General features: G+C 41.8%; 5 protein-coding genes, 1 long non-coding RNA gene and 2 other non-coding genes across 26 annotated transcripts; 6 read left to right on the top strand and 2 right to left on the bottom strand.

Moving 5' to 3' along the window:
- The first annotated feature begins 12,419 nt into the window (after positions 1-12,419).
- NAP1L4 (nucleosome assembly protein 1 like 4) lies at positions 12,420-68,790 on the top strand. Of its 6 annotated transcripts, XM_073347272.1 has the most exons (16): positions 12,535-12,622; positions 19,758-19,789; positions 23,488-23,549; positions 27,537-27,636; positions 33,508-33,649; positions 36,017-36,103; positions 39,444-39,578; positions 40,416-40,487; positions 45,724-45,863; positions 48,711-48,856; positions 56,034-56,056; positions 56,431-56,550; positions 57,908-57,937; positions 59,386-59,442; positions 60,700-60,737; positions 67,475-68,790. In XM_073347272.1, the coding sequence occupies exons 2-15, from the start codon at positions 19,776-19,778 to the stop codon at positions 60,703-60,705; spliced, it is 1,134 nt and encodes a 377-aa protein (XP_073203373.1). In that variant the 5' UTR covers positions 12,535-12,622; positions 19,758-19,775; the 3' UTR covers positions 60,706-60,737; positions 67,475-68,790. The 6 variants fall into 6 exon arrangements, with proteins under 6 accessions (XP_073203374.1, XP_073203373.1, XP_073203372.1 ...); XM_073347273.1 differs by lacking the exon at positions 60,700-60,737 and having other exon boundaries at positions 12,420-12,618; XM_073347271.1 differs by lacking the exon at positions 60,700-60,737.
- LOC140913961 (small nucleolar RNA SNORA54) lies at positions 37,415-37,540 on the top strand. The gene has a single exon (XR_012159722.1). It is a non-coding gene; the product is annotated as a small nucleolar RNA SNORA54 (small nucleolar RNA).
- LOC140913960 (small nucleolar RNA SNORA54) lies at positions 44,037-44,156 on the top strand. The gene has a single exon (XR_012159721.1). It is a non-coding gene; the product is annotated as a small nucleolar RNA SNORA54 (small nucleolar RNA).
- Positions 68,791-109,380: 40,590 nt separating the features above from the next.
- PHLDA2 (pleckstrin homology like domain family A member 2) lies at positions 109,381-111,784 on the top strand. 2 transcript variants are annotated; one of them, XM_073347284.2, is made up of 2 exons: positions 109,381-109,915; positions 111,359-111,784. In XM_073347284.2, the coding sequence occupies exon 1, from the start codon at positions 109,495-109,497 to the stop codon at positions 109,891-109,893; it is 399 nt and encodes a 132-aa protein (XP_073203385.1). In that variant the 5' UTR covers positions 109,381-109,494; the 3' UTR covers positions 109,894-109,915; positions 111,359-111,784. The 2 variants fall into 2 exon arrangements, with proteins under 2 accessions (XP_073203385.1, XP_073203384.1); XM_073347283.2 differs by having other exon boundaries at positions 109,381-109,927.
- A 1,833-nt stretch (positions 111,785-113,617) lies between these two features.
- On the bottom strand, positions 113,618-254,819 carry SLC67A1 (solute carrier family 67 member 1). 8 transcript variants are annotated; one of them, XM_073347274.2, is made up of 12 exons: positions 254,630-254,714; positions 223,764-223,846; positions 220,802-221,015; positions 217,004-217,101; positions 214,599-214,744; positions 211,154-211,286; positions 152,873-152,988; positions 150,610-150,720; positions 146,552-146,652; positions 125,485-125,586; positions 120,538-120,658; positions 113,618-113,930 (listed from the first exon to the last, which is right to left on the bottom strand). In XM_073347274.2, the coding sequence occupies exons 2-12, from the start codon at positions 223,796-223,798 to the stop codon at positions 113,743-113,745; spliced, it is 1,365 nt and encodes a 454-aa protein (XP_073203375.1). In that variant the 5' UTR covers positions 223,799-223,846; positions 254,630-254,714; the 3' UTR covers positions 113,618-113,742. The 8 variants fall into 8 exon arrangements, with proteins under 8 accessions (XP_073203375.1, XP_078709298.1, XP_078709299.1 ...); XM_078853172.1 differs by lacking the exon at positions 254,630-254,714 and adding an exon at positions 253,059-253,131; XM_078853173.1 differs by lacking the exon at positions 254,630-254,714 and adding an exon at positions 224,025-224,117.
- On the top strand, positions 252,993-256,997 carry CDKN1C (cyclin dependent kinase inhibitor 1C). The gene is made up of 3 exons (XM_073347282.2): positions 252,993-253,789; positions 254,239-254,365; positions 254,961-256,997. Exons 1-2 carry the CDS (start codon positions 253,195-253,197, stop codon positions 254,358-254,360), a joined length of 717 nt encoding a protein of 238 aa, XP_073203383.2. The 5' UTR covers positions 252,993-253,194; the 3' UTR covers positions 254,361-254,365; positions 254,961-256,997.
- Positions 256,998-319,950: 62,953 nt separating this feature from the next.
- On the bottom strand, positions 319,951-859,726 carry KCNQ1 (potassium voltage-gated channel subfamily Q member 1). 4 transcript variants are annotated; one of them, XR_013635917.1, is made up of 18 exons: positions 858,823-859,726; positions 768,550-768,640; positions 710,358-710,484; positions 707,116-707,194; positions 705,937-706,033; positions 704,717-704,857; positions 690,443-690,553; positions 688,413-688,508; positions 687,162-687,290; positions 682,840-682,978; positions 678,257-678,322; positions 671,105-671,225; positions 479,536-479,611; positions 468,811-468,905; positions 468,096-468,142; positions 466,918-466,979; positions 456,438-456,537; positions 322,158-322,234 (listed from the first exon to the last, which is right to left on the bottom strand). XR_013635917.1 is itself a non-coding variant. In XM_073347265.2 (17 exons), exons 1-17 carry the CDS (start codon positions 859,527-859,529, stop codon positions 322,034-322,036), a joined length of 2,385 nt encoding a protein of 794 aa, XP_073203366.1. In that variant the 5' UTR covers positions 859,530-859,725; the 3' UTR covers positions 319,951-322,033. The 4 variants fall into 4 exon arrangements, 2 of the variants coding, with proteins under 2 accessions (XP_073203366.1, XP_073203367.1); XR_013635918.1 differs by lacking the exon at positions 322,158-322,234 and adding an exon at positions 448,889-448,963; XM_073347265.2 differs by lacking the exon at positions 456,438-456,537 and having other exon boundaries at positions 319,951-322,234; positions 858,823-859,725.
- Positions 859,051-864,584, top strand: LOC140912615 (uncharacterized). 3 transcript variants are annotated; one of them, XR_012159328.2, is made up of 3 exons: positions 859,051-859,448; positions 859,963-860,178; positions 862,966-864,584. It is a non-coding gene; the product is annotated as an uncharacterized LOC140912615 (long non-coding RNA). The 3 variants fall into 3 exon arrangements; XR_012159326.2 differs by lacking the exon at positions 859,051-859,448 and adding an exon at positions 859,463-859,759; XR_012159327.2 differs by lacking the exon at positions 859,051-859,448 and adding an exon at positions 859,463-859,759 and having other exon boundaries at positions 859,960-860,178.
- The last annotated feature ends 18,576 nt before the right edge of the window (positions 864,585-883,160 follow it).

Below are 883,160 nucleotides of genomic sequence, written 5' to 3'. Positions count from 1 at the left end.
TCCGAGAAAAGGAGTACTCCTTTCCTTTTTGCGGACACAGACCAACACAACTGCTACTCTGAAATCTGGTCTGCTCCTGGGACAGTGCAGTTTTGCACTCTAATGAACTAAAGACATCTAACATTAGAATTTGCAGTGTTTAAACAAACAGATGACTGCGTCTTTAAAGACCCAGCATGTTGTTTGCTTTCAGTCCCGTGTTCCATCTTATGTGAATTCTATAGCTCAAACAAGATGTTCAAAAGTAACTAGTGATTAGATGCCTCAATTTTTGGGTGCTCAACCTGAGACATCTTAAAGGGTTCCGATTTTCAGAGATTGAGAATTTAGCATTCTGAGAACGCAAATTTCAAGTTGTGTATGCCTGAATCACTGGACACTTCTAAAACCTTGTCCTTGGTGTCTGGCGATAATCTACATTGCAAGAGGGGTATATGTTAAAACACAACTACTTCAAATTCAGGTGACCTTAATAAAAAAGGTTTCAGAGTAGCAGCTGTGTTAGTCTGTATTCGCAAAAAGAAAAGGAGGACTTGTGGCACCTTAGAGACTAACCAATTTATTTGAGCATAAGCTTTCGTGAGCTACAGCTCACTTCATCAGATGCATTCAGTGGAAAATACAATGGGGAGATTTACATACATAGAGATCATGAAACAATGGGTGTTACACACTGTAAGGAGAGTGATCACTTAAGGTGAGCTATAACCGGGGGGGGGGGGGGGAGAGGGGAGAGACTGAAGTGTTCTCCAACTGGTTTTTGAATGTTATAATTCTTGACGTCTGATTTGTGTCCATTTGTTCTTTTACATAGAGACTGTCCAGTTTGACCAATGTACATAGCAGAGGGGCATTGCTGGCACATGATGGCATATATCACATTGGTAGATGTGCAGGTGAACGAGCCTCTGATAGTGTGGCTGATGTGATTAGACCCTATGATGGTGTCCCCTGAATAGATATGTGGACACAGCTGGCAACGGGCTTTGTTGCAAGGATAGGTTCCTGGGTTAGTGGTTCTGTTGTGTGGTGTGTGGTTGCTGGTGAGTATTTGCTTCAGGTTGGGAGGCTGTCTGTAAGCAAGGACTGGCCTGTCTCCCAAGATCTGTGAGAGTGATGGGTCATCTTCAGGATAGGTTGTAGATCCATGATGATGTGTTGGAGAGGTTTTAGTTGGGGGCTGAAGGTGATGGCTAGTGGCGTTCTGTTATTTTCTTTGTTGGGCCTGTCCTGTAATCAGGAGGTTTATTCCCCCACCCCCACCATTCCTCAGACATTCTTGTCAACTGCTGGAAATGGCTCACCTTGATTATCACTACAAAAGGTTGTCCCTCCTGTTCCCCCCCCCCCCCGCTCTCCTGCTGGTAATAGCTCACCTTAAGTGATCGCTCTCCTTACAGTGTGTATGGTAACACCCATTGTTTCATGTTCTCTATGTATATAAATATCCCCACTGTATTTTCCGCTGAATGCATCCGATGAAGAGAGCTATAGCTCACGAAAGCTTATGCTCAAATAAATTTGTTAGTCTCTAAGGTGCCACAAGTACTCCTTTTCTTAATAAAAAAGAAACTGCAGAATGGATGGCCTAAATAGAAAATTTAAATAGTGGTTTTCCTGTGGGACATTATCTAACTTACCAGAATGCCTAATGTCTAAACATTTAACAACAAGGAAAAAGAAAGGGGGGGGCATTTAATATTGTTTGTCTAAAGCATTGTCATCTCAATGAACATTAAGGCCTTCCTTACTACCATTTGGTGGGCAATGAGAAACAAACATAAAATGCTTTCATAAATAATGTTAAAGGGGTAATGTTAGAGTACAGACGTTTCTAACAGTGTACACTGTTATAAGGACAATAGGTTTCTCAGCAAGATATGTTTAGCAATGCATGACGCGGTGTCTCTCATCATGCTTATCTACATATGATAGAATAAATTTAAGGTAACCCCATACTCTCGTTGACATTTGTTTCCTGTGCATAAACTAGGCAACACCTGTTTAGATTCACCTTTCTTTGCTGGGAACCCCTAAAACCAGTTCTCTTGCTGGGCTTCTGCCATTGCTGCTGGAAACCTGTAAAACCCAGCACCCTTCACAAGCGATGACCCCATGATGATGGCCTAGGACCATTACCTTGTATGGTAGAGATTAATTTTCTGGCAGCATGAATGATATGATGGTTGTAAATAGCAGCCAGTCACATAGAGCTTCTCAGCAAAATTTGACACAATGAACCATGCATAAGATATTGTAGCAGTGACTAAGGGATGTTGCTGAAATGTCTGGCACTGCCTTTCAATAGTACAAGGCATTCCTAGAAGATAGAATCAATCAATAATAGTGGACATGTGCCTCAAGATACTGGAAATTCAGCATCCCTCAAGCTATCCTGTAATCTATGTAATTTAACATAGGAGGTTTACCAAGATGATGTCTGAGCAGGAAGGAGCTCTCCTGAGATACACAGACGCAAATGTTCACGGTGAGCCTTCTGGCCCCAGTGCGGATGTGAGTGGTGAGGAGATGCCTGATCTTCCAGTTAGAGTGCAGGTGACCTGGCAGCTACTTCAGCATCCATATCTCCATCTCAAATGGATGTAACCATGCACATTCCTGAAGAAAAGTGTAGATCAGAGAAGAGTATGGTGGAGGCGCAAGAAACAGCTGCTGCTGAGTTTAGTTCCTTAAGTCTAGATGATCCAAGACTGTAGCCTGAGGGACTTCCTTGTACTGCATGGGCCACAGCAAGTGAAAAACTTCATGTTCCCCAAAGACAATGAAAATAGAAGTTTCCATCCAACAGTTTACTGGTGTGAAATCCCCAGTGGTGACAAAGTGGAGAGGCCATGGCTTATGTACTCAAAAACCCAGAATAGTGCATACTGTTTTTGTTGCAAACTCTTCCAGTCTAATGTTCCAGCCACATTGGATTCTACAGGAACAAAGGACTGGAAAAATCTGGCTAGAAATCTGTCATGCCATGAGAAGGCAGCAAATCACCAGAGAGCATTCCATAGGTGGAAAGAGTTTGAGATGAGACTAAGGTTAAAGGCCACCATAGATGATCAGCATCAAGAGACGATTGCATCAGAGTGTTGCAGAGCAAAATGTTCTGAAAAGGCTCATTGCCATTGTGAGAGTGCTTGCTACCCAAAACCTAGCACTGCGTGGCACTTCAGATAAGCTCTATGTGCCAAACAATGGAAACTTCCTTAAAATTGTGGAGCTGATGGCTGAGTTTGATGCTGTATTCCAGGAGCATCTAAGAAGAGTCACCACCCAAGAAATGTACACACACCACTACCTTGGAAAAACAACTCAAAATGAGATCATACAGTTACTGGCAACAAAAGTCAAACAGAAGATGGTGGCAGATCTGAAGTCAGCAAGATATTACCTTGTTATTCTAGACTGCGCAACTGACATCAGCCATACGGAGTAGTGCATATCATTTCATGGTGCATTTTGTAACAACAACAGAATCTAGTGAAAATGTCCCTGCAATGGTGACTGTCAGAGCATTTTCTAGAATTTATTGACACTGATGATACTACAGGAGGTGGTATGACAAATGTGCTTCTGAAAAAGCTGGAAGATACGGGAATTGCGATAGCTGACATGAGAGGTCAGGGCTACGATAATGGTGCCACCATGAGAGGAAAGAACAGAGGAGTCCAGACATGGATCCGAGAGTTAAACCCTTGAGCTTTTTTTGTCCCATACAGTTCTCATTCATTGAACTTGGTGATCAGTGATGCAGCATCAGCTTCTAGTGAGGCTGCTGAATTTTTTAATGTAATTCAAAGCATCTATGTATTTTTCTCTACACCAACTCATCGATGGCAAATTTTGAAGCAACATCTGAGAACATCCTTTCTGAGTGCCACATAATGGGAAAGTCGCGTGGAGGCGATAAAGCCTACCAAACACCAAATTGGGAAGATAGATGATGCCATAGTTGCCCTTATGGAGGATAATGCTATGACAGGAACTGTTCGTGGGAGAACAGTGGCAGAAGGAAATGGAATCACCAGAAACATACAAAACTTCAAATTTCTGTGTGGTTTAGTGTTGTGGCATGACATACTGTTTGAAATAAATGTTGTAAGCAAGAGACTCCAAGGTGTTGACCTTGATACGTGGAGTAATGGAACAACTAGACAAAGTAAAGTCATACCTACAGTCTTACCAGTCAGATAGTGGATTTCAAAACATTCTGAAGAGTGCACAGAAGTTGGCAGAGGAACTTCACACTGAAGCTATTTTCCCACCCATTCAAGAACACAAGAATCACCAAAGAAGACATTTTGATTACAAGGCACGGGATAATCCCATAAGAGACCCCAAACAATAATTCAAAGTTGAATTCTTTAACGAGGTGCTAGACTGTGCAATACAGTCAGTTAAACGTTTCATGCAGCTCAAGGAACACAGCAGTATATTTGGGATGATGTATGATATTCCAAAACGCCTCACTATACCTGAGGAAGACCTACACCAGCAATGCAGGGCACTAGAGACTGTGTTGACACATGATGACATGCGTGATATTGATGCGAGTGATTTAGGTGATGAACTGAAAGCCCTTTCAATATACATTTCAGCAGGATCAACTCCAAAGGCTGTTCTGGAATATATGTGCACAAATAAGATGACCACCCTCTTTCCAAATGCCCTAACACTTTCTGTAACAGTTGCCAGTGGAGAAAGCAGCTTCTCCAAGCTGAAGTTAATAAAAACACATCTATGCTCCACAATGACACAGGAGAGGCTGGTCGGCCTTGCAACAATCTCAACAGAGCATGAGCTGGCCCAGACTGTGGACCTTCAACAGGAAGCAGTTCAAATCTTCGCAACCACGAAGGCACGGAAAGCACCACTCTGCATAGTAAACACTGGCATTTTTATCTGTTTGAATAATCAGACAAAAGTGACATTTGCTGTTCAGGCATTTGAAAGTTAAGTGTTACTTAAAATTTTTGAACAAGGCATTTTAAGTTGTTAGGTCCCCTTTATTGAGGTAGGTAGCAGAGCAGTACCATGAGAGGAGTAGAACAGTAAGAAGGCAGAATTGAGACTTTTCAAAGTTTTTGGCCCAAGCGAGGGGGCATAGGGGCATCATTTGAGCTCCCCACCTCTGGTGCCAAAATGTTGTGGGCTGGCCCTGATTGCTATCCAAAAAAAGCCTGAGTTCCCAATGTCTGGGGCTGTACTAGTATAGCTGATAGGTAGTAACACACGTTGCTTTCCCATTTCTCCAGAGTATACAGACACTGTACTCAAAATCCAAACGTAATGGTTTCCTACAGTTTGGCTTTACTGATAACTGAAATACAAAAAGACTCAGCCCGAGCTTTCCCTCTCCGCTTGGCTGTTGCTAGTGTTCCCCTGCAAGACCACTGTCCCTTCTTCATCAAAGAAATGCTCCTACTCCTCATATATATCTAAACCGGACGCATCTGTTCCAGCCCCAAGGTGACTCTGCAAGATATCTCTAATGTTTATGCAGGATCACTTGAAGGAAGGACCCTGCTTCCCCATGCAGAGTCCTAGAATGTGCCAGTATGTTACAAAAGGTTAGGCAACTGTCAGTACAATAATTCATATATCCTGGGGTCTCAACCTGAGGGAGAGGACTGAACAACCACCCAAGGAGACAGAGTACTAGAAATGTACTAGTTTACTTAACATTTGTAGAAGAGAGAATAAGTATTACAAGATTGTGTCCTCCTCAATACTTTGGCTGTTACACATTCTGTCCACAGCCTATTTAAAGTAGGGGTAGTAGCGTTTACAGTAGTAACTGCTTTATTGTTAAATACACCCTTGCACATCCATCAAATTAATTCTTTCCCCAAGGAATGCCATGTTAGAACAAAATCTGATTAACAGCAATAGACATGTTTTTGAAATAAAAATAAACAGCCTGGTTCTGCACTCACTAAAGCCTATGTGGTAAGACTCCTATTGACTTCAATGGGAACAAGCTCTGGCACAAAATAATTTATTTGAAAAATACTTTTAGCAGAGTATTGGGGATACTTCTACAGAACTTTTATGAATAACAGCCATAAAGATCTAGAAGAATCCAAAACAGCCCTGAGTCATAAAACAACTGAACAGAAATTTTAAATGGGAATGCCTGAACACCTTCTGGGACCTCTGCAGATCCTCCTTTCTCTACAGTACTGTATTATTTGAGATTTGCAGGGAGTCAGAGAAACATGTGGCCTCATTCTGTTTTTACTTATACCAGTGAGAACTGAGAGAAAATCAACTGACATGAATGGAATTACCCTGGAGTAAAGCCAGTGAAATTGAGAAGAGAATTAGGCCCATATACTTGTTAGTGACTGGAAAGGGTCAGTTTGGGTGAACAGGAAGAGGATGTAAGCAAATGCTATATCTATATACACATACACACACGCACACTAGTGACTGACTGTGTCCATGTTAAATTGAATTCTCTTTACCAAACTTACAGGATTGATGCAGTAGTTCAGCTCTTTGAATTTTATTTCCTCATTAGCCTCATTTCTCTAACTAAAGTATTAATACTTAATGTAACTGTTGTTTCATCACTTATTGCTGTATCTTTAAATCCCTGGAGCAACTGAATTCATCCAAGATACCTATCTAATCAGTAATTATATTATGTGGTAACTGACTCTGGAGATTAATTACTAAAACCTCAGGCTTAATCAGGAGGATTGAGTGATTGAATCAGTTCTTTTTGTAAAAGAAGTGCCCAGTGAGAGGCCCACAGATGTTTAAGGTTTAAATATTTTTGCCACACAATGAAAACACCCCCCCCCCCCCCGAGCACGGCAAGTTTCAGCGCTGTAAAGTGGCAGTGTAGACAGTGCACCTGCTCTGGGAGCTGTACTCCCCTCATGGGGGTGGGTTTTTTATAGCGCCGGGAGAGCTCTCTTCCCAGCTCTGGTGCCATGGCTAGGGAAGACATACCCTTACTTTTACTTTTAGCACTTTAAGCTTGCAAAGCACTGTACAAACACGAGTCAATTAATTTTCACAATGGGAAAGAATCATACCTGTTTTTACAGATTGAGAAACAAAGACACAAAGTTTGAAGCCTAAATTTTCAAGTGACTATTGATTTTAGGTGCCCAACTTGAAACACCTTAAAGAAGATTCCTTTTCAGAGATTGGGAGCTCAGCACTTTCTGAAAATTGGACACATGTAGGATGTTTTAAGTTGCTTTAGATGCCTTTAATTTTGAATGTTCAATTTTTAGACTCTTAGGGCCTGATCTTCAGAGCTGCTGATCACTGACCGCACCTAATGAAATCAATGAAGGTACAGGTATACGGCACCTCTAAAAAGCAGGTGCAAACTGTTCAATACTTGACACTCAGGGCTTGGCTACACTTGCTAGTTAGAGCGCATTACAGTAGGTCCAGGTGCCCTAACTCACGACCAATCCACACGGGCAAGGCACACACAGTGCCTGAACTCTGCAGCTGGAGTGTTCCTGGTAATCTACCTCCACGAGAAGCATAACACTTGTTGCAACTCGGCTGAAATGCCCCAGCGCCAGTATGAAGGAGGTGTTGCATTACTGCGCTTTGATCAGCCTCCCCAAACGTCCCATAATCCCCTTAAATCAAATGGCCACTGAATATGCCCTTTCAAAGCTCTGTTTCTGATAGCTCTTACCCGGGACAAAGCAAGCCATTAGTGTGGAATGTTGCTTGCTGTGAGTGAGAGAGAGAGAGAGGTGGGGGGGAGAGGGGTCTGAACTTACAAGACAGCATGCTGACACACTCTCAGCACCCCAAAAACACACATACACACAACACACTCCACCTCACCCCCCACATTTGAAAAGCATGTTGCTGCCACTTGAATGCTGGGATACCTACCACAATGCACTGCTCTTTGTGACATTGCAAGAGCTGCTGATGTAGCCATACCAGTATGCTTCCAGCTGAGAGTGTAAACACTCAGCAGCGTTTTCCCTGCTGCGGTCTCCGAAGGCTGGTTTAACCCCCAGCGCGCTACATCTGCAAATGTAGCCATGCCTTCAGTGTGTCACATTCAGGCCTTCTGGACTGATTTCCAACATGGCTCCCCCTCCCTTAAACTAAAGCTGTGGATCATCAGCACTTCTGACAGGCGCACCCTTAGTGAGCTCACCATGCTCATACAGGAAGCCTGCAACAGAGCTTGCCTTAACCATTATCCTTCCCATCTATCTTTATGATCATACACATTCAGGCGGTGCAGCAAAAGGCAGGTGTCTATTTATATAAGGAATTCATTTGCAAATTGGATACAATTAACTTAGGCTTGAATAGAGACTGGGAGTGGCTAAGTCATTATGCAAGGTAACCTATTCCTCCTTGTTTTTTCCTACCCCCCCCCCCAGACATTCTTGTTAAACCCTGGATTTGTGCTGGAAATGGCCCAACTTGATTATCATACACATTGTAAGGAGAGTGATCACTTTAGATAAGCTATTACCAGCAGGAGAGTGGGGTGGGGGGAGGTATTTTTTCATGCTTTGTGGGTATAAAAAGATCTTCTGCACTTTCCACAGTATGCATCTGATGAAGTGAGCTGTAGCTCACGAAAGCTTGTGCTCAAATAAATTGGTTAGTCTCTAAGGTGCCACGAGTCCTCCTTTTCTTTTTGCGAATACAGACTAACACGGCTGTTACTCTGAAACCTGTCATTATGCAAGGCACTGCATTTAGCCGTATGGAGTGGAAATCTATCAACTGCATGAAAAAACTTGCACAGATACAGACAGACATCATCTTCCTTTCCAAATGCAAACAGATGGACATCGTACCAAAAGGACTGAAGGTAAAAAATCCATTACAATCTACATACTACACAGACTATGTTGACAGCTTGTGCCACACGCTCTCAAAGAAACTGCGGAACCACCTGATCAACATCCTCTACAGCAAACAGGGAAAGATTAAGCATGAGCTCTCAAAAATGGATACTCTCATAAAAAAACAACCTTCCATACAAACTTCCTCGTGGCTGGACTTTACTAAAACTAGACAAGCCATTTACAACACACACTTTGCTTCTCTACAAAAGAAAAAGGACACTAAACTTTCTAAACTATTACATGCCACAAGGGGCCATAGCAATGGTTCCCTCAACCCACCCAGCAATATTGTTAACCTATCCAACTATACTCTTAGCCCAGCAGAAGCAGCTGTCCTATCTCGGGGCCTCTCCTTCTGCCCCTCCACCCCCACGAACATGATACAGTTCTGTGGTGACCTAGAATCCTATTTTCGACGTCTCCGACTCAAGGAATATTTCCAACATATCTCTGAACAACATACTAATCCACAGAGACCTCCCTACCAACACTACAAAAAGAAGGATTCTAGGTGGACTCCTCCTGAAGGTCGAAACAGCAGACTAGACTTCTACATAGAGTGCTTCCGCCGACGTGCACGGGCTGAAATTGTGGAAAAGCAGCATCACTTGCCCCATAACCTCAGCTGTGCGGAACACAATGCCATCCACAGCCTCAGAAACAACTCTGACATCATAATCAAAAAGGCTGACAAAGGAGGTGCTGTCGTCATCATGAATAGGTCGGAATATGAACAAGAGGCTGCTCGGCAGCTCTCCAACACCACTTTCTACAAGCCATTACCCTCTGATCCCACTGCGGGTTACCAAAAGAAACTACAGCATTTGCTCAAGAAACTCTCTGAAAAAGCACAAGATCAAATCCGCACAGACACACCCCTGGAACCCCGACCTGGGATATTCTATCTACTACCCAAGATCCATAAACCTGGAAATCCTGGACACCCCATCATCTCAGGCATTGGCACCCTGACAGCAGGATTGTCTGGCTATGTAGACTCCCTCCTCAGGCCCTATGCTACCAGCACTCCCAGCTACCTTCGAGACACCACTGACTTCCTGAGGAAACTACAATCCATCGGTGATCTTCCTGATAACACCATCCTGGCCACTATGGATGCAGAAGCCCTCTACACCAACATTCCACACAAAGATGGACTACAAGCCGTCAAGAACACTATCCCCGATAATGTCACGGCTAACTTGGTGGCTGAACTTTGTGACTTTGTCCTTACCCATAACTATTTTACATTTGGGGACAATGTATACCTTCGAATCAGCGGCACTGCTATGAGTACCCGCATGGCCCCTCAGTATGCCAACATTTTTATGGCTGACTTAGGGGACGAGAGCTGAGGAAGCGTTGTTCTAATGCCCCTACTCTACTTGCGCTATATTGATGACATCTTCATCATCTGGACCCATGGAAAAGAAGCCCTTGAGGAATTCCACCATGATTTCAACAATTTCCATCCCACCATCAACCTCAGCCTGGTCCAGTCCACACAAGAGATCCACTTCCTGGTCACTACAGTGCTAATAAATGATGGTCACATAAACACCGCCCTATACCGGAAACCTACTGACCGCTATTTCTACCTACATGCCTCCAGCTTTCACCCTGACCACACCACACGATCCATCGTCTACAGCCAAGCTCTATGATACAACCGCATTTGCTCCAACCCCTCAGACAGAGACAAACACCTACAAGATCTCTATCAAGCATTCTTACAACTACAATACCCACCTGCAGAAGTGAAGAAACAAATGGATAGAGCCAGAAGAGTTCCCAGAAGTCACCTACTACAGGACAGGCCTAACAAAGAAAATAACAGAACGCCACTAGCCGTCACCTTCAGCCCCCAACTAAAACCCCTCCAACGCATTATTAAGTATCTACAACCTATCCTGAAGGATGACCCAACACTCTCACAAGTCTTGGGAGACAGGCCAGTCCTTGCCTACAGACAGCCCCCCAACCTGAAGCAAATACTCACCAGCAACCACATACCGCACAACAGAACCACTAATCCAGGAACTTATCCTTGCAACAAAGCCCGTTGCCAACTGTGCCCACATATCTATTCAGGGGACACCATCACAGGGCCTAATAACATCAGCCACACTATCAGAGGCTCCTTCACCTGCACATCCACCAATGTGATATATGCCATCATGTGCCAGCAATGCCCCTCTGCCATATACATTGGTCAAACTGGACAGTCTCTACGTAAAAGAATAAATGGACACAAATCAGATGTCAAGAATTATAACATTCATAAACCAGTTGGAGAACACTTCAATCTCTCTGGTCACGCAATTACAGACATGAAAGTTGCGATATTACAACAAAAAAACTTCAAATCCAGACTCCAGAGAGAGATTGTTGAATTGGAATTCATTTGCAAATTGGATACAATTAACTTAGGTTACCTTGCATAATGACTTAGCCACTCCCAGTCTCTATTCAAGCCTATTTCCCCTTGTTTTTTCCTACCCGCCCCCCCCCCCCCCGACGGTCTTTTAAACCCTGGATTTGTGCTGGAAATGGCTCAACTTGATTATCATACACATTGTAAGGAGAGTGGTCACTTTAGATAAGCTATTACCAGCAGGAGAGTGGGGTGGGGGGAGGTATTTTTTCATGCTTTGTGTGTATAAAAAGATCTTTTACACTTTCCACAGTATGCATCCGATGAAGTGAGCTGTAGCTCACAGAAGCTTATGCTCAAATAAATTGATTAGTCTCTAAGGTGCCACAAGTACTCCTTTTCTTTTTATTTATATAAGGTTATCTTAACACTTGCCTTAACAGAAATGGATCACTAAAATGCATTGAAATTGCACTAAAAACAAGTAAGGTCCAAATTTTAGATACCTGATCCTGCAGGCTCTAAGTCAGATAATTTTAATCCCATAGGAATCTATGCTCTCACTGGGGCACTGTATATGTGCCACTCACTACAGGGTAGGGCCACTAGCAGGACTAAGGGTTTACAGCATCAACCTCAGAAGCTGTGGTAACTAAATCCTACTGATTCACTATACTATTGTAGGTTTCAGAGTAGCAGCCGTGTTAGTCTGTCTTCGCAAAAAGAAAAGGAGGACTTGTGGCACCTTAGAGACTAACCAATTTATTTGAGCATGAGCTTTCGTGGGCTACACCTCACTTCATCAGATGCATACCGATGAAGTGAGCTGTAGCTCACGAAAGCTCATGCTCAAATAAATTGGTTAGTCTCTAAGGTGCCACAAGTCCTCCTTTTCTTTATACTATTGTATTTTTCCTAGTTAAAAAAACAAACAAGGAGTTGTTGTGGCACCTTAGAGATTAACCAATTTATTTGGACATAAGCTTTCGTGGGCTAAAACCGACTTCACCAGATGTATGAAGTACAAGACACAGGAGCAGCTATAAGCCCATGCTCCCGCCCCTTATGACCGGGACGCGCGCGGAGCCGCGAGCGCGCGCCCCTCCCTGCCCCTTTCTCCCGCCCACACCGAGCTGCCCTCGCGCCTTGATTGGCTAAGCGCTCCTGCGCCGGATAGTCAACATGGCCCGCGTGCACAGCTGTGGCTGTAGCTCCTTGCCGGCCAATCGAGGTGGGCTTTACTGTGCGGGTTGCCTGAGCGTCGCCCAATGGGAAGCGGCCTTCTTGACGGCAGCGCAGCCCGAGAGAGAGAGTCTGCCTGAGAGGAGCTTGAGCGCCGCTGGTGGGGCCGTGAGGAGACGCGAGGCCCGGGCAGGTGAGGGTCGCTGGGGCCGGGCCGGGCGCCTTGTCCTTTCCCAGCCGTAGCTGGGAGGGAGGCTGAGGGGAGCGTTAGCCGCGGGAGGCCCCCTGTCTGGGAGCGAGGCCCGCCCGTCCTCCCTGTTCGCGGTTGGGCCGGGCGGAAGCGGCCTCCCTAGCCTGGGGTGGGGCTCCGGGAGTGGCGTGGGAGGCCCGGGGCTCCCTACTGGAGCGGGGCGGGCCTAACTCAGAGCGGGCATCGCTGCGCGGAGCTTCTTTCGCTGTGCCGGGAAAGTTCGGCTTCGCGGGGCGGATGTGGGGGGCGCCTGAGTGATCGGTAGGCCTGGGGTGAAGCTCCCCGGCCCCGCGTGCTTCCGCTCTGCTCCCTTGCGGGGAGGCCGGGGCCCGGGGGCGCTCCTTCCCCACCGCTCTGTTCCTCTCCTTGCCACCCCGTCTCTTCTCCGCGTGCCCTGGACAGGGGGTTCGCTTCTTCTACGCCCCTTCCCCCGTGCGCGCTGCTGCCTCTCCCCGGGCATGCTGAGCGAGTGCGGAAGAGTCTGATTACCCTACTCGGTTGCTAGCCGCATTGAATAGCCTCAGGCGGGCTGGGCGTTGCTCTTTGAGACGTTCACAGCAGAAGGGCAGAGGAACAAGTATAGAGACACGAGGGGAAGGAGAAAACAGCTAAATTATACAAGTCACCTTGACTTATTGCCTGCTGTGTGGCAAGAGTAGACCTTTAAAAGGAGTTTAAATATGGCCAAAGAAGAGGTCATGTGAACCAGCTTAAGGAATTTCTGTCCAGTCCCTATTTTTAGTCCTCTTAAGTTTCCCCAGTAGGAATATAAAGTTGATACTTGGTTGCTGCCTACAGTTATGTATAAAATGTTTAACACAGAAGTTGTAACTTTTCTCTGTGGTTTGGTTTATCCATGAGTTGGGCCCTACCAAATTCACAATCCATTTTGGTCAATTTCACGGTCTTACTATTTTAAAAATTCTATATTTTATGATTTCAGTTATTTAAATCTGAAATTTCATGGTATTGTAATTGTAGGGGTCCTGACCCAAAAAGTTGCAGGGGGAGGCTGTGACAAGGTTATTGTAGCAGGGGTTGTGGTACTGCTACCCTTATTTCTGCACTGCTTCAGGTGGTGGCACTGCCTTCAGAGCTGGGCGACTGCTGGCCGGGAGCCCAACTCTGAAGGCAGAGCTGCCACCAGCAGCAGAGTAGAAGTAAAGAGGGCATGGTATGGAATTGCCACCCTTACTTCTGCGCTGCTGCCTGCAGAGCTGGGCCCTCAGTCAGCAGCCGCCACTCTCCAGCCGCTCAGCTCTGAAGGTAGTAGCACAGACGTAAGGGTGGCATGGGTATGGCATTGCCATCCTTACTTCTGCATTGCTGCTGGCGGGGCACTGCTAGCCCACAGCCACCACTCTCCAGCTGCTCAGCTCTGAAGGCAGCACAGAAGTAAGGGCAGCTATACCATGATCCCCTTTAAAATAACCTTGTGACCCCCCCTGCAACTCCTTTTTGGGTCAGGACCCTCTCTCTCAGTTTGAGACACTCTAGTCTCCCCCATGAGATTGGTATAGTATAGGCTAAAAGCACACAAGACCAGATTTCATGGTCTGTGATGTGTGTTTTGTTTTTGGGGGAGGTGGTGCCAGCCTGTGGGGACCTGGAGCGGTTGCCCCAATTTGCTGTCCCCTAGGGGTAGCTCTGATGCCTAAGGGCCAACCAAGACTGGGGGCTTATTGAGCTAGGTGCTGTAGAAACAATAGATGGTACCTGCTTACAAAAATGCTTACAGTCTAATTCAACAAGACCTGCATGCACATGTGGGTATAAAACAAGTAGAGTGATCGAGGGGGGAGGGGTAGCTCAGTGGTTTGAGCATTGGCCTGCTAAACCCAGGGTTCTGAGCTCAATCCTTGAGGGGGCCATTTGGGATCTGGGGCAAAAATTGGGGATTGGTCCTGCTTTGAGCAGGGGGTTGGACTAGATGACCTCCTGAGGTCTCTTCTAACCCTGATATTCTATGATTCTATGGCATTAGACATGGTGGTTATGCTGTTTGTTTCCTTTTTGAGGGTGTGTGTTTGCTTAGGAAGGGATAATCTAAATGGAAATAAGAGGGAAGGGAGGAGAGGGGGCAGGGGAGTAAAGGGGTAAGAAATTAGATAGGTGTGGATTGAGGTTTAGGTGAAGAGACTGTGAGAATGGGGGGTGGGGATTAGGAGGTAGGAGGGTTAGAATAAACAGCCAATGAACTCAGGGGTGGAGCAAGTCCAGACAGAACTACAGAAAGTTCTCTGAGTTAGCAGCCGTGTTAGTCTGTATCTGTAAAAAGAAAAGGAGTACTTGTGGCACCTTAGAGACCAACAAATTTATTAGAGCATGTGCAAAGGTCCAAAGGTATGCTTTGGCTTTTTGGCTGCTTCTTCCCCTACTGGCTGGAGTCTCTGGGCTGACTCTTACAGAACCCCCATGATGAGGTGGGAGACGGGAGGTACCACCTGAGTCCTAGTGCACCCAGAATGGGAGGATTCTCCCCTGCACAATTCTGGATCCAGGGGCTAACTGAGTGGAGGGGTGGTCTGGTCGTGACTGGGCCTCATTTTACCACTCTTCCCAGTGCAGAAGGCTCAGCTTCTTCCTCTGTGCATTGGTTTACATGCAACTGTAAGGACTAGAAAACCTTTATTTAAACAAAATGAAAGCTTTCTTTTTCAAAATGCATTTCCTCTTGTGGGGTGGTGCCTCCTGACGTTAAGCTTGCAGGACCTTTTTCAAAGCTGTGCCCATTAGGGGTGAACAAGCCCTCCCTTCTGTGGCTGACTTTTGTTTTGGGGCCCTACATGGGATGAGACCCTCCCCTACCCCCCAATCATTTCCATTCCTATGCTGCTTCAACTAACCTGTATTGTGTCTGGTTTGCACCAGGCAGACTTTAATTGCAGCGATGTTTCCTAGGACTAGTGAGGTGGGGTTTTTTTGTTTTGTTCTTCTTTGTTTTAATATTCTGTCACTAATGACCGTAACTTGTCCTGCAAAGTTTATTGGTGGTGATGCCCAAGAAATAACTCTCTTGATTCTAAGTTCCAATATCTGAGTGGCAACTGTTACAAAACTGTAAACTGAGCTTGCTTATCATGGAAATAATTATGGCAGTAAACATGGAGACTCCGTGATATCACTTAATTTCTCATTGAAATGCACTCTGATTGGTTGTCTGACTTGCATTTGAAAACACCTGATTCTATCATACTTAACTCTTCAAGAACATTCTTTTAATATTTGTCCCTTCAACACCTAAGACAATCACGGGCAATTCTGTGATCTTTGTAGGAAGAGCTTTTTTTAAAAGTTGTACTATTTTTTTGATTCCTGTGCATCTCAAGTTTTCTCTAACTGGAAGAGCTCTGTTTGAAAGTCCCTTTTCAATAAGTTTTGAAACACTGGGTAAGTTCCAGAAGACTAGAATAAAGCTAATGTTGTGCCAGATTTTAAATAGGATAAACAGGGTGACCTGGGTAACTATAGGCAGGGCAGTGAGTCTGTCACATAGGTCACGGATTCCGTGACTTTTCGTGACCTCCATGACTTCTGTAGCAGCCGGTGCTGGCTCAGAAGCACAGCAGTTTGGGTGTGTGGGAGGGGCAGAGGGTTGGGGAGGTGCGGTTCCCGGCCAATGGGAGCTGCGCAGCTAGTGCTTGTGGCAGGAGCAGTGTGTGGAGCCCCATGGCCCATCTGCCGCCTAGGAGCTGCAGCACCTGGAGCTGGGTAGGAAGCCCCCGCTAACCACCTCCAGCACCAGTGGGGTCCTGGGCCAGCGCCCCCGGACTGTCTCCTTCCCCCCCCCGAGCACCCGCAGCCCCCCGTGCGAGTTTTAGTTAGGGGTATATAGTAAAAGTCATGGACAGGTCATGGGCCATGAATTTTTGTTTACTGCCCGTGACTTGTCCATGACTTTTACTAAAAATACCATGACTAAAACATAGCCTTAATTACAGGCCAGTCAGCCTGACATTGATCCCTGGGAAGATAATGGAGCAGCTGATATAAAATTCAGTTAATGAAGAATTATATGGGGGTAATGTAATTAATGCAAATCAACATGGATTTATGGAAAATAGATTCTATCAAACTCACTTGATATCTTTTTCTAATGAGATTGCAAGTTTGGTTGATAAAGATAATAGTATTGATCTAATATACTTAGACTTAGGACCCCATAACACTTTGATTTAAAAATTAGAATGATATAAAATTAACATACACATGTTAAATGAATTTGGAGATGGCTAACTAATAGGTCTCAAAATATCCATTTCATGATATTTCCCATTTATAATTATATGTTTCTATTGGGTCCTGCAGGAATCTGTACTTGGCCCTACACTATTTAACTCTTTTATTAATGACCTGGAAGAAAACATAAAATCACTGATGAAGTGTGCAGATAAGACACACACTGCGGGAGTGGTAAATAATGAAGAGGAAAGGTCACTGATACGGAGCCATCTGGATTGTTTCAGAAGCTGTGCTCAAGCAAACGATGTCTAATATGGCTAAAAGTCAGTATAGCCTATATTCTTTGTTCCTAGACATATATATTGACAGGATGGAATGCTCTATCCTGGGAAGCAGTGACTCTGAAAAAGATTTGGGGGTTTTGGTAGATAATTAGCTTAACATGACCTCCTGCAATGTTTGGAGGCATAGACATGGGAATCTCGAATAGGAATAAAGAGGTTATTTTACATCTGTTTGGCACTGGTACAACTGATGCTGGAATATTGTGTCCTGCTCTGGTGCTTGAAATTCAAGAAGGAGGTTGATAAACTGGAGAGAGTTCAGAGAAGAGCCATGAGAATGGTTAAAGGATTAGAAATCACACCTTATAGTGACTGAGCTCTTGAGTCTGTCTATTTAGCTTAACAAAGACAAGGTTAAGGGGTGACTTGATTGTAGTCTGAGTATCTAAACAGAAAATAAGTATTTAATGATGGACTCTTCAGTCTACCATAGCGGTTCTCAACCTGTGGGTTGGGACCCCATAGTGGGTCACAACCCCGTTTTAATGGGCTTGGCAGGGCTGGCGTTAGACTTGCTGGGGCCTGGGACTGAAGCCCGAGGGCTTCAGCCATGGGCAGAAGGTTCAGGTTACAGGCCCCCCCACCTGAGGCTGAAGCCCTTTGGCTTTGGACACCTCCTTCCCCCGCTCTGGGTGGTGCGGCTCAGGCTAGCTCAGGCTTTGGTCCCTCTTCCTGGGGTCATTAGTAATTTTTGATGTCAGAAGAGGGTTGCAGTGCAATTAAGTTTGAGAACCCCTGGGAGCAGAGAAAGGTATAATGCAATGCAATGGCTGGAATTTGAAACTAGACCAAGTCAGACTGGAAATAAGGCATACATTTTTAGCAGTGAGAATAACTAATCATTAGAACAATTTACCAAGGGAAGTGGTGGGTTCTCCATCACAAATAATTATTAAATCATGATTGAAAGTTTTTTCTAAAAAATATGCTGCAGAAATTTTTTTGGAAGTTCTGTGGCCTTTTATATCGGAGATCAGACTAGCTGGTAACAATGTTTCCTTCTGGCCTTGGACTCTGTGAATGCCCTAAATTTCTAAATTCTGACACCTTGAATTTCTAGGAGATATGTAAGTGCTTGATACTAGAATATTGCAGCAGGGGTTGTTGTCTTGATGTTAATTTATACCTACCATGTAGGAGATTAGCCTTCCTCAGAGCTTGCTTGACACATGGCAACAGTCAAACTGGGCCTTAGGCCCCAATCCACAAAGGTACTTAGGCACCTATATCCCAGCCTTTGGCTCCTAAGTAACAACTGTAGGCTCTACTGTGATACACACAACTCCAACTGACTTCTGTAGGGGCCTAGACTTGGTGTCTTGAGTTTTCAGGGTAAACATTCTCTAGGTGCAGAAGTTTCTGCTTCTGGACACACGCATTGCTGCCTCACTTTAGGTTTCCTGAACCTAAACCTCAGATCAGTGCACGAACCAGGGGAAGATAGGCATTCTCCCGCCTAGCTCCCATGCGGAGCTTGATAAGGTAGGTGTCCTCAGAGGCTGCATACCACATCAGGTTTCATTCAAAATCGGTCTGCTGAAGGAGGAAGAGGGGGGTGGTGCCCACCTTAACTTCTAGCCCATTGGTTAGAACACATACGTGGAATGTGGGAGACCTGGGTTCAGTCCCCCCCACCACCTCCTGGCCTCATGAAGGGAGAGGATATGAACAAGGGACTCCTACCTCTCAGGAGAGTGTTCTAATCGCTGAGCTGTGGGATATTCTTATGTAGGGCTCCCTAAATAGCTCCTTTTGAAGCTATTCCACTTGGGATGAATATGCAAATAGTCATTGGGTCAGAGACAGAATAAGATTATAAACTGGTGTTTAGGGCCAGGTATGAGGTTTAGTGTGGGGCAAGAGATAGAAGGAAATGCTGGAATACTGCATGCTTTCTCTCCTCAAGTTAGGAAAGAGTATGGGAGGAAAAGACTAGGAAGTGGGGGAAAAAGGGAAACCTTGATCATTAAAACTTCTGAGTCAGGAGTATTTCAGCTCTTTAGTTGTACTGCCCTTTGTCAGGTTTGTGTTTAAGAATATGTATGTGTACTCCTGTTTGGGACAGGAGGTGAATGAGATGACTAAGTACTGGGTAACAGAAGAGGAAAAAATACGTTTTTTTTTAGAAAAGGAGCGGGGAACCTATATAGGAGGTTTACTAAATAGAACTATCTTACTGATACATAACCTAGGTTTTAACACTTTTGTTTTTAGTATATAGCTCAGGTTTTATGATGCCAGAGGAACAGATTACAGGCTGCAATACTTTTAAGGGATGTAAAGAGCTATTTAACCATTTAAAAACAAATATTCCATGAGTTCACATCATAGAACAGCTGCTCATAAACTTACATTCAGATGTGATGCTTGGTGTGAGTAGTCCAGTGAAAGATGTACAGTATATAAGATCCTGCTGATGGCTGTTGGTATATTGACTGTTCCTTAGCAGATCCTGCAGCTATTATTGCAAGCATCTTCAGGTTTTAATCAGATTTTGATAATTTTATATAACAGTATTTTGTCTCCTAAACATTTTATATTTTATTTTGTAGGTGGATACAAGCATACAGATGGCAGATAACAGGTAAGTCAGAATGCTCTCAATATCTGTTCTAAACAGAAATGATTTGCTACTTACCTATCTTCAGAGCTCACCAGTATCTTAGTATGTGATTCTTTCATGAAACTTGGCAAATCAAAAATTGAGAAGGTTAGCCAGAACATTTAATGCTTTCTTCCACAAAAAAGGAAAATGAATTGGTGCATGGGAAGCGAAGAATGTTGCACAAATGGTCATGTGTAAAATCACTCTGTTCTTAGTATTGTCTACTTCTGAGGGCATTCTGCACCTAAAAATTCTGCGCACAATATTTTAAAATTCTGCAAAAATCTGCCAATTTTATTTGTCAAATAAATGTGGAGGCTCCAGCATGGCATTGGGGAGCACAGGCCACTGGCTGCACAGAGGTGGGAGATCACTGTGCAGCCTTCACCCCCCCCCCCATCCTCCCTTGGCACACGGGCTCAGCGGTGAGGCTGAACCCAACCATGGCACAGTGCAAGGACAGGGCCAGCCCTATAGAAACAGCCCAGGGTCCTGGCCCTCCATGCCAGTTGTGGGCAGGCAGGCTCAGCAAGGCAGGATCCTAGTGTGGGGGAATCCAGGTGTGGGTTGAGAGGGTTCTGTGTGGAGCAATCTGGATGCGGGTGACCCGGTGGAGGATCTGGGTGCACAGGAGCTTGTTGGAGGGTTCTGAGTACAACAGTAATGGGACTCTGTAGTGGGGGGTCCAAGTGAAGGTGGTTTGAGTTCAACGGGGGTGGGTCTGGGTTGCAGCGGGGATAGAGCTTGGCAGGGGGGTCTGGGTGTGTGGGGCTCAGTGGAGGATCCAGATGCTGGGAGGGAGTGGGGCTCCAGTAGGGGATCCAGGTGCAGCTAGTTGGGGCTCGGTTGAGTGGGAATCTGGGTGTGAGGGGCTTGGGGCAGTGCAGGGGAAGTGGGGCTGATCAGAGGGTTCTGACTGCCGGGAGGTGGGGTGAGGCTCAGCAGGAGAGTCTGGGTATGAAGGGGCCTGGCTGCACGGGGGTTGGGCGGATAGGGGAAGCAGCTCCCTGTACAGGGATCTCACTCCCTGCAGCTGAGGAACAATGGGTGCAGGAAGCAGGGGAGTTTGCAGAGCTTCCTACAGCCAGGGGAGAAATCTGCAGGTGGGTCTGACCCAACCCCAGATGCTGTGCAGGGGAAGAGGAAGTCCCCTTCTCCCCAGCCCAGCCGGGAATAGCAGCAGAGCCCAGCACAGGGAAGGAGCCACCTGCCAGGTCTTCACTGTGGGGCAGGGGGCGGGACTGGGGATTTACCTCTCTGCCAGCTGCTCTGGGCACCTGAAACATACTGCTGGGGAGGGCTGCATGACCGCTCTTGTGGCTTCCGTTTGTTTCCCCCATCAGAAAGTCATTTTTCTGCCGGGAAGCAAAGAAATCTGCAGGGGACATCAATTCTGCGCATGTGCCATGGTGCAGAATTCCCCCAGGAGTAATTGTCTAGACTCTGAATAAAGTATATTACAATTATCTTAAATTTTAGATGGACATTTAGAAACAAGGAAGTGATTTTATCAACATAGTAGTTTAAGTGGTACAAGTACTTTTTTCAGTTTGCTGTTAAGGTAGGTTTTTTGTTTTGTTTTTTTTTTTAGAAGACAACCTGAAATTGCAACTCTTTTCTAATTTGTTAAAAGTAACTGCTTTTACTGCGATTCAGAAAAAAATCCCTCTTGATCCGAGGTTTTACAGGTATAGGGAAATAATCTGAGCTTTGAGGCCCTGTGCTGTATTTAATTCTTCTGATTGCATGCTTTTGTACAGTCCCAATATTGCTCTTGCCTCAGTTGGGAGTGAGTCCCCTGTGTAATTACTCTGTTTTGTACTAATAAGATGTTGCTTATATTTTAAATTTCTGAGGGGAAAGAACATATAATCTTGATCTTGTAGATATCTGGACGTGATGCACATAACATTATTCCTACACATGAAGGACTTTGCTTCCACCAAAATGTAATGTTCTAAAACTAAGTTTGTGAACTAGAGTTTTAGTAAAAATACACTGGTCTCTGAAACAAAGTTTACATATTAATAGCAAAGGTTCAGCTTTAACTCACTTGCCCTAACAGCTCTTTTTTTTACCATCTTTAGGGCAAATCTGATTCTCAGATTTCTCTAACTGTGGTAATCAAAGTGTCTTCTTTGATTATTTAATTAGAAATATATTCAGTACATATGAGTAGGGAAATAATATAAAACTGCATCTGGCATGTATTTTTTTACTTTCTAAGTTTCATAGCTGCTAGTGTATCACGGCCCTACTTAACTTGCGATATTGCGGAATCCGCAATTTCCGTGATATTAGGCTTCCAAAGCAGTTTTGACAGTGGGAGGAGCACCAGGCGGCCAACAGCGGAAAAGTAATGGACCACAAATAATATGGATCATTATTACTTTTCCGAAATTTCCCATGGGTTGTCTGCAACTTGGCCACAATTTTTTTGATAATCATCCTGCAATTCAAGTAGGGCCTTACATATTGTGCATTACAAGCATATGAACACACTGCCCTGAAGAATTTACAGTCTAGTTAATAAACAAGAGCTTATGAAAATGGTAAAAAATACATTCCTTGCATTTGAATTTAGAGATGATTTTTTCAGTGGATTCCCAAACCATGGTCTGTGAACCACCAGTGGCATGGGGAGCACTTGCTGACCAGCTACATGGTGCTGGTCCCTTTTTGTCTACAGGAGCTAAATTGAGTAAAAGATGGCTAAAATACTTCCATTTCCCTTTGTCACTTTTCTGTGTAAGTAATTGCTGTAGCTGCAACAGGGTTGTTATGTGGTTGTGAATGAGTGAGGAAGTAGTCTACATGAGCGCAAACGGCAGTGGAGATGGTTCACAAGATTACCTTTTAATAAGATATGGTTCACACTGTGTGATAAGGAACCACTGACACAGGCCAGTCTGCACTGCGGGTATTAAGAGACATACCTGCTTACGTTTGACCTCTCTGCGCCTTCAAGTCTAAATTATGTTGCTGGGGAAGCTTTTATAGCCAGCACATCTCCCAGAATTTGGTTTTAAGGGGATTCATATTATTTTTTCTTTGTAAACGTAAACCTTGATTGTCCCTGAATTTAGGTTATCCAAATTTTAATAAATCCCCAAATATGCTTTTCTGAAATTCTTCTTCTCGCAGGACTTTCTGGGTGTTCTGTTTTAGATTCTCCTGTACAGAGAGGCTTTGAATGATCAGTTTTATCTCTTTCTCCTTCCCTCACCATTTAAAGAGTTTGGATTGCTCCCCACTCTTAGATGAAAATCAAATAAGCCTTGCACTCTCAAGTGCCTTGTGTTGCAACATCCTCCTGGCCAAGGGAGGATGCATGCAGCTCCAGGGTCACTCAGTTCATGTGAGAACCTTCCACACAGGGAGTTAGGTGCTGACTCTACAGCTCCCTCAGCTTCTTTCTTTTATGAGAGAAAACAATTAGCTTGATATCCAAACTCTGATATCCAGGTCTCAGCCATCTGAGCACAAGGTACTGATGACAACAGATGTCTTTTAATGGGATCTGCATATTTTAAACTTTTGCTGTGCATCATACTTTAAAAACAGCATTCCTTTATATGTAATATAAAATACTTTTAGTAATTTCATAATTAGATGTAGTAACAAATATTGAGCTGGTGTTACCTTTTGGTGTGTAAATCTAACTTTGGCTTCTTTAGTAAAGCAGAAGATGCTGCCTCAGATTCTGTGGAAGCTGCTAAACATGCAAGTGATAAAAAAGGTAAGTGTGAATAGTAAGTAACTGTATAAGGTTACGCTAGTAGTGGTAAGCCTCCTGTTTCTCTTGTACACTGAAATCATTTTCTATACAACGAAGTGTTTACATCCAAAATTGTGTATGCATGTGTATATTTAAGGCTCTGGTAGTGACCTGTAGTTAAGGCTGAGAGGCCATTTCTAAGTTTTGACCAAATCAGTTGATCCAATTTTGTTCAAATGTGAAAACCCTTATCTTTGATGAGAACACTTTGCAACTAAATAAAATGACGACAAAATAGAAACTTCAGACTGGGCTTGTAAAGCTCTGGCAAGTTTCTTCAAAGTTTGAAGATCATTAGTTGCATATCTTTAAAGTTATGAACATTTTAAAATGGACAGTCTTTTGTGTACATCACATCTACAAATACATTAGAAGCAAGAGGAAGACCAAGGACTGTGTAGGCCTGTTACTCAATGGGGGGAGGGGGGAAACAATAACAGAAAATGTGGAAATGGCAGAGGTGCTTAATGACTTCTTTGTTTCGGTTTTCACCAAGAAGGTTGGTGGTGGTTGGACGTATAACATCGTGAATGCCAGTGAAAATGAGTTAGGATCAGAGGCTAAAATAGGGAAAGAACAAGTTAAAAATCACTTCAACAAGTTAGATATCTTCAAGTCACCAGGGCCTGATGAAATGCATCCTAGAATACTCAAGGAGCTGACTGAGACGATATCTGAGCCATTAGCGATTATCTTTGAAAAGTCATGGAACAAGGGGGGGAGATTGCAGAAGACTGGAAAAGGGCAAATATAGTGCCCATCTATAAAAATGGAAATAAGGACAACCCAGGGAATTAAAGACCAGTCACCTTAACTTCTGTACCCAGAAAGCTAATGGAGCAAATAATTAAGCAATCAATTTGCAAACATCCAGAAGATAAGGTGACAAGTAAATGTCGGCATGGAAATGTCAAGAACAAATTGTGTCAAACCAGCCTGATAGCTTTCTTTGGCAGGGTGTATCTTGACTTTAGTAAAGCTTTTTATACTGTCTCACATGACCTTCTCATAAACAATCTAGGGAAATGCAACCTAGATGGATCTACGATAAGGTGGGTGCAAAACTGGTTGGAAAACCATTCCCAGAGAGTAGTTACCAGTGGTTCACAGTCATGCTGGAAGGGCATTACGAGTTGGGTCCTATAGGGATCTGTTCTGGCTCTGGCTTTGCTAATATCTTCATCAGTGATTTAGATAGTGGTATAGAGAGGACACCGATAAAGTTTGCAGATGATACCAAGCTAGAAGGGGTTTCAAGTGCTTTGGAGGATAGGATTAAAATTCAAAATGATCTGGACAAACTGGAGAAATGGTCTGAAGAAAATAAGATGAAATTCGATAAGGACAAATGCGAAGTACTCCATTTAGGAAGGAACAGTCAGTTATGCACACACAAAATGGGAAAATGACTGCCTACGAAAGAGTACTGCAGAAAGGGACCTGGGGGTTATAGTGGACCATAAGCTAAATATGAGTCAATAGTGTAACACTGTTGCCAAAAAAAAAACCCCACCATAATTCTGGGATTTATTAGCAGGAGTGTTGTAAGCAAGACATGAGAAGTAATCTTCCGCTCTATTCCGCACTGATTAGGCCTCACCTAGAGTATTGTGTCCAGTTCTGGGCACCACACTTCAGGAAAGATGGGGACAAATTGGAGAAAGTCCAGAGAAGAGCAACAAAAATGATGAAAGGTCTAGAAAACATGACCTATGATGGAAGATTTTTGGGGGGAGGGAGATAGAGAAGACAGAGAGGGGACATACCTTTTCAAGTACGTAAAAGATGGTTACAAGGAGGGAGAAAAATTGTTGCACAGGCAACCTTAATACTGGCATTGCATAATCTGGGTGCTTTGCGACCTTAAATTTCTTTCATAGGTGTTTTTGGTAAATTTAGAAATACATTTGGGCCAGCACCAAGCACCTAAATGCTTTCAAAACTATATTTTAAAAAAGCGGCTTTTATGCTTAAAGGCCAGCAGTGAAAACCACATGCTTCATATCAGGCTTCCAATCCCTACTATTAAATTGAATCAAAAATCTTTCCAAGGCTTTGGAAGTCTTAAATTGCGTGTGAAGCTTATTAAATTTGAGCAGGCCACTAAAGGGAGAGAGTTAAAAAGCATAGATTTTTCTGGTAAGAGTACCTTGCTGCTTCCCATGGAGAGTTTAACTTTGGGAGCAATGCAATAGATCTGAACTCCCATAGTGGGACATGGGAAAACATGATCTTTCAGGTAATTGGCTCCACACCATCTGAGGAGTTTGGTAAATTGTAACCAGAATCTTGAATCGTATTTGGAAATGAACAATGGCCAGTACAGTGCTCATAGGACCTTGCCATGCTCAAAGCTGGGCTGCTACATTCTGCATTACTCAAAGCTTTTGACAGTTTTCAAGGACAGCCCAGTTAGTTTGCAGCCTGGCCAAAAATATAACACAGCAGTTTTCTGTTCTCTTCCCACTCCCACCTCCTTTTTAAGACTGGCTCAAGCTCTTTAGCCAGGCTTAAATGGAGGGTAGAAAACTTGCAAGTTCCAGATGCTATTCAGAGAACATTATGAATCCACCACGCCCTGAACCTTGATTGCAAAGGTTGGCCATGCTTCTCAACTGGAAAAGATGCAGTTGGCATCCTCAAGTCATTCTCATATGCAAACTAAGGAAATGTGGTCTACATGAAATAACTATAAAGTGGGTGCACAACTGGTGGATAGAACGTACTCAAAGATTAGTTATCAATGGTTCGCTGTCAAATTGGGATGGCGTATCTAGTGGGGTCCCAAAGGGGTCAGTCCTGGATCTGGAGCTGTTCAATATTTTCATTAATGACTTGGATAATGGAGTGGAGAGCGTGCTTATAAAATTTGCAGATTACATCAAGCTAGGAGGGGTTGCAAAAGCTTTGGAGCACATGATTAGAATTCAAAATGACCTTGACAAATGGGAGAAAAGGTCTGAATTCCCCAAGATGAAATTCAATAAGTAGAAGTACAAAGTACTTCACTTAGGAAGAAAAAAAATTCAAATGCACAAATACAAAATGGGGAATAAAGTGGTGGTACTGCTGAAAAGAATCTGGGAGTTATAGTGGATCACAAATTGAATGAAAATCAAGTATGTGATGCAGCTATGAAAAAGACTAATATCATTCTAGGATGTGCTAACAGGAGTGTGGTATATAAGACATTGGAGGTAATTATCCCACTCTACTCAGCACTGGTGAGGCCTTATCTGGAGTACTGTGCCCAGTTCTGGATGCCAGATCTTAGGAAAGATATGGACAAAGTGTACAGAGCGTGGAGGAGAGCCACAGAAAAACTAAAAGTCTTAGAAAACCTGTTGTATGAGAGACAGATTTGGCAGGGGGTAGAACCCTGGGCATTTTTTAGGCTTTAGAAAAGACTGATAAGCCTTCAAATATATTAAGGGCTGTTATAAAGAGGACAATGATCAATTTTCCTCCATGTTTACCGAAGGTAGAATAAAAAGTAATTGGCTTAATCTGCAGGAAGCGAGGTTTAAATTAGGAAAAATGTTGTATGTGTAAGGATAGATAAGCTCTGCAATAGGCTCCAAAGGGAGGTTGTGCAATTCCCATAATTGGACGTTTCTAAAAACAGGTTATACAAACACCTGTCAAGGATGGTGTAGGTTTACTTGGTCCTGCCATAGCACAGGGGACTAGACTTGATGACTTCTCAAGGTCCCTTCTGTGCTACATTTCTATGATTCTGGGATTCTCCATATGCATTCTCCTGCCCATCAATATCGCTTCTCTTTCTGGTTTGAGTCTGAACCAATTTTACTGCTGTTGACAGTTCAGCACAGTAGTGATTATAGTTATGATCCAGGGGTTCAATAATATTGCTTAATGGTGCTACCAAAATATTTAATATAGCACCAAATCAATCCAAATGTATTAAGAATGTTTTTATTTTCATAGAAAAGCTAGCAGATCAAGTCATGCAAAATCCACAAGTCTTAGCAGCACTGCAGGAGCGACTTGACAATTCCTCTCACACTCCTTCAAGCTATATTGAAACGTGAGTACAATGCATATCAGACTTTCAGCAAGACTGAAAAAATAACAGACCAGATTTACTATTTAGTCAGAAAAATAGAAATGGCAGAGTAAGGGGTGTTGCTGCTTTAATAGATGGTGCAATGGCCAACATCTTAGAGAGGATGACACAAATTGTCCTAGATCAGTTCCACAAACTATTAACTTAAGATTGCATCCTGATAGGAGAGTAGTTCACTTTAGTGTTTAGTTTCTTAACTTGACTTGGCTTTTATGTCAAACTTCAATTCCCCTTAACTGGGTTTTAGATCACTTCTCTGAGGCTATGTCTACACTACGAAATTAGGTCTAATTTATAGAAGTCGTCGTTTTTTTAGGAATATATTTTATACAGTCTATTGTGTGTGTCCCCACTGAAGACCATTAAGTCGGCGGAGTGCATACACAGAACTGAGGCTAGCGTTGACTTCCAGAGCGTTGCACTGTGGGTAGCTATCCCACAGTTCCCGCAGTCTCCACGGCCCATTGGAATTCTGGGTTGAGATCCCAATGCCTGATGGGGCAAAAAAACATTGTCGCGGGTGGTTCTGGGTACGTGTCGTCAGGCCCCCTCGCACCCCTCCATGAAAGCAACGGCAGACAATCGTTTTGCACCTCTTTTCCTGGGTTACCCGTGCAGACACCATACCATGGCAAGCATGGAGTCCGCTCAGCTCACTGTCACCATATGTCTCCTGGGCGCTGGCAGATGCGGGACTGCATTGCTACACAGCAGCAGCTCATTGCCTTGTGGCAGCAGACGGTGCATTACGACTGGTAGCCGTCCTCGTCGTCTCCTGGGTGCTCTTGGCTGGCCTTGGTGAGGTCTGTCGGGACGCCAGGGCAGACATGGGAGTGACTCAGGTCATTCTCTTTAAGTTTTATCTAATGGAGATTCAATCCTGCCTGGAATATTTGCTGAGGGATAGCTCAGTGGTTTGAGCACTGGCCTGCTAAACCCAGGGTTGTGAGTTCAATCCTTGAGGGGGCCATTCTGCCTCAGGCTGCTGTCCCAGCCAGCAGCACCACGAGCACCCAGGAGACAATGACAGCCAGCAGTCGTACTGCACCATCTACTGCCAGCCTACCCCTTGCTCCCCCCTCCCTCCCTCCGTGAAAGCAACAGCCAACAATTGTTTCGTGCCTTTTTCTGTGTGGGCGCCATATTGCTGTCAGCATTGTCATCCACTCGCTGCTTCCGCTGTGACTCTGCGCTCCTGCAGACGCCGTACCACGGCAAACATGGAGCCCGCTCAGATCACCACAGCAGTTATGACTGTTCTAAACACCACGTGCATTATCCAGCAGTGTACACAGAACCAGAATCTGCAAAAGCAGGCGAATAGGCAATGGCAGCGCAGTGAGGAGAGTGAGGACATGGACACAGACTTCTTTCAAAGTATGGGCCCCGGCAGTGTGGACATCATGGTGATAATGGGGCAGGTTCATGCCGTGGAACGCTGATTCTGGGCCTGGGAAACGAGCACAGACTGGTGGGACCGCAGTGTTGCAGGTCTGGGACTATTCCCAATGGCTGTGAAACTTTTGCATGCATAAGGGCACTTTCATGGAACTTTGACTGGCTTTCCCCTGCCCTGAAGCGCCAGAATACCAAGATGAGAGCAGCCCTCAGAGGTCACAAGTGAGTGGTGATAGCCCTGTGGAAGCTTGCAATGCCAGACAGCTACCGGTCAGTCAAGAATCAATTTGGATTGGGGGCTGCTGTGATTCCAGTAGCCAGCGCAATCACTGAGCTGCTGCTGCCAAGGGTAGTGACTCTGGGAATTGTGAAGGTCATAGTGGATGGCTTTGCTGCAGTGGGATTCCCTAACTGTGGTGGGGCAATAGATGGAACCCATATCCCTATCTTGGCACCGGAGCACCAAGGCAGCAAGTACATAAACTGAAAGGGGTACTTTTCAGTGGTACTGCAAGCACTGGTGGATCACAAGGGATGTTTCAGCAACATCAACACGGGATAGCCGGGAAAGCTGCATGAAGCTCGCATCTTCAGGAACTCTGGTCTGTTTCAACAGCTGCAGCAAGGGACTTTCTTCCCAGACCAGAAAATAACCATTGGGGTTGTTGAAATGCCTATCGTTATTCTTGGGGACCCAGCCTACCCCTTAATGCCATACACAGGCAGCCTGGACAGTAGTCAGGAGTTATTCAGCTATAGGCTGAGCAAGTGCAGAATGGTGGTAGAATGTGCATTTGGACGTTTAAAAGTGCGATGGCGAAGTTTACTGACTCAGACCTCAGCGAAGCCAATATTCCCATTGTTATTACTGCTTGCTGTGTGCTCCACAATATCTGTGAGAGTAAGGGGGAGATGTTTATGGCAGGGTGGGAGGTTGAGGCAAATCGCCTGGCCGCTGATTACACACAGCCAGACACCAGAGCGGTTAGAGTACAGGAGGGCACGTTCTTGGGCTTCTGGGTGAGGAGGCCATGGAACTTGGGGAGGAGGGCAGTTGGTTACACAGGCTGTAGCGGGGGTCTGTGCTCATGCTGCCTTTCCTGCACCTCAACCATACGCCGGAGCATATCTGTTTGATCCTCCAGTAGCCTCAGCATTGACTCCTGCTTTCTGTCAACAAGCTGATGCCATCTATCATCTTCAGTCCGCCACCTGTCCTCGCGTTCACATTGTGCTTTCCTGGACTCTAACATTGTCTGCCTCCATGCATTCTGCTGGGCTCTTTCAGTGTGGGAGGACTGCATGAGCTCAGAGAACATTTCCTCACCAGTGTGTTTTTTTTTTGTTTTTTTTTTTCTGCCTTCTAATCTTCGCTAGCCTCTGGGAAGGAGATGATAGTGTTAGCGTTGAAACATTTGCAGCTGTGGGGGGGGGGGGAGGGAGGGAGAGTAGTAGTTAAAAAGACACATTTTAGAGAACAATGGGTAGACTCTTTCAGGCTGAACCTTGCTGTTAACATTACATAGCACATGTGCCTTCGGTACAAGGTCGCATTTTGCCTCTTATATTGAGGGTCTGCCGGTTTGGTGTGGGAGATCGCACACGCAGGGCCAGCGAGCAACAGAATTCGGCTTGCAGGCAGCCATGGTAAGTCACAGTCTTTCGGCTTCTTTAACCTTCATAACTTGGAAATGGTTTCAAACAGCAGTGCCCTCATTTCCCATACCAAACAGCTGTTGGGTTGGCAGTTTAAAAGGAGGGGCTGCAGTTTTCAGGTTAAAGTGCAGCACAAACCAACTTAACCCCACCCCTCCCCCACATCTCTGGGATGATCACTTCACCCCTCCCCCCACCTCTGAATGTCCCCTTAATAAAATTCCCGTATTTCAACCAGGTGACCATGAATGATAGCCCTCTCCTGCGGATAACACGGAGATAAAGAACGGATGTTGCTTGAATGCCAGCAAACACCGGGACCATACGCTGCCATTCTTTGTTATGCAATGACTCCAGACTACATGCTACTGGCCTGGCTTGGTAAAGTGTCCTACCATGGAGGATGGAATAAGGCTGCCCTCCCAAGAAACCTTTTGCAAAGGCTTTTGGAGTACCTCCAGGAGAGCTTTATGGAGATGTCCCTGGAGGATTTCCACTCCATCCCCAGACACGTTAACAGACTTTTCCAGTAGCTGTACTGGCTGCAAATTAATCATTAAACACGCTTGCTTTTAAACCATGTATTATATTTACAAAGGTACACTCACCAGAGGTCCCTTCTCTGCGTGGCAGGTCCGGGAGCCTGCCTTGGGTAGGTTTGTGGGGTACTGGCTCAAGGTCCAGGGTAAGAAACAATTCTTGGCTCTCAGGGAAAACAGTTTCTCTGCTTGCTTGCTGTGCGCTATCTTCAACCTCCTCCTCATCACCTTCCTCATCCCCAAAATGCGCATCCCTGTTGCGTGATAATCCATTGACGGAGTCAAAGCACAGGGGTGGGGTACTGGTGGCTTCACCCCCTAGAATGGCATGGAGCTCATCATAGAAGCAGCATGTCTGGGGCTCTGACCCCAAGCGGCCGTTAGCCTCTCTGGTTTTTTGTAGGCTTGCCCAAGCTCCTTAAGTTTCATGCGGCACTGCTGCGGGTCCCTGTTATGGCCTCTGTCCTTCATGCCCTTGGAGTTTGTTTTTTTTTAAATGTTTGGGCATTTCGTCTTTTGGAACAGAGTTCTGATAGCACAGATTAGTCTCCCCATACAGCCATCAGATCCCGTACCTCCCGTTCGGTCCATGGTGGAGCCCTTTTGCGATTCTGGGACTCCATCATGGTCACCTCTGCTGATGAGATCTGCACTCACCTGCAGCTTGCCATGCTGGCCAAACAGGAAATGAGATTCAAAAGTTCGCAGGCCTTTTCATGTCTATCTGGCCAGTGCATCTGAGTTGAGAGCACTGTCCAGAGAGGTCACAATGAAGCACTCTGGGATAGCTCCCGGAGGCCAATACCGTCGAATTGCGACCACACTACCCCAGATTCGAAATGGCAAGGTCGATTTCAGTGCTGATCCCATCGTCGGGGGAGGAGTACAGAAATCAATTTTAAGAGCCCTTTAAGTCTAAGTAAATGGCTTCATCGTGTGGACGGGTGCAGGGTTAAATCGAAATAATGCTGCTAAATTCAACCTAAAATCGTAGTGTAGACTAGGGCCCAGATTGCTTCTATCATCATCTGTCTTCTCACTGGGTTATGCTTGGTTTTTAGAACTGAGTTCTCTAGGGTCAGTACTAGGATATAAAGTGAAGGTTCAACACTTCTGGAACTTTTCTTTCTGTGTGAGAACAGGCTAATCTGTTCAGGGAAGCTTTTGGAGGTTTGGTTCGTATCTGGGAATTTGGCCTTTGTTTTGTCAATGTATATATTTATATACACTTCTATCCCGATATAACACGGTCCTCGGGAGCCAAAAAATCTTACCACGTTCTAGGTGAAACCACGTTATGTCAGAGTAGAGGGATTAGAGTGTACAAGGAATAATGTGCTTTTGAAATTTTACAAGGAAAGATATATTTTTATTCCTTTAGGATAAAAATGTTTGTAAACTTGCAAACTAAATCATTTTTCTTAGTAGGGGCAGAGGGTCTCGGGCGGGGGAGCATGAGGGAGGCAGGGGCTGAGCGAAGCGGTGGCAAAACCGCCCAGCCTGGCGGAGCGTGCAGCACCCCCTGGCTAGGGCACGGAGTTGGGGTCTGGGCTGCAGCACAGACCTGCTCCCTCTGGCTGCAGGCACCCGGGCTGGGGCATGAACTTCCAACCATGAGCCACCCCAGGTCGCTGCAGCCTGGCCGAGCCCTGCTGCAGCCCTGCCACGCTGCCCCTGCATGTCTGAATCGACCCCTGTTCCCGTTCTCCCCCATGGCCCCATTATCCATCCTTCGGCCCTGGCCCGACACTCTTAACACACTGATGCGCTGATCCACCGGAGCGCGCAGCCCTGCCCCCCCAGAGCGTTGCTTTACTGTGTTGTATCTGAATTCACATTATATTGGACCGCGTTATTATCGGGGTAGAGGTGTATTTCAGGGTACAGCCCCTGAATACATGCTTTTCTCTACAAAATACACAATTTTCCATAGAAGGGTCGTTGTAATTGCACAAACTTGGATGTAAAAAAAAGTTATTTTCTGCCATCTGAAATATTGGGGAGGTTGATGGTCTAGGGGATGGGAGATAATAGTATCAAGGACAACATGGATAAGAAAAGATTCTTATAAAGCTTTTAAATGCCTTTTTAAAAAAGGAACGTGTATGTGTGGGGGGTTTATGAATAAACTAAACCTTCCTATGACTAAAGAGTATAGCTATAATATCAGGATAATGTACAATGAATATTAGATGTGAAGAAGCTAACCTTCTAGACTTACAGAGCTGTTTATTTCTAGGTTACCAAAAGCAGTAAAAAGAAGAATTGATGCCTTGAAACAACTCCAGGTGAAGTGTGCCCATATAGAAGCTAAATTTTATGAAGAAGTTCATGATTTAGAGAGAAAATATGCAGCCCTCTATCAACCCCTTTTCGATAAGGTAGGAAGACTATAATGATCTTCTCAAAATTGCTGTTTTCTCTAATTTCCTTTGTTTGGCGGTAAATAGAGAAGAGTAAAATAGAAACAAATTATCTCTCCTTTCCCTGTATTTTTTTTTCCCTCCAGCTGCCTTAAAGCAAAGCTTGGATTACCAATCTAGAACTCTAGCCCTTGTTCTTTTCTCATCCTATCAGATGTTCCATATTGTAAAAACTATACTTCCAGTGATAAAGGCTGGAGTTAATTACTCCTTTAGTACCTCTGAAGAGGAGAACTGCTGGAGAGCTGTGTAAAGCACTCTTTTCTACTCCTCTGATTGTATTAAAAACTCGAAGACTTGTAGACAATTTGTCCATTTTAAGGATTCTATAGCAGATGCAATCGCATATCTAAAGCATGTTTTTGATATCACTACTCCAGCATCAGTCAGCCAGTTAGATCTTCTTCTGCAAGGTCTGGCATGCAGACAAGTTGACTATATGTTAAAAAACAAACAAAACCTCCTAAAGGAATGAAACGGGCTAACAAAACAAGGCAATACCTGGAAAATCCCTGTCAGATTCCTGAACTTGTTACTGGGTATAAAAGAAGGTATATAGTGTATATAGCATATCCTATACTTCGGCTCTTGGGTTTATTAGAACTGTACTAGATAGTACATTTTAGCAACTTTTCTAGATCCCAGCCTCCTTGCTTTAAAAATTGTTTCAAAAACCAAAACAACATACAAACCAAACTGATGCTATGACCATATTCATAAGTCACGCTTTCTTTGGTTTACATTCAATAATGAGAAAATAGCAAAAACCTTTCAGGAGGTGGGGGGGGTGTACATTTTTTCTTAAATGTAGACCTCTACACAAAGTAGACAAAGATTCTTCTCTTTGACAGAAGAATTCCTTTAATTGGTGGAGAACATTCTTTAGTACAACAGACTGCTTGTTAATGTCAACTTTTGGTTCTTACCTCAGTTTTAGCTTTGGGTAAAAACGTTTACCATGTTAGATATAAATAATAATGAACTCTTTTTGGAGACAATTTCATCCTCTATCTGTTCGTGTCGTCTTTTTCTTTGCATAGCTAATGCATTTTTCTGTATAATCGATAGGATTATAATTGAACTTCTCTTAAATGTGAAGTGTATTTGTGGCACTGAATTTCCTGACATTGACCATATAAAAAACACTCCAGTTTTTGATAGTGGGACAGATTCTCAGATGGAGCACAGCTTCTCTACTCTGGAGCATTGGCAGAATCTGGCTCAAGGAGGCTCATACTAGTGTTGGGGAATCTTCTGGTGACGTAGAGCTAGTATACTGGTTTTGCACTAGCTCTATTTGCTTTTGGCCAAGTGAATGTGGCTGGTGCTTTTACTAAACCCTGCTGGTCTCTGGCTGCATTTTCAGCCTCTTGGTGGTGTTGGCAGCCTGTGTAACTTCAGCCATTAGGCTGCTCCAAAGTTAAGTTGAGGACTTGTCTGGTACAGAGCCAGTGAAAAAGTGAACTTCATACCATCTTTGCAGTCTCCATCTTTCCTCTCCAGTGCTGTGATCCTCTGCTGTGGCTGAGGATTTGGCTCTTTTGTATGAAACTTTTTCTGCTCCCCTGTTGTGTGTAAGGATCTCTAGCAAAAGTGAAACTGATGCCTGGTTTATACTAGGAAATTAAGCGACAGTTATACTGACCTAGGGGTATGAAAACTCAGCACCTCTGAGCTATGCAGTTAAACCAACCTAACCCCCACTGTAGACCGTGCTAAGTCGATGGGAGAAGCCTTGCCGTCGGCGTAGGTAGTATCTTCCCTGAAATGCTATAGCAGCACAGCTGCACTGCTATTGTGGTTTATTTGCAGACATACCCCAACTGCTATGCAAGAGTAGGAACAATGAGACTGTATTTGATGGAACTTTTTTTTATAGCCAAAGTACGTGAGCTAAAAGTTATTTTTGCTGACATTCGGTGATACCTAATGAAATTGTAGTAAGTACAAAACAGACAATTGTGACTTTCACTTCTATTGTTTTCACTTTAAAGATAAGTAAATCTAGTTCTGTTTTGTTCATTTATGTTGTAACTTACTGTTAATATATGTGGTAACCACCCTAATAAGTTGTCTGTTACCTTCATGCTCTTACCCTAATAATCAGGGATACTTCACTATCCTAGTAGTGAGTCAATTGTTTTCCTTGGTTTTTTTTGAGGATTGTTTTGCAAGCTGGGAGTCGTTATGAGAGAATTAATTTTGTATTTTGCCAGAGGCAGTAATTTTGCCCAGGCTTTTATAGCATCCCAGGGAATTGTTCAGAGTAACCGTTAATTACTGCTTTAATATTTTCTCCCTTAAATGTATAATTCTTTTGTGCAGAGAAGGGACTTTGTCATTGGTGAGGCTGAACCTACAGATGCAGAGTCAGAGTGGCACAGTGAAAATGAGGAGGAAGAAAAACTAGCTGTGAGTAGAAACTAATGATTAGTTTGAAAATTTGATAAAGTACTAATTTTGTTTATATAGCCTGAAAGATACTATCTTAAATCTAATCTCTCCAAAATCTAGATTTCGTATAGAACTCTTGTAATAAGCACATGCCTGGACTGAACACAATGACATATAGGACTTGTCTACATGAACAATTAGTTCATGGCAAGTTGGGCTGTGAATTTAATCTATCCTGTTCGAGCCCACCATAGACTGTCTGTGGACCCTGCTGACATGTATTAACAGTTTGTTAATGCTCTTTGATATCCACCCTTTTTCAAAGAGGACAAGATTAAAGCGTATTATCAAACTGTTAATGTGTGTCAGCAGGGTCCACACAGATAGTTAGTCCACGGAAGGCTAGTGTGGCGTAGCTTCTCACTCTAGCTTGCTGTGAACTAAATGTTTACATAGACAAATCCAAACTTTATTCAGTGTTCTAAAATCATAATCCAGTTTGCTTTTAATTTTTCATGTAAGCAAAAATACTTAAGAAGACTTAATTTAAATAACAGGAAGGGAGAGGAGTTAAGGGCCAGTGTTGGCACAAGAACAAATGGATATAAACTGGCCATCAGTAAGATCAGGCTTGAAATTAGACACTACTTGGATGGATAGAAACCTGTGAAGTTCTGAAATAGCCTTCTAAAGGGAGTTGGGGAGGGGGGAAAACTTAATCTGTTTTAAGGCTGAACGTGGTAAGTCTGTGGAGGGGATGGTATGATGAGATTGCTAAAAGCAGTCGTGGCTTGCCCATATGCCATTGTAGACAATGTCTCCAACAGTTGGAGACAAGACAACAGATGGGGAGGGCTCTGAGTTACTACAGGTAACTTTACCAGATCTGTGTCAGTGATGGATTTTGACCACATACTCAGCATTTAACTGATTGTCATATCTGGGTTTGGGAAGGAATTTTTCCCCAGGTCATGTTAGAAGAGAGCCTATTTTTATTCTGTTTTTTTTTTTTGCCTCCCTCTGTAGCTTGGGGCACTGGTCACTTGCAGGTTTGAACTAGAGTAAATAGTGGATTCTCTGTAACTTTGAAGTCTTTAAATGAAGATTTGAGGACTTCAGTAACTCATCCAGGGTTATGACCCTACTACAGGAGTGGATGGGTGAGGTTCTGTAGCCTGCAGTATGCAGGAAGTCAGGCTGGATGATCATGGTGGTCACTTCTGGCCTCAAAGTCTCCATTTAAAATTTAAATTTCAGAAATTTACTGAATTTTTACACCAGTATATTGCCATCAACCAATACTGTTTAATGGCTGTTATTCCTTATCGTTTGCACTGTTCGTAACCTGTTGACAGTATCTTTCTGCTGATGGGTTCCATTCCAGTGCTACATAAATCACCAAAGTAAGAGAAGGCTGGCTAGCTAGCTGGCTGTTCTTTATTTTGGGGGACATAACTAGCTTTTAGTACTATGAGTATGGATTTGACAAATAGATAGCTCATACTTTGGTAAAGTGTATTGTAAAAGCAAGTTTTATTCCAATAAAAAGCATGCTGGCTGCTGGATCTTTATATATTCTCTGTGTTGTAGAAAATATTTAGTTTTAAGAAGGCTCTTCTATAGCTTCAGCACATTACATTTATATTTAATGAGTTTTAGGAACTCTCAAAGTTGTTGTTTTTTTTTTTAAACCTTTCTGAGGGGAAGAAATGTCTTTAAATTTAAAAAAGTTTGTGTTGCTTTTCACTCTTCGCACGTATGCACTTTTTCCTTTCTTCCTGACTTGTTCTCCATTTTCTTTAGTCATTCTTATCTCTTTGCAAAATTAATACTACCCTCATTCTATATTTACTAGTCATTGTATTTGATGGTAATCCACAATACTACCACAAGCACAAACGACAAAGTGTCTAAATCTATGGGATGAGTGGCAACAGTTTATGAAATTACTGGCATGTGTTGAGGACCACCTTTTGGTAACTTCCAGTAGTCCTCAAGCAACTGAAGTTTGTAGTGCTTTGAGACTTCCTTTTTTACCTATTCTTATGTATATACACAAGTTCAATTAATCTTATGAATTGCTGTAAATATTGCCCGAATTTGATCCTCTGGTAGTAGTAATAAATTGCTGTTCCCTGCTCTTGACTCATCACTCAAATAGCAGATCTTGTTGGAGGCAATTTTAAGAGCTTCTGGTGATGCTTCCTAGTGGTGGGAGTGCAAAGCAGCAGATTTCTTCATGATCAAGAACTGGATTTGCTGTGGTGTTGGATGAGGGCACAGTAGCAGGGGCGTGTATTAGCACAATCCCATGCTGAATTTTAGTTCTGTATTAAAAAAAAAAAAAAAAAAAATTTCAACATACAACGAGCAGCTTTCATATATCTTTTAATATATTTGAAGACTGTGGAGTTGTACCCCAAAGAGAAGAACCCGGACAGTATATTCTGTAGGTACTTTTCATTATTACATTGTCATGACTTTTATAGCAGCCATAAATTTGCCAGGTCTTTCCTAGAAGACTTGGAAAGACAGTCGCTGCCCCACAAGCTACCAATTTAAATTTTAGGCAAAGCACAGTGAAAATGACAAACAGAGAATTGGTCTAGGTCTTGCCCTGTAGAACAGTAGTACATCCACTTAGTTTAGGCATGTACCTGTCTTTAGGTTTTATTATTTTAGTGTATTTAAAAAAAAACCAAAACCCTGAGTATAGCGAGTGAAATTGGAAACTTATCTGTTTGTATCTTGTTGTCAAGAATTCCATGTAAATTGAAAGCACTTTAAACTAGTGCCAAACCAGCAGCAGTTGTAAGTACTTTAAAATTTACAAATATGGAAAGACAGTTGTAAATCAACATGGGATCTGTTTGATGTGATTTGTAAGTGGAATTGACTGTCTTGGTTTAAAACCATCTCTAAGAATGAACTTTCAAGTCACAATTTTCAGGAATCTGACAGCATTTTAAGCATCTACAGGAGAACTTAAGAGTTACAAACACCTCCAGGAATGGAAGTTGTTTGTAACTCTGAACAAAACATTATTGTTCTTTGAAAAGTTTACAGCTAAACATTGACTTAATATACCTTTGAAACTTTACTTTGCAGAAGAAAAATGCTGCTTTCCCTTTCCTTTTTTAGTAGTTTGTTTAAACAGTACTGTACTGTATTTGCTGGTGCATGCATGTGTACGCACGCTGCTGCCTGATTGCTTACTGTCGGTTCCAAATGAGGTGTGTGATTGACTGGTCAGTTTGTAACTCTGAGGTTTTACTGTAGTTTTTTATACTAAGTGTGGAAGGCTCTTAATTATGGAGAGTTTGTGCTTTTCTTAAACACTTCTATGTTTACTTCATAGGGAGACCTCAAAAACAAAGTAGTAATAGAAGAGAAAGAAGCAGCAGCCGCAGCAGAAGAGTCAAATCCCAAAGGAATTCCAGACTTCTGGTTTACAATCTTTAGAAATGTAGATATGCTAAGTGAATTAGTACAGGTAAGCTAATTCCATTTGAAAAAGCTAACTTCACCTGCTTTTTTTTCCCCAATTACTAGATGATTCTTGAGGAAGATGTGAGTAACCAAGAGCTTGCAGTTCTTGCGAATCCTTTACCTGGTTCTTTGTTTGTTACTAAGTGAAAGTTTTTGATAAATAAGATCTAAGCTGTTTGGAAACTGGTTATTGCAATTAGTTCTGCATCCATTAGAGCATATATTCACAGTCTACTCACAAAACAATTATTCCCATACGTTTTTGCCACTTTATTTCATAAAGGTTTAGGTCGGGGTGGGCAAACTTTTTTTTTTTTTTTTTTTTTTGGCCTGAGGGCCACATTGGGTTTCGGAAATTGTATGGAGGGCCGGTTAGGGGAGGCTGTGCCTCCCTGTATTGGACTGTATTTGTATATTTGATACATTTTTGTTGCATTCTGCCCTTATACAATTTATCCTATTAACTTTCTGTTAATATTTTGGAATAATCCCCTAAAACCAGTCATTTTTATACATCTGTCACGTCATGCCTCTGCTTCGCAGTGGAAGTAGTAATTGGATTTTTCATCTTCCAAGAAGTTTAATTTTCAGTCACATGCTACCCCAGGAGATGGCAACTTTAACTTCAAAGATAAGATGACAGATTTCAACAAATGAGAATTTGGCAAATGACAGTTCTAAACTAACTTCAGAGAACTTGGATCTGAATTTCAAATTTATCACAAACTTGTGATCAAATTACTAGGTTCTACATAGCTCACTGCTCTGAAGTGAGCTAATTTAGATTAAAATTTGCTTTTCGAAATACTGCCTACTCAAACTTTTTTCCCTTTCTGTTTAGGAATATGATGAACCAATCTTAAAACACCTGCAGGATATTAAAGTGAAATTTTCTGAACCTGGACAGCCTATGGTACGTATTGTTTGTTTTTTGGTTTGTTTGTTTTTTTTGTGTGGTGTTTTGTCTTTTTTTTTTTTTTTTTAAATAGCACACAGTAGCGACGGGCGATGGTTCAATATGTTTTTGATCTCTCCCTGCATACAGCCATCAGTGTGAAGATATGGGGTATACTGCTCTGACTAAAGATTCCAAGCTTCACGTTCTTAGCACAGATTTGTAGTCGTTTTTCTTGCCCTTTGTCTTGTAGTCTAGTCAGTCTTTATCATCACCTTCAACTCTATTCTACCTCCTCTTGTTGCCCCTTTACTTAGGTTTAAAAAGAGTGAACTAATTTTTGTATTGAAAAATTGAAACAGCTACTTATGCCATATTTAGTGAATGTTATTCAAAAAGAATCATGTGTACTGTTCATCACATTAGAAAAACTATACCTTCCCCAAAATAAAAAATGGAAATCAGTGTGACGTAAGTTGTTAATTTAAAGTAGTAATGAAAAATATGGTAGAGATGGAAAAATACAAAATTTTGAATGAAAGATATTTTTATATAAACTTTTTAAACTGCACTTAGAAACATTTTTTTCCAGATAAATATACACTTAAAGTTAATATCAACACAGCAGCTGGGAGAAGTGATTCCCAGCTCAAATAGACATACATACACACTAGCTAAGCTCATGCTAATGCCTAAAATAGCTGGGTGGCCACAGCAGTTTGTTACCCATTTAAGTAGTCCCACTCAACCTGCTGCAGTCATACTTGTGTGGTTAGCCTGAGCTGCAACCCATGGCTCCATGGTCACATTGCTATTTGTTGTTTCTAGCTTAAGCCGAGCTAGCATGCTTAAGTCTACCTGAGCTGGGAATTATACCTCCTAGCTGCTGCATAGATGTGTACTGACTTCACTTTTTTTTTACAGTTTGTCAAGCTTCTAGTGCAATCTTATCTGTGGAAGGAAAAAGCTAAACTACTAGTGGAGTTTATAAATGAGCACACGCAGGGAATCATTTGGCGCTTACCTTCAGAAATTAACTTAAATCAGTATGTCTGGCTCATCATGATTGAACTTTAAAACATCTAGGTTATCAGGAAGCCAAAGTCTTGGCAACTACACCAGAGAGTATTCATGGACTTCAACTGTAAATCTACAATTTTTGAGACCGTTTATTGAAATAGGTTTCAGAGTAGCAGCCGTGCTGGTCTGTATTCACAAAAAGAAAAGGAGGACTTGTGGCACCTTAGAGACTAACAAATTTATTTGAGCACAAGCTTTTGCGAGCTACAGCTCACTTCATCGGATGCATTCAGTGGAAAATACAGTAGGGAGATTTATATACACAGAGAACATGAAACAATGGGTGTTACCATACACGCTGTAACGAGAATAAGGTGCCACAAGTACTCCTTTTCTTTTTATTATAATAGAAGTCATTGCCTTGACAGTAGGTCATGCCAATCCTCTTTTGAATCAAGCACTGCTTGTCTCAAAGATGTTTGTCATGGACATCTGCAAGGCAGCAACATTTGCAAAACATAATTGCTTGCATTCAGTTTCCATAAGGAAATCCCATTTTGGTGCCTTAACACCGCATAACTTGTTTTTGTACTTGTTTGGATTTCTGTACTGTGGAATTCCTATTCTTTCAGGGTGTCCCTTACTTAAAGTGGCTAAACATCTCATGAGTGTGTGGTTTTTGTTGTTTGTTGTTTAACTGGTACATCCTTCAGGCTACCTGTGTTATCCTGGATATTTTGGGGAGGTCTTTGTTCTGTGTGTGTTTTTAAAATACCTATTCAGGCATCACTGGCTGGCCTAGTTCAGGGGTTCTCAAATTTCATTGCACTGTGACCCTTCTGACAAGAAAAATTACTACACGACTCCAGAAGGGACCGAAGCCCGAGACCATCCAAGCCCCACCATCCTGAATAGGAAGGGCCAAAGTCCAAGCCCCAGTACCCCAGCGCCAAAGCTGAAGCCAGAGGTCTTCCGCTCTAGGCGGGGGGCCTGTAACCTGAGCCCCGAAATCCAGGGCTCATGCTCTTTTGGCTTTGGCCCTGGGTGGTGGTGCTTGGTCTTCAGCTTTGGCCCCAGCAAATCTAAGCCAGCCATGGCAACCTCATTAAAATGGGCTCACGACCCCCTTTGAGGTCCCAACCCACAGTTTGAGAACCCCTGGCCTATTTGTTGTCTGTTTGTGTAAAAAAAAAAAAAAAAAAAAAAAAAAAAACTTTTGTGGGATGGGATGGAGGAGACCACAACCTCCCTGAAGTTTCTTTCCATCCCTCTGAATTTCATTCCTGGAGTATCTTCTTTAGAGAAGGCAAAAGTACTTGCCTGTAACTGCTTTTTTGAAAGTATCATTCTGACAAGATTCTTGCTCATGTCCCTTTAGACTTCTTGACGATGTTGTTGGTTTTTGCACGTTGACCCTGTTTTTACATTTTTTGTAAGGGGATGGATGTCAGGGAGGAAGCTTTCTTCCTGCAAAGTTGAAACTGACTACAGTGTTCTAAGGGTAATGGTCAAACTCATGCTGGCTCAGGCTGGCCAGGAGAGGGCCTTCCAAATGCTCCACCTACTATCACTGCTCTTAAATGAAAAAACCCTAAGAGCTTAGAGCTGACATTGTTTTGTTAGGTAGCTGAGACCAGGGGTCCTGTCAGAATATTTTTAGAAAAATCAAATTTACAAGTAATCTTGTTTTCTCTCAGCTACCACAGAGTAAACTTCTTTCTGGTTCTTATGCATTAATACATTACTGTGGCTTGAAAATGCTACACTGGGATGTTTGTCGAATAAATTACTCAATTGGGTTTTTTAATCCTTGCAAACTGACTTTAGTCTGTAATTTTTTTCCTCAAAAATATTTTAACTTCTATTCACAGCCTCTCTTCACACTTCATTGTGTGACTGTTTATATTGTTGAGTATTGTGACAGTGCAGTTGTCCATAATAAAAGGTGTGTGTACACACACCAGACTTGTTTCATTGCAGGACAAGTAGCAAAAAAGATGGACTTTCCCAAAAGCTTTAATGATTACAAGAGTTGGAGAATAATTTGACTTCATTCTGTGAGGTGCCCCGGCTCTGTAAAATAAAACAATAGCTCAAACTAATTGAGGGAGTAAAATATAAGGGAAGGAGTAGCCATTGAGGCAGACAACGCTAATAACTTTAGCGAGAGACTTAAAGAGCTCTCAAAGCAGGGAGAATGGTCCAAGATGTATGCCAAGTGAGTTTGTCACAGAGGGGCATACAATACCATATGCACAATGGTCTGTTGCCTGCCAACCTAAGATACAACCAGGAGATCCCAAACTTGGTGGGTTGTGTTTGAGCACAGAAACAAACCCTTTAAAGGGTTCTGATTTTTTTTATCCAAATAAAACTTCTTAAAGTGTAGTTCAGAGAACGTTAATTAAAACTCTTCTGTTCTGCAGATAATGTCATACTGTCACTCAGCTTAATTTTCTGTAGTTTAAAATAGCTTAAACAAAATTGCAATTACACTTGGTTTTTAGGGCTGGTCAGATTTTACCAATCAATTTCTTTTCTTGCCATTTGCACTGTTCGTAACCTGTTGACAGTATCTTTCTGGTAATGGGTTCCATTCCAGTGCTACATTAAGTCCAATAACAGAAGACTGACAAACTCAATGTCTCTTCTAGCTTTGGGACAAACTTCATAAAAAGACACTGAAACTCTTACCCACTTTACAGGAAAACTGCTCTCTGGTCTTTTATAATAGTGACTTTCTGAAAAATGAGTCACTAATTTGTAATAGTAACAGCATTGTGTGTAACTTCAATACTTGGGATTTTTTTCATTGCAGAAAGTACTCACTGCCTAAGTATGTTATGAATTACCAGATTCTAATAAAACAGTTTCTCTGCTTCAGAGGCATAAGCTGCAAACTAACTAATGGAATTATCCGTAATTTTTGTTTTGGACCAAATGTGACCTTAGCATAGTTGCTGCAGTTCAAGAAAGGCAGTTTTTAAAGGAATATAATCAAACCTTGATACTGAGGAGTCATGTTCATACTATAACTTGTTCTGTTCAGTTTATTTTAAATGTCAGATACATCTTGCTCACAAATGACCTCAATAAATCTTAGTCTTCAATATTTAGCGAAATTAGTCACATTTTGTAGGGGAGATTGTCTTCCAGTCTTAACTGTCAGGATCCTGTAGCTAGGTGCTATGCTCTCAAGCTACAGTGATTCACTTTCAGAATATCACTTCAGTAAGTGGTTTTCTAAATAAATTGGAGAAGGTTTCAAACTATACGCATGTCAAAGAACATTTAATATATTGCTCTGATTTGTTATCCTGAAGAGAGATGTAATGATGCCATACAAAATAGTATTGATATAACTTCATTCTTATTTTTTTATATCTGGATTTCTTAATTCTGTAGTATTTTTCTGAAAACTAACTTTTATTTTTCTGGAGGAGGGAAGGGTGTTGGCATTCCATTGTTGTCTAATTCCATTTCAGATCTGCTTCTAGTTGCACAACACTGCCAGCCCTGCAAATGTTCTCACAAATCAACAATAGTAAGATTTTTGCTGGCAAAATGGCCATCAGTTATCCCATGTAACATGAGTATTCAGTGGGGTTGTATAAGTGTTTGTTGCAATTTTTAAAATTTTTTTTAAATAAAATACAAAAATGTTTTGTTTCTTAATGAACAGTTTTGATTTTTTTAAGATTCCATTCCTTCATGCCCATTTTTTTTTTTTTTTTTTAGTCACAACTATTAAATTAATTAAACCTGAATTTGTGGATTGTTTGTATCCCTCCACAAGGCATTTTCTGGCAAGTTTACTACTTGCCAACATTCTCTCGCCCCCCCCCCCGCCCCCCCCTCGGTTCTCACTAGTGACAGATACTCAGCTTGACTTTTAGAGCCAAGGCTGAGTTTGTATAAACTCCGCAGAGTTTACAAGTCTCCCCCTCACCTTTTTAGTTTTACAAACTTAGTAAGATGCAATGCCTGTTCCTCTTAAAAAGAGGATCAAAGTATTATCCAAGTCTATTTCTGTTAATTATTGTACTTTAAAAAATCATTACTGTAGTCAGTAGATATGTATTTAACACATGCTCTTTCAATTTCCTCTTACCTGTATTTGTTCAGAATTTGGTCATCTTACTGTTTTTGGTAGTGGTGGCTTTTTGGTTTTTTTTTTTTTTTTTTTTTTTTAAAGTCGGGTATAGTTTAAAACAATAATGGACCTGTCTTTTAGTCTTTCTCATTAGAGTTCTACTTCGAGCCCAATGACTACTTTACTAATTCAGTCCTGACAAAAACCTACAAGATGAAGTCAGAGCCAGACAAGACTGATCCCTTTTCGTTTGAAGGCCCTGAAATAGTTGATTGTGAGGGGTAAGGAAAATCTTTGTTTTAAAAATATTTTTGGAGCTTCTAGTCTGTATTCTCCCGGACTCTATTTTTTTATCTTAGTAATGGTTGATACTAGGAAAAAATCTTGTGGATGAAAGCATGAAGCTGGTAGTATAGATAGTGAACTCTAACAGTTTTATTCTGTACAGATGGAATATAATATGCATTTAAAACTGTGCCTCTCCTGTTCAAGGGATTAGTAGTGAGGATACAAGTCTTTCAAATTCAGTCCAGGAAGGTAGTGGCTAAAAGTTGTTTTGGTTCAAAGTTAATGGCTGGTCTCGGTCTAGTCCTTATTGGGCATTTGCCTGCCTCACAAACACTACAATCACAATTGGCATTAAATTAGCATTCTTGAAGTTCAACAAAAAACTTTTCAATAGTCACGTGTAGGCCTGGCAGAACTTGATTTTTATATAATTAAAAGAAATTGGATATTTATTTTTAAGCATCTTTTCCTGATTCTTATGAATTTAAATTTTCGGTGGTTGGAAATTAGGGGGGGGGGGGTCAGACAATAAGTTAACAGTGGATGCTGAGATTCAAAAAGTTAAAGCTTTATAACTATTAATGCAAAAATTGTCAACATCAGTGTCAGAATACACAAATTAAATATCCTTAAATCCAGCTCGGAGTTCTCAAATAGCATTTTCTTACTTTGGCTATCTGTAATTTTGTTTTCAATGGCAATTTTTTTCTCCATTTGTGTGTGCAGCAAAATCAATATTTACTAATAAAAATGTAATCCTTCCAAACCTAGTCAGGTATGAGCTATCCTCTAAGTCCTTTTTGACACGGTCCATGGAAGATTGAGGTATGTTGACAAGTGTGCTGAAACTAAGGTACCCTGCCAATGTGCCTCAAGTGTTCAGAATATTGCAAGCAAACATTTATATTTGGAAACAGTTGATGCAGGGGTCCCCTGGTGGAAAAAAGAGAAAGTAAGAGGGACACTTTATGCCAGTGGTTAGGACATCTACATGGGAGGTGGAAGATCCTGGGTCCAGGCCCCCTGCTCCAATAACCCTTTCCTTATTTATTCAGAGTGCAACAGCTTCAACAGGAAGGTGTTTCATTTCAGAATATCCCATAGGTCAATGGCTAGAGCACTCTCGTGAGAGGTGGGAGACCTCTCTGTTCAGATCCTTTCTCCCACTCTCTGGTAGAAAGTGGGGAATTGAAGTGGGTCTCTCACATTCCAGCTGAGTGCTCTTATCTGCTGGACTAAAAGTTCTAAGGGGGCACCACCCCTTCCTTATCGTCGTGCAGCTGGATTTTGAATGGAGTCCAACCTGGTAGGTGACATCTGAGCTTGCCTACTGGATCAGGCCCTACACATGATTTAAGCAGCTGAACACCTGTCTTCCCATGTTTGTGAATCGTTCTGAGACTTAGGTGGGAGATGGGTGTCTGGACACCTAAAGGAAGACATCAGTGTGCATGCTCATAGGCAAGAATATATGCAGTAGGAAACTTTTGACTCTGAAAAACATAGGCACCGAATCAGCTTAGGTGCCTACAGGATTTGATGGCAGTTTTGTGGATCGCAGTGGAGCCAGAATTGGAACTTGGGTGTTGAAATGGGAGACTAGGTGTCTAAGGCTATGTCTACACTACGTAGGGTAGCGCTGAAACGCTGCTGCAGTCAATGCACTGGGGGCTGATTTAGTGGGTCTAGTGAAGACCCGCTAAATCGATGGCAGAGCGTGCTCCAGTACTCCTCCAGGAATGAAGGGACCGTAAGGTAAATCAACGGGAGAGCGTCTCCCATCGACCCAGTGCTGTGTAGACACCACAGTAAATTGACCTAAACTGCATCCACCTCGGCTACGTTACTCACGTAGCTGGAATAGTGTAACTTAGGTTGACTTAGCGCAGTACTGTAGACATAGCCTGAGTCAGGGGTTTAGGTGCCTAAGTACATTCATGGATCCCACACTTAATTACTGGGATCAGCAGAGCAAGAAAGCAATTGTTCATTGACCCTATCCATGTAACAGCTAATTATCAAATTGTTCTGTGAGACCATCTGTGGAACAAGATGTTTTTGGCCACTGAACTGTTGGCTAAGTGTGCCAAGCAGCCTTCTTTAATTAAGGGTTTGTTTCAGTTAGGACAGAACTGTTTATGCTGCAGCTCATTCAGTGGTACCAGTAGTCATGACTAAACTTGATCTAGATGTAGCCTCTCACTTGAGGTGCAGGGAGAACCAAGTCAGGTGACGTTCTGGCAGCAAGGACCGGAACACCAAGCAGTTTCTCGTTTAGTATACACTGGGCTCAGTTCTTTGGTTGTTTAGTCCAAGCTGTGCTTTGCACACGACTAGGGCAGGGGACTGTAAATATGGCTCTCTCTCCTTCACAGTTCCCTGATTCTTGGTGCAATGGGACTACTCTGATCCCTGGTATGAGCAGATATTGAACTGTCTCTTAATTTATGCTTGGCTGCCTGCAGCTCAAAGGGAATGTGCCAGGAGCATAGTGACACTCTGGCCATGCCCCCACTTCCCCACCTAGGGATTCCCTTACAAAAACAAAATACCTGGCCAGATGCAGAAAGTTTATAGCTTCTTTTCATTGACAGAATTGTGCAAAAAGGTGTGAACAGATATTTGGCTCCTGCATTTAAGAAAATGTTGGTTTGTACACTGAACATTAGTCCTTGTAACTACAACATTAATAAATTCAATATGTTCAAAATAGGTTTAGCATTTTGTAAAGCCGTCTCAATTATCTATGCCTCGATTTTTATTGCACTAAATGCCTTATTTCCCGTCTTCCCCCAAATGTCTTTTTGCATTAAAGCCTTTATTCCTTGTGCTGTTTTTAGGTGTACTATTGAATGGAAGAAAGGAAAAAATGTTACAGTTAAAACAATCAAGAAGAAGCAGAAACACAAGGGTCGAGGCACAGTTCGAACAATTACCAAACAAGTACCCAATGACTCTTTTTTTAACTTCTTCAGCCCCATAAAAGGTAAGCTTGTTTGAGCAGCAAAAAAACCTGGATTTTTGCAGTTACCCAAACTCTGTTTTTACAAAAGTAGTTTCTTCACAGTGGCTATATTTAGGCTATATGTTGTTCTGCCTTTATGATGTGACTGTGGTAACATTTAGCCACTCATTTGAAGATATTTATATCAGTCCTAAGCAGTGGGATTTATATTGGGGGAATTTGAGTACTGAAACAGACTGGGTGTTGTCACTCTAGTTTTGACGCTGTAAATATCTGGAGCCTGAAACAAGTGCTATTTATTAGCCTGAAAAAGCTGTTATTTGCTAATAACTAAACTCAGATTTTGCCTTGACTATAACTATAGCTAGAGTAACTCATTTAGCAATAAGCTAATTCTACAGGGAATTATTAGCTGAAGAACAGTGTAGACAGGACTCCTTTTGTTAGCATATTGTGCCTGGCCCATGTTCTTAATATTACTAGTTTTAAGGATATTTTACTTTTTACCACAGGGTGGCTCCATACTTCTATTCTAGATGTAATGTGTGAAGATTTCACATCCAATCTCGGTTCAATAGACCAATCTCACTTAAGTCTTCAGTAGTTACATCCTGTTCACCCTGTAATTATGTTAGGGTTTGCTATAGTGCCTATCATTGTATCCAAGTGCTAATCTGACCAAATTAAGCAAAATTGCTAGTGCACTTCAAGAGGCCTTGTGCTCTTTTCCCTTTTCTGGGTAGTAAGCCCTGTTTGCACCAGGGGGGTTTCTGCAGTTATGTTTATCTGCCATACAGAGAGATAAAATACATACCTGTGACTGCCATATCCTAATATATGTTATGTGCATTCTTTTTTGGTCTCTATTTGATATTTTGGAACACCTATTTGTATACCTTGAAATAAGAGTAGTAATAATAATACCTTGCTCTTTATATGGGGCTTTTCATAAGTACCTATCACATTATGTAAGATATAAATAGTAATGCCACCAAACATTATTTTATTTTTATATAAACATCCACTTTCTTCAAACAAGACAATCACAAATTGCGTGATTTGTACCTGGATTTGGGATGTTGGGGAGGATATAAATATAGTGGGCTAGATTCTTTGGCATGCCAGAGCTCCATAATCTGAAAAGCAGTGCAGATTTGGCATTATGCTACTTTACTACTTTGACCCTGGGGGTATCCAAAGACCACATTAGCACCCCTGTGGCTTCTCTAGATTGCAACAGGGGTCAAACTTATGCTGGCTGGAATGGTGCTTTGGAGACCATTTTGCTGACCCCAGGGTTGCTGGAACACACTCCAGCTACATCACCACTTGTCCCAAACTTGCCTCTGGAGCAGGACCAGCTGGTGTAGAGCTAGCTGGCTTTAGAGGATTTCCCTATGATAGGAGTATTCCCAGTGGCTCAATAACTTAAGTTTCACTTGTGCTGTTACGATGCAAAGAGGATTTAGCCTGGGCTGCAGGTTTGGTCACTACATACTGTTGTATGTCATTCAAGATGGTTTGAACTGTATTAACATAGAGAAATTTCTTCTGCAAGTTATACCAGTGTGTATTCTGTCTGTCTGGAGTAAATATGTGGCTCCTTCAAATGCCTTACAAATCTTGGTGCTGGCAAACTGATACTGGTGAGCTGTAAGGTCAAAGAAAATGGCACACATTTCGCTTAATACAGTGTATGCATAATTCTCACATATGTTCTCCTAATGCTGCAGACTGCTAAAGTTGCAAGGTATTAAAAAAAAAAAAAGTAGACTTGTTTAATATTTTAAACTATACTTAACTAGATTGTAAATAAGAGTCCAACCATCTGAGATTGGTCTCTGATGGCAACCTCCAACCTTCTCTTTAAATATGTGAGTTTTTGAGAAGTGTTTCATCATGTGAACTTCATAGATGATGCACTGACCAAAAATGGTCATAGGTTTTTTTTGGTAGACATGTCTCCTTTTGTAAACTGCCTGGTTAATCCCTTGGTAGCACCAGCACATGTTGTATGGTCTCTCCAAGTCTTTCATAATTAGGCTTGGAAGGATTGGATTGGATTTTTGTCAGTAAATGTGGATTTCAGAGTGTAAACACAAATTAATGAAAACATTTATTTTCACCGATTTGAAATTTACAAATAGGCAAAGTTTTAAAAAAAAAAAGCTGCTTGAACTTCTTACCATTTGATTTTAAGGAGATTTAATACATATTTTCATATGTGGTGGTGATCCCTATAATTTTTGTGCCACTGAAAATCTAACTCAACATCTTCAATTATACAAAGAAAATTAAACGTGAATTCTGCCATGCCTATTCATAATACATAGTTCATGTCTGGAATAGAAAATACTTGCACGTGGAATGTGTGTAAATATAGTATGGCTGTCAATCGCAGTTAACTCACATGATTAATTTTTTTAATCACGATTAATTTTTTATCGATTAATCAGTTTTAATCGCACTGTTAAACAATAGAATACAAATTGAAATTTATTCAAATATTTTTGAATTTTTTCTACATTTTCAAATATATTGATTTCAATTACAACACAATACAAAGTGTACAGTGTTCACTATTTTTAATGCATATATTTGCACTGTAAAAATGATAAAATAGTAATTTTTCAGTTCACTTCATACAAGTAGTGTAGTGCAATTTACAAATGTAGATTTTTTTTTTGGTTACATAACTGCACTCAAAAACAAAACAATCTAAAACTTTAGAGCCTACAGGTCCACTCAGTCCTACTTCTCGTTCAGCAAATCTCTAAGACAAACAAGTTTGTTTACATTTATGGGAGATACTGCTGCCGGTTTCTTATTTACAATGTCACCTGAAAGTGAGAACAGGCATTTGCATGGCACTTTTGTAACTGGCACTGCAAACTATTTTTACATGCCAGATATGCTAACCACTCGTATGCCCCTTCATGTTTTGGCCACCATTCCAGAGGAAATGCTTCCATGCTGCTGATGCTCATTTAAAAAAAACTATGCACTAATTAAATTTTAACTGAACTCCTTGGGGGAGAATAGTATGTCTCCTGCTCTGTTTTACCCGCATTGTGCCGTATATTTCATGTTATAGCAGTCTCGGATGATGACCCAGCACATGTTGTTCGTTTTAACAACACTTTCGCTGCAGATTTAACAAAATGCAAAGAAGGTACCAAGGTGAGCTTTCTAAAGATGACTACAAAATTTGACCCAAGGTTTAAGAATCTGAGGTGCCTTCCAGAATCTGAGAGGGAGATGATCTGGAGCATGCTTTCAGAAGTCTTAGAGCAACACTCCAATGTGGAAACTACAGAACCTGAACCACCAAAAATCAACCTTCTGCTGGTGGCATCTGACTCAGATGATGAAAGTGAACATGTGTTGGTCTGCACTGCTTTGGATTGTTATCAAGCAGAACCCGTCATCAGCATGGACGCATGTCCCCTGGAATGGTGGTTAAAGCATGAAGGGACATATGAATCTTTAGAGCATCTGTTACGTAAATACCTTGCCACGCCGGCTACAACAGTGCCATGTGAATGCCTGTTCCCTCTTTCAGGTGACGTAAACAATAAGCGGGCAGCATTATCTCCTGCAAATGTAAACAAACTTGTTTGTCTGAGCAATTGGCTGAATAAGAAGTAAGTCTGAGTGGACTTTGTTTTGTTTTTGAATGCAGTTATTTTTTGTACATAATTCTACATTTGTAAATTCAACTTTCATGATAGAGATTGCATTACAGTACTTGTAAGAGGTGAGGTGAATTGAAAAATACTATTTCTTTTTTTTACAGCACAATTTGTAATAAAGTGAGCACTGTACACTTTGTATTCTGTGTTGTAATTTAAATCAATATATTTGAAAATGTAGAAAAAATCCAAAAATATTTGAATAAATGGTATTCTGTTGTTCAACTGTGCAATTAATCATGGTTAATTTTTTTAATCTCTTGACGGCCCTAATTTATAGGCAGATATAAATTTAGATATAGCGGTAATACACTAATTACTTGCATCAAGCAGGGTTTCATCTTGGCTTGCTGAAGTCATTATGAACAAAGACAGTAGTGGCAAAAGTTTAGACTCTGAAGAGCAGTACATTGGCATCTCATATGCTCCCCATGTGCAAGTGAGAATTGATTTATACCAAATTGTCACTTCTGGAGTGGGAGCTAGTGCACAATCTGTTGCTTGTGTGTGGTCTCATTAAATGATAACCAGTCTCTCCACTTTTGAAACGCAGGCACCTTAAGCCCTGCTCATGCAAAGAGAACTCTTGCTGCACGTCAATGAGGCCCTAGTAGATGCAGGATTCTGCCTGTTCAGTATTAATCACAGGATTGAGGCCTTAATTTGTAGCTAATATCAGTATATAAATACTTCTTGGAAAAGATCTTAATTTTCTGGTACGGCGGTAACAAAATCAAGGTATTTAATTTGTCAAGTGTTAATGCAGAGATAAAATATAGATGGCATTGGTTGAAAAGTGTGTATCTTGAGTCTTCGTATGCCATAAGTACCCAATGTTCTTTCTACAGAGGTGACATTTCCCTGTGCAAACATCTGGATGTGACCACATAGGAATGGCAATGCAGGAATTTAAATTTTATAACTTTTATATCTTCATTATAATGTGATTTGCAGTGACATTTAAATTGAATTTAACATGGGTTAGATTTAGGCCTTGTCGACACTACTGAGTTTTGTCAATGCAAGTTATGCAGATGATCAGAAACCAGTATTACATCGCTTGTGCATGTTCACACAATGTTCCTTCTGTTGGGAGAGCGCATCCACTGTTGGTGCTCTAACATAGACAAAGAGAGCAGTTCTCTTGTAGCTATTCCACTGTGCTACTTACCACCTTCTGCAGCTAGGAGTTGTGGGAAGGCGGAATGGTTTGCAGTGCATCATGGATGATGGCTCAGTGTCCCATTATGTAGTTTTTTCTGTCCCATCATTCTGTGGGCTTCTCACTGCGTTTCACGGCATTTTTTAACAGCCCGTTTACTGTGTGCTCACCATCTGTGTCTGAAAGGATGGATTCTGCACTGCTCTCTACTTTTGTGATCACTGTTATGAACACATTGCAGCTGGTCATGCAGTATCTCATGAGCATCCAATCTGGACAAGAATCGGAGGTGCCTGACCTGCCATGTGTGCCATGGAAAGAACACATTACTTTTGGCATTCACAGAGCAGCTGCACATGGTGGACAGTAACTTTTGGGCTTGGGAAACAAGCACTGGGTGGTGAGATCACATTGTTATGCAGGTCTAGCATGATGAGCAGTAGCTGTAGAACTTCCGGATGCAGAAAGCCACCATCCTGGAACTGTGTGTAGAGCTCTCCCCAGCATGGCAACTCAAGGACACCAAAACTAGAGCTGCCCACTCAGTGGAGAAGCGTGTGGCAATTGCTGTGTGGAAGCTGGCAACTCCAGGCTGCTACTGATCAGTCATAAATCAGTTTAGAATCAGGAAGTCCTCCGCTGGGGCTGCATTATCGTGAATGTGCAGGGTCATTAATTGCATCCTGCTACAAAGGACTGTGACTCTTGGCAATGTGCGTGAAATAGTAGATGTGTTTTTGGTAATGGGATTCCCTAACTGCGGCGGAGTGATAGATGGCGCGCACATCCCAATTTTGGCCCTGGACCATCTTGTGCTGGAGTACATCAATAGTACATCAGCTCCTCCGTTACCCCTGATTTCCCCTAAGCCTTTGCAGTGCTTCTGAGGGGTACAGGAAATATGGTTCTATACTGTAGTTTAAATGAATTATTACTCAGTTCTATATTAATATGCCTAGTAAGGAATCTATTTGTCAAAAAACATTTCCTGAATCTTTTTGGTGGTCTGTATTGTTACAGACATACTTGCTGACTGGTATTTTGAAAAAAAATACCAAAATAATTGAAACTGGTATGATTATAGTGTGGTGTTTTGACAAAATATGCAGAATTGTAAAATATTGTGCGCAGAACTTTTAATTTTTTGGTGTAAAATTCCCCCAGGAGTACAGCCTGCTGTGTACTCCATAATGTTGGTGAGGCTATGGGTGAAAAGTTCCCCTGGTGTGGACGTGGATCGCCCGGCAGCTGATTTTGAGCAGCCATTAAACAAGGCTGTTACAAGGGCACAATTGGAGGCTATTCGAATTTTGACAATGAGCTCCAATAATGTCTTTCTCTACAGCACTCTGCCATGCTTTAACTTGCTGCCTTGCATGAAAATTTTGGTAATTCCTAACCACAATTTATACTCAGCAAATGATCAGATTGCCACTGTATATTAATTTAATCAGCAACCACCATGTATGGTTTCAGAGTAACAGCCGTGTTAGTCTGTATTCGCATGTATGGGAGAATTATAAAGATTGATTATCTTTCAGAGTGTGTTTTTATTAAATACCGATTAACAATACACACAAAAGGCTTGGTGGGAAGGAAGAAACAAATGAAGGGCACTGTAGGCTCTTATGGCTGTGTAGTTGCAATAATTTTGGAAGCTGTCCAAAGATGGGGAGTGAATGGCGTACTGAGGCAGGTCGGGAAGTTGCAAGGAATGTGTGGGAGGAGTTGGGGAAGGCATGGAAAGTAGTTCTTTGTTCGTTGCAGTGTGGGGGGCTGAGCAAACACGAATTCTGCTTGCAGTGTGATTAAGGACGTCAACATCTCCGTTTTCTCCTCCATAACTTTTATCATCTGCTCCTGGCCCATTAAAATTTGCTTCTGGCTCTCCTTTCTGTCCTGCCTGGCTATTTTATAATTTTCTTCTAAAGCCTTTCTCTATGCCCTGCATTCTTGTTTTTTGGTTTCTAAGGATTGGAGCACCTCCCAAAACCTGTCCTCCTTGCTCCTCCTTTGTTGCTTCCTTATCTGTTGGCAAAGCAGGAGAGTTTTGTTGGTGGATGGAACATTGTACTGTGTATACCTTCACTGTTTTGTTGACGAAAACTGACTTTTGTCGACAAAACTGTAGTATAGACGAGGTCTTGGACTGAAACTGAATTGTTTTCCTTTCAGTAATGCTAACAGTACCCGCAGGCTTTACAATTCTAATGTAACAAACACTAATCCACACAACACTGGTAAGAACAGAAACCTTCTCATAGCGCATTCTGCAAGCTTGAACAACCAGATGGGCTGGGTTTTTCAGCGTAACATGAAATTTTTTTCCTCTTTCTATTTGTAGTGTCTGGGGATGGAGAGTCATTGGTAAGTCTCACTTTAACAAGATTTGAAATCTCTTTACTATATTTTTGTCCTAAAGCTCCCCTTCCTAGGCTTTACTCAGATGCATACATCAGTGATCACACACAAATTTCTCCATTAGTCTGACTTTTGCCTACTAAGAAATCTGAGCTAGAGCTTCATTTAAAATAACATTCTTTCTTCACTGGCCCCTGCACTTTCCCCAGTAGCCCATTTCTTCCACGTCATCCCCAATATCTCTGTATTACAACAGCCCTTCTTGGTAAGAGGTCACGTTGGCCACAGGATATCACTGAATCATGATGAACAGCATTATGTCTGCATAGTGTTGCATTTCCAGTAGTAATTCTCTAAAATCCGATTGACTTGCTTTACAGGATGAAGATTCAGAGTTTACTTTAGCTACAGACTTTGAAATTGGGCACTTCTTCCGTGAAAGGATAGTCCCTCGTGCTGTACTTTATTTCACTGGGGAAGCAATAGAGGATGATGATAACGTATGTATATTGCTCACCTATCTTGTATGTGTTTATACTTGTGGCTGAAATAGTAATACCATTACTTTCTCAAATGAAATAAAGTAGAATTGGTTTTTCTTTGCGTGGAATAAGTTACTCATCAGAATCAGATACACTCAGAGAATGCACTGAATAGGGTCACATTGCCCTCCCCCCCCCCCTTTTTTTTTTTTAAACCTTCCATTGACTGCCTAGGACTTCTGAAATCAGGTAGAGGGGGTTCTTTTGGACAAGGCAACAACCACAGTATCCCTATTATTGGCGTAGCCCACAGAACTGATCCAGGCCATGACTGTGCTTGCTGAGCTGTAGCTGCACATTTGATTGGACCTCTGAAGCAATACAGCATCTAGAATTTGGTTTGCTTGAGTGGGCAACTTCATACTTTTTTGGAGGAAGTAGGAAATATAGCATTTAAAACACTAGCTCAAGGCAGAAGAGAGAGCTTCTGGACTAAGGAAGGATTGGCCTTTTTTCTTTAAAGATGTGTGTATTTCTAAACTGTATTGCCTTTACCAGTTTGGTTTAGGCAAATAATTTTAAATACTGCTTTGAAATGAGAATTTTTTGTAGTATCTTGTCTTCAAACAGAACCGAATTAAAAAATAACGTAAAATCACTTATGCTGAATACTCAAAAACGCAGCCGAAAAGAACACCGGTATACTGCTTAAACTTGCATTAGTATAAATATACTAGTCACAAGATGGTAATAGCATCCTTTATTTGTAAATTTCTTGCTCTTAAGTTTCTCCCTAATGCTGCTTGAATGTTCAGTTTGTTTAAAAAATGTACGTTATCCAAGAAGCATATTCATTATTTGTATTTATTCCATGAGTTCAATTTGTAAATTAAAAGTAGGGCTTGTGGCTCTTCCTTTACTTAAACGTATATTCTGTCTATATAATTTCTAATGATTATACCCCAATCATTGTCTTGCTGAGCTGAGTGAAACTGCATATCTTACTATACTACACATGTCTGAAAAGCTATATTCAGGATTTGGTGTCACCCTTCTTCTTGATATAAGATTAAATGACAATTGTCATGGAGGCAGTATTGTTTAGAGGCTACAATGAGTGGGAGAACGGGATAAACTGGGAGTTGGGAGACATTGATTATAGAATTCTGTTGTTACCAACTCTGTGTAGGACTTTAAGCAAATTACTTAGTTCTGTGTATCCCCATCCACACCTGTAAAATGGGGTTAGTGCTTTAGAAGGTAAATTAAGCATTTTGAGATTATCTGAAGGGTACTCTAAGTGCTTGCATGTGCTATGCCTATTTTAGCTAATTGCATAAAACATTCTGAAAACCTGTTTTTATTTTTGTTTTAGTTTGAAGAAGGAGAGGAAGGAGAAGAGGAGGTGAGATGCTTATTGTGTCGATTTTAGATTGCTAATCCATATTCTCCTTTCTGAAATAGTAATAACTAGCCCCAAATAGGACAAACAAGGAAGTGTGTATTTCATGGTGCCATGTTCGTACTCCTCTACAAAATAGTCATTATAGCTTAATGTTAAGCAACTGTAAAATCTATACAGATTTTAATTTTTTCCATAGGTATATTCCATAAAAGCACACATTCCAATTATGTTCAGTATCTGAGCTGCACTGTCAAAATACAGTTGTAACTCTTTAATATTTGACAAAGGAGTAATTGATTGTCACTTCCATTTATTTTAAACCATGACTTAATGTTGAAATTGTTTTGTGGGCAGATGCGAAGATTGCATTGCACTGAAAAATGTTTTGTGTACCTGTTTATCAAGTTAAACCTTGGGCTGTAAGGAAGGCTAATGGGAAATGCAATCCGAGTTAACATGCTGTGGGGACACACGCTGGACAAGACTTGTGAACTGTCTGTTTTAACTGTTCTAGGTATGAGGCTTGGTCCTCAAAAATTAAATACATCCTTTTAATTAAGAATTGTTATAAAGGGTTTAATTAGGTTCACAGGCAGTTTTGTATTATGGCAACCACTGTGCTCAATTTTTTCCAGTGTTTCTGGAGCAAAAACATAGTGATAGGCTCTGTACAAAATCTCTGCACTAAAATGAATATAAAAGCAACATTGGGGACAAATCAGTGCCTTTGACAGATATTAACTATTTATTTGAATTTTGCCCCTTTCACCATGACGTGCTTGAGACTCTTTTTTTCATAACAATGCCATGGTAATATGACCCAATCAAGTACTGGAATGCTTAGAGTGGTGGCCTCCTTTGACCTGGCAGGTCACATCATGCTGCCTCCTTTTCCCCTGCTTCCACAGGAGTCCTAGGTTTTTTTGCAGTGAAAAGCTTTAACTCTTGTAAAAGCAGATGTGACAGAGCTAGCCTATCTGCCTCCATCAAGATACTACAACTTGAGGTTAGGCATGTGCAAGAGGAGGAACGGAAAGGATCCAGGTGTAGTAAAGAAGCATGTGTGTGGGGCACATGACTGTTCAAAGAAACAGATAAGATAAGGGTTGAAATGGAGGAACAAAATCAGACTGATCCGCTAGCTGTTTTTCCAAAAGTACAAAACTCAGAATTGTGTTACAGGCACAACTTTTTAATTTTTTTTTTCTTTTTCCTGTGCAATTGCAGTAACTTCCACTGGAATGTTACATTCAGATCCACACTGACATATGAGACTTTCTGGACCAGATGACTGGTTGTCTCGTCCAACCCAAGTAGATTTATTTTTCACAGCTGACACACACACACAGGAATGCAATAGAAGGCACTGTATAGTTGGCTTTGTGCAATGTAAGCAGTTGCTTTAATCTAATTTTAATTCTTGTTAATCTCTCTTCCTCTTATCATAGGAATTGGAAGGTGAAGAGGAGGGAGAGGAAGAGGAGGATACAGAGAGTGATCCTAAGGTTAGTTTTTTTTGTTTGGGCATATATACTTATAGTACATTAGAATTGTACAAACTGTAACCATGAACAACGTATCAGGATACTATGTTGTGATCATTCTCTTCATTCCTGTTCTTTTACACTTTTTGTATTGTGAAGGGAGTTAACTTCTGAACTGCAGACTTTCTTAAATATTTTCCTTAAGTTATAAATTGCATAAGTAATCGTTTTTATTTGACATGTTAACTTTCTCACTTACCTACACTGGGGAACAGATGTGATTGATATGGTTACCACCTTCCTGTGTAAAATTAAAGGTCAATATTTAAATATTTCCAAAGAAATCAATTTACAGGATGTGTAGGTAAAAATCTTATACCAGTTGAAGTCTAGTTTTAGAATGAATTAGTTTCTTTGACAAGTTTGCTAGCTCTATCTATTTCTCCTATAGTAACTCTGCTCCTTTCATTGTGGTTGCCTTGCTGAATCCCACACACTGCCATCATGTCATTGTGTTTAACCTGAAGAAAAGCTGAAAGCTAGTACAAAATATAAGGTTTAGTTTAAAACTCGTGAGATATGGGCACTGCTCCCCCTTTTTACTCAGTTTTTAGCCATAATTTAGTCACCCGGACAGTTAGCAACTAAAGTTAATGAAAAGGGGAGGAGACTGTTTTATTCATTTTGCTATTAAAGTAGCATCTTTCCATTTCTTTAATGGCAATAAGTATATAAAACTTGCAATTTGAGATCATGGTACTGATACACGAAGCCTTCCAGAATTTATCACAATATGCAGAGTCTACTATTAAATGCTTTTAGCCTCCATGCCAAGAATCAGTCCTGTGTCTTGTAAAAGGCAATAGTAAGTACAGTATTAAAAGAAGTCTGTATTCTTGATGAAATATTTGTTTGAACAGGGAAAGAGTAGCACTTGCAGAAACAATATTTCACACTCCATTTTCATGGCTCTCCTGAACAGAGAGCTGGAGGGCAATGATGGGTTAGCTGAGAATTAAAAACTATTAGTACTGGAGTAATGGTGTCAAAGATACTTCAGGGGAGAATCATACCAGTTACTGTATTCTTAATTACAGTGGCCATACATGTTTGCGGAGATGCAGATCTGTCTTCAATAGCATGCCCTGTGGAGTGTGGTATTCTGCAGAACCATGTCTTAAGCTATCTCAGAACGTTGCAGTTGTTGCCTCCTGTATAATTTTGTACATTTCACTTTCTTTCATGCTGACAGTTCCTTTCAATTTTTTTTCCATTTAGGTGTAATTTAAGTCTGTTTATCATTCATACATTTCTAGGTAAGGTGGAATTCCATTCATACCTAACTTCCAATGTGTAGCCCATGCAATGTGGTTTGTTTATAGCTACCTTTCTGGTTTAAAAAAAAAATTAGGCAAAACTGAAGTTTTAGGCCTCATTTGCAGTTCAGAAAAGTGTAGAGAGAAATCTGTGGCTGGATACCTGTGAATCATCTCCTTAGAATGGATTTGTATCTAGATTATCTTCTTGCCTCCCTATTGCAAATTTATGCTTACATTGTAGCACTCCAAGGTAACATTACATATTGAATATACAACATTCTCAGGACACAAGTTTATACCTCTGAGACTTGTCACAAAGATGTTTTCTCTTGTACCTGGGTTTATACTGTGTCTTTTTAGTGTGACTTTTAGTTGGTTTTCATTGATAGATCTGTATTTACAACACACTTCCAAACTCTCTCCTCTAGTTTGCTCCTTCTCCACTCTGGTTGAAACTCTCCTCATGAGTCACTGACTTATTCTGAATCTAGGTGTCTTATCTATAATCAATCTCTGCTGTCTCTGACGGCTACCCGGTTCTCCGGAGATCATCTTCTTTCTTGGGCTTCTGTGATTCTTTACTTTCCTGGTTCACTGATCCTTCCTTTGGTGTTGCTTTCATTGGATCCTCTTTCTCCAGTGCTCCCTTCTTCCCCCTCGCCCTGAGTGATCTTGTCTGCTCACATGGGATTTTCTCAAATCTACCTGTTACTTCTCTTTCCTAAGGCTTGTGTCTTTCTGTTTTTCTATTTCCTCATAGCTGTCCTGCTGCTTTCCAAAACACATGACAAACTGGACTCGTTCTGCCTAACCTTCTCCCCACACCCCTGGATTTGACTGTGATTGATCACTCCACTGTACTTCCTATCACTCAACCTCAGCACTGAGCTTATCTTGTGATTTGTTCTCTACAAATCTAATTGCTTTGAAAACCAGCCCCGACCCCCACTGCCAAAATTCATTCATGTCATATTCTCTCACGCTCACCTGGACTCCCCAACTCTCATCTCCCTATCAGGGGCTCCCCATCTTTCAGAATAAAACTTAAATTGGCAAGGCTCCAATCCTATCAGTACAAAAAGTTTATCTTCCATTTCTCCCATCTTATCCACTTCACTTGGCCGACTCTTCTTGCCGCCTTCCTTTTTATTCACTCTCTGTTCCCTATGCCTGGAAAGGCATTCCATTTCTGTTCACCAAGAATCCTTGCTCTCCTTCAGATCTCTCCTCCTAAATCCACTTTTTGCCTAATTGTCCACTGACTTCCATTCCTGTGCTGTCTACTCCTCCCTTCTTACCTTAGCTCATTTGCTGTATAAATATCAGGATATACTTTATTTTCTTGCTTTGATTTGCTTTTTTTTTTTTGTTCCCTACCCACATGTCCTAAGTTTGTCTAATTTAGGTTGTAAAGTGTTCAGGCAGAGCCATGTCACTTTAACTTGTGTAAAGCAGTGTGCAAAGGGTTGGTGTTGTATAAAGGTGTTAGGTTTAGAAAGGCTGTATAAGTAGCCAATTAGTTGTCTTGTAACTGGTACACTGGGTGCCTTGGAGGACACTTGTCCGCTTACTGGTTGAAGGCGTGAGTATGATGTCGTTGAGGGGAGAAGGATAGCTAACTAGCTAAATTCAGATAACTAGCATAGTTCTGTCAGTACTCCAGGGCTGAAATCTCCACTCCTGAGGATGACAGTTGATGCTTTGAAATACTTGCTCCATCTTCAAAGCAACCTTGGCAGAAGCCTCCAATACTAAGCAGCAAATCTGTTTTTGATGACCTGTGAAAGATGTCTTCTGTATATAGGATGACTGGAATCTTTCAAGAACTCCCATACTCTAGCACAGTTCCTCACATACATTTACTGTGAAGTTACTTACAGCTTGTTTGATGCTTGCTTTTTCCTCCATTCCTTAGGATCATACCTTGGGTGACTTATTGAGGGATAATAGTATCATCAAGATTTGACATCTTGACGTGATGTCTGAGCCTTGGGGGTGGTGGGGAGCTAGTTAACTCTCCTAATGTGTAGTCTAGCTTCCAGTGATTGATTAAATGCCTGGTTTTCTCCTTGCTGTGCCTGACTCTGAGAACAAGTATTTAGTGCTCACTACCTTTTGTTGATCCCACAATAGCTGGTGACCAGGTTGCTGTTAAGGGTACAGAAATAAGTGGATGACCAGCTATCAGAGATGCATGTCAGTCCAGAATATGGAACAAAATGGATTACTCCATTGTATAACACTGGGCGCTTTTTTGCAAAAAGACTGGTAAAAATTTAGAGAGGAGGAGTGGAATATTCTTTGAATCAACCAGCAACATCTATTGTTTGAGACAAGATAACATTAAATAGTGGTGGAAAGGTGAATGACTGCATCTACAGTCAGTCATATCTTTTGAATAAACGTATTGCTAATATGAATCAAAGGATTGGGAATCAAGGCATTGACACTAACTTGCAGAATTTTATTACTTTATTATTAATGAGCAGAGACATTACTTGAAATATTTGCTGGACTTTAAATGTATATCAGTTCAGTGCTCTGAAAGGGTATAGTTTTAAAAGCATTTAATCTGCAATGCTTTGGGGATGTACAGAAGTCGGGAAAGCAGTTTGACCAGGGAAGTTTGTAGTGTCTTGGATCTGTCTTGTTCTTCCCCTCCTCCCCAACACACTGCAAATTTGGAGCTACAAGTAAAGCAGAGGACCACTCCTTGAATGTAGAGCTCAGTGAATAACTCAGCTCTGATCTATAGTACACAGCTAGGCCAACGTAAGGCAGCTTATATCAACCTGTGTCAGTGTATACGCTACAGCCTTGCTCCTGCCGAAGCGAGTGCCCTACACCAACGTAACTCAAGCCCTACGTCTCTCATGGAGGTGATGTTTGTGTAGTTAGGGCGACGCAGTGTCTATGTAGACAGTGCATTATTTACATTGGTTGTTGGCTGTCATTCTTGTCAATTTCACGGCTCCATGTTGGAGCTGTGAAATTGACAAAAAAAGTCCTCCTGTGCAGGGAGACAGGTTGCTGCCCCGGGACCCTGAGGTTCTCTTCAGGGAGGAGGGAGGCAAGATCCTGAGCTCTAAGCTCCCCACACTGATCTTCTTAGGTCAGTGGAAGTGCTCCTAGTGAGGAAGGGTAGTATGGACATTAACCACTGCAGTAAATACTGTGGTGGCTGTAATCTGGCCTAATATAGGTCGACTTACGTTTTTACCTTTCTCTATTGGCTTGAAGAGCCACTTATTAAATACATGTTCCCTTACAGGGTATAGTCAAATGCCCTTTAACCTTTTCTTTAAACTACACTAGATTCTGCTTAATAGTAATCCTGATATTAGCTACTTCTGGTTAATTGCAGTGTTTTACTGAAAATCAATCTCATCCCATTAGCATCTGTATTAATAGGATTTGGATGTTAGCAACAAGAACAACAAGGAGTCTGGTGGCACCTTAAAGATATTAACAGATTTATTTGGGCATAAGCTTTTGTGGGTAAAAAACCACTTCAGGTGCATCTGAAGTGGTTTTTTACCCACAAAAGCTTGTGCCCAGATAAATCTGTTAGCCTTTAAGGTGCCACCAGACTCCTTGTTGTTTTTGTGGATACAGACTAACAGGGCTACCCCCTGATGTTAGCAACAGCGTGCCATTTATTAGCAACCTATCCTGGAAGAAAGGTGCCACCTGCAGGGAGGTTTTCAAGGCTGCGGCCAGGGAAGGAAGGTGCTGGGTTTTGTCTTCTCTGATTGCTGCCTCGCAAACCTGCCTGTGAGTAGTGCTCAGCACATGCTACTGTCCAGCAAACCTGCCTGCATGTAGTGACCACATAGGAGGTAAGAGGCTGCAGACTGGGAAGGGGGGCTCAGGGCAGACCAGTAGCAGGAAGAAGAGCTGCAATTCGTAACAACTTCCCAATTTGGGGGTATTGTTAGATTCCTAGGCTGCTAGTGGATTCCTAGGCAACTGTATCTGTAAAGAAGATCACTTTGCGTCTGCACCTGACAAGGCAAGTGCAACTTGGATGGTTTTATGTACCTTAGTACAGCTATCCATGCCTCTGTCATTTCAAGGCTAGACTAGTGTAATGTTCTCTGTGTGGGGCTACATATTGAGACCATTTTGGAAAGTGAAACTTAGAGAACATCTCTGTCAGCTTGCTGAAGAGAGCCTTAACTCAAGAGCAAACCACTGGTGCTATGTGATCTGCACTGGTGGAGTTCAAGGAGTAAAGGAAAGCGCTAAATACTTTGGGTCCTGGTTCTTTAAGAGATCACTTAGCTCCCTATGATACTTCAAAAGATGTAGATGGTGAAGATGCTCAAGATAAACCAACCCTCCATTCACCCACATTTGGATGTGGGTCCCTACTGGCAGGGTATTCTCTATGAAAAGGTGCATTGTCTTGGACCTTCCTAGTCTGGCAGAACCAGATCTGCTAACCTTCTGAATATGCTCTATATGTAATCTATCACCATATTTTTTTTTCCCTCTGTGCTTGGAGACTGGATTTAGTGAGGCAGGCAAATAAAGCTATTTACTGTGTGAAATACTGGGGTTTAGATCATTTATATTTCAATTGCATTTAACAGGTAAATTTTTCAGAAGCACCTAATCTACTTTTTAAAATGGGACTTAAGCGTCTAAGTGCCTAAGAGAGTTCATTGAAAGACTGTGAGATTTAGGTGATTTTTACATCCTTGCCCAAAGCACTGTATTCCTGTCTCTTGAAAAATAAAACTATCCTAGAGAGATACAAACAGATTTTCAGTGTGATGGAATAGCATTTAGAACAATATCTAGGTTTTAACATGTGACACTTACTACAGAGGGAACTTTACAATATATATGCAATTTCATGCATCTTGTTGAAATTATGCAACAGCATTTTATTTTTTAAATGTTTTTATTGCTGTAAGGTGGTACAAAACATAGATAATAAATAGTTTATTAGAAAATATAATACACAAGGGTTTTGTCTTCATGAATAAAACTGAAATAAAATAGTTTTTCTCTTTGAAGCAGTAACATCACTACTTCCCTTTCCTACCTGCTTAAAGGCTGTTATATTAAAAAGATCTAAAGTAGGATTAAAATATAGTTTCTAAACCATTATAATGTTGTAAACAATCTTTAGTTCATCAGTTAAGTGTTTGGGTTAAATTTAGCCATATTTTGCAATTCTGATGGATTATGTCATTAATACAATCTTTCTCTTAACTGACGTTTCTGCTGTCTATTTGAAATGACAAACTGCTGTCTGTTGACTTGATATTTATCTCCACTATAAAGCAGTTGTTTAATGAAATGTTCTTTACTTCCAAAATAGGCTTTTTTGATGGCTAGGAAGTTGTTCATGTTCTCCCTCTTATCCACAGCTAATCAAACAGTAGTACCATGTGATTACAAGTAGTATCTGTCAAATAGGCTTTTTAAAAAACAAAACAACATTTCTTTGCTGTTGCTGCGTTGAGTGTGTGAGGTTTCCTTCTTGACAGGGTAGGCACCCGATGTTTGAGGCTATATCCGTGCAGATTGATTAACTTCTGTGTCCTTTGGAAACCCAGACAGTTAGGAAGAGGCACTTGGGCACCTGATGATGAATAATTAATATAACATTTATTCTTTATGCTTCCTTTTTTACAATATGAAATGTTCAGATTTGGAATAGTTAACAAGTATAAATCATTTTTACAGTCAAAGTGGTACATTGTCTTGAAAGATGTCTTCCTTAGAGCTATTTTCCTTACTACTGTAGAGTTCAACAAAGCTGTGTTTGTGTTTGTGTTTAAAAAAAAAAAAAAAAAACAGAAAACCAATAAAAACACAAATCCTATATCTAGAGTAGACATGGGTAATGAGAGAAACAAAGGGAAGTATATGCTCAGATTAAAATATCCTGCTATGTTGTGTAAAAAAGTAAAGCTAAGCAGTTGGAGCATTTAATCAATGCACCTTTCTTGTTAGTTTTTTCCCCAAGGCTTTTTCAAACCCTATGCTGTTGTAGGACTATAGATGCTTTTACTTTCTGAATGCTCTGATAGATCAGATTAACATTTGGCAAGAAGTGTCTGAATGAGTGTTAAATGGTTGAGTAGTTATTGGCTAGTGATGCAGAAGGCATCTGAGGGGAACACAGCCTGTTAAATAAATACTTTCCATCATCTCCAACATAGAGCCCAAGACTTGAAAAAACAAGTGCATTGATTTTTTTCAAAAGTGCTGAGGACCCTGCATCTCCCATTGACTCCAGCACTTTTGAAATCTGGGCCACTTATTTAAGAGCCTACATGTGGACTCGAGAATTTGTTTTTGAAAGTCTATGTTGCCAGAAGCTGGGAATGGGCAACAGGGCATGGATCACTTGAGAATTACCTCTTCTGTTCGTCTGTACCTCTGGGGCACCTGGCATTGGCCACTGTCAGAAGATAGGGTACTGGGCTAGATGGACCTTTGTTCTGACCCACTATGGCAGTTATGTTCTTAAATGGTAGAGAGAATACAAGTATAATAGAATAATCTGAAGTGCTGAGCAACTGTAGGTCAATGGGAATTGTAGTTAAGCACTTCATGATTTAGCCCGTGTTTACCTGTAGCTTTCCTCCCCAGTAGACTTTTTTGGTGGTAACCTATGTAGTTGCCTATGAAGGATGCATGACCAAATTGCCCTGAGTGAACTACCATTGTAGGCTTCTTCCTTTTTTTAACTTTTTTTTTTCTTCTCCAAACAGAAAGATTCCAGCCAACCTGCTGAGTGCAAACAACAATAATAAGGAAATACCACTTCAGAGTGATATTTGAACAACTTGTAACAAATATGTTTGGATACCTGGCCTGCAGTTCAGGATATTCCATTGCTGCAGCACAATCTTATTAACAATGCTTAAAATTAATTTGTTTTCAGGTGCATGATTTTCACTAACTTTCATTTTCTTATTTTTTGCTTAACTTGTACAGTGGTATCTTCACTGCATTTGGGAAGTATGAGGTTTAAATAAAGCACACTCTACAGCCTTTGGTACACTGTAGCTAAATAATTATCTGTAGGCTTTCTGATGAGCCTTTTGCCCTCTTCATAGGGAACTAGACCAAACTTAGTCCAAACTACAATGTAAAGACTACCATTTTCTGGGTAAACGTTGAAATTGTGGAATAGCATATGTGCTGAGAAGCTAAACTAAACTAATTAAATTTATGATAGCTAAAACAAATACAACAACATGACTTGACTTTTGCTAGTAGTTCTCCTTTTTTAATATAAAATTTTCCTGCAACCTACAAATCAGACTAGTGCTTGAGCAGCTTCAAATGTCATATTTATTCTCAGTAAAGCCAATTAAATAAAAGTAATTCTTCATTAAAGGGGATGTCATTTGAGATTTATGTAGTTCACTTTCTATTTATTTATTCATGTTTGTAAGTACTTTGACTGAATTAGTGCTTTTTTAATAGTTTTTAATATACTTGAAAATATTTTCCTGTTTGCATAAAATATGGGTACTTGTACAAGGAAAATTTTGATTTGGTCTCTCTGAAGGTAGTAGACAAAAGAAATGAACATGTTTCAAAATGACAGCTCTTTTGGGGAAAAGCATAAGCATACAGGCCAAATTATTGCTGTTGATGGAAATGAGTTGCAGCCAAAGAACCAGAAATTTTCCAGTAGTCTTACTGCTTAATATCCAGCCTGGGAGGGGCTTTCATTCTGAACATATAAATTAACAAAATTTAACTCAGTAAATCTGAAGTTCTGTTTTACTTGCAACACTCAAATTACTCTGTTCCACAGTTTCTTGTTTTGTTTAAAACTCTGAAGTCTTCAAAGCTACCTTATGTTGTTGTGCAGAATTTCAGGTGCACATTTCTAGTTTAAGCATCCAATGCCAACCTCTGGCAGCAGCTGAATAGCAGCTGTATCAACACTGTGACCAGGCATGTAGAGAGTGCTCCAGCCTTACCTTACACATTTGTAACTTAATACGGTGTTTTCAATTTGTACAGAATAGTTAATAAATATTCTATTAAAGTTGTGAAACATGGAAAGCGATGCCTGTCTTGTTCGTTTTTCCTGTATTAACTGAACACACCCATTTGATTTCCTATTTTACATGCCTCTGTATGCAGTATGAAAAGAGGTGTGCCAAATGGGCAAAAATTTATGACCACCTAATGGTGTTCAGCTTCTTACTCTAAATCCAAATATTTAGAGAAGGTTTGAGGTGATTATGTCTAGTGGGCGTTATCCAGGGGTAACTACATTTGAAGTACACATACATAATCATATTTATAACTTCAGATACAAAAATGATGCATGCACACAAATAGGATAATCCTGTTCAGCAACTCATAACTTTCCCAATGACACCTCACAGGACTTACCTTGTACAAAATGCATCATAATTATGCCACAATCCTATCATATATCACTGTGAAGACTATGGTGTGCAGTGTCAGACTTTCCTGCATTGAACTGAAGTTTTCTCATAAAAAGTGACCTTGTAAAAATGCGATTGTAAGGGTTCTTTATTTTGTCTTGCTCATTTGCATAATCAAACTTACTCAGTTGGCAGATTTTTTTCTCAACTGCCAGAAGTCTCACCTTGGGCTCTGACATGCCAGCTGAATATTTTCCTCCAGTCACCAGCAGGAAAGACTCTGGAGGGCAGGTTGTTCCCTCAGCATCACCTGTCCACACCCACTATAGACTGAGGTTGCATGAGTGCCAGAGGACACACTTTGTTACCAGTGATGCACGAGATGGAAACCCAGTTTGATAGTCCACCACAGCCCAGGATAAGTTCTACGGGGCTAGCAGAGAAGTGTTTACTTGCAAAATGGAGCAAGCTTGATGCACATAAGGAACCATGCAGTACCACTGTTTCTTGCTTATGCATCATGGATGAAATGTGTATGTTAAAAATGAGTGACTAAGAGAGACTAGGGAGTTCTTTTAAGAAGGGTTTATTAAATGGCCCCAAAAAACCCCATGATTCCACTATCCAGGTAGGACAACTTTGGATAAAAGCCTATCCTGATAGAGTGGCAAAGTGAAGGTTGCAATTAGAAATTAAAGCAATATATACCAAATGGGAAATAGCAATATAAAATTAGAAGCTATGCAATATTGAAAACACTTTGTCCTTATCTCTGCCAGCCATGGATTTTCTTCTGATGTCTTTAAGTATGCTAGAAACAAAAGAAATCCTAGAAATGGTTTAGGCCATTACTAGATGGAGATGGTAAAATTGTTCATGCTAAACACAAGTATGGTGGTTTTTTTAAAAAAAATTGTTTTGGGTGGCAAGAAGCAGGATGATGTACTCATACTGGGTAAAGAAGTAATTTCTATCCATGGGTAACAGGATGTTAAACATCTGCTAGGAACAAACATTACACACTGTAATCCAGTCACCTCACTCTTTTTATCAAAAAAAAAGAAAAAAAAAAAAAAAAAAGACAGACTGAGCTCTAAGTCTCAGTAGAAAGCATTTTCTCCAGTCTTCAAATCATTTGTGGTTCTCTTCTGCACAGTCTCCCATTTTCACTATCTTTTTAAAAATCTAGACAAATGTAGAACTGTACACAGTATTCCAGTATCTGTCTCACCTATGCCCTCTACAGAGGTAAAAATCACCTTCCTACTCCTGTTTATACAGCTAAAGAATTGCATAGGTGTTTTGCCACAGCTACATAGAGAGCTCATATTGAGGTACTTGTCCACAAGGATTTTAGGGGTCAGAGTCACTGCTTTCCAGGATACAGGGCTCCATTCTGTAGGTATGGCTTGCACTCCTAGTTCCTAGATGTAGAACTGCATTTTGCTGAATTAAAAACATTTTAAAAAAAGACCCAGCTTCTGCTGTGATCCAGATCCCTCCATACAACTCCCCTGTCCATCATTTACCTCTCTGACAATCTTTGTCATTCACAATTTATCAGCAGTGATTTTATGTTAACCTGAAGATCACTGATCAAAATTTTGAATAGCAGCAGAACCCCACTAGAAACACCCCCATTCAGTGATTCCCCACTGACAACTACTTTGAGATATCATTAGCCTGCTCCAAGCCATCAGTGTGCACTATACAATATCAGTAATCAGAATGTTGTGCAGTACTCAAACACCTAATGTCTAAGTATATTACATCTACACAGTTACCTTTAGCAAAACTTGTAATCTCAATAAATGAAATGAGGTTTGACAAAACCTAAAGCCATGTTGACTTGCATTACCTATCTTCTTTTCCTTTAGGTCTTTATTAACTGAATCCTTTATCAGCCCTTCCATTATTTTGCCTGGGATTGAGGTCAATATAGCCAGCCTATGGTTACCCAGGTCATCTCACTTGCCCTTTTTGAATACTGGCACTCTTGTCTTCAGGAATTTCCCTGGTGTGCTAAGATTTATTTACTGTTATCAAGTCTGAGATGACTCTTTTTGGACTCTTGTGTGCAAGTTTTTCAGGTCTGCAGATTTAAGTACCACCTTTTATAGGGAGAAAATAGTAGGGTACTAAAGGAATTAAGATCTACCAGAAAAGGGTCCAAAAGAGCCAGTGGCTGGAAGTTGAAGTCTTTTAAGTTTAAGTGAGGGTGCTTAATCAATGGAACACACTACCAAGGGAAATCGTGGATTCTCCAGCTTTTGCTGTGTTCAGATCAAGACAGATGTCTTTCTTGAAGATATACTTTAGTCAAACACCTGTTGTTTGGTTCAATATAACGGTAACTGAAATGTAGTGGTGTCTGATGTACAGGAGGTCAGACTAAACATAGAGATCCATTCTGGCCTTGAACTTTCTTTGGGAAAATTTTTTTTTAACATAGGGTACACTAAGAGTTTGAGAACAAAAGAGAAATCGAATTTTGCCATTGTTTGTAGTATGTTAAGTATACAGAGTTCCATTGTAAAATGTTTGCAGCCTTTAATCCTTGAAAAGCCTAATTTTAGGGCCAAAACTAATTGTGCTTGTTCTCAGCCCAAATATTGGACCTTCTGGAAAACTTGTACTTGATATTGTACAGCTTTTCCTGAGTTATTTGGGGTGAGAGGAATAACAATCAGCAGTAACTCAGCTGGCTAACAAAGCTGTAAGCTTGTATGCTAGTCCTCTGAGGACCAATTCTCCCATCTAATATTGAACCAAATGCCTGATATTCTATAGCATGCAACTGGCTGAGTGTATTCAGTGGGCAATAATATCCTTTGGCTTCCATTTACTGTCCTGTTCATCAGCAGGAGTCTGGGCAAGGACGTGGAGATTCCTTTAGGCAGCTGGGGCAACTTTGGAACTGAAATCCAAGACAAAAATCTCAAATGGGCAAAACACTAAAAAATATACTACAGGGAATAATCCTGCAGTGGTGGAGACAGGGCCATGAATTATTGTGATTGACTTACGAGGTTTTTGCTATCTGATAGAGGAATTGCTAGACCAGATCAGAGCTACGGTCCAAGTCCAGTCAGAAGGGAGATCTACCACTTCTAACACAAACCCTCTGAACATTTTCAATAAAGACAAGGTGGGTGAAGAAAAATCTCCTGTTGCAGCATCTTGGTACATTGGATTAGTGAATTCTAAACTTCTATTCAACAAAATAAGTAATCTTCTGTGTAAGTACCTGTAGATTGCCACTGCAGGGACCACGGTTCTGCCTTATCCCAAAGTCATTTTAAAGTAGCTTACCTACAAGGGCCAAATAGCTCTCTGTGCACAACCAACAATGCCAGTAAAAATCTCATTTTCACAGTACATGTAACTTTGTTTAAAGAGATGTATTAAACTAGTTTCAGTGGGGCTAGGACCAGGAGTCAGAGGCGTGTTCCATTAACTATAACCAGAAAATAGTGAAGCAAAAAAATGTAAGATTAAAGAAAAAGATTCAGTAGGGAATTTTTAAAAAGTCCCAGGTACGGCAGCTAGACTAAATTGACATTTGTAGCTATACTATCTATCATGGTAGGAAGAGCACTTCTAGTGTAATTTTTAAGAATAAATGATCTCTCAAGTCCCGTGTTTCACTTAAACAGTGCTGCAATAGGTGTTCCCTCCTGTGAGAGAGGACCATTCTAATTCAGGCCAATTCCATGCAGGGAATTGAACACGGAGGACTGTAACCCTGATAATGACCCTGTACTGGGTAGGGAGCCAGGGCAGAGTGGATGGCTGGGGTCACGGATGCCTGGTGGCAGGCTTTGTTGCTGAGTAAACAAGTTTATACTTCAAGACTTTACCAGAGCATTGACTGCCTGAGGCTATGATGAATTTTCTCATAAGTATGTTATGTAATTGGCTGTTAAAGCACGCTACATCTTTGTCTGAAGCACCGTCACCCTTTTCTTGTTGCAGACAGGATATCTGCCTAGATGCACCATTGGTCTGAGCAGATAAAAACTTAAACATTTTTTCTGTCTAGGTGAGTCCACAACCATGGAACCATCTATTCAGATCAACCATTTAAATGCAAACATTCCACGTAAAATTACAAAGCCACTGGGGATGTTGAGAGCTGCAGACTCCACAGCCACGTTGCTCACATAAAGTTTAACTAGTGACACAGGCATACCTTGAAAATAAATGGGAGCCTCTTAGCATTCCTAGACTCTCTATCTTTGTAACACTAATAGTGAACTAAGAGAGGTCTTTGTACTTGGTATCGTCACATGCGCATGCTGTGATCCCAAACAGTTCTAGCCTCTTACAGCCTGTGGACGGAAGCCCAAAGTTATTCCCAGAAGGCAGTGCTGTTTGGGGGAAGTGGCAGCCTCCTGCTCTCCAATAATAAACAGTCACTCACATGGGACAAGTGTCCAAACCATCAACCCCCCACAAGTTGGTGCTGATGAAGCTTGTTGCACAGAGCGAGCTGTTCATTGACTGCCAGATTTGTTTGTAGCCCAATTTTCTGCTCTGCTGGTTCACCTCTTGCCTACACAAGAAAATTACTCTCCACCCAACAGCATGTTCACCTCCTACACAACTCACATTACTCTAGGGTTTTTACCGTGGGAATCTGTACAGCTTCTGATGCCAAACCCAGCCTAATAAAAGCACACCAAGCATGGTCTTCACTTGACTGTATGTAACACACTAACTCAACGTTTTTTTCTCTGCAAAAGACTATAATGCTTTATTAAAATACCCCATCCTCAGTTGTATCCTCTTCTCTCCCTGCCCAGGCCCCCAACAATATATGAAAGTTAAGCACAAAGGAATACAGGAAGATCCTGCCTTTGTAGTGTAGGAAAAGTGCAATTTGGGGAGAGAGGATATGATTATTCAACACAAGTCAAAACAATTGGCCCACCTTTCAAAAGGTACCACTGTAGGTAGGGTGCATCATGCAGCCACAGGAACGACTTTGGCAAAAGGAGAATGTAGCCTGATACTAGGACATGGAGCTCAATCTCCTCCAGCGAATGGCAATAGGGATGCTACCATTAACTGGGTGCTCTCCTTCGACTCACTATGTACACTTTAACATTGGTGCAACAGTCAGATGTCTCAAAGGGCTGCAGGTGCTCAATTTCATTACGTACCAAGGGTTATTTGGGTACTGATCTTGCCATTTGGCTTATTTGCTTTGTAGCAGATGGCCTTGTGTTACAGAATGTGTGCCATATCAAAGTTTCGGGAGGAGGAAGCAACTAGGACAGTGAATGCAGTTCTGCTTTGAGCTTTCTTTCGAAGAGGTTAGACCCAAACATTCATTTATGAAACAAATGTTGAGCAGCCTCTAAAAATGGCTGTAGATACAAATACTCATAGATGTTGAACAAAAAATTGCGCATAATTTGGCAGTTGCATGTGGTTACTTGATTTGCACATATAACTCCACCTCTATGGTCTGTATCGTTATATGTTGCATCCTCTGTTTCGGTGAGGGGACGAAAAGTTTGGTTCATAGTGTCTTTGGTTGCCTAGAGAAAGGCTCTTCTTGATTAAATCCATATGCTAATAAAGTTCAATATCATGAACACTCTCAGTTTATAAAAAGAAAAGGAGTACGTGTGGCACCTTAGAGACTAACCAATTTATTTGTTAGTTATAAGAGCAACACAACCTACAAATGTAACCAACCATTCCATATGAATGGAGCGAAGCAAAGGGGATGGAGCTCGAGGAGGGGCAATAATATAAAACGGAAGCGTGATAGAAGTACTCTAGCATCTACTTTGGGCATGCTTGGAAGTCATCCAATTGCGAAGAGTTCCATATTTGTCTATCTAGTGCATCAGTTTGTGCCGAAAACTAGAAGTGGAGGTGCTAATCCAAATTCTTGACAAAACTTAATGATGGAATGTACCCCTCTGAATTAGGAGCGTGAGTTTATACGGGGAGGTGTCTAGCTAAAAAAGGGGCAGACTGACTTGTTCTAGACGTTTTAATGCAAAGCAGCGCCAATTAAGTAAGTTATACCTTTATATATAAAAAGGTGAAAAACTCCCCAAATGCATTGCTTTCAATCTCAGCCTCAAATGCACTACTGTTTAGAATAAAATAGGACAAATAGCAGCACCTTGAGAAAAAGATGGGCTTTCTCTACATGAGAAAATGGAATCATTATTAGGATGAGTGGCGGTTAATAACAGGGGCACCTGAGCTGGTTCTAAGTGCAGTTCACCTGTAAGTGTTGACAAGGCCTAACTGTGTCTGCAGTACACAGTAGTAAGCTAACACGCAGTAAGGTAACTGTTTAAAACCTGCTGGGCTCAGGGTTTAGAAAGGCTGGTGTCAGGAAGATAACATCTGGGCCATGCAGCAGGCCAATCGCTAAAAGCATTGTCTGCTGCGTATTCACGACCGTTAGTTTTAAGTTTCTGGTTACACTCCATGTTGTTTTGCATGGCGCTCAGCGATTATCAACTTTATAGTACTCACCAAAAACAGAAGATGGACAAACCTTTTTGTGACGGGTACTACCTGGAACTGGGGTACCACTGAACCCCCCCCCAAGCCTGGGGTCCCTTTCACACTGTGCTGCTGTGACAAGCTGCAAAGCCCTCCAGCCTACACTTTCACCAGCATTCACACAGATAGGGACACACCCAGCTGCAGTTACACACAGTCAAGCTAACCACCAGCTTCCCAGCCGAAGATCCCCCAGAGCAGTACAGTCCTGCCTTGGTCAAATCTGGCCAGTATATGGGTTTAATACCCAGTCCGCCGCTCCCTCAATGTGAAGAGAACAATGCACACTTGTGCTAACCAAACAGAGATTTCCCCCAAGCACTCCAGTCAAAGCTCACTGGTTTAAACTAAAACAAAAACAAGTTTATTAACTAGGAAAAAATAGATTTTAATTGATTAAAAGGGATAGCAAACAGATCACCGAGCAAATAAACAAAAAATACAAACTAAGCTTAATATACTAAATAGATTGGATATGAATTAGCAGATTCTCACCCTGAGAAATGATACAAGCAGGCTGCAGAGCATTAAAGGGCAAGTTGTTCTTGCTTTACAGCATTGGACACCCCTGGTGTTTCATACACAGGCTAGAAAGCCCTTAAGCTTGGGTCCAGCACTTCCCCCAGTTCAGTCTTTGTTCCGCAGGTATTTCCAGGTGTCGTCTTGCATTGGGAGTGAAGAACCACAGATGATGTCACGCCCTGTCTTATATAACTTTTGCAAAGCTTGGTTCACAGCCCAGTCTGTGGCAAAATACTGACATCCCAAGATGGCGTCCAGCTTCATGTGGCCTGGTCACATGTTCTTGTGGAGTCATAGCAGCCATCACTCACAGGCTGTCTGTAGCATTCTCAGGAAGGCTCAGCAGGTGGGCGATCAGCTTCACCTAAGGCCTATTGTTTTTAACCTAATGGCTCATTTCTTTGAATAGACCCTTCCCAACCAGCTATCTAGCCTGAATGCATCTTGTCTTGTGGACATTACCCAGATGTAACTACATCTGAAGTACAGATACATAGTCAGTATTTATAACTTCTGATACAAAAATGATGCATGCATACAAATAGGCTAAGCCTATTCAGCCCTTCATAACGTTTCCAAAGACACCTCACATGACTCATCTTGCACAAAACGAATCATAATTAGGCCATAATCCTAGCACAATAATAGCACCGTGAAGAATATGGGGGGTGCAGTGTCACACTTTCCTCCTGGTACTTAAGGCTAGTCCAAGGATGACTGCACAGAGCTGAGCGCTGGCCAGGCGTAATCGGCTGTAGCAATCGCTAGGTGAAAGGTGCTCCCTCAGCTCCAGTCAGCTGTTGCCTGGATCCAGCACTAAAGGAGCTGTGCTAGAGAAGCTCTGTGTGGCTTTTTCCTAAAGGCCTGACTGTGAGTCCCGTTCTCCTAATGCTGAGCAGTTACCTGGGTGGTCCAATGACTTCAGGTGGAGTACTTTGTGTGACAGCTCACAAGCTGGGCCTCTGTGTTTAGGAATTATGCAATTTAACCCCAGGGTGCACGGGCCCTTAAATGCCAGTGAGGACAGCCAGGTCTATGCTCCCAGGAAGCGAGGCTTCTGGTGTTTTGGGTTCGGTGCCATGTATAATTCTGCTGTCACTTGTCATCTTTACTTCCTTGAAATTCCTTCTGGTTCATGAAGCAAGTAACCCTTCCCAGCGAATCTCACTTTGAAAAGAAGTACGGTGGGTTGTGATGCAGGAATCCAGTGATCTTTGTACTCAAAACCTATTGCAATTTTTTTCACTTTGGAAAAAAAAAAAAAAAAAATCTCTTTTGAGCTTATTTGATTCACTGACCATCAGAGGCAGCCACAGCATTTTTGGGTGAAACATGAGGAGTCGTGCACCAGTGAACCTCACCTCCTCCCGTTGTGCTCATACCAGGATGGCTTTAGGATTTTTGTTGCGATTGGTGAGATGACGCTTCAGGGCACCTAACTGGAACCGGAGGGTCACGACCAACTTTGGGGACCCAACCCACAGCTTGCGAACCTCTGTGCTAGCGTACCTAGCTCAGCACGCGATTGATATTTGTGGCCTTACTCCCATTCAACCACCTTTTCCCAGCCATGGTGCAGCAGGCTGTGAGTGCGATTGCATTGCACCAGCTCAGCCACCAGCTAGGTTTCAGAGTAAACGCCGTGTTAGTCTGTCTTCGCAAAAAGAAAAGGAGTACTTGTGGCACCTTAGAGACTAACCCATTTATCTGAGCATGAGCTTTCGTGAGCTCCAGCTCACTTCATCGGATGCATGCCGTGGAAACTGCAGCAGACATTATATACACACAGAGACCATGAAACAATACCTCCTCCCACCCCACTGTCCTGCTGGTAATAGCTTATCTAAAGTGTTCATCAAGTTGGGCCATTTCCAGCACAAATCCAGGTTTTCTCACCCTCCACACACAAATAAATTGGTTAGTCTCTAAGGTGCCACAAGTCCTCCTTTTAGCCACTAGCTAGTATTTCACAGGGGTGCTTTTCAAGCACATCAACAAAGCCTCATGCCACCCCTGTTCAACAGGTAAACTGTTGGATGTTTCTGAGATGCTGAAGTTATGCAAAAACCGTTCATGTTTTCATAAGATTGGCATTTAAAGGCTGAGGCATTGGCTTCCTGCCCCAGTGAGCAGAAGTGGGGAATGAGTATGAATTATCTCATGCTGTACTTTGCTTCATGCTGGTTTCAAAGACTTTGTCAAGATAACAGTGATTCCATTTAAGTTGTGAAGGGAATTTTTACAAGCAGAAAGGGTAAGAATGAGGCTGGAGCACACAATTAAATTGAGGAAATCCTCTGCCTTGTGGTTTTCCATTGCATCTAGGCCATGTCCACACCAGCAAAACAAAAACAAAAAAACCCTAGCGTGCAAGGTTTGTTGGACTCATGGCCATGCTCACACAAAGGTTCTCCAGTCCTTCACGCTTGCAAAGCATCTACTGAAACGGGTGGCATCTTAGCTTGCTCAACTATTGGGATATTAGAATGGGTTGGGGTAATTTTACCTTTCCACGTCCCTGGTGGATGCTGGACCACAGGCCCAGAGCCAGCAGCAAGAGCTCACCATATGCTCATTGATGATTTCTATGCAAATCCTAGGGTCCTGGGGTGGACAAGTTAGCCCAGAAACTGGAATTGCAAGAATGTTACACTCCTTTTTTTAGGAGGCTGACATGGAGTTGATTTAGGGTGGATAATTGTGTCAGGTGGACTCCAATAAAAATGGGTAATACTTTTCACTTCTGCTGTGCCTTTCATCTGAGGAGCACAAATCACGTTGCAAGCATTAATTAAAAGCTTCACCAGAAGCAGCTAAGTATTACAGTATCTGCATTTTACTGATTGGGAAACTGAGGCAGGGAGATTACAGGTTGTGCCCAAGGCCACATGTTGAGTCAGTGACGGAGCTGGATTCCCTGCCGCATCTGGTAGAAAATGCCAGGGGATTTCTTTAGGAAGGATGTGTGTCATTTCGGCTCATGTTAACCTAGCTGCCGGTCCATTGCATTTGAAATAATGTTAACTTCTTAAAAGAAAGCAGTTGTCATTAAATATTCCTCTCTCAATAAATGTATGTTAGATGCCCCTATATTAGGGAGGAAAAGGCCTGCTCAGTATTTTGAGCTATACCGTTGAGGTTGTACCGAGCGTCTGGGTCACTCAAACACATTGCACAAGGAGACCTGGTTAGAGGGGATTACAGAATATGTGAGCCTGATTCTCACTTACTTCATTCCTACACTTGGGGACAAGGAAAGTGCAGGACTGGCGGAAGGTGCCTTTAAATCACTCTTCTGGTCTGCGGATGTCCTGCCTGGCTCCCTGTGTAAATTCAAGCAGCCTCAGAACTATTCTAAACTACTTTGCTTCCCATGACTCCCACTGTGTTCTGGGAAGCACAGAATTGCTATAGCACAATATAATCCAACCCTGTCCCTGACCATCCCGCTACACCAAGGGGACAGATTAGGAGCAGGGCTTTTGTATAGACCTGACTTGTGCTCTACACTGGCTGGGGAGGTCCTCCGTACACAGGAGCTTACGTTCTTAGCTGGTGCAAGTTGACTTCAGTGGAGCTACATTGTACATCAGCTGAGGATCTGGCCCAGGGTATTCTCAGGGGGACTCACTTTAAGGCCCCCTTTGCATGTTAGAGCTGTGTAAAAAGGCCAGAGCATAACTGACAACTGGCTCCAGTGTGTACCACTTCAACCATTAAAACTTTCAGCCATGCAGAACCTGGCCTTCTCAGACAAGCCCTGTACTGTATAATTAAAACTACAACTACTATAATAAAAACTAACCTAGTGCTCTCTAGCTGGCAGAGCTGGGCACATGCTGGTCTGGGCTCTACGCCATCAAAGCCCTTTGGAAGCCCAGCTTTTCTTGCACGTTGCCTGGGGTCTTTCATCACTGTTCTGTGCACCAGCATCAGCAGCATTGCCAGTAGACGTGACGGCCCCTTAGCCTTGGCAGTGGAAAGGTTAATGAGTGGAGATGAGCAACTTAGCCCAAAGCGGACACTGGTGGGTGGGAGCAGGCAGCTCCATCCCCCTTTTCCCATAGTGGTGGAAGTGCTACCCTGCCTGTCAGGGTGGAGAATGGCTGACCCTGCTCAATCAGTAGGTTGTGTTGCTTGAGAGCAAGAAGCCTGAAAACTACATTTAACCGGGAGTTGAATTTCAAAGCCAACAATGATTAAAAGGTTGGACTAAGGCAAAGCAAACCGACACCTTAATTGCGATGAGCTTTCTCATCTTCCCTGGAAGCTGCACAAGGTGGAGCCTCTTCCCATGTCAGCTTGACTCCACTTTGCTTTAATGAAGCAAGACAATGAAATAATTCCAGTGTCTAAGTGAGGTAGGGGAGAGGGAAGCCCCACCTTTAAACTGTGTTCCTAGCCCAACAGGGAGCTTTGTGTGTCCAGGCTGTGGTCAGGCCTTCTGGGGCTGGGAATTGTTCACTTTCAAGAAGAAGCAAGCTTTACAGGATCTCCAGCCTCCCCCAGCACAGAGCCCCTGAGTCCTCACCACTTATACTTGGCTGAGCTGATGTCATCGCTATTGACCCAGCTGGTGAAAAGTGACTAGTGATTTTGGGTGTCCACCCTGAGTCTCCTTAGAAGGGCCAAATTTCAGAGCGTGGATGCTCAGCACTTTCTGAAAATCAGGCCCACCCCTTTGATGGTTCAGATTGGACATACCTAGTCACGCTTGAATATCTTGGCTTCAGTATCAGCCAATCTCACTGTTCATAATGATGGTGCCAGTTACTCTGATACAAACTGGCACCTTTATGGCAGGTGTCACCAGGCGGTGCTGTTACACATAATCTGCCATGTTCTTTTTTCTTAGAGCTGTTCTACGCTAACGGTTAGGTCAGCTGAGCTACCTCGCTCAGATGTGAAAATGTCACTCCCCTGAGAAATGTAGTTAAGCAGATGGGTGACAGTAGTACCAGAATGGGACAATAGGTGCAGCCTTCTAGTTTTCCCTGGGGTGCTCTGCCCCAAGGCCTCACCCCCCCATTCTGGCCCTTCCCCCGAGGCTCCACCTTTCCTTTGCCTCTTCCCACCCCCCCCCCCCCCCCCACTCCACCCCAGCTCAAATAGTTGTGAAGACACAGGATAGTGAGTATTTGTGATCAACCCATGATTTAACAAATAAAAAGTGAAAAGGCACTTGCATAACAAATATATTTCGGGCAATTGTTTTTGCCTGACAGACACTCCATGAGTGAAAAAGAGAGCACATTCATTAAAAATATGGCGCATTGTGCACCTATTCACTCAGCAATAATTAGCCTTGAAAAAAATCATGGCTTTCTACTCAAGCCTGACTTGGGCAGGGAAAGTCAAGCCCTGTCCTGATATTTTATCATAAGCTTTCTTAAAAAGGCAGTGTTCAGTAATGAGCACAAACAGGTTTCCACACAGCATGCAGCCCAGCTTTGTCTCCCTGGCTGCGTTTGCCACACCCCGGCTGGAATGCTCTACAACTGACAGTGCTAGTGGCTGAAAAACGAACGTCAAGTAATCACAGCTACCATTCCAGAGGTAGCTCTTGCCTAGCTAATCCATGTGGATTACTCTCATCGCCACCTAAGTACTCAGGCTGTGTCCCCTAGCAAGGGCTGACTAGTGATAGACAGCAGGATTTGGCTCCATAATTTTAATTCAAAGCCTTCTTTGGGTGGCTGAAGTTTTTCTTTCAAAGCATTTTAGCACACTTTTTTAAAACTACAGCGTTAAAAACCAATATTCTGTCCTGTAACTTCAAACCAGCAGAAAAGATAAGAATTCTTCCTTATGTGACTTGCGCCTGGTTGTTTCTGACCCTAGTACAGGTACAGTATGTTACTTTGTTAAGACCAAACATGAAGGGGAAATAGGGTGACCAGACAGCAAGTGTGAAAAATCGGGACAGAGGGTGGGGGTAATAGGAGCCTATATAAGAAAAAGACCCAAAAATCGGGACTGTCCCTATAAAATCGGGACATCTGGTCACCCTAGGGGGAAACGTAATCCAGACTGTCATTTTGTTCCTTGCTTGTTCATTTTATTGAGAGGGTTAGAGGTAGCACAGAGGAAGCACAGCAGCTGGTCCCTGTTAGGCGTTACTGCCCAGATTCTCTCTTGCGTTACAGCTGTCTGTGCTGCACCACTCCCTCAGCGCAGCCCTGAAGGGTCTCCTAATGTGTGTGGAGTCTCTGCTGACATTAAAGTCTATGTGAAGTCTAGGACCCGCCCTCACTGCAGTCCTGGTGGGTGTGTAGGGGGCATGGTTGAGCTTCCCTGTACTTCCATAATCCCTTCCATAATTCCACAATTTACCCAGTGGAGCTTCAGACTAGCACACAGCTCTCAGTTTTTGAAGAAGATTGAAACAGGACAGGGAGGCCTCACTTCACTAATGCAGGAGGATGGGGAGTGCTGCTAGCCAAAGTCAGGGAGAGGAGGGGGGGTGGGCTCTCTGCTTTAGCTGAGAAGGGGAAGCAGCTCCCCCTTCAAACCATGCAGCTGTGCCAGAGTCAAGAAAGCACAAAGGGGGCTTAAAGCTCCTTTTGCATCCCTGCACCCTCCTCTCGGGTTGTGTTGTATGCTCCTGGGCTGCCGTTGAGGTACCCTGCTTGCATCCGTGTTCCCAAACCAACCGAAGCATTCTAGAACCCAGCGCATCACAATGAGAGCGAGGCAGGGCTGCACCATGGACATTTATAGAGCTATACCGATTTACACCAGCTGACAATCTGCTTCTTACCCTTAAAATATTCCTGCAGTCCTGCCAGTATCTTGCCTTGGGGAGACTAACTAAGTGACACTGTTACTATTTTATCTGGTAAAGTATATATAATCAGCTGGCAGAAAAACGATCTCATCAGTCATTGATTGAGGCCACTCCTAGTTGTATATTTATTAAAATCCATGACATTTATCATCTCGGAACTTCAGCCAGTGACTGGTTCCAGAGTAGCAGCTGTGTTAGTCTGTATTCGCAAAAAGAAAAGGAGGACTTTTGGCACCTTAGAAACTAACAAATTTATTTCAACCAGTGACTGTTCTCCTGCACTGGGATTCCCAAGCCACGGATTGCTATTAAATATGTCGTCACTTTATGACGTCCTACTGTCGGAAATAAAAGGAGTCTTTGTTGGAATGCCTCGCCCTCAATGTGTCAATGGGCAGTTCCTTCACAGAAGCTATTACACTGGGCCTGAGTCTCCTCCCTCTGAAGCCGGGGTGGATTTGCCCTAAACTTCAGTGGGGTTGGGCACAAGGCACAGCCACTTTAGACAGTCCAGGATTTATTAGACCATGAAGCTGCCCAGCACTGGCAGCAGTTGTGAATAGAAAATATGCTGCAGAAATAGGTCTTCCTGTAACATACCAAAATACCGCCTCCTAGAGAGCCTGCTTCTGCTACCTTTGTTCACGCTGAGTAGTTCCCTTACTGTGCATTTATCCCAGGGCAGAATCTGGCCCTTCATAACAAAGATTTTCCTTGGATCACACGTACCCATTGGCTTAAAACGTATATGATCCTGAAGCTATTCTGACAGCACAGTCCCCATCCCAGAGATGTCCTCATCCAGTGAATAGGACACTGGACAGAATCAGGGGATCTAGGTTCTGTTCCCCAGGTCTGCCACTCAGCTGTTCTGTGACCTTGGGGGAGTCACTTGGCCTGGCGTACTTCTGTTTCCCCATCTGTCCTTAGTGTGCCAGGTCTAGCTAGGCTGTAAGAGTTCTTTGAGCTAAAACCTGGCTCTTTCAATGTGTTTGTACAGGGCCTAGCGCAGTGGAGCTCTGATGAAAGTCAGGGGCCTTAGTAATTTGATTCCCACTTCATCCAGATGCATATCACTGGGTCTCAGTAAATCATCCTTGAAACAGGTTGCACATAAAACAAGTATTACATTGCCAATATGAGCCATAGATTAGCATGAGAGCAGAGCCAGAAAAATCAGGTACAAGGTACTTTGCTTGAAATAACTGATTCACATGCTATACAAACACACTTCAACAGTCTCAGAAGCTGTTCTGTGGGTGGGCTGAGTCATATAGATCCTGCCACTTGGACTTTGAGTTTTGTGCCAGATGGAGGAGCAGGGTTTCTTTCAAAATCATCATCATAAAATCAAACCTGCTTTTCATATCTGATTGGAAGCAAATTCAGAACTGAGCCAGATGCAACAGCTGAAGTCCCAAAGCCTCCCAACCTTGAAGTTCAGTTCTGGGGTTTGATGCTGTTTCAAGCTTTACAACCGTCCCTGGCTGAAATCCTGATCCCATCAAAGTCAATGCAAAAGTGGGCGCACTGACCTCACTGGGGCAAGGACTTCAAGCCTAGCTAGAATGGGTCAAATTAAAGCAACTGTCACGGCTGTGCAAATAACGATGCCTACAAATCCGAGCCCCGATAAACTTTGACGGAGTTCAGATCTGAATCTTTATAGCTGAGGCCCATCTTTAATTGTAAAATGCCGGACACAAGAAGGGTTCCTATATTAATTTTTTAAACAGGACTAATGGAAGGGGTGCCAGAGAAGAGAGAGGGGCTGAGGCTGCAATGAAAGTTTCAGTGGGTGGGATTATTTTACTGGAACGGATTTTCCCATGTGTTGAACAAATTCCACGTGGTTGCCTGCAGGGCCGTCCCGAGCTATTTTGGTGCCCTACAGAGCCCCTCCGAGGGGGGAGCTGTGTGGGGCCCCAGGCCTCCACAAGGAGGAGTGTGGGGGGCGGGGAACTGGCCCCAGGCATCTGTGGCGGGGGGGCTGTGTGGGGCTTTGCCCCAGGCCTCCACCCGGGTGTGGGGGGGGGCCCCGCCCCAAGCCTCCGTGGGGGATGGGGAGGAAGGGGGGCTAGCCACTTCCTGCAGGAAGTGGAGTGACCTGGCCCCAGCCTGCTCCGCTCCCCTGGCTCCCAGGCTTGGGGGGGAACCACTCCCCAGCACTCGCCGGCAGCGGGGCTGGGAGCCAGGGAAGCGGAGCAGGCTGGGGCCAGGTCACTCCACTTACTGGTGAGTGAAGGGAGCCCTACCGCTCCTGGAGTCCTCAGAGGAGTGGGGGGGGAGGGGGCAGGAGCAGAGCAGGGGCAGGGGCAGGGACTGGGGAAGAACCGGAGCAGGGACTGGAGCAGCACGCAGCTGCACAGGGTACCAGGAGCTGCCCTATGCAGCTGCGTACTCTGCGTATGGCTGAGGATGGCCCTGGTTGCCTGCCAGGGAGAGGTTGAAGGAGGGGGAAGACATTGGTGGAACAAAGAACTCAGTTCAAGGAGACTTTATCAGCATTGCATGCCATTTACATGTTCCCTTAAAAATGCACCCCTCAGCTGTCTGTGAGCAGTAGGTACTATCTGCTCAGTATGGGGCTATCTGCTGTTTGGGGTTTGAGCAGCACCATCCAGTCCTGAACCAGTTGCAGATTCATTGCTACATAGCATGCTGTCATATAGCTCTCTCCTTTCTCCCAGGGTTAGGCTCATTTATTTTCTCATTGCTCTTTGATGAAATATCTTTTATGATTCAAGATAATTTGAGGAAGTAGCTTTCTCATAATCCTTTGCCTATCAGTATGAAGTTCTTCCTAATCACAGTTACTCTACTGCCTTTCTCTGGGTCTGGACTGTGCTTGTTCTGCCCAGTTTCCACCTTTTATTTATGGCCACTGATTTCATATTTGGTGAGCATCTGTCTTAGTTCTGCACATTGTGTTGTGGTGAGGTGGTCTGCTGGGGCAGGGGATAATTCTGTGCAGGGATCTGAAGCCATCTAGCTTGTTGTTGCTTTTAGTTTGTGGCACGTTTGTTGCTGTTTTAATTGCTGCGCTAGCATCTTGAGACCGCAGCATCATGGTTTATCTTTCAGATTCTGCTGTGTGGGTGAGATGCTGAATTTTGAATAGATGGATGATCATTTTATTTTACAAAGTCCAGAAGCGAGCAGGGCATCTCCCATTACAAATAAATAGCATAGAGTCCCTGACCTGAAAAGGTTACAATCCAAATGAAACATGGACAACAACACATCAGTTTGGGGGAGACGAGACAGTGGACACAGTAACAAGATTGTGTGGTCTCTCTGCAAAGCCATGCACACAGCATTGATGGAGCTGGGAGGGTTGGGGGCGGGAAGTCCTCTGCTGGTGTAAACTGGGATGTGTGTGTGTGTGTGAAAAATCAATAAAATAAATAGATGTCTTAGAAAAGAGGAGGAAACATTCTTGGCATTAACTCAACTGTGGTCATTTTGCAGAGGTGGCCACCACCTAATGGCTATTAGGCAGGCGAAAGCACTCGCTGTGGCTGCTCTCCAGCTGTGGAGAGCATCTGCTTCCTTTGGGTGAGATACCTGGTGGTGAGCCAGGAAGGAAAGTTGGCTTGGCTCCTGGAATTACATGATGGTCTGTGCACAGGAAACCAAAGGGACTGTCACCACCTGGCAAAACTGCCCTGTGCCAGTACATGGTAAAATCCTGAGACCATCTCCTGGAGTTCTGGTGGCTTTCTATGACTAACCCCTCGCCCAAGGGCAAGAACTGCACTGAACAGTTGTGCAAATGGTATGAATCATCAAGCATTCTCTGGTGTGGGTGTGTATTACTTCTCCTTGGCAACCCAACAGTGCATGTGTTCTCCACCCAGGGCTCGAGACTTGACCTTTGATGGGTTTTCATTCTGCCTAGTTTTACAATGGGATGTGTATGTGTGAGAGAGAGAAAGGAGATCTGAGGCTGAGAGGAGCAGAGAGTCAGCAATGCAGTGTGAGATGCATGAGGAAAATGGCTGTAGAGAACTCACCTAACTCACCCCAGGAAAAGTTCACCCAATGCCTGAAGCTCCATTCAGCAATGGAGCAACACTGATTTACACCAGTTGAGGATGTTTGATCCATTGAGTCTAACGATTGCTACAGGTAAACTCTTTTCCTTTTGAGGAAGAGTACCGCTTGCTGCTGAAGAGAAACCATTTTAGGTTATGGGTTCTCATGTAAGGGATGCTTTGGCACTGTTGCATATCTAAGGGTAGGTCTTCTCTTGCAACATTAAAGCGTTACCGCGGCAGCTCTCCCAGCGCTGTAAAAAACCCACCTCCATGAAGGAAGTAGCTCCCAGTGCTGGGAACTGCACTGTCTACACTGGCATGTTACAGCGCTGAAACTTACAGTGCTCAAGGGGGTGTTTTTTCACACCCCTGAGCGAGGAAGTTGCAGCGCTGTGAAGTGGCAGTGTAGGCAAGGCCTAAGGCTCAAGCACCTGATGCATTAAAGTGAGCCTTGCAATTCAAAGATACACTAGTGCTTGTAATAAGTGAATGGTGTCACATTGTCTGTGTGTAAATTCTGGATGGACATGCCATTGTTATGGATGGTGTACAGAGCTTCCAGGAAAGCAACATATTAATCAGTCTCAGATTTGCAATGATCTTTCTTCCCAGATTTCAGCTACAGTAGAGCCCAGCACAAGATAAATTTTTCCCTGATCGACCTAGAAATATTTCCTTACACCTGAAAGTGTCCTGCTGCTGACCTTTCCAATGTTGTTGATTTTTATATATTATTGTTGGTATTATGGTAATGGCTACGGTAAAGACCCCAACCAAGATCAGACTCCTATTGTACTAGGCACTATACATCCACAAAGAGACAGCCATGCCTCTACAGCTAGCAACTCATTCATTTTTGTCTATGAAGATACTATACCCATCCTTAACACACCTCATTGTTCCTGTGTGACCCAGCTTACCTTGTACAAAAGACTACACTGGAGCTGACAGATTGGAATAACAGGGATGTTGCAGGGCAGGACTGAAATGCATTGGAAGAGCTGTGTGGGGAAAATCTGAATGCTGCCTGCCTATAGCAAGCCTAGCTCCAGCCATTGCCATGAATATCCATGAGCTCTCATATAACCTAGGCCAGTTTAAACACCATTAGACCAAACTGTTTCATGTATCAGCTTTCAGCAGGCTAAGTCCATTTTGTACTGGACAGGTCCCTACACCCCCTACCCCCACCCCATTGCTGCCTTGGCAGAGAAGGCAAAGGCAGAATTAGCCTGCAGACTGAATGACCCTTCCCCAGAGGAGGTGGGGCCCCTCCAGCACACAGGGTATGTGGGACAGCGGGAGAAGCTTGCACTTGCCATGTACACTTCATTGTCTAAGGGTGTCCATCTGGCATCTTCCATCAGCACTAAAAATAGCATTTAAATAATGCCAAAAAATGCACAAAGGAATGGTTTAACACAAGGGCTCCCTGTGAGTAGAGTGCCAACTGAGCAGCATCTTATTCAAGCGGAGGGATCACAGAAGAGTCAGAGAGAGATTTCCTGAAAGCCAATTCGAAGTGACTAGGAATAACAATGCTGACTAAGGCACTTTGGACCAGATTCTGCCACCCTTACTCACACCCAATGGCACCTTGCTCTGCAGCTAGTTCCATTGACTTCTGGTCTGTGCTATTCAGGTTCTTACACTGTACCCATTACCATAGTATCAGAGGATCTTCCAATAGTATTCTAAACAACATGAATCTGTTACCTATGGTTCCTTCCTTTGTTGCTAATGGGACTACTTGTGGCATTAGGTGGTACTCATTATAAGGACATCGAAATCTGGCTGCTAGAAACTAGAGTAGATGCCATGGAAACAGGTTAGTAAGGCTCTATTTGTACTGCAGGGGTTCCTGGAGTCAGGGGTTTGGCATTTCTTCCTTCCTAGCCTGAGTGATAGGAAATGCAATCTGGGTCCATTCTTTCAGTCACCTTCCCCTCTCTCCTAACCCCCTGTTGAGAACAACCATAAATGCCTGGGGAAACCTGCCCGCTAATCACAGCACCCGGCTGTATTTCCTAGTGCTAGAAGCAGAGTGGGGATGGACAAGCCCTGATGAAGTACCCTGATATTTGGACACCTAATTGTGATGCGTCAGGCTGCTCCTCAGGCAAGAGGACCGGCCTCTGAGTTTTCATCATTGGAATTGCTGCCTTAGGCCTTGGATACATGAACGCATTTATTTCTGTACAACTTAAGAGGCAAATTTAAACCAACAGTTATACTCGTATAGCCCCCACTCCCCATGTGGGTATTCTTATTCTGGTATAAGGGGGCCATTTTCCAGTTATCTTATATCATCTGGGGAGGGGTTTAACTTTAAGCTAAAGCACACAAAGCCATTATAATACCTAAATATGAGTGTCCACACAGGGTGTTATACTGATATACAGGTCTCAATATAACTATATCAGCATTACTGGTAAAATGTTCCAGACAAGGCCTTCTATTCTAATAGGGACAGATGAAGCTGTCCAGAATAAATAAGCAACTCATTGAATGAGTGATTTGTGTCTGCTGAAGAGAGACCTGCTTTATTTTTGCGTGGAGAGGGATCTGTGGAAGGTGGTGGGGTTTTGAGCCCCCACTACTGAAACCTTCCTTCTTGTGTTTACTAGTTAGAGCATTTAAGTGGATTCAGCAAAGAACAACCAGGGAGAACTTGAGTTTAAAGCATAGGAAAAGCAGAGGAATTAATGAGTCACCAGAGATAAGAGGTCAGCATCCTTCTCTTATCAGCTTGCATAGTGCTAAGATATGTAAAAAGGTGAGGTCCACAATGTGATGTGCCTTTAAAATTCCAGGGGCATGTGATCAGTGGGGAACTGAGCCACACCCCACTGAAATCAATGAAAAGACTTCTATTAACTTCAGTGGCCTTTGGATCAGGCCTTGGGAGTCACATCTTGAACTGCTATAGTAAATGTTTAGCCTTCTCTTACCCATTCAGTGACACTTTTTTGCCAGTATCTGACCAAGCCAACGCCCACTGAGAACTTCCAGTTACGTTCCAAGTCAGTTCAGAAAGTTAGCATAGTTAAATAAACTGCAGGTGATAAAACAGCTGTGCGGCCACATGAAAAGCATTTGTGTGTTGCCACATATTCTGCATTACTGATATAACTGTAGAGAAATCGCCTCCAGAAAGGGTAGGTTGGACTGTACAGAGCAACTTATCTTGACTCTCCGAAGTTCTTTTGAGATGCAATTAAGTGATACAGTAATGTGTGTATATACATGTACCCCAGTGCATGTTCCCCTACTATTACAGCTACCTGTAACCCTCTCAATAAAATGAGTCTCTTCAGTGATACATAAACTGCTCAAGGATCAAAAGGATTCGGCATTTCCTGAGCACTGTAACACTTCAATCACATGGACCCAGCCTTCTTAGCTGGCTCAGTACCTCTTCCACCCAGCCTTCATACCCACCCCACCCACAGCACACAGCTTCCTTAATTCCTGCTGGAACAGAAGGCTTAGGTACAGATTATTAGCTTCCCATAGGTATTTCCCAATGTGGCCAGTTCCTTCCATTTTATGACTGATCATTTTTACAATAAGGATTACCGAATGAGAAAGCTACTTAGTCATTCTAGCCACATACCACAGGTGCTTAACTCATTCCGCTCTTTTTGGAGGTTCTTTGTTCCACCATCCAGTAATGATAACTGAGCAGCTAAGCAGAGGACCATTTATTAATGCTTTCTGATCCTCAGGGAACTACAATGGGTCAAGCACCCCAAGTAAACAAGTAGTTGGGAGTTTCAAGGCTTTATTCTCATAAGGACTTTGATACAGTATCACATTTCCCTCCAAATTAACCTCTCTGGTTACTGTCTTTCCAACATAAACCTGATTCCTTCCCTGGATAATCCTATCAGAGTCACTCAGGTACACACTGCTTAGTTTTATATTAGATTTCCACCAGTGACAGAAATTATTATTATTGATATTACCATAGCATCTAGGGTCCTTAGTCCTGGACCAGGGCTCAGTTGTGCTCGGCACTGTACAAATACAGAACAAAAAGACAGCCCTGCCCCAAAGAGCTTATAGACTAAGTACATTATACCTCTTTTTAAAAAAATCCATTGCTTTTGGGTTATTAATCTGCACTTTTGTGACATGAAGGGAAAATGTTGGAGTATTCACAGATTAAAGAGCAAGGGGATGTCTTTCTACATTTTTGTATTATACTTTCAAGAAGATCAGTTAGAAGAAAAGGTTCATTGTATGTACATTTTATGTGTTTACTGATTTGAGGCCCAATCCTGCATTTCTGACTTCCAAACTCCCACTGAAGTCAATGGAGTGCACAATAATAAATAAATAACATCAGTAGATCTGAAAGCAAAGGATTGGGTTCTTGATTTGTATTACTTCAGTGCCGCAAGATCACCTTTTCCCCTCTTTCTCGCAAACAGTTAGTCACCACTGAGGAATAATTTTTTCATATGGTCTGATCAGTAGAACTGTATGGTTTTAGGCCATATGCACATTTCCTGACTAGATAAAGGGTGAGTCAGGTTTAAATAAGTAGTGTTTGAAAGAGGTCAAGGTTAAAACTAAAAACTTTTTTCTGTAGGAGAAAACTGTTAACACATCAGCCCCAATGACACCGCCAGAGATGGGAGGATTTTACTATGGAGTGAGAGAATTGGTGAGAAAATCACCCACACATAAAACTGCAGCTCAGGTAAGTGTGACCTTCGAAACCAGAAAAGGGTAATGTTGAGACTCAGTACTTTAGTGCATGCAGCTGATGTTTTCATCACCCACTCACAGCCTTAAATGATGGACATTGAAAAATGACTTTAGCTTAGATCCTCATGAATATAAGGGACCAGATGCTGCTGCCAGTCACAGCAGTGTAAACCTGGACTAATTGCACTGGCTTCAGTGGGATTATTCTTGATTTACACCAGGGTATCTGAGCAGAACCTGACCTAAGGTTATTTTTCTGACATGCCCATTTCCTCTATGTTTATTGCCTTCCTGCTTTATCACTGATTAAAGGACACAATCTTTTTCCATTCACAAAAAATGCCTTGCAGGCTTTATACACCTCAGAATAGATTTCCTAGACATCCTAACTAGAAGGTGATTTTTCCTGGGACATTTCTCACTGTCTCAGAGAATACTTTCTCAACTGTCTGACTGGTGGGTCTTGCCCACATGCTCAGGGTCTAACTAATCGCCATATTTGGGTTCAGGAAGGAATTTTCTCTCATCAGATTGGCAGAGACGCTGGAGTGTTTTTGCCTTCCTCTGCAGCCTGGGGCACGGGTCCCTTCCAGGTTTAAACTAGTGTAAATGGTGGATTCTCTGTAACTTGAAGTCTTTAAATCATGATTTGAGGACTTCAGTAATTTAGCGAGAGGTTCGGGGTCTATTACAGGAGAGACGGGGTGCGGTTTTGCGGCCTGCGATGTGCAGGAGGTCAGACTAGATCAGTGGGTCTCAAACGTATTCGATCGGGCCTCCTGTCCGTAGTCATTTACTCCTCCCCCAAACCCCAAGTACATGTACCGCCACTGAGCTCTGAAGGCAGAGTGGAGAGCAGCGGCTGCTGGCGGGGCTCCCAGCTCTGAAGGCAGCACGACACCAGCAGCAGCGCAGAAGTAAGGTTGGGTGGTGATGTGAAAACGGATATCTGTCAGTGTCGCTTTTCACAGAGGACTTAGCGCACCATGGCCACCCTTACTTCTGTGCTGCTGCTGCCAGCCCGGGGCTGACAACTGGAGCCCAGCCACCTCCTGGGGAGGGATTGGGGGGTGGGGGGAGGAGAGCCTGAGTGGTGGGGCTCTCTAGCTGTCAGCCCCAGGGCGGTGGGGTTTCCGCTGTCTCCTTCATCCAGCCACCTGGGGCTGACAGCCAGAGCAGTTCTCAACCAAAAAGAAAAAAAAGCACACAGCTCACGCCTCCCTTGACACATTCCCATGCCTCCATTGAGAGGCCCACCCCTCAGTTTGAGAAGCAAGGGACAAGATGATCATGATGGTCCCTGCTGATCTTAAAGTCTATGAGACTTTCCTAGAGTGAGAAATTGTTATTTTGTTGGGATTGGGTGGTTATGCTCCATATTGTTTCCCAGGCAGTCTCAGGTCCCAAAGTGGCCAGGAAAGGACCTTGAGCCACAAAGTTCAGATCTGGGCCAGAACTTTTTGAAAACTTAGAGGTGTTTGGTACTAGGGTTTTGGTATGGGGTAAGACAGCCTGCCAGCCACCAAATTTGAATCCAGATGAGAAGTTCCCCAATATTTGTTTTGAGAATGGGAAATAGGGAGGTATCTGTTCTGGGGTTTGGAGACGGGTCTGTCTCTAAATGCAGCATGATGGTGCTACATAAGAATTACACAAGCAGGAAGTCGGTCTTGATTTTTTTACATACATCATTTCATACAAGATTCAGCCATGCCTTTTTGGATCTCAAACTATTCACATTAAATCATCAAGTTGCTGTGGCCTTCTAGCAGTTATTTCCCCTTTCTTACAAAAAAAAGTGACATCTGCCTTTTATGACTTGTTCCCACTGTCCCTTCCTCACCTTAGATGATTCAGCCCTTAGATGATTCAGTCCATATATAGTAAAGTCCTGCTGAGACATATCCCATGGACTGTGAGAAAGTGAATAACCTCAGCACTGACGATAACTACATTTTTTAGCCCTTAAGTTACGAAAGATTACATCAGAACAATTAGGATCACCCAGCAGAACTTAAGCCAGTGACATGCTTAGAGATGCTTTTGGTATTATTTACCAAGGTGGGGCCAGCTGTTCAGAAAGAATCCAAATAACTGACAGAGGAAAAAGAAGGGGCTAACCTGTTCGAGTTGCACTATCAGTAAATATTAACATAGTAATGCAAAGCAGCCAAACCTGCATTACCCACCTAGAGTCTGAAACAAAAGACAATGGATAAGAGCAATCATATGGCACCTGGGCCTTGTAAATGCCAGATGCCAGAGCTACTGCTCAAACGTATTAAGTTCACCTGTGGGGGGAAAGTTCAACTGGGGGGGAGGGGATTCAAATTTGGGAGAGATGGGGGAAACAAACAGAAAAATGTTAGATTTACCTCTCGTCCCACCTCAATCCGTTCCACTCCTGAGCTTCTCCATCATCTTAGAAACTGGTTTGAAATGTTTACTTTCTGCCACTGGCTGGACAGCTGCTGCAGTTGATCCATTGGATGCAACTGCTGTTCTGCATAGCAGCAAATATGTTTATTACCCCAGCATGACTTGAGAAACTAACAGCTTCACTCCATCATTCCCTTTGTGTTGCCAGTTAGTTTGATTGGCATCTATAGCTGTCCCTTCTACTAACGGAGACTTCAGTTGCTTTATTTTTTAGCTAAAATGACTGGTTTGGGGATTATAACTATTATGCTTAAAATGTTACTTAAAGGAGCTTGGACACTGTAGCCAGCTACTGGGCATGAAGATTGTACATTAAAGTAAGGGGAAAGCATCAACCTTTGGAGAAGAGAGGGGATAGAGGAATTTGAAATCTTGTCTTTAAACATGGCATACCAGCATATCCTGTACATAAGAGAGAACTACACTGGTAGCAGCATAATGAAAATTAAATATGGTACCAGCCCCATGGCCTGTCATCTTACAACATCTGCAGACAAAGGAAACAGAGAAAGAATATACCTCTGCACTTCCTGGTTCTGGCCACAACTGGAAGTGTACATTTTGAGAAATTTTTCTTTTGCTATCTCTAGCCAGAAGCAGAAAATCCTGGAAATCGCACAGGATCACCAGATCCTGTGAGATGTCCACCCCAGTTCTGCAGAATCCAAGAAGGTGGAATCATTTTTCAAGGGGTTGGATAAGTGCCCAGTCTTTGAGGCACTTATTTGAGCTTATCTTGAAGTTCACCTATGGCTAATAAAAACTGATAGCTAACTTTATAACTTTCACAGAATCATAGAAGATTAGGGTTGGAAAAGACTTCAGGAGGTCATCTAGTCCAATCCCCTGCTCAAAGCAGGACCAACACCAACTAAATCATCCTAGCCAGGGCTTTGTCAAGCCAAGCCTTAAAAACCTCTAAGTATGGAGATTCCACCACCTCTCTAGGTAACCCATTCCAGTGCTTCACCACCCTCCCAGTGAAACAGTTTTTCCTAATATTCAACCTAGACTTCCCCCACTGCAACTAGAGACCACTGCCTCTTGTTCTGTCATCTGCTGCTGCCACCACTGAGAACAGCCGAGCTCCATCCTCTTTGGAACCCCCCTTCAGGTAGTTGAAGGCTGCTATCAAATCCCCCCTCACTCTTCTCTTCTGCAGGCCAAATAAGCCCAGTTCCCTCAGCCTCTCCTCGTAAGTCATGTGCCCCAGCCCCCTGATCATTTTTGTTGCCCTCCGCTGGAATCTTTCCAATTTTTCCACATCCTTTCTGTAGTAGGGGGCCCAAAACTGGATGCAATATTCCAGGTGTGGCCTCACCAGTGTCGAATAGAGGGGAATAATCACTTCCCTCGATCTGCTGGCAATGCTCCTACTAATGCAGTCCAATATGCCATTAGCCATCTTGGCAACAAGGGCAAACTGTTGACTCATATCCAGCTTTTCATCCACTGTAATCCCCAGGTCCTTTTCTGCAGAACTGCTACTTAGTCAGTCCTCACCCCGTAGCAGTGCATGGGATTCTTCTGTCCTAAGTGCAGGACTCTTCACTTGTCCTTGTGGGACCTCATCAAATTTCTTTTGGCCCAATCCTCCAATTTGTCTAGGTCACTCTGGACCCTATCCCTATCCTCCAGTGTGTCTACTTCTCCTCCCAGCTTAGTGTCACCCACAAACTTGCTGAGGGTGCAATCCATCCCACCATCCAGATCATTAATGAAGATGTTGTACAAAACTGGCCCTGGGACCGACCCCTGGGGCACTCCGCTTGATACCGGCTGCCAACTAGACATCGAGCCATCAATCACTAATGTTGAGCCCAACAATCTAGCCAGCTTTTTATCCACTGTATAGTCCATTCATCCAATCCATACTTCTTTAATTTGCTGGCAAGAATACTGTGGGCAGACTGTTTGGGGTCTTTAATTCAGCATGTGCGGTCGACTTATTACTATATTGCCCAGCTTTTACAGTAATTTCCAGCAAATGCTGTAGCTGTAACCCTGAACAGCAGACCACAGTCATAAACAGTTATCAGTCTGGAGAAAAACAATTGGCATGATTTTTAACCAACGTGAACTAATTATGCATTCAAGGGCAGAGCCAGCACTGAAGTCAAAGCTGTTTATTACTGTTCCTGTAAAATAAATGTACCCAAATATTGATACTGAATAAACATGGCCTTGGAGACTAAACATATTGGGATATCACTTTAAAATGGTGAGCTACAGTTAAATCATTTCCTGATCTCATTAAACAAGAGTACGTTTTCAATGTATTCTGTGGGGTTGCAAAACAAACAATACCTTGTTCATCTCAGGAAAGCATTAGTAAGGCTATGGGGTTTGTATGGCATGTTCCAAGCAGAAGGAAAGTCAGGTTTTTTGTTTTTATTAGGATAAGTAGGGAGTCAGTGGCCCATCCTATGGGGAAGCATTATAATCCAGCTCTGTCATCTCTGAAGGCTGTGGTTGTGGTCAGGTTGAAAAATTGAATCAAAAGCTGTAGCCGGATATCAAAATTATTAAGCAACATCACAAAGAAGATCTAGCTATAAGCCTAAGAAAGGAATCGCTTACTGGAAATGGCACATTTCTTCCCAGCCCTACCTCACTGTTGAATTACAGCGTAGCAGTTTACAGTATATAATAGTGACACCTCTGATTAGCGTCGATGAGACACTTAAAAAACTGTTTAGGAACAAAGAATCTACATCAGGTAAATATTAATAAATTAAGCAATAAGATCTACTTTATATTGCTGATTAATGCATTGGTGTGTATAGAGTGAGAACTTCTCATAGGCTGGGCAAATAAACTGCTGTCATTTCCCTTGTTTTCATGATGCCAAAAATCAGATTTTTGCAGTGTATAAATCCAAAAAGATTCAGTCTACAGGTATTTAAATCACTGTATTCATTAAATAAATATTAAGTATCTCCTACCTCACCCGCTAGCAGTCTTTCAGATCAGTTGTGAACGGGAAGATCTATAAGAAAAATATAATTGAACACTATTTAGATATATTCTGGAATGGGTTTTTCCTTAATTAATTTGAAATAAAAAAAAAAAAGACATTTACTAACAAACATTCACAACTCTCACAGAAATCATCATGTCTATATTACATCTACTTATATTATTTTGAACACAAAAGCCCTAGGAGGTCAGCCATCATGCTCTGATCTGCATTTCTATCTCTTTGTGTGCATATACAGCGAGACAAGGTGGGTAAGAATCTTTTATAGGACCAGCTTCTGTTGAGGAAAAAAGACAGCCTTTCTAGCTACACAGGGCTCTTCTTCAGGCCTGGGAAAGGCACTCAGTGTCACAGTGACATACAAGGTGGAACAGATTGTTTAGCGTAAGTCGTTAAAACATATTGTAAGAGACCATTCAAGGTGAAGAGGCCAGTTAATAGCTCACATGCAGTTGTGATGTAGCTGGTTAGTTCCAGGATTTTAGAGAGACAAGATGGGTGAGGCAACATCTTTCATTGGACCAACTTCTGTTTGTGAGAGAGAAAAGCTTTTGACCTTGCACAGAGCTCTTCAGAAGAAGTTGGTCCAATAATAGATATTACCTCACCCGCCTTGTCTTGCTACTTAATAGCTTGGCAGTCATAGGACAAAAAGGGCAGTTAGGGGTTTACAGATGGTTGTAATAAGCCATAAATCCAGTGTCTGTATTAAGACCATGACTTTTGGTGTCTAGCAAAGTTATGCATTTAAGCTCCCAGGCCTGACCCATCTGAGGGGTCAGATATTGAGTGATCATTTGGGAAAAATGGTCATCCATGGGTGATATGGTGTCTTTTATCATTTTTCTGTGACAGTTCACTCAAGAGTGTACTGAGTGGCTTGTTATTGGGGCATCTAGTGCACTGGATGAGGTGTGTACACACACTAATTTATTTATGCTACACTGGCCATGTGAACCAAGGAATAAATACCTTTGTTTCTCCAAGAATGGAATAAACTGAAAACCAGGGAATAAACTGCATTCACTTTTCACCTTAAACTTTCTCGTGCTTAAACTTTCACTGTGCCCACTAACATAACTCAGATGAGACTTCCGTAATTCCAATCCCGTGAGCAGTTTCCTCCTGCCCCCACCTCCACAACTGCCCTTTAAAAAAAAGAAAAAAAATGGGGATGAGGGATAAGCTGGGCCCAATTCTCCATTTACTTACACCAATGACAATCAGGAGTAACTCCAGTGCAATGAATGGTGTTTCACCAGGTACAAAACTAATGTGAGAGGAAGTTCAGGTCCTTTGTCTTAAATAGGCAGAAGATGAGCTGAAAGCAAGGATTAAAAATTACCCTGGTAGAAACTACAGGGCCCTGAGGAATGTGAGTAATTTCTAGAGCAGTCAGTGGGGGTTATGTGTATCCCCTGGGATAGGAAGGAGAGACAGGGCCACTGAAGGCATTTAGGTGCCTAATTGCCATTAAAATCAGTGGCTAAATACTGAATTTGATGTTCTTGGCTGAAGTATTTTTAGTGAGGTGTGGACCAGAAACCCCTACAAATCAATGCAATGCTGTATCCCATTGGAGAGTTGGGTATCATAGCTAAATGGTATGTAGCCTGTGGGAAGATCCTGAGCTGTTGCAAATTGTTATAGCTCCATAGACAAGGTATACCAGCTGAGGATCTGCCTCTTAGGGCTAAAAACTATCAGGTTACAAAATAGCAGCCTTGAACTCACGTTACAGTCAGCAGAAAAATCTATTTTTTGTGCTATTTCCCCACCCCCCTCACAACACCACCTGTATAGCTGGTTTGCTTTACTTACTATGACTCCTGGTAACTAAGGGTAGGTCTACACTACCCGCCTGATCAGCGGGCAGCGATCGATCCAAGCGGGAATTGATTTATCGCGTCTAGTCTAGACACGATAAATCGACCCCCGAGCGCTCTCCCGTGGACTCCTGTACTCCAGCTCCACGAGAGGCGCAAGCGGAGTTGACGGGGAAGCGGCAGCAGTCAACTCACTGTGGTGAAGACACCACGGTAAGTCGATTTAAGTATGTCAACTTCAGCTATGTTATTCACGTAGCTGAAGTTGCGTAACTTAGATAGATCCCCCCCAGTGTAGACCAGGGCTAAGGCAACCAGGTTGTGCAGGCAGAAGGATGCAAAAAGGAGTATCACCATAAGTGTTTAAAACTCTAAAACTATTACAAAAATACCTTTCTTCTAATATCCATTAAATAAAATATGTGATAAAGTGGGGAGTAAAAGATTTTATGGGCAGTTGTGTGGGATGACCTACATAACACACTTTTGCTTTCATCGTTCATGAATAATGCATCCACACCAAATTCACAACAGTAAAAGCAAACTACACTCCCATGCATTTCCCCATTGACTTCAATAGAAGATGGTTTGGGTCCCAGTATATAACCAACTTTTTAAAATCGTGCTGTTCTGCAGAACAAAAATTGCTTTAGAAGATTGTTTCAGGGAATTCTTAAAATGTGTGAGGGTCAAAGACAATGGTGACTTGCTATTTAATTTATGAGATAATGGAGAAGTTTTTTTTTTTAAAAAAAGTGTGTGTTAAACTAGGGGAAGCACACATGGAAACAAAATTATATATTATTGAATGAATGTCTGTATGTTTCACAATGTCTTCTGCTGAAAAGTAAACTTTTGCCAACAGTTACAATGCTTCTTACCTGTTACCACAGTTATTTCCTAATCTAAGTATAGGGACAAACTGCTATAGTTCAGATCGCATTTGCCAAGAGTTCTCAGACATTGTATCTAAAATACAGCAGTTTTCCACTATACTTGGAATACAGAATAATGCTGAATGTGGCGAATGCTGTCTATTTAATGGCAACTACTGTACTTACATTATAGTACTCTATATACTGTAGACATAGAGGCTTGAGATGATGGATGGTTGAAGATATAAGACTAATAAACCCAGCTCAGTCTTGTAAAGGAACAAATTCCCATATCAAGTTTACAGGCCCTGAATGATGAGTAGAAAAGTGGGAAACAATGGGCTTCTCTCTCAGCCAAAAAGCAGCCTTACATTTCCCGTATCCACTCCAGCAGTGATGATCTGAACTGCAGTTATCCCAAATTTACTGTTATCTGAAATAGGGTCATGTCCTCCAACATGAAAATTCCCTTTATAAGCCAAATCTATTTAAATCCCCCATGACATTTGGAAAAATCCAGATTGTACTGTACCAGTTAATGATAAGTAGCTGCATTGTATTTGCTACCCCAAGCACTGAAAATGAAATTAACATTACGTTGTTATAAACAAAAGCCTTTTGATAAAAAAAAAGCTCACACAGCCTGATATTTTAACCTCTGATTAAAATAGATTATAGTAAGTAGCAATGACATGGTTTTTTCATTATCCAATAATTTAAATCTACGCCAAACAGGTATTACACCTATTAATGTTAGGTGACAGCAAAGCCATATAGCAGGGTTAAGGCTGTTATTTATTTTGAAATAATTGATTACTGGTTCCCATTTCCTTTCAAATTGTTGAGTTCTCTGTTGCTCTTGCTGAGGCTTGTATCATTAAGATTTATTCAGACTTGGTTAAACTATACAACCTGTTGTGGTTCTAATAGAGTCCATGCCATCAGGAATGGCTTTTTCTTTTTTAAAAGCTAGTCTTAAAAATTAATAAAAGTTTTTATACCCATTTTATGAAACATTTTTCAATGCCAAAAACACACTGACATTTTAGGAACAATAATTTCCAATATGCCCTCTCATGTGTGCCTGTTACTTCTACCTAAAAGCTTTGTGTTAATTGACATGACAATATTACATAAAAATAAGAGTTCTTGTAATTTACATTGATCGCAAGCTAGGATCCCAGTCCTGCAAAGACTTGTGTGTAACTTTATGCACTGTGAGTAATCCCACTGGAGTCTCATTTCATGATCAGGGGCTAGCACATTTTCTATTGAGCAGATCTGTCCATTCTGAGCCGAAACCTGCTATGGTTAGTGCTGCAAAAGGCCACACTTTCTACTGAACAAGCACACGGAGGCCTGGTCTACACTAGAAAATTAAGTTGGCATAACTACACCGCTCAGGGGTGTGAAAAATCCACACCCCGACTGGTGTAGTTAAGACAACCTAAGTCCATGTATAGCCAGTGCTAGGCTGATGGAAGAATCCTTCTGTCGTCTTAGCTACTGCCTCTCGGCGAGGTGGAATATCGATGCCAACAGGAGACTCTCTCCCATCGGCAAAGGTAGGATCTACACTGAAGGGCCACATTGGTGCAGCAGAGCAGCTGTGCTGCCATAGTGTTTTAAGTATAGAGTAGCATTTACATAGACACAAAACTGATGTATTTAAAAATGTGTAAAGTTCCTGTTACGAAATCACTTCTAATCCAATAATCTCAAAGCAATTCACATATAACTAATTATATACATCGCAACTCCCTTGTGAGTTAAATAAAGTATTACTTTACTGTTGTCTACGTCACACACTGAGGCACAGAGAAGTTAAGTGACTTATCCAAATTCATAAAGACATGGGATAGACCAGGGGTCTCAAACACAGAGACCGCTGGGTTATTTTCTGCGGCACACGAGCTCCCCGCGGCACCCCCGCCCCCCCACCTGCAGCATTTACCTAGAGCAGCTCCGGCCCAGCAGGAACCCTTCCTGCCTGCCCTGCCCCCGCGCCACTCCGGGAAGCAGCCGGGACCGGGGGAGGGGGCACAGGTTCCCCGTTCCCGGCCAATGAAAGCTTAGGGGAGGTACCTGGAGGAGCAGCCAGGGCAACACACAGACCCCTGTGCTCCCCCCTTCCCCTCCCGCAGGTTCCGTCCGCTTCCTGGAGCGACACAGGGGCAGGGCAGGCAGGCAGGGAGCCTGCCCTGCCCCCAGTGCACGCCAGGCCGGACCTGCCCCCCGAACCCTTCCTGCACCCTGACCCCCTGCCCTGAGCCCCCTGACGCACCCTGAACCCCTCCTGCACTCCCCTGGGGGCAGGGAGGGGGTGGAGTTGGGGTGGGGATTTCAGGGAAGGGGTTGGAATGGGGGCAGGGAAGGGGTGGGAAGAGGCGGGGCGGGGCCTCACAGAAGGGGTGGAGTGGGGGAGGGGCTGGGGCAGCGGGGGTGGTGGTGGTGGTGGTCAGTGATGCAGCCCTTGGGCAGATGTACTAGTCCTCATGTGGCCCTCACAATCATTTGAGTTTGAGACCCCTGGGATAGACTGACTCTAGTCCTATGCTTGGACTTCTGAAGGTTAAGCAAGAGTCAAATAACCTTGGACAAATTGAATAGGGCTTCTTTTTAGCTCAGGTGTCTGTCATGTCTGTCCTAACAGCTTTTATTGTTCACTTTTCATTTTAGCAGTGCCAACAAGATGACAACATGCTGCTTGTATGTGTTTCGTTATATATACACATTTCCAGTTGGGCGAGGCCCTGCCTTTTTAAAATGACAAACCCGTGGGAAACAACTCCATTAAGAAAACAGAAAGGCAGTACTGAGTGTGTATCTGCAGAAGTGAGTTTCACTGATGAAGTAAGCTGTAGCTCATGAAAGCTTATGCTCTAATAAATTTGTTAGTCTCTAAGGTGCCACAAGTCCTCCTTTTCTTTTTGCGGATACAGACTAACACGGCTGCTACTCTGAAACAGGTCATTGAAAACCAAGTACATGTTCTATTTTTAGAAATCTGAAGTAGGGTATGTGCAAACATGTACCTTCCTGTAGGCCTGATGTTATTTGAACCTTCCTCCCAGGTGCTCCTTTTCCCACTGCTGACTCGATGTCTTTTTCAGGCCGCTCTTCTCTTCCTGGAGCAATGTTGCATTTCCTGTGTGCAAGGTTAATTCCCTCTCCTACTTCACAGCCATTCTTAAAACTGCCTTGTGCTTAGCTGCCCAGCTTTGATCTCCTCCCACTTGCAGTCAGCCCCCCGCTCCATCCTCCTTATTAGTCTGTGTTGTAGCTTTACAAAGTAGACTATGAACTCCTGTTGGGCAGAAGCCTGGCCATTTTATGGATTTTGATAATGCCTTGTACAATTAGTGTTGCTCCATGAGTTAAGTTATGTTCACATAGGACATAGTTTTCTATCGTGGCACAGAGGTTAGTTAGTATTAGAGCATTATTCTCAGCACTGAAATAAAGGAAAAACAATAAACTCGCATACTTTGTTTCCTCCTGAATCACCGATAGCAGAAGAGTATTCTGGATCTTTCATCCATAAAAGAAGTATCACCTTTGAAGCCAGAAGCACTGTAACATTTGATTTCAGGGACAGAATGAATATCTGTTAAAACGTGTATTGATGTGCAGCAGACATGTATTCCCTATTGTGGGTCTGATTGTGCTGCCCTTACTCATGTTTAAAATCAGTGGAACTATTTGCATAGTAAGGGACTACTCACTATGAGTAAAGGTAGAAGAATCAGCACCGCTGGGGTGAAATTCACCCCTGTGCAGAGGGACAGCACAAGCACCACTTAATTCCCGCTAGGCCATTGTGAGGCCTTAGAAGTCACATTGTGTCAGGGACCAGCACAACAGCAGAGGTGCACTTTACTGAAGACATCAAAAAGAAACTGGTATTCACTTTGGGGAGTTCACTTGCATAGGAAAGGGTTTGGTAGCTGCAACAAGTGGATGTTTAAGGTGAAATCCTGGCCCCACTAGAGTTTTGCCGTATTCAGTGGAACAAAGAGTCACACAGAACACGTTCACTTTAACTAACCCTGAAAGCATTTACTTTAAAAATGTAAAGAAATATAGCTCATTCAAAAAGCTAGGGGATATGTGTGGAAAGAAAAGCTGTGCAGGCTGCATAATTGATTAAACGTGATTTTTGAAATGGCATATCAACTACAAAGTGCTTGTTACAAATTTTCACCTTGATCCTGGCCCCACTTCAGAGAAGCAGTGATACTTGGTATACCCCATTGTCTTCAGTGGAACTTAAGCAAATGTATTTCAGTTAAGCATGTGCTTAAGTGCTTTCCTGAATTAAGGCTGAATTTTCGAGCTGCTGAGCATCCCAAATGGGAATTCCCTCCCTAAGGAAAATCCTACACTTAACTTTGATATACTGTTTATGGCGTTGTTTAAAATGTAAAGGTGAAGCAGGCAACAAAACCAAAGCATGTTTCTATTTTGTGAAAAGCCTTTTGGTAAGCAGTCACATGCAGCCAGTGACAGATTGTGTGCAGTAGAACCCAGTTATGCGTAGAATTGTTTTGATTTCAGCAGGATTTGGGGAATGCAACAGGTCCAGACATTGTCTGATATTGGCCCATTCAAATGTTATGATAGCTACAGCATTAATACAGTGCATTATATGCTTTTATTTTAATATGCAAAATCTTTTATATTTAATTTAAAACAGACACTGATCAAGTGACAGACTGTACCATGACCTATGGATCAAAGGCCATGGAAGCCTGTTGTGTAATGGGGGACTACTGGCATGCCGTTTAATGTCCTATTAATGTTAAGAAAAGGGAGCTGTTAGGTAGGATAAATAATACTAACAATTAAGGAATTTAAATAAATATTACATTAAGGAAAACAAATAGGCAAACACTAAAGTAATGCTAGGTGTCAAACAAAAAACTTACCAGCCAAACAAATGGAGGAAAGTCAGGACAGCAATTGATAACGCATCACCTGTTATCACTCATACACTGCCATTTGTGCCTTAGGTTTTTATGTAAATGTTTGTTCCATCTGTTAGAATAACTGGTCCCAATGGGTGAGAGGAGGATAAGGATTATGGGTCAGTTTAAAACTTCCTCTACTTTCCATTTGTAGCACATGCACACTTACTCATTGCTGTGCTTGCCTGCTCTACTTTTTTGTATTGGAAATAAAAGAAATGTTGACAAGAATCATAGTACCACATAAAGTGATGAAGGTGGTCAGCATAAGTGGGAAAGAAAAATACAGGTCTGTTCACGAAGACAGAGGAAAATTATGTATATTCCCTACTGCAATGACTGAACCAAGAGCTATGTTTCAGTTTTTGATGCAGGGGCGGGGAGGGGGGGAGAGTTTGCTGTGTAAAACCCTTCTCACCATGGCTTATATAATATGAAATAAAAATGGTTACATATTTTACTGCCATTTAACATTAGCTATGTCAAATTTTAGCCAGGGCTTGAAAACAGCCACGACAGGCCCATAAGCCAGGTTGTTACATCAATGGATCTATGATCTTTTTCTCTAGCTTTCATTTAAAAAAACAAACAACAACAAAAACCTAAATGTCTAGAGCAGTGGTTCTCAACTCTGGTCCACCGCTTGTTCAGGGAAAGCCCCTGGCATGCCGGGCTAGTTTGTTTACCTGCCGCATCCGCAGGTTTGGCCGATAGTGGCTCCCACTGGCAGCAGTTCGCCGCTCCAGGCTAATGGGGGCTGCGGGAAGGGTGGCCAGCACATCCCTCAGCCCGCGCCACTTTCTGCAGCCCCCATTGGCCTGGAGAGGCGAACCATGCGCGGCCAGTGGGAGCCCCGATCAGACAAACCTGCGGACGCGGCAGGTAAACAAACCAGCCCGGCACGCCAGGGGCTTTCCCTGAACAAGCGGTGGACCAGAGTTGAGAACCACTGCTCTAGATTTTAGGATTGCAAAGAAGCCTCAAAAGAGCTGGTATGTTGGCAGAGAGCCTGAAATACTAGCTCTCAGAGGTATGAACTGCCCCATTCATCAACCAGGAATTAATTCAGGCAGGCCCTGCCCTGTGTTATATAGCAGGTCAGACTAGATAATCACAAAGTCCTTTCTGACTTTATAATCTAGGAATCTCAGTGAGGTGGTGTTAAATCACATCCCCAGTGATGGTAATTCACTCTCCACATTGTTAACAAATTTCATTCCTTATTTAAGGGTTTATCCGCATACAAAAGATATACTGGTTTAACTATATTAAAATGGTACAACCCACCTTCCTCGCAGCACAGACATAATTATATCAGTATAAAGGTGCTTTATACTGCTATCGCTAGACATGTAGAGCAGGGGTTCTCAAACTGGGGGTTGGGACCCCTCAGGGGGTCACAAGGTTATTACATGGGGGGGGGGCATGAGCTGTCAGCCTCCATCCCAAACCCCACTTTGCCTTCAGTGTTTATAATGGTGTTAAATATAAAAAGTTTTTTTAATTTATAGGGGGTGGGGGTTTGCACTCAGAGGCTTGGTATGTGAAAGGGGTCACCAGTACAAAAGTTTGAGACCCACTGCTGTATAGCCACACAGGCAGGAGAATAAGCTGTACTGTGTAAGGCACCTTTATCCCAATATAACTATGTCCACACGAGGGGTGGTAATGATAGAACTCTGTTGATTTAAAAAATAAAAATAAAATAAAATGAAAATTAAAAAAAAATCACACCCCAACCAACATAGTTGTACTGGTGTAAAATCTGTACCTAGACCAGGCCTAAGAAAGAAGAAGGAAGATCACAGACCTGCACAATTTACTGTTAGTGACTTCTCATTTTGGTGCTATACCACCAGTTATTTTGTTTCCCCAGCTGAGAAGGATCCAAGCTCAAAGGGCCTAGCAGAGATCTGGGGCGGGGTACATTCCAATCCCACTGAGGGAAAGCCCAGCTCAAAGAGCACAGTGGAACCAAGTAGCAGCACAATCATATTTTGAACATCTGCATATTCAGGAGCAGTGAGAGTTATATGGGCCTGTGGTGCCCGTGCTCCAGGAATATTCAGGGTCCCAGGGTCCCAGCTCCACCTACGTTCATGGCCAGGTCTCTCCTCCAGCCCTGCCTGACGCCCCTGTGCGCCTCCCTCAAGGCATCTCCAGGCCCCGCCTGCTGCCCCCGGGCAATTTAAAAGGGCCCCGGGGCTCCCGGCCGCCGCCACCAGCACAGTGGGGCTAAGGCAGCTTCCTGCCCAGCCTCGCTTCATGCCATTCTCGGAAGCGGCTGGAATGGCCCTATGGCCCCAGGAGGCGGGTGTCTCCGTATGCTGCCCTCGCCCCGAGCGCCAACTCTGCAGCTCCCATTGGCCAGGAACTGCGGGCCCATGGGAGCTGCAGGGGCGGTGCCTGCAGGCAGCAGCATGCGGAGACCCTCTGGTCCCATTGCCTAGGAGCTGCTGCCAGAGGGGTGTGCGGGTCACTTTCGGGAGCCGCCTAAGGTAGCGCTGCACCCCTCACCCTCTCCCGCACCCCTGCCCCAACCCAGAGCCCGCATCCAAACTCCATCCCAGAGACCGCACCCCTCTCGCACCCAGCCCCCCTCCCAGAGCCTTAGGCAAGTGTGTGTGTGGGGGGGGGGGGCAAGATTGGACCCAGTGTGGGCACCACCAAAAAATTATACAAACCTGCCACCCCTGTGCATATTCTACTGTAGCAGAATCTCATTCACAGGGGTGTAGCATATTTTGTAAGTGGTGTGTGGGAAAGTACTGCTCCCTTCCCGCCTGCCTCCATCCAACCCCTAGATTTTAGCCTTGACAATAGCCCTTTTAATCAGGCCTCTCAGAATACCTTAATAAGTAATGATAATAATTAATACCTGGCATTTACACAACTGTTCACGTTCAAGGTGTTTTACCAACTTCTGCCTGCTAGAGGACGGAAAATTTTCAAAGGATGGAAAATGGACAATTTCATGGGGGGGGGGGTGTCGTCAAAATAAACAAAACACAAAACATTTCCTTTTTTGGACCCCCTCTACTTGCATTTGTGATGCACCCATCACTCTATCATTTAGGTACTAAATCTTAACTAACCTTCCTAATTGTTTCAATTTCTTTAGTTTTTATAGTTTAAAATGCAATTTGTTCTGCAAGCTGCTGAATCTGCCCTCAGAAATGCCTGCCAAAAGCAAATTTCACATGAAACAGAAAAAAACCCCTTCTCTCCAAACTTCCAGGTGAAAATGGAGCTTTTTGCACAAAAGCGGATCGATAGCCTTCATCCTGCCATTCATTGTGCGTGGAGTGGGTGGGTTTCATACAGAGTTCAGCAGACTTTTCCAGTCTGATGAATTATAAGATCTAGGCCTTGGATGATCAAAGTGCTGTAATAGAAGATAAGAGCTTCCAATGTGAGAAAGTGTCATGCATTCTTTAATGTAGCTTAATAGAGAAAGCCTAGATAGCGTGGTGATGGGCACTTCAGAAATGCAGAGAGATGAAATAGGTTAGGTAGGTGAGTGGAGGGCTGCCCTGGACATATTGGGGGGTGGTGGGTGGAACATTTCATGGCCAGGAAAGGCAGAAGTAGCCTAGAGCCCTTCTCCATTTGTCCCTCCTGGCATGTGAGCTGGGGAGGATCCCAGATACCTGGCTGTCAGGAGGACAAAAAATCAGGAACCTCAGCCCACAGGTTTCCAGGACAGAGAGCCGGTCTGGTGACTTTTAAGGTTAAGGTGCCTCCCCATCCCCCAACATCCGGCCTGAGCGCTCAGCCCAGCCTGGAAGAGGCTTGAAGCCTTGAGAAAGTTCCAAAGGCCGCTGCAGGGCTGAGTCACCCTATGGGCTGGGCAGCAACTGCATTCCTGAGCAGAGTCACTGCTTGGGGGCAGGCAAGGGGAAGAGTGGGAGAGAAAGGAGCCAGGTGAGGGGCTAGCCAGATAGAGGGGACGGGGGAGGGCAGACGGGGGGGGGGGAGCGGTAGAGGGAAGGAGAGACACACAAGAAGAGAGAAGAGGCTTGGGGAGGGATGCCAATTTTGGTTGGAGGTATTCTTGGAGGTTTCATCACATGACAGTCTTGAAGTAAAGATTAATCTTTAATTCCAGGAGACTCCAGGACTATCCTGGAGGGCTGGCAACTCGGAGGGGGGGGGGCAGAGGGAATGGGGGAGACTTGACACAGGTGGGAGGCTGGGGGAAGGGAACGAGTAGAAGAAAGGGGGAAGAGGCGAGGGAGTGGCGCAGAAGGGGAGCTGTAGAGAGGCAGGCTGGGGGTTGATGGAGGCCAGGCAGGGAACAGGGGTGGAGAGGAGAGGGGGTCATGGAAGAGGCTGAAGAGGGACGGGGCGGGGATGCAGGAGGCGGTGGGAGATGAACCGGCCTGGAGCTGGAAGGCAGTGTGCCGGCGGTGGCCTGGGGCCAGCGGGGGAGGAGGTGCCGGATACAGGCGGGGCGCGGGGAGGGGAGGGACAGGGCCGGGCTCGGGAGGCCGGGGGTGGGTGCCAGCAGGGCTGGGGAGGGAGTGGCACCGGAAGAGCCAGGCGCTGACTCACCAGAATAAATTGCTCCTCATCCAGCACCCTTCGCTCACTGCAGCCGGAGCCGCTGCCGAGTTCGCCGGCTCGCAGCGCGCTGCCCAGGGAAGAAGGCGCCGCAGAGGGAGCCCGGGCGCGGCCGGAGCGGAGGATGAAGATGCCGGGCGAGGTGATCCGGGAGGGCGAGCTGGAGAAGCGCAGCGACAGCCTCTTCCAGTTCTGGAAGAAGAAGCTAGTGGTGCTGACCAAGGACAGCCTGAGCCTCTTCCCGGACGGGCACAAGCGCGCCCGGGGCAAGGAGCTGGGCTTCCACTCCATCCTCAAGGTGGACTGCGTGGAGCGCACGGGCAAGTACATCTACTTCACCATCGTCACCACGGACCGCAAGGAGATCGACTTCCGCTGCCCGGACCAGAGCTGCTGGAACGCCTCCATCACCATGGCGCTCATCGACTTCCAGAACAAGCGGGCCATCCAGGACTTCAAGAGCCGCCAAGAGCTGGAGCCGGCGGCGGGCAGCCCGGAGCGGCGCCTGGCCCGGGCGCCCTGAGCAGCCCGCGGGGCGGCAGGAGGTACGGCGGAAGGTGAGCCCCGGCGGTGGGGTGGGGGGTGTGGGGGGTGGGTCCGATCAGCGCCCCTGAGCCTGCCCGCGCGGGGCTTGGCAAAAGGCTCCGTTTCTCGGGCTCCGTTTCCAGAGCTCGGGCTGCTGCGCTGCGCCTCAGTCCGTCTCCATAGAGCTGCGCGGGGGGCCGAGATCACCGGCCGGCGAGCTGGCCACGTGCTTAGCGCGGGAGGCATTTCTCCCCCTCACCCCCCACTTCCAGGCTAGCGCTGCTCCCGGCCTTTAAACAGCGGCTGCCAGCCCCTGAGAGCACGTGGGCGCCTCCCGCCTTTTCACGGGGACTCCCACCGCACCTGCCTGGGCTCGGCCGGCTCCGCCCGTGGCGCTCCGACGGAACCGGCACCACCCGGCCTTCGGCTGAAAGACCCCCCCACCCCCAGACTCTTGTATCGGCTAGAAACGCAGCCCTGGCGCCTGCAGGCGGAGGCGCGGATGGAATTAGCCGAGCCGGTCGGCCCTGGAGGGGTTGAATGGACTTGGCCCCGCAGCGGCCCCTGCTGGGCAGTGCAATTTAATGATTCCCAGAAAGCATCAATATGCCGGTGGCTTCTTATGGAAATCACTAGGGATCGTTTTACTGCCACTTCAGCATCCGGCAGCCTGGGATAAGAAGTGACTGTCTAGTAGCTAGTGTGGCAAAATATCTCCATTTTTCAAGAGGAGAAAGGACGCAATCATGGGGATAGGAGAATCGCTGTTGGGATCCTGCCTGCCTCTGCTCTCTCTCTTGGGCTGGGGACCTCCTTCTGTGGGTCTGACACTGGCTGGGTCTCCCTGGGAAGACACTCACATCCTGTGGTTGAGGCACTCAGCAGCAGCTGACTTGGGTTTTAATGCTTGAACTGGGGAGGCCAGGCCCTCTTACTACTTTGAGGGGCTACCTCACTTCTGTCTTATTCAAAACACTGGGTGGGCTGTGTTGTATTAAATAGGTTTGCCTGTTTCAGGCTTTCATTAATCACCCCCTTATCCTTCCTCCCCACATAATTCAAGCAGTGGACATTGACTTTTCATGCTGCAGCTTTTGACTGGAACGTAATACTAGCCTTTAGACGAGCGCCAAAGCTGCTCCTTAAGCCACTTTGGCCAGCAGAGAACGCTGAAGTGTTGTAGACTTGGCACTCCATTTTGGAGACTGAGCTTTTTGTGAGTGTTGCCTACCAGGGATCTCTGGGTGATACTGTGCATGGTTACTAACTAGCAAGAGCAATTTAATAATTATGCCATTTAGTTGAGGAAATGTGGAGAGACACTTAACAGGGGCTTCTTTAAGGAACTCTGTATATAGGCTGGGATTTTTAAATATGAGTGCCAAACTCCCGTAGGCTCTTACCCCACAAGAATATTGCTGTATTGTTGCACTTCTGACTTATTTTCTGTTTCTCTCTTTTAGAATATACCGCTGGATGATAAACCAGATCGAATGTCTTGGACTGAAATGGGACAGGGTACCAATGAAGGAAAGCAAAGAAGGTGGCTGGGAACAGTTGAGTTTCCTCCAAGTTTGAGGCTGCTGAGCAAAGAGCCCTGAGCTTCGCTCCAAGATGCATTTTAAAAACCAAAGACTCTTTCAAAAGGACTTCTGGTGAAGCTTCAGCAAGTTTTTAAGTGGCACAGCTTTGCAAACTCCTTTCATCTATTTATGAGATGCAAAGAATATTCAGCACCCATTGGTGCAAAACAAACCCAATTTAAATTATTTGTGGTATCTATATGTATTTATTTTGATGAATGTCTTTAAGCAGATGTCTTAATATTGCTTTTGCATTAATGTGTCCATTCCAAATAAATTACTTGAAATGTTCACATTTTATTACTATACACTGCGGTGCAGTATGTTTATTGGTGCAGGTTGCAGAATAATAGTTCATAGACACCATCTGGAAATAGGGCTATACTAATGTATCCAGACACTTCTGTTAATAAAAATACTCATGTGCTTTAATAACAGAAAACGGACATGTCTCTAGGAAAGGGCCTGCTTCAATTGGTCTCCAAGCAGAAAATCGGTTGCATCTAAACTAGGAATTGCTATACTGTATCAGACCACTGGCCCGTCTAATCTAGAATTCAATGGTCAGGATTAGTTGCGTCTGAAGAAGGTGCAAGAACACCTGCAGTCACCAGTTACAGAACAAAAGTGCCTTCCAGAATGCTTCCTCTAATACCCCCTGCTTTCTTAGCCCAGAAGAAGAGGGATAACTGAACTGGTTCAGGATAAAATAAAGACCAATCTATATAATCTCAGGGGTTTGGAAAGGTTTATATAATAAGTTCCCTGATATTTCACATCTCTATATGCAACTTTTCAGTTTCTAGATCCAGCCAGGATCAGCCATGCTGAATGGAAGAGGCTGTTCTCAAGGGATTTCCAGCCTAACCAGAGGCAGGAAGTACTGTTTTATCAGCTTCTTCTTAGGACACTTTGCAGAGCCCAAGGGTTGGAGAAATAGCTGAACTTCTTGGTACCGTGCTTATGAAAATCAGGTCTTATGAGACTTGTCACTAATTAATCTACATTTCCTTGAGAGAAATTCTGTTAACATACAGCTATCCCTTCTCTGCAGCTAGAAAGGGGAAGTGCAACTCAGTTTCAGTGCCAAATGCATTTTTCCTTGTAAGATTTTTCCTGTGTAGTGTTTCTTACTAATGGTCTGAAACTGAAATCCTTAATTAGGTAAAGTTCCCACTGACTTCCACAGAGTCTTGCTTGAAGGAGACCAGAGAGTATTGGTGGAAACTACAAAGATTATCCTGTGAACAGCATGTAGGAGGGTTAATTAGGGGCCAATTAAAGCATAGTTCTAATAAGGAGCTAGTGGAGGGTGTGGCTTAAAAGGGAAGTGCTTGCTCATCCAAAAACTGGGAAATGCTATGGCTATAAACTACTTAGGAGGCTTTATAAGTTATGGACTAGCTGCTTTTTTCCCACTGGATGAAATAGGTTTCAGCTATCTGTTGGTTGGACCAGCTTGAAGAAAGTCTTGGTTCTGATCCCCTATGTATAGGCTGGTGGGGAGAAATGCTCTGCATTGAGGGGTTTGTGCCTTAAAGCAGGATACAGTACTTAGGTTTCCTGAACCTACAGGTTTTTCAGTTACCTGTACTGCAGCCTGGAATACCCTCCTAAAGAGGGGTGGGTTTCTTTTTTCTCCAGGTGGGGTTAAAGCATGACTTAAATATGGATTCAACTGGTCTTTAGGACACCACGTCTGAAAAAATCTGGATGACCTGCCTTTACTTCCATTCTACAGTGTAAGAGAGGATAGACCCACACCTGTAAGTGGGGGTGGCTGAAATGCAGTTGCTGGAACTTCTGTAACTATTCGCACTTGATATTGTTGTATTGATCAGAGGCCTAAATGAGGATCTGAGCCTCATTGTGCTAAGCACTGTAAAAACAACCTGACCTCCACATTACTCCTAAAGAGAGAGGGCTGTATCCTCACTGGGTTCATTGACTTCAATGGAACTAGGCTGATTTACATCAACCAAGGATAGGGTCCTACCTCTTGTAATTGTGTAGTACACACTTATGTGTGGAGCCCAGAAGAGTCTGCAAACTATCAACGGTGTGGAATATCATTTACTAAGGCTTTGTAAACTGCTTCAATAGCAAAAGTTACTGTATACGCTACTGAAATGCATAGTGCTGGTTTAAGGCTGATTTTATTTTCAATCTGGGTTAATGGAGGCAAAAGTCCTGATATATAATCTATATATAAACATTGCACATTTTAGTTTTTGTAGATAAAGTAGACTTACATGTAGCCTGGCTTACTGAACTCTCTCCTCTTTCTGGGGTACTTTATTATTAAAAATATACAAAAACAGAGCTATATTGACAGTCAGTTGCAAATAACCAAAGGCTGAGACTCCAAACATCTTGTACAAAATTCCACCTAGTGTTGGGCCCACGGTCCGTGTCAGGGGAGGAACAGATGCACATAGCCCAAGCATGGCACCTACAGAAGAGGGGAGAGAAAAAGGGTATACAGAAACTACAGATTAATTCTAATTACAAAGCTTTAATGACAGTTTGTTGAACAGACATAATTTACATGGACTCTGTGTCTCCAGAAGTGTGTAACTTCCACTGTGAGCCATCTCAACTCTCCACTGCAGTGTTCACACAACAGGAATACTGTAGTAAAGGGCAATCAGATTCTGCACTCTTCAAGAAAGAATTCAGTGTCCAATACTGGGAGCTAGGTTCTGATTCTGGAAGTAGTCCTCTTAGTTAGGCTTGCAACTGGGAACATTTATTTAATTAAGGGTGTGGTAATTTACACTTTAGTACTCTGTCACTTGCAAAGCTTGGAAGATCAGACTTTTCTAATACAATAATTAGATGAGACAGCTACTAGTGCATCTCCACCTTACTAAAACAACCTATCACAATTTGTCCTCTTGCTCAGGATATGGGATGTTAAGGATTTGCAGTATAGCAACTTGGCTCTGGGAGGCTGGGTTCTAACTAGTCTGTTCAAAAGATGATGCCCTAAAAAAGCCTCATCACAAACCAAGATTGCTTCAATATGAATGAACACATGCATTGTATCCAGCTCCACCAGATTCTTGTGCCATGCTGGGAGCTTAAAGGGAGCAGGAGCCACAGGCAAAAAGAAAGCACTTACTACTTGGCAAAGTAGGGCCACTTGCATGTGCACATGCAGATGAATGGACATGGAATATTAGCGCACATGTGGTAGGGTGCAGGCACGTTATCCTGCTATTCATATAGGAAAACCAGTATAGCACCAAAATGAAAAGCCTTAGAACAGGACATCAGGGAAGGAGAAGGGAGGCAGCTTGTGAGCTAAGCTTAGACTTTGGTCACATTTTGACCATTTTAAATATTGGTATGTTTGTTTTGCTGTTTGCACAGGTGAGAGAGAACTCTGGATGTAGGCATTTTGACTTTATATAAAGATCCTGCTGCCAGGTGTGGCACCGTACATGGAGGCCCTGCCTAGCTAAATGTGAGCACAAATGTACTACTTGATTCTACTAGTTATAAAGTGATGGAGGACCATGTAACTGGAACAGAACTGAGTCCAAAAGTCTTTAGGGGAGTGTGAATTAGAGGAAATCTGACCAGTCCTCAGTCTAATGCAGATCCAAGCCTGCTGTACTTCTATTCATAATGCTAGTTGAGAAGGGAGTCAATAGGAGGGGGAGTAGTATGCATGTGTGTCTTCGAAAAAATTTTCTGCCAGACATTGAGTACTGCTCCCCATCAATGAGCTGGGTGGATCCCCAAAATTGACCTCTCCCAGTGGGAGCAATCACACAGCCACCAAGCTTCCTGGGCAACTTCTACATTTTTTTTCCCCTCCAGGCATTTGAACTAGACTAATTACTATATACAGCAGCCAAACTGGCTCCCAACAGTTGAGCTGGCACTTTGTGCTGTGTGGGTGGGTTGCGTGTGTATGTTTAATCAGCTATCCATCATCTAAACAGGCTCAGGCTCCAGGTCTGCACCTCTGAAAGGTTTATTTTGCTGAAAGATAATTTCTGTTTCCCAAAGAACCAGATGGCTCCAAATTAGATCCTCCAGTACGAACCACCTCTGATCTTTAGGCAGTTTGAAATCTGAATTTACTGCTCTCAGAATGTTAACTGCCTAACAAGTGTCTGAGGATCAGTACATTAGCAAAAACATCTGCAATGCTCTGTACAGCTCAGTCCAATGTAGAAGCAGCCAAGTGCTGCATAAATTCAAATCCACAAACTTTTTCTCATCCTTTTATTCTGGCTTCTCCACACACTACCCTTCCCCCAAAGCTCTTGCATCTTTGCACCTTTCGCTATTCTCCCTTCACTACAAGTGGCCCACTCTCCTTCTCCCTTCCTTTATTCCCCTCCCAGCCACCCATCATTCCTTGTCCTACGCAGTTACCTGCCTTGCCTACGATTGCTGATTCAGCCATCTTCCTACCTCAGTCTTCCCAACCTCTCTTCTTCTGTAAACTTCAGGGCTTGGGCCCAGAGGCCTCTGTAAGTGAAAGGTGTTGGGGCCAGTGGTTTCTCAATCCCTCTTTTAGTTTAGCTAATGCACCTTTGTGCTGCATTGGACTGCCCCAACTCCCTTCTTTTTGATTTATGTCATGTTACAATGCTATGGTTAATGGAGTTGTCCTACAGCTGACCTCAGATCACAATGCAGCCTAATTCAATGATCAGGGAACAATCAGGGAGGTGGCATATTTTGGACCAGTCAACTGATAGCTGAGTCTGAGCAATGGAGGAAGAAGGTTGGTTATGAAAAGAGGGGAGGTAGGCTCTGTAGCAGGAGGGGAGCCAGACAAGGCTAGGAAAGATTAAGCAGGGCTCCCCTACTTAGCACAAGAGCAGGGTTACCCCAGCACAGCACACAATGCAGCAGTAGAAGTTGGCTGCCAAAAGTTTGGGGATGCCTCAGTGCTGGAGACTGGCTCTGGATTTAAGGATCAATTTGTTTAATCTCCATGGTGAGCTTTACTTCTGAATATACAAGTCAATCCGTAAACCAGTGAGCCCCCTAAACCGGACCTGTGCACAGAAACAACATCTCCATTCTAGGAAGCGAGATTGAGTTCCACCAGGGATTTTAATGCTGACAGGTCACAATCGGGGCTAGCCTGTACTCCCACCCAGCTCTCCCATGCCGATGATGTTACTCCAGCATGCTGCAAAATCCCTTTCTACTTTGAAGAAAAAAATAACAAAACAAAAAACCGCACAGGAAAATGAAAGAAATCATTTCCAGTCCACTCTTTCAACAGAAAGCCCCAGTGACTGGTAAAAAATGAGTGGGAAACACATCAGCCCCCATTAGGAAATGACTTTGGGAAAGCAAGATTTGATGCAGAGATCTGAATGATCTCAGCAAGTGGTAATCCGTACCCATGCCTATTTGGGAAGGACAGGGACGCTTTAATGTTTGGTGACAGTGGAGAAGAAAATCCTCACTGGACAATCGGCTTCCACTAACTTCTATCCAGTCTTCCAGCTCTTTGATAAGAGGAGCACTCTAATCTGGGGCGAGTCCCCTCTTTATCATAAAGGCCTGACCCAGGGCTTATTAAGATCAATGGAAAGACAACAACTGGTTTTAGACAATATAGGATAGGCCTCTTAATGAAAAGATCTTCAGAAGATTCCTTCAGCGAGACTCAAGACAGACACAATTCCCAAGGGAGTTCCTCAAGGTGAACTGGCGAATAGAACGATCTTGCGAATACGAGTTCTTTAAATTAACTGAAAATCTTCAAGGCTAACTCCACTTTCTGTGTTTTTGATGTGAAAAGCTTTAATGTCACAATATCACATCAAGCTTAAGAGCTATTAAAAGGCAGAGATTTATTAACAAATGCAAGTAGAAATGACTAATTTGTAGGGTAAATTTAACATTTGTACAGTTGGGACAATAGTTTTATCTGGAATGTGGGTGGAACGGCTACAGTATGGTGTCACCCCAGATCAGAAATGGGTGGCAGGCATTTTAGTAGCATTGTTTCTCTGGGAGACACCCATACTACATTAGACAGGTACTCCAAAGAAACATCTTACACATTGAAATTGCTCTGCTAGGTCAGATACTCTTGATTTCACTGTTGCCTCTGCCTTGAGACAAAGTTTTAAAAACAAAATCCTACTTGAGATAGTGAATGACTCTCAGGACCCCTCTTTTACTGCGACCTCCTCATGCTTTTGCTAAAGAACTACAATCCTGACCTGCAGCAGCACCTCCTGCCAATCTAGTTTTGAGCCCAAACACAACTCTGCCAATGCACCTCAATCCTAACCTACTAGATCCCCTGCCATTGCAGTTCTGGGCCCATGCACAGCTCTCCAAATGCAAACAATCTTTTCTTGCAACACTTCCCAATGGGCTAGTTCTGGGCTCCATACAACCTCTGCAAGTGCACCTTTGTCCTAAGTTGCAGTACCACCCCTTCCACTGTCCTTCAGCAGAGACTGCCAATTTTGCTGAATTGGGGGTGGGGTGTGACCTAATAATGTACGCAAACAAACGAAGACAACGAAGAGACCACTAAACTCATGCTCACTTGTGACTGAAGTTAGCCTCTGGGCTTTGAAAGAGACGCATGCTCCATTTTTCCTCACAAAAGCCTTTTGAGAGCAGTCTGGATGCTTTCCAGATTTGCGCTATGTTTAAATGCCATTTACTGCCCCTCCTCCACTGCTCTCCCTCAAACATTTCTTGAAGACTTGAAACTCCTGATTTTCATTCACACAGAATCGAGTCCTGGAAAGTTCTGTCCTTAGCTCAATGTGAACTAAATACGTTTTAGCAAACAAATTAAATTCTAACAGAGATTCAATGGCTCAAAGTGCTCACAATGTATGCTGGGTAGATTTCAGCCTTAAATCAGGCTAACAATGGGACATTCTCATCCAGAAAAATCCCAAAGTGCTTTACAACCTTTGACAGACTGCACAAACTATGAGTTAAATTTCAACTGGGCTCTGTATGGACACCTGCCCATAAAGCTGCAGCCGGAGTGGGGAGTGCAGGATAGAATCTGACTGGACCAGTTATGGAGCTCCCAAAAGAGGACGACTCCACAGATATTTGTGGAGTGGAGCCATGGAGGCAGGGCTTAAGAGAGCAGAAGCATCACCTGCAGATAGGCACTAACTCATCTTAATATGCCCCATTCCACACAAAAGGACCCTCTACTTCGAGCAAGAATAATTTGGACAGAGATGGTGGGGGCCAGGGAAGGCTTACCAGAACATTGCTGTGGCAGCACAGATGTGTGCATACATTTTCTGGCCACATCTGAAGGAAATAAATATACATGTCCACCACTGAACCTCTGAACAGCCTCTTCTATGGCAAAATGCAACAACTCTTTTAACAGCGCAAGGAAACATCACAAAATAGCTTAAGTAAAAGTATTATAACCAGCTGCAACTAAAGCTGTAGCTGCTCCTCTGAGGGGTGTATGGATTAGGGTGGCTGGCTCTGTGGGTGACCATCAGCAGTTTCACTGTGTCTTCACATAGAACAGCGAGGCTGTTAGGCAGGAGTCTTTGTTTTGTCCAGTGTAGATAGGACAATAAGGTTGCTTGGCAAAACCCAGGAGTCTGCTGGGCTTAGCAGCCTCTCAGTTGCCCGCTACCATTGTGGAAAGGAAGGTTCAGAGTGTCATGCTGATGTTGGTACAATATGTATGGCCCTGCATCCTGGGAGAACTCTTTCACTGAGGGAAGGCACGGACATTCAGATGAAGACTTTTTCAGGACCATGACCCTTCCTCTCCAATATTGTGGTCGCCAGTCACTTCCTTTATTAGAATACACAGAAATCATGACTCCTTTTAAGATTCATATCTATGGTGACTCTCTGGCTGAACAGGGCCCCTCATTTACAAGAATATGCTACCATGTTTCCATTCTGAGCATTTATTGTTTATCATGGTGTCCCATAGCCTGGTTTTGCATGAAAAGAAGCACCTGAGTGACAGGAAAGCTGTGTGGACCTTTCCTTGTTGGATCCAGACATATGGCTGGGTATTTGCAAGTGGAAGTGCAGGCAACAAGAGCCTGAATGACTATGAGGAACGTACAGTCAAAAATGGAGTGTTTGGTCAATATTGTACAAGCTAGTCCTTTGTTCATCCTGTACCTGCTCATCCTTGTTTCTGACATAAATTACATGCAGTTGTTTGAATAGGATTTCTCAGGGAATGGCATGTTTCTCAGAAATGTGCCTTAGTGTAAAACAAAAGCTGCACAACCACACTACAGCAGTGTGGCAAGGGTGCTATGAAGTGTGACAACCTTAAGATACGACTCAAGCTAACTAGCTGTCCAATATTGTAGCTCTTCCTTTTATCCTAGCCCCTTCAAGGGCCAAATCTATTAATCTTAATCCTAAATCAGTGGACCAAACTGTGGGGCGAGCCCATCTAGGGGCAGCGCAAAGGAGAGTTCAGGGGGCTCCTGGCCCTGCCCCCAGCTGTGACCCCAGCCTCAGCCCTCTTACTCCTGTCCATGTCCCGCCCCCCAGAGCCGTGACCCCACTCCGGGGGAGGGGGGCACGGACACGGGGAAGGGGGGAAATGAGGTAAAAAGTTTTGGGATCGCTGTCCTAAGTGCAGAGGGCTGACACAAGGCCTTGTGATTCACCTAAGCCTTAAGCATAAGTAAAGCTTTGCACAGATCCTCTGCAGCAAGGTGGATTTCAGTCTAAGTAAAGGCTGCAGGATTCTGCCTCTTGTTATGCTGTCGTCAATTGATGCTGGTCGCTGGCTCACTTGTAACTCTAGTCCTGCTCCTTCTGACCAGCGTTCATTGGCTGGTAGAGATGCGGGACTAATACAGGTTACGCTTTGTTCTTAGTCAAATTATGCCTGACGGGATGTGCTGGGAACTCGGCATTCTTCCCACAACGCTCTAAGTCGTGGTTGGCAGCACAGCACCAGCACAGCTGCATTTATGCACATGCCAGCTCACAGCTTGAAACCTCGGGCTTTAAAAGTCACAAGGCCCAGAGTCTGAGTGTGAAGATTGTCTAATTAAAAAAAAAAAATCTCGTCTTTTAACAAGTCTTACCAGTGTCAGAAGGAGGGACGGACTTGGTGAGAATGCTGTCTGTAATGATGCCCATAGTGCAGAGTGCCAATACCATGGGGAGAGCAATGACGCAATAATGGAACACGTTGGTCATCAGCACCTGAGTGACAGAACAAAATATACCCTGTCTATTAGAAAGCCAGCTCCTGCGCAGCACGAGATACAATCCTACCTGGATTTTCATAAGTACATAGTGCACTAGACTCCTGGTTGGTGTACGGTGGTGAAGCTCTGATGCAGCAAAACAGATTTGCACCAATAGAAGATCCAGCCCATTCAAATCACTTGTGTTAAATTTGTGTTGAATACAGTATTATAAACATTCAGTATATGTAAGAAACTGTAACCGATACATTAAGGTAGAACCTCATCTAGTTTTGCTTTGCTAATTCACAAAGCGTGATAATTCCCACAATCCCCCCTTCTTCCCCCAGGCTGTGTGCTCCACCTCTCAGGAAAAATTTAATAGCAGGGGCCTGTAGTGCAGTCTCATTAAGTTCTCATTACTTATACAAAACAGGCTTCTACAGCACCCATTATAATGCATCATCATAAATAATTAAAACTAAACTTTGCTTGTCAAAATAAATGAACACAGTACATTATGTAATACTGTACCCTTGGGATCGCTAATCCTGTTTGTCAGTATACTTGCTAATGAATTCACTGAATTCAGTAATCTGGAACGGGTCTCCCACATTAATAAGGACACATTAATGAGCATAATTAGTGAGTGTAACAATTTTCTTATTGCACATGTTCTGAGCAGAGATGTCATTTCAGAAGTTTATTACTTAAACAAAAGTACAAGAATAAACTTCTTATGCAGTGGGGCTAAACCAGCTCTGAATTCATTCACAATCCCTACTGGTCAAATGAATGGATTTCTCTGGAGCACGGAAAGGAAATTAATGCCCCTCCTCCCTCACTCTGTACTGGAACTCTCTTATCCTATGTTTAATTTCGAGGTGTGTTTCTTTTACTGTCATCTGGAGATCATTTATATCCTTTGTTAAGCTGGAAGTTTTACTCATTGGATCATCCTGCATGGCTTTTCCTTTCATAAAATCCAGTCAGCGTCTCTTGGTTACAGAGGGAAAACAAGCCCAGAAACATACCTAACTCATGACCTACTCATGCTGAGGTTTAAAACATTGTCCTGACTGGATTAAAAAGTATGTATATATTCAACCCCTGTCTGGAGGCAAAGGTAGATAGGTGCCTTAATTTCCATGGGACCTTTGCCTGAGTTTTGAGTCAGGGCTACAGAATATAGCCTTGGTGCACAAAATATTCAGACCAGTGGATGGATAATAAGAGCTACTTTGCTAGAGCAAATGCTTCCAGAGCTCATGCAGGGATCTCAGGAGAGAATGCAGCTTTAACACTCCCCTGACCCACAGGAATTGTCTGCCACTTGGGCAGTGTGGAGGCAGCAGGGAGTAGATGGAGCAGAACCATGGCTTCCTGCATTAGACGATAAATGTTGGACGGGCCCTTCAATAACAAACAACAAAAGTGGGGAATGACCATTAAAAGCAGAGGGAGTGCTGGGGAGAGTGCTTTCCCCCACTGAGGCTCTATAGGAATCAGGGTTGGAAGGTCCCAGTATGAACATGACTGCCAAACCTGGGATTTATTTTTCAGATAGGGAGGGTTGTGCCTGGGGTCCCAGGATGGGGGCTCAAAGGCAAATGGATGGGAAACAGGAGAAAAGGGGCAGGACAAGTCAAAACCAGACACCCCCAGAGGAAAACATCCCTCATTTGACTGACAAACCTTTCTGCACCACCACCCAGACCCCTGTTAACGCGTAAGCCTTCCCACACCTGCAAATGAGAAGCATCATCTTCTCTGACCACTGAATGCTCATCCCAGCTGTTCAAACTCCCCACGTCTCCCAGCTGGCCCACCCCTGCCCCATCTTCAACCCCCGGGTAATAGGCACCCATCATCTAGACTCCTTTCAAGCTGCAAAATTATCCTCTTAGGTCATGAAAAGCCCCACAGAGCACCTCCTGTGCTACATGCCAAAACCCTTCCAGGGAGGTGTTTAGGTTTCTTTTTCAAACATCTGCTCTCTCTACTTGCTTCCACTCTTGAGGAAAAGGCTTTGTTTTGCACACATGGCATCCATTGGCAGGCCAACAATAGCAAGTACATAGTAGGAGGAAAAAATTAAGTTGAACTATCTTTAATGCTCATTCTTGGAAGGGAGGAAGGGGGAATTAAAGTCATAAACATTTTATGAGCCCAGATCTGTAATCTGAGTGCTGGGGTCAGCCAGGGCCCTCCTGACACTGCGACAAGCTGCCTCAACAAGGCTCATCCCTGTCGGGACCTCCATTATGAAAAGCCACCCCGCATGCAGATGTTGTCTTGGCAGCCCCTTGAACAGAGCACTTTTTAATAAGCTCTCCTGGGTGGAAAGGACTGCAGCTGTATTTTCCTATGAATAGTTGTCATAGGAAGTCATTCCTGACCCTTGTCTCTCAGGTCCATCAGGCTGTCCCAAGCCCCCTAGGCATGTCCCAACTGCCAGCTCTGAAGTGAATTCACAGCACAGTTCCCCCACAAAGTTAGTAAGAACTTCTTTGGGCTGGATTTCTTCCAACCATGGCTTATTAATCCACAGTAAGTAGGGCAGTTATGTGCACTGCCCTGCAACAACACTGTGATCTGTCCAGAGGAAATTTAAATTATGCTCTTTAAATTACTCCTTTTTTAGTCTTCCTCATTATTATTACTCAAAACATGCCCAATAAATGCATGCATCCCACTCCTACTGCTTTGGATGGGTTTCAAGTCTTTTAAATGACACCTCATCTAACAAATTCATTAAACAAAGAGTCTGAATGAGAGATGCCGTCTTGCTTGGCTCATGATGTTCTCATTATTGCCTTTACTCATTTCTCAAGCTTCTGAGGTAATTAAAGTCTGGTGCATGGACAGGAATGTTAAAATGTTTCCATCAACCTGCTCCATCACTCCTGAGATAGCAAGACTAAGGCGGGTAATTGGGCTCCACTCAGGTTCTGCATCTCTGGCGGTGCCATTGAAGTTCATCCATTAGGCTTGTTTCAGGCCAGCTGTGTGTGATGATGATGATGAATGGTATGCTGGACTTACGGCAGCACAGTATGCAACCCCATGTAGGATTTTGTGCTCATGATTTTGATTCCTCAGTTCTCTGGCTGGTAGGGCTTAGGAAGCCTTGCTAAGACAGGCCATTTTATCTGGGTTGAGCAAGGAAAGGGTGATTTGCACCCCTTTTGTGTGACCCAATTTGGTTCTTATGCAGTCTCTGGGTGGAAGGACAGGTCAGCACAAAGCAATCAGGTGACTTGGCACAAGGTCACCCAGTGAAACGATGGTTTACTTTCTCAGACTAAAACTCCAGAACTTCCTGGCTCCTAGCTCTGTGTTCTAACTTGTATAGGGGACACAGTGTTGCCTAATAACTCGAGTATATGTCTGGATGTCAGGAGACCTGGATTCTATTCCTTACTCTGGCATGGATTTGATATGTCCTCTTGGAAAAGTCACTTAACCTCTGTGCCTACATACAAGGTTACAGTGTAACAGGTATGTGAAAGAGACTTGTCATTTTTGCCACTGTAACACAGCCATTTCATTGCAACATGACACAATAATCAAATGCTAGTTAGAGGGTTCAAGGCCAAACCATTCAGTGAATTTCTAAAGGCCGACAGCTGAATCTATTGTCATTTTTCTCTGTTATCCTCATCCAAGACTTCATGCACCCTGGAGTCTTGGCAGTTCAAGACTGAGGTACACAAAAAGTGTTCTATGTTTCATTCCAAAAAGGCACTAATCTTGATTGTTAAAAACAACGAACCAAAATGACCAACCCCTAATATCACCAGCAAACTTTTGTCGAAGTGTGGGTTTTTTGCCTGTAACTTTCGCTTACTTTCAGAGACATTCAGGAAACATAACCAAGCAAAAACGGAGTGTAAGATTTTCAAAAGCATCGAGTTACACAGGCCTGTTCTCAACATGGTTTGTACTGGTATGACTCTTTGGGTTAGGTGTGTGGGGAATGTGTTGTGGGGTTTTGTTACTGTTGATTTTGTTTACCAAAAGAGTTATACCAGTACAACCCCTAGTGTGGTCACAGTTAGGGCTTATCTACATTGCAATGCCTTGGTTGGTATCCCTATGCCGGCATAGTCTCCTAGTGTAGACACAGCATAAGCCAACAGTAGTTCTGACAGCACGGTAATGTCCCTGAATTAGCTAAGTGGACGGAAGCACACTTCTGTCAGCCCAGTTGTTTTTACACTGGGGATTTTGCTGGCATAGTTGTATGGAACAGCAGGCATGGGTGGGTGCGTGTGATGCCAGCAAACTCTGTTGGGTAGATGAGGCCTTCCAGCAGGATAAAGTTTTCTTATAGTAATACAGCTTATTCCTTTTCCCATATAGGAAGCACCTTTATACCACTATAACTGCATCCACTAAGGGTTGTACTGAGTTAACAGCACCAGTATAGGCTGAGAGTATAACTTATGTGTAGACAAGCCCTTTAGGAATACAAGTTTCACTGAAAGTCAATGAGCCTTTTGACCCTAAGTCACTAAGGGCCTGTCTAGGCTACAAAGCCATATTGCTTTACTTCATTAAAGCAGTACAACCTCTCTAACGTGGGCATGGCTATATTGGTTAAAAAGGTGCTTCACGTCAGAATAGCCACGCATGTAGGGGGAAGGGGGATAATTATGCTGATAAGTCATACTAATCACACTAATATAACTGCATCCACACGAGAGCTGTTACCGGTATAGCTATATTGGTTAAAAAGCTCCCAAAACCCACACCCCTCATCAATATATTTACGCCAGCGTAACTTTTAAATGTAGGCCAGGCCTAAGGATCTTTTAAAAATCCCACCTCTTCTCTTACCATAGCAAGGCCCACTCCACTGAAGACTAAAACACTCAACATGATCAGGTTCCTCTCTGTAAAGCGACTTGTTAGTCTTCCAATTACCAGACCCTGGACAACCTAGAAAAAGAGCAAACACACATATATGTTAAGTACTATATGAAATATCTTATCGGGCAAGCTATAGGGGTGGAACTGTTGCCAGTGTTTCAAGCAAGGACCTGGGAGTCAGGACTTCTGTATTGTGACCGCAGGTGAGCTACTGACTGCCTATGACTTAGTTTTCCCATCTGTAAAATGGGAATAAGTGTAGGTCACTATCTCAGTGGGTGGTTGCAAGACACAGTTCATTAGTGTATGTAAAGCACTTGGACCTGGAAGGCATTTGGGATTCAAAGTGCTGTATTCTGAAATGCATTCTAGATTAAATTTACCCTGCGCAGAGGACCAGCATAAAACCTGTGTGTCACTTAAGACCTCTATGTAGGGTTTAAATGGGTTTAAAAGTTTTGTATTCCAATGATAAAGCTGCACAAATCTGCCAGAAAGATACATGATATCCTCTAGGGTGTGGATTTTCCCATTAAACTGTGTTATTACTAGAACTGGTCAAAACTTTCAAATGAAGTTGTTTTTTTGGGGGGGGAGGGGATGTAAAATGCCTTTTATACCAACATGAACATTTTTACGACATATAATTCATTTTGGTTGAAATTTTTCATTTTGATAAATGTTGCAATTTTTTTCCTAAAATTTTCACTTTGATGGGGGGGAGGAGGAGGAACACACTTGCCTTTCCTTCTCTTCCTGTGTCTTAAAAATATCATAAACATAAAAAATATGTTGCTATGGGTTTTAAAACTGGAAAAAAGTGAGAGAGTTGGTTACTCTCCACCCCGAGTGGGAGGGAAAAAATTTAAACAATTTTTTTCATAAAAAAAATTAAAACTCTCATGAAAAATTTCAAACACAATGAAAAACCGTATCTTTTGACACTTTTCATGATATACTCACCTTTTTCCATCCAGCTCTAGTAATTATGATTTTGTTTTGCATTCTCCCCTCCCCCAAGAGTGAGTAAATACTATAAATATAAATTAGAAATACCAAATAGATCATCTTCCTGATATAGTGCTTCTGAGTGCTCAGTACACTCCTCAGACAGTGTAATAAAGATTTTCATTTCAGGATAGGCATGATAGAAACATCTGTGGAATACTGGAAAAAGTAATGAATTTTTAACAAAAAACTGAAGGGACACTAGCAACAGTTATTCCCAGCCTTTGTCTTGTCTATAACGATTGTAAGCTCTTTGGGGCACAGGTAGTGTCTATACTGAAGCACTACAGCAGCACCACTGCAGTGGTGCAGCTTTGCTGCTGTAGCTTTTTAAGTGTAGACACACCCATACTAAAACGCCTAGGACTATGAGACCTTGATCTTGGCTGGGACCACAAAGCACTACTGGAAGGTAAAGACAGCAACATTCAGTAACTACATTAAAAGAATGTTGAGGTTGCCAAGTCAAGCACTCTAAAGTGAGGAAATACTAAAACTAAGGTTGCCCATGTAACCTTAATTCAGCCCCCTCGTATGTATGCATTATGATACAAGCTTTAATTACATGATCATATGCTATTTTTTCCATAGGGCACCTGTTTCACTGAGTTCACACGATGACCCTTTGCTGGGGATTAATCAGGGTTGGAGACTGTCTGATCCCTGATTCATTTGTTCAGAAGTGAAGAAGGCCAGGACTAACAGGAAGGGAAAGGATGATATCATGGTGAAGGCAGCTGAATGCCTCCTTGAAGAATTTGATTCTCTCTGCTTCTATCTCTGTGATGCTGGGCAAGTCACTTAAACCAAAATTTTCAAAAGTAGCCACTAACTGTATGTTCCTCAATTTCTGGGTGCCCAACATAAGACACCTGGGGCTGGATTTGCAAAATTGCTGAGCACTCACAGCTACAACCGAAGCTGAGCTCGGAACATAAAATCCTATACAAATGCTAAATACTCTGAAAATTCAGGCTCTTGCGCCCAGCCCCACAAAGGTATTTATGGAAGTTAGGAGTCTTTCTGGCTCAGAGCTGTGGTGCACCAAAACTAGTGGACGTTTTTGGTCTTAATCTCTCTATACTTCAGTTCCCCACCTGTAAAGTGGTGATAATAACAGCATCTATTTTCACAAGGGCGTTGAGAAGATAAATTCATTGATGCTTGTGAAGCACTCAGATACTATGGTGAGCGCACCACAGGTATGACCATGAGAAGATTAATTATTGTGTATTCAGTGCCGGGCTTGTTGATGTGCAGTAAATGAAAACTGGATCACCCACTGAATGTGAAAGATAGAAAAAAATATTGAATAACTGGGCTTCACTGAATGAGGCAGAGATCCCGTGGACAAATAATATGTGATCATGTAATTAATGACCTGGCACATTTTGGACGCTACTAGGTCAACTAAAGTGTGTCATGTGAGGTCTCAAATAAAAGCCAGTATCACACTAGTCATCAGGATTATTGCAAAATGCATGTACGGATGTTGTGTAAGGATTTATGTATAGAAACAGAAAATTACATTCTTAAAGTCATTGTCTATGGACCGGTCACCAGCAAAGGTGAAAAACAGGTTTTCTGTCAGACAACAAATGTTAATCTATCCGGCTGTTTACATGTATATTAAGTATTGTATAGTTCACAATGGGTCTCCTCTCGCAAGGCTAAACTGGATGATAATACATACTGTAAAATCTTCAGAGAGAGAATAGTAACAGGAAGAACCAAACTGTGTGGGGGTATGGGTGGCACGTAAACCACCGGCTTGGGGAGGCTAGCCTCCAGCCCCACCCCTTCCACCTGAGGCCCCGCCCCTTTCGTGCCCCTCCCCCCCGGAGCCCAGAGGCGCCCCCGCCCCCACTGCAACTGTTGGCCCCCACCCCAAGCTAGTGCCCCCAGCCCCGGAGCACTGGGGGGTGGGCAGTGCGACCCTAGCCTCCCCAGCCCCGGAGCGCCAGGAGGGCGGGTGGTGCAGCCCCAGCCCAAGCCGGGGCCACCGCACAGGAAGAGCAGCAGAGCTGGAAGCAGGAGTGGGCCTGGGCACAGAGCATGGACTGGGCCACACCTGGCTATTTGGGGAGGCACAGCCTCCCCCAGACTATGATACCCTCTGTCCATAGTGGGGGGGAGGAGGGAGACCCCCCCCATCTTGAGGTGCACATCAAAGATTTGCTCTAGTGTATTTGGAGGACAAAGACGACACCCTGGCATCCTTCACTGAAGAAGTAAATTGCATCCACTTCACGGAAGAGGAGTCTCAGGCAGGCCTGGCTGAAAACACTGGAGAGAACTTTGGATGAGATAAGCTTCTTTGGACAGGAGGGGAACTTGTTAGTAAATGTTAGTCTCTAGGAAACATGTATGTAACCATGTGTTTCCAATCTTCTTACTCTCTTGAATATATGTTTATTGATAATGACCTTATTCTTGCTTTCACTAGAAACATATCTAAGTGCTGTGGTGTTAAGTAAAGTGGTGATCCCAAGTGGAATCTTAGAAGCTGGCATGTGCTGTTCCTCTGGGAGCAGCAGGCCTGGTAATTCTGAGAACGTTCGGTGCGTAAGGGGCTGGGCACTACAGGGAATGCTCCCGAGGACTCAGGGGTTGGTGTGTGCCTATTGCTAATGTGTACAGACAGAGGGAGGCCTGGAAGGCAGGGCTTGTGTTGCCTGAGGCTGGGGGTTTCAGGGAGCTGATCCACAGCAGGCACAGACAAGACTTCCTCACGCTACGGGCAGGTGATGGTGAAGTGCTTCACAACCTGGGCTACCCCTGGGGAGCATCACAGCATTAACTGGCACCCTCAAGCCCAAAGCAGACCATCAAAAAAACTGAAAAGCAGAGAAGACAACAATGGGGGGGAGGGAATAAAAAAGCACATCTGTGATCAGACCCTCAGTTCAGGTAAATCAATGCCTGCACACCTACTTCAGTTTACACCAGCTAATGACCTACGGTGCTCACTCTTTCTCTATCTCACTCTAATATACAGTATAAAATTTTCTCACTAAAAGTTGTCTGGGGCTACTGCGGTCTCTGTCCTTTGGAGCAGCCAGGAACAGGGTTAAGCTGGAGGGAGTGAGCAGAAATACTTATCATACCCTGGCCCTCTCAGCAATGGGAGGATGGGAAAAGTGGTGAAGTAGCCACATCCATTCTAGTTATCAGTAGGAGGAAGGAGGGGGAGAGGCTGATGAGAATATTGTATTGGAGATGCAGTGAGCCACAGAATAAATACTGTGCGGCACCCTAACATTGGCCTGCAATGCTGTGTCAATATATGGGGTGATTGTCAGAATAGCTGGATGGGCCAGCTGAGGTGGGCGCAGTCTGTCAGAGCTACCAGGCAGCTGGGAATTCTCCCAACAAGGCAGCACCACCAAGCAGACTAAAGTTACAGCTTTGATTAGGAACCTTCTTTGGGGTCATCTGGTTAGGCCCTTGCTTGGAGACGCCATTTGATTGGCATGGGCCTATCACAGGACTTTCAGGGAATGACCTCAGTGCTCACCAGCTCAGGCATAGGGATGACTCACTAGAAAGAGGCTGAGGGAGACCAATTACAAAGCATGCTGTGCAATGGCAGGAGGTGGTTAGTGGGGTGATCATAGTGCTACAACCAATTTGTGGCACCATTCAATGGAGGGAGGAGAAGTGGCTGAGTAATGCTTCTCTAGGCGTACCTTTTTAAAAGTGTGCAGTCATTAGCCTTTTGCAACATTCCAGTCTAACTAATCAAATCTCAAGGAGATGCATGCCACGAAGGCCTGTCACTGCTGGATTGGACCTGCAGCTTTGCTGAGTCACAGCTGCTTACCCAACAGGTATTGTAATGAGATCTGGAGTTTGATCTCCAGGTGACTGACTCAGCCACAGTGAGTTTCTAATACAGTATTAGAAATTTGAGCTGCTCACTTTTTCACATTGATCAATGCAAGTCTTAATTTTCTCAGACTGGAACCAAGAGTGCGCCTTTATTTAATTGGGTTACACCATACAAATTCAGCCCATTCCCTGCCTCAGTTTGTCTCTTCCTTATCTCTCTCCTGCTGTGGTGACTGGAGCTAAATGCACAGCAAGAATTAAAAGGCTGTCCTGTCCCAAAGTCTTCCACTAGTATATGGAACCTGGGACATCCCTCACAATGAAAATATGCTACAGGAACTCCTCACTTAAAGTTGTCCCAGTTAACGCTGTTACGTTGCTGATCAATTAGGGCACATGGGGCTCATTTAAAGTTGCACAATGCTCCCTTATAATGCTGTTTGGCAGCTGCCTGCTTTGTCCACTGCTTGCAGGAAGAGCAGCCCATAGGAGCTAGCTGGTGGGGGCTTGGAACCAGGGTGGACCGGCAGCCCCCCATCAGCTCCCCTAAATTCCCTGTGCAGCAGCCACCCAGCAGACTACCAATTGCCGGCAGTTCAGCTGTCCCGCCCCCCCACTGCCATGTGCTGCTCCTGCCCTCTGCCTTGGAGCTGCTCCCAGGAGCCTCCTGCTTGCTGGTGGGGGTGGGGGAGCGCAGGAAGAGAGAGGCTAATGTCAGGGTGTCCCCCTGCCCCCTGCTCTATGGAGATGGGGTAAGCAGGGGTCAGGAGCAGGACTCAGGACGGAGGGAGCGTGCTGGCAGCAGGGGCTGTCTCAACTTGCTGATCTACTTAAAAAGGCAAAAAGAAAAGGAGGACTTGTGGCACCTCAGAGACTAACAAATGTATTTGAGCATAAGCTTTCCTGAGCTACAGCTCACTTCATTGAATGCATTCAGTGGAAAATACAGTGGGGAGATTTATATACACAGAGAACATGAAACAATGGGTGTTACCATACACACTGTAAGGGGAGTGATCACTTAAGGTGAGCTATTACCAGCAGGAGGGGGGGGAACAGGAGGGACGACCTTTTGTAGTGATAATCAAGGTGGGCCATTTCCAGCAGTTGACAAGAATGTCTGAGGAACAGTGGGGGGTGGAGGTCGGGGAAATAAACATGGGGAAATAGTTTTACTTTGTGTAATGACCCATCCACTCCCAGTCTTTATTCAAGCCTAAGTTAATTGTATCCAATTTGCAAATGAATTCCAATTCAGCAGTCTCTCCTTGGAGTCTGCGTGACCAGAGAGATTGAAGTGTTCTGGTCACGCGATTACAGACATGAAAATTGTGATATTACAACAGAAAAACTTCAAATCCAGACTCCAGCGAGAGACTGCTGAATTGGAATTCATTTGCAAATTGGATACAATTAACTTAGGCTTAAATAGAGACTGGGAGTGGATGGGTCATTATGCAAGGTAACCTATTTCCCCTTAAAAAGAAAAGGAGTACTTGTGGCACCTTAGAGACTAACCAATTTATTTGAGCATTTCCCCTTGTTTTCCTAGCACCCCCCCTCCCCAGACGTTCTTGTTAAACCCTGGATTTGTGCTGGAAATGGCCCACCTTGATTATCATACACATTGTAAGGAGAGTGATCACTTTAGATAAGCTATCACCAACAGGAGAGTGGGGGTTTGTTTGGGGGGAGAAAACCTGGATTTGTGCTGGAAATGGCCCACCTTGATTATCATACACATTGTAAGGAGAGTGATCACTTTACATAAGCTATTACCAGCAGGAGAGTGGGGTGGGGGGAGAGAAAACCTTTTGTAGTGATAAACACCCATTTTTTCATGATTTGTGTGTATAAAAACAAACATCTTCTGTATTTTCCACAGTATGCATCCGATGAAGTGAGCTGTAGCTCACAAAAGCTTATGCTCAAATAAATTGGTTAGTCTCTAAGGTGCCACAAGTACTCCTTTTCTTTTTGCGAATACAGACTAACACGGCTGTTACTCTGAAACCTGACTTTATGGCACTGAAAAAGCAGCAGCTGAACGTCAGTATTATTTCAATCTTTGTGTTCTGAACTCCTTCCTTGCATGTAGCCTCTGTTTTAAAGAGCATGCCGTGGGCTGTTTTTCTTGGGCTTATTCTCACCCATATGGTGCTAACCTTTGTCCTTTGAAGTACTGTGAAAAGAGACCTTGCAGAAATCTGGTCTGTCATCAGTGAACAAAAGAGGAAGGAAATAGTTTGCAAGTGAAATTACAAGAGCCGCCCATGGCTGTGTACACATGCCATAGGTGAAACAGCTTTATCTTTTCTTCTTGAAAGACAGATAAGCCGCTGAACCGCCAGTGGAAATATTGATCTGGAAACTCCCAGCAAATACTTTTAAGCAGTGAAATCTCTTTCTAACTTCCATGCTCCATTTGCAATTTAAGTATTTATCCACAGTACAACAGTCATTGGGTGAGAGAGGGAATGACTCTTTAGTCCAGTGGTTAGGGCACCCAGTTGGGAGGTGGGAGACCCAAGGTAGGTGGACACAGCGAGCAGCTGCCCAAAGCAGCATGTCTCAGCACAGGATTACAGACTTGGGCTTGCAGTGCTACAGGCCAGTGCTAAAAATAGCTGTGTAGATATTCAGACTCTGCCTCTTTAGCCCACCCTGCTCCCTAAACTTCAGAGCCTGAGCCTGAATGTCTACCTAGCTTTTATTTTCTTCCATAGCACAAGCCTCACAAGCCCGAGGATGTAGCTCCGGGACTCAGTGCTGCTCACTGTGTAGATGCACCCCCAGAGTCCAGTGCAGAGGTGGGCAAACTACAGCCCGCAGGACCATCCTGCCCGGCCCTTGAGCTCCTGGCCTGGGAGGCTTGCCCCTGGCCCCTCCCCCGCTGTCTCCCCTCCTCCGCAGCCACGCCGCCCTGCGGGCAGCAGGGCTGAGCGCCCTGCTAAGGGGGTGGCAGCAGCACACGTGCGGCAGTGAAAAAATGGGTAGGAGGTCCTGGGGGGCAGTCGGGGGGCAGTCAGGGGACAGGGAGTGGTTGGATGGGGTGGAGGTTCTGGGGCAGCCAGGGGACAGGGAACAGTGGGGGTTGGATAAGGCGTGGGAGTCCTGGGGGGCCTGTCAGGAGGTGGGGGGTCACTCAGGGGATAGGAAGCAGGGGCATTAGAGAGGGGGTTTGCACAAACCCAAACATCTTTTCCCCACCCCTTCTCTGAGGCCCTGCCCCCTGCTCATTCCAGCCCTGCTCCCTCCGTTCCTCGCTTTCCCGCACCCTCACTTTCACCGGGCTGGGGCAGGGGTGTGGGCTCTGGGCTGGGGCAGAGGGGTTTGGAGTGTGGGAGGGGGCTCCAGGCTGAGCCTGAGGCAGAGGGTTGGGGTGCAGGAGGGGGTGCGGACTTTGGGAGGGAGTGTGGGGGGGAGGGGGCTCAGGGCTGGGGCAGGGGTGCAGGGGGTTGAGGCGCAGGAGGAGGTTCGGGGTGTGGGCTCCGGCTCTGTGGCACTTGCCACCATTTCCAGGAGCCACCTGAGGTATGTCCAGCAGCGGTTCCTAGGCTCGAGGTGGCCAGGTGGCACTGCGTGCTGCCCCTGCCTGCAGGCACCTCCCCTGCAGCTCCCATTGGCTATGGTTCCCCATTCCTGGCCAATGGGAGCTGCAGAATCGGAGCTCAGGGCAGGGGAGCAGGCGAGACCCCCTGGCCACACCTGCATCGAGGAGCCGCTGCTGCTGCTGGACATGCCAGCTGCTACCGAGAGCGGCGCGGAGCCAAGGCAGGTAGGGAGCCTGCCTTAGCCCCGCTGCATTGCCGGACTTTTTAGCAGCCTAAAATCTCCCGGATTGGCGTCAGTAGTCTCCAGGAGATCAAGCCCGATTCCGGAAGACTCCTGCCAACTGGGAGGGTTGGCAACCCTAACTATGATGCTCACTGTTGCAACACCTAAGCCTCTTTGTGGATGCCATCCAGAGCATTTAGAAAAAAACAACACAGCCTAAGTATATGTCTACCTTTCCTAAAGACTCACTATCCCCATAGTAACCTGGGCAGGCCTAACTTCTTCATACAGTTTGGTGGTTGCCTACATCTTAGTCTGGTTCCTCTGAACAAATTCTCCTTATTAACTAAACCACTGTGCTCATACAGTAGACATCCCAATAATCAGGTCAACATACAATATACAGAAGTTATTCCAGAACAGCTCCAATTCTGTCAGCAGATCGAGGGGAGAACTGTACAACCACGGATTCATCCACCTGCACTCTACAGAAGATCAGCAGGTACCATGTCATCTATAAAACACTGAACATCCACTGGGTGTACGTGCGACTCATTCACAAACCAGATCAGCAGCCACAGGGCAACAACAAACAAACAAAAAGAGGAAAGTGTGGCTTAGTACAGGCCCTCCGCCCCTTGAATTTCAGGGCCTGTACAAAGCCCTGGGAATGTCGATAAGTAAAGCCTGCTTTTTTACTTTATCAGATGGTCACAACTTCCTGTCACAAACACCTTTTGCTTTGAACCCGCTACTTAATGTTTGTGAGATTGAGGGAAGCATATCAAGATGCTGGGTGGTGGTGGGAAGGTACGCATATTGAGTCCCAAACTGCTGACCATAGCATCTTGCCTGAAAGAATACAGAATATTTTATATTTTGCAAGCTCCAGGGTGTCATTCATCTTTTCTATTGGCTTAAATTCTTCAGATCGGGGAAACTGAAGAACTTCATGTTTGTTTTCTTAAAACCCTCTTTCATCAGGTAGATTTTCTGCAGGCGTACCTGTCTATAATTAAAAACCCAATCCTTTACTCATTTGTTTGTTGCCCAGAAGAGAAAGCTAGAGGGACAGACTGAGAGTATACATAATGTAAATCTTTCCTCCCAGAGACGGTCTCTCGAATAATCCCGTAACAACTTCTTGCTTCCCGAAGCGGTGTAATTGGAGATACAATTTGTTTGACAAGAAGACATAAATTTAGTCAAAGGACCAGTTTGTCTGTATGTGTAAACTCCCCCCCCCCACCCTTTAATTTTAAAATCACATCTGGTGCTTAGATATCAGTTACTTGCCAGCAACTCCAGGTGCTTCATTTGTCTAATCCTCATTCAGCATGTTCAGAGCAGATACAGCATCATGCCCTAGACCAGGGATTCTCAGCCTTTTCCTTTCTGAGCCCCCCCCCACCGCCAACGTGCTCTAAAAACTCCGCAGCCCACCTGTGCTACAACAACTGGTTTTCTGCATATAAAAGCCAGGGCCAACATTAGGGGTAGCAAGCAGGTCAATTGCCCGGGGCCTCATGCCACCGGGGTCACCACAAAGCTACACTGCTCAGGCTTCGGCTTCAGCCCCAGGTGGCGGGGCTCCAAGCCCAGGCTTCAACCCTGTGCGGCAGGACTTTGGTTTCTGCCCTGGGCCCCAGCAAGTCTAATGTTGGCCCTGCTTGGCAGCCGCCCTGAAACCTACTCATGGCCCCCCGGGCGGGGGGGGCTCAGAAAGGAAAGGGTGCCTAACTCAGACCCCTGGCTGAGAACCACTGCCTAGACTTTCTCCATATACTGATGTTTACAACTCTACAGAAAACTGGAGCCTAACATCTTTCCTATCAGGCCAGCTGCAATCAATGGTGCAGTGTAAAATGACTCTCTGGAGAGAAAGGAGATAAAATTTACACCTTCAAGCAAAAATTCTCATAGGAGCCAGGTCTACATTACAAACTTGTGCTGGCATAGCTGTGTCGGTCAGGCACATGACTCATGATAGACACAGCCGTGCCAGCAAAAGCCCCTGCTGTAGATGTAGTTATACCAGCAAAAAAGTGTGCTTTTACTTGTAAAGCTTAATTTGCTTGGTGGGGTGGGGAGAGGGGTGGAATATGCTATGCCAGCATATGCTGGTATAAACTGCATCCCCACTAGAACCACTTTGCCGGTATAGTATAAAGCACTCCTAGTGTAGACATGGGCTCAGTAAATGTACTTTGAAGGAGGTTTTGTTCACATCTTTTCTGTGATGAGACCACTCTGAAATCAGAATAATTTTACACAGTCCTGACTGAGAATGGTTGTGTGTTACTGAAGGCACGCCAAGCCCTTGACTAAACAGCCTACAGTGATCAGCTCTCTATGCCTGCTGTAATATATTGTAGATTTTAGGGAGTCTCCCTGACACTAGCTGAGTAGCGTGGAGGTGGCTGCTTGCAAAACTCTTGACCTCATTTCATTATCTTTGATCAGAAGTTCCCGTTTGGATTTATATTGGCATAACCACAATTAATTACACATCATCAGGATATCACAACTTCCCTATTACTCTAGACCCCTGGATTTCTTCCATTAAGCTACCCGCGCTACTTTCACCTAATTGCCAGACCTCAGCAATTCCAGTTTTGGTCATATCTAGTTCCTGAGGGGCTGCTTCATCTCCTAGTCAAATAATTCTTTGTTTTCATTGCCTTTAAGACACTGCATTCCAGAACCCTCTTCTCATTTTCTGATCTGATTTCACTCTTCCTTTTCCCAGGCCTCAACTTTCTCCCCCTTTCCCCCATCACTTAGCTTTATTTTACAGCTGCACAGCACTTTCCAATATCCTGTGCTATTAACCTGTGATCTTTGCTTAACTGGGAACAGATGTAGCTGAAAATAAATTCTAAGCTGCCATTAAAAAAAAAAGTTAAAACAACCCAACTTACCCTAGCTGTTAGAAACCATGATCCAAAGCCCAGTGAAGCCAGTGGAAAGACTTCTTCAATGGGAGATTGAGCAGGCCTACATAATGCTCTTTATTTGTAGATGTCAAAGTTCTTCACAAAAGAGGGTAAATATCATTACCTTCATTTCACAGGTGGGGCAACTGAAACACAGAACATTTAAGCAGCTTGCCCAAGGTCAAAATGTGGGTCAGTGGCAGAGCTTGGAACAGGACGAAGGTTTCCTCCCGTCCAGTGCCCTATCCACTACTCCACATTACTGAGGTTTTCTGGAGAGGACATTCCTGGGCCAGATCCTCAACTGGTGGAGCATCAAGTTACACCAGCTGAGGTTCTGGCTCTTGTAGCTGGACACCAAGGAAAAGAGGATGAGATAATTTGATACCTTAACTTATTTGTTGAGCCAATTAATGATATACAAGCTTCATGCCAAAGAGGTCTCTCTGATGGGTGTTGCTCTATGAGACATGGAACGTTTCATTTTGATCAGATTGCAAGTACTGGATTGGGGCAGATTCCCTCATTAAGTTTTAGAAGATGCCTTTTTAAAATAAATCTATTTTGTTAACATTTTAAAGAAAAACTCGGAATGAAGATGCACCAGAGCCCTGGGCTATGGATTAAGAAAAGAGGCCCAATACATTAGAGATAATTTAAGATACTATTGTATAGCGAGACAGTTGGATTTAAAAACGTGGCCTGGAAGTGTGGCTTCTTAATAAGGCAAGAGAATCAGTAGTCCTCACAATAGCGTATCACTGAAGACAATGCTGGAATGAGACTTGTTGACCCTAGCCATTTGGCATGTGACCAGCTGTGTTTGTGTAACACTCATCTGACCCATTTACAACAAACACAGTTTGAGTTCAGACTGCTACCTTTCTGCTTTGCAACCGGGGCTGAATTGCACTTGCCTAAGTAGTTTATATCAGTGCATTGTGGGAAAATCATGACAGCTATCCTATAGTGTCTCCGCATGGGAGAGAGTGCCCAGAGGACATTCACCAGCACAACCTGGGCCCATGCACTCTTTGATATTCTACAGCACAGAGAGAGGGGGAAGGAAGGAAGTCTAAGCCAAACTGGTTGCACAGGCTCACATGGTGTTGGGAGGGAATTCCCTTCTCTATGGCAAAAGAAAAGGTGTGCCAAAACAATTGCAAGATGACAGCAGCATACCAGACAATGGTCACTAACCAAGTATGAACCACATGGGACTGTGAGGACACAATCTGTGGTCAGAGCCAATCATGCCACCAACTGGATACAAGCTGCATTAAAACTTACAGTGTAAGGCCTCTGCTGAAGTTTTGTTCATTGGTAAAACAAATATGAGTGACGCTAAGGGGCAAAGTGAGTCAGACCACCACAGGCGAGGGAGGCTCCCTGGCTGCAGTTATACTGCACAAGTTGTGTGTTTGGGGAGCCTGGACTCACAGGGCTGTTGAAGGGATGCACCCCTCTTGCATAGCAGAGAAAATCCGGCACTGCAGAGGCTCCCTGTGAACCAAGGAGCAGCTGAAGATATGACAAGATTCTGATTAAGGCTTTGAATCTACTTACTAAGCGGTAGGGATGGAACGGGGCTAGTACAGTCCTCCCTCTGCCACAGGAGTGCTGCGGGGCTCCATCAGGCTCCAAGGAATAGCTCTGCATCTGCTCTACAACCTTGGAAGGAGGATTCTGTTCTCCCCTGGGCTAAGCACTGGGTCCCTGGATGTGGCCCTATGGGTATGTCTACACACTGTTTTCAGACCTGTGGCAGTGAGTCTGAGAGCCTGGGTCCACAGACTTGGGCTTGTGCTACGGCTCTACAAAGCGCTGTGCAAAGATACGGGCTCAGAGTCTGAAGACCGGGGTGGAGGATGGCTTTCAGAAACCAAGCTCCAGCCTGACCCGTGACTTCAGAGTGCTGGCTACACAGCTATTTTTAGAGCATTAGACCAAACCCCACTAGCCCACCTCTGTAGACCTGGGCTCTGAGACTTGCTGCGACAGGTTTTAAAATACAGTGTCAGCATACCTTAAGTAGGTTCAGAGTAGCAGCCGTGTTAGTCTGTATCCGCAAAAAGAAAAGGAGGACTTGTGGCACCTCAGAGACTAACCAATTTATTTGAGCATAAGCTTTTCGTGAGCTACAGCTCACTTCATCGGATGCATTCATACCCTAAGTGGCCAATGCTGTGATTCAGTGGCACTAAATCCAGTTTGGATCTTTGGATCTGTTCTTTGAAGCAGCATTACAGTATTCAGGGAGGCTCTCATTCATACTGACTAGTTAGCTGTTCACTAACTGCTCTGAAGTCCTGGATGACTAGAAAAAGGCTAATGTAGTGCCCATCTTTAAAAAAGGGAAGGAGGAGGATCCTGGGAACTTCAGGCCAGTCAGTCTCACCTCAGACCCTGGAAAAATCATGGAGCAGGTCCTCAAGGAATCAATTCTGAAGCACTTAGAGGAGAGGAAAGTGATCAGGAACAGTCAGCATGGATTCACCAAGGGCAAGTCATGCCTGACTAATCTAATTGCCTCCTATGACGAAATAACTGGCTCTGTGGATGAGGGGAAAGCAGTGGACGTGTTGTTCTTTGACTTTAGGAAAGCTTTTGACATGGTCTCCCGCAGTATTCTTGCCAGTAAGTTAAAGAAGTATGGGCTGGATGAATGGACGATAAGGTGGATAGAAAGCTGGCTAGATTGTCGGGCTCAACAGGTAGTGATCAATGGCTCCATGTCTAGTTGGCAGCTGGTATCAAGTGGAGTGCCCCAAGGGTCAGTCCTGGGGCCAGTTTTCTTCAATATCTTCATTAATGATCTGGAGGATGGTGTGCATTGCACCCTCAGCAAGTTTGCAGATGACACTAAACTGGGAGGAGAGGTAGATAAGCTGGAGGGTAGGGATAGGATACAGAGGACCCTAGACAAATTGGAGGATTGGGCCAAAAGAAATCTGATGAGGTTCAACAAGGAGAAGTGCAGAGTCCTGCACTTAGGACGGAAGATGCCCATGCACCGCTATAGAATAGGGACCAAATGGCTCGGCAGCAGTTCTGCAGAAAAGGACCGAGGGGTTATAGTGGACGAGAAGCTGGATATGAGTCAACAGTGTGCCCTTGATGCCAAGAAGGCCAATGGCATTTTGGGATATATAAGTAGGGGCATTGCCAGCAGATAGAGGGACTTGATCATTCCCCTCTATTCGACACTGGTGAGGCCTCATCTGGAGTACTGTGTCCAGTTTTGGGCCCCACACTACAAGAAGGATGTGGAAAAACTGGAAAAAGTCCAGCGGAGGGCAACAAAAATGATTAGGGGACTGGAACACATGACTTATGAGGAGAGGCTGAGGGAACTGGGCATGTTTAGTCTGTGGAAGAGAAGAATGAGGGGGGATTTGATAGCTGCTTTCAACTACCTGAAAGGGGGTTCCAAAGAGGATGGCTCTAGACTGTTCTCAGTGGTAGCAGATGACGGAACAAGGAGTAATGGTCTCAAGTTGCAATGCGGGAGGTTTAGGTTGGATATTAGGAAAAACTTTTTCACTAGGAGGGTGGTGAAACACTGGAATGCGTTACCTAGGGAGGTGGTGGAATCTCCTTCCTTAGAAGTTTTTAAGGTCAGGCTTGACAAAGCCCCGGCTGGGATGATTTAATTGGGGATCGGTCCTGCTCTGAGCAGGGGGTTGGACTAGATGACCTCCTGAGGTCCCTTCCAACCCTGATATTCTATGATTCTATGATTCACTTTCACTGTTTGAACAAGCTACCTACACAGAGGTGCTATACGTATTACTTACCAGCTGGTCAGCTTTGTGCTTGTCTAGGAGAACTGGGAATCACACCGTCCAGTTCAAATGCAGATGTACCCTGAGTCGCTCTTCATTGCTCTTTTAGAGATAGGCAACAAGAGAAATATTTTCTGCCAAATATCCTCCCCCTAGATTGACACAAGGCTATTTTTAAATCTCCTTTCCTAATGCTTTAGGCCAGTGCTTGAACTGGATGAGTGATGCCAAGAAAGGGGGGGGGGGTATTTATTTATGCCTCCACTTCTCACTTGCTGCAGGCTAAAAAAGGGAGAAATGTTCGAAGAAAAAAAAAAAGACAGCATAAACAGTTGGAGTATAATATCTTGAGGTAGGGGGAGGGGAAGGAAGAGGACCCTATCAGTTTTTGAAAGGATTGGGGGCAATAACCATCACTCCCTGTGGGAGGTGATGGTGGGGGGCAGAACCATCATTTTTGTATGGAGGAAAAATATCAGTATTGCCAACCACCAGGATTCAAAAACCAGGGGTCACACCTCTAAAGTCATGAGATTTGCTTAAAAACCTTGAGTTTAACATTAATTCTTTTTATTTGCCTTCCAGATTTTGAGCCATGGGGGATCATATTTTGAAACTTTTCACTGCAGCCAGGGTATTCTGGTGGCATTGTGGGAATATTGGCCACCGCAGGCTCTGCAGACCCAGGTTCTAAGTCCCAGGTCCTTACAGGACTATATTTTAGGGACTGAGCGGCTAGGCAGCAGTTCTGCAGAAAAGGACCTAGGGGTTACAGTGGATGAGAAGCTGGATATGAGTCAACAGTGTGCCCTTGTTGCCAAGAAGGCTAACAGCATTTTGGGCTGTATCAGTAGGAACGTTGCCAGCAGATCAAGGGACGTGATCTTTCCCCTCTATTCGGCATTGGTGAGGCCTCATCTGGAGTACTGTGTCCAGTTTTGGGCTCCACACTACAAGAAGGATGTGGAAAAATTGGAAAGAGTCCAGTGGTGCGCAACAAAAATGATTAGGGGGTTGGAGCACATGACTTATGAGGAGAGGCTGAGGGAACTGGGATTATTTAGTTTGCAAAAGAGAAGTGTAAGCAGAGTCAGAATGAGCTCCACCCTGACATCTGGTGGTGAAGTGTGGCAAGTTGTGGAAAAGAACTTCAGGGGCTGATCTCATTTGCATAGGCACACCCACCCCGCCTAGAATGAGGCCATAGCTGCCCAAATGGTCACTTTGGCTGCTGTGGGATCCCCAGTGTCTCTGTTATTGGGGCAGGAAGAATAAATTGTTATTACCCTGATTATGGGAATCAAGGACAGTGGAACTGTACTTGGCCTTTTGTTATGATGGAGGGACTCGCCATCAACGAAGTAGCACTCGCTAGGCAAGGGACATGGGTTCCAAAACTCTGTGAATTGAGAGAGGCTGGGGACAGGCATTAATACTTGGTGGCATGGTGAGGGCCTTACATGCTAATTGCACTTCCTCCTCTCTCCACTGTGGAATATCAGAGCTAATTTTGATTCCATTAGGAGTCTAGTTACAGGCTGCTGAGCTGAATTCACTTTGGGCTAATGGTGCATCAGCACTGAGGCTCCCCTACTACAAGATGAAATCACAAAAGAGCTAAACTTACTAAGAGCTGAAATCACTGAGTGTTGTATTAAGTAGTGAGGGAGCCTGAAGATATATGGTGGAGCAGTTTGCGGGGCGGCTGGCAGAGCCGAGTATTGCAGTTTGCAGGATGGCAAGCAGAGTGGCTGGTGGAGCAGAGCAGTTTGTTGGATGCCTAGAGCAGCTCATGGGGCAGCTGGCAGAGCAGCGCCCCATGGAGAGGTGGGACCATCAGCTTTGGACCATGTAAGGTGCCCCTTAACCCCTGCCCCCCCTCCCCCCCACCTCCACCCAGGTTGGGAGGTAAAACCCTGCAGATAAACTTTCGAACTCTGGGGCTGCCCTGACCAGGGACAGAGACTTTTAGGTCGTGAGACTTTTGGGACTTTGGGTTGCTGGACTCTAGAACCAAAGGGAAAGGACATGCCCCAATTGCTCATGGGTTGTGTTATGAATCCTGTTGGTGGTGTTTCCCCAACATAATGCCACATTGTTTCTCTCTGTTATTAAAAGGCTTTTTGCTACACTCAGAATATGTGCTTGCGAGAGGGGAAGTATTGCCTCTTGGAGGCGCCCAGCGGGAGTGGTATATATTTGTCCCAGGTCACTGGGTGGGGGCTCAAGCCGGTTTTGCATTGTGTTATTGGAATGGAACCCCTAGATACTGAACCCAGCCCTTGTTGCTGCCAACTCTGACAGGCAGAAGGGTTACAGAAGAATGAGGGGGGGATTTGATAGCTGCTTTCAACTACCTGAAAGGGGGGTTCCAAAGAGGATGTATCTAGACTGTTCTCAATGGTACCAGATGACAGAAGAAGGAGTAATGGTCTCAAGTTGCAGTGGGGGAGGTTTAGGTTGGGGTTACCTAGGAAGGTAGTGGAATCTCCTTCCTTAGGAGTTTTTAAGGACAAAGCCCTGGCTGGGATTATTTAGTTGGGGATTGGTCCTGCTTTGAGCAGGGGGTTGGACTAGATGACCTCCTGAGGTCCCTTCCAACCCTCATATTCTATGAAAGCTAGGAACTACTTTAAAAAAACCCTGTAACCCTGAGATTCTTCTGCAATCACAAGACTCCAAGAGCCGAGGCTTTAAGAAAGGCCTCAGATATCACAAGGCTCACAATAAAATTGCAAGAACTGGTAATGCTGTATCTGATTGCATTTTGGGGGCTGGGTGGGTGGATAAGGGCCATACCATCACTTGCTTCCCTCCCGCAAATCTGCACCCTTCTCTTGCCCCTGCGTGTGTGGAATGTGTGCTAAGAACACAGCAAACCACAAATGCTGTTCTCTTCCCAGTAAACCAGCTGCTTTATTGTTTCTGAGACACAATGGGGGGGTGTGTTTGGCTTTCCTTATAACTAAACCATTTTGTTTTGAATATACACAGAGAGATTTAAAGTAAACGCTGCTTGATTTCCGTCCCCCCCGCCATTCATTTCTGTGATATCAGCATCTACCTTTCTACTCTATCCCTTGAAAATGAACAAATCACAGGTCCATAGATCCTACATATGGGATAAAAGGGAGTCTCCTGCATCATCTTTAATCTGCAGAGCTCCTCAAAGCAAGTTAGACAGACATTTTATAGAGAGCAAAATAAGGAAATGAGAAATCTACTCTGTAGCTGAGGATCAAACCGATGTGGTTTACTGAAAAGTACATTACATTTGTTATGAATAAAGCTTTAATTTACTCAGTGAAGTAGGAAGTCCGTTCAGCAGTTATTCATCAGCATTCATTCATTTAGAGAGGTGGAATTCACTTGCACCTTAATCACACACATATGCCTACAGTATCAACCAACATTATACCACAGAAACAAATATATCTGAAATGCCAAACTAAAGAAAGGTGCAGGTACACAAACAAAAGGGCTCTGCTGGACAGACAGCACACCTGGAATAAACTCAGTAGAAAGTAATTAAAAAATTAACTCCATTATGGCCACTGTCTACATCAGATACCTTTGGACTGGTTTATTTAAAGACCTGATCTGAAGAGAAAACACAATTCTTGCTAAATATCAGCATATTTTAGGCCAGATTCTCAGGTGGTAGAGCTACACAGGTTTACATCAGCTTAAGATTTGGTCCCACTTATCTAAAACTTGTAAAAGTGAGCTACAAAGTAAAAAAATAAAACGTGAGCTGTTCCTAGATTTATGAACAGGATTCTTTTACTAATCAGGATGGTGGAGGAGTAGGGTTGGGAAAGCACAGGAATTAGTTTTAACATTATTTTCTTGCTTCCCTAGAGAATTTTCCTGGTGCTTTTGGCTCAATGCCAATAACCCACAATGGGACATCACAAAAAAATGAAGTCTCACTGCAGCCCACAAACCCCATGGTATTTGTGATGTACAGAATGATGCATTCAAGGATACATTCAATGAAGCAGCATAGTTCCATTTCATGGATGGGAAAATAATTACCAAAAAGGCTGATTAAACATAATTTCAGTTAAAAAAATTAAGGTCTGCAAATACTTATTGGGTATAGAGTTTACTAATTGACATGGTCTTATTGGCTTTGGTGGGACTATGCCTGATTATTAAGCACTATAGCCAGCAGTAATTATTTGCAGGACCAGATCCTTGGTTAGCATAAAAATCCAATTATTATCAGGATTAGAAATACAGTGCCACCTAAAGACCCCAACCAAGACTGTAGCCCAATTATCATAAGGACCATGTAGACACACAGTGATAGACAGTCCTCGCTGCCAAAGGACTTGCAATCTAAATAGACAAAAGAACTATCATGGCTATTTTACACTACCACCATTTTACAGATAGGGAAACTGAGGCACAGAGCAATTAAGTTACTTCTCCAAAGTCCCACACGAACGGTGTGGCACAGGCAGGAATTGAACTCTGATTTCCTAAGCCCCAGTTCAATGCTTTAACCCCAAGATGATAATTTAGGGTAGAACTTAACTCTCATTTTTACCTATAAACTAACTGTTGACATTTCTGCAGTTGCTTAAGTCTCTTCCTCTTTTCTGAGAAAACTTTGGGACAGTACAGTACCATTTGATTTTGTCCCCTTTACCAACTGGCATAGCTGAATTTTCCCACTTCTTCACTCCCCTCTCCTACTGGCTGTATTCCCTTGACAAGTTCTCCCTCATTACAGGGTTTGTAATGCACTAGTCAGTCATGCTCATTTCCACAGAGTAGATAGGGTTCCTCTCTCAGTATTCAAGGCCCCTATAAAAATACTGGGTCAGATCATCCACTGGCGTAAGCTGGCAGAGCTCTGCTGAAGTAAATGGAGCTCCGCCAATTTATACAAGCTAAGGGTGTGGCCCATCGAGTTTAGAGCAAGAGCTACACTTTTGCTGTAGGACAATATGTCAGTTCAACACTATGGCCTAAAACTCCATGACAAAAGTCGCCAAGTGGAAGAATATTTTCTAGAGACACTCCATTCTCGACAACTATCGGAAAGTGTGGAAGAAATGCTTATTTATAATTATTTTCTAGGTTCCAGACAAATGATCTAGTCAGTGCCCTCCACAGCCAAGAATTACATTTCACAAGTATTACCCAAAATGGCTTTAATGGTAACCCTCTGCCTGAAGCACTCTGAATGTACTGCACCAGAAAAGGTGATGAAGTGCATGATTAGATACTAGCAGGTGGGACTTTCTTCCGCTCACTTCCTGGAGCTTTTGCAGGTCTTGGCAAAGTCTTGCCTGCTATTGGCTGTGTGTCTTAGGGCCAGCCTACACTAGAAGCGCTATATCAGCGCAGCTGCACCAGTGACGCTCTATGCCGATGGGAGAGCGCTCTCCCGTCAGCATCATTACTCCACGTTCACTAAAGGTGGATGCTATGTTGGCAGGAAAGCATCTCCTGCCAACATAGCATCAGTGTGGACAGCGCTTAGGTCGCTGTAACTGGCGTTGCTCAGAGGGGGTGTCTTTTTCCATACCCCCGAGTAACATACGTTATATCAACATAAGTGATAGCGTAGACCTGCCCGTATGCGCTAATTGAATCTAGCTAAAAACTGGAGGTTCTCCGGAGAGCACTTGGCTGCTACATGACAGATACACCAGGTCTGATTATATTGTCACGTCCACTTACCATTTGAAGGACACCAAAATATGACATCAGATATCCAGTCTGTGCTGCCTCTAGCCCAAAGAAATTCATAGAGATGATGGAAAACATAATCAGGAACAAACCTACAGAGTGTATTAAAAAGAAAATATCTTTAAGGGGTTTCGGAATATATTTATAGGGCAAGTAAAGGGCCAGACCCTGCTTAGTTACCATTGATGGTAGACAGTGGAGTTGCTCTGCATTAACGCTGAATGCAGACAAGCAGACAAATATACTTGGGGTTTTTAAAAAAAAATCTTTAACCAGTTCAACTATTACCTTTAAAAATATAACACTGAGGAAGTTAGATATAACCATGCTGATTAGTGGAAGCAGTTCGCATGGTTTTATTAGGCCAGACATGCTAACCTTTAGGATAGCACAAGAAAAACATTTTTTGTTCAGGCAAGATTGTAACCAGGGGATAATTCCTTATTCCTTTTGCCGAACTTCAGATTTTCACCATTGGATTTGGCGTCCCAGAAACAGTCTAGGGACAGGAGATTAAATACAGTGGTTTCACTGTGCACAGGGCGAATGACTTAATTGGCAGGGGAGTTTGTCTCTCATGCATCTCTAATGTTGTCAGCACAGAGAGGCAGTCAAAGAAGCATGGATGGCCTCAGGCCACAGTGGGCCTGCTTTTCATTTACTGTATTTTACACACACACACACACACACACACACACACACACACACACACACACAACTCACTAACCCAGCTACAGCAGAAGGATTTTGCCCACATTTCCTGTGACGCTGAGAAGGATTATAATTATCTGTCTATAATGCTGTATACTCACAGGGGTTCATTTTGTCCACCTGTTACAAGCATACAACTAGATTATTTTCACTTGTAGCTTTAGAGGCATTTAGACAGGGAAATATATTTTTCAATGGAAGTCCACAAAAAGGAGACGCTAACTAAAGGCTATTTTGTACAGAGCATACTGTCACACATATTAGACCTCAGTGGGTGTAAATCAGTGGAACTACACCAATTCACTACAAATAAACATCTGGCCTATTGACCACATCAGTTCATAACTTTTCCAGTGCACTGTCTTGGCTGACCAACAGAACTAAGATGGCTGCTGAAGTTCCATCCACTGTCCACCTTGCACTGCTTGCGATGTAAAGCTAGACAGTATATTTAACAGCTATTGGCTAGCATTATGGGTGGGGAGAGAGGTGTGTTCACTATGGCCAGAATTTTCAGCGGAGCTGAGCACTACAGTCAGGGCCAGACTTCCAGAAGACATTTTTTAAAACTTAAAAAACTGACCTTTATTTAGGTGCCTACATGGGAGCTGAACTGCTTTGAAAATCTGGATGTAATGACCTAGAGCTAAATTTTCAAAGGTATTTAGGTGCCTAAACATGCAGATAGGCAAACAGTGGGATTTTCAATAAGTGCTGTAGTCCCTTTGATTTCAATGGGAGTTAGGTGCCCAGGTGCTTTGCAAAATCCTACCGGAGCCTATCTGCATGCTTAGGCACCAAAATATCTTTGAAAATCTGGACCCTAAGACACTTTTGAACATTTTACCCTTGATCTGTTTTGCTTTCTCTCTCTTTTACATACTCCATTTTAATGGGGCATTCCCTCCCCCCTTCCCCCCCCACTTAAGTTGAGAATGAAGCACTGTCATGTAGTAAAATACCCCATCTTGTTCTTAGACTGGCAGATAGTCCCACTATTAGAGGTACCCAAACTATATCAGCCTATCTGTCCATCACCGCCCTGCCTTAAATTTACCTTACTTAGGAAGGTACTTATGATCCCACACAAGTTAATTTTAGTGAGTAACCACTGCCAACTTGCCTCTATATACATTAGAAACTTGTTTACAATGTAAATAGAAGCAGGTCTGTAATTTAGATGAATTAACTAATATAATTATATGGTTGCAGAAGTGAGATGAAGGTAAATGAGAGTTTAGCCTCAAGCAGTGAGGTGTGAATAAGTGGACAACAGCCAAATCGCCTCAGGCTGTAATCACCTGGTCAGTAACTTGATGCGAGACCTGAAAAGTGAAGTCACGTGTTGCTAGAGATTTAATAGGTAGAGCTCTTCTGTGTCAACCAGCTACTTTCCCAGTGTGGCACTGTGCTTCTGGAGGGACAGTTTTTCCGATGAAACATAAGATGGGATCCTGGCCACTCAGGATTGTTAAAAGTTTCCATGACATTTTTTTTAAGTGTTAGAATATTAGCCACTGTGTCCTGTCCAAATCCCATCTTAATTCATTATATTTTGCCTACTTAACATTTCCCCTTTAGTTTTTGAATAGCATTGTTATTCTTTGTTTTCCCCTGTAAATATGGTACATTGCTGCTTGTTCCACCCTATGGGATGATGCATTTTGGCAGTGGGTGACTAATACCGAGATATAAAGTGCATCTGGGGATTCTTTTGGAAGAAAGCTGCTAAATGTGGTACATATGAGCCATTATGTTGCAGATTGTACAGAATTATAGCCTCAGGGTCACACAGTGACATTTTAAAAGTTAAAAATAATACCATGAGCCAACACCTTGAAATTAGGAATCCCCTTAAAAATATCACTTTACAATCCTGCCTGTTTTGTAAAACAGATTAATTCTATGAATTTTCCATTAGGCGAGTGTAGTTAAAGGCAAGTAATATTTTTGGAAGAGTTAAGGGAATTGCATTTTTCCTTTGGCCTTACTTGCATACCGTTCTTTTCTCCAGTGGGTTTTCTTTGGACAGGGGTGTTAAGTTGCACAGAACTCAGCATCTCCAGTCAATGCCAAGTGCGTGCAAAAAGAGAAATGCAGAAACCCCTTACTTAGAAATCCTTCACAGATTCCTGTAGAAGACAGTGAGTCTTGTTTCTTACATTACCAGGACACTTTCCAGGGAATAGTAAAAACATTTTATCAAGCCCAGACAGGCTGAAATGCCATCTCTGTCTTTCAGCCACTCCTAGTAATTCTGCTTTGATATGCAAGTTAAGTTTAATGTTACTTAGACATCAAGAATCATTTTTAAAAGGGCCGCCTCCTTTTTTGAGAGTTTGCAAAAGTTGTGCACACATCCACCTAACACAGTTCCTGTGTTCATAAACTGGCACTTTCCCAAAGTCTTTCGGCACACAAAAGTGAAGCCTTGAAATTGCGTGGTCCAGAGGGATGGTACTGATCATTTGCACACTTAGCAAAAAGAACCCTCAAGAGTCTCCAAGTGAAAAAGGCACACCAGATTATTCAATTCATCACTTCCTGAGTTCCGGGTCTGTCCCCTTCAAAAGATTGTGACCACTGCTTTAGATTCTGACCCTCTCCTTACATCTCAAGTAGTAGGGTGAGCAGATTCTTTGTACTTGCACAGCAGCTTCCTGACACAACATATGGGAGGAGAAAGGGTTGTACCATTCAGTGAGGAGGGGGAATATACATTAATAAACAGCACAGACAACAGTAGGGGAAGTCATAAGAGCTGTCAGTTCCCCTATACGTATGTATAAATGAATGCAGCCAGTCATGAATGAATTCTGCTGGTCCAGCAATCTCTCTTCTCATTGTTGAAAATGTATCTTTATTTTCTTATTATTTTATTTGTATTGCAGCAATGTCTAGAGGCCACAGCTGAGATCAGAGTCCCATTGTGCTAGGTGCTGCACAAACAGTCTAGCCCAGTCTCTGAGCTGAAGAACTTAGACTAAATAGACAAAACAAACAAAGGATGGGAGAGAGAAAGTTTCCTTATCCTCATTTTACAGATGGGGAAGTGAGGTAGAGATAATACATGATTTGCCCAAGGTCACACAGAAAACCCGTGGCAGGAAATTTGTTATAAATTCAACTTCAGATTTGGACCCTATATAACTGTGAGTGGCCTGTGTTGGAATATGCAATGCTGAATATGGAATAGCTCCAGCAGAAAAAAAAATAGTCCTGCTTCCTTTCTCCTTCATCAATGACCAAATATAAAGGGCTTTCAGATACACATGAAAAGCAAATCTACTGGCTTTATACTTGTCATTTTAAATACTGCGATGATCACAGAGAATTACCTGTAGGGAGTCCGGAAAGGACCTTGATTAAGAACACTTCCTTTACTCCCGGAAGCTTCAGCAGGCGTAGGATTTCCTTGAGACTAAACACACTGCTGGAATGCGATGTGCCTATGAAAATGACAGACAGAATAACAGTCTATTTACAAGGACAAGAAGCAGGAAACAAGAAACGATACATCATCTTATTACACTCACAACCAACTCTCTACAGGGAAAATTTCTTCCTTCTTCTCTGCATCATGGTTCTCCATTGCCTGTTTGGGTTTGGTTCTATGTGCATGGAACCCCACTAGCATCAGGGCGACGTTGGTGTGCAGAGCAAAAGCAGAATATCCAATAGACATCTGCAGTGTGGGTCAGTGACAGGCAGAGCTGATTGGAGAGGACAATGCTGCATATGATTCAAAAACTTATAGCTTTCCCTTTTAGCATTCCCTCCAGCCCTTATAATTGGTCACATGGTGGGACATTCTCATGACATTTCCACCTTCTCACCTGTCCCAAATCTTTTTTTATTTTAGCTTCACACAGATTTTCCAAATTGTATCACAACTGGTACAACTTGGAAAATGTGTGTGAAGACTGCACATAGAACCAAAGTCTGAAAGACGGTGCACCATAAAATACCACACAGAAATAAATGACAAGGTCTGACACCTTTAAAGAAAAGATAACCCAAGCCAGATCTTCAGCTCGTATAAAATCAGCCTTAAGCCATCAAAGTCACTGATTTATAGCAACTGAAACTCCACCCTTGACACTACTGGCCAAGATGCTGTCCACTCTATAATCCACCATGCACAGAACTCCCATTCCAGCCAAGGGGAGTTGCGAGTGTGGAGGTCTTGCACATTGGGCCTTTTATGCACAATAATCCCCTTGCTAGAGTCACCTATGTACAGTGGGGAATCGGTGCTCAGGATGGGGCTTCAGGCTGCGCTGTAAATATTCTTGGTTTTGTGGCCTTCGTGTTATCTGAAGAGTTTACTGGAATGTAATCCATATGGTTGAAATTGTTGTTTTTGCATTAGTGGGTTTTAAAAAAAAACCTCTGAAAAGAGTTTCTGTGATTTGGCACAGCGGACTAGTGAATGCATAGGACTGGGCATTAAGTAGAGAAAACTAAGTTTAACGGGGTAGTAGAGGCTGGGTGTATGTCAGTGGAGAATTGAGCACTTCTGTAAACAAACTGGGTTGCAACTGTTACAGCTATGGCAATTTCCTGCAATATCCTGGACAAACCTTACTGGATTAAGTGAAACCTTATTGAATTACGTTTAAGTATCTTAGAAGTTCATTGCAGTCACGAGTGCAAATGTTTATGTATAATTGTGGGATTGTATGCCATATCTCTAGGGGGGAAACATGAATACTGTAAACCCTAAGAAGTGTTATGAGCTTCAAAGGACTCTTTAAAACAGGGGCAGGCAAAATTTTTGGCCTGAGGGCCACATCTGGGTATGAAAATTGTATGGCAGGCCATGAATGTTCATGAAATTAGGGTTGGGGTGCAGGAGGGGGTGAGGGCTCTGGTTGTGGATGTGGGCTCTGGGGTTGGGCCAGAAATGAGGCGTTCAGGGTGGGGGAGGGGGTTGGAGTGTGGGAGGGGGGCTGAGGGGTCCAGCTGGTGGTGAGGGCTCTGGGGTGAGACTGGGGATGAGGTGTTTGGGGTGAAGGAGGGTGCTCCAGGCTAGGACTGAGGGGTTTGGAGTCTGGGAGAGGGCTCCAGGCTGGGACAGGAGATTGGGGCATGGGTGTGGGGGGCAGTGTGAGGGCTCCGGCTGGGGGTGCAGGCTCTGGGGTGCAGGAGGGTGCTCCGGGCTGGGACCGAGGGGCTTGGAGGGTGGGAGGGGGATCAAGGCTGGGGCAGAGTTTGGGGCATGGGAGGGGCTCAGGGGTGCAGGCTCTGGGAGGCGCTTACCTCAAGCAACTCCTGGAAGCAGTGGCATGTCCCCCCTCCAGCTCCTACGCGGAGGGGGACATGCCATTGAACTGTTTGAGCAGCCAAGTTGCACAGCAGATGATAATGGCACAAGCTTAGGCCTCTGGAAATCTGCGTTCAAGCAGTGAATGGGTTCCAAGTGAACACCAGTTCGATGGTTTCATCATCATCGTCAAGAAAACCCTTCTCATTTGATACATGCTTGGCACCATGGCCACGTCTTCTCAGATGAGGGTGAGGGATCAGCACTTAGCATTTAAAACTGCCGAGCTACATTCCTATAGCGCTGAAAAGTTGCCAGAAAAGGTAAACACTCACGCTGCTGTGTAGCTTGTTCCTTCAACTTTGGTTTGGTGTGAGCAGGGATACAGGTCATTACTATCACTGCACTTATGAGACTTGCCACTACCGCAAGATATGACGGAAAGTACGTGCTGTGAACAGAAAGAGTAATTAAGATATACATACTATGGACTGAATTACACAGGACTAACGCTGTGATCCTACAAGCACTTAGGCATGTGCCTAACTTTACTCATACGAATAATAGTAATAGTCCTAATGAAGTCATGGTGAGTAAGGCTATGCATGTGCTTAAGTGTTTTCGGGATTGAGGCCTTATTTGAATGCTCATGATCTGACCATGTAATTCCTTCAAAGATGGATTTTAGTGTAAACCATGTTACAGTAGAGTATTAATAACTGGCATTAACACAGTGCTTTTTTAATTTGTAAAGCTCAGAAAAAATTGCTTTCTTGGCAAAGCTGCTTAGAGATCCTCAAATGAAACAACGGAATTGTTAATTATGATCAATCCAATCCCACAGTGGGCCAAACTCTGTCACCTTTATTAACATCGAGTAGCGCCTTATTCTGCAAGAAGCCCACCTGATTTCAGTGGGAATCCTCCAGGAGGAAGATCCTACTGAACAAGAGTAATGGTGGCAGAATCTAGTCCAACGAGTACACCGAAGCTAGGACACTAGATATGCAAAACCACAAGATAGGATCCATGTAAGATGACAAACATCATTTTAAAGAAACCAACCGTCTATTTATCTTAGGGTAACCACTTTGTCACTCACTGTCCAGAAACAGGTATAGACTACCACCTTTGATTGGTACCCTATGTCATCTCTTAAGATGCCCACAACTAAAAGGCTCCCAGTGAGTGAAATAAAGCAAAACTATTTTCCACTCAACCACCAATGGCCCAAGTTATTGTTATTTTGGATCTGCCCGTATATTGCTGGGATGTGGGATGTTGTTAACAGATCAGGGACTGCTCCCCAGCGGTTCTCACAACAAATTTTTTGGTGGCCTCAGAATGTGGCTACCAACTCTTGCTGGAGGCCACTCTGACATTTTCCCCTAAAATACTTAATTAACTTTTGGCAAAACAAATAAATATACACATGTACATATGTATCATTGGAATTGCATGTACGGATTTTTGCAGACTCAAAAATAATGTACAGTTGTCTCTATTCTTTACTGGACATAAACAGAATAGAAACACAAATCAGGTGCTTTGCATGTTCTTGACTTTTTTCTTGTTTCTTTTGCTTTTTTGGTGCTTTTTTTTTTTTAGCTACTAAGTTTGTACATTAATATCACTTTTCACAGCAGATTTATTCACTCCCGGCAAGCCTGGGGACAAATTAAGTCCTAAATGGAGAGGTCAGTATGCAGGCAGTGGGGGACAGGGGCGATGGGGCACTGGGGCAGGCAGTGGGGGCCAAGGGTGATGGTGGGAGGTGGTGAGCTCAGGGCCAGAGCCCACCACCACTCAGCTGGGGAACAGAGCCTGAAGCCCTGTGGCTGGAGCTTGCCAGTGGCTGCATGCTCCTCCAGCTTTTGTATCTCCATGGGGGGACAACCACTACTGGTGGCCCCAGGGGAGGGGCCGTTGCTTTGCCTCCCACCCCCAATCATCGGCCAGGAGACTGTGGCCACAAGAAAAGGCCCTAGTGGCCACACCCAGCTGCCATGGCTGCATTTGAGAAATGCTTTAGACAGCTTTCTGTGGCTGGGGAAGGACAGTGTTGATTATTATCATTTTGAAGTCAACAATACTTGCTTAAGCACCACTTAAGCTCTCAGAAGAGAAGGTGAAGAGGTGACTTGAGATTGATCTTTAAGTAACTGTGACGGGTTGGGTCACAGAAACCCCCTTGGGACTGCCACCTGATGTGCTGAGATTACCTCTGAGCCTGTTTTCCCTGGCAGCTTGGGACTTCAGTACCCTGCCTTGTTGAGCCAGACACGCTAGTCTGCTGCAAACATAGACCCAGGTCTGAATCACGTCCCCCAAAAGCTGTAGACTTAACAGAAAACGGCTTAGAAAGTGCTCCTGTCTCTAGCACCCAGATACCCAGTTCCCAATGGGGTCCAAACCCTAAATAAATCTGTTTTACTCTGTATAAAGCTTATACAGGGTAAATGCATAAATTGTCTACCCTCTATAACACTGATAGAGAGATATGCACAGCTGTTTGTTCCCCCAGGTATTAATTACTTGCTCTTAATTACTTAATAAGCAAAAAGTGATTTTATTAAGTATAAAAAGTAGGATGTAAGTGGTTCCAAATAATAACAGACAGAACAAAGTAAATTACCAAGCAAAATAAAACAAAACATGCAAGTATAAGCCAAATACAGTAGGAAACTAAATGCAGGTAAATCTCACCCTCAGAGAGATTCCAATAAGCTTCTTTCACAGACTAGACTCCTTCCTAGTCTGGGCCCAATCCTTTCCCCTGGTACAGTCCTTGTTTCAGCTCAGGTGGTAGCTAGGGGATTTCTCATGACTGCAGCCTCCTTTGTTTTGTTTCACCCCCTTATATACCTTTGGCACAAGGCAGGAATCTTTTGTCTCTTTGTGTCCCTACCCCTCCTAAATGGAAAAGCACCAGGTTTAAGAGGGATTCCAGTACCAGGTGACATGGTCATATGTCCTGTGAGACCGCAAGACTTCATTATTCATGGTCTGACTCACAGGAAGGCTTGCAAGTAAACAGAGCCATCTACAGTCAATTGTCCTAGTTGATGGGAGCCATCAAGATTCTAAACCACTATTAATAGCCCATACTTTGCATAACTACAATGGGACCTCAGAGTTATATTTTATATTCCTAGTTTCAGATACAAGAATGATACATTCATACAAATAGGATGAACACACTAAGTAGATTATAAGCTTTGTAATGATTCCTTACAAGAAGCCTTTTGCACGAAGCATATTCCAGTTACATTATATTCATAAAAAGAAAAGGAGTACTTGTGGCACCTTAGAGACTAACGAATTTATTTGAGCATAAGCTTTCGTGAATTTATTTGAGCATAAGCTACAGCTCAGTGAAAGCTTGTGCTCAAATAAATTTGTTAGTCTCTAAGGTGCCACAAGTACTCCTTTTCTTTTTGCGAATACAGACTAACACGGCTGCTACTCTGAAACCTGTCATTATATTCACACACATTAGCATATTTTCATAGAATAATATGGAGTATAATGTCACAGTAACTTCATAGGGAGAAGATTTCTGATACTAGAGAGCTCCTTAATCTATCAGACAAAGGCATAATAAGTGACTGGAAGTTGAATCTAGACAAATTCAGGTTAGAAAGAAGGTGCTAAATTTTTAACAGTAAGAGTAATTAACCCCTGCAACAATTTACCAAGGGATATGGTGGATTCTCCATGATTTGAAGTCTAAGTCAAAACTGGATGTCTAAAACATATGCTCTAACCCAACCACAAGATGTAGGCTTGATGCAAGACTTTCACCCAATAATTCCATGGCCTGTGTCATACAGGTGGTCAGTGTCACTAGATGATCACCATGATCCCTTCTGGCCTTGGAAACTAGGAAAACAGAGCTTAACTGATGCAATGGCATTGCGCTGGCCCTCTGAACAGGAGTGACTGTTACCCTAGATCACTTTTCAGGTTCTGTAATAGTCTACATAGACTTACACATGAACTGTACGAAGCAAGACTCATCCATAGTAACTGGAATATTCTGCCAAAGAATACACAAGAGCCAAAACAACATGAAGTAGCTGTAATTTGCAAAGCATGCCTTTTTATGATGGTGTAGATAGCCACATTAATGCCCAGTTATTGCTGATGTCATGAGATATCAGCAATAACCATGAGCTCCCTCACAGAATAACGAGCTGTACTAATTGTATAAGTCTCAGGTCTTTTCCTAGACAGACAAAAGTGTGGCCTGAATAATTCTGAGAACTTCCATTGTTATTATTAAAATTAAAAAATGGGACAGCTCAGTGTATTCATCTGAATCCTTGAAACATCAAAGAACAAATTCTACATAGGCATTACTGTAGGTAGCAACTGCACAAATAAAACAAATCTTTTAGTTCTGTATTTATTAGTTATATCAACCTCAAATAATATCTTCATGTAAACAGACATACCGCAGAGAGTTACACTGACTTTATTATGTCAACCAGTTCTCCCGGACCACAAAATCAAACATTTGCTGTGTTAAGATTTTAGCAAGAGATTTTATAAGATCTTGTTTGCCAGTGTTCCATTTTCAAGTTCCAAACAAGATTCAAGACAGGTACCAGTCAGTAAAAATGGAGGATTTCCCTCTGAAAATCAAGTAAACAAAGTACTAAACCAACTCAAGCACCAAATCTACCCACCAATTCTTTGCCATGATGATGGGGTACCCCCCCCAAACAAAAGCAACCCCCTAGAGATTTTACACACCAGCATCCCCCCACCCCTCAAAAAGTGACTTGCCTTAAGCAAACGAGTAAGTGGAATTGTACAAGGCTGAACTCAATGATTTCAGAGTTCTGTAGCAAAAACTGAAAACTCATTCAGGAAAATATAAAGCTCAGGAGTAAGATTATCCAAAAATACCTAAGTCACTTAGAATCCTCTGAAAATATCACCCTCAAACCATAACTTCTTTCTGGCACTTTATTTTTTAATTTTCCAAGTATCTTTGCCCCTTTTTGAAAAAAATGGTGAAGATACACCATTCTTGTTGATAGCTACATTATTTTTTCTCATGTGGAAGGGGATGGATTCCATAACTGTAGCTAACATATTTCTTGAGCGCATTATAATGCATCTCACATTATTTTTCTTATATAAAGTAAGATTTTTTTTCAAAAGAGGAAGTGAGTTCAGTGCCCATGAAGACTGGTGGATCGACAGATCAAGAGATTGAACTCTTTATGTAGTTATATTGATTTTAATTAATAAATCAACAGATTTCTAAATTTTCAGAAAATTCATTTGATAAGCACTGTAATTTTGGGGAGGAATGGCTGCATTCTTCATACATAACATAACATGAACTCAACTTTGACTACGGAGCCATTACTGGCACCTCCAACATAAGGTATACCGAAAGACATTAGCTTTGAAAGCTTCCCCTACCCACAGAATTAACATAACCCTGACACACAGGAACCTGGTGATGACTTCTAGAGGAGAAAGGAGCAGAGCAGTCTCAGAGCCCATTCAACCCTTGCCTTCTCCAATGAAACCAACAACAGTGATGCCAGTTGTAGTGATTGGGCATTAGAAGCCAGGCTGAGATCCACAAACTCATTTCACATAAGTCACAAACCAGCCATCAGATGATAACTACCTACAGTTTTTACCAATCTGGGTGGTCTTTAAACTGGTGACCCAGAGATGAAAGACTTAAATATCTTGTTACCTAATTCCTAAGTGCCTAAATTTAAGCATTTAAATAAGTGGGCTAATTTTTTGATGTACTATGAATCTATTGATCTCATTAGGAACTGCAGCTGCTCCATACTTCTGAAAAATTAGGCCCCTTATTTAGGTGCCTCGATAGGGATTTGGGTGCCGAAATCTACACATTTGAAAAAGATGGGCATAGTTCCTTTCACCAGTGTTTTGTACCCTCAGAATCAGAGTTGACATTTCAGCTCCAAAGAGCTTATTCTCTAGAGTTCTGATCCTGCCTCACAGAAGTCAATTGACGTTTTGCCAATTACTTCAGTGTAGCTGGATCGGGTTATTTCTATATGAGAACATTCCAGTGAGCACCCTGTAAATATGTGGGTTGATACAATAGATAGTTTAGACCAAGGATCAGCAAGCTTTTTCAGAACTGGACCTCATTTTAACAGAGCAATCGTCGGCCAGGCCACCTCCCCTTCCAATCCATGATCTGACAGTCTGTCTCCCCTTCCCATTCACAATCTAACCACATCCCTGTGTCAACTTCCACAACTGGTTTAATCGAAAAGTGAGACAAGGAACATAATGTATTTATAGCTGTGTTTTATTGCAATTTAGCAACTGGAGATAAATTTGAGAACAGCACCATGGGACATGCCGGTGCTCCATGGACCATCCAGAGTCCATTTTGGGTACCTCTGGATCAAAAAGATAAACATGAGTGACAGCTCTCTTTGTGCACAGAATGCAGGGTCTGCTCAGAACTATGAAAATAAGAAACAAAACAGAAGGGAAAGTTCTGGCTGTAGCCTTAGATTTTTCCAGAATTAATTTTTCAGCTTGCTGGTAAATTCGGCACTTGGTGGGTGTTCTTTGTTTCAATCAAGCCTTTGACTTGGAAGAGAAATAGTCACAGGGTGGCATTTTGCTGTGTACTCAGGGAAGTAAATATTGACACCCTTCTCAGCTTCCCCAGTCACCTGGCACAGTTTTCATCCCCATGAAAGGTTCCATTCTCTTTTAGCAGTGCAAGGGTAATGACTGCTATTTCGTTGTGCTTGAACAGTTTGTGATGATTGCTCTGTGGGTTATGTAGGTGAAGACTGGAGGCAGCCAAGCAGATTATGGAAATACCAGGCTACCAAGACATACCCGACTATTTACACTGCTAGGTGACAAGGTAGAGTGTGCAACAGCCCAGGCATATTGGGTGTGTGCACTTATTCCTGGAAGCATTGTACATAAAACCCATGGGACTGAACTGACAAATAGTCTTTGCAAACATACCAGGACTGAAGTCCTGGGGTCAAATTGTCTGTTGGCAGAAATGGGCAAAATTCCACTGAGCTGTGCCCAGTTACACCAGCAGAGAATTTGGCCCCTGGAATTAAACAACACCTTAGGTAAGTAACTAAGATGCAATTACTATTATTTGTAGACTAAGAATATGCTTTATAATTTTTCTGTTGGGCTATGACCAGACCCTCACCCTGTGAGGGTAAAAATGCTCTAGAAAAGACCCCTATATTAGTAGAGGATGGACTAGATGTTCTAGTAAGTCTTTTCCACCTCTGTTTTCTGTAATTTTATGAAGTTTCTAGCTGCCTTTGGAGCCTTAATTCCTCCTGGCCATTTGCAAACAACCCTGTGAAAGTCTCAGCACCTGTCTCTGCACCCTTGATCTTTTTGTGGGTCACCTATCGGAAGCTTTGGGGACAGGCTGTTTTAGCAAGCTCCTTGAGGAATGGTGATTGAGTCAGGGAAGCCTTTTCCCTCCACTTTAGCTATATCATGTTGTTAAAAACTCACAGAGATATTACAAGCCCTATTGTCCTACCAATTTGAAGTGTTCTGGACTTGAAGACTGGAGCTGGGCCTGTGAGGAAGCAAGGACACATTATTCTCTCCTTCATGAACCTCCTCAGGAGAAGGTGGGAGGCCTGCAGCCATCAGTGGAATCTCTGTCCAGTGACTGGACTCATTGAACATTTACCCCTTATGTTACCACTGTCTACATTTGAGCCAGGAGGATTCTTGGGATTTGCATGATGAGTTCTACCAGATCAGCTCAAAAGATGCCTCACCCTGGTTGAGCCAATAGGAGTAGCGCTGAGCTGGTCTCAACTGGAACAATGCTTAGTGAGGGGACTTGAAGGCCAACAGTCGATAAAACAATGGTTATAGTGCAACAAAACTGGTCTTTCTTGCCTGAGACAGGTAGGCATTTTGATCTTGAATGCACTATTTTCCCTCCTCTGCTGTATCTGTGACTGCGAGAGGAGGAGGAGGACGGAAAGGAGAACCTTCTGGAAGGAGACCCCCCAAAATGTCTGAATATATCCCCACCAGTTTCTCCTCCATCTGAAGCAGCGCTCTGTGTTTAGAAACCAGATCCATCAAGTCCTATCCTGTCTTTGCAGTGTCCTACGTGGATTCTGGGTGGAAATCCTACATCACAACCTGGGATGACGTCTTTTAATAAACTTCAGTGCCTGATTCATAATAATTTCAACATGTGGTAAGAGGTGTGCGTGAGGTACAAGGCATATGCTGAGCGGCCATGCAGTAACTAACCGGGGGGAAAGTGCCTTTACAAGGCACGTACGACACACTGTTTATATTTTGTGTAAACTGCTGAAACTAAGTCAGCCTGCTGTAAACATTTATATTACATGACTAGTTTTGCAGCCTGGGGCAGTTCATAATGCGCCATTGGTGGGAGGAAATGGTTTTCCATCTGGAAGCCCCATCCTTATACAAGCTCGAAAACAGAACTGACGACCGTATTTACGATCAAGGAGTAATGTCATGGTAAAAGAATTAAACCCAAAAGAAAATATTATCAATCAATGCTGTATGAAAATGGTTGAATTCCTTTCCATGTAACGCCTCAGCAGCATCTGTAAACATTTTAAGATAACAGTAAATCCTAAAATACACCGAGTTTCCGGGATGATGCAGTGAAGGAGATGTACTGTACGCTATCCCTCAAGGAATCAAATGGATTGTTGGCTAAAGTTTAGTCTTTCCCTTTCAATAGCTTCAACATCAAAAATATGTTGATAACGAAAGCATGCATGTGGCTCACTGAAGTCTGGGTCCATGTAAAGTAAGGTAAGTTCAGTCACTTTCTGCTTAGCATTCCAACAGCTGCTCCTGGCTCTGAATGCAAAGTGCTGTGTATAATCTGTGTATCACTGCAAAATTAAATTTTAGAGCCGTAGTTCATTTCTTTGTAGAAGGTTGCCATTCCCATTTATCATTTCAGGATTCAGTGATCAAGGCATGTCTCTCCAGAAAATGGATTTTTTTCCCCTTTCCTTTTTTCTTAATAAAGTTAAAGCTGAGTGTGAAAAAAATTCAAATTGTTTTTTAGTGACTCACTCCTACTTCAAAACAATGCTGCATAAAGCTCTCATTCATGACAGCTACAAATTCGTTGAAGTGCTCTAAGAAGACTTAACTACTCCTTTGATTGTGTTCCAGCACTATCTGCTCAAACACTTAAGGCTTGAACGAGGGGACAGCTGTAGGTGAAAGAAGTTCACTGAACACAAATCCACTCTGCTAAAAGCAAAGAGGAAAAAAAAAAGCACTGTAACAATGTCACAATTTCATCATTCTCCAAGTAATATGTCCGTGTTCTTTACAAAACAGAGGGGACAGACCAGCCCTTCATTAATGGAAGACCAAGCATATGCCTAATGACTCCATGATCAGTGAAAACTACAGTAACTAGCATGTGTGGAGGATGAGAAACTAAGGTTTAATTCAAGAGGATGTTATTTTAGAGACTAACCAATTTATTTGAGCATGAGCTTTCGTGAGCTACAGCTCACTTCATCGGATGCATACTGTGGAAACTGCAGAAGACATTATATATACACAGAGACCATGAAACAATACCTTCTCCCACCCCACTCTCCTGCTGGTAATAGCTTATCTAAAGTGATCATCAAGTTGGGCCATTTCCAGCACAAATCCAGGTTTTCTCACCCTCCGCCCCCTTCCCCCCACACAAACTCACTCTCCTGCTGGTAATAGCCCATCCAAAGTGACCACTCTCTTTAAAATGTGTAACCTGGATTTGTGCTGGAAATGGCCCGCCTTGATTATCATACACATTTTAAAGAGAGTGGTCACTTTGGATGGGCTATTACCAGCAGGAGAGTGAGTTTGTGTATGGGGGGGTGGAGGGCGAGAAAACCTGGATTTGTGCTGGAAATGGCCCAACTTGATGATCCCTTTAGATAAGCTATTACCAGCAGGACAGTGGGGTGGGAGGAGGTATTGTTTCATATTCTCTGTGTATATAAAGTCTGCTGCAGTTTCCACGGTATGCATCCGATGAAGTGAGCTGTAGCTCACGAAAGCTCATGCTCAAATAAATTGGTTAGTCTCTAAGGTGCCACAAGTACTCCTTTTCTTTTTGCGAATACAGACTAACACGGCTGTTACTCTGCCAATCTTTGGTCCATGTAGCTCAACTTTAACCTCAAAGATCAGCCCACCATAGCTAAGATTCCTGTGACAGACAAATGAACCGACACAAAGCGTCACCCAAAGCCTGAACCTAAAGCCCCAATTTTTTGTTAAGGGTAGAAAAAAAAATGCAGATGGCCTCTTTTTGTTTTTGAAAATGTCACCCAATGTCTGGGACTATCATGTACATATATTGTTACAACGTATCTTCTCCACAGAGGGATGGTGGGGGCAGGAGGAAAACCAGTCTGGCTGCCAGATTTATGCTAATGTGTCAGTACAGGTCATCCAGTTGCACTCACACCACTTTTATTCATGCTTCTCTAATGGCCAAATTTCCCCCTTAGGTGGGATTATGCAGTGGAAATTCTGACACTCGGACTTGGCTGTCCCCAGAGGGAGAATTTCACACAAAAGCAAGACTAGAAAATGGCATGTGTTCTCCTCCTGACCTCCCCGCCTAAGCAAATGCTCCTGTTAGAATGGCATGCAGACAGAGTGGGGATTAATGCTAGTTAAAGCAGCATTAAGTGCCATGCAGAGCCTTGCGGGGAGGGTGGGGGCTTGCTACAGAAAGGGATCTCCCTTCTAACTCACATTAGAAAATTGTGGTGGTGGACCTGTCACAAGGGCAGGGGGCATTTAACTGCCCCCTTCCAATGGCCTTACCCACGTTGCATCATTGCAGCCCACTTTTCAGATGCTGCCCAAGAGTAGGGTCCCTTTGATTTTTCATCACAACTCCTCCACAGACATGTCCCCGTTAGCTCTCTCAGCCACATGCGCTATATTTGAACTCCAATTCAGAGTTACAATGCATAGCTTGTCCCAGTCACCAGAAGCAGGAGGGAGTGATGGGATTTGTTAATTCCTCCTCACCTGATGTGAATAACAAAACAAAAACAAAAAAAACCAGAAAACAGCTGTTGGCTTGGGCTGTCACCTTGAGTGAATGGAGTAAAAGCCTTTTCATCGCACATGAAGAGAACTAGATCACATCCAAGACTGGCTCTTATGAAATCTAGCACCCACCCATATACCACGAGCTACTCACAGTCCTCAGGTGAATATCTACACAATTCTTTATTTCTGGTGGCAGCCGTATTCTAGCTTACTCAGGATATTTATTAGACCGAAAGATGGCCCGGTTCATTTTGCAGTAGCCATTTGTTCATAATCTTAGGCAATCTGACACTATTATAATTCAATATTGATTTTACAGTAGCGTCCAAAGGCCCAGATCAGGATCAAGGCCCCATTATGTTAGGCACTGAACAAACACAGAGGTAGACATGAGCCTTGCCCAAAAGTCTTAAAAATCTAAGATTGGCGGCCTCTGTTCATAAGAAGCCTAGACCTGGAACAGGATGGGTGTTACAGATCAGCACTGTAGTGCACTAGTGTGGTGTGTGTAGGGGAAGAGACAGGATTCAAACACTAGATGCTGCAAGTTAGAACTGAAGTGGAGTGGCAGAACTGGGGCAGGAATGGAACAACACAGGTTACTAGATCACAACTAACGGGGCTGTATTAAACAGGGCTGTATCCTTAAAGGGCAGCTTTAAGTGTCCTTTGTGCTGTCAGCACAAAAAGGTCCTAGCCTGGGCCAAGATTGGGTCCATTGTGTCTGAGTGTCTATACGGAACATTATATTTCAGTACAGGATATTAAATTAATACACTGGCACTCGCATAGGGCCTTTCATCAGAGGCTCTCTCTACATGGAGGATAGTCTGTATGAATTGATATAAATGGCTGAGTATTTTAGGGGTGGTGTGGTAGCGAGGCTGCATGCCTTCCACAAGCATTTGCTAGAAAGGAAATCAAAACAATAAAAAGAGGTTGAGATAATTGGTTTCTTCTGTAGCAAAAAGCCTGAGTATAACACATCCTCTGCTTTTCTGCCAAATGAATGAAATATTTGTGGCATGCCTGGGAGAATGCTATTCCCCAAGGCAGCTGAGAGCAGCGTGTCTTTGCCAACCCATTTACTGCTTGAATCCAAAGCAGGGCTCTTCAGAGGAACTCTGCTAATTGCAGGAAGAGGCATATCAGTTACACTTGAATAAGATGTGGGTGGATTGCACATTTTGCCCATAATCCAGTGTCATTAATCTTGAGTGTCAATTATTTTCATGCACGCGGCGCTGGTAAAAGACCACATTTCAGAAAATGATACTTTGCTAATTCAAAGCTGGCACTTGCCTGTGTTATTACTGCTTTTCCCGCTGGTGTGTCTTAGACAGTTCTGCTCGTTTCTTTATCTGTGCACAGAAGAACACCTGCACATTTAAATTCATTTACAACGAACGGAAGAATAAACTTCCCTCCCTAAGAAATTTTACCCAGCTGGCTAACCAAAGACCTCCCTCTGCTCTCAGTTATATCTGCTTGCTTCATCCTCCATGTACGGAAGAGAGAGAGACCAAGCAAGGATCGAGACAGGCTGGTCTTGTGGTTTAAGACACTGAACGGGGTACTCAACATCTGGGTTCAATTCCTAAGCCTGCCACAGGCTTCCTGTGTGACTTTAGGCAAGTCACTCAGTCTCTCTGGATATGTCTCCATGGGGATAAAAGACCAGCCACAGTTGACTCAGACTTGCGGGTGCTTGGGCTGTGGGACTAAAAAAAAAATCTGTGTAAACATCCAAGGGTCCCAGAACTCAGGCTCCAGCAGAAGCCCGAATGTCTGTACCGGGGTGGCCAACCTGAGCCCGAGAAGGAGCCAGAATTTACAAATGTACATTGCCAAAGAGCCACAGTAATATATCAGCAGCCCCGCATCAGCTCCCCCACCCCACTCCCAGCACCTCCCACCCACCAGCAGTCCCACTGATCAGCGCTTTCCCCCTCCCTCCCCGCACCTCCCGATCAGCTGTTTCATGGCGTGCAGGAGGCTCGGGAGGGGGAGTAGCGAGGGCCTGGCAGGCTCAGGGGAGAGAGTGGGAAGGGGTGGAGTGGGGGCAGGGCCTGTGGCAGAGCCAGGGGTTGAGCAGTGAGCACCCCCCTGGCACATTGGAAAGTTGGAGCCTGTAGCTCCATCCCCGGAGTTGGTGCCTATACAAGAAGCCGCGTATTAACTTCTGAAGAGCTACATGTGGCTCCTGAGCGACAGGTTGGCCACCCCTGGTCTACACAGATTTTTCAGATCCATGAGTCTGGGTCAGCTGACCTGGGCGAACCGTGGGTTTAGCATCACTGTGTAGATGTAGCTTCTTTGTTCCAGTTCCCCACCAGTAAAATGGAGATAATAGTGTTTCTATACTCCCCCCTTTTGTCTGTTCTTGCCTATTCGCACTGTAGGCTTCTGGGGGATGGAGTGTCTCTTAAATGTTTATACAGTGCCTAGCACAATGGGTCCCACTGCTTGGTGGTTCTGTAAGTGCTACAATTAACAATAATAATGTTGATGTCTAAATAAGACCTGACGCATTCCAAGGTAAAATATATTGATCTGGAATTCTGATTATTTTTACTCTCCAACTATTACAATTATTAAAATTCAAATTCCTGGTGCATCTTTCCCTGCAGACATTTTATTTGTATTAATAAAGTGTACCTGTGTGCAACCAGAAAATCCAATACAGTTGTTGTGTCACCTCAGGTGACTCTTTTGGCTCAATTCATAGGGAGATTGCAAGGCTTAACTGGTCAGTATTTGTAACGTCTTTGAGATCGTTAGATGCTATAGAAATGCAAATCATTATTACTATTTAGCTATACATATTTTATATGCAAGAACATTTCTGACTGGAATGGTTTGTCATATTATCTGTGTGATGTCAGTTTCATAGTGGATGGTACAACTTGCAAATATGGAGTTTTTTTATTATTATTGTTAACAATCTCACAAACTACTCTCACAAGTTAGCCATATGGCACATTATTCAGATAGTCTGGGTGTGCCATTGTGTAAGCACTCCCACGTACTGCCTGGTTAGAAGGTAAGCTATGGCTTATCTAGTGACTCATAACCGAACACATAATGATTAATTATGTTACAACATGTCTAACTTCATAAAATGCTGTAAATGGTAAAAGATCGACTAATGAGGTCAAACTTTTGTTAACCATCACAGACCTCGTAAAAGTAATGTGCTTCAGAGAAAGGGTTCTTACAGACTACGTAATATCAGCAGGGCAGGAATGTGGTTGAGTTTTTGCTACAATGATTTGGACTATATTCAGTACAAAGCAAGATCCAGCTCACAACATGGGTATGGATGGGATGCAAATTTTATACCAGTTAAATCAATCTGAGACACAGATTATCCTACATCTACCTACTGCAGGATTTCTTGACCTTTACTCTGCAGTATCTGATATTGGTCCCTTTGTCAACAAGATACCAAACTAGATGGACCCCAAATCTGACTCAGTATGGCAGTTTTTATGTAAAATTAGGTGCTCTTAGAATCATAGAATCTCAGGGTTGGAAGGGACCCTAGGTCGTCATCTAGTCCAACCCCCTGCTCAAAGCAGGACCAATCCCCAACTAAATCATCCCAGCCAGGGCTTTGTCAAGCCTGACCTTAAAAACTTCTAAGGAAGGAGATTCCACCACCTCCCTAGGTAACGCATTCCAGTGTTTCACCACGCTCTTAGTAAAAAAGTTTTTCCTAATATCCAACCTAAACCTCCCGCACTGCAACTTGAGACCATTACTCCTTGTTCTGTCATCTGCTACCACTGAGAACATCTTTGGAACCCCCTTTCAGGTAGCTGAAAGCAGCTATCAAATCCCCCCTCATTCTTCTCTTCCACAGACTAAACATGCCCAGTTCCCTCAGCCTCTCCTCATAAGTCATGTGTTCCAGTCCCCTAATCATTTTTGTTGCCCTCCGCTGGACGTTTTCCAATTTTTCCACATCCTTCTTGTAGTATGGGGCATAAAAAAGGACACACTACTCCAGATGAGGCCTCACCAATGTCCAATAGAGGGGAATGATCACGTCCCTTGATCTGCTGGCAATGCCCCTACTTATACACCCCAAAATGTCATTGGCCTTCTTGGCAACAAGGGCACCCTCTTGACTCATATCCAGCTTCTTGTCCACTGTAACCCCTAGGTCTTTCTCTGCAGAACTGCTGCCTAGCCATTCGGTCCCTAGTCTGTAGCGGTGCATGGGATTTGTCCATCCTAAGTGCAGGACTTTGCACTTGTCCTTGTTGAACCTCATCAGATTTCTTTTGGCCCAATCCTCCAATTTGTCTAGGGCCCTCTGTATCCTATCCCTACCCTCCAGTGTATCTACCACTCCTCCCAGTTTACTGTCATCTGCAAACTTGCTGAGGGTGCAATCCACACCATCCTCCAGATCATTTATGAAGATATTGAACAAAACCGGCCCCAGGACTGACCCTTGGGGCACTCCACTTGATACCGGCTGCCAACTAGACATGGAGCCATTGATCACTATCCGTTGAGCCCGACAATCTAGCCAGCTTTCTATCCACCTTATCGTCCATTCATCCAGCCCATACTTTAACTTTCTGGCAAGAATACTGTGGGAGACTGTGTCAAAAGCTTTGCTAAAGTCAAGGAACAACATGTCCACTGCTTTCCCCTCATCCACAGAGCCAGTTATCTTGTCATAGAAGGCAATTAGATTAGTCAGGCATGACTTGCCCTTGGTGAATCCATGCTGATTGTTCCTGATCACTTTCCTCTCCTCTAAGTGCTTCAGAATTGATTCCTTAAGGACCTGCTCCATGATTTTTCCAGAGACTGAGGTGAGGCTGACTGGCCTGTAGTTCCCAGGATCCTTCTTCTTCCCTTTTTTAAAGATGGGCACTACATTAACCTTTTTCCAGTCGTCCGGGACCTTCCCCAGTTGCCATGAGTTTTCAAAGATAATGGCCAATGGCTCTTCCCCTACCATAGATCTCCACGGTTAAAAGGTACGTTGTGAAGCCTCTGAATGTCCCTCTTTGAAATCTGAATTTTCTCTCTCAACCGGACTCCAATCAAGTGAATAAAATTTCCAAACTATGTTTTCTCTTTTTAAAAACAAAAACAAACAAACAAAACCAGTGTACTTTACACTAAGATAGCAATCGGAATATAAAATGCTAGTGGAGACAAGGCACAGGTAGTTTTACCTTGATTAGTTAGTTGAGGTCATTCTTATACCCCCCTCACTTAGGGATGATCTCAATTAGCTACATCAAGGTAAAACTACCTGTGCCTTGTCTCCATTAGGATTTGGCAGTGAGAGTGTTAACCTGTTATAAAAAAACCTTTTCTGCGGCAAAAACATAGCCTTAGAAGTGTTTTCAGCAGGTGATGCCATTTCAGTTTTACCTCAGAAGCAGGCATTGCATAAAAAGAGTGAGTCATTTAATTTAAACAAGCAGAAGAGTGCAACCATTAATTAAGGTGTAAGATTTGCCTGCTTGGACAGGTTCTTTATGTTCTAGCCATAAGGGTCCCTTCTGTTACTATATTTACAGAGCTTTTCCAATTGGGTATTTTGTTTGTCTGATTCCATAGTGATGATGGCTATTGCGTGTGAAATATATTCAAAAAGCAGATTGCTCTGCATTTGATATTTGTGAGTTTAGCCAACTGGCAATTCAACATTACTATTCCCCCAGTTGGTAGCATAAATACTTTCTATTTAATGAAAGACTAAGAACCTCAAATGGAATCTTTTCCTTTTGGCCATCTTATTATAGTAAATAATAATAATAATAATATCTAGTAAAACAATGAAATAAGATAGATAGATAGGCAGGCTGCCAATGAAGCACAGTTAATGCATGCAATTAACACAAAACAAATTACCGTATATACTCGTTCATAAGCCGAATATTTTTGGTAAAAAAGTGACCATCAAAGAGCGGGGGTTGGCTTATAAACGGGTCTACACCAAAATTTGATTATTTTAAACTCTATAAAATCATTGAATTGAATATCTAATATATTGTTTTGTTTACCTGGAATGCCTGCAGGCATGGAGCTCCTCAGTTCCCAGTGGCCGCAGTTCGCTGTTCCCAGCCAATGGGAGCTGCTGGAAGTGGCGCGTTGCTTCCCGCAGCTCCCATTGGCTGGGAACGGCGAACTGCGGCCACTGGGAACTGAGGGGCTCTGAGCCTATGAATGCTCCAGGTAAACAAAACGTCCCGACCTGCCAGCAACTTACCCTGCCGGGAGCCAAAGTTTGCCAACCCCTGAAATATAGGGTCGGCTTATGAAATGATCATACGGTTTTTACTATTTTTACCTATCAATCTTGGGGGTCGGCTTATAAACGAACGGGCTAATGAACGAGTATATTCGGTAACTAGATTTAAAAAATCATCATGATTAATCACAGTTTTAATCACCTAGTACAAGTCCACTCAGTCCTACTTCTTCTTTGTCTTAGTGATGGACTGAACAAATTTATTTACATTTACGGGAGATAATGCTGCCTGCTTCTTATTTACAATGTCACCTGAAAATGCGAGATGCTGTTGTAGCCGGTGTTGCAAAGTATTTATGTGCCAGATATGCTAAACATTCATAGGCTTCTTCATGCTTTGACCTATAGTCTCCACAGTTTTACACTGTTTTGTTTTTGAGTGCAGCTATGTAAAAAAATAATAATTCTCCATTTGTGTGACAAAGTAGGAATGTTCTTAATGTTTTCTCTGAATACTGTATGTGTGCCTCAGTTTCCCCTATGCAGTTCTTAAGTATCTAGGCAGTGGAATAAGCTGTGTGATTGTTGCAGAGCCTTAGAGGGCCAGTGTGATGCTGTCTGCACAGAGAATGGCCAACACCCTGTCTCCTGGCAACTGATGGCCTGGGCCCCTCCTCTGCAAAGGTGCCAACTGAAGGTCATGGAGAACAAAGAGATCACATGGCCTCCAGGCCTGGGAAAGAAAAAGGCCAGAGGAGGGCTGGAGAGTTCAGTGTGGAGCTGGCTGGGGAAATGGAGGGGGGCCCAGACGGGGCTTTGGCCTCCCTGGCCCCAAGATGGACCTGACTTAGGGCTCCTGTTTCCTGTACCTAGAAGCTGTGTTTTGGATTGTGTTCCTGTCGTCTAATAAACCTTCTGTTTTACTGGCTGGCTGAGAGTCACGTTTGACTGTGGAATTGGGGTGCAGGACCCACTGGCTTCCCCAGGAGCCCTGCCTGTGTGGACTCGCTGTGGGAAGCGCATGGTGTGGAAGGGGATGCTGAATGCTCCGAGGTCAAACTCAGGAAGGTCAAAGCTGTATAAGCTTCTTGCCCTGGAGACAGTATGCTCACAGAGAGGAGGCATGCTCCTCCAGAGTCCTGACTGGCTTCATATGGAGTAGTTCCAGAGCATCGCCCGGAGTGACAATTTGTAAGTTGCACTTTCCCAATAAAGAGATTGCATTACAGTACTTGTATGAGGTGAATTGTCTGAAAAATATTCTCTCTTTTGTTTATCTTTTTTATAGTGCAAATATTTCTAATAAAAATAATCATATAAAGTGAGCACTGTACACTTTGTATTATGTGTTGTAATTGAAATCAATATATTTGAAAATGTAGAAAAACATCCAAAAATATTTATAATAAATTAAAATTGTTATTCTATTATGGTTTAACAGTGCAATTAAAACTGCGATTATTGAGACTTTTTTTTTAATCTTGTGATTAATTGCGATTTTTTAAATTGTTTGACAGCCCTGACACACACACACACACACATTGAAGTTACCTTGTACACCTTGTAGAGGTCAGCTGAGAAGAGATTTAGCAAAGTCCACAGCAATCAAAGGTGTGATTGCAGAGTTGCTGCATGTTGTTGCTGTATTTTTAAGTGGATTTCAGTGCTGCCATGGAAACTAAAATCCTCTAGGCACAGAACAGACACAGAGTGACACAGAGTAGGCAATGGCATTACAATCTTTCCTTCAACCATAACACCAATGCACTTAACTCTCAGCGGGAGGTACAATTTCTTGGGGGAAAGAGGCTCACTCATTCTCTGTAGCCTGTTCAGTCTTTGACCCTTCTACTGAGACAACCCCATCAAGGACACCACTTAGTGTAATTTGCATTATGCTGTAGTACTCTGTACATGAGGACTTGTCAGCCTCTTTCATCTTAATAGCGAGACCGCCTCATGGACAACCTCCCCTCCCGTTCTGAGGAGCTACCTCCTATCCTGTTCATGTTCAAATGACCTTCCTGTGGCAACAATTACTGATATGGAAAAATGTTCGCGAAGTATTTTTTGTTGTTTTTAACTGTAATTTAGCAGCTGGAAAAAAGGAGGGGTGAGCACTGTGCTCCAACCAGCACAGTTTGGAAGCCTCTAATGGACATATCTATAGGGTCCACGATCAAAGAAATCAGCCTCAGGTACAACGGGCTTTCACTGTATTTATCAGATTTGCATTTCAATCAATCTGTTGTTTCAAGAGCCAGAGACCCAACATGTCCACTTTGGAATTATATTTCTTTACCACACATCTATCACATGGTTGTACTTTACAAGGGTAGAATCTAGAACTAACCATATAAGCCAGTGACTGGCCATTCTTTTTGAACCTAGGGCTAGAATGATGATAACAGATTGATGCTTGTGAATGGTGATATCTTGTGAACTCTCCAATTTCAGCCATTTCTAGGGATTTTTTTTTTTTTTTAAGGCTGGTGCACCAACTGTGCCTGAAAAATGCAAATGGGCTGATCAGGCACTTACACACCTGTTTGCCCACACATTCACTACAGTTTTACACACAAGCCTTTTTCTGGGCACAGTGAGTGAAATTGCTCCTTTTGTCAGCATGCATTTATTTGAAAATTTGGACTCTAGAGTGCTTCCAAGAGCTTGGAATAAGTACAGCTGTACAGAATGGAAGAGAAGGGGTAGCTAAGTAATACAAGGATGTCAAGGCCAATGTTCTCTCTAAATTTTTATGTCCGTGTGCGGAATTAATTTTGTTATGTGCACCAATATGGAGGTGATGTGTGGTGGGGACGGGGCCGAGGGGTTCAGAGTGTGGGAGGGGGCTCAGGGCTTGGGCAGGGGGTTGGGGTGTAGGGGGGTGAGGGCTCTGGGGTGGGGTCAGGGATGACGGGTTTGGGGTGTGGAAGGGAGCTCAGGACTGGGGCAGAGAGTTGGAGTGTGTGTGGGGGGGTGAGGGCTCTGGCTTGAGGTGCAGGCTCTGGGGTGTGGCTGGAGATGATGGTTTGAGGGTGCAGGCTGCCCTGGGGATGCAGTGGGGAGAGAGGACTCCCCTCAGCCTTCTCTGTCCCCCGCCAGGGCAGCTCCGGGGCCGGGGTAGAGGCGCCTCTCCCCACCGGCGCAGCCCTTGATAGCCTGCTGCAAGGCCACGCATCTTAGAGTGAACTTAGGTCAGGGCTCTCCAGGACTGTTTCCCCACACCAACTTAATGCGATAAGATCTAGGAAAAGCATGTGATGGAGCCCACACTATCCGATCCTATATTGATATTTTCAGGGAAAAACTGTTCCTCCAAGCAATAAACACAAAAATCCTTGTACAATGTTTTTCTTTCTTAGCTCTATTAGGTACTCATACAGCCCCCATTACTGTAGTAGAATCATAGAAATGTAGGGCTGAAAGGGAACTTGAGGGGTCATTTAGTCCAGCCCCTGCATTGAGGCAGGACCAAGTAAACCTTAGACGATCCTTAACAGCCTCAGGGGTTCGTCCAACCTGTTCTTAAAACCTCCAACAATGGGATTCCACAACCTCTCTTGGAAGCCTATTCCAGAGCTTAACTACCTTCTAGTTAGAAAGTTTCTCCTAATATCTAACCTAAATCTCCTTTGCTGAAAATTAAGGCTGAAACTTCTTGTCTTACCTTGGGCAGACAGAGAAAATAACTGATGATCATCCTCTTTATAATAGCTTGTAACATATTTGAAGTACCTGAGCACATCTCAACCTTTCATGTCTTTATCCTCACACCAGTCCTGTGAAGTAGAAAGTGCTATTATTCCCCATTTTACAGATAGGGAATTGAAGCACAAAGAGGCTAAGTGATTTGCCCAAGGTCACACAGGAAGCCTCTATATCTACTAAGTCCTAGGTTAGTGCCCTACCCTGCCTTCCTCTCTATTCTTTCCTTCCCTTCATTAAAATCCATTTTAGATTTTGACCCAGCCACAAAGCTAATGAGATATACAGGCAGTGCATGCATTTAATGGTTACAGCCTTGTAACACATTTGTAATGTAAAGTCTGCAGGAGGCAGTTAAGGGGAGTCCTTCTTAATAAGGCTCCCCTTGCAGAGTTCCTCATTCATCCTCTTAGGGGTGGGGTTGAAGAATGAGCTTTGAGGCCTGCTCACAAATCTAAAATGATCCCAAGGAAACCTTAGGGACCCCTGGAATTAGTTGGAGGCTGTGTGCCCCTGCATCTCACAATTCTCTGCTTCCTGTCTGAGCCAGTCCTACAAATATTAAGAGGATGCGCTAAAAATGCCGTAGGACCCTCTCCAGTCCTGATGAACACTGCTCCTCTCACGCATTTCTGGGAGACAAGGAGTCACCATGGTCAGAAGACACTCTGTGTGCGAGAAGCTCAGCACCCTGAAGGACTGGGGCTGAAGTCAAATGGAATTGAGGGTGCTCAAGTACTTAACAAGATCTGGCACAGTGTCAGCAGACTAGACGTCCTATTGGGAAGGAGCCACAAAATGGCAGCTCCCAATGGCAGACACCGGAGTCGTATACAGTAGGTGTGGTATTAATCAGTGTCAGGAAGGTACTAGATTTTATCAAAGCAGTTTGTCTTTAATAAATCATCAGTTAGCAGCAGGAGACAAGGTGTCCAGGAGAAAGGTACAGTGGTGTAAGTTTAATATCAATGAGTTTATCTCTACATTTAATCATAGCTAGTATTTAAACTGGCTTCAGACGAAGGCAGTTTTGTACAAACCAAACATCAATTAAATGAGAGCAAACAGCATTTCCAGATACGGGGAACAAGCTCTATATACCAGATCGCCTTAAAGCAAAATGCCATAGCATTTGGAGCAGCAAGTTATACAAGCGGCTATTTTTCTGTTGCTTTAAGTTAGGGGGATGTTTGTATTTAACTCATTTCATAGATCTATAGCTTGTTAAGTGGAACCACTACAAAAATGAGCTTTACCGAAAGATCACCACCTGGCAACAAAACTTAATCTGGAGGAATATGAAAAACAGTTGCCCAGAGGTTCAATCTGCAGCAGGCCGAATGCCACACACAGAAACAGAGCAAAGTTACAAAGGTGTGTCAGTGGGACAAGCAAGCGAAGATGGAACCCTGTCAGGTGCACAGCAGAACTGATCGTGTAATGAGACCAAAAGAAAAAAGCACCTCTTGAAGGTCAGAGCTAATGTGACTAAGAGACTTGCACAATTCGAAGGCGTAATGTGGCTGTGGTGCACTGGGTGGGGTGGGGGTGGGAATATGGGGATAGCTAATCCCCATTCTTCATTGCTCTGGCCAGCTATGTTGGCACAAAGGGGCTGTAAGGCAGATGAAAGGCCCACCTCAGGGGATTTCCACAGCACAGGTGACTCCTAACACTTGGCACACAGCCAGCTTTGCAGTGCCTCCAGGGCAGTCCTGGGCGCAAGATGCAGCTCAGGGAGCTTGGAGGAACAGGCAGCATGTCAGGGGCAGGAGGTGGCATAGCCGGGGCAGACCTGTACCCTGGCAATTCTGTACCTCAGCAAGGCCCCATAGGGGCTACTGAAGAAGGGTCACAACTTAATCTACCCTAGCTTGTGCCAGGGGCTTCACTGGCCTCCACAACCCCTGAATAGGAGAGGTGCAAGCTGCCTCCTGCTCTGTCCCTGCATGGCACATGAATCGCTCTTCCCATCATTGAGAAACTTCACCCCCCACAACTCAGGGGCTGCATCCACTAGACAGCACAGTCATTGCTGCTGGTTGCAAGGAAAAGAACCAAGCGGGAGCGACTGGTCAGGATATGCCTCAACATGTCTAGCTCCCTTTCTCTGATTGGTCCAGACTCCCCAGCAACATTACAATTATATCCTCATTCCTCAGACCAAGATAAAGTTCAAAGAGACAAGAAAACCCGTTTTAATCTGTTGCCGCACAGCAACGTCCTTGAAACGGAAATGAAACAATTCCAAGAGATAAGGCGAGGGAAGAAAGTAAACGCTCCACGGCAGCTATTCTTTAGTCATATATCACCACAGGAATAAAAGCTCTGCTTCAGGCATTTCATACTGCGTTCAAGGAAAGGTGTTATCCCTCTCAACTGGAAGGCATATTTAATTTATGGCTCCCAATCAAAGTTTGTAGTTACTTTCTCCCACTGTAGTACCCACAGTAATATTGTCCCCTAAGGCTACAGAATATTACCCTACGGCTAGGCGGTAGGGTTGCAAGATCCAATTCAGTTTTGATATCTAATTTAACAATGAAGTTTCGGTATCAATAATCTTGGTCTGAGATACTACGGAGACGAGCACCATAGAAATACCCTTAAATAAAATGTGAATTATTAATAAAACTTATACCAAAAAGTGGGTTAAGATTTTTTGTCTTTTAGTCAGTTCAGTCCCATTCAAAGGTGCTGGCTTATTTGACTTCTGTGGAGGGGGGCAGGCCCAGCTCCTAAACAACAATGACCTCCTCCGCAGAGGGAGAGGGGAAGGGACACAAAGACACAGATCCACTAATGAAGAAATAAAACATAGACTGGGACGAGGTCAGACATGTAATAAAAGCCTGCCAGTGGGGGACACCAAGCAGAGAACCCCTTGAAAGATACTAGGCACCTTTGTAAGGGTGGATGGAGGCCCACCAAAAGGGAAGGGGAAACAAAACAAAACAACCCCTCCCCACCCAAGGAGCAACTAAATGGCAGGTGACAAATAATAATTTAAAAAAACAACCAGGAATAGGAGTGAGGTCACGTGTTCCAAACAGGGATCCAGGGGAGACACTAAGCAGAGTCCCTTGAAAGTTATTTTCCTTTTTCAATCCCAGAATGGTGGGTGGAGCTCACCTGTACAACAGAAGCTTACCCTCTCAAATGGGGGAGAGGCCAGAGAACCCTGGAGTTAACCGATTACGGGCAACCAAATGACAGAACCTACCGGGCTAGGGTGCAAGTCACAGGATCAAAACGAGTGATCTAGAGGGAGACACCAAGCAGAGAACCCATTGAAAAGCACTCGCTTTGCAGCCTTGCAGAGCAAGGCCCCTGGTTTCTCCATACAAGTAGTATAGAGAATGGTTAGCGACCACATACGTTTCTCCACACTGCCTCATTAATACTGAGCCTCTTTCTGCTGATACTGCCAACAAGGATGCCAGTTGCTGCCAACTGTGGTAACGGCTTTGTGCTGTGGATACTTGGCCAGTAGGAAGTGGACTGAGACCTTCGTGACACAGTCACTGAACAGCCTATGGACAAATCTTCTCACAGCCATTCACCTAGCAGGCCGGATTTGAAGTGGGCGTCTAGAAGTGAGAGGTGAATCAACAGTTTCTTTTCTTATCCTTAAACAAACTATTATTTGATATAGCAGGCCCACCTCAATATTTGGAGTGATTTTTGATGATCTAATGGGTTGTTTTAATTATTGTCTCAGATTGCAAAATGGCACAAACTTAAACAACTAGAGAGAGAAACCAATTCTCACTCTAGTAATGTAAAACTGACAATGTTTCTAATTATAGTCTGGTTGCATGCGGTTTGAATTATCCAACTAGAAGACAGTAAATACTTTACACGATTCATGTGTTATTTTTTTTCCTCTTCACAGTGTCAGTGAATTTCTCACTCTCTCTCCATTATACGGCAGTTAGGAAGCGGACATACAGATGAAATTGTCCCTGGTCATGAATAACGAGAGGGAGAATTTTCTAGAACAAGGCAGAAATGTGAAAGGTCTTTCTTCTTATGGGGTGACATTTGCATCCCTAAGTGATGACATAATAAGACAGCAAACAAAAAAGCTTTATATCCTTATGCTGCTTTTGAAATCTCTCAGAGCTGACTCAGTTCCTCACTTGTAGTTTGGTGAAAGGAGTTTAAAACCTATTTGCATCAGGCTGATTGACTTCTCATTGTGTGTTGTTGTTGTTTTTAAACATCCAATCCAAATAAAAAGACAGCCTACATCAATATTAATAATGCTATTTTACAGTGCCTTTTGTTCCGAAGTATCCCTAAACACTTTACAGACCAACAGAATCACTTCACCAGTCACTGAAATGCAGTCACCCCACTACAGGCCCTGATACAACCCAGTGTTTAAACACATCTAACCCATTGGGACTACTCATGTACTTAAAGTTAGGCACATGCCTAGGTACCACAATGAATTGTGTAGGGTAGAAAGTAGCAGTTTAAGAACTAATAGAACACAACAGTGTAGACCAAGGATCAAAGGACGTAGACAATACTGGGAACTATGTAAAAAGAAGAGGAGGACTTGTGACACCTTAGAGACTAACAAATTTATTAGAGCTCACAAAAGCTTATGCTCTAATAAATTTGTTAGTCTCTAAGGTGCCACAAGTCCTCCTTTTCTTTTTACGGATACAGACTAACACGGTGGCTACTCTGAAACTGGGAACTATGTAGTAGTACACAGATCCCCAACATTATATTATGCTGAGCTACGGTTTTCTGAGGCTCTTAGGGCTTGATCTGCTGCCCACTGAAGTCAATGGAAAGACTCCCAAGGGCTAAGTGGATTTTGGATCAGGCCCTTATTCTGCACAAGCTAAGCCCTGTCGTATTTTATTCCACTTAATCACAGAAGCATAGACTATTAGAGTTCGAAGGGACCTCAGGAGGTCATCTAGTCCAACCCCCTGCTCAAAGCAGGACCAATCCCCAACTAAATCACTTGGCTGTTATTTCCTTTAATGTTTCTGTTTTCTAACTTTGCTTTATTTAGGCCACTGTGGATTTCATTGGCTGTTCGCTCTGGCTTGCAGCCCCAGTTCCATCTTGCTAAAAAAGGAAAACCAGACTAAGGATTCAGACAAGTCTGTGCAGAGACAGAGGTACTCATGTGTCACAGCAGATGCTAAGACGCTGCCTGTGCATGGCTGGGGCACAGCCAAGGGGGAAACGTAAAGGCCGAGAGGCACTGCAGACAGCACCCGAACACAAACTGCACAGCAAGAGGAGGTCAAGTTTCCTCTGGAGCACGTTTTCTTCTCCCCACATCCCGTGGCAGCAACAAACTGATGTGGGAAACCTAAACCTTCCCCAGGGAATTTTAAATATTGCTGCATGATTCACTCAGCTTCTACTGGCCTGGAAGCAAAGCAGACGCCAAACTGGGATGCAACCACATCCACACAAAACAAGCTGTGCTACCGCTAGAGGGCCAGGCAACCAGATGCAACCAACACATTGGCTGCTACTTGGACACTCAGTATAGCGATTAAAGCTGTTGGTGTAAAATTACGATGATTCACCATTACACGGAGACATTTCAACCATATAAAAATACAGCATACCCCTTCAGCTTTTAATATGCATGTATCTCACAGCCAGGAGAGACAGCTTACGGAATAAAGCCTCCTTTCAGGTGGACCTTCTCAAAATAGTATTTGAAATCGGGTATAGCGTATGTGTATTGCTGGCCGTTATTCAAAACAACAAAACAAAAGAGAGAGTTTAGCACAGACTTAAAGGGGCACAAGCAGGTAGTTTGGCCTCCAATGTTACAAAAGAAAGTGGCCAGGGAGTTGTGCAGCTCTGAAGCAGACGTCATAAAGGCGATGGCCTTTGAGTCAAAACTGGCCACCTAAGCCGATGGGTATTTGCTCATTTCTGTGGGAATGGGGAAGCCATGTCTCACTGGTGTAGGAAGTTTAGAGCTTGGCAGCGATAGAGATTGAAGTCTCCCGAAACCATGGTTACGTAAGCATCTGCATCTGCTGGGTTTCAACATGCGTTGCTGATCCAGAAATAATTTCCTGTTTGATTTGATAGTATTAGCGGGAATCAAGAGCATAGCAGGAACAATTGCGCCACTTCATGCTGCATCCAGCTAGTCATCAGCTTTCAAGGGAAAAAACTTAGTCATTTCTTTTTGGCAGGTAGGCACGACTGCCTGGGAGGAAAAGGGAACTAGAATGATGCTGTAAGTCCTCTCCTGCCCCCTCAGAGAAAATCTCGGTAATAAGCCTGGCAGAGAGCACCTATCGCCTGTAGTCTTCGTCCTTTGGGGTCCCTCCTTTCATTGAATGGCTTCCACTAACCCACACACTTGTATTGTTGCCTATGGCATATAAGCAAGACTAAATAGGATGCAAAGCCAGCATATAAAGTCTGAGATCAAATCAGCTCTTCACTCTGCCAGCATGCAGGGGGCTTTAAAGGAGCTGGGAGGAGAACGCCCCTCCTGCACAAGCAGTGAAGGGCTGTCATAAGTGGCTTTTTACTGTCACGCTCACATCCCCCGGCATAAAGGCCATGCTGGGGTGGGAGGACGAGCCTCCATAGTGCATAGGGTCCACGCAGCCCAAGTAAGGCTGCTGTAAATTTGACCACTCCTGGGCCTCTTTTGATTTATACCAGGGGGTGCTTTCTGTCCCCAGCTGGCTCAGAATCAGTGCAGCACAAGCCTGGTTACAAACACTTTTGCCCCACCGCCCCCTGGGCTCTGCCCAGGCCCCTTCCAGGAGGCACAGCCCAGACTCTATCTCAGAGAGATTTTACTGTACTGCCTGTACGAGGGTCACTTGCAAACTGAAGATTTACTGGAGTTCACTCTGGAAACCTCACCTGAAGTACAATGGGGATTTAACTTCTGCCCACTCCATAGCCTGGCACATCAATATCCTTTTGAGCAAGAAAAGAAGACACCAATCTCCTTCATGAAACAAAAGTAATCATAGGACTTAACACTCCTCATCTGTGGATCTCAGAGCAGTTTGCAGAGGTGGGCGAACATTTTCCAGATGAAATGGAAGTGCAGAGAACTGACTTTCTGCAAGTCTCACTGTGAGACACTGGCAGAGAACCAGCCCTCTGACTTTGAGGATAGCGCCCTTTGCGCTACACCACTGGTTCTCAACCAGGGCCCCCTGGGGGGGCCGTGAGCAGGTTTCAGGGGGGCCACCAAGCAGGGCCAGTGTTAGACTCGCTGGGGCCCAGGGCAGAAAGCCAAAGCCCTACCACATGGGGATGAAACCCCTGGAGCTGCAGCTGAAGCCTGAGCAACATAGCTTTGAGGGGCCCCCTGTGGCATGGGGCCCCAAGCAATTGCCCTGCTTGCTACCCTCTAACACCAGCCCTGGCTTTTATATACAGAAAAACAGTTGTGCCACAGCTGGGCCATGGAGTTTTTAATAGCATGTTGTGGGGGTCTCAGAAAGAAAGGTTGAGACCCCGGCACTACACAACATTGCCTGAAGACATTCCAGTGACCTACAGATTGGTCCAGAAGAGGGTGTACTCCCCCAAGGAGACTTGCTGCTCAGGTATACCCCAGAAACAGAGACGGTCACTTTTGCGATGCTCCCTGCATCAGCTGGCTCAGAAGCAGAGATCCAACCTAGCACCAGGCAAGAAAAATGTTGCTACTCTTCTGTCTGGTTTCAGAGGAACAGCCGTGTTAGTCTGTATTCGCAAAAAGAAAAGGAGTACTTGTGGCACCTTAGAGACTAACCAATTTATTTGAGCATGAGCTTTCGTGAGCTACAGCTCACTTCATCAGATGTTTACCGTGGAAACTGCAGACTACCCTTTAAAATTAAAGATGGACAGATCTTAAATTCATAGATTTTTAAGGCCAGAAGGGACCATTATGACTATCTAGTCTAACCTCCTTCATACCGTAGGTCAAAGAACCTCACTCAATAATTTCTGAACCAAGCCTATAAGTTCTGTTTGAGCTACACCATCTCTTGATTTAAAGTCGGTAAGTGATGGAGAATCCACCATGTCCTGTAGGGAACTCAGACAGAGTGGAATGCTGCCAACAGGGAAGTGAAATGGTAAGTCCCAAATTGCTACAATCCACATCAAAGGACATTCATTCTGCTCAGAGCGAAGTTTCATTCCACTCCAAATGGGCTCCAAAGTTAATAGGCTTATAATGCAACGGCATCATCTACTTGGCAGATGTGGAGTAATGTGTTTCCAACCGGGTTTCTGCACCTTCCTCCTTCAGCCAGAAGAGAGGATGAAAGGAGTCCCCCTGCTGTGGCTCTGGGACAGCGAAGAGATGCAGGGGATAAAAAGAAGCCCCCTCTCTCCCGACTCCGAGCTCCCTTCCATAGCTTTGGGGGGGAGAAGAGACGTCCCACAGGCTGTCAGAGCTGCAGTCTGGCTCCCACAGCATGCATATTTTATAAGCGAGGCAAAATGGACAGCGTGAAAGGTGCGTAAGCACCAGTTTTAGGAGAAGAGATGCAATTCTTGCCCTTCTAATGGCTCTATGGCTCTTCTTGGATCTATGCAGCTGCAGACAGCAGCTGGACTGGTTTTCACCCTTCCCAGCTTCACAGGGTGCTAATGTGGGGGGAATGAAAAGGACGTGGTGGTTGCTGTTGCTCAGCTGACCTAACTTGGTAGCTGCTGCTGATGCTCCCTCAGCCTAGCAGAGTGAAGACAGGTAGCTGTTCCAGATACAGCGCAACTTTGCGTACAAGGTATATTTTCCAAAGCACAAATAGGAGTTCAGTGCCCAAATCCCACTGAGTTTCACTACTGCCGGTTGTGCTTTTCACATCAGCCCATTTATTCTTGCAAGAAACCAGTTGTTTGGACACAGTTCAAATAAGGTGCCTAGCAAACTAAGTTCTAGTGCAGCATAGAGGCCTACTGTAGGCAGGGCAAAGGCATAGGAGCCTAGGGGAAAAAATAGCTTCTACGAGTATGTCTGACTAGAGATGATCCAAGTATCTGTACACTCAGGAATGCTTTGGTGAGCAGGTCATAAACTGAACCCAGAACCAAATTTTGCAACTGGTGCTTATCTCAAATGAGCCGAACCAGAACTCTGGATTCAAACATCAAAAACTTGGATGTTCAAAATCTGGATCCAGGTTTTGAGCTTTGGGCTTTAATCTACTTTCAACAGAATTTCGGCCCAACCACGCTGATCCTTTAAACTGAGTGTTTAAACACAGTTCCCCCACGAGGGCAAAGGGGGCCGAAATGGATCATTTCATTGTAAGAAGATTCCATTGCCTAACATCCACTTTGCGCGGCCAGGAGCTAATGAAAACTTACAGGAAAATAAATGATGATGTATATCGCAAAACTCTGTCACAAGAATGAAAATAAGCTATTGATAATGCATCAGGTAATGAGAGAATCTGCTGAATCAATGCAGTTAGGGATCTAGTTCAAGCTTGTAGCCCACCTACTATCTCAAACATCCTTTATTTTGTCCCACTGTACCTCAAAGTATTAGATCTGGGTCAGATCCTCAGCTAGTGTCAAATGGCATAGCTCTGTTGAGATCAGTAGGGTTGCCACCCATCCAGTTTTCAACTGGACAGTCCAGGTTTCGGCTGTGTCCAGGTGCCATTTGACAAGCCCTGATGTCTGTTTTTCTTTACTCTAGGGGGTGGGGAGGAGAGGCAAAGCAGGAGCGGGGCCTTAGGGGAAGAGGTGGAGCAGGGGGAGAGGGCTGGTACTGGCCATTGGAAAGGTGGCAACCCTATGAGTCACTGGATACACCAGCTGAGGATCTGGTGCTGTGACTAAGTATTTCACCTTTGAAATACCTTCCTTTGAAATGAGTTATTTGCTATGTGCACCCACTTTCCTATGGTGTAAGGTGTTTTTTAATATATATTTTAAGTAAACTTTCATGAAAGAAGCATGTCACATAATACACAACCCAGAAAGAGGCCGCTGAACCTTACAGGAGGAATAGTGCCCTACAGTAACAAACAATGGGCTTGCACCTATAGAAAGTGCCATAACACCGACGAGTCTGAGCTACAGCTACAGGTGGCCCTAATGTGTCCTATAAAAGTTGCCATGTGGCATTCAATCTGGCTGTGTCCTTGTCTGAAAGGGCCATAAGACGCTCAAATGCAGCTACCTCAAAGATGTGGATGAACCATTAACTGATGGATAAGGCCTTCTCTGCATACTGTTTTTTTACGATTTAAATGGGAGACCTAGGGATATATAGCTCTTAGATGTGCTGACGTGGCAAACGAGAGCTTTAGTTTCAATTCCGCATCAAAGAAAAATACCCTGCCTCAAGCAAAAGGCAAAACTCTGCTCTCAGGTCTGCCTGTTGGATCTTGACTCCACGATTCAGCTCTGTATCAGAGCCACAATACCCACCAGATGTGAAACGCTCACTATTTGGGTACAAACTAATAGCAGGGATGTGATATCAGTACACTGACCTCTTCCTTTTGTACCATTCTGCATGTTTAATAAGGCAAACAATCTCGTGCCTGCTGTTAAACTTCGCCCACAGCTCATTTGTTTTCCTTTCTTCTGCATTTTAGATTTTTCTCAAACAACAAAGTCACATTTAGCAAATAAAAGTTAGCTTAACTGCCATAAAACTGCTCCTGTCAGGAGATAGTCAGGCATTCCAGAGAGCTTGCAGTGCCTGACTAAATATTTACGCTTGAATGGCTCATTTCCAAAGTCTAAAAATAGATAATGATACAGGGCTAAAAAATGTCCAGGTTTGTCATCTATTTGTTTCACCACCCATTTAGCATTACATTTTAAATCCTTAGTAGTGTTCTATTCACACAGCACTGCTCCTGGCTAGCAGGCAAAATGCTGTCGTGTATCTATGTAAAAGCAGACTTGTAGGCATTTAGTGGTGGATTTATTGGCAATCTGGTTTATGTTATTGGACCTTGGGTCCTGTTACACTAATTAAGTTATGGCTCTCTAGTGACTGGACTGCTGAATTCAGTTTTCTATTGTTCTTTTAGTTTCATGTTTCTCAGCACACTCAACTGGGCATCAAGACTCCCCTCTGATCTAGCATTAGTACATATTGGCACAAGTTTCTGAATGCAACCTCTCAATGGGGCGTTTGCAAATGCTTGTATTTGCATGCACCAGGCCGTGTGACTGCAAATTTTGCAGATGCATTTGCTGAAGCCCTCTGCCATTTTAGCTCCATGGCTACCTGGTCCATTCATCATTATGTGCCAAATGTTCTGAGACCAAGGACTATTTCTAGTTATTGTATTAGATAACGATCTGCAATGGACCCCTGTTCAGGAAAATCCAAGCTCTCTGCAGATGTACAGGAAAGTCTTCACCGAGTCTTTGAGACCTGTAGACTGCAAATGGAAAAGTTTGTTGTGAAATACTGAGGTGAAAAATGTAAGTGATACAACTTTTGGAAATATAGACAAATTACACTTGAGCAATTAGACACAAAAGTTCACATAGAATTATGCAATAAGAACACACCCGGGAGTGGTGTCAGGCATGAGACTGAGCGTCATCAATCATGAGACATGGTACATCTACACAGCAAAAAAAACCCCATGGCAGTGAGTCTCAGAGTCCAGGTCAACTGACTCAGGTTAGCAGGGCTTGCACTGAGGGGCTAAAAAGAGCAGTGTAGACATTCGGGATCAGATGAGCCCAGGCTCTGGGAACTTCCACCTCGGTGGGTTTCAGAGCTTGGGCTCAAGCCTGAGCAGAAACATCTACCCTGCTATTTTTAGCTCCGCAATGCAAGCCTATGTCAGTTGACCCATGCTGAGACTCGTTGCTGAGCATCTTATTTTGCTGTGTATGGATGTACTCTACATGTCATCAACCAACAAGGTGTGGACATATTAATAGTACAAACTCCTTCAAATGTATTGAAGGTTTTCCCCAAATGGTTTCAATTTTTCTTTTCAACCAACAACCGCTTTTAGAAGTAGGTATCCTTCTACCATGAAAAGTAAATCCTGGTAGATTGGTGATATTTCTAGCATTTTATTAGGAAGGATTTGCCATAAAGGATCAGCCCATCCATTATCTTGCATCATGTGATGGTGGTCAGCACATGATATTTCAGAGGTTAGCACAAAAAAGGAAGAACCCCCACCCCCCAAACAACTCATGCCACACTTAATCTGTTGCACAGTTCTGCATGTTGGGAAGATTCCTTCCTGACCACTGCAGAAAATAAGGTTCAGCTCTGAAGCATGAGACTCTTTTTCTCTTACTGGCTCAGCTTTTAAAGACACAAGTGTTTTTAGTGGCACAACTCCTTTCTAAATCCAGAGACAGTATTTGACTCTCATCTCCCATAGCATGGAATGCCACAATATTTTTGTTGTTGCTATAGTTTCTTTAAAAATACACTGCAAGTTTTTCTAAAGCTTATGGATTGTTTCATCCCCGACACCGCAAATTTGTTTACCTAGGGCTTGATATGAAGTGCAATGAAGTCAAAGGAAACACGCCCATTGACTTCAATGAGCTTTGGATCAAGCCCGTAGGTAACAAGAAAAAATAGTCAAATCTAGTAAAAATGAAACGGAGCACACTCAAAAGGCCTGAAAGCCACATTCTGTTGTGACACAATCTCAATCCAAATGTTGTCATCTAGGACAGAGGTTCTCAAACTGTGGTCCACGGACCACCAGTGGTCCGCAAGCTCCATTCAGGTGGTCCGCGGATAGTTCCCTCTCAGGTTCGTGCCTGGGCGGCCGACACAAGACAATGAAGGGCCACGCACCTAATTAGTGGAGCCGCACAGGCGTGGCTCCACTAATTAGGTGCCTGGACCCTGGAGAAGACTCACATGTAAGGTGAGGTGGTGGCCTTGGGGGGAATAGGGGGTAGATGGGAGGGGGCAGTGGGGTGAGAAGAGGGGGTGGGGGGAATTTGTGACGTACAGGGCTGCGGTGGCCAGAGAAAGAGGTGACTTTCCTCAGCTCCAGGGCTGTGGCTGCCAGGGAGAGATGATCCTCCTCCCCAGCCCCAGCTCGTGGGCTGCTGTGGCAGGGGAGAGTGGGCACATCCATCGCATTAGAAAGGTAAAACTACTGATATGAAATATGAGCTGTGTGCTTTTATTTGTAGAACAAAAGAACGTTAATTATTATTAAGGGTTTTTTTATATAGCACTTTTACCAAAGCACTTTACAACAGTTACGTAATGGTACAAACAACATTTGGAAAGATCATTAAGTGGTCCGCCGAGACCCTCAGCAATTTTCAAGTGGTCTGCAGGAAAAAAAGTTTGAACCACTGGTCTAGGACATCAGAAAACAAAGGAATATGTTCTGGGAATGTGGAAGCTAATACTGTATACAGATCACAAAGGATTATTTATATATGTAAAAAACTATTCAAATCAGACATTAAGTAATACTGGCACGGCTACATCAAGGGCATCGTAAAGGATATCATTCATGATCCTGGCCGAGGTGCTCCCCTTGCCAAGGTTGCATTTCGTGATCCATACAGGTTTAAGAAAAGAACAGAGTTGTTCATTGCAGCTGAGGGTATTCATACTGGCCAATTTGTTTACTGCGGCAAGAAAGCTCAGCTTAACATCGGAAATGTCCTACCTGTTGGCACTATGCCAGAAGGCACCATTGTCTGTTGCCTTGAAGAAAAGCCTGGTGACCGTGGTAAATTGGCCTGTGCTTCTGGAAACTATGCCACAGTTATCTCCCACAATCCTGAAACTAAGAAAACCCGAGTGAAGCTGCCTTCTGGTTCCAAGAAGGTGATCTCTTCTGCAAACAGAGCTGTTGGTGGCATAGTGGTGGGATTAACCTGAAATCATTTTGAGATCTAGTTGAGATTTTTTTGAACTAGAAATACAGATTTTAAAAAGGAAATTTTTTTTTCCTTTGGAAAGGAAGTCCAGAAAGCAGCTGAAACTGAAAGCAGCTTGTTTTTTCTCTGCTTTGTGGCCAAGCAGAGACAAAAGGGTCTGTGGGTCTGTCTTTGCCGGGGATAGACCAGGAATGGAGTCTTAGAACTTTTAGTAAGTAATCTAGCTAGGTATGTGTTAGATTATGATTTCTTTAAATGGCTGAGAAAAGAATTGTGCTGAATAGAATAACTATTTCTGTCTGTGTATCTTTTTTGTAACTTAAAGTTTTGCCTAGAGGGGTTCTCTATGTTTTTGAATCTAATTACCCTGTAAGATATCTACCATCCTGATTTTACAGGGGGGATTTCTTCATTTCTATTTACTTCTATTTTTATTAAAAGTCTTCTTGTAAGGAACTGAATGCTTTTTCATTGTTCTCAGATCCAAGGGTTTGGGTCTGTGGTCACCTATGCAAATTGGTGAGGCTTTTTATCCAACATTTCCCAGGAAAGAGGGGGTGCAAGTGTTGGGAGGATTGTTCATTGCTCTTAAGATCCAAGGGTCTGGGTCTGTAGTCACCTAGGCAAATTGGTGAGGCTTTTTACCAAACCTTGTCCAGGAAGTGGGGTGCAAGGTTTTGGGAAGTATTTTGGGGGGAAGGACGCGTCCAAACAGCTCTTCCCCAGTAACCAGTATTAGTTTGGTGGTGGTAGCGGCCAGTCCAAGGACAACGGGTGGAATATTTTGTACCTTGGGGAAGTTTTGACCTAAGCTGGTAAAGATAAGCTTAGGAGGTGTTTCATGCAGGTCCCCACATCTGTACCCTAGAGTTCAGAGTGGGGGAGGAACCTTGACATGTACTATATGTAAGAGAGACAAAAACTGTATGTTGGCCAACATTTTCCAAAGTAGTTTTCATATTTTGGGTGCTTAACTTGAGACATCTTAAAGGGGTCTGATTGCGCTCAGCACTTTCTGGCACTCACCATTTGAAAATCAAGCCCCTCTAAGGTGTCTTAATTTAGGCATCCAGAAATCGAGGCACATATAATCACTATATCAGAGGGGTAGCTGTGTTAGTCTGGATCTGTAAAAGCGGCAGAGAGTCCTGTGGCACCTTATAGACTAACAGATGTATTGGCGCTTAAGCTTTCGTGGGTGAATATCCACTTTGTAGGGTGCATATCATGGAAATTTCCAGAGGCAGGTATAAATATGCAAGCAAGAATCAGGCTAGGGAACACCAAGGGAGGAGAAACTGCTTAGTTTCTCTTCCCTTGGTATTCACACCTTAGCTGCTAGAATAGGGCCTCATCCTCCCTGATTGAACTAACCTCATTATCCCTAGCCTGATTCTTGCTTGCATATTTATACCTGCCTCTCGAAATTTCCAATACATGCATCCAACGAACTGGGTATTCACCCACGAAACCTTATGCTCCAATACGTCTGTTAGTCTATAAGGTGCCACAGGATTCTTTGCCGCTATAATCACTAGTCACTTTTGAAAACCCGGGGCACTGCTTTTACTTATGTGGGGCATAGAGATGCACTGTGCTTTACAAGTCTGTAAAATGAAAGGTCCTTGTTCTAATGAAGTTACAGTCTAACACATGCCCACCTCATCCCAGCTCCAATGTGGTGGGATGAGGTGCTATGATCCAATAACTCCTTCATGCCAGCTGAAAGTGTGTTACAGGAATGTCCTGATTCTGGTACGTGCATTCTGGTTCACCAAGAATGTTATGTGAGGTCTTAAATGAAAGCCAGGATCATACTGGTCAGTAATAGCATTGTGGAATGTATGTGCAGATACTATGTAAGGACTTATGTATATATACCGAAAATATAGAATCGTAGAATAGAATCATAGAATATCAGGGTTGGAAGGGACCTCAGGAGGTCATCTAGTCCAACCCCCTGCTCAAAGCAGGACCAATCCCCAACTAAATCATCCCAGCCAGGGCTTTGTCAAGCCTGACCTTAAAAACTTCTAAGGAAGATGATTCCACCACCTCCCTAGGTAACGCATTCCAGTGTTTCACCACCCTCCTAGTGAAAAAGTTTTTCCTAATATCCAACCTAAATCTCCCCCACTGCAACTTGAGACCATTACTCCTTGTCCTGTCATCGGCTATCACTAGTCTAGATCCATCCTCTTTGGATCCACCTTTTAGGTAGTTAAAAGCAGCTATCAAATCCCCCCTCATTCTTCTCTTCCGTAGACTAAACAATCCCAGTTCCCTCAGCCTCTCCTCATAAGTCATGTGTTCCAAACCCCTGATCATTTTTGTTGCCCTTCGCTGGACTCTCTCCAATTTCTTCACATCCTTCTTCTAGTGTGGGGCCCAAAACTGGACACAGTTTTATAGAGGGGAACGAATAGAGGGGAATGATCACGTCCCTCCATCTGCTGCCAATGCCCCTACTTATACACCCCCAAATGCCATTGGTCTTCTTGGCAACAAGAGCACACTGTTGACTCATATCCAGCTTCTTGTCCACTGTCACCCCTAGGTTCTTCTCTGCAGAACTGCTGCCTAGCCATTCGGTCCCTAGTCTGTAGCGGTGCATTGGATTCTTCCATCCTAAGGGCAGGACTCTGCACTTGTCCTTGTTGAACCTCATCAGATTTCTTTTGGCCCAATCCTCCAATTTGTCTAGGGCCCTCTGTATCCTATCCCTACCCTCCAGTGTATCTACCACTCCTCCCAGTTTAGTGTCATCTGCAAACTTGCTGAGGGTGCAATGCACACCATCCTCTAGATCATTAATGAAGATATTGAACAAAATCGGCCCCAGGACTGACCCTTGGGGCACTCCGCTAGATACCGGCTGCCAACTAGACATGGAGCCATTGATCACTACCCGTTGAGCCCGACAATCTAGCCAACTTTCTATCCACCCTGTAGTGCATTCATCCAGCCCATACTTCTTTAACTTGCTGACAAGAATACTGTGGGAGACTACGTCAAAAGCTTTGCTAAAGTCAAGGAATAACACGTCCACTGCTTTCCCTTCATTCACAGAACCAGTTATCTCATCATAGAAGGCAATTAGATTAGTCAGGCATGACTTGCCCTTGGTGAATCCATGCTGGCTGTTCCTGATCACTTTCCTCTCGTCTAAGTGCTTCAGAATTGATTCCTTGAGGACATGCTCCATGATTTTTCCAGGGACTGAGGTGAGGCTGACTGGCCTATAGTTCCCAGGATCCTCCTTCTTCCCTTTTTTAAAGATTGGCACTACATTAGCCTTTTTCCAGTCTTCCGGGACTTCCCCCGATGGCCATGAGTTTTCAAAGATAATGGCCAATGGCTCTGCAATCACATCCGCCAATTCCTTTAGCACTCTCGGATGCAACTCATCTGGCCCCATGGACTTGTGCACGTCCAGTTTTTCTAAATAGTCCCGAACCACTTCTTTCTTCACAGAGGGCTGGCCACCTCCTCCCCATGCTGTGCTGACCAGTGCAGTAGTCTAGGAGCTGACCTTGTTCATGAAGACAGAGGCAAAAAAAGCATTGAGTACATTAGCTTTTTCCACATCCTCTGTCACTAGGTTGCCTCCCTCATTCAGTAAGGGGCCCACACTTTCCTTGGCTTTCTGCTTGTTGCCAACATACCTGAAGAAACCCTTCTTGTTACTTTTAACATCCCTCGCTAGCTGCAACTCCAGGTGTGATTTAGCCTTCCTGATTTCATTCCTATATGCCCGAACAATATTTATATACTCATCCCTGGTCATTTGTCCAATCTTCCACTTCTTGTATGCCTCTTTTGTGTTTAAGATCAGCAAGGATTTCACTGTTAAGCCAAGCTGGTCGCCTGCCATATTTACTATTGTTTCTACACATCGGGATGGTTTGTCCCTGTAACCACAATAAGGATTCTTTAAAATACAGCCAGCTCTCCTGGACAAATATGTTTTAAAGTCTGTGTTAAGGCAGAGTTGACGAATTGGTTTCCTGTCGGACAAAAGATGTTTCTTCTATCTCTGTCGAGAGGTAAATTAAGCACTGTAAACTAACACAATGGATACTATTTACATATGAAGTCAATGGAGAGATGTGAAATCAGCAAGGAAGCAGCACACAGGAAATTTAAGCCACAGGTGGTTAAGCCTGCCCCTGAGTACAAACAATGAACTTTGGGGATAGAAGTAGAAGGTAAAGAAGACACACCACTTTTATCCTGCTCCTAGGAAGTAAATGGGTGGTGCATTTACTATGGAGAGGGATACCTTAGTGGTTTGAGCATTGTCCTGCTAAACCCAGGGCTGTGAGTTCAATCCTTGAGGGGGCCATTTAGGGATCTGGGGCAAAAATCGGGGATTGGCCCTGCTTTGAGCAGGGGGTTGGACTAGATGACCTCCTAAGGTCCCTTCCAACCCTGATACTCTTTGATTCTATGATTTACATTCATGAAAATGGGATCTCAGCTAACCTTGGTGGCTATTTCTACAAAAGATGTTGGGTGAGATAAACTTCTTTAGACAGGAAGTTATCTTGATAATTATGTTGACTCTCTAGAAAGTGTGTTATGATTTTGTTTTGTATGTAACCTGTTGTTTCTAATATTCTAACTCACTATCACTTGAATCTTTCATAATAAACTTATTTTTGTTTTCACCATCAATATATCTCCGTGCGATGGTGTCATGCAAAGTGCTGATCTTGGGTTGACTCATATTAGTTAGTGTGTACAGTATTTCCTTGGGACAGCAAACCAGGGCCACCCGGGCGGTGGGGGGGGGAGGAGGTGGGGCAATTTGCCCCAGGCCCTGGGCCACGCAGGGGCCCCCACGAGAATTTTCAGACCCAGAGCGGAATCCGCCACGGCGGCAATTCAGTGGGTCCTTCAGTGCCGCCAAACACACCCAGAGTGAAGGACCTGCCCTGAAGACCCGCCGCCGCTCCGGGTCTTCGGCCGCAATTGGGCGGCGAGGGGTCCTTCCGCTCCATGTCTTTGGCGAAGTGCCCCGAAGACCCGGACCAGAAGGACCCCCACCGCCGAAGACCCCAGGCCCCCTGAATCCTCTGGGCGGCCCTGCAGCAAACCTGGTATTTGGGTGAGTGTTCAGTGTATAAGAGGTTGGACGCTACAAGGAATGCCTCAAAGCAGTGGTTTTCAAACTTTTTAAGATGTGTGTCCCATTCCAAATAATGTAGTCTACCATGTACCCCCATCTGAGATAGGGTCATAATACACCTATGATTAGGTTGCCAAGTCTTACTAAATAAAGTGCGTTGTGCGCCATTACAGGATTTTTCTTGCATACCCCCGATGAGAGCTCACGTACCCCAGTCTGAAAACCACTGCCTCAAAGGAACTCCGGGACTGGGGTACACCTATTGTTAGTCTGCAAGCTAAAGTCAGGGCTGGCAAAGCCCAGTGGAGAGTGCTTGTGAGGCTCACAGGCGGGCGGTGTCAGGAAGCGGATACCCAGTTATGCACAAACAAGTCTTCCTCGTGTGGGAGGAAGGGGGGATGAGAAGGTGACTCAGTCCAGTGACCCGAGAACCATCACTGATGCACACATTGACAGAGAGGAGAGAACACGAGTATAAAGCTACTGTATTTATCCAAAATGGAAAGACTGGTGAAGGAAGGTTTCAGAGAGAAGTGGGTTTTGCAGAGAGATGTGGAGGAGGGACGGGATGCTTGCAGCACTGAAGTGGACAGCAATTCCAAATGTGGGAGAATGATGGCCACGGGGGTAATGCTACCTTATGCAAAGTTGGGATTTGCTGCCTTCATAATCACTCCATACCCATCCTTCCACCAAGCCACTGCCAGCAACTCAGGCAATCCCTGCTTTGTGCCAGTTCCTTCCCGAGTGTCCCTGTCCCTTCCATCTCAGGCAGGTGCATTTAAATTCCCAGTTGTCTCCAGAAGCCTGTATACCGGCTCAAAGGAGGGAGAGAATGAGAATAACCTCACTGCTATCCAAGGACTTTGCTTGAATATGTGGCTTCTTAGGCAGCCACCCCTTTGGACCAGTAGTTCTCAAACTTTTTGTATTGGCAAACCCTTTCATACAACAAGCCTCTGAGTGCAACCCCCCTTATAAATTACATTTAAAAACATTTAATGCTATTTTAAATGCTGGAGGCAAAGGGGGATTGGGAATGGAGCTGGGGAGGGGATCCCGAGCTGACAGCCCCGTACGTGGTGGGGCTCCAGCTGACAGCCCACCAGGTGTGGGGCTGACAGCTCACAACCCCCATGTAATAATCTTGCCACCCCTCTGAGGGCGGGTCATGACCCCTAGTTTGAGAACCCTCGCCTTAGACTATGCTAAACCCAAATCTACACAAGCCAGGAAACAAAATTTAACCTGAAACTGCACCCTACTCCATTGTGCCTTTTCCCACATTCACGAGATATCAAGTCACTTGTAGTTTGAAGACCCCTTGCACAGTGGGGTAATGCTCAGTGCTAAAACACCAGCCATTCCCGATACGCTAGAGGACAGAGGGTAAGGAGTGATATCCGGCCCTTACTTTCAGCAGCACAGGGAGGAGTGGTGAGGTTTAATGAATAGTTCAAGAGCCTCCTTCCTAAGGCAGGGCAGGATAGCTCAGGGCAAGTCAGGGAGCACTGGAAACAGAACAGTATGCTCCTGCAAGGGAGCATGGCACAGTAGCAGGTCTGCTAGCCAGCTGAGAGTATGGTCACACAGCCTACCTGGATCCCACTTCCTTGGGGCCATGATGTCCCTGAGACCACAGTAGCTGACGGGGCGGCAGATTTGTATAATTTTTGGTGGGCCCAGAATGGGACCAAGTCCCATTCCCCCGCCCCACCTGCCTAAGGCTCTGGGAGGGAGTTTGGGTGCTGGGTGCAGGCTCTGGGCTGGGGCAGAGGGTTGGGGTTCAGGCTCTGGGAGGGAGTTTGGGTGCAAACTCTGGGCTGGGACAGGAATTTGGGGTGCAGGAGGTGGGCTCTGGGAGGAAGTTTGGGTGCAGGGTGCAGGCTCTGGGCTGGGGCAGGGGTGCACGAGAGGGTGAGTGGTGCGACATTTACCTCGGGCAGCTCCCGAAAGCAACCCGCACACCCCTGTGGCAGCAGCTCCTAGGCGGGGGGGAGGGGTGGAGGTCTCCACACGCTGCTGCCTGTAGGCACTGCCTCCACAGCTCCCATTGGCTGCAGTTCCAATGGCAGAGTTGGCACTCGGGGTGGGGGCAGCACACGGAGACTCCTCCCACCCCCCGGGGCCTCAGGGACGTGCCAGCCACTTCTGGGGGAGGCAGGCAGGCAGGCAGGCAGGGCCAGCAGATGCTCTGGGGGAGGCATGCGGGGGTGGCAGGTGGGGCTGGGGGAGAGACCGGGCCCCGAACATTGGTGGAGCCAGGCCCCCATGCTCTGAATATTCCTGGAGCATGGGCACCACGGGCCCATACCACTCACCGCCCCTTGTAGCTGAGTTAGGTGAGAATCCTGTCTTTGTTGCTATGTGAATGCACGGTGACTGGGGGAAGAGAGGAGACTTCCTACATCTTCTTCCCCACAGTGCACCAGCTCAGCTTAGGGCAGGATTTGGCCACAGCAGGAGTGAGAGGTTTTGCAATACAAACGCTGCACTGAGTGAGTCTCTCCTGACACCTCCAAGCACTTTTTTTCCCCCTCCTGTTGGTCTGACATGTCATTATTCAGGTGAAAGACAAGCTTCAACAGGAACTACACGCTCTGGTGATCATGGAGACAAGCCATTCAGAAACCTCTTTGGCCTCCAACGGCAAAGAAAGTATTCACGGTCTGGATGTTTCACATACCTTTGGTATACACAGTTCTTAAAGGCTGTATTGGTGTATTGGTCAACAGAAATTTTTCACAAGGGAATCGTGATGAAACAAAACCCTCTGCTGAGCCCTTCAAGCTGAATGCAGTTCATACTAAGGGTCACACAGTTCTCATTTTCTTATACAAATACTACTGTGCCTTTAACCTGGGAACAGAAGTGGACTAAAAGGGAAAGAAGAATTGGATAGCAGCAAGGAGGCTTTGCCATTTAACAACCGAGCCTCCAACGTTAAATGTTCAACAAGGAGGACTCCCAGTTCAACTTCTCTCCTTCCCTCTCAGGTAGTAATTATTGTATTACGTAGCATGTAGAAGCTCCAACTGAGAAAAAGGTCCCATTTTTCTAGGCATTGCATACATGCATAGTAAAAGGCCGGCCCTGCACCATAAAGTTTACAGTTAAATACACAAAGGAAGTATTATTATCCCCATTTACAGGTGGGGAACGGAAGCAGAGATTAAGTGACTTTCCCAAGGTTACACAGGAAGTCTGTGGCAGAGATGGGCATCGATCCAAGATCTCCCAAGTCCTAGTTCAGTGCCTGAGTCACAAGGCCATCCTTCCTCGCTTTTTTGCGTTAACAAAGAAACAGTATTTTCCCCTCCATTTGAGCCCTAGCGACACTGCCAAAGTGGCAGTCCAGTCATAACATTTTCCATTCGTGAGAAGGCCAAATGTAGCTCTAGTGAGTAATGAGTAGACACTGGGGAATACTGCACAGCCTGCATATCGAGGGTTAAATAGTACTCTCTGATATTTGCATGCTATTCCCATCAACCTCAGACCAGAATCCAGCCAGGAGTATTTTGGTCTTTCCATATAATCCTCTCTAATTACATTTTTATTATTTCCAGGTTTCTAGCTCTTTCCATCACAACAAGGCTTCACAACTGCTGCCCTATCGACATAGTTTTCTTGAAAGCTATATCCAGATAAATACCCGAGTGTGATCCATAACCTCCAAGAGATGCTACATTTTCAAAGCCTAGGTGTGAGGCTGCTTAAATATCATAATTACTCAGCAAAGGAAACCTAGGAAACACACTGACTGTTGGCTGGAGTCTAGGGACTAAAACAGGGGTGGGCAAACTTTCTGGCCCGAGGGCCACATCGGGGTGTGAAACTGTATGGAGGGCCGGGTAGGGAAGGCTGTGCCTCCCCAAACAGCCTGGCCCCCACCCCCTATCCGCCCCCTCCCACTTCCCACCCGCTGACTGCCCCCCTCAGAACCCCCAACCCATCCAACCCCTCCTGCTCTTGTCCCCTGACCACCCCCTCCTGGGACGCCCACCCCCGGGACCCCCCCCATCCAACCCTTCCTGCTGCCTGTCCCCTGATTGCCCTGACCCCTATCCACACCCCCGCCCTCTGATAGGCCCCCCTGGGACTCCACCCCCTATCCAACCCCCCCTGTTCCCTGTCCCCTGACTGCCCCAACCCCATCCACACACCCCCCAACCAGTGGTGAGCTGGAGCCAGTTCGCACCAGTTCGCTAGAACCAGTTGTTAAATTTAGAAGCCCTTTTAGAACCGGTTGTTCCGCGAGGGCTTCTAAATTTAACCGGCCAAAAGTGGTGCCTTAGGCGCCACCTCCATGGGTGCTCCAGCCCCAGTGCACCCAAGGGGAAAATTTGGTGGGTGCAGAGCACCCACCGGCAGCTCCCTGTCCCACCCCCAGCCCCAGCTCACCTCCGCTCTGGCTCCTCCTCCTCCCTTGAATGCACCACCCCCGCTCTGCTTCTCTGCCCCGCCAGGCTTCCCGCGAATCAGCTGTTCGCGCGGGAGGCTGGGGCAGACTGAGAAGCAGGCCGCCAGCTTCCTGCTCAGGTCCAGGGATGCGCAGGTGAGCTGGGGCGGGGGGGGGGTGCGAGGAGGGCCGCCCGTGCTGCAGCAGGTAACCCCGGGGGAGGGGGGGCGTGCAGGAGAACTGCTCCCCGCCCCAGCTCACCTCCGCCACCCTCAGCCTGAGTATGAAGTTGCCGCCTGCTTCTCTGCCCCCCCCACGCCCTCCCGCTTATCTGTCCCCTCACCCCACTTCCCGCCGAACAGCTGATTCACGGGAAGCCGGGGCAGGCTGAGAAGCAGGCCGCGGCTTCCCGCTCAGGACCAGGGATGCGCAGGTGAGCTGGGGCGGGGGGGCGAGGAGGGCCGCCTGCGCCGCAGCAGGTAATGGGGGGGTGGCACACAGGGGAACTACTCCCCGCCCCAGCTCACCTCCGCCTCCTTGGGCCTGAGCGGGAAGCCACTGCCTACTTCTCAGCCTCCCCCGGCTTCCCGCTGAACAGCTGATTCGTGGCGGCACAGAGAAGCAGAGCAGGGCGGTGCTTTCAGGGGAGGAGGCGGAGGTGGAGAGGAGATGATCTGGGGCCAGGCGCAGAGTGGGGAGCTGCCAGTGGGTCCTCTGCACCCACCAATTTTCCCCGTGGGTGCTCCAGCCCCAGAGCACCCAGGGAGTCGGCGCCTAAGGCGCCACTTTTGATGTGATCAGTGGGGGAGCGGCCGCTCCTCCCCTAGCTACGCTCCCCCGCCCCAAGGAGCCAGAGGGACCTGCTGGATGCTTCCTGGGAGCCGCCCCAGGTAAGCACCTCCGGGACTCCCCACCTTGCCCCCCGGCAGGTACCTCTGGTTCTTAGGGGTGGGGTGGGCACCCACTATGATGGCCTACGAGACCCTCCTGCCCGGTTCTGGGGGCAGTCAGGGGACAGGGGAAGGGGGTGGATGGGGCAGGAGTCCCGGGGGGCAGGGGTGTGCAACGACCCCCTCATGGGGTGAAGAGGGAAGTTAAGATTTTGGCAGCTCATCACTGCCCCCAACCCTCCCCAGGACCCCACGCCCTTTCCAACCTCCCCTGCTCCCCATCCCATCCAATTGCCCTCTACTCCCTGTCCCCTGACTGCCCCCCCCCGGAACCCTTTGCCCCTTATCCAACCCCCCCACTCCCCGCCCCCTTACCATGCCACTCAGAGCAGCAGGAGTTCGCAGCCACCGTGCTCCCCCACAGGAGCAGCGGGCCAGAACGCTGGTGGCGCAGCGAGCTGAGGCTGTGGGAGAGGGGGGACAGCAGGGGCTAGCCTCCCCGGCTGGGAGCTCAAGGACCGGGCAGGACAGCCCCACAGGCTGGATGTGGCCCGCGGGCTGTAGTTTGCCCACCTCTGCACTAAAATAAGGTTGCTACACTCATCCTCCATCCACTCACTTTCTGAATACAAGCATGACACCCCCATTTTGCAAAGCAGGACTTTCCTGTCCCATGGCCTAGGCTGGAAAAGATTGAGGGTTCTCCTTTCCCTTCACTCCCTGGCACATTTCTCTCCATTTCCTAATCTTTCTTCCCCTGATATAATTACAATGCAGCACCTTTACCCCAGACAGAGGATAGGTCGAGGGTACACAGATCCTTTAACTACACCCAGCGTGCGATGAAGTGAAAAGGACTGCACTCACTGACAACTCAGCTTTTTACTTTCCAGGAGTTGAGAGCCAGGCTGGGATCTCCCATGTTGTTGACTGGTATTGCACCATTTGAATGATTTCAGATACACTTAGGTAGGTAACATATTCACAGATGTGGAAAGCATGGCATACAATCTGTGCTAGTTTTCAAGCATACTAGGGATGGAAAAACTCAAACTGATCTATATGATGACACCAGTCCAAACATACCCACACCCTGGTGTATCCCATTTCTGAAGCCTGGGTGGCAGAAGAGAGCCAGCCACATAAGGAAAGAGTTGGCCTCCTCTCTTCTCCTTGCCCGCTCCCACCAGACAGCAGACTCTTCTTAGCGAACATCACATCACCATGTTGTGCCCAAAAGAACCCATGCAATATCTGGGTTCAGCTTGGCAGACCTGGTTCAGCCAGGTTGGTATTTCCACTCAAACCTGTTACCCAGACCAAGAGGGGTAGTGTGACCACAAGATTGGGTACCTAGGACTCCTGAGCTCTAATCACAGTGCTGACACTGGTTCCCTCTGTGGCCCTGGGCTATTAAAAATCTCAGTTGACGACCTCTTTCCTTCCAGCCGAGATGAGCCTACACCAAACCCTGCAACTGAACTTTGGACAGAATGTGGGGGTTTGAAATTCAGAACAACATCCAAATGTTGCAACTCCATCTCTGCTCTGTCTCCCTTGCCTACACCCTCTTAATTTTTCCTCCCCTCACTGGCTGTTGTCTCAAACTGGATTACCGGATAGCATTTGATGCCTTTTCGGGGTGCAGTCTGAAAGACACAGTATGAAATAAAGCTGAATTGTATTGTACAGTATCAAAGACATAGATGGGACTGTAAAAATCACCAGGGTGGGACTTATGTAAGAAATAGGCATAATGTTGCCGTGATTGCGAGCTCTCTTGCTAGGAGAGGTGCTGTGTTTCTGCAGCCATTGCATGTGGGTTTTTCATTGCATGAACTTAAACAGCCACACAAAGGAGCTAGGTTTTTAATGAATGAATGATGCAGTCTCTTATCTTGCACTTAGCCTCATTCATGCTGGGTAGGTCCCTGAAAAGAGGAAACATTTATCTGAAATGTCAGTTATGAAACAGGGAGGGGTGCCTGTCAGCAGGTGTGTGGACTACAGAGGAGAAGGCAGGCAATCCCGTCAGACTCAGCACAGCCAGGCTGGCAACTGTGTGTGGTCTGCTCTACACTAGGAAATTAGGTTGGTACAACTATGTAGCTCAGGGGGTGAAACATCCACACTCGACAGTAACCGTTATACTGAGCTAATCCTCAGTGTAGACAGCAGTAGGTTAACAGGAGGCCCCTCTCTGCCCATGACTACATTCTAAGCTGCTTTAATCAGACACAAGTCTTACCTCATGGTTACAGATGTTGATACTTTAAACCATTACGGTGTACTATTATTCCCTTGCTAATTAGCAAAGGCTTTGAAAGCAAGGACATTTACTGCCCCCGAAAGAAGTCGGCCCTCACGTCTCCTTTTCCTAGCCCAAGAGGCCAGAGCTGATGCTACTCATGTTTTCTTCCCCAAAAGGCTAGGACTAATGCGGCCCCCAAAGTCATATTGAGACCACAGCCTCTAAAATTCAAATCATCACCATGCAAAATGAACAGAGAGGGGAGAGAGATTTGCACTTTGGTGCAAATTACTTTAACCCTTAGGATCCTGGTTTGCCCTGATTGCCAGCCAAATAAATGCTGTGGAGGAGAGACTGCATGTGTTTGCAGTCTCTGAAGAGTTAACTCAGCTCCAAAGGCGTCTCTATTTCAACTCCAATCATAGTTCCACTTGACAAAACAGCCCATTATTCACTCCCCCTTTCCTGTGCAGTGGCAAGGAGCAGGAACTACTATGACAAGCCTGCGCTGAGATGCCAGTACAATACAATTTATTGGCAGACTGGACATCAGCCACAAGGAACTTACCCTCCAAAGTTGCTTGACAAAGAACAAAGGAATGTTTGTGCCGGTTGTCACCAACGCAAGCTGCTCGGCTAATCAACATCATCATCCCAGGCTGAGAAATACCAGGGTTCCTATTGGAAGTGAGCAAGAGAGATTCCAGCTGCCAGAATGGTCACTATTGTCTAGAAATAGAGTGCAGGCCCATGACCCTTTGCCATGTTCAATTCTTGGTTCCCGTCTTCAACTGTTTAAACCACCCACAGACTTTCCATTCCTCCAGCACAAGCGAGAAGCAATGAGAAATTCCACAAAATTCCCCATAGGAACATTGTTCAGCTGCGTTACGGGAAAGAAATATGATTCTCTACTGCAGGCAAACAACCTCCTTCTTTCCCCCTTGAGGAAGAAGAAGAATAGCTTGGCAAAAAAAAAAAAAAAAAAAAAAAGCCAAAATCCCACTGCAATAACATTTAATAAGAGACCAAGGGGGTTTGGCTAGGAACATCCTGAATTCAACAGAATAATTGTTCCAAGACATTTATGTCTAAAAACAAGTCACTAAGATTAAGAAACCTCTCCCTCTCCGTAAAAAGCAGACAAATCCAGGGTCATGAAACAAAGATCATTCATTATGATCTTGTTAAAAGAGAGACTGATCATCATGAATTACAGTCTCAGAAGAAGGGATGAAGTCCATGTAATTGCACTACCCAGGCTCATCATTCGACCTTTGGAAACCATTCCCACCTCATTCTTTCATACTAACTCAATAGCCCTGAAACAAAATATTATGCAACCAACCTGCCCTGTTCCATCCCTAGGCATTTATATCCTGGTTTTACTCAGTTCTAATCTAGTTGGTAGATGAACAGAAAAAGACTTTAGCAAAAAACAATACACAAAAATGAAACAATTCTGAGGAACGTAAAGCTCGACTGCTCATCGTAATTAAAGAACCTGGCCCAAACCCTCAGCTGGTGTAAATCTTCCTAGCTCCAAAGAAGCTATGCTGATTTATACCAGCTGAGGGTCTGGCCTTCCCAAGTCACTGTTTTAAAGACCACTGTCTTTTAGCTAACATTTCATTTGGGTGATTACCTTCTAAAAGCAACCCCTGTCCTGTCCCATGTTTCCAGTGGTAGAACGTTCTTCAGTTCCTGTTGCAAACTGTTGTACAGCATTGTTGGCTGCTGCTAAACGGCAGCCACGCTTCACCTGTTTGTATACTGTTTGTATGCAGGTGGGTGGGAAGGGCTGTGCTTGGGGTGAGAATCCCCAGCAAAGTGATACAGTAGCAGATCCCTTAAGTGACAAGAGATTCATCCAGATGACACTGGAAAGCCACCACCAGTTCTAACCATCACAGCTCCTTGGCTACAGCTTCATGCAGTTTAGGTGATAAGTAAACAAATTTAGCATTTTGCAGAGGAGCAGACACAGGGCTTCTGACTCCAGTTTAGGACTTGGGGTGGGGGTGGGGGTCAGGAAGCAGGACCCTGCCTCAAGCTCCCTGTGAGACTTTGAACAAGTCACTCTGCTTCTCTGTGCTACCACTTCCCTGTCTGCAAAATGAGGATAAACTATTTCCCTATCTCAGAGGGGTGTTGCGAGGATAAATTGATTAATGTTTGTAAAGTGCTTTGAGAAGCACAAACTGAAGTTGCTATAGGAGTATAAAGCATAATGGACTAGATCCTCAGCATTGATTACACTGGACCTACCCCAGATTATACGAGTTGCGGAATAGGGCCAGTTATTTCCATCTCCCTCCCCAGCACACAAATATTTAACCACCAAAAATATGAATAATATTGTAAACAGCAAAAAGAGAACATTGGTGAGCTTTGGGGAGGAAAATGCAGAAAACTCCAGTTACATTCTTCTTCTGTGATATCACAACAAAGCACTTTCCTTAATGGCAAGGGGACTGTGCTCATTTTTCTCTAAAAAATGAAGCTTGTGAAAGCTTAAGTGATTACGCCAATAAAAATACAACTGGAGCCTTCTCTTACCAACGCGGAATGTTAGGAGGACACAGGGTACTTGAAGTGAGCTGTAGCTCACGAAAGCTCATGCTCAAATAAATTGGTTAGTCTCTAAGGTGCCACAAGTACTCCTTTTCTTTTTGCGAATACAGACTAACACGGCTGTTCCTCTGAAACAGGGTACTTGAACTGCTTAGCATATGTCACAGCCTCACTGCCAGAGCAAGGCGTGAAGAGGTTTGGGGTACGGTTAGGAACCAGTTGGTGGGATTCAACTGTACTGATGTATTTCCATGGTAATGGATGGCTGTGTTATTTGTAATGGGACATGGAGCCTTGCACCTCAAAGATGATGGCTGAAATACAGCCGAGGTCTGTAGTGATTTTTAGAAGGCTGTTTGGTGGTCTTCGTTCAGTTGCTACTGGTGCAAGTGTTCACATTGCAAAATTTACCACCACAGTTAGCAATTGTCGTCTACCTCAGCTGCAGGGACAATGATTGAATTAGCATAGAGGCAGGACTAGTCTCTCATCTTTAGAGCACAAATCTGGGTCAGGATTGAGGCACAGGGTGGGAAAGTTTATACTTCATGCTTATAGCCTGTGATGTAGCTAGCCTGTGAATAAATAAGAGGGCAGTCTCTCAGCACATTTCTCCGGCACTAAACCTGTTGTTTAAAAATCAGACTATTATTCCTAGTGTCACGGACCCTATGGCCTTGGATAAGGTTCTTGCTAGTATGTTTCCCACATAGATGCCAAGGAGCAGCCAGCTACTAAGACAGACTTATTAGCCAAAGCTGCCCTCCATAGGATAGAGGTGAAACAACAACTTCAAGAGATTTCCATAAGAGCTGAAATCAAAGAGGAGTGATTTTACCAGAACTGGCTCCAGTTCACCTTTGCTAGTGTAAGGGCTTGTCTACACATGGAATTATTCCTTATTAACTCCCTCTAGATTAATAGATTCTAAGGCCAGAAGGGACCATTGTGATCATCCAGTCTGACCTCCTGTATAACACAGGATTTAGGACTTCCCCCAAAATAATTCCTGTTTGAACTACAGCATCTCTTTTAGAAAAACACCGTCTTGATTTAAAAATTGCCAGTGAAGGAGAATCCACTACAACCCTTATTAAATTGTTCCAATGGTTAAATTACCCTCATGGTTACAAATGTATACCTTATTTCCAATCTGAATTTGTTTCACTTCAACTTCCAGACACTGGATCTTGTTAAATCTCGAACTCCTAGACTGACGGGCCCATTATTGAATATTTTTTCCCCATGTAGGTACTGTAATCAAGTCAACCCTTAACTCTCTTTGTTATGATACATAGAGATTAAGCACTTTGCGTCTATCACTATAAAGCATGTTTTCCAATCCTTTTATCTTTCTTGTGGCTCTTCTCGGAACCTTCTCCAATTTTTCAACATACTTCTTAAACTGTGGACACCAGAACTGGATACAGTATTCAGCAGCGGTCACACCCGTGCCAAATATAGAAGTAAAATAACCCCTCCACTCCTACTCAAGAGACAAGAGTCCCTTGTTTATACATCCAAGGATTACTTTAGCCCTTTTGGCCACTGTGTTGCTCTGGGAGCACTTGTATTCCTGAATAAGAGTGTCCACCCATGGAGTTAACCAGGGGAAGTTAATCAGATATAACCATGTGTAGATAAGTCCAAAGTTTTCAAAAAATAAGGGTCAAGGATTTTCCAAAGTGACTAGTGATTCTGGGTGACCAACATGAGACACATTTCAGAGGCCTGCTATTCAGATAGTGCTGAGCACCTGTCCTCTGCACATCAGGCCCCTTTAAGACCTGAAAAATGTTGCTTTTTAAAGTCTTGCCCTTGAAGATTCAAATCTTCGAATTGTGAGCAAAATGAGCAGAGAAAACAGTCTAACTCAGGCAACACATGACAGCAAATAGTAGGGAGAGGCATCACAGAATTTTCCTCTCAGAATCCAAAAGGGATGAGGAGTCTGAAGTCAGAGCAGAAAACCCTGGAAGTCAGCCCTTTCAGGACATCCCATATTGGCAAGAGAGCAGAGCATTCCAGCAATCTTTTCAAAACATTGGTGCCCTCTAGTGTGCATTACCGGCAAAACATTGTATGGCAAAAGTGTGTTCCAATCCCTTCCCTTTTAAAGTACACCTCTTCTGTACTGTAATATGTGGACTAATAGCTGGTATATTGTTAGGGGACATTTTCAAACCAGGGCTGACAGTGCTGAATGAAAAGCATCGTAGATATGAAAACTTCTTTTGACAAACAGACAAAAAGTGGCATTGAAGCACAAGATGGAAAGGTGTTTGTATAGTAAGCGGTGGGAGCCACACAAGTATCTAGTTAAATAAATCCAGCAATGTCCCCATATACACACTTGCAATGACATGAAAACAATGGGCTGAGAGATACCCAAAGGAAAACGAAAAACCCACAATCCTCCCAATTTCCCCTAAAGGAAGGTTCCATCCAAATTTGGCATTCTGTTTATATAAGTGCACATGACCTACAGTCATGATTAAAGCAGACAATCTATAACAATTTTTGCTTTTTGGCAATTAATGCTTGTGAAAAGACAAACTGACCACACTGTGTGAGAAAGTCCACTTATGAGCATGCAAGAGTATCACACATCCATATCCAGTGACAACTATTTGCCCTTTCAGATCCAGACAACCCCTGAATTAGAGGTTTTCCCAATTTTCATTCAATTGAACTGTATAACTGCTGAACAATGGATCATACTAAATCATAGCTTCAAATACGTAGAACTGAATTATAGGCAAAGACCACAAAGAATTAAGAAGTTGAAGGGTTGAAGTTGTAAGGATGCAAAAGCCACAACTGAGGTTCTTTTCAAAGCCATCTAACATAAGAACGGCCATACTGGGTCAGACCCTCCATCTAGCCCAGTATCCTGTCTTCTGACAGTGGCTGTCAGATGCTTCAGAGTGAACAAACAGAACAGGGCAATTACTGAGTGATCCATCCCCTGTTGTCCAGTCCAAGTATCTGGCAGTCAGAGGCTTAGGGACATTCAGAGCATGGGGTTGTATCCCTGACCATCTTGGCTAATTCCCATTGATGGACCTATCCTTCATGAACTTATCCAATTCTTTTTTGAGCGCAATTATAATTTTGGCCTTCACAACATCCCCTAGCAACGAGTTCCACTGATTGACTGCCATTTAAATGAAATGAATGCTGCCAATATGTAGATACAGAACAGAGATTTTAGCAGCACTTTCACCGTACCATAGAATATCAAACATGATGTTTTCTACTGCTTTGTCATCCTACATATATTATCAAGGTCAAAAGTAATTCATAGTACTGTGCCAACTGCAGACAAATGGAAGCATAACACAAACCAAAGGAAGGTAGACAAAAAATAGGATTTTCAATACCAGAACTGGTCATGGCCCATGTAGAATATCCAGTCTTTGACACTGGGAAGCATATTAGAGTGCACATTGTTTTGCAGTGCTATACTACTGGGAAAAGATTTTCCTGACTTCGGATGTTGATTATTAAGGGCCTGATCCAATGCCGATTGAAATCAGTGGCCATCCTTCCACTGGCTTCAGTGAGAATTTAATCAGCCCCTCAGTGTTCTGAAGAAAAGGGATTTCTAGCCCTCATAGTGGATTTAGTGTAACTGTAGATATGGCTCCTACTCAAATCAATGTCAAACCTTTTGTGCATCTTTCTAAGCTATTTGCCTCAGTAATATCCTGAAGAATCACTAAGTTCATGAAAATGGAATTTTTAATTAAATTGCTTAAATGTTTAATTAAGTAAATGGTGCCCAGATTCATCAAAATAAAACCAAACAATATGAACAGAGATTATAACTGTCATGTATGGAACCCAACTACTACAGCATGAGAAGAATGACTGCAGGTCAACAGTGGCATCAAGTGGACAAAGACTTACAATCTACATACCACACAGACTATGCTGACAGCTTGTGCCACACGCTCTCAAAGGAACTGCGGAACCACCTGATCAATATCCTCTACAGCAAACAGGGAAAGATTAAGCATGAGCTCTCAAAAATGGATACTCTCATAAAAAAACAACCTTCAACACAAACTTCCTCGTGGCTGGACTTTACAAAAACTAGACAAGCCATTTACAACACAAACTTTGCTTCTCTACAAAAGAAAAAGGACACTAAAGTATCTAAACTACTATATGCCACAAGGGGCCACAACAATGGTTCCCTTAACCCACCCAGCAATATTGTTAATCTATCCAACTATACTCTTAGCCCAGCAGAAGAATCTGTCCTATCTCGGGGCCTCTCCTTCTGCCCCTCCACCCCCACAAACATGACAGAATTCTGTGGTGACCTAGAATCCTATTTTCGACGTCTCCGACTCAAGGAATATTTCCAACACACCTCTGAACAACATACTAACCCACAGAGACCTTCCTACCAACACTACAAAAAGAAGGATTCTGGATGGACTCCTCCTGAAGGTTGAAACTACAGACTGGACTTCTACATAGAGTGCTTCCGCTGACGTGCACGGGCTGAAACTGTAGAAAAGCAGCATCACTTGCCCCTTAACCTCAGCCGTGCAGAACACAATGCCATCCACAGCCTCAGAAACAACTCTGACATCATAATCAAAAAGGCTGACAAACGAGGTGCTGTCGTCATCATGAATAGGTCGGAATATGAACAAGAGGCTGCTAGGCAGCTCTCCAACACCACTTTCTACAAGCCATTACCCTCTGATCCCACTGAGGGTTACCAAAAGAAACTACAGCATTTGCTCAAGAAACTCCCTGAAAAAGCACAAGAACAAATCCGCACAGACACACCCCTGGAACCCTGACTAGGGGTATTCTATCTGCTACCCAAGATCCATAAACCTGGAAATCCTGGACGCCCCATCATCTCAGGCATTGGCACCCTGACAGCCGGATTGTCTGGCTATGTAGACTCCCTCCTCAGGCCCTACGCTACCAGCACTCCCAGCTATCTTTGAGACACCACTGACTTCCTGAGGAAACTACAATTCATTGGTGATCTTCCTGAAAACACCATCCTAGCCACTATGGATGTAGAAGCCCTCTACACCAACATTCCACACAAAGATGGACTACAAGCCGTCAGGAACAGTATCCCCGATAATGTCACGGCAAACCTGGTGGCTGAACTTTGTGACTTTGTCCTCACCCATAACTATTTCACATTTGGGGACAATGTATACCTTCAAATCAGCAGCACTGCTATGGGTACCCACATGGCCCCACAGTATGCCAACATGTTTATGGCTGACTTAGAACAACGCTTCCTCAGCTCTCGTCCCCTAACACCCCTACTCGCACTACATTGATGACATCTTCATCATCTGGACCCATGGAAAAGAAGCCCTTGAGGAATTCCATCATGATTTCAACAATTTCCATCCCACCATCAACCTCAGCCTGGTCTAGTCCACACAAGAGATCCACTTCCTGGACACTACAGGGCTAATAAATGATGGTCACATAAACACCACGCTATACCAGAAACCTACTGACTGCTATTTCTACCTACATGCCTCCAGCTTTCACCCTGACCACACCACACAATCCATCGTCTACAGCCAAGCTCTATGATACAACCGCATTTGCTCCAACCCCTCAGACAGAGAAAAACACCTACAAGATCTCTATCAAGTGTTCTTACAACTACAATACCCACCTGCTGAAGTGAAGAAACAGATTGACAGAGCCAGAAGAGTACCCAAAAGTCACCTACTACAGGACAGGCCCAACAAAGAAAATAACAGAACGCCACTAGCCATCACCTTCAGCCCCCAACTAGTGCATCATCAAGGATCTACAGCCTATCCTGAAGGACGATCCATCACTCTCACAGATCTTGGGAGACTGGCCAGTCCTTGCTTACAGACAGCCCCCCAACCTGAAGCAAATACTCACCAGCAACCACACACCACACAACAGAACCACTAACCCAGGAACCTATCCTTGCAACAAAGCCCGTTGCCAACTGTGTCCACATATCTATTCAGGGGACACCATTATAGGGCCTAATCACATCAGCCACACTATCAGAGGCTTGTTCACCTGCACATCCACCAATGTGATATATGCCATCATGTGCCAGCAATGCCCCTCTGCCATGTACATTGGCCAAACTGGACAGTCTCTACGTAAAAGAATAAATGGACACAAATCAGACGTCAAGAATTATAACATTCAAAAACCAGTTGGAGAACACTTCAATCTCTTTGGTCACTCCATTACAGACCTAAAAGTTGCAATTCTTCAACAAAAAAACTTCAAAAACAGACTCCAATGAGAGACTGCTGAATTGGAATTAATTTGCAAACTGGATACAAGTAACTTAGGCTTGAATAGAAACTGGGAGTGGATGCGTCATTACACAAAATAAATCTATTTCCCCATGTTTATTCCCCCGCCCACCCCCCACTGTTCCTTAGACGTTCTTGTCAACTGCTGGAAATGGCCCACCTTGATTATCACGACAAAAAGTCCCCGTTCCCCCCCACTCTCCTGCTGGTAATAGTTCACCTCAAGTGATCTCCTTACAGTATGTATGGTAACACCCATTGTTTCATGTTCTCTGTGTATATAAATCTCCCCACTGAATTTTCCACTGAATGCATCCGATGCAGTGAGCTGTAGCTCACGAAAGCTTATGCACAAATAAATTTGTTAGTCTCTAAGATGCCACAAGTCCTCCTTTTCTTTTTGCGAAAGACTTATTAGCAATTTTGATTTCTTCTAGTAACAAGAATTCTCAACTACTGTTAACTCTTTCGCCACATAAAATATTTAAGAATACATGTGGAAGAATCATGGGAACTTGGGTCATTCTGCCTCCTGAGAGAAAGATGAGTCACCTCTCACCTCCCTAGTGCTATCAGACTAGAGCAGTCTGTTCTGTGGAAAAGATCAAGAAGTTGGTTCTTATCTGGGAACTGAACTCACACCACGGGTGCACAGATAATTTGCTCCAGTGAAACAGTGGGAGAAGGGAGGCCTGCCTGTCAACCTCTTTTAACAAAGCATGCTGCGAAGGGTAAGAGTCTGAGGCCTTATCAAATACAGGCCTTTTTCTTTTTTGTGACTGTGGAGGAGGACAATGCTGAGGAAAAACGGTGCTGGCTGCTATACCGGGAGGAGAATGCAAGAATAGGTCCAGAAGGATTTTCCCACTTGGAAGACTATCTAGCTATCTTTGGTACTTATCTGGCTCCCATTATCATATCATTTGAGTACCTCACAATCACTGGTGCATTTAGCCTCACAACACCCCTATGAAACAGGGAGGGACTATGAACCCCATTTTACAGATGCAGGAACTGAGGCCCAGAGAGACTAAGGCCCAGATCTTCAAACATATTTAGGTGCTTAATTCCGAAGGACATACAGGGATTTATTACAGAAGTGGGTGCGCAAGGTTCTGTTGCCTGCGATGTGCTGGAGGTCAGACTAGATGATCATGATGGTCCTGACTGAATGGAGACTATCAAACTTGTTAAAAAAAAAAATCAAGGTTTTCTATAGCAGCAAGTGTAGACACACTTTTAAAGATGCCTATTGGGTTTACCCGAAGCTCTAGAAGGAGCCCTGGGAATGATCAGACTTGACAAGTTTGGGTTACACTCACTCATCCTTGTTTTGGAGGGGGCAGACTGCCTCATTTGTCGCACTCCCCCTCTCCAGGCCCTCTTAAGCTCTGCTCTCCTCCCTAAGGTCCCACATTACATTAAGCATCCCTCTAAGAATGTTGTGATTTTGTGAGCCTCACCCTGCTTGAGATTTAAAGCTATACGAACACCATTTTTAAATAGCACTTAATACACTGGTAAAGTTGCTCCACAATGCACACAGCCCTCAGTGCTTAGGGAGTTACGGGGTCAAGACAAGAGCCTGGACTAGGATTGCTTGTAGCTTTTAACTAACTTTTTAATAATTGCTGCTTCTAGAGCAACTGAGACATGGATATTAGCCCAGCTTGCAGAAATAGGGATTTACAACTAGGCTTATTTAAAACAAGAAATAGTGACACACAGTGGAACAGATGACAAAAGTGATTGATCCTTGGCCCTTAAGATATTTTGTGCCACCAGGGCTGCACAAAGGGGCTGAGTATTTCCCCAGCACAGGGTTATCCTGGAGTGGTGTAGAGCTGCCAACCCTTCCTGACCCTTGGTACAGGGACCATTGGGCATGGAAAGCATTCTAGGATAGGGAGCAGATTTGGAGTGTACTGCCTTCTGCTGATCCCTGACCAGTGAAATACAGGACCATTCTAGCCAGTGCAAGTTAGAGAAACCCTGTGGCTGCTCTAACTGGTGCCAGGGGCTGATTTGGCCCCAAGATCAGGCAGCGGCAGCTGAAAATTGCACCCAAAGAATAAGGAAAGAGTTATATGTTTGTACATTATCAAATGAGGGGAGAACAAAATACCCCTCAGCAGCTGAATGAATTGTTATAACTGCATGACAGAAGTAAAACACAACTCAACCACTTACCCAAATTTTGTGCTGAGTGTCCCACCCAGAGATGATCCAATGATTACTCCTATTCCAAAGCAAAGTCCAAGCTTCCCTAATGCATCTGCACGCTCAGCATGAGTAGTCAGATCTGTAATGACCATCTGAGCACCTACACAGATATTTGAAGAAACTTAATAAGAAACACTGAACTAAAAGAAACGTATTCTGGTGTCTGAATGACAAATCTATTCCTTGAGGTGCACAAATGCACAAATGCAAATGACAGAGCTTTCCCAGAGGTCAGGCCTTGTAACACTGAGCCAGATCCTCATGCAATGCCCCACTGAATGGGAACTGACCCCAGGACCTCTTCATCTAAAAGCACAAACTTCTACTATTTGTGCTTAAGGCCTGAGGGCCAGATCAACAAAGAGACTTAGGATATGTCTACACTGCAGTTAAACAGCTGTGGCTGGCCCATGCTGGCTGACTTGGGCTCACAGGCTGTTTAATTGCAGTGTAAAAATTCTGGCTCAGAGCCTGAGCTTTGGGACCCTCCCACATCGCAGGGTCCTAGAGCCCAGACTCCAGCCCAAGCCCGGACATCTACCCTGCAATTAAATAGTCCCGCAGCCCGAGTCAGCTGGCATGGGCCAGCCTTGGGTTTTTAATTGTAGTGTAGGCATACCCTTAAGCATTTAAGACCCTTTGTGGGTTCAGCCCAGAGTCCAGTAGTCAGGAGAAGGAAGAGACTCAGAACCTCTTATGTGGACCAACTGCTAATGGGGGGTGAAGACCTCCGTTGGTTTAAACCAGCTGTGTGTAATCCACATGAACACGGTGAGGGTCTTCGTTACCCCCACTGGCGATACTCCATCAGCAACGCAGATTTACACCAGCTGAGCATCTGGCCTGATGGTTTTTACTGGACGCAAATGGCTGGAGCAAAACAGAATGGAATGGTGCAAATGAAAGCCACTGTAATGCAGCTTGCCATGTCTGAGGTACTCACTAATGCTGACGTGCAATTTGCTAGGCCGTGTGTGACCGCATGTTGCTAAAAAATTATTCTGGGACAATTCTTGCTTCGGTGAATGCAGCTGAGACATTTGAAATGGCTGCACTGCAGTGAAGGACATATGCCGTTTATTTTATTGATACGGTTTATTCCATTGGAATGAATTCTGGTCTGCTAAAGAGACACAGCTCTTACCTCTGTCATAAAACCAGGGAATGGAAAAACCCACTCACCCACTGCAAGTTGCAATGAGTGGGGCCAGGGAGCTTTTGACCTCCTGTCTGGGGTAGAGGGGGAGGAGCTGCTCAAGTGCGGCTGTTCCTTTAACAGGAAGGCTGGGAGGGAGCAGAGCAGCTCAGGCATCTAGTTCTTTTTCTAAGAGGGTGTGAGCTGGAGGAGCGATGCTTTTAACAGAATTAGTGGTGGGCATGGAGCAAAATAGCCTGTGAGCTGTGGCTCCTTAAAAAGCATGGGGTAGGGGAGGAAATCTAAAAGAATAGGGCCCAGATGGATGAAAATGCTGGGAAGCAGAGAGCTTTACGTCCATTCAGGAAAGCAGCGGAAATGGCAACTGCACAAGGAGAGGTGCTGGGGGTGAATTGGTTTATTGGGGGGAACGAAGATCCATGGCTGGGGGGGGGCATAGTAAAGTAGCTTAGTGCTCAAGCAAGTGGATATCAGTGAAACTTTTCAAGCCCAAGTAAAAATAATAAACTATGCTTTGCACTTCTAGAGCACCTTTCATATGAGGGCCTCAGAACACTTCACAGACACGAACAAGTTAAGCTTCATAACCCTGTGGTGTGGTGTGGCCAGGCCAGGCGGTTAGCATTGTCATCTTCCATTTTACAAATGGGAAAGCTGAAGCACAGAGAGACTAAGTTGTGATGCTGTGTGTATGAAAGATGACCATTTGTATCATTGTTGTTACTACTGTTAGACAGGTTTCAGAGTAACAGTCGTGTTAGTCTGTATTCGCAAAAAGAAAAGGAGTACTTGTGGCACCTTAGAGACTAACCAATTTATTTGAGCATAAGCTTTCGTGATGTATGCACCCAATTAAGTGAGCTGTAGCTCATGAAAGCTTATGCTCAAATAAATTGGTTAGTCTCCAAGGTGCCACAAGTACTCCTTTTCTTTTTACTGTTAGACAATTGCAACAAATCTTGCACAACGTATGGGGTTAAGGAAAAAGTTATGATTTATTAAGTACGATTATCCTGTTTATATGCATGTATCATCTTTGTATCTAAAGCTATGACTATTGGCTATATATGTGTATCTCCAACATGTGTGTTGTTCCTGGGTGACACTCTCCAAATAGATTTGCATCAGGACTAGACAGCTATGTGTTGATGGGCCATTAAAGAGACACAGCTCACAACGGGCCATTGAAGAAATTTATCCTGCCCAGTAAGCCTTTCCAGTGGATGCCTCAGAAAGAATATGGGCAATGGCTGCCCCTGTGAGTCAGCAAAGCATGTAAGGACATATGACCCTGGACTCCATCTTGGGCCAGTAACTTTCTGTGAACTTGGCTGTAGGCTTTGTTTGGGACAGTAAATTTCCATGCACATGGCAAAGGATATAAAAGACCTCTGAGAGACCTCCATGTTGCCTCTTTCCTGCTCTAATTCTCTGGACTGTGGATTTACAACTAAAAAGAGCATCTTGAATTGCCGTCTGAGGACCTTCCAATCTTTTGGACGTTACCAGAGAGACTTTACAAACCAGCAGCCTATTCCATCACGGCTACAAACCTGTTATAAGGACTTTGCAATCATTTGTATGTATGTGATCTATTAACCATTTATAACTCTCTTCTTCTATGAATAAATCTTTAATTAGTTTACTGACAATGTGATATTTGGATAAGATCTGAGATTCAGATTGACCTGGGGATATGTCTCTCATCCTTTGGAATGAGTAAGAACCTCACACATGGTGAAATTCGTTTTCGATAACCTTTCATTATATTAGACTAGGTTGTCTGGACCGGAGCCAAGGACTGGAATGCCTAAAGGGAACTGTGTTTGGCTTCTGGTTAACCAGTGTTGTACTGCAGAAGCTCTTTTGTTACTGGCTTGGAGAACCTAATTATAGAATAAACCACCAGTTTTGAGGATTGTCTGCCCTATTTCTTGCAGTCTGCCCTGAGTGTGGCATTCTCAGTGTGGTCTATCCCAGGCACCCGATCACATAAGTGACTTGCTCTAGCTCACACAGGAAATCAGTGGCAGAGCTGGGAATAGAATTTTGTTGTCAGGCATCCCAACCTCCTCTAACCGTTAAACATGGTGCCTCATGTTGTTAAAACCCAACTACTCAGAGACTGATTCTGCAACCCTTATTAGTCCTACTGACTTTAACCTACTCGTGTGAGAAAGAATTGCAGGGTCAGGCTCTACAAATGGATTGGAAAATATAGAGCCCAATATTCGGGTCATCTTATCATGTCATTACCTGGTAGCCCATGCATGAACACGGATGGAATTCTGGACAGGAAGAGAAGTGGGACGCTGGTGGAGATGGACAGTAGCAGAAAGAAGGCAGATCCAGAGAGATACGAAAGAGTTAATGCAGCTCGGGTGCCATACTGGTCAGCAAACCTAGCATATAAATTATGCAGCATTTTAGAAATGGAACTTTTTAGCCATTGTAAATATAGTACATCCAGGCTGGCAATGCTATACTGTCATCCCACCCACCCACATTGATCAGATTTTTCACTTTTGAAAACCTGGCCCCAATCGTGGATGCTGAGCACTTGAAAATGTGGCCCTGTGAGAAGTATGAAGCTTTGTCTGGACTAGGATTTAGCAGTGTGGTGTTACGCCCTTTCAGATAACATAGTGCCTAATGTAGTCTAAAATTTGGTGCTAGCGTTTTCAGACATGTGCGTTAAAATGTTTTAAATCTAACCACACACATCTTTAAACCTGGTCTAGACAAAGCCTGAGAGTGCAGGAGAAACAGTTATTGGTGACTAGACATAAGTCACCACAAGCTAGGTCCTACTAGGCTGTCTGTTTAAAAGATTCAATTAATCTTCATTTTGTTTGGGTTTTCTACTAAGGTTATCAAAAAATTGTGATCTGGCACAAAAATGAGTTATGTTAAACTAAGGAAGCAGAGAATCAAGTAAGGCGTGGCCTAAAAAAAAAGACACATTGATTTCACTAAGAGATGATTTTAAACTGATTTACATTAAACCAGTGCAACTTGTGTGTGTAGACAAGCCCTCAGTAAATTTGGGTTTTTGCTGTTTGTAATCCCAGGAGACCAGTTCATGAGATGATCTGGAGTTTTTTTTAAAGAAAAAAAAAATCTAGCAGCTTCGGTGCTTGCAACTTCACATTAGTTTTAAGCAAAGTCATCCAGATACAAGGAAAACTGACTCATTCTCATACTCTGAGGTTTGAAAAAAATGCAGTTAGTGGATTTGTTGTGAATCTCTATTTCCTCATTTTTGCATTTTAGCTAAGATATGGCATTCCCCTTTATATATCTGCTTCCCCATTGGGACAAACAGTTCTCACAGTACCACCCTGGGTGAAGTTTCAATCTCAGATTTGCACAGCAAATTTTGCTTTCAGCACAGCTACTTTGATTTACAACAGTTAAGGATCTGATTCTAATTAGACCCCTGTATTTTGTTCCCCTCATCCCTGCATGCATCTCTCATTGCTATGAGTAGGTATTCCACCCACAGAGAAAGAACAGAGCTTCAGGAGTAAGACCCGCTTTTCACAGATCCAGATCAGAATTATTTTCTATAAATTTGTACATTTATAGAAAAAAAATCACTTGAATTATGCCACTAACACCACCTCAGATTTGTGGACAAGAAGGAATTCATTTCTGGGCTGTATTGGTAGGGAAACTGACTATTATTATTCATAATAATTATTGCTCTCCTATTAGCACCTGTTAGCCCTACTGTGCTAAGCAAGAAATAGTCCCTGCCCTGGAGAGCTGGTAAAGGAAACAGAGGCACAGAAAAGCAACCTTCCCAAGGTCACTGAACAGACCAGTGGCAGAGACAGGAATGTAACCCAAGTCGCCTGCATCCCTGTCCAATGCCCTACCCACTGGACTACTCTGCCTCTCCTTTTGTGCATCTCTGAACAGGGATAATCTATTATCTGCTGTATATTCTCCATATCTATTAGGTTTTTCAAGGCCATCTCCTCTTCTATTTGGAGCAGGAGTACGTATCCCATATCAGCAATTTCCTGCAACTGCTCAGAGGCAGAAACACAGGAGATCCTCAAGTCTTTCCCCCGCCTTCCTTTTGCTAGGGCTGTTTGAACTGTAAATATAGAGTCCTCCTGATTCTAAGCTCACTGATACCAGTGTAAATCAGGAGCAACTGCACTGAAGTCATTTGCTGTGACATAGTGCAATGCCGGTATAAATAAGATCCGAATCAGGCACAGAAATTCTATGATTTCCACTAGAACTATTTATTAATAACATTGGTTAATAACGAAAAAAAAAAAGGCCAAGTTACACTCATCTTCTGGGTTTCCCAGTCCTGCCAATGTTTGTAAAGTTGCTTATATGCGTAAATGATTGCAGGATTAAGGCATTAGATTGCAAGCTCTGCAAAACTAAATGTTTTGGCTAAGCACACTGTCTGGATCCAAATAATCAAATTTAGAGAAATAACTAATACAAAAGCCATTTATATGTTACAATAGTTTTAATTAATATTTATTTCTCTGTAGCCTGTTTAGTAAATCCAAATAGCTTCTTAAAATATTTCCCAAGATTCAGAACGAGGAATGAAGTAGATTTATTTAAAAAAATAAATAACTCTGATCTTCCCCAGGAATGGAAGGTTCACAAGATTGGTTCCTATTTACCTTCCAAAAATAGGACCTCCCAGAAGTTGCAGAACGCCAAAGGTTGTCTGGAGGTAGCCAAATCCAACTGAATCCAATCCCAGGCTCTTTGCCAAGTACTAAATAAAGCGGAGAAAAAGTGAAGTATGTTACATTTCTGAATGTTAAAGAGCTTAGTAAGTACAGGACTACTATAGTAATAAGTGAGCATGTGCATCCGTTCAAAATAAAAATCATATTGCTTGCCCACAGATACAATATAGCATGAGGAATATAAAGGTTATTTGATAAAAATCAAAAGTCTCTGGCCCAGATCATCAGCCAGCGTACATCAACAGGGCTCCGCTGAAGTCACCAATTTACATCAGCTGTGGACCTGGCTCTCTATTTTTACACTATTGCATGCAGTGTTGCTGTAGCTGCGTCGGGCCCAGGATATTAGAGAGATAAGGTGAGTGAGGTGATATCTTTATTGGACCAACTTCTGTTGGGGAGAGAGAGAAGCTTTTGAGCTACACAGAGCTCTTCTTCAGGTCTGGGAAAGCTACTCAGAGTGTGACAGCTAAATACATGATGCAACAGATAGTTTAGCGCAGGGGTTCTCAAACTGGGGGTCATGAGGTTATTACGGGTAGGGGTTGTGAGCTGTCAGCCTCCACCCCAAACCCTGCTTTGCCTCCAGCATTTATAATGGTGTTAAATATATAAAAAGTGTTTTTAATTTATAAGGGGGAGGCACACTCAGACGCTTGCTATGTGAAAGGGGTCACCAGTACAAAAGTTTGAGAACTACTGGTTTAGCGTAAGTAGCGAGCACATATTTTAATGGACCATTCAAGGTGAAGTGGCCGGTTAACATCCCTATAGTCACAGGACAAAAAGGGAGAGGGGATCAGTTGTTGTAATAAGTCATAAATCCAGTGCCTGTATTAAGATCATGATTTTTAGTGTCTAGCACAGAGTTATACATTTAAGCTCCCAGTGTTGTGCAAGGTTTCCTTTGAGGATGAGGATGTTCCCCCATGGCAGATATAGGTGTTTTTGTCTTGTATCATTTTTCAGTGTGTAGTGATTGCCTGGTTTCACGCACATTGCTGTAAAAAGCCACAAATGAAGTGCACCCAGTGCACTAAATGCCCCAATAATAACGAACTTTAACCCACAAACTCCCTTGACTACAGGGGTGTTAACGGGTCACTTCACCTTGAATTGTCTCTTGAAATATGTGTTAACGACTTATGCTAAACAATCTGTTCGGCTTGTTTCAGAGTAGCAGCTGTGTTAGTTTGTATCCGCAAAAAGAAAAGGAGTACTTGTGGCACCTTAGAGACTAACAAATTTATTTGAGCATAAGCTTTCATGAGCTACATCCAATGAAGTGAGCTGTAGCTCACAAAAGCTCATGCTCAAATAAATTTGTTAGTCTCTAAGGTGCCACAAATACTCCTTTTCTTTTTGTTCAGCTTGTATTTAGCTGTGACACTGTTGAGTACCTTTCCCAGACCTGCAGAAGAGCTCTGTGTAGCTGGAAAGCTTGTCTCTCTCACCAACAGATGTTGGTCCAATAAAAAAAATATTACCTCACCCACCTTGTCTCTCTGTTTTCACACTGGCATTTTGAGGCAGACAAGGAAGTTCTTAACAACTCAGCTAATGCTGAAGGGGATGATTTAACTTTACCCCTCGTTTGCCTTTGGATATGAAGTGCACATCACTCTGAGCACCACACAGGAGGATCTTGTGGATCACGTCATCATGACACCCTATTTAATCAAGCAAGCTGCATTAACAGCAAATATCACATAAACAAAATGGCATCTGTACTACCAGTCCCCTCCACATCCCAAAGCTGGAAGCACCCTAAAAAACCTTGTGCCCAAGGGACAGATGCCTCAGACTCAGGCTTTTGCTTTGTAATGTTTAATGCAAAAGTAACATTTTGAAGCTTCCGAAGCACTTAATACCACCTGTGCACAGAGTCACCAGCCCTATAAATCTGACACTTTCACTACCACTAAATACACTCAACACATTTTGTAAATGAGAGAGCCACCTTGCATTGCCATATGGCATATCCTGGGACTGTTCATGCTGTGATACTGTGCACTGCATAAAATTAATTTGCCTAAAAATGTACATATGTAGAAAATCACTCAAACTACAGCAAACAGCTTCTTTCTTGTAGCCCAGCCTATACACTTGTAGCCAGCCAACACTTAATACTCCAGTGTGAGTTCACCATCCTTGGGTATTTAGAGAGACATTATAAATGCAAGACATTTTACTGTCTGGACAGTTTTACACACTATTTATTACAACCAGTATTTGAGAATACTGCCGCTGAAAGAGTAAAGCAAATAATATATCTAGCACAGGTATTTCTGTGGGTTTAATCTTTGTATTGGAGAGAGCTTGGTGAATAGTCAGAATTCCTTCTGTGTGGAAAGTTAGTTTTACTTAGTCTCATAGCCCAGCGTGATTACATCAGTCACCCACAGACAAGCACTAAGAGACCATGCAACAGAGCAGCCGCTGTTGGGCTGGTTTATGAAAGGGGGGCACAGAGCGCACTGTCTCTGGAGACACAGAGATGGGAGAGAGCTCTCATAGCAGGCGAGAGAAGAAAAATGAGGAAAAGAAAAATAAGAGGAAGAGCTCAGAGATGTGAGTGGAGTGGGAACTACATTTTTACTTGATAATATCCTTTTAAAATGACCTGCAACTTGATTACCGCAGCATCCCCCAGTCTGGCTTTGGCACCTGCAACTCTGTGCCCTCTAGGCCATTGAAATTGCTGCTACAGAGATCATCTTCTTGACTCATTGTTCTGATCACACCAACACCACTTTTGAGACCCACCCTTGACTCCGCCTCCTGGACTGCATCAAACACAGATTTCTTGGCCTTCCATACAGACACCTTCACAATTCAGCCCTGCCATAACTAATCCGTCCTATTGTCTTAATGCAACCTCCATCCCCACCTCTACTTGGACAACAGGGCCAGTTGCAATCTTCCACAAACACTTTTGCTCTCTCTACCACGAAGCCTCTTACATGTGGGGAAAGTGCCCTGTCAAAATCTGTAAAGCCACTATTTTATCAACCTTCAAATCCCTCCTTAAAATTCACCTCTTGCATGGTGTCTACAGAAAGCTGCCACCCGAGAACCACTGGACAAGTGGCGCGTTGTGATTACAGGCTCCTGACTGGCTTATTACACATACATACTGTGCACAAAGCGGTCTATGCTAATATATTCTATTATTGTTACCCTATGCTCCCTCCCCATGCCTGCTTGTTAGTTCACCTACCTACTACAGCTTGTGTTTTAGATTATAAACTCTTTGGAGCAGGGACTGCACTTTGTGTTTGCACAGGGCCCAGCATAATGCAGCACGCGTCCGGCAGAGGCCTCTAGCCACTACTGCAATATAAAAAATAATCATCTGCCTGCCATGCTTAATTGGTAATGAAAGAAGTGCCAGGGCTCAAGCAATTTCATAATTGACACGGCAAGCCCAAAGGTCCCGGGGATATGAACTGCCAAGCCTCGACGTGCTGGGGCTCAGCCTGATAAGCCCTGGTACAAATTAAGTACTGTCTGCCTGTCATTAGTTATGTGCATCTATTCACCGAATGTACATGGAGTGCCATGTGAAAGGCCAATATATTCACTTACATCTGACTTTCTAGTCAGATCTAAACTTTCTCCCCTATTTCCTTGTAGAAAGTCTCCTCTAATGTTGTTGAAAAACTGAATAGTCTGTGTTGAAAGAAAGTGGTCTGGTCTATTAAAGCAGGCTCAAATGGTACTCACTGGAATGATCCCAATCTGCATGAACAAGCAGGTTAGGTCCATGGCTGTGATCAGATAAGTGAGCCGGATCACTTGCTGCTTTTGGATCATATTTTCTGGCTTGTTCTGGTCCTGCAAGATCGCTCTCTTGAATATCAGTTCCTGTTTCTCTCCTCCAGAGCTGGCCCCTTCATTCATGCACACTGCCCAGGCTGAAATGTAACCTGAAAGGGAACTTTTAGCTAGGCACATAAGCTCATTTACATACAAGGTGCAAAAGTCACATTTGCAATTTGAGGCTTAAGGGCATGAAAGCTGCTGAGTCACTGTGTTTTGCTGAGTCTTTTTCTTTTATTTCGTTTTTACAAATGGAGACCTTCTGTGTTATCTTTGATCCCGACATTAGAGTGGACCACTTTAATGACAAGGAATCTCATTCATGTTTCTTGTTCTCGACTTAACCATTGGATTAAACAGAACTGTTGTAGTGTTAAAGAAGAAGGCCATTTTTAGAATCCCAGCAGAGCTGCAGTTGAACTCAGTACCAAAGGGCTAAAATTATAGAGCACAACAGTCCCTCACTTTGTAATTGTTACTGCGTCAACACCTTAAGGGTATGTTGCAGGGGCGGCAAACTACAGCCCGTGGGCCAGATCTGGCCCGTCAGGGCTTTGGATCTGGCCCATGGGATTGCCGCCTCCGTGGTGCCATGGGCCCCGCGCCACTCCCGGAAGCAGCCGACACCACATCCCTGCAGCCCCTGGAAGGGGGAGAGGGCAGAGGGCTCCGTGCGCTGCCCTTGCCTGTGGGTACCTCCACCTGCAGCTCCCATTGGCTGGGAACAGGGAACCGTGGCCAATGGGAGCTTTGGGGGAGGTACTCACAGACGAGGGCAGCACACAGAGCCCTCTGCCCTCCCTCCTCCAGGGGCCGCAGGGACATGGTGCTGGCCGCTTCCGGGAGTGGCGTGGGGCCAGGGCAGGCAGGCAGGGAGCCTGCCCTGGCCCCGGTGCGCGCCACTGCCACCCTGGAGCCGCTCCAGGTAAGCGGCGTCAGGCCAGAACCCGCACCCTGAACCCTTCCTGCACCCCAACCCCCTGCCGCACCCCTCCTGCGCCTCAACCCCCTGCCCTGAGCCCCCCTGTGCACTCCTCCCTGCACCCCTGCCCTGAGCCCCCTCCCACACTCTGAACTCCTTCCTGCACCCAACCCCCTTCCCTGAGCCCCCTCGTACATCCCGCACCCCTCCTCTGCCCCAACCCCTTGCCCTGAGCCCCTTCCTGCACCCCGCACCCCAACCCCCTGCCCCAGCCCTACATTCATGGCCCTGCATGCAATTTCCCCAACCAGATGTGGCCCTCGGGCCAAAAAGCTTGCCCACCCCTGGTATGTTGAGTCACCACTTTTTTTCAGCTGACTGTTTTGGCTTCTCTAAGTGCTGCCTTTTTAAAAAACAAAAAATGGCAAGCCAAAATAAACATGATTAGTATTGATTTTAAAAAGTGGAAAATGAAACATGATGTGGAATCACATTCAAGCCCTGAGTCTTTGTGCTACTTTTAATGGATCTGTGCAGACACTGGACCAAGCCCTGCTCTCTCACTCATAGACATGGAAGGTAATCTGCAGTTACACCTAAAGCGGAACTGGACCCTAGGGCTCTAAAAGGGAACGTAAAGGGCAACCTGTGATCTTGAGGGAAGACAGAGAGCCAACAACTCAGAGCTTTGACTCCAATGAGAAAGTGCATTTACTCCATGCTTTTAAGGTTTCAAATGGCTGATCAGGTACTCTCTTACTAACTTAGTCATGGCTGTGCCCATTTATGGTAGTTAGTAGATTGACATATGCCATGTGTGCTTGTTATTATTTAATATTTATATTACCATGGGGTCCAGAGGCCCAGATTTGGGATCAGTGATGTATTCATAAATGTTAAGGCCAGAAGGGATCACTGTGATCTACTAGTCCAGCCTTAATGCGGGGTGCAGCCCTCCGGTGGGGCATAAAGGACTGGCTGAAGGAGCCAGGTGGATGTCACGTAGATTGAGATGAGGACTAACAACACATGAGGAGATTGCAAGGCAGGTAATGGTTTCATTTTCCTGAATGGTGGTTCAAGTTTTCCAAAGTTTAAGAAACACTGGTCTAGTCTGACCTTCTACAGAACAGAGGCCATAAAACTTCAGCTGGTGATCCTGCAGCAAGCCAGGACCCCGCTGTGGTAGGAGCTGCACAAACACACAGCCTGCAAACACTCACATGTGACTTCACTGACACCGAAGTCAGTGAAACTAGTCCAGGATTGCCAACCCCAAGTGTTCAAAATTCACCCGTCAGGTCCCCAAAAGCCCAGAAGATTGGCTTTAAAAAAATCGTATAATTTTAAAAACAATAAGATTTTGGCCTCTTTTTATTTACCTGTTGATTTCTGAACCTGTAGGGTCACACTTTGTAGCTTTTTTCCTGCAATAAAGGCTGGAAATTGACCTCATTTACCTGACTCCAGGAGCTGAGGCTCTAAGAAAAATACCAAATTTTGCAAGACCATGATAAACGGTGACAATGGCACATCTGTAAAATGACCTGTGTGTGTTTGCAGGGTTGGCTCCATAGAGGGTGTCATGGTTCTTGTAACTGTTGGGGAGGCAGATTGTAAACACTTTGGAGCAGGGACCATTCTTTTGTATTTGTACAGAGCCTCGCACAATGGGGCCCTGGCCCATGACAGGAGTCTTAGCCAACACTACCACAATACAAATAAATAGGGAGGTTTCATGTTACAGGGGGAGGTGTTACCATAGTCAGAGAGTTCAGAGCAACACCATATTTTGCCAAATAAGCTGCAGCATGAAGAGCTGAAAGCAACACAGAGAAGAGACATGGTTATTGACTCTGATATTGTAAACGCCGTGCTCAAGTAGAGTCAAACCCCTATACAACCAGGGTCACATTTGTCACAGAAGAGGAGGAAATTACTTACAGGCTGACAGTTTTGTGGAAGATTGGTGCTAACATTCAACTCATCTGAGCATGAAAGAATGGGTTCTTCAGCAGCTGAATTTCCTGGAAGAGAGCCGCAAACAGCGTAAAACAAACTTCCTGGTTGAGAGTATGATGGGACAGGGGACTGTGAACAAATTATAATACTCAATATACGAGTAAAATTAACAACAAAAGTCTGTCTTAGAGATTTTGAGACCATCAGAAATCCAGTCCAGACAAAGAACATGTAATTACTTACTGCTGACAGGAAAAGCTGCCGATCTGCACTTAAAAATCTTCAGTGAGTTGATTGATCAGCATGTCTAAATTGGAGCTGAAAACAGTCTATGTAAAGGCTACCAAAGAAATTTGGTCACACACCCCACTACTCCTCCCACAGCTGTGCTCCATACTGCACTGCCAAAAGGAGTCTGTATGCAGTCTCCCTGTGTGCACTTTGGATTGACCTGATGTTTACTGGCACTAAGAAAGGAACTGAGATGAGAGGCCAGTTTTCGCGTCTAGCCTGTAGATCAAGGTACCGAAGGGACAAGACTCTGAAGAGGTTACACCTAAAGTTAAGCTCTGAGGCCAAGATTTTCAATATTCAAAACTGCTAATTTTAGATGAGTCAATGAATTGAGGAGCAAGCCACTCTGTCTGGCTTGTTCCTCTTTGAAGTCAGAGTAAGTTACAATGCAAAATGCATCAAAAGCTACTGCTTATCAGTATGATTTCACACCTCCGCTAGGAGGCCCTGTGGGTTCAGCTTTTTGAGAGGTATCAGAATGGCCTCAGTTCCATGGGATCTTCACGGATATCTCCCACAGATCTCCAGATAATGCAGCTCATTGCGATCATTCCCACTTTACCAATGTGAAGCCTCCAGCCCCACAAGGAGGCATGACTAGATGGTCCATGTTCTCTTTCCACCCAGCTTTACAAGGAAAGGGAGCATCCTCCCCTGTAGAAGCCCTTGAGGAATTCCACCATGATTTCAACAATTTCCATCCCACCATCAACCTCAGCGTGGACCAGTCCACACAACAGATCCACTTCCTGGATACTACGGTGCTAATAAGCGATGGTCACATAAACACCACCCTATACCAGAAACCTACTGACCGCTATGCCTACCTACCTGCCTCCAGCTTTCATCCAGATCACACCACACGATCCATTCTCTATAGCCAAGCTCTATGATACAACCGCATTTGCTCCAACCCCTCAGACAGAGACAAACACCTACAAGATCTCTATCAAGCATTCTTACAACTACAATACCCACCTGCTGAAGTGAAGGAACAGATTGACAGAGCCAGAAGGGTACCCAGAAGTCACCTACTACAGGACAGGCCCAACAAAGAAAATACCAGAACACCACTAGCCATCACCTTCAGCCCCCAACTAAAACCTCTCCAACGCATCATCAAGGATCTACAACCTATCCTGAAGGACAATCCATCACTCTCACAGATCTTGGGAGACTGGCCAGTCCTTGCTTACAGACAGCCCCCCAACCTGAAGCAAATACTCACCAGCAACCACACACCACACAACAGAACCACTAACCCAGGAACCCATCCTTGCAACAAAGCCTGTTGCCAACTGTGTCCACATATCTATTCAGGGGACACCATTATAGGGCCTAATCACATCAGCCACATTATCAGAGGCTCGTTCATCTGCACATCTACCAATGTGGATCTATGCCATCATGTGCCAGCAATGCCCCTCTGCCATGTACATTGGCCAAACTGGACAGTCTCTACATAAAAGAATAAATGGACACAAATCAGACGTCAAGAATTATAACATTCAAAAACCAGTTGGAGAACACTTCAATCTCTTTGGTCACTCCATTACAGACCTAAAAGTTGCAATTCTTCAACAAAAAAACTTCAAAAACAGACTCCAACGAGAGATTGCTGAATTGGAATTAATTTGCAAACTGGATACAATTAACTTAGGCTTGAATAAAGACTGGGAGTGGATGGGTTATTACACAAAGTAAAACTATTTCCCCATGTTTATTCCCCCCCTCCACCTCCGACTGTTCCTCAGATGTTCTTGTCAACTGCTGGAAATGGCCCACCTTGATTATCACTACAAAAGGTTTTCTCCCCCCTCCTCCCTCCCCGTCCCGCTCTCCTGCTGGTAATAGCTCACCTTACCTGATCACTCTTGTTACAGTGTGTATGGCAACACCCATGGTTTCATGTTCTCTGTGTATATAAATCTCCCCACTGTATTTTCCACTGAATGCATCCGATGAAGTGAGCTGTAGCTCATGAAAGCTTATGCTCAAATAAATTTGTTAGTCTCTAAAGTGCCACAAGTCCTCCTTTTCTTTTTTCCTAGAACACTGTCAGTAGATGGAGCACTTCACCCAGGTAGTAAATGACAAATAGGGAGATGGCAGAGATAATAATCCTACACTTCCTTAATGGAGAAGGCCCTGAGCACCATGCCAGTTAAACAAGCACACCCAGCTCTTATTGAAATGCAACAGGGGCTGCACCCACACAACTGATAGGATGACACAAGTCCCAGGATCTTTACATTCAGAGTTCTATGTAGCTTTCCTCATGTTTGCTCTCTCCTATCCTCTCATTCACAGCCTAGCCCTAGACAGTCTTATTTAGGGTTCAGCAAAATCAGTTTTTGCTGAAAACAGAGAAGGAGGAAAGAGGCATGGGGAAAGGAAGGAGCAGATCTTGGGGTAGAGATGTGGGGTTGAGAGACAAAGAGGCTTAAAGAACTGGCGGAGAGTCTGGTGCATGAAGTTAAGCCTTTGCTGAATCAATTTGAGGCTGAACCTTCCTGCTTTTACTTATTCCCACTCTGCACTTTTTCACAGTGGCTACACACAGAGTGGCAGATTAATTTTCTGATTTCAAACCAGCTCTGTTGATCTTTAAAGGTCTGATCTAAAACCCACTGAAATCAATGGAAAAAGTTCCATGGGCTTTGGATCAGGGCCTAAAGTCTTTTGCTCTGTCTCAGATCTTATCCTTGGGCCTTGCCTCTGTAGGGATGTCATGATGGTACATTGAGTATGTTGGCCCTTATAATGTGGGACTCAGTCTACCTTGGCACCTATCTCAGACCACTTAAAGTATATAAAACTTATCCTTCAAAAAACTTATTTTTTATTAGAGCTGTTAAAAAAAGTGAAAAGCTAATTTTGTTTAAAATGTCACAGTTGTTTTCAATTTAAAGTGGTTCAAATTAACCCCTTTTTAGTTTTATGGGTTCCCTCCCTCCCTCCCGCAATATTATTTTTACATGAAAACCACAACTGAATTTTTTTGTATACCAGAAACCTGATTTTTTTGTTTCTGAAAACTAAGACTTTCAATAACCATTTTCATAAACATTAAAAAACAAACGAACAACCAACCCCCTATTTGGGCCTGAATTTTTTCATTGCAATTCTTATTTTTTAAGACTAGGTCATTTTTCAGCAGCAAAAAACAACTAAAATAAAACAAAAAACCCCACAAAATCCCCTCCCCCTACAACTAATTCAAAAATTTCCAACCAGCTCTGGGTTTTATTATGAGTGTGCGCACACACACACGGTATTGCAAGCCATTTTCCTTCCATCCCTTTTTTCTTCAGTATAACCTCATCCCACTTTTGTCTCATGCGGGTGGGTTTTGTTATATTCCCTGACAGACAGTACTTCCATAGTCTAGTTACCCTGAATTATCAGACAGTGCTCCTAGCACCTGGTAGCAGAAAAGTGGCTTGGGGAAAGGCTGCTTTATTATTAACATTGTTATAAGAAGAGCCTGCAGAACTAAAGAAGCCATAGTAGGTGCTGACTGTGGAGGAAAGGTTCCTCTTTCTTCAGCATGGTCAGAGTTGACCCATTCTCATTGATCTTAAGGCCACAAGAGACCATTATGATTATCTAGTCTGACCGACCCCTTGTTATAACACAGGCCATACCAAAAAAAAAAAAAGGATGGAGAATCCACCGCTTCCCTTGGTAGTTTGTTCCAACAAGTTTAATCATTCTAGTTAATACAAATTGCAAAAGGAGGTTTCATGGATTACAGTTAACTAAGTACAAGAAAAACTTTTTCCACCTGAAGTTTTGGTGGTGAAGCTTTTTGCCCTGATGATGCAAACACACATATGCTTTCCTGTGACTAGCCCTATTGGAGTCAGTAAGTGTTTGCAAGATTGCCTTACATTTCATTAACCTATCCACCTTAACATTTCCAACTTCCTACATGCTACATCCTATACATGAATTTTTAAAATGCTACCCCTTTGAAATCAGATGTCCTGCTAATGGGCCACACTGCATGATTACTAACTTGTTTCCAGGGAAAAATTCTTCTTACCAAGCTTGGAATGATGGGTATCATCCAAAACCAGTGGCCATCTATTGTGCATGCTAACTAGATCCAGTATATAGCTCAAGTCAGCAGAATCTCTGTTACAGTTAACCCAGACTTCCTTACACAGGACAATATTCAAACATCAAAGAATTAATTGTATTAATTTAAAAAGATGAAGTGAGGAAGGGAGATTAAATCAGTTAAACAGTCAGAGACAAAAAAGTCTCAGCATCTCTTTTCCCATTCTCCATATGGCTGTAATCCTGACCCTGGAACTGCTACCTTTCGGTGGAATTTATGGGCAAAAGGCAAACTTCACCATTGGCATTAGAAAGCCCCACTCCACTGAAGTCCAAGTAGCCTGGCACACACTTATGCCAGTGGTGAATTTGGTTCCACAATTTAGCTGAGAGTCAACAGCAGTTTGAGAAAAATATGTTTGGCTGAAACTTACAGAATCAGATGTACCACTGGGCCAAATTCTACTCTTGGTTACCGAGTTGTAAACTTCCACTGAAGCCAATGACACTATAAAATGGAAATCTTGTTAATTAATTCTTTGATCCTTTGTAGTAGTAATGTTAGTGAAGAATTGGCATTGGAGAAGCATAGCAGTTTTATCTGAAAGCACCTTACTAGAGTTAGTAGACTAGATAATTGTTGATAGCATGTGATAACTAATTTGTCACACTTTAAAAAAGATTAGGGCTTTCAAGCGATTAAAAAAATTCATCACATGATTAATCACACTGTTAAACAATAATAGAATACCATTTACAAATGTCAAATTATGTACAAAAAACCTGCATTCAAAAATAAAACAATATAAAACTTTAGAGCCTACAAGTCCACTCAGTCTTACTTCAGCCAATCACTCAAACAAGTTTGGTTACATTTGTAGGAGATAATGCTGCCCACTTCTTGTTTTCAATGTCACCTGAAAATGAGAGCAGATATTCACATGGCACTGTTGTAACCAGTGTAGCAAGATATTTACGTGCCAGATGTGGTAAATATTCATATGTCCCTTCAAGCTTCAACCACCATTCCAGAGGACACGCATCCATGCTGATGAAGGATTCTGCTCAGTAACGATCCAAAGCAGAGTGGACCGATGCATGTTCATTTTCATCATCTGAGTCAGATGCCACCAGCAGAAGGTTGATTTTCTTTTTTGGTGGTTCAGGTTCTGTAGTTTCTGCAGCTGAGTGTTGCTCTTCTAAGACTTCTGAAAGCATGCTCCACACGTTGTCCCTTTCAGATTTTGGACAGAACTTTAGATTCTTAAACCTTGGGTCAAGTTCTGTAGCTATCTTTAGAAATCTCACATTGGTACCTTCTTTGCATTTTGTCAAATCTGCAGTGACAGTGTTTATAAATCAAACAACATGTGCTGGGTCATCATCTGAGACTGCTATAACATGAAATATATGGCAGAATGCGGGTAAAACAGAGCAGGTGACATACAATTCTCCCCAGAGGAGTTCAGTCACAAATTTAATTAACACACTATTTTTTTTAACGATCAGCAGCAGCATGGAACCATGTCCTCCAGAATGGTGGCTGAAGGGGCATACGAATGTTTAGCATATCTGGCTAAATACCTTGCAATGCTGGCTACAAAAGTGTCATGCAAACACCTGCTCTCACTTTCAGGTGACACTGAAAATAAGAAGCAGGCAGCAGTATCTCCCGTAAATGTAAACAAACTTATTTGTCTTAGCGATTGGCTGAACAAGAAATAGGACTGAGTGGACTTGTAGGCTCTAAAGTTTTACACTGTTTTGTTTTTGAGTGCAGTTATGTAACAAAAAAAATCTACATTTATAAGTGACACATTCATGATAGAGATTGCACTACAGTACTTGTATGAGATGAATTGAAAAATACTATTTCTTTTGTTTGTCATTTTTACAGTGCAAATATTTGTAATAAAAATAATATAAAGTGAGCACTGTACACTTTGCATTCTGTGTTATAAATGAAATTAATATATTTGAAAATGTAGAAAACATCGAAAATTATTTAAATAAATGGTATTCTATTATTGTTTAACAGTGCCATTAATCCACGAATAAATGGACTGCTAAAGCAAACGGAAAAGGACTTACTAGTACCGAACAGATACACTCAGAGGGGTGGGATGGGTTGAGAAGGTGAAGGTGGAGGGAAGGAAAAGACAGAAGACAAATCTGTTGTGAATACTATGCGGATTGTGCTGACTGCTATCCCTCATTGTATTCACTGATGAAAGCTATCTGAGATGTGTTTTACAGTGTTGATGAATGACTTGTCTATCTAATGCCGCCTTCCTGATGTTTGTTTACCTGGCAATTGCTGGAAGAACACAAAGAGTGGGAAAGCAAAGCACATCTTCAAAACAAGGGTTTTCACAGCTTAATGACTCTTTTTATTATTCAGGCAGAATTCCCACTGAAGTCTCTTGTGAGAATCAAGGCTTTCTAAAAGAGTGTATTGGGGATATGGGAATCTGTCCACAGCAAAGCTACTGCTTGGAAATCAAATGTTAGCTTAAAAAGGGTTGGTGGGGGGGGAAGGTTCTTTAGATTCTTAAATAAATTAATTGTGAGGAATCTGTAAACAGTCTCCTCTGTTCAGCAGTAGATAGCAATTTTTATTAAGCAGGTTAAGTTTCCTTTGTCAATTTAACATGTACGGGAACTATTCAGCCTTATCTCTAGCATCGCTGAGGAGGTTGGGTGCAATCCACCCGCTATGCAGAGGGCCAGAAAAAATGCTGATGGACCACTAAATACAGGGCATACATGGAATGTGAAAATAGCTTAAAGCTGCTTTCCCTTCTGGCTGTCCCGCCCCTGCACCATTTAAGACCTCAAAATAGAGCAAGGACCAATAGTCAAGGAACTATTATATTAGTATGTTGCTTAAACACTGTCAAATATACAGTTTAGATGTAAAAAGATTCAGTGAAGACAATTATATTGTTACTTATCCTCAAAGTTCTACCTCCTTAAATCCCATGTGATAGCACCCAGGAAGGGACAAGAGGGAGAAATATCCCAAAACAAACTCAAAGTATATGCTAAACTGCTTTAATGATGTTAACTACTAAAAGGAGGTTTTTGACTCTGCGGTCCTTCAAAGTCATGGGCTCTCGTCTGGTCTGATACACATCCTAAGAATAGCAGCAGAAAGGAAATGGTCCTCTGCAATTCTCTCTGGGGACAGAGTACAGGCAGCTTCCTCATCAAGAAACATTCTCCTAATAAGCATCCAAGAATGCTGTGAGAGCGAGCTCTTGTTACTCACTTTAAATTAGTCCCCCCATCTTTGACTGAAATGGTCTCATTTGTAATATGGTGAAAGATTTATATAGTTAAGCAAACAAGAGGGTATATGGTCTGATATTGCCAGAGTTATGTCCCATGTTTGTTGACTGATTTATTCCTTTGTCTAATTGTGTTTAAAAAAGAAAAAAGGCAGCTCACTAATGAATGGAAAAAGAACTCACATGGCCAGCAGAAAAGCCATGTTTAGTTTACAAAAAAACACAGGCTTCAGGGATTTTCATAAAAACTACAGAGACAGTCCAAATCGGCAATTAAATCAGACTCCCAGTGGCTGCAGATTTCTTTTGGCTCTTTCTATGTGGGTATTCAATTGCAAAGTGCAATTATTTATAATTTGTTCTTACACAATACTGGTGTGCTTATTCTGCCTTGTACATTTTTTGTAGAATGGAAACGACTATTGTTCATTCTTTCGGTAAGTCCTTTGTTACGTTGCATATTAAACTACAAATCACATTGTGTCTCAGCTATGATTGATTATTATTAACGTTTTAATGGGAGAGCCCAAAAGCCCCATCTGAGACTGGGGCTCCATTGGGGGCTGAACAAAACACATCGTAAGAGAGAGAGTCCCCGGCCCAAAGAGTTTATAATCTAGACAAGAGCAAAGGGTGGGAGAAAGGAAGGATTGTTGTCCTCATTTTACAGATGGGGAACAAAGGATTTTGTGACTTGCCCAAGCTCACACAGGAAGTCTGTAGCTGAGCTGGGAAGTGAACTCAGATCTTCTTCCAAGTCCCAGTCCAAAGCCTAACCCAGGGATTGGCAACCTTTGGCACGCGGCCCACTAGGGTAAGCCCCCTGGCGGGCCAGGTCTGTCTGTTTACCTGCCGCGTCTGCAGGTTCGGCCGATCACATCTCCCACTGGCCGCGGTTCACCGCTCCAGGCCAATGGGGGCTGTGGGAAAGGCGGCCAGCACATCCCTCGGCCCACACTGCTTCCCAGTGGGAGCAACGATTGGCTGAACCTGCGGATGCAGCAGGTAAACAAACTTATAATTTACTCTGTGCATAGTTCAATTGTAATCAGTGGGACAACTCGCTAGGTAAGGAACAACTCAGCAGGAGGAAATGTGGCAGGGCCTCTGACCCTAGTGTTGCATTGGCATATATAAGAACTGTACTGGGCCTGATGTATCTTTGCAACAAGAAGATATTTTGGAACCCATTTTCAGTAATGACATTTGGTACAATCTCAACTGCAGCGAGAAACAAAAAATCACCAAGCATGGCTGTTGTCATATTCAACAATGATATCATGGCACCATGTGTGTTCTCATGTGGCTGTATAGTCCAATCTGTGAGGAGAAAGATTGTGAACAATTGTCACATAAGAATGTGTAGGCTCCCACTGAAGACTTGGGATGGCGCTTGGTCCTTTTTTCAATCAGTTCTTTGAGTCTGTCTTCCTCAAAGTGTTTACAGCCTTTACTGATATAGTTGCTCTCCATTCAGGCCTGTCCTTGGCTGTATCTTCAAAGTTATCAATATTTGTACTGTAATAGATGCGATTCGGCTTGTGGTGTCTGATTTGTTTCCGTTGACCATCCCCTAGTGCTTTCTGATTTTCAACTCGTCATAGACAACTTTTTTCAGGAATCTATCACCACCCATTCTGATAACATGACCTGTCCATCTAAGTTGATCATTGAAGATTATTGCCTCCATGCTGGGTGGTTTTGTTAATATGTGAGATTTTTGTCTTGCCAGTGGACCTTTAGAACAGAGCAGTGACAATGCATGGGAAAAATTTCAAGTTGCTTAATGTGTCTATGGTAAACCACCCATGTTTCACACCATATATAAGGGATGCTATCACTACTGCCTAGTACATGATCGTTTTGTTAACTGTTGGTGGTGTGCTGGTTGAGTAGCCAATGGTGAAGACTTGCAAAAGCTGGGTTACCTCTCGTATTCAATTTGATATTTCTTGAGCCAGGGTCAGGAAACTATCACTTTAGATGGTACTGCCAAGATATGTTAAGTGATTGATGCTCTTTAGTTCTACACCATCAATGGTGATGTTTGGCTCAGTAGTAAAGGTTGATGGACCTGGTTGAAAAAAGGCTTCAGGTTTTTTCCAGGCAGATGGTGAGAACCCAAACTGTTTAGTTGTCTCTGAGAATCTGTCAAAGACAAGCTGTAGGTCACTTTCACCATGAACACAATCATCTGCAAAAAGGGTTTTTCATACGAGTTCTTAAAAATTTTTTGTCTTTGCAATAAGCCTTTGGAGACTGAAGAGCTTTCCATTAGTTCTGTACTTTATGTAGATGCCCTTTAGAAGATTGTCCACTGCATAATTCAGAATAGCTGCAAAGAAGAAACCAAAAAGGGCAGGTGCCAGTCCACAGCCTTGTTTCACCCCATTAGGTATGAGAAATGGTTTAACAAGGGCACCCTCTGAGAGTACTTTACCAGTCATATCTTTGTGGAATTAACATATGATGTTAACAAATTTGGTGAGGCAGCCTAACTTTTCAAGAATTTTCCAGAGGCCATTTCTTAGCACAATGCTAAACTTTTTTTTTTTTTTAAGACTAACAAAAACAGGTTACAGTTCCATGTTTTGTTCAATACATTTTTCCTGAATCCGTCTCACAATAAAAATCATATTTGTGTGGCTCTGACCTGATCTAAATCCACACTGGATTTCTGGTAGAAATTGCTCCAATACCATTTTGACAAGCCAACTGAGCAAAATATGGGCAAGGATTTTACCACCTACAGATAGCAGGGAGATACCCCGGTAGGTACCCCGGTCAGATCTGTTGCCTTTATTTTTCTATAGTGTAACTATGATTGCATCTTTGAAATCCTGTGGAATTTCCTTGGCTTCTCAGATATCCTTAATGATTTCATGTAGATAGCAGAGAGTTTTGGGACTTGTGAGTTTAAAGATTTCAGCTGGTGTGCTGTCTTTGCCAGGTAATTTGCCTGACAATTTGTTTGATAGCTTTTTGCACTTCCTCAGTGATAGTTGGCTGAGTGATTTCTTCATATATGGGGTGCTGGGTCCGTTCCTCTAGCACCTGTGGGTTGACAATAGAGGAGTGGTTGAGTAGCTCAGTAAAGTGCTTTCAGAGGTGCCTCTCTTGTCGTTGATTAAGATAGATGCACCCGAACTCTTCAGTGGAGCTGGTCCCAATTTTGATTGACCATAAACGGCCTACAGGGAATCATAAAACATCTTTGTATTGTTAGCAGTGTGATGCTGTATTTCTTCTGCTTTCGTTTCCCACCAATCATCTTGTAAGACACAAAGCCATCTCTGAGACTGTGCTTGCAGGTAGTTGGATTTATCTTTGATGTTGATTCTTTGTCATTTTGCTAAGACAAATATATCATTCTCTTCCTTAAGGATTTTTTTTATTTCATCGTCATTTTCATCAAACCTGTCCTGGTGCTATCTTTGATTTTTGCCTAACATTTCTACTGAGGCTTGAAGGATGGCTGATCTGAATATATTCCACTTTTTGAGTATGTTACTGAGTGATGATATAAATGCTGTCCAATTTTTCCTCTAAGTTTTCCCTTCAGTTTTATTGAAGAAATGGATGACTCAGCTTTACTATATTCAATTTTAATCTGTTCAGCACTGTTTCACTAAGGGGCAACAGCATGTAAATTAAAAATGGCTCTGATCATCCTGTGATCAGTCCAACAGTTTGCTCCTCACATTGCTTTTGTGATCTTCATGACCCTTTGCTGTGACTATGCTGGATCTTGGATACATCCAAGAGATTTGATGTTTGTTGGCTTGCCCGAAGCTTGGGCTGGTAATAGTGAGCTTGTGCTCAGCACACTTGCTGAGTAGGAGGAGACCATTGTTGGTCATTCTTCTGACTCCACTGGTCATTATTACACCATTTATGCCTCATGGTCTTTTCCAATTCTGCTGTTAAAGTCTCCCAGAAGTATGAACTTGTCTTCACTGGGTATAGGTTTCATTATTTCATCCAATCAGAACAGAACCATTCTTTGTGTCTTCCATACTGTTCGTGGTTGAAGCATAAGAACTGATAGAGTCACAAATCGTAATTTTCCAATGGGAAGTTGTAGAGGTATTAGGTATTCATTTTGCTCACAGATAAGTCTTTCAGTGATTTCAGGAAGCTGTTTCCAATTGCAAAACCACTGCCATAAATCTTCTCTTCCTATGCTGGTTTCCCTTTCCAAAAGGCAGGTATAGCCACCTCCTAGCTCCTTTATGGAGCCTACATGTGCAAGTCTGGTTTTGCTGGAGGGAGCTATATTGATGCTGTACCTCGCACATTCCCTTGCATTAATGCTGTGCATCTTTCAGGTCTTGATGTGTTGTTATCTGTGTCCCCTAGAGTCCATATGTTCCATGTCACCACAGTGAGACTCATTTTCTTAGAAAGACAACTTGTGTGAATGATTTAACACCAAGGTAAACTGGCCAGACTATAGTTGGGATGGCAATATTTTGGGCACCTTTTCTAGCCCATTTCTTTTACTAGGTGAATGGTGCTGTTCTGAAAAAGGGCTGGTCAGTCACTTGGGGTGTTGCTGAATATCCTTGCTACCCAGGAGTCAAGATGAATGACCAGAGTCCCAGGTCATCTGCATGTAGGTTTGTGACTTTGAGTGAGTGTTCATCTACACCAGACATTTCACCACACATGCTCCCCATTGCCACTGGACTTCCTTTCTATGATGCATGAATGCCTGTGTACAAAGATTTTTAAGTGAGAAGACCATTGCATGGAGGCAATCTCACTCTCTCAGCTGCTGAAGTCAAAGAGGGAGTGGCATGAAGAGTCGTGACACCTGGGAACTTCATTAGCTGCAGTGGATAGCCATTGATGTGTTTGTGTCCTGCCAAGCCTTACATATTCCATGTAACATTGTTTTGCAAAGAGAAACAAACAAACAAACAAGTAGTATAAGATGAAACTACTAAAATAGCTTTGAAAGGGGTCTGAATCTAAGATGTATGTATCTTTTAATAGGAGGAATAAGTAGCTTTAATTAGATGCCAACAAAATAATTAGCTCAGTGTTTCTGTTTTGCATACTGTGCCAGATATTGCTCTAATATGCTCTGGTATGAAATGGGGTTACTTCATTTTCTTATGCCATATTTAAATGAGTTGGTCCCTTTTCTCTCTTCTATTTATAGTCCTGATCCTGTACATGCTTATGTATGTGTGTAAATTTACATGGGTCTACTCATGTGTGTGGCATCATACAGAAGCATTTGCATGTACAGTCTCAGGTAGGTTGATCCTAGGCCATTTATGACTTTATAGATCATAAACTCCACCACAAATCTGATGGGAAGTCAGTGCAACTCCTGGAGCACTGGTCTTACATGCTCTCAGTGAAATGCCTCACTCAATAAACGACCCACTGTGGTCTGCACCACTTTCGGTGTCTGAATGGTTTCAAGACATAGCCCCTTGTAGACCACATTGTCATAGTCTAATCAAGAGTTAACAAAAGCATGGATAACAGTGGCAAAGTCCTCATTTGAAAGGGAAGGTTGCAGCCTCCTAGCTAGTCATTGATGGCAAAAAGCTGACTGAGTTACTGCTGAATATGGTCAAACAGCAGCTGGGCAGAGGGGTCTAAAATCCCCAATAAACTGCAAACACTAGTAACTAATGGCAGATGTACTCTTTCAATCAATGGGACTGATATTTCCTCAGCTATCTCCTCTGGCTGCTTTCCCCAGCCCCTCAGTCTTGCTGGGTTGAGCTTCAGTCAGTTCACTCTCATCCATACCCCAATCTCAACTAGACACTGGTTGAAGCCATGGGGTCCAGAATACACACACAACACACTGAAAGCCCATTTTTGATGATTGAAGTCTAGAGAAGTGTAAGATGTATGTATACTGTGACTAAAGCTGATCTATAATAAAAATAAAACCTAAAAACTTTCCTTCAATATACGAATATTTCATCAGACTAGTATTATAGAGCCCCTCTCTGGAACTGCAGCAATGTCTGGAATGCAAAAGCTGTTTATCATTTAAATAACATTTAAGCCATTATGATCATTTATAAGAGAACTGTAAATGATCTGGGCTGTATGAAGACCCTTGTTGTGGTTTGCTGCAGGAATGCTGTAGATTTTCTCTGCACACACTTCATTTTGCAAACAATGGGAGTTTGAGACATTTTCTGCCAGTTTTGAGGCTCCCGTGTTTAGCAAAATAATTTTCCTGTGTCAGAATCAAACAATTGCTTGATTTCATAACACAAACATTCAAAAAACCACCAACAGAACAATATAAACAAGAATTTCTCTGTCAGTGAGTGGTCCCAATACTCTATGCAGAGCACAAACTATGGAAGTATCCTCAATGTTTCTGATCATATGTTTCTGCAAAAAGTCATTAAGAACTGCAAAATGTGTTGCTGTAAATCCTTGTGCATCCAAGGTCACTTTTGGGTGAAATTAACTCTCCAGCATAAACCCTGAATAAATGGGCCCTGTGTACGGGAGCTAGTTAGGGTCTGGGGACAATGGAACCCAGTCCTTCAACCCACAGCCAGGGGTCAGCTATGCAATCCTGCTGTGGTCACCACCCTTAGTCCAGCACAGTCTACATGCCCTGAAACAGGGATGCTTGTGGCCTGACTTATGCAAGTTCCACTGTAGAGTTCCCCCGCATGTCAGATCCACAGCACATAACCCATCCGATCTGCAGAACAGCCACTGGAGCCCTCCATGAACCCTTTTATGATGGGTGAATTTTGCCTCTTTCTCCACTCTTTTGAGCTAAAGGATGAATTCCCTTTAGTAGACTCATTAACTGCTTATGTGGACCAGCCTCTAAAGCAGGGGTGGGCAAACCCTTTGGCCTGAGGGCCACATCTGGGTTTGGAAATTGTATGGCAGGCCATGAATGCTCACGAAATTGGGGTTGGGGTACAGGAGGGGGTAAGGGCTCTGGTTCAGGATATGGGTTCTGGGGTGGGGCCAGAAATGAGGAGTTCAAGGCGCAAGAGGCAGCTCCAGGCTGGGGCAGGGGATTGGGGTACCGGAAGGTATGAGGTTTTAGCTGGGGGTGCAGGCTCTGGGGTGGGGTTGGGGAGTTTAGGGTGCAGGAGGGTGCTCCAGGCTGGGATCGAGGGGTTCAGAGAGTAGGAGGGGGATCAGGACTGGGGCAGCTGGTTGGGGCGTGTGAGGGGTCAGGGGTGCAGGCTCCGGGTGGCACTTAAGCAGCTCCCGGAAGCAGCAGCATGTCCCCCCTCCAGCTCCTACGTGGAGGTGTGGCCAGGTGGCTCTGTGTGCTGCCCCATCCACATGCGTGGACCCTGCAGCTTCCATTGGCCACAGTTCCCGGACAATGGGAGCTGCGGGGGCAGCGCTTAGGGCGGAGGCAGTGTGCGGAGCTCCCTGGCTGCTCCTACGTGTAGGAGCCATAGAGGGGACATGCCACTGCTTCCTTTAGCCATGCAGAGCAGCAGCATGTGCACACGGAGCGGCCCTCCCACCCCACTCCCCGGCTGGAGTGCAGGAGTGGGGCAAGCTCTAGACCCCGCTCCTCAGCAGGAGCTCGAGGGCCGGATTAAATCAGCTGGGGGGATGGATGTGGCCCGCAGGCTGTAGTTTGCTCACCCCTGCTCTAGAGGGTGAAAAAGATCCACACTCACTCACTGTGGGTTATAAAAGTATTCAAACATTTGTGTTGTAGCAAAAACACACACAACATAGGACTTTCAAATAGATCTGAGCAAAAGAATTTGTTAGCCCCAAACAAAGTTGGCTACAGCAACTGGAAGGGCTTGTAATTCAGAATATTCAGTTATATCTGAGATGTGCCAATTGCTTTTTGCTATGATATTTGTTTACGGAAGGTTTTTACTGTTACTAATGCCTAATTCAAGGAAACTCTCGGGGCCACATCCTAGGCTGGTATAATGGAGTGGTGCATACACATGCTAGGGCTGAACTTGCCAGTTTCAGTACATCTTGGCATTCATTTACTTTCTTACACCATGGACCGGGTGGAAATAACACAAATACAGCAAAGTTGTCATTTAAATCTGCAATTCCGTCTTTCGTCTTCTGGCAGTAACACAAATCTTTATATCAAAGACATAAAAATCAAAACGTAGTGTACTATATACTTCCCAGAAATTAAACAAGTCTGGCAAAGTCCAGTCCAAATTGTGCTAGCTTTTTACAAATAACCCATAAACACCAGGTCTGGACCTACATCTTTTGCAAATACCTAGCTACAAAAAGAGTGCTGCATGCAAAGAGCGCTGTGCAAGACGTATTAACGTAGCTCACTTTCCTGACAGCCTTCAAGATAGCCTTAGAATTGGCTTCATTAAGCTGCCTCAAAGAGGGAGCTCAAATGCAAACACTACCAACCTTTTAAAGTACGACTCTGGTCTGAACAGCTACACTGCAAAAATGACACCACCTTACTCAACAGATCAGCTCCTTGCATCTGTTCAGATTCTCAGCTGCTGAGTTTAAAGACAAAAATAAAGTTTTAGTCATTCTCACTCCTGTTAGCCCAGCAGAACCAGCACAACCATGAAAATGAGCTGGATTCTTTTCCCAAATGTGCATTATCTATAGAATTGCTTGCTAAATTCCAATCATTACCACACATGCCAACCCACTGACAGCTCAGGTGACACTGGGAACATAGTATGAAGACAACAGAACTGCATAGATATCTCTGAGGCTTTTAATTTGGCCAGCAGAACCTTTGCTTACTGTTGATGATGCAATAAAAGGAAAGAATCCAGCTTACGTTTGTAGGGCTGGCAGTCAGAAAAATATTTAGTTATATTTTCAAACTGAGCACATTTGATCCGGAAATCATAATAAACATAGAACCTCAGGATGTTATTTTTTACACAATCATTTTCAAACTAGAACTCACTTTGAGTAGGCAACTATCAGTTTAAATTACCTCAGCTGTTTTATATTATGGCTCCAGCATACCAAGAATGACCAGTTGTCTCACTTTTATTTAAAGAAGAGCCCAATCTGAAAGATCTGGATTCAGATCCACCATTTTCTAAAGATCCTTGGGTGGAATCCTGGCCCCATTGAAGTTACGGGACTTTTGCCATTGACCTCAATAGGGTCATCTTTGCTTTTATTTTTATTTAAAAAACATTCAGTGCAGTAATGCTGAATGATGAAATAAAAGATCCAGTTTGTGTTAAAGGTCTTTCTACTACATCGTCTTAAAACGTCTTAATCTGCTATTGCGTGTGTGTGTGTGTGAGTGAAAGTGTGAGTATCAGTGGGAGGTGTGTTTCTCTTTATAAAAGACTACTGTGGATGTTATAGTCCACTCTAGGCCAGATTCTGACACCCTTATTCACACAGAGTCATGCCTTTCTCTTCAAACTGCCTCAAGTGAATCAGTGGGACTACTTGCAGAAGAGGTACAATGAATAAAGGTTCTTTCTGTATGTTTGTGTGGGGAAAACTGCTCTCTGTGGAACAGAAGGGCACCTGCAGTCCTGTATAAGAGAGTGGCAAGAACGTGTGCCTTTCATCTCATGTCTGCATGAAGGGATGATTACATCTTTGTGCCTTATCCTGTAGTTCTTACTCTGGCAAAAACCCCATTTGAAGTCCAGCGGCTAAAAGCCTGGAGTTAGCCTTCCGTGAAATTTACACTGGCAACAGGCTGTGCAGAAAATCGCACAACAGCTGGGGAAATGTGTAATATGGGCCACTGTGGAAGAAAACATATATTTGTCTAACATTTTCCTAGGGCAGACAAAGCCTTAGGTTTCTCCTGGATTCCACTGCCTACTTGAGAGGCATTACATATACATGCCTCATCAGGGTTACACTCACCAGCACTTCTGAATAGGGCCCAAGGACCTCAAAACTGAGCCCTTTACATCTTAGCCTAATCCAAGATGTGTGACAGACAGACAGAAATAATATTTGTGGGTTTAAAACAGTGACTCATCGCATTAGTTTAATATAGTATTATTTGTGGCTTCATAGTATCCTCTCTCTCCTCTCTGTTTTAACTAGGAATATGGCAATTTCACTTTTCTTAGAACCAGTTCGAAACCACTTGAGCTGGCTTATTAAAAAAATTGTTGTTGTTTTAGATGGCAGGTATAATTGGTCAACTTACATGACGTCTCACATACAGAGCATGGTTTCTGTTCCCAGAATAGACAGATACTTGGAGTTTGTAGTGTGTAACAGACCAATGCATGTACAGTATATATTACAGAATATATTGTGAAGAGGCAATAACTTAACCTAGTTAAGGTTTAAACCAGATTTCATTATAAAACCCTATTTTACCACCCCACAGCCCAAACTTTAGTTTGGTAAATGGCTTGGCCTGAAAATTGCCAGACTTGCTTTGTAGGCAAAAGGGAATGTGCTTGCAGAGTCCGAAGAAAATTCAAACTGCTTTTGAAGCATAAGTCATTAAAATATTATCTTGCTTCTTTGTCTCCCCCTAGCTTAGAAAGGGCTCCTTGTTATGTGCTTAAGAGGTGACCCTTCCAACTCCAACAGGACCATAAAAATACAATTTTACCTTTTCAATACCTACAGTGTATCCATGTACTCCTCTGATGAGATCTAAGGACATCCTCTAGCAGTTACATGCTGACACCGGTGGGAATTGTACAAGAGATTGGAAGAGGAGTACATGTTAAGTTCTTGCACAAGCCAAGGAGATGCTCCAGAATTCTAATATGCAGGAGGAACACTGACTGTGAATGAATAGGGATGGGAAATACACTGGAGGGAAGCCTGCCAAGTCTCGGAGATGAACTTTTGGCATGCGTTAGAAATACTGTGAAGCAAATGTATCCCTTTGCTGTTCTTGACAACCAGCTGATACGGTGCCAGGGTTGCATTGGGAAAGGGTAACTTATTGCAGCACAGCTAATATAACTTGCATCCAGAACTCCACCTCTAAGTCACCTCTTGCTTTCTAGATGTGCTGGTCAAATAAAAATGGCTGCATTTAAATGTGTTCAAAGACAAATCTGGTGCCACGCGACACAGAGAGGAAAGTGAAACTGATTGTGGCCAGGTGGGGTCTGAAGAGAAAGTCAGGATTGTAACAGAGACTTGGAGGTGAGTTTTTACAGTGTCCTCTCTCTACTCTGCACAGCTACTCAGAGCAGTATATGAGGAGAATACCCTTTAAAGGTTCTTTGGACATCAGAGGGCGCCATCGCCCCACAGATACATGACATCATCCACCGGCTCTAAAAAATCTGTGCCCTGGAGGAGCAGTCCCTTCTCTTTTCTGCTTCAGAAATCGACTGGAACCAGTCCAGGCACTCAAAGTAGCTTTGTGATCAGAGACGTCTCAGCCTCAGTGTGGGGGATTCAAGCAGGAGAAGCTCTCCGATCCCCCAGTCGACATGCAGCTTCTGTAAACCCTAGGTGCTAGAACAGGGGTTTTCAAACTTCATTGCACGGCAACCCCCTTCTGACGACAGGTTTCAGAGTAACAGCCGTGTTAGCTGTAGCTCACGAAAGCTCATGCTCAAATAAATTGGTTAGTCTCTAAGGTGCCACAAGTACTCCTTTTCTTCTGACGACAAAAATTACTACAGGACACCAGGACGAGGGACTGACGCCTGAGCCCACCTGAGACCTGCTGCCCTGGGCAGGGGGTGGGGGGGTGTCAATTCCAAAGCCTGGTGGAGCCAAAACTGAAGGCCAAGGGCTTCTGCCCCAGGCAGGGGGTGGAGTGGGGCTGTAATCTGAGCCTTGCCACCCAGGGCTGAAACCCTTGGGCTTTGTCTTTGACCCTAGGTGGTGGGGCTTGGGCTGTGACCCCAGGCCCCAGCAAGTCTAATACTAGCCCTGGTGACCCCATTAAAACAGGGTTGTGACCCACTTTGGGGTCCCAACTGACAGTTTGAGAACCGCTGAGCTAGAACAAACAGAGCAGGGTGGAAGGTGATCACTTGCTCCCTATCTTTCCTGCCAGCTGCACTGGTAGCAATCACAACAGGGACATAATCCTTGGAGGCTCCTTGTACCAATTCATAGCACAAATTCTTTGATAGGAATGATAAACAATAATAATGAATAAATAATATTAATATCGTAACAAAGGAAAGCTACATAATTTGTGTTAGAACTACCTAAAGACAAAGGCTATGAAGCACATCCTGACACTTACCATCACAGCCCAGTTAACCATAATCCTTCACACAGAATGTTCCCCCTCCTATCCTGGCACCAAATTTTGTCATCACCTGTATAATATAACCCATCTAAACCACCTGACCGGGATAGAAGGTGACACCGATAGATGCTGTTTGACAAGGGAAATAAACAGCTTGTGGCTATAATTCTATCCTTGCATGCAAACGGCACACAGCTTACACTTTTTTATTAGTTTTGTGACTAAACAAAGGACTTCAGACTCCAGGCACTAAAATAAAATGGATCTTTTGTGATATCTGATTTAAGTTCTTGCACATCTCTGCCCTCCAGAATATTTATCAGGATTCCTCTTCACACACATTCCTCTCAGAAAGCTTCATATCTCTCTCTCCTTTTTTTTTTCTTTTTGGGCAGGGGGGTTTCGGGGAGTGGGGAAGGTAGGCCAAAATTTTGTTTTCCTTGAGTGTGGCAGTTAGAGTGCTGGAATCCAGGCTGAGATTTTACTCCTGCATTTGACAGTATTTTTGTCAGCAGCAAATCCCTTTTAAACAAGGTCAAGTGCAGGATATCTTTAAAAGTTGACAGTATGTCAGAACCCACTATAAGCCTGGGATGGAACAGAGCCAGAGCACATCATGCGTGCTCAGTTTACAAGCCCTGCTCTGAGCTCACACTTCTGGTCAAAAAATAATGTAAAACCAGAAGCAGCAGCCATTTGCTGAATCTAACCTCCCAGAACAAGATCCCCCACCTCCTAGTAAATACTGGCACTGGGAGCCATGATGTCTGAAAAGGTAGGCAGGAAAAGCTATCAGATATTAGTCTATGTTAATCAACTGTATGGACACTAAGCTGAATTGGCAGGAGTATAATTTAAAGGCAGGCAGCATAGTCCAATGGGAAGGGCATTGCATTAGCAGCCAGGAGCCCTGGAGTCTATTCCTAGCCCTGCCACTGACTTGCTGTGAGTGCTTTGGCATGTCACTTCACCTATGTTTCCACTCCTACCCTTTGCTTGTGTTGTCTATTTGCTCTGTAAGCAGGCACTGTCTCTCACTATAAGAATTTATAATGAGTAGCAAAATGGGGCCCTGATCTCAGTTAGAGCGTCTAAATACACCTGAAATATAATAAATAAGAAGAAGCTTAATTGACACAATAGATTACATGAAAAGTCTCCAGCAGAACTGGCACAAGACTTTGAGTTATTAGCACATCTGGCATAAACATGGTGTTTTACTTAAACTTTAGAATATGCTTCCAAACAAGAAATGATCATCCTACAATTCTGCCAAAAAAGAACACCTTCTTGGTACAAGAAAAGTAGAGGGCCAAAGTGAACATTAAAAATCAGAATTTAGATTTTGAATTGAAAATAGATTAGTGTGAGGAATGACAAAGATCAGTAACGGTTAGAGTCAATTATTTTCACCCCAGAAGATAGTAGGAAAAAAGCAACAAATCCACTTTGAACAGAATTCAAAAAATTATATATGTATATTTTAAAGTGACATCTTGGTGAGGAAGGACACAAATGGAGGACTGAACCAAATTAATAATTAATGGAGTATTTCATTTCCAGTCAAAGATGACTACATAGGAAGTCAACAAAAAGTGCCGTCTTCCATAGTAAACATACCACAAGTCTGAGGCATTGCTTATAAATTATTACTTTCTATCATGCTTTCTAATTCACAACATATACCAGTAAGGTTTGCTGAATACACAGAAAAAAACAAGCTACACAGAGAATCCTGGAACTTATTAAAGATTCTAAGGTAATGGCTGCAGGCCAGGTTGCAAGAGCATTATTGGACGTAACAATCACTCCTATCTATTAAATGTCATGAATCTAAAAGAAAAGGTATTACTAAGAAGGGGGAGCCTACTAAGGCCAAAGCTGCATTAGTGGACTGTGCAACAGACTAGGCTAGATTCACTAGCTGCTTTGCTCTCCACTAATGACGTAAACCAGCTTAACTAACCAGTTAACAATAAAGAGCAAAGAGGTTTCTCAGTGGATTCCAATAGGATTAAATATCAGGGCTGACCTTAAAAGGAAATCATTTGCCATAATTTTTTTTTTTTTTAAATAAAATGAAAAACTTCATCAGGCTTGAATTTTTTCCATGAAATTTTCCAATTTTTCAACAAAGCAATCTGAAACAAACAAAATGGGTCAATTCAAATCTAACGGCATCAAAAAGGAAAGGTGGGTTTTCCTCCTCCCCCACTTTAAAACCAAACTAAAATGTTTTTGTTTTGATTCCATATAACTCAAATCAAAATAATTCAATTTTTAATTGTTTCATCACAAAATCAGAAAGTTTTGAGTATGAAAGGTTTTGTATAATTCCAAATGCATCTTTTTGTTCAAAAAACCTTTGATGAAAAGTTTTTGACCACGTCTACGAAATATTTTACTTGTATTTGAACTTTGGTTTTGCCTGGTTTCTTTAAGCAGGACAAGAAAGACAGAGGGGTACAATGAAATGTTATTGATGTAAATGTATAACTGCAAATTATTCCTGTATGTATGCATAGTGCTAAAAAAGTATATGATAGACAAACAACTAATATTTATTATTCCATTAGCTGATATAATTATTTTAAATTAAAGTATTGTGTGTCAGGTTATTTCATATTTGGAGTTTTCGTATACAATGCATTTTGGATAAATACAGTAACTTTACACATAATAGGGACCCTTGACAAGTAGCTTGAAGCATAAGCATTTTAGGGTATGTCTACATGGCAAAGGAAAACAGCCAACTCAGGCTCATGCTGAGTGTTTCATTGCTTGTAGGCTTCTGGGCTTGGACTGGAGCCCAAGCTCTGGGACCCTCCCACCTTACAGGCTGCATCCTGAGTCAAGAAGTCTACACAGCAATGAAATAGCCCTGCAGCCTGTACCCCACAAGCCCAGCTCAGCTGGCACGTGCCAGCCCTGGATTTTTCTTTGCTGCATAGACATACTGTTAAACTTGACAGTCTAAAGACTTGCTTGTTTATTTGACTGTGCCTCCAGAACTAAACCATTCATGCCTAAGATGACTACTTTTGGAATCTTCACAAGGAGGAAGACTGGTTGGTTGTTTTGTGACAATATATCATAGGGATCTGTTCATCTTACTTATACAAATATACTGTCAAAATGGCCACTGAGGAGGTTAAAGTGCAGTTTAGTAACAAAAAGCGACTGTTAAAATAACAGGGTCTGTGTTCTATATTTGTTGTCTTAATGACTTCTCATCAATTTTCCTTGATTTACAATGTAAAGAGTTTTTTCCCCTAACTGCCAGCCCAGAAAACTCAACATGGGTTCTGACAAACTGGGTTCTCTCTCACTCAGAAATAGTCATAAGTAACAAAAGTTATGTATTCACAACTGTTTTGATGCATGAGGCAGAAAAGAGTCTAGCTCTCTCTCCCATAGCCCTCCAGAGCCAACACAGCTAACAGAAGTAAAAGCCAGTTTAAAAAAGTATTTTTGTCCCCATAAATACACAGTTTATGACTCTGAATACACGCAGGGTGCAGGTCTTTGTGGTAAAAATGTGCCATTCCTGCCTAGATGTTGTTCAGACCATCACTGCACTTTAATTATTCTAAGTATTATGAATACTTTCTTCTCCTGAAACAGAGAGACTAGAAATTTCTAAATGAGATGCTGTGGTTCAACCAAAATTGAAGGGCTTAATAGCAGGAAATTTCTGGGTAAAATTCTATGGCCTATGTTATACAAACAATTAGAGTAGATCAACCTTTCCAGACTACCTTTCAGGAGTCTGATTTGTCTTGCGTACCCCCAAGTTTCACCTCACTTAAAAACTACTTGCTTACAAAATCAGACATAAAAATACAAAAGTGTCAGAGCCCACGATTACTGAAAAATTGTTGACTTCCTCATTTTTACCATATAATTATAAATCAATTGGAATATAAATATTGTACTGTACTGACATTTCAGTGTATCGCAGAAAGAGCAGTACAAACAAGTCATTGTCTGTATGAAATTTTAGTTTGTACTGACTTTGCTAGTGCCTTTTATGTAGCCTGTTGTAAAACTAGGCAACTATCTAAATGAGTGATGTACCCCAGGAAGACCTCTGCATACCCCCAGGGATATGTGTATTCCTCTTTGAGAATCACTGGGCTAGATGCTCATCATCATGCTTTCTGGCCTTACAGTCTATGAATTCAGCAAACTAAATTTACTTTCATGAGAAAAGCAAGGGTGTGTCAGGTCATGCCAGGATGTTCTCCATTAATGTGGATAATGTGGATACATGTGGGTAATGAGAGTGTCATAATGCAAGACAACATGACAAAGGGATGTGAGGAGCAGGGTTAGGGAAGGTAACTGTCTTATTGCAGGTGTGCATCCACCCCCAGAGCCACTGGATCTGGACTCCAGCCATACAATTGTTTCAGCCGACAGGTGAAATGGAAGGTGAAGAGACTGCCCCCACAGGCCCAAACATTGGGCAATCGATGAATACACTTTCCCTTCATGGGTGTAAATATCAGCATCCCCGAAGTAACATGTAAATCACTACTGTGTTAGATAACCCTGGAACGTTTTCTATGTTGGCTGAAATTTGGGTTTTGAGAGAAAATTCCCAGATCTTCTAAATGCCATGAATGGTTGTCTGCACAGTGTGTGGTGATTCCTTCAGCTGTATGAAACCTTGGGCACAGAAAACAACAACGGAGTTACAGCCCTCTCCCATCACACTGTTGAATGAATCTGCTAAGAGTTCTAGCACGGTCCTCTGGGTTCCCTCCAAGACCCCTGTCTTGGACTGACTGGAATATCACCTCCTTATTCCAAGTCTGAATATGTAGTTGTCAGCACTGCTCGAGATCTTCTCTGGTCTGAAGAAATAGAGCAGTGGTTCTCAAACTAGGGCTGCCGCTTGTTCACGGAAAGCCCCTGGCAGGCCGGGCCGGTTTGTTTACCTGCCGCGTCCACAGGTTCGGCCGATCGCGGCTCTCACTGGCCACGGTTTACCGCTCCAGGCCAATGGGGGCTGCAGGAAGGGTGGCCAGCACATCCCTTGGTCTGCACTGCTTCCCGCAGCCCCCACTGGTCTGGAGCGGCGAACCACGGCCAGTGGGAGTCACGATCGGCCAAACCCGTGGACGCAGCAGGTAAACAAACCGGCCCATCCTGCCAGGGGCTTTCCCCGAAGAAGGGGTGGCCCTAGTTTGAGAACCACTGAAATAGAGGAATTTTTCTCCCTGTACTTTATCCAATTGACCCAAACACCCCTTTCCAACTTCAAGATGGTACAGGCAGCCTGGGAAGATTGGACAGAAGCAGAGAGAAGGCCTAGGAATCTGGTAATCTCTCTCTCTGACACCAAATCCATATGCAACACGCTTCTCATTGTTTCCTTATTTTTCACACCTTGGAAGACAGAAGTCTTAGCAGTCCTTGGGAGGAATCAACAAGCCCAGAAATGTTAACTCCAGTGTTGTCTTTTGCTCTTCGCACAACAAAGTAATATGTAGAAATCATACAGACACAGTGGGGTTCCAAATATCATGTTTACTAAATATACAGAAGGTCTAGTTACTTATACATCGTGCTGCTGTGGCTGGTTTTTAAAATATAGAACACAGAGACCTCTAGAGGTCTCACAAACTATTTAAAGGGATACTATCCCATTCCGAAACACTACATTCTGGAAATGCATAAGGAGAGACTGCTTGTAAATTATAACTAAGCCTCTAGTACTTAGGTAACTTACAACACCACTTAAAATGTTCCTTATCTGTGCAAATACACTGTGCAACCCCAGGCTACCATCATCACTTTTATGATTTTTCTTTTTTTTTTTTTTTGGTGAAGCACCAAAAGGCTAATATTAGAAAGAATTATAGAAAGTGAACTACTTGCCTTTGTTGTCTCTGCTGGATTGTAATAACTTCAGAGCGTACTTCACTCAGAAATACCAGGCATAGGTCTTTTAGAATGAAGCACACCAACTAATTTCCTTGGGAAAGAATCCTTACCCTTGACATAGGTCACCACCAGTACATGACAGGTTTCAGAGTAGCAGCCGTGTTAGGCTGTATCTGCAAAAACATCCGATGAAGTGAGCTGTAGCTCACGAAAGCTTATGCTCAAATAAATTGGTTAGTCTCTAAAGTGCCACCAGAATATGTAATTCTGTCAGATGATCCTGTTTTCTTTCCAAGCAGAAACAGGTTGCTGAGAAAGGTTTATAATGGAGGCAGCACCTGCTGAATGTACCTCTCTCGCTGTAGAGCAAACTAGCTTCTGCCTTAGTGAAACTAAGTGCAAGGAAAAATTCTGGTGCAGGGTTTCTGAGAACAAGATCTGCAGATTGGTTACTGTCTGCAGGGCTCATAAATCACTGATAAGTTTTTTTTCAAGTCTTGGGGGTGCAGGAGAAGGAGGGGGAGAATGAATCCTGCCCCTTTTTGCCAGTGGACTAATGATGAAAAGGATACCCATATAATGCTCATCTGTAGGCTGAGGCTGAACTGGCTTCAATCAACCCATTCATGAAGCTCCCCTGAAAGGTTGCTAAGGAAAGGGAAATAATATTGGGTTCATCTGTTGCCACTGAAGGCCTTGCTGGTGAGCAACCTCTGCTTCTTTCTTCCCTATCAAAAACCTTTCTGACGCTTCGATGTTGTCTAATGAGGTGAACTGTTCGTGCCAATGAACCAAGATAGCCTTTGTATGAACTGTTCATTGAACAGCTTCTCTTTGGCCTGCAGACCATCTTCCAAATGGAATACGGTCTTCTTGGAGTCTACTTCAATGAGGAAAAACCCATGAAGTAACATTTCCTCCAATACTACTGCTGGCTAGTTTCACTCGTTTACTTAAGCATCCAAGCATATCTGACAAGGCCATAACTCTTCAGACATCTTTTAAAAATTACCTTTGTATCCCTTATGGGAACTATCCTACCCTTCCTGTGATCCTAACAGGACTGATCCATATGTACCATGAGTTGGTCATGTTCCTGTATGATTCCTATATTGTCCTGGAAAGGTCATCTGTGTCTTCATCTGACAACATTACCTACTAGCACAACCAAATAGTAAAGAAAGTTGCTACATGGATATTAGGGGTCTTCAGTCTGAAGACTTTAATTGTTTTAGCTTCTTTACGTTAAACAACTGCTGACTTTTATCACTAAGCAGGGTTGCCAGTCCCTTGGTTATCAGAAAATGTTGAATTCAAGGGGTCAAAATTGCCTTTAGCCTCCTTTTACTCCTCAGCCTGAGGAGGAGCATTGCATATGTCCTTGGCAGGCTCTGTGCTGCTCAAATCACATCTGTTACCCTTAGTGGACTTGGATGTTGAATATTTCTCTTTACATAGGAGTCTAGGGACTTGAGTGAGGCCAACAGACATTTCCAGCCTCTCCTTATGGATGCAGATATCATGTAACACTAGAGATATGGCAATGAGTGGCCTCTATGCCTTGCCTTGACATCTGACAATCTGAGAACTGTCTCCACATTCAAAGTGACACTGGAGGCATTACCCACCAATGACCTCACTGTCTGCTCACCCTCCATGTGGCTAACGTCCTCACTGCTAAGGCTTTGGAACCCAGTGGCCTCAATGGCTGATCTGAGGCCCGCTGCTTCACAGCAGTGGGGATTAAAGGGTAGAAAAATGTTTAAAAGAAAAGGTTTTCCTTCTGCTCAAGGGCACTGCCTGGCTCTTGGAACTGATAATGAGATGCAGAGCCTTTCACCTCTAGTTTTCCATTTCCAGTCTGGCCCAACTCAGTACTGATCATCAGCTCTCCAGTGGTCTAGGGCACATGGAAACTGAATCATCTTCTGCCACATTAAGAAGAATGCTCCCCCTTATCAGGGTGGAGAGGCAACAGTTAACTGCTTCCTGCTCTGTACCTGTTTGCTGGATAGAGACAGGACTTCAAGTCTCCATTGCTCACTCAAATGGACACTTTTCACAAACACCACATTCACATGCAATTAAACATTCATCCTCCTCACTCTTCTTATGAAAGCAGCAAAAAAAGATGAGCCAGTCCAGGGGTGGCCAACCTGTGGCTCTGGAGCCACATGCGGCTCTTCAGAAGTTAATACGCGGCTCCTTGTACAGGCACCGACTCCCGGGCTGGAGCTACAGGAACCAACTTTCCAATGTGCCAGAGGGTGCTCACTGCTCAACCCCTGGCTCTGCCACAGGCCCTGCCCCCACTCCACCCCTTCCTGCCCCCTCCCCTGAGCCTCCTGCAGCTGATCCGGACTTGCAGGGAGGGAGGGGGAGGTGCTGATCAGCAGGGCTGCTGGTGGGTGGGTGGGAGGTGCTGGGAGCAGGGGTGGGGGAGCTGATGGGGGGGGGCTGCTGATGTATTACTGTGGCTCTGGCAATGTACACTGGTACATTCTGGCTCCTTCTCAGGCTCAGGTTGGCCACCCCTGAGCCAGTCAAAAGCACAGGCTTCACAGATGCAGTAGCAATGTGTAGGAGTGAGAAGAGTGCTCCCTAACCTCCAAACCACTGTAAAGTTGATCTTTTCCCTTGTTTGCTTCTGTGCAGAGGAGCATTAAAGAAAGCCCATTCTGGTCGGAGCACCTTGTAAGATTCTCTTCCCCTCCCCCATCACAACAAAAAGCAATGATTGCAACGATCGGCAGAAAATGTAAAGGACAAGTCAGCTGATTCCTGGCAACACAATAGTAAGATTAGCTCATCTACAGCACACAAACGTGTGTGTATTATATGGGTTTTAAAGTTAAGACAGGCAAAAAAGCTGTGGTTTTCATATGCAATGCTTCTACTCTGTAAAGCAAAAACATATCTAGTAACTTATTACTTCCAAGTGACTATAAAAAAAAGCCTTTTAAAAAAACATCCTTTCCCTTGTTTTGAAATCTACATACATCAAGCTTTGTTTTGTACTAGTTTTTCCTGACAACTTTTTGTCCATCACACTGCCATATAGATTTCTTCAAACCCTTTTCTTTTAAACCCACTTGCCTTTTTAAAAAGCCCAAATTAAACAAATCTAAGCGTCTCCCTCCGGAAACCCAGCGACTCCATTCTGTGACTGGCTCCTAAATGTAAAAAAAAAAAAAAAAAAGCAATCACACAGCAGCAGCAGCACCAGCCACCGCTGCCTGCAAACAAAGGGGGCAGGGACCTGTTTGCAGGCTGGGTATCACGTTACTCAACCTCCCTTCTCTTTAAATCTCAACCCCCGCCCCCCACAATCGCCACTATATAACTCAGACTGACAGGTCCTGCTGACCAATGGCAGGGATCTTGCCACTTTTGGCGCCCGGCCACCGTTTCTCCTTCAGCCAATGGGGAGCGGAGATCGAGGTATTACACCCAAGGGGACAGTGGAGCCTCCACCAATGGCAGCAGTGTTATTAAAGAGAAATACTATTATGCTAATAGATGTTTTGCTCTAACTTGGTGAGGGCTTTAAAAGCGAGGCAGCCCCAGGCTCACCAGCAGACTGCCGAGGTTCCAGGCTGGTTGCGCTGGCTGCCCATCGAGCGGGGACGGGTGGAAATCACAGCCCCTTTCTCCCCAGGAGCACCACGTTTGGGTCCCTGCCTTCCCTGGGCGAAGCAGCAGGACCATCATGTCCAACGTGCACCTCTCCAGCGCCTCGGCTCTGGAGCGCTTGGCCGCCCGCAGGACTTTCCCCTTGCACGCCCGCACGGGGGTCTGCCGGAACCTCTTTGGCCCCGTGGATCACGAAGAGCTGAGCCGGGAGCTGAAGAGCAAACTACGGGAGATCAGCGAGGATGACCAGAGGCGGTGGGACTACAACTTCCAGACCGACACCCCGCTGGACGGCCCGGGCAGGCTGCAGTGGGAAGAGGTGGAGGGAGGCTCGGTGCCCGCTTTCTACCGGGAGACGCTGCAGGTCGGGAGGTGCCGCTTCCCGGTGCTGCTGGTCAGGTCCAAGCCACCTCTGGGGGGCATGGACACTCCCGCGGGGGTTAACCCCAGGGACCCTCACCAGGAGCTGGTGGTGTCCGCGTCCTCCTCCCCCAGCCCCCAGGGTAAGACGGCAGCCCTGGAAAGCACTATCGCGGGGGGTAAAGAGCGGCTCAACCAGGAGAACCGATCCGATCAGCTCAACAACTACTCAGGGATTACAATCAAACCCGCACCCTGCGCGCCAGCGGCGCTCAAAAGGGTCTCGTCCTCCAGCGCAGCCCACATCACAGGTAAGGCTGGGGCATGCCCCGCGCACGGCACGGGCGCAACCCTCCCCCGTGTCGGGCTCTCTGCGCTTCAATCCCCCTGCCTGCCCCTGGGGTTTAAAGGGCCCCGGGCTTCGCTCGCTCCGCGAAAAGGCTCGCGGCGCAGCTCGCCGGGGCCGGGGAAACGCTTACACAGCACATTGCGCGCTGCGGGCCGGCGAAGTAAACAAACCCGACCCAGCTGCAACCCTCCCCCGAGGCAGAGAGGGGGAGTCAAGAGCCGCCAGGCCTCCCGTGCGCACTGTTATGCGGGGGCCCGGGCAGGGCGGGGCCCGGCTGCTGCGGGAGCACGTTCGTGTGTCCGTCCGTCCGTCCGTCCCTCCCCGCCGCGGGGGCCGCCCCTGGGGGAGGCGGCGGCGGCGGCCGGGGTGCGTGGGTGTGTGTAACGCCTCGCTCCTGCCTTGGGTCCCTAGATTTCTTTGTCAAGCGGAAAAGGCCGGGGGACTCCAAAGCGGCCTGCGACCATCCCGGCGGGTGTCCCGCCTCAGCGCCCGCCGTGCCCGCCGAGCAGACGCCCCGGAAGCGGCTGCGGTGAACCAGGTGAGCGCCCTCCCCGGAGACCAGAGCCAGCCCCCGGCGGGCGGCCTCCCGAGCCACAAAACCCAGCCGCGGCGGGAGGAGGAGGAGGAGGAGGGCTGCTGCGGCTGCGGCTGCCCAGCGGCGGGGCGGGCCTCGGGAGGGTGCTGCTGGGCCGGGCCTGGGGCGAGGGCCGTGTCCGGCCTGGCGCTGCGCAGCGGGGCCCCACGGACCGCCTCTCCGCGGGGCGTGCGCGCCGCCAACCCAGGAGCGGGGCCTGACTCTCACCAAAAGCTGGGGGGCGGGTCCCCTTGGAAGGCGGGCCAGGCTGCCGCCCCGCTCTGCCAACGCACACGGGAAGCCACTTCCCCGGGGGGAGCCGGGGCCGCCCCGCCCTTGTGCAAGCCCCTCCCCGCTGATGGGTGAGCTGGGAAGGAGCTGGTTTCGCTGACTCATTCGCCGAGATGGAGGGGCAGATGGGGCGGGGTCGGCTGAGTTACTTTGTGGCCGCCGGGGGCTCTGTCTGTGGCTGCTGGGAGCAGCAGTCGCGGTTACTTTCAGGGGATGTTCCTGAAATTCATAGGGCTGCTTCGCTTCCCTTCCCCCCTTTTCTCCTCAGATTTTGCACTATGACACCCTAAGGGAGATTTTGCTTCGTCTCTGGAGGCGCGGAGCCCAGCGGCTGTTCTGCCCACGCTTCGGCAAGGGGCAACTCTCAAGGGAGCTGGAGCAAGGAGGATTAAGATCTGGGCTCCCTACACCCTCTCCCACACAAGGAACTGCATGTAGTGAGAGTAGCTCTGACTACAGCCACGGACGGAGCAGTGTTAATTTACAACTGTGCAATGTATTGCGTTTTATATATAAATGTATTATGCCTAATGTGAGTACACTGGCCAGAAGTGTAAAGCTTTAAAGTCATTTATATGAAATGTTTAACCTTTGCTGATCTCTCAGTGCAAAAAAAAAAAAAATGTATATTTGTACAAATTTTTTTTAAGAGTTATACTAACTTATATTTTCTATTTATGTCAAATGTGGATAATGTTGGTTGATACCCAATAGGCTGTTTGTTTTTTTTCTTTTGGTTAAGCCAAAGGGCACTATATTTGCTTTTATTTACAAAATGTAAATTTATTTTTATAGTGGGTTTTTTTTTTGCATTCACAAAATGTAGCTATAAATCAAAAAATTTAGTTTTTACTTGAAGACATCTGTTTCAATGGTTCCTGAGCCGGTCTGTACCACTGCCATTGCAAATAATGCCACAAAGTTCAAATAAAAAAAAAAAGGAGTCCAAAATCTATTGCTGTTAATTCATATTAAGGAAACATCTAGTGGAACACAAGTGACAGAAAATGCCCTAGTTTGCAAACATTAGAAAACACCGGTGTAAGCTTAAAGTTACTCCTTAGAACTCAAACTGTCTTTCCATTCCACTAACTCATTCATTCTCACACTCCACAGCTGCTGGGGCAGGGGGACACTACAAAACAAGGCCAATTTCCATACCTTTGTAAAGTAAGGTGCTCAAAGAACACAAGGATTGTGGTACAAAGAATCTCAGGATAAAAATGTGCACCACCCCACCAGCCACTATAAATATTTAAAAAACACTTTGCATCTCAGTGCCTCATCCTGTACGTATTGTACGATTTTTTCTAGTGGTGAAGATTGTTAGAGGCACAATTCTATTCCCCCATATACTGTAAGTACACAGTTGATTAGCTGTCCATGGTATAGAGGAGTTTAACTTTCTCTAAACCAGTAGGGTTGAAGCCACTGCTGGAGTTAGCATAAACCAATTATCTGATTCCCAGAATCTAAAATACACTACATTAACAAAAAGTTACAATCCCTCAACCCTTGCTTTTATAATTCATATAGATAACATTTACATACAGGTCTAGACAAAGTTCTGGCCCATTTAGTTCAGGAGAAGACTGAATTTATGTTCAATACAATGCCTTTTAGCTTTGTTTCATGCTCCCTCTTTGTGGGGAGGGATATTTATTTTGTAAAGCATCTTGCCATCCATATAAAATTAGCTCTAATGGCTATTTTTTAAACCCACTTATGCTGCAGTTAAATCTGCCCAAAGTGCAACTGTAGGATGACACTGTCAGGCGCTTCAAGTACCACTACCGTGTGCCAAGCTTTGACACACCCACACACCATTTGCAAGGATTTGAATGGTCTGATTCAAAAATCTTCCAGTGACCCATTATTTACAGATCAGTAGCATGATAAACCATAGTGGCTCCTCTGCTGTGTCAATGCATTTAGGGAGTTCTTAATCCTTGACACAATAGATGGAGCATTTCTGCTCTTCGGAAAAGTTTATATATTTAAAAAATTTTACACAGCATTATCTGGCATCACAGTATTGTATGCATCAAAAGACCACATGCCCAGCAATAGCTTTGTAAACTACAGAAACAAAAAACCCTTAACTTGTATTTGATTCACTGTTGTATTGGAACACAACATCTTAATTGCAAGAAAGTGCTTCCTGGTATAGCAATTTAAATCGAGACTATGTGCTTATGAGTCAGCTATAAATCCTGAAAAATATAGTCTGTAATAGAAATGGTAACATACAATCGTGCTTGTTAACTATAACATAGGGTCTAGTTATTAAAAAGCCATAAATCAACATTTTAGTATTAACATTTTACTGCCTATTTTGTCACAAAAATGGACAAATATCACGGGACGGGGCAGAAGGATCCGGGTTGCCCAGTCAGGAGAAGGAGACGTTCCCGATTCAAGCCCTGATGAGGTTGAAAACATGGGGGACTATTACCAAAATAACCCCACTTTAAAATCTATACATGGAAATTACTCACAATCCAGGCAGCATTAGCATTCTCTCTCTCTCTCTCTATATATATATGGGGTGGGAAGGAAGGTTGTAAAGCAGGTCTAAAAAGCCTTCCGGGCATAGTATTCTGTGACTTATTATATATATATAAATTGTCACTAATTTTTCTTTAAATTATTTAGATTTACCAGTTTTGAATGGCTGGATATTATTTTCAGGATTTTCTGCACTTACATAACTTGAAAACATATACACACACAAGTTGTAGCTCAGTGTAATTAGGTAAACTATACAAAAAATTAGTTTGAAAGTGGGTGTGTGCGGTCAGTACGTTTTCCTAGTAAATGTTTGATAATTTTTTTTAAAAACTGTCAATATCGGTGCAAGCAAACACAATAGCATAGAAGAGGCTGCAAAGGCAGGGGTTTAACGTTGTAGACTACCAAGGACCTGACAGAGTTGACGGCCAAATGCCAGCCAGGTTTCCAACAGTTTCACTCACACGTAGGAATGAGGAGTCAACCCACATTTCCCATCTGAAATCTCTTGCCCATGTGGTTTAATGCAGGCTCTTAAGGTAACGCTTACATGGAGTTTTAGCAGCTGAATTTCCTTTGGTTTTTACGGTAATTTCTGAGGTTGGATTATATTAGCCTTTATGTACCTATAAAATACTCATAAGTGGTTTAGTGACCCTTTTGACTCCTCCCCTCTAAACATCGCTGTATTTAATCTGGCGAATTGAAATCTCTGTCCTGCCCCTCTCCCCAAGTGAAATCCAGCTGCTGATTTATACCGCTGAGCTGAAACTTGCGGTTCCCCAATTAATGTCTCAGCGCCAGCTGAGAGGGGCGCAGTTTTAAATCCTGGGCTAACCTTAGGCAGGGAGAAAAGTGGCTGGCGGTGAAGGAAGCTTTAGCTGAGCTGATCCACTGTGTGGGGAGCTGGGGAAGCACAGGAGGATTTGGAGACAGGGCAAAGACCCGGGAAAGGAGCAAGAGATCCAGGGGCCGAGGGCGGAGAGAATCCGGGACCGGGGCAGAAGGATCCGGGTTGCCCAGTCAGGAGAAGGAGACGTTCCCGATTCATTCCTTCCCCCAGCCCCGGTTTAGGCCCGGCTTCAGTTCAAACACTCCTCCTTTCCCCCTACAAAATCCCCAAATAGCACAAGCGCCGCGGTCCGCCTGGCTGAGGACTGCGGTTTCACATACTTTGCAGCCTCCTGCCATGCACTCCTGCAGCGGTTGTGCGGACAAGTCCCTGACTCCTATTAGCGCTCAAAGCCACGATTTCACGATGCCAGGGAGGAGGAATAACGCTTCCAGCGGCCAGCACGTTTTGCCCGAAAGGCAATCACCTTTATTTCAAAGTCAATCACGCGAGCCCCGTGCGTAACATTGATTACCTCAAAACGAGATGATCACTTAATCAGAACTAGATTTTATGGTGCCTGCATCAATGGGTCCTGATTCAAAACGATCTTCTCCTTTGAAAAGGGGGGAAAAAAAAAAAAAAAAGCTTTTCCCTTTCTTATGAAAAGCCAGCAATACACGGAGGGAGGCAGCTGGATCCTCCAGGATTTATGGGCTTTTCTCTTGCTTTCATGGAAGCAGGTGCCTTTGGGACTTCCATTGTCTCCGCGTCTTACTAATAATAGGACCTTCTGAAATGAAAGATCCATACTCTGTGTAGCCTTCAAAGGCCTCGTATGGCGGAGCCACAGTTTGCACAAAGGTGCAAAAACCCACCCCAAGGCAGAAAGCGTTGGAGGTTTCAAGGGAGTTTATTTATCTGTGTTAAACGCTCATTTTCTTTACCCCAACGCAATTGTTTCGAAGGACTGCTAGCAGGAAGCGCTGGGAAAAGCTTGGAGCGCTAGAATGGGAGAGGCACAATGAGCGTCTCCGCTCACTTGTACAGAATCCACCACAGAGCGTTTCTCCACGCACACAGAATTGAGTCTAGTCAGTCTTTGTTTTTATGAATCTTCCAGTCCCGACTTTCTCTCTCCTCCCCCATGCAATTTTAATTTCCCGGCAGGGCCTGTACCCAACCAGAGAGAGTGGCCCTCTGTTTGAATGACTTGGTCTTGCGTTTGTGGTAAAAGAGAAAATATTTTTTGTATTTATTTTTGTTCCCCCCCCCAGTCCTTATCTTTTGGAAGGTGTGCAGCCCTGCTTCTCCTTTAGAATCTCCTGCTCCACCCAGCTTGGCACTGCCTTCTTCTTATTCCCATCACAAAGCACACTGCCCCTATTCTTCTGGCCTTTGTAGCCATATGGCAAATCCATGTAGACACAGCCAACATCCATTTATTCAGGCACATAATGTCCCGCAACAGGGAACAATTGGAACTTTGTTTGCTTCTATTATTGATGCGAATGGGCAGAGAGAGAGAAAAAAATCATTTAACTATAAGAGATATCCAGCTAATTATGAGCCATATGTGCCTATAGTTTCAAAGCAATCCAATGAAGTTCATTTTAAATCTAGACTACTTTATTAGGTATAGAAGACAGATGTCCCAACAGTACATGCATCAGAGGAAACCATGTAAAGAAGTTCTTGAAATATTTAACTGGAGCTCATTCACTGTGAGAGGGACTTTAAAGTGCCCTTTATCACCAGGATACGTAGGGGAAATTCAGGGGAGATTTCTAATCCCCATTGCCAAACAATTACCCTAAAAACCATTCCAGCTTGGATTCTAGGAGAGAGATTTTTTTTTGAAACAAACATCAGGCTCTTCATAAAATTGTTTATGCAGTGCAAATCCTGGCCGAAGTCAGATGCTTATTTGAGCTGTATTGAACCTAGAACGAAGAGCAAAGCAACCCAAAGAAATCGCTCAGGTTTCCAGTGCAGAGGGCTGCGTGCTTCCTAAAACGGTGGTGCACTTTTACTACTATGCGAACTGGGAGAAAGGGTTTATTATTTTCAGACCTCAGCGATTCGATCATTGAGAGTACCCTTAAGTGAGAATCCTGCAGTGCAATGCGAAAGGGAAACGGCACTGCAGGGAAATTAAAGAGAAACTCGTTAGAAAAAATTCTTTATGAAATGCAATTATTGGCAGGCTCTCCAGCCCTGGACACCGCTCTTTCACCCATAAAGCCAACTATCTAGGTTAAAGGATTAGCGTTATCTTTAGCAGTGATTGCAACATCTATTAGTAATTAAAATATTTCAGTTAGAGGAAATGGTTGGCTCTAGAAAGCTTCCTTTTACATCAAAATTATTGAAGAGGTTTGATTGTTTTCCCCAAACCTTGTTGTATTTATATCACTTTTTTTTAAAAAAAGCCATTTCCCCACCTTTAAGCAAAGAATCATCTCTCTTCAATGAGCAAGAAACATTCAGTATAAATAACACAAAAAAAATTCAATTTTTTAAAGAATAAACTTCCTACGTTCAAGAATCAAGATAGAAAATTTCTTCCTAAGCATCCAGTTCACACCAAATGTATCATCTGCCTTGGTGACAGATTTCTTGGCATGCTGATTGCATTTAAAAAAACTGAGGCAAGAGGGAAATTTAATGATCAGGTAAAGAAAAAGAAATAGGTATAGAAAACCGTTCTGCTGCCTACATGTAAAGAAGTAATTAGATGAGCGCAGCTGGATTTGCTTGAATGAAGTAGCCAGCTTTTGCTGCACTTCCACAGAATATAGGGTAAACACCAGATGTTTCTTCACTGGCCCCATTCTTACAAAATTGAGGTTGTGTTTCTTTCCCAAAATTTAAATATAAATTCAAAATGACAATAAAGATGATCCCTAAGGATAGGGTAATATCTATGTTACTTTCTACTCTTCCACTGTGTGAGCACATATCAAGGTGGCTCCTCCACTCACAGACACAAATAGTAATATGTAAAGGCCTGATCCACCCCCTATTGAGATAATTGGAGAGATTCCCAATGAAGAGTCTCCCATACAGAAAACAACGGATAGGTAGGTAACTGTTGTTTAGACTTAGGAGAGCTCTGTTCTATTCCACACCCTGACAGTGACACGCTGTCACACACCTCAGGCAAGTCACCCTACCTATTTTCCCTCCTATTGTCCATTTAGATTGTAAGCTATCTTTGGGGCAGGGTCCCTCTCTTACAGTTCCTAGCAAAATGGAGCCCCAATCTCAGTTTGAGGGGGCATAGGCACTACTATAATACAAATAAATAGTACTAATTACTTCAATGGACATTGGCTTAGGCCCTAAAAGAAAAGGAGTTAATACAAAGCAATGGTGTTTAGTGTGGGCATGGCAGAAAGCATCACCTATTTTTAAGGTTGCCTGACACTTCCCATAATAAGACCCTGTTTTCTGTTGCTTTTGACTTCATCAAACTAACTGTTTGAGCTGAAATTTTCCATGCTGTGTGCCTTGTCCGAGTCTGAATATTTTGGGGAAAGTTAAACCAAAACAGATTAGCCATTTCCAAGAATGAGACTTGGGGAAAAAAAATTGTTTTGCTCATCTTAAATTCTGTTTAACTGTTCTCTGAAAAGTTCTACCAGCCTCATGCTTTGAGGAAGGGTCTTGAAATTTGGTAGGTGGATGGCCTTTGTGTCAGGAATGTGCCTTTTGCTGGTGAAAATCCACCCAAATTTGGCCAAGTTATAAGCCTTTGAAAGATCACATTTTTCATATGTTCAACAGACTTAGATTTTAGTAGCTAAATTCCCTAAAGATTTCATCTACACCAAGCATGCTCCAGCCCTGGAATGAACTGACTTTCCCTGCAATTGCAGCTCTGAGCTGCTATAAACTGTGCCATGTCTGGGCACCAGAACTGAGAGCAGGGAGATTGTCTCTCCTGTGCTTTCAATTAGGCCCAGGCCACATTAGAGGAAGAAGCTGCCTGACTCAAATGCATAGGGGACAAAAGCTGAACCTGTGGAGAGGCAGGAGTAAAAGATCGGGACAAGGAGCCCGGTGGGGGAGGCTGGAAACCAGGACTAGAGAGCGGGGGATGTAGGCAGAAACTGGGACTGGGAATTGGGATCTGGGAGGAGACTGCAACTGGCTGGATGATGAGACTGGGCCAGGACTACAGAAGAGGGAGGGAAATGAGGGAGAGGGAGAGGGAGAGGGAAAGGAGTGAGAGCCTATAGGTTGAGGAAAAACAGATTGGATAAGGAGCCAGGGGGGAGACTGGGTCATAGACAGGCCATTTAATCTCTTTATGCCTCTGTTTCTTCTCCCACTCTCTTTTCTACTTCAACTGTAAGCTCTTTGGGAGAGGGAACTGTCTCCCAAACACATGTAAGGACAGGATCTAGCACATTGGGGCCCTGATTTTGTTTGGGCCTCTAAGTGCTACCATAGTACAAATAATAAACAACCCCCAACATGTGGGGGTTATGAGGAGAGACAGAGGAAAGGGGTTGGGCCCAGGGCCAAGCATGAAGAAGCTAAGTAGATTTGGGACATTAAAGAAACTATATATAGAGTATTGCTCACATGTTTGGTATGTGTGCAGGTAGCTCCATTCTCTGCATGGGTGACTGGACGATGCATCTACAAGCCATTCATTTTATTATATATTACATAAACACCCCCCTAAAATTTAGAACCACATGCCAGTGCCTGGTTTGACTGACTGGGTGTGGGAATAATGCCTTTTGGATCATGCCGGGATCTTTATACATATTAGCATGACCTGGATGCTTTACATGCTTTTTCTTCAACAAAGCAGCCACCTTTTCCAGAACACAATGAACAGGAACTAGTTGGTTTAATGCAGCACAAGGCAGTATAGGCACTGTTCTACTTGGAGCACTAAACAGAAACAAGCTAGTATTCAAATAGGACTATGGCTAGCGTATTTTTAGTATTGCTTAGCCCGACATCATGGACAGGGATTTCTCCCCCCCCGCCAATAACTCTGGTAGCCAAAATGGTGCTATAGATTGTCCCTACCCCCATCAGAGTTATATAACATGCATCCTGATTCTGAAAACCTTCTCTCACACAAGTAGTCCCAGGGCTCTATTTTCTAAATTGACTAGATTTCTAGTAGTTAGAACCCCCTTTAAATGGTTTTAACATTTTGGCCAGCCATTGTGGAGTGGGACAAATTGTCTGAGACTACTACTGGTGCACAAACCTAGTCTCAAATACAGTTTAAGCATGTTATAAATGTCAAATAATTGAAAAATGTTTGAATATTTTCCCCGCCTCCCCATCTATACTGGAGTCCTTGCTGCACAAGGAAGTTGATCCAGATTTCAACTGTAGACCTCTCAAGTATGGCTGAAAATGGTTTGGCCATTAACATAGACAAAGCCAAATTAGAGCTGGTCAGTAAAATTCTGATGAAAGTTGTTTGTTTGGGTTTTTTTTTGGTTGGAATTTACTGCTTTGTCAAAATCCAAATGTTCCACAAAGACCGTTAGATTTTGATGAATTTCCTATGAAACCTGCCTAGTTTCTTGCCAGCTCACCCACCCAGCTTCTTGGCAATCCACTGGAGGGGCTTCTGGAGAGTCCGGTGTTCTAGGGCCCACCTCCCCAGGGCTTCCAGGAGGATTGCCCCTAAATCGGGGACCTCAGAGGTGTCCCTTTCACTGAGAATTTCAAAAATTTTGGTCTTCCTTCCTAATCAGAACTCAACCAAATGTCAAAATACTGAAATCTTCCTTGAAACAGAATTATTATTATCCACAGACTCTGAGCCAAACTGTTTTCAACACCCACTGCATAACCCTGCTTGATCCCACATTCCACAAGGGATCTAGCCTTTTTGTGACAGGACCAAAACCGCTTGCAGCACCTGTTAAACATTAGTGGCCAGACTTTTCAACCCTGACAGCTGGCAGAGAGGGTGCAATAGGACCTGTATTTGACACCTGTTGCCAAACATGAGTCATTTTCCTAGTCTGGCCAGCTTAGCTGTGTTGCAATCATTTTAACCCACATCAGGAAACATGTTTCAGGGCATATTATCTCTCTCTCGATTTAAATTTGCTCATTATTTGCATTACAGTGTCAGTAGCAACTAGAGAGCCCAACTGAGATTAGCTACACATAGTAAGAGACAATCCCTGCTCTAAATAGACAAGGCAAGCAAAGAGCGGGGAAAAAGGAAGTATCATTATCTCTATTTTAGAGATGGGGAACTGAGGCATGAAAGTTGAGTAACTTGCCCCTGGTCACACAGTGAGACTCTGGCAAATGCAGGAATTGAACCTAAATCTCCTGAATCTCAGTCGAATTCTTAAACACAACACCATCCGTCCTCTCTGTTGAGGCCATCGTATAGTCCCGGCAGTGAGGTATGCTAACAAACATGCTGCTCCCTGGCAATAGAGAATGATGTCCCTCATCCGAACAAGTGAGGATGCAAAGTACACTGCAAAAGGTTACTGAGCATTATGGCAGCTCTATGACACTGGAGTCCTGAACCATGGAACATGTTCCTGCAAGAAGGGTGCAGCTAAAGAACTCAGACATCATTAAAAGTTGGGTTTTCACGACATTTGTCCAAGAAAATGCATGCCTGATGCTGTCGGAAGCCCGGCTTTGGCTGAATTCATTGGGAAAACTATTAAAGAATGGTTCAATTTTTAATAAAAATTATGCTACAAAATGCTACATGATACCTTATGCTGTTTCTTAAATAAGATATATCTGCTGCTGAAAAGCCAGAGCTACTTACATCAGCTGAGGATCTGACCCCCTATGTCTACATATTGGTTCCATAATAAATAATTGCTCTTAGTTCAGCTGTATGAGAGGGGAGGGGGGGAGGATTATTTCTTTTTATCTAGACTTTTTAGATTTGAAAAAGTCCTCTCAGTTGTGCAAGATTATAATGAGAAAGACTTTCTAATTGTACATTTACTGTGTGTTAAAGCAAAACTAAGGCGCGAGAGAGGATACATTGAGGGTGAGATTGTGAAGTATTAGGGCAGCTTTCAAATGATCTGATTCTATAGCATTTGGGCTGGAGCTGCTGCTTTGCAGCTCTGATTCTGCTGGTACAATTCTACAGCATTTGAACAGCCTGTCTTGGGTGTGATTCTCCTCTGCAAGTCTGATTCTGCAACATGAGCTACTTTCCATAGGTCTGATCTTTTAGCTGCTTTGTGTGTGATTCAGCAGCTCTTTCAGTTGGTGTGCCGCACTGTCCAAGGGTCCAGAGAAAAGGAAGGTAACTAAAATGATGGTGGAAAAATGTGTAAGTTCGAGCAGGCAACCAACACTTTCTGGCTCAGCAGAACTCAAGTTACACTAGCGGATGTTGCACTCACATTGGAAAATGGGTGTAAGTAGATTTAAAGGAGTCTATCTGGTCTGAAAGGCCTAATTCGGATCTCTCTGATAAATCAGGAGTATTTCCATTGAAGTCTTATTACAGTGGTGTAATGGGATCAAAATCAAGTCAACTGATTAGAGCACAACTTGGAGTTGAGAGACTGGAGACCAAATCCTCATCTCCATACACTGGAAATCTTGAATGAATCTGAACCAATCATTTGCGCTGGCGTAATCAAGAGTGGAATTTAGTCCCTGGATTCTAACTAGAGCTACACAACTAATTGATTTTTGGGTCAACCTGAAATTGGAATTTTTCAAAATTTTCAGCAAGTCAAAACAGTACGGCTGTAGATTAATCACAATTAATCACACTGTTAAACAACAGAATACCAACTGAAATTTATTAAATATTTTTGGATGTTCTTCTACATTTTCAAATACATTGATTTCTATTATAACACAATACAAAGTACACGGTGCTCACTTTATTTTTTATTACAAATATTGCACTGTAAAAATGAAACAAAAGAAATAGTATTTTTCAATTTACCTCATACAAGTACTGTAGTGCAATCTCTTTATTGTGAAAGTGTAACTTACAAACATAGATTTTTTTGTTACATAACTGCACTCGAAAACAAAACAATGTAAAGCTTTAGAGCCTATAAATCCATTAAGTCCTACTTCTTGTTCAGCAAATTGCTAAGACAAACACGTTTGTTTACATTTATGGGAGATACTGCTGCCTGCTTCTTATTTACAATGTCACCTGAAAGTGAGAACAGGCATTCACCTATCACATTTGTAGCCGGTGTTGCAAGGTATTTATGTGCCAGATATGCTAAACATTCGTACACCCTTTTATGCTTCGGCCACCATTCCAGAGGACATGCTTCCATGCTAATGATGCTTGTTGAAAAAATAATGCGTTAATTAAATGTGTGACAACTTCTTGGCCGGAGAATTGTATGTCTCCTGTTCTGTTTTACCTGCATTCTGCCATATATTTCATGTTATAGCAGTGTTGGATGATGACCCAGTACATAGAATCGTAGGACTGGAAGGGACCACGAGAGGTCAGCTGGTCCAGTCCTCTGCACTCATGGCAGGACAAAGTATTATCTAGACCATCCTTGACAGGTGTTTGTCTAACCTGCTCTTAAAAATCTCCAATGATGGAGATTTCACAACCTCCTTAGGCAATTTATTCCAGTGCTTAACTACCCTGACAGTTAGGAAGCTTTTCTTGATGTCCAACCTAGACCTCCCTTGCTGCAATTTAAGCCCATTGCTTCTTGTCCTATCCTCAGTGGTTAAAAACAATTGTTCTCTCTTCTCCTTGTAACAGCCTTTCATGTACGTGTTCATTTTAAGAACACTTTCACAGCAGATTTGACAAAATGCAAAGAAGGTACAATGTGAGATTTCTAAAAATAAATACAGCACTCGACACAAGGTTTCAGAATCTGAAGGCCGTCCAAAATTTGAGAGGGAGGAGGTGTGGAGCATGCTTTCAAAAATTTTAAAAGAGCAACACTCAGATACAAAAAGAAAAGGAGTACTAGTGGCACCTTAGAGACTAACATCTGATGAAGTGAGCTATAGCTCACGAAAGCTTATGCTCAAATACATTGGTTAGTCTCTAAGGTGCCACAGTCCTCCTTTTCTTTTTGCGAATACAGACTAACACGGCGGCTACTCTGAAACCACTCAGATACAGAAACTACAGAATTCGAATCACCAAAAAAGAAAAATCAACCTTCTGCTGGTGGCCTCTGACTCAGAGGATGAAAATGAACATGCATTGGTTCACTATGCTTTGGATTGTTAACAAGCAGAACCCACCATCAACATGGATTCATGTCCTCGGGAATGGTGGTTGAAGCATGAAGGGACATATGAACCTTTACGCATCTGGCACATAAATATCTTGTGACGCCGGCTACAACAGTGCCATGTGAAAGTCTGTTCTCACTTTCAGGTGATGTTGTAAATACGAAGTAGACAGCATCCTGCAAATTGTAACCAAACTTGCTTGTCTGAGCAATTAGCTGAAGTAGGACTGAGTGGACTTGTAGGCTCTACAGTTTTACATTGTTTTATTTTTGAATGCAGGAGTTTTTTTGGTACATAATTCTACATTTGTAAGTTCAACTTTCATGATAAAGAGATTGCACTACAGTACTTGTACTAGGTGAATTGAAAAATACTATTTCTTTTGTTTTTTTACAGTGCAAATATTTGTAATAAAAATAGATAGTGAGCACTGTACACTTTGTATTCTGTGTTGTAATTGAAATCAATATATTTGAAAATGTAGAAAACAGCCAAAAATATTTAAATAAATGGTATTCTATTATTGTTTAACAGCACATTTTTTTAATTGCACGATTAATCAGGATTCTTTTAATCGCTTGACAGCCCTTCAAAATAGTAAAAAAAAAATTGTTCAACCCAAGCCCAAATATTTCATTTAGATTTCAAGCAATTTAACACTAAAATACAAATGAATAGAATGAAAGGAAATTTTTAAACAAAAAGTAGTTTTGAATAAAAAAATTGAAATGTTTAGTTTTGAAAAAGTCAATATAAAATATTTCAACTTCTGTTAATAAAGTTTCTTTTCAGGACTAACAATACAGCAAAAACCATTTTAGTGTTGCCACATCTGCATTTTTCACTAAAAAAAGTTCTGGTCAATGAATTTAACTCAGCTCTAGTTCTAACCCCAGCTCTGACTTTCTGTATGATCTTGTGCATGTGACTTCTCAGTGCCAGGGGCTACATTTAGAGGAATTTTTCAAAATAAATAGATATACCCCAGATTTTTACTGCTGGAAGTACCCTTTGTGCCTCAATTTCCCAATCTGTAAAATAGAGGTAATAATACTTAGTGACTTTATATGGGTATTGTGAGGATTAATTCATTAATATTTGCAAAGTATTTTGAGATCCTCAGATGGAAGGTACTGCAGTATGTAAAGTGTCAAGTATTTTTCTACAGTGCTGTGTTGCTCTTTACAGATGCGTTTTTGAGCTATTCCTTGTGGGGGTGATTCTGCAGCATTTGAGTTGAAGACCTTGGTCAGAGATAACCACACCACTTCACGTATGCAAACCCAAAAGAGAATGTTTATACATAGGCTTGGAAGAATTAGATATTTATCTGTTAATGTCTATTTCACTGTACACACACAAGCCAAAAAAAATATTTCCATCAATAATCATCAACATTTACAGATAGGAAAAGAAAGAAAAATGCTGCTTCAGAACTTATCAGCATTTGATTTAATGCTATTTACTTCGTATATTTTGACATATGATGTTGACAATTTGTGTTTTAACATTTATAATGCTTTAACTTTTTGAATCTCAGTGTCTGGTCATTAAATTATTGGCACCCTGCATAAGTTCCCACAACTGTGAAAATTTAAAATAAAGAAAAACAAATTAAAGCTTAAAACTGATAATTCTGTGCATTTAAAAAGATAGAAAAAATGCTTAAAAATAAACATTGATATTTTCCATTGAAGTTATAAAAATGGATTTTTCTGCCAACCCTATTTGCATGATATAGTGCACATGCACAAACAAGCAACATTAAAAGAATATTATTAAGGTTGCAAAGTCAAGCACTTAAAAGTTAGGAAATGCCAGAATTAAGGTTGTCCATGCAACCTTAATTTCTCCCCCTGTGCATATGCATTATGATACAGTCTTTCATTTTCATGAGGACAGCAAAATGTACATCCTTGACACAAAGGCCACCACCAAATTTCAAGTCTCTGCTCTAAAGCAAATTTATAAGCAGCTGAAAACAGGGTCTTCTGATGCAAAATGTTGGGCAGCCTTCCTATGGCAAAGGTATCTTGTCAAACAACATTTGTTGCAACTTAAATTAAGTGCAAATAACAGGGTGGGGTTTGTTTTTGTTTAGTTTTTTGGAGTTTATCTGTGGCAGCTCTGAAAATGTACTATGAAAATCCCTTTAACCACCACATGAAACACAAATCTTTTCATGGATTCGATAGAAGTTGGTGAGGGGGAAAAGAAGACAGAAAAAAATGATTAAAAATAAAAGCACAGTCTATATTCCGTGAAATATCCTGCCAGGGATGGAGGAAGCCCAATAGGAAAAATAATAATTTCTCTATGACAAATAAATACCGAGCTGGAGGATGATTATTGGTCGAAGGGAAATATTCTGAAATGGTAGAGAATGGAAAGAGTTTTCCCCAACTCAAGGAAATATAATGGCAGATAAAGAGATTGACCATTTTGGGAGGAGGATGCCTTCATTTCTCTACGTGACTGTAGATTATTTCGGCTTCAGAAGACAAGAATGTCCCTTTAACATCTGACCTGGCCTTTATTTTAGAGAAGCACTTCACGGTTCAGAAAAGACAGACAATTTTCTAATTCCCAGCTCTGCTGGAGGCTGAGGCAGCAACTTCCAGACAGGACACCTGCTAACACTAGAGAAATGGCATTATTATGTCTACAAGTTTACAAATCTGAGGATCAAAAAGCCTTTGCTGTTGCCGCTACTACACAGGCCAAGGACAACGACTTCTTCACAACAGAGTTTCAGAGGTTTTTCCCCCTTCCCCCCTTCAAGCAATGGTCTCTTTTCACTTTCAGTCGCAGTAGATTGGTTTCCACGTGAAGAAGTCAATCGTCAAAGAGTTTGCTAAATTTCATTGGTGTGTAGCAGAAAAGGGATTAGACTTGGGGCCTTTTTACCGGCCAGCCTTTAAGCAAATAAATGTTCTTGAATTCTTAGAGAGAGAATTGTAACTTAAAATAAGCAGTATTCTCCCAAACGAAATAGTAAACAAATCAATGCAAAATATTTCAGTAAAGATTTGGGGGAACATAGGGTTAAAACTTTGTTTGCTGTACTTCTCTGCTTTTAATTATTTCTGTTAATTATTCCTGAGGGCATAGGTATTTAGACATTAAAACATACATATACATACCACTAATATTGAATGATATTTGAACATTCATTTTTAACATATCTATTCAATGAAGGCCTGATTCTCAACCACTAGCAGCAATGAGGATGATGACGGAGGGAGGGGTTACACTCAAGGGCAACATATTTTAGTACTAAGATTCAAAATTTTATTACATAGCAATAACCTCACTAAACAACAGTCCCTTTGGGCCAAATCCTTACCCCAATGAAGTAAAAGTACATTTTTTCCCTCTTAGTGGATGATGGAATCACTGCCATTTTTCTTAAATCCAACCCATTGCCATAAATCACTGTAGCAGGAGTTTTAGTACCCAAAGGATGATAGTAGAACCAAATAACATTTTACACTTTTGTTAGACCTTGAATCCAAAGCGCTTTACAAACTAACTACCCCTGGTTCTGCAAACATGTGCACAGGTGTTTAGCTTTAAGCCTGAGTAGTCATTGGGACTACTCATACTCAAACACCTGCGTATGTGTTTTGAGGCTGAGGATCTAATTACGTCAACTCCCATGTGAAATAGATAAGTATTAGCCCATTTCAGATTGGAGAATTTAGAGAAGTTAAGGTTTGGATCCACTAAACAACGTAAGCATTGGAAAACTGAATGTCACAGTGCCTAACTTTTAAGAGCCTAAAAATTCACGGGAACAACACTGTGACCCACAAAGCCTAGTTAGGCACCTACATTCCCCATACAATTAATGGGGAGAGATAGGTACCTAAGAAAGCATTTCATTGGGTGAAAATCAATTTATAGCTCAGTGGTTAGGGCACCCACCTGGGAGATGGGAGACCCCAGGTCTGGTCCCCTTGCTTCATTTCTTTATTCACAGTGGAATAGCCTCAACAGGAGAGATTCAGGGAGCCCTACAGGAGAATATCTCAGTGCTTAAAGCACTCTCCTGAGAGGTGAGAGACCCCTGCTCAAATCCTTTCTCCCCTTTGCCTGAGGGGATAGTTGAACCTAGGTTTCCCATATTCCAGATGAGTGCTCTGATCATCGAGCTAAGAGTGGTAAGATGGGCACCATCACCACCTTCTCCTCCTCTCCCCAGATTTTGAATGGGGTGCAATTTGTTGGGTAGCCTCCGAACAGGTCTACCGGATTGGGCTGCACACAATTTAGGCAGGTGAATTCCAATCTTCCCCTAGTTCATGAATTGCTCTGTGGCTTAGACAGGAGATGGGCATCTTTCTACAGGGAATCAGCACTGTGCATGCCCAGAGGCAGGAACATAGGCTCCTAGAGAAATTTTACTCTGACAATGTAGGCTCTGAGAAAGTTTAGGTATCTGTCAGTTTCACAGGAGTTTTGTGGCTCATGGTGTAGCCCAAACTGGGATTTAGGCACCTAAACTGGAGAGTTAGGGCTTGCCTACGACCTACAGCGCTCAGTGAAGATGCTACTTACACCGACAGGAGAGTTTCTCCCGTCAACATAGCTACTGCCTTTTGGGGAGGTAGAGTACCTATGTTGACAGGAGAAGCCCCCCTGTCTACACCGGGGGTTAAGTCAGTATAACTATGTAGTAATACTGACAAATTGGTAGTGTAGACCAAGCCTTAATGTCTGCCATAATTTAGCCTTTTTCCACTGGCATCTTTGGACCAGTTGTCTTCTCATTTAGGGCCTGATTCAAAGCCTCCTGAAGTCAACTGAAAGACTTAAAGGTTTTGGATCAGGCCCTTCTACTGGTATAAATCAAGAGCAACTCTACTGAAGCCAGTGCATTTACACTGTCATAAAAGGAGGACCTGACCCTTCTGTTTCTAATCTAGTGGACAAGGATGGCTGAGATTCTCCAAGAGAGAAAGGCTCAGATCCTCAAAGATATTTAGGTGCCTAACTCCCATTGATTTCAATATAAGTTAGGTGCCTAAATACCTTTGAAGACCTGGGCCTAAGTGATTTTGGGAGCCCAAACTGAGATTCTGAAAATTTACACCCCTTTTAAAAGTACGTGCTGAACACCCACCCTCTGCGAAGCACACTGCTTTAAAGTCAGTGGTTTGAGCATTGGCCTGCTAAACCCAGGGTTGTGAGTTCAGTCCTTGAGGGCGCTGTGAAGTTGATCTGGGACAAAAAAATGGGGATTGGTCCTGCTTTGAGCAGGGGGTTGGACTAGATGATCTCCTGAGGTCCCTTCCAACCCTGTGATACAGACAAAGTGTCTCACACTGAGCACTCAAAAATGGAAGCACCCCAAATCTTAAAAATCTCAGCTATGTATCCAAAGCAGCGGTTATCAAATTTGCTGGTTATCCTTCCCTTTTCTCAGCAAGAGGAAAGAAACAATCCTATTTCTTGGAAGAATATTTTTTAAAGAGCCAGATCATTTATTTTCATTCAGAACCTAATTTTGTAGAATAATAATAAATAATAATAAAGGTTTCAGCGTAGCAGCCGTGTTAGTCTGTATTTGCAAAAAGAAAAGGAGTACTAGTGGCACCTTAGAGACTAACCAATTTATTTGAGCATAAGCTTTCCTGAGCTACAGCTCACTTCATCGGATGCATTGGTCAGTCTCTAAGGTGCCAATAATAATAAACAAATTAAGCAAAAAAGTTTCACTTTTCCCATCCCAGGAAGGTGAATACTTCATGGACGTTTGCCTTGCTTTCAAGGGTCGGCTGGGTTCTCTTTGGTTCCCAACCACAACCATCCGCACCAATTCAGGGAGAGGATTTTTTGGGGGGGGGGGGAGGCTAAAAAGGGAAGGGGGAGGGAATAAGCAGATCTCATGTGCTGATTTTAATCTGGTCACTTCCCTGTCAAACTAATCCCTGCCTGACTCGGATCGGACTTTAAGAAATGTGCCTGGAAACCAAAAAGCAAACTTCATTTGAATGAAGCACACACTCCGGAGCCCCCATCTGCAAAGGGCCGCAATTAAATGCAAAGGGGGGGGGGGAGAGAAAAAATTAGCATTTTCCGCGGCCATCTGGCATGAGGAGCAGGCGATGGGGAACAAAAGGAGATTTAGGCAAAGGGGAGAGGCGAGTGTGCCATGGCATTGACCTGCAAATGAGCCTTTGTGAGCGAATTAAAGCTTCCCGGACCCCCCGGGACACCCCAAAACAGGCACCATTACAAACCATCCGGACAAAAACCCACTCATCAAAATTGTCTGCGATTGGGGGGAGGGAGGAAACGCCAACCATTTAAATATGCACTAACCCCCCCCCCCCCACACAGACTAAACCTCTCTGTAATAGGCGGTTAATAGTGGGTTGGCTTAAATGAGCTCTAAGGTTCTGATAAACCTGCTACAATTTCTAGCCTGGGGCCTCCTCCCTCCCCCAGGGAAATGCTCTGGGATACTGCTGGGTTTTAGGAATTAATTTAATTTTTACAAGAGGAAAAATATAACCCATCCGAGGCCTAATTTATAGCCCCACCACCAAACAATACAAATGGGGGAGACAGAGGGGAAGTGGGAGGGCAGTTGGTGATCTATTAGCCTCCAGATGCTGTTTATTAAAGTTTTGATCTGTTGTGGGGGTAGTGGTGGCTTGAAAGTGTATTTCTAAAGCAAACAAGAATCATTTCCCTAGGACAATGTGTGGAAGTTTGTAAAAGCAACTGGAGCTAGGGGGAAAAAAAAAGGGGGCCGGGGAATTTTCATATTCCAAAGAGAAGTCTGAAACCCTCAGGGCTGGCAAACAACTGCCCCACCGCCATGGCTCCTGCCTGCAAGCTAAAGAAACCTTTAAGTTATTTCAAAAGTTAAATCAAAGCTCCTGACACTGACAACTTGGTAAGGTGCAAGGGAGAAAAATAATTTCAAAACAGACCCTCTCCCCAGAGATGAAGGGGGCCAGAAGAGGGAAACTTGTAAATACAACGTGTTTCTTTATTACCCTCCTCCCCCTGGGGAATAGCCCCATTATAACCCATCAGCAATATATACTCAGCTGCTGTTACTCCGGGGCTGCAGCAGGTAGATTAAAGAACAGGAGGGGGGAGGGGAGGCAGAAGCGCTGTCTGTCTCCAGATCGGGCCGAGAAACAAAAGCAAATGGCCATAGCAGGCAATTTACTCCTGCAAGCAATTCAAGAGGAGCCGTCCATAGAAATCATCAATCACTCGGAGGGGCCTTGAGATTCAGCTACCAGCACTGATTCGAGCACACAGAGGAAATAAAAAGTGACAGCTCTCGGCTCCCCCCCCGCCCCCCACTCCGCCATTCATCGATAAAATAAAGATCTCGAGAAAGTCAGAAATGTGCAGGGCAGGAACAAGCCGCCTCCGTAAAACGGGGCAGATCGTAAGCAGGCCGCCTCCACTTGTGAAGCGGGAGGTTTGGATTTAGACGATCCCAATCCCCTGCCTTATTGCAACTCGCAGCCTCATGGAAATGCTCCACGCGGATTATTAGTCAGGCAGGGTTCCTCCCCCAGAGCACCGAGCTTGCTTCCACCCGAGAAGCCCCAGCCAGCGTGCCGCAGCCCCTGGGGCGTCCCCCACCCCCCGACGGAGATGGGTCTGGGATCCGCATGTCTCTGCCCCCTTGGCTCGCCCTGCAGGTGGGATCGCTCAGTCACTGCCTCTCCGGCTCTCTCCGCCCCCCCGGGGCCGTGTTTGGCGCTCCCAGGTGCCGCTCTCCCTGGGTTTGTTTGCAGTCAATATTCATGTGTTTCTGTCACCAGGGTGGCTCTTTTCACAGTGATCAGCCGGGCAGAAGGCTGAATGACAGGAGACTCGTGGCTCAGCCGCTCTGGGAGGGGGAAAGGCAAGGGGATGGAGGCGAGTCCCCAAACTCCTCTGCCTTGGTGCGTGTGTACACACTGTCCTACAGAGGCGGGGTAAGGAACTACTCCAGGCAGCAGTTCAGACACATTGCAGGTTGATCTGAGCTGGGCTTGCCCTGGAGTTTAAGCACAGGCACACGCTCCTCTGCCCCAAGTTTTCTAATAGGATGGACCAAGAACCATAAGAGAGAATCTCAGCTTTCATTTAAAAACAGATTTTTAGCCCCCCCTATAAAAAGCCTCCAAAACATAACCGGTACAAACCCATCCGCAAGGCTTAAAGCCTGGCGCTGATTTTTCCTAAGAGGTCACATTGTACCTTCCCGTGCTCCCCCCAAAGGCTGGACTTAGGCGTACAGAAAAAACATTGCTAGAGGTTTCTTGATTTTTAGGAAGACCCCAGATCTAATTTTACAGCTGACATTTCCCATTCCCCCGTAAATAAATGTGTCCCCCAACTTGGCTAATTGCTCATAGACACGTTAGAAGTAGGTCTGGAGGAAGCATTTGAAGCAGAGGATAGTGATCTTACGGGATCAACATAAAGAGGGTATTTCAGGTGTCCGCACTGCTGTGGAAGAAAGCGGAAGAGATAGCTGAGAGAGAAATGGATAAATCTGAGGTGGAGGATGATGACCCTGCTGGAGTGGAGACGGTGAGTGGCAAAATATTTCAAAGGCTTGTCTGGCAAAAACTACTAAGGCCAGCCATGAGAGTAATAAATAACCACCTGAATTTATCTAGCGCCTTTCATCCCTGTTAGTTAAACTTCATGACACTCCTATTTCACAGACGGGGAGACTGAAGCATGAATAAGGTTAAGGCACACAGTGGCAATGTGGAAACCTTTTATGCTTCAGGTTATTCCAATTCATTCTGGCAGCAAGTTGCAAGTTAAAAAGTAATTCTTTCAGTTACAGATGCTGATAAACATGGTTGAATATGCAAGTCCAGCTATTTATTATTTCCCATTTCCTTCTTTATAAGCGTACAATCTAAAACCAAAGGCCCATCCCGGTGCTCCAGATACCTCCCTCTTGTGCTGCAACTTTGTTTTGTTGTTTACATTTAAAAAAAACCCTCCATACTTGTGATTTTCAGTCTAAATAGAAATAAAAATCACAAACACGCTTTACGCAGAGGTGAATAAATTATAAACAAGAACAAAGAGGATACAATTGAACAATGTCGCCAAGCCAGTGTTTGCTAGGGAATTACTATTCCAGTCTTTGAAATCAATTAATACATAATTAGATTCCTCAAGAAAGGACAAACAAGAACTGCCATTCACCCCCTCCTTCTCCCACATGCATCCCAAAGAGAGACCGGGTCTTTAGCACAAACCAGACAGACAGCATTCTCCAGCAGTAAAAACATATTCTGGCTTTGGGTGTTCATTTAACAAACAGATCCTTGAACCTTGCTTCTGTTTTCAGTTTATTTCAAACATGTTTCTTTGTCTTCAGTTCATTAAAACATGTCTCTTTTGAGATCTATTTTTACATTTCAAGAATCCAGTATTGTACTTTTGTGGTGGCAGATGGCTCTAGACATCCAAGCATAAGCTCTCTTTCCTGCTTTTCCTTTCTGAGTCTCTTTCTGTACTACACTTGAAACCATGTTAGTAGCGCCCTTGTTTGCAATGTCCAAGACTAGAGCCCAATTCAGGAACATGGTAAATGTATGGCTTGGTCCTTTCTATACACTAAAGTCGAAATATTTTAACCACAGTGAGCACTACCGCTTGTTGTGTAACTGAGTCCCACAACCTGGTAGCTTTTCATAATGAGGATGGGATCTTAATTGTCTTTTCACCATGTCCTTGTGTTTACTTCATGTTAATGTAAAATAGGTCTAAGATGGTTTGGTTAGTTGTTAGGCTGACAATCCCTCAAGAGAAAAGCTAGGTAACCTTGCTGGGCTATAGCAAGGGGAAAGAAGTAGTCTCTTTGTAAGAGGGTGCAGCAAGGTCTATGGTATGCCTGATGGGATTTTGACTATGTTGGACACAGGATAATTTTCTTGTGTAAAAAAACCTGATTCTAAGGGCATGAGAAAATATACTATCTGTACAAGACAAATGTTAAGGGTTGTTAAACACAGCAGTAGCTACTCACTTATTGGATCGCCTTATTGAAGGCATTGGCTTAGATGCCCTGTCCATGCTAGTTGTTGATGAACTAGCAACAGACACTTCTAAGACCAGTTATCAAGCACGGATCTGAGAGGACTATTTGCCAGCATGGTTGTTAGCATAATTTATCTGTCAAATATGTACCAGATTTTTTTCCCCCAACAGTTGTGCGAAATGCTATAGACTAACCCACTGGGTAATCTGATTTGTAACACAGCCTGTAACCAGTTAGTTGATTGCATCTTATTAAATAGCAAGTACTATACAATAGGGCAAGAATGACAGTAAAACTGACAAAGAAGTGACTTAGAGACTTTAGACAGAGGTGAATCTGGATTTTTTATAACAATAAGGAAATGTTCAAAGATGTGTACGTGTGGTTGAATAATAATTGAAGCAGAAGGGGGAGAACAGATACAGCAGTCTATTTGAACTCCAGTGTTTCAAGATTCTGTATAGTTATATCGAGTTTAACATGGTTCATTGTTTATCCTGTGTTACTTGTAGTACTAAACAGGGGCTGAACAGCAAACTCTAAAGATAAACTGTACAGGTGGAAGTGTGCCTCAAAGCTTTTCTTTTTACTTCTGTTCCCAATACAGATTGGAAATCTGAACCCAATCTGCTTGCACTCCTGCCCAGAGTAAATACAGGTGACAGAATGGTCCCATCTTTGCTGTAAATACCATCAGTAACAACCTGATAGTGTTTACCTGTTCAGTCTTGCAGGGTAGATGGGCCCAAACCCTGGTTGAACCATGCTTCCAGCTCTACATTTCTAGGATTCTAGGCTCTTGAACTGTGGAATAGTGTAAACTTTTGTGTTTTAGCTACTTCAGGAGAACAGTATTATAAACAAGACCCACACCATAGTAGGAATTACAGTATCAATGGGATCCGTGGTAGGAGACCATCTCCAAAGGAATTAAATTTCTGTCTCACTCTGTGTTGGACACCAGGATATCCTGGAGACTGAAGATATCTATTTAGCCACAGGACAGGACAAGACAGCAACAGTACAAGCCAATGAAGTCTCCATATTCATTCACTCCTTGGCCTCCTGTGTCAGAAATTATTCCCATCTCAGAAATCATAATGGAGTCATGGCATCACTACTTTTTTTTCTAATATGAGAGTGAGCAGGATAGCCTGAGGAGGCTGGCTGAGGAATAAATTATGGTAGGATCCATGGGTCTGAAGCCTGGGTTAGAAAGGGCCCTTGAATCCACAAAGGAAGATTTGGAGAGGTGGGGAAGAGGGTGAGGAGTTACATGAGAGAACTAGAGAGCAGGAATTAGCATTGACAGGGGAGGCAGAGTCTTTGGTTTGTTTGTTGAGAGGGAAGAGAAAAAGGACTCTGGCTGGATCTAAAACCCATTAGTCTTAATCCACCACTAAGAACGCCCACTCCCTTCCCTAGAGCTCTTGCCCTTTTCCCTCTTTTATTTCTTTCCTTATTCCTTTTAAAATGTTTATTTAGACTTACCTGCTTCTAGCTCTTTCACTGTTGCAAGCTGCAGTTGCTTGGAGAAAAGAGTGTCAGAATGGAGGACAGGCAATTTATACATTAAGACACTTGCACACTCATAATTAATTAGGGGGAACACCTGGAGCCTTCTACAGAAAGCAGCCAGAAAATCTGAGTTGTATTCTGGAGAGAGAGATCCCAACTAACACTTTTTAATTGCATATAGAAAATAAAGAATAGATAAGGGCTGGATAGAACATAATAAAGGAAAACAGACAAATGCAATAGAAATGATGTCACCCGTATTGTTTTTTTTAGGCCTTAATCCTGCAAAATGGATTTGTGCAGAGCCCCACTAATGTCAGTGGGGCTCTGTGCAGATAGAGGGGTTTGCCCACATAGAGCAGCTTGCAGGTCTGGGGCCTCAGATCATAAACTGTTTGGGGCAGGTCTTATTTTGTGTCCGTAAAGCACTTACCCCACTTCGACTGCTAGATGTATAGATAATAGCCAGGTCTATAGTAATAACTTTTAATTGTATTATCCGGTCTGGTTTTATTTTGATCACTCTCACTTGCATTCAATAGCCACAATTTATAATAAGAGCACACAAGAACTGGACACAAGATTGTTGTTTAGCACTCCCCATTCCCCATCACTCAAGGCAGTTTGATAGACTTTCTAGAGTGTTACTATACATGCCAAGTAGGGACAATGGTGATGTCATCTATCGCATTCTAAGTCAAATATGTAAATGTAAACCTATCTACACAAAACGGGATTCAAACCTCCATAATAATATTCTTAGAAAGGAGAGTCTATTTAAAGCAACATGTTTATTCACAAATATTTTCAATGCAGTTAAAGAAAACAAAGAAATCCCTTTTTCAATTCTTAGCTAAAATACAAAAGATGAATCCTGTTATATGAGTGGTCATCATAACTACGTCACAAGGTAAGACATCATGGAAAATTAAACAAAGATAAAATATATAGATTAAGGTTTATAGGGCCAAATATGACCCCTACAAAAACTGTTACAGACTAATGTTCTTCAGATTAAAAATATTTCACTTCTATTTTAAATTTAAATCTACCAGATTCATCACTGAGATGGGAAATGCCAGTGCAGTTCCGGGGTCCACAAAAACACAATGTTGTATGTGCTCCCTCTACTGGCTCTGCCACAGCAGCTGTCTAAAAATATACATGGAGTCACACTGACATCTGATGATGTAGAAGCCCAGTGTTTGGAGATAAGACAATAATGCCATCTGAATTTGAAAGCAAACACCCCGTCCCCAAATGCTAACATGAGCTTTGTTCAGAAGATAAGGGGAAATGGAACATTTGCAGCATGGAAGAGCACAAACTCAGTACGGAAAACATTGCAATTTCTGTTGGCTTTACAAAGAAAAGAAAAGAAAAGAAAAGAAAAGAAAAACAAAATGATACCCACCCCCAATCCCGTGTGCAGACAGCTGCTCCTGCACAGAGCTCCAAGCAGTTATTTATTTAATATTATTTGTTTTGTAGTAGCACCTAGAGGCTACAATCAAGACTGGAGCCTCGTTATGTTAGGCACTGTATATACACAGAATGAGAGACAGTCTCTGCCCCTAAGAACTTGCAATTTAAACAGACAAGACTGGCAAAGCGTGTGAGGGGAAACAGAAGAACAGAGGGAGAGAGGAAAAGTGACTTTGTTAAGATCACAGAGCAGCTCAGTGCCAGGAACAATAATAGAACCCAGGTCTCCTGCTTCTCAATCTAGTGCCCCATCCACTAACTAGACCATGCTGCTTCTCAATGAGTTCTATGCACAGCCCTGCAGTCTGTGCATGAACTGTCAATTGCAGAACTAGGGACCTTAATGTCTGAGAAAAAAGTTTAAGTGTTGTTGTTACCAGTGGCCATTTTAGACTTGACCCCCTCCAGTCAGTCAACGCCACCTTTGATTATGAGCAAGGCAAAAAAGTAACTGATCTGCAAATAGAACCGTTCTTTTATTAAGGATCTTCCAATTATCATCCAGTATAAGTTGTGCATCAGGCAAAAACATAGAAAAAGAAATAAATAGTCAGTCTCTCAACTGAGCCACAATGCCTAAAAACACCTATATAATACTACAGGTTAGGTGATCCTTTTGGTGCTGGAAAGATATAGCTTTTATTTCAGTGCTGACCTGAACACAGCGGATTTTAATAACAGTTACAAAATGCTGAAGGGAACGGCTGGTGCCATTAGAATGGGAAAAATAAAAGTACGTGTGCTGTCTGTGTTCTCACAGTAGCTGGATTTTTCTGCTGAAATGATCAGCAGTGAAATGGTTAATGTTAACACTACATTTTCACCACTGCTCTTCAGAATTAACTCACCATTGAGATAAGGGGGCAAGTCTGCATTAATATTAAAACTACTGCTTGAGATTTTCAAAGCAGTCCAGGGAACTTAGCCACATTGTACCGTTAGTGAATGATGTGTGGCTAAGACCCCTGGACTACTTTGAAAATTCAACCATTTCTTTCTGTCTGCCTTCAGCAGACTCAAGACAGCGCTGCATTGGTTCACACTCATTTCATATTTGGAATGTCACGTTCAAATTACAGGGCTAGAAATACCCCTGCCCTCTTTTTTTAATGGATTATTGGAAGCCTAAATTTTGCAGAAACTACTGGTACCACCAGACAAGTTCAGGAGTACAGAAAAAATAATTGGGCACCTCACATTGGTATAGAAACCACAGAAGTATCTGAGGACTTTAATTTGCCATAGATCAAGTAGAATATTTAAGCATCTACTAATTAAAAGAGAAAAGAATTAGTAACCCTTCGGGACGATCCATTTTTATATAAATATGTGCTGAAGGCAACTCATAGACTTTAAGGCCAGAAGAGACCATCATGATCATCTAGTCTGACCTCCTGCTCATTGCAGGCCACAGAAGCTCACCCACCTACTCATATAATAGACCCCTAACCTCTGGCTGAGTTACTGAAGTCCCCAAATCAAGATTTAAAGACTTCAAGTTACAGAGAATCCACCATTTACACTAGTTTAAAACCTGCAAGTGACCCAGACAGGCCCCATGTTGCAGAGGAAGGCAAAAACCCCAGGGTCTCTGCCAGTCTGACCTGGGGAAAAAAATTCCTTCCTGACCCCAAATATGGTGATCAGTTAGACCCTGAGCATGTGGACAGACCCACCAGGCAGACACCTGGGAAAGAATCTGCTATAGTAACTCAGAGCCCTCCCCATCTAGTGTCCCATCACTGGCCGTTGGAGATATTTGCTGCTAGCAGTCACAGATAGGCTATATGCCATTATAGTGAGGGAGTCTCGTCATACCTAAACTTCAGAATTTAAATTTAATTTAGTCGTTTAGAGAAGATAAGTGAACTGACTTAGAAATGAATGTAATGCTAATACTATGACGGATATATGGGAAATAATTATCACAATTTAATAAGACTCCACATTTTGATCTTTGGATGGATTTTGATAGAAATACAGGAATTTTAAACTTTTAAGACCTATTTTGTTAAAATGAAGGCTATATTAGACAATATTTATTAGTAAAAGGTGTTACAGATTAAATCTGGCTAAAGTTTAAGACAGGTAGCAGAGTTGATCCAGGGGGAGTATATACCGTTTTGTAAAATGAAACAAATATTTTCTAAAACTAGCGTGGATCTGTGATCACTTAAGTGAATTATGAATGAAAAGAAAACAATAACACAACAGAGAGTAAAAAACAGTGACACTGATAATAAAAGAGAGTAAAAAGAGAGGATATCAAAAGGGTATTCAAAGAATAAAGAAGAAAAATAAAGCGGAAATAATTGCAAAATCTATTAAGATAAAAAATAAGAGATTCTTTAAACATATTAGAGGCCTGAAAAATACCGGAGAATGAGTGAGGCCAATAGCAGGATTGCTGAGGACTAATTGGTTATTTACAAAGAAATGGTGGAAAAATGAAGGCCTAGATTTTCAGAAGTGACCAGTGATTTTGGTTGCCTCATTTGGGACTTCTCAAATTGGCCTGCTTTTCAGAGGGTACATGCTCAGCACTTTCTAAAAATCATTTGTCTCATGCTGGGCTCCCAAAAATTGAAACACCCCAAATCACTAGTCACTTCTGAAAATCTTGACCTAAATTGTATCTGTGCATCTCGATATGAAAAGGAGAAATATTAATAATATGTTTATGATGACAGCGTTTCTGTGTCCTAATGACAGTGACTTGGAGGAACCTTCAGTTACTGAACCAATGGGAAGCAAGTTTCTGGAGATGGTAAAGCACCAGGTAGTGATGGATTATATACTCATCGTGATACGAGATTAAGGATCAAATAGTTGCACCATTAACTACAATACTGTTCCAATATTTAGAAAAACAGAAGTTCTACGAAAAAGACCAAACTGTCACCCTGCTCCTGTCCTGCAGCCTGGCCTAGCTTTGCTCTGCAGTTGCTGAGACATAGTCTAATCCTCACCAACAGTCTCACCCTCAGCAACAGCTCATATCGCACCTATGGGACCACCAAACCCTTGCCTAAGGGCAAAGTGTGTGATTCTACCATATACTACACTAGGTTACTGGGGGATGACATCAGGGATAGCAGTGCTTCTTTAACATCCCAGAGTGTGGTTTTCTCCTAAGGAAACTGAATGAGCTGCACTGCCTGGGACAAACATCCCTGGCGGACAGCTCCCAAGGACCATTAAGATGAGGAAACTGCCATAGTGAACAACGCTGCATTTTCATAAATTAAATGAACCCCCAGCCCCATTGCACTGACACTGAAAGGTGTATTCTATTTCTCCCCTTTCATACTAAGTTACCTGTGACTGGGAAACAGATGTTCCTCCTTCAGACAAGTGCTAAACTAGCAGCAGCAGGAAAGGTCACTTTTTTATTTTGCTGACAATGCGTTATCTCTGGTGCACTAATGTGTTTATTACCTTTTCCATGGTAGTACTTAAGGCAGCATACAGATGAGCTGGCCAATGAAACTCTAACTAAGCACAAAGGTTAACAGGGGGTCATTGTCTATACATGTCAGGCATCAGCATTTTCTCTGTATGTTTAGTTAGAGGCAAGTGATTTTAATGTAAACACAGGCCCACATTCCAGAGAAGCCTATTACATAGAAGCTATTTATTACGTAGGTTTACAAAATAGAGCACATCCAAAGCAAAGACTTCAGTGAGCAAAATAACCATGGAAAATTTGCTGCCAGTTTTCCTGATGAAAGTGTCCCAAAGTTCCCTCAGTCCTACAGTTCCTACCTTAGTCAAAACTCCCACTTAATGCAGGGAATCCAGAACTAAGATCTAGCTGACTGTGATTCAGAAGGTCACAGAGGTTCAAATCACTCTGCTACTATCCCTGACCGTCCCACCACAGTGGGTTTTGGCCAGTGGATCTAAGTAGCTGTTGATCCATTGGCTACGCTCCTACTGTACCCCACCACTATCACATAGCTGTACAGAGACTTCTGCTGCAGATTCCCCCCGCCCCCCACCACTTTTCTTTTTTTTAAACACAACACAAATTAGCCTGTGAAATTTAATGCTATGTTACGCTACTGAGGCCAAGAGTTTAGCAGGAGTCCAAAAGGCACTGGATATGGATAATGAGAACATTTGCAGTTACAGGACATGAGATAGAAGTATTAAACAAAAAGTATGGAAGGAACAGAAGCCAACCTCTAACACAGAGAGAATCATCACAAAAAGTCTCTATGGGCAGTTTATTCCATAATCTCATACAGTGGTGCTTCTTGCACCTGCTGCTGAAGCATCTGGCACTGACCACTATCTGAGCCAGGATACTGGAGTGGATGGACCACTGGTCTGAACCAACATGGCAACTCCTATATTCCTACATACAGCATGTCCATGACAGGAAACTGTCCCACACACCAGAACTGGAGACTTCTGTTGACCTTTCATAGGTGGCAGGACATGGACATAAGGCATGGTAATTGTTCATGTTAAGAAGCCTGTCAGTGCAATAGAGTTTTAACTGTTAAATACTGTCAGCAGTTTTAGATTTTTATCCAGCATTAGGGCCCAGTCCTTCAACACCCTTACTTGCACGAACAATATCATTGGGTTCAGCAGGATCACTTCTAGTAGGTAACATTAGCAGGATTGGTACCTTTCATGGTCTGTGTTGGTTTGAAGAACAGTATACTACAGTGATGCTATGACTTCTGGATACTGGGAACCCCTGGAAAATGAGGAGCCAAATTCATCACTGGTGTAAGCCCATGGACTCACACTAAAGACTAAGCCAGTGTATTCATCTCATGATGGTATCCCAACCAGTATGATACACATAAGTGCATGCTATACATAAATCCATGTCACACAATCCCTTTCTATGCTGTTTTGGGAGTGCAATCTACCCAAGTGCTTCCATATGCTTTGGGGTGACCTATTTTTGTTCAGTAGTATAGATTACCTCTACATTTTGATAGTACAATCTTTTTACTCGGTCTTGAAGATTTATTTGGCTCCCTCCCACTGCAGGCAATTTATTTCATTTTGGTTCTTAAGCTAATTTTGTCGCCACAAAACAACTAACCCCAAAGCTTTTTTTCAGTTGGCTTTATACATAACCCATTGACGATGATAACTAGCCACAGCAGATGTAAGGGCAAAGTCCTACCCTTTATTCTGAATTTCCTGACTTTTATAAATTTAAGCCAGGCCCTTGTTATTTTAATGCAGAATGAACTGTCTTGTTTTCATGTGTGTGCGCATGAATTATATTTCAGTATATAATTGGTTTGCAAGGTAGGAAATTCCTTGTTGGCCAATAACGAGAGAGTCCAGAGTGGGAGGGTGGGGAAAGTCATCAGTAATTTCATTATGGGCATTAGCTTCTCTAAAGATAAAATCTGTTAGAAAGTGTATCTGAAACTTCATTAATGAATATATCTATCTATCTATCTATCTATCTATCTATATATCTGTCTATCTATATATCCACGGAACACAAAAGACTAGGTTAAACTAACATGAAAGTTCATGCAATTGATAACAGATTTTATCTTTTATAATTATAATACAATATAATTTACAGCTTTGGCTGCATACTTTCTAAAACAATTAAAGACACTTGCTCTGGCTCTCTAGTTTTCAGATCAGCTGTCTCTTTGCTTGGACCAATCATCTAGAATTGTGTGATGACCCACATTTCCATCCCTAAGGATGTCATACAGGGACAGTTATTTTTAAGGGAAATGCACTGATTTGTTTCCGTTTCCATACAGTCAAGCTATTGCTTCTAAGTGTGTTGTAATCAAGGCTCTGTGCACTTTACAGCAAACTGGTCTTTAATTCTGCAGCAGGTTTTCAATGAGTTAGAGATGAAAAAAAAGTATAAAATAATTTACAGTAGTGCTTTTATTATATTAAATTCAGTGTCCTACCCTGTCCACCCCCATTTCCAGTTTTCCACATACCATATATTTTTATATTATCAGTACCTAACTAGATTTGCAGACATTGCCAGATAGAAGTTGGAGGCATTTGACAGCTGGGAAGCCATGGCAGGCCGTTTAGGTTTGTGGCATCAACACATTATTTCTGCTATGTGATCAGCAGTGAAATAGTTAACATTGATACTTACATTGATTCACTGATATTGCTGATACAGCAGAGTAAATCAATACCATCGGCCTTTCACCAATAACAAATCAGAGTACCAGTTCAGGTCTTTGAGGTGGGGGCTGCTGAATGAGTCAGGGGAGTCGGGGGTGGGGGTGGGGGAGAAGGCCAAGACCTAAGGATGCACAACAGTATTAACAAATAAAATTGTTTTATTTTCCATTGCTTCCCCCCCCATTTTAAAAAAACAATGTTGTATGGCATTGGTATTAACAGTTAAGTTATATCTTTACCACAGATGTGTGTTGGGTAACAAATACATTGGTAATCGTTGTATACAGTGTAATGGGCAGCCGGTGACCCAGCCACTGGGGGAGGCTAGCCCCCTTCCCCCCCCAACAGAGCACCCCCACCGTGGGCCCCAGCCCCAGTGCACTGGGCACCCATGCCCCCAGCGGCACAGCCGCAGCGTCCCCAGCCCCTGTGCACCGGGTGGCCAGCCCCAGAGCACTGGGCAGCGCGGTTGGAGCATCTGGTGAATAGCGCAGCCCCAGCACCAGCCGCCCTAAGTCTCTATGGGACGCAGACTGGCCAGCCCCAGCCAGCCTGAGCCAGCCAGGGCAGAGCGCTGGGAATTGCAGGAGGGGCCTGGCTTGGGGGAGGAGCATGGGTAGGGGCCCCGCTAGGCCTCCCCCTGCCTATGATACCCGCCGCCCATATACAACGTTGTAGCCATGTCGGTTCCAGGATATTAGAGAGACAAGATGGGTGAGGTAACATTTTTATTGGACCAACTGCTGTTGGTGAAAAAGACAAGCTTTCAAGCTTACACAGAGCTGTATTCCCTTCATCTCAAAGTGTCATTTTTTTCTTTCTTACCCAGTCCAGTCTGCACTTGAAAGTGATTCCTACTGGGTGGGATACCAGTTCAGAGTGCATCCTGACAGTCCACCTAGAGTTGTGTATTGCAGGTCTCAAACTTTAGACAGGAATATATAGCAGTGAAAGAAGAAGATTAGTGGCTGCTGTGGGAGTTGGATCAAGTGCAGTAGTGTAACACCGACAGATCTCCGGTTGTCGGCGGGTGAGATTGAACCTTGGACCTTTGGAGCTAAATGCATGAGCCTCTGTGGCATGAGCTAAAAGCCATGTGCCCCTTAGCTAAAGCTGTAGAGCAGACTCATTAATCTCTCTCTCAGTGCCACTAGATGGGACACTCAGGAGGTGCGTGGGTTACATACTTTCCCTAGCTGAGGAAGGGCGACCCGAGCTTCATGGACTCTGCAGAATATGCCAATGTGCTTTGGAACTTTGCTATTATTAGCTAAAGTGCAGTGCAATGCAACAAAAACTGGTGATAGGAATCAAAATACTTAATAGTTAAGCACAATGCACAGCTGGAAAATGTGCCAATGGTATTTCAATGCAATTTCTCAGGCTACAGATTTTTGTTGTTGCAGATGCTAACTGTAGTAACACAATTATTTTTGGTTCATACTTCGCTGGATTTGAAAGTCTTCTTAAGAAGCAATGCAAGTTTTGCAAATCCAGAAAGAACATTGTTGAGACTTGTTGAGCTGCTCAGCATAAACTGTAGCACACAAGCCATTCAAACAAAGATATCGTCTGGCACATACAGTACCCATATGGATCTTTCAAAACCAATCTCCGGCTCGGGAGCTCCTATGAAACATGAAAGTTGGTCATCTGAGTTTGTTTTATATGTTTCTAGAAGATCCTTTTGTGAGGTTTGCTTTTTGTTTGTTTTTACTCCTTGAATTTGTTGCCAGTGAACTGGGAAAGAAATCTGATTAAGGACCTGCACTTTGCTTAATAAAATTAAGAATCTTCTAAAGACAACTCCAGTGGCAATTACCTTTAAAAATCCCAAGCGATATCTATGCTTTCTTTGTGTGCTCATAGCTTTTAGTTTGGCCACTTACAGATGTGTAGATCTCAAACAGACCTTTAGAAGCACCAGCCAGCCAGGATATGCACAAACAAAATGACAAAGCTGTCCACCACTGCGGACGTATTCTGTGCCAATAAGCAACTCCTTCTATGAGTGGCCGAACTGATCCATCTCTCTCTGACAGTCCCATTGTCTAACCTGACTGTTGACTGAAGCTTTAAAGCTATGCAGTGGATAAAAACTTACAATCAACCATGTCCAATGACTGACTCAATCATGTGACGTTTCCCCCATGTACATAAAGGCATAATTGACACTTTGGACCTTGCAGATGTTTTGCAATTCATTTGGTTCCCACAATGATATCAGAAAATAAGTCTTGTGAACTGGCAATAACTGTTTTTCCTCTGAACACGTTCTCATCTCTAAAACCTATTTAGATGCAAATTGCATCCTGCCTCATGTCATGGCTTGTCCCTCCACCCCCCATTAAACAGACTGTGCTCTTGACTCTTTGGTGTAAATATGAAAACAGGAACATTCAGGCTTTGTAAAAATAAAATTGTGTATCTGGCTTTTAAAAAGGGAGTCTGTCCCCTATGTATGTATCTCAATGCCTTCTCCTGCCTTCTGTGCATGGCAGTCTGTTTTATTCTCCCTAATTTAATTTGCCTTTCCCATCCTTCAGTGATCCATGTCCCCCAGACAACCTAAAAAATAAACTCTTCTACTTAGAATCCATTTGCTGTGCGCTTAGTTAAAGCTGATGCTATATACAACTGGCCAATATTTCATCTGCATGTGAGAAGTGGTCTGGTCAAGTGAACAGAAGCATGGTCTAGTGACGACTGATTACAGCACCGGGAATTTCTGAGATCAAATCCCAGTTTTGCCACTGACTACCCATGTGACCTTGGGTAAGTCATTTAATTTCCTTGTGTGTTAGTTTTCCTGTCTGTATGATGGGGATGATCACACTTCCTTACCTACCTCGCAGAGATGTCGTGAGTAACGTCTATGCAGCACTTTGAAGGTGGAGTGTGCTAAGAATTGTGCTATCTTCACAGGCAGCTCATGAAGGGTCTTATGGCCTTGATTGAGAGAGAAAGAGTGCGCACACAGAAACACTCTTTGGAATTGGATTTACAGCAGAAATGGTTGGGCTTGATTTTTGCAAGGGCAGTCTTGAATCTAGACTACACCATTATTCCTTCTCTCAAAGATTCCAGCTTGGGGCAGCCTACTCCTCCAGCCAGAAGAGCTAACTCAGTGGCTCTCAACCTTTGCAGACTACGGTACTCCTTTCCAGGAGTCTGATTTGTCTTGTGTACCCCCAAGTTACACATCACTTAAAAACTTACAAAATCAGACATAAAAATACAAAAGTGTCACAGCATACTATTACTGAAAAATTGCGTACTTTCATTTTTATCATAATTATAAAATAAATCAACTGGAATATAAATATTGCACTTACATTTCAGTGTATAGTGTATATAGAGCAGTATAAACAAGCCATTGTCTGTATGAAATTTTAGTTTGTACTGACTTTTCTAGTGCTTTTTATGCAGCCTGTTGTAAAACTAAGCAAATATCTAGATGAGTTGATGTACCCCCTGGAAGACCTCTGCGTACTCCCAGGGGTACACGTACCCCTGGTTGAGAACCACTGAGCTAGAGGCCAGCAATACCACTCCTGAGCTGACTAGAGGGGGCCACTCAAGAGCAAAGCAAAGCACTCCACTAAAGATGAGCATCCTGCCTGGAGTCTAGGGATGGAGACTACCCTCAAACTCAGATGCCCCACAATGCAGTACTGACAGACTGAAAACTCAGCCCACTGGATTAAGAGTTTTGCAATAAATAGCACTTGCTTCCTCAGATTGTGATTTCTTGTTCTTTGCCTGATGCACCTGGCTCTCATCTCTGTCACTTTCTCAACAGCCGATCTGAAGCTGTTAGGATGATATATGTAGAAATAAGAATGACAGACCTGTAACATACTGTTAAAGCCCCCACAGTTTACCTGTGAGATTCAGGATTTGTCTGACTCAGGAAAATAGCTGATCTCTCCTTTCCCACAGGAGAAATAAAAATGTTTCCATTGGCAATAGATATTTTTGGACTCAGAACCTAGATGAGCATTTGTACTAAAGATGAGGTAAATTTTAAATGATTTCTTTAGAGAGATTCTCTTCCACACTGATGCCTGAGTCTTCTTTTTTTGGCTCTCAAATTCCTCTTGTTAAAAATCACAAAAACCTTACTCAGATCAGCAGTTGGCCTTCTTTGGAAGTAGCTGATATACATGACCCTCCGCACTATCTTAGGTGCCAAAGTTTAAGTCAACTTGATTGACACTCTCCGTAAGCATACTTGGCTTAAAAGTGGACCAGGGACTCTTGATAACATTACACAAAAGAGCAGGGCAAGTGTTGTGCTCTTAGCAGCATCCTCCTCTGGTCAGTGAACAGGGACAACAGCCATTCCAGTCTTGTTTTTCTTTAAGCAGAGCAAAGAGACTCATTCTAATGCAGAAATCCCATGGTGTGTCTTGTTAGATAGCTGATTGCTCGACACTCTTTTTTATATATATATTTTTAAGTGAATTTAGGGCTAGCAAAAGGTGCTTGATTGACAGCCCTGGTCACTGGAGTCCTTTGTGCACTGCATGTATAGAACGTAGGCAGCTGCACTGCAGTGTAAGCTCCCCTTTTGTCCACCCCACCCTACCCTCAATACATATGGAGAAAGTTTAAGGACCACAATGCCTTATCAGCAATGCTTGAACCCCCCCCTCCCTCCCAAAAAAATTACCAATGCAAGTTCCTTGTGAGAAACACCTACCTGATTCTGCAATAACAAGGCCTAGCGGCTAAAGTTACCAGGGTTTCAAACAGACATCTAGAATTTGCAGGTACAATATCGGTCAGAAGAGATAATTAAACTTGTATCTTACTGTATCAAATCATGTGTCTACCTTTGCCTTTTTCTCACCACAAGGAATTCTTTGCAGACAGAACAATGCCCTTATTAGGTTATATGCTCCATATTGTTGCTAGTACAGGATTATTACCTACACCAAAGGGCTCTTTAACCTAGTGGAGAAAGGCATAACCAGAATCAGAATCAATGGCTGGGGGTTAAAGACAGTCAAACTCAAATTAGAAATAAGGCACAAATTTTTAGCAACAAGAGTGTAACTGATGGATTCTCACTCTCTTGTAGTCCTCAAATCAAGACTGAATGCCTTTCTGGAGAATATGCTTTAGATGAACACAAGTTATGTGTTAGTCAATCCCAAATAATTGGTCTCAACACAGAGTTAACGGAAAGAAGTTCTATGACCTACGTTACACAGGAAGATCAGATTAAATGGGCCCTTCTAATAGGTCTTGGAATCTATTGAACTGTGAAACAAGTTCAACTTGAGTCGGACTAGATTGATACAGCATCCTCACCATGGCAATTCTTTATCTGGAGGGGACAAAGGGAACATGTACTCTAGTCACCTTTAGTCACTTTCATGCACTGAAGTTCTAGAGGTGCTGAGGAAGCTTTGATCTGTGGTTTGCAAGTCAGACCCATCCTCCTCCTGGCTAGTAAATGGGGGGAGGTGCTTAGTCTGGTGGTGGTGGAGATTGCTAATATCTCCCTTTCAGATAAAGGGAGAGGGTGCCAGTTCCCCACAAAGAAGCATATGTTAGGTTCATGGTAAAAAATTTAGTGATCTTACCAGTTATCATCTTTTCTCTAATCCTAGAGATAATTATGGGCAAAGCATCTTGGGTGATGTACGAAGTTCTCTGATATTCTTCACCTCCCCTCAATCTGGCATTCATTTTGGGATTACCCTGATCTTGCTGAGTGATCACCTCTTCCTAGTGACGAACACAGATCAGATGACCATACTAATTTGATACTGGATGGTTTATTGCTGTCTCCTTTATATTCATGGAAGAGGAAGAATGCAGCAGATTTCCAATCAAAGGAGCTTCCTTCTCTATTGAACTGAGACCAAAATGGACCTACTTTTATAATCACACCCAACCACATTGTGTGCCAAACACAAAGGCCCATGTTGAGGGCAGTGCAGAGCCGCACTGCCGCAGGGGAACTAGGGGGAGGGATTGTGCCTCAGGAAGATTGTCCGTATGCACGCCTCTGCCATGTTAATTATTTGGGAAAGTGCTAAGGGAAGAGGGGCAGGATCATATCTCTGTCCCTGACTGGGCAAGTTGCTTCCTATTTGTGCACAGAAGAGGCAGTCCCTGTGCACTCCTGAGTACATGGACTACAATTGTCCTTGGCCCTTGAACAAGGCACATAGGAGGCAGAAAAGGCTGCTTGTTCCTTTCCCTACACTGATCATCTGCCCCAGAGCCTGGGAAGAGTGAGGAAGGTTGGCCTTTGGGTTAAGGCATTAGACTAGTCTTTGGGAGAGCTGGCTTCTATCCCTGGCTGTGCCACAAGGTTTACTGTGTGATTTTGGGCAAGCCACGTAATCTCTCTGAGACTCAGTTCCCCACCCGTAAAATGGGATAATGATAATTCCTTTGTCTATCTTTTCTGTTTAGACAGTAAAGTTATAGAGGCCAGGACTGTCTCTTATTATGTGTGCCTATCACAATGGAGTCTTCATTCTTAGCTGGGACTGATCAGTGCAACTGTGTTATGAATAATTAATAATAATGATAATAGCCCCTCTCCGTTTTATTAAGATTGCAGTAATTGGGAGTTGGGAAGAATGAAAAATGAGTCTGTAGGTTACAGAAAACTTTTACAGTTTAAAGAACAGCAGCAATTTGAGGTACAGTGTTAAAAAACCTCTTTGGCTGGATTTTGATCTCTCTCACACTGGTTTAACCCCAGCAGATCCACTCTTGACATATGCTGATTTAAGTGAGATCAGAATCAGTCTCTCAGACACTGGTATGGTTCAGAGAGATCAGGGCAGTAAAGAGTGGCAAAAGCACTGCAGTCATTTACAAATGTGAAGTACTGCAATTAAGAATCACAGTGATTAACTAATAGTAGAGCTGGAAAAAAAAAACATTTACAAAAATCCTGACATTTTCTTCTTGTTCTTCATTGAAATTTCAACAAAACGTGCCATTAAAAATCAAAATTTGGAAAATTGCAACAAGTTCTAAACTATGGCAAAACACAATAATGGGCTTGAGCAGCAACATTTATGTTGGGAATTGGATTCTGAACCTTCCAGTGTTTGGAACTAGGGTTTGGCTCAGCCCATTGTATTTCACTTGGCACAGGTTCCATCAAAGTCAAGGCTGACTCTGCTCCTACCAGTTGATCAAAAAAGGCTCTGTTTTGACTCACCTTTCATCGCTTATGCACCACCAGGTCCCCAGCTCAAACTGGAACTGTGATAATGTACGGAACCCTCTCTCATGCACGCACATACCCAGAAAGTCAAGGCAGTGGGAAGGACAACCCCACCTACCGAGAAGTCAAGGATGTGGGAAGGACACACACACACACAGTCAAGGCAGTGAGAAGGAGAAGACTCTGCTAACTAATTAATTCCTTTCTAGTATCTGGCTACCATCCAGCAGACATAACTGTACTTGCGTAACCCATTGGTGATTTTGTTTTCCAGGTTCCCTGCTGTGCCCAATCCACAGAGGATACACATTTGTTACAGTCCCAGCTACAGAGTCTTCGCTCTTTAGCTGAAGCGGTAGCAGTAGGTCCCCCGTTGAATCCCTGGTGTGTTGGCCAATATGGAAGCCATCACCCCTACATGGACATTTCCAAATCTCCCTTTATCAACACAAATGCTAAGCACATTTTGCAATTAGCAAAAAAAAAAAAAAAAAAAAATTCTGTCCAACTCTATAGAAGCCTGATATATTTCCAGCCCTTTCTTCCTTCCATTGAATATCTCTGATCAACTCATAAACAAAGATCCTGTCCATACTTATCTCTACCCCTTCCTGCATATACATTCTGATACAGTCTTTACTTTTATGATCTCATGCCTTTTCTCAATTGCCACAATATTTCCCTAGCTGTTTGTTTTGTGAGCCTAGCAAAAATAAAAATAAAATAAAACAAAAGGAGTGAAAAAGGCATGGCATGTGTGCAACATGCAATGTCCAAAAGACTCCAAACTAATCAAATTAAAACCAGATCTCACTGGAATACTCAAAGGCACTTCCCTTCAAAGAAGACTATCCCCACACCATAGTCTAACTTTCTGCCTCCCAACTCTCATGGCTGTAGAGTTGTTCTAAACACGATTGCAAAGATTTTTTCTTGACAGGAAAATTATTTTTTTTCCCGCCCGCCTCATATTAAGAATTTGACTGAAACATTTTGGCCCAAACTTTAAAAAATAAAATTAAGTAAAGCCTTTACGCAAGTAAACCAGTGTGAACATCTCACTTTGAGAGGCAAAAGCTTTAGAAATTTGTGAATGACTGAAAATAGGGAATTAAAATGGAACCAGTACGCACACAGCTGCCACTCTTGCTGTACTATCTATATAGAGGATGGAGATGGAAACTATTCTTTAACACCGATGTAGAGAACCTCTCTCTTCCATTGTTAGGTTTCTAATAATATTTCCTTGACTTAGTCACTTTGCTTTAATATGCACTGTCTTAAACTGAGACAGATAGTATAGAATATTTTTTTAAAGTCACTCAGGCCCTGATTCAGGAAAGCACATAATTTCATATGCTTAACTTTAAGATAGGCTTAAGTTCCACTGACATCAAGTTAAACATGAGGTTAAGTGCTTTCTTGAATCAAGGCCTCATCTCCAATGTTTTAATTTTTTAAAAACAACTACATTCAGTTTGCCAAATGAAATAAGTAGTGGAGTCCATCTGGATTTAGGAAGTTACTTGGAGTCTACTTAATTGGGGCAAGTTAGGGACAGCCAATGATGGTAATGCAACTAATCTGCAACAATATAAAGGAAAGTGTGGGACACCGGGCTCTTATTGACAGCAAAAGCTTTTATTTGCTATCGCTAATGTTGTTGGCAAACCTTTCTGGAGTACTTTGCTAAAATTGGATTTTCATAGGGCAGGGTCATGTATTATTTATGGCGTTTGCATTTGATGATAACCTAGAGATTGGTTATTTAAGCAACCGAAGGATAACAGCGTTAAAAAAAGGTTATTCTGAAGAAGCTAAAAAAACAGAAAGAAAGGGGAAAAAAAATCTGTGTCAGAGTCACGAATAATTAGAAATCTGGGGACCTCATAGTCAGTGAACTGACCTGTTTCCACAGGAAACTTATGAAAATACATCATCTGCTTTTATTTTTGTTCTGGATAAATAGTGCAAGTCCCTAAAAATACAGCAAATAAAAGTTTTTAAAATAAGCCACCTCAGCGTTTCATGGAAATGCTGCCTTTCGCAAAGGCTTGTCCAACCACAACCTAAATAATTCAAAGCATTGTCATTAGGCAGCAGCAAAGTCCTCGTTCTAAAAAGGCACTTGCCTTATCACTCTACAGCAGATGCTTCAGTCAACCATTGGATATTGAAAACATAAATAATGAAACAAAATTTGGAGACAATAGTATCTGGGCTGGGGACAAAATACTCACGGATATTGTCAGTCTCTGAGTAACCAAGCAGCAAAAGCCCAAGTGACAACAATAGCAAGGAAAAGAATAGAGACAAGTGAGGAGGCCTGAATCTGAATAAGGCCTAGAGCTGCACATGCTGCTGTTACCGTAGAAACTAACCTCTCCCCTGAAGAGGTTTGCTGGGGCATTGTTTGTGGGACACAAGATGTGTCATACACCAGATGGTCGTGTGCTGTATAACTCAGTTATCTGAGAGGACAGAGTAAAGGAATGTGCACTACAGATCACTTCAGAAGGCAGAGCAGGGCACCATCTGTTCTTTCAGACTGAAGGCACTCCCCCCCCCCCAACCCCAAGAAAGGGGGGAGACCACATTTAAAATGATTCACTATTCAGAAAAAAAAATTCCTGATACAGTCACCATATTTGACTTTCATTTAGCTAATTTTATCCTTGGGTTTTATGTCAGGTGAATTGCATTTTTACGCATGGGAGAGCGGCAATTATTTCTCTCTCAGGAGTCTATCATTTATAAATAAAACCCTCTGGAGACCTCATCACTCCTTTACTATCTGAAGCCCTCAAAACAATTTTAGCCATATGTTCTTTAAAGTCTCTCTCCTCCTCCCTTTAGTTGTGTACCAATGTTTATACAACATGCGGGGTGATGGTGTGTGTGTGTGGGGGGGAATAATTCTTCCTTTCCAGGAATTGTTCTATATTTCAGCCAGGAGCGGGCAGGGTGGGGGAGGGAGGAGGCACACAAAAAAATCAGAATCGTAGTTTGGGTGACTGATGGAGGAAGGAAATTTTAATTAGGGTATGTGTAATACCAAGCAGCGATGACTAACATGTCTGGTAGGTAAGGTGCAAATAGGCGTGGGCAGAGGAATAATCCCACATGGGCCTGCTCCAAAGCCCACTAAAGTCAATGGAAAGAATCACTGACTTCAATGGGCTAAGGATCAGGTCCCTGTGAATTCATGGGCGTGGGGAAACCTGAAGGAAAATTAAGATTCAGTACTTAAAATGTGCTTTAATGTTACAGTAAAGCTGAGAGCTTCAGTGCAAAGAAGTCAGGACAGTGGAAAGTTGTAGGAAACCTGAATTTGGCTCCATATTCACATAATACGGGGCATTTTTGCCCTCTGACACACTCAGTGGGAGTTAATCACACACAAGTCATCCTAGAATGAAATTTAGCTCTCAGTAGTTTGTAATACTCTTAAAAATCCTATGCAGCAGATCCTTCTCTCTTCTCTGTGGGCCAGATTCTGTGTTCTTCTGGTTCTGTGTTGAGTGGAGGAAGAGGGCAGGGAAAAGGGACTTAAAACCACCTTTCTGCCTCCCAGTTCTGACCCCAGTCCCTGGGCTGCTGTAAATTATACCATTTAACAAAGTCCTCCAGAGCTGTTATGCCAGTTGTGGTGCAGTTCTGAAGATGAGGTCGCAACCACAGAGTGGATCCTGTGGAATCCTGGAAGGAGAGGATTCTTTTTCTCAGTCCCCAAAGGGATCCCCAGCACACAGCTTCGCCACGCTATGGTTGTGCTGGTGGGTGGGACCTTTAACTTACAAAAAGTGAATTATATTTTCTCCTTGACATTCTTTGCCTTAAGGCTGCAATAACTTACATTTTAGGTGTTTCTGGTGGGTGTATCTAATCTAATCAGGCTATCTATAACTCAAATAAAATGCCTGCTGGAGATATATTTATATATATGCAACCCATCCATACACTGCCCTCCCCCCAAATATGGAAAAAATTGGGAGAATAAAATGCCTGCTGGATTGCACATTGAAATAACAGACACACATTTGAAACCACTGAAATAAATGTGTTTAAAATCTTTGAAATAATGGCTGCAGGTGCACACAGGCTGGGGCAGTTATGAGTCTGGAGCTGCATGCAGGCCCTTATGGAAGGACTTCTGGGTTTGAATAAATGTACATTCGGGTGATTTGGACTTTAAAAGGCAGCAACTATGATTAATAACCCAGCAGAATATAATCAGGGCCCAGGAGAGAAAAATGCAGCTTCCTACATCTGGATAACTGCCACACGTCCTCTCCCTGGACCCTGCCTGAGCAGCTGGGTTGTGTACACTGGAGATCTCCAGGGGTGGGAGAGGGAGGAATCCACAGCTAGCCTCAAGACTACAGTAGTCTCTGTAAAACTTCCTACTCCTAGTACTCTGGACAGGGAAAGAGCCACTGGATCCACACAGAAGTGGATCCGTTGGTCATACCCACATGCTTCTTCTGGGCTGTCCCCATATCCCTGCTGCATGGTGGTGAGCAGGGAACCCTGACAGAGGTAGGTCTCATGGTGGACAAGGGATGTACAACCCCTATATTCTGTTTCCTCCTGAACAGCTTGATCACACTGGCTCCATTGCAGGCAAAGCCTTTGGGGACAGGGTTTGCTCCCCACAGCATGCTTGTTTAATTATCAATGAGGAATGTAGTGTGCATGACAAAATGGATCTGAACATCAAGATTCACTGAAATCAATTGGAATCCTTCCATTGACTTCAATGGGCTTTCGATCAAGGCCCCTTGTGATACCAGGCCCAATGTGTGCTAGTGGCCCAAAATGTCTTTATTTCTCAGCTATATTTTTTTAAACAAATGCTCCTCATGGAGGACTATGCACATGTGAAGTGTGAAGTTTTAAAACACAACCATTCTTGTAAAAAGAAAAGGAGTACTTGTGGCACCTTAGAGACTAACCAATTTAGTAGAGCATAAGCTTTTGTGAGCTACAGCTCACTTCCTCAGATGCATATCATGTAAACTGCAGCAGGCTTTATATATACACAGAGAATATGAAACAATACCTACTCCCACCCCACTGTCCTGCTGGTAATAGCTTATCTAAAGTGATCATCAGGTGGGCCATTTCCAGCACAAATCCAGGTTTTCTCACCCTCCACCCCCCCACACAAATTCACTCTCCTGCTGGTGATAGCCCATCCAAAGTGACAACTCTTTACACAACGTGCATGACAATCAAGTTGGGCTATTTCCTGCACAAATCCAGGTTTTCTTACATCCCCCCCACCCCCATACGCACACAAACTCACTCTCCTGCTGGTAATAGCTCATCCAAACTGACCACTCTTCAAGTTTAAATCCAAGTTAAACCAGAACATCTGGGGGGGGGGGTAGGAAAAAACAAGAGGAAACAGGCTACCTTGCATAATGACTTAGCCACTCCCAGTCTCTATTTAAGCCTAAATTAATAGTATCCAATTTGCAAATGAATTCCAATTCAGCAGTTTCTCGCTGGAGTCTGGATTTGAAGTTTTTTTGTTTTAAGATAGCGACCTTCATGTCTGTGATTGCGTGACCAGAGAGATTGAAGTGTTCTCCGACTGGTTTATGAATGTTATAATTCTTGACATCTGATTTGTGTCCATTTATTCTTTTACGTAGAGACTGTCCAGTTTGACCAATGTATATGGCAGAGGGGCATTGCTGGCACATGATGGCATATATCACATTGGTGGATGTGCAGGTGAACGAGCCTCTGATAGTGTGGCTGATGTGATTAGGCCCTGTGATGGTGTCCCCTGAATAGATATGTGGGCACAATTGGCAACGGGCTTTGTTGCAAGGATAAGTTCCTGGGTTAGTGGTTCTGTTGTGTGGTATGTGGTTGTTGGTGAGTATTTGCTTCAGGTTGCGGGGCTGTCTGTAGGCAAGGACTGGCCTGTCTCCCAAGATTTGTGAGAGTGTTGGGTCATCCTTTAGGATAGGTTGTAGATCCTTAATAATACGTTGGAGGGGTTTTAGTTGGGGGCTGAAGGTGACGGCTAGCGGCGTTCTGTTATTTTCTTTGTTAGGCCTGTCCTGTAGTAGGTAACTTCTGGGAACTCTTCTGGCTCTATCAATCTGTTTCTTTACTTCTGCAGGTGGGTATTGTAGTTGTAAGAAAGCTTGACAGAGATCTTGTAGGTGTTTGTCTCTGTCTGAGGGGTTGGAGCAAATGCGGTTGTATCGCAGAGCTTGGCTGTAGACGATGGATCGTGTGGTGTGGTCAGGGTGAAAGCTGGAGGCATTTAGGTAGGAATAGCGGTCAGCAGGTTTCCGGTATAGGGTGGTGTTTATGTGACCATTGTTTATTAGCACTGTAGTGTCCAGGAAGTGGATCTCTTGTGTGGACTGGACCAGGCTGAGGTTGGTGGTGGGATGGTGTTTATGGTCAGGAAATAGCCCAACTTGATTGTCATGCACATTGTGTAAAGAGTTGTCACTTTGGATGGGCTATCACCAGCAGGAGAGTGAATTTGTGTGGGGGGGTGGAGGGTGAGAAAACCTGGATTTGTGCTGGAAATGGCCCACCTAATGATCACTTTAGATAAGCTATTACCAGCAGGACAGTGGGGTGGGAGTAGGTATTGTTTCATATTCTCTGTGTATATATAAAGCCTGCTGCAGTTTACACGATATGCATCTGAGGAAGTGAGCTGTAGCTCATGAAAGCTTATGCTCTACTAAATTGGTTAGTCTCTAAGGTGCCACAAGTACTCCTTTTCTTTTTGCGAATACAGACTAACACGGCTGTTACTCTGAAACCAACCATTCTTGTGTTATCCAAACATCAAAAACAACAACAAAAATAGCGTGAACAATTTTTAAATCACGGAAGTCTCCTCTTGCACGCCCCAAACTCAGTAGATTAAAAAAAAAATCTGGATGTATTTTTACCAAACATTAAAAAACAAAAGCCCCTTTGGTCTGAGAACATGAGCCTGAAAAACTGCAGCCCCAAAGGAAATGTACTAAGAACATTCCAAGTACTTGAAAGTCAGATTTACTATGGAAAGACCATCTCAGCCCTACCTACAACATTGCCTACAGAAGTGAAACGTCTCAGTTTAGGAAAGCAGTAAAGCTCATGCTTAAATCCATCTGTGTTCAGCAAAGCACTTATGCATGTGCTTAACTTCAATCTGACTCGAAAGGCCTCGTTCACCACAAGTTTTATGTGCTGCTAATGCTTGACTGTTGTGGAACTGACCTCAATACTGCAGTAGTATCAACTCATCATTTCTACTAACTTCTTTTTCACTAACCACTAACTTACAATAATTAATATCCTCAACCTCTGTTTTGCTTATGTCTGGAAATGTGGACATTTCAGTATCTAAAATTTCTATATACTCACTATCGGCCAAATCCTGGACCCTGGATACACTGGCTGGCTGGGTTGCATGCTGGGGATCTCCACAGGGGCTAAAGGGGAAAGAGCCCTCTTTTTAGGTTGTAGAGAGATAGAGGAGACGCTGCATGGTTGCAACTGCCCCTGTGGCATTCTGCTGCTCCTTTCCACGAGAGCGATTGACCCTGAAGTTCTGTAGGTAGTGAAAAATGCCTGAGATTTATCTACCCGATAGTTTCTACCAGTTACCACAACATGATTTATCTACACTGCATCAACCACCACTATACTACAGCCATGCTACACTACCTATCTCCACTACAGTTATACCTGCTACCATTAAGCTGCAGCCACATTACGCTGCCTATCTACACTACAGCTTCCATTAGCTACCACTGGTGGAGAATTATAGACACAAGGTTTGCTAGTGCAAAGGTGGCCTAGGTGTGTACTTCAGAGCTGCTGCTGTCTGCTCTACTTTGTGCTCCATCTAATGCCTGTGAAGCTTCCATATTCCTGAGGGCAGGGGAGCATCCTGCACAATTATTTGATTTCCATGCACGCTTTTATGCATGTGCCATTTCTATGCATGGCTGCTGTGCTCACCTGGACCCATACAGCTTGGCAAGTCTTCATCCAGCTATTTATGATTACTGTACACACATGTAGGTTAAGCATTTTCTTCCACTTATATACTATGCATTACACTACCCAGATAAGCCAGGACGAGAAGGAATATTTTGAATTAACACTTAAAAAAGTCACCATGGGGAAATAACATCTATGAGGTGATAAAAAAAGAGAAATGGGATGAAATTATCATTTACTATAGCGCCAGTCATAGACCAGGACACAGACACCCACTTTCCATTGTGCAAGGGGGCGCTCAACCCCTGGCTCTGCCCCAGGCCCCGCCCCCATGGCTCCACCCCCCACGCTGTCTCTTCCTGCTCCCACCCCTTTCCTGCCCAGTTCTGCCTCCTCCCCCGAGCGCACTGCATCCTGGCTCCTTCCCCACTACCCCAGCCTCCTGCACGCTGCGAAACAGCTGATTGCGGAGGGAGGGAGGGAGGGAGGGGGAAGCACTGAATGGTGGGGCTCGCTGGCAGGCAGGAGGTGCTGGAGAGAGGGGGAGGTGCCTATAGGGGGCCTGCCGGTGGGTGCTCAGCACCCATCATTTTTTCCCTGCAGGTGCTGCAGCCCCAGAGCACCCACAGAGTTGGCACCTATGGACCAGGACTTCGTAGTGCTGCTGCATAGGCACAGAACAAAAAGATGGCCCCTACCCCACAGGGTTTGCAGTCTAAGTATAGGACATGAGACAACAGAAGGATACAGACAGACAGGGGAGTACAAGAAAACAATGAGACAATATTGGTCAGCATGATGGGCAGTGGTCTCTGCACACCAGCAACCCAACTGCTGTCAAGTTTTTTGTAGGCATCACAGGAGAGTTTTAAGGAGGGCAATGGTTGGATGTGTAGCATAAGGGCCACAAGAAAAAACTGGGTCACACTTTCTATGGAGAATACATTTATAGATATCATTTATTAAACTTTTAGAAACTAACAGATTTCTTAATAAACAGCTAATCTATAGTAATTGATGGTAGAATCCTACAGATTGCTCTTGATCATGGTTTATAATCATCTATAGCACTTTCTACTCATGTGCTTGGGGACAACTATAACACTGCTCATGTCTATAGTATGTTTATATCATCTATTTCCTATTTATTAACTCTTTCTAAATCATTTATCGGGGTACGCTTAATATAAATAGGCTTAGCAGAATTCAGTTTTTACTTTTGTATAATTTTGATAGATACTGTTGATGTTTATATGTCAGCACTTTTTGTTATCAATTAAAATGTTCACAACTGTGCAAAATTATGTATTTTAAGCTTTTTTGATTTTTATTTATTTAAATGTTCAGTTATGGGAAATTGTGAAGAAATTGTGGGGGAAAGAGTGAGACAATAATTATTAAATGACACTAAATGTTGAGATTCAAAAAGTTTAAGCATTATAACTGTTAAAACACAAATTGTCAACATCACATGTCAAAATATATAAAGAAAATATCCTCAAATCAAACTCTAAGTTCTCAAGCAGCATTTCGCTTACTTTGCCTATCTGTAAATTTCAGTGATCACTGATGGAAATATTTTCTCGGTTTGTATGTGTATGGTGAAATTTACTCACATTTACCAATAAAAATATATTTTCAAGCCTAAATGTAAAGTGGGACTAAACTGAATGGCTTTTCCCCCCAGCAACGTCTTTGTAACACCATCCACAAGATGGTCAGTGTCCAACTCCCCTCCCAAATGAAAACAATGTGCAGAGGAATTGTTAAGTTGGTTTGAATAGAATAGTTAATAATAATAAAACGTGTTCCATTATAATTAATAAAACGGACAAATAACATCCAGGGGAATGATAGAGAGTTTGTTTTCAGAGCAAAACCCAAAAGATAGATGACAACATTTCTGGTTCTGGAAGCTAGACCAAGGAAATGAATGTACAAAAAAACCCTGCTGAATAGCAGAAGCTTTTAGAGCTGCCACATATTGACACGATAAACTATTAGGAATAGAAAACATCTACAAAATATTTCTGCACAAGTGGCTTTTAAAAAAACTAGGCAAAATGTGGAGACAATAGAGCCTTAGTTATATTTATGCATATGGTAAATTATGGCAAGGAAATTACTAAAGACTCTTATTATTCACCCCTAAAAGATTTGCTGCTCTCTGTTCCAAGCAAAGCCTGTGGAAGATTGCAGATTCTACTTCTGCACCTGGCTGAGTGATTTACCAGAAACTTGACAGGGTCGTGGAAGCTTTATTTTCTTTGTTCCATGGGTGCCTGCCATGGAGAGCCAAGGCTGGATTAACTGATTCTAAATCCCTGGGCAGTTTGCCAGAGCAATGCTTACGCTGAAGAAAATGGAACTTCCCGGAATGATTTCAGGACCAGTTCTATGTATTCGTTCTTCCTATGTTCAAAAACCATGGGAAGAGAGTATAATGCCTCATGTCAAGCTGATAAGCTTTTCCCCATAGGGTTTGCCAGTGTGAGAGTTATGTGAGCATTCTGCCTACCTTGGACAATGCTTTTTCTTTGGGCCAATTCCTTTCTCTGGCAGCACTCCATCACTAGTAATATAGGTGTCTTCACACTGAAGAACATACTGTTTTAGGATAATGTGCATGGACATGTCTAACATGCCTAACCCGTGCCTCCATTTTCTTTCTTGCTAGCATAGCTAGCATTTTGATTCGGGAACTCCTAGCAGTGCCATGTCCACTTTTAGCACACTGTCATTCATAGTGCTCCAATCTGGGTTAAACCTTGTTGTCGGCTGAGTTAAAACCTTGTTAAAACTGATGTGTGAACAGACCTTTCACTTAAGATAGTTGTAAGAGACAGTTGAGGGTCACAGCTAAAACAAGGCATAATGGAGTCTGCCCAGAAACTAGCACTATATAGGCAACGGGTTCCACTGGGTATTGTTCTGCCCAGGTGGGCAGGGGTGTCTATGGGTGTAGAAAAGTCTAGTGGGGGAGGGCAGACTACAAACAGAGAGACTGAGGGAGAGCAAGAAAGCTAAGCAGGAGCCTGTAATCGTAGGGTGTCTTTGGGAGAAGCCTAAAGAGAGCTTTTGGCTAAAGAAGCTTGGGGCTGTAAGCAAAGCAGCTATCCTGATTTTGGAATCTCTTGCATTTGGAGAATCAGGACTTCATACATTCCTTGTAAATAAACAAGATTGCAATAAAGAAAATGCCAGATTCCATCATAAATTTCTACTCCCAACTGGAACATCCCTGGGGCCCTGAACTGTGCCTAGCCACTTGTGTCAAAAGGGGTAAGAACCACCATACTGGATTAGACCTATCGGCCATCTAGATGAGTGTCTTCCACCAGATGCTTCAGAGGCAGGTGCAAGAAATTCTGCAGTAGACAGCCATGGGCTAACCTCCCACAACAGAAAGTTTCTTCCTAACCCCTAGTATCCAGAGTGTGGCTTATGCCCTGAAGTATGCAGGTTTGCATCCCTTCCAAACCTCTATTTTTGGAGGTTTATTTTAGTTTTTTCTATTCTTCTTCTGCATATTCTTATGGCTCCTGTAAGTGGCTAATCCCTTTTTGAATCTAAGTCTCAATGATATCCTGGAGCAATGAGTTCCAGGTTGAGAGCTATGTGGAAAAAGTACTTTCACCAGTTTTGAATTTGCCTCCTTTCATGTGCAATGACTGTCCCCTAGTCACAGCTGCCATGTTCTATGCAGTTCAATGTGTGACATTTTATGCACATAATTTAATGAGTGAATGTGCATAGTGGGATTTTCAAAAGCACCTAGGCACCAAACTCACATTGATTTCTTTTGATAGACTTGAAGGGAGTGTGATGTGAGATCAGGGAGGCTGGGGAGAAGAGGGATGGTCTAGTATTCAGGGCCAGCTCTAGCATTTTTGCAGCCCCAAGCAACAAAATTTTTGGCCACCCCCGCTTTTTTTTGTGCCCCCCGCCCCTGGCTCCACCCCTTCCCAACCCCTTCCCCAAATCCCTGGCCCTGCCTCCTTCCCCGGGCATGCCACATTTCCCCCCCCCCCCCGCTTCCTGCGGCTCCGCAACCCCCCCCGCCCTCGCTCACCTCTGCTCCACCTGCTCCCCTGAAAAACGCTGCCGCTCCGCTTCTCCCCCCTGCCTATCAGAGGAGGGAGAGGCAGCGCATTCAGGGGAGCAGGAGGAGCGGACATGAGTGAGGGTTGGGGGGAGCGCAGGAAGTAAGGGGTGGGTAGAGGAACCGCTCCCCGCTCCAGCTCGCCTCCGCTCCACCACCGCTGCCTCCCCCGAGTGCGCTGCCGCTTGGCTTCTCCTCCCTCCCTCCCAGGCTTGCTGCACAAAACAGCTGTTTGGTGCGCAGCAAGCCTGGGAGGGAGGAGGGAGAAGCAGAGCGGCGGCGGCGTGCTCAGGGGAGCGGGCGGAGGCGAGCTGGGGCGGCGGGGGCACATTTCTAGGGGCGGCATGGCCGGCGCCGGAATGCTGCCCCTAGACATGTGCCCCCCCAAGCACCTGCTTGTGTTGCTGGTGCCTAGAGCCGGTCCTGCTAGTACTCAGGCTTAGAGCTGAATAGGTGGATCAGGGATTTTAACAGTAGGCCAGTTGGACATTCGTTTTGCTTAGTGCTCATGTTTCCTGGGAAGAGAAGGTTCCTAAGGTTACGTACCCCTGTAGGCAAGGTGCAGATTAGCTCATCTCACTGATTTGGCGGGAGATTGCCTGATTCTGGATGAATTTTTAAGCAGTTTTAAAAATACCTCCCTTTTGTGCTGAAGGATTTTGTTGTGTGCACTCCAGTCATTTATAGAGTCCAAGGCCAGAAGGGACCATTGTGATCATCTAGTCTGACCTCCTGCATAACGCAGGCCATAGAACTTCCCCAAAATAATTCCTAACCATATTTTTAAAGAAAACATGTAATCCTGATTTAAAACGTATTAGTGAGGGAGACTCCACTACAACCTTTGATAATTGTTCCAATGGTTTATTACTCTCACTGTTAAAAATGTATGCCTTATTTCTGGTCTGAAGTGGCCTAGCTTCAACTTCCAGCCACTGGATAATCTCTGCTAGACTGAAGAGCCCATTATTAAATATTTGTTTCCCAAGTAGAAACATATAGACTGTAATCAAATCACCACTTTGTTGAGCTAAATAGACTGAGCTCCTTTAGTCGATCACCATAAAACATGTTTTTTAATCCTTTAATAATTCTTGTGGCCATAAACACCAACTCCATGGGTGCTCTGGGGTTCAAGCAGTCATGGACTCTGGCCCTACCCATGCTCCACCTTGACCCCACTCGGCCTCTTTCCCCATGGCCCCACCCATGCCGCACTTCTTCCTACCCCCACCCCACTCTGCCTCTTCCCTCTGAGGCCCCCTGCTACTTGCTCCTCTCCACTCCATCCCCTGTCACTCGCCCTTAAGGCAGGAGGGGACAGAAAGGAGCGAGCAGTGGGCGGACAGGGCCTTTGGGGCGGAGAGGAGTGAGCGGTGGGCAGGTGGGGAAAGTCTTGGGGGAGAGGGCAGAGAGGAGCAGGCATGAGGCACTCAGGGGAGGGGGCAGAGAGGAGCGATGGGCAGAGGGGCCTTGAGAGAGGGGCCGGAAAGGAGCAAGCGGTGGTGGGGTGGGGGCGGAGCAGGGGTGGGGTCTTTGGGGGAAAAGGGCGAGCAGAAGCGAGGCCTCAGGGCAGAGCGGGGTTGGAGCACCCATTGACAAAAACAAAAGTCAGTGCCATGGGTGTCAGGTGGAGCCCCCCTTCACAGAGGCTAGGCCCTGGCTCTACCCCTTCCGTCTGCAACCCCACCCCCGCAGCTGAAGCCCTGAGACTTACTACCCCTCCCCTGTGGCTAGAGCCAAAAGTCCCACCCCCTGGAGGAGTCCCAAGCACCCCCACCCCCGCACCCTTAGCTGGAGGAGCCCTGGGCCAGCCAAAGCCCAGAGTCTCCCCGCTCGGAGGTGCCCCAAGCCCCGCCCCCCCCACCGGAGGAGCCCTGGGTCAGCTGCAGCCGCGGCACGCCTCTCCACCCCAGACCCCAAGCCGCTGCAGGGAAAAGCCTCTCGCTCTCGTCCGAAGAAGCTTTTCATATTCCCCATCCAGTTTCCAGGGTGGCTGAGGAGGCTGTATTTGCTACTCAGCTTCCTGGGTTCATCAGTAATTTCTCTGGAGTCCAGGGAGATTACTGATGAACCTGGGAAGTTGAATAGCACATATCGCCTCCTCACCCACCCCGGAACCTGCACAGGGCATAATAAAGCAAAAACTTCCCCCCAAAACCCTGCAACCTGGCGTCCAGTGGCCGCGGCAGTGCCAGGGGAGGCAGAACTTCCCCTGGCCTATCATACTTACTGCCCACGGTCAGCGCCTGTGCTTGTGGCTCTTCTCTGAAGCCTCTCTAACTTACCGACATCTTTCTTGAATTGTGGGCACCAGAACTGGACACAGTATTCCAGCAGCAGTTGCACTGGTGCCAAATATAGAGGTAAAATAACCTCTCCATTCTTACTCGAGATTCCCCTGTTTATGCATCCCAGGATTGCATTAGCTCTTTTGGCCAGTGCGTCACACTGGAAGTTTATGTTCAGCTGATTATTCACCATGATCCCCAAATCTTTTTCAGAGTCACGGCTTCCCAGGATAGATTCCACTACTCTGTAAGCATGGCCCACATTCTTTATTCCTAGATGTATACATTTATAGTTAGCCATATTAAAACATATATTGTTTGCTTGTGCCCAGTTTACCAAGCAATCCAGATCACTCTGAATCAGTGACCTGCCCTCTTCGTTATTTACCACTCCCCCGGTTTTTGTGTCATCTGCAAACTTTATAAGTGATGAATTTGTGTTTTCTTCTCAGTCATTGATAAAAATATTAAATAGCGTACGGCCAAGAACCAATGTCTCCAGAACCCACTGGAAACACACCTGCTCAATGACGATTCTCCATTTACAATTACATTTTGAGACCCATCAGTTAGCCAATTTTTAATCCATTTAATGAGTGCCATGTTAATTTTATATCATTCTAGCTTTTTAATCAAAACGTCATATGGTACCAAAGTCAAATGCCTTACAGAAGTCTATTATGTCAACACTGTTACTTTTATCAGTCAAACTTGGAATTTCATAAAAAAAGGTATCAAGTTAGTTTGAGAGGATCTATTTTCCCATGTTTATTTTGATAGACTTGAATGGACCAATCAGAGATCAGGGAGGCTGGAAAGAAAATATTTCTGCTTCTAATTGCCACAGCTTGAGAGTGCTGAAGGTCCAGGAGGGTGGTGTGATCTAATAGTCTGAACACAGGACTGGGAGCCAAATACAGTAACTCCTCACTTAAAGTCGTCCTGGTTAACATTGTTTCGTTATTAGGTTGCTGATCTATTAGAGAACATACTTGTTTAAAGTTGTGCAATGTTCCGTTATGAGATTGTTTGGCTTGCCCTTCTCCATCCGCCCACCCGGCGCTCCTGCCAGGGAGCGGGGTCAGGGCTCGGGGGCTTGACCCGCTCCTCTTGCCTGGCGTTCCAGCCAGGGAGCAGGCAAGCCCCTGACCCCACTCCCCAGCAGGAGTGCCGGGCGGGAGAGCGTGGCAAGACCCCGTGCCCCAACTTTGCTACGCCCCTGCCTCAACCAAGCTTCACAATCATCATTGGTGAGTACAGTATTAAATTGTTTGTTTAACATTATTTAAAAACTTATACTGTATATGTATATAATGTCTTTTGTCTGGAGAAAAAAAATTCCCTGGAACCTACCCCCCTCCCCTATTTACATTTCTGATGGGGAAATTGGATTAGCTTAACATCGTTTCACTTAAAGTAGCATTTTTCAGGAACATAACTACAACGTTAAGTGAGGAGGTACTGTACTTAAGAGTTCACATCTCTCTGTCGCCTTGGGGAAGTCATGTAGGGCCAGATCCAATTTCCATTAAATCTATGGAAAGACACTTATTGTCATAGGCATAGGCGCTGACTCAGTGGGTGCTCAGACCTGGAGCACCCATGGAGAAAAATTAGTGGGTGCTTAACACCCACTGGCAACCAAACTCCCCCTACCCCCCACTTCCACCTGCTGCTGGCCCCTGCTGATCAACTCCTCCCTCTCCCTCCCAGTGACTCCTGCATGCTGCGGAACAGCTGTTCAGTGGCATGCAGGAGGCACTGGAAGGGAGATGAAGGAGCAGGGATGGGGTGCACTCAGGGGAGGGGGCGAAAAGAGGTGGGGCGGAGGATAGGGCAGGCCTGGGGGGTGGAGTGAGGGCGGGAAGAGGCAGCGGTGGGGACTTGGGGGAAGGGGTGAAGTGGAGGAAGAGCCTGGGGCTGAGCGGGGGGTGAGCACCCCCAGGGAAAATTAGAAGCCGGTGCCTGTGGTCATAGGCCTTGAAACTGCGAAGATTTACACACATGCTTAATTTATGCTTGTGTATAATCTCACTGAAGTCAGTGGGACTACGCAAGCGTAATAAATTAAGCACATGTTTAAATTTTTGCAGATTTGGGGCCACAGACAGGAATTGGATCAGGCCCTTAGTCTCTCTGCATCTTTTTTTTCTCCCCTCACACTGCCCCCATCAGTAAACTGGAAAGAATAATACTTATCTACCTCAGCAGGGGGATATGAGCATTAGTTATTTTAAAACTACTTTCAGTTTTACTCTTAAAATTCCTGAAAAAATTCTTCCTTTGTTCTACCTTTTTTGTTTGTTTTTAAGAAGCAATTTGCTTGCCCAAAACTTTCCAGCCAGGTGCGGTGGGAGTGGAGGCCTTGGAATATCTCCATCTTCCTCAGAACTGATGATAAAACAACAGTAGGTGCCTGCTAGCAACAATAGCTGTTAACTTGCTGCAGTCAAATGGCTATTTAATCTGTTGACTAATATATCAAGCTATTTCTGCTGTTTCTAGTATTTGAACACTGCATTTGCCCATTAATTTATTTGAAATGGGCCCAGTTTATAACGGGGAAAACTTTCCAGGTGAAAATGTCTAGATTTTGTTCTTTTTTGTGATTCTTCTGTCAAAGGGAAGGGGAAAAAATGGTCATCTTGACAGAAGCACTTCTAACTCTGCAACTACCAAATCTCAAAATAATAGGGACTTTGCATGGAGCAAGGCCCTGAATTGCCTTTTGCTTTATTATTTGTCTTACAGTAGTGCGTAAAAGCCCCGAAATCAGGACCTCATTTTGCTAAACACTGAATAACCATATAGTAAGAACCGATCTCTGATTTGAAGGGTTTGCAATCTAAGCAGACAAGATAAAGGGTGGGAAGGGCAACAAAGGTAAACAACAAAATGATTTGCCCCAAAAATCACACAGTGGTCAAACCAAGAATAGAACCCAGGTGTCCTGAGTCAAAGTATAGTCCCCCATCTGCTAGATTATACTGTTACCTTTTCAAGGGAAACAAAACCAAAACCACTCTTTTCTGTCATGTATGAACTTTCTGATGAATTTCTTTAAAAAATGGGGAAGAACAGTATACAACCAAGGCCTTGTCTACACTAGAGCAGCTTTCCATGTAACATTTACTTCCCCAAACTATTTTAAAACATGTTGGGTCCACTTACAAAAAGTGCTCCAAATAGTTTACAAGGGCACTAACTACCATTCTAATAATGCTTCAACGGGGATTAATAATGATTGAACTGCCACTGGTTCAGTGCCAGCATGGAGACGGATTAGCTGCCACAGTTCAACTAGTCCTCTACTAAGTCCAAAGCTGATTGCAAAGAGTTACAAAAGGATCTCTCAAACTGGCTGACTGGGCAACAAAATGGCCGATGAAATTCAATGTTGATAAATGCAAAGTAATGCACATTGGACAACATAATCCCAACTACACATGCAAAATGATGGAGTCTAAATTAGCTATTACCACTCAAGAATGAGATCTTGGAGTCATTGTGGATAGTTCTCTGAAAACATCTGCTCAATATGCAGCAGCAATCAAAATAGCTAACAGAGTGTTAGGAACCATTAGGAAAGGGATAGATAATATGACAGAAAACAACATAATGCCACTATATACATCTGTGGAATGCCCACACCTTGAATACTACATGCAGTTCTGGACGTCCTTCTCAAAAAAGATACATCAGAAATAGAAAAGGTAGATTAGGGCAACAAAAATGATTCAGTGTATGGAACAGCATCTATTTGAGGATAGATTAAAAAAAACTGGGACTATTGAGCTGGAAAAGAGATGACTAAGCGGGGGCGGGATATAGAGATTCATAAAAAATCATGAATGGTGTGGAGAAAGCCAATAAGGAAGTGTTATTTACCCCTACACATAACACAAGAGTCAGGGGTCACCCAATGAAATTAATGGCCACCAGGTTTAAAACAAATAAAAGAAAGTACAACACAGTCAACCTGTGCAATTCATTGCCAGGGGATGTCGTGAAGGCCAAAACTATAACTGGATTAAAAAAATAATTAGATACATTCATGGAGAATAGATCCATCAATGGCTATTAGCCAAGATAGTCAAGGATGCAACCCCATGCTCAGGGTGTTCTTAAGTCTCTGATTGCCAGATGCTGGGACTGGATGACAGGGGATTGATCACTTAATGATTGCCCTGTACTATTCATTCCCTTTGAAGCATCTGGCATTAGCCACTGTCGGAAGACAGGATAGTGGGCTAGACGGTCCACTGGTGTGACCCAGTATGGCTATTCTTATGTACTACTGTCCCACAATGCACCAGTGATCTTGAAAATCTTCCACCATGCATTGCTTCTTGAAACTGAGCTAGAAATGTGGGATAAGAACCCACAGGGCATTTCAGCTAATATGGTTTAAGACAGAGCTAGTGTAGCCATGAGGCAAATCTGCAAGCATTCTTAACACAATTCACTTTGGCTAGCATGAATGCAACGAACCATTTTTGCTTAAACCAATCTTATACAATTAGTTCAACCACAGTCATTACTGCTCGCTAGTTGAGATAAGGACCCAGAGTCCCTTACAACCACAAGCTGTTCAGCCCCATCTATTATGGGAGTCGGTTACAACAAGACAGCAGCCAACAGAGTTCAAACATAGGGCAGAAGACTATGAAATGTCTCTATACTCATTCCCCTCTTATTTTTAAAAACCACTCTTTGGAAATACGTTAAAAAATCAAGCTAACAGAGAGCAGGAAAGATATATGAGCAAGGGAAGTGGTGGATTGTCCAGTTCTTCATGTCTTCAGATTAAGACTGAATGCCTTTCTGGAAGACAACCTTTAGTCGAACATATTATTGGGCTCAATGCAGGGTAACTGGGTGAAATGTAATGGCCTGTGATATACAAGAGGTCAGACAAGCTGATATGATGGTCCCTTCTGGCCTTAAACTCTATGAATTTATGAAACATGGTTCGGTTTTGTAGTATATGAAGGATCAAACCATGTTTTAATCACATTGGGTGCTACTTCCTTGTAATTGAATCTGCAAAAAGTGCATTTTTCTATAGCATATCTAAGATTAATCAACAAATTAACTGATGAGGAATATGGCATGCCTTGGCAGCCAGAAATACAAGAGGAAAGTGTGATATAGTGTTATAGATCTAAACCTGCTTTTTGTTGTAACAAAGGTCTCTTATAGGTAGCATAGATTATATATGTTACCCTTCTGCCAGCTGGAGTCGGCAGCAACCAGGGCCGGGTTCAATATCTAAGAGTTCCTTTTCAACAATACAACACAGAACCAGTTCGAGCCCCAATCCAGTAACCTGGGAAAATTACACACCACCCCTGAGCGCCTCTGAGAGGCAATACTTCCCCACTTGCAAGCACAGAGTCCGAGTCTAGAAAAGAAACTTTTAATGAAAGGAGGGAAGTCAGCCAACATTAATTAGGGAAATGCCACAAGCAAGATTCATAATCATTAAACTATGAGCAGGACACCCACCCCAGACTAAGTATGTATGGCCTTGTGTTCTTGAGTTCTACCAGCAAAAGTTCCTTTTCTGTGCCCCCCTCTGCTCCCTCACCATACCCCACTCATGGCAGTTGTCCTTGGTCAGTGAGGACCCAGGGTTCAGAGGTGCAGTTGTGTGAGTTCACCTCCGACCCGGGGAAGAAGGCATCTTGCTTGCTCTGCCATCTGAGCACTTACTCTGGCTGACCACTGCACCAGCCACGGTTCTTCTCTGCTGGCTGCCTCGCCAGCTACTGTTCAACTCGCTGGTCACCTTCTGCACCTGTCTCTCTGCTGTGACCTCTGCAGGTCAGTCTCTTAGTGATTTTCAGCTCTGAGGCTGGACAGAGACACTGTCCCACCACAAGTGATTATCAGGTCTTTTGAGCACTTAAAATAACAAAAGACTCCTAATGGAGCCTATTTATCTCTATCTTTGATTAGGGGGGAAGAACAGGTTAAACCAGACTGGGAACCCTTAGGGAGAGTCCACTCCTCCTGGCTGGGATACCTGTTCCCACCCCTCTCTACTTTCACAAGGGTCTGGCATTCAAGCCCCTGGCTTAATGAGGCCCTTTTAGCTGAGGGTGACCTCCTCATTTGAGACAACACAGTTCTGCTTCCCTTTACTCAGACAATAAAGACAACACCACTGATAAAAACATTTCACTACCCCTGCATTCAGATTTAATAATTTTATTAAGATAATGTTGAAATAAAAAGAAAACGGTACAGAGTTCAAGCATAAAAGTTTCTGGTTATCAGGGAATAAGGTACAGATTATCAAGGGGTGCGAAATTCGGTTTAGGAGCTGGTGGCGTAAGGAATACATAATCTGCAATCTCCCTGATTGGGGGTAAAAGTTTAACTGGTCAAAGTACAGACATTGAGATATGGGGATATGCTGTCCATATAATGGCTATGTTCAGGTGTGGAGTATAATGAGCGGATATGATGATGGGGATGGATCTACCCTCATTTGGTGGGATTTAAAACTCAGTGAGTTTATGGTTCCAGTTCATATGGTCCAATGGAAAAAGCCTCTCAGTCTCTTTCCCATAGTGGATGCACGATGTCGTACCGGCTCACACCGCCTGGTACTGTCGGTGGCCGGTGATGTGTTTGATGTAGATGTCCCTGGACCATCGGATGGTGTCCGAGACCATGAGGTGCCGCATGAGCCGTGTGTAGCATTGACTGATCCCACAGGTCCGCAGCACATGCTCGTTGCAGGGGTCCCAAGTGCCCAGGGCTCCGACGATCAGGGCATCCATCTGCACCTTATAGCCCTTCGCTCTCAGGGTGTCGGCCAGGGGGGCGTATTTTTCCAGCTTACAAGCTCGGACTTCGCGGAAGGCCGGGGTCCTGTTCTTGAAGGAGATTGTGATGTCAATGAGGATGATCTTTTTCTGGGCCTCGTCGGTGACTACCACGTTGGGTCGCAGCTGGCTGTCAGTATGGGGGATGTCACAGTTTACGGCAACCTCTCCTAGGCGTGGTGTGATGGCTTTCACTAGGCGGTTCTGGATGGTGTTGTGGCGCAGCTGCCAGGCTCCGGAATGGGGCTTGCAGCTGCACAGGACGTGGGGCAGGGTCTCGCTTGTCTAGGTTCCTGTGGCGGACGGCTCCGTTGAGCGGGACGCAGTTGAGCCGGGCGTGGTGGATGAACCGCCAGTCGGCAAAACGGGTGAAGCCGCCACCAGCGAGGAAGTGGTTGCTGGCGTCCCACTTGCTGGTCAGTTCGAAGGCTTTATCCCTGGTCCGGTTTACGCTTCAGGGCTTCCATGTACAGCGAGTGGATGGCTGCCTTCAGGGTCCTCTCCAGCATGCCCCTGGTGCTCGGGGTGACGATGGTGTTGTCCTCAGACCTGATCTGCGGCACCAGGACTGCCAGCTCCTGGCGCTCCTCGCACCACTCCCAGCGGCAGCCGATGCGCTTCCCCAGGCGACACGTGGCATTGCGAGCGCGGGACCACAGTGAAGCGATGTTGCGCCCGTCCTGTCCCAATTCGCCATCCAGGGAACCGCTCAGGAAGCTGGCGGTGTCTTGGTTGGAGGAGGCTCTGCCGATCCGCTTCTTTGTTGCGTCATGGAGGGCGTTTGCTGCAATGTTCCTTACCATAGTGTCGGGACACATCAGCAAGTGGAAGACGTGGGTGATCACCGCGATGTCACACAGGTCACCCATGCGGGGGACATTGGTTCAGCCATGCCTGTGGGCGATATAGACCAGCTCGTTGCTGGCTCTCTGGGGAAGGAACAGCCACTTCTTCACCAGCTGGCAGACGATCTTGTCTGCCTTGTTGAGGGGTACCTTCGTCATGGCGGATCCCCTTAGGACGAACGAAATGCGGGGGATCAGGAAGGTGTTCAGGGCGTTTGATCTTCTGCCACGGTGCTAGCAGGGAGGTGTCGATCTTGGCGGCATCCTGCAAGATCACCTGGATGGTGTCCTCGGGTGTCTGCTGGACACGGAAACCTGTCGGCGTGCCGAGGTGCCGGTAGGCCAGGGGGTTGATGGGCTCGCCCTGGATCTGGAACCCTGTCATCTGCACCGAGTCCCTTTTGCTGCCGTCGATGTGGAGAGATGCGCACTTCTTTGCATTGAAGCGGAGGCCCATCAAATCGGCAGCTCGACTGGTGGCATCTAGCATATGTTGGAGGTTCTCTGGGTCGTCCGCGGTCAGGACCAGGTCATCCGCGTAAGCCAGGACACTCACCCTCTCACCGTGGAGGTTGAGAAGCCATCTGCGCCATTGGAGATCGCTCACAGCAACGGCTCCATGGCAAGGTTAAAGATGATGGGGCTGAGAGGACAGCCCTGTTTAACTCCTCTCTGGATCAGGATCTCGGCGGTCTCCCCTTCGACCGAGCGAATGGTGGTGCTGCATCCCTCGTACACCTCTCGGATCACACGGAGGAAGTTCTCTGGCATCCCAAACTCCTGGAGTGTGGCAAAGATGTGGTGGTGGGACATGGACCCAAAGGTGTCAGCCAGGTCGAGCCATGCTACAGTGCACTGCCTCCACGCCCTTCTAGCTGTTTCGATGGTGGTTTGGAGGACAAAGTTGTGTTCATAGCAGCCCTCGCAGGACATGAAGCCTTTCTGGGTAGAGCTGATGGCTCCCCTCTCACCGACCACTCTGTGATCCTCGACGCCAGGCAGCTGGCATAGAGCTTGTACATTGTGGAGCAGAGGGAGATGGGCCTCCAGTTGCTGGGGTCATCCTGCTCACCCTTCTTGTACACCAGTACCATCATGACCATCTTCCAGGAGCTGGGAGTCCGGTAGAATTGTTTGCACTGGTTGAAGACTGTGGCGAGGACCAGGCAGCTGGGATCTCACTTTTTCAGGAGGCTATAGGGCATGCCGTCTTTCCCACAAGCTGTGTTTTTTGTTTTTGAGAGTCTGGCCATCATTTCCTTGGGCGTAAAGTCAGTTTCCAGGACACCTGCTTCGTTGACACGGGGCAGGGGGCGGAGGCACTCTGGGCGCTGCGCGTCATTCTGGGCTGTGCGGTCGAATACATCCTTGAAGTAGCTGTAGAGACGCTCAGATGGGATCATGCAGTAGGGTGAGGGCCCGTCGAGGATCTCCCTCATGGCTTTGGAGAGGTTTGCCCGGTACAGCTTTTGGCTCAAAGCCTGCGTGGTCGGCCTGCCGTTTATCTCATGAGTCGGGATTCCCTTCGGGTGGGTGCTGAGGCGGGATCTCTGGTGGGATGCTGGCGTTGCTAGTGGTCGGAGAGCCGCGGTCCGGCTCGGGGGTTGCTGGGACATCGCTGGTCCTTCTATGAGTGGCTGCTGCCTGGGCGGTTGCTGCTGGAGTGTGAGATCTGCCGTAGGCAGCGTCCCGCAGAATGGACTCGGGGGCCATGCTGGACTGTCTGGCGATGAGGGTCCGGTGCTTTCCTGTGGCTGCGGGGCTGGTTCCTCCAGTAACGTCTGGAGCTCGCGGGGCAGTCTGAGGCTTGGCACTGGCTCCCCTTGCTGCTGGAGTTCGCAGGGCGGTCTGAGGTGTGGCTCAGGTGTGTTTTTTCAACTAATATCCATGGTCCTTTCAAAATCTGTCACTATTTGCTCAGAAACAAATAAATCACATTCAACAATAGTCATGTCAGATAGGGAAGATTATGTTGGAAATCTTCCCAATTAGAATCAGTCCTGAATTTTGGCCAGTTGAACACAAAGTGACAAAGAGGCTTTCTGAAAAGGGAAAGGTTGGGGCAGAGCCATGGCTGAGGTGAAGAACTCTTACACGACCTAAAAACCACGGGTAAATTTTCATTTGTATGCACCTCAAACACCTATAAATGAAATAGTGGTGGAACCCTCTGACATAACGCATTTGTATTCTGCTCAAGTGGTGCTATTTTCCCTGAATATGTAGAACCAATGTGGATAGTACAGGAATTTCCACACACTCACATTCTTCCTGCTTTGCCACTTACCTATCTGTTTCAGTTGGAGATCTGAGGCAGAGGTCTCAGTATCAGAGAGAGCACTCCAGAAGATTGTGGCCAGCTACTGAAGGCCATGCCCATCCTCCACTTGCGTTCTCCAACCATACCATGAATAACATTGGTGAAAGTACTCATCTGGTGAGTCCATTTTTGCTGTCAGGATGCTCACTTCCTTATTTCAAACCACAGCTAGAATAAGTTATGCATGGCAAGTGAAAAGAGGTTCCCATCCAGAATGTGTACAGTTGGCCAGTGGGCATAAAAATCACGTTTACTGTGGCTCTGAATTAAGAATAATGGGTGGATCGGGGCAACTGTAGTATACTTCAGTAAGAACTGCAGTGCCTATCTTTGGGATCACAAGTCCTGTAAATGTGCCCTTTTCAGGAACAACTTGTCACAATTTTGACCATCTTTACAAAAGGGGACTCTGACTGGCCAGAATGTGGCCCATTCCTGAGGAGGAAACTCATCTTGGACTTTGAAAAAGCATAAGGTCCTATACAAATTCTAAGCAATCTGAGTGTATTTTTTGTTATCCAGAGTAGTTTGTAATACTGATCTTGGGGACTTATCAGAAAATGTATGAACTATGGCAAATAAAGAAGTCACTTCAAGTTATCAAATCATTAATAAAAACAGTTCAGACGTCTCAATGATTATATGCAATTATATGATTAGAGTACTGCCTGTAATTTTCCTTATTATTACTAAAGATATCAACAAATTGTTTCATAAAAGTTCATCTGCTCCTGCTACTCCCTTTCAACATGAAGACAATTCTCCAAAATACTTGGTCTATACGAAGTTCAATGATGAGTTTGGGTCTTTGAACCTTTTTTTTTGGCCCAAGAACCAAGATAGATGGTTTAAATCATAAAGAGATCCAAATTATCCTGAACTGTCAGGCGACACTTTCCTGTCAGTTACAGCAGTGTAAATCCAAAGTAACTTCACTGAAAAGGAGTTGCTCTAGATTTACATTGGCATAACTGACAGCAAAATATGATCTCTTCTTTCTTGGGTGGTTCTTCTGAAGGAATAAAAAAAAAATCAGATGTGGGGAAAATGGAGGAGAAATTGGACATGATCCTCTTTTACACTAATCCCCTTTACTTGCCTCCGGCCTTTAAGGCCTCTTTACACTGGCAGAGCAATCTTTCAAGAATGACTAGGACCCTAAATGTCAATGGTTATTTGACCCCATGCTTCCTTTGGAAAAGATATCAGTCTTCCTCCTAGAAGGACGCACTCTCCTGCAGAATGAAGAGTTAAGTCAGAAAGGATTTAGGAGCTGGTACCATGTTTCTGAAAGGAATGACTGGATCCAGATCTGGAATAGCTAGTTGTAGACCTGAGAAATAACCACTGCAAGGTTTGAAATCTTTTAGGAAGAGTTTAGAACAGGATTTTGGTGAACGTGGTTTCTGAAATGTATACATTCACACATCAGTGTGTAAAGTGATGGCTTTTAGATCCTTTGGCATGAAATGTGTTGTGTTCAATGTTATTAGTACTGAGGTTTACCTGCCAGAAAGAAAATGAAGATATGATCTTGGAAGGTTTGGGCGCTGGTGGCAGAGCTTTCTTGGTAGCAGCCCTGTGCCTCTGGAAATATGTGTAAGCACGAACCTGGTTGCTTTTAGAAAGAGCAACAGGACACGTCTCTTTGCCTGTGTCTTCTCAACGTATTAAATCCTGTTTTCACAGCTCTCTACTTAAGATGCAGGCAGAACAGGAGGATGGAGGTTGGTCACTCTTACTGAGATCTTGTGTTTCAAATAAGGCATGCACACACCATGGTGACGGACCCAGAAAAAATACCAGTCTTTCTGGAATGTACCAAGTCTGTGGAGTTCAGAACAAATAAAAGGCATAGCATCTCTGTCCTGTATTTTATTAGGAAATTAACAGTCAGATTAATAACCTGAAATTACACAGTGAACCTCATTAAAAAAACAAATTCAAAATCATCACAATTATTTTTGATTTCTATAAAACATAATGCCCAGAAATAGTCCCTGTTTACATCTGTAAATTTCTAAACCCTTAAAATGATCTACTGTATAGCAGCAAGACTGAATAATTTTAACAATCGGTATAAGGAGATACAGTATGCTTTGCTCTATAATCCAACTGAGATAAAACATATTAGAAGATGAAATGTTTAAAACAAAGCCCAGACCTATTACCTATACTATCCTGTGAGCTCAATTCAATTGATATGCACAAGTATTTCATATTACTCATATGTTAAAGTGTGGTGAGGTTAACTATGTAATATTAAGTGGGGCATCAGTTTTGCAATACAGTCCAATTCCTTTCAAATGTACAGGACTAAATATTCAGATCTTTGATTTTTATATCTATTGCTACAACAGTAGAAGAGTTTGTGACCCATCTACCCTCCTCTTCATTTACCTGCAATAAACCTAGTCATTAATTTGGCCTAAATATTTGTTTTGTAATCACCATTTTCGGTCACTCTCTCAACCAGGGTGAACTTCATCCATATTTAGAGAGCCAATACAAGACTTGTGCACCATTTAAGTCCTACTGAAGCCTTCAAAGTGGATAGGCTTTGTGCTGGCTTTCTGTACGGGGTGAATTTCACTCTAAGTCACCTAAGTCCAAATCCTGCTCACCTCACTCATGTGAGTAGTCACACTGGGCCAAATTCTGCTCTCATTAATACAAAAATAAATGTGGAGGAACTCCATTAACTTCAGTGGAGTTACTCCAGATTTACACTGGCATAAATGAGGGCAGAATTTGGCCCACTGACTTCAGCAGGGACTACTTGTATGAGTGTGACAAGCGGGATTTGGAGCCTGAATGACCAAGTCAATGCGAGTCTTTGGTTTTAATGGCCGTGGTCCCCTACATTACGGCCTAAGGCTTTGGGGGTGTTGAGTATTTCCTGTTGAGAGCTGAGTGATTTGAGTCCCTGATTCAGGAAAGCACTTAGGCATGTGCTTAAGTCTATCCCTAGTCAGGAAAAAACATGCTTAAGGACTTAACGTATGTGCTTACATGCTGTACCGACTAGAGATGCATTTCTGATTGGGGCCTTGGTTCCTATGGAAGCTGTGGATGCCCAATAACTGGTGGATTCAAGCACTTGACCAGCAAGATCCAGTTGCTTTAGACTTTTGCATGTATTTACTTGTAACATTTTTGGAAATAATGCTACAGAAATTAGATATAGAAAAATATAAAAGCAGTGAACACTCGTTTTTGAAAGATCTTTCTGGACAAGCACATTTAGATAGTTGTGTTAACATTTATATATAAACTCTTTGGCAGCAGTTTTCTAGAAAGCATAATTATTTTTTTTCATTGCAATATTTTATCCTTCTCCCATGAAAACTTCGTATCTTAAAAAATCTATAGCACTGTCCTCTATAAATAGTATTGTTTCAGATTAACCACTACTTCTTCCCTGAAGAAAAACAGATTAAAAAGAAAATCTAGTTGTTATCTGGTAAGTGTTCATGTAACAGGAAAAAGAAAATAATTAACTGTGCGGTTTGTCATTCTCCAGAATGTCAGTGGTATGTTTATACAATAAAATCAACATGTTACCCCATTTTGCTTTAAAATCTAACTAGTAAAACTATATTGCTATCAGTAGATTCATAAACAGAATGCACACATTGCTATCTAAGTTCAAGTATTACTATTTTTCTTTAAAAGGAGCCACAAATTCCTTGCAATTTTGCCTGCCTTTTATATTGTTTTGGTCTTGCAGTGCCATGATGAATTGCACTCGACTGTTCTTGAACAAAATAAAAATGGAACTTAAGAGTGTACTGTGCTGTACAACACAGCACAGAGGCCTTGAGGTGTGTTAGGTTGATAAACCTTCATCTGATATGAGTGACTGTCATTGGAAGGAGCGTTTCGGAGGCTAGAAACATTGATTCAGTAGTTATGTGTGTTCCATGTGGCTGAGAAATTTAACTCTTTCCAGATTCACAACCTTCAGTTCCATTTAAAAAGGGGAAAAACAACCACCTGTATTTCTACCATATCAGGATATGTCGTCTTGGATTCTTCTTGGTATTGTCAGTTGTTCATAAGTGGGGAGGGTGTTGTTAGGGAGGAAGTGATCTGAGTTAACAGGGTTGCTTCTCTGAGATGATTCATTACTGCTTTGGCCAGCCTGCTGATTGGAAACCAGGTGATGCAGCATATCTGTAATGAGGTTCAATTTCTGGTCCATTTGCATTACCTACAAAAACAAAGCAAAACATTGTTCAGTGTCAGAATCTGAGAAAGTAATAAGAAGACATGGCATAAGTATGACATATGAAAAATAGCTTTTTCATAATTAGCACTGGCCCGACTCCCTCCTATTCATGTAAACTTCTGTTACTGAAAGAAAACCAAGATACTGAATCCATTCATTATGATAGGAGCATATCCAAGTGTTGGTTTGAGAGAGGCTTGTTAATATTCTAGCTAGGAATGTACAAGTGCTAGAGGAATCAGGTTCTTAAAGAGCAAGATCCACATGTCAAAAGGGAACTGGGAAGCAGAACTTAGTGCTGAAGAGCATAATTAAAAGTGTTTTTTTTAAAAAGAGCATAAAGACAAACTTCTAAAATGTCTGTCTGTGCTAACTGCTTTAATATGCAAATTCCTGCTCTACTTGGAATTATCTTTTTGTCAGACACAACTTGTAACTGAAACTTGTATTGTGTTCTTTGGGCCAAATTCCCAATGGCATAACAACCCCTTGATGTGACCCCAGGCCACAAAATGCCAAGCAGTCCCCTGCCTGAGGGGAAATCCCTGCTGGTGCAAATGCATGGTAGCCAGGTCCTACGTCTGTGCCCACTCCCAGTCCAACTTAGTAGGTTTATTGGGGTGGTAGAGAGGGGGGTGCACAGGGTGTTGTGGAACTCTGTTTTGACAAACCAATCCTCCATTGGCATTGGGTCCATTAAAGGCTCTTTGTCAATGGTGCATTTTAGAGCAGCCCCGTAGCTGCTCTAGTTTGCACTGGGGCCAGGGCTAACCTCAGAATCAGGGAGAAATAACTAGCTCCCTACTGCCCCTTCCCACCCCACCTCATAGCTCCACTGTACATAAATTTCTTCTACTTTTATTTCAAAAAATATTTAAAAAAGAGAATCTGCTGTTTCAAGAAATATAATGGCTGGCCCATGCCAGGTGACTTGGACTCGCAGGGCTCGGGCTAGGAGGCTGTTTATTTGTGATGTAGACATTTGGGCTCAAAGTGAAGCCCGGTCTCTAGGACTCTGCAAGGTGAAAGGATCCCTTAAACAGGAAGTCCCTTAAACAGCCCCTTATCCCAAGCCCCATGATTGCGAGTCAGCTGGCATGGGCTGGCCGCAGGTGTCTAATTGCAGTACAGACGTACCCTCACAGAGCTACAATTTGAGAGTCTGGTTTCCCCCTTTCTTCAGTGAGAAAGTAATCTGTAGCAACCCTTTACATGGATAAAATACTTTCCCCTCTATTTCACATCAGCTGTGCTGGCTGTGCATTGAGGGGGCAGATTCAAAGCTACACCCACCCCCTGCCCACCTACATAAGCAGCAGAGTAATAGTCCTATAGAGGCTGCTGTTCTGCAACACAAGTAGCCTGCTTAGGGCAGCAAGAAACAAACCACAATATTGCCCTATTTGGATCCAGAGATCATAGCAGTCCTAAGATACTAAGAAGAGATACAATTATACACAAAAAGATGTAGCAGATTTTAGAAAAAGAAAAGAAAAAAATAACTTGATGAATGATGACAGAAAAATTATTGCTCAGAATATCTGCTGGAAAGTAGTGAAAGGTATTTAAACCAGCACACGGTGAAGCAATCTATGTATGTCTGGCTATCATCCAAGTAGCAAACAGGATGGTAAACGACAATAAGACTGAGTAAAACACCAATATACCTGGATAATTTCAAAAGACGCTACAATGTTTTTCCACTGTAGAGAAAGTGCTGTTTTTAATCAAATGCTTTGTACAACGAGTGGGGAAGCAGATATAGAAAATTCAAAAATATGAGGTGCCAGGGATTTATACTTTGCAGCTGTTTTTGAAAACATTAGTCAATGCATCCTAGCTGGTACAGAAAACACTGGAAAGACTGGATGGAAATGGCAGTTGAAAGATGAGATCCTTAAAATGAAGAAGTTCAAGAACATATTATGAAAAACTTCTAGAAGGAAGCAGAGATGGAAAATGGTGGAGTTTTACTAAGCTTTGGTTTCAATCTATTAAACACTGGTACATTCCCTCAGAGAAAGGTGTATCTTCTCCGAAATGCATCCATTGTGGACGGTCCATTGAGGATGCTTCAGGGCATGATAGAAAGCACAGAGTTGGCGTGCATAATATCTCAATCCCGCATCCCCCACTGCCTGAATATCACTTGTAGGATATTTCTATCACTTTCCCTGGCCCATTTGATTAAACTTTGAAGAAGTCATCACCGAAAGCTACAGTCTAATAGCCGTCTTAAGATGCTAAGGGATAACTATTTCTATAAACAGAAATGTCATTTACTTAAGTATCCTAATTTCTGAGAACTGTGCACAGACTTCTCTCTCTCTCTTCTCCCCCATACTCCCTCTCCTCAAACAGGGATCTCAACAGAGGAAACTCTGATCAAAAATGTACAGAACAGTATAGATTCATAGAATATCAGAGTTGGAAGGGACCTCAGGAGGTCATCTAGTCCAACCCCCTGCTCAAAGCAGGACCAATCCCCAGTTGTGCTCCAGAACCCTAAATGGCCCCCTCAAGGATTGAAATCACAACCCTGGGTTTAGCAGGCCAATGCTCAAACCACTGAGCTATCCCTCCCCCCTAAATTGATGGTGCTCTTGCAATGGTGAGCTATTCAGCACGACAGTGGATTGGACTGAGGTTCTTCAACAGCTGTGCATCCCAGGGATGAAGATACGGAAGAGTAAGTGAGATATGAATACCCTTGCTCGGAATCAATTCCTGGAGATAATTTTCTCTAAGGAACCAAGGTTAGCTGCTGCAGCTGTGCAGTGCAGGAGGCCCACAGAAGCAGAAGAAAGGCTAATTATTATTGAGCTGAGTCATATGAGATTAAAAATAAAGTCCTTACTCCATGCCCCTGCTTATCTGTGTAAGCCTTTAGAACCACAGGACAGAGTTTGTAAAATGAGGTGGGGCTAGTTGGTTTTATTTATTGGCCTTTAATCTGTTCTATTTTTAAATAAAGAAAAACTTTTCCTAAGTGAATTTAGTGCCCGTGAAGGGCTTGATCCAAAGCCCATTGAAGTCAATGGAAGTCTTTGGAAGTCATAACTTTCCACTGACTTCAGTGGGCTTTGGATCAGACTCATAAACAGCTGGGTTGACCGCTCCAGAGGCTAACCCCTTCCTTCAGATATTGCAGGGAATGGGGAGATTTAAGTTTTCCTGTGCTGCTTCACTCATGTGGCTCATCCCTGTCAACCTTTACCCTCTGTTGAGTCTGCCAATGGGTGTCTTCCATGAGGAACTTGGCTAAGACCAACAATATATTTCATGAAAGCTAAAGAACACCCATCAGAAGGTGAAAGTTTTGTGTTGCCATTAGCCTTTGATGTATTGGAACCAGCGGCCCTGTGGCGAAAGACTCACATGCTAGCTTTCCTCAGTCTTCCTGTTTTCATCCAAATATTAATCCATAATGTATCTCTGCAAACTACTATTCATTTGCTTCCGTCGAAGAGAATTGCACTAGTTACAAAACTATTACAGTGAAGTAGTAGGAATAGTGCCTTACTTATGAAACTGGATTTCAATACATTTAACATATCTTGTATAGAAATGTAAGATTTCCCCTTGAACCATACTTTCAAACACATTTACTTGATTAGAAATTAACTATGGTGCCAAAAAGTGTAATAAAACCAAAGCAAACAGAAAAACTGCTGATGTTAGTGTAATCTCAACTCCTCTGGACAACTCTGATCCTTTTACTTAAAACAGCAAACTGTGCTCGTAAAACTGAAAAATAACTCACACTGATTTTGTTTCTTTTATGTAAACACCAAAGAAAGTGCTATTGGCAGGCTTGAGTTTTATAGAAAAAGAATATGCAAAGTATATGTGATCAGATGCTCTATATGCAACTCATTTTCACTGTTTGTATGTTTGCATGCTGGGAGCAGGCAAGCAGTGGTTTGAAATCTTTTTTTGGAAATTACACACTGACATTAATCTGAAGTCACACACAGGAGTTTCTATGGATGAAAGCAGCATTCCCTCCCACAAGAATAAATGCCCTCTCCTTAAAAAAGTCGTGTGACCAAGATTCATAAATTGACTTCAATCAAGTTAAGCAGATTTATACCATTTTAGGATCTAGCTCATAGAAACAAATCTAAATCTTCATGAAGATACATTAAACTGAAATCGTACAATAATAGCTTTGCTCAAAGACTGATGGTTCAGAGAGCAAATCTGGGATCACTCATCATGAGCAAATGTTACAACTATATTTACTCTCTCACTCTGAAGAAGTTATAGGGGTGTGTGATTCACCATGAATCACAAGTACTCTTCACTATGAACCACAAGGTACTCTTATGGCATGTTTTCAGAAAAAGCTGTTTTGTTCTACATAGTCAGAAATAAAATGACATGCCACCTTTCAAAAAGGTACCAAAAAGCATTCCAGGAGGTGTTAGTGAACAAGACAGAAATTATTCTTGTTGGAGGGGTGGGGTGGGGGGAAGTCAAGAGTAATTTGTTTTAAAATTCAATAGACCTTTATACTCTTTGCATTTTAAAGATTCTGTAATTTTAAGCATCCATGACAAACTTACAGTCAAATTCAGAAAATGAATTATAACAATTAAGCAGATAATAGTCTAGTGTGAAAGCCTCACTCCCACTCTGGCTCCTTGACACCAGGTAAAAAGGTCGCAGTGACAAAAAGGAGGCTGTAATAGCCCCGGTTGCAGCCGGATGAGGATTCCCTGATGCAGCCACCATGGAAGGCTGCCTTCTGAGGAGCCAGCTGCAAACCCTGATGTAGGGAATGAGCTGGGGGAGCGGCTGGGGCAGGAGAAATGTGTGGGGGAGCAGTGCTGTCAGCTGTGGAGAGTTAGGGCAGTGCTGTGGCTCACAGGGATAACTTAGACAGCCCCCCAGGTTTCCTATATTATGCTAAGGGTCCTGGAACAGCTCAGGATCGGGAGGGTGAAAATGAATGAAAGCTGCTTTAGCTCCTCCTACCCTTTGCTCTGAGTTCTGTCTCTCTTAGAAGCAGAGCTTAGAATCACCCCTCAAGTTTTTATTTAAAGCAATTACTTTAGCAAAAAATTAAAGAGATCTTCCTCTGTAGAAGTTAGGACAAAAATGCTGGGGCATAATTATTTGTGTTCTTAACACAGTTGAATGATGCAACAGACACCTTGGATTGACACAGCAGAAATGTTCAGCACACACAGTATCTGCATAATGCTATTCAGTTAAATCTAGTGACTGCATTTGTGCTTAGAACAGGAACACAGGAAAAGTGTAAACAGACACACAGTAGTAGCAGAATGTAGGCTACACATTGCTAAATGAACACTTGGATCTTAATACCAAATATCCGATGGTTTCTAAAGACCAGCGTCCTGATTCTGCAACCCTTACTTATTTTGAGTAGTAATTATTTTGTGAGAATAGTCACTGAGGGCTTATCTACACCACGCAGTTTTTAGAGACAAGGCTGTGTTGACACAGCCTTGTCGCTAAAAGTCAGGGAGTGTAAACGCTCTTTTTTGGTACTTTGTTGGCACTTTTGCCAACAAAATACTTCCAGCCCCGTGAGCGGCGTTAGCTTTGTTGGGAGGAGAGTGCTTCTGCCGACAAAGCTGCGTTCACAAGTGTGTCGGCAAAACTTTTGTCTTTCGCGGGGGCGGGGGCGGGGGCGGGGGCGGGGGGGGGGGAGCTTTTTAAAGTACCCATGAAAGATAAAAGTTTTGTCTACAACTTCGCAGTGTAGACAAGCCCTGAGTTTAATGGGACTATAGATTACCCATGTAAGTACTAGTCAATGTGTTTAAGGGTTCTGGAAGAGGTCGGTAGGTCTTATACTCCCTTATGGCTTCCTATTGAAAAGTAGCTCACTGTTCTTTGTGTGCTGTATCTCACAGCCATGATTTACTCCTAATTCTTTGGTCCTCTGAAGAGAAACTCCACTTTTAGTTGCTCCTTGTGCTGTGTCACTGCAGAATCCTCTCTCCATTCTTCACTCAATACCAAATTCTGGAATAATCCAACATTTTCTCTGACAAAATCAAACTTTTCTGTTCACTTTGGGAATCACGCAATCATATTCAGATGGGCAAGATTCTCAATTGAAGGGAAGATCGCAACAGCAAGACTCACAGGATTCCTTAAATTAGTTTATGCAAGCACATGTGGAAAGGATCCTGCATCAAACTGTAAAGCTTTCTATACTGCCCTGTGGAAAAGGAATGGTATATCTGGAGCTAAACTTCCTTTTGCAAGCCATTGTTCTAACTGGCTAAATTATTTTGTGGTATCAGATGTCTAGTCTGTTACATATTTTATGTAGGTTTCTTGATAATACATGGAGAAGTTCCAGAGACCCAGTTCTCTAGTTCCTTTCTTATCTATTTCGCCGTTTGTAGTATCTGAGCACATAAAGAAGCTTGTGTTTAATTCTGCATTTGCTCCCATCCAAATGACAATGGAAACTTGGGTTTCCAGTACAGTTTTTTGGTTATATCAAGGGTAGGAAATGGAAAAGGAATAGAAATCTTGGTAGCACATTAATTTCATTCCTTCTATTCTACCTGTGGCAACTAGTGGTAGAAATCTGATTTGTTTAATGGTTTCAGTATTATTATAGAGGTTCTTATTGATCAGTTGTGGTTCCAAGACATCAGAAACCTTCTTTATTCCAGTTACAGGACTCAAGATTCCGGAGAATTGGTGCCCTCTTATCAGAGCTCCTGATTTAGATTTGTTTACTTTGTAGTCAGAGATTAGGTTGAATGCTTGCAGTAGGCTAACGCCAGTCACTGAGGCATTTATAGGAGAATATCATCTGCATGAAGAGAGATTTTCTTCTCCAGACCATCTATACTTTCCCCTGAGAGGAGTTGTCCAAAGAAGGGTGGTCTGTGTGGGGTGGGTGGGGGACCGGGGAAGTCAGACCAAAGCGGAAACCCTCTCCCTTGATACAACAAATCCTGGCCTTAGAAAAAGAAACACTTGAACATTTGAGCAAAAATTAGGAAGTTTTATGTGCTTTACGTAACATGTTTCTTTGCTAGTCAATAAAAATAATAGTCACCATAGCAACTGCCACATAAAAATGCTACCTTCGAAAAAGAAAGCACCTTCAGAAATAAAGACACTTGCTACATACCATGTTGTATTTTATAAAACTCACAAGGCCTAAAGAAAAGGAGTACTTGTGGCACCTTAGAGACTAACCAATTTATTTGAGCATGAGCTTTCGTGAGCTACAGCTCACTTCATCGGATGCATACTGTGGAAACTGCAGAAGACATTATATACAGAGACCATGAAACAATACCTCCTCCCACCCCACTCTCCTGCTGGTAATAGCTTATCTAAAGTGATCACTCTCCTTACAATGTGTATGATAATCAAGTTGGGCCATTTCCAGCACAAATTCAGGTTTTCTTACCCTCCGAAACCCCCCCCCCCACAACTCACTCTCCTGCTGGTAATAGCCCATCCAAAGTGATCACTCTCTTTAAAATGTGTATGATAATCAAGATGGGCCATTTCCAGCACAAATCCAGGTTTTCTCACCCCCCCACCCCCCCTCCAAAAACCACACATACAAACTCACTCTCCTGCTTGTAATAGCTTATCCAAAGTGACCACTCTCCTCACAATGTGTATGAAAATCAAGGTGGGCCATTTCCAGCACAAATCCAGGTTTTCTCACCCCCCCCACCCCCATACACACACAAACTCACTCTCCTGCTGGTAATAGCTCATCCAAAGTGACCACTCTCCCTACAATGTGCATGATAATCAAGGTGGGCCATTTCCAGCACAAATCCAGGTTTTCTCACCCCCCCACCCCACACAAACTCACTCTCCTGCTGGCAATAGCTCATCCAAACTGACCACTCTCCTTACAATGTGCATGATAATCAAGGTGCGCCATTTCGAGCATAAATCCAAGTTTAACCAGAACGTCGGGGGGGGGGGGGTAGAAAAAACAAGGGGAAATCAGGTAGCCTATTTCCTCTTGTTTTTTTCTATCCCCCCCCCTGACGTTCTGGTTAAACTTGGATTTATGCTGGAAATGGCCCACCTTGATTATCATGCACATTGTAAGGAGAGTGGTCAGTTTGGATGAGCTATTGCCAGCAGGAGAGTGAGTTTGTGTGTGTGTGTGGGGGGTGTGTGTGAGAAAACCTGTATTTTTGCTAGAAATGGCCCACCTTGATTATCATACACATTTTAAAGAGAGTGGTCACTTTGGATGGGCTATTACCAGCAGGAGAGTGAGTTTGTGTGGGGGGGAGGGCGGAGGGTGAGAAAACCTGGATTTGTGCTGGAAATGGCCCAACTTGATGATCACTTTAGATAAGCTATTACCAGCAGGAGAGTGGGGTGGGAGGAGGTATTGTTTCATGGTCTCTGTGTATATAATGTCTTCTGCAGTTTCCACAGTATGCATCCGATGAAGTGAGCTGTAGCTCACGAAAGCTCATGCTCAAATAAATTGGTTAGTCTCTAAAGTGCCACAAGTACTCCTTTTCTTTTTGTGAATACAGACTAATACGGCTGTTACTCTAAGGCCTAAAGGTAACCCTCCTGCACAAAGCTATCAGTGTCAATCTCTCCCTCACTTTGAGGATACTAACAGTTTTGTCAGTAAAGGGAGACTGGTGTTGCTCCAGTCTCGCTCCACAATTTTATAGCTCTAAAATAGGAACGCCTGAATGCAGGTTTTTTTTTTTATTAGTAACTGTTAAATCACTGCTACCAAGTCTCCATTAATCAGTGCATGACAACGTGTGTTTTTAAGTGTGCAATGGTGACTGTGGAGTGGAAAGAAACTTCCAACTCACCAGGTGTGGATCAGAGCTCAAACACAACTTGGATTACAGTGAGGTATTTTCTGTACATATAAGCCAAGCATTGGCTCTGGTTCCTAGGGACTTATCTGGATAACAGGCTGAACTGCCGAGCTGTTAAAAAGGACTTGACTTGATACTATAAATTCCTCACGCACTCTAAGGAAATTAAGTTTTGTCACATACTTTTCTTAACTTTGGCACAAAGTTAACAAATTGATAAACCAGTTTCTGAAAACCAACACCCGATTTTCTTGGATGGTACCACACACTATATCAAACACCAACATCTGGCCATTTGATTAATGGCTGTAGGGCTCTTAGCATTTTAAAATAATGTTTTCTTGACCACTGTTCAGCTTCTCCAGTAAAATCTTTAAGGCTCCTGATATTCAAGCTACGGGTAAAGAGCAAATAGGGTAATATTTTAAAATGAGATGTTTAGCTTTATTAAAATTGAGGGAGGAGTAGGAAAAAGGAAATCTTAGTAAGATGGGTTTTAGTCATAAGAAAGGCTATTGAAAAATAAGAGTCACTGATTGTGATCTCACTTGCTAAAGCATAAATATATCTAAGGTACTTTACATGGTCCCCATCACCACAGTACTGGAGTGCTTCACAATCTTTAATGTGTTTATCCTCAACTCTTCTGTGAGGTAGGTAAGCACTGTCCTCTCCATTTTACACATGGGAAACTGAGGCACAGAGAGACTAAGTAAAAAGTTGCCCACAGTCACACAGGAAGTCTGTGGCAAAGCAGGGTCTTGAACCAAGGTCTCCCAGGGGTCCCCCAACCTAGGCTTATGCCCTAACCACAATTCCTACTCTCCCAAATGCTGAACTGAATGAAACCAATGGAGTTAGCCCTGTGTTTAGCACTGATATGATCTCTTACACTTACATTTCTTTACTAAATAAAAATGTCTCATAGCTTTGACCTTGCAGGTTTTATGTGAACTAAAATTACAACTGCTTGAGGCCTTTATTCAGAAACCCCAAGGGAAAAACAAACTCCACAAGTTTATGCTAAATAATCCAATTCTTATTTGTTACATAGTAGTAATTCAGCACAGTTTATTTAACATGGACAGATTTGTGCAATATTTTTGGGAGAGGATAGAGAGCTATTTTAATGCTATTTTTCAGAGAGCCATATGAGATTCCTCTTTAATTCAGCTACGTGACAAATAATAAAAGACTTGCTCTGACAAATTAAACACACAAAATCACTTTGAAAAAAAAAATTAAACGCTGCACCCTCAGAATCTGTGACTTGCATGGAAACCAGCACTGAACATGTGTAGCATGTTTGAATGACTGCACCTTTTAAACACTGATCTCTGCAATTTCCAGGAGGTAAATAACTCATCAGGAAAGCTAGAGGAATGACATGTGCTCTTCCCCATGATGCACAATCAGATAAAACACTTTATATAGTACGAGAATAAGGAATATTGTACAATGGAATAGAAGTCCTTCATAGACTATCTTTGATCCTTTCTGGCCACCCACACAAATTCATCTACACTCCTTTATGTGTGCATGTTTCTGACAATGGTTGGAATGGCAAGCACAACATGTAACTGTTAAAAGAGACTGTGATGCTGTACTATACATTCTTTATGGAAATATGCTTATGATATAGATATGGCATAACAGATATAGTTTATGCAAGATGTGTCATGTAAGGTATCATTGGAAAGGTTATGATTTACTGAATATGATTATCCAATTTGTATGCTTGTATCATTTCTGTATCTGACGTTAGGAATATTGACCATGTAGCTGTATTTCAGATGTGTTACTTTGGGTGACACCCACAACTAGCCCTTCAGGTACAACAATGAAAAGCTAGACAGGGCTGATGGCCCATCAGCAAAGACAATGGACTGTGAAAGAGTTTAGTCTTCCTGTGGACGCTCCACACAGCCCACGAGTAATGGCTGCTACGACCCTGCAGAGACATGTGACTGAGCCACCTAGTACTAGACCCCTCCACCTTGCCCACCACCCCCATGTTGGAATGCCAGTGTTTTTCCACTGGCAGACGAAGGGTTCCCGCCATACACAAAAGCTATAAAAGGCAGGGGATGGACATCATCATGGTTCTCCTCTGCCTCCCCGCCCAAAGAGACACGGGGAGACACCTGGAAGCAAGAACTGAACTGGGGGGAGAAGAGTTGAGCCCAGGCTGGAAGGATGTCTAGCCTGTGAGTAATAATTCCTGAAGTTTCAAGCTGCAGGCCAGTGCAGCTGGCTTTCAAGACTCTCTATAAGCTGCCTGTGACAATATTTAGGATGAGAAATTGCTATTTTTAGCCAATTTCTTTCGTGAATCAAGCTTAGTTTGTGTGTTTTGTTTTATTTGCTTAGTAATCTGCTTGTATCCCTTTGACCACTTAAAATCTGCCTTTCATAGTTAATAAAATTTGTTTTGTTTATTATTAAACCCAGTTTGTGCAACTTATAAATGGAGGGGACAAGAAGGTGTACATATTTCTCTTCACACTGAGGAAGAGGGCAAATTTTTATGAGCTTGTGCTGTGCAGATTTTTCTATACAGCGCAATACAATATACGTTTGGGTTTATCTCCCAAAAGTGGTGTGCATGCGAGTACAGGGTGAATCCTCTCACACAGAGCTGACTTCAGTCTGTGTCTGCAGCTGGGTGTGGCCCTACCTGTGTGTGTGTGCTGCAAGAGATCCTAATTCAGAAAAACAGGAAGAGGGAATCCAGGCTGGTGGAGCAGGAGAGGCTCAGTAAAACCCCATCAGGTTTTTAGTACATCAGTACATCAGGTATCATCAGGGTGGGTCCAACTGTCACAGAGATCTGCGAAGAAATCTGTCTTTTCGTATGTGTGTTTGTGGCTTCTTGATCATGTAGAAAAAAGGCCCCAAAGCCTGGATGACTCAAACTGGCAGGGCTATGGCATGACATATACAGAAGAGGAAAACGTGGTTAACTGAGATGGGATGTGATTTTTAATAAGGTTTAGTTTTATGTTTGGCTTTGTTAAGGATGTTATTAAGGATCTAAAAAATCTCTGTCTTTTGTTAATGACTGAGCAGTTCACATGTCTAGGTCATTTAAGAAGGGTTCCAACAAAACCAGGGAACAACTAATAGTCCGTAGAAACTTTTTTTTTCCTTTAAAGAAGATTCCTTTAAAACCTTCTTTATATGTTGTAAAAAAATAAAAATAAAAATTAGGGTTGTCAAGCGATTAAAAAAATTAATCTCGATTAATCGCACTGTTAAACAATAGAATGCCATTTATTTTAAATATTTTTGGATGTTTACTACATTTTCACATATATTCATTTCAATTACAACACAGAATACAAAGTGTGCAGTGCTCTCTTTATATTTATTTTTGATTACAAATATTTGCACTGTAAAAACAAAAAAAAAAAAGTATTCTTCAATTCACCTCTGTAGTGCAATCCACTGTAGTGCAATCTCTTCACCATGACAGTTGAACTTACAAATGTAGAATTATGTACAAAAAAACCCAGAAATCAAAAATAAAACAATGTGAAACTTTAGCGTCTACAAGCCCATTCAGTCCGACTTCTTGATCAGCCATTCACTCCAACAAACAAGGTTGGTTACAATTTGGAGGAGATAATGCTGCCTGTTTCTTGTTTACAATGTCATCTGAAAGTGAGAACAGGCGTTCACATGGCACTGTTGTAGCTGGCGTTGCAAGATATTTACATGCCAGATGCGCTAAAGATTCATATGTCCCCTTCATGCTTCAACCACCATTCCAGAGGACATGCTTCCATGCTGATGATGCGTTCTACTTGATAACGATCCAAAGTGGTGCGGACTGACCATGTTCATTTTCGTCATCTGAGTCAGACGCCACCAGCAAAAGGATGATTTTCTTTTTTGGTGATTTGGGTTCTGTAGTTTCCACATCAAAGTGTTGCTCTTTTAAGACTTCTAAAAGTCCACATCTCATCCCCTTTCAGATTTTGGACGGCACTTCAGATTCTTAAACCCTGGGTTGAGTACTGTAGCTATTTTTAGAAATCTCACATTGGTACCTTCTTTGCATTTTGTCAAAGTGTTCTGAAAATGAACATGCACTGGGTCATCATCTGAGTCTGCTATAACATGAAATATATGTAGAATGCGGGTAAAACAGATCAGGAGACATACTATTCTCCCCCCAAGGAGTACAGTCACAAAATTAATTGATGCATTATTTTTTTAACGAGCATCATCAGCATGGAAGCATGTCCTCTGGAATGGTGGCCGAAGCATGAATGGGCATATCTGGCACGTAAATACCTTGCAACGCTGGCTACAAAAGTGCCATGTGAATGTCACTTCTCACTTTCAGGTGATGTAAATAAGAAGCAGGCAGCAGTATCTCCTGTCAATGTAAACAAACTTGTTTGACTTAGTGATTGGCAGAATAAGAGGTGGGACTGAGTGGACTTGTAGGCACTAAAGTTTTACACTGTTTTGTTTTTGAGTGCAGTTATGTAACCAAAAAAAAAATCTGCATTTGCAAGTTACACTTTCATGATAAAGAGATTGCACTTCAGTACTTATATGAGGTGAATTGAAAAATACTATTTCTTTTGTTTATCATTTTTACAGTGCAAATATTTGTAATAAAAATAATAATATAAAGTGACCATTGTGCACTTTGTATTGTAATTGAAATCAACATCCAAAAATATTTAATAAATTTCAATTCATATTCTATTGTTATAAGTGCAATGAATTGCAAATAATTTTTTAAATCACGATTAATTTTTTGAGTTAATCGTGTGAGTTAACTGCGATGAATTAACAGCCCTAATAAAAATTTTAAAAGGTACAAACACATAATTTGCAGGTTGCTTTTATAAGAGTCTCTGAAAATATGACACAATGAAAATGATTTAACATATTGCAGCATCTTAATCATCTTTAAATTGAACTGATTCTAAGAGGAACCTGATGTGCTTTAGGAATTATTGCTCCCACCTATAGCTATTGCAAATGTGCAGAACCATTTTCAGACTAAAGTGATTTTACGCCCTAAAATGGTCCATAATTTCAAATCCATCCAACATCAGTGGGCTGATTTTTAAAGCTGAGCCCCTCACGCATTTATTTCTCAAGCATAGCCTCACAGACAGAACCACTTTGGTAGCCCAAGAAGATGGCAGTTTGCTTTTCCTCCCCAATTCCTATCAAGGAGGTGGGGGTTGGATTCACTCACGCAAATAGGAAGGGTACCCAAATGGGGCCAGCACTAAGAACTCCCTCTTGGCTACTGGTGGATCACATGTAGCCTCTCCATTGCATGCAAAGGGCTATTAAAGCTTCCTGCCCTAATAAAAGCAGAGGATTCAAAAGCTAGCACACAGCGCTCAGTATGAGGAATGGGGCTCTTTCACCACACAAGGGGTCCTCTTGGTCCAGAGAATCAGAAGAAGAAGGGGCTATCCTGTGCCAGAGATCTGTTCTCACAGTCACAGGAGAGGTAAAAGGAAGTGGTGTCCTGGCTCAGAAGAAACCCCCAATCAAAATGCCATCACAGCAGCAGAAGCCATCTGGGCTCCAAAAGTACCTTCTATCCAACTGAGAGCAAGCAAGATCAGAAGGTCTCCTGGTGTAAAGATCCCCCTTCTAATGAGCAGGTCAGTGGGACATTACTGGGGAAAGAGGGACAGTCATGGGAGGGTGAAATACATTTGGGACTGGGATTGCTAGAGTGAAAGTGATCTTGGGGGCGTTTTTATCAGGGATAGGAAGGGACTCAGGAGGCCAAAGGGATAAAAAGGATGAGAAGTGGATGAATGTAGGGACAAGCAAAGGACCAAAAGGCGGATATAAGAATGAGGACTGGGAGGTAAATGGAAGGAGGAGATGGGCATGATGGGGATCTGAGTACCAAGTGATATCAGTAAGCAGGAGAGGGATGGGAGAAACTCAGGAAAGAGAGAAGTGGTGGGGGAAAGAGAGCTGGAGGATTGGTGAGGACATTAAAGTTCTCCTTGGAATGAAAGAGACATGGGGAAGAATAAGGAATAGTGACAGGATAGCCAGGGTGGGAGAAGGAACAGAAATAATAAAAATGGGGAAAGAAAGCAGGTAGAAAAGTGAGAAGAAAAAAAAAACCAGAATGGAGAAAAGGGAAAATAAGAAAAACAGAGGACAGAAGGAGAAAAAGAAGGGAATTAAGGAATGGGAAATGGAAAGAAAAAGCAAGACTAAAATCAGTAGTAGGGTTAATAGGTTCCTATGTATCTGATGTATCCCTTCTGCAGAGATGAGGACTGCTGAGCATGCTGTGGCAATAAAAGGGCACAGCTCTGCACTGGGGAGGAGACAGGCATAGGTTGAACTGGCATAGGTTGGGGATCCTGATGAAAAACGGGTGGGAGAACCAGGAGACCTCAGGGACTGTGAAGACAATGCATCACCATGCACCAATGTAGGGCCCTGGCATAGAGATGCAAATATTGCAACCTTGCCTCACAGCATAATTCGGTAAAGCGGGTTGGAAAAATGGGCATTTCCTCACCTATTCCCCAAAAATTTAAAAGAAAGCTAACAAAAATGTGTTTTTGCTGACATTTAAATTTCAACTTTGTTGAAAAAGCTGGAAGTTGTCTGGTTTTGACAAAAAGTTGAAATTCCAATTTTTTGTGAAAACATTTGGCTTATCAAAAACCCAATTTTCTGTTGAAAAACAATTTAGACAGAATTTTTTGACTATCCCTAAACTGGAGTTTGGGGAGGGAATCCCTCTGACACCAGCCGATAACTGGTCTCACAGCCCCAAACAAATGCCCAAATGCTTACAAAGTTAATGGGCAATCAGAGGGTTACAACCATGCAATTAAAATTTGTGATTGAGTTTTGTTGTAGATAAATCAGACATGACTTAAAATACATGGAAATTCTCAGGCTAGGACACTGTCCCAAATCTGCAGTCTTTGGACTGAGTACAAGCCTCAAGATGCAGCCTACTCTACAGAGAAATTAAAAAAATCTCTGACCTTTGTAAACCCTTTCTTCTGACACACGTCATAACCAGAAGATTGAAAACAGATAGACTGTAGATAGAAAGTAGAGCTAGGATTTAAAGTGCTGCTTTTCTTGTTCATAAAGTTAGGGAATGTTAAAAGTATGGGATATTTAGTGGAACTTGTTCTTCTAAATTACTTAGATACTTTTGAAAACCCCACCTTTTGTCTACAGAGATATAGCAATTGTCATGCTGAAACAGACCAATGGTTCACTGAATGTAGTGTCCTGTTTCCAACAGTAGCCTTTATCAGATCCTACCAAGGAAGATAAAATTCCCCTCCACTGCCAATAGAAAATCTAGGATTTTTCTGTAATTTACTGTGACAGAATGTACCCCTGTATTCACACCCTACACACTATTGTAATAATCTTTGTACAAAGTATACCTTGTAAGGTATCATCTGAAAGCTCATAATTTGCTGATCGGTATCATCCTGATATGTATGTGAAGTTAAAAGATGGTGGTATGGTGGTGTTAACACATATTCCAAACTGAGATTAGCAGACAAGTCTGGCTCAAACAAAGGAATGTGTGCTCTGCTTAATTTGCATTTAAGCAGTAAACGGAGTCATTAAGCAGGAAGGGAAACAAAGGAAGCTCAAACAGGTGAGGAAAAAGTAGCAGGGAACATCCTTTCACATAGATTCTGTCTCCTGAATCTCAGCTGCAAATGTTTTTCAAGAAGGGCACTGACTCTATAAAAAGGAGGGACAAATACCCCAAAGCACCCCCGCCCCCAGCCCATCGCACTGATGGCACCTGAAGTGACAAAGGAAGCAATGATTGGGTACTGGGGGAAGGGGTCCGGACCTAAAAAGTTTGGTCAGTAAAATATGAAGGAATAGTCTCTCCTTGACCAATCACATCTTCCCTTCCAAATGTGGACCTTACCTTTAAAACTGAGAGATCATCATCTTTACGATAAGGGAATGACAACAAAACCACTACCAATTTATAGACAATATCATCTCACATCTACCAAGAGCCTTTAATTTCAAAGGTTTCAGAGTAACAGCCATGTTAGTCTGTATTCGCAAAAAGAAAAGGAGTACTTGTGGCACCTTAGAGACTAACAAATTTATTTGAGCATAAGCTTTCGTGAGCTACAGCTCACTCCACTGAATGCATCCGATGAAGTGAGGTGTAGCTTACGAAAGCTTATACTCAAATAAATTGGTTAGTCTCTAAGGTGCCACAAGTACTCCTTTTCTTTTTAATTTCAAAGTGCTTTACAAACTATACATCACTGAAAAACAGCTGTGCATAGGGTGACAGCCAGGGCTTGGCATAACAGGATGGGAGAAAGGAAATATTGGCCAGGGAAACTGGAAGACTCTTCTTTGAAGAAATGCACCACGGGACCCTCAGTGTCTACAGACAGCGAGTAGATTCTCAGTTTTTAAAGACCTGATTTGAATGACTGGCTCACAGCTAATTGCATGGAACTCAATGTAGATAGCTCTCATGAAGGGCAGAGTCAACCCTGCTGTGATTTAACACACATGTATAGGCACGTATATCTCTGAACGGGAAGGAATATACAATGACATTTATTTCCACTGGTTATGCATTGGCCCCTAATTCATGAGAGATGGAAAAAATAATAATTGATAGCATCTTCAAAGCGATGAAGTAACATTAACTAATTGATTCTCACACTGCCACTGTGAGGTAGCGGAGTATCATTATTCCTGTCTCAAAGACAAGAACATTTAGCAAAGCAGTTAATGGCATTTTCAGGAGTGCTGAGCACTCAACTCCCAGTGAACTACTCAAATGAGACCTTAAAAATAGGTCTTCTCTGTTCTGGGTTGACCTCAAAGATCCCAAGGGCACTTTCCATAGGAGCAGGGTGGGGAGTTATGCTCTGGTTTCCTTGGGCATTATTTCTGCTCCGCTGCCTGTATGCAAAGCATTATGCACTGGCTGTCACATTTGAATAGGAGTTGTGTGTGCTCAGCACAGGTGAGAAGTCATATTATAAATAACTAGCTCAAGGCCACAGAATCCGTCAGTGACAGAGGAAAGATTAGAATTTAGCAATTCGTGGTTCCCAGTCATATGCTCAGATCACTGGACCACATCTCTCTCACATGTCTTGCTGACTTTGGATATTAGACAGCAGCATTTTCCCAGTTGCTGCTTTCCATTGTGAATGTGGAACAGAGGAATAGGCAGATATTTTAGGGTTAAACAAGCAAAAGACTTGAATTAGAATAAAAAAACCTCCAAAAACTCCCCAACTTAAAAAAAAATTGACTTCTTTCCAAAGTGGACTGTTACGCTTCTTGCATCCTTGGCTCTTAGCCCAGTGTGATACTAGGACTATGACTAATAACCCCCTGCCTGAATACTGCTGATAATTTCACAGTTGAGTAGCTGTCCTGGTTCACCATAGCATGCACTGAAGTTGCCAAGATTTTATTAAAAAAAAACAAAGAATGAGATACACACTCACAGGTCCCTCGTGTTATAAATACATTTTTCAGTCAATGCATTTAGCTTCTATGCTGTTACAAGACATTTCCCACCCTACCCCCCAATAGTTATTTTTCAGATGCCTACAAAGACTGTGGTTCTCTCTTTCTGTCTCTGACGCATACACATTTCTTAATTCAAAACAGGTTTGAAACGGCTTCTATTTATTTTAAGCAAACATGCCATGTATCACATTGGGTTAGGTCAGCTTTGCTTATGTTATGTTTCACGCTTTGCCCAGATGAGCCAGCCATATTCCTTTTGAAAGAAGATAAAACCAGACTTGGTTTTCTAATTGGAGGGGAAGGTGAGGGAGACCGACATTTTGTGCATTGCATAAGAGGCCCCAAATCTGGCTTACAATGGAAACTCAGTTGCAACATTTACTATGATACCACCAGCACCACTCTATAAAACAAAATAAAACAGAGGGAAAAAAGAACAAACTAAGCTAATCAATAAGCAATTATTTTGTTGCACAAACACTCTCCAAAGCTTTAGACCAGGGATGGGCAAACTTTTTGGCCCGAGGGCCACATCGGGGTTGCAAAACTATATAGAGGGCTGGGTAGGGAAGGCTGTGCCCCTGAAACAGCCTGGCCCCTGCCCCCTCCCACTTCCCGCCCCATGACTGCCCCCCTCAGAACCGCCAACCCATCCAACCCCCTCTGCTCCTTGTCCCCTGACCACCCCCTCCAGGGACCCCCGCCCCTAACCATCCCCCGGGACCCCACCCCCTTATCCAACCGCTCCTTCTCCCTGTCCCTTGACTGCCCCGACCCCTATCATAGAATCATAGAATCATAGAATATCAGGGTTGGAAGGGACCCCAGAAGGTCATCTAGTCCAACCCCCTGCTCAAAGCAGGACCAATTCCCAGTTAAATCACGCCCACCCCCTGACAGCCTGCCTGGGACTCCCACCCCCTATCTAACGGCCCTCTGCTCTTCTTCCCCTGACCACCCTCTCCCAGGACTCCCCACCCCCAACTGCCCCCCAGGATCCCACCCCCTTATCCAACCCCCCCTGCTCCTTGTCCACTGACTGCCCCTCCGACTCCTATCCACACCCCCATCCCCTGACAGGCCCCCCAGGACTCCCACCCCATATCCAACCCCCCCTGCTCCCTGTCCCCTGATTGCCCTGACCCCTATCCACACTCCCGCCTCCTGACAGCCCCCCGGGACTCCCACTCCCACTCCCAACCCTCCCTGTTCCCCGTCCCCTGACTGCCCCTCCAGAACCTCTGCCCCATCCTACCACCCTCTGCTCCCTGACTGCCCCCTGGGACCTCCTGCCCCCTTGCCATGCTGCTCAGAGCAGCAGGAGTGCGCCACCTGGCCGGAGCCAGCTGCACTCCCTGCACTGCCCGGTAGGAGCAGTGGGCCAGAGCTGCGGGGGAGGAGCCGGGGGCGAGCCTCCCCAGCTGGGAGCTCAGGGGCCGAGTAGGATGGTCCCGCAGGCCGGATGTGGCTTGTGGGCCGTAGTTTGCCCACCTCTGCTTTAGACACTTTTTGCTTTCATAGATTCCTGGATTCCAAGGCCAGAAGGGACCACTGTGATCATCTGGTCTGACCTCCTGAATAACACAGGTCATAGAACTTCCCCACAATAATTCCTAGGCCATCCTTTAAAAAAATATCCAATCTTGATTTAAAAATTGCCAATGATGGCAACTCTTGATAAATTGTTCCAAGAGTGTGGCAGGGTGTACTTCCAATCTGGACCTTACAGTCAAAACAGCCTGGGTGCAACCAAGGAGCACCCTGCCTGTCCTGTGCCTGGGGAAAATATATAAACAAGAAAAGGAAGCTGAGCAAGAGAAAGTTCCTTAAGGGCTCCCTTAGGCTCCAGGACACTAGCCTGACCTGACCCTTAAAGACTTTGTTTTTAAGTTTGGCTGCTCTGACTCAAGGCTCTGAGGAAGGGCATTATGAATTGATTAAGCCGCTCCTTCTCTGACCTGAAGCCTAAGGGAAAGAGAGAGAGAGCCTGCCTACCTCTGAGAACAATAGGAGCGCTAGAAACTCTCGCAGAGTCTGTTTGATGACCTTTTTAAAGGGGACTTTTTTTTTTTTTTTTTTTTTTAACACTCCTTAGCTTCCCTCCCGCTTCTCAGATCTGGATCAGGGAGACACCCCTAATCTTCCAGTTCCCTTCTCACCTGCAGGAAATGTCATGGGTTGGAAGAAATGCATAGTGGACAAGATTTTCAAAAATGACTAGTGATTTTGAGTGCTTGGGGTGCTCAGCTTGAGACACCGTGAAGGGGCCTGGTTTTCAGAAAGTGTTGAGCTCCTGTTCTCAGGAAATCAGGACCCTTTAAGATGGCTCAAGTTGGACACCCAAAAATCACTAGCCACTTTTCACAGCTTTGGCTGCTGCCACTGTGATGGTAACAAAAGGGATAATACTCAGTTCTTTTCCATACATTTTGTCTGGCTGAACGTATGTCTTGAGGCTGAGGGTGGGTGACACCAAAATGCTGGGCAGAGGGAGAGGATGGGTGTTATGTAGCATGGGAGCAAGTGCTGCTGGTACAGGATGAGAGGGAGAGGACTGGATCTCCCGGTGTGGAACCCTGACCCTATAGTTGGGGGGAAAGGGCTGCGAGGATAAATCCATTAAATATTTGTAAGGTGCACTGAGTTCTCTGCGTGGGAGGTGCTCTAGGAGTACAGAGTATAATCATTAGATTATTGTGGGAGGGAAAGACCATTGACTTTTAACATTTCCTTTTCAGCATAAAACATCAAGGATGACTTCAGTTAGTTTTTCAAAAAGACTTTCTGCCAGTTCATTTTTTAGCATCTGTGATCTACTCATTATTTGCAATTTGATAGTTATTAAATGGGTAAAAAAGACAAAAGCTCTTTTATACCTTAAATCACCACACAAAATTAATAACCATACGATGACTTCTGAGCAATCAAAAGAGAGAGAGAAAGAAAAAAGCAATTAGAATAACAGCTAGTTTTGAGATTCCCTGAGGGGCACTGGTGATTAAACTAACACCAACATAGAATCTGTGTTTGATGTGGTCACAAATTTGTTTTCAAAAGAAAATTTTTGAAAAGGGTTCTTTCAAGAGAAATTTTTGCAGAGCAAGCTCAGCGACATAATTGGACCAGAAATACTTTGATAAATATTATGACAATGAAGAGGTCATTTATGAGCTGGTGGCATAGGAAGGTTAGCAATCCCAGTGACAAAGTGACAAGCACACACTCCTTTTGAACACACACAAATTGCATGGTACGTAAAGAGGCTGCCTGTATTCTTTTCTACTGCATTCACTTTTACAAACAAACAGATGCAAGACAAAAAACTGCAGTGGGAAATCTCAGTGCAATGAAAGGAAACCACATAGAATTCCAAAGGCACATTTTTTCTTACCAGGGGCTTGCACAAAGTTCAGAGGAGAAATTTGTGATAAAATGTCTGAAAGCAAGGTCTACTCCACTGCCTCCTAACTGCTAACACCTTTAATGAAATGGTATTGCTGGAAGTACTACCTCCAGAAGGCTCCAGATCTGAAAACAATGGCCTCATTTTTCAGATGTTCTGAGTCCCACAACCCACTGAAGTCAATGGGAGATGCAGGTGCTCAACACCTTTGAAATTCTGGCCATCACAGTTACTTGCTGGACATTTCAAGTGGCATCATGGCTGAGGCAGGTAAGACCAGGGCCAGGAAGCAGCCAGCCAGTGAGATGGACTGAACACATCAGTCAGTGAGCACCCCTGTGTCTGGAAGCAGCAGAATCATTCTGATGGACTCTCTCAGGGGAGACACAGAGAAACTTATGCAAAGCAGTAGAAAAGTTACAACAGAGGCAGTGGATTGTCTACTGAGGAGAGTTTTTGAGCCCATTTCCCTGACACATGCAAAGACATTAGATTAGCCACACCAGCAGTCAGTCACAAAAGCAGTACTAAAATTTACTTGTGGAATTTGGGTTGAATAACAACAATAATAATAAAAAATTGCAGGGTTGCCAATCCTCATGAACTTATCATGAGTATCATGATACTATACTTCCCCCCCTCTCAAAGTCCCAGCTCCTGGAGTCAACTGATTACATGAGAATCTCAGGTTCCATTATTAAAAAAGTAAAATTATTGCCCACATTGTTGCAAAGAAAAGTGTTTTTAAAAAGTTTTAAAATATGGTGCCATTCTCTGAAATGCTTTCAGTTGTACATGCAGGCCAGTTAGTTGGGCAGAACTACAGGACATCAATGCATGTATGAGACAACGATGCTGGGAGGAAGGATTTAGGTTTATTAGGAACTGGGGAACTTTTTGAGAAAGAAGGAGCTTGTACAGGAAGGATGGGCTCCACCTAAACCAAAATGGAACCAGACTGCTGGCATGTACAATTTAAAAACTCCTTAAGACCTTTTTAAGTAAGGGCTGGAGGAAAGCCAACAGGTGCGAAGGAGCATGTGATTTGGACAGACAAATCCCTCAGGAGAGGATTTATTAAAGGGTATATTCTATATTCTAGTAAAAAGGAAAGAATAAAACTTGATAAAGTACAAGTAAGAACTGAAGGGAAACAGTCAAATGAAAGAGTCCCATTCAATTATATCACATGAAGGGAGACAACTAAATACATTTTATAAGTGCTTGTGTACAAATGCAAGAAGTCTAAATACTAAGATAGGTGAACTTGAGTGCCTGGTATTAAATGAGGATATTGATATAATAGGCAACACAGAAACTTGGTAAAACAATGATAATCAATGGGGCATAGTAATACCAGGGTACAAAATATATAGGAATGACAGAGCAGGTTGCTGTGTGTGGGAATGGCACTACATGTGAAAGTGATGGTGATGGTGGTGGTGATGACTGTGAAATGCTCAGGGAGATTAAGGAGGCTACAAAAATAGAAAACCCAGTAATAATGGGGGATTTCAACTATCCCCATATTGACCGGGAACATGTCACCTCAGAATGGGATGGAGAGATAACATTTCTAGACACCATTAATGACTGCTTCTTAGAGCAGCTAGTCCTGGAACCCACAAGAGGACTAAATCAAGAATTTTCTCTCCCAAATGGCACACAGGATCTGGTCCCAGAGGTGACTAGAGTTGAATCGCTCAGTAATAGGAACCATAATGTAATTGCATTTATCATCCTTGTAGAGGGAAAAATACCAAAGAGACTCACCACAGTCGCATTTAACTTCAAAAAGGGAACGACACAAAAATGAGGAAGCTAGTTAAACGGAAATTAAAAGGAACAGTCACAAGAGGGAAATGGCTGCAAGCTGCATGGAAACTTTTTAAAAACATTATAATAGAGGCTCAAACTAAATGTGTACCCCAAGTTAAAAAAGAAAGTAAGAGGTCCAAAAAATGCCATCACGGCTAAACAACAGAGTAAAAGAGGCCGTTAGAGACAAAAATACATCCTTTAAAAACTGGAAGTGACATCCTGCGGAAGAAAATAGAAAGGAGCATAAACTCTGGCAAGTCAAGTGTAAACGTCATATTTGGCGGAAGATTCTGCTCTATTTTACATCTCATCCAAAATATGGCACCTTCTCCAAAACAGGGTCCCTTAACTCCGTGCTGGGCACTGGTTCATTACTGACTTGGGGGTAAGGTACCACTTACTGCATCAATGCCACCACTTTCCACGGCAAGCAGCAGCCCGAACTTCCTGGAAGTGTCGCTTTCATGTTCTCACACAGTTGAACTGCCTTAGGTTGTAAGATAGGAGAGGGTCACAGCACAAAACTGGCTGAGCTGCAGGCAGTTCTTATTTTTCCCTCGTGTTTTCCTTGAAAAATTGAAAGGGGTTACTATGGAGTTAACCATTTCGTTCCCTTTCCATCTCTACTTCTGCACATTTATGCAGGCATTAAAAAAGTCAAGTCAAGTAAGCTTAAAGCTGAAGAAGAGGCTGAAGCAAATGGAAGTTTGATTTAAATCATAGTACTGTAGTCCCTTTCTCAATCTGAAAAATTGACATGGCCTGTGAATAAGTGTCATTTTCCAGGCTAGCATTTTTATATGAATGCTTCATATAGATAAAACTTTGACTTCTACATGTTTGGGGTCCAATATTGCAATGTGCAGAACTCTTCCTCGAAGGTGTCCTCCACTCTCACTGAATTGAATTATTAAGACGTATGCATTCAAGAAAAACTAACTATATGTGAAAACACACAGTGGGTCTTGAATGTGATTTGACCTCTCAACCGTGTCATCACTTGGGATGTGTTACTTCCCTACACAGCCCTCTCCTTTCAGTGCAGGTTTCTTCTTTTGAACAACAGTCCTTGATTTTCAGCTTGTTATAGAATTTGCTAATATCTGTTGCCTATTTCTTCAGGATGTTTTAGACCATCTGCAGGCTAAATTACCAGTAACAATCCATGAACTGCCAATCAAAGCTGAGTCTATACCTTCTGTGCACAGTGGTGATTGCACAATAGTAGAGGTCAAAACAAGGTTTCTCTCCTTGCGTATTGTAACCACGGCCTATTTACAATTCTATGGATAATTTCATTATTGCAAGAGGCTTGTATATCAAAGCTGGACAAAGAAGCTTTCCATGTGTAGAAAATTACTTGAACTTGACCTTTGCCAACAGTCCCACAGCCTGCAAGGACTTTTGTTTGTACAGTGAGCACCTGTACTAATTACGCACTTCACTAACTTGAGGTCACGGCTTCTGACAAAGGTTTATATCAGCCACCACAGGGGACAGACATTATAATATCACTACAGCAGCCATTCCAAAACCGCCAAAAATAAAAAATAAACCATCCCAACCAAACCTCAAACCAAGCAAACTCAACAACGTACCAAACAACAAAGTATCTATAGCTAAAGTTTGCCTATTGAAAGACTGAAATATCTCACCGTAAGGCAGGTTGAGACTGTGTCTTTCGAGAATCTAAGGCCATGTCTACACTACACAGCTTTTAGCGACACAGCCGTGCTGCTAAAAGGAGGGCAGTGTAGCTGCTGTTTGTCCTCAGGAGAGAGCTCTCCTGCCAACAAAAACCTTCCATACCCAAAGAGCAGCATTAGCTTTGTTGGCAGGAGAGCGCTCCTGCCGACAAAGCACTGTTCACACTGGCACTTGTCATCGGCAGAACTTTTGTCTTTCGGGGGTGTGCGGTTTTTTTTTTTTACGACAAAAGTTTTGTCTTTCACTCGCCAGAGTAGACAAAGCCTAAATAATGGGTGAAGATTAAAGGAGAAATTAGAAGTTATTGTCAAAATCTAAAATTTAGTATTATTTTTGGATTAAAAAATCAAACAATCCTTTAAACTTTCACATTGACTACTTTTTTCATAGCATATCAGCGTACAGTAAAGCCCTGACCCAACAAAGCTTGTAAACATGTGAGTAATGCCAAATGATATCATTTCACTCACTGTGTGATTCATGGGGACCCCTCGTGCACCTATTGTTACACGTGCTTCATGCTTAAGAGTCAACTCTGACCCTCTGACTGAGGCCCCCAGGCACTACGATAAAACAAATAATAAATAATAATAAACTTATGACTATTGCCTATATGGAGTTCCATTTTTGAAGTCCTCTCTAGCCATTGCAACATTCTTCAATTTTCCCCATTAGCCTCCCCCCTTTTCAGGTGACACTAGTCAACACCATAACGCTCCTTAGCTAAACAAGCCATTGTTAGTTCTTGGCCTCTCCCTTGCCTATTGCACGCACCTATCCTCAGCCATTGCTCTGTGACTGCTTCTGCTTCCTAGGCCCTGTGTGACTTTCTTCACTATTCTTCCCCCAGCTATTTCTGGTGCAGCGGGGTTGAGCGACCAACACACAATATGCGGGTGTCAGTTTGTATGTCTCTGGTACCCTACATACTCCCAGGCTTGTCAACTCATGGTTATTGACAAGAATGATTCCATTCCACAACTTTGACGAATAAGCCTCGTCCTGTACTGTATTTCTAGTCATTGATGCTCTGGTATCAGAAGATATTATATTCTGGAAATAATGGCATTCAAACAATGGTGTTCCAAGTCTGGAGATAGACAGCATGGTCCATGGTATTTAATCTGGAAACCAGCCTCTAAGGGTATGCCTACCCAGTTCACGGCAGGGAGTCTTCAGCCGTGGGTTGACAAACTCGGGCTCGTGGGGTTTGCGCTCCTGCACTAAAAATAGCTGTGTCGATGTTGCGGCTCAGACTAGAGCTTGGGCTCTGCTGCCTAGCGAAGGGGGAACGGGGGTCAGCGTTTAAGTCTCAACCTCTACACAGCTATCTTTAGCGCTGTAGCATGAGACCGAGTCTGTCGGGCTCAGAGACTCGCTGCCACACACTGTATAGACATACCCAAAAAGATGTGAGTGAGGTTCAGAGCGACCTGTATTCTACCAATTTCTCTCACAATCGCTCTGTCAGTCAGGGATCAAAGTTTAACAGTGGATCTCCAACCTGGCAATTCATACACATAGTTGAACGGCTACTTCAGCTTCATGCTTGCTCCAGTTTAATACACCTCGAAACTTTTTTTTCCCTTAAATACAGTAATTACATAATTCCTGTCACCTAGAGAGAACCCAAAGTGACTGACACAGGGATCTCTACAGAAATGCAGGAGCCATCTTACACCAGCAGCATCATGCAAGGGGTAGAACGTGGAGAATAATTTCTCCAACCGAAACTGAAAGCAGGGGGTAGGGAGGCAGAATGATTGACAGGGGGACCCACCCACCCAAAATGTGGATGCTAAAAATCCAAAAGGACCCAAATCCCCAGAATCACAAAAATCTACACAGTAGGCCCTGAAATGCTGCTAACACCTTTCCAGCAAGACCTAGAAAATTACGTTTTATAGCAAATTACCTCTAAATCCTTTAATCTATACTATACTTAATCCTGTGAAATTTTTATAGTTGATAAGCAGATGGTTTAAAATTTTAATGAAAAATGTGGATACACAATTCTCATACTATTTATATGATCTTTCTCAATCAGATTAATTAAACAGCATTAGAAGAAAGTTCCCTCATAGCTCAGTGTATCCTGCTTTCTGGAGTGCCATGAAACAGCTCATCATTACTCATCAGCGAAATGAGCTTTCCAACAATGTATCCGAAACACACAATGGGCCTGCTCCATTTGTTTTTACACTGGATTGAATCAGGAGTAAATCCACTGATGTCAATGGAGTTAAACTAGTTTAAGTGAGCTGAAAATTAGGCCCACTTTTAGTACTTCCTAAAACAGTCCATTCCGAAGACACACCATAGCCCCCACCAGTAATGACAATTTCATATCGCTGTCACTGATATTTGTTAAGCAATTCTTTCGTCAGGGGTACAAGGAGAACAGTGATTCCTTTTTACACTGTTAGAAAAATTGCAATGTACAGAAAAGCACAACCACTTTATATGACATTTTTATTTCATTCTTTTGTTATTTAAAATTGCAGATTTAATTTTTTAGAAAAGCACATGGTCCATAAATATGCTGTAAAAGAGCAAAACAAACCTGGCTGAATAACTTCTAAGCTACTAAAGTTTCAGATAGAAAATTACAAGGACTTTAGAATGTACTGTAAAATTAATAAGTGTAAGGTTATTTGAAGTATAATTTTCAAAATTTGTTTGCGATGTGTTTAAACACACACTCCTGAGACTATATGTAAAAGCTCCAAACTGCAGAACAGTAATTGGCTTGTGAATTAGGACTGTAAATTGCCTATTTTCAGAATGTGACAGACATCAGGAGTATACATGATTGAGTCAGCAGTTACTAAGATACATTCATACAGTACAGGCCTCTCATGACTCAAACCCGCCATTTATCACTTCCCGAGAGAACTGTTTCTTGGCAAAGCTCCTTTGAAAACAAAAATTTTTCCAAAACAATTGACCATTCCAGCAGGCTATGAATACCACTATAATTTGGACTATTTTTCATATCAAGCAGACTGTGTGTGCTAGTTTTCAGTTAATTAAAGAAGCCTTTTTTTCAGATTTCTAAGCTCTGTTTGCAGCAGGGTAGGTACTACAATGAACCAGTTCTAAGAGAGTGCCAATCATGGACTGAACTGTACAAAGACAGAAAAAAATAACCCAGATGTGTAAATAAAAACAAAATCTGGAGTAATGCTGTAAGTCTAGCTTACATAACACCATGTTCAGCTGCTCTGCCAAACTACTAGCTTTTGTTTGTAATAACAACCACCATCTTGGGTTCAATTTCCTTTCATACTCAAGAATCTGCAATAGCTCAGAGCTGTCTATTAGAACTCCAACTTGATGTATTATTGTCAAATATTATAGGTATTACAGCAGAAGCTAGAAGGTGCATCTGTGATCAGGGCCCTATTGTGCTGGGTACTGTACATACACACAGTAAGAGACCATCTCTGCCTGGATAAAACTTACAATAGATCAGACAGACAAGGGATGTAAGAAAGGTAGTATTTTATTCCCCATTTTACAGATGAGGAACTGAGGCACACACAACTTGCCCACAGTCACATAGGAAATCTGTAGCAGAACTGACAATTGAACCCAGATCTCTTAAATCCAAGTTCAGTGCCCTTAACCATCAAGACAATCTTTCCTCTCTAGCCTTACAGTCACTTACTGCAAGAGACGGACTCTGCAAACACTATTAGTTATAAGTGAAATACTCAGGGGCCAAATTCTGCCCTAGGATATGCGCACTACAGGCCTGGACACAGCAAGGGAAGAACCTGGCAATAGCTCTGTCAAAACATCCAGGTTAATATACAAAGAGACGATTGTGGGTCACTGTTCAAGGTTTTAAAAAAACCAAAACTGAAAAAACTTTGCCTCTGTTCATTTTTTTTGCTTCCTTCTTTGGCAAATGAAATCTAGATTCCACCATTTCTCACGAGAATTTGTGCTGCAAACAGCCACAGCAACTATGGACTATGTCATACTTAGGAAAAAATCAACATTGAAGTAATCTTATAATGGATTTCTCCAAACAACTGTCATGTCCATCATCACCATTTAGATGTCCCTTGTTATTTGGGAAACATCAGTGTAAAATGTCTCTTGCTCTGAGCAGAAATAGTCTGGATCCCATACTAAATAGTCATACCCAAAAAACCTGAAAAGTGGATAGAGATTGGAAAAAAGGTTAAATTATACAGCAGAAGCTGGAGGGAGAGGGGGAAAGAGAAAAACAACAAGAAATTCATACTGGTTGTTAAGCCAATTCTCACTCCATTTCCTCCCATCTCTCTCTTCCACCCACCAGTCGTATCATTTAGTATGAAGTATAAGTGCATGTTTCTCAATGAGCATGTACATATCCTAGGGGAAACTGGTTGCACTACCTACACTTGGAATTGACCAATGCTTCTCATTATAAGACCCTGTTTCAGTTGCTTTTAAGTTAGCTAAACTTTACCTGTTCTGGCTGATACTTTTCCATTCTGGCTGTCTGCCTCAGGCTGTTGGTGGTGATTTCTTTTTTTTAAAGTTTAATTTAAAATGGTTCAGCGATTTCTGAGAATAAAGTTAAGGAAAAATACATCATTTTGCCTATGTTAAAAGAATTCTTATAGCCATAGTTTTCAGAGTGGTAGTCATGTTAGTCTGTATCAGCAAAAAGAACAAGGAGTACTTGTGTTAGAGACTAACAAATTTAATCTCTAAGGTGCCACAAGTACTCTTCATTCTTATAACCATCGTGATTTTCTTATGGAACATGTGAGAACTGCAATTTGTCAGAGGCTTACAATTTGATCAAATATGGATGTTTTTTCAGGAGAACAGGCAAAGACACACTTCTGATGTCAGGGTGACTCCCTGTCACATTTCAAGTCTCTGCTATAAAGCATGGACCCGACAGAGCTTCTCTATGAAACAGTTGTAAATTTTTTTTTAAACTTGGGCAAAACGTATTCTTTTAGCCATATTTTCAGAATTGACTGAACTTCCAAAAAATTTCCAAAAAATTTCAGCTTTAAGCAGACACCCAGCATGGAAAAATTCAGGTCAAACAATTAAAGTTATAAGCAACTAAAAATAGGGTCTTATAGTGGGAAGTGTCGGGCAACCTTAACTGTAGGTTTCACCATATGGGCCACCTATAATGCGCGTACACACACTCCATGTACACACGTGCATACGCTCTCCATGCATTTACACATAGACACATATACTATATGATACAAGGGATGAGGGGAATCCAATTTAGTGTGAATTGGATTAACTTCCAGTTACATACAGTCACACTTCACGTACTGGTCATGCATTACGTTGGTGCAGCTGAGGCTGAGCAGCACACAGAGTGTTACTTGGGGGTAGGGAGTGAAAAATGATGGCCCCAAAGGTTTGTTATGGCAGCCACATATCATTGGGGTGCTGGGAAGGCCCAGCCATGTCCTTTATGCAGGCTTTAGGGGCAGTGGCACAGGGGCTCTGTATTACTTGGGGATACCCCCACACAGAGGTGATACTCTACTGGCTTCGGGGCTGCTTTGTGTTGGCAGTGTGGAAAAAGTGACCGAAACGTGGCAGAGAATGTGTATCCCCTTTATATTTTACATCATTTGGATCAAGAGAACGCACGTGTCCTCTGAACACACAGAACATCGTTCTCTCCATCTGTGTGTGTACATATTATATACCGGGGTGGGCAAACTTTTTGGCCTGAGGGCCACATCTGGGTATGGAAATTTTATGACGAGCCATTAATGCTCACAAAATTGCGTTGGGGTGCGGGAGGGCTCTGTCTGGGGGTGCGGGCCAGGGATCGAGGGGTTTGGAGAGCAGGAGGAGGATTGGGGGGCAGACTCCGGGTGGCACTTACCTCAAGCAGCTCCCAGAAACAGCGACATGTCCCCCCTCCAGCACCTACGTGGAGATGCAACCAGGCGGCTCTGTGTGCTGCCCTGTCTGCAGGCGCCGTCCCTGCAGCTCCCATTGGCTGCAGTTCCCGGCCAATGGGAGCTGTGGGGCAGCACTTGGGACAGGGGCAGCATGAAGAGCCCCCTGGCTGCCCCTATGCATAGGAGCTGGAGTGGGGACATGCTGCTGCTTCCAGGAACCGTGCCGAGTGGGGCAAGACCCCGACCTGCTCCCCGGCTGGAGCGCTGGAGCGAGGCAAGCCCCGGACCCCGCTTCTTGGTGTAAGTTTGAGGCCTGGATTAAAATGTGTGGAGGGCCGTATGTGGCCCCCGGGCCACAGTTTGCCCAGCCCCGTTATATACACACACATACCCTCAAACAAATCACTTTACCTCAGTGGTAGTGATAGGCCTGTAATAATTGCAAAACACATCTGTAATATGCCTCTGGCCACATCACTTGCCCTCTGCTCACTAACCCATGTTCCCAAGTTCAAATTCTAACATTCCAAACCACTTCCCCGCTTTAAATAGCTGCCAGTTTGCTTTTCAAGTCACCTGCCTCAGAAATGTCATCATTCTTCCACTGTATTGCTGGTCTGATGCCCTGGAGTAATGACTAGTTTAAGGTACAATATCTTGTGAACCTGCAGAACTAGAAACAGGAGCTTTACATATTACTGGAAAGAGAAGCAATCCCAGATTTCCAATGGGGGTGGGGGTGACAGGAGGTCACAGTACTTGCTTCTAGCCCTAGAAGGTATCAGGATATTTGACTTTAGAAGTGGTGATGTGTGTGTGTACAGGAAAGGTATTTTAATTATTTTTTTATAGAGTTTTAAAAATTAGTCAGTTTTCCCATTAATTATGGGACCATGAAGAAAATATGATGCCACTGCATAAAGATTTTATTGCACTCATTTGGGATAGCCTGCAAAACTCATTTGTGGTTTAGTCACTTGTCAGTCAAATAGACATCCTAATCACATGCTGAGAAAACACTTTGATCATTCATAAGGCTGCTACAAAGATGACTGACCTGGCTTGTCGCTTTAACCAAGCCAATCTTCTCTTTGCATCCCTCCACTGGCTCATCTTCCTCCATCGCAGCAAACCCAAACTACCCATCTTAACTTCCAAGGCCCTTCCCCGTCTGTCTCTACCCTCCCTGTCATCTCAAAGGCTATGACTACACCAGCACTTTCGTTGCTAAAACTTTTTGTCGCTCAGGGGTATGAAAAAACACCCCCCTGAAAGACAAAAGTTTTAGCGATGAAAAGCACCGTGTGGATAGTGCTTCAGCGGTGGAAGACGCATTCCCATTGACGAAGCTCATTCGGGGTGGTTTTATTTTATTTTGTTTTATTTAATAATAAATTTATTATTAAAGCATGGCCATACAGCGCACCTTACAATGGCACAGCTGCAGCAGCACAGACATTGCCTATGGCCTGTGATTGGCCCATGATGCGCCCATGATGCCAACCTTCGTTGCCCACTTGTGAAACTTTCAAACAAGCACCTCCATTGTTTTTCCCAATCTGCCCCTCTCTCACACCCGTAAAACACCCGTAAAGCCACCACCTTGTCCTCCTTCAAATCACTCCTTAAAACTCTCTCTGCTGCGATTCCTACAAAAATCTTGACAACGAATAGGCTGGTATGCTGAGTCCACTGATGATCTTATGGACCATTATTATCGCATGGCTTCCTTGTGCTCCCCTGTGTGTTTGTCTCCATCTGTAGTCATTTGTCTTATATCTGGACTGTAAGTTCTTTGGGGCAGGGACTTTTTGTCCTGTGTTCATACATTGCCTAGCAATGGGGTTCTATTCCACGACTGTGGCTTCTAGATACTACTGCAAAACAAGTAATAAATAATATAGAATGATAATAGTTACATATATTTTATTTTTGATAATGACATTCTTCTGCAGCCTTCTATATTCAGTTCTACATTCTACATATCACATCAGCATCCTGAATTAACAGATTTGGGGCATAGAAAATGATCAATAATTGATGAAAATGCTTTGTTAATGCTTCTCAACACTCAATAACAATTGAGTAAACATAACAAGTCCCCAAACATATTTCCATAGAAGACAACATGTTTCATTATTTGCCTTCAGTATAACATCATTGGTTAGCTCCACAGACGATACTATGGTTATTACCAGACCTGGCTGGAAAATGGAACTTCCATCCCCAGGAAATGTCAACATTTTGAAATTTCTTTTCATCCTGTCAAAATCTCAAAAGATTCTGTGGAGTGGAAATTCCCAACTCTTTTGATTCAGAAGCATCTAAATGATATCAAAACATTTCATTTGGATAATGCTGAAATGTTGTGTTTCACTAATGTCAGAATATTATTAAAGTCTAAATAAAATGAAATGAAACAAAACAAAGTCTAAATTAAATATTTTGGCATTAGTGAAATGAAATGAGAAACTCAACACAAATTATTTTGAAAATTTGCCAACAATGTTTGAAAATCTACACATTCCCATGAAATGTTTTGATTTTGAGAAAATAGCATTCTCCAATGGAAAATGGTTGTGTTGAAAGTTTTTCAACAGCTGTGGTTATGACGGTTGAACAATTAGGACTCTTTTAGTTTTTATGACCAATTCTTATTCCTGTCTTGCCATCAGGGTGCCTCGTCTATGATTTCGACATTACAAGAGTCTGCTCATTTGGGAATCACTATCTGAGGGAGTTGGCCTGTGAAGAAATGTCTGCCATCAGGGCTATCAGTTTTAAAATCTTTTACAAAGCTGGAGAATTTCCTGTTTCTGTCATTTTGTCCAGCTGGCTCTTTCTAGCAGGAATCCCTGGAGAGGGATTTGTTTCACCCTGCACAGAATTGTAACTACTGATGCTGTGAATAATGTGACTGGAAATAAAATAGGAGTGATCCCTGAGCAGAGAAATATACCTCTCCACTCTGAATTCCACCATGGGTAATGAAGTAACATGATCTGCCTGGGGTTTCCCTAAAGCATACTGTGTTTTGGATCAGCTGTCTGGGTGTATGTCTACACTGAAAATGCTACAATGGCACAGCTGCAGCTGCGCTGCTAAAGTGATTCAGTGTAGACACTACCTCCACTGAGTGGAGGGGTTTGACCATCAGGGCAGAAAATCCACCTCCCTGACAGGTGGTAGCTATGTGAACAGAAAAGTTCTTCCATCAACCTAGCACCGTTTACACCAGGAGCTAAGTCAGCATAGCGACATCTCTCAGGACCATGGATTTTTCACACCCCTGAGAGATGTAGCTATTCTGATGGAAGTTCCCAGTGTAGACCAGCCCTGAGGATGTTATTAACTAGAATGGATGATACTTTCTATTCCTAGCTACATATTCTACATCAGTAAAGTCAGTGAAATCTATGGCAAAACTCCTAAAAGGAGAAGAATCAGGTCCAAAAGTGCTCTCTCTTATCCAAAACATAGTTACTCTTGAGGCCAATCCTAAGGGTCAGCAACTCAGGTCAGAGCTGACCGTTGAGGCCTTTGATACTGGGAGTCTATTAATGTCAATGCTAAAATCAGTTTTCTTTTTTTTTTTTGTTAAAAAAAGGGGGTCTCTTCAGGCCTTTTAGTAGGGAAATGTATATCAGTGTGAAGCAATTATTAGGACTGAAAGTTTTCCATGTTTGATTTGGGGGATGCAAAGATCGTCTTGAAGACCACCTCAAAATCTTAAGGACAATATGCATATATTGGTCTGATCACAGGGGAATACAGGGGCAGAGAAAAGTCCTGCAGGCCCACCCCTAATTGTAAGGGCAATGCTTTGTAGGGAGAGTGGGAACTATGGCTGGACACTTATCCCTAATTGTCTTTGTGGGGGATGTGGCAAATTCTGGCTCAGTCAGGGTATCACTGGACAAAAGGTCAAGCTTGCTTAATCTCCACCACCTGATGATGTGGAAATCCCAAAGGTAACCTTGACCCTTTTATGGGTCCTCAGGGACAACATATTCTTGATAACACTGATCTTCAATGCTTAACAAACATCATCAGCAAGGGTCTCATCCATAACTGCATCCTGATAAGACTAAGACACGACCAGCAAGACCATGCACAGGGCTGTTTTAATTTAAAGAAACATTATTTTTAGATGTTCATTACATAAAAAGTATGGCTGTGTGGTGAGATTTTCAGAAGTACAAGGAGAACTGACTTTCAAGGGGAGTTTGGCATCTACTTCCCATTTGTGCCTTTGAAAGTCTCCCCCCACAGATTCCAGTGTGTTTTATATATTTTAAATATCTGTTTATAATTTAATGCATCTTTAGGGAGTTGTTACAGCTAAGAAACCCAGTGTCATGCTGGTGATAGATATAACTTCAAGCCACAGAGTTAAAATCGGCACACAGACCTAAATTGCATCTTCCCTCACATTCACAAGCCTTCGCGTTCAGGATTCTGGTTTGATCCCATTGGTCTGACCTGGGAAGTGATCTGGACCAGAATCTGAAACATACTGAAGTCTAGGGAGACTCCAATTGGTTTTCCGGTTTAGTATGGGTCCACCTCTAGTTTGTTCCACATTGTTGCTAGAAGCTCCCAGTCCTTCCAAACTCACAAGCCATTTGTCATGCTTCACATTCCATTAGGTAGCTTTGGAAAGGCCAAGGCTGGATCCAAAATGGTAAACACTGGAGCTGTAATTCTCTACTAGCGAGGCACCACCAGTGGGTAGCAGCATGGTAGAAGCTGTAGTGTCAACAAGACTCAGGCATTTTTACCACCTTGTCCTCAAACCGTACTTGGAGCTGTGGTAAATGTGGTTAAAAGACCCATACTCTCTCTTCACTAGTGGAACTGAACTGGTGGTGAATTACATGTCTTAATTTCCCAAAATGTGTAAATGTTTTGCCTCCTCCCTAAGTATTCAAACAAGGCTCACTGATCACTCCTTTGCCCTGTGGCTCTCCATTACTCATCTCCATGTGGCGGTCATTACCACTCTTTCCCTCCCACTAGTACGGCAAGGTTTGCAGCAACCTTCTACAAGACCCCAGTGTCAGTGCAACTCTGCGGATTGGCTGGCAGATGGAGTAGGGCAATTAATCTCTATTGGCTGGTGGGCCCATTGACCAAAACATTGGTCACTGTATTGAACAGAACTCCCAACAGTGGCCAAATTTTAGCCCCTTTCTTCAATATTTTCATAATTTAAAAAAACAGTTCAGCATCAGTTCAACTCAACACAAATCTTTTCACAGACTCTACACTGTGATAAAAAACCCGCAGCGCCGAGTTTCAGAGCTCAGGTCAGCGGATTCAGGCTTTCAGGCCTCAGGCTGCAGGACTGAAAACAGCAAGATAGATGTTTGAGCTTGGGCTGGAGACCAGGCTCTGAGACCCACTTCCCTTGCAGGTCTCAGAACCCAGGGTCCAGCCTGAGCATCAACATTGCAATTGTAGCCCCTCACCCTGAGCCCCATAAGCCTGAGTCAGCTGACCCAGGCCAGCTGCAGACATGCCATGGGTCTTTTATTGCAAAGCGGAGAATACCTTTCCTGAATCCCAGGATTTGCTGCCTAATTTTTCCTACAGCCTCCCCGCATTAAGGCTTCTATCCCTGTTTCCTGCAAGGTATCTTCCACCTGGCTGGTGCAGTGAGTTCCTCCTGCATCCATTCCCTGCCCCTGCATCTCCCTCTCTAGTCTCAGATCTCTGTATATCATTGGTTAAGTCCTGGATTCTAGACTAGCTAATCCTTTACCCATGGAAATTATGCAATTGCTTCTGACATTGTATGATTTTTTTCCACAAAAGTTCCTGGTTGAAAACAAAACAAATAGTAAATTTTCATCATATACAATTTGTTACTAATATTTTCCTTGCAATAGTTCCCATGGCTGTTTTTATTCCAAAATAAAGGCCCAAACGTTTACAGCCAGCACTCAAAGCCAACTAATAATTTATTTGAACCATATTGCAAAGCTCCGGAGGATTTCTGAATGAAACATTTAGTGAATAGACTGATAGCCAAATACTGCCTTGGAGCCCTGCCACTGTAATACTGAGGATGCAGGGAGCTCTCTCAGTGACCAAGACATAAACTGAAAAACAGTCAATCAGATGATAGTAAAGTTTTTTAAATCTAAGCTAGGAAGGATACAGTAGGTTAGGAAATTGCTAGCCTTGATATTTCCTGAACTTGTCAATGGTTCCTTGTTATGACTGAATATTTAACGTTTACCACTTGAAAAGAAGAAAAGTCCAGACTTTATTTTTTATCCATATGACCATAATACAGATAAGGCAAAATTTTACTTTTCTGTACAGTATGGGAATCTCCATTTTCTGCCCGTAGCCTTTAGTGTATACAAACTGCTATGGGTTCATTTAGAGTTACAGTATGTGCATGTGTAGACTGCAAGATCAAGCTCTGAATGGTAAATCAAAAGAAGAAAGCATGCAAAAAATTTCAGAATTTTATTTGAAAAAATTATATTTGGGAAGCTAAATGAAAAAGACACATTTCAGGGCTGAGCACGATGCCTTGCCAAATGTAAGCTAGAATATATATCACATTTTAAACCCCTTTTCAGAAGCAAATAGACCTAAAGTGTACAGAGAAACAATCTTAGAATCTAGCTTTTACTTGGTTAATGAAAAAAAAATCCAGAATGTTGCAAAAAATTGAACTTTTCTGTGATTGAAAAGAAAAATCCCTAAGACCATTTTGTAGCTAAAAGAAAGTGAATTCAAATAGGAGTACAATGTGAAAACACAGACCTTCCCATTTACTCATCCCCTCGTGGTGCAGAACAATTTGCTTCCAATATTGCAATAGACTGGAGTTTCTAGCACCCTGTGGCTTTGGCTGGACTGAGAGCACTGGGTTAGCCTTGATTTGAACTTGCTGTTTACAATACCCTGTAAACTCTTCCCTTGCAGCAGACTTACAATGAGGACTGTCTGAAAAAATTCTCACATCTAGCCAAAATCAGCAAAAAGCAATGCACTTTCATTTTTCCATTTCTTTATACAATATCTTTTTCCAGTGCAAAAGGGGAGAATTTAATTTTCAACAAATATGTAGAAGTTTGCAATTTTTACCCAAACAATAGATTTTTTGCCACTTACCATATTCAGCTGAATCCTCTCATCTCTTCAGAACCTTGAAAAATTCTATATGATCAGCCAAGCTGGGAATGTATGGGGTTGTTTTTTTTTTTAAGCTTTTAGTTTTGTAATTGACTGTTTCAGCTTGTGAATGTCAAAAGGTTTGGAAGCTGGGTTCAATAAGCAAGCAAACAGAATCTTTTCTGGAGCTCATCTGAACCTCCTGAGCCTGCAAAATTGGGCTCAGTATATAAGGAAGTCTGGCTTTCTTATGGCATTTCAGCACTTCTAGATTCTACTTAGAAACAGAAGCACAGATATAAGTTAAAAGAAAATTAAAAAAAAAGTTCTAATGTTTTTTCAAACCTCTAAAAAGTGTCTAGGTCAGGGTCGACTAATATTTCAACTGACTGATCCATCCCTATATTATTTTGCACATTTAGGCCTCCCATCTGGCAAGGACTTACCTATATGCTTGACTCACACGCACTGTGAGTAGTCCCCATTGACTTCAGTGGGACTTCTTATAGTCCCTGAAGTTTAGTACATGCAGAAGTTATTGCAGGATCTGGGCTTTAGTGCATATTCTATCTCAGGGTCTGAAAACAGCTTTACACATATGAAGCTCTTGTGGATAAGATACTGGACTATGACTCAGAGGATCTCAGTTCAGTTCCTGACTGTGACATAGACTTCAGTGGGACCTTGGACTAATCACCTGGAAGGAGATTTTCAAAAGCATGTAAGGGATTTAGGAGTACAGGGCCTATCTATCTAGACAGTCATAAACATTAAGGAGCTAAGCCCCACAAATATAGATGATGAACTTGAAACAAACTTGAAGAAGTTCAGTTCTGTATCCAGACTGTATGTTTCTGCCCCATCTCTACTTTTACTATTTATTATTTTTACTGCAGTGGCACCTACGAGCCCCAGTCACGGACCAGAACCCTTGGTGCAAAGTGCTATACAAACACAGAACAAAAAGATGGTCCCTGCGCCAAAAAATGTACAATCTACTCACGACACTTTTATGAGATAGGGCATATTATTCATATTCTACAGATGGGCTAACTGAAGCACTACAAAGTTTAATGATTTAGCCAGAGTCACACAGCGTGAGTGAATGGAAATACAACGCTAGCTGGATGGACTCCCAGTCCCGAGCAGGCCGACACTACACAATGTAGTACAAGACAATCTTAGCATTTGATTATTTACAGCCATTGGCATTCCTAAGATCTGTCACATCAAGTCCCTTTACCATGATAAATCTATAGATTAATTAGTTGTCCAGGAATGTGTGGAAGGAAATTTCGTTTCCTTTGTTTAAGCACACCAATGGAGAGATACTTAGGGTATGTCTATACTGCAATTTAACACCTGTGGCTGGGCTCCCTCAGGTGACTCAGGCTCACGGGGCTCAGGCTGAAGGGCTGTAAAATTGCGGTGTAGACGTTTAGGCTCGGACTGGAGCCTGTGCTCTGGGACTTGCCCCTCTTGCAGGGTCCCAGAGCTTGGACTCCAGCCTGAACCCAAACGTCTACACCGCAATTTTATAGTAGCCTGAGCCCCATGAGCCCAAGTCAGTTGACCCAGGCCAGCTGTGGGTCTTTAATTGCAGTGCCCTTAGGATACGTCATCACTGCAAAAAAATAAAAGTCTTCTTAACTCAGGTTAGCTAACCTGCATTAACTAACTTGGATTAAAATGGCAGTGAAGACATGGTAACTTGGCTTTCAACTCAGGCTGGCAACTCAAGTTAAAGCCAGTAGGACAGTAGTTTTCATACTTTTTGTATTGGTGACCCGTTTCACATCACAAGCCTCTGAGTGTGACCTCCCTTATAAATTAAAAATGGGGGGGGGATTAATGTAATGTAATGGGGGCTGCCCCACAGAGCTGACAGCTCGCAACCCCCATGTAACCACCTTGCGACCCCCAGAGGGGTCACGACTCCCAGTTTGAGAACCCCCAGGGGAGAACCTGGGGTTGAACTAAAGCTGCTAACCTGAGTTAATAGCTGAGTTGCCATGTCTTCACTGCTATTTTAACTGGATGTTAGCAAGTAAACAATGAACTTTTTTCCCCCTGCAGTGAAGACATACCCGTGGAGAAAAAATTCTGCCCTCATTTCCATGGTTGCAACCCAAATGAAATTAGCTGAATGCAGAATTTAGCGGTTAATGTCTTCATGTTGTTTAGTAGAAGCCTAATAAAATATCACGTGGTCGATGCTTGTTCCGGCATATTTCTGTTAGCATATCATCTCTTCAAGTATCAGTGAATAAACAATTAAGGTAGCACAGTAATGTTTTCACTGTATGACTCTGTTGTCTAAACAAATATGAAAGAATTGGATCTCAGCTCAGGTTGTTGTATAACAGGAACACTGGCGAAGCATTTTCCAAACCGGAGTTATTTATCAGACCAGAGAACTCTCTTTATTTTTTCTCTCTGTACACACTTCCAAACCTGACCCAACTTGTTTCCAGAGAATCTGGGTCTGTTGTTGCCAAGCAATGACTGCAGTCATTTTTTAAAGCCCCACACTGAAATGGGGGAGAGGGAGAAGCTCTTTGTTTGCAAGTGAGAACAACTGTGTCCAAACATGTCTCTTCAGTGTATTTTTAAGTTACAAAAGTGATAAGAGAGAAAACTGTATAGTGATTTCCTTTGCTTGCACTGCCCTCTTCTCTAGGAACTTTCTTTGCTCCTGATCCCATTATGGATGAGTTAACTCTTCAGAAAAGAGGTGTCCCAAACCTCAATCCAGATCAGCAAACTGAACACATGCCTTTTCTTCGGTTTTATAACATTTGGTGAATTCCCCCCACCCTTGGCTTCCAAAAGACCTTCTGTCTTCACATTAAATCGATGGGGTGACTCCGTGTATATGACAATCTTTGCTGGCTTGGCTGCTGTCTTCAAATTTTATGGATTGCACGGCTTCCCAGGGAAAGGGGAGGGACAATACTTTTTTCGGGGCCTCTCCTATCCAGAGAGACTCTGAAACTCATGAGCTGTGAGAACTGCAGCTGGCTAAAAGCCAGCACAGAGACTGTTAGATTTAAAAGTCTCTTAATGGACTATCACCAAAGCTCTGAATCAGAGCGAGTGAGCTAGGAAGCTAAAAAGATTTGGCTGGGTTGGCAGTGGAGAGGGAAAGACGGCATGTATTAAAAAAAAAAGGGAGGGAGGGGGAATCTCAAAAGCAATAGATAAGAATCAGAGAATATGTATCATCCAATATGCAAAGGCTTTTCCAACCCAAGAAAAGAGATAAAACAAACCTCATAGTTCTTTTACACACAAACTAAAAAAATTAAAAACCTCTTGCCAAAACCTTGCCGCTAACTTTAAGTCTGGGTGTAACATGTTCATACTGGATCAACCCAGGAATGTGGTTCCTGTCCATTCTTGTTTACCTTTAAGAAAAACCTAAAACATCGCTTGTGAGTGAATTTTCAAGCTTGCGACCATTGTAATACATGATACAAATACACACATCTGATCAATCTTTTTACAAGCAACAGAGAGAAAAGGGGGGGGGGGGCGGAGAGAGAGATTGGTTTTGTCCATGCATGTTCTGGGAATGATCTTGACTTAACCCTCCTGTGACAGATACTGGATCAGTTCATACAGGTATGTTGGCCACTTCTCAGAGAAAGAAAATGTGCATAAACTGTATAGGTCCCTTGCGGTTAAGCCCAGCAATGAAGCTGATTGTGTGTCTTGCTATGTTACTCTAATTTTTAAGCCAAAACCCCAGCTTTTATTCTTCCTTAGTAACGTACCAGAAGGTCAATATTTCAAGAAGAAACACACTGAAAGAAGCAATTGGAACATACACTGTAGTAAGTTCTGGGTACAAAGCTGGGGAGCCACTGATTTTTGTAGCATTTTGCTACTTATAATGGCCCACATCAAACAAATACCCAGGATTTATTTATGTAATGGGATCACCAGGGTTTTTTCCAGGGTTCTGTTAAGCTGTATTATTAGACCTGTTAGATTGGGAATTAATTGGATGCACAAGCTGTATTATGCCTCTATTTTAGTGCAACAGTAATTTCCTGAGAGCTGAATGGCTCAGGAAATTGGTAATGGGAGGGTGAAACTTTTCAGTTCTAAGGTGCTTGTTTCAATCTAGCCCAGGTAAGTATATCTAAAAATTATCCTCATCTGATGGTTGTTCAGTGGCTTATCTATGTAATGAGTTTGGTGGTCTCAGTCCAGTAACCAGTGGACAGGTGCCAACATCACAATTTGCACTAATTAGAACCTTAGACATGGAGGATGACTTAGAGTTGGTCCCTCCAACTTTGGGTTGAAGAACATTGGTAGGATATGGAGAGGAAGCTTGAATTAACAGAATAACATAAGATTTTAGTCTCTAGTCCAGTCAAATCCACCAGCACTAAATTCATGTGAAAAGAAAAAAAGAACGTTTTTAGAAAGCTGTTTGTGCAAAGGACAGAAGCATTGCCTCTTCACTTGGTTAGAAGTGAGTATCATGTGTTCCAAGGGTTACTGAAACTTTAGCATAGGTCAGAGAAATTGTCTCAGGGATACCTTCCCTGCCATTCATGACCACACTGACCAGTTGTTTTCATGGACCAGTAATATATGGAAAGTAGACAGGCAAAGTCCTTTTTCAAAAGTGACTAGTTATTTTGGATGCCTTCAGTTTTGAATACCCAACTTGAGACACTTTAAGGAGGCCTGATTTCCAGAAGGTGCTGAGCACCCACCTTGGAAAAATCAAGCCCCTTTAAAGTATCTCAACTTGAAAACCCCAAAATGGAGGCACCCAAAATCACTAGCCATTTTTCAAAATATTGACCATAATGTTCTTACTTTATTTTAATGCAATATAGCATTTGCAAACAAGCAAGATAGCCCACTCAAAGCACCAGCCATCTGCCTGCAGTGAGTGCTTCACAAACTACAGGTAGTCATAAGAACGGCCATAATGGGTCAGACCAAAGGTCCATCCAGCCCAGAATCCTGTCTACCAACAGTGGCCAATGCCAGGTGCCCCAGAGGGAGTGAACCTAACAGGTAATGATCAAGTGATGTCTCTCCTGCCATCCATCTCCACCCTCTGACAAACAGAGGCTAGGGACACCATTCCTTACCCATCCTGGCTAATAGCCATTAATGGACTTAACCTCCATAATGTATCCCGTTCTCTTTTAAACCCTGTTATAGTCCTAGCCTTCACAACCACCTCAGGCAAGGAGTTCCACAGGCTGACTGTGTGCTGAGTGAAGAAGAACTTCCTTTTATTTGTTTTAAACCTGCTGCCTATTAATTTCATTTGGTGGCCCCTAGTTCTTATATTATGGGAACAAATAAATAACTTTTCCTTATTCACTTTCTCCACCCCACTCAAGATTTTATATACCTCTATCATATCCCCCCTTAGTCTCCTCTTTTCCAAGCTAAAAAGTCCTAGCCTCTTTAATGTCTCCTCATATGGGACCCTTCCAAACCCCTAATCATTTTAGTTGCCCTTCTCTGAACCTTTTCTAATGTCAGTATATCTTTTTTTTAGTTGAGGGGACCACAGCTGTATGCAGTATTCAAGATGTGGAGGCACCATGGATTTATATAAGGGCAATAAGATATTCTCTGTCTTATTCTTTATCCCTTTTTTAATGATTCCTAACATCCCATTTGCTTTTTTGACTGCTGCTGCATACTGAGTGGACATCTTCAGAGAACTATCCATGACGACTCCAAGATCTTTCCCCTGATTACTTATAGCTAAATTAGCCCCCCATCATATTGTATGTATAGTTGGGGTTATTTTTGCAATGTGCATTACTTTACATTTATCCACATTAAATTTCATTTGCCATTTTGTTGCTCAATCACTTAGTTTTGTGAGATTTTTTTGAAGTTCTTCACAGTCTGCTTTGGTCTTATCATGAGCAGTTTAGTATCATCTGCAAACTTTGCCACCACACTGTTTACCCCTTTCTCCAGATCATTTATGAATAAGTTAAATAGGATTGGTCCTAGGACTGACCCTTGGGGAACACCACTAGTTACTCCTCTCCATTCTGAAAATTTACCATTTATTCCTACCCTTTGTTCCCTGTCTTTTCACCAGTTCTCAATCCATGAAAGGATCTTCCCTCTTATCCCATGACAACTTAATTTACGTAAGAGCCTTTGGTGTGGGACCTTGTCAAAGGCTTTCTGGAAATCTAAGTACACTACGTCCACTGGATCTGCCTTGTCCACATGTTTGTTGACCCCCTCAAAGAACTCTAATAGATTAGTAAGACATGATCTCCCTTTACAGAAACCATCTTGACTTTTGCGCAACAATTTATGTTCTTCTAGGTGTCTGACAATTTTATTCTTTACTATTGTTTCAACTAATTTGCCCAGTACTGATGTTAGACTTACCGGTCTGTAATTGCAGGGATCACCTCTAGAGCCCTTCTTAAATATTGATGTTACATTAGCTATCTTCCAGTCATTGGGTACAGTAGCTGATTTAAAGGACAGTTTACAAAACACAGTTAACAGTTCCGCAATTTCACATTTGAGTTCTTTCAGAACTCTTGGGTGAATGCCATCTGGTCCTGGTGACTTGTTACTGTTAAGTTGCTCAATTAATTCCAAAACCTCCTCTAGTGACACTTCAATCTGTGACAATTCCTCAGATTTGTCACCTACAAAAGACGGCTCAGGTTTGGGAATCTCCCTAACATCCTCAGCCATGAAGACTGAAGCAAAGAATTCATTTAGTTTCTCTGCGATGACTTTATCGTCTTTAAGTGCTCCTTTTGTATCTCAGTCATCCAGGGGCCCCACTGGTTGTTTAGCAGGCTTCCTACTTCTGATGTACGTAAAAAACGTTTTGTTATTATCTTTTGAGTTTTTGGTTAGCTGTTCTTCAAACTCTTTTTTGCCTTTTCTTATTACATTTTTACATTTAATTTGGCAGTGTTTATGTTCCTTTCTACTTACCTCACTAGGATTTGACTTCCACTTTTTAAAAGATGCCTTTTTATCTCTCACTGCTTCGTTTAAATGGTTGTTAAGCCACGGTGGCTCTTTTTAGTTCTTTTACTGTATTTTTTAATTTGGGGTATACATTTAAGTTGAGCCTCTAATATGGTGTCTTTGAAAAGTGTCCATGCAGCTTGCAGGCATTTCACTCTAGTCACTGTACCTTTTAATTTCTGTTTAACTAACCTCCTCATTTTTGCATAGTTCCCCTTTCTGATATTAAATGCCACAGTGTTGGGCTGTTGAGGTGTTCTTCCACCACAGGAATGTTAAATGTTATTATATTATGGTCATTATTTCCAAGCAGTCCTGTTATAGTTACTTCTTGGACCAGATCCTGCGCTCCACTCAGGACTAGACCGAGAGTTGCCTCTCCCCTTGTGGGTTCCTGTTCCAGCTACTCCAAGAAGCAGTCACTTAAAGTATTGAGAAATTTTGTCTTTGCATTTCATCCTGAGGTGACATGTACCCAGTCAATCTGGGGATAATTGAAATCCCCCACTATTACTGAGTTCTTTATTTTGATAGCCTCCGCTAATCTCCATTAGCATTTCATAGTCACTATCACTGCCCTGGTCAGGTGGTTGATCATAGATCCCTACTGTTATATTCTTATTAGAGCATGGAATTACTATCCATAGAGATTCTATGGAACATGTGGATTCATTTAAGATTTTTATTTCATCTGATTCTACATTTTCTTTCACGTATAGTGCCACTCCCCCCCCCCCACAACTTGTTCAGTCCTTCTGATATATTTTGTACCCCGGAATGATTGTGTCCCATTGATTGTCCTCACTCCACCAGGTTTCTGTGATGCCTCTTATATCAATATCCTCCTTTAACCTGAGGCAACTCTAGTTCACCCATCTTATTATTTAGACTTCTCGCATTTGTGTACAAGCACTTTAAAAACTTGTCACTGTTTATTTGTCTGCCCTTTTGTGATGTGTCAGATTCTTTACATGAACGTTTCTCGTCTGATCTGGCCCATACTTTATCCTCTTCCATCCTCTCCTCCTCACTAAAACCGAGAGTATCTCTATCAATAGACTCTCCTCTAAGAGACGTCTCTGTCCCATCCACGGGCGCCTCTGCAGCCATCGGCTTCCCCCCCATCTCTCAGTTTAAAAACTGCTCTGCAACCTTTTTACTGTCCATAGACCACAGTTTGGGCTCCAGCACCCTATTCCCTCAATAGTGGACTGTGGGTATTAAGAAATCCCTTTTCTGGATGCATGACTCCCCCTCCCTTCTTCTCACAAGGACCCTTCATCTTTGAGTCAACAAAAGAAAAAAAAGGAAGAAGAAAAATAGATGCTGCATATTTTGAGGAGTACTCGTAACTGCACATAGATGTCAGAGTAACAGCCGTGTTAGTCTGTATTCGCAAAAAGAAAAGGAGTACTTGTGGCACCTTAGAGACTAACCAATTTATCTGAGCATGAGCTTTCGTGAGCTACAGCTCACTTCATCCACAGTATGCATCCGATGAAGTGAGCTGTAGCTCACGAAAGCTCATGCTCAAATAAATTGGTTAGTCTCTAAGGTGCCACAAGTACTCCTTTTCTTTTTGCACATAGATGATTATTCTTAAAAAAAATAAAAAATAAAATAAAATAAAATAAAAATATTCAGAGGCCCAGAGAAGGGAGACCGTTATTTTTATATGTAAAAAGAAACCTTAAAAAAGGTTTTAACATTTTGCTGGCAGACCTAATGTGAGCTAAGTTAGAGTTCAAAACTATGTATGAATAAGTCCAGATTTAATCTAAGGTGGGCATATGAAAGCTTGCACAACACTAGATATCCTTTCAACATGCCTCAGACAGTTGCCAACCTTTTTATATAAACATTAGGTATTAAATAGTGTAAAAGAACCATCAGGCATTTCAAAATGTACCAAATGTTTCCTGAAGTAGTGCTCCTCATACAGGTAAAAATCGCTACCTCATCATCGAGGAACCTGACACAGTATTCCTTTGACAGTGTATGTCTCAGGCCTTGGGGAGATTCAGAGGGTTGGGGAGTGTTCAGAGCACACTCTTAAACAACAAAACAAAACCCTGCGCCCTGCTTCCATTTGCTTCGGCGTTTCTAAATCAGTTAAATACAATTTTTCATTTGCATTTATTTTCTTTACTAATAAACAAACAAATATGGAACATTTTCTCCAGGGTGCATGTAGTAGATATTCCTTTGGCGCCTTTCATGTTTAGGGCAAGATTGCACCTGGCCTCGGCAAGCCTTCGCCACAAGCACAGGAGGTGGGGCTAATAGTAATGCCCACGTTTAGAGAGCACAAAAAATGCTGAAGATTACTGTTGTCCAAAACACTAGTCTGTCCAAAGGAGCTGGTATGAGAGTATTGAGCTGGCCCCCTCTACAGTGGTCAACAGAATTTAGCGGGACAGTAAGCGGATAGTAAACCCACCCCAATGACTGTCCTTCCCACGTGCAGCCCAGAGCTTTGGGGGACACCATGCTAATGTAAGACACAATGCTAATGGAGCACCTCTTTGGACAGTGCATCTCCATATTGCCCAAACATGGTTCCGTGAATAAAAAGGCTCAAAAGAGCCCATAACGTTCCCTAATTTTGCGTTTGCTGAAACAAGTCATACAATATGTCCAAATTAACAGATGTGGCCAGTATGGTGCTAGTTTTACAGATGATAAATCGCTGATCCCAAAACTAACTTCTGTCTTTTGTGGTGATTTCCAGTTCTGAAAGCCTGTCTATGGCCTCTTGACAAGTTTGTCAGACGCAGGAGTGGTGGTGAAAGCTTTAAAACCTTTTCAGATTTTTTTTTTACATTGATTTTATTAATGATGTGTTGTTCATTTCCCGGCATGTGCTTTATGTTTAATTTCATAACTATGGAAACTCTTCAGTAAACAGATTGTTACACAGTCATGGCTTGTTACAAGAGGATCCAGAATTTATTGTGATTCAAAGACTAAGGGAGGTAATTTCTAACACTTGAAATCTTCTTGAAATGGCATTTGTTTGTTGAGGTTTATTTAACACACACGATTCAGAGAAATGTTCCCATATTTCACCAAGCAAGATGTCCTACATATTTAGACTTAGTGAACATACTGCTGTGTAGACTGGGACTTGGTGAGGATTTTTGCATTAAATAATATAAATACTTGGAAATAGCCCCCTAAGTTCCCTTCTCACATAGTTAAGGGCTGGAATTTATGAAGGGAATTATTCAGATAAATAGTAGCCTCTAGCTAATCTTTTCCCAAAGCCTAAAGAAGGCGACAGCCACATACAAGCATGGGCCAGCTGTCACTTCCACTTACAATTTCAATTTGGCTAGCAGTAAATTCATTCTCCTTTTTATAAGGACTTTTTAACTGACCAGTTTAGGGCCTGATCAGGCGTCCATTGATTTTGAAGGGAGTTGGATTGGGCCGTTAGGTCTTGGAAGGAAAAGAAAATACCTCTGAAAGAAAAACAAAACCACTTGGCAGTTATCAGTAGAAAGGTAGGAAAATGTGCTATTACACTGCTTAAAATAATGTGTATTCAGTAACAGGTACTAACATGCACGTTACATCAGCGTATGTAATTTCTGAAGGAAGCAGCCTATAGCTCAGAAATCACTCAGGTGCCATGATAGTCATATGCAAGGATACTTTAATTTCTTGTTAATTAATAGGTACCACCTCCCCCCCACCCCCTAAATCATGATTCATAAGTGGAGTTACAAAATGTCCTGGGCCCACAGAAATGCACATTTTTCCTTTTCAACCCTTTCTTAATGTTTGATTTCGTAAGTGTGCACATCAGATGTGTTAGTATCTGGTCTAGCCCTCTTCTGGATAAGTTCATTTCCTATGGAGGCAATGAGCCAAATTCTTCTTATGGAGATAGGAATTCTATTCCCAGTAGGAGTGAAGCTAAAGAGGTTTAACAAGCCTATGGAGAAAAAAATGGCATGAAGATGCTGTATGAGTGTAAGTTACAAGAAATTACTACAGTGTGATTTCATTTGCAACAGCCAGCACCATTAATGTGCAATACAACTAAAAATAAAATTCTGGGTTGGATTCTCAGCTAATGTAAATCTCTGTGACTCAACTGAGTAAATGGAATTATGCCAATTTACACTAGCTGAGGATTTGAGCCCCTATTGTTTAGTAAGATCAATAACTTTCAAAGGAGTCATCTAGTTTTCAAAGACATTACTCTGTCTTGTTAGAGAAGGGGTAAGGTGAATAAAGGTACTATAGCTTTTAACATAATTCAGTTTCAATTAATAGAAGTCACAGTGGTTTGCCTTGTGTCACTCAAAATATCACTATACTGATTTTTTTATACAAAAATGTTACACTGTTCAGAAAACAAACAAACCCTTTGTAAATGCTGGCATCGCATATCCAGAACTCATGTAACAATGGTTTACAGTTACTTCTATTTACTTTACAATTCTTACAAAGAATGGATTTATACCAACAATGCCAGCAAAAAGCAGCAAGATAAATAGCGTTTTCATCATCTTTAACTTATCCAATGTCTGACAGTTATTTCAAATGAGGGTTAGTTACTTGAAAACTAGCAAGACAACATGAAAATATAAAGATTTATTACTTCCACAAAATGCTTCTCAAGTCATAACGACTTGGTTTTCAGTGGGAAAAGTTCAGACGTAATCCTGACAACTTGGAAATTTAATTGCTGACTTTACCAGACTCTTCAAATGTCTTTTGGTTTGTGCCAAGCAATGAAAATTATTTATGAATTATCAAGTTTCAAGAATATGTTGTCTTCCTGTCTCAGTACAGTATGTGCAATGTGAAATCCTGGTATTATAACCATATGAATCAAGTTTTAGCTTCTATAGATATTATTAATGGGATATATATATATATATATTATAATTTAAACTTAAAACTTACTGAATGACAAAGATCTGATTTAAAACAAAAACTGATTAAAATCTTTAAGTGATATAAAACTTAGAAAAAAATTAAACCAATATAAGGTAAGATGGTTGAGTACTTTGAGAACCAAATTAAAAATTTTATTACCAAACAAAAATTATGCTTAGAGACTGTTAGAGTTGTGGCAGGACACACCCCATCCATCTAAACACTTAAAGCAGGGAAATAAGACATTACGGGGAAAGACTTATGCATTCCTTTCCACAACATAAACACTGTTGATATCACACTCCAATATTCCACAAGGCTTTCACTTTCAACTCTAACAGACTCCAAAAGCAATACGTATCCCAACTTAATCAAACTTTTACTCTAATGAAAACTCTTAACAATAACCTTTATATCATATAGATCCGCACTGACTGTCTCATACCCCAGCTGTTAGGAAAGTTAAAAATAACTTATATTATTTTACTTATATTACTGAAGACACTGTTAAGGTTTTGTTGTCAAATAAAATTTGGCAGCTTGAGTTTGGTGCACAAATTTGCCATTGAGGTGAAATAATTCCAATACACTTTATATGCAAACAGTACAAATGTATGACTGATATTCTAGGACTCAAGTACATGAGGAGCAATAATGTAGCCAAAGAAGAGTTCCAAGTGCGTTTTACCTTTCTTGTTAAAGGGTTACCAAAAAAAGTCAGACACTCCCTAGCAAAATTTGCAAATATACCTATTTTTCAATACTTATTATGAACTTTACAGAATTTAAAACTGTACAAACAGTAGAACCATAGGGTTAGCAGGGACCACAAAGATCATCTAGCCTAATCCCCTGCCAAGATGCAGGATTTGTTGTGTCTTAACCCTCCAAGACAGGTGGCTATCCAGCAACCTTTTGAAAACCTCCACTGAAGGAACTTCCATGACCTCCCTAAACAGTCTGTTCCATTGTCCTACTGCTCTTACAGGTAAGAAGTTTTTCCTGAGATTTTTGTCTAAATCTGCTGTGCTGTGGTTTGAACCCATTGCCTCTTGTCCTGCCCTCAGTGGCAAGAGAGAACAACTTTTCTCCATCTTTTTTGTAGCAGCCTTTCAAGTATTTGAAGATCACTATCATCTCCCCTCTTAATCTCCTCTTTTCCAAACTAAACATACCCAGTTCCTTCAGCCTTTGCTCCTATGGCTTGTATTCCAACCCGTTGATTATCTTTGACACTCACCTCTGGATTGTTTCCAGTTTCTCTACATTCTTTCTATACATTAGTAACCAAAATTGCACACACTACTCCAGCTGAGTCTTAACCAGTGCCGAATAGAGTGGTCCTATCACCTCCCGTGACTTGCATGATATGCCTCTGCTAATGCAACCTAAAATTGCATTTGCAATAAACACAAGTTCCATAATTAGCCAAGGATTACAATCCAAATTTCATTTTACTAAAACTCAGACACCATTCTTTCCATTGTCAAACAGAAACTCTGTAATGCAAACTCACCCATGGTATAGTTACTGCTGTACGATAATATTAAAAAATATCCAACATAGTAAGTGAAAATAATCCTCATTACAGAGGACCCTAAATTCATTTTCAAGGTACACCACCAACTCAAAATTCTGCAGTTTAGACACATAGAAATGTTTTCCACCTCTATCACTGCCCCTAAATCTTGCTGAAAATTGTGTGATTGTATAACCACATTATCCTATTTTTAAAATGTTTTTCTCTCCTTTTTGCTGAGACCCATGCAAGGAACAGGGGACACTAACTAATTGACTATATTCCATGGAAACAATGAAACAGACTATAGACAAAGTTCTGACAAATAATGCACAAGTTAAAAGGATAGACAAAATAATGTTTTACTCTGATCTTTCAGTTATAACAGAAATTCTCAAACATTTCATTTTGTGGACCACGTCCTAATAGAGAGACTGTCTTTTGAACAACCTTGGCTCCAGTTGCATGATCACATTTCAATCCTGTGTCAGCAACAACAATTGCTCACATGGAAAATTAACATTAGGAAAGTAATGTGCTCTTTTACTGAAATTTAGCAGCAGCAAACAAGGAGGCCAGCCAGCACTATGTGACTAGCCAGCTCTGTAGACCACCAGTTCATTGTATAGGACTATAGCTTTATAGACCAACAATGGTGTGCTCCAGCCTTAGCTGAGATGTCTACACTGCAGTTTTATAGACCCACAGCTGCAAGCCCGAGTCAGCTGACGTGGGCCAGCTGTGGGAGTTTTATTGCAGTGTAGACATACCTTTAGATGTTACTTGTAACAATAGTTGGCCTTAGACAGAAGTGTGATTTTTAAATTGATACAGTATACGTAAATCTGCACACAAAACAAATGTAACAATGCATGTATTTTCATATTGCTTTTCAACAAGTGCTCTCATGTTGTGGAATCTCCGTCACTGGAGATTCTTAAAAGCAGGTTAGACAAACACCAGCCAGGGATAGTCTGGATAATACTTGATCCTGCAGGGAATCCTTGCGTGCAGGGGACTGGACTAGATGACCTCTCAAGGTCCCTTCCAGTCCCAGGATTCTATGAACCACGCTGAATCAGAAATATAACCTACATACAGTATGCATATTACTTCTCTCTTTTAGGGGGAAAGTCGCCCCATTCCCTCTTTAAGTCCCACTTAAACCCTTAAAATGCATAGTAACAAAACACTACATTCTGTGTGGGTGGGTATAAGAGAGAGTTCTTCCTCTTCCTGCTCATCCTGTATGAAACAAAATAAAGAGAGATTTTTCAAAAATAAAGTGCTTTTAAGAGGGAGGACTTCAAAACGTCCCAGGCTATGAGAAAAAGGAACATACTGTGCTTGATTCTCCATTGCCCTGCATCTTATGTAGTCATTACTTCAGTGCAAACTGAGTGCAAAGTGGGTTGAAATGCTATGGAAACAGAATAGCATTTTACCCCCACCTTTTTTACCTGTGTAAATGGCTGTGCAAGGTGTAGGGCAATGGAGAATCAGTCCTACTGCATCTAGTTTTACCCTCGCACGCACCAGTGAGAGTAACAACACAGCTGAAATCAATGGTGGTTACTCCTGTTTAAAGCTGATTTAAGTGAGATCAAAATCAGGCCCTTTGTCCTTAACTAGGAAAACTGTTTTTGAGGTGGAATGGTTTTCATTCATTTTCTAAAACAGTGTGTTCATAATGACTTAGCATTGTATGTTCCTACTGTTTTAATACAAGAAATGGCTCTGAACCAAACCCTGGAGCTCAACAGCTCCGAAAGTGGGTAAAGTTCAGATAAAGAATCAAACTCTGCTACTAGCTCTTGCCTATAATGGGCCAGACCAAATAGCCAGCTCTGAATACCCCCAAATTCTGGAAAAGTTCAGTTCGAAATTGTGTGTCTCAGGGTCATCTTTAATTGATGAAGTTTGTTTTAAAATTATATTTAACATGCTACAGAGTCTCAGAAAGGGCCTGATCCAAAGCCTGACTGAAGTCAATGGGAGTCTTTCTCCTGACTTAAGTGGGTTTTGGATCAGACCCACTGAGCGGTTAGATTGATTAATCTGCCTGGGCATCAATCCCTGATCTTTCTGCTGACAGTAACGCTGGTGTTGGGTTTTTGTGGGGACTGGACCGAAAAGATCAAGTTCATCTCATATATATATATATATAAGGGGACTCTTGCTCCCTTACTAAAACTCAGTGGGGGTGTTTTGGTTGGCTAGCTCCCAGGACCAAAAGAAAGGGGAAGGGAAATCAGATGGGAAATCAGAACCCTGAAACTGACAGTCCCTAGGGGAAATGGGGAGAGGCCAATGCTCCAGGTCAGCCTGAATGACAGGGCAGGCAGGTTCATCAGGGAGTAAGGAGGCCGGGGCGGTCCTGTCCTCCGTGTGAGCTGGATTTGTCTGGGTCAGACAGAGTGGGGCCAAGCTAAGGAGAAAGCAGGGGCCCAAGCTGAGCTGGGGAGCAGAGCTGTGCCAGATCCAGAAGGGCCAGAAAAGCGGCCCAGGAAGCAGGTCAGTGCTGGGACCAGAGTCACAGAAGCAGCCCAAAAAGAAAAGGAGGACTTGTGGCACCTTAGAGACTAACCAATTTATTTGAGCATGAGCTTTCGTGAGCTACAGCTCACTTCATCAGATGAAGTGAGCTGTAGCTCACGAAAGCTCATGCTCAAATAAATTGGTTAGTCTCTAAGGTGCCACAAGTCCTCCTTTTCTTTTTGCGAATACAGACTAACACGGCTGTTCCTCTGAAACCTGTCAGAAGCAGCCCAGAAAGCAGACCTGTCCTGGGAGCAAAGCTGCAGCAACCAGAGCCAGAGGGACCAGAGAAGCAGCAGCCGTGCAGAGGCAGAGTGGTGGAGCTGGAGCTGGGGCAGTCCGGAGCCGGGTGTGGTGAGCAGCTGGGGAGAGCAAGGGGGACCCTGGGCAGGGGGCGCAGCACAGGGAGATGCCCCCCCAGCCAAGATACCTGGCAGACCAGACTTGGAGGGGGATCGTAACCCCAACAGGGTAGGGGTGACGCTGGGAAAAAGGGTCCTGCCACCAAGAGCCTGAGGGTGTGTGGCCACTGCCAGGGCAAGTGTCCAACCTGCAGCATCGCTGCAGCACAGCCAGGGCCTGAGACTTGTGAGGAACAGACTGAAGTGCCCTGACATTCCAGAGACGCTGGCTGTGACGTCCCCGTGCCACAGAGAGAGCACCCCCCGAGTGGGGACACCCTAGCCCCTGCCCTAAGTGACCATGACAAGGTTGGGGGTCAAGCCCCCCAGGAATCCTGGGCCCACCCTTGTTGGGGTTACGAGGACTCTGCTACACAGGAGAGTGGAAGGGGAGTCCTCTGGGTGAGGCAGGGCTCTGGGTAAAGGAAGTAGGCATGAGGACTTGGATCCTTTCACTAGCCCATTCACCAGGGTAGTATATAAGCCAGGAAGGTTCCCCACAATAATGGGACCATTCCACTGGTTACATATAGGCCAGTGGTTCTCAAACTTTTCCATACTATCATCCTATGTTACAAGAGAAAATATTTCAGGATCCCCATACCATCTAGCCATAAAGATGGGGGGAGGGAGAGGGAGCAGCCATGACCCCTAGTTTAAGCCCCCATGACATATGTCAAAAACCGATATACTGTTAGATTGCCTAACAACACCTTGCATATTAGACTGTGTGAGCAATCAGGGGAAAAAAAGCCCAAATAGCCTGAAACATATGAGAGAGTGCCGTCATATAGAGTAAAATAATTAGTGATGACCCTTTACATAAATGTACTGGGATATTCTTGAGATCAAGAACTCAGCAGGATTGAAGAAAGCATTGGTGCATTTCATTTGGTTCTTTTTTTGCAATCTACAGCAATCTGGGTTTGGCAATGAATCAATACAATTGAATTAAGGTTCTGATGTCTTGATGAATGACCCAGATCAGTAATGAATCACTGCTCTGTAACAAACCACTATCAGAAATATCACGTTAGATGTCACATACCAAAAACCTAACCGGCAAACATTGCATAAAACTGTTTTCTCTTAGGTTCCAGCAGCTGTGATGTTTAGGAAGGTTTACTTTTTCCTCCATTTAGGGATTCAGTTAAGCCTTATAAACATAAAAGAATAAAACAATTGTATTAATTACTAGAAAAAAGAGGAGGATCTAAATTGTTTATTATTTTATTAGTGAATAGATTCTAAATGTCATCTGACAGTTCATATGAATAGGTAGCATGTGTCTTGGAAATAAAAAGGCAAGTTTATGTATTCTGAAGGATTTCTTTCTTTTCTTTCTACAGTATCCAAGAATCCTGGGCTAGGATTGGAGACACAGTTCTGCTAGCTTCATATAATTTGAAAAAAATTTCTTTACTTCTCCTATTTCTTCCTGGAATTACTGCTTCATTCTGACAAAACTGCCTTGAATCTGTATGTGTGAAATTTCCATGATGTCTATTTGTTCACTTCCATGATATTTCTGTTTGATAACAATGCAGATCCAGGGCAGCATATGACTAAAATTCCTTCTGTCCTTTCCCTCTAACTCTCCCCTGAGAATTTGCAGTGTTAGCAGGATTCACTGAGCTGCATCTTGCAAACTGGAGTGGCTGATCTTTGCTGGGCACTATTGCAGCTCAAGATTTCTGGGCCCTTTATTTTGTAGTAGTTAATACACTTTCACTTCCCCCAGACCAGAAGGAACAGATGAAAATCCTCTTCCTTCTTCTGTAGAAGAAATGACAGCTATGACTTTAGGAAATGAGCTTATCAGCACACTTCACTTCAGACACTAGCCTTCTTTGTGATCGCGACACCTGAAGTTGCAAAGCTTCTATTCGATTTATACAGTAGTCATTCCAGTTATTGTAAAGCAAAGTGCAGTGATTCACACAAGCAAACAAGCAACCAGTAGCAGTTCCATGTGGCAACATATGGCTCTTAGTTTTGGAAAGCAAGCTCTAACATTATAGCCCTCATGAGAGAAATCAATCTGGCAGTCCAGAGTACCATTTCATATCATTACAGGGTTAAGGACATACTAAGTGGGTCTCATGATCTACAGAAATCTGACTAAGTGGATGTCGACATAAACATAATGGTAACAAAATACTTTTGGTGGAAATGTCACAGCTTCAAGCTACCCATGTTTCTACATGATTATGATCTTAGAAGGAAACATCTGTTTGTCAAGTGAGCCTTTTCCAGGAAAAGTAGTTTTTTCCAGATATATGGAAGTAATATGGTAATTCAGTGGTGTAATTAATATAATCAGCATTCATTGAAGTAAATCAGGCTTCTGGTTACATTCATAAATGCAGGAGTTTCACTTCTAAATATGGATTTCCTTTATATAGTTTTATGAATCCATTTGTTTCATCTCATTAAACAAAGTTGTTCCCAGTGAATAAGAGAGAATTAGCTAAAACAAGTGAAGGACGATGACTTAAAGCAAAGCACATTTTTAAAAGTCAATGTGGAAAGACTTTATCTAAATTAATAATATTTAATAATACTTTACTCTTACAATGCCAGATTTCTGGCCTCTCAGGTAGCAGCACATCACTGGCTTGCCACCTGCATCAACCACCTAGGTGGGCATTCCTTTGGTGTAGGGGAATCATCAGGGGGTGTACAGCTGGCAGAGCTGATTGTACCTAGAGCTGATCCTACAAAAACTCTGTTTCATTGGAATTTGCTGATTCAGGTCACATCAAAATGTTTCATGGAGCTGGTTCTATTTTGCCAAAGTTCTTATGCAAACCTGCCTGGTTTCTTCCCAGCTTGCCTGTTCAACTTTGGTAGGCTATCTGGAAGGCTGCTGGACAGCCCAGGGCCACCTGGGTCCACATCTCAGGGGCAGCCTCCCAGGCAGACTACCTCAGGTAATAACAGGGACCTCAGATCTTTCAGTGTCCATGGTTCTGCGGAAGCCCATTGGGTGGACTGTCCTGGTTCTGGGGCACCATTCCCTTTCACTGAGAATTTCAAAATTTTTTTTTTAACTCCTAAGTGGAATGCAACTAAATTCCAAAATCCTCCACAAAATGAAATTACTGTTCTCCTCCAAACTCTAGCTGTATTCCACCAGACACTGGTACCAGGAGCATGTCAGTGGGGCGAAGGTGTGGCCAGAACCAAGTGAGTCCCTGTTGTGCAAAAGATCCTTGGATGCCTTTTGCAGCTAGATATAATTTAGAACAACTCTGAGCCTGCTCTAAATAATTCCAGAGATGACCTAGCCCTAGAGAAAGGGGGAGAGCAAAGGTGGCTTAAACCCACTTTTCCCTCACTCCCAACTATGCTAAGTGAACTTCTTGCACTGGTGAAGAACTGTTTCATATGGCATAACCTTTTTTTCAAGTGAGGATCTCAACGCGCTTTACAAATGTTAGTTATCTGACAGGTTTCAGAGTAGCAGCCATGTTAGTCTGTATGCGCAAAAAGAAAAGGAGTACTTGTGGCACCTTAGAGACTAACAAATTTATCTGAGCGTAAGCTTTCGTGAGCTACAGCTCACTTCATCGGATGCATGTAGCTCACGAAAGCTTATGCTCAAATAAATTTGTTAGTCTCTAAGGTGCCACAAGTACTCCTTTTCTGTTTAGTTAACTGAGCTTCACGTAATTCCAGTGAGGTGTGTATTAGTACATCATTTACCAGTGTGTATACCAGGACACAGAGATTAAGCTGACTTGCTGAAGGTTACAAAGTATGTCAGTGACATAACCAGGAACAGAACCTAGGAATACTGATAAATGGTCCCACCTCTTATCATTTGGTCATGTTTCTTCATTACAACATTGTGTCATAGAAAAACAGTGTGGTACTGGTGAGCTGGGTCTGAATCTTCCACATTATTATTGGCATTACAGTAGCAACAGTAGAAACCAACAAAGATCAGGATCCCACTACGCTAGATGCTGTACAAGCACATTGTAAGAGATGGTCCCTGCTCTTAAACCTACAGAGACAAGACAGACAAAGGAGTGAGGTGAAACAGAATAGAGAGGTGAAGTGACTTGCCCAAGGTCACACATCAGGTCCCTGGCAGAGCTAGGAATAGAACCCAGGTCCCAGTCCAGTACTTTTCCACTAGCTAGACCATGCCCTCTCTCCAAATAAACAGCTGCCCTGTTAATTCACTTGCTGGGACCTTAAGAAATGTAAGAGCAACTCACCATTCTGTAATCGGAGTGCACATTTTCCTACAACGATAGCTACTGAGCCAAATTCACTAGCAGCACAGATACAAGCAGAATGCTTTATAATGGTTTATGCTAGTGTAATTAGTGGTGAAAGTCCCTTGGGACACAAACTGAGCCTGGGGATCCAAGGTGTGCTGGAGGAAAGCAGCAACATTTGCACTTGTGGGAGATGGAGCGCTGTCATGGTCAAAGCAACAGGAAATGTGGGAAAAGCTAATACAAAAGGGGATTTGACCAAAGAGGCCATGTGGTTTTGTGAGGAAGCTCCTACTGATAGGCGTGTCACACTAAGTTAAAGCTCTTCTGCCCACAATACCTAACCCAGCGTAAACTCAACTGGGCAAAGCCAGAAGCACCTCCTCTCTCCAGTGTTTTGTGACTGCAAGGTTCACTGCGGAGGTGGGAAGTGCACTTTATACCCTCTTCACCAATTGTTCTGAATTTGGACTGCTATATGCAGCATTTAGTATTAAGCTGAATCTGAATATTTGGCCTGTATGCTCTTCCTTCACCTTCCAGTCCATGGTATCTATATCATGTTTTCATAAAAATATTCAGCAGATGCAGGCATGTGTGTGTAAAATTCCAGCCCTTTAAAGTTTAGGAAAAAATGTTACAATTAAAGTATTATTTTTAGGGCTGTCGATTAATCAGTTAACTCACGTGATTAACTCAAAAAATTTAATCGTGATTAATTGTAGCTTTAATTGCACTGCTAAACAATAGAAAACCAACTGAAATTTATTAAATATTTTTGGATTTTTTTTACATTTTCAAATATATTGATTTCAATTACAACACAGAATACAAAGTGTACAGTCCTCACTTTATATTACTGTTGATTACAAATATTTGCACCGTAAAAATGACAAGCAAAAGAAACAATATTTTTCAATTCACCTCATACACGTACTGTAGTGCAACCTCTTTATCATGAAAGTGCAACTTACAAATGTAGATTTTTTTGTTACATAACTGCACTCAAAACCAAAACAATGTAAAACTTTAGAGCCTACAAGTCCATTCAGTCCTACTTCTTGTTCAACCAATCACTAAGAGAAAGACGTTTATTTACATTTATGGGAGACAGTGTTGCCCACTTCTTATTTATGTCACCTGAAAGTGTGAACAGGCGTTCACATGGCACTGTTGTAACTGGCGTTGCAAGGTATTTAGCCAGATATGCTAAACATTCGTATGCTTCTTCATGCTTTGACCACCATTCCAGAGAACATGCTTCCATGCTGATGATGCTTGTTAAAATAAAGGCATTAATTAAATTTGTGACTGAACTCCTTGGAGGAGAATTGTATGTCCATGGTTTTACCCGCATTCTGCCATATATTTTGTATTATGGTAGTCTCAGGTGACAACCCAGCATATGTTGTTTGATTTAAGAACACTTTCACTGCAGATTTGACAAAACACAAAGAAGGTTCCAATATCAGATTCCCAAAGATAGCTACAGCACTTGACCCAAGGTTTAAGAATCTGAAGTGTTTTCCAAAATCTGAGAGGGACGAGGTGAGGAGCATGCTTTCAGAAGTCTTAAAAGAGCAACTCTCTGATGCAGAAACTACAGAACTCGAACCACCAAAAAAGAAAATCAACCTTCTGCTGGTGGCATCTGACTCAGATGATGAAAATGAACATGCATTGGGTCCGCACTGCTTTGGATTGAGCAGAAGCCGTCATCAGCACAGACACATGTCCTCTGGAATGGTGGCTGAAGCATGAAGGGATATATGAACTTTTAGCACATATGGCAAGTAAATATCTTGTGACGCCAGCTACAACAATGCCATGCAAATGCCTGCAGGAAGTATAATTTCACCATAAAAACAACTGCCAAGTTTGATTCTCCAAACTGAGCAACGGGAACAAAGTTAAACAGAATCCAATAATGTTGCTTTTCAAAATACTTTATTAACCAAATGTGTTATTACTTTAACTAAGCTGATAACGTTTTTTATAGAATTGTTTCAGAGGAACAGCCGTGTTAGTCTGTATTCGCAAAAAGAAAAGGAGTACTTGTGGCACCTTAGAGACTAACCAATTTATTTGAGCATGAGCTTTCGTGAGCTACAGCTCATCCTGACTGTGTCCCTTTAATAAGTCTTGGACATAACTCTTTCAAAGAAAGCACACACGTCCAGGATACCTGCACTAGCTGTCTCTGCTAGTATTAGTAAAACGTCTGCATCTTTACTTCATCAGATGCTGATAGTGAGCTTATTGCCTTTTCTAATATCCCATTGAGAGTGATCTGTAGAACAAGTTACAAGACTTTGCAGAAGAGTCACTGGCTCTTACCTGAGAGGATTTTTCCTCCCTTTGTTACTGAGGTTTGGTCTCTGCGTATCATCATGTTAGATCCCTGGATATTCTTATAGGAGTAGCAATTAAAGGCACTTTCTTCTGTCTGCACCTGTTTGGCATAGTGCAGCTATACTTTTTGCATGAGGACCATGCCACAGGCAATATAACCATTGCTATCTCCAGGGTGTATAGGTGCAATGTGTTCTAATTGTGACTACAACTTTAGACCACTTGGAAGCTTTTACTAGTGCTGGAAACAGCTGCATGCTTATTGAGAAGTATTTCATGCATGAAACATTTTGTGGATGCATTTTAGGGTATTGACTTTGATTTATACAGTTCTGAATGGCTACAGTACCTCAGAGCAATGAGCAGTGCTTCGCTTTTTTTGGCCTGTTGATTAAAAATAATAGGACAAAAATTGTCCTGTGACCTCCCTGTCTCTCAGTCCTTTGCAGCCACAAAGGTAGTTGACATCTGAGTCATGGCAAGAAACTTGGGTAATCTGTGGATGTTGGATCAGAGATTTGGTGCTGCAATAGGCAATGGCTCATGTTGAAGGGTGGGGCTGTCCCCTGAGGCATTGGGTTCTCTCTTTGGGCTGGGGGAGGACAGTTTTTGATAATTAATGTTGTTGGCAGCAAGGGTCAGAGAAGGGTATGTTTGCACAAAGAGCCACTTTACCTCCCCTTCTCCTGAGTTACGCTGAACTCTCCTCAGCCAGAGCAGAAGATCAGGGCCTTAAAGTTCTCTTATGGTGTCATGAAATTTTGTTAGCTGTATGAAGAAACTGCACTAGATTAAAAAAACCCCAACAAACCAGTAATGGAAAAATTTTCCTCCCGGTCTGCAAAAGTTAAACCTGCAGCTGCTTTTGGTGAGCATTTAGTCATGTCAGAAGGGCTTTTCTCCCAGGTGAAAACTGGCTTTTCTGTCCGAAATCCACCTAATTTTATCCAGCAGAAAATACGCAAGCCCCAGGGAGTTCTAGGATCAGACAAAAACCAAAGTTTTCAAAAAAAAACCCAACAACCCCTTTCCTCTGAGGTGATCTTGGGCTTCGTGTAATCCTTTTGGGGGTCCGAAATTCCACGGTGACCTAGCAGGATATTCTGTGGAACTCTACTAGGCAGAGGTCTTTAAGGGATGGAGGTACAATGTGTGGAACTAAATCCCACCAGCCACAAAACTTGCCCTGAAGTCCAGTTGACTATTTCAGTGACGCTTCATGGAAGCAAAAGAAGCCTTATTGGCTGTTGTGTGTATTTTCAGTCACTGTGACTTGCATTTTAGATTCAAAGGAACTCTACGAAATAAAGAGCAAATATCCTTCAAACTCTCTCTCACTGCAGCAACCTTCTGTTGTCTTACAGGGAGTGCCCTGTGGGCAGACCAAGGGGACTGTTTTAAAGGTGCAGCATATAAAGAACAACCAAACATCTACATGCGCCACATAAGGAACTGCATTTCTCTCCAGTTCAGGTCTCTCCTAGGAAAACAGCCTGCTGGAAGGATCCTGAAAGGGAGCTTCTGAAACAGCAGAGTAGAACCCAAGAGGATGGGCCAGGTGGTGAAATGCCACCCAGGAGAGAAGGAGCAGTAGATACCAAGAAGAAGGAGATTTATTTTATTTTCTTCCCATCTTGTGTAATATTTTTCTCCCTTCCAGGTGTGTTTGGGGTGAGGGAGGAAGAGAAACCAAATGGGAGATTTGTGCTCAGGTGCAAAATTTCACTATATTTTGCTGAATCGTCTCCCTAGGCCTAATGCAAATTTCACAGATATTGGCGTTTGAATAAAAATATACAAACCCCAGTTTGTAAAAGGGGAAATCCAGTAGCACTGTGCCACACTCAGCACATCAGGACCCCGGGGTTTGTGTGAATCTTTTCTTTGGGTTGGCTTTATGGGGGGCTGCTTTGGACCCGTGTGTTATCTGGGAGCTGAGCTTCACTTTGTGCCCATGCAAAACCAGAAACCAGCCCAAGTTTGAGTGAAACTGGGCCCAGGTTTGCTTGGCAGGCTGGAGAATTGTAACAAAACTTTCCATGCACCTGGACTGGGCTTTGAGTTTGTAATGAAACTGAAAACGAGCCAAGTTTCTCCTGGCTTTGTTGCCAGGCTTTTGCCCAGATCTACAATTAGGAGCATTGTAAGACACCACATTTGTTTCCTTTAAAAATGAGCAATTAGAAAAAAATGTTTGTTTGATTTTTGAGGGGAGGGGTAAATGTAAAAAAAACAAAAAAGGAACAATGCTGGTTTCCGTCCAAGAGTAAGATGCAAAATTGCAGCATATGAGTAAATATCACCACAACGGGCCCAGTAGTTATAAGGATAGACTGATAGCTTCAAATGTAGGACATTCTTAAAAAAAAAAAAAGATAGAAGACAGAATGATTGTTGTTTGTCTTGGCTGGCTAGCACAAACTCCCCACCTGCATTTGATTCTACTCAGTCTCTGACTCCTCCCTCACTTTGGAGCCATGGAAATACAGGAAGTCAGGAGGGGAAGAGAGACAGAACACTTTGTACTAGCAGCCAGACCACTGTTTAACTTTTTCAGCCAAAAAACCAATATGAATATGGAAAGACTTTATGGCTAGATACATCAACATTCTCAGCCATTCTGAAAACCCTTTTACTGTCGCTCATTTGAGGTTTTCAACCTGTGGACTTCTGCAATTATTAATCCTGTATTTATTTTCTAGTGCAATTATTGACAATTTAGCAAATTACATACAAAGCTCCATTGTTAAAGGGACCTATGTATTTTGCATCCTGCAGGACTCTGTAGTATTCACTTGTATATTATCCATCTTAATTATCTCTTCATTTTCACTACTCATTAATAATGAAACATGTAAGAATTCTATGCTTTTCTTAGCAATAGAATCTGGGTCCAGTCCAGTAGAAATACACTGACTCTGAGCTTCCAAACACACAGGAAAGGACGGACATACAATAGCCAGCAAAACTCCTATGGAAAAGGTAGCTAGGGTTGTGCAGAATGTTTCATATGCAAAGTGAAACCACTGAATTTTGTCCAATTGGCAAAACACAGAAAGGGAAAAATAAACCTTTCATGCCAGTCTGCTTTTGCGTGTTCCCTTCCCTCTAAGCGCCAAGCAGCTTTCAGCAGCACAACCGCTTTGCACAGAAGTTAGGTCCGCAACAGGGGAAGAGGTCAAAGGGTAAATTCCACTTGTTGCAAAAAGTCTTTGCAAGCTTAGGCTTCTCCGCATGACCAGGGTGATTCAGCTTTGCGGGGGAAGAGGGGATCACACAGTCAATGCAGGAGAAAAAGGCAAAGAAAGCAAGTGAAAGGATGAGAGATCTACTATAAAGCTTTAAAGTTGTCAGCTGCAGTACTGTACCCTGTGAGCCCAACAGTTTGATGTGTCTTCCATACTTACTGTCCAGATAGGCCTGCAACAAAATCCTACAGATGAACATTTCTGGGCTTTGTGGACAGGGAAAAGTCTTGATCTGAATTTCACGGCCAGTTTCTCCTTCTATACCAGACTGAACTGCTGAGCCCGAAGACTCCAACTCTGGTTGTTCACAATCTGGATTTAGCTTGGAATTTTGCAGTTTGAGGCCAAATGGATACAGAGATTTCCTACAAGGGGAATCTTCCAAGACAACAAGGGTTATTACACAGGAATAGCAAGGAAACAGGAAAGGTTTGTTCTCAGCAAGTCAAGTAGTAACGTGTTTGGGGAGGGAAGGGAAGGAGAACAGGAAAAAGAAGTTCTCACCGTTTTGTGTGTGTGTGTGTGAGTGGGAGAGACAGAGTGATTGGGGACTGTCTACTACTTTTTCAAAACCTATTTTTATCCTTGTTTTGGAAACAAATCCAAAAATGAGAGGAGAAGAATGCTAGTAAAAGCAAGTCATGCAAATAAAGACTCAACAGCAGAAGCAAAGCCTAAGTGTATTGGGTCTGGCCGTACCCCAAAAACAATGCTGCGAGGAACAGACAGGGCAGCAGCAACTATTCCTTCAGGTCTTACAAAACCTCAAATACAAAAATACATCCTCTTGTTGAGATTTATCACATAATGAGACATCAGACACTTCAGAGGCAACACATGCAGTGCAGCTAATGGTGCAAAAGCTGTTGGAGAAAGCAGGAGTAATGAAATAGAAGACATTAAAGAGCCAGGCATCATGGATTACTGAAACAATAGGAAAACATCTCTTCGCCTTCATAAGCAGACCATCACAGAGATTCAATATTCTGCTCTCACCTAAGGCTTGGGGCTGGCAGGAGAAAGAGACAGTTATATAGACAGCAAAACCTGTCTTCTAGTTTTGGCAAGGACACCGGGAAAATCAGGTTGTGCCCGGTTCCCTCTTTGGTGCCACCTGGGAATGGGGTACCACTGACTCCTCTGATTCCCCAGCCTGGACTCCCTCTCAGCACTGTGGTTTTATGACAAGCGGCACACCACTCCCGGTCCTACTCTCCCACCGGCATTCGCACAGGCAGGGACAAACCCAGCTGCAGTTACATGCAGGCTGACCAGCCACTGTATGAAGCAACAATAGAGAGCCCACAGCCAAGATACTCCCAGGTTCCCAGTCTAGGACCCCAGAGTTGTCCTATCCTGGTGAAAATCCTGACCAGTATGAATTTATTACCCAGTTTGCCTCTCCCTCAATGTGGAGAGGAATATGCAGCAAGCCTGTGTTAATCAAGCTGAGATTTTTCCTAGACACGTCACTTAAAGGCACACTGGTTTAGATAAAGCAAAAACCAACTTTATTAACTACAAAAAGATAGATTTTAAGTGATTATAAGTGATAGCAAACAGATCAAAGCAGATTACCTAGTAAATAAACAACACCACAAACTAAGCCTAAGATACTAGATAGATTGGATACGAATTAGCAATTTTTCACTCAGGCCCAAAACCAGTTCCCAACACAGTTTGTGGAAAAATACAGGTACCTAAAATGGAGTTAATTATCATGTGGCCTGGTCACATACCCTTGCTGAGTCATAGCAGCCATTACTTACAGGCCAGCCAAAACATTTACAGGAAAGCTAAGCTTTTTCACAGTCCATTGTCTTTGCTGATGAGCCATTAGCACATTCTGGCTTCATCATTGTTGTACCTGAAAGGCCACTGTGATGGGTTCCCCCCAGGGTGCCTTCTGGGACTGGGGTACCACTGAGCCCCCTGACTCACCAGCCTGGGCTCCCTCTCACACTGTGCTGCTGTGACAAGCTGCAGACCGCTCCTGGTCCTACACTCCCAACAGCATTTGCACAGGCAGGGACACACATAGCTGCAGTTGCATGCAGGCTGACTCATCACTGCATGAACCAACAATAGAGAGCCCACAGCCAAGATACCCCCAGCTTCGCAGCCTCACTCCCCACACAAGGACACTCCTGGAAACATCTGAGAAACAAAGACTGAACTGGGGGAAGTGCTGGTCCCAGGCTAACAGTTACTTTTGTGTCATCTTCATGATTATTATTATTTATTATTTGTATTACTGTAGCACCTACACAGACAGTCCACTATTTTATCCCACTTTGGTAAGGAAGAAACACAAAACAATTCACCATTTCAACATCAACCTGTGGAACTTGTTGCTAGGGGATGTTGTGAAGGCAAAAAGTATAAGTGGGTTCAAAAAAGAATTAGATAAATTCACAGAGGATAGGTCCATCAGTGGGTATTAGTGAAAATAATCAGGGAGGCAACCCCATGCTCCAGGTGTTCCTAAACCTATGACTGCCAAAAGCTCGGACTGGACAACAGGGGATGGATCACTCAATGATTGTTCTGTTCATTCTCTTTTAAGCATATCTCACTGTCCACCGTCGAAAAATAGGATACTGGGCTAGATGGACCATTGGTCTGACCCAGTATGGCTGTTCTTATGTTCTTAAATACACAACACAGATGTAGCGAGTTTCCAATCCCACCTCCCTTCATTCCAGCAACTGGAAAATTAGCAACCCTTGTAACACCTCTTACTATCTACAAGGATCTGGCTTCCAGAGCTGTGAACATCTTAAACCCTTTGGTGAACAGAACAAATGTGGAAGTTCAAGGAACAGACATTTTTGAGATAAGTTGTTTAAAAAAAGAAAAGGAGGGGTAAAAAAAAAGGGAAAGACGTCTCCTGTTTTCTCAAACTCCCTAAAACATCTTGTCTGATTCACAGCAAGTTTGAAAAAAAAAATCTCTTATGGCAAGGGGCTGCATATGCAAAATGTCATATGGATTGATTTCTGAGGGAGAAATTTAAAGGGAGTTGGGGTAGGGTCGGATGGGGAAAATTGGGTTTATAATGGAAAACTTTGTCACAGCCTTCACTGTGGAGAGACTATGGCCTTCCCATAATAGGGCATTTCCAATTTAAATTCCATTGCCTCTCAACCTGCTAATTGTGTTTCAAATTGCCCTACATGGTGCCAGAGGCAGTAATAAAAGTAAACAAAATTATGATAATAATACAAGTTTGGTTTTGTGGGGGTCTCCATAGTTGGGTGGCACCTAAATAAAACCATCTAAAGTACCAGCAGTGAATCTGAGGTTTGGTTTTGGATCCATTTTTTGTTTGGATTGGCTTTGAAACAATTCTAAAAATGGGTGGGGTGGGGTATAGGAACACAGAACCCTCTTATTCCTGTGGGATGGCCATGTTTTATGGTGCTCTCCCTTTCCATTTGTGGTTAGTTTCTCCATTGGGCTATTAACTATGATCAAGAGAGCAGACACTCACCTCACCCACTTTGAAACTCTTCAGTGTGCGTGTGGCAGGGAGGGGCCTTGGCTTAGGAATTAGAGCAGGAGTGAAAAAAATAAGGGTTCTCTTCCCAGTTGGTGAATTTGCTAGTGAATTGCTGTGTGACCGGGGACAAGTCATTTCCCTATCTGTAAAGCAGAAACTTTTATATCTTACAGGGGTACTGTGTGGCATAAAGTTTGTTGAGATCTTCTTATGAAAGGTATGATATTAAGTTAGAGTATATAAGCATCTCCTTCATGCCCTATTTACACCAAAGATCATTCCAACAAATAAACCTGCTGCCTCTGAAGAGCCCAATATCTTGCTTTACACAGCAAGTAATAGCAACTGCAAACAACCAAAGATATTAATTTGAATCACCAATATGCTGTGAGTTGCAGTATTCTTGCTCAAATAGATAGGATCATACAGGGAGTTCAGGAATATTGTAGTATTCTTACTACAAGCAAACTCAGAAAAGGTGTTCTGTTTTGTGCTTTTCCCTCACTGCAAATAAACCCTGTGCACAGTCATGCCCAAACCTTTCAGTTAGCTGTGTTCAGAACTCTTGGTTAAAAATGTTTTTCTTACAGTGCCTACGTGACTTAAGTGTCCAAGTCCCATAGACTTTCAGTGGGACTCAGGTGCTTTTGACAATTTTACCCTCTTGTCTATTTTGCACAAAGATTGTGCCAGGGTTCCCCCTAATCCTTGAACTTCTCTACATTTGGAATTTTTCATTGAAAGTTTCCACTGTTGCCACCACCAGTTCAGCTCCACCGATGGCAGCAATGGTTGCAAGTCAGTGGAGACAAGGTGCCTGCAGCTGCCAGCATTTTAAGCACCATGCCATATACACCTGTTCTGGGCAGGTTTGGATGACACAGTGCTTGAAATGCCTGTCAACTTTCCTGGAGCCCTGTCAATAGGAGTGCTGTCAACAGTGGAGCTACCCTGGTGTGAGTGATAGTGGAAGGATTTTTTTTTTTTAAAGAGAAAACAGGTTAGTGTAGGCAGCTCTTCAATGGATGTCAATTGGTGTAGCTCCATGATGATCAGGCCCACAGTTTCCAAATCTTTATTGGGGACGCATATTTGTGTAACTCATTTCTCCTCCCTCCACTGTCGTAGATTTGGCTGTGCAACGGTTTGATGCTGGCCTCCATCCCAGAGCTGGCTGTCATCAGTGTTGTACATATCTAGGCCCCAGTCCTACCATCAGATCCATGAAGGCAGACCCCTGTGCCTGTACAGAGCCCCACTGAAGTCGACAGCGCTCTGCATGGGCGTAAGGCTATATCTGGGGCTATTGTTTGCAAAGCACACAGGGATATCTCAGGATGAAGAAACAGTTAAGTTACTACTATTATATTTTAACAGCTACGTTTGATTGCCTTAACAAGACAACCCGTGAAATGAAATCCATGGCTTCCAGATATTTTAGGACGGGAATGGGTGAATCCAGATGGAACATCTTGGGCACAGACTGTTAATGGACTGGGTAAACAGGAGTAGTGAGGCAGTTGCGAGGTTTATACCTGACTTTATTAATTTGCCCTAAATATCATATTTTGTGATTTGTGCTGATTCTTCAGTTTGTGGGATTAGTTACAGTTCACTGTAAGTTCTAACTGTATTTCCATGTAGTGTGTTAAGGCCTGATTCAGAAGTAGTTATATTTGATAAAAAACAGATGTTCTTAAAAGAGACTCTCTCCTTCACAGTACAAAACATTATTCATATAAATTTTGTAAGGTACATACAATTTCTAAGCACAGCATCTCCCTGCACGACATACGACATTATTATATTTTTCCCTGTTGAGGGACTTTAAGTCCTGGGGTCATCACCTCTCTGCCTTATGAGAAATGGAGAAGCACATGGTTCTAATTTTATCTTCAACCCTGCCCTCATGCTGACATGTATGTTTACAATACGGTTCATCTGTTGACCCTTCACTCACATTTAAAATATTAGCTAACATTTTTCAATCCCAATCAGGGCTGTACATGGTGATTAGCTTTTAGACCGGTTGTTTTCCTTACTGAATTTCGACATGTGCAGCTTAGCCAAAAGCCCTTTACTGGTTTTCTAGTTTGGAAACAGCAACAAACACGACCCCGTTTTGCACTGATATTTCTGCTCTTGCTATGACACTGTGAACTTCATAGCCTTCCATACAAAATATCACCAGACTTTTAGGGAGATGGGAAGTGTTATTTAGTGGTTATAGATGCACACTGGGAACCAGCAGATCTAGATTCTATTCCTGGCTGCTGCTGAATCACTGAGAGACTTCAGGCAAGTCAATGGGGGGAAAGGAGAGGTTCAGATTACACCTTGGGGGTGGTGCAGAGCTACACAGCCCACTGGAAACGTTTCAGGAACTTTGGCTGAGGGAGACACTATCTCAGAGAGAAATGTGCATCAGGATGGTGGTGTGCTCCCCTTTCAGTGTTCACTCCCAGTAGGAGGGGACATGTCCACACAGAGGTGAAAGTAAGCTGGTCTGGTGTACCGGCAAGAGCCAGTACGCCGTGCTGGACTGGACTGGCTTCCCCAGGCTGGCGATTTAAAGGGCCTGGGGCTCCCCGCAGTGGCCAGAGCCCCGGGCCATTTAAATTGCCTCCCGAGCCCCGCTGCCAGAGCCCTGGGGTAGCAGTGGGGCTCTGGAGGCAATCCCTTCCCTTTTTCCATTAGAAAAGGGGGTGGGGGGGAGTTTTTTTTAAAAAAAGGTTAAGTGAGAGAAAGACAACTACTTTCAGAGAACAGAGCACTTTCATTTTTAAGTGGTAAGCATTTATCTCACTTTTTAGCCCTTTCTCTTTAAACACAGGAAAGTAACACTGACATTTTTCCAGTTGAAAAAATAATTAAAAAGTGAGTGAAAGAGGCTTATTTAAACCACACTTTCTTTTATGTTTTAATCTCCCTGTCCCCCATTATGTTTTAATCCCCCCTGAAAAAAACGGGGATAGGAAGAAAAGTAAAAAGGTGGGAGAAAGTATCTTTTCCCTCCCACTTTTGTTTCACTTTTTATTTTATTTCCCCCCACATTTTTCCAGTGGCAAAAGAAGGGAAAACATTTTAAAGGAAGGTAAAGTGTAATTTTCCCCACGAAAATTAAATGAAAAATACAAAAACTGAAAAACGAAATCTTTTAGGTTTAAAAAACATTTCATGAAATAACCCAAATCCCAACAACAACCAACAGCTTTGACCAGATCTATTTACAAGATTTCAAGAGACGTTGGAGAACACTTTTCATCTTAATAAAATGAACTTCAGTTATTGAATTATTTGCATTATTTCATATTTCAGCGATGAAGAATAAATATATATGGTACCTCAAATTGCATGATGTGGTATCACATTTGCAGCTCATCTGGCACAAAATATTTGATATACTTCATAGTATTATAGCACAGCACTGTGAATTAGATACTATACAATCTACTGTCTAATTAGATATTTCTAGTCTATCTGTCGTTGTCATATTTGGTTTCCACCAAAATTACATCAATCAACAAACAATTTGCTGGGCCTGTATTTTCCAACACTGTCACATTGCTAGAGCCAGCCTGTGTAAAGATACTGTCATAAATATAAAGGGAAGGGGAAACCCTTTTAAAATCCCTCCTGGCCAGAGGAAAAATCCTCTCACCTGTAAAGGGTTAAGAAGCTAAAGGTAACCTCGCTGGCACCTGACCAAAATGACCAATGAGGAGACAAGATACTTTCAAAAGCTGGGAGGAGGGAGAGAAACAAAGGGTCTGGGTCTGTCTGTCTATATGCTGCTTTTGCTGGGGATAGACCAGGAATGGAGTCTTAGAACTTTAGTAAGTAACCTAGCTAGGTATGTGTTAGATTATGATTTCTTTAAATGGCTAAGAAAAGAATTGTGCTGAATAGAATGACTATTTCTGTCTGTGTGTCTTTTTTGTAACTTAAGGTTTTGCCTAGAGGGATTCTCTATATTTTGAATCTAATTACCCTGTAAGGTATCTACCATCCTGATTTTACAGGGGTGATTCCTTTACTTCTATTTACTTCTATTTCTATTAAAAGTCTTCTTGTAAGAAAACTGAATGCTTTTTCATTGTTCTCAGATCCAAGGGTTTGGGTTTGGGTTTGTGGTCATCTATGCAAATTGGTGAGGATTTTTACCAAACCTTTCCCAGGAAGTGGGGTGCAAGGGTTGGGAGGATTTTGGGGGGAAAGAAGTGTCCAAACTACGTTTCCCAGTAAACCCAGTTAGAATTTGGTGGTGGCAGTGGTTATTCCAAGGACAAAGGATAAAATTAATTTGTACCTTGGGGAAGTTTTAACCTAAGCTGGTAAAAATAAGCTTAAGAGGTTTTCATGCAGGTCCCCACATCTGTACCCTAGAGTTCAGAGTTGGGGAGGAACCTTGACAGATACTATGGGCCAGTTTTGTATATGTATTTAGGTGAGGTCTCATTGAGGTCTCATGTTGGGGAAGCAGTGGTGGACTGTTTGAGTGTTATTGTGGGAAGATTTTATTAAAGCTCTGAAAGTAGTGAGATCCAGGATCATCCTGATCTATGGTGGAAAGGAATGCCACAGCCAAGAAAAAGCCTGACTCTTGCAGGCCTCACTTTGGCACAGTGAGCTTCAGAATCCTGAATGAAGACAAGTCACAGAGAGAGAGAGAGAGTTCCTGGGATAAGCCAGACCCAGTCCACTGAGGGCTTTGCAAATCCAGACTAGGCCTTTGAAGTTCCTCCACATATTGGATGGGGACTAGTACAGAGCACTGTAGTAATGTGCTCTCTTCATCCTGACATAATATACACACATGTATACTAGAAACCATAGAAAAGTCGCTATTTACCAACCATTACCACACACTAACTGGAGATCCTTATGTTCCAAACACTGTGGGCATCACAGATACAACCATGTTATAACCTGGCAAATAATTTTGTTTTAATAATATCCCCTGTACTCTCAAACTAATTTATAAGGGTCCAATCCTGCAAACTTTGTCGATCTGAGTAGTCCTAATTAAGTTAATGGGATTACTCATATGAGCTGGTGTTAGAGGACCAGACCCTAAAATCTGAATTATTTCTGTATTCATAGAATTCATTTAATTTAATTGTTTACCTTTCTTCTCTTGCCTGCAATTGCCAAAAACATCCACATCTTGCCAAAATGCTTGGCAATCTTGTGTCTGAGGAGTTGATGCCAATGAAACTGCTACTGGAGTAGCACTGATGTTCAGCATAGCTGGCTCCTTTCCTTACAGCAATTAAGACATCATGCCATCTCTGCCTTCCACCATCTCTGACTTTATGATCCTGAACATGGAGTCTCTCAGTGCGGTATAAAATCAGTCAAAGCCAATGTCAACAAGGAGGCTACCAGTTGCCATGTTTGCAAGTTACTAATCACGTGTCCTTACTATGACTTCATGTGAAGAATAGATAGCTACAAACTGGAATACATTATTAACCTCCATATGAAACTATTTCCAAAAGCCTCTAATGCAACATTTTACATTGTTTATTTTGCGGTTTGTGCACAATTTTAAGATGCATCAGCTCACTGGAGTTGTGCCATTTAGTCATACATTATAAAGCTGCATTATTCTCTTCAATTGCCGGGTAAAAAACTAGCCATAGAAGTGAAAGAAGATGCATGGGTTTACCGGTACAAAAATCAAATTCTGATAGATTAGTCTGATGCTAGAAGATGTGGGATTTCCTGCCTCTCATTTTCACCAATACATGGCAATACAAGCTTATTACTGGAAGATTTTGTTTAGTACCTGCATTGCTTTTTATTCTGATATTTCTTGTGGGCATAAATATGGGCATACAAATTCCTTTCTTTTAACCATTGAAAGAAACAGTATAATAAAAATGCATTGAATTTACAGAGCACCTTGTATTTATGTCTCACAAAATACTTTACAAACATAAATGTACCCTCATAACACATTGAGGGCAGAGGGGGAGGAAAAGTATTACTGTTCATGTTTTACAGATGGGGAAACTAAGGCAGAAACTGTCCCAAGATCACATATAATCAGAGTACAAGGAGAAGATCCCAGGTCTCCTGACTCCTAATTAAGTGTTTTATCCATACCAGCATCCTTTCTTCTCATGGATCATAAATTAACACACAGTTTATACTTTACACAATATTTTTCAGCTGAGGGTAGTTTACAGGAATGGCTCTGAGCTATGGAAAGTGGTTGCGAAAACTACACCAAATTCTATTCATATCAAGGCCTCTTTTTACGCCCGAAGAGCTTTCTGCCTTTTGCTGCTGGTGCCAATCTACTCTTGACAGCTGGAAGAATGCCAAGCTCTTGAGCGTCTCATGCCAACCTAAGGGATAACATTTCTTGCATAGGATTATACAAGGCAATACATTGCTCTTGTGGGTGATTAAATGCTGGAGCAAAGAGGAATATCTTGTGAATATATTTCCGTGGCCATGAAAATTACTGCCACAGTGAACTGCGGCAGGCCCAGTGTTTTGACCTCATAAGGGTAATGGGTTAAATCAGTACCATGGTTTCAGGAAATCTATGGACCAAGTTCACTGGTGACGCACAAAGGAGTCAAAAGGATGGTGCCTTGTTATCACGGTGACTGGTGCACAATAGATAAAAAGTGTAAGATCTAGTAGAGGGTGAGGCTGGTTTATTTTACAGGCTCCTGTTGGTTGCTTTTCCTACCTTTTTGCCCCTTTGTTGTATAAATTACTCCAGCTTACACTCATGCAGACTTACTCACATGTAACACCAACATTTACATCTGCTCTGAATTTGACACCAGGTGTTTCAGACCAGATCCCTATAATTGTAAACCCAAACCAGACCTGTAGGGATTTCTTTGGATTAGCCCTAGAAACAGAGTGCTTCCTAAGGGATGGGCAGTCAGGAGCAGGTGTACATTTGTTGGTATGACTAAGATCCAGGGGGGAAAACAGGACTTGGAGGCAGTTCAAATAGGATATAGCAAGAGGCTCTTACGGGGGGAGGGGAAGCTGTGTTTGTTTTGAGGCTTTCTGTGTAGGGAAGAAACTGCAGTATCACCATTGTGGGTCAGATCAGCCTCTTGTTGGGAAGGCAGGGCAGGTATCGCTGCAGAGATGAGAACATCAGTGCAGATTACTTGAATTTGTTTATGCTATGATCAAGAACTCTGGGTCAAAACCTAAGTTGGTGTAAATTGATCTAGCTCCATTAAATCAAAAGAGCTACACCAGTTTACACCAGCTGAGGTTCTTTCCCTTTGTTTTAATATCCTCCTGGTTTCATCTACTCTAGTCTACCTCTTAGCTCTAGAACACCTCACCGCTGTTCCTCAAATCTGGCAAGCAGAGAAAGCGCATGAGTCTAGAGAACTTTAGGACTACTTCATTGTTTCTTTGGGGTGGCAGGAAAGAATGGGTAGGGAGATGAGTTCACTATAACTACAATAGTAGCTCCTTTAAGGATCCATCCACTTTGCTACTGTATACAGCTGGATATATTCAGATGTATTTGTATTTTCAAATGAATTACATTTTAGACAAGGCAGTATGGATAGGGAACTGGACTGGGGCTCAGGGACCAAGTTCTTTGACTAGTTCTTTCACGGACATGCTGTGTAACTTTGGACACATTTTCACCTCTCTGTGCCTGCTTCCCCTCCCGCCCTTCGTCTGTTTTGTCTATTTCATTGATGAGCTCTTCTCTACAGGAGCTGTCTCTTACTCTGTGTTTGTAATGAGTTTAGTGTGATGAGGATTGGGCCTTTGGATGCTACCATAATACAAATTACATTAACAAATAAAAAGCATCAATATGTGTTTCACTTTAAAATAAGAAGCACTTTGCTGACCACTTCATTTAAGCAGAGAAAAATAGTTTTTATGTATTTAAAAATCAATGAGAACATCATGCCTAAACTAACTTAGAAGGATCTGGTTTGAACTTTCAGACTACTGTATTAGACATAAGAAATGGTTAAGTACCATATATTTTACACACACACACACACACACAAATCCATTGTTGAAACAAGATAGCCGGCCATTCACTCAGTTAAAATGGTTTGAAAATATTAACTCTACTGAGGGTGATTTATTTTTATCTGATCTGGGGAAGGAAAGGAACTTGACAAAGTGAAAATGTACTTTCAAACTCTAAATGTAGCAGATGTTGTTTTGGTCACTTCCAGCTGGCTGTGAATTTAGAGCCCCAGAACTGTGGTTTAGTATATGGTACAAGTGTTGGCTGAATTTATGTTGGAAAAAAAAGGAGAAGACGCTTGCATGCAGAACCTGGCATGCACTGTTAAAAAAAAAAAAACAACAAACCATGTCTGTCTTCAATTATTTTCCATTACAGCATTGTCTGTATATAATTGTTCCATGTTTTCCATTATAGAGTGCCAAATGAACCAGTATGTTAGAGTATAGAATGTACAACTTCTTTTGGTAATTCTGCCCTGTCTCAGTAAACAACATGTAACACAAATCTCACATGACCTGTATGACGTTCACATAGAATTAATCTGGATTTTTCAAATGTACGACATTATTTACCATAACATCCAACAACAACTGAGCCTAATGGCTAAGCAACATATCCAGGCAATGGAAGCTTTGACACTGATTTTAATAGGAGTAGGACTGGGCCATAACTTGTCACTCAAGCAGCTCTGGTACTTTTGGAACCTGAACTTGTACATGCAAATAGACACTTGTTATGTAAAACAAACAACAGCATACCTAACTGCTCCTTTTTGTGCATGAAAATAGGCATTCTGCACAGTCAGTCAGTGCATGTGCATTTTCTGCAGGTGACATATTTGAAGACTTGGCCCAAAATGTAATTTCATACTCAGCTGAAATCATAGGGAGGGTCTCCAAAATACACAAGAATTGGAGCATAAATAGCCCCCTCCTCCCGGCCCTTGCCATAAGGCACCCCCTTACTCCCTTGTGTTGGCTACTTAAATCACAGACAGCAGTGTGGGGAGGAGAGCAGCCTCTGTCGGGCCGTTATGTTCCCTCGTACAAGCGGGCAGGATGGTGCAGGGAATGGGTAGAGCCTTGGGTACATAGCTATGCCAGTGGACCAAGGGAAGTACACTATGCCAGGGATGGACTTTGACTTGACACAGGATATTTTTCTCCTTGGAGCAAGGGGGAATCTGGAAGTCAGATATCGACTCTGTCAGCTACATGCTGCTCCTTGCTTGGGGCTCATGGCAAAGCTAAGGTAATTGCAGAACAATTTCATTTTTGAAATCTGTAATTAACCAACTAATTCATTTAGCCAGAAAGTTAAATACATGACCAAGAACAATTACAGTGTGCATACAAAGTAGTTAATGTACCTGGATTCTAATAATATGTGTATTAACATCAATGCCTAAGGGGTAACAGTAAGTAAACCAGGCATGTAGTTAACTATTTGGGTTTGTGAATTAGTGGTATCCACACTGGAAACAGTGTGATTATACTATATCTGCAATGTAACTATGCTATAATTTTGATCCCCTTATTATATGACCAAACTATCAAGATGTGCACGTCTAGACAAAGCAAACCTATGATTTGAGTGTTATAAACCTTGTCCTACCTTATCCCTTCTCTTTTTTTGGCCACATTACTCTCACTAGTCTAAATTCTAGATTGTAAGCTCTTTGGTACTGCCAGCTCATTTCAAGATGTTGATGTTTGAATGTATTCACACACTGAAACATGATGTGAACTAGTAATAGAAACTAAACCAAAGTTATCACCAGAAAGGTATGGTCAGGGCACTTAACCTTAATGAGGTGAACACAGACTGACACCAGTCAGATAAGTAATTTTAGGCAGAAGTTTCAAAAAGATCAGGGAGTTGTGATTTTCTATGGAAAATACTCAGCTCATATCAGAGCCATTTGTTAATTGGATTTGGCAGAAGTTCCATGTTTCTTTACGTTATCAGCACATTCAGAAACTAAAGCTGGATCAGCTCATGGTCATGGAGCAAAACGGTCATGTATAACTCTTTCAGTGGGATTTGTTTTTAAAGCTGCTGTTGTATGGAGCAAGAGCAATAGCAGCACATTTCTCTGGTAAACACACGTTTTCAGTACAGCTGTTGCTACTTGTTTATTCTGAAAAAAATGCAGTGAATAATGGAACACAGGAACTGTAACATACTGTACAGTTATAGCTGAATGTTCTGTATAAAGTTGGTTATTTCATCAGAGCAGTTCCAAAAACACATGCTTGTTCTGAAATCACATCTCATTAGGGATAGGACAGCAGGTTTTATATTCACACACCAAACAATTTTATATGTTATATGCAAGTGAAGAGGCTACTCGCAGCAAGAGATCAATCAATATTGTAAACTCTTTTGTGTGCACGTTTGTACAACATCTAGCACAACAGGGCCCCGATCCTGACTGGGGAGTCTGGGTGCTATTACAATAATTAAACTGGGACCATTTATCCAAATATATTTGATTTTAGGAATCTGACTCCAAATCATACCCACTGCTGCTACCATATTGCAAAGTCAAATCAAAACGCACCACTGGACTTTGCCCATCTCCACTACTCATTAAAGGGCCAAATTTGCCACCCTTACTTGGGCTGAGTAGCACTGTAAGGTGGTGAGCTCTCTCACCAACCCACGAAAGAAGCAGTGCCACATCTGAGTTCATTTAAGAACCTTGTCTCAGAATACGATTTATTATTCAAACACAAAAAAACCAAAACTTTCCTCGGCCAACATGGGCTTCCCTTTGCCTCTCCTAGTCCCTAGAAAGAGGACATGACCTTACCCTAAATCCCTTGCTGCATTATATGACTGGCCTTAAGCCTTTCCTGGCTGTTGAACCCTTCCAAAAGCACCTTTCTCTGTGAGCAGGTCCACTGACTTCAAGTGAAGCTGCCAATGAGTGCTCACCACCTCTAAAGATCAGGACATTTTATTTGGATGAGGCGCCTAATCTTAGGCACCCAAGTTTGAACAGTTTGGCTATGCTGTAGATTTTTCCATATAAAACTTTTTTCAAAGCATTAGTTATTCAGAAAAAGTAAGAACTCAGTGGAAATGTACTAAATTCTCTCCTTGTATGTCTGTGTCCATAAAAACATAGTTCGGCCCACAACAGAAGTTTATGGTTCGGCCTCAATGCTGCAAAAGGAACTATTTAGACGGACCCCTATACCTGGGCATAGACCCATTGTCTTTACTGGGGGTCCACTCAGGGATCTGTCCACAAAGATCTCCACAGAATCAAAGCACAGGTGGCAGCATGCAAGACTTCCAGAATCTTGAGTTCTCCTCAAGGTCTCCAAGTATAAGACAGCTGTTAAAATATACTTAGGAGTTTAACATCTTTTCTTAGCTACAAGACAATATGACCCATTGGGAAGACTTTATATACCAAAATAAAGCCATTGTCATGGCTTACTGCACTGAAAAGACGCTCAAGGGCGAATTGCAGACAATGGAGCTTTGCCATTGACTTGAGTTGGGGGGGGGGGTCAGGATTTTACTCCAGATGTTTATACATACTCCACAACCACCACCACACCATTTGTGCCCTTTAGTGATGTGTGAAGTGGGAAGAAGAAAAATGAATAGCTTATGAAATGCCCCAATGAACTTTTCACGAGGAGCATGATTTACACATTTTACAAAACCAGCCAGCACACAAAATGACTTTTGATGATATGGAGAAGCTACAGCTGTACTACTTCCATGTCACATCTAGGATTCCAAAGTAAGATTGGATCAGAAAACTAGAAATAAGGAACAGGGGGCTTCCCTCAGCTATGTGGCCTGGAGAGGAGAAAGAATTAGGGCACACATTATTCCTGTAATTTTAAACCTGCTAATGTTCTTCCATGCCTTCTCTGCACATAGGGGCTCCACTGGGTAACTGGGAAGCGGCGAGTCTCTGCAGCATGCCTCTTTAGCAACCCATAGGAGATCTGAATAGAAATCCATCTGGGACTTTCAGAATTAACTGCCGGGGGAGTCCCCTCTGTGGCTTCTTCTGCACAGTGGTATGCACATCAAACGGGAGCATGGTGGTTCAGAAACAAGCCATGCTTCTCAGCATAGAGGTTTTGATATTGTAGAGGAAAGCCCCTAACTCCTCACAGGATCTTGAGCACAAACTCTCCACTTCTTCCACAAGGCCAGTCACCCCTCCCGCCTGAAGGGGAGAATATCGCCAAAGAACTGTAGATATTTTAATTTGATTTTTTCCATCCCCTTCTGTGTATTTTTCCAGTGTAGCATAGGGCTCAGAGGATTAGAAAAAAGTCAGATCTGAGTCTTCTGAACTGCGGTTGTATTTTCAATGGTGACATATACTGTGTTCTACCTCTGTATTGAATTAATACTACAATACAAATCCTCTCACTTGTTACTGTATTTGTGTAATGTGCAAATTCAACATGAATGGTTATTTGAGAGAATCTAATCAAATCCATTTCCAAGGAACATCAGGTTTTAATCTAAAAACAAAACAAAACCTCTCTCTCTAATATAGAGCCCAGATGAGTAAGGCCTGGTCTACACTAAAAAGTTAGGTTGACCCATCTGTGTTGCTCAGGGGTGTGAAAAATTCATACCCGTGAGCAACATAAGGAAGCCAACCTAACCCCCAGTGTAGATAGTGCTAGGTTGATGGAAGAATTCTTCCACCTAGCTACTGCCTCTCTGGGAGGTGGAGTACTACCCATCAGCTTAGATAGTGTCTACACTGACGTGCTACACCGGCGCAGCAGTAGGGTCGCCAATTTTCTAATTCCAGAAAACCGAACACCCTTGCCCTGCCCGCTGCCTCCTCCACATCTAGCATGCACTAACACGTATACTTCCACACTATTTATTATTACAATTGTTGTTTAATGCCTAGAGACCCCAACTAAGATCAGGGCTCCAGGGTGGTAGGTGAAAAGAGAGAGTTTGTAATGTAGCTAGACAAAGGTGGGGAGAAATGTCTGATACATTGGCTCTTCTGCAATTACTAGTCAACGACATTCACTTTTTAAGAAATAATACATTTCTTTTAGAGTTCCCTTCCCTTTAAAAACTTGTTATGAAATGAATACACACATATTTTATGTCATCAATTTTTGTGTGCGTAAGCCAGAAAATAGAATAAAAGTCAAAGAGTTAGGCTGCAAATTTTATTCACACAGGTATACACGGCACTTCCCTACACAAAGAGACAGTCTCTTACACACATACAATGCATGCATGCACACACTTGCCTACACAGAAACACTTTTCCAGGGGCTGCCTAAATCACCCAGCCGGCAAGGGAGCAGGGTGGGCTGGAGGGGAAAAGACGGGGTGGGGGTGGAGGAGAGAGGATGGGGAGGAAAAGAGGCCAAGGATGAGAGCAGGATGGGGGTGAGACGGGGCAGTGAAGGAGAGAGGAAGAGGTATGTGGGGTGGATGGGGATGCAGGTGGAAGCAGAAGGCTACAGATGCATGAGGATGTGGGGGGCACGGGGTGTATAGAGACATAATGGGAGTGCAGCAGTGAATGGGGTGCAGGGGTGTGGGGGTGAGGGACATGCGGGTGGCGGCTCTGGGAGGTGGAGAGGATGGGTGGGAGAGCGCTGTAAGGGATACAGGGCTGGGATGGGACGGGGAGGGATGCAGTGGGGGGGGGTTGGGATGGGGAGGGATGCAGTGGCGGGGGGCGGCGGATGCCGCCCCATTACCAGCATTCAGAGACGGGGATACACATTCCTCCAACTCCTGGGTGCCAGCAATGGGGCAACAGACCGTGATTCGCCACAGGGCACGAGCTGCAACTCGAGCCCAGCTACGTGAGGAGAAGAGGGCTGGCCGGGCAACAGTGGGAGAGGCGCGCGCCACGCGACCCCTCTCAACAGCCACCTGCTGAGCACTGGAGCGACACTAGTCCCTCCCCTGCCCTGCCCCAGCCAATAGGAGCTGGACCTTAGGGTGCAGGGTGGAGCAGCACGCAGCCCCCCCCCCAGGCAGCCCCTAAGGCTAGGAGCTGGACGTGCTGGCTGCTCTGCAACCTGGGAGGCGCGCGGGCCACGGCACGGCATGAGCGGGGAGCCTGTCAGCCCCGCTGCGGCACCCTGAGAGCCGGACAGTCAGCGGCCTGGTCAGCGGTGCTGACGGGAGCTGACAGGATCCCTTTTGGACCGGGTGCTCCAGTCCCAAACTGGACACTTGATCACCCTATGCAGCAGCAGCACTGCAGCTTTGCCACTGTAGCATTTCAAGTGTAGACAAGCCCGGAGACAACGCATGGGAGTCGGTCCTACTGAGATTTAGAGTGACGAGTTGCAGAATCGGGCCCAGGTTCACACTTTTCTCTTCCTGTGGCCAGCATACGACGTGGTTCAGAAGAAATACACAATTGGAAAATCTTCTATCTAAAGGATAGGATACCTTCCTTAAATATAGTTAGAGAGAGAAAGGTAGCTTTATGGACTGTTCTGAGAGCTAAGAAGAAAGGGTAGCAGGTGATTGGACAAAGGTCAGGTTATGGGTATTTGTTACTGGAGGTGGGGAGTTCTGGAGCATTTGACATCTAGGAGAGAGATCCTGTTAAGGGAACGAGGCATTCGAGTACAATTTGGCAGGTGAGTGAGGGATCAAGCTGGGCTTTTCTCAGGGTCACGCAGAATGGTTTGTTAGCGGAGATCGGAGGTATAGGGACTTTGCAATATTTTGGCAGCTGGAGTCACTGAACGACGACGTGAGATTTGGTAGCTGGTGTTTGGATTGGGGCTCCTGTCCTGAGTACATTTTGATGCCATTAGTGATGCTGACAGTGGGGGAAACCTAAAATTAGACTTGTAAGCCAGTTTCCAAGTTTAAGTGTCTTGAAGAAGAACTAATCATATTTAAACGCAATAATTTAATACAGCTTTTCTAACTCAAGATGCATGTGCAATGCCTCCTTCAATCTCTCTTTCTCTCCTCCCCCACCCTCAGACTTGAACTGCACTCACAGAAGTCAGGTATGTGGTTGTAAAGAACTGGGCCTTAATGTTTAAATATTAACCATAAACATTTCCCCCCCTCTACTTTTAAACCAGTATGAAAGCAGCCTTTCATCAAGAGGCCAGGAGATCAGAAATACTAATTGTAACTGAAAGCTAAAGAGGGAATGGGACCACTCCACAAAATTCAAATCTGTAACCAAACTTCAAAAACCGGGAAGGTTCAGAACCCCAATTTTGGTTTGGTTAATTAAACAGCTAGACAAGCAGTTTGGGGGTGTTCAGATTTTTGGGTTGTGATTTGATCTCCTCAGGGGGCTTTGCTACAACCCATTCAGCTGTGAAGTACAGATCCGAATATCAAAGTGTGGAGAGAAAGGTTTCAATTCTGGGGTAATGCTTTAGGCCCATGTCTATCAAAACCCAAAACATATACAGCTGTACATGATGATGAAGATTTCTTCACCAGAACAGCCTTTTGGACTGAGCAAAATGAGTGCAGTTTTCTTTTCAGAAGGAGAGAAAGAGTCATGTAAGTTATGGCTATAACTCTGCCTTGTGCTGAAGCTCTGGTTTAACTCATTTTTAGCATTACGTGGTTTATCAGGAAGTATCTTATCCCATGGAAGAATTTGCTAAATTAACAAGGCAAACAGAACAGATTGTATTAAAATTTGGTGTTCCTGGGAAAACTAGCTACAGAATATTTACACTGCTCAGGCCCAAATTCACTGTGAATTTACACTAGTGTAAATAAGAGAATTCGGCTCCCTGACCTTATTGAAACAGGTAATTATAGTTGAAATATTAACTGATCTTAGAATAATATTTTTGCTGCTAGGGATTTATTTCTGTATAAAAGTTTATGGAACATCATATTCTTTGCCCTTTAAGACTGATACCGACATATGTAAACACCATTGGGGTTGGTGTGCCATAGCTTAATCCAATCTCTCTAAAACTGGCTAAAACAATGGAAATATCTTTCTGAAACCATTGTGGGTTACATCCAATATAGTTAAAAACATCTGACTCCAACCACAAATATGCTGGTATTTAGCTGTGCTATAAAAACATTTTTATGTCAAATATAACTGGGACTAATACAGTAAACTGCTAGTACAGTTAACCCTCGGAATGAATTACATTTAGAAGCTTGAAGGTTAAGGTACTCTGATTGTTTTTATTTTCTTATGAATAGCACAAAACGTACCTAAGATATAAAATATTAATTACCACTACTATTTCTATGACATCTTTCAGCCAGAGTACCATAAACACTCAGACTTTATAAAGTACTGTAACCACCAGCTATGGCCCTCACCCTTCACCCTTTATACAGGCAATCCACCAGTAGCTTCAAAGGGAATTTTGCCTTAGCTGAGTGTGTAGAATTGTACCCTATCTGAACAGAGATCTTTTGATCCATCACTGAAATGCAGCTGAATCTGGGGTGGATGGAAGAAGCTTTTAAACAGCATAAACCAAATAGGAGAGAAGGAGAAGGCTGTCTTATCTAGTTGAGAAACAGGGACATTTTTAGGTTGCAGAATATAAATATCCTGGAATGTAGCCAGAACACTACTGGGTCTTTACTGTACTAATTAAAATTAAAAATTAAAATAGCTTATTGAGAAAATTCATCTAGTAAATTATTCAATCAGCTTTAGCTTTAATAGCCCTCCTCTAGCTGAAAAGTGCTCTGGTGTTTTGAATCTCAAATGGTCAAAAGCTTGGCTTGGCCTCCACCAACACAGTACACCTGAGCACCGTCCTCGGGCCCTGGTTCAGTACTGACTCAGAAGAAAGAGTACCACTTGCTGTAATTCAGTCCAGGACAACATTTTTAGGAAACAAAGTGCATACAATTGCTATGCAATGTGCATAATTTTTAATATATATATTTTATATAAAGGTGGTGTCAGAGTGGAATTTACTTTAATATATATATAAAAACCTAGGGTAAACATTTCAGGTGTGTCTAGGTGATTTAGGAGCCAAGATTCCATCATCAAAAGTGATTTAGAGATCTGGATGCTTAAGTCTCACTGAAAGTCAAAACTGCTTTGGAAAATAGGCCTTAGACGTCTAAATACTTGAAAATGTTGCCCCTAGTTTTTATTTTTTTCAGAGTAAAGGAAAATCTAAGAGGCAGATTGTCGAACTCTTAGTCTGAACACAGCAGTTTATTTTTCAAATAAATTAATACTCAATGTTTAGCAGCACTTACATCCATCTTTAAACTCTACTCAGCTACTGAGGGATTGGAAAAGGTCAATTATATAACCCGGAAAAACAGCAGTTTATCATAAGTAGTAGTATGGTTTCATTAGTGGTTTGAGTATGGAGTGGGAAGCTATACTCTTCCTGAGCATCAGTCGCAGAATAGCCACTGACTGGCTGTGTGACCTTGAGCAAAGCACATAACTTCATTTCTCTGTGCATCAGTTCCTCTGTGCATTGGTATAAAACAGGACTAGTCATACTAACAAACAGAGGTGTTGTGAAGATTAATTAGTTAATGTCTATAGTGTCTTGAAGCTGTAACATGCTATATAGGTGCATGCCAAATATCACCAACTGTAAATGAGCCGAGATACTTGTCATGCTCTCAGTATCAAAGTTTGCTGGGCATCTGAGTTTCTCCTCAGAAGGAAGAGGAAACCTGTTGAACATATCATTGGAAACAGAAACGGAATAGATTTGTCTAAATAAGATTTCCTGGTTTTGGCCTTTCAGTAATAGAGTCTTTGTGTTTGTAAATTGATTTAAAATCAGCCGCTACAGCATGCCGTATTTGCAGAAGTATGTACTGTTATAATATTTCTTGGTAGGAAAGTGATTAAAATTCTGTCCACTACCATAACATAAATGTCAATTTCACACTTCTAAAGTGAATCAAGGGGAGTGCTACAGACTGAAGCAGTAGTCAATTTAACAGTTATATATGTGCAGAAACAGTGCAAATCAGATAACCTTCTCCAGCTGCCTGAAAATCCAAGCTTTCCAAGTTTTTTTGGACCTTCACTATTAATACATCAATAACTTAATCCACTGAATGCTTACATTAATTTATAAATAGCAGTGGCATCTGTTTCTGTACTATTAAAAAGTAGCTAGCGGTTTTTAAAAAATGTGTTTATTTGCACATATGCTCCACTTGTCTTCATGTCCGTAGTTTAAACGCTGTTTTAATTTTTTTTATATGATCATATATAGGACTCAGTCATGCAAGGTCTTGAGCACTCTGGCACTGATCCAGCAAAGTCTTTACATAAGCATGGCTCCGATTCAACAAACCACCATCTATGCAAGCACTTAAGCACATTTTAAAGTCCCACTGACTTTAATGGGAATTAATTTCATGCCTAAGTACTTTGTTGAATCAGGGGCCATGGGCTTGATCATGCACTATACAAATCAATGGGAGCTTTCCCACTGATCTGAATGGGAGCAGGATCAAGCCCCAGGTGCTTAAATTTAAACATCTGAGTGGTCTAATTCAAGACCATTGTTGACTGGGCCAGAGTGAGGCAGGATTGAATCTATGGGGCCCTGGTTCATGACTGGGGTTCCTAGGTGCTATGGTAATACAAATAATAAGAAGTAGGCCATTTACAAGGGTGTATCATTGAAATAACTTAGAATATTGTCAAGTTGAAAATATATTAATAAAAAAATACAAGGAATAGTTGATTTTTCATTGTTGTATCAAAATATTTTCCACCATTTCCTTGGCTGATGAGTTTGTAATTAGATCAGTCTTAGTGATGGTGTTTTAGTTATGTGGACAATATTCTGCATGCATTTAGCATTTGTGAAATAAACAATAATTGAGGTCTTTCAGTTTTCTAATCCCTTTATGTCCTTTCTGTATGTGTTTTGGGATGGGCAGCTAATACTTCAGAATGCTGCTGTTTGTATAGGTTAGTTTTTGCATGACTAAACTATTCCCAATCTTTACCCTTTCCACTTATATGAGGCTCGCAGGTCCTCTTATTTCGCAGTTGCAGTTTCATTATAAAACTAAACACATCCAGAGTATGTGGTTTTGTTACACAAACAGCCTCAGCTTATCAACAGTTTCGCTAAGTTCCATTGGCTTTTCAGGCAAACTTGGGCTGGAATATCATTTCTCACTTAAAACTCTTGAAACTTCACAAGGCTTCACAAGGGTATGATGTGAAACCAGCTGAAACTTGGAGGTTTCCTCTGACTTTTGCTCAATATGAAACTCAGGATATGGGGGGGGGGGGAGGAGGAGGTGGGAGTTTGCATGACCTCCTTGGAAATTAAATCTACTGAATTTCACATAATTTCAGTCATGAGTAGCTGTTGTTCAATTTTTATATAAAAGCAGTAACAATTTACATAAAAGCAGTAACAAAGATCTGAATTTACAATCAAGGTACAATAAGATAAATAAGTGTTGACTGTTAACAATGGAGCGACTTGTTTGCCACGTTACTTCAAAAATCAAGAAAGATAGATATCTGGGGAAGATGTACATCCTTAACTCCCTTTAAATGTAGGAGAAGGAGAACTTTAAGTAGACTAGAAAGAAAAATATGTATTTTACTTAAAAAAAATAGGAACTGAAATTGAAAAATAGCAGCTAAACTAGTATGAGATCAGAATCAGGCCCATATGTACTCTGTGTACCATTCTCTTGGCGAAAGTAAATGGAAGGGAGGTGAATGAGTGATGATATGAGTTTGTCTGATTTTCAAAGATATATTAATAGTGTACCAGCAATCTCTGGTCCCACCCTGCCTTGTCAGAGGTGCTTAGCATCTGGGAGGGTCAAACCTTTTATTTCCAGATATTTGGGGAGTAGTTCAAGAGGACTCTCCAAAGGTTCCCTCTGGACGGCAGTGCCGACTGGTGATCAGTCAATGGGCCATAATGATTTATAATTCTAATCAGACCACTAAAGAACATCAAGTGGGAAACACGAATACTTCCTTTATGCAGTGCACATTTAACCTATTTATTCCATTTTAAACAATAAAGAAAGTTAACTTATATCAAAATAAAAATCCTGTCAAGCTCTTCTGAGAACTCTGTCCCCTTTCCTACTTCTCTTCTCTCCCTAAAATGAACATTGCCAGCTTGCCAGTGTGAAATTACTGGTTAGGATAAGGCTGGGGAAAAAAAATCAGTCTTGTAAACAACATGGTTAGGGCCAAGTGTTGTCCTCAGTTATATGCACACATATCTCCCTTATTTAAAGCCCTGATTTTGCAAAGTACTTCAGCACACATTCTTCTGTAGTCAGTAAAGAACTTAAGCTCATGCTTTACCTTAAGGATATTCAAGTGTTCTGAACAATGATGGATTTTAGCTTGTGCTTGAACTGAGCAGATATGTAAGTACTTTGCTGAATTGGGGCTGCAAGTAGGAGCCGTTTTCCACATTTTACTTTTACTGAAAGGTTTCTTTTTTTCTGTGTGTGTATTTTAAGTTTTTCCCAGTTCCTTGGTTCCATAAAATCCACAGCCCTCTGCTGGCTCCGCAGAGAATTTTATAAGCAGAGTGGAATTTTAAAAGTTGAAGACCACTTGCCCAGTATTATATCTAAATCTCCCTTCTTGGACACCATGTAGATAAAGTAAGCTGCAGGCCAGATAAATACTTTTCATGCTTTTCTTACTGGAGCACACAAAGTTTCCAAGATTTTATTAATTCAGTTACATCCATGTTCTCAAACCTTTAGGCAGTAGGGCGTGAGCTATTTATCTTTTGGTTTCTTGTAAGGAATTCACACTAGACTCACTGATAAATCATTTCCCCTGTACTACTAGTACAGGAAATTAACTATAAATGAGCTATGAAAACAAATCATTCTGTTACAATTTTCCATTGATATTACTTTACAATTTTAGTATATTCAGGCAAAGCAATATAGCTAAAAACAAGCTTACATCACATTAACATACTGATCCTTCAATTATGCGCTTTCCTGTTTTAACAGACACCAATCGTAAGACATTTCTTGTTTGTTTTGCATAGCATAGCATAGCATACATTTTAGCTGAAAACATCCTTACAATTACAGCACTGTGCTAGCAACATTATAGTTAAGACTATAAAGACAATTTCATTTTGAGAATGCTGTTTGCTGGTGCTTGCAGTTCAAGGAAGAAAAGACAAAATTAAAAAAAAATCCTTTTTCTCATATTTTTATCCAAAAGGTGAATTGATTTTGAAAGTTTGTAAGATTCTAGTTGGCCATTTTTGATGGCCAACCAGGATATCTTTCACTAGGTAGGGATGTTTTCATAATTTCTTCCCTGCACAAAAAACTACGTAATTAAAAAAAAAAAACCAAAAAAAAAAAAAAAGACATTGACACTTGCCAAGGACTTAAGTCCTCAGTGAGGACTAGTCCTCTGTAATTGGTTAAAACACATACTCTAAATGTGGAATACGTATTTGCCTCAAAAATATTTTTAAACAACACAGAAAGGTACTTATAGATGCCTTTTCTATGTCTACTAAGCTACTTCAGTAAGCTTGTGAAAACTGAAGGTCAGTTTACATGACGTGGAGTTACTGAATGAACGAACATTCATATTACATATTTGTGACTGAGTGTGTGTGTTTTTTGTTTATATATAAAAATCCCAGATACAGTGCTAGGATCTGAATACAATAAAGAGAACAAACACACACACAACTGTCTGTATGTAGGCACGCATTATGGGTTAGACTTTCCCCTGGTGTAATGCAGCCATGCAGAAGAGTAGGGGGGAGTTAGGCTAATATACCACTTGTGCATTCACATGAGAGCTTCCTGGATTGAGGCATCAGGTCCAGGGGGTCAGAGCAGAGATTGTGCCTCAGATGCTCCCACACTGAGCAAGTAGGGAAGGTTGGAGCCATAGCTCCATTGCCTGAGCAAAGCAGCTGATGCCATGGGATGGTGTTGAGGAACTTGTGGGTGGGGAGAGAATATGCTGAACCACAAAAAGAGATGATGCAAAGTACTTCCCGCCCAGTCAGTACAAATATGGAACCTTGAAGCTCATAGTGCCTGTGAAGTACAATGCCTCCATCGGCTTCATCTGAGGGAGGTTCTACTCTGTATCACACCTTGCTACAGGCTGGGACTTAGCACCCACAATCTAGCTATTTATCTCTTTCTGTATCACAATACAGCTTGTTAGTTAAACTCTCTGGGTCTAATTCTGTGCTGAGATTGCATGGGTGTAAGTCAGAACAGAATCTGGCCCTTTGAATTTTTCTGGCTTTGTGATTGTTAACAAATAGAACTGGTTGAGAAACCAACATTATTCCCATGAAAAATTTTACAGGGAAAATGCCCGCTCAAAATCTTTCAATTGAAATTCTTTTGGTTTTTCATGGGAAATTTTGAAATGAAATTTTCTGGGTGAAATATTGACCCTTTAAAAGTTTGTGGCAAAACTCCCATTGACTTCAGTGGGGCCAGGGTTGCACCCTTTATTTCATTCTAAAATGTTTCATTCAGGTATTTTCCATTTTCAGTTTCTGGATTCCTCCTTCCTGACACCCACACCCCTTTTTACTCCCCACCCCTCTTTTTCACTGAAAAGGGGTGGGGTTTAAAAACTATGAGAAAGTGGAAAAAACCTCATTTTTCAAACTTTCTTATTGTTTCCCAACTTTTTGGAGTGTAAAAGAAGTGGGGCGGGGGGACAGGAGGGGGAGGGAAAGAGGTTTAAAAAAATAGAAAGGGGAAGAGACCCAAAAATCTAAAACTCAATTTTTTTGTTTCCAAAACAAAACAAAATAAATTTTTGTTTTGGAGCACAGTACTCCAGACGAGGCCCACTAGTGCTGAGTAGTGTGGCACAATTTCCTTTTTTGTCTTACACACAACATGCCTGTTAATACATCCCAGATAATATCCCAGATATTAGCCTTTTTTGCAACTGCCACATTGTTGATTCGCATTCAACTTATGATCCATTATAATCCCCAAATCCTTTTCAGCAGTAGCACCACCTAGCTAGTTATTCCCCATTTTGTAGCTGTGCATTTGATTTTTCCTTCCTAAGTAAACTACTTTGTATCTGTCTTTTTTGAATTTAATCTTGTTGATTTCAGACCAATTCTCCAATTTGTCCAGGTCATCTTGAATTCTAATCCTGTCCTCCAAAGTGCATGCATTGCCTCCCAACTTGGAATCATCCACAGATTTTATAAATATACTCTCAACTCTGTAAGCCAAGTCATTAAGGAAAATATTGACAAGTAACAGATACAGAAACTGAAACCTGTGGGACCACACTAGGGACAAAACAAAACAAAACAAAATAAATTTTTCATTTCATTCTGAAATGAACTATTTTTGTTTGGAATTTTCCTGTTGGAAAAATCACAATATTTTGTTGAAACCATCTTTTTCTCCACAGAAAATTTCAATGAAATCTCATGTTCCGATAAGGAAATATTTTGGTTGGAAAATTTTGATCAGCTCTACTAATAAAGGACATTTCGTGCTTAGCAGACAGAGTTACCTGCCAGTAGATCAAATTCTTTTATTAGGTATGATTGTAACTTCGTGAGGAGCTGCAAAATCACATTCAAAGAGAATTTGTCCCAATGGGAGGATATTACTTATTAGTAGCAGGAGAATTAAGTACAGAACCTGTAGTAAACAAGACCCAATATCAAGGTGGTAGTAGACTATTACTGTATTACAACTCACAACAAGCAAAAGCTCCAATGGATTATTTTTCTCATCAAAAGAGCCTGGTGTCTGTTTTTTGACTACGTAATCTTCTCAACATACAATATTAGGATGAAATACAATGTAATTTGCCAACTAACCAAACCAAACAAAAAACCTAATGCGAATATGAGATTTCTTGGATAGAATTCTAGTATCATTTCTTAGATTTTGTTTTTAAACACAATGAATTGTTATTCAATAAATACCTTTGTAACAAACCCTATCTGTAACTGTTTTCATTCAAACAGATTTAAAATGAAATTCTTGCATATTTATTTTGTCAGATACACGGAAAACTCAGAAACTGTATGTACTGTTCCAAAAAGAGCTTATTAGTGAAACAAAACCCTATTTTTTTCCAGTCAGTACTGTTTGTGCAGTTACCTCATGACATCTATTTGGATTCAATCCAAGGGGAAAGAGGCCAAATACAGTTTTAGCATTTGCCTGCTACAGCATAAACATAGTTATTAGTTAACAGATCTTTCCTGGAAGTCTTTATCTAATCCACAACATCAAAGTGTATGATATTCATGAAATAATTAAAACAAACACTCTACACATTTAGCATTTTGTGTACATTTTTTCTAGCAGCCTAGGTGTCTTCAAGAATTAGAATGTGCTCTTTTAGGCCCTGATCCAAAGCCCCTGGAAATCAATGGAATTCAGCTAGAGTGGCACATAGGGAAAAGCTGCATATTATATGTAGCACTTCGGGCTTGTCTAGATGAGCAGTTAGTGCACTGGGTTGTAAAGCTACACAGAATTAATGTGCTGTGCACTAACTGTCCATGTGGACCTTGGTGCTCAGGATTAAAAGTTCCCTAGAGCAGTGGTTCTCAAAGCCGGTCTGCTGCTTGTTCAGGGAAAGCCCCTGGCGCGCCGGACTGGTTTGTTTACCTGCTGCGTCCGCAGGTTTGGCCAATCGCGGCTTGCACTGGCTGCGGTTCGCCACTCCAGGCCAATGGGGGTTGTGGGAAGCGGCGCAGGCCAAGGGACGTGCTGGCCGCCCTTCCCGCAGCCCCCATTGGCCTAGAGTGGCCATCCATGGCCAGTGGCACCCGTGATCGGCTGAACCTGCAGACGCGGCAGGTAAACAAACCGGTCCGGCGAGCCAGGGGCTTTCCCTGAACAAGCGGCAGACCGGCTTTGAGAACCACTGCTCTAGAGCATATTGATCTACTCCCATATGAAAGCATTACAAAGTAGGTCAATCTGCATTAGGGAACCTTTAGTGCATGGTGGCAGGGTCCACACAGACAGGTGTTGCAAAACATGCTGTGTGCGACAGTTATACACCCAGTTTGCTTTGCACTAAATGTTCATCTAGACAAGCCCTGAGACTTGGTAGGAGATAACGGATGTTGTTGGGTTAAGATTTTAAAAGGTTTTATGTTAATTGAGGAGGAAGAAAGAATCAACACCACTTGATAAATAACTGCTATAGTAGCCACAGATTTTAATCGGATACAGATCATTTGCAATATAAGGGTATAAGGTAAGGATTTATCCTACACCCATCTGTTCTGTGACTTAGGGCACTCTTCATTTCTCTGTGCCTCTGTTTCCTCTCTCACTCTTTGGCTGCCGTGTCTGTTTAGATTGTAAGCTCTTTGGGGCAGAAACTGGCTCTTACGTGTTTGTACAGTACCTAGCACAATGGGGCACTGATCACAGAAATGCAGGGCTGGACGGGGCCTAGAGCGGTCATCAATTCTAGCCCCTACACTGAGGCAGGAGTAAACCTACACCATTCCTGACAGGTGTTTGTCCAACCTGTTCTCAAAAACCTCCTATGATGGGGATTCGACACCTTCCCTTGGAAGCTTATTTCAGAACTTAACTATCCTTGTAGTTACTTAGGAAGTTTCCCCTAATATCTAATCTAAATCTCCTTGCTGCAGATTAAGACCATTATTTCTTATCCTACCCCAGTGGACATGGGGAACAATTGATCACCATCTGTTTCTAACAGCCCTTAACATATTTGAAGGCAGTTATTAGGTCTCCCCTCGGTCTTCTTTTCTCAAGACTAAACATGCCCAGTTTTTTTTTAACCTTTCCTCATAGGTCAGGTTTTCTAAACCTTTTATCATTTTTGTTACTTTCCTCCGCACACTCTCCAATCTGTCTACATCTTTTGTAAAGTGTGGCTCCCAGAACAGAGCACAGTACTCCAGATGAGGCCCACTAGTGCTGAGTAGTGTGGCACAATTTCCTTTTTTGTCTTACACACAACATGCCTGTTAATACATCCCAGATAATATCCCAGATATTAGCCTTTTTTGCAACTGCCACATTGTTGATTCGCATTCAACTTATGATCCATTATAATCCCCAAATCCTTTTCAGCAGTAGCACCACCTAGCTAGTTATTCCCCATTTTGTAGCTGTGCATTTGATTTTTCCTTCCTAAGTAAACTACTTTGTATCTGTCTTTTTTGAATTTAATCTTGTTGATTTCAGACCAATTCTCCAATTTGTCCAGGTCATCTTGAATTCTAATCCTGTCCTCCAAAGTGCATGCATTGCCTCCCAACTTGGAATCATCCACAGATTTTATAAATATACTCTCAACTCTGTAAGCCAAGTCATTAAGGAAAATATTGACTAGTAACAGACACAGAAACTGAACCCTGTGGGACCACACTAGGGACACCCTCCCAGTTTGACAGTGAGTCATTGATAACTACTCTCTCTCAAATATTTCTGCACTCTCCTTATAGTTATCTCATCTAGATCACATTTCCCTCGTTTGCATGAGTGCATCATGTTGGACTGTGTCAAAAGCCTTACTAAAATCAAGACAGATCATGTCTACTTCTTCCTCCCCATCCACTAGGCCAGTAACCTTGTCAAAGAAGGTTGTTTTAGCATCATTTATTCTTGACACATCCACGCTGGCTATTCCTCATAACCTTGTTATCCTCTAGGTGCTTACAAATGGATTGTTTAAATTTTTTTCCAGTATCTTTCCAGGTATCAAAGTTAGTCTGACAGGCCTATAACTCCTCAGGTCCTTTTTGTTTCCCTTTTTAAAGATAGGTACTATTTTTACCCTTCTCCAGGCTGTGGGACCTTACTCATCCTTCAAAAGTGCTCAAAGATAATTGCTAACAGCTCTGATCTGAGGCCTCTTCATGCTATGGCAGTACAAAACATAAACACCACCAAGTGAGGTGACCGTTAAGGATAGTTTGGGACAAGCAATCACTATTTAATAAGGTTTCACATTTCAAGCACTGGAAGTATTCTGGATACAAATAAAGGAAAATTCAACTTGTAAAACGCTCAATTTGACAAAAAGGAGGAACACATGAAGTGAAATACCGTGGCAATGTTTATTAGCAAGTGGCGTCATAGTTGGCTCAGGGGGAGTACATACCATTATGCAGAATGAAATGTAAAACATAAAAACCAGTGCAGATCATTGGTAAGTTGTTTAAGTTAATTGTAAGTGAAAACAGAGTTCTAAAAAGTTAGAGGGAGCAAAAAGCTGCAGTATTGTTAGAATTTTATCAGAAGAAGCAAAGGGAATGTAAAGAGGGTAGTCAAAGAGAAAAAAGAAAATGAAGCACAAGTAGCCAAGCATACTTAGATAGAAACAAAAACCTTAAAACATATTGGAAGATTGCAAAATAAAATGAATTCAGTGGGGCTATTAAGGGCCAGATCCAGAGCACTCTGAAGACAGTGACAAGACTCCTATTGACTTCAGTAGGCTTTGGATCAGACCCTAACAGAGCAATGAAGGAATAGCTGGTTACTGAAAAAGGAACAGAAGAAAACCTAAATGATTTCTTTACATCTGTATTTGATATAGGGGATATGGATTACATCCATGAAGGTTATGTTTGTAGGTACTAATAAGAACAAACTGGAGGAGCCTGTGATTACTGAAAACAGCTATAACGAAATATTTGGATAAAAGGAAGGACGATAATGAGTAGTGATTTACAGCTAGAGGCAATGCATACAATTGTGTGCGTTCACCTGCTCATTGTGAGGTTTATTTGTAATGATACTTTAAGGTTCAAAGTTTGCATGTGTAACTTCAATGCATACTTTGTGTATTATCGAATAAGCATCTTTAGACAAAAAATAAATAGAGACTTAATGTATTAAAACACAAATATCTTCTTAAACAAAAAAATAGGATCTTGGGATCCAGCTGATCACCAGATTTGGTGTTGGGAAGGAATTTTCCCCCAAGTCAGATTGGCCTGGACTATGTTTCCCCCCACACCTTCCTCTCCAGCATGGGGCACAGATTGCCTCCTAGGACCATCTGGGTATATCCCACCTAACCAATTTCCTGCCATTGCTGGACCTTGGGCACTGGGGGCACTTTGGTCTCTCTTGTTCTCCAAACTGTGGCACACAGCTTAAGTCTCCTGAGGACTGAAATGCTTGAGTTTAAGTAAAGTCTTTGGGTTTAATATAGAGGTAGCCAGATAAAATGTAATAGTCTGTGATATACAAACTGGCCAGGAGATCAGACTAATGACTCCTTTTGGTCTTAAATTCTAAGAAATTATGAAATCTTACTGGAAAGATTCTGCAAAAGTAAATGGCACTTTTAGCTTTAAAAAATACTTTTATTGTACATTTCTAGCTTGTAAAGAAACTGAGATCTCATACTTCATAAAGCAAGCCAGGGCAGGTTTTGTAATGAGATAGGAAGTAACTAGAGTAAAGCTTTTCTTTTGCTTGTTTTGTTTGCGCGCTCTCTCTCTTTTAACTATTCATGTGAACAATAGTCAAACTGAGACATTTCTGAATATGAAGTATCATGTATGGATCTAGTCCAGGTCAGATTATTGGTTTAGACACTTCATAATATAAGGCAACAAAGAGTCCTGTGGCACCTTATAGACTAACAGATGTATTGGAGCATATGCTTTCGTGGGTGAATATGTGGGTGACATGCGTCCGACGAAGTGGGTATTCACCCACGAAAGCTTATACTCCAATACGTCTGTTAGTCTATAAGGTGCCACAGGACTCTTTGTTGCTTTTACAGATCCAGACTAACATGGCTACCCCTCTGATTCATAATATTAACCAGTAGAGGCATGTCTGAACAAAACTCTCTAAATCTTTAAATGTGAGCTTACTCCTTGGGTCTATAGTAATTATCCTCCAATACACTGGCAATCTATACTTCCTTGCCTTAGGCAACAAATCTTTAGGAATTACAAAGTCTATTCTCAGTGTGTCATTTCATAGATTGCCATTTTACAGCCCTTCCCCTCACACTATGCCATTCCTTTGGTCTATCAGGGTATTGTCATAAACCAGATTAAGTTTTGGACTGGTGAGTACTTGTGTGTAGTACAGAAGGGAACTGGGGTTAATTTTTTGTGAGTAATTTCCCTTTAACATCTAAACAAGTGTCCCTCTCCCATTTGAAGGGGTTGTGGAGGAGGGCTGGCCTCCATCCAGATGTTTATATTTTGTACAGCCAAGAGAATAAATGGCATTCTCTGTGATGGATGCTAATGTTGCTCTTTGGAAAAGCCACCTGGATATTCTCTTTTGTTTTCCTCAAGTCAACAATTGACTATTCAGACACCATGAACAACCCAAGAGATATTTTAATCCATGATTCCAAGTTGATAACTATTATTAAAAGTCTTCCACCAGAGAATGCCAAAACGCCCATGACTCAGACACAGGGCACTGCCTTAAAAAAATCAATCCTCCCAGGCACTGGACTAGACACAAGGACGGTACCAGTGCCAGCATTTTAGGTTCTACTGAAAATACAAATAATTATTTTCCTTCCCCTTGGCCAGGGAACACACACCTCAGCTATTCCCAATGCAGATCAAGTACAGAAAAATGTTATGCTCTAAAGCCACTGAGACCCAGCTTATTCCTTAGGTCTACAATAATTATCCTCCTATACATTTCCAATTACGGAATCATAGAAATTTGAGTCTGACAAAAGACATATTTGGTCATCTAATCCACCCACTAGCAAGTGCATGATTGTGCCCTACAGTACATTCTCCAGTGCTTTGTTCAGTGTCATTTTAAATATCTGAAGAGATTGAGCTTCTGGGTTTCCACCATTTCCTCTGGAAGACTAGTTCTAATATTTCACAGCTTTTTTCCTATTCTGCAACATGTAGCCCATACCAACATGTGACTATATAAACCGAAGTAAATGACTGGATGAGCATTATGCCCAAATAGCAACTCTTGTGTGGATTGAGCAGCTTTCAGAACCTTAGAAGAATTGTCACACCATGCACAGGTATGGATTATGGCTAATAAATGGAACTATTGAGACTAATTATCCCTCCATCCTTAAAATATTTTTGTCCCACTTAAAATCTTCTATTCTCTCTTTAGGTGACATTTAGCATAAATCCAGCCAACACAACATAGGTTATTATAAAATAATATTATAGTAATTGAGGAACAAAGTTCAAGTGACAATCAATTTAAAAGAAATGACACTTCCGTATGAAAATTGTTACCTGCTACTGTTACAAACAGTACTTAAGTTTGTACAAAACAAAGAGGTTTGAGAAAAATACATCTTTCCATTTATCAGTTGAGTTCTTTTGTGCATCTGGCAGCACTTTGTCTCTGATTCAGCAAAAACACTCATGCACACACTTAAACGTGACAAGTATCATTATGCTTGAACGCTTTGCTGAATAAGGTCTTTGTGTACAAACAGTTTCAGTGTTCCTCTGCAGAGTCAGTTAGGCTTGGACACCTGATTGCAGGATTGGGGCCTTTCCCCTGAAATCTGTGAGAGTCTTTCACACAGTAACAAATAGGAACATGTGATTGAAAAACCCCAAAATTGGTAGAGGAGCTCTGGGGCAAGCGTAGTCCCTGAAAACACATATATTATCTCATAAGGCAAAGCACTCTAGAATCACATCACAATGGACCGTAAACAAAATACACAGGAGTCATTGGCCAGCAATCTTCCTCCACATTTCACAGTCTTCACAAAGCTTTGAGACGTTCACCTACTGCATCCCATCCAGTCAACCATATCATCATACCACAGTCATCCCTGGCACCAATCCCTGCAAAACTTGCTCTGGCAATCTTCCACCACTTGTCCAACCCACGAGTCCCGCAAACACTCAAGTTTTCTTTGTCTGATCATCTCGCTATCCTGAATTCCTCCAGTTATGCAGTGTTGCCTCAGCATTTCAGTTCAAAGGCAGAAAAGCCTCTTAATGTCCTGGTCTCAAATAAAGCAAGATGCTGAAGGCAATAAACTGCAGCCATTTAATTTTACACTTCATGGTAATACCTGTGCTTCTCCAAATGTGACTGAGTGTTGCTGGCGCAGCAGTTAGGAGTTCAATTCTAGGTTGGATCTCTAAGGGATGTTTAGCTTACCTTGTAGTCATACCAGCCAGGTATCTGAAGTTCTCACGCACTCCAATGCCTCCTCAGATTTAGGTAGGAATATCTTTGCTTTTTCAACTGACTTAGAGATGTCACCATTTGCTTTGTCTTTTCATGTGATATCTTTAGATCTAACTTCTCTGCTTCCACCACTCTTTCTAGCACCCTTTTTTTTGCACCTTGTCTTGCAAAGAGCCAATCAGGTATTTCAGACCCTGAAAATACTTTTGACTTTAGAAAAAAAAAACTGATTAATTTCAAGCTGATAGTGTCCCTTCAATATCTCTCTGTGGGGAGGAAAAAAGAAGGCATTTAGCAAGCTGGGAGTCAGAAGCAAGAAGAAGAATATACTGGGTTTTCTTCATACTGTCATTCTTTGATTTGTAATGATTTTGGGACTGAAATTAACTTTCCCCAATAAATACCTGGTATCTGATACTAGAGGGCTCCTCAATTTACAAATTTACAGACAAAGGCATAACAAAAGTCAGTGGCTGTAAGTTGAACTGAAGAAAGTTCAAATGGGACATAAATGCACAGACAGGGTAATTAACCACTGGAACAGATTACCAAGATGTGAGGATTTGAAGCTGCTCTGTAATAATTGATGAATACAGTCTACTGACCTGATGATTGTCAGAAAAACAAGTAGACAAGAAAGAATGGCACAAGATAAGCCATTTCTCAGCAAACACTTGAGAGTTGTTAAGAGACAATGTTAGGAAAGAAAAAGGCCTGTGAACATAGGAGATCAAAAGAATGGTGGCAGGTTTAAGAAATTACACTCTCTCTTGAGAGAGGTGTACTTGTTCTGGGGAATTAGGCTGAGAGTAACCACTGAGGGTGACTGAGGAAGTTAGAACAGCTTAGGCTGCCATTAGGGGATGGTAAGCCTTTAGGTAAGACAGATATGCAGCTGGACCATCTTTGTTGTTTTAAAATCCTTTTTCTCTAAACACACGGTTCCTACTGTTAAAATAAATAGTACTTTGGTTTTAAGAAGGCTGTTTTGTCATTGTACACCACTGGTCACAGACGCCTTAAGGGAAGAACCCAGGTGTCTGAACGCAAATGGACTTGCAGGCTGAGAATGGTCAATACACAGGGTACTGTAGCCCAGGGCTAAAAGTGGGAGAATTGTGGAATTTCACCCAAGGAGACATAAGGGCATGAGGTCTGACACTCAGAGAGATCAAATGGGGGACAGAGGTGTAGCTAGCTCTGCAACCGTGACACAAGGGAGATGATAAATTCTCCATCACTTGCAGATGTTAAATCAAAGTGGGATGTCTTTCTAAAAGATATGGTTGAACAACAGAGTAAGCTGTTGGGCTTAGGGTTCATAATGGATCTTTCTGGCCTTAAAGTCTATGAAACACCTGTTTTGAATTCTTATGGATGATTTAATATTTTTTTTTTTTTAAATCTAAAAAACATTTGTCACCTTTCCTTCTCCTTCCACCCAGCCTCTATGTGCTTACCCATCCAAAACAGGTATTTGCCTTCTCTAGTCCAAAGCCACCAAAAATCAAGAAATAGCATTTAAAAATCCTTTTATATTTTGCCATTCACATTTTACTAGTTTGGAAATGGGACAATGATGTAGTATGTGCTTAGGCTAGCAAGACCCAGTGCATGCTGTTACAATCCCATATGGCCTGGCCAATCACCCACCAAAATACTGTCAGCTCAATCCATTTTATAAAATGTTACTCTATTTCTACAAGGAAAAACAAACAACAATGCCACCAAGCTGCACACCGACCCCCAACAGTTAAGCTGGCAAAACTAATAACACTGAAACCCAAACCATGAGAATGAGAGACTGAAAGTTTTTGTCATAACTTCTCCAGACCCCATTCTACTACAGAACTGCTGATTTCTTAGAAATAGAGTGTATAAAATAGACCTTTGTAGCTTTAAAAGCAGGGAGGGGGTCTCTCCAGTGAGATTTTAATGAACAGACATTAAGGCTTGGACTATAAATAAGTCACTCGGAGAACTGGTATGTATGCACAGTAGTGTAACATTCCTGTTGATTTTATTTCCTGTGATTACAGTCCCTCAGTGGAATGACAGTTAATATTTACTAGGCTGGGGCTAGCTTGGTAACAAACCCCAAGCAAGGTAAAGGCTCTCTATGTTCACTTCACTCACAAGCTTAATGCATAGAAACAAGGCAGAACTGAACTAGAGTGACATGAGGTTAAAATTTAAGCACTTAAATAGTTTTTAGAAGGAGCCTAACAAAAGTTTAATAATAAGTCAAAATATGAAATGCTCACTCATGTGCAGTTCAGTTATGTACGGCTAGATTTGTTTTGTAAATAAAAATTCCTTCCCTCTCACCCCTCCTCTCCATGTGTTAGGTGTTCTTATTTTTTCTTTCAGTGCTTCAACATGCTGGTTTGGTGCTCAGCACAACTCTCTCTGGTAACAGGTCTAACTCTTTGCACATGAGGGTTGAAAGAATTTGTCTACAGAGGCTGAGAACTTCCTCCCACAGGATTTTTTTTTTAAATTAAAATTTCAGAAAAGTTACAAATGTTATTATATAGGAATCCAGTTCTTAGGCCCAAGCCAGTGGATCAAAGTGGTTGAAAGACCTGTGGGTCTGGGCCCTACAGTATTCCCTCAGGTCACCCTCCTGCACTCCTGTTGTATGGTGTCAAGTGGTGCAGATGGGAGCATGACCAATATATCTTTATGTTTTGGCAATCCCTGGTTGCTGCAGTTGCATCTTGGGCTTGTTGGAACCCAGGTATAAGCTACAGCAACATAAAGCTGTTCTAATTTACTTTGGTGAGTGGCTGCACAATCAGGCAAACACCCAACGGCAGCATAAAAACCACCTTTGCTCTCCTCCCCCCATCCTGTGCCAGATGCCAAAGTATCTGGACCACGCTGCCTACAGAAACATCCAGATCAAACAGCAAACTACAGTTGCAGAGATCTATGTATCATCATGCAAGGGGGTGACGGCACAGCCCCAGTGCATTTGGCAGTTGCTTTTCCAATTAATTGCTATTCTTGGGGAAATTAAAGTTAAAAAAAAGGACAGAGTTTGGGAAAGCAAGGGTAAAATGGATGGAGAAGCGGATGCATGTTTACTACAGGACACTACAGGTCCCTTTGCAAAACAAGGCCTCCAATTCTGTGCATTCAATCCTGTGTCCTCTGTTATTAATGCCAACACTGGGGTAAGTCTTGGATTTAGCACTTTATCACCTGTTGAATTACTACTATACATTAACAATGAAGACGCCTAACCACTGTGCAAACAAGTGCAGCATATTCTGCTGTGTATTTCTGCTATTGGTATGGTAAGTTACACCACAGTTGGGAAGTGGCCTTCAGTGCACACAATACATTGTGTGGGCCCAATCCTGCATGGTGCTCAGTACCCTTAATTCCTATGTCCTCGGTAGGAATAGAGGGTGATTAGCACTTCGCAGAAAGTGCTTACAAAACTTCACCCTTTACACAACCCCAAAACAAATCCTATTCCAAGTGACGTTGGGATACTTTTCACCGTTCCCTTGGCATACAATAGCCTTGACTTCAAAAGTGTGAATTGCTTGCCAGTCTGGGTTTGTAAACTTTTTAAAGAAAGAATTAACAGCAACAACATTTCCCTGATGCATAGCTCTTTTCATCCGTCGATCTCAAAGCACTTCATAAAAGACACTACGTCACTATCCCGATTTTACAGATTGGGGCACAGAGAAGGGAAGTGACTTTCCCAATGCCAAACAGCAGGTCAGAGCAAGGCCAGAAATGGATCAATGTCTAATGTCTTTAGCCATTAGTCTCTGCCGCAGCCAAACAAACTTCTTTGGCAGCAAGGCGATAAGCTCTGAGGGTCTCATTCATTAATACTGCACATACTTGGCTAGAGTTTTGTTTGCATCTTCTGCTATTAAATCTGTTTGTATTTATTCATTGCTTATGATCCTGAGCCAGTCGGATAATGGATGCCCCTCGTTGCCATTGACATCAATGGGACTTGAAGGCACTGATCAAAGTCACAGGAGATGCTGATCTCCTGGCAGAACAGGAAATGGTTTTCCCATCCCACAATGGAAACCTTTCTAAGTTTTTTTAAAAAAGAGATCACCCCAGGATTCACAAGGTAAATAAAAAGAACCCCAAAATGTACTGTTTTCTTAAATCTCATGGTTTTTAAGCTAATGTCATGATTTGTTGGGGCCTGACTCAAAGGTTTTGACTTTCTAGGATTGGCAATATGGATGTATATATTTATTTATTTCTATTTCCCTGCAGACCCTAGCCTAATCTCTAGACACTTCAGAGTAGTTAGAACTAGACTGTGATGAGCCATGCCTAGCCTGCTGGAGGGGGCTGGAGTAGGAACTGGGGTAGGAAGCCACCACTCAAGGCTTCCCATGATAGCAATCCTTGAGCTCTGGAAGAACAGGGACAGCTCATTACTTTCCCCCCTTCCCCTGGGAAAAATTTACCTGACACAAGAAGTGGAGGCAGGGAGAAGGCAGGACCATCACGGTTGCCACACTCCTTCTAGGCTCAAGGAGCTGGGTTGGAGTAGCGGGGGAGGAAGAATCCATGCCACTTGAATGGCTAGTGCAAAAGGCACAGTGACCTTTGTGCCTGCTTGAGTTACAGTCTCTCCAACTGTTTGTCCTGGGGTGGTTCAGCCCTGCACTGCCCCTTATGCAGGGCTGTGGAATAAGTTTCCCAAATTTAGCCCATAAAATATAACTAGATACCCCCTATTTACTAATTGATCTGCCATATAATATAAAAATAACCCTGGCCACAAAAACATGAGAGATAAAGGACCATAACAGGAGAAAACTGAAAGTCATTACACAAAATCAGATTTAATTCACAATAACACAATCTCTTCATCTGACTAAAAGTGCCTGCCTTGGTTTCTTTATTGGTCTCTTTGATGTCAGTAAATGTGCACTCTATTAAAAGAATTCAGAACAAAATAGACATTTTCTCTTTGATGAAACCATGACTCATAACCAACAGGGGAGGTCAGCATGGGGACATGATGGTGTTGAGGTTACACTTATTGGTTACTATACTGAAAATTAGCCTGATGTTCTGACTCAATTTAACAAGAAATCTTAAGGCTGGCAACAAAAATAAGCTTGAGAAATACTGCTTTCTACTGACCCTTCAAAAATGTTACATCACAGTAGCACCCGATGGGATATGTGTGTGTGTGAGTGTCTCTCTCTCAGGCAAATGCTCCTTTTAAAATTAAATTACTTGTAGATAAAATGTTTGTGTTTCACTTGTTGCCTTACCCCATGAATGAAGGCCAAGAATATAAGGGGCAGATTCCTGCCTGCAAATACATTCTGACAAACCCAGAGCACACCCGCACTATTCAGTCGTTGACTGTGTGCCACTCTGGTGGTGCTAAGGGGCTGCTCAGGATGTCTCTAGCATGGCTGGCTCTACATCTTTCTTTGCCAGCCCAACCCTGGGGTACAGAGCATGCTAAGGGGTAGAGAGAGGGGGGATGGTCAGACATAATGGTGATCTCTAGCTGGAGCAACAGCTCCTCAGGGGCCATTATGCACAAAAGTTAGAGTAGACGCCAAGTGTCTATAACTTATGAAAGGGCTGAACCAACCCATGACTGACCTGGGGTTGGGGAGCACAGCAGCGGTGTACAGCAGCCTTTGTCCTCTTATTGGGTCTTGACACAACATCTAGCAGAGCTTGGCTGACCCCAGGATCAGGGCCTTAGAGTACATTGCCCCTGCTCTTTCGCTGCTGTGCAGCTGGTAAAAGCAAAGCCAGGTCTTATGAAAGATTTTGTTGTTACACCATGAAGAAGTGTCCTTCTGAGTTGACCTCTCATCTGTCAGGCAATGTTTGCATGTGGTAGTTTATTGCGCACCTCGGCTATACTTGCTGCTGATTGCACCTTACTGACTGAAGAAACAGAGTTTGGACTTCACACCCTTTCTAGTGTAAACATTACCTGTCTACTCCTAAAGTAAACATTCTTTATATTATAATAATGGTATCTTGGCCCTCATCTCTTAGGTCAGGAATTTTAAAAGAACTATAAGATGAGGAAGGATTGTTCTCACCAGAAGGCCTCACAGAATGTAGACTCCTGCTGTTTCCAGGCTCCTGCTTATATGTTCTGTTCCATTTCTTTCCCAGAGCTGTTTTTGGGCTTTGCAAAAAAACTTTCTCCCGCAAACATCCAAAGCATTCAATATCCCCCTAGGACTTTGAAAACAGCTTATCTACATAAGGGGATGAGCTAACAGTTTATCAAACACTTCAAGCTAGGCTGGACCAAGGGTTTGTGGAGGCAAAATATTCACTTACTTTAGAGTTGTTTTTTTCCACAAGCACATTAGAAGGTTAGCATTACAGCAAAGAGAAAAGAAAAATCGATTTCTTTTCACATATCTCCGCTGAATAAAATAAAATGCTACACACTGTTACATTCCTGCACTGCTCCCATGCAATAGTTTTAAATGTGACTTGACTGAGACGTGTTGATTTTATTCTTGATATGATGTTTTTGTTATACATTAAACCTTGGGAAGCCCATATGGTTTTAGGCACAGGGCTTGCTTCCAAGTTCAATATATAAGCATTTAACACCATGAATTAGCTACTGTGCCTTTTGGAACATTACTAAATCAAGTTCCCTAAAAATGAGGGTTCTGGGTCCAAATGACAGATGAACCTCTGACTCTCTGTGCTATTTGGGCAAGTCACTTCATCTCATTATAGCTGAGGAGGGATGAAAAACAGGTAAAAGGCAGGATATGTTACTGAAATCCTGGTGCTGAATCTGAGCTACCGTTTCCTGAGTAAATATGTTTCAAAATAAGAAGTTGAGGTTTTGCTAAAATGACTAGACTATCCATACCATTGGCTTATTTATTTATTTTTAGTAAGAGTGAGAGTCGAGCCATTTTCCCGTGTGAAATTGGTCTGGTAACATTCAATTGGTCAATTAACTCTGGCTCGCTAAAAATAGCAGGGTAGATATTTGGGCTCAGGCAGGAGTCTGGGCTCTGAGACTCTCCTCTCTCACCAGGTTTCAGAGCCCAGGCTCCAGCCTGAGCATCTATACTGCAATTTTAAACCCAGCAGCCCGAGACCTGCAAGCTGCAATCAAGTGACCTGGGCTCTGAGACCCAGGACCACAGGTTTTTCTTTGCAGTGTAGACATACCCTAAGTGGTTAGTGTGCTAGCCTGAAAGTCAGGATACCAGGATTCAACTCCCTGCTCCAGTACAGGTTTCCTGTGGGACGTTGGGCAAGTCACTTGGTCTCTCTGCCTCCATTTCCAGTGTTGTGAGGGTAATTATATCAAAGATTGTGAGGTGCTCAGTTACTATGGTAACGGGGGCCATAGAAGTAGCTTAGATAGATAGGAGCTAGGTGCCCAGCTTCCAGTGGGATTTATGCATCTAAGTCTGTTTGACCCCTTTGCAAATCCCAGCCCTAATGCATAGGAATGATATTTATGGCCTTTCTATTTCTTATTTTATATATTTTCTACCATTGTGTGACTTGCTTCTGGTCTAGAAACACCTACATTAAAATCCCTTCTTCCTCACGATTCAGAAGCTGTATGTGAATGGCCATTGTCCAATAGTCTTTGTAGATAAAAAAAGTATACTCTGCAAAATGCTGGAAAAACTGGTTACGTTTTCCTCCATCTGACCAACTGTTGTTATCCTGCCGGTGAGCATATCTGATTTTCCTGAGATGAAGAAATATGAATGCTCTAAGCACAGAATCAGTGTTCTGCTTCCCCAAAGACAAAATAATACAAACCTTTCCATGTATGCATCCTTTCTGGATTCTGTTGTATAGATTATAACAGGTATTGAAAAAAAAGTGACTAAAAGAAGGTAGCTATCCGTCACAAGAGGGGAACTTTTACATATCAGCATTGGTTTATGTCTCTCTTTTACGAGAAATTATTTTAATCCCATATCAAGGCTGCATACCACTTTGGTATAACTGGAAACATATTCGATACCTTATAATTTACTGAACAGCAGAAACCAAAATTCACATAAATAACACTGCTAAATAATGCACTCTTTCCCATGTTGTGAAACACCAAGTTACCTGGGATTACAGAATCTAACCTTTAAACTCTAAAGAAGTGTCAGCAACTTTTAATACCCATCTTATAGAGCACCCAAAAAACCTAATTCCAGGACTCTGGAAACACAAAAAGCTTCTGTCTTTAAATAATTTGTCAGCATCTGATAGATGCTAAGTTAGAGAGAAAAATACAGTAGTCTTTGGTCACAGAGACCGTTCTTGTACATTTACTGTGGCAAAGAACGCAGTGCTGCATAACCATTTACCACAAGAGAGATGCACCTGTAGCAACTCAGAACCTGGAAACCAATCCTTTAAAAATCAACTTCAATTAACATGCCTCTATGTCACCTGAGGCACCTCTGAGGAGAAAGAAGTGGATATGAAAGTGTGTTTGTTTTACTTTGACATGCCATGCAATAAGAAATTTCATTCAATATTTATTTAAGGATTTCAGTAGTAAGTCCAGAGTTTGTGGCAGATGAATGAATGTTTTCACAGTGCTGTTGTTACTGAAGTTGTAAAGTTTCACTTATGATTGAATGTTCAAGCTGGTAAAACCCCATGTCTCTTTACTGCTCACAGATGTGTCAGAAATAAATTTACTATAATGTCTGTTTTTTATTACTGTTCTGCTGATCTCTTCTGTTGACCTTCCAAATGCAAGTTAGAGCTATCAGGGAATGCATCTTCCAGATATTCACATTAAAGCACATAATTAATGTAACATAAAACATACTACAACAAAGTGCAATAAAACAGTCTAAAAATGTAAAAAGAAAGGGAAAAGTACTTTTGAAAGGAAAGCTTGATTTTCTCTCTCTCAAATTTTATTGATCCAGTTTTGGAAAGAAATATGTGTAAGCATACAAAATACGTTCAGAGAAATATCACCCCAGGTGTTCAGATTCAGTTAATTTCAAACCAGAATGATTTCTACTAAGAGATTTTATCCATAGAATTTAAAAACAAAAACGACTAAGTCTTCAAAGAATAAGATGTATATAAGATGCCTATATTTTATCTATATGGAAATCACCAATATCTCATGGCATCAAGGTCAAATCCAAGACCTAATTGTACATCTAGGATAAATAACCTTTCTACTGCACAACCATTAAATCCTAATAATTTTCTAGGAGTTCAAGATCAATCATTCAAACAGAATGTCCAAAGTTATGTTTTTATAAATCTCTGCAATTAATGGCTACTGTATTCCTGCTGCCCGCCAAATATTCTGTTGTTTGTATGCATCTTTCTATAATATAACATTTAGGCCAAATTTATATACTTTACATGAGGATTCAAAAAAGCAGCATCATGCACACTTATGACATTATATAGATAATACAAAAAATGTACTTGTTTTTTAAGTCCTCCATGTCCTTCACCAATAAACTATCAGATTAATCCTAGAGGACCCAATCCTGCAAACACTTATGCACACAAGCAGACACAGTGAAAGGTAGTGTGGTTTGGAGGAATGAGTGCTGGGCTAGGAATGAGGGTATCCTGAATTTGTACTCTGGGGCTCTGCCAATGACTTGCTGTGTGGTCTTGGGCAAGTAAAATAGAGATAAATAATGCTTACTCACTAATGTTGTGTGGATTAAATAGTTCAAAGCACTGTACAGACATTAACATGGAAAGGACTGTAGAAATGCTCAGGATTATTATTCCCATTGACATGAATAGGACTATTAGTATAAATAAGGATTAAAGGGTCAGATCCTTAATTTTTGGCTCTTTTTTTTATAATTTTTTTTTTTTTTACAAAAAATACCAACACTTCTCTTTTCACCAGTTCTTCCTCATAATTCCTCCACTCATTTGTCAATATTAGAGTGTCATCTTAATTTCTGAGGCAATCATGAGCTTTAATTGTAAACTGTTCAGGGCAGGGACTGCATCATAATATCTATATGTACAGCACAATGTGGGCCTCTGTTCCTGATTGGAACGACTGTGTGGGCAATACCATAATGTATTTATTATTACACATTATTATGTATTTATTAGCTTACATATTGGCACTGAGTTTAGTGGGGACAGGATTTCACCCATTAATTTTAACATGTGAATCTCCTCTGGAATAGGGAAGACAAAAACATTTCTATTTGGGTGATGTTACAGGTGCCAAGACACATATTCATTTTCTCCATTGCCAGAAGGCTGTTTGTTTTGCCTATTTTAGGGTGTTTTTATTTTTTGAGTAACTTCTTTAGCTGTTGCAATGAGGATATTTAATTTGCTGGTTTTATCTGCTGACATATTAAGCAGTGAAAAGGCCCTTTTTCTGATAAACCCTATGTAACAAAGATTCATATTTAATGTGATTAAGGAGCTGAGAGATCGAACAGATGGCATCTTTCAGGACCCATTATTTTAATCAAAGTCACTAGAGTCTATCCTCCATCCAATGAAACTGGCAAAGTACTTTATACAAAGCAGCCCCATACAATATAACATTTTACTCTTGCATATACAGTAGTTGAGAATATGCCCCTTTCTGGAGGAGTTTGGATGGATAAATTATATACAAGATTGAACAGAAAATATTATGTGGGTTTGTTCAGCATGGAAGGTATTCTAAATTCACCACATAGTACTTACATAATCAATGCCTTGTTTTCATAATACATCTTGTTCAGATTCTGGTGAACCTAAATTAATTATTGATGTAACCAAAGTGGGCTTTTCTGTGACCTAACACATAGTGATATTTAAACACCTGCAAAAGAAACTGTTGCTTTGTATTCTCTAATGCCGTGAACACTTCTCTCTTTATCATCTGAAAGGAGTTTAATTTCTTATCAAAGCAGTTGCTATTAAGGGATGTAATCTGCTTTAATATATTAAATGTGTTATAACATAACTTTTTCCTTTGACATGAATGAGATTTCTTGGCTCAAAAGGATTGAGGCCATGTAATGTATATTGCCCCCCTTATGAAACTTCTGCCCCAAACAAACATATTCAACATATGTTTTTGCGTTTGTTATGGTTCACTTTACTCTAAAATTATTTCTTGAACTGGATTACTTCTCATGTTATCAAAATTAAATAGATGACTAACAAACAGTGAAAACGTGTATTTCATTACTTGTGTTCTTCAACTGAAACAAACCCCTTTTATTCACATGCTGTTGTTTACTGCAGATGCTATAAATCTGTTTGTTTTTTAAAATCACTTACCAGCTCTTAGTAAAGTTATCTATATTGGTCCAACAGAAAGAATTCAATGTTAACCATATCTAGGTCAAATAGTATTTGTATACAGATAGTATACGATTATAGCTGACTTATCTAATGGTATATCTGCTCCCTTACTCCAAGTGCACTTACTATCCTTTAAATAAAACAGCTGTGAAATGCATCAACTGTTACGAGATGAAATCCACTATATCATAAAAAAAAATCATGAAGCAGTTCAGCATTAACTGGTTTTGACATAAATTGCATGTGGCATGTACCATCTGGCTTGCTCAAGAAACCTAAGCAAAGCCAGGGCTGTGCTGGGAGACTCCACCTCCTTCCGTGACTTGAGTATAATCAGAGGGACGCAAGATCGAGCAACAGAGATTTGCTGCAGGTAATGGTATCGGCACATAAAAAATGGCAGCTGTCAGAAAAATTCAGAACTTGTTTCAAAGGCACAGTAACATGACCATGGCTAATGAAACTTTTTGTAACACAAAGGAAGGTATAGGACAAACAGTAAATCATTGGTCTTCTGAGCGGTAGCTGTCCATTGGAAAAAATGTAATTTCAAACAGAGGAAAAAAAGAGGTAAGTATAAGTATTCCATATAAATCCATATCTAAAGAGCACATTGCTTTGGTGGAAACTTTTTTCTTTATTGTTCTGTGCTTTTAGGATCCAATCCTGCCCCACTGAACTCCTTAATGAGAACCAGAGCAAGCCCTTATTTGCCCTAGTAAGTTGCTTTCTGATCCTAGCATTGTACAGCATCATAGCAGCCAATACTTTCAAATGCTCTTATACTTTCTTGTATAAAACATATCATTGCTTTGATAAATGTAGCTTCCTAAAGTCACTTCATGAAGGTTTCAAAACGGAAAAAGAAACTAATGTTATTGATTTTTATACCTTCCAAACAAATGCCCAAGAATCCACTGAACAGAATCCATTTTAAGAAGACAACTGCTATATTTAGTTAAATATTAAAAATACTTCCATATATATATATATATGAATGATGTAAAGATCTTGTCTATGAACACACACCTCTCTCCACCCCCAGTTTTGGCAGGCCATGTGGCTGGTTCTGATTCTTCATTAGTGATTGTGAGAGGAAGTTCATAGTTTTCTTAGATTCTTGCACAACACAGGCCATAGAATTTCACTTATTGATTTCCTGCCCCTCAAACTTTTTCCAGAGGGTTTCTCCACAGTAGTGGGTAATCTGGGCTCATATTATTTCTGAATCTTTTGACTCTAGACTTTTTTCAGTAATCAAATATTGAACAATTTGCATGTTTGCTTTTTTAAAAATTTCCTCCTGGTGCAAAATTCAGCCAAAAAATAGATCAACAAAAATATACTTGGAAATAGAGGTGATTGAAAATCAGAATTTCCACCCTGTAAGAAATTCTGATATTTCAACATGGGTTTTCCTCTCAAATTGGGGTGAAAAGTTGAAATATTGAAAAGTTTTGTGGAATAAAAAATTCCAAAAAAATTTACTTTAAAATGTCAAAATATTACATTTTATGTCAGTATGTTATTAAACTGTATCCACCTAAACACTACCAGTGCCTCATTGGAATAGAAGTTCAGGTGCCTCAGGCCCCCACGCTCTGAAATAGGCAGGCTTCCCAGCTGGACTACATGTCCCAGGATGCAATGAGGTCTCCTCCTCTCTGGCTGAGCCACCCCTGTGCATCACATGAGTTCCCCGATCATAGAGCCTCATGGAAGATGTAGTCCAGTCAGGGAGCCTGGCCCATAGGTGAGAACAGGGACTCGATGAGCCTAAACTACAACAAGGCACCACAACAAACTCAGGCACACAAATTAATGTCAAACCAACCCAAAATGAAAAGTTTCAATTTGATTTGATCACAGACATTTTGATTCAACCTGACCCAAAACCGACGTTCTGTTTCAATTTTTCTGATGGAATAATCTTAACAACTGATGTTCTCCTGTAGAAAATTTGGATTTTGCAGAAACCACATTTTATGCCAAGCTCCCCGCCTGCTCGCCCCCCACCCCCCCAAAAAAACCCAGTTGCGACAGAAAATTCCCAACCAGCTCTACTTTGCAATAATCAACATCAACTAGGTGTGTGCAAAAAAAAAATTGAACCATTCCAGGCCTAAAAAAAAAAAAAGCCCATTTCTTATCATCGTTCAATTCTGTCCACCAGTGCAGGATTCAGATTGCTAAAAATTACTGTTGTGTAGATGACATAGGTGCTACAGCATGTGATCATAATACTGTCTGGTCCCCCCATATCTTCATTGCTATTGTTAACTGCAATAGCTAGATTCGAGCTATGGAAGGCAGGCATTCCCACACTACAATTACACCTTAATTTGTGGTGTAGACATACCGTAAGGCTGTCAGTGGCCTTCAGAGTAACTTTCTATATTAGGGATCCAGTCTCCTGACTAGGCTCAGCTAGTAAGGATTTGGGACGTTTTTCATAGCAGCAAATGAGAAAATAAAACTTGCCTACTTTGCAGGCTTTTCAAAAGCATTTACAGCTCTAATCATACCCTGTTTCCCCTAATCTGCACTGCCATATGAGATTTATCAGTGACTTCCTAAACGCTATACAACAGTGCCGACTGCTGAAAAGGAGTAAAGAGCTGGAAGGAAACCTCGGGAGTCCTGTGTAAATGAATGGGACACATGGGACTTCACTACTTTTCAGCAGTCAGCACCATAATATGTAACTTATTGGCAAATAAAGAAAACTTTGGAAGTTCTTAGCTCTGTTTTCTCTGTGGTGCTCTGAATCTCTGGGAATCTGAAGTTTTCATACTGGCAGATTGTCTAGTCCTCACCCTGGAGATAAGGGAGCTGAAATTTTCTAGTGTTACATGGATTTCAAGACACGTGGTTGGAGTCCTTCGCTTTCACACACCCAATAGCATTTATACACTAACTCACAAAATGGGATATTAATTGTGATCCAAATTTCCCCATAAAAATGGAAGTTTCTTCAAAGTACTATAGTCACTTTAGGCCAAAAAAAGAGATAATAAAATTCAGATCAGGCCATTGATTCAGGAAGATACTTAAGCACATAGCTAACTTTAAGCAAGAGAGCAGTCCCATTGCAGGAGTCAGCATTCACTTGTGCTTAAAGTTAAGCACGTGCTTAAGTAGGGTTACCAAATAGCAACTGTGAAAAAACGGGCCAGGGGGTGGGGGGTAATAGGCGCCTATATAAGAAAAAGTCCCCAAAAACGGGACTGTCCCTTTAAAAACAGAACATCTGGTCACCCTATGCTTAAGTAACTTACTAATATAGGGCCAAGTGTGTAATATTCAACTTGTAGGCAGCCATTTTCTAACAATGCATTACACAATAAGCAAGTGACCCAAAATGTGCTACGGTTCCAGACAGCGCTTTCAGAGGAACACAAAATGGGCATGTAGTCTGCTGTGCTGAAGGTTGGAGCAGAACTCAGCGTGCTAAAGCAGCATAATTAAGAAGGGTGTGAAATGTTGCAGAGTAGTTCCATGCAGACTCACAAATAAATATTCAACAATTCTGTTATATGCTAGTTTCTTGTCCTCCTTCATTGTCAGTTTTGTCCTTTTGTGCGTGTTTTATTTTTCCTTATTTCAGGAAAGTTTTTAAAAGAGAAAATGGTGTTTGTCAGTTTTAAATTAAGGGTTAAAAACAACTCCTGATGCTCAGTTCCTGCTGCCTTACAGAGCAGATTCAAAGAACTTAATGCCTTTTCCCCCCACGTGCATGTAACTCCTATTGCCATTAATGAGAGTTATACACATGAAGGCAAAGAGAAATCAATCTCCTAAACAGATGACTGGTTTTTAAGCACTGGGCCATAATCATTAATAAAGAGGAAAAAACCTAGCAATTTTACCTAACTGGATTGTTCTAAAGGTACCTAAAACCACAGAACATGGTAAGTTTCTTTTTATCTCTTTGCTTTTTCATTTAACTTCAGCTCACCATTCTTTGAAGATACTATCTGGCTGGTTATAATGAGGCACAAGGACTCTGAATCACGATGTGTATAGTCTACAGCACTTACTAAGGAAATGTGCTGCCTGACACAGTCCAAGAGGACCATGACAGGTTCAAGGCATTTCCAACTATAGCATTCTTTGTCCCCCTGCTTACTTTTTAAAATCTCCTGAAGAAAAAAAAGACACCACCCCTACTCGCCTTTCCCCTTTCCCCCACATTTCTGGTGCTGGAACATTTCCTTCTTTATCTCACTCAGCCTTCACAGGTTATGTTACAAAAACATAGGAATTACCACATCTGATCAGGCCAATGATCCATCCAGTCCAGCATCCTTTCTTTGACAGTATCCAGTATTACATGCCTCAGCCCACAATATAAGAAACCCCATAACGTACAATTATAGAATGACCTCCCTATAGCATCTAGGAAGAAACATCCCCTATCTGTTACTGATTAGCATATGCCTTAATGTAAAATTATATATATATAGAATTCTAGGCAGGGTTGGTAGTGTTGCCTATTATTAAGGTTGCTGAATGTTTCCTATTATAAGATCCTGTTTTCAGATGTGTCTAAAACTTGGCCAAACTTCTACCATTTGGGCTGAACTTTTCCATGCCTGGTATCTGTCTCAGGTTGACTTGATCTGGAAAACTTCAGCTGTTTCTGAGAACAAGGCTAGGGAAAATCATATTTTTTGCCATATTAAAAAATTCTGGTGATCTTTAGTGGCTTGCTTTTTGGAGCAGGGACTTGAAATTTGGCAGGGAGATAGATGGCTGTGTGTCAGGGATGTGACTTTGGCCATCTCCATGAAAATGAACTGAAATTTGGCCAAGTTATAAGCCTTATGAACTGAAATTTGGCCAAGTTATAAGCCTTCAAAACTTTGCAGTTCACACATGCTCAGTAAAGACTTCTTAGATTTTAGCAGCTAGATTCCCAGAAGAGTCTGTCTGCACTAAGCATGCTTCAGCCTGGAGCCAAGCAGAACTCTCTCTGCAACCACACCTCTTTGCCACCACAGACCATACCAACCCAAGGCACCTGAACTGAGAGCAAGGGGCCTGTTTCTCTTGTGCTCTTAATGACTCCCATGTTGAATCCAAGCAGCCTGGAGGAGAAAGTTGCCTTATTTGAATGCAGCGGGGTCAAAAGATGGACATATAGAGGAGATGGAAGATATAGACTGGGACAAGGAGCCTGGGACTGGAGGCTGGAGGGAATAGAGAGGAGGGAAGCTGGGACAGGGAGTTGGGGTAGGTGGAAGACTGGCACTGGCTGGACAAGAACACTTGGACTGGGATGAGAAGCCTGAGGAGGGGAGACTTGGACTAGCTAGGTGAGAAGAATAGGACTGGGAAGAGACAGAGTCAGGTTGGAGGGGACAGGGAAAAAGGGTCAAGTCTGGTGAAGAACAGGCAGAAGACTCTGTGCCCACTAGAGCACACACCCCTCCAGTGCATGGAAAGGAACCCAAGATTCCTGAGTCTCACCATTGCTCTATTTTCACCAAATACCTGTGAAACCTAAAGGCAAGGTGTCCCATTCCCTATAGTGCTGGGCCGCATAGAGAATGACAAGATACTACAGCTATAAGTTACTTCATTAGCACAAGTGACAGATTTGTGCAGGGAATCTAAAGATCCCAACCCTGGTGATGACCATGGGGGTGTCAATATAATGCCACAGGATGAAATTTTTGTTGATTCAGTTTGACTTATTAAAAAACCTAGGAAATAAAACACTAAAGAACTAGGTTAAAAGAACATTACCAAGGTTACAAAGTCAAATATTCAAAAGTTAGGAAATGCCAGAATTAGTGTTGCCTTTGCAACCTTAAAATGGCTCCTTTGTGTGTATGCATTATAATATGGTCTTCAATTGCATACTATTTTTCCCCATAGGATTCATGCCTTTTCTAGTGTACAGAATGGACCTGCTCTGGGCGTGAATCAGGGTTGTGCAGTGAAGCAAACTGCTGTGTGTCACACACCAGTTCATTTCTACTGAAGTCGGAAGGTGTGTAGTAAGTGAGGCAGGGGACTGCAGTAAGAGAAAAGATGCTGTAATGATTAAGTCAACAGAATGCTTCCCTGGAGAACTGGATTCTATCCCTGCCTCTGCCACAGAGTTTCTATGTGACACTTGTTAAGTCACTTAAATCAAACTTTTCACAGGTGATCATTAATTATATGTTCCTCATTTTCTGAGGGCCTGACTTGAAATTCGGGGTTCTGATTTGCTGACGTGCTGAGCACTCACAACGGCAACTGAAGTCAATGTGACCTGTGCTTCGAATATATAAAGTGCTGTATAATGCTATGTACTCTGAAAAATCAATTCCTAGGTGTTTCATACTGGGAACCCCAAAATAATGAATACTTTTGACCCAAATCTCTGGGTGTCTCAGTTTCTCACAACTAAAATGGGGATAATAATACTCTCTCTCTTCTCACAGGGATATTATAAAAATAAATGTGTTAGTATTTGTGAATCACTCACATACTACAGAGATGTGTGCCATAGAAAGGCCAGTAAGGATATTAATAATTCTATCATCAGAGCAGGGTTTGAATAGTGCACAGTAAATAAAGCATGGGGGCCACACATTGAACAATGAAGAGAAAAAAATATAACAGCTGCTCATTAAGTGAGAACAATCCATTCTGTGCACTGAATTAGGCTAACGTCCTGTGGGGAAAAAAAATACATAGTCACTTAACTTGAGACTCTAAGATAACACATACTCACAAGAGAGCTGAATGAAGATTACACAGACAGCCTTAATTCTGGTGTTTCCTAACTTTTACATAGTTGATTTTACAGCCTTCATAATGTTCTTTTAAGGTAGGTGGTGTGTGTGTAATATAAAATATCTATCTATAGCTACAGGAATATATATAAATAAAAGGGTCTAACATAATATAGCTAATATTCTGGTGGATGCCTTCATTATCTAAATAAATGTCTAGCCCTTTTAAAATCCTTCTTGGTTGCAATAATATAGTTGGCAATGAGTTCCACAGGTTAATTATGAGTTCTGTAAAAAAGATTTTCCTTTTACCGTTTTTATATTTATTGCCTGTGAGTTTCATTGGCTGTTACTGTCTTCTTGTATTAGGAGAGAGGATAAATAAGTGCATCCAATTCATTTTCTCTATGCCATTCATTATTTTGTGTAACTGTATCATGTTCCATCTTTATCGCTTCTGTAAACTAAACAGTCCTAAGCTTTACAGTTGCTGCTCAAATGGAAGGTTTTCCTTGCATTAAGTTATATTTGTAGCCCATTTCTGTTATCCTCTCTATTGCTGCTATATCTATCATGAGACAGGGTGAGAGTATTCCAAAAGAGGGATATTATAGATTTATACGACAACATCATCATATTTTCATTATTATTCTTTATCCCTTCATTAAGCATCCCAAGATTTTGTTAGTGTTTATGACCGCTGCAGGGTACTGAGCAGAAGTTCTCATTGGGCTCTACACAAGGATATCCAAGGTTAATTAATTCAGAAGCCAGCAATGTATATGAGTAGTTCAAATTAATCCTTCTAACATGCTTAGTTGCTACATTGTATTTATATTTGGTGGATCAAGAATATTTGACTTTATCCTACAAAAGACATGAAAGGAATAGCTTTTTAAGTTCCACCAAAATGCAAAGTTTCTTTTTTAAGGAACTGAAGATGCAAAACTCTACAGTGTAAAATTATTTTTCCCTTCCAAAATAACCCCTAAACCTGTAACAAATAAAAGGGAGGTGGAGTGATATAATGCAATTATTCAAATGCTTTTCTTCTCTAAAGTAACAGATTTTTTATTAATAACTCATAAGCTATAAAATCATCTAACAAAACACACACTCACCCACCACAACAGCTTAGCTTCTGGGTATTAACTGTAATCCACTTTGCAAAATTAAGCAGGAAATGTTCTTTCAACAGGTAATACCAAGTTCTTTTACCTAATATTGTTTAAACAAGTCTATTGAGCCTGGAGGCAGCACTGTAGCACCTGGGAGTAGCACTGTAAGAGCCAAATTTTCCTCTTTGGTGTCTACGTTATTCCCTTTGGCATGTGCATCCAAAGGCAGAATTTGGCCCTAAATGCAATACAGTCCAGGCATTTTCAAATGTTAACAGAAGGATTGTCTTGCAGACACTTTCCCTCTCATTTATAATCATGTGGACTATCTACCTTTCTGCTGGTGAGTGCTTACCATTCCTGTCATAACTACTCCAATTGCAAGCGTAGATCAATATAATTTTAGCAAAGTATTTAATGTACTTTTAGCTTCTTTGAATGCAGTTTACTGAGAAGCAGGGTTCCAGTACAATGTGACCACCAAGCTCTCTAGAGACCCTCAGACCACTGTATAGGAACTATTGTGTTAAATCATGCAGAACAAGGCTGCACAAAAGATGCAAACCAACGGCTGAAATGAGTCTACCTGAGAAAAGAGTCAGAATCACTGTCTAATTAGATTCCACTCGCGAGACAGGGACCTACCAAATTTATTCAAGGATCCACAAAGACGGGATGGGTAGCATGTTAAGGGAAAGCAGGGGAAAGGATGTGTAATAAATTAGTTTCGAGAGAGTCTTGTTTGGACCTGAGTCTCATAAATTCGAGGTCTTGTGTCATTTTTGTTTGGTTTGGTTTCTGCCCAGCAAGAGAAGCGGACTAAGAGCTATCATTGGTACACAGAATTAGGAATATACTGTGTTCAAAGTAGCACTGAGCAGTTTTTCTTTGAGGCCAACACGTTTCCATGTAGCTCTGTTAAATGTGGGCATGAGGCAGTTTTCACCTGAAAAAACCTGTGCCTTTTCCAGAGCAGAAAAATGCAAAAAAAAACCTGGTGAAAATTCCACTTACTTTTTATTGCTATTGTCTGTGAATTCAGACAATCTTTTCTACCTCTGTGGCAAGAGCTTTATGAAAGACAAGTGTAGCTTGCCCCAGAAACGAAATAACTGCTTCCCCCCCCCCCACAGAAAGTCCAAGAAACAAAGTTTGCAATATTAGGTCAAATAATTAATTCTTTCATCCTATTCTGACCAGCATACTTTTATATGCTAGAATTGTAACCAAAATATTAAACTGAGTTACAAATAGTTGCAAAACAGCCCTCGAGATGTGGTGCATAGAAGAACATGTTGAAAATCAGAATCAGAATAGAGTTCTTTGCTGTAAAAATATTTTTTTAAACTGCTGACAATGCACACTGCAAAATACTGCTAGAGAACTTTCATTGTTGCTAGCAATGTTGTCATAAATCAGAAAGATTCTTAGAAACAACTCTGTGGTTACCCTAGGTGAGAATATTGAACAATAGCCTATTGTTTCTAGAGGAGGATTATTTGACACCTCTTAACATCACCTCATATATTTAGCAACTGAGACTCTACATTTAATTTCATATTTCTTGCCTAGTTTCAGAGGACAAAACTAGCTCTCCCTCTCTCTCTCACACACACACACAGCACCAGAATAAATGCAAGTGTCACTCACATTGACTGTTAGCATTACATGTAAAGACAAGTAACATCTTCCTAACATATTATTGGGAAAGCAAGAAACAGTGAGAGAAAGAGAGCCTTATTTCATCATCTCTTGAGAAAGTTTCATGACGAACCTCAACCTCTGGCAATTGCTGTGCAAAACACAGATCAGAACTGGCCAATCACCTCTCAGCATAGCTGTAACATGAACAAAAGCAAACACTTTAAGGCCCCTGCAATGTTACCTGGCAGAGCAACTCAACACCCAGTTCCACTCTAGAAATAGCTAGAGTCTCATGGTTTTTACCAAAAACATCATCACGAAATTGCCCAATCACTACTGGTTTTAGCTTTCTAAATGAGCCATCATTGTTAAAGATGTTTTCTATATGGCCACTGAACACCATGAGGATTGTGGGTGCTCTGCACCTCTGAAAATCAGGCCATTCATTTAATGCAGGGGTCGGCAACCTTTCAGAAGTGGTGTGCCGAGTCTTCATTTATTTAATTTAAGGTTTGCGTGTCAGTAATACATTTTAATGTTTTTAGAAGGTCTCTTTCTATAAGTCTATAATATAGAACGAAACTATTGTTGTATAAAGTAAATAAGGTTTTTAAAATGTTTAAGAAGCTTCATTTTAAATTAAATTAAAATGCAGAGCCCCCCACCCCCCCGGCCCGGTGGCCAGGACCTGGGCAGTGTGAGTGCCACTGAAAATCAGCTCCCGTGCCGCCTTTGGCACACATGCCATAGGTAGTCGACCCCTGATTTAACGTATGTTCATTGTTATGGATTTAGGTGACTAACTTTAAGGCACACAGGTTTTACGCTCTTGGCCTAATTTACATAGGGTTTGTCTACACATGGAAATCGATCTGGAATAAAACAGGGTGTGAATTTTAAACAGATTAACTATTCCTAATTAACTCCATGTGTAGACACTCTTCTTATTCTACAATACGAGCATCTGTTTATTCTGAATTAGCTTAATCTCTGGAATAATTCATCAGGCAGTTTCAGAGTAACAGCCGTGTTAGTCTGTATTCGCAAAAAGAAAAGGAGGACTTGTGGCACCTTAGAGACTAACCAATTTATTTGAGCATGAGCTTTCGTGAGCTACAGCTCACTTCATCGGATGCATACTGTGGAAACTGCAGCAGACTTTATATACACACAGAGAATATGAAACAATACCTCCTCCCACCCCATTGTCCTGCTGGTAATAGCTTATCTAAAGTGATCATCAGGTTGGGCCATTTCCAGCACAAATCCAGGTTTTCTCACCCTCCACCCCCCCACACAAATTCACTCTCCTGCTGGTGATAGCCCATCCAAAGTGATTCTAGAATAACTGTCTGTGTAGACATGTCCTTAGTGGAATACAACAAATCTATGGGAAATTTACTGCCAGCTCCTTGCTCAAATCACTACCGAGCACAACCTTTATGCCTATGTGCAGTCTTTATGCCTATGTGCAGATCTAGGAATAACCAAATGGAATAGCAATAATTTATCACTGTTTTCCTCACACAGGTTCTAATTGCATAGACTAAGGTTGTCAGAACAGGGCTTATGCCTTCCAAGCTCCCTTGAACATTTTTATTACTCTATGATATATCACCATGCAACATGAGACTTATTTTCTAGCAACATCTTTAGTTTAGTTTAGACAGAAGAGAGCAAGGTTGATCTTATATTTATAGGAAAAACCATTCGAAATCCCTTAACTATCAGAATTACCCCAACTGCCTGTCACAGAGCTATATTTAGCAGATATTTTTCATGGATAGACTTTCTCATGATGTACCTGTGGAAGTTCAAAGCTCAAATGTAATCAACTTGACTAAGTGAAGACATAAGTGGTCCAGTAGGAAGGAAGCAGTTGGCATGCATGGCCCTGGCCTCTTGCAGATTCCCTGATATCCACGTGGACACATGGGGATCTTCAGGGTTTGTGGGATATTTCCATCCCTTTTCCAAGATATTTACCATATGAGGGAGAGTATTCTGGCCTCCAGAGCCTCTCCCCCCATTGATTTCTATGGAGATTTTTCCTGCATCAGGATTTTCTCTGAGACTGGGAATGGGTGGGACCTGAGAGACAAAAAATTGATTTCATTGTTGAAAGAGCTATTCACCCTCTCCTGCAGACTTCATGCACCTAGCCTGGTTACCTTCTGACTGAATACAGATCACTCATTATATAAGAAACCTGAAACATCTTGGCACTGTTCCAAATGCCAAACAAAAAGGGGCTGTAAATTTTAACCAACCTGCCTTCCTATGTCTGGCTAGAGAGCCTGATTTTCTGAAATTAAATCTTCTTGCCCCCTCCCACCTCAGAAGAAAACAGTACATTCCTGAAAGGTCTCTCGGCTTAAAGACTTGCATGAGCCAAATAAGGTTCTCCTCTTCCTCTCCCCTGGTTACCCTTTTCTGCCATGGGGACATCAGAGGGCATCAGACAGAAGTTTAAACCCTCAGCAAGCAATCAACTTGTCTTAGGCAAGAAGGAAAGAATAAACTTGAGAAGGAGGAGAGGAAGAGAAAAAGAAAACACATGGAAAGATATGTGTTATATTTTTGAAAGTACCAGTAACCGTTCCCCTCCTCAAAGAGAGAAGGAAAAAAAAGTCACTAGGAAAGTCAGTGGTAGGCCATCTGATCATAGCTCTTTGTGGGCATGCTCAATACTTAATTGTTATATACCACAGTGTTAGATACCATGGTAATATGTGCTTTAGTAGTCCTGAGACATGCAGATTGATATTATATATACACACACACAAGGACTGTCAATTAATCACAGTTAACTCATGCAATTAACTCAAAAAAATTAACTGTGATTAAAAAAATTAATCGCTGTTAATCGCACTGTTAAACAATAAAATACCAACTGAAATTTATTAAATATTTTTGGATGTTTTTCTACATTTTTAAATATAATGATTTCTATTACAACACAGAACACAAAGTATACAGTGCTCACTTTATATTATTTTTATTACAAATATTTGCACTGTAAAAATGACAAACAAAAGAAATAGTATTTTTCAGTTCATTTCATACAAGTACTGTAGTGCAATCTCTATCCTGAAAGTGTAACTTAAAATGTAGATTTTTGTTACATAATTGCACTCAAAAACAAAACAAAGTCCACTCAGTCCTACTTCTTGTTCAGCCAATTGCAAAGACAAACAAATTTCTTTACATTTGTGGGAGATATTGCTGCCTGCTTCTTATTTACAATGTCACCTGAAAGTGAGAACAGGTGTTCGCATGGCACTTTTGTAGCAGGCGTTGCAAGGTATTACGTGCCAGAAATGGTAAACTTTCATATGCCCCTTCAGGCTTCAGCCACCATTCTTGAGGACATAGTTCCATGTTGATGATGCTCATTAAAAAAATAATGCATTAATTAAATTTGTGACTGAACTTCTTGGGGGAGAATTGTATGTCCCCTGCTCTGTTTTACTCACATTCTGCCATATATTTAATGTTATAGCTGCGTCGGATGATGACCCAGCACATGTTGTTTGATTTACGAACACTGTCACTGCAGATTTGAGAAAATGCAAAGAAGGTACCAATGTGAGATTTCTAAAAATAGCTACAGCACTCGACTTAAGGTTTAAGAATCTGAAGTGCCTTCCAAAATCTGAGAGGGACGAGGTGTGGAGCATGCTTTCAGAAGTCTTAAAAGAGCAACATTCCGATGTGGAAACTACAGAACCCAAACCACTAAAAAAGAAAATCAACCTTCTGCTGGTGGCATCTGACTCAGATGATGAAAATGAACATGTGTCAGTCTGCACTGCTTTGGATCGTTATCAAGCAAAACCTGTCATCAGCATGGACGCACGTCCCCTGGAATGGTGATTGAAGCATGAAGGGATGTATGACTCTTTTGCATCTGGCACGTAAATATTTTGCAATGCCGGTTACAAAGAGACATGAGAACGCCTGTTCTCACTTTCAGGTGACATTGTAAATAGGAAGCGGGCAGCATTATCTTCTACAAATGTAAACAAACTTGTTTGTCTGAGCAATTGGCTGAAGTAGGACTGAGTAGACTTGTAGTCTCTAAAGTTTTACATTTTATTTTTTGTACATAATTTGACATTTGTAAGTTCAACTTTCATGATAAAGAGATTGCATTACAGTACTTATATTAGGTGAACTGAAAATACTATTTCTTTTGTTCTTTATAGTGCAAAAATTTGTAATAAAAAATAAATATAAAGTGAGCACTGTACACTTTGTATTTCTGTGTTGTGACTGAAATCAATATATTTGAAAATGTAGAAAACATCCAAAATATTTAAATAAATGGTATTCTATTATTAACAGTGAAATTAATTGTGATTAATTTTGAATCATGTGACAGCCCATATATATATAAAATTAATCGTGATTAATTGCACTATTAAACAAATAATAGAATACCATTTATTTAAATATTTTTGGTTGTTTTCTACACACACACACACACATATATATACACCCACACCCACACACAAATTCTCCATTTATGATGGTCAAATATTATGGTGATGACACCTTATAAATACTTGTAATAAGCAAATTAAAAATTGTTGGCCAAAGTATTCCTTTATGCAGGCCTAAACCATGTACTCTGCTTGCCCATGAAAGAAATAATACTGCAGTACTACGAGCAATGTCAGATTCCTCCTCTGCCTCAGTCCTTAAAATGTGGCTAGTATCATTGACCTCACCACATGTTAAAGAAGGGAGAGTCAGAATGAAGGAAAAATCTAGGTCCTTTTTTTTTTACTTTAAGAATATAGAAAGCTGTCTCTTTGTGTTTGTAGAGCACCTAGCACAATGGGGCCCTAAGTCTGATCCCATGGCATTACCATAATATATTTATTACTACTACTAACTTGAGATAGTTTTCAGCACTTGTCTAAGTCTGCTCTTCTTCCTGCTTCCACAGAAATAAAGCTGGGGTGCTTTTAACATAGTTTTTCAGAAGACTGGCTGTTTTTAGATCACACAATAGCCATGGCAAGATCTACTGGTGTGTGTGTGTGAGTGTGAGTGTGAGAGAGAGAGAGAGAGCGAGTGCGCGCAAGCGCGCACCCGTGTGTGTAGGAGTTGTGACACACTCCTTCTCATAATACGCACATAGCCCGATTTTCAGTGGTGCTGAGCACTCAGAGGTCCCATGGGCATAAATGGGAATTGCAGGGACTCAGCAACTCTGAAAATCAGGCAAACAGTGAAAGGGAAGGGAAGGAAAAGGAAGGGGAGTGGTGGAGCCAGTGTCTCATCTCTCCTCCCTGTCCTTTGGCAGCACTACAGGCTGACAAAGGGTGGAGGAAGTTGAGATAGGTGGAGCAAGGCACCTCAGCAGAACAACATGACTGCGTTTAAATGGCTTTTTGCTCTCTCCACAAAGGACAGTCTCCTGCTCCCAACTCAAACTGCAACACAGTAGCTGGAGCAGGTTATCATGAGATCTGAAAGCAAAACTGGCCAGTCTTTTTCACTGTCCAAACGCCAAAGATAATTGCAAGAAGTAAATGAAGATTTTAAAACTCCTTTTGGTTTTAATTATCTACTATATAGGCTGTAATATAAGTAACCATGTTTGTTTTTAAACATGTACATTACTTTTAACTTGACAGTATCCCTTTAACCATTTTAAAAAAAGTTTGGTTATATTTTGCTTAACTTTTGGGTGGAGCTTCTTGATCCTGTGCCCAGTTACATACAGTACAAAATGTTAGACTAAATTATAGGTACATAGCATGCCAAGAAAAATCAACACAGTATACTTTGCCTAGGCTCCCTCAAAGAAAACATGTGCATTGTGCCATTATTAAGGTTTAGAATAGCTGGCTCTCCAAGTCATAACACTACTGTACTCTGGCACAAGGTGACTGAGTACCCTTAATAGCAAAGGCACCAGCTAGCTCATGGACTCTAAGTGCCATTATGTTCTCTGTATAACATGTGCAACTAACAGCATCTTTTTGGTACAAAGTAATGGAAGAGGTAGGGAAAGGAAAGCAGCACAGAAGGAAAGGTGGAAACAAACTGGATATCTCAAAATGACCCTCATTATTATTCAACACAGACTGCTCACAGAGTCCTGATGTTAAATTGCAAAGTGGGTGGAAGAGGAAACCCCTTGTCAGTAGCAGAGACAACATCTTGAGCACTGGCAGAGGCTGCTTATCAGCACTAGTAGCTACTTAGTGCTGAGCTCCTGTATTTATCTCTGCTATTCTATCTGGTTAGCCTTTTCTGGACAGTTAGAATCCCTTTATCACATGGAGTGGAACATCTAACACTGTTCTGTTACCAAGACATTGACTCTACCATAAAGACAAGATACTTCAGGGCAGGAAAAGACGACTTGGCCCAACCAAGTAGTCTTCTTTGATTTTATCGCCACACCTTCATTTATGTCAGCTTTCTTCAGTCATTTCAAGGAAATATTTATCGGTCTCAATCTGCTATGTATTAACTCCTTCCAGTAAATTTCTATGTCAATAAACAGTGTCCCGTGTCTTCAGAGTAAAATATTCACATTGTTCCTATAATTTTCTAATTTTTATACTATGTTCCCTGGGTTTTAAATCCTTCACAAGTGTGAACAGTATAAATCTCGTACCATAGAACTTGGCTTACTTCTCTTACACATTTTTGAAGAGATCATATGAATTACTCTGATGTCTGAATGTTGTCAGGAGAGTAAGACTGACCTCTAAGACTTTTCCACCCAAAACAATTTGAATTTAAAATGATCCTGGCTGCCAAAAGTTCCACTCCTTCCATGGCAATAATTTCCTACAGAAGAAACAGTGATCAAAACATTACATAGTACTTTTTGAAAGTATTACCACATGTGCAGTATGGTACTTCTTTGGATTTACATTCAGTCTCATTTACCTCTATCAATACATTTTGGTAAGCTTGTTTCCTTCTTTAAAAAATATTGCAGTCATCCTAGAAGTTGACGACACCATGGAATTTTCTATAACAAGTCCTGAATCCCTTTCCCTTGTTGATAATTTTCTTGTTCTTTAGAACCATTTGGAGATTGTGAATTAATTGTATGTCCTACCAGGTATTTATTTGGTATGGCAATCTGGAAAATACCCATGTTTCAGGTGCTAGTGTGTCTGTTTTAATTTGCTGCTGCTGGTCATACGTTGTTTTATTTTGTGTTTAATAGCCTAGGCACCCACAGAATCCAGATCCTTCTGGGCTGGAGGCACAATTTTTTATTATTTGCCGTATAGAATGTCCAAATTGTGGCAACACCAGGAAACTTTCTAGGCACATAATAAGAGACAGTCCCTGCTTACAGGGAAGAGTGTGAAGAGTTTACAGTCTAAATGGATAAGAGAAAGGGTGGAAGTGGAAACAGAAGCACAGAGAGGTGAAGTGACTTGCTTAAGGTCACATAGGTAGAGCCCTACCAAATTCACGGCCATGAAAAATGTGTCACGGACCTTGAAATCTGGTCTCTCCCTGTGAAATCTGGTCTTTTGGTGTGCTTTTACCCTACAGTATACAGATTTCACTGGGGGAGACCAGTGTTTCTCAAATTGGGGGTCCTGACCCAAAAGGGAGTTGCAGGGGGAGGGAAGGGGGGGTCACAAGGTTATTTTAGGGGGTTGCGGTATTGCCACCCTTACTTCTGCGCTCCTTCAGAGCTGGGCGGCCAGAGAGCAGTGGCTGTTGGCCGGGTGCCCAGCTCTGAAGGCAGCGCCTCACCAGCAGCAGCGCAGAAATAAGGGTAGCAATACCATACCAGGCCATCCTTACTTCTGTGCCGGTGGTGGCTCTGCCTTCAGAGCTGGGCTCCCAGCCAGCAGCCACCGCGCTCCAGCCGCCCAGCTCAGAAGGCAGCGCTGCCGCCAGCAGCCGCGCAGAAATAAGGGTAGCAGCACCGCACCCCCCCTCACAATAATCTTGTGACCCCCCAACTCCTTTTCGAGTCTGAAATTTCAGATTGAAATAGCTGAAATCATGAAATGTATGATCTTTACAATCCTATGACCGTGAAATTAACCAAAATGCACCGTGAATTTGGTAGGGCTCTACACATAGCCAGTCAGTGGCAGAGCCGGGAAAAGAACCCAGGCTCTGTTAGAGTATATTCCCTGTTTCCACATCCTTATAAATGGGTTGAAACTTTCCACTGTGGGGGACAGATTCTCTATTACATCCCCGTTACACAGTTGCAGAGGCAGAAAGGAGACACAGAGCTAGAAGATCTGGCCATCAGGAGTACCACTGGGATAGAGGGATACCTTGGGTGGTGAAGAGCTGCCAAAATGGTTCTATGCAATGCCTCTCTCAGGCTCTGGCACAGAAGGCAAGGCCATGGGAAGGGAGCATGGCTAGAGAGGTTCTGTGTTCTGGCTCTTCATGGCTTCTGGCATAGCCCCTGAGGGCCATAGGCAAATGAGTAAATTAGGGCAGCGGGGGGGGGGCATACCATATCACATGGAAGTACCTACAGTCCAAGGTAGAGAATAGAGTATAAAGGGGAAAAGGTGAGTATTAGACAGAGTCTCAAAGCTGCTTAGGGGATTTGGGCCCCAATCAGTATGAGGACTCCAATTGACTTCAATGGGACTCTTCCCAGCACAGAGTTAAGCATGTCCTTTGCAGGATCAGAGCCTTGGACAACTAATTCCCATTAATTTTAATTAACTCCCATTAATTAGGGTGTCTCAGTCCCTTACCTGAAGAAGAGCTCTGGGTACTTCGAAAGCTGCTATCTCTCACCAACAGAAAATGGTCCAGTAAATGATATTACCTCACCCATCTCTTTAAATCCCTTAGGCAGCTTCGAAAATCTCAACCCTAATGTTTATAGAGTGCTTGGAAAATAGAGAGCTAAATATTATTCTCCTCCTCCTCCCTCCCCCTTTCCAGTTCAGTGCTGAAGTAATTACCCTCAATCAGGTGCCTCAATGGGCTTAGCAGAGGAGTGCAGGGACAGACAAACCAGGCTTTGATGCATGATAAGTGGTTCTGGTAGCACCTGTTATTATTATGGTTGCCTGACACTTCCCATTAAATTGTTTAAAAATTACTTATAATTTTGCCACGCGTTAACTGTCTACAGTGAAAATCTGTATGCCAGTTATCTGCCTCAGGCTGTTTTTGCCCCCTGGAAAATTTCAGATCAAACAGTCCAGCTCTTCCTGAGAATGAAGCTAGGGAAAAAATACATTGTTTTGTCACATTAAAGAATTCTTGGTAACTTTTTCTTTGACAAGATCTTATGCACCCATGGTTTGGAGACTTGAAATTTGGCAGGGGAGAAACTTGTGTGTCAGGGATATGCCCTGTTAGGTCTCTGAAAATCCACTCAAATTCGGCCAAGTTATACGTCTTTTGGGGGTAAAATCACAATGTGCACATGCTCAGTACAGAATTGCTAAACCTTAGCAGTTAAAAATCTTTGAGGATTCCATCTGTACTGGGCATGCTCCAGCCTAGAGCTGAGCAAGACTTTCCCTGCAATTGCAGCTCTGAGCTGCTGGGGGCTGGGCCAGGTCCAGGTCCAGCATCTGGAAAAAAAAAAGGCTTGTGCTCTCAGCATGGCGGAGGAAACTACATGAGTAGAATGCAAAGGGGACAAGAACTGGCCTGACAAAGAGCCCAGATGCAGGAGAAGAGCTGGGCCTGGCTGGGAAAGAAAATGGGAAGAGGAGCCACGGACGGGGGGAGATTAGGACAAGGAACCAGGGACAGGATGGAGAGGAGAGACTGAGCTCAGAGAAGGAGGCTGGAGAGGGAGACTGGGACTCGGAGCCAGTGCACAGAATGGGCAATGAATGCTTACTTAAAGTGCAACTATTCAATATTTTGTTTTCTCCTCATTGTTCAATATGTGACCACATGCCCCGGCTTCATTAACTATACACCTTCCAGGTTCTGTAACAAATGAACCAAGGTTCTACAGACAGCAGTCTATTTCCCTGTTCAACCCAGATTCACTCCCAGAGCAGGTCCATTCTGCACACTAGAAGAGGCATGGATCCTGTGGGGAAAAAATTGTATGTACTCATGTAATTAAAGACGATCATCATGCACACGCACAAGTTTACCAAATTAAGGTAGCCTGGCATTAATACTGGCATTTCCTAACTTCTGAGTGTTTAACTTTGCAACCTCAATAATATTTGCTTAACATAGTTTGTGTGTGTGTGTAATAATATATATCTAGGCAGTCGGTAGACTACGTACACAGAATTTCCTTGAAACCTAATTTATTTACAGTTATCATGGCATTATGCAGTAACATTGGTGTGTCAAGAGTTTCTCCTCCCACCCCCATCCACCCATAGAGGCAGGGTGGGGGAACAAGCCAATCCTTTAGTCATCAAAATCAGTGAAGCATTTGTTAACAACAGCTATGCATGTGTAGTAAATGGGTGGGTTTTTATTACTGCAGCAGTCTCATGACTAACTGACAGATGGCCTGCGTTCCTCATTGATAATACATATGAAAGGGATCAAGAAAAAAAGAAGCTATTTGTTTTGGGTTTAACACAAAATAATATACACCAGGCCGAGCCACATACAGTTTTCCTGGATTTATCCCAACTTTTCTTTTTTTTAAAAAAAAGCCACGATAAAGGTCTCTATTTCAAAGCCTGACTTGTTGATCCTTGCTTTAGTTGTACCTCCATTTTAAACCTAAATTGTACAGCCAGCACATGCACACAGAAATTATGGTGACCAGCTGTAGAGGAGTCACTGCTTTTTTGTTCTTTAACGTAGCTCCTTTAATTTAACTCGGCATTTCCCCCTTCATCTAGATTAAATGAAACTGATTTACTCTATCCTGCCTCTAGCACCTGATCACAAACCCCCAATATTCAAGCGTTCCACCCTTCAGTCAGATTAAGGATGTTTGAGATATCAGGGTTTGTAAGTCAATATCTTGGATCAGTCCACCAACACTCTGTCCAGCTAGGCTGAGTATCTCTGCCTCTTCCCACTTTTCTATGCTACCCATATTTAATTTACTGTTTTAGCAGGGCTGGGTACCCTTTGATCTTATAACCTGGCAAAAACAGTGCAGTCTGAGGTGAGCGTGGAAGAGGAGAGTCACTGGCAAAGGGCCAGCATCATTGTGAAGTCTCTGCTCCGAACAAAGGAACTGATTATTGTTGACCATCCATCCCCAAGGTGTTTTCCTGTAAATTTCCTCTGTTTAGAACTTTGCAGAAACTATAATGGAGGGAAAGAATCACCTCTTCACCTTCCTCACACACAAGGCCTGGGATTACAAAAATCCCTGTCTCCACAATTGATTGACAAAAAATTTCAAACATGGTAAAGCAAGAAGCTCTACCTCACTGCAAGTTGACTTCTCTATTGCTTTTTACTTGTCCAGTATACTTCATTGGCGTGTGTCATCCATGACCATTGCTGCCCATTTGCATCCGGAGCCTTTTCTACTCTAGGATTTTACAGGCTCATAATTCCCAATAGGAGCAGCTCCACCAGTGGCAGCTGTTGGGTTTAGACATTTTTACATTGGTACCAGCCGTAGAACTGCACCCATTGGGAATTACAGCTCCAAACATCCAAGTGCAGACAAGACCTGTAAGGGCTGAACTCTACGGTGACTGGAGAGAAAATGCCACTAAAGAAATGTATATGCAGGAACATGCAGTGAAGAGTGGGATGGGTGGGGGCTGGGAAGGAGCTGGAATGAATGGCGGCTCCATAATGAAAGGATAAATGAAAACCAAAGAAACTTTTCAAGAATAGTCTTTGTTCCCATCCACGCAGGGCTAAAGGCTAGCCCCATCTTCAGATGTTTGTGGAAAAGGGCTATACACACAATCATGTGCACGCACACACAAATATCATTTCTATTATTCTTTAACAACCCTTTTTTTTGTAGGTCAGCATTTTAGAGTATTTATCTTGCTTGGGGCATTTTCACTTTGGAGACACAATGTATTTATTCACTCCTTTTGCAGTACTGGACAAGGGGCAATATTTATTAGGTGTAGCTTCTGACAAAGCCTTCAGTATTGTTAATCACACCAGCTTCCTTGATATATTAAAGCTATTAGGATTTAATTGGGTTAAGATGCGGATGTTACTAAGTGAATTACCGCCTATCTGTTTAATGGAAATCAAGTGTTGCATTAAGTGGAGTCATTTGTTGAGAGCCAGAGAGAGAGAGAAACCAAAGCAAACCCAAGAGTAACAGATGGTCCAAGACTTTTTAATAGTAACTCCCTTACTGTCTCCTTAAATATATAAATAGCATTTTCCAAAAGGCATATATAACATCTCTCCTAGCCACCCCCTCTACATGAGAGTGGGGGAACTATGTTTGGAGGTCAGTTCCCAGATGGCTTAAAGGTTTCTGTATAACATAGTTTCAGTATGTTTATATTGGCTGGCTTGGATTGTTATGGGTTTTTATAAACTCTTCTCGGGTATTGAATGCTTTTTAAAATTAATGCCCTAGTCCACACTGATCAATACCATCAGGTGAGGCTGAAGTGGCTTTAAGAGGAAGGATGGGACTAAGTGATAGGAAGGATGGTTTGTAGTTAAAGCACTGGATTGGGATTCAGGTGATTCAAGGTAAATTCCTGGCTCTGCCAGTCTTCCTGTGTGACCTTGGGCAAGTCACTTGATCTCTCTGTACCTTAGTTTTCTCTCTGTAAAATTTCTGTCTTATATATTTAGACTGTAAGACTCTCTCCTGCTACGAATTCATACAGCACTAAGCACAGTGGGCCCTGACTGTGGGTGAGCCCTTTAGCCACTGTTGTATCACAAATAATGAACAACAACAAATTGCCTCTCCTCACATAGTTCCATCAAGCCCAGTAATAAAATCAGTTTACATAACAGACAGAAACTAATATCTTGGTGTGTAAAATAAAGGCGTTTGCAAAGCAATTCTGATTACGGGTGTGTCATATTTTTATAAATGAATAGAGGTCTTTGATTTGCACATACGACGATAAGCTGTGGTTGTGGCACAAGCTCTGTGAATGAGGCAGTGTGTTGTTATGCTGACTCAGGAGCAGCGATGGAAGCAGTTTATGATTCTCTCTTGCCCTCCCCTTCCCTAGGTGGAATCCACCATACAGCAGCCCTATTCCTGGCATTAAGGCGAAACCCATTCCCCACCTCTGCCTGAATGGGAGAGCAGTTGCACTACAGGGGTTGCATCCCCGTGTTTTCCTAATCACAATGTAGTTACTCTCCTGTGGCGGCTAACGCGGGGAGGAGAGGAGATATATTTCCCTTTTGCCTGTACATTGCATGCACCCAAAAAGACTCCAAACGAAAATGTTTCCTCTTGACTTTAATGCACGTTCCTCCCTGATACCAATTTCAAATTAATATAAGGATCAATTATTTTAATTCTAATGAGGTTGTTCTGCCAACAAACAAGGACACTGGGCCAAACTCAGTCCAGATGCATCTGCTTTCACTGCAGTTGCACCTTCTTACACCAGAGTTGAATTTAGCCCACTGTGTTAAAATATTTATTGATTTTTTTTATCTACAACAATTTAGTGCTACAAACAAATTAAACAAAGCTGGAAGAGGGTCTTATGGCCTCTTATCTAGCTTTGAGGGAAAAAGCCCTTCTTGTGATTTTTTTAATATAACTTTTTTCTGTTTTCTTTTCTGTCGGGTATTTACTCCAGACAACTGCACTACATGCTCTGTATGCCAAGTCACTGTGCATTTCCACTCCACGTCAGATGTAAACGGCCTACACACTAGAATGGTGTGGGTTGAGTTTCAAGCCTTGCTTTCATCTTAAGTTTATCTTTGAAATGCTAGACAAAACAGGATTTGTGTGGTTTAACGGAAGATCAGTCATCTCGATTTGCAGACCTTGTATCCACTCACATCTCTACTCAAATATAAACACAAAAACAGATTCCCAGAATAGTAGCTAATTTGAAGACCGTTTATTGGATTATTTGTTTGATCAGCTGATAAATTCCTGATGGTTCCTCCTTCAAACCTTGCTGTTCATGAGTTACCAAACAGGGATTTTTTTTAAAAAAAATAAACACACACACAGCTTGTTATATAATTTTTTTCCTGAATTTCTACTTACTTAAAGTAAGTATACAGGTATTTGAATCACAAGTGACAGAACTTTAAGCCTGTATATAACAACTCATTCATTATTGCTAGTCCCAAACATTCAAAAATGATGAGTCAGGCCCCCCAAAATCACAGAGTTGGCTTAAAACCAGGATTTTTAAAAATACATTTTGTATTTTTTATTTACCTTCTGGTTTTTGAGGCTTCAGGATAGATTTGAATCATGTTTTCCATCTTTTCTCTGCAACCATGAGAGCTAGAAACTTGGATAAAAACCTGGCACCTCACTGAAATGACAAAACTCCCATTAACGTCAATGAGGTTAGGACTTCACCTTTGTTTTTTTTTATTTTAAAACATGAAAACCGAGGCTCTCACATAATCTCATGACTTTAAGAGCCAAGGCTTTAAGGAAAAACACCCAATATTGTGAGACTTGGCAACACTACTCACTTCTTTTGTGCCCCATCACTGTAGTACCTAGGCACACGATGTTTAATGAAGTATTAGTGAAAATAACATTTATTTAATAAAAATAAAATTCAATTATTCATCTTATTTATTTGTATTGCAGCAGGACCTACAAGCCTCACTCAGTTATTGGATGCTCATTGTGTAAGGCATGGAAAACAACTTATCACCTCAAAACTAAACATACCCAGTTTTTTTTAAACCTTTCCTCATAAAAAGCTTAGAAAATCTGAATTTACCATGTTTGTTGCTCTCCTCTGCATTCTCAAATTTATCCACATCTTTCTTAAAGTCCGAATTGGACACAGTACTCCAGCTGAGACCTCACCAATGCTGAGCAGAGCGGGGCAATTACCTCCCATGTCTTACATTACACATTCCTATTAATACATGCCAGAACAATATTAGCTTTTTTTGCATCACATTGTTGACTCATATTCAATTTATGATCCATTATAACCCCCACATCCTTTTCAGCAATATTACCTACTACCTAGCCAGTTATGTCCCATTTTGTAGTTGTGCGTTTGATTTTTCCTTCTAAAGTGTAATACTTTGCACTTGTCTTTATTGTCTTTGCACTTGTACTTTTCACTTGCACTTGTTGTCTTTGCACTTATTGTCTTTGCACTTGTCTTTGTTGATTTCAGACCAATTCTCCAATTTATCGAGGTAATTTTGAATTCTAATCCTGTCCTCCAAACTTGGTGTCATCTGCAAATTTCATGTGAAAGTGAGATGTGATTTTAGTCCGGTTTATAGAAAACAGGTATCTCATATCACATAATACAGCACCAAAACTGCTACCCTACTCTTGTACCCCAGTCTCCGGACAGAAGCCAAAGATTGAAGGGGTAGCAATTAATCTCTTATACAGCTATTTTTTTAAAAAAATTCATCCTCTGTGTGGTTGCAAAAGAATTGGATAGCGGATCAGTCAATACTTGCTAGTAGCTGTATTTGTATTATTGATTTGATAGGTCTTTCTAAATTAAGGTTCCAAACAGATCATTTTTAGTTAGATTTCTGGGCAGCTAGAATATAAATTGTCAGATTTATATCTGCCTTCTGCAGGATGCCGATATTTAATAGCTGCCAAAACTGGCTAGTACAAACATAGATCCAACCTGCAAAATGCTGAACATTTCCTTCTGTGCCTCTTTTTGCTGTCCAGGAAGCCATGGCACGTTAAAAAAAAATTAATTATTGCAGTATCACGCCAACTTTTCAGCATTAATAGTCAATTAAAAATAACTTCAACGTTTGCTCTACTGCTGCTGCATACCCGTGTGAAAGACAGCCATCGTCTGCCTGGCAGGTTCAAAGACTTGCCTTTCAAGGGTGTGCTGCTTTTTATGGTGCAGCAGGAAGTAGAGTAAACATTCCCAAAAGGAGTACAGGGTGGTGTGTTGCTGCACTTTTAAAAGGCACTATGAATGGTTGTGTGTTAAGGAAAGCAGACATCTCAAGGAAAACGGAAAGGTGAGCAACATGTGAAGGATTCTTTTCAGGTGTACAGCTGTCAACATTAACACCAGCATTTGCCAATAGCTTGAGGAGTATCTGAGATACCACAGTTTTCTCCGGTATTTAAAATGGGAAATTACTGCGTTAGGTGCATGGTACTGTACCTTTTGGGAAATGTGGTCTTTTTTAATGATGATCATTGTCAGAACATACTGGCTTAGAAAAATGACAGCTTAATTAATATTGCAGCTTCTCTCTCAGACAAGCACCCAACATGAAAAAAATTACTGCATATCACTTCCTCATATGCTAGCCCTACAAGCCTTATTATTTCCTATGCCTCTGCACTGCAGACTCTGAAGGCATGAATCATACCCACACAGGAGCATATGGGAATCAATATCAAATGCTGCCAACTTTTGTCTGTGAACTGGCATTACAAAGAATGGAGACAAAGGTATTAATGGCAAGAATCTTGTTCAGATGAATAAAGGAACATCTATGATTTCTTGCCACATATGTGTCTGATAAAAACAAAGAAGAAAGACACTCTTCTATACCCAGAGCATTAGTGGTATTAGCTTACCTAGTAACACTAAAAATAAAATAAACAGTGCAAGTTCTGCTCAGGTTGGTCTCATCACATACACTAAAGGAAGCCGTTTTCCTCTTCTGGACTTTTTTTTTCTTTTGCTATTTACACACATTGACTGGCCACTTTCAATGTCCAACATCAGTGTGCACAGCCAGAGGCTCTAATACTGAGAGAAAGACACATAGGCTCAGTGAAGTACTTTCATGGATAATTATCACAACACATACATTACTGAGTAAGCTGGGATCACACAATGCAGTGGAAAAATGAATTTCAATATTATATGACTATAAAAGGGTTCAGTGATTCAGCCTTCCTGATCAGGGAAGATTCAAATTTTGGATCATTGTGACTGTATTATGTGGTGATTAAAGGCCTGCTTCAAAGTCCACCAAGTCAAGGGAAAGACTCTGATTGACTTTAATGGACTTTGGCACAGGTCCTAAATCTTTTTGCACTGGATGTATACTTGGATTTTGTATTACTAGTGGCATGATTTATCATTTACCTTATGATACTATAAAACATCAACTTTAATAAATGCCCACTGGATGGGCTGCTTAGGGGAATTTGGTGCAAGCAGTTGGAATTGAATACAACTATATAGACATTTGAGCATAAGCCTATTAAGCATGGTATCAAAACAGAAACTATTAAATAATAAGAGAGTTTGGAAAAGAAACTATGTTATGGGCTGATTAGTGTGTTATGTAATGGGCGGGATATGTTTTAGTGGGGAAGCTTTCATCTTTGGAAAATAGGAGGGGACAGATGGGGGATGTTGACTCTGCTGATTACAGTTCAGTGTCTAATTTCTGTCCATTGATGCCAGAGAGGAATGAAACACTCTAAACATAAAAAAGGCAAACAAAAATATCCCCCACCTTTTGAATTAAGTATGATGGATGATCTGAACCTAAAGCAAGCTTTCGATGGGAAAACTAGAGTTTAGCAAAGAATGATAGTTCTAGGGGTTTCCTCAGCACTGGATTGTTTCACATAATGCTAAATGTTTGCAGTGACGAAGCACAGGAAAAAAAAGTTGTTCACTTTGAATTTATTTTAAGAGTGGGGAATGATGGAATATGTTCTTGGAATTATATTATTTAACATTTAAAATTGTATAGATGCCCTGTGTTTGGAAGTAAGAAAATGTCAGCATTTGGGCCTGATTCTTTGACATGCTGCATATTCACAACCTCCGACTGACTACAATGAAACTAACAGAAGGTGCTCAGCACCTCACAGGATTGGCTGCTCGATGTGCAAGAGATGCTCCATGCAGAAAACTTTTTCTTTCTTTTTTTTTTTTTTAAAGTGCTACTAATGTAAGTGCATAGTAGCAGCATGGGGTAATGATTATGTTGATAACACTATAGACTTCTATAGTGTGTTTTTTACAAGCATCCAAAAGTATCTTCCAAACATTCAATAATTAAACCTTGCAGCACCCCTGTGAGGTAGATATAGGATAACGTGTCATTTACCACTGAAAAGCAGCTACCACTGCTGTAACACCCAGAAGCTATTTATCAGTGCACAGCAAAATTATAAAACAGTTTAGGGCAGGAAATGAGGGGTAAATTGCATTAATTTCAAACACAGTGAAATTTGGTAGGAAGACTCTAATATACCAGAGTTCAAATTTACCCAGGACATGAGGTACACCTGTATTATTATGAAAGGGCACAGACATTCTATGATGATGTAAAGTGGCCAGGACTTCAATTTCACATCCTGTCCAAAGAGGCACTAAGAGGATTTTTTTTTAAAAAGCATGTGCTGTCTTAAATATGTAATCAAATCCTTGCAGATTACATATTTGATCAGTTAGATACCTCTCACAGTATGTAACTACAGAAATTTATATTCCTTATCCAGTCTAGCAGGCTTTTAAACAGTAACAGATGCAAAAACCCAAAGTTAAGTATGAAATCTGCATAACAGGGAACTATTTGATGAGGGGCCCAACAGCAAAATCCAGGTAAAGGAAAAATAGTAGCAGTCAGCAACTGGATCTTAGGTTCCATCCATATTAAGGCTCAAACTGAGTGAAGGAACCAGGCTTAAAGATAGAAACTGGCTTAGCTGGAACTAATACATCTAGTATGGATAATTTCTAAACTAGTGGTCAAACCACAGTAGAAACCAACTTTGCCAGAACAGCATTTAGACACATTTTATATATGATTTTCAGACTCAGTTTAAAGCCCAGTGCACGGAAGGCCGTTGAAGTGTCACTGCTCTTGTTGAATATAAGTAAATTCCATACTGAGCTAACGTATTGAGAGCAGGTCATGTATTTACAATAGATTCTTTATAGGGAATCTATACATTTAACAATCAAACACCTTTTTAGAGAACTAGGCATTATAAAATGAAGAAGAATGGGGGAATTGGTTCCAATTTGTACAGAAGTGCATAAGACCACCACCAAGGGGTCAAAATACTGCTACACATTTGTCCATTGGGTAGTAACATGCAGGAACAACTTCTCAAAGAGTTTTACCTTTAAGGAAGAGTTCTGTTTTCCATCATACCAATGGGCGACTGAATAAACCACTGTATGATTCTTTTTATTCAGAGAATTTATAAATATTTCAAGAATTATAAACTACTTCCCACAACAAATTTATTTTCAATTTGACTTGTGAATCTACATTTTCAAATTTACGTCTGCACACTTAGGGAGCATACTCACTTGCATGACTAGCATGCCCACTTTTGAATGTGTTGTGTGGTTCCCTACAACAAGGCTTCCACTTCTTTATAGAGTTCCCATTTAAGTCTTTACAACTTTATTTTTAGAAACAGATAACAGTGCCGGGTTATTCACAGTATTCTTTATAGTTATAAAAGGTGTTGTAAAGATTTTAACGGTGACCATGCTAACTACTCAACGGTATTGATGATTTCAGTGAAATCAGTTATTCATGTTTGCACAGATAAGTGTACACCCAGAAAACTGCTTTGAATTATAGTAGTGATTCTTAAGAAAGCAGAATCTAATTTTAATATAGCAATGATTACAGCAAAGATCTTATGTGGGAGAAGTCTACTTTAATTTCTCGTGAACATGGATTGTGATATTCTGCTCTTCACACTCAGACAGAACTTTTACTGACCTCAGTGGGAGTTTTGGCACAGAGGTAGAGCAGAATATCAGAATCCAGGACTGCTAAATTTTGCCCAAGCTGTACGATCCAGCTGATCTCCCAGGATAACATGTTTTGACATCAAAATATCTATGGGAAATTAAGTAATGGGTCCACCTGTAACCAAAAAAAAATAAAAAAAAATAAAAAAATGAAGATTAGGCATACCATACCTAAAATAATGATTAGAAAGTGGTTGGATATAGTTATATTAATTTTAGTATCAGCAATTATCATGACAGTCACAAGACAAAAATGTCACATTGTGGAGAGAAGAAAGGATCCGTGACAAATAAAGGTTTGATAGCAGCCTACAACTACCTGAAGGGGGGTTCCAAAGAGGATGGAGCTCGGCTGTTCTCAGTGGTGGCAGATGACAGAACAAGGAACAATGGTCTCAAGTTGCAAGTGGGGGAGGTCTAGGTTAGAGATTAGAAAACACTATTTCAGTAGGAGGGTGGTAAAGCACTGGAATGGGTTATGCAGGGAGGTGGTGGAATCTCCATCCTTAGAGGTTTTTAAGGCCTGGCTTGACAAAGCCTTGGCTGGGATAATTTAGTTGGTGTTGGTCCTGCTTTGAGCAGGGGACTGGACTAGATGACCTCATGAGGTCTCCTCTAACCCTAATCTTCTATGATTCTAAAGAATTCTGAGAGTTAAACCACTGGCATGTGGTGTGTTCTGCAGTTCGATCAACAGTGGCACATAAAACAGCTGTGCAGATCTGGAAAACTGCTTTTGATTTTGCATTTGGTAGCCAGCCAGCAGCAGCCAGATTTCATGGGTTGGATGTCAGGGGGGCTGGACCTTCACAGATGTTATAGGATGAAAAGAAAGGTCTGGGCACAGCAAATAAATTGATTTGTTCTTGCTACATTCCTGCTCAGCCACATCCTCTGAGGTGCATGTTAGAGGAACAGATGGGCAGGGTGTGGTTCTTGACTTAGCTTCATCTTTCAAAGAACAAGGCACACGATACTGACTCTTACACAGCACAGAACCATGGCAGAACTAAAATGTGTTCTGAATACATACTAGACAGTGAGTGTTGTAGCTCTTATTATAGGCCACTCAGGTAGTGACACCTATAGTTAAGGTTACTCGACGCTATTATAAGACTGTTTTTTCAGTTGCCTGTAACTTTGACAAATTTAAAGTGTTTGGGATGAATTTTTTACCTTTTCTTCTTTAATTTGGCCCCCGTGTGCACATGCATTATGCCACATATGATCACATACTATATTTTCCACAGGACCCTGCCTCATTCAGTACACAGGTATCTGGGTGATATTTTATACAGAAATATTAAGGGGCATTTATTTTCCCCTTCAAGATCTAATGAGAGGTGCCAAATTCCACCACAGGAAGAAAAAATGTTCCTCTTTCAGTGGAAACAAAGGTGTGTTTCATGTGAAAATTAAAAGGTAGTTTTTGCTGGCAGAAACCACCCTCCTCCCCCAAACTGTTCCTAATTTCTAGAAAATAGTGTATTGGGGGGGTGGGGGGCAAATGCATGAAAATTCAGAAATTTTCTGAGAGGGCAGAATTTTTCTATAACACACCATGATTGCTGGGAAAAATAGTGACATTTAAGTCTGGATAAAAACCATTTATTAATAAAACAGAAAATTTTCTCTTTCACATACCATTGTTTGTGAAGTGGCCTCTGCTAGCCATGATACATGGAGCTCTAGAACAGATTTGCTTCTCTCACTATTACAAACAAGTGTAAATGCTTTGCCAACAGTGATGGAAAGGCCTAGAAAGATCCAATAATAAAGGAAGTGGTTCACGAGGTGAGGAGAAGCTTTGAAAAAAGCAAGCTACCTGGAGTGAAATCCTGGTCCTGCTGAAGTCTATGGGAATTTTGCCATTGATTTCAATGGGGCAATGATTTCACCCCAATCCTTTGGCTATTGTTATGCCGTGTGCAAGTAGTAACTTTGAATAACTGTTCTGCTGGCAGACTGATAAATGGATGCATCTGAAATGCCTTGGTCCCTTCCTGCTGGTGCAAAGGAGCTGGAAACTAGCCACTGAGAATTTGCTTGGCATGGAGAATCCTCATTTGGGGTAGAGCCAACTTATATGCCACTCCCTGTTTGTGGCCAGACTAGGAGTGTGTGAGCAAGCTATATTGGAGGGGATATATGCCCAGTTTATATGCCCAGCTGGAGGACAGCCTATAGGACCATTGGAACAACCTGAGAATCAGAGAACCGTAACAAGCTTCGCGACAGCCCTACACCAGCCATTGCCTCCACTGTGCTCGGGTGCAGCAGAGCATCTGGGTCTGAATCTCTTTATAAAAGCATTTTAGTTACCTATGAAACCAGATGTATTAGATGGAGTATTTATCCGCCCTACGTAGGAAGTATCACATTTCCCGTCATACTGTTTAAATATGAATATATAGTACAATAGTAAATGAAACAATGAATTCACACTACTGGGGCTCTTTTGGGTAATGTTGATCGCCAGTTTGGCTCCTGAACTTCTGAGGTCTGAGTATCACTGTTTAAATAATTAATTACTATTTGTCCATCCTTACAAATCAGTACACCTTGAATTTATGACTGTTATATCAAGTCATAGAAGTATAAAAATACTGCCTATTTAATTTTGGCATATCTGGGTTAAATTTTAGCCTTGTTTTTAAGTATCAGATGCTAGTTTCTTTGTAGTTTATTAGGTCATCTGTGGTTTCAGAGATGCACGTTATCTAATCAATACAGCTAGTCCTATGTACAAAAACTTTATCTGAAAGTAGCTGTGAGACAAAAAAAATAAGGAAATTTCATTTGGACAGTACAAATATTCTGTTGAATACAGCAGTATCTATGTCAATACCTTGACTATGGTGAAATCAATTTTTTAACTGCAGCTGCAGAAGGTCTAAAGTTACTTTGTTACTCTAGTCTTTGAGATTGTCTTCTGCCTTTCTCTTAAGCAAATGCTAAATAACATGCTGAAGACAGATTTCAAAACAAAATGGAATCCTTACAGAATACTGACTAAAAAAATAAAGATCCAGGGTAAAATTTTCTAAAGCATCTAAGGAGCCTACGTCACTTTTGAAAATGGGACAAAGGTTCCGAAGTCCTACTGACTTTCAGTGAAACAGAACAAAGGCACAAGTGGTAACTTTAATTTTCAACAAGAGTTAGGCACCTGCCATTTGTGCCTTTGATAATCTCCCCTTATGTGCTTAAGTCACTTTTGAAAATGGCAATTAGTCTTCTACGTCATTTAGGTGCTTTTGAAAATTTTATTCTAAGTGTAACATGAGACAAATATATTTCGGTTTTTATTGGTTAATAACAGTGCAAGTTAGTAACTTAATTAGTTAATTACAAAGTAAAACCATCCAGATTGGTTAACTTAGATTGGTTAATAATTAAATCACACAGTATTTTAATATCATGCGCTGCAAAGAGCTGCCGGGGACATTTTTAAGAGTCACTTGTGGCTTGCGAGCCTCAGTCTGAGTATCACTGATTTAGAAAGTGGATTTCTGTTCCCTGAACCAGCTACAACTCAAAATCTTTTTATTGTACATTTCCAAACACCACCACACAGAATCTACTTTATCTTTTGGTCAAAAGCTAGTTGCCAAGGTGAGAAATGTTCAACGTTTGTCATGTTCAACATTTTTAATCCACCTCAAGGATACAACATAAGTAGCATGCCAGCTTTTTGAGAAATGAGCTCCATTTGCATGTATAATTTCCAAGTACAGATCCTTGAATAAGCACTGCACAGCACATAAATGTGCAAAACCTGTTTGGGTGCCTATGCAACCTTACACTCCCTTATCATTGCTTAGTACACACCTTGTCATGCATCGTCTCCGAATCCGACCCCTAACTCTTCAATCCACATATTTTCTTTAAAACACCATATACTAACACTATGCAGAAGTAAATCTCTGAGCACGATCATTTACATTTATGTCGTGCATGATGGAGAACCATGTGAGAAACAAACAAGTCATTGGTGAATCTCCACAGATTAGGTGTTGCCTAAGCAACCCGAAAGTTTGGATGCCTTGACCAAACCACTTTGGTCTGCAAAAGTGGACTGGAAATTAAAGCAAAACCAAGTTCTCTCATGAGATAATTAGTCTATCTTGTTTCCAATTGTGCTAGAAGTACCGTGAGAGCTTCTTTGCTCAAGATACTTCACAAATTGTACTTCTAGTCTTAACCAAACCAGAAAACTGAACAAGTGAGTGAAAATGATCATAAAATTAAAAGAACCCTTGCAAAACCTCAAACAGATTTATTATGAGAGACGGGTGAAGGCTCCAATCAGTGATTCTCTTAACTCTGTGTCTATCCTTAAAACAAACATAGGCAATTCTATATTTCTGAATTTGACATAAATCTCTATCTTTCTGTCTAGCTCATCAAGCGCAGCTAGCATTGAAATAAAGGGCTGCAGCAAAGCACTTAACTGTTAATTTGTGATTATAGAACAGCTTTTTCTCCCCTGGCTTCACATCTCTTGAAAGGAAAAACTCCATTTGTCATAAAGAATGAAAACCAGGACAGAACAACATTTGCTCCCACTCTCTCTAAGGAATAGTAGGTGGAGTTATATAAACAACAGAGCAATGATCAAAGAGAAATCTTGGGACTGTAATATACCAGAGTATTAAAGGAACAGAGCCTTTTATCTATCATGAAGGAAGGAAGGAAGTAGAGCATTGAGATGTGTAATACATACCATTAAAAATCAAAAACCAAGTGAGTAACAAAAGAGACTGAGATCAATTAAAAAGCCTGATTTCTTCATCTGTGCTGTTAAAACAATCATGAAGAAAATGCAACTTTCAGTGTTAAAATTATTTTCCATCACTTGGAAAAGCCAGCATGTTACTCCAATTTAAGCCATACGTTTTTCCTGAATACTATGAAACACAGCACTGTTCAGTAATGGACCATCTCCATCCACTACCACTACTAACTCAGGCCTACCTTGTCTTCCACTCTGTTCAGCCTTGCACCAATCGTGTTAGTCCCTCGGTCTTTGCTTTTTTCTGTGGAGCAAGGCATATTTTTCAAATGAATACACAGTGTTATAACAATATAGCATTAAGCCACAACACAAGGTGTCTAACTAGCTCACCAGTGCAGACTAATTGAGCACCTTTGCTAGAATGATAGTTTTATTTCATAAAAGTAGCTTTTGTTTCTTTTATAGCATTAGTCCAAGCCAAGGTTTTTAATAGCTGTTTAGTCTAGAGCGCTTTCAACCTTAATTTTATGCTTTTAACCAAGAGAATTAAACTGTTCCTAATTTAGTGTATGTTTCTAATTACAGTTGAAAAAACAACCTGGCACAATGTAAAGCTCTACAGCCATGTTGATAATGTTCATGGAGGATGTTTTATCTGCATTTTTTCTAGACATTTAAAACTGGAAATGACATTAACAAATAGCTCTCAGCAGCCAAGCAGATGATATCTATGTATGTGAACCACATCTCAAAACAAAGAAATACTATTAATACTTTGCACTTCTATTATGATTTCCAGTCAAAGCTCTATATGACGATGGTCGATTTTAGCTTCATAACACCCCTCTGAAAATAATCTCCAATTTAAGGCTGAAGTAATTGAGGCAGACAGAGATTAAAAACCAACATTTTCAAAAACTGGATGCCTAATATTAGGTGCCTAAATAAAAATCACCAAGTTTTCAGAGGTGCTAGTGGCTAAATATGAATTCAGGTGCCTAACTTCAGGCTGGAACTGGCTGGCAATTTCTGAAACTTTGACAAGTAATGAAAAGTATTTTTCATCGATATTTTCACAAAAATATGTTCTAATCAGCTTTATTCCAGGCATCTCTCTCACATTTTGAGGTTTAATTGTAGCCTGTTATTTAGTGTAGTATAATGATTAAAGCAGGGGGCGAGGAGTCAGGGCTCCTGATTTATGGTGCTGCCTTGGGCAAGTCCACTAAACCTTTCTATGGTTCAGCTCCCACATGTGTAAAATAAAGAAAAATATATCACACATCACCATAGTACCTGAGCACCTTACACATTCTTGTGGTTCTTAGTCATATATTTATGCAGCAGACATTTTTTAATTCAAGCATGTCACTGATAGTCTACATATAATTACAGGAATTAAAATGTATTATCTTACCTGAGACAGAAATAAAAAGAGATGGCTTCCCTATAGATTGGTCCAACCTGTAAACAGAAAAAAAATATATTTTTCGTAGCAGAAGATAACTCTTCCTCAGATTTAAACAGAATATTCACTTTCTTTGGTTGAAAAACCTCTTCTCCAAATAATAGGTTGCAATATTCAAGTAATTCTGTTTTGCAGTACAAATGAACAACTTCATTTGATCCAAAGTTGGCCTTGGAAGTTAGGAAAATATCAGCCCTCTATGAGTGTCTTAGTGCTTTAGTTATTTTATAGATTCTAGCAATGACCACTGCTTTTCATGATGATCAGTACTGTCTCATAGTTTCCTGATGCTTGTTTTGTTGTATCCATCTGTAGTATCTTTTCTTAGATTATAAGATCCTTGGGGCAGGCACTGTCTTTTTATTCTGTGTTTGTATAGTGCCTAGCACAGTGGGGATACTGGTCTATAATTGGGCTCTGTAGCCACTACAGCAATACAAATAACTAGGTTCTGATCAATGGTTCTTAATGATTTAAGGTTTTTTTTTAATTCTCAAAATAGAAACCTTTACTGTGAATTATGTCAAACAATATTTCTCTAATTTTGCAGTCCGACTTGCCATTTACAATCCTTTAAATTGTTTCATCCCCACCCGACTGCCCTGCTTATTAGAATCCTCTTCACAGACATTTACCATTTAGGATAGTGAACTTTATGCCATACCTTCTTTGCAACTCTTTGATTCGTACCATCAAGTTGAGATGACCCTGAGAATACTGTTCAATAACATCTCGTACATCATAAGGTTTTCTGGCTTGCTGCAAAATAAAACCAAAAAATGAAGAGCCTGACAAATACCACAGCAAAGACATGCCAGTGATTTGCCTCAATAACAGATTTTTCAGACAACTCACACAGATGATTTTCTACCCTATTACATGCATGAGAGAATATTGAGATTTTCCAGGGTTTTTTTTTTTTTTTTTTTTTACCATGCCCAGGACCTTACACATTTATTGAAATGTGTTCATGAAAGTCTCTGTTTCTCTCTCGTGCCTTCCCTCTCCATACTGTAGGGATATGTACTTTTGGACAGGTTATTGAGGAATTGAGAGGTCAAAGAAGAGAGTTTGCATTTTGCTCTGAGGTTTGTGGTTATCTTGGGCTCTTCTGGAAGTTAGCTTCATGGTCACAGGCCAGTTGCCATAAACTCTCTCTCTCTCTCGCGCACACACAGATTTCACTCTTCTGAGCCAGTAACCAGAAGACCAGCAATTTCACGTCAGCCCATGCTAAAAGTACGGAGCCACTGGTGTCACTGAGGCCAGTCCCTTGACATGTGACAAGTAACCTTAACATCAGCCCAGTGTGTTAATGTTGCTGTACTAGTGACCTTACGGAGCGCTGTGCCTTGACATCAGCCCAGCAAGCAACATGTGTCGAACTAGAGACCTCCCTGAAATCTGGGCCTTCGCATCAACCCAGTATTCTAGATTAGCTGTTACATAAAAGCTCCTTTAGGCCTGTAAGCAGACAAACACAGAAAACAAGATGTGCTGTGCAAGCAATTTTGACACAAGTCCAGTAATATATATTCACAGATTCCAAAACCAGATGGGACCACTGTGATCATCTTGCCTCTTCTCTGAACCCTCTCAAATTTATCAACAATCTTCTTGAATTGTTGACACCAAAATGGATACAGTATTTCAGCACCCATCACACCAGTTCCAAATACAGAGGTGAAATAACCTCTCTACCCCTACTCAAGATTCCCCTGTTTATACAGCCAAGAATTGCACTAGCCCTTTTGGCCACAACGTCGCACTGGGAGCTCGTGTTCAGCTGATTATCCACCACAATCCCTAAATCTTTTTCAGAGTCACTGCTTCCCAGGATAGAGTCCTCCAGTGTGTAAGTATGGCTGACATTCTTTGTTCCTAGATGTACACATTTATATTTAGCTGTCTTAAAACACATCGTTTGCTTGTGACTTGTTTACCAAGTGATCAAGATCGCTCTGTATCAGTGAAGTGCCCTGTTCATTATTTACCACTCCCCCAATTTGTGTGTCATCTGCAAACTTTATCAGTGATGATTTTATGTTTTCTTCCAGGTCATTGGCAAAAATGTTAAACGGGGTAGGCCCAAGAACCAATCTATGCAGGACCTTAATAGAAACATACCCACTTAATGGTGATTGCCCATTTATGATTACATGTTGAGACCTATCAGTTAGCCAACTTTAAAACCACTGAATGTCTGCCATGTTAATTTTATATCTTTTTAGTTTTTTAATCAAAATGTCATGCGGTACCAGAAGTCTAAATATTGTACATCAACACTATCATCTTTATCATGCAAACTTGTAATCTACCAAAAAAAAAAAAGATATCAAGTTAGTTTGACAGGATTTATTTTCCATAAACCCATTTTGATTGGCATTAATTATATTACCCTCCCTTGATATTTATTAATCGAGTCCTGTATCAGTCGCTCCATTATCTTGCCTAGAATCAATGTCAGACTGACAGGCCTATGATTACCTGAATCATCCTGTCTACCCTTTTTAAATATTGGCACAACATCAGGTTTCTTCCAGTCTTCTGGAACTTCCCAGTGTTCCAAGATTTAATGAAAATGAAATGGATGCTGTATCCACACATATGGAGGTGATACCCATGGAATACATTCATTTATTCTCCTGCTTTTGGGCACTTCATCTGCCTTCTAACCACTAATTCTTTCCCCCTGGGGTTTATTCCAAACCTCTGTTCCCCTTTACACCGCTGCCATTTGACTACCAATATCAAAAGCCTGCTAATTTAAATTTCTATTATTCTGCACAGTTGCGGTACTTTCAGTATGAAGAGATGGGCTCTCATGATTCAGCAATATTACCCCAAATTGTCATAAAGTCATTCTCCTTAAAAGTATTAGTAACGTGGCCTAGGCTTGTGTGAAATGTTTCTATTCCATATACGCATTAGGCAGTTCTTGTTTTCAGGCTTGTTTACCATGTATACATTTTCTGTTAGGCTGCATAACACAGCCCTTACTGTTTCTATAAAGCGAGAATCCAACAGGCTTACCCTTGGGAATCAGACCCAAGGCATGTGCATGGAACAGGGAAACAATGGTAGAGTTTATTCTTTTAAAAGTTGCAGTTTAAATAGCATCCATTTTCAAAGCTTCTGGTAAGATTTATTAGTAATGGTGAAGTTCAGCAACTCTTAAATAGTTCTCAAAAGTTCCAGTCTGCTGAGACACAATGAACAAATCCCCTGGTAAAAGAAACATCGTTGCACTAAAGAGTTACTACAGTGATGAATGCTGGAGGAATGCCTATAAATAAATAATGCAATAAAATACAATAAACCCTCACAGATATGTTTCTTACTCCAATTCAGTGTTTCCCAAACTTTTGAAAGCTGATCCTCTTTCAGAAAAATGAAATCAGTTGTGCTCTCCCTGCCAACACACACACACTTTCCATGTGCTGTTAAAGCCGACACCTCTTAATGTACGAGACTGCCACACGCTTCCAGTTAATTCTCCATACACTCCCTTCTGATAAAATAGTGGCATAGATCTTCCTCGCCTTTCTTATGTGCTTTGATCAGCAAGGAAATATTTTACAATGTTACTTTTAAAGTATCATTGCTAGCATCTGAGTAAGCACCCATTCAAATGAATGGGACAATACACACTTTAGAGCTATTGTTTCAGGCTCTCTGCAAACTCAGGCTGACATCTCTGCTTTGGTTATGTTCATTTCACATTCTGAAAGCTTTCCTCACACCCTAACATCAAATACTTCAGTTTTAAACCACAGGAAAGCTTAAGACAATTTGCAGGCCCCCAGCTAGTACTTTGGGTCCTCTTAGAAGAGTACAAAGCACATTTGGGGACACACTACCCTAATTACTACCCACCTGTTTTGGAGAAAATTGACTCAGCTTGTTCTCAGCCATCAAATAAGAACATAGTATTTTAATACAATGGCACGCCCAATATGTACAGCCTTCTTGAGGACCATCATAACAGCCTTCTTAAAGAAGAAATACACTCAAACAGCTGAAGTTTTTAAGAGCTGATGTTGGAAATAGAATGACCTTTTCTGGAGAGAGAACTGATTTCCAGACTTCTCAAGTGTCTCTCAGGTGCAGGTTTCGCTACAGAGCAGTTCTTAGCTTTTCTCTGCTGCAATTCACCCCTATGCAGGGGGACAGCACAACCTATGCACTGATTCAGTTCCACTTAAGCTCTAGTTGGAGAGTTTAAGTGAGACTTAAGTGCTGTATAGGGCTTGGGCTGGACTGCTAGTCAGGGGCAGAAGTTCACGCTTAAGTGCTTTTAGCTGTCTTCAAAGTCAGACACCTTCAGCAAACTCGTTTCCCATACCATCCTGAATGTTTTCTCTCTTAGTCCATAAACTAATCAAATTACTACAGTTCAGATCTCTCTCTTAACATATTTACTTTTTTCAGTTCAATCACATCATTAAGGGAATTGTAGTTCAGTCCATCAGATACCCCCAAAGCAAATCACAAACTCATGTAGCTTTGGGTCACTTCAGAATTGTGGAAGTAGCAGGGATGAGTATATTGACATCTACATATGAGCATGGACAGAGGGATGGAAAAAATCACAGCAAACCTGGCTCTTTAAAAAAAATCCTTTAGTTAGGATACATCTATATTGCAATAAAAGACCCCCCAGCATGGCCGTGACTGGCCAAGTCAGCTGACTTGGGCTGCAGGACTAAAATTTGCAGTGTACATGTTTGGACTCAGGCTGGAGCGGGGTGGTCTCAGAGCATGGACTCTAGTCTGAGCTTGAGCATCTACATGGTAATTTTCAGCCCAGCAGGCCAAGCCCTGCAAGCCCAAGGTCAATTGACCTGGACTCAGACTTGTTGCCAAGGCTTTTTATTGCAATGTAGACGTACCCAGATTCCACAAAGAAAGGGGCAAGTTCCTCAGCTGGTATAAATTCGTGTACCACCAATTTGCACTAGCCAATAATCTTGCCCATGGACTGATATTTTGAACACAATACTATCAAAAAATGTGAATACACGACTATGACCTTACACAATAGAGTCTTGTAAAATAAGGCTGAAAACTCTAAACTCAGAACTGCTTAGCTACAAGACAAGTCTAATTTAACAGAAATGAAAACAATAGGCCCGGTCTTGGGTTCCTTGCACTCACAGGGATGGGATGTGGAGGCCTGAAAACAAAATGAGTAGGTATGTTATAGCCTGCTTTTTAAGTTACCCTGCTGCTTCTCTCAGCTAAGGAATAGTAAAGTTGGAGGCTTGGAGAGCTTAGATTGTGTGCATAAAGTTAAGTTGCATTTCTAGGAATAAGAAAAGGAGGACTTGTGGCACCTTAGAGACTAACAAATTTATTTGAGCATAAACTTTCGTGAGCTACAGCTTACTTCATCGGATGCATTCAGTGGAAATGCATCCACTAAATGGGTTAGTTTTTCCACTGAATGCATCCGATGAAGTGAGCTGTAGCTCACAAAAGCTTATGCTCAAATAAATTTGTTAGTCTCTAAGGTGCCACAAGTCCTCCTGTTCTTTTTGCGAATACAGACTAATACAGCTGCTACTCTGAAACCTGTCATGTCTAGGAATGTGTATTTAACAGTCAGAGCTGATTATCTTGAGCTTACTTTATCTAATTAGGATGGGCATGTGAAAAATTTACACACTAAATGATCTTTCAGGAGGAAATACTTATCATGATTATAACTTAGTATTCGGAAGGTTTGTTAGCTTGGTTGAGAAAAGAGAATTTGCAAGTTGGAACAGAAAAACCAGGCCCTACAGTATTGGAAAAGCAAATATATAAGCCAGTTCCAATAGCTTTCAATGACATTGCCTGTTTCATCCCTTTGCTAATTAGGACCATTACTGATGATGATAATAATCTAAATGGGTTAGTGTGACAGAATACACCCTGTATTCACACCCAACACAGTACTGTAATAATCTTTGTACAAAGTATGCTTTGTAAGGTATCATCTAAAAACTCATAATATGCTGGTCAGCGCTGTCCTGGTAAAATGTGTGGCAACACTGTGAAGTTATAAGATTTCCCTGTATGATATTATTAACACATGTTCCACAGCCCTGTCCGAACAGAAGTTGGCAAACAGGTCTGTCCTAAACAAAGGGATGTGTGCTCTGCTTAATTTGCATTTGAGCAGTAAACAGAGTCATCCAGAAGGAAAGGAAGACAAAGGAAGTTTAAACAGGTGAAAAAAACCAACAGGAAATATCCTTCCACATAAACACTCTGCATCCTGGGTCTCAGCTGGAAATGTTTTTCAAGAGGGGGACTGAAGCTATAAAAAAAGAGGGAAAAAACCCCCAAGGTACCTCCCTGCCTATCACATTCACTGCACCTGAAGAGACAAAGAAAGCAGGCACTGGACTCTTGGGGAAGGGTCCTGACCTGAGAGTTTGATCAGTAATCTACTGGAGCATGTGGTGAGAAATTTTGCTTCAATCTAATAGGTTTGTTAAGTTAGGCATTAGTGAACATCTTTATTTTTCCTGTAACCATTTCTAACTTTTATGCCTCATTGCTTGTACTCACTTAAAATCTCTCTCTTTGAAGTTAATAAACTTGTTTTCCTGTTTTATCTAATCAGATGTGTTCAAGTTGAAGTGTCTGGATAACTGCATTTGGGGTAACAAGTTGTGTGCATATAATTCCCTTAAAGGAGTAACAGACTGAATGTATTTGTACTGCCCAGGAGAGGGTTTGACAGTACAGGACATACATTTCTGGGGGAAAATCTAAGAGTGGAAATGTATTGGGGTCACCCTGTGGTCATTTTTGAGGTTGGTAAGAGCCAAGTTGTGGCTAGCCGGCTGCAGCACACACACAAACATAGCTGGGAGTAATTTACATGCCGGAGGCTGTTTGTGAGCAGCAAGGTACTGCAAAGGGTGCCCCAGGTTACAGGGCAGGGGTGACAGAGCTACTCACTAGTCTGGATTGTACCCTGGAATGCCACAGTCAGGAAGGATTTTTGCATCAAATTCAAGAACAGAGTTTTCAGAAGGCACAAGAGTGAATGACAAACATTCAAAATGGGCAAATATTGTTGTTCCTTATTAGCTGAATGTGCAGCAGCTGTATGCACCCAGCAGTTCTCCAGGAGTCAGACTAGGGAAAGGGAGAGGGAAGCGAATGCAAAGGACATTTCTGGGAAATACAACCAAACCGTACAAATGTGTGCAACATCCTTTGAAGTACAAGTTGCTTTGAACTATTTTGTTTTCTAGAGACCTCTGCAGTGATTATAGAAGATTACACACACAATTCCTGATTGATAGCAAGGTAACTGAATTACATATAAAATACAGTCCAGTAAGTAGTAAGACTTTGAATTATAAGGCTATAAATACATCAAGCGCTTCTGGTGACATCACTATAAACCACAACAGAGACACTAGTTCCTCATGTCATCACTGCGACCCCAAGCTGTATTTTTAGCTTTGTACACCATGTACAGCAGATTTTTAATTTTAGATACTACAGTGCATGAATGAAAGATATTTTTGCAGACAACTAATGTAGTCAACAGAAAATTTACTTGGAATGAAATATATATATATATATATATATATATTAAATTAGATTGAGGACTCAGGGATCATGTCCTGCTCTCCTGTAGGTTTGTGTGCATGAGATTTGTACCAGTGCACATAAATTTGAGTCCAAGAGTTTAAAAGCATTCACAATTGTAAGAGAATGTAAAAATGTTATTATGCTAGTGAATTAATTAAACAGGACATTCAAGAATGGTACTCTGCTTTGAAAGTAAATTATAGGGTGGATAAACTAGGCTGTACTAGAAGTGATTTATTCCTGATGCATGAAATTCACTCTTGTGCAGAGGGGTAAAGTAAGACTTAAGGCACCACCCACGATCCTTTTAATCTCTCAAAATACCATTGTCTACTAGATTCTATAGAACCTTTCCTCAACAGCGATGTATTCACCCCTTGCAAACAATACAGCACCTAAGCAGTGCACAGGACTTGCGCTGGTTCTCTGCTAAGGGGGTGAAAAAATTTCTACACAATTTTAAACAATCCTACAGACTTTATTAGTGAATAATATCCTTGTTATAGAGAGTTCTACAGAATGGTTTAAAAACGTCCATGGAAAGAGTATTACTCTCTGTGGTGGTGCCTAATGATGCCATTATGTTTAAAGGGTTGTGTTATAAAATGGCCTCAGAATTGTGCATACGTTTCTGCTTTACTCAAAAAGGAAGGGGTCCTTTAGCATAATATTTCACACTGTTACTTTTCATGCCATTAGAAATATCTGTGTGGACTCCATTAGGTTTCTCATTATAACTTTTTAACAAGAAGTCTTTGAAACTGGGCTCTGGTTGACATTTGTCTTTGGCAGTCCAACCATCTATTGTTGACTGATACTTTTTTTCAAAAACAACATGTAGCTAGACAGAATTTGATAAACAGGTGTATCCTGAATACATCTGGTGCAGTTAAAGAACCTTGCTGCATTGAGACCTATTTGGATAAATTTGGGACATTCTTTATTATTCCAACATCATATTTATGGATGCACCCTTAAAAAAATAAATATTTAGGCACTGATCTTGTAAGCACTTAACTTTAAGCACAAGTAGACCTATTGACCTGAGCTGATTTTTTTTTTATTTTCTAACATTTTTATTTTCAACAACAAAAAACATACATTTTCCACAGAAAGCAGACACTTTTGGCAGAAAAATTTCACAAAAACTGTTTCTATGACATTTTTTTGCCAACCCTAATTCTAAACATGCTTACCATGTTCGCCTTCAGGAGTGCCATCATTCAACATTGGATTAATTTAAACATTGGGTTGGACTGGCTAATAGAAACTGGAGAGTCAATAGCTGGTATATCTTTTAACTCTAAACATTTTATTCTCTTAGTGATCCACTTTGTGGGCATACAATAGAACAAAGTAGATTTGCAATATACTGTACATTCAAAGGAAGAATGTCTGATTTCTCCCAATTCGGTGGGAGGTTTTCAAAAGCACCTGGTAAATTTAGGAGCATAAATCCCACTGAAATTCAATGGTATTTGTGGTCTTTAAGTCACGTTGGCTTTTTTGAAAATTTTACCTTAAATACCTTAGAACTTTTTTGAAAATCGACTCCTAACTTTGTAATCCGAGATTATTGGGAAGTTTTGGATAACTGCAAATAGAACTTTATTGGAAGATTCTGCAACATATCATTAGCATATAGAATGGCTTTGTGGTATATTTCATTTAGATGTAAACTTACAACTTTTGGTTCATTTTGAATGGCTAAGACTAATTGTTCATGAATAATTACAAATGCTGAGAAAGACAGAGAACATCCTTATGGGATTTAGATAGACAGCCTGGAACATGTTTTCTTGCAGATGGGAAAACATACAGCAGAACTGGGAGCCTATTTAGCAAATAGAGTACCAAGCACAAACAAGTTTTAAGTATGAAGGGAATAGTCCCATTCTATTCAGTCCAATGGTTTTTCAGCTTCTATCTATCAAGCGATCTGCCGCAAGGAACTTTAGTTTACTCACCAGGAGGATAATGTTGTACAAGGTATTCAGGCATTTTCAAAATCTATTTTTGACAAATTCCGGGTGGGAAGTAGATATAAGATGTGGAAGTATTGTTTCTAAGTCTCTTAGTTAATACCATGACCAATCTTTGACACCAGTATGAACCCCCTTCAAATTTCAAGTCCCTGTCCCAAAACATGGAGGAACCAGATTTTCTCAACTAAATGGTTGTAAGAATTATTTTTAATATGGCAAAACACTGGATATTTCCTTAAACTTGTTCTCAGAAACAGCTACACCATTTAACTTGAAACTTTCCACAAAAATGTGACCTGTGGCAAAGACCCAGCATATAAAATTTCAGCTTGAACAGTTAAGGTTTAGTAATGTTATAAGCAACTGGAGACAGGGCCTTAAAGTGGGAAGTGTCAGGCAAGTCTAACTTATGAGCGGCACTACCAGCTACACCAATAATAAAAAATATTCCAGATGAGATTTTGTTTTCAAAATAATTAAACAGTATCTAAGTAGTAAAATATCTTTATAATGTTTATAAATTTCAGTGGTGAAATGAGGGCCCAGGTTTTGTGGTTGCAGGAAATAAATGTCTCATTTTATTTCTTATTAACAAATGGTGCTGCTAAGGATTGCTAATAATTGTTGACCAACTACTTTTCACTTTTGGTAGTCTCCATCCCCTTTAAATATTTAAAGGGAAGGAATAACAAACTCATTTTAGACGAAGTGGATTGAAGGTGGGAAATGTATTATGATTATTAATAATGGTGCCTAACTCACTTTTGAAAATGGGACTTAGGCTCCTAAGCCACTTAAGCACTTTTGAAAATTTTATGTATTATGCCTATTGTGCAAGAATTTTCAAATTTATTAATTGAATGTATTACCATATATTTATTAATTAGAATAGCAAGTACAATGAATGGAGCTAAGCTCATTTACAGCATTTCAGGCCCTGTATTTTTAAATATAAAACTAAATCATATAGGGGAAGATTTGCAAAAGGGTCAAAGGAATATAAAGGCACAAAGCCCACTGACTTCCATCAGTGAATTACGGATACAAGCTACACTGATATAAGCTATTCTAAATCAAACAGAGTGTTGATACAGGGGTTTCTATTGGATTAACTAAATTGGTTTAAAAAAAACCCATAGTTTTGACAGACAGGTGTAATTTTTTATGTTGACCAGGCCAAAGTTAATTGGCCATTGTTAAATGTGTCTGTATCCAAAATACCAGCAACTGAAATGAGACAGAAATGTCAATGTAGGCTATAGGAGTAGAGATTACTGATTATCTTATGAACTTCGAAGGGGGTTTCTTACCTCTCTAGGAGAGGTAAGAGAAACGAAGTAGAAACCTTCCAGTATGCTAACAAATTTCCATCCCTGTCCCTTATCAGGACTTCATTAACATTGAGTATGAGATAGAAAACAAGGTTAAAGTAGTATTTTAATCTCTAAGCCTACTGAGTCAGCATGACAGTAACATACAACTCAGAATTAATGAAGACATATGAGAATGTTTGCATTGCAAGAAGGAGATGAAGATAACAGCAGGTGAAAGGTCAAGTCCATTAGCAGAAAACAACATTTTAATTCAGGCTGCATTTCAGCAGCTTAGCCTATTCCCAGTGTGTCCACAGTGGACTAACCTGCTGCTAAACAACCACCCTATTCAAGGAGGGAGAGAATAGTGGCTGTGACTCACCATTACTGATATGAATTGTGCTAGTCTGTTTCTTATATTTATAAAAGAAACAATAAGCCAGGAGTATAAAAGGGCTTATTTAGAAAACTAGCCCTCTGTTCAAAACTTACCTGAAATTTTTTCTTTGCCACAAAGTACTGCATCCGTCGTATCACCTTAATGGCAGCACGGTGGTGTTCTCGCAGCCTGTAGGAAAAATGAGACGAGTGAGTTGGGTGAGAGAGATCATCTCCAGCCATATAATAAGGATAACAACCTTCAGTAAGTGCTTCAGTGACAAGTGGATGTTTATGCAAGAAGCGACAATTCCTTCTGTGAACACAACACACCATTATTGGGACCACACATACCTAAAAAAACCCAAAGCTTTTAAAATCTGAAATTTTATCTCTACGATTTATGCTAGGACGTAATGTATTGCACAATGTTAAGTGGTGACCATATGAATCTCTCCCTGTGTCAGGTGAGCCCCCTCCCATCTCTCCTGCTTTCTCTCAAAAGCCCCAGACATGAGTACTTAGAACATTAGTTCTCAGGTTTCTTTTTTATATACAAGCATCCCAGTATTGTAGCCTATAGTATAACTTTTCCTTTCCAGATCTTTTGCAAGTTTTCCTCCACTTGCACTAATTTGTTCTTTTAGGAAAACCATCGCTGTAAAATATCTTTGAGTGGTCAACTGCATGAATGGTACTATAGCAGTATATGAAACATTAACAATAAGTAACATACGGAAGATCAAAAAACAAAACAAGTCCCCTATAAACTACAAATAGAATTGAGAAATGCTAAGTACTTTATAATAACCAATTACCATAAAGCTTTTGCTTTTCACAACACATAGTGTTAAACATTATACTTTATTTAAAATAGATTATAAAAATGACAGGTTTTTCTTTATACTTTTAATTATATGTTAAAATATTTTAAATGTGATATATATTTTCTTAAAATTATAATCAGATAAAGCTGTGTTTATGATTTATTCAAATTATTTATTCTTAATGGTCATTCTTCAGCTATAACAAATGAAAAACACTTAGTGTTACATAGTCACACATTTGAGTGAATTTAATATACAAAGGTTCTTACCCACTATGAATACATAATTTAAAACGGGGCTACTTTGACTTTTATTCCAGTACTAGTCAATGCTTCTACTAACTACTAAAGGGCACAAGCAGTAGAGCAGCGCTGACCTTACTTAGATTTTCCAAATGTATTTTCTTTGTAACTTATTATCAGTAATGGTTGTTTACAAAGCCATATTTACACACATGAAGACTTCATTTGCTGCTAAATAGTGCATTCTGTTTGTATTGAGCTGACAGCCTTTGTACCCTCCCTGGGATGGGAATCTCTCACAACAAGGTCCTTTATATGTTTAGGTCTCTTGCAGAACACAGCTCCGCAGTATTGTCAACCCTACACATAATCTGATTTTTTTTCCTGAGTAGCCACACATTTCCTCCAGCAAACAGTTTTTCCACAGTGTAATTGGTGAAATTCCACCTTCTGGGCAGTTGGAGGGTTATAGACACCTGAAGCACAGGGTTGCATCCTGACCATCTTGGCTAATAGCTATTGATGGATCTATCCTCCAGGGAATTATCTAATTCTTTTTTGAACCCAGTTATATTTCTGGCCATCACAATATCCCATGGCAATGAGTTCCACAGGTTGACAATGCACTGTGTGAAGTACTTCCTTATGTTTGTTTTAAATATGCCGCCTATTAATTTCATTGGGAGACTTCTTGATCTTGTGTGAAGGGGTGAATAATACTTCCCTATTCACTTTCTCCACATCATTCATAGTTTTATAGACCTCTGTCATAGCCCCCCTACTCATCTCTTTTCTAAGCAGAACAGTCTCAGTCTTTTTGATCTAGCCTCATATGGAAGCTTTTTAATACCTAATCAATTTTGTTGCCTTACTCTGCACCTTTTCCAATTCATATATATGTTTTTGAGGGGGGGCAACCAGAACTGCACACTGTATTCAAGGTGTGGGTGCACCATGGATTTATACAGTGGCATTATGATATTTTCTGTCTTATTATTTACCACTTTCCTACTGGTTCCTAATATTCTGTTAGCTTTTTTGACTACAGTTGCAAATTGAACAAATGTTTTCAGGGAAACTATCCACAATGACTCCAAGATCTCTCTTGAGTGGTAACAGCTAATTTTGACCCCATCATTTTGTATGTATAATTGTGATTGTTTTCCAGTGTGCTTTATTTTGCACTTAACAACATTGAATTTCATTTGCCATTTTGTTCTCCAGTCACCCAGTTTAGTGAGATCCCTTTGTATCTCTTTGCCATCTGCTTTGGACTTAACTATTTTAAGTAATTTTGGATCATCTGCAAATTTTGCCACCTCACACTTCACCCCCTTTTCCAAACCATTTATGACTATTTTCAACAACACTGGTCCCAGTACAAATCCTTGGGAGGGCTCTGCTATTTACCTCTCTCTTCATTGTGAAAACTGACCATTTATTCCTACCTTTTGTTTCCTGTCTTTTAATCAGTTACTGATCCATGGGAGGACCTTCCCTCTTATCCCAGGCCTGCGTATTTTGCTTAAGAGTCTTTGGTGAGGGACCTTGTCAAAGGCTTTCTTAAAGTCCAAGTACACTATAATAAATTGATCACCATTGTCCACATTTGTTGACCCCATCAGAGAATTCTAATAGATAGGCGAAGCATGATTTCCCTTTACAAAAGTGGCGTTGATTCTTCCCCAACTTACTGTGTTTATTTAGGAGTCTGATAACTCTGTTCTTTACTATAGTTTCAACCAATTTGCCTGGTACCAAAGTTAGGCTTACTGGCCTGTAATTGCCAGGATTGTCTCTGGAAACTTTTTAAAAAAATAGGTGTTATATTAATTACCCTCAGGTCATCTGGTACAGAGGCAGAATTAAGCGACAGGTTACATAGCACAGTTAGTAGTTCTGCAATTTCATATTTGAGTTCCTTCAGAACTCTTGGGTGAACACCATCTGGTCCTGGTGATGTATTACTGTTCAATTTATCAGTTAAAATAGCTTTCCCCAGAAAAATGCTAGTTTTTAACCTGGTAAAAATTGCCTCTTGTTTTCATAACCCCTTCTCCATCCAACCACATAAGGTTTTCCAATGCATCTGTTTTTAATCACTCTTTGTTTAATGCTAATGTTTACTTCTATGAAAGGAAAACAGAAAATTGACACATTTCTTTTATTCTTCTATACCACAACCCCTTTAGAAACTCCCACATAACACTTGTTGTTTTGCTGACACTGAAAAAAAAAAAAAACCGTCGCTGCATACAAGGCTCTCCTACTTCCCAGAAATTATATGTTTTTGGAGGGAAAGAAAGTAATAAGATTTTAATTAGTAGCCAAGGTTATGATTCTTTGTTGTTTGATATCTTCTGCAAACTGGTAACAAATGCTTTAGTAAATGTAGAGTTTAAACATTAACTCGCAATATTTGATTGTATGACCATTTGTGACACACCTGTAGTCTCTAGGCAGACAGTGGATGTATTAACAAATCTATCATTTCAGGGACTTCGTCCTATGTGCATATTTGCCAACCAGCTGTACAGTACATTTTCATTCTCTAAGCAATATTTTCATGACTAGCTGCACACTCCTGAAAATCTGACCATTTTTAACTGGGAGCTCAGCACTCTTGAAAATCTAGCCCTTAAATTTCACAGGTTTGGACTTGCTTAGCTTTGGCAAAAGTTTTATAAATATTTCATTGGTAGGGTCAGGGGGAGGGAAAGCTGAGTTATTAAAAAAAAAACCACACACATTTTCCTTTCGTAAGTATATTTACATAAAACCATGCAGTAGACTCTATGATATACTGTTATGAACTTGATGGATATCTCTGAGATGACCTGCAAGTAAATATCTCAGTGCTCCTAATAATCAAGAGAAGTAGTCAACACATCATCTTCTTAAAATTAAGCTTAAACATTTTTATGCCTGTAAAATCTAGACCCACAGAGAATCACTGACTGTGGCTTCAGGTGACATCCCAGCATGCATTTTGCTGGACAGAAGCCATGCAAGGCTTTTTTTTCTTTCCCAGCAATGTTTCACAGTTATTTCACTCTCTGAACTCTCCCCCTTCTTTATTTAAGTGAATTTAATGTTGGTGAAAGACAACCCTAATAGCTCAAGTGTTCTTTCCACATGGAAAGCTTGCAATGAACCTCAGGCTTGTTGTCGCAATCATCTCAGGAGGTGGGAAGGATATCATAGTTCTAATGTCCATTTTGTTTTCGGCCATAATAAAATTGGGACTGTCCATTGGTATCAGTTGTGACAATTGTCTTGGATCTGAACCAAGAATTTATTTCACATAGCTGACTGAGCAACCATCAGCAAGCTAATGAAGTCACTGTCAATCTAGTTTGAAATGAATTGATTCCATGCTTTAGAGATGAAAGACTCTGTATCCGTCTAACAATCCCTTGAGCCACCTTTGTAAATATGTTCCTAATTTAAAAGGCTATAATAAAAAAAAAACAACCACACATGTTAGAAAAAAGCACAATAGTCTCAGTATTGTCCACCCAATGGGTCAAAAATTGAGTCCATCCCCCCAGAATAATTAGACTGGCTTAAAAATCATTAGATTAAAATAAATAAGTAAAATTATTGTTGGTTCCTTCTAACTTTCTGAGTCTTTAAGGGTGCACTTGCTTCATGTTTTCAAGCCTCTCTGCAACCATGAGGGCCAGAAACTTTTTTTTTAAATGAAAGCGGTGATTCTCATGCAGTGTCATGATTTCAGCAACTGGGGCTTTAAGGAAATTGCAAGAGTTTGCAACAAAAAGGAATGTCATTGACAATTACAAACAGATCTGTTTAACATAGTCCCTGATATTGCAAACTTTTATTCACATGCTTTACTTTACAGATGTGAATAATCCCATTGACTGTAGCTGACTAACTTGAACTTCAATGGAACTGCTCACCTCTGTAAAGTTAAGCATGTGCCTAAATGTTTGCAGGATTTGGGTTTTAGATTGCATGCCGCTTACACAGACAGACATTCTTCTCTCTCTGTGCTTTGTACATCTAGAGGCATGTTATCAGCGCTCAGTTAAAATTAAAAAAAAAAATCAGTGTTATCTGTCCCATGCCAGACACTAATGTTTTTTTTCATTATAAAAAGCACATAAAAACAAGGGACATTTAAAAACCAAAACAAATGAAAATGTCACCCATGTTTCAACAGAGCTGACAATTGTGTACAAGGTCCACATACACAGATTATGATAGTGGAAGTCAAGTGCATAACAATGACAGGCACACTTGGTATTCTTTAAAGGATTTATGCTTATCAGTGAAAACCATGTGTGCATTTTGCTGAGATAGATCAGAATCAGTTTACCCTTGACAAATAGTTGATGAACAATATGTTACACCACATTCAGTCATGTCAATTTGACTGTAATCCTTTAAATGTAATGGAAGCACAGCTGCATTCAATAATATATATTCTGACACTCACAAACACTGTGTACAGATCACATGAGATTTTCAGTGGGCTTTAATACATGGAATGGAGCTCTGGAACAACAAATATAACATCGGAATTGTTAATGTCATGGGAATTATGCTTCCGAATTGACTGGGGTATATATCCTTAGAGGGGCAGTTTTAATAATCTCTTGAGAGCTGACAGCAATACTAGGCCAGTAGGGCCAATGGAGTAACACAAATCAAGAGCATTTATATTCTGACATTTACAGACAAGGCTTTTGATTTGCACTCTAACATCAAGTAATAATACAAGGCTGTTGGAGGCACTCCTCATAATATCAGAGGCAGGGGCGAGAAAAGCCTAACGCTAAACTTTCAGTCAAGCATCCATATCACACATGAGACGTTTCAGAGTAGCAGCTGTGTTAGTCTGTATTCGCAAAAAGAACGGAGTACTTGTGGCACCTTCGACTAACAAATTTGTTTGAGCATAAGCTTTCGTGAGCTACAGCTCACTTCATCGGATGCATTCAGTGGAAAATACAGTGGGGAGATTTATATACACAGGGAACATGAAACAATGGGTGTTACCATACACACTGTAAGGAGAGTGATCACTTAGGATGAGCTAATACCAGCGGGGGGGTGGGGGGGGTTTGACAAGAACAGTTGACAAGAACGTCTGAGGAACAGTGGGAGGTGGAGGGGGGGAATAAACATGGGGAAATAGTTTTACTTTGTGTAATGACCCATCCACTCCCAGTCTCTATTCAAGCCTAAGTTAATTGTATCCACTTTGCAAATTAATTCCAATTCAGCAGTCTCTCGTTGGAGTCTGTTTTTGAAGTTTTTTTTGTTGAAGAATTGCAACTTTTAGGTCTCTAATCGAGTGACCAGAGAGATTGAAGTGTTCTCCGACTGGTTTTTGAATGTTATAATTCTTGACGTCTGATTTGTGTCCATTTATTCTTTTACATAGAGACTGTCCAGTTTGACCAATGTACATGGCAGAGGGGCATTGCTGGCACATGAGGGCATATATCACATTGGTGGATGTGCAGGTGAACGAGCCTCTGATAGTGTGGCTGATGTGATTAGGCCCTGTGATGGTGTCCCCTGAATAGATATGTGGGCACAGTTGGCAACGGGCTTTGTCAACATGAGATGAAATTCATACCATACAATCTCTGCTGTTGGGCTTTCTTAATTATTTCTTTCTTTTCCTCTTTTGCAACTAGTTTACTCAGCTATAATGGAAAGTTCCACTTGGAGGAACAATAAACTCTTCACCGGCCAATCTGAATTATGAATCTGAAATGATATCCTTACCCCTTTAGTAAAACATCAGAGCTGCAGTTCTTTAGATAATCCTACAGCATATGCTGATTCACTAGTGAGACATTTATAATGCTCAGCAAATACTGTGGTGGAGCCATTTGCTCTAAGAGAGATCAAACATGTCTTTGACCAAATGATCTTTTTTATAACATAGTTCCCTAGAATTTCAGTGCATTTACAAAGGTATGTCCCCATCCTGTAATCCTAAATTTACACAGACCAACAGGGAAGTTTATGGGATTCTGCACAGATGCAAGAGTCCACACCAGCAATTCAGATTGCACGTTTGGGGACTACGGTCCCAGTACAGCAAATGAGCCAGTGGAACTCCCCATAAGATGTTGCTTTGCAGGATCAAGGTCTAAAAAAGAATCTCCATGAAGATATATTTTTGAATGCAATCTCTAAATGGGTTTCTTAGATGCAGGAAGAAAGCAAGCTAAATGGTTTGCCTATTTTTGTACTCCAAGAAAAATTGCAACAATTTTTCTGGACAAAAGGAAAATTTCAAAAGGTTGTTAGTCCATAACAGAGTAGACAATTGAACAATTAGAGAATTATTCAATGCTATGGAATTGGCCACTGCATATGTGCAGTGTTCTACTAATTTAATAATATGCATCATAACTGAGATACAGAAAATTATCTACATAATTAATTTAAACAGCTACAATTCATTAGGTACCTGCTGTAATATGTTCTTAGAAATGGTGACTAAATATGTAGTAAACTGGTAAAATATATACAACTTTCAATGTTTCTCAAGAGATTTCTTTCCCTTTTTTGTTCCTATTTAAAATAGGTTGTCATACCCTACTCAGAAAAAAAGCCAGGAAATTCCAAATTTAAAGCTGTCACTCCATTCCGAGTGCACGTCAATGTGGTTTCCTTGTTTGTTTGTTTTTCATAATAACATGGGCTCAGAGATGGATTGGCAGCCTAAACTTTGAATTTCCTGCCTTTTGTTGATTTGTGTCACTGTCTTCATGACATACGTATTTGGAACACATTCTCTGAATTTGCATTTTGCTTGTCTGTTTGTTTTTTAAAAGTTGCATAATTCACTAAGAGGCAGCATTTATTATATTTAAAAATCTTCCTTAATTTCATATACATTCTTTAAGTAATTGCATTAAACACTGGCTCATATGCTTGTTTCAGGAAAATGCTTCACATACTGATTTAGTACTAATGTAAATATTATAGCAATGAGGCAAAGGAAAGGTGGTGCTAATTTCCTGTTGATACTGTTTGTATTTTTTGTTCACTTGCACAATATATTATCACCAGGACCATCATGTTTGCCACAGTCTGTCCAAGGTACACAGACACTGATATTATCTGAAGTTAAAGCTCAACATTATCTATTCTGAATGAGCTCTATGAGAACTCTGAAGCTTAGCAGGAGAGAGTCACAGATTTATGTCTTGTGCAAAATGCCCATTTTTCTATAAATCTGTCACTGAGTTGAAGTTGAGCTCAGTTTTCAAGCATGTTTAAATTCTCTGCAGTCTTCTTGGATTTTTGACCTTAGACAGAAATAAAGCACTAAGAACGAAGTCTGAAGTGGGTTGGCTTGAAGTTTTTGGCACTAATCTTTATTTAGACTTGAACTTTATCTTTAACACATCAGATTTTAATAATACACTTTGCAAGTGAACTGGCCATTTTCCACACAGGCACAGAAAATTGTTCCTTGTAACAAAATCTGGTGGAAGAGATTCCGAATACCAACATTAAGCCATTTCATTAGTGCATTAAATCTAATGAAATCTTTCATCATTTGTTCTCTAGAGGCTTTCAGTATAGAATTTGCTATAGGCCAAGGTTATTCTTGTCTTTTCACACCTTCTGTCATTCCTTGAGCATTATGCTTGAAGGAGCTGCTCATTATTGAGCAATGTTTTAAATGCGATGGGTTGAAATGGATTAAGTTGCATCTTCATACATTATATAACAGGAAATGCTTGACCACAGTACTAGAGACTGAAATCAGAGTAACTGGCTATTGAAAACAATGTGTCCTACCCGGCTTTCTTTTATTTATTATATTATTATTATTAGTGGTTGGAACTTGGCAATCATTATTTACTTCAGATATTTAAGAAAGTAGACTTTTGTAAGAAACTTTATGATTTACTGAGAGTGCTCAGGAAAAGAACCTCACCCATAAATGATTCATTAAAACATCTTGAAGATGTATTACTGAAAGCTGTCCCTAAGTGTTGGAAAAGTACAGTGACACTGTCTGGACAATATGGGTCCAAAATTTAGAGTCAGTGAAAATAGCTTGACCAAAGCTTAACATTAAATGAAATGTTTCTATAGCCTTTTCGAACATATAGAAAATGCTTATTTTTAAAGGAACAATTTTCCCTCTAGTGTTTGCAACCCAAACATTCCAGTCTCCTGCTAATATGTGATTAGAAACTGACTGCAAACACAAATGAAATTGATTAGTTTATTTTTTCAATGACCACACTGGGTTAAATGCACTGTTTATTTTTTGCATAAGTGGTGACAAGATTTTTAAAATTCTTTCAGTTTTAATAATCAACTGTTATTAGTAATTAGATCCGGGCAAGTAATTTTGTCATGAATAAAGTATTTATTTAACTTAGCCTTTTTCTCTTTGCAAATTGCCCATGAACAACTTATGATTTTCTTAAATGTATTCATTATTCCAAATACTGAATCATTCCGTTCACCATTAAATAATTTCTGTGATGAATTCCTGGTTTGTAGCTTGCACATGAGTTGTTTGTTGCACATACCTAATGTTAGAAATATGACCAGATGTATAGATTGCATAACATTATTTCTGTTCCCTGATTATGGGAAGGTAATGGTTTAGGCTTTCCACATGAATACTACAGATTACAAATTCAAAAATCAAGCTCTCCGAGAATACTCTGCCATATTCATTTGAAACTCAATCTTTTGGTTATCATTTCCACCAATAAATTATTTGGCTATAATATTCACTGAATGTGAACATAGCCAAAGGATATTAGATAAAATTTGAATTAATATTTGTGGGATTTTTCCCAGATTTCTCACAGTTCCATTAGTAACAGATAAGGAAATCTGTTTTTTTAAATATATGAATTTTAAACCCAACCATGTCCCTTCAATGTACTCCTACTTCTGTTTGACACCAACCTTCACTTCTGCTCCCTTAAAAACCAAACCAAACCTAACATGGATTTAAATTAGAAATCACCTATGTAATTTATCAATCTCCATCCCCCTTTACTTTAGATACAAAATCGTTAGCTTGATTTGTGGTTTCTTTGCAGATGTGGGGACAAAGCAGCACCACATACATGAAATGTACAGTATAATGTCTTTTGAAACCTAATAAAGAAATGTGTTTGGTTAGTAGTAAAAACAGATTACTTGCTAATAAAAAGCATTTTCAGAAGAGAACAAAAATGTGTAGAGCATCTTTCACACTGAAGGTCATAAAATGATTTATATGGTATTAATGATAGTTGGTGACTGTGACAGTGATTCAGGAGAACATAACTATTTAGAACAGAATTTAAGATTTACTTAACTCAATGCCACTTAAGCATATGCCTGGCTGCTGTCTAGAACAGGGATGTTAAAGCACGTGCTGAAGTGCTTTTCTGAATCTATGCCTAGACATGATTTTGCTGGGGATCGGTCCTGCTTTAAGCAGGGGGTTGGACTAGATGACCTCCTGAGGTCTCTTCCAACCCTAATCTTCTCTGATTCTATGCAAATGTAACAGCCAGTATGAGCTCAGCAATAGGTAACATGAAGCACGAAAGGTATTTGTAAGGGAATGCTGGCCAGGACACTGGGGACCTCGGTTTAATGTCTCAAGACTGAAGCATAATCTCTCTTTACAATGCAGCATCTCATTTATACTGCAGAACACTGACAGAATTGGGTAAAGAACTCAAGTCCTGGTCATTTTACAGTTGGATCTTCCAAAAACAAAGTTCTGAGAAATATTTTCATGGAACTGAGAGGTTGGGCAACGGCTCACACAGGATAAACCCACCTGATGACTGTTCTCAACTATAGTGTTCTGTGGGTGTCTTCTGCCTCTTCCCAAGTCCTTGTGGATCCCACTCAGCTGTCCCTCTATTATTACAGCACACCTTCAAAGTCCTGTATTACAATCACCATCTCCTAGCTAAAAGAGAATAGAACAGGAATCCTATCAAAGCTCACTGTTACAGTTCTTTAACTGCTCAGTGGGGGATACATTTATAAAGAATGCAAAATATTTTAAAACCAACTAGAAAGCACAAGCTCTGTTGTATTTTACTGAAGATTCTTCATATCATATGGGGCTTTAAACAGATTAAAAATAGGCTGCATTTTAAAATTAGCCTTAATTTATCTGCTCTGCCTTCATTAGTTCTTGTATATTTAAGGAAGGATAGCTGACTATTTTAAGCGCTGATGAGGTGCAAACACCATAGTTAAGGTCATATACAGTCTGTCAGGGCCAAACCCTCTGCTGGATGCAGCTTCACTGATTTCATTGGAGTTCCACCCAATTACACCAGGAGAAAACAGTGGCCCCCTCTGTGAACGCTTGGGCTGGAAATCTGGTGAGAGCAGACTCTCTCATGAGATTTCTTGTACTTCCTGAACAGTCTCTGGTATATATTTTGACACTGCTGCTTCCACTCCTGGCACCAGGATTTGCTAAGTTGCACAAAACAAACTAAAAGTTGAAAAGAAAATAATCAATTTTTTTTTTAACGCCACAGAGTTAGGGTTTGGGGTAAAGATATGAACCAGATCTTATTTTATCAGAGATAATAGTTCACTCATTCCTATTCAGACAAGTTTCCTAATATCAAATCACACCATGCCCTCATGTCTTCTCTGTCTCTAACATGTTAAGTCAGAAGAAAGACTTTTTTTTTTTTTTTTTACATTGTTTCAAGGCCAAAAAGTTCTACACTAACTGGACACGAGTGCAATTATAGATAAGTAAATAGTTCATGGCACTCTTACAACCTTGGTCTGACAAAATTAAGCTCCTTTTCTCCAGACACATAGGATAGAATGCAACAGGGCTGTAACTTCCTTGCATGAGAACTTTCTGTCTACACACATTATTTTGCATCTACTGGCTAAGAGTACATTTCACTTCCTCTTCCAGGAGAAATGGTGACTCCTAGATTTTACTTATATGGGAACACAATAGGCCAAAATCAGTGGTGATAAAAAAAGGTTGCAGAAATTGGTCAGAAAAAATGGTATAAGTAGTAAAGCAGTATAGCTTGCACCTATCTGGCATCCAGTGATTGTGCACAATGAGTACAACTTCCATATCCAGGGAATAGAAGGTATGTAGCAGAAAAACTAATAGGAAGGTACCAGCATAAGAGAAAGCAGCCCTCCATTTCGTATTGTTTTATACCCCCTGGTTAGATGCTTCACCTATGGCCTTGGCCCACTTGAATTGAGTATCCTTTGAATGCCAAATTAGTGCAAGTGACACAACTTTACTACACAATATGTAGCTTATATGACAACCTAGCTCTCAGTTGAATTTGTCCCTGAGCTTTCCATGAGTGTTGTACCCACTCACCCCAAGTCCGAATTTGGCCCATTGTGTTTAATCTTAAATTGGATGGTCTAGAACACCTACCATACACTGACCACATTATTGGAGCCCTGCAAATCTGTGGATACTCACTTTATATCCATGAACCATGTTTGTGGACCACAAATTGGATGAGGATAGAAATTTTGTATCTGTGCAGGGCTCGACACATTACATAAACTATTTAACTGAAACCTGTAATACACAGTCAATGCTGACCTTATCTCACCAAGATCTTGAACCAAACTCATCAAAAGGGCTTTGGATGTTTGCTTTTGCTGCATATTGTAGTTTATTTTAACCATTTTTTCCCCAAAAATACACTGCATCCCACATCTTAAGACTTGCCATGTAATGCTACTTCCAGTTAAAATCTTATTTAACTTTTCTTGCTTTGCGACAAAAGGAGGAATTTTTTATTGTATCAACAGTGAAAGTAGTTCACTGGGGAGCTGTGCTAGGTCAAAACAATACTGCGTTGCTTCTTATTAAATTACACATAATGGCTCCAGTCAGAGCCTCTTTCAATTTTATTCCTCCTGCCCCAATAATTTTTTTTTCCTTTTAGTTGTGGCGAATAGTGAGGCAAAGGGATTTCCTACTTCATACAAAGAAATGACAGGCAAGGGGCCAGATTCATTGGTACACTCTAGCTTCTTTGTGCTGCTTCAGCAAGACACAGCAGTTGAAGGCTTGACTATACCCAGCAGTTCTAGACAAATGAAACTACTCATAAAATTATGATTGACTATGGTCTCACCCCCGTTCCTCCTGCCACCACCTTGCCCCACAGCCAGCTTTGCTGTTATAATGAGAGGAATCATAAGAGGAAAAACATCAGAAAGAAAATGACCATCACCTTAAATGGTCACAGTCACCTTAAAAAAAATGGAAAGGAACATGGATAATGCTATTTCAGGGGTTCTCAACCTTCTCCACACACACAATGAAGCGTTGGGATACCCGTTGGGATCCCTTCTTCCATTTAGCCATAAAACAGGGAGGGTGTTGCAAACCCACTGAAGCCTCTCTGCAACCCCTAGACTGAGAACCCATGTGCTATTTCATGGCTGTGTGAAACATGTCCTGTGTTTTTTTTAAAAAAAAAACACCCACCACACAAGGCCAAAATCTGCACTGATTTACATCTCGTGCAATGACAGAATTCAGTGGGATTGCATGGGTTATTAGGTTAGCCCAGATTTTGGCACACTCTCTCTATGGGAATTTGGGTATAGCTTACACAGAATGAATGATAAATGTGTCGCCTTGCAGCTACACTTTTTGGTGGGTGTATCCACTGGTGGGGGGGTGGAGTGATAGATGACAATAAAATAAATTTCTTGCAAACAAGGGGTTTAGTTTGTGAAAGCTGAAACAAGTACCTTAAAAGCCAGGTTAGATGGGACTGTGATATTGGGGCTTTGTTTTCCATTTTAATACTATCATAAGAGCAAAAGATAGTTAGAATCTTAGCTCAAAACTGAAACTTTTAAAACTGGAAGCGCTTTCAAAGATTTGTTGCTTTATAATGGTGGAGAAACACATGGGATTTCAACTTGTGGAGAACAGCCTTTCCCTATAAATCACAGAGTAATCTGAAACCTAGAAACAGTACAGGGGCTCACATTTATGGATTTAAAACAGATGAAGAAAAAACTTGCTCTTAACCCTTTCCTTATAATTTCTTCCATGTACAAAATGAACACTAATACACAAGGTCTGAATGAAAATTAACATGGTAAAAAATAAGATCAATACAATCCTGAAAATGTCTAAAACCTCAGCTGTTTGACTAGCTTCCCTTAGGGTACAAGCAAAGAATTGTCCTAAAGCAGAGTATTGTAAAATAGTTAGAGCATAATCCACTATTCGGACTGTTCTTTCATCAACTTTTATTTAAGCAGTTTATCTTGTGGAGATTAGGATCTCTTTTATAAAGAATGAACAGCAAATGCAAGCCTCTGGTTTTGAATGTCAGGCCATATTTCACTGGGAAAGCTCTAACTAGAAGCTTGTCGTCTCACCATAAGGTTATAAGCTACTTAATCAGGCAAAAGGAGAACTAATACCAACACATTAGCAATAATTTCTCCAAAGAAAATTGTAATAGCACTTGCACAGTATAAGGAGGGCTTATTTATTGTCTTTTAGGTCCTCCACCTAGTACCCTGGTGTTTATTTTGGCTTTTCATTCGGTCCGTCCCCATAGTGTATTTGATGAAAGAATATAATGCTGCTTATTGGAAATAAGTACTTAAATGGATGAGGTCCACATAAGAAAAAACATAACAAAATTAACTTATTTGAATTATCAGATCTGCAAAGAAACTTCACTTTAAATGGTGTCAGGGGAGGAGTTTTAGCACCACACTCACTCAGATTCAGTGCCTGAGTCCTAAAAAAAAAAAAAAAAAAAAAAAAGTGCTGGAATGGAGGGGCACGATGTAAGATTTTTGAAAATTCCAATATTTTTAGCATGAATAATCATTGGTTTACTTTACAATGATCAGAAGTGCTGGGATGCTGTTCCAGCTCCCCCTACTCACCAAAGTGCTGGAATGGCATTCTGTAGTGTTCCAACATGACTTGAGCCCTGCTTACATTCGATTTTAGGTACAATCACATGCTGAAATGTAGAAATGGACCAGGACTAAAATAAAGCATGATACTATGTCAAGACAAGCCTCTGTACCAACAAAGCATCCTCAAGGGAATGAGGAAACCCTAACCAACCAACCTAGTGCCTGAAACAGGGCAGCTGAAGAGAAGGAAAAGAAAGACAAAGAATTTTTTTGGCTAGCTCTAACATAACTCCCTCCATGTACACATGTTGACAATGCTCATCAGTTGTAATCAAACCTTTGTCCCTTTATTAGCCTTGATTTAAGGAAAGCTTAATGTGCTTTTTAATCCATCTCTGTTGATGAAGCAGATGAGCACACGTTTGTGTGCTTTCCTGATAAGGGATGTTTTTCTGAACTGAAGCCTTGAACACAGAATGATGTTCACATGTCTAAATGTCTTTGATATTACATATACAATACCTGATCATATCAGAAGCGTACAGTGGGATAAACTGATTAGTGTGAGTTAGTGTGTGTGTTACAGTAGCACCCAAAGGTCCCAGTTGTGATTCAGACTGCGTGCTGTGATTATCATAGTACAGACATATAGGCAGACATAGTCCTCGCTCCCAAGACTACACAGGCTGAAGTCTTTTGAGACAGTTCTGTAAAATTTGCACTTCCTTTGCAAGTGCTAATTTAGAAAACTGGGGGTGAGGAGAAAGATTTAAATAAAGTAGCACCCAAATATAACTTTTGCCACACCAAATAATGCTTCAGCAGGTTTTTCAACTAGTACAAAAATCATCATGTACTTTATCAGAGAAAAACTCAAACCTAAACTCTGAATTTGAACACACCCATACTTTAAGGAAGTTTGGATCCAGATCCAAAAAGTCAAGGGGAGTACTCATGTACTCAAAGTTCTACGCGTGCTGAGGTCATTACATGATCAGAGTCTGAATTTGTATTCACGAAGCTTTTAGGCAGCAAAACTGAGTATTCACTTGAGCAAAATTTCAGGCATAAACTTACAGACTGGGTCGAAAAAACAATTTTTTTTTTAAATTGGCCCCAAATGTCTAATTTTGCTTGTGTAATCTAACGGTTGAAGAAAATGCTGTGTTAATGCTATTGCAAAAGGAGAGGGGAAACTTTGTGAGCTGATACGCCTCAGACAGAAGCTGGCTAGGGTTAACTATTCTGGTATGTGACTCTATTTCATTCTATGGCTTTAAAGCACATGTTTAGTTCAAACAATGTATTTTAGGACTATAAGTTGTTCTGTAGTAAGTTTTATATGGAAACCAGCATCATTTTAATTACTGTCTCTTCTGTAACCACTCTCCCTCTCGAATCAGATGATCCCAGAACTGAATTTATAAAAACCCTATATAACTTAGGCTGTAAGTTTCTCTGGCAGGAAAAGTGTTGTTCTCAATGTTTGAAAGGTGCTGTGTAACTCTGTGATCTGTATACAATAAATCATCATTAATACCAATGATAATTAACTTGTAACAGGGCTACATAGTGAAATATTTCTTAAAAATTGGTATACTTAGTGACTTCACAGTTTCACAATCAGCATTACTACAAAACTTAATTCAGTACTCATTAAGGCCCTATCCAATACCCACAGTAGTCAATGGGAGTCTTTCTGTTGACTCTTGTGGTCAATGTGGGATGGGGCTTTTCATCTTGAGACAATGTACTTGTAATATTATTTTCTAGTGGTATATATACATCTGAGGAAAGCTGATGTTCAAAGAAATAATTCAACTAACATTTTTCTTGGCAGTCTCAGTTTCTGGGTATGAAGATTAACCACCTCTTGTGCCTAAAGAAAGTCACTTGAGCTCAGGATGGAGGCACATCAGCCGAGAAACATGGGGCTTGCACTGGTACTTCCATGCTACACTTGTTGTGTGAATCAATAGAAGACTTCTTACTCAGGATTATCAACATGCACTTTTCATTGACACAAAATGTACTGCAAAATATTACATAGACCCGGAGTGACACCTCAGCTGGCATTTTGTTTTACTCTTTTCATGTACCAAGTAGACATATCCATGACTACAACCAGGTTTCCCCAGGTTGCCTTAACCAAAAATAGCAAGACCCTGACAGAAATAAATATAATATTTTGAGCTATAGCTGTTGCCCCCTTACTAACATTCAATGGGGGTGTTTTATTTGCTAGCTGCCAGTACTCAAAGGGGAAGGGTCGATGGATAATCAGGACCCTGAGACTGACAGTCCCTAGGAACAATGGGAGAGGCCAATGCTCCAGGTCAGCCTGAATGACAGGGCAGGCAGGCTAATCAGGGAGTCAGGAGGCCAGGGAGGTCCCGTCCTCTGTGGGAGCTGGAATTCCCTGGGTCAGACAGAGTGGGGCCGAGCTAAGGAGAAAGCAGGGGCCCAAGCTGAGCTGGGGAGCAGAGCTGTACCAGATCCGGAAAGAGCAGACCCTGTCCTGGGGGCAGAGCTGCAGCCCCAGAGCCAGCAGCACAGCCCAGAGAGAGCAGACTTGCCTTGGGAGGAGAGCTGCAGCAACCAGAGCCAGAGGGGCCAGAAAAGCAGCCCAGGAAGCAGGTCAGTGCTGGGAGCAGAGTCACAGAAGCAGCCTGCAGAGCAGACCTGTCCTGGGAGCAGAGCAGCTGCAGCAACCAGAGCCAGAGGGGCCAGAAAAGGAGCCCAGGAAGCAGGTCAGTGCTGGGAGCAGAGTCACAGAAGCAGCCTGCAGAGCAGACCTGTCCTGGGAGCAGAGCTGTAGCAACCAGAGCCAGAGGGGCCAGAGAAGCAGCCCAGGGAGCTGGAGACAGAGTGGAGCTAGAGCTGGAGTTGGAGCTGCGGCTGGAGCAGTCCGGAGCCGGGTGTCGTGAGCAGCTGGGGAGAGCAAGGGGGGACCCTGAGCAGTGGGCTCAATACCTCAGCCTCAGCCAGGAGGCTCTGCAGGCCAGACTCGAAGGGGGATTGGTAACCCCGACAGGGTGGGGGCAACGCTGGGAAGAAGGGCCCTGTCACCTAGAGCCTGTGGCCACCACCAGAGCGAGTGTCCAACCCACAGCATCCCTGCCGCACAGCCAGGGCCTGAGAAGAAGGCCTGGGACTTACAAGGAACAGACTGTGAACTGCCCTGACAGTCGAGAGACACTGTTTGTGATGTTCCCTGCCACAGAGCGGGTTGATGTGTTTCCTTTAACCTTTCCCATTTCCTCTTATTCTTTTTAAAATTAATTGTTGATTAAATAACTTGCATTTGCTTCAAATTGTATGTAATGGTCAGTGGGTCAGAGAAGTGCCCAGTGCAGAGAGTGAACGCTGGAGTGGGGACACCCTAGCCCCTGTCCTAGGTGACCACAGCAGGGTTGGGGGTCGAGCCCCCCAGGAATCCTGGGCCCAGCCTTGTTGGGGTTACGAGGACTCTGCCAGACAGGAGAGTGGAAGGGGAGTCCTCAAAGGCAGGGAGGCCACTGGGTAAAGGAAGTGGGAGCGAGGACTCAGATCCTTTCGCTAGCCCACTTCACCAGGGTAGTGCAGAAGCCAGGAAAGTTCCCCACAATAGCGGGACTATTCCCCCGCTTACATAAATATCCAGCTGTTACAAATTGGCATAGCTTATTTTACTTCAATAGGCAGGCCAAGGTGGCAGATGACATCTCCTCTCTTTTGAGCAACACTGCATCTGACTCTTTTCTCCTCTGCCCCTCCACGTTGCTGTTATTCGTGACCCAGCGTCTCCCCATCAGCCTTCCTCTCTGATTTTGACTCTAGGCTCTTTCTCTCTTCAGTCTCTCAGACTCAACCTCAGTGACCTCAACTTGCTAGTAAATATTTAAATAAATAGTAAATATACAGAGTTTTGATATTGGTATCTGATTTTAAATCTAGTTTTTATGACACAAGTATTTTATTTGAATCCTTATTATTGTAGCACTATTATCCTTCGGCATTAGAGCCAATGGGAGAGGTTCCAGTAAGGCTGAAAAATATAGGCTTGGAATATAATTGGCTTTACCCTGCCAGGCTATGGGTTCACAGTACAGGTCAAACGTGCATTTCTTTTCCCGGGAGTGGGATGATATATCTGGAGAGAGCGAGAAAGCAAGCAGAATGTACATAAGCCATGAATGAAATGGCTTCAGAAGATTGAGACACATAGGGGACGTTTGCCTTTCCCTGCATACCCTTTTAATTTGCATTATTCTTCCACCTGGTTTCTTAAACTTACTGTCAACTCAATTAATTTATTGAGGCCATTAGTCAGGATATGCATAATGCTATAGATATTTCTTGCACATTAGTAATTATCAATGACTCACCTTCACCATGTTGGAAAGTGGTATAATTCTTCCTAGAGTGGATTGTATGGTTTTTTTCCTGATTATTCAGGTTTCATATAATGTACATTTATGAACTGCAGGAGGAGTATTAAAGGAAAACTGTGGTTCCCATCTGTCCTACTATTTGTAAGATTGTCCTACTTTTTGGGGGAACTGCTTATGAGCAATTCAGGGACCCTGAAATTTTCTTTTGAGGCCCATGAAATGTTCTCATGTTGAGACTATGTGAAGAGCCATGAACATGTCATAATATTTTGATGCAATTTCATCATGTTGTGAGCAAATGAATTATGTTACCAATGATTTAAATACAAATGGACAAACCAGTTAGGATAAAAGAAGAGCCAATCTGAAACATCATCTAGCTTTCAAACCAAAAGTTGACCAAATGCCTCAGGAAACTGGGTAATGGCCTTTCACCTTGAGGCTGCTACAGGAGCTTGGATGCCACCCAGACACATAGTAACTGAAAGTTGCTACAAACCGATGGTTGGTAGGTGCCTTATGCAAAATGAACTGTCAGAGTTCTTAATGGATAGAAAAACACACCACCACAAAGGGTGCTAATTGGCAACCCAGGTGGCTGTCTCAGAAATCAAGGACTGAATGATAATGTCCTTAGGTCAGAGTTATATGAGCCTTACAGGCAAGCTTACTCTTCTGCTCATTTTGGGTGCAATTCATCTTTGTGCCAAGAGCCAACACAAGGTCAATGCATTAATTACATCCTGTTCAAAACAGGTCTTAATATGACGGTGAATTGCTCCCTCTGTGGATAAATAGAGAACTTCAGCCTCTAGCACCTCTCAACAGTGCTAGAGGCCAGACTTTTAAAGGTATTTAAGCACCTAACAAAGCAGACAGGAACCTAGGGGGATTCTGAAAAGCTCGTTTGTAAATCCCAGTAGGTGCCTAAACACCTTTAAAAATCGGACCCTACATTCATACCGAAATAATTTGAAATAACCTCAAACCAAACCAGAAACGAACACATTTTTAGTTTGAGAAGTTTCAGATAACTTTCTTCAAGCTAATTTTTGTGTGTGTGCAAGCCAAGACTTGAAGTTCAAGTGCTGAAATGCCACAAGAAAGACTGTTCCTGTGGAATTTCCAGCCCTAGTCAAAGGCAGGAAGAACCAGAAAATTCATGTGAAACCCTGTTCCCACAAGACTCCCAGCCCAAGTTTGCAAACTCAAGAGGTTTAGATGATTCTGAAAGACTCCATACCTTAGGATGTTTACCTGAAGCTTTGAATGTTTGCCTATCACTAGTCCCAGGTTTAAAGGTTAGTAAATGGCATGGTTCGATATATCCTGCAATTGGCCTGCCTACACCATATCTGATTTTTCATTTATTTATATAATTTATTAAAAGTGCAAGTTTGAATATGCCTCAGCTTATTCCCCCCACCCCTTTCCTTTTCCCCTAGTTTCACTATGCTCATCTCTCGGAATGTATTTGTATAAAAATAAAGTAACAGTAAAGATGGGCAAAAGATGACTTGTGTAATTATGTGGTTAAGCTATATTTGTGTTTCTGTGTGAATTTATTTTACTAGTCTAACAGGAGAAAAGTTCTTGAAGTGCTCTTTCCCCTCACTGCAGACCCGACTGAAAAACTTCTAAACTGCTGTCTTACCAAACAAAGATACCGAGCCCTGAGGAGGATGGCTTTTGTGCAGCCAGGTCTGGAATCAGGAACGCACTTAAGCACATGATTAAATGCTTTCCTGTATCTGGGGCCAACTGGAGGCCATGGTGTCGCATGTATTGGACAAGTACAGCAGTGGAACAGACACAGTCAGTTGTGTAAGGTTCAGCTTAAGATATTGTACGTTGATAAATGACAGCATTAAAGTGCCATACATTAATAATAAGTATTCCAGGCAACTTTGCACAACTGAAGCCAGCTATTTAGAGTACAAAGAACTGTTTGAGAACTGCATTTTTATTCTCTTCAATATGCAGGATAGTTAAAATAAAGGCTTGCAAAAGTTCAGTTCTGATCACAACAGTTGGTATTTCCATGTGGTACACAGAGTTAGCAGCATATGTAGACTACTTACAGACCAGATTTTCCCCCCTCCCTTCTTACTAGCCTAATGGCCACTAATTTCCTACCCAATTATGGCCTGTTCCATAAAAGTTAATCAAACTTTATAAATATGCTTTTACCACGTTAGTTTTCTGCAGTGTAAATAAAATCATCAAGACAAGACTATCTGTTTGGTTTTCAGTATAAAATATAGTGATTATTTTCATCAAAATGAGGCACCTTTCAAATAAAAGTGGACTTTTTTTCTTTCATATAAAAAGTTACAGTTAATATTTCACTGTTCACAGTTTTAACTGGAAATCAATTGATTTCCCATCATTGTGCATATACCCTTGCTTGATTCGTGTATGGTTGCTTGCACTGAGCTGTTGATTATTTTGTTTGTTTTTAACAACAACAACAGTATATTGGGCTATTTGTTTTGAAGAGAAAAAGCAGACAAGTGATAGATGAAATTTTGCATTTTGTAAATGAGGAGACAAAATTAGGCTAAATTCTGGGCTACCTTTGTACTCTTTTTAAAGTCTGAGATGCTTGTAAAGTGTGTGTGTGTGTGTGTGTGTGTGTAAAACCACTGCATAAATATTCTGTAGCCTTTCAGTTTAAAAATATTCTATAACATCTGCTATATTACATCCCCAGTTACAAAGAAAGCCTTAAATTAAGGCACTGAGATTTCATACCGAAGTATAAACATTATTCATCATGTCTTTGTAACACAACCCCCCAATCCCCAAGTGGTTGACTGGCAGCAAGGATGGAAAACCTGGGACTTTTGGATCTAAAAGCATGATCCTGTATCGTCTGAGCTAAAGGATACAGCAGGTCTGTTAGCCCAAGCCAGTAGCTGACTCATAAATCTCTAAGTGGGTCCAGCCACTAGAGAGGGAGGAAGAGTCATACTGTGTACCCATGGATGATGCCTGCATTACAATAAGTCTATTTACACAGAACCAATGAAACTTCCAAAGTCCTGATCCAGCATGCCCTGGGCTGAAAAGAAAACCTGGGATGGATTCCCTAGGGGTAGACTCTTTAATGGTTTTATAGAATTTTCTATGGGACTCCTCGCAACAACTTCAACAAATTTTACTTCCCGGCACATCTGTGGGCTAGGGAAGTATTGTTACTCCCATTTTACAGATGAGGATCTAAGGAGCTGAGAAATTAATTTACTCATGCAAGGTCCCTTAGGAAGTCTGCGACAGAGCCAAGATAAGAACCCAGATTCCCATAAAATTATCTAAACAGATTTGGTTGTTTCAAAGTTCTAGTCAAGCATCTGGAGGGATGTCCACAGGATACTGTGTCCAATACTCTAAATGGGGAGGGATTTGCTGGTATTAAATTCAATAAGAACTCTTCCTTCTCTTAAGACTTTTATGTAAACAATTTACAGTGGTAATGAATTTTTGACAAAACAATTATTCTGATCAGTGTGATCAAGACATGGTTAAGGAAGCTCTTGGAATTATATCGGTGTTTAGAGAAGAGATCTGAGTTGTCTGAGGTGGTGTTAGCTGAACATTAACTGAACGGCTGGTGTGGCCAAGGAGGAAAACAAATCCTTTGAAATATATCAATAATACAAAATCACCTTCCAGTCAAAAAATGAACTTATAGGATGCTTGGAGTGTGCTTGCATTTTGTTTTTCCACACATCTTGAAGCAAGTGCTTAACCACTTGTGCTAGCCAGCTCTTAAACAGTAGAAAGGCAGGGAAATCCTGGCAAAAAGAAGACATGCTAAAATGATTTCTCACTTTTATCCATTCAGTGAAGAACTCCTCTTCCATGTGAGTTAGTGTTCTCTCCCAACCCTGATCTTACTGAAGTTCATAGGATTTTTGCCATTAACTTCAATGGGATAGAATATCACCTATTATCTTCAGGTACCTGGATGATTGTCTCAACTTCTGCAGAATGTGTCTAACAACAAAATCTGAGTATTTCCAAAAAAATCTTAACTGCTGGTGAAGATACTTCCAGTACATCCCACCCCGAAAATTAAGCATCATAAAATGTGGTGGTCCCTACCTTTGTTTGGTACATTGTCTAAATTTTTTTTAAACAAAGTTTGTATTTAAATCTGTATTTGTAAAAGTTATAATATCCTTGAATACTTTGCCCACATAACAGGCAATTTTTCCTGGGTCTCTCTCTCTCTCCCATAAAACCCTCATTAGTCTGGAACAGACCGTTAGGAATGGAGAAGGCTATTTCAGACTAATGGATTGACTGTGCATGCAAAAATGTTTTTCCATTTATACCCCTTAAGTTTTCCCCTGAAGAAACACGTGGCCTGAAGGATGACACTTGAAGACTAATCAGTAGGAAAAAGAACATGAGTATTTTCTGACCACGTATCATATGGTCACATTGCTGCTAAGGTCAAAGAAAGTATATTCTGAAACCAAGACAAAAAACTATACCTTCCCCAGTATAAAATCAACTGCTGACTCAAATGAGCCACCACACATTTATAGGTTTCAGAGTAGCAGCTGGGTTAGTCTGTATCCGCAAAAAGAAAAGGAGGACTTGTGGCACCTTAGAGACTAACCAATTTATTTGAGCATAAGCTTTCGTGAGCTACAGCTCACTTCATCGGATGCATTTTCTGCTCATAGCGGTATTTCAGGAGCTGAGCAATTTTCTTCCTTGAAGACTAGAAAAAGAGGGAAGTGCATTATAAGGGAAGAAAGTGCTATGTAGTGGGAGCCAGTGACTGGGAGTCAGGAGGCACAGGCTGTATTTCTAACTCTGCCAACAAAATTTCCAGACCACTTTTAGATATACAGACTGGCTACTCCCTCCCACCCCGTCACACCAATGATCTCCTTAGATGTGAATTGTTAACCTTTTAATGTTAATTCCTAGCATGAGCTCCAAAATGACGAGGCAGAGAATGCAAAATCTATTTAAAAATTAGTTCAGACAGAAGCTTTCTATACATTTGCTAATTTGTCTTTTCATAATTTCTACAGATTCGTCTCTTATGACAGTCACTCCGTATTTTACTTTAGTGACTTACCCCTTGTATTTAATGTAGTTACTTTAGTCTCCTATGAGCTCCTGAAATTATATGGATTTTTTTCCTGTAATTATAGTGTTCCCATGCAAACAATTAACAACTTTTCCTAACAAGATTATGCTTTTTTAAAAATGAATGAGATTGTAATTGGCAGGAGAACAGCATTGTTAGGCTCACCAAGATGTAAAATAAATAAATAATGGGTGCAGACTATGTTCATTAGCCTATAGCTGACACTGAATGAAAGTAACAATGGTTCAGCCATGTGTTTTTCCTCTGTAGATGTTCACACAAAATTTACTGTATCCACTTTTCTCAAACATTAGTACCTTGAAGATTCTGTTGAACAATTTACTTCACTTATTATCACTGTATACAATTTGTATTGAATTAAGATTACCTGAATGAGTAGTTTGACAGAACTTCACAAATGCACAAGTGATGGAATACAACCTTGCTACAAGACCCTTGTCCAATTCTTTAACAGGCTACAAATATGCAGTTGGAATGTATAACTATTCTGCTACTAAGGGTATGAAGGATAACAATGGTAACAAAAGACACTGTTAATTCCTAACATTCAGCATTACCTTGCTTTTATAAAAAGCTCTTCCTTTAAGACCTTATTGCCAAGAGTAAAAATGTGATGTTGTGCACATAGAAAAATTTTATAGTTTGAGTAACTATTTTAGACCACTAAACAGGATTAAACTTTTGAAAGTTTACCAACCCTAAATGTTCAAAAATCATGAATAAGGCCCTCCCCACCCCATAAGATTGGCTTAAAAACCATGCGATTTAAAAATATATATTTATGGGGGTCGGGGGAGGAATGGTGGTAGTATTTGCTTTCTGGCTTTTAAGACATTAGGGTACACCCTGGTTACATTTGTAGGCTTTTCTCCACAATCATTTTTTTTAAATGAAAGCTGAAATTGTCACATAAGTACTTGTCTGTAGGAAATGGGGCTTTAATTGAACTATCAAATATCATAAGATTTGTGATAAATCATAAGAGTTGGGAACACTGATTAGTTGGAAACACAGGGCCAGATCCAGTCATCTGTCACATGGGTATGGTTGGTTAGGAGAAAGGGTACAGGGTACCTCTTCCTTCCTTCCCTACCACCTAGTGGACCTAAGTAGCAGCAAGGCAGGATATACCCACACTGCTACACTGGGTCCTTCTATTGCACCATCACTACAAGGTGGCAAAGACTGCCATTTAGCAAGTATAGCTTGTTGTGGTTTGCAGCCGTATGTGGCCAGCATGACATACACCTCAGGGCACCCTATGTCATCTGGTTCACGGCCAGCAGGATGACTTTGGGCCCCGGCATATAGCTGACACCACTGTTCTCTCCTGTAAAGCATTGCTCTGAATATAGGGCAGGATTCTGCTCACATTCAATTGGCTCATGTTGTAATGCACTTCTCACAACCAGGGCTTTTAGTCCTGTAGCACGTTTCATAGGCTAGAGGCTAGAGTTTTTACCCGTATTCCCTAGAACTAACTTTTTACCTCAAATGAACATGCCAACTTCTGTTGACTTTGAGCTAATTAAAGTTTGCTGTATTTAAATTAGGAGAGTTCATATCAGATTCAGAAACATAGTCTGTTTCACAATTTAACCATTAAAGCCCTGATCTTGCAAACACAAAATCTTAACTTTAAGCATCTGACTAGTCCCAGCTGACAATATTTCATGTGAGTAAAGTAAAGCACGTGCATAAATGGTTGCAGGATTGGGACCTAAACTACTTCTTTCTTCCCAGTTACTCAAATAGCAGGAAATCAGCTTGTTAAAGCAAAGCTTTAGAAGAATGTTGATATTTAAAACTAAATGCAGAGCTAGTACCCTAATTATTAGTTGAATGGCATATTACCAAATGGATGATCAAAGTCTGACCACTGATCTTGACTCCCCAAAATAATTTTTTAAGAACTATCCACATTCCACCAAACCCAGCCAAATTGAGGTTAGTTGGTCACTGATTAGATGAAAGCATACAAGCTTTCAGCATATTGCAATTTAAATGCTCGAGGATATACAAAGCCAATGACAATAAGACATCCTTCCCAATCAAGACAGTATCAAGAACTGCTCTACTTCTCCTGGGAGTTATGAGTTACTTTGTTTAAGAAAAAGTTTGCCGAAATAGCTTTTCAAAATGAACATCATACACACACACACACTTTACATCCATCTGTCCATCCAAGTATCAGAAAGGCCTGAACCAAAATGCTACACAGGAAACTGCTCAGCCATGGGACTATTTCTCATGTGAATCCAGACTTCACCGATGAATCTTTAATAGGTTGAAACCAAGTATTCCTGAACACTGGCAAGTCTGGATTGAGATCAGAACATTGTGCTTCAAACCCATTTTTAAACAACCCTATAGTAAGTCTAAAAGAAAAGGAGTACTTGTGACACCTTAGAGACTAACCAATTTATTATTGGTTAAATTGGTTAGTCTCTAAGGTGCCACAAGTACTCCTTTTCTTTTTGCGAATACAGACTAACACGGCTGCTACTCTGAAACCTATTGTAAGTCTGTACATTTAGCAAATGTTGATTTTAATCCAATCCAGTTTTCTTTGGAATACCAGGGTGTGAGAATATGTTTTTATCAGAATTCCTGCACTCTGCTTATAGAAAAATAATTATTTTAAATTTTTATTGCAGTAAATAATACTATTCTATTTTATACCAGCTGTCATGTTGATTGCCTTCTGCATAATACTCTTAATTGGGGAGAGGTGTCCTTTCAGGAAGTTTATAGAGTTGAATTGATAAAGTACTGGTTCTCTGTAGTTCAGTTTTAGTACTATATACAGCTACTGGTACAATACAGAGCAAGACTCTGTACTGGGGAAGAGGAGGGGTAAAAGAAAAGATTCTAATTTTGACTGCGTTTGGGGCCTTACCTCTTTCTACCAAATCTAAATATTTCTGCAGTTTGTAGGACATAGCCTTGCTAAGCCTTGACCAAGGGACTTCTATGGTGGTGGTTTCATGCAAATTTAGTGTCATAACAAAGACTTTAGTGACCAGAAGTCATTGAATATATCAGAAAACAGAGGCTAAGGATTAATCTTTCATTAAAACTACTGTTGACCTTATGAGAACAATTATTAGTCAATGAAAAACTTGTCCAAGCCTCACAGTTCATATAATTATTTATGTTCATTAGCAAACAAAAATATCATCATGGGTTAATGTTATTAAAATCACTCAATACTTTGATGCTTTACAGGGTGACACAAATATGTTAGCTAAGAGGCTAAGATTAAAAAGTATATTAAATTTTTTGATTGATCTAATTATTACTGGTCACTGACCAAAGACTCAACAAGGCATCTTTGTTTTGTTAGGAGAGTTGGAAATTTTGTTTAGAACACACAGAGTTAAAAAGTAACCACTAGGTCTTATTTGGATGATTGTGGGCAACCAAATTTAAATCCAAGAGAGATTATGAGAAAATTTGCTGCAGGCTGTCAGACTTCATTAAGTTAATGGAACTGGTAAATTGGCTCATTTCCCGCACATTGTAGAAAGAAAAGTGTTTTCAGCCAAAGAGCGAAGGTGATCCAGTTTCGCTTTGGCAGCTCAGGGAGATTATTAGCTATAAATAATGGCTGCACTGAAATGACTTATATGGGATTGCTTGATTAAACTGCAAGGGGGGGGGATACAAAACCCAAAAGATTTAAAATGAATTATGCAGGCTCCTTGTTGATTTTAGCTGAGAAAAGTTATTTGTATACATTTTTCTTTAAAAGCACTACTAATTAAAAAAAATTAATATCTTCTTAAAAAGCTTTACTACTATTTAATTTACACATAGAAATGAGAAAACCCCCAACCTGATATGGACATAGAATTCCACAGAGAAAATGGATTTGAATATTGATTATTAAACCTATATGTTGAGACATCGAGTCGTGCACCCTAGAGATAATCTTTTTCTAGTTTCTAGTATTGGTGATACCCGCTTCTGGAATATTGCAGAGAGTTCTAAATGCCTCAATAGCAGAATGATGTTAATAAACTGGAGGGAATCCAGAGAGGAACAATTATTAATGTGTTGGAGGAACTGTTTATGAGGCAATATTTAATCTTTAAATCTTACATGCATCTTTAACAACTGGTCTGTGTTTGAGAATGAGGCAAAATGAATGATTTAGTTGATTCAAGGGGATATAATTAAGAAGACTAATATAAAAAGCAAGGAAATTTTAGGTCGAATAGGCCTATGAAAAAATTCCTAACAGTGGGAACTATTAGACGGTGGAATAGTTTCCCAGAGGAAAACGTGGAAGCTTCACTGCTTGAGTGATTAATACTAGACAAAACACTCAAGATTATCTTGCAGAGAACTTCCTGATTTGGCAGAGAGATGGGCAGGATAGCTTAATAGGGCTTTTACATTTCCAGTTTCTGAGTCTAAAAACTGCCTTCGGGTGAACAGTACACTGGCTATTTTTACTTCAATTAATTGATATGAATAGATTCGGTAAACCTTACTTGTGCAAGCAGTCTTTGGTAGTAACATAAGTGTTTGCACAAATAAAAGTTTAAGGAGTATGCTCTCAACTGTCATTAAAAGGGACAAAACCAAAATACTTTTCATTTGATAATAGCGCATCAACTCACTTCACCTTCCACATTTTCAAGTTCCTTATGTCAGAAGAACTCACCACAAAAAGGGCATGAGCCTTGCCCATGTCAGTAATCCTATCAGAAATGGGTGCTTCCACACTACCAACAAAGCTTTTAAATTGACATTTAGCAAAGTTAGCAGCAGTCCATGTGTCAGAATTTCAACACACCAAAGTTTTGGGAGTATTCAGATCCAGGGTCCTGGAGAGATCTACAGAATTTAGATCCAGATCTGGGTTTGCATTTCAAACATCCTCTGGGTTTTGGATTTGGAGCTGAGGGTTTTTTTTAATTCAAGCTTATCTTGACTTTCAAGATGGGGAAGTATTCTTTTAAGTGCTTGTGAAAGGTGCTGACTCACAGGACTGCAAAACGAAGCCCTAATTATAATGTTTAACATTGGCAACAGCAGTTCAATATTGTGCCTCAGTCTTAGTCCAGGAGGCACCCCTATCATTTTGTTTGTCTGTCTTGTTTTATGAAGCTACCAACAATTATGATACTTTGGTGCAGTGGCTGTCAGCCTTTACAGACTACTGTACCCCTGGCAGGAGTCTGATTTGTCTTGCGTATCGCAAGTTTTACCGCAACTACTTGTTTATAAAACCAGACATAAAAATACAAAAGTGTCACAGCACACTATTACTGAAAAATTGCTGACTTTCATTTTTATCATATAATTATTAAATAAAGCAATTGGAATATAAACATTGTTCTTACATTTCAGTGTATAGTATATAGAGCAGTATAAACAAGTCATTGTCTGTATGAAATTTTAGTTTGTACTGACTTTGCTAGTGCTTTTTATGTAGCCTGTTGTAAAAGTAGGCAAATATCTTGGTGATGTGATGTACCCCCTGAAAGACCTCTGTGTACCCTCAGTGGAACGTGTCCTCCTGGTTCAGAACCACTACTTTAGCGTGTGAGTAGGTGTGAATGACAGAGGCAGAGTGAAAGAGATGCAGACACCTGTAATCTTAAAACAAGAATAAAATCACCAACTCATTTCCCATAGGCCACTTGTCAGCTGACTGATAATAGTGACTTTTACTTCATACTGATCTGGGCCACATTCAAACCAGTTACCTACATATTACCAATTCCCCCAGGCATCCAGCCCTACTGGGTATGTAGGCATTTCAATATCTGTGCATGTCTGGTTTTACTTTAGGTTTACTGGTGACTGATTTGTGAATTCTGCCAAAAAAAGTAAATATCAGGTCCCCTGCTTATGAATGGAACCTTTATTCTGCCATAGGATTTCTGCAACTGAGAGGCTGCCTCCAGTAACCAGCTGAGCTAAATGTGAAAAAAGATACATAAGTGCACTAACATGCAACACTTTCAACAGAGTCCTGGAAGAGCAATTTATCCAAGACACTAAGAATGCCAATCATGTTCTGATGCTTCTGAGGTGTCACTTTGAAGAGTTAAGTCAGGTATTTAAGCATGCCTAATACAGTGTTCTGGAAATGCGACAACTGACATGGTTGTCAAGAAAGAGTGAAAAAGAAAGTTAAAAGAAAAAAATCCTTCAAGCATACTTTATCTCCTGCAGGCAGCAATATGCAATGTGGAAATGTCTCCAGAGGAATAATCACTAGGAAAGATCTGAACTTCACTACTCCGAAACTTGATCCATGAAAATGGCACCAAATTATGCTGTTTACAGTATACACAATACACTCAGGTAGAAAAATAGTCTTCTGTGTCCTTAAGGAAAACGTACATGATCATACTAAAAAACGATTTTCCGAAACAGCTGTTTAGAAGGGAAAAATAATCCGTTTTGCTTAATCCCCATTGAGGAGAGAAGCAAAATAAATAAAATAAAAATAAAAATAAAAAATGCACCACAACTACCCACCCCACAACATTGTAAAATCTATAATTAATTTGTCACAGATTGAAAAGTATACTTAAAATGGTGTATTCACTGCCAAACCATGTGAATCTTTTTTCTTTTCTTAATCTTTCAGGCCCTTTCACTTGCTAACCAACACAGAGAAGACAGACTGGTAATATTTTACTTTAATAGTTATAATCTTGAATAGTTAAGCATGCAAAAAAATAGGTGTTGTGTAAAGAGATTCGATTTCTTGGTTCCTATCTCTAGTTCCTACAGAACAATGCAAGAAAATAATTTTTCCTATCACCTCCCACTTGTCCTTTTTCAAGTACGATGGTTCATTAATTCTCTCCCTATGCAAACTTATATCCTTAACAATAGATTTGGGGTTCATACAGCCATATCACTGAGATCTCCCTAAGTAATTAAGAGAGGGTCCTATCCAGGAAAATACACATGCTTCCTGAGGCAAGAAAGCCCCAGTACAGCACAGATGGCACTGAGTTATCTCGGAGTCCTGAAATCATTCCCTGAATGACTACCTGCAAAAGTGCTCTGTGTAAACTGGAAAGCTTGTGTCTCACCAACACAAGTTGGTCCAATAAAAGATATCACCTCTTTAATAATTCCCTGAAACATATATAGTAGTTGGATGAAGCAGAGTCTGCCAACCCTGGCCAGAGGAAGAAAGGGCATGCTTTAGGATGGCATGTAAGCCCAACATTAGCTTTTCATGGCACTTTCAAAAGGAGACACAAACCACTCAGATTAAGGAGCCTCTGAAGGTTAGCAGCTACAGCAGCATTTGGAGCTGAAGAGAGCCGAAAGATACGAGTTAAATACTAGCACTACAGTATTTAAACAACAGGGCAGCCATAAATTACATTGAGAAACAGGTAGGTGGGATGGAAGATGAACACACTAAGATGATAATTTTGAGCTTGTTGAACCAAGGCCCTTCAGCACCTGCCTAACTTCAAGTAGATGAGTAGTCCCATTTAAAATCAATTGATAGGGATTAATTTAACCGTGTCCTTAACTACTTTCCTGAATCAGTCTAAGACAGCATGCATGAACTGACTTCCACAAGGAGACAATCAGTTCAAGGTACACACCAAACTTCCAGGTCTGGAGGCAAGGTGTTCTATAGAAAATAAAATCCAGTTGAAGGGACTGTTATTTATTATATCCAAGTTATAATTCTTTCATTTTCAAAAATTTTAATTAAACATAATTTCACTGAATTAATTTATATATTAATCTATAACCATGTATATAATAGTACTGCACAAGTCATTTTCCTATATGGATATATTAAAAGGACAATCTTCAAATACTTTTCTATTTTGAGTCTCTTCTGTTTGCAGTTGTGGAAGCCTTTAAACCACATTTATTTCCATACTGATTTCACCCATTTCCAACTGGCAAGTATTAACTTTTCCTCCCCCATGCATTTCTAAGTAAAACAGGAGCCAACATGGTTTGTTTTTTGTTTATTCACTTTCTTTTGCATTAGTATCAAGAACGACACCAACAATGCACGATAAAAAGTCATGCTCGTTAACTCCTACTACAGGGGCCATGGAGGGAACACAAAAAAACCTAACAACCAGGCCTGCCGACAGCAATTCCAGGCCCCAGGGCAGAACAGTCAATGGAGCAAGCTGCTGCCGGCTATGCGGCTGGTGCTCAGTGAGCTGCCGGCTGTGTTTCAGAGCACGCTGTTCCGGCATGGCCAGGGCTCCCACATGCCCACCCGGCTGCCTTTGCCACAGCCGGTGCCACCCCATGCATGCCAAGGAGCCCTGTGGCCCGCCTGGGGCCCTGGGCAATTGTCCCCTTTGCCTGCCTCCCCCGCCCTGCCATTGGGCCTGCTAACAACACACATTTTCTTTTCTTAGTGACAAACTAGTGATTACATACAGGTATACGAAATATATATATTTAGATATAAATAGATATCTATAGCTATAGATGAGATAGATGACATGAAATTTGAACCTGGGCTATCTCGCTAAGTCAAATTCATAATACAAAAGGATAATTTTAGTTGTCAGGAGCTTTTTTTGTTTTGTTTTAAACACGTGTAATTTTAGTTAGAGAATGTGACTGTAGAAGAGTGCCCCAGTTATGAGCTACGCTGAAATCCTAGCCAGTGGCAAAACTCATTGACTTCAGTAGGACTAGCATTTCACTTATGGACTTTCAATAACTGTCCTTGTGTGTGAATCTCTCTCCTGATAATTGTTGTTATTATTAAAGCTAATAAAAGAAACAAACCAGAATTTCCACTGCATGGGAAATTCTGATATTTTTGACATTTCTTTTCATCCAGATTTGGGATGAAAAGCCAAAATATTGAAACTTTTCATGGAATTAAGAGTTCCCAAAAATTTTAAATTCAGAAATGTAAAAACAATTTATTTGTGCGTCAGTTACTGTGGTGCCTCATGGTCCCCTGTAGGCTGGGCTCCCTGGCGGATCTATGTCTTTAATGAAGCACTGTGGCTCAGCCAATAGGTAGACAACAGTATATCATGAGAGATGTAGTCCAGCCAAGCAATCAAGCCTGATCTACATGTAAAACTTAGATTGTTCTAGCTATGCCGCTCAGGGATGGAATAATTCACACCTCTGAGAGATGTAGGTAAGCCCACCTAAGGCCCAGTGTAGACACTGCTAAGGCCATGTCTACACTACCACGTATGTCGGCAAAACTTATGTTGCTCTGGAGTGTGAAAAACACACCCGAGTGACATATCTTCGCCCTCATAAGTGATAGTGCTGTGTACACTACGTTGGCAGGACAGCTCCTGCCAACATAACTCCTGATGCTTGTCAGAGGTGGTTTAATTAAGAGCTGTCTCCCATCGGCATAGATCGCCTACATGAGAGATCTGACAGTGGCACAGCTGTGCCACTGGAAGGTCTCTAGTGTAAACATAGCCTTAGTTGACAGAAGAATTCTTCCATTGACCTAGCTACTGTCTCTCAACTACAGCTCCCACAGTGGCTCAAATGGACAGTTTTTTGTCAAACCAACACAAAATGTTTTGTTTAGATTTTCCCAATGGAAAATTTAAAAAATTTGGTGAAAAAGGATGTTTTTCTATGGAAAGTTTTGATTTTGTGGATACCACATTTTCATTACAAACTGCTCCAGTCAGTTTCCATATATCCTTTAACTCCATTCACAATTTTTATTTTTAAGACACAACAATGAACAAGAATATGAAACTTTAACAAACTATGCCTGGTGGTATCTTTACAGCATTAAATAACTTGTCTGCTTTACTAATTGCATTTTAAATAAAACAACACAGATTGAGAGTCCATTAAAGGTCATGGGAGATGCATTTTGAAAGTGGTGCATACACTCTTCCATACAAGATTGGAAATTTGGAGAAGACTTTCCATGAGACTTAAAGCAGACTCAATTCTTTTCTAGGATTATAAATAGAGAACCTTTCACAGAATTGGGTTCTTTGATATGCATGTAGCTAAAGTTACTTACAATTGAAGAGGAAACACAAGACTGTAAGAAATGTCTATTTTATGGTGGACTTTTTCCGAAACCATTTGCTATTATTAAACAGAAAAAAACCCACTCTAACAATATCTAGAAACATGTCAAAATCATATCAAGAAAATTGTTTTCATGCTGCCAGGGAATTTTGCAGCACTGTAACACCCATCTTCAAGAAAATATAATATAGTGCACACATGGGGCTTAAATATTTTTACTAAAATTCCACTTCAACATTTAATATTCAGCATTTTTTAAGGAACCATACAGGACTAAAAAGAGGTCAATAAACCAATTAAAATAAGTACTAGTAAAGTAATTAATACCCTTTTTATTGTTTCCACATCATAGTGTGTTAATAAATTGGGCCTTTGTCACTATCCAGTAATTTCTTTACAACCAGTTTCTTCATCCAAATCCAACATCTTACTTATGGGTCCCTGTTAATACTCTTTTTTAAAAAGGCTCAATGCCAGGCTAATTAGATTTGCATTTCAACCCTAAAGTCACAAACTCGATTTTCATCTCAGTTCAGAAGCCCTGTTTTCTGATATTCTTAATGAGCAATACTTTTATTTAAAGGGTGTGATCCTTTCAGGAATTTCTGGTTGCTTACTAGTTATGTGAAGAGGGTCTTTCATGAGTTCCCACGTATAGCATTTAAATGTTGTGCAGTTGCGCACGCGCACACCCACACACTAATGATGAACAATACCATTCGGTTAAACCCAGGGTTGCTATAACCTAGAACTCATCTCCCTTCCATACTTTTCAGTTTTTGATTGCAGCATGCTAGCTAGTCAACCCCGCCCCCCCCATTTAATATTTTTGTTAATTTAGTGCTTTTGAAGTGTGCTGGTTTGACTGTTCCATATTTCCACTGAATTCCTGGCCTTCCTTTAGGGATGGTAAATAAGGGTGTCAGTCTTTTGGACAGTTGTGCAAACGATACTAATATTTATATGGACCATAACCATTCAAGTCCTTTTATGCCATCCAACCAGAAAAAAAAAAAAGAAAGGCTATTTCCCAGTAGTTAATACGTTTTAGAGGGAAGAACTTATGGCATCTTTTTTGCCCCAAGGTAAATGAAAATATTTTGCTAGTGATATGGTAAATGAGTGGGGTAGGAAAAGAAGACACCCTTCCCCCCACTTACAATGATGGATAAACACATCCTCTCTGTGAAGGAGAATAAGGTTAATAGTGTGAACATTTTCCTGTGAGAAGGAAATCACAGCAATAGGAGGAGCTCTTTAACTGAGAACACTTCAAGCAAAGTTAAAATCTTTTAAAAGGAAAACTTATTCCATGACAATAACCAGGCTCCCTCACCTCAGTTGTGACAGAGGAGACTCACATACTTCAGCTTTAACCAAGGTCACTGATAATGAGGCACCATCGTAATCGGCAGTTAGGAGGCACTGACCCAGTAGTGTAACTAGAGAAATGAGAAACCTTCCCACCTCAGGCTAATCAAGCAAACAAAACCACAAAATGCCTGGTTTCCTCCAGCACAAATAAGGGAAACTCAAGGTTTCCCTGCAATCCATGTCTCCTGCACTGCACAATAATCTCTGTGGAAATATAATCTGAACCGAATCAACGGTGCACACCAATAAATCCCCCACCTGTTCCTCACTGACTCAGATGTACAGTCAGAATTCTATTGTTTGATGACCCATATATTCAGATCCTGTAACGAAGTATACACCCAAGATGGGTTAGTATACAGGTAGTCCTGAGTTGTGTGCACACATCTCCAGTGCTCTTAAAGTCAACAGGAGTTGCTTCAGTATCTCACGGCAGATTATGACCCATTGAATTTTCTAGTTCCTTTTCCCTATCACCATTAGATCCCCCTTCCTCCATATTTCAACTGTTTCAGAGCAACTCCAGGTGAAGAGAATCAAGGGTGAAGTGCCAAACATGCTAAGCCTGTGCCATAACTCCACCCCTGCTCAGCTCAGTGGCCAATAAAGCCATTAGCTGGGGAACCTGGATCAGGAAGCGGCTCTGAAACCACACACAGCCTCCAGAGTTCCACCTGGGAGATGATTTGCCAACGTATTAAGTGCAGACAGATCCAAAGTTCTTTGTTCAGCAAACCCAGCTGCAGGGCAGGAACCTCTTGCCAATAATGTGGAGGTAGCGAATTGCAAAGTCAGATGTAAGGCTGCACTATATTCCCAAAATCATACCTCTAATTCAAATCTCTGAGTTAATGTTTGTGAAAAGCCTTGAAGAGGAAAAGTGCTATATACATAAAGTTCTTAGTACAATTATTAAAACCAACACTTCATGAAGAGAGATTAATTATGCTATTACTGTACTCTTCACACATGTGAGTTTTCCATAAAAACAGAAATTTCAGCTCCAAATCAGCCAAGCAGTTAACACATGCCAAACATTTAAGTATATGAGTAGTCCCACTGAAGTTAGACAGACCATTTACTTGCTTAAAGTTAGGCTCAATAGGCCCAGATCCATAAAGGTACTTAGGTGCCTAAATCCCAGACTTAGATGCCTATATCCCAGTTTCAGGTGCCACAGCAATCCACAAAACCCCTGTTCAGCTGCCACACAACCCTATAGGTGTCTAGACTCACTTGGTGTCCAAATTTTCAGGGTGAATGTTTCCTAGGTGCCTATGTCTCTGCCTCTGAACATATATACTGTTGTCTCACTCTAGGCATCCAGACGCTAATCTCCCACCAAAGCCCCAGTGTGATCCGTGAACCAGGGGAAGATAGGCATTCGCCTATCTTTCCTACAGGGCCCAATCCAGTAGGTGCCGTCAGAGGCCACCTACTGGATCAGATCCCATTCGAAATCTGAGAGGGTGGCGGCCATCTGATAACCTTTAGCCCACATCGTTAGAGCACTGAGCTGGGATGTGAGAGAACGAGGTTCAATTCCCCATCTCAAGCAGAGAAGGAGAAAGAATTTGAACACACCTTTCTTCCACACCTTTCAAGAGAGCGCTTTAACCACTTGGCTAAAAGTTATAAGATGTTCACCACCACCTTCACCTTTTCCTCCTCCTCCTCTTTGCATGAAGGGAATCAGGTATCTAACTCATCCTCACCAAAAATGGCTTAGGTACCTAAGCTGTCTGATTCCTGAAGAGGGGTTCCCAGCTGTGGAGTGCTAGCAGAGATAGGCACCTCTTTGCAGTCTGGACTCAAATTTTTTTAGACACTGTAACTGGGCGCAGGCTCACCGGTGGCACCTCCTGCTGGTTGTCTCAGGGAATTAGCTCACCAGCCTCCGGAGCGCCCTCTTCAGGCTGGTGTCTCACCTTGCTGCTGACTCCCATGTCCCTCCCAGGATCCCGGTGCCCCTTTCACTGGGGTGCCGCCGCCTGGCAGTACCCCACAGTTCTGGGTCTCCCTCTCCCAGGGGAACCCCCCCACACACTATCCCTACCTCACCTCAGTAATAGGCTCTTGCCAGTCACCAGCTAGCCCCCACGCCCTGGGGCAGACTGCAGTAAGAGCCACTCATCACCGGCAAGGTTGGGTTTCGACCTGCTGCCTCTGTCTACCCATGGCTGCCCCTGCAAACCCCGTACCTAATACACCTTACCAGGCCCACAGCCTGGGGCTTTCCCAGGCCGGAGCTCCCAGGCTCCCTTGGCCTTTCCCCATCCCTGCTCCAAACTAGGTCCTTGGTTAAGCCCCTGCAGCCAGCCAGGCCCTTCTCTCTCTCTAGGCAGAGAGACTGAGTCTCTCTGCGCCTGTGGCTCACAGCCTTTATAGAGCCAGCTGGGCCCCCAGCTGAGGCTGCTTCCCCAATCAGCCCCACTGCCTTTCTTCTGCAGCACCCCTCTCTCTGTTTTAAACCTCTCGGGGCCCAAGCGGGTGTCCAACCCACCACAGGCACCCATTTCTGTGACAGGGCCAGGGCTGTGTTTTGCTTAGGTGGCTCCTTGCCTAATGTGCTGGCTTTTGTGGATCCCATTCTCAGAATTTGTGGATCATGTTCTTGTGATGATGTGATCATGTTGTTCTTAAGTCCCTTTGTGGAACCAGGCCATACTTAAGTGCTTTATTGAATCAGGGCTTTGGTCTTTATTACGGGAAGTCCTGTATATGCTAAAATTCATAAATTGATGAGTCAGGATAAGGAATAATTTGTTTTAATTACAATTCCTTAAATGAAAAATGCCACCTCACTATGTATTAGATGAATTCACACCAGTGACTCAGAATTTAAAAAGAATGAGGAGTACTTGTGGCACCTTAGAGACTAACACATTTATTTGAGCATAAGCTTTTGTGGGCTAAAACCCACTGCATCAGATGCATGCAGTGGAAAATACAGTAGAAAGATATATATACACACACAGAGAACATGAAAAAATGGGTGTTGCCATACACACTATAATGAGAGTGATCAATTAAGGTGAACTATTATCAGCAGGAGAAAAAAAACCTTTTGTACTGATAATCAGGATGGCTCTTTTCCAACAGTTGACAAGAAGGTGAGAGTAACAGTGTGTGTGGGGGAATAAGCATGGGGAAATAGTTTTACTTTGTGTAATGACACATCCACTCCCAGCCTTTATTCAAGCCTAATTTAATGGTGTCCAGTTTGCAAATTAATTTCAATTCAGCAGTCTCTCGTTGGAGTTGGCTTTTGAAGGTTTTTTGTTGTAATATTGCGACTTTTAGGTCTGTAATAGAGTGACCAGGGACACTGAAGTATTTTCCGACTGGTTTTTGAATTTTATAATTCTTGACGTCTGATTTGTGTCCATTTATTCTTTTATGTAGAGACTGTCCAGTTTGACCAATGTACATGACAGAGGGGCATTGCTGGCATATATCACATTGGTAGATGTGCAGGTGAACGAGCCTCTGATAGTGTGGCTGATGTGATTAGGCCCTATGAAGGTGTCCCCTGAGTAGATATGTGGACACAGTTGGCAACGGGCTTTGTTGCAAGGATAGTTCCTGGGTCAGTGGTTCTGTTGTGTGGTGTGTGGTTGCTGGTGAGTATTTGCTTTAGGTTGGGGGGCTGTCTGTAAGCAAGGACTGGCCTGTCTCCCAAGATCTGTGAGAGTGAGGGATGGTCCTTCAGGATAGGTTGTAGATCCTTGATGATGCGCTGGAGAGGTTTTAGTTGGGGGCTGAAGGTGATGGCTAGTGGCGTTCTGTTAGTTTCTTTGTTGGGCCTTTCCTGTAGTAGGTGACTTCTGGGTACTCTTCTGGCTCTGTCAGTCTGTTTCATCACTTCAGCAGGTGGGTATTGTAGTTGTAAGAATGCGTGATAGAGATCTTGTAGGTGTTTGTCTCTGTCTGAGGGGTTGGAGCAAATGTGGTTGTATCATAGAGCTTGGCTGTAGAGAATGGATCGTGTGGTGTGGTCTGGATGAAAGCTGGAGGCAGGTAGGTAAGCATAGCGGTCAGTAGGTTTCCGGTATAAGGTGGTGTTTATGTGACCATTGCTTATTAGCACTGTAGTGTCCAGGAAGTGGATCTCTTGTGTGGACTGATCCAGGCTGAGGTTGATGGTGGGATGGAAATTGTTGAAATCATGGTGGAATTCCTCAAGGGCTTCTTTTCCATGGGTCCAGATGATGAAGATATCATCAATGTAGTGCAAGTAGTGTAGGGGCATGAGGGAACGAGAGCTGAGGAAGCGTTGTTCTAAGTCAGCCATAAAAATGTTGGTATACTGTGGGGCCATGCGGGTACCCATAGCAGTGCCGCTGATCTGAAGGTATACATTGTCCCCAAATATGAAATAGTTATGGGTGAGGACAAAGTCACAAAGTTCAGCTACCAGGTTTGCCGTGACATTATCAGGGATACTGTTCCTGATGGCTTGTAGTCCATCTTTGTGTGGAATGTTGGTGTAGAGGGCTCCTACATCCATAGTGGCCAGGATGGTGTTTTCAGGAAGATCACCGATGGATTGCAGTTTCCTCAGGAAGTCAGTGGTGTCCTGAAGACAGCTAGGAGTGCTGGTAGCGTAGGGCCTGAGGAGGGAGTCTACGTAGCCAGACAATCCTGCTGTCAGGGTGCCAATGCCTGAGATGATGGGGCGTCCAGGATTTCCAGGTTTATGGATCTTGGGTAGCAGACAGAATACCCCTGGTCGGGATTCTAGGGGTGTGTCTGTGCAGATTTGTTCTTGTGCTTCTTCAGGGAGTTTCTTGAGCAGATGGTGTTGTTTCTTTTGGCAACCCTCAGTGGGATCAGAGGGTAATGGCTTGTAGAATGTGGTGTTGGAGAGCTGACCAACAGCCTCTTGTTCATATTCAGACCTATTCATGATGACGACAGCACCTCTTTTGTCAGCCTTTTTTATTATGATGTCAGAGTTATTTCTGAGGCTGTGGATGGCATTGTGTTCTGCATGGCTGAGGTTATGGGGCAAGTGATGCTGCTTTTCCACAATTTTAACCCATGCGTGTCAGCGGAAGCACTCTATGTCGAAGTCCAGTCTGTTGTTTCGACCTTCAGGAGGAGTCCACCCAGAATCCTTCTTTTTGTAGTGTTGGTTGGAAGCTTTCTGTGGGTTAGTGTGCTGTTCAGAGGTGTGTTGGAAGTATTCCTGAGTCGGAGATGTCAAAAATGGGTTTCTAGGTTACCACCAAACTGTATTATGTTTGTGGGGGTGGAGGAGCAGTAGGAGAGGCACCGAGATGGGACAGATTCTTCTGCTGGGCTAAGAGTACAGCTGGATAGATTAACCATATTGCTGGGTTGGTTAAGGGAACCACTGTTGTGGCCCCTTGTGGCATGCAGTAGTTTAGATAGTTTAGTGTCCTTTTTCCTTTGTAGAGAAGCAAAGTGTGTGTTGTAAATGGCTTGTCTAGTTTTTGTAAAGTCCAGCCACAAGGAAGTTTGTGTGGAAGGTTGGGCCATCCTGATTATCACTACAAAAGGTTTTTTTCTTCTGCTGCTCACCTTAATTGATCACTCTCATTATAGTGTGTATGGCAACACCCATTTTTTCATGTTCTCTGTGTATATATATCTATCTTCCTACTGTATTTTCCACTGCATGCATCTGATGAAGTGGGTTTTAACCCACAAAAGCTTATGCTCAAATAAATTTGTTAGTCTCTAAGGTGCCACAAGTACTCCTCATTCTTTTTGCTGATACAGATTAACATGGCTACCACTCTGAAACCTGTCAGAATTTAAAGAAATATAAAGTTATCCAGACTGAATCCTGCAGTAATTCAGATAGTAAGTACAATTTCTGATGTGAAGTAATTGTACATATTTTATCACTGGTTTGAAACCACAGATAACTCAATCAACACTTACCCTGGTTGCTTTGATTAAACATGAAATGTAAAACCAATCTGCACTTGATAATATGTTCTGTATTCCATGTTTTTCCAGGAGATATTTCCTGTTGCTCAATTTTATTTCTTACTTTTGTACTTTTCATTCTATATAGAAGGACTTAGATTCATCTTTGCCTGTACAGTTTATATTCAAGACAGAAAACAAATCAGAAGCCAAAAAGAACTCAAGATAAGACCTTTCACTAAACCATGCAAAGAAGCCGCCTTTCTCCCGTAACAAGGACCATAAGAGAGAAAAAAAAGGGAGGAGGTTCTTTTTAACAATTTATATTTAATTTTCGTCTCTAGAAAGAGACTAACTGAACTTTCTTTTCTGGAATGGGTTACAATGTAACGTATGGCCAAAAGGATTCATTACAACAGGGGGAAGGGAAAACTTCTCAAAACACTTCCCTCCTTGTTATGAGCCTGCATACATTATATCAAGATACACAGTTCTCTCTCTCACACACAGAGGCACTAATTAGTGCTAGCAGTTAATTTCTACACCTCAGAGTTTGAAAGTTTCTGTATTTCCACATAAGTAAAGTTAGAACTTTTTAACACCCATATAGCCTGCAAATTAGCGACTACACGACTGGTGGCTTTTTGGCAGCCAAAGGGTCCTTATCATTTGTGTACAATCGGTTCTGCTTTATTGGCTTCTGCTGATTAGCCCAGCAACAAGTCTTTTTAAAATAATTATGGGGAAAGGCACCGATTTTAGTGGCAATAGAGTGTCATTTTAGATAACTAAACTCTGACATGGTTCTTTGCTTCATATAGCAGCAAACCTTTAAAAAAAATAATTTATCTGGAAATTTGATACTTTGAAAGAAAAAATCCAGATAAAAGGAACATTTCAAAGCAAGTAAATCACAAGTTTTGTTGGAATAAAAGCTGTAACTGATATTTATTAATATTATTTTAAATGATAGACCACATAATTAACGCTGTTTCATTAAAACAACCAAGTACATTACTGATGTTAGTAGATGACTTGTACATAAAACACCTTTACAACTTCATACTCATTTGTGTACAAGCCAGTGGTACATTTTCCTTAAATTTAATAATATTCACTTGCCACTTTCTTATTCCAATTTGACATTCTCTTACACACATATCTATATGTACGTTCCTTATAGTCAGTGCTGTGAGAACTCCCCATCTGGTCTGCAAACTGTAGAATTTCCTTTCCCATCTATCTCAGAAATATAGTCCCATGACCCAAGGGTCACCATCTGCTCAGTTACACTGGCACAATGCCTAGTATGCTCGAGGTAATGCCACCGTCCTTTCCTCCAATTGTAAACTCCCAACAAGGCAGACATCTACCAGAGTGTTTGCACACAATGAGGCAGCTCCCAGTGAGATTATAGTTAAGACACCACAGAAATTCCCTTCATCTACAGTAGCCTAGGATGTGGGAATGACCAAAGACACACGCAGTCTCTCTTGATCAAAGGTCATTCTTAGGAACAAAGCAGTCAGTGCCGATGTGTCCAAGATAGCATAATATAACATACACACACACAATTGTGTCCAGCATGTGTGGTTCCCCTGATTCCTCTCTTAATGATCTTTGCTTCACTCAGTATTCATTTGCGTACAATCTCCTATTCTCAGGATGCCCTAGAGCAGAACAAATTATACTAAACATAAGTGAAATCAAACAAAGTTTTCATTGAGAACTATTCATAACGTTTACAAACAAGCCTCTTGTGTTAAGTTTCTCAGCTATAATTGGCAGGTTCAATTTTACACGAGAGATTTTTTTTTTAAGTATACCTATGCAATGCAATAATGAAAAACATCTCATCCCAATGCAAGATTTTACTAAAACTAAAAGAAGTACAGGGACGAACTAAACTTTTTGTATTGTAAAAGGAGAAATATACTTCACAGAAATAAATACAAAATCCCACCAAATTAAACATGACTTAAGTGCTATCAGTTCTACAAATATTTTAATATTGTAATTTCTTCAGATGAGTTTTCTTGCATATTAAAAAAATTCTCTGTTAATGAGTGTTTCCAAGTTTCTACAATATTTATTACTAATGATGCTATATTCCAAATTCTTCTCTAGCATTTTAAATCTGGAGTTACTTAACTCATGTAAATGGAATTACTCCAGACTCATGCTACTGCAACTAAGAGTAAAATTTGTCCTTCAGCTTATTGCAGCAAAAATAAGCAATATTTTCCCTTGGTTTCAGTTAATGCTTTTGAATTGACTTTCAACTTTTCAAAGTATATCTGGATTATTCTATAATTTAAATTGTGGTGTCTAGTACGTATATGCTACCCAGGACTGAGGGAAGGGGTGGGGGCACACTTTGTAAATAGCTGGCTGTAGGGAAGGAAGACTCAGTAAAAGATATATAATATGGTGCATGGTAGCAACACTAAGTATGCCAACAGATCATGTGAACAATGTTTAAACGGATACATGAATTCTGTAGCATGTCTGTTAATGAGATAAGAAGTATGCCTGTACACAATTACATCCCCCATCACATTATGCCATTCTTCCCCACCATTCAGAAATATCGAATATGGTTCTTGTTTCTGCATTGGTCTGTAGCTCACTTGTTAGATAAGCAAGTGTTATGAGATAGCAGTGAGTTGAAGACTATTGGTAGGACCACAGTGAAATGGGCCTTCTTGTATAATCTTATGTCTTTCATAGAAATTTTAAATGAGAACAAAATATACATATCCTTTTCCTGAAGTCTTAGAAGCAGAATCATCATACAACCACACAAAACACTTTGTTCAGGTGAAGATAAAGTTACATTTCAGTGGCTTGAATACATACTACCTCTCAATAAAGTTAGAGCTAACCCTGCCTTCCCCAAATGTTATTAGAATCCAGGAAACGCAGAATTAAGGTTGCATTTCTCAATCAAGGCATCAAAATTTCATTAAGGAAATTCCCTGAAAAGGGTGGAGTTATGTTTTTGTTGCTCTTTTTTTTAATGGTCCTAAGGTCTGATGGAGAGGAGGCTTGTTCTCAAACTCCCAAACTACATGCAACAGAGGAAGTCAGAGCCGGAAGATTTTAGTGGAGCTTGTTGTCTTAGGGGGAAATGGAGAATGCCCCCTTCATCCTACATTTTCCATAAATGCAACCAGTGAAGTCACAATGCCTTGAAGAAATTAGCTTCTGGATGAAGAACAATTTGCTTAACTTCAGGTCAGGCAAGGCTAAAATGATGCAAGTTAGATGGGAAGATGCTTTGAGGAGACAGCCAGGATACAGTCCTCCCTTCTCATAGAGCTTGTCTCTCCCCTGTTAGTCAAAGTGGAGCCTCAGGGCCTTGTTTGACTCTTCAACACTAAATGGTTGCACCAATGGCTAAAAACCCTCAACATTCTTCCACCTTCAACTTTGTAGGAAAATCCATTCCTTCCTCAATGATGAGGACTTGGCCACAGTGATTCATGTGTTTGAAACCTCCAGACTAGATTACCGTAGCTCACCACATGTGGAGCTGAATGTGTAAGAAACATGGAGACTCCAACTCGTGTTGCATACTGCTGTCTGCATTTCAGTGATTTCAACAGAAATTAAGCCTCCAACTGCCAGAAGCTAGAAGTGGAGGACAGAGGTTAGATTACTCAAATTTGCCCTGTTCCATTCATTCACTCTAAATCATCTGGCACTGGCCACTGATATTGATTTAGATGGACCATTGGACTGACCAAGTATGGCCATTCTTATGTTATGTAAGCACCTAACCTGCTAAAGTGGAAAAATTTTGAAAATCCCACTAGGTGCTTATCTTCAGTTTTAGATAACTATTTCTAACTTATTTCTATTACTAACTATAACTAACTTATTTCTAACTACCTTTGAAAATCTAGTCAAAAGGGTCTATATTCAGGGAACTTTGAAGACTTGCTACCTGGATTGGAATGTGGACTACCATCCAGAGATTCAGAAATGGAACAGAGGAGACAGCTGAAGAATATGTGTTTGCGCACGCAAGTTTCTAAAAAGCAAGGAAGCATACCGATTAAAGTGTGATTCTCACCTGGAAAACCACTGTGAAAATGGCATCTCTGTACTCATCAGATCTCTTTCTTTTGTATATTTGGAGTCACATCTGCTGAGATTGATGACTAAAGTACATTTTTTACAATTTTTTTTTTAACTCCTGTTTCCAGTGCTAAAGGCGAGTAAGCTGCATTTCTTTCTTTCTTTCTTTCTTTTTTTTTTTTTTTTGGTGCAGCATCACTGCCATCAAGAAAATTATTTGTTAATTATAACTTTAGTAAACAAATTTAAGGATTAAAACTATTGAAGGAGAGGGGTTAAGAACATAAGAACTGCCACACTGCATCAGACCAATGGTATATCTAACCCACTGTCACTGACAGTGGTCAGCACCAGAGCATCAGGGGGACCATACAGAATATGGAAATTTTGGAGAGCTCCACCCATCTTCCTCTCCCAGCTTCTGGCAGGCAATGGTTTAGGGTCACTCCAAGCATGGAGTTCTATCCCTGGCCATCTTAGCTAATAGCCATCGATGGACCTATACTCCATAAACTTATCTAGTTCTTTTTTGAACCCTGTTATGCTTTTGGCCATCACAACATCCCATAGCAGTGAGTTCCACAGGTTAATTTTGCATTGCGTGAAAAAATACTTCCTCTTGTTTGCATTAAACCTGCTGCGCATTAATTTCTTCAGGTGATCTCTGGCCTTTGTATTGGAAAGGGTAAATAACACTTCTATATTCACTTTTTTCACACCATTCATGATTTTACAGACCTCTATCATATTCCTCCCCCCCCCCCCCCCCGCCATCATCTCTTTTCTAAGATGAACAGCCTTAATCTTTTTAGTCTTTCATTATATGGAAGCCATTATCCTTCTCTGAACCTTTTCCAGTTCCACTATATCATTTTTGAGATGGGGCAACCAGAACTGGACACAGCATTCAAGGTGCAGGAACACCATGGATTTATATAGGGGCATTATGATACTTTCTGACTTATTTTCTGTCCCTTTTCTAACAGTTTGTATAATTGTTAAACTTTTTGACTCCTGCTGCTCGCTGTGCTGAAGTTTTCAGAGAATTATCCACAATGACTCCTGGATCTCTTTCTAGAGTGGTAACAGCTAATTTAGACCCCATCATCGTATACGTGTAGTTATTTTTCCCAATGTGCATTACTTTGCACTTATCAGTGTGAAATTTCTTCTGATATTTTGTCCCCCAGTCACCCACTTTTGTGAGATCCCCCTGTAACACTTGCAACGTTCTTCATTAATTTCTGCACTATTACTTCATACGGACAATCTTCAGACTTACGACACAACTGGTTCCTGACATCTGACTGGTTCCTGGCGTCTTACATCAAAAATATTGTAACTCGAATTTCCCATAGGAACAATGTCAGAATGAGCGTCAAAGTTGAAACTGGCGTCATAAAATCAAAACACGATGACAATTTATAAACCTCATAAGTGCCGTTTGTTGTAAATGTTGTAAGTACAGAACTGCCTGTATTTAATTTCCAGGTGTCACTTTGGGCATAAATGGAAAACAATGGGGCTGTATGACAATAAATAAAGGTCTAATCTGGCTTCCTGAATGTTTTTTATACTTAACAGTTTTAGGAGGGAAACATCTGAGATTTTCATACAAAGCTGGATTGGATGAATATTGTGCAGATATTTGAAGAAAATTAAAGGGGAAGCTTCAAATTTACTTTGAAAGATTTAAATTCCATGGAATGCTTAGGATCAACATACTGAGTAGAATTTATGAAGAGGGGCCATGCGGGTTTACTTCATACAATGCCATTAATTAACATTTTGTAAATGTGTGCTGGTTCCATGCCACCTTCCATTGCTCAGATGTGGGATAATGACTGCTCTCTACTGTATATTTCTCTTGAAAATTTGTTAAGGGATTAACACACTAAAAGATGACCATACTGCATAGAAGTTGACTACCAAGTTTATTTTTTGTTTGGCCTAGTATGACTGTAGACTAGCCCAGCAGTACTTGTCGGATAATACATCTAATCTAGGAGCATGAGAATAGACTGATTGCTGATGAATACAAATATCCTAAATCTGAAGCTTCACATATTAAATAATGGTCAGAAATGCCATATTAATGTCCAATTCTTAAGAAATAACTAGTGATTTAAAAAATCTCTAAGGAATCAGTGGAACAGATGAAAACCAGCCCGTAGCAGTGTATCCAGCAAATGAGTTGCTCCTCCTAAATCAAACCTGATGATAAAATTAATTTTGCCAATTAATTTTAAAACTTCAGGAAATTAACTTTTTATTTATGAAAGGCACTAAATTACATTCTAAAATATCTAAAAATAGACACTGGAAAATAAAACAGACAAAAGGCAGCTTTCCAGTGTGCTTTACTAACATCTCTGAGTCTTACATAAATGGACAAAACTATTGTGTTTATGTTTGGTATTTTGTTCTTCAAAAATGTGAGGAAAATCACTTTGCTTTTTCCTTTGAAATGTTTATTTAATACAATTTTCCCAAGGAGCCTTCTGGAAGAATTTCTAAAGGATTTTGGGAAGATTACAAAATAATCCTGGAGAGGGTTGCCTCTGAAGCAGTACTTAGATCTGGATTACAGCTGAAGAAGGGCAGGAAGAGACCCTGGTTACCTAGTGTTGGCTCCAAGTCCGACTTCTCCGGAACTAAAGCTGAACATTTTGAAATTTTTCCAGGAATTGTAAGGAAGTAAAAGACTATTGCCCAGATTTTGCAATCAGTTAAACAAAAGCAGAATTTGGCCAATTCCTTCTATCCAATCAAAATTCCATGTAGCAAATTGTAAATTTTTGTGAATTTAAAGTGTGAGCAGAGAGATAAAAGGTGATGTTTGAAATAACGGTTTTAAATGGGGGCTTCCCTGCTGCTGATGGCGTTCATTAAGCTATGCCCTATTGGGGATGAATTTTATCCCAGGCGAATAGAAAAATTTTGAGGGATACAACTAGAAACACTCTGAATAAGTAACAGGTTTCAGAGTGGTAGCCGTGTTAGTCGGTATCAGCAAAAAAAACAAGGGGTACTTGTGGTATCTTATGGTGCCACAAGTACTCCTTGTTTTTTTTTTCTAAATAAGTAAATAAATATACTTCAAGATCTTGTGCATGTACCAAGTAGAAGAGATTAAAGAAAACTCAGGGTAGCATATCTGCCAAGCACTATGTAACACCTTTATCTCCACATGTGCTTCTGTCATTTTTATTAAGCCTATATAGCATCAAGATTGCCATATTTTAATGATTATAGCCCTGATACAAAGCCCACCAAAGTCATTGGGGATCCTTCAATAGGTCTGGATTCAGCCCTAACTCCTGTTCACATTCCATTAGGATAATGGACAGAGGAACAAGTTTATTTATTCTAAACTGAATGAAAAGATTCGTTAATGTAAAACTGTGAAAGAGAAAATATTTCTTTTTCTTTAGCTGTTTAAATCTTTCCCCGTACTCATTCACTTTAATCATATGTAGGAAGAAAAAAAAACCTGAGCCACATTCTCAGTTGGCATAAGCTGGTATGACTCCATCATAGTTGATAGAGTTATGCCCTTTTATCCTAGCTGAAGATCTGGCCCACTGCATTTAAATGAGTGATGGAAAAGTGAAGCTATTACCATGCAGATATGACATCAATGTAATATATTGCAAAGTATCCAATTTTCTGACAATTAGCTAAATTCTTTCCCTTTTCCTCTAATATTGAAATCTTTTTCTAACTCATGAGGGGAAAATGCTAATTATGTTTGCTTAAAATAAAAGTTATTCAGTTGTTAGGGAATAAGAGGTTCTCCAGTGCTGCATTTTTCCAATATTGCATTGAAAAGGAGACTTTCTACACATAATTTTTCCTCCAATTATCCTGTGTTATAAGAATAGAAGAAATATTGTAAATTACAGTCATCGGTTTTGCAGCTTAATTTATTACTGACTAATGATGAGCACTGCTTTGGAAATGGTAGCCTGTGAAACTGTAAAACTAGGCAACTATGAATTAATCCAGTTTCTTCGCCCTGAAGGCAATTAGAGATAACACCAGCAGACTTCTTCTTGACCTAGTGAGATTTATAGCCTACCATGTTAGGACTCTGGTTGAGCCAGCAAGATTAAGATCAACAAAGCACCTGGTAGATTGCCATCAGTTAAGACAGACTTGACCAGTGGCTCCAGGCTAAAATGTGCATAAGAAGAAAGAGTATTATAACACTGTAGTCTTCATTTTTATCACAGATGGAATACATTTGCAATGTACCCATCTGTAACCAAACACCACTAGTGTTTATAGATCTAATCTATGAACAATACTGTAACCAGAATGGAGGCTGTTCCCAAACTGTCAGAATAGTATTCTCGTTAATATATAATGGGTGGTCTCCAATGTATTCTCCAGTTGATGAGGCCTCATGCAATTTGTAAGTCTTTGTTTTGTGCTATCTTTTACAAGAGCAATCATTAGCAACAGAATGAGTCATTGAAATACATCATGAACCCTCACAATTCAGGGTAAAATCTCTGCCAATGTACTACACTATGAGGACTTTGTGACAAAACAAAAAGCCTATGTCTCTTAGCCACTCATAAATATTTTATAATTTTTAAGGACAACAGCCTACAAGGTGAAAGTTCAGGTCCCTAGTAGGCAATGAGACATTTGTCAGACAATAAAACGGTAAGCTATCCTTTGTTTTACAACAACACTGAGGACAACTAAACTAGATTGTTGGAAGCGTGAGGGTTTGACAATGTTCCACTGTACTGAAATTATTTATGCAAGTTAGTCAAGGTTTGGCATATAAAACATACATGATAGTCTACAGGCACATACTTTATGGCACAATATTACTGTTTGGAAAGTGAAACTTATTTTTCAAAATGAACACCTTTCACACTTAAGAAATATTTATTTCATCCTCTCCCACTGCAGGAAAGCAGTGTGGCTTACTGATCAGAGCAAGGGACTGGGAACCCAAACGACTGCCTTCTATGGCCAACGCTGTCACTGAGTTACGTAACTTTGGGCAAATCATTTTATTTGCTGTGCCTGTGATTCACCATTTGATAAAACAGGCATAACTACAATTGACTACTACGTAAGAATATTGAGGTTTAATTAATGTGTAACACACTTTAGAATCTTTGGACAAACAGATCATAGATGAACAAAGTATTACAGCCCACACTTACTATCCCACTGTGCCCAATGTAACTTATGGATAAGTAAATGATTTGCCACAATTTTGTGCCTGCTAGCCACTATTTTTCATTTTTCAGAATACGAAATTGAACCCACTGATACATTTAACAATATTTAATTATAGATTTAGGCTTTTTTTTTTTAAAATAATTAAAAGCCATCTTATTTCTCGTTTCACTAACTGCTCAAATATTTTCTCTCAGTTAAATGAATATCCTGTAAATTCAAGTGTCATATATTTTGTCCTGCAAAATGAAGTGCAAAGTGAACTTCCCCAGCATGCCTCTTTTTGCATGAAAGTTCAGAATCAATGCGTGCTCCTGTCCCTTAAATACTCAATGATATTTGCATCAAACTGCTAAGGGCAAGATTTTCAAAAGCAGGTGCTTAAGGTCAGGCTCCTAGGCTCAAATTTTCAGTCACTCAAATAAATGGACTGATTTTCGAAAGTGCTGAGCATGACCCAGTAGCTCCTAATGTCATGGCAGAGGGGAAAAAAATTGCACTAAAATGATAGTCAGCATCCTGGAGAGAGATAGGTGTCAGAATGTCAGGCACCTGCAACATTAATGCATGGGTGATTTCCTTCACAGCGCTGGATTGAATACAAGCATCTGACAGTATTCCATGAGCAACAGATATGAGTGCAGAGTGTAACACTTTCGGGGCTGCTTACATGCCTCCATTTTGAATCTTCATTAAGCCTCAATTGCCTATCCTTATGGTGATCTTTTCAACATGGAGTAAATTCTAGTTAGAACATTACTTTTTCCCTGGAACGCTGATCTTACTCCCATCATAACAAATGTCTCCAATGTAACTACAACTCATGATGAAATTTAAAAAGGTCTCTAAACATTTCAAGCTGTTGTAACCCACACACCTTCTGGGTGTGGTGTTCTGTCCCATCTAGAGGCACCAAGACCACTTGGAGAGAGTTAAATGAGTCTGCTCTACAACCTTAGCTAACAGCCAGTTAGCTTTTAGCTTATGCTGTAGAGGTTTATACACTAAACCAGGGTCCGTCGGCGTTACACTGTCACATCTACATCCTCCAGGAGCCCAGCTGAAGAATGAAACAAACAGCTTTTCTGCTGAGGCAACTTTCCCCAAATCCTATGGTCCAGAAACTAGCCTGCTGGCATTTGCTACTTTTACTAGTGCTTTACAATTGCTGAAAAGATAGGTATAATTCTTAGCCCATTTTTAAGCAGGTCAGGTACATTTTCCAATTCTCTGACAGGAAACAAGTACATATTTTGTTACACATTTTCAAGAACAGGGTGGAAGTGCTCAAACTTTATTCCCTTATTACAAACTCTAAATCCATCCACTTGGACGCCCTCTTAACTGTTTCTTGAGTGACCCCAGTGTTACAGTCTTAATAACCTTCATGGCAGTCCATTCCAAACATTTACTACTCCTAGGTTAAAGAATACTGCTAAGTTCCCTCTGTTCTTCATTTGCTTTTTAAAAAGTTTGCTCACACACCATTGTCCTCTGACCTTTGTTGGTGAAAAAATAACGAGAGCTCTTTTTGGTGTCAATATTGCTTAGGTTTACAAATGTGAGAGGGTGTGGTAGACTGGCAAAAGCATATCTTCCCCGCCAGAAAGCCTAATTAATGGAAAGTTAGCTGATATGAAAAGCTTGTGGGATTTCCTGGAGGAGAAATGTGTGTATTTTCTGTGTGTGTCCTTCATTATGAAATTGGACTATATACATCAAAAATAAATGCATGCTGATAAACCTCCAATTTCTCTTCTCTACCAGAGGTGTGCCTAGAATTTGATATCCTGGACCAATTCTAGTGCTATCTTCTGCCTCTCTACACATGTTATAAATGGTGTGCAGGGGGCAGGGCTGGGAGTGGAAGAAGGCACAGCAGGGGAAGAGAGGGACTTTGGGCAGTTTTGCAGCCCATAGGCAGCCCTGGGGAGGCTGCTGTAAAACTTATGCTGTTTTGCCCCCTCAGATGCCAGAACTTACGCCCACTCCCCCAGGCTGTATCTTTTGTGCTGTGTGCTCCTTGGAACATGCCTCTGCATTCTAACTAACCCCAGCTGGTGCAGCCAACCCTTTCAGAAGTTCCTTGCTCTAACGTATGCTGGATACTAGTCCAATCTTTGACCAGCTCCAGGAATCAGGAGGCTGCCGAGGTGGTATTAAGCTGCCTTTGCACTCCCCTCTTTCTCACACACTCCTCATCATGTGCCAAGCACACTTTACTGACATTTTCAATAGAGCAGACTACGCATGTCCAAAGGCAATATAGGTGCTGTGCCACACAATATATGCTCTATGTTGAGCTTCCATTCTCCGTCAGAGGGTTACCTTGTCCAAGCTTAAATACAACAAAAACTGCAGCTAGATCACTAGGCAAAGCCAACATGACAATTACTCATTTATTTCCTTTTCTGTTTTTTCATATATAACATTTAGAAATGGCCCCTCTCTTCCTATAACTCACTCTTTGAATAAACAAACACACACTTCTCACCAGGGCAAGAGAGCCTCCTAGCCTACTGGGAAAGAAATTTATGAAAGTAATGTCAAACAACAACAACAGAAAAGGAAACCGTGTTCAATCTTGCTTCAGTGACTTGTTGGCACTGCGCTCTGATTGCAGCACCGACAGTAAACAGCAGCGTGTTTGTGTGCAAATAGCATTCTACTGAATGATGTCTGCACCTGTGTAAACTGACATCAATATCTTTTTATACGGTTTATTTAAGGAGTTCACAAGAAACACCTGCACCAGGTCAGGCACAGATGACACTTCTTATTGATATGAAAGAAAGCAGGGGGAAGTGGAGGGGTGAGAGTTCCTTGGACGCTTTATTCAGCTTCATGTATTTCTCATGGGTCTAAAAGAAGCCGAGGTGTTGCTTTAATTCTGACCCTCATTTTGTAAAGCTAGCAACCATAAATAAAATGCAATTAAATAGAATTTAGAACACTGTAAAAAAATTAAGTAATACATTTCTGGGGGTGGCCTTGAGAAAACAGGAATTAACCTTGCCCCCTGCCATAATATCTGAGAGGGTGCCCCCTACAGCTCTCTTGTGGCAGCCACAGAGGGGAGACAACATGAGGCTGCTGGGATGGAACAGCTGACAGGAAGACCTAGAGGAGGTCTATTCCTTCCTGACACCCACTCTGATCTTTCCTCCTCCTTCTCATTGCAGTCAGGGTTACGCTGACTTTTCAGTAGCCAGCTGCAGGGAGCCCTGGAGAGGCTGCCTTCTTTTGCTCACCTCTTGCTGCTATCCTCAGAGAGTGCTGTCTTGGACATCATAGCGAGATGCTTTTAACGCCCTTATTAAACTTAAAACAACAAAACAATACAGATATTAGGTAATTACTGTGTTTTGTTTTGGTTTTTGTTCAAAAAGCAAAATGACGAAGGCTCCTTTTAAAGGATTTTGGGAGTATCTGAATGTCAGGAGCTTCCTCTTTCAACTGCAGTAGAAGTGGAAATGTGGGATTCGGTCATTAATAACATTGGGAAGAGGAAAAAATAATTTCTGTACTCATTAACAAGTGACATGCAGATTAACAGCTGATTTATAGTGACTAGGTTATTCATGCTACCTCCCAGTTTAGCCAGCTAAGGAGCTGAGGACATTATAATTTAATTCGTCATGAAACAATAGTTTTTATTTTCATACGGTGTCGATAAGATACAGAACCACAAGATGATTTACATAGTCAACTAGAAGCCAAAGTAGGGAGAAAAAACAGAGAAGATTTAATGCAAGGCAAGATTTAATACAAGGAAAGTGTTTTTGAGGGAACTCAGGGTTGAGGGAGAGTGTTCCAGATGGATGAGGCAAGCCAAAGTGAATGATTTACCACCTATGGGGAGTTCCTGGGCAGGAGACAGGGAAGAGACCAGAACTGGAGGAACAAAATGAGCTGGCAGTGGAGAAAGTGAAGGAAGCCAGACAGTTGCTCAGATGCTACACTGATGAGCACATGAGAATTAGATAGAACAGAAAACAAGCAGGATGCAGCAAGCTCATGGAGACATCTGACAATAAGGAGGGAAATTTGGAAATTGAAAATTAATAGGAAAAAAAGTGACAGAGTGAAGCCTGCTCAATATGCCTGAGGAAATAGCATTGTAGGAAACTATGGATGGGATGTTTAAAAAAAAAAAAAATCTTCCTGGTACATGAATGACCTTGTTTCATTGCAATGAAACAATTGTTAGGTTAGTAAGCAACATAGCAGGGATACAAACTCTTCAGGTGCTCATCACAAACTGTTCCAAATGTGCTGTCTCGTGTTAAAATTTTATGATTTCTGACAATTCATGGAGAGAGTCCAGTAAGTCAAGGTAGGCAAAACACAACAAAAGGCAATTGGAAACCCCCCCTCGCCCTTTTCTTGTTTTGGCAAACTCAATAATGGGCCCATTTTGCTGAAATGTGTGTCACATTTAACAACTGATTGGCCTACATAGTGTCTCTTTTCTAGTGATAATGTTCCTTTTCTTGAGTAAAAGGTGGCTGACATTCAAATACCAAATTTTACGTGTGTGAAATATGAATTTTTTCTTGTTTTTTACAATACAAAAATAACAATTTCAGAACATTAAGCAGGTACTTAAGTCCTACTGAAGTCAATGGGGCCACCATTACAACTACTGTATTCTCCTGTTTACAATTAATAGATTCATAGATTTTAAGGCCAGGAGGGGGCATGGTGAGCGTCTAGTCAGACCTCCTGCATAGCACAAACCACAGAATTTCACTTAGTGATTCCAGCATCAAGCCCAGTAACTTACAGGTGAACTGGAGTGTCTTTTAGAAAGATGTCTAATCTTGTTTTAAAGACTTCCAGTGATTGAAAATCCACCCCAAGCCTCGGTAAAGTGTTTTAATGGTTAATTTCTCTTAGTGTTCAAAATAAGTACACATTATTTCCAGTTTGATTTTGTCTAAATTCAGCTTCCAGACTTTGGTCCTTTTTGAAATCTGGACACCAGAACTAGGCACAATATTCCAACAGTGGTCTCACCAGCACTGTATACAAAGATCATACGACTTCCCTGCTTAAACTTGATATTCCCCTGATTATCCATCCAAGGATCACATTAGCACTCTTGGCAACAGCACTGCAGTGGGAGCCCATACTCAGTTAGCTAACATGGCCTCTATATCTTTTACATACATTGCTTTCCAGAATACAATCATTTTACCTGTAAGTATGGTCTACATTTTTCTAGACTCATAACTTAGTTCTTATAGTCCATAAAACTCGAGTCCTTTGTCGCCATTACAAAATCAGAAAAAAAGGTGGGAGATGCCCAAGCAACTGCCTCCTAAATCATTGAAAAAAACCATGTGACATTCTAATGATCTATTTTTGGAGAAGGAAATGACATAAGGAAGTCAAATGGAGAAGGTTCTTATTTAACCTTAGACTATTTGTGAAATGCTAGAAAAAAATGCTTCTCTTCTATCCAGATTACCCTTTATATGAACAAAACATTTGGAATGCTATGGATCCTTGTTTAACTCAAAGACACGGTCCTTTTCCATGAGCTGACACATTTGGAGTGGTTTGAAGTTCTTTAAAAACATATTTTTGTGGAAGCTGGTGGCCATTCAGAATGCCGGGGCTGAGCCCAGTTCCACATAATTAAACCGTCTCCCTGTTGAGGAAATGTTAATTAGCTGAGATGACAATCTGAAGAACGTCACAATTAAAAGCTCTCTTCTCAAGTTTTCACATACAAATCCTTTTACTCCTTTGTCAGTTTTAACACATTTTATTGGAAAGTTCAATCTAACCCAGATGTTTGCTGACAGAAATTTTACAGGTGATGACAGGATTCCACTAACTCAATACATATGATTTTAGTTAATGTGAATTTCTGAAAATTTTTATTCTATGCTCCTAGACCTATATTCTAAAGTACCGCTGTGAAAATCCTCTCCATTGAAGAATAGAAATGAAACAGCAGTATGTGCATTCAGGATTATGCTAGACATTATATTCCCTCAAAGTTTTTAACAAACATTAGTTTCACTGAAAGCTACTGAAGCATTATTTGATGGCATGTGAAATAAACTGGAAGTCTCAGGGACACCATAAAGGTATTTAGGTGCCTAAAGATACAGATAAGATGTTTACTGGGATTTTCAAAAGCACCTTAACAAGTTAGGTGCTTAACTCCCATTGGAAGTCAATGGCAGTTAGGTGACTAACTCACTTAGGTACAGTTTTGTAAATCCTTTATTCCGAGAGGATGTGAGTTTAGATCACATAGAGCAGCACGGCTGGCACACTTACTTGACCTCTCAGGAGACAGGCTAAGGGCTGAATGGGTGTAGAAACTGAACTCCCTTCTCACCCTTCGAGATGGTTCCTGTAGATAAGGGCTGAAGTATCGTCAGTTTGGCAAAGCTGGCAATGATATATCTGTTCTATGGATAAACAGAGGGCTACATCCTCCACGGTAGTTACTTTCATAAGCATTAAATTCCCTATCAATTTTCTTTTTAAAGGTCACTAGTATACTTATTGCAACAACACCAGATAGCAGTGAATCTAGAGATCTGCTCTGTAAGAAGATGAAGAAACTCTATTCAAGAGCCAGACAATACGATACAGCAGGGTTCCAAGAGACCTTGGGCTGCTTGTCTCAAACTGGTGAGTGGTTTAGTGCAATCCTTCATGGGGGTTTGATGCTCCATTCTATGCTCTATCTCTAGCTTGCAGGATGAGTGGGGAGAAAACAACAGTGTCCTTCAGTCAGAGTACCGATCTGTCACATGAGGCTACACTCACCTAGATACCAGACCTCTATGCAAAAAGAAAGTGGGAGGGGCAGGAAGAGCTTCTGAAAACAAAAGGGTCCTTATGCCCTTCTCTTAGCCATTTCTAATTCAACTTTATAAAATAAATCATTTGCTTTTTTAAATTACCTTTTAAAATGTTTCTCATTACATCTTTTAAACTACTATGGATTACTTTTGCCACATTTAAAAGGTGATTTCTTTATTTTACAAGAATTTTCTTGCACACTGCATGTGTTTCCCCCTTTAGAAATAAATGTTTTCTCATCACAGTAAGACGTGATGGGTTGTGTATCATGATCCAGTAATGACCCACTTTGGTTGTGAATGGCACAAGGTCAGAATACTCAGGCATGTCATTATTAGACCATAATACACTCCCGGTCAAGTCTCATTGCGTAAATGCATGATGGAAACATGAGTAAAAAGCCAATTTAAACATGTTACTTAAACAAGCAAGGAAAGTTAAATATGAAAGTAAACATGCTGCACACTATGTCAGAGAACTCTTAACTTCATGTGTGATAGACCAGAAGAGATCCTGGAAGATTCTTCTTATGTAAAGTGATTTTTTGTTGCCTGCTTTTAAAAAATACTGTATGTTAACCACAAAAAATCACCCTAAGGAAATGTTGTACAAAAATATCTACACTGAAATAGCATTAACATTCTGGCTTGATTCAGAAAAAGAAACAGGAAATTCAGAACTGAGTTTGAAATTCTATCCTTAACCAGCCTTATTGTGTCTTTGGACTGCTGTAAATCTGATATCCAAAATGACAAACCAAATAGGGTTGACTAATGATTCAGTTCTACTTTTCAGTCAGAATTTCCTTGCTTCTCTCAGTTTAACATTGTTTTTCTGTCATTTACTTTAGATTTCATTTTTCTCCAATTGTGCCTACCTTCTGGGCCATACACTCTCTCATAGTCATAAAAATTTAGCAGTCTCACTGCTTTACAACAATCCTTTGATTTACAGAGAATAGCGCTTCAATTCAAAACAATCTCAGAGAAATGGAGGGTGATTTGAAAAGTAACAATTTCATAACCCCAGAAGTTTTTGATATTTGCTTGTGTCAACACTCTGTTCAACCTGTTTTATGAGGAGTCTCTTCAAATGCATGGAAACTAGGGCTTGTCCACACTTTGGGGCAATGAGCATTATGAGGGTCTGATTTCTAAAGAGCACTAATGTGTTGTGCATTAATTGGTCCATGTAGACCGTGCTGGTGCGCTTTAATATAGTATTGTTTCAAATAGCATTACATTAAAGCGCACTAGGGAACATTTAGGGAACGTGCACCAGCAATGTCTACGTGGACCAATTCATGAAAACTCTTCAGAGCACTTTAGAAATCATATCCCCTTAGTAGGTAATACTGCGCTGTGCAGACAAACCCTACAGGCAACTATCCAACAAATACTATCCTCAGAGTAATCTCTCTTTCACTCCTTGTAATCAACTGCAACTCAGTTAAATGTGAGGGTAAAGCTCAGGTGAAGAAAATGTATCCTTCCCCCTTCTGCATATAGTCTTGCTAAGTCTTGGGATTTTATTGCTATCTTGCTATATTTGGAATTTTTAGTAATGCCTCAGTTTTTGGAGTCATGGAATGATGTGAGAACCTCAGCAATTCACAAAGTAAGTTTCTAACTTGGCTAGCTTGTCTCCAAAACCATATAGGCTAAAAAAGTTACCTTTTTTAAATATAAAAGCTGAGAGGTCATGTAATCACCTGAGTCCAGGAGCCGGGACTCTAAGAAAAACAACTAACTTTGCAAGATTTGCAATAAAAACTTGAGAGTTGGCAACACTGGTTTGCAAGTTATGATCTAGAACCATAGCATGCTGGATATTCTGCCCCAGACATTACGTAGAAATTAGGAGAACTGAAGTTGTCTGTAGATTACATTGAGACATCTGTTCAATAATAACAGAAAATTGTATTATTTGTCCACAAGGTCGGTTCCCCAAAGAGTTAACAATCTAGATCTACAACCTGAATAGATAACTTACTGTACAAACAAAAGAAAGGGAGGAAGGAGTGAATTGGAATCAATAAATTAAATGTGATCAAGCAGTGAAGTGTCGTACAAGTCTTAGTCATTCTACTTTTTTCATTGTTTTGTTTAAGAATTATTTTTTTCATGCTTCTAGCTGAACACTGTTTGGAAGAGAAGACTAAGGAGGAAAGTGAGATTTAAGGAGAGACTTGGAGGATTTTCAGAAGTGACTATTTAGTCACTTAGAACTCATTTGTTTTAAAATAATTTTACCTCAAACAATTGAAACATTAGACCTCAATGAGGAGTATATGAGTATGTCTTCACAGCACAGTTAGTCTAACTCAGGTGCGAGGGTCGCACAGCACAACCCTACCCGCGGAACTGCGTCATCACTGATTCCACACTTGCACATGTGTGTCTGGGGCCATATCCCATGGTTCTTTGTGCTGAGAAGCTCTATGATTCCTTCCCTGTTAATTGTGACAATTGCAGGAGAACTTGTCTGTCCTTCGAGGTTAATTGTGTGGAGGGCATTGCCTGCAACCCCTCTGCAGAGTTGGTGGTTTCCAGCCCAAGTTAAAGTGCAGCATGGGCTCTAACCCATACCCCCAGTCGGGTAAGCTAGCCCAGACCTACAGCATCTCCAAAGCTCAGTCACAAGGTTTCCTGTGTGGATAGTAGGGAAGGCCAGGCTAAATCCCATGTAGGAGCCTGGGTTAACTGTGCAGTGAAGACATACCCTATATGTGCCAAGTTTCAAACTCCACACTTTCCCATTGTTAGAGAAACTGCTCAAATTTTTAAACAGTAACTTTTGGACAGAGACACAAAACTTCAGCTCCAAAAAAGTCTGTTTCAAAATACATAGAGACTGATTTGTAAGTGTAACTGAAGTGGACATCATCACACATCATTAGAAAAACATTTCCAGCCAGGGATACTTCACAAATCAAGTAATTTCTCACTTCTTTCGCATTAAACATATTGTTCTTCTCACAATGCATTAGAGCAGCCTAATCTAAATTAAAAATATCCCTATTCCTGCCTCAGGAAATAAATTGCTTGTTCAGTTAGTTTCTGCACAGTTTAAATATATCATTAGTATGAAAATGATCCCTTTTTATGAGGTGGTGTTATTTCATGGGATATACTTAATGTTTAGGAATGTGTATATCATATACTGAAATTATATATAACATATAATGAAACACATATGAAATTACAGTGCCACTGCAATTAAGGTTCTGACAGACTCTCCTTTATAAATTTACATTTTCAAGGGGTTATAACTCTAGGATGAATCCTGGAAAAGGCATTTGTATTCTAAGGATTCTGGAACAAATGCTTCCCCTCCCCCATACAGAAAACAAACAAAAAACTCTAAACAACTTTATGAAGCTTTGTGCTCCTAGATTTGAAAAGATAGTTTTGTTTTTAAAATTATCTTTTTCTTGTCCTTGTTTTCATTGGCAATTAAGGCTAGAGAATAATTTACAATCTGCAATAAGGCAGGGGCCAGCATGTAACTGCACTGCTCCAGGAGAGGACCAGGGAGGGAGCTCTGTGACTGTGGCTTAAGCTCCTTGCTTACTCCAGAGGAAAACTAATCAAATATTGCTCTATACAAGTAGCAGTTTATGTCAGTCTCTGCTCCGCTAGCTGACTGGGAGAGGAGAGGGTGGAGTCAAGGCTCTGAGCATTCCCAACCACTGCCTGTCAACACCTCCCCAACATCTATGGGAGGGGTGAGTAGTGGACTCCACAGAGGCTGGTCTCCCTTACCCCACCCTTCTGTTTTCCATGATGCCAGTATTCCATGCTAATGGGTCAGGAGGTGCCTTATGCCCCCTTTACCTCCCTGCTCAGGCATGTAGGGCAGACCACGATCTTGCACTGAATTTATAAAGAGAATAAATTTATCCCTCCCAAATTGTTTAAAATATAATGATTGGATGACTTGAATAATACCCCAAATACTATTGATATGCACACATACTTCTAAATATATGTTTTACTGTGAAAAACTGAGATATGAAGTAGAGAGAAGAACATGCAGACATAGGTGTGGAAGTAGGGGTGCTACTGTACTCCGTGGCTTGAGGTGGTTTCCATCACATACAGGGTTTACAGTTTGGTTCAATGGCTCGCAGCACCCCCACTATACAAATTGTTCCAGCACTCTTGCGTGCAGATGAAGTGTTTAAGGATCTAAAGTAGTGTAGTTCTGTTTTTTGGGCATAGATTTTTCCCCATTTTGTGAGATCACCCAGAATGTACAGATTGCTCCATTGCTGAAAACGAGACAGTTCTACCAACAGTACGTAGATCTTGTAGAAGCTGCAACTTTATATGTCTCTTTCAGTGTTCAGGTAAAAATTAATACTCAAAACAGGCTATCCTGGGACTACTACAAGTTCTTAGGGGAACTACAAGTAAGTTCTTACGGGAAAGGATACATAACAGTAAATTGTGAGACAGATTTCTGTGCATTGTCTACAACAAACATATTTGTTCAAGAAATATATAATTGGAACAAAACCCTGCAAGCCTGATGCCAAAGAAAAGACTATTTATGCCTTAGTACACTGGAGAACTTGTTCCTGCTTACGTAAAGATTGCCCCCATAATGCTGCCAAGGTCAGTGTCTGCATGGATTTATTTGCATCAGAAGTGAATGACGCCTGGGGGCAGTTTAAACTTGTACAAAAGCCATTTAATTTTTTCCTCCTTATTTTATGGTCAAGTTCAACATCTAAATGTGGTTTCCAAGTTTGTCGTATTCCAGAATAGCATACTCCAAGAACCAAAACATGCTATAGCATCTCCTTTCAGATAAGAGTAGGATATCTCAAATGTATAAAAAGGTGCTCAGATAATACTGTGATGGGTACATGACTGATAGACACATAACTACACATGATCCCTTGCAAAGTGGATAATAAGATAGAGCCTTGTTCCAGGTATTCTAAAGTATTTTAAGGAGTCAATCCTGTGTTCCTTATTCAAGCAAAACCTCACCAGCTGAAGTCAATATTTTTTACAGCAATCTGCTGTTACTTGATCAATTAAAGGCTGATCCTGGAAACATACACCAAGGATAACCAGGGAAGTACAGCTATGCTTGAGGACACTGCAGGGAGTAGTAAAAAGGCTCCTGCACGGCTTGTGAGTCAGCAGGGGGAAGGCACCAACTGAGACCGCCTGAGGAAAGGGAAAACTCCAGGCAGGAGGGGATGGGAAGCAGAAAGACAGTCCCTCTGGGGCAGGTCTGTGCCCAGCTGAAACTGGGGGCTTGTATGCACTATCACTTATGTCGGTATAACTTATGTCACTCAGGAATGTGACTAAGCCACCCCCCTGAGCGACGTAAATTACATTGACTTAAGCGCTGGTGTGGATGGTGCTATGTCGACGGGAGGTAGTTTTATTATGCCAGTGGGAGAGAGCTCTCCTGCCAGCACACAGGGTCTTCACCAGTTGTAGCGCTTCTAGTGTAGACTAGCCCTTGGATGAAAACTATAGAAGTCTGTGTTTTATTTGAAAAACATTATTTTATTTGAAAGACTGCTATAATTTTCTTCATGAAATTAGTTCCACTGAGTTCAACGGACTACTCCCAAATGTGAAGTTACTCTCATGCTTCAGTGTTTGCAGGAGGGGGCTTTAAATGGTGAGGTACAAGGTAACGGTAATTCAGGTGTCCTTGATTCTTGTATGGCTCTAGCGGAGAAATGATCAGAGTAGGAACTCTCTGCACGTCTATCTCCCTGATCCCTTCTGACCCAATCTAAAATTCCCCTTGAACTCATATGTTCCATGTAGAAGCATTTAAACATTTTCAGATTAAAACTGAAAGATTTCAAAGACAAAATAATTCCACAAAATTTGCTATTTTGTTAAAAAGAATTCATTGAAAGCATATTTCAACAGAAATTTTTCTACTAGTTCTACTGAACAGGCAAGGGCTGTTGCTAATCTAGCATCTATGGCCTTCCAGAGCTTGGGAAGCCCATATGATTGCTTCGATTTCAGATATTTAGTGCTGGATATGACCCCTAAATTTTAATTGGGAATTGGTGTATTTTTCCAACTAAGCAGATATAATGAAATGAAAATTAGAAACACAGGGACACTCCCTCCAGTTTTCCTTGCCTGTATCATTTCTCAAAGCATGTACGGAAGAAAATCCACTTGGGAATTGAAAATTACAAATGAAAATTTGCAAATCATTTGGATTAAAAAAATAATAAACTTGGCGTGCAGACAACTCTTAAATAGCTCTGATAGAATAATATTAGATTGTTAAAGTTTCAGCCAACTTCTTAATTTTGAAACAAGTTTATGTTTATTAAACAGCATTTAGATGATATACTGATTAGGTTTCATTAAATCTCATTTTACACAGAAGATAAAAGTTATGTGTAGAAAACATAGGGACAGATTTCCGAATAGGCCTGTGCAAAAGCATATACACGTTTGCACATGCTCAGCCTAGTCACAGAAAAACCCTGGTGCACAGTCACAAATCAAGATTTGTGAGAGCATAGAGTTATGCATGCTTACAAGAGCACCTGATTCTCTTAGATTGGATGAGGGTACTTTTATGCTCTGTTGAAAACCTGGCCCATAAATAACCAACCCATAAAGCTAGGTAATTTTGTCCTTGGTGAGGACTGTAATAAAGACAGAAAGTACTTGGGACAGATCTTCAACTGATATAAAATGCAGAGCTGTGAGAAAAAGAAGTTTCCCATCCCACAAAAGTTTGAGATTTTGAATCTCCCCCATCTCGATATTTGTTGAAAAGTCAAAATCTCCAAAGTTATTGTGAACCAATAATCCAACATTTTTTTTGGATCACGTCAATCAAACTTTTCATTTTAATAATTTCAAAGTGTTGCATTTAGACTTTCACCTTTTAATTTTTAAAACCCTTTTCGAAGTATAAATTAACTAAAATTTTGAAACCAAAGGTCATTTCAAATAAAAGAAATGAAACTTTTTGTTTAGAAAATGTCAAAATGGGGCATTTTAACAATTTTGAAATGTTTTTTCAAATATTTTGACTCAGGAGATTCGTCAAAACTGACACTTTCTAATGAACAGCTTCAGTTTCAAAGAACTGATGTTTTTCAAAGAAAAAATATTTTGTCAGAAAATTCTTGACCAGCTCTAGTAAATTAGAATTGCTTGATTTATACCAGGCTCAGGATCTGGCCTTAGGTTTTCTGTGTTCCAGAATATTCCTGCACATCAGATTCTGCCAAAGCTTCAATTTCATAGTTTTGTAAAAATCAATAGAGCCTGACAGGTAATTCGCTTTTCAAAATTCTTCATATATCACAGATATTCCTGCAGCTGATGTCATTTGTGATTCTCAGCTAGTAAATACACATTCATACTCTATTTCATAAGAACAAGACCCTCTGCCAGTATATGAAGCAAAGGGGAAAAAAAGTGATTTCAGACAAGTTGAAAATATGACCAAAAGATGTCAGGGCAAAACAAAGTACAAATTAAAACACATTTTAGGTAAGAAAACTTCAACTAAATTTAAAAAGTTAATTCAAACAAATAAATCAATCAGCTACAATCAAAGAACAGATCTAATTATTTCAGAATGAAATTAACAAAAGAACCGATTCAAAGTGATTATAGGTGGTACAATTTCATGGTGATTTTCGTTTGTTTTTCATTCTCTGGCTACTGAACGAACACACCATTTCAACATCAAAATGAAAAATCCAATCTTTTTAATGATAATTTTTTCCTAACCTTTTCATTGTCTGCAGAGCATCCTGGAAAAGGACCAACAGCAATGTTTGCCCATATTGCTGTACTTTGATATCTTGTGCACTCTGCAATTATTTAGATTGTTTAAAAAAAAAAAAAAGAAAGAAAAAAGAGAGAGGACTGTGAAATGCATTGTGCAACCACAGATGACATCATGTTAACCCGTTACTGGGTTCCATCCTCGGGTCAAATGCCTATGAGTCAGTGTCTAGCAGAGATGAATGATGTCATCCTCACACCACCTCTTTAGCAAAAAAACGTGGTGGTGCCTTTCATTGTCTGGTCTTAACAGACCCTATGTTACTAACTGAAGTTCCTAAGATTAAAAAAAGAATGAACCTGATCACAAAAAGGACAGGAAATGAGCACATCACACTAACACCGCCGAAATATGTTCTAAGGAAAAGATGAAGGTGGGTCATGTACAAGCAAGTATGTGTTGTAGTCAAGAGTGATTTACATTTTATAAAACAAACCAACACATACAATGTACCAGAGCAACCAATCTGGCAGCCGATCAACCAACAATCTAATAGAACAGTTCTTTAGCCAGAACATAAATATACCAGGCTAGAGGGTGTACCGTCTCTCAGAGGTTTATGAAAGATTAGATAGATAGGTGAGATTGATTTGTGCAAGTGAAAATTTTTGCATAGTGAAACCCAACTATAGTGAAAAACTGTGTATAGCTTAAGAGAAGAAAAGTCCCATATTGCCTCAATACATTGCAATGTGCAAATAATCATTTTGATTACAGTGAATTTCTTCTGTGGGGAAAAAAAATTCTCCCTAAGGAGATTTCACTGTAATTTACATAATCAACTAATTAATCATTTTCTCTAAATATATCGGAGGCCTAAAGAGATAGAAAGGTGAAATTCACTCCTGGATCCAGAATATGCAGGCAGGCCCTGATTCAGCAAAAGCACTTAAGGATGTGTTTAAGGCATAAAAAACTGAGGGATCATAATACATATTTGGTGCTGGTGTGGTCCAGGTGTGGAGGGCTGACAAGAGCCTCTCCACCTCTTTTCAACTCCACTGGAGGAGTCTTCACATGGGGAGGCTGTGCAGGGGAATCTCTGCACCTTCCACATGTCCAGAGGAAGCACAATGCAAATCCTGAATGGGCCAGCATATAAACAAGGTTTTGGACAGGCTGGGGTCACAGGATCCCCATTACCCAGATCCAGGGATGCCCGACTGGAGATGCAAAAGTGGCAGCAGCTGCTATTCCAACCTGCAAGGTTTTTTGTGGTGTGGTGGGGGAATTGAATCCTAAATGCTGAACCTTCTTTCTCCTCTCCTCATGCCAAGGGTTTCATCCATTTTATTTCCCATTATAAAGATATAATTTTAGACTTTCTGGCTCCGTTATTTTTTAAAAAATATTTACACATTATTTCTGAGGGTTTAAAAAAACTCAACCCCTTTAAATCACTTTAAACCATAATCTGACACCTTCAAATTCACCAACAGATGGATAATCAAATGTTACTGTGAGGAAACAGGAATCATTGTTATAACATGGTTTACAGAGACTTCTAAGCTGCCCTCTCTCTCTCTCTCATCACCAAAAAAGTATTTCCCTCCTTGTTGTTACTCTATATTCCGATTACAAAAAATACCATTAAAACAAACCCTCTCTCAAAGGAGTTTCAGTAGGAGTAAAATATTTACAACCAGGAATATAAAGTATCCAATTCCACTTTTGTCTGACAATGTGGGCAGCTAATAAATTCAAATAAATACATAAATGTCTGGTTTCATTTACAGTTTTCTTTTCTTTTTGGTCCAGCTGCATTTTTTGGCATACAGAAAACAAGCCTCCTCTTTTGGGTTCCATTTACATTATAACAATCCTTTTTCTTGATATTTCTCCCCTCCCCCACTTCAAACTAAAGTACAAAGCAATATGGAAGTCAATTTAAACGTGAGTAAGCACAAATCCATGGTCTTTATTTTTCCACTGTTACCTTTCTCCTCACACCATCAAATTATTTTCTTTTGCTCAGGTCCTTACCATTTACCTCAAAAAAACCCAAACCAAACCAAACAAAAAAACCCAAAGAAGGCAATCTGTCTCAACCTGTCATCCTATTTTCACTTTCTCTGCCATCCTCATCATGCCCTTCCTCCTACGTTACCCCCTCCATCTTCATTACAGTCTCTGGCTCAGTGGTATCTCTCCATCTCTTTACCTCTGATCCTATCTCTTCTGAACCCAAGTTTCAATCTCTCACACTGAGGGCCTTTCCCTCAGTCTTCAAATGTGCAACCATTTACCCTGACATCTCTAGAGCCTATCTATCTCCAAATTTGATGAGCAAACTTCCACACCACCTGCCTTGACTGCTTCCACATTCTGTCCTGGTGTCCCTCCAATCGGCGCCTGTCCACTTTGTTTGTCAGTGTGTGTGAGAGACAGAACTCTAGGGACTTACTACTGTCAACTAGAGAAAAGGTCCTTTAACTGTTGCAGTAGAAATCTGTATTTTTATTATAACTAAAGGACCAGGTTTGTATTTCCACCACCAAAAGTATGTGTGTGTATATTTAGCTAGCAATTTTGCCTGCTGTTTATAGCACATGGATTCATTACAGATTATTTATGTTTATAATACACATTTAATAAAACACCTATCTTAGGTTGTAGGAGCCTATGCCTTTGCCATAAATTACAAAGTTATATAAAAATAATGGGACCAGTGGTTGCACCTCATCCCCAAGCCCCAAAATAATTAACTAGAGATTAAACATAAACCCAAACAATACACTGCCACCTTACCACAAGTACCAGGCTTTGAAGTGCCGGCTCCCTGCTCTAAAGCCCGAGTAAACAGCTGGGCCCTGCAGCTCAACACACCAGGGCTACTGAAGGGGAGGAATAGGCTCCAGTAGCTTCCTGGCAGCTCCCTCTCTTCAGTAGCAAGTGAGCTCCAGGCAGCTCAAGCAGTTATCACGACCACAGCTGGGCAATATGGTATGAGGAGAAGTTTTTGCCTGGCTGTTGGATTTGAACTCCTGTGAACCTGAGGTGCTCAGGATAAGCGTGTATGGGAGGGGAGATACTACTGTATTGGCTCTCTGTCTATGCGCATGCGTGTGCAGATGATCCAGAGAGGGGGTGCCCTGTAGGAGCTGACCCAAGAAGAGGATAAATAGCTTACTACGTGCTACCAAAACAAATTCTCTGTTAGTTTAAGTGGTAGAAATTGATGTTTTTGAAACTGAATGATGAGCGTTCTAGTCCCAGTGCCCCAAGTGTGTGTTATGCATGATTTACTACTAATTCTGTCTTTTTTCTGTATCCAGAGATGCATTACACCCACCACGCATTGGAAGGCATCCTTGATAAGGTTATCCATGACTTCCTCCTGGCCTAGGTGCAAGGCTGCTTCTTTATTCTAAAAAGTCCTGCACCTTCTATGATAAATGCACACTCTGCACTTCACACACTTGGTATCTGGCTGTTGCAATCAAATGTAAACTCTTTGGGGCCGTTTGTGGTAAGGTAGGAGTGTCTTTATGCGCTATATGGCACCGAAGACACTGTCGACACTTAACAAACAGAGTGAGAATAATGTAAAACTACTTTCCCAAGTTTGTGACGTCTGTGATCCCAGATCCAAGTACTCCCCTGTGGGAGTTCACGAGATGGGTTACTTATTACAAGGCTCTTCTCACTAGTACATTTGATCTTCTCAAAATCCTACTGGCCAGAACTGAGAAACACTGGCTGCAGTTCTTGTCTACATTAAAGTTCCCACCACTGGTAACAAACTTCAAGGGAAGAAAGGTTAATATAGGCAAGGTCAAAAAAAAAAAAAAAAAGATTTAGCACACTTAATATCTCAAATCGTAATATAATTTTAATATTAAGAATAATGTGATATATTTCAAACTACGGGCTAGCTCTTCTATAATCTTGTTTGTTGTTTTTTTACGGTAAACTCCATTGTGATATTCAGGCCTAAAAATGCCAGTTGTGTTTTTCTGCAAATGAGCATAGACCTGAACTATGCAAGCACTGAAAATTCTACTGTGCACTTTGAACCTAATTGCTAGCCAGGAACTTTAATGCTGGTTTAGAAGCAGACAGGGACATATAAATAAGACTATTGTTTCTAAAGACTAAAGCTTAAATATTGCTATATGGTAGTTAAAGTGGAGTATAATAGACTATTGTTTCTATGAATAGGTTCTCCCAAGCACCAATCAACACCTTATCGTTAACATTAATCACTAGGATATCTTCCCCAAGATCAAACAAACACTTCTGGAGAGTTCAAACTTTGACTTCAGAAAAGTTTCGGTGTAATAACAGATTAGATTTAAACATGTGCAACTGTATCCACATACAATGGAATTCATTTTAATGATTAAAAGTTACATAAAGCTATTTAAAAATTTAGAGAGACTTCCTTGAAACAAATGTGATAAAATGACAATGATAAACCATATCAGGCAATGTATCAATGGCCCTATTCTTGTCATACGTCACAGAGAATCATAATGCCATTTCCATAACAGTTAATTCTTAGAAGTGTTTTGTTTACCAGTCAGAAGCTGGCAATATTATTATAGTTAACTCTTTCCTTAGGAAGTATTTGTAATAAACCTCTTAAACTACTGTTTGCGGTGTTGTTGTAGCCGGCTGTTTCCAGAATATGAGAGAGATAAGGTGGATGAAGTAATATTTTTTATTGGACCAACTTCTGTTGGTGAAAGAGAGAAGCTTTTTCTCTGACATTCTGAGTCCCTTTCCCAGACCTAAAGAAGAGCTCTGTGTAAGATCAAAAGCTTGTCTCACTAACAGAAGTTGGACCAATACACGATATTTCCTTGCCCACCTTGTCTCATCTTAAACTATTAAAAGATAGAAGGTTGTGATTTGTTTTTCTGTTTTAGAAAGATGGGAACTGCCCTACTGGATCAGACTAGTATCCGGTCTCTGACAGCAGACATTACCAGATGCTTCAGAGGAAGAAATGCTGCAGTAGGCAGTTATGGGATAGCTTGCTCCAAGGAACAATCTCCTCCTAACCCCCAAGAGTTAAAAGTTGACTTATGCCCTAAAGCATGAAGTTTTATATCCCTTTCAAAGTTCTTGGTTTGTTTCTTCTTTAAAAACTTCCTATTACAACTGTTTAATTTTGTTCTCCATACAAATGTTCAACTCATTTTTTAATCTGGCTAAACTCTTTTCTCAAATACCTTGTAACAAATCAGTTCCTGAGTCTAATTCTGTATTGTGTGATCAGCTTTGCCTTTTGTAATATACTCGTATGCAATAGTTATTCTCTAAAGTCTCCAGCAGCAAATTCTCTGGTCTAATTTCCATTACTTGTGAACATTGTAAATTATGTCACATTTTGATTTTTGCCTTGGGGTGATGTTTTCAAAAATGGACAGTGTCAGCCCATCTAAAGTCAGTGGCTGTTTTAGGGCAATGCTGAGCACCTTTAAAAATACCACAGAGAGAGAGAGAGAGTTTTCTCCCCTCCCACCATATTAAAGCTTTTGGACCAGATTGTTCTGCGCATTCATGTGGTGCAAAAGTACATAGCCAATAGGGAGGATCATCCCAATGCACAGAGGATTCGCCAGTACAGAAGAGTTCCTATGCCAAGCCCCACTCTCTGTGGCCAGGTAAAGGAGTTATGGCTGGGGTTCCCCTATGCCCTGCCAATACCTGGCTGCTGTAACAACCCCTCAGAACCATTGGCAGCTGGCGTGTATGACAGCAACCCAACCCTGTCCCGCCCGCTGTGTTAAGAAGTGTCTCATCTCATAGATGAGATTCTAACTGCCTTGTCTGGTCATCAGCACACTTTGAAGAGAAATAGTCACAGCAGGAGTGTACATAGAAATCTGCCTGCCAAACAGACATGTTTAGCTGCTGGGCCAAAGCAAGGGGCCAGCCCTAGCAGTGTTTCCTCATCCCAAGGCGAATCTCTGCAAATGTCTGAAGAGTGCAAGCTTAAATCGCATCCTGCATTTGTGCACATACTTCTGGTTGCAAGTGATCACAAACCAGGTGTGGATACACCCCAAATGAATTCATTATTAAATTAAACAAAATACAGAATCCCCCACCCTCTCACTATTCACACAGCTCTATTGGTTGCCCATGTTCGTGAGAGCATAATAGCTTCTGGCTGGCTGCACTGTCTCCCTCAGCCTCTTGTTCTTAATTGCATCCTCACTGCTGCAGCAGCCATTTGGAAAGGGACACAGCTGCAAGCCCCTAGCAGGCATTAGCCATAAGGGATATTATCTCCCTGCAGGTTCAGACATCTGCAGACTTGGAGCATTACCTCAATATCTTCAATTGTTAACAAAAGAGGAAAGATGGTGGTTCAGGCACAGAACTACAAGTCAGGCTGGGATTCTATTTCTCTCTAATAGTAACTGGGCAAGTAACTTTACCTCTCCATGATGCATGGGAAATAAAGCTTACCTACCTCTGTCACTGTAAAGATCTGAGATGTGCAGATGAAAGAGCGCTATATTAGTGCAGAATGTGGTTATAAATGGAAAATGCTTCCCCGTGGGAAGGTATTTTATAAGAACAGAGAGTTAGTAGTAGCTCTAACCAGTACTCTACATTTTGCAGATCATCAAGTCCCCAATATTTTGTCCAGCCAACTTCAAAACATCTTTGGTACGTCTCTTCCTCCAGCAGTCAGTTCCAGCAGCAACGAAAGCAGGTTAAAACTAGTGTCAGAGCAAGAATGTCTTGAAGTAATGTACGTCAGCACTACAGCAGAACTCACTGTAGATTCACTCACTGGGCTGAAAAGGGAGAGGCAGACAGCCACAGACTGGTGAAATAAGAGTTTAAGTTGTAAAACCACTCTGGAGGAATCTCCTGCAAATCCACTGTGGTAGCTTGTGCTGGGAGCACAAGCAATGACCATCCTGAAAGCTGAGACTTTTGCTTAAAACAGATAATTAAAGATCTTTCAGCTCTGGCAGCTGCTTAAATTTACTGGAAAAAAATTGCTCTAGATCCTCAATAAAACATTGCTAGAACGAGGACCATAGGGGTTTTTTTTTAAGTTTTTTTAAAAGAAAAATAGAGCTACTTTTTGTTCCTGAATTTATCCTGAAGCAAACTGAACAGGAGAATTATCTTAATCTTCTCTCAAAAATACACAGCTCCCTTCTCTGAGATAACTGTGGTAAATTATCTTGGATAAAGCAGGCCTGAGTCCATCTGTCAGGCACAATAGAACATAAAGCTGTTTGCAGTTCTGGGCATTTTCCCATGTAAATGAAAGAGTCTGGAGAAACTACAGAAGACCTGCAACTTCAATGAGATATAATCCTGGGAAGGCCAAACTTCTGGCTATAGCACGTATCTGATAAAGCAGTTAATATTTTCAGGGTGTAGGATACGATCTCTTTGCATGATCAAATTACTCTGATGACGAAATTAGGTCATTTTCTGGAATTCAAGCACAAGGCAGGGCTGGGCATTATTTTAAAGTCCAGTGTTGTTATCTCAAAGTAGTGGCAAAATCTTAATGGTTGAACTTTCCGTTTGTTCAGCAGAATCTGCTATGGAATGGGCTAAACTGGACTGCACTCCTGATGAATTTCCATATCAGAAGTGTATATTTTTTTTTTAAAAAAAGGTCTTGAAACAATTAACTGGCCAAGTGACAAGGGCACTGTGTCTAGGTGAAGGTAATTAGTTAAGGACTAACACTATTACTTGCTTTGAAAATCCTATCTAGGAGACAGTAAGTTGTCTTGCCCTTTAGATCCTATGGGCTGAATTTTCTGGCCAGCTACATTCATGGTGCACTGCTCAAGTGGCACAAAGTGGGTGCGAAATCTCTGCTGGCATACAGCTGGTAGAATGAGCTTAACTGACTCCTGTACCAGTTGTTCTCACCCCGGTGCAGAGGATGGGTTAGGGAAGGAGGGGGCAGGATGGAGCACTGATCCTCCATTAGCATGAGGTAATTTGGGAACCTTATACCAGTGGAGTACAGAAGAGCTGCTCCTTGGCAGCTCCAAATTATGTGGGGACTAGGCAGTTCAGGATCAGGAAGCCACAATTGACTCCCTGTGCCTCTCCTCACCAGTTTCTGAATGAAATTCAGCTGAAAGCTGAATTTGGTCCTATGGATTTAAGGTCAGATTCTCTACTGGCATAAATTGGCCAGATGCGCCCATTTATGCCCGCTGAAAAATTGGCTGCAAGGTTTGCAAAATTTTTATTCGGAGACGCAAGGAAACCAGGCTGAACTGGGAAGCCACTAACAAAAATGAAATAACCATGCACAAATTGCACATTGCAGGGAAACAACCTAGGTACAAAAGGCATGAAGTTGATAGCTGAGAAAGTTAACTGTGCTTAAACCTTTGACTAAACTGAGATTTAACCTAGCCTTGGTTTGCCAGAAGCTAAGACTGGGGGACGGATCACTGGATGTTTATCTGTTCTGTTCATTCCCTGTGGGGCACCTGACATTGGTGGCTGCTGTCAGAAGACAGATACTGGGCAAGATGGACCTTTGGTCTGACCTAGTATGGCTGTTCTTTGTCAATAATAGCTTTTATTGGTGAAAGCATCATCATCAAGTGATGTTCTGTAACCAACAGGAGGTAAACTCTGGTAGGTAAATTATGAGGACAAACTGTTGCTGTGGTGGACGGAAAATTAGACTGTGTAACTGAATATTCTGTAAAGAAAAGGCCTCTTTTAATAATATGCTTGGCATGGTTCTGGTCTAAGCAGCTTCTGTGTTTGATTCAGACTAAGGCACAATAGAGTGTTTGACAGACACACACAACTTGCTTTAAAATCTTACTAGCGAAAGCTCTGTAAACTTCATAAAAAGAAAAATCTCTTTCCTTGACTCCCATTTCACAAGAGGTCTTCCAAATCCAACTCCATATATCCTCCATTATTCTTTCCTTTGTTCCCCAAAAAGGCAGAAGATGGCAATAAACAGTCTTCTGGCTAAGTGCCGGCCACGACTCTGGATCCCATCAAGCAGTTGGCAAGAGGAGTTGTACAAACATGACACGGATAGCTCCTTCTTTCAAAGGAAAGAGAGTGTGATGCTGATGCAGCTATCCCATCTTTGCCTATGCCCAGGACCAAGCATGTCTTTGTTATATATTTTTGCTTTGCAGGGGGTCTCGGTCAAAGCCATAAAGAGTTTGGGTCCTAATGCAGCATTGCTATTATACTTCTTGTTAAGGAAATCTGGATTGAATGAATACAACTACTGTGTAACGGGGTGCAGACTCACCAGCAGCGCCTCCTGCTGGTCATCTCTGGGAATTAGCTCACCAGCCTCCAGAGCACCCTCTTCAGGCCGGTGTCTCGCCTTGCCCCCTGGCAGTACGCCACAGTTCTGGGTCTCCTCCTCCCAGGGGAAACCCCCCACCCACTATCCCTACCTCACCTCAGTAGTAGGCTCCTGCTAGTCACCAGCTAGCCCCTGCACCCTGGGGCAGACTGCAGTATGAGCAACTCATCACCAGCAAGGTTGGGTTTGGATCTGCTGCCTCTGCCTACCCATGGTTGCCCCTGCAACCCCCATACCTAATAGACCTTCCTAGTCCTGCAGCCTTGGGCTTTCCTAGGCCAGAGCTCTCCAGCTCCCTTGGCCTTTCCCAAGCCCTGCTCCAAACTAGGTCCTCTATTCAAGTCTCTGCAGCCACATCCCTCCCTCTCAGAGCTAGAGAGAAAGTTCTCTAGGCCTCTGGCTCACAGCCTTTATAGAGCCAGCTGGGCCCTGATTGGGGCGTGGCCCCCGCAGCTGAGGCTGCTTCCTCAATCAGCCCTGCTGCCTTTCTTCTGCAACAGCCCTCTCTCAGGGATGTTTTAACCCCTCTGGGCTCGAGCAGGTGTCTACGCTGCTACATACTGCTTATACAACCACTAGAGTCAGATTGTGATCCCTTTATTCACATTGGTGAAAAGCTGCTCACATGAGTTGTGCCACTGACTGCAGTGGGATTACTTGTGCAAGTAACTTCTCACAACTATGAGTAAGGGGTTCACAATCTGGCCCTGTGTGTTTGCACAGTGCCTAGGCACAACCAGCCCCACCACAGTACAAATTAAATAACTACATAATAATAATTTAATTGGCCCTCCGGCTAGCAGGAGTACACTGTTTTATTTTTTGTTAGAAAACACACAGTGAACAGAGATGAAACCTAAGTTACAAAGTCACTATTCTGGGCACTCTCTTTACTTCTGCATCTCTTGAAAAAAAGCCTTGAGACACTTTTAAGGACAACAAGTGGTCAGAACTTCACTTTCAAGTCTCATCCACAAGATGACACCTTCAGTAGCACAGTACCCTTTAATACCATGTTGGAGCACTGGTTTAATAGTGACTCACAGGGAAAAGTGCCTCCTACTGAACCATAGCGGTTTTCCATCTAGGTCTCCACTCAGCATGACCCTGTTTAGCTTGTCAAATCTGTCAAGATCACTGTCTGAAGAAAGTTTGGGTGTAGCCCATGAAAGTGGTTTCCATATATCTGTAAACCAAAAAAAAATGTGGCTATTTTTCAAGGCACTTTGCCACTGCCTGCAAGGTGAATCCAAAACAGAACAACAGCGTGTCATAATTCTACATTGCTTTAACAATGACGCTCTCCAGTGACATTATCACAGTTAGCTAAGTCTGTTAATAGACGTTTTCTGTTTTTTTTTTTTAAAAGAGGTTACTGTGCATATAAAGGGAGAGTATGAGATGAGGCTTGCCTGCTGCCAGAATTTGGAGCCATTTATGCTGTGTGAAAATGGAGCGGCTATGTTATCTTCTCTGTCCTTGGCAGCACAGAGAGATGAAAAAGGGAGTGGGGGCTGGCAACAGAGACTGGTGTTGAAAGGAGCCTGATGCCAGGAGGGTGAAAGGTCCTGGCAACTGAGAGGTGGAAGTAGAGTGACTACCTACATTTCAAGAAAATAAAGGAGCAGTGTATGAAAGATAGGGGACCAAGTTTATTCTTAAGGGACCCCAGTCCACAAGATTTTATTCATGATGCAAAGTCACACACTGTATCAGTGTATCAGAGTATAATCCTTTGCATAAGTATGTTTTCAAATAGCACTTTTAAATCTTTTCCCCACCGGGCTAGGATTGCAGGATATTAGGCACCAAATAGGAGAGGTCCCTTCACATACTGGACAGTTGGCCTCCCTCAGTGGGAAAGGGTTATGAGATAATGGTGGGTTCTGGCATGAGACAGAAGGGGAGATTTGGTGAAAGGGGGACTAGAAGCATCGCAAGATACACAAAGGGAGCCCACTGACAGCATGCATTGTATCTAGGTCTACCCTTTCCTTACAGTTATTATTGGCAGACTATCTGCTTACCTTTAATCTTGCCAAGTTCTGGCTGAGCTTTTTATTTCCCTCCCCTAATTATGCACCATCGCCCTGTTAGGAATTGAGCAGTTTTTATTAAGTTGCTCTTTATCTGTTCGGTTGAGTTAGTGCTTGTTTCATTGAAAAAATAAACTCCTCTTACTGTTTTGTGCACACACACATTTTCCCATCCTACTTAATCTTTCTGTTCCTTGCTGTAATTTAGATACTGATTTTCAGCCCAGAATAAGCTCAACATCTCTTTCTCGTGCCTACTGTTTTAGAGGCACAAAGGATAAATGAGCAATTCTACACTCACAATGGGTCACAGGTGTAACTGATGTCATTTAGACCTCTAACTACTGGAATATGCGCACATAACAGCATGAACTGCATCCACATAAATGGCATCAATTGCATCCGCAGCTATTTATGACTACAGTTTGTGGGAACAAAAAGTGGGCTTTTTAAAAAAAAATTGGCCTCAAGTCCTTTTAAATCTGTTGGCATTTCTCCATTCCACTTGAACAGCCAGCATACGTGGAAACTGGCTTTCCTGAGATTTCACAATATCCTTTATTAAATTAAATTTAAATATGAACATTTTAGTCCAGGGGATTACTATTCTAATGGCAACCATGTCTGTATTCATTTGTCTAGTGATTTCCTCTCAGAAAGCTTCAGGATTTGGATGTAAATACTTAAAAGGGGTTTTGAGTAAAAGCAAAGTACTTTTATTTATCCTTAGTACTATGGGTACTCATGCATAGCCTTGCATTATTTTTCATGTGGCTGTAGCAGCTTGTATCACATGAACTGACCTGGTAAAGTACACACACATCTTGTTCCTCTGTATTTGTTGCAAGCAAGACTGCACTTTGCTAGAATGCCTTGAACAAGCACATATCCTTTTAGTTACACAAGTGGGAGCTTCTATTTCACTTTTTATTCTCAATGAAAGGGTGAGCAGTCAAGTCAAGCAGTAGGCAAGGCAGCAGATGAGCACAAAGCACCCATCTGACAATGGCCAGGATTCCCACTGAGACTTCCGAGTAGAGAATAATTGTACTTTCTTTTGCCACGAACCAAGGACACAAAATCACATTTACGTGTGCAAGCCTTTGCCCCTCAACATGTGCACTAGGCTGCATGAGGGTGACTGATGAAGGTCGGCTTGACATTTGGTTCCAAAAATAAAGGGTGATGGTTGAAATTTTGAATGTAATAAAACTAAAAAGTAATATTTGTTTGCAAGTAGTCTCATTAGTTTAATTAAATTTGTGATTCAGAGAAATAAAAAAAACAGATTATTTCAGAATCTGATTTAAGAATACAGGAATCATACACTGAATATTTCTAAATGTTGGTTTTTAAAATGCTCTACATGTGGAAAAAGCACTCAAATGAATATAAAATGTCAATACGTAATTTCACACTGTGTGCTGTTTCCAGGTAGTGATCCTTTCTGAGTTCCTTCTCATGTTCCTCCTTCTGCCTCTCTCAATATTTTCTCCTTGAAGAATTCTCAACCTGATCTTCCATCTCTTGTGTTTTCTGCCTCTCTTTACCATTGCCAGGTTTTTTTCGATCTATGTTCTATCTTCTCTGCTTTTATCTCAGCATCCCCTGCCATCACTCCAAACTTCTACCATTCACAAATTCTTGTGTTACTCTGCTTTGTTCTATCTGTTAGCAACCCAGTGAAATTTAACAGGATCTTACTTTCACAGCTGGGATTTTAGTACATTTTGCTGTTCAATTCACACACAAAATGCAGAAAATCAACAAAGGACCAAAGGGGAAAAGAGTCTTGCATTCCAACACATACACAAACTGAAGTCTACAGAGTTCACAGCTGTACCTGAGTAACAAACACATTTATGACAGGTTTCAGAGTAGCAGCCATGTTAGTCTGTACCCTTAAAAAGAAAAGGAGTACTTGTGGCACCTTAGAGACTAACAAATTTATTTGAACATAAGCTTTCATCCAGACCACACCACACGATTCATTGTCTACAGCCAAACTCTACGATACAACCGCATTTGCTCCAACCCCTCAGACAGAGACAAACACTTACAAGATCTCTATCAAGCATTCTTACATCTACAGTACCCACCTGCTGAAGTGAAGAAACAGATTGACAGAGCCAGAAGAGTATCCAAAGTTACCTACTACAAGACAGGCCCAACAAAGAAAATACCAGAATGCCACTACCCATCACCTTCAGCCCCCAACTAAAACCTCTCCAACACATCATCAAGGATCTACAACCTATCCTGAAGGATGACCCATCGCTCTCACAGATCTTGGGAGACAGGCCAGTCCTTGCTTACAGACAGCCCCCCAACCTGAAGCAAATACTCATCAGCAACCACACACCACACAACAGAACCACTAACCCAGGAACCTATTCTTGCAACAAAGCCCATTGCCAACTGTGTCCACATATCTACTCAGGGGACACCATCATAGGGCCTAATCACATCAGCCACACTATCAGAGGCTCATTCACCTGCACATCTACCAATGTGATATATGCCATCATGTGCCAGCAATGCCCCTCTGCCATGTACATTGGTCAAACTGGACAGTCTCTACGTAAAAGAATAAATGGACGCAAATCAGACGTTAAGAATTATAACATTCAAAAACCAGTTGGAGAACACTTCAATCTCTTTGGTCACTCCATTACAGACCTAAAAGTTGCAACTGTTCAACAAAAAACCTTCAAAAATAGACTCCAACGAGAGACTGCTGAATTGGAATTAATTTGCAAACTGGATACAATTAACTTAGGCTTAAATAAAGACTTGGAGTGGATGGGCCATTACACAAAGTAAAACTATTTCCCCATGTTTATTCCCCCCCCTCTACCTCCGACTGTTCCTCAGATGTTCTTGTCAACTGCTGGAAATGGCCCACCTTGATTATCACTGCAAGAGGTCCTCCCCTGCCCCCGCTCTTCTGCTGGTAATAGCTCACCTTACCTGATCATTCTCGTTACAGTGTGTATGGTAACACCCATGGTTTCATGTTCTCTGTGTATATAAAACTCCCCACTGTATTTTCCACTGAATGCATCCGATGAAGTGAGCTGTAGCTCACGAAGGCTTATGCTCAAATAAATTTGTTAGTCTCTAAGGTGCCACAAGTCCTCCTTTTCTTTTTGCAAACACATTTATGTGATTCAAATACTGTTGAATGGGAGCATAGATAATACTTTTTGACACCTTTGTTTATCAGTAACTATAAGACAGACTGAATCTCGATTTTAAGATAAGTATATACAATGCTTGCTCCACTTCTCAAGTTGGTTATGGAAGATCAGTAAGCAAGTACTACATTTCAAGGAAAATGGAATGTTTACTTGGCTATCTTCCGCTTCCGTGATATCTGATATGAAACAGTTCAAGTACTTACTATCAATAAACAAAGAATATTCTGCACTTCAATAGCACCTTCTCAAAGCACTTGAGAAACATTAATGAAGCATCAGCTCCTCTCTGAGGTACGTAAGCATTATTATCCCCATCTCACAGATGGGGAAAAATCAAGGCCAGGAGCGGTGAAAAGTGACTTGCCCAAAGGCATGCAGCAAGCCAGTGGCAAGATCAGGAACCGATCCCAGAATTCCTGACTCCCAGTCTTGTGACCCAACAATCAGACCATGCTTCCTTTAAAAATATATATACATATACAAAGGTAACTTGCAGGGTAGGGTAAACAAAGGCAAGGGTGTTTCCTGTTTTAAAAATCCACTTGCTCATTTCACAATTTTGCAGGATGGTAAGAGGAAAATGGATGACCTGTGCTGTTGTGACTTTGACCCTATCAAAACCTGACTCCTCAGAACGCTGGAGATGGGTACACTCCATAATTAGTTATGTGCACTGACATATTGAGAATGGGTATATTTTTTGGGCAGCAGGAGAGAAAAGCAGCAACGAACAAGTTCCCTGACGCTAGCCAGCTGCCAAGCCGTCCCCAAAGTCTTCCTGAAAGACCCCCTAAACCAGATATCCAGACCCAGCTGCTAGTTCTCCACACTGTTCTCCCAACAAATATTATCACATACCATGCTGTTCCTTTCCTGACATACGCTCACCCCAAACCCAAAGCACTGTTAAGTTGCTGGCTCCCTCCTGCTCCACCCAGCCTGACAAATACGATCTCCTATATGCTGGCTCCTTTCCTTGCCCCTTCCCAAACAAAATCTCTACCCCATGCTGCCATCAGCTAGTTCCTTTCTGCTCCCTGTCACCCTGGAGATGTGCCTGTACCACACTTACCCAACACTCAGCTGGAATTGCCAAATGGCTGGATTTCCCATGGTTTGCAATGGAAACCATCAGTCTGCTCAGGCTCACTTAAACAGTGAACATGGCCTGAATTTCACCTTGGTAACAAAATCCGAAATGAAATGTTTTGGACAGCTCTAGATCCTTCCCTACTGGTATTTTCCTTGCAGCTGCCAGGAATGGGACATGCTCCTCTGCGCCACCAACTCACAGGTGTCAGTAAGATGACGAGATGTCCCGATTTTATAGGGACAGTCCCGATATTTGGGGCTGTGTCTTATATAGGTGCCTATTACCCTCCACCCCTGTCCCGATTTTTCACACTTCCTGTCTGGTCACCCTAGGTCTCAGAGTACTTGTCATTCTGCTGGGAAGTAGAGTGTTCTACAGGTTAAGCAATGGAGAATGTGTAACAATGCCAGGTAAAGTGATTTAAAAACCATAAATCATGTCTTTCCAAGGTGTACTGTATACAAATGTAAATAGTTGGGCCCTAAAAGTCCAGGTACTACGCTGTAATCTCTTAAGGAAAAGTAACAGCATGCTTTGGATAGCAAAGCAACAAAATACGTAATTAAGAAATTGGCTGAATATTTGGGGTTATTTTTATTTTGTTTTTTGGCTAGATCTCATGTTGCACAGAGTAAAATGCATCCTTGTAAAAATCCTCAGATGAATCAAAGCAGTGGCTGACCCAAAGGAAGATTCACAGGGATGTCTGGATTTGTGCCCTTAAATGTTTGACGATCCTCTCCTCTCCCAACAAAATAAATAAATAAAAAATATAACACCACCAGGACCTCAGACACTGAAATGCTATAAATAGCTCCATATGCTTTTATAAGAATTGCTAATTCAGTATGTCATGAAGCTGGCACATTTGGAAATTTGTGCAATGAATGAAAAAGCTAAAATATGAGTTTGATATAGAGTATACACTCCCATCCTCTCCACCCTACAAACCCAGGGAAACCAAAGCTGATGGAAGCTTGACTGAAGCTGAATTAAGAGTGAACTCAAAGCTTCACAGCATGGGATGGTTTATTAGCAGCCTCAAGACAAAGACCACAAAGCAGTGTTACTCACTAAGAGTGAGGAGCCCTATCATGGAGTCTTTCAGCTCCCCAAGTATTGCCTTTTAACTCTCCCTCCACAGTGGAATAAACAGGAGAAAGAATTATTCTTAGACAATGTTAGATATTTGGTAACTTGTAGTGTTAGTCCCACTGGACTTGTTATGACTCCTGTTCAATTTATCCTCTTGGCAATCAGCATAGATTAATCCTAAGTATCTTTTATTAAAAATATATATAGCATTTAACCCCGCCCAAACAAATACAGTATTATTAGATGGCCAAATGATCATTCCTGGATTTAGTGGTAATCTCTCCCTAGATGCTAATGCTGAACCCACCCAATCAACTGTTATCTTCCTACAGTCTGGGAGCACAAAAATATTAAAAGCTCCTTCAGGTTACTAAAGGTTCCCAGCTCTCTAAGTTAGTAAGCCAGAAAAGCAGTCTCCCCTGCTAGATCATTCAGTGAATTAATATTCACTGCTCAACTTCAATTACCATCTTTCTAGTAGGGGAAAAGAAAGGGTTAATGTTTTTGGTTTTTTTTTTAACTGATCAAAGGTAATTGGAGAACTTCCCCCAAAGGGCAAGTTACTAAACATTCCTCAGGCAGCCTGGTGCCCTTATTGGACAAAATGGCATTTAGATATGTCCACAATCCTTACACATTAATGGGAGTTCTGAATGTGTGGGGCAGCAGAATTTGATCTCAAACTGTGTACAAGGACTTTCATCTCTGGCCTTGAGACAAATCACTCCCCACTTACTGTGCCACCATCTTTCTGTGGTGCTATAATATGGCCATCAGTGACACAGTGGGATAAAAAATAAATAATTCACTCTGGTTATAAAATGCTTTAGTTGTAATCAGTGGCTCCCCAGAAGTTGAAGTAGTCTCAACACTTCTATGGAGCTAAGGAAACTCTACAACTCCTTGCAAAATCAATCTGAAGAGATTGTTACATTTAAATGACAAAATGTCATAACAAATAACAAAATTATCCAATGGACCCTCCCCTCACTTTTTTTATGCCTGAAAACTTCTCATGCTTGTATGGTATTAGAAATTCTTTAGAGGGAACTGAGATCTCTCGCTCCAGGTGATGGATAACATACAGCAAAATTCCCTTATGCAATCCTGACATATTAAAATGTTATCACAGGAATGTTGGACATAAAGAAAAATTAGCACAGTACTTCATGTGATAAGTAATATACCTATACATATACACATTCCTTCTTGCTATATGAAATAGGTACAGATACAAAATATGGACATACCAATGGAATATAACTTGCTATAACAAGAGCAGAATTTGGCACACAATATATAAAAAACTACATACGTATGTTTTACATCTCTATTTATTAAAGAAAGAAAACAAAAGGAACAAAACAGTGTTTGGTTTTATGCTGCTCACATTGTATTGCCACACAATGACTCCTACACTGTGATAATCAAGGTCAGGGAACTTCAACCCACATTCACGAGGGACTTTAGGTACTTGGCCTACCCAGTAGAACTAGCTGTATAATGCTACATTGTCAAGTGTCACACAGTCATAGGAGTATTTTTGCACTTAGTCCTCAAACTGTCTTTTGAATTAATTTTTCACCTGCAAAGCACCAGATAAATGTGTCAAGACTAGCTCTTTACTTTGTTCCAATAGATTTCCACTGGCCCAACGTGGTGAAAAAATAACCTAAAATGGTGGAAATCCTGTGAATATCTGATGATCTGTTTCCCCCTCGATCCTGCAAGTTCTTACACTATTCCCCTCACCAGAGTATCAGAGTTATCTCAAGCAAATAACTATTCAAAGTGGTAAACAGGGATTTGTGAGACTAACATCAAAAGACAACATGTGACTAAACCTGATACAGTGAGCTGAATGTCAAAAGGTGTCATACCAAAAAAATAAAATAAATAACTTGTTTCTTCAATACAGGACCATAAAAGGAAGGTAAGTGCAGATGTATACTTTTGGAATCACTGGGATAGTTATTGAACAAATACAGGTGGAATTATACATTGATTGAATTATACATTGATACAGCACATACCCATACCCCAAGCACCCAGTGTTAATGTGCTTGAGGAAGGAGGTCTCTCACCCCATGGTGCTTTATCCTAGTGTCGATGGGAGTTAATCGGCAGCCTTGCTGGCACTCTCAGAAAGAGAGGCTCGAGACTGAATAGGATTAGAGACTGAAACACTAGGGGTAGCTCCTCCAACTCAGAAATGAGGCACAAGTGGTGGAGAATGGGCGCAGAGATAAACTGATGCTGCCTCTGGGCAAAGGGTGGCAAAGAAAGGACCATCCAGCACCTTTTACTTGTGCCTAATTATTCCCATGAAAAGTTGTATCAACAAAAAAAAAAGGGGAGGGGAAAATATTTTTTTCAACTGTGTCTGAGTGTGGGGTAGGGGGGCCCCTGCTCCACACATCTAGATATATGTCCTATATATCCACATCTAGAGATAGACTAATGTGCACACACACGTGCACTCACACTCTTTGTAGTCAAAGAGATCACTTGAGAGAAACGCCCATAAAAACAGGGATGCTTCTTCCTGACCTTCCAAAGCATCAGTTAAAACTATACTGGAACCCATGAAAATTTAGGTCAAGAACATCGTAGTGGCAAAGACTCGTCACTGGGAGGAGAGAATTAAGACAGAATAGAATGAACAGGCTAAACTAGCCCCATACTGTAGTCTATAGGAGCCTTTAACATTCCAAAGCTATCACTCCTTTTTTGTTTTGTTTTTTTTCCCTATGAAGACATGGAATTTATTTTCCAGCAGCACCACCTCACTATCTCATTTGTTGTTCCCAGCACTTCATTTGTTCATGCACTTATTTTCCAGCAGTCCCACTGCCCACCTTTCTCCCATACACACACACACACACACACACACCCCACCTTCAATTTTGAAGAATTGAGGTCCTCCAGTTAGAGTTACTCCAAGACTCACATTAAAGTGATTGTGCAAGTCTGCTGCCTGCAGTCCACATCACCACTAAACTTTAATTACCATTGGGGGCTTTTAATTTAATTAGCTTTTAATTATTGCATGAACCTTTTACATTTAGTCCATGTTGTTACTTCAAGGCATTTAGAAGAGCAATTTTAAACAGTCTCTGCTGAAAAGTTAGCACGTTTCTAAGTTTCGAGTAACAGATTATCTAGGACATAACAAAGCAATAGAAAGTGTACCACTCACATGGTCAAATGCAATCCTCCCCCTCCTCCCCCCACAAGAAAGACAAAAAAAGCAGAGTTCATAAATTGAATTTCATTTCTTGAGATGTGTGGTCTTCCATTTTTATGACTCACTGTAATTGCTTCTCTCTCCAAACTGTGATTTCTTCTGGTAATGTAGAGTGGAACTGATCAGTTAAATGAAGCATGAACTGCATCCTGTAGAGAGCTGGATTAAAAACTGCTGAGTTTTCAACATGATCCTTAATCAGAAAAGTTTTTTTGTGGGGGAGAGGGAGGGTTGGTGTGGAAAATGTAAAACTAAGGTGGAAGAAAGGTAATTTTTTAAATAGTGGTATTTTCTTCTTTTTTATATTTCTATTCTATAAATCATAGTATCACAATGCAGCAAAATTTTGGCTCTTAAAGTAAGTGCCTACAATGAAGGACCAATACTAATTTTTCATGTATTCATGCAGGAACGTGTCACAAAGGTTGCCTAGAACAGTGGTTCTCAAAGCCAGTCCGCTGCTTGTCCAGGGAAAGCCCCTTGCACGCTGGACCAGTTTGTTTACCTGCCGCGTCCACAGGTTTGGCTGATCGCGGCTCCCAGTGGCCGCAATTCGCTGCTCCAGGCCAATGGGAGCTGCTGGAAGCTGTGCGGGCCAAGGGACGTGCTGGATGCTGCTTCCTGCAGCCCCCATTGGCCTGGAGCAGCGAACTGCGGCCACTGGGAGCCACGATCAGCCGAACCTGCGGACGCGGCAGGTAAACAAACCAGTCAGGCGTGCCAGGGGCTTTCCCTGAACAAGTGGCAGACCGGCTTTGAGAACCACTGGCCAAGAAGACCTGCAAGGAAACCATGCAAGAACAACCACCACCGCCTGTCTGTGTCTCCCCTTCTCCTGCAACAGTCATCACATACATTCTCAGACAAGCCAGAGATGCTAAACTCCCAATTATTTGATTTTTTGCTTTGTATGGTCCTGGAATGAATATTTAAAAAGAACAAGGAGATATCTTTAAACTCTGCCTTTGAGACATTGGAATAAAGTCAGTTTCTTAAATGGCTGGTAGGGTGAGAAGAATGAGTACAAGGAAAGAAATGAAGAAAAAATAGGAAATATTATGTTGCTGCCCTTATATGCTGTCAGATTGACCTCCTTTGGGTAGTAACACATTTCCCCAGTTCATGTAGAGAAGCCATTTTCACTACTCTTTACAGTCCTTTTTAAAAATTAATCCTGTGCTCTGCAAGGTTCATTAACCCTGTTTACACAGAAAAGTTGGGTCAGTCTGACATGCCAGTACATATGGTTCATTTTCTTCTGGAGCCATAATACTGCATGCAAGTGTTTTTCAGATAACTTCCTGTTCTCCCCTCTGTCCGGGAGCATTCATTAATATTATAAAGGGTTGGACTCTGAGGATTGTTTTTTTTTCTTCACACACAACTGACTGTGGTTAGTTTTACTATTACACAAAACCCCAAATCCTATTGAAATGCTGCATGTGTATTTCTTTCCCTGCATCTAGATTAGTTTTACAAACCACAAACTTTCATCCACGAGGTGAGCTTCTTAAAACATTTTTTAAAAAACATTCTTCAGTGAAAACCAACAAAATCTTCATAGAAAATTGCCATATTTTTTCAATGAATACACAGGACTTAATAGCCAAAAAAAATTAGTAAAAAGTTTTCAGTTTCCAGTAAATATTTTTTTGATTTGATTTTTAATAATAGAAAATTTCAACTGAAAACCAAAACATTTCACCAAAAACAATTTTTGGCAATTTTTTATGGGAAATTAAAAAACAAACAAACCAAATTTCCCCCCAAAACTGCCAGAAAAATTAAACAAAAGTTCATTACAAGTAACTCTTGTTGTTCTGCAAAAGTTCTTCTGTGCATTCCCAGCTGTGGAATATGGTGCCCCGGTGTCAAAATCCAGAAGCGATATGAAAAAGCCATGTTCGATGTGGGATGCATGAGAAATCTCATGTGAGGGTGACATCATTACTCTACGCTATATAAGAGAGTGCACTTCCACAACCACCTTATTTCCTGCTCCCTAACTACAGAGTCCTGATGTTATACAGCACTGCAACGTATAGAGGAAGGTGGGTGGGTAGTTTAAATATACAGAGGTGGCTCTCAAAGAACAACAGTTACTGGTAAGTAATCTCTTTTTCTTCTTTGAAGGTCTCTCTGTGTTCCCACTTGTGGAAGATCAGTAGGCAGTGTTTCACCAGGTGGAAGGTGGGTAGGAGTTCTTAGTTAAATATGGACTCTTGCAATGCTTTCCCAAACTAGGCATTGGAGCATGATGCTAAATACAAAGAGTAGTGCCTGGTGAAAGTGTTCAATTAATTCCAAACTGTTGGTTTGCCTAAGGCAGGGCACTAATGCTGTGGAGGCTCTCAAAGAGTGGGTCTATACACCCGGGAGTACTGGTTTCCTAGCTAAATGTAACAATGTTTTATACACCTAACCCAGTCTCTCTCTCGCTCTCTCTCTCTCTCTTTTGGGAATGGGTTTCTGGTGGCATCTCTCCCCACATGCTACAAATAATTTACTGGATTTTCTAAAGGGTTTGGTCTTCTCCAGGTAAAAACAAAGTGCATACACCCTCTTTACATCTTGGGTTTGTACACAAGTTTCCCATAGAGGGGAACGAGCTGTGAAGAAAACCACATTGAGGTAGGTGGAAATCTGAGATCATCATAAGCATGAAGCTAGGTTAGGGCCTCATGGTGACTTTCTCCTTGTGGACCACAGTATAAGGTAGAGTAACCATCAAAACACGAAGCTCACTCACCCTTCTAGCAGATGAAATTGCTGTCAGGAAGTATACTGAAAAATGCTTGTGACATTTGTGACATTGCAGTACAGCTCAATGTCTTGATCTTGCCAAAGTTCACTGAAGTTTATGGGTGGGAAATGAGACAGTCAATCTCTCTTCATAGACAACTTGATTGTGATAATCAGAGGCTTGCAAAGAGGGCCCTCCAGCTTTGTTAGGACAAGACTTAGTGCCAATGAGTCTGGAAGCTCCCTAATGAGTATGCACGTGCGGGGTAGGGGAGCGGGGATATATTTAACATACCCTTAAGGAACCTGGAGACTGGAGGGTGAGAAAAGATGGTGAGAAAAGTTTTGTTTTTAAAATAATTGTTATGAGCAAATATTGCTGCAACATAGACTTGACGAGGCTAAAGCTAAGCCTTTTGATTTAGATGTACAAGGTTCTTTAGCAATGTAGGGATCCCATCTTGAGACAGAATGAGTCCTTTTCTAGTGACCCAGACAGAAAACCATTTCCAATTCTGTTTATAGCATTTCAGGGTGAAGCCCTTCCTGGATTGCAAGAAGATGGCTTTGACTCTGTAAGAGCAAAAACAATCAATACTAGCCAACAGATAATCCTCCACACTGCAAAATGGAGTGTTTCTGGGTTATGATGTGACTGAGCTGGGGGAACCCCTCCAAAGTCATCACTGAAGGAGCTCTGAAGTGGTGCTGAATTGGACTGGAAGAGTTGGTACTGGTGCAGAGCCTAGCATGGGAACAGCATGTAGTGAGGTGTCTAGACTTGATAGTGGACCCCCATTCAGGCATGGAGAGATAGAACAGGTTATGGAGATTCAAACTGGCGAGGAGTCGAACTTAGTTAGAGAAGGGTGATGATGTCAGCCTTGTGTGAGATCTCTCATGCTCCTCATAACAGACATGGCTTTTCAAGGTGGCTCTGCAGCTGGATGTCAGGGTGCCATACTCCACAAATGGGAATGTACGGAGGCCACAAAGAACGGCACACATTTTTCAGCCCACTCACCTCAATAGGTTGCGATTGTAAAAGTATAAATAATTAAGATACAAAAATTAATTCTGTTTAAATGTTAGCATAGCAGCAATTTTGCTGTTCATTCAAGTCCTTATGTTAAAGTCCCTTAGCAAAGTAAAGAGCCCAATTGTAATCTGAAAAAGGGCATTTAAAGAATCTAGAAAAATCCCATTTGTGACTTTGCAGTACAGCTCAATGTCTTGATCTTGCCAAAGTTCACTGAAGTTTATGGGTGGGAAATGGGACAGTCAAATCTCTCTTCATAGACAACTTGATTGTGATAATCAGAGAAAAGAGTAGGATATGGGTAGGCAAATCAGGTACAATTCTGCTCCACATTAGACTTGTTTTAATTAAGTCAGCTATGATCTCATAGCAGTATAATTTGAGGTTGTTGTTGAGGAGAAAGACTTATATTGAAGGCTAGTTTGGCTGCCCTCTGTGAAGAATGTGACTCATGTGAGTGGGAGAAACTAATGTACTGAGATCTACGTTTTTCTGTGTGCACACAAAATAGAAGATTTGTATATGAGAGAGAGAGAGAGAGAAAGCACATACTTTTTATTTTACTTACAATTGCCAGGAAATGCTTAACAGGAAATGACCAACATCTCCATCCCTTTTGATACAATCCCAGATGCCACCCACCCAACAAGTGGAGGGAATTGATGGGGCAGGTTGTAAAAGGGGGACAGTCCCAATAGCATGGGAGGGAGATACTTGCCAAGGAACAATAGGTAACTCCTTCCTTGGGAGTTTCTGGCACCCATTGGCCCGCTAGGAGAGATGCGTGCTGATTGGCCAGCATTCCCCAGCTCCCAGGATTTAGTCCAGTGCAGCAGCCATGTGGAGCCTCCTTCAGCTCTGTTCCAGCAGCCCCACCCTACCCACCTGAACTAGGAATGGGAACCTGGCCTGACAGATACAGGTCTAGACGATTGCCTGTTTAGGGGGGTCAGGAAGTAATTTTTTCTCTCATGGGCCAATTGTCAGGGGACCAGGGAGTTTTTTGCCTTCCTTGCAGCATCTTCAAGCCACGGTGGGTTAAGTGGTACCTAACTAAAGTACTGGGGGCCTGATATTTCTTCAGTGCAACTTGCAGCCAGTTTCCAGTGCAGTTGTGAGAATAAAATGAATGGTTCCCAGAGGTAAAAGACTTGGGCTTTTGGTGATGGGCCTTGGGCTCAGGTGATAGAGTGAGACATTGTGGCATTCGCGGGCCATGATCTGACCTTGTGGCCCTTGAGGCCGAGGTCCCCACTCTGGTGCACCCTCTATCCTGCCCTCCTGCAGGACTCAGAGAGGGCAGAGTGCTGGGGGGGCAGGCTGAGAGCCACCATGCGTTCTGGATTATAAGGTAAGGAGCCCTATAACCATGGTGCTAGTTGCAGGTTATATGGTAAGGAGCCCTGGCACCAGTTAATGGGTTATATGGTAAGGAGCCCTGTACCCCCTGCTCTGGAACCTGTTAAATTTCTGGTATAGGAGAGTAGGGGTGATGGCTGTGTAATGCCCCCCCCCGTGTTAAAGTTTAATAAAAGTTGCTGCCTGCCTCTTAATTCCATGCATGTGTCAGCCCCCATTTTGCCACTGTGTTCACACTAATTCCATGTTTCATCTCGGTATGCATCACTCCTCCTCTGCTCCTAAATGTCTAGCTGTCCCTTTAATCGAGTGGATGTACTGTAATTGCGTCATTGACCTGACTTGATAATGTATAGTACATCATGCTGTACGTTTACTGTGGTGTATACAAAATCATTCAGACTCAGTTCATTATTTTCATATTCTGCCCCACGACAGTATAAATTATTCAGCTTACTCTATTGCACAGCAAACCCCTGAAAACAGAAATTCTGATATTACTCTGTGCTTATTTCAGATCATTCAGCTCTGACAAGAACAGATAATCTACTGAGCCTTCCTCAAAACACACTGACTCTTCCTAGATAGTCCGTTTTCAAGGCAATATATCTTTTACAATACCCAAATGGAACACAGTGTTCTAAGTAGTTAGGCAGACTTGTACTAGTGCCTTGTACAAGTCCACTGGCTCAAGGTGAATTCAGATACATCAGAATATAGTTATAGTAAAGTAGAACATAATTCCTGAATTGTTTAACTGGACTGCGAAGGGTGGACTGCAACTCTGGTTGTAATGAATTTCCATGTACCTGTTTAATATGAAAAAAATCCATCATTATAAGAAGTTTCTACTGTAGAGTGAAACTGTATCATTTAGAATTTTATTCTGTCATTGACAGAAATCAGTATTTCTTGCCCTCTACGTCTGCCTCTATTTTTAAATGTAAATATTCACCAGTCTCTAGCTTCAGTGTTTATTGCTTACAATAACCCCTTGAGGGTCCCTTTCTTAACAAACATGCTACATAACTATTTCATTGGGAATATATACTTCATTTTGCACCAAGAATAGTTATTTTGCTGCACATTTATTCACTCTACATCAAACTGCTTTTGTTTAAAAAAATTACTTATATAGGTTAAAATTTTCAAAAATGCTCTGAAGTTCCTAAGTCACTTTTGAAAATGGGATGAAGGCTCTTAAGTCACTTAGGCAGTTTTGAAATTTTTAGTGTACATGATTTAAGAGCCTTCATCCCATTTTCAGAAGTGACTTAGGAGTAGAGCTGGTTAAAAATTGGAATTTCCCATTCCGCAGGACATTCCAAAATTCTGAAACAAAAATTGTTCTGTTTTGGAACAAAAAATGGAAATTTTGAAATTTCCTGCAGAAGGAAGAATCTAGGGGAAAAAGTCAAAATAATCAGCATATTTTTTTTGAAACTTTCACAATGAAATTGAGCCTGGGAGCCAAAGCTCTGAGGCTCCCAGCTGGGCTGTGGCTCCTGCGGCTTTAAGGCTCCTGACTCCCCTATCAACCCTAGTGGACTGATGGAGAACTGGAAGCCTAAAAGCTGTAAGGAGCTGAGCTGGGACCTTGAGGGCTTCGGAGCTGACAGGGAGGCTGGACGCCCTGAGCACCTCAACGTGAGGGTGTCCTGGAGCTGCAGACGCTGGAAGTCCTGAGGTCCCTAACTCCAAGGCAGCCCCCACATACAGAGGCTCCTGCAGTGCTGCAGACTGTGGAAGTCTATACTCCCCACTAGCCCAACAGGTAAGCTGGCAGGAAACCAGGCAGGATTCTGATGGAACCCTGCCTGTGTTTCATCAGAAGTTCATCTAAACTGATACATTTCCATCGAAAACCCATTTTATTGGAAAATTCCCAACCAGCTCTACTTAGGAATCTGAAAGCTTGTTTCTACATGGGGCTATTCAGGAATAACTATTCCCAATTAACTTCATGTGTGGGCTCTTATTTTGGAATAAGTGTGTCCACAAATAGAGCTGGCCAGGAACAATTAGTAAGGAACGACTCCATGTGTACGCAAGCCCAAAGTGTGCTAAACTAATCAGGAACAAGGCATTCTTATTCCAGAATACATGGAGTTATTCAGGAATAGCTGTTCCTGAATAGCTGGCATTGGATAACTCCATGTCTAGACAAGCCCTAATAAAAACTATACAGTAACATGTTACCTCAACCTAGTTATCTCCTGATAATGCAATGAATAACACAAAGCACATACTAGTGATCTGGCTGAGTTGCAATATATTTGTTGTTCTGCTATTTTTGCTTCAATTTAAGGAAGATAACAGACATTGCTTTCTTTTTTAAAATGTAAAAATCATTAAAAGCAAAAAACTGTAAACTGATCAAAATCACATTTATATAGTCACTGAAATATAGCTCTCAGAAACTAGGTAAACAATTATTGCTTTGGTATCTTTGGTCTTAGGAAGAAATATATCTTTTTTGACAACATTTATTGTTATAAACTCATAGTGCGTTAAAAAAAGACAAGTTGTAATGAGTCCATAGGGACTACTTAACCTATCTGAAATTTGGCTTTCCTGAGGTAGAATTAGTACTGGCAGCTGCTGCATTAATGTTTAGGTAGAAGCTCTGTTCTTTTTTCAGGTAATAAAATAAGGAATTTGTTCATCTTGTTAGTGAGACTCACTACTGGGTAATCAATCACAGAACATGCTGAAAATTGTGTTTTCAGCAAGGTGAAAATCTGTCAGAGTCCATAACTATTATTTAATGATTTTCACTAATATCTATAAGTATTGAATTTAAATGTAATATGTCAGGGCTGGTTGGTGCAGTGGGTTTAGTGACGTCTTTGGCTTCTACCTCTAGAGACCTAGGTTCAAATCCTGACAGGACAGAAATTACTATGGGTTTTTGAGAGTGTTACGTTACGCTGTGGACCTTTGTACAAAACCACAACACTATTTGGCATGACTGGAAGCGTGTGCGCGGGAAAGACCTATGGCTGGAATATCAGAGATAAAGCAGATACGCATTGATGTGTGAGGGAAACTTGCCCAAACCACACCTGTCTCAAGCCATTGTATTCAGTTTTTCACGAGCAGATGAAAACGTGATCTGATAAATTATCTTCAGCTGGTGTCCTTTAATTTAAAAGGACTGTACCTAACTGAATGATAAAAGGACAATTTAACTCTTACTGACAGGAAAATGTTCTTATCACATAGATCCTGGATCCAAGCTGGGTCATTATGTTTTTTTATGGAAGTTGCAAACATTTTTTAAGACTGTACATTTGTTTTTAAGTGTTTTTTGTTTTATTTTTAAATTATGGGACTACTTACATGCTGAAAGTTAAGCACGTAAGTGTTTGCCGGGTTGGGCCTAAATATGTGTTAATGAGGTGTAATATTAATAGAAATAAAAGGAGTACTTGTGGCACCTTAGAGACTAACAAATTTATTTGAGCATAAGCTTTCGTGAGCTACAGCTCACTTCATTGGATGCATTCAGTGGAAAATACAGTGGGGAGATTTATATACATAGAGAACAAGAAACAATGGGTGTTACCATACACACTGTAACAAGAGTGATCACTTAAGGTGAGCTATTACGAGCAGGAGAGCCCGGGGGGGGGGGGGGGGGGACCTTTTGTAGTGATAATCAAGGTGGGCCATTTCCAGCAGTTGACAAAAACGTCTTAGGAACAGTGGGGGGTGGAGGGGGGGGAATAAACATGGGGAAATAGTTTTACTTTGTATAATGACCCATCCACTCCCAGTCTCTATTCAAGCCTAAGTTAATTGTATGCAGTTTGCAAATTAATTCCAATTCAGCAGTCTCTCACTGGAGTCTGTTTTTGAAGTTTTTTTGTTGAAGTGTTGCCACTTTTAGGTCTGTAATCGAGTGACCAGAGAGATTGAAGTGTTCTCCAACTGGTTTTTGAATGTTATAATTCTTGACGTCTGATTTGTGTCCATTTATTCTTTTACGTAGAGACTGTCCAGTTTGACCAATGTACATGGCAGAAGGGCATTGCTGGCACATGATGGCATATATCACATTGGTAGATGTGCAGGTGAACGAGCCTCTGATAGTGTGGCTGATGTGATTAGGCCCTATGATGGTGTCCCCTGAGTAGATATGTGGACACAGTTGGCAACAGGCTTTGTTGCAAGGATGGGTTCCTGGGTTAGTGGTTCTGTTGTGTGGTGTGTGGTTGCTGGTGAGTATTTGCTTTAGGTTGGGGGGCTGTCTGTAAGCAAGGACTGGCCTGTCTCCCAAGATCTGTGAGAGTGATGGGTCATCCTTCAGGATAGGTTGTAGATCCTTGATGATGTGTTGGAGAGGTTTTAGTTGGGGGCTGAAGGTGATGGCTAGTGGCATTCTGTTATATTCTTTGTTGGGCCTGTCTTGTAGTAGGTGACTTCTGGGTACTCTTCTGGCTCTGTCAATCTGTTTCTTCACTTCAGCAGGTAGGTATTGTAGTTGTAAGAATGCTTGATAGAGATCTTGTAGGTGTTTGTCTCTGTCTGAGGGGTTGGAGCAAATGTGGTTGTATCATAGAGCTTGGCTGCAGACAATGGATTGTGTGGTGTGGTCTGGATGAAAGCTGGAGGCATGTAGGTAGGAATAGCGGCCAGTAGGTTTCCGGTATAAGGTGGTGTTTATGTGACCATCGCTTATTAGCACTGTAGTGTCCAGGAAGTGGATCTCTTGTGTGGACTGGTTCAGGCTGAGGTTGATGGTGGGATGGAAATTGTTGAAATCATGGTGGAATTCCTCAAGGGCTTCTTTTCCATGGGTCCAGATGATGAAGATGTCATCAATGTAGCACAGGTAGAGTAGGGGCATTAGGGGACGAGAGCTGAGGAAGCGTTGTTCTAAGTCAGCCATAAACATGTTGGCATACTGTGGGGCCATGCGGGTACCCATAGCAGTGCCGCTGATTTGAAGGTATACATTGTCCCCAAATGTGAAATAGTTATGGGTGAGGACAAAGTCACAAAGTTCAGCTACCAGGTTTGCCGTGATATTATCAGAGATACTGTTTCTGATGGCTTGTAGTCCATCTTTGTGTGGAATGTTGGTGTAGAGGGCTCCTACATCCATAGTGGCCAGGATGGTGTTTTCAGGAAGATCACCGATGGATTGTAGTTTCCTCAGGAAGTCAGTGGTGTCTCAAAGATAGTTGGGAGTGCTGGTAGCATAGGGCTTGAGGAGGGAGTCTACATAGCCAGACAATCCTGCTGTCAGGGTGCCAACGCCTGAGATGATGGGGCATCCAGGATTTCCAGGTTTTTGGATCTTGGGTAGCAGATAGAATACCCCTAGTTGGGGTTCCAGGGGTGTGTCTGTGCAGATTTGTTCTTGTGCTTTCTCAGGGAGTTTCTTGAGCAAATGCTGTAGTTTCTTTTGGTAACCCGCAGTGGGATCAGAGGGTAATGGCTTGTAGAAAGTGGTGTTGGAGAGCTGCCTAGCAGCCTCTTGTTCATATTCCGACCTATTCATGATGACAACAGCACCTCCTTTGTCAGCCTTTTTGATTATGATGTCAGAGTTGTTTCTGAGGCTGTGGATGGCATTGTGTTCTGCATGGCTGAGGTTATGGGGCAAGTGATACTGCTTTTCCACAATTTCAGCCCGTGCACGTTGGTGGAAGCACTCTATGTAGAAGTCCAGTCTGTTGTTTCAACCTTCAGGAGGAGTCCACCCAGAATCCTTCTTTTTGTAGTCTTGGTAGGAAGATCTCTGTGTGTTAGTATATTGTTCAGAGGTGTGTTGGAAATATTCCTTGAGTTGGAGACGTCGAAAATAGGATTCTAGGTCACCACAGAACTGTATCATGTTCGTGGGGGTGGAGGGGCAGAAGGAGAGGCCCCAAGATAGGACAGATTCTTCTGCTGGGCTAAGAGTATAGTTGGATAGATTAACAGTATTGCTGGGTGGGTTAAGGGAACCACTGTTGTGGCCCCTTGTGGCACGTAGTGGTTTAGATAGTTTAGTGTCATTTTTCTTTTGTAGAGAAGAAAAGTGTGTGTTGTAAATGGCTTGTCTAGTTTTTGTAAAGTCCAGCCATGAGGAAGTTTGTGTGGAAGGTTGGTTTTTTATGAGAGTATCCAGTTTTGAGAGCTCACTCTTAAGCTTTCCCTGTTTGCTATAGAGGATGTTGATCAGGTGGTTCCGCAGTTTCTTTGAGAGCGTGTGGCACAAGCTGTCAGCATAGTCTGTGTGGTATGTAGGTTGTAATGGATTTTGTACCTTCAGTCCTTTTGGTATGATGTCCATCTGTTTGCATTTGGAAAGGAAGATGATGTCTGTCTGTATCTGTATGAGTTTTTTCATGAAGTTGATAGATTTCCACTCCATACGGCTAAATTCAGTGCCTTGCATAATGACAGGTTTCAGAGTAGCAGCCGTGTTAGTCTTTTCTTTTTGCAAATACAGGAATACTTGTGGCACCTTAGAGACTAACCAATTTATTTGAGCATAAGCTTTCGTGAGCTACAGCTCACTTCACTGGATGCAACAGACTCCAAGGAGAGACTGCTGAATTGGAATTAATTTGCAAACTGGATACAATTAATTTAGGCTTGAATAGAGACTGGGAGTGGATGGGTCATTACACAAAGTAAAACTATTTCCCCATGTTTATTCCCCCCTTCCACCCCCCACTGTTCCTCAGACGTTCTTGTCAACTGCTGGAAATGGCCCACCTTGATTATCACTACAAAAGGTCCCCCCCCCCTCCCCCGGCTCTCCTGCTGGAAATAGCTCACCTTAAGTGATCAGTCTCGTTACAGTGTGTATGGTAACACCCATTGTTTCATGTTCTCTATGTATATAAAGCTGCCCACTGTATTTTCCACTGAATGCATCCGATGAAGTGAGCTGTAGCTCACGAAAGCTTATTCTCAAATAAATTTGTTAGTCTCTAAAGTGCCACGAGTATTCCTTTTCTTTTTGCGAATACAGACTAACACGGCTCCTACTCTGAAACCTGTCATTAATAGAAATGTGGATTTCATAGTGTAAATGCTTAGAAAAACACCAAATTGTTTTTGTTAAAATAAAAATTTCAGCTAGATTGCTAAATTAAGTGCAACTAAATGTTTTTGTTAGAGCCTTTGATTTAGGGCAACCTCATATAGTATTACACACAAAAATCTACATTAAGATAAAGCTAAGGTTGCAAAGTAAACATTCAAAAGTTAGGAAATGTTTGTGCAACCTTCATTCATTTTCCTTGTGCACATGCATTATGATATAATCATTAATTACATGATCACATACTATTTTTTTCACAGGATCCCTGCCTCATTCTGTGCTCAGGGTGGATGATACTTAGTATTTTGTTTTACCCTCATCATTCAGTGTGGGCCTCCCTCCCTTACTTACTGCACACTATTCAGACTCTGCTCTGAAGACAGAATTATTCATTTCCTCATGGGCTTTTCTATGGCACTCACCACAATAGTATCAGAATGCTTCAAAAGCATGAATGGACATTTTTAAAATACCCCAGTGAGGTGAGCTGGTATCATTATCCCCATTTTCGAGATGGTGAATGGAGGGACAGGGATTAAGGTCAAACTCATCTATTAATTTTGGATGCACAAGTCAAAATGCATAGGGCATAATTTTTCAGAGTACTTAGCATTCTATAACCGTTTATATGTTTAAAGCCCAGCTCCCACTGGTTTCAAACACAGCTGAAAGTGCTCAGCATTTCTGCAAATTAGATACCAGCGTCTCAAGCTGGGCACCCAGAAAATGGGTAACATGCAATTAGCAGCCACCTGTGGACAGCTAAATTTAAGTGATTTACCCAGCATCACATAAGAATCTGTGGCACAGGCAGGGATAGAATACAGTTCTCCAGAGCAGCATTCAACCAGGGGTGCTGGAACTAGGAGTGCTGGGGGTGCAACAGCGCCCCGTGGCTTGAAGTGGTTTCCATCATATACAGGGTTTACAGTTTTGTTCAATGGCTTTCAGCACCCCCACTATAAAAATTGTTCCAATGCCCATATCCAACTTGTTTTGAGTACTTGACTTTGCAACCGTAACGTACTTCTAACGTTTTGTGTGTGTACTATCCTAAAGCATATGCTTGTTCAAATGGAAACAGTATACTGTAGTAGTAATTTTATATTTTATATTATATTATATGAATAAATGTACCCCTACCATCTAAGAATTTAGATTTGAATAATTTTATCAAACAAAATAAACCCAAGTTCTATTTAATGCACTATGGCACTCTAAAAATTCTCTTTTTAAAAGCATAAAATAAATAAAGGAGTATATTTTCAGGTCAATAATATTTCAAATAATATGACAAAAGAGATCAAAGGACTTTTGATAACTGTATCGAAAATACAGATTGTTCTTTACCGGACTCGGATTTCTTTAATATGAAAATCTGGTTTAAAAAAAAATCTAATAAAAGCCACATCTGCCATATTTTGTTCAGGAATTTGAAAGCATTTCTCTATTTCTATATTGGTTAATATAGTTTAAGTAATAAAATATGAGCAAAGATGTGATTGCATTATAGGCAATTCTTTAAGAGGAATTACACAAAAATGATAAATAATCATTAGAGGCAATTATTTGGATGGCGAACAATAGGATTTATTGAAAGCTTTCTAAAGGGGGTTAGGAATGTAGTGCTGACCAAACAGAATATGAGGAACTAAGTAATGAGTGGGGGATTTTCACAAAATGCAGGCCTGTATTTAGTCATTTAATCTAAAATAGGTTTATGCTGTGCAGAATCCTGGCAATTAATTCACTGCTAATTTCAAAATCTCATTAATCCTTGCTTACTATGGAAATCCTCTAAAGACTAAATTCTTTATTCAGTCATTAATTTCATTGTATTAAATTAGCATGCAACCTCATGGGCACTCTGTACATGTGTAATTTAAAAAAACCCAAACCTTTAAGCAGATTAATGAAATCTATTCACTAGTGATAATGCCTAAATTTTTATACTTTCGGTGTAATTGCTATTTCTGTGTTCTTTAAAAGCATATTTTTGGCTCTCCATTTCTCTTAGCGAGGTCTGGATTTCACATTTATGATTTGATTTTTTTTCCAGTCCATACTACTTACTCTCAATGAATGCCTATAAAAACAGTGATGAATTTAGATTACCCTCCTCATTATTATAAACCAGAACTACCTCCTCAACTTAGTCCTTGAATAATTTCCAATAGATAATATCTGCAGAAACTGCCAAGATTCTCTAAAGGCAATATTCAGAAAAATGTCAGTGTTAAGCAATTTTGACTTCAGAACTTCCACAGGCAACTATGGTTCAACTCTCACTGAGCCAACAGTCTCTCTTCACAGCACCTGAAAAAATTGGACACACTCTTTTTGCAACATCTTGAATAAGGCTGAGGACCGAAGGAAGGCAGAAGTCTTCCTATACTCACTATCATGCCCAGTCTACAAAAGTTAGCCTACTTGATATGAAAATAAACCATGCTAATAGTACTCAAAGGGAAGACTTTCTAGTGTTAACACTACCCTCCTCAAATGAATTGATCTCAAAGGCAAATAATCTCAGGGAACATCTACACTGCAACCAGAGGTGTGATTGTGTCTCGTGTAAGCTTAGCTAGCTTTAAACTAACTAAAAAGAGCAGTGAAGATTCAGTGGCACAGTTCCCAGTGCAGGTTGTACAAGCCCGTCTGGAACCCTGGGTACGTACTCATGTTGCTAGACCACACCAGAATCTGTGCTACCACGTCTTGACTGCTATTTTTAGCGATGCAAGCTAAATTAAACCCAGTACGGGCATGCCTACCTGAGCTGCAATCACACCTCTGACTGCTGTGCAGGCATATCCTGAGCAGGAGCACCAATTCAGATACTTGTGGGGGTGGGGGCAGAGAGCTAAATTACGGTCCTCCTCCATCCTCCCACCAGCAGGGACTGTGTTCCCATTCCCACTTATCCCGTCCCCTCCTCCTAGAAGGACCCCAGGTCTCCCTTACCCAGGGAGTCTCCCCGCTCTCTTATCTATATAATACATGAGGCAGTGCCAACAGGAGCTGAGTTCTTGATGGACTCTCCTATGCTCCTCTGTACAAGAACAGACTCCCCATGCACCAGATCAAAACACAATTTGGCCCAGCTATCCCTCCATCTGAACAGAGGGGCAGCTGGGCCAAATTTGGGTGGCGCTGCAACTCCACGCTCCAGATCATAACACCGCTCACTGAAATTTCATCCGGATGCCCCTGCAGCTGAACAAGGGGGTGACTGAGTCAAATTTCAGTGGTTTTGTGACAACGTAGCAAGAGTGATGCTCCGGACTGCTCTGTCAGCAGCCATACTGATTTAGTGCGGGACCACTTCTTTAACACGGTCAAGCCATGGCTCCACAACCAACAGAATTTTAAGCAACAACACGGGGGGTGGGGCATTCACTCTTACTAACCCCTGCTCCTAATTGTTGCCACTGACCCTGAATCAAGGTTTTCAAACCTGGGTGTTTAAAAATAAGCTCTTAAATTCAGATATAGGCACTTAGAAGAAGGGGTCTGATTTTCAGAAGTGCTGGGCATATGTAAATCCCAATGAGGTCAATAGAAAATGCACTTTTGAAAATCAGGATAAGTATCTAAATATGGATTTACTAAGCTAATTTTAGGCAACCAGGTTTGAAAATGGTGGTTCTGTTGCTTATATTATGAGCTGCTCTAATAGCCATTTCCAAGTACTATTGTCTCAGGGGAGTGCCCTGCTGTATCATTCTCCTTCAGCCAGTGAACCAACTGCAACGGCTTGAAACCACACAATGAATTCATTTTCTCTGCTCTCTCCTGTGCCGTCTTCATTAATATGAGAGGCATCTATCACTCTACGGGGTCCACGCAAAATCTCATTTTTCATTTTGTTGTATATGAAGAAGCTCTGCACACCCTGATCCCTAAAAAACAAAAAACACAACCCACTTTGTTTTACAAGCTTTAGGACGGTTGGGGTCAACTGTACAGCTTATGTCTTGGATTGTGTCTACTGCACTGACATTTACGGTGTCCAAACTTCCCTATCATTCCCAGGCAAACAACAAAATTAAGACAAAGTTAAGCTTGAGAGGACTTAACAGTTTAAGAGTAAAAAATGCTTACCAAAAACACTGCAGTGAAGATAAAACAATATAGTTTAAAAGCCAGGAAATCAGAGTTAAGGTTAACTACACAGGAAACATAAAACTGTGGAAATTATTTAAAAAGCTATTTACATTTTAAATAGGAGCTTCAGAAAGGGAAGTCAGGCACTAAAGAGCTAATCTGACGCTCTTCCTACTCCCCACATGCCTTCACAACTTCCAAGACCCTAATGACTGGGGGATCCACTCATGTGAGCTTTAGTTTTTTTTTACAGAAAAGGAAGGGGTAACATTCCCCGATTGATGCCCTGAGCCAATCCTGACATCCCATCCTATTTTAATTGTTAATATCTTTTGAATATAGATAATCAACTTAACTAGATGATGAATGCAAACTTTCCTTCTCTTTTTATATTTTGCTACATAGTGGCTAAAATAAAAAAAACCAACCCCCCCCCAATAATAATAAAAAAAGACTGATAGGTGAAAACCTCCACTATCATAAATTAGGAACCCCTTAATCTGATTTTATTTAAATTGGGCAGAGTGTTTACCTCAGCAACAGACTTCACCTCCCAGTTTCGAAGTAGACCTTTCAGCATTTTGAAAGAGTGAAAGATGAAATCAGACTTATAAGGAAAACATTCTCTTTCACTTTCCTATAAATTAATCTCTTCATTTCAGATCTCTTCTTGGACTCCCAGATTCTTAACTTCTGTATTTGTTTTAATGACTTCCAGTCACGCTTTCAGGCTTTTTTTTTTTTAATTTATTTTTTTAACTATTCACTCAGATTGCCTCCCAGTATGCCATGCAAATAATGGTCCTCATCTGGGTCTGTTTGCTTTCTTTCCCACCTCACCATCCAATGAAATACAGAAGCAAAATGCACACACCCTTCCCAGCTCTCTGAAAAACTGCTTATTGTTTATCTATTTAATAGGACTTCTGTCAGGAATTCATAGATTCCAAGGTCAGACAGGACCATTGCAATAATCTAGTCTGACTTCCCATATAACACAGGCCATAGAACTTCCCCCAAATAATTCCTAGAGCAAATCTTTTAGAAAAACATCCAATCTTGATTTAAAAATTGCCAGTGATGGAGAATCCACCACGATCTGTGGTGAACTGTTCCAATGGTTAATTACCCTCACTGTTAAAAATGTACACCTTATTTCCAGTCTGAACGTGTTTAGCTTCAACTTCCAGCCATTGGATCATATTATACCTTTCTCTGACAGACTGAGGAGCCCTTCATTTCTCTGTCACAATCCCACTTTCATTCTTTGTGAGTAGATCATGCTATATTAATTTTTAAGAGCAAGCTTCTTATTTTAATGTATTACAGTATATATAAAACATACCAACACACCAAAGGGAAGCTGAAATATGGGAGAGTTTATTTAAATCACAACTATTTTCTGGCCATTTTTTTCTTTAAGTACAACAAAAACTGGACTTAGAGGCAGTTACTGACGTATCACTGTAAGTAAGTTCTATGGCCAAATTCAAAAAATTATCTTTGTCGTCGATGAATGGAATCTGGAATGGAATACATCTTTTCATTAGACTGGTGCCAAATTAGAAATGCCTGCTCATCCAAATAAACCATGATTGTAGTATTTTAAAAATATCTGCTGCTTATGTGTTCTCAGCATGCCAGGGGATGTGACAAGCCAAGTCACCCTCCATCTTCGGCAGTTTTGCGAGAGAGTGAAATCACAAGAGTCCAAGATCTGTAACCTGATGCGCAAACCCTTACCCCACACCTGAGGTCAGACTTGAGGTTTTCTTCTCCAAAAGGTCCAACATAGTCCCCAGTTACTGTTTAAAAGAGGTTTATTGGTAAATTATTGAGGTAGAGAGAGGAACCCAAAGCCAAAGATAATTGGAAATAAAGAGATGGAGTTGGATACTACACTAAACACCAATAGACTGGTACAATACTTGCTTTAAGAAACATGGAAATATTGCCTACAGTATGTCATATTGTAATCAAATCTCCATCTCAGATAAACGCTGCCTTGTTATCAAGTCAGTCCCTTTCTCCGTTTGTTAACCCAGAATCTCATGGGCTCAGGGTCCCCAATTTACATTCTGTATTCACGCTTAGCCTTATATACTTGCTGGATGAAATCCTAGCCCTATTGAAGACAGTGGGAATTCTGCTATTGACTTCAATGGGGTTAGAGTTTCTCACACAGTATTAAATGATAAAAAGAATGTGTGGGTGCTGTACCACCCTAGATCAAACACAGGATAGCAGAAACTCATTTCAGTCTTGCTGGCATGGCTCCTGCTTTTTTCTAGTCCCCCAATATGCATGGGCACTAGGCAATGTCCTGTACAAGTACCTCCTGCATATTGCATGCACAGCCATGATACTCAAACATTCTGAAATAATTTAGAGATGGATCTTCATTTACTTGTTATTGGGCCGTCTCTTAAAGACAAAAGGGAAACAGAAGTGTCTATTTCCTTACCAGCAAGTATCTTGTACACACAGAAATTCCATACAGCCGGATTATGCAACTTCATTCCCACTAAGTAGTTTGTTCCTTTCAATTAATTTCAGTGAGCTTGCTAGAGGTACAAGGATCTACTGCTTTGGGGTATCAGAATCTGGCTTTTTAGGTTTGAGATCAAATTAGTGCCTAAGTTTTGATCAACGTTAAAATCATGCATATACAAGTAATGAATATTAGACAGGCTATGCATAAATATATAATATGGGAAATAATTGAATCAGACATCAGAGATGGAAAATATCTATTAAGCCATTATGTTCATCTCCCTGCCAGTGCTGAATTCCCCTATACAGAGTATTTGTCAGCATGTTATCCTGTTCAGTTTTAAATTACTCAAGTTATAGGAGTTCCACAGCTTGCTTTGAGGGGGACTACTCTCTAGTGCCCTGGTCTACACTACAGGTTAGGTTGCATTTAGCCGTGTTAGGTCGATTTTAAAATGAATGCATCTACACAACCAACCCTGTTCCATCGACCTAAAAGGCTCTTAAAATCGACTTCTATACTCCTCCCTGGTGGGGGGAGTAGTGCTAAAATCGACCTTGCTGGGTCGAATTTGGTGTAGTACAGACACAATTTAACGGTATTGGCCTTCGGGAGCTATCCCAGAGTGCTCCAATGTGACCGCCCTGGACAGCACTTTGAATCCAATGCACTAGCCGTTGCTTTCACGGAGGGAAGGAGGGACGGAAGGAGGGAGGGAAGGAGGGGAGACTGATGACATGTACCCAAAACCACCCATGACAATGTTTTTGCCCCATCAGGCATTGGCAGAATTAACCAATTCCAGAATTCCAATGGGCAGCGGAGACTTCAGGAACTGTGGGATAGCTACCCACAGTGCACCACTCCGTGAGTCGATGCTAGCCATGGTATTGAGGATGCACTCTGCCGACTTAATGCATTTAGTGGGGACATAACAATCGACTGTATAAAATCACTTTCTAAAGATCGACTTCTATAAAATCGACCTAATTTCGTAATGTAGACATAAAGAGACCTCAATATTACAAAATATTTTTTCCTAACTCAAATTCCACCATTCCTGAATTTTGTCAGTTTCATCCCAGTGTATTTAGACCTGCAGTTATAGTTCTTCAGGACACCCTTGTAGGAACAGGTCCCTTTAGACTGCTCACATGAATAAGTGCTGTTTATCATGAAAAAGAATTACAGAACTGGCCCCTCAGTATTTACACCCTTCTAATGCTTGCAGACAATTGTATTGCATGTTTGATTGTGTAACTTGTGGTACAATAAAGTAATATCAATCTGTTCTCCTTATCAAAGATCACAGAGTGCTATTAAATTTATGTAACACTGTATAAACGTGTTAAGCGATATTTTCTGGCCAAAGAGCTTCGACAGTAAGGGCCTGATCATGCAAACATTTACTACAGGGCACAGGGCTCACTACCACGAGTGGTCTCACTGAAGTCACTATGTCTGACAAAACTTGGAGGATGGCTCTCTAAGGTAATCACTGTAATTTGTTTGACAGCTCTGATTTCCAACAAGCAGTCAGTTATGGAATGCCCCTCTCTGTGCATCTCATGCACAATTCAGACTCTGTCTTTATTTTCCATCTTTTTTTGGTAGCTATGCCCTTCTAACTTATTTAGTGAAATGACTCTGAACAGGGTAGCTGGCCCATTAAATGAAATTGGGCTCAGCTCTCCTGTTCCAGTCCAGGTGCATACTAATTTGGTGTAATGAGGAGGATGGGGCTGCCTCTGGGAGATATAAATGAGTCCAGAATCCTGAGATGGGAGGCCAGAACTCAGAGAGAGCTTAGGGGTAAGCTCAGAGAGAGCTTAGCTTAGCTCAGAACCCAGAGTTTAGAGAAAGAGAGAGTAAAGAGAGTAAAGACTCCTGAGAGTAAAGCTCAGAGGAAGAACAGAGCAGGTTTGAGAGCTTCAGGGAGGAGATGCCCTGAAGGAGGGAGCAGTGAGAGTTCTTTGGTTAACCACTGGAGCCAGATCAGGCTGGGGAACGCAGAAGGCAGTTGAGGGGTCACCTACAAACTTCACTTCCCCAGGCCAGAGAGGGCTGAAGATGTCTGCTGGCTCTCTGAGCTGGAGAGTTGAAGCTGGAGTGCCAGAGAGGGCCAAAGGCTGGGAAATGATGGAGTGGGGAGTTTGCTATTGTCTCCAAGAAAGAGCTGGAATCCTAGCTTGGAAGGAAACAAGGTGGAGAAACACCCCAGCTAGAGGGGCTGGAGCGACGTATGGTGCCTGGGAGCTGGGGTGCGGTGAGAGACACCAGAGCCATACTTGGTGTTGAATTGTTAGGCTTGTTCTGGGGGGATTCTGGTTTAGGGTAGTGGGACTTTTGGCACTAAATGAATTCCACCAAAAAAAAAAAGGCTCTTTATATACTCCTAAAGCTGTCCTGAGTTTATTTGAAGAATCAAGAGGGAAACTAAGGCAAGAGACCACTTGCAGGGCTGCCGTGAGGCCACAAGGGGGCTCCCAGGAAAAGGCCACAGGTTAACAGACTCCAAGAACATTCCTAGGATGGCTGAAAATGTGTACAGTGTGGTTTACAGCTAGGGTGACCAGATAGGACCAATATTGGGGGCTCTCTCTTATATATGCAACTATACCTCCCATCACTATCCTCCCAAAAACCGTGTCCTGATTTTTCACACTTGCTATCTGGTCACCCTATTTACAACAGTCTTGAATTACAAGCTTCTCCCACTCTGAGATTTCCCATATGTTTTAGCATATGATCATAGCCAATGCCTGTGCTCATGGGCAGTGGGTAAAATAGGCCAGGGGAGACTCTGCCTCGTCCGGTGCTGCCGCAGCTGTTCAACCCCTGATTGCTGGGTTTGGCGGTGAAGTTTTTGCTTTATTATGCCCCATGCAGGTTCCGGGATGGCTGAGGAGGCACATACCGCCTTCTCAGCCACTCTGGAACCTGCATGGGGCATATCAAAAGCATCTTCTAACAGATGCTTTTCCCCTGGGCGGGTTGGGTCCGGGGAGGGGACAGGTGGGGGTGGGGAAAAGGGAGGGGGAAGTCTCGGGACAGGCAGGGTGGGCTCGGAGCTCCTCCAGCCGAGGGGGGGGGGGGTGCTCTGGGCTTCTCCGTGTGTGTGTGTGCGGGGGGTGGGGTGTCTCGGGGCTCTGGCCGTGGGGAAGGCACAGGTGGAAGGGGCAGAGCCAGGGGTTAGCCTCCCCAAAGGGGCTCTACCCGCCACCCATGCCTGTGCTGCTTATGTTACATTTCCAAATGGCTTAAATCTGACTGTAGTTTAATAAGCAATTACAGGAGACTGTAGGCGTTGCAGCTTCTCTCTCTCATAAGAATATAGAGAGAGAAACTAATTAAGGAGATACAGACTTCTGCTGAATTCTATTTCAAGTGCTACTGCCCTGGGGCATAAACAGTGAACAAAATAAATATTGAATGTTAATTGTATTTTTCAATCTTTTAATCTCTCTTCACTTCCATGTTCCAGCAAATGCAGTAGAATGAAAAATACCATGAAAGAGGCTGCTCTTTTGGCAAACCAAAGATGACTAGACTCTGCTGCTGCTGCTAACCAATACCTCAATCCTATGTAGGGTTTTTCATCAGCAGATCTCAAAGCACTTTAACAAGGGAGGTCCATATCATTAGTCCCATTTTAGAGATTGGGAAAAGGACTGAAACTTCTGGTTGCATATTCACACCAACCTTCCAAACCTTTTGAAACCTCGCCCATCACGAGCCCTAAGCAATTGTTTGCAAATCAGTGTTACGGCTGATGAAAATATTGCTGCATTTAAAAGATAAAGATAAGTTGTTTTCCAATATCTTAATAATCACTAGATGTCATTGGTGTACAGTAAACACAGGAGGCTAACAGTGCATGTGACATATATGATTGTTAAATATGAAGGAGGAAGTTCTGGAGAAATCTGAACATTAAGAACAATCCTTGGCTTGCTGCACAATTGGAGTTAACAGGCAACGCACTGAGAGTTCTGCAGCGGCTGAGAAGAAGGCTGACTGACTCAGGCTTCATCTACATGAACATTTTTGTTGGTCAGGGGTGTGGGGAAAAAATATTAACACCCCTAACCGACATAAGTTTCACCAACAAAAACACTGGTGTGGACAGCGCTATGTTGACAGGAGATGCTCGTTGGGGGTGGTTTAATTATGGCAGTGGGACTAACTCTGTCCCGCCAGCATAGAGTGGCTACACAGGAGACCTGACAGTGGTGCAGCTGCAGCGGTATAGCTGTGCCACTGTAAGGTCCGTAGTGTAGACATAGCCTTAGGGCGTGGCTACACTGGAAACTTCAAAGCACTGTTGAGGGAATGCTCCGAGGCAGCGCTTTGAAGTGCGAGTGTGGTCGTGCGTGAGCGCTGGGAGAGAGCTCTCCCAGCGCTCCTGGTAATCCACCTCCATGAGGGGATTAGCTCCGAGCATGGGAGCATGGCTCCCAGCGCTCGGAGCCTGTCTACACTAGTGCTTTAAAGCGCTCAGACTTGCTGTGCTCAGGGGGGTGATCTTTTACACCCCTGAGCCAGCAAGTTAGAGCGCTATAAAATGTAAGTGTAGACAGGCCCTTAGGCTCTCAACTGCTATTGTAGCTGCAGGTTTACAGGAGCTCCAGAAGCTCCTGTACACCTACTCCTTAGGAGGGAATGGCTTGTGGCTTCACAAGTCACAGAAGTACTGCCCTTATCAAACTCCAATCTCCCACTGCGTGCTGGAGTTCAGGGGGTGGTGGTGGGAGCAACAGCGTTCATTCCAAAGGTGCAGGTTCCTGGCATCTTTCTGTCCCCGTATGCAGTGGAACCATTCCAGTTCTGATGTATCAAGGCCCTCTGTGGCCACAGAGTGGGGAACAGTAGTTGCAAATGAATATTCTAATACTGCCTAGAAAAAAAGCCAGGCACTTTTGAATATGCTACAGAAAACATATGGCACAAGAGTAACATGTCAAAGAAAGGTTTCAGAGTAGCAGCCGTGTTAGTCTGTATTCGCAAAAAGAAAAGGAGGACTTGTGGCACCTTAGAGACTAACCAATTTATTTGAGCATGAGCTTTCGTGAGCGACTAACCAATTTATTTGAGCATGAGCTTTCATGAGCTACAGCTCACTTCATCGGATGCATCCGATGAAGTGAGCTGTAGCTCACGAAAGCTCATGCTCAAATAAATTGGTTAGTCTCTAAGGTGCCACAAGTACTCCTTTTCTTTATGTCAAAGAAAATTGACAAAAGTTACCAATTCACTTTCTATTTTGGTATTTAGGGCCTTTCTAACCCAGCTATTTAATTATTATGTATGTAACTGATAAAAAAAGGAACATAGTTTGCCATTTATAGGAAGAGAGAACGCAGACCACATGAGTTATGTAGGCTATTTAATGAGCATGTAGAGATTATGCCTATTTTCCAACCTTTCTATCAGTGCAAGATCAAACAGGATTCAAGAAGTACTAGTTTTATAAATGTTCAGTCAATTTTGCACTTTTGCCCAAAATTATTATAATAAACCTCACTCCAATAAACCATGCAAAAAAAGACATTAAGGACAAGAAGCTACAGTCTATACAAATACATAACAACTCTATTAGGAATGATTAGATCCACATGTATACTAAATGTTTCAAAGGTTACATCACTAATTATGTGATAGTGTCACTTTTGGTAAACCACAGATGTAACATGAAAAATATTCAGCTTGGTCCTATGTAGATCTTATCTCAGTGTGCAAGGTTTAAAAAAAAAAACAAAAAACCCTGAATCAACCCATTTGATCTTTGCACTGTATTAGCTGTTAGCTTAAGAGTGAGCCTGCTGAGCAGAGGAATTTTTGCAAGACTTACTTTAAATCTCCACATGATACAGCCAAGAGGTTGAGCCTAAAATATGAAATGCTAACTTTCATTTATATGACATGTTGTAGCATTTATGTAAATCATCAAAGTTAGCTTATGTTTTTGATATCAGATACAATGCCCTTTAGAAAAGGCCTTGCCTAGCTCTTTTCTTCTCGCTTTGTATAAATAAATCTAAAATTCACTTCAAGATTATGCTGCCACGTAACCGCCTGAAATTAAGATTTTTCCAGATGCTTAAAAATTCAATTGACATTTAAAAGCTCTATGTTAAAAAAATGTTCATTGGAAAATAGCAGGTACAGTCAACAACAAATTAGTTCCACCACCTTTAAATAACAGAGGCAAGAATTTCATCTAGGTACCTGGGTTACAGCCATTGACCCCCTGAGGCTGCAGTTGCAGCACACATGAATGGTCTTTCAAAGTGACCTGCCAGCACAGCTGTTTGCAGCACTATCAACTGCTTTCATATAAACAAGGCCTGAAGCAGACAGCAATCTATCATGTGGAACGTGGCCACTGGAGAGAGAAAGGGATGGAGCAAGTCTAAAAAGCGGTAGAACAAGATTGTAGGGAAAAGAATCAAGGCTAAAGGGAAAGCAAACAAAGTTAATTAAGGGCTAGGGAGAGACAGGAGGGGAAGGGGAAAGGAGATAAGAAATAGAACTGAAATGGAAGGGAAGAGAAGCCAAAAATCCCATTTTGTAGAGGTGATAAGAGGAGAATAAGGCAGTTTCTGACAACTCTAAGGATACAATTCTTTTGAGCAATGCCTTGTTTTATGATTATGGCCAATGCTGTAGATGGTATCTGGTACCAAGTTTTTGTTATTCTATGAAGTACAAGTTTTCTGCACAGATCTACTGGCAGTGCATATGGACTAAAAGGTAAATGGTGGTGGATTGCTCTACTTTTTTTCATCTGAATGCTGACAAATTTGTGATGAGTTCCTGTCATAGGATGACTAGCCCCTTTACGGTGAAATGGGACCAGACACACCTTTTCCATAATGAATTAACCCCTTTCCAGCCTGAGAGGGTAGGTTGAAAGAGGGTCAGGTGATAGATTAATGGATACCTAGATCTTATAAAAGGATTAAGAGTGAGATCAGTTTAGAGTTGGAATCACAGGCTGGCTGGGGCCCGTGGAAGGCCCATGAGCCAGGGTATGCAGAGGAAAGGGTACTTACTCCAGGGAACCAGCCTGGGGCAGGCCAGCACTCTAGGCCAGGAGAGAGGAAGAGACTCTCAAAGGTAGCTCAGAAAGGGGCTGGAAACAGGGCCCAGAAGGTGTGCTGAGGAGAAGCCCCAAAGGGCAGAAGAACCTTTTTGTTTGTTTTGGACTTTTGCTACCCTAGAGGCTTATGTTTGTTGTTATTTGGCCGGAGGGCTAAGCCACATCTTCAGCACAGACCACTATCTGGAAAGTTGAGGAGACTAACTTTGGGGAGGGAAACTGAGGCCTGGAGTGCCAGCTGTGCCATGCTTTACCAGCAAGGGGCACTATAGGACAACCATGCCAGCCTTCACTTCCTTTCCACAAATATGCGAGTTCTAACTCATTGCTTCTACCATTTTGCTGATCAAGCCAATGGCACTAACAAAGCTGGTTTAGTGGGAGAAATGTTGAATCCAGTGGATACCTGAAATTGACATCCCCTAATGATGGGCAAACCTAGGAAGGCTTTTTATGAACAAAATCTTGTGCTGGTCAAGTTTTGGATTTGCAGTCTTCCTCTATGTTACTGGAGTCATGTTATTGCAGAATTGTCTATTACAGGGATTTTACACTTCCCCCATGTAATGCTAGCTGCTGTTGGAGACAGAATACTGGAATTTATGGACGAGTAATTTGACACAGTGTGGCAATTCCTATATCCCTAAAACCAGGGGTGGTTTGGATCTGGGTCCTATTTTATGTGAACTGTCATCCAGTTTATAAGTTTTGGGCAGTGGAAAAATGGGGTCCTGGTTTTATCCCATCACTAATGCCCACATGGTGAAATCTAGGCCCCATCAAAGTCAATAGTTTTACCACTGATTTAAATAGAACCAGGGTTTCATGCACAGACTTCATCCCTACCCCCACCGCACTCCACATGCCCATATTGAAGAAGAATATCAGAAGCCGCTCATAATGAAAAACAGAGTATTAATGTTTCCTTCTTCCAGCTGTGAGAACGAAGTCAACCACATTTAATATTTTATTCTAGATGTTTTTTTCTTCCCCCAAACAATCAGAGTGAGTAGGAATAAAACCAAAGTGTTTAGCTGGCACTGTAGAGATTTTGCTCAGAGCACTAATCCCAAGTGAAGACAACAATGGGTGACTTAATCCAGTGATGGATTAACACATGAGCCCATGGGGCCCAGGCCCGGGGGCTCCCGCAGGAGAGCCAGAACCTGTGTAGAAGGGGAAGGCAGGTGGAGGGTCCAGGGCTCCCCACAGTGGCCAGGACTCCCTGGGTGACCCTTACCATGGCCCAGCTCTGACATCCAGCCTGGCCAGGGGATGGGGCCTTGCAGGGAAGAGGAGGAGCAGGGGGAGGGGCATGGTGAGGGGGTCTAAGGCCCACCTGAGCCGCCCACCAGGAAGAGGCTGAGCAGGGGCTGTGCTTTGCAGCAGGAGAGATGATTACTCCTCCATGAAGTGCAGTCCCTGCTTTCACTGCTCTGCGCCTGCCCGAGGCTACTACACCCATAGAAAAAAGTGGGCGGGCATGGCCCTCCTGCCCCCCCACCCCAGTTCTGGCACCCTTGAGCCCCGGGGGCGGGGGGGAGGGGAGAGGTGCAATATTTTTTTGTGCCCAGGGCCCCAATAAGCCTTAATCTGCCTCTGCTTTGCATGATTGAGTCGATGTTTGCCATGGATATAGGAGTTATGCTATGCCCTCTCCAACAACAAGAGGGTAATCAAGAGGAAGGGATACTCTCAGGAGAAAAGGAGACAATGTGGGGAGGAGGAGATGAGAAAAAAAACGGAAAAATGATTTATGAAGTTCCCTTCTTTCCTTTTCCTGAAGCTCACATTAATCAAGGATCCTGTCTCTTATTTGGGGATTTTAATGAGGATGAGGTGAAACAGAGTATTTTTAATGATGTCTGAAATGAGGCATGAAATTGAACCATTGTTTAACTGTGTTGCTATTGCTCTCATGAGTAGAGCCGTTCCTTAAATCTGGGTGGTGTGAGGACAGTTTCTGGGAGGAGTCTATGGCTGCTGAGAGATATATTTTGCTTTCACACATCTGTTTTCCTTTCTTTTTTTCTGAAGCCTCAATCCAGTTGTTTATTTCCATCCTCTGAACCTATTGCATGGAGCATAATGTACAATACACTACATATGCTGACTCAGACAGAGTACACACCTATGACCAATGCAATACAGCAACTCAGTCTTTCTTAACTGACAGCAAAGGCATTAGGGAAGAGAAAATTTATCTTCCTTTATATTCTTTAAGTATGATGACATCGATTTTACAATGCTGCAGACAGAAACAGAAGAGACTTAAGTGCTTTTGAAAATTTTACCTTAAGTGACTTTGGTACCTAAGTCCTGTTTTCAAAAAGGACTTAGGAGCCTAAGATTAATTGAAAGTCAAATGGGACTTTGGCTCCTAAATGCCTCAGACACTTATTTTAAAATTTTACCCTTAGGCCAAAATGCTCAAACTTTGGTGCCTGAATTTAAACATTTAATTTTAGTTTACTCATGTCAATATGCAATCTGATTTTCAGGAGTGTCGATGTGACGTAATTAGAGCTGCTCTGTAAAAAAGTATGAATAGAATGTGTTGACCTGGTTATAGGGATTTGAGTGTTCTAGTTTACTATTTACTATTTGAGTGTTTGTAGTTAGTTTAATGGGGGAAAACCAAGCTGCAATGGCTCAAGATAAGCCATTTCTCTGCAAATACTTGAGGGTTTTTACAAGACAAGGCAGGGAGGGGAACAGGCCCAGGCACACTGGAGAATGAAATGTGTATTGCAGTTTTAAAGGAAAACCCCTTTTGGTTGAATGAGGGTGGGGGAGTTGTTCAGAGGAACCAGGATGAGGCCCAGACACCTGCTGGGGCATCTGAAGAAGTTAAGCCTGCCTAGGGCCTATAGGTAAGATAGACATGAGTCTACTGTAGATTATTGTTTTAAAACCCTTTTTCTCTAAATGGCTTGTTCCTACTGTTAAAACAAACATTCGTTTGGTTTTATGAAGGCTGTCTGGTCACTGTATACACTACCGATCACAGACTCCCAAAAGGAAGAACTGCCATGTCTGAACTCATTTGGACCAGCTGCATAAGCACAACTGACACAGGGTTCTGTAACCCAAGGCCCATCTGAAAGTGGGATAATCATGGGATTCCACCCCATAAGAAGTAAAGGCATGAACAAGTAACACCTGACACCTGAGAGGTGTTATGAATTATACAGAGAAAGATATAGATAACCTTTTAACCATGACAATCCCAGTGATGTCAACATGAGCTGCAGGTGCGCCTCACTTCTGAAAAGCAAGTGTCTCCTTTATGGTCATAACATTGCACCCTTAGATGTGAAAAATTTCACCAGAATCCACCCATAAGTGATCTGCAGTACAATCTGTTTTGTACAATAATGTATTGAGACAGTAGACCTGGAAGAAAGTAAAACATACTCAACTTGTCCAAAACATAGCTACCCTCAAATGAAAATTTTCCACAAATCTAACAGCTGGAGTGTTTATGCATTTTTGTTTATCCATTTTTGTGTATTTTCAGTTTGTACTTGGATATTGTAATAACCAGGACCTCAAAACTCATACAATTTTCAGGTAGTTCTTAAAGATCATGTCTCCTATCATAGGAAGAACCCCATTAGATCTTACATTCCCTGTCCCATAGATGCAGAAGTTGTGATAGTCATCACATGTGATGCTTTTACATAACACAACTTTGCAAAAAGTGCAAGAGCACACACAACCCCATGTACACCACAACTTTACAATTAAGGCTGCTTTACACTGCCAATTATTTTAAAGTCCCTTTTTACATTATCAGAATGGTGTGAAGGGGTTTTAATGTAAATGAAAATCAGGCGCAGTGCAGGGAAAACTCAAAAGGTTTAAAAAAGTTCAGGACTAGTTAAAAAAATAATCTAAAAAACTGGGTATTTATTTGACCGTATGGAGGCTATAAGCAGGCCCCGTGATCTTCTATTTTTCAGTCCAACAGACCTTGGCTAGTTTTCATCGTTTTTAGGGAGTCCTGGTGACCTTCTGTCCTCTTGTCTGATATTTTTGATGATGAGCAGTAAGCCTATTCCCCTCAGAATATCAAGAGTCAGATGACAGCAGTATTTGCAACCCCAGACACTCAAATATCATGAGTCAGACCCCAAAAGGACAAGATTAGTTTAAGAACCGTAAGATTTTTTTAAAAAATACATTTTGAGTCTTATTTGCCTTTTGGTTTTTGAGCCTTTAGGGTTCCATTTTTCAGCTTTTCTCTGCAACCGGGAGGACTAGAAACTTAGTTTTTTTTAAAATGAAAGCTGAGATCCTGACATAATTACATGATTGCTGCAGCTGGAGCTTTAAGAAAAAACACCAAATATTGCAAGACCTGCATGCAATAAAATTGTGAGAGTCAGCAATAAAACTGCTTCCCCTTGGATTCCTAATGGAGCATATCCCCTTCCCAAGGTTCCCTGAACATGAAATAGTGGACTCAGTGAAGTAAAATGCCAGTTCGGCCTGTCGGATAATGGAGTCTGAGCCTGAATTAACATATTTTCTCAGCATCTCCATGCATTCTAAGCAGGTTCTCAAATTGGATCACAGTCTGATCTTTCGTTCAACACTTCCAGTGACATATCTGGATTTTGGCATTGCAACATCTGGTGGGAAGGAACCCACAATCCAATGTCAGGACATAGCATCACAACAGTTTTGTCTATCTCTGCAACTCCATTGACTTTTGGTCACTTTCTAGCTGCTATAAGGCGCCCTGGTGACTGGTCTGTTTCCTCAGCTTTTTCACCCAGCCACTATTGTTGTGAGTATGCCAAGCAGTGATGACTGCAGCTTTCTGATCAGCATTCTATTCACTTTGCCTTAGAGCAGGCAGAGTGGAAGATTCTCCAGCCAACCACATGGATTGCAGGAGAGAACCCAAAGAGCCACATCGGGTTGCTTATTATTATAATGGTATTAGACAAAAATTGCCCAAAGCAGCATTTTATTACAGCTTTTAAATAAAGCATTAACTTACGAAAAGAAATAGTCATAAACTAGCTTTCTCTCTCTGTTAAATAGAATATCTACCCACACAATACATATGCAAGGCACAGCTGGGTGATTCTGGTAGTACCTCAGCGTATAAAATAATTAGCACTGCTTACTAACTATACCTGCAGCCATGCAAGTAATGCATTTTATATATGCTAAGTAATAATGGCAGAAATATTCATCTTGAAGCTATATATATATATATATAATTTAATTTATTAAATTAATAAATAAATAAAAAGCTGACACAGACCTATAATTTTTACATTAGTTTAGTTATAACTCTGTGTGTGCACATACGTATACACATTTAAAATATTAACATAAGCCTACCTAATTAGTGTCACTTGATATTTAAGTGTGCAAATGCTGCAAGTTTGTCCAAGGATCAATGCAGTTAAATTTATAGAACTCAAATTCTGCATGTTTATACCCAAATGAAAGAAAAATAGAGAAACATGTCAGGAATTGGCATCTTCCATACAAATTATGTGTTATGCATATTAGCAAATGAACAGCACACTGCCTGGGGAATGAAGCACAGGGATCAGAAGTTCACTTCCTTGCCAATTTTTTTCTTGACAATTTCAAATGTTTCATTAGTTCTTGTTTTTGCAGAAGGAGCAGAAATGTGCTTAGATAACAAATGTATCTTTTAAAAATTATTATTGCTGAAGTTGTAGTCTATTTTTAGAAAAAAACTCACTAGGGAAATAAACAGGGCATTAAAATTAATTATTCCATGGTCTGTGGCAGCATAGCATACATCTGCCTTTGATTAGGTGATGTAAGTAAAGTTAAATGTATCAAAAGGCTATATCATGGTTGTAATTAATTCATAACAATGCAATGGCAGCCACAACTGTATGTAATAAACCAATTCCAAAGGTAATTTGCACGCATAGTTTATAAAGGCCCTGTAGTTCTTTAAACATGTTTCTTTGATTGTAAACAGCTGATGTACTACAGTAGATTCAATTTTTCCAGCTATGCTTCCAAAAAAAGATTACATTCAAAGCATAATAAGGTGAACTAAATCATACTATAAACTGAAGCTTTTTGCATGGTTTTAACATACCACTGTCAATCTAATTTAAAGAAACCTAAATATATCAAAAAGCTTGAAAAAACTTGACATTCAAAAAATCATCATAAAATTCCCTAAAATGAGTTCAATGATACAAACTTTTCACACATAGCGAGTTTACTGGATTTTAGCAGATTTTTGCAAGTTGGTGTGTGACCAGCAAAATATACACACAGTGTGCCAGGGAGACATTTGTGTACTATTCGTGACCTGCTCTCCAAGGAGTCTGCACAAGTGCACCAGTCTCCTAGCAGAGATAGCACTGAAAGAGGCCACCTATCACCCTGCACTATCGCCCATAACTAGAAGTCAGACTATACTGCGAAATTCAGAAGTTTCTTTAATGAGTCTACTAAACTCCAGAATACATAGCACTGTCAGTGATGCTAAAAGATTGTGACCTATTTTCAGTACAATTAAAATCAGTTTGATCTTAATCCACGGGTAAATTAAACACTTCAAATCTACCTTTTCACATGTCAGGTTCGCCTCCTTTTAAAGGCACTAATCATATATCAATGGGGGTGGTGGAGGGAAGTAGAGCTCTAACTTTTCTTGCTATTTTTGATTGTTAAAATAAAAACAAACCTCTTAGACTTTTTGTTCCAGTGTAAGCTATGTAGCAAATCACACAAGGATTTATATCACCAAGGGCTAGATTCCAATACACTTTTCCATGGTGATTAAAACCTTATGCCATGAATAGTTCCAATGAAATCAACGGAATACCTTTGTAGAGTAAGGTACTACTCATTGTAAGTATGTGTATCACACTGTAGCCCTAAATCTCCTTGTTTCCTTTGAAATTGATAAGGCTAAATCACTCTTCAACACAGTGCCACAGTGAGGCTTATAGGGACTAAGAACTCTCATGGAGCCATGACCATTTATACCAGCTAAGGATCTGCCCTCTCAATCAGACAAGAGAATTAATGAGGCCAGTTCAGTTGCCATATACAAATAACTGAAGTAGTCAGATTATTATTTGCATGGGAATGAAAACGAATTAGATACACTTGGCTACCAGCTTTCATTTTCCTAATAATAATAGTGGATTTGATTATTTGGTGTTTTATTTATGGCCTAATACCTAATATGATTTATGGTATGAAGGAAAATCAATATTCTCTCTCTCTCTTTAAACAATGTATGGTAAAGAAACAGTATTTCTACAGAGTAAATTTTCTGGTTTATTTTAGGACAAAAGTACTAAATCTAAAATAAATTATCATTTGAGTCTCAAACACCTCACTGCAAACCAATCAATTTTGTAACTTAGAAAAATCTCTAAAAACATACTCATTTGAAAGACCAATGGCCAACAAGACATTTACATGATTACATACTATGAACAGAAGGAGATAATTTTCTTTTCTGTACAAAAGGAGAGATGTCATATCCTGGAAATGCATGTCCAAGGGTAACATTTGAAAAAGCACCTAAATGACTTAGAAGCCAAAGCAGTGCTTAATTTGTGCCAGAACTGAGCTCTGTCACCTCTATGCTTGGGAGCTCTTAGCCCCGGCACCCCTGGGCTTTCCATGTCAGTTATAAAAGTAAAAAACATTGATTGAGCCCCGGCACCTCCTTCATTACAAATTAAGTTCTGAGCCAAAGTCCCATTTTCAAAAGTCAATGGGACTTGGGCTCCTAAGTGCCTTTTGAAAGGATACTTAAACTTCACATCAAGTAGGCATTTTTGCAAATTTTACCCCAACATTTTAAAAACAACCAAAGAAGAGAATCCCCTTCCCCGCCCCAAAGGGAGAGTAGATTTCACACAGATTGCATAGTGAATACTGGGACATAGCTATGGGAATTTACGTATGACTATGCAGGTGTCCATGTGATTCAGATATGGTCAACAGAACTGGTTGAAAAAATTTTGGCCGAAGAGTTTTCTGTTCGAAAATTCAATTTTGTCAAAATCTAAATGTTTTGCAAAATTTGATGGAAAAACTCAAAACAAATCATTTTGTTTTGATAACGTCAAAACATTTAATTTTGATATGTCAAAACCCTGTTTTGATAAGGCTAAAGTGTTTTGTTTCTAATTTATTTTTTTTATTCATTTTGTTCTGACTTTTCTATTATTAAATTACTATTTTATATTATGCGTATATTATATTTAATATTCTATTACAACATTTTGACATTATGGAAGCAAATTGATTCAATGGTTCTGAACTGATTTTTTTTCAGAATTTACATTCTGCAGGAAATTTCACATGGAACAGAAATTCCATTTTCCGACCATCTCTATTGTTCAATAAAGCTGATAGTTTACTACTTGAACAACAAGGGTCTGATTCTCATTTACACTAAGGCTGCTTTGCACTGCTATGGCAGTGCTGGCAAAAAGCTTCTTGTTAACCTAAAACACTACATTGGGAGAACTGCCTGATAGTTCACTCAAGGAACAAGAGTCATTGAAAAACCCCACACAGATAAAACAGATCAGAAAGATATCAGAGCATAAGCCATGGAGTCAGGAGACCAGAGCTCTAGTCCTAAACTCTGCCACTGATTTGCCATGTGATCTAAACCAGACATTAATCAAGTAACTTGGTCTCTCTTGCTTTAGTTTCCCTATCTGTAAAATGAGGACAATAATGCTTACCTTAGCATGGTATAAGGATTGATTATTTAATAATTTTAAAGCACTTGCAGAGACCTTAGGAGCAAAAGTAATAATAATACTGTACTTTTAATGTATGTGTAATTTATTAACTCATGTAGGCCCTTATTCAGAAAAGCAACCCTATTTAGGAAGGGACATAGGCACCTGTTTCAGTGCTTTCCTGAACTCAGGCCTTAATCATTAACAATGGAAGCAAGTATTTACATGGTAGTTATTTCTTGTTGTTCTTGAAAATTTTGTAACTCAATTTTAAACCCAGATACAAAATTAATGCTCTCTCTTACTTATTAAACAAACATCTTATGGCCCAGTACTAAAGCATGCCATACTGAAAAATCCCCTACTTTTTTTGTTTTGTTTTGTTAAACTATAGGTTGAAAATCAAGCACTTAGAAGTTAGGAAATGCCAAAATTAAGATTATCTATACAGCCTTATTCCAGTCCCCTTGGGAGTGTGCTATGATAATGACTTTAATACTCACATACTATTATTTTCTACAGGACTCCTGCCTCATTCACTGCACAGAATGGGTGGTGTTCAGGGAATGCATCAGGACTGCGCAGTGAATGAGGCTGTTTGCAGGATCCCTGCTTCATTTGCTGTAGGGTGTATAGAGAATAAGGCAGAGGACTGCAGGAAGAGAAAGGATGGTCTTATGGGTTAAGGTAGGCGTATATCATGCTGGATAACTCCATTGTACCCCACCTGTGCCATGGTCTCCCTATGTGATACTGATTAAGAAACAAAAAATTCAGCTTGCATCACCCATTATGTGTTCCTCATTTTCTGCGTACCCAACTTGAAACATCTGGAGTCTGATATGCAGAAATGCCAAGAACTTACAACTCCAACAGAAATGAATGTTGAGCTTATGCTCAAATAAATTGGTTAGTCTCTAAGGTGCCACTAGTACTCCTTTTCTTTTTGAGAAATGAATATGATTTGTGAATGCTCAGCACTTCTGGTGGAAAGCCAGTATAGTCTGTAGAAAAGAGCACAGGACTGGGAGTCAGCCCATCTTGAGTTCTAATCCTTGCTCTGCTACTGATTCACTGGGTAGCCTCTCTCTCTCTCTCCTACCTGTACAAAGGGGATAATAAATCTCTCATCTTCTGATGGAGATAAATTCATTAATGTCTGTGAGGCACTCCCACACTAGAATGATGAGCACTGTATAAAAAACTATGGGGAAATTAATAATTGTAGTCTGCATTAAATAAGAGAAGGGCCACCTCATAAATGATGAGGATAAAAATGTTGAACAAGTAGCTTCATTCTCTGATTTCCATCTATCCAGGTCACTCTGAGTCCCGTGTGTACATCAGAATGGTGGCATACAAAGATATAAGTATCTAAGCAAGGTGCAAGCCAGTGAAGAATCGGATCCCATCTATTTAACTGCACATGAGAAGCTACTGTTAGGGCCCTAGTAATATCCCTTACACTGGTTAAGCCAGAATAGTGTATTTCTCAAACTCAGCATTTAGAACAAAGGCCTGTATTCAGAGAGGCTCCCTGTGGGTCTGACAAAGCTCATAATGAAACAACAACAGTCACCATTCACTGTAGAGATGAGCCACACAGATGAGTTCATGGCTGGCATTGGCAGGCCTCTTCTATAAACATCCTTGACATGCTGTTGAATGTCAAGCTAATATCCAAGGGTGACAGAATGGGAGTGTGGCCTGGAATTCTTGATTAGTATGTGCTGAAGCAGAAGGGGAGATATTTTTGACCTAACCAAATTGTTCTAAAAACCACATACATAATGACCTCTTGTCATGAATGATGCTGTATTTTACAGGCTCCTTTTAGAACTGTTTGGCAGAGCTGACTTTTGCTCCACCACAAAAACAAAGTGATGTTTAAAATGGACAATGCCAAGGTTGGCAGGTCAAAAAACAAAAAAACAGACCAGCTTTCCCCCTGAGCTCCCATACATTTAATTAAAACGTTAACATAATGATTCCATATTTGTGAGAAGGGGAGTTTGAAGTGTGCTGAACTTCTCCTTTAAAAAAAATATCGTAGACACTTATGAACAATCCTGTCAAAAAAAAAAAAAACACTTGAAACAGGGGAATGGAAGGCAAAATGGATTACTGGATTGGAGAGGAGATATAGTGACCCACCTCTAGGCTACCAATTCAAATACTGGACAGTTCAGTTCAGTAGTGACCAAAATCATCAGTCCCAAGGGATGATCCAGGATGCACTATCCTAGTGATGTCCAACCTACAACCACTGAGCCCTTCTAAAACAGGCCCTATAAGGATTAGGCAATTTTTAAATAACATTATATAATGCAGATTTACAAAGTTCTTCTATTTTAAGAGTCCCACAGAGTAATTGCACAGCATTGTAACTGCAAAACTGGGTCCTGACTTTGTGAGATATCCGAAACAGGGAAGTTATCTTACTGTGTGTGTGCACAGCATCATGCAACTTTATATAAATAATCAACAATAATATACTATTTGATTTATCACTCTATTATTAACATTCCTGTTATAGATTAAAGTTTTTGTTTTTTTAAAAAAAGTTTGAAGGTATATTGGGTATTTTGTTTCATATGTCAATACAAATGTAACAATTTGAAAAGATTTACATTCTGGAACATATGTGAACAGAGAGAACTGGGCCTTGGTGGAGAAGATCTCTGGCTAACAGGAAGGCCTGGGATTGCATACAAACATTTCCAACCAATTCTAGGGCAGCACTGCCTCTGGAGCTAACCGTTGGAAAATTCACACATCCTGTGCCTGTCTTTCAGACTTTTAGATCCTGAACTCTAACAGTTCATCAGGAGATTGCGAACGGAGAGGGACATGAAGAGAGGACACATATTTGGCGAACTCCTGTTGCACAACTATGATACTGAGCTCCCAACCCTTTGCAGCCACATTCTCCTCTGGAGTAAGTCTGCCTGTTGATTTGGTTTGCCATAGACATACCGAGTCCACCTCATGAGGTGGATCTTTTTGAGTGCTGGAGAAAATACAAATTGTCCTGCCCAGATGGAGGGAACTGTTAGTTCCACATTGGTATCCACATACATTATCACAGTCCCGTTAACCAGTCTTGCCATGGCTGGTGGGATTTGGAGATGAAGGACTGCCTGATTTACCAGTTCCAATGCCCTGAATTCTGGAAAGTTGATGCACTTTCACGTTTCAAACTTGGGTCACAGGTGCTCTGAAATCTTATGGACCATGTAGGTTTCCTAACTTCTGAGACTGGCATTAGTATTTAAGCAGAAGGAAGAAGGATGTGAGACAGCTTTCAGGATTCTTCATGACTAGCCAACTGTGTTGGGATCTGAGGACCCAGTCAGGTGTGTGTGCGTGTGCGCATGGGTGCCTATGTAGCATCCCTACCAAGCTGACTACTTTTAATGCCAATCTCCTTACAGGTTTGATGGACAGGGTTCATCTGGATCCCGTCTCTCATTCAGCAGGGTGTAACTTCCTTATTCTCTTTCCATAAGAATTTCTTCCGTCCCCTCGCTTCTTCCTGGCAGAATCACCAGGGCAGTTTGGAAGGAAAATTTTAATAATAGGATAACCCCCAGTTTCTTGCTAGATAGCTCGAGACTCCCAAGGAATAACACAACACCCACAATATATTCAAAAGAGTAACTGTTATACAGGAAGTAAATATAGCATAGCAGGATAAAACAATCCTCTCAGCCTCATCAGTGCCCTCCCCATGAATTTTCCAAGTCAAATAACCTGATAGAGCAGGAGTAAAATTTAGTGTCCTGTTAGTAGGCATACTTCGTAGGGGCCCTTGATGACCTGTGACAATATCTTCTGTCCAGCAATTAGCAACTTTGTTGACTTGGTTAAGTACAACCCACAAAACTCACATGTGGGATAAGAGGGTTAGTCCATCCACATGTTTAATAAACAGTAGATAATAAAATCCCGAAACCCTTAGCCCCTGGCTTGAGGTCACAGTTCTGGGAACTGGTGGTCTCCCAAACAATTTCTCTGACTAGCTAACTAAAAGATGGTGCACTCACAACTCCACGAATGATCTACAGGTTCTGAGATGAATCTGCACCCCTTAACAACTGCAGAGAGGCTGACAATCTTAGTTGGCAGGCAACCTCTTCATTCAAGAATCAGGCTTCTTCTGTTCCCAAGTTTTCCTCTCACCATCAAGGGATGCAGGGACTGAGTGCAAATTACAACAACTATATTAAAAATCCTAGCTCCTAATCTCCTACCCTAGAGCTCAGATATAATTACAGCAGGTAGGCATCCCTGAACTAGCAGCAAGAGCAGTACTTGCCACTTGGTACCTGACTTTATCTGGAGAGCTGAAGGACTAATGCAGCCTGACAGTGTAGGGAGTTTTCCCAACAAAACTCTATAAACTGGGAGTTACCTTGAACAGGGAAAGGAACAAGTTAAGGGCTTTAGCTTCCAGGTACCCAGAGGCCAGTTCTCAGGGGGAACCCTGCATACAGGCCTGGGACTCTCAAGCTCACCGAACAGCAAGTCCCACCCTTTCAGTGCCTGGCTCCAGATTCCTCCAGAGCAGGAGCGCTGGTGGCCACCCAGGCATACCGGCTTTCACTCCCCTGAGCTGACAGGGGCACCCTATCGCTCTAAACAGTGCTTCTGCTCTCAGTTGCATAGTAGACTCTGAATCTGCTGTTGGCCCCCTTTCCTCACAGGGACAGTGTGCCTCTCCCTGAGTTACCAGCACAGATACATCCAAGAACCAAGGTGAGCTCGTTGGGGGTTACATGTGTTTGAGGGCAGAGTGATGATTCTTTCCCATATTACTAAGCACTTATATAGCATTTCACACCTACATACTATAAAAATGTTAATCTAATTCAGCTAATAAGGTTGCAAGGGTTCTTTCTCTGTACCACTGATGTATACGTATGATTTCTAGTCAATATATAAGGTACTGATATATCTTGGCAGTGGCAGAACCTCAGTACAAAGCAATTCAGATTTCAATGGGGAAGAGGTCAGAAGCTGAACTGCATCTTTAGGCTCAGTTTGGAGATTCTAAACATTCCTTTGTTTTACAATTTTCAATTTGCAAGAATTATAAAATAAACAAACTGAATGATAAAGAAAAGCAAAAATGTAAGTTAAACAATGCAGCCCCTGTGCATTGTTGCTTATTATTGACAACTTGGTTTCTGTTGCAGACGATCTGTGATGTTCCTTTGGTGCTGTATTATAAAGCTGATAAATGGCTCGCCAGAAACATGGTGAAAGCTTTTTGAATTCACTGTGCTATGGAAAACAAATTAGAAACTCAACTTGTTGCATGAGGGATCATCCTTCACAGCGTGGCCTTTACAATGTGAAACTAATTACTGCAAAGAAGATTTATGGTGTTTACAGTCAAGAATTCAGGGTCAGTTTGACCAAATTCATGTAACTTTAGACCTCAGGTTTGTCTGACACTAAATAGAAGGAAAACTGCAACAAATGTAAAGATAAAAATTATATATTTTTTCTACTGAATTGTTTGGCTAGAGGATGGGAATTAAGGGTTAAACAGATTTAGATTCAAGCAGTTTTTTGAGAGATTTTTTGTTTTCTTATTCTTTAATAGACAAGGCAGACAATGCTGAGTCCTAGAAAAATGTATTTTAATTTTTGCAGTCAAATTTGTATTAATCCACTAGATATTCAAACCCTTGAATATCCAATTATTTGAATGCAACTATGCAAATTATGATCAAAATATGAAGGACTGATGTAAAAACATTGCTAATAATGTAACCAAGAGGTTGGCATTTTATCCATCAGTGACCTGAATAAACATTTGTACAAATAAAATGCTAATATTTTACTCACAAGATTTGACAATTACAATAGATTTTTTCTCAAATATACACAGAAAGCAAATAATTTCATTAACATTGCATTGAAATAGATCTTTTAAAATCAAGCATTTGCTTTCTGGCAATGAAATGTCACCCTACTTTTAAACTTCTACCTCAGTAACATGCCTACAAACATTTACCATGCTATTTACTGCATATTTGGAAATGGTCATTGTCACCTGCCAACACCAGAAGAGTTGTTTTACAGCACAACTTAGGCAGGTTTGCCCAGCTTAACAAGTGGGATACACAAGCTGAAGTCTCCTAATATAGGAAGAAAATATACTGGAGCTGGTCTTTCAATAATTGGAAAGACAAGTTTTCAAATAAATTAGACAGTTTTCATTAGTTACCCAGTTCAAAACTATACACAAAATGGGTGTTTCTATTTGTCTTTCAGATCTGATTCAGCCAAGCATTTAAGGACTGCATAGGAACACACTGAAGTGGTTTGCTGAATTGGGGTTCATGTGCCTGAAGGTAAAAGATGTTGAGTATCGTCAGCTCCCATCCACACAAAGAAAGTACTAAGCACTTGGCACAAAATATAATTATCATCACAGTTAACTGTGGTTGCAATTCTGCATTCAACAGTTCAGTGGAGACAACAAGAAAGTACTTAGTGTTTGCTGGTAAAAGCAGATACCCCCTAAAGTGTAGCACATACAATACTGACAAATCAATGCTGTCATTTCCAGATATAATGCCTTAGCCTACTACTCTTGGTACAAAGATACAGCAATGTGTCTGGGATAGTGTGAATTTTGTCAAACCAGTCTGGTTTATCTTGACCCAACGGCAGTGCAAGCCCGGTGAATCTGTTGGAGAGTGAGGAGCTGCTGCATAGCTAATCCAGTTTAATTAACTGCATGTCTAATAACATTTCCCTTTAAAAATACAATTCACAATGTTTTTCTTGGAAAACACTAGCTCATAGGTTCAGCAATGGCCTGCCCATGACCTGAGCTTTTCCAGTAGCCATGCCAGGAAATGATATCCAATAAGTAAAGAGAATATTTTGGGAACTGTTTCCTCAAGGTTGTTTTAAAAAACTCTTATGGATGGGGAGTTTCAACGGGGTTTGTCCCTGTATCTGTTAGATGCTCTTGATGATCTCCCCCTCAGTCTAGAAACGAACATATATTAAAGGTACATAGAGGTCAGGTTGTAGAACAGGTTTAATTTCTCCAAGGCCAGCTCTAGTCTGTGGGATCTGGTTTTCAGACTCTTTTTTTCTCTCACCATAAAACACTTTTCACAGTGTTCCTGAGAACTCCTGACAAGTCAATGGGCAGGTGGGCGCAGAAAGATGAGAAAGTTGGTGCTAAGACACTGGGGCTGCTGGGTGCCAGCCCAAAGCTGCTCTACCTTGAGCCAGCTGAAGAGGAACAGCAGAACACAGGGACACCCAGGCCAAGTTCCCTTTTCCTGGCCTCAGCCTGTGAGCTTTCAGGAGGGGATGGGGTGGTGTAAAAACCACTCTACCACCTCCCTTACCTAAGGGGAATTCTCCTGAGGCCAGTTAAACAGCTGAATCATATTGGTGAATTGAACCCAAAGGGCCACATTTTCATTAGAGTTCATCTCCCCTTCAGACTCTTAAGTAAAGGGGCCAGATTTCCAGTGATCCTCACATGCTAGTGAATCTGGCTGGGCACAAAGGTACCATCCTGCATCCCTTGAAGGAATGCATGCTTTGTACACTAGAGTGCTCCACAAGGCAGGATGCTCCTTAATGTTCCCTCTGGGAGGTGCTGCCCCTTAGTACAAACTATGTGCAATTTGCAGTCTAGCCCAGGGGTGGCCAACCTGTGGCTCGGGGGCCACATGCGGCTCTTCAGAAGTTAATACGCGGCTCCTTGTACAGGCACCGACTCCGGGGCTGGAGCTACAGGCGCCAACTTTCCAATGTGCCGGGGGGTGCTCACTGCTCAACCCCTGGCTCTGCCACAGGCCCTGCCCCCACTCCACCCCTTCCCGCCCCCTCCCCTGAGCCTGCCGTATCCTTGCTCCTCCCCCACCTCCGTAGAGCCTCCTAAAAGCCACGAAACAGCAGATCGGGAGGTGCTGGGAGGGAGGGGGAGGCGCTGATTGGCGGAGCGGCCGGTGGGTAGGAGGCACTGGGAGCGGGGGGAAGCTGATGGGGGGCTGCTGACGTATTACTGTGACTCTTTGGCAATGTACATTGCCAAATTCTGGCTGCTTCTCAGGCTCAGGTTGGTCACCCTTGGCCTAGAGCTTTGTATATTCAGTGTCCTATCTCCTAGCTTTAATGATGAAAAGAAGTGTTTACAACCTTTTACTCTGGCTAGTGGTGCGGAGTAGGGGCACTGGAACCAGCAAGGGGGACCAGACGGCATGGCCCCATCGCTTTTAAAAATGGGAGTGCTATGCCCTCCCACATTTTATTAGCCATAAAGGCAAGCGATGGGGGCGGAGAGGAGCGAGCAGGGGGTGAGGTCTTGGGTTGGGGGGAGAGGCGGAATGGGAGCAGAGCCTCTAGGGTACGGGTGGCACAAGGGCAGAGGCTCGGGGACAAGGGGCTGCATGGGGGCAGGGCCACAATTTGGGCGCAGGTTGCCCCTGCATTTTTAGGGACCTTCCATCACTCCTGGTGCAGAGCCAACAGAGCTGTGGGAGTTTGAACTTGATTCTATTCTGGTTTATATACCCTCACCAGAACTTTTAATTAAGATCCCAACTCTTATGTATTGCTAGTGATGATGTGTGAGCCAGACATAACATAGCTTGATTCCAGGCTCCATTTGCAGTGTTGACAGAGTAAACGTCATTTGATTGTAAACCAAGCAAATTCTTACACACAGAGCCTCATAATGCTATTTTTACAGTTACTTTTCGTTGTGCATTTTAATTAATTTAGTCTCAACAAAATGCCTGAGTGGGAGGTATGTATCGTCTCCTTTTAGCATACAAGACAGAGAAGTTAAAGGGGATATTTTCAAAGGCACAAACAGGAGTTAGGCACCTAAACCCCATTATTTTCAATGGAAATTTGGCATCTAGCTTCCTTTTGTGCCTTGAAAATCTCTCTCCTCCCAAGCATCTTCCTCAAGGCATACTAGGAACAGCCCGTGTCTTTGACTCCAGTACTGTACCTTAATCACAACCTCCACCCCTACCACCAGCACCCTTAGCAAAGCAGGAATTACTATATATTTTGCTAGAACTGTGCTTTGTGTTTGCGTGTCTCAGGCGCTTAGTTAATATCACTGGCATCCTAATTCAACTAATTATAATCCTGCCTTTGTAATGAACGGAAAGAATTATTGTTTCTACCACATAATACTAAAGTCATAATAATTGTTGGATAGGTTATCAGATCAGTTGCTGGCAGCTTTTGGCACATACTAAAAACACCCCACCACATGGCATAACTTCAGCAAAGCTGTCAGATCGTGGTCCATGAGCAGCTCACACATGATTTATTCAAGTCCGAGTTCAAGCATACTTCTACTAAATAGTAGTCACCAAGTCCTGAATGGAAAAGCTTATTATACTTTAAATATTTCCATAAGGGAGTAGCATTATCCAGTCCTATTTGTTTCTCCAATATTGTCAGAACTAAATCATTTAATAGAGTCAGTAAAAAGGATTCCAGATTAAATTAAACTGTGGCCATAAAAGGAATATGTTCAATACATGTTACATAAGTGAATCTCTAATTAAAAATGCAACACATCTGGCAAAAGCAAACTCAGACTTTTCTGCTCTATTCTGAAGTGATTTCCTAAAGGAATACACTGTGTTTGTATTTAACTATAGCATTCTTAAATGTCTCTCACGATACAGGAGCTTTCTTTCATGGAATAAAATGACGCAATGTACATTTAAAAATCACTAAATTCAAAAGTGGTGAATTTCACCTCCCAATATGTATGACTATTTCCTAGATTATTCAATAATGCTTGGGAGCTAACCAAAACGCTTGGGAACTAACCAAAATAACATTTCGGATATCTGCCATAATGCTTTCAAGTTGAAAATGCTGTAAGACCTATCTGCCATTTAATTAAGACAAGGATTCAGTTTTGTAGCTTGTTATTAATTGAACTTTGGCAAGCAATACAAAATCTAACACTTCAAAGCTTATTGAGCTCCATTTAAAGTTATCTTTCCCAGAATAAAGTTGTATTTAATAATACAGTGTCAGTAAACACAGGGGGCCAGATCTTGGGTCTGCAGCTAGCAGGTTGGGGTGGGTGTACAAAAGAGACTTAAAACTCACCTTTGCACTTCGTTCCTTCTGGTGCTGCTCTATGGAGGCTGTTTTCCCCAGGCTGATTTAGAGCAACCTGAGGACTGCTTTAACTTATGCTGGACTGCAATGCCCCAAAGGCCCATAACACAGCCCAGAATTGACTCACCACAAGAGTGGTATTCCTGCCACAAACACTTTCCTCTGGTGTGCCAGCCGCAAGGAGATGGATTGGTGTAAGAACCTATGTATTAGCTCTATGCCAGAGGATAACCCTTGCCCTGGAGTCATCTTCCTTGGGTTGATTAAATAGACTTCATGGCCATATTGAACCAGCAGCACAGCAGAAAGCAGCTGGCTACACTGTATCGGAGAATCAGGTTATGAGTCACTAACTAAACTCAGGTTGAAGAACTAATTTCAGTACCATCCAAAAGAGAACCGGACCCCGCTCTGAGAACTTCCTATTTGGCTGAAAAGTAATAATATTGGCAAGAGTCCTGGAACCGCTTATACCATGGAAGGGACAATGTGATGATGATATGGCAGTTTTATAATAAATACTATTACAATGTGTCTTTCAATGACAGAAGATTAATTTAGGCCTCTGGGTATAAAAATGTTCCTGTTAATAGCTGGTTGGCATATTTGTCATGCTAAAAAAAAATATTGCATAAGGTAGTTTCTATGTTTAGTTAATTCAACCTCACTTCCATTAAAAACAAAAATAAAGTGCAATTAATTTTACGATCCTTCCCTGGGAAAATTTGAGGTAAGAAAATCATGACATTTAAATTATTTTTCTAAAGGGCACACTATTTCCAAAAACTCATCTGAGTGTTCATTTCCAGAACTTTTTGTGAGCAATTAGTGTCACTGAGCTGTAGTGGGAAACACCCTGATAGAGTATGAGTTGAACTATTAACCATCATTCTTCCCATGACTTTATTTCAGAATGTGACTTCAGAGTTTGCACTTTACAAGGAAAGGGTTTTATATCCAAAACACTAACAAACAAAGGAACCTTGCAGCAAACCTAAATGGAACTCCGTTCAAGTTTGTTTTGCTAGTCTCCATCATGAACTCCTGTCCCCAAATTACTCAATAAAACAACATCTAAAAGAATATTTACAACTTTCAGGTACAGTAGTGAATTACGATCCAAACAGTTAATGCTTCTGTGTGTGCAAAGGCAACTGTGCTAAATGCAAGTCCCATTTCTGTCCAACTGTTAAGCATATGAGCGTGTACTATTTGGCTGTACATCAAGAACAGCTGTCTGAAAAGTAAAAACAACACAAAATATATCTAGTTACAATCTGGAGGAGGACGCAATACAGATATTTTCCTTTTACCGAATAGAAGCGTTGTACTGCCAACTTGAGGCTCACAGTGGCTTGAAAATTCACTAACATCTTTGCTAGCATCTTTAATGAATTATCTGAGAAGTCCCAGCCTAATAAAAGGTGTCCTTCACAATTAAGTTATACTTGAAACAAAGACACATTTTCCTGTATTATCTTCTTGCCCCATTTTCCTGCAGTGTTCACAATCATTCTAGGTTAACAACATGAAAACATTTTGGGAAGAGTGTTTGTGAGTGGGTGGGGAGGGAAGGAAGGAAGAATTCTAATAGAAATTTCAGTATCTTGATAATCAATATATTTAGGCTCTAGAGTCATGAGAGCAATATGTTTGCTAATAATTTAACCACTGAAAGGTGCCCTATAATTTACATTTTTGTACATAGGATTTTACATAAATGTTTGTGGCAGAGTTTATGTGGCTTAAATTCCACAGGTGGAGATTTTTTTTTTTCCCCAGAGAAAAGGTCTTTTAGGGAAAGAAACAGCAAATATTGCATATTGTGCTATTTCATGTAGGTCTTTGTTATCTGGGAGGTTCAATCACAGTTAGCGGACATGACACTGATTATTATATATCCTGGTCTACACTGACCGCTCTGTCGTATTCAAACATGACAGAATTCTGTAACGTAAACCATGTGTTTTGGCCAGTTTCACCTCTTATACCCGGAGGTTTCCTCTCTTATGGTTTTTTTGGCTGTTACACCTACAGCCCTTTCAGAGCACAATAAAAACTGGCCTTTGTGCAGCGAGAGATGGAATTTAACTCCATGAAAAATAGGCCAAGTTTAGAAGTGTGAGTGCATTCCAAACTTAATTTGAAGTTGAACCGAAAAATACTAGACACTAAATATTTGTGGTGACGTTGACAACTCCTTTAATTTTTCCGCAGGTGATAAGATTTTGGCCCAAACTGGAGCTCGTCTTGTGTCATCCTGAGAAGCTCCAACCCCTCACAAAGTTCAGCCCTGTGCTGCCAGAAGCTAGCAGAAGTCTCTCCTTTGTTCTCACGGGAGCGAAGGGAAGGGGCAGGGGAGGGAGCAAAGATCTGTGTGGGCCCAGAGTCTCTAAAACTCCCTCGTCACCACCAAGGGAAATAGAGGAAGCAGCATGTCATTAATCCTGTGAGGTCAGGTGCCACAGGAAGTCTTACCCAAGGCATGTCGTTGCCTGACTGGCTCGCACCCACTACCTAAGCCAGGAAGTGACTCGGGTAGGTTGTCTGAGCAACTGCACAGACTCTCTGTTGCTGTTGTATCAGACCCCACTCTTGCTTGTCTCCTGTGATCTGCATTCAGCCCCTTTCCCATTTCCTGCTCTACTCCCATCCTTTTCTTGGTTCCTGCCTTGCTCCTTCTTAGTGTCTGACCCTTGCCTTGCCTCTGGCTCCTGCCTCTCCACTCCTGACCATTGGCAAATAGTCCCAGCTCCAGTCCCAGCTACTGATTCCGACTTGACTCCCAATCACTTATCCCAGACCCACCCCTTAGGCAAGACTTCCTACACACTGGTTCCTAACAGATAGCTCTCACTCATGTCTCAATCTCAACTAGTCTCTGGATAGGGCATTCAGCCACACCTGCTGAATCAGTCAAAATGGCTGCATAAATGACTATAGGTGGATAACAGCACTACAATTTCTTGCTCCGTTAAGCTACTTATACAAAAAAAATGTAAAGAAAACAACCTGACTGATAGCCCAGGGAAGAAAAAGTTGCTTATAATGTTCATAAAAATACATATTAGCAATGGACACCCACAGAATGGAGCACTGCACAAACAAAACCTCATTAACCCTAGTGACCACATGTTATTGAAGCAAGGGCTGAAACAATAAGAGTAAGTCATTAACTACTTCAATCTAACTAATGTTCCAAAAACAACATTTTGCAACCACCCACTGTAAGTCACAGATGTCTGTAACAAATAAAGTATTATCACTTAATTCATGCACTAGCTGATAACCTCCAACAAAAATAGGGAAAAATTTTGATCTTCTTTACCTTAGTGTAAACCTGGAGCAACTCTCCTGGCTTTAAGTGAGTTATTCTGGATATATGTCATTATAATTAAGAGGAAAATGTAGAGCTTACTTTGCTGTGCAGAACATTAGTACTCTCCTAATCACCATCTGGATATGTCATGCAACACTGACATAGTTTAAAAAATCCTGAAATGAGAGAATAAGGATTTCTTTCAAGGGTACAAGAGTGATGTTTAGATAGTGCCTGCAGTTTGATCCATTGATAGCTGGCGTACTTATGACTTGACTTGACATTGTGGTTAATCCTGGCAGTTTGCTAGTTGATGCTAAAGCATATCTAAGTGTTATTATATTAACTGTGAATGTACCAAGTACAATTCTTTTGTTGGTTAGAAGTTAGTGGAATAAAAAAGCCCAAGTTCAGCTATATGTTACTTGGCTTTATTAATTAGAATATATAACCTATGCCCAGGACACAGATCATATTTGTGTAAATTGGGTTTTGGGTGTTACTCTTGGGTATTTGCTTAGTTAGGTTAAGTCATCATCTCTGAAATTTTGTTTTGGGAAATGTCTCTGAAACTCAAAGGTGAAAGGAAGCTGGTTCTGTCCGGTACGGTGTACCAGCTTCCCAAGGCTGGCAATTTAAAGGGCACGGGGCTCCTGGCAGTGGCCAGAGCCTGGGCCCTATAAATCGCCACCAGAGCCCCAGAGTAGTAGCGGCAGCTGGGAGCCCCCGGGGCTCCATCAATGATGTAAAGGGCCTGGGGCTCCAAAGGCCCTGCCCCTTCCAGTTGAGGCCCCGCCCTCTGCTCAGGACTCAGGCGTATCGGTAAGTCCTTTAAATTACTTTCACCCCTGCTGAAACTCCTCAATAGTAAAAGGGCATCCGAGGCCTCAGAAAAACAGAAAATTTTCTTTTAGAAACAACTTGGCTCAGACACATTTTAGTGTATTTTTTTCTTCATTAATATTAACGACAGCTACCTTCATCTTACAGCTTTCCCCCTCACTTAAAAAAAATCCTCTGAGCTCATAATCACATCAGCAAACCAACCAGTTGTGATGACCTAAAAGCAGGAGTGGAAATTCAAGGAAGGAATAAGCAGCAATACTAAAACTGTTCTGAGCAATCATGTTTTTATGTAAATATCCTTAGTACAGTAATTAAGGATGTAAGATGAGAAATACATAATGCACCTGTTATTGTCGGAATATGTCTGATTTATTTTTAAATTCTTTCATGAAGCTATAGCAGCCTTTTAAATATAGTATTTGCACTGATATGATGTAAAGCTAGGGGGAAAAAAATCAAAGAAAGTCCTTATCATTATCTAAAGCACAGGATCATTGTGTGCGTCCCCCATCTCTTTAAACTACTCACCTATACCTCCAAGGTAAACTGGGCTAAAGACAACAGGACTTCACTGAATAAAGAACCCATACAATGAAGACACATTTGAGCAGGTAGTAGGGAAGGCATATACATTTTAGGCCAGAAATCGGTAGTGAAGTCAACATAGCTATGCTGATGAAGATCTGGCCTATTTGTGATTATCGGTTTCTCTTTAACAATATCACTGCCATACTCTGTATATTCAGCCTGCCAGGATTCTTGAATAAAGAACATAAAAAAGACTCCCTCTGATTTTAATCACAACTGTTAACATTTTGATATTAAAATAACTAAGTTAAAATAGGGAACTATTGTGTGGCCTATGAAGTTCCACGAGTTCCTCAAAAAGATGCGTGTAATTATCTAACCCTGCATGACCAGAGTGATAACCAAACATATTGATAATAAGACCCAGCACCTTGTTCTCTATTCAAGCAGCAGACGGAGAGCTGCAGAGGGGAGCCCGACCATCCCAAAGAAGGAAGGTGAACTGCATACTCTTTGAAGATGTGATATCAGTGTTCTGGTAAGTAACAGTCCTGAGATCAAGTGTATACATTTTCAAAAAGATTTTTTTTTAAAAGAGGGGGGGAGACATTGGGGATACACTCATCCTTGAGTACGGGAGGTAAATCCTCAGGCTCAAGTCATCTATTCGAGTCTCTCTGAGAGCACCATGGTGTGCACCAGTCATCTCAAAATAAAACATGTTGTCATGAAAATGCTAGGATTTTATAGCTTGGAGCTATCTAGTCAGGTCAGAGTGCTATGAGGCACAAAGCTGACCCGGGGTAACTCGATGCTCATCTCATCTTAGTGTGCTCCCTGTTCACTAGCTACAAGCCAACCAAATGGAAAGGACTGTCACCCCAAAGTGCAACAAGTCAACTTCTGTGAGTCTTAGAGGATACTGTCTACAAGGATTGGCAGTCATATCCATAGATGAAAAGGAACAAATGTAAAGCATAGGGCTGTCAAGCAATTAAAAAAATTAATCACAATTAATTGTGTGATTAAAAAATTAATTGCACTGTTAAACAATAATAGAATGCCATTTATTTAAATATTTTTGATGTTTTCTACATTTTTAAATATATTGATTTTAATTACAGCACAGAATACAAAGTGTACAGTGGTCACTTTATATTATTTTTGATTACAAAGATTTGTGCTGTAAAAAAACAAAAGAAATAGTATTTTTCAATTCACCTCATACAAGTACTCTAATGCAATCTCTTTATCATGAAAGTTAATTCTACATTTGTAAGTTCATGTACAAAAAAACCCTGCATTCAAAAATAAAACAATGTAAAACTTTAGAGCCTACAAGTCCACTCAGTCCTACTTCTTGTTCAGCCAGTCACTCAGACAGACAAGTTTGTTTACATTTGCAAGACATAATGCTGCCCGCTTCTTGTTTACAATGTCACCTGAAAGTGAGAACAGACGTTCTCATGGCAGTTATGTAACAAAAAAAATTTCTACATTGTAAGTTGCACTTTGACGATAAAGAGATTGCATTACGGTACTTGTATGAGGTGAATTGAAAAATACTATTTCTTTTGTTTATCATTTACAGTGCAAATATTTGTAATAAAAAGAATAATATTAAGTGAACACTGTACACTTCATATTCTGTGTTGTAATTTAAATCAATATATCTAAAAATGTAGAAAAACATCCAAAATATTTCATACATTTCAATTAGTATTCTATTGTTTAATAGTGCGATTAAAACTGTGATTAATCAAGGTTAATTTTTTTTTAATCATGATTAATTTTTTTGAGTTAATTCCATGAGTTGACTGCAATTAATCGACAGCCCTAGTAATGAATAAGAGCAGTTTGCTGGCGAGCAATTAGAGAGGAGAAGGCAGTCCACCTAAAGGAAGAAAGAAGTTTCTTCTTCCTTATTTACGCAAGTTCTGAACTCGATAAAAGGTAGGGGTGAAGTACTAGGGGAGGAAACAGCCCCAATGAGTGGTCAAAAATGGAAGGAAGAAACCAATTCTGTGACTCCATTCTTATAAACCCTTAGACAATAACAATTCAGTTTTCTACCCAGAGAAAAAAATAATAACAATTCTCTCTCTCATATTTTCTGAGCTACTTCCCCCCTTTTTCAGACAAGACAAACACACACAAACACTTTACAGGATGACAGGTTTCAGAGTAACAGCCGTGTTAGTCTGTATTCGCAAAAAGAAAAGGAGTACTTGTGGCACCTTAGAGACTAACCGATTTATTTGAGCATGAGCTTTCGTGAGCTACAGCTCACTTCATTGGATGCATACCGTGGAAACTGCAGCAGACTTTATATACACACAGAGAATATGAAACAATACCTCCTCCCATCCCACTGTCCTGCTGGTAATAGCTTATCTAAAGTGATCATCAGGTTGGGCCATTTCCAGCACAAATCCAGGATGGTTGTTCAACTGACCTTACAATTGGCCAATCCATCACATACTGTCACCAAGTATCTCTGCCACTTGAGCTTAGAGAAACATTTCAAGTGTTCCACAGGGAATTCAGCCCAAACTTCCAAAGTGGAGGAGAAATGGAGCACAGCTTAATCCTAACTGAAGATTTTAAAATAGAGGCTGGGGATGGGTGGGGAGGAAAGTAAAGTTCTTATGAAAGAATGTGATAAATCCTCAGGTACCTGCTTCACACTCTGAATTCTATGCATCCATCTGGGTTGGTTACCTGGAAAGCCCTGCTGCATGAGATAAAGAAGTTGGCCAAACCTTTGCCAAAACTTGAACATGAACTGAATCACTTCGAAGGTTAAAAAAAAAAATCAGTTTAAAAATAAAAGACAATTATGTTTGCAATCTGGTTCCAGTCACTAGGGGAAGAACTGAAATTCCCAGTCCTTTATATCTATCTAACTACTGGGTGGAGACAAACTCGTACCTACATTTTGCAAGTGCCAACATCCTTTAAATAGCCTAACACTTGCAGGCATTTGCATTTACCAGATCCAGGAGTCATGACTTGTGTTCTGAGACCCATTGATAGACACCATATGAATAAGTAAATTAGATAAGTTAGATACAGCTACACAGAATGCTTACAACTGATACCTTCAAAGTGCAGGCTTGAGTTAATGCTTACACAATTTTGCACGTCCGCAAGTAGAAGATGAGAGCTGAAAATGTGGGACCAATTCTAGGTATTTCCTGCCTTACTGGATATCTGGCAAGAAAGCAGTTCTTTAAACCCTTCTGGATAATTCAGAAAGAGAGCTAAATTCTCGCTGACGATAGCTCCAAAAATGAGTCTATGCATCTGGTACAAAAGCAGCATTACTGTGTATCTGTATTCTGGTTAGCAATGGCCCTCTGTGCAGATTACTCTTGCCAAAAGGAGGATTTATATGGGAGTGGATGAGCGAGCCTCAGCCAGCTCTTCTCAAACTCTTGGATGCAAGTTATTGGACCTGCTGATTTAAAAATGTCTGTATTTAGCAGCTACTGTTCATGTTCACCTGAGACATGAGTAGAATGGAAAGAGCATTATATGGTATGACATCTGTTTTTTTTCCCCCCAATACAGAATAGAAATATTTATCCAACTCTTCTGCCTTTTCAGCATTATTGATAATTCTACCATTTCCATCTAGTAATAGACCAGTATCATTATTAGGATAGTTTTTGTTCCTAAAATACGTGAAAAACTCCTTATTGTTCTTAACTCTGCTTCCCATAGATTTCTCCTTATGATCCTTTGCTATCCATATCAATTTTCTACAATTAGCTTCTGATTTATATTCATTACTATCAACCTCCCCTTTCTTCAATTTGTCCTCTGCCCAAGAACAGCGTTAGACATGGCATCTGCACCAGGGAGTGTGCCGGAGAAAGTCAAAGCTAGGAACAGTGACAAGTCAACTGTCCAGATTCAGGGGATTTAGAAGCATATGGGATCCAGCATTTGGATCCAGTCACAACAGACTGTAGTCCATCCAGAAAACAGGCCTGGACCTGGTTGTAACAAAAGCATTCCAGCTTTTGAGTCTCATCTAAACAGAATTAAACCTCTGAGCCATTTGACGTTTACCCATAATAAGTCATTTAAAAATAATTAAAAGATTCCTGAAGACATTATTCCATACTGCACTATGCACAAAGTACTTGCAAAATATTAATTTGTTTGAAGGAAAATAGGAAATTTTTGAGTTGTAGAAACATAGAAATGATCAGATGCTCCAATAATATCACTGCTTAACTAATCGCTACCAACAGAATTTTCCATTAAAAGTGGGCCTAAACTAAATGCCATATCTATGCACCCCCCAAATTTAGGTGTTTTCAAAGTCTGGCTCTGAATTTTGCATCTCAAGCCCATCTCTAAATAAAAGTAATCAAATTTAAGATTAAAAATATAATAAATACATAACTTAAAAACATATTCCTCTGTTGAGAGCAGTCCTTGCATGCCAAGATTTTGCCTAAGGCAAATTTCTATGGTTAAGCTATAAAGTTATGAAAATAAGGGTTTATAATGAATATACTAACAGATGCTTAACTAAAACAGTGCTAGCAGGCACCACTATAATAAATGCCATCTTGATAAGACAAAAGTTCATGCACCATCCTCTGTACCTACTGTATTTTTTACTGCAACATTCTTGCTTTTTCAAACAAATGGCCATTTGTAGCACTAATAAAATCCTATCACTATAACCCACAGTGACTTGCACTTCATATTTTCCAGTATACACTCAACCATTCAATCTTGCATTTCTACCGGTAGAAATATTTCCTCTGCAGTCTAATTTCAATAGGGTTTTTTCAATAACTGGTTTTTCCTTCCAGAAATAGTGCTATTAAATATAGGCACTAAGAAGTTCCCGCAGAAGTCAAACAGCTAAACCAAGAACAGTAATTCCAGTGAGGACATTTAACAAACACACACACACACCAGATCATACGCTTCAGCTAGAGACAGTTCAGGATGTGGAGCACAGACTTTTTATAAGACTAATTCTGGAAGACAAAGCATTTCATTTTATAATGAGACACATTGTTTACAATGTAGTGGAGAGCCAAAGGTCATAAAAATGAGGCATTGAAACTGTGCAGGTTTATCCACAGCTGCAGAGAAGCTTCTAATTAAGATAAGCCATTTCAGCCAATGCTCGGACAAGAGACAAGGGGGAAATGCTACCATGCTGCCTTTCTATCTCCAGGGCTGTGGTTAGCAAGGCTATGATTTTGTCACGGAGGTCACAGAATCTGTGACTTTCAAAGACCTCCGTGACTTCAGCTCTGGTGGCAGCTGGACCCTGCAGCTCCCACAGCGGCAGGAAGCTGTGAGGTACTCCTGCTGCATGAGGCAGCAGACCCCCAAGCTGTGAGCTGCCATGGCCAGGGGTGTACCCGGCAGCTCCCTGTAAGCGGAGCTCAGCCGTGAGTGGAGCTCACGGGGACCTGGAGCTCTGAGCCCCCCCATGTGGTGGAGGCCCTGGAGCTCCCAGCCACCCCGGAGCTGCCCAACCCCTTCCCATTTTATCATGGATAATTTTAGTAGAAGTCGTGGACAGGTCATGGGAGGCAAAAAAAAAAAATCACGGAAGCCGATGACCTGTCCCTGACTTTTACCAAAAATATCCATGATAAAATCTTAGCCTTAGTGATTAATCAGATATTCTCGATTCCAACCCCACAATGGTCCTTTCTCTCCTTTTTGTCAGGAGAAATACAATACAATGTAGAAACAACAACTTTAAATGTCAGAATTCTGCTTTAAATCCATGGTAAATTACTCATTGACTTCATTGGAAGCAGTTAGGCCAACACTGAATACTTCTATAAATATCACCCCTACCATTTTCTTTCTTTCTTTTTTCTGTTTTTCCATTGCATTTTAAAACTTTTCTTTCTTTGTTCCTTTTTCTTAGTTCCCCTCCACCCCTTGATTCTCCTTGTGCTCTGAGATCTTGCCCATCTGCAAAGGAGTTTCTTCAAGCCAGAATCTCTACCTTATGCTGAGGCCTGTGCTACAGAACATGGCCCATTTGGAGACTGAGTTCTTTAGGCAAGCAGAATCCCCCTTAGATCTGTTGCCTCATGGATCATGGCCCTGCTTTAACTTCCTGGAGAAGCAGTCATTATTAGGGTGACCAGACAGCAAATGTGAAAAACTGGGACAGGGGGTGGGTGGCAATAGGAGCCTCTATAAGGAAAAGACCCAAAAATCAGGACTGTCCCTATAAAATGGCGACATCTGGTCACCCTAGTCGTTATGGAGTTACAAAATAACATCCCCCGCAACAACGTTGGCACAGGTGGGTTTGTCAGGCTGTCAAATAGTGCAGCCCTCCTCTAGAGGTCCCTCGCCCACTCACAGCCATGGCAGCCTAGCCACTCTCAGCCAGTCTGCTGGATTAGTGGCAACATCACTTCTGCAGAACTTGCACAGGGAGTTGAGGCTACTGGATCAATGCATACATGAATATTATAATGGGGGCAATCTCAATATTTTTTGCAAAATGAAAATCTAAATAATAATCATCATCATCAGCAGCAGCAGCAGCAGCAGCCTGGGTCCATTGAAACATTTCATTGTGATCATTCGGAAACATTTTGTTTCAATTTAGACATTTCCCTCCCTCCCTCCTGATTTTTACAGGTTTTTTTAAGGAATAAATGTACTAAAATTTGTAAACAAAAAGTTGTTTTGACTCAACCCCCCCCCCCAAAAAACTTTCTGTTTCAACAGTGTCAACACAAGATGTTTCAACAATCTCAAAACTACTTTTTTTGGTAAGCCATTTTTTGTTTTAAATCTTGTGTTCTGCTGAATCCCAAACTGTTTCAGAAACAGTTTTGGTTTCAATGAATCAGCATTTTCCAGTGGAAAAATGTTTAGTCAAAAAATTCCTGACCAGGTGCTAGTTGGATCCTTACGCTGGCTTATCCCGCTGCTGCCCTCTACACCTCTATATACAGGTGTGATGCACAAATCCCTTCCATGAAACAAAGGTCTTCCGGTGTGGCCAGTCTGCCTCATTTATGACATAGTGGAGAGCAGACTTAAGTGGGGCGGGGTCTTTACGCTGGCCTCCTACATCTGGGCGAATCTCACTCCTGCAGATTATATTTGACAAAAGCCCCTCATTTGGATTCAGGGAATCTGCTGTATGCCCCAATAATATATTAATGTAAATAGCTGCACCTGTAAAATGTGTAGCTTGAGGCAGAGTAGGAAAATAGAAACGTAAATATGCAATAATTAAAACAATGATTACAATTCAGATTAGTTTAAACTGTCCCACTGTGCTCTCCTCCTCCAGCCTAATCTACACTGGTGATGGCCAGTAGGGTACAAGTAGCTACAAGCTACAGTGAAAACCAGGCTACATCCATAGTGCTGTGTGTAGCTATACAGGCCAGCAAAGGGCTCTGGCAATGGGACACTACACTGCTAAAAAAATACTACTATCCTGCTATTTATACCCAAGCTAGCAGGGCGTGCAGGGTGTACACTCTACATCAGTGATTCTCAACCAGGGGTCTGGGATCCCTTGCGCAGGACCGGCTCTAGCCACCAGCAAAGCAAGCACATGCTTGGGGTGGCACAATTCCATCCACCCCTCCCCTTTTTTTTTTTTTTTTTTTGCGCTCTCGGCGCTTGGGGTGGCAAATTTTTTGCTTGGGGCAGCAAAAAACCTACAGCCGGCCCTGCCCTTGCGGTTCCTGAGCAGGTTTCAGGGGGCCCATCAAAATAAAGCAGAGAGCAGGGCCAGCGTTAGACTCACTGGGGCCCGGGGCAGAAAGCCGAAGCTTGAGCGCTGCTGCCCAGGGCTAAAGTTGAAGCCTGAGAAAGTTAGCTTACTGCCTACTGTGGTGTGGGGCCCTGGGCAATTGCCCTGCTTGCCACCCTCTAACGCTGGCCCTGGCTTTTAATCTACTGGATATGCAGAGAAGCAGTTGTTGTGGCACAAGTGGGCTGTGGAATTTTTATAGCATGTTGCGGGGGGTAGGGGGACTCAGAAAGAAGCAGGTTGAGAAACCCTGCTCTACATACGATCATAAGTGTAGACAGAGACACAGAGGTTTTAATGCAGCTTTTCATCCATAGACTGCTCACTGACATTTCACTTGTTATTAAAACAAATATTCATGATGCATAAGATGTTACCTGGGGTTTGATTAGCTGCCTATCTGCACATAGAAATTCATCACAGAGATACAATCCTGCCATTAACACAATTGTTTTACTGTTTAAAAACCGCTCACTGTAAGCTTTTGAAGACAAAAATTATGTTAGTACAACAACATTAAGGCAATTAAAAAAAATTACAACGGAAGGCAAGTTGTTCCAGTCTGGCTGGACAGTGCACTGCTCAGTGAGGGACCAAAAAAGGAGGGTGTAGTAAAAATGGCTTTGTGACATCTTTGCTGCTGTTGATTCTGAAGCTGATTGGGGACTGGTTTGGTCCCTAGTACAACTCCTCAGAGCTGCTTTAAAGTTGCTCTAAATTGGGCCTGGCTGCCTAGAGCTCCAAGAAGGGCATTCCAGCGGTATCCCCTTTTTTCCCCTCAGCAAGCGGTCAGAGGGATGCTACAGAACCAGTATAAATTCTCTGTACAATGGGAAATCTGCAGGTAGCCAGTTAAGTTAGCTTCACAGCCTTTTTGTGTTGCCAATGTGATGTCAAGGGGCTGGAGTGAGGTTGAAGATTTGGCCCCAAGTCAGGAAATTCAAATGCATGGTTCCAAAAACAATCATAATTGGAGCCCCTTGTGCATACTCAGTACTTTTTTGTTACTGTTGATGTTTTTCACTTTAGTGCTTTAATACAAATAGCATGTGCTGTGACTTTTGTGTTGATTCAATGCAAAAAGAGCAGGTCAATTAAGATTATGTTGAGACATAGAAGCATTGGTGGTGTATATTTAATTGTACAATCATTAGATCTACAGATATCTGAATGGTGAAAACACCAAGGAGAGAGAGAGAGGAATTATTTAGCATGGTTCATGGAGGCTTGCCTGGGAGTAATGGTCTGAAATTAAGCAAAGCAAAATTTAGACTAAATGGCAACAGCAAATTTCCTAACAGTGACATCTGTTAAGCTGTGGAACAGTCTCTCAAGAGATCCATCATCACTTGAGTCAGATAAAACTGGACAGTACAAAGCAGTCGAGAAAATACTGTAGGGTACAATCCTGCATTGGCAAGAGTTTAAAGATGATCTATGAGGACTTTTTTTCTTCCACTTTCTATGAAGTGTGGAATTGTCTTTAAATGGGATTGTAGGGTACCACAGGAAAATAAAATGGTCTGGACCTCCCACACACATTGGCTAGCAATTCCCCCTTTTTAAGATTCCCCCCATGTTCTCCCTTCCAAACTTAATAGCGCATTTGAAGGGATCCACCAGGCAAGGAGGCTTTTTTGCTGGGCGCTAGTACCATCCCTTTCAAAGTCTGTGCACCCTGGCATGGACTGCACCCTACAGAGTGTGAAAACTTTGAACTTTTCAACAAGTCTTAACACAAACTCTGCCTCTGTTTGGTCCCTTGTACTAGGATTAACATAAGTATGTGCAACAGGAAAAGCAGCTTTGGTTTGCCTGTCTCCTATCCAGCATTCAGTGGACCATTTCTGAACTATTACGTCTGTAAATCAGCACAATAGTTCAGAACAAACATTTAAAAAGAGAATGATTTGACAAGGTATAGATGGAGATATTTTTATAGTATTTTCAATAAAATATTTAATTTAATCTTGATTTTGTCCAAACAACAACAACAACAAAAAAACACAAAAAAAACCAAAACAGGTTTATCTATTGAATTAAGACACATTCTTAATCTCCATTAAACCACGTAGTACTATTTATCATTCTCCCATATATTCTAATAAACCTTTCACTTAAAGCTGCTTGCAGAATTTACTGAAAGAATCAACTCTAAAGAATAAGGCCCCACTTCAGCAAGGCACTTAAACTTGTCCAAAAAATTAAGCACATGACCAATCCCCATTGACTTCAGTGAGATTTCAGAAAGTGCACAAGTAGTTTGCTGAACAGAGATGGATTACTCACGTGCTTTAAGTTAAGCACATGCTTGAGTGCTTTGTGGAATGGGGGCCTGAGTCTCACAAATCTCTACTGATGTTGTTAATGAGAGTCTCAAAAGGTGAAATCCATGTATGCCACTTTGGAAATTTTCCACCAAGGGTACATAGGATCCCATGAAATAAATCTCCCTAAAAATACAGTAATGAACAATGACAAGCACATATTCAGAGAACACTGATGTTTGGCTACACACAGGAAAGTCTTTCCAGAATAGATCGGAAGATTATTTTTATTTCATTTATATTAGGCAACTTAATTTGCTCACAAGAACAGCTTTATAAAAAGTGATAATGCCATAGTGGGCCACAGGTGACTCGTCAGCTATTTCTTACCAGGAAAAGAAAAGTAGTCCAGGTACAATTCTCTGCCTGCGGGTATAAAACCTGATTCTATTACATAACAAATGGTAAACATCAAACAGTTTTTGTCAAAGCACACAGTAAAATAACCCTGGATGGTTTTTGCTTTTGCCACCAGCTCTTTCTAAGAGTTTAGGATCTTTTGATGGTTTTGCAATATTTTTCATTATCAAGACATAAAAAGATAATAAAAAAGGGCATTCTCCTTACACTTAGATAGCCAAGGGCTACAGACAATTTCCCACCCCAAGTCTTTCATCCAATAATCTTAAAGGCTATATTTTGAATCAAATTTCTATTTAAGGGTCATTCCGTTTTTTTTTTAAAAATCATGTTTAGAAATTGATTTATAACTTAAATTAAATTAAAGGTTAAATATTTTTTTAAAAGCCCCATTCATTTTCCCCATTTAAGCTGTTTATATTTTGCATTGTTTTCAGTGTCGTCAATTTTGTGTCTTGGTTTCCATACAGTAGCAAACCACTGTTCCATCTGGCGTGCAGAAAGAAAACTGTATGGGGGAATTTTAAATACAAAAATGTTTAAAAAGTGAAATTTTTAAATGTATATGTATTAACAATTATTTTCAATAATATTTAACAAAACCAAACATAAATGACAGGAATAAGATCCAACACATGACACAGTTGTCATGAAAATAAGAAAAATAGAATAATAGAATTGGAGGACTGGAAGGGACCTCAAGAGTTTTTCTAGTCCAGTCCCCTGCACTCAAGGCAGGACTAAGTATTATTCTAGACCATCCCTGATAGTTATTTGTCTAATATGCTCTTAAAAATCTCCAATGACAGATTCCACAACCTCCCTAGGCAATTTATTCTAGTGCTTAACTATCCTGACAGGAAGCTTTTCCTAATGTCCAACCTAAACTGCCCTTGCTGCAATTTAAGATCATTGCTTCTTGTCCTATCCTCCAAGGTTAAGCACAACAATTCTCCCTTCTCCTTGTAACAACCTTTTATGTTCTTGAAAACCATTATGTCCCCAGTCAGTCTTCTCTTTTCCAGATTAAACAAACCCAATCTTTTCAATCTTTCCTCATAGGTAGGGTCCTACCAAATTCACAGTCCATTTTAGTCAATTTCACTGTCATAGGATTTTTAAAATCGTAAATTTCATGATTCCAGCTATTAAAATCTGAAATTTCATGGTGTTGTAATTGTAGGGGTTCGGACCCAAAAAGGAGTTCTGGGGGGTTTGCAAGGTTATTGTAGGAGGGTTGCGATACTGCCACCCTTACTGCTCCAGTGGCTGCTGTCTGGGAGCCCAGCTCTGAAGGCAGAGCCGCTGCCAGCATCAGCGCAGAAGTAAGGATGGCCTGGTATGGTATTGCCACCCTTACTTCTGCACTGCTGCTGGTGGGGTGCTGCCCAGCTCTGAGGACAATGCAGAAGGGTGGCAATACCACAGTTCCTCCTAAAATAACCTTGTGACCCCCCTGCAACTCCCTTTTGGGGCAGGACCCCCAATTTGAGAAACCCTGGTCTTCTTTGTGAAATCGGTATAGTATAGGGTAAAAGCACACAAAAGACCAGATTTCACCAGGGGAGACCAGATTTCATGATCCATGGTGCGTTTTTCATGGCCGTAAATTTGGTCATGTTTTTCTAGACCTTCAATCATTTTTGTTGCTCTTCTCTGGACTTTCTCCAATTTGTCCACATCTTTCCTGAAATGTGGTGCCCAGAACTGGAGAGGATACTCCAGTTGAAGCCTAATCAGCGTGGAGTACAGCAGGATGACTTCTTGTGTCTTGCTTACAATACTCCTGCTAATACATTCCAGAATGATGTTTGCTTTTGTTTGCAACAGTGTTACACTGTTAACTCATATTTAGCTTGTGATCCACGATGACCCCCAGGTCTCTTTTCACAGTACTCCTTCCTAGGCAGTCATTTCCCATTTCGTATGTGTGCAACTGACTGTTACTAAGTGGAGTACTTTGCATTTGTCTATATTGAATTTCATCCTGTTTACTTCAGACCATTTCTCCAGTTCATCCAGATCATTTTGAATTTTAATCCTACCCTCCAAAGCACTTGAAATCCCTCCCAGCATGATATCATCCACAACTTTATAAGTGTACTCTCTATGCCATTGTCTAAATCCTTGATGAAGATATTGAACAGAACAGGACCCACAACTGATCCCTGTGGGTGGTTTCACTATGAAGCACTGATAGCTACTTTGGGAACAATTTTCCCATCAGTTATGCACCCACCTTATAATAGCTCCATCTAGGTTGCATTTCCCTAGTTTGTTTACGGAGAAGGTCTGTGAGACAGTATCAAAAGCCTTATTAAAGTCACATCTACCACTTCCCTCCTATCCCCAAGGCTTGTTATTCTGTCAAAGAAAGCTATTGGGTTGGTTTGACATGATTTGTTCTTAACAAATCCATGCTGTTATTTAGCACTTTATTATTTTCTAGGTGTCTGCAAACTTATTACTTAATTATTTGCTCCATTATTTTTCCGGGTACAGAAGTTAAGCTGACTGGTCTGTAATTCCCTGGGTTGTCCTTAGTCCCCTTTTTATAGATGGGCACTAAATTTGCCCTTTCCCAGTCCTCTGGAATCTCACCTGTCTTCCATGGCTTTTTGAAGATAATCGCTAATGGCTCAGATATCCCCTCAGGCAGCTCCTTGAGTATTCTAGGATGTATTTCATCAGGCCCTGGTCACTTGAAGACATCTAGCTTGTCTAACTTAGGGTTGATCTAGATTGACAACATAGTTTTGCCACAATTTCCCCACAGACTTACCACAAATAAAGACTTGTACGAATATTGAACTTCACTTCACCTAAGGCCCAATTCAGTGAAGCAAATAAGCACATGCTTTACTTAAAATTAAGCATGTGCTGAAGTGCTTTGCTGAACTGGGAACTCAGTCTTTTGAACTGTCCTATTTTGCTGCTTACATAGACTTCAACATATGCTTCTATGCTGTGGCACATGAGAATGTGCCAAATCCTGATTCAGCAGCATGAATCTATTGGCATTTTAAATTTTCTCTAAGGAGTGTATGTGAAGCTTTTTCTTTTGGACTGGTATCTTCATACCCAGCTTTCTCCAGCCTGGCTTACTGCATCCATCACAATTACCTGCCCGTCTTCCCAGCTAATATCAACTGCCTTCTTCTAGCAGCACCATTCATTATTTCACAACAGCGGCTGGACTGGCTTCTGGTATGTTAAATTTCAAAACAGAGGTTTGTAAATTAGGGTCCTGGTAACAGGATTTGTGTTCAAGTTACAGTCCTAAAATGTTTTATGTTGCTCTTGAGTCAGTTCACTGTGCCATACCAATACAAGTTCAGTTTCTGTTTAGATTTTTGTCATAGTCATTACCTATGAAACAGAGCCCGAAACCCCAAACAGGGATTAGGTTCCATTTGTACTAGGTGTTGTACAAACAAACAGCATAAAGACAGTCCCTGCCCCAGACAGTTTGTAGTCTCGGACGAAGCCTAGAAATGAAACAACGTAGTGGGATCGAACACTGATCCCCCTGAAGTCAATGGCAAAACTCCCATTGACTTTGGGAGGACAGCATTTACTCACCTCCCTTTAGCCCCCCATGTAAGGAAATGTTGTAAATTATTTAGTTAAATACGGAGTGGGAAATTAAACCACCATCAAAATATGGTAACTGCCATTTTTGTGTGGTATACTAAAATATACCTTTGCTGCAGCAGCCAGATCATTTCCAGAGCAGTGTATAGTCTTATTGAAAATTGTGATCCTTTCGACAGAAGTCCTGGTTAACAAAATTAGAAAGACCAGGTGGGTGAGGTAATATCTTTTATTGGACCAACTTCTGCCTGTTCAGTATAAGCTCGCAAGTAGGGATGTAACTAGCTTCTTTTAAAAAGTAAACATTTAAAGTATTAAATTTTTATTAAAATGTTTAACCGTTAGGCTCTGCTGTCTCCTCACGCGCAAGGATCCTGGCTGCCGGCCCCGTGCTGGGGTCCTGGCTGCCAGCTGGGACCCCATGGTGTGTGGGAGCACTGGGACCTGGGGAGGGGGGTGGCAACCAGGATCCCTGGGGCATGGCAGCAGCAGAATCCCGCAGCTGGAGATTAAATGTTAATCGGAATACCTTACGATAAGACAGATGCTTATCAGTTAACATTTTACATCCCTACTCAAAAGCTTGTCTCTTTCACTGACAGAAGTTGGCCCAATGAAAGATATTACCTCACGCATCTTGTCTCTTTAATATCCTGGGACCAACAGACTACAGCAATACTGCAAAACACGATGGTAAACAAACAGCAGTCATGCTTCACCTCCTCCACCCCTTTGCTGTCCCCCCTCCCTCCATTAGGAACGAAACCTGGATTATGTTACAAGTGAAAAGAAATTTGGTTGGTGTTGTCTCGTCTCCAGCTGTCATTTGTCATCTTCACAAAACCACAGCACAGTTTGTCACTGTTTGGCGCAATTGACTCTGTCTGTTCAGAAGAGGCCAAGGACTGGAATACGCAGGTTACTACTGCGGCACATTAGTGGAGCTATGTGTGGGCGGCTTAGGCAGCCTGTGCCTGTAACATGTGCTGTGAGTCTCATGCTTTCCTGAGCATCTGTTTAATTAAATTAGTTTAATGGAACAGAAACAAAATGGGGGGGGGGGGTGGAAGGGGGTGGGGAGAGAGAGAAAATATTTGCCAAAAGGGAAAGGACAAAATTGGATCCACAAAAGTATTTTATCTTCAAGCTTCTTTTCAGAATGAACCAGTAACAATGGGCTGCTTGATAAACTACGTTACATGAAAAAAGCAGTTTGTCACAACACTTGTCTATTATGCTGAAAGATTCTGTACTATCATGCAGTAACCATTATCCTACTCCTTGGATGAGATCACTGATTTACCATCAATGCTTAACATTGGGATTACTGTCCCTAGGAGCTTCAGAGATACTTGTATAATAAATAAGGTCAGTGTATCAGGCATGATTCCCATCACTAGATTATACAGTTTTTCAGGCAGTTTTATACACTCACATAACACTGAAGATTAGAAGGTTCAGCAACAAGTTTAGAAGTGTCGTTTGTAATTATGCACATAAGTACTTTGGGATTTTAAAAAAAATCTGAGTTATTGCTTTAGTTAACTTTGAATCCCAGACAGTGGAAGGAAATACCAGTCAACTTCTCTCTCTGAAATTTAAAAGACTCTTATTTTGTTACTAAACTCCAAAACTGAAGGTTTACTATTTATTACCAGGACAACCAAAGAAAGGCACTACAATCTGAGAATGGGGCAGACTTGCACTTTGTAAGGTGGGCTAGGGAGTTACAACTTCTTTACAGATTTAAGTTATCAGGTGCAAATGCTGGTAGATAAATCCTTCAAGGTCTGATTTCACAGTTAATATTACTATTGCTGGGTTAGTGCTGAGGCAAAAGCTAATGGCACAGGTAAGAGCTACGCGCAATCACAAACACATCATAATACCAAATCATCAACCAATTAGCAGTTAATGTTAGTGATGAAAATGTATAAGCATCATGTCTGAAATGAGGTTCTCTATTTATGTCACCAAGGGGTTTTGCCATCATCAAGGACCAGTACTAAAGACTAAATGTAGATGAAAATCTGGAATTTTTTTTTTTTAAATTGGGTCATTTTAATTAATTAAATAATGTGCACTGCTGTTTTCTGTTTGCTTTGGCTGGTCTGCAACAGTAGGAAGGAGGAGAGAGAAACCAGCCGAATATAAACTGTTTGATTTGAAGGTTTGCATCTGTAAACTTGTGAGACAGCCTGAGGGATGTAGTGATAATTCAGTATCTCATGCTAGCAGACAGCACAGATCAAAGAGAAAGAAGAATTGGCTGGAACTAGCTAGGACTGCCCAACTGTGTGAGGTACTTGAAAAAAATAAAATTAAAAAAAAAATCAGAGCTCCTTTTGCTGCCTTAGGAAAAAGACTGGGATTGTCTGAACTGAAGGCTCATCCTCACACTTTTCATGCTGCTTTGTATTTTCTTGCAGCTGTAAAAGCCTCTTGCTGGCACATGTGTCTGATAAAACTTCTGAGCAGCAGTGTAGGAAGGGCGTTACTTTATATTTAAATTGAGAAAACTGCTAAACTGAAGAAGTTTTCTTAGCACAGAATCAAAAAGGAGAGGGAAGGATTGTGAGCGCTTCGTGGTACGTACCGCCTCTGTATGTTTGTACAGAACCTAGCACAACAGGGTCCTGGTCTACAACTGGGGCTCCATGGCATTACTGCAATACAAACAATAAAGAACCTCCACCACCTTGATTTTCACAGTCTTTTTCACAAGTTATGTAGTCTGTTCTAGTTTTCTTTAGTCACAGCTCATTCATCTTTGCAGCAGTCTGTAACCTTCAGGCCATAATTTTATGAATGTCTATTGGATATCTATCCAATTTACATGCACAAATGCTGTTTGTGGAAATCTCAAGTACTGAGGGGCACAAAAACTTGCACATCCAAGACTGTGGGTAAATATTCAGATGCAAATTTGTTCCATGGTATTTACAGTGCATACAATTATCACAGGTGGCCTAGATTACCACAGTCCATCTATGCCTAGCCAGGAAGACTATGCTAAAGCATCAGATGGCCCAACATGAAAAAACTCTTCAGTGGGACAGATCAATGAGAGCATACCATACTGGTGATGCCCATCCAATTTTGCATCCACTCTCTCCCAGGGCACTCAGTGAGCTAGGGTCCGGTCGCCCCAAGGACCACCTCTCTTTTTGCACATCCAAGAATACTATGATCAACAGGAACGTTATGATTGGTAGAGCCCTGGAGGAACCACACAACTGTGGAACTCTCTGTTCTGAGGGCAGAAAAAAGGTATTTAAACCATTGCCCTATCATTGTCTCGATCAGATCGTTTATCTCCTATCCCTTAGGGGAATTCATCTCTCAAACACTCAGAAAAACACTTACGCATCTGCTGAAGTTCATCCATATTTAGCAAAATACGTAAACACATGCTTAAGTGCTGTTGAAGCCAAAGGGACTCAAACACGTGCTATGAATTAAATATGTGCTTAAATGCCTTGCTGAATAGGGATGAGACTCCGTTCATGCTTTAAGTTAATCGTGTACTTAAGTGCTTTGTTGAATCAGGTCCTTAGAGAACAATGGAAGGCATACCTGTTTGTGTAGACCTTCCTTCAGTAAAGAAGAATATAAAATGGCTAGGGACATTTTTTATTTCCTCATACTATCTTTCCCCCTACAATAACTAATAGAAATTTGACTTGACAGAGGCAGGAGTTCATAATCATGCAGCTAAGGTAATTATAGCCCAGATACGAACATGATAGGCATATTAAAAATAGAGAGCTGTAAACAGGTGCTATCATATTACATTAACACGTGCTAGCACTGAGATAAATAGAAAGAAGGTTTCTTCATTTTGCATCAAAACTTTATTAATAATTATTAATCACTGTCAATTTTATATAAAAGTAACACGCAGGGGCCTAAGCTAGAAGTTCTGGGCTCTGTATAAATATAGTAACTATTCTGGACAGCTTACTAGCTGCCATGTTTATATTAGTAAAACTAAGAATGATAAAAGCAGGGTTGCCAGTTGTCCGGTTTTTGACTGGAATATCCGGTTTAAAAGGGACCCTGTCGACTCCGGTTGGCACTGCCAACTGGGCCATTAAAAGTCTGGTTGGCGGCGCAGCGGCCACCCAGGGCTAAGGCAGCCTCCCTACTGGTCCTGGCTCTGTGCAGCTCCCAGAAACAGCAGCATGTCCCCTCTCCAGCTCCTACGCGTAGGAGCTGCCACGGGGCTCCGCACGCTGCCCCCAGCCCAAGCGCCGGCTCCACTGCTCCCCTTGCCTGGGAACCAATGCAGGGGCAGCGTCTGTGGACAGGGCAGCATGCAGAGCTGCCTGGCTGTGCTTCTGCGTAGGAGTTGAAGGGGGGACATGCCACTGCTTCTGGGAGCTGCCTGGAGCCTGCACCCCGAATCCTGTCCTACACCCCAACCCCCTGTCCCAGCCCTGATCCCCCTCCCACCCTCTGAACCCCTTGATTGAAGCCTGGAGCACCGTCCTTCATCCCAAACTCCTCATTCCCAGCCCCACCCCAGAGCCCATACCCCCAGCCAGAGCTCTCACCCCCCCTGCACCCCAACACCCTGCCCCAGCCCTGAACCCCCTCCCACCCTCCGAACCCCTCGGTCCCAGCCTGGAGCACCCTCCTGCACCCCAATCCTCTCAGCCCCAGCCGCACCCCTCACCCCAACTCCTAGCCCTGATCTTCCTCCAGCCCTCCAAACCCCTGGGTCCCAGCCCGGAGCATCCTCCTGCTCCCCAACACCCTGAGCCAGCCCAGTGAAAATGAGTGAGTGAGTGAGTGAGGGTGGGAAGAGAGAGCAATGGGGGGAGGGAGGGGGGATGGAGTGAGCAGGGGCAGGGCCGCAGAGAAGGGGCAGGGCAGGGCGTTCAGTTTTGTGTGAGTAGAAAATTGGCAACCCTAGATAAAAGCTTGAACTAAACAGCACATATCTCTCTCTCTCTCTCTCTCTCTCTCTCTCAATCACATACACACACACACACAAGCTGATTTTTCAAAATGCATGGAGATATCTAAGACCATGAAGGCTAATACATAGAAATTCAAATACTGCTTTCGCTTATTTGCTAAGAATCTACCATAGTTGTGAAAGTCAGTTTCTAAACCAGCACCTTATGTTCATGCTAAAATTACACATGAACTAAATGTAATATATAACTATATTTATGTATTGCTATACATAATATTTTATAAAAAAGATGGAATACACATCCAGAAGAACATTCTTATTATATATATATACACAGACAATAAAATTCCATGGAAAAACACACACTGTAAACATGGGTGTTTTCCCGTTGAGGGCAGCTGCTGTAATACAATCCATGGTGCCTGCTGCCAGGATTTTCCACATGAGTGCATCTTCTTTTAACCGCTGCTCAAACACTGGCTGAAAGAGGAGCTGCTAGACTGAACATGTGTCTGCACTCTGATGACAAATATATGGAACAGCAATGGAATGCTGAGCAAACCTTAGAGTTTTGGCGGGAAGTGAGCTGTACACTCTACACCTTCTGCTCAAATTCACAAACACTTTTGTTTCAGTCTTTAGTGATAGTTCTTTTACCTGAAACTACAAAAGTGTGCGTAGGTTGTGAGCAGCCGGCATAAACTATCAGTGGACTATTTAAGAAACGAAAAGAGTTATGACAATGACTTTTTTATACTTAATCTATGCTTTACATAACGGGATCTGGGTGTACAGTCGAGAGGTAGTTATTAGGCAAGATGTGGTTAAACCATTTGCTGTGGCTTAGATAAAAAGAAAAGAAGGGTGTGGGCAGAAATATGTCAGAGACGTACAATCTTGTAAAGGAAGGAATGGATTGCTGGCAAGAAGCTGTTCATAATATCAACTAACTCTAAAACGAGAAGCCACGGATTAGAGAGAACTGAATCAGGTTTCCTTACACAAAGGGTATCTGAACTGCTAAAAGTACAACAGCAATTAAGGAGCACAAATCATCTTAAAAGGAGAGCTGAGTAATGATGTGGAAAAAGTACAGTTCTCCCTTGGATTAATGACTATGTAGATGTGTGTATGGACACAAACACATATGTAGGCACCCACATGCAAGTTTTCTGATTTCACTCCTACCGTTTTCAAGATACGTGTATATATAGTTTTCTTATGCACCTATCTTAATAAGTCCTAATAATGTTATCATTTGTCTTGTTGCTGTTTTCCCGTTTTTACATATGAAAAACCTGGTAGCAGCTGATTGGGAAACATCTATCGATCTTATATGAGAGACCACAACCACTGTTTAAGGAGTGTGCAAGTGGAGCGGGAGTTGAAGTGGATACAGTGCTATTAGTTAAAGAGAAAATTCTATCTTAAGCACATTCATATTTTTTATTGATAAGACTGTTGAAAGACTTCCCTCCTTCCCCGTCTGAAAATTTTAAAAAATTGAAATAAAAAGATTATGAAGTGTGGGTAAAATGATGGTATGGAGCAGTAGCAGCTTCATTTAAGGACAGAAACAGATTGAGAGCCTCAGACACTGTTTAAAGAGTAGAATAGACTGAAAAAATGCATTAAAAAGTAAGAATGCACCTTTTGGGAGGACTGATGTTCGCTGGAAGAAATTAGGTCTGAGATTTGTGAACACTTTATAAAAACCATACTGTACAAAGAAGTCTCACTGGGAATTGGGGCGGGAACAGGGATGTAGGTCTAGAGAAACAAAGAGAGTAGGGGAAAAATGAAGTTCAAGAAACAGAAACTCAAAAAGGTATTTTAATAAACTTGGGGAGTGCGGTATTCTGCCATTTTAACAAAACCTCTATGGAGTGACTGTGCAGCAGTACTTAGTCAGTCCCAATGTGCACCAATCCTCAGGTGATACTGGCAGCATATATACTGTGTAGAAATAACAATATACAGTTGTCACTTCCTCATTTTCTGGGTGGTTATATAGAATTTACTTTACCAGTGTCAGCTTCCTGTAGGTATCGTCTATCGAGTGAAAGTACTTTTGGTATACGATTACTTTCCCAACACTGTATAATATCTTCAGGCAGTATAAAGTATCCCCCCATGTGCACCTGTGTACTGCAATTATTTTGTGTCTAGACAGATCAGTGAATTAGTCAAACCAGTCAGGGAGAAAATGTGAGGGACCAATGGCTATTTCCTCCTGCAGAGGAGAAAGAACAAAAGAGATGGATGCAGCTACAAAATGTGGATGGCAGGGAGATTCCTGCCCCATCGCTAGTCCCCTGATGATACCAAAGTGCATAGAGCCCACAGTGTTGCCAGCTCTCATCATTTTATCATGAGTCTCATGTTATTTGGTCTTCTTCTAAAAGCCCCAGCTCCTGGAGTCATGTGATGACATGAAAATATCATATTTCATCTCAAAATATGTTTCTAGCCTTCATTGTTGTGAAGAAATGCTTGAAAATATGACTCAAGTGCACCTTAAAATCTCAACAACCAAAAGGTAAAAAAAGAACCCAACATTTATTTATTTTTTAAATCTTGTGATTTTGAGGGGACTGACTCATGATTTTTCAACATGTGGGATTGGCAATACTATGATTATTCAATCTGGTCCATAATAAACATGCATGGTCCAAATGAGTGAATGAAAGGATCTGTGTTCTACTCCCTGCTCTTTTACATACCCACTCTGGCCAGGAATCAGTAAAGCACTTAAGCACATGCTTAACTTTAAGCAAAAATTTAAGCTCCACAGAAGTCAACAATAGGGACTTTGAAGGAACTTAAAATTAAGCACATACTTAAGCACTTTTTGCCTATGTGGATTGAGAAAGCTACTTCCAAAACTCAGTTATTTGACCTCTCTCCATTACTGAGTCAGCTAATTTTTAGGATGCGGCATTTGGGGGGACAGGAGGTTGTTCAACTGGTCAATGCCAAGGATTATTGCACCTTGTGTTGTACTATATTATTATTATAATAATATTTTGTTTTAATAGCTAACAATCCTATTATCAATTATGCATTTGCAGCACATATACTTGGAAAGCAGAACACAAAGGTACAGAGTGGAAGCCCCAAGTTGACAGTAGAATCCATGTGGGATATGATGACTGAAACGTATAGTCATAATGATGCTAATAAGCATTAGTTTAGTTTAGCCATATGGATAACTGTCAATGAGAAAGGGCCTCCTAAGGCCTACATATTCCGGCCATTGTACCCAGCCTTGTAACCTTTGGCATTGTAGCTTGTGGCTATAGCACGGGTAGGGTTCATCACTACCACCTTTTAAGGTTCAATATGAAAAACAGAAAAAAACAAAAGTGAACTGAAGGGCTCCTCACAGAATTTAACATTCCTGTTTATGTTTGACTGTAAATCATGTAAATCAACAGGTTAGCGTAACTAGACTATGTCTGATCTGTGACCCCCCTTTTATAAAGTAAAAGTGTGGAGTTAAATATAACAATGACTTTGCAGAAGTGTATGGTTTGAAAACTTACCACTGTTCAGGGAGGTGGCAGAGAAAGAAGGTTGAAATAGAACAAGTGGAAAATAGGCAGCTGAGATCTCTAGAAGAAAGTGAAGTTCCAAGTTCCAATCCTGCAAGCTACCGAGTACCCCTTAGAGATACTAAGCACCCTCAGTTTGCACTGACTTTAGGGACTTCTGCTTCTTCCAGGAGACATTCAGAACTTTCAGGACTGGACTCCTAGGGTACAGCTATACTGTACTCTTTCAAAAATCAAATATCTTGGGATTTAAGTCAACTTTAAAACAAAACATTGCACGGACATTACATTATAGGAGATAAACATGAGAAAATTGAAAGAGCCCTGGGCACTTTGAAGGTCCTCTATCCGTGATGTGAAAATGGAAGGCAGCAAAGCAGATGCCACATGAACTTTCCCTAAAATGCTGGACCAGCCCAGGTGAAACCTGGCTTGGTATTTTTAATCTTTCCACACAAAACTGTAAACCTTTGTATATAAAGTTCCAAGTGATGACTTCATGCTTTACTGGGATGAGGATCAGTAAAGCCTGCACCTCTGTAATGAACATCTATTATGTCAGCTAGAGACAAGAAGGTAGCCTGCAGGGGGAAAGCTCAACATGAACACCAAGGGTCAGACGTGGCTATGCACAATCAGACATTTAATGAATTTCTGCAGACAGCTGCTTACATAACTAACAGCCAAGCTGTACTGTGAGGCCTTCAGAAAGTCCTTTCTAAAACATTGAGGCTTTTGCTTGGTGGGGAGGGAGATGTTTAAAAGATAAGAAAAGAAAAATGTTAAAATCCATAAGCTTCAATAGCTGTAATTACTTATAATAGCCTACAACTACATGGACTAAGCTTTAATTATTATGCGTAGCAATGTGTCTGTTATTGAAAGTAGTGGGAAACCAGTTTTAACCTGTCAAATATGATGGACTCATGTTTTTCTAGTGTTTAAGGAGTTAGAGTTGCCCTTCTTTTTTGCCAACAATATACTTATACAATTAAAGAAAGTTCTTTTATACTATTTTAAACAAAGGCAGAAGAAATTTGCCATTGGAAATTCTTGAGTTTAATTATCCAAAGTCTTAAAATGACTGGCAAGATTCACTTTTAAGTCATATAGGCTAATTGATGACACAGTAATCATGAAGGGTAATACTAGTAAATGCTAGTCTAGTCAGGTATTCTTTCTTCCTGGAAATACAACCCATGACACCCTGAGGGATTCTTCTTGGCACAGATGCAGCGAAAGATGCAAGAAAGAGAGAAGACAGGAACACATTTTTCAAAATGTCTTCTCCCCTTATTCATCTGTCGAACAGAACAAATGCATTGTCCAAACAGGATTATAAATGAGCACATGCCCAACATTAAAACCAAACTTCCAAAAACACACATTCTGGCACTTGGAATTACATCCCTGACAACTTTTATCCAAGAAAAAAGAACTACAAGATAAAAAGACATTTCCATAATCATATGTAACCATAAGATAAAGTGTGTAATTTCATAGTCTACCATCTAATGAAACAGAAGAGACAATTGCCAGAGTCCTTCTCTTGTCCTCTAGAATAACACACTAATTTGCCAGCTCTAGCACAAAGCTGACGCACAAACCAAGGATAATAAAGATTCTGTTCTTTTTAATTTTCTTAATCCCTTTGCTAAAAGTTTGTTAGTACCTATAGAAGAGTGCTTAGGCCCTGATACAGCAAGGTGCATGAGGATGTGCCTACCTGTGAGCATGTGAGTAGCCCCACTGAATTTAATGGGACTACTCCTATATTTAAAGTTAGGCACATGCTGAAGGATTTTGTTGATTTGGCACCTAACAAGACACTGAAATGAGCTCAAACTGCCCAGTACAACTTAATGTCATCTATTTGATCAAAATAAACAATTAACACTAGTTTTCAGTTTAGGCTGGATTAAAATAAATCTCCAGATAGGCCTTTCCTCTTCCTAATGTTTCTTATATTCATAAAAAGAAAAGGAGTACTTGTGGCACCTTAGAGACTAACCAATTTATTTGAGCATGAGCTTTCGTGAGCTACAGCTCACTTCATCCGATGAAGTGAGCAAGCTCATGCTCAAATAAATTGGTTAGTCTCTAAGGTGCCACAAGTACTCCTTTTCTTTTTGCAAATACAGACTAACACGGCTGTTACTCTGAAACCTGTCTTATATTCATGTAATCTATTTCTCCCCCAACCTATTTATATATATATATATATATATACACACACACACATACACACACACACATTGTTTATAAAGATTCTTTTCTCCTTCACTTTTAAACAATGTTTTAAATGGTCTAAATGTCCTCACCTTGCCCAGACTGTTGCATGAACCATAAGCAGACTGGGGAAGCCAGCTAACATGAAGTGTTAACTTGAGGTAGATTTCAAGTGTTGCCCCTCACCTGACTCCTATAATGCTTTAAACTCAGAGCTAGCTGGCCAGATGGGCGGAGGAAGTGGGGGAGAAGGGGTTTGAAGCTTGAGTACTGCTGACATTGAGGGCAGGTCTACACTACAAGTTTACATCAGGCAGCTGCGCCACTGTAGCGCATCTGGTGATGACGTTCTAAGCTGATGGGAGAGAGTTCTCCATGAGAGGCGGTAGCTATGTTGACTGGAGAAGCTCTCTCGCCAACATAGCGCTGTTTACCTGGGAGGGCTAAGGTCAGTATTGCTACATTGCTTGTGGGTATAGATTTTTCACACCCCTGAGTGACATGATTATACCACAGTAAGTACATAGTGTAGACCAAGTTTGAGTGACATACAGCAGAGACTAGCGACAGCTCGAGTTAGCACAACTCATCAACTGCTAATCCAATCAAACTGTGCTGGTAAGATAATCGATGTGTAGGGGAGTACTCTTATGCAGTGTGGTTGGTCTCACTGGAGAGAGGCTTGCTCAAGTGGAGTGACTCAAGATAACTGCTGCACTGAAAACAAGACCCTATATAAACTGCAATAAGGTAAAATCCATTCCCCACTGAAAATTTGAAAATCAAGGTGTACAAAGCTGTGCAAGTACATGCGAGATAAATTGCATGCATCAACTATTAAGGAAGGACAAGTAACCGTCCATCCCCATTGACCACCCCATGATATGTACTGGGGGCTGGAAACATTAGCTTTTGATCCCTCCCCTTACAGATACTCCTTATCTGATAGCACCCAAAGCCACACTAAGGCCATGTCTACACTACCACTTATGTCAGCAACATTTATGTTGCTGAGGGTTGCAGAAAAAACACCCCTGAGTGACGTAAGTTTCACCAGACTAAGTGGCATCGCACTACGTCGGTGGGAGAGCTTCTGCTGCCGCCATAGCTACCCTTGCTCACTGAGGTGATTTTATTATATCAACAGGAAAGCTCTCTCTCCTGTTTAGAGCATAGAGCGATCTTACAGGAGAGCAGTCGCATAGGTATAGCTGTGCCGCTGTGAGCTCACTAGTGTAGACATAGCCTTAATCAGCATGGTACGAAATCTTGTCTGCTATTGGTCCTTTGCTAGAAGCACCGTCTGCTGCACAAGAACGAATGCAGTGCAGCAGAAACAGGCTCACCTAAAGTATACACATAATAAAAAGAGGAAAAGGAACATGGAAGGGGGGGAAAGGAAAAGAGAAGGGTGTGGTTGGGGGTGACAAACAGGAAAGAGCTAACAGAGGAGCAAATCTGAAGAGTAGGAGAGACAAAGGAAAAGTGAGAAAAGAAACTAGCAAGACGATGAAAAAGGCTCTGTCTATTCTGAATGATTCTATAGTCAGAACCAGAATTTCACTTACCAGCCCTTTCCATCGGAACTGGCAGCATGGAGTAGGCAGTTGCCACAAAGCTACTAATTAAGCTTATAAGTCTAACTTTCAGGGCTCCATGCAACGGGTTCACCTGCAAAACTGTCTGAGCACCCGTTACACGTGCAAAACCTGCATTTGTTTATGCTGACCTATGATTAGATTGCATGTGCAAATGAAGTTGTTGTGTACACAATAGTTGCTCATGGATTTTCACAGGTGTACCTGCTACTTGGAGGCCCTTTACAGCCCACAGTCTTGTTTTCCTTGTAAGTTTACAAATCCTTTCCAGTACTGCTGCTATACATCCCTGAGAAAAGCTATACAAAAACTTGGAAGGTCAATAATATTCATAATACTTTCCACCTAAAAGATCTCAAAGCACTTTACAAACATTAATGAAGTTTCACCATACGGCTGTGTGGTAGATATTATCATCCACCCTTTACAGATAGGGAAATTAAATAAACTGAACAAGACAGCCAGCAGTCTTCACAGATTGGGGCCACTTTGATTATACAGTCTGGACTCCTTCATGATACAGGCTGTAGAATTCCATCAACATGCCTCAGAGCACTTACCTGTCAAGAATATTGGAGGTGCAATAGTTCAATACTAATACTACTTAATATCACAAAATAATTGAGAAGGCCAGATCAGGGTCAGAGCTTTGATTTGTGCTAGGGATGCAGTCCATGCCCGGATAAAAAATGGTCTAATGGTTAGGGTGCTAGCCTGGGATTCAGGAAACCTCAATTAAATTTCCCGCTTCATCACAGACTTGCTCTTTGATTTTGGGCAAGTAACTTGGTCTCTCTGTGATTCAGTTCCCCATCCGTAAAATGGGGCTAACAGTCCTTCCTTGTGTCACAGGGAGGATACATACATTAAAGAGTGTAACTTGCTCAGATACTACAGGTTTCAGAGTAGCAGCCATGTTCATCTGTATCTGCAAAAAGAAAAGGAGTACTTGTGGCACCTTAGAGACTAACAAATTTATTTGAGCATAAGCTTTCGTGAGCTTCATCGGATGCATTCTGTGGAAAATACAGTGGGGAGATTTACATACATAGAGAACATGAAACAATGGGGAAATAGTTTACTTTCTGTAATGACCCATCCACTCCCAGTCTCTATTCAAGCCTAAGTTAATTGTATCCAGTTTGCAAATTAATTCCAATTCAGCAGTCTCTCGTTGGAGTCTGTTTTTGAAGTTTTTTTGTTGAAGAATTGAAACTTTTAGGTCTGTAATCGAGTGACCAAAGAGATTGAAGTGCTCTCCGACTGGTTTATGAATGTTATAATTCTTGACGTCTGATTTGTGTCCATTTATTCTTTTACGTAGAGACTGTCCTGTGCCAGCAATGCCCCTCTGCCATGTACGTTGGTCAAATTAATTTAGGCTTGAATAGCGCCTGGGAGTGGATGGGTCATTACACAAAGTAAACTATTCCCCCCCCCCACTGTTCCTCAGATGTTCTTGTCAACTGCTGGAAATGGCCCACCTTGATTATCACTACAAAAGGTTCGCCCTCCCCCCCGCTCTCCTGCTGGTAATAGCTCACCTTAAGTGATCACTCTCCTTACAGTGTGTATGGTAACACCCATTGTTTCATGTTCTCTATGTATATAAATCTCCCCACTGTATTTTCCACTGAATGCATCCGATGAAGTGAGCTGTAGCTCATGAAAGCTTATGCTCAAATAAATTTGTTAGTCTCTGAGGTGCCACAAGTCCTCCTTTTCTTTTTACAGTTATGAAGGACATATAAGTTTCAGAGTTCAAACAGTGAGAATGAGGTGTTCATTACTTGCAGCTAGTGTTCACATAAACACTAATCAAATACTATATGAAATCAATGTAAAATACATGGACAGAGACCAAGGAAGAAAGAAAAAATACACACATTGGCAACCATCAGGAAAAGCTGACAACTGCTCTTCAAATACCATTTTGAACTGGGTCAGGTTTCTCTCATTATGCATGTCCAATCTGCCCCACCAGCTTATTTTTTTCAGAATTCAGAGACCAAAGGGGACTGTTATGACCATCCTGTCTGACTTCACTTTCTTCAGAAGACTAGCCTGGAGCATGGTGCAGCATGACGATTCTTGATGATCCAGAGCCCCTTCGGAGCTTTAAGCTCTTTGACCATATAGCAGCCCAAAGGTACTTTAGTTTACACTATGAACCAGTCAGCTCCAGGGACAGTCCTAGTATACTAGAGGTGCCTATTTCTCATTCTCGTGGTTGGCAGCAGCGTAGCAAAGCAACTGAGAACAGGGGCTATTAGTTCTCAGATGTTCTACCCAATTGGTTGGGATATTAACTCTGAACTTAATGATAGTAAAAATGCCCGAAATACTAAGCTTATTCACTGCTGATTATCTCTGAAGGAACTTCCTACCATATGCGGACTGCTGGTGGCACATGGGACCGTGAGCAGAGATTGAGTATATTAGCCCCGCCCGCACCTCCCGCCCGGCCTATTCTTATGTTTGCAAAACCTTGTTAAATTATGGTTCAAGCACCACTGTTGTACCACCTTCTAAAGTGGTTTTGTTGCCATCAAATCCCCTACCCTACGTCAGAGTTTTGGAAGACTCTTCTCAAGCCTTTTGGCTCCAGCCTCACTCAACAGCCAAACCAAATGAAAAAATGGCTCTGTGGGTGTTGTGTATGAGTCGTGTTTTAATACAGTTTTTAAACACAGCGCTTTGCTAGGTGCAGATGGCCCTTTGAAATAAGAATGGGAGAAGACTTTAAATTCAGGTAAAATATTAGTACACCACCTTGGACATAGCAACTTTAGAATTCTGTTCTTTTCCACCAAGCTTTGTACACCTCCCACAATTATCGTACCAGGCATTACCCAACTGGCCTTCTCAAGGATATAATATGACATGCTGCCAAACAGTGAGGAAAGAAACTGAAATGAGCCTTCCCCAGTGCTATCATACATCTCATCCAAAATAAATAGAGAGAGATCTCTTGCGCAACCCCTTCAGAAGCCTTTCACAAAAATCAACAATCCTTAAACCAAGTTTGCTTTCCAGCTAAAATCTTTTGTCTTTAACATTAAAACTGCACCAAGGATGATTTATGTGCAAGTTTCCTGTCATCTCCCTGCCATGAGGTGCTATCGATATTTCAATGGGATTTTTGAGGGTGACAAGTATGGAACATACTGTAGTCTGAACTACCTGACGTATCAGTGATCGATTCAATAATTTTTTCCTTAAAGAACCCATTTTGCCCTCAGGTCAGGTATATAAATCTCCCTTAGCATGGAAGCAACCAAGCATTTCCCAGCTTATTTTGCTCCTCTCTACATCTAACATCAATGAATTTTACAGAAGTATAAGAAGAATGTACTTATAAAAATACAGTCCTACTAGGTTCATTTTGTCATCCAGTTGCCCATTAACCTGTGGTCAATAAAATGAAAGCGTAGCTACAGTCTCATATATAACTTGACTGCCCTCTTGTGTTAAACTACATCCTTTGCATAAACTGAATACTTGAAGAGCTCTTTATAGAAAAAATTGGTACATATAGACCATTTGGTGTACTATCCACTATACCTAAAATTCCTCATTTACCCCTTTCCTATATTAAAAAAAGTCCTGTATGAAATGCGAGAAACTTATAGTGTCTGACACGATTACAAACAAAAAATGTTGGTTTGGATATTTAAAAGAAACTTTTCAATTCAGCAAATGTCAACACTATTAAAAATGGTGATCACCAAACTGAAAGCACAGATAGTTTCATTAAGAGTAAAAAGAGAAAAGATCCAAAACCAACACGGAGTCCTTGTGGCACCTTAGAGACTAACCTATAATAGCTGTTATCACTGTGCTGCTTTGCTTGAGCTAACCCCGATAAATCAATGACATAGCTGAATATACACTCCTTGAGCATATTAAAATTATAATTTAAAACACATCTACTTAACAGGTTTAAGTGTGGAAATGTGCATCTAGATACATAACATGTAAGAAAGTACATATTTGTTTCAAATTTATACCTGCACTATGCATGTGACATCATTTGCACAGGCAAAACAACTAATTTGCTAAATATCTCAGATTTGCAAGTCTGCTTTTTTGGGAGATGTAAATTTATAAGCTTTTTTTTCATTATAGAAAAATTAGGCCCTCTGAATAATTTACCCAAATTTTCATCTTTTAAAAAAATGTAGAAATTATGGAATACTGAGATCTGGTCTCAGGTACTATGGGTCCTGTCCCAAGTTGGACATGCAGGACCCAGGCAGGCTTTGGTAACCTTTGTACCACATTTGACGGGGGACAGAAGAGTCTAGCATCTGGCCAGATAGGAGGGAAATGTCATTAGGGGGATAAAGGAGGATTTCTTCTGCTGGCAAGGTGAAAGTCAATGACCGTCTGTGGAAGGTTGCAGCAGATGGATGGGCTTGGACCAAGAGGTTTGTCACTGAGAACCCAGGGAGGCATCAGCCCCCGTGTTCATGTTTCACAATGCGGGAAGGGGGAATGGGAAGGGGCACTGCAGGCAAGGGAGATAATACAGTAGCGGAGTATTGGAAGTTCTGACACATCAGAACCTCCCAAAATGCAAGGACCCTGTGTGATCACACACTTGTGATAAAAATGCCTCTAATTTTCACATAAGTGTTTGTCTAGTCCACCTGTAGGGCTGCTGCAAGGCTGTCATAGAAAGTAGATCTGGTCAGGGATTTTCCACCAAAAGTGCGTTTGCACATAATCAACGTTTTCCATGGGGAACGTTTTGATTTTGCCAAAATGAAATATTTTGTTTTGGGTCAGTATCAAAATATTTTGCTTTGTGGGACTGATCCAAAATGTTTCATTTCAAATCACTTCAACAAAACATTGAGTTGTATTTCTTTATCAGTGCATTGCCTTGTGGAAGTTGTAGTTTGGTCCCCCAATTCCATCTTATGGGCCAGGCTCCTTGGAAAATATCTCCCATGCTGCAATATGAATTTCCCTCTGACCAAGCTGCATCATGGGAGTCATGCACCATGGGAGTCATCTGGATGCATCATGGGAGATGTAGTCCAGTCATGGAGCCTGGCTTGTAGGGAAGAGCAGAAGCATCAGACTTCCAAGCTACAACTCCCATGCGGCAATGTGCCACAATTAGAAAATGCAGTTTAAAGTTGAACTGGCTCAAAAGAAAGTTTCTGATCAGTTCACAGAATTATAGGACTGGAAGGGACCTCAAGAAGTCATCTAGTCCAGTCCCCTGCACTCATGGCAGGTGTTTGTCTAACCTGTTCTTAAAAATCTCCAGTGATTGAGATCCCACAACCTCTTTAGTCAATTTATTCTAGTGCTTAACCACCCTGACAGCTAGGAATTTTTTCCTCATGTCCAACCTAAACCGCCCTTGCTGCAATTTAAGTCCATTGCTTCTTGTCCTATCCTCAACGATTAAGAACAATATTTTTTCTCCCTCCTCCTTGTAACAACCTTTTATGTACTTGAAAACTGTTATCTTGTCCCCTCTCAGTCTTCTCTTTTCCAGACCAAACAAATCCAATTTTTAAAATCTTGACTCATAGGTCATGTTTTCTAGACCTTTTATCTTTTTTTTTGCTCTTCTCTGGACTCTCTCCAATTTGTCCATATCGTTTCTGAAATGTGGCACCCAGAACTGGACACAATACTCCAGTAGAGGCCTAATCAGCACAGAGTAGAGCAGAAGAATTACTTTTCGTGTCTTGCTTACAATACTCCTGCTATACATCCCAGAATGATATTTGCTTTTCTTACAGCAGTGTTACACTGTTGACTCATATTTAACTTGTGGTCCACTATCACCCCCAGATCCCTTTCTGTAGTACTCCTTTCTAGGCAGTCATTTCCCATTTTGTATGTGTGGAAATTGATTGTTCCTTCCTAAGTGGAGTACTTTGCATTTTCTCATACATTCTCATATACATAGAATATCAGGGTTGGAATGGACCTCAGGAGGTCATCTAGTCCAAGCCCCTGCTCAAAGCAGGACCAATCCCCAACTAAATCATCCCAGCCAGGGCTTTGTCAAGCCTGACCTTAAAAATATCTAAGGAAGGAGATTCCACCACCTCCCTAGGTAACGCATTCCAGTGTTTCACCACCATCCTAGTGAAAAAGTTTTTCCTAATATCCAACCTAAACCTCCCCCACTGCAACTTGAGACCATTACTCCTTGTTCTGTCATCAGCTACCACTGAGAACAGTCTAGATCCATCCTGTTTGGAACCCCCTTTCAGGTAGTTGAAAGCAGCTATCAAATCCCCCCTCATTCTTCTCTTCCGTAGACTAAACATCCCCAGTTCCCTCAGCCTCTCCTCATAAGTCATGTGTTCCAGTCCCCTAATCATTTTTGTTGCCCTTCGCTGGACTCTTTCCAATTTTTCCACATCCTTCTTGTAGTGTGGGGCCCAAAACTGGACACAGTACTCCAGGTGAGGCCTCACCAATGTCGAATAGAGGGGAATGATCACGTTCCTCGATCTGCTGGCAATGCTCCTACATATACATCCCAAAATGCCATTGGTGTTCTTGGCAACAAGGGCACACTGCTGACTCATATCCAGCTTCTCGTCCACTGTCACCTCTAGGTCCTTTTCTGCAGAACTGCTGCTGAGCCATTCGGTCCCTAGTCTGTAGTGGTGCATGGCATTCTTCCGTCCTAAGTGCAGGACTCTGCACTTGTCCTTCTTGAACCTCATCAGATTTCTTTTGGCCCAATCCTCTAATTTGTCTAGGACCCTCTGTATCCTATCCCTACCCTACAGCATATCTACCTCTCTTCCCAGTTTAGTGTCATCTGCAAACTTGCTGAGGGTGCAATCCACACCATCCTCCAGATCATTAATGAAGATATTGAACAAAACCAGCCCCAGGACTGACCCTTGGGGCACTCCACTTGATACCGGCTGCCAACTAAACATGGAGCCATTGATCACTACCCGTTGAGCCCGACAATCTAGCCAGCTTTCTATCCACCTTATAGTGCATTCATCCAGCCCATACTTCTTTAACTTACTGGCAAGAATACTGTGGGAGACCGTGTCAAAAGGTTTGCTAAAGTCAAGGAACAACACGTCCACTGCTTTCCCCTCATCCACAGAGCCAGTTATCTCGTCATAGAAGGCAATTAGATTAGTCAGGCATGACTTGCCCTTGGTGACTCCATTCTGACTCTTCCTGATCACTTTCCTCTCCTCTAAGTGCTTCAGAATTGATTCCTTGAGGACCTGCTCCATGATTTTTCCAGGGACTGAGGTGAGGCTAACTGGCCTGTAGTTCCCAGGATCCTCCTTCTTCCCTTTTTTAAAGATGGGCACTACATTAGCCTTTTTCAAGTCGTCCGGGACCTCCCCTGATCACCATGAGTTTTCAAAGATAATGGCCAATGGCTCTGCAATCACATCCGACAACTCCTTTAGCACTCTCGGATGCAGCGCATCCGGCCCCATGGACTTGTGCTCGTCCAGCTTTTCTAAATAGTCCCAAACCACTTCTTTCTCCACAGTGGGCTGGTCACCCTCCTCCCCATGCTGTGCTGACCAGTGCAGTAGTCTGGGAGCTGACCTTGTTCGTGAAGACAGAGGCAAAAAAAGCATTGAGTACATTAGCTTTTTCCACATCCTCTGTCACTAGTTGCCTCCCTCATTCAGTAAGGGGCCCACACTTTCCTTGACTTTCTTCTTGTTGCTAACATACCTGAAGAAACCCTTCTTGTTATTCTTAACATCTCTTGCTAGCTGCAACTTCAGGTGTGATTTGGCCTTCCTGATTTCACTCATGCATGCCCGAGCAATATTTTTATACTCTTCCCCGGTCATTTGTCCAATCTTCCACTTCTTGTAAGCTTCTTTTTTGTGTTTAAGATCAGCAAGGATTTCACTGTTAAGCCAAGCTGATCGCCTGCCATATTTACTATTCTTTCTACACATCGGGATGGTTTGTCCCTGTAACCTCAATAAGGATTCTTTAAAATACAGCCAGCTCTCCTGGACTCTTTTCCCCCTCATGTTATTCTCCCAGGGGATCCTGCCCATCAGTTCCCTGAGGGAGTCAAAGTCTGCTTTTCTGAAGTCCAGCGTCCATATTCTGCTGCTCTCCTTTCTTCCCTGTGTCAGGATCCTGAACTCGACCATCTCATGGTCACAGACTCCCAGGTTCCCATCCACGTTAGCTTCCCCTACTAATTCTTCCTGGTTTGTGAGCAACAGGTCAATAAGAGTTCTGCCCCTAGTTGGTTCCTCCAGGACTTGCACCAGGAAATTGTCCCCTACAGTTTCCATTTGTCCTTATTGAATTTCATCCTATTTACTTCAGACAGCTTCTCCAGTTTGTCCAGATCATTTTGAATTTTCATCCTATCCTCCAAAGCACTTGCAAGCCCTCCTAGCTTGGTATCATCCACAAACTTTATAAGTGTACTCTCTATGCCATTATCTAAACCATTGATCAAGATATTGAACAGAACCGGACCCAGAACTGATCCCCGCGGGACCCCACTCATCATGCCCTTCCAGCATGATTGTGAATCACTGATAACTACTCTCTGGGAACGGTTTTCCAACCAATTATGCACCCATGTTATAGTAGCTCCATCTAGATTGCATTTCCCTAGTTTGTTTATGGAGAAGATCATGCAAGACAGTATCAGAAGCTTTACCAAAAAGTCAAGATATACCACCTTGACTGCTTCCCCTGTGATACAGCATGGCCAGAAGGCAGCAGGAGAGTGATATAGAAGAGATATGTAAGTCCTAGAATGAGGAGCAGCCTTATTCCCTGTAAAGGGAAGAAAGGTTTCTATAGATTAATTAAAAGCACCTGAAGCCAATTAGAGCACCTGAAGCTAGTCACCTGATAAAAACCCCCTGCTTCAATCAGCCAGGGGAAGGAGTTGGAGCAGAGAGCAATTTGAAGGAGTTGAAGTAGAGGAGAGTTTGGAGAAGTGCTATGGCTGGCTGGAAGACAAAGACCCTAGGTAAAGAGACACCTGGTTTGTGCAGAGAGAGAGAGAGAGAGAGAGAGAGAGGGCAGGATGCCCCACAAGCTGAAGAGCAGGAGAGGGAAGTAGCCCAGGGGAAGGAAGCACTAGTTCAAGTGGTTTACCACTATCCCTAGGGCCCCTGGGCTGGGACCCGGAGTAGAGGGCGGGCCTGGGTCCCTCCCTCTCCACTACCCTTCTCTAGGTTACTAGTGGGACAGTAGATACCCTAGTTCAGGGGCAAGAAACTGTGCCCTGAACCCCCACCCAAGAAGCGGAAGCGTGGGACCCATCATAATCCTACTGGCAATTTGCACACCCCCCATCCACAAGGTTTATTACCATATCAAAGAAAGCTATCAGATTGATTTGATGCAATTTATTCTTGACAAATCCATGCTGACTGTTACTTATCACTTTATTATCTTCTAGATGTTTGTAAACTGAATGCTTAATTATTTGCTTCCTTATCTTTCTGTATACAGAAGTTAAGCTGACTGGTCTGTAATTCCCCAGCTTGTCCTTATTTCCCTTTTTATTGATGGGCACTATATTTGCCCTTTTCCAGTCTTCTGCAATCTCTCCCATCTTCCATTACTTTTTCAAAGTAATCACTAATGGCTCAGATATCTTCTCAGTCAGCTCCTTGAGTATTCTAGGATGCATTTCATCAGGCCCTGGTGACTTGAAGACATCTAACCAACCAAAAATCAAACATTTTGACTTTGGGAGTGTTTAAATGTTTTGTTTAGATGAAAAATTTTGAAATAAAATGTTTCAACATTTCTGAATTATTCTTTTTAATTTCCTTTCTATTAAAAACTTCAAATTTTCTATTTCTCAGCCTGACTTAGGATGAGAACAAACCTCTGAAATGTCAGACTTTCTCACAGGATGGAAATCCTGAATTTTGCTCAGCCCCAATAGCAAACATACTTTCTCTGCACTGTTATGCAGTGTGCAGACAGGCCTAACCTTTACTCTTCAGCAAAGGTTCTGATTTTCTGGTCTTATCCTCAGTTTCCCCTCTAGGTTCTTTGTGGAAAAACTCCCATCATATCCTCCTTGTGCCAGCCAATCACCATACTTCTTGCCCTCAGCTCCTCCCCCTTTGCCAACGAGACACAGGCTACAGCTACACTACAAGCCAGGGGTGTGATTTCCAGCTCATGCACACATCCTTGCACTACCTTGACAAGAGCTAGTGCGAGTATAAATAGTAGTGTAGCTGCAGTAGCTCAGGTAGCAGCAGCAGGGGCCCAGCTTAACCATGACAAGTACAAACCTGCCTGAAACCCCTGTGTACATACTTGGCATGACTTAGCCGTACCATCGCTGCCCATGCTACTGTGGCTACGCTGCTAATGTATGGCAAACTCCTCCCCTGGCACTCAAAAGATGTGGACAAATTGGAGAAAGTCCAGAGAAGAGCAACAAAAATGATTAAAGGTCTAGAAAACACGACCTATGAGGGAAGACTGAACAAATTGGGTTTGTTTAGTCTGGAGAAGAGAAGACTGAGAGGTGACATGACAATTTTTAAGTACATAAAAGGTTGTTACAAGGAGGAGAGAGAAAAATTGTTCTTCTTAACCTCAGATGATAGCACAAGAAGTAATGGGCTTAAATTGCAGCAAGGGCAGTTTAGGTTGGACATTAGGAAAAACTTACTAACTGTCAGAGTGGTTAAGCACTTGAATAAATTGCCTAGGGAGGTTGTGGAATCTCGATCATTAGGGATTTTTAAGAGCAGGTTGGACAAACATTTGTCAGGGATGATCTAGATAATACTTAGTCCTGCCTTGAGTGCTGAGGACTGGACTAGACGACCTCTCGAGGTCCCTTCCAGTTCTATGATTCTATGAAAGTATTTGTAATAGCGTATCTTTTCTAAGATGCATTCCAAGCTACACTGGTGATAAACCTAATAGGTATGTTTAATATTGGACTGTTTTATTTATATTCCTGCCTTTAGATTACAAGCTCTTAAAAGGGTGGGACTTGTGAAGTGTGTCATACATCACATCCTTACAGTGCCGTGTATACTAAGAGTGAAATGCCAGTTATAAATAATATTTGTCAATATATAATTCCAGAACCCAAGTAAACTGAAATGCAAAAACACTGATAAGCTCTGATCATTCAGACTTGCTCTCTATTAGTGTATGGTAATTTTAAGATTATTTTTGTGTTTCAAAATGGAAGTGATGTAATATAATTTAGCAAATTTGAGACCTGAATCCAGATACAATATTGAAGAATGGCTGTGTGGAACCTCACACACCTCAACAAAACCTCACATAGTGTGGTGGGAAAGAAAGTGTCCTTGAAGCCTGACAGGTGTCCTAATGTGGTTAGCATAAAAGCAAGATAAGGGAAAATTATAAATAGTCCTTATTATAACAAAGGGGAAAATAAAACTTAGTTCCAGAGCAAACAACAAAGGGTGTAGATTAAGATGCATTCCAATAATGTGAATCAAATGAGTATCTAAAATCATATATGGACAGGACTGGTTTAAATTTCAAAAATAAAAAACAGATGCAGAATTACTGCTAAACTCACTAAAGGCCTAGTACACTTTGGTAGCATTTTTCCACTGATTTCACCTGCAGCCATTTTAGGGCTCAAATGTGCAGCTGCTTCTTGCGTGGAGTTTCCCACTTCTGTTGGATTCAGTGCAGGTTCCATGTGTACAACTGGCTACACAATAAGACCCTCTGGGAGGAAGTGTGTGTGCCAACCTCTGCCTCTCATTCTGAAAGCAACAGTTTCCCCAAAAGCCAAGCATTCTAGTTAAAGCAAAAATTATCATTGCAGGCTGTAGTTTAACTTCTAAGTGTACCACTAGAGCTGGTTATATAATCTGTAGGGCAAATTTCACAAAGTTTTCCTAATTAAACTATTTGCTTGGGGTGAAACGCCCCACGGTGTAGAGGACAAGCGCAGGGACCCAAAGTACCATTTTCTAAATTATATGCACTGTCTAAATGCATCTCACATTTTAAAAAATGCTGCAAGGAAGATGCTGTAATAGCAGAGTTACTCAGAAATTAAACGTAATGGGAAAAAGTTGATAGATGTTTCACAGCCCAAATTGTCAAAAAGACAGGCTTACTGTCACGTATCTCCCTGCCATATGTAATTGCCACCACAAAGGGACCACCAGACAGTGTACTGTATTCATCTCCCTCCCTACTCCATGACATAAGCTGATTTTTTGCAGGGATCAGGAAATATTTTCAGCTCACACTCATGTGTGCCTTCATTTTATCATTTTAATGGAGCCTACTTGGAAGTCCTAGCTCTGAGGAAAAATATTGCACCCTGGTGAAGAATGCAGTATCATGCCTCCTCAGCAACACAGATTACCAAGAGCAAGTGTCTGCTCACTTCATTGGCTCCCTGTAAAATATTGTACCAAATTAAGTGCTTCAGTCTTTATTTTCAAGGCTCTAACTGGCCTGGGCTCAAGATTCCTAAAAGATGAACTTCCCTTCTGGGGCCCCAACTACCCCTAACACCACCATTCCAAGGAACAATGAAATGTCTACATCAAGGATTAAACTTGTTTGTACAGGAGAAGGAGCTTTCTTGATGGCAAGCCCCAGACTGTTGAAGTCACTCCCACACAAGCCAAGAACAACCACAAACCTCACCACTTCCTGGTACAAATGCACTTTCCTTCTGAGAAACACAGAGTATCTTCAGTTTAATGAATTAAGAAGTGCACATCCACATTAAACTTTGCCCTCTGCAGGGAGCTGCAGCGGGCAAGTCTAGCAGAACAGAGGTTAGTCTCCTGGTTTATTCTTACTCTGGAAGATGCTTGGATACAACAGTGATAGGCATGGTACAAGACCCTAAATAGAACAGAAACTAACCTACAATATCACACAACTGGCCAAGTGCACTTTTGTGAAGTTGCACTCTATATGATTTTATGAAAGCATGCTGATGAGTGTAAATATAATGTAACTAAAATATGCTTCATGCAAAAGGTCTCTTGTAAGCTTACAAAGCTTATAATCTACTGATTGTGGTCATCCTATTTGTATAAATGTATCACTCTTGTATCTGAAACTAGAAATATGAAATATAACTCTGAGGGCCTATTGTAATTATGCAAAGTGTGGGCTATTAATGGTGGTTTGGAATCTTGATGGCTCCCATCAACCAGGACAACTGACTATGGATGGCTCTGTTTGCAGGCAGGCCTTCCTGTGAGTCAGGCTGGGAGGAATGAAGGCTTGGGGTCTTACAGTGACATGTGATCATGTCACCTGAACTGGACTCCATCTTTAACCTGGTGCTTTTCCACTGAGAAGGAAGAGTGGGAACCCAGAGGGACAAAGGATTCCCGCCTTATGCAAAAGATATATAAGTAGGTGGAACAGAACAAGGGAGGGCAGCCATCATGAGAAATCCCCTAGCTACCACCTGAGCCGGAACAAGGGCTGTACCAGGGGAAAGGATTGTGCCCAGACTAGGAAGGCATCCAGTCTGTGAAAGAAACTTATTGAAACATCTCTGAGGGTGAGATTTTATCTGTATTCAGTTTTATTACTGTACAAGACTTAGACTTGCATATTTTATTTTATTTTGCTTGGTAATTCACTTTGTTCTGTCTGTTACTACTTGGAACCACTTAAATCCTACTTTCTGTATTTAATAAAATCACTTTTTACTTATTAATTAACCCAGAGTATGTATTAATACCCGGGAATGTGTGTGTGTGTGTGGGGGCAAACAGCTCTGCATATCTCTCTGTCAGTGTTATAGAGGGCAAACAATTTATGAGTTTACCCTGTATAAGCTTTATACAGGGTAAAACGAATTTATTTAGGGTTCGGACCCCATTGGGAGTTGGGCATCTGAGTGTTAAAGACAGGAACACTTCTGTAAGCTGCTTTCAGTTAAGCCTACAGCTGTTTGGGGATGTGGTTCAGACCTGGGTCTGGGTTTGCAGCAGGCTAGCGGGTCTGGCTCAAACCAGGCAGGGCTCTGGAGTCCTAAGCTGACAGGGGAGGAAAGCAGGAGCAGAAGTAGTCTTGGCACATCAGCTGGCAGCCTCCAAGGGGGTTTCTGTGATCCAACCCGTCACAACTATATTTTTGGTCTGTTTTATTTTTTTGCACCTCTTCCAAACATCACCTAACAACTGCCAAAGGTGAGACACCTGAGCAGGTAGATCTCTTGTTGGTGATTTTTAGCTTCTGTTTTTACCTGATATGGTGATTGATAGTAAATACAAAAGAGCATATTTAGAGAGCAGAGGAAAAGTAGTTCATTATAAATCATCTTATTCAAACATGGGGCTTGAAAACCCCCCGCCTGCAAAAAAGGCATAAAAATATTTAAAGCCCGGGGGGGAGGCGGGGAGGGAAGGAGAGGAGAGACTAGGAAGACTGAAGGCTTCAACTTGCATACATCTGCAAATCTCTCTACATTTAGTTCCCCATTTTTGTAAGGCATGAAGCTATCTTTTGAAGAAAAATGTAAAATTCAGACAACATTAGTAATGAACTAGATGTGATCCAGGATACAATGGCCTCTGCAGAAAAGAGAAACTTGAATGTATTGGCTCAATAGAGGAAGTATGATGTATAAAATGCAGCCATAACCAAGTCTCTGTTCAGGTACAAATACAATAAAGAAAACCATGCGGTGACCAATGTCAACTAAAGCAAACTTGTTTAATGCCATCTCAGTGTATCTTTCTATTAACCTTCTGAGATTAAAGCTGTGCTCTATGCTGCATCCTGAATGCCAGGGTTGGTTGCCTATTAGATGGGAGTTAAGCAGTAGATGTGATATATCTTGATTTTAGCAAGGCTTTTGACACAGTCCCACATGACATTCCCATAAGCAAACTAGGAAAATGTGCTCTAGATGAAATGCTGATAAGATGGGTTCATAGATGTTTGAAAGACTCAAAGAATGTTATCCATGGCTTTCCATCAAACTGGGAGGGCATATCTAGTGGGATCTGGCAGGCATCAATCCTGGGGCCAGTATATCCTACATTTTCATCAATAACTTGGATAATGGAGTGGAGATTATGCTTATAAAAATTTTGGATGCACCATATTGGGAAGGGTTGCTAGCACTTTGGAGAACAAGATTAGAATTCAAAACAACCTTGACAAATTGGAGAATTGGTCTGAAATTGACATGATTAAAATCAATGAAAACAAGTGCAAATGACTTCATTTAGGAAGGAAAAATTAAATGCACAACTATGAAATTGGGAATAACTGACGAGTTGGTAGTACTACTGGAAAGGATCTGGGGGTTACAGTAGATCACCCATTAATTATGAGTCAACAATATGATGCAGTTGTGAAAAATATGTAATTTCTAATATTCTGGAGTGTTTTAACAGGAATGTCATATGCAAGACACAAGAAGTAATTGTCCTGCTCTACTCAGCACTGCTGAAGCCTCAGTTGAAGAACTCTGTCCAATTTTCAGTGCCACACTGTAGGAAAGATGAAGACAAATTGGAGAGAGACCAGAGGAGAGCAACAAAAATGATAAAGGTTTAGAAAACATTACCTGAGGAAAGGTTAAAAAAATGGCTAACAGCCTTCAGATACTTTATAAAGAGGACAATGATCAATTTTCTCCACAGCCAATGAAGGTAGGATAAGAAATAGTGGGCTTAATCTGCAGCAAGTGAGATTTAGGTTATACATTAGAAAAATCTTTCTAACTATAAGGGTAGTTAAACTCTGGAATAGGCTTCCAATGGAGGAATCTCTGTTATTGGAGGGTTTTAAGAATGGATTGGACAAACACCTGCCAGGAATGGTTTAGGTTTATTTGATCCCATCTCAGCACAGGGGACTGGACTTGATGGCTTATCAAGGTCCCTTCCAGCCCTCCATTTCTAGGATAATATTAAGTTTAGGTTTTGTTGGTCAAGTAGGAAAAAATAAATGCAAAATCAAAGTCCCTCAATTGAAAATATCTTGCCTTCTTTTCCCATAGTTCAAAGCTACACATGAGTAGTCAAAATGCTCAAAAAATTATATTAGTTGCCCTTATAGTACACTGAAAGAAAGCTGTTGTCTCATGTAGCCAGGAGCCAAATTACAGAGGGCTTTCGAGATCAAAAATCAATAACTAGAATTGCACCTGGAAGCAATTTGAAAGCCAGCACACAGTTCAGAAAACAGGTGTAATATGTTAAATCACATTAACGCTGCTAAGTGAGCAGGCAACTATACTCTGCACAAGCTGATGCTGCCAAGTTTTCTCCAAGAATATCTCCATTACAGCAGCCTAACTGGGAGACCATAAACTATGGAAAACTCTATATTGGAGAGAAAATGTTACAACCTACTTGCCAGAAGATGGGAAAACATTTCTGGAAACTGCCAGCACTAACCTTTGAATCCAGAAGTATTTAACGGTTCAGAAGCTTTCCCAACATTCAGAACTCCTGGACAAGGAGCGAGCATATCACCTCTAGTTCACCTTCTACAAATTTTCCATACATACCAGCGTCAGTTTGGTCATGTCAGGACTAAACTTCGGCTCAATCGCTCTTGTCCAAGACCTCATTTTAGCCAAGCATTAGGAAAGCAGAGAAAAACATACCATACTAGCTGGGTGTGATGCCAAAGAGGTTTCCATCTGAGCATCATCAGAGGAGGGATACCACGGCAATCCACATAGTTGCTGTAAATGGTTGGTTAGGACCAGTGACACGATAGAAATGTGCAGAACCTGACATGAATGTGCCTTCTGGACAGATGAGAAACTGCTTAAAGGCAGCCCCTGGGATCTCTGAGAGAGCAGGGTGGAATGGATTAGTAACCATGATGCTGTTTGAATTCAGAATACTGGAGATTTTAACATTAGAAACAATTGAACAAACAATAGCGGAAAAAGGACACTCCAAAAAATGTCAGTATTGTGAGGGGTATGATGCTGGTAAATCACGTGCCAGCTCTGGTCAGGGCTGTAGACATTAGCTAAGAACTGACAAACTCATAGCTGGAAACCAAACCAGCTCACATGTATGTTCGGGTTGTTCAAAATAGATATTAGTCTTATAAGAATGTACTTAGTGTTTAGACTCTACGAAATGCTTGTAAGTTGCTACATGCATTAATCTCGCATGTAATGTCTTCCATGCTACAAGGTAAAACATAAGTTTGTTTTACAAATTATAGAAATGACTGCTCTGAACTCAGATAGGAAGAGTGGCTCTCCATGCCCATCCAAGAGGACTATCAAAAATTAAGTGGACCATCAGAAGACAAAAGCTTTTTTGATTGCCCCATCCACCCATGGAGAAGTACGTCCCATCTGTTTGAATGCTGGAAGAGGGAAATAAAAAATAGTTGACATGAAGATTTTTCATCTTTGTCCTTTGCACTCTTGCAAGGGCTGGAGCTAAGAAACAAAACAGAAAAAAAGCAGAGATCCCTAGGGTTGACCTGGGTTAAGCCCTGAAAAGACATTCAATACTGACTGATCACCACATCTGTCACCTTTTAGAACCATAGATTAAACTCATTTGTGCATATATGTTGCCTGCTTTAACTTGGAAATAACATTCATTTCTTTTTCCTAGTTAATAAACCTTTGGTTAGTTTACTGTAGGATTGGCTACAGGCATTCTCTTTGGTCAGAGACCTGGGATAAGCGATGGGTCCCTTGGGACTGGAAGCAACCTGTGATTTTTGGTGTAAGTGATCATTTATCATTAAGTCCAGCTTGCCTGGGTGGGTGGCAAGATAGACTGGGGAGCCCAAGTGGACTGCCTGTGACTCTATGGTAAGACTGCTAGAGTGATCTTAGAATTCACATGTATTACTGGGTTAGTGAAATATTATAGACCACACAACCAGTTTCGGGTGTCTGCCCGGCTTTTGACAGTCTGCCCTGAGAATGGCCCTCTTGATTGTGAACTACTCCAGACAGCATGACAAGGGGATTTCTGGTGGAGTAGTGCAAGAGGAGGTGTTCAATGTATTCCTTTCTTTATTTCATAAAATTAGCATTATGGCCCCGTCCTACTGGGAACAGTACAAACATATGAAGAAGATGGCATATTCTGTGGCAGGCCAATGCAACTATGGGATGGCAAATCAGATAATGCTTAGATGATATTTGGGTAATATGTAATGCTTGATGCAATAGAGGAAACAAAATTTTGGAGGTGAAATAAAGGAAATTGAAACATTGCTTTCAGGTTTGACAAATATTATTTTACCTCTATGTCACAGAGACCTATGTTATTTGGCTGTATTTTGGCATAATACTTATGTACTAGGAAGTGGGCTCTTATGCAATTGTGTTTATCCAAGAAGTAGATTTAGAAAAAAAGGATTTTTTTTGGATGAAGTTTTAAGTATCAACTTGTGTTCATATTTCTTCTCTCTTGCTGGTACCTCTTCAAACACATTTTGGAAGAAAAATGAAAGAAAAAAACTCTGTAATGACAGTATTTATCTCTGTAAAACACAGTGGGATGCAATTTGTAGAAAACTCACAACTTTTATGTAAGATATTTTAGCTAGTTTTAGCCCTGTTCCATGCACAGATTTCACAGTTGGCAATTTCTTTCAAGATTACACTGTTGTTTACATTAACTTTACCTACAGTAGTATTACTAGTACTGTTTATTATTTCTTTAACATTTCCGTTCTATTCATTATACTATTTAGCAATATTTAAATCAGCCATTCCTTTCCATTTTTCAACATATTGCACTTTGCTACAAACGATGCTCTCTGGTAGAATACATTTGAAATGAAATGTAGTCCAAGTATTATAAGATAAAGATCTCTTGGGCCACTCATACTATCACCATTTATTATCACACAGTTTCAAGTCCAGATTTGGTCACTGAATTAGATGGTTTGCGTAATAATATGTTAAATGTACTATTCTCACTGTATGGTGACATGTTATGCTTTGTTTTCCAGCTATGTCACAAACATGTCTATATTTACACTGTACGAGTTTACAAATTTATTTGAGCATAAGCTTTTGTGAGCTACAGCTCACTTCATCGGATGCATTGTCCCCACTGTATTTTCCACTGAATGCATCCGATGAAGTGAGCTGTAGCTCACAAAAGCTTATGCTCAAATAAATTTATTAGTCTCTAAGGTGCCACAAGTCCTCCTTTTCTTATATTTACACTGTTGCCCATATTCCTCATCCTTCTTGTTCTCTGAGAAGATACTTTTTAAAATATTTTTTAAAATGTTCACTACTAGGGGCAAAGCTCTCCTCTCCAATCCACATCACGTGTTTTTTATTCAATCAGATTAGACAGATGAGAATTTTTACTCAACAATTTTTGTTACTAACTAGTTCTGTATCTGATAGTAAACGAAAGTGCTGCTGGTCAAGTATATCTTTTGGTTTATATTCTGATTTTGATATTGATTTGGATTCCTACATCTTGTATTGATATCCAAGAGATACTCCTATTACAGAGCCTTGACAGCCATTCCACGTATCTTTGTTACATTATTTTAATTTGGTACTTATAACATATGCTCATATACACCAATTCATACAACACAGCATTCGTATTAACACTACTTAATTGCTTGTCATATTTTGTAACTTCAGAATATGTATTTTATGGTCACAAGCTTGGTAAGCTGCTATTTATTGTATAATTAATACAACATTTTAAAACCTCCTGCTCAATTTATTTGAAGTAACTTTTTATGAACACAGCAAGCATGTTTTTTCAAAAGTGTTTAGCCCCTAACAGATCTTAAAGCTATAAACCATGCAGTATTTTAAATAGTCTGTTGTATCCATCACATCTAAAGGACAAATAAAGTTATCTTTATAACTAAAATGAGAAGTGTCTTTATTTATGCTTTTAATTTTAATTCTGGAGACAGATCAAGACAGTCATACATTTAACTCAGTAAAATACTAAATAAAAATGGAACACTTTTATTGAGTCCCCACAAAAAGTTTTTGCACTTATTACTCTGCATGGTGTGAAAAACAAAATGATAAAAGTTAGTAAGTGTGGAGCTGCTCATTGTTATTACATCACAGGAGCCCTGTGCTTCTGAATCACTAAGCAGCTGGAGTCTGGTTTAATTACTTAACATCAATCAAGATGTATACCAGCACTAGGAGACTAGGGAATGTAACATTCAGCTGCAACACAAAAGAAATAGCTAAGCTATCTTAACTTCTGCCTAGACTGTTTGTACATAGGAAAAAGTGCATATTTTACTAAGTGAGCACAACACAGGGGAACTAATATTCTCTTGTGCTGTTCTTTAATTTATATGTGGCAAATTTCTAGCATTTTCCCCACAAAGTTTTGATTTCACAATAGCTTGCATTGTAAAAGACAGAAATATATGCATCCATTGTTTTATTGAGCGTTGATAAATAATATCAAGGTGCCCAAACAAAATGGTCTCCGTTGCACATGATGGAAAAAGGTACAGTAAGTGTTAGAGCGAATGACTGGAAGTCATGAATGCTGGGTTCTTGTCCTGGCTCTTTCCCCTGTAAAGCTTTCTGAAGAAAAGTCCAAGTGCAAGGCATATTTCTTTGATCATAAATGCACTGGGCTCAGTACAGGAATGACTCAATAAAATTCCATGACCTGCTTTATGCACAAGGTCCGACTAGAGTATCTAATGGTCCTTATAGCACAGTGTACGTATAAACCAACCAACCACCACACTGCACATACAATTTTCCCCCTTTGTAGAGGATGAGAGAAAGATCAACCCTCCTGTAACACATTAGTCATGTTTCTTATTGCTCTACTGGAAGGGCCTCAGATACCCCAATGCTGAGGGTGAATATAATAATTTATAAAAAATAGCATATAAATGCTAACATCTCTATGTCTCAGTTTACCCATCTGTAAACAGGGGATAATTACTTCTTACCTCCCAAAAGGCTTAATTAAACAAAGCTTAACAAAATATATAAAAGATTTTAGATGACAGATCTCAAATAAGTGAAAGCATTAGTAAACTTGGGATAAGACAGAATTAAAACACTCTGATACAGCTGTGCAACATGTAGCAGGCTCCAAATATACTTCTGCAGTTAAAGCTACAAAAGTTGGTAAATCTCTTCAACCAACCCCACAGCCCACCCCAACCAACCCTGTTTTCATGGAAAAGGTTTTCAAACCATGGAGTGAAATCCTGACCCTACTAAAGTCCATGACAAAACTCCCACTTACCTCAATGGGGCTTAGATTTCAACCTTGATCTTTAACTACATTTCCAGATGGTGATTTCTGATACTGAGGAGCAAACAATTTGTTGTGACTAATACTAGTAGAAAATGCTGACATGTTTTCATTGCACAATTATTTAAAAATTCATATTTTATTATTTCAAGTTTTAGGCCCAGTTTTTGAGCTGCAGACAAGCTGCACTCAGGGCAGCTCATGGGGAGGACTGACAAGTGGCTTTAAGCCACCAAGGCCAGAGAGCTGCCAGATCAGGGGGATGCAACCAACAGTCTCCAAGTTAAATTAGAGACACCTCAGGGCCACTCTGATTTGGCAGCCGGGGGTCACTACGATATTGGGGTACTTTCTCCATCTTTTTCCTCCATCAAACCCCCTGCACTGAGGGCCAGGAAGGAATGGGGTGCACCAGCTACTACAATGGTGGTACTCTGCTCAGAGATCCCCTAATTCAAGGGAAATCCTCAAATGGGTTGTTAAGCCAGCTCTAAGGATACTTCATATCCTGGAATGGCCCCAAAGCAGTTGGAACAGACCAGAGGATCACATCCCTAGTGCGGCTGGAGTCTTACATATGTGAGATATTTCTGATGATTTCTAACCAAAGCACAGGCCCATCCAGATTTTTTTCTAGGCAGACAGAATATCTCGAATGAAACGTATCTCCCCCTTTGTGGCTGATTACTAAATACGTGGAAGTTGTTAGCAATATTTAGGGCAGAGTTTGAGATTGCGATACAAAGTGATTCTTTCTATCAAACAGCTGAGAAAAAGAAAACTGGCCAACACATACACATAAGCACACAAGACGCGTCTTTAGAAAGGAAATAAAATAGGGGGAGGCATAAAGGCAAAGAATAATTACCAGCCGTGCTTATAAGAAAAAATGAGGCCCTGCTCTTACTACTATAATGTCTATTACGTGTGACTGCTGTGCTTGCTGCTCTTCAGACTGCCCCGCAATTAGTGATAAAACAGGCCCTGTGCAAATCCTGGTTTAAATATTGTTAGCTGCATTTCAAACAGAATTCCTGTGACAGAAGAAGTCTGCCATGAGCTCTGACCACTCGAAAGTGAAAAAAGCAATATTTGCTCAGACTTCACAAGGACGTTTGGAAATAAAAGAGGAAGATAAAAGCAGGAATCTTTTACAATATGAACTATCAAATCAATGCAAATAGGGTTTCCACTCACTGATAAACCTATAGAAAAGAGACAGATATAAGACTAAGTTCAGCACTGTTTGTTCTGGACACTATGCACTTACTTCTCAAATGAAGGAGCAGACAAAATACTGGTTGTGAAAACAGAGACCACTAATAATAAAAAATGGCAAAGACATGAGTGCAAAAAAATAATATAACGACAGAACAACGGTAACTATGCCACCATCAACATTACAAGCACTATTTTTTATTTTAATTTTAATTATATTTTGAAATGTCCAACCCCAGATTTTTTTAACAAATGTATTTTACTGAAATAAAAATGTATTTGGATTATTCACAATTCAATTTTTATTCTTGTTTCATCTTTATTTCATGATGTTTGGTATTAAAATGATAAAACTACTTTATTAAAATATGTAATTATTGTATGTATTGCACTGTTCAGTACGTAGGGATTTTAAAAAGTCATGCCTATAGTTGAAGTGTGAACAACAGTTATTTATTTATAAAATTATGCATACAAGTACACTTTCATATCTGAGACACTGATTATTTAAAGAGATTATGGCAGGTCACATTTGGTCTAAAACGTAGATTTTGTAAAAAATAAACTTTTTCTAATGCTCAGAACAACAGAAATGTTTCCATAATGTTACTTTTTTTTAACATAATTCTAATGGAAGAGTTGTACATTTTCTTTTTAAAATAAAAACATTCTCCTATATTACCACCAACCCAAACACTGCAATGTTATGTACTAGAATACTTCTAATAAAATACTAGTGCATGAACACCAAAACATTATATTGAGTACTCTATAAGGAGGAACTAGGAAGTGAAACTGACAAATCATTTTCATTGTCCAAATTGAGAGAAATGCAAAATAGGAGTTAAAAATTCATGCAGGTTTTTTAGAATTATCACTATTTAATAAAGCAAGGAATTATTAATAACATGGATGGTTAAGTTTGGAAACTGCTTTAAGTAACAACTGCAGTAAGCCATTCGGTAATGTCTTCTATGTCTGTGATAATCTTTCCAAAATGAAGAGGGAGGGGGAGAAATGTCAAAGAATTATATTAACAACCATATTCACAATTCGGAGACTAAGATTTAAGTAAACTAGCCTTATATTAGTGTAAAGTTAGGTCATACATTCTTATGACAGTTGGTGTTCATTTTATGCTCTTTTCTAAAATCTTTACTCATGTTGACGAGCACATTACTATTTTAGAAGTCCCACTGAGACCAACAGGAGCTTTGAAAATCAGGCCATTTATTTCAGGTGTCTAAATGAGACTGAGCAGCCTAGGTTTAGGCTTCTTTAGGTTTGAAAATCATGGTCTTTATTAGTGCTGGTATGGAATTTTTTGACAAAAATGTTTCTGCATCAGTAAACACCGCCTATCCAAATCTGAAATTTTTCATAGGAAAGGACTATTTTTAACAAAAATTTCAGTTAAAAATAAAAGTTTTGAAATCGCTGGAATGTTTCACTCTGATATTTTCAAAACAAAAATTTCTGGTTTTCCGGTTCAAAATGAGTTTTTGCTTTGAAATTTAAGCTATAGTAAAAAATATTTTTTCAAAAATTGATAGATATAAAAACCAAAATTATCAAAACAAAGCCTCTTAATTGTCCTGAACCAATTTATTTATTTATTTTCAGTTTGTGGAAAAAATTTGAGATTTTGACCTTTTATCCCAATTTGGGACAGGCACACATTTTTCTAGATCTCAAAAATATTCATGGGATTGGAAGACTATTTCCTGCTCACCTGTAGTCACTATATACTTAGACATATAATATTAATATTAGGTTTTACTTCACATTTAAACACAGGATTTTTTTGTTAACAAAAATTACTCTTACAGCTATCACATGACCACTAGCTCAGAAATTGACATTTAAGGATGTTTGAATGTGTCTAGCAATGAGAATTCCACTTGTATTGAATCCATGTGCTGTAAACACATATATAATAGTCATCTGCTCACACACATTAATGAAGGTAGAACCCTGGACTTTTAGTTTCAATGAAAAGTCCTCACTGTGGCCGAATAGAGATCTCCATGATCCTGTATAATTTATGGAGCAGCCCCTAGAAATAATATGATCACAGAGAGAGACAGTTATATATAGGCCATCCCAAGTATCTGAGGTTCACAGGATTTCAAATCCAGCAATATGTTCTATACACACACAGACTGGTCATCAGCTAAACTAGGCACATGCAGCATCAGGGAAAGAACCCAAGATGTTTGGCTCCAAAAATATAAGCCTACTCTTCTTGATGTAAAAGAGAGAGAGTCAGTAGTACCTCAGCCATGTACAGACCAGTCACAAAAAGGAGACTGGATCAAGTAATCCAGTAGCCTAAATTTCAATAAAAACAGATGAAATTTTCTGCACTTTTTTTCTACTTATCAATCCAAGCTCTATTAGCCAATACATTATATGCCGACTACAGAACTAGCACTCGACACAAACTAGCATCCAAGTAACATTTATATTTCCTCTTGCAATCAGACAACGTTCTTCACAAGTCATTCAACCTCACCTGCAGTTGCCTATATATTTAAAGAGTATATAAATCATCCCTTTCCCCCATTAATACAGGCTCTTCTGTGAAAAGACTGAGGACTTATTGTCAGCTACCTAAAGATTATAATTAGCATCTGGAAAATCACTGACTATTTACACACTCAGAACTGGGTTTACATGGTCCATTAGCTGATTAGCTGCTGAATGGAGGGTGCAGGGGAGGGAAGCTAGAACAAATAGAAGCATGAAGAAATACATGAGGGAAATGATCTTATTTTTCACATCATTTGGAATTGAAAACCACTTCAGAGATAACTCACAGCACCATTTTTGTTTGTTTTAACCCTAAATAGGGTCACGAATGATAACTATATCAGGATGTATATGGAATTTAAAAGGGGAAGAAATACCCAAAACAACCAGTTTCCCTGCTGCCCATCTGTTTCACTCATTTGGGTTATTTTCCTGTGTATGCTTAGTTTTATAAATTTATTTTTATAGTTTCAATTAATGTGATTTGTGAAGGTAAAAAAAGCATTACAATGACATTTACATTTGAAATTGCCATGAGAAGAACAAATCCCTTTGTGGGAGAGACTCAACTATAAGTAACAATGTTTTTGTCATTGTTTTCCCCCCTTTTAAAGTACAATTAAAACAAAACAAATCACTGGGTACAAAGGGGAGCAGAAGAGGATAGGGAAATGAGCCAATTAGAGAGGAAAAGAAAAGGACAGGTCCAAAGAAGAACTATTGTATTACTATTGCTGAGTTTTACATTTTTTTTAAATAGAAGAGCCACTGCCCACAAAGTTAAGTAAACAGTCAAAATATCCAAGAGACACACACTTTTGAACAATATTCTATTTAATACATTGCTATGCTGCTCAGTAGGTTCATATTACAGGTGAGATTTTACAGCTACACACACACACAGGGACTGTGGCATCTCAGACTGCATGTTCCTGCTTATGAAGTCTTTCTTGTTCTCAAGGTATGAAAAGATGGAGACAAGCAATGGAATCACTGTCCCTTGCAATCATATTGTACATTTCTATGCCTGGTTATAGGTCTATATTTTCAGTTTGTTAACCATGTACTTGGTTGAAGACTGAGGCTCAAACTGAACCTTGTATACCTATTTTCTGAAGTATTTATGAATTTTTCAATTAGAGTTTTCTAAACAAATAGTCTGATACAGAAGTCCTTCCCCATGCAACGCCCCTCCGGAAAGATCATAGAATTGGGCATCAGTAATTAGCTTATTCCTCTCCAGAGAAATACTTTTATAATATATATTTAGGCCTTAATCCCACAAAGATTTACACACAACTAACTTTATGCACATGAATAGTCCTATTAAGTTCAGTGGGGCTGCTCACTTGCTTAAAGTTAACTAAGTGCATAAATCTTTGCAGGGCCAGGACCGTAGATATTTATGAATTGTAAAGAGATTTTTAAGGATATGCCTAGCATCCTAAAAAATGCAATACTAGAGATTCTGAGGTATAAAAGGTTACAAAATCTTTCTATCCATCCAAAGTAAGTGAGACAAATAGAAATGTAGCCATATTCTTTTTAATATGAATGTTGCCAAGTACTTCTGCTAATAGTACAGTAGGTAACCTACATTTTTTGCCACAGGATTTACATTGCCTGTCAAAAGGAAGTATTTTTATACTCTGAGGTAAAATCAATTTCCAGGTATGTTGCCAATCATATGTCTCCAATTAAGAGGGCAAGTCTTACTCATGCTTTTGTGGCTTATAGAATCAAAATCTATTCTGGGGCTCATTTCCAGAGTCTTCTGGAGAAACTAACTCATATGTTATGAGGGGTCTATAATTCAACAGCACATATTCTTACTAATTCCAAATCCATTCATCCCTAGATCAAGAGATGCTATTTGTTATGCACCTGGGCTCTGAAATGGTCTTCACACCGCTGTTTCTTCTTCAGAATATGGATTGCTATTAAAGTCTAAGCTGCAGTTTCATTTGATCTGACTTTTCCGCACTAATTAGTTTTCATAGTTAGATACTTTTGTAATGTATTCTGGAGTATATAATTGTATGATAGGTGCTATATCAATACAGACGGTTAAATATGAAGCACTACTTTTTTAATATATGTTAAAGAAAATGGACTTTAAGGAAGTAAAAGACACATTCACAACCACAGTCACAAATACATAAAAAAAGCACATCTCTGGATTCCCTTGGGAAATAAATCATAATTTTCAACTCTAGCAACTTAAGATATACACATGCCAAAAATCTGTGACCACAAACCACTTTTGTTTTTATTGTATAATGGGTGTGGAGTGGGCACTTGTTAGACAGTATGTATATTGCGCAGTCCTAAATTTCATGTCTAACATTATATCCGGATGCCGAACTTTCAGGTCGTACACATGGAATGGAAGATATGTAACAATTTTATATACATTTGCTCCTTACAGTCTTTGAAGGGAAGCATGAGAAAGAAGCATGTGTCCAAATAACACAAGGAAAAGTCCAATCAAAAGTTTAGTAGTACCATAACTTGCCTTAGGATCATAGTATCACATACATACTGAAATGCAACACAGCAGCTTGTTTTTCAATAATCCACATAAGCACACCACTTGTTTCACTAGCAAAGCCAAGCATAAATACTTTGGGTGTCCCCCCCAAAATGTTTGACCAGATCCATTACTTGACATACACAACACATTACTTGATAGTACAAAACCATGAACGTTTCAATGTACAAATCATCCTCCTGGTCCGATGCCCTCTCATTTTTAGGACTATATTATGTTTTTCAGGACATATATGCATTGCATTATAAGTAATATGTGCAATGTCTAAGTAAAACAGAACTTTAAAGATCTGTTAACATCCATTGTCTATTACCTCCTTTGTACTTTGAAACAAGATTTTTTTTAAAGAAAAAATACATCCTACCCATTTGTATCTCTCTTTAGAAAACCGTCTTTCATTGTTAACATTAGAGAAGTTCAATATCATAATCTATATAAAGAGGTATATTTTGCAAAACTTTGGCACTCACAACTAGAGCATCTGCAGGATTATACCACAGATTCTGATTGAGGAATTAGGAAGTAAAAAATGAGAAACAAGCATGCTGCTAACAAAGGAGGATACCGATGTAATGAGAGGATCTTCAGCTGATGAACATATACGTTCAAAGGAATTCTGCTGCAAGTTTTCATAAAGTACAAAAACTTTCTGAAATGTAACACCAGTTAAGTGATCTAATTATAAGCATAGCATTTTATTGCTGAGTGACTCCCAAGTCCAAGGAGGATACTCAGAAGATCTTGACACCAAAGCTTATTTTAAAAGAAACAAGTCCATGACTCATGTGGTGAATTAGAACAAAATATGCAAAGGAAAATGTCAGATCTGGTTTTGCTCCGCAGTTATTCCTGTCTGAAGGCCTATGAAAATTTATTACTTCCTCCTTCTGATTGAGCGAATAAGAAATCTTTCAGCACAAGATTCTCACATTTCTCCTCCCACAAGTACATGAGTGTTTAACACTTCCGCTGACAATGTAGACCTTTTGTTTGCAGTAACATTCTACCATTCTTGCAAAAGAGGTTACTTAGTGGGGGAAGGGGAGCAGTTAGAGTTTGTTGCGTGACAGCCAGGAGAAGCAGTGCCAGTACCATCAGTGGTTGACTCTCCCAATGGTCACCTTTTATTGGTGCCATCAGTTCCAGTGTTGCTGCCAGAGCACAGTCCGGTTCTGACAAAGCCCTGGATTTGTGGACTTTCTTGTCATGACCCTGAGACTTAAGATTTTCTAAATCCTCATGGGCTAAACAGGAAGATCTTCATAGAATCATAGACTCTAAGGTCAGAAAGGACCATTATGATCGTCTAGTCTGACTTCCTGCACAAAGCAGGCCACAGAATCTCACCTACCCACTCCTGTAATAAACCCCTAACCTATGTCTGAGCTATTGAAGTCCTCAAATCATGGTTTAAAGACTTCAAGGTGCTCAACTTAGGCTGGGTTGGATCAGACCTCTTTGAAGTCAACTTAGACAAAGGTCTTTCTCTTCCATATCAGAGCATTCCCTGCCTTCCCAATAAGATCCCAAGGGGGGATCTGTGGGAGTAGATTCCCTCGCTCCTAAGTCAAACCTCATGGCACAGGAGCAGACTCCTTGCTGAGTCAGGCCAGGTCCCCCCAACCTGGATCTGACTGTTCTGACTCAGGCCATGCAGTGGTTAAGATGGAACTGGAGAGGAGGTCAGTCCGCTCTGTCCTTTACCTCCTCAGTTGGAGGCACAAGGAGAACAAAGTCACAAGTGCAGACCAACGGACACTGCTTTCAAGAATTCTCCGACTCCAGGCACATGGAGTACAGGTGTACACCCACCATGGAATACACAGAGACCAGCAGGCAAAGTAGTAGTTACTAATTTTCTTGCCTGGTTTTGCTGAAGTACTCTGTGAACTGGAGTGGGAGAATCTCTCAGTCCTCTACTGCAAAGACTTCTCCCAAGCATCTGGCAGGAGTTTGAGTTAAATAGGTACTAATAAAAACAAAAAACCAATGTGAAGATTTTTAAACCCTCTCACTAAAAATCCCTTCCCATCTCAAACTGCTCAGGTTTCAATCCATTTTCTCTTGTAGTATCATAATCCCACTGGATCTCCACTCTTCTGAGGAATCCTCCAACACAAAATAGGAAGTCCGGGACTAATATTTCTAACATAGCCAACAAACAGAACCCTTTAAAAAAGAAACAAACAAAAAGTGCAACCCTTTTTCTGGCTATCTTTACACATCACAAAGCAGCAATAAAGGGCACAAACGATAATTTTCTCTACTGTGTGTCACCTTGAAAGATTCACATTTACGGGGTTACAGTTGAAAACAAAGGGCCTGTATTTCAGGAAAGAAACATTTGAAGACACACATTTTGGGGACATTTCTCTGGAGAATGGTGTTGAGTGTAACATAATTCTCAATAGAAGAGTGCTTCACAAAGTATCTTGCTAGGAAAATCTTGAGGCTATCAACCACCAGCTGTCCACAGACATTAGCTAAAAACCAGAACCTCATGTCACAGAAGAATGAACTATTCTTTAAGTCAACATTAAGATTTATTGGCACTCAGGACAGAATATACCAACTTCAAGGTAAAACAGTTTGACACAAATATCTGAGATAGCCCTATCAGTGCCATATTTCAGCTCCTCCAACTGCACTTGTCTAAAGTCAGTGACTGCATGATTCAATAGTTAGTGACTTACTGTGAGATGTGAGTTATTGGGGTCAGCAATGTTTCACCCTCCAGGTCAAGCTCATCTGCAAAGCTGTTGGTCCTGATGAAGGGTACTGTGTTCACATCTAAAAATGCAGGACTCTTTTTCACTGTGAGGAAATAAGCAGATAAGGGTTAGAGCAGTATCATGTAGCAGTTTTTAAAAAGGCTGTACAAGAGGTTTACTGCTTGTGAGGACATATAATATTTCAAAAGGTACAAACAAGATAGACTTAAAAACAAAATAAGGATACTAGAATAAATCTGTAAACAAGATAAGGGTGCAATGAAAGTAAATTGAGACTTAGAAAGTCTCTTCTTGCACAAGAATTTCAGTATCTGCTCATAGAATCATAGAAGATTAGGATTGGTAGAGACCTCAGGAGGTCATCTAGTCCAACCCCCTCCTCAAAGCAGGACCAACACCAACTAAATCATCCCAGCCAGGGCTTTGACAAGACAGGAGATTCCATCACCTTCCTAGGTAACCCATTCCAGTGCTTCACCACCCACTTAGTGAAATAGTTTTTCCTAATATCCAACCAATATCCTCCCGCACTGCAACTTGAGACCACTGCTTCTTGTTCCATCATCTGCCACCACTGAGAACAGCCTAGCTCCATTCTCTTTGGAATCCCCCTTCAGGCAGTTGGGGGCTGCGATCAAATCCCCCCCCCCCTCTTCTCCTCTGCAGACTAAACAAGCCCAGTTCCATCAGCCTCTCCTCATAAGTCATGTGCCCCAGACCCCTAATCATTTACTTTGCCCTCCACTGGACTCTCTCCAATTTGTCCACATCCTTTCTGTAGTGGGGTGCTCAAAACTGAACGCAGTACTCCAGAGGTGGCCTCACCAGTGCCAAATAGAGCGGAATAATCACTTCCTTCAATCTGTTGGCAGTGCTCCTGCTAATGCAGCCCAATATACCATTAGCCTTCTTGGCAACAAGGGCACACTGTTGACTCATATCCAGCTTCTCGTCCACTGTAATCCCCAGGTCCTTTTCTGCAGAACAGTTGCTTAGCCAGTTGGTCCCCAGCCTGTAACAGTGCATGTGATTCTTCTGTTCTAAGTGCAGAACTCTGTACTTTTCCATGTTGAACCTCATCAGATTTCTTTTGGCCCAATCCTCCAATTTATCTAGGTCACTCTGGACCCTATCCCTACCTTCCAGCGTATCTACCTCTCCCCCAATCTTAGTGTCATCCGTGAACTTATTGAGGGTGCAATGCATCCCATCATCCAGATAATTAATGAAGATGTTGAACAAAACCGGCCCCAGGATCGACCACTGGGGCACTCCACTTGATACCAGCTGCCAACTAGACATTGAGCCGTTGATCACTACCCATTGAGCCCAGCGATCTAGCCAGCTTTCTATCCACCTTATAGTCCATTCATCCAATCCATAGTTTTTTAACTTGCTTTTTTAACTGTGGGAGACCATATCAAAAGCTTTGCTAAAGTCAAAATATATCATGTCCACACTTTCCCCATATCCACAGAACTCATCCACAGAACACAGTTATCTCATCATAGAAGGCAATCAGGTTGGTCAGGCATGACTCGCCCTTGGTGAATCCATGTTGACAGTTCCTGATCACCTTCCTCTCCTCCAAGTGCTTCAAAATACAGTAACTCCTCACTAAATGTAAAAATGTGACTTTAAGCAAAATGATGTTAAGTGAATCCAATTTCCCCATAAGAATGAATGTAAATACGGGGGGGTTAGGTTCCAGGGAAATTTTTTTCACCATACAAAAAAACTATATATACAGAGACAGAGAGACACACCCTGTGTGTGGGAGGGAAAGAGAGATGCGCATTGCTCCTTTAAGTACGCTGACACTTTGTCTGGTGTCAGCGTACTTAAAGGGGCAATGCGCTTCTCTCTCTCTCTCTCTCCCACACACAGGGTGTGTCTCTCTGTCTGCCATGCTGTCTCCCCTCCCTCCATTCATGCTGCCTTGTAGAGTGTGAGGCTACATTAACAACGTGTTAACCCTTGAGGGCTCAGCCGAATGCTAGTTCATCATTTAGTAATAAGGCAACCCCTAGGGAATATCCCACCCTCTAACTTCACCACCTCAACCAAGCTTCACAATCACCATTGCTGTGTACGGTATTAAATTGTTTGTTTAAAACTTATACTCTGTGTGTGTGTATGTATGTGTATATATATATGGCAGACAGGGACAGAGAGACACACCCTGTGTGTGGGAGAGAGAGAGAGAGAGAGAGAGAGATGCGCATTGCCCCTTTAAGTACACTGACACTATTCTAAGTACATTGCCTTTAAAAAGATCAGGAAGTTGAGATAGCAGCTGCAGCCAGCTCTCTCTGTCCTGAGCCCTGTCCTGTCCCCAGGGGTGAAAGTAAGTCAAGTGACTTACCGGTATGCTTGGGCCAGCTCTGGCCCCCAGAAGGGGCGGGGCCTAGAGCAGACGGGCGGGGTTAGGGGGTCAGAGCCAGACCCAGCCCACTCTGTAAGGTAACTGCCGCCCCCTTTTCCTCCTCCCCCCACTCCACCAGGGTAGCAGCAACAGCTTGGGGCTCCGGGGGCTATTTAAAGGGCCCAGGGCTCCCCTGCTTCTATTGCCCCGTCCTTTAATTAGTCGCCAGAGCCCAGGGGAAGTGGCGGGGCTCCAGCAGCTATTTAAAGGACCAGGGTGGCAGAGGCAGCTGGAGCCCCGACCTTTTAAATAGCCCCTGGAGCCCCGCTACCTCAGGGCTCCGGGGGCTATTTAAAGGGCCTGCGGCTCCCCTGCTTCTACCCCTCCCCCCAGTCCTTTAAATAGCCCCCGGAGCCATGGAGTAGCAGGGCTCTGGAAGCAATTTAAAGGGCCTCAGGCTCCAGCCACTGCTGGGAGCCCCAGGCCCTTTAAATTGCCCCCCTAGGGACAGGGCCAGCTTTAGGATTTTTGCCGCCCCAAGCAAAAAAATTTATGGCTGCCCCCACATTTTTTTCGTGCCCCTGGCTCCGCCCCAACTCTGCCCCTTCCCCAAATCCCCGGCCCCGCCTCCTCCCCCCGGGCAATGCAGCATTCCCCCCCCCATTGCTTCCTGCGGCTCCCCACCCCTGCAACCCCCTCTGCGCCCTAGCTCACCTCCGCTCTGCCTGCTCCCCTGAACATGCCCCCACTCCGCTTCTCCCCCTCCCTCTCAGGCAAGGGAGAGGCAGTGCGTTCAGGGGAGCAGGCGGAGCGGAGGAGAGTGGTGGGGGGCCGCGCAGGAAGTAACTGGGTGGGTAGAGGAACCGCTCCCCGTCCCAGCTCACCTCCGCTCCACCACTGCCGCCTCCCCTGAGTGCACTGCCGCTTGGCTTCTTCTCCCTCCCTCCCAGGCTTGCTGCGCCAAACAGCTGCATCGCATGTGGCAAGCCTGGGAGGGAGGGGGGAGAAATGGAGAGGTGGCGGAGCGCTCAGGGGAGCAGGCGGAGGCGGAGCGGAGGCGAGCTGGGGCGGCGGGGGCACATTTCTAGGGGCCCTAGAAATGTACCGCCCCAAGCACCTGCTTGTGTTGCTGGTGCCTAGAGCGGCCCTGCCTGGGGAAGGCAGGCTGCTCCAGTATGGTGTACCGGCTCTCGCCGGTATGCCGTACCAGGGCGTACCGGCTTACTTTCACCTCTGCCTGTCCCCACCTTGCTCTATATGGAGAAACGGTAAGTGCAAGGTAGGAGAAGGGGGAAGAGGGACACTGTGACATTAGTCCCCTTCTTCCCCCCCTTCCCCTGCACAGCAAGCAGGAGGCTCCCGGGAGCAGCTCCAAGGCAGAGGGCAGGAGCAGCACAGGGCAGTCGGGGGGAGGGACAGCTGAACTGCCAGCAATTGATATCCTGCTGGGCGGCTGCCGCACAGGGAACTTAGGGGAGCGGGGAGCTGATAGGGGGGCTGCCGGTCCACCCTGATTTCAAGCCCCCACCAGCTAGAAGCAATGGGCTGCTCTTCCTGCAAGCCATGGACAAAGCAGGTGGCTGCCAAACAACCTTATAAAGGAGCATTGCGCAACTTTAAATGAGCATGTTCCCTAATTGATCAGCAATGTAACAGCGTTAACAGGAACAACTTTAAGCGAGGAGTTCCTGTAGATTCCTTGAGGACCTGCTCCATGATTTTTCTAGGGACTGAGGTGAGGCCGACCAGTCTGTAGTTCCCCAGATTCTCCTTCATGTGACACCCTAATGCCAAATCCTAGAGCAAAGGAGAAGCTGCTGTGCAAGAACCTCCAGTTCACGTAGCTAATACAACATTTTTTTTTGGCGGCGCTCAGGCCCATTTGTATTAAAATGATCATTGTTCTGGGAAGGAGGGAAGTAGAGACCTACTTTCCATTTGTGTGCATCCCTCATATTTGAGCATTTAAATAAAGAACACTGAGATGCTACAGCGATGAGCACTTTAGATGTGATACCAAGAAATACTGTCTGACACACTATGGACTATTTCCCAATCTTATTTATGCTCGGGCAACAATAGATGAGCATAATCAATGGCAGAATTTAATTCTCTCAAAGTAATTTCTACCTCACATTTCTTCCTTAAAACAACTTTCTAGAGTATAATTACAATGGCAGACATTACAAAGTGAATGTTTACCCATGGTTAACTCTCAGTGATGGAATTTCCTTATATGTCACATTTCATTATTATTATATTTATACAGCACTATAATTGTGCATGACGTTATACAAACAAATAATAGTAAATAACATCAAACAACATTCTTTAATAACTGTATAAATGTTGATAGTGGTGGCCACTTTACAGCAACTGTATCCTGGGCAAGTAGCTATATCATTCTATGAAACATTTCTTTATTCATTTACAGAGCATCTCTCATACTTGTCAAGGCACTTTACAGTCGGACAGTAACACACAGAAATAAGATTAAAACACAAAGAAAAATGAACAACACAGAAATACATAACTAAACACAAATGCAGTTTTTTTAGAGCATTAACTAAAGGCACAGGTCCACTATGCCTTGTATCCCAGAATTCATAAACATTTCACAATGCACACAGGCCTTGGAAGATTTATAACCCTGAAATTAATGTATGATGTCAATTTACTCCTCCTTTGATGACTGTACAAAGTTGACTATTGTGCTTTTAGCCCAAATCAGGTGGTGTAGGGAGGGATCAACTCATACTTTTTGACCATTTTATTTGTAAGGAGTAGATCAAATGCACAATCCTGCTCCCAATGAACTTAGTGAGGGTTTTGCTTTCAATGACTTCAATGGGAGCAAGATTGGGAACATCTGGAAAAATTCAAAAAATACAGCAAGGTTTTACTAGCTTCCTAAAAGCAGGATTCCTTGACCACAGTACTACTCTAGGGCCAATTTTAGCACTAAGGCAATGAGAATTCTATAGCAAATAATAGCAAACTTGAGCATCAGCTTTTTATTCTGAGTAATATCCGTTGGATTAACACAGCCACATTCAGGACAAAGGTTATGAAAAAGAGCAGAAGAATTCCAGCTGAAAATGTACAACTTTACAGGGCCTTAAATATTTTTTGTTAAACTGACTCCTTTGGCTGTTACTAAATAAATACTGAACATTCAGTGTTCTGCCAGGTGGGGATGAAAACTCACCAGTTTCCTAAGAAGTCTAAAAGACTCTTCACACATTCTGATTACTAACGACAATGCTATTGAACTTAAAGCCACATGCGGTGCTTGCCAAGCACTCATTATACTGTACCCCCATGAGATATTGCTTGCAAGAGGATTTGCAATTGTTGGATTGTTACAATTATTGCTTTTCTGTTAAAGACAGAGAGGGACAGAAATGACAGATGAAAAAGGAAAGAAGAAATTTAGGAGCTCCAACTGATTTGAAAAATATAAGAATATACTCTCTTCTGAGAGTAACAAGAAGATAGTAACACGAGCATTATATTTGCTTTAAAGTGAAGCTATTGCCTGTTTCTTTCCCCTGTAATTTTCTGGAAACTACTTAGGGACAGGTCATGGCCAGTCCTGGTCTGAAGCACCTACTTCTACTCCCTAGCCCTACCACTGCTCCCTCTAAGCAGGGAGAAGCAAACCTGATCTAGTGAAAAAACTGTCCTGAATTCCAGACCAAAGAACTCTGGAGAAGGTCAGATAAATTTAAAAAAAAAAAAAAAAATCTGTAACAAAACCATGAATTACTGTCTCCCCTGCTCAAACTCCCCCATGGTATGGACACTTACAAGCCTAATGTGAGAGTAAATCAATAAATGGTTGTCTCTTGATCTTCGTATGTGAGGAAATTATATGGCAATCTCTCATCACTTCACAATCTTTAATGTACTTATTCTCACTGTGAAATAGATGGTACCCCCATTTTACAAATGAGGAATGGAAGCCCAGAAAGGCTAAACGACTTGCCCAAGGTCACATAGAAAAATCTATGGAGAAGCAGGGACTTGAAACCCAGGTCTCTCAAAATCCTAGGTTCTAACCATTGGACACCCTTCCTCTCAGTTATTAGATATTACTCTCTACAGATATGTAAAAAAAGAAAGAGGATGTTTTTGTAAAGAAAGGAATCAATGTTCATGAATTAACAAGAGCACAAAATAGACAAGAGAGGCAGCAAGGAACATTTAGTCTAAGCTGTAGGGAAAACATTATAACCATTAGAATTGGAAAATTTACAACTTTTCACCACCCTAAATGTCCCAATGTTTGGAGGAGCAAGCAGTAGATTTATACAGGAATTTTTCCAACAGTCTGGTATTTGCATAGGGATACCTAAGTACTGTAGTAAAAATGTTTTAAAATATATTACTAATAGAGGATATTTTAAGAAATCAACTTGGGTTTCACGATTTTACCACCAGCTTACATATAACAGGGAAATAGGTTTACTCTTTTATAGGGCTGGTTGAAAATTTTTTCATTTTAACTGTTTTTCAACTAAATTAAAAGTGTCTGCTTTCTGTGTAACATTTCCATTTTTTGGTTTTCAGCTGAAATTTTTCAATATTAAAATTTCCAATGGGGAAAAAAAATCAAAATTTCGGGGGGGAAGAAAGGAAAAAACATAATTTTACCTGAGTTAATAGGCAAAGTCCAAACTTTGCAATGCAAAGATTGAATTACTGGCAGTTGCAAAGGAGATGGATCACTGAAATGGGAGCGTTACCTGGAGAAGGAGGAGCACTGGAGGACGACTGCTCTGCGGAAAGAGATGCCCAGGATTGCTGACGGTCTGAGTCACAGCAAAGATGCACACAAGAGACAGAAAGAAAGGAGGAGAAAAAAAGAGACAGCTGGAGAGATGGCAACATGTTTGTCTTTAATGCAGAGACTGTGTGGCACCTGTCATCTTTAAAATTAAAAAGGGAAAACCACTGAGGAAAGGAGTTTTAACGCAAGTCTTTTCATTTACTATTGATTAAATATAAGTAAAATGCTTTGATAAGTATTTTCTGCCTCTTTTTAGTATCATTTGAAACTAAGTCCCCACAAGGGGAGGCATTCTGCCTCCCTTTACCTCCCCATGCACAGTGGAAGAAGATCTACTACTGAACTCTTGTGGGCTGGAGATTAATATTCCCTCATGCACCTAGCCTGTTCTGCAGCATGGTGTGGTCATAGCTATGCCTTCTCCTTGTCCCCTTTGTGGAGCCATGTGCCCCCAGGGGATAGGGATGGAGCCTCCCTTCTATTCCCCTGAGCACAGGAAGGTAATTCTGCCTGACATTTCCGCAGTACATACAAGTGCCAGCAAGATAAGTCTCCTTGTGCGCTACCTCTCACAACTGTATAACCAAATAAGGACCAGACTCAATCTGGCCCTTGGAGGTCATAGTGTAACTTCCTGTCATTTTTTTGCCTCTTTAGTAAATTATATTATAGGTGGGCATTTCCCATTATAACTACCCGCTCTCAATTGCTTATAGCCTTGCCAAACTTTAACCACTTGGGCTGAAATTTCCTATACTAGGTGTCTGCCTCAGGCTGAATTTCTTGGGGAAATTTCAGCCAAAATGTTTCAGTTGTTTCCAAGAATGAGATTAGCTAAAAAAATATGTTGTTTTGCCATATTTCAAACCATTCTTACAGTTGTTTTGTTAAGAAACTGTGGTACCTCCCATGCTTTGCCGTGGTATGTCCTCCTAGTGCTAGGGACGTGTCTTTTGCTGTTCCCTTGAAAACCTGCCCAACTGATAAGACTCCACCAAAATCTCAGTCATGCTCACAGACACAGTAGAGACGTTTGGCAGCTAAATTCTCCAAAGATTCCATCTGCACGTAGCATGCTCCATTCCCTCCCTGCTCCTACGTGGTGACCGGACTGCACATGCACCATCCCACAGAACAATTCAGCATGCTGAAGCTTGGTGCTGAGCACGACTATCTGAGCACGACTATCTTGTAGCTGCCAGGGGCTGCTGTGAATGCTGGGCATTGGAACTAAAAGCACTGTCTTTCCCAAGCTGTCAAAGCTCCCCCTGCTGGCACCTGGCAGTGTGGAAGAGGAAGCAGCATGACTCAAATGCAGTAGGAAAAGAGTCAAGACATAGGGGGACTGGAGGGGAGGGGGCAGACTACGACTGGTTGTGCAAAGAGACTGGGAGCCAAGGACACAGGGTGAAGAATGACATCAGGGAGTGGGAAACCGGGAAGACGACAAGCTGGACAAAGATCAGGCAAGGAGACTGGCAGGGAGATTAGTACTGTGAGTCAGTGTGGGTTGAAGATTAGGACTCAGGCAAGGAGCCCAGAAGCAGGAATTGGAACTGGTTGGGCTTGGAAAAAGGGTATGTGACCATGTAATGAAAGACTGCATCACAATGCATACACATAAGGGGGCTGATTTAAGGTTGCACAGGCAACCTTAATTCTGGCATTTCCTACCTTTGGAATGCTTCACTTTGCAACCTTAATGTTATTGTAATGTAGGGTTTTTTGTGTATAATTGTATCCATGCTAGACTCAGGTACAAAATATATACTTCTCTTCTCTCTTTCTTCCTTTTTTCCCTAAAAACCATTTTGAAGACACTGGGGGCCAGATTCTCAGGTCTACTGAGTTCACTTTATGCCTGCATAGGAAAAACAAAATGATTTTATACTTGCTGGAGAGCCTTCTCTGAGAATTCCCCTTGTTGGAGGAATCTCTTTGTGACTTAAAGCAATGCTGTTCCTATTCCTCTTCTCCTCTGTCTATTCGACCACCAGAATTGCACAGCTTGGGATAAAGAGGGAAAAGGTATGGGAGAGAGGCTCTATTATGAGGATTCTTTGTGAGTGCAAATTAAATATACATCTCCATCCTCCCTACATCTTTAAGTTGCACCAGGGCTGGGCAGAGGAAAATCAGGGAGTTACAATTAGCTCCCTGTCATCTCCCCACTGGCCCTGCATCACCACTGTGCCTGAGTTCTGTATGGGCCAGGTAGAGAATTCAGCCCTGTACATTTTTGGACAGCATAATCCAAGTTCTGGAGTACTTGGACTCAATTCTTTGTCAATAAGTCAATAATGGCTGTTCGCCATTGTCTTCAACAGTTGCAGAGACAGCCCCCACTGTAAGTGGGGCCTCACGGTACTCTCACTAAAGCCTTGACGGTTTGGCACAGCCCTTGCTCTAACCCTATAAGTATGTCGGAATCACTCACTGAAACGGTTATAAGGAAACACTCATAAGAAAGCTCTACCATGAGCATACTTAGAAAAAGCACATGGACAAAATGACTTAAAGTGACAAAGAATCCAGACCGCAGCTATTTTCTGTAAAAAAGATAAAGTGGATTATTTAATTATTAAGAGCCCATCCATCTTCGCCAATGCCTAAGTGCATTTTTATAGATGCAACACTCACGCATGCATTTATGTATGAATGACACAGGAGGTTGTGCCTGGAAATTCTGCCAGTGCCCCATTATATTGTAGGAAATGGTTTGGGTGCAATCGCTGGTTGTTTATTCATCTTTAGAAAGGCGTATAACTTGGTCATGAATGATGCAAGGGAATGGAGGGTGTCTGCCACTTAATAAACAAATATTTTATGAAAGAGCATCATGATATTCTGCTTTTTAATTAAATTGTGATTGTGACCAGATGTGTGAGAATGCACATTTTTGTCTGGCTCTGTGTCTTGCGTAATGAAGGGATTATAGCAAGCTACTACACACATAAAGAGCACTGCAAACTATGTTACATTGTCAAAGTCTGGCATGCTGTATATAAAATTATTTTCCTGAACTTACCAAGCCACTTGAACATTCCTGTTTGTCCTGTATACTTGTAAGAGTTTTGAGAGGACAGAACACAGATAAAAAGGAGAGAAAATAAGTGTCAGAAGAAATAAGAGGAAAACTTTTGATTGACAGCTAAAGAGTTGATACTGAAGGGGCTCCAGTATTTGCCTGTAAATCATATGGCCCCTTAGTAAATTTAGGGACTCAAAAAATCTCAAAGATGGGACTTGGCAAATGTAGGCATTCATAAAGCTCTCACACTGTGCTGTTTCGCAGGAAGATATTTCTCAATGGTTGATCCACAGAGTCAACTTTATCCTTGTTCACCTGCTAACGACAATAGTGTTTGGCACAACAGAGTTTAAGTGGCAGTTGCTACTCAGGAGAAGCCCAGGAGGAATGAAAAAGCAGGAAAGATGCATATCAGGACTGTAGTGCACCAGAATTACATGAGGAGATTAGACTTCCTGCCTGAACTAAAATATGCCTGGTTTCAATAAACACTGCAATCGCCTCCTCATTTTAATGACCATTAAATTTAAACAAAGTCAGCCAACTTTCTGAAGAAAAATTTAAGAGCTTAAAAATCTATATGATCTGTAAAACGTACCTTTAAAAATTATACCTCATTTGCTTCAGTTAACGTTCTTTTGGCCAGAATTAAAACACATAAGTTAACAGCTTTTAATAGAATATGCTAGTAACTTTAAGAAATCATATGTAAAATAACTGATGAATTTACAATGTAACTTTAAAAGCAACAAGATTCTAATTGCAACAGGACTATAAAACAGGTTCCATTCTCCTTCTGTATGGCTCCATCCCACAAAAGAAACCTACACTGATGAATTACACAGAAGACCATCTGCATTTATGAAAAGTGCTATATATAACAGTTAGATGATATTATAATACTACATTATATGAACTTGAACTAACAGCTTTCTAACTCCAAAACCAACGCCAGGAGGGGGAAGAGGGCATACATGGTTTGCAGTGACAAACCAGATTTCAAGAGCAGCCATGGGTCATTGTTTAAAGTTTGGGTGTAAGCATACTGTGAATATGGCTCACTTGAATTTATTCTGGGAAGAGATCATAGAATTGTAGGACTGGAAGGGACCTCAAGAGGTCATCTAGTCCAGTCCCCTGCATGGGGGATGAGGAGGATGAGTTGGTGGCCAACTATAGTACCTCCTATTGACTTAAGTACCAGGTGGCTCTGGTATCAGTTGCAGAGAATTTAGCTCTCCTGTCAGATAGGAGAAACCTTCAACCTTGGCCTATCTGCAGTGGAGCATTTTCATGAGGAGAGCTACTGGGCCTCATCAAGACTAGCCAGTGGACAAAGCCAAACAGAAAATAATCCTTGTTTGGACTCCTAAGGAAGGGGGAGGGAGCAGGTAGTGCCACAATCCCCTCTCCGACACATACACGCTTTTAACCATCGTAACTAGGACCCTTTGTATAATTAATACATAGCCCAGTATTTTAATGTATGTTATAAAGGAATTTCTTACCAGAATTTTCATATGCATCAATATTAAAGTCAGACTTCCTATCATCCATCACGTGGTCATAAGTGATCTGTGGAACAGTTACCATTTTATCTGGAGAAGAAGGTCCATTGTCCTTCTCTGTCTTAAACTTCTTCTTCACCTAAAAAATATTAACACAAATTAGATCTCTTGTAAGAACACACACTCGAGTGCCTCCTCAATAATGAAATTTACTTGATTAGATTAACCACAGAGGGGAGTCTGACCATTTGTTTTCATTAAAAACTCGCAAGACAATGTACACAAGAGTAGGATAATAATCCTGGTGTCCTGGCCAAATTCTAAGATGAATAAATGCAGTCTGCGCACCTGAATTCTCCTTCCAGCTGGATTATAGTACTATCTTTCATTTCCCATCTGTAGTCTGTCACCTTTAAGGGCAGTGGGGCCTGTATCAGCAAAATCCTGTTCTAATGTATGGCCATTTAAGGAAAAGTGTTCTATGGGAGAATCAGATGGCAAGCTGGGAATGGAGGCCAGGTGTTTAGTCAGGTGACTAACACTCAGCTCATAGAACAACTGTATTGAGCGCAGTCACGGGATCGTTGAAGGGAGTAAGCAACAGTACTCATGAATCTAGAGTCCAGGAAGACTCAGAGGGAGGCTCCCTGGAGCAGAAATTGAACCCCCATGAGGGTAAGCCAGGAAAGTCGATAAGGGTTACAGCACAGCCCCAGGAAGGAGGGCTGTGGTCACCCTGTCTTAGGGGCAAAGAAGGTTGAGCCCAGGGAGGATAAGAGGTCTGGGAAGAAGAAGCAGGGCAGCTTGTGACTACAGGCAGGGCCAGATTTCCAATTAGACACAATAGGCACATGCCTAGAGGCGCTGGAGTTCTAGGGGTGCCTAAAAGTTAAAAGTGGGTTAAAAGTTTCATTTTTTTAAGGAAAACACGAAGGTCAGCTGTAGGCAGGAGGGGTGCTGAAGATGCTCTGCCTCGCAGCGCAGAAGGTGTAAATCAGGCCTTGGCTACAGGGAGCAGAAAGACCTTTTATTTAGGGCTCCCAGAGCCTGGAACCCATTGTAGAAGGTGGAGGGTCTGGATTCCCTCTATGCTGCCACCATTGTAGAGGGTGCAATGAGCCTTGTTGTTAAGGGGAGGAGGAAAGGACTAACCAGAGCACAGGAGGGCTGGAAGTTGAGCTTGGGAAAAGAAGGGTTAGAGACTACTGTGTGCCTGGCAGAGATCCATGATGGAAGATTAGCATTTTCCTTTGGACTCTGAATGCCCCAGAAGCTGGGCATTCAGAGTGACTTAGCTGGAGGGCCAACTCACCTCAGCAAATGAAACCATGCTGATATCCAAGGAAGTCACTGAAAACTCAGGAGGGATACTGTGGCAGGTTGACTGCAGTGCCATGCTACACCACGGGGGACATGCTTCATGGTCCTCAACATTTGTGTTACTTTCCATTGTTAAAATGGTGATGACATTTCACTTCAGAAACAGCTGTATTTCAGCTGAGATGTTATTCCTATATATGAAGATTGCCTAACATCTCCCCTGTGGTTTTTTTTTAAAGAGAGTCAAGATAAGATTTTATTGAACTCTAATGCTTCTAGTAGTGTATGGCACAACTTTGAAATTTAGCAAAGGGGTAGTCCTGAGGTCAAGTAGGTATCTTTTGATGTGTGCACAAAAATCCATTCAGATTTGGCAGAGTTCCAAGATATTGAATATTTCCACCAGCAGTCTGTTTTGATCAACAGAGCTTGCCAGAGGCTTGTTATATCATATCATCCAAGCTTCTACCCACACTGAGCATGCTCTCCAGGGTCTTTCTTCAGCGTGCCACATAGAACAGAACCATCAAACAGGCAGGACACAGACAAAATGAATTTTCCCATTGCTTTCTCCCAGCAAAATTCCCTTTTATCTATGGGAAGGTGCACTGGGCTAGAAGCCAGGAGACGATGAGTTGTAGACATATCTCCTTTTACTAGCTGGTGTTAAGAATACTATGCCCTTCACAACTCGTTTGTTGAGCCAAGCCTCATACTCCACACTACACTTCTTAGCCTCTTCATTCATACACAACCCTGCCTGCATTCACTGAGCATTATCCTGTGCACTGAATCAGGCAGAGGTCTATGGAAATAATATTATGTGGTCATAGATTATACAATAATACATATTTGCAAGGGTGCAGAATTAAGGTTGAACAAGCACTTTTAATTCAAGCATTTCCTGAGTTTTGAGTGTTTGATTTTGCAACCTTAAATACTTTCCATATTTGTGTGTGTGTGTAGGTATAGGTGTGTAGTATGTATTATTAGAGAAAACTCCAAAACAGAACATCAGATCTGAAACTTCTTGAACTTTCACAACCAAATCCAAACCTGAATCTGAGTTTTTCTACTGGCGTTCACCTTTTATATATTTAGTGGAGATAAGCAGTATTCAGATGCAGTTAAGGTTTAATAAAGGTTTGGGGTTCATATCTAATGGTTTTAGATTCACTCAGTCACAAATGAAAGAAATCTCACAAAATCACCTTTTTGATTTTGGCTTCATCAGAACCATAGAATTACCCTGCAACTAAAACTGTAAAGACAGGAAGTCAGGACTGAAATCCAATCCCTCTTTGAAATCTGAAGGAGCTCTGATTTCAGATTGAGATTTCAGCTTCTCTCTAGTATGTAGTTTGCAAAATTCCCACAGTAAAAGGATGCAGAGTGGTTTAGGGTTCTTCAAGAAAAGGCACTATAAATATTAGATTGGTATTCTCATTATCATTGCTAGCTCATTTCGCAAGATGATTTTTTTTTAAAACAGGATAATTCCTAGGATCATACATATTGGAATAATTACTGAAACACTGACTTGTAGTAAAAAATAACCCTGCTAATTCAGCAATGAGTTATATATGTTACAAACTTTATTCGATAACACATTTAAAATAAACAGGTACTGGCTTCTGTGCTGAAGAATCATAGTACCCTTCTAATTCAGCTATTATATACTAGACAAAAGTGGTCTGATAAAGGCAAATTAGGAAAGGTAATCAAAATAATTTTTCGGAAGGTAAAACAAGATTATCATACTGCCTACATAAATCACTTGCGGTTTCATGGCTACGATGGGCCAGATCCTCAACTGCTACAAACAGACATAGCTCTATTGACATTAATTGACCTATGCCTATCTAGTCCAGGTAAGGATATGGCCCAATTTTCTTTTTCACTTCCTCGGCAAGCCTGTTACATATTTCTGCCACGTACTGTTAAACAGCTGCAACCGGAATGGGTGAAGTAATACATAATATAAATTTATATTTGCAAAGTGCCTTTCATAGCAAAATATTCTAAAGTGCTTTACAAGGCATTTACATAGACTAATACTGAGGTATAACTAATTCTGGGGTGGAGGGAGAGATACATGCAGCTAACTAGCCTCTTGCATACTCCACAAAGTTGGGGGAAAGGGACATTTTAGCCAAGGACACAAAGACAAAATTCTTATAAAGTAGTACCCTGGGACCATTAATGGCAATTCCTTAAGAAGAGGAACCTCCCTGTGCCTTTAAGAACAAATATGCAAACTGCGTAGCTGGACACACAAATGGATACTTGCAGACACAATTACTTGAATGTGGGTGTGTGCACGCTTGCATAATGCAAGTTTAGGAGGGCCTCTGGCTCTTTGGAAATTTGATCCTCATGCTTGAGGCAAAGCAAATAGGACCTCATTTTTTCAGGTTTCATCCAACACACCCAAATAATATAAATCAAGTGGAACTCAGTTTTATCTGCCTAGCACAGTTCAGTCTACCTACCAGGTATTTATTTTAATTATACTGTATATACACAGTTGTGTTTGTATAACAACATATATTATTTGAAATCATGTGACATGAAATACTACTGTATGTAAACATGTGTTACTACCAGAGGGGCAGATTGAGCTATAAGAATAATATTTGAGAGCAGCACAGTATTTTACCATTGCAATATATTGTTTTACCTTCCCATTGCTCATTATTTCACAGTGTCCTGCATTCAATTACTGGTTGATAGAAATGCGTTATGTCACTGCTGTGTCCCTCAAAACTCTCATGTCCATCAAAATCAAACCAGTGAATTGCAGCAAAGTAAACTGCAGATATAAATGTTTCTATCTGGAAAACCCCAATGTTCATTTGAAAAGCAAAACTTTAAGACCAAGCAATATCCTGTAATACAAATACAATTTATAGCCTCTGGAGAATGAGCAAATTCCAATCAATCTACCAAGCATATGTATTCACTGAACAACCAAAATGGGAAAGAAAACCAGGGTTACTTACCGATACCATTACTGATTTCTTTGGTTTTGGACTAGGTGACATCAAATGATAATTTTTGGCAGGTTTTCTTATGTATATTTTCCACGTAGAAGAGTCTGGGTTTTCTGCTGCATAGCACCTCCATGCAGTCTAAAATAAACGTTAGCAGTACAATTATTACAATAGATTCATTGTTAAAGCTTCTAAAATGTGATTTTCCTGAAAGTTAAAGAGGATATTAAAAATTATTGATGTGTTCAGGTTCCTTCAGAAATGAAGGATAATTTATCATTTCACATTATGGAAAATCCTCATTTAGTAAATTCAGTCCATCTAATTTTAAATTGCTTGATAAACAAAAAAGGGGGAGAAATGTTCTTTATTTAACTACGTGTTTTATTTGCAATAAGCAGGGTCAGCACAACACAAAGTGGGAAGGATGGCCTGGTAGGAAGCCCTCTGGGGTGGGATCAAGAGACCTCAGTTGAATTCCCTGCTCTTCATGGACTCCCTCCGTGACCTTGGTTGGGCACATCACCTAACTTCTCAGGTCACTATCTGTAAAATGGGACTTCCTGGTCTTCCTGACCTCCCAGGAAGTCAACTCCCTGAGAAGCTGACTCCCCAAAAGTCCACTTGGCAAGGCTCTTGTAAGCTGGAGTTCCCAATCTCCATGACAATTTACCTGGTAGGCTGTCTGGGCTCCTCAGATGAGCTGGGTTCCCAGGAGCCCAGAGAGCTCAGACCAGAAATTTTTGAAAAATTCCATTTTAGTTCCTCCAAATTGGAATTTTTTGAAAGTGTTCGTCCCATGGAAAATTTTGCATAACTGACCTTTTGTTTGGATTTGTAATAGGTTCTGGTTTGTTCATTTTGTTTTTTTATTGAAATGCAAAATTTTCTGCAGGATAGAAATTTTGGGAACTGCAGAGCTCTACTTTGTAGTTGCTGCAAGATGTATGAGAGTACTGGTGATCAGCTCTAACAACTCTTGTATCAAACAAACCACCATCACAGGATATTTTTCTGCAAGAAATTCAAAACAGCTGATCTGAACTGTTTGCACTGTCTTTTGTGAAGAATAGTTCCAATTGCTCTGGCCACGATTTTCCCTTTAAGGATGGGATTTTCAGAGTCACTTAGGAGATCTGGATTCCCAATTAATTTTTAATGGGAATTTGGTGTCCAAATCCTTCAGGCAGCTTTGAAAAAAAAACAGCCTGAAATAAAAGGGAGAAAATTAATGCATTTAAAATATAGCAGTCCAGGTACCTGAATGAGAGACGCAGCAGCTGGGATTTGACGGTTAAAGTGTTTCTGTCTTTGTTTCTGTTGTACCTTCAAGGCAAAGCCTGAACCGAGAATTCCCTAAGGGAAAAAAGAAAATAAAGATCTAACGTTCAGAAAAAAAAATATTTCAACACTCTGGCCAAATTACATCATATTAATAAAGTTTTATTCAGCATCATAAACAACTTAGCTAATTATTTAGGGGAAATGACTTAATATGCAAACAGACATATTTTCAGTCTCGGTTAGTATTTCTTCTTGGAACTTAAAATGATAGTTCTTTTGTGGCCTGATCCAAAGCCCATACAAGTCAATGGGAATCTTTCAGCTTTGGATCAACCCTCTAGAGAATAAGTGTAGATGGTATTACACAGTCTGAAAACCACATAAATCCTTGTGCAGATGAAGAGTCAAATCTGAAAGCGTGTTTTTACCCTGATTTGCCTACCCCTTCAGTGTGATGAAAAGTCCATGTATTATTAAGTCATAAGCAAGCCTCTTTGGAGGCGTCTATTGTAGGGAAATTGGGGCCTATGATTCTCCACCAGTGGTAGCAACGGTGGACGCTGAAGTGTTTTCAGGACTCAGGTGAGTTTACCGCCATGTCATCTGACCCGACTCAAGAGCAATTAATATATGAGGTCTAGTAAACCATTCCAAAAGTAAGCATAGTCCAGTTCACTTGTTTAGTTATCACCTCCTCTGTGGAGACATTTAATGTCAGGTTTATCAACACAGTGGTAAATACAACTGAGACCTGTTTACACTATGGCCTCTACCACTGTTACACCTGGAACTACACCACTAGAGAATAGTGGGTTCTAATTAAGCCAATGTAAGACAACAGGGCAGCTGGCTACCTTGGCTTTACTGTACTGAACTCTGCCGCTCATCAAATGTTCCAGTTAGAAATTAATAGGAAATGCATTTTGTTCTCTCTGAAATTCATTTAACAGAGGTCACAGAGGCAATGACGATTAAACAAGTGACCCATGCTACATTTAGTTTTGGAATTATTAAGGGTTTGCACTAGACCCAAAGACCCATTCCAGTTGTGTTTAGCTGCATTAGTATTTCTTTTTGACCACACTCTTAGGACAAGGTAGACGCATAAAATGCTTATTATGAACCAATTATTATTACCGGGAGGACAACACCTAACTTTTGTTAGTTGTCCTATGCAAAAAACAGATTAATTATTTCTTCTTTGTATCAAAACAACACTGAAAATAAGTTTATTTTACAGCTACAACTAACTGGAAAAACTGACAGGCAAGTTATAAGCATGTTCGTGGAGATAAAGACGTCAGAATAATTACTTTAAAAACATCCCTGAAGACATTAAATTCAGAAAAAAATCAAGATCAAAGAAATAGCTTTACAAGTCATTTATTTATCAAAGGTCATTTCTCAGTAGTAGAAAGGGGGGTGAAGGTAAGAATGGAAAAGAACAGACAAAAATAATGCAAGTTTATACCTGTTAAGACACTTCTATGTATATTCTAATAAAGGTTTAAATTTCGTGATTCAGCAAAGCACATGCTTAAATTCATCCCTATTCAGCAGAGTATTTAAACCCATTGACTTCAATGACACTTAAGCACATGCTGAAGTGCTTATGATGTACTGGGGCTTTACAAAACTAAAACATCAGCATTAGTGCACTCACAAAAATGATTACCATGTGAATTCAATGTATTGTACACCTCTAAAACCTGAAGAGAAAGGTATTCTCATTTAAACTTTCATTTTCAGGCTAAAAAAACTGTTTAGAAGAGAACTCTAGCAAATGTAGACTGCAGTAAATAGAACACTATATAAAATTGATAAGGAAGCATAAAAATTCTTTTTAGCTACTTTTGATATTTTAAAAAAAATGTTGGCAAGCTGAAGATATTATTCATAAAAGATGCAATGGTCCTTTAATTCATTTAAGGTCCTTTAATTCATTTAATGGTCCATTAATTCATTTAAGAACAAACTGTCAGAAAAAAACCCACAAGAGAACCTACCGCAGGAAGGGCAAAAAATGAGATAGCAAACACGGAAAAACAAGATGCAATGGTCTTTCCTATCCATGTCTGAGGTACCTTATCCCCATAACCAATAGTTGTAACAGTCACCTGTAAAAAGAAGTACATATGGCATTAAAAAAAATATTAACATAGCCTTCATTCATTTTTTTGACATGCATAGCCAGTTGGTTACAATCAGAGGTACAAAATTATGCACAAGTCTATTTTTTGCACAAAGCATTTATTTACATTAAGAACTATACTATGTTGCCATTAAATTGTAGCTCTGATCAAAAGTTTTTCCACACACACAAAAAATGTAAGAAAGTACCCTTCTTTAAAAAATGAAAATTTCTGCAAAACTATTTTGGTTTCATTTGAAAATTTTCATTTAAAAAAATATGGATGGAAATTTGATGAGAATTTAGTCTGTTCTTCAGTTTTTTCTTCTCTCACTCTCTCTGCTATTTTTTGGTGTGTGTTTGCTGTTTCGGGGGAGTTGTTTTCATTTTTTCATTTTCAAGGCTTTTTGTTTTGTTTTTTGGGGGAAGGGGAAGAAAGGTTGCATTGCCATGTTTAATGGATTAGCTTAGTCACACATTGTAGGATTTTTCCAAATTGAAGCTTTTCATTTGTGAAAATTCTTGTTTTGGGGAAAAAAGTCTATAAAAAGATAATGCCCACGAAAAGTTTGAATGGAAAAACCCAGTCAGCTTGGACAGACAATAGTACAGAAACACTTCCAACACTGTAACTTCCAATAGCATTTTTTTCCTCCATTTCTTCAACCAAATGTACTAATTTTTTTCTATCTAGGTGTTTATATAAAACCTGTCTAGGGCATTTTTCAGGGTTATAAATATTTGAAACTAATATTTGGTACTCTTAAATAAAGCATATTTTCAAATTAAGGTCATAATCCTGGGGCTTGTCACACACAGGATATGCAAAACAATAGGGCTTCATGAGGCTGCAGCTGTCTATCCACATGCAACAAGTTGCAGGATTGGGTTCTAAACTGCTTCTAATATTTTCATTAGGCTTTGACAGGATCTCTCAATAAACTTGTCCTCAGTCACGGGTTCTTATTTTAATATATACTAACAGAGTTGTATATAGAAGCAGTGGAGTGCCCTGAAAGATTCAGATGGTCATTCCAACCTATGGTGGTTGTGATATCAACCTGGTTGAATCATAGAATATCAGGGTTGGAAGGGACCTCAGGAGATCATCTAGTCTAACCCCCTGCTCAAAGCAGGACCAACCCCCAATTTTTCCCCCCGATCCCTAAATGACCCCTTCAAGGATTGAACTCACAACCCTGGGTTTAGCAGGCCAATACTCAACCCACTGAGCTATCCCTCCACCCTTGAGAAACTGGGATGTTTGATGCTCAGATTTCTTAACCTCTAAGGGAGACTATGTTTCGGCATTGTAAAATGACATTGCTATTTATTATATATTTTTAGACAGGAAGACCCCTTATTTTGGGCAGAGAAAGCAACTGGAAGTCATTAGACATTGGATCTACTCCCATCTTTCCCACTATCTGTGTGATCTTAGGGAAGTCAATTTACCTCTCTGTGCCTGCTTCCTCATTCACAGAAGAATGAAAAGGTACAGGAAATTGAATTACAACAAAGTACATGTTAACATGTTGCAAAGTACAAGCATTAATTTAAGTCTTCATGACTTGGAAAACTTTACAGTACATGAAATTGCTGGGCCATGGGCTTGCTCTTCCTTCAGGAAACACTGCCAGCCCAGTTCTGCTCAAGACTGAACTGCTGATTTTATTTACATGCAGGAGATATCTGCTAAGACTACTTCATGGCTCATGCTAAGGACACATGCAGTGAATTTGTACAATACCATACGAGGTAATTGTGAGATTTATTAGCACATAGTATTGATGTAAGCAGCAAGGGCCAAACTGGAGTGATTTCTGCACAGCAACAAATCCCTAAAACGCAGCCTAATTCACTTAGTACATCAGTACTAACTACAAACAACACGCCACACAGAGGAAACACCTGGAAGTTAGGTTTTCACAACACTGATGTGAAGATTACCACAATACTGATGTAGCATAGTGAGGCTTATTAAGTCTGCACCAAGTCATTGTTTACAGGAAGTCAAGGCTTTCTCCTGTGCGCTGCAGAAATAATGGTATCTAATACAACAACAACAGTGCAGTAGGTGTAAATTCAGCCTCCAAGAGCAATTAAAATTCTCGCAGGTCACAAACCACTTCCAAGTTTGGATATTTGGCATTCTGTCGGCTACTTTTATCTGTAGGCTACATGTTCTCATGATATGTCACTGGACTGGAAAACTGGGGATGTGGGTCCTAATCCAAGCTATACCATTAACTTGGGCAATGACCTTCAACAAGTCACTTCACCTCCCCCTGCCTTGCTTCCCCTCCCATCCTTTGTCTGTCCTGTTATCTTTAAGACAAATAATGATAAGTAATAAACTCCAAATGGAAATGTGCTGTATTTTTGTGTCAGTGGTTGCCAGCTATTAACTGTATTTTATGCCAACGATCATATTTGCTCCCCAAAATGAATTCAATTATGAACTGAATTATGAAACACCTGAGAATGCAATTTCTTAATGTTTTTACCTAGGTAAAAGATGCATTATAGAAATGAGCATTTAGCAACTCACTTATGCTTCAGATTCACTGCAGGTCACAACTACACAATCCCTAAAATATACTTATTTTAAAAAAATTTATAAAAACCCACAAAATACCCAATATTTAACTAAACAGAAATGTAGCATATTTCCAAACTTGTTCCCACCTCTGCAAAAATACATTAAGGGGTTATCCCTGAACAATGCAAGGTGTATTAATAAATGCAAGGTAAAAGGTGGTGTGCTGGACAGAACTCAGGGGAACCTGATCTTGAATTAATGACATTGCTGTTATGCATTCATCAGGTTACTCCTGTCTTGTAACAGGAGTAACAGCAAAGATGGGCAAGGAACTTGTGCCAGATTTTCAAAAGTATTTAGTTGCTTAATAATGCAGATAGGGTCTCAGTGAGATTTTCAAAAGGACCCAAGCAGGTTAGATGCTGTTGTGTTAATTTTGATGGAATAAATGGGTACAGAGAGTTAAAGATGTTAGCGTAACCCTCTAACTGTCCAACATTACACAGTTAAACAAAGTTCAGAGTAGTATCTGCATAATTATTACATTGTACTGTATTAATATATAAAAATGCTAGAATGAAAATTATACTAAGCATAAATTACTTGATTTTAAAAAGTTCTGAGCACTCTAGCTCCTCTTGCTGAGCACTCAAACTTTGTTGAAATCAACTATGGGAATCAGGCTTGGTTTGCGTGTAAGGCAAAGTATACTCTTCTAGATATTTCAAGTGTATCTTTTTGTTTTTAAAAACTCATGGTAAAAATACAAATGAGCACATTTTTCAACTGCAGAAAATATTTATATCCACCTCCTGGTAGTGTGTGAATTATACTTTGTTCACTCAAAATTGGTATTGTAATATGATACTAAAAGTGAAGGCAATGTTTTAATAACTGTCAGCTTGTTAGTTTTACAGCACTGTTATAGGTAGAACGACTGAGACCTGCTCTGCTGCTAACTTAGGGCCTGAGGATATGGCTTTATCACAGGCATAATTACATTGCTTCACAGGAAAGACTTATTTAGTTAAGTTCAGTTGATAAGTTCCTAATATCCAATTGGTTAAAGCCAGTATTAAGGACATATGCTAACGAGAGGAACTGGTCAATGTTAAAACACTGACTAAAGTGTCTTTCTTTGAGCAAGGATGTATAAACAGATAATTCTTCTCTTCATTAAAAAGTGTTTCAAGCACATTTGCAGTCTCAGAGAAAAATCCTCAGGTAAGAAATGCATCAAAGTAATTTTAATAGGTACAAAACAAGTTAATTGTAGACTTTTTCTAGTCTATCCCTCAGGAACACAAATCAGTCTGCCATCATCACCCTTTGGAAAACAGTGTGGGACTCAGAGCCAAAATGAAGCTAACATTCATGGAGTAATCTCAGAATTGAGACAAGGCTGCTATCACTGTGGTGGTACAGGAAAGGACACTGAATCAGCTCCTGTTGCCACTTTTCATGGTCATGCCTCTCCCTAGCAGCTCATCTTGTAGTGAAGTTCCATGAATAAGGTACTTCCCATCAGAGTTATAAGTAGGGTTGCCAACCCTCCTGGATTGGCTGGTAGTCTACTGCAATCGGCGTCGATCTCCCAGTGGCTATTGAAAGCAATCAGGGAGATATTAGGCTGCTAAAAGTCCGGTTGGTGGCACAGCGGGGCTAAGGCAGGCTCCCTGCATCCCCTGGCTCCGCACAGCTCCCGGAAGTGACGGGCATGTCCCTCTGGCTCCTAGGTGCAGGGGTGGCCAGGGGATCTCTTCACACTGCCCCCACCCTCTCCTGCACCCCAACCTCCTGTCCTAGCCCTGAGCCCCCTCCAGCACCCAAACCCCCTGCCAGAGCCCACACTCCTTTCTGCACCCCCTCCCTCACTCCAAACCTCTTGGCCTCAGCCCGGAGCCTCCTCCTGTACCCCAAACCCCTCATCCCTGGCCCACCCCAAATCCCGCACCCGCAGGCAGAGCCCTCACCTCCAGCCCTGAGCCCCCTCCCACATCCAAACTCCCTCCCATAGCCTGAACCCCAACCCCCTGCCCCAGCCTGGATCCCTCTCCCACACTCCAAGCCCCTCAGCCCCACCTCTCAGCCCAGAGCGGGCACCCTCACCCCAACCCCCTGCCCCATCCCAGTGAAAGTGAGTGAGGGTGGGGGAGAGCGAGGGGCAGGGCCTCAGAGAAGGGGAGGTACAGGGGCATGGCAAGGGTGTTTGGGTTTGTGCAATTAGAAAGTTGGCATTCCTTGCTAGGCCTTTCACCTAGGCTTGATTAAGTAATCTCTGATGAAAATCAGGGGTTTTATCCCAACTCAGCAGATATCATGAAGAAAAAAAATTCTCCAGACTCAGCAGATCTATAACCCAGCATAGCTGATCGTCAGCGATCTGTGTAGCAGTTCCAAAATATCAAATGGTCTACATGAATTTCCATCCCACCATCAACCTCAGCCTGGACCAGTCCACACAAGAGATCCACTTCCTGGACACTACAGTGCTAATAAGCGATAGTCACATAAACACCACCCTATACTGGAAACCTACTGGCCGCTGTTCTGACCTACATGCCTCCAGCTTTCATCCAGACCACACCACACGATCCATTCTCTACAGCCAAGCTCTGCGATACAACCGCATTTGCTCCAACCCCTCAGACAGAGACAAACACCTACAAGATCTCTATCAAGCGTTCTTACAACTACAATACCCACCTGCTGAAGAGAAGAAATAGATTGACAGAGCCAGAAAAGTACCCAGAAGTCACCCACTCCAGGACAGGCCCAACAAAGAAAATAAGTAATAGCTCACCTTAACTGATCACTCTCGTTATAGTGTGTATGATAACACCCATTGTTTCAAGTTCTCTTTGTGTATATATATATATATCTATATATCTTCCTACTGTTATTTTCCACTGCATGCATCCGATGAAGTGGGTTTTAGCCCACGAAAGCTTATGCTCAAATAAATTTGTTAGTCTCTAAGGTGCCACAAGTACTCCTGTTCTTTTTGCAAATACAGACTAACACGGTTGCTACTCTGATACATGAATTATGTGACTTTCATTAAGATGATCACAAGATCCTTTGATCATGAACTGGATCAAAGGCTGAACGATAAAGCCATTGACCATTTTATAAAGTCCTAATTTAAAAATCCCATCACAAAACAAATAAAAATATTTTTGAATGTAGTTGTGGAACTGAAGAAGTCTATGGCTTAATTATAAGTACAGAGATTCACGCATCCCATTTTAAATTTCGCAGCAAACTGGTTCTAACTCTCTAATCTGCAGGCAAGCAAATAAGCAAAAATCTCTGTTCAAACAATAACTTAATTTCATCAGTCTGATTTTATGTTTCTTCCAAAAGACAGCGCCTCAGTGTCCCCTAACATCAAACTTGGCATGAATTCAGAGCTGACTCAGAGGAAAGTGTGTCACCTTATCAATTATCTACATCACTTCATACAAAACCTAGCTGTTGTTTGTAGGTCTCCTATCCAAATAGCGACCAAGTCTGAAACTACTTAGCTTGGGAGATCTGGCAGCACAAAGAGGTATGCTAGAGTTTGCATGCTGGAAACTAGATAAAAGCTTTGGGCTTGTCTGTGCATGCACCAAAGTTATTTTCTCTGCACTGTGAAAGAGAGGCTGGTACAAGGTTTCACCACCTTACCTTCAACAGTCACAGAGCTTGAGAGAGACCTGATTTTTTTCCTTATTATTTGTAATGAAAGACATCACAGAAAAGTAAGTTTCATTGTACTGTATTAATAATGATGTGAGGAAAGATTCAGGGTATTTTTTTTGTTTGTTCCCCCTCCCCCCCAGAATATAGGGTGACTAAACTAAAGGAAATTAATCTTAACAAAGATTTTAAAACCTCCCAGCAGGTTTCAGATTTATAAATCCATATTCTTTAAAAGAAAATTTTGCAAAAATGCATTGATGATTTATTGCTTGCAGTGTTACGATTATTTTTATTCAGAAGTAAATGGCTTGATTCTAATACACACACACACAAATGATCTTATGGCTGTGCACACACACAGGCAGTAAAACCCACAGGGAATACAGGCAGCTTTGTATCCAAGCCGGATAATTAATCCATTGTTACTTGTTTAGATTTTAATAGTACACAGATATCCACTTTCATTGTTTGAGAGACTGCAGCATGCCAACCCACAGTTACTAATCAAATAAATGGGAAACAGTGGATATCTGCTGACCACCATTAATCAGCGTATATGCACAAAGTCAACAGCTAGCACCATATACTGGATTTGAATTCTCCAGTGTTGAATTTGAGCACATGATTCTTGAAATCTACAAGTAACAGAGAGTTTCTATTACCTAACTTTGATGATTTTGTGCAAAGCCCAGTTTCTACATGAAAGACCTGTGAATAACTGCATTTAATCTCTCTCTGGCATGGTTCTACTGGCATGACCCATAAACAGAAAGTAAAGCAGCCAATCCGAGTAGTATCTTCTAAATCTCATCTGCACGATCAAAGGAAAAGTTTGAGAAAAAGTTTGCTACATATGAATTTGTTAGTCTCTAAGGTGCCACAAGTCCTCCTTTTCTTTTTGCGGATACAGACCAATATGGCTGCTACTCTGAAACCTACATATGAAGAGATTCTGATAATAGTTTGTGAAGGGTGTGGGGAAAATTCTACAGATAATTTCTTCCATTCCATATTTTTACTTTACTATACTTAATGATGTAATAATATTTATAGTGAAAAGAAAAGGCACTATATAAATGACTCAGAGTTAAGAGAAACAAGAGAAAAGGGCAGTTTTATTTATGCAAGATAGTCAAGTATCATATAGTCATGGATTCATGGATTCCCAAGGCCGAAGGCAAACATTGTGATCAACTAATCTGATCTGTATAACACAGGTCACAGAACTTCTCCAAAATAATTCCTAGAGTAGATCTTTTAAAAAAACGTCCATTCTTGATTTAAAAATGGTCTCTGATGGAGAATCCACTACAACACTTGGTAAATTGTTTCAATGGTTAATTACCCTCATTGTTGAAAATATACACTTCATTTCCAGCCTGTATTTGTCTCGCATCAGCTTCCAGTCACTGGATCGTATCATACCTTTTCTCTACTAGACTGAAGAGCCCATTATTAAATATTTGTTCCCCATGTAGATATTTACAGACTGCAATCTAGTCACCCCTTAACCTTCACGTTGTTAAGCTAAATAGACTGATCTCCTTGAATCTATCAGTATAAAGCATTTTTTCTAATCCTTTAACCATTCTTGTGGCTCTTCTCTGAACCCTCTCCAATTTATCAACATCCTTCATGAATTGTGGGAGCCAGAATTGGACATGGTATCCCAGTAGCAGTCTTACCAGTGACAAAGAGATAAAATAACCTCTCTACTGCTATTCAAGGTTATGATTGCATTAGTCCTTTCGGCCAGTGCATCACACTGGGAACTCATGTTCAGCTGATTATCCACCACAATCCTCAAAGCTTTTTTCAGAGTCACTGCTTCTCAGGATAGAGCACCCAAACATATACAGCCTACATTTTTTGTTTCTAGAGGGATACATTTACATTTAGCCCTATTAAAATGCATAGCACGTGCTTGTGCCCAGTGTACCAAGTGATTCAGATCACTTTGTATCAGTGAAATGCCCTCTTCATTATTTACCATTCTCCCAATTTTTGTATCACCTGGAAACTTTATCAGTGATGAATTTGTTTTCTTCCAGGGCATTGATAAAAACGTTAAATAAGAGAGCCAAAGATTGAACCCTACCAGACCCCATTAGAACCCGCTCATTGGTGATTTCACGTTTACAGTTATATTTTGAGACCTATGAGTTAGCCAGCTTTTAATCTATGGGACAAGTTAATTTTATATCATTCTAGTTTTTAATCAAAATGGCACCAAGTCAAATGCCTTGCAGAAGGGGTACGGGAGCCATGCCTAGAATTCAGGGACCTGCTTGTGAAATATATTAAAGCAGCCCTGTTAGAATTCTAGCTAGGTCACACTGAAAATGCAATGTGGTTCATTTCAACCTAGTACAAACATCTAGACCCTACATAGCACCTTGTAAAAACAGTTCATTCAATTGGAAAAGCTAACCATGTACATCCAGATACTCAATTTATATAAATTGTCTTGGCTCAGCTGAAGTCTATGAAGTTATGACAGTTTAAAATCTGGCCTAAAAGGTGATCAATTTCTAGTTATAAAGCATTTCTTTATTTTTCATTGAAATGGAAGATCAGTTTCTAAAAACTATTTGAATGTTACTAGCCAGAATTGTCTTCTAGCTCTTTGGTATCTTTTTAACACAATTGCAAAGATCTTGGAAGAAAGGTGATGCTCATTACATACAAAAGTTCCTTTATCGATATTTTGCTCGCAAGAATTTTGAAAGAAACAGAGAAAACCAATCCCACACCACAGGTCTTTACCAAGTGAGGATTAAAGGCCACTTGAACTGCCCATAAAATCAAAGTTCAGAGACAAGATGCATAAATCCCAAGGAAGCAGCATTTTGAAATCTAAACTCATGCTCAAAGAACCTACAACACCCAGAGAAGATTAGAAGGGGGTGGAGGTGAGCCCAGTCTCCCCCCTTAGTACAGTCTGCAAATAACAAACGGACTTGTTTTTCCTTACATGTCCAAAAGTGAACTCAAGTTACAGTCTACTCTGGATTTTAAGATTGTATTTAAGAAGGCCCCCAAATGATGTAGGCTCCCTTTTGTGAAGCAATGTTCCAAAATGTATGTGCACCTGCCATTAAATGACTAAAATGGATGAAACCAACTTGATCTGTGAAGACCTTATGCCCTGATTCAGCAAACCTTTTATGCATGGCTTAAAGTTAAGTCTGCAAGGAATTCCCACCCTAGTTTAGCAAAAGCACTTAAGCGAGTGCTTAAGTCCAACTGACTTTCAATGGAATTTAAGCAAATGCTTATGCGTATGGCTAAACAGATGGTATTACTTACATGGTTATGCTGAACTGGGCCCTCAGTGTAGAGGAAGACAGTAGGCAGGCAGATATCTAAGAATTTTACAGAAAGGACAGAAATCGTTTTGCAACTAAATGAGACCCCTGGCAGACAATCGTTAAGAATGCAGTTCAAAGGAATCGGTGCACTGTATTATCCATGCAGAAGTATGTTCAGTAGTCGATCAGGGCAAATAGTGTTCATGATCAGAGGGGGTAGCCAAGGCAATCTACATCATGGTTTCCCTGAAGGAGGTTTGCTCAGATGTGGGAGATGGAAATACTGTATCATGGAACAGATATGAAAAGCAGAGCTCCCTAAATCTGCCCCAGGCTGGGTTCAGTTTAATGGCTAAGGAAGAAATACACAAACAGGTTTCCTGAAAGTGAGATTTGTGAGAACATTTTTTTCGGCATTTTCTTGAAGCCATATATTAAATCTTCAAGATTACAAATCGGGATAGGAACAATAGCTTAGCCACAATAGTTTAGATTTCCCCCTCCTCCTCCATTTTTCTCTTTGTTCTAGATCACAGTATTTGTATTTTATATGTAGATAATAAATCATTGGTAATACATAAATGACAGTACTTTTCTGTCAGAACGTAAGTTAATTGGCAGAAGGTAACTTAAACGGCATCTGCTTGCCTCCAAAGCTGAACTGACACAAAAATTTTATATAATACTGGACATTACCTTCAGGCTGCTCTAGGGAGGCCACAGACTAACAGGTACAGTATGAAATGCTAAAATAAATTCAAATTGAGGAAGGTTTTTCAGCAGAAGGCCCAATGAAAAGTATTCACCCTAAAATAGCAACATTGTGCATTCTTTCCTTATTTTTGTCAAAAGGAAAAAAATCCTGGCTGTGATAAAACCAGAGCACCTCTTACCCAGCACTTGCCATGAAGAGTCTTCTCAAGTGCACCAGCGTTGTATTTGCATGTGTTCAGAAAGGTGACAACTACGTGGGAGATGACCCAGATCCTTGATGGCTAGCCAAAGCAAAGACTATTGGCTCATGAGAAACACCGATTGTGAATGCTTCTCTCATGCAGGGGAAGTGCTGCCCTGTTTTAAATAGATGGGGTCAAATTTTCAAAGGAGCTCAGAAGGTGGGGTACTGAACTGCTTTGAAAAACTGGCTGTGAGTGTCCCAGCTGGAGCTACTGTGTGCTGAGCACTTGGAAATCTGGCCTCACATGCTCAAACTATCATCTCTCTTCATCAGCCTCCCTGATCATCATCCTGACTCCATAGGTTTTTTTTTATTGAAGGCATCAAGAACACAGTGATGGAAACCAGGTTTCCCAGATCCCTCTCGGTCTTGTTTTTTCCCCCAACCAGGCCATGGAACTACGGGCTTGCCTAGGTGAACGCTTAGTTCACAGCAAGCATTGCCAGCTGGAATCCACCCCACTTTGAAACGGGAGTAGATTAAAGCACATTAGGGAGCTTCACATGGACACAATGCGCAGCAGATTAGTATGGGGCAGGTTTACATACCAGCTCGCTGTGAACTAAGTGTTTAAATAGATAAGCCCTAAGCCTGTACCGATACTGTGCCCAGCAATTACCTCCTAACAATTAACCTGAACCAGGTGTCTATAAAATGTATTTAACATATATTTTTCTTTCATTGCCTTTATTGGTTTTAAAACAAGGATGCATAGCTACTGAGATCACATAAAACTATAGATAGTGCTTGGGATCGTGCCTGGGACCACTTTTCCACTGGACAATCTTTCCTCTCTGTTGGATCGTCCTTCCGCTGGGTTGTAGACATCAGTATGGTGATGTGACTCATCTCCTTTGCATGCCCTACCCATCAGACCCAGCTTTTATAATTTTATTCTTTTTCCAGTCCCTTGCCTCGCTGGGACAGGGCCTGGGATGAAAGACTGCAATTCAGTGTTGACTATATGGAAGCAGATGTATGCATCATACAAGTAGGTGGAAGCATCCAGAGGAGTGGGAAAAAGGGAAGTGTCCTTATCAATTATGCAAGGACTATGCCTGTGCTTTACTTTGCCATACTGGTCAGCAGCCAGGGGTCTCTGATGTATTTTTCATATATGGCTGGCCAGGCAATTACAACTGTTCCTCTTTGATTAAGACCTCTTGACTGTTATCCTTATTTCTACCAAAACTAATCTAGATTACTATAGCATTCTCCAACTAGAGATTAAGTAGGGTATTGAAATAGTATATGTTAAATTAAAATACTTGGACTGGGGAATTCATCTAATCTAGAACCATATCTCCAGCAACGTCCTGCACTTTGATGGGGGTTTCAGCAGAAGAATTTCCCCATTATGAAATGTACCAAATACATAACTTTGTTATAATCAGGGTGATGGGGGAGAAGCAGTATGTATTACTCCCACAGCTGATCATCTTATTCCCTAAAGCAAGGCCTGCCGACATTTTTATAAGCTTATTGGTCTCATTCCAGCTAAGAAAAGCTTTACTCTAATTTTAGCGAACCAGTCATGCCTGGCAGAGGTACAACTTTCATTGCTAAGATCAAGGTGAATGTATTGAGATGTCGCTGCATCTGACACTGTTAATTTAAGTGTTAATTTAAGTGTCATGTGAACCTGGCACTGAAGGAGGAGAAAAACATGCTTTATTGTCAGGAAAGCCCTGAAAAAAATTACTTGCCAAATTGCCACTTCCTTGTGCTGAATGGCAAGTTTTCTGATCCTAGAAGAGGTTGTAGCCTTGGTGGACAGGAAGAGAAAAAGCTATAAAGTTTGCAATAGCTGCCTAAGTAGCATAATAAATTGGTGGACTCATGAGAGGGATACACTTCACGGATACTCATGAGAGGGATACACTTCAGCAGCAGGAGACCTGCAGTTGACATGCTCATCAATACATGTTTTAGTGCTGGAAAAGCAAGTGGTACCATGTGCAGAAATTTGGGAAACAAAACGCAAGCAAAAACAATTTTTAAAAAAAATATATCTCAAGAAAGAACATGTCCTCCTGGTCAAGATTACAGGTCAGACAAATACAGTGCTACATTTTTTCTTCCTGTGACCCCTAGTTTCTTAGTCTCTCTATTGTTAAAAATCTAAGTCTGCCATGTGATTTAAAGCCTCAAAAGATAAGAATTCAAAAATAAAGGGCATTATGAAAATGCATATGCTGAATCGCTGGTGATGTCCATTCAATGTATTCCTTTTAAGGATTTGGAATGCTTAATGAGGATGGTTCCGTTTACTAAGAACAGTCATGCAGCAATAGCAAAGACACATCCAGGAAATAAAGAGAGAGGGCATGGATAATCTAAAAGGTTATTTCCATCTCTCACTTTTATAGCCTTCTGATAAGTACCACCAGGTAAAAAGGTACTTTTTGACATACAGTGCAACCACTGTGACAGTCTGCTAATTCAGTCTAGACTCTTATAATTCAGAGAGGGAAAAGAAAGGAAAGTACAAAATAGAACTCTCAGAATATGGCTGATAAACAATTTAATATGTGATTTGAAAGGACAATAAAAGAGAGAGAGAGAGAGAGAGATCATCATTAGTAGATGCAACAAAATTAGTGCATTTATTGGAACAAACAAATGGACAACTCTGGAGTCAGTAGGCCTAAGTTCTGCCTCTTGCCTTAGCTGAGAGGTGCCATGGAATCATTCCATCAATCATACCATTAAGGTAGCTGAAAAGAACAAAGTTTCCCATCTTTCACAGCCTAATGAATGATGTTTAGAACACAAGAGCAGCAGAACATGTATTTAGGGGTGTTCTAAAATGTTCATACCAATTATGCAGCACCTAGATACTATTTTTACATAAGGGTAAGTAGCACCTTATAAATACCATATATTAGACATGCAAGAGGATACTAGGTGGTCAAGACCGGGGTATCATTGTGCTAGGCACTGTATAAACACAAAGGAAGAGGGATGTTCCCTGCTCCAAAGTGCTTACAATGCCTGGGCTTGATCCTAAGAGGTGTTGAGTACACTGTCCCCAATACACATGCTTAATTTTCAGCATGTGAGTAGCCTTACTGGCTTCAAAAGAATTACCCAACGTGCTTAAAGCTAAGCTAGGGCTTGAGTGCTAAACACCTAAAAGGAACTAACTCTATGTTAAGAGAAGTTACAACAAATTAATGTAACAAACAATACGAGGGTACCAGAAAGGTAAAAGTAATGAGAACACATGTATAGGTTAGTTATGTGCATGGCTTGATTGTTCCAAATCATTTTAAAGAGTTCACTCCCCTTTACTAATAAAAATAAATAAAAGGAGTACTTGTGGCACCTTAGAGACTAACAAATTTATTTGAGCATAAGCTTTCATGAGCTACAACTTCATTGTTAGTCTCTAAGGGCCACAAGTACTCCTTTTCTTTTTGCAAATACAGACTTACACGGCTGCTACTCTAAAAATAAATAAAATATCCACAATTTACTGTTTCTGCACCATTATCTGCTGACCTCACATGATATCAAAAGAATGACAATGTAGCAATGAGGCAATTTTAATTTGGCTTCTGTTCTCCCACACTTACTGGAACTTTTTTTATTAGTAAACAATGTAGGATGTTCGCTGTCATTTTATATTACAAAATATTTCATACTTACGACTCCCCACCACAGGGCATCTGCATAGCTGCCAAACTCTGTTTGTCCTGAATCATTCACAGCGTCTTTTTCAGCCAAATACACAAAATAAGATGAAAAAATCAGGCCCAGAAACCCAATATACAAGGTAGTTATTAATTCCTGAAAGCAGAATAAAAACAAATAAAAACCACTGTTAAAGAGCTTTGAACTATGTGACACTGGAGTTTTTGCACAAAATAATTAAAATGGTTAAAAAAAAAAGTTAATTACAGCAGTTTATTCAAATAGATCATCAGACTTTTCATCTGATGCAAATCAGCCTAGCTCCAGTGAGCTCAGTAGAACTCAGCTGAGGACCTGGCCCAGTGTTTTACAGAAGTGTATGTGTGCTTCAGTCACAGATATTGGATTTCAAACTAACTGTTCATGACTTTTGCAATAAACCTGGTAAGTGCTGGTGGTGTTGCAATTGAAAATTAGCTGTTAGGTAAAAATTTTGAGAGATCGGGGCACTTAGAAGCTTAAGTCTCACTGAAAGTCAATGAAATTCAGTGAAAGTTAGGCTACCAAGTGCCCAAATCATTTTTGAAAATGGGACTTAGGTGAAAATTTTACACTTGGGGAACTTACCTGTTGTCCTTTAAACACAGTAAAGCAACAGTGTTTGATTAATTGAACCAATCATCACATGTTCCTAAGTTCATATATTTAGCAACAAGAAGACATCTGCCTACATTCCATGCTTTTATATAATAGTGTTTACATGATAGGATAATGTTTGAAATAAATAAGTTGGTTAAAAACATGTCCCTGTGATTACCTGTGAATTATAATCTATTTCCTCCTGCACAGCAATTGGGCACACAGATGACACAGTATTGGACACAGAAAGGAATCAAAAGAGAAGGGGATCAGAACTAATTCCTGATGCACCAAACCTCTGCAGTTTCTCTCTTTAGAGCCATATCACAAGGGAACTTGAGTTCAATAACGGTCAGCAGCTCAAGCCCTCCGTTAATTTAGCTTAATATTAAATGCTCCTGGCAAATCACAGACCTCAATTTTGCAAACCTGCAATATGTTTTTTTTTCAAGAATAATAGCTGTCTATGCTGTAGCAGTATAATGACCAAATTCAGGTACACTGGTGTGACACAGAAGACCTGAAAATGGTTTTAACCGAGAAAAATTGTTTTCTTATTCTGTTCAAGCATTGTCCCTATGTCAGATCTAACTTACTTGTCTGTGTATGAAAACTACTGATCCCAACAGTCTCCATGTGCCACCCTGTCGGTCAACATGTAGCATTCGTAGGATCTGCAGAAAGCGGATACCCCTGGAATACAAATTTTAAATAAGTGAAACTACAAGGGTCTGAGGATACAAGAGAAGTGATACAGGGGGAGGGGAAGCTTTTTTTAAATGATAAATTAAAAGACATTGATTACATCACTGTCAGGTTACTACATTAAGCTTACAGGTTCCTCCCTTTCCCCCATCTTTTATTCAGCTCAGCCTATTAGACAAATGTGAGCAGCTGTGGGGGAAGGGGAATAGGCTTTCACTTGTATGGTTGGCAGGAATTCCCAGTGATTCAGGAATTCTAGAAACAGATTGTGAATATTATGGAGATGGCTGATTTTATGGAGAGGGCTGATCCCTGGCTGATCTTCATATATCTGGTGCTATCTTTTAAGAGTTCCAAAAGGGAAGCAGAATGGGCAGAAACAGATGACTTTCCACAGCTAGAAAGCCACATTTTCTTTGGTCTTTTCATCTACTGGGCAAGAGAACAATTTGAGTTTGCAGAAACTTTTACATAGATGATCATGGAAATAATGCTCTAAGCAAGCAACTACAGGATATGCTTTGTAATAGAGAGCCACCACAGTCACAGAGCATCACTGCAACTAAAATTCAACCCATCATTCAGAGAAACCAGCCAGGCTGACCCACCTGAACACATGAGATATGTTCAGTCAATTGTCGGCACATGGAAATTCCCTCAATATCTTTTCCAACAGTCAACCTCTAACTCCAAATATACTACGAAGAACAGCCTAAAAAAGTCAGTAGATATCCAAAAAGCAAAAAAAGTTGGTAAAAACCATACAACTAGCTGGCAAACATGAACAAAATGTGAGTGTATCATTGCTACTTTGTTGATTAAGTTTTTGTGAAGCTCTAGTTTTATTATATACAATTTCATTATTATAAGTGGGAAGATGTGAGGGGATTACTCTGATCTACTCTGGTGCATGGTAACTGAGATCAAAATCTGATCTGTTGTGTCAACAGAGATGCCAAAGCGGCGATCACTTCTAGAATTTAAGAACTGTTACAGGGAGAGGAGAGAGCGGAATAATAAACCTTTATCAAAACAGACAACATTCTCTTCAATTATTGATAAATTATTACCTGATAGCTGAGGTTGCAAAGACTTGACCTTTGGAGCCCACACAAAGAACAATCATTGAAGCAACAACTACAATTAAATCTGGAAAATAAAAATAAGTGAAGATAATGAGTTCAAGGCTTCGTGCAATGCTTTGATAAGATCGTGATTTAAATTCAACACTGATATTATTTTACCTGTGAGAAGGGTGACATTTTTAGATAGTCATCCAAATAAAGTTTTAGGATTATATATCCCAACACCTCTGGTGTAACGTAGAAAGAAAATACATAATGGTGTAATAAAAATGGTTTTATTGTCATGAGTCAGGGATGGCTGAACTTTTAATTAGCAGCAAAACTAGATGTGACAGATCATTCCAATGGTGTGTCAAAAAACCTAACGATATGTTCTGTATACCCTACGTATTTTACAGTGTTTTCTAATGGCTGTTTTTAAAATGTACTGGCACAGTTCACAGTTCACTTCTCTCATCTATAAAATCAGGTGACTTAGTAACATGAATCCAACTGTTGAGACCTGGAAGAGAGTGAAAAGTGTAACTAATAGCTTTTTAGAGGCTTGTAAAATCTAACTAAAATAGCTTTACTATACAGAATATTGGCAGGATGTAAGTTCTGATATCTTGGAGCCTACCCGGGATAGAAACAAGTCCTGCATACCAATAGCAAGTTGGGAATCATCCCCTTCTGATAGCATAAAGCTCTATCTGCTGTGGCAGATAGGCAGTTACCTGTGATATCTTTGTGAGATCTTACTGTATTAAGTTTATGTATCATTGTGGGCCAGAAACTGTATGTAATTCCCTGGGTGAGGATGACCACAGCTCCTCCAGGAACTAAGAAAAGAGGGAGGTGATTAGGCAAATTCACTAAGGTTGTAACACGTCCAGAGAGGAACCACCACCTGGAGAGGCTCACATATATTTATATAGTTTAAAATGGATTTTCCAAGGAGCAACAGACAAAAAGGATTGTGGATTAACCGTCTGAGTTTAAACTGACTGCGGGCATTCCTTCTGATCCAGCAAACGGACTGGACCTTCTGTCCTAAGAGGGGGGCAATCCTTGGGGAAGGTTTGGAAGGAATGACACCTACCTGAGTCCAAAGTTAGAGTTAGGGTGACCTCTGGTAAGCCTTTTAGTATGTGTGTAGGTTCTTTTATTGTTTTCTCTGTAAAACTTTTACCTTAAGAACAAAGGTGCTTGCTTAGAAAGACCTGTGGGGTAACTTGTAACCGTTGGCAATTACACTGTTCATAGCCTTTGGAGAGAAAGCAAAGTGCAAGCAGTCTGTCTTGCTGGGGATATCACAGTGTAGACTTCAGAGTAACAGCCGTGTTAGTCTGTATTCGCAAAAAGAAAAGGAGTACTTGTGGCACCTTTTACCAGCAGGAGAGTGAGTTTGTGTATAGGGGTGGGGGGGATGTGAGAAAACCTGGATTTGTGCAGGAAATAGCCCAACTTGATTGTCATGCACATTGTGTAAAGAGTTGTCACTTTGGATGGGCTATCACCAGCAGGAGAGTGAATTTGTGTGGGGGGGTGGAGGGTGAGAAAACCTGGATTTGTGCTGGAAATGGCCCACCTGATGATCACTTTAGATAAGCTATTACCAGCAGGACAGTGGGGTGGGAGGAGGTATTGGTTCATATTCTCTGTGTATATATAAAGTCTGCTGCAGTTTCCACGATATGCATCTGATGAAGTGAGCTGTAGCTCACGAAAGCTTATGCTCTAATAAATTGGTTAGTCTCTAAGGTGCCACAAGTACTCCTTTTCTTTTTACAGTGTAGACTGGGAACTGTGCTGCCTGGAAAACCCCAGCTCAGAAAAGAGAGAGACATCGGTCTCTACCCAAGAGAGATGACAGCTGAGGAGCCAGGATCCTAGATTGAGTGCCCTAGTTGGATCACGGAAGGGAGAATACAGGGTCAGTTGCCCTGGATTGTGACAACTGGCATATAAAATCCTCACAGTTTGAAAGATATCTATCCTTAAAGTATCTTAAAAGTGTAATTGCTCTAGGGCAGGACACTGTAAAGCTTGGGCTCAGGCAAGCGTAATTTTGGGAAAAAGTACACATTTTGGAAAAAGAAGGAAACAACTGTACAGCATGTTCTTTTTAAAAATGGCCACCGTTTGAAGCTGCTCAGGGATTTGGAATGCTAGTAGTAATTTCAGGAGAGATGGATTAACAGACAGAGCACTGGGGAAGCAGTCAAAGGCGCATGACACTTACAGTCACATATGGAATATAGTTACATAATATAGACATAGAGAGGCTAAGCCACCATGGACAAATGAACAATTCTGTGCTCTTATGAATTACTAGGGTGCAGCATTTTTGTCCATTGCCTATAAAAATTTTGCAGTCATCCCCATGAAGATATGGATGCCCACCAGTATAACTAAACCCCTTTCTCTGTCTTATCTATTTAAATTGTAAATTCTTCAGGGAAAGCACTGTCTATTACTCTTTGTACAGTGTCTAGCAGAGTGGGACCCTGATTTTCTACGGTTCCTAGGCGCTACCATAAGAAATATGATAAATAATAGCAAAAATAACAACTGCAGGGCAAGTATTCTGAAAATCTTTACTAGCTAGAACATTCAAGGAATTAAGAAGGAGATTTTAAAAGCCACATAGGCCAGTTAAACACCCAATTTCCACTGAAAGTCAAAGGCAGCTGGGTGCCTAACTTCCATACGTGCCTTTGGAAAAAAAAACCTCACCCTACGAGCATGAAAATAATAGTTTATAATTACATGTCACCTGCCACACACCAGTGTGCTCTAGGTAGCTCAATCAAAAAGCAGAGCAAACTAACATTAAAATATTAAGATGGACCAAACATATAGAGGTCATTTGGTTTTGTTTAAAAATAGACAGTTGCAGCTATTACGAGATGTGCGCAATGCTGAAGTTATAGAAGCCATTTCGGGAGACAGGCTTATATGCAACTCTGTTATTTCTGGCAAAACTTCAGTTCAACTGCAAAGGAAAGTCTCTTTTCTGGAAAAGAGAATCAAGTTGAAAGATTTTCTTTTTAAAGAAGGAACTAACAATGCCACAGATTCTTCAGAATGTTCAGTTCTGCGCAGATACTAGAGACAAATGTTTTTATTCTAACTTGGCTGGAATCTTTAGGGAAACTCCATTTCTTTTTAAATGTTCAAGGTGTTTATAGGAATGTGGCTTTTTTTTAGTAATTATGACAATTGTTCAAACCATGTATACTTACCAATGATAGAAATAGGCTTCCTAGCAAAACGAAGCCTTCCCCATAATCCAACATATTTACTACGGCATCCTGCTGACCATAAGCGAATCACATACTCCGTTCCAAAAAACACCACTAATACAATTTCCTAGGGGAAACAGACAGGGAACTAGATTAATTTTCTAGTTTACATATTCTCTCTCTTCTTTCAGATGACATTAAGGAACACAGAAAACGAAACGTAAAACTTGGGAAGAAGAAAAATATGCAATATGCCAAGAAGATCCAAACTACAAAACCTCAGGAAAACTGTGTAAGCAATGGGAAATGTATGATAAAGAATAAGTTTAAATACCAGAATGGCATGCTGTTTGGATCTTCTCTATGTGCTAAAACTGAAACCATTCTGCATAAATTTACTTGGCTTCAATAATTCAAACAGAAAGTTGTTTGACAGCCAAAGAAAACAAGCAGACTCTGCATTCACAAGACAAATATTTTGCTAGTATATCTCATTTCCAGAAAAAGTACACTGTACTTTTGCAGTATCATTTGCAGTATCATCTTAGCCAGCCATTTACCCACTCATTTATAGCCTAAGTGCAACCCACACTTTTAAAAGTAGTATTTCTGGTACCAGGTTACAGCTTGATAGTTTCCAGGCAGTTTTAAAACATGGGGTGAAATCCTGTCCCCAGCCCCTAAAGTCAATGGGAGTCTTGAGCAGGGTTAGGTGTTCACCTATGGAACAAAGTGAAGTAAGTGTTGATAACCATGGTCCAAAACTGGGCTAAATTTCTGAGCTTTTGTAAGAAATGTACAAGAATATGGTTCAGGAATTTGGTTAAAACACAGTTCTGTAGCAACTATGCTGCCAGACTGAACATTTAAACGTTTCAGGGGACTGACCCAGGAGTTTCCAAAGTGTACAGTGAATGGAATAGAAGGGTTTAATATCCATCTGCGTCTGTCAGAGAAATAACAATACAAAATTGGAACTTAGTGTGATTTTCTATGCACTTTTATCTGTGTTTTAAATCCTCAGACAGTAGCTTTTTGTCAATTAGCAGGTGAAGGAGTTTTGATTATATTTTTTCAAAGTGACAGAGTTGCAATCCCATATTTCTTTTATTTAAAAGCCACATTCAATTAGTATCTGGTTTCACTGAATAGCCGATCTTAGCTCTACATAGAAATCATCCCCTATTTAGAGCAAAAAGGGAAAATAACCACCTTTAATAGAAGCTGTGGCTTCTAAATGAAAATACCCAGGACCTGGCATGTAACACATTAAAATGTTCATGAGGTATAACAGTTCTAAAATATAATTAAAAGGCGTAGAACAAACTGTTTGGTTTGTTTGAGAGACAAGATGGGTGAGGTAATATTTTTTATTGGACCAAATTCTGTTGGTGAGAGAGACAAGCTGAAGTTGGTCCAATAAAAAATAATACCTCACCCACCTTGCCTCTCTAATATCCTGAGACTGACACGGTGACAACAACACTGCACACACCAATGGTTTGTTGGAGAAGTTTGGTGTCTGAGTAAACTAGAATGACAAAAGCCAAGCAGTTCTTCAGCAATTGAGGATCCCAACTGTTGCTGAAGAGAACAGGGCATGCCACTAATCAACATTTGTCCTCTAAGGCTAAATAATATTACTAGTCTGTGACATCTATGCCTGTATGTCATGATATTGCACCACTGGAGGAGGAGGAGGATGGTGAGAAAAGCGCTGAAGAAAGTGACCACTTTTAGCTTACACACGAGTGTATTTTTAATTAATTAAAATACTTAAGTCGAAATACTGGTCCCACTGATGTCAATCGGAGTATTGCCTTAGAGGCTAAAAGAGCAATAGGGCTACTGAGAAAAAAAAGAGTAATGATTCTTATTAATCATGGGCCCAGTCTGCTGACTTTAATGGAAGTTGGACTGGGCTCTAAAATTCCAGCATTCTGATGATGCATTAAACTCCTCATGTCTGGTAGCTAAGTTGTGCAGGTGCAAGTTAAAGACACTACGACATTTTTCAGAAGGCAGGAGGACATCAGCCAACATTCTTTCTCTTAACGTGATGGGCTCTAATATCCCGGGCTTTCTGTAAGTTGTTGCCAGGTGCATCAGGATAGCTATCACAATTGTCTACAAAGTTACTGTGCTCCTGAGAGGTTTCCAGGTTCAAGAAAATTAAATGATATTGGCTGGGTCCTTGGCTGCTACAAAGATGGAAATAGGCCAACTTACATCAGCTGAGGATCTGGTCCATAGTCTATTATAATGTGTGAAAGGAATAAACAGAAACCTTGGAAGAATTTTATTCAGAAACATTTGTTACAACAACATTTTTTGAAAACCTAATGGACATTCATTTGTAACACAATAGAAAACGATACAATATACTATGCCTAACACAGTAACTTCACATGCAGTATGATTCCCCTTTTGTTTAGCTTAATTAAATACATTTAAACCTACACTGAAATGCAAATGAGAACACGAGCCTGTCTATTAAAATAGTGATTAGTACTAACACAAAACTGTTGTCTATTTTGTTTATGACACTGTACTGATTTATAAAAATATAATCAACAAGCTCTAATATATTAGTACATTTCTGTATTGTAGCAGGCTAATATAGCTTCTTTCATCACTAATATGAAGGAAACTCCCTCAGTGAAAGACAATGACAAATCATTAAGCAGAGAGCTAGCTGCTTCTTTCATACAAAAGAAGTTATTTGAGCAACAAATCTATGGCCTCAACTCATATGTGCTGTGCACACAATAGTGTTCAGACTGCCCAATGGGGATTAACAAAACAAAAAAGAAAAGATTTTCTTGGAAGGAAAAATGGGAAAGTTAAATGTTATGCACAATAACAAATGCAATTTTTGGATCAAAAACTGTAGGATTATCAAGATTATAGTTTCATTATTATAACAAGAAGGGGGAAACCAAAGCCTTGGCTATGTTTTTTTTTTTTTTTTAAATGTGTGTTTTGTGTGTGCAAAATTTGCATTAGAGTTGTGTGGGTTGTTTTTTGTTTTTTTGTTGTTTTTTTTTAAGACTCTCCATGGTTCATTGGATAACAGGAACACTGGCAAGTATGCAAATGTGGGCTGTCCCAAAGACAATGAAACAGACATGTAGTCAATGGTTACTGTCATCCAGTTCTTTGCGTGACATGCAGACAAGCTTAGAGAACATTGATTGTTCTATAGACTCCTGTGACTGGAGGGAACGACCAGTCGGCTTACACCAAGACACATTTTTCACTCCTGACATTTTGATAAAGGCTTATTGACCTAAATGAGACCCAAGTTATTCAGGGAACATCAGGGGTGAAAGTGCACAAGCTGTTCTTCATGGTCATACACAAAAACTCCAGGTATCCATTAGCAACTGGCAAATTCCCCCTCCCCTACCCGTGGCGGTGTGACAGACAAAAGTGTTTTTAATATCTTGCCTTGTATAAGCCTAATAAGTAATCTAGTGGGGGAGGAGGAGACGGATGAATTTTTGTCACTACATTTATACGTTAGTTGCCCGATAAGTTGCAGACAGGAGTGAGAAAAGTTACTGATATTTAAAATAACTCAGGACAGTCATTACAAAGACAAATTTAGCTGTCCTCATGAACTACTGGAATAGTCCCTTCACAATCCCTCAGTAGCTGAGGTTTTGGTGATTTTTACGGTAATTTTCTAAAATAATATGCGCTATTTTACAAAAGCCAAATGAGCAAATGCTGGGGGCTTGATGCTCATCTCACACTGTTGTCAATCAGGTGTCAAACCAATGAAACAAAGAGTTACACTTGTATGAAACAGGACCGTAGTTCACATCTCACACCTGAGACTTTTAATAAATCTGAGTTACACTAGGGATGAATTTGGCCCATTATTTATTGAAAATACTTTTTCTGGCTGCTTGGTTAGCACACGTCCACTGAATGCATTGTCTAGAAAAGGCCAATGTGTTTCAGCCAATGTGACCCATAAACCAGCAATAATGGAACAAGAATACAAGAAGATCTCAAACAAAACCAGCAGAGTGAAAGAAAACAAGGGAGGAGGAAAAAAAATGGAAGGGTAAGGGGTAGGATGAACATGGAAGACGAGAAAGAATGGTTGATTTGGAAGAAGAGACTTTTTGCTGCAAACACAAGGCACTGCATTATGGAATGGAGTTGGGAGTGCCTGCTGAACCATTGCAGCTGTAATTATTATGGCTCTCCTTCCACATGAAGGGGAAACCATTGTAGATTATAGCATATCAGCCTGACCTGACCTGGAGACTTCATTACAGATGTACCATTAAAATGACACAGGCAATGCTTGCAAAATGACTGAGAAAGCACCTGCATGCATTTGGATGCATAGTCTTGGGCAGGCCCAGCCACTGTTTCATGTAACTTTTTCCACCTAGTATAGACAGTCCCCTCATTGTTCTCTTAAGGAATGCAGGTTTTTCCCTTGAAGTTGCACTATGTTAGCTGAAATATATAGAATGCAGCAAGATCAGATAGCCTAGGCAAACAGGTAAGCACACAGACTTGGAGACAAAGTCAACAAGAAGGTAAAAGTCCTGACTTGACTGTAGCAGAGATTTTAAAAAAAAGAAAAAAGAAAATTATGTTTTCCTCATACTCAGAATGCATATTGAGAAACTGAAAGTGCCAAAAACTGCTATATAATATGTAGGAGGTTTCAATTTAATTCTTGTTTTTTCAAATATCTTACACTAAATCTTTACAAGTTAAAAACAATTTTTTTAAAAAACGTTAAAAGCCAAAATATTTTAGCTTCTCTTGCAGAGCCTTTATCTTTACTTTAGAAAGTTTAAGTGTTCTTTGCCAAAATTCCTTATCTAGCATATTTGGCACTGACTGATGTGGGTTAAACTAATAGCAATGGAAAACATTAAAAACAGGGTAATCGTATCACGCTTCTATCTTCAGAGTTCCATAAATTAGTCCTAAGTTACTGGACATCAGTAAAGCCTTTTATAAATGTTTTTAATTAGAATGAAATAATATTTACACAGACCTACTCATGTTTTGAATAAGTGAAGCTTATGATGAAAGAGAGTTGGAAAAGCTGACTGTTTTGCCTTTCTATTTTCCTTTTAATCACAACTGGGAGCATAGTACAATAACTCTGGGGCCCACGAAGATCCTGCTGGTATGTATTTTTAGACTGGAATTTTCAAAAGGAAACAGACAATCAAATCTTATTGAATTTCAATAGGAGTTGGGCACCTAACTCCCTTAGGCACCTTTGAAAACCTGAGCCTTGATATCCTTAGTTTTCTTCTCACTAGCTTAATCCAAATCCCAGTGAAGGCAATGGGAGTTTCTCCACTGACTTCAAAAGACACTGGATCAGGCCTCAGGTGTGTCAGTTCTGAGGCATAACTTTTCATGTCAAGGCACATTCTCTGAGAACCTGTGTTTCTGACTGCAGTTTTCACATACATTCATCTTTGGCAAGCCTCTCCTATTAATACAGTGTATTCTGCAACAAAATCCAAAAGGTTAAAGATGAGATTCAGCAGGAATTTGCACACACAAATGACACCAAGCCTTCACATTTAGTTTATGGTACTTATTTTAGTTTGGAGTTACTCAGTTAATCATAAGCGACATCTTCCCCTCCCCACCCCACCCCCCCGACACACAGAATGTTCTATTAACTTGCCTTTAAAACTGGAGTATTTGGCAAGCAAGAGGAAGCTTCAACCTCCTCATGTCTGCCAAAATGATAAAATAACTCCTTTCTGTATATTTCAGGAACATGTACTCCAGGGCTTCATAAAAGTCCCTGGAAGAAATTCATACAGGGCTCTATCCCGCAGAAGAGGGTGGAGCAGTATGGCTCCAATCCAGGAAAGTACCTAAGGGCGCACACAACTTAAATCCCACTGAATTCAACAGCACTACTCACATACGTAACTTTAAGCACATGCTTAAGTGCTTTTGTTGGATAAATGCCAGTGTGCGCTCAGCACCTTGCTGGTTTCAGTTCACAGTATTTCAAAGACACAGGGGTGAAATCCTGGCCTCAGTGAAGTTAATGACAGAGCTCCCATTGATTTCTATTGGGCAGGATTTCAACCCCAGAATGTGTGTGTGTATTTTACCCCTCTCTCTATTCCGCACACACACGCACCCCTTTCTTAGTATAGACAATATGTTATTACAGAATCACAGAAATGTAGGGCTGGAAGGGACCTCAAGAAGCCACTTCTGACAGGTGTTTGTCCAACCTGTTTATAAAAACTTCCAATGATGGGGATTCCACCCCCTCCCTTGGAAGCATATTCCAGTGCTTAACTATCCTTATAGTTAGAAAGTTTTTCTTAATATCTAACCTAAATCTCCCTTGCTGCAGATCCAGAGTGGAAAGGAAGAGTCAGTCAGAAACCATTAAAGATTCAGGGTAAGCCCTGCAGTCTATATTTTTTTCTATAGGAAACTTTGCACCGTTAACAAGGTTTACACAGAGGCTAACCATTTTCCCATAACTGATTCTTTTTGCCCTATCTGCTGCCTCATCTTATGGTATTTATTCAACAGCCTTCCTCATGCATTTTCATAAAAAGCTGATTCACCTCCTCCTCATCCTGCATTGTACACTTCATAAATCTTCCCTCTCTTTCACAATGGACATCCAATTTATTAAATGTGCCATTCCTTTCAGAAAGGAAAAAAAACCACCCACCATTATCTGGCTTACCCAAACTCCAGCATCACCATTTATAAGGAAGGATCTGTCCATTATCAGCCTAAATATTATAACTTACCCTGCAAGAGCTTCATTTTATGCACTAAGAGTGAAATATGAAGATAGATCTTAAAAGTATCAGTTAAGGGCCAAATTCTGGCCCCTACTGTGTACAAACACCTAGTCTGGCAAAAACAGCAGAAAGATCATTAGAAATCAGTAGTTTCAAATATACTAATTAATGTGGGGCTTTTGTGTTTGAAGCCAGGTTAAGGAGGTAAACAGAATTCAGTGCAGGCTTCATTTTAAACAGGGCTGGTCGAAAATTTGAAAAGAGTTTTCATGAAAAATTTAAAAATATGTTTTATTCCATGGGTTTCAAAAAGGAACAATTTTTTATTTGTGAATTTTTTTTTCAAAAACTGTTAATTTTCACTTTTGCCTCTTCTCTGTCCCTTTTTTCCCCTTTTCCATTTTATGACTAAAAGAGGGGAAAGAAAATAGGAAATACAGAGGAAAAAGGGGAAGAAGGAAAAAATGAAATCTTGAATATTTTCATTTTTCACTTTTCATTAAAGCAATGGAAAATTTCAAATACAATGGTTTTTGAGAAAAATGCTATTTTTCAATAGATGAATTTTTCATTTTGCAAATTTTGAACAGCTCTAATTTTAAATAATTGCTAGGGATTTTTGGTACATTTTGTATATGCACATCTATTGAATTATCTGCAGATTTAAGGCAGTAAGGGGGGATATTTTGAATGTGCCATGTAGAAAATTTAGGGCCGGATTTCTCCTTCTGTAGAAAACTTGCAAGATGGGGCCCTATAGGGGAGGAAATCTCCATTAAGTTCTTTTCCCTTGAATAGATATCTCCCTGGTTATCCCTTTGAAGAGACAAGGTTGGTCCCCTCCCTCTTCTCCCTATAAAAATAGACTGTGGGAGAGCAGGAACTTCCACACATAAGCTCTGTGGTTCTGCAGCAGACATGATCTCTGCAGCTCAGGTCCTATATCCTTCAAGGACGACTTGACTAGAATGGTGCTGCCAGGAAGTCCCCAGACCTCTGATGTCTTCAGGACCCTTCTCCAACTTAAAAAAGGAACCCTGCATGGAAGGGGGAGCATGGAAAAGTATTATAGCCACAGGACATCCTTCTTCACCTTGAGCTCCAGAGCAGGAAGTGGAATGTGTATTTCCCACACACTCCCTTAGCCTTACTCCAGGCCTGCTCACTCTGGCCTGTGCACCCTCCACAGAGGACAAGAAAAGGGTGCTAGCTGAAGCCCTCCCTTTAGCATTTTAGGGGATCCTCCACATGTAGATAAGTTTGGTTAAGGTGCTAGCCTGGTTTCTAGGAGACCAGGGTTCAATTCCGTCCTCCACTACAGACATCCTTCATGACTTCGGGCAAATCACTTAATCTCTCTGTGCCTCAGATCCCCATCAGTAAAATGTGCGTGACAGCAGTTCCCTATCTGAAGAGGGTATTGAGAGATGCTCAGACACTGCTGTAATGAAGGCCGTATAGTTACCATGCCTGGATGGATAGATGGATGTAGGGGATACCAGCAGGCCCAAAAATACTTGCCTCCCTCCAAATGGGTATGCTAAGCAACTTGGTTCCACAGAACTACGGTCCATGCTACAATTAAAAAATTATGTTAACAATGACTATGTTGAAGAGTGGTTCTTCCTAGCAAAGTTCTAGCATGATTTCCCTACTTGGTGAGGACAGGGATATTTTTCTCAGATAACGAAGGGATAAAGCTGTGCTATAGATGCATCTGGGGAGTTGTCCTCAAGCAGAACAAACCCCCTGTCTATGTTGGTCAAACTATTTCATCCACATCTTAGGACTGATTACTACTCAAGTCAAGCAAAACCAATGACACATGAACATATAAGACAGACACCATACAGCAGCTGTGCTTGGAATTATTGGTTGTTTGGGATGAAATTAAACAACAACCAAAAAGGAACATTTATCCTAGAATTCATTACAATTAATTGTCATTAAGTTTTCTGGTTAGACCTCACTCATGGTTTTGTTATAAGCCTCAGGCAACACAAGTCACACTGTTTCCCGGTTTACCTCTGCTCACAAAGGGAAGTAGACTTTTCCAGGCCTATGCCTGACACAGTGTACTATCCCTTGTACACTGGCTTAGGTATGCTAGCCAATGCATCGGGATAGTCCCTGTCCACTTGCACAGGGGGAAGGAGGACACATAGCAGATGCTGCTCTCCTTCCCACAGTTGGGAGGAGGGGGGTAAGGAGGTGCCTTATGCCCTTGCACAGCCACTAAACTGGGCCAAAATCTGACCCTACATTTTTAAATTTAAAGAGGAAAAAGTCTACATTTCCCCCTCACACTAGATTACTGGTTTGTCATTTCAACATTTACCTTTAGTTTGATTAAATTTATGGTACTCTAACATGATGAGCAGCAGAGGTAATTATGGAAGTGTCTGTCACAGCTCCATAGTTAAGGCATTGAGTATTACACTTAAAGCACGTTGTGTGTGCATATATATATCTAAATTTTAGTTAATCAGTTGATAGTCTGCCACAAACTCCCCTCAAAATTAATTTAACAGGGTTTGAATCTGCAGAATACCAAATGGTTTGAAACCTTGCTGAAGGCCTGTAAAATAAAAGGAGTAAAATATTGAGCTGGGGACATGGCTCTCAGCATCTCTCTTAAGTTTTGTACAGCATCATTACAGATGTTAACTAAATCTGCAGATGATACTAAAGAGAGAGGAGTTGCAAACATCAATGGTGACTGAAAAATAAGACAAAGAACGAAAAGTTATTAGAAAAATGAGTAGAAAATGAAATTAGACAAATGCAGGTTAATATGTCAAAGGAAAAATCACTATTCAACAGGAGGAAGAAGTTTGGGAAGCAGTAGCACTGGAAGAGAATGAAGGGTGATATAGTGGACAGAAAATTAGCCCTCAGTTTGCAGAACTATAAAGCAGCAAAAAGGTAGATGCAATCTGGTCTTCTTGCATATAGGTAGGGCCCTACCAAATTCATGACTGTGAAAAACGTGTCATGGACCATGAAATCTGGTCTCCCCCGTGAAATCTGGTCTTTTGTATACTTTTACTTTATACTATACAGATTCCATGGGGGAGGCCAGCATTTCTCAAATTGGGGGTCCTGACCCAAAAGTAATTTGCGGGGGGTTGCAAGGTTATTTTAGGAGCGTCGTGGTATTGTCACCCTTACTTCTGCGCTGCCTTCAGAACTGGGTGGCCAGAGAGCAGTGGCTGTTGACCAGGCTCCCAGTTTTGAAGGCAGTGCCCCTCTAGCAGCAGCACAGAAGTAAGGGTGGCGACACCATACCATACATGCCACCCTTACTTCTGCGCTGCTGCCTGCAGAGTTGGGTTAAGCCACAACACCGTGAAATTTCAGATTTAAATATCTGAAATAATGAAATTTACGGTTTTTAAAATCCTATAACCATGAAATTGACCAAAATGTACCGTGAATTTGGTAGGGCCCTACATATAGGCATCAGGCCACAGGATATGTAGGTATTGTCCCTCTCTACTGTGTAGGGCAGGAGTGCAGATCATGACCAGAGCCTCCTGAGGGTTTGCTAGGAAATGCCGTGGGTCCATGGTACTCCTCAGTGTCACATTTCCAGCCCCAATGCAGCCCCTGAAGAAAGTAAACACGGCTTCTGGTTCCTTGTGCTGTGGAGAGCTAGGCCAGGCCCCAGCTCCGCTCTTGCACCTCTTTGCAAGTAGGTGGCAGGAAGAACTGAGATCAAGATAGCTCCTAGTACCCACCACCATTTCTTCTCCAAATGAAGGACAGGAGGGAACAGTGGGCCTGGAGCTGCTGGAGAAGAATGTTGTTGGGGATGAATGAGTTTGAGGGTGGGTAGAAGAGGCAGATGACCAGAGGAGATTTGGGGGATTAAGGGTGGGGAAAAAAACCTAAGGGGGTGGGAAATTAGATAGAAAAGGACACATTGAAAGGGAGGGGAAGGGACTGCTCTTCTATACTTCATCTAGCACAACGGAGCTACAATCTCAAATGGGGCATCTAGGCGTTAACATAATAAAAAACCCAGCAACAACTTCGGACTTGGCCTGTGAGACACTGAGAGCCTTCAACTCCTACTGACTTCAGTGGGAGCGGAGGGTACTCAGCACCTTGCAGGACTGAGCCCTTAAAACACTGGGGTGCAAAGGGAGAGAACACATCACTGTATGGGGAGGGGAGAGCTATGCCAAAAGAGGGAGAGACAAGGAAAGAGAAGCACCACCACTGAAAACAGGATGGGAGAGGGAAAAAGAGATACAGCAGAAAGAGAGAAGTGCAGCAATGGGAAAGGGGAAATAAGAACAAAAGAAGCAATGGCATTTCAGTAATTACCCCAGGGCCTGGCAGCAGGTGCCTCCAGCCTGCACTGAAGTCTGTGCTGCCACAACTCCACTGCTATTGGTATTTCTGTTCAGTAGATTGAAGCTACCACCAGTGTATGTGAGGCAATCACAGCTCCAACTGCAGGGTAGACATACCGCCAGTGTGTGTAGGTATACACCCCCACCCCACCCACCCACACACAGAGTTTCCTTTCCTCTAGTAAAGTTCAGCTGACTTGGCTGCTAACATCCCAGCAAGTTTCTCACTACCACTGGAATGAAACAGATTGCACCAGAAATAGCTGATATTAAAATTGATTAGACAGATTTGATCCTCCGTCTCCTGCCCCCAAATCCCACGCAAATAATTCATCCCTTCCCCTAATAATTCTTTGGTATTATTTAGGCTGCTCAGAAACTCTCACTCAGAGCAATGTGTATCTGCCATTTTTGGCATAAAAAAATGCCAAGTAGCACCTCAGTTTCTGCAACAGACCCCAGCAAGTTGACGGGGAAGAAAATCCATCTTTATTTCAGTTACTGAAAAGGACCTGCCTGCATGAATTCTAAGATAGATAAGGGAAGAGGTCTCTAGAGTCAAGACGTTTTAGAGCCACTGATATAAGTCTCTGGTGCAACAAGCCAAGACAATATCTGTACTCAGCTTTGAGCACCAAACAGCAGTAGCATTGACAGATTTGGGGGTGGAGTTCAAAGAAGATATATGAAGAAAAATTAAAAGGTTCTACGTGTATAATTCACCTAAAGGTTTGTCTACACGGCACAGTAATCCATACCACAGAAGGGATTTCTAAAGCGCGCTAGCGTGCTGCCCATTAATTGGTCAGTGCAGACCCTACTGGAGGGCAAACTAAAAGTTCTCTAGTGTTCTATAATGTAGTGCTGTTTGAAACAATGCTATATTAAAATGCACTAGGGAACTTTTAGTTGGCACCAGCAGGGTTTATATGGACCAATTAGTATGCACTTTAGAAATCCCTCTCCCTACCCAGTAGTGCACATTGCTGCTCAGTGTAGACAAGAAATCTGGAAGACGGCAAGCCCTAAGAGATGCCTAAGATGGACTGACATCATAATAGTCTATGTAGTACTGAAGGCAGTAAACCCAAAGGAGGGAGAGGATTTATTTAGCACACTGTAAGGAAAAATAATATTATTAGCCTGTGGAATGGTCTACCAAGGAAGTGGTGGAAGCTCCATCACTGTGACATTAAAAACTAGACCAGATGTAACACTAGTAAATGTGCTGTTGGGAACAGTCCTACACTGGCAGTGGATAAAATAGGTCACCTACCAGGTCCTTTCCCTTTCTATCCTCTATTTTTAATCAGACAGGAATTTGCACTATTACTGGCCAAAGGATTTTATTTTTCATAGTAGTATTTAATACCTGCACACTTTGGTTACCAATTCAGATTTTTATACTTCAGCAGCATCTCCTCTCTCATCATCCTGTATTGTGTGAGGCTAGATGGCAACTCATATTTTGAGGCAAAATAAATTTTGAAAATGAGATGACTCCAACAATGAGGTTGGTCACCAATAGCAGGATGTGATTTAAACAGATTATCAGCTAACACAGAGCTAGATTTCTATCCCAAGTAATGACAATATTCTTCAATAAAAATTTAGCTACTATTAAATTTCAAATGGATTGATTTTTATTTCAACCATCACCAGATTTCTGCCAAAGGAGAAAGTGAATTTTGAATAGGTTCTTTTTCAGAATCCGCAGAAGGGGAGGTGAGAGAACACTGTTAAGCTTTTAAACAAAAATGCAACGTGATCAGAAGTCAGGCATTCTTTTTACACATGTGGGCAATCACTGGTCAGTTATTGGTATCGCACTCCCGGATGATAAGAGTTCATGCACCATATTTCTATTTGACATTTCCATAAACACAACTTGCTTGTGCCTCAACATACTTGAATTCTCTCCCAGGTCTACTCCAGGGAATATGCATCATGCTCTTCCACACAGCTGCAATAACAGTCACACACTAAACCTGTAGTCCAGGCACTTAATACACCTCACAGGAAAACACATGTGCTAGTTTAAGCTAATAAAAAACCCTCCCAAATGCCATATGTGCAGAGCCCATTCAGTCAACATTTTAATGTTGCTTCTAAAGTTTGTGAAGGAGGAGAGGAGAATTATTTGACATACAAATAAACCTCACTGAAGGCAACAAAGTCAGCATTGCAGCTAAGTGGCAAATAAGCTTCACATACTGAAGGCAAATAGCTTCCTTCTCACTCTGATTTACCGGGTGAGTTCCAGTCAGTAACAGTAAAATGATTGCGGCTATCATTCAGCGCATCAGGATGGTTAATTTATACCAGTCAAAGCACACGACTTACCCAGTACACATTCTCCCTAGAGCTTTGATAATGTTCCAAACAGACCAAACTACACTTCCATTTCCAAAATGAAGATTTTGGCCAGATCTCTCTGAAGTTATATACCCCATTAACCAAACTACCGTTACGTGCAAAGACTTATATTTTTAGTCAGATTCATGTTTCTATCAGTCTCAGGTCCAACATAAATAAATAGTGCAACAGAGGCAGCTCTTTGCAGAATTCAGAGTTACGGAATGAGTATGCTAGTTTTGTGGAACTCCCTTAATTCACAATCACATTTTCCCCCTTCCAAACAAAGGACAAATGCACCATTCATTGCTGGAAAAAAAGTTCCCTGAAAACCCTGTGGCCTCTCTCAATGACAGTTGGAGAGACTTCCAAGATAACATATGCCTCAAGAAAATACCAGGTCTTAAATGGAATGAATTTATAATAAATGCCAAATAAATGCCAAGATTCGTCAGAGAGATCAACAACCCCTTATCAACAAAGTTATCCAGAAAATGTGATGAAAATACCTGGCACGTGTGTTAAGAATGAAGCCAGAGCATCTGCTATGGCAGGCGTGCATTGGGTAGCTGGAGGAATACATAAAAAGGGCTGAACAAAAGAACCTCTCTGTCAAAAATTACTCGGAGATGGAAAAATTATGGGATTTAGCAGAGGATATGCAAAGAGTGGCCTACGACAGATATGCCTTAAGCGACGTTAGAAGACACCGGAATTATTCAGATTCAGAAGTTTTCATTAGAGTCTCAAAATCACTGCTATTACTGGGATAACAGAAACAGCAGTGATGTTGTCGAACTATACTAATCTGTTGTGCCATTAAATTATAGCGGTGCAATGGTACCTCTATATTACTGCATTATTATTAAGTTTGGGTTCAGTTTTTCACTTAAAGCAGGGATTCCCTCTTTGTTTTAATGTGTATCTTCCCCAAATGTATAGTATGTCTTCTGTATGGAATAGCTGAATCCTCTGGGGATTTTAAACTAAATCTGTTACTTAGTTTAGGAGTTAAATTTCAGAAGAGTGGGACCTTTAAGGAATTTCCAATGTCTGACCTTTTTCCAAAACCCTTTTGCAATGAAATGGATGGATTATTAGCCTTCAAACTTTATATCCAGTTAAAACTCATTGCCAGTTCCTTTGGAGCGTATATTTAAAGATACTAGTTTATAATTAAGCACATTTATTATTTTTTGCCTCTCTCTGTACATTATATTCACAATTTTCCTTTACTCAAAACCAGTCACTGTTCCCATAATTTACTATTTGTTATTTGTAATGTCCAGGAGCCCCACTCATGGAGCAGGACCTCAGTGTGCTAGGTGATGTACAAACACAGAACAAAAAGATGGCCCCTGCCCCAAAGAGCTTACCAATCTAAGTAGGGGGGTTGAAGCCACGCATACTCTCACTAAAGATACTACTACTACACAAGTAGGGGAGTGTAGGATTGTGCCCCTACTAAAGACGGTCACTGTTTCCAATTGTTTTGAGTAAAACTGAAGCCACAGGCTACCCTCAAGAAAGATGACTGCCTATTCTCTAATGCCCACCATCATACTTCTCAACCTTCAAACCAAATTTGTGACAAAAACAATGAAAATGTGAGACAAATGACTGAAATATGGATCTCGTGTATGTTGTATTGTATCATATATGACACATATGTGCAGGCCTTTGTAACTTGAGCTAATTATCCTTTACAGAAAGCCACTAGAATTAGGTGGTTGGGCATCAGGGCTTCTTGGATTAATTCCCAGGTCTGGGATGAGAATGTAGTCCAGTAGTTAGAATGGGGCAACACAGTCAGAGAGCCCCTGTTTTCCATTCTTGACTCTGGGAGAGGAGTACAGTATGTCTAGTGGTTACAGACAGCATTGCCAAGCACATCGATTTGGCAATTTCTTTCTCAGTGGATAACAGTAGGATCTGACATATTTAGGGCATGGGCTCTATTTTCAACTCTGCTAAAAACAACCTTGTTGAAGGGCCTTAATTACAATTTCTGCTTTCCCACAAACATGTAATACACTGCATACTTACCTTGTACACAAATATCAATTGCTATTTTGCTGAGATTGTAATTGAACAGGTTTTGTATTTTACTAGGAGAGAGATTGATAGTGTGTACTAGGTGTTTCCTTATCAGCTGGATGGAAAAGTTCCATGGGTCAATGCAAAGTCTAATTAGTGGAAACATGCTAGGCATGAGGGTATAGTAAAGCAGCATCCCATAATTTGGCATTTCCATGCTTTTTAGGGTTTGCATAGGGTGGTATATCACACTTAGCCAACCTTAATCCCTAAATAGAACAATTCAGAGCAGGCAGCATATTTTTTCCCTAACTGACAAGGGAATAGAAACATTACTCTGTTGAACCTACAGGCTTTCATTAAGATTCCATAAGGAAAGGGCTTCATATATACTGAGGACTGATTTACATTAAGGTTCTTTTGCACTGTTCTGACAATGTACAGGGGCTTTAGAGTGGGCATAAGTTACATTTACACCTATTTTAAGGAAAGTATAAATGAGAATCAGGACAGAGTCTTATCTCCCTTCCAATCCTTCAGTTTTATGCCACACAACTGGGTTATAAGTGCAAAGTGTTTTCCCTTCAAATAATACAGACCTCTAGTGGATGAACGTTGCAACTGCAGTCAACCTAAAAACCTTCAGCCTGCAGTAAATGTTGCCCTAAATATTTATCCAACAGAAATTGCCTACCACGCATCCCAAGTTTTCACTTGTCTGAATCACGTCCAATTGGAACTGAGGTGGAGAAGGCAAATCATCTCACTTTACTTGTCCTGATGTTTAATGTATATAGTCATAAAGCTTGGTGCATGTTTTTGAAATATTGTTGCATGTCCTCGCATCCTTGGAGAGCTGATGGGGGCGGACCCTTAGATGGTAGAAACCGTCATCGCGCCATGTATATAATCTGCTCTAACAGCATTCCATTATCATGACATCATATTTTTGTCACAATTGACAAATTCCTAAAGCTAGCAATGAAGCATCTTTTTAAATGACAGGTTTTGTAGCACTCAAAAAGTAGTTTATATAGGATAATACTGTCCTGGAGTTTGCAGTCTGTGAGTACTAGCAACAAACACTTTGTGCTCGGAAGAAACAAAATTACTTCCTATCAGGTGTTATATCATTTACCATGAAGAAAGCCACAAAAGCCCTGATTTTAAACACATTTTATGCATGAGTTGCAGACTGTTGGAATGATATCTTCTATCAGTTTGTATAATACTCTTTAGTCTATGAGCTAGAAAAGACTGGTGGTTGTATGCTAAGTGTTTAGTTTTCAGTGCAATAGGAACCATTATGGGAGTCCTGTTAGTACCAGGAGTCACATGTTGCTGACTAAACCAGCACTGTGCTAGAAGGTAACTCAGAAGGATGGATCTTATTTAATTCCATGTTGAATAGAGGGAGGGTAATCTAAGAAAGAAAGAAAGAAAGAAAGAGGCCATTACAAAACTGGAGATATTCGTACACTCTAGCTGGCTCATACACCCCTATACTGATGTTTTCCATGGAAATTCTGGCTGTGTTAGCTTTGGCAGCAATTAAAGACTCTTTCTGGAATCTTTAAAAACATCCAGGAGTGCCTTTCAACTTTTATTCATGCCCTGTGACTTTATTTTTATTAATTAAAGCAATAAAAGCAGGCTGGTTTCGCCTTACCTTCAACTCATTTTAGTGTTAGAAAAATTAAATAGATAAACCAGCCAAAAGCAGGGCACATAGAAACTCTACACAGGTATGCTATTTCTCTTTATTTTGAGAGCTCAGATGCTTTTCTCGGAATCTCTAAAATTTCCAGTAGTTTTATGTACTTGGTCTAAGAAGGCCTCATGACAAGGAGAGAGAAAAATAAGGAGAGGTTTGAAAGTTTACCCTGTTTCAAGGTGTCAGTTTGTACCGTTCAGGTTATTACATTTTACTGTTGTTCAGTACAATGTGTATTACTGAATCACAGACAATATGATCATATGACTATGTAGCAGAATTTACTCAATTCTGGTAGGAAGAATATTTCTGGCATTTTGTTTTATCTGGGTCACAGGGCTAAAATTTGGCTGTAAAACTTCAACACTATATGGTCTATTCTGCAGTCACCACAGCAAGCTAAATTCTGACCTCCTTATTCACACCAAATGTCACCGTATTCCATGAACAATCCCACTGAGGTCAATGGAAATACCCTTTAGGTCAGGTACTATCAGTCATGAGTAAGTACATCAGAATCAAGCCCTGTATGTGGGGAGGGGATGGTTACACATGTAAATCCCCAAGAATGGATGGGAGAACATACTACTTAATGTGTAGCACTATGAAATTTTTTCATAAGTTTGTATCCATATATCCATTAACACCCTCCCCCTCACTATTCGAAATACTAACTAAAATGTTAAAATTCTCACTTACAGCACATGTAATACATTTCATTCACGTTGTGTGGGCAAAAAGAACATGACAGTTATACCACATGACTTAACATTAAATTGTTGGCTAAACGGTGACCAAATACGAAATATGAAAACTGTCTACAAGTACTTGAGTATTGTAAACATCTGGGGTGGCATGGGGTGATTGTTGACAGTTGTCCTATTAGCTTGGAGTAGTGAGATAAAATGGAGTAAAATAAAATATAGGCTATCAGAAGGCATGCCCGGAGAGTGAGGTTTATTGGATAGGGTGATTCCTCCCCCCCCCCCCCCGATAAATGGTTAACAGTGAAACTGCCAACATGCTGAAGACTATAATTACAGGGAGCTATTTTGCATTGGCAGGAGGATGAACTGGATGACCCAATAGGATTTTGGCCCCCAGGTACCTGTGATCTATGTTCCTGTCTTGATAAATGAAACAAATGAGCATCAACTAGCTGCTAACCCAAATCTACATGTTTGGAACTGTGGAACCAAGAGGCTTCTACTCAGTTTCAATATAGTCTCACATACAAGAGCTCTGCATGTAGAGGTCATGGTGCAGTTACAAGAACAGTGAAACAAGGCAGTTTGTTTTTCCATATTTATAAGCAATATTATGCAGACTCTAAACTGGATGATCAGCCTGATTGGGCAGGAAAGGGGTGCAGCTCTGGGAGAAATGTGTAGCAGGTACTACGGGCATAACACCACATTGGTCTCAATGCTCTATGGTATGGATAGTGCCCTACCAAATTCCCGGCCATGAAAAACACGTCACGGACTGTGAAATCTGGTCCCCGCCTGTGAAATTTGGTCTTGTTGTGCTTTTACCCTATACTATACAGATTTCACGGGGGAGACCAGCGTTTCTCAAATTGGGGGTCCTGACCCAAAAAGGAGTTGGTGGGTGGGGGGTCGCAAGGTTATTTTAGGAGGGTCGCAGTATTGCCACCCTTACTTCTGTGCTGCCTTCAGAGCTGGGTGGCCGGAGAATGGCGGCTGTTGGCCAGTCACCCAGCTCTGAAGGCAGTGCCCCGCCAGCAGCAGCACAGAAGGGTGGCCATCCCACACCATGACGTCCTTACTTCTGCGCTGCTGCTGACGGCAACCCTGCCTTCAGGGCTGGGCTCCCTGCCAGCAGCGGCCGCTCTCCACCTGCCCAGCTCCGAAGGCAGCGCCGCTGCCTGCAGCAGCACAGAAGTACGGGTAGCAGTACCGCAACCCCCACAACTCCTTTTTGGGTGAGGACCCCTACAATTACAACACCGTGAAATTTCAGAGTTAAATAGCTGAAATCATGAAATTTATGATTTTAAAAATCCTGTGACCATGAAATTGACCCTGAATTTGGTAGGGCCCCAGGTATGGAGCCTCCAGAAAAGCAAAGAACTGAAAGGTCCTCATGGAGTGGAAAATAAAAGTTCCCAGGAGGATAAAACAGAACAGTCCTTCTGAACCTTCCCATGCTGGGTTCATCCTTTCTCTTCCTGAATAATTTCAGATCGATTAAATATCTTTCACTTCCAGATTTCAGCTCTGGTTTGATTTATGGGGGTCTGTCCACAATAACATTTGATTTCCTCATTTTGAGTCCCAGAAATTCTGCAGCGTTTATTAAGTTTATTGCAGAAATTCCATACAGTTTCATCATGACTAAGGAAAAAGTTTCAAATATATATTGTAATAGAATCTCAGTACTGCAGCTCTTGGTACTGTCCTCTAAGTACCATGAAGCAAGGGGTCTGTCCTCTCCGCATAAACATTTATCAAAGATGTCCTGCCCTGATGATATCAGATGTCTGATTCAACTAAGTATGCTCAAACAGAACTCATGGGGCGGGTTTCTCAAAGGCTGACAACTCAGCTGATCAACCTCAAAGGGAGAGACATACGGTTTGGTCTTTTGCCTGACCAGGCATTTTCATTTTCTGGTTTATGATGGTCACAACAACCCACAGAGTTGAACTATTTACAACCAGTGGCTGGCTGTAGCTGTGAGAAAAATGAACCATGCATTTATCTATACCCCACACATTCAGGATGTTGCTCTGGGGCCCTAGTAGGACACTTGCTTGCTTGCACATATTATAGCTGTGCACAGTACATTCCTGTTACACATAGCATGTATCGACACCCACAAAATTGTAATGATTTCCTTGTGTGCAGACTAAAAAACATGTTCAAATACCAGTTTTGCTAGCAAACTGAAAAGGAGCTAAGTTACCCCCAAGGTTTCAAGTGGCATGCTACAATCAAATATCATATCCTGAGCCCACAAGATCTTGTGGAAAAATTAAAGTAACAGCAATAGCAGGAAACCCATCAGCTACCATGCGCACACTATATTCTCCATCTACAGTAAAAAGAAGCTTTCAGAATGTGTTCTATAGAAATCCGTCCACTACGTTCCTGTGTTGTACGTACAATTTGAACTTTAATAGATTTAAACAATATTTAAACATTCCATAATATTTTATATTTGAAAATTAAAATGTTCTCTTCTGACCTGTTTAGAGCAATTTCTTGCTGAAACAGAATTTGTAAAGGTCACTGACTTCAGATTTTTCTCTGGTCTTTTCTACATAGAGAACAAACACTAGCTGGTTTACACAGACACAGCCTCTCTCAGTAAACTTAACCTCCAAGGAATTTAAAGATTAAAAAAAATCCCAAATGAGTTCAATGGAAAACCATCACAAAAAATAGAAAATTATTTTAGAACAGAACAATCTTATTTGAATTCTTAAAATCCAACAAAGATTATGGAGAGAAAAAGGCATAATTTAGAATAAAATAGATTAAAAACAATAGTCTATGGTTAAAAAAATAGTTTTGTCTAAAAGTAATTAGATAATCTCTCATTTTCCAAACTGCTAAATGAGTCAGTTATTTCTCATGTTCACCATCATAGTATTAAACTCAGTCAAAAGTTTCTGTGGTTACTATCAGATGAAACAAGCTGATTTCCCTTGAGAATTAGCTACACTGACCAGATGTCTTTAGCCAGCTATTCCCCAGAATGAGCAGGGAGAGGCACATGCAATGCCTTCTCTGTTACCATGGAGATAGGTTTTCCCATCCACTATGCAGCCCTGCTTATAGTAGCTACCAGCTGTTGTCTAGTCTCACAGTCCATCGGGAGAGACTAAGGAAAAGTGGGAGTCCTAGGACTGATCTTCTCCCAGCCTTAGACCCATAAACTTTAACCACAGTTTCCAACCTTCAGTCTACTTAACCGCCACTTTGGCTGATTGCTATTGCTTAAAGCTGTTTTACGGGGTACAGCATTTCCCCTGCTCTATTTCACAGATTCATAATTGGTCAGCATCAGCAGACAACTGCTGGGTATAACATGCTCCAGGCTCAGGTTTTCCTGACAAAGGACTCTACACCAGCATTCCAATCTAAATGGTTTTATAAGCTTAATTCCAAGTCTCCGATACTTGTCAATTTCAGGTTGCTGACATTATTCTCACTCCACACTTTCAAACAAAGCTCTGTGGATTAATGACTCCCTATCCTTCCTGCCAGGCTGGTTAATGCCTTAGATTTCCATTGCTTTTTAACCTCTACAGAACATTAATCCCTCTCTGGGCATGATGATGAGCTACAGAAAACAACATTGGTTAGGATTTTCATTCTTGCCTTTTCCTTTTGAATGCAGCCAAGTTCAAATGTCTAATTATAACTTTGCCGAGTTAATGATCAATTTAACAAAGGCTTTAGAGTATCTTTGAAGTCAGAACAACAATCCAAAGGGGGTTTATAATATTAACTGTGCAGGGAGCCTACAGAGAGCTTTCTTAAGATTGTGTTAGCTAAAAGAGACGAAGTCAAGTAATTTCAGAATACCACTTTCATAGACCCCATGGCTCTGTCTGGTTGTTGCATAGCACAAATCTCCAACAAATGTTTATTTTATAGCTCTTAACAAGGCTGATCATTACCCTATTAATTCAAGCATGTTTAATTCAATGCCCTTCACCTACTCAGCAAGGCGTATTTGTAATCTTTAAGTGACTGCAAACAAGTTTAAATGTGGTGACAAGCTCTATGTAACAGGCACTTTGCAAGGTCGGTAATTGTTGATGTTAGGTACACATTCTAAGTGGGATGTGTATCCATATAGTTATTAATGATCACATTCACTGATGTCTAAGATATGCAGCCTTCACTCCCTTTGCTGAAGGTGAACTTTTTTCATCATCAGAGTTGAATTCTTCCTTCAGTTGCACGCATGCAGCTCCTGCTGACGTCTGTGAGAGCTGCAAATGCACACATTGGAGGGCATTTTTGGACCGGTTTATTTTGTTGATCTGACATATGTAGCATCTCATAAATTTTGTATATATTATAGGCTGTAGGGACACTGAATCAGTACTGAGGTTTATTAAATAGAGGAACTATTGCGTTGCCTTGTGTGCTCTGCCTTCTAATCTAAAGGCTTTTGAGTTGTTTCAAAGTTATGGATCTCTTGATGTTTTACTCTTTTCCTCACAAGTGCACAGAAAGCTTGCACCAGAAACAGATGCAAACCAACCTCCCAGATAAAAACATTCCCAAAACTGTTTGGATCCAGAGCCAAATCTGAACTTTGCAGCTCCAGCACATTTTAAGCTTTCTATATTGGCCAGGAATTATAACATATGAGGTCGAGTCCTGCCCTAGCCAGTGCACTGAGTGTGCAAAGACATGCACCACTCTTGTCACAGGAATCCTGCCAGTCAAGCCAAGGGGACACATTCTGCAGAGGATTTTGCATCCCCAGGTGGCATTTGCTGCTGCTGACTAGACAGAAGCTAGCCCACTGAGTGGGAAATGGGGAGGAACAGGTCTGGAGATGGCCCTTGAATCACAGACAGCATAAACATGGGGCTGTGAATGGACTGACATCAGCTGGTGGGGCTCGTCCTATGTGACACTCTCTTGGGTGTTATGGAGAAATCTTGCTGTTTGCATGAGATCCAGCTACATCTTTATCCTTCCTTTGCACCTCTTTGCAGCATAGGGCTAGATTTTGTCCTCAGTTAAAAGAGCTTTTTGTTTCTCACTAAGGGGGCCAACTGGATTAAACTTCAAGTTTATTTCTATGGAAGCTCAGTTGTAAAGCAGAGCAATCATATTTCTGAAACACGAGCGCTCTTACAGCAGCATAGCTGTATTGGTACAGATGTGGTGCTGTAAGCTTGTAAGTGTAGACATGGCCTAAGTATGTGAATGGTACACAGCATTCAAAAATTTGAATTTCAGTACTGATTAAATATTTACAGTAGAAACCCCCCCCCCATTTAGCCCAATGTATTTATGTATATCAAAGATGTAACTATTGGGTCAACCTCTTCCTTTGGCTTAGCAAGCACATTTCCCATTGCCTTTAACCGAAATATTGCATGCACATCTAAAGAAAGATAGTGGCCTGGTTTCATTTGTAAGCCAGAGACCGTTGGAATGGATTTTCACGTATTTCAAGATTTTCACGTAGAGCTAAAGTACAAGACATGGTATGCTCATTGCTCCTCTAGCTCTGCTAAAGAAGAGCATTCAGCAGTAAAACCGATGAAATTAATGTTCAAAATTCCATAAAAATCCATCTTCAGCCTGGCCAGTTGGCTTTGAATCCAACATCCTGACTTTAATGGGAGTTCTGCTCAAGTAAGAACCTCAGAATCTGGCTCAGAATGCAGACTATATTGTGACATTTGTTATGCTGTACATTCCTCATGCATGCTCTGCTAGCAAGAGAATAACTGGTGATCAAGGCTTCCATCCAAATCAACAAGACCAAAGACAGTTTCATTATCCAATTTAAAATTTGTGCCATATGTGGAATAATTTGCAGACCAGACCATTCAAAACTGACATACACTTTAAAGCTCTTAAAAAAATTAGCTTATATCAAAGAACTTGTAAACAAAGAGTATTTTGATATGAAACATTTGTTAGAAAACATTAAAACCAGACACAAAACACTGATTTTTGTCTTTGTTTTACTGGTCCTGTAAAATGGCATATGTAGGAATACAACAGCGCATTATGATTGAGAGGACACATCCAGACTACTTAGTAGTGAGACAAATAATGCTAATTAATTACCAAGACTCATTTGAGAAAATTGATTTTCTTTCCTTGAATAATTTACAAAGTTCCTTTTGATTTCTTTTCATATCTAGGAGATTACTCCTTATTGTTTTATGTTAAATCATAACTTGATTACTTCCTTAGATTTTATCTTAATGCTACATGATTTTTAACTCATGATGCATTTCTTTATGCTTAGAGCTGGGAAATTTTTTTTGGCAAAGAGTTTATTTGCCGAAAAATGCATTTTTCAGTCAAAGGAGACTATTAGCAAATTCAGGTTGAACTCTAATTTCTGAAGTGGATAATTTCAGTCCACCAAAAAAATTATTTATTTATTTAATTTTACAAAAAGTCAAAATTGTTCACTGACATTTTCAGAACATAATGTTTTGACTTTTCTTTTTGAAATGACATTTTGTTTAAAAAGTTAGCTAGATTTGTTAAAAAAAAAAAACCCATAAAAGTGTAAAACCTACCCAAAAACATAGCAAAGTGAAACAGAAAAAAATTGTTTGGGATCGGACTCCAAATGAAAATTTTTTCAGTGTAACATTTTCAGCTTCAGTTCAACACAGAACAATTATTCGGGGGGATTACTCAGTTCTGCCACCAAAGCAAAATGATCAGTTATTTTCTCAGCTCATAACATTCAGTTCCTTATAACTGCACCTTTTCCATGGCAAAGGCTTGCGGATGCTCAGGTCTACAGGTCAGTATTTTGATAGGAGGCTGAGCACCCCCCTGCCACTCACAAATTATTGTAAATGTCAATCTAGCAGCATGCTGGAGAGGGCTCTTAGGGGATGGATGCCATGTTAAATTTTGCCACCAAACTGAAGGGAGGGTAAGGTGCTTTCCCATTTCTGATGGAGTTCACCCCCTCTCCAAGAACATTGAGCTGTCCCCTTTCAGAGATGAGAGCCTTGGGGCTCATAAAAACACTCAGGAAGAGTAAGATTTTGCCTTTGGGAAGAACAGATTATTCCAAGGTATATTTAAAAAAATCCTGGAAGAAGATCAACAGAACAAACCTAATGGCCTTTCACCTAGCCATCCCCCTAACTCACCATCATCACCTGTTTCAAATTACACAACCTGAACATCGTGCTATGCCAACAACAGACTCACTATATTTTTCAAGCACAAAGTATAAACATTTCCAGCAAAATGTACTCAACTATTAAGTTTGTTTGCCAAAGGCCGCCCAGGCCTTGGCTATGATTATTAAAAAGTGTTTTGTTTAAATGGGAAATAAGTGAATAGGTTCCTCGGTCCTGCTCTCGGAAAGCATGTACAACCCCCCTGTACGGCAGGATTATCAAAGGTTATGGCAGAACACTTTTGTGGGCATCCCTTGGCAAAAGATTACTGTTAATCATCCAACAGCTGAATATAAAACACTTTACAATAAAACTGTCATGAGCGCCCAAGTCTCATTGAAAGTCAATGTGCCTATGTCTCCTCTGAAAATGGGACTTTGGAATTTTTAGTGCACTGTAGCAGGGTCCACACTGCCAGTTACTGTGTGCCGCAAGCTTGTGTGCTGTAGATTCACACCCTGGCTTGCAGCATGCTAATTCAGGTGTAGACAAGCCCAGAGTGCGCTTTGACTAGGGTGAACATATTGGCTGGGACAGTCCCCTTTTTAAGCCCTGTCCAGACTTTTTTTTTTTTTTTGGCAAAACTGGACATTTGTCCTGTTTGCTCTTGGCAAGAATGATGATCAGATGGCAAAACCAAATGGAACAAATGCCCAGTTTTGCCCAAAAAGTGGGATGCGCCCCTCAGTGGGTGTGGAGGAACATTCTGGGGGCGCAGGGTAGGTGGGGGGAAGAAGCAGCAACACCATGCAGCTCAGGCCAGCCCTGCGTGGGGCGGGGGGCGCTCAGGCAAGCCCCACTCACTATGAGAAATATGGTCATACTACAAAATAGTTAGTGCACGGTAGCAGGGTCCACACGGCCAGTTAGCACGCAGCAAGTTAGTGCAGTGTAGATTCACACCCTGGCTTGCCACACACAAATTCACCATGTAAACAAGTCCTAACACCAAATAGTTGTATCAGACAGTGACTGCCTCTCATTTGACATGTATTACAACCCAATAGATTTGAAGGGCAGAGCTCTGGATCAATCCTAACTCCAAGGCAGGTTAGAATGTGCACAGGTAAATGGGACCTTTGCAACAGCTGCAGCATGTCCAGTTTCAAAAGAATGACTTACTATTAAGGATGGAATGGGTTGGGGAGAGAGCATAGAGTCAGAGGTAAAGGCCAGAAGGGACCATTAGTTCGTCTAGTTTGACCTTCTGTGTATCACAGGCCACCAGCATCACCCAGTGCCTGCACATGCAGTACTTACCACAAAACCCTTGCGAATACCAGTACTCGTAAAAGTGTAGCCCCTAAATGTGCCAAGCGATACTTACAGATCAACAATACACAGTTCACACTTTAGAAAGCTAAAAGGCCCAGAAGGTTTGGAGGATATGTTTTCTGGGAATTGTGTTTTAGTGTATAAGGACCATTTTAATCTAGTAGTGCTGGTTTATCACACAGTGTGCCAAAATATGGAGCAGCTTTGTCCAGAAAAATTATTATAACTCCTCTTTGGTCTCTGAAAGCTATTTAAAAATGTTTGTACAATGATAAAGGCTTTCTCCTGCTTAGTATCCGCAGCTACCTCTCTTCTGCCAGAGAGGAAATTCACATTCAGGGTATATGGTATTTGCAAAGAGAGATGGTGTGTAGCCAGTGAGTTACTTATATGCAGCACGTGAAAAAACAAGCCCCAACCATGATCACCCTGAAGTGCACATGTTGTTACACGCTTAGTTCCACTAAATTAAAACGGGCAGCTGTCCCAGATAGGCCTTCTTCTTAACATGCAGCAAAGAACTTAGAAGTCTAGATCCATATCACAATACACGCCTTGCACCCATCTTTAGAATGTGTATTAGGCAAAATGAGAGTTTTTATAACAACACTTCAGTGTAGATGTTATTTCTGAAACTTATGACTGTGATCACATTAAAACAACACTCCTCTTACTCCATCCCTTACATTAATGTATTGGTTATACTAGCTTTGGTAACAGTATTTAAACTATCACAAATATAAACAGAAAAGGAAAGGTATTTTCATAAGTGATATCATTAACTTATTCAAACTGCTGCTAACACCTTTTGCTGTCAGTTTTGTAATCATTTTAAGATGCGCTGACTGCAAAGTGTTGTGGGTTTTGTTTTTTTAATGTCCATCAAAAGAAATGTGGTATTGTGCTATTTTAAGTCAAAACAAGTCAATAACCCCATTACTATTACTACTTACTGGAGAGAGAGAGAGATGTAGATGTAACACACATCAAAGGCTGCTTGGTTTTGGCCATTACATGGTGATGGATATGAAGTTGGTCTCAGTTTATAATGCCATATTTTATTTCTATAGTGCCATAGTGTATAACAATTTATAAGGTTACCCCAAAACTATAATCTAACAAAACCTGTATAGAAGGCAAGAGATTGACACCTTTACTCAACTACCAAAGCTTTGAAAAGGTTTTACATGGACTTTTAAACAAATACAGCAGCTTACTTTCAGTGAAGGTTAAAAGCTTTGACAAGCGCAAACTGTTTAAGTGGGCCAGAAATCATTTGAAAGAGGAAACCCCCTGTTTTTCTAAAAGACTAGGAAAGGTGTCCTGTTTATTCTTTCAGAAATTTAATCTTATTCACTGGGTTTAAAGATTTAAATGGCAGAAACTGCAAATTTAAACATTTTTTCTTAGGAATTTTTAAGATGGCCTGGTGGAAATTTTTATTGAGTTTGCTATTTTAAGGATTCTGTGAACAACTTTAGAAGAGTTTAAGTTTGACATTTATAGAGGAAAAAAAGTTTCACAATAGTGGAAATTCTTTTCACTGAATTCTGCAGAACTGTTTTCTTGAGACTGAGTCTTCCTGATGATTTTCTGAAAGTTGCACTCAAGACCAATGGTTTGAGGCCAGAATAAAGCTCCTATACTTCTTTTAAGAAACCTGGTGACTATAGTAGGTAAACTGGTAAGTAGGCAACTATATCAAATAAAAAAGCACCATGAAGAATGGCCACTGGTTGGTAGTGAATTTTAACTGATGCTCAGAGTAAACATCACCGCATTAGAACCCATCTTTTCAATTGCTCCTATCCCAGCTTTTTGGAAAGAAGGGTAGGTTGGGTTATGAGTGAGAACACAGCAAAAAAATAAATAAAAAAATCATATATGCAACAGTGAAGTGCGTACACATACATGCGTGCAGAGTGTTTTGTGCTTTTGTACTTAAAGGAAGAACAAAGGTCAAAATTATTAATGGTAAATTATGAGTCAATACAAAAAATTGTTTACAGCTTTATTGTGTAGAAAGATGAGCTCAAATTCTTTTAAAGCATTTTTCTACTTGTTTCTTTATGTTTCAGTTATCAGGAATATTTCTCTTTGGCGAAGGACCGTGGCAAGATCTTTGAGGACATGAAGTTATAGGAGTCTGTAACTTGAACCCAGCAACCCAAAAATATAAATGAGAAGTATCAAATCAAGATTTAAAATGGTCTTGAAAAAAGCGTGTCTCTCTCACTCACATTTAAATGATTGTGTTTTACAACCTTAGACCCTGATCCAACAGACACTTATGCATGTTCTTAACTTTAAGAATAGTGAATATTCCCATTTAAGCACATACATAAGAATTTGCGAGACTGGGGCCTTATTTGGGAACAGGATATACACTCAATATTCATATTCTTCCCAAATCCAAACTCTTGACAAGTGGTTTCACTGTGGATTTTATTACAGTAATTGGTCAAATTGTCAGTCTCCACTTACATTTCTTTTCAGTTTTTGCTTTTTCTTTCTTTCTACTCTGAACTTTCCTCCTGTTTTTCTCTCAAGTCATTTGGTCAGTCACTCTCTTCCTTGAGTGCATGCAAGAGAAAGAATGGAATTAACAAGCACTATGTCACATGGGCTCTCCTCTAAGGAAAAGAATGTTAAAGGAAGATAGATTCCTACCCATTTGGGTATTAGTTTTTTTCATTTCAAACTGAATGGGAGGTGCCTGATGCCAAGTCAACAGGTGCCTTATAAGTAGCTAGCTAACTAACTAGCTCCAACACCACCAAACATAAAGGCTTGGAAATATTCAAAATCATTGTTATTGTCAGACGATGGAATCACGAAGAGAAGCTACACTCCCCCCCACACACGATAGGTGAAGAAGAGATGATTTTATTGTTATTATTTCCAGTACAGGTGACACAGTGAGGATTTTCTCAGTGTACACTTCGAAGCAAATAAATCAGACAAGTGATTCTGCATCTCTTTCCACTCAAAGCAGTAGATTCAACATTAAGGAAAGTGGTGCTTATAGCAACCACCATAAATATTCAGAGCCTGTGGACCAAAGAAAAAATTGTCATAGATCACCCATAACCTATGAGACTATGAAAGAGGTGACACAAGTAACAACATTGTGGCTAGTGTTTTATGCACGTGTACCAGAGCCTTCCAATGGAATGTCAGATCTGCTTAACTGTTTGTAGACCAAACACCGAGAAGATAGTCAATAGAACTTAATACTAGTGCTATAAGAAACCTGGCTATTTAGATTTACAAGGTGTTCATGCAAATGTGTTCTTCAGATACAGTTTGTGTGGGTTTACAGCATTTGGGGTAAGACTAAATGTAAAAAAAAAAAACCAAAGCAAAACTCAGCTGAAACTGCCAAGTTTTACCTAACTACAAGATTTAAATTATGCAAAATTTGGCATATTTTACATGATTTCACCCAAAACCACAAACCGTTCCTTAGCACCTGAAATGCAAAATGAATCCCAGGTTCACCCAAATTCAGTCTACAGCCTCAGAAACCTGACCTAAATTTCAGGTTCAAAGCAGAATCCCCAGAAAGGCGAGTTTAAGGGATAGCTGGAGACCTGCAGTAGGGGCTGTTGAATGTTGAGCACCAATCTCTCTTAAGAGTGTTAACATCTTTGCCCCCTCATCACTTGCGCCATCCTCAATAGTGGCACTGGAAGGAAGGAAACCACCACACCACAAATCTGATCCATCATTCTTGGAAACAGTAACTGCAGGGAAAAATCATCACAGGGGGCTGTCTGAAACAACAGGATTTTGTTTTGCTACTGCAGCAGATCCTTTTAATGGGGCCATCTCTGCTTAGGGGTCAAATTAACAGAATACCTCATAACACAGAACCCTCTTGTGTTTTCTCTGTAGCACAGAAGTACTCCTTTGGCAACTAAAGAGTTAAATTCAGGCAAGCAAACATTTCTATTTTTACATCCAGACCAAAATGTCTCCTGGTATCATAGTGCAAAGAGCAAAGGCCTTTGCAAATATAGTAAATTCCTTCGGCTACTTAAAATACAATGTTTATTTTTACATCAAAGATTTGTAGACTGAATTACCTTGAAGCAAAGAGTGTGTCCAAGTGTTTTTTTTTAAATATGCTGGTTGGTCTAGACCTACACATTGCAGACTAATATAAATAAGTGCATCTTTCATAAAATTTATTTTACAAATAGGGGCTAGACAGCTGGTTTATATGCAATAACGATATTTTCACTTTTCAGCATTCTTTTTGACTGCAAGTTCCCCTTCACTCCCCTTTTTTTTCCCATCTGACCCCACCCCATGAATCAATCAACTTCCCCTGAGGAGAATATACTGGCATAGCCAGATGTTTCAAGGGAAGTCTCACCCCTCTTCTCCCCATGTGCTCAAGTAGCTAAAGAGGAGCACAGATCTGAGCTTTACCCACACCAACTCCAAGATGAGGTCTCCAATGCATGTATCAGTAATACAAAGCTCCAATTCACTGAAGAAAGACGGGGACACAAGAACAAAGATATCCTGTTAGTTTGGATATTTGGAGGCATGTGATGGGGCTGATGAGAGTGTTATTACACTGTAGAAATATTTCCTTTTGCCCACTGAAGGACTGGGTTATTCCATTTATTGCTTCTAGCTCTAGGTACTTATATAGTCCCCATTACTGTTTGTACGTCTAGCACAAATGGGTCCTTGTCCATGATTGAGGCTCCTAGGCACTACAGTAATACAAATAAAATAGCAACACAGCAGTTTCTGAGCACCTCACTGTCTGTAATGTATTTATCGTCCCAACAGCCCTGCAAAGTAGGGAAGTACTTTTATCCCAAGCCACATGGGAGAACCAAGGCAGAGAGAGGGAGTCCCGCTCCCAAAGTTCGGTGGGTGCAGCACAGTCTTCTGTTCATGGCTTTGGCACAAACAGCAGCTAAGTTCCATCAGAGACTTGGTATACCACTAACAAAAGTTCTGAAGGAGTTGAAGCCTGATAGATTTTTGAGGAGATCGTGTAGCATTTTGGATAAAGACCATATAGGTCAGGGGTATACAGGCCTCATTACTGGTGATAACTGGCAAGACAGAAAGAAGAACAAACTCTCCCCCAGATTCCCAGCATTTAGCCTATTCCCTCATGAGCCTGGCCACTTTCACAGGCCGGTGTGAATGATCCCACTTCTGTCGTTGTGCTTTTTGTATGAAGTATTGTTGTAGCCATGTTGGTCTCAGGATATGAGAGACACAAGGTGAGTGAGGTAATATCTTTTATTGGACCAACTTCTGTCGGAGAGAGAGACAAGCTTTCAAGGTTAAACAGAGCAAGCTTGTCTCTCTCACCAACAGAAGTTGGTCCAATAAAAGATATCACCTCAATCACCTTGTCTCTCTAATTTTGGGGATCTGGCTAGCAAGGGGGCAACTCCAAGCCCTTACCACCAGCACAGTAGTGAGAGGAAAGCTCTTTGAACTCTCACCACCTTTCTGCCATATGCACAGGGGCCAGGGACAATTTGGCATCACACTGAGAAAAAACTGGGGTAACCTCTAAATCCAAGTTGTGCTTGGTGTCCTGTGGACATTTTGTTACCATGGCAAGCAGACTTTTGGACATTATTCTCAGTTATCACCATCTTAAATGCAACTGATCATCAAGAATGAACTGACAGCTTCTGAGGCATCAATCCATTTCTATGACAGCATGCCAGAGAAGCAGCCTTCTGAGAGACTGGGCCAAATTCTGCCAAATAAGGTGCCCAAGTGGGAATAAGAGCAAAATTTGGGGCATGTGCAGGCAGAGCATCTTTTCTGCAACAAATTAACACTCTGCGCTTTGAAGTGTAACTTAAAGCTCTGTTTGGCATTTAAGCACATCCTTCATGTGTTATCCCCCCTTTTGCTGTTTTTTCCTTTCCCCAGGGCACATTTGCCAAAAGATTTCCTCAGTAAGGTGGAAACCTGGGGCTAAATTTTCCAGAAAAGCTCAGCTCCCATTTAGGCACCAAAATAAGATGCCAGATTTTTAAAAGCACTCTGCACTTTTGGTGAGTGTTGCGCCCTTGAAAATCTGGCCCTACATTGAACATACTCTGCAGACAGACCTTACAGTCTTATGGGAGAGTTGCATTTTTAAAAAAGGAAAATGTTGAGACAAATTTTTACAGTATTATAAAAGACAAGGCCACAACATAATCCCAGAGATACATACCCATATTGTCCCTTAATCTTTCTGCTTTACTGAATATTTTTGTCCTTATTTGGCACGGGAGGGCATGTTAAATGCATCTACTGGTCTATTACAATTTACAAGTGACACAGTAAGAGACATTTTCTCCTGGGAAAAGGCCTGTCTAATGACATAAGCAGCATTGGTGACCGACCCCTAGGGCAGTGGGATAGTCACTACACAGATGGGAAATAGCTGGGAAGGAACTACAAGGAAGCACTGACACATTGGAGTTTACCTAATGCCTGAAAACTCAAGTCCAGGGTCCAGATGCTATAGTTTGAATGTGGTAGCATCATTGTTCAAGAACTGATACTAAGTGACAGATAGATTATATTATGTAAAGTTCAGCTTCTGGCTGTCTGCAGTGGATCTTAATTCAAACAAAGGCTGGGCAAGCTACTGACAATAAATAAATCAAATTAAAAGCCATGCTGCTTTAAAACTTTAAGCCCTACAACCAGCAATATTATAATAGGTTCATTTGATAAAGGACTGTCTGACTTAGACCTAGTATTACTTTATCACAGCAACAAAAATTATTGATTTCTTGTGTTTATGAACTGAGACGAGGGAAAAAAATAGAGATTACAGAGCAAAAGCCCTCTTTGTTGTGTATATCACTTCCGCTGTGCTGGTCATTGTAATGCCATTGTTCTTTCTAGTCCCACTGCACATAAATGTTATCTTGCTGGGAAATAAAACAAATGGAAGTACAAACAGAAGAGTATTTTCCTGAATTGTTTTGTTTTCACCACTGAAATTCAGGTCTAAAAAAAATTCAAGAAAAATAAAATAATTTTTAAGGGTTCCTCCTCACCAGGCTAAAAAAATAATCATTTGTATTTGCATTTTTAAAATGTTCAAGCTGGGGGTTGTTTGTTTTTGGTAGAGGGAGCAGGGTTTTTATATAAAAGCTGGTTATTTGTTGAAGGAACTAAAATAATTAAAAATATATTTCTAACTCAAAAAAGGTGGCATGCATCATTAATTGCATCTTCCACGTTGCTTCAGTCAGGGTCTGTTCAAATTTTAAACAACAGGATTTTACATGCAACCAGCTTTCTGCCAGAGGCACAAGGCCATGTGTCTCTGTACTGACTCCATGGCCACCTAATACCAAAGCTGCCTGGCAGCATGGCGCCAGTGAGGCCAGGTCACCAGGGAACGCTATGCTTCCCAAGTAGCTGAACCCGGAACTCCCATTGAATAGTGTTCCCTAGCTGCTACAACACCAATGATAATACATCATGCCACTTCTCCACATGTAGATGCCAGCCAAGTGAAAAAGTGCAACTGAGGCAGATGATCACAATCCCCAATCAGGGATGTGAGCCATGCACAGACTTTAAAGGACTGATCCTGGCCAGAGCCCCAAAACAGATGGCAACTTTAATTACATACACTTAAATCATTATTTACTGAAAGTCTCAACTAAGAGTGAACTGGAGTGGTCCTTTATTGTTTCATAGGGAAAATATAGTGGATGGCTCAGTGGGTAACAGTTTTGCTTGTGGGCAGGATGGGTGTACATGATCAGTTCCCCATACCCCAGCACTAACAATTCAGTATAGCACAGTAGAACCCCAGAGTTACAAACTGACCAATCAACCACACACCTCATTTGGAACGGGAAGTACGCAATCAGGCAGCAGCACAAACAAACAAACAAACAAAAAGCAAATGCAGTACAGTTCTGTGTTAAATGTAAACTACTAAAAAAATAAATAAAGGGAAAACAGCATTTTTCTTCTGCCTAGTGAAGTTTCAAAGCTGTATTAAGTCAATGTTCAGCTGTAAACTTTTGAAAGAACAACCATAATGTTTTGTTCAGAGTTACAAACAATCTCCCTTCCTGAGGTGTTCGTAACTCTAAGGTTCTACTATACTAGGGAGTTCTGTTAGATATGCCACCCCTAGGACCATTAATTGCTTCATAAATCCAAAATGCCTCCATGCCACCCCAGACCATAGCACCTCCACCTGCAAGGAATTGTCTTATTTCACAGAGATCATCCACATCTGGATGGTCTCGTATAGAATCATAGAATATCAGGGTTGGAAGGGACCTCAGGAGGAAGAAAGGAAGAAGATTCCACCACCTCCCTAGGTAATGCATTCCAGTGTTTCACCACCCTCCTAGTGAAAAAGTTCTTCTTAATATCCAACCTAAACCTCCCCCACTGTAACTTGAGACCATCACTCCTTGTTCTGTCATCTGCTACCACTGAGAACAGTCTAGATCCATCCTCTTTGGAACCCCCTTTCAAATCCCCCCTCATTCTTCTCTTCTGCAGACTAAACAATCCCAGCTCCCTCAGCCTCTCCTCATAAGTCATGTGTTCCAGTCCCCTAATCATTTTTGTTGCCCTCCACTAGACGTTTTCCAATTTTTCCACATCCTTCTTGTAGTGTGCGGCCCAAAACTGGACACAGTACTCCAGATGAGGCCTCACCAATGTTGATCTGCTAGCAATGCCCCAACTTATACATCCCAAAATGCCATTAGCCTTCTTGGCAACAAGGGCACACTGTTGACTCATATCCAGCTCGTCCACTGTAACCCCTAGGTCCTTTTCTGCAGAACTGCTGCCTAGCCATTCAGTCCCTAGTCTGTAGTGGTGCATGGGATTCTTCTGTCCTAAGTGCAGGACTCTGCACTTGTCCTTGTTGAACCTCATCAGATTTCTTTTGGCCCAATCCTCTAATTTGTCTAGGGCCCTCTGTATCCTATTCCTACACTCCAGCGTATCTACCTCTCCTCCCAGTTTAGTGTCATCTGCAAACTTGCTGAGGGTGCAATCCACACCATCCTCCAGATCATTAATGAAGATATTGAACAAAACTGGCCCCAGGACCAACCCTTGGGGCATTCTGCTTGATACCGGCTGCCAACTAGACATGGAGCCATTGATCACTACCCGTTGAGCCCAAAAATCTAGCCAGCTTTCTATCCACCTTATAGTCCATTCATCCAACCCATACTTCTGTAACTTGCTGACAAGAATACCGTGGGAGGCTGTATCAAAAGCTTTGCTAAAGTCAAGGAATAACAAATCCACTGCTTTCCCCTCATCCACAGAGCCAGTTATCTCGTCATAGAAGGCAATTAGATTAGTCAGGCATGACTTGCCCTTAGTGAACCCATGCTGACTGTTCCTGATCACTTTCTTCTCCTCTAAGTGCTTCAGAATTGATTCCATCAAGAACAATCAGCCATAAGTTCTTTCAAGAATTGTTTTTAAAAGGAGTACTTGTGGCACCTTAGAGACTAACAAATTTATCTGAGCATAAGCTTTCCTGAGCTACAGCTCACTTCATCGGATGCATGCAGTGGAAAATACAGTGGGGAGATTTATATACACAGAGAACATGAAACAATGGGTGTTACCATACACACTGTAACGAGAGTAATCAATAAATTTGTTAGTCTCTAAGGTGCCACAAGTACTCCTTTAGTTTTGCGGATACAGACTAACACGGCGGCCACTCTGAAACCAAGAATTTTTAGCCATTCACACAAGAACTACTCTTGGAAGCACTTACAGAAATAAGGTTCCACCTATGACTAACTCCTTCCCTCTCTGAATGGGAAGAGAGAGTGGAGAACACCAAAGACAAGTACTAACAGAGTTCCTTTGATGACTGGAATCTCTAACTCATTGTGGAACATGCAACAGTCTGACCCGTGCTAAAGAAACCCTTGCTCCAAGAAACTACAGGGGTGAAAGGGAAATGCCCTGAAATGGCTCAGATCCTGCCTCTCTGTCCTAGGTCAGAGAGCCATTATAAGCCACTATTTCTTCACCTATGAAGCCTTCCCCCAAAGGTTCCCACAGGCTCAGTCCTCTCCCTCATTATTATTCCACATGTCTGTGAAGCCACTGGGAGCGCAGGTGAGACAAGAGACAGCAGGGCAGCACTCTGAGGGAAACGCCCAGTCTACAGCTCCTTCACAGCAACTTTTTTCAATTCCTAGCCAAAATCAGCACCTGGATGAAGGGTTTCTATGCTGATAGAACTGTACTTTGGCATAACACTAGAGTAACACCGCAGTGAACCAGGCGCATAGAGTAATAGATCGGCACTGTGCATTTACCAACAACTCTCTCTCTCTCATTCCCAGATAGGTGTTAACAACATATACCATATGTGGAGTTATGAGGCCTCAGCTCAAGGTATTGATACTGATCATAAATTTTGGTAAATGTCAATAAAAATCCTGGTTTCAGAGTAGCAGCCGTGTTAGTCTGTATTCGCAAAAAGAAAAGGAGGACTTGTGGCACCTTAGAGACTAACCAATTTATTTGAGCATGAGCTTTCGTGAGCTACAGCTCAAAAATCCTGGTTTGTTTCCTATATATCTGGAAGTCTCTCTCCCGTGAGCTGTCATAACAGATATGATCAGCTGGGTGCTAAACCTAACGGTTCCTTATGTTTAAACATGGGCCAGAGGTTGGTTGCTTTTAGCAGTGTTATTAGCTCTTAAGTTGCTTTCCCCTTCTACTGGTCTAAAAGCCATTTCAGGACCCAAGTGTGCTGACCTCCGGGACTGGTAAAATCTGTTTAACTGGTAAAGCCTACCTACTTATTCAGGCTTTTTTCCTTTGAGAGAGGTACAGCAAGGTGTATTTTTGTGTATACCTGGATGTGTAGTCAAGGTTTCTCATCTTTAGATGATATTAGCCACCTAACCTGATATATAACAATGGACACATTTTTAAAACTAAAAAGGAAATGCTTGTAAAGTGTATTTTATGCTATTGACATACTACCTAGAGTACAGTACCTAAGAAATCACTTTTCTCTAGTGTCACAAGTCACGTTGACCATTTTGTACAACAACATGCTAACAAAGTGCAAACCAAGAGCCCAACTCTCTTACTCAGCTTTGTGCTTATTATCAAGTACACTGGGTGAACTTAATTTCATTTTGGTGTAAGGGATAGTAAATGTTCCAGGATCTATTCCCTACATTTAAAATGGGAAATACTGCTAGAACCAGTAATACCTCTAGAACTGCAACAAATTTAAGTGCACCCGCCCTAATCTCCTTTAAGTGTAGCAGCATACTCAGTGTTTGGGCCTAACTGTGTATACTAATAAGAAAAGGAATACTTGTGGCACCTTAGAGACTAACAAATTTATTTGAGCACAAGCTTTCGTGAGCTACAGCTCACTTCATCGGATCCGATGAAGTGAGCTGTAGCTCACGAAAGCTTGTGCTCAAATAAATTTGTTAGTCTCTAAGGTGCCACAAGTACTCCTTTTCTTTTTGCGAATACAGACTAACAAGGCTGCTACTCTGAAACCTGTGTATACTAATGGTAGTGGAAGATACACATGCATATATTGTATGTATAGGATCTTTAACTGGTTATGTATTAGTTTTAAGGGCTAACATCTTGTTAGTGAATTTCCAAAAGCAAAAGGTGGTATCTAAAAGTGTGGATGTGTGTGTTCATTTCAAAAGGCAAGGGGTTTGAGAATCCTTGCTATGTCCACCATAGACGCATTGTGCTCTGCTAATTCGTGAGGCTGGTTTCTGTGGGATTTCTCTTTTTACAGTGCATTTTTTGAGCTATAATCCATGGATGAAATCCTGGCCACACTGAAGTTAGGGGAGTTTTGACATTGACTTCAATGGAGCCAGAATATCGCCGCATGTTTTCCTAATGGAACAGACAGCATGCTACACAGCAACTTACCTCTGTTTTACAAATATTGTTTTTATAATTCATTTTCAGCTCATTCTACCCTTTTCTTTTCCCTGCACAAGGGGAACATATGGCCCAAACTATTTAAATGTTTTACTGACACCTTGGATCCTAAAATTCAGGAGCGCCCAAGTGTGACAAGTGACAATCTGAAATCATACTCATGTACAAGCAGCCTCTTATATTTGCATCCACATTAGGTGATTTACAAGGCAAATTGGGTGCACATTTTAAAAAAATATAGTTATAGCAGTACAACTCCTAGTATGGATGCAGTTATACTGGGTCAAAAGTGATTTATGCCAGCATAGTTAATCCCCTTCTCTCAGAGGAATAACATATACTGGTAAAAGCAATTGTAAGTACTGGTAGCACTTATACCAGTATAGTTAAAGCAATACAACTTGTGTGTGGAGATAAGCCCTACATGCCTATTCAAGTTCAATAACTTGCCCTGGGCTACAATAGAAGTGTTCAGGACTTGCAGCATGAAGATTATTTCAATCTAAACTTACGAGCCCAGAGGACTGACTCTGTTGCCCCTTGCAAAACTAGTGTAATATGCTGCCAAATCAGAATTAAGCTAAATCAGTATGACACGAACAGATTTAAACATGGCTTAAAAATAAACAGCACTGTCTTAAAAACCAAGTGTGTGTTTTAATTAAACCAATGCAACTTTTGTGTTAGACAAGGCTTTGGTTAAAAACAAACCTGCTGCTTTACCAGCGAGGAAGTAACATGGTGGTAAAATCACCAGAAGCTGTAGGAGCCTTGTCTAGATTATGGCTCCCAGTGGCTCAGAAGTTTGTTTCCTGTAGTACACAATGCCAGAGAAGATGCCATGAAAAACATACTGTTGGACTAGGATCCAACCACATTTGCAGAAGCTGTTCTATTACCCTACTTATTTTCTTTAAATCTTCTAGTTGCCAAATAAGATACTGTGTGCCAGATCCTTCAGCCAGTGTGAATCAGCAAAATCAACTTATACTTCAGTGGAGCTACTCTGATTTACAGCCCCTGAAGAATCATGGCCTGTAGATTTTTCTATCAAAGCAATACATTGTGGGACACGTACTAGATGGTGCAAATGGAAGCAAAAAAAAGGGGGGGTTGGGAAACTACTGAACTAATCAAAAGGGAGCAAGGTGTGCCTTAGTGACATGCTTTTCCTTTCCCTCAAGAGACCACACAGACTGCCAAGGTCCAGTGCTCCACAGTGGGGAGGAGAGTGGAGGTCATTGCAGGGGTGGGCGGTAGCGGAGCTGGAGAGCAGCCACTCAGGGCCATATAGAGATCTACACAGAGGCCTGTAGAGGAATTGCTGTTGCACCAGCAGCTGTTTGCCTACCACAGAAGCAGCACCACGCCCGAAGAACACAGTACTTGGCAGTTCAGCTCCTAAAGGGAAAGCATGGACGGGTAGCCCTGACAACCACACAGAATGAGCGGCTCTCTGTGGAGCTAGTACAGGGTGCATGTGGTTTGGCACAGGTTTTATTAGACATGCTGCCTTCTCTCTTTGTGGTGGCACAGTCTGATGATTATTTAGCATGTGGAATTTGAGGCACATGTTATAGAAAGGAAAGATGGTTGTGTGGTTAAAGGTACTGGACTAGAACTCTGGAAGTATGCGTCTCGTTCTCAGCTCTGCCACAAGCTCCCACTTTGGTAAGTCATTTACTTCCTGCCTCAGTTCCCCATCTGTAAAATGAGGATACTGCTACTTCTTTACCTATCTTATCTATTTAGATTGTAAGCTCTTCAAGGCAGTTGCTGTCTCTCACGACATGTATATGCAGTACGTAGCACAACAGGGCCCCGATCTCACAGTTGGGCCCTACTGTAATGTAAATAACATTAATACCCTCCCTCAGCAGGTCAGCATGCAGCTCTACTTGTAAATCATAGTGAAGGGAAAATCTGCCAGTTGAAATTTTGTGTGGTAAAACCTAAGAATTCCAAGTTTCCTTGAAGGCTTGAATTGTCCCACCATCCTGCTGTGTGGCATTGGGCAAATCAAGTGTGTTGGGAGGTTAAACACATGCATGTTCGCAAAGCACTACAGAGGCAGGATTAGTAAGTATTTTATTTCCCCACCGCCACCACCACCACATATACTCCATTCAAAGTTCCTTCTGCTAAAGCTAGGAGTTCAAACACCACCTGGAATACAGGCATCCAAGCTCCCCGCCTGTTGGCCAGGTGCAGTGCAATCACCACATACATCTGGCCCATTTTAAAACTGCACTGCAATTTTGCAGCCAAAATAGCACTCTAGTATGTTACATGGAGATTTTGCTCTGATGAGAAACCAGCGAGGATTATGCTAGGGAGCTTCCCTTTGCAGCAGATCCCCCTCTCTCACCTTTACACATGGAATGGCTGCAGTGATAAGTACATCAATTTCTCCTGTACCCTTCCAGGAGTAAAGCACTTCTACCAAGCTGAGACAAAAACAAAAATCAGGAAGGATTTGGGAAAAGGCTCATAAATGGGAACATTGACTATGAGCTGGAGAAAAAAGGAAGATGGGTCATCTAAAATGAGGGCCAAGGCAGGAACAAGGAACAAAATACAGAAGATAAACAAGTCTAAGGAAAGGGCTCTCCACTGCCAGAATTTCCCCAGCACACAGCTGCATTCACGACTTATGTGCTGCTATATTTGTTACAGAAGATATTTCTCAAACCTATTACTTCAGTACATAGAACTAGGACTAGCACTGAAAGTACAGAGCCACTGAATCAACAACTGCCTACGGCTTGTTTTTAAGCACCAGTAACTTTTCTCAGTTTCCGATTAAGTCCACCTGAAAATTCAAATGCTACACGGACCCGCTGACAGCTGCTAGACATCCTCTGTGTACTTTAGCGTTGTACGTAAGACAGCCTCAAAGTCATTAGCATAGAGGAAACCATCAAAGTGAAGAAATACATAACTTTCTTTCACAGATCTTGTGTGATCAGGCTGTGTGTTTATTTTTTGTAATAGTTACTCTTTAAACTCCTGCAGTTTCTGGGACCTAGTCAGAATTCTTAAGTTTCCATGATCCTAAAAATATTCTGGTGTTCAGTGGACTATGTGGAAATACCTGACATTTATTTGTATGTGCTGCAGCCAAGGAGCACTCAGCTTAGCAGGCGGAGTGCAAAGGAGTCTGAGTCATTTGGCCTCCAGGAGCAACTTACAGAATCCTACATAGGTCATTCTAACTCAGGACTTCTAGGCCTGTCACAGCAGCCCTGTGATCTCCAGGACATAGGTACACACTGGTCATATCTCTTTCTCTTTGCAATGCCCCCTGCACTGGCTGCAAAAAGAGGATGGAATAGATACTGTCTCTGAACTACCTGGGTTCCTCCAGTGGCTGGGTAAGCCAGACTTAGGGCAGCTTGGTGCTGCTGGAACAGGCGGATCTGGTCGTAAACATTTGAGTTCAGACTACTACATATTTATACCAAATATTTTGTCATAGGGTCTGATCCTGCTAGAGCTATCTGCTCAGAACTCACAGGGAGTTCTGCAAAAGAAGGGCTCGAAGGATTGTTGCTTTAGTGACTGTTAAAAAATGGCTTTGGCAAGTATATATTGTCTTTAATGGTATCAGAATAAAAGTGAAGTAGTTGAAAAATAGATTCAACATGTAAGGTATTTATGGCCAAAGGTCAGATTTTTAAGACCAAGCAGAAGTTACTAGGAGGAGAAATTTAGGAGTCTGGTTGTTTCCTTGATGCCGTCTTGTTTATAACAAGGAATGTACATAGTCCTGCTGCTCTGAACACAGAAGTTTCTTTGCTTATATCCCCTAGCCTCTTTAGCCAGCACCAGATCCAGAAGCCCTCTTTCTAGGTTCTTTCAGGGTCATGCACGATGCTTATCCAGGCTGTTCCCTTCTCTCCCCCACATTCTGTCCTGTTCCAGCTTGTACACATCCTCCCTCTCTCTCTCTCTCTCTCTGGCCTGGTCTACACTTAAAACTTCGGTTGCATAGCTGTGTTTTAGATGGGGCTCCTAAACTGTCTCTTACAGCTATCTTAAATGAAGAGCATTCACACTCCTCAGTTTCTTCAATGAGGGTTTAACCCAACCCATAACAACACACTCACCCCCCCCTCTACCCACCCCCTTTTTGCCGGTGGGGGGGGATTATAACCACACAATGTTCATGAAAATGCACTTTTCTTTGATAATTATGAACTTGGGCCCTGATCCTGTTAATACTTATGGACGTGAGTAATCCCACTGAAATAAATTGGACTACTCACATACGTAAAGTTAAACACGCGTGTTTGCAGGTTTGGGGTCTTAAAAAGGACAGCTAAAATGTAGGGCCTGATCCTATTGCCCTTATTCACCTAGGTAAAGGCTGTACATTGGGCTTTCAAAAATTGTTTCTATGTTATCTTTAGCCTGTGGAATAAACTCTCAGTGGAGAAGGTGGAGGCCCTATCTGACATATCCAAGACTAGGCTGGAATGATCTTCACTAATAAGGCCTCTTTGATCTTTGACTTAAGTACATATATATGCTGTGTTTGTTCCATTCTTATGTATAGGCAGCAAAATGAAATGTACAAGATCCTGTAGGGCCCAGATCTTCTGCAAAGATGCAGGCGCCTTACAGTTGCAAGATTTAGACAAGAGTCTAGCAGAATTCTCACAATTTGAATTTTCTCTGTGCATTTCCCCTCCAGCATGAAAATAGGAAATCAAGACATGGAAATAAATTACTATTTACAAAATAGTCTGCAATCTATTTTATCAGTTGCCAGAAGGAAAGCCACCAAGAAATCCAGCCATTTTATTTTTAGCAAGTTAATTGAAACCACTTTACTTAATCCAGTATTAGTTGCAAAATAAAATGCTCTCTCTCTCTCTCTACTAACTCATGGATTCGCCTTTCTTATAAATCATTGGCACTCACTGCAGTTATGCAATTATACCACACCTGCAGAGTCTACCCAGCTATCCACACCAAGGGCCACTTAAAGCAATTCAACAGCCACCAACTAGTGACAGCTGGCAAACCCAAGCCTGTCTCCGGTAGTCTATCATATGTAATCAATTGCAAATAGAGCTTCAACAGACTCATCCTATTATTTCCTGGCTAATTCCCTCAGGGAAAACAAGCCAGCAACCCTCCACTTTGAATCATGATGCTAGTAATACCCACCTTCTCCCATCCCCTCCCTTTGCATCAGTTCACTACACTGCTTTGGCTTTTCAGCTTGATATCCGTTATGTTATGTCAGCTGTTACATTACGCTTAAAACAATAGACTCCAGCTGGCTGAGGTCAGATGTAAAAACAAGGACCTAACAAAGCCACAGGCCCTCCAGTTATACTGAAATTGAGATACATACTCAATGTAGCACTTAATGACAAACTACTTTCCAGACATTTGGGCAACGCATAAAGGAAACACCTGTCACTGCAAACATTACACACTAATCCTGATAAATCCTAAATTTAAAAATCTTTCTTTTCATTGCTTGCCTCTACCGTATGCCAGCATTTCACAGACTTAGATTTTTTTTTCCCAAGGTGGTACTTTTTATTCCTTCTTCTTCTTCTTCTATTTATTAAAAATGTTATACATTTTATGGAGTTTGTAATTATATGGAAAACATGTTTACTATTCTGGGTTTGGTTTTGAGTCACTGGTCAGAGCTATGCTGATTGACACCAGCTGAGGATTAACACCAGCTGGCTCAACATGAGCTCTCTGGTAGAGTACACCCCAAAAAACAAGATACAACAGAAAATAAATTATACAATTCTTAGGTCGATTTTCTTATACTGACCCTAACAAAAGTTGCTGACTCACTAAAGTTCAGCTGCACCAAACAAATGGAAAAAAAAAAAAAACCGAACCAAACCAAACACATGGCATATACGGATTTATAAAAGCAAATATAAATGAGAAAAGTGCTGGACTGACAACACTGGAAATTGAAGTCCTCCATTTTTCTACAGAAAAGGTGCAATATAGGCAGTGCAATATAGACAGTCCAACCCTGCCCTTCCAGTATGCCTCATATATAAATAGTTGAAGGAGCTTGCTCTAAGAGTGAGAAGACAATTCAATCTCCATGCCCATCCAGGCCTTCCTTTGTGCCAAGATTGCCAACAAGAGCACTGGTGGTGGCAGCATGTACATAACATGGATCCTCCGTCACAGTCCATATCGAGATCACCATGTCATAGCATGTCACCCACCAAACAGCCAGCAGATGGCAACAATATATCACTATTGACCTGTTCTGGATTGCAATCAGTCACCAACTCAACAGCATTACTAGGAAGGCCTTTCTTCCATGAGTCATTCAATCCTAGTCCTCAAATCTCAGTCCCACTAAATCCCAGTCACTTTACAATCATTCAGTTCCATGTTAACAGAGATATAAAGGCCAAATCCTGCCACCCTTACTCAAGTTGGCAAGTACCTTACTCCAAGAGTAGCCCTGCTGAAATCAGTGGAACTAGAGGCAGAGTAAACTACCCCTCACTGTGCATAAAGGGTAGCAGAATCTGGCCTATGAATTTATCAGACAGTATACAAACCATGCAGAACAAAGATGCAAAATTATTTTTGAACAGGCATAGGCAAGCTGGCTCAGAAATATTAAAAGCCTCTCCCCATTTCTAGAACTGAACTTGAACCAATTTTTTGGGGGGGTTTGGACACATAATTATCTATCATTGGCCAAGACAAGAACCACAGATACAGCAATACTAGAGGAAAGGCTCTTCTGTCTGTAATTCCTACTGTGAGCAAAAATAGAAGTGCCAGAATTTTCTCAAGGAACCTTCTTCTCTTCAGATTGCCAGTCCAATGCTCCAGACTAAAATTAGCATCCAAACCTACAACCATCTGCACCTAAGAAGCAGACGTAGACACACACTCCACAGCAAATGAGTGCACTGCTAGCAAGCTAGAGATATATGATAAATAAGCAAGTGAAAATATCTGTGTGAGAAGCAAGCTGGTAACTCAGTGTTGCCTACTCTAGCAATTTTATCACGGGTCTTCCGATACTTGGTGTTTTTCTTAAAGCCCCAACTTCCAGAGTCAGGTGAGTACATGAATCTCAGCCTTCATTAAAAAAATCCTATCCCTTATGTCTGAAGGGAAAAGCTTGAATACACAAACCCTAATGGCTTAAAAACCAGAATGCAATTTATTATTTTTTCAGTCTCGCCCCTTAATGCTTGGGGTTGGCAATACCAATAACTATAACATTGTAACAAGGATCTGCCCATCCTAAGATGTATAACACATTAGGTCTGCCTATCTGGTGGTAGAAGGAGTGACTATTTTTTTCTTATTTAAGCAAAAGATATAGTACTCTTTCTTACAACCTCGCTCTGTGCTCTGAAGTGTGGCCATTGAGAGTTAAAGCAGTGAGTGTCCATATTTCTTTCTATCACGGTCCCTATTACAATACTAGCCTTCATAACATTGGTATATATGAAGTTGCTGCTTAGCAGTTACCTCATATTCCTAGAATACATTTTTTGAAGTAACATTAGACCAATTTAACCACGTGAGCTTGTTTTCCCATTAAAGGTTTTAGAGGGGGAGTAGATATTTGGGAGTGCTGAGGTGACATGTGCCCAGTTCATTTTAATGGCAGGTTTCTTTTTGAAGGGAGGAAGATTGGAGAAACTAAGTACCAAAATACACAGGGTAAAGGAATCCAGCAGGATGAGTTACAAGGATTTTGTGGTAATAACCACAGTGTGGCTACAGCAGTCTCTGACAGCTACCTTTACATCCCTCTCAGAAATAATTGGGTTGTGGGTTTTTTGTTTACCAAGAATATTACAAAAAACTGATCTAGTCTGAAAGTTTTAATCTTATTTGAAAGAGCATCTATTTATTAATATCTAGATCATTCTGGATCAAATTTTATCTACTTGAGAACTCAGTGATATCAGATTCAATTATGTGCTGAATTTATTCACCCCAATGAAAGTCTCCTCTCATCATGGTTCAATGCTGCCCCCTATAGATTGCAGATCAGAACTACTCCTCCCTACCATACATGTTTATTTTAAACATAACCTTAATTAACCAAAAGGACCAATGGCCCTTCTTTTCTCTGCAGTTTGACTCTGGGCACAAAAGTGGTGTAAAAGACCTTTAATACAGCTACATTTTCTTGTGTAGCTACTGGTCTGGACACATTTTCTCTCTATTACTCCTCCGGACCTTGCTCCCATCTCTCCAATTCTTTCCCTCATCAGTTTCCCCTGCACGACTTCCATGTGTCAAGCACTTCTACTGAGCAAAGTGTAAAATATAAAAAACAGGAGGGGGTGGGGAAACACTCATAATCCGGATCCTATTTTATGCACTAAAGCAGATTAAATAATTTTCCAATTTAATTATACTAGTGCAATCCCCTCTGTGGGCTCTCTTATTTCCATTTAAAAGTGGCTTATTTTGGTTTAGCTTAAACCTATTTGTAATTGGCTTGGTACGAACTGAAATAATAGTATTCACACAGACTTTGGCACTGGTTTAACTAACATTTAAAATCCATCCAACGTTAAATGGTACTACTTTCTTAATGTAGACAAGTGCTCTCTCTTTTCCTGCCTTTTTCCCTCCCTTTTTTGGGCTTTTTACTTCTCTTGCCATGACTGAGTGTATGTCTATACAGTAGTTGTGGAACATGACTGCAGCCTCTAAAGGTATACCTGAGCTAGCTTTAATCTAATTGGCTGGGGTCCCAGAGCAGTGAAGCTACGGGAGCTCAAGCTTCAGCATAGGCTATGCCCATGTGGAATTACCCATGATTCCAGACAAGCTTGTACAGCCCACATTGAAGTGCACACTGCCACAGTTTCACCAATACAGGCCCCAAAGCTAGCTAGATGACTGCTAGCTTGGGTACATCTAAACGCGCTGCAGTCATACCCTGCGATTGCAGTACAGACATACACTGATCCACTGGTCTGGGCTACAAATAACATTGTGACGCAGAAGTGGGGCTGGCTGTGAATGGCTGCTGAGGTTCCTTGTGCAGTGCTTATCCTCAGGGTCCTACACAGGAGAGAATGAACATTTTGCTCCCCAGCATAGAGATGGTAAGAAACAGACAGCTGGCAGGGGGGAAGCAGCTGGCAGAACAGCTATCACCAGAAGAACTACACAGCAGAAAAGTGCTTGTTTGATTTACACATCCAAAGGGCTGGATTTAAAACAGGCTCTAGGTAACAGCAAGGCATGGAGGAGTGGGGACAGCTGGAGCCTGTGCAGAATTTTTAGCCCTCTCTGCAGTGTGATGTCCTATGAGGATACAAGCCAGATATATTCCTGAAATCACCGCCAGATGGCTCGCTGGTATTCGAAACAGGAAACTAGATCTTTCATTTCTAGTATCAGGGGTAAATTCTTATTATACTGGTCCAAATCCAGGTTATGTGAATAATGGATGAAAGTCATTAACCCTGATGGTTGTTTGGTGGCTTACATGAAATTAAGAATAATTATACCTTGAATTTAAATAGTGATTTGAATCAACAGCACTCAAAGTGCTTTATTCCCATTTTGCAGATGGCGGACTAAAGCATAAAAGAATAGAAATGATTTTGTCCAAGGCCACACAGCAAGTCAGTGGATTTTGTTAATAGAACCCAACTCTCCCTTGAATCACAGCTGTCCCAGTGAGTTGTTGGCCTTATTCGAATTCTTGGGAAAATCTGTCCACATTGTAAATCTGTTCCCCCAACACAGTTAGAATGAATTGACACAGTACTGCCAACCCCCAAAACATTCAAAATCAGACCCCTCAAATCACAAGATTTTTTAAAAAAAAATTTATTTGGGGCTCTTTTAATTTGCCTTCTTGGTTTCTGGGACTTCAGATTACACTCAGTTCATAATTTTCCCCACAATCATGAGGGACAATTTTTTCCCCTCCCCCAAATGAAAGCTGAGATTCTAAGCTCCAAGAGCTGGGGCTTTAAGAGAAGCATTCAATATCATGAAAGTTAGGACATCTTCGTTGGCAGTCACAGCAGAGGGAAAGGATTGAATGGGCATGGAGGCTGAACTACTCTAGCCCTGGCCCTTTTGGATCAAGACAGAGGTCTGCTGTTGGGACAACACATAGCCTGTATTGTATGTGTTTTTTGGAGTGAGTACATTGATCCCTAGGGCTTCTGGCCCCTTCACTCTGCCACCTTTCACATACAAGAAGCTCACAATTTATATATAAAAAAAAACAATAAAAGTTCATCTCCCAAGTCCCCAACCACCCCCATATAAATACTGGGATAAACTCTCTCGATGCTATTCTTTTCCTCTTACTGACAGCAGATGCAACAAGATAGCATTGTGAAAACTGTCTTCACAGTGAAAAGATTTAGATATTTCCCTCTCCCTTTTTTTTTTTAAAAAAAAAACATAAATATGTAAAAGCTGGAGACTTCACTTAGGCCTTGATTGCAACCCAGTTTCTCTTAAAAAATTGAGAATAAATTCCCCTGCCAGCAATATTAATATTAAAAAAATCTAATGTGTAGAACCTGAGGGTCTTTTAAATATATATAAATACAACTATTTGTATGAGTAATATTTAAGAAGAGTAGGAAAAAGAACCCAGAACATACAAAGTTGAAAATGACATACACTCCCCATAAAAGTGTGCATTAAAAAAAATTCTGGGGTAGAAGCAATATTGAAGTGAGATTCTTCCACGAAAATAGCTTTTTCAGGCACACTGAATAACCTCCAGTTCAGCAGAATATTTAATCCTCCTGGATCAGGCACTTGGATTTTCTTAGATCATGCTGACAGCATTTTGCTGCGTTCTGGCACCATAAAATCCTTGCTTATGAAAGTAAAAGAAAAAATATGGTCTCTCTGGGAACATATTCTCTGAATTACTTTCCCCCTCTCCCCCCACCCCCACCCAGTTTAAATATTGTACTCTCAAAATCAATTTTTACACAAATGCACCACATTTTCTTCATGAGTCATGGCAAAAACTCTCCCGCACCAGTACTTTAAACAGGCCAAGTGTACATGTACCCTTCAAAATGATGATCCTTTTAGAGGCTTGGCTCTGACCTGAGCTCATGTTGGCTAATTGCCAATGTGCAACCAGGGAGTCAAAACCCTACAAGAGCACCATCTAGTGAGGCAAAGTGAAAACAGCAGTCTGAAAATTGTGATTATTTGGAAACTGAGAAAAAACTACTTCTCCCCTAATCACTCATCACAACTATACTCAGGGCATGTCTACACAGCAAAAGCTGTACTTGGGCGAGCCTTCCCAAGCTAGCTGGAATCTAGCTAGTGTGGGTAACAACAGTGAAGACTGTGCAGCATGGGTTTCACGGTGGGTACTACACGCTTGGCATGGATCCTGGGTATGAATTTGGCTTGCTAGCCTGCTCTGAAGCCCATGGTGCAATCTCTTCACTACTACTGTTACCTGCATTAGCTGGATTCATGTCATCTCGGGTAGGCTAGTCCGTGCTGTGTAGACATATCCTTAGACATGGCTTCCCTCAGCCTTCTTTACAGCTACAGGTTGTGATAAAGCACAGGAAATGACTCAGCTAATTAGAGTTTTCTTGTTTAACATTGCAGGCTGGAAAACACTTCAGGGATATGTTTATATTTCATGTGGAATAGTTTCCCCTCATTTATTCTTGTAATGAAAAGGTAGTTTTAGAATCATAGAGTATCAGGGTTGGAAGGGACCTTAGGAGGTCATCTAGTCCAACCTCCTGCTCAAAGGAAAATATTTAGGAAAATATTAGAATTTGTAAATGCTTCTTGGTAAGTCACCATCTATGATGCAAGAATCCTCTATTCCTTAGTTTGTAGTGGAAAGGCTATACTATTCCAGAAATGCTATGCCTGTGTGATAGCTCCTCCGCCTAGAGACACTGATCTAGAATATAATAGATTTCATTTCACTTTGTGAGCAGAGTAAGGGCTTGTTTACACATGGAGCTACTCTGGAATAGCTATTTAAAGTACAAACCTGTTCTTTAATAATTCTTTGGACTCTCTTATTCTACATACTCAGTGTGTAGAATAAGAGTCCAGAGACAGAGTTATTCAAGAACAGTTTTGTGCTTTAAATTCACACCCCGCCTTAAACTGAATTAACTTTCAAGTGTAGACAAACTTTAATTATTCCAGAATTAAGTCACTTTTATTTTAGAATAGATTGGCAGACAGGGAGCTATTTTAGAATAGCTACTGGGAAACAGTTAGTCCAGAATAGCTATGCCAGGCAATTTCCTCATGCACACAAGCTCTGAGATTGTAAGATCCTATGGGAAGAACCATTGTCTTCTTATTTGCCTTCAAAGTATCCTGCACACCTACAGTGTTATAGGAGCTGATTGAAAAATGCAATATGTTTTCTGCAAAAGTTTTGGAATGAAATGAAAATTGTGTGTTTTATTCAGGTGTTGTTGTTTTTTGCAAATTTTTTCAGTTTTTTTTTTAATTCCCTCTCACCTCCATCTTTTCCCATTTTCCCAACTTTTTACACTAGAAAAGAAGGGTGGAAAGAGAAAAAGGGTGACCAATCACCCCCCCCCCACACTCCTGCAAAAAAAAGTTTGGGTTTCAGTAAAAAAACCAACCAAACAAACCTGAACATTTTAACCAAAATACCAATTTTTGGTTCAGTTGAAAAGCCAATCATTTTCTTGAAAAAAAATGTCTGGGTGAAAATATTTTCAACTAGCTCTAGGTGTTACACGTTCATAATGGGCCAAATCACGAGCTTTCACTCAGTAACCATCTCAAACACAACAGCATTTTCAGACTATATACACACTCGTAAGAAAAACAACAACGACTTTAAGAATATTTCTGCCAACAAAGATAGAAAAGAACTTTTTGAATTTTCTTCTTGTGGAAGGTGCTCCGACATGTGGCGATTGGTGACCTTATCAAAACCTAGATAGTTACATAGGTAGATAGATGGATCATCCCTTTTAAGGGCAGCCCAGAAGTAAGGGACAATACAGATGTATGCCACTTCCGGGGCAGTTATGGGAGGCATAAGGCAGAGATAGCGGATCAGATAGTGCAAGGATGGTGCAATATATTCCCCTTGTGTGCTGGTCCCACTCTGCAGGCTTGGGATCGGGGGAGTGCCCCAATTCCCCACTCCCTTTGAGTGGCTGTATACCCCAGGGGAGTAGAGTCCCTGTGCTTTCCTGAACATAGGGACTGCAATTTTAGGTGGCCTTTATATAGGCCATGCAAGGTGGAAGGAAGGCTTCTTGTGCCTTTTCCCCACATTTCACATGCAAGGGTCAGGCAGTATCTGGCTCGGTATCAGTTAGTCAACACTTCTTCTACATAAATCACTTTGGAAATGTGAGAGTTACTATATACATAACGCAATTTTGCAAAAGTTCTGTTGATTAGCTCGTCAGCGGACAGTCTCATATTTACTGGGGTACAAGCTGAGGGACAGTCTTTGCCTCCAAATCCACCACATTGCACGCTGGATTTATGGAGAACTCTATCCTAAATGAAGGACCCCACTGTCCAAGGTCAAGGGAAAACCTGCCTTGGGCAACGCACTGGTACTTGCCCTCTTGGGAAAAAGAAATGGATATGGGGACCCAATTTTACAGAGTTCAAATGAGGATGAGACACTTATTTAAATTTTGGGCTCACAAAACACGCTTCTGTTGTGAAACCCAACATTTTATACAATAGTTTGAGAGGCCTCATGACCCTCAGACTCCACAAGGTTCACTCAGGTCTAATTTTAACTCTTCCTCTTATCCCAGCTATATCCAGACAGCAACAACTTCCTCCAGCATCTTATTCCACTTCTGATAGACTGTTTCTACATAGCTGGCCTTTGAGGCCTCTCTTTGATTAATACTAGTTGGTAAGTTAACTTGTCTGCCCTTCTTATTATGTACCTAGTTTTTCTTCCTTCATCCATGCTAGGCACATGGTGGCAACAGCAATGTCACCTGTATTCATTGTTTTCCCCCAAATCAGTATTATTCATTTTCATTGCAATACTCCTACAAGTCCTAGACCTGGACCAGGCCTCCATTATGCTAGGTGGATTGTACTGACACAGAACAAAAAGATATACTTCTTTGGGTCAGGGAATGACGGAAGTTTACATTTAAAATATGTGTATAAGCACTGCCACCCAGGTCTGTCTGAACTCTCCCCATGCCTGCGCTGGCCCTTATCAGCCTTCTTACATCTTTGTTTGGGGCAGTGGCTTGCACTCCTATTTTTGCACTCCTTGACCTTTGAATGTAGCTACTCATTTCTATTTCTTCCATCCTTGAAGTCATACCGCAGTTTCTCTCTGAGGAGCTCTTCCATGACTTCCCATCTAAGAGTGTCCCAAGTCTAGTTCCCATGGTCAGACAAACATATTACATAAAAATATCACAAAAGGATCAGCAGAGAAAGCTTTCCTAGGCAGATACTAATATGAGTCACATTCTGATGCCCTTACTTATGATGTTTAATGATGTTTTATGATGTTTAATGGCACCTTAATCATAGAATATCAGGGTTGGAAGGGACCCCAGAAGGTCATCTAGTCCAACCCCCAACCTTAAGTCCATGAATAGTTCCACTGCAGTCAGATAAACTGTCTAGGGCCAACGCAAGTCAGACAGCATGGAGGGGATTGTTCAATAACCAGCTCCTTAATCATAGCCTGTGGGGACACACATTTGATCATTTAACGTAAAATTGTTCCATGTTGACAGTCAAGTCAGTCATTGATGAAGATGCTCTCAAGAAGAGTCTCCCATATAAAATATATAAATAAGGAACAATTTCTCATTTATTTACCGTAGAGATTTCATTAAACATCTGCCAGCTGACTCAGCCCTTCCCTGCAAACTGAAATATAAACTCAGACTAATATTTGCTTTTGCATCACATGCATGGGTGCACCTAAACCTCCATATAAAAGTTTCTGTGCAAACAACTTCAATGAATGCAGAATACATTTCTTTATTGAACTGACTGCCAGTACATAGTCTTTTGTTTTAAACAGGCACTTAATCCTATTTTATATATCATGTGAACTTCCAAAATTAACCCTTTAGGAAAAGAAAGTCAGGATTTACCATTGCTAGATATTGATTCATATTGTAGTGGGAATTCCCAATGCAGGATTAACTGCTTATAAATTAACCATAGCTTTTGTCATCAGATACAAGAGAAATGCAGATTTGTTCTAGCAGGCAAGTAAGGTAATACAATGCCAGTGATGATCAGTTTTATGTTCCAAGATAGCATGAAACAAACGTATCAAATACAACTGGTTATGTTGACATGAGGGGTTTCACTGAATTTGGTACCACGCACCCAATATGAAATATTACACTTACGACTGGTCACACTAAGTGCACTATAATTTTGAAGGAGATATTATAAAAAGTGAATGTTATTGTTATTGCAGAAATGTCTACAACTAATACAAAATTCCATTTATTGAAAAGGAGGATTGTAGATGGACTCAAACCCCTCTCTCTCCCTCCCTCCCTCTCACAGAAGCAGCCTACTAAGCATGAAATTAAACTTATAAATGGTGTCATATACATAGTGGTTGCCATTAAAATCTAGTTTAGGAATATATCATATGCCCATTACTGAAATACTAACACTAGTCTTAGTATATGAAAAATTGATCTCTCAGATACTACTTGGCCATTTTTTACTTTTTAAGTGATCACTGTATATAGAAGCAGTATATTTTTAAACAACTGGTATATGTCTGAATACTGTTGACGAGCTTTTCTAATATTAATTTTAACTATAGAGAATTCTCTCACTATAGAGAATATTTTTACAAACTGAGAAGAATTTTAAATTTCCCATTTTTAAAAATCATATTGAGATTGCACTTGAGTGCTGTATTGGTTGAAGCATAAGCTACAAAGATTCTGTAGTGAGTATTAGCAGAAGAGTATACACCTCCCAAATTTCCCTACAGCAGCTATCAATATTCAATATCATATCCAGCTTCTGTGGTTGCAAAGAATTAAACATGCTGGGAAAACCGGTGCTGTAAAATATAGACCATCTCTTGATAATAGTTTTCGGCACAGCAGACAGTTGAATAAGGTGTACAGAAACATACAGCAAATGCATAAGTGTTACTTGTTTTTGAGTCAAGTGGGTGATTTAAGTTTTAATTTCTTTTCTGTGATTCAACAACTTGAATAATTCTTTGAAAAAGTTTTCTTGCTACAGTTTGAAGACAGAGGTTTCTGTCAAAGATCCTGAAAATGCTTCCTCAGGCATTAGAGGTGATAATAGGGAGAGAGAGAGAGAGAGAGAGAGACATTAGCAAATAACATTAAAAGGGGAAGAATTAACTTCACTGTCTTACTAGTGGTTTAAAACACATTCCAGATTAGAAACATCATGGAAAGATACACTTTTACTAGACATAGAATCATAGAATATCAGGGTTGGAAGGGACCTCAGGAGGTCATCTAGTCCAACCCCCTGCTCAAAGCAGGACCAATCCCCAACTAAATCATCCCAGCCAGGGCTTTGTCAAGCCTGACCTTAAAAACTTCTAAGAAAGGAGATTCCACCACCTCCCTAGGTAACGCATTCCAGTGTTTCACCACCCTCCTAGTGAAAAAGCTTTTCCTAATATCCAACCTAAACCTCCCCCACTGCAACTTGCGACCACCACTCCTTGTTCTGTCATCTGCTACCACTGAGAACAGTCTAGATCCATCCTCTTTGGAACCCCCTTTCAGGTAGTTGAAAGCAGCTATCAAATCCCCCCTCATTCTTCTCTTCCACAGACTAAACAATCTCAGTTCCCTCAGCCTCTCCTCATAAGTCATGTGTTCCAGTCCCCTAATAATTTTTGTTGCCCTCCCCTGGACGTTTTCCAATTTTTCCACATCCTTCTTGTAGTGTGGGGCCTAAAACTGGACACAGTACTCCAGATGAGGCCTCACCAATGTCAAATAGAGGGGAATGATCACGGCCCTCAATCTGCTGGCAATGCCCCTACTTATACTCCCAAAATGCCATTGGCCTTCTTGGCAACAATGGCACACTGTTGACTCATAACCAGCGTCTCGTCCGCTGTAACCCCTAGGTCCTTTTCTGTAGAACTGCTGCCTAGCCATTCGGTCCCTAGTCTGTAGTGGTGCATCCCAGATTGCTCCAGAATACAAATATGTATGAGTATAAGAGGGGCTCCTTTTGCTGCCTATAGGAAGGTAAAAGTTCTATATAACATAATGGTTATACGCTTAAATTAATGGGCACACCCTTAAAGCAAGGGCATTTGGAAGCTTAATAGCACAAGTGAGGTTTAAGAGATAACAGTGTGTACTAAAATATCTTATCAAGGGAAACTCCACTTACCTAACAAAAAAGGAACATGAACTTGCAGGACAGTTTAATATATTCATTAATATACCCAGATATATGCAAGGATGCAATATGGCTAGTGGTGAAAGGAAGAGTTTGGGTGTCAGGAGACCCACATTCACTCTGGACTCTGGCTCAGCATGCAATCTTGGACAAATAATGTTTCCGTCTCTGATTTTCCCCAGCCATAGGTGGGGATAATGTTATGCACCCCCATTAACTTTGTAAAATGCTTTGAGATCTTTGACAAAAGGCACTACATAAATATGAAGTACAGTGTTATCATGCTATAGTAAATGATGACTGGTTCTGAGCCCAATACCAGTAAAATACTAGCAGATGAATACAGAAGAATTAGAGATTATGACATAGGGCCCAATTATCTCATGTACACAAATGCACAGTGAACTCAGAAATAACTCCATTGATATCTCTGGGTTTATACTAGTGTAATACTTATGGAAGTGAGAATGGACTGAAGTCCATAGTGTTGAAAACGGATCATCATATTTTCTGTCCTGAATGCAATGCTTTAACTAGTTACTGCTCAAATGGGGGGCAAAAATCACAATTTGTCTTATTACCCATCTATCATAAGGCCCATTATGGCAGCTTTTTCCTTAAGTAGCCAACCACAGAGTGACAGGTACATCCTACCTTAGTTTCCCTTTCTTCAGTCAACCAACTTGCCCATTCTTTCCCGAGACCAGACCAGCAGCCATCTCATGTGTCCAGGAATGGAATGCTGTCCCTCTCAGAGTTCAATAAAATCCCAATTTCCAGGAATCATTTATTACTTTAAGTGCAGCCATTCGCAGGTCCCACCAAGTGAAACAGCTCACAAACCCCAAAGTAAAACAAGATAAAAGACAGCAATTCACCAGCTCTGCCATTCCTATCTTGGGATCTCCACTCTCCAAGTCACGTACCTAGAAGGTCACAATCCCTGTTCCATGATTCCTGTGTGTGTCCCTATTCCAGAGTCTACGCTGCACTGGCCTTTTCGATTTTCTTGCAACTCTTCTGCCATAATCCTCATCTCTGGTCTTCTCTGAGTGGGCTCCCCACAGCCTTGTGCTCTCCATGCCTATGATTGCTGAGTTCCTGCAGAATCACCCTCTTCTCTTGGGTTTGCCCTGCCCTGGATCTTTCCTTTTACCTAAAGACTGCCATATGAGTCTTCAACCCGGTAGGGTTTCCCCTGCTCCAGTCAGTCCTGTCCCACCAACTCTCTACAGTTCTTCCTCTGCACCAACTCATCCCCTCCCCACTCCTGTTCTCTGAGGGGGCTCATGCAGCTCACTTCAGGGAACCCTCACCATCTTGCTGCCGCTTGCTTCTTCTTTCTCCTTCTCTTAACTACTTCCTGGCTTTTTATCAGTGCTCATGTCCTGCCAGAACACTCTGGGATGCTATTATGGCACTTTCTGGGGGAGCTGGAATGGTATCTTATGGCATTTCCAGTCCTTTTGGCACTGGCATTCCAGCACTTCTCAAGCACAGCACTCACCCTCTGTTTTTTATAGATGCTGCTAGGTCTTGTCTATCTGATCCTGCTGGGAGGCAGCTACTGTAGTTAGGTACAGGAGAATTGGACTTGTTCCCTTTTAAAGGGACCAGTCACCCTATGACAGCACACCTACACTTATTCTTGAAGAAGCTTGGCAATATTGTGACAACAAATGAATTGCCTCCCTGAGAATTAGAATCTAGGCCTTGAATATGGATCCACAACAGGTGCTTAGAGTGTGGTGGAGATATTGCCCTGAGCTTTGCATTTGTCTTTAGCCATCCCCTTGGCAAACGCACGTAGCAGCTTTGATGGGCCCTGGAGAAAGCGGTATCTATTGAAGAGAAAGCCCCTGGTCAGATCCTCAGCTGGACCTGTTCCCTTTTAAAGGGACCAGTCACCTATGACAGCACACCTACACTTATTTTTGAAGAAGCTTGGCAGTATTGTGACAACAAATGAATTATCCTCCTGTGAAGATTCATCTCCCATTGAAGTCAATGGGAGCCCTTCCATTGTTTTCAGTGGACTTTGGTTTAGGTCCTAAGAGAGGTTAAAGAAAGGTCAAACTCCAGGAAGAGAAGTGGTGCAGTCTTATCTGAAACAGTCTCAAATGGTTCAGACATGCTGCATCAGAAATTCTGGGTGTTCAGAATACAGGATCTGACTGCCCTCTCATCCTGAATTTGCACCTGTGTGGCTTCATTCATTTCTATGGGGTTATTCTGGATGTATACTGGTGTAAGGAAAAGAAGAAACACATGAATAATGAATAAGCACGTACAGGAAATGAATGTTTTAAATTCCAGGTAACAGGGCAGAATTTTAACAAGTCACAAAAATACAGATTCAGCAAATGAGAATTAAGAAAAAATAGGAGAAAACACATACGCAGAGACATATTAATCCAATGAACATAAATGTACATACCATCCAAAATAATGTCCCTGTGGCCAGAGTTGCATATTGTTCAATTGTAGAAAGCACACTGAATATGAGGCAGATCAGCACTATAAGGAAACTGAAAAAAAAGATTTTAAACATTACTAAATATCTTATCCTATATTAGTAAAAAAACGATTGGGGGGGAGGAAGGGCAGGCAAAATAAGCTAAATTTTAATTTAATTATTTCTTTTATTTCCTTTGTACCTACAGAAATAATTTCTTTTAAACATAATTGTAACAATTTGGAAGCCATTTTTCTTTTTGTGGAACTATTTATTTATTTATTTATTTTCAAACATGGAGTAAATTTGTTTTATTTAGTTTAAACTTGTCTGGGGAAGTCCTTACAAGAATGCCACTGGTTAAGAAAAAAGAATGTTTGGACATTTTTATCAGGAAGACCAGGAAATTCCATGTGGTAAGTCAAACCTCTTCAAACCCTAACCTGTTTTGGACACTGCACTTGTGTTATAGTCCTGCTTTTGGCATACCCTTTGCATTACTTAAAACTGATTTCCAGGGGGAGCCACAGGAATATTTCAATCTGTATTTTACGAGAGCTTTTGGTCTTTCAACAATTATTTTAAGAAACTCATTTTTTGAAAACTATTTATTCCATTTACATCTGTTTTGTTTTCTTAAAATTGTGACATTTAAATATTGTCATAGGATTATATACATTCCTACCAGATTGTCGTTTTATACATTTTGCAAGTCATTTGGCATATATCTTTTGACATACAAGGAGTAAGGTTAGAATGACCCATCAGCCTTTTTTGGTCTATAGATCAAAACCTATAAGGTAATTTATTTATTTTATACAGGTTTACAGTGTCCCTCTTGACTATATTTGAATAAATAATTTTATTTTTAAAATCTTTGTTTAGTTAATTAATTAGATTTCCCAGTGACTGACAAATATATATATGATTCATGGAGGAAAGAAGTCACAAGCGTAGCTCTGAATTCAAAGATTCCCTCTAGAATTTTATCAAGTTGTGGAAAAGAATTAATCTCTAATTCTAGTAATGGTTTTAGTTGACATCTAATGGGAGAGTTAATAGGGCAGTCAAATTTTCGTTTAAGTAAACCAAGTGGATGACACTAAACATCTTCAGCATTAGGTTAGAAGGGGTTAGAGAGTTGGAAAATGGGCATTCAGAGAACTGGGATTCTCTTGTAAATTGTATGTCATTTTTGAATCCCAAAGAACTGATCAAATTACAAATGTTCCACGGCAGCTACAGTTTCATACTATCCATCTGCATATTTTCTGTTGCTCAAGTAACTGCTAGGGCTTGTCTGCACAGGGGTGGGAAGTAAATTCTAGTCTGCCCTAGAGTGTTGCACACTAACTGGCCTGCGTAGAGCCTGCTGGCAGGCACAAGAAGTTCCCTAGCATGCTTCAATGTAGTACTGTTATAGAAATTATAAATAAAGTAGATTTAGATTATATATAATCTGTTAAGAATACAGGGCAGTACAGTATTCAATGGTATGTGACGAGATCAGTGGCTCTATATTTATTTTAATTAATGTAAAATTTTAATTAGGTTAATTAGTACATAATAATGGCCCAGATGGTCCTCCACAAAACCAATCACAGAGAAGACCATGACACACAAAAGGGAGGCAGCACCACATCCCCATCACCCTCATTCCCACCATTAGACCCAGTGGAAGCCTCTCCATGCATTCCAGGGTCCACTCTGAAGGTGAGAGAAAGTTGAGACTGCACAGATCAGGAATAAGGCGCTAAAACTGTGTGTGTGTTGGTGTGGGATGGGGGGTGACATGGGGGCTAGTTAGATGTAGTTGCTGTTTGATCCCATGCAGAACCTCCAGATCAGATAACACAGCTTGGGGGAACTGATGCTGGGAAACAGAGGGGTAGCTTGGTCTAGGAAAGCCAGTCCACTGGAAAACAGACTTGGTGTAACACCATAGGGCCACTATCTAGATAGCCCTGGCTCTCACATAGACTGGGAGACCCACCAAGTTTGTGGGGCAGATCCTATCGCGTTTGCCATGGGGCTGAGCTGTGTGCATGCACACACTGATTATACCCATCCAATGGGATAATATGAGGATGTTCCTTGGAGACTTCCTCCCACTTTTAGTAGGAAGAGATGGACTTGGATCAATACATTTAGAGGAAGACGCTGGCTAAATATCTTAATCAAAAATAATCTCACTAGTCATCACAAGTAGATAAGTTATAAAATATTAAGTGTAAACAAATGAGGACTGGCAACATAAAACATATTTGAGATACTAGTAGTTATAGTATAAGTATTTCTATTTATCCAGAGTACTATAAGACCCTCATTACAATAATATCTGAGCACCCCACACTCTTTAATATATTTATCCTCATGACACCCCTGAGAGATAAGGCAGTGCTATTATCCCCATTTTACAGATGAGGAACCAAGACAGAGAGGCTAAAACTCAGATCCACAAAGACTGAGGTAGCCCAGGCTCCCTATACAATGAATGGAAGAGATGGGCACCTTAGAATGCCATCCACAAAAGCCAGCACACTAGGCAGGGAGCCACTTAAGCTAGCCAATGGAAGATGCCAATGAGAGGGGTATGTCCTAAACCCCTTCCCCTTATGGAAATAGGCACCTAAGTTAGGGCTGGAGGGAGGTGCCTATCTCTGCTGGCAATTCATGAATGGGAACCTGTCTCCTGGAGTCAAGCTGCTTAGGCACTTAAGTTGGTTTTTGTGAGAGTGAGTTAGGCGACCTCACTCCACAAAAAATGGCTGAGTGTGAAGGAGGAAGAAGTGGTGGTGGTGCTGGTGCCCACCTTTAACTTATAGTCCAGTGGGTAGAGCACTTACCTTGGATGTCCGAGAGCAAACTTAAATCCCCCCACCCCCTTCTGCCTGATGGGGAGAAAGGATTTCTCCTGCCATCTCTCAGGCGTTATGGATACTATTATGAAACTCTTCTAAGGGCACGGGGAGGGATGTTTGTGTTTAGACTTTTCTTTCTCGTTTCACACGGATTAGGCTAATAAGCAGAGAAAAAGGAATTTGAACTTCTCTGTTTAAAAGAAAAAAAATCACAATTCAGATGTATGCAGAGAGCAGTTTGCATTTCATCACCATATATACCCAGTGTTGATTGCAGGTTTTAAGATATATATCAGACATGTAGTAATGGAGAACATATGGTTATGGATGAAATATAAATGCAAGTTCACCTAGGATTCTTGCAGAAGGCTTTTTATAAATTCCACACATCTTGCTCAACCTGTCTCATTCAAGTTTTTCTTTTCCCTCACTGCTGTTATTTATCTTCCTGCTGACATCACAATACCTTTGATATTACAGATTTATTTACTTCCTCCAAGCAACCCTAACCCTCTAGTTTTCCTTTTGGTTTGTTCAAATTTGCAAATGAAATTCATGTTATTGAAAATGAAGGATTTAGAGCACTGGCTTGAACCAAATGGAATAAGGAATCATAAAAACTTTCCCATGTAGTTGTGTCAATATATATGAGAGACACACATGTACACGGTGAGGAGCTGTACAGGCAAAGAGGTTAATACAGGGAACGGCTGCCAGTATTTTAAACAAAGGTCTCCCACAGAAGTGATGAAAATTTACCAGTTCAGGCAGAAAATCTGCTCACCTGTTGCTTGTCGTAACAATGGATGATAAAGAAAAACTAATGATATTTTACTTGTCTACCAAAAAAAAAATGTTCTTTGCGATAGCTATATGTTTTGTTCCTCCTAACTAGAAATAACAGATGCACAGAGAAGATTGTTTGGGACCAGGATGCAGCTAATAGTTTGAAATCTGTACACACATTACCCAAGCAGCTGTTCACCCCATTTGTACTCTCTAGAGTCTCCCAGGGAAGACATGCCATGAGAAATAGCACAGTCACTAGCTCATACAAGTGGGTGCAGATACATATAAATATCTAATGGTGTCTTAGTAAAAAGCCTGACAAATGCTAAAGAGTTGCCTTCAAGAAAACTGAAGTTGAATGCAGTGTTGTACATGGCATATGCCTGCCAGCATCCATGACTGAGAATAACAAGAACAACCACCACTGGTTGACTCACCGTATACAAGATTTACCCAAAAAGAAAAGGAGGACTTGTGGCACCTTAGAGACTAACAAATTTATTTGAGCATAAGCTTTCATGAGCTACAGCGCGCTTCATCGGATGCATTCAGTGGAAAATACAGTGGGGAGATTTATATACATAGAGAACATGAAACAATAGGTGTTACCATACACACTGTAACTAGAGTTACAGTCTCTACGTAAAAGAATAAATGGACACAAATCAGACGTTAAGAATTATAACATTCAAAAACCAGTCGGAGAACACTTCAATCTCTTTGGTCACTCGATTACAGACCTAAAAGTGGCAATACTTCAACAAAAAAACTTTGAAAACAGTCTCCAACGAGAGACTGCTGAATTGGAATGAATTTGCAAACTGGATACAATTAACTTCGGCTTGAATAGAGACTGGGAGTGGTTGGTCATTACACAAAGTAAACTATTTCCCCATTGTTTCATGTTCTCTATGTATATAAATCTCCCCACTGTATATTCCACTGAATGCATCCGATGAAAAGTGAACTATAGCTCACAAAAGCTTATGCTCAAATAAATTTGTTAGTCTCTAAGGTGCCACAAGTACTCCTTTTCTTTTTGCAAATACAGACTAACACGGCTGCTACTCTGAAACCTGTCAAGATTTACCCAGTTAATAAATTTGACCACCAGATGGCAGCACATCACTTTCCTCTTTCAGAAAAGGTTATTATTTGACTTTTTCCAAACAGCAATAAACACCAGCAAAAGCTAGTCAATGAGAAATGGTGCAAATCTGCATCTATTACATACAATCAGTGAAAAGAAAACTCCTATCCGATGAGAATTTTTTCCATACAGTAGCTCATGGTAGTCAGCAAGGAGTTAATTTTGGATTATGACTGAGCACACCCTAGCAAGAAAGGGTAGAAAATAGGTGTTGTTTCATATTGCTGTGAAGCAGAACACATCAGGGTTAAGGACAGCTATGCGTGAGAAATAATACTCCCTGTGGGTCATTGTCTCAATTAATTGCACAGCACAGAAGCACTTTTTCTGCATTTGCCTGATGTACCAGTTTTTCTCCAGGGTCAGCTCTAGGCATAGACTAAAGGGCCCAATCCAATGCTCATTGGAGTCTTTTGATTGACTTTAATGAGCTCTGTATCAGGGCCTAGGATTCTACATCCAGGTGGGCATCCCAGGGGAACACTGTAGTCGGTCCCAACCATGGCAGTCCTGAATCACTCTGATGCCTGAAGAATCTTTGCTGATCTAAGTCTTCCTTTGTCGTGGTACAGAACTGAGTACAAACCTTTTTGAACCAGGAAATGATACAAATAGAAGACTACATAGGTTACTGCTCGGGAGGGACCAGGGAGTGATGAGGAGGCATAACGTTCTTATAGGTGCTTAGGCCATAAGTGCACAGAAGTTTGACCCTTTTTCTCTTCATTCATATTGTATCAAATGCACTAGAAATATATTAATCAAGCATGGAAGTTACAGTTTTCCAGTGCCTAAAAGTCAAGGTGTTCAGACCGCACATCTACACTGCATCAGATTGTGCTTCCCAGCTCAGGTAGACAACCAGGCACTAGCTCTGCTCAAGCTACATGCTAAAAATAGCAGTGTAGCCAGGGGTAGCAGTAGCTTGGGCTAGCTTCCCGAGTACAAACCCATCCGGACCCCCTGTGTATGCCCTTGGGTAGCTAGCCTGAGCTGCCGCCAGTGCCACCCCCAGCTATATTGCTATTTTTAGCATGCTAGCTCAAGCAGAGCGAATATGAGTTTGTCTATCCAAGCTGGGAAGCTCTCTCCCAGCTGCAGTGCAGATGTACACAGAGTAACGGATGCAATCACCACTGTGACTCTTCTCCCCTTGCACTATTTCCAAAAAAGGAAAGAAAAGAAAACTGATCAGACCAAAATAGGGGGGTTCAGTTTGACATTTAAAAGAATGCCTAAGCGCCAGTCTGTGTTAAAAACAACAGATGAACAGCTTGTTTAGGCACCCATGTTTAAAAATGGGGCAGAGAAGGCATGTGTGCTTATTATGCATGAGATATCAGAATGCATATTGAATGGACATACAGAATGTACCAACTGCTTTGATGGGAATGCATTCACATTTCTATGGGATTACAGATGCAAAAATAAAATGCAAATGCATTATTTGTATATGGAAAACTGGATGCATGATTCACAATGAGCACGGTGCTAACAAAAATTCACACACCTGCACAGTATGAAAGTTTCAAATACTTATAAATTAAGTCCTTTGTGAAACAAAAGGCAAATTTCTTCAAACATATCAGAATTTGAGCTGGCTGGGAATTTGCCATTGGGATGATTAAAGAAGCAGAAGGAACCATGTGAGTTATATCAGCAAAGAAAAAAATAGAAGTATCTTTATTTCAGATCTGGTGTAACACAGAGCTTCTCTTACATTCGGACAGCTCACACATGATTGAATGGAATGTTACCCAACTTCTCCCTGCACCCACAAAGAAAATTCACCACGAGGCTGAGAAGCAATAAAAGAAATTGCAGACTAAAGGATAATTTGATAGGAAAGATAAAGGCTCCTGAAAATACAGGCTTCTCATGGCAATGCCTGTTCAACCACCAATTAAGCGGTGGTAGTGGGATACTAGAATATGCACTAATGATCTACAATAACCAGCAAGAGCAAGTTCTAAGCCCTCCTCTTGAGTGGTGGCTTGAATTAATTTTGTGTTTTTTAAAACATGCTTTTCTAATGTTTAAAACTATTTTTTAAAAGGAGATTTAAAATGAAGGTGGTTTTTACTGTATAAAGAATGCTTTCCTTCTGATAACTGAGTCCTTTGAGACTCAAGGAAGAGTATCCCAAACACCATTTGAAGGGCTTTGATCTATGTAAAAGTTCTTTGTAAGTTATAAGGGGGGCTGGAAGATCCCACTGTCCACCTGTATGCTATTTTATATTATTATTATCATTACCACCACCACCTACCTGTCATATATTGCTTTTTATCGCAGATCTCAAAGGAGGTCAGTAGCCTTATCCCCAATTTACAGACAGGGCAACTGAGGCACAAATAAATGTGACTTGCCCAAGTCTCCCAGCAGGCTCAGTGGCAGAGTCATGACTAGAACCCAGGTCTCCCAAATCCCAGTCCAGTGCTCTTCCACCAGGCCATACAATCTTGTTTCTGCATTTGTCTTGTGTAAATTATACAACCATGGCATTCAAGGAAGATTTTTTCATGCCTTCATGTGGGAGATTTATCTGGTACTTAGAGAACGGAGAGAGGTGCACAGAACTGGCATAAACAAGCACAAAATGCTGATTCAGAGTCTCAAGGCAGGTCTAGCTGAAGCAACACAAAACCCAAGTCATCTTGGCAGCATTACAAGGGCAGTGAAAGACAAACTGTTCTTAAACAAGAGGTTTTCTTTCAACACCAGGAACGTATGAGGTTAAAGATAAATAAATAAATAAATAAAGATTTAGTCATCACCTCAAGTTCCATATCTTAGGGATGGAAATAAATTTCTCTCAGGTTGGCATGGGAAGATACTTGTAAAGGTGCCACCTGTTTTTGAAGTGGCAAGAGCAAATGCTAATGCACTGGCAGGAAAATCCCTATATTGGCAATTCTGCTTTAAAACCTATGCCTATATGTAAAACTTGTACTGACATTCAGTCAAACCCTGCTCAGATAACAGTGCATTTCCAACTATCTAAAATTTTTATTTTTAAAATAAACATTAACAAGCACTTATTCTGCTTCCAGGAAGAGGAACTTTTGTAAGTTATTGCTATACAAAGCCCTGACTGAAATAACTACTGTATATTGGATATTTACACATGCATAAACGTTAATTTTGTGCAGGATCTCCCACCTGAAAGAGAGCTTGAGATGTACCTATCTTTTCAGTTACATACTGCTTTCCCACAAACATACCCATGTAGCACCAGTCTCTTGTGCAAGCAGTGTCCTGAATGTCAGATGAAAGGATGCGATGTGCAACCTTAGAGGAAAAAAAATGAGGAGTACTTGTGGCACCTTAGAGACTAACAAATTTATTTGGGCAAAGCTTCTGTTGGCTAAAACCCACTTCATTGGATGCATGCAGTGGAAAATACAGTAAGAAAATATATATACACGGAGAACGTGAAAAAATGGGTGTTGCCATACCAACTCTAATGAGACCAATCAATTAAGGTGAGCTATTATTAGTAGAAAGAAAAAAAACCTGAAAAAAAATCTGAAACTGCAACCCTAGAGAAAGTCATCTATGCTATCCAGGAATTTATCTGAGGGGAAACTTATTCCCCAGCTCTCCCTGTTAATACTAACACACAACTCCATTAATAAGGAGAGGGACTCCTACCATCACAGGTAGAATAGCAACTCAGTCCTGGCAGCAGCACATTGTACAATCATGGCCTAGTGCAGTGCAAAAAAATTAGAGGTTGAAGAAATCTCTTAGGTCATCGTGTCTATTGCCTTTCAAATGCAGGAAGGCTCACTGCTGAAGATAATGTTTTGCCACCATATCATTAACTACCATTATGCTGCCAAATGATCAACATCTGTATTTCAATGAGAACTTTGGTCTGTGCCCTCTGATGACGGTCACACATTTTCTAAGTTTGCTAACAATTTCCATAACATGTTTATGAAAATATTTTCAGGGTGTTTCTCTCTCTCTCTCTCTCTCTCTCTCACACACACACACCCCCCCCTCCCTATTCTTTTAATGCATCATTTCAGTCAGAAATGAAGGGCCATATTCTCTGGCATGTTCTCTTTCCTGCGTGCCACTCAAAGAGTACAAAGGGAAAGAAATCTATTCAGCTGAGGATTTCTCTGGTGTGGAGGAATCCCCTGCAGGCATAAAGCTGGCTTAACTAGCTCCTCCACCACCACCCCAACACAGCAAAACAAGGAGGGGAGTGGGCAGAAGATGCTTTGCTTTGGCAATCCCCAGATGTTGGTGAGCTCCTTGTAAACTGTATTAGCTACTAGGGTTTAGAGCAGCCTTCAAGTATAAAACCAGACAGAGAACCTAGGCCATAATTTTATCAGGTAACAAACGTAAGAAAAATTTATAGGGACTAGAATTGTGAGCATGGCTCTACACAGACATTGTTTGCAAGAAAGTGTTCTTAATAAAAAGATACAAACAATAGGAAACAAAGATATAGTCAATCACAGTTTGGACGCAAGCCTGACGTTTATTTACATCTCAGCACACATGCTGTACACATGCAGATCAAAGGATTGTTTTAAGTCTAGTTTCTGTTCTGGAATACACAATATTATTAACAACTTTGCCCTATTGAGAGAGTTTGGGTAGGAGGGTAGGTCACTTGGCAGCATTGGATGCATTCAGAGCATAGCTGGGTGGAAAAACTTCAGTGTTAATGAAAATTCATATTCATGGGTTTTTTTCACTTGCTTCATTCTCCATTTAAATTTTTCATAAAAAGGGAAACACTTGTACACCATTTTTTGTCACGCAAATCAGTTTTTGCTTTGAGAATGTTGTACCTGAATTTCCCCTGATAATGAAGAGCAAATTTGTTCCATGAAAAAAATGTCATTATCAGAGAAACATGTTTCCATATTCACTGCAAAAGTCGTGCTTGCTAATAGATAAGACGAAAATAATGCCCTGAATCTAATTCTGTAATACTCCAGAAACATCACTTTCCATATGCAAATTCCTGCTACGTTTTGCACTTCTCCAGTCCTTGGAGCAAGACTACTGAGTGATGCTTTGTAGGAAAATAAAATATCCACAAAGCCATTTGATCCTGTAATGAAAGTCTGCAATGTTTTCACAAAATAAGGGAAAGTCTTTGTTACGAATTTTTTCCTGCCTTTCTGTGACTGAAGTGTCAACATGACATTAACATAGCTCTTTGCATGCCAATTCCAAGTAGTTTATATTCTAAGGCTCTCACCCTGTAACAGCCTCTAAGAGATAGTGGAAATCTATCAACTGCATGAAGAAACTTGTACAGATACAGACAGACATCATCTTCCTTTCATGATTTCTGTGTGTATATAAAGTCTGCTGCAGTTTCCACGGTAAACATCTGATGAAGTGAGCTATAGCTCACGAAAGCTCATGCTCAAATAAATTGGTTAGTCTCTAAGGTGCCACAAGTACTCTTTTTCTTTTTGCGAATACAGACTAACACGGCTGTTCCTCTGAAACCTGTCATTATGCAAGGCACTGCATTTAGCCGTATGGAGTGGAAATCTATCAACTGCATGAAGAAACTTGTACAGATACAGACAGACATCATCTTCCTTTCATGATTTCTGTGTGTATATAAAGTCTGCTGCAGTTTCCACGGTAAACATCTGATGAAGTGAGCTATAGCTCACGAAAGCTCATGCTCAAATAAATTGGTTAGTCTCTAAGGTGCCACAAGTACTCCTTTTCTTTTTGCGAATACAGACTAACACGGCTGTTCCTCTGAAACCTGTCATTATGCAAGGCACTGCATTTAGCCGTATGGAGTGGAAATCTATCAACTGCATGAAGAAACTTGTACAGATACAGACAGACATCATCTTCCTTTCATGATTTCTGTGTGTATATAAAGTCTGCTGCAGTTTCCACGGTAAACATCTGATGAAGTGAGCTATAGCTCACGAAAGCTCATGCTCAAATAAATTGGTTAGTCTCTAAGGTGCCACAAGTACTCCTTTTCTTTTTGCGAATACAGACTAACACGGCTGTTCCTCTGAAACCTGGATCCATACAAAGCTCCATTGAACTGGCTCTGCACAGCCACATCTATCTGCTCACACGGAGCTCAGGGCTAATAAATACAAGGATTTATTCTTTGATCTAAAGGAGATACTCCAACAACATACATAACTACAGTGTTCACTTAATTAACTTTTTCCAATAGTTTTTTCCTGTGTATAGCATGCTGTCTGGATTTGTAACTGGATCTAATGTACAGTTCAACAAAGGTATCAAAATGTTCTCCTGACCTCCAGACAGACATAATTTATGGGTTACACCCCAGTTGAGCAATTCAGCAACATTTTTAAATAACTTGAATAAATGCATCCTGCCAAATTGTTTTTTCATAAATCATACTGAATGCCAGTTATTTATGGAGCATCCCTGGAACAACGTCCAAATGCTAATGGCTAGTGTTACAATGTAACGCAAATTACCATTACCTTTTCCAAGAAGCAGTTCATGGCCCATTTCAGACTTGCTAAATCACATTTTTGGTGATACAAAATTACTACTTCCTTTAGAGGTAGAAGAAAAAAAATACTAGAGCCCGATTCCTCTGGGAGCAAGGAGGATATTCTTTACAGTAACAAAATATAAATTCAAAAAACAAATTAATCATCTGGATTATGCCTTTGTCCTCAAAGTCAACTAACTTCTAATACTCAACTTCAAATAACTAATCCTAGGAAAGCCTCAATAGTGTTCTGAAGGGTAAACACATTTTTTTACATGCCCCACTTATAGGATCAATCTTCAAGTTTGGCCAAGCCATACTTAATGCAGGACCAGAGTGCTGGGGACAAAGATGTCACTTACACCATAAGCTGCTGGTGGGGGTGGGGGGGTGCCTAGTCTAAGAGTCCCTGGCACAAGTTAGAGCAGCTTCAGGACTACGTATCAGCTAGGGATTCCCAGTCAGAGGGACTACCCCTACACTGAAAGGAAGGCATACCCTTAAGTGCATTTCTGGATGGGGGCCAAAGCAGTCTTTCCAGGCTCAAGCTCTTTGACTGCTGCTTTATAACCACAATACTTAGTTTTTATATAGCACTTTACATGTTCAAAGTGCTATCGAAATATTAACAAATGAATTCCTATAAATCATGTGCCTTAATCTGTGCATGCAGCCAGTATCACAGGAAATGTTACAAGTAATAAACAAGGCCAAAGGGAAAATACCACCTAGCTCTGACAAGTTATTGGTGCATGATCATAAGGATTGAGATGTTCTTCAACATTCTGTCAAGAATCAGGCTGCTTTAGCAATTCTGCATGCAAAGGACCTGATCCAAGGCCCCATCAATAAAAGTCCTTTAGATTTCATTGGGTTTTGGTTGAGACCTGGAAAGACTACTGCCATGCCAATGGCAAAACCCACATCTACCTATCATTAAGGATAGAAGACATGTAAGGAAAGCATCTAATGACAAGCATATACAGCAATTTAAATAATAATTTGACAAAGGTTCTTGGGACAAATTCTTAGAAATTAAAAAGCTCAAATATAAAAAAAACGAAGTTAGTGGTTTTGAGTACAAAAGGGGAACATCTCAGATACCCATTCTTTTCTGCATTGCTTCTTTTTCCTTTCCGGATATTTTTCAGTAAGTCTCCTCATCACAAGGATGAATGATAGTGTGAAATAAATATATTACTCTCTCACACACAGTCCCACATATATAAATATATTACACTCAAGAAACCTATGTTAAAAGATCATTAACACTGCTAAGTCAAGCACTCCGAAGTAAAGAAATGCTAAAATTAAGGTTGCCTGTGCAACTGTAATTTGACACCCTGTGTACATGCATTAGGATACAGTCTTTAATTACATGATCACATGCTATTTTGTTCCATAGGACCCTGCCTCATTCAGTGCACATGATGGATGGATTTCAGTTAACGAGTAGCTATTCAATATTGTTTTCTCCTCATAGTTCGGTGTGACCCCCATGCTTTATTTACTAAACACTATTTAAACCCTGCTCTGAAACCAGAATAAATTAACTTTCTCATAGGCTTTTCTATGGTGCTCATTACTATAGTACCTAAGGTTTTTTGGCAAACAATTTATTTTCACAACACCCTTGTGAGATGAAGAAGAAGTATCTCTATTTTACGAACTGAGGCAGAGAGAAATTAAAGTCAAAAGTACCCAAAATGAGTGGGTACCCAATTTGAAATACCTAGGACCTGATTTTTCAGAGTTCTTAGCATCATACAGCACTTAATATGTTCAAAGCACGACTCACAATTATTTCACTGCATATTGAATGCTCAGCACTTCTGCAAATCAGGTTCCAGGGTCTCAAGTGGTTTTCAGAAAATGAGAACGCACTATTAGTAACCACCTGCAAAAAGTTTGGTTCAAGTGCCTTGCTCAACACCATACAGGAACTCTGTGATGGAGACAGGGACAGAATCCAGTTCTCCAAGGCAGCATTCAATTGTCTTAAGCATGAGACCATCCTTTCTCTTCCTACAATCTCCCGCCTCATTCACTATACACATTCCAACATCCGAACAAATGGAAGCAGAGGACCTATAGACAAGTCTCTTTCACTACCCAACTTTAATTCACTCCCAGAGCAAGTCGATTCTGTATATTGAATGAGGCAGAGGTCCTGTGGAGAAAATAGTATGTGAGCATGTAAGTAAATACTATCATAACACATACACACAAGGAGGCAGAGAAAGTTGCCCAGGCAATTTTAACTCAGGCATTTCCTAACTTTTGAGTGTTTGACTTTGTAATCTTAATATTATTTTATTGTCGTTTGTGTGTGAATATACAGATACACATATAATAGATACTGTATTTATATTTTCTTATATTTTTAAAAAAAGCAAATTGAAAAAAGAGACCTGCTATCATATTGACACTCACATATGTCAGCAGCAGGATTAGAACCCTTAGAGCCGCAGCACAGACTTTTGCCGCTTGGAGGTAATCGGCGCTGCAGGTCTTGAAGCCAAGCCTGTAGAGTTTGAGTGATAGCCTTATGCTCCGCACCACTGCACTGGAAGACCAGGCAGGGGAACTACAGCTGAAACCCCACAAACAGGGGCTACACCTACTGACTTGATGGGATCAGCTGAGTAGCAATAGATTGCCAATTGGTCACTTATCATAAAGCTTCCTACTCCTGCCACACCCCTTTTCTGAGCAACTAGTCACTAGGTCTGCTGCTGATCACACCCCTGAGACCAAATTCCTGTCTCCTCAGCTGGTTCCCACTCCCTCACCCTAACTCCAGTTATTGGCTCTGGCTTGACCCTTGGTGCGACTGACTCTGGTTTGATCCTTGGCATGACCCCGACCAGTAGCCTAACTCTACTCTGGGATCTGATCAAAACTTGATTCTCTCATATGGGAGTCTTTCCATTGATTTGAATGAGCTTTGGATCAGGCCTTATTTTCATAGTGATTTTGCTCAAACTTTACAGACCATGGGCAAAGGAAATCCAAAATTCATAATATTATGAAACACAAATGGGCTCAAGCTGTCAAACAGATAACTAGTTTTTCTGTGTGTGAATGAAGCATAAGCGATAATGCATTAATGATACTTTCAGGTAGGTCTGCTCTGTATTTTCACAACAGCTTCTGATTAATGTGTTATAAAGTTGGAGGTGTCAGACTTTCAGGAAGTGTTATATCACATACCAGCAGCTCCCTTTGTTTTAACCAAGAACAACATTTGACTTGTGCTTTCTTGTGGTCGCAGATGAACTTGTTAACCCTTTCTGCCTGCTGGAGAAAAAGCCTCTCCAAAAGAGTCTTCTAAATGTGTGTGTTAAATAAAATAAACCCTCATCTCTGCTGGGCTTCATACCTTCTCCCCCAAGTGCCATTCCCACAAACCCTCACCATTGGATTCTGTTTGTCTGCAAATCACCGGTGGGCAAGTGTATGTAAAGCTTTCCGAGTCACCAGTCTGTCCAATATGCAGCTGTATAATGCAAATACTAGTGCTGTAGCCTCAAACTTTTGATGAAATCATGTTTTGCTAAACAGCTTTTTAGTAGTCAACAATTTTATTAAAGCAAAGTTTAACCTCTACTAAGGATACAGCTTTGATAGCTATGAAAGGGTGACACAAATTGCAAGTACATTGTACTGCTCAGATTAAATGCTGGCAGATTCCTATCACATTCATCAACATCCATGATTCATAAGGTATTTACATATACAGAGTATGTTAGTTCATTAAAAATGCATGACAGCATCATTATTTAATCTCATATATCTTTGTGGTTTTAACGTCTTAAAGTTTCCATAAACTAACATTTAGTTTTCAGATTTTATTAGATAGTGGTATATAAAAAAGGTATTCTCAGTTTGCAGACAGTAAAAAAAGATTATACTGAATATCACAAGCTATAATAAAGTAGATCTCTAATTAAAAATACATTGCATTGCAAAGTGTACAGGAAAAATGGGATATTGTTTGCCTAACAAGTTATTTCATGCTCTACCCCACACTTTGCTGGGTTTCCACACTGGTTTCATTACTATACTAGTGCACAGCAAAGTCTGTGATATAATTTAGCTTGGGTGTCTAATTAACATTACACCAACACATCTTTCCCTGGACTGTCAATCTCTTTCTGGCTAATATTTTTGGATCGTTCCGGGGATGAAAATTCAGGTACATAGCAACATCTGGGAGAGAGAAAAAGGTAGAGTTTCTGTGGATGGAGGTAGCAGCCACTGGGAGCAAGGAGGAAGGGGGCCCAAAGCACAGATAGAAAGATTGGTAGCAAGCTAGAGCAGGAGCTAAAGAGGATGACATGCTGGGAGAAGTGGATGATGGAGTAAGAGAGTTTGAGGGACGGACAGGTTTGTGTAAGCTAGGCGTCAAAGGATGACATGAGCTCTGCAACCCTCTGTTTATAGAGCTATTTGCAATGTGTCATTGAAGTGGAATGTCAGGGATATAAGATTAAGTGCATATATTCTGGATATACCAACCAGTGGTTTGAATAGTGGGGTGGGTGAGAAACTTTGCCTTGTTAAAAGCAGTGCAGACAAAAAATAGATAAAATCTAATATGTTGTAATTTTTTAATTTAGTTATTTAAATTGTAATAAGTTTTTCTTTTTTTAAAAATAAACATCTTTAAAATGAAATCTGATTTGAATACAAAATATATTAAAGCCTAAACTTATATTATAATCTTAAAACATTTAAATAAAAATGAATATGCTAAATCCAAACATGAATTAAAGAGGCTACTTTTCTGTATAAAGAATAAGGGGGAAAACATTTAACTTTTCAAATCAAGCTTTATAAACATGGCATAATAGGTCAGGTACAAAATTAAGGGCTTGATCCTTGGGGAGCAGCGGGGGCTGTACTATGGGTGCAAGAGACAAGCAGGCATCACAAGCACTGGGACTCAGCCTCTGACTCCACAAAAAGGAAAGGAGTACTCCTTTTCTTTTTGTGGATACAGACTAACACGGCTGCTACTCTGAAACCTCTGACTCCAGGAGACACCATCATGTATCTCATCATGATCATCATGTAGTCCACTTGGGTGGTCCCTTACTCCTATTTTATATCTTTTCCCTACCTGAGCTCTGATTGGCTCAGTTCTCAAAATTATGAATATTTATGACTCCACCCATTATGGAAACTTACTCTCCAACTCATGGAAAAAGACAGATATGCCCAGCAACTACCAGCCCTTGCTTCTGGATGGTTTTGGGCACTTCAAGTAAATGGCCTTACTCTGTCTCCTTGCACGTGTACATAGACGCATAAAAACAAAAACAAACAAACAAACAGAAATCCGTTAATTTCTCAACTGCCTCCCTCTCAGTCTCTAAACAAATAAAATACTGCAGAGCAAAAGGCATGTGGGTTACATGAGCAGAAGTCTTGAATTGTTTGTTTGTTTTTTTTCTGAGGGGTAGGGTTGGGGTGGCTACCAAGTCTAATGTAAAGGCTCAGTTTAGCTGTAAATCAACATGTTTGAATGGTTCTATCAACTAATGAAAATTCACCTTCTTTAGAAAATAAGAAGGAAAACAAATAGGAAAGCTGATTAAAATCTAGGCTTTCCCCTTGAATTTAACCATGATTTAAATCAATTCACCCTCTTAAAAAGAAACATTTTTCTGTGTTCTAAGAAAATTTTGACTTATAATAAGACAGCAATATGCACTTAAAAGACCACGTGATGCTGTATTCTTTATCTGACCTGGGGCATGTATTGGAAAACTTGTCCTATGATCAGTGTGGATCAATGGGACATTATACAGTCTATATACATAACAGTAAATGAGTACTCAGTTATGGAAGTGATGGATATCAGAGGTTCTCCAGAACTTTAATGTGCTTCTTTATTAAAAGGATTTCTTTTTAAAATAGAATTGGGCTGGGGTGAAAACAAAAGACTGCAAGAAAAGACTCCTATGTTTTACCTTTGGACTGTTTTGGGGACCTTTATCAGTTTAGTTACGCCAATTAAGCTCATTGTAGTCATTCAACTTTGAAATCCTTGAATGAAAAGTGCTAGCTAATTGCAGATACCATAGTATACTGCTTAACAAACACACCGAACAGATTCAGCAGAGAACCAATTAATTTGAGGGCTGTTAAAATGCTGCAAATTAAACAGAACCTACAGTAGATGACTGCAGAAGTGGCAAAGCATGAATTACTCTAGCAAGGGCTTAGAGAAGAGCAATCACTTGCAAAGATCTGCAGCCAAAGGCAGCTTCAGCAGGAAGTCTCCAAGGATAAATCGCTAATGCTTAGTAAATAGATTAGTCTTTACAAAAAAGGAGACAAGTTAAGCATCAGGCAGCGCTAATTCTTCCACTGATTTTACCTATGGCTCTGCCATGTGTTTTATTGGGAAATGTATGTGTGGAGTCAGGGTGGGGAAACATACTGCTTAATGACAGGTTTCAGAGTAGCAGCCGTGTTAGTCTGTATTCGCAAAAAGAAAAGGAGTACTTGTGGCACCTTAGAGACTAACAAATTTATTTGAGCATAAGCTTTCGTGAGCTACAGCTCACTTCATCAGATGCACCGAATGCATCCGATGAAGTGAGCTGTAGCTCACGAAAGCTTATGCTCAAATAAATTTGTTAGTCTCTAAGGTGCCACAGGTACTCCTTTTCATACTGCTTAATGTCACTCCTCCCCCTTCACCAACATAGTTGGGGGCACAACTGGTATTTAGTAGAGGCAAAAGTAGCCTTGTAGTCAGGTGAAGCAGCATCTTACATAGCTGCCATCCAGTCTGTAGGGACATACCAGAGCTCTTTTTCATGGATTTGCTCTCCCTCTCCACTGTGCAGTGTGGAGGAGTATAGTGTCCAAAATGTCCAATGGAGGTCAAGCTAACAGAGATTACTGTACCAGTCACTTGATGTCACTTTCATCAAGAAGCCTTAACCAGATAAACAAAGTGAGAATATCCTCTGCTTGTGTGTGTTATCTTAGGACTGGCAGATGGAGCTTCCTGTTAATTTGTATTTGTTCCAATTGTAAAGCAAACTACAGTTTCTGCTTCCTGAAGGAAACAATGGCACTTTTAAACTATCTGCTGCATTTTTAGGCAGAGAAGCTCCTTCTTCTAGATTTTGTGTATGAAAGCAGAGAGACTTGATCAGATATGAAGGATCTGAATGAAAATATCCAGCAGATGAGGTCATCCACTGCCAATACTGAAATAAGACATGCAGAAAATGATAAGCAATACTAGCACCAGATTTAGGATTATTTGGATCTTCTGGAAGATCAGAACAGTGACTATAAAAATATTTAAGTCTGGGAGAAACACCAAAACACAGAGCACACAATGAATCTAAGTCATCCACTACACAGAGTTGCAATTATTACAGGAAAGGCCTTAGCTGAGTGTATGACTGGAGTAGAAATGCAAACCAGATATCAAGATGCTTTACTTTATTTAAAAATAAAAAGGTATTGCACACCGTAAGGATGACATCGATGGCCTGAGGAGAAGGCAAGATAGGGCAGCAAGTTGATTACAAAGTAGTGTTGTGCAGTGAAGTCGAAATACGTCAAAATAGAATATTAAAAGATGACCCAGGAAAGGTTAAATATCAAATTACAGAAACTTCACCAGTATGTGTTCAGTGCCTTCAGAAGCTAGGCCATTTGGGAAATTCTGAATATGATAAACCAAAAGCTCTGGGTTTGTTTTTTCTTTTCTCTCACTCCGATTCAACATCCCAGCATGTACTATGCTATTATAGCACAGCCAGCATGGAACCACACTGGAAAATGGAGACAGTAACAAAAAGTGAAGAGGAGGGGGGGAAATACATTTTTTCAGCATTTCTTTGTATAAATGTTTCAGGCTTACCCAGGTGGAAATATAGCTGATACGTCCTAACTTAATGGCTAAGGAAGCACAGCAGATGCAGTGATAGGTTTCACACTCTAATTCTCTCATTAGCCCCTGGGTCCATAAAGCAATGCAAGATATGCAGAAAACTGCTTTTTACTAGTATTGTTTATTTTACCTAATACAGATCTTCCCTGGATTGCTTGAGGATCCAAACACACAACTATGAGTGCTGTGATTGCTTATTTTCTTCTGTCCCTCTGAATGTCAAACTCATATTTGATTAGGTTCTCCTTGAACAATACAAAGCAAAACTCAGCATTCATACTACTATAGTAGTCTGTGTATGATGATCAGCAGAACTGAAGTCAGAAGGTCCATATTCCCTGGAGCGGTTATTGAGGGAACACCAGGGAACATGGAGTGGGTAGAGTTAGTCTAGAAGCAACTCAGCCACATGGACAGAGAAGTGTACAGGGTTTAATACAGTTACACTTGTTCAACACTTGGCAAAGAGTGAGGTGGAATACATGTTAATAAAACAGGCTGTGTCAATGCTAGAATTAACTCAGTGGTATATCTCCCACCTAACACAGCTCTCATATAGGCCTTTCAGTTCAGTAAAGCTGTTAAACACATGACAAAATTTCAGCACTTGCTTAAGTCCCACTGACTTCAAATGAGATTTAAGCACGTGCTTAGGAATCACGCATGTGCTTAAGTACATTGCTGAAGTGGGAACATGAGGAAAGAATGCACATAGTTAATTATGCACACTCTTTCCCCTATTCACAAGGGAATTGAGGCAGAAGGATAATGCCCATTCTGGGAAACCACACTTCTAACACTACCAAGATTCTGCTAGTCCTTGGACAAAACCAATGGGCTAAAAAGTCTGAGTCAGCAGCAAATTTGCAAAATGTTGCCAAGTATATGGGAACATCTGTCTGCCCCGTTTATCACAACAAGCAGAACTAGGCTTGAACAAACATGATAGATGGAAACAGGGGCATAAACAATGTATGTTAAATTGCACAATCCAGGAGAAAACCTACACTTTGTTCTTACTGCAAGACACAAAACAGAACTTACACAGTAACAGACTAAGAGAATGTTAGTTTTCGGGGGCACAGGGAGGAGGGAAAGGCGTTTCCTAGAAATCCAGTGCTGCAGTACTTGTAAAACTGGTTTTCCAGCACTGACATAGTACGGTTGATTTCAGGGCTCCTTAGTCAACTCCTCTCCTCCTCTTTTTAAAGTAAGTTCAAGGTAACGGAGTTCAAGATGTTTTAGCATCTGAATATTAAACAAACATTCCATCTTCTTTATGTCTGTTTGGAACCAGCTTCTGAAAAACTGCCAAGCTTAGTCTACTGTTCTGTTTTGTTTTTAAATAAAATAAAGTATCTTAACTTATAAAACCTAATAGGACCTGATTTTTTAAAAATGAAAATTAAGGGTTTCCACTCTACATGCGCACACACACAGATATCTTTTTGGCACATTAGACATAATTTAGGTAACAATTTTGGGAAGTAGTTTTAATAATAATGTGTACTACAGTTCTCTGATATTTTTGTTTTGGTTGGTGCAAGAGGTGGCTATTACAAAGTGTTTTCTCTCTTTGATTACAAATTCAAGGACACTGGATCATGACTAAATAAATACTCCAGAGAGGGGTTGTTGAAACGTACAATACATTTTGTTGTATTTGTACAGCACCTAGCGCAATAGGGTCCTTGTCCATGACTGGGTTTCTTGGGTGCTACCCTAATACAAACAACAAAGATTATATTCTATGCTCCTAGAAACATCAGAAAGTAACTGTTCCATAAAAGGATATAGTTCCAATAAAGGGTATGTGGTGGTTTGCTTGCTTGCTTTTTATTTTATTATGGTAGGCACCTAGAGACTGGGTGCTCAATGTGCACCTGGCAAGAATAAGTTCCTGTTTAAAACACCTTTGACAAGGCAGAAAAAGGAAATATTATCCCCATGTTACAGGTGTAGAACTGAAGTACAGAGGTACCTAGCAAAGGTGCCTAGACTCCTCAAGGTGCAAACGGGTACTTAGGTGCTTTTGAAAATCCCATTAAGCAGGTTAGGTGCCTAACTCCCTTTGAAATGAATTGGAATTAGGTGCCTAACACTGTTCAGATGCTTTTCAAAATCTTAGCAGGCCACTATCTAACATTAGGCACCTAAATACCTTTGAAAATCTGGCCCAGAGATACAAAATCACTTGCCTGGATCACACAGGAAGTCTGCATTAAACCCAGAAATTGAGCTGAGATCTCTTTAAGTCCAGTGCCTTAATCGTAAGACCATCTTCCTCCTTTCAAGATCATTCTAGTTTGAATGGATCATGTAGCCCCAAAACAGAAAGACAGCCCCACAATTCAAGTTTTTAATTGCACCCCAGGTAACACAGATACCAATCTCCAATGTTGCTCCACCCACATATTACTGCACTTTCACGACAGCTGGAGAATTTTTCACCTCTCACCCTAGTGGATCGGCATTCAACACTCCCATGGCACTGCCTGTTGCAGATACAGTGACTGGTTAAATCTCTCTCATTATACCTACCAATTGCAAGGAACTTTGTAACATGCTATGTGTTTAGCACTGCAATCCAACCATTAAAATGCTGTGGCAGGATTAAGTGAACAAATGATGCTGGGAGGCAACAACCGGTATCCACTGCAATCCCCCTCTTGCAGCACTACAAGAAATCAGGAAAGGAAGATAACACTCTGTCCCATTCTTCAAATTACAGTAATATCCTCTAATAGACTTATCTCCAAATGTGTGTCTTTCTTCATTAAAATAAACTTTGAGGTAATAACTGTAACTATTAAAATGCAGATTTTCCTAATAACTTCAATAATAAATACCTCTATGCACCAAAATATTACCTACATACACCTTTAAGAAACAAACATGACTAATACTCTGTGGCAGAGTCTTTCCCCTGAAGTTGCTCGGAGGTAAACATTCATTGAATTATCTATGCCAGAAGGCCTGGCCGCTGAAAGAATAGCATGATGTAGGGTTAGAGCAAGGGACTAGAAGTGCAGACTTCAAGCCTTTATAGCTCAGCTCTTCTTGTTCAGCGGAGCTGCATTTAATGGAGGAATAGAGGGGTGGCACAGGGGAGTCTGTGTTTCAAGAATGCTCTCTATATGTAAATAGTTAATAGATAAAGGGCCAGTAGATGGCACTCAAGAATATGTAGCATTATTGGTTTTACATAATCCAGGAACAATCAGTCACCACCTTTACACTTCCCTGAGCCTGGGACTTAGCTATGCACTCAGTCCGTCCTTGGTGGTAGGGCACCCTGAATGCCACTCTGATACTCAGCTGCCCACAGCCCTAAGGGTCTGTTTCAGAAGCCAGGAATTAACATAATGGGGTGCAGAGATGATTTTGGATTCCCTCTGCCACATTCTTTACATCAAAGGCTGACCTGGACGGAGTCGGGGTAGGAGCTGCTGTAGTTGCTCTACACCACCCAAGGGTTCTCCTGTCTTCAAGGTGCCTGCTTTATGGTTGCTTTGTACTGGCAGAGTAGCCAAAAGCAACTTGAGCAGGACAGAGGATCTAGCCCTTTATTTCAGTTTTTTCCACTTGCCTGCTGTACAACATGAGGACAAGTCTTCAGTATATGCTCTACTCCTGAGGGCATTCTGTGACAAAAAATTAAAAATTCTGCACACAATATTTTAAAATTCTGCAAGTTTTATTTGTCAATAAATAAACACAGAAGCTCCAGCATGACAGTGGGGAGCACAGGCCACTGATTGCATGAAGGTGGGAGATCCTCCCCACCCCCTGCCCTGGGGACACGGACTCAGTGGTGAGGTTGCACCTGATCCTGACACAGTACAAGGCCTGGGCCTGCCACAGAACCTGGTGTCCTGCACCTCTGCACCAGGCACATCAGGTATGGGGCAGGCAGGCTCAACCAGGCAGGATCCAAGTGTGGGGGGGCTCAGTGTGGGGGGATCCAGGTGTGGGGTGAGAGGAGTCTGTGTGGAACAATCTGGGTGCAGGCGGCTCAGTGCGGGGTCTGGATGCACAGAGGCTCATTTGAGGGGGTTCCAGGTGCAATGGGACTCTGCAGGGGCTTCCAGGTGAAAGTAGTTGGGGCTCAGCAGAGGGGTGCGGGGTTCTTAGCAGGGAGGTCTGGGGGCTGGGGGAGTGGGGCTTGGTGGGGTGGAGGTCTGGGTGCAGCTAATTGGGGGTTAGTGGCATGGGGGTCTGGATGTGGGGGCTCAGGGTGGTGCAGGGGAATTGGGCTTTTCAGGGTGGAGGTTTGAGTGCAGGGAGTTCAGTGGGGGGTGGTCTGGGGGCAGGCGTGTGTCCCCGGAGGCAGGAGCCTTCTGATGCAGGGGTTGAGGTTCAATAAGGTGGGGCTCAGGTATGGAGGGCTAGGGGGGTTCTGGGTGTATGGGGTGAGACTTGGTGGGTATATCTGGGAGGTCCAGATGCATGGTGGTTGGGTGAATGGGGGAACAGCTCCCCATACTGTGAACTCTTCCCCCACAGCTGAGGAGCAATGGGAGTAGGAAGCAGGGGAGGCTGCGGAGCTTCCTGCAGCTGGGGGAGGTTTCTGTTGGTACGTCTGACACAGTCTTAGCCACTATTTGCATGGGAAGAGAAGTCCAGTCTTCTCGGCCTCCAGTCCAACTGGGACTAGCAGCTGATCCTGGCTCAAGGTAGGAACAACTGGTTGGGGTGTCCCCAGCCCTGGAGTGATTTACCTCTCTGCTGGCTGCTCCAGGTGCATGAAATGATGTACCTGCGCAGTTAGGGAGTCGTGCGTGACTGCTCTTGCAGCTTCCCTTTACTACCCTGTCAGAAAGTCATTTTTCTGCAGGGAAGCAAAGAAATCTGTAGGGGACATGAATTCTGCGCACAGAGTAGCAATGCTCAATTCATCTACTGCCGTAAAATAGCTAGACTGAAGCACCAAGAAGCGTGATAAGTATCTGAGAAGTGCTTTGAGAGCCTTCACTCTAACATACCATCCTTCATCTAAGCATTGCTGGTTTTATTAAATCTAGAAACTGAGGTGAAGTCAGATTTCGCCACTTGGAGAAGGAAGTATGATCTAGTCTTGTGACTATTCATTTGGACTATATGTTGCAATGTTGTACAAGTGGCTTGTTTATGCACGAAAACAGGTCGATTGGGAACTAGTTTTTTATTGCAATAAAAATCTTTCAAAGCAGTGATTACATTTGTCTATGTTTTATAAAGCACCATGTACATGTACAGCTCTATAAAATGCTTAATAATAGTAAGGCAGCTACAGACTTTTTGGAAGGTATTTGCTGTCTACAGAACAAAGTGTGCCAATTCAGTACATTCAAAAAGATTACCCATTGCCTCTGCTGAGCTTTAACAGCAGCATATTTCTAATACAAAGACTAAAATAGCAGGAAAGCACTAGTATTCCCAGACAGAACTAGGTTTACGGACTTTTGGCCATGGGAGGATGCAAAATACAAACTGGATTGCTTCTTTAAAAATAAAGCCTAGATCTATAATGAAAAGGATTGTGAAAGAGACCACAGATAAACATACACTTCACTAAGGGAATATAAATATATCAAATGGGCTAGAAACTGGGTTACAGAACTCTGGCACTGAGTATGACCTGGGTAGACTCTGTTCCTTGTCTAGGCTGTGGAAATGAGGATATCCTCAACTTCACCTGTCCAGATACAGAATACGTGTATCTCTGTGTTCACAAATCTGAGCGCTCTACATTCCCAAAGCAAACAGGTGAACACACATCCCATAACAAAGTTCAGAGTCCTCAACATCGGTTTAACATAATGTATGTTAAACTGGATACAGCTCCCGGATTCTCTGTCCCAGCTTCAGTCCAGAGCAGCCTGGGGACTGATCTACCTTGCACCAACTGGATATTGTCCTCTAGGAACCATACTCCAGCAGGGGAATGGCTGCAACACATTGCGTTCCAATCACTCTTCATCCTCAAAATGTTTACTGCACTGGGGGCTACACAGAGGGAGGCATCAAAGCCAACTATGCTAGCTCTACACTTGTTGGGAACTCCCCCATGCCAGACAAGGTTTCCGCTCCCTAGGCATGATCTAAAGAGCACAAAGGAAGTTGGATCAGGGCAGAGAATCTGCCTATATATTTCAGTAAAGTGGTAACAGTCCATTTAAAAATGACATGAGTGGATAATGTCAAATTCTAAAGTAATTCAGATTTAACCATTTTCTCCCCACATGCCCAATCGTGGAGCTAATTATATGCTTTTAATGCAACCTTGAAGGTTGTTGGTTTTTTTTTTTTAAAACCACCACAATATTTAAGAATGTGGCATGATGAGACATTACTATGAGGTGTAGCACTGGGGAGAGGTGAAAGTATGGGGGTTATATTTTAGTTGCTTTTTTAAACCTTTCTTTGGGGGGAAAACTTACAAATTTTATTCCACTTCAAAAATCTCCAGGGCAATATTAGATCTTGTGTGCAAAGCCCATCTACCCATGCTGGAAATGGTCACATTAAAATATAGCCCCAGGAGGACACATTTTTTTCTTCTGGAACAGCTATACAGTATGTTGAAATAAAAGTCCCGGATCAGTGCTGGTTGGCAAGGAAGAATTGGAGACCCTGAATGGATTGCAGGAACAGCACCTTATACAAATCCCTGGACCATGCCAACCTGCTAGAGCGAGGCAGGGGGCTGGAATTCCCACCAGGGTGTCACTTCACAAATGAGGCTCCAACTTTTGGATCTGCCTCGCAGATGACGGATATATTTTTCAAGCTTTGTATATTTCAAAGGTTCAGATCCATGTAGTTGTGGTGCAATAGCACCTCAAAAAAGGGGGTTGGGGTTCTGAATAATTTTTCAACGTCTGCACATTTTTACAAAGGCACAAAAAACTCAGAGTCCTTAAAGCAATCCCTGTTTAGTAACGAGGAAGTGTTGTTATGCCACAGGTTAAAATTCATGATGCAAAACGCAGGAGGCAGCTAGCACAGATTGCTAAAGGAAAAGGAAGTGTATCTAACACTTTTTCTCCTCTCTAGAGAGAGAGGGGGATAGGAAATTATGACAATTTAACCATGGGAGAGGTTTTTGCTTGTTTGTTTCTCAAAACTGAGATTTTTAAGTATCTCAGGGAAGAAAGTGGAAAGAATCCTTTGTCTTTAGAGAGAGCTAGGCAGTTTTTAAATCTAAAATGATGGCGTCTCCTCCCAAATGAGGGAAACTTGACAGATTTGAGGACAAATCTGGAAAACTGAAATTTTTTCTTCTTTTGTGTAACTAAAAGCCTAAATTGCATAAGTCTCCCAACATCTCATCTCCCTATAACAGCAAGTAGTTTTTAATTTTTGTAAAACCATGCAATAAATGGTTTTCCTCGATCGTTTTTCAACCTAAAAGTGTTTGAGTCCACTCATTTTATTATTCTAATGCTACCTTTTGTCACTTTCAAAGAAATTCCATTTGTGTAATACTGTGCTAGCAGTGATCACATTTAAAAATATTTCCAAATAATTCAAGTCTGTGATCTAAAATTGGGTCTATCCGTTAACAAAACCTACCACATCCGCACAATATCCTGTGCCCTATTAATAGCTTAGGTCACCTTGTTCATTTGTTTACTTCTTGCTGTGGTAATAAAAATGTGCAGATGAAATTAAACCAAATTGAGTTTGATTGCATCAAGAGAAGGAAAGGGACTTCCTGTGCGGGTGTGAATTGTATAACCTGGAAAAGTTGTTCTTTATTAATAAATATCACTAGTTCAAGACTAAAGATCTGATTAACTATGACCATGTATGGGAAAATCTCTATGGATTCCCCTAAGAGCCTACTGTCCTCCACTTGAGTGGTTTATTAAAATTATTGTCTGAAAATCATACCAAAATAGGAAAAATAAAAAAAATAAGAACTTCTGTAAGCAGTAATGTTAAACCAAGTCCCAACAGAGTAATGACAGTACTCTTTTTTTTTTTCTTCTGAGCCAAAAGAGACATTGTACCTGCACAAGTTTGGTGTGGACACAGTTGAGAAAGTGCCAAATATAGAAGGAGCAAAAAGTTCAGTATAAAATATTTGAATCTTAATCCGAAACACTGAGCATTTCAATAGTACTTTCTCATCTTCAGAGTCATGCACAACATTAATATCGGTTTACAATGAGGAACCTGTGTCAGTGAAACACTGATTTAACTGCTTATATTTATATTAGTTAAAAAAATAAAATTAGATAAAAATAAATGGAACTAATAGGAGGCAGGAAATTTTCAAGCAAGGAAAACTACTAGACTCTCCTCTAAATGATAACAGACTAGGGGTAAAATATTCAAGAGAGTCTTGGGTGGGTACTTTCATTCAGAATTAAAGTGACCTTTAAGGAAGATAAAGCGATGGTGAATTTAGGCCACTTTACTTCTGACTGTGAGCATCCACACAGGGGTTTAATGCACTTTAACTTCACACCTTTAGTTAAGTCACCTTAACTTTCCCGAACGTCCCTATGCAGACAAGACCTTAGGCACTTTTGAAAATTTTACACTTCATGGGAAAACCAGTTTTAAAACAGAAACTTTATGTTTGAAATCTGGTCTATTTAAAAAAAATGGAGTTAAAAGCATTAGCCCTCATGCCAATTTGTGTTGTTTTACATCCACCACATTTTTCTACTTCGTTAAAAACATTTCTTTTTCGTTGTTGCTGTGTGAAAAACCCACCCAACGCTACAAGGAAACTGACAAACTAGTGATTCAGCATAAGCAGTGAAACCGTACCTAATGGTCTCAAGGCGAAAAATAGAACAAACTGGAAAAAGATCTTTAGCTAAACGGTTATAGTAATTTTAGGTATTGGAGCAGGTCAAATATTTTTCATCAATGTGATTTTTAGGACCTTAAAAATCAAAAAGCCATTAGCAACTTCTCAAACTAACAGTTAATAAATCTTTCTTCCAGAACAGTCATTTGTGACTTATTAAGGCTCTTATGTGTCATTGTCATCATCTTTTGTAAATATGGTATATTTTATTTTTGGGAAGAGAAAGATCCACTTCAGCCACCCCATAAAGAGAATAAAGGAAAATAACCGAACTAGTTGCCTTCATCCTCTTCCCCTTAGTCCACTGAATTTTTTCTGCAATATCTGCTATAAGGTTCCTAAAAAAAGAAGAGTCTTAAAATACTAATTTCCGTTATTTTTTCACTTAACTCAAAACTAGCCTATTATGTGGATTTTAGCCCTGCACCTAACATTCACCAATATGAAATAGCTGGCCTGAAAGACTGCATCCTTGTCTACACTACCATGGTAAATCAATCTCAGTTACGCTACTCCAGTTATGTGAATAATATAATCTATGTCTATTCCAGTTACTTTATTCATGTAACTGGAATAGCGTAATTTAGGTCGATTTACCGCAGTGCTACACCATGCTGCGTCGATGGGAGATGCTCTCCCGTCGACTTACCTTCCTTGTCTCATTCTGGTGAAGTACCGGAGGGCATTCTGCCGTCGATTTAGCCGGTCTTCACTACACTGATTTATACCAGCTGGAATCTGGGTTTCGGATTCTACTTTCTCTGGGGCTGTATTTACTCTAGTTTTTTTCCTTAAATTTCCAACCATTGTTGCCATTGGATTATCTCCATTAGTTAGTAGCAAAAGTCAGAGCACTGGTGATGGAATTGTTGCCGGGATTTTATCCACCTGGAGCTAAAAGCAACTGTGGGGAACTGAGCAAAGAAATGTCTAATGTAGACAGTATCTCTGACCAGACCTACACCACTCTGACTCCACTAACTTCAATGTAGTTACTGCTGATTTATATCATGGTTAAGTGGATTGCTGAACTGTGGCCTAAACATGTGCCTTAATTTAACCGACTTCAAAGGAGCTTAAGTACTTTTCTGAATTGGGGCCTTAATGATAGGAGAATTGGGCCCAAAGTAACCAAAGAAGATAATGGCAGATTAGTTTAGCAGTCAAATTAAGTCCAAGCTGCGAAAACCCTTCAACATTGTCCATGCTTTTGTTGAGATTAGTTTTAATTGTGATGAATAGTTTAGTTGTTGGGGGGTGGTAGAGGCAGGAGGATTTCAGAGGAGAGAGAGGGATCTGTGGTAAGTACCCAGTATAGTCAACGTATCCTATTGCTACCTTCCATATGCAAGGGGTGCGGAAAATCTTATAGCTCTTATAACTACAGTAGCCTAGAAATCTCCAGGCTCATTAAGGCTTTCAGACTAAAATTAGTATGTACTTGTTGAAAGAACGAAATGAATTTTTGATAACAGAATGATACAAGACAAGAAAAAAGGAATACAATAATTCAATTATTTTAGCACACTAATGAACTTGAATAATAAATGAAATCCTCATCCATTGTCAAAGATCTCATCTCTGAGGCTTCCAAAGAAACTCTGTTTTACGTGAAAGTTATCATTTGGAGTATCTATATGCAAGGACTGTCTTTAATTTTTCATATAGGACAACATGGAGTACATTTTCAACTCTAAACAAGTAAATAAATAATGAGGAGGAACTTAAATAAATCATTTAAGAACTGACTAAAAACAAAATCCACCTTATTTAGGTATTTTGAATAAAATAGTCTCAATGTGTTCCAGTCCTTACAGTATGTCAATACATAATGACTTTAAATACACTTTTATTCTTTTAAGACCCAACCTTGTCAAAATTTATGCATGTGCTTAATTTTATACATTGCAAATAACCCCATTTACTTCAGAGGCACTACAACCCATCCACAATGTTAAGCAGATGCATAAGCCTTTGCAGGATCAAGACCTTACAGATCTGTCCCTAGCAAATTGCGTTGTCATGGCTATATTATCAGGAAATATAAAATGTTGAATTTGTGTCGCGGTTCAAAGCCCCTGAGGTTAAGCAGCTACTTCAGGATGTATATTTAGAAAGTGTTAGTAGAATGTATTGAAATGATCTGCCAACATACCAAGAACATCTGTTTGAGCAACACGACTTCAATGTAAGCTAATTATGCTTTAAGATATACATTTCAAAGCTATTCTTGGAGGGTCCTGAAATACTAGACATACTAATCAGTACCAAGTCCTTAAAATAATAGAGCATACAGGCAATATAGTGAACTGCTGTCACAAAGAGCATAATTCATTCATACTTCATCATAGAGAAATTAAGAAAAAACAGTCAGCACTAGGAAAGGAAACCAAATCTGAAGACTGCACCACTGGAAAGTCCACCAACATTTCATATTTAGTGTTTGCAATGGGATTATGACATCTCTGATAACTCATTCAAAATAAAGGAAGTCCCTAGACCTAATTTTCAAAATTTGCAATTTTCAAAAGGCTCAGCATTGGCCTGTGTTCATTCCCACTGTTGTTACAGAGTTAGGCCAATGCTGAGCACTTTTGAAAATTCCATTGGTTTCAAAGGCCAACTCTATATCTTCACTTCAAGAAAGTGAGTTTTTTTAAAACAGATAGCTAACCTGAGGTAAAATCCGAGTGGAGCTGAGGCACTGGTATATTTTATCTCTATGGAGTTAGTCAAGGTCAACTTTACACCTCCCATGTGGAGTTTCTCTCAAATATCTGCATCAAGATAAAAACTACACGATCTTTTGAAAATCCTGCACTTCTAATAGGATCTGCAATTAAAGTCTCAAAGAATTTTGAAGACATTAAATCATTTCTGCCTCTCAACACCTCAGAAGCAAGCATAATTATCCACTTGGAAAAACTGAGACAGGTAGAATGGGTACGTCTACACTGCAGCTGGAAGCAAACCTCACACCCTGTATCAGAGGGGCAGCCATGTTAGTGTGTATCCACAAAAACAATTAGGAGTCCGGTGGCACCTTAAAGACTAACAGATTTATTTGGTCATAAGCTTTCATCGGTAAAAAACCCACTTCTTCAGATGCATGGAGTGAAAATTACAGATGCAGGCATTATTATACTGACACACGAAGAGAAGACAGTTACCTTACAAGTGGCGAACCAGTGCTGACAGGGCCAATTCAATCAGGGTGGATTGAAGTGTTCTCCTACTGGCTTTTGTATGTTACCATTCCTGATGTCTGATTTCTGTCCATTTATTCTTTTATGTACAGTAGGCTGTCTCACAGCCTGGGCAGGCAGACTCACACTGGCAGGGCTCGATCTAATGCATTGAAAAGCAGTGTGGACATTGTAGCTCAGGCTGCAGCTTGGCCTCTCAAGCGCAGGAAATTGGGTGGGCTTGAGAGCCTGAGCCTCAACTTCCATACTGCTATTTATGGCCCAGATTAACTATAGTTTGTTAGCCTTAAAGTGCCTTGCATCCATAAAAAGCAAATTATTTGGCATCTTAGGTCACAGTAAGTAATCCTCATTGGAACAGGAGCAACTCCCCTTCGCAGTGAGTTTGTTTGCTTTAAGACAGGTTTCAGAGTAACAGCCGTGTTAGTCTGTATTCACAAAAAGAAAAGGAGTACTTGTGGCACCTTAGAGACTAACCAATTTATTTGAGCATAAGCTTTCGTGAGCTACAGCTCACTTCATCGGATGCATCCTTTTCTGTTTGCTTTAAGGTTCACATGGATGCATTCCTAACTGCTCTGCTTCTGGCAGTGTTCGCATTACTATCGCTACGCTGTATTGCTTTACACCTGGGTCTTTGTTTCTGTGGGTCCTCTACTGCTCTGGAACCATCTTGATTGGATGAGACCTCTTCATCTAAGTGCCAAGGACAACCAAGAGTGCCCCTTTATGATACCAAGTAGCAGTGAGCTCACACATTCAGAGTCACATTATGGCAACCACACTTACCACCTCCATACCCTGCTTCGTGAACTATTCCATATGCCCTCATCTACCCACTGTGACCCCTCTCACCCACTGCTCAAAATGTAAGGGCCACAGGGTTTTCTTTTTTAAAAAAAAAAGTCAAACAATTTGCATGGTAGATACAGAAAGAGGGGAAAAATCAATAGAAAATGTACGTTGGTTCACAGTTAAATTAATGTACTCAGCTTTTAGTTAAATTGAGATTTTTGTGAGCTAAATGGCCCAAATCAGGCTACAGAGACATTTAAAAGGGCATAGAGGTTTTAGGGCATTATAAGGCATTCATGGATATCTGAATGCCTGTGTGGTTCAGAAAGGTTACTGTGGAATTCTATTAAATTTACAGTGTACTTTATGCTGAGCTGTAGGTGTCATACAAGAGAACTTAAAGCAAAGACAGTGCTCTATTTTGGCACGCACACAGCAAGGCAAAGAAGCTCCCTTAAGGCTTTCCATATAACTAGTGTTCACCTTCTACTTCTGTAACAACTCGGGGGACAACATCCTGCTAAATAGCAGTGCTGCATATCTTCCCTGCTTTGCCCACTGCCTTTTTGAACAAGACCCTTTTGCCTGAGGGTAACATTCTCCAACATAAGGAGAGTCTGCAGGGGTATACATGTGATTACTAACCTGTCCCTGCAGCCTGCTCCTTTCTCCCCAAAAACCACAACAGTTTCACAACCACCCAGTCTTTGTTAAAGGGGTCTTATCGGGGGGTGAGAGGAATGATTTGGAAAGTGTCTTCCCATCTTGAAGTGAACAACAAAGTGGAAAGAGAAGATGGGAACGGCATTCCAAAATTCCAGGGGGAAAGTATTTTATCATTGTTGGCATGGAAGCTAGGATTAAGGTAATAAGTACTCTCCTTTCAATTTTGCTTAGCACCTGCACTGCCATGGCCTGCGCAAAGAGGAGCATTATCTCCTGTAGAAAAACTGACTGAGGATGGGAGAGAAAGATAAGAGGCTACGCTGCAGGAACTAGCAAATGCATCTCAACAGATAGTCAAAGGCAGAAGTGTGGAAGGACGATTTCCTGGAGTGCATGGCCCTGGAAAGGCCAACAGCTGTGATGGAGAACCTTTTGTTACAAAGGTCAGCCTGAGACCTCAATGTCCTGCAGACTATAAAGAATGCACCATAGTAGGATCACCATTTCAACCATCCTAATTACAGGCCCTTCCTACAACAATCAACCCCACCAAAGACAGAGAAGGAGAATCCTTTCTACTGTATCACATAAAGTTTGTGAGAACTCCTTATTTTGGCCATGCATCAGTTCCATGGGTCTTAAGTTCACATTACATTCTTGGTGAATTGGTTTTGATTTTATTCACACAATAATATTGTTCCCTATGTTATGTGTTAACTTCATACATTTATTTTGAAATCTTGGATGAAAAATTTCACCGAGGTACAAGTCAACTCATTCATTGTAGAGCATCCCCTGCGCTATAGTGTCATTTCCTAACAAAATCAACGTATTTCATTCAGTTCCTTGCGTACAATATAGTCATTTCCCACAACTTCCCCCTGGCCTCAAAGTAAGAGCACAACACAAATCACACCCTGTTTTCCTGACCAGTTGGGGGCATTTTGCAGAGACACCCTCTCCATCTGTCCATAACATTCAGAAAGTCTCTCTATCCCCCGATCCACCTATTGTCCAGGATCCTTCCCTGGCACTCACAGATTTCATGCAAAATACAGCAGGCATTTATTGCATGAGGTACATAATGATGAGAAGAATGTAGCCTTGACATTGGGCCCTTCCACCTTCCCTTCAGTCATCCAAAATTTTTGCACATTCCACTGATATTCTACAGATACTTGCAGTATAGTTACATAGGTCCTTTCTCTTGTCAAATGTCCAGACTAAGGTTTCATAAATCAGAGAAGCAGACAGTAAACTGTGTGTTCCGAAATGAGAGGAGGAATCATAACTACATTGTCCATAGTGGGCTTGGGAACAAAGATCCCTTTACTCATTCCAGCAAACAGGTTTGAGTTTCTTGGGATTCTGACCTCCAAATGTCTTTGGTTCAGTGATATAAATACACCTCAAAGACATCATGTGAGCCTAGCCGCCACAGCAATTGTCAGTTTCTTATTTGAAGCTGTGTGTGCACGCAATATCACTGATGCTGAAACAACTGGTTATGTGTTACAACTAAAGCTCTTATCTAGTTGTCACTTTAGTATCCAGGGTGAGCCTATGTAAAAGCAGAAGATCTCAGGTTGTCAGAAATCCCAATCTCTGTACTTATTTTGTGAGATTTAAATTATATTATATCAGGGGTTAGGCCCTGTGTTATAGTCTTCATTTTAAAGGAAAACAACAAATCTTCAGTTGGAAATGTTGGTCTAGCTAGGGTGCTTCTAACTGCTGTGCTGTGGCGATTTATCTTTTGAGTGTTATTCACTAAAAATAATTTTGAAAATGCTAAATATGTAACTATGGTCTAGACTATTACTGGATTCCGAATAAGAAAAGTGAATCCTATTATAAATTTCTTCTTTCAGTATTTAGAGGGTTCCTGTAGAAAATCCAGCTGTAGTCTCTTGCAAATACCTTAAGTAATACGGTCTGTGAAAATACCTTAAGTCAGACAGAGGAGTTGTGGGGCACAGAATTGGTAAGTACAGTAGAACCTCAGAGTTACGAACTGAGCAGTCAACCACACATCTCATTTGGAACCGGAAGTATGCAATCAGGCAACAGCTGAGACCAAAAAAATGTAAATACGGTACAGTACTGTGTTAAATGTAAACTTCTAAAAAAAATAAAGAGAAATTTGAAAAAAGATTTGACAAGCACAAACTGCTTTTTTCATGTAAATTAAGATGGTTAACAGCAGCATTTTTCTTCTGCCTAGTAAAGTTTTAAAGCTTTATTAGTCAATGTTCAGCTGTAAACTTTTGAAAGAACAATCATGTTTTGTTCAGTGTTACGAACATTTCAGAGTTATGAACTACCTCCATTCCAGGTGTCAGTAACTCTGAGGTACATGGTCTTACCTCCCCTCCTGGTAGGTTACAACTGCATGATAGCGCCATCTTAATAGCATCAGAAACATCCATAACAACATCCCTGACAGCTGATCTACCAGCACCAAACTGATTAGCTACTGGCCAGTAGCAGCTAGGGTGGCAAGCTTCCACATAGTGATGACATCACACTTCTCCATGCTGATGGGAACACTCTCACGTCAGTTTTCTGCTCCCGCAACTCTAGGGTGAGCTCTGTGCAGATTTCTAGAAAAATAGCCTTTTGTCATCCTGAAGTTTGATCACCACTGTTGGTCATCCCAGTTCTGCTTCACTATCCTGGCCCACCAGTCACCGTGAGTTGACCAAGCCCAGAAATGGGACTCCACCAAGTACAGCTGCTCCAGAAAAGTGAAAAACTATCTAATTTCACCCTCCTGCTCTTCCTTCCTCTGTAGTCCAATTGCTCCAGCAGGAATGGTCTACTATTCTGTTTGTACAGCGCCTAGCACAATGGGGCCTCATGCTTGGTTGGCACTTGATATTACTCTAACATGATAAATAATAAATCCATCTGCCTGCCTGCATTCCTGTCAATGGATGTGCATCATCCTGTTCATATTAACTATTGGTCATGATCAAGGCACTCAGCAGTGTGACCTCCATGCTACTCGACATCAGTTCGAAAATGGCACTGGCAAAATGAATGAATGCCACGAAAGAAATCGAGAGAGTTTGTTAGTTTGACCCCACCCCCTGCCACACCCAGAATTCCTGTAGATTCTGGTAAGCATCTCACAACGTACAAGAAAAAAAAAAGGGTCACGAAGCAAAGAGCTGGATGGCGGACCATTGCACCATGGGATATCCTCCCAGAAATCTGAGCAGTTAATTCAAACAAGCACATAGCTGTGTGGATACAGTGATTAACAAGGAAAATACCTTAACCCGAAATAACAAAGCAATGTGGCTGCACTTCTGTTTGATAAAGTTAAAATCACTCTACCTAGAGTGAACAAAGCAATTTGATGCAACATCCCTGTGTCGTCAAACCCTAAATGAGGGCTGGATTCTCAGGCACCAGCAGCTCCCCTTTGGACCAGGTTTTCCACCAAAGTGCTGAGCTCTTTGGAAAATCTGCCCTGAGGGAAGATGCTGAGCATGTTTGAAAATCTGGCCCTTAGTGACTTGCACCAGACCACGCAGTAAGGATTTTAGTTCCACTACTGGCATCTGTTCTAACCAATTAACTCCTTCTATGTTAACTAAAATGGGTGAAGGTTGTCATGATATTAGACCGCCAGCCACCTTACAAGCTTCATAATAGAAAATAATGGTCTCGACAACACTATTTGAGCCATACTTTCTGGGTAGTGATTTTAAAGAAAGATTAACATTTAATTTCCAAGTTTTAGAAACAAGCTTTTTAAATTACAGGGAATTTGTTTCTTTTACATATTTCTACAACATATCTTAAAGAGGCTTTGGGAGTTCAAAATGTAGGGTCAGATTGTGATCTCTCTCCTTGCCTTGAATAGTACTTTACACTATGCCCTTGAAGCCAATGGGCCTACTTATAGAGGAAGGTGCTACTCATTGTGAGTAAGGGTATTACAGTCTAGTTTTTAACTAGTAGCTTCCTCGGGTTAGCAAATCTTTCTTAAAGATGTATTGTAATGTGCTGAAAGCTGAAGAACACCTGTGATACTGAACATACAGTAAATAGTAGAAGAGTCAGCAGCCATATCACTTAGGGAATCTGCTTTGGGTGACATTACTTAATCCATGGGCACCGTTGAAATGGCACCATATCAGTGGGTAATAATATCCTTCAATGTGACTGCACCTTTTCCATTACAAGTGAAGGCTTTGTTCTCCCTCTGGAAACCTTTGGCAGCTGTCTTGGAAAATGACAAAGTGAGAAACTCTCAGATGCACAGCATACAAAATGACAGAACTGTTGATCATCTGAAGTAGCAAAATTTAAGTTCTTGCCTGCAGTTTCTCGTTGTAGTCAGTAACCACACACCATAAAACAAAAATACTAACCCAGGAACCTATCCTTGCAACAAAGCCCGTTGCCAACTCTGTCCACATATCTATTCAAGGGACACCATAATAGGGCCTAATCACATCAATCACACCATCAGAGGTTCGTTCACCTGCACATCTACCAATGTGATATATGCCATCATGTGCCAGCAATGCCCCTCTGCCATGTACATTGGCCAAACCGGACAGTCTCTATGTAAAAGAATAAATGGACACAAATCAGATGTCAAGAATTATAACATTCAAAAACCAGTTGAAGAACACTTCAACCTCCCTGGTCACTCACTTACAGACCTAAAAGTCGCAATTCTTCAACAAAAAACTTCAAAAACAGACTCCAACGAGAAACTGCAGAACTGGAATGAATTTGTAAACTGGACACCATTAAGTTAGGCTTGAATAAAGACTGGGAGTGGATGGGTCATTACACAAAGTAAAAACTATTTCCCCATACTAATTTTTTCCTCTACTGTTACTCACACCTTCTTGTCAACTGTTTGAAATGGGCCATCCTGATTATCACTACAAAAGTTTTTTTTTCTCCTGCTGATAATAGCCCACCTTAATTGATTAGTCTCATTAGAGTTGGTTTGGCAACACCCATTTTTTCATGTTCTCTGTGTATATATATCTTCCCACTGTATTTTCCAGTGCGTACGTCTGATGAAGTGGGGTTTAGCCCACGAAAGCTTATGCCCAAATAAATTTGTTAGTCTCTAAGGTGCCACAGGTACTCTTGTTTCTGTGCTTGTTTCATTTAAATTAAGATGGTTAAAAGCAGCATTTTTCTTCTGTATAGTAAAATTTTAAAGCTGTAGTAAGTCAATGTTCAGTTGTAAACTTTTGAAAGAATTACTATAACGTTTTGTTCAGACTTATGAACGACCTCTATTCCCTGAGGTGTTTGTAAATCTGAGGTTCTATTATATAGCACATTTAGCAGCATTGAAAGAGCCAAGAGTTCTAAGAGGATGAAAATGATTGGAACCTTTGAGCAGTAACAGATCTATCACCTGGGACTGATCCCACCATTCATAAAAAGCATTAAAAAATAAAACAGTAAATTTACTTTCACCCCTAGCCCACATAACATTTACAACTGTTAAAACAACAACAACAAAAAATATGGCAACTCCTCCAGATGAAAGTTCCCTATGGATGATAACTGCTCCAGGGGAAATACTCCAGTAGAGGGCTCCAAAGCAACAGCAAGTTTTCTTTGAAAAGCTTAACAGCACGGCAGGAGACGGAGCGTCAATTTTTTTTAAAAAAAGTTAACATACATAGATACAGCCAAGGTGAGTTGGAATCTCAGCTAAAGTTTTGACCTTCAGCCATGAGAGCCTTTGAGAAGGTTTCCTACCTATAGTAAAGTGAACAAAAGCTTTTGGTTGTGTAAGAATATTCAAAAACTAGAGCTGGTCAAAAAACAGTCAGGCTTTACATTCCAAATAAAGATTATATTTTAGAATTTTGCAATTTCCTGTAAAAAATTAAAATTCCAACCGAATCTACTCAAAATGTTGGATGGTGTATAAATGTTGACTGCAATGCTGCACATCTTTTTGAATTCTTATCCCTTAGTAACTGACGAGCAGTCTCTGTAGATCGTGTTTTGGGCTATAATGAGAAAAGCACATATTATCCAGGAATAATGAGTTGGACAAGGGACTGCATATATTGCAGTATACATCATTCACTCAGTGCTGTTGTAAAATTATTCATGTCAAAATTTGTAATAGGGCACTAACAAAGATAACTTGTCGCCCTCTATACAAACAAAAATTTTTTAAAAATCATCATTTTTTCTGAATAGTTTCTGTTGCACTCTGCCCCGAATGGGTTTGTAATTCTGTTATGAATAGGCTTTCCCTGTATTTATTTCTTTAGAGAAACCATCCCATTAATCGGCATAGCTGACAACTGCACCAAACTGGCCTTCCTCAGCTTTCAGGAAGGCCTGTTTGGCCAAACATCAGCTATGCTGATTAATGAAATGTCTGCCTAAGGAAATAAATAGAAGAAAGTCTTTTCATAACAACGTTTGAAATTTTCTAATTTAAAAAAAAATGAAAGTGGGATGGAGAACAGCAGACATTAAACAGAATTGTGTATTTCCATATAACCCTACTGCAGGCAAGTGTGTCACACATAGGGTGACCAGATAGCAAGTGTGAAAAATCGGGACGGGGGTGAGGGGTAATAGGCCTCTATATAAGAAAAAGCATCAAATATCGGGACTGTCCCTATAAAAACAGGACATCTGGTCACCCTAGTCACACAGATTAATAAGAACAAAGTAAAATGGCCAATGTAGCACTGAACCAGGTAAAAATAATGTTTATATAAGCTTTTAGACCCCGGAAAGCTTTTTTACAAGTTTACTCAACATACAGTAGTCAGTCTGTTTATATTACAGATAGTTGAACTTTGACTAGTTGTTAGCAACCAGACCAGGTTACATTAGAGGATTTTGTTCCCACAACTGCCCATCAAATTGACGGCCAACAAAACTGGAATCCTATTAATAAAGAATCATGTACATCTCAGAGATGTGCAACAGACATGATTTTAGATAAATGTGTATTTATTGACTGGCTCAAAGGCTTTCCACAAACCTCCAAAAGCCTTATATGGGAGCTAATGTAAATTGAGGAATGGTCACCTTTTCCAGGCTTCACAAAATATATGTTAACAGGTCAGATTTTGTTCAAGAGGCTTGAATCTACAGTGCTGCATTTCAAACTCTATGCCTGCCCCCTATTCAATATTTTAACTAAAATCAACATTACCTAACCTTATTATCCTACTTTCTTAAATGTTACCATCTCATTGTCGACCAGCTGGCATCTAGCATAGTAACATCTAAACAGTCGACCGGTAGAACAATGAATTTATCTGGGAAGATACTCCAAGGCTGTCACTCAAAATATCACAAGAAAAAAAAATACTAACATCCAATAAGCTAGTTGGAATGCATATCTTTCTATCTAGTCCCCAGGGTTCAGATAATGTCCTTTGTTTTAACAGTCTGCAAGATTATTGAAAGGTTACTATTATATACTGGATATTGCAAGTCTATAGTCACAGACCTTAAGTCTCATAGCTTATGATCAACTAAAATCAAAAAATATTTGGAGGCTAAAAGTCAAATCTCAAATGCACGAGATCTTTTCAACCGATCAGGGTAATTTTTATCACCGTACTTCAGTCATAAAATAGGGATATTAACCAATTCAAAGTTAATTAATTCCATAAATGGAAGCTAATAATAAAACAAAAACATGCTGCAGTTCTACAGTTACACGCAGGCATTATTTTACATTAACACATGTAGTCTGAGGACATCCCAATAGGCAGGCAAAAATGATCTTCCTCATTTTACAGGTGAGGAAAGCTGAGATGCGGCAGGGTTAAATGACTTGCCCAAAGTCACACAGGAAATTTGTCGCAGAGCTCAGAACCCAGGGGTCCTGACTAAAGCTGGGTGACACAAATGCAGATTCAGGTCAACCAAAACATTTCATGAATTCATGTCAGATATCCCAAATTATTTCAGTAGAAAGAACAAAAAAAGTTACAAAAAATTTGAAACATTTCGTTTTGATATTTTCAAAGTGAATGATTTGGATTCAAAATGACTTTTCATTTTGAATGTTACTTCGTTTTAATTTCTAAAAAAGTAAAAATCCCTCAAAAATGAAATGTTTTGGGTTGGCCTGAACTAAGCATTTCATTGGATCCAAAATATTTTTCCCCTGACTTTTTCAGGTCAGCCACCAAAATAAAAATCAGTAATTCACACAGCTCTAGTCCTGACTCTCGATGCCAAGATTCACACGAGACAACCCTTCCTCACAGAATTCCCAGCAATGTAGCAACTTCTAGCTGGCAGGAAGTTATCTTAACCGTATTTCTCAAGTTACCTTATGTAAGCTCTAAGGAACCTGAACAGAATGTACATCATCCAAGGTATGATGCACATTGGGAGTGGTTGTCTAGCATTCCTGCTTCTTCCTTGAGCCATGGTATTTAAGATAGAGTCTGCAGTCCTATGCCCTTCAACATGCTTCTATCACGTGCTAGGGGAACAGGCAAGACTGCTGTCTCTCCTCCTCTGTAGGCAACAAGGACAAAATTTATTGATTCTATTTTCCCCAAGTGAAGAAGAGATTTTGGGGGCATAAATAAATAACTGGCATTTTCAGGACTGTATCTGCACAATAGCTTATTTGAACAGTATTTTGATAAGGAAGGTGAAGAGAAAGCCTCACTCCATCTTTCCCTATTATGACCCCTGGAAACCTATATCAGAAGTAGAGCTGGTTCGTTGGAATTTTTTTTTTAAAAAATTGTTTGGGGTCAAGCTAAATATTTTATTTCAATTTTGACCATTTCTTACCTTTTTTTAAACAATTAGGAAAATAAATTTTGAAACAAAGGCATTACAAAATTAGAAATAAAAAACGTTGCATGTGGAAAATGTTGAAAAGAAACAATTTGCTTTTTTTCAGAATTTTGGGGTTCCCCCCATAAAATGAACAACATTTCAGGGTCAGCAAATCTGCATTTTTCACCCAAAAAAGCTTCAGCTTAAAATATTCACACAGCTCTAATTAGGAGATGTGGAATCAGCACAGGAATTACCACAAAGCAAAAGCTTCTGGGGACAATGCTGGAAAATGAGCACTTTAGATGACGGCATAAAAAAAAGACTTAGTTAAGGTCAGTTCATGATCTCTTACTAACAGTCCCTTGCTTGAACTAGATAAAAGCTGGAGGCAGGGTTATCTCAACAGAGGACCCTCAAACCTGGAGTCCACTTATCCTGCAGGTATAAAACAGAGCGAGAGTGAAAGTCATCTCAGCACACAGGGTATGCACAGAACCATATGCGCCACTTAGGTTCCTGAGTAAAATAGGGCCCAGCATGAGCATTCGGCACTAAAGCGAATTTCCCCTCTTATGGGTCTTCCACTGAACCAAGATCTGTTATATTAATTGTATATTGTTTTTATCTATGAGCTCCAAGACCTTGAGATGCATAAATTATTTACCTCAATCTTTATAAGAGGGTGGCAGCTTCTAGGACACTGTATGGACTCTTCTGCTAAATTAGTCTAGTGCTTGAACTCTCCAGAGAGATGCACAGTGCTGAGTCACTCTAAATCTAGGGCAGGTACACCAAATTAGCTCTAATCTTAGAGTATATGTGAAGCAGGAAATGAATTAAAAAAATATACGGCTGGAACTAGAAGCAGCATCCAAGAAGTCATGAAAGTTCAGTTATTGGTATCTGAGTCACCAATAAAACCAAACGACAGAAATGGGTAAGTATGAATTTTCACACAACACGAGTACACTCTGTACAGAGCAAGGTGGGAGCACTTCCAGCTCAGGCCATGAAAAGGATTATATCATATAGCATTCTGCTTCTTTAAAACACCATGAAGTACAAACACTGACTAATTAGCCACAATCTTATCTTAACTCTGGATTGGTGTGTAGTGGCTAGTCTAACTGCGGACAAGTCTATGCTACAAAATTAAGTCAACCTAAGTCAGGTCGACGTACAACCGCCACAGTAATTACTGCATTTTTTCATGTCCACACTATGCCCCCACGTCAGTGGTATGCATCCCCACCAGGAGCGCTTCCATCAATTTAACTGACAGTTTGGGGCATTGTGGGACACTGACAGCCCATAGCCCCGCCTGCTATAAGGGTAGAAGCAATGGAGACAGTAAAGACTTTGACAAGACTTACCTCCACTATCAAAGGTTACGCCTCATACAAAATAACTATGTCCCCCTGGAACCGTTGGCTCAAATCCTGTTATGGTCAACTTGACTTTGTTCCATGTAGTTAGTGTGGGGGTCTGGGAGGTGTCTTACAATTTTAAGATGTTGTGTGGAAGTCATGTCTGCCTTCCTACATGGACATTAAAGATCTCAAGTCATTTTTGTAAGATTAGTCATTTGCCTTAGCCAAAATTTATTTTTCCTCATTCACTGGGCCTTAGACTCTGAGCCAGTTGGTTGCTGCCCTCCGTCCTTGAGGGACATTTAATTGGTGAGACCTGTATATCATTTGAAGAGCACTCTGAAAAGCAAGGTACTAGGTAAACATATATTATAAAGAGATGCTTTCTGAAGCCGCATAGGACAAGGTATTATCCTATCCTCTGAGGTTGAAGACTTGAAATTATTTTTGTTTGGAGTTGTAATATAGTATATCCCTTTCCCCCTTTCTTACCACTTTATAAATATTATCTTAGGGTCAGATTCGGATACCCTTACGCATGTGGAATAGTCCCTTATGCCACCAGTTGTCTTAATGAAGCCAGTGAGAGCATTTGAAGAGTACAGTGCTATTCAGTACAAATATCCAAATCTACTTGCATAACTCATTTTTGTATAGGCTTTGTCAAATTTATTTTTTAAGGAAATCTGTATATGGCTATGGTATTTTTGGGAAAAAAAAACTTCTGAAGTATAAGGTGCTTTTCACCAAGCGTGTGATTGTAAACTTAGTTAAACTATAACTTTGAGTGTGGGATGGGACAGACCTTTTAAAGTTGAACAGGCTTCATTCTAAATAGAAATTCGCTGCTAGTGATATTGACTTTCGGCACTTCAGAACCTGTTCTTTTCAGCGCTAGGACTGCATCACTGCAGTCCATAACCACTCACAGCCCCACAATTACACCCATCAAATGTCAGCCTGCATTTACCCATCCACCTGTGGTTTTATAAAAAAAAAAGTCTCAGCTAGTAAATGTTTTCCTAAATTCCTTTAACAATGTGCTTATTGTGACAGAACAAAGTGTTTTCTGTGCAGCCTTTCAATATACTGTACCACTTTACTTTAAAGGTGTGGATGCTTCTTAACTCCAAAGCCCAACGTTATATTTACTGATGAATGGGCTGGTAATTCTTTTTCCTCCATATAAATCCTAAAGTGAAGTCTGTCATCCATGTTGGCATCAGAGTTAATATTCTGTAGGGCATTTATCTTTTCCTATCCATATACAATCCAAAATGACAAACTACTTGGCTAAATATGGAGTTACAGATTGACCTAATGTACAAAGTCAAGTTGTCTTTTGAGACTTCCAGTGTCTCCTGGTTTTATCTAGATCGAAAATACCACAATAAAGGTTTATTCTCATGATAGTGTTGTACATTCACTTTTGATCAAAACTGACAAGTCAAGGTACTGTACAAAATTTGGCCTGGTTCATGCTTTGCCCAAATAGATTTTCCAACCAAAGTTTTACTCCTTCAGCCAGTTATGCACTTAGGGCTTGTCTTCGCTGCCAGGGTAAGTTGACCTAAGTTACACTACTCCAGCTACATGAACAATATAGCTGGAATCTACATAGCTTAGGTCGACTTACCCCAGTGTCTTCACTGCAATGTGTCAATTGAAGACACTCTCCGGTCGACTTACCTTACTCTTTTCAGGGATCTGGAGTACCGGAGCTGACCAGAAAGCGCTCTGCCATTGATTTAGCAGGTCTTCACTAGACCCGCTAAAATCGACACCCGCTGAATCGATCTCCCCGGTGGTGAAGATAAGCCCTGAGACTCTTAGACTTTAAGACCTGAAGGGATCACCATGATCATCTAGTCTGACCTCCTGTACATCACCGACCACAGAACCTCACTCACCCACTCCTGTAATAGGCCCATAAGCTCTGGCTGAGTTACTCAAGTCCTCAAATCTTGATTTAAGACTTCAGGTTACAGAGAATCCACCATTCACTCTAGTTCAAACCAGAAACTAACCTGTGCCCCATGATGCGAAGAAAGGTGAAAAACCTCCAGGGTTTTCTCCAGGCCCATCTGACCTGGAGGAAATTGCCATATTTTGGATTGGAAAGGAATCAGTCAGACCCTGAGCGTGTGTGAGCGAGACCCACCAGACACACACTGAGCAAAGAATTCTCTGTAGTAACTCAGACCCTTCCCCATCTAGTGTCCCATCTCCAGCAATAGGAAATATTTGCAAATCTCTCACCTCAGCCCTGCTTGACACCAACTCTCACCTCAGAGTCCCTCCCACTCCTCTGTTGATACCAACTCTCAACCTCAGAGCAACCTCCAAAATTATACACTTGGGCTCAATCAGAATAAGTGCCTCAACCTCTATCCCATTCACTGTCTCGTTGTTGAGATTCTTCCTGGTGCAATACCATTGTCAAATACAAGATTGCCTGCAGGCCTCAGCATGGTTATGATTGCAAGCAGTTAAGAGGTCACATATAAGCATTAAATAAGGGCACCGGAGGCATGGTTTCCATCTGAGAATAATTAAAAAGAAACTTTATTCTAAGTGTCTGTATTCGTGGTGAAGAAAATGTGACAATTCAGTGCTGGACCAACTTTCAGCAGTAAAAAAAAAAAAAAAAAAAGTTGTCCTAGCTATACAAACCAAGGTTTTCAAAGTGAATTCTCCCTCCTCATATCTCTTTACAAAGACCCCAATGGAAATGGAACAAAAGAAACATCTAGTTGCCACAATATCATAGATTATTTGATGACTTTGTATGATTTTTTAATGCAAAATTTAGGTTGTCATGTTTAGATCTGAGAATTGCAACACTTGGTTCATACCTGAAGCTCATGAAATCCTTTCACAAAGAAGTACAAAAGTGGCTAGTCTCTTTAGATTTTAAACTCCTCTAGGCAGGGACCTTGTCTTTGTAACTTGTTAGCAAAGTACCCAGCACACTATTGTGCTATATAAGTAACAATCACAATATTTGAATTCCCAATGGGCTTTAAGAATCCTGCTTCCCCAGAGCTAGCAAAAACCAGTTGTACCAGGTGTGGCCATGCAAAGAAAAAGAACTTCTTGAGTCCTGATCCACAGCACAAATAAAGCCATTCAGAAAGAAAAGGTCATTGAAAAACAGTAACAAATGGACCACCACATGAAACAAAGGACATCAAATATATGGGTATTAACTTGGTCTGGGTATCTAGGAGCCAGGTAGATGAATATCATGCCTATTGTACAAGGCCACAAGGGGGAGAGCAGTAAGTGACAAGCCAGGAATTGTTAGCAGCAATTATCGGTATATTTTCTGAAGCAGAAAGTTTGAGTGATTAGCAATTGTTCTGGTAAGCAACTTCCAGAGAAGTACTAGTCAGAGCGTCACAGACAGGTAGTTCAGCACCCTGGCTCTGCAGAAAGAACAGTCTTTTTACTAAGCCTTAATGATAAAAAAGGCTTACAGTTAGTCCAACCCACGCTTTTTACATTCAAGGCTAAGCTGGGGAGTCAACAGCTCCTGCCTCCATTTCCTGTTTTAGGCAGAACTTCTGACCTAGGAGGCAGCACTCCCAATGCAACCAGGGAAGTGATCATCAATCTCTACCCAATGAGATAAGGTTTCTCTCCCAGATTGTTCCCAATACATAGTATTTGAAAATCTTGAATCACCACCCCCCCCATTAGATTTTTAAGATAACAAGTGTTGGGCCATTTACATTTGCTTTCTGGCTTCTGAGCCTTTAATGTACAGTCCAGTTACAGTTTAAAGGTCTTCTTTGCAAAGACAAGGGCTAGGAACTTAGGTCTTAAAAAATGGAAACAGATTCTCATCTATTCACAAACCTTCAGGAGCTGGAACTTTAAGAAACACATTAAATATTGAGAGACTCACGATAAAATTATGAGAGTTGGCAATACTGTTGAAACCTATATATATAGGTCTACATATATATAAAATAAAATATTGCATCTAGTACTCTGGTATAGATTACTTTTGGCTCAGATTCTTCAGGTATAATATAAGCAGAGCTCTGCAACCTTCACTGTGTAGGCATAGGTGCTGGGGGTGCAGCAGCTTCACATAGTTTCCATCATATACAGGGTTTACAGTTTGCTTCAATAACTCGCAGCACTCCTACAATACAAATTGTTCCAGCACCATGTGTAGGAGAGAGATTTGTAGACGGTGCTGCTGTGGAGAGGAGCCAAAGGAACCAGATAGAACTGCTGAGAGCCATGTTGCTGATTGGGAGAGGAGGTGGCAGCTGTGGTCTCGCCTGCCAGATGTTTATGTTGCATAGGAAATTACCTTGAGATTTGTCTGGCTGGCTCAAGTCTTTGATGCATGAGTAAGAGGTAGACTTAGAGAAATAGTTTGCAAGGATTCGTCTGAAGTGTGGGCCCAATGGACTGTTCAGACTGACTAACTGAAACCAAAGCAAGAGAATCCTTATTTGTAGCAAACCCCCTCATCTATTTTACTGCAGTTTCTGCTCTCCCACCTCCCTTTATTAGGTTCTCCCATTTTATTTATTTTTATTCCCTCCAGTTCATGCCTTAAGTGAGATTTGACAGTGCAGAAAGGATTCAGTTCCAGTAGCGGAATCTATAAAATCTTATATGTCACTAAATATATGGCATCATTTGGAGTATATTATTTATTCATATAACATTGTTAACAGTACTTTACAAAACACAATTATAGGAAAGAGTGCCTGAGTTTACAATCTAATTCAAACATAAAAAGAGAGTAACTGTTCAGGGACAGGAGGACATGGAGACAGTAAGGACAATGACATACGAAGGCTTCATAGGAGAAGTGGGCTTTAAGGACAGTGTGATGCATCAGGCATCAGCTGCCTCCTACTGGAAGCCACAATGCCTTGGCACACCCTGCCTTAAAAAGGTATACTGCCGGAAGAGACGAGCAATGAGTTCAGACCTCAGGGCATGCTTACCAGCTTATCATGATCAACTGCAGACAGAACCAGTGACAGTTAGTCTTCTGGCACCTCGAAAGGGCCAGGAGCAGGCAGATACCAATCAGTGACCAGCAGGCCAGATTAAAAAAGGACAGGCAACTTTTACTAGGGGTCTGTGCTAAGCGAAGTCAGGACAGGTAAGGAAAGCTCTCCTTGTTCTAACCAAGTGACCTGGCCTAGTCAGGGGCCCAATCTTGACAACACGGGCCTTGGATACCTATGAACGACTGGTGTTCATATTATGGACTTTAATGCCCAGGGACTATTCTGAGTTGAGATTTTATTTGTTTTCTGTAAACCCCAGAAGGGGACTGGATTGAGTGCTGACCTAGCTGGAGGACTAGGCCACAGAAACAGTGGACCTTTGTGGTGCTAGAGTGAAAGACTCTTGCAATACCACATCCTGACACAAAGGGGGCGCTCTGGTGGTGAGTGCATGCCAAACAAAGATTTGAAGAAAGTGAAACAAGGCAATTAAACATGAAGTGGAAGAGTCTTCCATGATGAAAATGGGAGAAAAGACGAGAAGGAACCAGGATTGGGGAGGTATAAAAGTAAACAAGGAGAAATACAAGAAACACTTGCAGGTTAACTTGATTCAGAGAGATTATGGGCTTGTCCATCCTCAGTACAACCATATCAGGGAATCTGGTTATAATACCCAGTTACAACCAGGCTTTTAATTTGTGAAATGGGCTCAATGCTACTCATATTTCATAGCTTTAGCCTGGTTGGGGTACACAGCACAAAACCCTAGCTGACTACAAGGGACCATAGGAACAACTGAGCTCCAGTTCAAGAAGACAGCAGCATATTTCATATGCTCCTGGCTTCACCTTGTCAATCTAAGAGACTTTAGCATGCCAATCAGTCAAATCATAGATATTTTAAAGGAGTGCTTAGGTTATGAATATCAAAACCTAGCTGTTGTATAGCCTATTTAAATGCTGAAAGGAGTAACTTTACAACAAAGACTGTTTTTTCCACTTACCAACTAGGTTTGGAAGACTGAAGATTTGTGTCAACTCATTTTAAACTTTCTGCTGGGATAGCCATGTGGTCCAGCCATCATACTCATCTCACATAACAATATGAAAGCAAACCCCACCCACCCCCCACTAACAACTTTTGGATACTCGTCCCCAACAGCTATATCCACGAAGCCAAAATGCTCTAGGGCAAGAAGCCAATCCTCAAGCAAACCAGGAAAAAGGAAATCCCTTGCATCATAAGATTCATTTGCCTGAAACCGTCTGCAAGTTGTGTTTTTCAGAATATAAAGTTCACAGTCTACTTCACTTAAAAAAAATACAAGCAAAACTTCCTGGGCTTTGACAACCCAGAATAGACTTGAATATCCTCCTTGTGCCTGGTACAAAACAGGAGAAGAGTTAAGTGACAGCCAAAAGTTTCCAGGCACAGACAGTACCTACAACTCTTGCATTCACTTTGGCCTGGTCTACACTACAAGGTTAAGTTGACGTAAGCCATCTTGTGTCAACTTTCAGTTTAGACCTATGAACAATTAGTTTCTCACCCACCCATGGCTGGATTTACACCTTACATGGCCCTAGGCACAGCATCTTCACACACACACACACACACCCCTCCCCATATGGCCCTGCCTGGAGCTCCCCATCTCCTCCCTACATGACCCTGCCTGGAGCCCCACTCCCACATCCCCATGTGGCCCCGTGACACCGCAGCAACCCTGTGTGGCCTGCTCTGCCTTCTAACCTGGCTCCAAGAAGGCTGCTGTGACTTTTCACTTGAGGGGAAAAAATGCACCCACCACCCGCATGATACCTGTTTGCTACTGCCCGCCAGACCAGTCAGCCACAGCCAGCTCAAACTGTTCTGGCACCACAGCAGCCTCTGGTGGGCAAAAGGCGGAACTGCAACACATTTTCTGCAGGAAAAAAAAAATTCTGCCTCCCTCAAACAAGAATTCTACGCATGCTGCAATGTCACCTAAGGGGAGGGGACATGACATGAGACAAGCAGCATGTGGGGCATCTCGGCAGGGGATGGGCCAGACTAGGAGGCTCCCTCCATCCTGAGAACTCCCGAGCAGTGCTGCCAGTGGCAGCAGGGCAGCAAAATAGCCCAAAATACCACAACTCCTAAAAAACCCTGGCAAATGACAGCTAAAAATAGCCCAATTGGGCTAGAAAAATTGCATACTTGGCAACCTTAGGCCTGCCTCTAGAACACTGACACCCCTAGGCATGTGCCTACTGTGCCTAATTGGAAATCCAGCCCTGCTCCCACCAACATGAATGCCCTCCCACCAACACAATCACACCTCCGCGAGCTGTGTTGAGCCACAGTGAACGTATACAGATCAATGGAGAGCAAATGTAGACACTGCGTTACCCATGTCGACCCCTCCAGCTGCTGTCCCACAATGCCTGACACCGACTACTCTGGTCACAATTGTAACTTCTACTTTCCAAGGATCATGCATACCGGAAGCACCCCGACCCCCCTTTAAGATGCTGAAAATTTTGAAATGGTTTTTCCTTATTGTCCAGCTGAGTGAGTACACCTAGCGGTTCTCCACAGTTGTGGGCAATTGCCCAGCCAACCATGCTGGCTACACACTCCAGACGCACTCCTGCCGGGAGTAGACCGGAGATATTGGACCTCCTGTTACTCCTGAGGGAATTCTGTGCCAAAAAACAAAAATTTTGTGCACAGTGTTTTAAAATTCTGCATATTTTTCTTGTCAATAAATGAATGTGGTGCCTCCAGCATGGCAGCAGGGAGCACAAGCTACTGGTGGCATGAAAGTGGGAGATCACCCTGCAGCTTCACATACACTGACCTCTGAGAGCCACAGTTGATGCATGCGTTGCAACTATGGACATCAGTGTTCCTTTCCCTTATTTATTTATTTATTAGGGTTCCAGAAAAGTTTAAAGTGAAAATGCATTTACTATTATGTTCTTCAGATTGCTTGTTCGGTGGCTGTTTTCGAAATTGAATAAAAAAACCTTATTTTGAAAGTGATTAATCTTTATTAGTTTAAAATGCATGGTTTATAATGCCTGCTGGCAGTGAAAGTAATGGTGTTGTCCACTCACAACCCATAGGATCAGTGCCAAACAGCACAGTCATCATAAACATACAACAAGCACCCCAACATGAATAGGTGCACTGCCTGTGATATAGGCACAGATGTATACCAAGCACCACACAATTCCAAACAGGCCCTCAAACTGCAGCGCCAGGTTGACCACACAACACCACAGCACTTTACTGTGGCTCGCTGTTACAGTGACCTTTCAGTGCCCCCTCTAAGCCATTGAGCTTGTCTGAAAGCCCTTGTGCTTGGCTGTTGAAACTCAGCAGAAAACCGCTCCACCCTCCATCCCTGTGGTAAGTTTTTCCCCCTTTGCTTCACAGATATTATGCAGGACACAACAGGCAGCTATAACCCTGGGATATTTTTCACACAGAGTTCTTATCTGGTGAATAAACAATGCCATCACCCTTTCAGTCTACCAAAAGCACATTCAACAGTCATTCTGCACCTGTGGAGCCTGTAGTTGAATCTCTCCTTCGTGTCAAGGTGGCCAACGTACGGCTTCATTAGCCAGAAGAGTAATGGGTAGGCAGGATCCCCCAGTAACACTATTAGCATTTCAACATTGCCAATGCTAATCCACCTGTCAGGAAAGAAAATCCCTGACTGTTGCTTTCTGAACAGTCCTGTGATCTTAAAGATGCAAGTAACATGCACTTTCTCGGACCAGACAAGTCAGTGAAGAGTCCCCAGTGATCTACCAGTACTTGCATAACCATTGAAAAATAGCCGTTCCTGTTGATATTCTCTGTGGCAAGGTGCTCAGGGGCAAAAATAGGGATGCACATGCCATCTACTGCTCCTCTGCTGTTTGGGAACCTCATAGCCATCCACTGTGTCTTGCACATTGCTGAGAGTCACAGCCCTGCGTAGCAGGAGACAATAAATGGCTCTGCACACTTGCATGACTACAGCCCCCACTGTGGATTTTTCCAACTCCAAAATGACTTCCTACTGACTGATAGTAATCTGTCACTGCAAATTTCCACAGTGTGATTGCCACTCACTTCTCCACTGTCAGTGCAGCTCTCGGTCTGGTGTCCCTGTGTTGGAGGGCTGGGGTGATCTCTGCACACAGATCCAGGGATGTGGCCTTGTGCATCTGAAAGTTCTGCAGTCACTGCTTGTCATCCCAAACCTGCATTACAATGTGATCCCACCAGTCAGTGCTTTGGGCATAAAACCAAAGCAACTAATAGCAGAAAGTCATATTTGCTCCTCTTGGATTCTGAAGTAATATGTAGGAGCCCTCATAGGACCCAGAAAAATCCTGCATGAATTCCCAAGGAAATGCTTTGGCTTTTCAAATGATGGCACCATTCAATAGTAGGAGATCATCTCAATCTGGGTGCATTTATAATTTAAAAACAATAGAAATAACAATATGCGTAAAACTTAAACCCCACCCCACAGAAACCAGTCAACCCACTCGAGGTAATTGAGCTCCGGAAAAGCCTGTGTCAACAGACAAGCTTTGCAATATGCCCTGTAGGTCAACAATCTCTGGCTCTGTCAAATAATGGGAGAATGAATTCCAAAATCAAGCATGCCTAACTTCCAGCTCACACACCCTGAAAAGTCCCAGCCTGCCACACCACAGACCTCAAATCTAGGGACTGTTAGCAAGACAGTGTTCCATCAACAAAGCAAAGGTATGATACCCCACAAGTACACCATTGATCATGCAGGCCTCTGCAGCAGCAAAAGTTTCCAAGGGGTCTTGAAAAGTAGCCCTGTGGTGTTAACAGTCAAAGAATCATAGAAATGGTAGGGCTGGAAGGGACCTTGAGATGGGACCAAGTAAACCTAGACAATCCCGGACAGGTATTTGTCCAACCTGTTCTTAGAAACCTCTAATGACTGTGGTTCTACCACCTCTCTTAGAAGCCTATTCCAGAGCTTCACTACCCTCATAGCTAGAAAGATGTTCCTAATATCTAACCTAAAACTCCCTTGCTCCAGATTAAGCCTATTACTTCTTGTCCTACCTCCAATTGTTTTCCATGTCCACTGATCACAGCCCGCTTTATAACAGCCCTTAACATATTTGAAGACTTATCAAGTCCTCTGCACGGCACCTCAATATGCCCACTTTTTTCAGTCTTTCCTCCTAGGTCAGATTTTCTAAACCATTTTTCATTCTTGTTGCTTTCCTCTAAACTCTCTCCAATTTATACACCTCTTGCCAAAAGTATGGCACCCAGAACTCCAGCTGACGCCTCACCATTGCCAAGTAGAGTGGGATAAATGTCTCCTGTGTCTTACATATGACACTCCTGTTAATAAGCCCCAAAATATTAGCCTTTTTTACAACTGCATCACATTGCTGGCTCATTCAATCTGTGATCCACTATAACCCCCAGAAGGATCCTTTTCAGCCATACTACCACCTAGCCTGTTATTCCCCGTTTTACAGTTATGTGTTCGATTTTTCCTTCCTTATGAAGCCTGTACCAGGTTGACTACACCACTATTCAATGTATGAAATTAGAAATAAGAATCACTATCATATGATAATTATGGGCTTCTCTTCAGCAGACTGACACTGGTACCAAAGTTAATTCTATTACATGGGCAAGAAAGTCATATTCTAGTGGCAGGAAACCTAAGTGCTTCAGAATACCAGGGCTGATTGAAAATGTAAAATACCTTTTGGGAAAAAATTTATAACATTTCTAAAGTCATTTGGGGTCAGCAGATTCAGAAAAAGAATTGATTTTGTTACTTTAAAAAAAATCATTTCCCAATATTCTTCTTATTCCTATTTTTTCCCCTTCCCCCACTTTTATCCTCATTTTGCCACTGTAAAAGGAATGTGAGTAAGAAAAGAGGATAAACTGAAAATACTTCCCCCACCCCCCTTTTCTAGTTTTGTCAACAAAAGTGGAAAGTTTTCCAGAAAACCCAACTTTTTCATGAACATTTCCAGTTTTGAAAAAAGGCCACTTTTTCCTGCAACAGAAAAATTGTTCAAAAATTTGAACCGACTCTTCTGCTATTTCTACCTTTAAAAATGCTATTATAGATTTCACAAATTTTTAGCACAAAGTACAATAAATTTCATAAAGGTCTTCCAGGCCCTTTTGAATGTTTAATCTTTGGCATCAGCTATAAATATATCCCATAGATATGGAAGTCTAATGAAGTCCATAGATATGTATAAAACTATTTTTTTAATGGATTTGGTTTGGCCCTGCCGTCAAGGTAGGGATGTTTGACCTTTATGTGAAGGCAGCTTCTGAGGCTTCATTGAACCCTTTATTGAGGATAAAAAAGGCACCAAAAATATCAAAAACAACTAATCTATTTTAAAAAACTGCTCAGTTCTAAATGAGAGCTGCCCTTACATTTAAAGGTATGTGGTATCGATTTCATAGAAACGCCACACTGCATGGTTCAAATAAGATCAGGCTCAAAGCATCCCCTGAAATTTCACACTTTGGAATATGAAAAGACAACCACAATGGATTACCCCACTAAATCTAAGAAACTATGGTAAGCTCTTAGCTTTCCAGATACAAATGAAAAATACGTTTCAGAGTAGCAGCCGTGTTAATCTGTATCCACAAAAAGAAAAGGAGGACTTGTGGCAATCCAATGCATCCGATGAAGTGAGCTGTAGGTCACGAAAGCTTATGCTCAAATAAATTTGTTAGTCTCTAAGGTGCCACAAGTCCTCCTGTTCTTTTTTAAATGAAAAATAGTAAAGTACATACTGTCCTTAAAGATATAAAACCTAAAATACAAAAACATAACTCTCTAGGGTGTCCATTTGCCATACATATAGACACACTCAGGAATGCTGTTGGCACTCAACTATCCAGCTCAGGTGAGCGTTCAGCAGATGAATACCTATACTGTCATCGTGTTTTATAGTTCACGTCAGAGTTCTTCCTAGTGCTATTCAAATATACAACAGTGAAAACTCTGATGCAAGCAACCTTTGTTTCTTTTGTAACAGATTTGTAACATGAACTCATTGACCTATAAGTATTTAATGCACAACTCCCAACCTTGTTTTTCCCAAACCAATGCACGCCTCCTTTTATTGAGATACAGCTTCAAAAATTGTGCTGTGTCGGAGTGACTTTTCACTAGGAGTTCCAAAAATAGGCAAGGAAACACACAGAACATATTCAGGTCCACTGCAAATGTGTGGATTTGCATCACTGTTTGTAACTCTTCGAGTTTTTCCACCTTGAGGGAGGGAAACCAAGCATCTTCCATGTGATTTATCCACAGAAGTGAATACCAGGTCTATTCAATATGGCCAATGTTTTCAGAAATGGACTTGAATTTTAGGTGCCCGATCTCAGACACATTTTCCTTGATTTTCAGAGCTCCAGGGACGAAAGTTATCAGCACCTCTGGAAATCTGGCAAAAGATGTTTCAAGCAGGCATCCCAAAAGTAGCAAACACTTCAGAAAATTTTGCAGTGTGACTTATAGGTGTGTTCATTCGGTGTGTAACTGTTGAAGAATGTAGCCTTCAACACAGAATAGGTTAGATAATGAAGGCACCTCTCTGTTGTTGCATGTGTCAAACTATTGGTAACTATATATACAAACCAATATATGGCAGATAAAAAAAGCCAGGGTGACAGTAAAAGAACATTTTAAACAATACAGAAACAGGTTTGAGTATCTAAGTGGAAGAAACAAGCTTGGAGATGGTTATGGATTTGTTACAGGTTTGCTTTTAAAACTACACCATCTAGTTATTTGTCATGATTTCACAGATTATTATTTATTTATATTACCATATTGCCTAGGAGCTAGGGCCTCATTGTGCTAGGTGCTGTATAAAGACAAAACAAAAATACGGACCCTGTCTCAAAGAGCTTACAATCTCAGCATAAAACAAGGTAACAGAGAGATAAAGACAAGATGGGGAGCATAAGGAAACAATGTGACAGTACTTGTCAGTATGATAGGCAGTGGACTCAATGCATCTTCAGCCTAACCATGGTCAATTTTTTTCTAGGCATCGCAGCAAAGGAGAGTTTTAAGAAGCGATTTGAAGGGGGATAATCAGGTAGTTTTGTGGATGATTAATGTATTTTACTCCCGATGAATCTATGGATGACTGAAAATGAAATGTGTTTTCTTACAAAAATATCTTTATCTGAAACAATAACAGTCCTAGAGTCAAATATAAAACCACTGCCTTTCTGTCGCTGAATGGCTGAAAGATGCAAAAGAGTAACTGTAAGGTATAAGGGTACCCTAGGACCTTCAACAATATGGGACTTCTATACATGTACATTAAAGTAAATTCTCCCAAATTAGAATGTTAATTGCTAATTTATTGTTCATTTGGACAGTTTGACTTTGCTGAATTTGACAAAATGGGGAGTCTTGGGATATGTCCCTATTAGTTTGTAATTTTTTTGGTCATTCAGCAAAATTGTTAGGGGGGTGTTTGTATGTTTTTAAATCCTTCCATTGCGCATGTACTCTGCTTTGTTACTGTAGAATGACTCAGGAGTGCTGGGGCTGAAATCAGTGGTTTGTCCTTATAGGCAATAACCAGTTGTTTTGTTGTGATTTTTTTTTAAAATTAGGAATTAATTTTAATTCTCTCCCTCTTCCAACTTTGTCACCTGAACATTGTAGACTCTGTAACCGGAGCTAAATCTATTTTCTTACCATCACCCACAAACAAATGACAGCAATAAGTTACTGTTGCAGGCTTATGCGACGACAGGTAGCCACCAACATCTTAATTGTGTGGCTTTAAATTAATAACTTTAACAATTAGTTTTAACCCTGCAGCAGCTTGACAACTAAAATCAACGCTCAGTAATATTAGAGCACACTGAATTATTTAGGATATACTAGAGATGTTGTTAGTAATGCTAGCACTTAAAAGAGTGTTGCCATATCAGCTGTAATGCGAAACAATGTCTGAAGTGTCTCATTTTTAATGATTTGGGATGAAATTTCCAAAACCACCTGAGTTTTTTAGGATGACAGTCCCATTAACTTCCAAGGCGATTTATGCTCACAAGTCAGAGGCATTTTTGAAAATTTCACCTTTGGTTAGCAGAAATCTATTAAAAAACCTTGTTCCCTGTAAATAGTAACAGCAATGAACTGCTTACAACCTGCATATTCAGACTCAGCTTCTTTATGGTGTGTGAAGGAACAACTTAGGGCTCAATGGTGGAGTTATCATAATCCCGGAATATGAGGCAGCACAGCCGAGCTGCTCCTGGAGCAGACCAAGGACCAGACTACTGTGAATAAGTTCTAACACAATTTGGTCCTGTTCTTTCCTTGCTTCAGGGACTGTGGGGTGTAATCTGTAGCAGTCTTTTACCTGGCTCAGATTGCCTTCCCCTGCATACTGGTCCAGCTATGCTGGACAGGACATTTGGGGAAAGGGGAGTTCGTGCGTGTGCATGCATGCTTCAAAATTTGAATCAAGTCCCAATTGAATCAAAGTTGCCATCAGATGCATCCACCTAGGTGTACGGAAGTGTTTCCTTGTAAATAGCTGAAAGGTCACTATGCACATATTCAAATGTTTGTTGTTCAGTAAAAATGTTTTCCAAGGAATAGAATTCAGTGTTGCGTGGAGGGTACTCAGCACCGTCCAGGAGGGAATCAGTAATACATCTTGCAGTATTGGGCATTAACTATGCAATAGAGCCATACAAGAAAGTTATACTACATATACAAAATACACCAAGTTGGGACCAATGATATAGATGACTATAGGAGATTTTGGGCACAGGGCTGCTCCTTGTATGGATGTTGTATAAGTGTCTGGTCTTTAAGGAGGTCTCAGACACTGTACATGCAAAACATTCACTACAGGTACTATTCTGCTTAAACCTAACTGGAGGTTTTTTGGTAAATTGGAAACAGTTTCCTTAGCTACTGAACCTACAGACTCAGAGAGATGGCTCCTGCTGGCTGCTGGGAAAAGGTATTGAAATACTACTGCAACAAGAGCTATAGCTATACACTGGTGAAGCAATGAAGCTCTGGAGAAGGTGGCTTATAAAAAGACTTAATAAACTGGAGAACTATGAAAGAATATGGACACAGAACCTCAGGTGTGCCAGACCTCCATTCAGTCCACATTAGAGCAACCTCAAGGGAGCCCCTAGGGGCTGATACACTAGCCAAGGTTCTTAGAATGTAGTGCCTTCAAGGCACACCTCCTCTCACGCCTGACATGCCTTCTACACTGAGTGGGAGTGTTGGGTGGTATAAACTCAGACATGCAGGGGAATCCCCAGCTAGCCTCTTAAGGCAGCTTTCTGGCCCCTTTGCACAACAGTCCCTACCCCAAAGAGCTTCCAGTCTAAGGATAGCATCAATCAATTTGCTTTTGGAGGAGGCTGCCCAACACAAATCCATCACATGTGAGGCAGCATTATTGTATTTGGGGGCAAAAAGGGAGCTCACTATAAAATCATCACTGAATGGCTCATCATTAACGGAGCAGAGAAGCAACATGAATGGACATTTGTTTTTTGTACAGTAGGCTCAGAATTCAGCTGGGGAAGACTGGGTTCTTCAAACTGAAGCAGTGGGGGCACAGGACCAGAAGGGGACTGGGCAAGAGATGGAGGGGTCATGGCTTATATTTTAGCCTGGGGAGTAGGTTTACTCCTTGGGCCAGTAGGGATTAGTAAATTTTCCAAATGCTGTGTACTTCTGCACAATAGGTGCATAGAGAAATATGGCCAATACATCCTGGAGACTTCTTGCAACAGACCGGGCATGTGGTATGGGGAAAGAGGACAGCCTTCATGTGGAGGCATGGGAGCCTTAGAAAAGACAGGATTATAGAGGAAGGATTGACAAATGGTTTGAATGCTAGCTTGGGACTTGGAAGACAACAGTTCAGATCATTTCCAAAGTGTGCCATAGACTTGCTGTATAACCTTGGGCAAGTCAGTCTCCTGCTGCCTCAGTTCCTATCTGTAAAATGAAGATAACAGCACTTCCATACCTCATAGGGTATAGAGTGCAACAGAACTACAGATCCTTTGGCTCTTGGCAGGCTGAGCATAGGCCTGAAATAGTTCGGTTTCCTCTAGTTCAGGGCTGAATTGCCCGAGTAGGGACAGCGCACAAGCACATCTTTGCTCTATTATAGGTCCTCTCCGTTGTTTTCACAGGATGGACCACATCCTAATTCAAAGTTTGTCACACACACACCATTTTACCTTTGCAGTCATGCATGTTACCTAACCTCACACTCTCAACTGCATAATATTCCTGTCACAACTACAGCAAGTGCCTACACGAAAATGTTGTATAGGAAAGTATGTGTGCATTATGTTTACTGTCTTTTCCATGATAAAGTATTTTGTCCTTTGGGGAATTAGGTTAATCACAGTGTCTACAACTTCTGCTCTTCATTTCATTGCTCCCCTACCCCCCCTTTCATCTGTTCCCTTTCCCTCAGCTAGATACATAGAGAGCCCAATCCTCGTGACCAACCTGCTTTCTCCTTTTGCCCTGCTGGTGCTGTATTGGCAACAAGTTCTCTATGCACCACAGTTTGGGACCCTTTGCTTTATTTCATTTTTAAAGTGTTCTTGAGAACTGCATCACACTTTAAGCCCCCCTCTTTCACTTTAGACAAAACCTGAACAAAAAGTCAGAAAAGAACAACAAAAAAAGCTTTCTAGTTGAAAACTATTACAAAAAACTAAATAAAAACCAAGAGTGGTGTGCTTGAAAACCAAAAGGACAGCAACTCTACTAAAGCAGTCTCAAGACTAGATCAGTCATATTCAGAACATATTAATGTTAATCTACTGATTTAGCACAGTGCTGAAAAAGTTAAGAACTTGTGGCTTTTAAAAGGGACAGCTTCTCTTTCAACAAGAGAATTCTCAGTATACACAGTTAGACACTTGTAATTAAGTCTATCATTGCTTCTCTATAGCACAAATAACTAGCACTCTCAGTTAGCTCCCAGGAGTAAAAAGATTGGCTACATTGATGAGTTTGCATAGCATGTTCTGTTGTGGAAAAATCCTCTAACTTGTCTATCAACAGATACAGAATCTCCAAAGGAGATTGTGTTTGTAAAGAACTAGTGGGTGCCACAGAGTTCAACTGATCATAAATTGTGTGTGCAATCCACAGATTATTTGGTTGTTAATAGTTTGACACTGCAGAAGGGCTGTGTTGGTTATCTTATTGGTACTACCTGTAGTTTTATGTAATTGCACTATTTACTTAATGTAGGTAGTGTGCCTTTATAAAGAACGGCTCCTGTTCTATGATTAATTGAACTGCTCATTTAAAAACCAAACCAAAAATATAGGTCAGTTCCTTCCACTAGAAGTGTGAAAGCTGGACAAGAATTTGCAGGACAGTGTGAATGTATGCTTATTTAAAAATCAGAGAAATGAAGTTAGAAAAGTTAAGGGCACAATAAAGAAAGAGATAAAGGGGGCACAGTGAAAGATACCCCTGTTCTTTCCCTCCTCCTAAATTAGTTTAAGAAAAGAAATTGGCATAGCAAGGTTGCCTCTCAAAACACTCAAGCATAGCAATTCTAAATTGTTGGCCATCGTATATTGCCTGGTCTATCTTCTGCCATCTGCCTACATTCACTTTTAGTGGTAGTAGGGGCAACAACAGCTGTCTACATAGTGTTCCAATAGAGAAGTGCTTTTTACCACAGGACATCTGAAAAAGGGAAATGGTTTAGGATTGTGTAATCACAGGCAGCTTCCCTCTGCAGTCAGCTCCATGTGTAAAATCCTTGATTGCAGAAAAACAACTGATTAATCCCAGGCAGCAAAAGTCAGCTTCCTTCTGCATCAAGGATAGACACAAGGACTGGCGAGTGAAATCAAATATCTACTCTAGCTTCCCACTGCTGCTTTTCCATACATAACATGCTATTACACCTGCAAAGAAAGGAAGAGACAGAGAAAGGAAAGAAGTAGAAAGAGATGCTAAAGGGGAAAAAAGGTTAAGAGAAATGCAGAAAAAACAAAGGAGAAGAAACAGACCAAGATAGGGCAGAGGCAGACAGTGATTAATATTTGGAGAGTGCTTTCAGAATGCCCATTGCTATATATGTATTGTTATTAAAAGGGTTAATGTACTAGTAGTAGAAGTAACAATTGTATCCCAGAAATTTCTTCTACCAAGTATTAAGTGGGATGCCAAAGTTAAGGATGTTCTGGTTATCTCCTCTTTTGGAAGCCAACAACTCATCTGTAAAGCGTCAAGATATAGACTATTATATTTAAATATTGAAAATCTTATCCTAAAACACTAGTGGGAACTAGGCACCCAACTTCTATTTAAAGTCAATGGGAGCAGAGCACTTACCTCCCCTAGGCATGTGTGATAAATCATATCCTTACATCATACACATGACAACTCTGGTTCCCACATGCTGCCTGAGGCACACTGGTGGGTGCAAGGGGGAAACTTGGAGTGCAACTGCCCATGCCCTACCTTTAATGTAAACAGATCACTATGGTACTTTTCATGACCGCGGCAAATGAGTCCACTCACTGCTAGGCACGTCATCATGTCTAGGTGTGCCATAGCAGCTGTCTCACTGGGCTAGCACTCCCTGCCCATGGGCACTCCTGCACTGTGGCTGTTTGTCCAGAAGTAACTCATCCCTCTGGCCAGGTCACCATTTTCAGTCCACCCCTTCTGGGGATCACAGGCATCCAAACTGAAAGTCCAAAAGTGTCTAACAGGAATAAAAACCTTCTGCCCTCTGTAGGCACTCCCTCACTCTGTCTTACTGCAGTCTACAGTCCCCACAGCTGGGCTTGACAACCCTTAGGACAGGCTTCTATGCCCCCTTCATTGGGGCCAGTAGGGGAACCCAGTCCCACCATCTACCCTGGGTTCTGGCCCAGAGCCCTGTACTAACCAATTAGGTCTGCTTCTTTGCTGCAGTACCCAGCCTCTTAAGTTCCCCTCTGGGTTTCCCAGTCTCTTCCCTGATTAGTCAGGGTTTCCACTAGTCCTCCCTGTCTGGAGAGCTTTCTTTACTGCAGGCAACTCAGAGCCTCTCCCTCCTGCTCTTTCCCCCAGATGGGCTTTAATACCACTTAAACCAGGCTCTCCCTCTTTACTTCACCTTTGGCTCCTTATTGGGAATTGCCTGACTCACCTCAGGTAAGGCTCATTCTGTAATCAGGTTGGCTTAGGCCCATACCCACAGGGTAAGCCTTTCTGTTACAAGCACTCAGTTTGCAGACAAAATAAAATGGATGGGATGGGGTAAAAATGAGAGCAGGAGGAGCAGGCACAACAAATTTAGCAAAATGTCAAACCTGTGCTGCAGGTATCCAAATATGCAGCACACAGGCCAGGAGTAAAAAGCAATAAAAAGTAATATGTAGGCAAGATATTTTTAAAAATAATTTATTCTGTACATCTTTCCCCCCTCCTTTTCTTCCTCATGTTTATTTGCATATTGTCTAGACTACAAGATCTTTGGGCAGCAACCTCTCTTATAGGTCTATAAACCAACTAGAACATTTAGGGGTACTGTATAAGCAACATAATATTCATTATACTCATATAGTTGAGGAATTTGTTAATTCCTACTCTGTTTATTTCAAGGAAGGGCTGGGGAATTATACAGAAGCCATATTTTGTGTGGCAAATGCATGTCAAGACCTGAAGTAAGGTAGAAATACCCACATTGAGCGGCAGAAGAAATTTACCTCTTTGGATTCAAAAGACCTAATACATATTGTTATTTTGGGTACAATTTCACTTGCTTGTCATGTCATACTGATTCCATCTGTGTGGATAGACACACATATGGTTACAGCCATTTTAATAGTTTCAGTCAAACCCAAGTAGCTTCTCCATCGGTGTAAATTTTGTAATCAATATTGGATGTTTTTCAAAAAGATATGTTCTAGTCCAAACAGGAATTAATTCAGGGAAGCTCTAAGGCCTGTGTTATGATCACAGTGGTCCCTTCTGGCTTTATAAGCTACAAATTTTTGAAAGGTGCAAACTTCTCTAATCTATGACATACGGATCAGATTCAGAATTAGTTTCAGAGTGCACTACACCTTCTATAAAATTGGGCTACTTCAGCCGTGTTTAGGCACCTGCCTAGTATTCCAAAAAAGTACTGAGTACCTGCTCAGCAGCTCCCACTGAAGTCAATGGGGCTCTTTGTGGACATAGGGGTCTTCCCACAAGCAGCAAGTTGCAGGAACAGGGACTACAACCATTGAAAACTGTCTCCCAGCCAAAAGATGCACCAACAAACATGGAAAATTACTCTATCTCCACCCCACTCAGCTAAATGAGGTGTGAATTTCAATTATTGACATATGGTGTATACAGATGGGATCATCTATTAAACACAAGTCATTTCTTTTTGTTTTCCTTTTCTTTAAAAGAAAGTGGGGAAATTATATTTAAATATCTACACATTAATGCAATGCTAGAGACGTGCAGCTACAAATCACAAAAATCAAGAAATGCAAATGTTAAGGTTCTCACAGAAACACTAATGTGGTTACTGTGACAGATATGGCAGCTTCCTGCAATATCCTTGGAAGACCATACTGTAGTAAGTTCATAAGTGAAAGTACGCCGGTGCACCATACCGGGACCAACTTTCCCAGACAGCAATTTAAAGCCCTGGGGTAGCGGCTGCGGGGCTCCGGCATGGATTTAAAGGGCCCCGGAGCTCCAGCCACTGCTACCGCCTGGGCCCTATTAAATACCCGCTGAAGCCCTGCTGCCAAAGCCCTAGGGTAGCGGCATCGGGGCTCCAGATGGGATTTAAAGGGCCAGGGTGGTAGCGGCGGCTGGAGCCCCGGGGCCCTTTAAATTCCCGACAGAGCCCGGCCACCGCTACCTCTGGGGCTCAAGCAGCAGGGCTTAGGCGGGGATGTAAAGGGCTCGGGTCTCCGGAAGCCACTACCACAGCGGAGCCCCAGGCCCTTTAAAGCTCTGCCAGAGCCCCGGGGTAGCGGTGGCAGCTGGGAGCCTCCAGGGCTCCTCAGTGATTTAAAGGGCCCAGGGCTCCGGCAGCGGAGCCCTGGGCCCTTTCAATCACCCCCGAGCCCCAGGGCTCCCAGCCGCCTCTGCAGCTGGTAGCTCCAGGGTGATTTAAAGGGCCCAGGGCTCCCAGCCACTACTACCACAGCTGGAGCCCCGGGCCCTTTAAATCAAGATTTAAAGGGCCCAGGGATTTAAGGCCCTACCTCTTCTGGTTGAGGCCACGCCCCCTGCTCAGGACTCCGGCGTACCGGTAAGTCCTTTAAGTTACTTTCACCCCTGAGTAAGTTTATGCATTATTGTGGACTTGGATTGTATGTAACCTCTCTGGGGGAGAGGTTCGACAGATAAAGACCATATTGTAAACACGCTAGACAAGTAAAAAAATTTTGGGACAATATGCGTTAAGTGGATTTCTTGGGGAATTCCTAGGTAGAGGTTAATGCCAATACCCCAACTCCCAGGCTTTTGAAGCTTTTCCCTGAGGAGAGGGCCATTGTATGCAGATTATCTGTTACAGAAAGCCAAGATCAATGGCCCAAGCCATATAAAGGAAGGGCTGATCAGCCATGTCTCAGTTCTGGTTCTAGATCTAAGATGGATGAATTTGTACCCTTGGGAAGAACCCAACTGTGGGTTTTGAGGATGTAAAACCTACCAGAGCCTTAGGTTTGAGAGGGGAGTGACCTCTGATAAACTTTTTAGCATGTGTGTAGGTTTTTTACTGTTTTAATATGTTGTCTCTATAATGCCTTTACCTTAAGAATAGTGTACTTGTTTAGAAAGAGCTGTGTGGTAACTTATAACTGCAAGCAATATACTAGTCATAGCCCTCAAGAAACAAGTCAATGCATTCCCCAAGGATATCTGTCAAGCACCCTACTTACACACACTTCTTTAGGGGAGAGATGTGACAGGTATGGCAGTTTCCTGAAATATCCTTGGAAGGCCTTATTGTATTAAATGTATATACTATTGTGGGCCGGGAATTGGGATTGTAAGTAACCTCTCTAGAGGGAAGATACAACAGATGTGAGACCTGAGAGTTCAAGAGACCATGCTGAAAATGGGCCAGACAACTAAGAATGTTTGGGACAAGTGTTAAGTGGGAATTCCTAGGGGGAGGTTAATACAAATACCCAACTCTGGTTATGCAAAAAAAACCCAGCCTTTCTAACCTAGGCCCTGAGAGAAGGTCATTGTTTGCTGATTACCTGTTGCAGAAAGCAGAGCTCAAAGGCCCAAGCAATAGAAAGGAATGGTTGATCTGTCCAGTCTTGGTTCTGGGTCTTAGACTGATTTGTAACCATAGGGAAAACCCAGTTGTGGGGTTTGAAAGACTAAGGTTGGAGTTGGGGTGATCTCTAATAAGCCTTTTAGCATGCATGTAGGTTCTTTTATTGTTTTAATATGTTTTCTCTGTAACACGTTCACCTTAAGAATAAATGTGCTTGCTCAACAGGAGCTGTGTGGTCATAGCCCTCAGAGAGAAAGGAAAGCGCAAGAGCTGACCTTTCAGGCAGTCTGGCTTGCTGGGGATAATCACACTGTAAGGTAGAGAGCTGTGCAGACTTAAATTCCCCATGGAGGAGGGAGTGAGATGTGGGTCTCTGCCCATGAAAAGTGACAGCTAGGAGCCAGAAGCCTTAAGTGGGTGCCCTTGGTGGACCATGGAGGGGGAAATACAGGTGCAGCTGCCTTGAAACTGTGATATTTCACAAATTCAGTAATACCTATTCCCAGTGATAAGCTGCCAAAATCTTAACAACGGGTTCCATCCTCACCCCACGAGGGGGTCGTTGCCCACCCCTGTCCCCCAGGACTCCTGCCCCATCCAATCCCCCCACCCTTGATGCCCCCCCAGGACCCCTGCCCCATCCATCCCCCTCCCCTGTCCCCTGACTGCCCCCAGAACCGGTCAGGAGGGTCTCATGGGCCACTGTAGTGGGTGCCCACCCCACCCCTAAGAGCCAGAGGCACCTGCCAGGGGGCGAGGTGGGGCAGCTCCCAGGAAACATCTGGCAGGTCCGTCTGGCTCCTAGGGGCGGGGGAGCGTAGCTAGGGGGGGAGCAGAGAGAGCGGCCGCTCCCCCACTGATCACATCAAAAGTGGCGCCTTAGGCGCTGACTCCCTGGGTGCTCTGGGGCTGGAGCACCCATGGGGAAATTTGGTGGGTGCAGAGCACTCACTGGCAGCTCCCTGCCTGCACCCGGCCCCAGCTCATCTCCGCTCTGCCTCTGCCTCCTCCCCTGAATGCACTGTCCCGCTCTGCTTCTCCGCCCCCTCCCCCGGCTTCCCACGAATCAGCTGTTGGGCGGCAAGCCTGGGAGGGCTGAGAACAGGCAGCGGCTTCACACTCAGGCCGAGGGTGGCGGAGGTGAGCTGGGGCGGGGAGCGGTTCCCCTGCGTCCCCCCCCCCGGGTTACCTGCTGCGGTGCTGGCGGCCCTCCTCGCACCCTCCCCCCCCCCAAGCTCACCTCCGCCTCCCTGGGTCTGAGCGGGAAGCCGCCGCTTGCTTCTCAGCCAGCCCCGGCTTCCCGCGTGAACAGCTGATTCACGGGAAGCCTGGGGGGGGGCGGAGAAGCAGAGCGGGGCAGTGTGTTCAGGGGAGGAGGCGGAGGTGAGCTGGGGCCAGGGGGCGGGGCGGAGAAGCGGGGAGGGGCGGCACATTCAGGGGAGGAGGCGGAGCCAGGGCGGAGGTGAGCTGGGGCTGAGGGTGGGACAGGGAGCTGCCAGTGGGTGCTCTGCACCCACCAAATTTTCCCCTGGAGCACCCGTGGAGTCAGCGCCTAAGGCGCCATTTTTGGCCAGTTAAATTTAGAAGCCCTTTTAGAACCGGTTGTCCCTCGCGGAACAACCAGTTCTAAAAGGGCTTCTAAATTTAACAACCAGTTCCAGCGAACCAGTGCGAACCAGCTCCAGCTCACCATTGCCTATTCCTCCTCTTCTGGTTGAATATGTAGTTTAACGCTGACTTCCTGTCCAGGATGGTATGCCATAAAATTGAGCAATAGAGCCCAGTCAACATCTTCCCGGAAACCACAATTTCTGTATTTCTCTACCATCAATCTCAGCTATGCCCGAACACATTTTTTTTACATCTAATTCTATATCCCGTGGAAACACTACTTGCCAGAAACAATATCTATAAAGCACAGCACAGAGCAGAGTTGCCAACACCAGATGACGTTAAACAAACAGCAACTCTCCACTGCCTAGCAATTAAAATTGATAAGAGCCCTGTGTTCTTCTGGAATTCTTTTCAACTAACAGTGAGCTCTGGAATTGCCAACCACTGAAGGTTTTTATGACATTGCTTCTTATGAACGCACAGTCTTATGGGAGCTGATAAGCGCTTGTGTACGTTTTACTGGTGTTTGCAAATGGCCAAGACTGTTGACAGGGGGTTTATTGTTGTGAAAGACACCAACAGCACCCCAAGGACAGCCTGGGACATTCCAACACTTGTCATAGAGGTGGCAATTTCCCACTAAATCACACAACACCATAATTTCACAGATCCTCAGCTGAGCTGATAATGACTTTAGACTTTGATTCCTGGAGGTTGGGAGAAAGAGATTGTTTTACTCATTCTAGAACTCTAACAACATAGGAGAACTCCTGATCAACTGGGGAAAAAATGCGGCTGAAAGTACACTGGAGATTTCAGCCGTTGCTGGCCAGCCACTGATGTTACTGCACCAGCAGAGGCTGCTTTAGAAAAGACAGCTGCCAAAGGCAACAGATTTCTGAGAGTGACAGATTGGCAGCAGGGGGATCAGTGTCCCCAGGCTGGGTTGCTTCGTGCCTGGCAGGGAGTCATGCTGCCTGTTAACTGGGGCCCTACAGGCTGACAGCTTCACCCTGCCAGTGCCCAGGTATTGGACTATTCCCACCTTGCAGGGTCTATCACTGGGGTCCAGCTGCCTCTGCAGCCCCAAACTGGAGTCTACGCTGTCAGCCTCCAACCTGACTGCACGGAGGTGATGGGGGTCTGCCATTAACTTATAGGAGGATATGAGGAGGCCGCAGACTGAACTTTTGTTTAGGACCACAGATTGGCTTGAATGGCCTCTGTGCAAACTATTGTGTACACAAAATAAACTGCCATCACCCATGATTTGTACTAGTGCCACTTAATGAAAATGGGTACATGGCACTGATGCAAGTTATTATTATTATTTATTAGTTCTGTGGTAGCACCCAAGAGCCCTGGTCATGGATCAGGACCTCATTGAGCTAGGCGATGTGCAAACTGCAAAGATGATACCGGTCCCAAAGAGTTATATTGCCATTTACAGTGGATTTTGCACCACTGACTTTGCTGTACCCATGACAGGCTCTGGATGGTTGAAATCACAGCAAACCCCCAGTTTAGCCAAGGCTTTTAAAAAGAAATAAATACATAAATAAATCTCTTCTCCCTTTGTAATTTCTGTTTCATAGTGCACTCATACATTCCACTTACTCGCAAAAAGAAAAGGAGTACTTGTGGCACCTTAGAGACTAACCAATTTATTTGAGCATGAGCTTTCGTGAGCTACAGCTCACTTCATCAGATGTTTACCGTGGAAACTGCAGCAGACTTTATATACACACAGAAATCATGAAACAATACCTCCTCCCACCCCACTGTCCTGCTGGTAATAGCTTATCTAAAGTGATCAACAGGTGGGCCATTTCCAGCACAAATCCAGGTTTTCTCACCCTCCACCCCCCCACACAAATTCACTCTCCTGCTGGTGCTAGCCCATCCAAAGTGACAACTCTTTACATAATCAAGTCGGGCTATTTCCTGCATAGATCAAGGTTTTCTCACATCCCCCCCACCCCCATACACACACAAACTCACTCTCCTGCTGGTAATAGCTCATCTAAACTGACCATTCTCCAGGTTTAAATCCAAGTTAAACCAGAACATCTGGGGGGGGGGGTAGGAAAAAACAAGAGGAAACAGGCTACCTTGCATAATGACTTAGCCACTCCCAGTCTCTATTTAAGCCTAAATTAATAGTATCCAATTTGCAAATGAATTCCAATTCAGCAGTTTCTCGCTGGAGTCTGGATTTGAAGTTTTTTTGTTTTAAGATAGCGACCTTCATGTCTGTGATTGCGTGACCAGAGAGATTGAAGTGTTCTCCGACTGGTTTATGAATGTTATAATTCTTGACATCTGATTTGTGTCCATTTATTCTTTTACGTAGAGACTGTCCAGTTTGACCAATGTACATGGCAGAGGGGCATTGCTGGCACATGATGGCATAGATCACATTGGTGGATGTGCAGGTGAACGAGCCTCTGATAGTGTGGCTGATGTTATTAGGCCCTGTGATGGTGTCCCCTGAATAGATATGTGGGCACAATTGGCAACGGGCTTTGTTGCAAGGATAAGTTCCTGGGTTAGTGGTTCTGTTGTGTGGTATGTGGTTGTTGGTGAGTATTTGCTTCAGGTTGCGGGGCTGTCTGTAGGCAAGGACAACCACATACCACACAACAGAACCACTAACCCAGGAACTTATCCTTGCAACAAAGCCCGTTGCCAATTGTGCCCACATATCTATTCAGGGGACACCATCACAGGGCCTAATAACATCAGCCACACTATCAGAGGCTCGTTCACCTGCACATCCACCAATGTGATCTATGCCATCATGTGCCAGCAATGCCCCTCTGCCATGTACATTGGTCAAACTGGACAGTCTCTACGTAAAAGAATAAATGGACACAAATCAGATGTCAAGAATTATAACATTCATAAACCAGTCGGAGAACACTTCAATCTCTCTGGTCACGCAATCACAGACATGAAGGTCGCTATCTTAAAACAAAAAAACCTCAAATCCAGACTCCAGCGAGAAACTGCTGAATTGGAATTCATTTGCAAATTGGATACTATTAATTTAGGCTTAAATAGAGACTGGGAGTGGCTAAGTCATTATGCAAGGTAGCCTGTTTCCTCTTGTTTTTTCCTACCCCCCCCCCCCAGATGTTCTGGTTTAACTTGGATTTAAACCTGGAGAATGGTCAGTTTAGATGAGCTATTACCAGCAGGAGAGTGAGTTTGTGTGTGTATGGGGGTGGGGGGGATGTGAGAAAACCTTGATCTATGCAGGAAATAGCCCGACTTGATTATGTAAAGAGTTGTCACTTTGGATGGGCTAGCACCAGCAGGAGAGTGAATTTGTGTGGGGGGGTGGAGGGTGAGAAAACCTGGATTTGTGCTGGAAATGGCCCACCTGTTGATCACTTTAGATAAGCTATTACCAGCAGGACAGTGGGGTGGGAGGAGGTATTGTTTCATGATTTCTGTGTGTATATAAAGTCTGCTGCAGTTTCCACGGTAAACATCTGATGAAGTGAGCTGTAGCTCACGAAAGCTCATGCTCAAATAAATTGGTTAGTCTCTAAGGTGCCACAAGTACTCCTTTTCTTTTTGCGAATACAGACTAACACGGCTGTTCCTCTGAAACATTCCACTTACTGTGCTCCAAGCAAGCAAGAATGCTGTAACATCCCATAGCCACCATTGCTCAAAAATTCCTTCTGCTCCAGTCTTGCTATAGGATTATCTCAGAAGGAAAGCTGGTTGGAGATTTACATCAGAAATGCCAATTTGTCAAAACCAAAATGTTTTTTGGGAACATTTCAGTTTCAGCAAGCTTCTGATGAAATGCAGGCAGGTATCCATCAGAACTGTAAATCTCCACTCCCTACTTTTGCCTATGTGCTGGCAGGTACAACAGATGCATGGAGGTGACCTGGTTGGACATGTTACTAGGAAAGTGCATTTGCTAGAATATTGAATATTAAAATTAGCACCATCAGACTACTTCTATTCTGAAAGCAATTCTGTTCTTAAAAGAGATATTTTACTTACTCAGTGCCCATTGCAGTCAATAGAAAGACAGGGGTTGGATCAGGCTCTGTATTATTAGTCAAAAGCACCATTAAACAATTTTAAATTAAAAAAAATACCGACTATATTTGTTCTAATAGATATAGGAATTCACAAAGCCAGTTTTGTTATTATTATTTTTTACTTTTTCTTTTTTAACAGCTCTAGTGCCCCAGAAGTTTGGAGTAGGAAGTTGAAAATTTGGTAGAGTATTTTTACTGAGGTCAAAAAAGGTGTCTTTTGCTGTCCCCAGAGAAATCTGATCATTTGACAGAGCTAAAACCAAAAAAGTCACCATTCGTGCATTTGCAGGGGAGTTTCATAACTACATATTTTACAAAGTTCATACACCTGTCATTGTGCATCATACATTCTCCCACACCTCGCACAGTCTCTTGCATCAGTTTCAAATGAATGTACGGAGTTACAGCTACATATGAGCCACAGATAAAATGGACCATCCTCTGAGTTGTTGTGAAGATAATTTCCATAATGTTTGTGAGGCACTCAGATACTAAGGTGATAAGTGCCACAGAAACCATCATCCATCCTATGCACTGGATGAGTAATGCCTATGCACCGGGGGAAGTAAAATTAAGGTAGCGAGGCTACCTTCATTACGCCATTTGCTAAATCTGAGGACCGCTTTATGCAACCTCAACATTCCTTTTAACATGATTTTAGCATGAAATACTAAATAGAATTATGATTAAATAATAATTATCCAAGCTAAGAGATATCACAGTTCATAACAGGCAGAGAAAATAAGAGCTATGAAAGACTGTAATCCCTAATGCACATGAATCTGACAAGACCTATGCAGGTATCATGTGTTTAATTTGAATATTTATGCTCTGTGTAGTGGGGCGGCTGTCCCACCCCAAGGTAAAAGGGATTAAGAGCAGCTGAGGGAGGCTGGAGAGGCAGTTGGTCCCAGGTGTGGCTGGCTTAATCAGGACACAGTTGGCCTGGATAAAAGGGCTGTGGGGGCAGGAGACAGAGAAGTCTTATTCTAGCCCTGGAGTGGGAAGGGCTAGCCATCTGGGAGCAAGGCAAGGCAAGGCAAGGCAAGGCAAGGCAAGGCAAGGCGGAGCTCCAGCCTGGTAAAACCCCAGGCTGCAGGCCTTGTTGAAGGAGTACGAAGGTACTGGGGATACAGAGGTACAGCCTGGAGTTAGGCAGAGGCAGCCGGTCCAACCCCCTTGCCAATGATGCAGTCTGCCCTAGTGAAAAGGGGCTAGATGATGATTGGCGGTAGCCATTGAGGCAAGATGGGCTTAGAGGGTTGGGGGTTCCCTTGGGAAGGGAGACCCGGGGGGGAGGGGTCCTGCTAGGGCAGAACCCTGAGATAAAGGGCACCGGGGTCTGGGAGGGACATGGGGAGCCTGAGGCAGGCAAGCCACTGGCCAGCAGAGGGTGCCCCGAGGCTGGAAAAGAGCTAATTCCCAGCAGGAGGCGCCGCACTGGTGAGTCATATACACCTGTGCCTTCCATATGTAAAACAAAGTCAAAACAGAAAACTCAAAGATTGTTGAGCAGTAGATGTCAGATGCCCTGATATCTTAGAAATTGCTGAGCCAACAGGTTTACTCCATGGAAAGTGTTGAGATATCATCTGTACTTTCTGGACCACTGATAAGATAACAGCATATGATCACATGGAATTTATTCTCACAACTGTTATACAAATATACACTCTTTTTTTTATATATCCTAGTGACGTTTACCTACATGTCTGCATCTTCTAGGACACAGGTGAATGAGCAACAAGTGAAATAACCCTGAAAGATCCTATGAAACGGTCTGTGGAAGAGAGGATTTGCTTAAATTTGTGAAGGTCAGGAAAAGCTTACCCAGCACCTGCTCTCACGCCCCAAGCCTCCTCCCACACCCAAACTCCCTCCCTCTTAGTTAACCAGCATTTTTCATTTACCGGCACCCCCCATTTCCCCAACATGCCAGATAAAGCAGCTTTTACTGTAGAAACAAGACCGTTCAGCAACAGTTTACCATGCAAACAGAATAAGTATGTTATATTTATGGTGCCTAGTGATGCTGGGTATAAAAATTCACTTTAAAAAAATATATATATTGAGAGTTTCTCTTTCAATTAAGCAATTCACCAGAAGAATATTTAAGAAAAGAATAACTGTATGACATTTTTTTTTATTTTTTTTCAGCAAGTTGTCTCAAAAGAAGCCAAGCAGGGGAAACTATAATGGCAGGTGCTTTCTCCTCTTCATTTGGTCTTGGAGACAGTGAGCCAGTTTGGGGCGGTTTTGTTAAGCAGTCATCTGATGCTATGTGTAAGTATGAAGGCCAAAAAACACATTGTCTAAAATGAACCTGGAAACACTACGGTCTCTTCTCCACTCAGTATACACATTAATTCCAAAGAGTGCTAGTAGGAGTTATCCATACACAAAAAAGAAGAGAAAAAACTAGACACCTAGACATTCCATTTCAGTCATTGGATTCCACTAGTAATGAGATAACAGCTTTCAATTTCATATTATCAGTGTTACGGAATTGAATTATCAAATGACACATTTATATCATAACAATTCAATAGATAATAGTGAGAAGAATGGATGAGACTCCTATTGCCACTAAAATTATCAATATGAAACATAAAAAGATCTGAATCAATCTTTGTGGAAGCAAGAGAAAATACAATGGAAGAGATGCAGATATTCAGCATGATACATCTATTTTGGTTTTGTTCAAAATTTTCAAGTTTTATAAAAAAATCTCACTTTGATAAGCAGGAATAAATAAAACAGATACCTAAATTATGTAATTAATTACATAAAACTACATAGTACTGGCACAACAGTAGCAATGCCCATTATTAAAGCTGCGGACAATTACCCTGTAACTCTGTTTTCAGTTCCTTACAACTTTTGCAAACTTTAATTTTTTGGGCTGTGGTTTTCCATGCTTCAACTGGTGTGTGCCTCAAGCACATAATTATTTGTATTACAGTGAAGGCACATTGTGCTAGGCACTGCACAAATGTATAGGAAGATCCTGTTTTACTGTATGAAGAGTACAGTCTAATCAAGAGACTGCTATTCATTTTTCTGCGTTTCAACAAGCCCCATGAGCCTATACTGCAACTGTCAGCATTCCAGTGTATCTGAATCTCCCATTTAACCTCTTGATAGGGGAAAGATGTTTTCTTCCTGCAGCTGAGACAGTGTTTTTCTAGCTGGAACTGAATAGCCAAGCATCCACAGGCTTTACATCAAGCCACTAATGTACTTTCAATTGTCCATTAATCACAAAAGTCAGTTACTGCACAGTTTAAATTGTCTGCAAAGCACAGTGCATGTGTCTTCTATTGCATACGTTGGCATGGTTTGCCACAATAAATCCAGGGCTCAGATACCTGGAACTAAGCCAAATTGTTTAATTACAACTGAGTCACAATTTTTGCTGTGATTCGATTGCTATGAAGGTTTTCAAAGAGGCCTATCTATAGAGCATTGCCTATTTACTATTCTTGTGGAGCTGCATAGAGTAAAGCTGCCAGACTTGCCCAACCAACCATTTGACATACCTGGGGTAATGTCTACATGATGCCCATTGGTTTTCTTAAGATCATTCATGTCTGACTCTTTGGAAGGCTGGCAGAATAGTTTTTCTGGAGCAGAATGCTTAACAAATATAACACCACTGCATGCATGCTTTGTATGGATGATAACGTTCATCGGCTGCTCCATTGGAATTAGAGGACAGGTATTCCAAAAAACGCTCTCACACACAAAAGAGATAAGCGTAGACTATTTTTTTCAAGCTCTTATGCTAAGCCCAGAAAACTGATATATGGACTGTGATAATAGGTAGACTTTGAGATACTATAATCATCCTACACTTTTCCAGCCACTTTCAGTTTGAAGGACCTTGTTACAGGTGGGATTGGTCAAGCCGTCTATTAATAAGGTTGCCCAACACTTCTCATCATAAGACCAAGTTTTCCATTGCATAAAAGTACACCATACTTGAATGGTTTGGGCTGAAATTGTCCATGCTGGGTGTCTGCCTCAGGCTAATTTTTGGGGGGAGGGGAAATTTCAGCCAAACAGTGCAGCCATTTCCAAGAATGAGGTTAGTGGAAAATACATTGTTTTGCCCATTTTTGAAAATTCAAGGGACTTTCTCTAAGAAGTTCTAGCTCTGCTTTTGAATGGGGACTTGAAATTTGGCAAGGAGTGGCCTATGTGTGAGGTATGTGCCTATCCCTGTGAAAATCTGCTCTAATTTGCTTGTTAGATACCTTAGACAAATTTCTGTTCCCTCATGGTCAGTAGAGACTTGCTAGAGCTTTGCAGCTAAGTTGCAGACAGAATTTGTTGGAACTGAGCCTGCTTCAGACTGGGGCCAAGCAGGACTTTCCTTGTGATTGCAGTTTCTGGATGCTCAGTTCCAGGCACTGCAATGAAAATCAGAAGCCTGCCCCCCCACCCGTGCTCTCAATGACCCCACTGCTGGGTCCAGGTGCAATGGAGGAGAAATCTGCCTGATTCAAATGCAGCAGGAACAAGAGCTGGATCTGGGGAGGAAGGTTGGTGGGAGGAGACTGGGACTGCAGGCTCAGGGGGAGGGGGAATGGAGGGAAAGCTGAACTGGGAGTTGGGGTAAGAGGGAATCTGGAACTGGATGGACAAGACGATTGGGACTCCCAGCCAGGGAGAGAAACAGTGGTGTGACTGGGGGAGCCAGTGTGTATGGAGACGAAGACTGTATTAGTTGCTGGGGGGAGACTGAACACGAAGATTAGGACTGTGGGGTCCCGCAGGGATCAGTTCTGGGTCTGGTTCTGTTCAATATCTTCAAGTTTGCAGACAATACCAAGCTGGGAGGGGTTGCAAGTGCTTTGGAGGATAGGATTAAAATTCAAAATGATCTGACAAACTGGAGAAATGGTCTGAAGTAAATAGGATAAAATTCAATAAGGACAAATGCAAAATACTTAATTTAGGAAGCAACAATCAGTTGCACACATACAAAATGGGAAATGACTGCCTAAGAAGGAGTACTGTGGAAAGGGATCTGGGGGTCATGGTGGACCACAAGCTAAATATGAGCCAACAGTGTAACACTGTTGCTAAAAAAGCAAACATCATTCTGGGATGTATAGCAGGAGTGTTGTAAGCAAGACACAAGAAGTAATTCTTCTGCTCTACTCTGTGCTGATTAGACCTCAACTAGAGTATTGTGTCCAGTTCTGGGCGCCACATTTCAGAAAAGATATGGACAAATTGGAGAGAGTCCAGAGAAGAGCAACAAAAAAAATTAAAGGTCTAGAAAACATGACCTATGAGGGAAGATTGAAAAAATTGGGTTTGTTTAGTCTGGAAAAGAGAAGACTGAGAGGGGGCATAAGTTTTCAGATACATAAAAGGTTGTTACAAGGAGGAGGGAGAAGAATTGTTCTTCTTAACCTCGGAGGATAGGACAGGACAAGAAATAATGGGTTTAAGTTGCAGCAAGGGAGGTTTAGGTTGAACATTAGGAAAAACTTCCTGTCAGTGTGGCTAAGCACTGGAATAAATTGCCTAGGGAGGTTGTGAAATCTCCATCATTGGAGATTTTTAAGAGCAGGTTAGACCCTGTCGGGGATGGTCTAGATAATATGTAGTCCTTCCATGAGTGCAGGGGACTGGATTAGAGGACCTCTTGAGTTCCCTTCTAGCCCTATCATTCTATGAGTGTGAACGAGTCAGGGGAGGAGTGGTAGATCTGACAAGGAGCAAGGCTGCAGGGGTAGACCTGGGATTGGCTGGGCAAATAAACTGGGACAAGACGTGGGGGGGGGGGGAAATGAACAAGGAGCATGGGGATGGAGGATGAGACAGTGAGGTGTGGGCACAGAGGCTCAGAAAGGAAGAGACCGATCAAATGAGGAGCTGGGGGGTGGGGAGGCAGGGACTGGGAATGGCTTGGCATAGAGATTGAGCCGGTGGGCAGGGGTAAGACTGGGAGTGGCAAGCCAAGGGTTCAGACTAGTACTTGCTGAGCAAGGAGGCTGGGAGCTTCAGGAGTGGACACTAGGTCTGGCTAGATGAGGAAAATAGGATGAGGAGCCAGGGGTTGGGAAGAGACAAGATGGAGGGAATGAAGCAGAAAGGTCAAGTCTGGGAGAGAATGGACCAAAGAGCCTTTGCCCACTAGAGCACACATTCCTCATGAGCCTAGAATGGAACCCAGGATTCCTGCGTCTCACCATTCCTCTGCTATTGGCAAACATCTGTGAAACCCATCAAAAAAGGGTCCCATCCCCCTCTCGTGCTGATCCACACAGAGGATGACAAGCTACTAGTGCTACCAGTTACTCACAAAACAACCTTGTTAAAAGAACATTATTAAAGTTGCAAAGTCCAGTATTGAACAATTAGGAAATGCCAGAATGAATTTGATCTGCTTGTGCATATGCCTTACGACACAGTCTTTAATTAGACTATTATTTTTCCACAGAACCCCCACCACCACATACGCCCCATTTCTGATGCAGTATGGCCCTCCTTAGCTTGTCAGAGCCAAGAAATCACAGCACAACATGGCAGGGTGTGGGTTTTTCCATGTGACTGCTTCAGGCAGATGTCTTAAAGCAGGAATACAGTCGGTTCTGACATTGCTCCTTTAATCTTCACAACTACTGCTAAAGCTGGAGTTTCCTCTCAAAAAGCATTTTAATTACAAAACCTCCAGGCTTCCACCTTCCTTCCCTGGACTGTCCTTTGTGCAAAAGCCATTTCCACTGCTTCCTCATTTAATACAATAGAAACTGGTAATATAACAGCCACTGGCACAATGGCACCAGCCAATGTTGAGCAAGACTAAAGCACGTTTTGCTGCAGCAGGGAGCGATCTCATTCCCTCACTGTACAATATCTAATGTCTTGTTGTTGTTCTCCCTGATAGCATTCTTTTAATAATTAGCTAACGAAGGAAAAGGTAGTAGGAAAATCAAGCCTATTTACGTGGCTTAGTAGTGTCTCCCATTCCCCATCCTGGTTCCTGCCAGTGTCTTATTCAGTACCATTTGGAAAGAAGAATTGGAACACCCTTGAGCTTGTAATAAATCTGTTATTTCTGAACTTCCAGGAGGCCAGAGTTCAGTTTCTCTCTTAGTCACTGGAAATCACTGGTTTCTGCTGAATTAAGAGTCTGATTATCTTAAATGAAAGCAGATGTTATTAAAAATTACAAAAAGAATGAAAGAAAAATAGAACAAGGGGATAAAGGCAAAAATCACCCACATGCCTTGTTAAATCCTATGTAAATTTTTGTGAGGGAGGGTCTAAACTTGAATTACACCATATTGTAGTTGAGAGAAAAGTCTTTATTCTATCTGACACAGGAACAACAAAAACCTCTCTCTGTCATTAGATGTTCCCTCAAAATGTCTCCAATTTATGTTTGTTTTATAGTCCCCATCTTGTTTGCCAAGTGTTAACATACTGCATTATTCATTCCCCAATACCTGATCAGAAGAATTAAAAGCTGTTTAAATCTGGTTTGGATGCTTCTTGTTTCTTTCTACTTACCCACACAGTGGCCATGTCTATCATAGGAAATCTGCTCTCATTAACAAAATGAAACAGTTTAGGTCTGGGATATGAGTTTAGGATAAACATGCATTTTCCTTCTCTGAAACATACATTAACATCTAAGCAGCATAAGCACACACTTCCTTAGCGCACATAATCATTATAGCCTTTTGTTCAGTTTCACACCTTCTTGTAAACATGTCTAAAGCCTTTTCGGATTGGTTCCTGCTCAGATTGGGTTTGAGTTTACAGCAGTAATAAGAATTAGTGAGAAAACAGGTATCCAACAAATTTTAAAATCATGTTAGTTGCAACCACGCAAGTCACATGCTCAGACACTGCCATTGCCAGAAGTATAACTGGTCATTTTAGCATAGCAAATGGCCCTGACCCCATAGTACTCGATCTTGCTGGACTGTTCTTTTGCTGGACTGTTTCTCCTCTATCTCATCCACAATGCTGGATACAGAACAAGAGGAAATATCAGCAACTTCACATTGCTGTAGCAGCAGTCTAGATGATGTTACAGTATTGCAGAGTCTGGGAGAGTGCAAACCAAACAGCAGTGGCTAGGGTCCATTAACTTGGTATGAAGAGGTATTCTTGTCACTATGTAAACAATGAGAGATTGAGCTGCATTCAGACCTAGTTGACTAGGGCATTGGGCCAAGCACGGAAGACTTATTTGGGAGCAGTGAGTAAGGTTTGCTTTTAATGCCCTCTATTCTAGACAATACAGTCAGGGTAAGGTGCTCCTGTACATTAGACAGGGACCCTCTGCTGAGCCATCTTCACCACACAGCCAACAAATTAGACTGTAGACTAGGGAGAGAGCAAAAAGGAGAGGGAGGGCATGAGCCAACATGGAACCAAGAGACAATACCACTTTGTCTCCCCTTCATCCTCATCCTTCCACACATGTACCCCTTCTCATCTGTGCTGTCCAAAATATAAATGTGTGGCCACTGCACAAGAATAACCCCCTGATGGGAAAGATGTGACGTGAAAAACAAATTCTCTGTGCCGGTAGGAAAGACAGGTATCAGTTTTCTACTAGAAGGTATTACAACAGCATGTAGCACAATAGGGTCCTGGTCTATGACCAGGTCTCCCAGGCACTACAGTAACACAATTACATACCCATTACAACTAGTGCTTAAAACCAGCATCAACCCACCCAGACATGTAGGGAGGAAAGAAACAGACCTATCCACTCCATCCCCTGCTTGACAGCAAGAATAACCTGCCTCTTAGTAGATACATGCAGATACACTGGGTATTCTCCAAAAGAATAAACAACCTTACCTATACTCCAAACAAACACAAAATTTGAATGTGGTACTAGCCACACTGATTGGCAACATTTTTTTAAATGACATGGTGACTTACAAGCCTATAAGTATGTAAAAACACTACTCATCTCCAAGATAAGCGTGCTTACAAAAAATACTATAATTAACAGAAGGCTTCACTGTGCATTTATGGATTCATATTATATTACAAAGTGGAAGGTCCTGCTTTGTTAATCTTCTTGACTTCATCCATAGGTACAGACAAAGTTCATAAGAATAATTCATTTCATTTGGCTCCTGCAAAAGCCTTCAATAATGTCTCACCTGATAAGCTCCTTTTTAAAATACAACCTATGTTGAGTGCTGGTTGAAACTGAAGAAAACTCTGTTGCAAAGGAGTTTTAAAAAACAATTAATTAATGCAACAATGGTTTCCCACAGGGGTTTGTACACAGAACTCTGTTTTCAATTCTACATAATTGACCTAAGCAAAGAAACCAATAGTATTTCTTTCAAATTGCAGGCAGCATAATGTAACAGGTGTACACTATAAATAAATGGGAGAAACACAGTTCATCTTTAAGAGCAAGACAATTTAGCAATTAAAATTTATTACGAATATAAAGCATTAGAACTGGGACTCAAGATCATGAATGGAAAGGAAAGTAAATGTAGGTTTCAGCTTTAAATATTAGGTCTACTGAAATGCAGTAGAGCCCAGTGATAGCATATATTTTTTAAAATAAAGAACACTGGAGACATAGTACAGTGCAAATTGTATTATTATGTAGTATATAATTCTGTATTATTATTACAGTTCTGTTAAAATTACACCCAGCCCCACCTGTACCAACTATGAATACGTCAGAATTTCCCTTAAACCATTTTTTAATCAGAAAGTTGTAACATGTCAACAGAAAAACGTACTCAAGCCTGAACCAAGAGCTCCGTTCACTAGGTGATCTGGAGTTATTTTTTAAAACAAAATATCTACTAGTTTCACTGCTTGCAAATTCACAGTAATTTTAAGCAAAGTCATCTGGATAAAGGAAAAACTGACCCAATCTCATACTCAACCCAAACGTTTCTGAGGTTTAATAAAGGGTGGCTATGGGGAGTTTTGACTTATGTGTTTATTCCAAACATTTAGAAAAGGGCATCAGCATAAGAGCAAGTGTGTGGAGTTCTGTTTGTTTTGAACCACGCTCCATGTTTTGTTTAACTCAGTGCTGTTGTTTTTATTTTTCCTCCATGCATTTCTATCATTTGCTATAAGCATAAGAAGCACACAGAAGTGTGGTCAAAAAGCAAGCCTTTTCTTAAAATTGGTGACCAAACCTCAAGGTGGAGAGACTGGAGGGAGAGAGGAACTTTGACTATGTCCCAGCTAACTGACAATGATAATTTAGAGCAACAAGGCGGGGGAGGGTAATATCTTTTATTGGACCAACTTCTGTTGGTGAAAGAGACAAGCTTTCAGGCTGCACAGAGCTCTTTTTCAGGTCTGTGGAGCTCAAAAGTTTCTCTCTTTCACTAACAGAAGGTAGTCCAATAAAAGATATTACCTCACCCACCTGTCTCTCTCATATCCTGGGACCAACAAGTCTACAACAACATGGCAAATAACAGAAATTTTTGGCAGACAAAGAAAAAAACTTCATTTCTGGACACCTTTTGCCTCCCATCACCAAGTTTCCAGAGAAAAGCTGTATCTGCTGGCAAAAATGAAAATAAAATTGCCTCTTTACAAATAGTCTCAGAGCAAAACTGAATTCTTTCACACAGCTCTACTATGGCCTAGATATACCAACCAATCCTTTTTTGTTTGCTTGTTTCTGTTTCTTGATTTGTTTGGTTTCGGTGGGGATCTTTCTTTTTTTATTTATTTTTTTTTACAATTTCTTACATTTAAAAAATTTGAATGTGTCACTTATTATATGGCTTTTCTTTTTAATATAAAAGTGTTAAAATGTTTAGGAACTGACTTCAAACCACAAAATCCAAAGACACTAGTAGTGAAGTCCAGAATGCTGTCTATCTCTCACCTCCTTTGATTTACAAACCCAGATTCACACTTATGGGAAACAAACATATTTGTCAAGAGCATAGGGGGAGTATATGTGCTGCATATGCATGAGTAGAAGTAAACAAATGGATGGGTTCTTTCTTTGAAAATGTGTTTTCACCATCTGTGCTGCATACACAGGCCAGCATTCCGGAAATACACTTGGAAGCAGTAATTTCGATATTGGGTTGATTTGTGGTTAAATGTCTTTCTTCATAGTACTGTGTGAAAACACTACATCTTTAATAATTCATTATTAAAAGGTTTGACCCACAATGTAATAAGAATACCCTATCTGCCATTGTTTCTTATCTTTTATGCATACACACACCCACACTGCTATGAAAAATTAGCAAACATTGAATCTGGATTGCAGAGTTTTAAAACTAGCCTCTTGGTTCATATCTGCTGGCCAATCCAAATCCGTGTAAGCATCTTAGATTTCAAATAAACTAAGTCATAATCATGACTAATTAAACCTGAAGTATACAAAGGCAAAGTAAATTGAGCCAGGTACATGCAACAGAATGAAGATAAGATAGGAGCTGGTTATTGTACACAGGAACACAAGAGCTGCCATACCACAGCAGGCCAGTGTTCCAACTATTCTAGATTGTTGTCTCTGGTAATGGCCAATACACTGTGCCTCAGAGGAAAATGCAAACTAAAAATGCAATTCACCTAGCCACAAAAAAGTACTTACAACATATAATACTAAAAGCACCTGAAATTACCCCCCCCAAAAAAAAACAACAAAAAAAACCCCACAGCAACAAAAGTTTCTTAATTCCAGGGGGTTATCGGATTTTAAATTACTAAAGTAAAAAGGGGTTCTTTCCTCATGTATTTTCAATAGATTTAATTCATTCATTCTTTGCCTCACATGGTTCTGCAACTTTTCGTTGGTTATGAAAAGTCAGTTCCAACATAGGGGCAAAGATAGTGATAGGACTTCAGAGGCCCTCTGCAAAGAATCCATTTAAGCCTTCCAGTTCCTTTTCCTCATAGGGAGCACAAACAACTACTGCCACACACATCCATCTTACCTCTTGAAACTGACGTTCAGGAAGCGGGTGCCTTTGACAACAGATGCAGATGCTGGGAGGCCCATGGGACCACACCAACTCTACAAAATGTTGGGAAGTTTCTCTATAGCACTGTCTTCCTTTTCTCAGTTGTGGCAAGTGCTACAGCCATGGGTTTGGTACTAATGGTAGGATCTTCCCTAACATATACCAAAGCTACTGAGTATGTTCTCATGCGGATATGTGAGAACTGATTCCCCAAATAATCTCCCCCTGTATTCATAGAAGCCATACATCTTAATCTTCAATTACTGAGCTAAGTTTTATTTGCATTAGTAGTGTTTAGAGTATGCACTCTAACCAACTTACCTGCCAAGCAAAGAACAAGGGATAAATTAAAACGATTAAACTTAAAACACTTTACCTAGAAGAAATAACATTTTTTGTCACCTCTGGCTCATGATTCAGCATTTTTATGTAAATGTACAGCTTACTTGGTGGTAAATGAATAGATGATTCCCAGTTCAACTCTCCTGACAAACTGTGCCCATCACCCATGACTAATGAATACAAAATACAATATTGCTTGGGTACAAAGTCTTGTTGCTCATTCTGTCTCCTTTGAGATGGTTCCCTTCCTTGGCCTGGGCGAAATAAGACATGGATCCTTCAAATGGCCTGGACAGAGTCCAATTGTCTTAACCAGCGGCTGCCACTTCTGCTTATCCTGGATGATAAAAAAAAAAAAGAAAGAGAGAACACCTGGAACCTCTAAAAACAGAAACTATCAACACCTCTTTTCATGAAAGGAATTGCCACATTATAGAACATGCAGTAGTCTGATCAGTACTAAAGAAACAAATTACTCAGTGCTGGAGACTTTGCAAACTACTTTCCAGTGTCTAACACCCCTTTTCTAAACAAGCTAATTGAGAAGTTAGTGACAAATAGTCTTTAATGCCAACTGTCAGCTGCCAGCATCCCTCTCAATCAGGCTTCAGGCCAATCCATCAATGCAACAGGTGCTGTCTCTGACCTCCTGTTCACAGGCAAGCCAAGCACCTCCACAGTCATCCTGCTGCAGCTCTTCACAGCACTTGACACCACTGAGCACCAAATACTCCTGTCCTACCTTCAAGAGGCTGTAGGTTTGAATGGAAATGCCCTGAAATGCCTCATGTTTTTCCTTTCAAACTGAACCCAGAGGGTTCGTTATGGGAGCTGTTCCTTCACCTCCACAGCCCTCACCGGTGCAGTCCCACAGGGCTCAAACCTCTCCAGATGTTATTCAACATCTCTAAGAAGCCATTGGAAGCTGGGGAAGCAACACAGGCTGAAGTGCCAGCAGTATGCAGACAACATCCAGCTCTACATTTCCTTTATGTCAAATGTAAATAGCACCATATAAAGAGGCCACTCTAGCTAGAGGCAAGCTAGGCAGCTGACTCCGGTGACAGATGTGGCTCGACAACCAATGTTCTCTCTAATTTTTGACAGGCCGTGTGCGCAAAAAATTTCTTCTGTGCAAATTTTTGTACTTCCGTGCAAATTTTTGTGCACGTGGTGTTTCGCCGTGTGCGCAGGGTTTAGGATCTGTGTGCGTGCACACACGCGCACAGCTTAGAGGGAACAGTGCTGACAACCCTTCCATCATGACATCCTTCTGTAACATCCTTCACCTGCCCTCATCCATGGGATCCTTTCTGACTTCTCGGTGCTACTGCATACCCAAATAGCCATGACAGCAAAAAATACCCTCTTTCTATCTGTGATTGGCCCGAAGATTGATCCCATCTCCTGAGGCACAGACGGGCCAGAATGATCTATACATTTGTTATCTCCACATTTGATTATTGCAAATTATAACTTGAAACAAAGCCACACTCTCTGAAAATGCACCATTTTGTGCAAAATGCAGCAGCCTGCCTACTTAATAACACAAGTTACTATGAAAACATGGCCTCAGTGCACCTGACCCTGAATATGGAGTCCTGTTCAAGGCCTCTGTGACCTGCTATTCACAGCTCTCCATGGGATTGGCCCTAGATCTCTGAGAGGGCATCTCTCCCTCCATGACAGTGACCTCCCAATGTCCCAGATAGCTACAGTCCAACACAACAATGAAATTGTTGTTCAGTAGTAGAGGGAGGCTCAAAAGTGGAGGAGACAGAACTTCAACAGAAACTGAGGCTGCGGAACTCACTCCCACAAGACAAACCATAACCAAGGCACTCAGCACATGCACAACTAAATGCAGAACTCTTTCTTTCAACTTTGCTTTCTCTCAGTCAGTTCTTTGTGCACAAAACACCCCAAAACAATAAACTAATGAAGCTATTTCTCCTACAAGCTGGAAAGGCAGAGAGAGAGATTGATATTTCTATTTTTAAATATTTGAAGGACATGCAGATGATGATGGGGGCCATATAAAAAGACACAGCACACCTCACATCTAAGTCTACTAAAGTCCCTGACTAACAATAGCTCTGCAGCTCACCCACAGTACATCCAATTCTATCAAAGAACCTCAGCTTGTCTATTCAGTGTCCCACTTCCTCCAGTGTAGAAACTAGGGTTGCCACCCATCCAGTTTTTACCTGGAGAGTCCAGTTTTTGGCTTCTGTGTCCGGGTGACTTAGGTTGCCAGGTGCCCAGTTTTTGGGGACAGGGGAACCCTAAATGGCACCCGAACCAAAAGTCCAGTTACCATGGGGTGGGAAGAGGCACAAAGTAAATGATCTGGAGGATAGTGTGGATTGCACCTTCAGCAATTTTGCAGATGACACTAAACAGGGAGGAGAGGTAGATACGCTGGAGGGTAGGGATAGGATACAGAGGGACCTAGACAAATTAGAGGATTGGGCCAAAAGAAATCTGATGAAGTTCAAGAAGGACAAGTGCAGAGTCCTGCACTTAGGACGGAAGAATCCCATGCACCGCTACCGACTAGGGACCGAATGGCTAGGCAGCAGTTCTACAGAAAAGGACCTAGGGGTTACAGTGGACGAGACGCTGGTTATGAGTCAACAGTGTGCCATTGTTGCCAAGAAGGCCAATGGCATTTTGGGAGTATAAGTAGGGGCATTGCCAGCAGATTGAGGGCCGTAATCATTCCCCTCTATTTGACATTGGTGAGGCCTCATCTGGAGTACTGTGTCCAGTTTTAGGCCCCACACTACAAGAAGGATGTGGAAAAATTGGAAAACGTCTAGCGGAGGGCAACAAAAATGATTAGGGGACTGGAACACATGACTTATGAGGAGAGGCTGAGGGAACTGGGGATGTTTTGTCTACGGAAGAGAAGAATGAGGGGGGATTTGATAGCTGCTTTCAACTACCTGAAAGGGGGTTCCAAAGAGGATGGCTCTAGACTGTTCTCAGTGGTAGCAGATGACAGAACAAGGAGTAATGGTCTCAAGTTGCAGTGGGGGGAGATTTAGGTTGGATATTAGGAAAAACTTTTTCACTAGGAGGGTGGTGAAACACTGGAATGCGTTACCTAGGGAGGTGGTGGAATCTCCTTCCTTAGAAATTTTTAAGGTCAGGCTTGACAAAGCCCTGGCTGGGATGATTTAGTTGGGGATGGGTCCTGCTTTGAGCAGGGGGGTTGGACTAGGTGACCTCCTGGGGTCCCTGCCAACCCTGATATTCTATGATTCTAGGTCATTAACTTGCTCCAGCTCCTGGTCAGCCAGGACCATCTCCTACCTGCAGGCAGGCTCCTTCAGATGATCAAGTGAGCGACAGGGGTAACAGGGGAGAGGAGCAAACAAAGGGGGCTGGGCCTAGGGGGGAAGAGATGGAACAGGGGCAGGGCCTCAAGGGAAGAAGTGGAGCTGGGGCAGGACTTTGAGGAGAGGCGGGGCAGGGGTGGAGCCTCAGGGGTCTGGTTACCAGCAATTAGAAAGGTGGCAACCTTAGTTGCTAGAAACTGGAACAGACCAATGGCCATACTCGATCAAGCCAAAAGTCCACCTAGTCCATTATCCAACACCCCTAACAGAACTGCCTAAAAACCTCCGGCTTTCGGTCAGAGATACTGGCCTTCTGCTCTTTTCTGCAGCTCAATGACAACTCACTGCTGCTTCCAGCTATTCTAGCTCCTAGCCAGGTTTTTTGCTCTGTGGAGTCATGGGAGACTTTTTCCTCTCAGCCACTGATAAGAGGTGCTGTCTCCTCCGGCTGCTGGAGGTAGTCATCTAAAAAAACCCTATCCTTGGCCAAGCCGCTCAGTAGAGAACTAGCACACTAGGGGTTTGGTTTGGGAAGGATGAGAGCCTCAAGGACTCCAAGGAATCACAGGGAGAGAGGCAAGAGAGCTGGAGGGGCACACACTGCAGACCAAAAATCCTGTAGGAACCCCAGGATGGGGGCAAGAATGCTGGAGATGGTGCAAAGAGAGTAGAGTCTGCTGGCCACAGCATACAGAAGAAAAGATAAGTTCAGCTCCCCCTGCTGGTAGAAGGCAGCAAGTGGCAGGTTTCTAAAAAAAACAAAACCAAAAAAACCTTTACTTCTGAATGTCAGTCTAGGGAGGCAATGGAAGTGCACTAGGGAGATAGCACTCTGCTCTTGTCTCCTTACAGCCACACACCAGACATTTAGCCATGCACATTGAGGTGTTTGAGAATATTTAGTATCACTGTCACTCATCAATTCACCTGAACAGTTCTTTTGGAGCAATGGATGCTCACTGGGGTCAATGCTAATACCATGCATTTGTGCGCTCACGGTCCTTTGAAAAAAAATAAAAAGTTTTCTGTGCACCCTATAATTCCATTCCTAAAACAGAATTACAGTATCTTAATTTATCTGTCCCACCCCTCAAAAAGTAACCAAGCAAACAAGACCAGCCCATACTACCTACTAGCATACCTGCAAAATTCTATTTGAAAAATTAGGGCCAGATCTTCAACTAGAATATATCAGCATAGCTCCATTAAAGTCAATGGAGTTATACCAATGTATACCTACTGAGGATCTGGCTATAAGGTTTAAATTAAGGAAGCACAGAAACGACCTTCATTTCTTTCTTCAGTTGTATAACTCCTAAAGTGCCAAATTGTTCTCCCCCTAGAACAGAATTGTTCCATTTTTCACTGAGGAGAGAACTGACGTGGCACAACTACTATTTAAACCCCTGGATGTAGGTTTACAATCTGAAAATGGACATGCCCATAAAACAGTAGCATGAATGTTACTGGCGTGAGGACACACTTGGCCATGACTTCTATTCTTCACGTGTATCTTTCCTACACCCAGCATTAAGGTAAAACTCCTAATAATTTTAGAAGATATTAGCAAAGATTTTCAAAAGTTATTTTGGGCGCCTCAATTTTGGGCACAAACAGCACTTATTTCTACAGATGAAAGATTCTGTATTTACTGTATAATACTATTTATAACCTTATTCTTTATTTCAAATAATTGCTTTGATCATCAGAATTAAAAAAAAAAAGTCACCAGAACTGACTTGGGTCCTGTTCCTAGGACTGGGCCCTTAAAATGCCAAAGATGCTAGGTCAGATAGAACCGGCCTGATCAGACAGAGAAACTTCTGTATTATTCAGCTTTCAAAAGTGATTTTATGACATGCTAACATCAATCCATAACATTTCTTCTGGATCTTATTACCTGGAAGTAATATTGCAAATTGCTCAAAGGCGATGTAAACCCTTTATAACATAGAGATTAAAAAGCATTAATTTTTCATGCATACATTTGTAAGCTGCTGATGAACAGCACTGATCCGCCACTGTGCTCGTTCAGGACTGGCACATTGCTCCATGTGAAAGGACACTATAGACATTGTACATAATTCAGCACCTGAACACAGTTACAGCACAGAAGCTCTAGCATACTCCAGAACTCATCTTCTCTCTTGCCTACAATCACCAGAAGTATTATCAGCTTGAAGGAATGTAGTGAAGCACTGTCTCTACAATAGAATCAGGCCTGGTAAAGCTACAGTTGCCACTACATCATCTATCTTCCTCCAATGGAGCTACAGCAGCAGAATAATGGAGTTGCCTAATGTGAAGGGGATGGTGAAATAAATAATATACTGTAACTGAATAATTAAGAATTAATTATTTAAAATCCTTATTTGCATCAAAGAATGAGCCATTTAAGATGTAACCTACTTTATCTCTTTCTATACCAACCAGAGGAAACATATAATTTGTGTCAACCATAAGAGAATGCCCTGTTATGAAAGGCACCTGATTCTATGTTCTTATTCTAGTAAATATGTAAGATGTCTTCAGGTTCTTGGATTTTTTTTTTTTTTAATAAAAGCCCACTCTGACACATCTATAGGGCTGCTTTGGTTTCCTTATACATAATCTGGAATAAGATACACATGGGCAAAAGTTTGATGTTCAATGCTTATTATGCCAACCAGAAAACCATAAGTTAACTGTTGCAATACTTCATAATTAAAGAAATTCAGGAAACCTCCTGCCAATATGTAGGTTCTGGGGAAAGAGGTAAACACCATGTAAAGTGAGGAGGTGGGCTAACAAGCTAGTCTTTCAATACAGGCGTTGTTAGTGCTCATTTCAGTCATTAGTAAGATGTTTGATGCACTATTTAAAGGTACTGAGGACCTAATTCTACCACCCTTACTCACTTTGAACCAGATTCTGATGCCCTTACCTACACTAACATTTTCCTCCTCCTCCCCCTGCAGGCCATGAGTTAATTAGTTAATTAACAGTCCCACTGATTTCAGTGGGACTACTTGCAGAGTGAGGCACTATGCAATGTGAGAAAGGATAACAGAATCAGGCCCAGAATAATTTTTCAAACAAACATTAACAGACAGATTAAACTGCCCTCTGAAAAACAAAATTTATTTGCTCTGGTAATATGGCTGGAATGAGGAGTTCTCAACACTTCATGCCTTGGTCACCAAGAACAGGAATGAATGAATGGAACACACATAGGTCAAACACATTCATTAAAAATAGATACAGGCCAGACTAGATAAGAAGATTTACATTTACTTGGCTAGGTAGATTTTGTTTGTAAAACCTTAAATAAGAGCAGTTTAGAATCTGCATAAGACCTACATGGGCGCATATACACCTGACCCAGCAAAGTAAATGTTTGCTCTGACAGAGGGAGAGCAACAACAAACTATTAACCAACACCACAACCAGGGATGTGAAATTTACCACAGATTGCTCTGTAAATCAGTCTGCCTGGAGTCTGGAAGGCACCTTAGCTCAGTGCAGTTTGTCCTTTCCAAGAATAAGTCAGATCCTTCAACAACTGGCTGTAATCACAGTGTCAAAGCCTAGGACGCAGGCAACCCCCTGCTCCCCCTCCCTCCAGAGTGGTGCCTTATGGCAGCAGCATTTGACCCCAAGCAGCTGTCAGGACATCAGGGAAGAAGGACATTGGAGGGCAGAGGGCGGCTGCACCAAGCGGTGGCTGATAGCCCCACAAGGGCACTGCCAGCAGCGGAGACCCCAGGGGGAAGCGAAGTTTACTACTCACACAGTGAAGTGATACACGAAGCACTTCCAGCCGGTGGGTCTCTCTAGGAAGTTATAGACCCTGCCTTGGATGTTGGTCCTGCTCAGCAGCGGTCTGCGGATGCTGTAGATGGAGACCCGAGGGTCCAAGCTGATGTGTGGCCGGGGGCAGTCCGTGTTCACCACCACCATCTCTCTCTTGTAGGGCGGCTCGCCCCGATCCGGATCCGCCGGCTGGCTGGAGCCCTGCTGCATCTGCTCCTGGTCGGGGGCCATAGGGGCGTAGTGGGCATTGGGGGTGCTTTCGGCCAGCTCCAGGGCGGAGGGCTTCTTGCTGGGAGTCATGCTCCCTTTCCGGGACCCAGGCAGCCGTCCCAAGCTCCAGCGTCTCTTCTCAGGCTTGGGGGAGGAGGTCATGGCCGGAGGGGCGTAAGGGGAAGGCGGAGGAGGAGTGTGCGCGACGAAGGAGGGAAAGGGGCAGCCGCTGCAGGGACGGGAGGCAGGGATGCAACCCCGGCGCTGCCCCGGGGAAGGAAGGCGGGAGAGGGACAGCCAGCCACCGCCGGGGCGTCTCTCACACACTCCCTCCGCCGCTCCCGCAGCGCTCCTAGCCCGGCCCACCCCGGGGGACGGCCCCCGCCGGGAAAGGTACGAGGTCTCCGCCTCCCTGCCCGGCTGCCACCCGAGCCCCGGGGACAGCGGGAGCTGCCGGGTCCCCGCCCGGGGCATTCCCCGGACAGTTGGCACGGGCGGCTCGTTCCTCTTGGCGCGCGTCCAAGCTCGCGCCAGGCTCGCTCGGTTGGAGGAGGGTGTAAAGCAGAAAGCCCGCCCTGGGCACTGCCCGCTCCACGGGGCCGGGGCAGGTCAGACACTGCCCCGCCGCGCGCAGCCTCGCCCGCCTGCCTGCCGGTCGGTGGCAGCGGAGATGGGGCTCGGGTGCTGCCTTGGGGTTGGAGCAGGTAATGGGGACCGGATTGTCTCTGTGGGACGGATGAGCCAGACGCCAGCCCTGGGAAGGGAAAGGAAAGAGCCACTCTTTGGGTTGGATTGGTTTTTGTTTTTTGTTTTTTGTTTTTGTTTTTGTAATGGATGATTGGTGGGGCTTACATTAAGGGGCAATTTCCAGAGGGGTTTCGCTTGTGTCCTTGTTTCAACCAAGCAGGGGAGAAAAGGCCCTAGCCAACCTCTGTTCAGGTGACTATCCCTTCTGTGGAGATTGGGTCCAACGCTGGTGCAGAGAGCAGCCTCTTCTTTCTGGAGTAAAGGAGGATTGGGAAGAGAGGACAGCACCATGGCTCACTGGCCAGCCACCAGGGGAGAAAGCAGCTGCATCCTTTCAAGCCTGCAGTAACTTTTTCCAAGGTGCATGTAAGAGCAGGTGAGGGGCTTTACCTCAGAAGGGTCTTTCTAAGGAACAAGCCCTTTGCAGGGCCTTATTCATATGTTGTTGATGCTGGTGCAGGGCTGTGTCTACAGACACAATGTCCTCAACTAGATCTCTAGGTGTAAATAATAATTTGTGTCTTAGACTTTGGTGTTAAACTGTTCTTTTTATTATCTCACCGCCTCCCACACACACTGCATCTGTCCATTTCCTCCACTGGTTGCATCCTATCTGACATGCAGACTCTGAGTAGGACTTGTCAGAAATTCTCCCCCAGAAGGTTTGGGGGCAGAAATTCTCCCCCAACTCTTTGGCAGCCTAACCTGGCAGGCTGATGGAGAGCTGAGAGTGTGGAAGCTCTGGGAAAGCCAGCCCCCAAGTTCCCAGGCTGTCAGCTCTTCAGCACGCCAGGCTCCCAAGGTCCACAGCTCCAGGGCAGCCCACTAGGCAGACTGCCCATAAGCCAGAGATCCCAGGGGGTACAAGGTCAGAGACAGGGCCATTCGCTTTCCCACAGTAATTAAAAAAGTTTGATTTTCATTCCAAAGTAGAATCAAACCATATTTTGAAATATTGAAATCCTCTGTGAAATGGAATTACCTTTCTCCCCACAACTCTAATTGTGAGGTTATTGGTGCAGGGACTGTCTTCCTTGTTATTTCTCTGTAACAGTGCCTTTCACAATGGGGCCCTAGTTTTTCATTGTGGGTTCTAGGTGCTACCATGATATAAATAAACGATGAATCGGTGATTGAACTAGAGAGTAATAAGTTTTGCCCCTCAGCTCTCAGACTATAGTTGACTCTCTCATCACTACCTTTAAAATATGTTTGCTTTTGTGGAGGCTGCTGCTGTATGTGTTTGGCCAGTACTGTTAGGTTATATGAGGGCTTGGCCTAGTTTTTTTGTCTACTGTTTTAAGCAATGACTTACTTTACTATGACAAATTGTTTCACGCCACAGTCACAAGAGCCTATGCTGCAGCAATTAGCTAACCATTTCTATTCCCAGACCTAAAAGGGAGATTATCTTTGGTCTGGAGAGCTGTTTTTTTTCTTCTAGCCCAGAATAGAATAGAACTAGTTAACAAGCATAGCTACGCTGAGTTCATGGGCGATACTTGTGCTTAAACAAAAATGTTGTGGTAAGATAAGGGGCTATATAAAGTTAAACAAAAACAGCCTTACTAATTGCAGCTCCATTCAAACCAGAGAGAGCTATAGAGCGGGATTGGGCCAGATCCTCAGGTGGTGTAAATGAGCATGATTTTATGATCTGGCCCCTTGTCTTTTAAATGAAGAAAAGTAAAACATTGGTCTTTCAAACAATAAAGACTAAATACATCTGTTTGAAAAATAAGCTGGCAGTGATTGTTTTTCATGAGAAAAAACAAATATAATTAGCAAGTCACGTTAGCAAAACAGCATGCCAGAAGAGGTAAGGTCTGCCTTTCATCTAATCTACAGCCAGCCAGATTGTGCCTAATTGGCACTGACCCATGTTGGGTGTGGTATGAAATCACTATCTGTCAAGAGCTTTCTGTGCCAGATAGGGAGAATTCACATGCTGCACTGTGGTGTAGCATACCACCCTATCTGTACCCAGCCAGCTCCGCTGACCAGTACATGGGTGTTGGAGATCATGGCCATGCCTCCTTACTGTCTCCTTTGTGATACCTTCACAGCTGCCAACTTTCACGCGGTAAATAAGCACCCCGACTTTCACAATAAGCCAAAAATCAAGCTAATCCCATTTCAAAACAAGGCCAAAACAAGCCAATCCCTAAGAACCCCAACACTCTGTGTGACTAGATCCCTCCAGCGTGCAGTCTGGGCCTGCAGTGGGCCTGCTGTGCACCCCTGACTCTCCCCCCCTTGCCCCTGCTTGCCCCTTACCCCTGCTATCTCCCCCTTGCCCCTGCTTGCCAGGAGCCTATTACAAAAAAAAAAAAAAAAAAAAGCAACAAGCAACAAGCCAAAAACTAGCCAACAAACAACTCACAAGCCAATTAAGCCAAAAACAAGCCCAATTTCTGCCCCCCCCCTTTTTTTTTTTGGTGGGTTTGGCATGTCTGGGTACCTTGTGCCTCTGGGTTTGCTAGAAGAGAATAGACCTTGTGCTCCCTCAAGTGCACAGACTGTAATTGTGCCCGGTCCTTGTGCATAGGATGTAAGGAGAAAGAGAGTACCTCTCCAGACCCTGTGCACCTGTACAAAGGCCATGAAAAATCTGCCCCTTATTATAACCAATTGTATGATTTAATAACAAGGTTTTTGTTTCTAATCTAGTCAAAATGATCATTTGGTTTTTGGATTAGCCAATGGAAGTGCTGATAATGCAAAGAGGAAAGTTTTGGATTTCAGTAGAAATAAAATGATGCCTTCTCTCTGGCCACCAGTACCAACTTCCTGGGCTCTGAATTAGCAGGGATTTTAGTAATGTCTGATTGTGGTGTGCTTGGCAGCCAGCAAGACCATCCGTGTGACTCTTTGGGGCAGATTGCAAGGGTCCCCCACCTTTATTTATATGAGATGAGCAGTTACCCATATGAGAAGTGTACTCACAAACTAACTTTTTGTATATTGCCAATCTCTTTTGTTATGGGGTTTCACACGTAAGCCCAGTGTGAAAAATGAACAAATTCAATTATTATCCTCCATTGGTTGAGGCCTACCACACTGCGGTTCTGGTCCTTGACTAGGACTCCTGGACCCTATGATGATAATATTAATAATGTTTTGATATGGAAAAGCTAATCTATTTGTTTTTTAAATAAAATAGGACATTTCTATAAAAGCAAGGCATATTTTTTTGGACAAGACAGTAACCGATCCCCGGAGATACAGAGAAGAAGATTGAAGAATCAAGAAAAATAAGGGACAACAAAGATGCCTGAAAGGTAAACTTTAAATTTGAGTAGGATGCTCTTGGAAACCTGAGTAATTGTTTTACGGATACTGTGACATGGTTTTATATTTTCTTAATTAAAACATGAGATGATGACAAAAGAGATGGTCGGAATTCTGAGACAGGTTTTAGACTTGAAGAGAGGAAACTTTTACATAACTCAAATTATTTTCAGCATACAAAACAAGACAGAAGATGGACTCATCCAGTTAAAGAAGTAAAAGAAGAAAATTAAAGGTTAAAAAAATTGAGGAATATATTTGTACCTAAGTAAACAAATACAGCAAGGTGAACAAATAAGAAGAATTAAAAGTGATCTAAATGATGGAGAGTATGACATAACTGAAAGCTAGTGGGATGATTCTCTCAAATGAAATGTCAAAATTGAGTTCTTAGCACCTGAATCCACAGATTGACAGAGCTAGAAGAGTACACAGAAGTCACCTACTACAGGACAGGCCCAACAAAGAAAATAACAGAACGCCACTAGCTGTCACCTTCAGCCCCCAACTAAAACCTCTCCAACGCATTATCAAGGATCTACAACCTATCCTGAAGGACGACCCATCACTCTCACAAATCTTGGGAGACAGGCCAGTCCTTGCCTACAGACAGCCCCCCAACCTGAAGCAAATACTCACCAGCAACCACACACCATACAACAGAACCACTAACCCAGGAACCTATCCTTGCATCAAAGCCCGTTGCCAACTGTGTCCACATTTCTATTCAGGGGTCACCATCATAGGGCCTAATCACATCAGCCATGCTATCAGAGGCTCGTTCACCTGCACATCTACCAATGTGATATATGCCATCATGTGCCAGCAATGCCCCCCTGCCATGTACATTGGTCAAACTGGACAGTCTCTACGTAAAAGAATAAATGGACACAAATCAGATGTCAAAAATTATAACATTCATAAACCAGTCGGAGAACACTTCAATCTCTCTGGTCACTCAATTTCTGATCTAAAAGTGACTATTCTTCAACAAAAAAACTTCAAAAACAGACTCCAACGAGAGACTGCTGAATTGGAATTAATTTACAAATTGGATACAGTTAACTTAGGCTTGAATAGAGACTGGGAGTGGTTGAGTCATTATACAAAGTAAAACTATTTTCCCTTGTTTATTCCCCCTTTCCCACCCCCCACCCCCGCCCACTGTTCCTCAGACGTTCTTGTTAACTCCTGGAAATGTGCTGGAAATGGCCCACCTTGATTATCACTTCAAAAGGTTTTCTCTCCCCCCACCCTAATCTCCTGCTGGTAATAGCTCATCTTAAGTAATCACTCTCCTTATAATGTGTATGATAAACACCCATTTTTTCATGGTCTGTGTGTATTTAAATCTCCTCACTGTACTTTCCACTTTATGCATCCGATGAAGTGAGCTGTAGCTCACGAAAGCTTATGCTCAAATAAATTGGTTAGTCTCTAAGGTGCTACAAGTCCTCCTTTTCTTTTTGTGAATCCAGAGAATAATTACTTTAATTATAATGCAGAAGAGTCATTAAGTACCTGGTATTTTATGTACAGCATGCAACATTTTCAAATATAAACAATTATATAATATGTATGCACCAATTCCAGTTTCTCATCATACAAGTTATTCTTGTCTCTGTATTCATTTATATATAAACTTTTTGTATTTTGTTTCTATTTTACAAAAGAAAAAAATAATTTAAAACAGAAGAAAATAAAAACTCTGAGGAGCACTGTATAGATAAAAGAACTAGGAATAGAAAGAAGAGGGGGAAGAGTGTCAAAAATGCATACCAAGTCAGGCAGCAATGCTTTGATACCGAAGACAGTAGTGAAATGCTTTGGATAAGGAGGATACAGGGAATTAAAAATTAAGGAGGAACTGTAATACAGTCAACATGGTCACTGCTGCTCAGTAGTAATTACAATTTACAATCTATGAAGGACACAGTAAATATTTAATAATCAGAAAGGAAAGGTTAATAAGATATGATATTGTTAACTTATTATAACAAGGTACCTACCATGTTATACATTTGCATCTGGAGGAAGATGGTACATTTGGAATTGGATTTTAAAAGGTGAGCAGCATTGGCCTAATTCTGCTCCCATTAAAGTCTATGGCAAAATTCCCAGCTCCATTGATGTTGATAGGAGCAGAGCGAGTCCATCATTCAGCACTCTTAAAAATCACACCCTGAGTCTATGGTAGATCGCGAATTTTTGTCCCGCCTTGGGGCTGCTTTTATATTCATCACCCATGTATATAGTTGAATGTGAGATGTATTTTTAAGATCTTTCTGATCTTTTGAGTTTTATATATTATATAGCATAAAAATGCAGAGTCACATCTTTCATCATTACTGAACATTTATAAGGCAGAGTTGGTGCAGTGAGTTACAGAAGAGGAACACGCTTTCTTTGTGTAATTAGTTCCCTGTATCTAATGTAAGAGTCTTGCAGTTTGAAAGCATATGGGTGCTCTGTGTGTCCTGAAAACCAAAGCACTTACACTGGCAATTACAGACTTCCGTGTCAGACAGTTTTTCAACATAACTAAGTTTGACTTCGATATCTGCATTCTAACTGTTGCTGCTAAGGGTTTTTTCCGTTTTCTTCTCTCTGTCTCTCTCTTTTTTTTTTTTGGTGCTACTTCCTGTTTAATGAAAACTTCTGTGCAGCTGTGGAGATGGGGGTGGGGAGAGAAGTTTTTGATGTAAACAAACTTTCCATGGAGAAACAGCAAAATACGTTTTAACAACAACAACTCCTCGCTTAAAATCAGTGATAGTGCTTACCTGAATTCCACTCACTGTAGAGTCCCTTGGTTAATCATTCTGTAAGAAGTCTGTTTAAAAAGCCAACCAAAGAAATAGATAACTGTGACTCAGTAAGGAACTGAGAAGTATTGTCCGTAGTGAACTACGGTTCAGTGAAATACAGAATGTTTCAGACACTTTCATACATTAACATATGCACAGTTTTTCAAACTCTCACAATATTCACCGTTTTTCTTAATGCCCCAACTCCTGGAGGCATGTAATTACATGAGAATCTCAGCTTTCAGGGAAAAAAATGTTTCTAGCCATCACAGTTGCAAAGTAAAGCTTGAGAACAAGACTCTAAAGGATCAAAAACCAGAAAGCAAATAAAAAGAATCCTAAATTTCTTTATTTACTGTTTTTAACTCTCATTAGTTTTAAGTCAGTATCATGATTTTTGAGGAATTGACTTATTTTTAAATGCTTAGGGTGGGCAAAAGTATATACAGGCTACTGCTTGGAGTTTTCAGTGCACATGTGAATGAATTAGACATTGTTTTAAATTGTTAATAAGTCACAATCTGCCCTCATACCACACTACTAGAATCAAAAGCTGAGATTTTTAAAGCTACCTACAATATTGGGTCACCCAAATCCCATTAAAACTAATGAGGACTGAGTGTCCAGATACTCTAGGTGATTTAGAATTTGTCCCAGTCTTCACTGTATTTTAAACTGTGCAGCACCTGAGGATCTCAGCAGTGGGGTGCATCATAAATATAATTATTATAATACTGAATAATTAAAAGAAAATGTATCAGAATGAACTATTTTAACTAAGGCCTAGAAAGTTTTACCAGCATAGCTATGGCAGTTAGGAATGGGGGGGAGGGGTGGGTGGAAATCACACCCCTAACTAACAGCTCTGCTAGCAAAGCCCAAGTGTGGACGCAATTATACTGGCCTAAAAAAGAAAAACAAAAAACACCCTTTTGCTGACATAGATCATTCCGTTCAGGGAGCTAGTTTAACCTACAAACAAAAAGCGAGGAAAAAAGAAGCTTTTGCTGATATAAGCTGTGTTTCCCAAGGGGAGGGGGCTGTTGCTGGTATAGCTCTTCCAGCAAACTTTTTAAGAGCAGAGAAGGCCTAAATTTGATAATGAAGAGGAGTTGAGATATTAGGTTTCTTTTTCTTCTTCTTTTCTTTCTGTCATAGTTCAGCACAGAGGCCCTGCTTTTACTTGGTATTCAGCAAACAGCTGGTGTAGCTCAGACTCATAGACTTTAATGTCAGAAGGGATCACCATGATCATCTCCTACTCACCATGATTCCCTCCTACACATTGCCTCCTGCATCATCGCCACTCTGAAGATGACAAAGAAAGACTCAATTTATACCAATTGAATTTACTCTGGTTTCAATCATGGATAACTGCTACCTGTGCATACTATGGCTTCCTTTGTCGAGCCATGAAATTTTTACCAGTGCAGCTACACTTGTTGCTGACCTCTGATGGCTGAATCAGAGCTAAGCCCAAATATACACCAGGCCTTAAACATTTCTCCCCTTTAGATGCACCTATAATTGTTGTTATTGCACCTTCAATTTAAGAACAGTCCTCATTGGTATGTATTCTATTCCATTCAAGAACCCAATAACTTACTTTACTGTTCTTGGAATATTAGGATTTGGGCTCCCTGCTACTGTTTCAGAATTTTAGGTTATGGTCCTGCAGAAACTTATGCATATGCTATACTTTAAGCATGAAAGTCATTCCACTGACTTCCCATTGAAGTCAATGGAATGACTTGCATGCGTACATGTGTGCTTAATTTTAAGTATTTGCTGGACTAGGCCTTATTTTGTTACACATGCTTGAGGAAGGAAAGGAAGGCTTGTTAAGGAAATTCCTGCTTCTTTCTGCCTTGTCTACCCACTGGGTATTTGCCCTGATTTCAGCCACTGCTGGCCAGCTATTGCTGTAGCTGTACCAATGCAAACTCCAAGTTTAGACAAGGAAACCAGTATTAGCTATCATTTATATCAGTGTAGTTTACCCCAGTATCAAGTGTTTGGCTCCATTGGTGCAAAATAGTGGCTTTGTCCATGTACACTAAAGTTTTGTTTTAATATAGTCACACAGGTGGCTGGAATCTTATGACAAACCTCTGTTTTTACCTTTTAGTCAGTTTATTGTAACTAGGCTTTCCTGGTCTATGCTAAGTGATGGCAGCATCACACTACTAGTATCTTACTCATATTATTGTCAGGGAAAGAATGACTCACATTACAGCAGTCATTATAACATGGATGTTATGACTAGCAACCCCAGTTACAGACACAAGGTAGTTACTTGACCTGAAACATTCATGTGCACTCAATACATAACACCACAAGAGTGTGCTATCAGTTTCGTTTTAATAGCCCTCCTAGGCCTAATCTACACTGTTACTCTTCTACTAACTCTTCCCACCAGTTCAGCTCCACTGGTAGGAGTGCTAGTGGAGACAAGGCAACACCAGTCACCAGAATTTTAACCACTGCAACATCTAGCACAGCTCTCAGTAGAATCAGTGATAGCAACACTGGGAAATAGTAGGGTGAAATGGCCGGTGTAGACTACAGTTCTAGAGCATATTATCACTGCTGGCCTTCAACCCTGGAAATACAACAATAGAATGCGGATAGGCAAACAACATATATCTGCCTGTTCTGAAACATCACCTTCTTCTGGCTGCTTAAGGGTTTAACAACTGTATTAGAGAGAATAGTTCCTGACATGACTGAGCAAAGTGTGAGCGGGCCAAGCATGCATGTGTCAGTACTTGAAGTTCACATCAACTGCTCACCAGGCTCATAAATAGACATTGTCTGAAAAGAATAGAACAGCTTTTAAATGTTTGTTAGTATGATCTTTTGTTAATTTATTTAAAGAAAAATGACACAGAAAATAGCTTACAGTTTAGAGGGTTGAAATTGGTTTGAGCAAATATTTTTGCTAAGAGTTAATTTGTCTGCAGCTATAGCGGTGAGGTTGGGACTATGATTGGTAGAGATAAGTAGATCAGTTACAGGAAACAAAGAGAAACATATTATTTAGCACGTACCAGAGATGGCCGATAAACCTGACTCTGGAGGCTGTTTGGATAAGCAACCAGAGGATTGACCTATGACGATTATCAATTTTTAAGAGCTTCATGCCCACGCCCCCTAACATATCCTGCCTAAACACATGAAGTACACATCTACCTTTATACACATTTCATCCTTGAGACCAGCTCTTACTCTTTATGATTCTTCACTGGGTTACACGTATTGGGGGATGCGCGCAATTCTTTTTTTTTTTTTTTTTTCTTTTCAGGAATTCTAGGGCTTACAAAGTGCCCAGGTTTTAGGCCATAAAGCACAGACCAAACAAAGCATTTAAGCTTATGAGTATTCCCACTGGCTTCATGTGCTTCCAGTTAAGTATATGCCAAAAAGCTTTGTTAGATTGGGGCCTACATTTTTATGATGAAAAGCGTTTTAATATTTGCTATTTGTTCTGTCTGCTTAGTCCCCTCATTCACATATGAATTAATGCTTCAGTTCCCTGACTGAATGACTGAAACGGTTATCAATAGGAGAATATACCAAACAAGTCACTTCCAGTTCAAACTTTCGATCAAGTGAGTCTTGCAAACATCTCTACAAATACACTACGAGTTTATGTCGGATTTAGCAGTGCTAAATCGAATTAACCCTGCACCTGTCCACACAACGAAGCCATTTTTTTTGGCATAAAGGGCTCTTAAAACTGATTTCTGTACTCCTCCCCAACGAGGGGATTAGCGCTGAAATCGACATCGCCGTTTCGAATTAGGGTTAGTGTGGTTGCAATTCGAAGGTATTGGCCTCCGGGAGCTATCCCACAGTGCACCATTGTGACCGCTCTGGACAGCACTCTGAACTCGGATGCACTGGCCCGGAGTACAGGAAAAGCCCCGGGAACTTTTGAATCTCATTTCCTGTTTGGCCAGGCGAGCTCATCAGCACAGGTGACCATGCAGTCCCAGAATCAAAAAAGAGCTCCAGCATGGACTGAACAGGAGGTACTGGATCTGATCACTGTACAGGGAGAGGAATCCGTGCTATCAGAACTACGTTCCAAAAGACAAAATGCCAAAACATTTCAAAAAATCTCAGAGGCCATGAGGGACAGAGGCTACAGCAGGGACACAACACAGTGCCGCGTGAAACTTAAGGAGCTCAGACAAGCGTACCAGAAAACCAAAGAATCAAATGGATGCTCCGGGACAGAGCTCCAGACATGCTGCTTCTACGCTGAGCTGCATGCAATTCTAGGGGGGGCTGCCACCACTACCCCACCCCTGTCCGTGGACTCCGATGATGGGGTACTCTCCACTATGCCTGAGGATTTTGCAGACAGGGAAGATGGGGAGGAGGAGGACGAGCTTGAGGAGAGCACACAGCACACTGTTCTCCCCAACGGCCAGGATCTTTTTATCACCGTGACTGAAATACCCTCCCAACACAATGAAGCCAGAGAAGGGACCTCTGGTGAGTGTACCTTTTAAAATATAATACAGGTTATAAAAGCAAGCGTTTTTTAATGATTAAGTAGCCCTGAGGTCTTGGGATGCATTCGTGGCCATTACAGCTATTGGAAAAGTCTGTTAACGTGTCTGTGGATGGAGTGGAAATCCGCCAGGGACATCTCTATGAAGCCTTTGCAGAAGGTTTCTGGGGAGAGCAGCCTTATTCTGTCCTCCATGGAAGGACACTTTACCACGCCATGCTAGTAGGAAGTAATCTGGTATCATTGCATGACAAAGTCTGGCAGCGTATGGTTCCGGTGTTTGCTGCCATTCAAGCAACAGCCATTCTTTATCTCTCTGTGTTATATTCTCTGTGTATATATAAAGTCTGCTGCAGTTTCCACGATATGCATCTGATGAAGTGAGCTGTAGCTCACGAAAGCTTATGCTCTAATAAATTGGTTAGTCTCTAAGGTGCCACAAGTACTCCTTTTCTTTTTCCTCAGGAGAGTGATATCGTTCATGGTAACCTGGTTGAAATAGGGGAATTTAATTAAGGGGACATTCAGAGGTGGCCTTTCCTACTGGGCTGTTTGCCTGCGGCTGAAAAGAAATCCTCCCCACAGTTAGCCACACGGTGGTGGTGGGGGCATTGGCGCTGAGCTGTTCGCGTTTGGCTAGCAGGGATCTTCCCTGATACCAGCCACGCGGTGTGGGGAGGGGTAAAGCGATCATCCCAGAGAATTGGATGGGGCGGGGGGTTAGTTTGGTTTCTGCTGCTGCACGTTAACAGGAAAACCGCAGCACTAAATGGCCAACTCAACGTGCTTTGCTTGGTATGGGAAAGGAGGGCGCTGCTGTTATGAATGTTGCAGAAGCCGAAAGACTATGGCTTACCATGGCCACCTGCAAGCCAAATTCTGTTGCCCAGCACTACGTGTGTGATCTCTAACACCAAAGCCGCAGGCACTCAATATAAGATGCAAAATGCGACCTTGTACCAAAATCACATGTGCTATATAATGTGAATAGTGTTGTTCACCGTGAAAGAGTATAGCCATTGTTCTGTAAAATGTATCTTTTAAAATACTATACTTCCTTTTTTTCCTCCAGCAGCTGCAAATGTTTCAAGCCTCCCTCCTCCGTCCCAAAGGCCATCTCAGATAAGGCGGCGAAAAAAAGGCACGCGTGATGAAATGTTCTCTGAGTTCATGCAGTCGTCCGGCACTGACAGAGCTCAGCAAAATGTGTGGAGGGACACAATAGCAGAGTACAGGAAAGTGGCCGATGAACGTGATGAGAGGTGGTGGCAGGAAGATCAGAGGAGGCATGAGGCAACGCTGGGGCTACTGCAGGATCAAACAGACATGCTCCAGCGTCTGGTGGAGGTTCATGAATGGCAGCAGGATCACAGACTGCCACTGCAGACCCTGCTTAACTGCCCTCCCTCTTCTCCAAGTTCCATAGTGTCCTCACCCAGACGCCCAAGAACACAGGGGCAGGGGAGGAGGCTCCGGGCACCCAACCACTCCACCTCAGTGGACAGCCCAAGCAACAGAAGGCTGTCATTCAAGAAGTTTTAAAGTGGCCTTTTCCTTCCCTCCTACCACACCCGACCCGGGCTATCTGGTGAGTTATCTCCCTATTTTTATAATAAATTAATAAAGAATACATGTTTTTTAAACGATAGTGACTTTATTTCCTTTGCAAGCAAGCTGTGATCGAAGGGGGGAGCGCGGGTGGCTTACAGGGAATTCAGAGGCAACCAAGGGGGCGGGTTTTCATCAAGGAGAAACGAACAGGAGTGTCACACAGTACCCTGGCCAGTCATGAAACTGGTTTTCAAAGCTTCTTTGATGCGCAGCGCTTCCTGCTGTGCTCTTCTAACCGCCCTGGTGTCTGGCTGCATGTATTCAGTGGCCAGGCTATTTGAATCAACCTCCCACCCCTCCATAAACGTCTCCCCCTTACTCTCACAGATATTGTGGAGCATACAGCAAGCAGCAATAACAATGGGAATATTGGTTTCGCTGAAGTCTGAGCGAGTCAGTAAATTGTGCCAGCGACCCTTTAAACGTCCAAATGCGCACGCTACCACCATTCTGTACTTGGTCAGCCTATAGTTGAACAGCTCCTGACTACTGTCCAGGCTGGCTGTGTACGGCTTCATGAGCCATGGCATTAAGGGGTAGGCTGGGTCCCCAAGGATAACTATAGGCATTTCAACATCCCCAACAGTTATTTTCTGGTCTGAGAAGTAAATCCCTTCCTGCAGCCATTTAAACAGACCAGAGTTCCTGAAGACGCGAGCGTCATGAACCTTTCCCGGCCATCCCACATTGATGTTGGTGAAACGTCCCTTGTGATCCACCAGTGCTTGCAGCACCATTGAAAAGTACCCCTCGTGGTTTATGTACTGGCTGCCCTGGTGGTCTGGTCCCAAGATAGGGATATGCGTTCCGTCTATAGCCCCTCCACAGTTAGGGAATCCCCCCTGCACATTTTCCAGAGTCACTACCTTTGATAGCAGCAGCTCAATGATTGCATTGGCTACTTGGATCACAGCAATCCCCACAGTAGATTTGCCCACTCCAAATTGATTCCCCACAGACCGGTAGCTGTCTGGCGTTGCAAGCTTCCACAGAGCTATTGCCACTCACTTGTGAATTGTGAGGGCTGCTCTCATCTTGGTATTCTTGTGCTTCAGGGCAGGGGAAAGCAAGTCACCAAGTTCCATAAAAGTGCCCTTTCGCATGCGAAAGTTTCGGAGCCACTGGGAATCATCCCAAACCTGCAACACTATGCGGTCCCACCAGTCGGTGCTTGTTTCCCGGGCCCAGAATCGGCGTTCCACGGCATGAGCCTGCCCCAGTAACACCATGATCTCCAAATTGCTGGGGATCGCAGTTTTAGAGAAATCTATGTTCATGTCCTCATCACTGCACTGCCATCACCTCCTCGCCTGGTTTTTCAGGTGCTGGTTCTGCATAAACTGCACAATAATGTGCAAGGTGTTTACAATGGTCATAACTGCTGCGGTGAGCTGAACGGGCTCCATGCTTGCTGTGCTATGGCGTCTGCTCGAGCAATCCAGGGAAAAGGGCGCAAAACAATTGTCTGCCATTGCTCTGAAGGAGGGAGGGGCGGCTGACAACATGGCTTACAGGGTTGGCTTGCAGGGAATTAAAATCAACAAAGGGGGTGGCTTTGCATCAAGGAGAAACAGAATGGCCCTCTCAAGGATAGAACTCAAAACCCTAGGTTTAGCAGGCATTGATTTCACAGAGGGAGGGAGGAAGGGAGGAGAAAATGAATACAAAACAAATCTGGTCTATTTCTTGTTTTGATCCACTTCATCTATCTTTATACATCTTGCTGGCAGCAGACGGTGCATTACGACTGCTGGCCATTATCGTCTCCTGGCTGCTCATTAGAAGACGGTGCAGTAGGACTGCCGGCAGGACTGAATTGCCATGAGACGAAACTTAAAAGGGAAATGACCTGGCGGAGTCATTCCCATGTTTGCCCAGGCACCCCTGACCGACCTACTGAGGTCGGCTAAAAGAGCACCCTGCAGTACGGCGACAATGGCTACCAGTCATACTACACTGTCTGCTGCCAAAAGGCAATGAGCTGCTGCTGTGCAGCAATGCAGTACCACGTCTGCCAGCACCCAGGAAACATATGGTGATGGTGAGCTGAGCGGGCTCCATGCTTGCCGTGGTATGGCATCTGCACAGGTTACTCAGAAAAAAAGGCACGAAACGATTGTCTGCCGTTGCTTTCACAGAGGGAGGGAGGGAAGGGGGGGACTGATGATATGTACCCAGAACCACCCGCAACAATGTTTTTGCCCCATCAGGCATTGGGATTTCTACCCAGAATTCAAATGGGCGGCGGAGACTGTGGGAATTGTGGGATAGCTACCCACAGTGCAACGCTCCGGAAGTCGACGGTTGCCTCGGTACTGTGGATGCATTCCGCCGACTAAATGCACTTAGACCATTTGTGTGGGGACACACACACAATCGACTGTATAAAAACGCTTTCTGCAAAACCGAATTCTATAAATTCGACCTAATTTTGTAGTGGCCTTGCTTTCTAGGTCTGTTCTTGGAAATGAACATTCACTTGTACAAATGTGAATGGAAAATCCACACAGAAGGCTGTGAATACCATCCAGGCAACATTCTGAGTTATATTCAACAAAGGTTCGCAAATGGTTTCTACATTGTTTGCCCAGTACTAGTTCCTGTTGTTATCAGTGTGACTGAGAGCTTCTATTTAATTTTAAAAAGCCCTAAATATTTGCCTATTTAAGAGGAGGAGCTTGTTTTATCCAAGAGCACTGCTCAGAGGGTACATTTCTATATGAATAAGGGAGCTGGAAATGCCTGTAGCAGAAGAGCACCTCCTGTGTTGCATCAAGTTTTGTTAATTTTTTTTTCTTTGGGATTAAAGCAAGAGCTGGTGGGACAAAAGGTGAATAGTTAAGTAAAATATTATAAAACCCTGTCTAAGCTCTAAGGGAGACACTCAGCCTTTACTAGGCAAGAGGAAACCAATCTCTGAGCTAGGCGCTCTATTTGTGTCTCAAGCCTGTTTTGGCAAATGCCAGCCTGTTTTCCCCACTGCCCTTTGGTTTGGTTTGTTTATTTAACTATCCAGCAATGGCTCCTCTGAAAATATTTCCAGAAGAGGAACCAGAAACCTCGACAGCACCTGCAACACAGCTATGTTCTTCATTAATGCACTTCGGCCAGATTCTAGTCTCATCTGCTAGGACTTAGCCAGTATCTTGATGTTGTGTACAGTGCCATGTGTGACACTATATGCATGTATGCGTGAATGCAGAGGCATCTGAAATTAGCATCTGACTTCATTCTTTATCATTACAAAATCTAATTGCATAACACATTTGTCAAAACTCTCTTCTTTATATAGGTCACATTCTCTCTCTCTCCCCTCCACACTGTAATCAGCATGTCTGACTGAGCTCCAAAGAAATTAGCTGCTCTTTCCAAATATCGGAATTCTACAAACACCTTAACTTCTGCACTTGGATATTGGATACTGGCAGCATCTATGGCTGCCAGAAGGATATTACAATATTTCTGGGAACAGGTTTGCTCTTGCTGGCTGAAGCAAATTCAGAAATTGCTTTGGCACAAAGGTGCACCAACAAAAGAGAGGTTGCTTAAGTCCCTTGCCTGATGACTTCCAGTAGGTCTTCCTAAAACTGCAGCTCCAGGAATTCTTTCTGCCTCAAACCTTCTGATTCAATAACATATGTGCAAATGATATTATATAAGTAACTTGTTATGTTGCATGTGAGTCTTACTGTCCTATACTAATACTGTGTGTACCTTAGTTTCCCTGTGTACTGCACCAATACTTGGGTGGTGGGAATTGGGTGTGTGACTTTGCTGAGGCCCTCAGGGCAGGTGAGACTGCCCAGCTATTTGCACCTATGTAATCTGAGACCCAGGAGGGGGGTGCGACCAGGTGACACCTTTGGCCCAGGAATGAGACAAAGAGGAGGAGGAGCATGAAGGGGGGTGTCGGAGGTCGAGTGGCTGGAGGCTGGCAGTCTGCATGGGGGGACTGGAAGAGGGGGAATCCAGGGCATCTGGCCCAGGATTCCCACGATAGACTTGGCTGAAAGTCACTGATGTCTGTAATAGCAAGCTCTGTTCTATGCTGTGGTCCTGTCAACGAAAAAACCTTCTGTTTGACGCTGGCTGAGAGTCACGTCTGACTGTGGAGTTGGGGTGCAGGGCCCTCTGGCTTCTCCAGGAGCCCTGCCTGTGCAGACTCGCTGTGGGAAGTACACGGTGTGAAAAGGGAATGCTGAATGCTCCGAGGGCAGACCCAGGAAGGTCGAAGCTGTGTAAGCTTCTTGCCCTGGAGACATTATGCTCAGGGGGAGGAGGCATGCTCCCCCAGAGTCCTGACTGGCTTCATATGGAGTAGTTCCAGCGCATCACTCAGTGACTCCGTGACAACTGGTGGCAGAAGTAGGATCAAACTGCACTCCATGGACAGGGCATCCTGCAGTAAGTGACTGGGGAGCAGTAAAACAAAGGGGGATTAGCGAGAGACAGGAGTGCTGGAGGCTCCAAGAGGTGCAGTTCCAGGAGGCGGAGGAGCCTACAGCTTAACCCCCGAGTGAGAGTGGACCCCCTGGGAAGGGCTGTAGCACTGAAGGGGTTCCTCCCAGAGATCGTGGGGAACTGAGAGAGCACAGGCCTGTGAGTCCGTGACCACTTGGGAACAGCATGGAGATGGCCTATAACCACCTCCTGAAAAAGGACATTGTAGAGCTGTGCAGAGAGAGAAGGCTGCGCATTGGAAGATTGACCAAGGCACAGCTGATTGCTCGGTTGAAAGAGAATGATTGCTCTAAGGAGCCAGTTCCTCACCCAGCTGGGGCTGTGAGAGAGGCTGGGAGCAGTCAGGCAGCCCCAGGGGTGATTCCAGCCACTGATCCAACTGGGGATGCGGGAGAGTCTGAAAGCAGCCTGGCAGCCCCAGGATCCACCTACCCGACCAGCAGGGGATCTTCCTGACCGGGTTAGAATCTAGAATCATAGAATATCAGGGTTGGAAGGGACCTCAGGAGGTCATCCAGTCCAACCCCCTGCTCAAAGCAGGACCAATCCCCAATTAAATCATCCCAGCCAGGGCTTTGTCAAGCCTGACCTTAAAAACTTCTAAGGAAGGAGATTCCACCACCTCCCTAGGTAACACATTCCAGTGTTTCACCACCCTCCTAGTGAAAAAGTTTTTCCTAATATCCAACCTAAACCTCCCCCATTGCAACTTGAGACCATTACTCCTTGTCCTGTCCTCTTCTACCACTGAGAATAGTCTAGAACCATCCTCTCTGGAACCACCTCTCAGGTAGTTGAAAGCAGCTATCAAATCCCCCCTCATTCTTCTCTTCTGCAGACTAAACAATCCCAGTTCCCTCAGCCTCTCCTCATAAGTCATGTGTTTCAGACCCCTAATCATTTTTGTTGCCCTTCGCTGGACTCTCTCCAATTTATCCACATCCTTCTTGTAGTGTGGGGCCCAAAACTGGACACAGTACTCCAGATGAGGCCTCACCAATGTCGAATAGAGGGGAACGATCACGTCCCTCGATCTGCTCGCTATGCCCCTACTTTTAGATCCCAAAATGCCATTGGCCTTCTTGGCAACAAGGGCACACTGCTGACTCATATCCAGCTTCTCGTCCACTGTCACCCCTAGGTCCTTTTCCGCAGAACTGCTGCCTAGCCATTCGGTCCCTAGTCTGTAGCTGTGCATTGGGTTCTTCCGTCCTAAGTGCAGGACCCTGCACTTATCCTTATTGAACCTCATCAGATTTCTTTTGGCCCAATCCTCCAATTTGTCTAGGTCCCTCTGTATCCTATCCCTGCCCTCCAGCATATCTACCACTCCTCCCAGTTTAGTATCATCCGCAAATTTGCTGAGAGTGCAATCCACACCATCCTGCAGATCATTAATGAAGATATTGAACAAAACCGGCCCCAGGACTGACCCCTGGGGCACTCCACTTGACACCAGCTGCCAACTAGACATGGAGCCATTGATCACTACCCGTTGAGCCCGACAATCTAGCCAACTTTCTACCCACCTTATAGTGCATTCATCCAGCCCATACTTCTTTAACTTGCTGACAAGAATACTGTGGGAGACCGTGTCAAAAGCTTTGATAAAGTCAAGAAACAATACATCCACTGCTTTCCCTTCATCCACAGAACCAGGAATCTCATCATAGAAGGCGATTAGATTAGTCAGGCATGACCTTCCCTTGGTGAATACATGCTGACTGTTCCTGATCACTTTCCTCTCATGTAAGTACTTCAGGATTGATTCCTTGAGGACCTGCTCCATGATTTTTCCGGGGATTGAAGTGAGGCTGACTGGCCTGTAGTTCCCAGGATCCTCCTTCTTCCCTTTTTTAAAGATTGGCACTACATTAGCCTTTTTCCAGTCATCTGGGACTTCCCCCGTTCGCCACGAGTTTTCAAAGATAATGGCCAATGGCTCTGCAATCACAGCTGCCAATTCCTTTAGCACTCTCGGATGCAACTCGTCCGGCCCCATGGACTTGTGCACATCCAGCTTTTCTAAATAGTCCTTAACCACCTCTTTCTCCACAGAGGGCTGCCCATCTACTCCCCATGTTGTGATGCCCAGCGCAGCAGTCTGGGAGCTGTCCTTGTTAGTGAAGACAGAGGCAAAAAAAGCATTGAGCACATTAGCTTTTTCCACATCCTCTGTCACTAGGTTGCCTCCCTCATTCAGTAAGGGGCCCACACTTTCCTTGGCTTTCTTCTTGTTGCCAACATACCTGAAGAAACCCTTCTTGTTACTCTTGACATCTCTTGCTAGCTGCAGCTCCAGGTGCGATTTCGCCCTCCTGATTTCATTCCTACATGCCCGAGCAATATCTTTATACTCTTCCCTGGTCATATGTCCAACCTTCCAGTTCTTGTGAGCTTCTTTTTTATGTTTAAGATCCGCTAGGATTTCACCGTTAAGCCAAGCTGGTCGCCTGCCATATTTACTATTCTTTCGACTCATTGGGATGGTTTGTCCCTGTAACCTCAACAGGGATTCCTTGAAATACAGCCAGCTCTCCTGGACTCCTTTCCCCTTCATGTTAGTCCCCCAGGGGATCCTACCCATCCGTTCCCTGAGGGAGTCGAAGTCTGCTTTCCTGAAGTCCAGGGTCCGTATCCTGCTGCTTACCTTTCTTCCCTGTGTCAGGATCCTGAACTCAACCAACTCATGGTCACTGCCTCCCAGATTCCCGTCCACTTTTGCTTCCCCCACTAATTCTTCCCTGTTTGTGAGCAGCAGGTCAAGAAAAGCTCCCCCGCAGTTGGCTCGTCTAGCACTTGCACCAGGAAATTGTCCCCTACGCTTTCCAAAAACTTCCTGGATTGTCTATGCACCGCTGTATTGCTCTCCCAGCAGATATCAGGAAAATTAAAGTCACCCATGAGAACCAGGGCGTGTGATCTAGTAGCTTCTGCGAGTTGCCGGAAGAAAGCCTCATCCACCTCATCCCCCTGGTCCAGTGGTCTATAGCAGACTCCCACCACTACATCAGTCTTGTTGCTCACACTTCTAAACTTAATCCAGAGACACTCAGGTTTTTCTGCAGTTTTGTACCGGAGCTCTGAGCAGTCATACTGCTCCCTTACATACAGTGCTACTCCCCCACCTTTTCTGCCTTGCCTGTCCTTCCTGAACAGTTTATAACCATCCATGACAGTACTCCAGTCATGTGAGTTATCCCACCAAGTCTCTGTTATTCCAATCACGTCATAATTCCTTGACATCACCAGGACCTCCAGTTCTCCCTGCTTGTTTCCAAGGCTTTGTGCATTCGTATATAAGCACTTGAGATAACCTGCTGATCGCCCCTCATTCTCAGTATGAGGCAGGAGCCCTCCCCTCACGGACGTTCCTGCCTGTGCTTCCTCCCGGTATCCCGCTTTCCCACTTACCTCAGGGCTTTGGTCTCCTTCCTCCGGTGAACCTAGTTTAAAGCCTTCCTCACTAGGTTAGCCAGCCTGCTCGCAAAGATGCTCTTCCCTCTCTTCGTAAGAGGTTTCCCATTGGTGGAGCTGAGATGGTTGGAGTTGGAAATGGAACTGAAATTGAAAGCGCTGGAGGACCGTGAGAAGGAACGGCAGGACCGTGAGAGACAGAGACAACATGAACTGGCGATGGCGGAGCAGAGAAGCAGAGAGACCCCTGCCGTGGTGAGTGGGGATGGGCCCAGGGTGGCTGGCTAAAGCCCACAGGGAACTCCAATATAAAAGTGCTGCCTCAGTTTAAGGAAGGGGATGATAGAGACGCCTTCCTCACTGCCTTTGAGAAGGCCTGCAACGTGCACCAGTTTGACCCTGCAGACAGGCTTCGGCATTTCACTCCCTTACTGGTCCCAAAGCCATAGAGATGTTCAGCCAGATGGATGAGGTAAAAGCAGGGGACTAGGAACTGTTCAAATAAGCCCTGCTGCGCAAGTTTGAGCTGACCCCCGAGACGTACAGGAAAAAGTTCCGGAGTATGCAGAAGACCTAGGGGATGACCTGTCTGGAACTGGTCACGCTGATGGGGGAATACACTTGCAAGTGGGTGAATGGGGCTGGGGCCCAGACCAAGGAGGACGTGATTGAACTGATGGGCGACTATAATGAACTCTGTCCCCCTGACCTGAGGATGTGGCTGGTGGACAAGAGGCCGAAGGACCTGCACCAAGCAGGGCTGCTGGCTGAGGAGTTTGTAAACAGCAGGTCGGGACATGGAATGGAATCCCAGGAGGACAGGCCCACATCAGTGCAGAAGCGGGATTACCCAGGGGCTTCCCTGAAGGGAGCCTCAGATAAATCCCTCCCGAGAGGCACAGCCAATACCAGAGCTGACCGACCAGCCCCGGGGACCAACGGGACCTGAGGTGTAATTATTGTGGGCAGAGGAGCCACAGGTGGGCCCGGTGCCAAAAGCTCAGGGACAGGATGAGCAAACCAAGCCCTTAGAGGGTTAACTGGGTGGGAGCCCAGCTGGAGGAGGGGCTGGCAGTTTAGCAATGGCCCAAGTGTCTTCCAGGCCAGCTCCTTGGGGAGGCTTGATGCTACGTGTGATGTTGCACTCCATATGATTTTAGGAAAATATGCTAATGAGTGTGATTATAATGTAACTGAAATATGCTTCATGCAAAAGGTCTATTGTAAGGTATTATTACAAAGCTTATAATCTACTGAATGTGGTCATACTAGTTGTATAAATGTATCATTCTTGTATCGAAAACTAGAAATATAAAATATAACTCTAAGGTCCAACTTGAATCAGTGTCACTCAAAGCACTTTACAAATATGAATGAATGAAGCTTCACAACAGTTCTTTGAGATAGGACAGTATTGTTAGCCCCATTATGCAGATGAGAAAAATGAGGCACAGAAAGGGCTTGACTTTTAATAGTTCTCAGCATGTACATTTCTCATAGAGATCTATAGGAGCTACAAGTGTTCTGTAGTACTGAAAAAAATCAGACTTTTTAGGACTTTCTATAGACAAACTGATAGACCACAAACTATGTGGAGTCATAATTAATACAATGTTAAACACACATTGTAGACAGGGACTCATGTTCAACTTCACATCAGCTGGTTGTAGTTATCCCTAACGTCCACGCACAACCAGCTGACAAGGAGTTGAACATGAGAGCCCCTGTTCATACTGAGTGCTAAATCATGCACCTAATAGCTAGCTGAAATTGGTGCTTTGGCTGGACCACTGATATGCCAGTAGGTCTTATCACACACATTGTGTGGACCACTTATGGGCACAAGGAACAAAATTCTTTTCCTCACAGTTAAATCTATATGGAACAGAGAAGGAGGTGCATTTTTCCAGTCCATGTTTTTTTTTAAATGTATTTTTGGTATTTAAAGAGCCTGTTTACTAGACCGGCATGTTAAAAAATGTCCAGTCATTTGGGAAACAATGAGCATTCATTATAGAGTAAAGTAACCTGATTCCATCTGGTCAAATGCAGTATCATTTTTCCATCAGGAAACAAGTTAGTAAAGTAGGCCTTCTCTTTCTCTACCAGTGTCAATCATAAAATCTCTAGTAACCGAAGTGGGGAGAAAAAATAAGCAATTGATAATAGTTAGGTGGCTAGTGTGCTCTGACTGCTGCTTATTACACTATGCTGTGGAGTTGTAGTCATGTCAGTCCCAGGATATCAGAGCGACAAGGTGGGTGAGGTAATATCAGAGTACCTTTCCCAGGCCTGAAGAAGAACTCTCTGTGGCTCAAAACCTTGTCTCTCTCACCAACAGAAGTTGGTTCAGTAAAAGATATTCCCTCACCCACCTTGTCTTGCTTATTACACTAATCATAACAGTCTCATTGTTACCCGTGTGCTCCCCTGACCTGTGTGTTTTACCCACCTGTTGCCTCATCTTATATTTAGATGATAAAACCTGTGGAATAGGAATAGTCTCTGGTGTGTACATAGTGGTTAGCATAGTAGGGCCTTGATCCTGAACTATCACATGCTATTGCAATACAAATAAATAATAAAGTTGAACTAAGGTATTTGGGACCTTTGACTCTCATACTAAAATTTAGTAGTGAATGCTATTACCCCGCATATATATTTATATCAATAGCAATCTTACATTGTTCGAGCACATTTCATCCTGAGAAATCCCAAAGCAATTTTGTAGAATGTGTACAGTACACACGGATTGTTTGCCCACCACTGAAATGCAACCCACAATTGGGGTGAAATGCAGCGGCTGCTAAGGCCTTGTCTACATGACAAAAGCTTTGCTAGTATAGGTACACCAGCAAAGCCCCCTAGTGTAGATGTAGCAGATACCAACAAGGAGTTTTACTGTTGACATAGCAACACCACTTCTCAAAACAATCTTAGTCCTGCTCAAAGTCTTAGTCCTACATTCTTCTGCTGGCATAGCTGCATCTACACTGGGGTTTTGTCATCAGAGCTATGTCACTGGGGTTTTTCATATCCCTGACTGACATGGCTACGCCAACAAAGCTTTGTAGAGTAGACCTGGCCTAACAGTGCACTGCAACACTGCAGACCAATCCAGAACAGAAACTGAAGAAGAATGATAGCGCAAAGTGAATGTGCAGAGAGAATTTTAGGCAGGGAGAACGTAGTTACCTGAGCACTGGCACAGTATGGACGCAGAGTAGTAGCTACTGAATCACTAACTGT

This window comes from Lepidochelys kempii, chromosome 6 (genome assembly GCF_965140285.1).
Source record: "Lepidochelys kempii isolate rLepKem1 chromosome 6, rLepKem1.hap1, whole genome shotgun sequence".
NCBI classification, from domain to species: domain Eukaryota; kingdom Metazoa; phylum Chordata; order Testudines; family Cheloniidae; genus Lepidochelys; species Lepidochelys kempii.
The sequence above is the reverse complement of the archived record's forward strand: the minus strand, read 5'-3'. Positions and strand labels throughout refer to the sequence as shown.

Excerpts from the sequence above, each read along its gene's own strand:
- NAP1L4 (XM_073347268.2), top strand. Across the intron at positions 27,637-33,507 it reads CCTTCAAGCTATATTGAAAC|GTTACCAAAAGCAGTAAAAA; the intron begins GTGAGTACAATG and ends GTTTATTTCTAG. Across the intron at positions 39,579-40,415 it reads TGCTAAGTGAATTAGTACAG|GAATATGATGAACCAATCTT; the intron begins GTAAGCTAATTC and ends CTTTCTGTTTAG.
- PHLDA2 (XM_073347284.2), top strand. The coding sequence starts at position 109,495 with ATGAAGATGCCGGGCGAGGTGATCCGGGAGGGCGAGCTGGAGAAGCGC.
- SLC67A1 (XM_073347274.2), bottom strand. The coding sequence starts at position 223,798 with ATGTTAGCACCAATCTTCCACAAAACTGTCAGCCT. Across the intron at positions 150,721-152,872 it reads GGAACAAGCTACACAGCAGC|GCACATCGCATTCCAGCAGT; the intron begins GTGAGTGTTTAC and ends TCATTTTCATAG. Across the intron at positions 146,653-150,609 it reads CCTTTCCGGACTCCCTACAG|GTTTGTTCCTGATTATGTTT; the intron begins GTAATTCTCTGT and ends TACACTCTGTAG.
- CDKN1C (XM_073347282.2), top strand. The coding sequence starts at position 253,195 with ATGTCCAACGTGCACCTCTCCAGCGCCTCGGCTCTGGAGCGCTTGGCC. Across the intron at positions 253,790-254,238 it reads CAGCGCAGCCCACATCACAG|ATTTCTTTGTCAAGCGGAAA; the intron begins GTAAGGCTGGGG and ends TTGGGTCCCTAG.
- KCNQ1 (XM_073347265.2), bottom strand. The coding sequence starts at position 859,529 with ATGCCCCGGGCGGGGACCCGGCAGCTCCCGCTGTCCCCGGGGCTCGGG. Across the intron at positions 710,485-768,549 it reads CAGGGACATTATTTTGGATG|GAAATTGTATTAGTGGTGTT; the intron begins GTATGTACATTT and ends TGTTTCCCCTAG. Across the intron at positions 466,980-468,095 it reads TCTTTTTATTTCTGTCTCAG|AAAAAAGCAAAGACCGAGGG; the intron begins GTAAGATAATAC and ends CTTGCTCCACAG.